Consider the following 1,153,433-nt stretch of genomic DNA (forward strand, 5'->3'; position numbering starts at 1 on the left):
CGGAAAAAACATGTATTACAGTTTAGTCAAAAGTGCCAAGCCACCGGCAAAACATGTATTACAGTTTAGTCAAAAGTGCCAAGCCACCGGAAAAACATGTATTACAGTTTAGTCAAAAGTGCCAAGCCACCGGAAAAACATGCATTACAGTTTAGACAAAAGTGCCAAGCCAATTGTTCTCTCAAAATTGGGCGATGGCCTTAAATAGCTCCATTCTAGCTGCCGAAGCAAAATTATGATTGCTATTTCTTAAAGTAAACATCACACCCCAAGAGACTAGCCAGAAAAGTACAATACTCCCCACACTTCAACTAATGTAGGTGAGTTAGAGCAAAACCCTCTAGGAAAGTTTGGAAGCAAAGATGCCAGTTGATGCATCTCATAGCTTTTCATATGCTGGCGACTCCATCCTTTCATCTTCCCTCTGTCTTTCTTTCCAGTGCTCTGTCTTCCCTTCCATCCTTCTATTGTTCTTTCCTTCTGGTCTTAGACACTTCCTTCCTTTTTCTTCCATATTTCTTGCCATCCTTCCTTTCATACTCCTATGCATCCTTGCACCTTTTCTTCTATGACTTCATCTGCCATTTCATATTTTCATCTTTCGTTCCATCTTTTATCTCCTTTCAACCAACTTTATTTTAATTTCCTTTCATCCTTCCTCTTTTCCTTCCTTCCTTGATCTCCATCTTTCTGTCTTTCCTCCCCTTCTGTCCTTCCTTCCTTTATTCCTCACTTATTACCACTCTACCTACCCTCCATCCTTCTTTCTTGTGTCCTTCCTTTCTCTGCCTTTCTTTTTTCTTTCATTCTTGCTCATACCACGCTTTCATCCCTCTACTTGCACCCTTCCTTCTCTTTCCTGACACCCTTCCTTCATTTTCTATTTTCATCTTTTTTCCTTCCTTCTAACTGTGATTGCTCACTCCATTTGCCTCTCTCACTTTTTTCTTTGCCAGTTTTCTACATTTCTCTTTCTCTTCACTGTTCTTACGTTTTGTTACACCCTTCTGCCCTCACCCCACTGCTCTCCTGCTGTACCCTCTTGCATTTATGAGTTTCCAAAGAGTGACCAGAGAGTCAAGGATGAAAGCTGAGAGGGTCATACATAATATCCCAATGTGCCCCCCCCCCCCATACAGCTGAGGAATCGGGTGGTTCACAAAGCCTTTAACACACCCTCATCCCCACTTGTTACCTAATGCATAATCCATAATGTTGAAACAAACATGTAAAAAGTGGGATGGTTAGACTGTTCTCCCTTTCACCACAAAAGCAGCCACCCAGACCCTGCTAATTTCATGTCACTGGTAAACAGATTGAATGTAATTCCCTTATGTAGGTCTGCATGAAAAATACTGTTGCTGTTATCTAAATGCTATTGATGTAGCAAATGCAGAGACATAGCCCAGGTAATCTTTTAATACTTGTAATCTGAAATTAGCAGAGCAAGTGCTGTATAACTGCTCCCACAAAAAGTACCTGCAAATAATACACTGGACAATGTTGTCGGCTGCAAAACACAGGTCTCGACTGGACATGGGTCTTAACTGTGATGTCATCTTCCAGCTGCGAAAACCAGATGATGTCATTTAGCTGGTGGTGTGGCAGCGATAGGGGTATTCATTGTTAGATACATCTCTACATAGTAACACACGCCGTGCTTTCTTAAAGTGCTCTGAGCCTGCATGTTCGAGATTTATTATTATTATTATTATTATTATTATTATTATTATTATTATTATTATTATTATTATTATTATTATTAGTATTATTAGTATTATTATTATTACTTCCTGCTTCCCACGTCAATAGAACAAGTCCATGGAACTGGGCTAATGTGTGCTTTCAAAGCAAACTTTAGCAAGGTCACATCTGCTAACAAATCACAACATCAAATATTTATACGTAATCATGAACTCGTTTTAAAATATACAAACCATGTAACCCAAGGACCAGTATCAACAACATATATTGCTTGGCGTAATTACACGTAGTTGGTGGTAAATAGAGCTGTGCAAACATTTCTTACCACTGTATTATGAAAGGCAGTTTATGAAGTTGTCCTACATAAACAGAAGGGCTGCAGGTGAGGTACAATGATACAACAACACCACATCAGTAGCACAGCAACTCAACAACACTTTACAATAACTGGCCACCAGTATAACACAGCAGTTACTCAAGGAAAGAGCAATACAACACAAGAACAATCCACAACTAAACAGCAAACCCACACAAATACAGCACAAAGTCACAAATAATTAAACACAATTAACTTGTGATTAGGAAGTGAAATGATAACAAAAAGTAATCACAACAGCAAAGGTGCACCACGAGCTATAATATACGATATATATTTTACAACCAATGGCGTACAATGGTATTCTTTGATTTTCAAATCTTTTATTTCAAGAGTATAAATGAAGCACCATACAGCCGACGCGTTTCGTCCCACGCAGGGGACTTCTTCAGGGCTTGGATTGATTGTAATAACTTCCGCAAAAGATGGCAGCTCAGTGATAAATGTGAACCGTAGCACCTCAATAAGTGCAAAGTTATTTTCTCATTTAATCTCTAATCTATGTCTAATCCAAGTGTGCGGGATCCATAGTAATTTCACTTCTCGAGTGTTCAGGCGAGTTACTTGCAACCAAAGGTAAGATGGGTTTATGGTATAAATGATGATCGATCTTAATAGGATAGGGAAGAAACATACATGGGGTTACTGTTTGTTAGGTGCTGTTAAAAAGAAGGTACCACCGTTAGGTCCTTGTTGTCTTTGATAACAAAAAGTGTTGGTATATTTGGATCTTGTGGTGGCAAGGATGGAGAGAGCACAGAGCTAGGGTAGTTCAAGATTAGCGACAAACCAGGAATTGTGCCACAACCTGGGGTGGTGTGTGACGGCAGCAAATGTGACAAATGAGGAGAGGGTATACACACAAAAGTGTGATAATATGGGTCTTGGAAGGACTGTCACTGCTCAAACTGAAATATGTTGGATAGTAGTATAGGTTGAGCTGATCTGATCAAATGTATGAATGTAATATCAAAATCATCATTGGCAAAAGATTTTTTTTAAAACATGTATTTCAAATGTGTCTTCTTTTTGGACACCCAGAGGGAACATAGAGAAATACTTTATTCCTGAGACAATAGTTGTCGAATCAGGCATGATGTAGAAGGATTTTAGTGCTAGAGGACCGAAAGGATTTTGCTATCACAACCTCTGTGAATCGCAAAATCACTGGATTCACGACAATAAAATGCTTTTTTTCTAATGTGCAAAACCCATTTTACTAGCCGGAAAAATGTTTCAGGCTTGGACGACCCATACCTAATTGAAAGTTGGAAGGGTTGTAAGTGGGACTTACTACCAAACTGCAATTTGGTATACAACGTATCAATGGTTTGGAGCCACTATTTTGCAGCAGCGGCTCCTACTAAGCGTGGGTGGTGAGGTGGGAGGGGGTGGATGGGGGAAGCGGATCCGGGGAATACAAAATAAATGAAAAGAACTTACCTAGGTACCGCCGGGTGTTGCCACCTCTGCTCCATCTTCTCCACTGCAAACAGGATGCTTGCAGCCTCCCAGAATCCCCGTCCAATCACAACGCTGCCTTAAGCAGCGTTGTGATTGGCCTGAGTGCCGTGGAAGGGTGCTTAGACAGGGGCTTGGAGGATTCTCATGTTGCTCACCAGGCTGTGTAATGCAGCCTGGTGGGGAAGATGTAAACTGTGCATGACTGTTTGACCGGCACTCTTTGGGCTGGCCAAACTGTCATGCGCACTTTAGAGTGTGCTTTACACTCCTCCCCCTGCCCCCTGCACTGGCCAGGCTGGCTCACCCACCCTGCCCTGAGCAGGAAGGAAAACTTAAACGATAATAATGTTAGTTTTTGATTTAGTTTTCCTTTTTGCATTGCCCATAGAGCAATGGGGCAACGCTCCTCTGCCTTAGCGGAGTAGCCGCTGCTGCTATTTTGATCACAAATCATTGATAAGTTACCAGCATCTCAAAGGAGGTGATAACTGATCCCCTTGGCACACTTTGCCCTTTGGAGTTTGTGTTGGCAGCCTCCAGGGTAGTACCTGGACCTCCACAGGGCCACTGCTTACTCACCCTATGTTTTCCCAAATGTTAAACTTTTATTTTAAAGCAGCCCTGGTCTTTTTAAGGAACATGGGCTGCTTTAAAAAAAAAAGGTGTTTTCCATTTGGAAATGTTAAGACAAGGATGGTGGTCTGCTGTCCCTTGAGGATTGCCATCTCTCTGTAGTCATTCACAAGGAGTCACTAATTGCAACCTGCCTAATTGAAATTCATTAGGCAGGTCATTCTGCAGCTTCCTGCAAATGGTAATCTTGCATTGCACCCTATTAGTATATAGGTCCCTTTGCAAAATCAGAGTCTGTTCACAAGAAGGAGGTGCACAATTTGCAACTATTGGCCCTTAGAGAGTTACTTGAAATAATAACATATTATATATTTATTTATCTCTCTATCAATCTTTCTACTTGCTTATCAAGGGGTCTTTCACAATGCCTGGTGCTGTTTGTGATGATTTTTCAGCGCTGCTCACACTTCTGGCGCTAAATTACAGCGCATGCTGCATATTTTCCGCCCACTGGCAGAGTTTTATGTTACTGCGTGGAATTCTGCGGCGTGAAAGTCCACAGGTTCTGCTCATGCCTACTTAGTACATCGATTCATCAGTGTATTGAGAAGACTTTTTTTAAAGGGCTGTTTTTCAAACATAAATGAAGAAACTTTCATTTCCCCCCCCCCCCCCCCCCCCCCCCGACCCTGACAATAATGCCAATAGTGAACTAAAAGCCAAGTGGTTATGTGGCCTCTTTGGGTGGCTTGGGCACCTATTGTACATGAACAACATTATAGTTTCTTTAATCAAACAAAGGTTCTGTACAGTGCACCTCCTGAAACCATGTATTTCTAAGTCTTCTTATATGTGATAGGGTAGAAAAGGGGAAAGTAAAATTAAATATTTGCCTAAGATTACACAATTCTATTAAGAGGGGAAGCTGGGATTAATACCAGGTTTTCTGGTTTCACATTCTGCAATTCAGCCACTAGATGTAAATGCTTAGCTTTCCCTACACTGACTTTACCCCATCTTACAAATAACTTTAACACTGCATGTTATTTATATGCCGATGATACTCAGCTAATAATAAATCTCGGGGTAATGCCCACAACTCTACCACTGGAGTACAGGCCGTCATGAACACCATTGTAAAGTTGATGGATATTCATTATCCCAACATTCATTTTATTTTACAGTCTGTACTTAAAAGGATTCACTTGAAAATGGTTATGTCCGAATATTTTATACAGAAATATCGTCAAATCAGCAGGCATATTGTCTACTACATATCGTTTACAAAAACATAGCCCCAATGGGGGTAGATTCTCTATTCATAACTCTAAAGGTGCAATATATTTGTGGACTATATTTAGGACACAATATTTAGATCAGATCATATTCTGACAATATCATTCTGGTACCATACCCTTAAGGTTTTTGGAATATTGTATACAGAAATATTGTTTGACATAAATGTCTCATCCTAAAGGTATAAAAGCTATAGTATATTAAATATAGTATAATATTGGCCAGCTCACAAAAGTCTGTTAAAGCAGAGTATTTCCTCTCATCTTGCTACTGCACATGTTCTCTCCCTTTCCTCTCCTCTTGGTACTGCAAATGGAAAATTAGGTTCCAACTTTATTTAATTCCCAATGCACCACTTCATGTGAATCACAGGAAGATAAGGTTGTCGCTTTGGCTCCTTCAGACTCGCCCTAATGTGAGGTTTTCTCTCTGATTCTCCATCTTTCTCTCTGTCTTTCTTCTCTCTTGCTTCATTTCTCTATATCGCTCTCCCTCCCTCTTGCTCTCTCTGTTTCTCTTTCTTCCCCCTCCTTCCCTCTCTCATCCTCTATCTCTCACTCTCATTCCATTCAAGATCAAGATGAGGGACTTCTACCTCCTCCTGTCAGTCTTTCTCGCCTGTTCCTAGCAGAGGTTAGCCAAGGTGCCAATCAGAGAATACTGTGTATTTTTAAAGTGAACGTTCACCCTGAAGGGTATCTTGGAGCTGAATAACAGATATGTATTGTTATCCAACTCAATGGAACTCATTTTATCGACCTCAGAAGGATGAAAGGCTGAGTAGACTTGCTGGGATTCGTACCTGTAACCATGAAGTCGGCCACTGGCCCCTACAGTGGACACATCAGTTCCCTGAGCCACTGGACCAGGCCAGAGTATGAAAATAAGCATTGACCTCACGTTTGAACTGTCTCCTCCATGAAAGCAGTGACTGACATCTTTCTTTTCCCATCCAAAACAGAGATTCCATGGCATGGTATGGTTGTTTATAAAGTGCCTCCTACTTTTGCTGAGGCACTAAAGTGCATCGTAGACGCCACTCTGTAGGAGACTCCAACATCAGGGACTTTTTCATGTATAAGGTTATAATAGGATTACACTTGTCGTACTGTTTTCTTTCATGAAGTTGTCACACACTTAACTACAGTTTGGGGCAGCCATATCGTTCAACTGTGTGCAATATTTAATGCATATTTCATATGGGACTGGGGAGCGAGTCAAGCTCTTCCTCAATCCTCCTAGAAGCTCTGACATCAGGTACCAGATCCAGGGTGAAACAGGAGCACCCCCTCCCGGCCAGGTGCCATTTGTAGACGCGACAGTACAGAGACTGCCCCAAGGAAACACCCAGCTATAACGAGAATGGGAGCATGCCATAAGCATCAGAAACATAACTCTCAGACCCATGTCTATCACAGAGGGGGAAAGGCAATGTGTGGGCAAGAAGAACCCTCTACAGGGTCCTGAGGTAGGACAGCTCCTTCTGTACAGCAACTCTGCAATTTCATACACTCTTATGTGCACCATGGTATCTCCTGTGTTCAATGTAATGCAGCTGCCAGCGGCGCACGCAATGTGCCCCCTTAAGAGGGTGGCCACCTTAGTGCTGCATTCCGGCACATCATCGCCTTTCACTCCTGGGACCCCACTACATGAGTCCACCATGTCTGTCACCTGAGCCGGGTCTCTTCTGGCAACCGGTGGGCTGGGGCCAGGTATTTATACTTGCCCTGACCCACTGGCTATTCTCTTTGTTCCCCTCTGGACACACACTGTGCAGTTTGGCCCATCAGGCAGGCAGGGCAGCTTAGGTCAGTCACCGCTGCCTGCCCTTGGATCGCCCGTAAGTTAACCCACCACGTTGGCATACTTCCTATATGAAATAAACCTGCAGCAAACTGTTTTCCAACAAATTTGTGTGGCATGATTATTTATTGCATTCTGTACTAAATACCATGCTATATTCTGGGGGAGGGCTGCAGGGAGGGGTGCGATATCGGCACTATGCCCAGAGGAGGCGTGGGTCTGCACTGCAGACGATCCAGGAAGCACTAAAAGCTGTTTGGCGCGAGCTCCTGCTCCGGAGGCGGGCCGTGTATGAATCACTTCTTTGGACACGTGTTACTCTGCAGGATGCCCATGGTCCCTGCAGGGGACCCCATAGGAGGGCAGGCCCCATAGTATCGCGGAGGGCGCAGACAGCGAGCTTATCCTGGAGGGGTGGGCGGCGCGAGGGACAGGGGAAAGGGGTGGGGCCATAGGTATATAGGGGTGTCCCCTCCTCCCACGCGCTCTCTTTGTCTGCTGCCCCCTCTCCCGCCAGGTCGCGTCCTGGGCTGCCCCCAGGCCCATTCAGCCGCAACGGCTGTAGCCAGTCCCCCCCCCCGACCAGGTCCCTTAGATCCCCCTTTTGCATCGTCGAGCACCGTAGGGATCGAGGTAAGCGGGACACTCTTCACCTCCCCCCGGGCCCTGTTCTTGGGCAAATCCCAAGTTACACAGGGCTCTGTGGTCGGAGACCACGGGGAGGTGGAGGTGTCCGTGGAGAGGTCATGTGGCATTGGGATCGGGCAGGGGGCGGCATTAGTGAAGCTCCAAACCTCAATGGAGAGGGTGGGCTAGGTGGGGCCTCTAGCCGGCGGGTCTACGGGGCGCTGCTCAAGTGAGGATGAGGCCGTGCCCCGAGGGACCTGTCGTGGGTCTGTGGCGAAGTGCTGGGGGGAAAGCTTTCGGCGAGCGGCACAGTATGCATCCTTAATTTTGAACAGATTGGAGATGCAGCCCTGAGGTAGAGCGCAGGCTTCGCATACATGAAGCCTAGTGTGCATATCTGGGCTCACGTAAGTGATTGATCCTCTGTCCCCGATTTGTTACGGTTAGCCAAGCTGTGTGTGCACCAGTCTGCCGCCCTGGGGCATCCTGGCACGCCGACTTTCAAGGCGGGGAGCTGGGTCCGAGTCTGACGGGAGGCTGAAGCGAATTGTCGGCCTGGGCAAATCACTTCATCACTCACTGCAAAAAACTAGGGCCCACAACACACTGGGTACTAGGTTATTTTATTGCTTTGCCCTCTACGGGGCTAACACGTCCGTCTAGGCGCGACTGGCCATTAGGAATGTGTGAAGCTGCCCCAGCATTGAAGTCGCTTGATCGCATGATTAAGTTAGGGCCCGGCTTTGCTTCCCCCACACAACAGCGACAATGATTCCGATGACGTAGGGGACGCTCAGGGCAGCGGGTAGACTTGGGCTGCGTGGAAGCCAGTCTGTAATGAAAAGCAATGCCACTTCGATTGAAAAACAAATGCGAGAAGGATTGCAGTGGCGTGCAGCTCATTTAACATGGGCAGGGTAATAACCGCCACGGACAAGTGTTCAATTGCCCTCTGGGAACACTAGATACTTATGGTGTTATGCAAGCTCTTGTTGTATGTTCTGTCGCATACGGTCAATAGATTAACACTTCCACTCCACGAATCTGGTTCGACCTCGTGGTCACCGCTTTGAGCCTCAGCAAGTCCAATCCACCTTCATCCTCCTGAGGTCAATAAACCGACCACAATCCCGTAGCTAACAATACACATTCAGCTATTTAGCGTCAAACCTAAACCTAAACCTGTAGACTTGTAGAGCGCGATTGCTGCCCGGAGGCGTCCAAGCGCTAGGGTAACAGAACCTACCGAAGAGCAGATGAGGAGGAAGCTAGGGATTAGTGGGGGGAATTAAACAGGAAAGTCTTTAATTGTTTACGAAACACAGTGAGGTTGGGATTGGCTCTGAGATGTAGTGGCAGAGTGTTCCAGGTTCTGAACGCATTGTAGGCGAACGTCCTTCCGCCTGACCTGGATCTTTTTATTCTTGGCGCCACTGCTAAGAAGGTCTGGCTGGAGCAAAGGCTTCGGTTGGGGATGTAGTGGGTAACTAGGTCACGTGAAATGCTGGGGCCTGTGTCCCAGAATGCTTGGTGGGCTATGCACATAGCTTTAAAAAGGACTCTCTGCCGAATCGGTAGCCAGTGAAGGCTGACCAGACCGGCCCTCACTGATTGTCTCCGAGGGATCTTGAGCAGTAAGCGCGCTGCGCAGTTCTGCACTATCTGCAGCCTGCGCAGAGTGTAATCTGGGGCGCCTAGATAGAGCACATTGTTGAAATCAAGGCGTGAGTGTATGAGGCCTTGTATGGCCACCTGTTTGGCTTCCAGGGGGAGGAGGGGGAAGATTTTATTTAGCATCCTCATGATGCCAAAACAGGTGGCTGATAGTTTTGTTGCTTGAGCGTTGAAGAACAGAGATCTGTCTAGCCACACTCCGAGGCTCTTAATATTGTTCTTGGGGGCTGGGGGGGGGGGGCCCAGACAAGGAGGCCACAAGGAGGGGGGGAGGCCAAGATCTGGGGGGCCTAAGAGCATCAGCTCTGTTTTATCCCCATTCAACTTGAGGGATGATGAAGACATCCAGGTCTTCACCTCCTCTAGGCATTCTCTAAGCCCACCTGACGCAGGCCGGGTAGTCTCAAGACGCCTCAAGCAGTGGACGTGCGAATTTGCCTTGCACATGCCTGACTACTGGAGGTCGTGTCTGTCGGAGGTAGGGGAGCAGGACAGGGGTGGGGGAGGGCAAGGTTGGGGACCGCAGGCAGCAGCTGCTTTGTGTCCTGACAGCACTGTGCCCGCATTCCTAGGCATCCACGCCGCAGCCCTTCCTCGTGGGCTCGGTGAAACCCCTCCACCCCCGCCTTCCCGGCGGGCTAAGGATCCATGTTTCCTTGAAGACGTGGAGGATCCCTGAGCTGGCTAGGCCGCCAACTTGCATTCAAAGATAAGGCCTCTTTTGCACCACCCCCGGTGTCCTTGCTGCGACTGTCTCGGGGGACTAAGCCTCCTCCCCCATCTTAGCCTCGGATTAGTCAGGCCGTTGCACCCTTCGGGGAGCAAACTGGTCACGAGGGGGCGATACTTTTCGGGAGCTGTTATTAGCCTTGCGATGATCATTTTAGGTTGCGCAACAAGAGGACACGCGAATAAGAGCGAGATTTGCATTATAAGAATTTATGTTAGAAACATAGGCGGTGAATTAACTTTTAACATTACAGGGAAAAGTTTCGTAACCACTGGAATGTACACCGACGTGAATGCAAATGTTCATGCGACCAAAAACCCCGATTTTCTCTTGCAGAGGCGTCAATTGCAGGCCCCGTTTAATTCACATGAGAATTTAAGGGGAATAATTTTCTATCGGCTTAATTATCAGCCTCTGTGGCGCTATCTTTACCGCGTCAGCTACTAACTGAGGGGTTGGTGGTTCGAGCCCAGCCAACTCCAGTTGGTAATCTCATGCTCAAATGTCGGTGCACTGCGAAGTAATCCATTACGCTTTATCTTCTATCACATGCAGGATGGTCTTCATTAGCTAAGTAATGATTTTAAACTTAAAGTCTTGTTTTGTATCTTCCATTAGCAGTGCCGAGGCATAACTTTTCCTTGACAGTAGCCAGAGAATGTAGAAAGCATTTAATGCAAGGGTAACCTTCATAAGACCTTTAAAATATGAACCTCAGCTCAGCGGGTTTTCTCAGACTCGATAGGAAAGGAAGATATACATTCCAGAGAGTGGACATCTTTTCACCAAAATGCCAAAAGCAATGGACTTGAATTTACACGCCCTTTGATCACTAATCACATTGCACGGCTGAGCTCTTGCATACCCTATCCCGCTCACCTGTATCCTATTTGCCACAGAAGGGTATGGAGTGCACAGGACAGATAGTAAAAGGGTCCCATGAGCTCTCTATATTTTCTCGTCCTAGCCCACTTTTCATGAGCCCTGAGACCACGGATTTCAGGAGCGGTGCAGGTGGCACCAAAGAGTAGGCAGGTGGTAGCAGCCTCTCCTCCTGAATGTACCAAATTGACTTCAGCAGATAGGGGTAGCTACTGCAACCCCTGGTTAACCTTAAAAAGACTCAATGGTCTATTCAGATTATGCTCCAAACATCTCCTGCTATCATGAAGGACACATTACTTCATTTGGCCTTACATATTACATGGGCAATTACTGCAAGCCTATTCTCACTCTAAAATTACAGTGCTTATTGCGCCAGAATACGTAAATCTTCACAGAACTCAAGAGTGCATATATTATGCAAAGAAAGTGCAGTTGTAATTGTATTGTTCTTCTTTAAGCCGAACTGTTCCCCAGTCAATACATGTTTCGTCCTGGGAAGTACCCCACGACTTATTCGGGGCTGAAAAGAGGTACAATATGACATAATGTATCATGGGATCGGCTGGTGCTGCCATTCATGTTTGCCGAGGGAGACGTTTTGGAACGAGCTCCTCAAAACAAATACTTTAATTAGGCCCGTCAGAGCAAGAATCCACATTGGACTTTGATAGCAATAAAGATTGTATTTAACTATACTCGCACATCCCGCCCATAGACAAGATGGAATCTCATTACAGATTAGAATGAACGCACATTTTATCTCAGTAGATTAGACGTGTCCTCAGAGGACCAACAGCGGAAACATGAGCTGTGTTTTGATTCTCGCTGTGCACGAGGTCTGCTGCTTGAATTGCATGCACCCAGTCGGAGAACCCCCGAGTTGGATGTACGTGCCTTAGAAAGTGCAATCGCCTTGAATCAGTTGTACAGCATCGCCCTGCGCAGATTACATATCCGTTTTAGGCGCTAGGTCTTCATCGGGAGGTCTACAGTAAACAGATAAAAATACGGTAACGAATGACCACATCTTTATTCCAATCTTCAAATATCATAAAGTCAAACAGGCTGGAAAATGTACCGATTGATGTTCGGGGTGCCTTAGGTGTTTTAATGCACATCTTGTTAGTAAAAGTAATATTGACATGCACAATTGTCTTTGACACATTTCCATACATGGAAAATGTGTCCATTTCAGCACCCGAACGGCAGTGATGCGGCTGCTCCATGATGATCTCTAGTTGCAACGTCACGTGTTTGTGGACACGAGTTAATGTGTGGACTGCAGATGGGGTTGGGGCTGGCACAGGGGGCAGAGAAAGAGTTGAGCATTTCTACACCAGAGTTCACGAATATAGTTATTATACGTGGATCACTGCATGGACGGAATAACTTATGTACCATGCCAGCTACTGATGCCCAATATAAAGCATCACAACATTCAACCGATGGCAGAAACACCATTATATGTAACCTAGCTAAAGCAAGTGTAGAATTATACACAGCATAAAAGGAATGATTACTATTTTAAAATAGATTGCTTATAAAGCACGCCCTGGTCATATTTTACCACTGCACAGCACTACAACTAACAGATACTACTATCGGACGGCTCAATGAACTCAGTTCATCAGCATCGCAATGATGAAGGTACAAGCAGGTGCTGCAGGGATTTCAGTTGTGACTGCAATGCAGCATACATGGTAGCAGAAGACGGTTATTATGTGATCTAACTTACTGACTGCAAGTGTTTTCAATTACTTAATTCAGTAGATGAGAACATATGGCAATGTGTACGTGTTGATGACACGGCAGTTCTAAGTACAGTAATAGGGCCAGGAAAGAAATGTAGATTGTGGAGGAAATCTTCAACCCAGTTTTGAGTCACAAAATAATAGACCCCTTTATGTCTGTGGTGGAGTCAAACTCCTCAAGGTGTAGCGGAGTACACACTTATGGCCTGTGGCGGCTACTCCGCAAAGGCAGGGAGCGTCGCCCCATTGCCTGCAGTAAAATGACAATAACCCAATGACATTAACGCTTTAGGTTTCTCTGCTGCTGCAGCTTGGCAGGCAGGCGGGGCGGGGCTGCTCACACAGGAGATGGGGAGAAGTGATTGGCCCACTCCACGGGCTCAGGAATGTTTGACCGCCCGCTCGGACTGGCCAAACATTCATGAGCACCTTGCATGTTCTCCACCGAACTGCATTGTAGCCCGGGTGGAGAACATACCCAGGCTCCCACTGCGTGTTCGAGCACCGAACCACGGGCGCAGCCCAAGCACAACAGGGATTGTAGCATTGCGAGTGGCTATCAGGAGCAGGGTGCTTCCTGCTTCCTGTTCTGGCTAGGACAGACGACAGAGGAAGACGCGGGGGAGACGCGGCAATCAGGTTAGTTTTGTGTTTCACAGCAGTGAAAGGAGTTACTTGGGCAAGCCCTTGAGCAAGAGCAGAGGGCCCCCAGAAGGTATCAACATTAGTAGGTAGTTTCTACTGAGAACTCGGCGATGTCTCATCTATGCTTGGAAATGGTCATTTCCGATGAATCTGATATTATGCTCCATTTTAAGAATGTATGAATGACTGCTCCACAAGTAAGCAGTCCCTAGATTTGCTCCAACACAACCCCTGCGGATGTGCTGGGAGCTACCGTGAAGAGTTGCTGGAACCTAGAGGAAATTAGGGCAATTTCAACGTTGAGGCAGACCTGGAAGCAGAGGTCAGCCCGGGACCAGGGTTCAATTCCCGGCTCGGCGGGGTCTTGAGTCCTAAAATGTCCATGGACTCGACAATTCTCGCACCAGTGCCTACTCGATTCACGGCTTCACACTCTGCGACTCTGGGCAATAGCTTGCTTAATCTCCACAACTGCCCCTCGCGGCGGGATGCCTGGCTTAAACCTTGCGGATACCCTGCCGGGGTTATCTCACAGGGGAATACCAGGACGGGTTCCCTAAGTAAGCGCTTAGAAACCGCTCTGTGATTTGCGCTATATAAATTCCTGTACATTTACATGATGTCTGGAAATGTAAAGATCTCCTGGTTTACCGGGCCAAATTGCAGGGAACCTGGTATTGCTTCAGTTACAAAGAGCAACGCAGTATTAACAGCCTAACAGCTTTGCAGTAGTCATGATAGATTTTGCAGGCACACCTTTCGGTACCTTGATTTGGAAATAATACAGACTAGAAGACATCTATATGAATTTGGGGGGTAAACTTCCGTTAAAGCGAAAGCAACACATAAGCAACAACAGATTCAGTTTTCTTTACTAATGTCGCCCAGAAAGGACCTATCACTTAGCGTACTGACCGTATAAATAGATTTATTATCAGATTTTATCCAGAGTCTTAGAGGCAGGATATGCTCCGGGTCACACCTTAACTAATTGATCATTGTGAAGCAAGACAGAAGCAGAACAGTCACACCACACCAGAGCAAATAAACTAGAAAGGAACATGATGCACCGGTGTGGCTAGGATCTACAGAGCAGGGACCTTAGGTAGGATCCACAGAGCAGGGACCTTAGGTCAGCACACTGTGTCCACCAAACACATTTCCATGAATACAATAGAAAGCATATTCCCCAGTCCACATAGAGCCACACCAGCATCCCCAGACAGCTTCCGTGCAATAATGGAGTTGAATTGCTTCCGAGCTCAAAGTCATTTATGGGTTTCATAGCCATGCTGCCCAAAATCACACCGAGGACGGGGTGATATCACATAATAGTTTGTCTGCGTGCTAATTGGGGAACCACCACCAACTTACAGTAGCTCTGCCCGGATGCTCAGGTACACAGTAAACCAGTTAAAGCTATAAGATGTTGGTAGCCCAACCCTGCCGGAGCTCCCGGGTGAGTGTTCTATTGACCTCCGTGACGGCAGATCCGCACTCTTATGGGGCTCATCATTAGGAGAGCTTCGGGACAGGTTCTGAATAGGAAGTGCTTTACAAGTAACCCTGGATTGTAGCAGTCAATGCTCCCGGCCCACGGCGTATGGTCCATACCGCAGACCTGGGGAGTCCACAGACGCTGGCCAGTTTAGAGGAAATAAATGGTTTGCATTTGATCTTGGAGTTCTCCATTGAAGTAGGCGGCTGTGCCTCTTGGCAATGAATACATGCAACCAAGGGGAACTGGAGTTGCTCGCATGTGCGTAAACTCATCCATGCGCAATTCACAGAGATGCGAGGGTTAGGTTTCACAAGACAGGGCCTGCTGCAGGCAAACGCTCGGCTGCTGGGAAACTTACGGGGTGCATTGGTTCAAGTTAGGCATGGCAATCCTTGCTAGTCCTGGGTGAACCTCTAGAGGCAGCCGGGTATCAGTAGGATGAGATCTAGGGGGCTAAGTGGTGAGAGGCCCTGGGTGCAGCGGGGGCCACACCCAGGGCTGTGGAGGATTTACAGGGCGATCCCGATACAAGAAAGGCGCAGGAACAGCACCTGAAGCCTCCAGTGCTAAGCGCACCGTGCGTAAGTCATACAGGCTCCAAGGGGTCCTTCTTGGGAACTTGGAGTTCGACGGCGCCCCGTTAGTCTTTAGGGCGGTTGTAAACCTGAGCAACCGGGGGCTTGCTTTATAGGCTCCGCCCAGCTGGGGAAGGTGTGAGTTCACTCTCCCTTGTTCAGCGGGCGGAGTTGGTGGACAATAGGTTTACCGGTGGGAGGAGAGATCCTCCCAGGTACCACACTGGGCTATGGCCGCTGGTGTTTATCTTGGCTGAACTTCAGGTGCCCTGCAACGAGGGGTTGCGGGGCGAACGGGATCGCCTGTAAGATAACCCACCTTTTATTTGTATACCAAATAAACCTGCAACTTTATCTCTCCAATAACATTGTGTCTGTGTATTATTGTAGATCATTGTGGGGTTGCGAGCGGCGGTGTACCGATAGAGATACTATGCAGAATGCCTGTGGTCCCTGCAGGGGACCCCATAGGAGGGCAGGCCCCGTAGTATCGTGGAGGGCGCAGACAGCCAGCTTATCCTGGAGGGGTGGGCGGTGCGAGGGACAGGGGAAAGGGGCGGGCCATAGGTATATAGGGGTGTCCCCTCCTCCCACACGCTCTCTTTGCCTGCTGCCCCCTCTCCCGCCAGGTCGCTCCTGGGCTGCCACCAGGCCCATTCAGTCCCCCCCGACCAGGTCCCTTAGATCCCCCTTTTGCATCTCCCCTCCCCACCGCTCACCCGCTGAAAAGGGGGAAGTGGTGAGGGGGACTGTATTAATGTTTGTTTTCTTGTTGCAGTAGGAGTTACAGGGCTATCCCGATACAGGAAAGGCGCAGGAACAGGACCTGAAGCCTCCAGTGCTAAGCGCACCATGCATAAGTCATACAGGCTCCAAGGGGTCCTTCTTGGGAACTTGGAGTTCGACGGCGCCCCATTAGTCTTTAGGGCGGTTGTAAACCTGAGCAACCGGGGGCTTGCTTTATAGGCTCCGCCCAGCTGGGGAAGGTGTGAGTTCACTCTCCCTTGTTCAGCGGGCGGAGTCGGTGGACAAAAGGTTCACCGGTGGGAGGAGAGATCCTCCCAGGTACCACACCGGGCTATGGCCGCTGGTGTTTATCTTGGCTGAACTTCAGGTGCCCTGCAACGAGGGGTTGCGTAGCGAACGGGATCGCCTGTAAGATAACCCACCTTTTATTTGTATACCAAATAAACCTGCAACTTTATCTCTCCAATAACATTGTGTCTGTGTATTTTTGTAGATCATTGTGAGGTTGCGGGCGGCGGTGTACCGATAGAGATACTATGCCGGTTCAAAGAGAGGAGAAAATCAGCAATTTAGCAACTACGTTACTGTTATTCACATGACAAGCAGTTTACTCTGCGGCAAAAAACGTGGCAAAGCCGGAAGTCTTTAGGCAGTGGCGTAACAAAACTTGAGGGGGCCCCCCTGCAAAGCACATGGAGGGGACCCCCCTGGCAACCCAGCCCACCACCTACCACTTTGCCCTACCACAGGTCAAAATTCAGGACAGGAGGTCAAAATTCAGGACATAACTTCGGGACAAAAGGTAAGTTTTACAGATACATCATAGGAGGTCGTGCAATAGTATATAAGTAAGCCCATCCATATCCAAATATATTCAACCATTTGCAAAGGTATCCATCTAGGGCTTTCCATTCAGTAGAATAGTCGTTGTTAGTCGCGAGAGTTATTGTGAATGAAAAATTGTTAAGAGACACTGTGGTTGTTATTGGGGACAGCCTTTTGAGCACTGGGTGCAAGAGAGCTTGTTTAACTGGTTGAAAGAGGGCCTGTGATTAAGATTAAGATGTAATAACCGAGCACAGTCAACAACAGGTCCATCCACATGAGTGAGGGAACCAGCTGTGGGCGGGTTTGAAAAATAAATCTCCCAGGAACTAGTGAGACATTAGAGAGGGTGTTAATATGCAATTGTACTTTTAGTATGTTCAGCTCAAAGCAAAGATGTGAATGGGTTGAAAAAGTCAGTCAGCATAGTTCTACAGTGCACAAGCGTGCTGACTGCTGAAACATTCTCCAGCATGTAAAGCTCTTAGGCGGGATGTGTTTAGAGGTATAAGGCAATATAGTCTACAAAAAACTCTCAAAGTCTTCCCAGGACATTGCAAGTAGAGGTGAGAGAGTGTTTACTTCAGCAACAAAGTAGAAACTCCAGTCTTGGTAAAGTCGGGTGTTGGACTTGGCCCGCAGGGCAGGTTCACCCCTAGACTTTTTGCCTTATTTGTGACCCTGTGTCAGTGATTTTTGGGTCTCTGCGCACTTTCCCCTGAGTCCCAGAGTGAAAGTGCGTGCGTGTAGTATGGCTGGCCTGCCCTCCCATAGGAATGCATGGGGAATGTGTGTATCCCTGGTAGTTCCTGATGCGTGGGGAGTGCAGGCTCGAGTTTGGTATGCTTAAACTCGTGAGAATGAATGCTGCAAGATGGTGTCTGCGGCATGTGTGTGTCTAGTTGGGAAGTGCTACTTCTGGACATTGAGATATGTGCGCAGTGAGGGTGCTGGAGCGTGATTGGCTGGAGCTGGCTGGCGTGCCAGGCTCCAGGAAGTCTGGATGGGTCTGCCCGGTGGTGAGTGGGAGATTAGCATGAGTGATGTGTGGGAGGAGTGTACCTGGGTCCTGGATGGGCTGGGTTTTCCCCACACAATGCTGGCTCCGCCCCCCTGTGGTGTGTCTAATGACCCTAGCCTCCCCAGTAAAAGGAATGGGTGGTTGGGCCATCAAGAGTGCTCCAGAACCAGCTGCGACTGGTTTTCCCCCCACCCTGCACATTGTAACAAAGGAATTTACAGTATAAGAAGGGGCTGTGTCCCCTTGGAAAATGTTCTTCTTTTGAATCCTGCCAGAGGGGGCTTGTGCCGCTGCTGGGGCCAGAAGGACCGCCACTTGGGGAGTCTCCCTGCCTGGAGACCCAGTGTGCTGGCTCTGGCCCAGCCTTGCCCCCCTGCCTGCCTCCAGCCCTGCTGGAGCCCTGTCCTGTCCTCCAGTGCTGGGGAGCACTGAGGACTTCGTTGCCTGCAGCCTGAGAGCGCTGCTCTCTGCCCTTCAGCGCTAGGAGCGCTGAGATCGCCTGCCTAGCGCTTGGAAACGCTGGATTTTACCCCTAGCGCCTGGGAGCGCTTTTTGCTGCTGTTTAGCGCTTACGAGCGCTTATTTGTGCCTGCAGCGCTTGGGAGCGCTGTGGTCTGCAGAGGCCGGTGCCCACCCGGCCTCCGATCGCCCCGTGTGGTGGTTTGACGGCGCGGGTGCCACCCCGCTCATTGCCGTATTGTTTTGCCCAGGTCCGTGATTTATTGATCTACGAGGGAGCCCACTCCTCGGATCATCTGGTAAGCCGCCTGCCTGCCTAGACGCGAGCCGCCGCGCTGCCCGCGGCGACCCGGAAGTGGAGGGATTGCTGTCCAATCACCGCGCGGCCCGGGAGAGTCAACCCGGAAGTCCCGCCTTCTTGACCGAGCCGCGAGAGAGCCTGCCGAGGCTCCCCGAGAGGAGAGGAGAGCCCCGGGACCAGCGGGAGAGACCCGCCGCCGCTGGAAAGCCCAGCGCTAGACCGGTGAGTGCCTGCCTGCAGAGGAGGGGGGGGAGCGTCGGGACACATTGCCGGTGTCCGCCCCGCCCCCTCTCTGTAGCGCGACCTCGCGCCGGTAGCTGTTAAGAGTCAGAGAGGCTCTTAGGGGGCATTGTTGAAGCGACCCGAGTCCCCAAGAGGGGGACTCCAACCCGAGCCTAAGAGAGGCTCCAACGACCGGCGCATTTCTTGTTTGGCGAGCCAGAGAGGCTCGCGAATACATTAACCACGAGCCCAGAGAGGCTCTGAGGGGCATTTCGTCCATGAGCCTGCGAGGCTCTTGAGGAGCATTTATTTGTGATCCGGGTCCCCAGAGCGAGGGACCCCCCAGCCCAGCGAGGCTGCACCTTTTGTTGCTGGAGCCCTGAGAGGCTCAGCAGCCCCCCCCTTTACTGGTGAGAGAGCCTAAGAGAGGCTCACCAGTGCCACAGTGGTGGTTCCTTGAGCTCAGAGAGGCTCCAACTTTGTGCTAACTTTCCCTGCTCCAGTTGCCCAGCACTTTGTGGGCAACTGCCACGTTTAGGCCCTGACATTGGGACACCGGGACAGTCACAGGTGGTGACTGGTGAGTTTGGGGAAATTGGTATTGATTCTGCACCTCTGAATGTATTGATTATGCGTCATGTGCCTTTACACCTCTGAATGTTACGGCATCATGTGTTTTGCTTACACCTCTGAATGGGTAGATTATTCATCATGTGTTCTCTTTGTCCTTTTACACCTCTGAATGTTACGACATCATGTGTGTTGCTTTTGCACCCCTACAGGTAGTGTGACGTGTAGGTGGTTGTTTTCTCCCTAGTACAGGTGGTGCTAGTGAGGCCCTGTTACCAGTAATTACTGGTTGTATGCTATTACTGAAAGTATTGCTTTATTACTGAAAGTATTGCTCTATTACGGAAAGTATTGCTTTATTACTGAAGGTATTGCTAAAGTGCTATTACTGAAAGTATTGCTTTATTACTGAAGGTATTGCTAAAGTGCTATTACTGAAAGTATTGCCTTATTACTGAAGGTATTGCTAAAGTGCTATTACTGAAAGTATTGCTTTATTACTGAAGGTATTGCTTTATTACTGAAAGTATTGCTGCTAAAAGTGTTGATACCCTTGACAGTGGTTCAAGTGGCCCTGTCCTGTACAAATATCCCTTGTAAATACAGCCCGTGCCTGTTGGCACAGTGTAACAAGATGTGTGTTTTATCTGATGTATATTTTTATAATACAAAGGCTATTTTCATATAACCTTGTGTGGAGTGTTTCTTTGTGGTGGGCCTTTGGTTGTTGTTGCTGGGGTGCGTGCGCAAATACTTAACTTACATCGCCTCCAAGTTTAGCCTTGACTGCTCGCGCCACGTTACCTAGAGGGCGAGTAGGGGTTGCCTTGGTGTGTAACTCCCTTGCCCTGACACTTAGAAGTGGCGATCCCTGACTGACCTCGACGCGAGTCTTGGCCGGCCAGGGTCCCGGTTCTAACATTGGCGGCAAGCGGTGAGGATAAGAATTTGTGTTTGCGTTGTACCACAGTAGCAACTGGCCACTACAAAGCTCTGCATTTTAGATGACCACATTTTTGGGGATTATTGTGTTTTGGTGAAGTTCCATTATTGCTTCTCCTGAAGAGTGTCATTTGATAATTGTGTTCAGTACATTTGTCCCCCGCCCTGCTTCCAGAGTTTGGTACCTGTCTCACGTGTGGTCAGGTTGAGAAGTCAGGGGTGGTAGAAACTGCCTTACCGATCCGAGGGGAGGGTGTGTGTGGATGAATGGTGTGTTTCCCTGGACGCATGAGTGAGTTCTTTTTTAAGGAGAGTGGAAGTTTTGGAATTGTGTACTTCTACTTCAGATTGCTAGTTCCCTTGTGTTGCACGTGTCTGTGAGCATCCTGTCAAGATGGAATCTCCTTTTAACCTTTGTAGCCTGTTTAAATACAGTGTGCATGAGTTGGTACGGTTATGTAAGGAGAGAGACATCCCAGTGAGTGAGTCAGACACCCAGTCCAAGCTTAGGGATAACATGATCCTGTGGCAGAAGAGTGACTGGGAGCGTGAGCACAGTGAGAGGGAGAGGGCCCGGACCGCACACCATGAGGGTGGTGGGTCTGAGGGGAGCCCTGAAGAGTCTGATGTGGAGAGTGAGTTTGACAGTGAATGGGCGCCAGCAGAGAGCGAGTCCCCCCTAGATAGGGAGTCCCTTGCTGGGTCCAGTGTCAGATGTAGCACCCCATCCCTTTCCCTGTCCCCAGAAGAGTGGGTGGATAGGAGAGAAGAGAGGGAGCACCAGTTGGCCATGGAGAAGCTCAGGTTAGAGTATGCCTGGAAGATGGCGCAGCTGGGTGTGAATGAGCGGATTGCAGAGGCTGAGAGGGCCTGGGCCAGGGAGAAGATAGCCCTAGAGAGTAGGTTATCCCCTGCCCGCAGTCCGAATTTTCTGGATCCCCCAGGGAGGGTGGAGTCCAGTGGTGGCAGCTTTTTAAATGTTGGTATTGACAGTCCCACTCCCAGTTCCCAGGGTATGGTTCCTGTTTCTCCAGAGGAGGAGAATAGGTTGAGGTTTAGGAACCTTAGAAAACCACCTCACCAGGAATGGAAGTATTTTGTGGATGACTGTTCAGATGCAATGTGGGACTGGCTGAAGGATGGCTTGACCGATGAGGTGGATGATGAGGTGGACAATGTGATAAATATGTTCCTCAAGGAGCAGTTGCTCAGTATTGTCTGTCCAGAGTTGCGTCAGCACCTGCTGAAGTTGAAGAGTTTTAGTCCTTGGACCCTTGCAAGGGAAGCAGAGCGCTGGGAGAGCGCCAGAGGTTCTGCAGAGTCGCTAGAAAGTGAGTCCAACAGTAGTGGTACAGGGAGCTTCCAGCCCAGCGTGGTGGAAGAGGCTCAGTGTAGCCCAGCTAGGTCCCAGTATAGTGAGAAGGGTGAAGGGGCTGACTGCCTGGCTCAGTGGAGCAGGAGTCAGGGGGTGGCTGAGAGCACCCAGAGGCCCGAAGCCCTGTCTCAGAACTTGGGTGGTTTCTTGAGGGAACACCAGGTTGGGGACCTAGGCTGTCCTGTTAGTACACTTGAGGAGGATCTCCTAGTGTCTAGGGAACCTGGAGTGTCTGTAACTAGAACTCCAGGGGTTCCAGTGTCCGGCAGTGTCGCTCCAGTTGGGAGGGCACAGAAGTCCGAAGCGAGGAGCGATTGGGGGACGAGTTTCCCAGTGGATGCACCAGTGGACCAGAGACTAGCCAGTTGGGCTAGGTCTTGGGTGGACCCGGGTGGCGCAACTTCTGGTCTGGGGGATCTTTGCACCCTGTCAGGTGGACAGGAGGCGGGAGATCTGCGCCAGACGGACCGTCACACGACACATGGGTCATGTGTCAGCCTCAGGGGGATTGCGTGTGAGTCCCCAGAAGTCCTGGAGTGCCAGGCAATTATTCCACCAAAGGTTTTAGACCGGAGGTTGGGAGGCCAGGTTCAGGTTCGGCCTGACCTGAAGGGTAGGACGACTGTAAGCAGTGTCCTGACCGGTTCTTCCAGGGGAACTTCTCCAGTTGGGAGAGGGCAGACCTCTGGAAGGGGGTGCAGAGGGTGGGAAAGCGCACCTCTGACCCCGGCGCAACCTGAGGGGTTAAACCCTGGGTTGGAGTGGCGTTGTAAGGGTACCCCTCGCAGGAGGAGGAGGAACCCTGGAAGAAGAGGTAGGGGGAGGAGAGCCTTCCCCGAGACTCCTGGTCCGCCTGAGGTTGTAGGCCCTAGGCTGGAGAACCAGTGGCAGTCTAGTCCTGTCTTGCAGACAGGGAGAGTGGAGAATGGATACTATGTGCCAGGGGTTACTACCCCCCACTTCGTGAATAGGCAGGAACCAGTGGCACCTGGGTGGCCTAGGGCCTGGTCCTGGCCGCGGACAGCTGAGGAGTACCAGTGGGGTAGCCCAGTTGGTCCTTACAGTAGTTTTAGAAGGAACCCTAGGGGTTCACTGTGGCATAGAACAGGAGAGTGTCCCGGCAGTGGCGGGCCTGCGTCCGTGTTCTATCGCCCCAAGCAGGGAAGTCCATCACGGTGGTGATTGTTCTCCCCTGCGTTTTGGCTGGAAGGGGGTTGTGTTGGACTTGGCCCGCAGGGCAGGTTCACCCCTAGACTTTTTGCCTTATTTGTGACCCTGTGTCAGTGATTTTTGGGTCTCTGCGCACTTTCCCCTGAGTCCCAGAGTGAAAGTGCGTGCGTGTAGTATGGCTGGCCTGCCCTCCCATAGGAATGCATGGGGAATGTGGGTATCCCTGGTAGTTCCTGATGCGTGGGGAGTGCAGGCTCGAGTTTGGTATGCTTAAACTCGTGAGAATGAATGCTGCAAGATGGTGTCTGCGGCATGTGTGTGTCTAGTTGGGAAGTGCTACTTCTGGACATTGAGATATGTGCGCAGTGAGGGTGCTGGAGCGTGATTGGCTGGAGCTGGCTGGCGTGCCGGGCTCCAGGAAGTCTGGATGGGTCTGCCCGGTGGTGAGTGGGAGATTAGCATGAGTGATGTGTGGGAGGAGTGTACCTGGGTCCTGGATGGGCTGGGTTTTCCCCACACAATGCTGGCTCCGCCCCCCTGTGGTGTGTCTAATGACCCTAGCCTCCCCAGTGAAAGGAATGGGTGGTTGGGCCATCAAGAGTGCTCCAGAACCAGCTGCGACTGGTTTTCCCCCCACCCTGCACATTGTAACAAAGGAATTTACAGTATAAGAAGGGGCTGTGTCCCCTTGGAAAATGTTCTTCTTTTGAATCCTGCCAGAGGGGGCTTGTGCCGCTGCTGGGGCCAGAAGGACCGCCACTTGGGGAGTCTCCCTGCCTGGAGACCCAGTGTGCTGGCTCTGGCCCAGCCTTGCCCCCCTGCCTGCCTCCAGCCCTGCTGGAGCCCTGTCCTGTCCTCCAGTGCTGGGGAGCACTGAGGACTTCGTTGCCTGCAGCCTGAGAGCGCTGCTCTCTGCCCTTCAGCGCTAGGAGCGCTGAGATCGCCTGCCTAGCGCTTGGAAACGCTGGATTTTACCCCTAGCGCCTGGGAGCGCTTTTTGCTGCTGTTTAGCGCTTACGAGCGCTTATTTGTGCCTGCAGCGCTTGGGAGCGCTGTGGTCTGCAGAGGCCGGTGCCCACCCGGCCTCCGATCGCCCCGTGTGGTGGTTTGACGGCGCGGGTGCCACCCCGCTCATTGCCGTATTGTTTTGCCCAGGTCCGTGATTTATTGATCTACGAGGGAGCCCACTCCTCGGATCATCTGGTAAGCCGCCTGCCTGCCTAGACGCGAGCCGCCGCGCTGCCCGCGGCGACCCGGAAGTGGAGGGATTGCTGTCCAATCACCGCGCGGCCCGGGAGAGTCAACCCGGAAGTCCCGCCTTCTTGACCGAGCCGCGAGAGAGCCTGCCGAGGCTCCCCGAGAGGAGAGGAGAGCCCCGGGACCAGCGGGAGAGACCCGCCGCCGCTGGAAAGCCCAGCGCTAGACCGGTGAGTGCCTGCCTGCAGAGGAGGGGGGGAGCGTCGGGACACATTGCCGGTGTCCGCCCCGCCCCCTCTCTGTAGCGCGACCTCGCGCCGGTAGCTGTTAAGAGTCAGAGAGGCTCTTAGGGGGCATTGTTGAAGCGACCCGAGTCCCCAAGAGGGGGACTCCAACCCGAGCCTAAGAGAGGCTCCAACGACCGGCGCATTTCTTGTTTGGCGAGCCAGAGAGGCTCGCGAATACATTAACCACGAGCCCAGAGAGGCTCTGAGGGGCATTTCGTCCATGAGCCTGCGAGGCTCTTGAGGAGCATTTATTTGTGATCCGGGTCCCCAGAGCGAGGGACCCCCCAGCCCAGCGAGGCTGCACCTTTTGTTGCTGGAGCCCTGAGAGGCTCAGCAGCCCCCCCCTTTACTGGTGAGAGAGCCTAAGAGAGGCTCACCAGTGCCACAGTGGTGGTTCCTTGAGCTCAGAGAGGCTCCAACTTTGTGCTAACTTTCCCTGCTCCAGTTGCCCAGCACTTTGTGGGCAACTGCCACGTTTAGGCCCTGACATTGGGACACCGGGACAGTCACAGGTGGTGACTGGTGAGTTTGGGGAAATTGGTATTGATTCTGCACCTCTGAATGTATTGATTATGCGTCATGTGCCTTTACACCTCTGAATGTTACGGCATCATGTGTTTTGCTTACACCTCTGAATGGGTAGATTATTCATCATGTGTTCTCTTTGTCCTTTTACACCTCTGAATGTTACGACATCATGTGTGTTGCTTTTGCACCCCTACAGGTAGTGTGACGTGTAGGTGGTTGTTTTCTCCCTAGTACAGGTGGTGCTAGTGAGGCCCTGTTACCAGTAATTACTGGTTGTATGCTATTACTGAAAGTATTGCTTTATTACTGAAGGTATTGCTAAAGTGCTATTACTGAAAGTATTGCTTTATTACTGAAGGTATTGCTAAAGTGCTATTACTGAAAGTATTGCCTTATTACTGAAGGTATTGCTAAAGTGCTATTACTGAAAGTATTGCTTTATTACTGAAGGTATTGCTTTATTACTGAAAGTATTGCTGCTAAAAGTGTTGATACCCTTGACAGTGGTTCAAGTGGCCCTGTCCTGTACAAATATCCCTTGTAAATACCGCCCGTGCCTGTTGGCACAGTGTAACAAGATGTGTGTTTTATCTGATGTATATTTTTATAATACAAAGGCTATTTTCATATAACCTTGTGTGGAGTGTTTCTTTGTGGTGGGCCTTTGGTTGTTGTTGCTGGGGTGCGTGCGCAAATACTTAACTTACATCGCCTCCAAGTTTAGCCTTGACTGCTCGCGCCACGTTACCTAGAGGGCGAGTAGGGGTTGCCTTGGTGTGTAACTCCCTTGCCCTGACACTTAGAAGTGGCGATCCCTGACTGACCTCGACGCGAGTCTTGGCCGGCCAGGGTCCCGGTTCTAACATCGGGCAAGGGGTTTTAACTTTTCCAGAAGCAAAATCTGGGTAAAGTTTCGCAAAGGAACCTCGAGTGAGGGAAGGGTTACGCTGATGTCTTCTGGAGTAGCCCATCTTTTCTGATAAAGTCTTGAGAGAGCCCAATTTGAATGAAAATTATGTCTGCATCATATTTACAAGCCTGTGGCGTAAAGTTAGCTTATGTAACTTAAGGAGTGAGAAAATGTATCTGTATTTACTCTAGAGTGTTTATTAGAATTAGAAGGGCCCGTATAGAGTGTGGGCTAATGTAGAAATGTGTGAAAATGCTTAGGAACATTAGAAGCGTTAATCAGATTCCATGTATGCAGCTACTAAATGAAGAAAGAGATAAAATGTAAAATGAAGAAACGTGCAGACCACATGGCACTGTGTAAGAACGAAGTGTACCATTTCATCTAATACGACATGGATTCAATGTAATCAATGAGTTTGCTTATATATATGTTAAAGGCAATTTTATAGAAGTGTTTTTGTATAACTTTAGAGTGGTGTGTTAGCATATTATTTTAAGCTCAAGAAATAAGGGTTCATAGGGTACAGACTACTGCATATAATTTAGTGGGCTTGGAGAGATAGTGGGTTAGCTTTGATCTGCACGTGTGAGCTAAAAGTCAAAAGCCTCGTTAAAATAAATTGACAATGCTGGTCGAAGTTTTACGGCCTAGTAAGATAAGGGGAGCCTGGAATTTGGGGCCCTGTTTCGAAGTGTCTGTTTGCAGGTGCGAGGGGGGTACCAATCAAAGGCTTGATGAATAGAGCTCTGTTTGAGGAGATAGGCTCGGGTCCGGAGGAGTCGACCGGAATGTCATGGGGGTACCAGCACGATGGAGACGGCGCCTGGGAAGCAAGGTCAACTTAACAGACGATTCAAAGAAACGAAACTATGGAAAAAACCAGAAGCAGGACCACTTGAAATGTATACGTGGTGGGCGTCTCAAAGGGGCGTTCCACCCATACTGTGATTTTGTATTAGGGACAGCACCCCGGGGAGAAGAGAGAGCAGATGGCCTGAGGACCCTTAGAGAGCGGATGGGTAGGCAGAAAGGGTACTGCTACGCGACATAGGTTTCCATCTGAGACTAAGAGAGTTTGAGCTTCTTCGGAAGTCCAACTGCTGACACCTTTTTAGGTAAAGAACTTGTTAAGTAGGGATGTCATCTAGCATAGTGTAGGGACAGTTTAACCTGTTTCATTTTCTTTCTGTAAATGACGCTTCAGATTCACCTTGTGTCAATGATATTCAACTTATTGATTTTCGAATTGGTTTTGATTGTTTTCTTCTGTCGATTGAGGTTTCTTAGAGAGTTCATGTTCCTTCTTGTACCTGTATACCTGTTGAACCTTATATTGAGGTGTTTGTATGTGCAACTGATTTTGGTTTTATAATAAACCTTTAAACCTTTCCAGTCGTAAGTGGTTCTTTAGAAGTTGCGTCAGTCTATGGGGTTGATTTAACCTATGTGGGTTTGCCTTTTACTCAATGACAGTCAATAACCGATCCAAAAAGGGACTCAAGTGAGATAGGTATCAAGGTGATCAGATAATCGATCAAAATCTCATTCCCGCAGTTGGTAGCAGAGAAAGATGGTTGGCTTCTTGAGGAAGGCGACCTAGGTTAGGTCAAGATTACCCCAAGGCCCCTAGTCATCGAAGACCAGAAGAAGAGTTACCTGCCGAAGAAGGTGCTGACGGTGCGAGAGAAAAAAAGCAGCAGAGTCGGTCGAGAGTGAGTATAAGGGTCATGCGTTGCCAGATTGCGGTGTTTTGTGTTGTACCTGTGTTGTAATGTCAAGCGGAGTTGAATGCCTGTAGTGTGATTGAGAGACGGTTGTGAGCGCGCGCAACCGGTGTAAATCTTAAGTCCAGTGAAGGGTTTAAGTGGTTCGGGTGTATCGGACATCCAGAGTAATTGTCTACCATTGTGAAGGGGGTCATGAGGTACCATTGATCGCCCGTAGGACCGTGATAGGGGGAACGTAAGAGTGAGTGTATGAGTAACGGACGCTGGTCGGACGTTGACTGTGTGTAAGTAACCTATCAGTTAAGGCGAGCGTCTGAACATTAGTGAAAGACGTCTCGTCAGTTGAGGTGACAATTACAGTTAGACTGTGGACGTACAGTCAAGAAAAGTGATCGCTTGGTCGGAAGTAGTCATTTTTCGGTGTATGAATGAGACGCATGCAAGACCGGGAGACGAGCTGAGAAAGGAGGGGAACTGCTGCAAAGGGGACGAGTGACGTCAGAGCGAGCCGCGCTGTGATAGGCTGGTCAGCGAGAACCGCGCTGGGATAGGCTGGTCAGCGAGAGCCGCGCAGAGATTGGTGGTTCGCCATCGGGAAGTAAATAAGGAAGAGAATTAAGGAAAAGAGTCTTGAAAATGAAGTGTTTTAAATGTCTAAGGGCGATCTTTAAGAGAGACAGAGGAAATTCGTATGCTGGGGAAGAGGCTTCCCCGGAGGGTACACAAGCTCATTATATGGCTGTGAATGTTGGGTTACACACTATACTGTGGATCTCCGAGTGGAGCAAGATAACAGAGGGAAATGAGGAACTGACGTTCCCGAGATACGGGACGTTTAGGTTAGAAGCATTGAATCAGCTGAAAGCAGTAATGCTCGCAACGAGACCTCTACCCAGGCCAACACAGTTCGAAGCCCTCAATGCATGGTTCAGGGCGGCGTACGACCGGAGCCTAAACAGGCGCCAAGAAAGAGTGAAACGATCGGTGCAGGCTGCAGAAGTTCCATCATCTCAGGACCTGTGCCATGACCTGTGTCCGGGGGACTGGGTCCTGGTGAAGAAACACGTCAGGAAGAATTGTCTAGACGTGCGCTGGTGTGGACCTTTCCAAGTCATATTGGTCACGAACACTGCAGTGAAGTGTGGAGGCTTGCCCAACTGGATCCACGCCTCACACACTCGAAGAGTTCCAGCACCTCTGGAAGAAACAGCTCCTCTCTCGGATGAAAATCCAGCTGAATGCGGAGAAGCCACAGAGGGGAAAAGTCAAGCTGTAGAGGTGCCAGAAGAGGCTGAGAGCGTGTCTGACCAGGCTGAGGACGGTCAGTACACCAGTGAGACTGAAGTCGCCTCAGAGGGAGAAAGTAGCTGGGAGTTCGAGTCAGACACTGACCAAGCTGCAAGTGGTCAAGAGTCAAGTGCAAGGACAAGGAGCAGGAGGACAAGGAGTGGAGAAGCTAGCTGGCCGGAAAGAAGGAGAAGGTCAAGCCTGAGAGCAAATCCAGAAAGAACCCTTGTCCCGATTTCTGAAGACTCAGATCTAGACGAAGGTGCAGCGGACTCAGACTCTGAGAGTCCGAGAAGATCAAGGAGGGTACGTGTGCCCTGCAGAAGATACGCCACTCCTGAGTGGACCTACCTAGCAGCAGATGTCTTGGGGACAGAGATCCGGGAGGGTGAGGGAAGTGCAGGTGACCAATCTCGATCCAATTGTAACGGTGGAAGTACGGCTGTTGACACCTGGAATCGAAACTGAAGGGTTGCTAACATTCACACTCCCCGTCCCTCTGTACCTAAGTCGGATCAAGGACCTGGTGCTGAATAGATTAGAATTTCCAACCTTGGGTCATCCAGTACCAGCACATGAAGAAACCATCCTTCGTTTAAAACTGTTGGAATATGCCATTAGAGCTGCTGGCACCAGAATTATTGTAGATACCTAAAGACTTTGTAATTAAGCCAGTAAGAAAGAAGATAACCTAGTGCCGAGTGGAAAGAAGAAGAAAATTAGGGATTTCATTTAGAGGACGGAGAAGGGCTAGGGTTGTCTGTTGCTGAAATATAAGACTTTGTTGAAAAGAGACTTTGTTGGTTAAGAGTGCTTCACAGACTGAGAAATCAATGTAAATCGAGTGAAGACCTCAAAAGGACTTTTTCAAAAAGGAAAAGCTACGCTGTCTGATAACATGGAGACCGGCAGTCCAAACCGCAAAGCCAAATGCATAATAGGCACACTTATAGCAGTAGTAATTTCTCTCATAATCATAGTAGTTACTGTATCATACATAGTGGGACATGCAAGTGTAACTGAGACAACAGATGTAAGGCCTGTAGCGACTTTGAAACCTGCTCTTGTTGGAAGGAAGGAGGAGAGCAATGTGATACGAGAAAAGGCGTTACTGGCAGCTGAAGCCCGTAGGTTACACATAGATGAGTCGCAGGGAAATTTCAGAACAAACGCATATGCCAAGTTATTGTACGAGTATATTGATGCCATGGAGGCCAAAGATTGTTACGTCTGCATGCAATTGCCGGCTTCAGTTGATGAAGGCATCAGATATCATCATCTTCCATTGACATATGGGATAACATGTAGTTTATTGCTCAGTATATTTTATGGTCGAGAGGGGTTTGAGTACTACTTTTCAAATTATGATTCGGTACTGCCTGAAGTCCCGAATTATAAGCAAATGAATAAGTGGGACTATTACAAGAAGGAAGATAGATTGGCTAAATTCTTCCTTCCTTGGGATACATTAGATACTTCATATGCACGCCGAAATAATCTGACTTGCAAAGTGTCAGAGATCGAGAAAAAGTTCATTGGACAAGTTGATGACCGTTACAGGAGGCAGAAGATTTTGAAAATGTCAGGACAATGGAAAACAGATTGGACCGAAGAGGAAAAGGCACACAAAAAGAAGGGTAGTAATGGTCCAATAGCTTTAGATAGAACACAGAAAGGAAAGTTATGTTTGACCCGAAGCAAAACATATTATGAGAGTGTATTTGTAGGTGAGGTTAGTTGTGAACATGCTTTTCGGTTAGAATATTACACGAAAGATTTCTTGAAAGGGATGCAGGTGATTCCTAACGTATATTTTGTATGTGGAAGAAATGCCTATGTAAAATTGCCTGACAATTGGTATGGTTCGTGTTATTTGGCAATTGTCTTCCCCAAAATATACCATGCAAAGGATTTAGAGGTCATAGAGGGAAAGGCTTCGGCAAGAGGGAAAAGGGATGTAGGAGATGCTGAAGTGGTTGGAGATGTATTTGGCGCCATGTTTCCTCTTTTAGGTTTGATACTTAATGATGTTAAGATCAGGAGATTAGCTACAGTTGTAGATAGGTTGTCTGCCAGTACTGCAAGGTCATTGATGCTGGTGGAAGGAGAGATGCAATCGATTAGGGCAATGGTCCTTCAGAACCGTCTTGCTTTAGACGTTCTGTTAGCAAAAGAGGGCGGAGTCTGTAAGGCTTTGAAGGTCCAGGAATGCTGCACTTACATTCCAGACAATTCAAAACCTCTTGAGAAGGCTATACAGAATATTACTAAGATACATCAAGAAATTGAAGACTTAACAAAGGTAAATGTTTGGGAAAAAGTAGGTCATGGAATGGGTAAAGTTGGAGGTTGGTTTGCCAATCTCGGGAAAAGCTTTGTTTGGTATATCCTGAAGCCTATCTTCATAATATTAATTTGCATAATCATATTGTGGGGTTTAGTGAGACTATACAAATGGTATAGATCAAACCGGTTGCAAAGGTCCATGAGAGAGCAAGAAAGGAGGTTAGCTGCTATGCAAGATCATCAATATAGAAGTCTGAGAGCTCTAGAAACGATAAAAAGGGGGAGCCTTGCAACCAGTTCTGTGTGACACATTCAAATTGAGATACTAGTGATGACCCCTAGAGGTCATCAAAGGGGGAAACTGAGAGAGCGCAATTTGAATGAAAATTATGTCTGCATCATATTTACAAGCCTGTAGCGTACAGTTAGCTTATGTAACTTAAGGAGTGAGAAAATGTATCTGTATTTACTCTAGAGTGTTTAGTAGAATTAGAAAAGCCCGTATAGAGTGTGGGCTAATGTAGAAATGTGTGAAAATGCTTAGGATTATTAGAAGCGTTAAACAGATTCCATGTATGCAGCTACTAAACGAAGAAAGAGATAAAATGTAAAATGAAGAAACGTGCAGACCACATGGCACTGTGTAAGAACGAAGTGTACCATTTCATCTAATACGACATGGATTCAATGTAATCAATGAGTTTGCGTATATATATGTTAAAGGCAATTTTATAGAAGTGTTTTTGTATAACTTTAGAGTGGTGTGTTAGCATATTATTTTAAGCTCAGGAAATAAGGGTTCATAGGGTACAGACTACTGCATATAATTTAGTGGGCTTGGAGAGATAGTGGGTTAGCTTTGATCTGCACGTGTGAGCTAAAAGTCAAAAGCCTCGTTAAAATAAATTGACAATGCTGGTCGAAGTTTTACGGCCTAGTAAGATAAGGGGAGCCTGGAATTTGGGGCCCTGTTTCGAAGTGTCTGTTTGCAGGTGCGAGGGGGGTACCAATCAAAGGCTTGATGAATAGAGCTCTGTTTGAGGAGATAGGCTCGGGTCCGGAGGAGTCGACCGGAATGTCATGGGGGTACCAGCACGATGGAGACGGCGCCTGGGAAGCAAGGTCAACTTAACAGACGATTCAAAGAAACGAAACTATGGAAAAAACCAGAAGCAGGACCACGTGAAATGTATACGTGGTGGGCGTCTCAAAGGGGCGTTCCACCCATACTGTGATTTTGTATTAGGGACAGCACCCCGGGGAGAAGAGAGAGCAGATGGCCTGAGGACCCTTAGAGAGCGGATGGGTAGGCATAAAGGGTACTGCTACGCGACATAGGTTTCCATCTGAGACTAAGAGAGTTTGAGCTTCTTCGGAAGTCCAACTGCTGACACCTTTTTAGGTAAAGAACTTGTTAAGTAGGGATGTCATCTAGCATAGTGTAGGGACAGTTTAACCTGTTTCATTTTCTTTCTGTAAATGACGCTTCAGATTCACCTTGTGTCAATGATATTCAACTTATTGATTTTCGAATTGGTTTTGATTGTTTTCTTCTGTCAATTGAGGTTTCTTAGAGAGTTCATGTTCCTTCTTGTACCTGTATACCTGTTGAACCTTATATTGAGGTGTTTGTATTTGCAACTGATTTTGGTTTTATAATAAACCTTTAAACCTTTCCAGTCGTAAGTGGTTCTTTAGAAGTTGCGTCAGTCTATGGGGTTGATTTAACCTATGTGGGTTTGCCTTTTGCTCAATGACAGTCAATAACCGATCCAAAAAGGGACTCAAGTGAGATAGGTATCAAGGTGATCAGATAATCGATCAAAATCTCATTCCCGCAGTCTCTACAAGGACCCTGAAAGTGGCAGATAGTCATGTTAGGACATTACACATAATGGATCCACAGACTGACAGTGCCGCCTGTTTAGGCCTCTGTCAAACCTTGGCGTTAGTGGTATTTTGGGTGATATGTGTGTAGAATGTCAGACGGGATGGCTCCACTACCATTTCCTGGGCATGTGCTGAGCACACCTCACAGCTCCATTTACTGATGGGAATTGGCTTATAGAAAGGCATGGATATCTTAATCTACTTGGATTTCAGGTTGTGTCAGGAAATAAGTATTTTGGTGCAAGAGAATTGGCATCTCTTGTTTCTACCTATGGAAAATATCTACGCGTTCTGTTGAATACAGAGCATATCTGTGTTTGTACTTAACCAGTTTGGAGGCGGACACAGCTTTGCGCAACTAAGAGAAGCCTATGGGCGTAAATCGACCAGCAACCCCTTACATGATAATTATTTTCATCTGAATCATGATGATATAACCATTCATCCTTATCGTCCAGAGAGTCTCCAAATTTCCAACATAGCGCATCCACAGGGTGGACATGGTTGACAATCTTTCCAAAATGACTGCAAAGGGCATGTGGGGCTCAACAAATTGACTAAAAATAAATTAATCAGTGCTTTTATCTGAATCGCTAACTTTGGATCTTAATAAGAGTTTGGGGGACGGGTTACACCCTCAAAACACTGCGGGTTTCCCAGCTGACGTATCACAAGTACCATAGGCTATAGTGAACTTGTAAAACGGCCAACGTGACATCTGCCCCATTTGAGTATCCTTTCTGCCTAATTCGGAATAAGGACATAATCATTTATTTTGATTCAATATCTGAATTTATGGGTGAACAGACTACCAAATTGAGGAATAGATGAATGTATGAAAAATTGAGATATTTGCATGACCGTCATGCATTTGCATTTAGTTTCGAAGGAAAAATACTCAGATACGAACCTCCAAGCGCAACCTCATACGGATGGCTTTTCTGCTTACAGAACTGAGATTAGGAATAAGAAGCAAAAAGTAGAAATTGTTCACTAATCTACGGTGATAACTTTGAAAAAAGTAAGTTTAACCCCTTGGGTGCGGCCGCGATTCTGCGCCTCTGCGGCAGAATCGCAAGTGGGCAGGTTTATGACGGCCCCCAGCCGTCATCAGCACACGCCCACCGTAGTGCATGACGGCTGGGGGCCGTCACCAGCATCGAAGGGGTTAAAAATCGAAGATGAGTACAAGACATACAAGTGAGATTATTGATAAACAACAGAAGAGAATTATTTAATTATTATCTATTGCCTGGAACTGTTTCTGAAACCCTTCCTCGTGCTCCATTGAAAAATATGCATTATTTATCCTCAGACACCTTCCTCTCTTGAAAGGCATCTGAGGAGGAATTCTCTGATAGGGCACCATGGGTGAAAGTCACCCAGCGATGTTGAAGGCGCAATGACCTTCACAAATTAAAGATAATTCAGATCTTTTTTTAAACATTTTATCTTATTTACACAGCAAGATTAGACTTCCAGTGATAAAGTTTTAAACAACCTTTCACTGCTGCAAATCCCTTTGTGCAAGTGTCGACAATGAGTTGGGCTTAAAGGTGTCATTGTTCAGAAGGGGTCAGAAAAACATTCCACCTAAAAGCTGATACAGAATGTTCTGCAGCCTTTTAGACTGTGCTTACGAGTGCAAATACCTGCTTCCACAGGGATCGCAATTACAAGTGGTGCAGAAGTTATTTGCTATTTGAAACATGTGCACTGGAAGTAGGGGTGCTGGTGAGTGCAGCACCACCCTAAAACAACCGCTAAAGTTCTGGAGGGGAATGAACAATAAAGATGCCTTTAAATTTAGTTTTTATCTTGTCACATATGGTGTACTTCAAAGATAGAGGTTAATTGTCAGTCTGTGTCTTCTAACAAATTGGTACTTATTCGTTTAACATAGAGATTGGTGTTTACTTTCTATGAGAGTCAAAGCATTCTGTAAAGTGAATTATATGACAATCTTGATGGGAGCGTGAAAGGAAAGACTCTAGAATGTAATTTCTTTCAAATGTGCAAAATGTAAATACGCGTAAATGAACTGTAGAAATGTTTCAGAATCTATCAACAGTAACAAAAGCACAAATGAAGCATATTTTTGGTAATTCTGATTTTAGTAGGATCAAAACAAATCAAAGCACATTTCACTTTGGTGATGCACAAATGGTAAATAGTCGCTGATAATATATTTCCACAAATTATCGTTTGGGAGATGTATCGTCTTATCAGTAAAACTGTACGTCTGTGCAAATGTAATGGCCATTTCAATGGAAAGTAAGCTGTTTGTAAATTACAGTGAGCCACCACAACTTTACTAGTAATACTCTAGGTGTATATTTGGGACAGTGCGCTCTGAAATGCATCACCAGTTACACACTACACCCCCACCACTCTCTTGCTGAATACATTTCCTGCACTTGTTCTTTGTGCGGTGCTTGGATTTTCCACATTCCCCATAACTTCAGTGATCTAACATTTATGACAGGACCCCATTCTGAAAATTGTTCCAGCACCACTGAAGTGCAACATCAGTGATGGGTGCTATTTATCTCACTCAGTATAATCCAAAAGGGAGGGGTTCGGAATTTACAGAGTGTGCCTCTGGGACACTTTTGATGGCGGCCTTATACTTTAGGAAATAGTCTCAAGAAGCAATTGTAAATTGAATAGAAATTAAAAAAAACATTTGGTACTTCTGAACCAGCAAACACTTTTTACGTCCTCATGTAATAAAAAAAATCCTTAAAAAAATGTATTACATATATAAATATATAGAAAACTCTTTGTCAGCCCTCATCATCCATTAGGCATTCACCTTTTGCATCCGCCCACCAGAACGTTAAGTGTGGGCAATGGGTTATCCCAACTTAAGCCAGTGATGGTATTTTTCCTGATAACATGTACATATTCACTAACACAAAATGCATTTAAGTGACTGGAATGGTAGCCCTATTCTTCCCAATGTTTTTTTTGTTGTTTATTCTTTTTATATTTTTACATGTGTGTTTAAACTAAGTCTTTAGGTTGCAATAATGCAATGCCAATAGTAGCTTTAACTTGCTTCAACAGGAATATTTTTTCTGTGATAGGCATTCAAACTATAAAGGAGTTCCATACCTTTCCTATGTACATCTTCTTTATAGAAAGCACTTGTACTGTGCAACGGTTAATTTCTTCTTGGGTTATTCCAGTATCTGAATGCAACATTCAGGTGGCAGTATATTTTTCCTAGATAGTCTTCTTTTTATGTTTGGCATATGTTTACAGTGAAAACAAAAAAATCATTGCACATGCTTGCCAGTGCTAAACCTCTTGGCCTTACCAGTGATTTTTATTATGCTGTGGAAGAACAGGTTTATTTAGTTTTATGTTACACAGGAATGCCACATAAGCAATCTCAATGTGTCAAGGCGCGACACTGACATTCTCCCAAATGCCCCATCACAATATGGGCGGTGGGACCGCCACAGCCCGCTGCAGCCACCAGGAAACCGCTGTTCCCTGGCGGTGTTGTGGCGGTCGGGAGGCAGTAATGTGCTTGTCAGGACCGCTGCGGTTCCGCCAGGCATATTAAAAATTGACTCTCTTCTACAGGGCCCCCTGGTGCCCAACTCCCTGTGGATGCACAAACGGGACATGACACATGCACCCCTTTGTGCATGCACACCAGGTCCTGCACGGTATGGACTTTACAGTCCATGCCTGGCAGGAACTGATTTGGCGTTCCCAATGCAGTGCCCATTTTCATGACACCACTGTAGGAACATCAAAAACAAAGCCTGCCAGACAGGAGGAAACTCCTAATTTTGCGGTCCGTCTTGATGGTGTGGTGGTGGGGCAAACCTGGCAACGCACCGCCAAAGTTGTAATCGGGTCCTTAGATACTATATATGCCACTCCCTGTACATCACCTTCTGTTTATACTGCTTCATTTTTTTTCATTTCTTCATTGGTTTCACAACAGATAACAACAAAGAAAGTGGAGTAGTACCTGCAGACCAAAAAAACAAAACAAAAAAACAAACACAAGTGTTGGAGATACTACTTATAGCAACTTCTCGTCTATGTTGCAATGAGTACTGCTGCATTGGTTTATGTTCAGCACAGATGAAAAGGCTATGATGATCTAAGATAAGAGTAGTGCTCATATTGTTTTAAGTTTGTAGAGATTCCATATAGTGCTCATAGTTACCATTTTAAAGTTTGGTGTAGTCATAAAAAAGTTATTGAGAAACTGAGATTAAATAAACACGCTTGTCTCTTAAATTAGTTCTCAATAACATCCTAACTAATATTACTGGTTTTACATTTTCATGAAAAGTAGGCCCGGGCAGATTCACAGAGTTTTGCTATGTGGAACTCCGCGAAATGCTGAAAAAACTCAGCACTGATTTTTAGCGCTGGAAGTTTGTCCTGTGCTGTAAAATATTGGTTTATGCTCAGCACAGATGAAAAGGCTATGATGATCTAAGATAAGAGTAGTGCTAATATTGTTTTAAGTTTGTAGAGATTCCATATAGTGCTCATGGTTACCATTTTAAAGTTTGGTGTAGTCATAAAAAAGTTATTGAGAAACTGAGATTAAATAAACAAGCTTGTCTCTTTTATTAGTTCTCAATAACATCCTAAACAATATTACTGGTTTTACATTTTCATGAAAAGTAGGCCCGGGCAGATTCACAGAGTTTTGCTATGTGGAAATCCGCGAAATGCTGAAAAAACTCAGCACTGATTTTTAGCGCTGGAAGTTTGTCCTGTGCTGTAAAATGAGCACAAACTGCACCATGCACTCAGCTCTGTGCCACTACATGGAGTTTTTCAGAACTCCACACTCTACGCAGAGCAGAGAGTGGGCAAAACTCTGCAAACACTGTGAGCGGTGCAAAAGTCTGAGCCCAGGCCTAAGGAAAAGTTGATTGTTTGATTTGTTCTCATTTGAACACTGTACAAATGGAAACAGTCTACGGCTTGGTCAAAGATTTTGGTACTGCCAGTGATGAAATGATATACAAATTACATTTATAGAGCGCTCTAATACCCAGAGGTGTCTAGGTGCTACCCCAAGAGAAGGAAATAACTAAGCAGATATGCAGAATAGCCAGATCAGAGGAGTACTAATGATTGAAAATCCAGTGTGGAGTTATGCTAAGCCTTATATGTGATGCAGAGCACCTTAAAGTCAATGTGCATCTTGATGGGAAGTCAGTGAAGCTGGTTCATAGACTGTGATGCAGACTTATGCTTGGGGATTCCTAAGAGCAGGCAGACTGCAGCGTTCTGTAGAATCTGCAGTTTCCTTTAGAATCTTTTCTGTACATTTGTGAAGAGCACATTGCAGTAGTCCTCTTTTATAGAGGTTTTCTACCATTTTTATTATATTTTCCCCTAGATAAAATTTCTTTAGGACCTCACTTAAATAAATCCAATTCACTCTATCAAACGCCTTGGCTGCGTCTACTGCAATAGTCGATAGAGGAAGCTTCTCGGTGGTGGCAATGTCTAATGCTCCAATGAGCTCATGAGTAAGATCTTGGAGGTGCCTTCCTGCCACGAAGCCCTTTTGGTTGGAGTTTATCAGAGCCCCCGCAATTTTCCCTAATCTTTTAGCCATTATTTGGGTGAAGATCTTATAATCACAATTTAAAATAGATATTGGGCGGTAGGATTCACATTTTTTTGGATTTTTACCTGGCTTTAAAAGAATGGAGATGGTTGCATCATTCCAGGTCTCAGGAATTTTGCCATAATCCAGAAAAATGTTTAAAAGAGAACTGTTAGGTGAGGGACCAGGGTGTCTTTTAATTTCATATAGAAGTCGTTAGGAAGAGCATCAGGTCCTGCCGCTTTACCTTTTTTCAAATTTTTTATAATTCCCTCTACCTCCTGAATTGTTATTTCACCGTTTAGAATTTCTTTCTCTTCAGGGGATAGAGTGGGGATATTTTGCGAGTCAAGAAATGAATTTATTTCCTCGACTTTCGGATTACAATCCTCCGAATATAGCTTTGAGAAAAAGGTTGAAAATTCCTGTTTGATCACTGCCTCGTCCGAACCGTTGAGGGAGGGAATGGCTGGATCTATACTACCAATTTTATTTCTAGCTTGATCTGTTTTGATCTTCCACGCAAGCATTTTCCCACATTCCTCACCATATTCGTAGTGGGCTAATTTGCTGCAGTCCCATCTCTCTTTAATTTTGACCTCTAGTATGGTTGCTAGGCTGTCTTTTAGTTTTAATCTTTCCTTTTCTAGTTCTTGCCCACTCTTGGAAGAATTGTCTGAAGATATTTGCTGATCCAAGGTTTTTAGATTACTTTCTATTTTCTGGATTTCTATTTTAAGCTCTCTTGATTTATGTGTTGTTAGCCCGCAGATTTTCCCCCTAATTACTGCTTTATAAGCTTCCCAGACCATTTGGAAGGGGGCAGATTCGATGTTATCCTCAAAGTATAGCTCTGTCTCTTGTATGAGCTGGTCAATAATTTTTTAATCCAAAAGGACTGAACGATCCAGCGTCCATCTTGGCATCATTAGTTTGTCATTTATTTTTAACGTGAATTGAACGGCAGAGTGGTCAGAGAGATGAGCGGGGAGATGGATTACAGACTGAACCTTTTCTAGTAACCCTAGGTCACCTAGGAAAAAATCAATTTATTCCGAGTTTTTTATTAATAAAAGTGAAATTGCCTTTTTTAACGCTCTTCTCTTTCCATATATCGATTAAACTTAGATCTCTTTTATAGATTCCCAACCACTCTCTCATTCTTGGCAAATTTGCCTGTTTGCCTCTGGGATTCTGATCCAAATTTGGATCTAAAATAATATTGAAGTCTCCGCCCAAAATCACAGGAGATGTTGCCGAGATTAACTGGGTGTAAAGAGACTGGAGTGGGGTAGGGTTGTCTATATTGGGTCCGTAATAGCCAACTACCGTAAAGATATCACTGCATACACTAACATTTGCGATCGTCCATCTCCCCTTTGGATCTGATTCAGTTGAAATTATTCCAGCCTTCAAGGACTTTTTGAAATGGATAGCTACCCCTTTTATTACGCACTCTTGATTAGTACAGGTGTATTAATCAACCCAGTGCAGAGATTTCATTATCTCCTCCCACTCTTTTTTCAGTAGATGAGTTTCCTGTAGTATTAATATCTCGCTGTCAATTGATTTCAGATATTCAAAGATTTTTCGTCGCCTGCTCTTTGTTCTTAGCCCATTAACATCCCATGAGGTTATTTTTATCTCTCTATACTTTTTACCCATCTCTTCCTGACTTCAGCGGGCTTTCGTAGTTAATAATCTGGATCCTAATTACCCCCTTTCTTCTGGAAGAATTGTTTTGCTGAGGAATTTTTTTTATTTTTTTCCCTATTTTGCTCCCATCCCCCGTGTGCCCCCCCTTTTCCACCTCTAATATATACCTTAAACCAACTGTGCTCATGTGAAAAAAATAAAGAGAGAAGAAAAAGGAGGACGCGGGGGCACCCTCCCACCCTGGGGAAGCCTCCCTTTCCTTTGGGCCTTAATTCTAGCCCTCTTCGAACTCCGTGCCTCAATGATTAATAAACTAGAGGTGCTGCTGCTGTAGTTGCATCATCATTTTTTTCCCTTTGATTTGACTAAGTACATCTATAATTCACCTAAAGCGAAAATCTTGGTTAATGGTACACTTACAGGGAACATCAAGATAGGAAGAGGAACACGCCCGGGATGTCCCCTTTCCCCCTTGATTTTTAATTTTTATATGGAGCCAGTAGCGGAATGCCTCAGGATCCAACCATTAATTTCCCCTTTTCATTACCAAGGGTGGTATAAAAAAGTCGCTCTTTACGCCGATGACCTCATGATCTTTACCTCTAACCTAAAAGAAGCTCTTAAGGCAACAGAGGAGACTCTAATCAGTTTTGGGAAACTATCAGGTTACCAGATAAACCAATCCAAAACTGAAATAATGAGTTGGAATGAGGAATTCTCATCCCCATATTGTAAAGAAAAAATAAGATATTTGGGTATCGACCTGGTAAAAGACATTGAGAAAATAACTCAAATCAATGTTCATAGAATCGAGGTCGAGGTAAAAAGGTTGTTGAAAGTATGGAGCCAGCTACCACTAACATTCCTGGGTAAATCAAATATCCTAAAAATGTCAATATTACCGAAATTTACATTTATCTTTAGCTCTATTCCATTGGAGGTAAATAGAGAATCCATTAAAAAAATTCAGGGAGACCTCTCTAGTTTTATTTGGTCCTCAAAGAAACCAAGGATTGCTTGGCACAAATTAAGGAGAAGAAAGGAACAGGGTGGCATTGCTAATCCAGACCTCCTAGAATATTGTAGGTCGTTTCAACTCAAAACCAGCAAGGTGCTGCTGGGCTGTTACAATAACTATCCAGTATTTTTACAGAAAATGACAAACAACACCAGTCATTTCTTATATAAGTTCGGCCATCCGAAATTCTTCAAAAAAAATCAAATTAAAGATCCTGAAGTCAGCCGCTAAGTTGTGGTACTGTGTAAGATCTACGCTGGATATTCCTCTTTACAGTGACATGGCTCCCATATGGGACTCCCCTACCACTCCGGACTGTCTCAAGGACAGCTTAGCAGTACCTCTAAAAACAGCAGGAATACTGGAATTGGGGCAACTCCTGTTTAAGAATGATCTTCTAGACTGGGATATATTATCGGACCGTACGAACTCTACACTTTCGAAATTTAAATATTATCAACTCCTGAGTTGGTCAAAGTCGCTTAAAGATCCAAGAAAAGGAAATAGTTCCCTAGAATTAAAATTATTGGACAGGAAACCACTCAAGAAAGAAGTTTCTTACTGGTATTGGACCCTAATCTCAGTGGGGGAGAAAGACTTCCGGATCCCGGAGAGCATCTGGGGTAAAGATCTGCCGACGCTGGATATAACCAATACATGGCAAGTATCTACGAACAAATGCTGGTCGATTGTTACTTCTGCTGCTCTTAAGAGAAATCACTTACTTACCATCCACAGAGCCTACTGGACCCCGAAAAGATTATCAAAACTGAACGGGCCATAGTTAAGAGCTGTCCAAAATGCGGATTGCAGAGGGCCGATGACCTGCACATGTTCTGGCAGTGCCCCAGACTCGATAGTTTCTGGAAGGACGTGGGAAACACCTTAGATTGGGCAATGGGAAGACATCTAACTGTAAGTACAGACCTTATAATTTACAGGGTTATGGACGGACAAGCACCAAGGCTACTTACTAAAGCCCAGGAAAACCTTATGTTTACATTGATCCTGTTGGCAAGGAGGAAGGTATGTTTACAATGGAGAAGCCCAAATCCACCGACTCATAGAGAATGGTTAGCCTCAGTCTTAAAGGTTCACAACTTGGATAGAAATAAGAAATCACTTTCCAAGAAATATAAATTCTGGGAGATATAGGAAGAGTTTCATAGAGCCTAAATGGGTTTATTGGGGGGATAATATATATGTTTTAAACACACTTTTGTTTGGGCACGTTAGTCAATCACCAAGTCCAATGATTACGTGAATGCAACACCTCAGATGAAGGCTTAAAAGAGTAGCCATAATGGGTAGCTCAACCCCCCTCCGTAAAAGAATCCTTCCTCTTAAAAGCATATGGAAGTAAGGGGATTCCTGTTCTCTGAAAAAACAGATGGTTATGGCCCAAAACCCACAAATAAACAACGGGTTGATTAAGAGAAAGGACCCTGAGAATCTCCTAGCTTTAAATTGTTGCGTAAGGAGGACTATAAAAAAATAAAAAAAAGAGCACATTGCAGTAGTCCTCTTTTGGGATGATAAGAGCAGAGACCATTGTTTTCTGCAATTTCCATGGAATAAAAGGGAGACTACCCTAAGTAGCTTCCGCATAAAGAAGGGAGAAGAGGTGATAGCGTTAATCTGACCATCAAAAGACAGCTTACAGACCCAGACTCGATAGTTTCTGGAAGGACGTGGGAAACACCTTAGATTGGGCAACGGGAAGACATCTAACTGTAAGTACAGACCTTATAATTTTCGGGGTTATGGACGGTCAAGCACCAAGGCTACTTACTAAAGCCCAGGAAAACCTTATGTTTACATTGATCCTGTTGGCAAGGAGGAAGGTATGTTTACAATGGATAAGCCCAAATCCACCGACTCATAGAGAATGGTTAGCCTCAGTCTTAAAGGTTCACAACTTGGATAGAAATAAGAAATCACTTTCCAAGAAATATAAATTCTGGGAGATATAGGAAGAGCTTCATAGAGCTTAAATGGGTTTATTGGGGGGATATTATATATGTTTTAAACACACTTTTGTTTGGGCACGTTAGTCAATCACCAAGTCCAATGATTACGTGAATGCAACACCTCAGATGAAGGCTTAAAAGAGTAGCCATAATGGGTAGCTCAACCCCCCTCCGTAAAATAATCCTTCCTCTTAAAAGCATATGGAAGTAAGGGGATTCCTGTTCTCTGAAAAACCAGATGGTTATGGCCCAAAACCCACAAATAAACAACGGGTTGATTAAGAGAAAGGACCCTGAGAATCTCCTAGCTTTAAATTGTTGCGTAAGGAGGACTATATAAAAAAAAAAAAGAGCACATTGCAGTAGTCCTCTTTTGGGATGATAAGAGCAGAGACCATTGCTTTCTGCAATTTCCATGGAATAAAAGGGAGACTACCCTAAGTAGCTTCGGCATAAAGAAGGGAGAAGAGGTGATAGCGTTAATCTGACCATCAAAAGACAGCTTACAGTAAAAATTAAAATAAACAAGATTTTAAACTTTCATGACAGGGATAGGTAGAGTGCCAAGTTCCTGTGGCCACAACTGGGGGACCAGATGGACGTATTCCTGCCAATCAATAAAACCTCAGTTTTAGCCGAGTTCAACTTCAGACAATTGTCATTCATCCATCTCTCAATCTGAAGCATTCAGTTCTGGGATCTAGCAGTGGTGATCACTGGGTTACTAGCCACTGACACCACAATCTGGTGTCATTGGCGTAGGACAACAACAAGAAGCTGAATGATTTAATCAGGCTGGCCAATGGGGTTCCATAAAGGTTAAAAAGAGTTTGACTTAATGATGAGCCCTGTGGTACCCCACCTGGCAGTGAAAAGGAGGGTGACAGGAAACCCTCCAAGGTGACGAATTGCTCTTTTGTTCGGTAAGAATGGATTTCAAAAGCGTGAGAGCGCAATCCCTAATGTCAATGGAAAAAAGACGATGGATGAGCAGGTCATGGTTGACCGTCAAATGCCGCTGAGAGGTCTAATAAAATCAAAGCAGCATTTCCTCCTACATCAAGAGTTTGACTGATTTCCTCTGAAGCCGTTATCAAAGCCAAGTCTGTGATGTATTGGCTTCTAAAGCCAAACTGAGTTGGATCAAGCTGACATTTGTCATTGATGAACGAGGTCAGTTCCGAGTTGATGGTTTTCTTTACAATTTTAGCCAGAAATGGAAGACACAAGATTGGCCGATAGGTGTTAGGGTCTGAAGCATCTAAGTTAAGCTTCTTAAGAAGGGGAGAATGGAGCCTTGTTCCACTCTTTAAAGAACTAGCCAGTGCTGAACAGCTTGTTAAAAATGTCCGTAAGATGAATCAAAGTAATCTCAGGTACTAAATGCTGATCTTAGGAGGGCAGGGATCTAGCGGGAGCCTAATTGCTCAGTAGACTCTGGACATGATACAAATTTAGAAGAGAGAAGGTGGTCAGTATTGTGGAATTGTGACACAGAGTAAGACAGAGCTGAGCTATATTGTCTGCAGAGAGACCCTTGAAGGAGTTGTGAAATTTGCGACAAGCTTTATGGGAATTAACAAGTGAGTTTTGACCCTATATAAACTCTTTGCAGACCATGGAAGCAAAAGTAAATAGAAATATATGATGCAGAGGGATGAAATGTTAGGAATAGCTATAAATCAGTGGGGGTTGCATAGACTACGGGGAAAACAGCCTGACCATCCAAAAAGAAAACTTTCATAGAAGGTGGTAACGGGATGTCATCTGATCCCAGAAAAGCTAAAGATAATGGTTCCTGCGAGAAACAGACTGTACTGGAGACAATATGAGGCTAAAGGATCTGTGATTCTTATAAAATGCTCCATACTGAGAATATTTTTTGGAATGACACGCTAACAGCAATAGGTTGCTGGTTGCTCAATACAAGAAGATCCAACTTTAGAGGTGCTTTGGCTTAAACCAATTTAGTACAGTGATATTGACAGACCCTGGTGTGATAGTGGCACACTGGAAACAAAAAGAAGTCTGCACTTTGTGTGCATGGTTCTTTAAACTGTGCGATGCTGTAATAATGAAACCTCCTTGGCATAGTATGGAAGATGGCCAAGGTAAGTTCCTCCTGGTGTAGTTGCTTATGTTGTACTAGTTGGCAAAGGAGTGTATGGAAGTTACACACTTGCAGAGCTCTAGCCCCATTTTACTGAAGAATTGTGACCCATGGGTCTGACATAAGTACCTGGAAAAAGGAAAGAGTCAATGGATTCCTTATAAAAGTTAGTGGTATTGTTATATGGGTGGGGTGGAATCACAGTTCTCAAGTGTCATTGCTTTCACTGCGCTGGGCTGTATTATTTGGATAGGTGCCTGGAAACTTTGAATAGCCCTTTGTTATGGTCAAGGGTGATATATCTGTTCTCTAGCTATGATTGAGCAATGATTGTACATTCCATACTCTGACAATAGTGTGAAGATAGACCAGTGATGAGGATTTTCTTTCAGCAAAATTAGTTCTAAACTGGGGACAAAGTGAATGGCGGAGACTAAGGGTAGGTAGGGCAAAGGCAGGGCGCTAATTTTCAAAAAGCTCTGCTTGTCGCTGAAACGAGAAGTATGTCTGAAAGACCAGATTCCGAATATTATTTGGTTAAAAAAAATATATCACCCTTCGGGTAGGAGCGCTCTCTCAATCGAGCTCAGCAGAGCAGGTATGCAAATACTTTATTCAAATTACTAAAGAAAAGATTTTGACATCAAAATACCTGGGTAGTTCCAGACTTATCACCAATTTCAGGCCCTCGTCTTCTCTTCAATATAGTTCATAGTCCTGCAAAGCTCTGAGATAAAACAGAGAAAAAAAGTGATGGGTGTAACACTTGAATTAATTAGTCTGGGGATACCTGTCGGACAGAGGGTTTCTCACTTAGCACGACCAAAATTTGTGTTGGACAAAAGGCATGAATTAATCCCAGACACTATTATTTTCTTACATGGGTCACATTCCAGTTCTTTTTTCCCCACTGTGCACCTCCAGACAGACAAGAGCTATATGAAACAAGACTTGGATGTACACCACTAGAAACAATCTAGCCTGAACTGTCAGGTCAGCTCTCCTCTAGACAGGAGCAAATGCCACCCCTGTTAGGATTTCGCTCCAGGAGAGAAGAAGGAAGTGGTGAAGCACTAGGTGTCAGGACCATCATGTGAATTTCTGAATCAAAAATCTCTTAACAGGAAAGAGAATGGAATCCTAGGATTTCTGTGATAATAAATACTGACAGACCAGATTTAACTGTCATACAGACTGTAGTATGCTCACTCATTAGGGTAATTGACGATATTGCTAAGTTAGCATGAACTCTGCCGCTAGGATGCTGCTTTTGCGCACCTACCTACATGCCTTTATTTTGCAAACCCCTGTTTGCGCTTTCTGCGTTTTCTGCCTGTTCCTGGAGTTTAATCTGAACACCCTGTGCAAGGTTGATACACATTGCCCCTTGTTATTCTGTTCTGGTCAGTCCCTAGCATTTAAATAAAACATGCTACAGAGCTGCAGATGCTGGAAACCCGTGCTTTGATATTATGGGATGGTATGTCGCTTTAACACACACTTGGAGAGGGACCTTTCCAGGGAGAAGAGCTCTGCAGTTCCTATGATGTAAAAACTACAACCTAGGCACTAAGGTATGGGGTCTGCGGATAAAGTCCAGAGATCCTCCTTTATATAATAAAACTTCTTCTAGCCAAAGGAAGGGTGGTTAGGCCTTATAGTCCTTTATCCACTGTATGTATACAATTATTTCCCCTTTCATAGTCTATGGACTTGCTACGATGCTACCTGTTTTAGGTTTATACATTTTGATGCTGGTAGTGCCTTTCATACTGCATTATAGAGCACAATAGTTAAAATAAACCTTTTGCACTATAACCGTGACTCTGTCTATACTTCTAGTGGACAAGTACGAGTGAGTGAGCGAAAGGGTTTATCTTGCTACTGCTATTCCTGAGAGAGTGTTGTGTTCTGGGTTGTCTAATCATTTCTAGCTTCGTGATTATGTAGGAGAACGAATGAGACACTATTGCTAGTCGGTTCTGGAATTTTGGGTACTCAGGCGGTAGGAGGATTAGCCCCTGCACACCAAGGTCCTGTTTTCCTGCGCACTGTTCTGTAAGTGCAGAATCCCCGCAACAAGATAAGTCTCTTTGTCTAGCAACAACCAGTAGCGGATTAGCTATCCACTTTGTACAGTTTGTCCACCCAATCCCACGTCCCTCACCTTTATAATTTTTACCTTTTTCCACTTCCCTCACACAGGCCTTACCGGATCACCTGCTTTTTTGTTTCCCAATTTGTCTTGTTTACTTGTGTTTGGAGTATTACCATCTCCTGGTGATCCTTGATCTCCGATGGCCTGGCCTACTGGGGAGCAACGCTGGTAAACTCGATTTCTTTTTGTAAACAGATTTTATTAATCATTTCTTATACAGATCCATATGTTTCCAGTTGTATAATAAAGTCTTTTAGTTAGCACAATTCAATGAAATATTCTTTTGTCATGACTTATATACATACATAGAGCCCCATCTTGAGCAGCGCGTGCTACTGAACTAGTTACTAGCATATTACCCGATCTAGCACTGCAGTTAGGTAGGTTCTATGCAGTTAGTATTTGGTCATTGGTACTCCTTGTTTACATGAACAATGATAACCACCCAACTCCTATTCCTTCCCCCACCCTCCCCTTAGACATTCCTGAATGTAGCAAGTTTCCAACAATGTTATCCGATTTAGTTTCGCTCTTAAGTGTTTAAATCTGTGCTGCCCACCATGACACGTGAGTGGATGTAATCTCGATCATCCCTGACTTTTCTCCTCCCCGTGCCCATTTCATGCTTCTCCGTCATCTGCATTCTTTGGCTGTTTTAATAGTGTCAGTAGCTCCTCCCATGCTCTTGCTGCCTCCAGAGGACCTCTGCCTCGCCTGACTTGACTCAGTCTTAATGCTCCCTCGTATATGTTGCCCATTTTGTGAATTTCCTTTCCCACCTCGCCGTTGAGGGTCCCCCCTGGGATTTCCAGTTAGTGGTGATCTCTCTTTTGGCCAGCACGATTGCCAAATCTTGGAAAGACTTGTGACCTTAACTTTGGATGTGTGTGGGAACCAGTGTAATAGACTGTATCCTGCTATGGTTTGGACCTCTTTCTCGGTAATTTCTGCTAATGTTGTAGTCACCTCCCTCCAGAAAGATCCAACCCAGGGCAGTCCAAAAACATATGCAGGTATGTTGCATCAGTCTCCCCGCAACTTGGACACTGGACCGCTCCCATCCCAAAGTATTTATTGATGCGTGTTGGTGTGAGGTAGGCTCTGTGTAACACATAAGAATTTATTAATTGGAATCAAGCGTTTCTAGGGACTTTTGTTGTCCTTTCCACTAGTGTGTCCTATGCCTTCTCCTCAATATCTGTTCCTAGGTCTCCTTCCCAGGTTCTCTCAGTCTGGTAAGCGCAGGCAGTGTGTCATTTCTGAGCCATCGATAGAGATGATAGAGACAGGTCGCTGCTTTAAAAGTCCGGGAGGCCGACACCACATATTGGCGTCCTCCCGATGTGGGAGGTTTCGAGAGCCCCACCAGTGCTTTTGTATCGCTGTCGTAAGAAATGTTCTCTAGGTATATCATACCAGTCTGTGAAGTCATGAAATGGGAGTAAGGTCCCATCCTCACCCCTGCCTCTGCCCAGAACTCCATCCCGCTCCAGCTCCCTTCATGGAGAAGTCCCATGCAGATGGCCATTTTAGCTCTCTGGTGGGATCTAATCCAACACTTGTGTATTCCCTTTACTTTGTTATTTTCCACCCCTCTCCGGGGAGGTAGATGGAGCACTATATTAGACAGTAGAGTCAAACTGGGGACTGCATCATTTGGTTGGTCTACCCCTCTCACTTTCCATGCAACCTATTTCGTGAGCCACTGCAGTTGGTCTGCAAGATAGTAGTATTCTAAATCTGGAAGTGCAAGGCCTCCTGCGCTTTTTGGTCTCGTTAATGTACCCCCGCTACTCTGCACCTTCCTGAACCCTATATAAAGGCGATCACTAGCGACCTAAAATAGTCAAACATTCCTGCTGGGATCCAGACCGGGAGGGCTCCGAAGAGATGCAACAATCGCGCGAGAGTCATAATTTTCAACAAGGATAACCTCCCCATAACCAATAAAGGGTAGCGTGCCCCCAAAGGCGAACAAAGCTTTAGTTCCCCTGATTGCCTTAGCTATATTTCTTTCTAGTAAGTCCGCCCACTCATGCTATATGTAACACCCAGGTATGGGAGACATCTACTCTCCCAAATTACTTCCAGTTGCAGCCTCTCGCACCATTCTTTTGTAGGAAAGAGACTACATTTCTGCCAATCGGATTTAAACGCTGACACTCTAGCTAATGAGGCTATCAGGTCTCTTGCCCCCTCTAATTCTGGCCCTGTGTCTCGCAGAAACAATAATTAGTCCTTTGCATGTCATTTAATATGCTGTAGTCGATTCACCACCTCTATCCCTCTGAAATGGAGTCCAGTTCTGGCCCTGGATGCCTAGGGCTCCATAGCCAGAGCAAACAGTAGGGGAGAGAGCGGGCAGCCCTGACTTGTTAGGCCTCGGAGATGCCGTCCCCAGTTTTTAACTCTGGCAGTGGCGTTTGTATACAACAGAGATGTCCATTTTAGGAACTCTGAGCCGAGTCCAAAGCTCTCCATCACCCTAAACAGATATTGCCATTCTAGGCTATCAAAGGCTTTTTCGATGTTGATCGCAAACATGACCACCTCATCTTCATTATAGGTCTAGGACTCTAGGATACGCAGCAACCTCCGGATATTCATTGCTGTGTTATGTGTTGAGATGAACCCCGCTTGGGATATGTGTATGAGGTCCATCATGTATGGTAGTAGTCTTGTAGCTAGTATTTTACTTGAGACTTTATGATCTACGTTTAGCATGGAGAGTGGCCTGTATGCTGTCTTATCCATTGCTGATTTGCTGGGTTTTAGTAGCTGAATAATTAACGCTTCTCTCGTGGAGCTCAGCAGAGACCCTCCCTGTTTCGCCTGATTGTACACCTCTACCAGTCTCGACCCCAATATCTCGACATATGTCGATTTAAACTCAACTGGGAGGCAGTCTGTCTCTGGTGTCTTATTTTTGGGTATGGCCTTAATGGCTGCTCTGACCATGTGGGGCTCTATATCTCTACCGCTGGTATCCTAGATAATGTCTACTCTCAAGACCAAATCATTCTTCCAAGTTTCTGGTAGGATTGACAGCTTTACTGGCACAGAGGTCTCCTTCTATATAACATGCTTAAACACAGCTTGTTTACTAACTTCAAACTTTTTTTCTACACTAATTTTGCTTTTGCTTCTGATACCATCTAAGAGCAAGCATCTGGGCTTATTCGCAAAAAAACACTATTCCTCTCTGGGTTTTGCGGACATCGAACCCCAACACCAAGCGCTACTGTGTCTTCTCTCTCCCTACCTTGGCTTCCCCTTCCTTCTCATGTGAAGTATTCAAGTGATACACACCTCCAGTGAGAGCGATGGACAGCCAGGAGTCTCTGCAGATATTTGTCTTCAACCAAAGACTGAGAAATCTAGACCAGTTTTTGCCTCATTAATGAGTGATAGGAGATCCCATGTATGGCCAGATACACAATGTTTAGTGAACCTTACTTAGCAAAACAAAAACGTAATAGATGGAATTCCTGGATAAATCTCAGCCACTGATAAAAGAAGAAATATAGGCTGCCCAGGCCATTGAGGTATTTTTTATGATGTTCTCTTCTTAACAGATTAATTTCATGGTTGGATATACATGCTACAAATCGATGAGGATATTTAGAGCTGTTAAGTTGTTTTGGATTGAGTGTAATTAGTTCACCCATTTCTAGCTTCTTCCTTGCATTATAGTATTTGTAGGTTTGCCTTTCCCATTATAGATTTAAGGCTACAAGTAACAGAGTGCAAAGGAAAAAATATAAATTGATGACCCACCCAACTGGCAAGTTGAGAAATATGTTATGTTAAGTTATGTTAACCCATCTTATATAGCGCAACAGCTGCCTCAGCAAACAGGCGTCCCGGCGCTGCGAGCAGCAAGACACAGAGGCAAAGACCTAAGCCGGGGGGGGAAGAGATAGGTTTTGATCGTCTTCCGAAATATCAGATAGTTGTCCAAACAGCGAATCTGGGGAGGAAGGGAATTCCAAAGTTTAGCCGTGAGGCTACGAAACGACCGTCCACCGGCACGTACACGTTTCACTCGAGAGACAGTGACCATGCATTACCCCATAGAGCGCAAGGGGCGCTGCGGGGTGTAAGGCACTAACAGATTGGCCATGATCCACGGGGAGGAGGTCTTCAGAATTTTAAAGGCCAAAAAGAGGGCCTTGAACTCAATACGCTTGGCCATAGGTAGCCAGTGTAATCGTCGAATGGCGCCTGTTGTAGGGCAGATTCTGGGGAGCCCAAGCTGGGCTCTGGCTGCCACATTTTGGACCCTTTGCAGACTTGTGACCTCGGCGTTATCAGCCCCCAAGTAGAGAGAACTGGCATAGTCCAGCCTTGACAAGATAGCTGCTTGGACAATCGTTTGTCGAGTGGACGGGTCAAAATACCCCAGCAGGGGTTTCAAACCCCGAAGTATGCCAAAGCAAGTACCAGCCACTTTCTTGGTGCGATCCTGAAAACTGAGGGTTGAATCCATCCACACTCCCAAATCTTTTACCACCAACTTAGGGGTGGGTGGGCACCTAAGACTATCCAGCCACCAGTGCTCACTCCAGAGCTCGGGGTCTCTCCCCACCTGAAGGAGCGGGATTACCAGTACAGGCATCAGCTGTCTCCCTCTGCCGGCAGGAAAGAGGTACAAGGGGAAAATAGCAGAGAACCCTAATGCGCTGCGCCTAGGAAAAACAAAGCAGGGAAATGGCAGGGAAACCCACCATGGTTCCAGAACTGAAGCGGAGTGCGGCTCCCCTCCCAGTCCATTTATGGCCCCAGGGACCACTACCTCCCTGGGGCTTTGTTCATTTTTAGGAGGAGGGGGGCTATGCGGCCCCCTCCAAGTCCATTCTCGTCCCTGGGGGCTACCAACTCTCCAGGGCACGTCCTTCAGAATGAAAGGAGGGAGCAGCGCTACCCTTCTCCTGGAGCCATTAATGGCCCTAGGGACCGCCTCCGCCCATGGCTGGCTCCCTATGTCCTGGGGTGCCCTCCCCCAGCACATAGATGTTTGCTCTCACTTGGTGGGAGCTTTGACAGCTCCCACCAACTGAGAGCAAACAGTAAGTCCGCTTCCAGCAGGCGGGAGCAGGAAAACTGCTCCTGCTCACTTGGGGAGGATTTTTCACCTTTTTTCCTGCCCACTGCCAAGCGGGCAATAAAGCAGATGAAAAAATTGCTCCCACATGCAGGGAGAAGCATGTTTGGCTGCTCCCTACATGTAGGAGCAATGCTGGCTCCTGCTGGAGGTGGGGAGCCAGCAAGGACCATGAGGGCATTGAAGCTCCACCCGTGGACCCCAAAACAGCACACTGTGTACCCTGGGTTAGCTCAATGGCACACAGGATGAAGAAGCCAGGCCCTGGGAGATGGAGTCACCAGAGCCGAAATCAAAGTGGGGCAAGTGGCCACACGCGCCTCCCTCCTTCTGAATTAAGGAGCGAGTTTTCTTTCTTGGCCTCTCCTGGTAAGAGTAGCATACATGGTACTCCATTTAAATAACTACAAGTATGCAAATGTGGAAAATCACCTGAAAGTTCCATCCATTTGGCCCCCCTGTCCACCTTAGTAGTATGCAAAGGTCTTCCTGTATTTGGCCAGGATGATGGTCAGCTTAAAAAAAGGTCCCAGAGTGCATTTCCTGCTGAATTTGGTGACGCATTCTTAATGCGAAGGAACATGAGGACATCTCCACCAAACAAAGAAGCACTTACTTCATATAGTTAAGAGGAAGTACCCTTTGTTCCTGGAGGTTTACCTTTTTAATAGTCTTGTATTCTCTATAGAATGATTCATGTTAATACAGATTTCTGCATAAGGACGCACAAGGAATAATCACATCGCCGAAACGCACACAAGGTCACTGGAAACATTTCCTCATGGTCCATCAGCTGTGGCTGGTGAGCATGGGCATGAGGGGTAAAACACCCCAACTCAATAATGGAGGAGAGTAGGAATCCACAAGCAGCTCCCGCTGCTCTGTATACATTGTGTTTAAGTTTACGGGGAAGAGGAGAAGCTGTGCATGTGCCGGGTAAGATTTTCACTCAATCTTGAAGTACAGACTACCATAGTGACAGCAGGGTGGTGGGAGAGGCCAGCTTCAATGGAGCTGCTGCTGCCTGTCTTAGGGTGTTTAATGGTATGGCCCAGGGCGGAGTCAACACCGTCCAATAGCGTACAGTAGCAGGGGGCAGGGCATGCCTACGATGTTGAGGCGGGAGTTGGGGTGGAATTGAGCTTTCTGTGAACGCTGGGCTACACCCTCATTTGCGAGGTCGCAGCAGGTTAATGTTGAAAGGATATGAGAAGGGTTTCTGTATGTAGCAGACAAACACATCTTTATTTACCAACTTCATGAAGTGTAACATTCTTTTAACTACTTTGTGCATTGAGTGCTCCCATGTGCCTGCTCCTGCTTTGTTTGCTTTACTTGTGGCTTTGGGTGTGAAGCGGTTCACCTGCAGGTTGTGGAAAACATACTAAGTTAATTGCTGTGGGAGCCCCAGGCTAGTCATGATGCATATTAGAATTAGCCCAAGTCTGCTGCAGGACATGTCTCACCCTGTATTCTCCCCCACAAATAGATATTGGGCCACCTAATTCCTGATAAAAAAGTCTCTTTGCTCTTCTACCAAGGATGGAGGAGTAATTGTTTTTTGGCCATTTCTAGTTAGTTTAAACTGCCCTTTTCAAATGATATTGAAATTGATGCCCTATACTTTGTAAAATTCTGTTTACTGCAGGACATATTTTAGGATTTTTTTGAATGCACATCTTTAAAATATGGCGTGGTCTAAGTCCTAAGATTACGCCAACCCAGGGTCTCACTCTCAGCGGTTGAGAGAGATCAGCTCTTATGTTTCTTGGATGAAAGGAGCAGATAATGCATTGGGTACATCAGCCACTGAAACACTGAAGTGCCCTGTGTACTTAGCTTTTGTCTCTATGTACGGCATGTGACAGTCGTTCAGTATTGTATTGTCAGACTGTCAATTTCACCTGAGCCTGATTCCCTCCAGTCAGCCTTTGGGACACCAGCCTTCTCCTGAAGGGAAGGAAGGTGGCTATTAAGTACTCAAGGGTTTAAATACATTCATATTATAATTGCTAATTTTTCAGTCTGGTGGAAGTTGCATTTGAGGCAAACTATGTTGATCCTTTTCCACTGAAGATCTACCTGGCCTTTAATTAATTTCTGACAGTAAAAGTACTCTCATTTTATGTTCATCTAAAATGTATTTTGACCCATGATACCATTCCTCTTTACGCAGACAAGTACTGTACTACACTTCATTTGAAAAGTTCTTCACACGGACAGCTGCTGCTTCTAAGCCCTATAAATAACAAATATTATTTATCCATTAATGATACTTTTTGCTATCCTGCATGGGAACCTAACTTGTGAATTTCAGGTAATTGGAGATGACAACTGTTAGAAATGGGATTTCTGGTAGGCTAGGGCGTGGGCCAAAGCCAGGCAAAAACCACCACACTAGTCAGAATAAGGGAGTTACACGTCTAAAATAACCCCTGCTCACCCCCTTGGTAGCTTTGCAGGAGCAGCCAAGTTTATCTTAGAGGCATTGTGTAAAGCATTTGCACATAACCAACAGTAAGACAGTGTACCCACCACAAAAGGACACCACACCAGTTTAGAAAAATATCCAATATTTTTATAAAATTAATACAAAATCAAAAACGAAGAAAATCCACAATACTATACTTAAAAGTTCACAGTTCGAAAATACGTTGATTAAAAAGAGTTCCTTGTGTGGATAGCTCCGTCCGGGCTTCCATGGAATCATGAGCACACAAATTCAAAAACAGTTCTGGCAGACCACGGGGTCGCAGGCCAACTACGATGTCGGGAAGGCCTGCAAACAGTACCTTTCAGAGATGCAAGGCGATGGGGCCCTTGAAGTCACTCGCATTGAAGGTCGAGCTCCTTTCTGATGGGATCCGTAGCGCTGGCGCCAACAGGCATCGGGTGCTGCGGTGTGAAGAGCAGCGGTGTGGCGTGCAGTGCCCCCAGGTCACGGTGCGAGTAGCGACTCGTGGCGGCATCAGATGGCGTCAACAGTGAGACCAGGGTCGCGGTGCGAGATGGAGTGGTGGTGCTCGTCATGATGCTAGCTGGTCACAGTGCAAGCAGAGGCGTTGTCGTTGCTGAAGCGCTGTCATCGGCTGACGAATTAGAGTCAATGACACCGGCGTCGGTGGGCCAAGGCATGCGGCGTAGGAAGAGGGTGTTGTATCGTGTAAACTTACGAACGGTTTCCCCGAACCATGGTGCAAGCTGCGGCGTCGATTTCGGCAGGAAGTGGCGGCGTCAGGAAAGCCACGGCTTTGTGGTATAGCGAGGCGGTGCAGAGTGTGGGCCCACAGGTCGTGGTGCGAGCAGCGGCTCGGTGATGGCATCAGCAGGCATCGTGAGCGAGACCAGGGTCGTGGTGCGGCGTGGCGGTGGTGCCCTCTGTGGTACCATAGCTTGGGGGTGAAGCAAGGAGGTGCGGAGTGCGGTGCCCACAGGTCGCGGTACGAGCATCGGCCCGGTGATGGCATCAGGAGGCGTCGTCGGTGAGTCCAGGGTCGTGGTGCGGCATTGAGGCGGTGCCCTCTGCGGTGCCTTCAGGACATGGGTTCGGCAGGGTCATCGTAGACGTCATCGAGTGGCGTTGTTCGAGTTGCAGCACAAAGCACACAGTCCCCAATGCTGTGGGTTGAAGAAAGTGAAGTCTTTGCTGTTCCTGAGACTTCGTGAACAGGGGGCAAGCTCTACCTCAAGCCCTGGAGAGTCTTACCAATTCGGTTGCAGAAAGTCCAGTATAGGCCTTTCACTGCCCAAGACAGAAGCAGCTACTGCAGGTCAGCCCAGCAAAGCACGCAGCAAAGCGGTCGCTCCTTTTAGCAACTTCTCTGGCTCTTCTTCTGTGCAGTCTTCTTGATCCAGATGAGTTCTCCACTTCAGGGGTCTGGGACCCAGTATTTGTACACAAAAATCCTTTGATCTTCCAGGCAGAAGGTGTTGGTGTCCCGCCAGAACCAGTTGGGCCTTCTCTGGCATGAATTCCTGGCAGGAGGTGGAGACGGCTTTGTCAGAGGCAGACCAGGCCCTTTGAGGTGCAAGGAAATCTCCTCCCTCTTCCCCCATCGTAACCCAGGTGTATTTAGCCCTTTCCTGACCTACCTAGACTATCGGGAGCCACCCTGCGTCCTAGGCATCTGACATCCAAAAACCAGAAAGGCAATCCACATTCCAGCAGAGGCACATGGGCTGACCAAGCAAAATAATATCCACGTTCTAAAAGTGGCCTCTATGAACTCCTTCACCAAGCTGAGAGGTCCTCACACGGGGTGACAGTACAAAAGCTCAAAGGGGATGAACCTAAGAGACTTCTGGGGTACCTACCTGTACGCAAATAGCAGGCATGGTACGAGGACGTCCCACTTATCCCTCATGGGTTCAGAGAGACCCTTGATCATGCCCTGTAAGGTCTGGTTGAACCTTTCCACCAGACCGTTACTTTGGGGGTGGTAAGGAGTTGTGAACTTGTATGTAACACCACACTCCTTCCACAGGGATGTCTTATACTTCGATATGAAATTGGTCCCCCTGTCGGAAACCACCTCTCTGGGGAACCCCACGTGGGAAAAGATCCCCATTAACACCCGGCCCATCACTGGCTCCGCCGTTGTCCTGAGAGGTATTGCCGCTGGGTACCGGGTGGCATGGTCCACCAACACCAGGATGTACACGTTGCCCATGGCTGTCTTGGGATCCAGTGGCCCCAAGATGTCCATCCCTACCCTTTGAATGAGTGTCCTCACCACGGGGAATGGTTGGAGAGGCGCTTTGACCTTCCTCACACTCTTGACACTTGCCTGGCAAGTTTGGCAAGACCGACAATGCACATCCGACTGCCTTCGCATTTGAGGCCAGAAAAAGTGGGTTACCAGCCGGTCAAAGGTCCCAAATCTCCTGACAAAGCACGTTGTGAGCCACACCTAGTAGGAAGGTCCAGAAGCGCTGGGGTACCACCAGCACACGGCTGACCAGGTTCCACAACCTTAGGTTTGCTGTCCAGGAGATCATTCTCCCAATAGATCCAATGTGATCCGGACTGATCACCAGTCGCCTGGGCTGCGGCCTGCCACCGCAGATCCTCCAGTGAAGGGCACTCTTTCTGCTCCCGGCAGAACTTCTCCCTGGTGGGACCCCCTTCTTGCTGCCAATGGGTCAGCTCAGAGATGTCCCCCAGTTCAGCTACCTGCTCCCCTGTAGGCACCGGGGCGTCCCCCTCAAGGTCCGCCTCCTCCCGGGCCGTGTGAACCTCAGGGGCGAGTTTCCCACACCCCTTGCCCTTTCTCTTGGCAGGGACCTAGGCCACTGTCTCAGGCTCCGGGTCCCTCTGATCACCCTCTCGGGCCGCCATCCACTGAGTGGACACGCATGCCCATTCTGGCAACCCCAACATCTCCAAGTGGGACCTAAGCTCAACATCCTTCCATAAGGACTGCTCCAGGTCATTACCGAGCAGACAATCAACAGGCATGGAAGGGCTCACAACTACCCTAAATGGACCTTAGACCCCCCTCAAAGGGAACCTGCACCACTAGACACTTGCGCTCTGAATTGTTGACTGCGATCACCTGGTGGAATGCCCCGGGAACTACCTGCGTCTCAGGGACCAGGTGACACCGTACTTAGGTCACACTGGCTCCAGCATCCCTGAGAGCTTTTACCCTTTTCCGGTTGATGGTCACACCGGTGCTGTATTTCTTTGTGTTAGGGGGCACCTGGGCTCCTGGGACCATCTCACTGTCCTCTAGTGAAACGGGGATCATTTCTGCGGGGTACCCACCCTCCTGTTGAGACTCCTCCTCCTCCCCAAGCACTACGCTGGCCAACACTTTGGACTACACACCGGTGGGTGGCTGTGTCCCTTTTGAGCACCTGGGGTCTCCCTTCATGTGCCCCACCTGGTCACATGCAAAACACTTGCAGGGCCGGTCTCGGCAGGCTTTCCTGTCGAGGCCTCTTGCTTCTTATCTCTGGGGGGATGGGAACCTTTACCCTGGGTGTTATTTTGGGGCCCTTGTGAGAACTCCTATATTTTACCCTTATTCCCCCCCCACTTTTCAGCTGGGGACCCTGCCCACCTTTAGCTGAGTCTCCCCCAAACACTTTCTTGTGGACCCTGGTACTCACCCAGCAGTCCGCCTCCATAGCAAGCTTTCCTGGGGTCAGTCAGCTTACTATCTACTAGGTGCTGGCGCAGATCTGGAAAACAGACTGGACAGGTGCTCCCACGCAATCAAATTGTAGAGCCCCTTAAAATCCGTCACATTGCTGCCCTTCTCCCAGCCATCCAACGATCGACAAAACCTATCCACACATTCCAACAGTCTAACAATAACATCTAGGGCCAGATGTAGGTAGCCCTTTACCGATCGGAATCGGCCGAAAATACTGATTTTCGGCCGTTTCCGATCGGTAAAGGGCTATGGAGATGTAGGTGCACATATTCGGTAATTTTACCGAATCAGTATATTTACCGAATCGGTAATATTTACAGATTCGGTAATATTTAACGATTCGGTAAAATTACCGAAAATGCTAAATTGAAATGTGGATAGCCAATTTTCCATTGGCACATGGCTTTCAGAATCGGTATTTTACCATGGAATACAAATCCATGGTAAAATACCGATTCCTGTGTACATGCACATCTGTGCATGTACACATGTGCCATGTGACAGACAGACGTGCCCTTAGGGCATGTCTGTGTGCCACATTGCACACATGCCCGTTTTGGGGGTGCTAGAGGGTGTCAAAGTGACATCCCCTGCACCCTTGACAAACTCGGTATTTACCGATTCTGTAAATACCGAATCGGTATTTGCATTGAATCCTATGGGCTTCAAGGCCCATAGGATTCAATAGCAAATACCGATTCGGTATTTACCGAATCGGTAAATACCGAGTTTTAAGGTATCGGTAAAAAATCCAGATGTTGGTACCTACATCCCAGTTACCGATTTTGAAATACCGAATCGGTAAAATTCGGTATTTCAAAATCGGTAAATGTGATTTACCTACATCTGGCCCCTAGTGTTTACTTATTGACCCTTACCTCTAGGGTGTGTTATTTTCTCTAGTTTACTCTGAACAAGAGATGTGGATGAAATATCAGCATTTTGTTTTTATGGCTGCACAGCAGAGTTCTCTGACACCTGAGAAAAAAAGTAAACTCTTACAATATGACTGAGCTCACTCTTACAGGAATGTGGCTCTAAAAGCGCCCTAGTGTAAATTTGCATCATGTTACTATGTCTCAGATCTAGCATTTCTGTGAAATATTTGCTGCTGTGTAGTGACCATTCCTTCCCCTACAGTTATATGGCCCTGCATCAAAGGCAGTTATGGCTTGCTGTATACATCTCTCATAGTAATGGTGTTACTTTTGATTTGGGCATCATTGGATTAGCTTATTGAGCCCATGGATGTTCCTGGCCACGCAGACATGAAATAACTTCTATGTATTGGAGAGATATGTGTTCCTAGATGAGGTGCAGGAAATACATGCAAATGTTTCTGTGGCCGTACACGAGCAATGAGTGCTGGTGACAGCCAGAAGAGTAAATGAGGAAGGTGGCTGAGAAAAATAAGTTAAATCAAAAGTTTGAAAAGAAACGGCTGAAAGGGAAGATATGAGATTAGAAGTGAAAATGATGGAAAGAGTAAAGAGGAAGTAAGATATTGAATGGTGATGGACACAATAAAAGCAAGAATGATCAGGAGAAAACATTGAAAGTGGGTAAAGTGGGGATTGAGGGCAGAAAAGATAAAACAACACAAGCAAATAAACAATATCAGATGGGCTCAGAAGATGGTGAGGAAGGAGGAGAGCAGAAAGCTGCAGGATACCTGGGAACATGCAACATTACAAAATTTGGTATAACATTTAAAATTGTATCCTCTATTTAAACATTGAATTTTGCAGGGGGAGAACACCTCTGATTCCTTCTTACTGGACTTGGCCTCTCTTGCTTCACTTATTTGGTCTGTGGAAATTCAGGCAGGTTTTAACGCTTCACCAGTTTAAAATTTCACCAGCCGCCACTGCGTCCATTATGCAGATGTAGTGTAGAAAATCCACTGGATATTTACCCAATGGGGTAACACTGACAAATTAACTAGTAGAAACTATTTCAGTTGGATAGATATTTTGTGCAAAACTGTGGACTCTTATTGGATAAAGGGGCAGGTGAGGTACTGTTCTGGCCTAGTCACTTACACAGCTACTGACCCACCCACACAGCTATGCTACCACTCACTCACATACCCATTCAGCCACTCTTATATATACTCACAGACCCACACAGCCACTCATACAGCCACTCACACGCGTACCAAACCACTGGCACACCCACTCACAGACGCTTACAGTCACTCACACACCTAGTCACACACCCACCTAACCACTCACACACACACTCACTGATCGTTATAGCCACTCATAGACCCACAAAAATATTCACACACCCACTCACATTCTCATACACTTATAGATCCATACAGCCACTCATACACCCACTTAAAGATTCATACAGCTACTCACAAACCCACTCACAGACCCATACAGCCCCTGATGAAACCAGGCACGTGCCCACACAGCTACTCACACACACACTCACAGGCCCATACAGCCACTCACATACCTAGTCACCAATTCATACAGCTACTCACATATCCACTCATAGACCAATATAGCCACTCACACACCAACTCACAAACCCATACAATCACTCACACACCTACTCATTGACCCTTACAGCAACTCACACACCTACAAAACCACTCACACACCCACTCACAGACCCATACAGCCACTCACACACCCACGCACCAACCTATACAGCCACTCACACATACACTCTCAAAGGTTCCAAGTTACAGTTAGGAAAAAAAATGTGAATAAACCTTAGAAATTCACTAAAGAAATGAAAGGTTACAGGGTCATTATAGTTAGGAAATAACATTAAAACACTTAGAAGTTCACTAATAAAACAAAGGTTACAGAAACGTTATAGTTAAGAAATAGAATTTTTCAAAACAAAGGTCAGAGGAATGTTATAGTTAGGAAATAGAGTTAAAAAACTTAAGTGAAAAAACAAAGGTTACAAGAATGGTATAGTTAGGCTCCGATTTCACTCATACAAAAACAGTGAAATTCAGCAGTTATAGCTACCTGGGCTAACTATAATTAACGCCCACTTAACTAAAATGCTTATGACCTCATGTATTACATCACTCATGACAAGGTCAGTGACATCACTGAAGACATTACTGACGACATCATTCACAGAACCACTAATATACCCACTCTTAAGATCAAACAATCTCACATACGCCCCCCCACACACACAATCAGCCACATACCTCTTCACAGACCCATACAACCACTTCCACTCACTCATCCATACAGCCACTCACTTACCCAGTCATCCACACATCTACGCACGCACCCATGAAGCCACTTACACCGCCAGTCACTCACCCATAAAGCTACTAACAGAGCTACACACTTACCCATACAGCCACTCACACATCCATTCACTCACCCACACAACCACGTACATGCCCATTCATCCAGACAACCACTCATACACCCACTTACTCATTCATATAACCACCCACAAAGACACACACTCTCTAATACAGCAACTCACATCCCCCCATTTACCTAAACAGCCACTCATTTACCCATAACAGCACTTACATACCAATTCACTTTAACACCCAGTCATCTATTCATACAGCCACTCAGTCACCCATACAGTCACTCACACACCTACTCGCCCACTCATACAGCCACTCACTCTTCCATACAGACAATCACATACCCACTCACCCATGCAGTCACTCACACACCCACTCACGTACACACACTTATCCACACAGCCACTCACACAACCACTCAGCCACTTACACAATGACTCATTCACCCATAAAGTCCCTCACACATCCATTCACACAGCCATACAGCTACTCACATAGCCACTCACCCACACAACTACTTATATACACATTCACACATCCATACAAACACTCACAAGTCCACTCACTCACCTATACTGACAATCACATAGATGCTCATTTACCCATACACCCACTCAAACAGCTACTCATTCACTTATATTCCCACTTAAACACCCAGTCCTCACCCATAGAAACACTGACACAGCCACTCAGTCAACCATACAGCCACTCACATACACACGGACCCACCCATACAGCCACTCATATAGTCACTCACTCACCCATACAGCCACTCAGTCACCCATACAGCTACTCATATACCGACTTGCCTGTTTCTACTTACTTTAAAAAAATCTAAATAGTATTTTACAAATTATATTGATGTTTACTTTGCTGGATAATGTCATCAGGGAAATCACAGTACCTCAAAACAGAAACAAACTAGACTGTAAATAGCCAGGTCGTATTAGTTTTCTGAAGCTGAGATGGTTTTGTGTTTTCCTCAGATAGAGAGGCAGTTTGTTTCATGAGGCTGGGGCTCAAAAAGAGCGCCCTCCTAATCTCTTTCTTTTGATCCAAGGAACAAAGGCTAGATTGAGATCAGCCGATCAGTGACCTTGTTTCAGAGTATGGTAGGAGGAGTTTGACGAGAATGGGTGTTCTTTACCTGCAAGATCTTATGTGCTACGCACATAGTTTTAAACTGTACCCGTTTCTCCATGGGGAGCCAATGGAGTTTATGGAGGAGCCCAGAGGCTGGACAGAATTTAGGAAGGGAGAAAAGTAGTCTGCTGCAGCATTTTGGGCAATATGGAGCATTTTTGTAACAGATTTGTTGACAGCCAAGTGCAGAACATTGCAATAATCCAGACGAGACAAGGTTATCAAGTGAAATATCATCTGCTGAATTAGAGGGTATAAAAAACAATGATATGTATAAGTCCTCTCAGAAGACCAAAGCAGGAGCCAAATAGTGGTCTGACTTGGGTCTCGAAGGAGAGAGTATCGTCCAGCCATATGCCTAAATTCTTTATGAGCAGTTTGGGCTTGGGAGGAGGCCCAAGCCTTCTAGCCACCAGTTGTCTCCAAAGTCTGGGTGTGCTTTCCCAGCAGAAGTATTTCCATTTTGCTAGCGTTTAACTTTAGGCAATTACTATTCATCCATCCAGCGACAGTGAGCATGCATCTCTGGAAATGACTATATCTTGTGTTGCCGTTGCGTTTCGTTAGCATACGAAAACTTTGAGATCCCAAATGATTTCCCAACTTGAGCTGGTGTCTGAACATAAATGTAAAATAGTGTAGGGCTCAGCAAGGAGCCCTGGGGTACACCATGTTTCAGGATTTGTTGATGCGATGCAAACAAAGGGGATATTACTTAGAAAGAGTGATTGCACAAAAAGGAAGCAGACCAAGTCAGATCTGTCCCTCATATTTCTATTTTGAAAATATGGAACGGTCGCACTCCTAGTTCAAAAAGTGGGTAATATGTTCATCCAAGTGGGTAGGTGCTGTTTGGTGTGCCCCACTGAGTATTGGGGTCCTGTAAACTCACAGTAGCATTATCCTGAATGAGGGTAACGTTCCCAAACGCACTCAATAAAGAAAATTGTAAGGCTGATGTAATTTGATTAGTACAAAATAAAGTTTTATTCAAAGTTCTTTTTGGTTATATTTTCATTTTTCTTTTCTTTGAAATGTTAAAGTCACATCCAAACGTTTATATCAATGTTCTATATACATGCCCAATGCATTTCGGGCTCTAGGCCCTTCTTCAGGGGATCGAAATTCTGTGCAAACAAAGTAAATATCCATCAATCTATTAGAACCATTACATATGAGTTGCTCATCGTATATACATTTCACCAAGGGTAAAACCTTATAGCCTACTGGTGCCACGTAAAAAACAATCTGTAGGTATGGTTTCAAGAATTATACCGTAATAGGGTCCGTCCAGCACTCTTCTAATTCACTTATTCATGATTAAATCTCTTTCGTTGTTGTGCACTGCTACCTTTGGTGATTTAGTCTGAAACCACTTCTTCAATGTCTTGCGAAAAGTGAGACACCGGGGGGTCCCGATGCCTATGGTAACATCCTGCACACTTTCACGTGAACCACTGGGTTCTCCTCAGGTGTATGTATATACCAAAATAATGATAATTCAAACTGTTTTTATTTGTATCAATATTCTTTGTTTATTCCTTCTTTTTCATTCACTTAAATCCTTTTGTTTTCAAAACAATCTTAGGTCTCATCTCCCATTTACCCAATGCATTTCGGGTCTATGGTGACCCTTCTTCGGGGGTCTCTAGTAAAGAAAATCAAGAAAAGGTCGCAATCAGCCCTTAAACTTAGGTTACATTAATGCATAGTATACTGCGTTATATAATGTGAACAAACATCTGTAATTCACCAAATGACCTGTTTATATCATCATAGTCACTATTTACATCACACATCCTTATTTGTATCAGCGCTAGAAATTTCAAACACCAAAAAAGCCGTATTTGACCTAAAATAATAAAGCCCCATGCTAGAAAATTGTGATAGCAACCATTCCGCTGTACCGCTGAATTAAACGAAGTTTACTTAGACAAACATTCTTTAGCGCGCATTCTGTGCCTCTCTCGCTTGTGTACTTACTGGGAAATGAAAAATGGAAAGCGTCCCTCGCTTGCGTGTTCTCAACGAATCCGCTGTTACCTGACATTCTGTGTATCGCCATTTAAAGCTCTCTGTGCGCTGATTGGCTTAATTAGCGATCACATGATCGCGACCTCGGACTGTGTAGCAGTCCTTATTCTATATTATTTAAATCTGTGTAGATGAGAATCCTCGTTCACAAACTATGCGCAGCTATAAAATTTATCTATTTTAAAGGGAAACTGTTTTGTCTGGCACAATTAAATCATACATGATTTTCCAATCATTTTCGCTCAAAGTTTTTAACACATAATTTTTAACAGTGCGGTATTATTCAACATTTTCTATATGTTACGTGACTGGGCTAACACATGGTGAAAACGATATAAAAAAATGTTAAAACAAATCAAATCAAATCAACTTAGGTGTCGGCCATTTTGGATAGGGAAAGTCTCATTGTCGTGCAGGAAAAATAAACTCGGCTTCACACAGTATCTTTATAAAAAGCAGGATAATTCTATCCAAGAATTATACCAAACATTCAAAGGATCATATATGTTTTTCCCTATATTGACACCAGAGACAGGAGTCTACCTTTCATATCCATTAACTCCTGACGTATTTACTTCCCGTCTTTCACGCATAACGTACACTTCCGGGTTACGCTCGGTCGAGGTTATGGCGGCGCTGGACGCTGAATCTTGGTAAGATACGCTATTCGCGTTCTATAAACTTCAGGATACCGCTACCGATAAGTTCATGAGGTGACTTATAGGATCCCTGTTGTTTTTTACATTTGCAGAATCCGTCCGGGTTCGCTGCAATATACGCTATCCCTCAGTGGACATTAGGACACGTTTAAGGTACGATTCTTACACATTTTTTGCATATTATGATGACAGGTCGCGTTTACCCTCGTTTGTTTACTGGTACTCTTTGGTATTCTAGATAAAGATTCGTGATTGAGCATCATATACGTTCTTATGAAAGACACAAAAGACCTATTTTAAGGTATTCATTTTGTCATATGTTTTCTACATTTCCGACACCTTACTTGTTTTAACGCACACTTACTATTTTTCTTTTGTTGAAAATAGTGGATAACATTCATAATGATTTATGTTTATGATCTTTTGAATGTTTGGTACAATTCTTGAATAGTATTCCATGGTAAATAACGATTCGGTAAGGGCCTGTGGCACTGATTACAGTGCCACCTACATCTTGATTTACAGAATCGGTAAATTTACCGATTCGGTATTTTACTGATTCTGTAAATTTACCGAATCGGTAAATATACCGATTCTGTAAATAAAATGGCCCCTACATGCCAAATCCCAAATACCCGTCGGTAAAGGCCGAAATCGGCCGTTACCGGCCGGTAATCGGCGACCTACATCTGGCCCTTGGTCTTACCAAAACAAAGCAATGCTGCAAACTTGTAACACCAGATAGATATTTGTATCCACCCTTCTCTACATCATATGACATAAATAAAACAACTGACGATTTTGTATTATTAACAGCCATTCGCTGGCCAGATCTGTACTGGAAAAAGTTATCTTTGTTCGTCATCTTAGTTAATGATAGCACCTGTATGGGTCTGGCCATTTGGGCAAATTAAACAGCATACTAAAGGAGGAGTTAATATATGATAACCATGGGATACTCAAAGCCTTGTCAAAAGCTAGGCAATCTAAAATAATCTATCTGGTAAAACGGATATCCTCATTTGCCCATAGTGATAACCAAAGTAACAAAGGTCTCACCAAGAGTATGTCTTCTACATACTGCAGGTCGACCTCCTGATGGACAATCATAGTTGCGACAGAAGCAGGTAAGCAAAGTAGTCATTTGAAAAAACTATTTTCCTCCACTTGTAAGGCAGCACAGGAGCCATAGCCCCAGAGACTAGCCCCATATGTGGCAGTGGACACTCTTCTAGCCTTGTAAATTTCAACCATTTCCTTAATGGGACGGTTACCTATCTTGGATGAAAATGTTTAAATCCCTTGTGAAACCCTATTCATTTTAGCTTTAATATTTAATATCTTTTGGTCCCATGAACTGTTGAACTGTTGCCTGTAAATAAAACGCCCAGATAAGAAAATGTATTTACTGTAATAATTGGGGTAGTATTGATATAAAACGTTCTACATTGTTTAGGATTTGGCCTGCAAACCATGGTAAATATTTTGTATTTGTTAATCAGCATTTTCTTAGAGGACATACACTCCCCAAAAGCATTCATTAGTCTTTGTAGGCCAACCGGGGTCCTGCATAACAAAACTGAGCTGGGGATAAAATAGACTGCTCTTGTGCCCATCCCTCCAACTTGACAAATAAAGCTCTACTCATTACTTTCAATATTGAATCCAGGAGAGAAATTAGGCGATCATTTTTGGGATCTTCTTTGTCGCCCTTTTAATAGATGGGTACAAATATAGAGGCTCCCCAGGAGGGTGGGATCATATTGACGGCAGCTGCAATGAACACTCTCGTAAGTATAGGACCCCAGAGTTTGGTAGCAGATTTAAATACATCTACCAGTACCCAATCAGGTCGAGGGGCCCGTCCCTCAACACTGGCCTACAGAGCTATGGAAACATCTTCCAATGGGTGAATCCCCTTACATGCATCACCTCGCAAGCTCCATTTTTAGCATCAATATTGCTCTGTCTTAAAGTTTCGGAAAAGTGTGCCACCAAGCGTAACAAGGTACAAGTCAACAGCGCTCTGGGATACTTTCATTGTTTAAGAATGGTGCATTGACCGTATCCCAAAATGACTTAGTGTCCTTAGTTTCTGCAGCAAAAGCCAGTTTATTTCACGCTTCAACCTGGAGTGTTTTCTTCCTAGCGGCCATTGCCTGTTTATATCGCTAGCAAAGGGACTTAGCAACCGCTGTATCCCAAGAGGAACAGCCTAAAGCCTGCTTCAGTGACCGGGAGGCCTGGGTACTGGTATGGTCAAACCAACCTTTATTAATTTCAAGTAGGTTGTTCAGGGAATGCATCAAATAGGTTTTAATGGAACTAATAGTGTGATTCAAATTCTCCACCAACAAATTTAGAGAAACATTCTTCTGTAGACAGCGACTTATTTATGTAGAGTTTGTTTATACTATTTTTGGTACACACTAATTGGATCAATGCCAGCCCACTTGATACGTACACCTTTAGCCCAATTGGAGCAGTCTTGTGACAGTGCTTAGATTTTTTCATTTTATTTACAGGCAAGGATGCTAAAACTAAGTATTTTGCTTTAATGATAAACTCAGCAAAACAAACATGTCAGTAGCATCAGCAACAGTCTGACAAACAAAAGTGCCATAAAGATAATGACACACGAAATACTGTCCTCAGGAAGGAGACAAACCTCCCTCTAGTGTGCACACAGCTTTTCACATTATCAGCTCACTGGGCTTTGTTTTTTAGGTCGAGCTTACAGCGCTTGCCCTGCCGGTTGATCTGTTGTATGTACTTTATGGGGGTTGATACCGCCCACCAATTTGGATTGGCTTTTGTCTGTGGCATTCAAAAATTGCAGCCTCCAAATGGCTAATGGTTGGTGCATGCCTCACCTTTTTTCCAAAGTTAACTCCCATGGAGGATTGCCCCGGGAACGAGCAGGGATGCGCAGCGGCAGCTGCTGCAGCAGGACACAGCGAGGCATGCGCTTTGCTCTTGCTGTCCTTGTCCCCTGTTCAGGAACTCGCTCATGCCGAGTTGGTATTCATCTGCTGATCTCCATGCCTGTCATCTGTCAGAAATGGCCTGCTCAAAGTGCAGCTCTATTTCTGCTATCTTGGTACAGTAATATCAAATGCACGGAGCTTGGAGCACAACACAACACTCTGCTCTGAAACACAAAGTGGCCTAGTGCAACAAATAGTATTTTACTGACACTAGACACAAGTCAGCCTTTGCAGTCCTTCTTTTATGTTTATGTTAATAAAATCCTCGTGCACTAGCTTGTTTTTAGAAACCATCTGCATGGATACCTTGTGGTAGCCATGATAGTTTGTCATCCCTCTGCAGATTTCTATGCAAATAGCACCTCCCAACAGTACTTGATAATCGATAAATCTGCTTTTAGAAATGTTTTATGTGTGTTCATCCAGTCAGGCTTCATGGCGTCAGTTCAGCTAGTGGTTTGGTCCTCTTTGAGAGTACTTTGCAGGAATTAAAGTAATCACCGCCTAAAGTAGTAGTCGCCTTTTATTTGCTGTGATCAATGCCAATCACAGGTGAAAGCAGCTTCCGACACCCACCGCAAGCTATGCTTTTCTGCTCCGTGTCACGTGCACCTCTCCTGGGCCCAAAAATGGTTGCCTTGTCTGATTAGGTGCAAGCCAGAGCTTGCTTGTCAGGTTCACTGTCCTGATTTGGTGCAAGCTGGAGCTCATGTGCATAGTTGCCTTGTCTGATTAGGTGCAAGCCAGAGCTTGCTTGTCAGGTTCACTGTCCTGATTTGGTGCAAGCTGGAGCTCATGTGCATAGTTGCCTTGTCTGATTAGGTGCAAGCCAGAGCTTGCTTACCAGGTTCACTGCTCTGTTTTGGTGCAAGCTGGAGCACGTGTGCACAGTTGCTTTGTCTGATTTGGTGCAAGCCAGAGCTTTCTTGTCAGGGTCACTGCTCTGATTTGGTGCAATTTAGAACTTGTGTGCACGATTGCCTTTTCTGATTGGGTGCAAGCCAGAGCTAGCTTGTCAGGTTCACTGCTCTGATTTGGTGCACGCTGGATCTCTGGGGTATGGTGGTCTTGTCCGATTAGGTGCAAGCCAGAGTTTGCTTGCCAGATTCACTGCCCTGATTTGGTGCAAGTTGGAGTTCGTGTGCACAGTGGCCACGTCTGATTAAAGGCAAGCCAGAGCTAGCTTGTCAGGTTCACTGCTCTGATTTGGTGCAAGCTGGAGCTCATCTGCACAGTTGCCTTGTCTGATTAGGTGCAAGCCAGAGCTAGCTTGTCAGGTTCACTGCTCTGATTTGGTGCAAGCTGGAGCTCATATGCATAGTTGCCTTGTCAGATTAGGTGCAAGCCAGAGCTTGCTTGCCAGAATCACTGCCCTGATTTGGTGCAAGTTGGAGTTCGTGTGCACAGTGGCCACGTCTGATTAAAGGCAAGCCAGAGCTAGCTTGTCAGGTTCACTGCTCTGATTTGGTGCAAGCTGGAGCTCATCTGCACAGTTGCCTTGTCTGATTAGGTGCAAGCCAGAGCTAGCTTGTCAGGTTCACTGCTCTGATTTGGTGCAAGCTGGAGCTCATATGCATAGTTGCCTTGTCAGATTAGGTGCAAGCCAGAGCTTGCTTGCCAGAATCACTGCCCTGATTTGGTGCAAGTTGGAGTTCGTGTGCACAGTGGCCATGTCTGATTAAAGGCAAGCCCGAGCTTGCTTGTCAGGTTCACTGCTCTCATTTGATGCAAGTTGGAGCTTATGTGCACGGCTGCCTTGTGTCCAATGTGGAAAACTGCTGGCTTTGCCCATTTCAGAGTAGTATGCTTATAGTGTACATGATAACCCTGTTAGATGCGGCGCAAGCTAAGCATGTGTACATGGGTGCAGTGCCTGATTTAGCACAGTACAGTTTGCATGTTGTTGTCTTCTCAGATTTGAAGTAGGTTGCAACAAGTGTACGAGGTCGTTGTGTTTGGTTTGGAGCAAGCCAGTGCTTGCACATGCTTACTGTCCTTGGAAGGAGTAGAATGAGTATGCAGAACAGTGAATCGGTGTTCAGGGTAGAGATGAGACATGTGCTGGGGTGGTGTGGGCCTTTGGGACCACCCCATTGAACAGGGGATATTGCTATTTTAGACATAACTTTTTCCTGACGTTTGCATAAACTCTTTGGGTGATTGTTGCTTTCATTGTGGTGTGGCATGCTGTAATGCGATGGCTGCACACTTTCTCTAATGCAGTGTGCTTTGGGGATACACAGATGCTTTACACTGTTGAATGTTTAATGAGTGGTGCGCGCTGTGGTGTGTGCTAATGTGGTATGCTTAGGAGAGCGTCAGTACAGGAGAGGCTCTAATGAAGTGTGCTTTGGGATCCTCTAATGCACCATAATGTGTCCAGCACTAATGTGCTGTGCTATTAAAGTAGGGCACCCTGGCAATGATGTAATACAGCACACTGGTGGTTGCTGAATCATAAATACTGCATGCTATGTATGTCTACAAAAGCATTGCTCTCTTGGAGTTAAATATTAGAACATCTACACCTCATGGGGCAATATTTCTGTACACAATATCCTGGCATACAACAGTGGGGTGTGCTGTAGGATAACTAAAGCAGTAAGTAAAGAGGATGCTCTTCTGTAGCAGATGAGGTGGAAATGTGTTCTTGCTCCACTGCTCTGTGTCTGACAATGTTCTAAAATCTGCTACCAGATACTCCTCAGTAGTTAGTGTAATGTGGGTTACTCCTGTCTAATGTCCCCTGCTGATGATCTAATGGAGTGGGCTCTGGGCAGGCTCCATTTCAGAACACATGGTGGGTAGCTCTAATGAAGTCTGCTCAGGGAACACTTGAAATCGAGATATTCTCTGACACGCTGTGCCTTGTGGGTGCTCAACTGTACTGGGCTCTGGGGATGCTCAAATGATATGTGCTGTGTGGACACTTGAAGCCAGTGACCTGCCACAGCCTGGACCATTCACAGTATGGTGACGCAATATCCCTGCCAGGGAAAGCGTCCCACCATACACATCATGAGAGCCTAAACATTCATTTGAAAAACTTGCTACTGAGGCTGCGTTAAAATCCAGTAGATACCAAAACGAATGAAATGCTTGAAAAAAAAAACTAGTGTATTGTAGACCAATAAAAAAAAGATTAAAAATAAAATATATCATTAATTAAATTTAATGTGAAAAATAGTTACCTTAAAAATCAAATGTAGCAGTTAAGTGTCTTCCAAAATATTACCTGGGACCTAGGTGCCCTCCAAAGCCAACTTTCAAGCATACCTTGCCAGAAGTATGACGGAACTCCACATGCATTTCCCACGCATGCCTTAACTACGCAATCACTACCCCAAATGTAACATTATCACACGTTCCTTTACCACGCAAGTCCTTGCAGCGGCTTGGCTTAAGGGGGCACTGGACTTTGGAGTAGTATAAATTACTATTGCAACTCCAGTCAGTGTGACTGTAGGGAAGGTGTTGGAGTTAAAATCCAACACCAGTCCAAAAATGGGCCTCTTAAAGCAAGTCATTGTAACGTGGTAAAGGAAAGCGTGGTAACAGCACAGTTGGGACAGTGACTGTGGAGTAAAGGCAGGTCATGGTTCTGCCTGTGAGGTAAAGGATGTTTCCCTTCCTTGTCAGATGCAACATTGAGATTTTTTAGCTGGACACCAACCTAGGGCTGTATTCAATTTTAATTCAAAGAGACCTGGTGTCCAAGTGCCAGGTCTGTGTCAAAAAAGGCTACAAGCAAAAGAATTTCAACAGAGACAAACCTTGAGGCACCATCCGAGTTTATGTTCCAAGAGATCAAAAACAATATGCAGAAGTACCTGGTGAACAACAGATATCTTGTTTATGGAGCTTCCAGAACTAAAAGGTACTATCATTAGATGTGGCTCAGCATTTCTCTGTCCTGATTATTGGCTCATGTGCTTCTTCAAAATGTGGTTCTCTTGTTTTAAATTTTGAGATGCGGTAAAGGTGGTTTCTCTTTTACAAGTTTATTACAAGTTACTTAAAAACTGAATAGGTGTCCATCGCGGGATACTTGTGAGAGTTTGAATGCTGCAGACCCACTGCATTAGGCAGTGAGTATGCTTTCTTAGTAAAAAGAGATGTTCCCTGGCCCCATGATGTGCAGACACAAGGCATTTGTCTTAAGGGATCGAATGTTAGGGACAGAGAACCTTGGTTAGATGGGTTGGCATAGGCCCTATTAGAACAACAATACAGGGGATAACAGGTCATTTAGCCTTGCACACTCCATCCTCTAAGCCAGTTTGGCTGTTGTCTTAAAACATTTAAACACGAATAATAAAGTGTGGGGAGTCATTTTATGTGATGTCTGATCAACAATTAAATCCCAAATTTCTCAAACATATTTATTGATCTCAGTTCTTTAAATACATACCTTTCGTATACATAATGCATTAAGATGAAGCACATTGAGTGATTAACATCAAAGACTACACAAAATTACAAATCCATACAGGACTTTTTAGAAGATATAATTCATGAAGTTCATGGATCATAGGCAAATAATGCAACTGGGCAGCCAACATGTGTTTTGCGGTAAGGATTGCAAGTGTAATAAAACATCACATAATAATCATCAACAAATATAATTAGCAAATAACATATTAATCAGTTTCATACAACAGTGGATAAGAAGCTTGAATCCATAACAACAAAATACATGCAACCCACATATACAATGAAAAGAATACATTCATAACCCTTATGCCAACCCCATTTACCCGGATGTTTGTGATCATGCCGCAAGGACAAGAGTGCAAACCGAAGTAAAACACCTCCCTGCTTATATAGTAAAGCCCTGAGTTTGGGTCTGACGTCACTTCCTGATAATTAGCCTAACCGTTTTTCAAAACAGCCAAAAGACTCAAAATGTCACTCCAGTTTCTAAATTTCAAACTCAGCAGTAAACAAACTTAAACTGAACTGATAGTATAGAGTAATACACAATTATATTCTACAATTTTAACTGGATACCACCATACTATCCTAAAAAACAAAGAGAAAAATAAATAAAAAGTAAAGTTAAATAAAGACATACATATATTTAGATAAATTACAACAAGTATTAAGACGACATCCCACTTTGCGATATGTAGAATTAAACCAAGGTCCTTGTCCATAATACCTCCTTAACAGTCCATTCCATAGACATAGGTCTATTGAGAGTTCAGTCTTAGTCACTATGACTAAACCCTCATTCTTAGATCTTTTACCATGGAACCAGTCATCAAGCCACACGCACTGTCACTCCTTTCATTTGTGAGTCTTATTTCAGTCCAAATTCATGGACAATAATCAAAATACAGAGACCACCATTTATCAAGTTTGCTCACATACCATCGCCTCTGCTCAAACAGAATTCCTTACTGTGTAACATTCACTGTTTCTAGTCCACACTAAAGCCAAAAATATATCAGAATACCACCACATTCCATTACTCTGGCATCATACGCACCTTTTTAAAGTCACTGATCCTCATATAACTGGCTGAAACCGAAGTCACTAATCTGCAAATAACAAACAGACCGAAACCCAATTAGTCCTCACTCGATGTTCAACCATAACCACCCCATTGGACTCCAACCTCCAAAAAGAGAAAAAGATGGCTAGTAATCATCATAAACCTTACAATTTAAGGATTAACTTCTTAGGTCTAAAGTTATGATACCCTACAGTTGCCTCACTATAGGAAGGCATGTATCCCCCTATATATACTCAAACCATGTTTAACAGTCCCTAAAGTGTCAATCCACCAAGTATCTTGACCTCTCGGTTTACGTTCTCGATTTCCACCTCTGTAATGCTTACGAGCATGATCAATCCCTAATGGAGTAATATGATACATTTCCATGGGTCTGTGTTGCCCTGAAAAATGTCTGCTTATTGGAGACCTATTGTCTTTATTTGTAATTGAGTTTAAGTGTTCTTTCCATCTCTCCTTTTGTGGTCTAATAGTAGAACAAATATATTGCAAAAACACACTGAATCATATAGATACAAAAAGTGATGGCCCTAGTTCAGCAGGCGACATGGTATGGGTCCAGGCCTGCCATTGCAGCGTGTGTGTTGTTTTTAAGCTGCAATTTCAACCTGCCACAGTAAACCTTTAAAAGTTGAACATGTCATTTTAGGTTTTTTACTTGTCCTGGTAGTGAAAAACTCCAACATTTGTTTTTCACTACTGCAAGGCCTACCGCTTTCATAGACTAACATTGGAGTTACCTTATTACATTTAATGCGCTGTAATTTCCAAATGGAAACAGGTAATCCATTCATGTTTGGTATATTTGGAATTTTAATGAAAACTCTTAACTCTTGGGGTAGTTGGATTTTAAAGCACAATTTTGAAAATGCCACTTTTAGAAAGTTGGAATTTTCCTACCTTAGATACTTAGGGGCCCATTAGGATGGCAGGTGGACTTTAGTCCGCCCACCATCCTCGCCGTGCTGGGACCGGCTGACAGACTTGTGGCGGGCAAGCACCGCTAATTAGGATGCGACCTCCACCATGGTGGTCACATTTCGCATATTTGACATTGCGGAGGGTGCTGCTTACAGCACCACCCGCTGTAATGTCAAATAAACATGTTGTGTATTCCCTTGCATAATGTGGTGGCACCACACAGTGCCTGCCACTTTGTCCATGATACTGGAGGGGGGTACCATGGGTACACCCCCCCCCCCCCAAGTCCAGCCCCCACACAGCCCCTTGGAGCCCACAGCTGTTGGATTCCACACGCCCAAAAACACTGCAGGAACGATGTATGTCCAAAACCCACTACCCTGACTCAAACACCTCCCATGGAACAAAAAAAACCATGAGAGAATACCCGAGCCCAGGGCAGGGGGCAGGAATTCAAACGAAGGGACTTCAGGTCAATAAAGGCTTCACCCCTGGACTGGACTGGACAATGAGACTCAACCACCACCTCCTCGCCTCTGCACCTATGGAACAATGTAAATACAATTACTTCTGTGTCCCACTTCAATATATCCCCCTCAGTCTCCCAATCCCATAACCACACTCCACCATGCCATCACATAACACCTCCTTACTTGTGTACTGTACGGGATCTGCCTCGGGAGGTCCTTGATGATAGAATGATAGAACCCCACTATCGTTATGGCCTCGAGTCCAGTCAGGGGGAGGGGAGTAGGGAAAAAACAATCAGAAACGCCCCCTGCCAATACGGGGTTATTCAGGGGAAAAAGCCATCGTACTCGGCATAAAAAACCCCCAGGAAACGTCCTTATCAATGTACAATCCGTAGAACTGCGGGCAACACACAATTGGATCCTTCCTCCGGGATCTGTCTCTCCTCCAGGTCTCAGCGCGGCTGAAAGCGCCCAAGCGCCACACAATGAGGTGGATAGACTACGCAAAACGCGGAAGTCCGGGGGCGCGACTCAGGAAACACAAACCAACCAGCCGGCTGATCACTCGGCAACGTGATGGATAGTCCTGCCGAGAAACCGGAATACGAGGGGGCTGGAGCCCCAGTACCCTCGAGAGACAACACTAACAAATCTAAGGGCAGTGGCAGAAACAGAGGAAGGTGAGAGTGACGGGGGCGGGATAAGCAAATGAAGTAGCCTAAGGAAAACACACGGAGGGACCTGGGGAAGGGAGGGGATGGGGGCTAACAAGGCAACACAAGTGACAGATACACAGGGAAATCAAATAAAACAGGTACACGAGCCCGTGAACCTGTCTCTGCAACAACCCAGATAGCAAAACCCCGAACCTGGAACCCAAAGCAAAAAGATACCAAGCACTGAATTCAGGAAGGGGCAGATCTTAAATACCCATTCATGTGTCATGTGATCGATGGAGTATGGTCATGGAAGACAGACTAACCCGTTTTCCTAACAGTATCTCCCCCCAATGGTCCTCCCCACCGGACGGGGTTTGAAAGGGTGCTGTCTATGGAACAAACGAACCAGCCGTGGTGCATGTACACTACCCGCTGGCTCCCATGACCTATCTTCTGGTGCATAACCTTTCCAATCTACCAAGTAGAATAGGTGGCCTCTCCTCCGCCTAGAATCCACTATAGCCTGAACCTCAAACTCCTCTTCTCCATCAATCAGCAAGGGAGGGGGTGGTGGCAGGACCTGCGTTGTTGGTATGTAGGGTTTCAACAAGGAGGTATGAAAAACCGGATGGACCCTGTACTCATCAGGCAAACCTAGCTTCATGGCGACAGGATTAATGACCTGTATAATTGCAAAGGGTCCCACAAACCTTGGCTGCAATTTACGAGATCCCTGCAACCTCAAATTACGCGAAGCTAGCCACACTTGATCACCCACCTTATAGGATGGAGCGGGGACTCTGTGTTTATCGGCCTGAGCCTTCATGGTGATTTTAGTTGCCTGCAGTTGTTCACGGGCTCTGTCCCATATTCCACCCAAGGACCCACATATATCGTCTATGGCTGGCACATGCCCAGTAGGCTGGATGGCTAAGGCCCTAGGATGGTACCCCAACGAACAAAAAAAAGGAGTCATACCCAATGCGGAATGCAGGCTGTTGTTATAGGCGAACTCCGCAATAGGAAGAGCCACCATCCAGTCACAAGACAACGACGACACAAGACACCTCAAATACTGCTCCATAGTCTGGTTTGTCCTTTCAGTCTGACCATCTGATTGTGGGTGGTACGCAGATGACAAACGTACCTCCACCTTCAACACTGAACACAGTTCAGTCCAAAAATGTGACACAAATTGCGCCCCCCTGTCCGAAACAATAGCAGAAGGCAATCCATGTATCCTGACTATAGATGACATAAAAACCAAAGCCATCTCCCTGGCAGTAGGTATCTTCAGTAGTGGAACAAAATGTGCCATCTTTGTAAACAGGTCCACTACCACCATTATGGCGGTATGTCCTGACACAGGAGGTAGATCCGTCACAAAATCCATGCTGATGGTATGCCACGGGGTAGGAGGAACCTCTAAGGGCCGCAACAGACCTGACGGCATACTATGTGTAGGTTTGCTAATGGCACAAATGGGACAAGCGGTCACATAACTCTGTATATCCGTGCTCAACGAGTCCCACCAAAACCAACGCAAACACAGCTCCCTCGTTTTATTTATTCCTGGATGTGCTACCAGTGCTGAAGAATGACACCCTTCCAAAACCATCTGTCTCAAGGAAGGGGGAATAAACAAACGGTCCCCCTGATACAACAACCCGTCTCGCATAGATACCTGGGGTAAAGCCTTCCAAGGGGCTAAATCCAAAAGTCTTAACTGCCTTTTCACTAGGGTGGGTAAATCCTCAGTACATGTCACCCCTACAATCTTCTCTTCGCTGATCATAGGTCTATTTTCCTTCACTCGTCCCTGTTCCTTCCCCTCCACGTGTATCCTTGAAAGGGCATCAGATTTTACCTGTTGGGCGGCGGGTCGATAGGTGATAACAAAATCATACTCGTTAAAAAACAAGACCCACCGCATCTGGCGAGGTGTTAACGCCCGAGCAGAGCGAAAGAACTCAAGGTTCTTATGATCAGTGTAGATCGTGATTGTGTGTCTAGCACCCCAGAGATAATGCCGCCACTCCTCAAAGGACAGTTTGACCGCCAACAGTTCCCTCTCAGCCACCGTATAGTTGCGCTCCGCGGGCAACAGGGTTTTAGAAAAAAAGGCAATGGGGTGCATCAGACCCGTTACCACATCCCTTTGGGACAAAACCCCACCCACAGCACACAATGAGGCATCTGTTTCCACAAAAAATGGTAAAGCAGTATCGGGATGCACCAGAACCGGAGCGGAGGTAAAAGATCGCAGCAACAGCTGAAAGGCATCCTGGACTTCAGAGGACCAGATAAAGGGAACCCCCTTCCTTAGCAGCCGAGTCAATGGGGATACAACATCAGAAAAGTGGGAAATGAAGCGCCGATAAAAATTGGCGAACCCTAGAAGGGCCTGGATCTGTTTAACAGTCGATGGTATAGGCCAGGTGATTATAGCCTCTATTTTTCTAGGGTCCATTCGAATACCCTCTGCTGTGATGACAAACCCCAGGAATTCTACCTTCTGTGTACCGAACTGGCATTTCTCCAGTTTGGCGTACAGATGATAATCCTGTAATTTCTGCAAAACCTGGGATACATGGGTATGATGTTCCACCTCCGTCTCTGAGAAAATCAAAATATCGTCCAAATAGACAATGACACTCCTGTCAAGATATTCCCGGAGCACCTCATTAATAAAGTATTGGAATGCCGCCGGCGCATTACACAGGCCGAACGGCATCACACAATACTCATATAGGCCAAATTTGGTCTTAAAGGCCGTCTTCCATTCATCCCCGGGTCGGACTCGAATGAGATGGTAAGCACCCCGCAAATCCAGTTTGGTAAAGATGGTTGCTTTGCGGAGCTGGTCCAATAACACGGGGATGAGAGGAAGAGGGTACCTATTCTTCACGGTGGCCTTATTCAGTGCCCTGTAGTCCACACATGCCCTCAACGTCCCTTCCTTCTTCGGAATGAAAAAGATCGCCGAGGACACAGGTGAACAAGAAGGGCGAATAAATCCCATCCCCAGCATCTCCTCCAAATATTCCTTTAGATGTATCTCCTCAGGTTCGGAGAGCGCATATATGCGACAAGAAGGCAAAGGGATGTCAGGTATCAAATCAATTTTGCAGTCAAAGGACCGATGAGGAGGGAGACCCTGTGCCTTAGTCTTATCAAAAACACCCCGAAAGGCGGAATACTGAGAAGGAACCGATGTCGCCTCCACACTTGCGCAAGACAAGGGAGGAACCCGTTCGACAGCCTCCCTGTAACAATGTGTAAGGCAATGCTTGGAGTCCAGAGTCACCAAGCGCTGCACCCAGTCGATCTTGGGGTTATGCTCCTGAAGCCAGGGAACTCCTAACACCAACCCAAACGAGGGAGCATCAATAAGATCAAAGACCACTGACTCTGAGTGCCCATTCTCACACAACAATGTCAGTGGTTCTGTCTGGCGTGTAATGGACCCCGAGGTTAATTCGGTCCCATCAATAGCCCTGACAGGTTCTGGTTGTCTCTTAAATTGACATGGGATTTCTAACTTTTCCGCCAAAGTGATGTCGATAAAATTCCCAGTTGCCCCTGAGTCCAACAAAACAGACACCGGTACACGCCTATTCCCTGCCAGCAATAGATGCACCGAAATGATGAAATGTCTTGGCACCTGATCAATCACACCCAGCACCTGATAAGTTCCTCCTACTCTGCTGCTCATGGCTTGTCTTCGTTCCACCTGTACACAAGCTACCTTCTTATGGAATGCCTGTCCAGAGGGCTTAACAGGACACTCTCGGGCAAAGTGCCCCCCCTGTCCGCAATACAGACACAAGTTCAATTCCCTCCTCCTTCTCTTCTCCTCCATAGTTAATGGGCCTCTCACGCCTCCTATCTCCATGGGTTCTGGAGCAGGCTTATTATCCCCTGTGGGTCTTACTTCTGGTTTCGCATAACTCCTCCAGGGTCCCTGAACTCGGCTGCGATCACCACGCCTCTCAGTCAATCTGTGGTTTAACTTTACCACCAGATCAATAAAGGCAGCGCAGTCATCTGGAGGATCAACCACCTGAGACACTACATCTTTTAGGTCGTCGCACAAACCCTGGTAAAACAAGGAGGTTCTCTTTTCGGTGGGCCAATGTGTCTCTGAAACTAACCTATTAAATGTTGACACATAGGTTAGCAAGTCCTGTTTACCCTGTCTTAAATGGAGGAGCTCCGCATCACTCGCCTGCATAAAAGCATGCTTAGCAAATAGGCCCCTCATTAATTCTTTAAAGGCCGGATAATCACGTAATACCGGAGCATTATTTTCTACCAGAGGGATAGCCCATTGTGCCGCTGTGCCAGCCAAATACGATATAGTAAATGCCACCTTCGCTGTGTCATCCGGGAACGCAGTCGGCCTGCACATAAAGTGCAGTTGACATTGAGTCATAAAGGTCCCATACTTGTTATTGTCTCCCGTGAACCTCTCAGGGGGGGCCAATGGAACAGAAACAGGTGTTGTAACAGTGACAGCCACAGGTGTTCCCCCCTCCGATCTCTGACCCACCCCGCCCCCATACTGGAAGGCAGCTGGTTGAATGATGGGAGTCTGTGTCCTATCTCTCTGCTGTTCCCTGGCCTTAACAGCCCCCAATTCCTGTTTAAGTCCTAGGTTCTCCTGCTGGAGGCCTTGGACCTGAGCCTGGAGGGCCGCCACCGCCCCCACTATATCCTGCATCGTAGGTGCCCGTTCAGCACCCCCCACATCCTCGTCCATACCTCGTCCGGGCAGTGTATATTATCGTGGGCTTGGTATTCTGTTGGATTCCACACGCCCAAAAACACTGCAGGAACGATGTATGTCCAAAACCCACTACCCTGACTCAAACACCTCCCATGGAACAAAAAAAACCATGAGAGAATACCCGAGCCCAGGGCAGGGGGCAGGAATTCAAACGAAGGGACTTCAGGTCAATAAAGGCTTCACCCCTGGACTGGACTGGACAATGAGACTCAACCACCACCTCCTCGCCTCTGCACCTATGGAACAATGTAAATACAATTACTTCTGTGTCCCACTTCAATATATCCCCCTCAGTCTCCCAATCCCATAACCACACTCCACCATGCCATCACATAACACCTCCTTACTTGTGTACTGTACGGGATCTGCCTCGGGAGGTCCTTGATGATAGAATGATAGAACCCCACTATCGTTATGGCCTCGAGTCCAGTCAGGGGGAGGGGAGTAGGGAAAAAACAATCAGAAACGCCCCCTGCCAATACGGGGTTATTCAGGGGAAAAAGCCATCGTACTCGGCATAAAAAACCCCCAGGAAACGTCCTTATCAATGTACAATCCGTAGAACTGCGGGCAACACACAATTGGATCCTTCCTCCGGGATCTGTCTCTCCTCCAGGTCTCAGCGCGGCTGAAAGCGCCCAAGCGCCACACAATGAGGTGGATAGACTACGCAAAACGCGGAAGTCCGGGGGCGCGACTCAGGAAACACAAACCAACCAGCCGGCTGATCACTCGGCAACGTGATGGATAGTCCTGCCGAGAAACCGGAATACGAGGGGGCTGGAGCCCCAGTACCCTCGAGAGACAACACTAACAAATCTAAGGGCAGTGGCAGAAACAGAGGAAGGTGAGAGTGACGGGGGCGGGATAAGCAAATGAAGTAGCCTAAGGAAAACACACGGAGGGACCTGGGGAAGGGAGGGGATGGGGGCTAACAAGGCAACACAAGTGACAGATACACAGGGAAATCAAATAAAACAGGTACACGAGCCCGTGAACCTGTCTCTGCAACAACCCAGATAGCAAAACCCCGAACCTGGAACCCAAAGCAAAAAGATACCAAGCACTGAATTCAGGAAGGGGCAGATCTTAAATACCCATTCATGTGTCATGTGATCGATGGAGTATGGTCATGGAAGACAGACTAACCCGTTTTCCTAACAACAGCAGGCCCCCAAAGCACATCCCTGCCAACTATTCCATGGGGGCATGGCCGCCATGGAGAGGCCTTTGAGAACATGCATTCTAATATGGATGCCTGTGCCTTCTAGGCACCGCCACCATATTGTGCCCCAGCTCCGGAATGATTGCCGACCGGCGGAGAAGCGGCAGACGTACTTTGTGTCCACCGCAATACCCCCAGCCATAGTAATATGGCGGGGGAAAAGTCAGGTTTAGATGGTGGGCGGATCGCCTGCCATCATAATCACCCCCTTAGTGTCTGTAGGGTGAACGATTTGCACACAATTCAAGAATACGCACGTTAACAAGGATTACATGAAAGGGAAGGAGTGCACTTTGTCTGAATTATTTTTACTTTCCACAATATTTCTGTCCCGAAGATGGGTGCACACCAAAGTTAGAGTTAAGACATAAGTCAAAGATCTGAACTACGGAGACTTCTGAAATGTAAACATCGTAGAGGGCCCAGATAACACATGGATATTACACACTTTGTTATACTAGACTGTTGTACTTGAATTGTAGTGCTGTAGTGTTTATTTAATGCTTGCACGTTCTAATGTTTTTATGTTTTTGTCATTTATTCGTTGTTTCACGGAGGGGAATTAGCCCGGTAATTTAGGCAGGTTTCTGAGTTACATAATGGGGCGAACACTTGTCATGCAAACTAGGGAGCATTGGTACGTATGATAAGTGGTGAATGTGATTAGTGCGTAGCTTAGTGAGTCGAGGTGGAGAGGGAGATGTGATGTTAGAGGCGAGGGGTAGGACGGTGCATGTGAGGATGTGGTGTTGTTGATGGTTTATTGGGTTACAAATGAGATTTGGGTATGGGAGGCTTGATGTGGTAGTATGATTTTGTTTTATGTTAGGATAGTGCATTATGGGCGTTTTCGTTTTTTGAGTGAGGTAAGAGTGCTTTGTGTGGTTGGATAATTTAGGATGATTGAGTGCACGTGAGTGGGAGTAGCATTGTTTATAACGGTTTGTTTGGGAGGGTGTATGTGAGAGCAGTTTGAGGGAGCGTCAGAGAGGAGGAAATCGTTCATTTCAAAAGCACAGACTGTGGTTTCAGGTAAATAATGGGCACACATTAGGGAGTGAATAGCTTGCATGTTATTTGGGGGTGGGAGGTTAGCAGGGTGGAGTACATTTTGGTTGTTGCTTAAATAGCTTTCTTTCTGTTTTTTGTTTTGAGCAATTGGTACAGCTGTACTTGTTGTATTTTGCAGAAACCCCCTGATGAAGAGCCTAAGGCTCAGAATACATTGGGTTATAGGAACAGGGTCGACATTGAAGTTTATTCAATCACACATGCTGTTGTCTAAAGCCTGGATTGGAAAGCAAGAGCATTTAAAAATGTTAAATAAACTTCTTGATGGAATTTCGCTGTCTCCGTGGTATCTACTAAATAAGATGGATTATATCAGCGATTACAATGTTAAAATTTTTGATGTAATGCGGATAAAAACTATGTATTTTAAATGGGAAACGGTCCCACTCAAAGCAGTGCATGAGTTCGGTGTGCCAGTAACGTGCCTTTGTGTTTTCACTTTTAGAAATTTGGCATTTTCCTGTTGTTGATATTTAGTGCCAGTATCATGTCTCAGGGTCACATTACTGGGTGTTACTGGCAATTGGAGTTTCTACATTCCTCCTAGACCACCACACACAATAGAGAACTGAGGTGTGTCTAGATGGGCCATCGCTGACAGGATGGAAGGGAGGAGCTGGGCACAACCTCACTTGCACTTGAATGGGCTGTGTTCTGCCTCCACACAAAGGGGTGCATACCCCTGTAGTTGGTCTAGAGTCAAGACAGGGAAGGCAGGATGCCTGGGGATTTCAAAGGGAAACCTCTAGAAGCTACTCCCCCACTTCATATGCAAAATAGGGTATAAACATTGGACCTCAGACACCAACTCTTCAGTACACTTCTGGACTTGTGGATACTCTGCCAGGAAAAAGGACTGATGTGCTTCTGAAAGACTGCACCTCTGTTGGACCGCAGCCCTGCTGGACTGCTGCCTTGCTGTGCTGCTGCCTTGCTGTGCTCATTGGCTGGCCTCTGCCTGGGTTGGAAGAACTGGACATGTACCTCTTGAACCCAGGTCTCCCCGATTCACTCCAAAGGCTAGTCTGCTGGCCTCCTGTTCTGAATTTAATTTTGGAAAAGGTGATGGACAGAGTTTCTGAATGATGCAGAATACTCCTACCCAGTCAAGAGATCAGGGCTTGATCCATCACCGTTTTTTAGCTCACTGCACCATCCCAGCTTCAGAACCTGGCTATATGCAAATTAGTCTGTTCCTGTCCCAGTGCATGATGGGAACAGGGCAAACCAAACTACCAAGCCAATTCTTATACTGGGAAGGAGACAAGCTACCGGGGACCGGTTTCTGGCATTTCAGCCTCGTCGGCCCGGCTTGCTTGAATCCTGATGGTGCAATGAGCTAGGGACTCACGTCTGAGTATACCCTCCCACACATAGTGTGGATAAAAATCAATTTTGGAAAAGGTGATGGACAGAGTTTCTGAATGATGCAGAATACTCCTACCCAGTCAAGAGATCAGGGCTTGATCCATCACCGAGGCTGAAATGCCAGAAACCGGTCCCCGGTAGCTTGTCTCCTTCCCAGTTAAAGAATTGGCTTGGTAGTTTGGTTTGCCCTGTTCCCATCATGCACTGGGACAGGAACAGACTAATTTGCATATAGCCAGGTTCTGAAGCTGGGATGGTGCAGTGAGCTAAAAAACGGTGATGGATCAAGCCCTGATCTCTTGACTGGGTAGGAGTATTCTGCATCATTCAGAAACTCTGTCCATCACCTTTTCCAAAATTGATTTTATCCACACTATGTGTGGGAGGGTATACTCAGACGTGAGTCCCTAGCTCATTGCACCATCAGGATTCAAGCAAGCCGGGCCGACGAGGCTGAAATGCCAGAAACCGGTCCCCGGTAGCTTGTCTCCTTCCCAGTTAAAGAATTGGCTTGGTAGTTTGGTTTGCCCTGTTCCCATCATGCACTGGGACAGGAACAGACTAATTTGCATATAGCCAGGTTCTGAAGCTGGGATGGTGCAGTGAGCTAAAAAACGGTGATGGATCAAGCCCTGATCTCTTGACTGGGTAGGAGTATTCTGCATCATTCAGAAACTCTGTCCATCACCTTTTCCAAAATTGATTTTATCCACACTATGTGTGGGAGGGTATACTCAGACGTGAGTCCCTAGCTCATTGCACCATCAGGATTCAAGCAAGCCGGGCCGACGAGGCTGAAATGCCAGAAACCGGTCCCCGGTAGCTTGTCTCCTTCCCAGTTAAAGAATTGGCTTGGTAGTTTGGTTTGCCCTGTTCCCATCATGCACTGGGACAGGAACAGACTAATTTGCATATAGCCAGGTTCTGAAGCTGGGATGGTGCAGTGAGCTAAAAAACGGTGATGGATCAAGCCCTGATCTCTTGACTGGGTAGGAGTATTCGGCATCATTCAGAAACTCTGTCCATCACCTTTTCCAAAATTGATTTTATCCACACTATGTGTGGGAGGGTATACTCAGACGTGAGTCCCTAGCTCATTGCACCATCAGGATTCAAGCAAGCCGGGCCGACGAGGCTGAAATGCCAGAAACCGGTCCCCGGTAGCTTGTCTCCTTCCCAGTTAAAGAATTGGCTTGGTAGTTTGGTTTGCCCTGTTCCCATCATGCACTGGGACAGGAACAGACTAATTTGCATATAGCCAGGTTCTGAAGCTGGGATGGTGCAGTGAGCTAAAAAACGGTGATGGATCAAGCCCTGATCTCTTGACTGGGTAGGAGTATTCTGCATCATTCAGAAACTCTGTCCATCACCTTTTCCAAAATTGATTTTATCCACACTATGTGTGGGAGGGTATACTCAGACGTGAGTCCCTAGCTCATTGCACCATCAGGATTCAAGCAAGCCGGGCCGACGAGGCTGAAATGCCAGAAACCGGTCCCCGGTAGCTTGTCTCCTTCCCAGTTAAAGAATTGGCTTGGTAGTTTGGTTTGCCCTGTTCCCATCATGCACTGGGACAGGAACAGACTAATTTGCATATAGCCAGGTTCTGAAGCTGGGATGGTGCAGTGAGCTAAAAAACGGTGATGGATCAAGCCCTGATCTCTTGACTGGGCAGGAGTATTCTGCATCATTCAGAAACTCTGTCCATCACCTTTTCCAAAATTGATTTTATCCACACTATGTGTGGGAGGGTATACTCAGACGTGAGTCCCTAGCTCATTGCACCATCAGGATTCAAGCAAGCCGGGCCGACGAGGCTGAAATGCCAGAAACCGGTCCCCGGTAGCTTGTCTCCTTCCCAGTTAAAGAATTGGCTTGGTAGTTTGGTTTGCCCTGTTCCCATCATGCACTGGGACAGGAACAGACTAATTTGCATATAGCCAGGTTCTGAAGCTGGGATGGTGCAGTGAGCTAAAAAACGGTGATGGATCAAGCCCTGATCTCTTGACTGGGCAGGAGTATTCTGCATCATTCAGAAACTCTGTCCATCACCTTTTCCAAAATTGATTTTATCCACACTATGTGTGGGAGGGTATACTCAGACGTGAGTCCCTAGCTCATTGCACCATCAGGATTCAAGCAAGCCGGGCCGACGAGGCTGAAATGCCAGAAACCGGTCCCCGGTAGCTTGTCTCCTTCCCAGTTAAAGAATTGGCTTGGTAGTTTGGTTTGCCCTGTTCCCATCATGCACTGGGACAGGAACAGACTAATTTGCATATAGCCAGGTTCTGAAGCTGGGATGGTGCAGTGAGCTAAAAAACGGTGATGGATCAAGCCCTGATCTCTTGACTGGGTAGGAGTATTCTGCATCATTCAGAAACTCTGTCCATCACCTTTTCCAAAATTGATTTTATCCACACTATGTGTGGGAGGGTATACTCAGACGTGAGTCCCTAGCTCATTGCACCATCAGGATTCAAGCAAGCCGGGCCGACGAGGCTGAAATGCCAGAAACCGGTCCCCGGTAGCTTGTCTCCTTCCCAGTTAAAGAATTGGCTTGGTAGTTTGGTTTGCCCTGTTCCCATCATGCACTGGGACAGGAACAGACTAATTTGCATATAGCCAGGTTCTGAAGCTGGGATGGTGCAGTGAGCTAAAAAACGGTGATGGATCAAGCCCTGATCTCTTGACTGGGTAGGAGTATTCTGCATCATTCAGAAACTCTGTCCATCACCTTTTCCAAAATTGATTTTATCCACACTATGTGTGGGAGGGTATACTCAGACGTGAGTCCCTAGCTCATTGCACCATCAGGATTCAAGCAAGCCGGGCCGACGAGGCTGAAATGCCAGAAACCGGTCCCCGGTAGCTTGTCTCCTTCCCAGTTAAAGAATTGGCTTGGTAGTTTGGTTTGCCCTGTTCCCATCATGCACTGGGACAGGAACAGACTAATTTGCATATAGCCAGGTTCTGAAGCTGGGATGGTGCAGTGAGCTAAAAAACGGTGATGGATCAAGCCCTGATCTCTTGACTGGGTAGGAGTATTCTGCATCATTCAGAAACTCTGTCCATCACCTTTTCCAAAATTGGCCTCCTGTTCTGAGCCACAGGCGCAAACCACTTGTACCAGCATCCAGAGCCAGCTGGAGAAAGCCTATGATCCCCAAGTGGTGTACCTCTGATCCTGGACCCTTGGTGTGTTCTCAGAGAGTCTGACGTTTTTGGGCTCTTCGCGAACATGAATGAGCCCGGTGGCACCGAATCAAACCCCCGTCAATGGGAACTTCGGTCAGCCTGACCGTTTGTGGTACACCATCAACCGCTCACATGGAGAGACACCAAAAAGCACCGGCTCGACCGTATGCGACAAGAACAGGATCCTCACAATATAGCAATGATTGATCAGAATGCCTGGCCTATTCTTGTTGGTTCATCAATGACTGTCTGTGAGGCTTCCTTGTTCTTCGTTGCCTCCTCCACCCCGAATGGGACTCCTGGCGCTAGACTAAGAAGGTAATGTTTTATTTGGACTAAACTGGTCCCTGATTCCGACCCGGGCTCCATCGGGTTGGCCTGCACATATGGCTTTCTCCCAGTCTCAGGCGACCAGAAAGCTGCGGTTAGTTCATTATGCTTTTTGGCTCTATATTTACCCTAAAATCTTGAAAAATGTATAACACTGTTTCTGCTAATTGGATTTTTGTCATTTTGGTTGTTTTCTTTATTAAATCTTTCTCTATTTTCCTAAACTGATGTTGTAACCTTTGTGCGATGGATTTTCACCTTGTTACTGTTTAAAGTGTTGCCCAAATACTTTATACATTGCCTCTGAGTTATGCCTAAGTTCACCCTGAGAGGAACTGTGGTTGCTGCTTGAAGTGTTTCACCCACCTCAGCCAGTAACCCAATTGCCTACACACTCAAAGTGTCACCCAGAAGATCTGCACTTGACAAGTTAAAATAGTCAGCAAGCTGCTCATTTATTTGTTTTTCCTGAACTTTGACTGGGTAGTTTGCCAGTGTCCTCAGGGCTACTGAAGGGGTAGTAGGGTGGCATGTTTACAGGCATCTGGGAAAGGGGCTGTGGCAAGGTACTCATTGAATAAAAGTGAGTGTGATGCAGGAGTCAAGTCAATTGGTGACGATGAAGGGTGGACAGGAGTGCAAGTGGTCTCCTGAGTAAATGGAGCGTGTGTTGGTGGTCTCTGCTGAAGTAATGGTGGATCAGCAGATCATTATGGTTGCCGGAGTGTTAATCTCATTGGGCTGGAGGGCAGTGAGGATGGATACATCCTGTTGGGGAGCAAACTTGTTGTAAATGGTGCTAATTTTGTATATGAAGTACTGGGATAGTTGGTTCAGAGATCATGTGATAGATTGATGGTCATGGAGCTTGCAGTGGAGGAGGTGAAGCCCTTTACTATGGCAAATAGTTATTTGGTATTGTTAAAGCTGTGTGTTCTTAATGTGTTCAGTCAACACTGATCATTTGGTGGCTCTAAGAAGCTAGTGGTAGAACTGGAGGGGGGATCTGTATTTAACTCTGCCATTTTCAATGTGGGTGTGTCTCCAACGATGTTCTAGTTGATTACAATGGTCGTCTGGAGAGCAGCAGTTATTCTTTGTACCAGCTGGCTTATGGTCTAGTCCTCTGGGTGGTGATGGTTTTGAGCGGGGCAAAATAATGTGAACAGCAGGTGATCAAGGTGAGGAAGTTGATAATGGATTGGCAGAAGTTTGGGTCTTGGTGCGGTGGACAGCGAGTTTGGAGCTCTTATTTCCATGGTCCCTTTGGTGATCTTGTTCGAGTTGTCTCGGGCGGCTTTGGATTGTGAGGCTCCATGTTGGTCGGGAAGGTGCAGGCTAAAGAGGATGATGTAGTAGTAGGTTTAGGCGAGGGGTGGTCGGCATGTCCACTGTTGTGTTGGAGAAGTTGATAAAGACAGGGCCGAGGAGGTATCTGTCAGTGTGGATGGGTGTCCTTTACTGATTGGGTGAGACCAAGTGTGTTTAAGTCTACAGGGACATTGTTGGTGTTTTGATAAATTTGGCCAGCAAGGAGGATGAATGATCTGAAGTTGAGCACCAGTGGGGTGATTCAGTCTGTGATGATGTTTCTGCAGTTAGATCTCGGCTGGGAGGTAGATAGAGCAGGTCACCTCCCAGGGTGGTGTTACTATAAATGTGGAGCTTGAAGGCCAGGTGTTCCGGGAGGTTGCTGGACTTTTCTGAGTTGATAGAGCAGTGAGTGTATTTGTAATATCCTGGTTACAATGTTTTACATGCTTTCCACCCCTCCATCTGTAGATCACTCTAGTGTTGATGTCACTTAGAATGTTGATGTATGAAGCAGACAGTTGGAGAAGGGCTGAGAGCCTTGCTGGTTGCTCCTGGTGGGGCTAATTACATCTGTACTTCAATGCTGAAACCAACCTGAATAAATCCTCCTGAAATATCACAATCATCGTGGACCTGGTTACTACATTATTTATGGCGACGAGGCGACAAACCATCTTGAATAAATCTTCATGTAACACTACAATCAGCGTGGACCTGGTTACTACAGTATTCTTTAAAGATGTGCGCTAGTACTACTCTGGAATGTAAGTTCTGTCCTTCCTTGCGATTCTGAAGCAGAGTGGGAAAGCTATTGTGAAGCATGGGATGAGACTGGTTTCAGTCAGGAAGAGGTCTGGGGAGGGATTGCAAAAGAAATAATTGATGGACGGAATGCTGGACAATACAAACAGTCACCCCCAGTCACAAGGATCTGGGTTAAATCCATCATTCTTTTGCTCGCCACACCACCCCAGTTTGGACCTAGCCATATGCAAATCAGTGTTGACCCTATTCATTGTGGGAACAGTCCAGCCTGAACTGCAAAGCCAGGTCCTCCCTGGACCGGAAACAAGTATCCTGGGACCTGTTTCAGGGCATCACCCTTCATCAGCCAGGCTAGCTTGATCCCAGTGGTGTAGTGAGCACGGAACCCACGTCTGGGCATACCCTTCTCACTTAGGGCGACATATGCAAAAGGAACAGTGAATAACGGAATGCTGGACAATGCAAACATTCACCCCCAGTCACAAGATTCTGGGTTAAATCTGTCATTCTTTTGCTCACCACACCACCCCAGTTTGGACCTAGCCATATGCAAATCAGTCTTGACCCTGTTCCTTGTGGCAACAGTCAAGCCCAAACTGCAAAGCCAGGTCCTCTCTGGACCAGAAACAAACATTCTGGGACCGGTTTCAGGGCATCACACATCATGAGCCAGACTAGCTTGATCCCAGTGGTGTAGTGAGCATGGGACCCATGTCTGGGCATACCCTTCCCATGTAGGGTGACATATGCAACACAAACAATTGATGGATGGAATACTGGACAATGCAACCAATCACCCCCAGTCACAAGGATCTGGGTGAAACCCAATATTCTTTTGCTCACCCCACCACCCAAGTTTGGACCTAGCCATATGCAAATCAGTCTTGACCCTTTTCCTTGTGGGAACAGTCGAGCCCAAACTGCCAAGCCAGTTAGGGTGAAACCGGTCTTAGAATGCTTGTTTCCAGTCAAGAAGGGGCCTAGCCTGGCAGTTCAGGCTGGACTGTTCCCATTTGGCACAGGGTGAAGACTGATTTGCATATGTCTGGGTTCAAACTTGAATGGCTTGGTGTGCAAAAAAAAGATGGATTTAGGCCCAGATATCTGTACTGGGGTGAATGTATGACATTGTTCTGCATTCTGTCCATCAAGTGCTCTTTTTGCATTTGTCAATCCGAGTGGGAAAGGTATGCCCAGACTTGGGTCCCTTGCTCTCCATGCCACTGGAGTCAAGCTATCTTGGCTGATGAGGGGTGAAACCCCAAAACCGATCCTAGTATGCTTGTTTCCAGTTCAGGGAGGACAGGGACTGGTAATTCAGGCAGGACTGGTCCCATTGGGAGCAGGGTCAAAATTGATTTGCATATGGCTGGGTTCAAACTGGAATGGCACTGTGAGCAAACAAATAATGGATTTAGGCCCAGATCTCTGTACTGGGGTGAACGTATGACAATGTTCTGCATTCTGTCCTTCAATTGTTTTTTTTGCATTTGTCACCCTGAGTGGGAAAGGTATGCCCAGACGTGGCTCTCGTGCTCTCCATGACATGGGAGCCAAGCAATCCTGGCTGATGAAGGGTGAAACCCCAAAACCGGCCCTAGGCTGCTTGTTTCCAGTCCAGGGAGGACCTGGCCTGGCAGTTCGGGCTGGACTGTTCCCATTGGGCACAGGTCAAGACTGGTTTGCATAAGGCTGAGTTCAAACTGGAATGGTATGGTGAGTAAAAAAACGATGGATTTAGGCCAAGATCTCTGTACTGGGGTGAATGTATGACATTGTTCTGAATTCTGTCCATCAATTGTTCTTTTTGTATTTGTCACCCCAAGTGGGACGAGTATTTCCAGACATGGGTCCTGTGCTCTGGAGTCAAGCTTTCTTTGGCTGATGAGGAGTGAAACCTGGAAACCGGTCCTAGGATGCTTTTGTTTCCAGTTCAGGTTGGACTGTTCCTATTGGGCACAGTGTCAAGAGTGATTTGCATATGGCTGTATTTAAACTGGAATGGCATGCTGAGCAAACAAATGATGGATTTAGACCTAGATAGCTGTACTGGGGTGAATGTATGACATTGTTCTGCATTCTGTCCATCAATTGTTCTTTTTGCGCAGGGGAGAGATTGTACAGCAAGTCTCATACTTCAATGGAATGTCTGACGTCCGAGCAAGCATTGAGAAGGAGGAATGTCAGGATGGGGTGTGTGATGTGTGGGTATAGGGGTGCAGTTGTGAGCATAGCGAGAGGATGAGGGAGTGAGCAAGGGGAGATGGTGGAGGGAAGCAGGAGAAGCTGCAGGTGGCACAGTAGAATGCACCTTCTGTGCTGGAGGGGGATACCTGGGAGCAGTAAGCTGCAGGACATACAGTGTTCAGGGCACTGAGGTCAGTGACCGAGCAGCATCTGTGGTAGTAAGAAGGAGGCCCGCGGTTCCGCTGCAGGGTGCAGGTGGTACGCGGATGAGCAGAGACAGGTTTGGCTTTGGCACTGCGTGCCCACTGCCTGTGTCTGCACCCATCATTAAGTTGGTCTAGGAAGAGGATGATATCTGAGGGAGGTGGGCAGTGCTTGGTGTGGCAGTAGCAAGAAGTAGGAAAGTAGGTGAATGTGTGGTATGGGGAAAATGACCGAGAGGCAGCAGAAGGGCAGCAGAGCGGGAAAGGAAGGAGAAAGGAAACAGAGAAGGATTCTGAGAATTGAGAGGAGTGGAAGAAAAAAGGAAACGAGAGGAGACGAAGCAGGCCGAGACCACAATAGGAAAAATGTGAGAGAGATGGCGAAAGCAGGGGCAGACAAACAAGAGGAAGCAAACAGGTCAATGGAAGTAAGTATAAGAGCGATATTTAGAAAGAGGCAATTCGTTGGGAACAAAATGCAAGAGTGACAGTGCAAGAGTGACAGTGCAAGAGTAAAGTGAAGACTGGAGCAAAGCAAAAAGAAAGAAAGCAAGAGCGAGATTGCACGATGGAACGGATGCAAAGACAAAAACAATTTAAAAAAAGGCAAATGCTGGAAAAGAATGCAAGAGTGAATGGAAACAGGCAACAAATCAAAAATTGTCAGGTGAGAGAACAGAAAGAGGAAAACGAGAGTTTGGTGCAACAACATTAACTGTTGCATGGCTAAACAGGTCCCAAAGGCAAGACCTATTGGCTATGCCAATGCTTGTTTTTAACTTTTAGCCACGCTTCTGTACACCAAGCACTTTTATGGAGTGCTGCAACTAAAGAGCTCTGAAAAGTAGGACTTTTAAAAGTGATAAAACTGACACTTGCCTCTCAAACAAGAACGCGACTGTGTGGCCAAATGCAGGGCCTAGCATGACACAAACTGGCATTTTCCTACTACATCAGTACAACGTATAAATATAACCCTGGTGCATAATCGCATCTTCAGTCTTGTGCCTCCCCAGGGGTAGGAGCGCTTTGCGTGCTCAAACTAGGCTGGCTTGAACTATTACAAAGAATGTGAAAAATATGTACTGGGCGAACGAGATGATTGGGAAATTGATGTAAGCAAGATTTTTGTGCTTGCAATAGCTGTGGAGTGTTAGCATTTGGTACTGTGCACAATACTGTATATTCACTTAAATGTGTGTTTACACATGCAACATGGGATTAGTTCAGTATATTCTGTGGTTTACATTGTGAAGGCGGTATGGTGGTGAAGAGGTCGATTAAGGTTAGGGCCAACCACAACACAATTTGTTGTTTAATGTAAACAAGCAATCTTGAGAAATGAAGACCAAAACAAAGACAAATTGAAAGAGCAAGTCCTTTTTTTTTTTTAGAGTGAATCAAAAGCTATGCGTTTTTTTGTTTTAATGTTCCTGGTCACAACGAAAAATAGACTCTCATTACAATGGACATTGCTCAACACGCAAGTTCAAATAATTAGCAAAATGAATAATGCACCAAGACTGTTCTTGGGGTATCATTTAAAAAAAAATTATAGTGAGCACAAACACAGGTTCAAATAGGCCAGTTTCTTTCTCAAATGTAACTAAAAACGTGGGGTCTTTTGCTCTAGTGTTACCCTTCGCAAAGCTGGACTGGTCATCTGCCAGTTGCTTATTACTGTATTTGGCTGTTTATCTGGTACTCTTGAGGTGAAGTCTTTGATTAGGTAGTGTAAAACCACTGAAGGTGCATGGTTTCAGGAAAAGCGATAAATGGCCAAATGAGAACACCAGAAAGACTTTATTACATGGGGAAAAAGAGCGCCCGAAAGACAAATGTCATTTTTCCTCTGGTTTTGAAATCATTGCATTATATGGAAAGCCGTGACAATGCAGTGCGCTTCTTTTGGAAGAAATATGGCTACCTAAGCATTGGTGTAGCAGGACAGTTTTATATAGCTTTCATTTACAGTTTGGCTGAAAAATTACGAATCACTTGTAGTGCAGACAATAAGGAACATAACTGGAAAGCGGATACTCTCTAGTGTTAGGAGAGGAATACCATGCAATGACTGGTGTGTGGGGAGAAGGCCTATGTCGAGAGAAGGAAAAATGAAGAAATTGAAACCATGAGCCAAAGTAGCAACTGCCTGAGCCCAGCTCCAACTGTGGCTACCCGACTTGGCCAATTCTTGGCTGCATGCCCAACCCCCACATCAGCCTGTCTTGACAAACATGCCTCATGAAAGAAGCCCTTTTGCCGTCCATGCTAGGCATATAACAAATCCAAATCGTGCTGACAGAGTAACACTACAAATTACACGGGGACAGCAAATGCTGAGTGAGAGAGGCCATCGCTGTTCACTTCGACTGCAGGCTGAAAACTGAGGCGATACTACAACATGCGTGCGCTAACGCTGACGAGGAGGAAGTTGGAGGGGGGAGTGGGGGCGGGCACAGTGGTGCGGCTGCATTTGTAGAAATCCAGATAGCAGGGCAGCTGTGCATGCGCTGAAGCTGACGAGGAGGGAGTGGAAGGGGGGAGTGGGGGCGGGCACAGAAGCCCTTTTGCCATCCATGCTAGGCATATCACAAATCAAAATCATGCTGACAGAATAACACTACAAATTACACAGGGACAGCAAATGCTGAGTGAGAGAGGCCATCACTATTCACTTCGACTGCAGGCTGAAAACTGAGGCGATACTACAACAAGCGCACGCTAATGCTGATGAAGAGGGAGTGGGAGCTGGAAGTGGGGGCGGGCCCAGTGGTGCTGCCACATTTGTAGAAAGCCATATGGCAGGGCAGCTGTGCACTGCACGCTGAAGCTGATGTGGAGGGAGTGGGAGGGGGAGTGGGGGCGGGCACAGTGGTGCGGCCGCAGTTGTAGAAAGCCAGATGGCAGGGCAGCTGTGCACGTTTCGGGCGCTTGTGCGCGTAACAGCAAGCTGGTGGCCGGCAAAGGTAGCACTTTCAAAAGCCCCTTACTAAAAGTCGAGGCGAGCAATCAGCGCAAGCGCTGCTCTAGGCTCGACCTAAAAATTTCAGTGAGAGAACAGAAAGAGGAAAATGAGAGTGAGTGAGCAGAAAGAGAGACAACAGGCAAAGGACAGACGTGAGTGTGTGAGGCTGGGAGCCTCAGGGAGGGGACTGTCAGGCTCGAGCTGGTCCAAAAGGGCCAGATCTGGTCAGAGGCAAAGTAAGAAGTCTTTCTCATCCCCTGTTCCATTTTCCCCTGTTTCCCCAGAGCCTGATTTTAAGTTTTTGGTTTATCTTGTTTATGTTCGAAGAATCCTAGTATTCAGGATGGGATCGAGCCATCTGCTTGTTTTCCAATTCTCTATCTTGGATGGTGACATGAATAACAGAGAAATTGCTTGCTTCTGAGCTCACAGACACACTGCATAGGGCTTCCAGGAGAGCTTGTAAGTGATAGACATGTTTCCCGCCCCTGAGGTTTGCGGACACATTGCATTAGGCCGTTTGGACAATAGAAAAGACCCTTTCTTCTGAGGTACGCAGGCACACAGAAATAGCTCTTTTGTGAGAAATAGGCTGGTAGAAATTCGCACAGCTTCGTCCTTCTGTTTGACAGGCACTTTAGCTTGAATTTGCTTAACTGAAGGAGTCTGGTTTATGTGTAAAACAAAGGCTTTACATTCATAAGCCTTGAAGCAGGTAGAAGATTATAATCCTGATTAATGGGAGATGTGTAATTGAAGGTAGGAATGCGTCTCCCCTGGGCCAATAGAATTATAGATGCGGCTGCTGCGACTTACGCATAATTATGGGTTTATTGCACTTGCGACATAATCCATCATTTGCTGTATAATCTGCAGATTTTAACCACAAAACATATATTCCTAGCTCAAACTGATCAAAAGTTACTAAAACGCAGCAATACATGTTGCGGCACAATGGAAGACCCTTCACAAAGATTGACTGGTCATCGTTTAATTGCTGACTGCGGTATTTGGGTGATAAACTGTTACGAGATGTAACGTTTTCCCAGACAATGCCAACATGCTTAAAGATCTCTAAATAATTAATTAATGCTATTATAAAATGTGAAAACATGATAGCCCGGCACACTTTATACAGAACTTATAGAAGTGTCAAAACCAATTCAAAGGATTTTGTTCCATAGACGAGTCGATGTTCAGATTCAACTTATTCTTTATTTTTCATTCTTTAAAAACTTTTCACATTTTGTTGAATGCTAGGTTCTATGAATCAGCTTCTAAATTGAGGAAGTATAGGGAATTGTGCTTCCAGCCCGTGGTCTGCACCTTTTCTTGTAACTAACACGAATAGGGATTACAGTTCTAGTGCGGGCGATGTATGCTTTGATTCCCATTTCTTTGTCCTTTTGCTATTATAAAATGTGCTGCATTTAGCCGCTAATTAGCCTTTACTTGCGGCATAATTTAGTCTCCGCTGTTTAATTTTGTTCCCTTCTTCCGCATAATTCCAGTGGCCCTGATGATGGATCGTTTGTGCATGTTTCCATGGTGTGCGTGGTGTGGAAGAGGATCACACAAATTAAGCCATTTAAGCAAGGGTTTCTACAAGTGCAGCAGAACAAAAGAGGTGAAAAAGGAGCTATGTAGGCCAAAAACTTTCCATTCTGTTCAAGGTTAAAATATTTTTAGCGCTCCGCTATTATACACATTCCTGGTGCATAAACTGGTCCTTCCAACCAGGAAGTTTAAGCAAAGATTGCAGAAATAAAATACTATTTCCTTATTAACTCAGATCCAAACAGAAGATGTTGCTTGGGGGAAGGTGGCAAGTGAAGCAGAGGTATGAAGAAAATCTCCCCCTTTCGAGCACAGCTGTCTTGAGGAGATTTTACACATTTCCCACTCTTGTGGAACTATTTTCAATTTGTCCCTCTAGCTAATACACTGAGGACTTGCCCCAGCTGAGATAGGTTGAGGCTCCAACCTAATACGCTCAAGAGCAAGATGGACGCCGAGTAGGAGCTATTCTCTGGAGCTCCCAGGCTTGGACCTCAAAATCGACATCGGTTTCCTGATCCACAATTCCTTTGTGGCTTTCCGGCATATACGACCGCCTGGGCTCCGAGTTTGTCTACCTCGACTGCCTCCCCGCTCCTCTGCAGCGCTGAGCCCTCTGACTTGGGTGAACATTGACCTCGCCACCTCCAGGCGGATTGAGGCTGTTGTCCTTGCACCTCTGGATGTCATTCACCCAGGTGAGATGGTCTCCTTTCCTTGTGGTGCGCGTGCGATGCTCGGCCTCCCTCCTCTGCAGCGTGGATGCATTGCAGTGCTGGTGTAGTGACGCCCGGATCCCCCCCTGCTGGGGCACTCGAGCTGCCGCTGGAGATCTGGGGCTGAATTCCTCCACGGTGACGGTGCATAGAGCACCACTATTTCGGACTGTACAAATCACTGTGCAGCCATGGGGAAGCAAGGTCGTGGACCAAAGGGTCTCCATTTTTACCTTGGAGCTGCCAGGATAAAATGGCGGCCGGTAGAATCAGCTCAGAGCGGAACGGCTCCTGCTCACTGGAGGGGTTCCAAATCCTTAGTGTGCCAACTGACCTATTAATACTGAGGTAGGTACACCAAATAATTTAGCTGCCACAAAAACATATGTTGCAAATAATGTATGTCTGCACCTAAGTTTCTGTTATGAATTGCTAATAATAATTGCACAGTAAATGTCCTTTGCAGAGGGTTATAAAAATAACTGATTTCTATTATTATCACACTTCTTTTTATTATTGGTTCAAAGAGATGGGGAAACTGTCCCTTCCCCACCTTAGATCTTAATGCAACACAAGAAAGAACATGGGCAGGGTACTTTACAATGCTCACTGTTGTTCCTTGGAGGTTTCTCTCCTTGGGGGTAACATTTGTATATTTCAAGCAGCTGGAAAGAAATAGGTCTGATGCAATAGCCTAATGTCTGCAGCTCAGGGAGGAGGTGGTCAGGACTGCCAACTAGCCTCAAAATGCAGAGCTGACTCCATTCAGTTGTGTCTTTTTAGCCCGTACCTTTTTGGTTTTATGGGATTTGCAGACTCACTTTTCCAAACAATGCATGTGTTGCATATTGTAAAGTGTTGTTGGCTATAAGGTGGCCTGGCTGATGATGTCAACGGCGACAGTTGGCAGGTATTTGAGAGTAAGTGTGAAATAGATAGGCTATCCTATTCCAATCAGACAACTTCTATCCATGTGATGAACAAGTCTCATTGAGGCCTCAGGGTTTACTTTTGACTTGTGCACTCTTGGTGTTATGTGCGAGTGGTCTTAGGCACCCACCCCATTTACGAGAAAGTCAAAAGGTTTAAGGGCATTCATTTGTTGCAATTGTGCATCTACAGTATTTTAAGTTTTAAATGTTTCCTCCTCTTCTTTGTGTTGTTTTTCCACCCATGTGTCTAGCATTGTGTTCAAATTATCGGGTTATGTTCATATCCTGCAGCCCCTTGCTTCCTCCCTTCCTGCCTTAAGCTAACTGTCTCCAGCTCAAGGCTGGTCTCTTGATGTCTTTATTGACCTGCAGGGACAGTAGTTGAGCCTTCCTCTGACCAGACCCTCCTTTCTCCCCCTGGTAAATGCTGCACAGCTCACTTATTTTATCCTTTCCATCAACGTGTCCATCTTGGGCATCCAACTAAAAGGAAGAAGGATAAAAGTGGCTGTCTGTGGTGTGTTCCCTGCTTGTGCCGGATAGACGTATGGACCTGAGCCAGAGTTTGGTACCCTTCCATCTCTGTTCTCTCATTTTCCGATCCACTACCCATTCAACCATAGATGAACTCCATACACAACTGTTTTGGTGGTTGATTCTATGTTCCCAACTCGTTCAGATGACGTATGCTGTGCAAGACACTCAGTCTGGAGATAGTGCTCATGGTTGCAAGAGCAGAAGAATGTGCAAATCGACAGCCTGCTGATTCGGAAGCTAAAGTAGATCAGAGTGAATCAGCATTGAACATGATAAGTAAGCAGAAACACAAGGTCGAAGGCCATAAAGTGATGTCTCCAAAAAAGAAATTGTGTTTGCAATGTGGATTCTCCTTTCTGCACAAGGGTAGATGTCCCGCCATTGGACAAACATGCAAAGGCTGCGGAAATGAAAACCATTTCATAATGGTTTGGAAAGAGAAACCAACTGCATCACATCAAGAAGAGAAGATGGATGCCAGAAAGTTCCAGAAACTGTCTAGCCACACCCAAAAGACCAAGAAGTGGCATCAACTGAGGTAAGTGGAAACTAAACGAAGTAGATCATCATCAAATTCATCTTCAAAAGGTTTGTCAACCTCAGTATCGAGCAACAGTGTAGAAGATGGTTCTGTGATGACGATGATGACTGATGAATGACATGCACACATAGGTTTGGCTTCATGCAGAGAAGAGTCCATGACCAAGAAAGATCCCCATGTTTAACAACCACGTTCCTTCAGACACTGCCCTAAGACCACACTAAAAGTGAATGGCTGTCACATACCTTTCATCATCGACAGTGGTGTATGGATAAAAATCATGCCGGCAGAGAAATACAATGAACTGTCTCCGGTGCCCTGTCTCACACCATCGAAGACAAAGGTATACACGTGGTCTTCCTCCACACCCTTGCAAAGTCAAGGATCATTTGTAGCAACCCTGCATCACAAAAAGACAAATGTACAAGCACAAATACATGTTCTTCAAGTTACTTTGTCAATTGCATGTTTACTCAGTTTTAGTACTGCTCCTGACATGGGACTGCTCTCCATCAAAGTTACCATAAATGCACACACAGACATAGTAAGTCAGTTCCTGTCTTTGTTTTGTGGACTAGGAAAGCTTAAAAAACTATGAAAGTAAAACTGTATATCAATAAAAATATTTGTCCTGTTGCTCAATGACATCGTCAAATTGCTTTTCATTTGCAGGAAGCTGTTGAAAAAGAGCCGGAAATGCTGTTAAAGCATGACATCATTGAGGGCTCTACTGGAGAAATGCCTTGAGTCTCACCCATAGTGGTGCTGCCAAAAAGGACAGTGGGGGTGCTGTGCATATTTGTGTTGATATGTGGCAAGCTAACAAGACAATCTGGAGAGAACAACATCCAGGACCAACCATTGCTGACATGATTACACAGCTGAATGGTGCCAAAGTTTTGTTCCGCCTTGATCTGAACAAGTGAAATCATCAACTCAAAATGGAGGAAAATTGCAGTTACATTACGACCTTTTTGACCCATGTTGGTTTGTTGAGATATAAACAACTAAGCTTTGGGATGTCATCAGCTGCAGAACTCTTTCAGGATGTAATTTGCCACATAATACAGCCGGCCACACATACTTTTAATTACAGTGACAAAATATTAGTATTTGGGTCCACTCAAAATGAACATGACAAAGCCCTTGAACAAGTATCTTGTTTACTTGCTGATGCAGAACTCACCTGGAACTCAGAAAAATGTGAGTTTCACATAACAAAACTTAAATTCTTTGGGCATATATTCTCTGAAAGGGGGATGAAACCAGATCCGGCTAAAGTACATGCCTTGTCGTCCATTAGTCCTCCACATGATGTGTCCATGCTGTGATCCTTCCTTGGCATGGCCAGTTACCTACCGTTCCAGGTACATTTGTGACTTTGCCACAGTCAGAGCCCTGTTGAGATACTTGACAAGAAAGAACGATGTGTTCTAGAGGGCACCTGAATGTGAGCGAAGCTTTAAGAAAGTCAAAGATGCAATTGAGAACACTACTGAAACGGCCTATTTTGATCCAAAACTTCATACTGAGTTTGTGGTAGATGACAGCCCGGTGATGTTGAGTGCGATCCTTGCCTAGCACAGTGGACATGACAGTGCTCGAAGGTACATTGTGGCTCATATAACCAGGAATTTGTCACAGACTGAACATGCTGTTCCCAAACTGACAAAGAAAGTCTTACTGTATTGTGGGCTTGTGAACACTTCTGTCGGTTTCTATACGGAAAGCACTTCACCCTTGTCACTGACCACCAGGCGGTGCTCACCAGCTGGGGGTTGCGGCTGCAAGAGTATGATTATACTTTTGTTCATAGGCTAGGGAAAGATCAAAATCCTACTGACTACTTTTTGCCAGTGTAGTGTCACAGTACAACATCCAAAGCGGCTGAGGCCTATGTTAACTTCATAGTCTGGCAAGCTAGCATTTGTTTTCGATGGAACAAATTCTTGCTGCTACGAGTACAGGTTGAGATATCCTTGTTCTTAATTGCCCAGAAATCCTGGATGAAACACACTCGACCTCCTATGGATGACTTTGAATATCAGAAATTCAAAAATGTGAGATACGAACTCTTGATCACTCAAGAAGGCATTATACTAACAGGTCCTGGAACTGTTGTTCCAGAGTCTGAGATAACAAGTCAATGAACTAGCTCAAGAGGGTTATTGTGGCATTGTCGCTACCGAAAGAGCTCATTGAGTGTAGTTTCCTTACTTTGATAAAAAAGTTAAAAGAGAATTGACAGCCTGTCATTTGAGCAACTGTTTATCTTCCAAAACAAAGCAGCATCCACTAGTTATGTCTGACCTCCCGAAGCAGATGTGGGAGAGGATTGCTGTTGAATTCTTTGGACCCCTCACCAATGGACATCACCTTATGGTAGTCATTGATGACTACTCGTGATATCCCCTTGTGCAAGACTTGCCATCAACCGCACATGACAAAGTCATTGATAAGTAAGTAAGTAATCTTTTATTGCTCAGTTAATTAAAACCATTGCAAATATTAGTACATGGGAAAAAGTAAAATTATAAAAGTATAAAATGACTATAGGTTCGTGATGTTAATGGTCATTGCTGCAGAAATTTATACAGCTTTTCCACAAAACGTGAGTTAAAATCCGTAAGTCCCTTGTGTTGCTTGAAGGAAAAGTCTTACACGGTAGCATTGGTCCCTTCTATTCCTGCGGTGACTGTGTAGAAGGCATTGCCCCTGGGTTTTAAGCCTTGTTGTAATGTGCAACTTTAATTTGCTTCTTGATTTTTACTGCAGCCGGTGTCTGCCATCTGGCTTTCCTGTTTCTTTTCTGCTTTCTCTAGAAATTTTACGAAATGGCATGCTAATTGGATGTTTTTTCCATCGAAGCAAGCCATGACCGCTTGCCGGCATGTTCTTATGCCCAGCTTGTTAAAGGGCACTTTTAGGTGTAATCTGCGCTCTGTGTCCAAGCCTTTGCAGGTGCAAATTAGATGTTGAATGTCTTCTTTTGCGCTCCCGCATATTCGGCAGTTGGTTGTTGCTTTGGACCTTTTCCATGGAGGAAGGTGTTTTTGAGATGGGAGTAGGCCCAGCCGTAGATGCAAGAACTTCTCCTTAATGCTCCTGGTAAACCCAGCTCCTAGGTAACTTTGGTTGAGGCTGCTTGTGTAGCTTTTAATGACCATCCAGCCGTGCGCACGTTTGGCTAGGCTTGCTTTGTCCTCTATAAATGAGGTAGCTCTAACAGATTTGTTAACTAGCTGTTTGAAGGTGTTATGGGACCCGCTGCATTTCCAGGCTTCTTGTAGGCACAAGGTGTTTATTGATTGGTTTAAATATTTTGCGGCCGCGCTGTTGCTCTTTCTTTCTATCTCTTTCCATAGGTAGAAGTTGAGACTAGCAGCTTCTCCTCTCTGGATTTTGTGCCATCTTTTGGCATAGGCACCCATTCGCTCCAGCGTTTGGTTTCTTAGGCCAAATTCCAGCCTTATTTGTGCCGGCGAGGTGTAAGTGGGCAAACTGAATATCATTCTGATCGCCTTCACTATTGTGCTATTCAATTGCTGAGCGTCTCTCCCTCGTAGGCATTCGCTTCCATACGTTATGGCTGGTGTCAATTTTGCCTGAAATACTTGAAGTAGGGGGGTAAAGCTTCGGCCAGCTACTTTCGTTTTTAGGCCCCTTAGTGCTATTGCTATGCTGATACCCCTTCGTTTGATTGCTTCCTTTTGCTGTTGAAATGAGCCCTTGTTGTCCACAATTACGCCGAGGTACTTGTATTCCTCCACTTTTTCAAGTGTGTGCCCTCCCATGTGCCAGCAGTGCCCTACTGATGATCTTTTGGCATTAATCCTCATTGTTTTGGTCTTTGTGAGGTTGATGCTTAGGCTGTTCTCTGTTGCGTAATTAAAGGTTGTGCTGATTAGGTGTTGTAGCCCTATCGGTGTTCTACTAATTAGGACAATGTCGTCAGCGTACATTAAATTTGAGAGAGTGAAGCCACCTATGCTTGGAGCATGAGAGTTGCTTTCATCCAGCTTCTGTGCTAGGTCAGACATAAAGATGTTAAATAATGTTGGCGCCAGCACGCACCCTTGTTTTAAGCCTTTTGTGGTTTGTATTTTCCTTGATAGGAGGTCTCCTGTTCCTAACTTGACTTGAACCCAAGTGCCCGTATGTAATAAGATTAACTGGGATATTAAATTATATTTTTGCAACCTGGGGTGTTCCATCTATTCTCAAGTCTGACAATGGCCCAGCGTTCAACAGTTGAGAGTTTAAAGATTTTCTCTCTCACGTGAATGTCAAACATCAGGAAAAGACCCATTTCTGGCCACAGGTCAATGGTGTTGTTGAATGCTTCATGGACACCCTAAAGAGAGCTATTCAGATAGCTGTGCTAGAGAAAAGTGACCAAAAATTGACTCTATCTTCAGCCCTTGACGCTTACAGATCAACTCTCCATTCACTACCAGTAAAAGTCCTACCACCTTAATTTTTGACAGAGCCATGGGAACCAAATTGCGGCAATGGACCCCTCAAAGGTCAACAGATGTGAACGAGATATGTGCGACGGATTCCTTGTATAAGTCAAAAATGAAGACCTATGCTTATAAATGCTGATGTGCACGGGACACGGTTTTCAAGGAAGAAAACCGGGTCTTTGTCAAACAAAAACAGAAACGCAAGATTGATGCTCCATTTGATTCTGAATCTGCGAGGGTTGTGGAAGCAAAGGACATATGGTGAGTGTTCAACATCGCAGAAAGTTAATCACGAGAGACTTGTCGCACTTCAGGCACCTCCCTCCATGTTCTTCCGTTCCAGGTGTCAGAAAGGAGGCCTGCCCACCTTGAAGCCCGGAGACCCCAACTTCTATTTCTACCTCTGCATTCCCAGTACTCGAGGTACGTCCAGCTCCTCCACCTTATCAACCTCACACGACTAGCGCTGGAAGACTAGTTCAAGAACCCCTACGACTCATTGAGAAACTCTAATGTATATATGTGACTTTTGTATTTTTTATTAGACAAAGAGAGAGATGTAGTGTTTTGTAAATATAAATAGCGGGACACTTCTGGTACCTGATGGACTCCTTAGTAGAATTACATCTTCATTTGAGTGTATCTGGGTGTGGTTAATAAAGTTCATGACGCAATGCGTACAGTTAACGGTTGCACTCTGAAGAGTAAAGATGTACACTAAAGAGCTCTGGGTGTGGTGTGGTCATTTGCATGCTACCAGGCTGGGGAGGACGCTACACCTGCCAGTGGGTCAGAGAGGTATTCAGAATGCATGGTCATCCAATTCTTGGCCTCTCTGCAAAGCTCACAGGTCAACAATGGTGACGTATTCCACTTGCAATTGTGATTCTGTGCCGGATTCCGTATGAGAAGGACGTACATAGTTTTCAAAATATTGACAAGGCCAAAGTAAAAGAAAATGCAGGGCTTACAGCTGTGAAAGTGCTTTATGTGATTGGAAGAAAAAGAGAAGGAGATGCGAAGTGCATTCATGAGAGAGTGAAAAGGGCCTGCTGAAGAGGAAATCAATGAGTTGTAAGATATGCAGATGGAGGAGATTTGAAGATAAGAAGGGCATGCATTTCTACTATGGAATGAACATAACGGGAGTGACCGGGGCACTCAAAAGACCCCTGCCACATCCGTAGGCTTCAGTAATGTTTAATTCACATTCTCATCATTTCAGAATTAAACCAGTTTCAATGTTGATTATTTACAACAAAAGTATTGCTGTTACTCATTTATCTTAAACAGCTAACAACCACTGAAAAACTGAATAGTCCTGGCTTGTTTTAGATTATGCCATTATAAACTAATGGGGTAACCCAAATAAGCCCTAGGAAATGGGTAATGTACAGTACATATAACAATGCGGTCCTACTGGCATTAATTTTGATTAGAAATACGATACACAACTATGAATTTGTAAAATAGGCATGCGATAGACACATTGAACAAGTAACACTCGAAGTTGTTCGCAATCGTAAGACAAATGTGTATATGTTTTTTTTTACTTTTAAAACATACACATTTTTTTCAAAGCAGTCAATATTATCATGGTTGCTCCAAAGAAAGATGACTTTAAATATCTAACAAAGGAATCAATCTCTTCACACAGGCTGTTTACTTTAGCTACTTTGATTTCTCTAGGCCATTGGTTCAAATTATAAATAAATAGTTTTTTTTAATTAGCATTACTTCTTTTTTCTTTTCTGATCACTTTTCACATGGGCACTTCTAAAAAATCTGCTGTTTGTACTTTCTATGGAGCAACCATGATAAGATTGACTCTTTTCAAAAACAATTGTATGTTTAAAAAGGTTTTTTTAATATAAACATTTGTCTTACGATTTCAAACAACTTTGAGTGTGATTCGTTCAATGTGTCTCTTGCACGCCTATATTACAAATACTTTGTTTTATGTCGTATTTCATATCAAAATCAATGGCAGTAGGACCGCATTGGTATGAGAACTGGTTTTAAATTGTCAGTAAGCATGGGCGGAAAATCCGTTCGGCTCGGGGATTTCGCGGGTTTTCGGTAAATTCGCAATCCGCGAGATTCGCAAATTTCCCGCAAAATCCGCAAACGGAAATCCGCGAACGGGGATTGGGTCAAAAGTTCAAGCTGACTTTTGTAACTCTTTTAGAATGGCGCCAGCAAGCTGCCAGAGCCATTCTAAAATAGTTACAAAAGTCAGCTTCAACAGGAAGCTCTAATAGATAAAGTAAAGCAGGTGCTGCTCAAATTCAGTTACACAATCATTAATCACCTCCAAACTTGGGGTGATTAATGATTGTGTAAATAAATTTGACCTTCAACTGGAGCACCTGCTTTACTTTATCTTTTAGTGCTTCCTGTTGAAGCTATTTCTAGCTATTTTAGAATGGCGCTGGCAGCTTGCCGGAGCCATTCTAAGTGGGGCTGAGGGCAGAAGGGCACAAAAGTGGGACAGAGGGCAGAAAGGGACAAAAAATAAGTGGGGCAGAGGGCAGAAGGGCACAGAAACAAGTGGTACAGAGGGCAGATGGGCATAAAAAACAAGAGGGTGGTAGTGATTAAGCAGGCAAAAAAAAAACTCCACGAAATTGCAAAGCGCCTCGCGAACACCCGCGAACACGCAAAGCGCCTCGCGAACACGCAAAAATAAAAAAATCTACAAATTCGCGCAAATTCGCAAATTTTGCGGATTGCCAATTCGCAAATCCGCAAATTCGCGAATTGCCAATTTGCAAAATCCGCCCATGCTTAATTGTCAGTGGTTGTGTTATATATCTGGATGCAATTATAGAAAGCTCAGAGAGGCATTAATATGCTGGTGGAGTTGCACACTATGGGAATCACAGAAATGTAGTTTATACATTTACGCCACGCCCCTCACCACATAGGACACGACTACTCCCCCCCCCCCCCTTACACACACTTGTTTTCATCCCACTTAAAGCCATAGTGCTAATTAGTAAATATCAGAGACGCTGGAAGTCGGAGAAAGTTGGTTTACAGCCTCAGGTGAAGATTAGTCTAATGAAATGTCAGACCTGGAATCAAATGAGCATGTCTCCCTTTGATCGTGGGGTGTGATCATATAATTTTATTTCTCGGTACCTCCGTTCCACTGTGAGTGGGCATTTTGGGGGTGTGAACATTAGAGTCAGTTCTCCGTGTGCGCTACACATGAAAGCATGTATCCTTTTACATTAAAAAAAACAAATTCATTCAAAGTGGTTTTTTTCTTTCGAAGACTCTTCCGAATATAAAACAGGCTGGAAACAGTTATGCTGACGTCAAAATTAGCCTCCCCTGAGATTTAAACACGGGCCGACATCGTCAGAAGAGACACCGTTCGTTTTAGGTTAAGAGCGCAACCTGCGCCGAAACATTCCTGAGCAATGAGGTTCAATGGACATGACCTGCAGATACAGAAGTATTGCAAATAATAAGATCAATGTAAAAAGAATTGCCACCGCTTTCTATATTGGCCTTTCCTTGACAGTTTAACAAGCGTTCTTGGAGCCAATTGGCTAGTCTAAAACAAAGAGGAAGGATTCCGATAGGTTTCCCAAATTATAGGGAAGCCGTGCATGACGAGGAAGGAGCGGATGCTTGAGCGAGGAGCGATCTGATTGGCTCGTAGTTCCCAGATGTGGTATGTGTGCGCTGTCTGCTGCATAAGGTGGCAATATTAGCCTTACGCGGCATGATGGGAGCACGGGCATCAGGGTAAGCCTGCACGGGATTGGTTGAGCATCTCGTGCGGAGGCACGGGATTGGCTCTTCATACCAACCTGCTGTTTGCAGCATTGAGATGTGCGCCAGCGGAGGTGAAGACCCGGGGGTTATTATAGACAGGTCTGGGCAGCAGCAACCGACGACAACGGACCAGATACAGGATCTAATGGGCTGTCCAGCATCCGCTTGCTGGGGAGCCTAGGGGTGCCAAGGAAAGCATGCCAACCCTCCCAGGGCGCGCTGGAGAGCTAATGCCTACCCTGCCACCTCATACCGGGGAGACGGTGCCCACCTTACCAATGCGCGCAAGGGACGCAGTGGCTCCCTCACCAGGCCATGCCGGGGAGATTCTTCCCGCCGTGCCCATGCGCCAGGGGGAGACAGGGCCCGCCCTGGCAGGATGCACGGCAGATCTAATGCCCACCCTGCCAGCACGTGCAGGAGCGACTGTGCACACCCTGCCAAGCCGCACTGGAGAGGCAATAGGCTCAAAGCAACCGGGAGAGGCGGGGCCTACCCTGCCAAAGCGCACCGGGGAGGCAGTGCCCACAAAGGAGCTGGTACCCACGTTGCCAGATTGTACAGGTCAGATAGTGCCCGTCCTGCCAAAGCGAAGGCAAGAGACTCCACCCCCGCTGCCAATGCGTACCGGGGAGGCAGTGCCCAGCCTGCCAGCAGGACCTGGGGATATTATGCCCTCTCCGAAAGCAGCGGAGACAGCTCCCACTCTGCCAGGCCGGGCTGGCGAGAGTACACCCACACTACCCACGCACTCCAATGAAACAGCTCCCGCGCTGCCAATGCGCACCATGGAGACTGTGCCCAGTCTGACAAAACACTCTGGGGAGCCAGTTCCCACCCTGCCAATGCGCACGAGGGAGACAGCCCCTCCACTGCCTCTGCGCACCAGGGAAATAATGCCCACCAGGCCGACAGGCAACCGAGAACCAGTGCCTATCCAGCCAGTGGGTAGTGGAGTGGCATCGGCAGCGTCGCCAATTCATAACGGACAAATTATGCCCACTCTGCCTCCACGCCCAGGAATGACAGAACCGACCCTGACAGTGTGGACAAGTGAGGGGGTGTCCATCCTGCCGACACGTGCTGTTGAGAACGTGCTCACCCCACCGAGGTACACGGGCGAGCCCTTGCCCACCACACAGATGGGCACTGGGGACATAATACCCGCTCCTGCGATGTGCACCGGGGAGACAGTGCCCACTCTGCCAATGCGTGCTGGGAAGGCAGTGCCAATTCTACAAATGCACACTGAACAGATAGTACCCACCGTGCCAATGCGCCCAGTGGATGCAGTGGCAACTATGATCATGTCAAAGAGCGAACCAGTACCCCCTCTGACAGTTCGTGCTGGGGAGATAAATGCCATCCAGGAGACGAGGCCCTCTTTGCCAGCTTACACAGAGGAGGTTGTACCCTGTCCGCAAGTGCACACTAAAGAAATTGTGCGCGTTCTGCCAACGTGCTCCGAGGATGCAGCACCCCCCCTGCCAAAGCGTAGAGGGGAGACAGGGCACACTATGCCACCCTCTAGCAGTCTAAAAGCAGAGCTCGCCTTTGCTAAGCGCAGGGGGGAGGCAGCGTCCCGGATACCAGCGCGCCCCCACGAGGGAGCGCCCACCCTGTTGACGTGCACAGGAGAGTTGGAGCCCCCCCTGCCAACGCGCCCTGGGGAGACAGTCCGCACCCTGCCAGCTCGTACCCAGGAAGCAGTGCCCAGCCAGCTGGCGCGCACCAGGAACGCCGTGCACTGTCTGCCCATGCACGGTGGTGACACCGTGCACTGCCTCCTTGTGGCCGGCAGGCGCCCAATGCACGGGTGGAGCACGGTCCACAGTGCGGACCTGGTGCACTGCCTGCCAGCCTGTGCCGTGCCAGCCCCCTGCAGAGCGTGCTCCATGCCCGGGGGTGCAGTGCCGCTGCACGGCGGGGGCCCTGGGCACTGCCTCCTCGGCCCCGCCCCCTGCAGGGTGTGCTCCCTGGCGGGGCGGGCCTCTGGGGGCGGGGGCTGGGCCCTCACCTGCACAGGTGCAGCTCTCAGCGGGCTCCCTTTGCCGCATGGAGCCTCGGCAGCAGCGGGACACGGCCCGGCAGGTGACCCGGAGGCAGGAGACCCAGCAGCAGCAGGTGACCCGGCTCATGCCCCCGAGCCCCCGGGCAGCCGTCAAGCGTCCAGGATGGGAGCCAACGGCCTCTACAGACTTTTCCAGAAGCTTACCCGCCTCCGAGGGTCCCAGAAGTACCGGCCGGTGGGGAACGGCGAGCTCCTGGAGGAGGTGAGGGCTGCTGGGGGGGTCTGTGGTTTCCTGGAGGGGGTGAGGCGCCCGAAAGAATGAGTGGGGGCTGAGGGCAAGTAAAGTGGGCGCAGCAGGGAGGGATGGGGGCGTCCCCTGAGACGAGGAGACCGTACGGTCCCCAATGAGGTGAGAGGATGAAGAGTTCCTTGAGTGGCAAAGAGAACTGTCAGGTTTAATGGGGGTGGGGGGACTGCCGGAAAGTACCACGAGCAACTCCGAAACTGAATTGAGGGGTGTGAATGTCCTGTTTGATGTTTACAGATCAATGGTTAAGTGTGGCATGACTTGTTGCTTTACTTTGTGACGTGGAATTTCTTAAATGTGACGACGCACGATTTGGATCGAAGTGTCCAGTTTTTCAGGAGTTCTTTCTCCCAGAGTCCGGTTCCATCCGGCTTTTTTAGTTGAATTAGTGTCTCGCGGAAGGAAGACAGTGCAGCAGAACCCACTCACGGCTGAGAAGGAGTAACAACAGGCGGGTCACGTGGTACCTGTCAATGCCCTTCCAATCCCCCGATAATCAGGAACTTAATTGTGGTTCTCGAATACAAACACTTGCACTTGTGTTTTAGAAAGTCGTGATTTATAGACCAGATAACATTTTTAGAACAGGAGCTTCTGGGGATGATTTTCACTGTAGAGGCGACCGAGTTTGTTATGGGAACGAGGATGGATGGTAATTTCGTGGGGGTCCTTTCCTTACAAAATGTGTCCTGCCCTCGTTCTGTGGTCCTGAAATGGGTTCTTGTCCAGTGACTCCTGCCCCAGCCCTCGCGCAGGCTAAAGGCCAGCCCTGGTGCACCCCCTGGTTCCCGCACCTATGTATGTTTCCCTTGATGCCAGCTATGTGCCTCCCAAGCCTCCCCTCTTCCCCCATCCGACCTCCACTGTGAGCCTCTCCAGGTGCCCTGGCCTTGGGTGCTTCTTCAGGGCAGCCTCCATCCATGCTCACGCATGCTCTGTGGAGCATCTGTCCTCTGTCTGCCTTTCTTCGCTATATATGCCCCTCCCCCCTTTTGATGTTACTTTTTCTGTTGCTTGCCCTTTTCGTCTGATGTTTCCAGGGTTTATCTGTTTAAGTAGAAGTAACCGGTTCTGGTGGCTCAGTGGATTGATGCATCCGCTGCAAGAATCTGTATTTGACTTTATGGTCACAGGTTAGAGTCCTGGTGGTTTCTCATTCAGCCTTTCATCCTTCCGAGGTCGATAAAAGTTGCTAAACAATAAACGTCTGTTATTTCAGTCTGAGACAAGATGCTGCTGCTGGGGTGCAGGTGCACTTTACAAATACACTTGTGCTACATACCTCAAAACGATTTGCTGAAACACCGGCCCTAACTCTGTCTGTCTGTGGTGGGGGCCTGTATGTGCTAATAGCTGCGCTGATGCATTTCCCAAGAGATGTAAACAAAGGTACTTACCGTCAAGTGATGTACGTGAACCCAGGGGCACATTGTGCTCTCAGTGGCCGAGTTTACGTTTAATTTGCAGCTGCTGCTTTGGTTTATTGCATGTCCCATCTCCACCAGTACCAAGTTGCTAGTAACAAAAGGTGGGGAGTGTGTTGTGGGTGTAACTCTTAAGTGCACAATGAAAACTACAGGGCCACTTCACATTCGTGTGTACGTGGACCAGTGCTTCTCTATTACTCTCCGCATACTCTTGCGTGCCTTTGTGAATTGGCCTCAAAACATCTAAAATGGGAATATTTCTAAATAAAAAAAGACAAACAAAGTCCCCTACCCTCGTTTTGCCACTGATGATAGGCAGTTGGACTTTGTGAGGCCAAGTCACAAAGGTATTTAGGAGTACGTGTAGTGCTACACCTGTGAGTTGTGAACTGGGCCCAGAATATGTAAAATGGGGATATTCATATGTAATTAGTACAAGGACAATAGACTGTACGGTCTATTCACGTTTACTAACATGTAGTTGGACATTATGAGGCCAAGTCACATGCATGTAGGAGTACGCAAAGCAGTACTTCTGTAGTACTACTTCACATACTTGTAAATGCCTTTGTGATTCAGAATCTATATATTGAAGCACCCAAGATATCTTGAGTTCCTATTTGTGCCTGTTTATGTGATAGAAAATCCATCTATTGTTTTCTTTAATGGAGGCTGCCATGCTGTTAGCATGGGGATTGCACTTGTTTTATTGACAGGTTGTTCTACTTATTTTTTATGATGACATCACAAGCTGAAAAGGAAATGGAAATGACGTTCTTGCAAAAATGAGGCCCTTGAGTGGTTATTAAAAAAAAAAAAACACCCAATATCAACAAAATCCTGGAACGCAAATAAAAGCGATGACATTTACTCTCTGCAAGTATTTCACGCAAACATTTTTGGAGTATACCATCCTAATGGGGGGCACAGATGTTCCAGAGAGCTGCTGGGTGACACCGGAAGTCATGTCTGGTCCCTTCACTACTATGAATGCTAGTGATTGTGGTTTAGTTTGTCTCTCCAACAAAAAAGTGCCTGTAAGTCCCAGAATTCCAGATCTTCTGTCTAAGAAGTGTGGCTCACTGGTTAGAGCGGCAGACTCTGAAGCAGAGATCAGGCCCAGGACCAGGGTTCAAGTCCCGACGCGGCAGGGTCTTGGGCTCAATGTCCGCGGACTCGGGTCCCACGCTGCAACTCTGGGCAAAAGCTTGCCTAATCTCCCCAACGGCCCCTACAACACTGGGATGCCTGGCTTCACCTTGGGGGTGCCCAGGAGGGGCATCTCACAGGGAGAGCCAGGAAGGGTTCCACAGCGTTATACAGCGCCGGGACGCCCCGTTGCTGGGGCAGCTGTGCGCTTTACAAGTATACTACATTTACAAGTCAGGAGTAGTTAGTCATGCATGGCTGAGTTTTATGGCAGTTTCTTACTGTAACAGTATATTATGCCTCCTTCAATCTGCTGGAAGACTTGAGCAGTGTAAATTTGCTCTGCGGGTGCCTTGAAGGAAGAGTGTTGTGTTGGGAAGCAGAGGCTGCTCGGATACTCTTTGCTCACTCTTTGTACTTATCTTCCCTGCAGTTGAGTAACTCTCCCATAGAAAGTCCTCTATCTTCAACTCTTGCCATGTCTGTCCCAGAATGGCATAGTATTTCATTTCCGAAAATGAAAGTAATATCTTGTTGTTATATAGTGGTTCTTGGAGCACAGCTGTCATTTCCAAGCTTTGTATAAATAGTTTGTGGCTAGTTCTGTTGAATATGTGTTTCTGCAGACACACATCATATTTTGTTGGATATGGGTATCTTCAAACACACATTAGATTCTGGTGGATATGGGTATCTGCAAAGACACATCAGATTCTGGTGAATATGTGTTTCTGCAGACACACATCAGATTCTGGTGGATATGTGTTTCTGCAGACACACATCATATTCTGTTGGATATGGGTATCTGCAAAGACACATCAGATTCTGGTGAATATGTGTTTCTGCAGACACACATCAGATTCTGGTGGATATGTGTTCCTGCAGACACACATCATATTCTGTTGGATATGGGTATCTTCAAACACACATTAGATTCTGGTGGATATGGGTATCTGCAAAGACACATCAGATTCTGGTGAATATGTGTTTCTGCAGACACACATCAGATTCTGGTGGATATGGGTATCTTTAAGCACACACCAGATTTTGGTGGTTATGGGTATCTGCAGAGACACACCGGATTCTGGTGCATATTGGTATCTGCAGACTCAAACCGGATTCTGGTGGTTATTGGTGTCTGCAGACTCAAACCGGATTCTGGTGGATATTGGTGTCTGCAGACTCGAACCGGATTCTGGTGGATTTGGTATCTGCAGACACACACTGGATTCTGGTGGATATTGGTATCTGCAGACACATACCAGATTCTGGTGGATATTTGTATCTGCAGACACACATTGGAATCTGGTGGATATTGGTATCTGCAAACACACACCGTATTCTGATGGATATTGGTATCTGCGAACACACCAGATTCTGGTGAATATGGGCATTTGGAGGTACATACCAGATTATTATGGATTTTTGTATCTGCAGACACTCATCGGATTATGGTGGATATTTGTACCAGCATGTATTGCCAGATTCCAGTGGATATTTGTTTCTGCAGGACACCTGCCAGTGTCTGCTAGAAATGTGTCTCTGAAGGACACATGCGAGATCCTGAGTCTGAAGCATCTTACCATCTAAAGTTAAGGCAGTGGGGCAGATTCTCTTGGCCCCAGGTTGCCCCCCCCCCCTTGAGGTACACATGTTTGACTTTTCAAAATGAGAGCTCTGGACTTCAGGGATGCAGTCTTGTAGTGGCTGTAACATTTTTGTGCCTGAGTGTTAAGCGGGTATGCTAGACTCCAGCCAGGTTGTCAGTTCAACATCCTTAACTTCATAAAAAGTGTCTGCCCTTCACCCAGCCTGTCTTGGTGACGAATACACTTTTAACTCATTCTCTAGTCAGGCTGTTTTACTGAGCACAGTCTCCATGATCTCACGAGTAGGGAGCACTAGGACTCCAGCCTAGCTCTATAAGTGAACACACCATCCTTTAGTGCAAGGCTGACTCTTTTGGTGAGCACCAACTTTTAGACCGCAGATGTGATGCAGTCAGTAAATGCTGCAAAGCCTGTTCAGTGCCAATGAAAAGTCAAAGCTTCACGCCACCCGAACGAGAGAGAAAGGAAAGGCAGTGACCTCAAATCTGTACAGACCGACCACAGAAACCATCTCGAGCTAAACTTCTTTCAGCTATTATCTGTGGCTATCTTTCCTACCCCGGGGCCTTAACATCAGTAATGGAAAAAACGCAGTGTGGAGCCTACAAGCACATTTTTGTCATTCCATCTCATGACTGCAACTATTTAATAGGGCTAGAGTTTGTCCTGTGCAAAGAATCCCTCTAGAACATGGCGGCCTTTGTCCAATAACGAAGAACAAAATGTGAGGAGGGTCTGCGGGGAAACAATGTTTACAGACCAGCTTGCATCCTGTCCCCGAACTAGACAATTAAACAATACAAGAGGGATGCCAAGGGTCTCTACGAATACTGTGGAAATACTAGACACTCAAATGTAGTGTGTAGAGAAGAAACAGTCCAGAGGAGAGAAGGCAAGAGTGAAAGTACCCATCAGCCCACCCGTTGGCGGAACCTCATCATCTGGGTTGGAATTAGAAACTGGTATCCACTAGACACCTCTTGAGATCTCTTTCGAGGAATGCTAGTATAGGATCCGCCAGTGAGATGGACAGCCAGCAGGTAGTATTAGTAGGCTGAAGGGAAAGGTTGCAGTGCTCAAAATGTGAGAAATAATTGTAGTGATATTAAAAATACCTGTTATGATGACAAAGAACTACTTTATTGGGAGTGACCATCATAACGGCATGATTAAAAGCAGAGTGAGGATAGTATGGAAAAAATTTACTATCAGTCATAGATATTAATTGGTCAACATGTTTCAGCCTCAACAGGCTTTCATCAGGACCTATGATGTACACTACTGCAACAGTGATTCAAACACACAATAGGTGGTAATGATGTAGACCTACCGGTACATTTTTACTCTATGGTAGTCTCATATTATTTTGACAAAAACTCTCCTGAGGAAAAAAGAAAAGAGAAATACACACAAAACAGAAGCAGATGTAAGCATTATAGATAACATCAATGTATGTGTAAATCAGTGTACCACAGTTTGGTAAATTTAACTCACCCATAAATGTTATGGAAACGGCCTCACCTCGCCTGGCGCTCGCTCAGGTCAAAGAGGCCACGCTCTAAACATGGGGATAAAGATATGAAAAACGTTTTTTTGCACGTGTAAATACTTGCCATAAAGTGCGTGATGAAATGCTTTTGGTGATGCTCGATGTAGGCAGTGATTTGTAGCAAGATAGCAGGGAAAGCACGTGGATGGAATCAAAATCAAGGCACCTCTAGTTTGTATAAATTTTAAGTGCTCCGATTTAATTAGAATATTATCGTGCAACTCTCTTCACGAATGTGCATGTGTATAGCCTGATTCTTATGGAAGAGAGGGACACATAAACAGAGATATTAAACATGTGTCGAAAGATGTATGTCCCGCATGCTAGGCATTTTGTAATGATAGATCCTTTGGAGCTGACATAAAATGATACCATGGCTAATGTTGCATGGAATCTGGAGCTCAGCAAGGAGAAATGTTGAGCTACTAAGAAGAGCCTGGCTTGTGTCACCAACCTGTCCGTCGTTGCCTCGGTCGGTCATCTGAGCCGAGGGGAAGGTAGTGAGCATATCCGTTTGGACGAAATAAGAGGGCCAAGTGCGGACCAGAGAGGAGCCGCTTTTTTTGAGTTCATCTGACGTGTTCGGTGATGATTGGTTCAGTATAAGAACCGGAAACACAAAGGTAAACGCTTTCGCCACATCTATTTGGGGTGGAACGGTAGCGGACCAGATTGGAAAAGGCATAACAGGTATACTTCTTGTTGATTGGTCCTTTTGTAAAGACCGGAAACCGGATGCCAGTCTGTGTGCTTACGGCCGTACGTAACTGCAGACATAGGGGTTTGAAGTTAAAAACGAACCCTGTGCCGATTTTTAATGTAAACGAAAGGTGCAAGCTTAACTTTTCTAAGATGGTTTGGGCACCTAAAGATAGGCGTCATTCTGAAGTTAGATGTGAACGTTTTTAAAGTGCTAACCTTCAACAGGTTAGTTTTGGCCGGTCAGAGTTCTAGTACAGCGTGGAAAACTAGATTCTCATGAGTAACTGCCGGGTTTTGAGGTGTATGTTAGAGTTCATAGTTCTGCACTTAGGTGTTTACAACGAGAACAGATTTTATATGTGTGGAGTTGTATCAGAGCTGGATCCATGATATTTCGTCGTTCAGCCCCTCGATGTCTCATTTAAGTTTGAAAATCCATTTCTGTTCTTTGACGAACAGAAAATCGGAGATGTCGCTAACATGTGTGGGTATGAACGGCTGTTCAAGTACTAACCATTCCATGTCTTCAACAGAGTGTTTCATCGTGAGGAAGTGGTTTGTCATCCGGGTCGCTTGTTTGTTGCGCCTGATGGTGCTTTTGTGTTCTTGTATCCTTAGTTTGACCTTTCTGGTCGTCATGCCTATATAGCGAAGGGCACAGGGGCAAATGATTTGATAGATAACCTTCTCGCTATTGCAATTCGTATGCCGTTTTAGCACCCATGGGCGTGATGTGCCACTATTCACTGAGAGCGTTTTCTTGGTTTGTGGGCATACAGAACAGTTACCACAGGGGTGGTGACCTTGCACAGGGGGAAGATTCCATAGTGTCGTTGTTAGTTCATGTGAGATGGAACATGGTCTCATATGCACTAGTTCATCTCTCAGGTTCGAACTTCTCTTGAAGGAAAACAGTGGCGTTGAAATATTATCACCCGCAGTGTTCAGTATACGCCAATTTTGCCGGATGATTTTTTGAACCGATGATGAGGCCGTGCTGTAAGTGGTGACAAAAGTTAGTCTCTCGAGAGGCGGTTTTTCCATAGGGCTTGTTAATAAGGCTTCACAATGATTGTTAGAGGCCCTTTTGCATGATTTTTTGATCAACGCACTCGGATAGAGTCGTTGTTTCAGCTTGGTGGAAAGAACACCGGCTTGTTCTTGGAAGTCAGATTTCTCAGAACAACTTCTACGAACCCTGAGAAATTGTCCGAAAGGCAAGTTCTTTCTAAGGGAACGTGGATGATGACTATCGAACCTGAGCAAAGAATTTCTGGACATTGGCTTACGGTACAGATTACTTGTTAGGTGACCTTCCCTGGGAATGATCAGAAGATCTAAGAATGGGAGTTCTGTTTTGCTATATTCCACTGTGAATCTTAAATAGTGGTTCTGATTGTTAAGCCAATTTTGTAAAGCAAGTACAGACTGACTGTCTCCACGCCACACCACAAGGACGTCATCAATGTACCTCTTCCACAACACCAATTGATGGTAATACGGGTTGTTGTGGTTGAGGACATGTTGAGTTTCAAAGAGATGGACGTATAGATTCGCCAGGCTCGGCGCAAATTTACTGTCAGTATGATGTAGAATCTTTATACTGTTGCATACCGCAAGAAGAAACTCTGCAGGCCGTGCAAGGACTTTTAGAAAACACTACTCATGAAAGTATTACACCTATCCATTTCATCATGGATCTGGCGAGGCTCGCTATGACCGAGAACTTTTTTCAATTCGAAGACTCGATTTATCTCCAGATATCGGGGACTTCTATGGGCAGTAAATTTGCGCCGAGCCTGGCGAATCTATACGTCCATCTCTTTGAAATTCAGCATGTCCTCAACCACAACAACCCGTATTACCATCAAACGGTGTTGTGGAAGAGGTACATTGATGACGTCCTTGTGGTGTTGCGTGGAGACAGTCAGTCTGTACTTGCTTTCCAAAATTGGCTTAACAATCAGAACCACTATTTAAGATTCACAGTGGAATATAGCAAAACAGAACCCCATTCTTAGATCTTCTGATCATTCCCAGGGAAGGTCACCTAACAAGTAATCTGTACCGTAAGCCAATGTCCAGAAATTCTTTGCTCAGGTTCGATAGTCATCATCCACGTTCCCTTAGAGAGAACTTGCCTTTCGGACAATTTCTCAGGGTTCGTAGAAGTTGTTCTGAGAAATCTGACTCCCAAGAACAAGCCGGTGTTCTTTCCACCAAGCTGAAACAACAACTCTATCCGAGTGCGTTGATCAAAAAATCATGCAAAAGGGCCTCTAACAATCACCGTGAAGCCTTATTAACAAGCCCTATGGAAAAACCGCCTCTCGAGAGACTAACTCTTGTCACCACTTACAGCACGGCCTCATCATCGGTTCAAAAAATCATCCGGCAAAATTGGCGTATACTGAACACCGCGGGTGATAATATTCCAACGCCACTTTTTTCCTTCAAGAGAAGTTCGAACCTGAGAGATGAACTAGTGCATATGATATCACGTTCCATCTCAAATGAACCAACAACGACACTGTGGAATCTTCCCCCTGTGCAAGGTCACCACCCCTGTGGTAACTGTTCTGTATGCCCACAAACCAAGAAAACGCTCTCAGTGAATAGTGGCACATCACACCCATGGGTGCTAAAACGGCATACGAATTGCAATAGCGATAAGGTTATCTATCAAATCACTTGCCCCTGTGCCCTTCGCTATATAGGCATGACGACCAGAAAGGTCAAACTAAGGATACAAGAACACAAAAGCACCATCAGGCGCAACCAACAAGCGACCCGGATAACAAACCACTTCCTCACGATGAAACACTCTGTTGAAGACATGGAATGGTAAGTACTTGAACAGCCGTTCATACCCGCACATGTTAGCGACATCTCCCATTTTCTGTTCGTCAAAGAACAGAAATGGATTTTCAAACTTAAATGCGACATTGAGGGGCTGAACGACGAAATATCATGGATCCAGCTCTGATACAACTCCACACATATAAAATCTGTTCTCGTTGTAAACACCTAAGTGCAGATCTATGAACTCTAACATACACCTCAAAACCGGGCAGTTACTCATGAGAATCTAGTTTTCCACGCTGTACTAGAACTCTGACCGGCCAAAACTAACCTGTTGAAGGTTAGAACTTTAAAAACGTTCACATCTAACTTCAGAATGACGCCTATCTTTAGGTGCCCAAACCATCTTAGAAAAGTTAAGCTTGCACCTTTCGTTTACATTAAAAATCGACACAGGGTTCGTTTTTAACTTCAAACCCCTATGTCTGCAGTTACGTACGGCCGTAAGCACACAGACTGGCATCCGGTTTCCGGTCTTTACAAAAGGACCAATCAACAAGAAGTATACCTGTTATGCCTTTTCCAATCTGGTCCGCTACCGTTCGGACCCAAATAGATGTGGCGGAAGCGTTTGCCTTTGTGTTTCCGGTTCTTATACTGAACCAATCATCACCGAACACGTCCGATGAACTCAAAAAAAGCGGCTCCTCTCTGGTCCGCACTTGGCCCTCTTATTTCGTCCAAACGGATATGCTCACCACCATCCCCTCGGCTCAGATGACAGACCGAGGCAACGACGGACAGGTTGGTGACACAATCCAGGCTCTTCTTAGTAGCTCAACATTTCTCCTTGCTGAGCTCCAGATTCCATGCAACATTAGCCATGGTATCATTTTATGTCAGCTCCAAAGGATCTATCATTACAAAATGCCTAGCATGCGGGACATACATCTTTCGACACATGTTTAATATCTCTGTTTATGTGTCCCTCTCTTCCATAAGAATCAGGCTATACACATGCACATTCGTGAAGAGAGTTGCACGATAATATTCTAATTAAATCGGAGCACTTAAAATTTATACAAACTAGAGGTGCCTTGATTTTGATTCCATCCACGTGCTTTCCCTGCTATCTTGCTACAAATCACTGCCTACATCGAGCATCACCAAAAGCATTTCATCACGCACTTTATGGCGAGTATTTACACGTGCAAAAAAACGTTTTCATGTCTTTATCCCCATGTTTGGAGCGTGGCCTCTTTGACCTGAGCGAGCGCCAGGCGAGGTGAGGCTGTTTCCATAACATTTATGGGTGAGTTAAATTTACCAAACTGTGGTACACTGATTTACACATACATTGATGTTATCTAAAATGCTTACATCTGCTTCTGTTTTGTGTGTATTTCTCTTTTCTTTTTTCCTCAGGAGAGTTTTTGTCAAAATAATATGAGACTACCATAGAGTAAAAATGTACCGGTAGGTCTACATCATTACCACCTATTGTGTGTTTGAATCACTGTTGCAGTAGTGTACATCGTAGGTCCTGATGAAAGCCTGTTGAGGCTGAAACATGTTGACCAATTAATATCTATGACTGATAGTACATTTTTTCCATACTATCCTCACTCTGCTTTTAATCATGCCGTTATGATGGTCACTCCCAATAAAGTAGTTCTTTGTCATCATAACCGGTATTTTTAATATCACCACAATTATTTTTCACATTTTGAGCACTGCAATCTTTCCCTTCAGCCTACTAATACTACCTGCTGGCTGTCCATCTCACTGGCGGATCCTATACTAGCATTCCTCGAAAGAGATCTGAAGAGGTGTCTAGTGGATACCAGTTTCTAATTGCAACCCAGATGATGAGGTTCCGCCAACGGGTGGGCTGATGGGTACTTTCACTCTTGCCTTCTCTCCTCTGGACTGTTTCTTCTCTACACACTACATTTGAGTGTCTAGTATTTCCACAGTATTCGTAGAGACCCTTGGCATCCCTCTTGTATTGTTTAAATGGCCTTTGTCCATCACCATCATATAGTCCAAGACTCATCTGCACCTACAATGAAAGAGGTCTGGAAAGAAATATTTGGCCTGGGAAGAATCCATAGACAGAATTCCTGTCAGTCTCACGCGAAAAATTGAATCTGGCCTGGCAAAGCTGGGAAGACAGCCCAATCCCACCATTACTATAAACCGTATAAAAGTAGCAGGTTGGCTTCTCTCTAGGCAAGAAGACATCAATAATATACAAGAGTCTGCATCCAATATTAAGGTGGTTTTAAATCATACAGAGTGACCTCAATCGAGCCATATCTGAACACTGCAGGAAGGTAACGCATTCTCTATGCAAGACTAATGGCCCTACCAATTAAAGAGCTCCGTGCACAGTGCCTTGTAGACTATGTCATCTAAGAGGAGAAACCCTTGAACATCTAATATGTATCTCCTGAATGGGCACTGCACTGTATTAAGACGTCTTTTAGGCACACAAAGTGCGTCCATGTATTGAAGCCAAAGAGCTGCTCTACTGCCTTGAGACTCCGGTTGATCTGGCAAAATTTGGGAAATTTATGCTGGTTACCAAGCTACTGCTGAAAGGTTTTCTTGCAGTAGCTGCGGCGGCACAGCCTTAACATCTGCTGCACTATAGCAGTAGTATCACTCCAATTTATGCACTGTGCAGATCTACAGGAAGAGGGTGTCAGACCGTATATCATGTTAATCTAATATGCACCGTGCAGATGTCCGTGTCCCCGCTACTTCGGAGTCTGCAATACTGCTCCACCAATGCGCACTGTCCGCACTTTCCTTCTGGGGCGCATCTCTGCAGGTAGTCCATGGGCATGAGAAGTGGTCCGAATGGACTATAAAGACAGTGAATGTGCTGTTGATATCAAGAGCAACAAATGAGTGGGGCCCCCACATTAATGACCGCCCGAGAAATTGTGCGTAGGTCCCTGTGCATTGCAGCTTGACCGGCGTCAGGACTGCCTTGGGCATATGGATTTTTGAGCAGAAGATTAAGAGTGCATAGAATGTACTATTTGCACAATAAGAAAATGCTGCTAGTATTGAATGGCTTAACTTTTTAATTATTTTTGCGCTTTTACTACCTAAATGCCGATCAATTTGTTGGGCACCCATGACCGAAGACTAAGCACGCGTAGAATGACTTAGTTGCACAACATGAATATGCTGCCAGTAATGAAGGTTTTCCCTTTTTAAATTATTCTTAGCACTTTTAGGGCATACATTTTAATTCCGCTGACTACTCCAATATATGCTCGTTGTCCGTTGGCAAATTATTTGTAACAATTTGAATTAATTGAACAAACAAACTTATTACTACTACATGCAAAGACAGAACACCTGAGCACACCAATATCACTATTTTCAAAAAGGAGGACATATAAATATTTCTCCAAATAATTCAGCAGTGTCTCAACACCCTATATATTATGGATCCACGATATCACGGAAAATAAAGAAGAAAGAAGAAAAATATTTCAAGTAGTCCAATCAGATCTTCTTATGTTGAGGTCTGTATTTAATTTCCACAATTCACAAGAAGCACCACAGCAGCCGACGTGCGCTTCGCCCACAGGGCTTTCTCAAGGCATCACAACTGGCATGACACTGGGATGTGCGGCTCAATCTAAGCAAAAACCCATATTCTGTGTATGTTTATTACTACTACATACCAATGACTGAGCGGGTAACGGGCCTCAGGACCTAGACAAGTGTGACATCCTTGCCTTTACCAGCAGTGACTCTGAGTCCAGACAGGAGCTGCCTGAGCTTGACATCCTTGTATGCCCTGTAAAAGTGGCTTCCTACCAAGGAATTCGCACTCTGTAAATATTTACTGGCGCACCTCTGGCGTCAGCCATGGGCTGTAGAAATGCTCTGTAGCAGTGTCGTCTTAACACATGGGCACGCTGGGCAGTTGACCAGGGGCCCCACGAGCATAGGGGCTCCCATGCAGACCAGAATTTAACACTAATTTTCCATTAAACATTTTTATTCCTGTGAGTGGTTGTGTAGACAGGGTCCAGCGCACTGCTTAGCCCGGGTTCCTATAATGCTGTTAAAAAGGCCCTGCTCTAAAGGGCTGACTGCTCTTGTCATCCACCTTCCATAAACTAACCACGATAACAAGGTGGCTGCGGCCTCCTGAAACCTGGTCAGTTCCTCCACCCAACACCACCAGGGTGCGGCGACCCTGCTCTGTCCACAGCCTCCAGCTGGCCAATCTCTGCAGTCCATGTAATGGCATCGCGGAGTACGTCTTGTTGGGGTCACTTTGACCTTGTATTGTTTCGTGCACACCAGGTGAGCATGAGTTGCCCCCATGCCGCACCTGAAAGCACCAGAGACCATAGATCTTGTGCAGATGCCGTCATCCCCAGGCTTGGCACTGGGTCATAGTTAATACTGCTTACAACACAATGTAAACGTGTGCAGTGGCTGTACAGACCCACATGCCAAGGGCAAGCTTTCAGGAACAGATCTGCAACATTAAATCACAGCTGTTTTTCTGCAGTACTTCAGGCTGCATTCCTTCCATTGTTAAGAGCTGTGACTCTTTTGCTGTTACTAAGCATTGGTTGCTTCCGCCTTGAAGAAGGCTGGAGTGGACCCTATGATTATAAAGAACTTTAACCCAATTTCTCTTTCACCAGTGGCGGCTAAAATGTTGGAAAATTATGTTGCTAAACAACTGAGCATCTTTATGTATTATGCGAACCTCCAGTGAACTACCCAAGCAGGATTCTGGGTTACTTGCAGCAAGTGGCGTAGCAAGGTTGAGGGGGGGGGGTTGCCTCTACTACCACCCCCACCCGAGTACAAGTAGTCTGTCATTGACCCCCCTCTCCCGGGAACAAGTCGTCTGTCAGCCGCCACCCTCTGCTCTTACCTGCACCAGGCGGCAAGCTCAGGGGCCGCTCCAGGTGGCAGGCAGTAGGTCTAGCTGCTCCACTGCTTGCAGCATAGAGTCTATGCTGTGCACTATTTTGGACAACCTCAGAATGGTCTCAGAGAAGCAGCGGTGTCAGGGCACTCATTATTAGATCTGTCTGCTGCATTTGACAAGGTCGATCATGACATACCTACTGATGTGGTTGAGGGTAGTGGTCATTGCCAAATCAGTTCTGGCCTGGATTGCCTCCGTCCTGATGGACTGCACTGTCCTTTGCTGCTCTAGGCTCCTCTCTCAAATGAGGGGTTCCTCAGAGTTCTGATTGTATCACCTCACTTCTTTACTTCTTACATTTGCCCCCTTGCCAAGCTCATCCACCACTAGAGTGTTATTCTCTAGATGTACTCTGAGAACACCCAGTTGTTTGTTAGAATGGTTGGTGATGATTTCCTTTTTTGTTTTTTTTAATTCTGGTGCACACTTCCTGCTGTAATTGACATGCATCTCGGAGCGGATAGAAAATAACCGGCTCAAGATGAATTCCAAAATGGAGGCAAGTACCCATTTTGCTCTAAAATAGAGCACTCAATGCTGGGTTTGCACTACGTGCAGTTTTACGGAATTTCACGTAATTACGCAAATATCAATGATGTCCATTTCATACATCTCTACTTTTTAGCCTGCATCACGTTGCGTTCTGGGTCCTGTCACATGATAAATATGGGTCGCCAAGCACCAATAAGTAGAGTATGGGCCAAAGAACCCCAGCTTGTAGACTTGGTTTTTGATTTGGAATGAAAAACTGTCTTAAATTCTGAGACAACAATGGTTTCTTCCATTTAATTTGGCTGCATGTCAAGAAGGAGACTTTGGTGTATGAAAGAATTGCAGCTGCTGATCCAGTCAAAACACCTATGTAGGGGATCAGTGTGTGGCAAGGAATGATTGCCCAGAACACGGGATATATTTAAGTGACATTACACAGTGGTCACCTCAGAACGATAAACTGGAATGCGGCCCAGAGATTTAGTGGGACAGAAGCATTCAAGCATCCGTTCATTGCTTTTTTTGTTTTCTTAATCTGTAAATCACACATTTCATTTAGTTTAAAAGGTGGGCACCCTCCTTTTGTAAATCTTTACTTTCACATTACTTCTCCTCCCCACAAGCCCAGCCTTGTAATAGGCAATCTCACCTTAACCCTAGGAAGTGTGCTTGTCATTTATCCATCCATTTGTGGCTCCAGAATTCTGAAAACATCAAGATGTTCATAGACGTTCAATAACTGCTGGAACTAAAACATAAAATCCCATGTAAACAAGCACCTGGTCCCCATCAGTGGTTTGTAGCCAAAATACATAACCACAAAGCCTCAGCTGAAATATGCCTGTGAGTCATTGTGACAATGAATTAAATGGCTGGTACACAAACAAAGCCTTTGCTAACTATATCCATGGATCTAAACAAGGGACTATTCATCTGGTGGGGAAGTCTTTTAAAGTTAGTTCTCAGAGGGCAAGGCTAGTGTCAAGGGAAATATGTTCAGATTAAAAACACTTTTAGTGCATACCTACTATGAACATTTTACATTTCTCACCTTTTGGCATGTATATAGCAGTTTTAAAATTTGGGTGAAGAGGATCCATTTATGAAAGACGTGTTACTCATGTAAAAACTTATGCGAAACTCCTCATAGAGACTAAAAAACTCCACTGGGCTATGTGGAGTTCCGCAAGCAGCAGAGTGCGTTTGGTCACGGCATTCGCATTGATTTTCAGCTCCGGGTGTTGTCCCAACCTGTAAATCAGCACGAACGGCACTTGGCACAACCCAAGACAGCGTGACTTCTTTTCTGCCACTCGAGTAGAAAATCTACCCAAGTGGCAGAAAAGCTTTCTCAATGCAAACAAAAGGTTTCTTAAACCATCCGTGAATGCCTGTGTTGAGAAATCCAACTGCCTGCGTTGAGGAATCGCACCAGGAGGTGGATTTTCCTAGCTCTCACTCACCAACTTGACTTTGGCGAGTGAGGAAAAAAACTCAGCGGAGCAGAGTTTTTCAGAGCTCCCCGTGCTCTGCGGAGTGCGGAAAATTCTGAACGGAGCAGAGTTCACCACCCAGGCCTATTCTGTATAAGGCCGGGCATTTTTATGACGGGTGGTCCTAATATTTAATTCTTGACCCCATCTTCTCCATCACATTTTCCCGTTCTTTGCTGATATGCTCTCCATATCTTTGGGTAAAGGGCAGGAAGCTTTCCAGGTTTTGGTGATTGAGATGAAAAGACTGTATCACACTCTTAGTTATGCTCTTGTCCAAGAGTCCATTTTTTAGAGACTCTGGGGCCCATTAGGATGGCGGGCAGATCGCCCCCGCCAGGCCGGCGGTAGCCACTGCCGACCTGGCGGGGGCGATCTCCCCGCCATCCGTGCCGGAATGACCTCCCTCCATATTAGTATGGCTGGGGAGTCCGCGGCGGATGGAAAGACCGTCCGCCACTTTTATGCCCCGTTCGCCTTTGGACCGGGCGGAAAAGGGTTCATATGGTGGTGGTGTCTATCAGACACCGCCAGCCATATTACAATGGGCTTTGACAGATGACTTTCCGCGGCGGCAATGCTGCCACAGAAAGGCTTGCAGAGTCTGCTTTGGGGGCCCGATGCTGGCCCCCATGGACTTTGGGGTGGGGGGTGCACATGGGGGGTACCTAGGTACCCCCCCCAGCGGTTCCATGCACAGCATGGCAGGCACCGCGCGGTGCCTGCCATGCTGTGCATGGCAGTGCACCCCTTCCTGTCATTGTAGCGGGCGGTGCTGAGTGCACCGCCTGCCACAATGGTAGGAATGTTGGATGCGCCTGCCACTGTGGCGGACGCATCCTAATGCTGGCCACGGGACCCCCGCCCTTATGGCGGGCGGTCCCTTTCACCGGTAGGATGAGGGGCGTACAAAGTCCGCCCGTCATCCTAATGGGCCCTATATCTTCTGGCTTTGGCAGACTCACCCGAGGAGCTTCACTAAGAAAAGCTGTATATGCTGTTTTCAGCTAAAGATACGATCCTGTGATCTGGGCATGTGTCTCGTGTGGATAAAAGTGTAATGCCATACGACAATAAGAATGCTTAAATCAAGTATGAGCCATCGGTCGCTAAGGACATTTCTGTAAACTAGAAAGGCAAGTGCTTAGTTCTTTAAGCGTTTTGCATTTTTGGGTTTTGCCCTTTACTTGCACTGTAGTTCTTCTAAACTTGTTAGAAAGTTCCTGATTACATATAATGTGTTTGGTCAATAAAGATTGTTTACAACATCAGTTAAAACTCTTGTTTAAAACCTTAAACATACAATGTTGTATGATCTTAAAGCTATTCTATTCATAACATTTGTCAACAAAGCATGTTTGGGAAGATTTAACCGGTTGATTTTAATTTGTTAGCTTAGCCTTGGCTGTGAATACAACCGTGACTTAATTACTTGCAGCATTTTAGGAACATGTAATGGCCAGTGTTCATTATTTTTTATTGCATTCATTTTTGTGAAGCTTTTACTGCAATGGGTTTAAATAAAAAAGGAATGCAAGTGTGATTTCATTCAATTGCACCTCGTGGTGGAAGGATACCCTCTTTAAATATTTCAGAATATTCCGTAAGATGTTTGATGTTCCTCAGCAAAACCCAGGCACAATTTCCATATACGAGACACACACAGTAGGTATTTTGGAAAACGTCTGTGTGGGATGCAGACTTAATTTGTTTCTTGGGGGATCTTTTTATATCCAACATACCTCTCTCAGTCGTACATTTTGTCAAGCAAAGCTATTGTAAATATTATGGATTATGTCTAATGTTCACTCTGATATTTTCACTTACCATGAACTTCTCCAGTCTGTGGATGTTGGGGATATAAAAATTGCTATGTCGTGCCACCATTCTGCAACTCTGCTTTTATTAATTTCTGTAGAATGTAAACTGGGTTAGTTTTGACCACTTACCTTTTGTAGGGCAATGATTAATTTAACAGATTGGTCTTTAAATTAATATTTTTGGCTATGCTTGTGTCTGTGTACACGAAATGCAGACTGATGTTGCTGTGTGTTTGTAGAGGTCATTTAATGTCACCTGGTAGGTTTCTTGTTTAACCATTCAGATGCTAGCTAGGAACTGCTGTGAGTAGAAATATGTTTTCTTCATGGTTGATGGAGAAAGGCTGGTATATAGATTGGTGAGTGCAAAAGTCTTGAATAAATTGTTTTTTGATATATATTTGGTTCTATTTACTTCCTCTTGACATTGTCCTATTGTGGTCCTCGCGTCCCTAGGAGATCTACACTTACCACACGTAATCCATGCATTGAAAAATTATTATTGGGACAGTCATGCTCCGGGTCATGATCACCTGCCGCACGCTTTTAATAATGGGAAGTTGACAGTTTCGGTCTTCTGTATCTTAATGCTGTGTTCAATTTACCAGATCAATGAATTCCTCAGTAGATCTACAAACAGGTTGAGGCTTTCTGCCAGATCAATTGTTGAATATGGTATGTCTCCATCACATACTCATATGGCGAGTCTTACAGGTAAACCACAAAAAATACTCTGCGACAATGGAAACGAGGCCCACGATCTAAAATAAGATGAGAGGGAAGCCACTAAGTGGAGGCATGAATCTGTACCCACTAGGGAGTGGGGAAGGCAAGGATTTGTTTTGTTTTAGTTACCCTCACAAACCCTAGTGGTGTCATGCTTCATCATCGGGTCACCCTGATGCCTAGAAGTCAGGGTGGGCTCGGCCGTATTCCAGGGAGCTCTTACTGAGATTTGGCCAGGGGCAGTATAAAGATTAATAACCCTCAGACAGATCCCGGTGTCCCTTTATTAGTGGATCTATCAGGGATATTAAAAAGTGAATAAAAAGGGTCAATGGGAGTATTCTGGTCCTATGACCCTAATGCTAAACAAGTCTTACGGGTGCCATCCTTATCCCTAATCTGTATCTGTTGGTGCATAAAAGTTCATCAATACACTTGAGGGCTAGAGGAGATTTAAGAACCTGCGTGAGCTGACTCCCCGCCAAATGACATATCGCACAAAACAAGCCACGTGTCCGGGTTAGGAGGACGTTAGTATGTCATTCAGGGGGGAATTCCCTTTTTAGGACGGTTCCCCTCACACACCAGAGGTGTCATGCTTCATCATGGGGGTGCCTCCTCACACAATAGACATAGTCTTCGTGTGGGCTACAACCCCCTCCCTAAGAGGATCAAGTCATAATTAAATAAATTTAAAAAAAAACACATATTTGCTTTATGAATTTACATAGAATATAGAAACTAAAGCAAAATATTAGGAGTAGATGTGACAATTGTATTCTTCTTCAACATGTTTGATAGTAGCAACTAGTATTTACAACCAATGTATGATGTAATTGGACATATAGCCACAATCTTGGTTAAAATAATACAGAACTAAGCTTGCATAGCTACCAACTTGTATTACTGTGTTAATTTACACAGTGGAGTCCAGAAATATCTGCTCGATTAAAGAGCAGCCAGTATTCTGAGAATGATCTAATCAAGAGTGCAAGGATATATAGGCATGCTGATTTAGAGATTTGTTTTTGTTGCCTAGTAGAAGTGTTGTTGCAGAATGTATAACTGTGCTTGGTTGGTGTGCTTGTGCTAAGATCCAGTATCCTGGTTGAAGTGCCAGGTTCATATCCATGGTATTTTATGTCTTTTAATTTTGTCAGATCACTTACTGTAAGTTTTCAATACTTTCAAAAGGTAGCCTTGTCCCTGAGGCAAGTTAACAAACAAAGGTGTAATCGGTGTGAGCTACTTTACAAGTTTGAAAGCTACTTTCAGTTACTATAGAATGGAAAGATTGCAAAGCAGACTGATAATGTGTCTTGTGGTCTCTGATCAGAAGCTCATTGGTCAGTCGTGGCCTACGCCATACAAGGTTAGTTATATGGAAAGTCCATTGTTTTGGTATTGTAATTTTTAGACGGATGTATACCAGACTCTGCAGCTGTCTGGTTTCTAAAGACATCTTGGGGGCATTCCGAAAACTGACCTAGGAATACATTCCATCTATTGCTGACCATTGGCTTTGTGGTTTGTAACTCAAATGTTCTGGTTTCTATTTCCTGGCTTTCTATTTGCTTTAGGCTGTCAAGCTTGAGTTCATCCCTCCAGTTGCCCAAACTTTGTTTACTGTATCTTTCCATGAACTCACTTTCTGTAGACAGGATTTTAAATCTTGTTCTCATCTGGTCACATTTGCTGTACATTCAAAGACAGAGGCCAACTGTCAAGCTGTCTTCTGAGGGAGCTGGTTGTTTACTTTTCTTTCTCTGACTTCAAAAGGAGAGAATTTATGTGACAATCATGCAGATTATCCCTGTTAGAGGAGAGGGTGTGCGAGTTTGTTTTGTAGCACACCAACAAAAATGAACTGTGCTGATGTTTCAGAATATATCCGATTTAGTACAAATAAATAACATTTCTTTTGTAATTCTGAAGTGTGGTGGAAACAAATATTTGAATATGATCAAAACACATCAATACACTAGGTGATGACATTTGCATACATTATTGTTTGTGTGCAGTAAAACTGTATTTTCGTGCAAATGTATTCGTCATTTCAATTGGAAATGTAGTTTCTGTAATGGCAGTGTGCTACCACACCATACCTACTCCACACTACGCCACTCCACTCTATGCCCTCCCAATCTATGTAACGCCACTCCTTTTTAAGTGCACTCCACTCTGACATGCTACTCCACTTTATGCCCGTCCACTCCACTCCAAGACACTCAGCGATATGTCACTCAACTCCATGCCACTCTACATGACTTCACGACACTCCAATCTACACCACCCACCCACTCCAATACACAACACACCACAACACTCCACACCACATACCCCACTCCACCACAATGTACCCCAATAAACCCCACTTCACTTTGCTACTGCCACCCCAGACTACTCCACTCCATTCTACCCCATTCAACGTAATCTACCGCAATCCACTCCAATCTAACCCACACCAATTTACACCACCCCAATCTACCCCACTCTACTCCAGTCTACCCCAATCTAACCCACCCAGTACAATCTACTCGACTTTACTCTACTCTACCCCACTCCAATTATCCCTCTTCAATCTACCCTAATCCACACAAACTATGCCACTTTTTACTCCACCCTAATCTACCCCACAGCACTACACTATACCCCACTCCACTCTTCCCCCATCTATCTCACTCCACTCCCAACTCCAACCCAATCTATCCAAATCCACTCCACCCCACTCCAACTTACCCCGTTCTATTCTGCCCCAACTACCCCACTCCAGTCTACACACTCCAATCTACCCCACTCCACATTACCCAAATTCTACCACACTCCAATCCCCTCTACTCGACTTCAATATACTCACTTCACCACTCCACATTACTCAAATCCATCCCACTCCACTCCAATCTGCCCCACTCCACCTCCATCCATCCCACTCCAATATATCCCACTAAACTCTACTCCAATCTACCCTGATCTACTCCACTCCATTCTGCTCCACTCTACCCCACTCACCCCAAGTCAATCTACCATGCTAATCTAACAATCTACCCCGCTCCAATCTACCTGACTCCAATCTACCCCATTCCACTGTACCCCAGTTTACCCTACCTCAAACCACATCAGTTACTTTTAGCTATGTTGAACAGCAGCCACAATGGTGTACAGCATGGCTAAGCACCTTACCAAAGCCAATAGCTACCATATATACGCAAGAACTATTGACTTTATCAAAGCTTGCTTTCTCCTAACTGACTCCCTGTCTGGCACATTTGCTCAATAAAGTCAAGTAACTATATACAACTTTGTAAACATCTGTTTATTTTTAAGGCTAGATATTTGAAGGCTAGAAGATCTGGATGGATATATAGCCGCTCCTCTCAGTGGTTTGGTGTCCTCAGGGACTTGGATTGGAGTGAGTGATGACCCGTAAGATAAAAGTAAGGATCATGGGGCTTATTCCCAAAAAGAGGACTGTGATGTGTGTTTATGACCAGCCTCCTGGAATAAGTGCTGCACAAGGGTTTAGTCCCAGCTCCCACCCAAATACTGCTGTTTTGTTGCAAATATTTATTTGAACCTCCATTATGGCTGTAATTCAATGGGGTTTGCACAGAACCATAAATGATTTCCCACGTCTGTTCCCTACATCAATAGTTGTCACTGGTTGAACAGTAGAAATCCAGTGATTCTGTGTCTCTGATTTTCTCACTTTTGTATATTTGTTTTGCGTCCCTTTCTATTGTTGCACATTGGCCACTTGCCAGTGCTCCTTGGCAACCACAAGGCACTACTTGAACTATACACAATGAAAGGTGTAGGCCAGCAGTTGTGTAACTCTAATAACGAGGTAATTTGATTTTAATTGAGTGCACTTATGTACACCAAGTGTAAACTGGCAGGAGACCCCATATGAATGTTAGTCTCTTAGATTAAAAACATCAACCCCTGAAAAAAGCCTCTTCAGGTTGTCCCAGCTACTTTCTCTTTATGACCATTGGCATAAAGTTGCTGTATTATAAATTGGCAGTCTTGCCTCACAATCTGAGTTGCCGCTTTCTCCCACTGTAGATGTTGGCTCTGAGGGCCCAGCAATGTACCTTCGAGGTGTATACTAAGTAGTCTAATTGTTGAGAATGTTGTTGTGTAGGGCATTGAAGACCAGTGAAGATATAAGGATGGTAGATCCAGCAGTGAGCTGAGGTTGCTGAATTGTCTGAGGGTAGATTGCTGTGTTATAGAATTTTTATATATAGAGTTTACATTGACTTAAGACTGCTTCAGAGTTCTATGTATGACTTAATAATGAAGGTAGAGGAAAGTGCATGAGTATTCTTGAAGTGCAAACCAGGCTGCAAAGTGGGAAAGCACTGTGTAAGAGATGGAGTTGAGAAGACCGTATTGCAGGGAGAGGAGACAAGAACCAGTTCTCACAGGGTGGGAAGCTCTCTACCAATATCATTCTTGTAACAATGCCATTTATTTTGTTACTTTAAACTTTGTGTTCCTCGAAGATTTATCGTCCGCTCCTTCCAGAAATGGACGCACTAAGTGGCGCATCTGACTTGTTACATGTGGGATGGTGCTGGGAACAGGAATGAAGTGTGACTTTTGCATTTGGAGCAGTATGGGTCACAGTGATGAAATGCGCGTAGACCGGTGAGTGAACTGAATCGCGTCGAAACCCTATGTTCGCCATGAGCCTTCAGTGCCCATATGGACAAGTTTGTGTTCCTTGCCAAATGATGTATGATTAGTGCTAGCTATGATTTCTGGGGTGCGTTCGCTTTCCACTCGAGGTCCAAGATCTGAGCAGCTCTTGACTATCATCAGTAACGCATATGGTCATTCAGACTACAAGAAACACCCTGCCCTTGGGCAGAAGGTCTCCTCTTGACCCTAGGGATGGTCATTCCTGGGCTGGAAGCTCTCAGGACCTCGAGTTTAAAGGACTCAAATAGCATATAGGAAATCAGATGATCTTAAATTGAATCTGATTATTGATTTGGCCCCAGGGAAGATCTCTCCTTTGATTACAAACATTTTATAACTCTTTGAATCCTCTTTTTGCACCACCTGCTCTCTTCTATTAACATATCCAAGTAAAGACCTTTTAAAAACCCATTGCTGTAGCTTCAGCTGCTGTTAGCAAAGGCTCTGACCGTGACTGCCAATGACGCCTTTCTCTGTTTCTTAGTTGGAAGGAGATGGTTTGGTCCACTGTCTAACTTGCTGAGACAGCGAAGGCTCTTGTCGAAGATCCTCCCAGGCATTTTACAACCTGCACCAGCTGGATCATTTCATGAAAAATATGGGGGCACGGGCAGGCATAAAATCTCAATGGATGATCTTCAATCTCGCTGTGTCCTCATTTTTTACCAGCAATTTTTTTTGCCTTTCAACCATTGACCATTCAATGTCCTGTAGAGCTAATATTGTTTGTAGAGCGTTGGTTGTCGAGGGAAGTCCAAAAGTAAAAGTGATCAGCACTGCTTTCAGCAGATCATCGTGCTGGACTTGTAATGTTTAAATTAAATAGAATAGCACCTACATGAGAGTTACCTCCAATCCTTGAATTTCCTAATCAAAGACGAGTTTCCGAATGATATGACTTGCATGCTCAAACTGTGTAGTAAAGTCCTGTTCAAAATGAGTGCTGTGATGCTTGTTTTTTGTTCTTCTCTTGTGCCTTTTACAGCAACTGCCTATCTTTGCAGGTGGCTCAAAAGACATTTAGGCACCCATGGTACGAATTCTCAACCTTTCAAAAGTCTGGGTAATCTTGCATGTGGCCAGTTTTATCAAATAACTTGTATTTAAAAACTCCAGTATTTTATGGGTATTGCTCTTTCTACTATTGTATTAGTTCGAAGTCCTATGAAGAGATTCTGCAGTAGTGGAGTTCTCAAAGTCACATGGCCTGTTTCTTTCTGTTAAAAACGCAAAGGAAAATGTTGGCCGTTATTCCTTATGATCTTGGGAAAACGGTTATCATTTCGTTTATTTTTAGGTCGAGCATTCGAGACCTCTTGTATATACTTTAGTATATATACTTTAGTAAATACTTATGTGTATGTACTTTGTGGGTTCTGGAGATCAGCCATAGGACTTGTCTGCTTCCATTTAGGGACTTTTGTTTCTGTTCAACTGCCTCTATGTAACTGTCTTGATAGAAAACTACCAGCAGAGGTGTGTAAAATACTAGGCCTGGGCGTAGTTTGCCGAGTTTTGCTATGTGGAACTCCGTGAAGTTACAGAAAATCTCTGCGAAGTTCCGCGAGTGGCGGTATTCCTGCTGCTTAGGTAGAAATTCTACCTGAGTGGCAGCGTGCACTCGCGAACATACCGCTCGCAATCGCAAATATACAGTTTGCGATCGGGAACTCACAGTGCACGATCGCGAGCAGGGAAAAAACTCTGCTGCACTTCACGAAGCAGAGTTTTCTGCGCTCCGCGAGCTCCACAGAGTGCAGAAAAATCCACAAACTCCGCAAACGGAGCGCAGTTCACCGCCCAGACCTATAAAAAATACCAAATTGCTTTCTGCTGAGGAACTTTCTTTCTTAATTTTTCTGGCAACTGCCTCTATTTAACTTTCTTGATAGAAAACGACCTGCAGAGGTCAGTAAAATACCAGAATCACTTTAGCATTCTCTAGATTCCAGTCAATAGAAATTGTCTTCCAAGAGCACCCGTAGACTACATTATTTTTTTCAAATCTTGTATTTTCAGTGACCTGACCACCAAAAACCCTGCTTGTATGTTAAAAACAAAGCTTTGGACTATACCATTTCCAGCGGAAAGGCAATATTTCTCTCCATGTGTTCCCCTAGCTGGCATGTTACGCAGTTTGGTGCTTACTTTCCCTCCATGTTAAAGAACAGTAGATGTTTCAGCACTCAGGCTAATGTGCTGCATAGCTAAATACATATAAGGTCCCAAAGATGAGACCGATTGCATTGCAGATGCTTGTTTTTTTCTAGACTAGATTATTGCAATGTAAAAATGTTTGACTCTGTATCGAAAGATTTGGAAGGGCTACATTGGCTCCCAGTTAAAAAGAGGGTTCCTCATAAAGTGCTGTGCAGGGCTCATAAAGCTTTAACCCTTTCGATGCTCATGACGGAACCGTTCCGTCATGACCACACCCATTAACATTGGGGCCCAGCACCGGCGGTAAATCGGGGCAGCACGGATGAGGTTAAATCTGTCTGGCCCTGAATACCTCAAATGAAGATTCTCTGTGTATTTACGAAACCGGCATCTACAATCTGCAGTCTCCAAAAAAGTGCTGGTGCTTAGAATTCTCGGTGCCTCTTGGGGCAGTAGAGGTGTTGTTTACCACACCTCCAAGCTCTGGAGTTATGTGCCAGAACATTTGAGAGGCCAATCCAACTTGCAAATTTGAAGAAACCAGTTGAAAACCTGGCTTTTTGCTCTTCCACTATAGCTCTGGTCACAGTTGGTGTAGTGGACTTGTCAGTAGACTCCTAGCGCCAAGTCGCCTTCGGGCATATGCCGCGCTTCAGAAAAATAAATCTAATCCTCCTTCAGATGGAAGCGCTGTAATGATCTAGAGGCTTCCAAGTGACTTCTCAAGCCAGTGGTCTGGGTGAACTTTAGCCTGATTCACATGTCTCACGCAGAGTCATTCCATAGAAAAGCTCCATTGCCCCTGGGGCGGCCAGTTCTTTTTTTTTCTTAAGAAATATTATCCCCTTGAGCAAAAAAATAAAATGATAAAAGAGCTCGCCTGTGAGTTTCCTAAAGTAGAAGATGGAGGGTAGGGGACAGACAACAGAGTCTAGAAGGAACAGTGCAACCTCGGCCTCATCAAAAACCCAATTAATGCTCTTTAGGCCTCGTAAATGCTAAATTTTAGTCATGATGGATTTGAGCAATCAAATTTGATATTTTTACTTATACTGGGTGCATCTCGGTTTCACTACAGGTGAGTAGCGTATTGCTTCTGGTTGAACGCTCTTCGGCCTTTGGTAGGGGAAGGGTCTTCATGAAACAGTGGCAATGCAGCATTCTAATTAAGTAAACATTTAGGTGCTAGTATGGGATCTGGCAAGACTAAAGGGGTCATTGACCAATCCCAAATGATGTCATGAGTTATATTTGTGCTCTGGCTGTTTCTTTATATAGTGTTGTCTCAGCACTGTCATTGGGTAATTTAAAACCTGGTTCAAAATATAGAACATTTCATTGGCAGTGCCACTCGGTCTGGTTATTTCATAAGGGATAGTGATTCTTCATTGATTGATAATTACTTTACGATTGCTGTGTGGTTAGTTTTTAGGGAACTAAACCTGAGAGGAGAGGAGGGGTATTCTATGAACCTTCTCTCAAGTGAAAGGTTGCAGTGTTCCAAGTGATACCTGCAGCTTCTTTACATAACACTTTGACAGGTGCATAAACCTGCCCAGCTACCCATGAATGTATGAGGTGTGTTAGTGAAATGATTGAAGTGGTATGTTTGAAAGTATCGTTGTGAATTTCGTGCACGATCTTTTGTGCCCATTTTCATTTGTTGTAAAAAGAACTTTTTCTTGTTTTAAGTGTGTTGACCTTTCTAACCTTCTGAAAAGTAATTTTTCAAATAAATCAAGCTATTAAACAGCATTGGATGCATTGTACAGTTGTCTTTGCATCGTGGATAGATTAGGTCTTGTGATTAAAGTATCAGTACTGGCATTTTTCTTTGTTATTACCAGCTACCCATCAGGCATGATTGCACACAGGGAGGGTGCCTCGCAGCCTTAGAGGTGCTGTACAGAAGTCGCTTGTCCTTCACCCAGACTGGTTTCTGTGAACCTCAGAGACGGTGCACTGCTAGGATGAGGGAGGCGGCAGCCTCGCGAGGTCCATGCATAACTCTCTCGTGTAACTTGTAATTACAGTGATCCACATAACTGAAGAAAGGATTCTTCATGTTGTAATACAAAACCATGCAGCTGACGGAAGTAATGCATCAAATGCACGGATAACTTACTCGATATGGCTGGTTTTCTTTATTACAGCTTTTCGCTCAGCCACAAAAGCAGATTTAAGATTACTGTTTTTTAGTGACCGTGTTCAATGGAGATGATCACCTTTGTAAAGTAAATAACACCCGGGACAGTATAATGTTACCCATTCAAAACTACAGAGCCCGATGTTCAGTGGGACTTGGGCATACTAATAGGGCGACGAAGTGCTTCAACACCTTGTCAGGGGTAATGAGCGCTATATGAATCCAGTTCCACATGGAAACACCTAAAAGTAGATTTTCTCTTCCTTAGCACCACTGTGTGGGGAAAAAAAACCATAGAACATTCAAAATAAATGATAGATGTGGTCCGTGTTGATAATAATCAAATTGCAATTAGATCCATATTCTCTAGATTTTTAGAAGGAACAGAAAGTCGCAGAGCAAGTTCAATCAAAACGAATGACAGTGCAGGCGGTGCAGCGAACAGTAGTGCATACAGTAGATAGCCAGTGCAAATAAAATGAGGACAAACTGCAATAGCACCAGAAACAAACAGTGTAAACATGAAGTACTTGAATTATCCTGATCACACAAACTATGCTTATCTGAAATGTCGATGTTTGACCCCTGAAGGCCTAATTGAATAGGCCATCTTCAGGAGCATGCTTAGGGTTGCCATCTTTAACCGCTGCTCGAGGAGATGTTAAGCAAGTAATGAGTTACAACAATTGTGCCTAGAAGGCAATTGAGACTAAGGGCTTGATTAAGATTCTGCCGGTCTTCTGAACACCAGACTCGCGGTGGTGCAGGAGTGGCAGTCCACAGTACTGCCGATTGCGACTTAAAAAGTCATATTGACGGGGGATCGCATGCTGCACCAGGGAACAGGCGATGGCGCTGGAGCTCCACAACGCATTATGCTGAGCAGGGACTAGTGCCGTCCCACTCCGCCTATGTTGAGTTCTTGCACCGCCATCCTTTTCAAGGCGGAGCCCCGCCATGAAAAAGCTGGCAGGGTAAGAACAAAGGGAAAAGAACAATTGATTGACAGAATGCAGAACAATGTCATACATTCACCCCAGTACAGAGAACTGGGCCTAAATCCATTGTGTTTTTGCTCACCATGCCATTCCAGTTTGGACCCAGCCATATGCAAATCAGTCTTGACCCTGCACCCAATGGGAACAATCCAGCCTGAACTGCCAGGCCGTCCCTGGAGTAGAAACAAACATCCTATGACCGGTTTCGAGCTTTCGGCCCTCATCAGCCAGGATAGCATGACTCCAGTGGCATGAAGAGCACCGGACCCACGTCTGGGCATACCCGTCCCACTCGGGGTGACAAATGCAAAAAGAACAATTGATGGACAGAATGCAGAACTGGGGTGTACTGGGGTGAATGTCATACATTCACACCAGTACAGAGATCTGGGCCTAAATCCATCGTTTTTTTGCTCACCATGCCATTCCAGTTTGGACCCAGCCATATGGAAATCAGTCTTGACTCTGCACCCAATGGGAATAGTCTAGACCGAACTGCCAGGCCAGGTCCTCCCTGGACTGGAAACAAGCATCCTAGGACTGGTTTCGGGCTTTCAGTCCTAATCAGCCAGTATAGCTTGACTCCAGTGCTCACTACACCACTGGATTCAAGCTAGCCTGGCTGATGAAGGGTGATGCCCGGATACCGGTCCCAGGTTGCTTGTTTCCGGTCCAGGGAGGGCCTGGCTTGGCAGTTCGGGCTGGACTGATCCCATAAGGAACCGGGTCAAGACTGATTTACATATGGCTGGGTCCATACTGGGGTGGTGTGGTGAGTAAAAGAATGATGGATTAAACCCAGATCCTTGTGACTGGGGGTGAATGTTTGCATTGTCCGGCATTCTGTCCATCAATTGTTTCTTTTGCATTTGTCACCCTAAGTGGGAAGGGTATCCCCAGACGTAGGTCCCGTGTTCACTACACCACTGGATTCAAGCTAGCCTGACTGATGAAGGGTGATGCCCTGAAACTGGTCCCAGGATGCTTGTTTCCGGTCCAGGGAGGGCTTAGCTTGGCAGTTCGGGATGGACTGCTCCCATAAGGAACAGGGTCAAGACTGATTTTCATGTGGGTGGGTCCAAACTGGTGTGGTGAGCAAGATAATGATGGATTTAACCCAGAAACTTGGGACTGGGGGTGAATGTTTGCATTGTCCAGCATTCCGTCCATCAATTGTTTCTTTTGCATTAGAACAAAGAGACCCTACAGGGCTCACATGTCCTCCACACCATGGGGCCACATTCAGGGGGGCACAACACGTGGCCCCCCTGTCTGTATTTCCCCCAGTTCCAGGATGGCATGGATGTCCCCGTTCATGCAGTGCTGGAACTTTTTGGCCATTCCCATTGCGGTGTCTGTTTTCAAGGCACTGCCGTGGGAAAGGCCAAAGAACCACTGACTGTATTAAGTTTTGCACATTTGCAACTCGTTATACGGTTGGCGGTCCTTGTGCAGCTTTGGTGCAGCGCAGGCGGCAGTGCACCGTTGTCACTGTGCCAAAGTCGCAATCCGGTCCAAGCCAAGCTGTAAACTACCAGTACCGTTGAGCAGAGGGAATGCAATAATGAATTTGCAAATCCATTATCTACACTGGCAATACTTGACATTTATTATATGTACTGTGTTTTTGAGGAAACATTTTGGTGCTAAATAAGTAAAAATATACGTTTCATTGTTTCTATGTGGAACATTCTCGCCCTTTTAGAGGAGTGTTACAATACATTCAAGATTAAATATTAAGTACCTGAGCTCTGATGAAAGTAGGTTTACAGCATGGGTTGTCGTGGGCACCATGTATTGTCCTTGTATAATGTACAAGCGCTCTTAGGTGTCTATAAATAAGAGAAAGATAAAACATTAGCTATGGGGAGGGCTTGCTATTGGGCGTTTGTATTCCCGCATTATATTGATCCCCCTAGGTTCGGGAGATTAGAGCTGAAACTGTGGCAGCGATATTGAATTAATGCCCATTGCCTGTGGTTATGTACAGCAATGGGATTCTTGTGTCGTGTTTATGGGCATTTCACATGCTCAAAACACAGATTAACCCCTTGTTTTAAATTCCCCTCTCTTTGGATGCTAAACTGCTGTCTTTAACCCCTTCCATGCTCATGACGGAACGGTTCCGTCATGACCATCGGTCGAGCTGTGCTTATGATGGAACCGTTCCGTCATGACCACGCCCGGTTCTATTAGAGCGCAGCACCGGGGGGGAATCGCTGCCGCACAGAAGGGGTTAATAGACCTTATGTCCCTTTTCAAAGGCTCTTGAGTTGCAGGTGGAATATTTTGTTTGTTCCTCCAAAGGCGAGCTTACGGGTGAAGCGGCTAAATGCTTTCACTGACTGTGAAGACATGTAATGGCTACACAGAGCTACCCACGAGGCAGCTCACGCCATCGCATATCGCGACATTACACCGCCCAGTCTTTCACTATGTGGGTGCACCTGCCTGGACTTCAAGGGGAGGGCGAGACCCCCTGCCAGTGCGCACAGCATGTGGCAGCGCACAGGCAGGTGATGTTTGGGGGAGTCTGTAGGACTCCCTTCTTACCCCGTACCCTGACGGGTACCCTCCGGGGTGAGCTCCGCACCTATGGTGACCAACCGTCCGTAAATTTTACGGACCGTCCGTTATTTTAGTATGATGTCCACAAGGTGTCCGTAATTTGGGGACCCCAAATTACGGACGCCTTCCAGACATCATACTAAAATCGAAATGGGAAATCTCAGTAAGGAATGCTGCTTCCCATGCGAGAGGCCCCGTGAGTTTATAAGATTTCACTCGGGGCCTCTTGCACTTATCTTTTAAACTGAAGAGGCTTCCTGTAACAGCCCCTCCCGGACCTCCCTCGTGCAGACTGTGGAGTGGCCCATTGTCATTCTGAGCACTTATAGAATGACAATGGGCCCAATTGTAGTGACAGCATGTGGTGTGCTTTCTCCTGCATGGGACTGTCTAGGCAAAGCATTCTGCTTTTGTCTTGGCGCCATGCTGGAGAAAATAAAAAATAACATAACAGCGTTTTCACTGCACATTTAAAATACAGATTTCAACATACAAAACATAATACCATTTAATGTCTATTGTTACTAGCACAAATATTGATTGAGGAAAGGGCCCAATGTCGCTTTGCAAAGCTGCGCACATACTGAAAAACTGTCAAGTGCACGATTGTCTCAACCTTATATAAACTTATTTTGATATGTATTTATTGTGGTTGTCTATTTATTTACTTATATATTATTATGCCACCTCCTCTGATATGTCTGTAAAACTTACGTTTTGTCCCAAATTTTATTCCTGAATTTTGACCTTCTGTCCTGAATTTTTGCCCTGAATTTTGACCCTTTGATCTGAATTTTTACACTGACCGTCCTGAATTTGCACCCATGCCAGTTGGTTACCCTATCCGCACCTTTTTGTGGCACATAGTCGATGTGCCTCTTGACGTCCTCTTTGCCTCTAAGCCCACCTCGATAATACGGCACGCGCACATAGGCAAGTTCTTCTTTCATTGACCCCCGTGCAAATGAAGGAACGTTCTCTTGAGAGAGCGCCGGCACACTTGTAGAATCGGCACTATTTGTATTACAGAAGAGGGCTCATAGGCATCTGCAGGCCTCTCTGTGATACTATGGTCCCCACAGGCACACATGCACGTTGAGCTCCTGGGGCACTTTTTGTAATATGGCCCCTGGTTTGGTGGGCAGAAGCAGGGGCGGCCTTAGGCATGTGCAAGCTGTGCACCTGCACAGGGCCACCAAACCCCAGGGGCCACCACCCCAATATATATCCTTAATATAATCCTGAGGATGGATACATATTTGCGTGGTGGCCCCTGGCAGGGATTTGGCGGCCTCCAGCTCTGTTCCACTTCTAAACTCCCTGACCCCCACCCCCACCTTCACTGGCCTCCGCGCTCCACCCCGCCCGGGCTCCCTCTTCCGGGGGCCCCCTGCCTACGCTCCCTGCCCAGGGCCGCCATAAGCCTAGACAATTCCACTACTACAGGCTGCTCCCTGGTGTACATATGTATTTGTTTTTTAAATTTTATATGAATGTGGTTTTTTTGTGTGTTTTTTTTAAAGAAGATCTTGGCTAACGGCAGTCCTCAAAAGGAAATCGAGGACTGCGTACATGAAAAAGTCCTAGTAACTGTTCAAACGCGTAAGACCTAAAAATAGAATTTTTTTGTAATAAAAAGAATATATGAACAACTACATTTGAACATAGTCTGACAACCTCTGCGCCACGCACGGCACTTAAGGAAAGGCCTATATTAAGGGGGCAAAATCTGTTAGCTTCCAATAATTTTTTGTTTTTTTTTTTGTTTTTTTTGTTTCTGATACAGTGCACACCCATCTTCGGGAAGCAATGAAGTACTGCAAATAGGGACAGTTTGCAGGATTTCAAACGTGTATATATGTATATGAAAAACATATTTTTGGGCGGTCCACTTAAGACCAGTGTAGGGTGATCAGACGTCATGTATTTCCCTGGAGTCCCTGTTTTCAACAACTGTTCATGCGTCCCCATACTTTTTCTAAGATAAATAAATTTCCTAGTTTTTGGGCGAGGGTCAGGTGAGCGCGCACATTGATTAGTGGGGAGCTGTTCACGCCCCTTCCTCACACCATGCCTATAAGGTCACCCTTCTTTAAAGAGTTGTCTGCTGTGTTGCCACACCTCAACCACTCATCACAGCACCTTTTATCCAGACGTAAATTAATTCGTTTCACACAGGAGGCCATCAGCAAAGATTGAGCCCTTCCCTGGGGCTCATTACAGCATGTGGAAGGGAGTGGGGGGTTTTCTGAATAGTTTCAGCTAAAAGAGGTTGGCGCACACCTGTCAACTCTGAAATTGGTCATTATGTTAATTCTTATTGCACAATTAAAGTAATTAAATTACGAGTGCCTGGGCATCTTTCTGACCTCTCCCTTGTGTAAACCACTGCTGAAGCTTATCAAGCCGTCTATTTTTTTTAATTTGCTTTTTGGTACTTGCAATATTGTTTTATCATTCTAATTCAGGACTACATGTCCCAGAATGCAAAGGGAACTGAAGGAGTGACTCGTGTGATGTGTTGACAATTTATGATTTACTTTCATCCCTCGGCTAGTTGAAACGTTTTGAAATTGATCAAAGTGCCCAACCCCTGAAAGCGCTCATCTGCGGTTGTGTTTCTTAATTTTCGTCTTAGTCCAGGTTTGTGGGATATAGTAGCTTAGCCCTGTGTTTTTGGGTGCTGTATTATAGCCATTCAGTGTCTGTGACCAGTGGCTTATGTCTCAGATGCTGTACCAGTTTGTAAATATGGTCCCCCTGCAGCACAGTATATCAAACCGGCTGGGATGGGGAGGCTGAGGAAGACGGGACCAAAAGCAGACGTCAGCTAGGGGCACCACAGACCACCCATAGTGCAACCTTTGGACCCTTCCTCAGCCTATGCTGCCCCTAGTCTCATTGCTCAAGAAGGTAGCCTCAGGAACATAAACATAACAGTTCGAAAAGTCCTGTTTACTACCTGTAGTTGCTACTCCTTGCCGCTCGCTAAACCTTCGCAAGCAAATGGATCGTTGTTGAAGAGCTGAGGGGGAGAACCCGTGATGCCATCTCCTCTTTGGTCAAATAATGAGTTATGTCACTTCCGCTTTAGCAAATCAACATCCCTGACCCTGCCTACATGGCAGGCTTCTCCAATGAGTAGCTCATGCTTGGTTGTATCAATATATATACACCAAAATGGAAAAGCATGTTTTTGAGGCACATGTGTGTATTTTCAGAGCTCACAAGCTGATGTTTGGAGAAAAATTATAGCATTTTCAGACTCTATTTTAAGCTGATATTTGAGTGGTAAATCATGCAGCGTTGGAAAGACTTATTACTATTGTTACTAACTGGAGGCCAGGAGAACTACACCTATAGATGGCATATATTAGCCAGGTAGATGTGTTCCACCTTGACAAAGCCTTTTCAACATTTCTGCTGACAACTCTGCCTGATCCATTGGGGGTGATCACTGCTCGTAATGTTGCATATGGAGGGCCCTAATGTAATCTTGTCTGAAGTGGTCACTATTACAACACTAATATTATTTGTAGCTTAGGATGATGTTCTTTGGATATAAGTAGCTTCTATTACGCAAAATGGTTGGAGACCCCTGCTACAGCGGAATCCGGGGATTGCCTGACCCGTTAGAAGGGCTGGATCGGTATCAGTCCACTGGGGTGGGCTCAAAGCCAGGCAGTGTCTCCACCTATCTTGTAATTGGCTCTTCTCCAGGTCTTCTAAGGCTGTCAGCTTTCTGATTGGGCAGTAAGGGTTTCTAGGATCATGTTATTGGAACTTCCACCATATCTTCTTTTCTTGCTGAGCCTGAGCAGGGATTGAAACTCTGGTGGCCAGATTCCAAAGTCAGCAATGTAGTCACTACACCTCATGTCCACCCTTGTGTACTCTATGCGTTCAGGTTTCGTTTGTTTTGTGTCTTTTTTTTTTTAACAAGATGAATGCCGGCAAACCGTGTTCTATCATGTCCTAAAGAAAGAAATATTACACAATTATTTTTAGGTATTTTTTAACCCGCCATGGAGCTGATTCTTATTAACTGAATAACTCTTTACCATTGTTTTAATTTGCTTGATACAGACCCATTCGCCATATTTTTATATAGTGAGGTTTTGTTTGATACTGGATTCCTCTGAGAATGTTTTTTAACCCGTTCCCAGCGTCGAACGTTCCGCGCCCAGTGCTGAACGTTCGGAGAACGAATGCTGGCCCGTCGGCCAACGGTCGTGCGCAGCACTGGGGAGGTAGCGCTCGTGACGACCGTTGGACGACGGCAGCAATTAAAGGGTTAATAAGACTTCCTGTGACTTTGCACGGGTGTCATAAATCCTGTTTCAAGCAAGGGCAATAGGACCCCGGCAGGCCAGTAGGTAGAAGTGGAAAAAAAACATTAAGGGCCAGTGGGCACCATGCACACTTAGACCTCCTTACCCCTACTTCTGATGCACTATTAACGGCTACGACCAGCGCTTCAATTGGGCCAGCACTCTAAGGTACTGAGTACCAGCACTTCTTATTTTTATCACTCTGAGTACGGCACTTCTCTACTGTCGAGGAGGGTAGGCCTTTTGGCTGCTAGTGCTGGTGAGCACAAGGCTGTCAGAGTGGAACCCGTCTCTGACAGCCAAGGCGCTTCTGTAGCCCTGAGCTGAGCCGCCGACGAACTATTTAAAATAGGCTTATTTGCATAATGTCCTGTATTCACCAGCAGGTTGTGTTTGACAGAACCGGGTCCTTTCAGGCCCTGTGCTGTCAAGAACATTCCCACTATTGTGTATCTCTGTGCAAACACGGAAATCAAAGCAGCCTGTTGGCAGCTGCACTTAAGAAAGCCACAAGAGGTAAGGAGTTTAAAACGGCTTTAATCCCAGTTTTTGTGTGAGTGTTTGATTTTTTTCCCCCTGATTGCGTGTGCATGTTTTTGTTTGAGAGAAAAGCGAGAGAAAGAGAAACTGAATCGGGACACTCATGACATGTGGGGAATGCTTTGTGTGTGTGTGTGTGTCGGCTTGTTTCTGCGTGTGTGTGTGCACGCTGGAGAATGTAGAACATTGTGCCAAACAGCAAATTGCAGTATGAAATTTAGAATTGGAAAATATTACAAAACAAGAAAATATTAACATATCATTGCGTTTGGCTTTCATTTTGTTTAAGGAGTTAACCTGTTGATAATTCTCGCCTCGGTGCCTATTCCAATCATGGAGTCCCACTCTGCAACTCTGGGCAATAGCTTGCTTAATCTCCACAACGGCCCCCACAACGCTAAGGATGCCAGGCCTCCACCTTGGGGGTGCCCAGGAGTGGACGCCGCACAGGGAAAGCCAGGATGGGTTCCACAGAGGTATTCGTACAAGCGCCTTGAGACCCTTGCGGGTGAGAAGTGCGTTATACAAGTATCAATTTACATTTTAACATTTACCTTTATTTAAACCACTGGCTACGGCCCTAGCCCCTCAGTAGTGCTTTAAATGGACAAGTACTGTTGAGTACTGAGTACCTGCAATTCTTTAATTTGAAAGGGGAAAATACCTGCACTTAGCACTGCTGCAATACATTTAATGGGAAGAGTACCAGCACTTCTCAGGAGCAAACGTTCTTTAAATTATGAGTATCAACACTTCTATATTTCCATTTAAAGTACTACCCCTCAGCCTATCCCTGGCCAGGTCGCAGAATACACACAGCGTTCATCAGTGCTTAATTTGAGCTGGAGGTTTTGGTGCTCGACACCTGCACTTAATTGTTAACGCCGGGGCTTGTGACAGTCTGCCACAAGGTGCCGCTGTCTGGCTAATTTAGAGATTACCACAGCAACAATTAATTATTCATTCAATATGCATTAAAAATGACTATTGCCTGTTGCACAAGCCATTCTTATAGCTGTGGGGGCCTGAAATGGGCCGAATTGTCACACTTGGCGGTTGTGTTGCTACTATTATTGGCAGCGCTGGCAGGGGCAATGAGTGGTGTACGTTGCAGTGGCCTCGACGAGAACCCTATGACATATGTTTTTTAAACAAATTAAGCACTGAAGTTGCGAGACATTTTATGCTCCCTGGACAAAGAAAGGCACCAGATGGCACACGGGTGGTAACGTGTGCTGTGCATACAGCTCCGAGTTCCATTGGTATCCACCTGTGCCCCGCCAGCTTTTTATTAACGTGGGGCTCCACGTTTGCACAAGGATGTTCAGGGCAAGTTCCTGGTGGACGTGTCACGGACATACCTTCTAATCTGTGCTCTTAATGGCTCTGGCGGAGAAAGAACAGCTGTCACGCGGAGGGGTGTGATGAGAATCGCCCCGCACTGTTTCCTTGACATGCCCTGCCCTGGTGCCGCGAAGACGCCGGTGCCAGTAAAGACTGGCCGAGGGCTGCCCATCCCACCCGCACCCGTGCCAGCCGCTCCTTGGACTGACTTGGCCGTCAGAGGCCTCTCACCCACTGTTTGACGTAGCAACTACAGCTCTCTCTGCACAGCCCTGGGAGGTGGCGTGCACTGCCCGTGGGGTGTTTGTTTTGCCAGTAACACCAGCCACGGCATGTTTAAAACACCTAAAAGTAAATGCTCGTCAGAGCTCTTGCCCAGTAGAGGTAGGCATATTTCGGTGCTGTATGTCAACGCTCTTAAAGGTCCCTCTCCAGAGGGCACTCAGTTTGACATGGCCTGTCTGAGTTTACACCCGAACCTTTCCGGTTCCACGGATATTTCTGCTAAGACATTTTAAGTAACTGCGCCATCATCAAAGAATATGTAAACCCAAAATAAGTGATGGGTGAGCTGTTTAATTTAGTGTCACCCATTAGCAAATACTCGGTCTGCATTCCATTCCATCGTTTTTTCGGTCTTGCTGAAGGGCGTAGCTTCCTTTGGTGCGCAGGTGCAGTTGCATTCGAACCCTGAGGGGGGCACTGCTGTGTTCTATCTTCCAAACAGCAGCCAGGGGCCCCCTTTCCATCAGTGCACTAGTTCCCATGACACACTGGTTTTACTCCGGTAGGAATAGTCCAGCCCAAACTGACTGGCCGGGCCACCTCCAGACACGAACACAAGTCCCCCAGCCCGAAAAATTACCAGCGGCTGAGATTATTTTAAGCTTTTTGTTTATTTTTAATGAATAAAGCATATAAAAATAGGGTTTTGAATCCATGATGCATTCAACATTATCTTCACCAGCCATATCATTCTAACACGAATCTGTTGAACGAAAAACTCTCGGCGTTCCTTGTATCTTTTCAAACCCTCAGTGTGACCCTTCGCAACTTTGATTGCACCTTTGGGGGCAGATTTATGTCGGACTTGCGGCACTTTTGCGCCGCTGTTGCATCACTTCTGTGACGCAGCGGCGGCGTAAACCCTGCGCCACGTTGCGACACACTTACATCGTGACGCATCTATGGAGATGCGTCACAGTGTAAGGCCCTGCGCCACATGAAACCTGCGTCAGGTTTCATGTGGGCGTTTCTACGCAGGGGGGGGCGTTCCGTCGCAGGAACGCCCCTGAAAAGTGACTCAGTGAAATCTACAAGATTTCACTGAGCCACTTTCCCAAAGCTGATGCGTCAAAACCCTGCGCCTGCTTGAAGCAGGCGTAAGGCTTGACGCACCACGTTAGAGATAGGGCAAGTTGGAATAGTGCTGGAGTTGCGTGCTGCCCGCAACACAACTTCAGCACTGCGCCAACTTCACCCCCTAGATGCGAAATGCATCTGTTCATTCCTGCGCCATGGTGCGCCGCATTGTAAATGCGGCGCATCATGGGTGGCGCAAGGATAAACTTGCGTGCCGAATCTTTCCTGGCGCATCTCTGCCGATTTGCAGAGATGCGCCAGGCAACATAAATCTTCCCCACATGTGCATGATTTTTTTAAACTTAAAGTCACAAGCTGACACTTAATGATTCCCCAAACTTAGGCCAGATATGCCAATATTTGGAGTTGAGTACAGTGCTGTCACCATTCACGACTTCCCAGCATTCAAACTGATGGAGAATAACCTTCCCTGCGAACAGTCTTCACTTTAATAGGTAAAGAAGAATATGGACCACTCCTAACTTTATTATTCACTTTATGTATTTTAGGGCTTTGGTTAAGTGCTACTAACCACTCAAATGGTTGCCACGGAGTGCCTGCGCAAGCCAGCACAAGCGGGTGATGTGGAAGTTGAGGGTCCCATTAGACTTGAACTACAAAGTCGTCCAACTAATGAATTTAGGATGATTTCAAATCCTTGGGTGTGCAGTTGTTCCAAGCCCAGGTGTTGAAGGCAAAATGATCTCGGGCGTCTGTCTGGTGGATCGGGGCAGGTCAGTAGCAACTTTTTGGGGCGTCAATTTTGTACCAATGGGATGTTGTCAAAAAGTCCCTGCATTTTAAGTCTGTCTTTTACGACCTTAGGTTCCCTTTGTATGGAACAAGATACATTTGGTAAGGAACAATACCACAGCAGTAGCAGTATTCTCTAGAAGATGGAAGAGTCCAGTTGTAGGGGACAGCTGCTAGCTGGGTCAGTTTCCCCCAGTTCCACAGCTGTGAGCGCGGGCGCCTCCAGAGAAGGCCTGGCTCTGAATGCTGGAGGACTAAGTCACTGCACCAGTTCAGAGTCTTGTAAAGCAACTTAGATTTATTTCCCTCGATACAGCTACTTTTCCAGTTCTTTGTGATGGGCGTGTTCAGAACATGTAGTGCACCCGAATAAGGTTTTGGCGTCACCTCCAGAGCTGTTATTTGATGAGGAACCAGCAGTAGACCTAGTTCCTCTGTCAACAAGCATTGGAAGAGGCAATAGATGTCGCAGTTTTGTCATGTTTGCAAAAAAAAAGTATTGCAGTGTGTGCCACAAAAAGAAAAAGTAAAATAATTAAACGCACACCATGTATAGATTTTCATGAACATGTATATGAGGATTGTCCTGGGTTAGACCATGATAAATGAATGAATTTCCCTCAATGCTTCTTTGCACTCTGGGTATGAATCTGTCCTTGGTTCGGAATATTTGAGTTGACCGTCCTCTTGGTGAGTGGAGAATTTTGTCTTGTGCATCCAGACTGCGGGTTGTGATTGGTACCTTGATGTTTTTTTTTTAAAATGAGTTTTATATAGCGCAAACTCGACCCAAAGGTATCGGATCGCTTTACATGAGCACCAGTTGTGTTATAGACGGACACATTCATTTTGTTAGGCACAGTGAGATTAAGTGATTTGCCCAGAATCACAGGATGTTAAGAGTCCCCAGCTTCGAGGTCGACCCTCTAGCCATTCGGCTACATCCTCTACCCAATCAGTTTGATTGATTGTCACTTGAACCAAGGTCTATTGGGCACTATAGGGGTTGAGGGGTGCCTGATCCACTGCCTAAAACCAAAGATCTGTCCTGCCACGGTAGAGCAGGTGCCAGCAGACCATCTTTGGTTACTAATGTGGCTACAGTCCTGCTAGGATCTGTGAAATCTGACGCACTTGTCTGCTGTATGGCCCCGCCTTTTCACAACACCGTGAGGTGGAGTGAATTGACAACGGTCCAACTGTGTGACTAATTTGTTAATTGATGATTGCCATAGTTTACTGCCTGCAAGCAAAAGGCGCAATAAAAATACAACAAAATGACATCGAAGACTTTCCCACACACCCTCTGTCATTCCTAGATCAAGTCCAGAAATAATTCTCCCATTGTGACTTATTGTTGATGTAGGACAATGCATGTGGATGCAGCCATGAGTGCCAGTGTACAATCAAAAGTTGAAGACCTGAACACACTGAAAATGTCAATTCAACTTTATACAGTCAAAATTGTATGACATAATATGTTTGTCACCTCCATTATTATTTTAGAACTTATTTAGTGTTTGGCGGATGGGATACCCCAATACGAACGTGACGGATATCTCGTCTGCCGTATTACAAGTGCATTATACCCTTAGCACTTGTAATATGGCTCTCAGGATATCTGCCTCGTTTCGAAGGACCATCTCATCTGCCAAGCTCCAAATAATGCCTTTTGTTGTTTTTATACTACTATAATGCGCCTACTTTGAACGGCTTCTGAATGTCATGCAGTACAGCAAATCTACCAGTGTGGATCTATTATTGGTGCCTGTACATGGGGAGAGCAGCGTGAACGGCTTCCTTAGTCTTTCTATTGTAAGTTCAATCAGGAACTCTCTGCTAGACAGACCTTAATGATGAAATTATGGGTCAAGGGCTTGGGTTCAAAGGTGGATGGAGTTTGTTCTGCTACACAGTAGTAGTTGTGACCTTGCTTGTTAGTCATGTCAGAAGAGTTTAGTTCTTATCTCCTTCCACAACAGTAGGTCATTTGGCTGCACATTCAGGGTTGAGGTAGGAGGCATTCCAGGATCTGTGCGTGTCATAGTCTTTCAGTGTTGGTTGGGAGGTGGTGTGTTCTTTGGCTAATTTAAGTTTTTTTTAGTTGAAACCTTTTTGTTTGGAAAGGTTCTACATGGAACAACGTCCCTTGTTCAAGTGAAGTGCTTTTCAGATGGTTTCGATGCTGACCATTTAATTACAGTTGGAGTTGGAAGAATTGGTGTTTGCAGTATTTGTAGTTAATTTTCATCTGGCTTCTTGGGAAGGCTTGTGTGGTTCAAGCACAGTAGTTTTCAGGCCATGACCAATATTCTGGTTGGTTCCACTCTAGTCAAATAAACCATTATTAAACGTGTGGTGCAAGTAGAGTGAAATTTGCAACCTTTTGCAACTATCTAGGGGGCGAATGTTGGGGCCCAGTTGGAAACTACCACCAAGCATCTCGCATTTTTTACCTAGTCTTCAAGATCAATCATGTAATCAATCATATAATTTGTAAAGCACACTACATACCCGCAAGGGTTTCAAGGCACTGAGGGGTGGGGAGGAAGGGGGTGCTGTTGCTACTAGTCGAACAGCCAGGTCTTGAGTTGTCTCCTGAAGGTTAGAAGGTCTTCGGTTTGTCGTAGGATGAGGGGGAGGGTGTTCCAGGTCTTGGCGGCGCGGTGGTAGAAGTATTTGCCTCCAGCTGTGGTTCTACGGATGCATGTTATGGTAGCCAGGGAGAGGTCTGCGGAGCGGAGTTTCCTGTTGGGTACGTAGAAGGAGAGTCTACTGTTGAAATGGGCTGGGCCAGTCTTGTGGCGTGCCCTGTGTGCGTGGATCAGGAGCTTGAAGGAGATTCTTTTGTCGACAGGGAGCCAGTGCAGGTTCCTCAGGTGGGGGGTGATGTGGTCGCGGCGCGGGACGTCGAATATCAGGCGGGCAGAGGCATTCTGGATTCTTTGCAGTCTGTTGATAAGCTTGGTCGGGGCTCCTGTGTAGAGGGCGTTTCCGTAGTCTAGTCTGCTGCTGACTAGGGCGTGGGTGACTGTTTTCCTTGTGTCTGTCGGGATCCATCTGTAGATTTTGCGGAGCATACGGAGGGTGTTGAAGCAGCAGGAGAAGGAGACAGCGTTGACTTTTTTGGCCATGGTGAGTTTCGAGTCGAGGATGACTCCCAGGTTGCGTGCGTGGTTGGTGGGTGCGGGGGGTGACCCGAGGGATTGGGCCAGAGGATGAGGATCTCCGTCTTGTCTGTGTTCAGTTAAAGGCGGGTATCCTCCATCCAGTTGGCAACGGCCTTCATTCACTGGTGGAGGTTGGATTTGGCGGTGGGGGGGGTCCTTGGTGAGGGAGAGGATCAGTTGCATGTCATCAGCGTAGGAGAATATTTTGCGGTCGTGATGTCGGGCGATATGTGCAAGAGGCGCCATGTAGACTTTGAGCAGCGTCGGGCTGAGGGAGGATCCCTGTGGGACGCCGCAGATTATGTCGGAGGCTTCGGATCGGAATGGGGGGAGGCGGACTCTCTGGGTTCTGCCGGAGAGGAAGGAGGAGTCCGGTCCAGGGCCTTGTGTCGGATCCCTGTGTCGTGGAGTCGTGTGCATAGTGTGCGGTGCCAGACGGTGTCGAAGGTGGCGGAGAGGTCTAGGAGGATGAGGGCCGCCGTCTCGCCGTTGTCCAGTAGTATCTTGATGTCGCCTGTGGTGGTAATGAGGACGGTCTCGGTGCTGTGGTTGCAGCGAAAACCTGACTGGGAGGGGTCCAGAATGGTGTTGTCTTCGAGGTAGCGGGTGAGCTGGATGTTGACTATTTTCTCGATGACCTTATCTGGGAATGGAAGCAGGGAGATGGGCCAGAAGTTTTTCAGTTCACTCGGGACTGTCTTGGGTTTGTTCAGTAGGGTGTTGATCTCTGCGTGTTTCCAGCTTTCAGGGAAGGTTGCAGTCTCGAAGGAGAGGTGGGTGATGTTGCGTAGATGGGGTGCGATGGAGCTGCCGGCTTTGTTGAATATGTGGTGAGGGAAAGGGTCAGACGGTGAGCCGAAGGGTCAGACGGTGAGCCGAAGTGGATTGTGCCCATGGTCTGGATTGTGTCTTCGATGGCCCAGGTTGTCAGGGGGTCGTTGTCAGTGGGGTGAGGTGGTTCCGGCATGTTGGGGCCTGTTAGGGACATTTGGGGGTTGAAGCTATCGTGGATGTTGGCAATCTTGCGGTGGAAGAAGGAGGCGGGGAGTTGCACAGGTCTTGCGACGGTGGGATGTCGTTGGCGTTGGAGCTGGGGTTGGAGAGTTTCTTCAGGACGTTGAAGAGCTCCTTGCTGTTGTGTGCGTTGTTGTCGTGGTGGTCTTTGAAGGAGGTCCTCTTGGCGGTATTGATGAGGTGGTGGTAGTTGCGGATGGCGTCTTTGTGGGCTGCGCAGCTGCCCGGCGACTTCTCGCCGAGCCAAATGTTCTCCAACTTCCAGTTTCCAAGGCTGGACACCATGCATGCGTAAATGTTTTTCTTACAGATTTGTCCATAAATAGGACACAAACAGCATTTCTCCCCCACTTGTGGACCTGGTTCAGTCTGTCACTGGCCTGGTTCCTGGTTTTATTTTCAAAGTAGATCATGAACTCTGTCTTCTCTACGTACTTTTGGAATTGTAGGCTGCAGTGTTCAAGTAAATGAGCCAGTGGGCACATGGAAACCTTGAAGAGCAGTGGTAAAAAAGATGGCTGACATACACATCAATGCATTTTCCTATTGGTCCTTTTCTGATTAGTTGGCCCTGATTGTAATAAAGTAAGTCCTTTTCTGATTAGTTGGCCCTGATTGTAATGGAGCAATTCGTCTCTAAATAACCTAACAATTTAGAATCTGTAATACACAAATCTAAAAAGTTATGTCGACAGTTCCTGTGCACTCTACCAATGAACACGCTTTAGTTTTGGAAAGTTAAATGAATATGCTATTCAGAGCTGACGTGGTCAGACTCTGGCACTGGTAATCTTCGATTGAAATGTGGAACTTGCTTGTGTTGTGTCCTCACTATAGTCTTTCGACTTTACACAAAACATAATTCAACCAATCATCCCTATGTTTTTGTTCAATCCATCTCCAGATGTTGGATAAAGTCAGTTTCAAAGTGATTAGAACCTGCGCCCTATACATTCAGATTCTTCAACCCACTGACTATCTCATCGGCACCGAGACTGCATTCCCGCTCTCCTTCCCCTTATCCTTGGATACGGGTGACAGAGTTCAAGTTCGAATGTAAACAGCGGTCCCACTGTACTCCTCGTAGACACCGCTCAGGTTATTTTCCTTTTTGGCACCAGAACAATGCAGCAAAAAGAAGATTTCGCGTTTAATCCGTTTAAAAAATCTGCCTTGTCAATGCCGAGCCTTCTGTCGTGACGTATGTTGTGAAAAGAACTCTGGACTCCTGGAGGGCTTTTCATTAGATGCATTTTCCAGTAAGGGCGGCGAAGGCTGGCACACCTCATTAACACAGTAATTTTTAGCAGCAACTGTTAATTAACAACCTGCCCCAAATACAGAGAGTGTTGCAGAATCCGTGACCTACATTTTAAATGAGAAGACAGGATAACTTTTGCAGAGATTCTGAAAGAGGGTTTGGTTGGTCGAGTTTCGCAAGGTAGCAAAGGCAGCTCACCTGACATTAGATCATCCTGTGTGCTCTAGGCCTCAGCTATAGGATTGCAACGAAGCCGCCATTTTGTGATGGAGAAACTGAGGGTTGAAGTATTTGGGGTTTGAAGTAAATGGAGCTTGTTGCTATTGCTGAATGGTAGTGCCACTTTACATTGAAAGGACGGCATAAATTACAATTATTGACACCACGCATTTGCTTGAAAAATTGTGCTGTTATATTGTCTGGTTGTAGGGCCAAAAGCTCATATTCAAAGGCGAGGTATCAAGGCATTGCCAAAAAGCAAATTTCTTATAATTCTGTTTGCTGGGCCAATTCTTAAGGCTCACTGTGAAGGTATTACATTTTATCAAATGACAGTGACTGCTGGAATATTATATGTAGGTGCATTACCGCCAGGTCTAAGTCACTATTCCAGGATGCTCACCTCACATAAATGTTTATGCAGTCGATTATATGGATTAGCTGGTGGATACCCTGATAGTCTGTCAGGATTCTGACAGCATTGAACACCCCTGGCCCAAGATAGGGTTTTCATGTTTCTGATATGGAGGACGTTGAGGCAAAAGTAGAGGGAGAATGGAGTGTGAATTCCAGAAATGGTGACTTCCAATGACAAACGTGGAACACCTTTGGACACCAAATCCACCATGGTGGATCCGTTTGCGGACTTGACTGCTCAGACCTTAGGGCTGAGACTGCTGGTGGTAAGAGGAAACTTTCCCTGCATTCATTCCAGGGGTTGTACACCCGCAAGCTTGTAGGGACAAGCAGAGTCAAGATAGGTAACTTTGTTCTTCCTAAGCATTATCAAAACCAGTCAAACCAAGTCATCCATGGCTGACCTTGGAAACGCCAAGCAAGCCGGACTGGCCATAGCGGGCACTGGGCAATCCCCCGGTGCGCCGCAAGGGTGGGGGCCGGTTTTGAGCCCCTTGTGGCCGATTTTGTTACAGGGCCGTTTTTCCAGCATATTCGGCCCTGCAACAAAATCGTCGGAAAACAGGCCGTAGCAAAGTGCTCGGCGGCACCTCCAACCCCCCCACCCGAGTAGGGAGGAGGGGCCGGCTGAGCACTTTGCCAGGGGCGGTTTTGGTTCCCAGTCCGACCCTGACAACAAGGAGAGACCATGGATCACCAAGAGCCTAAGACTCAGGTGGGCTCGATCTGCCAAGCCCCGGATCATCTCGCAACCACCTCTGCTTTTCTCTTTCATCCTTGATTTTCTGTTCTCAAGCTCCTCTCTTGAGAACTGTGCCAAGCGACCTTTCAGGTTCTAGTATAGGAGCTGTAAGCAACTCCTAACACAACTGAGACTATAAATCAGGTTGAACAACATGAGTGTATTTTGTTTATTTGTTTGTAGCACTATACAAAGTGTAATAGACTCGTGAGGGCAGCACAGCCCTTTTATAACAACGGTTGAAATGTACACAAGTGGCTTCCAATGCAAACAAATCTGTACAACAATACACTATATTCCCACTTGTAGGAATAAAACTAGCATAGTGTAGATTGCCGTGCTACAAGGCAGGTGCAGCTTTCAACTGTCAAACAGATATATCTATATATATATATATATATATATATATATATATATATATATATATATATATATATATATATATTTCATTCACCAAAAAAGCAAAGGTTGAAATGACGTTATAGTTAGGAGATAGCATTAAAAAACCTTAGAAATTCAATGAAAAAATAAAGGTTACGGGGATTCTATAGTTGAGCTCAGATTTCATACATACAAAACCATAGAAATTCAGCAGTTCTAGTTACCTGAGCAAACTATAATTTACACCCCCTCAATGCTCTGCTTTTGACCTCGCATATTACCTCACTCATGACATGGTCAGTGACATAACTGATGACCTCTGAAATGACACACTGATAATATCATCAAGTGAGTGTAAGTGTTTTCTAAGAGTTTGAGCGTTAAACATATATACTAATCAACTACAGTATTTAGATTTGTATACTATGTGTTCTACTGAGTGAAACTATTTCTAACATATGTGATCTGAGTAGCTGTGTGTATCGGAGTTTGAGGGGGTGTCTGACCGGCTGTATGGGTGTTTGAGTGAAACATGAGTGGCTGTGGGTGAGTGAGTGGGTTTCTGACTAGCTGTGTGAGTGGGTATGTGTGTGGTTGTATGGGTAGTGAGTGTGTATGGGTTTTTAAGGGAGCCTGTGTAAGTGGTTGTACAGGTGTGTTTGTATGGATGTGTGAGGTTGTGGGGGTGTGAGTGGTTGCATGTGTGGTTTTATGGCTTTGTAAGTGTGTATGTAAGTGGCTGTATGGGTGTATGACTGGGTGTTTGATTGGTTGTACGGATATGTGTGTGTATGTGAGTGGTTGTATGGATGTGTGAGTGGATGTCTGATTAGTTGTATGGGGTTGTAAGTGGGTGTGTGAGTGGTTTTATGGGTGTGTGACCTGGTGTGTCAGTGACAGTATGGGTGAGTCAGTAACTGTCTTGAGGGTAGTTGCTGTGTGGGTGTATGAGTGGGTGTAGGAGTGAGTGAGTGGGTGTGTAGGTACGTAAATAGGTATGGGAGTGTTTGTGTGCCCATATGAGTGGTGTATGAGAGGTTGCTTGGGGTTAAGTGGGTGTGTCGGTCACCAGAGATGTCATTTGAGATGTGTTCAGTGATGTAATTGATCATGTCATGAGTGATGTATCATGTGAGTTCATAAGCAGTGCATTGCGGGGGTGGAAGTTATAGTTAGCTCACGTAACTATAACTGTTGAATTTCTATGGTTTTGTACGTATTAAACCTGACGCTAAGTATAACGTCCCTATAATATTTGTTTTTCCAGTGAATTTCTAAGGTTATTTAATGTTATTTCCTAACTGTAATGTCCTTATGACTTTTTTATTGAGTTTCTAAGGTTTTGTTTAACTTTATTTCCTAACTATAACCTGTAACCTTTGAGAGTGAGTGCATGAGTGTCTCAATGAATGTGTGAGTGTCTGAGTGGGTGCATAAGTGTCTCACTGGGTGTGCGAGTGGGTGCATGAGTATCTGAGTGGGTCTGTGAGCGGGTGCGTAAGTGTCTAAGTAGGTTTTTGAGTGCCCCCATGAGTGTGAGTGCATGAATTTCTGAGTCCATCTGTGAGTGATAGCACGAGGGTCTTAATGAGTCTGTGCATGGGTGTGTGAGTTTCTGAGTGTCTGTGAGTGGGTGTGAGTCCTTGAGTGGGTGTGAGAGTCTCTGAGTGGGTCTAGGAGTCGGTCTGTGAGTCTGTGTAGGTCGGTGAGTGGGTGTAGGAGTGTGTTGTTCCGTAATTGTGAGCATGAGTGTCTGAGTGGGTCTGTGAGTGGTGGTATGAGTGTCCGAGTGGGTGTGTAAGTGCCTGAGTGGGTGTCTACATGTCTGTGTGGGGGTGTCAGTAGCTGTGTGAGTGACTGGGCCACAACAGAACAGCACCTGCCCCTTTTTCCAACATGAGTTCACAGTTTTGCACCAAATATCTACCAAAGTGGAGTACTTTCTACTGGTTAGTTACTAAGTGCTACCTCCTTGGGTAAATGTCCGGTACATATTCTACACTACAGCTACATAATGGAGCACAAGCAAATGTCACCAGTGACCTTGGGTGCTTTTTGGCATTGTGATTGTTCCTAATGCATCTTTAACCAGAAATTTGTGATAACCTGAATCCCGCCGCCCTCCTCCTTTAATTGGTGCAGCAGGCCCCGTGGAGGGGGTGGTCCCTGGGCCATATATGGACTGGGTGGGGGGCGAACGACAACCCTCCAGCTTTGATATATTACGTTGGCCCCAGGGTGGTCTTGGTCCCCGGGGCTCGGTGAGTCCATGCAGCCCCCCTTTAAATGTTATTATTTGGCCCGAGGAGGTGGTGGTCCCAAGGGCTTCAAACAGCCCCAGGAGTGGAGTGTGCGCCCTCCCCCCCCCTCCATTTGAAAAAATAAAGCCCTGGGGAGGTCGTAGTTCCCGGGGCTCAATGGACCCAACGGGGGAGGGTCCACACAGCCCCCTTCCAGCACTTACATAAAGCCCCCTCCTGAGACCAGGCCCACCTGGAGCCTATACTGTACACCAGCACGGGAGACTGGGTTTCTTTTTTTTTCTTCTTCTATTTTTGCTTTGGATGCGCCACTCCGTCTTGATTTTGCAGCAACTATTTTAAAAATGTCTTTTGGCCCAGGCAGGGTCCCTAGGGGGTGAACTGCAAGTGGAGATTGGAGAAAATATATATATATATCTCCTGCAATTCCGAAATTACACAGCATTCTAAACTGTAATAACATATTATAGTTGAACTCTGATGTCTGTGCCTGCTGTCAGCAGTAGTTCTTCCATGGGAGGGGAGGAGCATTGCCCCTCACTGCTGCTCAGAAAGCGTGAAAAATATAATTATAATCATTTTATTTTTTACTGTCTGTCAGCAAATGGAGTGCGAGGCAGGACGGGGCCAGTGGGTCAGTTGCTGCCAATGACTGGTAACTTGCAGTATCCTTATTATTAAGGATCCCTGTTTTCCGTTTTTACTGATTTTTACAGATAAATACAGACAGAAAACTATTTATTTCTTGCCTATATTTGTTTAAATGTGGATAAAAATGGAAATTGGGTGCTATTTGAGTGATTATAAATACACTTTGCCATGACTGCCAGGCCAATAACTGTGTGGATTGATGGGTAAGGGGGTAAAAAGAAAGGATATTTAGTAAAGAGGCTTAAATAACAGTAGATATGCACAAGGCTGATACAGAAATGTGCATATTTTCATATAAGTGCATGGATTTCTCTTATCCGGGTGTTCATATCTCTGAAATCTCGCGGTCATTCAAGCATGACAGCATATTTATCGGTTAAATAAATGTGGATATATACCAGTTTCAGCTTTATTTTTTTTCACAAAACCCATAAGAAATATGGATAAATACAGATAAAGTTAACAAAAAAAATATAGATAAATACTGACGGAAATGTCAAAAAAATAAATGAAATGCCATAAAACCGGGAGCCTAACTTATATTGTACGGCAGGGGGCCTACTTCTATATATTATACACACAAACCCATGACGTATATATCATAGAGACAGTGGTAGCACGTCTGTAATTAGGACTGAGTCAGAATTTCTTTTGAAAAGGCACTTTATGGTTTTTTAATCACTTTGGCACCATTTGATGAATTTGCCTTAGACTTCCCCAAAAAAAAGTTGGGGTCTATGAAGTTAGCATCATTTGCTTTTACAGTTTCAGAAAAATTATGCAAAATTTAAGGTAACGAAACAAAATGAAAAAACATCATTTTGCACTACATAAGTGCTAAATCGGTCCTTGCATTAACTTTGAATGTGAGTATGCATTTCAGCCTAAAAAACACAAAAGCACAAAATATACGTACCTCAAAAAAGCTGCGGCTTTCATTCCGTTTATTCCTTTGCACTCATGCAGAATTTTTGCTTCATACGGTGCCCATTTATACTCCTGCTGAATATTTGCTGCGGATAGCGTCCATTTACATGATGCGGTGTAAAAGCGTAATTCCAGGAATTTCACAAAACCAGTATAAAGCGAAACTACACAGGTATAATGGAAATTTTGCCTGGACCTATTAAAGAAAAAAAAGTGCCTACTCTTTGGGTTCTTCATATAAATTATTTTGCAGATCCATCTAGATGGGACCAAGGAAAATGAGGAGCCCCAAAAGTGCCATTTTCCATTTTAGTTCAGATAAGATTCCTTTCTCCTTGATGCATAAAAATGGCTGAACGGAACTACTCCAAACTTGGCCTGAAAGTAGAGCTGTAATTAAGACCGTGTCATTGTTTGCATGATTTCGTGTAAATCCGTTGAATAGTAATTAAGAACTTAACATTTACACAGGTGCTTGGGTTGGGCATAAAGAGTTTACATTTTAAAGAGATCTGGGCTGTTCATTCACAGAGTTCTGTAAACCCACATTTGTGGAGCTCTGTGGATCTAAAAATTCTGAAAATACTGAGAGGATTTTTTTCCCATCTGTCGTTTTGGTTTCCTGGTTCCAGTCTTGGATCTTCAAAAATAAAACAAATTTTATTAGATGGCCGCATCATCGAGGGAAGTGATGCAGGAGCTGATAATGGACATAATGCCTCTGTCCAAGCATCCTGACAAAAAGACAAAGGGCAGGCCCATAAGGGAGCAGGGTCAGCACACCTGTCCTATGTGGGAGTGGGTTGGGGGTAGGAAGTACAGCGGGGCTATGAAACAATTGCCATTTTAAAAAAGTGTTGTCCCCAGGAGGAGGACCCTCTGGGATAGCTCCACAAAGGCTAGGGGATCTGAGTATCCCTACCCAGCTCCTTTATTTCTTTTTTTGTAAAAACATTTTCAGAACCGGGGCCTAAGTTTCTGTTCATGTTACAGCCATGTCGGTCAGAGCACTCGCTCCCAAAAATGCCCCGTCAACCAGTCGGCAGTTGCAGGTCCTCCGCTAAGGCAGGGGACCGTTGCCCCACTGCTTAAAAGAAAAAATGAAATGATAATAAAGTAACGTTATAACCATTTTATTTTTCCTATTGCAGACAGTGGCTGGCAGGGCTGGCCAGAGCCGGGGGAGGAGTGGTTTGCACTCCCTAAGTGCTCATGACTGTCTGTCCAGCCCTCTTAGGGCTGGACATATGGGTAACCCTGCAGTGTAATTTGGACACCCATGCAGCATAATCATGGCAGCCCAGACAATGTTATAAATCTGCAGAGTGGTTTGGGAGCTGGCAGTTTTATGCTGATGAATCTGTATTCCACAGGCAGCCTTGAAATATTTTCCATAATTCACACTTTCCTGCAATGTATATATGTTTTTGTACCATTTCATTTTGTCACATAAAAATATCATATATATATATATATATATATATATATATATATATATATATATATCATATATATATTTATATATATAACTATACTACTATTATAAAGGAAGAACTTTGAACCTTTGAGGCGGGTAAACTCTGAATCCACAGCGCCAATCCACACCCCCGATACATCGTTGTAATCGTCAGGGTGAGCAGATGGACATAGGCTATATAAACCTAATAAATATACGTTATTTAAAAAATTTACCGAAAAAAAAGTAGTCCCTTGGAAGAAGCGCCGGCCACGACGTGCGTGCCCGACGTGAGGAGCGCGGGGAGGAGCGGCGTCGGGGAGCGCGGGGAGGACCGACGGACATGGCGCGGTGAGGAGCGGTGTACAGGAGGTGAGGAGCGGCGGACAGGCGGTGAGGAGCGGCAGACAGGCTGGGAGGAGCGGTGAGCGGCGGATGAGGTAGGTTATTTATTTATTTACTTATTTATTTATTTAGGAGCGGTGAGCGGAGCAAAAATGAAAATCGTGAGCAAGAGGAAGCAAACGTAGCATTACAAAAGTGAGCCAAACGATGCATTACAGGAGGAAAAAGTTACGTGTGCAGGTTACAAAAGCGTACATCGTGAGCAAGAGGAAGCAAACGGAGCATTACATAAGTGAGCCAAACTGTGCATTACAAGTGGAAAAAGTTACGTGTGCAGGTTACAAAAACGTAGAAAGTAAACCTAGAGGTATAGGAGGAAAAAGTGACGTGTGCAGGTAGCAAGAGGAAGCAAACGGAGCATTAAAAAAGTGAGCCAAATGGTGCATTACAGGAGGAAAACGTGTGCAGGTTACAAAAGCGTAGAAAGTAAAAATAGAGTTATAGGAGGAAAAAGTGACGTGTGCAGGTAGCAAGAGGAAGCAAACGGAGCATTAAAAAAGTGAGTCAAACGGTGCATTACAGGAGGAAAAAGTTACGTGTGCAGGTTACAAAAGCATGCAAAGTAAACATAGAGGTATAATACTGCAATATATGGAGGAAGGCTCCGGGGAACCCACGGACAACGTCGGGGCGGGGGCCCTGAAGCCTAATTCCTCCCGGACAACGTCGGGACGGGCTGCTAGTGTGTGTATATATATATATATATATATATATATATATATATATATATATATATATATATATATATATATATATATATATATATATATACATATATATATATATCATTTGCACTTTGAAACTAGAGCAAACAGAAGCACTTTATCGTTTTGGACTAGAGCCCAATTGGGGATGATAGGTTATTGATACATTGCACTACTGCACTTGCACTTTGAGATATGGATTAGAACCTGACCTTGGAGTGTAAGGCTCAGGGTGAAATGGTATTAATGCACTTGCACTTTACTATGCAAAAATTGCACTCATGGAAAGGGCACTGGAAGATTGTGGCATAAGGGGGTGTTTGATTCACACTTGTGAAACAAGACAGAAGAAGGATTTTAGGTTTGTAAGGCCATTGGTATCAGTTGCACACCAATGACTAAGGGGTACAGAATTGTTGCACTTCAGTAATTTTTTGTTTGGTGAACTATTGACACATTGTGGGTTTACGCGTTGAGTAGCACTAAAGTAACTTCTTTTGATTCTAATAAAAGATTAAAAAAATGGATTGGTAAAAAAAGAAAAAAGATAGAAAAAGTAAAATAGGTAAATGGTACTCAGTCGCAATTTGCGACTCACAAAATGTCATGTACAACAGTGTAAGAGACACTTTTTGCGATTCTCAAAGCAATGGGGTAGCAAATTGCATGCCTCATCAATATTCATGAGACACTCGCAATTTGCGACCTCATTGAGAATGGCTGGCCCTCCCGGGTATGGTGGCTTGCTGGGCTCAGAAGACCTCAATGTCTGTGACTGCTTTTAAATAAAGCAGTTTTTAGGTAGAGCCTAGCACAGCGCACATGCACTTTCTAGGAGATGACCTCTTGGCATCACTATGGACTTTGAGCAAGCTTGTGTGTGTTGTAGTGACATTTCATTTGCCTTTGTGTGTGGTTTTCAAAAATAAAAGCACGCAATTGGCCAAAGGCAGCTTTTTGTCCCACCTTTCTTAAAATGTTGACACCTACGGCATCCACCATGTAGTTACGATCAGCGGCACACAGTGAGCCATCTGTTGAGCGTTCTATTTTAAAGGTTGTTTTTGATCTGCTTCGTGCAGCAGTGCTTTCGAAAGCTTCTTCCCCTACCCCTTTCTTCCATACCCCGGCTCCTTTGTGCCTCTTCCAGGAGCCAGCTGAGACAGAAGGAGACACACTTGTTTTCGTGTTGCAGGCTCTCCACACTTTCACTCGCTCTCCGTGCGCGACTTTGATGCAGGTTCCGGCTATTGTGAGATGTTTAGCTTTAAAACCTTAGAAACCATTCAGAAAGGACACATTTCTGCAAGTGTGTTACTCCTTTCTAACAAACATCATGATATTGTGCACACTGCTTCTCCCTGTTGCATCTTCCCTTTCAACGCCTTCTCCTCTCAGAGCCCGCTCATTCTCTCTGCCCCATGCCCCCTTGACACTCAGTCCTCCCATCTCTCCCTTTCTTTCAGTCTACGCTGCCTCTTACTACCCCGTTCTCGCCTTTCTGACCCGCTTTCTCCTTTAATTTTAACCAACTCCCCCAGTGTGGATGAAGTTGAAGGAAGGAGCACTGCGCACCAAAAATAAACACATTATGTAAAACGGTACCTTTTAAAGGTCTGCTAAAAATGTAGCAAACTAAAGGCTTGTGATAGCAAAAAACATTGTGGCAAAGCTGAATGTCATACACGTACATCTCTAATAAAAGAGGGAGGGACCCCACAACCAAAGGGATGGAGTACCACAGTGGACTTTCGTCAAACAAATATTCCCTTTGGGACACCTTACTGTTGGAGCATATATTCTCAAGACACATGAACAAGAACAACAAATACTGACGTGATACTAAATTAGCGAAGCAGAATGTAAGAACAGACAAAATTATAAGAATATGCTGAACAGTTTATTCATATTACAATATATTACAGAATAACTTAAAACATATCATTAAAAAGAGGGACAGACAATTAAAATAAGGAAACAATCAAATTCCCATTGGTGAATAGGAGGTACCAGACAGAAAATCAATTCAGCAAAGCGTCAGAATTGTCTTCAATTAATATAGAGCACAATCCTCCTTTCTCTTATGCATCGACGCGTTTCGGCGGACCTTCTAATAAAGCCAACTTCATCAGGCATACATATAATGTCTTCCCAGTTATTTCTCACACACTGATTCTCAAAGTTAATATTTCGGGGTAGATAATTCCTATGTCCTTCAAATGCCTCTCGTGTTACGAAAAGGAACGGCATGCCTCTAACCAGCAATCTTACACGATGCTTATTTTTACAATATGATAAAATCCAGGATTAATATCTCTGGTCAAACAGCACAGGGCTAATGATTCCAGTATATAATCTTTAAAGATATACTATGTACTAGACACGCGGTACGCATACTAGACCTCCATTGGGCTTCTTTATAATCAGCCACACAGCCTAAGCGATGGTACAAGGCAGCTATGTGATGGCGGTTCCTACATATGTCCTATTTCCTGATAGGATACCACCGTGATTGTCGAAAACGCCGGCGTCCCCCGTGTAGTCAAACTCCGCACCCAATGCGTTACCATGGGTGCCTATCGCTCGGTGGAGGTTGAGATTTCTAAAGGGGTGCCACAGGGCTCTTGTCTGAGCCCAACCCTCTTTAACATCTATGTGGCACCCCTGGCTGGAATTATGCGAGCATATGGTTTCATCCCTGTGTCTTACGCGGATGACACACAGCTCCTTTTTCCCTTTAAATCTCTCACCACCGAGGTTACGAACTCCTTTTCTCTGGGCATGAGAGCTGTGGCTCAATGGATGTCATCAAACTGTCTGCAGTGCAATGTAAGCAAGACCGAAGTTATGTTGTTCGGGGAGGCAAAGTTCCTCTGGACCCCAGATTGGTGGCCACATGATCTGGGACCAGTCCCCACCCCAAACATATCGTAAAGAACTTAGGAGTCCGCCTAGATCAGGAGGTCTCACTGAAACAACACAGCAATTATATTGTGGGCTCGTGCTTCCACGTAATTAGCCTGTTACGCAAAATCTTCCCTATACTCCCAGATTCCATCAGGAAAACATTGGTACAGGCCCTGGTCCTTAGCCGTATTGATTATTGTAACGGCTTGCTACTATCTGTAAACGAGGGAGTATTAGCCAAACTCCAAGTGATCCAGAACACTGCGGCCCGCCTGGTCTTAAACGCCCCGCCCGAACTGCGTCCAAACCTCTCTTGGACAAACTACACTGGCTGTCAGTCCGACAGAGGACAAAGTTTAAGACATGTTGTCTAATCCACAAAAGCTTAAACGGACTAGGCCCTGCATACCTGAAAAATAAATTTATACCCTACACCCCTGCACGTTCCCTTAGGTCAAGTAATCAATTCCTATTATGTGTGCCCCGCGCAAAGAAGGCCAGGCACGGAGGCAGAGCCCTTTCTGTGGTTGGTCCATCACTATGGAACAAGCTCCATCTAGCTCTCAGACAGTGCTCAGAACATCTGCTGTTCAGAAAGCAACTCAAAACCTTTCTGTTTCAAAACTAATCTATTTTCGTCTGGTTTCCCTCTGACTGTGCTTTGCTGTTTTTCCTAGGGCGCAGAGATACTCCTCCGGGAGTTGATTCAAGCGCGATACAAACCCGCAAATAAATAAATAACTAACTAAATAAATAAATATGCGACAATACCTACTGGCTGCAAAAATATTAACCTCATTAGCACTTAAAAGGGGCCATCAAGGGAAGGGAAACACAGTTCTCTTTACCTAGTACTGGCACTACATATCTAGCAATCGCCAACATTGTTTGATTATGTCTGCCATGGGTCTGAGACCTATTGTAACAACATTCACAGGATGGCCATATAAGGTAACAAAAATATTTATTACCTTGTTATGCATTTTCAACATGCTGCACAGCAGGTACACTCCTCTACAACATAGTCTGAACACATTTTCAAAGCCAATCGGCCTGGCAAAACAAGGTCCCAAAGGCGAGACCTATTGGCTATGCCAATGCTTGTTTTTAAATGCAGCCCGTTTTTCTTAAAGAAAACGGGATGCATTTAAAAAACAAGATGAAACGTTTTCATTTCATTTTTTAAGGGCAGGTAGTGGTCCCTAGGACCACTGCCTGCCCCTAAAACAATGGTATCCAGTGAGTTTGCAGAGGGGAAGGGGTCCCCTGGGGACCCCTTCTCTTTTGCAATTGCATTACCACCCTCTTGAAGAGGGTGGTAAATTGCAAGTGTTTTGCCACCGCAATTGCGGTGGCAAAACATTCATCCATGGCTTGTGAGGTCGCTATTAGGAAGGGAATGCTCCTTTCTAATGGCGAGTCGCTAAACACTATTAGCGAGTCGCAATTTATTTGCGACTCGCAAAATAGTGTTAGCACATGGCCTACAGAATTTTTGCATGCGCAAATGGGTTGCAAACCCGTTTGCGCATGCAAAAGCCCCTTGTACATCTGGCCCCTACTGTTTTGCTTGTGGTGAACACCTCACTCAAGATCATTACAGACACTATCTCCTGTTGTGAATTTTTCACCTACAAATAATTTCTCCTGTGCTAGTCTTATTAGTTCAATTGAAAGTAAAGCAACACGGTGACACCCAGAATGCATTAGGTAGTACACAAAAGTAGAAGACTGGAAACCGTGTCTGTAATGGAGGGAGGTGGTAATACTAGTCATACCATCCCCATGTGAACATCACATTGCGCCTAGAGTCCGCTTGAGGGAACAGCACAGAATAAGATGGCCACCTGCTGCCACTGAACTTACCAAAGCTTGGGACACTATTTAACAAATGTTGGATAAGTAAAAACTGGCCGCCGAAAAGCACTTTCAAAGCGAGAATGATATGTCACTGCTTGTCCAAAAGCATTCTATATATAGTTTGTGCCGCGTGTAAATGGAGGATGTAGAATTTAGGGCTGGACCAGCCCCTGAGTTGACCACTTGACTACCCTGATGTGGAATGAAGAATAGGCAGCGTTGGCATTTAGTAATCCACCAGGATTCCCTTGTGCAGGTGTTGTCGAGCACAAAATTCAATATCACAAGTGCAATATACCCCAAAGAAAGATTTTGGACCTTTGCACTTGTTAAGGTTCTGGACTTAACTTTCTCTCACATAGAACTACTCTTTGTGAGTTATGAAGAAAAGCATACATGCTCAATTCAATTACTTGAATCTGGCTAGTGGAATTTGCTGCTGGTGTCTCCAGAGGGGATAATGGTCCACGACATCTCAAATGTCCACAGACTTGGCGGGTGATACCTCTGAGAGCCTGATATAGGGCTTTTCCTTCTAAGGAACCTTGGCACTCTATAAATGGCATTTACATGATACATATTGTATGAGACATTAAAAGATGTGTTGGCATATATCAATAGAGTCCTGATTGTTGCAAGGTGCACTAGCACTAGGAGCATTACCCACATGCATTGTCTATCCTGTCTAAGCTGACAAGGCTTAGTTGTTTGCTGCTGACATAAGTGCATAATTTGCAGATCATAGGTTTCAATCTCAACAGAATGTATTCCGCATTTGATCATCTTGAGTAGGCTCATCTGGGTAGTAGCAACACAGGTTTGTATGACACTTGGGAATAGCAAAGCTGAGTGCTGGCGAATGAAGGAAACTATTAGGCAGAGCCAGACTAACCACAGAAACAAACAAGAGGAAATCTCTCAAACTAGTGAGGAATTCTTTCACCTTAAAAGTATAGCCCCAACCCCTTTCTTAGTGTGGGGCTAGACGGCTGGGCATTGAGACAAGATCAGCACCGGGAACACAAAGGTATGGTTAAGTTCTTAACAATTCTCCGACCCTCTCAAGCTCACCCTTTCTAGTCCATCCAACCTATACACCCTTAAGACATCAAGAAGGTCAAACCAGTCTGATGTCGATTACGTCCTTGCATCACTAATATTTTCAGATCCAGACTGGATTCGCCTAGAGTTGAGCTGCACAAATAGTAAAACAAAAAAACTGGGCAGCGGCATATTTACAAACAGTGATTCAACAATGAAGCCAGCGGCTGCAGTTGTGCCAAAAGTTGAATTGCTATAAGTATTTCACATAGCACAAAACTGTGGCATCATTATTTTGCGTAGCATTTGTAGTCCAGGTGCACGCTCGTGGATAAGCTGTGTAAAATGTGTCGTTTTTAACATCTAAAACAGTGACTCCCTCACTCTAGCAATCTTGCCAGTAGCTCTCAAGATAAACCAGATCCTCCCACTCCTAGAGAAATTCACACTAGACCCTAATGACCTTGCTAATACCAAGACCCTCACGCCCCTAGCTTTTTTTGCTGAGATCATTGAAAAAGACGTTTATGCTCAACTCCAGGATCACATGAGTGGTAAACATCTCCTCCATGACTACCAATCTGGATTCATATCACACTGCAGAATGGAGATAGTTACTCCACACATCATAGATGATGCCTTCATGACCTCAGGTGTAGATGACCCCTGCCTCCTTATATTGCTGGGCCTGACAGCTGTCTTCAACACAGTCAACCATTCCACCTTTTTTCGCATCCTGAAGTGTCAAATGGGATTCACGGACAATGTCCTTAACTTGTTCTTTTCCTAAAGTAACTATAACTTGGGCCTTTGCCATGCACTGCTAATTACCTCACATATTACATCACTCATGACATGTTCACCAACCTCTTTAATGGCATCACTGCAACATCTGAAATGACATTATTGCTGACAACGATGGGCATGACAAGGACACAAGTTATAGTTATTTTAGGGTAAGGGTTATGGTTACTTGAGGTAATTATAGCTTGTGAATTTCCGTGGTTTTGGTAATTTAAAATGCTATGTTTTAACTGACATTTTCCCCTCACTATAACATCCCTTTAACCTTTGGTTTTATCAATGAATACATACTATATATATTTTATTTGAAGACAGTTGTTAAATTATATTTCCTTTTGTAGTATGTTCATACGAGTGACATGTCCTTGAAGCATTGTTATGTTAAAGCTATGTTTATTTCTGTGAAAGGAGTTTTCTTCACTGCATTTGGACTGTTGATATGATTACATATCACAATGGTACAACCCACTGCTTTAGAAATTTCTAGACATGTATATACGTACTATTTAATTCATTTGCAGCACTTGTCTACCTGTAAACAAGTGCAGCAAATGAGTTAAATGGACTTTGCCACAGAATTTGCTTTTGGATCATGTGGTTTTTGGAATATATATGTGTGTATGTGTGTGTGTGTATATATATATATATATATATATATATATATATATATATTATATTCCAGAAGCTTGGCGAAGTTCATGCCTGCACCTCCTTTCCGTGGCGGGCCTCGACGGGGTTTCGCCTCGCCCCGTTAAATCCAGACAAATTACCGTCACAAATCCTTGACAGAGAGTCGAGGCCCAGATCAGCTTTGTTCAAGTGCTCTTTATTTTGGCAACATCAACACCCAACGCGTTTCGCAGCCTTCGCCGCTTTTTCACGAGTGAATGGTTGTGCACATTCAATAAAGTTATATACAATGACATAGACTTGGTCATGTGACCTGTTACGTGAAACAAACATAAGTGAAAACATACTCTCTCATAGTTACAATTCATTTGGCATTTGTATATATGGTCACGGAATGCCCATATTGACTAAACATAAAAGTCAAAAGTAAACGGAAAAACATTTCTGAGTGTTTGCATTACATTTTCGGAAGGCGTCGTGTGCTCATCTGCACTACGGACTACTCTTCCCATAATTCATTGTAAGAGTTTGCCTCTCAACGGTAAAGCATATACTGAATTAACATCATTCAGTCCATTTGCATAGTGCACTCCGTGTCTAAACAATAAACATCGTGAATACACAGTTATGTTTTATATACACATTCAGGGCGATTCCTCGCGTGCTGCTAAATAAAGCGCTCTTTGGACTCTGACTGTTTGCATTACATTTTCGGGAGGCGTCGTGTGCTCATGTGCACCACAGACTACCCTTCCCATAATTCATTGTAAGGGTTTGCCTCTCAACGGTAAAGCATATACTGAATTACCTTCATTCAGTCCGTTTTCATAGTGCATTCTGTGTCTAAACCATCGTGAATTCACAGTTATATTTTATATACACATTCAGGGCGATACCTCGCGTGCTGCTAAATCAGGCGCCCTTTGGACTCCGATTTTTTGCGGGAGATGAAAACCTCACTTGATATTTCATCTCAGTGGGTTCAAGTTCAATCAGTCCAATGACAAATTAATGTCAATGTGTTTTCTCACATGCATAGAGCCCCAGTGGGCCTGAAATAAAGTAATAAAATGCTTTTATACAGCGCATCGTGCCCCAGTGGGCTTAACCGTGCAAAAGTAAAACAAATTCGCAATCCTGCAATACCGCTTGAATCATGCTGTGCTTGAATCACTCTATATCTTGCTTGTGACTCTCATTCATTTCATCCATAGTGAACACCCGTGACCTGCAGAACGAGAGAGCATATTTGTTAAAATCATAATATTGTTATAACCCATTTGATAAAACCAACATTTTTCATAAACATCTATGAAGACAACAAGTTTCAATATTACATCATACTAGGTCTGGCGCTGATATTATCCAAGATGAGATGCAAGTCCCTCATCAATATTGTGCCCTGATGGAGACAGGGTTTGGAATCCAATTATAAACCTAGATTCTAGTCTACGTAATTCCTTGACTCTGTCTCCTCCTCTTTCCCTTTTAGGTACACAGTCCAATACCACAAACGATAATAAATTTGTGTTCTGGTTGTGTTCGCTAAAGAAGTGACGGGCAATGGGGTATTGTTGGTCGTGGTGGTTTATGGCCCTCAGATGTTCCAGTACTCTTTTTTTCGCTTTATGTACCGTGCTCCCTATGTAAAACAATTCACAGGGGCACTTGAGGGCATACACTGCGTATTCTGTCTCGCACGAAAGGTGCTTCATTATTTTGAATGGTTTAGTTTTGGCTGATAGTTTCACTGTTTTACAGTTTTTACTATTCTTGCAGGCCTTGCATTTGCCACAAATATAGAATCCCTGTACTGGATTCATTTTTTTGGGCACCAATCTTGGCAGGTTTGCTGGGCTCACTAGATCGCTCATAGCTTTTCCTTTCCTGAAGGTGATTTGTGGGTAATCTTTTATTGACTTAGCAATGTCAAGGTCAGTCTGTAAAAGACTCCAATGCTTCTCGAGACATTTCCTAACCTCATGAGCCTTGTTACTGTATGTGGTCACAAATCTAACCGTTTCAGTGCTGGCTATATTTCCTTTTTGTGACTCGCCTGTTAATAACTCATTTCTGGATCTTAATTTTACTTTGGAGCATGCAGTTGATATATTTTGGTCACTATATCCTCTTTCTTTGAATCTCTTGATCATTATTACGCTCTCATTTTCATATCCCTCATCCGTACTGCAGTTCCGTTTGGCACGCAGTAACTCACCATACGGGATACTTTCTATGAGGCTTCTGGGGTGACAGCTCCAAGCATGCAACATGCTGTTACCGGCAGTAGCTTTGCGGTGTAACATGGTCTCAATTTTGCTGTTCTGTACTTTCACCACCACATCCAGAAATTCCATCTGGACCGGGTGCACCTGATGTGTAAACGATAAATTCAATTCATTGACATTTAACTCTTTCACAAAATTGTCAGCCTCTTCCTTGGTACCATCCCATACGCAAAACACGTCATCTATAAATCTTGCCCACTTTTTGACATGTTTTTTGTACAGGGTGTGGGGTCTGACGGTATGCTCCTCCCACCACCCTAAGAAGAGACAGGCAAAACTCGGGGCAAAACAAGTACCCATCGAAGTTCCCATCAATTGCCTGTACACCTGGTTGTCGAACAGAAAATAATTTTCAGTTAAGCATGTGTTAATCATGCTCAACAAGACCTCCGTGTGCATTAAGTATGAGATAGATCTTTCATTCAAGTAGTATCTACACGCATTCAACCCAAGGTCATGAGGGATGCTATATTTGTGGCAAATGCAAGGCCTGCAAGAATAGTAAAAACTGTAAAACAGTGAAACTATCAGCCAAAACTAAACCATTCAAAATAATGAAGCACCTTTCGTGCGAGACAGAATACGCAGTGTATGCCCTCAAGTGCCCCTGTGAATTGTTTTACATAGGGAGCACGGTACATAAAGCGAAAAAAAGAGTACTGGAACATCTGAGGGCCATAAACCACCACGACCAACAATACCCCATTGCCCGTCACTTCTTTAGCGAACACAACCAGAACACGAATTTATTATCGTTTGTGGTATTGGACTGTGTACCTAAAAGGGAAAGAGGAGGAGACAGAGTCAAGGAATTACGTAGACTAGAATCTAGGTTTATAATTGGATTCCAAACCCTGTCTCCATCAGGGCACAATATTGATGAGGGACTTGCATCTCATCTTGGATAATATCAGCGCCAGACCTAGTATGATGTAATATTGAAACTTGTTGTCTTCATAGATGTTTATGAAAAATGTTGGTTTTATCAAATGGGTTATAACAATATTATGATTTTAACAAATATGCTCTCTCGTTCTGCAGGTCACGGGTGTTCACTATGGATGAAATGAATGAGAGTCACAAGCAAGATATAGAGTGATTCAAGCACAGCATGATTCAAGCGGTATTGCAGGATTGCGAATTTGTTTTACTTTTGCACGGTTAAGCCCACTGGGGCACGATGCGCTGTATAAAAGCATTTTATTACTTTATTTCAGGCCCACTGGGGCTCTATGCATGTGAGAAAACACATTGACATTAATTTGTCATTGGACTGATTGAACTTGAACCCACTGAGATGAAATATCAGTGAGGTTTTCATCTCCCGCAAAAAATCGGAGTCCAAAGGGCGCCTGATTTAGCAGCACGCGAGGTATCGCCCTGAATGTGTATATAAAATATAACTGTGAATTCACGATGGTTTAGACACAGAATGCACTATGAAAACGGACTGAATGAAGGTAATTCAGTATATGCTTTACCGTTGAGAGGCAAACCCTTACAATGAATTATGGGAAGGGTAGTCTGTGGTGCACATGAGCACACGACGCCTCCCGAAAATGTAATGCAAACAGTCAGAGTCCAAAGAGCGCTTTATTTAGCAGCACGCGAGGAATCGCCCTGAATGTGTATATAAAACATAACTGTGTATTCACGATGTTTATTGTTTAGACACGGAGTGCACTATGCAAATGGACTGAATGATGTTAATTCAGTATATGCTTTACCGTTGAGAGGCAAACTCTTACAATGAATTATGGGAAGAGTAGTCCGTAGTGCAGATGAGCACACGACGCCTTCCGAAAATGTAATGCAAACACTCAGAAATGTTTTTCCGTTTACTTTTGACTTTTATGTTTAGTCAATATGGGCATTCCGTGACCATATATACAAATGCCAAATGAATTGTAACTATGAGAGAGTATGTTTTCACTTATGTTTGTTTCACGTAACAGGTCACATGACCAAGTCTATGTCATTGTATATAACTTTATTGAATGTGCACAACCATTCACTCGTGAAAAAGCGGCGAAGGCTGCGAAACGCGTTGGGTGTTGATGTTGCCAAAATAAAGAGCACTTGAACAAAGCTGATCTGGGCCTCGACTCTCTGTCAAGGATTTGTGACGGTAATTTGTCTGTATATATATATATATATATATATATATATATATATATATATGTATATATATATAGTGATGTCATGAGTGATGTCACTGACCATGTCATGAGTGATGTAATATGTGACGTCATCAGCAGTGCATTGCGGGCGCGCGAGTTATAGTTAGCTGAACTAACTATAACGGGGGAATTTCAATGGTTTTATATGAGTAAAATGTCCAGCTAACTATAACATGTGTCAAACCTATAGTTTTTTCAGTGAATTTCGAAGGTTTTGTAAATGCTACTTCCTAACTATAACGTGTGTAAAACCTACGTTTTTTTCAGTGAATTTGCAAGGTTTTTTAAATGCTAATTCCGAACTATAACATTTGTTAAACCTATGGTTTTTCAGTGAATATATGAATATATATATATATATAGCGGGAAGCGAGGGGAACCTGCTCAAATCCGACAAGAAAGCAAAGGGCTTCACATCGAGCAAAGCGACAGGAATGTTGTTCAAATTATAAATAACAAGAACGAAAAACAATTATTGGTGCATTATGGAACATGGAGTTCACGCTGCTTCTGTTCTTGTTTCCCATTGGAGGAACTGCCGCTTTGAACTGATTGAAGCCCCGCCAATGAGGTGATTAGAAGTATGTCAAATTTGGGGGCTGAGCAGAGGACTAACTAGAGGCTTGGCACTGAAGAAGGTACAATTAACCGAAATGCATTTGCCGAAATAAGGCCATCATGTTGACTTGTCCCGAAGTGCTCCGTGTGTTTACTGTGCTAGCGAGGCAAGAAGGTTTCACCCACCTGACGGAGGCACCCGCTGCTGTGTTCAAACGACCAGGTGAATGGAGTTGTGGATATATATATATATATATATATATATATATATTGTATGTGTCATGTATTTTGTAGATATCTAGTATATATTTTATAAAGTCCTGTTCAATGGTTTCATTAAATCTTACATTTAATGATTCTACCCATTCCACCTCCCCTGTCAGCAAAGGCCTCCCAGAACAACATGTATTTCTCTGCTACAACTGAAACTCACAGGAGAGGCATAGACATAACCCCAGATATTTGCAGAATGGATGATTTACTATTATAAGTTCAGTCGTCGAAAGGGTTTGTGAGGCGTGCCATACTCTCAGTAAAAAGGGAGAGTAAAGATGCTGTCCCAGCAGTGCGTATGCGTGTAATGCTCTCATGTGCAAACAAAAGACTGAGGTGCCTTGGCAGATGGGGAGTTTGAATAAACAGAACACCAACAGGAGACAAGTCCTTCCTAAAAACAAATGGGGGGGTCTAATGAAGTTAGACAGAATGCAAGTGACATCATGGCTTGTGACATCAAAGCATGTGACATCGTAGGTAGCATCACAAAGAGGCATCACAGCCCATGACTTCACAGGAAGTGACATCACAAGAAGTGGCATTAGCTCTTAAGACCGTGCACATATGTTTAGATGGTTAAGTAGGTTATTGCTTTGAACACAGAGATCCTTTTGTTACTTACAGTTAATATATTGTAATCCTTCTAATGCAGCACAGTTAGCTATGGAGGAGATGTGACTCCTGCACCATGTAACCATCACTGTATTTTGTGTCACGTTAAGTACACTAATTTACACCCACGATTTCTTGTCAATGATTAATGTGTACATGTGATGTGAAGCACTCTGACACCCTGCATTGGGATGAGCAGCACTATAAAAGAAATAAAAGAAAATAGTGGTATTTAAATTATTTGTGTAAATATACTGGGACACCAACAAATCTGACATTATTATAGTGCGTGCATATCTCTTACATACAGGGACTGAAAAAGTCTCAAGCATGTCTTCCTTAAGTACTTATGAAGTAATAACTAGCTGCATGCCTTTGTTTCCCCTCCATTGCATGTGCATCTAGGTGTGAGGCTCCAGGTTGCTCCCAGCCAGGATGGCCCCTTAAATTCGGCCTCTGTTTTGGGTCAGCTGGAATTTAAAATACCAAAATCCCCTTCCTGACTGTACTTTGCTGCTGGGAACGAAAGCAGACAACGCTTAGACATTGCTGAATGTGTTCTGGTGTCTGAAAATTACACCTTGATGACTAAAGCATATTTTTGTGGGGACCAGCTGCTTGGCAGGGTAGACGGTGTCCACCCAGTGAAAATATTTGCGTGCACCCTCAAGTTGTGCCCTTCATAAAGCACTCCAGTATACCCTATATTGCAGCTGTGCAAAGTATGCCTCTCGACCTTTTATAATGTGTGCTAAAGGTGCAATCTATTTTACCACCTCTGGTGAAAAGAAAAAAAAAAAGAGTACCGAACGAGATACCACGTCAGAGAGAGAATATGGTTGTGACAGAGCCTGCGTTAACACATCTCGGAATAACTGCTCTGTTTATTGCTCGATTTATTAAGTCATGCTGGAGTTCAGTGTGTACTGAAGAGGAAATGTTGGTTCCTTTGTCCACCCTGGCCCTCACCCTACTGGCAGATATTCTCTGTTTCCCTTATGGCATTGTTTTCAGTGCACTTTATTCCCCTAGCTTTGTTCATGTGTACCCATGAAAGAATAACACTATTGTATTGTTGCCAGTGTGTTTGTAACCAAACTAACATAGCATTGCGTCTTGAGGCCGGGTTTAGTTTAAAGGAGAAAGATTTGAAAGGAGATTTGCGAAGGTCATAGATAGAATTTGTGTCAGTATTTTTCGAAAAGCCATATATATTTTTTTGTCCTCATGTTTTCGCCGATTAGCACCAATCTGACTTGGGCTACCTTTGTGCTCAATATCGGCTCTGATTCAGTCGGATTTACTGGGTTATATCGAGTGCCCACCGCCCTTTCCCCCACCCCAGCTTTACTGAATTGAGACGGTGTAATCATTGACAGAAATATCATCAGATCTTTAACAAATCCCAAAATCTTCATTTGCTATTCTCGTTGTTACTGCTGCTGTCAAGTTCTTTAAAGAAAACCACAGATCCCTTCCAGGCCTGCCATGTAGGGGCATAAGCTTCGGTCCAGAACTTACATATTTCTCTCCTTGCAGCTAAAAGTAAATAAAATATCAGACATCTGCATTTTACCTGCTAATTGTGTATGTGCTTATCCTGATGACGTACCCTAAACATTATTACGGTGGTGCTTACCGCCAAATTAGTTCCCAAGGAGTGGGAAATAGTCTTACCTACTGCCGCCCAAAATTCTTTTTGGCTTGGACACATGGCAAACATATACGTGTCATCTGCCTCACCAATGCCGCACCGCTTGCACTTTGATTCACCACTTCCCCTTGTCTTTTCCTGCCTTTTTGGGTTCCAGTAAATTCTATGCAGGATAAAGAAATGATTCTTTCTTAGAGCAGCAGGTTTGACCACCGAATAAAGTGTAGTAAAAGATACTTGCCATGACTCCGCCAGGTTCGCTTCCAGCAAGTAACCATCCCACGCGGTATATGGTGCTTTCATCTTGTCCTCCTCTGCCGTCAGAAGTTACAGGTACCAGTGCGCCACTTCTTTCTTCCTAACTGATGGTCCTGGAGATCCATTTCCATTTGTCCAGAGTTGGCTTCCATCTAGGAAAACAAAGAAGACCTACAGGTCTAATTTTGTCTCTTTTCAGAGCTTAGTGGCTAACACTCGCAGGTGTTGCTCTTCTGTCAAATCAATCGATTTTTAAGTGGATGCTTTGGCATGTCTATATATTTTGTTCTACATTTGAATTGCTCTCAACTTTTTCCTTATAACTTTTGAAGCAGAACCTTAATCTACCACAGCAAAAACTATGCATCTATCTACAGGTGATGCTTTGATTCTGAAATTTTAAAAATGAATGCGGGCTGTGGATTTGTATCTGACTGGGCAAGAAGTGGAGAGGGTGTCTCCTTTCGGTAACAGGTCTGCTTGTAGCAGAACTGCATGCATGTCAAGGGTTTGATGCCCATTTACGGTTTTAACTGCTTCTTATGCCCTACCTGCCCCTCTGTTGGGAAGTTAACCGGAATCCAGCCAGGCTCTTTGTTTATATATTTCCGTCCCCTACCAGTAGAAGCAAACATCCAGATTCTACATTTAGAGTGGCACACCAGTCCTTTGGTGTTTTCCCCTGCACAGTGCTTTATACTGCCATAAAAAAAACAAGCACTGGCAATGCTGATTGGTCTGACTTTAACCCCTTCACTACGGCGGCTATTCCACCGCAGTGCTAAGGGGGAGGCGGGGCTGCGCGGCGTTCCCGTGCTCGTGACGGAACCGCTCCGTCACGGCACGCGGGTGAGCTGTGCTTGTGACGGAACGGTACCGTCATGGCCCGCCCACTCAATAGAACGCGCTGCGCAGGCACGGAATTCGCGCCGGTGCGGCGAGCGGGCCGTGACGGAACCGTTCCGTCACCAGCACAGCCCACCCGAGGCTCGTGACGGAACGGTTCTGTCACGAGCATGGGAGGGGTTAAAGGAATGTTGTATGGTAACTGGAAGTATTACAGGTAAATAGCATCAAAATAGATATGTATTTGTGTGGAAGCAAAGAACTGTAGAATAATATTAGCGTAGGTTAAAATATCGGATGATAATTGCACTGCAAAGCCAGACCTACAGATTCAGATGACTGCCCCTCTCCCATCTGTGCTGCTGCTGAGAAAAGACCATACATTATCTAGTTATCTAAGACACTTCAATAGCATTCCAATGCCTTTTGGATGTGCCCTGAAAGTTCAAGCTTAGGTAGCTGGATAAATAAACAAAATGATCATCTCTGCTAGAGGACACGCACTTATTTGAGGAACCACACAATTTGTGCTCTATCAAATCATGTACTCCTGACTCCCAACATGTGGGCAAAGCCAAAGCTTCTCTCTAGTAATGATTACATAATTGCCTGGCAACAGCTGCACTGCACAATCATGTGCAGAGGGTCAGTGCTGGTATTCCCTGTCCAGCAAATACAAGGAGATGATGGACGGAGCGCTCAAACTTGTCAGACACTCACCACCAGTCACAGATCTGGGTTGAATCCGTCATCGTTCTTTAGCTCACTTCGCCACCCCAATTCAGACACAGCTATGTGGAAATCAGTCTTGACCCAGTGCAACATGGGAACAGTCCAGCCGGAACTGCCAAGTTATGTCTTCCCTGGACCGGAAACAAACATCCTGGGACCAGTTTCTGGCTAACAGCCCTCATCAAATGCAAAATTGAAGGACAGAATGCAGAACAATGTCATACATTCACCCCAGTACAAACATCCAGGCTTAAATCCATCGTTTTTTTGCTCACAATGCCATTCCAGTTTGGACCCAGCCATGTGCAAATCAGTCTTGACCCTGCACCCAATAGGAACAGTCCAGCCCGAACTGCTGAATCATTCAGCATTCCATCCAACATTTGTTCCAGTTACACTTTTTGCCCTAAGTGGGACGGGTATGCCCAGATGTGGGTCCCTTGCTCACTGTGCCACTGGATTCAAGCTAGCTTGGCTGTGAAGGGTGGAATACCCCGAAACCAGTCCCAGGATGCTTGATTCCGGTCCAGGGAGGACCTGGCTTGAAAGTTCCCATGAGGCACAGGATCAAGACTGATTTGCATATTTCTAGGTCCAAACTGGGATGGTGTAGTGGGTGGAAGAACAATAGAGTTAACCCAGATCTCTTCACTGGGGGAGAATTTTTGAATCATTCAGCATTCCGCCCATCATTTGTTGAAGTAACAGCCCTCATCAGCCAGGCTAGCTTGAATCTAGTGGCAAAGTGAGCAAGGGATCCACGTCTGTGCATACCCTGCCAATTTAGGGCGAACAAAGCAAACACAAGGAGATGATGGACGGAGCGCTGAAACTTTTCGGACACTCCCTGCCCAGCACCATCCTGTGCTCTCTCAAAGCATCTTAGCTGTGTTGCAATTCCTCACTAATTTAATGATTGGGCTTTATTTTAGCGCAGAACTGTCATACTAAAGCCACCACCACACTGAAGATTTAAACCGTCACATAGCTTTCCTATATTTAGTTAGGGCTGCATTTATGCCCTACCGCTTTGATTAAAATTGATTTTCGAGTAATAGGCATGGAAGCATGCGTCCATGGTTGAAGTTAAGAGCAATTGTATTGCAAAGGGCCATGCAATAAGGTAATCCCGGGCACAGCGGTGTACCCCCTGTATGTGCCACCTGTACCTGAGGAGGCTGACCAGGTTCAATGGGAGCGATGCCTTAAAACTGGTGCAGTGTCTCATTATTCCTTATTGCGCCTACAGGTCTGTGCTGAAATAGCGGAATCAGGAACGACCATGTGACAAAATGCCTAATGAAGACTGAAATGAAATAAATGAAAAAAGTTTTATTGTTTCAGTTAATTAAAACCATAACAATACGTTTTAAAAAATCAACTACTCATTTAAAATTTCCTTTTGTATGGATACATTCTCTATTAATTCATTCTAAAAAATTCTGAGTCTAGTGCAAGCATTTGTTGTTTAAAAACAATTAAACAATCCATGTAATTTATAGTTCCAAGAGTTCTGATATTTATACGTTATTTAGTTCAAAAGAGCACTCTCACTGCACTACCGCAGTTATGTTGTCCTTATGTGAGCAGGGTGCCTGGTTGTGTTTTAACGCTTGGGTGTGAGCCACAAGGAACTTTAATAATAAACAGTTCAAACGGGTATCTGTTGGGTTCAAAGTTGACATGATCGCCGATCTACACGTTCTTATGCCTTGTTCGTTCATTGCCTTTTTTAGGAAGACTGCTGCATTGTAGTCTTATCACTGTGGCTGTCCCCTGTGTTATGTCCATGTCTCTTCCCTGTCTCCTTGCTGCACCTTAGAAAGGTGCAAGGTGGCCTGGATCCTGTTGTTTCATCCTATAGCATCATCCACGGTTGTGCTGTAGATTTTTACCGGACAGTAATGTAAACATTGGGTATGAAAACTTTACTTCTGTGCCTGTCATTGATAAAATTGACATTGCGCTGGCACTTACAACGCAATCTCTTGGTAAAGTCATCAAAAAAATTCCCCTTTGGTCGTATGAACTTTAATTGGTTGACATGAAGCACTGTAAGGGAGAAACCCTCAACAATACATTTCTAGCTCGTGAAGCAAATGTGACTTCACAGTAAGGACCAATAATCTCCAATTATGGATAAAAGTTTTTTTTTCCTTTGGATTGTCAATCAATCCAGTACAAACCAATAATAAGTTCAAAAGATACAGCAATAGAGCAGATAAGCTGAAATATCTCAGTAGATTAAGTTGTAATAAAATGAGACACAGAATTGTGACAGAGACCACTATAAAGAAAGTAATTTGAGCAAACAGGTGTTCATTAAAGAAACTTCCCTGCTCTCTCCTAAACATAAGTCTGATATAGGATCATCTATCAAGGGTTTCTATTTCAGGAGCATTGAACATCTCCACGTGATCAGACTTCAGTAGAAGCCTTGGGAAAGGGAGATATGTGATCCGCATAAATCTTCGTGCTTGCAAGAATAAGGCAAATGGAGAGTTCTATACCTCTCAAAGTCTAAAGGGAATATCTCTGCTCTCCAACTGTAAAAACACCCATTTAAAAGTAACAGGATATTCAGAAATGTGCTTATCTGCTTCCACATCCCCAGGAACCACCCAAATCATTGCGCGAGAGAGCATCTACAGCATCCCTTCTGTTTCCCATTGCATTGAAACTTGGTCTGTAGTTCTCAATCTTGAACACCTCTCGGTCCTGGTACATGATAAAACGAAGGTCTCTTTGAACCATTAATTATCCACCTTCACTGCTGAGTTCTTCCCTGTGGGCCTCACTATCAACAATCTAATACAAACTATAAGCCTTTAACTAATGAAAATCATGATAATATACCTGCAAAGAAAGAGAGAAGAAGCTGACCAAGCAAAAATCATTTCAATTGAGGCCTGCAGTCAGGCAAAGTTTTACTGAACATTTAATATGCACTTTGAATATGTGGCTATACATACACATGTGTTACTTGGAGATTTTTTAAAGTTAGTAAAGAGTGCATGTTTATATGTTTCACAGAACATTAGTGTACACATTTATAAATCTCCAATCCATACAATGGGTTAATTCCATTAATACTTTTAACCCCTTCCATGCTGATGACGAACCCCAGCCGTCATGCACTACGGTGCTCGTGTGCTGATGACGGCTGGGGTTCGTCACGGCCCGCCCCTGTTCGTGCTGTTTACAGCACACCAGGGGAATCGCGACCGCATGGAAGGGGTTAAACGTCTCACACGTTAATGAAGTTAAGGTACACAGTGAATAAAATGTTCGTTGTATGTTTATTATTGCCTAATGCTGCCGTATAAGGGTGGAGCCTAAATTGTGCTGCTCCAAGACCATGCGCCACTGGGCAGCGATGGTCTGACTCTGCTTATCAACTTGAACAAGCTGCATCCTCTCCTCTATTTGTACTGCAGCCATGTTTTTTTGTGGATTCTTTTGGGATATCAGCTTTTAAAAACAGTTGAACACTGAGAGATGATGACTCGCTGTTGTGCGGTGTCCATAATGTTGGGCTCCATAGGGTATGTAAAGCAAGTGCACATACCGCGCCTCCAAACGTTGTACAATATGTACCATGATACTTGCATTGTTGTGCTCCTGGTTATAAAAGGAAAAGCGGTCTAAAGCCAGTTAAACCAGAATCCCACACAATACTGGACTGGGGTGTGCAAACATTTCTGCGGTAACTGCAGCGGTTTATTGAGTTGTAAAGGCATTCCTCAAACAGTGCAGCACAATTAAATTGGGAGAGGCCTTTGCAGAGCTGGTCCCTGCATCTGAAGGTTGAGCCTTTGTGTGGTTGAGGAGCAGGACAAGGCGTGGTGTATAACAGAATGAAACCCTGGGTATGCTAGACAAAAAACATTCTAGTCACGAACATCTATGGTGGGATCTCAACTAGAGGGCTGCGCCCAGTTTAGAAACCCTGACATCTTTCTCTATTCTAGCTCTGAAGGCCTCAGCATAAACATTATTAGTATTTTCCTATGATCCGTATTTATTTATTACGACTTTTGTTAGGAGCGAACTAGACCCATAGGGATCAGAGCGCTTTACGATAAAAGCAACGCACTCGCCATCAAATTATGGCTTTTATAAAGAACATAGGTCGATGAGCATGCATAGTAATAAGACTCACACCCGTGGGTATTAGAGCCCTGTACAGTTCTAGCAATCCATTTGTCATATCACTGCTATTAGCCTTTCCTGCAGGCCTCATCGGGCATGCTCTACAGATGGCCTCATCTGGGATGCTCTGCAGTAGGCCTCCTCTGGGATGACCTGCAGTAGGCCTCCTCTGGGATGCTCTGCAGTAGGCCTCATCTGGGATGCTCTGCAGTAGGCCTCCTCTGGGATGACCTGCAGTAGGCCTCATCTGGGAAACTCTGCAGTAGGCCTCATCTGGGATGCTCTGCAGTAGGCCTCCTCTGGGATGCTCTGCAGTAGGCCTCCTCCGGGATGACCTGCAGTAGGCCTCATCTGGGATGCTCTGCAGTAGGCCTCCTCTGGGATGCTCTGCAGTAGGCCTCCTCTAGGATGCTCTGCAGAAGACCTCCTCTGGGATGACCTGCAGTAGGCCTCCTCTGGGATGCTCTGCAGTAGGCCTCCTCTGGGATGCTCTGCAGTAGGCCTCCTCTGGGATGCTCTGCAGTAGGCCTCCTCTGGGATGCTCTGCAGTAGGCCTCCTCTGGGATGCTCTGCAGTAGGCCTCCTCTGGGATGCTCTGCAGTAGGCCTCCTCTGGGATGCTCTGCAGTAGGCCTCATCTGGGATGCTCTGCAGTAGGCTTCCTCTGGGATGCTCTGCAGTAGGCCTCCTCCAGGATGCTCTGCAGTAGGCCTCATCTTGGATGCTCTGCAGTAGGCCTCATCTGGGATGCTCTACAGTAGGCCTCATCTGGGATGCTCTGCAGAAGGTGTCATCCGGGATGCTCTGCGGAATGTCTCATCTGGGATTCTCTGCATAAGGCCTTCATCTGGGATGCTCTACAGTAGGCCTCATCTGGGATGCTCTACAATAGGCCTCATCTGGGATGCTCTACAGTAGGCCTCATCTGGGATGCTCTACAGTAGGCCTCATCTGGGATGCTCTACAGTAGGCCTCATTTGGGATGCTCTACAGTAGGCCTCATTTGGGATGCTCTGCAGAAGGCCTTCATCTGGGATGCTCTACAGTAGGCCTCATCTGGGATGCTCTACAATAGGCCTCATCTGGGATGCTCTACAGTAGGCCTCATCTGGGATGCTCTACAATAGGCCTCATCTGGGATGCTCTACAATAGGCCTCATCTGGGATGCTCTACAGTAGGCCTCATTTGGGATGCTCTGCAGAAGGCCTTCATCTGGGATGCTCTACAATAGGCCTCATCTGGGATGCTCTACAGTAGGCCTCATCTGGGATGCTCTACAATAGGCCTCATCTGGGATGCTCTACAATAGGCCTCATCTGGGATGCTCTACAGTAGGCCTCATTTGGGATGCTCTACAGTAGGCCTCATTTGGGATGCTCTACAATAGGCCTCATCTGGGATGCTCTACAATAGGCCTCATCTGGGATGCTCTACAGTAGGCCTCATCCGGGATGCTCTACAGTAGGCCTCATCCGGGATGCTCTACAATAGGCCTCATCTGGGATGCTCTACAGTAGGCGTCATTTGGGATGCTCTACAATAGGCCTCATCTGGGATGCTCTACAGTAGGCCTCATTTGGGATGCTCTACAGTAGGCCTCATTTGGGATGCTCTACAATAGGCCTCATCTGGGATGCTCTACAGTAGGCCTCATCCGGGATGCTCTACAGTAGGCCTCATCCGGGATGCTCTACAATAGGCCTCATCTGGGATGCTCTACAGTAGGCGTCATTTGGGATGCTCTGCAGAAGGCCTTCATCTGGGATGCTCTACAATAGGCCTCATCTGGGATGCTCTACAGTAGGCCTCATTTGGGATGCTCTGCAGAAGGTCTCATCTGGGATGACCAATCATGTTACTGGGCCGGTTCACAATCGGTATTAGAAGATATTTCGGTGATCTTCAGTCCACCCGTTACACTTCAAGAGGCAAAGTGGAGAAGAAAAGAGCACATTAATTCCAAAGCACTCGTATCAGAAAACGTGAAGCCAAGGTCCAGCTTAATCTCCACTGCTTCGAAAACAGTTGCTCTGACCCTCCCTCCTCTACTCCCCAATCTCTCTCTTGCAGTCCCCTTAATACCCTACTCCCACAAGCACACAACTGCCCCAGTTCTAATGTTCTCCAGTGATGCTAACCCCAAGGCCCCTGGCTGCCATCTTGGATTCTACTGGCGTTGTTGTCCAAGGGTTTCTTTATTGGCTTTGTGCCCAAGAGCCCTCCAGTCAATACGCAGGTGGATGCTTGCAGATTGGCATATGGAGGCCTGTTGGTTACAGCATGACGTCCTCCACCCAGACACGAGGACTCACACTTCCCTCCATCACCACTGCGTGGAAGGACACAAGATGGACCCCGGATGTTCGGAAGCTTCAGAAAAGAGATCTTGGCCTACCAAGGCGCATAATGTGTACCTCCTGGGAACAGATTGTCAATGACAAGAAGCCACGCGCAATGCCCGGCTGACGTGTAAAATCACGGCAAGAAATTCTATATGGGAGCAAAGTGACAGATGACCTGTTAATTGAGACCAAATTGGAAGTAGTTGGGCGGTTTTGTCTACTTTTCCTACTTGCTGTGTTTCTACATTTCTTTCTACATTTCTGCATTATCTGGTTCTAGTGCTTGTTTAACCCCTTCGCTGCGGCGGCAATTCCGCCGCAGCGCTGGGGAGGGGTGGGGGCAGAGCGGCGGCCGCATGCTCGTGACGGAGCCGCTCCGTCACGAGCCGCGGTTGCGCTGTGCTCATGACGGAGCGGTTCCGTCATGGCCCCGCCCGCTCAATAGAACGCGCCGCGCAGGCGCGAAATCAGCGCGGCGCAGGCGCGCCGGCAGGGCCATGACGGAACCGCTCCGTCATGAGAACAGCGCAACCGCGGCTCATGACGGAGCGGCTCCGTCATGAGCATGCAAGGGGTTAAAGTCTGCCTTCTGCCGCGTTTGTTTATGTTAAAACGGCCTCGGTTTAGACTCCCAAAAGTGGCTTCCCGTTGGCTAAATGCGCTTCTGAGAAGAAAGCCAACGCTCCAATTCTGGAGGTAGTGGGGGTGTGATGTAGGGTGCCGGCCCACCACACTGCCGCCTCTTTCATGAATGTACTACAGATTCAACCCGTAGTTCCCCTCAAGCCCTCACATGCAGGGTTCAATGGAGAAGTGTGGCTCACTGGTTAGAGCGGCAGACTCTGAAACAGGCCTGGGACCAGGGTTCAAGTCCCGACGCGGCAGGGTCTTGGGCTCAATGTCCGGGGACTCGATAAATCTTGCCTCGGCGCCTACTCTAATCATGGGTCCCACGCTGTAACTCTGGGCAATAGCTTGCTTAATCTCCACAACGGCCCCTACAACACTGGGATGCCTGGCTTCACCTTGGGGGTGCCCAGGAGGGGCATCTCACAGGGAGAGCCAGGAAGGGTTCCACAGCGTTATACAGCGCCGGGACGCTCCGTTGGGGCAGCCGTGCGCTTTACAAAATACACTACATTTACATTTACATTTACATTCAAGGTGTATGCCTGCTTTTACATGAGTCCTTACGGGGCCACCCTTTTGGGGGCAAACGTCGGCGCTGTGAGCGCTTCGTAGCGCTTCTTGAGAGCGCTTGGAAGGCCGAGAGTGCACCTGTGATGTTGGGGCCAGAAATTGACGCACGAGTGCCACTGGGGTGGGGCGTTAACACAGAGGCTGGCCTGCCCCTCTCCGGGGGGCTCTTTCCTCCAGGAAACCACTTACTGGTTTGTAATGGTTCATGACGTGGGTGGTGGGATTGTATATGAAGTGTGTGGTGGGATTGGCATTGTATACATCTTTACGTGGAGCGCTGTCAACATGTGACTATGGCAAATAGAATAAAAAACATAAACTTGTATTTCATGTTCAAAACATTGCGTCGAAAAGTTATATAAATATATTTTGAGCCACATCCCGAGTGGCCCGGCCTTTGGGTGCCGTAACAACCCCAGATGAAATGCCATTCCCACCTTCTAAGCAACCACCTAAGGGGAAAGTAAACCTGTTTCTGCTTTTTCATAAATGTGGCACACAATTAGTGTGCACTGGGTGTGTTGCTGCCGTGCTATTACTATTGTTTCGTTCCATTCCGTCAGGGCCTTCTGTGGCTGGACACTCGAACCTTTCAGTGTTTGCACTCCCTCTGCTGGCGCTGTTTGCTCTCTTTTCAGCAGGGATTTGCTGGTGGGTTCTTGTGGCTTGGTTATATTCGGATAAGTGTGACTTTGTGACTTTTTAAAGGCGCGAAGGGTTTAAGAATCACATGGAAGTGAATGACGTTAGACCTTAGACACGACACCTGTGCGTGAGATGGAAACGGATCCGTTTCCGTGGGTCGGAATACCTGCTTCGCCGGTTCACCCTGCTCCGTTTCCGCTCCGACTACCAGCATCTTTGTGTGGGCTGTGCCGTGGAAACAATGACGTCATTTCTTCAAATCCTCGAGGGCTTAGAGGTAACTTTAGGGTAACTACAGGTAACTTTAAGGTGTGCGGTATTGGACAACCATAACCATGTTAGCCAAGACCTCTTGATCTTAATAAAATGATGCAAGTGAAGAATTTACAGGCACTCCGGTATCCCTCTTCGTCCATTGGCCGGCTATTGTGTCATTCACATTTTTCATCTGCCCAATACAGTGTGCAGCTTGGGGCAGTGGGTCAGCCCAGTTTACTTAGTAGTTCACTTCACTAGGAGTGTCACATTTTGCTCTTTCTCAAGCAACAGATCCTCACACAAAGTAGATGCCTTCAGTGCCAGGGACTTCTATGACACTGTGTGCTTTCTGAGACAAAAAAAAATATTTGCACTTTTAGGCAATATTTTTCTAGATTGAGGTGGGTCTGGAAACTTCCCTAAAAAGAAAGTTTTACAAAAACTATGCAAAAAAAAACCACAAATGAGCATTGCCAAAGCTAAAAGAATAGACAATGCCAGGCCTATTGAACTTGCCAATACTTGTTATCTTTGAGTCAAAATGGCGCATTTAAAATCTCATTTATCAAGCTATGTTGGGGAAAGAGGTATAGACTTGCAGGTTGCCCGAAAACATCGCGTTGTTGTTAATTTCCAGTGAGAGTTTGAGGTATTGATGGGCTGCAGCACATTCGTTCGTGAGGCAGCTGTAACCCTCTGATTACAGAAAAAAATGGGTGTCATCAGAAAATGGTGCAACCACTGCAGAACCTCTGCCTATCTGAAGTATTGTGCAACTCTGATCTAAGGTAGAGTAGCAATGTGTAAAGATGCTCCTAAGCTGTAGTTAGAAGAATTACTTTATTTAAGAAAAAGTCATATAAATACAGGTGAGTGCCAGGGAGCAGCTGCAATGAAAGACTGCTCCAGTATAACTGACCCTCAAACACAAAAGGTGCATGAGCATACATTCTAACCTAGCGTCATATACATTCTAACTAGAACCTAAGCACGAGTCTTAAAGGCATACAATTATAAAGCAACATAACACAATGCCAGGGATCTGCCCCTAAGAATTGTCTTGACAAAAGAATACACCCACCTCTATAAAGGTCGAGGTATATGGTTGTCCGAGTGTATTCATGATGTAAGAATCAGAACAAACAGAAAACAGTGATTGGTTGTTTAACAAGGCATGATTTCAGTCAGAGTTGTATGCACTCAGTGCATGTCCTTCATCCTTGTCCGGCCCATTTGAACTGTTGTGCCACAATACATGCATTTCCCATTAGACGTTGCGAGTGAAGTGATTGCCCATCATGTCCGGAGAGGAGACCTCGTAAAAATGACCATGGTAGAGCTGTACCGCACAATAGCCAGATCAGGTCTCCTGTGGTGGGAGATGCAAGGCCTCAACAAGTACTAGGGCACAAAATGGGCCCTCAAAAAGACTGCAAGGCGAATAATCTGTTAGTATTCATAAACTAAGAGATGTAAGGCAGAGCGTCTGCCCGAGGGAACCCATGAATCGTTACTACTTAGGAGAACCCAACAACTGTTATTGCCTCAGAGAACCGAAAGGTTGTTACCTCCTCAGAATCCAAGAATTGTTATTGCCTCAGAGCCCAAGAATTGTTATTGCCTCGGAGAACTGAAAGGTTGTTACCTCCTCATAACCCAAGAATTGTTATTGCCTCAGAGAACTGAAAGGTTGTTACCTCCTCATAACCCAAGAATTGTTATTGCCTCAGAGAACTGAAAGGTTGTTACCTCCTCATAACCCAAGAATTGTTATTGCCTCAGGGAACCGAAAGGTTGTTACCTCCTCATAACCCAAGAATTGTTATTGCCTCAGAGAACTGAAAGGTTGTTACCTCCTCATAACCCAAGAATTGTTATTGCCTCAGAGAACCGAAAGGTTGTTACCTCCTCATAAACCAAGAATTCTTATTGCCTCAGAGCCCAAGAATTGTGATTGCCTCAGCTAACCCAAAGGTTGTTACTACCTCGAGTTGTTATTGACTCAGAACCCAAGCATTGTTATTGCCTCAGAATCGAAGGTGCATAAAACTCAAGGATTGCTAGTACTTAGAGAACCGAAAAAATGATACTACCTCAGAGAACCCAAGGGTTATTACTAACTCTGAACCCCAGTATTGTTAGTGCCTCAGAGAACCCAAGAATTGCTACTAACTCTGAACCCAAGAATGTGTTACTGCCTCAGAACCTAAGAATTTGTTACTTCCTCAGAACCTAAGAATTGTTACTGCCTCAGAACCCAATAATTGTTACTGAGAACCCAGGAATTGTTACTGCCTCAGCACACAAGGATTGCTACTACCTCAGAATTCAAGGATTGTTACTGCCTCAAGCGCAAAAGTTGTTACTATTTGTTTAGTGGTTAATCTAGTGATATTTGTCATTGTCTGTTATTGGAATTAATATTTTGCTCTTAAGTAAACCATGGGTACTGTATGTATGTATGCTTCTTTGTGGTACATGAAGTTAATGGGACTTGGCTGTAATCATTAGTAGTGAGTATGTGAGCTCATGCAGCTGGTTGGTGGGATTATTAAGCTAGAATGGATGTAGGGAAGTTACTTGCAACGTAGCTTGTTATGATCTTTAAAAAGCGGTGTGGGCAGTTTGCAGAAATGCAATAAGAGATTTATCAAACACATGACAGAGAAGGCTTTGTTCTGAGAGAGGAGGTGTGCAAGTATGGAAAGTAGGACAGTGTCTGTGAAGGTAAAAAGAGATGACATTCCGAAATTTTGAGAGAAGGTCTGTTTTCGTGCAGGTTTTTTTTATAGACCTATTTTATTGTTTGCATTTCGGAAACAACAATATTATTAAAGAACTAAAGAAAATACTATTGACATCACCAAGCACTTGACATGGAATAACTGGTCATGAGGAAGGAAACCTCAGAAAAATACATGTGTATCATATCCCAGCATTCTCTTCTCTAAGAACAACAATGGCTGCAGCATCAGGTCTCATGCAGGGTTTTAGGAATGTAGAGGAGGCTTTTTCAGATAGCATGCAATCTGAGGATGAAACACTGTAGAAAGAATCAACATTTGACACAGTGCTTTAGTAGTTACTTTTGAACAGTATGTTCACTACACAATACCACTGCACTACCTCTTTAGCAAGCGCAGTGGCTGGAATTGTAAAGTAAAGTTTGGCTGCATATATTAGGATATATCATAGATTTAGACAGCGCTTGGAAAAACAATAACCTTTTTATAATAACCATGTGAAAAAAAAGAAAGGAGTAAACAATGCAAACATTGAAATGAGATTCTGCACATGCTGAAGCAGGTTTGTTATAATCTTCACCCTTGAAGTTTGGCTCACAGTATTGAAGGGGATCCATTTGGTTGCCTTTGCTCAGCATGTCACAAGATGGGTTAGAGGCAAGGGAAATGTGTTGCCTGCATTTCTGCGGGTGGAAGATGGCGATTTATACCATGTGAAGTGGGAGGGGGGGGGAGACAGGTCCACCTTTTAGAAATTCCTTCTGGACTTTGTTAGCAAAGGGCTGCAGATTAGCTCTTGCTGAGGCCTTCCCCTCTTCGCTCTCCCCAGAGCGGTGAGGGCGAGGTTGCAGTTTGTTGCTCAAGGTGAGGCAACTTTCCCCAGCCAGGACTGTTCTTCTGTCTGTCCCCAATTACTGTGCGAGCAAGATTGAGACATAAAGAAGTCTCACCTCTTGTGGCTTTGTTGTGGGCAATCTCACCTGTCTCCTGCCCCAGCGCTCCCTGCTGTGAGAAACCTGCTCTACACAAAGGCTGTGTCTGCGGGCGGGGTGGTATCCAAGGAGGAACCCAACAGAGGACAACACCAGACGAGTTCTGTGGTTGGGCTCCGCGAAAGCAATCTCCATGGTGTTGTCTCCCACATTAAAGACTTTTAAATTGCATGTGCACTGTGGGTGCTTCCAGAAAGGAGGGAGGAGGAAACAGAAGCTCAAAACATTCAAGTGGAAATTCTTTGAAGAGTTATAGCTCCGAAAGCAGGCAGTGGACATCTGGGTAATCAACGGTGTGTACGTGAAATTATGCGTCACAATAAGTGAGTTTGCAATAAGCAGGATCGTGTTTCGGGAGCATTTGACTGTCAAGTACTTGGTGGTAAATTTTGCTTTTTATAGCCTCTTAACTATATTTGGCTGTGCGTCAGCACAGTTAGTGTGAAACGCTCTGTCATTGAAGGAAAGTGGCATTCTCCTCCTTACTGTGGCCACATGCATGCAAGCTAAACATAGGCAAAGGACCAAAAACTGGGATGGCCCCAGACACTGAAGCCACTGATCAGAGACGCTGAAGGCTCACTATACAGCACCCACAAACACAGGACTAGACTGCCACTTCCCACCAACCTATACAAAGACTAGAAATAAGAAAAATAAACGCTGACCAGTGTTTCAGGGGCTGTACACTTTGTTCCATTTCAAAACATTTTGACTGCCAAGGAAAGAAAGGAGATTGTGTGTGGTGTCACATCACACCAAGGCACTTGCAGTGCCGGACTGGCCATATCGGGAATTGAGTGTTTCCTTGGTGGGCTGAAGGTAAGGTGGGTGATTTTTACCTACCTAGGCTGCTCTTACTAAAGTCCTGGACTGGACACAGTAATTCCAGCAATCAGTGCAATGAAAATGAAACCACAACACAGCCGAACAAGCTTCCTGAGACGGACGGCACTGGGCAGCCCTTGCCGCCAATCGGCACAGTGGCGAGTAAATGAGGAGCTCTCAGGGAGAAGCTTGATGTCTGGATTGCAGCCTAGTTTGTTTGTGGTCAGTCCTTACATCCAGGTGAAACAAAGCTGTGAACGTGTCATTCTCAGGAAGTCTTCACCGGAGGCAAAAACTTTACATGCAACATGCAGGTAAAGAGACTGTGCTTCATGATTTTTCAGTGAAACAAAAACCAATCTGAAATGTGAACCTTGCGTTCAATGCATTCTGCATGCGCTCTAAATGAGCAGAGTATGCATTCAAGTAAAGTCCCTAATTTCCTGCACTCTGACATAAAAGGCAAGAAAAGGCTCCACTGCTCTGTCCGTGCACAATTTATTCTCAAATTCTAGCTCATGGGTTGCGCCAACGGCTAAGACCGGGAGCGGTGTAGTCACAATACGGACTTTGCTGCTCCCTGACTGGAACTGTCCCTATTTCTAGTTAGGTAAATTCACACGAATTTGCTGAAACATTCTCTTAAGAGTGGGAGACAAGGGTTGCCTTATCAAAGCTTTATATAAGGAAGCAATAGGCGCATTACAATAAACATGCCATAAGGGAGCTTAGCCGCAAAGCATACAAATCCTAAATATAAAGACCTCTGTACAGTTCTAAGTGAAATATGGCATACATTCACCTTCTAAATATGGGGAAAGGGGGTTATCCTGGTTACAGAGATATCTGTCCTTTTTAGGTCTCGCCTATGCAGCGCTCATGCGCTGCATAGGAGAGAGACCTAATGCCAACGGCACAGCTTTGGGGGCAAAAATGTGCACACGTTGCATTGCTTGCAATGGCAACACGTGCACGTCTGGCGATTTCCTTGCGGGAGCGTGCAGCGCCATATGGTCGCACGCTTCCGCAAGGGAATCGTGCAGGCCCCTTCCACCGCACGAGGCGCTTTAACCTGGGCTGTCTACCCTGTGGCCCACAATTGATTTAAAAGAAATGCAGCTGAAGCTGTTCTTTGTTACCTTCTGGCTGAACAGTGGCTGGGGCTTGTTATGGATTACTAGGTGTTCTTGTTTTCTCTTTAAATGGTTGCATGTGGGAGTGCCTGTGGCAATATCCAGTGTGTTGTCTTTTCAGTAGAATTGGGACAGTGTCTAGTGTAAGTCTCTAATGTTTACTCGGACATTGTTCGTGGATAAGAGGACGTTGGAGCCGCCTGACAAACTTCCATATGAGGAGAAAAGCAGCCTCGCTTTTGTTTTTCCTGTAGTTTTCAGGCACGCCCTACAGCACATGTGTTTTTTCACTCTTGGGCATTGAGAATCTGGATGGATTTTAAGCCAGTGCAATTTGTGAGTAGGGGCTTCTTGTTTGAAGGTGGTGGTTGCCATGGAGTGAAGGCTTTAATTTGCAGTTGGTTATTTCCCTTCAGGATGAAAAAATGAGCAAAACCCATAGATTGGCAAACATTTAAACCCACTAGGCTGAAACAATATCCCCCTGTAACCTTGTGATCTCTGTGCCCATTAATTCCAGATGCTAAGAACAAACACCTAATCACATTTTTCTCTTAAGGCAAGAGCATTTTTCCGAAGTAAACATCTCCAAACACATATCCCCGATGCTTAGCAGACACTTCCTGGATGTAGGCGAAGGAAGAGGTGTGATAGCGCTCTGCCCTAAGCGGTGCTTACCAGCTCTTAAGAACACTCCAGTTCTTTGGCATCTGGCAGCCGGTCTTTTAAGTGCCGTTTGTTCCTCTTGCACAAGCAGTAGATATCACACATATTAGCAAGTCTTCTACCATATTCGCATTCAGAGTGTTTCAGGGAAAGACTGCAAAGATGCAATCCTCTTTGGTAGTGCTTTATAGAATGCTGCAATGCTTCTTGTCCTCCTCCCTTAGGTTGAAGTCTGCTTCACAACATTAGCTTTTTCCATCCGTTGTGGAGGGAATTCAGAGACTTCCACCTTTTTTACTTGACAGAAGTCCTTTTGGATTGTAATACATGGGCATGTGTGCCCTATTTATTTACTCTCAGTATATCGTTTTTACCACAGTTTTAAAAACGAGCATTGGCATAGCCAATAGGTCTTGCCTTTGGGACCTTATAAGTGTTTAGATATCCAGCACAATATCCCTGGTGCAACAACATTAACTGTTGCATAGCTAAACACTTAAAACGTCCCAAAGGTGAGACCTATTGGCTATGCCAATGCTTGTTTATGGGGCTTTAGACAGACTTTCATACATTCTGTGGAAATAGATGGTTTTCAGGATTTACACCAATAGGGAACAAGCTAGAAGAAACATTTTACTACAGAACACATTTGAGGATTCTCGCATGAGAGTAATACATTGAGATTCAGTTATTTTAACAGCTTCAGCTAAACGGTTGAACAAATGCATTGTTTTATCAAGAGCCTGGGACAGTTGAAAACGTCCGTCATTTGGTACAATGAACCAACTGCCTGGCTCTGCTCCAAGAGCCAGTGCATGAGCCAAGCCCTGGAAACGTTTGAGGTAAATCATGCACCAGAGATAATGTAAAATATGAAAACATCTCTTTAAAGTTCAAAAAAGCACATTCCTTTAATAAGCAGAAGCTTTCACAAGAATAAGTCACATTATAACTCTGCAATGATAGGTATTTATTAAAAAGTGATTGTTTTTATACTTCAACTTAGAACCACGCCTACCCGTCCGAGCCCTGGCGACAATGCCATCAGTGCCCTAAGAGGCAAGTCGGTTGACATGTGCATCTTGCTTATGGCCCAAGCTCTTGATGATAGGACAACATTGTAGTCTCTTAAACACAAAAATAAATTTTTACAGCATTCTGAATGTACGTATGTGAAGCTGCTTTTGTATGTGATAATGAAGAAAAAGAGGGGGATTGATGAAATAAAATATTTGTCTTAAATCGCACAGTTTGTTTAATTGCGGAACCTGGGATTAATCCCATGTTTTCTGGTTTCAATTTGTACAAATCAGCAACTAAATGGGTGTCTCTTTCTCGATCCTTTTTAACTCAAATGAGAATGCTCGGCTGAAAGTAAAGGAAAAAAGCACTCCGCGTCACAGCACTTTTTACCTCACCAGCCATGTTGTACAGCAGCTGCGCTTCAATACAACATGGCTCAAAAACAAATGACAAAGCCATTAGCTCTCGTAGGCGAGATCTATTGGTTTTGTCAAGACTTGTTTTTACGGCAGCAAGACCTAAACAACAAATGTGAACTTTATTGACAATTAAATCATTTTTGTCATGAGTAGCAAAAAGATTTCCTTCCATTCCGAATTCTGCTTTAAGAAAGCAAACTGTAGTTGAGCAGAAGCACAAGGGCCAGAGGAAAAAGGATTGTAGAAGGAAGCCTTCTTTGAAATGTTGGCTGGAAGGATGTTCACATCCGCTCAAACATAAAACTTAGTGGTGCGTGTCACCAACACTGTGTTCCATTTGACACTGGTAACATGCTGAACTTTGTGACCAGCCTGCCTTGCCTCATTCTTCTGCTGCGCTGTTGTAAATAGCCTTTGCTTCAACTGGGAATTTTGTGTAGCCCTTCTTCTGTGTCACTTAATATGATCTATTTAGAATGTCCATCTGATTCCATGTCTAACCTCCGCATGCTAAGATCCAGATTCTGGCAGTTGGATGTCCGGTCAGCAGGCGAGGTGGATGTGCGGTCTTCTAGCAATAAACTCAACTAAATGATTAGATCTGATCATAAACCTTTGGTTAATATTTTAGCTCCGGGTGGGGCTGGAAAAGGTTCTCCGAGATTAGCTAGACTAGCCTCAAAGTTACAGGAATATCAGTATGAGTTATGTTATGTACCAGGTTGGCAAAATGTACAGGCAGATTGTCTGTCTCGTCTGCCGATAAGAGGTTCATTCTCTGAACAGAGGTGGTGGTGATTTGGAAGAAAGTGCAGTGATTTTCATTCAGGATGTTGTAGCTTTGAGTGATGACACATTTTCAAAAGATGCATGGTGTTCAGCTATGGGAAGTGATGTTGTTCCTAAAAAAGTTATGGATCTAATTAGAAAAGGCACAAGGCATGAAAGTTGTGTGGAACTTTCAGTTCGTCCATATATAAAAGTTTTGGATGACTTATCAGTGATAAACAATACTATACTAATGAAAGGTGACAAATACATTCTGCCATTCTCACTTAGATCTAAATTACTTAGGATAACGCATGAGGGTCATTTAGGTCAAACCCTTACACAGCGCAAGTTGAAGGAACAAATTTGGTGGCCTTCTATTGATGTGCAGGCAGCCAATTGGGTTGAAAATGGTGTAACTTGCAAGAATAGTGAGAAGAGGCTCAAGTTAGTTTCTTGTCCTAATCTTGGTGATAACTGCATTTCTCGAGCAAATCAACATTGGCACACCATATGTTTAGACTGTATAGGTCCCATGGATGAGTTACCTATGGATCATCAGTATGTATTGTTGTCATTGATGCATATTCTAAGTGGCTCATTGTGAAATTTGTCAAAGATACAACTACTGATTGTACGATCAAGTTTCTCAAAGATGTTTTTCAGGAAGAAGGTTTTCCATCAATCCTTATAACTGACAATGGTACACAGTTAACCTCTGTGAAAATGCAAGAGTGTTTTGCAAGTTGTGGCATATCTCAACATCGCACGACATTATACAACCCTCAGGGAAATGGCATTTGTGAAAGGGCCAATAGATTGGTAAAGGGAATAATTCAGATGACATGTTCCTCTGTTGGGTTTTCACATGAAACTGTTCAAAAAATGGTGTGGGCTCGCACAACTGCACATAAACAAGACACCAAGTCTCCTTTTGAGCTCATGAGGGGAAGAAGTCCTGGAACTAAGTTGACTCCTTCTTGGCTCAAAAATTACAGTGACAATACTTCCTTTAATTCTAATCAGATTAAGATTACCGACAAGATTTCTGTGGGTGATTTAGTGAAGGTCAAGCCTGGGAGGGTGACAAAAGGATTTTCAAAATTCAGAGCCCCATTGACAGTTAAAAATGTGTTTTCCACATTACATTGTGTTAAAGAATGGAGAAAAATGGAATCTTCGCAGGGTTGCTCTGTACCAGAAGAACAAAGAACTGGTGAAGATGTCTGACTAGTCAGAACATATTAGTGGGTTTATGTTATCTGATCAAGGGGTCCCAAGGTCTCCAAATTCTTTCAGTTTCAGGAGGGAAGTGGGTAGTGGTGATGCTTCTCAACTCATGTCTTTACTTGACACTTCTGTTCAGGATAATATGCTATCTTCTAGTAACAATGCTTTTCATGATGCTTCCAATCATATGGCCTCAAAGAGTTCTAGATGTCGACGAACTCCTACTTATCTAAATGATTACATTTGCTAATGTATCTCAATGTTTATTTTATTAATTGAAGGGAAGGAGATGTGTTGTAAATAGCCTTTGCTCCAACTGGGCATTTTGTGTAGCCCTTCTTCTGTGTCACTTAATATGATCTATTTAGAATGTCCATCTGATTCCATGTCTAACCTCGGCATGCTAAGTTCCAGACTCTGGCAGTTGGAAGTCCCGTCAGCAGGCGAGGTGGATGTGCGGTCTTCTAGCAAGAAACTCAACTAAATGATTATACTCCTGTTCTTGTGACTTCATTTATACAACATGCGCCTTATACTGACTTTGAATTATTTTGGTCAAAATGTTGCCCTCTGCTTTATTTCATGCAGCAATAATCTGCCAGCCCTTTTTGGGTTGTTTATGGCAGAGCACATCATAAAATGAGTGCAATTAATACAAATATACTAAATTCTGCACTTGAAAAAGGTTTCACTTTTAGGCACATAAGAGCATTTTTTTAGCTTAACAAATTGGTGAATTCAGTTTATGTGGAAACTTCACACTTAAGTTGCATGAGTCTTGGGAAAATATGCACTAACACTGTCACCCAAGAAGTTTCACGCACCACAATGTACTTTAGAGAAAAAACTTTTTTGACCAACAGTGATACAGATAAACCCAGCTCATGGATTACAGCCAAACTGATATTCTGGCTCCATGAGGCACAAAACACCACATTCTTTGTATCTCGTTCCTGAGCTGGAACATCAGTGTTGCGGCAACCCTGAGACCAACAAACAGCTCTGCCGATGCACCTTGTTCCTGAGCTGCAGCATCGGTTCAATGCCCGCCATCAGAGCAAGGCACACCGCTGCCGATGTACCTCTTCCCTGAGCTGCAGCATCGGTTCAATTCCAGCCCTCAGACCTACAAACTGCTCAGCCGATGTACCTCATGCCTAAGCTGCAGCATCAGTGCTTTGTCACTCCCCAGAGCTACAAACAGCTCTGCCGATGTACCTCTTGCCTGAGCTGCAGCATCAGTGATGTGACTGCCCCCATACCAACAAACCGCTCTGCCGATGTACATCTGCCTGAGCTGCAGCGTCAGTGCTTTGTCACCCCACAGAGCCGCCAACGGATTATGACACTGCGGTGAGGGCCCGGAATGCTAAGGGTGGGCGGAAGTTGCGTAAGGGACTTTCCAGGAGAGGCACGGAGATTGAACCAATCTCCGTGCCTCTCCGCATATTTCCGTTACGTGGCACCCACCCGCCGCCTGCCCGCCTCCTGGCAACGAATGCGCATGCGCAGGCTCCCGCGCATGCGCAGTTTCAAGAAGAAGGCTAGATAGACAAGAAAGATGACCTCGCGATAAGGTACGTTTTTTAAATCATTATTTTAGGCTTTAATGTTGTTTAATATGGCGGGCGGGAGGCCAACTTCCGTTCCGCCCCCGAGTGTGCGGAGATTTGCCCCTTTTCTCTGCCTTCTTTGCGAAAGGCAGAAGGGGCAAATCTCCGCACATTCCGTGGGCAGAACGTAGATGTCCGCCCACCCCTACTGAATGCCCACTTTGACCTTCAGCTGAATCCTGATTATGAACGTTTTAAGCTCCAACAGGCACGCCAAAGAGGAGAGTCAATGGGTGTCTTCCATATGTGGTTACGAGAATTGGCCAGAACGTGTACAGAAGACGACCAGGCCAAAGAAGTACGAGCGCAGGCACGCCAAATAGAAGGAGAGTTAATGGATGTCTTCCATATGTGGTTACGAGAATTGGCCAGAACGTGTACAGAAGACGATTAGGCCAAAGAAGTACGAGTGCAAGTAATTCAAGGATGTCGCAACAAAATCCTGAGGACCCCATTCTCCGCTAGCCACATATCTCCCTGGAGGATATATTAGTCCTAGCAAGGTCACACGACCTATCGGAGGCCAGAGCGACAGCCATGGACACCGCCTCACCCAGCAGGCAGAACAACCAGTGACGGTAAAGACCGTAAAAGTCCACGCAGGAGGCACGTAGCAGCGAGGGGCCCATGGGCGGTGGACGAATAAGAGCGTGTTAAGGTTACAGTGCGGATACTGTGGAAAGGAAGAACACCCCCCAGAAGATTGCCAGGCACGAGGCATGGTGTGCCTGAAATGTGGCATTCCCAACAACTTTTTGATCATATGCCGAAGGGGTATAAGGAACACCCAGCCAAAGACCGCCGTCCAAGACGGTGAGACATCGAACACAGGAAGAATTGGAAGAACCACGGATGACCAGGCCGCTAGCACAATGCAAACAGCACTTCGAGGACTCGTCCACCGACTATGACGGAGAATACTACCTGATCTCGTTCGCTAGCGATCTCAAGCGACGGCGGCGACCCCAGCCCACATGCACCATTGTCAACGCGGGTTCACCCGTAATGGCGCTCTTCGACACCGGGGCATCCATAAACGTCATGGGGTGTCAGCAATACAAGCAGCTCAGCCCAAGACCCACACTGTCACCGTCCCACGTAAAGTTTCTTACGCACGGCAGCCAGACACCTCTACCCCTCAAAGGCAAAATGACGGTCCAGGTCCGGTCAGAAGGCCACGAGATCACCACAACATTCCATATGGTTTACAGAGACGTGGACATCTTGGTTGAAAGCCATACCGCAGAAGACCTAGGCTTGGTGACCTTCACCAATGCTGTGAAGGCACTACAAACTGATGACCTCCTTGGGCTGTTTCCCCAGTTAATCAAGGGCCTTGGAAGCATAAAGAGGCCGCCGTAAAGCTCCACATTGACAAAGCAGTGATACCCATGGCACTACGGCATCTGCGCATACTGTTTCATCTACGACCACTCGTAGAACAGGAGCTGAGCAACAGGGCGTCATAGAGAAAGTTACCGGACCAACCCCATGGGTATCGCCGATGGCGATAGCGGAGAAGCCGAAGAACCAGGGAAAATCCGGCTTTGCTTTGATATGCGCCTGCCCAACCAGGCGATAAAGAGGGAGAGACACTTGACGCCTACCGTCAACGATATCCTGGCAGACCTCAACAGTTCCCGTTGGTTTTCCAAGTTAGGTCTCAATGCCTGATATAATCAGCTCAAATTAGCCGATGAAAGTCAATATATCATGGCATTCTCAACCCACTTGGGACTATGACGATATAAGAGGCTGAATTTTAGTATTTCGTTGGCGGTAGAGATCTTCCAGAATGCAGTGATGGAAGTGTTGCCAGGCCTCCAAGGGCTGCTAAATGTCAGTGATGACATACTGATACATTCAGCGACCATTGAAGACCACCATTGTCTCCTTCGAACAACCCTACAACCTCTTGCCGACCACGGGGTTACCCTTCACAAGGAGAAGTGCCAGTTTTTCAAAAAGTCTATTGAGTTCTTTGGCTACATATTTAGCCAAGAGGGCATGAAGGTAGACCCCCCAGAAATGTCAAGCGATCCAGCGTGCTCCGGCTCCCTTGACTGCATCAGAGGTGTGAAGTTTTCTAGGTATGGCAATGTACTGTGGGCGATTTATGCCTAACTTGGCCACCATAGCAGAGCCGCTAAGGGCGCTGACTAAGAAGGATGCTGTGTGAAAGTTGGAACGGGAGGAAGAAGAGGTATTTCACAAGGTGAAGGCGGTGTTGCTGGAGAAGATGACCATGGCGTATTTCGACACAAGGCCCACCGAGCTGATAGTGGATGCCAGCCCGTAGGACTGCGGGAGCACTGCTAGCACAAGAAACCGAGCCCGGAAAATGGGTCCCGCTGGCGTTCGCAAGCAAAACGCTCACCCCTACCGAAACAAGGTATTTCCAAATTGAGCGGGAAGCCCTCACCATCCAGTGGGCATGCAACCACTTTCATTTACACATCAGCAGGCATCCCTTCAAGGTTGTCACAGATCACCAGCTGCTACTTCCTCTATTCTAAGGGACCTCGCCACATCCACCGCCCAGGAATGAAGGGTGGGCCATACAGCTTCAACACAATCAGCTGAAGCTGGTATACCGGCCTGGTGCCAAGAATCCGGCTGACTTCCTTTTGCACCACCCTTCAGATCCCGCGGAAGAAGATTCCAAACAGGAACATCAAATTGAGGACTATGTTAATATGATCTCCCAGTGGGCCTGTCCAGAAGCCCTCACCACCAAAGAAATCAAGGCACACATGGAGACCAATGTGATCCTGCAAAGGGTGACAGAAGCCCTGTGAAAATTGTCTTCGGAACACTTCCTCCACAACCTCAATGGGTGGAATGAGATAGACCGCGCTAGGCTGGGAAAAGTCTGGGGAGTCCGAGAGGAGTTGAGTGCTGCCGACAGCGGGGTAGTGCTGAGAGGAACGGGAATCGTAATACCAGCGAGCCTTCAGGAAAGGGCAACAATCGTGGCGCACAAGGGCCACCAGGGAACTGGAAGGATGAAATCCAGGATGCGGGAGAAAGTGTGGTTCCCGGGGCTAGAAGAAGCGGTGGCAGCTGTAGGTCGGAACTGTAGAGCTTGTCAGCTCACCAGCAACCCTGAAATCCCAGCGCCGATAATCACAGAAGAGCCTGTGCCGTCACCCTGGTCATGGGTGAGCCTGGACTTTGGTAGTTTTCCTGATGGGAGAGTAATGGCCTTTCTAATTGATAGCTACTCAAAGTACCCTATCGTAGAAGTCCTCCCATCCACAGCGTTCAACCAGCTGCAGCCGGTATTGGAGAGGACACTCGCTTTCTTCGGATTGCCTCAAGGGATCAAAACGGACAATGGTCCCCCGTTCCAAGGTGGAGAGTTCAAAGAGCTCCTGTCCCAGCTAGGAGTGAAAGACCACCACATCACCCCTCCAATGGCGGCAGGCCAACTGCAAAGTGGAACAGTTCGGTAGGACGCTAAACCAAGTGTTTTGCATTGCTGTCGTGGGCCAATCAGATCTGGAGGCGGCTCTCCAGAGATTCTTACGAGAGTACCGCAGTACGCCACACTGCACCACCCAGCGATCCCCGTGGTTGCTGATGCTAGCAGGACCCTGAAGGGACACTCTACCAATGGCTGATAACTGGACGTCGGAGCCCTATGACCCAGCAGGCACCCAGGCTCGGAGGTCCGCTACCAACGACAAGACCAGTAGACGGAGGAAAGTGCGGCCTCGGGTGATCATGCCAGGATGCGCTGTCATCTTGAGAAACCGCCGCAGCGGAAAAAAGTTCTGCACCGCCTATGAACCCGGACTGTGGACTCTTGAGGAGACCCGGGAAATGGCAGTCACCACCAAGAAAGGAGGCAAAACAATCACCAGGAATGTACTGTGGTTTAAGCGGGTTCCAGGCCTTGAAGTAGAAAGGCCTGTTTGTGATGAGCAGGTAAATAGCGAAGTCACGGACAAAGGCTGACATCGTGTCTGGTGGTGGTCAGCTGCACACACACCGAGCATACGTGAACATAAACTCCAGAAAAAAAAACATGGTGAAAGAAAACTTAAAAAATACCGATGCAATGCAGATACGAAAAGCATGCCAATCAGAAGAAAATGCTGATACGTAATAAAGAAAACACATGTTGCACAAAACAGGGCGATCTGAAACCCCCCTCCCCATAAAAATTGCCAAAATACAAATGCCGATACAAGTAGCGAAAACATGTGGAAACATTAAAAAAAGTCCTCATAAGTGCTGATCAAGTAGTGGAAAGACACTAAGAAAACAAAATCAATCAGTCCATGCTCCAAAACAGTAAAGAAAAGTGATGCCATTTGCATGGTAGCCAATTACGAGCCAGCTATGATGACTGCAAATCAAGTCTATAAATCACAGATGATGGCGGGGCTCCAAGCCCTTTACTGCATACAATACCTCTCACAGCAACAGTGCATGCTCGCTGTTTGGGCGCGACCTTAAAAAGGAAGCACAGTGAAATTCAATATTTGCCTAAGGTCACACAATTTGGCCAAGCAAGGAGACTGGGAAAATCCCAGGCTTTCTGATTTACATTGTGCCATTCAACCTCTAGAAGAGGACCTATTTTCCGCTCAAGTTTCACATTGAAGTTCACATTTTTTTCCTAAATTCTCGGTTCATTAGGTTAGAGCGTGGTTGGCAGGCAGAAGCCACACGAAAGCTTGCCTTATTTTGTAATTGAGAAACCAAAAGGACCTTGAGCTGAGCCAAAGACAGGCATCTGGCTCGATCCTGGCTTGAGCTTTCAGTGGGTCAGCGACCTCTATGAGCCACTCGTGCAGCACGGTTTCCTTTGCATTCTGGGACACGTAGTCTGTACAAGATTACAAGTACCAGAAAGCAATTGAAGCCAGCATTTGCAATGCAAAAGGTCTCGCATTTGTGAGAGTTAGAGCTATTGGCATTGTAAATTGTAGTGGATGTTCTTAGACATGGACGTACAGTAGCACATTGTTCAAACTTTGTACCAAGCGGAGCAGCCAGTAAACTACTGCACTGCACTACCCCTGCGACCAATAGCAACACTACTTCTCCCAGGTAAGCTGTAGAAAACAAGCATTAGAAATGCAATAGGTCTCGCAGCATTAGAGTTAGTGCTTTTAGAATTGTTTATGGGTTTTTTTGTAAATCTTTAGCATGAGGTTGAGGGTGAGTGAGGGTGAGTGAGGGTGAGGGGTTGAGGGTGAGTGAGGGTGAGGCTGAGGTGTTGAGGGTGAGGGTGAGTGAGGGTGAGTGAGGGGTTGAGGGTGAGGGGTTGAGGGTGAGTGAGGGTGAGTGAGGGTGAGTGAGGGTGAGTGAGGGTGAGTGAGGGTGAGGGGGTGAGTGAGGGTGAGTGAGGGTGAGGTTTGAGGGGGAGTGTTCGAGGTTGAGGGTGAGGGGGTGAGGGGTTGAGGGTGAGTGAGGGTGAGGGGTTGAGGGTGAGTGAGGGTGAGGTGTTGAGGGTGAGTGAGGGTGAGTTTTTGAGGGTGGGTGAGGGTGAGGCTGAGGGGTTGAGGGTGAGTGAGGGTGATTGAGGGGTTGGGGTTGAGGGTGAGTGAGGGTGAGTGAGGGTGAGTGAGGGTGAGTGAGTGAGGGTGAGTGAGTGAGGGTGAGTGAGTGAGGGTGAGTGAGTGAGGGTGAGTGAGTGAGGGTGAGTGAGTGAGGGTGAGTGAGTGAGGGTGAGTGAGTGAGGGTGAGTGAGTGAGGGTGAGTGAGTGAGTGAGGGTGAGTGAGTGAGGGTGAGTGAGGGTGAGTGAGGGTGAGTGAGGGTGAGTGAGGGTGAGTGAGGGTGAGTGAGGGTGAGTGAGGGTGAGTGAGTGAGGGTGAGGGGGTGAGGGGTTGGGGGTGGGTGAGGGTGAGGGGGTGAGGGGTTGGGGGTGGGTGAGGGTGAGGGGGTGAGGGGTTGAGGGTGAGTGAGGGTGAGGTGTGCAGTTGTTTTCAGCACTTTAACAGACACCGCATCAAAAAAGGGTAGACTTTTAACAGAGAGGCTAACTGGTACCAAATTTACCTCATTTTGATGTAAACGATACGTAGATAAAACCAAGCATTCCTGTTCAAATGATTCCAAATAGTTGCCCTCCGACGCAGAAGCATGTAAGGCAGTAGATGAATGACAGGTGGGATGAACCAGAGGAGGACTCTTGAGCTGGGGTGGGGGAGAGGGTGGAACATGGGACAATGACTGTCAGAGGCTAAGCCTGAAATCTCGAGAGGAGTTGGGAAAACGTGTTTTGTGAACAAAGTGCATGGATTAGCATTTATGGCCAGAAGTAGTGATCACATAATGCTCCACTTGAACGAAAGGCTGCCCTGGTAATCGGCAGCAGCTATGGCCTATAATACACTGGCAACTCTACCTTTAAGAGCACAAGATACAAAGCATTCGCTAAGCTAATAGGTCTAACCTTGGAGACCAATTGGCTTTGTCAATGGATTTTAGCCAGGCTGAACGGCACCATGAAATGTGCAGCATGGCTAAATAAAAAAAAATACCTTGATGTGACCAGTTGCATCATTTAGTTGCTGTGCCCGCACACTTGCATGCCTACAAAATGACGCAGATAGTTTCAGGTTTTTTTTTCCGTTGTTCTTTTTATTACTGATCCGAGCTGGATCAACAAGTTAAAAGAAAATACGTATGCAAGTGTTTTGTGATTTTTTGAAGTGCAGGTGGCGGGAGCTGGTGTGGCAACACAGAGTGCAGGTGAGGGGAAGCAATGGGGGGTGGGCAAGAGAAGCAACAAGTGACAACAAAGGAGGGCAAGGTGGGGAAGCAACATGAAGGGCCGGGTGACAAACACAGAAAGCCGTGGTGGGAAAGAGAAGCAGGGGGCAAGTAAGCAATGTGGAGTAGATGGGGGAGAAGCACACGAGCAAAAGCTCAACGGGGAGGACACAAGAGTGTGTGCAAAAACATGGAGGCGGGGCAGGGAGAAGCACACAGGTAACAGATAACTACAAAGACTGCAGAGGGATAGAGGTACATGACGGAGACAGGTGGAAAACACGTACACTCTCATGGAGTGCTCAACCAAAAAGAAAAAAATAGTGCTTGAAAAGCAATTGGGGTGGGGGCAAAAAATCCAATCAAAAGAGATGGTAAAGAGACTTGGCTTCATGAGAGGGACAAAGACACAAATGACAAGCTGGGACACAAAGACGCTGAAAAACGAGGGTGACAGGAATGCCAACAAGTGGTAACCAACGGGCAGGCTTCAATCCGATATGTATTTTCATAGCAAACCAACAATAAGTCTTTTGCAACCAGAAAGCTACGATGTCTGGCAGGCACGACCAAAAACCGGAATATGATTGGAAAAAAAAAAAAATAAATAAGTCTGTAACAAATGCAATACCGGTTGCTCATTTGCAACGGGCCATGGGGAAACTGGTCGGGTTTCGACATTCAAGGTGCTTAGGAAAAGAGCAGCCAGGGAACATAGAACCATCTCAATTCTTTCGCGCTCACAAACAGGCAGAGAAACAAACGCAGAACCGGAGCTTGGCCCGTCTCAGCATTTATCACACAACTGCAGCAAACGGTATCAACTTCTTGTCATAGACGGAATAACAGAGAGTTACCAGAAGCCAGAAGGTACACATGATTGGTGGAAATGTTGGAGCCCGTTTCGGCCGCCGTCCTCGGATGGAGTACCGCGAGCTAGTGGGATCTCCGTCTGTCCTTCTCCAAATAGACACGGAAGCGGAGAAGGACACAGAGAGAAGGCAGGTGGTGACGGAGGAAAGCGCCAGGGTGGACAAGAGGAATGGAACGAGATGGGGCACACGGAAGAGGAGAGGGAGAAGATTAGCGGGAAAAAGAAAGGGGCAGAGTATTAAACACTGAAAGTAGCAAGAGAAAGAGGAAGGAAGGGCAAAGAAAACAAGTAGTGAGGGGGCGGAGCTGGGGGAGGGTGCGAGAGAGTAGGCAAGGCTAGCGGCAGGCAGGGGAGGAGAGGAGGAGGGGGAGGTGGGGGAGGGCGGGTTTGGAATGACGAGCTCGCGAGGCGGTGTTGGCGGGGAGGGGGCGGAGCGGGGGAGAGGGTGTGTGTGAAACGAGACGGAGGGGAGAGAGGGGAGGGGGAGGAGAAAGAGAAATGCGACACGGCGGGAGGGGGCGGAGCGGGGGAGAGGGTGTGTGTGTGTTGTTAGGAGACGGACGTGCACGCGCACGCGCTTTTAAGGTCAATGCGCATGCGCATAAGCTCAATGCGCATGCGCATTGACCTTAAAAGTCACGGGCACTGCAAGGAATCGCCACGATTCCTTGCAAGTTAGATAAAGAGTCGATGAGCCCCTATAGTCTCGCTTGCTCGATGCGCATGCGCATCGACAGGCGAGACCTAAAAAGATGGCTGTGGCTACTTTGGAACGAATAATGAGGATGCATTAAAATTGTGCATTCCAAAGGCGTCTCAGCCATCAGTTATATGCTGATGTCGAGGGGAGTGAATATGGCGTAAATACTGGAGCGGCGGACCTTGAGGCCAGCGAACAGGGCACAACATCCTGTATGTCTGCCTGAATCACGTATTGTAATTGCTTTGATACCTGTGAAATTGCAAAAGAAAAAAAAACACAAGCAGTGACGTGCGGAAAAGCAACAATCTCAAACAAACAGTTCTTCAAAACAATAACCTAAAGGGGCTTGCCAAAGACGGCATAGGGAGTGGGAGGAGGGTGCAAGAAATAGTACGTGCGTTAAAGAGGATGGCCACTAATTTAAGAGAATGTGTTATTCAGCTGGGCTCGTCAGCGGCCAATGGACGGAATGTTTCAGGAGCGCGAACCAATGAGGATCCACCAAATAAGAGTGACGCTCGAGTCAACGTATGGTAAGCAACAGCCGGGATTACACTCCATATAGTGATTACAACACTTCTTCCAGACAGTGCATACACACGGACTCGGCTCGACCGAAAAAAAATGTAAAAACTTCAGTGTATGTTTCTACAAGGGAGGGGGGCAGATACATGCCTGTGGACCCCTGATGGAATTATTTTCATTTCCCAAAGGGATTCAAAAATAAAAAGGGCCCGATTTCAGAGTTTTTAGATATAGATGTGAGCAAACCTCTGTTAGGTGAAACAATTCGGAAGAAAAACCACTCCCTCCAGCCTGCTGGATTTTTTTTTCCGTGCATATTTTTCTGGTGGATGTCCATAGGTGCACAGAGGTAGCAATCACACAAGAGCTAAGCATGTCCCAATTCTATCTTGTGGAGAGGCCGTGCTTTGCTTCGGTTTCGATGACAGGGAATGCTGATTCATACTTGGGTGGAAACAATATCTCGCAAGCAGCCACCATCTTTAGCAATTTTCTGATCTTTTTGTTTTTCAACACTGTTAGCCATAGTCTTGTTTTTCTAAATGCCTTGCTTTGTTTAGAATTTCATTTTTTCACCCCATTAATATTTATTATCGGTGGGATGAAAAAAACGTGGATTTTAAAAGCATGTGCAAAAATGTCCTCCAGTATTGGCCGGCCAGGAAGCATTTGCATGTTGGTGAACTTGATACATTATAGAAGTTTTTCTATAATTGGACTGTAGTCAAAATCCAGTATTTTCCATGATCCATCCTTTATCACACACCCACCTTGCCACCATTTTCCAAGCATGTTCACCGTGGGAACTTTAGCCCAAACACTGGGGTGAAGGGTATGCCGACGTTCAGTGACAAATGCTATTGCCATAGCTGCATGCCCATATTCCACTGTTATGCTTCAAAGTGCATAAGACTTGTCTGTGATTGCAGAAGATCTGTGAGATACATCATATTTTGGCGGGAAACAGCTGATATCTTTAAAAAATGAAGTTACTGAGTGTGGATGTCTTTTATTCTCGGGGAGTATCACTGCGTGAATGTGGTTAAGTTGGAGGTGCTGCTATGAGGGATCTGCAAAGTTGCATAAGTTTCGTTTTTATTTTCAAACTTTCTGAAGCATTTTTTTTGAAAACTCGTAAAAGTTGACTAACTCCTCGAAATTTTGCTATAAGTTTGTGCGTGCGGGGTGGGGTGGGGGATTCTTGCAAAAATATGTTTTGCGGATACCCCTTCCAAAACCAACATTGTGTTAGGAGAATTTTCCAACAGAAATAAAGAATGTGCATGTCTTAAGCCGTAAACGTGTATTAGGTGAATTATCATTTGCAGACGAAGTTTTGCAGCTTTGGCAAACATCATGACATTGTGTAGTTTCTCAACTTTGCAAAACTTTTGTTGCAAAACTGTGCACACCCCTAGAGGTATTATGCAGATTACCCTGGAGAATGTTTGTATACACTGTACAGTGGATTGGTTTCTCTTATTTGAATACTCGCAGGAGCCATAATGTCCCTTAATTCTCTGAGAGAACTTCCATTCGGTCTTCTTTCTCATAGCACTCTCTGGGAATGGGGAATTCTCTGAGCTCCCCATTCCCAGAGTGTGGATGCACAGGACTTACGACAGTTGTGACATTTCAACAAGAGAAAGGGGGTTTCATTTTCATCTGCATTCACTTCATTTTGGGCCTCTTCAGCTGCACAGGCGAGCCAGCTCTGAGGCGTGTGATGTGAATTTCAATTAGGAAAATAATCATTAGCATTCATATGTCCTCACATTCCCCTGGACTCCCAATTGAATTCTTGGCCAACTAACTCATTGGTTACCAATTCACGCAAAGAAAAACACTATTTAGTAATTGTACTAAGAAATACGTCTTTACAGCTGCATCAAAGAATGTTCAATGCCAACTTTAGAAAACAGGCGATTGTAAAGAGGAGGGCTCAGGGGTGCAAGGACATTTGAGGAGACTCCAACAGATGGCTCTTTTAAGAATGGTAGGGTTGGTGTAGAATCTGTTATGTGTGTTACTGCTGATGTTTGACTGAATCTGTCAAAATCCTACCAAGCATTTAGATGCACTTGTTTGTCACGAATAATCACATTTTTTCTCTAAGATGGTCTGATCCATTGTAGGTAGTTTGTTTTGTATAAAGAAACACTTCATGTATTCGTGTGTGTGTGTGTGTGTGTGTATATATATATATATATATATATATATATATATATGTATATGTATATGTATATATATATATATATATATATATATATATATATATATATATATATGTATATGTATGTATATATGTGTATGTATATCTATATATATATATATGAACCACGAATCTTCACCACTTCCGACACACGGCAAAATGAAGACACGGACCCCAGGCTGTCGGCAAGGTAGATTTATTGAGCTCTCAGGCGACGCGTTTCGAGCAACGAGTGCTCTTACTGAAAAATCCACAGGTTAAAGCAACGTTCTAGTTAGGTGAATTTGTCAATGGCATGTTACAGTTTTGAAATAAATAAAAAATAACACAGAACTCCATCTGTTGTAGTTGGCAGCGCTAACTATAACTTGCGCCCCCGCCATGCACTGCTTATGACTTCACATATATCACTCCTGACATTTTCTATAACCTCATTTATGAACATTGAGATGATCTCAAATGTGATCATTGATTACATCACTGATGACATCATTCAAGCTTTGTTTTCCCACATATTGTTCTATAAATTACTTTGGCATTAGAGGCCTGAAAGTAAGTACAAAATACCTCTGGAGAGTATGAGGCATTTTTAGCGCCATCACAGGTACAGCTCCCTTAGGTGTAGAAAGCATGCATTATGTGAAACATCAACCCTATACCATACACTTCCTAGGTGGCATAGTTCACATTAACAATTAACCAATCATATATGTGAAACCCTCATTGAGTACAGTGTTCAATCTGTATACAACTGTTCCATTGTGAATGTCCATTCCACAGTGAATGTCCATTCCAAAATGAATGCCCTACCATGGACTGCTTTTCTGTATCAAATCCGAGACACTCACCAAACCTATATTGAGAAATGGAGGTGATGTCAGTAGAGAACAGGGTATGAACCCAGTGTTCTCTCTATGGAGAGAGTTTACTCTGTACTAGCCTATTTGTAAACAGTAAAACTCACTTGAGAAATACACCACGTAGTATTAAAAAATCTGCCATGAACAGTGTACACTCTATGCAATAGTTGTCAATATTACACAATTTGCTAAATATAGCCAAGATATTGAGGTGCTAAAGATCATAATACCTGCCCCCTTCATGCTGTTGTGAAAATGTTACACATAGCCCATCTTCTGAAGCAAAACAAACACATGTACACAGGCTAGTACCTGTGCACACAGTCTTCTATGTTATGCAGAAATTGTCATGGTGACAAAATTCTGTCTAATAACTGAAAGCTGCTTACAAAAGATACTATCTATTACGTAGAATCTTTCACCTTTTAAAAACATTTCCTGCACAGCTAAAAAAGAAGTGTGTGGAACCTAATGGACACAAGTCGTCAACTGTCATCTGCACACAGGGTTACTCCTCAATGCAAGATCATGACGTGTTCAATACCTCTACACACCTATGGTGCATTAGTAGCACATGTGTTTTGTAAGCACTAAAACTCATTAGCTGGACCCAGGCTGTACAAAAGTAGGTAGAAAAGTAACATGGTAGTTACCTGCCACTGTGTAAACTATAAAAGAAACTAGCACACTCATTAGATGATGGTATCACTGATATAATGGGTGATGTCCTCAATGATGTCATTTGAGATGTCATAGAACATGCCATGAGTGATGTAGTATGTGAGATCATAAGCAGTGCATGGCGGGGGCGCAAGTTCTCGTTAACACTGCTATTATAACTGGGGAATTTCCTGTGTTTTGTTTAGTTCAAAACGTTAATGTTGTCATTGACAAATTCACCTAAGTTTAACATTACTTTAACCATTGTTTTTTTCTGTAGATTTCTAAAGTACAAAAAAGTATTTTTATCAGATATAATTATAACATTGTTTTAACCTTTTTTTCAGTGAATTTCAAGTTTCTTTTTTAACCTAAAGTAATATTTAGTTACAATAGTTAAACCCATCACGCATGGCCTTTGCCTGTGCACAACTGGGGGAGGGGGGGGGGGGAATTGGATGCAGGGCATGTCCTGAAGCCAGGCCCTGCAACCCATCCCTAACATGAAGCTAACCCCAGACATCGCATGATGGAAAGCCGTGCGCGTTGGGGGAGGGGGGGGGGTTTGGCCACAAACCCCTGGCCTGCAGCCAGACCCTGTGGCCAACCCCTATGAAGGCAGCCAACCCTACATTGTGCAGGGCCTTTGATCTTGCACGGTGGTGTGTTGGCCGTAGCACTAGGCCTCTGGCCAGGCTCTGTGGCCAACACCCCTACAAGCCGCCAAGCCCACGCTGCACATGGTCTTCAGCCATGCACGGCGGGGGGGGGGGGTTGGCTACATGGCCTGCCCAGTAAAGGCAGTCAACCACACACTACGCTGTACTTTCAGTCATGCACATTTAAGCATCATACGCGTTTCGAGGTCAGCCGACCTCTTGCTCACGACCCGTGAGCAAGAGGTCGGCTGACCTCGAAACGCGTACGGTTTTTCTTGTGCCAAATAAACCTGAAGCACTGTTAACTATATTGGGGCCTCGACTCTGGTTGTTTACGAGCAAAGGAAAAGTGGGCCAGGAGTGCTGCATAATATTTAGGGGCTGGCGAACCCCGTAGAGTGCCCACCATTTAAAGCGGCAGAAGCACGCCATCTGTGTGTGTATATGTATGTATATATATATATATATATATATATATATATATATATATATATATGTATGTATACACACACACTCCAACTTGCCTCCAATGCCCGTGCTGCGCCGACAGGTACGCGGTCCACCAAATTAAACGCCAGAGCCAGTCTTTAAATCCAAAAGTGATTTATTTCATTTGTGGTACAAAGGGTGCAAGCCTCGTCATACGCGTTTCGGGCACCGGCTGTGCTCTTGCTCACTGACAATTTGCCATGGTGTCCACACATCTTAAATACATTGCTTTGTAAAGTGCGTGCCAAACAGCTCATGGATAAACATAGAAACAGGACTTAGATAATAAACCAAAGTGTGTCCAAGGTAAAATATGTCGCCATTTTGGAACGGAGTAAAATACTACAATCCTGTAACTTATTGCGACGTAACCTGACTCCAGATGATATTATACACAAAATATACCAAGCCCATTACATGATACAATTTATTTAGTAAATTAAGGTTCGATATTGGTTTAGTGGACTCATTCGTCTAAAATTCGTTGATTAAACTGAATATCAACATTTTGCAATTGATAATAATAGGATAATGTAGTGATCTTAATACATAATTGCCGATGTCATAACTGAATATATAGCAGCGATACCAGGTACAAATACCTCATAACTCTTATGTATAAAGTGCAAAGTGCTTCAAGTAATTTAGCAGCAATATCAGGTACAAATACCTTATAACTTTTTATATAAAGTGTAAAGTGCCTTAGATCATTATCGTAAACATTCGACTCATGTAAATATAATAATGTACATCTATAACAAAGTGCGAAGTGCATATGTAAACATATTACTCAATAATCTTTCAGTAAATGACATAAGATGAAAGTTCATTAATCATCCGGCAAATATATTGTGTGGCTTTTCATTATATAGATATATCCACAGCCATTACCTAATTCATTCAAATATAATATCACAAAATGCAGAACGTAGTCCACTTATAAACCCTCTAATAAGATCACATGTACATCCATGCTGTTTGGGAATTATATATATATGAATCTTCCAGTATTGAAGATGGTGGAAAAAAATATATATACAAAGAGGCTATTTGAAAAGAATCGTGAGGGAAGCCAAATATCTCCCCTTAAAGGAATCTTATACTAAAGTGATAGTGCTATAGTGGAAATTAAATCAAAAATTTGAAACAATGTCAAGAAATGTGACACATGCTAAAAAATGTTTTTCTCATGCTGCGATAAGTGTGGTCCAGTATTTAATAACAATGGCACATAAAGAATAGTGTATAACAGGAATGGTACTATTGAGGGCACCCCAAGCCTGGAATGAAACCTACAGAAAATTTCGGAGATCTTCCCCCATGTTGAGTCCTCCCGGTGTTTTACTGTTAAGTTTAATGATGTATTTGGTCTCTAGCTGCCTGAGTCTTTTGTCTATGTCGCCCCCTCTTTTTGATTATGTAATTGCATCTATCACAAAATAGGATAGATGGGATAAATCCTTGTTATGAGAGGTTGCGAAATGTCACGCTACTGGATAAGCTTGGTCTGAGTTCACAATAGCTCTAATGTTCTGAAGAATGCGGACGTGGGCTTGATGTTTAGTGCTACCCACGTACGCCAGGTTACAACTACATTTCAACACATATACGCATGGCATGTAAAATGGGCCCCGAGAGTGATTGGAGTTTTCTCAAATGGGGTGTTGTAAGTGGTGGTGTTGACCCCAAACTTACAGGCCCTACATGAACTGCATTTGAAAAATCCCTTACGCGGGGAAAACCAGTTAGCGGATTTCTTGGTTTCAGGGCTGCTACTGACTAATTCATTGCGCATAGAAAATGCGCGTCTGAATGTGATTGTAGGAGTCATGGGCATGATTTCCTTAAGTATTTGATCCGTTAAAATTATAGGCCATTCCTGTTTTACTATTTTGGCAATTTGCTTTGCCTGACAACTGTAACCTGTAATGAGTCTTATAGGTTCCACTACCGGGTCTGGTATTGTGTTAGCCACCATGTTTCTGTTGGGGTCGAGGAGTTCCAGACGGTTGAGCGCGTTAGCTTTCCTCATAGCTATGTCCAGTTTAGTAGGAATATATCCTCTAGCTATGAGTCTGTTTTGCTTCTAGCTGTTGATGGTCCCTGTGTATAGATGTGCTGCAAGTACGATGTAGTCTCAAAAATTCCCCATAGGGGATACTGGCATTAGTGTGGCCAGGATGGAAACTGCTTGCATGCAGGATGGAATTGCCCGATGTGCTCTTTCTGAAAAGACTAGTGGTGATGTGGTTATTTTCTACTGATACATGCACATCAAGGAAATCGGCTTCAGTTCTACTCATGTGAGCTGTGAATTTTAAATTAAGCCGATTGTCATTAATTTGTTCGCCAAAATCAATTGCTGCTTGCATCGTGCCTTGCCATAAGATGAATACATCGTCTATGTACCTCTAATATTTTAAATTATTTGTGGACCAGATGTCTGCAAATAGTACCCTGAGGACATGTTCCTCCCACCAGCCTACGTGGAGCCCCGCGTAGCTGGGGGAGAAACATGCCCCCATAGCCACTCCTCTCAATTGTTTGTAAGCTATATTGTGGAATAAGAAGATGTTGTTGTTTAAACATTTCTCAAGCATTTTCAATAACATACAATTATGATTGTACATCTCAACCGGTCTTTTCCCCAAATAGTATTTAATGGCCTTCATGCCATCAGTGTGTTCTATGCTCGTATAGAGCGTTGCTATATCCATGGTGATAAACATTAAATTTTCAGACCAAACACATTGACTCAATAGATAAAGGAACTCAGTTGTATCCTTTAAATAAGCAGGTAATGTAGTTACAAATTCTTGAAGATGAAAGTATATTTAGACGTATTCTCAAATAGGCTATTGATAGATGATACAATTGGCCTACCTGGGATAGGAAATTCTTGTTTGTGTACTTTGGGAATTAAATAAATGTTAGGTATGGTAGGGTGTTCTTTCCATAAAAACTTGTGTTCATCCCTAGATAGCAAACCTTCACGTTTCCATTGATTCAGATAATTTTTATATTGACCCTGGATATCAGTTATAGTTTTCATATCCAAACTGGTGTAACATAGTTTGTCATCCAAATGCCTGGAGGCTTCTTCCATATATTCTTTTTTGCCCCATATGACAAAGTTGCCTCCCTTGTCAGATTGATTGATAATTAATGCATCATTCATTTTCAATTTATGCATAAGATTTGAATATTGTTTAATTTTGTCACTGACCGTTTGATGCCTTTGTGCAGTTTTTATTTGTAGAAGCTTAACTTCATCTGTTAAGCGATCTGCGTAAATGTCAATTGCATCTCGTGGCATATTGGGCACAAACGTTGAAGGTGCTTTGAAAGGACTATTTGAAGCTTGTCCCACATCGATAGCTTCTCTTTCTGCAATGTCTTGAGTGCTTGCGGATTCCTCATTGTTTCCTTGTAACTCTCGCATTGTGCGCATCAGTGGAATGTCCTTCACTAATAGCCCACTTTGTGTTGTATTTTTCTTCTTTGTCTCCATATATATATATATTGAGGCAGTAATCGGGAACTTTTCCAAGATCACAAGCACAGCGCTCTTTATGCAAATTAGCCTGTCCAAACGCTCCACAACCTACTACAGGTAATAACGAACTACATAATGAAAATAATAACGAGCGATGGCTGCAAAATGGACCTCGTCTCCCAGGAGGCATCAGAACTTGTGCAACAGAGACACGCCCATGGGAGGTGTAACAAATAAAACGAGCATTTTCCACAAACTGCAGCTATGACTTGTTGATAGCCCCGAGGAGGAGGTGGAGACCTCGAAACGCGTTGGCATTTGAACCTAAGTGAAGCAGGAAGGCAGGCTGCAAATGAAGGGTGGATGGTTAGAGCGGTGTCGAGTGCGCTCTCAAATGCTTCAGGGCAATTGGTTTAAAAAAATATATATAGATAGATAGATAGATATGGGAATATAGGTATATAGATATATGGGAATATAGGTATATATATATGGATATATATATGTGTATATATTATGCTTTTTTTCCAGAAAGGGTCGGTCTGCAGTAGCAGTGGAATAGAAAGTTGATTCAAGACTGAGCCTTCCCTTTTTTTCACCAAAAGGCTTTCACTTACTCTTTTTAGCAAAATATTAAGTTACTCAATATAATTAGTTACCTCAGCAATGTGGTTAATAAAAAATAATACAGAAGAGAAAGTCAATAGTATGCTCTCGACACAGAAATTGTCAAAAGAAACCATATATGATCCAGGTTAAAAAGAAATAATCAAATCACTATGTCACAAAGTAACTAACGCTATCCATGGGGAAAACACATTGTGTTCGCCGAGAAAAACCCCAATAAAGTAGGCACGTGGAGTAAATTCGATACTATTCTGAATAAAACTGACCGTGCAACTTGTGCCGTGTAAGATAAAGTTTGAAAAGCTAAAGAGTTAGGTCCATGTAAGGGGTGGGGTAGGCTGGACCCTATTATGTAATAACAAACAAAAAATGCCTGCACCCACCTTTTTTTTAAACCACTTATTTAGAACAATTGGGCAAACAAAAATTATTTTACGTTTGGCTTGGTATTTTATTTATACCTTTCTACTTCAGTATTTTTCAATTATTTTTTATATGAATTATACAGAAAAGGAAAGAAAAAATACATTTAATATATTTCAATTGGACCTGTACAAAACTATTTACAAGACAAAAATATATACATTTAAAATATGAGGCTGTTGCGCTGTGTATTTGTTATTGCACGTTTATTCATCAAAGATTGTTGCATCCTTAGGTGCAACTATTGAGGACACGCGCTTTAAAAAAAGCCATGAGAGGACCCAGAAAGTGCATTATAATCTGCGCTTCAAGCGCTCTGTGAGGGGGCGTAGAAATGAGTGATTAGAAATGAGGTTATTTGTGTATTTTCAAGAATAAGGTATGTGCTCTCAGAAAATATCTGGCGATGTATTTAAGCAAAATTCCTAAATCGACAAAAAGGCTCTAACGAGGGCGCTTTTCTTCTGTCAGATTCCGCTTTACAAATTGGATTACAAGTGGAAACACAGCTGTGACTGTGGCTTAATCCTTTTCAAGAGAGGTAGGATACAATTGTTTTTCCTACCCTCAACAAGTCTCACATTGTATTTAGCAAATAGTGCTATAATGTATCCTCCATTTCCCTTTGTAGATGTTAGTGTCCTGAATCCCAATAAATAGCACAACAGTGTACAGAATATCTTTACCTGAGCCTGAAGACACCGAAAGAGGCCATGATTTCAGATAACGAAAGGTACTTTTTTTTATAAATAATTGGTGGTGCAACTTTAACATAAAAAAGAAATGCAGCAAAATAATAAAATTTTTATTGTTTTTCTGCATTTTAATACAGACAAGTGACAAAGCCCTGATGAAAGTCCAGGAACTGTTTTCCTCGGACTAGAAACGCGTCGGCACATCTGAATGAGCACTTTACAACACCAAGCGTTGCAACTGGCTGTGGCCAGTTGTCAAGTTTTTTTTTCAACTAAATTCTGGCTCTTTCTTTTTGACTTTGTCCCTTTTCCTTTTCTCATGGATATAGATTAGTTCTATTAAAGAAAAAAATGTTTTTCCAATTTATTCTCTGTGTTTGTATTGTGTATTATGTGTAGAATGTATGATATTTGTATATTTGAAATGTATATATTTTTGTCTTGTAAATAGTTTTGTACAGATCCAATTGAAATATATTGAATGTATTTTTTCTTTCCTTTTCTGTATAATTCATATAAAAAATAATTGAAAAATACTGAAGTAGAAAGGTATAAATAAAATACCAGGCCAAAGGTAAAATAATTTTTGTTTGCCCCATTGTTCTAAATAAGTGGTTTAAAAAAAGGTGGGTGCAGGCATTTTTTGTTTGTTATTGTGTAAGATAAGTTAGCACGAGCTTGCAATCAAAAGAACTCCAAGCAATAACAGAGAAGATGTGAAAATATATAAGCAAACGTACAAAAAATTAAATGCTTCTAGCAAAAAATCTCCATATAAAAAAGAGCAACGCAGACCAGCAGAAATATGAGCAAAAAGAAGGAAGAGCGCTTTTGACCAAAAACGCAAGCCCTTTTATAATGTTCTGGACGATATGTTCTACAGACTAATACTGTGACATTTTAACAGATTCAGAAAGATTACATTATATTAAATGCATTTCTCTTGCTTCCATTCTGAACACATGTTTTGAATTATAATTCCATTATGAATACGGCTTTATTAATTATTTACATAAACCTTCACTTCAAAAGTGAAATGACTGCTTTAAAATAAATTGCACAGAACATTGTCACTTCATTCTTCCTGCACCGTTATTTCTGCAAGTATCACAGTGATAGAAGCTTTGCAACAGACAGTGAAAACATTCAACTCTGCCAACAGGGCACAGCCTTTAGCCGAAAAAAGTTAGATCTTTTTAGCTAAGGGAAAAGATACCAACGATGAGCAAGACTAGCTGTTGGAAAATAATTTACATTATTTTTCTGTTTTACATATAGAAAAATACAATTTGTTTTGTCGTCACAGTATCTTAACGATTGTTGCTAGCACATCCAAAATATTTCCAAGTAAAGTTTTAATGTGTTAATTAGCTTTCTCGATCCCTATGATGATTAAAATTGATCACATCATCATCGCAACTTTGCAATATAATTGGCATCACATCTGACACTTTAGATTCTTGATAGTCAACTTTTTTAATCTGTCAAATTGTTCAGCTGTTCTTCTCCCCAGTTCATTTTCTCCTTCGCTAACAGTTCTTCTTTTTCTGGCACTTTTGTTCAGCCACATGCTGACAGTAACTCCACAAATTTTAAATTTTAGATGCATACCTAATGCAACTAATAATACCATACCAGATGATAAAGCATTTACTTTTAATGTCCATTTGACCCATCCTCCTAACCATGATCTAATCTTATTCCAGCTTCCAGGTTCTGCGAATATGCCTCCTTATTGCGCATGCCTTCAGTCCACAAGACCGCGTTGTAACAACACATACCATTACCCCACAAGTCGTAACAACGACTTACGGAGGCGGGCGCTGGGTTTTGGAATAGTATAATTTACTATTCCAACTCCAGTCTGTGTAGACAGTAGGGAAGGTGTTGAATTTTAAATCCAACACCTTCTACCCCCTCCGCATGTCGTTGTTCCGATTTGAGGGGTAATGGTATGCGTTGTTACAACACGGTCATTGTTATGACCGCCATGTAACTGCATGCAGGTGAAGGATTCGTTGTAAGGGCTGTTTATCGGCTCTGCTATTGGGTGTGCTCCTTTACTATAACTATGAATTTAAAAAAGGGGGATTACCTGGCTTCCAATTCACAATACTGCTTTTTCATTCAGCAGGTTTCAGATGCAACAAATTCAGTTTTTGTACCTTACTTTAATAATTGTAATCGTTTTAAATCCTCTTCAAGCAACATTATTTTTCTTTGATGCAAAAAAGATATTCAATTTTTTGGAACATAATTCATCAATAATGTGAAACAAATTTGTGCTAAATACAACAAAACATTAAACCATGTCAATACATTACAACTCATGTGCACTTTTCAAATGGTTACACCAGTCAATATTGTTAACAATCAGCCTGCCTGTACCAAAGTTATTTACACTTTGTGTTTTTTAAGGAAAGCAGACTACCTACGGAGAAATACATTTTTTGTTGTTCTCTCTACGGGTATACTTTAGGTTGATAAACCCTCACAAGAGCCCAACTCAATTGGGTTCCCTCATAGGTTCAAAGGAAAAAAGCTGACGTGTTTCCAATTTCCTTCGAAGTTTGGGGATTATCGTCAGGGCTGAGCCACGGTGTAATCTGATGTTTATTGAAGTGACTAGCACTCGCTGTCCACCTTCTTTAATGTACTTGAGACACAATGGCCAGGTACTTGGCCAATAAACGTTTTTATGCTTGTTTTCAAACTGATTCTCTTGCCTCACGCTGGGACATTTCCATTCCTATACATGTTTGTTTAAATGATTGAGACCGCCCAAAAAATGGCTTGAAATGACTTCTTCCTTATCCAAGGTTCAATTGGGGAGTGCGTGTATCCCCAATTGAACGACTGTTGGAGGAAGATGTGAAGTATACGAAACAAAATGGAGTCCGACATATAAATGAAGGCCTAAATGAAAACGGATGACTATAAAAAAAAATAGAGGACACTTAACTTTGGATAGCAGTATTGTGAATTGGAGGCCAGGTAATCCCCCTTTTTAAAATTCTATTAAGTCCTACTGGGCCCCCGTAATGGACGTGACCCCGTTTTTTTAATATAACTATGAACATTCTGAGAATTATTTGGTAGATATGTGTAGTGTAGAGTTATAAATACCTTAAAAACTCACCTTTCTCATAGCATGTCTACCGCCATATGGTTTTAAATTCACATACTTGTTTTTGCAAGCATCTCTTCATTAAAGCTAACTAGAGTACCATCTATGTTATTTGCTAAATTATCTATTAAAGTAGACCGCTTTCTAATTGTCTTTCATTTAAAGCAATACCTATTGGAGGGATCATTATAGAGCTAAAAATCCAAAAGGATTTGTAGTATATATCAGGTTTCCTTCTACTATAGAGCACATCTTTCAAATTGTTCATATGATAAATTTCAGGACACTCTAATGGTAAATAACACGTAACTGTCCATCCCATAAGATAAACAAGACTTTATTGTTTACAGATCAGGCATACCCCAAAAAATACAATGATGCATTTTTGACGAACTGACCTTTGCCTCACCAAAGGTCAGTTAGACCAAAACACATCTGCATTTATTTGAGGGGTGAAATGAATTTCTAACTAATAATGACAGATACTTTTTGGACAACTGTATCCAGATAGTACTGTGGGGATCCATATCCACTTTCAAAGGAAAAGTGTGTGTGTGTGGGCACATGTCTGTGCGTGTGTATATATATGTTTGTGTGTGTGTGTATATAATATAGTGTGTGTGTGTGTGTGTGTGTGTGTGTGTGTGCGCGTGTGTGTGTGTGTGTGTGTATATATAGCAGCAAAACAGGACCCCTGACGAGGATTGCAATACGTGCATTAATCAAGCAGCATACAAGTTCCAGAAGACACCGCGGCATCAGCCCAGCCCGCCTAAGAGGGCGTGTCATGTATATAGACTGGACTCGTTCCTGACACCACATGTGTTAGTTCGTCATTTCCCTGAGGAAGAAGGAAGAGAACCTTCGAAACGCGTCGGAACACTTTTGACGAACCCTTGGCCTCTGAATCTTTGGAGGTTTTCATGGACCCTGTAGCCATGCAGCAGGCTGCTGTTGAATAAACACCTGTCTCCAGTTACCCCCGCGAGTGTGTGTGTTTTCTTAAACACAGGAGCGTCAATATTTCAACGGCCCCGCCACCGTTTACCGCACCCGCCTCAAGAGTGCATGGGCATCCAGGCGGAAACCGGAGCGTAGCAGTGACCCTGCACATGCCTAGCACCGCCACGCTACTTGCCTGATTTGGAGCCTTGAATGGGGGTCATACAGATTCCAAGGAGAGCGGCCATACACCACTCCTTCTCCAAGCTCGGATGGTGATGTGGCAGGCGAGGAGGTGCGGAGTGGGTGTTTTCCAGCAGCAAAACAGGACCCCTGACGAGGATTGCAATACGTGCATTAATCAAGCAGCATACAAGTTCCAGAAGACACCGTGGCATCAGCCCAGCCCGCCTAAGAGGGCGTGTCATGTATATAGACTGGACTCGTTCCTGACACCACATGTGTTTGTTCGTCATTTCCCTGAGGAAGAAGGAAGAGAACCTTTGAAACGCGTCGGAACACTTTTGACGAACCCTTGGCCTCTGAATCTTTGGAGGTTTTCATGGACCCTGTAGCCATGCAGCAGGCTGCTGTTGAATAAACACCTGTCTCCAGTTACCCCCGCGAGTGTGGTGTGTTTTCTTAAACACAGGAGCGTCAATATATATATATATATATATATATATATATATATATATATATATATATATATATATATATATATATATATATATATATATATATATATATATATATATATATATATATATAAAATGTGTGTGTGTGTGTGTGTGTGTGTAAATACACATATATGTGTGTGTTTATACATGTATGATCCATTCATCAAATATCTTTATAGTATAACTTCACTGACATTGACTTTTTGCTTCTTCCTACCGCAGTGGGTTTTAATATAAGCAACTGTATTTATCGACATACATGTATAGTGACACTCAAAAGCTAGTTTGCCAAGTATCCGTTTGAAGGCATTTAAATTTAGTAGTGAAAGCTAGTACTTTATGCTGAAAAGCTGCTAGCCTGATGTTTTCCCCAACAATAAGAATAAAACTATAGAAACAGTTTGTTAGCTATCTTCATCTATGAGCTTATACAGTTGTTGCACAAACACTGTCCACTCCCAACACACAATATATCAATGGGTGTAAGATCATTTCTACCATTGAGTACATTTACATCAGGAGACTTCATTGCACATCTTTCTACACTCACTTAAACCACTGCAGCCAAGCAAGTTGCATGTATTTATCCTATGGAAAACGGGCACAATAAAATAAAAGAATCTTTCTTCAAATGTATTTAGTGCTTTGTTCAACTAACATTCCTATTGTGTTTCTTCCTGCCATAGCACAAGACCATGGGCTTTATTATAAGCAACAGAAGTATAGTGCCACTCAAAAAGCACCTTGGTAAGATTGAAGGTACTTGAATTGACCAGTGGCTGCTAATACCCATTATTCCAGGTTGTCTACACAAGTGTTTATAATTGTGAAGACATTTATTGAAGGTTGCAATATTGATTCATCATATGCCAGCATTGGTTTAATTGCTTATCCTAAAAACAAGTAGCACAATTCAGGAGAGTATCAAAAGTGTACATGTATATTTTTATGTTGATGCCACACCATTAAACGATATTTACAGCACTTGCTTCTGACTCTAGAAGGATATGTTATTGCAGTTTGATACACATATTAAGCATTTGCTTCAGACTTGAGAGGACCATCTAGTAAAGTTTTGAAGAGCTTCAGCCTCGTTAAAGCGTTCAAGCAGTTGCTTCTTCCTCGACAAGGACATCTAGGAATGACTTGTACTGTAGCTACGCAAAAGGCCAGACTTGTTGGCTCTGCCAAAGCTTGTTTATATTGTCGTTGTGAAACTTTATAGAGCTGGCATAAAAATATTTGCTGTACCAAATAATTACTCTTTTGGAACATCTCGAGCCATATAAACTTCCTCTAAAGGTTCTGCTGCATTATTGTGTGATATATTGAACAAGACCAAGCATAGGTAAAGGTTATTGTATGTAAGTCACACCTTCAGAAACAGAAGAGCATCTATATATGCGTGTGTATATATATATATTTGTGTGTGTTTGTATCCGTATATATTTATACATCTATATTTTGGAGTTGAGAGGAAAGAATACAGTGGCGGTGTGGAAGGTGGATTATTTTCACCTTATCTAAAGCTTTGGGTTCCATTCATTTTGAAATACTAAAGTGTTTCTTCCATCTTCTTTCCTTTTTATTTGTCTCTTTTTCTTGATTGTGATCTGCGTGCCCTGTATTGACTTATAGTATACAGAACTGCCAGTGCACTAGAAATGGCAAAGGCAGACTGGTCCTGTAGAAGATTACACCTCTTCATTTTTTACTTCCATCAACTCGATCACACATCTCTCATACGAAATATAAACAATCCAATGGCAAATAAACAAACCCCACCCAGGCTCCCAGATATATATTTTTCATGCCATGTATTTTAGTGGGTTTAGGGCTGTAGGCATTTCTCATAGTGCATGCTTCCGCAGTGTGATGTCAAGGACTTGACTGCACTTGTTAAGTTTCTTTAATTCATATGGGACATGAACTGCTCTTTTGTGGTATTTAGTACTGACACTTTTGTTGATACCTATGTTAGACCACATAGATTGAACCAAGCCAGACAATTTTACACTGGTGCACTGCAAATTTGCATTAGCCTTGAAATGACATTTGCACTTACTGCCTGGTGCAAAGACACTATGTTCTGGTCAGTTAGTATTGTAGTAGCAAACTATAGAATGATGATCATTTGTTCTTGGCTAATTCATCAAAATCTATATAGAAACCCTCCATCCCAGGAGAGACCTGCAGGAGGAACCCCCTTCGATCTCCTTATGGTCCGCCTCCCCGCTTCCACTGTTTAGACGACCATAAGTGCACTAAGATAGCAGTTTGTTATGCATCCCAGTTTTCTCCAGTAGAACGTTCAAGATTCAATGCTTTGCCCGCACCAACGCAATACTTAGCACTTAGTGCAGTAAAAGGGTCCATGCAAACAAAATCTGAGTGATTAAAAATGGATGTTCCTCTAAATAATACACCAAACAGTATTTTTTTGTTTTTCATTTGAACAAAACATTATTTTCACAATTCAAGTTTACAAATGTTCATAGTATAACCGCACCAAATATAAAGAAAAGCAGTTCTAATTTTAGATCAATTTGGTTTTTAGATTAAACTCAAATTGAAAGAGTATTAATAGACTGAAATCAATGTTAACTTACTGAACAGTGCATTTTGAGATATGCATTCATTACAGATTCTGTCAAATGTCTCTCTGACCTCTTGAACACAAGGTGGCTTATTTGTTGAATTTTATTGAGCCATAGAGGACATGGCTTTAATGTGGTTAGTGAACTGGTGAGCAGATGGTTTCCATCCTGCTTTGTTTGCCATTTTCATTGGGGTTCAGTATGATCACAAGGCTGTTTGTAGAGCTTTTAATTTGGACCTTTTACACAACTTGAACGTTCTTTATTCTTAAAACAATGACATCTCCAAAACCTCTACCCTGATCTAAAAGGAGGGATGAAAGTCTTGTTTTGACTGGCAGTATTAACAAGCATTGCCAAAGCCAATAGGTCTGGTGTTGTCTGCCAATCTTGGGTTTGTTTTCAGTGGGTGTAGCAACATTTTATTGGTGGGGAACTTACCATTAAATACAATCATTCAAAGCAAAAATGTATGCTTTATTGATCTCAAAAGCACACATTAACATAGCGGTTCTTGCACGTAAGGCAACTCGTTTGTTGTGGGTGTACTCCTGGTGGAAGAGCAGAATGCCATTACTTACAGGGAAGTTAACCAATTGTTGAAGTGGACTGACCTATTGGTCTATGCTAGAGTGAGCAGATGAAAAATGTGAATGACCCAGAAACAGAGCAATGGATGAAGATGGCTTGCTGAAAGCCCCTCTAAGTATATTATAGTAATACTTTAGTAAAATCAAAATGTGTTGGATAACACCAGACCTACAAATGCCCACTCTTGTCCACTTCAGAATGTAATATTTGCCATTTGCAGTAGGTGGAAGACTAAAGTGGCATTCAACGCATTGAGGATTACACTTATCACACAAATGCGTGTACTGACTGTCATGTTTTGTGGAAATATTATGCATGAATACAGTTTGTTATTGCTGTCCAGATTCGGAACATAAAAAAATACTTCTACTATTATTCAACACACATTTTACATCCCTAATCGAAAAGAAGCAAAAATATTAATCCACACATCTTTCAAGACCTGTAGAAAGATTAGATTCACAAATGACTGTGTATGGTCAATGACGTGTTAACGTCAAACTTATGATTATAAGCTATTACTATTGCTTTAGTGATGGATGTATACAAGTATTTGTTTACAAATAATGCACAAATATATTATTCTTATTAACAAAGCATCAGATTCTAAGTTAATTAGGCCAACCAAATGACTGATTTGAAAGCTCTTTTGAAAATATTTCACTTCTTACGATAGTCTCCACAGGCCAGGCCCTGAAGCCAACTCTGGTACATATAGTGAGTTTCAATTTGGTATTTAGACAAAAATAAAGTTAGAATTTCACAGAAAAAACAAACAAAAAGGGGATTTATGGTTATCTTTTGTTATAACACATTAAGATGTGTTCAAAATATACACTAAGACTCACTTAAAATAAACAAAACAGTTAAAGTTAAGTTATGGTTCTGAATTAAAACTGAGAAAATTCGCAATCCATAACTCGTACTATAACCATGCAGAATGTAACTCATACACCAGATATGATGATTATGCATTGTGCTTTCTGCATTACCTTAATGCTTCTGCATTACCTGGCAGTTTCTATATTCCCTCAGTGTTTCCATTTCATGGCTTGTCGGTTCTTCATTGACTTGGCCTCTGGTTTAGCCATTGTCTTGGCCTCTGGTTTAGCCATTATCTTGGCCTGTAGCTTAGGCATTGTCTTGAACTGTGATTTATATTTGCTTGTTTTTCCTTTTCAAATGAAAAGCAAGAGTTTTAGATTTTATTTTCTCTTCCACTGAGACCTTGGCGCAATTTACAAAGTTGCTTGTATTTTGCTTTATTAGCAGGCTACCTCTGTTGCAAGGGAAATTATTTGTTTCTCTTCTATCCATTACTGTTCTAACGGAGGCTCGTCTACGAGGTCTGTGGTACTAATCTATTGACTGATCTAGTTTTCTTTGTCCACACCCCAAAAATCAGGCGTATGCACAAATGAAGATCTCTTGACATCACTCCAGCCTTTATGGATTTGTTCCTATATTTAAGAGTCTAATCCACACCCTCTTTTTAATTTGTACTGGTCATTTTAGATATTAATATGTGGTTGGACCCTCCTTCTTTCTCACCCACTAAAATTCTCGTTGTAGCAATTCATCCCAAAACATTAATCTTTGGGCAGTGCTGCCACCTGTAGAGCGGAGATGGGCATGAATAGTCTTGTCTTCTGTTCCATTTATTGGGTTTTGGTCCAGCCTCCAGTACCAGTGATCTTGTTGGATCACATGGCAATTGCCGTCTGCTAATTGTAAGAATTGTTCTAAAAGGTGCTAGCTCTTGGAAGACTCTGCTCTCTGTAAGTAATGGTCTGCATTTTCAACAGCATTAAAAAGCTGTGGTGAGGTGAACCTAGCAAGTTTGTCAATTTGCCTGCTACCCTATCCAGCTTGAGTTTGAGTTTGAGTTTAAAAATTCTTATATAGCGCTCTTACACCAGCGGTTTCATGGCGCTGTAACTGGCAGATCTCCACAATAGACAAGGAAGGGAGGTCGGGTAACAGAGGATTAAATGAAAATTTTGCTGAAGAAGTAGGCTTTAAGTTTCTTTCGAAACTGGGAATATGGGGTTAGGGATCTGAGATCAAGGGGTAATGAGTTCCAAAGGGTTGGGGCAAGGGTCGCAAATTTTGAGCCCCCCCACTTTTTCCGGCGAAACCGGGGAACTATCAGGAGGGATTGGGAAGAAGATCGGAGCTCCCTAGTTGGCAAGTAGGGGATAATCTCCGAAGAAATGAATGCAGGGGCCGTACCCAATCGAGCCTGGTAAGTGATAGATGCAAGCTTGAATTGGATACGTTCCCGAACCGAGTGAGCGACTGCTGGGATTCCAATGTGGAGGGCATTTCCATAATCAAGTCTGCTTGAGATTAGAGCCTGGGTGACTGTTTGTCTGGTGTTCAGTGGGATAGACTTGAATATCTTGTGTTGCATTCGCATGATGTGGAAGCATGATGAGGAGACTGCGTTGATCTGTGTGCTCCTGGAGATGATCTTTAGGTTCTTGGCATGATCCGCAGGGGTGGGAGGGGAGCAATGCTCAGAGGGCCACCATGAAGCGTCCAGAGGGGTGGTTGTTGCTGAAGATTAGGATTGGCATGTGTGAGATTTGGAAAACAGGCTCATTACTTGCGGTTAGAAAACCAAGGTTCGAGTGATATATACCACTGGTGTCTCCTTACATAACTGCCCCTGTGGACTCATCTTCACAGAAGATGCAAAAACTCTCCTAATGGATAAGCTGTGAAGTGAGTGACACGTTTATGGCAGATGTTCAAGGGACATTGTTTCTTTTGTCCTCATCTCCCCATCCACCCTTCACCATCTGAGATTTACAACTAAGCGGAGGTTGTCAACCGCCTCCAAAGGCAGCACTCCCCTGCTGTGCTTCCTGTCTCTTAGGTCTCCATCTAAAGGTTGCACTAAGCCACCAGTAGAGTAGTAGCTTGATGCTGCTAGCTTGAGTAAAGGTGGTGCTAGTGGTGGTCACTGGTTGATGGTCTCCCACACCCACCAGTGGAAGCCAAGGACATTCACCAGTGTTCCACTGATGTAAAATCAGAGCATCTCAGACTAACATGTGCAACCTTTCCTGATCCAAGGGACAATATGTGACAGGAAAATAAACAATGCAAATGAGAAGTATGAAACACAGCTTTCCAAACAATTGTTGTTTTGCATTTTGACCTATAGTGTCTTCTGAGTAGAAAAAATGCTAATGCCTGATTTATTTGGGAATAAAGATCAATTCCATATAATGGCCATAACAAAAATTCATCATGCTAGAAAATGCAAGATAAAAGTATCTTTTTCAAATACGGCCAATGAATAATTCAATATAATCAACTAAATTAATCAGTGTCTGTGTTCAATTACAAGAAGCATGCAATTTGAAAATCTTAATGTGTGGTTCAGTTTGAAATACTTTTGGTCTTTCTTTCACAGCATACCTAAATTTCATTTGTCTGGAAATAGGTGATACGTGTCCTTTCAAACATGTCTTCAATAATTTCTACCTATCTAGCAAGCGAGTGTGTTAATATTTTGTTAATGTCTATTGATCTGCCGTATTACTTTTTTTAAATAATGGGTAGCTTCCACACAGTCACCTAAATGATCCACTTAAACGACTGACCTCCATGGTTTACCATATAAAAATCATGGTTGCCGATGATCATAAAAACAATAACAATTGGACTTAAATTGTAAAAGCTAGAATATGGTAAAGAGCAATGCATGAAACTGTCTAATCTCTTGACCGTAGAAGCAGCGACGATTAGTGGGATCTGAGCAGCTCAGACCGCGCTTAGTGGATTTGAGCCTACTTCACAGCTGAAGTCCAAAGAGCTTGTTGGGTCCTAATGGGAGAAGGTGTATAATAAGAACTGTTTGTCAACTTTAGCCCTCTTAGGGACGATGCTGGATATATATCTTCTGCTTTGATGGTAATGATCCTCTTCTTTTTCATCCAGCAGGTTGAGGAAGAATGTGAATTGAAAACGGTGAATCACGATAAAGGAGTCATCGCACTTTCAGCCAAAGAAGCCTGCATGCGGACCAAGGAAGAGCTAGCAAAATATTTACAAGTAAGAACAAGAGTGTCAATGGTGGAAGCAGAACTGAAATGCTGCCTTTTCACAGCGAAGGATAAGTTAGTTGGCTTTTCACTATTAAAAATAATCTTGGATCCCAGAAAAAGCTTGGATAAGCTTGCAACTAGATCTTTTAAATCCACCCAAGGCTGTAAGGTGCTGCTGTATGCTAATGAACTTTGGGCATAAAAGCAAAGTGTAAATACTAGGGCAAATAGCAAGCAAGAACCCAACTAAACTGAAATTGCTAAACATTTTGTTACATACCATTCTGAGCAATCGTGTACCATGCTTGAAAATTCTGCCTTCGATGGATTTCTTATGATCCCTAAAATGTTTCATCATCATTGCGGATTGCATTGGTGAAAGCTGTGCTGCTTAAGTAGTGCAGGATGGAGATGGCGATGCTTCAGGCCATAAATATTGGCTGTGAAGTCTGAGACAAGAAGATTGTATTTTAATTGCATGCAAGAGTTAACTTGTATAGATCTGTGTGTATTCCTGGCAATAATCGATTTATATGAGAAGTTGCTACTGGTTACTTTGAGCTTGTAAAGCATTGGAAGTGGAATTTGTATATGGGTCAGTATTGAAGGTGGTGAATGCTAGAATAAATGACTGTAGATAATAAGTTGTGATTAGCTGAGTTCCCAAAGGGAGTTTGGTTGACCTTTTAGTGGAATTGTATGCCAGAAAGCTAGTCCTAGGTCTGTGCTTGTCTGGTGCTCTTGGCTTAGAAGATGCTTTCGATCGTCATTGAGGTCAGCTTGAAAAGTTGAGGTCACTCAATGCTGGGATAATGGCAAGCTAGTCTTTAGGGCAATGGATGTCTGGTTAAGGAGACTTTGAGATAGCTGTGCACTCTCAGTGTGTGTTTGTGGGAATTTGTGGTCTGTATTAAACAAGGAAGCCCTCCAAAAGGCTCCATACTCAAGATGAAGGTCATGAGGAAATGGTCGATCATTAAGGTATTCCACAAGTCACTGAAATCTCTTTGGAAATTAGAAGAGTCAACCTGGATGGCTGGCTCTATAAAAGGCTGCCTACAGAGTGAGCAGGACCAGGAAGTAGCATTTACTATAAAGTGCTACACTTTTTTTCACTAATTTGCTGGCCTCTACTGTGGGCTAAATTTCACTCTGAAAATTGACTAGCATTTGTTGTAGCATAGCAAGCATATATCATGTTGATTTCCTTTTCAGTTGCATGGCCTCTTTGTTCCTCATTTATCTTGTGAAGAAAAGTAGGGATGTGATTGATTGGAGGTTGGCGAGGGCATGCGTCCAGACTTGATTTCTTCATTAGCTATAGAATATGTAATGTTACGATTATGGCATGGAAAATGCCCTGAACAAGGGAAGCATTTGTGATGTATAGAAGGATTCAAATCCTTCCTAGGAAAATTATTTCATTATGGTAAAAGTGGCCAAAGTCCAATTCAGTTGTGGCAGCCCATTTTCTGAGCGAGGCCATGAAATGATTGTGACATGCTTGATGCTGTCAACATTTTGCATGATCTTTTCTAAATTTTTATGAGAAATGGTTGATGTCGTTGAGCATTTTTTAGGGAAGTATGAAGGCTTATGGTTTGAATGCAAGTGGCACAAAGCTAGATGGCTTTGGGGAGAGCTCTGCATCTGCTGGGGAATATTACAATGATTGACTTGTTGAATACAAGTTTTGCCAAGGATCAAATAGCTTTCTGTTTGTGAGGTCATTCTTGCACCTGCCTCTTTTCATTGTTGCCAACTACTTAATGCTCTTATCTGGTTTTTGGGTGAACAACTTTGTGGGTGTGTGTTTGGGGCTGTCAGCAAAGTTGTTTAGTGTAACACAGTTTCACAAGGGCATTAGCGACCACATTTATTTTTTGTTTTTTAAAAAATATGTAATATGTCTTTATTGAGAGTTTTTTCAGGATACATACAGAGGTATGCCACATCAAGTATTTATTCATACTATGTTAACACAAGAAGTACATCCATTACCGGAGAGGATTCTGCACGTTTATAACCCAGGAGTTCGACGCACTCCCTTTTTTATTGTTTATTTTTAATGCTGTACTGCCGACCACTCATTGTCTCAGCTCAGTTTCTACTGAGCATTCAATAGCACCTCCTTTGACATAATCTATGTATAACAGTTACCGAAAGAAGACATGCATAATCTATAAAACTAAGAAGCAATTGTGAATAAGCAGAAGTAGTGCTATAGTCTCAGACCCATAGGTAGTGCTGGAGGAGAGAGTGCGGAGCGGGTGACCCCTCAACATCCTCAATCATACACACCCACCATGATGGCTATCCCCGCCACTTGGACCAGGGACAGTCGCACAGTAGAAGCTCTGCCATGTTCCCAATTGTGGCTTGTCCCCTCTTTGACCCCAAAACGACCATATTCGCTTTAATAGTAAAGTCTAGGAAGTTGTTGTTAGCTGTGGAATAGGTTCTGGTTGGCTTGGCGATGACCATGTTAATGAAAGTGTCCTTGAAGGAGTTTTGCTGTTGCTTGCATGGTTTGAATTTGCCATGCTTGGTTGATGGACTTTGACTGGAGAGAATCAGGATAGCAAAATGTTCAATCCTTTATAGTGGTACTAGCAGCCCGTCCCGATCTTGTCCGGGAGCATTTAGGCTTCCCCTACCCCTGCCTCCCCCGACATTGCCCAGCAGCCGGTGCCCCCGCCCGCCCCGTCCCACGCCTGCCCGACCCCCGCCTGCCTTGTAGTCTGTTGTGTTGTAACTCCCCGTCCCCCGCATGGCCCGACATCCGCCTGCCGCGACATTAACTCCCCGTCCCCCGCCTGGCCCGACACCCGCCTGCCCCGACATTGTCCCCGGAGCCTTACCTCATCCGCCGCTCCTCAGTTTATCGCTCCTGGCCGCTCTGTGTTGTAACTCCAGGTCCCCCGCCTGGCCCGACACCCGCCTGCCCCGACATTAACTCCCCATCCACCGCCTGGCCCGACACCCGCCTGCCCCGACATTGTCCCCGGAACCTTACCTCATCCGCCGCTCCTCAGTTCACCGCTCCTGGCCGCTCTGCTCCTCACCGCCTGTCCGCCGCTGCTCCTCCCCCGCGCCATGTCCGCCTCTCCACTGCTCGCACCGTCGCTGGCCTGTCTGCAGCTCCTCACTTCACCGCTCCTCCCCCGCGCCATGTCCGCCGCTCCTCCCCGTGCTCCTGACGTGAGCACGCACGTCGCGGCCGGCGCTACTTTGGAGGGACTACTTTTTTTTTAATATACATTTTTAAATAACGTTTATTTTTTATATTTATATAGCCTTTAACCATCTACACACCCTGACGATTTCAACGGTGTATGAGGTGTGTAGATTGGCGCCGTGGTTCCCGAGTTTACCCACCTCAAAGCCTGAAAGTTCTGACTTTATTATAGTAGTATAGATTTGAAGGTACAGCCGTGAAGATCAGCTCAAAGGTGTTGCCGTTGGGTGCAAGTTAGTTCAGATTCTATAATTCAGTGTATGAAGGAGGTCAAAACCATTCTCTTTGGTTATGTTTTGGTGTAAACATCTCCTGAAAAGCTGAAATCTTTCTGATAGGCATTGTCATCATTATCAATAGATGTGGTAGTTATAGCCTTTTAAGAATGTTTTGCTGTTCCCAGGTTGACTGTAGATCAAGTTGGATGGTGACCTTCTAACTGGTGTTGAAGTGTAAACGGTGTTTGAGCAAGAGTTTAGGGTGTTGAGTGGCTGTAGAATGTCCAGCCACTTGAATTGGTGGATGATCTGGAAACCTCCTTAAAACTTTGTTTGTGTAATTGTTATTTTGTTCTGTAGACTGACAGTGAGCATGCCTATATGTGAATAAAGAGGTGGTTAAGTCATGTATATGTGCTTACAATTGTATTTCTAATACGTCATCACAATGTATGGGATTCTTGAAGTGTTGTATGGCATTCTGTGGAGTGTGTATTAAATTATTGGGCATGAGAGTGTATGTTCGGAGAGCGCACTGTGATTGAGGAGTAGAATGCTTGAGAGATTGCTGCTGTTGGCATTGTGTGTGTATGTGTGTGCATGCGCATAGCTTGTGACAAGTGTGTTTGTTACCTTGCAATTATTATTTTTAATTTTGGATTGTATGTTTGCCTTTCTTACACTAATCATCTATTTTTATTTTTATTTATTTATTCTCATTACGCTCAATTTTGTTCTTGGGTTTGCTGTTCTTCGCAGGTTGCTTTCATTTGGGCTTCAACTTTTAGTACTCTTTTGTACCACACTCTACATGTTGGTGTCGATTTTTAACAGTCTTCTGAGTTCTAGCATCTTACCGGACATAGGGAAGATTGCAGTGGAAAATCCTTTATTAACAAAAGGCCTCCCTAAGTCCTGTAGATTTGAAACACTTCAAACCAGTTTCTATATTACTGCATTGGTCCGAACTAGTGCAAGGCTAGTTTTCAGAAAACTTTAAAAAAAAGTGGAGGATAACAATAAACTTGACCCATTTCAGGCAGGGTGAACCTCTATGCTGGCAAACGTGCTGTACTGGTTATTGTACCTATGCAGACTGGTTGACACAGGTGAGAAGGTCACCCTGATCACTCTGGATCGAGAACCTGTTAATGCCATTGACAATGTCACCTTGTTCAATAGACTAAGACTTGTGGTAATCTCTGGGGCTGTATTAAACTTGCTGATCTCCTCTTGACCAATCTACAACAACTTGTCATGTTGCCACTTTTTAAATCTAAGTCTAGATCTCTCATGTTATATTGATTTGTATAGTACACTAATCACCCAAGGGGGTATCCAGGCACTTGAGAAGGTGTCTAGGTGTGTGGTCCCTAAGGTGCTTGCACTAAGAGTCAGGTCTTCAGCTTCTTGTGCAACTCAAGAAGTGAGAAGGAGGCTCTGATTTGTTGAGGGAGGACATTCAATGTCTTGGGTGTGATGTAGATGAATGAGCGACCTCCAGTTTTACTTTTCCAGATACAGGGATTGCATGCAACTGAGAGTGAGGCAGAGCATAGGTGACTGGTGGCTTGGTGAAAGTGTATGCGACTGTTCGGGTATTCTGGTCCTGTGTTGTGCTGGGCTTTGTATGTGTGCGTGAGAAGTTTGAATAGGCTGTGCTTGTAAATGGGGTGCCAGTGAAGCTTCCTGAGGTGAAGTGGGATGTGGGTGCATTGTGTGAGGTTGATTATGAGTCTTCCGGTGGTGTTCTGGATGGTCTAGAGTCTATGTAGGAGCTTTTGGGAGATTTCATTGTCGAGGGTGTTGTCTTAGTCCAATCTGCTGGTGATGATTGCTTGCTTGTCATGCCTACTGGTGTTCTGAGGCAACCATTTGAAGATCTTTTGCAGCATATGTAGGATACGGAAGCAGGATGTGCACACTGCATTGACTTGATCTATCATTTTGAGCTTGTTGTCTAGGATGATTCCTACATTTATTTTGCGGTGTTTGGGTGTTGGTGTTAGTCCTAGCTCCGACAGCCTCCAGCCGGAGTCCCATGGAGAGGTCATGTTGCCGAAGGCCAGTACTTCAGTCTTGTCGGAATTGAGCTTCAGGCAGTTGGTTCGCATTCAGTCTGCTACCATTGTCATGCCGTTGGTGAAGTTGGTTCTCGTGATTGTTGTCAGACCCGTCAGGTAGAGGAGGAGTTGGTCATTGGCATAGGAGATTATGTGATATCTTGTGGTCAGATGATGTTGGTGTGCTGTGTTTACTGCATGTTAAAAAGGGTAAAGCTGAGGACCGGTCCCTGTGAGACTCTGCATATTCATTTTTGATGTTAAAGGTGGCAGCTTGGCCCTTTGGGTTATTCCTGTGATGAAGGAACAGATCCTTTTGAGAGCAGATCCTTGTATTCAAATCTTGTGGAGTCTTCTGGTGAGGGTGTTGTGGGAGATGGTGTCGAAGTCCTCGTAGAGGTTGAGCAGGATGAGGGCCGCTGTCTCTCCTCAGTCCAGGAGGATTTGAATGTGGGTGGCTGCGATGAGAGCGGTTTCGGTACTCCAGTTCTTTCTGAATACTAATCGAGTGTTTAGAAGATGGTGAAGTTCAAGGTGGGTTGTGAGTTACTTGTCGGCCTTCTCATTCACTTTGGCTGGATAGGGGAGCAGGGAGATGGGTCGGACGTTGCTCAGTTGATTCAGGTCAGCTTTTGGCTTCATGAGGAGGGCGCTGATTTCTGCAAGTTTCCATTCTTCCGGGAAAGTGGCAGACATGATGGAGGTGTTGATGATGTAGGTCGGGGGGGGTGCTGATTAGTGCAATTTATAGGGTGTAGTTGTGGTGGGGGAATGGGTTGATGGGGCCCCTGAGTAGATGGTCCACATGATTTTCATTGTGTTGATTCTGGTGAGGGTTGTCTATTCGTTGAGGTGGCCATCTTGGTTGGTGGTGGGTAGGTTAGAAATGAGTTCTCTGGGTTGGGGTTGGTGTGCGAAGTTGATGTAGATGTTTGTGATTTTGCTGTGGAAGAAATTGGATAGGTTTTTGCAGAATAGTTTAGGAAGCAGTGATGTTGTTGACAGTGATTGAGGGTGAGGGGAAATCTTTGACGATCGAAAACATCTCCTTGCCCCTATGGAGCGTCTTTCAATGCAGTCCAATAGTGCTTTTTTCTTGGTGTCTCTTATTTGTTGGTGATAGATTCTGAGTGCAGCTGTGTAGGTAATTTTGTCGGTGGTGTCATGGCTAACTGTCCATTTACTTTGTAGCTTTTTACAGTGCTGTTTGATGTCCTGAATCCTTCTGTTTACCAGTTTGATTGCTTGCTTAAACAACTATGCGTATCGGATTTAATTGGTGCAAGGGAGTCCAAGCAGTTCTTGATCCAGTGAAGTCCTTGTTGAGGTTGTGTGTAGGGCTAGGTTGATTTGTGCTGAGAGCACTAGGCCTGGCTGCTTCTGTAATTTTTGCCCCAGTTGTGGCTTGGAATGCCGAACCTGGCAGGGGTGTTTGCTTGAGGTGTGTAATTTTGGAAGTGGATTATGGAGTGATCAGTTCATGTGAGCAGGGTGGTGGAGTAGTGTTTAATACTGTTGCTTGTGGTGAAGACGGGGTTCTGTGTGGGTCCTGCTCTCTGTGTTGTTTCTGAGACGAGCTGGGTGAGTCTGATTTTGCTCAGGTTTTCAAGGATTGCTGTGGAGCAGGGATTGTTTCGATCTTCCAGAGGAAAGTTAAGGTCATGAGGAGAATGTAGGCTCTGGAGTTCATGTTATGAGTTAAGTGATGAGGTTGGTAAAGGTGACTCAAGGTGCGCTTGGTCAGTAGGCAAGGGTTCCATTCAGGAAGACGTTTTGAGACTTGCAGTTTAAAGTCCATGAATGAGGTGGAGTTCTCTGTGGATGTTGAGCATTTGATGGACTTCTTGTAGATGATAGCGAGTCCTCCTTCTGGCTTGTGAAGGTTGTCCTGTCAAGCGATCTTGTAGCCCACTGGGATTCCTGTGGTGATGTTGAGAGCCAATGAGTTGATGAGCCAGGTCTCTATGGTAAAGAGGATTCCGGCTACATCGCTGCTCAGCAGGTTGCATACTTGGTTGTGTGTTTGCTGAGTCATCATGTGGTGTGAAGCATGCATGTGAATGACTGTTGACTTGCAGGTTTGTGGGTTATGTGGTGTAGGTGTAGAAGTTGCTGGTGCTTCCGTGGTGTTTGTGTGTGTTGAGAGGGGGTGTTGAGGGTGTTATTAGTATTTGCATGGAGAGTGTGGATGGGTGGTTGCTGGAGAACCAGCAATGGGTGCAGCTGAAATTTGTGGCATACCTCAGGGTCCTATCTTGTTCCCACTGCTATTTAATATCTCTAAAGGTTTCTTTTGCTTATTTTCTGGTGCAAATAAGAACAACATACAACCTATATGCTGACAACACTCAACTACTTTTTGGGATTTTCTCTGAGGAACATCTATTTACGCACACTGACCCTCTGCTTTTCTTAGACTCATTGATGGACGCTGTCCCGTTATTGATTACTCCAGTTGGCAGACCTGGACCTACTACACAGCAGTAATTCCTCTGACTGTTCACAACCTTAGTATTTGGATTGATTTCAGCCTGTCTTTTGCATCACAGGTGGCCAGAGGCACCAGTGCTTGTTTCCTTCAACTGCAAATACTGCATAATATCCTTCAGTTCATCAACATCTCTCAGTAATGCCGTAGTCAAGTCTCTGCTTGCTTGTGGAGATGGCATCTATTTCTCTGCCCTTGAAAACTTACCGAATTGCCTCCAGATGTTCCAGGATACTGCTGCATGACCTATTACCAATGTTCCTAAATGGCAACATATTTCTCAAGCTTTAAATCCACTGCATTGGATCCCAGTACAAAATCGAGTGATTTTCATGTCTATGATCATAGTTCACCGAGGTATTAACCAAAGTCTCCCCGATTTCATCGCCTCTAATTTTCAATTGGACATACCGGGAGTAAAACAGCTTGTTGAAGTTACCATGCCATCTCTGTCTCGGCACTATTGATCTTGCACCAAGGATCTTCTCTCGTTCGCTTAAGGAAATTGCTTAAGTCCATTTGTTCACAGTTATTTAGCATCATGAAACTACACTTTATATATAACTACTAATGTAACGTAGCAAAAGCGCCCGGAAGGTTCTTGTAGCGTTTCTCTGCTATCACAGATACATGAACACATGCACAAAGACTAGGCAACACAATGCTCAAGCCTGAGTGACACCAAACCGCAAATCACAATGGAATTCACTCATATAAGCAAACATTGACAATGAAGGTTACTGTGGAATAGACGGCAAGTCCAGTAACCAGGAACGGTAACTATCTTTTAGAAATAATGATAAAACAGGAGGTTCTAACCTCTTGGTCCTTTCAGAAGCATGTCAAGCAGGTTGAAAGCTATAACAAGATGTCTTAACTCAGAGACTGGGTTGAGTTATAAATTCACCAGAGCAGGGTTACAGGAACCTGCAAAAGGTAAATGCAAGATAATGCATCAGCCTTGAAAGAGGGGCCCCAGCAGCCAGTGGTTGTTTGTTGTACAAAACAACTCTATAGAAACTTTCCCTACAGACTTTTGTAATGCTTGTCACCTTAATTGAGGTTCCACCCAGCTGCAAAAGGGCCCTAGTTGAGTTCTTAAGAAATCCTCTGTAGATCCTATGATTCTTTTAACATTAGACCTTTGTCACCTCTCCTTTTCCCAGAAACAGTTGTCAGTGTCCAACTCTAGCCATTTATTGAAGCCAAAGCTGCCCTGGAAACCTTTGAGGTATGCTTCAGACCAGTGTGTGGTTCAGAAGTGCCTCTTTTCTTACAGATACAGTACAATCTGTGTCTAAACAACATTCAGGCCTAATGTTAAAGCCCTTTAAATCAAAGTATCATAGGACTGTGTACTGACTGAGTCCCACCATATCCAACAATATGTGGGTCCCGTTGTCGCCGCAACCAGATCTTTTTGAATAGTTTTTTTTCAAATATATGCCATACAGTTGGTCATCCGAAGGAAGGGGGATGGCACTGAATCTTAATAGCTCTCAGCTGTGGCTCAATAGATGCATATGAAGTTCCTCTAGCTCAACTCTATACATTAAGTTTTCATCTTAAGTCAACCATCCATACCCGATAGGTATTTCAGAATTATTTTGGACACCAAAACGCTCTTTAACAAAGTTGTATCTATCCAGGTCTTCCTTATTATGATCTTAAGAAAAATCCTACCTCTTCTACCATGCACCTGCAAGAAGGTTATTGTATTGTTATGGCGACTATCCTGTCTTAGATTATGTAATACAACGATTTATGTTTGAGCTTACCCACTCCAATTTACCAGATTTGAGCTTGCTAGACTTCAGGTTAAAAATATGACAACTCACCTGCTAGAGGGGCTTAGCAAAGGCTTAGATCCATCAGCCTCCTTGGCCTTCCTTCAGAGTCTCCCTGATGCCAAACATGCTCTCTTTGAAGGCATATGCCTTCTTGCAGTCTGGTGCCGCTTTCCTGGGTAATGGGGCGCTTTGCATGGACCTTTATGGTCATGTCCCTGCAAGACAGATGTTCTGAACTATGGGGTTTATCCACACAGGTATTTTGGGATACGTAAAGTAGCATTCTTGTAGTACTCTTTTGCGCACTCATACATGCATTTGCGACTTAGCTCCAAAACATTTAAAATGAGAATATTCAGGGAATATTAATTTACATTTAGTACAAATGAAGGGACGGTGTCCTCGTTGCACTTCTTCTGATAGGGAGTAGGATGTGTTGGGTCTGATTCTCAAAGGCATGTCAAAGACTGCTCCATTAGTACTACTTTGCGTATTCATGAATGCTTTTGGATATTGGTCCCTAGATATATAAAATAAGGAGTAAGGCGAAATAAGTTCCAGTTGTGAAAGACTGGAAAAGACTCACTGAGAGTTCACCATCCTAACTTGTAAATATATTAGTTATCTAGGACATTGAGCTTTGTATCAAAGTTCTACAAAATGAATCCTAAAGGAACAATAATCTTACCTGCAGCCTGCCTTGGATCCAGTGTCAAACAAACTTTGAAAAAGCAAATAAATTATATAAATGAAACATGAAAATAAATCAAATGTATTAAAACTCCCTTCTGCTACTGATGGGAGTAAAAGCTTAAATAATTAGGTCTCCATTTTTAATGAGTTTGTTTAAATGGTAAACACATTTGAAAGTGTATTCCCCTGTATTTTGATTCTCAAAAATAAAGAAATGCAAATGCCTGTGCATGTGAACAGAATGGTAAATTTAAAAAAATGGGAAGAGATTTCCTAATGTAGGCTAAATAGCTGCAGGTGTGCGAGAACGACAGTGCTAATGTTTTACGTTTAGTGTAATCATTTATTGCATATGGGTTCGTAGTGCACTAAACCATGCAGACATCGAAGTCAGAATGTATATTTATCAATTAAATAATGTTGAAGTGTACTCATTTAGAGTTGTTTTTTCGCTAACTGAAACACACCAATAAGTTGGGAAAAAGGTTTGATTGATAAATTAAGACATGATGTTAAAAAAATCATTCAAATAACATGCATGTGCGCATAACCAGAGGCTACCTTTGTGCATCAACATGTTTTGATTCGTGGATGCATATTGAAGTCACTCCTTCTTTTAAAATATTTTTTAAACTTCTGATATGAGACAAAGTATCAGCTCTCGTTACCACTTTTGCTTCACTAGACACTCTTACTTCTCTTTGGAATATGTGCTGGTTTTCGCTTATGCTTAAAGGCGTCCTTTTCTCTAAATACTTTCGGTATGAAGTGCTATTATGTATGATTTTTTTTGTTTGGCTGAAACCTGTTCTACTGGGGCTTACCATTGAAGAGTTCTGGCAGTTGGTATGTAAATCTAACAGTATCGGATTTTTTTCCCAACTGTTTGGTTTGTGTTAAATGGAGTAAAGAATGACAATGGCTTTTGGGAGCTTTGGTATGGTGGCTAAGTAGCTGATTTTGGAAATTCGAAACCTCGGTTACAATTCCACCCTTAGCACCAATGTCAGTGGTTAAAAAAATAAATAAGTGCCGGGTCTCTCGTCAGGGGGAAGCTTGTACCAGCCAATTTCTCCTGTTAGCACTGCCTAAAACAGAACCAACTACTAACTGTGAAAGCAGGGAAAGAATGTGGTGCAATGGCCAGAGCTGCTGACTTTGGTGCTGGGGAACAAAGTTCCAGACTCGGCGCCGGCTCAACATTCTGTGATTCTGGGCAAATCACTTAATCTCCCAAGGCCTACCATAAATGAATGTGTCCTTAACTGGTGCTCATGAAAAGTGCCGGTGCTGACAATTGAGTGCCGGTGCTGAGCACCAGAAACCACAGGCTCAAATTAAGCACTGTTTATTGTATCCTCCTCTACGCATTAATTACTCTTGAGGATGGAGCAAAGCTAATATGCACCAAAACACAATTATATACTGGTATCAACTGAGATACTTTAATTCAACAATTACTTCATTGCTGTTTTCGAAACCGGAGCACCAAAATTCTCGGAATTATTAGAAAACAAGTACAACTTCTAATGAGACAGAAACGTGTTCAGTATCACTAATGTGGCTGTTCTGCAAATTTCCTGCAATTACGCACCTGCTACCTTCTCCCATGATATAGGGTTGACCCTTGTTGATCTATAGAGTATGTTCCCTGATCACTCTTGTCCCATTGAAATATTGGCCTGAGTAAATGTCCTGTCTCCCAGACTTACTCGGAGTGGTTGGTGAAGCTTTCTTTCTTTATTCAGCACTCCAAACGAAATGAATAAATACTGTGATGATCTGAAAACTTTAGATTTTTCTAAATTAATCAATAATGCCCTCCTAACATCCAGAGATGATGATGGTGTTAAAGGCTGGAAAACTGATTGAATTATTTCTTGCGAGTAGTGAAAATGTGACTCACCCTTTGGCCTAAAATCTGTGCCTGGCCTCAGGACTACACTAGCTGGGAAGGGATAAACATTTAATAAGTAATTTGCAAGGAAATGCCTCTTTTTGCATGATCAGTCCCTAAACTTTTAGACCTGTACTGCTAGTTTTTCAACTCTGAAGTGCATTGAGTCCTACCAAACAGGACTTGGTGCCAGTGCATTAAACCTTAAAAGTCATATGTCTAATTGGTTTACCCACAATTGGCATACGTTACCTTGCTTATAGGTCTCTAGTATTTGGTATCAGTGGTGCCTAAGGCATGTAAGTTAAGTGTCCCTCAAGGACTGCAGCATTTATTATGCCAAGGGTGTGACAAAGCAAAGCATGACTCCTAGCCTGCCATTATCTGCTGGCAAAACCTTTTCTTACACTGTTAACTTGCTGTTGCTAGTTAAACCAATGGCAAAACCCCAAATATATATATATATATATATATATATATATATATATATATATATATATATATATATATATATATATATATATATATATATATATATATATATATGATATAATCACCTAATGCAGGCCTACAGAACCCCAAACGTAGGGTGCATTATATTGAAAAGAAGACCACGTGCTCTGTTTACGTGTCCTGACAGTAAAAACCTTGCATTGTCATTTTTACTGTAGCAAGGCTAGTAGAGCCATTGGCAAGTATGGAGTTATACGCTGACAATTTTGCAATGCTAACCTGCTAGTGGGACTGCTGAATATGGAACTTCAAGGAGTCAAAAGACTCATTGCATTAAACTCGACTTGTTGCGCAAGCCACATTTATTGTAACTATTTCACAAACTGTAACTTTAAAAAGTACCCACTTTATTGCCCAAACATTTCTAGTAGCCATTTACAGTTGCACACAGTTGCTGTACTTGAGTTAGCCTTCTGTGCTTGTATTCACACATGGTAAGGGCTGCTCTTTCTTTTTAGCAGACAGGCTGGCATTTCAGACAGAGAGGGAGAAGCAGTTGGCAAACCTGTTTTACAAGGGGGCTGTAGCCCCCAGATAGTCACACCTCTGAGTTAGGCTAGGGAGCTTCACACACCGAGAGAAGGTTTCTGCCATGTTGAGAGTGGCAGAATAGTGCATTCCATGTGTTAGCTAGATGCCATACTTCACAGGAAGTCGTCATCAGGTGGGACAGGACCTGGTTGCTGATGACTAATTAGTTGCCAAACCCTCCCCACAGGCATGTAACCGGCATGAAGGGGGCTCCCCTGGGATCCAGACCTCTGATCACATCTGTCTTGTGAGATGATCGAAGGACTGCCTTGCTGTTCCCCAGATCCAGCAAAGAGAGGCTGTAGTAAAGACCAGACAGCACATGCTGTACTTTGGACTAGCAAAGAAAGGACTTTACCTGTGGTGCCCTGCTCTCAGAAAAGTTTCCCCGACTGAGAAGGTGACTCCAACAGTTAAGTAGCTGACTCCCTGTTAAAAGCCAGAATGCTTTAGACTCTGGGAAGCTTGCACCCTTGAGAGCCCAGTGCCAAGAAGCATGACTGCTGCTGAATTACAAGTGCAGCTTGGGAGACCGAGTCCTGACCCTCAAAAGTTGCACCTGGTTCTGCTGGGCCCAGGAGAGTCACCAGAGTGCACTTTGGCCACCCAGCATGGAAATTAAAGGGACCGCTGGGTTTTCTGGAACCAGAGACCAGCTGACCTGTTGCAACTGGTTTTGTGCTGGACTTCACCCCAACTTTGAGTGGCATCGATCCCCGAGGCCAATGTTGCAGTCCCTAAGGTTGTGGGCCAAGGGGTTACCACAGGAAGAACTTCAACAGTAGCTCCACATTATCAGCATCTTTTTGCATCTTCAGCAGTCTGCATCTCTTTCATCAGGAACCCTCCATTGACTTCTATGGTGGTTCCCCCATAGGACCTAGAATTGGAATAGAGACTGCTTAAGCCGACAGGTAACTGTCCAACTGGTTGTGACTGATACCTGTGACTCCCGCCCTAATTGGTCCCTCAAGAGCGCCTATATAATTGTTCTCAAGTTGCGCGTTGTGCCTAACCCTGAACCACGACTTGCAGTAATTTACAATATTTAATCGAGTGAAAAGCAGTGATTTATTATTCCTTTTGAAATTCATATCTTCGGAACCCTCTAGGGGAGTTTTGTCATTGAGGTATCTATTTAAAGATGATAATATAACCTAGTTTTATAAGTTTGTGTCAAATTTTTAGTGTGTTGTTTTCTTCTTATTCAACTGTTTTGGTACTTCCTAATGCTTTACACTTGTTCCTTTGATACATCTTGACTGTTCTGAGCCACGGCTACACAGGATTGCACTAGGGTTTTACAAATGAGCCTGACTGTACCAGATACAAAATTGTTTCTTTATTACATGTTGCGGTTGCACAACCACATCCTATGATAAACCACTTTTCTCACAGAATTCAGTTCTCCCAATCTCCTTGCATAGGTTATAGCCACTAAAAGGGTCACCTTATTTGTAACCCAAGATATTTGGGATTGCACTAAGTACTCAAAACCTCTTAGTGTAACCCTTGTAAGACTGGGACTAAGTATCATGAAGGGATTGGAGCAGGGACCACTACCCTTACATTTTTCAAGAGTATCTCAGCCAATGGGACTCTCTGAAGCTGACTCACCAAGCACTACAGCCTGGACAGTCAAGTCCGCATGGACAGCCTTTTTGGCGTGTCTGCAGGACTTCCTGGGCTAAAATTCCCTGTGGTCCCTCCTCCAGGAATGGTATTGCTTGGGTATTTATTCAAAGGTAAGGAATCTGTGGCTAAATGTCTCTATGAGATGGACAAGTTACTTACACTCGGTAACGCCTTATCTGGTAGATACATGATCTAACCGTAGATTCCTTACCAACCCAGGCTTTACCCAAGATGAGTCACTTGCCCTTTGACAGGATTCCATCCCGGAGTTGTAGCACTGAAAGTGGTCCTGCAGTAGCAGTTCTACTTTCCTCTCTGCTCATGTCCCTGCTTCTTTCCTTTGATGGGTTGTAGGATTTCGCTACCTCAATGCGTTAGTCTAGAAGGGAAGAGGAGGGCGGGCTAGGAGGGATATTCTAAAGCATTCATTTGGGTTAAATGCATATCTTAGGCTGCCCTTTGAGGAGGAGATCCTCTGCATGGCCCACTTAGACTCAACACTGCCACTCTGCCTGTCTTCAAAATGGCAGCTGTTTCAGGAGACCTCTATAAGCCTCATTGTTATAGAAGCAGGGAATTCAGTAAGCGATCTCATGTTTCCACTCAGAATACTATGGCAAGATGGGCATACGAAATGCTTCGTAAAAGACATCATTGAGAACAGCCTGAAATACAGGATGACTCTTCTGAACCGCTGCAAAACGTGATAAATAATGCAGTGGCTGTAGTTTTAAAAGCTGAAGAGGGGGCCCTCTCCTTACAAACAGATAAGATAAGATAAGACTACCTAAGACACAGACCTTCCGGAAGAAGGTCTGGAGCAAAGGAGCTGATATGTGCAAGGGGCTGGCTTTAATGAAGTCTTGTAAAGTCTTAGAGAACATTTAGAATTGCTAGCACCTAAACTTCAAGGGGGAAGAGGATTAATTTTCCCAGTATCAGCAAAAGGAACCAAATTATCTTCCGTTGCATGTAGCAAAGTATGAAATAGAGAATGGAAAGATGTAGAGTGCCCACTTCTTTAGTTAAAACTGACTCACTGATACTGGGATTTTCCACTTATGCCTCCAGTTGGTCAAAAGGTGCGACTCGTGTAGAGGTGGTTGTCAGAATAGCGGATGTGACGATTAAAGCGTATCATAAGTTTGCTGTGAGCAACTGCACATATGATTCATATTTAGGGCACATTTTAGGCTTTTGAAGAGGTAATTTAAGAATGAAAAAACTGTTCATCTAGGCTGGCCAAAATGGAAAAAAACAAATCAGGTTTTTTACCGGCTATTTCATTCACCTGCTGCCTCTCGCTCAGATATTTAAGCATGGCATCATATATGGCTAGGTTCTGGGGAAAGCAGGTGCTTCCTTCCTAAAAGCCTGTTCAGCCATCTGCCATTCCCCTGAGTAAAACATTTTGATGCACAAATAAATAACTTCATAAAAATTGGCAGAACATCACAGATCAATAGCTCCTGCTCTTCCCATGGTTTGAGGCCGAAGGTATGGAGCAGATCATTTTTTTTGGTTCTTCTCAGCTCATCCAGAGTATCAAGTCTGTCCTTTCATGAAAAGGGCAAGGCCAGGGATCTTCTCCCTCTGCCAGATTCTAGTTCAGCCAGTTTCGCTTGTCCTCATCATCCTTCCCACCAACCCCAACACCCTCCCCAAACAAATGATGACTTTGCATTTCTGGTAGCGGGGTTTCTTCTGGAAGCAGTCAGTCTCCAATGTGTGGGGCCTCAACATCATTAACAAGGGGAATCAAATAGTTTCAGAGGTTTCCAGAGGATTATTTCTCTCAGACTCCAGCTAAAAGAACCCCCCACACAATAACAGAATAGTCTCCAGGGTCTTCAAGACTTGCTCTCAAAAACTGCATTATTTCCAGAGAAGGAGAATTGACTGGGTTGTTACTGCAGCATGCCTGTGATCCAAAAACATTCAGGAGATGTCAATTCTATCTTAATTCTACAGAGACAAAAGCACTATCTTAACACCTTCAGCGTGAATTTTCGCGCTGTGCTGAAGGTTCTAAGAAACGGGCGTGGCCGTGACGGAACGGTTCCGTCATCAGCACAGTCCAACCGGCGCTCGTGACGGAACCGTTCCGTCACAAGCGACGAAGGGGTTAATTACAATCCCTTAAAAATGGTTATCACACAATTCATCCTACCCTATCGGGGTTCTGAGAAGTTCCTCTGTTTTTTTATTATACGTCAACATTACCAATTTTGAGTTCTTTCACTTGGTCTGGCTCTGGCTAAATGACATCCACCATGTCCTGCCGCTTTGAGAGTATTATACATGCTCATGGTATTCAGGAGTTTCAGACCTTGGTGACTAGTTAATTTATTCCCTTTATTTCTCCAAGAGGCTCAAGGATGTGAGCCATATTTGTGATCGCCGTCAGAGAAACAGATGTCTGCTCAATCGAGAAAAAAATCCAATTTGTCTATCTGATAGAGGCATTTTTTGGTCTTGGTTGAGAGTTCAAGCAGAAATGGCAGTATGTCTTAAGTGGCTCAATTGGCCATGCTTCATTTTCACCCTTTATCCCACTACAACCCCTCTTCAGAGAAGTAGAAGGCATTAATTCCAGTAACTCAGAAAACTTGTCAGAATTTGCAGCCGTGGAGTCAGATCATCTGGACAGAGGGATTTCATTGGCTCCTCTTCCTTCTCAGTTAATTACAATGGATGTCAGCAGGACAGGCCGTTGAGCTATTTTGAGAAACTGTGCCATTCAGGGGTTATAGTGTTGAATGGAAAATGGTAGTACATTATTGATAATTTTTATTGTATGCTCCTCTACTTAAGGATAAGAGCTCAAACGGATAAAAAAAGATGAACAAGTGGGTCCAGGCATATGGCCACCTTTGGTGTTTTTCGGGTTTCTCAAGCTAGCTACCTTAGATCAGGAGATGGGGGGTGGGGGGTAAGCAGAAGTCCCTTCTCCCTGGAGCTACTTCATTTACTGGGGAAGAGTAATAATCCTCTGAGCAAAATCTTTCAATCTTCAACATCTGTTAGTCTCTTTCCTAATATTTTCCAATCAGATGTTTAGAGGTTTGGGCTTTCTTGGTTAGACCTATTTACAACAGGGTTAAACTGTCTTGCCTTACTCACTTTTGACTCTCTGGTTCCCTATCAGGTATCTGAGGTACCATTGCCTTGTCTTTTCTGTGGCCCAGGCATCCCTAACCTCTCCAGGGTGCTTTGCAAAATCAGGGACAAGAAGAAAGAGGTTCTGTTGGTGGCACCATATTTGCCAGGAAGGTCCTGGTTACTGCTTATTCTCAGTGTTTCAGTTTGCAGTCTGTAGATTTAGCCAACCTGTCCCATACACTTGTGGGCCCTTTCACATTCAGAATAGCATTTATAAGCCTTTGATTGGGGAGGTTGGATTGTTAGAAGAGAAGTGTGAAAGCCCATGGATGTTTTGCCAAGGTATAAATTTCTAACTTTCTGTTCAGCAGTCTAGAAGACCAACGACCATTAGGAGAATTCTAGGCACTAGCAAAACGTTGATTCTTGGTCTTCCTCGAAACTGGTTCAAGCTTATTCCTGTGCTCCTATCCTGAGTCTGCATTATCTTAGTGATGGATTTCTGTTCAGGCATTTTCTTCCCTTGATAGTCAGTGGGCAGCTATTAAAGCTTTTAGAGGGTCTGATGTTCAGGGCTTGTATCCTCTAGCTGTCAGTCTTTTAAATGTTTTTTTTATCTTTGACATGTTTTTTACTTAATTTCCACTCCCCAGTTCCTTAATGCATCTTGAGAATCCATCTGGTCAGTCGGTTAAGTCAGCCCAGGGCTACAGCTTGGGATTGGTTGGGAGTCCAAGGAGAGATGGCATTGTGTCCTAAAGATAGTTTATTGGGCCTGACTTCACCGAGTGATGCTAGTAAAAAGCTCTTTTTCAGCTCTTAGATTCAATAGACCGAAGCTTTTTAATAGGCAAAGTCCTTCTCATTGTAGCAGTTTCCTCAGGACGACATCTAGAGGAGATAAGGGTGTAAACATGACTCGTTTCTTCATTTTCTTTCTGCTAAAGGTGTTTTACATATTGATCCTACTTTTTGACAATAGTTATTTCCTCTTTTCATGTAGAACCGGATCTGCATATTCCTGTTTTCTTTCCTTCTTTCCTTGTTTTGCGGTCAGTATGACCATGAATAGCAGCAGCTCCCGGTGTTCCAGAAGGGTGGTAGGGCAGAGGCGGACGCTGGGTGGACAAGCGGGCAGTACAAATAAATCAAAAAAAAATTATTTGCTGCATTGCCTGATTGCAGTGCTCTTCTAAGCTCCTCTCCACTGCAGGCACAGGCTCCCAGACTCCACTGCGGCAAATCATGATGCATCTCTCACGTTGCTGGTGGCAACTTGAAAGCAGCTTCAGGATTGGCTTGAGAACCACGAATTTGCACTCCCAGTTAGACTTGGGAGCCTGTGTCGGCGGTCTCCAACCAGGCAACGCAGCTCGGGTTGGAGACCGCTTCAGTGCGCGTGCCCATTTGGCCATCGTGAGACAGCCGGCCAAACCCACATGTTTTTCAGATAATTTACAGACAACAATATTTTGCAGGGTATTGGGTTACAGAGGATTGTAAGTCATTTTTAATGACAAGAAATGTAGATGTTCCTGTTGTTGTAAAGCTGCTTTAGCTTGGATAAATCTTCATGGAGTAAGGAGTGGTATGAGGAATCCAGATGAGGACACAATGCTCCGTTTACTTACTGGTAATCTTCTTTACTCTGAGTGGTAATCTTCCTCGTCCGAGTCCTGCACTATCACCCTCTCCACCGGCAAGGGAATATGACTTTTGGTTGCATAAGAAAGTCTTTCTTCTTTTAGATTGGTATTATAGGACGTGCTATGAGGTGGGTCAGTTTTCAGTGTTTCCCGAAAGAGTGTTGGCTTGGACTCTGGTTCTGTGGCCATATGGAAATGGGTATTTTTTTCAGTTACTTATGGAAAATTACATAATGTTTGTAGGAATAAGCAAAACTGCCACCAAGTAAGGATTGTAGTGAGGAAGACTATGACTCCATGTAATGAAGATGAGTAGTAAGTGATCCAAGCAATTCTCACACTCTGTCCTTAAGTGGAAGAAGCGTGGCTTTATGTCATTTACCCTTGTCTAAGAGCTCCGGGTAGATAAGTGATTTGGGCAAATGAAGAGAGAGGGCATCTGAAAAGCCAGCATTGCTGGCTAAAGGTACACAAATGGAGACAAGTCTCCAGATTAATGGATTATATGTTGAACCATTGTTTGGGAATTGTTATTTTATCTCACTTGATGCATGTGGCTGTTTGCAGGTTGATTTGGATTTGGGGCTCTCTGATTATTCTGTGATCCAACGCAGACTGAAACACGGCTGGAATGAATTCAAAGTGGACAACGAAGAACCCGTGTGGAAGAAGTACCTAGGCCAGGTAAGACGCTACATTAGCTTCTCATTGCCTCATGATCGACTGTATATTGTTGTTTATTTTTCATCAACACAGTTAACACTTCTTTCACCAAGTTGTTGGTACTTAAGTAGAACTTATGTTCAGAGACTGATCTGCAAGAGGAATTTTCTTGATCCTAGTTCATAGAATCAGGAACAACAGACACTTCTGCCCTTAGATGGTGTTTACTCCTGATCGTAAATTGTCAGTTTTTACAAATTTTCTGGGTAAGTCTTCAATGGGGGGTAAAAAACAAAATAGCCTGAGTTGTTGCCCAGCCACAAGTTTGTGAATGTCCACAGACTTGTGATTTGTGTACACCCACAAACTTGTGGATTGGTGTTCACAAATGTTTTTGATGTCCTTTTCCTCCCTTGAAAATGACTCTAGCAAAAAGCAGAACTAAGGGCCAGATGTAGGAAGGATATTACCGGTCGGTAAAGGACAAAATTAACGAATTTCGGTCGTTACCGACCGGTAATAGGCTTTTCTGATGTAGGGGACGATATTAAGGATTCTGTAATTTAAGGAATCGGTAAATTACAGAATTCTTAAATACTGATTCGGTAAATACCAATTTTACAGATTAGGTCAAATTCACCGAAAAATTACCTACTTACTATTTACCTATTCTTAAATACCGAATCGGTAAAATTTGGTATTTAAGAATAGGTAAATAGTATTTACCTATATCTGGCCCATAGCTTCTTCACAGGACGGTAAAAGAATAGAACAGCTCTCCAATGCTAACTGGCAATGGAATGTGCTCACAGGTAAATTCATTTCCCATAGAGATACAAGTGTACACAAATATTCTTTTACACTTTTCTACCGTTCGTATTCCAGTCGATTTGTCTGCAATGTGCGTAAACCAGTAGAGGTTGAAGACCGTACTACGATTTGTTTCGATTTTTATGGCAAACTCTTTTAGAGTGTAACAGGATCTGAAAATACCTAAATATATGCACCCATCTTGGGTGATAGGTTATGATGCACAGGTTGACACTTTTTCAGCAACTAGGCTCACAGAGTAGAGCACCTGAAAACTGGCAGGGACTGAAGAATAGCTAGCTAGCGGTCCATGATGCTTTAAAGATTATCTATCCAGCCTTAATGCCTCCGGTACACGCTGGTAAAAAATGTGTTTGAACCAATGAGGAAATGATTGTCTGTGCATTAAAGGGGTTGACCTGTAGAGAAAACAATTGGTCTGCCACCAAAGGTGTTTTTGAAACAAATTTGCCTCTAGAAGAAAATTGGTTTAGAAATTAAATACAGTGTTTGTAAAGTTATTTTATATGGTGCCATTATGGTGTCTCACTACATTTTCAGATGGCTCATTTACAGTACCTACATGTATATAGAAGGCAGCACTAACCTAATGCAGACCGTACTGCACTTTCTTTGAAAGTGACAGTTTGCTTTCATCACAGATTTTTTTTTAAGGGAACAGGGAGGAACAACCGAAGTGTCCACGGTCCCAGGACTCTTTGGTATTACAAAAGGAACAACACATATTTGTGTGACCAAGAGGCACGCTGCAAAGTGGGCATCAACCCTGTGCCCCTTTTTTTTACAAATACATCACTGTTCTCAAAGAAAAATGATTCCAATTATTCAACTGCAATTCATATGAACATCTCTTTTTGTAAAAAAAAAAAAAAACATAGGATTTGGATGGGTTACATAAATTGAAGTGGCAGCTAGCAAGTCTTAATACTCGTGGGTGGGTGGAACTAAAGCAAAAAATGAATTAAAAATGGCACATACCTTCTTGGTTTGCCACACAATGTCCTCCTCGAAGCTCCAGTACCCAGAAAACTGTACTGCCCACTCCTGACGCAGCTCTCAAGCATGAGAGAAGCGTCAGGATTGGAGGGAGTGGCCTCTCTCTCAGCACTCTTAAGAGCACTGGTGGTCTTTGCTTTCTCTAACACAGCGGTCTAAGACAGGTAAGGAGAAATGTTTAAAATACGCATGTCTGGCTGGCCGTCTCACGGCCGGTCGGCCAAAGGGACATGTGCGCTTTAAACATATTTGCACAGCTCCCTGCTGACACTCAGCAGCAATTGCCCCGCCCCATCCTGACGCTCTGTTCAGGGAAGGTTGCTGAAAAATAAAATGGTAATAAATAAATAAATAAATAAATAAACTTCATTGCCAATTTATTTGTCAGCTCTGGGGTCATTTTTTTAGCCGGCAATGCTCATCCGCTCTCGTGGAGGAACCACTCCTGATAAATTGAAAACGTCAATCATTGACAATTATAGAGCACTAAACAGTGGTAGTTCTGTCATGTCCTATCATTTCATTATTTACATCTTATCCGTGACCGATAGAAATGTTGCCAGGTGGCTAATGTGTTTCAGCCTCGTTCAGGGGGACCTTCATCAGAATGAAAGTGAGACATGTGCATTATATATTCCAGAGTGTCTCCCCTTCTACAAATCAAATTAACCCTAGGTGGTACCTTCTAATTTCAATTGCTTTTCTTTGTTGACAGAGCAATGTGACAAAGATGCAGGGTGGAGATGATTGGTAGATCCATCCTTTGTTTCACTTCTAATACACCTCTCTGACTCATATTGTTAATTATTCTCTAGCCCAAGGGCTTATTGATGTGTCTTAGATTATGCAAACATTGGTGCAGCTTTTTCTGCAATACTACATTCTCTAATAATTTTACACAAACCTCCCCCTGCTTCTCTTGAGGGCAGTACCTAGCCCTCCTCCAAAGGAAGGCTGCATACCTCTTGTAGAGAAACTCATAATGTGAGATGCCACACTGCTAGTATCTTTGCATTCCTGCCCTGCTACCTGGTGCATGTAGGTTTCACCACCCTTAAAGGTCAGGGCTCATCTGCAGAGATAAGTATTTCTTAATTTCCATTATATACTGCATTCGAGGTATTTTTTTGGGTGCTCGGCCTAGTCTGCACCCAAATACCAAGGGGAAGTGTCTGATTGATTCAGTAGGACTGTGAGTCTGATTAATTCAAGACCTGATGTTTGCCAAGCTTGCTTAAAAATTTGTTGCTTGTGCTATTTGTTTGGGATGGTTAAGTTTCCAATCTCTACGCATTCCAAGAATGACTCTGCTGTGTCAAGTCGTCCTAGGTTTTTCTTGGCAAATTGTTAAAGCTAAGTCTCCCCCGGTGGTGGCTGGCATGTTCCAAGGGTGGTAGGGCGGATGGGACATTAAAAACTGTAATAATTCAATTAAAACAACTTACTTGCGAGCGCAACGCAACGTTCTTCTCCTCCTCTATGGTCTTCTCTCCTCCAGGCAGGCTCCAAACTCCCTTCACTAATGCTAGCTCTGCTCTCGCCAGCATGAGGTCAGTGCTAGGCCTGGTGGGAGCACGCTCACTTAGCAGTCCACATCGCTCTGGAGGCTTTGGCGTGCAAGAAAGCTGGGTTAGAGAGGTTTAAAGTATGCATGTGTGGCTGGGCGTCGCAAGCCGGATGGCAAAACAGACTTGCACTTTAAACTGAAAGTGCACTTCTCTTTCGGAGACCGCGTTTACATCGCAATTCCTTCACAACGCGGTTGTTACAATGACCGCGTTGTTAGAACGCGATGTCTTTACAACCTAAGTCATTAGATCGACTTGTGTAGGGGCCGCTCTAACCTAAGCAATAGTATAATTTACTATTCCAACACCTTCCCTACTTTTGCGCAGGCTGGATTTGGAATAGTAGACTATACTATTCCTAAATCCAGCACGCCCCCTACAGCAAGTCGATCTAATGACTTGCGTTGTAAAGGTATCGCATTCTAACAATGTGATTGTTGTAACAACCTCATTGTAACGGAACGCGATGTAATAGCATGCGATGTAATATGCTATATTCTTCTCTTTCTGCTGCTGTCATTCAGCAGCTGCCCTGCCCCCGTCCTGATGCTCAGTCCGGGACGGGGTGAAGAAAAATAAAATGGTAATGAATTAACTTCATTAGCATTTTCTTTTTCTCTCTGGCGGCATTTCAGTGAGGCAACGCCCCTGGCCTCGCCATAGGATCATGCCTTTTCTGTGGTAAAATTGAAGCGGGCGGGAGCAGAACTTGACTGGAAATTGTAGCTCTGTTGCAGATCTAGTGCTGGCAGAGCCAAAGTAATAGCAGGACTAGAGCAAAACCGGTACAGGCAGACCTGGAGCAGGCCTGACCTTGACCAGCCTGAAGCAGAAATGGCACTTGTAGGATTAGGATAAAATTAAGTAGAACCAGAGTAGATTTGGAGAAAAGAAAGAATCCATCTTAAGGGGACAAGCCAGAGGAGTTTTGATGTACTGGTACACTGATTAAAGTCTGTTAATATTTTCTGTAAGAACAAAAAACACCTTACAGGAAACAATCAAGTGTCTTGTAGAGTGAGACTACTCATCCGTAAGGGTCTCAAGGCGCTGGTGGTGGGGGGACTGCTAATCTGTTGATGGCACTGTGGTTTAGTCGAAGAGTCAGGTCTTGAGGTCCTTCCTGAATTGAGGCAGTGATGGTGATTGCCTGAGGTGAAGAGGCAGGGTGTTCCATGTCTTTGCTACGAGGTAGGGGAAGGTTCTTCCTCTGGCTGTGTTCTTGCAGATATGTGGGATGGTAGCCAGGGCCAGTTGGGTGGAGCAGAAGCGCTCGCCTTAATAGTGAAACAAAAGGGGATGATGGGCGGAGCATTTGAGCAAATCAAACACTCACCCCCAGTCAACTGATCTGGGTTTAATCCATCACCATTCTTTAGCTCACTCCGCCACCCCAGTTCAGACATGGCCATATGCAAATCAGTCTGACCCTGTGCCTCATGGGAACAGTCCAGCCCGAACTGCCAAGCCATGTCTTCCCTGGACCGGAAACAAGCATCCTGGGACCGGTATCGGATTCATAATCCTCATCTGCCAGGCTATCTTGAATCCAGTGGCCAAGTGAGCAAGGGACTCACGTCTGAGCATCCATCATCCCCTTTTGTATCGCTTTGTTTGCCCTAGGTTGGCAGGGTATGCTCCGACGTGAGTCCCTTGCTCACTTGGCCACTGGATTCAAGATAGCCTGGCTGATGAGGATTATGAATCCGAAACCGGTCCCAGTATGCTTGTTTCTGGTCCAGGGAAGACATGGCTTGGCAGTTCGGGCTAAACTGTTCCCATGAGGCACAGGGTCAGACTGATTTGCATATGGCCATGTCTGAACTGGGGTGGCTGAGTGAGCTAAAGAATGGTGATGGATTAAACCCAGATCAGTTGACTGGGGGTGAGTGTTTGATTTGCTCAAACGCTCCGTCCATCATCCCCTTTTGTATCGCTTCGCCTTAAAAGTGGGCATCCTGTAATGGTGTTTGAGTTTTGTGGGCACCTTGGGGTAATGTTTGTTTTTGATAGACTAGATTAATAAAAGGGAGCTGCATTAAGAATTCTTATTGTGTAGCTGTGCTAGTTGTAAAAAATGAATCATGAAAGCAGGGCAGGAGGATAAAAAAAGTCAAGGAAAGTTGGATTAAGAGGTTTGAGTTAGTGTAGAGCAGGTTTTTGTAAGAAGAGCTACTTATGCTCAAATAAAGACATCCTGAGCTACTAATATTGTTGGTGTTGGAATAGTGTCCAAACCAGACAAGACTGCATATTAGGCAACACATGCAAGATTACTATGCAGTGATTACCCCTTTGCATCAGGCCTAGTTGCCAACAGTAATGTAAACAAGTATTGGCAAAGCCAATAGGTCTCGCCTTTGCGATCAATTAGCTTTCCCAATGGTCCTTAGCCATGCTGCGCAGCATCACTGATGCTGTGTAGCAAGGCTAAAAATACAATTCAAATGTACATATATATATGACTGGCTACATTTTTTTCTTTTAAGTTACCTTTCCATGTTGGATTGATAACCAAAAAGAAAAAACTAGCAAAAGCGTTTTATTTTTATGAATGAGGTGGAAGTAACACGCGGAGGGTAATAGCAACCGGGACAAATACAACCTTGCGGGGCACAGGTGCGGGGTAGAAGCAACATTTGTGACTGGGGCTGTAGCAACACGGGCAGGTGCGGGCGGAAGCAAAACAAGGGATGCGAGGGAGAGGCAACACGGAGGGCACAGGTGGGGGAAACGTGGAGGGAATGAGTAGGGAAAGCAAACGGGTGAAAAAGTGCAGAATGGATCTGGTGGAGAGAAGCACATGGGCAAGAAAGCAATGCAAGGGAGTAGGGGAGAAGAACATGGGTGAGAGAGAATTACACTGAGAGAAGTATACAAGGGAGAGAACTGGAAAGCACGTGCACTCTCATGGAGTGCTTAAACAAAAGGAAAAAAGTAGCACTTGAAAAGCAAGCAGTGGAAGGGCACAACTATTGCGTCCATGCTCAAGATGAGGGACAAACGGAGATGAGGAAGGAAAGCCCACAAGACCTAATGCATAGGAAGCAAGGAAATGAGTATCCAAAAGCCAAGCAGTGGTAAGCAATAATAAGCACACTCTAAACTAAGAATAAACCTTGCAACAGACAGTGCATGTGCTGTCTCACAGCCTTCAATCTAAAAAGAATTTGTAGATTTGGTATGCTGCTACATGGGTAATAACAGCCATAACTGCAATGCCCTTTGCAACAAGGTAATACTATTAGTAACTAGGTGTCTCCAATGCCGCATAATTTATCACTCCAATTGCAGCATTAAATATGTGGTTTGAAAATGCAACAATTTTTCTGCAAACTGCAGCTAATGAGCTCTGAAAATTCACATATTTTCCCATCAGGTACTCTCTGAGTTTGGTGTAAAATAGGTTCTAATTTAGTAGGCAGCGCAAAACATCAGACAACTACTTCCAGGTAGGTGGAGAGCGCCCAGTAGCTCGCGAGCTGCTCGTTGGAGTAGCCTGGGCAAGAAGGTTTAGAAAAAGGATGTGGGCAGACTTGTCAAAGTACATAGGAGGAAAGAACCATTAGGCAAACTCCAGGATACCCCAGGGCTTTCTATGGCAGAGTAGCTTTTCGAATGCTGTGTTAAATTTTCCCACAAAGGTTGAGTCTACTTAACGTGCACTTTTTTTTAATTTTTTTTTTTAGAAAGGAAGCTGTGTTCTGTTGCTACAAAGTAGCAGGTTAGGTCAGAGAATTTATCAATCGTGGCGCACCGCCAGTACTCCAGCAATTGTACAGCTTTAAATTGTCCAGCCTCACTTTCTTCCATGGCTAAGATCATGTTGTGTACTTGGGCTTTAGTTTCTAAACCAAAAACGTGATTAGTGGTTCGCCCTGCTTTCAGCTGGGCACATTAGGCCTGTTTTTGGACAAATGCCCACAGCCTTTATGAAGACGCCCGTTTCCCTGTAATGTTTAAATCCTCAGTAAACAGAGGACGGACTCTCGCTAAGACTCTTCGTTGCACTCATGGAAACAGGAAGTGGTTTATCTGCTTCCGCACTAAGCTTTGGTCTTGTTTATATGATCATCACTTTTCTAAATGGTGAGAAATGAGGTAAGAATTGGAGAAGATCACAAATGGGGAAGCAGCCCAGCTTCCAGGACACTAGCGCATTGGGCTAGGGCTCGTTTTTTGTGACATGTAGGAAAATGTTGTTCTGTCTTCTTCATATGGTCACTGTATGTCTTCACTCCGCATCCCTGCGATTGTCGTAGGAATTGTCGAAATTTAATTTCTTCCATATGTAATCTACATGGTTTTGTGAAAATTATGCGACGACGGTTGTCTGCCAGAAGACTGTGCTCAAGATGTGTGCTTACAGGCATCCCACGCAAGATTCCTTATTAATAAATTGGTCAGTCATCAGAGTGAAACTATATTCTGGGTATGCCCTTAGGTTGAAAAATCACGGTACACCTATTCACTGTCGGATGCAGTTTTTTTTTTCTTCACTTTAGCCAGTCTTCCACTTGTGAAAATTGTGCAAAAGCACAGATTTAACATTACACAAATATGTAAAACCCAATAACTGGAATTTACGCCAGGTTCCACTCGCAAAAAAATCACTGGCCTCAATTGCGGCACTAATCCATTGTGCTGCCTGTACTCCAGCGATATAAATTATCTTGCAAGATCTTCATATAATGTTTTGTGCCTCTATCCGGTCTCTAGGACTCAGGAAACCCTCCCTGTGAGATAATGCTGGAGGAATAATCGCACTTTCACTGATGACTCAATGCCATATACTGGAAGTTTATTTACATGTGCACTTATCACAGCAGGGCATAACTATAGACAACTCGCTTGAAATGCATTCAATCTTGGAAACACTCTCCAGCGCTTTCCCATCACACATGTGAGGTAATCTTCCTTCGCTCCATCACCATGGGTCCGAGCCCTTCCTCCATCTCCGGCCTTGAAGACCCAGAAGGCTCCTACACAAAGTGGGCAGAAACACTTTAAACGATGAGCCAGCGACCAGTGGTGTGGGGCATTTACACCTGGGTCCTTTAAGATTGCTCCTGAATAATAAGCCTCACCGTCTACTACTCCTGTTGCCTGTTGAGGATGGACTTATATGCGCAGCTCCTTGAGACATCTGCCCCTCGCACGTTCGACCATGCATGGTGTTATCCCAACCAGTTCATAGGGTCCTCAGGGTATGGCAAGTTCTTTAGAGGTCCTCCTCAAGGGGTGATCTTAATTCCCCCCCCACCCACTCTTGGCGTGGCAGAGTAAAGGCCTGAAAGGGCTACACCTTAGAGACTGCACTTTGAACACCATACTCTAGCTTCCTCTGAGCAATTTCTGTCTGGAAATGTACCACACTTGCATAGTTTTATATTCCAGCAATGGTGGATTGCAGCTTCTTGAGTTAAAATCCCAGAGATAATAAATATTATTTAAGTTACATTCCCTAACACTTCCGGCTCATTAATTTTCTGCCTTTAGGAATTTAAGAGGGACACAAGCAGAACAATCTCAGCTTTAAGCTGTGCTCTCCAGAAAGCTCCACATTTCTAGGTTATGGGGTTGTCCGTGAGAGAGAGTGTTTGCTTTGTGAATGTGGGTTGTGCTGATTGGGTGGCGCGTATGGAGGTCAAAGGGCACACTGCATGCTTCCACAATTCCCTTTACACCTACTTTTTTTTTAAAAACCGCACCTGCTCTTGCTTTATAGGACGGAAGTTGCAACATATGAACCCCATTGCAGGAATTGATGTCTCCTATGCCTTACAATCTTCCATCCCTGCATTCACAGTAACTTGGAAAGTTGTGCAAAGGGTTTTCGGACTCATTAATATGCATGAGTAGGGATCATACCAAATGTCACTTTTTGCACTTTGAACAATTAGTAAATCCGTCGCAGTGTGAACATATTCTTGGCTGGCAAACCAGTTGATGTGCAAACACTGTGTTTTTTCGTCCAAAGAATAGTAAATAAGGAGTCTTATTTCTTCTGCCTCCCCACACGCTGGTACAAAAGGGGGTGGTGGTGATGGACGGAGCATCTGAACCAATCAAACACTCACACCCAGTCAACAGGTCTGGGTTTAATCCATCACCGTTCTGTAGCCCACTCTGCCACCCCAGTTCAGACATAGCAGGTACATTTTTGTAACACATTGTAATAATACTGTCAAGACGCATGGCATGATAGTGTGAGCCAGGATGAGATCTAATTAAATGTGTAAGAGTAGTGAGGGATGTGTGTACGTTTCAGAGTACACAATAGCTTTGATGGTGCTACTGAAACACTTACAGCATTGATGTAGAGATACACAGGATTGCAAAACAAGGTGGACCAGTGTAGCTTTCTTGGTCTGACTTCTCCAGATGTTGGAATCAATTTTCAGGATACCTTAGTGTCCTTGGGAAATGGAGCTAGGTTGGTCCATGGAATCAGGTGTGAAACAACAATATATTCGTGTTCAGCTCCGGTGCGATAGATGGTTAAAGTTTCAGAAGTGAGATAAATTCAGCTTGAGTTTTGGAGATGTTCCAATGAATGAAATGGTTCCTATGAATATCTGTAGATGGGGCGCTTTCTTTGATATATGTTCGAGGGTGGAAGTGTGTATTGGGTTGGCCCTTAAGTATAGTTGGGAAGAAGTGCTCATGAATGGTTTTGTAGGTGTTTTGGTTAATGTCTTGCTATCATGAATTTGTTGGTTACATTGTTGTATGTTTTTTCTATTTTTGAAAAGTGGATCATTTTTTACCTTTTTAAGTCATTGTTTATTATATATCATTCCACATCTCTGTTCCATTATTGCAGAAATTGGTGAATGCAGCGGTTTGCTCGTATTGGAATGTATGGATTTGTGATGTATTATTAAGTAACTGTTTGTCAATAGTTGCAATCCACACCTGTGTCTATGTATACCATTGGGACAAGCTAGGAACCTTTTCTCATCCTATGTTTTGGGAATTTTTAGGAAAGATTATTGAATGTTTCAGATTTAAAAATAATCACAAGATGATCTTGCGTTGTAGATATTGATTATGATGATTTCCAAATTAAAAGTTGTTTCCTGCCTGCCTCCCAGTGCTTCATGGATGAGCTCTAATGAACCACTGGGACCAGGTGGCAGCTATGGTTGCCCAACTGAGATAGGGGACAGCTGCCCTGCCCCGGTACACTGGTGATGACCTGCCAGTGTTTGGTCTCGAGGAAGAGTGCCTAGTGTTTTGCTCTCTTGCATCTAGGCATAGCTTTGAATATGTTGGCTGTATGAGAGTGGGTTACTGTGGTCATGGATGATAGCACTTAGAGCAGCAAGCTGCAGTTGCAGTAAGTTTCAGAAGCATATAAAAGTTTCTCACACCAGGAAGTTACCCGCATCACCGGAATTAAAAGTTTTACGGCCCTGATTCTGAGTCAATGGTCCGCAGACCCTGGCCGGATCGCAACGCCTACTCAGGTGGACCGTGACTCTTTAGAAAATAAATAATATTAACAGATTAGTAAATTACCCATACTTAAAGCATAAATTGACAATTTTAAATCGCTCTGTAAATGTTAAGGAATTAGAAACTGGAAGCTAAAATGAATTTGGTATTCTGATATTGATTCGTGGGATCAGTGCGGGTACAACAAAAGAAATCTGGCACAGGCCATTGATGGCCTCAATTAAAGCAGCACTGGTACGCTCTGATAAAGAGAGCACGGACTAGGGCAAAAAAGACTCTGTGATATGCTAGAGTCCAGTATATCAATTTCTTTTAGAAAGATAACTTTTAACGGTTTTGAAAAGCGCCAACCTTCATATTAAAATTTCAATGTTCCCATATATTTTTTTGTGAGTAAAATACAATATTTTATAATTTGTGTATATATTTGATGCTTAATAGTTTCTCTATTGTTTTATTTGTATGAAGTTCACGTCATAGGAATTGCTCTTCCAGTAGTGGTTCAGTGGGGGTCCACAGAAGGGAAAAGGTTAAGAATCACTTTTCTGGAGTCATCAGGTGATGCACACAATGCGCAGCTGACAGCATATTGTTTCCATATGGTCCAAAGTTGACTCGGTCATGCGGAGAAACGTGCGCTGGGCTGCCTAGCATACCACATTCTCGGCCCCATAGGCGGCCTTAGGCAAGTGCAAGCTGTGCACCTGCACAGGGCCGCCAGACCCCAGGGGCCACCACGCTAATATATATCCTTAATATAATAATCCTCTGAGGATGGATACATATTTGCGTGTTTGCGTGGAGGCCCCTGGCACGGATTTGGCGGCCTCTTTTCCACTTCCAAACACCCTGACCCCCCCCCCCCTCCCCCCCTCTTCACTGGCCTCCGTGCTCAGCCCGGACCCCCTCTCCCAGGGTCCCCTACCTACGCTCCCTGCCCAGGGCCGCCATGAGCCTAGAGCCGCCCCTGTCTGCCCAGTCCTGCCACATATTGTTTGTGTTCAGCACCTTTCACTATCAGTCCTCTGCTTGCCCTACCTATTGACCAAATGGTTCAAGACTGGACCCCTGGTGCCACCCTTGGGGTGATGATTGCTAAGAGAAACATTGCCCAGACAAGGGGGGCGCGAGTCCCCAACGTTGAGCAAGGGGGAGAAGGCTATGGAATGGTCCATGGTGGTGGAAAAGGCCATCTAAGGCAGAGGTTGTCCCAATAAGTGGAACAAGATATGGGGTAAATGGAATGATTATAGGGGTAATATGTGTGTTCTCCCAGTTGTCCAGTGGGGCTGTGGAAGAGATGGTGGGTTCGCACGTGAGGAAAGTGATGATGGTCTGTAATGATATACTAGCTAGTTTGAATATAATCCGATTGTGCAACTGTACCTTCTATACTACCGTAATTCCTTATGTACTGATTTGTAATGATTGTATACTCTCGCAATGTTGAAATAAAAAAAGATAATTAAAAAGTAAGACAGTACCCCTGGCATTGAGTAATTGCCAGTGATGCCAGGCAAGAATATTTTTTGCTTTTAAAGATGCTAGTTTGCAGTTTTTCTGTGTTAGACCACTATAAAAATAAAAATGTTTTTTCGCTCGTTTCAGTTTACAAATCCTCTCATCCTGTTGCTGCTGGGCTCCGCCCTAGTCAGTATCATCACTAAAGAGTATGAAGATGCAGTCAGCATTACAGTGGTGAGTACTCAGAAGCGTTCACATGAAACACTGTTGTAGAGAGTTTCCAACAATCTTTGTTTGTTGGTTGGTGGCATCTCCTGGACCAGGGCTTAGCTCAAGCAAAGATACTCATTGACCACCGATGCCTCATATAGTGCTTCTGATTAGTCATTGCCTTGGAAAATAAGAGCGGAAGCGGATACATCCACGCTGTATAGTGAGATAAAAATCAGTCTGCCCCTGTAGAAATGTTAAAATAGACTCTTTATCGGACTAGGGGTATTCAGTGATCCCTGCTCGAGGTACTCGCCTCCATAGCATAGTGTCAAAATGGAACCGGCGCAAACTGAAACTATACAAGGAACGCTAAGATTTGCACTGCAGAGCCGAGAGGAAAGGGCTCTGTTTGGTATGAATGCTGCAGCCATTGACCAAAAGGCTTTTTTTCGAACTGGGTTGACCTCCTCTTAAATCATTCTTTTTAAAGGCACCCCAGAAGATATACAAAACAACGGTAAGTCGCTTCTCTCCTTGGTCTGGTATCAGGTCACAGAGCGCAAAACGTGTCAAGCCAAGACCTGCAACAGTTCTTACATGTCCTCTCTTCCTACCCAATCCACACCCACTGCTGTCCCTGACCACTAACACAATTCTCAGGAGTATCTGCAGCAGCTGCCTTGGGCTGGTTATCAAACTGCTTGAACAGAGCAATAAAGAGCCAATTAAGTGACCAGAAGAACCATCTCCAATATAGCTCATAGCAGACAAAAGCTCGTTAAGTGACCAGCAGAACCATCTCCATTATAGGTCATAGCAGACAAAGGTTTGGTAAGTGACCAGCAGAACCACTCCAAATATAGCTCATAGCAGACAAAGGCTCGTTAAGTGACCGGCAGAACCACAGACCACATAGCTCATAGCAGACAAAAGCTCGTTAAGTGACCAGCAGAACCATCTCCAATATAGCTCATAGCAGACAAAGGTTCGTTAAGTGACCAGTAGAACCACCCCTAATATAGCTCATAGCAGACAAAGGCTCATCAAGAGACCAGCAGAACCTCAGACCATATAGCTCATAGCAGACAAAGGCTTGTTAAGTGACTAGCAGCACACAGCTTATATAGCTCATAGCAGACAAAGGCTCGTTAAGTGACCATCAGATCCATAACCGATATAGCTCATAGCAGACAAAGCACAGGGCACGTTCCTGGTCTTTAAGGTGTATTTCTACACATGTAAGTGCTATACACCATCAATAAGTAAATAAACAAGTTATGAAAGTGACGAGGGGGGATCTTGCAAAGTGACAATGAGGCTCTGGTGCCCTGTTATGGATGCACCAATTTGACCCCAGCAACCCACTTGCAATTATTTTTAATCAGAGTCAACCGGGCTGGCCATTGATTGTATCTTTCTAATTGTGAGCGTGCATGGCAACAGCATAGATCCACTGCTATTTCGAGGATATAACACTGCAGCAAAGTTTGATGCTCTGGAAAAGCTACATCTTGGGGATTGTGAAGAGTTATGGTAGATATATATTGCTTGAATTGACTACAGAAAAGAGGCTTCTAAATTTGTTGTATCCGGTGCATTCCTATTGACAGACCTTGGGCACTTGGTCAGCCTCTTGGTAAAATGTTTGCAGTTGTTGGCTAGGTAGAGCGCAAAGCAAAAATACCACTCCTTTGGAAACGTTGTTTTGCCTGAAGTATTTTGGGTGCAGGGGTGTCTACACCGCAGAGCTTTGGAGCCATAGTCTGATAAATAGTGAACACCTCGTCTCACAATTGTGCACTTTAGAACACAAGACAAAGAACAGTGCTGGCAAAAATTTAGACAAATCTTGGATTGACTTGAGATTGAGAAGGCAGCATACCCTGACATCATATTTATATTACACGAGTATTACGTCAGTGCTGGATTCTGCTACCACTACATTAATATCTCCGGTAACCATGCTATATGCTAGATAGTTATTTCACAGTTAGCCAAGATTTTACGAAATTGCAGAATCAAAAGTAAACAGCAGTATCTGTATTTTTGGTGTACTACATTGTTATGTTGCATTTTTTAATGAAAAACGAATATATCACAAACAATAATTCAGAATCTTCCTTTTCCTCTGTCTGTTGGTTTTTATAATTTTAGCCGACTTAAAACATATCAGAATCTGATCATTAAATGTAATGATTTTAACAGGGATTCTAGGAGGGCTGAGCTCATCGACCCACAAATATTAAAATGTAATTAGATATTTAGATCGGCAAATCAATAATTTACACTGAAACTCATTCTGTGCAATTCTGTAGCATACATATTCATTATGTGTGTACTGGAGACCATTGGTTGACAAGACCAGTCATAGTGCCTAATGGAGAAATCTTCAATACATATTTACTTTCTAATTTTTTCTTATTGGTTCAAGCACAATATTTGTGTCGGGTTATCGGGCATGTCCCGTTCTAATAACACCCCTGTGTTTGACATTGATCCTGGATTGAATGCCATATTTGCTCAAAATTAAGCGTTTTTAGGTCTCGGCTAGGCAGCGCATGCGCTGTCTCATTGAGAGATGCTGTATACAGTATAGCAGGGGAAGCTTCGCCAACTTTCCACCCTTATTTTTGATTGGCTTGAATCATAATTTCTGCATTCTGATTGGTGCTTGTTTATTTAGTGGTGGTACAATGGAAAAGCGTAATCTGGCGTATTTTCTTGTTTTATTACAATTAAATCTCGCCACTAAACAAACGCACATTTTAGCTTATTGAACAATTTCTAAAACAACTTTGACGTGATGAGCCCTGTTCCTCTGTGTGCCCCTGCCACCTCTGTATTCTGCCACGCTCTACCCTACCTCGTACTGCTAGGCCCAAGATTTAATACTGCAGAAAGGCTTGGCATTCTCCATTGAGTTTCTCTCTGACCCATTAAAAAAAGTCCACATCACCTACGAATACATCATTGACTTCCACATATAGAGATGACTCCCACCCTCACCTCAACCTGCACAGAGGATTTTGACTGACCTAAATGTATGGCCTCCTTTTAGGCTATCAACCTTTGAATGATCCACAGCTGGCCTTGCCCAAAGGTTTCAAAGTTACCCAATCACAGCTTCCTTTTGATTCCTCATAACATTGTCCCCCCTTCTAACCCTGATAAAACAATGCATTCTGGAGGTCAATTTGACTGTCTCCATTCCTTCATTCCAAAACAAAAAGCTGCTATAAAAACACTTTCTAGCAGCTCTTCTCTAAGCGAGAGCAACTGGGTGCCTGCTTAACCTTTTCCCGGGTAGTAAGCACTATATAAATGCAATTGCAATAACCGCTCACTATTTACCTCTATAGAACGCCTTCGCACAGAAGATATGACCGAAGGGACATTTCTAGAGTTTTCACAGTGCTTTGATGACCCAACATTTCTGGGTCTCTTATGGAATGTCAAGCTGCCCCGTTTAGACTTCCCACCTTCATGAAGGTACATTTCCTGTCCTCACTAAACTTCTCCACTCGCTAATCCATCACCAGGATATGTTTCTATTGATGATGCACAACCAATCGAGGGCGAGGAGGAATCCATGCAAAAATGAACATCCATACCAAGATGGAGAGCCTCAGCTGGGTACTGCTGCGATTGACTAATTTTTGCTCCAAGCTCCCTTTTTCTTTCCTGCATCTCTGGACCCTCTCAGTTGCGAAAGTGCATACTGGGTATTACACAAAACATGAAATAAGCAATTAAGCAATATTCAGGGTATTTTTCTAAGAAGAACCTTTAGAGATGTACTGCATTCTAAGAATTATATGTATCTGGCTAGGAGGACAAGTAAGTTATATTGTTCTGGCAATTCCATGAGCATATGGATGAGATGATACAGTGCCTCTTTCTCAAAAACACGTCATCATAGGTCAATGAAGGTCATCCCTCGAAATACAAAATCCTTCCATTGTCCTCTTCTCTTAGTTCCGGGTTAGGGGGTCTTACAATGTTCTTAATGAAATACAATTTTCTATTTAATACGGTGATAACACTTGTAATTATGACCCACTATCCCATTCTCTGCTGAATCTGTGGCACAGCGTTGTTTTCTGTTTCACACTGTTCAGATATATCTGTCCTGTGCTCTTTACTACAGTGCTACTCGAGGAAATGAATTGTGACTGCCAGTAGTCACTATTGTGAATGCACTTTTACCCACTAATTGCAAACACCCTTTATGTTTTTTTTTTTAAAACAATGTATTTTGCAGTGCTATTTTTGTTGTTGTTTGGGGCAGGGTTGAATTCCACAGCTATATTATTTTTGGTTGGTAATCGAATGAATGAGACGTATGTAGGTGAGTAAATTAATTAAAACAAATCTCACAAGATCTCCTTTTGAGCAATACTGTTCGCTTTTTACACTGTTAATAGTATTTTGGGTGAAGTGGCTATGTGTATGCATTTTTGTTATTTTTTATGCTCCTTTCTCGTGGAATCCCTTCCCTATAGTAGTACATTTGGGACCGTCAGAGAAGTTGTAGTGATGAGCAAAACAGTGGTAAATACAATATAATAAATAAATACATTTAAAAAACAATATAATAAAATACTAACTGTTGTTTATTGTCTTTTTTCACTTAGGCAATATTGATTGTAGTCACAGTGGCGTTCATCCAGGTACGTGGATATTTTTATATCAATTTCCAAGGTTGGAAGATGGCAAGGTACCTCAAAAGAAGGTGCCATTGTAAATATGACCCAGTGGACAATGTATTTTTCTTTTTTTTTATATGCCCAGCATTTGTAGACCTAAGAGATAGTTAAAATCTGTGAATCTGGGGGCAAGTATTTATTTACTTCAAAGCAGATCAAACAAAGTGACTCTTGATTGCACTAATGACCAGTGGATAGACATATATTAAGTCTCAGATAGGTAAACTTTTCTGCAACCCTGACATTTGACTGCCTAAGACTTATGCGATTTTGTCCTTGTAAAGGTAGACTACAAAAATGAAGAACTTTGGGCTGAGGACAGTTTAAATATACAATAATGCTTAAAAATGCAGTGCCAATGTACAGTATTGGACAATGAGCACTAGAGCTGGTGCATTCATTTTTGGGTAGATTTGCACATGTGAACAGGCAAGATGTCATTAGTTAAAGTACAAAATAGTCAATGACTGAAGTGGTCTGGCCCTTTGCTGTATGGGCAGAAGCAAATTGTGACTGACAATTAAACCTACCAATGAATGAACAGTGCTGAGCCAAAGCCCTTCTATGAGAGTGTATATGCATAGGTATGAATATTTATGATTTTTTTTTTGTTGCTTTGCAACAAAACTAAAACGGTCTCTAGGACTGACCTAAAATAAATATCCCAAAAAGGTCCCTTGAATAATATTTTAAAATGTAAGGTATTGAAGATTAAAGCAGTTGAAATCTAAACAATTGGAAGACCACATTTCTAGAGACTGCAAAATTCTTGGTCCTCATGACCTTTTCCTTTTTTAACACTTTTACTAGATATTAATCTTCACGTGTTGAATATCATTTAGGTCAAAGGGGGCAGTAATGTTCTGAGCCGCTAAATGGCTCGGATAGTGGTGATACACTTTCAGGTATTTCCCCAATATTTGCATTTGTTTCATTAATTACTGGAATAACCGGACAATACGTTATTTGCTCTTGTCATTATTGCATTTGTGCTGCCACAAAAAAACTTGCCAGAGGCATTTCCGAGAGTACTGGGAGGTGAAGCAGAAATAGCGTACTGCTACAGGCTGAACACCAGGTAATATCTGAGATGTTTTGTAAACTGATTGGAGTGGAAAACAAATCTGTAACCGGGGACTTCAACATTTGTAAGGCTCCCCACTATTTTTGTGAAGATCAAAAGGAGGGACTTTTTTTTTTTAGACACCTTTTTTGCAGTTTACTTTTTTTCAGTCGATAGTTTTGTAGTCAAAAGTTTTGAGGTCAGTGTGTTCATAGACATCCGCTCTGCCCTGCCTCTACCAAACTTTCCGAAGTATTGTTGTGTTACACAACCTGATTTAAAGGGAATGTAATCCACCTTCCCCACTTTTACCTTTATAACATAAACACACTTTAAGGACTTTCAAATAAATAGCTGATTGTGGTATTACAGCCTCACAATTCGTCAAGGCAGACCTAACATCCTTTTCATTCCCCTCTGTTGAGCAGGGACCAAGCACAGATTGATTCACCTCGATTAGTACCGTCCCCTGCTCCCAACGTGGTTGAGATACTTTAAGTGGCCTGCAAACAGAAGGTGTGTGACTGGCAATACGTGCCCAGCAGGATAAACAGAATTGCAAAGATTTATTTTCTAAAGTTAACTTTCTTTTATTTTACCAACTCTGCTTTTTTCACTTTGCACTCATATTTTCTTTTGATTTTGCTCGTGGTCGCTATTCTCTAAAGATGAGGATTATTTTATTGCAATGCATCATTATTTCTTATGTGTAATTTCTGAAATTATACTTTAACACATAATCATGCCATACACCCCAATACAACCCGCTCTAATCTGCTCCAATCCATGCTAATACACCTCCCTCACACCAATCTGCCCTAATCTATCTAGCCCACCATAGACCAATCCAATCTAGCCCACCCCACTCCAATCTAAACCACTCACCTCAGTCTAATCCACTCCCATCCACCACACTCCAATCCTCCCAATGCACCCAACTCCAATCTGCCCCACTCCAATCCAAAACAATCCGCCCCACTTTAATTCAAAACTGTCTGCCCCACTCCAATCTGCCCCGCTCCAGTCCAAAACAATCTGCCCCACTCCAATCCAAAACAGTCTGCCTCACCCCAATCCACCCACTCCATTCCAATTCACCACACTCCAATCCATCCCAATCCTGCCCCACTCCAATTTACCCCACCCCACTCCACACCAATCCAATCCTCCCCAATCTAGTCCAATCTAATTTACCCCACTCTGATCCAATCCACCTCACCCCAATCTAATCCACTCCCTCCCTCCCCAGTCCACCCCACTCCTATCCAGTCCACCCCAATCAACCCCACTTTAATCCAAAAGAGTATGCCCCAACCAATGTGCCCTAGAGATCCCCTTAGGGATGATTTGTGCGCCTAACAAATGTAACTAATAATAATAGTCCAATCCAAAAGAATCTGCCTCACTCAATCCAAAACAATCCACCCCACACCAATCTGCCCCACTCCAAGCCAAAACAATCTGTCCCAAACTAATCCAAAAGAATCTGCCCCACTCACTCCAAAACAATCTGCCCCATTCCAATCCAAAACAATCTGCTTCACTCCAATCTAAAACAATATGCCCCACTCCAATCTTCCCCACACCAATCAGCCCCACTCTAATCCAAAACAAACCACCCCACTCCAATCCAAAAGAATATGCCCCACTCAATCAAGAACAATCTGTTCCACTCCAATCTGCCCCACTCCAATCCAAAGCAATCTGGCCCACTCCAATCCAAAGCAATCTGGCCCACTCCAATCCAAAGCAATCTGGCCCACTCCAATCCAAAACAATCTGGCCCACTCCAATCTAAAACAATGTGCCCTACTCCAATCCAAAACAATCCGCCCCACTCCAGTCCGCCACCCTTCAATCCTCCCAATCCCAATCCAATCCATCCCAATCCAATCCAATCCAACCCATCCCAATACAGTCCATCCCAATACAATCCATTCCTATCCATCCCATTCAATCCAATCCACCTCACTCTAATCCAATTCATCTCAATCCAATCCACCTCACTCAATCCAATCCACCTCACTCTAATCCAATCCACCCCACAGCAACCCAATCGAATCCAATTCACCCCACTCCATGCCAATACAACTGGCCCACCCAAGTCCACCCGCCCCAATCCAATTCACCACACCTCATTTCAATCTACCTCACTCCAATCTAACCCGCCCTACCCATCCAATCCACCCCACTCCACTGAAGTACCATCTACCCCACTCTATTCCAATCCACCCACCCCAGTTCATCCACCGCACTGAATCCAATCCATCCATCCATCCAATCCATCCAGCCCACCACACTCCAATCCACCCCATTACAGTCCAGTCTACCCACTTCAATCCACTCCACCCTACTTCAATCCACCCCAATCCAATCCACCCCCTCCACTCCACCCCACTCGAATCCAATCCACATCTCTCCACTCCTATCCACCCCAGACCAATCTAATGCACCCATTCCAGTCCACCCCAATTCAATCTGCCTCACCCCATTTCAATCCACCCCACTCCATTCCACCCCATCCAGTCCGCCCACTCCAATCCACCCCACTCCAACCCACCCCACCTAACCCACTCTACCCCAATCCAATCCACCTGAATCTACACCAATCCAACCCCTCACACTGCCTCAATCCACTCTAGCCCACCCCACCCTATTCCACTCTACGCCACTGCACTCTACGCCACTCTACTCTTTGACACTGCACTCTGACACTCCGCCACTGAATTCTAATCCCGTCTACCCGACTCTGACACCCTACTCACTCAACTCTACTCCAACAAATCCAGTCTTTGACACTCTACTTCCCCCGCTCCACTCTAGGACACTCCGTGCCATTAACTTTTAGCCATGCAGAACAACAGCAACTCTGGTGTACAACATAGCAAAAACTCAGTGCCAAAAGCAAATAGCTCTAGTATAGGCGAGACCTATTGGCTTTGGCAATGCTTGCTTTTATGAGCTATTAGTGGTGATGTGTGTTTGTAGGTATATGTGTTTTCTTTTTAAACTTGTAATTGTTATGTTAAACACCTGAAAAGTATTTACTTCATAAACAGTGATTTACACAGTTGCACTTCATTGTTTTCTGTGTTTTCTTTAGGAATATCGTTCAGAAAAGTCTTTGGAAGAGCTCAACAAACTTGTTCCTCCAGAATGCAATTGGTAAGGAACGGAACACAAGATCACTTAAAAGTGACTGTTTTTTGCTTACACCAATTCTTTCAGCCTTCTCAGTGAGAATTACTGGCAGCCTCAGCCAGTATATCCGATACAAAGAAGCCATACCACATCCCAGATTTACGTTTTAAACCCACATACTTTCCTGTGTAAAACAGAGCTTGAAGCCAAGCATGTTCGACGTTTTGCTGGATCCAAGTTGAATACTTTGTGACAGCAACCATGTCCAAGTTTAAACTAAAATTCCTACCGGCAAAGAAAAAAGACAAGCGCTCCAGCATTTGACTGTATCTACTGGTATTAGCTGTCTCTTCATTAAAACAGTTCAGGCTTGCTTCAAAGCCTATAAATACGTTTGGAGCACATGTGCAGGGACCTGAAAACCTTTAACCGCATTGCTGCGACGGCTTTTCCCGCTGTGTGCGGCATTTTTTAAATTACCGCGTTACATGACGAGCTCAGCTCGTCATCAGCACACGGCAGGTAAGCTTGATGACGAGCTGAGCTCGTCATCAGCATCAAAGTGGTTAATACCTCAACTGATTTTGTCTCATTCTCCTCAAGTTTACACTTGCAGTTCAAAAAGCATATATTTGCGGCCAATGTGCTCGTAGAATCCAAATATAAGCCTTTAGAGCTTATCAACAGCTCCAATAACCGTCCCTGACTTTTTTAACATGTGAAGGAAAGCTGCAGGTGTGCACTTTCATTATAGTCTTAGAGCCCACTGTAGCAGGCTCTATCAGCCGTTAAACGCCCGCTCCAGCATTAAAGCCCCGAGCCGAAGACCCCGTAAGGCCTTTTGTTCACAGCAACAGCTGTGAACAAACATTGGAATGTTGCCGCTCCGGGCTTCTACTCTGTTGTTTTCAGTGGAGCTCCCAATATTCCAATGTTCTAATTAATGTTCCAATACGAGGGGTGGTGCCCAGCAAGGAAGGAGGCCTTTCAACATAAAGGCTACATAAGTTGTTTGATAACCAAGACAAAACCTAGAATGAGATGTTTTTATTTCTGCTACAAAAAGTTTAGGCTGAGCTCAAGCTACCTCCTCCTTGGTGTTGCAAGAAAGAAAATGGGAAGGTGGACATGTTGTTTAGAAAATGGATACCTATTTATGTGCAGGCAACTTACCTGGCAGTATTAGCGCTACACAGGTCTCTGGCTGTTGCATATTGGAGGACCTTATCCAACACCCTATTGTTCACTATGATGTGTCAAGCGTAACTGTAGGCCACATCTGGCCACTGCGAAACAGCCACAAAACATGCAGGATCCACTGGCGGTAGGCTATGAAATTTGCTATGGGTCTTAATCATGGGACCAGTAAGTAGTGGTTTCGGGAGCAGCTACAGCACCCCCAAGGCACCTTTGCAGGTCGTTGGAAGAGGAATGACCACCAATAAAGAGGACTCTAATTTTTTTTTACATCCTGTTGCATTTCCTTTTTTATATATATATTTATATTGATTTACATCCGTACAAAAATAATGCAACATAGTGATAACACCAGAAAACATAATAGTCAGAAACCGAAATCATAAGCAACATGACAAAAGCCATGGGCAAGTAAAGGAAAAGAACAAAAGAGGTGAGCCTGCAGAAATGAACACAAATATTTAAAACCGAGTGGCAAGAAACATTCAAATGAGCCACGTTGTTTTTCAAATTCTGAACCATGATGGAAACAAACATTGTAATAGGATCAAAACAAGCCAATACACTTCACTTGTGTGATCCACAAATGATAAATCTGTGCAGAAATCAGCGCTCTCATTTGTAAGCCACTTAGGTGTAACAGTAAAGCTGATTGGATGATGCAGATTTAGTGTTCATTTTAATGAAAAATATATATTCTTTCTGTAAAAGGCAACAGCCTAGCACACCACGATTTAGTCTTATATTTGAGGCAATGTGCTCTAAAATGAACCACTGGGAACATAATGCTCCCCTGCCAGTCCCCTGCAGAATGGGTGGGGCTCATTTGCTACACTTTGTGTAACTTTTAGATTTTCCACGACCACTATGACTTTCCTGATGTCACATTGATAGCAACACCCTTAGTCTGACAATTGTTCTAGTGCCTCTGGTCTTAATGAAAGCAAGCAAAAATACATCCTCCTTTCCATCGACCGACCATTGAAAGACTGACGACTCCAACAGCTTTACTCCGACCCCATAGTGTACACACCGCCATCGCTCGCTCCACATTGCGCCCATACACTTACAAACCAAGAAGACTCATGAGACATAATTGTGGGAAAAACGGTGGTGCAGGTTTATTGCATACAAGTAGCAGATAGGTGGGTCATCTTACAGGCGATCCAAAGCGGCAGCCCCTCGCTGACCCGCATGCCTAATTTAGCCAATTTGCACGGTAAGTCGATGCTCTTGACGGTGCAATACTTTGATAGTTATCTCGTTTACTCCCGCCCCCCCTGTCAGGGCGGAGCGATGAGGCACACCCCCGGTCGGTTCAGGCCCCCCGACCGCCCGAAGGACTAACGGGGCGCCGACGTTGTTTCCTGGAACCCCCTCGGCTCCAGGTTCTTGGCTCGGGCACCCCTACTGTGCCAGGCAGAGGTATTGCTGTCTCCTTCTGCCGCAGAGGTACCCTTACTGTCCATCTGCTTCCAGATCGCCCTGTGACTCCGCCTGCAACACAAAACAGACCATTAATTGCTCACACCAACCTGCTGCTCTGCTGCTGGGTCAGGGCCAGGGTGGGAACAGCGCAGAGCAGTCAGGACGGAAACGCGGCGGAAAGAGGAAGGACACAGCCACGCAGTCCTAGATAAAGGCCCTGGGTCCGCCCCCCCTCGCACGCTCGCCTTGCATTGGCCACTTTCTAAAGGGGCGGCACCCTCCGGCGCGCTGCTGACGTTATGCTCGCGAGGCATGTGTCACTAGGACGCTGTCTCGCGTTACCTCCCCTTCGTGTCGCGCGGCCAGCGGCATAGTGTACACACCGCCATCGCTCGCTCCACATTGCGCCCATACACTTACAAACCAAGAAGACTCATGAGACATAATTGTGGGAAAAACGGTGGTGCAGGTTTATTGCATACAAGTAGCAGATAGGTGGGTCATCTTACAGGCGATCCAAAGCGGCAGCCCCTCGCTGACCCGCATGCCTAATTTAGCCAATTTGCACGGTAAGTCGATGCTCTTGACGGTGCAATACTTTGATAGTTATCTCGTTTACTCCCGCCCCCCCTGTCAGGGCGGAGCGATGAGGCACACCCCCGGTCGGTTCAGGCCCCCCGACCGCCCGAAGGACTAACGGGGCGCCGACGTTGTTTCCTGGAACCCCCTCGGCTCCAGGTTCTTGGCTCGGGCACCCCTACTGTGCCAGGCAGAGGTATTGCTGTCTCCTTCTGCCGCAGAGGTACCCTTACTGTCCATCTGCTTCCAGATCGCCCTGTACTCCGCCACAGCTCTGGATGAGGCCCCCGACGAAGACAGAGCCCCCCACCACCTAGCCACTTTGCACTTTATACCTAGCACCCTCATATCAAACGCACCCTGCTGCCGCTAACGCTTCCTGTAAGTCAAGGAGAAAAACATCCATACCAATCCCGGACAAGTGAACCCCATCCTTTTCGTAGTAACCCACAGTCCTTTCCTGTATTAGTGCGTGCCTAATAAACCCCAGGCCCCTCTTCTCCATGAATTTTTGCATAGCCCTGTTCACCCTTCTCCTGCCTTGCTCAATAGCAAGGGGTGACCGTGCTCCCCTCCATGTCCTGCGTGGAACAATCTCTGACCATACCAATTCAGTGATCCCCAGCTCGTTTGTTATCGCCGTGAACTCCCGCTGCATGGCCTCCACTAAGGCTCGCCTCCCCATGGTTACCAGGTCATTACCACCCAAGTGTATCACTAGAATGTTGGGAGGTCCCCCCCAGGCTGCCACGCCCTGCTCCAGCCTGCGCTTCAGCTGACCCCATCTCATTCCCGGTGAGCCCATCCATATTATCCGTGTCTTTGCAAAGGCCAACTCCCATTTCCTGTGTGACGCCCATTGTTCGAGTCTGGAGACGTACGAATGCCCCATCACCCACACGCAGCAGTCAACTGCAAGAAAAGACACCGTTGGCATTAAACTTTTATTCAAAATACCGCACAGCAAACGAAATCAAATGATAGCACTCCAAAGTTGTTTTTCAAAACTCAAATGTTCCAAAGGGAAACGGATCAGATCGGCATTGCATTGACAAGCAAATGGTTTCACCCCTTTTATTCGAAATACTGCACAGCAAACGAAATCAAATATTAGCACTCCAAAGTTGTTTTTCAAAACTCAAATGCTCCAAAGGGAAACGGACCAGAATCGGCATTGCATTGACAAGCAAATGGTTTCACCCCTTTATTCAGCCACCCACTCCTTAAAAATAACTGGCACTGCCCAGGCTGCGTAGCAAAATGCCACCATCACATTCTCGTGCCCCTTATCCTCACGGGCGTACATATCTTTGGTAACATGCTGATGACCATCTCCCCACTCTTTTAACCCCTTCTTCCCCCAGGCCCGCCCTGAATGCTGCTGTGGCTGCCCCTATTCTGAAAGAATGGCTGGAAAATTTCTTGCCAACCTCAGCAGCTGACAATCCAGCCTTCGCCAATACCTTCTCCATCACCCTCTCAAATTGAAACTTAGTCAGTGGCATGCCGTCTGCGTGGATCAGGAAAGGTCCCGCCAGCAGGGGTCTAATTTTCAAGTACTCCCGTACCAAAGTCACCGGGCAATATCTGGGGTCCTCGAAAGCATGTAATGTTATGGCCACTCCCTTCCCGGCCTGATCAGTTTTGGATTTGCGCAACCATAAGACCAGAGAATCCCTAGCATTCACATCTAACATGTCCAGTGCTCTCCCGGACCTGTCGTTTTTGGACCTTACCACTAGCTCGCTGACCCGGAAGGCTCCGAAGAAGGCCAGGCAGAACGCTGTTGCAAAAAGTTGGGCCTCGAAGGCCGAGCTAGCCACCGCTGGCACTGTGTCCACCATGCATTTCAGGGCAGAGAACTCTATCCCGGCTCTCTTATCCGGAAGTCATGACCTCATCCCGCGCCCAACCCTTCAGCGCCGCCCTAATCCTAAAAGCTCCCGTAGGGTCCTCTTCACCATTCAGCCTGGTTTCGTGCTTAAGTGCGGCCAGGTGGCTGTACACCCAAGAATGGGACTTGCCGGATTCGTTCGCCCACACCACAAACCCCTCAACTTGCCCCTTCAAGCCCCCTTCTGTTGCACCAAGGTACTTTGTCACTGCTCGGAAGGTGTCCAGCTGGGACGCATATCTCCTCCTCGTAGATTGTGCCAGGGAACGCTGGCCCATCTGTTTCAAGCGCTCCCCCACCGAAGGAGTCGCCAATACTCTGCCGGGAACGGTGTCATCTCTTCGCTCGCCTGCAGCCATGCCTCCCGGAAACGTGACAGCTGAAAGCGAGAGAGAGCGTCAGCTGCCACATTCTTGACACCCTCTACATGTCTAGCTTTAAACTCGATGTTGTACCGCAACCCAGCCCTGACTAACTCTCGCAGCAGGCTCAGAACCAACGGGCAGTTTGCGCTCAAGCCGTTAATTGCCTGAACTACAGCAAGGTTGTCAGACCAGAACACCACCTTCCTGTCGCCCAGTCCAGCTCGCCATAAGTGCAAAGCCACCACGATGGGAAAAAGTTTGAGGACAGTGATATTCGCCGTCACCCCTTTCTTGCGCCATGCGTCAGGCCATTTCATGGCGCACCATTGTTCACGAAATATTACTCCAAAGCCTACTCTCCCTGATGCATCAGAAAATAAACATATGCCTTGGCTGCTCTCCCAGGGGGCCCTCCAGATTATTGTACCATTGAAATTTCTCAGGAATTCGTCCCACATGATCAGGTCCGCTCTCAAGCCCGCTCCCAGACGCACTAGGTGATGTTTTTTCACCATGCCCGCCGTCGCCTTAGCCAACCTGCGGGAGAACACCTTGCCAGCCGGGATAACTCTTGCAGCGAAATTCAGCTTGCCCAACAAACTCTGCACCCGTTCCAGTGTTGCGCTGCCCTTACCCAACATTGCACCAATCTCCTGTCTCAAGTCACCCACTTTGTCTGCCGGTAGTCTGGATTGCCCTTTGACCGTATCTAGCTCAATACCCAGAAATGTTAGCACCTGGGCGGGGCCCTCAGTCTTCCCTTTCTGTAAAAGGCAACAGCCTAGCACACCACGATTTAGTCTTATATTTGAGGCAATGTGCTCTAAAATGAACCACTGGGAACATAATGCTCCCCTGCCAGTCCCCTGCAGAATGGGTGGGGCTCATTTGCTACACTTTGTGTAACTTTTAGATTTTCCACGACCACTATGACTTTCCTGATGTCACATTGATAGCAACACCCTTAGTCTGACAATTGTTCTAGTGCCTCTGGTCTTAATGAAAGCAAGCAAAAATACATCCTCCTTTCCATCGACCGACCATTGAAAGACTGACGACTCCAACAGCTTTACTCCGACCGCAGAGATGGTGGTCTCAGATAAACTGCTTCCATGGAGCTGTACAGGGATCTGCGACCGCCTCCGGATTACGATGTGAGTTTCCGATGACCCGACCTCGGCGGTCCGACCGGCTGCCTCAAGTCATCAGAAACAAAGGATTTGGGGTGCATACTCACCCTAATCTGCTTCTCTCCAGCAGTCTCTGACGTGGATCCTTTCCTCCGGGTCCCCCCTACACCTCGGAAGCTGAAGCCCAATGAGAACGATCCTGTGGGCGCCGGAATCCAGGTACATCCTTCTGTGGTGTGTGTCCCTTATGACTGGACTGTGGACATTGGGCCACACTCCAGAAATGGGGTATGGGGTGCACAAGGCATATCCCAACATATGTTATGCATGTGTGCACATATCAGATGTTATCTGCGAGTGTTGTACACATTTGCAGCAACCTATTCAGGCATATTTGCTCTGCCATAGCTGCGACCACCACGGTAGTGGCTGTTGCATCGTAATAACAGGGGGGAGCTCCATCTGGCCGTAATTCGTACCCCATGATTGACCATTATGCAAGTGCTCAAAACGATATTGCACAATTACTGAGGATTCCTTTTTCTAGGGAAACCGACGTGTATCAGGAACATGGTCCGCAGGCTCCTCAAGTCAAATGCTAGATGTCTAGGGCAAGTAAATAGGGCGTGTACCAAAAAGATGGGTTATCCTCACACCTTGAAATTACGCGTGTATTTGCTCTACGTTTTCTAGCATGTAGTCTTTGGAAACTAACTTTGTATGGACTGAACTGTACATCACTGTGGAAAGCTAATGCAAACAAATGAAAGACATTAAATAACACAGTGTCTTTTGAAGTTTGACATATACACAGATTATTGGCATATCTTTCTTTCCAGGATACAGTGTAGGACGTGGACTGTTTAAAAGCATGTATTGTTCCTACTGTTTTTTCTAATACAGCTGTTTACTTTCAGTAACAATGGCCTTTCCTTCTTGTCTTCAAAACTCATACTTTGAACAAATACCTACAATAATATATTTTTATTCCTTCCTGTTTAATGTTTCCTCATACCTAACGCGCTTTTATGGAATAAATACTGTGGGCCTGACTCAAAAAGATAAACATAAAAATACCACTCGTAAAATACCTTTGTGAATAGCAAACAAATATAAGCTTACACAAAAGTGTAAGTTTACCTTTGTGAAACAAGCCCTCTGTTCATAACTACTTTCTAGCAACCCTTTTGTCCTCTCTACTTCCCTTTTTATTTAATTCACGCTTTGCATTAATATGCCTTTCCCACTTTTCTCTTTACTACGATTTCGCATGACCTTCCTCTTTGTAACTTTCTTGTCTCTTGTACCCTCCTTCTTTCTGTGCACTTCATACCAAGCCTATCTCCCTAATTCTCTTCCTCCTTTGGTCCCTTCTGAGTATATGTTAATGTTTGTTTAGTGGCATACTACGTGAATTGGTGCTTGGCAAGGAATATCTGAAGTGTAGCAGGTGAAGAATCAGTAAGGGATGTGTTTGAGGTGCAATTTTTAATAGGCTCCTATCCCCACAGTGGTATTTGCTGTAAATGTTGTGAGTTGTGAAGTTACTTTGATGAAAGAGATGCTGCTGAGTCTTGAATGAAGGTTTATTCAAGAGAAGAGTAAGAGTTGCTGCAACAAGGGAGCCAAGACAGAAACAGCTGACATTGGGATTCAGCCCCATCACTGACCAAATTAGATGACCCAATACAAGCCAGTGAGGCTATATGGCACATAAATGCATCAGAAACTTTCTAAAGTGATTTACTAATGATAAATACACTTAAAGAATACCACATGTGTTTTATTCTATCTTACTCTACACGTCCTAGTACTTAATTCTTCCATCTTACTTATTTCATACTCCCTTCCCTTTCTTGTTGTATAAGTATCTTATTCAAAAGCTGCACCAACCAAAGCACTTCAGTGGGTTCATCCCCAGCTTGCACCTTCTTCTGGTTAGCATTATTTGCCAATAATCTTTGATTTTTGTCTCACAAATTCTAGTATACGAGATGGAAAGTTTCAGCACCTTTTAGCCCGAGAGCTAGTCCCTGGAGATGTTGTGTGTCTATCAGTCGGAGACCGAATCCCTGCCGACATCAGACTGATCGAGGTGTGTACATTAGTCAAAGTTACCTAATTTCTCATCTTTGCATGAATCCTGCATGCCAGCTCAAATTTTTCTGAAAAGGATGTTGTATTTGCCTAAGTTTGTAAATAGTTAAGCAGATATCAAGCAATGCAGGTGGTTTTGTTACAACAAAGAGGGCCGCACATTGGTTTAATAACTATGTGCTCTTGGCTTTCAGACTGTGGCCATCATTCTGAGATGCCCCATAATAAATACCCCTGGTAACCCTGCCCCCTGGAGTTACTGTTCGTGAAGGTATTGGTAACCCCAAGAGGCAGGAGTTACCAGCGGATGCATTTCACCGCTGGGTCCTCTTGTCCTTTTGGGAATGAGTAATTGCGGAGGGAATACCATAATTTCATGTCTGATTCCGCTGTAATTTCTCCCAGTAGATTCACCCGGAGGATTTGGCTGCTTTTAACAGAGATCTCTGGGTGAAAGTGAACAGATCTATTTTGCTCCTTGGATCTCATAATGCCAATCCATTGGAATTAAGAGGCCACTCAAAATGAGGTGTTGTGTGTCCGCATCTGCTTTCAGAAAATGTACTCCATATTTGGATAACGCTCTAGTTACGCTAACTTAATTATACTTTATTCTCTTTATCCCACCCTTTCCGGAGAAATAGTATGAGGGGAAATGGAGATACATTTTCTAGGCTGTTCCCAAAGCAGTTGGAAAAACTATTGCAATTAAAATTGGCAGTTGGGTCTATGTTTGTAAAGGATTAATTTACACAGTATTTACGCAAGAGAATGGTCCAATTTGTAGACACTTCCCAAAAGGAAATTTCAAACTTTCTACTTTAATTAGTTAATGCCCAAAATGTTGTAAGTGTTTTCTGGGAAGAACTTCAGGCCAAAGTTGTCTGAAATGGTGTCAAAAGTTTATAACCAGGTAAATGCATTCATAGAATGATGACTGCAAATGACCTATCTCATGTTTTATAGAGGGGGGCATGCTTTCCTATTCTTGGCCCCAGCTATTGTTAGTGAATTTCCAGCTCCTGTGGATCAGATAGTAAAGTATTTAAATTTCAAGAACTGTCTATTTCCAAATTAGAACATTGGAATATTGAGCGCTCCAATGAAGACTATAGAGTGTTCCAGGCTTCTAATAGCTGGTAGAAGCTGGGAGCATCAACAATCCAATGTATGTTCACAGTTGTTGCTGTGAACAAAGACCTCACAGAGCCTGAGGGAGATTTCAGCTCCCCTCAAGCTCAGTGAGGCCTTTCTTTTACAAATTATAACATTAAGCCCTCTAGGGGTGGATTGTTCTAATAGCCTTAAAGCCATCTGTAAAGGGTTCTACCGGCCATTAAAGGCCCGCTCCCTTGTTAAAGGGTTTAACACTTGAGCGGGCCTTTAATGGCCTGTAGAGGCTGCTATGTCGGACTCTAAGGCTATAGTAAAACCTCTGTATCTTGTGACTGTGGTGTTCAGCACACATAAATAATACACTGTTCACTTCGTATGTCCTTCAGGTTTAGTTTATTCACTACATCCATTCAACCGTCCAGTGGCAACTGACCATCATAGAATGTCAACAACATCCTTTTAGTTCTAATAGAACCATCCATTCAACTATGTCATATCACACTTCTAATTTTTCAAACAGAAACAAACGTATTTAGTGAACTTGACTGTTATAAGAACAAGGATAGTCCCAGAAAACTACTATAAATAAATATCATATTTCAAAAGATAAATAATAAGACATGAGCCCCTATGTCATAATTATGGCTCCCGGTTTTATGGCATTTATTTTTTTGCCATTTCCATCTGTATTTATCCATATTTATTTTTTGCAAATTTTAACTTTATTTATCCATATTTATTTTGGGTTTTTTGAAAAAATGAAGCTGAAATTAGTATATTTCCACATTTATTTAACTGATAAATATGCACTCATACTTGAATGTCTACCAGGTTCCAGTGCTCTTAACACCTGCAGAAGATAAATCATGTGCACTTATATGAAGTATGCAAATTTCATTATCAACCTTTTGCATATCTACTGCTGTTAAAGCCTCTTTACTAAAATTCCTTTCTTTTTTAACCCCCTTATCTATCAACCCACACATCTACTGGCCTGGAAGTCACGGCAGACAGTATTTAGAATTACTCAAAAAACAACCCTATTTATCCACATTTAAAAATAAATAGAGATAAGAATAAGAATGTTGTCTGTCTATTTCTTGAAAAATCGGTAAAAATGGAAAACAGGGGTCCTTAGTTATAATCTAGACATATCAACACTGTACATTTATTATGAAATCAAAAACCAAGTACCACCATTAAACTTCACAAATATAATCTTTCACATTCCTTGTGTTTTTTTCTGTATTCTCGCACTCCTTTCTCTAACGAGTCCTGAATGTGACTCTTTATGGCTTATTTCACCATCCTATCCAGAGTACTGATTGTACGTATTACTGTGTTGAACATGAAGAGAATCAGAATAAGGTTTAGCCACCACAACCAGACTTTTATTCTACATTTTCCCATCCTCTGTTTTTACTGCATTTTAAAATAATTTCACTGCTATTTACCTCTTTGGTATGTTTAGACCATGGTTGACATCCCATAGATGCCCTTATTTTAACACTGTCACACAAAACCACTTGGTTGAAAATTACACTTTTACTTTTGTAAAATACTGCTGCCTGTACTCCTGATGCCAGAGTTCCTTATTTCTCTGTTCACCAATATCATTATCTTCCAACCCTTTATTCGATATTATCCACCTTTGAACAGCTCAAAGAGTGACCTCTCAGTCGGGCAATGATGGGACATGCTAAATGCCCTTATCCTGTCTTTCAGGACTGAATTCCATTTTAAATTGTTTGCTCTTGCTATCTGAATAGTTTATTTTAGTGTTTTGTTCACCCTTTCCACAGCTCTGTTGTTTTTTGGGTGATAAACAGAACTTCATTTATGTATAATCCCACATTCTTTCAAAAACTTGCATTTCTATTTAACAAAATTGAGGACCATTATCTGATAACATTACATTTTGGATAGCCTTCCCTTTTAAATATGTCTTTTAAAACATTCATAACATTTGCAGAAGAAATAGCTCGGGCACAGGCTACTTCAATCCACCTAGAATACAAAGGTGACAGTACTATTATATATGGAGTATTACTTTCACTGTGTATGGGTCCTACTATATCAATAGCAATTTCAGCCTAGGGATATTTCGGTAGCTTCCTATAGACCATGGGCATTTGTTTGTTCTTCAAAATCTTGTCACTCAGACAACATTGCATACAGTCCCTCACCACACTTTCCACTTCCTTATCCATTCCTGGCCATCAAAACTGCAACCTTAATCATTCTTTTGTCGTCACATTGCCCACATGACCATCATGGGCAAAACTGAGTGGTACAAGTGTTGTTCCATGAGTAAGACTCCCATTCATCACTGAAAGCTCTTCACAAATCAAAGACCAGTGTTTCACCAAATGCTTACCTTTCCCAATAACGTCATCTCAATTACCTTTGTAATTTCTTGATTTCTGTGTATCTTACTCTTCTATTCATTTTCTTTTATGGCTCCTAAAGTGACTTCACACACATTCAGCTCTTCATCCACACTTCTTTCAGCTTTTTGATCAATTTCAACCATATCCACCAGGTATGACAAATAATCAGCCGAACAATTAATTACTCCTGGTATGTAGTCAACTGTGATATCATACTCTTCCAACAAAATAATCCATCTCCTAATTCTTGAAGATATAGCACCCAACCCCTTCTTTGAAACAACCTCTTTCAATGGTTTATGATCTAAAAGTACTTTAGCCTTCATACCCCAAATCAAAATTCTGTACTTTCCGAACGCTCAATAAATCACCAATGCGTCTTTCTCTATAACTGAGTAATTCTGTTCTGAACCTCTCAAGCATCTCGAGGCACAGGCTATCAAATGCTCTATTCCATTTATTTTCTGAAGTAACACTGCCCCAATGCCTTTTACACTGGCATCAGTCATGATGTAAGTTTCCTCCCCTGGGATAAATGCCTGCAAACAGGGTGCATGTTTTACAATCATCCTTGACTGACATGAGGTCTTTACTGAACCCTGAACTCCACTCAAAACTCACATTTTTGCCAAGTAATTTCCTTAGGTTTTGTGTCTAATCCACTTAACCTGGTATAAATTTCCAGTAATATTCCACCATCCCCAAAAAAAGGATACTAGCTACCCCTTGTTAATGGGTTCCTGTAACTTTACAATTGTGTCCACTAACTCTTTTTTTTGGAAAGACACCTTGTCCTGTAATACAATGACATGACAGATAATTGACTTCTTCTGATCAAAACTTGCACTTGTCCTTTCGCAAAGTTAATCCTGCCTTTCTCAACCTCTGCAAAACTGTACACACACCAGAATCATGTTCCTTTTGTATGCTACTATAAATTAATAGATCATTTCTTCACACCTGTAACCCCTTTTAGCACATTAGGCATTATCCTTTGAAACACCAAAGCCACAGAGACTAAGTTAAACTGCATTCTTAAAAATTGTAAATGTTCTTACAGGTTTGATAAATGCATTCATCTCCTGTGAGGATTCATTTGACTGCACTTGATGGTAAGTGGATGTTGGATCCAAAGTGGTGAAATATTTGGCACCTGCTAATGTAGAGATAATCTCAACAATATTAGTAAAGGGAAACCTATCCACAATTATCTCTCTATTGAGTGCACATAAGTCAATGCACATGTGAATCTCACCACTGGGTTTTTCAGCCAACACAATCAGAGCCAACCACTCAGTTGCCCCAACTAGTTCAATGATCCTCATCTCGATCACTCGCTCTAGCTCCTGCACACCAAGGTGTTCATTCAAAGGTATCATTCTTACTTTAGCATCAACTGAATATTTATATGATGTTTATACCCTTTGAGACATCCCAAACCATCCTGACATACATCTTTGATCTGCTCATCAAAAGCAACCAATGAGTCATCTACCTCATGTATCTGAGAACAGCATTCAGATTCAACATGACACCCAACAAACACTGATGTGACCACCCCAGCGCTGCATTGACTCTTTTGGAAAAATACACCTTCCCAGCTACCATTCTCACTCCTAGTTCAGTACATATTGTGAAATGCCCTACAATTTTGATCTGTACCCCCACCATAGCCCACCAGTGAAACATCAATTTTGCACAACTTCACTTTTCCCTTTAAGAAATTGTCGTATGTATTCAGGAAAATCATGGTCAGATGAGATTAGGAATCAAACTTTATCTCAATATCAATTCTCTCAATCTTTACTGTATGTGATGGATGCTGAGTTTTTCCTCTATCCTCCTGAAACACAAACTCTTTAACTTCTCGTTGATATTCCCTCTTTAGCAAAAAATCCTTTCTTCCCACACGCATTTCAAATAACATGTAAAGCCGGACATAACTTTGCATTTTCCCTTTGGCCTATCCTACTATACCGAAAACTGGTGGTTTTAATTTCTTGTTCAACTTTGCCTACTGAAAAATTTATAAATTCTTTATTTTATGAATCAGAGAAAGCTCTTACTTTTAACTTGACAAACTATTTTCTCCACCTTAGTATTGTTTTCTTTTAACTTCTTTGCACTGTGTGACGGCATCAGGAAGGGAAATGATAGAGAGAGGCGATTTTCTCCTTGGTTTGGCTTTCTTCATTAAACAAAATTATTCATCCTTTGTATAGGCATATGAAAAAGGAATAATTGTGGCGTCTTCTATCTGGCTTTTCCGTAATGTGAAGTGCCCCTGGGAGTCTTCTTACTTCAGATCTCTCAAGCAGGGGAAAGAAAAGAACACAAGGAACTGAATAAATAACTGGTTTCTGGATGAAGAACGGGTTTTAGAACCCAGCTGCGCCAGGGGCACGCCCAAAGTCTTCGGGTTCACCTGTCTTAGAATACAGAGACACAGGATACTTCTCGGTGGTGTCAAAGATCACATTTATTGGCTGCAACCAGGAACAGAAGTCCACTAAGTACAACACAGGTATATTCGTCGGAGACTGCTCAAATTCGTAAGGCAAGACATCATCTTTTATGCCAAAAATCACATTCCGGACAAACACCCACTATTTACAATTTGTCCAATCATATGCATTATTGTAAAAGGTATTGCATGACGACAAACCCACTTTTCAGTTGTCCAGCCCACCATTAATTACACAGGAAAGCCCAACATTCCTTCTTGAACAGGCCGAACAAATCCATTATAAAAGGACCACAACTCATATCATAAAAGAGGCCATAAAGGAAGGAACAGAAACAGATGAGAAGTAGGATAAGGGGTGTGTGTGTGTGCATACCAAACTTTACAATGTCCTATGCTCTGATCCTCAATCTTGATCAGCTATCGGGCAAGGAACTGGCTTAGCAAGATCAGCTTCAGGTAACGAGGTCAGCTCACTTAGGTCATTCAGAAGTCAACTAAAGTGTACATGTACTAAAAACTCGTTCGGCCGTAGTCATCGGCCTATGTGAGGGCAACTACAAAATGGCTGCCATACACAAAATGGAACCCAGGGTTCGGAACGAAATCCCTAAATACGTAGTGTATCCATCGGTCTAACATGACGAGAACACTCGTACTTGCCAAACTCACTAGTTACGGTTTGCTACTATCAAATTCGTAACGAAACCATGACCTTTATGAAACGGGATCAGAATTCACTGAACCTCATGGAGTCCCAAGTTGTATTAGGGAGGGAGTGAGGGGAGCTTCTGCACCTTAACCCAAAACAACTTCACCAAGTGTAGGGGAAGGGTTATGCACACAGGTAGTGCTCTATTGTAGCTCCTAGGTCGCGTCTGCACCCAACCTCCCCCTCAGTGCCCTTAGGCGAGCCCGTACCTATGTTAGCCACGCTCCTCCGGGAGCGTGGCTCGCTCCTGCGTGGTGTAGCTGGGATTCTTTCTCGTCTTGGGTGGCATAGGTCTTGTTCTGGGTGATTCCGGCTTCGGCGCTGTTCCAGAAGCTTGTGATCTCGTCTTCTCCCTCCCACCAGACTGTTGCTGTAAACGGGACTTCTCCACGTGAGTTCCGTTGGTGTCATTCTCTTCCGGCTTTTTCCCTTCAGGTCTCTGCCCGATAGGCTCCTTTGGGGGTAGTCAGTTTTAGTTTTGTTGCCACCTATAGGTCCAGGGAGTATGCTATATTTGACGCACTCCTTGAGGGGCGGGGTTTACATCCTGTACCTGGTTTCTGTTAAAGATACCCGGATCCTCTCCAGCCACGAACGGAAGAGACGGAAGGGAGCCGTTCTGTAAGAGGAAGAAGGGAAGGGCATAGTCCCTTATTCTTTCCTCTGTTGCCCCTCCAAATTCACAACTGTCCCCCAACTGCCTAAGACCAGTCACAAAATCTTCAATTGACTCGTCTTTTATTTGCTTCCTTAACCGAAAGTAAAACCTTTCCATGATGATACTTACACATGGCAGATAATGACTATATAATTGCAAAATACATATTTCATATTCATTTAATGCTCTGTGTACCCGGCACTTAGTTCTGGCAAATTCTCCAGTACTTCCTGTCCTTCACCACCTAAAGAATGAAGTAATTAAGAGTGTTTGCGTTCTGCGCTTAAGTTAGTTCCACATAACTTTACATAGTTCCCTAAAATCTTCTTCCACTTCTGCCACATAAATAACGGTTCCCCTGGATTACTTTAAAAAAAATGGTGGTGGCTTCATGTTCTGCATATTTTTCTTTGTATATTCTAAATATACTTTCACTTTTAAATTATTTGCTTGTTGCTTTACAGATTTGCCTGTAAAAATTTCAATTACCAAAAGATTAAATTGTCAGCATATAAACGTATGACCTTTAAGAGAAAAATACCTTTTTGTAAATGTGCTGTTTTACCATAGTACATATCTACCAAACTACCACTGCCCACCAAACTGTCACACTGCTGCTGTGGATGTGCCAATCACTGATAGACAAGCACCACTGGCCTCTCTAAGACCAACTCCAACTGGTGATAAGGTGTGCCAATCACCATGACACAAATTCAATTGGCACACAAAACAAATAATTTAAAATGGTGTTTCAATCACTGATGCGCTAAAAACACAGCTGGCACAAAATATAAAAATGTTTTAAAAAAATGAAATGCCAATCACCTAGATTTCAGAAACAAAGTAGATACCTAAAACTCAAAGCAAATATTACTGTTTGATGAGAAGGTGTGCCAATCACCGAGATTCCTGGTCAAATCTGCACTCATAAAGAGTAACATTGCAGGAAATAACATGACATCTATCCCTGACAATGTAAAACCTCCCAAACACCTAAAATGGCCACTGTGTATCGTCACGTCACGCATACCATAGGTGTTTTCCTTTAGAAGATTGGGCATCTTTTGGATGTTATTCACGTGGGCAAACAGACCATTTTCATCAGGAGATGGGTCTAGTTGTACCGCAATGGCTTTTGTTTCTAGAGCCGATGGATCTCAAAGGTTCTCGATGGCCAAAATGAAACGCAAACGTAAAGATTTGGGTAAAGCTGTGTCAGATGGTGAAGTTAAACTTAAGACTGGTGGAACCTGAGAGAATTTAATTATTACAGTACTAAATTGATGTTTTGTGAGATTAAAGTAGGTTAACCATAAACTTTATAAAATCATTAAGAACTCTTTACGGTTGTGATAAAAATGTCAATAGCAAATCAGCAAATACAGGCAGTTGCTCATAGGGGCTGTATTAAGCACAGTCAATGGCACTATTCCTCAGTCTGGCATTGGTGCTTCTGAATGCCTGCAAGTACACAGAATATGATGCAAAATTTGTACTGTAGAATTTGTACAGAACATATTTCCTCACTGTTATAGTTCCAAGTATCCCAAGATGACCACACCAAAACCTTGAGGAGCTATAAGCCACTACAGGACTCCACAGTAGCTAGTTAAGTACAGTGGTTCGGTCTACTAGGAGTCAATCAATAAATCAATTCTTTCTTTTTTTCGGATATCGAACATAAATATACATAAAAGCACAATATAAAATAAAAATATATACAATCTTGTAATAATAAAAACCCAATCAGTTAATAAAAACCACATGTATATATACTAGGAGTCAAAATTCACTGCATATAAAGGTTGAGTCCTCAAAATTCACATTATCAGCCTCATTGTATTTCAACGGAACAGCTTGTCCGCACCAATTTAGCCAACAGGATAATCTAGAGGAATCTCAAGCTGTAAATAAGATAGCCCTTTTGTTCAGAGATTAACATTATTACAAATATTACCATTGTTAAGTTTCACAAAGATGAGATATAAAGCAAAACTGTATTGGTGGCAACCCTTAGAGTTGTGAGTCCAGTCCAATGGTCTTTGACCGTCACACTGGGCTAGTTCTCGCGTGAGCTAACCCTATCAGCTTTATCCGAGTCGGCATTTAAGACCTAGAAGTTTTCACCAGTCTGATGCTTCAAATTAATCAATGGTAGAATTACAAATTGCAAGTTAAAAAGGGTTCCATAAATGAGTGAAAAGAGAGCCTTTGCCAGGTAAGGCCATATCACGGTTTGAAATTGAATGGCCTCATCAAGCATTGACTGCTCGCAGGGCGTTCAGGATTAATTATTGCTCACCTTTTAGAATCAATTATGATCTTCCACTTCCAATGGGAATCCGTATATATATCAAAATATGTGTAGGCTCCATTTTCCTCCGTTTATGGTCCCCGAGTGCCGTAATTTGCATGCAAATTCCTAAAGAACATTATTTAGCATACTGCTAATGAGTTGGTAAGTTGGTCACTGCATATTTGTGGATGGCATCCAAGCTTGTCTCTGAATCTGTTTTTTCGACTTAAAAAAAAAGACAATAAAAACATGTTAAAATAAAAAAAAAATCCCCCAGCGCCAGCCCTCTCTTAAATTCTGTTTTGTGGATTATATTCATTTCATATTAAAAGTGTTGTTGTTTTGACATCTTCTTTGCCTAATTGCGGGTGGAAGAGTTTCAAGCAATGTCTACTCGTGTTCCAGAGAACAGGAAAAGGTCAGAGGTACCTTAATTAGTTGTTTAGCCTCTCGGATATCACAAAAGGGAAGGCTTCCAAAAGCCGCTCCCGCGCTGCTGAGTCACGGCTCTGTCAGGAACAGAGAGATGTCTGTTCACGAGGCAAACACGGGGGCTGCCCGAGCGCTCCGGTTTCACTTTTATCTCTAAGTCCATATGGCAAGAGCACTTTTTAGGAACATTACACGTTTCACTCCCGCCGTCTTCCATCCGCTCTGACCGGCTCAAATAAAGAGGAGCTTGAATCGACTCATGCCCCCCCCCCCCCCCCCAACAATAGCCTAGGCAGTGTGGCAGGGGTCTTTGTGCAAGGAAGGAAATACCCCCCACCCACGTCTGCTGTTTGAGTAACAAAATACAGCAGAAATGGGTTCAGTGGCCTCCGGTGTCACTGCACCTGCTGCACCAATGAAAGCCTCGCCCACGGCCCACACACATTCCAGTGGTGAAGAAGCACTCTTAGAGTACATACACCTGTTTTAAAATTAAAAAGATCAGATAAACAAGCCCTTACTGACAGGTTTACTGTAAGCAACTCAGGAGTGGGATAAAACATGCTCTGAATGCAGGCAGTGTGCCTATCACTGGAGTTGCAAGCGCCTTCCAGCATCTGGGTCCCTAAGGAGATGGGACCTTTTTAAATTAGAAGGGATTAAATGATTTCCTTATTCTACCCCTCTGCCCTCCAATTCCAGGCCTCTTCGCTCTAGTGATCTCCAGCCCTTCCTATTATTCTCTCCCAGCCCCCATTTCCCTGTGCTATATGTGTCTCTCACTTCTACTTCCATCTCTCCCTTCCTTCCCTTCTTTTCCTTTTTCCATTTTCACACCTTTGCTCCTGTATTTCTTTACTAAGCACCGCATTTATGGCCCGATGTAGGTAATCCTCATTTACCGACTTTAAAATACCGAATTTTACAGATTCGGTTTTCTAGATTCGGTAAATGAGATGTAGCTAAAAATTCAGTATTTTTTACCGAATCGGTAGGATTCGATAATTACCGAATCGGTATTTGCCATTGATTCCTATGGGCCTTCAGGCCCATAGGAATCAATATCCATTACCGAATCGGTAAATACCGATTTGGTAAAAATACCGAATTGTCAAGGGGAACAGGGTGTCACTTTGACACCCTGTTGCACCCCTTATTTTGGCTTGTGTGCCATGTGACACACATACATGCACCTGTGCCATGTGGCCATGTATGTGTGCCACATGGCACAGGTGTACATGCTCCGATGTGCATGTACACAGGAATTTGTCATTTACCATGCAATAGTGTTACATGGTCAATAACAAATCGGTAATGGCCTGTGGCACTGTTTGAAGTGCCACCTACATCTGGATTTACCGATTCGGTAAATTTACTGATTCGGTATTTTACAGAATTGGTAAATTTACTGAATCGGTAAATATACCGATTCTGTAAATATAAGGCCCCCTACATGTCAAACACCAAATACCGGTCGGTAACGGCCGAAATCGGCCGTTACCGACCGGTATTTGGTGTCCTACATCTGGCCCCTGGCGTTAGTTTTTTTCCACCTAACTTTGTCTTGCATTTGGTTGTCCTTGAGGCAAATAACTCCGTCCCGCTTCTGAGTCAACATATACATCAACAACTTAGTCACATTTCCTTACAAACCTCTCTCCATAACCCATAACCCATAGAGGATGAATTCAGGAGGAGGTAATCCTATTGAAGGAGTTGGAGGGGAGTTGGAGGGGAATTCTTTTTAGCTCTCACTTCTGTTTGTTTGTTTGTTTATAAGATCAATTGTCTCAATAGCAATGCGTTAGACCGGACAGCCTTAGTGTGGTCATCCCTCAACTTTTTGCCTACCTCCCTCCATTTTACTGACCTAGTTTTTGCTGGCTTTCGGACTCTGCACACTTTACCACTGCTAACCAATGCTAAAGTTCAAGTGCTCTCTCCTCTATTGGTTCATCTCCAATTGGCATATTTAATTTACTTAGAAGTCCCTAGTAAAGTGCACTAAAGATGCACTGGGCCTGTAAAGTAAGCGCTTCCAGTGGGCATGCAGCACTAATTGTGCCACACACACAAGTAGCCCTTTAACCATGTCTCAGGCCAGCCATTGCAGAGCCTATGTGTGCCGTTTCACAATGCCATGTCGACCTGGCGAGTAATCCCTCTTGCCAGGCCTTAACCATCCCATTTTATACATACAAATCATCCCTAATGTAAGCGCTTTATAACCCAATAGGTAGGATGCATTGTATTTAAAAGGCAGGATGTATTTTGAACTTTTCATGTCTTGGTAGTGAAACTCCCAAATTCGCTTTTCATTACTGCAAGGCCTATCTCTCCCATAAGAGAACATTAGGATTACTTTATTAGATCTTGTAAGTGTAACTCCCAATTGTTAAGATATAGACTTTTCAAGTTTAGTGTCCCTGAAATCACAATTTAAAATAACAAACTATGGTGAAGTTGGATTTTAAATTCCAGTTTAGCAAATGCCACTTGTAGAAAATTGATCTTTACTTACTTTAGCCATTTGGTCCCTCTGTCGGTCAATGGAATTCAGGGATTGAGTGGTTGACAGCTGGCTTCCTGCATATTTCTAGACAGTCGTACATAAAGGAAGGGTAGGTGTGCCTGAGTGGTCAGCTGCATGCAGATGCCCATCCTGAGCAAGATGGAAGGGTGGGGCTGGCACTTGCACCTGGAAAGGCTGTGTCCTGTCTCCACACAAAAGATTAATTACCCCCCTGTTGTGTGTCTGGAGCGAAGACAGAAAGGGAGAGCCACTGTGCACTTCAAAGCATTCTCTGAAGTCTCACCCACTTCAAAGACTCCACTGGGTATAAGTACTGGACCTCTGGCACTACCAAATCAGTATACTTCTGGAACTGTGACCACTCTGCCAGGAATAAAAGGAACTGCTGTGCTGCTCCTGGACTACCACTCTGCTGGACTTGCTGAACTCTTGCCTTGTTGTGTTGTTGTGCTGCCTGCTGCTTTCTCTGCATCAGAAGCACTGGGCCTGCATCACTTGAACCCATAGTGACTCTGAGGGTTTTCTGGCTTGCCTCCTGATTCTGAAGTCTCAGGGAGACAAAGACTTAGAACCCTCCTGTTCCAAGCCTTGGTCTCATCTGCTTGTGATCACTAGTGTAACAAAAATTGTGGGGGCCCCCCAACAAATTACATTGAGCCCCCCGACTCAGGAGCTGTCACTCCAGGCTACTGCGCTGAGGGGGCATCCTGGAGCTTGGGGCCTCCCCTCACCACCGGGGCTGGGGGAGGCCTTTTTACACCATTGCTTGTAATTCTGTCCTGCCGTGAGGTGCCACTCCAGTCCTCTACTCTTGGAAGTGGACTTAGAGGTTTGCTCCAGTGGGACAGACACATGCTCCGCTGTGAGAGCAGAATCAATGCATCGCTGCTGTTACGGTGACTTGACCAGCAGGTCACACTTGGACCTTCTACATAGCACTCAGAACCACCTCTTTGGAACCGATGCATTGCTGCCACTGCGTGGAGAAGATAGACTCATCATGTTAGAAATGGGGGTCTCTAGTTGGCAGAGGTAGGTACCTTTGTCAAAATAGGGACCGTTGCTTCTAGTCAGGGTAAGGGGGATACCCACTTTAGATAACCCCTGCTCAGCCTCTTGGTAGCTTGGCACGAGCAAACAGGCTTATCCCAAAGGCAATATGTAAAGTATATGTACCAACACTCACAGTAACACAGTGAAAACACTACAAATGGACACCACACCAGTTTAGAAAAATAAAACATCTTTAGCTAAACTAACCAAGACCAAAGCGACAAAAATCCAACATAGAGATACTCAGTAGGATGTCTTTAAAAAGGTTGTTGCAAAAATAAACTTGTAGGTGATAAATACGGCACTTTAGTCTCAAAGTACCTGGGATGTGTAACGCAAAACAAACAAAAGGGTCGCAGAGAAGGTGTTGCGTGCGATGTGACAAAATGGCTTCTTTACTGCTGTGCGACAATGTGGAGGCGATGCCTGCATGCCTGACGGCCGTGCGGCCGACTCTGTGGTTTTATGAGCCGCAACAGGCCCTGCGGCACACTTCCCCGGTGATGCGATGACACTCTCGGTGACTGTGACATGCTTCTCCGGTGTTGCAGCGGCGGTCACCGGCGGCACGCTTCCTCAGCGATGCAGCAGCACTGCGACACTCTTCTCTGGTGATCCAATGGCAACCTCTGTGGTGGCGACACGCTCCTCCGGTGTTGCAGTGGCAAACAGCTGCAACAGCGACAGGTTTCCTCGATGATGTGGCTGCTGGGCGGCGTCACGCTTCTCTTGTTGCGTTGCACTTCCAGCTCCCAACAGCAAAAAAGGCCTCACACACAGTTACAGGCACTCCTGGCAGACTGGAACTATCAGCAAGGAAGTTCAAGGAAGCTGGTCCGAAGTCCTTTTTTGTCTGGGACTTCAGGCCCTTGGAGACTTCTCTTCAGATGTACACAGCACACAGCAAAGTCCTTCTTCAAGCAGGGGGACACAGCACACTGCAAATTCCCTTGGTCCTCTTCTCCGCAGAAACAGCAAAGTGCAGGCCAACCCAAGACACACAGCAAGGGCAGTACTTCTCCTCAGTCTCTTCAGCTGTTCTTCTTTGGCAGAGGTTCCTCTTGATCACGAAGAAGTCCTGGAAACTTTTATATCCCTGTCTTTCCACAACTGGAGGCCAGCTCTTCTCAGGCCCTTGGAGACTTTCTTTTCAGGGCACAACACACAGCAAAGTCCTTCTCCTTCCTTTGGCAGAAATAGCATTGCAGGCAACCCTAGACACACCTGGGCAATACTTCTCCTTCAGCTCTCCAGCTTTTCTCCTCAGAAAGGTTTCTCCTTGATTCCAAAGTAGTCTAATTTTCAGGTGTTTCAGCTCTCACATTTATACCCAAAAAGTCTTTGTTCTCTATGTGTGAGGGGTCCTGGACCCAGTCCAAACCATTTCTGGGGGCACTCTGCCAGTGCACATCTTCCTTTATTTGTGAGTGTGGGCCAGGGCTATCCGACACACCGGGGAACATCCTTTACAATGAATGTTTTACAACGCGGTACCATTGCCAAGAAAGTTTTACAACGAAAGCCATTACAACGACTTTCACTGGAGGGCGCTCTAGGATAGGGAATAGTTTAATTTACTATCCAACACCTTCCTACTATCCACGGGGACTGGAGTTGGAATAGTGAATTAAACTATTCACTATCCAGCGCCCCCCAATGCAAGTCGTTGTAACGACTTGCGTTGTAAATCCTGCGTCGTAACGGTACGCGTTGTAAAAACATGCGTTGTACCGTCATACATCCGACACACCGAAGGGGGTGGAGCCAGCATTGTGGAAGGCAGGCACAACCCTATTCAGGCCCAGGTGCCACTCCTCCCACCACTCCTAATGCAGATCAGTCTATTCAGCCTAGTGCTGACTCACCCCGACTCCTGGAGCCACACCAGCCCCTGTCACTCTCAAACCAGACGGTCAATCCACAGACAGGCAAAGACACACAGAAAGGTTGAACAAGAAAATAGCCACGTTCTAATAGTGCTATTTTCAAACACAGCATTTAAAAAACATCTTTACTAAAAGGTGTGTTATTAAATTTTGAGTTCAGGGATACCAGACTCACATTTTATATCTTGCTCCGATAGGAAGATATGCAGGTAAACATGTTACACGGCATTCCCATTAAATTTTGAGTTCAGGGATACCAGACTCACATTTTATATCTTGCTCCGATGGGAAGATATGCAGGTAAACATGTTACACGGCATTCCCATTCTGTTCAATGGACAAGGTAGCCTTTCAATAGTGAAAAACAAAATTGGCAGTATTTCACTATTAGGACATGTTACTCACACTAGTACATGTCCTACCTTTCACATCCACTGCACCCTGCCTGGGGGGTACCTTGGGCCTACCATAGGGGTGTCCAATGTGTAAGGAAAGGGAATGGTCAGGCCTGGCAAGTGTGTACACTGGCCAGGTCGACAAGGCTGTTAACAAACTGCGCAGAGGCACTGTGGTGGCAGGCCTGAGACCTCTTTTCAGCGCTACTCTTGTGGGTGGCACAATCAGTGCTGCAAGCCCACTCTTAGAATTTGAATTACCAGCCCTGGCACACTCAGTGCACTTTACTATGGACCTACTGCCAAAACAAATAAGCCAATCATGGATAACCAATCGCAATAACAATTTACACAGAGAGCATATGCACTTTAGCACAAATCAGCAGTGGTAAAATGCCTAGAGTTCTATAGCTAACAACCACAGGTCAGAAAAAACAAAGGAGGAAGAAGCACAACACCTCACCTGCATGAGGATCACCAACGCATCTCGCTGTTGCGACCAGGATCGAGGTACTTATGCTCCAGGGGTCATCATGGGTCCTGTTTCCAGCCCACACTCCATCGCAGTCAGCCTGCACTCGTGACTGTTCCGGTCCAGTGCAACCAGTTAACTCTTTATGCACTACTTGGCTTTAAGCACTAATTTCGCATTTAATCTGTAGAAATTCATATCTCGACTTCTACTGGATGGAGTTTTGACATTGTGGTCCTGTTTTATTTATAAAACCATAATCTATTTTTTAGTTCAAGCCTAGGCAGTGCTTACACTGTCTCTTTAAGACATACTGTATTCACACTGTGGGCTTACAGCCCGCCCATTGCCTTTTTATTCGTCTTTTTTATTGTCCTTTAAAATACTTGCTTGCTAGTGTGGAATCCTTTCTCTTTGTCCCTCCTTATCATGTTTTGTTTCCTCCCACGGTGCACCACCCAAGAACTGGTACCTTTACGCTTCACTTTTTATGTGTTTGTTTTATGAGACTATTTATTTCTTCATTTCCTGCCCGTGTTTGTTGTTGCCTGGTTTTATTTTGTGTTACTCATCCTTTACTGTTATGAAGTCAGTGTGCGCTTGTTATTCTTTTTATATAATTGAAGTCTGTGAAGCTCGATGTAACACAAGCAAAGAAACAATTCTCTTTAAAACACCCACGCACAGCACACTCTTAAATGGGTTTGAATCTCAGCAGTTTGTTCTCGGCCTACTCCTCCGAATGGCTGGTGCCTGCCCCTTTAACAATCCTTTTGCCCCCATGATCCGCTTAACCTTTAGCTCTGCCTCCTTTAATTTCCTTGTCGCCATAGCCCGAAAAGACCAGCTGTTGTGATACGATCAGTGCTGCTGCCACGGGGGTAGTCTGCTGCTTGTGAATGCAGGCGCGCTCTCTCGTCATACTGCTGGTCTTTTTCTGATGAAATAATCTGCCTAAGGAGACCACTATTGATAAATTAGAAGGCGATTCACAGATATGTCTTTGATTCTCGGTCCATGCAGCTGCACACATCTGAGCTCGCTTACCTCGTTGTGGGGTTCATAGCAGACAGTTCAGGGGCTGATCCAGAAAGCTGAAACCCAGTCATTTACGACTGCCAGTGCTCAGGCTCTGCAGCCAGCGCTTCTGCAGCTGATACAGCACTCCAATGGCACGGCACTCCTGCACCAGCCAATGCTTGCCCTTCACCGACAGCACTTTTACACCACATTCAAGGCTCTGACATTCACAGGCTTGAACATGAAGCTGACTCTGGCTGAGCTCTGGTCCTCTTGGAACCTCATAACGAGCTGAGCTTTCATTTGGCTTCTGATTTCCTTTCTCTGATGTGACATTAAGTCAGAGCTACTAACTGGGGACCCTGGTTTGAGTCTCAGCATTGGCTTGTGTAATGGAACTGGTGCTCACGTATAGTGATCCAATAACCTTCCAGTTGAGTATGGGCTACATTTTGAAAAGTGCACCAAGATTAAAAAAACTTAGCGAAAGGTTAGACACACTGATACCCAGTTAGTGGCGGATCTATACAAAGTGAAACCAGAAAACCTGGATGCCTTGATGTATTTCACTTAATTAGCGCCTATGAAAACACTTCCAGATACAAGTTCCGGCTACCAATAGTACAAAAATAACACTTTAAATAAATACTTTCAATGCCATGCTATAATGTGCCTATTAGTGTCAAAGGGAGCGACCCTTGACCCTTTTAGGCAGGTCGAACCCCACGCCGCACAGCTCCACCTGTGGGTCCGTGCCCTTAGCCCAGCTGCCGCTGCCGGAGTTCGAGGTCCTCCTCCACCCACAGGCTACCACCTGCACCTCATCCCTGGTGGCCAGTGGTAGGACGAAGGTTTGCTCCTGCTGGTGTTCTCTGTATTTTGTTTTTATTTGTTTTATTGTCTGATTTTGTTTTTCCGCCTTCCCTCTTGTGCCATTACTGTGCCGTTTTGCCTTTTTGCCCATTTTGCCTTCTGTACCTCTCGCCGTTCCTCACTCCTGTTTTCCCCCCATTGAGTCCCCTGCGGCCCCGCCCCTCACTCTCCCATTTGTCTGCTCCCACCTCCCAGCTGATCCTCCCTCCCACCTCCCCTTATTATGGCAGCCGCTGGCGCTACAAAGGTGCGCCTAAGGCAAGCCAGTCTGTGCCCGTCGACGCCTGGACCGCGCCCAACCCCTGGCCCACGCGAACTCCGCGGAACCCGATGCCACTACGACGCCAACACCCTATACGCACTCAACACTGGATGAGCACACTTCTGCTTCCTGGCCGCCCGAAGCGCACCAAAGGCCCCTTCGCATGTCGGAACTGCAGCTTCACCAGTCTCCGAGCCCCCAACCCGCCCCCCAGGACAGGACGCAACCACCTCAGATGCACACTGCTAAACAACCGCTCTGCACGCAAACATGCCGTCGAATCTGGGACCTGCCCGACACATCCTCCCCGGACGTAGCCTTCCTGACAGAGACCTGGATGAACGACTCCTCGGCACCCAACATCACCATAGCCATCCCAGATGGCTACAAGATCACCCGCAGAGATGGCACCAACGGAGTAGTAGGTGGGCTCTCTATCATCCACAAGACAACCCTCACGGTCTTGACCAACTCCGATGACACCATCAGCACCGCTGAACACCTGCACTTCCAGATCCACACTGATCCCAACACCACCCTTAAAAGAACGCTGATCTACAGACCCCCCCCCGGTCTCAGTTCAGTGACTCCATCGCTGACTTTGACAGCATGCTTGCCTTCGCCTCCACGGACTACATCCTCCTCAGACTCAGAGACATGAACTTCCACCTCGACAACAACACCAACTCCACCGCCCTGACCGACAACCTCGGACTCAGACAGCTTGTCACTGTGCCAACCCACTCCGCCAGCCACAGGCTTGACCCCATCTTCTCCGCAAGCCCCCACGTCTCCTTCAGCCACATCACCCAACTCCACTGGACCGACCACCGCTGCATCCACTTCACCTTCCAGAAACTCACCACACACCACCGCACCCAACAGGTCCCCTGCCGCAGCTGGAGCGAAATCGCTGAAAACCAGCTAAACACAGCCCTCGCCCAACGCCCATCTGCCAACCCCACCGACCCCGACACTGCGGCCAGCAAACTCAGGTGTTGGATCGAGGACTGCACCAACACTCTCGCCCCGTTCAAGAAACCCTCCAACACACACACCACCAAGAAGGCCAGCTGTTTCTCCGCAGAACTCCAGACCTCCAAATAAACCTGCCGAAAACTAGAGAAGAAATGGCACCGCGAACAGATACCGGAGTACCAAGAAGCCCTCAAAAACGCCATGCGCCAACACCATCACATCATCAGAGCCACAAAAAGGACCTCCTTCAAGGACCGCCTTGACAACAACGCACACAACAGCAAAGAACTCTCCAACCCCAGCTCCAACACCCAACTACATCCCACCATTACAAGGCCTGTGCAACTCCCTCGCCACCTTCTTCCACCGCAAGATCGCCGACATTCACGACAGCTTCGACAACCTGACCACCCCAACGACACCCCAGACCCCATGACCACCACCCACAGAGACCCCTCGCTCACTTGGACCCACATCAACGACAACGACACCATCAAGATCATGAACACCATCCACTCAGCTCCCCGTCAGACCCATGCCCACACCACATCTTCAAGAAAGCCAGCGCCACCATCGCACCCCCTCTCCACAAGGCCATCAACAACTCCTTCAAAACCGCGACCTTCCCGGAGAGCTGGAAGCACACCGAGATCCATGCCTTGCTCAAGAAACTCAAGGTGGACCAGAGAGACCTCAAGAACTTCCGGCCCATTTCTCTGCTCCCCTTCCCAGAAAAGGTCATTGAGAAAGCCGTCAACAAACAGCTGACCCGCTACCTCGAGGAGAACAACATCCTGGATTGTCCCAGTCTGGATTCTGCAGCAACCACAGCACCGAAACTGCCCTCATCGCCTCCGCCACCGACTACATCAGGGCCCTGGTGGACAGAGGCGAAACCGTGGCCCTTATCCTCCTAGACCTATTAGCCGCCTTCAACACTGTCTGCCACCGCACCCTACGCAAACGCCTCCACAACGCAGGGATCTGAGACAAGGCTCTGGAATGGACCACCTTCTTCCTCTCCAGCAGAACCCAGAGCGTCCGCCTTCCCCTTTCTAGTCCGAGGCCTCCAAGATCATCTGCGGCATACCCCAAGGGTCATCCCTCAGCCCGACACTGTTCAACATCTACATGGCCCTGCTCGCCCACGTCGCTAGACTGCACAACCTCAACATCCTCTGCTACGCCGACGACACACAGCTGATTCTCTCCCTCACAAAAAACCCCCTCACTGTCAAAACCAACCTCCACGAAGGAATGAAAGCCGTTGACGAATGGAAGAAGAACAGCCGTCTGAAGCTGAACTCAGACAAGACGGAGGACCTCATCCTCTGCTCCACCCCCTCAGCCTGGGACGACTCCTGGTGGCTGACCGCCCTGAGAGCAGCACCAACACCCACCAACCACGTAAGCAACCTTGGGTTCGGCCTAGACCCAACACTCTCCATGACCAAGCAAGTCAACACTGTCTCATCTTCCTGCTTCAACACCTTCCACATGCTCCGGAAGATCTACAGGTGGATCCCAACTGACACAAGAAGAACGGTCACCCAGGCCCTCGTCAGCAGCAGGCTGGACTAAGGAAACGCCATCTACGCGGGAGCCCTGGCCAAACTGCTGTAACTTATGCAACGCATACAGAACGCCTCTGCCCTCCTGATCCTCGACATCCCTCGACACAGCCACATCACACCCCACCTGAGAGACCTGCACTGGCTGCCCGTCAACAAGAGGATCACCTTCAAACACCTCACCCACGCACACAAGGCACTCCACAACACTTGACCAGCATACCTCAACAGACGACTCACCTTCTACACCCCTAACTGCCAGCTCCGCTCCGCCGACTGCGCTCGCGCTACCGTCCCCCCCCCCATCCGAAGAGCAACCGACGGCGGCAGATCATTCTTCTACCTCGCCGCTAAGACCTGGAACACCCTCCCGATCCTCCTACGGCAGACCCAAGACCTACTTACCTTCAGGAGACTACTCAAGACCTGGCTCTTCGAGCAGTAGCAGCACCCCCAGCGCCTTGAGACCCTCACGGGTAAGTAGAGCGTCATGATTGAATGATTAAAAGCTTCCACATTAAAGAACAGTAGATGTTGGAGAACCCAGGATAATGTGCTGCATAGCTAAATACTTACAAGGTCCCAAAGCCGAGATCTATTGGATATGCCAATGCTTTTCTAACCTGGTGTGGAGTCTTTTTGTGGTGTTTTCACTGTGTTATTGTATTTAGTGTTCCACAAATACTTTACACTTTGCCTCTTAAGTTAAGCATGACTGTTCTGAGCCAAGCTACCATAGGGTGAACACAGGATATTTTAGGGTGTGTTGAGACTCACCCAGACTGGGATTGCGGTTCCTGCTTGGACAGGGTGTAGGTATACCTCTGCCAACCAGAACCCAATTTCTAACATATTGCATACACTTAGAGCAGGCTTTGAGTCAACCCCTTGCTCATAATTGGTTTGCTTTATTTTCAATGTCACTTCCCTGTTCCTGATTTAATGGGTTTCCCCCTATTCTTGTATTTGTCAACCAGTAGCATTTTTGGTCTCCCAATGTTACAGTTAGGTCTCCGAGAGTTACAGTTTTCAAATATGCATAGAGTGGGCTGTGGGTCAGCCCATTAATGATGACTGGATGACTTTGTTGTCTATCTCAGTTGTCTGCTCTTGATAAAATGGCTTGTCTCCCTATCCTTGTGTTTGATCATGATCATTGTGCTCTCATCATTCTGAATGGATAAGAAGTATCCTTACGCTGCATAAATAAGGTCTGTTTTTAGATCAAAATGATGTCTGGTCTGCAAAGACTTCTTGGGGACTTTCTCAAACCTTTCTAGGCAATTTATTCTCTTCATTGTTTACCAATGGCTTGTCGGTTTGCTTGCTTTCTATTTGCTGACTTAATTTGTTTAGGCTGTTCAGCATGTTTTTGTCCCCCCCTCCCCTGGAGCATAGCCTGTTCACCACCTTTCTGGCACGCTCTCTGTAAACAATTTTGTTCTTATGATGTCACATTTGCTGTACATTCAAAGACAAAGGGCAAATGTCAAGCTCTATCTTCCAGGGAGCTTGATGTTTACTTTTCTTTCTCTGACTTAAAAGTGAGAGGATTTATGTGACAATCTTGCTGGGGACCCACTGAGAGGAAAGGCTGAAGGATGTTGCTTTTACGAGCACACAAAATGTAAATGAACTGTGCAACTATCTAAGACTTTATCGGAATTAGGTAAACACAAATGAAGCAGATTTTATTTTTAATTCTGATGTGCGGTGGAAGCAAATATTTAATGCTATCAAAACAAATCCATACAATTGGTGATGCCTGCATTTCCAAACATTGTTTGTGCGCTGTATTGTTTTATCATAAACTCTGTCTGCATAAATATGTTAGTCATTTCATTTGAAAATATGTTGTCTGTAATGACAGTGCGCTACCACACCATGCATACTCCAATCTAATCCACTCTACTCCACCCTGCGCCGCTCCACCCTGCGCCGCTCCACCCTGCGCCGCTCCACCCTACGCCGCTCTACTCTGCGCCGCTCTACTCTGCGTTGCTCTACTCTGCGCCGCTCTACTCTACGCCATTCCACAATTTTCCACTCCACTATACTCCACAACACACTCCACTCTATGCCACTATAATTTAAAATTCTATGGCACTCTACTCTGACACTCTATGCCACTACACCCTGACATTCCACGCCACTTTACTCCACTCTACGGCACTGCACGCTATACTACTCCACTCTGACACTGTAATCCACTCTACCATATGGCAGCCCATGGCACTCCACTCTACGATATTTTACTTCAAGCTAGGCTATTCCACTCTATGGCCCTCCACTCCTCGCCACTCTCTTCTGTGGCACTCTATTCGACTCTGTCACCTTACTCCAGTCTAATCCACTCTGCACCACGTCATTCTGTGCCACCCTATTCTACAACAATCCAGTCTACTCCAGTCCACTCTGACACTCCATGACACTCTACACTGCTCTATGCCACTCCACTCCGCTCTACTCCACTCAGATACTCCACTTTGATATGCCACTTTATGACACCCTACTCTACTCTGTCATTCTACAACACTCTTCTTCGTTCCACTCTACATCACTCTGACACTTTACAACACTCCACTCCACTCTACAGCACTGAACGCCATGCTTCTCCACTCTGATACTTTACTCTACTTTACGCAATGACATTCGACAGCACTCCACTCTCCGACACCATTACTCTACTCCACTCTACGTCATTCTACAACAGTCTACCACACTCCACTCTATGAAACTCCACTCTACGACACTCAACAACACTCTATGCCACACTAGGACATTTCATGACACTCTACTCCCCTCCATGCCACTGTACCATACCACAAATCTATCGCCACGTTGAACCGCAGCCACAATGGTGACAACATGACTAACATACATTTTCAAAGTCAAATAGCTCTTGCATAGGCAAGACCTGTTGGCTTTGCCAATGATTATTTTTATTCGTTTTTGGGTATGCCATAGTTGTGCCGGTGTTTCCTTGCTACTTCCTGATTGTCTCTTCATACAGCCCTTTTCGTCTTTGTAATGTGCTTTTTTCCACAAACCCACTCCACAGCCTCCCTCTTCTCAATACTTTCGGCCGCCTCTTGTACCGTTTCCCATCCAGCCATGTGCTGTTTGTTATTTTTTATATTTATGAATGCCCACCCAATGGGAAGTGCTGCTGGGCTACTTGCGTATGTTTTTGTGCTTTCCACACACTTTTCTTCCCTATTTGACAACAGTTTAATTTACTGCTCTAACATGTCTATTTGCCAGTAAATTTCTAATGAACATACATCCAGACTAGAGACATGCACATCCTTATAGGAAATGCATTTAAAGATTGCTGGCCTCCTCTGCATGCATCTTCACTCATGCGTGCTCATGGTAGTGCAAACAAGCACTGACAAAACCAATACCTCAGCTATTTAAATCTACGACCCAATGGCCTTGTCAATGCTTGTCATATTTTCTATTCCCTAAATTACGAGGGAGCCACAATTTTGCTGATCTTGCAGAGTGGTGGCTAATGCACTATGTTAAAATGTGTATAAAACTTTGAGTGGCGTGTGAAATGTTGACTGTAAAACCTAAAGCTTCAAGAGCTTAATTTGTAAAAGAATAAGTACTGTGCCCCAAAGTTTTGTTCAGACGCTTGTATGTCAGCGAGGCGCATGCCAAGGCTGCTTTGTCTTGATTCCATCTCCTGCCTCTTAATTCATTTATGTCACTCTTGCAGGTTCTTACGTTCTCCCTTTTCCTGCCTTTCTCTTCCTTTCCCTCTTCTGAGCTTTTCACTTACTTGCTCAGATTCAAAGTATGATGAGGGAAGAAAAATGCCAGTCCTCAAAAATATGTGGCCGCTCAAATTAGGCACTGCCCTTACCCCTTTCATATTGTTCTTTTTAAACCCTACCCGCATCCAGACCTTGGGAGCCTTCCCAGTGTATCTATAATCAAGAACAAAGCCGCGAAAACAAGTGTCCCCCTACGAAGTCCGTAACCAGGGGCGGCTCTAGGCTCATGGTGGCCCTGGGCAGCGAGCGTAGGTAGGGGGCCCCGGAAGAGGAGGTCCGGGCGGGGCGGAGCGCGGAGGCCAGTGAAGAGGGGGTGGTCAGGTTGTTTGGAAGTGGAACAGATCCGGAGGCCGCCAAAACCCTGCCAGGGGCCGCCACGCAAATATGTATCCATCCTCAGAGGATTATTATATTAAGGATACATATTGGAGTGGTGGCCCCTGGGGTGTGGTGGCCCTGTGCAGGTGCACAGCTTGCATATGCCTAAGGCCGCCCCTGCCGTAACTGAAGTAACTGTTCAGAGACAGAGGGCTCATCATAGGACATTAGGACATGTTCATTAACCGACGTGGGGGATAAGGTCGCTAATGATCTTCCCATCTGTTTGCCACACTGCTACCAGGGGGTGCTCATCAAAGGTAGCGCTATACAAATCGTTTAAATCAATAATACAACTGCCTTTTGCCACACACATGAGAAATAAATACTTGCACAGCCGCCATATGTAAGAGGAGTAAAGGGACAGATCTGTGTAGTTGATGTGAATTAGTTCCATTTCTGTGAGAGATTCTCATTTTCCTTATGCACCCCAGTTGTGTGTTATACAATAGTTTTTGAGGAACTAAAATACCCCAAAATTGCCCCTGTTACAGGTCGACATGTCAAAATGGACCTGGACTCCATCCAGTCAGGAAGTACCAATAGGGATGATCTTATCACGGTTTCCAGATCAGGAGTCCAGATTGTGTCTATACAGTGTCAAAGGTTACAAATGGGGGTGAGGTCGCACACTGCTCACACACCAGCGGGATCGCCCCTAAGGACTGTGGTCAGTGTAGTTCGTGTTCCGCAATGCATCTTCTTTCGATTATCTGCTATCTTCGCCATCCCTGGACACGTGTTTCGGGGTATTTACCCCTCATCAGCAGGAATTAGGCCATGTTCTGGGGTTGCCGGTGGCTGCCAAATATTGCAGTGTCAAAAGTGTTTATCGCCGACCACATGCCCTGGTTTTCTTTCTGCATCTGTGAGAAATTGCTGCAAAACATTGTGATTTTTTTTCTCTACCGAACATTGAAGTTCTTGCATTTCAGGATATATCAGCGGGAATTAAAGATTTATTGGGGATTGTATTAATGGGAGTCTGTACCTGTGACATACACAGAAGTCTCAACAAACTAAGTACACTTCGAGGCAGAAAGATGCACATGCTTTCTAAACTAAATGTAGAAAAACTCTAAGCCTTAGTGTGTGCAAATACCTTTGCCAAGAGTGATAAAACACCAAAACACAACATTTAAATGGAATGCACAACATTTTTGGGAGCTGGATAAGGTTATTTTTAGTATAAAATATATATGCAAAATATATGGCATTAGTTGAATGTAACTTCTATAATCTGTACATGTCAAGCACTCACGTTATGCAATGATGCCAGTAAAATGGGATTATGAAGTAAATAGATCTGCAAAACGATAGCGTGACTTTATTAATTTCAGTCCTTTTGACAGTGATGGCTTTAGACTCCTTTCCAGAAGGATCCTCTCTGAGCAAAAACAACAATCTATAATTAATCCATCGGTGACACAATGAGTCCTTTCAGAAGGGCTTGCGTCACAGGTTAAAAGTGAGAGGATTTATGTGACAATCTTGCTGGGGACCCATGTGAGAGGAAAGGCTGCAGGATGTTGCTTTTACGAGCACACAAAATGTAAATGAATTGTGCAACTATCTAAGACTTAATCGGAATTAGATAAACACAAATGAAGCAGATTTTGTTTTTAATTCTGATGTGCGATGGAAGCAAATATTTAATGATATCAAAACAAATCAATACAATTGGTGATGCCTGCATTTCCAAACATTGTTTGTGCGCTGTATAGTTTTATCATAAACTCTGTCTGCATAAATATGTTAGTCATTTCATTTGAAAATATGTTGTCTGTAATGACCGTGCGCGACCACACCATGCATACTCCAATCTAGTCCACTCTACTCCACCCTGCGCCGCTCTACCCTGCGCCGCTCTACCCTGCGCCGCTCTACCCTGCGCCGCTCTACCCTGCGCCGCTCTACCCTGCGCCGCTCCACCCTGCGCCGCTCCACCCTGCGCCACTCCACCCTGCGCCGCTCCACCCTGCGCCGCTCCACCCTGTGTCGCTCTACTCTACGCCATTCCACAACATTCCACTCCATTATACTCCACAACACACTCCACTCTATGCCACTATAGTTTTAAATTCAATGACACTCCACTCTGACACTCTATGCCACTACACCCTGACATTCCACGCCACTTTACTCCACTCTACGGCACTGCACACTATACTAATCCACTCTGACACTGTACTCCACTCTACCATATGGCAGCCCATGGCACTTCACTCTACGATATTATACTTCACGCTAGGCTATCCCACTCTATGGCCCTCCACTCCTCGCCACTCTCTTCTGTGGCACTCTATTCGACTCTGTCACCTTACTCCAGTCTATGCCACTCTGCACCACGACATTCTGTGCCACCCTATTCTACAACAATCCAGTCTACTCCAGTCCACTCTGACACTCTACACTGCTCTATGCCACTCCACTCCACGCTACTCCACTCAGATACTCCACTTTGATATGCCACTTTATGACACACTACTCTACTCTGTCATTCTACAACACTCTTCTTCGTTCCACTCTACATCACTCTGACACTTTACAACACTCCACTCCACAGCACAGCACTGAACGCCATGCTTCTCCACTCTGATACTTTACTCCACTTTACGCAATGCCATTCCACAGCACTCCACTCTCCGACACCATTACTCTACTCCACTCTACGTCATTCTACAACAGTCTACCACACTCCACTCTATGAAACTCCACTCTACGACACTCAACAACACTCTATGCCACACTAGGACATTTCATGACACTCTACTCCCCTCGATGCCACTGTACCATACCACAAATCTATCGCCACGTTGAACCGCAGCCACAATGGTGACAACATGACTAACATACATTTTCAAAGTCCAATAGATCTTGCATAGGCAAGACCTGTTGGCTTTGCCAATGATTATTTTTATTCGTTTTTGGGTATGCCATAGTTGTGCCGGTGTTTCCTTGCTACTTCCTGATTGTCTCTTCATACAGCCCTTTTCGTCTTTGTAATGTGCTTTTTTCCAACAAACCCACTCCACAGCCTCCCTCTTCTCAATACTTTCGGCCGCCTCTTGTACCGTTTCCCATCCAGCCATGTGCGGTTTGTAAATGTTTTATATTTATGAATGCCCACCCAATGGAAAGTGCTGCTGGGCTACTTGCGTATGTTTTCGTACTTTGCACACACTTTTCTTCCCTATTTGACAACAGTTTAATTTACTGCTCTAACATGTCTATTTGCCAGTAAATTTTCAATGAACATACATCTAGAGACATGCACAAAATTTTATAGGAAATGCATTTCAAGATTGCTGGCCTCCTCTGCATGCATCTTCACTCATGCGTGCTCATGGTAGTGCAAACAAGCACTGACAAAACCAATACCTCAGCTATTTAAGTCTACGACCCAATGGCCTTGTCAATGCTTGTCATAGTTCTATTCCCTAAATTCCGAGGGAGCCACTATTTTGCAGATATTGCAGAGTGGTGGCTAATGCACTATGTTTCACGGTCTCAAAAGTATGTTAAAATGTGTACAAAACTTTGAGTGGCGTGTGAAATGTTGACTGTACAACCTAAACCTTCGAGAGCTTAATTTGTAAAAGAATAAGTACTGCGCCCCAAAGTTTTGTTCAGACGCTTGTAGCCGGCACTATTGCATGTCAACGAGGCGCATGCCAAGGCTGCATTGTCTTGATTCCTCCTCCTGCCTCTTAATTCATTTATGTCACTCTTGCAGGTTCTTACTTTCTCCATTTTCCTGTCTTTCTCTTCTTTTCCCTCTTCTGAGCTTTTCACTTACTTGCTCTGATTGAAAGTACAGGGCGTCCTTAGGCATGTGCAAGCTTTGCACCTGCACAGGGCCACCAAACCCCAGGGGCCTCCATGCCAATATATATCCTTAATATAATAATCCTCTGAGGATGGATACATATTTGCTTGGAGGCCCCTGGCAGGGATTTGGCAGCCTCGGGCTCTGTTCCACTTCCAAACACCCTGACCCCCTCCTCTTTACTGGCCTCAGCGCCTGCATTCCTCCTGGCTCCTGATTGCCTTCTTTTTTTCCCTACCCACACCCTCACGTCATGTGTCACAATACCCTCCTCCTCCTAAATGTCATCATTCTGAAACTAATTCGGAAGGGTAGGAGTTGTGCGTTATACAATAGTTTTTGAGGAACTAAAATGCCCCAAAATTGCCCCTGTTACAGGTCGACCTGTCAAAATGGGCCTGGACTCCATCCAGTCAGGAAGTACCAATAGGCGTGATCTTTTCACAGTTTCCAGATCAGGAGTCTAGATTGTGTCTATACAGTGTCAAAAGTTACAAATGGGGGTGAGGTCGCACACTACTCACACACCAGCGGGATCGCCCCTAAGGACTGTGGTCAGTGTAGTTCGTGTTCCGCGATGCATCTTCTTTCGATTATCTGCTATCTTCGCTTTCTTCGCCATCCCTGGACACGTGTTTCGGGGTATTTACCCCTCATCAGCAGGGATTAGGCCATGTTCTGGGGTTGCCAGTGGCTGCCAAATATTGCAGTGTCAAAAGTGTTTATCGCCGACCACATGCCTGGTTTTCTTTCTGCGTCTGTGTGAAAGTGCTGCAAAACATTGTGATTTTTTTTCCTCTACCGAACATTGAAGTTCTTGAATTTCAGGATATATTAGTGGGAATTAAAGATTTATTTGGGATTGTATTAATGGAAGTCTGTACCTGTGACATGCACAGAAGTCTCAACAAACTAAGTACCATTCGAGGCAGAAAGATGCACATGCTCTCTAAACTAAATGTAGAAAAACTCTAAGCCTTAGTGTGTGCAAATACCTTTGCCAAGAGTGATAAAACACCAAAACACAACATTTAAATGGAATGCACAACATTTTTGGGAGCTGGAGAAGGTTATTTTTAGTATAAAATATATATACAAAATATATGGCATTAGTTGAATGTAACTTCTATAATCTGTACTTGTCAAGCACTCCCGTTATGCAATGATAAGAGTAAAATGGGATTATGAAGTAAATAGATCTGCAAAACGATAGCGCGACTTTATTCATTTCAGTCCTTTTGACAGTGATGGCTTTAGACTCCTTTCCTGAAGGATCCTCTTTGAGCAAAAACAACAATCTATAATTAATCCATCGGTGACACAATGAGTCCTTTCAGAAGGGCTTGCGTCACAGGTTTACCCCTCTAACAAGAGCCCTTTTAGAGGTATCCTGCCTCAGAGGAGCCTGTTTCTTCATTTTCCCAGATGGACCTTGGGTGTGTTACCTGAGAACTGACCGCAGACCCGGCCGCCTTCCTCTGGGAATGACTTAAGCTGCTGTGGTGGGCGCTGTAAGTTGCACCCACTGCGGTGCGGTAGTGAATGTGTGGACCCACACAAGCATGGCGCCTGTGTTTCAGGGACTAAAGCAGGTGGCATGAAAACAGAGGAACAAAGTGAAGTTACGCACTGGTAAAGATAGTCCCTGTGATTGTCACTAACTCCTGTGCTGGGAAGGTGGGCTTGAATGTATCTATCAATGGTGCAGTTACAGCAGTAGCAGCACCGGGGCCTATAGCCCGAGGGGCCACTAAGCCATGGTTTTTATTTGGTATTTTTTTTCCAGTTTTATGTAGTGCAAATTCGACCTGAAGGTATTAGCGTGCTTTACATGAGCACTAGTTACACAACACAGGGACACATTCATTTTTGGTAGGCACGGGGGAGATTAAGTGATTTACCCAGAATCACAGGATGGCGTGCCAATGCCGAGACTCAAACCTGGTTCCCCAACTCCAAAGTTGGCAGCCACACCCTATGGTTATTGCTATTTCTTGCTATGAAGGTAGCGTGCTGGGGCTGCCTTCCCTTATTTGCCCTAGGGACTATGGTTCACTAGCTAAGCCACTGTGAACAGCTGGTGTTAATCGCTTTTGATTGATATGTTGGACTGTCTTGTTTGGCTCTGCTTCCATGTAGTTGCTGCTGCCATGGGCGTCCACAGAATTTTTTTCAAGGGGTCATAATTTTATCGTTATCCATCCTCTGACATGATGTGTGCCAGGTGGGGCACAAGAAATGGGGGTGCAGGAGGAGCCTTGAGGTGCAGGAAGCAGGTTGAATATGTTCCCTCACGCCATGGGATTGTTGTACCACAGCCATATCTTTCTTTTGTGGCCTTTGGTAGATATCACACCTTCCAGCAGTTTGCAAAGAAAAAAGGTGGCGCTGCAGGCTGAAAAATATCTTGTTTCCATTGCCAAATCGGGTTTTTAATGATGCAATGATAGTGTCCATGTATGTCACATAGATACACTGGCGATAGTATTCTTTCACAGAAGAGGAAACTAAAATGAGAACGAAATACTTGCCGGGCAAACTGTCTGGGAACACAAAGTTCAGTGTTAATTTTTTTCTGCCGTTGTTTGAACATTTGAAACAAATTCCTTAAAGTGCTCTTCTGATTTTTGTCTGTGATCACGGAACACAGTCAAAAGTTCTTGCACGTGATTACACACCTTGAAGTTATCAAGTTAAACCGCTTGGAGACCTTGATTTCAGACTCCAATATTGATGAGTGATTAAATTATGGACAAGCTAAAGATAAAGCTCACTGTGCTTGAGGAACATTGCAATTGATATGTATCCTGACGTGTTTGCCCTGATGCTGTAGTAACCAGTAAGCTTAATTGCTTTAAAAATCTCTTCAAAGTGTGAGTTGCCAATTTGAATGCTCTTGTATTTTGCTGTCCAATGTGTTTCACTCAGCAATGGCACATTGGGAATGAGAGATCTTCTTTTTGGACTCTCACAGAAAAACTTGAAGATGGCTTTCACTGTCTCAATACAATTCTGTATATCCGGAACGGCATTCAGGTCATTCACAACCAACTTAAATGTATGGGCAGCACAGTGAACAAAAGCAGCTTTAGGATATTTTCTCTTTATGGCTTGACTGCCACCTTCTTTTCCTGCCTTTGTAGAGCATCCATCATATCCTTGGCCATGGAGTTTTTCTAAGTCCAATCCTGCTTTTGCCTCATTTCTTACTGCTTTCTCCTTCCTCTCCCCTCATTTTTCTGAGTGCTTTCTCCTGCTGTAGCCTTGTTTTTACTGCTTTTTCCTTGCTCTCACCCTGTTTTTCTTATTTTTTTTCTTCTGCTTTTGCCCCATTTACATCTGCTTTCTCCTTCCTACGCCCAATTTTTCTGATTGCTTTCTCTTGCTTTTGCCTTGTGTTTGCTGCTTTCTCCCCCCCCCCCCCCATTTTACTAAATGTTTCTCTTACTTTTGCCTGGTTTTATACAGCTTTTTCCTTCTTCTCTGCCCTTTTTTCTGAGTGCTTTATCCAGCCTTTGCCTCGTTTTTTACTGCTTCCTTTTTCCTATCCCTCATTTTTCTGAGTGCTTTCCCTTGTTTTTCACTGCTTCTCCTTGTTTTTTCCTCAGCAGTGTAGGGGTTTGTTTTCTAAACTGCCCAACCTGAGGTAACTACCTTCAAAAGAAGCTGACAGTAAAAAAAAGAAGCACTACTATGATGAGGCAAATGCTGGCAGCGCCATACTCCAATTACTTCTCACTGGTTTCTTTATCTTAATTGCCCTCTCCAGCTCTTTTTGCCTCACTCTTTCTTTAGCCACTGAGTCTCACTGTGGTTTTTCCCTCCTTTGTTCTTTTGTTGCCATCTCACTCTTTTGTCTTAGTTTTTCTACCATGTGCACCTTCTCTCTTTCTATCTTTTTTTCCATCCATACTCCTTTGTCTTTCTTTTGCTCCATCTATTTTACTTTTCCTTTCTCGTGCTTGCCCTGTCTTGCTTTATTATGTTTCTCTTCATATTTCTCCCTTCTTCATTCTTTCTCACTCTATTGGCACACAGCTTAAATTCGGAGACATAATAGCCATGTGGCACCCACTGTAGCTAAACATCGTGTCCTGGTGATATGCTGGAGTACAGAGCCTATTAGCCGAATTTTTAAATTGCCAAATGTCTGCGGCAGCAAACTACGACATATAGCCAGGATAGTGGATAAAATGCAGCAGGTTGGTTGGGGGCCAAACGCCCTATGAGCTAGTGAGTGAATAGAACGGGGCTGTTGTGCAGAGTGCTGCTACAATGCATGGCACGCTGCGTCTTACTCTGCCTGAACATCTTTGTCTGAGGCCCAAGCCTGCACACTAGGCTGGGGGCGGGCAACTGGAGGTGACGGAGCGGAGAACGGACCATGATTGGTCCGACTCGGGAGTTGGACATGTGAGGCTTCTCTGATTGGTAGTGCTCAGCTACCAATGACAGTGGTAGCTGCCGCACTGCAAAGGCGGACTAAGGTCGGATGCAGTTAGGCCCGACTCGGGAGTCGGGGCATGTGAGGCAGCTCTCATTGGTAGTATAGATCTTCTTTACCAATGACAGTAGGCTACCATTTGTAGCTGCCTGCCATCAGGAACCCACCCACGTGCCTGTGACCTGGACTATATTTTGGTGCAATGGCGCCATACTACTAGACTAGTAGTGCTAGTGCAGCGTAACACTATTGTGGCTGTAGAGTTACGCTGCACTACACTTTGTAAACCACCAGACTGCGGCCTGCCACTGCCAGGTAGCCAGTGAGTAACCCCCGCAGCCAGAGAGCTGGGGTGGTTGCAAGAGCTTCGCCTCCTTGCCTTTCGCTTCCCCTTTGCTTTTAGACCTGTTAGTCTAATTGGTTTATTTAAAGTGAACAAACTACAACCCCCAGAATGCATTATGCTGTTAAGGAAAAGCTGAAGACTGGAAACTTGTATCCCTGCTGACATGGAGTCTTCTTGTATCATTAATGAATGAGCATGGGCCTTGTTGAGCTTCAGCTTAACGCAAATGATATGGAGGTGTTGGCCTGGAATGTTAAACCTTAGGAATTAAAAAATACAAAGATGTACTATCCGTTTGGAGGGATGTTGTCCTTACTGAGGGAGTTGTTCTGTACTCCTGTTGGTACAATGTGGGGTGGTGCAGGTCCCCTTGATGTGCAATATGATGTACCCCCATTTGTATATTGGATGAGGATTGCCAACGTTTAAATAAAATCTTTTTGCAAAAAAAAGTACTATCTGTAGAGGAAGCTAAAATCAACTTCGAATATTCTTAATATTATGGAAGTATTAACCACTTGGACACCATTATCTGCCACAGTTTTACTGTCCTTAAATTCCATTCTCTCAAAAGAGCCACTCTCTTTTTAAAACTCCACGAAAACCTCGAAAATTGGAGGGTAAAACTGTTACATAGCAATTCCATTTTTTTAAAAACACTGCTTAATTGCTAGGTATTGTTTTTACCCATTAGTGTTGTATTACACCGTGCCACCTTTTTTAAGTTGCTTATTAACTCTGGCCTTTGTGACAGGTTTACCTGTCTCAACAGGATTTTGCATTAACAAAAAATGAATACATAACATACATACAAAGAGGGGCTTTTGGTAAGTGGGCTTCATTCATTCGTCTGTGAAACTGTCATTCACGTTTTGCTTTTGCCCACTTGCAGCAAACTGCAAGGGGCAGTAGGTTGGCCCACTTTACCCATTGGCTCCCTCTACTTTAAAGGACTGCACCATGCTAGTGAATAGTGTTGAAGGCAGTCTAAAAATACTTCCTTTTATTTTTAAAGACAAAGCTGGTTCAAGTTGTAGTTTTATTTTATTGAGGTTGTTATATTAATTTTAGGTAATGCCTATTTGTTTTGCCTCCATTTTGTGTGTCCATTTAGGGATTTAATTCTAATCTCCTTTTAAAGTCGCCGTTATAAAATGTAGTGGTGTCACTGTCTGCATTATAAGTGCTTGGTATGGTGTTGATTTTAATATTATCTCCTTCACAAAAAATAATAAGATGCACAGCACAACTAAAAGGCTTGCTTTTTAAAGACTTTACTAGTAAAGCAGCCACATCAGTGATTTTTGTTTTTACATCTTAAAATTTTTATTGTGAGCATTTGGCAACCACTTTTAGATGGATGCATGTTTTCTTTTTTCCTTTATATAATTCTGGCATATAGTTGTATAAACAACTAACAGTTTCAGCTGCGAAGGCCAGGTCTGTTAGCTTTTTCAATGCTTGTATATTTGTGTTTTTGAAGTGTTCGGTTGTACTCCTTCATGACAAACCAGCCTGGTACAGGGAAAGCCAGTATACGCAATGTATTTTTGATAACACATCAATTATTTATAATTTTAAACACTTATTTAAGTAAAAGTTCCCAACTTTAATAAAATTCTAAACAACCTGCAAAACTTTCAAGTATCTGGGCTTCTTTAGTAAATGTTTGTTTTAAAAGGGATAAATAACTTTAAGGTACTTTAAAAAAAAAAAACAATTTATTTCAAAATTATAAGTAATTTTTATAATGCACTCAGCAGTAAGGACAACATTTTTAAAAACCAACCAGTGATATCTGGTCATCCTAGACCTGGTTAATGTCCAAAGTTCAGGCTAACTGCTTTGGAGCGTGAGTCGGAGACAGTCCCAGATTGGTCCTGCTGCAGTTTTACCTTAAGTTTTGTGCCAAGAGTCCCGTTCACGCTGGAGAGGGTCATCAAAGGCAAGGAGAGCATTGTGGTGGTGGTTAGTGTGGCTTGAAGAGCAGGTCAGGTGTCGCAGACTGGTAGGCTGGAGCTTCACGTTGGTGGTCCTCTGTGGACTGTTGATACTGCTCTCCTATGTGAGAGATAGGCCTTGCAGTAGTGAAGAACTAATTTAAGAGTTTTTTACTACCAGGACGTGTAAAACGTAAGAGGACATGTACAACATTTCAAATACCCTGCAACACGCCCTTGGATCTGCCTAAGACGGTTCTATGATGGTACATTGCATGCATAGTCTCTACCACAACGCGTCTTTAGCATGCATGCCTTTACCAGGCATGCCTTTACCACGCAATTTCATGGTAACGACATGATAGGTAGAGAGGCATGTGGTCTAAAGATCATACCCCTGCCTTCTAAACTGTCTCTTTTCTCTCCCTACTACCCGCTAAAAATTAAGCTCACGCCCCAAAAACTACCCAGTCTCAGCCCCCCTGCCCTGAGCCCTAAAAACTATCCCCTACATCCCAAAATTACCCCAACCCTGCCCTGTAAACTGTCCCTTCTTCCCCAGCCCTGGGCCCTATAATTTAAGCCCACACCCCATAAGCTACCCCGAACCAGCCCCCCTACCCTGAGCCCCAAAAACTATCCCCTACATCGACAGATTTTTTGCCTAATTCCATGCTTCAAGTAGAGAGCATGGAGTAGGCAAACTCTGAGAACCCCTCCTTAAAACTGCACAAATAGGCTCTGCAATGGCAGGTCTGAAACATATTTAAATGGCTATTTAAATGTGTGGCACAATCCATGCAGCAGGTACACTAATGGCATTTAATTTACAGGCCATATGCACTTTACTAGAGATTTACCAGTAAATTAAATATGCCAATTCGGTATATGCCAAGATTACCAAGTTTCAGGGCAAAAGCACAAGCCCTTTAGTACAGAGCAGTGAAAATGCTGCATTCTACAACACATTTGTCATTATATATTCAGTTGTATTAGTTTTTAAAGTATAGTAAATGATGACCTCACTGTGCACTAAGATACAAATTTTATAGTGCCTCTCATACCAGTGTAAGGTATCGGAGTACTATACATCACACATCCATACAGAGGCAATGACTAATACGAGTGTAAATCAGTGTATAGAAAATGTTACATAAGACCAATGGGACTAAAAGGTTTAGGATTCACATGTCATCCATACCGGTAGGTATTTTTTAAGAGAGCTTGGTCTGGGGAAGCACAAACTCAGAATTCAGAACGTCCAACAGTGGATAGATCATTCCATTTATAAATTCAGGCTTAAAGAAGTGGGCATTTTCACAACTGTTGCACCTGGTTTTCCGCTTTCTTGAAAAAATATAGGCATCCTTTTTGGTTCCTCTATTCCATTATGGACTGTTTAGGGCCTACCCTATGGGTGACTATTATGTATTAAAAGGGAAGGTTTAGGCCTTGCAAAAGGGTTCTTTTGCGGGTCGAAATTGCAGTTTAAAACTGCACCCATAGGCAGAAATGGCAGCCTACTTAAGTGGGTGGCAAAAAGAACAATTGATGGACAGAATGCAGAACAATATCATACAATCACCTAGTATAGAGATCTGGGCCTAAATTCAACGTTTTTTTGCTCTCCAGGCCATTCCAGTTGAACCCAGCTATATGCAAATCAGTCTCGACTTTGCGCCCAATGGGAACAGTCCAGCCCGAACTGCCAGGCCAGGTCCTGCCTGGACTGGAAACAAGCATTCTAGGACCGGTTTCGGGGTTTCACCCCATATCAGCCAACTAGTAGCATTTAATTTACAAGCCTTTGGGTACATGTAGTCCCACTTTGTTAGGGACTTGCAAGTAAATAAATTGTCCCAGTTGGGTTAAAGCTAATTTTACCATGCTGAATGGAGAGAGCATAAGCTCTTTAGTACTAGTTATCAGTGGTAAGTAAGCAGATTCCTAAAGCCAACAAAAATGGGTTCAGTAATCTGGTGGGGTGAACGCAAAATGTTTTGGATTGACCCTGCAGACGGCCAGGCCCAACATTTCTCATCTATCATAGGGGTAGGCAGTAAACTCTGCTCCTGTGGAGTTCGCAGAATTTTGCCCATTGTACAGAATTTTTGGAAAACTCTGCCAACCACCGCAGAGTGGAGTTTTTTCTCATACGTGGCTCACCAACACTATGTTGGAGAGCACAAAAATCAAGTACTAGACCACCTCCCAGAAAGATTTCTTAATGCGGGCAGTCGCAGCAGGTCGCCATTGCTTGCGTTGAGAAAGTTGCCACTCTAGTAGAAAATCTATTCGAGCAGCAGAAAGAAGCAGCACCCTCTGGCGTGTCGTGGGGATCCGTTTGCATTGATTTTACAGTATGGGACAAGATCCCAACACGAAAAATCAGCACAACGTACCTCAACTCCGCCACTCGTGGAACTCTGCAGATTTTCGCTGAGTTTTTGGGTAACTCCTCGGAACTCTGTGGAGTGAAACTTTGCTAGTTTTGCCCAGGACTAATTTATAGCTCTCAGTAAAGAAAAAGGCTTGTGCCTTATGCATTGCATGTCTATAGGCTGGTGAAACTTTTTTTTTAAGGGATCTACTACCTTATTTCCATTGATATATTTTCCAAGTTATAAGCTTGCATGTGCTGGGTGATGCTCAAAAGAGGCATCTGAGGGCCACTTTAAGGAACACCTGTCTCATGATTTTCACGAGTAGCTCAAGCATTCTCACTTCAGGAAGGAATTCAAAACGGAGCTTCTCTGTTGATAAACAATAGTTGAGCTCCATCGCGTCACCTCATCCGGGCCTCTGTTCTCTCAACATCCTGCTTTTGTTTGGTTGGTTGGTCTGACATACTCCGTGCCTTAAGGCTTCTTGGAGTAATAAAGCACTTTATAAATACATTAATAATAATAATGATGATAATGACATAAGCGTAACATAGCAGCATGTGTTTAGCATGGGGATCACTCTAGCATACATGAGATGTCTTGAGTTGGGCTTGGAGTTATGGGGAACATAGGTTAAAACAGGGATGGGGCCAACTGATCAGAGTTTGCTATCAGAGTTGTGCATGTTGGCAAAGTCCCTTCTGAGCCAAGAAGGGTCCTAAGCAAAAAACATGGTTTCTTTAAGCAAGTATAAAATATGCTCATGCAGTCTTTTTGTTTTTGAACAGGCTACAGATCTCTTGGTGGATGAGTCCAGCTTTACTGGAGAAGCTGAGCCTTGCAGTAAGACTGATGGCCCTTTGTCAGAACCCGGAGATATTACAACTCTCAGCAACGTTGCATTCATGGGGACGCTCGTGCGTTATGGGAAGGGCAAGGCAAGTTTAGTACAACACATGAATCCTTGAATGAGAAGATTTTTCGAGTGGGCTCTACCTACCCCACCTGGATTACAGCATGTTGATTTTTTTTCCAACTGCAGGGTTTAGTTATCGGTGTTGGGGAAAAATCTCAGTTTGGAGAAGTGTTCAAAATGATGCAAGCAGAAGAGGTAGGTGAAAGACTATACTTGAGCGTTGGTATTTGATAATTACTAATATAATATTATTCCCAGATGCTATGGGGTCCTTGCAAAATGCATCCAAGATTGTCTTTGTGGCCTTAAAGGAAAGTCCAGGCACTTGGGGGGATTAGGTGTAGACTTGCTGGGTTGATTGTGAGGGGAAACCTCTTGTGGGCTATATAAGGGTGCTTTGGCAGTTGCTTGTGTCTATTCACAGCTGTGTTATGTTCTGATAAAAGCCGCATGAGGGCCTGTTTTGGGTTTGCAGGTATATGCTGGGTGATGTGCGAGCATTTGTTGGAAGTTATGTGAGGGCTTTTATATAGGCTTTGCATCAGTTTGTCCGGACCATTGTGGTTGCCGATTAGTATCTCAACATAGGTACGTTGGGAGCGGTGTTCGCACCCTTGGTGAGCTGTATTTGCTTCAGTTTTGAACTCTACAAGGTTCTGGTTGGCACTCTTTAGCATTCTGTGTGAAACTTGGCGGTGTGAGTTTCTGCTAGTTATTTTGTGAGTTACTGTCAGAGGTTCTGATTGTTATTGAGCAAGGCTCTGTTAGGAGGATGATGAGGTTAATTTTGAACATCATTTATAATTTCTTTGATATGAATATGGTTGGAGTGCTGGGGAAGTTTGTTTTGGATAGTGCATGTCTCAGTTGAGGGTCATCTGAGCTTCTGTCATCATAAATGTGAGAGTCAGTTGAGAGTTGTGTAAGAGACTGTTGGAAGGTCAGTTTAGAATTTGGTGTAAGCTGTGCAAGGGTTTGTCACAATCATTGAGAGGGTTTGTTAAGGCTTTGTGAGTATCTGTCTTGAATTCTACATTACACCATCCCTCTGACCATATACACCAAGAATGATGATCGGCACAGTTAACGTAAATGTCCTCCTTCATTCAGACCCCCAAGACGCCGTTGCAGAAAAGCATGGACAAGCTGGGAAAACAACTCTCCTTCTTCTCATTTTGCATAATAGGTATGTAGAAGTAGTAAAAGGTATAATTTGCTTTCAATATATCTTTAATTGTTTGTTACTTCACCTTGATTATCTGCAATATGTTGTGATCACCAGTATTAATTTAAATCCCTTTGCGTCTGTATATACTCTCCATATCTTGTAATTATGCTCGGATATGGCCTCCGTATTGAAGAGTAGTCACATTTGTAAATAAATGTTACATTATGTGAAAAAAGAAAGATAGCATAGCATGACATGAAAAGGCATGACCCCTACATCGAAATTTTTTTTTTAAATGCAATGTATGGAAGTTCTTCGTAGGTACTTTTTTTATCTAGTAATGTTATAAATGGGATTTGAGATAAAGAGATTAGTTTCTTATTGACAGCTTCAATTATTTTAAAATAATTTGTTCAATTGTTGTCTTTCCTTTGGCCTCTCATCTTCAACCATAAATGAGGTGAAGAATTGACTAACAACTCAATTAGAATTGTATTACTTTTCGTAAGGATGGAATTATTAATACTAAGTGAGACACTCTGTGAAGGATTGAAATTGGATTATAAAGTGCTCTGTTATGCTGAATAGGGATTCCTGGCACTAAAATAGATATTTTGTAATAGATCAGTTGCACCATTATCTAGATCCTGCATAATCTTTGTACAGATTGTGCACTTGATATTGATACATCACTGGGTGAATTACTGAGATTCTTCTCCCTGGTATTTCTTGTAGTTGGGTGAAGAGTCAATCAAGTTGTAATCCTTCCGGCTCAACTATTCTTCCAGCGGTGAATTTCCAGAACAAAACTCCAAATTGAAAATAGATCCAATAGAAACCTGAGGAACTGGGAAAATGCAGCTTAGAAAAGTCCTCTCATATAAGCCAGTAGTACAAAAAATGTGCCATCCTAATAGAATGGCAACTTAACAAACTATGACTCTTAGTGGGCTGAAGAGTTGTTCTAGAAATGTATTAATTGCTGAATAGTTGTGCTTGGATGATTACTGTAATATTGACTCTTCATGCTGGTCTTGAAGAAGAGACCATGTATTTGCGGGAATTAAGGGAGTAACTTGGTCCATTAGTCCCCTAATTGGGAGCCAGGACTTCCAGTCGGGCATTTGGCTTTGGTGCACCATAGCCTGGCGATAGGCGATTTTTAAATTGTCTGAAGGAAGTGCACTGAACACCCCTTTGTTATTGGTGGATAAGCTGCGCATGCCGGCATGGTTAAGGGTGAATCTTAACAAGTGGTCAACCCAAGGGTGTGGGGGGTACAAAGGTGATGCAGCCATGGAATGTGTTGGAAAATGCTGCTCTGGTTGTGTTACATTTATAAAATAAAACGTGTTAAATAATTTACCTTAATTAGATAATGAGACATTTTCTGTCTTAGAGTGGTTTGCACTTATTGTTTCTGAAAATGTTATGTGCCGACTTTTAGTAAGTTGAACGTGTGAACTGTACCAGTCAATGTATATTTGAATCACCGTGAATAATCACACATTTCATTGTGTATATTAACTTTGTTTTACTCATTCCAGGTTTGATAATGTTGATTGGTTGGCTGCAAGGCAAGCATCTTCTTAGTATGTTCACCATAGGAGTAAGGTGAGTATGCTCAGCCCGTAGAATAAAGTTTATGCTTTCTTGTAGGGACACATCTAAATAGTTGAAGTTTTCTTCACCCATTACACTGTGTACATTCTCTCAGGAGAAAAACACAAGTCAGTGACTTATATTTCTTTAGACCTTTTCCTTTTAAGCAAGAATTCTGACACAACACAATCAATATAAAAGACAATATAAAATTAAATTAAAACACAGTTCATCCAGTCCTTAAAATCTACATCTTCTAAAACATCCTAGAGGATTAAAAGAAGAATTCCAATCAATGCGATAAAATGATCTCAGTTCGACTGTAAAAATTGACCCATGGCACAAGTCATAACCAGAAATATGATTTCGACCAATAGTTTATTAACTTGCCCCCTATCCTTAATATCATAGTTTATAAAAATGGGTTTTAAAAAGGACTTTCATTAGGCTAAAACCACGGACAGTCCACAAGGGTGTGAAGTGTATCCCAGTTCATGTTGACACAACATTTACAAATGTTTCCTTAATTTAGCAGAATACCGTGCCTTTCTGACTTCAGAACTTGATTTAACCCACATCTAAATCTCAGGAGACTTTGACACATCTTGATATTAGGAAGTCTCTCCAGTCAGGGAAAGGTCTCCCCTCCCATCCATTAATTCATTAAGTGGGAGACAGATTGTTTCTTCCTCAAATATATAAAATCTTCTTCTCTGGAGCCTATCTTTGTTATTCCAAAAAGCCATCTGTTTTCAGAGGCTCTCTGCACAGCCATATGTCCTGGAAACACAAAATTGAATACTGCTGTATTATATCTCTAAACACCTACAATTTCATTATGTTGTTTAACCCATGAAAATTCCAGGAGAACAAGCTGATGTTGGTCAAGGAGACCAATCCCTAATTCACATTGCTTAGATTTGCCCACTTACCCACAGCCTCATCCCAATCCGGGCAGTCATACTTATTTTGATCAATGGGAATGTCCCTATATCTGTATTCTTCCTCTTGGGAAAGATAACTTGAACACTGCTTTGCTGTGTGTCTGTCTGACCTGATCTTCCTGCAGACTCCATTTAACTTGCTTTGCCTCGAAGCATCCATGGCTTTTCAGAAAACCCTGGATTGGGGTGCAAACTTTTCTAAAGCTCTTTCTCTAGATATTTCCACCCCCTGGAGCTTTAGCTCGGTCTCCGCTTTAAGAAGGGTGACTCTAACTAACCCCACGTACAACAGGATTTTGATGACATCCTTACCATCTCAGTTTTCCAGAAAGTCCACTTGTTTTAGATTGGTTGTAGAAACTGAGTATGGACTTGGGCAAGAGGAAAATAATTTTAGGAGCTGACACCTATTTAAAATATTTAGCTTCTTTAATCTTTTCCCTCGCGTGTTTCCTAGGGTTGGCTCTGGGTACATCCATAGAGAATTTGCCTCCTTCCCCCAATCTTCCTTGGGTCCAAGTGAGGAGGGGCACCCCCCCCCCCCCCCCCAAGGAGTTTACAAGATCTTTGTTCCGCTTCTGGGACACATCTAACCTCAGGAGAATGTACCTTTCTACCCTCTTTAGGTTTCTCACATCTTTTACTCTCCTTATTAGATCCTGCATTTTGACCCCACTGATGCTCTTTAATCTACTTTTGCCCCTCCTGTATCCTACCAGCCAGACCAGCTCGCTGAGCCCGTGGGGGTGGACAAATTTTCTTTTGCTTACATGTATTTTTTATTAAGATTGGCAGGGTGCGGGGTAGAGAGACTACCTTTGGCCATGGGGCTGCCTATAGCCCATCCTTTTCTCATTTCTGAGCTACTAAATGTTGGTTGTGACTTTTGCCTAGCACATAGGATTTTCTTTTTCCTGCCTCTAAATATCACCCCATGTTCTCCTTTTGTTATTCATTAGTTTAGACTTAGTTGTCCCAAGGCAGATAAATAGCCATACCGGCTGCCTCATCTCTTTATTAGAATTGGGCATTTAGATATATACACAGAAGGCAGCCCCACGAGATTGGGTCCACGACCAAAGGTTTAGCAGTCTCACCCTCCACACACCCAGCACCTACTCTTCACACTGATATGCTGGATCATCCCTCCCATCAAAAGGTCACAACAAATTAGGCTTACAACCATTTATCTGCTTCAGTTCAGAGTCAGTAGACTGCAAATAGACCTTATGCAACATCACCGTTTCAGTATTCCATACAACTACCTCACAAATGCAGTGTAACGTTTTTTGCATTAGGAACATAACATCCAACATCGATGGCAAGGGGCTTGAATCAGGGGCAACTGTTTTGCTCCCAAGTCAACTTTGTGGTGGGCCCTTGCTTTGCCATACTACGTATGCTGCAAAAGTTTTTGTATCTTCTGTCTTTTATGGCTGGACAACCAGTGATCCAAGCCCTGATCACAGAGAGTTAGGTCTATGGGAATGGACTCTACTTAGGCCTACTCGACTGCCTTATTGATAGGCTGCAGCCGGACCAGAACGCAGCTGTGCAAACCCTGCAATTCCCAATTATCAAGGCCTCTTCGTGATCTTCATTGGCTCCCGATCAGGAAAAGGATCAGTTTTAAGATTTTGATTCTTACCCAGAAAGCCTTATATGGAACTGGCCCGGGCTACTTATGAGCTAGAATTAAGTTCTATACCACCTGGACAAACCTGTGCTCTGCCATCTTCTGTCTTGCCAGAGTTCTGCGGGTTAAGGAGGCCAGGTCCGGGGGCAGATCTTTCACTCTCCTGGGCCCCTCTTTGTGGAATAAACTTCCTCTGGAACTCAGATGCATCAAGGCTACCCCCATATTTCTGAAAAAGCTCAAAAAACTTGGCTCTTTCCTAGTTTCTAAGTCCTTCCACTCATTCTACCTCGGTTGCCCCATCAGCATTAGCACCAGGAAACTCCTTGGAGTAACAGTTACGCTCTAGAAATATTATGCATACATATGTACATGAACCAACAGGAAAGTCAGATGGTAACGTCAGAGAAAGTTCCTTGTTGACCAGCTTTTTGGATCCTTGAGGGATTACGGCCCGTTCACTGCTTTTTCCACAGTTTTTCTGTGATAAGTTGAATGCCCCCAACTCCACCACCATAGCAGACAGGGGCAGAAAGTAGCAATAGCTGCGGTCCAGCAGAATAGGCAACCAGCAATACTCTGGAGGCATCAGCTGCCCAGCTGCATGCCGCTTGCCTCCTCAGCTCCCCGAGGCAGGCCGACATGTTTATGCCCGCTATCCCCCCAAGCGTGACGTGGCATCCTGGCATTCTGATGTTTCTGAGGTGGGCACGAGCGCAATCAGGAGTCACTCTGAAACCAACTCTAAAACAGCCTGCACTCCATGACATCCCTGACCATGGAACTCAATTTGCAAAAAACATGAATCAAATAGCAATTTTACATTGCTTACTTGTTAGTATTTTGCATTCATGTTCTCAAGAAAGCTTTTGACTCAGAGCATGGCAAACTGGTAGCTGTTTAGAAGAGAAGCACCACAATCTGAAATTTATAAACTATAGTATTTAAAATAATATCTCAAATTCGTTAGAATTTTTAAGATTTAGGAATAAAGAAATGTAGCTAAAACATATAATTAGGGCAAGGATATTAGCACCACAAGTAATTTAATAATAATAATCTAGATAAGGGAACAGGCAAGCTTTAGTGAATCTCACAACAAAGGGAAGGAAGCGGTGGAAGAAAAGAGGAAATAAATGGGGAAACAAAAGTAAACGTGAAAAAATAAAGGATGGGTTAATCTACTTTTCACTAAAAAGATTTAGATGTTTTGGATAGGCTTATAGACCACGAAAAGATTACATTAAATTGTTAATATATACTTGTAAAATTCCCAAATCTACCCAAACTGACTATCAACCTATATTATGATTGAATTAAATTACTACTCCACCTTAGTAATTATGGTGTTGTTCAGTGCATGTTGACACATATGTAGGTCAGTATTTAGTATTGTCTTTATTTGTGAAGTTCAGGGTTTCCAATTCTACCTTAGACTTCAAATGTGATATTTTATTTCTAATGTCACTTTTTTTGGGAAATCATAGCACCTTTTCTATCAGCCGAGCAGGCGAAGCAAAGACGCCGACTGTCACACTATATCTCATGTGTATGACGTGCTATTGTATACTTTTAAATGGTTAGAGTGGACTTCTAGATTTTCCATGATATAACTGATTAACGGAGCACATTATTTCTGCTTTGCAGTATTCAGGCTTGATACATAAATGTACACTTGTATCATATTTTAGACTGTTCTGGAGGGTTCCACAGACGAGAACTACTTACTTGATTCACAGAACCTTTTACATGTGTAAACCAAACTTTCACGCAGAAGGATTGTTTCTTTTCTCATAAGATATTCATTTATAAAATTAAGCTCTGCAGATATTTGACAAGGGGGGTGTCAGTTACACCTGCACAATTTAAGCTAGGCGTTAAAAAATACTGCTGTCCAAAATGATAGCTGGTGGACTTAATTTTCAATCCTTCGGGCACTGGGTTAGAAAATTGAAGACATTTAAACATACATTTTGTTCCTTTTTCCTTATCTTTAGAAAATAATTTTCTGGTAGGTATTTCTTTCCATCTCACTCTCTTTGAATGTGGGTCATTTTTTTGTATTTGTCAATAAAGTTTAAGTGTATCCTGGTAAGTGTGTGAAAGAGTGCAAACAATTTGAGGGTAATGGAAGGGGGCTGAGAGAAAAACATTAACAAGGTTCTGTGACGGAACCACGCATGCGTTTACCATGCATGCCTATTCCACGTGTTTTTAACCATGCATGCCTTTACAATAAAATATGCATTGTTAAGGAATGTATGGCAAAGACATATGTGGGGTTAAGACTTATCAGGTAAATGTTACCAACCTGATCCCTGCCCCCGCTCTGAGTCCTAAAACTGCCCCAAGCCCCCCATTGAAACCTAAAACTACACTCCCCCTCCTGAAAACGAACCCTCTCCCCTGAACCTTTAAAACCTTTGCTGCCCCCTTAAGGCCTAAAAGTGACCCCGCCCGCCTCATAGCCCTAAAACCTAAATGGTGTCTAAAAACTCCCCCCCCCCCCCCACCTAGCCCTTAAAACTATCCCTCACCCCCTTATATACTAACCCCGCCCCCCAAAATCCCAGCTCCACTCACCCCACTGTGTCCTCTCCCAATGCTTCCTGCTTCCGCCCAGTAGCAGCAGCTAGACCGTCCACTGCCTTAACCACTCATATGAGTGGTTAAGACATATGCCTGGTTAAGGCAAGCTTGCTGGAGCTTGAGTGGTTGGAACACACGTGGCTCTGCCTGCATTATTCCGACTGTTCCTCATTAACAATAATTTCTTTTTGTTAAGGAAAAATCAAAAGGAATTTCTTGCATTTCGGAAATGTTGTAACCCTAGAATTGTGGAATTCCCCCAATGAGGACAGTCAAAAGACATAGAGCTAGGTGAGACAGATGTAATCCGGGAAATTACAAAATTCATACATTTTCTTTGAAAATGCATCAGGGCTTTGTATATAGGATTTAGCACTGTAATCTCGCTTAAGAAGGTATAGACTTATGCTCAGGTTTATCATTTGTTTTCCCTGTGAATCTTTCCTGATGCCCTATTCAATTAGAATTGGAGCAGAATCCAACTGCATTTAGATAAGGCAGCCGGACATAGTCCTAGTGAATCATCTCCCATTACTGTACACTGATATGGCCAAAATTAAATGCTCATTTAAAGGATCTATGTTTGGAGTAGGAAATAGAGCACCTAGTACATACCTAATGCCCACAGTGTGTTGCGTGCTTATCTAGGTTCCTGATCGATACTGTGACCTTATGCCCCTATTCGGCTATAAATCCATTTATTCCCTATATTGGCATAACCGTTCAAGTGCGATTTTCTGAAAAGTCATCTCTGGCCTCACACGAACAGAGCCAAATTCCAGCATGACTCTCTGCTACTTCCTTTGCGACCAATTAGTGCAATGACAGTGCAGCAGTCACTATCTGATATTCCTAGATAACACTCCGAGTTCTTCAACAAGATAAAAACTTAGCAAACCTGGAAATCCCCGCTTGCTATGTTTTGATTAGTAATGGAACTCTAATGAGCAACTGATAACTGTCACTTCCTAGTGACATCTTTAATTGACGTCTTATGTCCAGCAAACTTGCGTCAAACCCGGCACCTGTCAGGTATAAATATTACCAACGTTGCCTTAAGCAAAGAGAGAGATACGAGCTGCGAGTTCGTTGCCTGTTGCTGATGCCAGCTGCCTGCATGACCCTGTGTTGGTAAAAACTAGCACTCTGTCGCTGCAGCCTGCTATCCTGTGGTGGTGAAGCTGCTGATTACCATTATCGCCGCTACAGCGCGACCTATGGTGCAGTACGCTTGAGGAGCCGAGCAGCCGTCCTCTGCGAAGACATCCAGCCGATTCCAGCTGCCCGCGGACGCTGTCACCCCTCCTTCCTCGACGCGCTGAGAGAAGCCGCTGCATTTCTCGTGCAGAGAAATCCAGTCCCGGCGCTTCCGGTTTACCCTCGTGGGTGACTGGGATATCGAGAGAGACCCCTGAAGGAGATACCAATCCTCCATCATTCTATTCAGAGGTATGGTGTTGACTAAACCCTTAGACGAGAATTCTTGAAACAAACCTCGGCAAAACCAACTTAACTTAAGCTACTTACTTACTCCCCTTTCACGTGTTAGGCTTAGGTCAGGCACACTGGGGTAGGCTTAGTTAGAAGCACCAGTTGAGTATGTTAGCCTAATGTATATATGACTGTATATATGTTTTATTACTTTTAAACCATTGTATGGCTAAAAAACCATATCAATGCTTTTACAGTTCTATTTCGCAATACTTATCTTACTGTACGTACTTTTTATAATAACAGTTATTGCAATTGTGGCAATACATTTCTCTTGTATGAGAAGAAAGACTGTTCAATAAATGTTAACCCTTTATTGATAAACGCCCGTCTCTCTAATCTCTACATACTGTGAAAGTAAACTGCACTAGACTGACTGAGTGAAATCTGTGTCTATTGTTTCACACGACCCTAGAGATCGACTCTTGATCTGAGGAGCAAAGTTGTCATGTTGCACGGTTGTTGGAAAACTGAATCCCTTCTTGTCTGTGCCAAGGAAGCTGATCACTTCCTATGCAGAGAAGAAAGTTTCCAGTGACCTCTGAGCTAGTTGGTAACACAACCCAATTAAGTTTAGCATAGTCAGTAGAGGCCTGGAATATCCGCAGTTCCACGTCGATACTACTGTTTATGTTATTCCAATGCGCAGGGCCTAGTGGGAAACTAGGAACTACACTACATGGCGCCCAAACGTTTGGTAAGGCGATAAACTAACGCAAGACTTATAGAGTAACTCAATCGTGCATATTTCACACCCCTTTCTCCCGTAAATACTCCAATAGACGTCTGGAGTGGGTGAAAGGTTAAAATCCGCCCGACCTTAGTAGGAAGAGATTCCTATGTAAAGCTCTGGTTTATTCAACGTTGAAGGATACAGTGTTCCAAAATATTGTGCACCTAATCTTTGTCTCCTTGGAGACCTACTCTGCAAAAACTGCATTTATACAATGTCAGTAGAAAACAACGGCACCGCTGGGGCCGCAGCAGATGCGACTCAGCAAGGTCCCGAATACACAGACCCGGGTGCTATTATCATCCCGGTCCAGTTAAGAAGATCTATAACTTTAAAACTTATAGAAAACGGACTGCCACCTCAGGGTGGTACAGTAATTTTCGTGATAGAGGCTCACGAGTATCGGCAGACAGAGGTATTCTATTCATGGATAAACTTTCCAGCGGTAAACGCTATAACACAAGAGTTTCACTATTACAAAATAGAGGAACCTCCGGGAGAGTACGCTCCTTTCGAGGAGATTGAAATCCCACTTAAATTTCAAGAGCACCTGCTCTGGTTTAATGGCGCCCTAAAACACAATGATCACATAACCAGGCTCGGTCCACTAGGTAGACCAGGAGCCACGTGGCCGGTTCTAGCCAGCTACACACCACATCCTGACATTGCAAGAATGTCTAGAGAAGAGCTGTTAGCACAGCTAAACACATTAATAAAAATACATAGGCAATTAGTCCAATATGTAATGCGGACTGCAACAGTCCAGCCAGCTGTTAATACACCACAGCTGACCCCTCATCAGGGGAACACAAATAAAATTACACCACAGAACATACAGTCATGTCTTGGTAAAACACCCGTAAAACGGGAACAAATTCCTTTCTGGTTAGCCCAGAAAATCACTCAAATAGAGGCAGTATTTCCTGATACTACCCCTATTGAGAAACACAGAATCTTGACCATCTGCCTTCCTATGGGAATCGCACCACACGTGGAGGACTGCGACACTTGGGGTACAGTCTTTGCTTCCATTTACACAAAAACACACGGTGTTCCGTCTATGGCGGTAATACCAGAAGTGCTAAAACAGATTCAAAATGAATTCGGTCCAGAGCCCGCTTTAAATCTAGGTATGAAATTACTGAAAGATTTCAAGCAGGTCACGGCTATATTATTAGCCAACATAAAGGGAGAAGCAGCATCTGTGGCGATTGGCCAGAAGTTGAGAGAAACAGATATAAAAGATCCTGTTGAGCTTGCAAAAATCATAGAAAAATGCTATGAAGAATTAGGTAGAGACAGCTTGGGTGGGAAACCAGTAAAGCCCCAACTGCTCGAAAATCCAGAAAAATTATTTATTAAAAATAATTTAAACACTCCTAAAAAGAGCTGGGATGGAAATAAACAATCCACTCCCAAGGAAAAAGTTTTCCAGTCCAGAGGAAGGTCTCCTCGACGGAGGGAAAGAACTCCGACTCGAGAACGCCAGTCTCCCCAACGGGAGCCCTCTGAGAAAAGATATAACCTTAGAAATAGGGATAATCTGAAAAAACCTGATAGATATCAAAGTATTGATACACGTCCCTCTCGATCTTTTCCACAGAATTCGGAAAGAAGAGGACGGTCAGACCCAGGAGAGCACACCAAGTCCAAAGACAAGGAACCTGCTCAAAATAAGAAATCTCAATTTCAGAAAAAGAAGGTAGCCAGTATTAGAGTAATCAACCATGCCGAGAATACTGAGGACACAGTTGAAAAACGGGGAGTGGGCATTGACAATGTTGGACAGTGCAGCAGAAATCAGTATAGCGCGCAAGAACTTGATGAGTCATCTGGAGACAGTGGACACAAATGAATACATTCAGGTTGAAACTGCCGACGCCAGACTTAGCGAGCCCCATAAAATATACGAAATAACATTGCGTATAGAGGGTGATAAGACTAGGAAAATTAATGGTCTATTTTGGGATAAGCTCTCAAAAGGCTATGATATTCTGTTAGCTGAAAAAGATTGGCCCCCGGAGTTTGTCAGGGAGTGCCCTCGTGGCGAAGAAGTGATTATGCCTGCCTTCTCGAATCACATTCCGATTCACAAAAAATATACATATGCAAGGAAATGGGCAGTAGCCCAGGCACCTGCATTGTATAAAAATCATGTAGGATGGGATGAGGATTCACCACCTCACAAAATCCAATTAAAAAATGAACCAACTGCCCAACGGCAGTATCCCATAAAGCAAGAAGCTAAGAAACAGGTCAGGGAGATCTTAGATCAACTTGAGTACCAGGGGGTGATTGAAACATGCACCTCTCAAATGAACAATCCTTTGTTTCCTGTCTCCAAGCCAGACAATTCATATCGTCTAGTTTTGGACTACAGACATCTTAATACATGTTGCAAAACTTTTGCAGTACAAAACTCGCATAGTGCAGCCCTAATGAATAACATAGTTAGGAAAAAATATAAAACGACATTAGACATTTCTAATGGCTTCTTTTGTCAAAACATTGCACCAGAAAGCAGATATTTGACCGCTTTCTCCGCATTTGGGTCACAGAAAAAATTCTGTCGACTCCCACAGGTGTTCAAGAACAGCCCAGGACTATTCTCAGCTAGGGTAACAGAGTTACTACAAATCTATGATGATGAAGCATTATCTTACGTAGATGATATTTATCTCACAGACGACGACTTGGATACTCACTTGAAAAGAGTGAACACCATTATACTTGGGTTCGCAGCAGAGGGTTACAAATTCAACTTTAAAAAGTCCCGAATTGCCCATCTGACAGTACTGTTTTTAGGGTACGAATTATCAAGTGAAGGGAAAAGCCTAGGGGACAACTTCTTAGAGAAGTGCGCTGTACTCCAAGCTCCAAAAACGCTGAAGAATTTACAATCAATACTAGGTTTTCTGAATTTCGGAAGAACTTACATACTAAATTACGCAGAGAGGGTTAAACCTCTCTACGAACTAATAAAACCTGATTTAAAACAAATCAATTGGACTCAAAAACACACAGAAATTTTGAGATCACTGCAAACAGACATGTTAGCAAAAACAAAATTAGACACACGTGACAACACGATCGATCTTGTAATCCGAGTCATCCCAGGAAGATGCGGATTCACGTACCTAACCTCTAATGAGGGAGAAAAGGTACCAATTTCAATTAAATCTCACTTGTACACACAAGCAGAAAAAACATTCAGTCACACAGAAAGAACTGTGAACGCAGTGCAAATCGCATTAGCAAATGAAAGAGAACTAGCACATGGCAAACGGATTAATATCCTTACAGCGGAATCCGCCTTCGAGGCGCTATTCAGCCCAGTAAACCTGCCTACAGTGTCACTGGACCCGAAGTGGATACAGTGCATAGATTCTCTTGGAGCGGAAGACGTGAAATACTATTTCGCCCCGCAATACACAGAACTGAATGATTTAGAATATGAAGAAGAATATCCTCTGCCAATCGAAATTCTGCCTCTCCCACAATACGCCTGTATAATCTATACAGATAGCTTTGTACAGCATTTTAATGTAGAGAGTAAATCCTACAATGCAGCATGTGCGATCATTAAAGGTCGTTGGCTGTGCGGTAAATTCAGTCCGAAAGTAACAAAAACTGAATCAGTAAAGTACTGTTCGGTTCAGAGAACTGAAATCAGATCTTTAAAGATGGCGCTCGAAAATGCAGAACGCGAATTCCCCACACTTATCGTGTGCGATTCTCATTTTTGCGTCAATTCTTACAATAACAAACTGCAGAGTTGGATCGAAAACGACTACAAAGATGACACAGGTGCCACAATAAAGCATAAAAAGCTCTGGAACGAGGTAGCTCTTTTACACAAAGAACTACAAAAGACTCACGTGATTCACGCACAGAGTCTTCAACGTGATGGCGTTCACGTTGCAGGGAATTCATTGGCTAATACAGCCAAAGCGGAAGCAACTAAACCGGCTTCCGTAGCCACAAAAAAGCGTACAGATAGGTACATAGACGGGGAAACCATGCTGGCAGTAAAAACGACCGTAAAAGGCGACTGCGCAGCACTACCCGTAAACTATCCACTCAATTATGCATACATAATCGATGCAAACTCCGTTCCTTTTGCTCGAATCCCTGGAGTGGGGGACAGAGTAATTCCAAACACGAACAGGAGAATATTTTTAATAGCAGACGCACACATGGGTTTGGGTCTAAGGCACAGAGAGATCAAGGAATCACTGACTGAATTACAATCAGTATTCTGGTGGCCGGGAATGAGTGTAGAACACCAAATGTATGCAAACAACTGTGAAAACTGTAATAGGGATCGCAGTAGCGAACCTTGCTACCGGCTACCAGTCAGAAAGAGCGTAACGCTGCCTACACCCCATCCTGCGTCCTATTAATAGTTAAGACGAAAAGCACTTAAAAAATGAGGTCCCCATCGCTCGGCTGACGCTAGAACGGTTATAAAAGATTTGCGAGTCTTTATCGGCACATACGCAATTACCACGTTCCATTCTGACCAGGGTCCTGCTTTTAGCTCTCGAGCTTATAAGGAGGCCATGGCCAGCATGGGAATTGGGTTGCGGTATTCTTGTCCGTCGCACCCCGAAGGGAATAGTGTGGTAGAAAGAAAAAACCGGGACATAAAGCAATCTATAACAGCGAAGGTATTAGGTTCAGGCGCTGGGTGGGTCAAACATTTAATAAGTGTCCAGACTAGTCTTAACAACATGCCAAGAAATTCTCTAAAAGGTTTCAGCCCATACGAACTATTGTTCGGAATTAGAATGAACGTTCAGGACCTCGATAGTCAAATGTCAGTGGTACAAGAAGAAACAACGCACTTTGATGTAAAAGACCGTTTGGCTGTTTTACAGGAACTGAATGAAACAAGAAAATCATTAAGCAACATAAAGTTAAAGCAACAGCCAAATACCACTGACGAGGCACCACCCGCAACAGCCCCAGCAAGGCCTGTCTGGATTCCAAAGATTGGGGATCTAGTCAGAGAAAAGATCGCGGTTAAGAAGGAATTTGGGCCTTCTTACAGAAAAGCAGTACCTGTCTTGGCAGTCACCGGAACAAGATCAGTTGTGCTACCGCCCCTTGCTGGTAAAAAGGAGAACAGAGTCGTGTCTATCGATCTGGTAAAACCACAAGCATGTGGCCTATAATCAACAGTAGGCCCAGTGGACTCCCAAGAAACAACAGAATACCCAAACTTGCAACAATCCAAGAGGTTCAAACTGAAAGACTCATCACATTCGATCAGCCTGCAGTGCACAATGAAGGACTATGCAATAATGCCATGGAACTCGTGCCTCTTGAAACACAGATTGAAACAGTTCGTCAAGAAACAACACCAGTCTACAATGATGTGGCATCAGAAAGTGCTACCGAGAGACAGATTGAAAGAACAATCCCATCAATTGACAGAACTGCCTCTGGTTATTTCATCAACTTCGACAACTTCTCTGAAGATTTAAATGACCCCGAAGTGATGCCAGAAACAAAAAAGTCTTTTAAAGAAAAAGCAACGGAACTCTTTCATCAACTGAAGGAAATCTACTTAATTTCCCCTTGGCTAGAGTTCTGGTTTGGTCTAGGTGTATTTTTCCTCCTGCTTTGGCTCATCATGGTACTGTGTTTGGGAAAATTCATTGAAGGAAAATATATTACAATGGACACAGCAAGTCAGAACATCAACCTAGTCCTGAAACCACACAGATCATCCCACGTGAAGAAAAGAGAACTGTCAACAGTAAATGTCACAGCAATTCCAATACCTGGTGGGGTAGTATGGGAGAAAACAGACTATGAGATCTATGGTCCGGTCGAAATCCTGAAGTATCCTCATCAACTAAAGGTTTCCTTAAGTGACTTTGTGACACCAAGTACATTCTCTGATGATTGGGATTTTAACAGTATTAATGACATGATGTCTGATTTAGTAATGTCAGCTAGATTCACAGATCATGATTATTTACAAGGTTCCTCTAGTTATGAACAGTTATTCTGTTACACCCACTATGGGGATCATTATTTGCATAAATCTGCACAGCCTAGAAATGTTTTTATGTATAATCAATGGGAACATTGTGCTACACCACCTAAAAGCAGTTCTAAAGCATTTTTTGAGAAATTCAAATACTTCTCAGGGTTTAACACCAGTGATGCAGAAACGTTTTATTACAAACTGTTAGATAAAACAGGAATGAAAACAATGCTGACAAATTCTAAATTGATATATTCAGAAGCATTTTATGACAAAATGATGACATTTGGTTTTGATTATTGGAAAAATAATATTGAAACGAAAACAATTTGGGGTACAAAAGAATGGCAGGTGCAAGGCATTGAAGCACTATTTAGAACCTGCATGATACCTGAACAAATGTTATTTTTAAATGACACAGTACACCAAACATCTTGTCTTGGCCTAGCCAAGAACAAAGACCTTAAAACACCGTCTATACCGAAGCCAATACCTGAAAATGCAACAGCTGATATTGAGTTAGACGTGTCACAAATTTTACATTTCAACAGAACACATCCTGATTGGAAAAAGTGGTTAATCTGGCCTACAGACACAAATAGCTGTCAAGATAGATTCCTGAATAAAACACAGGGGTTAACAATGACCAGATTAGACCCTAGATACTCCCAGAGACAACATCCAGGGATTATAACAACATACAGTGTAGGGAAACTCTGCCTTGAATGGCTAACTACATCCACACTAGCTGAAATTAAGCAACACTTGTCTTTGCTAAAAGATGGTGCTGATTTGCGCGACTTCATTCTTGGACCACGCAAACAGCGTCAAAAGCGTTTCATAGCGACCAGTATCTATGCTGCTTACAACGAGGCTTGGAAAGTAAAGCAAATTGAAACTGCTGAAAAAATACGAGAAATTGATCGTATTAATTTGGAGAAATCACTTTCTGTGGTAGACAATGGGTTAATTCCAGAATATATTCTTTGGACAATATTGTATCCTCTGCCTTTGATGTGATAGACAGAGATTTGCTAATGTTACAACATGGCCAGTCTCAATTACGCTCTATTATAGAACTAGGCTGGACGCTGCAAAATCTTCGTTCAGGCTATGTGCCTTGGCGTTTAATCAACACAACGTCATTATTTTCCAGTTTTAACCTTACTGATAAACAGATCAGTTTGGCACAGAAAGGAGCAGACTATACAATCCTGAGCATCGAAAAACTCGAGAGATTACCATTGACAATGTCAGAGAGTCCTGTCATTGAATGGATAATACACGGAATTATCACAATTCCGATAACAACTTTCCGATTTCATAAATGCCTTGAGTACATACCTGCTGGCCAATATGAACAATTGGGTAAGGGATATGTAAAATCCGAATGGAAATTACCATACACTCATTCTTGCTATAGTGACAGCGACAAAAATGTATTTCTTAGTGGTAACAACTGTAAACACTCACTAAGCGGTATACTTTTGTGTCAGGGTATTAATTTACACGGAGCATGTGATGGAAATTCAAACAACCTTTCATGCCACCAGCTAGTCACACCTGCAACTCAGATAGAGCCCTTCTTTATGCAACTCGCAAATGGGAGTTACATTCTTAGAACGGATCACAGGTGTTGTGGCCTCGCGCCCGGAAAAAGTTTTCTAGTACAAGTAACGTCCATGGTCAAATGTTGTATGCAAGCATTGTTTCCGAGCGGGCCTCCAGACATAGTGACTCCCCTCTGGCCTCGTCTGAATCTCTATTCTATACGAATTGATACATTAAGCAAAATGAAATCTGTACTTTTACAGACAACAGTGCCTATAACGTCATCTAAAGAGACGTATGATCTTCTAGTCGCAAAGACGGCTACTGAAGTCCATGACCTTTTATCAACAAATTGCCCCGTGCATTTCGTAGAAATGTTCAGCCAACTCCTTAACATGTCTAGTGCAACAAGCATCCCAGGCATATTTAAGACAGTCTTTACGGGACTGCTAACACCCTTCCAGGCAATTTTGGGAATCTTTCCCAATTTTGTGCACTCCATTTTTGGCGGCATTCCACTATTTTTGGGACTCATCGCAGGGATTCTATTTTTGACCATCCTGCTACGTTATGGCAAGCCTCGGCTCAGACATAGCTCCCATGGGAATGGAAGAGACAATCCTAGCAATGCGCTACAGGGACAGGATAACTAACGTCCTCGGATTGGCCAGGCTGAGAGATCTAAACATGACCTGGTTCCTTTCATTCAGACCGTTATGGCAAAATTGCATTTTACCTGTGCTACGGTGTATGCTTTGCGGCGATGAATGCGTGTTGGACATCTGTCTTTCACTTCCATCAGCAGTACCAATGGACGTCGATACTTTGCTCAGTCCAATAACGGCTCACGCATTGTGTTGTCCCCAGCGGCTACCAATCCTGATGACGGCATTCGTGGAGACTCCTGTACTACAGCCAAGTGGTAACAGTGGAGCGAGTGACAAAAGCAACATCATCCAGGTACAACGTTCTGTGAGCATTGCTGGTCCTGCCTTCGATGACAGCAATCATTCTCACACCTGCCAAGTTACAGCGCTATCTAATTTGGTTTGATCTATCACCTGATTTTGTAGACCAATTCTTTGCGAGCCTGTCTGATACGATGTTCTCACCCATAGAGAAACAATAACTTTTGAAAAGCTTTCCGACACACAGCGTTCCCATGAACTCTGAATTCGGCCTTCAGTTTTGATCAACAAAAACTGCCAGGAGCTTTGGAAATCTATTTTTTTTTTAAAAATTGGACATTTTTTAATAATTCACCCTTTTTGGCACGAACAATTCTTTGCTTAACGTAAAAACTATTCTTAGAGAACAGAAGCTTCAAACTTCTATTTCTAAACACATCTAGAGACATAACAACATAACACCAGCCTCTAGCACACATGTTATTACAATGCATTTTTATGTGATGATTTATCTCGCCTTTCTTCTGTCAGAGATACTTCATGTGTAATTCTTTATGCATAATCGTTCATTGATTTCATATGCAATACTTTTTGAATGATTATTATGCTTTAAAAAACGTACAGTAACTAAATTCCATGTATTACAAGTACGCCTATTTCGAATGCATTTATGTATTTTGGGGTGGGCAATGTTACACATGCATATAATTGCTTAGTTTTAGTAATTTTGATGGACATGAAAACGTGGAGTGGGTGTTGCGTGCTTATCTAGGTTCCTGATCGATACTGTGACCTTATGCCCCTATTCGGCTATAAATCCATTTATTCCCTATATTGGCATAACCGTTCAAGTGCGATTTTCTGAAAAGTCATCTCTGGCCTCACACGAACAGAGCCACATTCCAGCATGACTCTCTGCTACTTCCTTTGCGACCAATTAGTGCAATGACAGTGCAGCAGTCACTATCTGATATTCCTAGATAACACTCCGAGTTCTTCAACAAGATAAAAACTTAGCAAACCTGGAAATCCCCGCTTGCTATGTTTTGATTAGTAATGGAACTCTAATGAGCAACTGATAACTGTCACTTCCTAGTGACATCTTTAATTGACGTCTTATGTCCAGCAAACTTGCGTCAAACCCGGCACCTGTCAGGTATAAATATTACCAACGTTGCCTTAAGCAAAGAGAGAGATACGAGCTGCGAGTTCGTTGCCTGTTGCTGATGCCAGCTGCCTGCATGACCCTGTGTTGGTAAAAACTAGCACTCTGTCGCTGCAGCCTGCTATCCTGTGGTGGTGAAGCTGCTGATTACCATTATCGCCGCTACAGCGCGACCTATGGTGCAGTACGCTTGAGGAGCCGAGCAGCCGTCCTCTGCGAAGACATCCAGCCGATTCCAGCTGCCCGCGGACGCTGTCACCCCTCCTTCCTCGACGCGCTGAGAGAAGCCGCTGCATTTCTCGTGCAGAGAAATCCAGTCCCGGCGCTTCCGGTTTACCCTCGCGGGTGACTGGGATATCGAGAGAGACCCCTGAAGGAGATACCAATCCTCCATCATTCTATTCAGAGGTATGGTGTTGACTAAACCCTTAGACGAGAATTCTTGAAACAAACCTCGGCAAAACCAACTTAACTTAAGCTACTTACTTACTCCCCCTTTCACGTGTTAGGCTTAGGTCAGGCACACTGGGGTAGGCTTAGTTAGAAGCACCAGTTGAGTATGTTAGCCTAATGTATATATGACTGTATATATGTTTTATTACTTTTAAACCATTGTATGGCTAAGAAACCATATCAATGCTTTTACAGTTCTATTTCGCAATACTTATCTTACTGTACGTACTTTTTATAATAACAGTTATTGCAATTGTGGCAATACATTTCTCTTGTATGAGAAGAAAGACTGTTCAATAAATGTTAACCCTTTATTGATAAACGCCCGTCTCTCTATTCTCTACATACTGTGAAAGTAAACTGCACTAGACTAACTGAGTGAAATCTGTGTCTATTGTTTCACACGACCCTAGAGATCGACTCTTGATCTGAGGAGCAAAGTTGTCATGTTGCACGGTTGTTGGAAAACTGAATCCCTTCTTGTCTGTGCCAAGGAAGCTGATCACTTCCTATGCAGAGAAGAAAGTTTCCAGTGACCTCTGAGCTAGTTGGTAACACAACCCAATTAAGTTTAGCATAGTCAGTAGAGGCCTGGAATATCCGCAGTTCCACGTCGATACTACTGTTTATGTTATTCCAATGCGCAGGGCCTAGTGGGAAACTAGGAACTACACTACAAGTGCACTATTTACCAAATGTAACGTGCCCAACCATTTGGAGTTCCAGGAGTCCACAATGAGACATAGCTTGTAGTATCTGAGTTTGTACATTCAAATGTTACATATTTTGCCTCTTTGCAACTTTTTTGTCCACCAGCAAACCTCACCAGGTCGGTCCTTGCAAAACTTCCAATCCTTGTTGCAGTGCTAATTAAGGCCTAAGGGGCAGATGTAAGACTGTTTTTTGCAGTCACGAACCGGGATTCAGCTTGTTTGCGACCGCAAAATTGGTCAGCCCCTTGTCCAAACCATATTTTGCGAGTTGCTAACCTATTAGCAACTGTCAAAATATGGTTTGCGACTCACTATTAGGAAGGGGAATGCAAAGGGCGTCCCTTCCTAATACCAAGTCTGACTACAATGTATGATTGTCTTGCGACCGCATTTGCAGTCGCAAACACTCAGTTTACCACCCTTTTCAAAAGGGTGGTAAGCCACTCACAAACGCAAAGGGGTGGCTAGGGGACCCTTCCCCTTTGTGAATGGGTGTGAAAATATTTTTTAGGGGAGCAGGCAGAGGTCCCAGGGACCACTGCCTACCCTTAAAAAAGTGAAACTGAAAAGTAAAATGTATCTTTTTTAAATGCATCCCGTTTTCCTTTAAGGAAAATGGGCTGTATTTTTTTTAAAAAACTGCTTTAGTAAAAAAGCAGTCACAGACATGGTGGTCTGCTGACCCCAGCAGGCCACCATCCCTGCGAGTGCTAACCAATCGCAAGGTGGTCTCAAATTGTGACTGCCTCATGAATGTTAATGAGGCATGCAGTTTGCGACCCCATTTTGAATCGCAAACAGTGTCTGAGACACAGTTGTACATTCACTTTTGCATGTCGCAGTTCGATGCAATTTGCGACTCGCAACAGTGAATGCTTGTCCATCTAGCCCTAAGTGCTTTATGTATCTTTTTATCCATTTAGAACTGTGAGTAGTACTTAAACATATGACACTGAAGGTGTAATCCTCGATGACATCTGTTCTAAAGCTCAGAACCGTAATGAAGAAAGATTTATTATTAGTCTAAAAATAAGCACGGGTCAGATGTGCGGAAAAAAGTTTTCACTGTGCACATGTACAGTTTTTAAATGTGCAGACATAAGACCAATAATGGCACAAAAGAGATACATCAACTAACAACATCACACTAACGCAGAAGGATTCTAGGATACCCTCACAGGTGACAAGAAGCGCTCTACAAATCTATTGATTGATTGATTCTGCTAAGTAACTAATTGCAATAATACACCATGCAAATAATGTTTCTTATTTCCGCAAAAGTGAGCCATGCGGAATAGCAATTTCACTAATCCACTTTACAAACTGTACTGAGAACTGGTGATAGTTTTTTCACTATCTAAATGGTGATTGAGTGATTTGGATGTCACAAATTGATATTTTCCTTAAACTTAAAAAATAAAGATCACTCATTCAGAATTGCTCCTATGACGCGGTGCGCTGTGGAGTAAACAACAGTGAAATGGGATCTAGTACGATTTTTACGGAAGTTTCAAAGTTTTCTGATGCTGCGTAACTCCTCTCTACCCATTAGTAGCCATTCTATGAATCATGGAAAACTCATTTAGGAAACTTTTGTTTGTTTCACTTTTTCGGTCAAAAATAGTTCCCATCCCTAAATTAATACCAAGTAAACAATCACTTTTTATTGAAGTTTCGGCATCCCAAATATCACCTGTGCCATGCATAGGGATTGAAGAAACTTCTTTGCATAATGCTACATCTAAATGCAAACAAAGAGCTTTATACAGTATACAAATGAGAAGCCATCACATATAGTTGACGTCTATATGACTTTGGAGTTATCTATCCATGCACATACAGTGGATTTTTGCTTCAAAATCTGCTATTCCCACCCTGAACGTTGGTGGGGTTCTCAAATCATTCTGTCCTCTGACTGTTGTGCTTAGTGTACAACAGTACCGGATCGCAAAGGATAGCAGTAATACCTGCCGAACTGTCCACAATCAGGATTATCACCCGCACTTCCGGTTACCCGAAGGAAGACTTTGCGCTCATTACTTAAGTTATAGGCCAAAATGGCAACTATAACACAGTCAGTTCCTGAGTCATTGAGCTCGATGACAAACAGAGGTGAGTGACTGTACTTACCTGTATATCTGCTCAGCCATGTCATATTAGAGACTGCTCCCTCCTGGTCCTGATGAAAGTTTCCTGACCCTCACTGGCATAACCTGGCTGAAACATGTCGACCGTTTACTAGGTGCAATGTGAAGGAAGTGACTCGAATCGCCTTCCAAGAAATGAAAAGTCGGGAAGACAGTAGAGAATACAAACCAAATAATTTTATTAGTAATGTGCTGCAGCGGAGCCCAGTCTGACCAGCCTCATGAGATACCTGACGAGGGACTGACATCAGAACCCTTCATAAACAATATTATGCATATTCCAACACAATAAGGCCCGGCCCAGCATGGAATTTTCCAGCTTGGGCACTGGTGAACAAAGGAGGTACAGAAAGATGAGCTACCACCTGCAGAATGGGTGCATATTATCACACTCTCAAGGTTGTCGTGTTTGAGCTCAGCGCTTTCTAGTGTGGAAGCAGGGCTAAGAGAGAGGAAAGGCATGCAAACACAGAGCAAGGTATTAGTTAGCATTAGAATCCAATCTTGAATACGATGAGGAGTTGTAACTCGAAGCAGCTTTTACTGAGGCAGACAGTCTGAAACAGAAGCTTATTTAGAACATAGTACAAGTACAAAATGGCGGCAATAGACAAGATGGTGCCGCAAATGCTAACTTAACTTGCACAATGCTAGAAAGTGGCAGCTAAATGCATTTGCAGTCCAACAAATGGACCAATAAGGCATCCATATAAGCACCTGCTTTCACAGTTTGTAACCTTTCCCTCTCCTGAACAATAAGATAAAACACACAAGTGAGAAGATAATTTGATTAGCTTCATCACTCATGACTGCTGTCCTCCACCCAGAGGGAGACTGTCTGGTTCGCAACAGAGTATCCGGAGAACGAATACTCCGGCGTTAAGACCCGATGATGCTACCACCAAACCACACCAGCGGAGAATCAAGATACACCACACAATGTGCTATTGGTGTTGAGGGTCTCCATCACAATTTTTTGGAGACTCCGGAAAAAGGACTCAGGTGATTCATTCTCATTGATTATAAGCATGTAAACCCGGGAAGCTGAATTAATCTCTGCTTCTCCCTCCTTCTTATACTTTGTTGTATAATCTGTTCAAGTTTATACATTTTGCCAGGTCTTGCCTGAGTATCTGTTTAAGTAATGAAGCCAAATGGAATTAAATTATATACATTGTTCCGCTGGTGTCGTCTTGTTATGGTGCCAGGCAATTTAACATCAGTCTTAGAAGCCAACCTTTGCACCAATAAACTGTTGCCACATGATTTTGCTATATTCATTTGGTCCAATTTTTTTTGTATTTGTCATCGATGCAACTCTCACTAGCACTGGTGCAAAATTACCTGGAACTAGTACAATTTATGTGATCTTGCCAAGGTATTTATACACTTAGGTATGCATAGCCTTAGAAATACAATGGCGAAGGTGAAACTATACATAGCAGAGTGCAGAGATGTAAAACGGCAGTATGAACTATTTACATTGAATGTGACACAACTTTAGATTTTTTGGAGCTGTGTAACTTTTCTTGACACAACCAGAAGCACTGTACCAGCTTTCATCTTTGTTTGTTTTTACAATTAATATATTCTGAGATCCTGTAGTCCTCTAGGCTTACTGTGATAGATTTGCTAAACTTGTATGCTTGACTGACGATTCAATCCTTGATCCTGCAATATGTTTTATTTCTTGTCCTCTTCGGTTGTGAGACATTAGTAGGACATGTGCTCAGGGTTTAGTTTAGTTGTGGTTTAAGTTTGTTAGTGTGAAAATAAATTCTGCTTTATCTTGGGAGATCTTTGTAGAGTCAAATGTGTGGGTGGGTATTGAGACATTTTTTGCATTTGGTGATCGACTGTTCATTTCTCAGCCAGAGTAAAGTGTTTTCTGTCTGTATATTGCAGTGTTTTAGCATATTGAAGACCAGCTAGAGTCTGTCAATTTTGAGATCAAAACCTTGTGTTTTTCATTTCCTGTTTTAGTTTGGCAGTGGCAGCCATTCCAGAGGGCCTGCCCATTGTTGTAACAGTAACTCTTGCACTTGGCGTCATGAGGATGGCAAAGAAGAGGGTGATTGTTAAAAAGTTGCCGATAGTGGAAACTTTGGGTAAGTTAACATGATAGTTTAAATGGTATCCATAATGGCTGAAAAATCTCAATGACAAAAAATGCTACTTTCCTGCAACACAGACACTCATGAATCTTTGCTCGTGTCCATTGATATTGCAAACCGCCTGCAATCAAAAATAACCACTAGTAAACATGACAGTAGGGCAGACTACGTACATACTAGATGATGCTATTTAGGTAATGGTATTTGGAAAGCCCTCTTTCGGGTACCAATATGGAGAACTGGGACCTCTTTCATAAATTGTAGTGGTCTTAAATTAATGTTATGAACTTGAAAAATTGATTTATGGTCAGAATTCTAAAAGGCTGATTCGCGATATGTGGAATGTTCTGGCCCTAAATCTCGTACAACCAAAGATTATCAGTAAAATTGATCTTCCACTGATATAACTATGCTATTAGGGATTAGTAGTGAAAATATAAGCGTTCTTCACTCAAGGCTTTCAGTTAACAATTGGAAATGTGGTGAAAACCCATAGGTTGACTTTGTTGAAAATCACAAGCATTAGAAAATGGCTTTTTACCCCCAATTGGTGCATTGAACATATTATATTTTATTATTTTCTGAGAAAACATTGAGTACAGCTCGTTTCTATTTCAATGCGTTATTAACAATCACATTCCAAGACCATGCAATCTTGATTATAGCCCCATCCACCATTGACCTCAAGCACATAATTGCCCCAAATCTTGGTATGTTTCTGTGGATAATCCCTCACTTGGTAAATTGGCTGTTCCTTTTTAGCACACCAGTTTACATGCACCCGACACTATGCCATGCTGGGAAGCTGGGGGTATTTCTATTTATGGGCAATGTCCCTTGAGGCAACCACTGTAACCAATCTCACAGGTGTTCGCTCACATTATAGACCACTTAAATCTTCAACAATGCCTTGCAGATCCACCCTCTGGGTTAGTTCTACTGATCTGTGAAGAACCCTTAAGAGTCTTCTCAATGCCTCGCCAGAACCCTGCTATGTGGAGGCAGGAGCACACTACATGAAAAAATATGAATCCATATGAGCGCTGAGAAAACAGTTTCGCTGGGCAATTATCCCAGGGTGCCACAAAAACTTGGATGTAAAATATGTAGTGTGCAGGCACTGCAGCTGGGTCTCTATTTCTCAAGGGCTATGCGGGCTTCCTACCAATCCACGTCCTCCAGGACACCCGCCCATACCTCCCACTTCTGCCAAAGAGCTAGAAACACTTCAAGGGCATTAATCACCAATGTGCGATATGAACAGAATATTGCACCTTTACCAAGGAAGCCCATTAAATCAGGTGGAAGAGGGTAGGGGGAGTGTAGCCACAGTAGTCTAAGGGTATAAACACAGAGGAAGAATTAAACATTTTCCGGTAGAAGTTTGGGTCTACAACAAGATTATTGAAAGATAAGCCCCAATCACCAGATGCAGCAGGCAGATGTAGATTGTAGATATGTTTATTTAGGGACAGCGTCTCATCCACCAGCCAGTGGTCCAGTGAATGTTTCCTCTGTCCCGCGCCATTCAAATAATTACGACATCATCACTCTAGAATCACGCAAGCTGTGATGACGCCACATCCATCTTGATGCTTGCATATCAGATTCTCTCATACAGAATACAACAAAGATGTCAAGGAAGAGGACTTTTGTGGCATGCGCAGAAGTAATGTATTATGTTTTTGTTTTTATGCACATTTATCTAGTGATTACAAAACCAAGAAGTTTCCAAGACTAACAAATACATCACAGAAAGAGTAGCAGATCCAATAAGTTCCCTTTCAGCAGGAGTAATGAGGAAACATCATCTAACTATTTGAAGGCACAAGGAGATTGAAAATAGACCCAAGAGTCGGGAGAAACATGTTACAGTGTTTAGTGTTACACATGGAAGAGAAAATGTCAGCGTTGATGTCCTGCTTGTCCTTATTTTCCTCCCGTCTTCATGTATCTGTATTGACAACAAAAACTTGATAAGTGCATATTTCTTGTAGGTTGCTGCAATGTCATCTGTTCAGACAAGACCGGAACCTTGACAGCCAATGAGATGACAGTCACGCAACTGGTGACATCAGATGGGATCCACGCAGAGGTACACACTGGGAAATAAGCCTGCTCTTGCACACCCTTGGCCCCTCACAGGAAGTGACGTCATCAGAAGGCTAGATTTCTTCTTACTTGAAAGTGAAGAATTTGTTCAACACATATTGAACTTCCAGTATATACATCAAAACAATGTATCTGTGGCTTTTGAAGCAAAGGGTATCTGGCTGTTCGCAAATATGGGAATTTACGAACAGGTGACTTTGTAAAACGCATGTAGGCTGCCAAGCTCATACACTTACTAATGTGACCTAAGCAGGAGGCGCCAGTCAAGATTTCTCTCACGTACTCTTGAGATTGACCTTCTTCCTACGTCAGAGTTTCCCAAACAATCAGCAGGGTGCAAGTTACACATTCCCAGTGCTCCCAGCTGTGATTATACCTTTAGTACCAAACTTGGACAATGCTCAACAGTCATTAAATTTCACACAGTCATACCTTCTTCAAAGTTTATGATTCTACCACACCTGCTCTGTGTGTGTGAGGTGTGCATGCATTCCCTCCACATTTAATTGTCCAAAACCTGCTTAACAGCTGGAGTGAGAGCTTTTCTGTGCGGAACAATGCATTACGTGGGAAGGTCGGCCAGTAGAGAGTGCCTGTGATGACTAGGGTATCTCTGAGGTGTGTTGTAACTCGGAAGACTTTCAAAGCTAGGCTTTGTCTAACGAGTGGGTGCGACCGGGTGAGAATGCTCCTGTCTGCTCTCCCACCCATCCAAGCATGCAGGTGTGTGTGAGGATACCCCCAGGCTGCACAGAAATGGAATAGTGCGTGCACCGAGACAAATGCTGTGTGATGTTGACATTTAACACACTAGGACATGTATTTTTAGCGCCATTTTGGTTAGTTAGGTATGTTGGAAAATATGACCTATGCTGAAAAACGTGATGTAATTAATGCAATGACAGAACCAGACTATCCTTCTTTGAACACCATTATCTTCTGAAGCCAGGCTGAAGGGAGCAAGGGAGGGTTTACCAGTGCTTTGTACTTTCTCTCTTCTTGAACTTTACACATGATCCCCAAGGGCTCCTAAATGTGGGTGCGTGCAGGCTTTTTATCTCCCGGCTCTGGTGGGTGAAGAAGTGTGAATGTTTTTTTTTCCAATGACAAAATGTACATGAAAGAGCGTTGTGGTTAGATAAGTTCATTAACTTTGAAATAGTAAAAATCCCCCTCCCTCCCCGAAAAATCTTCTTCTCTAGAATAAATGTTATAATTTGGATTCATAGTAAAATTAGCCTGTCAGGAGAGGTGTGTGCAACCATCATTCCCCTGATGTATTCAGTGAGATCGCATATTGATGTGACCATTAACAACACACATGTATAACAGAATTATATATAGAGGAAAGAAGGTTTCTGTACCATTGATATGACATTTCTGTCGTATTAGGATATTGAAAAAAAAGCAGAATTGTTAGAAAATTGCATATATCATTACAATAATAGTAACTTACTAACAAACCACTTTAGTTACCTGTCGTGATTTTGTGACTGATAATTGGAGGTGGGATGTCTCTTATCAAGAGATTCACAATTAATGCAGGCTTTTCTGTACGTAGTCTTTCTTCATTCGGAGGTGCAGAGCATAATCGTAGGCAATGATTTGCACCCAGGGTGCGCAGAGCATGGCCAAAGGGTACTGTTTTACACAGTGGGTTATGTAACGTTCATTCGGGTACTGGGTGCACACCTTAGCCCTAGGCAAGGCCCTAAACTCAACACGCTCTGTGCAAACCCGAAGTCTTATGTCCACACAGGTGTGGGTTGTGGCCTTAGGGGGGAAAAAACCTCATTAATTTCCCATTTGAACACTGTCACATCTGATCTCATCTGTGACATATCTGGGGCCATGAGCATTGCACTGGGGCATGTTTTTGGTTGTGGTGTTAAATACAACAGGCACATTTAAGTAGATAAAGGTTTTTCAATAAATCGGTTACAGCACTTAGAGGGTTTTTAAGGTAATGTAAAACTGTAGCTCTGAATTGATAGGGCTGGGGTCGGAGTTGGACAACAAGCCCCCCCTGGAGATCCAACCTTCTTTTTAAAACTCGAAAAAATAGTTTTAGCGCCGCCCTTAGGGTTAAAATGTTCCTAGCATATTATGTCTGTGTGAGTGCAATTGTGCAAACACGGTCCCCACCTCCCAGGAGAGGACTGTTTTAGCACACAAGTGCTCTGTTTATAGGGTATTGCTGCAAGAGTACACATTTACACTTTGTCTCCTCAGCTGACAGGTCCACCACAATTTTACTGTGCACATTCTATCTGAGCTGTTTCACCGTCACCTTCCCCTGGGGCGTGGGTGCGTGTGTGTGTGTCTCTGTCTGTCTGCCACCCATGTGTCTTAACCAAATGGCTCTTATCTTGTGGACACTTCATGGTCCTTTTTTGCTGCTGTACACTGTTTACTTCCTGGAGCATACTGACACTGTGCATCATCTTTCCCCAGGTCAGTGGTGTTGGCTACAATGCAAAAGGCTGTGTGACCCTGTTACCCATGAAGCAAGAAGTTCATGAATTTGCAAACATTTCTGTCGGCAAGCTGGTGGAGGTAGGTGGCAGACATTTGACTTTCTAATCCTAACGTTCCTCAAGGTTATGCTGATGTGGTTTGCAAATATTGTATCACACGTCTCAAAGGAAACCGCGTTTTTTCACATTAAAGGCGTTGGAACAAGGCCACTCCCACCTAGTTCTGTTCCAATTCAGTTCTCCGAAAACACAAGGATTGTCTGGACAGTAATAAATGCAAAACCTTACTTTCGTGGCTATAGGACCAGAAAGCAATGGAGTCAATTCACAAAAATGCCAGGGGTAGCGAATAATAAATACACTCTCACCCACAAGCATGCACACAACATACATGTAAAAGCATTTTTTACTTACCTCAGTTGCCAGGGAGGGTTATTTTTCGGCTGAGCTCCATTTTTATTACACTAATAGTGGAAAAAAGTATAAATATATATATATATATATATAATATCCAGAATCCGCTCTTCACTTGTCCTCTTTTTCCAGCGAGAATTCACAGCCCCACAAAAGAGGTAAACTTCTAAAAGTAATTTATTGGCAATCCAGAGTGCTAGAACAGGTTAAAGGGATGGTCTAAGCGTTTCGGCTTCCCAGCTTTCTACTGGACCATAATATGGATATTTAATCCACTATTCGTGTAATCAAATAATTGACAGAATACAGAGAGTGCAGCCCCAACTGACGTCCATAAGGACGAGCTGCCACTGTGTTCATGGCACTGATTTTCCCACCTCTGCGGCCAGGGGTCGCAAAAGGCAGCTGCGGCCCATGCTGGTAAGAGCAGTGGGGCGGTGGGGCTGGGTGGGGTATTTCGACAGACAATGACGTGGGGAAATTATATAAATAATCGCAGTCGAAATCCCCCCCCCCACCCGGCCCCACCGCTCTTACCTGCACGGGCCGCGACTGTACAAAGGCAGTGCCAGAGGTAGCAAGAGGCAAGCCAGGGGTCACAGCTGCGACCCCTGGCGACCCCTAAATGATATCCATGAGTGCTTTACACAACACATACATTTAAGAACCTGGCATTGGCTCGTTGAGCAGGGTATTTTTCAAAATTATTTGGTGCTACACAGGTTACATATGAGTCGGTTTGGTTTGTATCAAACTGTCATGATAGTGGAAACTGTTTCGATGTCTCATCCAATCCTACCACGCATTTGTTGCCCTGCCCCCAAAGCATATTTCCATAAAAACCCACCTTTTCACTGGGAGATGTCTGAGCCTCCCTGGCACAGGAAAGTGCCCATTGTACCCCTACATGTCTGCTCTCCACTTAACTGCCCCACTACCTCTTGGCCTTAACTAATGCTCACTACACATTTTTAATCACACGTTTTAGATTTAACCAACTCCATCACATTTTAGCTTCCCCGGTGGGTTTCTTTCCCTCACCAGATTTGCGCGGTCTCTGTTCCTGCGATCTTCGATCTCCTCAGGATACTTTACATTTTATTTTATTGTGTAAATATTTTTCACTCCACAGAAAACGTTTTCTACAGCCCTTGCTAAACAAGCATTTACAAATCAATGGTCTCGGCAATATTATAGGTAGAGCTATTGGCATTGCTTATTATTTTTTTATGTATTTTTTTTATCCCTAAGTAAATGTTATTGTCATTTCTATTGTCAATAGCTTAAGTGTTTGCATATGTGTTGCATATTGCATTAGACATATTGCATTAGCAGAGAGAGAGTGAGGTAGCGAGATAGGGAGGTATTGAAATAGAGAGTGAGTGATGTAGTGAGAGAGTGAGGTAGATAGAGAGTGAGGTAGTGATGGAGAGTGATGTTGTGAGGTAGTGAGATAGAGAAAGATTGATGTATTGAAAGAGAGAGTGAAGTAGTGAGGGTTAGTGATGTTGTGAGGTATTAAGATAGAAACAGAGTGATGTAGTGAGATAGTGAGGTAGTGAAAGAGAGAGGTAGTGAGATAGAGTGAATTAGTAATTTAGAAAGAGAGAGTGAAGTTGTGAGGTAGTGAGAGAGTGATGTAGTTATTTTTTGAGAGTGTGTGGTGACATAGTGAGGTAGTGAGAGTGAGATAGAAATAGATAGAGTGATGTAGTGATAGAGAGGTAGTGAGATAGAGAGAGAGTGAGTTTTGAGTAGTGTGTTAGAGTGAGAGATAGTTACTGTTGTAGTGATATTGTGTTGCTGTGAGAAAGAGAGAGTTGAGTAGTGAGTTAGAGAGTTAGGGAGAGAGTGTAGTATAGTGAGTGATAGTGAGGTAGTGAGTGATAGTGAGGTAGTGAGAGATAGTGAGGTAGTGACAGATAGAGAAGTAGTGAGTGTTAGTGAGAGTGTTAGTGAGAGTGTTAGTGAGAGTGTTAGTGAGAGTGTTAGTGAGAGTGTTAGTGAGAGTGTTAGTGAGAGTGTTAGTGAGAGTGTTAGTGAGAGTGTTAGTGAGAGTGTTAGTGAGAGTGTTAGTGAGAGTGTTAGTGAGAGTGATAGTGAGAGTGATAGTGAGAGTGATAGTGAGAGTGATAGTGAGAGTGATAGTGAGAGTGATAGTGAGAGTGATAGTGAGAGTGTTAGTGAGAGAGAGAAAGTGACGTAGTACCACAAAACAGTTACATGAGGTCTCCTTTGATACAGATGCCAAATGGGCATCAGTACAGAAAGTTTCCGATGGGCACAGGATGTGTAGCATGAACGTATTACATGCAAGCTGCCCTCACATACGAAAGAAACAGATCGCAGCTGTGTGTGGGTGAGGGGGGGTAGGAACAATCTGGAGTAGGTAGCCAGACACTCACAGAACACAATCACTACATTTGAAGCAGTCAAAGGCAGATGGTCCAATCCGAGCTGGGAGGTATCTATCGGTAAGAGAGGAAACTTCCTGGTGGAAGCCACAGAGGAAGGCCTGCCAGTTTGCCTCACTTAAAATTGCCCACCACAACAGGATGCACTTCGAACGCATGGACAAAACATAAATAGTATAGTAACTGTATTCCTCAAGCTTGAATCCTGTAATATCACTGCAGAAACCAAGGACAAAAACGGAAAGATTCATTACAACCTGTTACTTCTATGTTTTTACGAGTCATTACTTTTTTTTTCTATTTGGCCCCAAAACATTGGTTAAATTAGTTCCGAGTTGCCCTCTGGGGTTCGGCAGTATATTAAGATCTCCTTTGATAAATGTATTAATGTAAAATACGCGTGTTGGCAATGGTAACATAGTTCAGTTAACGTACACGGCAGTAGCTAGGTGCAGAGATTTCTAAACTCACTTAAAACATCCCACACCTTAGATCGGTCTCGATGTCATTCGAAGCTAAGACAACTTTTTCACTGTGTCCCGTTTCACAAATCTCGACAGCCGCACACGGCCAGTTTATTGTACCATATTTACTTCAGTGCATGATTTTATGTTTCTGTGGCACTTTGCACAAGGAAAGTCTACCACATTGAAGGTGTATAACGCCCTGTTTTAAATGCTATTGTTCAATGGCAATTCATAACTGTACTTGGCATGTCTTGCGAAAACTACTAGGCCTTTGAAATCATACCCTGGACAAAGTTATTAAATCCCACTGCTGCACTCTTGGATCTTGAGATCCTTGCAGGTGGATGTAAGAGGTGTTTGCAGTACTGAAAGTGTGAAAAGTATTTGGCTTACGTTGAGGGATATTTTAGCAGAGAACGTTGAAATAAGGTTCAGAAATATCGAAGTCAGGCGAAAAATGAAGTCTCGTCCGGCTTAATAGGGAGTGCTGTGACGTGGAGGTGTGCGCGTGGACTTGGACCAAAGTATTCATCATAGTGCGATGGTCTAGGGAGCCTTTTCGACGCTCACTCAGACCCCAGTCCCCATTTGGCCTGAGGAGGAAGTGACTGTGGTGCCGCCACGTCAGCAGCCAATGCCCGATCAAACCCCGCAGGGGTGTAACGACTAACACTACACCTTTGTTCGCCTATGAGCCCTACAATCAGACAGTTATATGCTTTGCAATTAGTTTTCTAGTATAGCAAGTAGTTAAAGACAACTCGAAATCAACTTAATTTAGTGATAAATCGAGGGGACACTTGTTCTTACTTCACACATTGCAATTCGGCTGAAATTCTGCGAGCGACTTTCAAAGACGTCATGTTAGTTAAGGAATGCATGCACTTTGCAGTCAGCAACACTGCGTGGGAGATTATTTTTGTTTTTAAAGGATGTGTGCTATTCTTCGCATCAAAGTATCTGTTCATATTTACCAGGGCGTGAAGAACATGATGAAATGCGGCGCCTCTGTAATGGCGTGAGTGAACATCTCGACAGACTGCAGCCGCACCGCCCCCCTCCAGCAGCAGCGCGGTTCTGTCTCTCTCCTAGCCTCCCGCCCCTCTCACCTGGCAGAAACGCTTGCAGTATGACACCGTGGCTGCCTCGCACGCTACTTGCTCCCGCAGCCAGGTCTCCAAGCCTCGTAGGGTTTTCCGTAGATGCTGCACCAACTCCGGTGGCATCCTCCTCTTGTTGTCGTCTTTGGCTCCCGGATCCGGTTCGCCCTCCCCGTCCGCCATCTTCTCTCTCCCAAACAGCGCGTAGGCAAACACGTCATGCGACAAACAAGCATCCCTCTTGGTAATGTGTCTACTAGAGGAAATGCATCTGAAAGTAGCATAGAACACCAAATGGAAGGACACGCGTGACACTGACAACAAGTCCGAACATCGGAGCTGGTTCTCACAACAACAAAGGGGGGCGGGATACAAAAACACGGACAGCGGGAGGGGGCGGGATACAACAGGAGCAAAAAGACACGGACAGCGGGAAGGGGCGGGAAAAAAGACGGAGAGAACGAGGAAAGAGCAGCCTACCTCAACTTTACCAGCAGGAAAATGGCGGCCTCAAGCTTCAGAAATTTTTCGGATTTGGGGGCGTGTTCGGTGTTCTCAGAATGGACGTGGCCTAAAAGTGGAAAGAACACCGAACACACCTCCAAATCTGAAAAGGACGGAGCCTATTCGGAGGGACAGCTCTCTCTTCCAATGGCTGGCCTCCGTTTAGGAAGCCAGCCAATGGGAGAGAGGCAAAAACAGAGGCGGGACAAATCGTACTACTAAGAGTCATTAAATCTCGGTACTTCCGGTTCTGCCTTTGGCAGAACCGGATAGTACCTCGACCTAAAAAGCTTGAAGTTCAGACATGCCAAAGAGGCTCTTTTGCATTTACAGCTGTTACCCAACCCTTTTACACTTTGTGCAGTGCTAAGTTTCTTGCGGGCCGCTTATAAATCTATATTACCTAGAGTCGATTGATTCTGAGCTGTTGATTTTATCAATATGTACTGTTTTAAATTGCATTGTACTTTTATGAACTGTGTGTCTTTTTTTATTACATGATATACTGCATCTTTTATGGTTGCATTGCATCCGAATAAAGGAAATATATATGTATAAAAAAAACTGCCCCAGTGAACGCTGCCCTTTCAGGACAACACACCCCAGTACTTCCACATTCTGCCTACAGTCTGATGCCCAAGGCGCCTGCCTCCAATCACTCCCGTTGCTCTTGCCAATACTCAGCTCCCTGTCTTTTTCCCTCCCTGCTATGAGGTCACGACCTCCAACGACTGTTGCGAGACTTGCAACCAGCATTGTGACTGGTATACCAATCATTTCTGAATGCATGAAAGTCTTGATGCTCATGGCTCGCAAATGGGCCATGGACTTTCTTGCTGAGTGGGCAAGTTGAAGTTGAAGTTCAGGGTTAGGGCCTGGTATTCACAGTTTTTCAGTTCACTTTCCCTCTTGAAAAGATTAGCAATGATCTGCATTCAACTCTATTATGATAAGAGTGTATTAGTTTGTTTCACCACTGAAGAGAGACAAAGCAGAAACATCTAATTTAATACAGAACATATAAACAATAATGTCCCAATATGAAGATTGTTTAATATTTAATGTCACTGTGTCAGACAAAAAAGAAACTCTCTCAGATACATTCCTCTAATAAGACATACTGGTCCACATTTAGCAAGCTAAAAATGTGTGTCTGCAGCCGACATGAAGGTGACCTTTCACCCCATGAAATCCCAAGTCAAAACATTAGTATGCAGCAATCATGTAAAAGGTAGAAACACAGAATCCATTTGATGTACACATGGGGGGTCACAAAAAAGGCAACCAAGCCCTAGTGTTTTGGGGTCCATGCAGACACTAATACACCCACCCGAATAGATTACCGCACAACAATCCCACCTGCACCACTCCATATGTGGGCATTTGAGGGGCCAACTCACCACCCAAGAAGTATTTTTGTTGTTCATTCTTGACACAGCGCAAACCCTATCCACCCCAAGGGGCATCGGAGCATGTTACATGTGAAAAGGAGAAACAAAGGCAAAAGACAACATTACAATTGGGAGGAAAATACAACACTAGTAAGGAAGGAAAGAAAGCAGAAAATATTGGTATTTTTGTAGGCTAATAGGGAGAAAATACAAAGCAAATAAGGAAGAGCAGTGGTAAAAAGCACTGGTATTTAAAGAAATGCTACAAGATGCATGCAATGCAAATGTAAACAAAACGCCATACTTAAAATGCATAAGTACAGAACAAAATATTAAAAAATGCTCTTTTTTGAGATATATAAAAAGAAGCTGTATTTAGGAGTTCAAATGCGTATTAAGTAACTGCAGAGATTCTTGGTAAAGTTAAAAGGTTTGAAAGCAGGAGCAAGCTTAATGTGGGTTGTGAGTATTCCAAATTGTAGGCGGATCATGAGCAAGCAAGTTTGAGGGTGTTCTGATTCCTGAGGGTTTCATGGGGAAGAAGGTATGTGCTTCATTCAATCCTCTCTCCACCTGAGCTTTTGTGACCGATAATTGGAGGCGGGATGTCCATACCAAGAGGTGTACAAGTGATGCAGGCTTCTCTGTGCATGCTTTTCATTCGGAGGCAAGAACCTGCCCAGGGCCCTCTTGTTAAGAATAACCGAGACCCCCAGCAGCGACTTCGCCTTCAGTGAGTATACATGGTTTAAAAAGATTCCTAGATGAAGTCTCAAGAACCTCTTTTTGAGAGCCCCAATTGCTTGATCATTCGTGTATGACGTGGAGATGTGTACACTTTTGTATTTCTCCACTTCCCTGAGGTTGTTTGCAATATTGAGTGTCTTTTAACATGCATTTGCATCACACAGCACCTGAGGCAGGTGTACTCTGTGGTTGGGCTTCTTTGCTGCTCTCACGGTCGGGTGTGTGCTACTGTTGGCCCCTGTGGTGTTTGGGCAGCCACAGATGTTGTACAAGTCCTTCTGTGCGTGTTTTATCAGCTGTGATATCCATACAAAGATGGCATCGTGCCACGTAAGGTGAGACTGTATCCGTGGCCTGCAGCTGGATGGTGGTTGTGATGCGCCAGGGTTGATTCTGGTGAATCTCTGGAGGGAGTTTGAGGTTTACTGTTGCTTTGTACAAAGCACTTTTGTTTCTGCAGACATGGAGTGTGGCTTTTTTCTGGGGCAATCATGTTTGGCGTGGTAAAGAGTTGCTAATTATGGATGCATTCTTAAAACTGAATTATTTTTATATTTCGGAGAATGACCCTGCGCCTGAATCGTTTCTCCTGAGGCTCTTCTTGACTTTAGCTCTTGGATGATTATGCTTGTCGCATGGAGTTGCATAACCTGCATCTATTAATCCATAGGTCTCCCTTTTGGTTTGGGACTGGCAATGCAGGAATCTGTTTTTCTGTGGGATGTGTAGATGGGTTGGAGAAAGTATGCATGAGACACCAACTTAAAAAAAAAATTATTATTAATAAAAGAAGGTAACCGCATTCAAAGACGGGTATACAGTAAATACCATTTGACATGATCATCAATCACCATCAGCAGACATCCACCTGCATCACACAAATGAGATGAGAGCCTGCGGAAGCCGACTATCAGTAAGTCCCTCTGGGCAGACAGACAGAGCCAGATAGGCAGCCACAAGCATCCAGTCCTGACCCAACGCCGGAACCCAAACTGTCCAGTGTACCTTCGCTCATTGCAGAATCCCGCCTCTGGATCACAGTATGTCATTCGGCAGCAGTCAACAGGAAAGTTTGTAGAGGACCCCATATATACCCGGGACAGGAAGACGGGGTAAGCATTGTAGCATACAGATCGGCCTGTTCATTGCGATAAATCTGTAAGTTGGTCCAGTTCTTATACTTTGGAGATCATCTTCTGTCCCAGCAGCGAGCTACCAATCTACGCACCTGCAGAAGTGCCAGAATGGTATAGTGGCGGTAGGATACTGGAGTGCCTCTTCCGGAGACTATATTTATTGAGGGCCATGGGAGTGTGATCGGCATGTTGTAGAGTTTTGTAGAGTATAATAAGAAACCTGCTGCTCAGGGATATCATGCCGGTTTGGGCACAACAAAAAGACCACATTTTCGCTAGTATCTTAAGTCCCTTCTCCTCCTCCCATGTAATACGTGCAGGATGCTCCGGTGTCGATGCAGCCTTGAGTGCAGCTCTACCTAAGTTGTAAACTGAGTCGTTGAGGTGGCCGCTAGCAGTGTATCCAGCGTCCTACATTGCTCTAGCTCTGTAGAGAACTCCGGCCCCAGTGGACTCTTTAGTCGGTAATATAGAAAATATCCTGGGGGTGCCATGCGCAGCATCACCAAACTCATACAAGCTCAGAAACATCTTAGCTCAACCTGTTTCCCCATGGCCCTGCCACACCGCTGAATATTGCCTTTGGTTCGCGTGTGGCCACCATTCGTGGGTGATTGCGTAGCGGAAGGGACGGGGACACAGCACCCTCTGGCCCATGTGTATAACGTGACGCAATAATTGGTGGTTGCAATGCCACCACTGTATCCATTGAATGGTGCACCCTTGTCAGCAGGTCTCATTTGTACATTCAGTGGCATTTTGTTTGTGCCTTATTCATAAAAATATCTTCACCCATTATACACTGACCCTGTTTCTTCTTTTTCTGCGGCAAATCACTTTTTGTTGCATGTTTTGGGTGAAAGAGGTTGCAAATCTTGATTTTCATGTCCTCTATATTTAACATAGCTGATAGTCATTGTCTGGCGCACAGAAGCATGTGTTTGTTTCTGTGCCTTGTTTTTGGTTGCTTGGTTGCAATCTTCGGCTTTCTTAGTCGGCAAGTTCTTCCACGGACTCCGCATCCTGTTTAGATTGGCAAATATTCTATACTATGCACTGTCTTTCCTGTTTAAGGATTGTTACGGTCTCTTTCCTTGTGCAGTTATATTGAATTTCGGATTACTGTGAATTTTGGTCGATGCTTTGGCACTTTTGTGTCTTCTCTGGGGATCAAGAATGTTGCTCTGATTAATGTGCTTGGATATTGACTGTATGTTGTCAATCCTTCAACTTGTGGCTTGATTCTCGGACAGAAATGGAACCCCAAATGAAGTGGTGGGGAGGGACTGAGGTGATCATATAGAATCCTATATGTTTTGCTGATCAATGTTGTGAATATTGCTTCCAAATACCTCTGTCTTTAGGACACCATGTTTCCAGTCATGCACTTAAATTTCTTTAATCTAGTGTGCTACTCCAAATGAAGACTGCAACTCCCTCCTGTTTTGTTGAATGAACACCGAGGGCCTGGAAACCTGGGTCCATATTACCTATAGGACACACTGTCCTTGTTTGCACCACGGTGCACCTTTAAGCAAGTGGTCCAGTTGCAAACAGGATTAGCGTGCAATATCTGAATGAATGTTCTTCCATCAGGCCAACCACAAACTTATGCTGCCCTGGGGGCAGTGCATTCAGCGAAAAACTAAGTGACTGCACGTGCCTGCAAGAGTGCGTGGGGGGGTCCTTGGGACCCCCTATTCCCCTTGCTAGAGGGTTGCTTTCAGAGACACGCTGACAGTGCACCACCTTTTTTTGTGCCGCTCTACCTGTGCAATTCCCAAGGGCATGTTTGCCTCTCCACGCGCATCCGCAATACAGCATGGGCACAGAGGCAAGGTGTTTCTCTCCATGCAAATGGGGTAATACTTTCTGAAGATAGCACTGTTGCTACATGTGTTCCAGCACTATCAGTATTACAAAAGGGGCTGCACAAGCATCTGAAGCCCCTTCTGTAATACCATAGTGCCGTGGGCATGCAAAAAGTGGGCGCACATGCCCATTGCACCCCTGTGGCATTATGTGTAATACAGCCCCTTGTGTGCAGATAGAAACTGATGATACAGAGCGGTTTTACAATACTAATAGTTGATAATGATTTGGTCAACTCGACATTGCAGTTACATTTTTTGATTTAAATTACTTTCCCAAAAACCTGGCAAAAATATCCCTTATTCTACATCCATATCAGAGCCCAAATCCATACATCGAGTGGTGTCATTGTTTCAGATCTATAGGATATACATACTACAGTTTATTCTCAGTGTTGACTTTTGCTGCTGCCACTTCAAAAGCAAATCAGATTACATCAATAGAAGTATTGCTTTATGGTAAATAATGACCGGAACAGTATTTATGAATATTTTACCACACTTTTTGAATATTAGCAAAGTACAGAATGTCAGAACGCAAGGTTTTCCCACACAGTACAAAACTTTCTCTTCTGTTGCAGAGAGGACTTCTGTTCAAGAGCTCATGTTGAATGGGTAAAGTTAAGAGATTATTACATTTTTAAATAAACCTTCTCAGAGCACCAAATTGCAATATAAACAGATCCTGATTGACAGACTCAAAATCTGTGGGCATTTATGCTCGCAGATGCCACTTACACGCATATAAATTCTGGCACTATGTCCATTATACTAAATGTAAGAGAATAGCTGGGAGCATGGGTGTTATCAATGGAGGCGCTCAAAAAGTGCCACTCTTGGTTGTCTGGTACCTCAAGATTGGGGGAAAGTCACAAGTTCATGCTGATGGTGATGGAGCGTGGGTTGGATACAGGGACCTGGTCAGTTCAGGGGAAGTGTTACTTCTCAAGTCTGGCTCAACGTGGTCCGTTCACATTGGGGGAGGCCACGAGGAGAAGGCTTTCAATGTGGCGGACAGGGGGATTGTTCTGGACTGTTGCTGTCTGCTCAAAGTGCAGGTCTTAGGTTGCTGGTCATCATGGCCGATTGCCCCCAGGGTAAATAGCAGGTCCCTTTGGAACTTTGCGTTTGCGGTTGTCCGGGCAGCAAAGTCCTGGCACAAACTAGCCTAGTGGCGAAGAACCCAAACTTTAGGATTTTCTATCTTTTCTTTAGGCGGAGCTCTCACTAATGCCCGCCAAGGGTCCAGGACCTAGAGGACGCCTCTTGGGGATCAGGACTCACTCCAGCAGAGGCCAGCAACAGAGCTTAAGCAGGCCTAGTTGGTGATAGGCAGTTGCATTGAGGCTTCTGTAAGTTTGTGGTGTCCCTGTAACTCACACAGTAAGTCATGCAACTGAGTCTGGAGTTATAGTGGTATCCTGGGATCAAGGCAAGCAAGTTAAATCGTACTTCTTGAGACAGCAAGGCAGTCCTAGAAGCAGCAGGGCAGTTGTTCTGAATCATCCACAGGTCCAGGAATGTTCTGACGAGTGGTTCTGAAGGTCCTCTTTTTATACCTATTTCCAGCCTTTGTGTGGGGATATTCCCTGACCTGCCCCCATAACTGGTTTCAGCCAATTCTTCCCTTTCCCCTGAGTTTGGCTCTAAACGGTCTAGGATGACAAAAGTCAGGGCAGGCCTGGGAGTCAGATTCCTTTCCATGCACTGCAGGCAAAGCCCTTTGAAGTGTAAGCGAGGCTATATGCCGCCCCTCTGCAGCCACCCTGCCAGGATAGCCCATCCTGTCTGTTCAATCCTCCGTTGTCTCACTGTCTGGAAGAAATATACAAACCATATCAACAGGGTCATTTACAGTAATGTGACCCAGTACACTGGCAGAAAGGCAGAGTTGGTTTGGGAAAGAAAAGGGCAACATTCTAGAATTGTCCTTTTCAAAATTGTAACTTAAAATCCGACTTAAAAATTAAAGAGGAATTTAAATTACAATAAATTTGAGTGCAAACAGCATATCTCTCTGCTCCCAATATGACGTTAACATTTATTAATTGCAATAAGGTAACCCATTGTTAGTCTATGGAAGAGATGGGCCTTAGAACAGTGAAAAAAGACTTTCTACGTTTTTCTCAGTCAGTACATCTAAAACTTAAGCACAGTTGTCCTACTTTTCTAAATGCCATGCACCCTGCCCCATGAATGGTTAGGACCTACCTTAGGGGTGACTTATAGGTTTTAAAAAGGAATGTTTAGGCCTGGCAAAAGGTTTATTCTGGCCTGAGATTATTTTTAAAGGCTACTTTAGTGGGTGGCACAATGAATGCTGCAGGCCCACTATTAGTATTTAATTTACAGGCCCTAGGAACAAGTAGTACCATTTACTAGAATTTACTAGTACATTAAATATGGCAATTAGGTATGGGCCAATTTTCGCATGTTTAAAGGAGAGCGCACAAGCACTGTAGCACTGGTTAGCAGGGGTAAAGTGCACAGAGTCCTAATGCAAACAAAAACAAATTCAGCAAAGTAAGGACGTGAATGCGAAAAGTTTGGGAGAATACCATCCCAAGGATGCCAGGTCTAACTGCATGAAAATATAGAATTATCATAGATTTCCATGAATATTCTTGAGTGATTTTGTGAATCTACTACAACTAAGACATCCACTAAAATCCAATTCACAAACTAAACTAATATTTATGAAATCTACATTAATCATAAGAGGAAAGGCCTTTGTCCATGAATATACTTGGGGAGCTCTACAGGCCAGCTACAGGGGAGCGAGGTCACAATTTTGGTGTAAGTATGGCACATCTCATGCCCACATGTCTTTACCAATCGAAGTAAGGTTAATTTATTATTCAGGAGGCAGTGGTTGACCTGTCCTAAAGCCCTTCTATTTTTGTGTAGTATTTACTCAATCATGGCTTGATTCTGTATTTACACATGCAGGAGAAGAAGTTTCACGTTCATTAGATACATAGTTGTGGGTGAAGAAGGAACTAGATTTCTATTCGCCTCAAAGCAGCAACAAGAGTCTGAAATTTGCATCTATTTTATGATCTGAATAAATGGCGCAAAATTACTTTTGAAATGTCTGGCAAAATGTCAGAAATCATGTTATTGACAACCTTTGTCTTTTTATGTATCTAATCTTCAGTGTTACCCTGAAAGACACATATGTAGTAATGTTGGATAGCTTGACTACCCCAGCACTAGTCTTCCCCTAGCACTCTCAGGATCTGTATGGTGCAAGGTAGTCTGTAAAAATGTATTTTCAGTCAAGGGACCTAAAAGGAGAAACCATCACTAGAATGTTATTAGTTGAAGCCAAGTACCAAGTTAGGTTCATTTTCCTTTTTAAATTTTTTTATTGAGAACTGCTGCTCCAAACAGCACTGGATCTTTTCAAATTTCTGCCTACTGCACATTGTTTTTACTTTTCTTCCACTATATCTTGATGAGTTGGCTGAAGCAGTGGCAAAACGTAGGCCCTGATTGTTTGGCAGATGGGTTACTCCATTACAAACATGGCGGATGCCCATTCTGCCTTACTTCAAGTGCCATAGGATATAATAAACCTGTAATAAGATGGATGGGATATTCGTTGAGTTTCTGACTAAGTAATCTATTTGCCAAACTCTAGATCAGGCCTTAATTGGTTCTGCCATTTAAAATAGTTTATTTTTCTGGTTGTGGCCGTCTTACGGATCCTCCTCTCAGCTGCATGGAAGGACCCTTCCCCCCGACCTTTTCAATGTGGTTGGCCAGGCTTCTTGCTATCCATAATATAGAATCTTCGCTTTATCTACATAAAGGTAGAAAATCGCGGGATTTCGGATATAAAATGTGGGCCCCGTTGAAGGTATGGAGGGAGGGCATAGTACGTTAATCTTTTAATTAGCTGGGATAGATTGCTATATATAAATTTGTATTGACATCTATCAATTATTGGTAACATTTTTAGTGGTTATGTGTTTGTGTTATGTGTTATGATGATCAGATTTCTATTTTTTTTACACATATTTATATATTTATATATTTATGTCCATCTTGGTCCTCCACCCCGCTTTTTCTAATAATATCGAATTGTATTTATGTATTCATGCATTGATATGATCTTTTCTATGAACTGTACTGCATTAATCATTGGATAACTATTCGTATTTCTTTTTTGATACCGTTTAAATTCTCAATAAAAAAATATTTTAAAAAATAAATAAAATAGTTCACTTGTGATGGGTAAAAAAGCTGTGCAAGGACTTACTAAAGTTGGCGAGCCATATGTGATGTCCCACAGTTTCAGGCTTAGCACCTTTTAAAAATAATGCATTCCATTTGTATCCTCATCAGGCCGGGTGTGTTGCCAACAATGCCATCATTGAAAACAACGGCCTGCTTGGCCAGCCAACAGAAGGAGCGCTGGTTGTTCTTGCTATGAAGGTAGGAAAGGCTACTAAAGAAATATTTCCTTTTTCCTTTGTGAGTTTCTACGTTTGTGAACTAGTTTATGTACTGTATGTAATTTGCAAATAAAGCCATTCTATGACGAGCAACATTGGGACATATTATATTTGGGGTTCCATCTCAGAGTTTAATGGAGAACAGGATTACAGTCAGTGATTAGTAAACATCACAACAGCTTGTAAATGGAATCCCAAATGACACATGCTCAAGATTGCACTGATCTCACTGCATTGCAGAGACATAGGCACAATTTTACATGTATGTGAATCACTAAAGTTCCAGGTGTAGTGAAAGTGGAATCACAACATTTCACCTAGGAAAACACCACAGGATTGATCCCTTTCCCCACCCTTAGCCTCTAGGCAGCCATAAGGACAAGCAGGGGAAATTTCAGAAAGTAAACAAAGCTCACAGCTCCTGCCACCATGGACCCTGGGTAAAGGGGTAACAAGGTTGGCACCAGAGGCACCTTTAAACAATCAAACAGAAGCAGCTGGTACTCCTCGCTTTTTCTAGCTGATATCCATGCATCCCCACTTACCTCAAACACACTATTTCCTTAACCACACCCTTGCTACATTTGCTTAGGAAGAGGTCACACCCTTAAAGCAATAGAGCAAGCAAAGTTGTGGAATGAGCAGTGATGGGAAGCACAAGGCTTCCAATCGGTAAAAATGTAAAATGTGAAACCAGGCTCAGTTTCTGCTATAACATGGTACCATCTTGGTCTTTGTGTGTTCAAAATATTTTATTGAAATTTTATATCAGCAAATACATAATAAACAATAAGACATACAGAAAAATTGAACATTGCAAAAATCTTGTAAAATATCAATATATAGGAAACAATAATTATTAAAGCATAACAAAACAAAATTCAAAAAGGAAGGGAAGGAGATGTGTGTAGGATGAACACTTGCGTATGAACCATAGCCCACGTTTCGAGGAGCAACAACTATCTTTGTCTCTGAACTAGAAAAACATGTTTTTCAAAAGTACTACACTACCCCTGGAAAAGGGCAGATTGGACAAAAATCAAATTGGAAAAATGACAGCTGGCAGTCTTGAGCAGCTTGAAAAATAGACAGCGGGGACAGCTAGTTACCATTAGTTAGAACATTGGAGCATTGGCAGCTCTACTGAAGTCAATTGAGTGGCAGATGGCCAATAATGGCTGCTACAGACCCTCTGCTTCTACTATGCTTTGTTTATTTTGTCTCCCTTTTTAATTTAGAACATTATACCCCCAGTGGGTTGAATCTTGTAATGCCCACCCTCAGTATGTGGAATGTTTTAATAACTTTATACCCCTTGTGCTTTGAACTTTATTGGTTGTTAAAGGCCCTCTCTTTCGATATGACTCAGTAGTGGGCAATTAAGACCAGTTTAGCCCTCAGAAGTGGCTTTAATGATGTGTTAATCAGGTGTGCCATTATTTAGTTTTAAACTGTATGGCCTTCTCTTGTGCTTAGGATATTGTATGATGTGTATTTCCATTGTACATTGTTTTATATTGTTAATTGTTTTCCATAAGAGAAGGAGATGTGTTACTTGAATGTTTACTATGCACCGTTTCCCGTAGTTACCAGTTCACTGCTGCTCAGCCAAGATGGATGTGATGTTGTGGAATGCTGGAGTGCTTGGCGATGTCATGGAATGCTGGAGTGAATGGTGTGGTTGAGAGAGTGTTAGCTGGAGTGTTTGGGCTGAGCAGCAAGGAGGCTGCTCCTGGTGGGACTAAACTTCCCAACTACTATTTAAAATCTTAATATCCTGTAACTAAGACTCAATAGATCTTACTCATGTAACCTACTCTACGGCTACCTGGACTTTCTTACCTTTACATTCCTTTTATTTCCAACCTTGCGCTTTTCCACAGCTTTTTTTCTTTACTCTTCTTCTACTCAACCGCATCAGACGCGTAGGTTTCAGCAGATTTGCTGCTCGTCGCCATCTTCTAAAGTATAAAACCGGGTATTTGTATAACTTCCTTTATTGGCAACTCTGCTAGCACAGGACAGCAAGTACAACTTAATACAACCAAAGCTTCTCCCAACTGCCATCCCAGAACTCCCACAACCCTGGATTCTAACATACCTCAGAGAGATGAAGGATGCATTCCAAACGTGGAATGCAGCAACACCACACACAGTCATCCCCTTGGGACTTGTGCATAAGCCCACGGGTTGAACATCCATCCTTAAGGCCCAGTTGTCAAAACAGTTTTTCTTAATATTCGAGCTTACACTTGGGACAAAAAGTCACTCCCTTTCTACAGTACATTGAATCATTGCTTCATGCTTTTGAGTCAATCTGGAATACTGCTATAACCTTCTAAGGCATAGCTTTTCCAGTGATTGACAAGAGGCCCACACCTAGAAGCGAACAGCTTGATTTCTTAGACAAGCTTTAAAGTAAGCTGTGCTGGTAAACTCAGTCCAAAATCAGGAGTTCATTCTGCTTTTAGAACTACTCAAATCACATTTCTTACTTTTTTGGAAAAATGCAATAAAAATAACTCTATTTTATGTATGTGTCAGTTATTACCATAGGATAAACAAGCTTGCCAGTTCTAAAGTGGTAAAATGAAGTTGTCTTGTAACCGTCTGCCTTGATCATGGTGACTTTTCCAGCTTATTCATGGATGTGGTTGTGTTGCAGATGGGTCTGGAGAACAGAAGCAACTTTTACGTAAGGCGGAAAGAGATTCCATTCAGCTCGGAACAAAAGTGGATGGCAGTGAAATGTGTACCAAGAAATGAGGTAAGCCCAGTATGTCTTCTGTTATTAATACAGATGTACCTGATTATCAAGCACAGCAAGTTGGCCTGGGAAAAGGATGGTCAGAAGAGATTCAGGAAGAGACATAAGGGCATTATTATGGGAAAGATGGCAAACGCATCGTTCAATCCTTCAGCATGATTAGTAGAGGGAGGTTCAGACATGGAATTCATTAAAATAAGGCAGTAATTCCAGGGTAGGGCCAAGATAAGTTGAGAGACTAAATTGGGTAGCAGCAGATTGCATGGGGCTTAAAGTCCTTATCTGCCCTCAAAACATAGGACGATCTTGTTGCTAGCAAGGCCATTTCTATAGGCCAGCCTGCTTGCTGGAAGTGTAAAGACAATACATGTGTAAGTAGGCCACCTGTGGTTATTCTTCATTTGTGGAATACATAGGGGGCAAGTAATCACACGTTCTACTAGGCAGATAAACAAACATTTCCATTTCCCTTGGTCTCAAATAATAAAGGTTCATTGTCGGGGCTCTGCTTCAGCAGCCCTAGCTTCCTTTTAGTGGTTATGGCTTTTCAGGAAATAACACCAACTATTCTAAATATGTGGATCCACTCCAGACCACGCTTTTCCCAATTCCATCAAAATGTCCTCCACAATAAATTCTTCAATTGTTTGTTTAGCACACACTGCACAACTCAAGTGCTTTTATGTGCTACAGAACGGTGTCATTCAGGGGTGAGAGTGTGCGGAATTCAAGTTACATTTATTGTTATGCACAGGTCCTGGTGTTGGAACAGAGTTTACAAATGCAGCAAGAACAAGTATGTTGTACACAGAGAGCATCTGACCATTTGTAGTTTCTAGAGTACAACCAGCAGTTACAAATGAGCAAGAAACAACATTCCATTAAGTAATGTATGAGCAATAGCATCCTGGCTCATGAGCCTCCATTGAGGAAGAGGTTACAAGGATGGAGGGGAGGCAACGGGATGAGACTGGTATTCACCTGTACAGGGGGACCATAGAATGGCTGTCTAGCAGCTAGTGGTGTGGGGTTTTTAGTTTCTGACTTATGAGCTACTGTTCAAATAGATGCCTTTTTAGTTTGTGTTTGAAGATCATGAAAGATGGAGCATTGTGGATGTCTTGAGGCAAGATGTTCCACAGGCGAGGTGTCACCAGTCAAAATACCTGTTGCCTCTGCTCTTGATTCTCATCTTAGTTATGAGTAGTTGTTTGCTTTAGTTGGTTGGGTATTTGTGTATCTTGTCTTTGGCTATTAAGGTGTGGATTAATCCAGGAATTTGTAGAGGAGGTGAGGTTTCTTTTTCTGCACTAAGATAGTAGAGGTTCCTTAGATGGGATGTCTCTGATAGATTTGATTTTGTAGCTCTAAAATCAAGCGGGCAGCTTCCTTTTGAGATTTCTGCTGTCTTGTGAACTGATGGACAGGAATTTTGGCATTATAATGTATGGCACTGCCAGAGTTCAAATGAGACTTCACAAGTATACCTCATATCAGCTTCCAAATGACATGAATTCCCCACACCATAACATTCACTTCTACCGGTCACTCAAGCACATCATCATAAAAAAGCCACAGACTGCATGATATTAAATTTCTTTGCTCTGTCAAGTAAGCAATAATACCTCTGAGCTCTACTTCATGCCATCATCCTCTCCCACCTAAATGGTGGTAACACATTCTTTGCCAGGATACACTGTGTCCTACACACGGTCACCCACCTAATTTCATCACATCAACCCTACCCCGCTAGTACTAGACTTGCTTCCCATTCAATCCAGCATCAACTTCTTTTCTCTCCCATAAAGCTGTGACAGAAAGCTCACCAGCCAGCTGGCAGAAAGAAGGGCAATTAGTGCAGACTGTGCAACACTAAAAGAAGTGGCAGACTCCAGCTTCAAAACTGCAAGAAAGAAAAAGGCCAGATGCAAGCCTTCTCATTCTATGCTTTGAGACTATGAGACAGCTTCCTCTTATTGGCTTGCTCCATCTATCTTCAATTTTAGAAAGATTAGCATCAATCATTTCAACGAGCAATTTAGAATCACTCCTGCGTGACATCCTTCCCACTACCTGTCTTCTGGTCAAATCCACTACCATACCAGTGCCTCCTAATTTGTACTCTACAGCCATCTACCACTCAAGCTCACCTTGCTTGTACAGTGCTTTGTTAATCTCGTACTTAGGTGAGCACTATATAAATTACCCAATATGATACCATATAAGGCTATTAAAAGTTCTGTTACAACTTCAGAGGCATGATATTTGATGCTCACCTACCTTAGTGCTGGGACATAATGTTCCTGTATTTTTCAGGTGCCCATATGTTGCTTTGATGCCTGCCCCCTCTCCTCCAATGTCTGTCACTGCAGCGATCTGGTAAATCTTCGCCTTTGACATGTTACCAGTCTTTAGCACCTAAACCATTGAGGGTCTCAAGTGTGAATGTTAACGTGAAGGTCAATGCTAGACTATGGAGATCCCTGCCAATGAGCACTTAGTACCACCTTGCCTTTCAATAGATCCTTAAAACGTGATTGTAAACTCCCAGCTCCATAAATCCCTTCTTTCTTAAGATGCATGCTACCACATAATAACAGTGGAATAATGTCTATAATAGTGAAATAATGCCAATACTAGTGAAATCATGCCAAGAGTTGGCCGAGTTCTTCAAGGATCAATACAGAAAGTATTTTTAGAGTTAGGAAATTGCTTTGTCTGAAGAATTCTTTAGACAAAGCAAGATCGCAGGCATCCACAACAGCTTCAACGCCACGACCGACCCGACAACCACTGAGACCTCTGCCCCCACGACCACCATCTGCACCAACCGCCTGCTCTCCTGGACCAACATCAATGACGACGACACCATCAAGATCATGAACACTGTCCACTCCGGATCTCTGTCAGACCCATGCCCACACCACATCTTCAACAAAGCTAGCACATCCATCTCACCCCATCTCCGGAAAGTCATCAACACCTCCTTCGAGACAACAACCTTCCCGGAGAGCTGGAAGCCCTGCTGAGATCAACCCCTTACTCAAGAAACCCAAGGCAGCCCCAAGGACCTCAAGAACTTCCGGCCCATCTCCCTGCTCCCGTTCCCGGCAAAGGTCATCGAGAAGAGTCAACCAACAACTGAACTGCTACCTCCAGGAGAACAAAATCCTGGACCCTTCCCAGTCCGGGTTTCGCAGCAACCACACCACAGAGACTGCCCTCATCGCCGCCACCGAAGACCTCAAGTTCCTGACGGACAACGGAGAAACTGCGGCCCTCATCCTCCTGGACCTGTCAGCCGCCTTCAACGCGGTCTGCCACCACACACTACGAACACGCCTCCACAACGCCGGGATCCAAGAGAAGGCCCTGAACTGGACCACCTCCTTCCTCTCTGGCAGAACACAGAGCCTCCGCCTTCCCCCCTTCCGCTCCGAATCCACCGAGATCATCTGCGGTGTACCCGAGGGCTCATCCCTCAGCCCAACTCTGTTTAACATCTACATGGCACCGCTCGCCCACGTCGCCCATCGGCACAACCCTAACATCATCTCCTACGCCAATGACACCCAGCTGATCCTCTCCCTCACCAAGGAGCCCCACACCACCAAAACCAACCTTCACGAAGGAATGAAGGCCGTCGCTGAATGGATGAGGAACAGCCGACTGAAGCTGAACTCTGACAAGACAGAGGTGCTCATCCTTGGATCCACCCCTTTGGCCTGGGATGACTCCTGGTGGCCAACCGCACTGGGAACCGCTCCAACACCCACCGACCACACACGCAACCTAAGGGTCATCCTCGACTCCACCCTCTTCATGACTAAACAGGTCAACGCCGTCTCCTCCTCCTGCTTCATCAACCTCCACATGCTCCGCAGGATCTACAAGTGGATCCCCACTGAAACAAGAAGAACGGTCACCCAGGCCCTCATCAGCAGCAGGTTGGACTACGGAAATTCCCTCTACACACGAGCCTCGGCCAAACTCCTGAGACGGCTCCAACACATCCAGAACGCCTGTGCATGCCTTATCCTCGACATCCCTCGCCACAGCCACATCACACCCCACCTGAGAGACCTGCACTGGCTCCCGGTCAACAAGAGGATAACCTTCAAGCTCCTGACCCACACACACAAGGCACTCCACAACACCGGACCAACGTACCTCAACAGACGACTCTGCTTCTACACCCCACATGCCAGATCCGCTCCACCAACCTCCTCCTCGCCACAGTCCCCCGCTTCCGAAGAGCGACCTCCGGCGGCAGATCGTTCTCCCACCTCCCATTCAAGACCTGGAATACCCTCCCTATCCACCTAGGGCAGACCCAAGACCTGCTGACCTTCAGAAAACTCCTCAGGACCTGGCTTTTCGAACAGTAGCAGCATTCCCCACCCCAGCGCCTTGAGACCCTCACGGATGAGTAGTGCGCTTTACAAATGATATGATTGATTGATTGATTGGTTTCTAGGGGTTACCTTCATTTCTTCTGTATGCTGCAGTCCACTATGACATCAAATAAAACTGTATGATTTCGTTTTTGATCTTTCAGAGCTTTGAAGAAATCTACTTCATGAAGGGGGCATTCGAAGAGGTTATCCAGTATTGCACTACCTACAACAATGGCGGAATTCCCGTGCCAATCACGCCCCAGCAAATCGCCACCTACTTGCAAGAAGAGAAGCACATGGGCTCACTGGGGTTAAGAGGTAAGGGGTTAATGGTGCGGTTGGTACATGACCATGCTGTTCATCATGACACAGTTGTCGATTTTAAGTTGTACACTGCCCAGTTGCTTCTTAAGTGTCCTTGATTGTGCAGGTCCTTGAGCAGTAATGCAGCAGAGTATGGTGTTGATATGGTTCATGGTGGAGACCTTATGATATAATAGACATATCAACCCAAAGAGGGGCAATCTGACTCCTTCTTTATTTCTGTCCATAATGGAAGAGGAGTCCAATTTAGACAGCCTGTCCCATCAAGCAAGCAAGAGGGGTTCACAAGGTGACTTCATGCACGTACTGTAAGTTCACTCTTGAGAGAAAACATGAGATGTTCACTCTCACTAAGCACATGATAATGCTTGGGGAGGCAGAAAGGAGCCGCTGTTGGGACATATAGACCTGGAGGGGCAGAATTGCAAGAGTTGGGTTGTATTGCTGGGTTGTGATGAGGCAGCGATTGAAGTAACGTGAGACCACAAAGATACGGCATGCAGCATTAAGTGTATATGTCATGGCAGCAAGTGAGCTGCAGAGGTATTACAGCTAAACATACACAAAGCAGAGCCATTGCTTTAGAACCTGGTTAATGTGAGATGATTTAGAGAAAAGGAAAGTACCAGTATTGTGTATTCCAGTCTATTGCAATTCCATATTAATACTAAACATGCAAAGATATACAAACATTGCTTAATTTGTAAAATATTAAGTGCAGGTGCTCACATTTTTTAGGAGGCCACACCCACATCCCCGGGTCCGCCCATTTCTTCTACTGGCCCCACCAATGTCCTTTATTGGCTCCACACACAGCCTCGAACCTAAACACATCAGAGCCACCTCCTCACTATCTTGAGTTCCACAAGAAGCTGAAGACATGGTTCTCCATTCCAGCACCTCAGGGACCTCACACCTGCCCAAGCTCTTGGATACTCTTTTGGGTGATTAGTGTGCTCTACAAATCAATACAAGATCATATAACTTATGGAAAGTCTATGAAAACAACTCAAAAGGGAACTCAAATGAGAGAATGTGTGTACATCTCAAAATGCAGCTTTAAGAAAGGTCACTTGGAGGCAGGTTTGCAAACTAAAGAAAACGTGATTTTGGTGGTCTGTTTAAAAAAGGAAGGTAAGAAGGAAAGACTACAAGAAAGAAGGCAGCAACAAACGTAAGCATTTCAAGGCCTGGGCTGGGCTTTTCAAGTTCCACGTTTTACAAAAAATAAAGAACTGGGACCTTTAAACTGTGTCCAATGTATTTCAAATATTTTAGCGCTATGACACGTGATTATCAGCCAGCTGCCCACCGGGGAAACCCGCATGAACTTAACTAATGCAATATCGTAAGAGGACCCGGCCCTGAGAAATAAGTGGCGGTGCTAAGCACCTGTACAAATTAAGCCCTGTATACAAACACCTTGAGAGTGGATCTATAGCCCTGTGAAACAACAAATATTGGGATTACATCTTTTTTGGAGAAATAAATCGTATTGCTACCTTCTACCTTTTTACCTTACTAGAGCTAAAACCGAGATAATGGTGCTTGGTGATACAACGAAAAAGATAGCAGTGTTTACTTACCGTGTTTCATGGGAAGTGCCATCATGCCCTGCCCAGAGAGTAAAGTTCTTGGGAGTAATGTTTGACTTGTCCTGTTCTTTGAACTCCGGATAAATGATGCTAAAGTGATTCATTCCCAACTTTTATGCCCAAAAATGTTGATGCTCCCTCGCCTACAAACCTGTAACAAAGTGAGGCTAACAAGAACCCTAATCGTGACGTAGCAGGACTTTGGGTGCATTGTCTATGTAGTCCTTCCCGAAAAGCTCTTTTATGGCTTCAGGGAGAACAGAAACAAAAGGCAGAGTAGTGCCTGAACATGAAGAAACACTATCGCACACAAACGACCCTTAAATCCCACTGTTGGCTTTTGTCAGTGTTTACTTTCAGTAGTGAATGTTATATACAATGCGATTTTTTTAGGCACCCCTCTCACTCAGGTTTCAGGTTTTAAAGTCTTTATTTCGATTTTTACATCATAAAAGACAATTAAAAGCAATAGAAATTGAGCATACATGATATAGTTAAAAATTGATTTAAAACCATCACAGTTACAATTTACAATTTCATAGATTTCAAAGAACATTTCAACACTAATATTAGAATTAAACAGTAAAATAAAGACCTAATACAAGTAAAAGAAAGAAAAAAACCTGTTTATAAGTTAGGAAACGGAGACAGAATCAAAGTGCCTGCAGATATCTTGCTCTAATCACCCATGTCCACCCCAGGAATTTGGCTACGCCCACAACTACCCCTCTCACTCTCTACCACATCCCACCCAGGAATTTCATACTGTGCAACACTCACCAATCACAGTGGCACAATGATCGCATCTATGAAATAGTCTTTGAGACTGCAAACGGGTTTTTAGAAATATCACTGTTATCATAGCCTTCACTCACCATTAAGTAGCTCTGGATCCAGTTTAGAAGATGTAGTAGTTTGGCACAATAGTCCATTCCATTTCCATCCATAATCTATTTCCCAACCCCTTATGCCTCTGAATGTTTGATCATACACTAAATTAATGTTCCTATTTCATCTGTTTGTTAACCACTTCGATGCTGATGACTAGCTCAGCTCGTCATCAGCTACGGCGCTCGTATGCTGATGACGAGCTGAGCTCGTCATGTAACGCGGTATTTTTAAAAACGCCGCACACAGCGGGAAAAGCCGCAGCAGCGATGCGGTTAATCCAATTGTTTAATGTATTAATTAATAGCCAGACTGAAGTGGCAGCTTGCCACACACTGTTAGTGACATATAAAACAAAGAAATAGGGCACCATATAGTTTGACCATGCTCTAATCACAAAGGGTGATTGCAAAGCTACACAATGAATGTTTTACTATATGTGTACATCTACTTGGCATGTGTGCTTCCAACCACACAATAAATAGGAGCATCAAACATTTTGTTTTCCTGTATTAATGATGATCCAAATTATGAGTATTCTTGCCTGTCACTGAGCCACCAACTCTATTGGTCAAGTCGGTTTGCACCTCAATAATGAGATCCTGTGAGAACAACATGTGAACAGAACATTGGCCCCACATACTTTTGTCACCTCCTCATGGATTGTGATTGCTTATAACCTCCCAGTAATCAGGTGATGCAGGTGTTTAGCCTTAATGGTCACATGTGCGATGAGTGTATAGAAATTGCTAGCCTTTGTTTATTGCCTTTTCTTTCCAGTACTTGCACTTGCATCAGGACCAGAGTTGGGGAAACTGATGTTCTTAGGCCTGGTTGGAATCATTGACCCTCCGAGGGCAGGAGTGAAAGAAGCTGTCCAGACTCTTTTGGAATCTGGTGTGTCCATGAAAATGATCACCGGGGATGCCTTGGAAACCGCAGTAGCAATCGGTAGGAAAATCATGCATTTTCAAATTTTGTTGCGTTTGTTGTTTGTTTAAATGTTTACATGCACACCATACCTTATTATGAAAGGGGAGTTTATGGAGTGGAATACCACAGATAACCCGTCAGGAATACACGTGTGAGTGTTTGTGCAGTTGGTAGAGATTTCAGGGTATAGAAAGAGAGGTAGGGCATTTTTTGAGGTTCGGAGCTTCAGGGGAGCAACAAGCATCCTTTCAAAAAATGGAAGGATGAATTCTGCTCAGATGGAAGGGAATTAGCTGTCCTAAGAAAATGCCCATATTTAGTTGTGAGGATTTTGGTGTGTTATATGGTATGACTGCGGGGTCTTACTGTGGATAACACTCATAAAAAGTCGTTTTTGAAGTCAGGCTCCTCTGAACAACCTTTAGCTCAACACTGGGTAGCTATGGCTTTTGAACAGCAAGGTTTGAACAAAGAAATTTAGCGTAAAGCATTTAACAGTTGCAAATAACAAAATAAGAAAGTCAAACAACAAGAAAGAAACACAACTCCAATTTATAAAAAATAGACTATATTTTTATGAATTTTTAGAGCCCTTGGTAAGCAACATCCCCTGAAGGGTTCCATAGATGCAGATTTTTATTTAAATCTCAAACAAGCAATGGTCAACAAAATGTTTTGAAACTTTGTAAAAGTTTATAAAAGTTAGATGGGTAATCAAATCCAACAGGGAGATGTTCTGTGGGGACAATGGAGTAGATTTCGACAGTCCCCTGACCATCAGAGCATTTCCCAGTCCAGTTCAAAACATTGCCGCAACTGCTATAGACTTTAATGGAGTGGTCCTGATGCTGAGGATACAGAAGGAAAAGATACTCAAGGATGCTCCAGTTATGGTGTGCTTGACGGGTGTGCCTTTGTGGTGATTCCTTGGTCGACAGTCATGTGGGATGACTTGGTCACAGAAGTCAGGGTCCCTCAAAGTCCTTTTTGAGACCCTGGAATGCCAACTGCGTCTGACCGACTGGTCTACGTACACCGCAGTCCTTACAAAATACTTTAGTGGGGCTAGTGTCCCTCTTGAGTAACTAATTTGGACTCTACTACTCGACAGCTAAAAGGAGCACCAGACTCTGCAGGATTCATGGAGTGTCCTCAGTCTCCAGGGGTGCCCAGCGTCAATTCCTCCGAAGTGGCTACCAACCAATCTGTTTGAGCTTTTTCATCTTTGGTGTTCCTGGTGCTGTTCCAGTAGGGCCAGTCAACTGACCTTTCCAGTCAATGCTTTGGTCTGGGGCTGGGGAGAGACATTTCCTAGAGCCAGGAGCCACAGGCACATTCGTAACTTCACTAGCCCAAAAGTGCAGCAGGCGCAGTCCAGCAGTCCAGCAGACGGTGCAGTCTCTTTGTGCAGTCCAGGGCCAGCAGGACAGTCCTTCTTTGACTTTGTTCCAAATCTGGCATGAACAGAGGTTCAGAAGTTAGTCAGGCTGGGGTACCAGCAATCGGGCTGTAAGAAGGTGGATACCTGACTATGGGTACCAAAGATTTTTTGCCTAGTGTTTAGCTGGTTTTCGACTTAGTTGGCCTGGGATCTTGCTAATCAGGGTCCCAGGCTATCTGCTCTCTCTGTAAAATGGACTCCATGTATCCAAGGTACATCTCCAATTGGATACTGGGTCACCTTATGAGCCCCTGTACAGTGTACTATAGGTACCCAGGGCATAGGTGCATCCAAGGCTTACCAAGGGCTGCAGCATGTATTATGCCACCCCTGGCTGGCCAGCCAAATTGACACAACTGGCTGATCACTCAGCTGGGGCAAGGTGGTGTAATCAACCGTTGCTTTAGATATAGTATACCTATATCTAACCTTATATCTAGACACATATACACCTATAAGTCACTCCTATGGCAGGACTTAACAATCCTGGAGGCAGAGTGCTTGGTTTTATGTGAGATGGTGCTCTAGCATGAGCTGAGCCTCTCTGCAGCTTTTGGAACCATGTCCTTATAGCGGTTCTAGGATATTGCCATACCATATACTCTTAAGTGCATTATGAACCTCCCGGTTAAATGCTAACTATGGTTCGGCTTTATCAAAACATGTCGAGTAAGGTGTCATACGATTTGGAATACTACCCCCTCGTCAGTCCTGGTGACTGGGGTAGCATTCCACCCTTTTAGAGGGAGAAGACATGTTGTTCCTACTATTCCCGGTTGAAGTTAACCAGAGCCTCAGCATCACAAAATGGATGCTGCTGCCACAGACACAAGTCTGACTTCCTGCTGCTGGGAGTCCTTTCAGCGAGGGAGGCTTGGACAATAGGTTTCCTGCCTTGGGAGGTGCTAGCACCACCCCAGACAGGACTTTGTGTATTGGGACAGGGAGGGCTGAAAGGATCGAGACACTGCCTGGGGCACACAAGGTGTCCCATGCATAGGCCAGTTCAAACCGGTGCTGGGGCACTCCAGCCCCAGCTCTGGCGTGAAACTGGACAAAGGGAAAAGGGTGTAACCGCCCTTCCCTAATCCCACCCATAGTAGGGACCTAGCAGGTAATCCAGCCCCTAAGATTGGTATATAGGTAGGAGCTGAGTCACAGGACTGACTGAAACTTTGAAACAAAACTCTGGACCTTCGACGATCTGCTTGAAAGAAGACGACTGAAGAATCTCCCTTGTGGTCAAGGAGTTACCACCCTGCACAAGCAGGCACCATCCAGCGATCGACGACTTGCTTTGCCGCCGCCTTCCACCAGGGCCCGATCCAAGAGCCTGACAAGAACTGGATTCCCAGACATCCAACAGCCCGATCCACAGTCCCTGCAAAGCTGAGACCCGTGGAGGCGACGAGAGACGTGGGACGGGCCATCTTGAAAAGTCTGCAACCTGCTAACTGTGCAGCCCCCGAGGCCTCCTCGAAGCTGTGCATTGGGGATTGAGTAGCCCCAGCCACGAGCAGCATCTGCACCAAAGATTAGCCCTGCACACTCCACGAGTTCTGCGTGGGGCCCTTTTGCATTTTCCTGCTCGACGCGTCTGCCCGGTCACTTGCCCATTGGCTAGTGGCCGTCTTGGCGACGATCCTTTAAAACTAAACTGCTGGTCTGGTTGCTCCAGACTGGCCCTTGATACCCTCAAAAAAAGCAGCCCCTCAGACCTTGCTGGTCTGAGTAAGAAGCCTACATTGTATCCTGCGTGGGTTGCCTTTGCCAAGGCTTGTTGACTCCAATCCTGAAGACGACACCGCCGACAACGAGAGCCTTTGTGGGACAGTCCGTGCCTGCCTCCTGGTTGTCGTCGATGCCTCCTGGTCCACGTGGCTGCAGAGGCAAGCTTCCAATCAGCACCTGATTGCTTCGCGACATCACCTGGTTCCTTCCTAGTTCCATCCTGGTCACTGGCTAGTGACCCAGACTTTGTCTCCTCTGCTTTCAGGTCTTCAACATCTTTGATCCACCCTTGGATCCACCCAGACTCTTCTCTTCTGGCTGCCTGCAGCATCTTTTCTCCAAGGCTCCATAGAACTCCACGACGAAACCCGACACACTTTGGGACCTATGCACCCGCTTCCTGTGGGTTAGGTAACGCGAGTACTGCGGTGCTCCTGTAAAGAGTAACTCTCCTAGTGTCCTAGTTTCAAGTGGTTAAGTTCTAGTCCAGTCGGAAGACTCCCAAACCTTTAACTTTCCATTTTTATGCACCCATTGACTTCTACGTGTGCACACATGTGCCTTTAGACGCTGCACAAGCATCCTGTGAGCCTCCTTCTCCCTAACCATTGTTAGTCCAGTGTAGCCCCAGCGATTCCCAAGGCCCTAGGCCTTACCATTGTTCGTGACGTGGTACTTATACCATTTTTTTAGTATATGGTTTAGCGGGCCACCCTGCCCTATGCATATTTGTGCAACTTTTGTATGTTATATTAAGTTACTTGTTATGCGCTTGTGCTTCTGTGCTCATAAAGAGTTCAGGGGATTTCTTTAGAAATAAATACATATATATTTTGAATATATGTCCTGTGTGGTGTCCTTTCATTTGGTATTAAAGGGATTGCATATGGTAAAACAGCTGGCTTCACATGCACTCTTGAGTTTAGCCTAAGACTGCTTTGTACATGCTACCTCTAGGATAGCAGGTCTATAAGGTTGACTTTACAACCATCACCATAAGGGTTGTTTGGACTGGTGCAAGGTGCTCACTAGAATAGTGAACATCATATACCAGGCCAACTTCTCATAGGGGCAACTATTGTTTCCACAGCAAAACAACAATTTGAGGGGTTTTGCTGCAAAAACATAAATAAACATACATGTCCCACTTAATAATATACAGCTTCCTGCAATAGGCTCCTATAGGTCTTCCTTAGGGAAGACTTGCATATATTGTTCAGGGAAAGGGTGGCTTTTTCATTAATAGAACTGGCAGTGTGACACCTGCCCTTCCAGTCTGCAGTGGCAGGCTGGGAGCCATTATTTACTTTGTCACACACAGGGTGGCACAATCCGTGCTGCAGCCCTGGGTGGACATTGTTTACCAAATACCAGGGACTTATAAGTAAGTCTGTGCTTTCCAGTTGGGGATAGCCAATTCCACGTGTACCTTTAATGGCTAAGAACACTACCACTGAGGTCTGCTTAGCAGGCCTCAGTGCACTCTATGTGTAAAAATACCCAGCAGCTAGTAGTGCAAATAGGGGCAAAAAGTGTGTGTGGAGGGGAACCTGCAAAAAAAACCAATTCCTTACAGTACTGAATAGGAACACAGTGTTTGCCACTTCAAATGGTTGCAACAAACAGGTCTTACTATTACCCTACCTAGTGAAACTCATTTTCTTTTTGTCGACTAAGGATGAAGTGCTAAACTGGCAAATGGCCTTGCCAAGATTTGAATTCATGCCCTAAAGGTCACACCAGATGTGTGCTCTGAGGACTTAACTTGAAGAGCTGGCTTTCGAAGCACGTTCATAGGTAGGTCAAGACTTCCCCCGCCAGAGTCACAAAGATTATTCTCACTCTCAAAGTCTGTCAACGCAGATTTTAGGCATAGTGGACTCAGATTTTTGTTTTCGTTGTTAAAGGACTAAGGGCCAAGTGGAGCCCTATTGGACCTCCTACAAGGCACAGTGAGTTCAAAAAAGGCTTATAACGATGTGACCAGGAGTCCTAGAGGCACAGCTACGTGAGCTTGAGCCACAAGTGCTTGACATTTGGAGAAATTTCATATTTTCAAAACTTTGCAAACAAAGCAAAGAATTGACAATAAACCATCCCTTTTAACAACTTGTGCAGGAGTTTGATCTGTGAGTGAAGAATGACAGTAGGTATTGAATAGGAAAATGGTTATTTAGAAATTTCTTAGGAGCCCATGGAAATCTAAGTTTTAGTAGAGTACTGTTTGTGCCACATTCCTTGACTCAAACCCCAACAGCAGTCAAACAGATCCAGTCATGAAAATACTCACTTAGTAGATGACGCTTTAAGAACACTACCTTAGAATGGAACCTGCCTCTAATCCTTCTTGACCTCTCTTCAGCTTTCGAAATGGTCAAAGATGACAACTTCCTGGACTTACTGGAACGCAGTATGGGTCTATCGGGTTTATTGTTTAACTGGTTTGCCTCCTTTCTTAACAACAGAACGCAAAAATTTAAAGTCAATCAAATTCTCTCCAACTCAACGCCATCCTCACATGGGGTCCCTCAGGAGTCTGCAACGTGTTCATGGAGCCTCTAACGGAAATGCCCAATTCATCCAACATTCACTATCACATGTATGGGGATGACACCCAACTGTACTTGGAAATCTCCTCCCTAGAAGACATTAGGTCACTCAACTCAACCCTACCCAAAACACAACACTGGCTGACTTCCCTAAATCTCAAGCTAAACTCATTCAAAACGGAATTCCTCCTTATTGTGCCACCTAAACAGCTTCCTGTCATTGTTGAATACATGAAACACCAAACGACTGTCAGCTGAACTCCACACATCATTGACTCTGCAAAGGCTCTTGGAATATTACTTGTTAGACCTTGAGTATGCAGGAGCACATCAACTGAACCACCAAATGAGCTAACTTCCACATGAGTATTCTAAGAAAGATAAAATCCTTCCTCCCCTTGGACGACTTCAGGTCTGCTGTTCAAGCGCTAGTAATTTCCAGGTTGGACTATGGAAGCGCAACACTCTGTGGGCTTCCCAGCTAACAGCTGGCACCGCTCGGGGTATCCCTGAATCCGGTTGCAAGGCTTATCATGAGATCCAGAAGAAATAACCACATCACACCGAACCTTAAATCCCTAAACTGGCTGCCTTTTGAGGCTAGGATTCATCTTAAAATTGCTTGCATGACACACAAGGCTCTTCACCGTGACACCCCTTTGTACCTAGCTCAAAAACTGTATCTCTCTGGTGATAGCATATCTTCTAGGAGTTCTAGCACCCTGCTGCTAAAACCTAAAAAACTCCAAAGAAAGAAAACGTGTAAACAAGCGTTCTTGGGTATTTCGCCGAGAATCTGGAACTCTTTGCCTACGGAAATCAGAGTGAATCCCTCAACTGCATCTTTCAAAAAGCAAGTGAAAGCACTTGTTAGAAATTGGAATTCTGGTTGGCTAAGGCTTGCGCCAAAGCCAGGCAGAAACCACCGCTCTAGTCAGGGCAAGGGAGTTACACTCTGTAGATAACCCATTCTCACCCCCTTGGTAGCTTGGCACGAGCAGTCAGCCTTATCTCAGAGGCAATGTGTAAAGCGTTTGCGCAACACATACAAACAGCAGCAACACACTAGGCACACTACAAAAGAAACCTCACACAAGGTTATATCAAAAATAGTCTTTGTATTATCATAAACACATTAGAATACAGGAACAGGCCAATCGGGCCATGGTCAGAACCATCAGAACAGGTAAGTAAATGTAAAACACCACCAGTACCTACTAGTACAATAAGGTTCTTAGCATTGTCACCTGGCGGTTGCTCCTGGGTACTAGCAGCTGCAAGCCCCTCACAAGTCTAGGAACAGCCCCAGTATTTACAAATAGAATCTCTTAGTCTGCGCCAGCACAGGGCTTGGCGAACCAGCCGAAACTGGTTCAGGGGGGAATTGGAGCACTCTGTTGACAGGGCTCCTCTTCTCTATTGTTTGGTGGGGGCTCGTCATCAGACACACCACAGGGGGCGGAGCCAGCATTCACTAGGGCAGGCACCATCCTATTCAGGGACCAGGGACTTCCCCTCCCACTACTCAAAATGTAGATGTCCCATTCAGCCTAGCCCTGACTCACCCTGTCCCTCCTGGAGCCACACATACCTCACCAGCCCCTGTCACTCAACAGCCAGACATGCAATTCACATCAGGCAGGCAGACACATAGCACACAGAAAAGCCAACTTCTAAAAGTGGTATTTCTAAAATAGTTATAATAACTGCGCACACCATTGCGTAGCATTTATTATCACTATTCCAAACATACCAAACTTGACCACGCTGTGCTTCTCATAGCAGGGATTACCACTGAAACGCTTATCAGGGAATCCTCAATGCATTCCTATGGGAGGGCAGCCCCACAGTAGTGAGAAACCAAATGTCTGTTTGTCACTACCAGGAAATGTGACACACTTAAGGTACATGTCCTACCTTTTACCTACAATGCACCCTGCCCATAGGGCTAGCTAGGGCCTACCTTAGGGGTGACTGATATGTAGTAAAAGGGGGGTCACAGACATGGTACACACTTTAGGTGCCACGTCACAGCGGCAGTAACACTGCGTGCACAGGCCCTGCAATGGCAGAGGCCTGAGATTGGTTTGAAAGGTTACTCTGGTGGGTGACATAATCAGAGCAGCAAGCCTACCAGTAGCATTTAATTTACCAGCCCTGGGTATCTGGGATACCACTTTACAAGGGACTGACAGGTAAATTAAATAGGCCAAACCGATTCAGACCAATCTTACCATGTTTAACACAGAGAGCTCACGCACTTTACACTGGACAGCAGTGCTAAAGTGCCCAGATTCCTAAAACCACCAACACCACGTCAGAAAAAAGGCTAGGAGAAAGGCAAAAAGTTTAGGGATGACCCTGCAAAAAGGGCCACGTCCAACAGCACTACTGATGAATACCCTCCGATTTGAACGTACCTTCTCCCACTTGGCACCAATTGTTTGTTTTTTAACAAGCTGGTTTCTCTCATCCTGTACGGACTGCCTCGCCCTAAGTGGTGCTGCTGCAATATGTTTCACACTTGATACTATTACTAGGACCGAGAACTGTTCTCAACATCAATAATTGTTTTTTGTTCATATATGCTCATCTATATCCTTTTTGCAATGTCGCAATACATTGTTCCTCTTTTATACACCAGTATCTTGCTTAGCACTGTTGTGTTACTGACCCACTTGCCTAACCTTTTTTGTCCTTGATCATTTGTAAAGCACTCTGATACCCGCCTGGGTCATGTCCACCCTATATAAAACTATATATAAATAAATAAAGTTGCTGGTTCCGTTGCATCTGTTGTAGCGCCACTGGGCCCTTTTTCATTCTTTAATTTTTTATCTTATTGCTCGCCTTATTTCTCATTCACTTGGTCCTCCGATGGATCTTGAATCGTGCGAGTGGGGTTGGACATAGGGGATCCAATTCCAGTTATCCAATGAGGACCAGGAATTGGGTAACTGACCTACAATCTCGTAATTATATTAATGTATGTAACACTCAGGACTAAGCTATACATGTAAAGTATTATTGCTAGACCAAATCTCCTGAAGATTCAGTCGAACCAAGATTGTTCAAACCAATAGTTCAGTTGGATGTATGCAGAATAATAACTTTAGTACCTGCTGCTCTTGATGAGAATTCCCTCCCACCATCAATAGCTCAATTGGAATGCACAATCAATTATTGGAGTCAAATCATGGAGAGACAGAAACGGGATGTGAGGATGTTTAGATTTCTCATAAATATTAAAGGAATAATTACATCAATATCAGGCATTTATGATCTAAAAGTGCAATTAGACAAATTGATGTCATGTTGGTCGTTAATTACCAAACCTCAGTAAATTTCAGGACCTGACATGAACCATGACAGTTCAAAGTCATTCTCCCATTAGAGGGGAAGAATTCCGGGACTAGCACACACATCATATGCATCAGCCAGTAGAGTCTGCAAGGAAAATCTAAGAGCAAGTAGAAGCAATGCGTGTCAGAATGTCTCCAAGAGAAGAAGGACAAGAGCCTCGTTTTCCGTCACATCAATTTATAATATAATCCTGAAGGTCCCCGTGACACCCAGTGGTAAATTTGTAAAAATTAATTTTTAAAAACCAGTGCTGGGGTTCTCATCAGGAGGCAGCTTGCACCAGCCCATTTCTCCTGTTAGCGCAACCTAAAAAGAGAAAAAAAAAAACTGCTAACTATGAAAGTGGGGAGAGGATGGGGTGTAAAGGCCAGAACCGCCCATTTCAGACCTTGGTAACTAGGTTCAAGTCTTGGCGTCGGCTCAACATCCTGTGAATGTGGACAAATTATTGAATCTCCCTGTAAATTAACGTGTCCTTAACTGGTGCTCCTGAAAGCACTGGTGTTGATGATTAAGTGCTGGTGATGAGCATCAGAAAAAACAGGCTCAAATTTAGCTGTTGCCACCTCCTGAGTCATCTCATCTGGTCAGATCACTCAGTCCATTGGTCAGTTCGTATGGGGTGATTTTCATGCAGCAAAAAGAAGACACATATTATAGCCAAAAGGTGGTGATCACGTAAGTTGTCGAACCAGCCAGTGTGTATAACTTTCAAACAATAGTCCTTTTGCAAAAGTACCTGGATGAGTTCAAGAGGACAGTTTCCCATGGCAGATGTTCACAAAGTAACACATTTGTTGCAAGAAGTCCTAGAATGCAAATATGAACTCTCCCTATGAGACATAGTTTCACTTCACACTGAAGTTAGTGAAACCTTTCCATGAGAACAGCATCAAGTAAAGAAAGGAAAATGCATGCCTAAATTGAATTCAAGTCATGAAATACAGAATCTAAAATAATGGCAATATACATTTCATTTATAAACTTTTGACCTTATACATTTCTTCCAATTTATTTGCACTCCTAAAGCATTTTAGTTTTGATGTAAATAGCACTTGTAACTATGACATATTACTGCTTTTCAAAGTACCAACATATAAAATTATTTAAAAACTTAAATGAATATAATTTCTAGTGATTCATATTAGTACATGTATGGAGATTATACCCTAGAGGTTTTAAAGCATTTGTTTTTTATAAACGTGCAGCACCATTTTCTCCTTGTCACTTTCAGTACACACTTTTCACACATGCAATAATGTAATTCTGAATGAAACCTTTCAATATTACACATACATATCTCTAAATCATGTTTGATTTAATTAAATCCTCCACACCCATAATTATTATGATAGGAATGGTTATAAATCATATAGCCTCTAAATACATCACATTTACCTCTGTGATACACATTGAATTAGCAAATGAAACAGGTTACACTATGCACCTATTTTCCTTAATGCATATGTTTCCATCTAACCTACAATGTCTGCAAGCTTTTAAGATGCAGTAATTAACTATTCTCCTGATTTTTGCCTCCCGATTCCTCAACGTATAGTTAGGACACTTGGTGCACATGTCACTTTTCTCTCAAATGTGTAATCATCAGTTTTATGTGTCGGTTAAAAAGCTCAGCACTTTGTCTGCTTCATCACATCCTTTGCTAGTTCAGATGTTCCTTGCACGTTCAGGCATGTCCTTTGGTAGTTGTTGTTCATTCTTTGATAGTATGGCATATTTGTGGTTAGGCCTGATAAGTCCTTTGACACATTATTTGCTAGTTCCTCTTATTCTTTTAGTGTTCCTGGCACATTTGTTGTTAGTTTTACCGAGTCTGTTGCTAGTTCAGCTGATTACTTTGCTAGATCTGGTACAGATTTTTGATAGCTCTGCTGAATCCTTTGCTAGTGCCTCTGCATCCTCTGCTAGTTTAGGCACATTCGTTGCTAGCTCAGACACATTTATTTTTGAGGTCTTTGCAAGTCCTGCTATGTCCTTTGCTAGTTTTGGCACATTCCTTGCTAGTTGTGATCAGTACTTGCTAGTTCCACATGGCATTTTGTGAATTCCTGCCCCTCCTTTACCTAGTCAGGCATGTTCCAAGCTAGGTCTGGCATATCCTTTGATGGATCTGGGATGCCTTTCTGATGAGATTGCACAAAAAATTGATACTTGTATAGCGCACTATTCACCCGCAAGGGTCTCAAGGCACTTGTACGAATACCGCTGTGGAACCCATCCTGGCTTTCCCTGTGAGGCGTCCACTCCTGGGCACCCCCAAGGTGGAGGCCAGGCATCCTTAGCGTTGTGGGGGCCGTTGTGGAGATTAAGCAAGCTATTGCCCAGAGTTGCAGAGTGGGACTCCATGATTGGAATAGGCACCGAGGCGAGAATTATCAGGTCCGTGGAATTTGGAGCCCAAGACCTGCCGAGGCGGGGAATTGAACCCTGGTCCCGGGCTAGACCTCTGCATCAGGGTCTGCCGCTCTAATCATTGAGCCACACTTCTCCACAACTTTTGCTTCTAAAGGTACATCCTTGCTAGGACTTGTATGATATTTGCTGATTCACAGTAAATCTATTTGTAAGAGGTATTGTGCATATTTGGTTGCAAAATAAGGTGCTTCTAATGATTTGTCTTTGCAGGAAGAAATATTGGTCTCTCTAATGGAAAGCTTAAAGCCATGTCTGGAGAGGAGCTGGATAGACTAGAAGATGTTGACTTGCCCTCCATCGTGAAGCAGGTGTCGATATTGCAATCAGTGTTTTTCCTTCGATTTCTTTTGTATTTCTCTTAGCTCAGCCGGATTTGCTTATTTGTTTTATTTTGTTTTCTGTTCAGGTGTCGGTGTTCTACAGAACAAGTCCTAAGCATAAACTCAAGATAATAAAGGTAACTGCCTTCATGTGAGTTATAAAGTAAGAAATATTAAACACCGCTAATTCAGAACGTAAAGTTAAGTGAGCAAACATCAAAAGTGGAGAGATTTAGAGACCCTAAAATAACATGTACTAGTAAAATAGGGACATTACAGAACTGGGTGGAACTAACTTGTTTGGAAATTCAGAGATTTCCCAATAAGCTAGAGCCTATGAAAGAGCACTTGAACTTAGGAAGTGTGTTTGGCATGTCAGACATGCCTTTCCCTTCATTTCTAGAGGCAGTACCTTATCTGAAAGCCCTCAGTCTTAAACTGTAGGCAAGATTCTGTTACAAGAATGGAATCCAATGCCAGAAGGTAGTATCCCCACAAAATGTGCCACCACCAATATTGTCGCACATGAGAACAAATCCCAGCCACAAATCGGTAACCACATTCCACACTGGAATGTTGTCTACTGACTGCAGTAGTTGATTTGAAATGTACTTCTGAAGTTCTCCCATCAAGTAGGACTCAATATGCTCCAAAAACTTACAGTAAATTCCATTCATTCTCAAATTAGTTAACGTTGTCCCCAAAGTTTTGCTGGAGATGATTAGAGGGTAGAAGAGTACAGACCAGCGGCAAAAAGTAGATTGCGGAGTGCGATGTGTGATATACTGAGAACTGCTGCTTTGGGTTTTGCAGATCTCCATGAGAGTTGTATCAAGTACAAACATGCAAGGGGAGTGATGGGGCACCAAGACCAAAACTGAGCGTTCTTGTTCTACCTTTCTCCCTCTCTTTATATAAAGAGTTTGCCAGAACCACCCAACTGACTGCTGAATCCCGTTTCCTTCCCAGTAGCATACCAGCCCACTTGGGCCATTGCCAATGAGACTAATTTTGGACAATTACCCCTGTCTCAATTGTAATCCTAATGTTATTGTCAGGGTGGTTACACATTTTCCAGAGTGAGACTTAGGCACATAGGTAGGGATCATCCAGGTGCCACATTGGAAGATGAATGTATAGGTTCATGTGTGTATATAAAAGTTTGCTGTACTTCCCTTCCACTTACACCCCAACTCAAGGACCTTCCAAGACCTTGGAATCCGAAGCAGCCATGCTCGATGAGTGTTATGACAGTCGGAAGTTGTCCACCCTGTCTATTGTAAATATTTCCAAAATGGCATCTTCTGGCGGGGTTGCAATCTGTGCTTTTTTCTCTGCCACAGGCCTTGCAGCACAATGGAGCTATTGTTGGAATGACTGGTGATGGGGTAAACGATGCTGTGGCCCTTAAATCTGCAGACATCGGTGTTGCAATGGGGAAAACAGGAACTGATGTCAGTAAGGAGGCTGCCGATATGATATTAGTGGACGATGACTTCACAACTATAATGTGAGTGCAATTTGCAACCTTTCAGGTAACATTAAGGGTAGAATGAACTAGTGATAACTGACATTAGAAGGGTTTTCTATGATACTGATTTTGTAGAGCTGAGATCTGATGCTTTATTACCATAAGTCACAATTTGTTTTTATAGATAGGCTGAATTTCTTTTTCACCAACGTGACTGCATGAAGTAAACAATTTTCCCTTAGTGAAGATGATTTAATTTTACCTGTTTTATCTTAATGCAAAAATGCTCTGACAAAAAAACTACTTTTTTGATGGAAACATCTAACTGGAGTTTCCTCACATTTTGGATTATCCAGGTGCTAGACTGGATTTGTAACTTTTCATAGCAATTTCTACCACATGGTGATAAATGGCATCTTAGGGGACCACATAGATTGCACACTGCCTCCAGAAGTGATGACAAAAAGTCATATATAGGTGCCACACCTGTGAGCTGGTATCAGTTTGTTTTCTCGACTGCTTTTGGCAAAGATCCAGAGTTCAGCCCCCAATTTTTTTTCTACAGGCAGTGCACTAGGGAAAGATGTCCCCCCACCCCTAAAAGTCCACAGGTTTCAAATCATGCTGCAAGGCAGGGAGCAGAAGTCACACATAGTCTATCTATGGTATCCACGTCCTGCAACAAATGCTCCCATTTGCACTCAAAGACTATTGGGGAGCAGCAGACTAAATTGTATTTCACTAAACACAAAAAAACAGAGACAGTTGTGCTCTAGACAGTGGACTGGCTTCAGTTCCAAGTCATGGTTTGAGTCTCGCTCCTGGTTCCCGTCCCATTCCAAGTTATCACCCTCAGGTACTTTGAAGACTAAGGGCGTGATTTCGATCTTGGCAGATAGGTTACTCCGTCACAACAGTGATGGGTAACCCATCCACTGAAATATAAATCCCATAGGAGATAATGGGATTTATACTTTGGCAGACATCCGTTACTGTTGTTGTGGAGCAAACCGTTCGCGGAGACTGAAATCAGGCCTTAAGTCAAAAGACAAACGTGTCCACAAACACAAGTAGTCTGAGCGGGGCTCGTCTCTATCCCTTCACTCCTCCTTCGGGAAGAATTCATGACGTTTCAACTCAAAGAACCTAACTTTGCTCCCTTCATCCAACTCCGATCCCTTTCTGAGCCTGGTCCCAGTGCTCCCTAAGTTTCCCAGCTCGTTTTCCGCCTTGCAGCAGATAGTGGCCTTCAGAGTGGCCTCATTCAAAACTTTCAGGAAGATTCCAGCTCTGCCTGAGCCCCTACCAGTGTAGGCTCACGCCTCAAGTTTTGAGTGAAAAGCAATGACATTTTTGTATTACCCTGGCCTTAATACCAGTGGGGCCTACTCCAGATCTGACCTATTGCCAGTTTCAGATCTGGAGCTAATGTGGGTCCACACCAGGCTCATGTCTCCTTATGAGATTACCATGGTAAGCCCCCAACTTTCTATGAAACCCAGCCCCTCCATCGATGCCAGTACTATCATTGGCTGGAAGCTATGTTCAGATTGATTCACACAATGTTCAAGGACTTAAATATTTTCCACATGTCGAGTATGACGTCAAGAAGGCGGATAGTTTGCTCCTCCTCATTAAAATTATGGTGGCCTATATTTTAATCTACAGAATTCTAGTAACCAGATACTTCCCCTGAGATATAGTGGGGCGACCCATTGGGGTCACCATAGAGAAGAGTGCCTCTTTTGCAGAAATATTGGATTCATAGCTACTTATTTTTAAATACTAAAGCTTGCTGCTCAGATCCCTTGCTACCCTTTGATGAGGCTTTAACAGAGACATCAATGGCTACCTGGTGTAAACTGTTAGTGGAAAGAAATCATAGGCCCGACCCTGAAAACCATGCATTGGTGAACCAGCACCCAAATCCATGAGCTTAGTAGATCACGCCTATACCAGCAAAGTAAATCCCATTGCATTCCTATCTGCACTGCGAAACAGGGAATCAAAGTGCATTGACACATTCAGGGAAATCCTTTTGGCTGTTAGGTCCCTGAACACTGTCTGCCTGTTCACATTCTTTGGGGATATGGCTTGCTAGATCTTGCTGACCATTCCTGATGAATTCAGAAATGCATTTGCCAAGACAGACAGGATGCAGACAAATAGTTTTTTTGTGCTGGTCTTGACATGACAGACTCGCTGGGTCATGTCATGGTGACCAGTGCATTGATCAGGTCTCATTCCTGGATATCCACCACACCATTTTACAAGAAGTGCAAGAATCCCTTATGGGTATGCTGTTTGACAGCTCCAGGTTATTTGCTGAAAAGGCAGTCTCTATGCTGAAGAGTTTCAAGTACAGCTGTGCTACAGTCTGATCTTTAAGATTGTCAGAACAATAACCCAAGACAATACTAAAACTTAGACGTTTAAATACATTACTTTGGAAGGACTATTTTAAGATGTTGACATTGGCCTGGGTTCTTATTGCCCTGGATTCAGAGAATTGGATGGTGGCTTTGTATTTGCAGGATACATACTTTAATGTACCTGTCTTGCCGTCTCACCAGTGCTTCCTTCGGTTTGTGGCGGATTCACAACACTTCCAGTTTACCATACTACCTTTGGCCTCACCTCAGCCCCTCCAGTGTTTACAAAGGTGATAATGGGTTGCAGCCCATCTTCGCAGGTGAGGAATACTTGTATTCCTGTACATAGATGACTGACTGCTTAAAGAAGGTTCACAGAAATCATTTGCAGACAATCTGGACAGCTTTCAACCTTATATAATTCCTGGGTTTTCCTATCAACAAGACAAAATCTCATCATATTGTGGATTCGCTTTATTGGGGCCATCCTTCATAGTGGTGCTCAAAGCATTTCAACCCCAGCAGTGAATCTGGATGACTATGGTTATGACCCTAATGATTACGTCTCAGTGCTGGCTTATGCTGCGGACATTTTTTAGGGCTTCATAGCCTCTTTACCTTGAGCTTTCTGCTGTCCCAGTGCTGGAACCTCAGCACGGGATCTTCATTTTGGACAATATCCATATTTCAGAAGAGGCATCCCAGGGACCTTTAGTGGTGGCTGTCATACACTAATCCGACCTGTGGCAAACCGTTCTTCCAGCCCACCCAGAGCTCACAGTAGTGAAAGATCAGTCATCTTCGGGCTGCAGCAGTCATCCACGAGAGGTCGAGATCAACGGAGACGAAGCACCACATCAACCTTCTTCAGCTTCATGCGATTCAGCTCTGATGGCATTCCCTACTTCCTTCACATCAAAGGGAATACCAGTATACGTCTTGGTGAACAACACCATCACAATGTGGTAATGCAAGAAGCATGGCAGTGTTGGGTAGCGGGCCCTGCTCCATGAGGCACTGTGACACTGGACATCAAAGCTAATTCTTTGTGAACAGTTTGTCAGGCTTGCTGAATGCCAGGACAGACAAACTCAGCAGGGATCATCTGGCAGACCATAAATGGTGTCTTCCTTCTGAGGTGGTTCAAGGCATCTTTACCTTGCACTGCATGACTTGGCTGGATCTTTTCACCACTACCAAGAACATAGTTTCAAGATTACTTCATTGCTGGATTTCCCACCAAAAAGCGTGTACACCTTGTCACTTGTGCCACATGTTCTAGAGAAGATCAGGAAACACTGGGCTCAGATCATCCGGGTATCATCGGCATGGGCAGGAAAGTGCGGTACTCTGATTTACTGAGCCGGACCATTTGCCTTCTGAACCCTCTGCCTCTTTGGGCAAACCTTCTGTTCCGCAACAGAGCCTGGTCCTGCACCTAAAGCATCCACAACCTACACCTACATGCCTGAAGATTAAGTGACATAATTGATCAGGCATGACATGTCTCCAGAAGTAGTGGATGATATTCTTGAGGCTGGGTGCCTGTTTATCAAATATATTTCTGCTTGTAAATGGGCAAGGTTTGTGGTCTAGTGTGAGGATTGTCAAGTTGCTCCTCTTCAGTATATGTTGAATGAATGAATGAATGAAATGGCATTTGTAATGCGCAGCTATGCCCAATGGGCGTCAAGGCGCCTAAATCAAATAACTAGCTGTCAGCAGTCAGAATCAGAGCTTACTGGTATGCTTTAATGAAAAGCCAAGTTTTCAATGACTTCCTGAAAAGGTCATAAGAAGGCAATGACTTGATCTCAAGGGGGAGTGTATTCCACATCTGGGGTGCCAGAATGGAAAAAGCTTTACTCCCCCAACTAGCCTTCTTGGCTCGAGGGATTACCAGTTGGTTAAGCTCACTGGAGCGTAGGCATCTGTTCGGGACATACCTAGTAAGTAGGGATCCAAGGGCATCAGCCAGACCTGCAATTAAAGCCTTATATGTTAGACAGAGAAGTTTGAACGTGATCCTTGAGGGAATAGGGAGCCAGTGGAGATTCTTCCTCGCCAAGGTCATAGATGACAACCAAGGCAGGGCAAGGGCAAAATGCGCTGCCGCATTTTGTATGACCTGCAAGCGCTGCAGAAGGCCCTTGTTGGCCCCGGCGTAAAGTGAATTACAGTAGTCTGTTGTCTGTTGTCTGATATTTTATCTCTGGCCCAGCAAGGAATTTTGTAGACACTGTTTCAGACTTTCTATGTATGCCTGACTAACATTTGTTAATTAGGTTACCAATTTCATTTATCATGCCTCAAATGGTCCTTAATTTGGTCCTCTTATTCCTTGATGTGCATGTCCTTCGAGTCTATGCCTAGTTGCTCTCTCCAGTTGTTGATCATTAAATTGCAGCCCTCATTGCAATTACTTCTGAGTGCTGTCGCTGACCTACGAGTGCTCTCTGTGCCGCATCCCTATACCGCCTTCTTCCAGGACAAGCTAATGCTTTGAACTTGTGCTTCCTTTTCACTGAAGGTGGTCTCATCCTTCAACCTGGAAAAGTCCAACTCCCTCTTCTCAGGAGCAGAGGCTTCTCCTGTTGGATCCAAAATTGCTCTTACCTACTACACTGAGCACATGAAATTAAATTGCTTTTTATTGCAGGCAGGGCAAAGAATGGAAAGGAGGTTCAGAAGCAAATCTAGGTGGATTGTCCTATGCATAAAAACATGCTGTGCTCTTGCCAAAAAGGAGCCTCCAGAGGGCCTTTGGGCTCATTCCACCAGAGCAAAAGTCTCCAATACGGCACTTATGTGGGGTGTTCCAGTGTTGTCCATTTGCCAGGCTTCAGTACAAACCTACATAAGGCATTAGCTGTGTTAACCGTCAAGCTTACTTGGAAGGGGGGCTTATTCTGCTCTATCCTGAAGGACGCCTTGGCATAAGTCCTCTCCTGAGACTCTCCACCTTTTGGTAGGTAATGCTGTGGCATCCAGTCTAACTGCCAGGAATCTATGGTTAGAAATATCTATCAGAAGTACAAGTTACTAACCATTGGTAACACTGTTTCTGGTGGATAGTATATCACAACGCAGATTCCTCACCACCTTCCCGGCTCCTCATTCTGTAGAGTGTACTTTAAGGGCTCTAAAAGGTCCCAAGTTAGATGTTGCACACTGTCACATTTGCAAGCTGGCACGACTAATCAGAGTCTTAGAGAGCAGAAGAGTTCCAAGAAAACTGGCATCAAGACACAGGGGCAATGCCTATTTATGGCTCATAGTCCTATTTTCAGATGCAGCGTTAGGCCGCCACAGAGCCTGATGGTGCTACCTTTTGGCTAGCTGAAGCAATTGCTGTAAAAAGTCCCAGATACAGCATGGCCCTTTGGGGCACTCAGAAGGTGATGTATCTGCAGATGGTGTGCCAGATCTTTATAGAAAAAAAAACATACAGCCTGATTCATCATTCTCCCGTTTTGCAAGGCCCTAATAGCGATTCATAGCGAATCGCTATTAAGGACTGGCAAAACGGGATTCATGTAGAAATTGCATGAAGATATGCGATTCCTACATATTCCTTATTTGCGATTAGCAAATTGCTAATCGCAAATAAGGAATAACTCGCCATTCATTCCTATGGGCCAAAAGGCCCATAGGAATGAATGGGGAGTATTCCTTATTTGCGATTAGCAATTTGCTAATCGCAAATAAGATGGCGATTTGAAGGGTGCCAGGGGTGTCCAAAGGACACCCTGTAGCACCCCTCAAATGAAATTTTACACAGGTGTTGCACACACACATGTCCAAAGGACATGTGTGTGTGTGTAACCTGCAACTCAGAAAAATGCATTTAAATGCATTTTTCTGAGTTTTCGCAATTTACCATGAGGTCTGACCTCGCGGTAAATTGCGGCTAGAAATTGCGAATTCGCAAAATTAAATTGGATGATGAATTGCATTTAAGGAATCTCAAATAGAGATTCCTTAAATGTAATTCCTCGCAAAATTGCGAGATCGCAATTAGCGATTTTTACATTTGGGATGCTGAATCCCAAATGCAAAAATCGCTCTTGCAAAGGGCCAGATTCTCAGAATCTGGCCCTTTGCGAGCGCTATTTTCTTTGATGAATCGGGCGGATAGTCCTCAAAATGTTAACTTTTCTCTAGTAGAACCCTTTTTTGCTAATTTATTTGACCTGGATTGGAAACCTTCATATATACAAAGCTGTGAGCTGTCTTCCCAAACTACATACAGAAACAAAGGTCAAAGGAGGTAGTTCAACTAACACTTTCACACCATCACATCTCAATCACTTGATCATAATCAATCGATTAATAAGGCTCTCTAGACCAGATTACAAGTAAGCACTGTCACTTATTTCTCAATCAGGCCTCTGAAAATAGTGATGCACAACAGAAATAGTTGTGTCTCTAATGCTACATGGTATCCTTCTCAGTCGAAGTCCTCCAGCAAACACAAGCCCTATCTAGTACCTTGCTAGGAAAACTACATTAACCCCTCCCATGCTGGTGACGAACCCCAGCCGTCAAGCCCCGCGGTGGGCGTGTGCTGATGACGGCTGGGGTTCGTCGCGGCCCCGCCCTCTTCTTTTGTTTACCGCACAGCGGTAAAATCGCGGCCGCAGCGAAGGGGTTAAGGCAGTCAGTAATAGGATGTCCAGGAGACCTACCTTCCATCAAAAATCCTGTGCCAAAAGAATGATTCACATTTTAAGATTAAAGGCCATCAAATACTTTGTACATTTACAAATAATACGCGGCCCATTACTGCACCAAGAATATATTGCGAATGGGGTTGCTTCATCAGGATTTAAGTGCCAGTGTAAAGATTGTAAAGCAATAACTTGTATTTAAAAGCACCCATTAGCAATAAAGTATCACAAGAAACAAGCCCGTCAAGAATGCTGTGTTCATCAAGTAAATTGACATTGGGAGTTCTCCAATTTGGAATACTGTGAAGAAAGTGAATGCTCTCTCTGGGAATTCAGTACTCTGGAGAAAAAGTGTGCTGGGAGACATAATTCTCCTTGGACTAATACAGGCATCAAGAATATATTGCCAGGATGAATAATGATTTCAGAAGTGCACTGCCCTGGAGCAATAATGTTTCCAAAATATAGCATCCTTGGATTGCTGGCATCCAAAGATGGGACATGACAGAGGGATCTGCCCTGAATGTTTCGCACTTCTGCATGAACGATGAGGTTCATTGCTGGAATAGGTTCAAATAAGTGTTCAATTTCCCTTATGACAAATGAGGGACAGTGTGTGACAAAGAATGAGTCATTCCTGGTTTGGTTGTTTCATGTATGTGCATAACTCTGGTGTTCATGCAGTGGTGTTTATGAAAGCTGTGTTTGGCGTCGCTGCTGGGTCTTTAAAATGGCGCAGTGGTAGCTCCTCCGCTAAGGTGGAGGAGTGTTGCCGCATTGCTTTTCAGCAGTGTAAAAAAAGAAATAATAAAATGATAATAACACAATGTTATTATCATTTTGTTTTCCCCTGCTGAAGCAGTTTGGCGGGCAGGGCTGCTCTGCGCACAGAGCAGGGGAAGGAGTAGTGGGCACTCTGTAAGTGCGCATGATGTTTGTCCGACCGTCTTGGGTCGGCCAAACAGTCATGCGCACTTAGCATGTTCTTCACCCAGGCTGTATTACAGCCTGGGTGGTGAACATACCCAGGCTCATAGTCCCCGTCTGAGCACCAAACCACAGCACTCAGACCAATCACAACACTGCTGTTAGGAGCGTCGTGATTGACTTAGGGGAGCCTGTACGCTTCCTTCTTCTGTTCCCGGCCGGACTCATCAGGAAGAGATGTGGAGATGCGACGAAGAAGAGACACGCTGATGACTTCTAGACTCATGTAATCTAATATGAAAAAACAAAGCTGCAGATTTACTGATATTTTTGAGGAACCTCATTACAAAATGTAATGATTATAAAGTGGGTAAGGGAGAACAGGTTTGTGAAGGAAGGAAGGAAAGCAAAGGTGAGGACCATTAAATAACTCATCTATGTGGGAAAAGTTGTACAAATCTTTGAAGATGGACTGCACTAACCTTGCCCAGACTCTAAAGGCCTGATTTATGGTTTTGACAGCTAGTACTCCATCCATCAGGGTGGAGAAGGACATTACCTCTGCATCCTGACAGACTGCTGTCTGTCACATGTATGGATGACCATCAGCCCAGCAGTCATCTCCGTACACTGAAAGTAGCAGCCATCACAGCAGGTTCCTTTCAATGTACAAAAAGTTTTTTGTCTTTCAGAAACAAACTCCCAAAGCATAAGTTTGTATCTGACCAACAAAAAACAAACAACCCACTCACCCTGAGAATTTGTCTTCCAGGTTCTGTGGTTTATTACTTTTTTCTGTCCCTCGCCACTAAGTTCCTCATTGTAGTGATAACAAATAAATAAATACATTACACTATTCACCCTAAATAGGGTTGGTGATGTAATATCAAACATAGTAGGGCAGTCATACAAAGTTTCCCATTAACAGACCTACTTGAGGTGGCTCAGATGATGGAAATGTCAAGGACTGCCAGCCCTAAATGAGGCAGGCGGAGCAATGGTTTGGTGGACAGAGTACCCTGTCCACCAAACCCTAAATCAGGTCCTGAGCTTCCACAGACTCAGAGCCATAAGCTATTTTCACAAACTAAAGAGGTCATAAATCAACAGTATTAAAAAGGTCCTCGGTATACATTAGATCAAAGGGAGACTTTGTTGCATAACAAATAGACATACTCTTCTTTACTATGTCAGTGAGGCGAAAACTCATGAACTGGAGATGTGCAGCAAGACCAGTCCTATATGGCAAAATGCAAACCATTACAATTAAGTGGGACATGTATTTCAGTTAGGTGCTTGAAGAGGAAATTTCTTGTAAAGTGTTTTTTTAAAAAAACACTTATGACTGTCTCTGACCTTTCTGCATGTCCTCTTCAGGATCTTTGTTCTCAAATTCCCTGAGAAGAGGTAAATAAATACCAGGTTGGCAGTAATCACAGCCTGCAAGGTACTGTTACTCACCTTCAGAGTCTCTTCCTGGTGTAGCAGGGTCAGAGAGGTCAGATTTAAGATCCAACCGTGCTCTTTATGCCACTGGGCCTGGCTATCTTCAGAAACGGTTTTCCTTTTACACCCCTGCAAGAGAACTGCGTTCTTCCACTCCACTCCTGGCCAAAATCCTGTGTTTCCGCCTGTAAAGGTCAGGCGGCAGCTCTCTAGCCGTGAAGGCCGCTTTGGCCTGGAATGATCTGTCCTTTGCGCTTCGGGGCATTCAGGACCCGATTCTTTTCAAGAAGAAGCTGAAAACGCATCTTTTCCCCTAATCTTGGCGTTTCTTCACTCTCTCAAGGTTCGCGCCAGGACACTCTTGCAGTATCTGTGCGCGTTAGAAATTCTAAATAACATAACATAAATAACATAGCACACTTATGACTTGTGGAGAAGTGTGGCTCAATGGTTAGAAGAGGCAGACCATGAAGCAGAGGTCAGACCCGGGACCAGGGTTGAATTCCCGACGCGGCAGGGTCTTGAGCCCAAAATGTCCACGGACTCGATAATTCTCGCTTCGGTGCCGGCTCGAATCACGGGTTCACACTCTGCAACTCTGGGCAATAGCTTGCTTAATCTCCACTATGGCCCCCTGCGGCGGGATGCCTGGCTTTCGCCTTGGGGGTGCCCAGTACAGGTTATCTCACAGGGAAAATCCAGGACGGGTTCCCAAAGCAAGCGCTTAGAGACCGTTGGTGATAATGCGCTATATAAATTACAATTGTGGCATTGATTGTGCTCCCTCCCTCTCACTGGTATACAGCACAAATTGGATTTAGAATTGGAGTATTGCAGTATGTAGTAGAAGTAACTTAAATGCTCTATTCATTATTTTTATTTTTTCACCTACTTTACTGACCTAAAATTTTTCCTACTTCTCATTTTAAGGAGTGCCATTGAAGAAGGAAAGGGGATATTTCACAACATCAAAAACTTTGTTCGATTTCAGCTCAGCACGTAAGTATGAAATAGAACAAAATAAGATGGTTGATTGGATTCATATGTGATATACATTTTTCAAGAAGCAGTGTCTGGAAAGATGACATGGCTTCCTGACAAGTATTATTTTTTCTCATTTTAGGAGTATTTCAGCTTTGAGCTTGATTACTTTGTCTACAGTGTTTAACCTGCCAAACCCACTTAACGCGATGCAGATTCTATGGATCAACATTATAATGGATGGGCCGCCGGCTCAGAGGTAAGCACCGCCACTCAACAATGAGTCATAATTCAGGTGGTTCTGATCCTTGGGTCCTGAGGACACAATCTATGGTGCGAGTCCTGGAGAAAATGGTAGGTCATCAGCTGTTTGGATAAACTTCTGCTGGGTCTCTTACCCACATGCATAAGGTAAGGTAAGGCCCCACATATATCTAGACTTCACAACTTGCAGTTGTTGAAGTGTGCTCCAAGTGACTGTTCTCTTCCTCGTCTGCATTGAGGACATTCCAGTTACCTCACTTGCATGGTGTTGCAACTTGCTCCCTTAACCCTAAATTAATTACTCGCATATTATCTATAAGTATTAGTGAAGTTACAGCTGAGTCCCCTAGTGAGTTGAGAAAGTTCTTCCAGCTGGCTCCCTTATTCCTTATATTTGTTGGGAAAGGTATTCTAGCTGGCTCCCTTATTTCCTGTATTTGTTAGGAAGGAAGATCCATCTGTCTCGTTTATACGTTAGGTGTGTTCAGAATTGTGTTTCGGCTGTTTCCCTTATTCCCTACATGATATTGGGAAGGATGCTACATCTGTCTCCTTTGTGTTATATCATCTGCAATTGTATAAACACATTTGTCAGTTGGGTAGTTACATTTGGGTTCAGAGGTCCCCTCAGAACCTGGTCCTTAGAGTTCATGCACCTATTGCACTATTGGTAAGTACACCCCCGGTTGTAGCAGACTGCATAGCAAGTGGAGGGAGGTGCCGATGAATGTGCTGGGATGAGGATTTCTCCATCGCGGAGTACACTGCATTATCTGAAATTACATGCATTATGGCTCCTATTCAGGGACCATCTCATTTCTGATAATGTTGTGCAAATATTTGAAAAGGATGGGTGCTGTTGAAGTCTACCTTTTCATAATTTTTTTATATCTAGCTATATATGCATAAAATATTTAACTTGAAGGGTATTGCAAATATGTTATTCTTATGAATGCATGTATTAAATATTTAAAGCCTTTTTGGTTAGTGCATCCCAGAGATTCTTCATCACCAAGAAATGCCTCTTATTTGACACAAATTAGGGTTTTACTCTTGTGAAGTTGACATGCACCATCATACCTTTGCCTCACTTCATCGGGATTTACGTAGCGAAAGCACTTTGCAGAAGGTATTTCGAGATCTGACCAGGTGTCCTCCTATGCCTACGTTATTCAGCTAGACCTTCTGTGCGCAATATAGTGTGGTTCCTCTAATCTATTAGCCGATGCTTATGCTCCATAATACACTCACATTTCCCATGGGTTTTGTTTATTTTCACAGCTTGGGAGTGGAGCCTGTTGATAAAGATGCAGTCAAACAGCCTCCGCGGTGTGCTAAAGATTCAATCCTCAACAAAACTCTGATATTGAAGATCCTGCTCTCTGCCGTGATCATCATCAGTGGTACCCTCTTTGTCTTTTGGAAAGAGGTGAGGACATTTTCAAGAGTATTTATGCATGTACCCAATAAACACAAACCACAAAACAACCAAACCTTTCTCAGATTAATTCAGTTAAGTCAAAGACTTTATTCTTGTTTCCGAAACTGAGGGCTGTGTGCATTTGTGTGGCTTGATGATGACACTTTGCAGTTGTTTCATGGTATGATTGGAGGAAGGGAAGCAAAAGAGTGGGGTCGAAGTATTGGAGGTATGGGAGAGAAAGGACTCTTTGAGTTAAAAGTTTGGTGGAGCATCGTGGGTGAGCTTTTGGTGGTAATCCTGCTGAAAGTGGGGAAACTTCAAATTTTGCAAAGCCTCAACTATCAGTCCTCTTCCCCACATGCATCAGTGAAGGTTGCTCCAGCTGCCGACTTACTTCCCAGGTACGATATAGAGGGTGTCCCAACTAGTTATTTTATTAAGAGGGGTCTTGCTGGCTCTCTTCCTTTTGTGCATTAGATAAGGTTGTTCAAGTGGGCACTCACATTCAATATTGGCTCAGGAGAAGGATATCCATCAGGCTTTCTTATTTCTTACATACGCTATGGAGGTCATTGCAGCTCATTTCTTAGGACCCTAGTCTTTAGCCTCTCAAGTCTAACACTTGTTTATAAATCCAGAAGATTGCCTCAAATTGACATTTGCAGCTTTTACACAAGATCAAATTTCCTAGGTATTTTTTCCCATTCCCACACTGTCGAAAATGCATTAAAAAGGGGCAAATAATGGTTATCCATGGTGGACTATTGCAAGTAAGCAAAAAGGATCAGCTAGTTTAGTGCTGACTGCAGATATCTGGGGTTACTCAAAGGACACAGATCAACTCCTGACAGGACCAACTGGTTCAGTCCTCCATCAGAGCTGGTTTAAGGAACATACTAGTACCATTCACTATAATTCCATTAAGCAATAATCTCTCTCACCTGTTATATACAACAATTGGAACTGTAAAAAACTAAAACTTTAGGAGCTTTATTTAAAAAGCGAATTGATATTCTAATTAAAACTACTGCTGTGGTCTATTTAAGATCTTTAAAAACGGACTGGATTATTGAAAGAAATTGAACAGATGTCTGAATACTGATATCATGTATATGGAACATGTTCTACAAATTTGTATTATAAGCTTCTTATAAAAGCTAAAGCTTAAGAGAAATGTGCATTAAATACTTTTTCCAGTTGTTCCTTGTGCCTCTGAATTCTGCGGGTTGTCGACAACGCGGTAGCAGATAGAGGCCTACAAAAGCGGCCCGGCTGCAGATTTTCAAGGTAATGGCAGGTGTATATGGAGCGCCTTCAAGCCCCTGAGAGTCATGAGGGCTCCTCCCCAGTACCAACTGATGACCGCATTTGTTCTCCTTCCAGTTCTTTACCAGCACCGCCCACACTTCCACTCGGGCCCCTGGGGGCCAAACCGGTTCCAACCACAAAGGCTTCAAACATGACCCTGGAGATGCGCATTTTGGATTCAGTGAGGATGCTGAACTCCAATCCAGAGCCTACAGCTGTCACGTTAGACCCATGTTGCACTTCGAGATAACCCATGCACAGCCTGCAACATTGGACAGTCCCAATCTTGCCCTGGGCGACTGTAATACATGAGGCTAGAGACCCAGTTCGGCTTGGATTCAGATACAGCTTCAGAATATGCTGCACAATGAGGACAGCCAGGAAGAGGAGGCAGGCAACTTGCTATCTCTTCATTATACTAATGCTGGATTATATGTGGACTTACAAAATGCAAGTGATTTAGACACCTCACCGAAACTGAATTAGAATCTATGCAAAGGACACCCACAGAGCAAGGTGCCACTTTTGCAATTGTTGTCTTCACTGCTGCAGGCGTTCTTAACTTGCAGCTACTATTGAAGCAAAGCAACCTCATCGACAGCAGTCTGCACCTGGGCCGTCCATGATACAGCGCTTGCTAGCATTGAATAAGGCTCTGAAAGACACTTTAAGAGACTCTTTGATGACGTTGTGCTCAGCATCCCCAGTTAGTTGCCTTCTGGCTCACTAAAATCATCTGGTACCTGAAAACCCAGCCTTCCTTCCCCAACGGCAGACCCAGTAAAGTTCAGTGATCTAAACATCCATGAGCATGGTCAATCCAAACATTTTCCCTCTGCACTGCCAAATAGGGAGCCAATGAAAATTTAAGCTATTGGCAAAATAATATGCTCTTGTCATCCTGGCCTTTGGGCCCTAAGAGTTCTCTGTCATGTCAATGGGCCAATACACACATGACCTCTGAGATGATTAGAATGATCCAGGACTGACAAGATGCTGTAAAATATGTCTTGATGACTGCCCTTGACAGAATGGTCTGTATGGGCTTTACCATGGACACCAGTGTCGTGATCGTGTCATGCCTGGATGTGAGCTACTGGGGTTTCCGGTAGTGTCCGAACATCCTTGATGGCCATGTCTTTTGATTCATCCAGACCCTTTGGGGAGAAGGTTGACTTTGTGCTTCAAAGTTTTAGAGGTAGCTGTGCTAATGCTTGTTCCCTCAGCTTGCTTTCATCAGTCTGCCAGTTTCACCAACAATAAAAAAACTTTTAAAAGCTACTCTTGCGGTCTAGCCTTTTGCAGAGGCAGCCCTCTCGACCAGTCCGGCAGCTGGGCCAGACCTTTCCGGGCTCTGGAGGACCTAGTGGTAGCCGTAGTCTCAACACCACGTAGGGCAGCAATTTTCCACCCTTCCTCACCCACAACAATGGGTTTCAAATTGATTTTACTTCCCCCTTCTAGGACCAGATGCAGCTGGTATGGGGAAGGATTCATTTTTTTTCTACCTGGCCGATGATCACTAAATTCAGAATGGTGGCTGCTGCAAACTGTTCAGTAAGGGTATGACCTACCATTCACATGAACCCCAGTTGTATCCCACCCTTTCCTACCCAGGTATCCGCAGGTCCTGCTGCCATCTTTCTGCAGTCAGTCACGTCTCTTTTGGCCAATTGGGCTATCAAGAGGGTACAAGAATCAAAACAGTGAGGTGTGTTAACTCTTTTTGGGGCATATTATCAAGAACGGCGTTAAAATAATCGCCGCTTTAGCATCAGGAAACTGGCGCTAAAGCGGCATTAATGAGCTTGATAATATGTCCTTGTGAATTCCCATAGAAGCCCAGTTTCTGGTATGAACCTGGGCTTCTATGGGAATTCACAAGGGCATATTATCAAGCCCATTATCGCCGCTTTATCGGCAGTTTCCTGCCGCTGAAGCAGCGATAATTTATTGTCGTTCTTGATAATATGCCCCTTAGTGCTTAAATTGTAAAAGAATAATTGCTGATGCCCAAAGCTCTGCTCAAAAGCCCACGGCCAACACTATTAAATGTGGACAGGTCACCTCATTCCTCTTTAGTCCTCTACTTGACAGTCCCTGCCCCTTTATTTCACTCTAGCAGGTCACTGCTTTATCCATGTGTGGGTTTGTTTTCAGTCTTTCTAATTTTCCTTCTTTCCACATTGTGTATTTTTCCCTCTTTGACTCTGCAAATGTTCGAGGAAAAATAAGTCCTGGTACCCAAAAATGAGTGCCAGTGGGCTTCACTTGCAACCACTGGCTCAAACTAAGCATTGCTCTTCCTACTTACTGATGCCCAAAAAGGAAGGCAGGATCAGGCCTATTTTTGATCTTTGCCCTATGACAGCCTTCTGCCAATCTTCCTATGGGAGGACAACTTTAAATGCTCTATCTGACTCAGATTCTTTCTGCCCTGTGGAATTGGATGTTATGTTTGGACTTGCTAAAAATGTTCTTCCTTGTGCCTGACCTACAGTTTAGCAGACACCTCATTTGCCATTCTGCCCTTTGGCCTCCCCTACTCCTCTCCTGTGTGTACGATGGTGATAGCAGAGATCGCAATTCACATTCACAGGTCAGGGATGAATGTATTTCTGTACCTCTTTGACTGGCTTTCTAATCCTAGAAACAGACCGGTTCAAAACAACAATCCACTTTCTTTCATGTTAGGCATTTTCAATCAGTGAACCAAACTCCCATCTATGAACGCAGTCTCCTACGCTTGCTTTGACACCCTCCGCATGCTTCAGAAGATTTTCATATGGCTCCCCATCAGCACCAGGAAAACCATCACTCAAGCCGTAGTCCCACCCGGCTGGATAACGGCAACACGCTCTATGCAGGAATCACCACCCAACTCCTGAAGAGACTCCAGACAATACAGAGCTCAGCTGCCAGACTCATCATCGACCTTCTCAAACGGACCCACATCACCCACCACCTCCGGAACCTCCACTGGCTCCCTAGCCAGATAAAATGCTCATTCAAGTTGCTGACACATCGACAAGTCCCTCCATTATCAAGGAAACACCACCTGAACTTCCACCAACCCTCCGGACACCTGTGCTATGCTTCCCTTGCACACACTCCCTACATCCACCGAACTACAGTGGAGGACGATCATGCTCCTACCTCGATTCGAAGTCCTGGAACAACCTTCACCTTCGAACAGCATCCTCTCTCCCAGAATTCAGAAGGGGACTCGAGACCTGGCTTTTTGAGATGATCCCATCTCCTCTACTGAGCCTCAGATGATCATTTTCCTTACTGGTTTCCTTCCAGTACAGAGACATTGGCCAGGACAAGACACTATGGTCCATGTCATCAGCATCTTTGGTATTTGCCAAGACCATCATGAGTAGAACACGAAAGAGGTCATAGGTAGGAGTGTACAAGTGTTTTTTTCATGCAACATTCATGAATATTCCTTGTGAAATTTTACGCTTCTCTCCCATTCTATGCAGACTTGGGCTTTTGCGACAATTTATGTCACAAAAGATAATCGGAAAATTCAGGATACATTTGCCATTGCACATAGACAAATCTTCAAAAGGAAACCCTACAGATAAAGCTGTATGCCTCTTCCATCTTGAATGAGAGTGGAAAATCACCTTTTAATATACACAAAAGCTTTGCAATAGGTTTACAACAAGGTTCACAAGTTGGGACAATCTGGAACTTTGCAAAGTTTCACTGCTATAAAAAATGTACTTTCCACTCCTCTTGTCCTAGTAGTTGTACTGCATCCCAGTTTCATCTGTTGCCACTTGAAACCTACCTTTCGCCGAGTGTCTAACAGGCTTTGCTTCTCGTTTAACTTCTCCAGGAAAAATTGCTTAAATATGAACATTGTTTTTGCAGTCTGTAGAGAATTAAGCTCCTCCTACTCTATTATGGAACTATAATCCTCACTCATTCTTGTCTTTAATAACTTTATTCGAATTATATTTAAAACAAAAAAGTAATAAGACCAAAACACAGAATATCCCTTGCGATAGAAGGTCACAATACTATTAGTAAAATACGTGTTTTGCCCTTGGTAAAAATGAAAACATTTACCTAACTATGAAAGCAAGTACTCTGAGAGTCCGTGCCCACTGCAGTATGGGACAAAACAAACTAGTGCATCATTAGGGGGTTTAGATAAATCATCAACACATGAAGTGATTCAACCTTTGAATGGGCAGCCCCATGGAATTAATCTTTTTTATTCCTTCAGTCCGCTTTAGGAACTTCTAAATGGGGGCATGATTCTCAGTTTTTACAAAACAAGAAATCACAGCAACACCCCAGAACTGTTTCTGGAAGTAATAAGGCGCCTAGCCTTTAATGCAACATTCCCCATTCCTATGGGTCGATAGTGCTTACCCTTCACTTTAATCATGTTTATTTTTTATAATAAGTCTTCATATAACCTTGGATATTTTTGGTCTTTGCTGACATCTAATTGAAAACAAATTAAATGGTTTGCCCTTGGCACACTCAGCAATGTATATAATGAAGGGTTTGGGCTCTACTCACATAGGTCCACCTGCTGATTCTCAAGACTTTTAGACCGTTTTTGCATTGTGGCTTGAGTGTCTGCACTATAAGCAGATGCTGCTCTAAGAGGCTTCTCTTGTATTCTGGTCCTGAAAGCAACTTTCACCTGGGGCTTTAAACGCCCTACCGCCCCACACCAGCCTCTCACAAACAAAACATACAAGACCAAGACCGGGAAAAGGTCCTGGGTAGAAATGCTTGAGGTACTGCTGCTTAACATCTATATATCCATCTTAGCAACATTTAATTCCATTATTTTTTAACTTTGCTATGCCATGAAAGAAGGGAAACTGTCATGTGCAAATCAGTCCACACTGGTGAGCAGTTGAGACACAATACTTCAGGAATTTGGACAAGTCTCCAGTTTAAAAACTTAGGTCATGAAACTCTGCTATGTACACTTGAGAGACATTAACTTTGTTTGATATTTGTATCGTGCTTCTTTGATCTCAAATCGAATTTCTTTTTTTCTCGTATTTTAATAAAATTCTCCTTACTCGCGGCCTTAATTCTGTGCATACAAGATTGTCCTAAGATTTTCAGAGTTAACATTTTTTTTAGAAGTTGTTCTAAATAATGCCTGTGGTTAACATCACTACTTCTGTTACAAACTCTTGGCATTTTTGGGGCAGCAGAAGAATATAATTGTTGGGTTTTCAACTAAGGTAGCAGATCTGTGTTGTGTTCTTAAAGAGAGAAATCTATCCAAGAACATTTAATTCAAACAATATTTACTAATAGTATAGTTTTAGTCCGCATAAAAGACTGGCATACAAATAACTAAAGAAGACCAGATTGACCAATCTGTATCTGTGATCAAAATGGCCTGAATTTAAGAATTCTGGATGTACTAATCTAAGGGTGGGATTCACAAACGACAGTTTTTAGTAACTTAAACATTTGTAGCTACTTACATGTGCTTACATGTGCAAATTACACGTTAGTAGCCTTACACCTGTGTAGTAAGTGCAGCGCTATGCATGGCCAACCACTGGTACTGCAACACCTTCCTTTAGAAAATAATGGGGTAGGGACTTAAACTAAAACCCTTTAGGGAATAAGGTTAAATTACATTACTTAAAATAGTTCAACATGTAAATTAATGGCACCAAAATGTATAGAAATAGTACATTTTAATTAACTTTAAATTATCGAACAACCTATTTTGAAAATATAGAACATTGCATTTATTTACAATATTCACATTCCTTTTAATTAATTCCATACATCACTTTTGAAAAGTTATTTTTGCACTTTAAAGTTTTTTTCCTCAACTCCAGAAAAATCATTTCAATTTAATGTTTCTGTGGGAGGCCAGGTCGGATAAACAGACGAGGACGCTGAATATACTTTCCAAAAGTGTGTTTTTTTATTTCAGTGACAGGGGTATCAGATGTTATAACCGGTGTTTCTTCTTTCTCTTCTCTTGATTCAGTCGCCGCAGAGCTTGGTTGGGGATTGGAGATGGTTGGTCCCGGCTCCTCCCTCTCGTTGGTGTCACCCCGCAGGCTCACAGAGAGGAGAAAGGATAGCTGTCAATTAATATGATGGGGAAGTCCATTATATTTTAGCCATCACCACACCAAGAAGTGCTTGTTTGTTTCGGGAGTCGACTATTCTTGCCAACTCCTTTTTAGGGAGTGTCTGGATATGGGTAGGTGAGGAAAAAAGCGAACGTAGATAGAACTTAATCAGGATTGAGTTTACCACGATATAGAGGATTCCGTGTAGACGACTAGAGTCAGGATGTGTGAAAACACGCACAAGGCATAAAGAGGTGTGTCACATGCCAGGGAATTTAGGGTGTGTGAGTCCATACTTTTGCTACCCGTGCCCATTACTAAGTTTACCTCTCACCTCCCTTTAACCTTCCCTCCCTGTCTCTGTGACCTATTCCTCATCGGCTCCGCCGCAACTCTCCTGAGTTGCGGCCACTCTCCAGCCTCCTCCAGTGGGCACCACCACTCCTAACTCCACCGCTCATCCTGGTATTATTAATGTTATGTTAATGTTAAGGAGAGATTTATATAGTGCTCAGCTACTCTGTTGAGTGTCCCGGCGCTTAAAACCCTCGGCGGTACAGGAGTCGGGGAGCAAAAGAGCACCTTCTGAACAAAGAGCAGAGTTTTGAGATCCTTCCTAAAAGCTAAAAGATTACCATTGGTCCTAGGAGACAGGGGCAAAGCGTTCCATAACTGAGGAGCCAGGCGTTTGAAAGAGCGTCCGCCGCACCGGGTACGCCGAATCGCTGGTACAGCGGCCAAGGCCAGAGTGGAAGACCTAAGTGCTCTAGATGGCTAAAACATCATCCGTTTCTGGATGTACACGGCACCTGTGCCGTGAAGTGCCTTAAAAGCCATCGTCAGTGCCTTGAAAACAATGCGCTTTCTGATTGGGAGCCAGTGGAGGGTGCTAAGAAGATGGCTGGCACTGGCTCTCTGATTGAGGCCAAAAACAGCACGTGCAGCAGAGTTCGGGACAATTTGCAAGTGCGTAAGGAGGAATTCCGGGAGGCCCAGATACAGTACATTTGCATAATCCAGGCGAGAGCCTATCGGCTCCTGCACAGTAACTCTTCTGTGGTCCAGCAAAAGTAGGGGCAGAAATTTCCTGATCATCTTTAGGAGACCAAAACATTTGCCCACAAGGCCCAGAACCTGAGGTTTAAGAGAGAGGCCGTTGTCAACCTGTACTCCGAAATTTTTTGCGACTGCTGAGTCGCTGGAGGGGGGAAACATAGCCGCCGGCCACCATGACTTCCACCTAGAATCCAGAGGGCAGCCAAAGAACAACACCTCTGATTTATCGGAGTTGCACTTGAGGCTGTTCCGCTGAAACCAGTCGAAAACAGCCTCCAGGCAGCCCTTAATGATCTCACCATCAAAGTCGGAGTCTCTGTTACACGAAAAAAGGAGCTGGGTGTCGTCAGCGTATGACACGATCTGAGCTCCATGGGCCTCTGCCAGTGCCGCCAAAGGGGCCATATAGATGTTAAAGAGAGTTGGGCTCAAAAAATTAAGCCCTGAGGAACTCCCACTTCCAGTGTCGGCATTGTGGCGGAGAACGGGGGGGCCCAGACCGTTTGTTGGCGGTCAGCTAGAAAAGACTCAAACCAACTGTACACCGACCCCCTCCGGCCAATGTCCCAGAGTCTAAAAAGGAGACGGCCATGGGGGACGGTGTCAAAGGCTGCCGAGAGATCCAGCATCACCAACATCGCTTTGCCCCTGGAGTCCAAGGTTTCTTTAATGGCCTCAGTAACTTCTAGCGGAGCTGTCTCAGTGCTCATGTTGGATGGGAAACCTGACTGCGACTGGTGTAGAATATTATGAGTCTCCAGAAAATTGGAAAGCGTTAGATGGAGATGCTTCTCCACAATTTTCGCAAATGCTGGCAAAAGGGAGATGGGTCTGTAGTTTGTGTGAACCGTGGGATCTAGGTTCGATTTTTTTAAAAGTGGCAGAATGAGTGCCTGTTTCCAGAGCTGTGGCACCATCCCTGTACTAAGGGAAAGATTAAGCACCGGATTCAATAAGGGGTTAATCACATGAGCAACTTTGGCGAGAAATTTAGCAGGGCAGGGATCTAGAGGGGAGCCTGATTTTAATTTCATCAGAAGGTCCAAGGAGGCCTGAGAAGTGAGAGGCGGAAAGTCCAAAAGGAGAGGGCCGTCGGTGTCTAAACCTGGAAGGAATGAAGGCGCTTCCTGTGCTATGGCCGCCCCGGCAGCAGAGAAATAGGCCTGGATGGATTTAATTTTATTGGCAAAAAAGTTGGCTAGCTCAATAATCCAAAGCTCGGAGTGCACGCTTTTGGGGGCACACCAAGAGGGAGAGGTGAAATCCTTCACTATCCTAAAAATTTCTTTGCAAGAGTTGGCGGCTGCCTCGATTCTTTTAGCAAAGTATGATTTTTTCTCTGCTGTGATGTCATGATGGTATTCTCTGATCGAGTCTCTGTATGCCTCCTTGGATATAGATCATACTGTCTACACCATGCTCTTTCTGCTTTTTTACATTGCCTCCGTTTTTCTGCCAGAGCAGAGGAAAACCAAGGGGCAGATGCTCGAGAAGAGTGTTTACGGTCTGCATGAGGAGGGGCCAGTTCATCAGATTGGTGGAGAAGCCAGGTCTGCAGGTGCTCTAGAAGTGTCCAGGACGCCTGTCCACTGGCACGGGTGGGTGAGTAAGGCCTGCGCCAGCATGTCAGGAGAGACACGATGGAAGGCTCTGACATTTTGAGCTTGGCGGGCCTGCCCATTGGAAGAGACTTTTCCAGAAAGAGTGATCTGAAAGTCCACTAAATAGTGGTCCGACCAGAGAACTGGTACGGGAGTGGAGATCTCAATCGGAATGGTAGAAAACACTTGGTCAAGTATGTGACCTTTGCTATGCCTGGGGGCCGAAAGATATGGAATAATCCCCAATGAGGAGGTAGTATCACTCATCTTGATTTTATCTGTGTCGTCCACAGTGTCCATGTGGATATTAAAGTCACCTAGGAGCAAGCAGTGTTTTGATGTTAGGCATAGCGCTGAGATAGCAGAATAGAGCTGCTCGTGAAAGGAGCCCATCGGGCCGGAAGGTCTATAACCCAGGAGCCCTGAGCACGATTGGTGTGGAGACAGGGAGAGCGAGAATCCCAGAGTCTCGCATCCCTGAATATCATCTGTATTTATGATAGAACAAGCAAAGCGCTTGTCCACCACCATGGCGACTCCGCCACCCCGGCCTCTGGCTCTGTCTTTCCTGAGGATGACGTAGCTGGGGGGGATTGCTGTAGCTATATCCGGACCCGAACCATCTCCCAGCCACGTTTCAGTCAAAAAAAGACAGGTGGGCTTTATATCTGTCAACATCTTCTCTAGTGGCGTCTTCGTTACTCCATTTGTCTTCTCTCCTACAGTCGCCGTCTTCTCTCCTTCTCGCCCCTTCGTCCTTCTTCCCGATTGGTTTCACTCCATAATTGGTCCAAGACCCCTCCTCTTCGTGCCGCTCTCTTTTCATTGGATCCTGGCAATGACTTCCTGGTTCAACTCCTCCCGCTTCCGGTTTCGGATTGTAGTCCTGCTGCGAAGAGACAGAAGAGGTGGGCGTGTTTCGTGGTTTTGCATTGATTTTAGTCTTCCAGACTACATCTTTCGATGATCATGTGTCGAGGAAATCCCTGTGCCTACTAATATGGTCCCTATATAAAGGTAAGAACGGGACTTCCAAGTTCACCTTCTCACATCCCCCTTCCCTTGCTGTCTTTCTACTAGGGTTTTGGTCTTGGGAAAACCAAGTTCAAGTTCAGGAATTTATATAGCGCACTACTCACCCAGAGGGTCTCAAGGCGCTTGGGGGGGGGGTCATTATTTATCGAATAGCCAGGTTTTAAGTTCTTTTCTGAAGGAGATGTGGTTCTGTGTAAGGCGCAGGTGAGTGGGGAGTGAGTTCCAGGTCTTGGCCGCCAGGTAGGAGAAGGATCTACCTCCCATGGTGGATCTTTGGATACGCGGAACTAAGGCGAGGGCTTGATTGGAGGACCTTAGTTGGCGGGTGGGTGTGTAGAAGGACAGTCGAGTGTTGAGGCATTCGGGTCCTAGTTTGTAAAGGGCTTTGTGTGCGTGGGTGAGGAGACGGAACGTTATTCTCTTGTTGACGGGAAGCCAGTGGAGGTCTTTTAGGTGGCCTGTAATGTGATCTTGGCGAGGGATGTCCAAAATGAGTCTCACTGATGCGTTTTGGATGCGTTGGAGTTTTTTCTGTAATTTGGCTGTGATTCCTGCGTATAGTGTGTTTCCATAGTCCAGTCGACTCGTGACCAGTGCGTGGGTGACAGTCTTTCTTGTCTCGGGGGGGATCCAACGGAAGATTTTTTTGAGCATACGAAGTACGTTGAAGCAGGAGGATGAGACTGCGTTGACTTGTCTGGCCATCAAGAGTGAGGAGTCTAGGATGAAGCAGAGGTTACGTGCGTGGTCTGTGGGTATGGGTGCTGTGCCCGGAGCCGAAGGCCACCATGAGTCGTCCCAGGCAGAGGGGGATGATCCTAGGATGAGCACCTCCGTTTTGTCAGTGTTAAGTTTTAGGCGGCTGTTTTTCATCCATTCAGCTACTTCTTTCATGCCTTCGTGGAGATTGGTTTTGGCGGTGTTAGGGTCTTTGGTGAGGGAAAGGACCAGTTGGGTGTCGTCAGCGTAGGAGATGATGTTAAGGTTGTGTTGACGCGCGATGGGTGCAAGTGGACTCATGTAAACATTGAAGAGGGTGGGACTGAGTTATGATCCTTGTGGTACACCGCAGATGACTTCGGAGGCCTCTGATTTGAATGGGGGCAGTCGGACTCTCTGAGTTCTCCCAGCGAGGAACGAGATGATCCAGTCCAAGGCTTTTCCTTGTATGCCGATGTTGTTGAGGCGTTGTATGAGGGTGCTGTGACAGACTGTGTCGAAAGCGGCGGAGAGGTCGAGTAGAATGAGGGCCACTGTTTCTCCGTTGTCCAGTAGTGTTCGGGTGTCGTCTGTCGCTGCAATGAGGGCGGTTTCAGTGCTGTGTTTGGCTCGAAATCCGGACTGAGAGGGATCGAGGGAGTTGTTGGATTCAAGGAAGGTGGCGAGCTGGCTATTGACGGCTTTCTCAATGACTTTGGCAGGGAATGGGAGGAGGGATATGGGGCGGTAGTTATTAAGTTCAGAGGGGTCGTCTGTGGGTTTCTTCAGGAGGGTGCTGAGTTCGGCGTGTTTCCAGCTTTCTGGGAAGGTAGCAGAGTTGAAGGAGCAGTTGATGACATCACGGAGGTGAGGTGCGATGATGGAGTCTGCCTTGTTGAAGATGTGGTGGGGACATGGGTCAGTTGGCGAGCCAGAATGGATGGAGTTCATTAGGCGGATGGTGTCTTCAGTGGTGATTGGGTTCCAGGCGCTGAGGTTGTTAGCGGGCGGTGTAGGTTCGGGGGGTGGGGGGGGGGAGATTTGTTTGTTGGAAATGTTCCCGAAGCTGTTATGTATGTCGGCAATTTTGTTGTAGAAGAAGGAGGATAACTAATCGCAGAGGTCTTGGGAGGGAGTAATGTCGTTTGAGGCTGCGGTAGGGTTGGTGAATTCTTTGACGATGTTGAAGAGTTCCTTGCTGTTATGGGCGTTGTTGTAGAGTCGATCCTTGAATGCTGATTTCTTGGTGGATCGAATCAGTTGGTGGTGTTTGCAGGTGGCTGCTTTGAAGGTGGTCATGTTGTCGGTGGTTGGATTTTTTCTCCATGTTTTCTCTAGAGTACGACATAGCTTCTTGGATTTCTTAAGGTCATCGTTGAACCAGGGGGCCTTTTTGTTACCTGATTTGATCTGGTGGTTTTTCAAGGGTGCTAATTCGTCAGCGCTGTGAGTGATCCATTGTTTGAGTTTGGTGGCAGCTTGGTTTGGGTCCAATGAGGGGGTGGGAGGGTTTTGGTTGGGCGATGTGAGGAGTTGGTCGGTGGTGATTTTGTTCCAGTTTCTTCGAGGAATAGGTTGTGGTGGGTTGTGGGTCGAGGTGGTTTTGTAGCTGAAGTGAACACAACTGTGGTCCGTCCAATGGAAAGCTGTGGTGCGATCGAAGGAAATGTGTTTGCTGGAGGTGAAGATTGGGTCGAGCGTAAGTCCGGCTACATGGGTGGGGGAGTCAACAAGTTGTTTGAGTCCGAGATTGGCCAGGTTGTCCAGAAGGGTGGTGGTATTGCTGTCGTTTTTGTTTTCCAGGTGGAAGTTGAGGTCTCCTAGTAGAATGTAGTTCTCAGAGGCGAGGCATGTGGGCTGATGAAGTCAGTGATGTCTTCGCTGAATTGTTTACGGGTTCCTGGTGGTCTGTAGATGAGGGTGCCTCTAAGTGTGGTTCTGGGGTCGGTGTGGATCTGGAAGTGAAGGTGTTCGGCGGTAGCGAGGTTATCGTCGGAGCTGGTCGTGATTCTGATGGTGTTCTTATGGACGATGGCGATGCCTCCTCCTGTTTGGTTGGTGCAGTCTTTTCGGATGATCTTGTAAGCGTCCGGAATGGCTATGGCGATGTCGGGTGATGATGATGCGTTCATCCAGGTTTCTGTAAGGAAGGTGACGTCCGGCGATGTAGTGTCGAGTAGGTCCCAGAGTTCAGTGGCGTGTCTGTGGACCGAGCGGGTGTTCAGCAGGATGCACTTCAGGTGGTTCGAGTCGGAGCTGTGTTTGGAGGGCGAGGATTTGGTGTGGGTCTTGATGCAGGCGAACTTGCAGGAGTGGCAGGCGAAGGGACCTAAACCTAGACAGATAGTCCACATTTCCTTGTTCGATTCCCTTCCGATGTCTGGTTTGGAACAGGTATGGTTGTAAAGATAGAAACCATGTAAGAACTCTTTCATTGTTGCCCCTATTCCTTGCTAGCCAATCTAGGGTGGCGTAATCGGTGTATAACGTAAATTTACGACTTTCCAGGTAATAACGCAAAGTCTCTATTGCCCACTTAATGGCTAGGCTTCTTTTTCTATGGTGTAGTAATTCTTTTCTCTTGGAAACAGCTTACGGCTGCTGATATATATAGTATAGGTTTTTTCTCCCTGTTCGGTTGTCTGCAACAATACCGCCCCTAGTCCTTGATCTGATGCATCTGTCTGAAAGATGAAGGGAAGAGAATAGTCAGGACTGACTAGTACAGTATCAGATGTAAGAGATGTTTTGAGGGACTCAAAAGCATGGACTATGTCAGGAGGGGGATGTCTCAATATCTCTTCCGTTTTAACGTTCTTCTGGAGTAAATTGGTGAGAGGAGCTGCTAGTTGTGAGAACCTGGGAATAAAGCGTCGGTAGTAACCGAGTACACCCAGGAAAGCACTGAGGTCTTTCTTTGACCGTGGTAGGGGTATTTGGGAGATAGCAGAAAGTTTACTGTTTTGGGGGTCTTATAACACCTTCCGCTAACAAATATCCAAGATAACGAACAGCCTGGGCTGCTAGGTGGCTTTTGGCCGGGTTTATTATGAGACCATGTCGTCCTAAGGTCTGTATTACCTGGGAGAGATGTAATATATGTTGTTCCCAGGTATCGCTATAGATGATAATGTCATCGATATATGCCCCTGCGTATCTCTCATGGGGTCGTAATATCGCATTCATGGCTCTCTGAAACGTGTCTGGGGCCCCGTGTAATCCGGAGGGTAACACCTTTAACTGATATAACCCTTCCGGAGTTGAAAATGCTGTCTTCTCCCTATCTTGTTCTCTTAAGGGAATCTGCCGAAACCCTTTACACAAATCCAGGGTACTGATATATTTGTCCCGGCCTATTCTTTTGACCATCTTATCCACTCTAGGAAGGGGGGTATGTGTCGAACTCTGAGATTTTATTGACTTCCCTAAAGTCAATACAGAGGCGTACCGAGCCATCAGGCTTCGGTACAAGGACAATGGGTGAGTTCCACCCACTTACAGAGGGTTCGATTATATACATCTCTAACATCTTTTGTACTTTTCCCAGGGGGCGTTTTTATGGTATGCTCAAAGAGTGTGGTTCTACCTGGAGAAGTGGAGAACATATCCTAAAGGGGATTGAGAATTGCTGATAGATTACATCGCAATTCTGAAGGAAGATCTGGGTCGATACACTGGGGGAATAAGAGAATCTGTGTTTCCGGAACACTTACAAGCGCCGGCAAGGGGCCTTCCCATTTCTTCAACAGATTGACATGATATACTTGGGAGGAATGTCTGGCTGGGACTGTCTCGACATGGTAGGTCACAGGAGTTACCTTCTCGACTATAGTAGAAGGACCCTGCCACTGTCCTAGCAACTTATGATCTGATGATGCCAACATTAGTAACACCAAGTCACCTACATCGAAGGATCTTGCTTTGGCCCCTTTATCGTATTGCCCCTTTTTTGCCATCGGTGCTTCCTCCAGGTTGTTCCTAACTATAGCCCTGATTTGTCCCAGGTGGGTACGTAGATTAGAAACATACTCTACCAGAGGTTTTAAATCATTTAGTTCCGATTCCCATTTCTCTTGTGCCATATCTAGAAACGTATAGTAACTCGAAAGGAGAATACCCTGTACTTTTTTGTTCTTTGCATCTGATGGCAAATAATGCCAAGGGTAATATGTCTTCCCATTTCCTAGATTCTAGGGCTAGAAGCTTCTTGAGGGTGGCTTTGAGGGTGGCATTGTATCGCTAGACTAACCCATCGGTCTGGGGATGGTATGCTGCGGTCCTTATCTGTTTAACCCCTAGCTGCACACAAACCTGCTTCATTAGTCTGGATACAAAAGGAGTCCCCTGATCTGTTAAAATCTACTTTGGGAATCCCACCCGTGAGAAAACGCTAATCATGGCCTTGGCTATATTAGATGCATTTGGTAGTCCCAAGGGTATAGCTTCCAGAAAGCGGGTGGCATAATCAACCATAACAAGAACATAATGACACCTACTTCGGGAAGGTAACAAAGGACCTATTATGTCCATGCTTATTTGACTGAATGGCTCACCTATGATGGGAAGCGGTTGAAGTGCTCGGGGAGGATGATACCTGTTATTTCTTTGGCATATCTGGCATTCCCTACAGTACTTTTTCACGTGCTGATATATGCCGGGCCAATAAAACTGCTCCCGAGTTCACCTTCTCACAGTCTCCATCAGTTAAAGTTTTGAATAAAAACCAATTTAATAGCACTGTATAATTTTTTTCTATTTCATTCTGCATTTAATGTAAATACATAACATGAATCTACATTAATATTTAACCTAAAAGTATTTATTTTCAAGTTAAATATATTTTTCAATGTTCCCAATACTTTACCATTCCTGCCCAGAGTTTTCATACGCTAAATTTATTGAAAAATATTAAAAATAAATTTATTTCTGCAAAGTTAAAATTAAAATATAAATTGCCACCTGGTAAAGAAAAATGTTTTTAATGTGCATTACTGATTTACAAAAAATGAGGTGCAGAATTTATTCAAATAAAATATTTATTTTTTATTAAAATTTAACGTTACATTCAGTTTCAGATTAAACATTGGTTATTAAAAATTTTCGAATGGAATTATACATATTTACAGTTCTTATATATTTTTAACACTAGTTTATATTTTCAACTATTTTGAAGGTATTTTTCTATGGGGTTTTGGTTTTAAGTCCCTACCCCCATTAATCTCTGTGCAAGGGTGTTGCTGTACTAGTGGTTGGCCATGAGTAGTGTTGGATGTACTCCAAAAGTGTGAGTTACTAAAGAAGTGTAAGTTACATGTGAATTTACTTATGTATGTTACTACAAAAAATGCAAGTTAACACAAAAGTGAAGTTTGTGAATACCGAAAAGTAGTAAACTGACACAAAAGTGTAAACTTGCTTAAAGGTATAATTACCTTAATCAATAGGGCTCAAATTATGCAAATAGCAGATCAGAAGGAGGATTGCGCTTATCAATATACTTCCTTGTTCAATGACTTCCTTCCTATTTACATTCCAGATTCCTGATGGCAAAGTTACACCACGGACCACAACAATGACGTTCACTTGTTTTGTTTTCTTTGACATGTTCAACGCCTTATCGTGTCGTTCTCTGGTAAGACACAAACTTACATTAGTCTTTTCTAAGCATATACCAGTAGCATTGTCCATTGAATAATGGCTGTATGCCTACCCCACTGACTACCTGTGATTCTCTTTCTAAATGTGTCATTTTTTATGATGGGTTACAGAAGGTGTTTATCCTATGTGTATTAATTTCATAGTGTATTTCTATAGTATTAGTATCTGATACACACTGACAACATAATTGTGCTTTAACATAGAAAAGCACGAGTCTAAAGTATTTTGAAATTGAATCTTCTACACCCTCATTGCCTGTGTCACGGACCTCAGTCTCTACTGAGTTGTGGACACCTTTTTTTAATGTTCTGCCTTCTACAAGTCAAACTCCCCCAGCCCCCCCCCGACACTTGAAAGACGAAGACTCGAGTGAAAGGTGTTATCATCAGTGATCTTCTTGCTCAGTCTTTAATAGTCCCTAGTTACCCTTGCCCCTTCCCTGAGCCACTTAGTAAGCTCCACAGCTTCTGTGCATAAAAATCTTTCTCCCATCTACAACTGATAAGTCTCCCTTCTGACCTTAGAGCTCTATACGGGAGGATGCAGCACCCTGAAAAATGCCCCGTAGAATGAACATAACACATCCTGAATTCAGAGATGGCAACCTACAGAAATTGTAAAATACTGCCACAAGGAAAGTTTCAAGACTTAAACTAGCATTGGCAAAGGTTTTGCAAGCTGGCACAAAAGTTAATTAAAATGTTTTTTTTTAAAATGTGTTTGAAGCATATGAAACAAAAATAAAAAAGAAATATGCTGCCACCAAAACGTGGGCATGTGCTTGCAATAAAAATGTTTAATTAAACAAAAAACATAGCATATATTGAACAGTACGGGTGCTACGTAGCAGGTAGGCGTACTTGGAACAAATAAAAAAAATTTTTTTGTTTTAATGCATTTTGGACCCCTTGCAGGATGTGACAATGTTACTGGGCCCAAACGTGGAGGTTAAGGCATTGTACTCCTGATGGCCCGGGACCCAAACTACTATGGATCCTGAGCAACTAGGCCAAACACACCTTCAGCACTCGACTCCCAGTACTAGCGTGGTCAAGCAGTCCAAGGTCCCCTGGGAGGGCATTGAGGGGGAGTGGTTGGGAGGAATGATGGATAGTGGATACAGAGAGTGAGCACAGGTCGCATCTCGAACAAATACCCCCTTCTATGAAAAAAGAGACACTTTTTATTTCTACTGCTAATACCAAAGGAAAAATATGACATTCACAAAGAATTACACAGTCCCTTGAAGTCAGGGTTCTTGTGTTTCTTTAGGCGGTCTCATGGACCTCACCCCCCCTCCCTCTATTTACTAAAATTACTACAAACATTAAAATGAATTTAAAAATAAAAAATATATAATATAAAAAATATAGAAATACTACAAAATCTATTTCACCAATACAACTATTGGAGTATAAGAATATTAAATATACTTCTTCCACTTTAGTTTATGCAACCGTAGGGAAAGTGTTGGACTTCGGAGTGGGTTAGATTTACTATTCCTAATTCAGTGTCCACATTAATAGGGAAAGTGTTGAACTTCAGAGAGATTAGATTTACGATTTCCACTCCAGTCCGTGCAACAGTAAGGAAAGCTTTGGACTTCGGAGGGGTGAAATTTACAATTCCCACTCCAAACAGTGCAACAGTAGGGAAAGTGTTGTAAATGTTACCACTTTAAAGTCCATCTCACTCCAGTCTCTGCAACAGTAGGGACGGCATTTAATTTCAGAGGGGTTAAATTTACTATTACCACTCCAAATAGTGCAACAGTAGGGAAAGTGTTGCCTTGCAAAGAGGTTACTTTTACCATTCCTCCTGCAGTCTAGGCAAGACTAGGGAAAATACTTCACCTCAAACACATAACATAAGTTAGTAACCTCATGAATGTAGGAAAAATATTAAACTCTTAATAAATAATGTGTATATGTATTAAAAACACTAACGTATTAATCAGTTTTCATAATTACTATCCAATAAAAAATATTAATTATTAGCATTCTATTATCAATTCATTAACTTCCCACCCTGTACCCCTGAAAACCTTGCAGTCCACACCTAAAATATAACACACAAAAATAACTATTCCATAACTTAAATATTTAAAAGAAATAATTAATAATTAATAATTAACTACCTACCTTAGACCCCTACAAACGTAGCATCCAGCAACTAAAATAACATGAAAAAAATAAGTATTCCACAATTTATATATTTAAATTTCAATTCAATAATTCACAAATAATAATTAATAGGTATTTATTACTTAACTTCCCACTCTGTACCCCTACTAACCTATCATCCCTCCACTAAATTATAGGTAAAATAAATCAGTTTTCATTATTTTACTTAATTAAATCAATTGAACTAATTAACAATTAATAAACTATTCATTATTACATACTTCGGCAAGATGGCAGCCATGTCGGACGTTCCTTGAGTGAGCTCTGCATCAGGCCCGTAAACGAAACCTCTAATATCTTCGCCATTCAACATGCTGCCACACTGAAATACACACAAGACACTCCCTGACAGCGGGGGCCCACAGGGAAAGATGGGGGTGCTGGATGCCTTGGATGAAGGTGCCATAGCCGCTTCCACTAAGTGTGTCCCAGGTTGGATCCACTAGCCTTGAGTGCTGCCATGTCTACGAGGCAGAAAGAAGCCAAATAAAATCCCCGGCAGTACCTGGGAACTGGTGCACACTCAGTTTACCAAGAGGTGCTGGTTGGAGGCCGAGGGTCCCTCCTTCCTACATGCTCCAGGCCCAGCGGTGTACGGGCTCGGAGTTCCAATGAACGTGGTTAGGGCCAGTGAGAGGAGCTGATGCCCGCATCACTGGTGAGATCTCACCACATGAGAAGAGCACACTGGTGGCACAGGCGCTCACTACACCGGGAGATGCCTAAAAGCAAGAAGCCCACCAAGTATGGGCCCCAAAGGGGGGGGATACCCTGCACTTTCCCTGCACCTGGTGACGCGAGTGCCACTTCTGCCCCAAACCTGGCCCTCCACTTCCCCTTGCCCCCCTGCTTTGCTGGTGCACCCCAGAGACATATAAAGGACGCAACACCAGCATAGAAATTGCAGCTGGCTTCACTAAGGAAGGGGAGATGATTTCCTTTTGGGCCCACATCTACCTGCCTGCAACTGGATCGGACTACCGGGGGAGGGGCGGGTAGTTAATGCCGCCGGAGGCTGCCCTCACAAACTTACCTAGGATCCCCAATTGAATGAGTAGAGCCACAAGCAGGCCGAAGGTCATCCAAATATCTGGGACACAGCGGGAGCCATTGGGGGAGCACCCAAGCAGACTGTCCACTTCTACTGCAAGACAAATGTGCTCTAAACTCTACAAGGGGTGGCAGCAAGTCCCTGGGAAAACTAAATACAGGGAGAATGGACAGAGGTGAACCTCCGGTCTTCCACTACTTGCAAGAGTTCTTAAAGCACAAACACAGGTATCCCGCAAGTGGTGTGGGACCAGGGGGACATATAGGCCCCAGGGAAGACAAAGTTACTAAGCCCCCTCACCAGGGAAAAATTGACCACTACACCCATGTGGTGGCCCCCATATATGGAGAAAGAGCCGCCAAACAATGTTGCTTTTCTCCTGGCGATTCAGTTGCCCTGGGAGACTTTGGAGGGGAGATTGGGGAAGGTGAGACTTCCTGGACAATTGCCCCCCCCCCCCCGATAGTCATGAATCAGTGAGTACCCCCCAAGCATGTGGAAGAATCATGTGTCTTCTTTCTTACATAGTATGGGGTGGGTGATGGCCCCAAATTGCTTACGATGTAATGAAGAAGACAGATGATTCTTCCACACACTCTGGGGGTGCTCACTGATTCATGACTACTGAGGGGGCAATTGTCCAGGAACTCCATGCTATCCTTGAAGAAAAGATTCAGAGGGAGCAGAGGTTCATTCTCCTGGGGGTCACAAACAATGTAGAGCTCCCATGGGCCAAGCTTCTTTTTGTAGACTAGGCCTGATGGTAGCAAAGCGGATATTGCCCGACACTGGTGGAGAGTAAAAGCCTAATGATACTGGAATAGAGACAGGGCATGGACACATATATGGCGGTGGAAAAAGGTCACATATGCTAGTAGGGGCTGCCCCGAAAGTTTTATAAGGTGTGAGGGAGATGAATCAAGTAAAACTCGCTGGAAATTAAAGGGGACTGGAGTGGTACTGAGTCAGGAGTCAACATAAGTGTTGTGGTGAGATTATTGGAGAGACCTAGGTATTGAATACCGCAATTGACTCTTCTATTTTTCTCCTTTCTAAGAAAGCAACAGCTAATTGATGTCTGGGAGGAGGAAGGCGGGAGGCGGGTTGAGGTCCCTGATGTTCCTGTTCTTTCTTTATCACGGTAGCTCAATTGGTGCCCTGTATGGTGTTTTTACTTGTTTGTGATGCAAAATAAAAATATCTTTAAAAAAATGTATTACTTCATTAACTTCCCACCTTACAAACCTAGCATCCCACTTCTAAAATCTAAGTAAAATAAACAAGTATTGTATAAATTACATATTAAAAATCAACTAAATTAGTAACAATTATTAATTGTAATTTACTATTAAATTATCTCCCCACCCTGTACCTCTACACACCTAATAGCCTACAAATAACCGGTAACAAAAATAAATCCATATTACATAAATGATTGCCTAATTAACTTCCCACTGTTACTGTTACTACAAACCCAACAATCCGCTAATCTTTAAATTACTATTACGAATTAATTAAAAAATTCGATATCACTGAAAATTACAAGTTATTTTTTCAAAACAATAACATTTGTACAAACTTTAACACATAAAATAATATCAACTAAAGCACATTCAAATAATTAGAAAATTTAATTTTTAACTATATTGAGAAAACAATATTACAAAACTTACCTCACAAAACACTATTCTTGTCAGTGATATTTGTGCATCATGATATTTGTGTGTCCCAATATTTGATTTCACATATTTCTGCCTCCTGGTATTTTTAAATCAATATTTTGTCTAAACCACTTCGCCGGCACGTGTAAACCTAGCACATAGACACTACTCATGTGTTGTACATCACTTACACACTAAACTGATGTAGGCCAAGGGTGAGTTAAGCACACAGCAGTGAACGTTAACTGAGTGAGAATGTAGGCCTGCCTCCACTGACACAGGGTAAAAAGGTCCTGTTCCCACCGTCTGATCACTAGATGGTATGGTGCCACCTCCGGACTCCTGGTGACGGCATTAGCCTTCCAACACTATGATGGTAGCACTTTAGGCACCCCTCTCAGTCAAACAAAACAGCAAGCTGTGAGACATGCGTAAGTCATAGCACACGCATGATCTGTGATACCTTTAGCAACAAAAATCCGTATTAGGGATGCGGACATTAGTAGAGCTGGGGCACTTAGGGCAGGGTGCACGTCCATCACCATATAGAGGACTTTTCAGTCCCAACAGTGCATAAGAACATACAATTCTTATTGGCGAAAAGAAAAATTACTGTCGTCATTCAATTACTGGAACCTTAACGCATAGTTTAATCTCATAACCATGACTAAAAACTAAAACTTGATAAATATGGAAAGAAAAAAGTATTGTTAAAGTACTAATCTTACAGCTCTGACACTGAGGAGCATCTCTTTTTAGGTAGATGTGCAGGTATTCAGGCAAACCTTTTGCGGTCAATCGCTCTGAAAGACAGCCCATAGCTGAAGTGAGCTGACACACTGCCCTATGCTGTGGTAGGTGGAAGCAATATGTGAATGACACTTGAGCACGCTAATGTATGACGAGGGATGACTCCAAGCCTCCCTACAGTTGATTATAATATTCTTTTTTTTACGTGCAACATACGAGGCAGCTAAAATAGGACCCAGACAAAGCATTTCCCACAGTAACTGTATGAAGTTCATGTGAGAACCATAACAGAATTCTAGACTGCATCTGGCACAGACAAATCTTGTCTCTTACATTTGCAACGCAGTTACCCTCAGTTACTCACTGACCCCTCTCCACCGCTAAGCCTTCTTGTCACGCATGTGGGAACTAAGGTCAACATTTCTGCAAGCAAGTCTCCAGACTGATACTTGTCTAACTCTCTCCTTCACAATCCTAAATGTTGTTCAGTGTTCATGCTTGTCTTCTATTGATGCACTAAACAATTGCGCTTTACTTTTCAGACCAAGAGTGTATTTGAGATTGGCCTGTTCTCAAACCGCATGTTCCTGTACTCCGTGCTGGGATCCATCTTAGGCCAGATGGCGGTTATCTATATCCCACCTCTGCAGAAGATCTTCCTCACTCAGAACCTGGGTGCTTTAGGTATGGATCCACAATAACCATGGTGACATTTTATGTGGATAAAGTGATTGAGAATTTATTACCATGACATAAACAAAGGAGAATGATGCATGCACAAACAATTAATCCGGCAAGATTTTTTTACTTTTTATTATTGATTGAGGTCATGTCTTGATGACAATTTCCTGAACGCTGCTTAGTGACCTGCATGGCCTTCAATTAGAGCAGCCCAGTTTACTGTAATATTTGTGGTATCTACTATTAGCCATTTATTTGTTTTGATACAATGGTTCGAGCCTTCAGGAGGCACACAACAGTTCCCCCATTTTCTCGATGTTTTAGTAAGCATTTTGTTCGCCCTAAGCGTTTGAGGCCGTTCTGCCTCTCATCAGGGGCTGGCAGCTTTCTTCTCTGTTGCTTGGACGTCTCTTATTTGCGTGCATAATTTGGAATTGTACCCAGTGTGCCGCGTTGAGCGCACTGTGAGACTGATGCCCGGTGGGATATGTAGTCCTCAAAGAGCTAGTTGTCACCTTTAGTAGGTTCCAAGCGCCAGTGATTTCAGCAATATTATACCTCGGACCATTGTATCAAAATCCTACTATTAGCCATATATACTTTCCTCCATGATATTTTGGTAGTCCACATTCTGCAGTCAGTATTGCTCTACGTCGAGAGTTTAGAACTTGGTATTCGCACAAAAGCACCAAAATGCATATGTTGTAATTGGGTGATAATTATTGCAAACGATAAATTCTAACTTGACAGAGTTGGATTTTATCAAGTGTGATAATTATTGCACAATTTACTGGAACACTGATAATGAGGTTCTATATTACAAAGAATCTTGTAGCTGTCTCTGAATTCAGAACCTGAAGGCAGCAGCTTTCTCCTTCATGTGGCCAAGGTACCTCCTAGTCTGCCTTTGGAGTTTTTCTATCAGGTGCAACATGGCCGCACACTTGAAGATTCAATTTGCTTTTAGACGTGGTTTACAAACTTTGAACTGCGCAAATATTTTTTTTAGAAAAAGATTGCAAATATAGGTTTAAAGAAGACTTTCATAGGAGAAAAATCCAGCAAAGGCCAGTGTTAAGCGCAAAATTCCTGTACAAAAGCTGTTAGAAAATTATCTTGCAAAAGTTGTTTTAGTGGTAAACCAATGCCCCCCCCCCCCCCCCTGCCTTGGCGAACTTAGACAAATTACACAACCTTTGCAACTTTACAAAGTGTAATAGGTATGTATACTTTGCACAACATATTTATCCAAATCTTTGTACACCAATATGTTTTTGCTAGATGAGAAAGCAGTATAATGTCAGCAAAATTTCCAGAATGGTTACTTAGATTAAAATATTTCTTTTGCAGGAGTAATAACTGGCTTGTTTTTTTCTTTTCTTGTTTTTAGACCTTCTGTTTTTAACTGGCCTGGCCTCTTCCGTTTTCATGATATCAGAACTGATCAAACTGTGTGAACGATACTGCTGCCGAACAAAGAGCATGGTTGTCCTTACCGAAGAAGTATGACTGAGCTGAACAAGTGTCCATCTTTTCACGTTGGTCTTTTTCCTCACACTGTGCTGTCAAAGGCTACTCCGTATCTAGTCTGCGAGTCTGCATACTCTTTTTGTATTTTGTACATAGTGTAAAGCAAGTCTGGGGTATTTGGTAGCGAGGTTCGAGCCTCAGCTGACACACCCAGGGCATTGCAATTCCAGCCCAGGTTGTTAACGTGGGACAGCAGGCTGCTGATGAGCCAACATCCATCTCAACTGTTTTTCATATTTTTGATTTGATGGAAAGATAATGTATTGAAAACATGGAGAGAAGATGGCCTTCTATTGCCCCCTCATGGAGAGGGAAATCCTTGGACTTGTTGCATCTGAGTGTTATATGAAACATTTTCATGCTTCGTTTCTCCCACTTATTTCCAAACCAAACACTCATGCCCGTAAGATGAAATATGTGTCATAGGGTGCACACGTAATGGGGGTGGGGCAGATTTAAAATAGCTGTGGGTTGAGAGATACAGTGTTGATGAACTTCAGGTGTATGGGAGGGGAACAAATGTTTATACCAGGAATAACACGGTCATCTTAATTTTCTTTATTGGGGAAAAAATGTAGTTTACAACTCTTTCTAAAAAAAAAACTGCCTTTCCTCACTCTGAGCCCACCTGAAGATGTGACGTAAACAAATAAGGGGTCTCCCCATGACCCTTAAAGCCTGGGCAATACATTACTAGTACAAACAAATGGCTCACTCTGAGAGAGCTTACAGCCTATGTTCCCATAGCAACTTGTAAACAAAAAAAAAAACATATCGCTTACATGATCAGTTGTATGTTCAATTCTTTGATTTCTTTACAATCTATACTATACATAAATATCAATACAGGCGCTCCAAGAAAAATGACGCAGCGCAAGTGATTTGTGACAAAGGTGAACAGTGATGTGCAAAGGATATTTACAGGGGATAATACACTGTTGACAATCAATACATTTCTTCAGGCACACAACTCCTATGCTTGAATTAGACTATAAAAGAGAATAGCTTAATAGGAGGTAACAGTGAAATTCATTGCCGTTTCGACACCAGAAACCAATTGCTCATGGGTCTTCATCAGGACAGTGTGAAAATGGTAGTAACCCTAGAGACGTGTCCACACAGTCCTATAACCATCAATGTAATGCCGGTTGGAGAAACAATTACTCCAAATCAATGGAACATTCTACTGAAGTGCTATCCGCTTTCTCCGAGGTCCACAAATATGCTGGAGATGTTTTTGTGAATAACCCCTAGTAGTGGTGAAAAGACGCTGGATCTTTTTCGTTGAGAACCTTTCATTTCCTTTTAAGATTTAACACATGCTAGAGATTTCTGCAAGATAAACATTTGCATTCCTTGTAAGACTTTGTCCACGTAGGAGCCTTCAATGGCAGAAATCCTTGCATTCATGACCATCTGCATATTCTCCTCTTGCTGGTCAAATATAAGCAAGACAGACTCGAGGCGATTGCAAGGAAAAAAAGATGACAATGAAATCTAGCTTTGTATTGCCCTTGGTACATTATTGACTGAGCCGCAGCTTTAATCTCCTACACAGTATACTGAGCTAGCTTCCAATTTTGCTGCCGAAGGAACAAGCATTTTGATGCACCTTTGTGGGTCGCCCAGATCCACCTGTCTCAGATATCTGATTTTTAAGTTTGTGTCTTTTACGAGGCAGGGAGGAGGGCAGATGCATTCTTACCTGCTAAAATATAAGGCGACAAAGACGCAGTGTAACCTACTCTGCAGCACACTGCATTGTCTATATAAATGTGAATCTCTGTATAGAGAGATACTGGCTTCCAATGAACTTCAGGCTTGAAAAGCCTAATCCTTTGAATGAGACTATTTTAGTTTGTGACAGGATTCTCCACTTTTCATTTGCAATCCACCTTTTGTAACTTTTGTTTACAGGTTATTGATGGTAAACTGACCACACTTTAACTCGTCCAAAAATACGGTTGGGCAGATTTACTAACGGTTGCATCACAAAAGCGATGCAAAACTGGTGGAAAGTGTTGTTTTGAGATTAACTTTCCTTTGTAAATTCTTATTTACATTAAAACGTATCCCTAAAGTAACACAAAGGAGCACTGCACAGCTGGCGTATGGGCGTTCCCATGCAATCACCATGGTTTTTAATGAAAAGCCCTATCTGCAGGTGGGACTTTGTGCCAAAAATGAATGCCTTCTTTTCGAGGCAGACATGAAGTTTGAGAAATATTTGCATGTTTACAACACACAAAGTGGGAAAGGTGTTGAAATTCGTCAATGCGTAGTATTTTGTACGGGAAGGCTACACTCCTAGCACAAAACTTATGCTGGACATCATGTCCACACCTTTCCACTGTGGTGCAGGGGTATGTGCGTGGTGCAAGACAGCTTAAAGTGCACCAGTGCAAGGAGAGAGGGAAACCGCACTATATCTTAGTGACTATGGCGTGGGTATGTCCTCTTGAACACAGAGCAGCACAGCACACTAACTTTGGCTTCTTTACTGCGTGAAAACTTAGTAAATGTGTCCTATTGTATTTAAATAAAGTTGCTTCCTTCACCACATTTAGTGGAACACATCACCTAACCCTGTGAATAAGCAGTGACAGTAGATACACATAAAATGCCTAAAACACAAATGCCGAAAATGAAATGTTGAAAAACTGTAATACAGCAAAATGTTATGGTGAAAGGCTGATTTCAAACAAAAAGCTGACGTATAAGATTTTTTCTTTGTACAAAAAAAAGTTAAAATCCAATTGGTGGGTTTGGTTTACTATGTACTGCGCAAACAATGTTCTGCTTATATACATAATGAAGGTGCTCTGTTCTTTGTATGTTTTGTTGGCATCAAGAATCAGGTGGGGTTGAAGGGTTTCTTTTTTATTGTACAGGTGTCTATGTTTAAATATTTGTTTCATGACGAAATGTTTGATTTCATTCTTATTTTTGTGCAACTATTTTTGTGAAATGCATGCATTTCCTAATGCAACCAGTAGGTGGCGGTATGTACAAAGCTTTTCACCGTGAAAAATTGGTTACCTATGTTTCATCTATACACCAGATGCTTTTAAATAGTTAATTTGCATAGTTATTTGTTTCGACATCTTATTTTAAGGCTGATGTTTACTTTTCAATATTGTTACAATCCCGATTGTGGGCTTGGTTTACTATGTAAAGCGCAAACAATGTTCCGTTTATATCCGTCATGAAGATGTGCTTTTCGTCGTATGGTTTATTGACTCCACGAATCAGGTGGGGATGAAGGATTTTTTTTTGTAAAATTGTACAGGGGCCTTTGTTTTAAAAAAAAATCATTACGAAATGTTTGATTTCATACTTATTTTTGTGTGTAACTTTTTCTTATGAAATGCATGCATTTCTTTTTCTGACCACTAGGTGGCGGTATGCACAAAACGTTTCACTGTGGAAATTGGTTACCTATGTTTCATCTGTATGTCGGATGCTTATAATTAGTCCATTTGCATAGTTAGTTGTTTCGACACTTTATTTTAAGGCTTATGTTTTTTTCTTCAAGATTGTTGCTTTGGGAATTTATTTTCAAATATTTTCACTATTAATCTGTAGGTTTTGTTATTTAAATATCTTCAACTGCACATGAGTCGCCTTAAAGCAGTGCTTTAAACGGGCAGGTCCTGTCAGGTGTCTCCGAGCATCTGGAGTACCGGCTTGTCTCAGAGGAGGAAAGTACTTTCGAAAAGCGAGTACCTGCACTTCTCTGTTTTGCATGATGGGCACCGCTGTAGTGTAGGAAAATGTTTGCATTATAGAATAAACTCACACCGCACATCCTATCAAATTTTCAGCCCAGCAAACTAGAAAGCTGTTGGCTCTGGTATTGTATATACATGTTCACAAATATATAACATAATGATGTGTGTACGAGCTGGCTCTGTGTACCGTGACCGGCTGTGCACTACATGACCAACCTGATTTAAAGGGGCCGGTCGATGAATGATGTCACAGTAGGTCTCAAAACCCAAACATACATCCTCAAACAAAGGATCGTTCTAGAATGCTTACAATAGGAAGCATGACTGGGTACAGATAACTTTTTCTTCTCTTCACTGCACGGGCCTTCAGTAGAATATTCGTATTATGTAACCAGCCTTTCTGGGTGAGCTGAGAGAAATGCTTTGGCATAATAATTCCAGATTGGTAAAGCACGACTTATCACCCCCTAAAGATATCCAGGCGCTGTGGGCCATCGGGGAGATTAAGTGAGCTATTGCCCAGAGTCACATGATACTGAGCTGCTGCTGCGGATCAAACCGCGAGCCCCGCGCTCCGGAGTCAGTTGCTTTGGCCACTGCGGACACATGTCCCACAAATGGGACTGGTCAAGTTGTTGTGACCACAATGCACTGCGCACACCTGTCCCACAAATGGGACTGGTCAAGTTGTTGTGACCACAGTGCACACAGCCTGTTGCCAGAAATGGCAAGCTGTATCAAATCAGTGTATTTAATAACAGCGCATGACAAACTTGTATGCAGCTGGCACAGAAAATGGGTCTGCATCCCATCACAAAACTAATTCACTGCCTTCGAAACACTTTCTTTTCATTATTATCAAAAATGCAATGATCCCACTGGCACCTGCTTATATACAAGAACATCTGAATTGTATTGTATTGTATTGTAGGTATTCTTGTATAGCGCAGACTGCCACCCTACGGGTGAACAGTATGCAATAAGGAACCAATCAATCCGTAAATCGAAAACAAAATCAATAAATACTTGTCAGATGGACCACTGTTGTTTTATAATGACGATGCACCCAGGTTCATCTCTGGATTGTAGGGTAGACCGGATTCTTGCTAGATATACCACTTGTAGCTTAGGGCATGCTTTTAAGACAGGGCAGGACCCTGAGGTAGGGCCTACTGGACAGGAAACCCCAGTGGAGAGACCACGCGACCTTCATTTTGAAGGAACCAAAAGCAGCCACTTATGGTGGAACATGTGCTGCTCCCATTAGAGGGAACATTGGCGGGTTCAAGGGATTCTCCATGCCCTCCCTGATAGGGTGTCCCCAAGTGGAAGTTATTAAGCGGGAGTCCCATTCTGGCAACAGGCATTCAGCAGGTCCTTCAAAGGTGTTTTTGTTCCTGTCGATTCCACAGTAATTTATTGCATTTCCTCATTTGTGTGGGACCAAAGAGCTGTAGGGTTTGCGCCCTCTCAGCACCCAAGATTGATGGGTGATGACAGATGGGAATTGCCAGTTTATGGCCACACCAGAGCAGAGGCAGATCTGTGAAGCAAAGGCAGAACATGACAGCAAGGGGGCTCTTCCTACCTCCGCTACCACCTCTTGAGACTGGCAGGACTACATGGGCCAAACTGACAGCTGCAGTGGAAGATGGCCATTGCAGAAGTACCAGTAGGGCAGAGGGACACTGAAGATTCCCTAGTCAAACCGCAAACTTCTCATCCTACTGGGTCCACGGTGGTGGTGAGGACATCACAGCGGTGGTAGCCACTTTTGTGGAGGCTGTTGAAGGCTTTAGGGCTCCAACCGTACTTGGAGTGGTTAATCTTAGGCAGGTTAAAATTGGAATCCCAAAAAAGGTAGCACCCTCCGAATGATAGTCTAGATGTATGAAACAAGGGAACAAAACTCGTAAGATAGGGAGGGGCTGTCGAGGATGGTGCAAGCCAGTGTGGCGACCACAGGCCTAAAATTGGCAGGAAGGATGGCGTGGATTGGCACACTGCACACTTTTGATAAAAAATCACAGATATGGCTTTCCTTATTTAAAAAGAAGCTCCACATTGATGCTTTAGAAAGGCATTGCTGGAAAGAAGCATGAAACCATACTGTGGGGTGGCAGCAAAGCAAGACGAAGGCTCGTGATTGCAGCTGAGAGGACGCTTATTGATCTGAGGGCCAACTGAGAAGGACACAAACGTTGTGTTGGGTCTCTGCTGTGCTCCAGAGATGTTATGTGCATCATGGGTTGACCTGCTTAGAATACGACCTACACTGTATCCATCTTTTGGAGTAAAAATGTGCAAAAATAAATAAATAAACATATTCAACTTGGCATAAATTAAGAAACCGGTCACAATGCCTTGATGGCATACAGACATTGCTGCTTGCCATTAAGGTGCAAAACTTGCGTGGAAAGGATAAAATCTAGGAGGTGAGAAAATCTAGATGGTACCAGGTTTCTGTTTTAGAAGACCTGCAGACTTCATAACTGGCAAACTGACTTCCAAAGGATTTAATGTTTCGGTATGATACTAGGGAACCTCTCTTTAAAGTGCATAATGCTGTTGAGCTGTGGATTACTGTTAACCACCTACACAGATGTGAAAGTGGTTTCCTCAAACCTTACCGATTCACATGGTCAGTGCCGAAAAAACTGTTTCTGTATATTAGCTATATTACACCAAGCAAATATTCATATCTAAACGAAACTAAATATTTATACTCTGTTACCAAACTGCTGGGATAGGCAGGTTTAGGAATAACCCAAAGACGTCTGAACTAATGACCTGCCATTAGGTGACCTCAAAGCATGACCCTGTTAAAACTCAACAGTGTTATGACTTATAACAGATGTGGTTCCCTTACACAATATTGGTAGCATTGCAGATCATGGAGTATTGCACCATGCACTGTGATAGTCAAATGATGAAATGCAGTGCAGCGATTTAGCAATCCCGGATCTGCCAGTGTTAAGATGCAGGAATGGGCAACATTTTAATCTTTTTCTTTAGTAGAAGGAAGAGGGAAAAGCCTTTGAGGCGAAAGAAAAATGGCACAATGCAGATCCGTAATTAAATAAAATATTAAATACTTAGGGGTGAAATAAATAGAATTACTTGAGCAAAATTAAATTATGGTAGGACATTTTTCGATTCATTATTTAAATAATAAACATATGTTGGGGGTCTAGAACAATGGGATAGAATTATCAACAACTGTGAAAATGTAAAAGAACACTTGTGAATAATGCTTCTTAAATATGGAAATAGAACAGGAAGTGTGAAAAGTTTGTCTCACGTACAAAAGAATTATGAGTGAAAATTCTTGTCTTCTTGACACAACAATGAACAATCGAGCAGGGAAATACACAAAAGATCTTGACAATTCCTAAGGTGGCCTCCATTCCCTTTTGAGATAGTTTATCTAGAAATACTTTTCTGGGTGTGTAATTGAAATCTGTGGTACAAAAAATTTCGTACTGGCATGGATTGGCTTGTTTTATACAAAGATTATTCCAGTGCTACTTACAGAGTGATGAGCAGGTACACGCACATATCCTGCAAATAGTTCACAATATTATGTTGCTTTCCTGTACATGCACTAAATGAACTAGTTCACGTTTTAGTGATAATTAAACTTCATTTCTTCTTTAGACAAACTTTTTTCACCAATGTGTCCTTTCCTCAACTTATTTGTTTACCATTTTCATATAAACCTATAATTTTCTTTAGAACATTTATAAAAACTTGAATAAAAATAATGTCTTTTTTTAAAACAAATATTATTTTATTTATATTTATTAATGAAACAAAATGTGAATTGTTGATTGTTGTTCCTCCAGTCATTATTTTACTTGACAGCTGTTCTGGATGTATCCAACCAATATTTGTAATGGTCGCTCAAAATGAAGCAGCTGTGCAAGGTGTCAACCTGGTTAGTTCTCTTGTTGCATATATGTTGGCTTCCTTACTATAATGTCTGCAGAGAAAATGCTATGAATAATACCTTCTGAAATAAATGTTTTAATTCCAACCAGTCTTAAAATCTGTTGTTTTGTTTGTGAAAGCGTACAACCTCCGTTTGTTATTGGCTCCAGCTTCTACCTGGCCATTAGAAAGCACTTCACAGGTCCCACAAAATGCATTAAAACGTTGCTTTATTCTCCCTGGTGTTTAGCATATTTATTTCTGTGGTTTTATAAAGCTTGGACCAGGCTGCCATGGGTGATTGAGAGGGTTTTTAATGGACAAAGGAAGCACCAAAACAAAATTGGAAACGTTCGGAGAAAAGAGCACCTTTCTGCCTTGAGGAGGAGTATTTTATGAGCACAAAGGCTAGAGAGGGCTATATGTCAAAAACTATCGGTGGCTCCAATGGAACATTCGTGTCATCACCCATGGGACGCCCCCTCAACAGAAATTAGTAACTCTTAGAAACTTTGCACAGGTGCAAAATGCTGATAACTCTGGCCTTTACTCCTACAGTAATCAATAAAAGTAGCATAAATGTGCATTGCAAGCCCACATGTGATTCTTAACTTCACAACACTGGTACACTTCCTGCACAAACTTACTTTGGCCTTAAAGGAAAGCTAAATAAACCAAATGTAAGCAACCAACATGCACCTTGAAACTGAGTAGCCGTGTCACAGTGCTCTGAGTCAAATGTTGTTGAGTGCACATATCACCGAGGAGGTCTCCTGGCGCTGGGCAGAACTTCAGCAAGAAGATGATGTGATGACCAGTTTACGGGGGAAAGAGTCAGGTCTTTAATTCTCTTCGAAAGCATCTATGATCAACCATGGATGAAAGATGCAATGGTAGCTTATTCCAAAGCTTAGGGTCCAAAGAAGAAAATGATTTACCACCGTTTTGGGATGTTCAGATACGTGGCAAGAAAAGGTGGAATTTGGTGCTAGATATTAGGGGTCTGCCGGGCGTGTACCATTGGAGTTTCTTGGCTAGATATCTAGGGCCGGTATCATACAGGATCTTGTGTGTGAGGCACAGAATTTTAAAAAGGCCTCTCTTCCGCACCTGAAGCCAATGGAGAGTTTTACGGTTGGGAGCAGAGGGTGATCTAGGTGGGAGATTTAGAATGAGTCTGACAGTGGTGTTCTGAAGAATCTGGAGCTCGGAAAGCAGATCTTCATTGAGTGCAACCAGCAGTGCATTCTCATAATTCAGGCGACTGATAAGAAGACCTTGTACCAGAGGTTTCCTGGCTTCAATGGGCAACCATTTGAAGATTCTGCGGAGATTACGCATGATTCCATAGCAAGTGCCGAGTACAGTGTTAACATGAGTTTGCATGGACAGTGTGTTATCAATGGTTACTCCAAGGTTGCGTGCTGCTTGCTTGGGAGATGGACATGGTCCCAATTCGGAGGGCCACCAGTCGTGTGACCAGTGTTCCTCCTCTCTACCAAACAAGATAATCTCGGTCTTGCTGCCATTAAGTTGTAGTTTGTGCCTGCCCACCCAATGATTCACATCGACCATACAGTTTTTAAAACGGGATTTTGTGTCCACGTAATCTGGACCAAAGGTAATAAGTAATTGAGCGTCATCAGCGTATGAGTAAAAATACAAGCAAAGAACAACCTGAAAAGGTGTGTGGTGGCATTCAAAAGCATGTTCTTTTCACACACGGACACACATCAGCTGAAGCTTGGGAAAAATCCAACCATTACCTTAGTATTTCTAAGAAACTGAAAGACATAGAAAGAGCATCTATGTATGAGTGATCAGCCCTTAGGTCGGTGTTCCACTGGAAAATCTGTTCCCTCTTAGGAGATGACCCATTTTAGGGTTTGTGAATTACCCTCCCACATCACATTTGTATCAGCCACCAGAGCAGCCTATAGTGAGTCTGAATCTGGACAGGAGTCCCAAACAGATCTCAAGTTCTTAAGAGACCACATAAATGCAAAGTCCTTCTTTACAAATACACTCAACCTATGTGAATTGAGTAATAGTAATCTACTGATAAATGCTGCAGGTTGATCCTGCCATTTATTTTTGATCTGATAGTGTACTGCACATTTGCCATGTTCTGAAGCATCGCTCTGAACAACCACCTGTATGCTAAGGCATGGTGCCTTAAGCACTGGTGCTGTACACATTGCCCCTTCATAGTTTCAAAGGCCTTCTGATAATCTGCTGTTCAGTGAGTTTCTTGAACTGTATTTTTACAAGTCAAGTTTGCACTCATAAATTTTCACAAACACTCTCCACAATTCACTGAGGCTCATAAATGCCTGAAACTGTGTCTTTGGAGGCTTCCAAGCAACAACGATCTGGAACACTGCCTGGATAGGCTGAACGTGACTCCCCACCAAACGGATGGCCAGGGTATACTACAGACCCCTATCTGGCACTTACTGAGTTTCACAAGCACGCCTGTTGCAGGAACAAAATGTATATCCTGAGCTAACACCAATAAATAGATATAAATAAGAAATTGACAAGTCATATATGTCTTCTCTTCTTATTTATTTTGTTTTTTTTTGCAGTGAATCATCTCACAACACTCTAGCCGTGCCAACACGTGTTTCGTCCTTGGTGCTATTGGACCACAGACTTCTTCAGGGCTAAGCTAAATTCCAAATGTCTCACTTATTACGCATAAGGTGCCGTGCTTGACAAATATTTCCAAATTTTTCAATAACGCAAGAGTGTGTGTTTCCCAGTTCCGTAACACCGCAATTATAAATAAGAGTCCAAACTCCATGTGTAAGGAGCGATCGTGAGTTTCACCGAAGGACGGAGTATTGTCTCCTACGGGAATAGAAAACTGGCAACTGACACATTATTCTGAGGTGGATCGGGTAATGCTGCCAGCTTGACCTTTACACTATAATGTTGTCCAAGTAGGTGGCAATGATGTTTTCTATTACAGACATGGTTCAGTTGTCCACACAATGGAAGGTGGCAAGGGCACTTCCAAGGGGAAACAGCCTTACAACGCAGGCTCAGCTACACAAGACATTTCTCCGCAAGCCGTACCTTGCTTCCCTTTACCACACATATGCCTTAACAATGTATATATGTGGCTAAGGCAATGTGCAGTCTAGTTACCATGGGTGGGAAAGGAAGAAGGGAAGAGAGGAAGGACGATCGGAAATTGGGAGAGATTGCAGTGAGGTAAGTGGGGCTGGGGCCAGGTCTTGGGGGAGCTGGAATTGGGGTAGTTAACATGTGTAGGGGACAGTTTTTAGAGATAAGGGCGGGGGGCTGGGTAGTTTTTAGGGTGAGGGACAGGTTTTAGGGCTAAGGGCGGAGCAGGGGAAAAGGGACTTTACAGGGCAGGGGAAAGATTTAGGCCTCAGGGCGAGGGGGCTAGGTCGGGGTATTTCAGGGATGTAGGGGATAATTTTTAGGGTGCAGGGCAGGATTCCTGAGGTCAGTAGTTTTTGGGGCGTTTAGTTAATTTTTAGGGCTCAGGGTATATGGAAAGGGGCAGTTTACAGGGCAGGGGGTAGTTTAAATCTCAGGGAGTGTGTGGGCTGGGGCGGGGTAGTTCAGGGATTTAGGGGACACATTTTAGGGTTCAGGGCATGTGGGCCAGGGTAGACTTTGGGGCGTGAGTTACGTTTTTACGGCTCAGGGCAGGAAGAAAAGAGACACTTTCCAGGGCAGGGGGCAGGGGTATGATCATTAGCATGGATATCGCTGAACCACAAAATTGCATGGTAAAAGCATGCGTGGTAAAGACGCTGCTGTGGTAGAGACCGTATGGTACAGGCATGCGATGTTTGGCATGCGTTGTACCATCTTACAAACCTTCAGTGCAACTGGTGCACTGCTTGTGCCAAATTACAATGGCCTACCATAAAAGTTACAAAAATAAATAAAAAGCCAATTCAGTATAATGAGGGATAGAGCGCATACACTGAAATGTAATGGCAGTGTAACAGTGCAGGGTCAAAATTCAACCAAAATGCAATCCCCAACAAGTAGGACAACCATTCAAAATTATTCCTTTGCTCACACTCTCATAGCACAATTCTATATCAAATTACATCACAAGTGACAAAGACCAAATTAAGGAGAGGTAGAAAGTTTTATTTGCCATAAGTTATGTAGGTTTTAAGTCTAAGTGGGAAACTTTGAAAAGTTCAGAGTACTTTTTTTCAAGAGGTGCAGACATTCCACGCAAAACAGGAGTACAAAGTATGGAGTGATAAGAGACCGTTCTAGTACAGAAAATAAATATTAAAATCAAAAAAAGAAAAATACATCAAATAAGTTTACAAGTAAGAAAGGCAAAATTGCAATGACTTATGAATACAATATGGGAAGGGAAAATTTGAGGGCTTTTTCTAATGAATACTGCTGGAGTGAGCCAGGAAATATTCAGTCATCATGATTTAGAAAGCATTTGGTCCAGGAAAGATTCTGGTGAGGTGTTACATGAAGCAAACAGGGAGCAAGGTTAACCTCACACAGCAACATATAAAACATGCTGAAAACATTCAGCATAGCTATTCCAAACGTTCTCACAGTAGTGAAGTGGTGAACAGGAGCTATACCCCAGGTGGACAGGCACTCCTTACTGTATAGGCGATTCAACCATGCTGCAATTAGACAGATGGCCTTAAGGCATCACTGCACACCACTAGCAAAGCTACAGCTTCTGACATGCTCATGTTCAGAAAACATTTCTGATTAGGAGGAGGAGAGATACTGTCAGTCACGGCCTGTGCAGGTAAGAGTGGTGGGACGGTGTGGTCGGGTTGGGGGTAGGGGGGAATTCATCAAACGAACACAAGGGAAAATTAAATAAATAATTTTCCCTCGTCGTCTGTCTAAATCCCCCCACCCAGCCCTACCGCCTCACCACTCTTACCTGCACGGGCTGCGGCTAGATACTGTGCAGAAATAATTTCTTGCTAGTGTCACCAAAGGGAGCATTTTTCAAAACAAGGTCATGTTAGGTTTAGCAGGAGGGTATGGTGGAGCAAAGATCATAAGCTAGAATGGATTTGTTTAGGCAGTCAGAGGAAGATTGTGATTTTCTGCTGGCTTTTTCACCTTGCCTACATACAACTGTAGATAACAAGGATTGAGGCTTTTAAAAGTGACTCATTCACATCGGGTTTGCAATAGTCACGTATTTTACATCTCGGAAGATGAGCGGCTTACGGAAGGGCCAGTAGAGTTAACACATCCCCTACTTCCCCTTACACAGCCATTAGCTCTCAAGCAAACTTGAGGTTGTACATCAAAATAAAGATAAAATACTGTGTCACAAACTTGCAGATGGTGATGTACACCTTGTATGCAGAATTTGTGTGTGTCAGTCAGGGGAAATGCTTCCTGCATCCTACATGCTGCCCAAGGCTCACTGTAAAACACCATTTACACCAAAGGAGGCAATGCCTCTATTTTTATCCATTTTTATGTGACTTACTCTGCCACAGCTTTACTTGATTATCAGGGTTGGTGGGAGTTCAGGGGAAGTCCTTCATCAGCAAATCTTTGATTCTTCCATAACCCTTGCTGTTTCTTTACAGATAAGATGAAATATAGTATTATAAAATGTTCATGATTCTAAAAACAAAACAAGCATTGCAGCATAAAATATCTTAAGAAGCTGGATTCCATTCTTTCTTGTGCAGTCACAACTTGAAAATTGAAAGTGAATATTGCCCTGGATTTGGTGGAACAGGTTGTGCTAAACATAGAAAGAGGCACGATGGGCACAGCTGCTTTGGTGGTAAAGCGTGCAGACGCAATAGTAGCGGCACCCTGCATTCCAGACCCGCAGGACGTGGTAAGTCAATTCTGTGTTTTGTCAATAGGGCTTTAATGATTTTCAATTCTTACATTAGTGAAGGACATTTCCCCACGCCTCCATTTTGCAAATAAAACGTCCGGGTCGTATAGCACAGGTTAGTCTCCATCCTCCTGTTCATCCTTTGGTACTTCTCTCAGGCCATCGCTGTGACGTGTTACTCCAGTCATCTCTAGCAGTGCCCGTGCATCAGGATCTTTATCCAAGATGCTCTTCTTACTCTTTTCCTAAGTACAATTTAATAAAATACAAAATGCAGTGAGACACAAAAATTAAAGAAACTCAAAAATGAATAAATAAAGCAGACAAATGAATGAATACGTTGTTCACGTAATCATTTAAGCATGATGAAAAAGAAAATCCACCAACATAAAACATGCTTAAAATAGCTAAAAACTAATCAGCCTACTCCAAATATTAAATAACAGAAGGGGTACAACTTTCATGAAGATGGTAAACTCTAAATGACCCCCGCAATTTTTTATTTTTTTTAAATAGGCTCTGCAGAAATCAGTTTAACAAGCTCAGCAGGAAGTTACTTTTAGAAGGACAATGCAGTCATAGAAACATTACTTACCAGAATGAGTAGTGTTGCAGCTTTAAGAGTTTCGAGATTCACATTGCACATTATTTTGCCCTCCAGCAGATAGGTCTGGAAAACGGTCTTTTTTCATCTTTTCTCCTTTTTAATTTGCATCATTGACATCTATTATTTGACTTTAGAACCCACCTGTGTGACGTCAGACCTACCTCCTAGATTCCTCTGTACAACGCAGCCATCTTCAGATTCTTTTATTTTCTACCCTCCTGCCCGTTGGTAAGTCCCTCATCACGGGAAGTAGCGTCAGTCACATTTGAGTCCAGAAACTCTTCAGGCTGAAAAATTACTCATAGTGGTAAGTAAACATTTCGTTTTGCAAAGTGCATCTTTTCTGGATTCCCATTCTGTGCATTGATTTTATAGCAGTTTGTATGACCTCATTGGAATTTGGCTGATGACGAGTTTGTATTTGCAATACGAAGATGCAGCACAAGAATGAATCCAAAAATTGCAGCGGATTTGGGAGAAATCCAAATAGAAATCCATATAACGATACAATAAATTTTAGTGCTGCTTCAATTGACACACGTTTTCAATACGATGCGAGAGTAAATCGCAAGTGGCAATCAATGCCTTAATAGAGAAGTGGTGACATGCTGACCCGACAGCAATGTGCAAAGCAAAATCCTAATTGATTATATCATTACATGGGTGTATATTTGGATTTCTCCCAAATCCGCTGCAATTTTTGGGTACAACAGTGCACCACCTTGTGCTTCATCTTTGTACGATACTCATGAACAGGCACTAATTGTGTTGAAAAAGACTGTTGTTTGCTTAATTACAGATTGTTGAAAAGTCTGGTGCTTCTGCTTCATGTAATATATCAATTGATACCAGGCCAGGCAACTGATCCTCAGTCCTGATGATGATCCCATATTTGTACGGGATCGAAACGTCGTCCACATACACTTGTTACACTATGCTTTGACATATTTTTTTGGGGGTGCAGTAATGTTTTGCTTTTAATAAGAAGTGACTTAAAGGTGTTCTATTAATGTTGGTCACTGTTTGGTTGCCTGTAGATGTCTATAGGTTTTTTGTGGTCAGTTTTTAACACCTGGTTTTCAGTGAATTATTGTGTTATTTGCTCATTGTTTGTTTGAGTTCATTTTTTGTTTGCTCTCTTGATATTTGGTTTTGAAGTGATTCTGGCTGGGGTCATTCAAATTTTTGTTTGAATTGTAGTAATAAAATTGAAAACTGATCAATGAATCTGTTTATGGAACTAGATTTTTGTATCCAGAATGACTATACTACATTTTTTGTTATGGGGACGTAGTCTCTAGAATTATTGTGTAAAGACTTCTAGCTTTCCGTACCACCTGCATGTTTTTTTCTGGCAAAAGCAGGTGTCCAAATTCTAACTCTTCAGGAGCCAAGCTACCGGGCCCTAATTTGGCAGGTAATGCCCAGATGTGGGTCCCTTGCTTACTTTGACACTGGATTCAAGCTAGCCTAACTGATCAGGGATGTTAGCCTGAAATCGGTCCCAGGATGCTTGATTCCGGGCAGGGAAGATATGGCTTGGCAGTTCGGCTAGACTGTTACCATGAGGCACAAGGTCAAGACTGATTTGCATATCGCTGTGTCTGAACTGGGGTGGTGAAGTGAGATAAAGAACGATGATGGATTCAACCTAGATCTGTGAATGGGGGTGAGTGTCTGAAAAGATTCAGCGCTCCGTCCATCATCTCCTTGCGTTTGCTTTATTTATGACAGCTGCCTGCACCTCCGATTTAAATCCAGACTTGCTCAACCATGCATGCCTTCTCAGGGTGATACCTGTTCGTAACGGCCTGCTGGCAATGTCTGTTGCAACCACAGTTGACTTCAAGAAAGTATTGCTGATAATATTGCCCAGAGTGATAACACTCCTTGCCTCCTTATACTGATCTGCTAGATGTTGCATCAGCTCTTCAATTTTGGCCGACTGCTGGGACCCGGGGTGGGGTCACATCTTGGCTATGATTGGTTCTCTAAATGCTTCTGTCCCTTGGGCAAGGATGCTCTGCAGCATTGGGAGGTACTGAGTTTTCCTTTCTCAGGGTATAAGTGTTTCCAGCAAGGGACAGGACTGAGTCTGATCTTCTTCCTGCTTTACTCCAAACTTGTATGCCACCCTCTTGATGACAGCGTTGTATGCTGCAATGTCATCTGGCAGAGAAGGCCTTAACGGGAGGCGCAATAGCCTCCTCCAGGGAGTCATCCATCAAGCTTGTGGCGCCAAACATTTTGGTGTTGTATTGCTCCTCGTTGCCCTCTCCATACATGTGGATTTCCTCCTCTGGCTTTTCTGCTGGCTGTCGGGTTAGAGGTGGGTCCAAGTCTGCCTGTTCTGGTTCGGTCTGTGGGGGGTCTTTCCCTTGAGCAAGAAGAATAGGGATTTGGTACCCCTTCTAGGCCACTTTGAATTCCTGCTTTCTTTGAAGTAATGCCTCCATCTCGGCCTCAAGCCTCTTATCTCTCAATGTCAAGAGTTTTCGGTTTGGTGAGAACCATCAACAGCCATCTTTTTCGGCGTTGAAGTGTCCAACTATCGTGACTCTTTCTCCCTTCTGAGCTCGCAATTATCTTTAAGTTTCAAGGCTGGTTTTGAGGACTTGCCTTCATCTGTGTACTTTTGTTTGGACACATGATGCTCTTTAATGTTCTTTTTTTTTTTATTCCCACAATCGCCAAAACCATCAGTGATGGAGTAGACGTGGAGTGGCTCAAATTCATGACTTTCGGTTATGCACTTGTGTGTGGTGGGCATTTTTTACCTGCAGGTGGGCCTTTTCTGCATCTGAGCTCTTTCAATCGCAACACTCTCCTTGCCGTCTGAGAATTCTCCTTGTGCTAGTTCAGTACCCTCCAGGGCCTCCTTGTCACTGAAGAGTTGGTCTCTAGGGTCCGCATCCTGAGACTACACCATGTTATAGTGTGTCCACCTCTGTTTCTAGCTCGATTTTTGGGTTTTGGGCAGGAACTCTGGGCAGGTTCTGCAGTCCTCCGTTCAATGTTCTCTCACGAGGGCTAGGTGGCAGACTTCAGGGCTGTCTTTCTGTGCAAATTTGTTGTGGCGCTTGGAGGAAAAACGGACCAGTGTATGCTCCATCCCCACTTCACATTCTTCGACCTACGTAGTCGTTGCCCACATGTGTTGTCCGGTGAAGAATACCCACTGGTGTTTTTTTTTCAGTGTCTTCCCTCACCGCATTTTGATGTTGTTTATCCTCCTTTCTGTCTCTTTTCGGGAGGTTTCCCATCGAAAAATCTTTTCTTCCTCTTGCTTGTGTGCATGCATTCAGAACCAATGGCAGAAAAAAATAACATGAAGATGGATAACACATACAAAGGATTCTGGGAGGTATGTCTGACGGTATTAAAGTCTGACCTACAGCCAAACGATCAATGATGCAAAAAAAAAAAAAAATAGAAAAGAGACGAAAAAAAAGACATCAACAGACCTAATCACCAGATGGCGGAATAACTCGCAGCAAAAGAATCCAGAAAAGATTTGCAAAGAAAAGCGTTTAAGTAAAGTGAACCGCTACTTACCATCATGATATTTTTGTCCTCAATATTTTGTCCACAATATATTTGGAGCACATTATTCTATATTGAATATTAAGTTGGACACCTCATACACAATGTGCAATATGTTTGTCTTGAATGGGAGGGATAGAACAATGAAAGTCCTACTTTTTTGCACCGCAAAAACCTAGGGGAAAATACGGAAGCTGTTGAGCCAGTGGAGTGAGTACAGCACCACAGATCTGAACAACAAGCATTCGATGATAAACCCTTCAATCCTCCACTGGGAAGGATTTTTATTTGACTTTAGAGCTATACACTGTGGTGAGGGTGAACAATTTAGTAAAACGCAAAGGTGTCTGTTAATCTGGGTGCACCAAAGATGAGCTTTCTTCCCACAGGAATGATAGAGTTTCAGACAAGAGTAAAGGGGAAGGATGTTTTATATTCAGCAATGCCACCCTTGAGCCTGCCAGGAGTGCTGCAAGAATTGTATCAGGTGGAAATGGTAGCAGGACAGCAACTAAATTTGGTGCGTTATATACACAGTCCATGTTACGCCTTATTTCGGAGGAGAACATCTTAGAACAGGAGCTATCTACTGCAATTGTTAAGTATCCGACGTTGAGCTAATGGTATCTGTTAGATTTGGGGGTCTCTGGTTGGCACAGGTAGGTACTTGTGACAAACAGGGACCCTCGCCTCTAGTAAGGATAAGGGGATTACACTTATAAAATAACCCCTGCTCACCCCCTTGGTAGCTTGGCATGAGCAGCAAGGCTTTATCTCAGAGGAGTTGTGTGTTAAGCATTTGTGAAAACATACAGTAACCCAGTGACAACACTACAAATGGACGCCACACAGGCTTTATATAAAAAATAAGTAGACTTTATATAGAGTTACCACAAGACCATACACAACAAAAATACACAATATTATTACTTTAAGATGGTAGATTTACGCTTAGTTCAGTTCAGTTCTTAGATGCAACACTCAGCGTCAATGTACCTTAGGTTGCGTAGCGCTTCCACGGTAAGCAATGTCGCAGCAATGAGAAATGCGGCAAAGTTCAGATACAAAGAAATAAAGACATGAAGATCTTCCAGATGCGGCACGCTTCTCGGGGATGCAAGAAGTTCTCAGTATGATGAGTAGACTGCAGCCACGACACCCTGACGATGCGACGGCAGCAGTTCCAGTGACGACGCTCTTCTCCTACGATGCGTGAAGCTTCCTCTCGATGCGACAACTACAGCGGCGACATCAAAGATGCGACAGCAGCAGCTCCAACGGCGGCATACTTCTCGGGGATGCGAGGTGCTCTTGGTCGATGCGGTGCAGTGCGACAGTTCAAGCGGTGATAACCTCCTTCAGAGTTGCGACGGCAGGCACAGCGACGGCACCCCAAAATCCTTTGTTCTCGGAGGTGAGAGGGGCCTTTGCCCAGTCCAAACCAGTTCTGAAGCACTCTGTTTACCAGACTTCTCCTTTCCTTTCACAGTGCAGGGCAGGCACATCAGATGCCCCACAGGAGGTGGAGCCAGAATTGTGGAAGGCAAGTACAGTCCTGGAGCACTTTATTTACAGGACTCCTCTTCTTTCAGTGTGCAGGGCAGAGACATCAGCTGCTCCCCAGGAGGTGGAGCCAGTATTGAGGAAGGCAGTCACAGCCCTATTCAAGGTTCAGGTGCAACTCCTCCCTCCCATCTAGATGCAGATCTCTCTATTCACCACCGGGTGACTCAACCTGTCTTTTGGAATTCCCCAGCCCTGTCACTCACAAAACCAGACAAGGAATACACAACCTAGCAAAGGCAGGTTTGAATGGTTAGCCAAGCAAGTACCTACTTTCTAAAAGTGGTATTTGCAAACACAGAATGTTAAAACCAACTTCACTAAAAGATGTATTTTATCATTCTGAGTTCAGGCATACTAAACTCGAATTTCTACCATGTTCTCTGAGACAGTTAGGACTATAAAATGGAATAACTAACATGCCATTCTGGCCTATGGAGAGCAGGTAGCCTTGCAGTAGTGAAAAACGAAAATGGCTGTAATTCACTATTAGGACATGCCGCACACATCCGGGCTTGTCGTACCTTATACTTACAATGCACCCTGCCCTTGGGCCTACCATAGGGGTGACTGATATGAAGAAAAGGGAAGGTTTAGGGCCTGGCAAGTGGGTGCACTTGCCCAGTCAGCATGACAGTACCAGACTGCACGCAGGGTCTGCAATGGCAGACCTTAGACACATTTTACAAGGCTGCTTCTGTGGGTGGCACAACCAGTGCTGCAGGCCCACCAGCAGCATTTGGATTTACACGCCCTGGGTACACTCAGTGCACTAGACTAGGGTCTGACAAATAAACCAAATAGCCAAACATGGAACCACTGATTAACACATCAATTTACAATAGGGAGCACTTGCACTGTGGCACTGGATAGCAGCGGAAAAATCTGGACAGACAATCAGCATTGGCGTGTTCTGTAGCAGGGCGGTGTTCCACCGTAAAGTCCATACCCTGTAGGGAAATGGACCACCTCAACAGCTTTGGATTTTCACCCCTCATCTGCATCAACTATCTGAGGGGCCTGTGTTCTGTCTGAACCCAGAAGTGAGTCCCAAACAGGTATGGTCTCAACTTCTTCAGTGCCCAGACCCCAGCAAATGCTTCACACTCAATAGCACTCAACCTCTGTTCTCGTGGAAGTAACTTTCTACTGATAAAGGCTACAGGTTGATCTAGGCCCTCCTAATTCATCTGAGAAAGAACAGCTCCACACCATGCTCTGAAGCGTCTGTCTGAACGATAAACTCACTTGAAATGTTGGGTGCCCTAAGCACGGGCGTTGTAGCACATGGCAGCTTTCAGGGCCTCAAAATCTTTCTGACAGGTGTCAGTCCAGATCACCTTCTTGGGCTACTTCCTGGAAGTCAGCTCTGTCAAGGGGGCAACAATGTTGCCATACCCCTTGACAAACTTCCTGTAATACCCTGTGAGACCTAAGAAGGCTCTCACCTCTGTCTGGGTTTTGGGTGGCTCCCAAGCCAGGATGGTTTCAATCTTGGGTTGTAGGGGCGCCACCTGGCCCTTCCCAACTTGGTGTCCCAAGTACACCAAGGAACCCTGCCCGATCTGGCACTTACTCGCCATGATCGTGAGACCTGCCTTCCGCAGTGCCATCAACACTTCCCAGAGGTGGCGCAGATGTTCCTACCAACTGGCACTGAACACTGCAATGTCATCCAGGCAGGCGGCACTGAACTCATCCAGTCCAACCAACACCTGGTTGACCAACCTCTGAAAGGTGGCAGGGGCATTCTTCGTCCCAAAGGGCATAACACGGATCTGGAAATGCCCATCTGGTGTGGAGAATGCTGACCTCTCCTTTGCCCCATCAGTCAAGGCGATCTACCAGTACCCAGACGTAAAGTCAAACGTGCTGAGGTACAGTGCAGCCCCTAGCCGATCTATGAGCTCATCAGCTCTGGGGATGAGGTTCTCGTCAGTCTTCGTAACTGAATTGAGCCCTCTGTAGTCCATACAGAGCCAGAGTTCGGGTGTGGCACCCGGCGCTGCAGCCTTCGGGACCAAGACCACTAGGCTGGCCCAAGGACTGCTAGATGACTCAATCACACCTAGCGCAAGTATCTTTGAGACCTTCTCTTTGATGCAAGCCCTTACCCTGTCAGTTACTCTGTAAGTTTTATGCTTCACAGGTAAGCTGTCTCCTGTGTCCACATCATGGACTCATCAATCTTTGACACCAGGAACCAGGGAGAACAGATAAGAAAACTGTCCCAGCAACTGGCGGCAGTCATTCTGTTACTCATGGGTCAGGGTGGAAGAGAGGTTAACACCATCCACTGACCCATCTTGCACGGAGGCTGACAGGAGGTCAGGAAGAGGCTCAGTCTCCTCCTCCATCCCAGCATCTGTTGCCAAGAGCATGCCCACTTCACACCTCTCTAAGTGGGGCTTAAGGCGGTTGACATGTAGGACCCTCAAGGGGTTCATAGGAGACCACAAGTCCACCAAGTAGGTAACTGGACTCTTGCACTTCACAACCTCAAATGGTCCGGTCCTCTTATCCTGGAGCGCACAAGGCTCCACTGGGCCACGACCCACTCTTTCTGGCCAGGTTGAAGCTCTACCAGAGTGGCATTCTGGTCATACCAACGCTTCATCTCCTCCTGGCTGGCTTCCAGATTCGCCTCAGCGAGTTTCCCGAAACGCCTAGTCTGGTTCCTGAAGGCCAGCATGTAGCTATATATTCCCTGAGAGATTGCTCCCAGCCTTCTTTGACCAGACTCGGAGGTCCTCTGACTGGGTGTCCCCAAGACCAGGATGAACCTGTTGCCCAGAGCTGTCTTGGGGTCCAGTGGCCCCACAATGTCAATCCCCACCCGTTCAAAGGGGGTTCTGACCACAGGGAATGGCTGGAGAGGAGCCTTGTGCTTCCTCCCACTCTTTCCACTTGCCTGGCAAGTCTGACAAGTCCTGCAATGAGTATCTGAACTCATGCCCATTTGGGGCCAATGAAAGTGGGTAACAAGCCTTTCAAAGGTCTTGTCCTGCCCCAAATGTCCTGCTAATGGCGCATCATGAGCCAGCCCCAGTAGGAAGGCTCTGAACTTCTGGGGGTACCACCAGCACACCGGCTGACCCAGGTTCAGCAACCTTAGGCTCACTATACAGGAGACCATTCTCCCAGTAAATCAAGTGTGACCCTGACTGATCACCTGCTGCCTGGCTTGCAGCCTGTTGCCGCAAGCCCACAAGAGAAGGGCACTCTAACTGCTCCTTCCAAAATTCCTCCCTGGAGGGGCCTCCTTCTTGCTGCCAATGGGTCAGCTCAGGCAGGTCCCACAGTTCAGCTACTTGCTCCCCGGTAGGCTCCAGGGTATCCCCTCAGGGTCTACCTCCTCCTGGGCCGGGGGTACTTCGGGGTCGGTTTCCAACGCCCCGCCACTTCTCCCTTCGGCAGGTTCCTGGGCCTCCCTCTCAGGCTCCAGGTCCTCTTGAGAACCCCTACTGGCTGACATTGACCTGGTGGTCACACACGCCCAGTCAGGCAGTCAAACCATCTTCAAGTGAGTTGTTTTCTCCACCTTTTCCCAAGGGGTGCTCTCCAAATCGTTCCCCAATAAAGTCAACAGGCATGGCGGGCCTCACAGCTACCTGAAGAGTACCAGAGACCCCCCCCCCCACTCAAAGGGAACCTGAGCCATTGGACAATGACTCTCTGTGTTGTCGGCGGCAACAACTTGGCAAAATGCATGCAGGATAATCTGCTCTTGAGACACCAGGTGACACCTGTCACACTGGCTCCTGTATCTCCAAGAGCCTCCACCTTTTGCCATTGATGGTCACTCACTGCCCATATTTCTTAGTGTTCCTGGGCAGCTGAGCTTCTGAGACCATCTCACAGTCTCCTAAAGAGACTAGGTCATCTGTGCGAGACCCCACCCACCTTGGGACATCAATCTTCTCCCCCAAGGCTACTCTAGCCATCTGCCGGGGTGGAGCACCAGTGGGTGCTGGTTTACCAAACAGGCGGCACCTGGTCTCATTCGCCTTATGACCCAGGTCGCCACACTTGTAAAACTTCAGGGGCCCCTGGGGAACAGGATTACCTGTCGGGCCCCTAGCTTCTTCTCAGGGGGAGGCTGGGAACCCTTCCCTTGGTTCCCTTGGGAATTACTTTGGGGCCCTTTGCGGAACTCCTTCTCTGTACCCTTGTCCCCCCCGCCCACACTCTTCTGCTGGGAACCCTGCCCACCTTTGGCTGAGTCTCCCACGTGACCCTTGTGGACCCGGGTGCTCACCCAGCGGTCCGCCTCCTCAGCAAGCTTCCTAGGGTTAGTCGGCTTGCTATCTATCAGATGCTAGCGCAGCTCTGTTATTGTTGTTGTTATTGTTAATTGCAATTTATACAGCACATTATCACCTACAGGTCTCTAAGTGCTTTCAGAGAAGACCCAGCTCTAGCATGTGGGGGAGGGAGAAAAAAATAGGTTAAATTACATCCCAGGCCTCTGAAAAAAGTACTGTTCAACTTTTTTTCTAAACAGTAGAAGAGCCTGTTCCTTGCGTACCTTTCCGACAAGTTATTCCAGATGTGGCGAATAGAAGTGGAGAACCCTCTTCCTCCCTTCGAGGATAGGTTAAATCGGGGACAAGCCAGAAGGCTGGCAACCAAGTATTGAAGCACCCTGCAGGGAGTGTATCTGGCTATGCGATCTTTAATGTAACTAGGGGCTTGGCCATAGATGGTCTTGTGCGTGATACAAAGACCCTTATTTATTTTATTTTGAAAGTTTTATAGAGCGCGTACAAGACCCTTGCCGTATCAGAGCGCTTTACAGTCAGTGTGTTTAGTTATATCATACATTAAAGATAAGCAAGACCATAATAAATAGCATCAGAAAGCATAACATACAAAAAAGACAAATCAACATGAAGCAGAACAGAGCGGCCTGATAAGTCATGGTAGTACAATAATGATAAGAACGTCAAATATATAGAACGACCTGAGCATACAAAAAGCAAAGCGGTGAAGTGCAGAGCAAGGGCGAACAGACGAATCATGGTAATGGCAAAAATATTGATTAGGTTGATAGATATCATGAAGGGAATGGAGGTTCTCACAGACACATGAGGCTGTGTTTACGTGAGTTTTGCCATTAGGATGCCTTTTACTTCCAGTTTGAAGGAAGAGGAGGGGTTCAGTCTTATTTCCGATGGAAGGGCATTCCATATCCTGGGTGCCATTCCAGAGAAGGATCGAATGTTTTTTTCTTGTTGAATTTTTGTGGTTTCAGAAGGAGGTTTTCCGCACTTAGATATTGTGAGTTTTTGTGTGAGATAGCTGGGTGCATTATGATGTAAGGCCTTGTGCGTCATGCAAGCTATTTTCAGGTGGATTCTGGCTTTAAATGGCAGCCAGTTTAAGGATTTTAGGTCCGGGGAGATGTGAGCCCTTCTTTTCGAGCCAGTGATGAGTCTCGCTGCCGCGTTGGTAGAGGCTCTTAGTGGAGCTGTAGTGGCTTTGGGGAGACCACATAGTGAGACACTTCCATAGTCCAGCCGCGGTAGAACTAGAGCCTGAACCACCACCTTGAACTCATTGGGAGGTAGGAAGGGCTTCAGCTTCCTTGGTGTATTAATCGGAATGTTTTGTCCCTTCGTTGCATTACTAATGTGTTTCTGCATATTGAGGTTGCAGTCCAGAGTTATATCCAATGATTTTGCTGAATCCACAATGGTTGGTTGAACGTTGAGTGCTGTAAGGTGTTTGATCCAGTTGTGGATTACGGGGACTTTGGCAGAGGGGCAATAAGGAGGAATTCAGTTTTTTAAAGCATTGAGTTTGAGGTGATTGCCAGCCATGTTTGGGTGGTCTTAAGAGTAGTGTTAAGCAAACTAATGTTGTCCAGGGTGTTGATCTTGAGGTACAGTTGGGTATCGTTGGCATACATGTGAAATTGCACGTTGGATGTTTGTAACGGATCGGTGAGTGGTTTCATGAATAAGTTGAAGAGTGTAGGGGATAGCGAGGAACCTGGTGGGATTCCTAGCGTAACTGGAACCGGTTTAGACAGGGTGTTGTTGACCTTGAATTTTTGAGTCCGGTTTTGCAGAAAAGAGGTAAACCACTTGAGCACTGATCCTGATAGACCCATTCTATGTTTCAACAGATCTATCAAGTGCTCGTGTTTGACCGTATCGAACGATGAGGAGAGGTCTAGTAGGATAAGGAGGCATGCTTCATTTTGATCAAGTATTTGAAGTGCATCATCAATGATGTGTGTCATGGCTGATTCCGTGCTGTGGTTTGCACGGAAGCCGGATTGGTGTTTGTTTAGAAGGTTGAAGTGATCAATATGTTTTGTCAATTGGTATTGGACACATTTTTCCAGAAGTTTGGCCAAGGTGGGAATATTAGAGATTGGGCGGTAGTTGTTCAGGTCCGTGGGTCAGCTGTGGGTTTCTTAAGGATGGGAGACACCTGCCCTACCTTAAGGGAGTCAGGGATGCAACCTTGTAGAAGTGAACTGTTGATGATCTTAGTCCAGAAAGGTAGTAGCAAAGGGGTAAGATAATTAACCGCATTTGCGGGGAGAGGGTCAGTGAGGTGATTGGAAGGCTTCATGGCATTGAGAAATTTGCCTATAGCGTCTTCAGAGTAGGTGTAAAAGTATGACCATGCCGCGTCGTTTTTTAGGGCAAACTTTCACGGGATTTGTTGCGTTGCAATTGGGGTTAGAGGGGAGGTTTTGGTGAGCGGGCAAGAGTGAGAGATTAGGTCATTGAGGAGATCTTTCTTGATGTTCTCAGACTTTGGGTTAAAGTAGTTAGAAAAGTCCTCACATGTGGGTTGTGGGTGAGTTAGTTCTTGTGGACGTTGAGGTTGGTCCTTAGATTGAGTTTTGATTAATTCAAAAGGTTTTTTTGGACGATTTCTAGCCTGGTCAAGTTGTTGGCCGAAGAAGTCTGCTTTAGTGCGCTTGACCTTTCGATGGTAAGCATTTCTCTTTCTTTTTAGAGTCATAAGGAGCTTGGCGGATGGGACCGATCTCCAGTTGCGTTCAGTCATTCTGAGAGAACGTCTGTCCTCGTTAAGAAGACCGTTGAGCCAGGGAGTCTTCCGTGGAAACTCTCTTTAGTTGCAGGAGAGCAAATTTGTTAATTATCGAAGTCATAGAGTTGAGGTAGTGGTTGGTGAGATCAGTAACATTGGAAGATCCAGCAGGGGGTAGAAGTAGATTCTGGCTTGAGGTAGGCAACGTGTTTGGGTAGAGTTTTTTCCAGTCTCTTTTCCATACTTTAGGTTTTGTGGCTTGGGTCGAATTAAGTTTGACTGTTTCCTTGATGAGGAAAGTGATGATGTGATGGTCAGACCAATCACAGGGGAGGATCGACTCCAAATGAATGGCATCACTCTTAGAGATTAGTAAATCCCAAATTATGCCTTTATTGTGTGTAGGGCTGTTGCAAATTTGGTTGAGGTCTAAGGCGTTGAGGAAGTTTATGAGGCTGTTGACCACTGTATCGTTGGGATCGTTCCAGTGGAGGTTAAAGTCACCCAGGAAAATGTGTGTGCTTCGTCGACCGGTGTGTGTTGTGATCATATTCATGAGGTGTTCTGTGAAGAGGAGGTTGTCACCAGGTGGGTGATAGATGATGTGTAGCGAGCAGACAGGCTTACCATTACTGTTGATGTCGAGGCTTATGTATTCACAAGAAGGGAGTACCGAGAATATAGCCCTGTTTACGGTGATGTTGCTCCGGTGTATGCATGCAATACCTCCTCCAATCTTACCAGTCCTGTCTAGTCTGATGACGTCATAGTTAGGGGTACTAGGATGTCGATGAGGGGGGAGGAGGGTACTGTAAGACATGTTTCAGTGAGAATAATGAGGTCAAGATCAGTAGAGGTAATGAGGTCGGCTATGTCAGTGGCGTGTTTCGAGGCCGATCTGCAATTCAGGAGTGTGCATTTAAGACGGGGGGTGACAGGGGAAGTGGTGTGTTCCTGGATGAGTGGGACTTTACAGAGATTATTGTTGATGATTCCTCTGTTGTTGCGAGTAGAGGGCCTGTGAGGGTTTGCGAGGATAGAAGGCATGGGCAAGTGTGTGAGTGAAGCGGGGGTCGCAATGAAAGGTTTGTAGGAGAGAGCAAAGATCGGTCTCCAAAAAATGGTTGTTGGTACGCAATGGGCGGGAGGATCGGTTACGGGAGGGTACTGATTTCCAACTGGGAGCATTGTGTTTGGAGGTGCTAGGGAGGCGAGTTGGGGACTTGCTAGGTATATTAGTTCTCTGTCTCACCGGGAGCCAATGCAACTGTCTAAGGAGGGGAGTCGCATGGGCTCTCCTTGGCACTCCAAAGATTAATCTAACGGCATTGTTTCATAATAACCTGTAGCCTAGTTAATAGGTTGCCCGGGAGGGCGATGTATAAGGAGTTACCGTAATCAAGACGAGACAGTATCAAGGCTGACACTGCCACTCAATGTATTAAAGGTGAGCAAGTTTATGCAGCTGTCTCAGCATGCCTGTACATGTTCCCACTACTGCTGAGACCTGCTGGATCATGGAGAGTTTGGTATCAATTTTGATGCCAAAACTTTTTACAGCTGCTAGAAAACAATTATCAGACGAGTGCCCCCATGCAATCAAATCAAACCTTGAAAATCATTAACCTTGCTGCCCTTTACCCAACCATCCAATGCTCTGCAAAAGAAAGTGACACATTCAACCTAAGAACAGTTTTCTAACTTTTTGCATTTCCTGAACCTCTGCCTATAGCTCTCAGGTGTCAAACCATATCTAGACATCAATGCATCTTTCATGTGACTGTATGAAGTGTGGACCTAAGAAGGCAAGTCTAACAATGTGTCCCGCCCCCTCACTAAGGAACCTTCCCCACAACCCCGCTCCCCAATCTCTCTCAGGGACCCGGTGGGAAGACATGGCTACCTCATAGGCTCTGAACCACTGACCAATATCATAATTTTTATAAAACTCTTTCACCACATCCTTGGAAATATATACACTCTACTTTCTGTATGTACTGACGGTATACTGCCACCAGAGGGAGTAACTTTTAAACTTTTGGTTTTAAACTCCAACTCCCTCAAAACCTTTTCATGCTGAAACTGCGTTTTCTTTTTCTCAATATCTAAACTTCTATTTTCTAATTCCAGTTGCCTATTCACCTTGAACGTGGTCATCTCCATTTCATGCCTTCTTGATCTCTCTCTGTCCTCCAACTTCTCTGGAGACACACTTTTGTTAGAACCAATGCTACCTGCAAGGGAAGGTACTTTCCTTCCTCTTGAGCCCAATGGCTCTTCCTGTTGTACTTCTGCATGGTCATCCCCATCCTCAATTTCAGGGGTTTTCCTTGCTTCTACTCAGGCCCTCAATGCCTTGTAGAATTCTTCCTTCTTGGTGCACCCAACAGTGGAAACCTTTAATTTCTTGTAAAAATACTTCAGCTGCTTTACTTTGTAGCTTTCTAGCCTTTCTTCTTCCCATTCACACTCCATGGAGGCCACGGATTCTGTATCTCACATGACAACTGAATCAGGCATCTTTCAAAAATAGAACAAAAATCCAAAAAGTATGTGGTATCGTTATGGTCTGCACTCACTAAGTAGTGTTCACCAGTCACTGTACATGAGTCACAAATGCAAACCCAGAATCCCTTCTGCTGACCACCAATGTTAGATTTGGGGGTCTCTGGTTGGCACAGGTAGGTACTTGTGACAAACAGGGACCCTCGCCTCTAGTCAGGATAAGGGGATTACATTTCTTACCCCTGCTCAAACCCTTGGTTGCTTGGCACGAGCAGCAAGGCTTTATCTCGGAGGCATTGTGTGTTAAGCATTTGTGATCACATACAGTAACCCAGTGACAACACTACAAATGGACGCCACACAGGCTTTATATAAAAAATAAGTAGACTTTATATAGAGTTACCACAAGACCATACACAACAAAAATACACAATATTATTACTTTAAGATGGTAGATTTACGCTTAGTTCAGTTCAGTTCTTAGATGCAACACTCAGCGTCAATGTACCTTAGGTTGCGTAGCGCTTCCACGGTAAGCAATGTCGCAGCGATGGGAAATGCGGCAAATTTAAGAAACAAAGAAATAAAGACGGGAAGATCTTTACGATGCGGCATGCTTCTCTGGGATGCGAGAAGTTCTCGGTTCGATGCGTGGACTGCAGCAGCGACATCCTGCCGATGCGACGGCAGCAGCTCCAGCGGCGACACTTCTCCCACGATGCGTGAAGCTTCCGCTCGATGCGACAACTACAGCGGTGCCATCCAATATGTAACGGCACCAGCTCCGATAGCAGCGTGCTTCTCTGGGATGCGAGGTGCTCTTGGTCGTTGCGAAGCAGTGCGAAAGTTCCAGCGGCGACACCCTCCTTCGGAGTTGCGACACACTTCCTCTTCATTGCAGCACCTTTCTCTCCGATGCAGTGCAGTGCGACAGTTCTGGCGGCAACACCCTCCTTCGGAGTTGCGACAACAGGCACAGGGACGGCGACACGCTTCTTCTCGTTGAGTCGCTCTTCCAGCACCTTGCAACACGCAGTTCCTCAGAAGGCCCAAAACAGCAGCAGGCACTTCCAAAGAACTCTGGGGAGCTGGGGGTGAAGTCTGTTGTCCCTGAGACTTCAGCAGGAGGCAAGCTCTTTTCCAAGCCCTTGGAGATCCTTCACAAGTTGAAAGCACAGTACACAAAGTTCCTTTCTCCTTCCTTTGGCAGTTAGGCAACCACTGCAGGCCAATCCCCCAAGCAGCACTTCAGCTTGGGAATAGCCACTCCTCAGTTTCTTCAGGTTCTTCTGCTCAGTAAAGGTTTCTTCTTGTAGTACAAAAGTGATCTAATTTCATGGGATCAGGGTCCCAATATTTATACCCCAAACTCCTTTGTTCTCTGAGGGGAGAGGGGTCTTTGCCCAGTCCAAACCAGTTCTGAAGCACTCTGTTTACCAGACTTCTCCTTTCCTTTCACAGTGCTGGGCAAGCACATCAGATGCCCTACAGGAAGTAGAGCCAGCATTGTGGAAGGCAGGCACATCCCTATTCAAGGTTCAGGTGCAACTCCTCCGTCCCATCTAGATGCAAATCTCTTTATTCACCACCGGTTGACTCAGCCTGTCTCTTGGAATTCCCCATCCCTGTCACTCCCAAAACCAGAAAAGGAATACACAACCTAGCAGAGGCAGGTTTGAATGGTTAGACAAGCAAATACCTACTTTCTAAAAGTGGTATTTGCAAACACAGAATGTTAAAACCAACTTCACTAAAAGATGTATTTTATCATTCTGAGTTCAGGCATACTAAACTCGAATTTCTACCATGTTCTCTGAGACAGTTAGGATTACAAAAATGGAATAACTAACAGCCCATTCTGGCCTATAGAGAACAGGTAGCCTTGCAATAGTGAAAAATGAAAATGGCTGTAATTCACTATTAGGACATGCCGCATACATCAGGGCTTGTCCTACCTTCTACTTACAATGCACCCTGCCCTTGGGCCTACCATAGGCAGGCGCGCAACACCCATTGGGCTCACCGGGCTTCAGCCCCAAAGTCGTTTGTGTCAGCCCGGGCTGACACAGTTTCACGGGCTGGCGACGTCTAAATGCAGCCGCACCCGAGTACTTAACAGGTCTTTAAAAGACAGTGTACTTGCAAATTAGGCTTTCGTTGTGTTTTTATCCCTTTTTACAGCCGATCTGGTTACGGCTGGAAGAATTAGCCCCCCCAAATCTTTTTCAGCGCCCCCCCCCCCCCCCTGAAATTTGGCTCTAGTTGCCCGCCTTACCATAGGGGTGACTGATACGAAGAAAAAGGACGTTTTAGGGACTGACAAGTGGGTGCACTTGCCCAGTCAGCATGACAGTACCAGACTGCACGCAGGCTCTGCAATGGCAGACCTTAGACACATTTTACAAGGCTGCTTCTGTGGGTGGCACAACCAGTGCTGCAGGCCCACCAGCAGCATTTGGATTTACACGCCCTGGGAACACTCAGTGCACTAGACTAGGGTCTGACAAGTAAACCAAATAGCCAAACATGGAACCACTGATTAATACATCAATTTATAATAGGGAGCACTTGCACTGTGGCACTATATAGTAGTGGCACAGTGCCCGAAGCATCTAACACCAGCAAAAAACATGAGACAACAGCAAAAATGGAAGGGAGACCCACACCAATGGTGCCAGGTCTAACAGTATCTTTCAGGTGTCGTGAATACCTCACCCCCATCTGATCCACTTGTAATTGGAGCCTAAAAGGGCTGTAACAACAAGGCAGTTCATTGAAAGTGTAGCGAAAAAGCCACAGTGAATAGAGGGGTACTATTAAATTCTGTAATAGCATTAGTCACTTACCTGCAGTTAGAAATGGAAGAAGTATAGCATAAAGCCCAACATAGTAGCAAGGTATTTTATGTCCTCTGAACCAGTTAAAGGGATCATTTGATATGTATAAACAAAGCATTAGTTCAGCTCAATTGCATCTAGACCAAAATCCACACAAATTGCCATTGTCAAACAGCCACTGCTACCAGACTGGTCCTCCATAAAACCTACAACAAAGTGACATGACCAAAGTCCTGCAATACTCCTAAGTTTTTATCAAATCATGTCTTACGCTACATTTATCATCCATGGCATGTCCGATTAGAGGGTCTCAAAAAGGCAGCTTACTGCATTTACCAGTACATCCGCAGAATTATCCATAATTTCTGCTTCAAGACGTTCACATATGAAGTCCTCCTGTCCAGATTGAACCTGTGGCCAGTCTGATCATCCAGCAGGACTCCTAACTAGCTTTGCCACCACCAAGATTCAGAAACTTTTAAAATTTGCAAATCACCTTTCTCAAATTAGTTCCTAGCAGAGATAGAGTCAAAACCAGGGTACGTTCTGCTTATCTTCAAATCCTATTTATTACTAATCGCCAATTCAACCTCTATTTACCAAATCAACTAGGACGAACCATCTGGGGGAAGTTGAAAGTTCCACACACTTCCTTCTCCAGGAAGGTCCAGCTACAAACTTCTTTATAAAAACATCATTGCATTTCTGAAAAATTAGCTCTTCATAATGCCATTCAGATTAGTGTTCCCTTCACATTATCCATAGTCTCTCCACAGTATTTGGCATCTATCCTGGAATCAAAATCCTGTGGTTTTGGGCAAATTACTTAATTTCTCCATGTCAACAAAATGCTTGCGACTTTGTGTAATGTAACTAGTCCTTATATAATGTGATCCAGTACCATTGGGTCAAGTTTGCACTATATGAAACTGAAAAAACAAAAAAATCAATCTGAATGTAGGGATTTACATAGCACAAAACAGCTGCAAAGGGAGAGAACACCTATCGGCATTTGATGTTCTGATTTTTCCGAAGAACTTACTTAAATCTATTTACTTGGAGCAAAGACTCCAACATCCTCTTGTTACAACTCCCAGAAAAAAACAGTTGCCAATATAAAGTAAAGGGATGGGTCCATTATTTCCATATGTAAACTTTACTCGCTCCCCACTGAAACACACTTTGCCTCATTCAACAAGTTAGTTATAAGAACTAGTCTGCTTAATAGATTAACTATTTGATAGAGCTCCTTTAGGCGGTCAGTGTCTAAAATAAATGTCTAAAATAAATGTCTAAAAATAATGACAAACCACTTTGGGGAGGTGTGGGATGAATTAGGACTGTGTAATTCACACTTTTTAGATCTGGTCCAAATGATGTTACTCCCTCCCAACAGGCACTCACCAGTGCAATATATAATTAAAGCAATACTGGAGATTTTGGTTTGGATAGCACCCCAAATAGCTTGCAAAATAAACATTCTTAAAGCAATTAATATAGCGTACAGATATTTATTTTTAAAAATCGATTCACTCTACCTTCCACTCCACCTGACTGATTCAGAATCTGCTTGCACAGTCATTCGTAGTTCACATTTTAGGACACCAAGGTATAGTCTTATTGTCTGTATTATTCAGCACTAAGGTTTAAGGCACACCCGCACTTTCATAGCTATGTTGCAAGCAAAGAATAAGGGATGTCTCTGTATTGTCTTCCCAGTAAAAACCATTGGTCCCCTTCACAGCTGACATTTTGGAATGCAGCTTCCTAGGAGAAAACTGGAGTTGGTCCATTTTCGAAGCTGGCAGGAGCATCAATGTATGGGCTAATCCAAACAGAGATACTAAAACTTTAAGAAGCTTTAGGAAACAAGGTCAAAATCAAATCCCGGGCATATAAAGATATAATGCAGATGTGGAATACCTGTGCAGCACAGAAGATCCAAAGGTTTCCAGGGAAACCAAGAGGAACAAAGAAAGGAAAGCTATAAACACAGACTCTCATCCATCAACCTGCAATGGGACTTACATCAGTTTCTTTATTGAGTCCTACTCCCCACACTTCCAGCACTTCGATCTTAAAGTTCTCGGTCGAGGAAAGTTGCCGACTGTTGTATGTGGTACACCTGGGCTTCGCTTTGCTGTGCCCTTGTCCAAAGTCACTGTCAATCCAAAGTCCAAAGTAATTATGCTGTCCTCCCATGCCCTGTTAGGGAAGATGAATGGTAGACACGCTACATAATCAAGTTACAGAATCAAGCTGAAGGAAACAGGGCATGCCATAGAACATAGAATTTTAGGAAATTATTCAAAGCATGTCCAAATGCCATGAAGTACTTTAGTGCAACTTAACACATCTAGAAAGTCTTGCAAACAAATAAACAAACAGTTATATAACATCGCAGTGATAGGTTAACAGGGGCATTGAAGCATCACGCTAACCTACCAAGAGGTGAAAAGCAGAGGAGCAGTCCCCGCCAGACACTGTTGTTACCAATGATGCCATGTCAGATGTTGCAGTGATGATATCAATGCTGTCATAGAACATGTCATGAATGATGCAATATATGAGGTAATTAGCAGAGCATGGCAAGGGCACGTGTTAGTGTTACTTTAGGGCATGAGTTATAGTTACTTGAAATAACTATAACTGGCGAAATGCAGTGGTTTTGTTTGTTTAAATTGGAGCCAAGGAAGATCAGTCATTTCAAACTTTGAGCTAAGAGGGCTAACAAATCTACCACAAGACGATTACACAATCTACAATTTCTAATACATTGTCCAAAAATATATACGATTCTGGTGTATTCTCTATAACTAGAAAAAATAGTTTAAGAGGTCGATTTTCAGCTTGGTTTGCTTGCAACCGAGTTAATAACAAGTTTTAATGACATTTTCTGCAATTAGCAATTGCACAAAATGCTGATAACTGCCTACAGAATCAGGTTCACGGTTGCTTTTCCTATTAGGGGCTTAGTTATTGTTTAGTTTTTTTGGTTATTTTTTTTTTTTTTTAAATCTAAGGGGTGGTATTTGATCTTCTTGACATATTTGTTTAGAATACCGGTTACAAATGGGGAGAAGCTTGTAGACATGTTTATCTTCCAGAAAGGAACTGACAACAGTTGTGGTGGGTTCTAAAAATGAGACAACAGACACATTATGTGGTGCACTGTTTTAGGGTGAAATACAGTATTTCCAATAAGTAGTCTTTCAAGGGAAAAGATGGAATTAGGGGAGGGTATAAAATAAAGCTATCTGAATGCCATCTCCTACATTCTGTAAATTTGGTTTTAAGATGGCAACAATATAATTGAGCCTCTCGAGTAGTGGCAGTAGGAAATGAGAAGGCAGGGGTATGAAGCATAGAACTGAATTTCTTAAACAACTGGTTAATGCTCGTATTAGCACTACTGATTTTAGGGTCCAACTGGAGTGTGCATTTATTTCACTTGAGATTTATTTTCTTTTTTTAAGATCAAGGATAGATCATGAAGGAATATTTTGGATTGGAGTGGGGCAGATTGGAGTGGCGCACATGGTTTTGTATTGGGGTGGGGAAGATTGTTTTGGAATGGGGTGGGGGCAGGTTGTTTTGGACTGAATGAGGCAGATTGTTATTGTTGTGGGGTAGATTAGAGTAGGGTGGATGGGGAGGGAGTAGGTGGTTTGGACTGGGGTGAGGTGGATTGGTTTGGATTGGATTGGAGTGAGGTGGGGTGAATTGGGGTAGATTGAGGAGATTGGTATTAGGTGGATTGGACTGAAGTGGAGTGTGGCAGAATGGAGTGGGGCAGTATGGAATGAAGCAGATTGTTTTGGATTGCAGTGGGGCAGATTGGAGTGGGGCCGATTGTTCTGGATTGAGTGGAGCAGATATTTTGGATTATAGTGGGGCAGATTGAAGGGGGTCAATTTGTTTTAGATTGGAATTGGGCAGAATGGAGTGGGCCAGACTGTTTTGGATTGCAGTGCGGCAGACTGGAGTGGGGTGGATTGGGAGGACTGGAGGGTGGTGGTTTGGAGTGGACTGGATTGGGGTGAGTGGTTTGGACTGGACTGGAGTGGGGTGGGTTGGATTGGATTGGATTGGATTGAGGGGGGAGGATTGGTGTGGGGAGAGGTGGTGTGGACCAGAGTGGGAGGTTTGGAGTGGGGTGGATTGTTGTGTACTGCATGATTAAGTGTTAAAGCAGCATCTTAGAAATTACACATAAGAAAGTAACAATGTTGCTTTGCAATAAGATAATCTTTTGAGAACAACGCCCATGAGCCAAAAAAAAGAAAGCATGAGTGCAAAGTGAGAAAAGGGAACTTGGAAATATAAAAGAAACTTAACTATAGAAAATAAATCTTTGCAATTTTGTTTGTCCTGCTGGGCACACGCTTTCTTCAGGGCACTAAAAGTTAAAGAGCAAAATAGTACTTCAATCACGTCGGGAGCAGCGGACAGGCACTGATTAAGTTGGATCAATCAGTGCTTGGTCCCTGCTCCACATAGAGGAAGGAAATTATGTTAGGCCTGCCCTGATGAATTACGAGGTTTGAAAGAAGAGTTTCACGCAAGTCAACAAATGTTAAGCAGTGAGTTGGCTCTAAATCCTTTTATGTATACAACTGTGTCTCGCAAGCAAGATGCATGCGCTAGCGCATGCTCTCGCAGGCTCAACCCTAAAAACAAGGTGACCCAAGATACCACTGTGCGTGGGATTCACTCACTGACAAAATCTGGCACCCTAACCGCTTATGGCACTACTCCACCCGTCCGGATTTTCAACTGTAATTGCAACTGCATTGCATTGCAAACTTTGACTTTCTTTTTGCTTTGTCATATTAAAATTCAGGTACACATGTTTTACCCATGCACACAAGCTATTTGAAAGTCGATTATTCCCAGTAAATTAAATCTTTAATTACTAGTACCTCAAAATGTATCTAAACAATACTAAAAGACACTTTTATTAAAGAAAGAAAATCTCAAAGAAACACAGCATGGTGTTGCACCCTCAGGGTTCAATCCTGAGAACACACAGTAGATTTTTCTTCGAACATTAGGGGTCAATCCTAACAACAAGTAGATTTCCCTTGGAAGTAAGGCAAGTACACTTAGATCAACTTACCATTCACAGTAGGTAAAAAGGAAAGGTGGTGCTCCACGAATCTCTATTGAACTCACTCAGGCGAGGTTTGAGTTTGGAAAGAGGAACATCCTTTACACCACAGTCAATACCACCATATGCCTTTACACTGCCGTCACTACCACGACTGCGACGTTACCACGCGTTCCTTTATCACGCGAGTCTTTACAACTACTTGCTTTGGGGCATGCATTGTTGGACTGGTGTTGTATTTTAAGTCCAACACCTTCCCTACTGATACACTGAATGGAGTTGGAATAGTAATTTATACTATTCCAAAGTCCAGAGCTCCCCTAAGGCAAGTTGTTTTAACGATTTGAGTGGTAAAGGAACAAGTGGTAGTGTTGCAGCCGGGGTACTGACTGCGATGTAAAGCCATGCTTGGAAAATGCATGTGGGGTTCAATCATACATCCTTTTGGATGTAAAAGTAATACAATAATATCAGTCAGATCATCAGGATTTTTTAAGTGGCTTCTCTTCAACCTTTCTTTGAATACAGCCTGCACAAAAAAGATCATGTGCACAATATGAGCACCAGTAAAGTAAATACAAAACATGCGACAAAGGAAGCTAGAATTTAATCATACACATCTATGCACTGGCTTTTAAGGTCATCAAAGTGGTGTACATGAGTAGAAGGGTCTCATTGAGGCTCTTAAAAGAAAGGCTCAAGAAACTGAAGTGAAGGCAATACGCTAATGTCTGAGGGGGAAGGCTAGTACTTAATTTGTATGGAAATAAGTGCCAGAGTCCTGGGAGGACCCAGCTTGGCAGTTTGGGCTGAACTGTTCCCATGAGGTACAGGGTAAAGAATGATATGCATATGGCCAGGTCTAAACTGGGGTGGCATGGTGAGCAAAATATTGATGGCTTTAACCCAAATCTCTTGGCTGCGGGTGAATGTTTTGATTTGTTCTGCATTCCGTCGATCAATTGTGTGTCTTTTGCTTTCTCGCCCTAAGTGCGCCGGTTATGTCTAGACGTGGGTCCCGGGCTCACTGTGCCACTGGATTCACGCTATCCTGGCTGAGGAGGGGTGAAACCCCAAAACCAATCCTAGGATGCTTTTTTCCGGTCCAGGGAGGACGTGGTTTGGCAGTTTGGGTTGGACTGTAGCCATGAGACACAGGGTCAAAACTGAATTGCATATGGCAAGGTCTAAACTGGGGTGGCATGGTGAGCAAAGGAATGATGGATTTAACCCAGATCTCTTGACTGAGGGTGAATGTTTTGATTTGTTCTGCATTCTGTCCATCAATTGTGTGTCTTTTGCTGTATATTTATATTGTCATCATCATAAAAACAAAGATATAGACCCTGTGTGATCTCTCTATTCAGAATAGACAGCCTACATGGACTGGAATGTGGATCATAATATTTCAAACGTTCCTGCTATCTCTTTTTTATCGTTAATAAATTGCAAATTCTTTATTATAAACATTTGAAGGGAGGAAACTGGTCCCCTGGGATGAGCTGAATATTTGATTCAGTTATGGGTAAACTGAATCAAATATTAAGTTTGCCTTTATCAGGCTTACTGGGTCTGTAAAAATCCATAACACTTATTTTTGACTTCTCAAGCAAACGTAACTTCTGGTAAGAAAGCTGACTGAAGTTATTGAGACAACTGTTTTGTTTTTTATTTGTGTGCTGATTAGACAAACCTGTGCTGACGGAAGACCAGGTGTTGGAGTTCATGTGGCAGGCGCGCAACATTGGGGACTGGGTGTATAGGATACTGCTGCTCCCCATGTTTCTCTTGGCAGTCTTCTCCCACGGCCTGCCTGTCATGGTGCCAGATTCAGAGAGCAGAACTTGTTGCCCAAGTGTTACAGCAAAGCGGCCCTTGCAACAGCGTTCTCAGCCTACTGGTTGTGATGTTCTTCAACTCTCACCTGCTGCAGGAGGCGCAGAGCCAGTGGCAGCCTTACTTCTCCACACTGGCACATGGAGAGAGCTTCTCGCAGCTCTGCACTCAGATTGTCGGCCGTGGACCCACCGTTCTGTTTTTAAAGGGCACTGGATGGAGGAAACATCTTTGGCGGGTTTGCTTCTCAATTCTGGGATATGAAGCCACAGTTTCAGGGTAAGAAGGATGGCTTGGTCATGGTGTTCTTCAATAGATTATCACAAGCGTGAGTAGACCATTTCTAAAGGTTGGGGGCTTGTGTAAAACTTGCACAGATCTGTGTAGTAAATGCTAACTTCAAAGGCCACTGGCTGAGCTCGTCCACCCTGGTGTTTAAAGATCCCGCCACGTGGTGCATGATCAGGGAGATGCCCTGGCCCTAGCCAACTGCAGATGCCCGAGTCTACTGGCACAGTACCAAGGACACCATCCTGCCCTGCTGGTAGTAGTACGTACCACATAGCAGTGCGGTTGTCCATGAGAATCTGTACTAGCCTCTTCTTGATGGACAGTGGTAAGGTCTTTAATGTGAGGTTAATGGCCCGCAAATTGCAACTGATGTGGGGTTGGGCTTCTGCCAGAGACCGGAGTCCTTCGATCTACAACTCTCCTAGATGATGCCTCCAGCCTCAGTGACACATCCGTCAGCACCATCAGTTCTGGGTGGGGAGGGAAAGGGGCCTACCATTGGCCCAATTGCAGTGGACTCGGAGACATGAATGCAATACAACAGGTTTCCTTGGTGTTGGGCCCACTGAGGATTCAGTTTTTCTCTGCAGAGCCCGCATATGCAGACTGGCATGGTCAACAACCAGGATGCAAGAGGTCAGTAGGTCGAGAAGTCTCAGAGCCACTCTCACCGAGACACAGGAATGAGGCTGAAAAATAGGGTAAAGTACGTCGGACTGCAAGGACAGGTATATGAAAATATATGTCTTGCAGGTCCAAGTCTACCATCCAGTCGACTGGATCTAGGGCTGAGAGAACCAGAGTCAGCATGAACATTCTGAATCTCTCCTTCCAGAGGAAGGCATCAAAGGTGAAAGATCTAAAATAGGTCGGAGGCCTCCATTCTTCAGCACAAGAAAATATTTGGAGTTTAGAACCTGGCCCTATTTCTGAAGCTGAAACCAATTAATGTGACCTTTGGACAGTAGAGTTTGCACCTCTTGAAACACAATAGATATGTGCACCTTTGAAACTCGCTCGAATGTGGGCTGGCGATGTGATGGATTGGAAATAAATGGAAGGGCATAGCCCCGCCGGACAATATGGATGACTTATCTGTTGGATGTCACAGACTGCCACCCTAGAAAGAAAGGCTGGATCCTAATCCCACAGGGTGGTTGTGTCCCGCTAAACGCGAACTGAAGCGCCTTGGAGGCTGATGTTGCAGGGAAGAGGGACTGTGAAGATCAGTGCCTGGTGAACTGCAGATTGCCTGCTTGATCCCTATCCCTGACCACGAAAGGGCTGTGGTGGCTACGGCAGGGGTGCCTAATGCTGCCTATTTGCTAAACCTCAGGTGTAGCCTCGGAAGAGACAAAACTAATGTAGAAATATGCCTACCTTTAATTTTTAAGCTTTCCAGGGTAGAATCCGCTTTTCGGCAAAAAGTTGGGATCTATCATAAGGCATCTGCGTAAGGGGGGGAAACGATCTTTACCACACAAATTGTACATCGCAGTGCCTTTAATACTCATATATTACCATACAATTTTTTACCACTTATAGGCCTTTACCATGCATGCAAGGTAGTATGGAGGTTTGGGGGATCTACCCCCAAAAGATAAAAATGTATGTGAGGTAAAGGCATATGTGAGGTAAAATAATGCGGGGTAAAAAGGCATGTGATGTTTTTACCTGCCTTATTCCGTCATACAACCCCATAAGGGATAATACATGGATAAGACAGCCTTGATTAGATTACTCACATGGAATGCGCGAGGGCTCAATGACGGCAGGAACATACGCCTGGTTCAGGCGTATTTGAACAGACACGCCATAGATATCTGATACAGGAAATCCACCTCCCCAGCAATGCCCTTCCTCCCCTACTCGCCAAAAGTTGGGGATTAACATACACCTCCTCATACTCCAATTACACTAGGGGTGTCTGAGTCCTCATTCTGAGGGGTTTGGCCTGGACTACGAAGCATTCTGTTTGCGACAATGAAGGGCGTTACATTATCTTGACTGGCAAAACTTCACAATCACCCCATAACTTTGGCAGTGATCTATTGCCCGAATGTGGACGAACCAGACATTTTTACTGGTGTCTGGCACCATATTGCTAGCTCTGACCCGCAGACGTGCTATGGTGCGGCGACTCAAATGTCCTGCTGGTATATGCTTTGGACAGGGCAGGGAGTTCTAGACGTCCCCACCCCCAGGTGTCCTCGACTCTTGCTTCCGCTGAACACTTTCTGCTCTTGAAGCAGACATCTCTGTACTTGAGACCCAATTCCATCACACCAGTAACCTCGGGTTCGTACCCGACATATGCGTGAGAAAATGACGGCCTATCAAGAAGAAGCGATTAGAGAAGTAAATATACTGGGTAAAGAAACACAGGCGCGTAGGTACAGCGAGGTGGTCCGCCCCGGCAGGACAATAGCTAGGATGCTTCAAAAACCATGTGCTTCCTCTTACATCTAAGGCCTGCTGGACACAGAAGGGATGCGCTTCCCCCTCGGACCTGCAGACTTACTTCGATTCCAATGAGCTGGTATGGCTCTCTAACACAGACCAGGAGTTTCTGGACTCCCCCATCACGGCCGAGGAAATTCAGCAAGCAATAGCCAGCATCCCCCCAGAGAGTCTGCGAGCAGCCTTTTATAAAGAATATTCTGATATTCTTATCCTCCCACTGTTGGAGATCTATTGCGACGCACTGGAGGTGGGCATGCTCCCCCCTCTCGATGCGAGAGGCCATCATTTTCATACTCCCTAAGCTGGACAAGCCGGCTGATCTCTGCAACTCGTGCAGGCCCTTCTCACTTATCAACATGGACAATAAGATTCTCGCTAAAGTGCTAGCGAACAGACCTCCACTCCTGCTGCAGGTAATAATCAGGCTGGATCAATCTGGTTTTGTACCAGGCCGCTCCACTGAGCACAACCTCCTGACCATATTTGCAGTGCTGTCCTACCTATACCCTCACACCACATTCTTGGCAGCCTTACTCAATGCAACCAATGTCTTCAACACGATGGAATGGGACTTCCTGTTTCCACTCCATAGCAGAATGGGCCTTGGCACTACCTTCCTTGCACAGATTCAGCTCCTCTACACAATCTCCCACCACCCGGGTGCGCCTCAATGGGCAGATATTGGAGCCCTTCTCCATCAGCAGGGTCCCACGGCACGGGTGCCCACTTTCATCCCTGCTTTTCGCCATTGCGATGGAGCCTCTAGCGGTGCAAATTTGCTAATATCATGCAAATCGGGGGATAGGATTTACGACCCAAAGTCTCACCGTGTCCCTATATGCGGATGATATTTCTCTCTATGTTAGCTGACCAGAGCAAAATCTCTCTCCACTGATCAGTGAAGTCATCCGCTTTGGAGGCTTCTCCGGGGTCCAAATCAACTGGGCCAAATCAGTACTTCTACCACTAACCGACGCTACAACTCCATTTCCCGTTGAGTACCCCCTGCAAAGGGCAGAGGGACCTGTTAAATATCTGGGCATTTACATAAGCAGGGACATGGCCGAATTATGGCAGGCTAACTTCGGCAGAGCGATAGCCTGGCTTGAAGATTGCATTCCCATATGAACAAAACTCCTGCTATCACTGGCGTGTATCGCCATAGCTAAGATGATCGTCCTACCAAAATTTCTATATTTATTTGTAAATATTCCTACCCGATCAAGCAGGTCTTCAACGCCTCCATTACAATCTTATCACGCTGGTCTGAACCGGCCAACAACCCCGAGTCAGGTATGAACTGCTGGCTTTGCCGCAAACTCTGGGAGGGTTGGGTGCGCCTGATCTACAACTCTATGCACTTTGCACTCAAGCACACTTCTTGCACTATTGGGCGCACCCAACATCATTTCAGCCACACATAACAGTGCAGATAGATGTGGTCTCACCATGGCCACTCTCGAAGGCTCTCTTCGCTCCCTATACACGACCTATAGATGAGATAGATACTTCACTCTCCCCGAGATGGGCATGGGCCAGGATGGCCCGCCGCCTAGGCACTCCTCTCCTTCATGCGCCATCCATCCTGATTGCACAACACCCACTTTTAACTCCGTTACATGATGGTGGTGCCTGCAACCGTACAAACAGGCTTAACATACGCACCTTCGCAGGGGATCAGTTTTGTGACCCCCCTACCCCACAGGCCTCATCCAGTGCACCACTAGACACTTTCCTTTACTATCAGCTACGAGCAATGTGCTGTGAACTATTCAAAACGTTCCCGGCCCCTCCGGAGACTCACACAGCTTTAGAATACATGTACACTACCGCTTCACCCCATAAATTGGTTACGTCATTATAGAACACTATGCATCAGACCGCACCTGCAGCAGCACATCTGTCAGAGAGGCTTGGGGAGAAGACCTCACTATTCCACTCACATATGCACAATGGCTCTTTTATTTCGGCCAGCTCAAACTACTCTACCCTATTTACAGGTTACATCTCATTCATTTTAATTTCCTACATCGTACCTACCGCACTCCAGTACTGCTGCCACGAATTGGCATGTCCTCAGATTCCCGATGCACACGATGCCACGCCACCTCTGCAAACTTTATTCACCTTGCCTGGCACTGCCCTGTTGTTGCGACATACTGGGCGGAGGTATTCGGGGTCATAGGAGAAGTAATAAAACTCCACTGCCCGCTCAACTCTTATGGGTCTGCTGGGATATGTGGCAGAGATAGCCAGTAGCTCACGCCATAATGTTTCTCCTTGCCAAGCGCAGTCGCAATTTGCTGGGGCAGCACTTTGGCACCGAAGACACAAGACTGGGTCAAAGACATTTCGTATTGCTATGAACAATTTTCCAATTACTGGGATTTGGTGCAGACTAGATCACGTTCCCGAGACATTTGGGAACCTTACATAAACTACATTCGCCATCAGGAATCTTTTTCAATCTGGGAGCCTACCTGTTAAACGGCGCTGAGAATTACTGTTTTGCATATATACTGCTGATGACTATTACAATGTGTGACGCAGGTGCGTCCTTGCTGTAACTGGTCTGTCTACCTAAATGTGTTGGATTCTTGTATATTGATTGCCAACAGTTATAAATAAAGGTAAAGAAAAACCCATAAGGGACACCCTTGCATATCTCAGGAAAAGTCTGTAAATCTCATTCACATGTCTTGACTGAGCACCACACTAGTGCCAACTCCTTGCACCAAACAATCAGCAATATCCAGACCAGTCTGAATCTTATATTTGGCCGTACCTTGACCATTTTGAATGATTTGAGCCAAGCAGGCCTTAGACTACCACAGGACCGCTGGCAAGATCTTGCTAGCCACGTCTCAGGGGGAATTCCTAGAACGATCTAGTATTTCCTGAACACCTCTATCCTTTCTGACTTCCAACCGGTGGTCTTGGAGAATGAGTTAGGTTTCAGCTTGCTGGTAGAAGCTTAGACGACCTAACTCTCTGGAACAGGAGGCTGTGGAAGAAAATCGGAGTTGCAGGCGCCGGCCTATTATATGGTGGGTAAGAGCATAGTTTCAACCAAATGCCATCAAGAGTATCAGTTAGGGCTTCGCTGAACGGTAATAAGTGCTCAGAAGACGCCCACCCAGCCTTCTGTACATTAGTAAGCACATTTGTTAAAGCTTTAAAAGAAAAAAGCTGTAGATCAAGGACCTCAGCAGCATATCTCATGACTATAGCAAAGAAAGCACTCTAAGGGAAGGGAAAAATCAACCCTGTATCAACTGACATACCAAGCCCACTGCCCTCCGAGACTGTAATGACCATTAAATGGGGGTACATTATCTCCATTGTCACCTCCTAGTGGTGACAAGCGCTGGTCAGAATCGTGAACGAAAAGCTGGTGGAGCAACTGAGGACGGATTTGTGGTAAAAAGAGTGTTCTGGATGCATCTGACTGAATGAGAATCCGGTGTGCTAGAGTGAAGTCAGAGCACAACCTTGTAGGGGTCGAAACAGATTTGGTTCGGGGTCAAACACCTGAGCCAACAGAGGATAACCCTTAGATGCTGGCGACATTGGGACTGGTGCTGAAGAGGAAGGGACTGGCCCAAGTCTTGGAGCAGGAATGGAAGTCGACACCAGGGTCGGTATGAAACCCGAAGTGGGTTTCAGGTGCTCAGACAGCATTATGGACCGTTACAATGGCAGTAACCCTACTAGAAGCCACTACAAATCCCTAGGGCCTGAAAGTACCCTAGAGGGAGCCAGAAGTATTTAAAAAGTGTGCAGCATGGCCTGCCTAAAGGCCTCGACCTGCTGAGACATCACAGATGACCCAGGGAGCTTGGGGCAGATCAACATCAAGTGTGGGATAGGCTTCTCAATTCAAGATCAAAGGGAGATCGAGTCTACCCTTGTGACTCATTTAGATAGAGAGTGGCAGTATGGGGTCGAGTGCCACCTCACCTTCTAGTGTTACCGCTTTGATTTGGACTTTGACTTTTCGGATGACCTAGAGTGTGAAGAGGACCTGTTCATGGATCTGCCTCAAACAGGAAGGGGTCTGCACCTTCTATCTGCACCTTCAACTTAGAGCTAAGGGGGACTTGCATCGCTTCTTTCGATGCTCGGCAACATACAGCTTCATTTCACCAACCTTGATCGCCTTTGAGTGCATGACGGCACATTCCTCTCACAACTTGGAGCTGTGGCCCAAGTCCAAAGAACAGAGGCACACCTCGTACGGGTCCATCACTGACATCTGGGTACGACAGTCAAGGCATGATGTGAACACTTTAGTTGAGGACATCGTTCCACTGCACACTGAAATATAGTTTGAAAAACTCATCAAACCTACAAAAAAGGGAGCAGCACTCCGGATCTGCCTTTAAAGGGATGTAAAGAAAGGCACTGACGTGCACAGTGGTAGGACCTATATACAGGTCCATGATGTCACTTCTGGGGTAGATTAAAACCAAGGAGGAGTGGCACAGAGCCACCTAGTGGCACGGCTGAGATTTGTTTCCAGATCCAGTCTGGCGCCTGTTCCTAAAGGTGAGATATATGCTGTTAGAAGTATCCATCCGAAATAGGAGCATTAAATTACCCCATTAAGTACTATTAGGATGCTAACTGGTAAACAGATATCTATAATGGGTGTCCTCTTTGAATACCTGAACGTTGGAATATCTCCACCTACCTTTCGGATTCCAGAGTACATTTCAATCTATATTTTTTTAATTTTGTTAACTAATGATTTCCATGTTATCTCAGCATGTCTGTTCTTTTCTTTTAACCCCTTCACTGCGGGGTGTTTTCCCCCCACTGTGAGGGGGGGGGGGGTGTCGCGCGTGGCGCCGCTGTGCTTGTGACGAGCTCAGCTCGTCATGAGGCGCAGTGGAGCTTCACTCATGACGGGCTGTGCTCGTCACAGCCACACCTATTTTCGAACGTTCAGCACAGCGGGGTAATTATCCCCGCGTGCGAACGTTCCAACGGCCGTGACACGCTCAGCTCATCATGAGTGCAGCTCAACCGTGCCTCATGACGAGCTGAGTTAGTCATGAGCACTCAACGGGTTAAAATGAGCCAATTAGAAATGTAATTTTAACAGTATAAATATGGGGCTGAAAAGCTCACTTTACCAGCCCCCTTAAAAAAGAAAATAAACAAAGCCATAAATAGTGCACGTAGGAATCGCCTTTTATACACTGAGATTATTTACAAGTCACCACTGTTTAAAACTACACAGCAGTGGCAGGTAGCCAGTTCATGTTCACCAGAAGGTCTGAATAAGGATTTAAACAATTCAATGTCAACAAAACTCATGTGAGTGGGAGAGCTGATTATTTTTTGAAAGAACATAATGATGAGAAGCAGCTCACTGTCTCCTTTCCTACCGCATGCACTTACGTGATTCTTTGAGCTCCCTGGGTGCAGTAAAGGACGGGCTAGTGTGCATTGCTGGCTGATTACCCCAGTATCAAAATTTAAAAATCACTGCAACACTGCTCAGCCCCTCTTCTGCGGCACCCATGGGCTGACAAGCTGGCAAGCTTTTTACATTTTGATAAGGGGATACTAAAAGTACAAAAAGCCAGACTGGGATGTCCTGACTTCCATGGTTGAAGGGAGAACAAAAACAAAGAGGAAACTGGTGAATAAAACTAGTACAAAGCAGAGGGGAACGAAGTATACAATGTAGCCCGCTGCGGAGTAGCAGATGTGGGTCTATAATGGGGGAGAGGACCTTCAATAATAGGTATAGCCAGAGGCAGAAGGGCTATAAGGCTACCTGCTGAAGATAGAGTGTTCCAAATTAAAAAAGGGAGAAACAGAAAGATAAATATTGGAATCTTGGAGCAAAAGGCTAATACGAACCATTATTAGCCCTGACCCCTGTGATTGTCTTCAATGTACTCCTAATATTCTATTTGTGCCTGTTAAATTAACCACCTCAGGAAGTAAGTGCCACACCAGAAACAACTTCATTAAACAGAAAAATCTGCAAAAAGAGAATACGGAATGACGGGCTTCTTTATCCACATTTTCCATTCCTTCAATATCAGAACTGACCCAACCCCCTGCAAATCAGAAAAGAGTTGAAGACTCACCTCTCCAAACACCACACACTTTTAAAGGTGAAGCAACCAGTATGTGGTCCATGCTCCACACAAAAGAAGAAGTAATGTTAGAATGTGATAGACAATCATGAGTCAGAAAAGAAGAGTGAGAATGGAGACAACGAATGGTAAGCAGTGGGCAGATATCAAGCCCCTTGTAGAAAGCAATATTTCTTGCAGTGAGAGTGCTTGCGCTGGCAAGACCTAAATATATACTGTATTTTAGCTCTTGGAACTTGCCATTTGTAGTGTTTAATGCTCTTTAGCTAGGGTTGCGCTTTACAAATACCGTATTTTCCGGCGTATAAGACGACTTTTTAACCCCTTAAAATGTTCTGGAAAGTCAGGGGTCCTCTTATACGCCGGATACTAAATTTGAAGTAATGTTTTCATGCGTTTTTACATAGCGCGAACTACACCCGAAGGTGTCAGACTGCTTCTGCATTATATAAAAATGGGCTGATGTGAGCAACAATAACAATGGACAAATTACAAAAGCAAACATTAAGTTACATGGATTAAAAGTGACAATAGCGAGCAGCCAAAATACATGAGGTAGCAATCGGTACATTCCTGGAGAAAAAGTGATAAGTGTGCAGGTTACAAAAGCATACAAAGCATACAAAGTACGAGCCAAAATAAAATACATTCTCAAAATGGCTATGCAGGACTGCGTTGGACTGCACTGGAAGTGGGGGTAGTCTTATACGGCGAGTATAGCATGAAACCTACATTTTATTAAGCAAAGTAGGGGGTCGTCTTATACGCCGGGTCGTCTTATACGCCGGAAAATACGGTACCCATCATTTCATAAGTAAATAGAAACCAGTAGACAACACATGCATTGCTTGGCCTACATCAGTTAACAGAAGAAAGTAAAAAGTTCATATCTTTTTCATATAATTATAACTTTTGCTGAGAGTTTGTTAGTTATGTGCAAGCAATTTTGAGTAGCCATACTGCTAAGCAACGCAAACATTCACAGACCGTGCTTGGGACACTGGTCATGTCATGAATGTACTGAAATGCTATCTAAATACATCTAAATACATATATGCAGAGCAGACAGGGCTTCAGTTCGAGAAATAAATGAACATTCCCACTACAAAGATTAGGGACTGATGCATAGAGTGAGAGCAATATGACCAAGATCATAGTCACGTTAACTGAACATGAGCACCAGCCGGCATCACTAATAGAGACATACACTACTCTGCTAAAGCAAACACAAAGGAGAGTAGGTAGAAGGAAAAATGCATGGATGCAGCGAATGTGGGAGTAAAAAAGACAACACAACAAGGTTTACAAACTTAAGGACTGCATCACCAGAGCACAGACTGGGAAAATCACTGTTTCATGCAGGCCCCACATTGAGATACACAAGCGAATTTTGTGATTGCTATGTACCTTTTATGATTTTAATTAATCAATTAAAGTGGTTTTGACTTGACTTGAGATGCACAAGCACTACACTGCATCACACGAGCACTGCATAGTTGCCACACAGAAACGAACTGCTTCACATAAGGACCAATCCAGCATCACATGACCACCACACGAATGCCTTCTATGAGCACACACAGCCATACAAGCACCATAGAGGCATCACACCGTGTTGCAACTCTTCTAGTAGTACTTACTAGTCCATTTGGCAAGGTTTGCTGTCCGGAATTCAAGTACATGTAGTGGTCATTGTATCCAGAATACATGTACACTTCCATGCGTGGCACAATGGAGAACAGGAAACACGTGCTGTCCCCTAGGAGTAATGGCAACAGAGAACTAGGTCAACAGTGGCCAATGCCAACACAGCACTTATACAGCCTTATTCAACATAAAGAGATCTCTGCGAGTTTCATTAGGATAAAAAATCAATGTTAAGAAAAGGAAGGTTATGGTCGGACTCACTAAAGCTAAACAGAGTTTCTTACAGAGTGTGAACTTTAAGGTTATTTGTAAATATTCTGCTGCCCTCAAGTGGCTTTAAAGTTCATTAAGTGACCTAAAGAGATGCACAGTTATAGCTACATACCCGTGTAAGTACTCACACTGAATGTGTGAATACTTACAGCTTCTGCCTGTATCCTGTGCTGAAGTTATTGACAGAGGGCTGTTGAGGCTTGAGAGGGTTGGGGCAGTAAGTAGCTGTTTGTGGATGTCTTTTCCTGCATCGTAGAGTGAGTTGTTATTTTTGTAGGACAGTCTACCGAGATCCATAGCTGTCAGACAAACTCTTTATTACAAATTCTTAAATTTGCATACAATCGGTACAGAGGTGTGATGTGGTTTGGTGCAATATTCCACCTCTAATGAAGAGCTTGTTATGCAATGCAGGAGAGACTATTTTACCGCTAAAAAAATAAATATACTCAATTGTCACACATTAAACTTTTTATGTCATATATGGTTTGCATACAAAAAACAATTCCTTTAAAAAAAAAATGTCACAGCTAAATCAAAGAGATAAACATATACGTGCTATCTGTTTTTCTTTATACGATTTCTTCTGTTTAAAAGCAGATCCCTGTATAGGCTTGAAGTATGCTAAATCCATGCTATTGCTTCATTAGTGGATTTAAATTCAATGCAATAACAGTCAACTCAGTTCTTAAACCTTCATAGGTACAACATCAATAAGCCAACACTTGTTTAATCTCTTACACAGGAAATTTTAAAATAATACACTAGATTTTTAGGCTTCTTGGTGTCACTATCAGATGGCTTTATAATGTTTCAGGCACCCTGTAAGGTTCTTAACACGGACCCTAGGTGCCTCTATACATTTTGAAAGTGCACAATATTTATTGCACTCACCATAGAACGTTTTCCTCTATAATTCCAGTTCTTATTATGGAATACTTGCCATTTAATGAAAGATAACCTGCGCTACAGCCTAACAATCCAGCATATTCTTTTCTTAGTTATGGTGATCTCAATTTACCAGCACCCAAAAGTCAGTTGCATCTTTTATCATCGACCAATAGAGATTCCAACCCCTACTCCGGCGTTTCCCCTTACGGCAACAAGTGTTGCTATAGTGAAAGGACTAGGAGGGAATCCGCAATATGGCCTATGCCTTGAAAAAACTGTCTTGTATAAAGGGCGAAACGTGTTGGAGTATTGTCACTAAACTTATGATTGTTTAAGAACTGTGACGACTATTACTGTATTCAAGATTACTAAAGAATTATATTTGGGCTATTAAACCAAACAAAATACTGAGCTAACCTCCACTGGACTCATACCCACTCATTCAGGGCCATATGTAGGTAATCCATTTTTACCGATTCTTAAAATACCAAATTTTACAGATTCTGTATTTTAGAATCAGTAAATGGGATGTAGATAATAATTCGGTAAATTTTACCGAATCTGTAAAATTCGGTAATTACCGATTCGGTAATTCCCATTCATTCCTATGGGCCTGGAGGCCCGTAGGAATGAATGGGAATTACTGATTCGGTAAATACCGAATCGGTAATAGGGGGAAGACTTACAAGGGTGGCAGGGAGTCACATTGACACCCTGTTGCACCCCTGAATATTGCATGGGTGCACATGTGGTACACATACATGCCCTAAGGGCATGTATGCCTGCAACACGGCACTCTTGGAAAAGCACAAATTTGCTTTTTCTAAGGTTTTCGATATTTACCACCAACTTTTAGTTGGTGGTAAACACTGAATCCTTAAATCAGAAATGCACTCACTTGAGTGCTCCCTGCATTAAGGATTCGATAATTTACCGAATCGGTATTTTGAGGAATCGGTAATTTACTGATTTCTTAAATTACCGATTCGGTAAATTACCCAATCCTTAAATTTAGCCCCTACATCTCAAATGCCCAATACCGGTCGGTAACGGCAGAAATTACAGAATTTCGGCCGTTACCAACCAGTATTGGGCCTCCTACATATGGCCCTTAGGGGCCGATTAGGATTGCGTTTTTTCCGCATCCTCCGGGCCGTCGGAAATGTCCGCCGGCCCGGAGGATGCGAAAAAACCGCTGCAGAGCCTTCAAAGACTCTCTGCCAGATTAGGATGGCTGGAGGGTCAGGAAGACCGTCCGCCGCTTTTCCACCGCGGTCGCCTAACGACCGCGGCGGAAAAGCTCTATTATGGAGGCGGTGTCAAACAGACACCGCCAGCCATATTAGGATGGGGGTGAACAGATGCCTTTCCGCGGCGGCTTCTCCGTCGTGGAAAGGCATACGGTGATTTCTTTGGGGGCCCGTTGCGGGCCCCCAGGGTGACGGGGGTGCACATGGGGGGTACCTATGGTACCCCCTTGCATTTGCATGCACAAAGCGGCAGGCACCGCGCGGTGCCTGCCGCTTTGTGCATGCAAATGCGAAGCATGCATTTTTAACATTGCGGCGGGTGCTGCTTGAAGCAGCACCCGCCGCAATGTTAAACATACAGGATGTGACCGCCAGTGTGGCGGTCACATCCTAATTTGCACGGAGGGACCGCCGCTGCCTCTGCGGACGGTCCCTGCTCCTCTGGGGTGGCGGACGGACGCAGGTCCGTCCGCCATCCTAATAGGGCCCTAAGTTCGGTGGACACAGTCACAATGATAGTAAGGGAGGTATTGCATTAGAATCCACTAATGATGCATAATGTATTGAGAAGGGTTTCAAACTAGAAAGGGTTCTAAATTCAAGCACAATAAATCCTATATAAGAACATCAACTATCTAGCGTATGTTTATTTTCTGTTATATATAAGTGTGAAAAATAGTGCCTGCAAGGAACTCATGTATGGTGTGCCACAAAACATAGCAAATAATCTCATTAACTCTTCTCTGGCTTAGTTAATTTCTGCTCTTTCTGGCAACAGTGAGCAAGTGTGTGTGTGTGTGTACACGTATGCACATATGTGTAAGTGTGTGTGCGAACATATGCGTAAGTGTGTGTGCACATGTTTGTATGTACGTGGGATTGTGTGTACGAGTGGATGTGTATGGGTGTGTATACGGATGTGTGCGACGTCCCCTGCCACGTGTTGGATGGGAGGTAGGGAATGATGGTGGTTGTTAAGAAGCAGCTAAGTGGAGTCACCGAAGAGGTCACGAGGCCACTCCTAAAACTAGAAGAGTTGCCAGGCAAATAGCACTCATCAATAAATAAAAATCTGCCTTTGAAGTTACCATTTAATACACAGACCTTCTGTATGTTTTACAAAAGTCCTCAACCCCAGAAATGGTCTACTCAGGCTCCATTGAAGAACACCATGACCAAACCATCCTTCTTACCCTGAAACTGTGGCTTCATCTCCCAGGACTGTGAAGCAAACCCGCCAAAGATGTTTCCTCCAGTGTCCTTTATAATCAGAATGGTGGGTCCACGGCCGATAATCTGAGCGCAGAGCTGCGAGAAGCTCTCTCCATGAGCTCGTGTTGAGAAGTAAGGCTGCCACCGGCGCTGTGCCTCCTGCGGCAGGTGCGAGTTGATGAACATCACAACCAGTAGGCCGAGGACGCTGTCGCAAGGGGCCGCTTTGCTGGGACACTTGGGTAGCAGATTGTTCAGGCTTCCCAGACTAAAACTGCTCTCTGAATCCGGCACCATAACAGACAGGCCATGGGAGAAGACCGCCAAGAGAAATGTGGAGAGCAGCGGGATCCTATACACCCAGTCCCCAATGTCACTCGCCTCCCACATGAACTCCACCATCTGGTCTTCCGTCAGCACGCGTTTGTCTAATTAACACACAAATAAAAAACAGTTGTCACATTAACTTTAGTCAGCTTTCTTGCCATAGTTACATTTGCTTGAGAAGTCAAAAATAAGTGTTATGGATTTTTACAGACCCAGAAAGCCGGATAAAGGCAAACTCAACAAATTGAGCTATATTGGGCTTGCCCATAACTGAATCAACTATTCCGTCGTCCCAGGAGATCAGTTTCCTCCCTATGATCCGTAATAATATTTGCAATTCATTAAAGATAAAAAAGCAATAGAAGAAAAGTTTGAATTAATCTGAGCAACATTCCAGTCCATGTAGGCTGTGTATTCTAAATAGCGAGATCACACAGGGCTAATATCTTTGATTTTATGAGGATGACAATATAGATATACAGAGCGGAATGCCATTAAAGAAGTCATTTCAGCGGTTGTCTGGGCTCCTCCTCTTGCTTTTACGGAGGGAGAATTCCAAGTGAGCCAAAGAAAATTAGAAAAACAAACAAAACAACTTGTTTGTGTATTTTTTTCTACTTCTATGTATCAATCAGGCTTACACTCCCTTCAGCAAAGCATACAGAGCATGTGGAGAGTTAATTGAAAGTAAGAACAATGACTTGATCTAAGTGCAAACCCTAAAATTCCATCAGGCCAGGCTACAATACAGGAGCTTCCAGGCCTGATTATCCACTTTTCTACCATTCCTCTCCTGTGCACCTTATCCCACAGCTGAACGTGGGCCCCAGCCCCATATCAGACACCATCCAGCTCCACTTGCATTATTCCCGTAAAAAACATCACTTAAATCGCGTTCAAATTTAAAACATTGAATATATCAATAAATATAATTAGCACACACTTTAAAATATGTTCCACAGCTGCCCTAATGACCTGACTTCTAATTAAATAATCAAAAACAGAAAGGCCATGACAGGGTCGGCTTTAGCGCCGGTGCGAAAGTCTATTTTGGCGCCCCACCAATGACCGCTATCTCCACAGATACCATTACTACCACCCTCCAACAGTGCCCTTCATCTCTCCATAGCCCTTCTCTCAAATGCATTTCACTTTTTGTACAGCGCTACTTATATCAGTGTAGGGTGTCACAGTACTTTACATTATGCACACATTAAACAGGGACAATGAATCATACAAGAATGTAAATCAGCCTATAGGGATTGTCACATAGGCCAATGAGGATTACACGGTGTAGGAATCAGTTGTCATCCACACTGGTGGGCAGTATATTTTAAGTGGGTTTGGGCTGGGGAAGCTCAAATTCATGATTTAAAGCATACCCCAGTGGTTGGGGGTTTCCATTACTAATACAAATGTATATCAGCCCAAACTCTTTAGCAACATCAAAAAAAATAAAGACTGGGTAAGTTCTAACTATATAACAACACAAATAAAGTGAAGTTCTAACTATACCATTCATGTTTGTATGCAGCTCTTTGATGACAGTTCACAGGTCACTGTCCTATGATTGTAACTTATGAACTGCAAGTAACAAAATAATCTTGTGACAAGGGGAGTAGCCCACTGAGCTAGCCACATAAACACATCTTATCTGTATTTCAAAACTACCAACAGACAAAGGAATGCTCTTCAGCAGGGTCATTAATCACCAGTTACCTGTTTTTATTGTTGTCTTGCACCCATGGCCATGATCATGACAAAATTATGTAAATGAAGCAAACACAAAGTATGTGCCTTGCTGGGCCTGTGCAGATTTAAAAATAAGAATAAGTAGTAACACATTCTATTACCTACTTAGTCAAACTTTGCGCCACAGCCTGATCTGACAAGCAGCTGCAGGGATCAGGAAAGGTGAGTCAGAATAAACAAACTTCTTTTTCTCCTAAGATGAATACACAGCAGGATGGAAGTTACTCAGTGCCACATAAAGAATGTGTCCCCTTCGCCATGCCCCTATTATACCTGCACGACACAGCCCACCTTTCTAAAAGGAGTTGGGTGATTGGGGATGGCTGTGAGAAAGATCCCAGGCCCAATCACACAACTCCCAGAAAGGAAGAAAAACAACGTTTGGTGGAACGCTTTCAATTAAAGATGCCATTTTCTATTGGCCTTCATGTCCTCACTGCGAGGGCCAAGGCTCTTGCTTGGGTGGGCCTGGCTCATATTTGAGTGGGTCTGGCCCACCCGGCCCATCACCTAGAACCGGGCCTGCTGCAAAATAGTCTTCCAAAAGTCATATTCCAGGTCTTTAATTTTGAAAAGGCAAATTTAAGAGGAGGTGCAGGTCAGCTGATTGTCTCTTAGCAGCCTTCCTTTCGCTTCCACTAAGAAAGTTATCATGAAAGCTTCACCACTTCAATGCTCATGACGAGCTCAGCTCGTCATGAACAATGGGATTTCACCATTCTCAGCATAGTAGGAGGATATCATCAGCATCCATGCAGTTAAACCACCTAGGTTTCCTAGCGCTGGGAAGACTTTGGGCTGCTATGCGCTCTACAAATCACTTAAATAAATAAATAAACAAATACAATAAAAACCCAGCATTCATTGGGAATAGTTAAGTCCCAACTATTTTTATGTATTTAATTATACAGTGCACAGGCACAATTATATGGTGCTCTCAGACCCCCAGCCTGGCAGACCCCCTGCTGATCTTGCGGCAGACTGCCACAGCCGTAGAGAAGAGACCTGCCGAAGCCAGATGAGCGGAGTGATGAGCACGAAGCACTGAGCCCTGCAGACCGGGAGAGGAGTCCGTAGAGGTGGGCCACTGCGCCAAGGTGAGCTGGTGAGGCGATTACCTGTGCCCATATTCTAGGGGGTGCAGATGCAGGAAGCCATCCACCTTGCCCGACAAGCGCTGCGGCCCTGACTCTGCCCTAAGTGAATATTGTAGTGCGCCTGGTGCCTCCCGGCCGGACGTGGGGGCATATTATCAAGGACCGCTGTTAAAATTATCGCCGTTTTATCAGCAGGATCTGCTGATAAAACGGCGATAATGGGCTTGATAATACGCCCTTGTTAATTCCCATAGAAGCCCATGTTAACACCAGAACATGGGCTTCTATGAGAATTAACAAGGGCGTATTATCAAGCCCATTATCGCTGTTTTATCGGCAGTTTCCTGCCGATAAAACGGCGATAATTTTAATACTGGTCCTTGATAATATGGCCAGTGGTTTTTCTGGGAGGGGCAGAGAAAGAGGTCCTTACTGCTGTCGGCATGGACGAGAGGCAGTGAGTGCAGGGGAGGCAAGGCCTGCATATCGGCAGGCACACTGGGGTTGGCGTGATAGAAGGTGTTGGGCCGCCTCTGTGAGGCTGGAGAAGCACCAAGAGCTGTGATTGGAGGAAGTGATGCCTCCTGGGCCATGGCCACATTTAAAAATACCTTTATTATGCCTGAGGTGCTTCAGGGGAACTGGTGACCGCAGTGCTGACTGGGTCACATACCTATCTCAAAAGAGAGATTCTGCAACAATTAGCCTTGTTCCACTGCAGGTGGCTGCAGCATATTTGCGGGGCCCCTGGAGACACCAGCACACAATATCTGGGCCCAGAGGTTGCCTCATGAGAACATCTAGGGCCCGCTGGCTTCTGGACCTGGTGGACGGTTGAGCACTGCATGTAGAGGGGAAGACCGCTTTGGTGGAACATTATGGCATGCTGGCAGGATGACTTGCGGATGGCTGAGGGACGGCCTTCATTAAGACCCACCGGCCCGTAAAGGACTACTTTGCAGGGACATTTGTTGCCTCAACCACCCCGCTGACAGCTGAGCCACTAACATTACCTGATATTGAGCTTTAAAGACTACCCGTCCTCCATTGTCCATACATTGCGACCTGGCTTTATCGGCTTGACACCATCTGCGACAACCATTGGCAAATCCACCCACTGGTAGAAACCAGACACTGAGGGAGCTGTTGGGTCTGTCCCCGATGGCAAGAGAGCACATAAAATACTGGAAACAGATAGGAACCCCTCACTGCATGAAAGCATCTAGGACAGCGCTGGAAACTAAAATGGACAATCTAAGCGCCAATCTGGGCCTCCTGCACAATGACCACAGGCACCCACTAGAGAGAGTTACCAGTACTGAATGAGCGCTGCCAGAAATACCACCCACACAGTACATCCAGAGAGTAGATATGTGGTTGTACGAGTTCAACTGGAGGGTCGATCCATGGCTATTATGAACATTTATGCTCCATACTCCGATCATGCCTCCAGGAGATGGAAGAGCTGGGGTAGGATATCACCCTGCAGGAGATATGAACGGCTATTAAAAATATGGTCTCCAATAAGAACCCGGACATATTAGGCCCTCCATCACTTTACCGATTACAAGCGGAATTCTATGCTCTCTATCAGCAGAATTGACACCCAGGCTGGCTGCCCTGAATGGCGCAGCCAAGGACACGGGGTCCTTGCAAGCCAGGGAAACCAGCGCATGATCACACAGCATACAGCCCGCTTCCGATGTTAAACATTATCTATAAAATATTAAGTAGAACTCTGGCGACCAGATTGCTTCCCTCATGGCCAAATGGATACCCGGACCAGTTGGGATTTATACCTAGCCATAACCTAGCCATAAATATCAGAAGGCTGCTGGCCATACTGGAAGCTGGGTACTATGATCGGGTGAGCACCGCAGTGTTTGCTGTCGACATAAAAAGGCATTAGACAGCCTAGAATGGCACAATCTTTATGAAGTGCTGTTGCATATAGGACTGGGAGGGTACTTCCGAGCATGGATGAAACTGCTGGACACAAATGCGACTGCTAGAGTCTACACAGGGAAGACCATCTCCGCAAGACACAGTGGGACGTGGAACGCAGCAGTGTTGGCCCTTTGCCCCCCTGCTTTTTGCCTTGCCCATGGAGCACTAGGACAACTATGCACGAAAAGGCAATAGCTGTCACAGTATTGGGGGGTGTCTCATCACCGCATAGCACTGTATGCAGGTGACCTACTGATTTTTCCCTGCGATGCTGAAGAGGACCTGGACGGAGCAAGGGGCATGCTGAAGAGATTTGGCCTGCTATCTGGTTTAAAGCTAAATTTGCAGAAGTCCAGACTGGTACCTACATCACTGAAGAGACTCCCAGAGGGATTGGAGCACCTGCTGTGGGAGCAGTGCTGTATGGCATACTTGGGGGGGGTCAAGAACTACCATGATCGCGATGACCTATTAGAGGGCAATGTGGTACAGGCCATCCGCTCCCTCCACTCGTGTAGATTTTTGGAAAACATTACTGCTCTCGGTGATGGACTGTGTTGCCCTCTTGAAGATGGTGGTCCTGCCGCGTCTCCTTTACTTTTTCCGAACACTCTTGATCTGGATCCCACGAGTGATGTTTCGAGACATAAATTCATTAATCACCGCCTTTTATGATGATAAGGCCGTAGGCAAGTGGCACTAGCCACAATGCAGCGCTCAACCGTGACTGGGGGATTGGCGGTCCCTCACTTTGAGACGTACTACATAGCAGCCCAGCTTAACTAGCTGGTCCAATGCCCGGCAACCAGGAGAGATCCTGACAGGATTCCAAGCCCATTTGTGTTGACGTTCTGGGACCTCACTAAGATGTTGATGAGAGTATAGCGGCCCTCTGCAAGGGATACTCAGGAGTTCCGGGTGGTCGCTCGCTGTTGGAATAGATGCTTGCAAAAAACATGTAGCAAAATACCATATGACCCCTACTTACCTCTCTCCATGCTAAAAAATCTGCCCCATGGTGGTTGCTTGAGGGATCTTGATATTTGGACTGAAGCGGGGTTGACAAACATGGGGGACCTCTTTGGAGACTCGGAGATGTTACGGGTTTGAGGAGTTTTAGGTAGAGTTCGACCTACCACCGGCCATTTTCTTTTGCACAGAGCACTTATCGCGACAGAGCACTTATCACGGCACTAAGGAAGCACTGCGGCACCGGCTCCTCTGAGCAGCATGCGCTCAAGAGCGGTCAATTCATCGCCTTATCAGTGGGCACCATTTAGACGGTCTCCTGTCTAAAGCAATGCGCACTAATTTCAAGCAACCATGGAACGCCTACGGACACAGTGGGAGGAGGATTTGGGAATTCCCATCACGGTCAGAGATTGGGACACTATTCTGGAATGAGCACTGAAAATCGTTAGGAATGTGTGCTTCAAATTAATTATTATGTGCAAAGTAGATTTTAACTTACACCAGACAGGATCAGAAGATATTTCCACATAGCTTAGGCATGCTGTCCCAGATGCGGAGAGAGGGAAGTACATATTCTAAATATTTTCTGGGCTTGCTCCTGGCTTCACCTTTTTGGGAGGAGGTCACAGTTAGGATCGTGGTCGTCAGTGACAGGGAGGTTTTCCCTGTTTCTTCTAGGGTGGTTTCCAGATACACTTAAACTAAAGTCACTAGCAAATTCCAAGATTTAGCATATATTTTGGCCAAACACAAAATTGCACGGAATTAGAAGTCGCTCGGAGGGCCCTGAATAATTGCATGGAGAAGGAGAATGGAAAAGTGGGCAGGCTATGAAGAGATTGCTACTGCGGAGGCTAGACACAGGATTCCACAGACGTAGGACAGTCCGGGAAAACATCCAGCAACCAATAAAAATAAAGGAACAACCCGGAGTTGCGACGTACCTTTCAGGAGGGCGCAAATGTAAGAGGGCTCGACTGGAATGGAAATGGGAGTAATAAAACACCAACACAACTAGTAAGAGATTGGGAAACATGCGCAACGCACAGAAGCAAAACAATCGCGGGAGATGATCTCCCTTGCCAAGTACTTTGAATGTAAGAGAATAACGAGGGGTTTGAGAATTATGCCATTGCCAACTTATGAGGACATGGATGATGACCTAAATAATAAGTGGAATGGTCACATGGAAGACTGTTCAGTAAGATTAATTAAGACTCTTATTGAACATGCAGGGAGGAAAATGAAATTGCAATTGAAGAAGATTGAAATAATTAACAAAGTGCTAAAAAAATATAAGGAAGAAACTGCCATAAAGGATCAAATTAACAAGATGGAGAAATCCTTACATAAATATGATGAATTCATGGAACGTAAAGCTGGGAAACTCACAAGTGATAGACTAGACTATCAGTATGGTCAGGTCTATACGTTCACAAAGTAATTTGATAGCTTTAGAGCAAAAGAGAGATCTGCACCTTTCACACAGACTCTACAAAGTGAAAACGAAATAAGCTTGGATGTAGGGTTTAGCGCAGATGAAACACCAAAGGAGAAACAGGAATTTTGATTACTGAGAATGCCCACGAGACAAGGAAGGAGAGGCAGAGCACCACAGGGCCACACCAAAGAGGATGCCGAACAAGAAGGGGGAAGAGGAAAAGGTCAAGGAAGGAACAGGAAACTCAAGTAAACTTGGGGATTCCAAATGAAGAACAGAAACCGTTAGTTGTGAATTATCAGCAGTAACACTAAATACCAACCAGATGCGGTTACTAAACTTGGGCTTAACATTCTGCCCAGTATCTCATTCGGACTTTGTAGATACTAGAATCAAACTATACATCAAAAAGTTAAAACTACATAAATATCATTAAATGAAGGTCAATGAGACAACTGAACATCGCAGACTCTCTCCTTTCCAAATTGCGAGTATACCAGACTTACTTAGCATCCATGATCTATCTGGGGAACAGTCGACATCATCTGAAGACCAGCCAGATCAAACAATTGATTTCGGGACATTAGGGCCCGTTACTGATGTGTCAGCAAAAAACCTACACAGTATGGGCTTCACAACGGACCAACATGTTGGAAGTGGTTTCAAACCCCAGAGCAAGTATTGCCCACAACTTCCACCGGGGAATCGTTTTGCTCTTTTTCAAGAATAGTGGTAGATAAATTGAATGTCATAAAACGAAGTTGGCAGAATGATTCTAAAAAGATAAATTTCACACCGCAAGAGAGGAAGGACATCAATGAATTAAGGAACAATACATCACTTATTATAAAACCTTCCGACATGGAAGACGGAATACATCATGGTAACAACGGGCGTTGTATAATTGTATACCTCCATTGAGCACAGGAAAGGAATACATGCCTGTGGAAGTTTTATGAGTGGAGTGGTTGGACCATACACACATGATGATGGACATGTTAAATTATTGCCTAACATATAACGTTTTCACATTCAATGACAAATTATATCAACAGGAACAAGGTTCGACGATGGGCACCTCCTTCGCCCCCACCTACGCAAACTTGTTCATGGGATGGTGAGAGAAGGAGGTTGCTTGGGCTGAGGAAGATAACATGTACATGGGGACAATGGGACTCTGGACTAGATTCATTGATGGTTTATTCATTTTATGGGAAATCAGTTAAAGTGGACTTGAGCTTTTTCTGATTAGATTAAACAACAATGACTGTAATCTACGATTCACATGCACACAGAGCCGCCAACACTGTAATTTCCTGGATGTAGAGTTGGAGGTTAAGGATAATATATTAACAACTAGAATCCACAGAAAGCCTACTGCAACTAACTCCATTCTACATGCGAACAGTGGCCACCCACATGCCCTCAAATGGAGCTTTACATATAGTCAGATGCTAAGAGTGAGAAGAGTTTGCTCAACAGAAGAACTGTATGATGAGGAAGTGTGCAGACTGGTAAGAACCTTCAGAAAACGTGGATATCCAATGACAGTGCTTGAGGATGCCAGGAGAAGATCTAAACAAGCATTGGCATAGCCAATAGGTCTCGCTTTTGGGACCTTATAAGTATTTAGTTATGTAGCACAATATCCTTGGTGCAACAACATCAACTGTTGCATGGCTAAGCACTTATAAGGTCCCAAAGGCGAGATCTATTGGCTATGCCAATGCTGGTTAATAAAGTTTGGGAGGGATGCAGTGACCGGCTCATCGCCTTCTAGTGTTTCACAGTAATGTGTCTCCACCGGCCACTCCTAGAGGGCTGCCTTCAACACTCACCCCACATCCATCCATCAGAGGTGTCACCCACCAGTCAGGTGACCCGGTCAATAAAAGCGGCCCGGCGCACGTGCCTTGGGCCAGTTCCAGATACCATACCATTGTTTCTGCCTGGTTATTCTAAATGCATGGGGACCTAGGGCCCGACCCTTACAGTCATAAGCAAAAATGTATTTAACACCAAATGTTTTACAAAGCCCTAGTATGCTGTAGCAGACGGGCACTGCTTGCCTCTGCAGTCCATTTCCATCAAACAAACAAACAACCACCACCACCCCCCAAACATGCCTGTATGACACCTTGGGAAGTACTCACGCTATAAAGTCCTGTAGACTACGTCATACGAAATGCGCGCTCCAGCACCAGCCAACCGACGCCTACTGTGCTAAGACCCACCAATCCGAGCAGAGCAGCCTGCTGTGCTCCGCCAATCGGCTTTGTCCAGTGACATCGAAACCACGCCCAGTCCTATTAGGTCCTGGTTTCAAAACTGCCTACTGCAAATCCGGATAAGACGTCGAGCACACAATGGGCCCGCCTTCCTCTGGGTGGAATGCAGCTGACCCTACCTAAACAGTGTAAACAAGAAAGGGACTAGAGAAGCACCATGAAACATTGATGACGTCGGGTGAAACGAAACCCATGCAACTCAGTATAAAAAAAGATATAAAATAATGTAACCCTTATCGCAGCCAGGCGTTAATTTATTCTTGGTTCTCTAAACATTGAAAGCGCAATTAAAAAGGCTAAAAGAGTTTATTTATTTAATACCTAAAAGAGTTCTTTTTATTTGACCTTAGAGGGTGCTCAATAATAGTACTCAACCAATTGGATGACAGCAAAGCTCCCTCTTGTCCAATGTGATAAGCGTTAGTAGTACCGAACCAACAGGATCACGGCAAAGCTCCCTCCTACCCAATAGGAGCAAAGAAAACAGTGCATTGCGGGCAGGGAGTGACAACGACAACAGTAGAACTAGCGCCAACACGCACAGTGCCAAGAGTGTGTTTGTGATGGTTATTCATGGCAGGAACAGATATTGATAAAGTCCTGTCAGCGGTGCTGCTGTTGTTTATGTTCTCAACCCTCATAACACCCTGGGAGGTTGCGACGACTAACAACGGTTATTAAAGCCTATTACCCAGTTGTGTTTTTTTAGGGGCTGGGCTTGTTTGGCGTTTTTCTTCACAGCGGAAGCGATTAAATCTGCCACAAAAAAACAACAAGCATTGGCCCGCGCGCCCGGGAAATAAAATAAACAAGCTGATCGCATGCCGGCCACAGACTTGCAGTACATGTGAGCGAGTGGTGCGCGCGCAGCAGTAATCACACCATATGGCCTCTCTGCTCAAGCGTGCGCCCACGCACATGCACTGCAAGCTGTGGCTGGCGGTAGCATTTTTTGAAGCCCTCTTTACTTAAGGTCTCGCCAGACCAACGCAAGCGCTGTGTCAGGCAAGACCTAAAAAATGAGAAAGCAGTCCCTTTACCCACAAAAGACACAAAGGAAGTAATAAAACTGTAAAAAGATTATGGACTATAACATGACCCAGTCCAGCATTAAGAAAATTCTCACAAAAAAAATGGCAGATTCTAAAGAATGATGAAGACCTTGGAGAAATTTTTGCAAAAGGTCCACAGATTACATTTTAAAAAGTGCGATCCATGGGGGATACCTCTGGTCACCTGAAAAACCTCCACTGGCTACCCGTCAATAAGAGGATCACTTTTCGACTCCTAACCCACGCACACAAAGCACTCTACGAAATCGGACCAGAATGCCTCAACTCACGACTGTCTTTCTACACCCCCTCCCGCCAACTACGATCTTCCAGCCAAGCCCTCGCCACTGTACCTCGCATCAACAAGACCACCATGGGAGGTAGATCCTTCTCATACCTGGCAGCTAAAACATGGAACTCACTTCCCACTTACCTTCGCCTCACCCAGAACCACCTAGCATTCAGAAAGCAACTTAAAACGTGGATATTTGACAATTAATCCTCCTCCCCTCCCTAAGCGCCTTGAGACCCTCTGGGTATGTAGTGCGCTATATAAATTTTATGACTTGACTTGACTTGACTATATATTTTTTTTAAAACAGATTATTATTGAGAGATTGCACAGATTAAGCAGCCCCTCCATACCGAGGTCAGCTGCACAATATAGTGGCTCATTTCAGATCGGCAATCCACATAGTCATATAGTATCAAACATTACTACAAAATGGAACTAGCCCTCCCCGACCCTCCCCCAAAACCCCGACCCAACACCCCCCCCCCGATCCCACCCAGCCCAGAGTGTACGACAGCATGTTCCAAAGTCTCCAATGATAATCACATACCAGTAACGTGTGTTTATCTCCACATCTGTATCTCTCATCATAACTCCTGGTCCCTCTCCCTTTCCACTGGGGGTTCCAACCAAAGACCCTGATATTCCGCCCACCTCTTCAATATCTTGTAGTGTTTTCGTGGGCACCCACGGGCCTCAAATATCGGCAGTTCCAACCCCATACAAAAGTCAAGGCCCTTCTTCCACACCAAGAGCGAGGGAGGGCGGGGGTCCTTCCATGCCTGTGCTATGTTCCTTTTGGCTAGAGTAATACCCAACAGTAGGAGATGTCGCTTATAGAGGTTGCCCCCCACCCCGCTTGGGGGATATTTTGACCTCGCGTCATTACATAAACAAACGAGAACAACAAGGACAATGGTCATGGTTATCAAGAAATTTGGAGGGCTTTACAAAATGTAACTCATGCAAAGTGGGTAAATATGGTCTAAACAGCAGGAGTTATTGTACAGTGGAAGGTCATACAGTACTGATTAAAGAGAGAATAACATGCAACACAGATTTGTCATCTACGCATTGAAATGTGGCTGTGAAAGTATACATCAGTAGCACTAAGAATACATTAAAAATAAGAATCCTCAAACACATGAGAGCGATCAAAAATGGGGATAAGAAGTACCCAGTGGCTTGCCATTTTGACCAAATGCATCACCGCTCATTATCAACATTCACGTATTGGGGCATAAAACATGTAAGGGCTCACCCGGGGAGGGGGTGACCGCGAGAAGGGATTAAGGAAACAAGAATCAAGTCTAATACTCTCGATTGAGACGGAGATACTGTGGGGCCACAATAAGGATGCATAACTGTTTGTCCATCTATAACATCAGAAGAGATGACAACCTTAGCACTGTGTACTTTAAAAAGAATAATGGTATACTGGATTATGTGGGGAACAGACTAGAATCCGTAGTCGCTTATGAAATATTGGCAAAACATCATGTATTTGGAGAATGAGAAAAAGATTGTTTAGAATAGTAATGAATATGAAGAAAATTAATTGATCAGATATTGATATAAAAAGCGTGAAGTGATATGGATTGAAGAGGTGATGATGAAAACGTATGCTGCACTATGCACTTTGATTAATTTGCACTTCTCTTAATATACTGCTATCTTCAGATTTTGATCCCCTAAAAGGAACAGGGAATGGTCTGAATGTGGGGTAAAACAACCATCCCACACCTTCCACTTGAATCAATTTGCACTTTTCTTATCGTGCTGCTATTGTCAAATCATTAACCCCTAGAAAAAGAACAAGGAATGGCTGGAATATGGGGAGAAAGGATTTGGAGGGAATTGATTTGGAGTACTTGGACGATAAGTGTAGCATTTGAGATGTATTGGAAATTAGCACTACACTATCACCTTGCACTTTAGATTTTTGCACTTTAATTCACTTGTACTTTAATCGGTACGAAATTAGTGTGAGGAAATGAAAGACTTCTAATGTATTTTTGAAAAATAGAATGAAGCCTCCAAAAAAATACAAAGAAGTACCAACATTGAAAAGTAGAAATATATGAAGCATATAAAAGAAAAAAATGAAAAAATACAGCCAAAACGCGTTGGTCCGTTTTAGTATGGAGCAAGAAAGCGTGTAACGCCTTGCACATGGAGAAAATGAAAAATAAGGGACTGGAGATTTAACTTGGACGGGCGTTATCGTCATTTGACTATGTGCCGCTGCATGAGGTAATCGCTAAGCAGGACGCCCAGAAAAACATATATATATATATATATATATATATATATACATACATACACACACACAAAAAAGAAGCAGAGAACTCTTGGGAGTTCTCAAGTTTAGGTGGAAAGCAGCTCCTGTATAGAGCACACTCAACACCAGCGACAATCTAGATCTGCTCAGCTCAAATATCTGCTTTTCTATCAACTTCTTTAAGTATAGTATTAGCACAGTGCCATCCACACTGTTGCGTGTTTATCTAGGTTCCTGATCGATACTGCGACCTTATGCCCCTATTCGGCTATAAATCCATTTATTCCCTATATTGGCATAACCGTTCAAGTGCGATATTCAGAAAGTCATCTCTGGCCTCACACGAACAGAGCCACATTCCAGCATAGTTCTCTGCCACTTCCTTTGCAACCAATTAGTGCAATGACAGAGCAGAAGTCACTATCTGATATTCCTAGATTAACACTACGAGTTCTTCAACAAGATAAAAACTCAGCAAACCTGGAAATCCCCGCTTGCTGTGTTTTGATTAGTAATGGAACTCTAATGAGCAACTGATAACTATCACTTCCTAGTGGCATCTTTAATTGACGTCTTATGTCCAGCAAACTTGCGTCAAACCCGGCACCTGTCAGGTATAAATATTACCAACGTTGCCTTAAGCAATGAGAGCTGTCGTGCTGTTGTAAGCTGCCGTGCACCCTGTTGTGCATCCCATTGCTGCTGCAGGTAGTACGCTGCTGCTGTTGTCCCTTGGTGGTGAAGCTACTGATACCATTATCGCTGATAAAGCGCGAACGATGGTGCAGTACGCTTAGGAGCTGAACAGCCGTCCCTCTGCGAAGAAGCCAAGCAGATTCCAGCTGTCGGGGACGCTGTCCCCCGCCTCCTCCTCCCGACGCGCTGAAGAAGAGCCGATGCCTTTCTCCTGCAGAGAAATCCAGCTCCAGCGTTTCCGGTCTGCCCTCGCGGGTGACTGGGATATTGAGTGCCCCCTGAAGGAAATACCAGACTTCCATCATTCTATTCAGAGGTATGGTGTTGACTAAACCCTTAGACGAGAATTCTTGAAGCAAACCTTGGCAAAACCAACTTAACTTAAAGCTACTTACTTACTCCCCTTCCACGTGTTAGGCTTAGGTCAGGCACACTGGGGTAGGCGTAGTTAGAAGCACCAGTTGAGTATTTTAGCCTAATGTATATATGACTGTATATATGTTTTATTACTTTTAAACCATTGTATGGCTAAGAAACCATATCAATGCTTTTACAGTTCTATTTCGCAATCCTTATCTTACTGTACGTACTTTTTATAATAACAAGTCTTGCAATTGTGGCAATACATTTCTCTTGTACGAGAAGAAAGACTGTTCAATAAATGTTAACCCTTTATTGACAAACGCCCGTCTCTCTATTCTCTACATCTCGTGAAAGTAAACTGCACTAAACTGACTGAGTGAAATACCTGTCTATTGTTTCACACGACCCTAGAGATTGACTCTTGATCTGAGGAGCAAAGTTGACATGTTGCACGGTTGTTGGAAAGATGAATCCCTTCTTGTCTGTGCCAGGGAAGCTGATCACTTCCCATGCAGAGAAGAAAGTTTCCAGTGACCTCTGAGCTAGTTGGTAACACACCCAATTAAGTTTAGCATAGTCAGTGGAGGCCTGGAATATACGCAGTTCCACGTCGATACTACTGTTTATGTTATTCCAATGCGCAGGGCCTAGTGGGAAACTAGGAACTACACTACATGGCGCCCAAACGTTTGGTAAGGCGATAAACTAACGCAAGACGTTAGAGTAACTCAGTCGTGCATATTTCACACAGACCCCTTTCTCCCGTAAATACTCCAATAGACGTCTGGAGTGGGTGAAAGGTTAAAATCCGCCCGACCTTAGTAGGAAGAGATTCCTATGTAAAGCTCTGGTTTATTCAACGTTGAAGGATACAGTATTCCAAAATATTGTGCACCTAATCTTTGTCTCCTTGGAGACCTACTCTGCAAACCTTGCATTTTAACAATGCCAGGAGAAAACGGAACCACTGGGGCCGCAGTAAATGCAACTCAGCAGGATTCCGACGATATGGTACCGGGTGCAGTAATCATCCGGGCACATTTAAGAAGATCTATAACATTAAAACTTCTAGAAAACGGACTGACACCACAAGGTGGTACAGTAATTTTCGTGATAGAGGCTCACGAATATCGGCAGACAGAGGTATTCTATTCATGGATAAACTTTCCAGAGGCAAACGCTACAACAAAAGAGTTTCACTATTACAAAATAGAGAAACCCCCGGAAGAGTACGCTCCTTTCGAGGAGATTGAAATTCCACTTAAATTTCAAGAGCACCTGCTCTGGTTTAATGGCGCCCTAAAACACAATGATCACATTACCAGGCTCGGTCCACTAGGTAGACCAGGAGCAACGTGGCCGGTTCTAGCCAGCTACACACCACATCCTGACATTGCAAAAATGTCTAAAGAAGAACTCTTAGTTAACATAGGAGAGTTAACAAAAGCATATAGAGAGTTAGTAAAATTATTTATTAAAAATAATTCAAACACTCCTAAAAAGAGCTGGGATGGAAATAAACAATCCACTCCCAAGGAAAAACTTTTCCAGTCCAGAGGAAGGTCTCCTCGACGGAGGGAAAGAACTCCGACACGAGAACGCCAGTCTCCCCAGAGGGAGCCCTCTGAGAAAAGATATAACCTTAGAAATAGGGATAATCTGAAAAAAACTGATAGATATCAAAGTATTGATACACGTCCCTCTCGATCTTTTCCACAGAATTCGGAAAGAAGAGGACGGTCAGACCCAGGAGAGCACACCAAGTCCAAAGACAAGGAACCTGCTCAAAATAAGAAATCTCAATTTCAGAAAAAGAAGGTAGCCAGTATTAGAGTAATCAACCATGCCGAGAATACTGAGGACACAGTTGAAAAACAGGGAGTGGGCATTGACAATGTTGGACAGTGCAGCAGAAATCAGTATAGCGCGCAAGATCTTGATGAGTCATCTGGAGATAGTGGACACGAATGAATACATTCAGGTTGAAACTGCAGACACCAGACTTAGCGAGCCCCATAAAATATACGAAATAACATTGCGTATAGAGGGTGATAAGACTAGGAAAATAATTGTTTATTTTGGGATAAACTCTCAAAAGGCTATGATATTCTGTTAGCTGAAAAAGATTGGCCCCCAGAGTTTGTCAGGGAGTGCCCTCGTGGCGAAGAAGTGATTATGCCTGCCTTCTCGAATCACATTCCGATTCACAAAAAATATACTTATGCAAGGAAATGGGCAGTGGCCCAGGCACCTACATTATATAAAAATCATGTAGGATGGGATGAGGACTCTCCTCCCCACAAAATCCAATTAAAAAGTGAACCAACTGCCCAACGGCAGTATCCTATAAAGCAAGAAGCTAAAAAACAAGTCAGGGAGATCTTAGATCAACTTGAATACCAGGGGGTGATTGAAACATGCACCTCTCAAATGAACAATCCTTTGTTTCCTGTCTCCAAGCCAGACAATTCATATCGTCTAGTTTTGGACTACAGACATCTTAATACATGTTGCAAAACTTTTGCAGTACAAAACTCGCATAGTGCAGCCCTAATGAATAACATAGTTAGGAAAAAATATAAAACGACATTAGACATATCTAATGGTTTCTTTTGTCAAAACATTGCACCGGAAAGCAGATATTTGACCGCTTTCTCTGCATTTGGGTCGCAGAAAAAATTCTGTCGACTCCCACAGGGGTTCAAGAACAGCCCAGGACTATTCTCAGCTAGAGTAACAGAGTTACTACAAATATATGATGATGAGGCATTGTCTTACGTAGATGATATTTATCTCACAGACGACGACTTGGATACTCACTTGAAAAGAGTGAACACCATTATACTTGGGTTCGCAGCAGAGGGTTACAAATTCCACTTTAAAAAGTCCCGAATTGCCCATCTGACGGTACTATTTTTAGGGTACGAATTATCAAGTGAAGGGAAAAGCCTAGCGGACAACTTCTTAGAGAAGTGCGCTGTACTCCAAGCTCCAAAAACGCTGAAGAATTTACAATCCATACTAGGTTTTCTGAATTTCGGAAGAACTTACATCCTAAATTACGCAGAGAGGGTTAAACCTCTCTACGAACTAATTAAACCTGATTTTAAACAAATCAATTGGACTCAAAAACACACAGAAATTTTGAGATCATTGCAAACAGACATGTTAGCAAAAACTAAATTAGATACACGTGACAACACACGCAATCTTGTAATCCGAGTCATCCCAGGAAGATGCGGATTCACGTACCTGACCTCTAACGAGGGAGAAAAGGTACCAATTTCAATCAAATCTCACTTGTACCCACAAGTAGAAGAAGCATTCAGTCACACAGAAAGAACTGTGAAAGCAGTGCAAATCGCATTAGCAAATGAAAGAGAACTAGCACACGGCAAAAGGATTAATATCCTTACAGCGGAATCCGCCTTCGAGGTGCTATTCAGCCTAGTAAACCTGCCTACAGTGTCACTGGATCCGAAATGGATACAGTATGTAGATTCTCTAGGAGCGGAAGATGTGAAATACTATTTCGCCCCGCAATTCGAAGAACTGAATGATTTAGAATATGAAGAAGAATATCCTCTGCCAATCGAAATTTTGCCTCTCCCACAATACGCCTGTATAATCTATACAGATAGTTTTGTACAGCATTTCAACGTAGAGAGCAAATCCTACAATGCAGCATGTGCGATTATAAAAGGTCGTTGGCTGTGCGGTAAATTCAGACCGAAAGTAACGAAAACTGAATCTGTAAGAAACTGTTCGGTTCAGAGAACTGAAATCAGATCTTTAAAGATGGCGCTCGAAAATGCAGAACGCGAATTCCCGACACTTATAGTGTGCGATTCTCATTTTTGCGTCAACTCTTACAACAATAAACTGCAGAGTTGGATTGAAAACGATTACAAAGATGACACAGGTGCCACAATAAAGCATAAATTGCTCTGGAAACAGGAAGCTCTTTTACACAAAGAACTACAAAAGACTCACGTGATTCACGCAATGAGTCTTCAACGTGATGGCGTTCACGTTGCAGGGAATTCATTGGCTAATACAGCCACAGCGGAAGCAACTAAACCGGCTTCTGTAGCCACAAAAAAGCATACAGAATAATACATAGACGGGGAAACCATGCTGGCAGTAAAAACGACCGTAAAAGGCGACTGTGCAGCACTGCCCGTGAACTATCCACTCAATTATGCATACGTAATCGATGCAAACTCCGTTCCTTTTGCTTGAATCCCTGGAGTGGGGGACAGAGTAATTCCAAACAGGAGCAGGAGGGGCTTCCTCTTACTGGAAGCACACATGGGGTTGGGTCTGAGACACCAAACAATCAAAGCCTCTCTGAAAGAATTACAATCAGAGTACTGGTGGCCAGGAATGAGTATAGATATTCAATGTTATGCTCAAAATTGTGAAAACTGCAACAGAGATCGCAGTAATGAACAGGCCAGTGTAGTTTCAGGAACCCTGCTAGACAGCATAAGGCGGTCTACCTGCGCAATCAAAGAAGAGAAGCGCGTCCCAGTGTACACCATTAAGACAAAAAGCACTTAAATAATGAGGCCTCCAGCGCGCGGCTGACGCTAGAACGGTTATAAAAGATTTGCGAGTCTTTATCGGCACATACGCAATTACCACGTTCCATTCTGACCAGGGTCCTGCTTTCAGCTCTCGAGCTTATAAGGAGGCCATGGCCAGCATGGGAATTGGGTTGCGGTATTCTTGTCCGTCACACCCCGAAGGGAACAGTGTGGTAGAAAGAAAAAAACGGAACATAAAGCAATCATTAACAGCGAAGGTATTAGGTTCAGGCGCTGGGTGGGTCAAACATTTAATAAGTGTCCAAACTAGTCTTAACAACATGCCAAGAAATTCTCTAAAAGGTTTCAGCCTATACGAACTATTGTTCGGAATTAGAATGCGTATTCAGGACCTCGATAGTCAGATGTCAGTGGTACAAGAAGAAACAACGCACTTTGATGTAAAGGATCGTTTGGCTGTTTTACAGGAACTGAATGAAACAAGAAAATCCTTAAGCAACATAAAGTTAAAGCAACAGCCAAGTACCACTGACGAGGCACCACCAGCAACAGCCCCAGCAAGGCCTGTCTGGATTCCAAAGATTGGGGATCTAGTCAGAGAAAAGATCGCGGTGAAGAAGGAATTTGGGCCTTCTTACAGAAAAGCAGTACCTGTCTTGGCAGTCACCGGAACAAGATCAGTTGTGCTACCGCCCCTTGCTGGTAAAAAGGAGAACAGAGTCGTGTCCATCGACCTGGTAAAACCACAAGCATGTGGCCTATAATCAACAGTAGCCCCAGTGGACTCCCAAGAAACAACAGAATACCCAAACTTGCAACAATCCAAGAGGTTCAAACTGAAAGACTAATCACATTCGATCAGCCTGCAGTGCACAATGAAGGACTATGCAATAATGCCATGGAACTCGTGCCTCTTGAGACACAGATTGAATCAGTTCGTCAAGAAACAACACCAGTCTACAATGATGTGGCATCAGAAAATGCTACCGAAAGACAGATTGAAAGAACAATCCCATCAATTGACAGAACTGCCTCTGGTTATTTCATCAACTTCGACAACTTCTCTGAAGATCAAAACGACCCCGAAGTGATGCCAGAAACAAAAAAGACTTTTAAAGAAAAAGCAACGGAACTCTTTCATCAACTGAAGGAAATCTACCTTATTTCCCCTTGGCTAGAGTTCTGGTTCGGTCTAGGTGTATTTTTCCTCCTGCTTTGGCTCATCATGGTACTTTGTTTGGGAAAATTCATTGAGGGAAAAGATATTACAATGGACACAGCAAGTCAGAACATCAACCTAGTCCTGAAACCACACAGATCATCCCACGTGAAGAAAAGAGAACTGTCAACAGTAAATGTCACAGCAATTCCAATTCCTGGTGGGGTAGTATGGGAGAAAACAGACTATGAAATATATGGTCCGGTCGAAATCCTGAAGTATCCTCATCAACTAAAGGTTTCCTTAAGTGACTTTGTAAAACCTAGTACATTCTCTGATGATTGAGACTTTAAAAGTATTAATGACATGATGTCTGATTTAGTAATGTCAGCTAGATTCACAGATCATGATTATTTACAAGGTTCATCAGGTTTGAGCATTTATTCTGTTACACACACTATGGGGATCACTACTTGCATAAATCTGCACAGCCTAGAAATGTTTTTATGTATAATTAATGGGAACATTGTGCGACACCACCTAAAAGCAGTTCTAAAGCATTTTTTGAGAAATTCAAATACTTCTCAGGGTTTAACACCAGTAATGCAGAAACGTTTTATTACAAACTGTTAGATAAAACAGGATTGAAAACAATGCTGACAAATTCTAAATTGATATATTCAGAAGCATTTTATGACAAAATGATGACAATTGGTTTTGATTATTGGAAAAATAATATTGAAACGAAAACAATTTGGGGTACAAAAGATTGGCAGGTACAAGGCATTGAAGCACTCTTTAGAACCTGCATGATACCAGAACAAATGTTATTTTTAAATGACACAATACACCAAACATCCTGTCTTGGCCTAGCAAAGATCAAAGACCTTAAAACACCGTCTATACCAAAGCCAATACCTGAAAATACAACCACAGATATTGAGTTAGACGTGTCACAAATTTTACATTTTAACAGATCACATCCTGATTGGAAAAAGTGGTTAATCTGGCCTACAGACACAAACAGCTGTCAAGATAGATTCCTGAATAAAACACAGGGGTTAAAAATGACCAGACTAGACCCGAGATACTCCCAGAGACAACATCCAGGGATAATAACAACATACAGTGTAGGGAAACTCTGCCTTGAATGGCTAACATCATCCACACTGGCTGAAATTAAGCAACACTTGTCTTTACTAAAAGATGGTGCTGATTTGCGCGATTTCATTCTTGGACCACGCAAACAGCGTCAAAAGCGTTTCATAGCGACCAGTATCTATGCTGCTTACAACGAGGCTTGGAAAGTCAAACAAATTGAAACAGCTGAAAAAATACGAGAAATTGATCGTATTAATTTGGAGAAATCACTTTCTGTAGTAGACAATGGGTTAATGACTCTGTCTTCCAGAATATATTCGTTGGACAATATTGTATCCTCTGCCTTTGATGTGATAGACAGAGACTTTCTAATGTTACAACATGGTCAGTCTCAATTACGCTCTATTATAGAATTAGGCTGGACGCTGCAAAATCTTCGTTCAGGCTATGTGCCTTGGCGTTTAATCAACATAAAGTCATTATTTTCCATCTTTAACCTTACTGATAAACAGATCAGTTTGGCACAGAAAGGAGCAGACTATACAATCCTGAGCATCGAAAAACTTGAGAGATTACCATTGACAATGTCAGAGAGTCCTGTCATTGAATGGATAATACACGGAATTATCACAATTCCGATAACAACTTTCCGATTTAAAAAGTGCCTTGAGTACATACCTGCTGGCCAGTATGAACAATTGGGTAAAGGATATGTAAAATCTGAATGGAAATTACCATACACACATTCTTGCTATAGTGACGGCAACAAAAATGTATTTCTTAGTGGTGAGAACTGTAAACATTCACTAAGCGGTATACTTTTGTGTCAAGGTATTAATTTACACGGAGCATGTGATGGAAATTCAAACAACCTTTCATGCCACCAGCTAGTCACACCTGCAACTCAGATAGAGCCCTTCTTTATGCAACTTTCAAACGGGAGTTACATTCTTAGAACGGATCACAGATGTTGTGGCCTTGTGCCAGGGAAAAGTTATCTAGTAAGAGTAACATCCATGGTCAAATGCTGTATGCAAGCATTGTTCCCAAGTGGGCCTGCAGACACAGTGACTCCCATCTGGCCTCGTCTGAATCTCTATTCTATACGAATTGATACATTAAGCAAAATGAAATCTGTACTTTTACAGACAACAGTGCCTATAACGTCATCAAAAGAGACGTATGATCTTCTAGTTGCAAGGACAGCTACTGAAGTTCATGACCTTTTATCAACAAATTGCCCGTGCATTTCGTAGAAATGTTGAGCCAACTCCTTAACACGTCTAGTGCAACAAGCATCCCAGGCATATTTAAGACAGTCTTTACGGGACTGCTAACACCTTTCCAGGCAATTTTGGGAATCGTTCCTAATTTTGTACACTCTGTTTTTGGCGGCATACCATTATTTTTGGGACTCGTTGCAGGGATTTTATTTTTGACCCTCCTGCTTCGTTATGGCAAGCCTCGGCTCAGACATAGCTCCCATGAGAATGGAAGAGACAATCCTAGCGATGCGCTACCGGGACAGGATAACTAACGTCCTTGGATTGGCCAGGCTGAGAGATCTAAACATGACCTGGTTCCTTTCATTCAGACCTATATAGCAAAATTGCATTTTACCTGTGCTACGGTGTATGCTTTGCGGCGATGAATGCGTGTTGGACATCTGTCTTTCACTTCCATCAGCAGTACCAATGGACGTCGATACTTTGCTCAGTCCAATAACGGCTCACGCATTGTGTTGTCCCCAGCGGCTACCAATCCTGATGACGGCATTCGTGGAGACTCCTGTGCTACAACCAAGTGGTAACAGTGGAGCGAGTGACAAAAGCAACATCACCCAGGTACGACCATCTGTGAGCATTGCTGGTCCCGACTATGATGACAGCAATCATTCTCACACCTGCCAAGTTACAACGCTATCTAATTTGGTTGAACTGTCACCTGAATTTGTAGACCAATTCTTTGAGAGCCTGTCTGATACGATGTTCTCACCCATACAGAAACAATAACTTTGGAGAAGCTTTCCGACACACAGCGTTCCCATGAACTCTGAATTCGGCCTTCAGTTTTGATAACAAAAACTGCTAAAAGCGTTGGAACTCTAAACTGCTAAAAGCGTTGGAACTCTATTTCCCCGGTCAAGCAATAATTCTTTTGAATTGGACATTTTTAATATTCACCTTTTTTTTTTTTTGGCACGAACAATTCTTTGCTTAACGTAAAAACTATTCTTAGAGAACAGAAGCTTCAAACTTCTATTTCTAAAAATCACATCTAGAGACATAACAACATTACATCAGCCTCTAGCACATGTTATTACAATGCATTTTTATGTGATGATTTATCTCGCCCTTCTTCTGTCAGAGATACTTCATGTGTAATTCTTTTGCATAATCGTTCATTGATTTCATATGCAATAATTTTTGAATGATTTCTATGCTTCAAAAACGTACAGTACCTAAATTTCACGTATTACAATATACGCCTATTTCGAATGCATTTATGTATTTTGGGGTGGGCAATGTTACACATGCATCTAATTGCTCTAGTTTTAGTAATTTGATGGACATGAAAACGTGGAGTGGGTGTTGCGTGTTTATCTAGGTTCCTGATCGATACTGCGACCTTATGCCCCTATTCGGCTATAAATCCATTTATTCCCTATATTGGCATAACCGTTCAAGTGTGATATTCAGAAAGTCATCTCTGGCCTCACAAGAACAGAGCCACATTCCAGGATAGTTCTCTGCCACTTCCTTTGCAACCAATTAGTGCAATGACAGAGCAGAAGTCACTATCTGATATTCCTAGATTAACACTCCGAGTTCTTCAACAAGATAAAAACTCAGCAAACCTGGAAATCCCCGCTTGCTGTGTTTTGATTAGTAATGGAACTCTAATGAGCAACTGATAACTATCACTTCCTAGTGACATCTTTAATTGACGTCTTATGTCCAGCAAACTTGCGTCAAATCCGGCACCTGTCAGGTATAAATATTACCAACGTTGCCTTAAGCAATGAGAGCTGTCGTGCTGTTGTAAGCTGCCGTGCACCCTGTTGTGCATCCCATTGCTGCTGCAGGCAGTACGCTGCTGCTGTTGTCCCTTGGTGGTGAAGCTACTGATACCATTATCGCTGCTAAAGCGCGAACGATGGTGCAGTACGCTTAGGAGCTGAACAGCCGTCCCTCTGCGAAGAAGCCCAGCAGATTCCAGCTGCCGCGGACGCTGTCCCCCGCCTCCTCCTCCCGACGCGCTGAAGAAGAGCCGCTGCCTTTCTCCTGCAGAGAAATCCAGCTCCAGCGTTTCCGGTCTGCCCTCGCGGGTGACTGGGATATTGAGTGCCCCCTGAAGGAAATACCAGACTTCCATCATTCTATTCAGAGGTATGGTGTTGACTAAACCCTTAGACGAGAATTCTTGAAGCAAACCTTGGCAAAACCAACTTAACTTAAAGCTACTTACTTACTCCCCTTCCACGTGTTAGGCTTAGGTCAGGCACACTGGGGTAGGCGTAGTTAGAAGCACCAGTTGAGTATTTTAGCCTAATGTATATATGACTGTATATATGTTTTATTACTTTTAAACCATTGTATGGCTAAGAAACCATATCAATGCTTTTACAGTTCTATTTCGCAATCCTTATCTTACTGTACGTACTTTTTATAATAACAAGTCTTGCAATTGTGGCAATACATTTCTCTTGTACGAGAAGAAAGACTGTTCAATAAATGTTAACCCTTTATTGACAAACGCCCGTCTCTCTATTCTCTACATCTCGTGAAAGTAAACTGCACTAAACTGACTGAGTGAAATACCGGTCTATTGTTTCACACGACCCTAGAGATTGACTCTTGATCTGAGGAGCAAAGTTGTCATGTTGCACTGTTGTTGGAAAGCTGAATCCCTTCTTGTCTGTGCCAGGGAAGCTGATCACTTCTCATGCAGAGAAGAAAGTTTCCAGTGACCTCTGAGCTAGTTGGTAACACACCCAATTAAGTTTAGCATAGTCAGTGGAGGCCTGGAATATACGCAGTTCCACGTCGATACTACTGTTTATGTTATTCCAATGCGCAGGGCCTAGTGGGAAACTAGGAACTACACTACAACACTGAGATAGAAAGGGACAAGTCTTTTGCGATTTCTACAGCAAAGTTTTTAAACATAGGACTAGCACAGTAATGTCCATGCCGAGCTGTAAAATGACAAAAGCCTTTTACCACTCTAAGCACAGTGATACAACATTGAATTAGTAAAATACCAACCAAGCCAACCTAAAATGAATATAAGCAACCCCTAACACGTGTTTCGCTCTGATTAGAGCTCTTCAGAGAGGTATAGCTTTTTCCAGATTCGAGGGAGCACCCAGTATAAGTCAAAACTACACCCTTTCATATGTATATATATATATATATATATACACATATATATATATATATTTATATTTATATTTCTGAAATACACAAATTAAGCGATCACTTGGAGGTCTGCAAACACCAGACGTTGTTTTAATCGAGAGGGCGGGGGAAAGCAGAAGGAGCAATAACCCAGAAAAAAAAAAAATATATATATATATATATATTTATTTTTTTTTCACTGAAAAAAAACATAGGTTTCAGGGAGGTTATAGTTAGAAATTAGCATTTAAAAAACCTTACAAATTCACTGAAAAAAAACACAGGTTTCACAGACGTTATAGTTAGTTGGACATTTTACTCATACAAAACCAGAGAAATTGGGCGGTTATAGTTAGTTGAGCTAACTATAATTTGCGCTCCCGCAATGCACTGCTAATGATATCACATATTAATTACATCACTCATGACATGGTCAGTGACATCACTGATGACATTTCAAATTACATCATTGATGAAATCACTGATGACATCATCCGCTTAATATCTGATGCACTTCCTTGCACTCTAATATAACCTTTCATAAGCCCACTCTAAAATACAGGCTACCATTCTCGAAACCATAGACACACCAATACCATGTTACCTCTAGTAAGCCCCACGCAGCTGGGTTGCTGAGAGTGGTTTGGGGCCACACCCCCTTTTCACACCACTCTGCAAAGGCCCCTCCTGGCACACTGCTGCTCGAGGAATGAAGTCCACTTCAGTCCTGAGATCCTCAGGACACAAGAGCCCCTCATTGCCCCACCAGCAGTGCCAAGAGGCGCGTTGGAGAGTGGTGTAAAAAGGGGTGTGGCCTCGGTCCACCTTGCAGCAATCCCACTGAGTGGGGATTACTGGAGGTACCTGGTGGGCTAGTTGGCCCCTAAGGACCCTTAAGGATCTAGGGGACTTAATCCCCCAACCCAGAAAGTGCCAGGAGGTGCTTTTGCAGAGGGGTGCAGGGAGGGGGCGGGGCCTCCGGCGGAATGGCAGCTATTTTTTCTTTTGTTAGAAGGGGGGCTGTGTGGCCCCCCCTTCTCTCAATATTTTGCGGGTCCTGGAGACCCCATCCTCCAGGGCCTGTGGCATTTTACTTTATTTTTTATTCATTTTTAAATAAGGGAAGGAGGCTGCGCGGCTCCCCTTCCAGGGCAGATTTCTGCCCGGGATCCCATCCCCACATATTTTTTTTTAAATAATGATTTTAAAGGAGGGGGGCCTCCTGTCGTTATTGCCCTGGGGGATGCGGTACCCGGGGCCATGGAGGGCTCCAGGAGGGGGGGGGGTGCTGCCCCCCTCCCAATGTAACATAGCACTGGGAGATGGTGCTCCTCGGGGCCGGGGGTCTGCAACGGACCCCCACCCTTAATTTAAAATTGCCCCGGGGAGGTGGTGGTCTCCGGGGCAGTGCGGGACGGGCACGAGCCCCCTCCCACACTTTCTAATTCAAGTAAAGCCCCGGGGAGGTGGCAGTCCAAGGGGTCTAGGGATGCACGCAAGGACCCTTGCCCCATAATGCGGAATGCGCCGGGGGGTGGCAGTCCTTGGGGCAGTGTGGGGGGCAGGAGCCCCCCGCACAGTTTTTCTAAAGAAGCCCCGGGAGGTGGAGGTCCCCGGGGCTGTGTGGGGATGCGTGCCCCCGCATATTATTTTAAAAGCCCCAGAGTACTGGTTGACGAATTTTAATATTTTTCAAAACGTCCGCTTTTTGGTTCATCTGGTACTTTAAACGTTTCGTGGTGATCCGTCAAGCGGAGACCGAGAAAAAAAAAGGGGGGGGGGGCATTGAGTCCCAAAATAAGTTTTCCCTATGATAGGTCTATCGGGATTTTTTATTTTATGAACATAAATACAGCCAGAACTGCTGCACGGAATTACACCAAATTTGGCAGAAAGCTAGATGTTGGTCTATAAAGCATGCAGTTTGTGATTGGTGTAAATCCATTCGGTAGTTTCAGAGGTATTTAGGTTTTAAAAAAATATAAATATCTGGAGACGCGAGTGCTCACAGTTGACTGATGGATCCTACTAAAATGTGATTGGCTGCCAACACTTCAACCAGGAAGCGTTGGCAGCCATCTTGGGACACGGGTTGAAGCCAAGTCCCAGAAAAAATGTAAAAAATAAACAAAAGGGCGCAGGGTGGAAATAAACTGACCTCCCCACATATGGTGGTAGGGTCCCACAGGGACCTCGTAAAGGGCTAAAAGTATTTTTTTTAATTTGCTCGAATTTACGGGTGGACCCAAGGATCCGTGGCAATTAAAAAAAAAAAAGACTAGCAGACTCCCATTTGTCTTTTTTATGAAGTCTCAGGGTGGGGCAAATCCTGGGGACAGTGCTTATTAATTATGCGGGGGTTGCCTACCTCCCCAGGGCAAACAATATAATGATGCGGGAATGCATTCCCTCCCCACAGTCCCAGGAACTGCACCTCCCTGGGGCAATGTGTAAAATGAGTGTGGGGGATACCTGTATGGCCTTCCCCGCAGCCCCGGGGACTACCACCTCCCCAGGGCATTCTTTACAATGTATGCAGAGGCTACTCTGGGGACCACCACCACCATCCCAGGGCAAATGTATAAATTCAGGTGGGGCCCTCTAGGACCCGGCACCCCGGGGGACCACCACCTCTCCGGGGTGAAATATGACAATTGAGGGGGTCAAGCACCCTCCGCAGCATCGGGGACTGCCACTGCCCCAGGGCTAAATGTAATATTAATGTGGGGGGCACGACCCCCACCTGCAGCCCGGGGGACAACCACCTCTCCGGGGATAAAGCGAAAAAATGCAGTTGCCTGTGGAGTACCTCCACAGCCTCTGGGACTGCCACATCCCTGGGGAAAATGTAAACAATTAAAGTGGGGGGCTGCGTGGCCTCCTGCAGTCCCGGAGACAACCACCTCCCCAGGACTGTAATGGAGGGCGGCCGCATGGCCTCCTGGAGCCAAAGATGGCCCCCAGGGCTGCCTCTCGCAACGTACCAGGGTGCGCACCCTCGGGACATAGCTGTTTGCTATGGCTTGGCCGGAGCTTTACCGCTTCCGCCAAGCCATAGCAAAGTGTGCTCTGCTTTGAGCAAGCAAGGGCATTTTGTTCACGCTTGCTCAAAGCAAAGTACAATTGCTCTGAAAGAGAGGGTACTGCATGTGTCAAAGCAATGCCAGCTCTAACAGGAGGCAGGGAGCCGACAGGGACACAAGCTCCCCCTTAGGTCTCCAACACTAGAAAGTGGGTGCCCTGGGTGGGACCAGGGAACCCACATTAAAGGCCTGCCCTCCGCAGGATAGGGTCACCGGGGCCGAGCTGCCCACCTCCCATTACTTTTTTTTCTTTTAAAAAAAAAGAGGCCAGGCCCCAGGTAAAGGGATAGCCATGGCGGAAAATGGGCCGGAAGGAGGGTCCAATCCGCCCCCCTCCCTTTTAGTTAAAAAATATTAAATAAAAAATGGCAGGCCCCAGGGGATGTGTCCACCCTCACCTATTCAAAGTAGGCAAGGACCGAGGGAATGCCCAGGGAAGGGTGGCCACATGGCCCCCTTCCCTGAATAAATAAATAACGTTTTAAAAAAGACAGTCTGGTCGCCGGAGGCTGCCCCTTTTTTCACCACTCTGCAAATGCACCTCCTGGCGCACTCTTGGTTGGAGAATGAAGTCCCCTTGGCTCCAGAGGGTACTTGGGGGACAACCACCCCTCCTGTTGCCTCCAGTAAGTAGCACACTGCAGGATTGCAGAGAGGTCTTCGGATGCCACAAGCTCTTCCTCCAACATTTTGCAAATGTGCCTCCTTGCGCACTACTGGTTGGGGATAAAGTCCCCTTGGCTGCTGAGGGTCCTTGGGGGCCAACTGCCCCTCCTGCTACCGTCAGTAAGTCCCACAGAGCGGGATTGCTGAAAGTTTTTCTGAGGCCACACCCCCTTTCTCCGCCACTCTGGAAACACACCTCCTAGCGCACTGCTGGTTGGGGGATTAAGTCCCTTTGGATGCTGAGGGTCCTTGGAGGCCAGGAACCCCTTACCATCAGTAAGTCCCAGACAGTGGAATTGCTGAGAGCTGTTCAAAGGCTTTCTACTGGTTAATTAGTAGGTTCCATCTCATTGGGTAATAACTAGTGCATATTCTACACTACAGCTGTGTGATGGACAACGAGGAAATGTCTCCAGTGACCTTGAAATTTAGGCAATGTAATTGTTCCTCAAGCGTCTTGATCCACAAATCTCTGATAACATGAATCCTCATCTAGAGAATCTAGAGAAGCTGTTCATCAACGTGGGAAAAGGCGGGAAGACCTTTGCATACTTCTAAGGAAAATGGGGCGGAGCCAAACGGGCATCCCTTGCAGATGATTTTGAGCCTCTGCATACTCAGAGTAATTGAAAGGGAGAACCATGGATTCCGCTCTGAAGACAGGAAAGAAACCACTTGTCACAGTCACTACAGATTAGATTGCGCTCCAATAGATCAACTATGCATTCACCTCCAGTATGGATTACAGATTGTTTTTCAATGTGGAATACAAGAGGTCACACACTTGCATTGCCTACGTCAGCCCAAGAAGTTAAGATAATTTCTGCTTTACAGAAGTGATGCTTCAACTGGGGCACCTGCTGTGTTAATATTTGTAAATGCTTCCCGTTGCGGAATCATTTCCGTGAAATTAGCATCAGCGATAGAATGGAGTCTACAGTTTTGCCAAAAATGTCTACCCAACTGGAGTACATTCTACTGGTTAATTAGTAAGTGCTACCTCATTGTGTAAATGTATTGTGCATTATCAACACTACAGCTGCGTTAAGGACCATGAGGTAATGTCTCCAGTGACCTGGCGGGCATGTACGGCAATGTGATTGTTTCTGCAGCGTCTTCCTCCAAAAATCTATGATAACATGAACCCTTGTCAAGAGAAGACAACATGACTGATCTGGTGAATCTCCACCAAACAAGGATACTTACTCCTCAATCAATCAAAGAGAGTTTATAAGCGCCTGGTTACACTAACTAGTGTGTCCCCGCGCTGCGGTCAGAAAAAAAGGTTACAGAGAGGAAACAAAGAAAGGTCCAGTGAAGCTAACTGGATAAAGTATTTTACTCCTGAAAAAGCCAAGTTTTGAGCTTTTTTCTGAAGATGTTCTCTGACTGTTCCATACGGAGGTCAAGGGGGAGAGCGTTCCATTGCTTGGCGGCCAAGTAGCGAAAAGAACGGCCTCCCATTCTCGTTCTTTTTATCACTGGAACTTTCACCAGTCCAGCGCCCTGGGAGCGCAGGGCTCTAGTAGGCGTGTATGGGACCAGTAGATTGTGCAAGTACCCTGGGCCTTTCCTCAACAGAATACACATAGTTTTAAATATAATTATTTCCCTTATGGGTAGCCAATGGAGGGTAGTTTGGCATTTTTTGGATGCAGCTCTCCTGGGAAGCATCAGGACCAGGCGGGCAGCGGCATTTTGGATGCACTGTAATCTTAGCACACTCTTTTTGTTGGCCCCTATGTAGAGTGCATTCCCATAGTCCAAACGAGAGGTGACAAATGCGTGGACTAGGGTTTTTCTGGCAGCTACTGGGAGCACATCTAAGATTTTCCGAAGGGCCTTCATTATGCCAAAGCACTTTCCTGCCACCGTCCTGGTATGGTGATCATAGGAGAGGGTGGGGTCTAGCCATATCCCCAGGTTTTTGACCTCCTCCTTCGGGACAGGGGTGGTACCCAGAGTTTGCTGCCACCAACTTGGTGACCATATTGCGGGGGTGTTTCCCACAATGAGGACCTCAGTCTTGCCACCATTTAGCTTTAAACAATTGTTGGCCATCCAGACTGAGAGCTCTTGAAGACAAGCCGAGAAATTAGTGGCAGCTTCTTTCTGGGGTTGGGTCAAGGATACGACAAGCTGCTTGTCATCTGCGTATGACACGATCCTAATGCCGTATTTATCAATGATGTTAGACAAAGGGGCGATGTACAAATTGAAAAGCGTAGGGCTGAGTATCGATCCCTGGGGTATCCCCTGACCCAATCTGATATTCTTTGAGTAATACTGTCCTTGGGATACTTGAAAGCTTCTATCCTGAAGGAAAGAGCTTAACCATTTCAGAGCCAGGTTGGTCATTTCGCTCTCCTTGTGGCGCTGAATCAGTATGGGATGAGCCACGGTGTCGAAGGCTGCGCTAAGATCCAACAGAATCAGCGCCACCGTCTGCCCAGTATCAACCAGCCGGCGGATGGTTTCAGTGGACAGAAGCAGCGCCGACTCTGTGGAATACGAGGTTCGGAAGCCCGATTGCGTGGGGTGGAGTAGGCTGGCTTGATTCATGTGGTCAGTTATCTGAGCATTCACCACCTTCTCCGTGATCTTCGCAAAGAAAGGTAGGAGAGATATGGGACGGAGATTTTCCAGTTGGCTGGCACTAATCCCCGGTTTCTTTTTAATAGGGACAACCACTGCCTCCTTCCATCTTTGGGGAACTACTCCTGCCTCCAGGGAGAGTTTAATAAGGTGTCTAATGTATGGCCCTACAATGTCCATACTCTCCCTCATATTTCTCGGTTTAATGGGGTCATTAGGGGAGCCTGACTTGATGTTCAGAGCTATGGTTTTTATATCATCTAAGGAGGGGGGACTGAAACTGGAGAGACAGGAAGCATCTTCCAGATGGCATACTCCCTTCCAGTCAGCTTTCCTACTATGGGCCTCAACCGGGAAGGTAGAGTAGATCTTCTCTACTTTATCTGAAAAGTATTCTGCGATCAGATTGCAAGACTCAACAGAGGCTTTACTAGGGGCAGAGGTTCTGTCTAGGGATGAAAGCTCTGTAAAAATGCTTTAAAAACTCCCAACTATATAGTATAAGTACTTGTTTATTCAGTGGAGATGTCCTCTACTTGAAAAAAGTGTCGCCAAAATCGGCAGGAAACACGTGCAGGGGTCTTTTGGTAAACTGTCCATCAACATGGGAAAAGATAGGAAGAACTTTCCATATTACAATGGAAAATGGGGCGGGACAAATGAGCAGAGCTTGCAGATGATTTTCAGCATTTGCATTCTTTTGAAATGGTACAAGCAGAGGGGGGCTGCATGGCCCCAAGCCAGGGCCAATTTCGGCCCCGGGGATCCCATCCTCCGGAGCTCGGCCCAAACTTAATGGGGGAAGAGGGCGAACACAGCCCAGGAGGGAAGAAGCACGGCCCCTCTAACCCTTTAGTTTTTATTTTGGGCCCCGGGGAAGGTGGTGGTCCCCAGGCTCCTATGAGCCTTACAAATGGCGTTGGGGGTCAGCGCACCCTCGCTGCCAGGGGGTGGTGGTGGTTCTCTGGCCTATAAAGGCCACAAGAGGGGGGCTGCGCAGCCCCCCACTTCCCTTAATCTTCAAAAATAAACCCCAGGGAGGTGGTGGTCCTCAGGGTTTAAACTGTCCTTGGGGAGGGGGGCAGAAAGAACCCCTCTCATCTTTTCTTTAATATACGCTTGTCCCCGAGACTTGGCCCACTCGGAAACCGATGTTTAAAGAAGTGTGGGAAGATACTATTTGGCTCTGGAGGGGGACCCCAGCACCAGGCCTATGGGGCCAGGGTATTCCGAACCTGCCCCCTTCTCTTTCTTTTTACGTTTTGTTTGCGACTCAGCTGAGTCAGAATCCGAAGATGGCTGCCAACACTTCATGGTTGAAGTGTTGGCAGCCAATCAGATCTCTGCATGAGATCGGGATAATTTGCAGAGGGTCCGCGCCTCTGGATATACAAATTTAGTTTTTCTTTAATATCTCCAAACCTACTTAACAGATTTACATTACATAACAAAAAGTGCTCTTTTAGGATCAAGAGCTACCCTTCTGCCAAGCTGGGTGCAATTCCGTCCAGCGGTAAGGGCTATAGTCATGTTTAAAATCTCCATGGGAATTAACATGGGAGCACACACTTTTTTTAGCCCCTTTTTCCTCAACCCTCGCTTGACGGATCACCCTGAAACTTTCCTTACACAACTAGACAGAGTACAGCACTTTTTGGGAACATTTTGTGAAGATCCATCAAACTGCGCCAAAGTTATAAACAAGTTGAAAAATGTTTTTCCAATGGAAACTAGGTCCTAACTATAACTACTAACTGAGATATAATATAGTTTTGTTTCCTACTGGAGCTTTGGGCTGATAAGCCTGTGAGATGCTCCTGCACTTTGCAGTGGTACTTAAACTGAGAGACACAGAGAAGCATTTCAAGCACCCCTAAACCAAATTGTTAGCCTCTGCTGATGACATACAAAAATTCAGAGCCCATGGCCAGCAATACAATATACTGGTGGTGTTAACAAATGGTGAACTCTCCACGACTTGTCAGTGATTTAAAGTGATTATAATCTTGAACTGCATCTGGAAGAGATAGTGCTGTTATGCCAATAGGAGTGTTATTCTGCCCCCTTAATTTTGAGGAAACTAAAGAAAAACACAAGGGGGTGTATGTGATTCTTGAATATCTTTAGGTGATACATTTCTTTGGTTGCCAAAGTCATACTTATAAGGAAAGTACAATACTATTGCTGTGTACTCTTACAATCATATACTTTCTTCGACACACCATGCTTCTCACTGCAATCTTTTCCCACTTGGCTGTAGGTGCACTATTGGATTAAAATTTTTGAACATCTAGTGGCCATAGAAGGTACTTACACATGTCTAAACCCCAGCTAGATTGAGAAGACTGAGCTGTGCATTTTAATGATTACTGAACGATGATAGTCTTGATGCAGCAACATTTGGTTTCAATTTCGACCCTCTCAATTGTATCGCTCCACTGGTATTGGCTGGAATAAATATGGCTATTAAGAGGCTTCTACTATACAATGGTACCACAATCACATCCCCATCAACCACCTAATTGCAATAGATGTAGGACTAAAGAAAACTGCTGCTGAGGGCAGGTTTCACTGCATGTGGTCGGTTTTAATATAGGGGTATGAATATAGGGGTAGCTTTGCCTTTGCCTTCGCTTGACCTTGTGGATTGAGACAATTGAATGGTCGTGTGTTTCCTGCATGGCCCATTGTAGTTTCACCAATGTTAGCCTAACTGTGCATGTTGTAGCCTCATTTTCCTTTGAACACTTTACTATATTAACACACTTGCTTTTGTGCCACATTGCTTTTTCACACCCAACCTGATTATGGTTTCCCGTTCTGTTTCTTTCCTGTGATTTAGTCTGAAAACCCTTTACAAGGTCAAACAACAATGTGCCTTGTTATTCTTTCTGGCCAGGCACTAGTACCTAGACATAACACAAGAATGCAGCTGTTGTTTATGTGCATATATTGTGTCATATAGATGAGCATATAAGCCAAAAACAAATACTTGGAAAGAGAGGTCCGAGACAAGAGCACTGTGTCTGCTGAGATGTAGAACATCCATCTGTGAATGCTAAGGTACGGGGTCTGCCAGTAATCCCAGAGATCATTTGATATGTAATCATATAGCTTCAGTAGCAGGGGAGGGGGTTTGGGTTACTCTGTCCTGTAAAATGACAGTGCTTTTCATGAAATACAGATTATTAACTATGCTAACAGTATTTTTAGTATGCATTTTTTTCTAATTGTAGCACATATACTGCATCTCAGAGCACAATAGTTTAAATAAATATTATAAACTTCCTTCGTGTCTCCTGGTTATTTTATTGTGGGCAAGTACGAGTGAGAGAGCAAAAGGGTGTGTCCTGTTATTGGTATGCTTGAGAGGGTCAAAAGTGTTGTGTTCTGAGGTGCAAATTCACTTGTTTTTCTGGTAAGGTTAGGAGGGCAAATGAGGCACTATGGCTAGTTGGACTCAGACTCATAGATACTGAGGTGGTATGGTGACTCAGTCCCTACACACTGATGTTTTAAGGTTCCAAGCATCATTCTGTTCTAGAGCAGAATCCCTGCAACAGAACGGAATCTGTGGCTTTGACACTAGATTCCCTGGATGCTACATAAGGTACAGCACTGTAGTTTCTTTACAATTATGTTTGTTTCTCTCCTATACTGTGAAACTGAATGGAAACAAAAACCATCAAAGCTCTTTTTAATTGCAGACATATCTCGACTATTTATTCTGTCACTTTGGATTTTTCTAGATATGCTACAGTCTAGCAGGCACCTTTAAGAGATGGATGGCCTGGCATGATCAAACCATGAATGCCCCAGTCCTATAATTTATTTGTGGCCTCTTACAAAGAAAGGCTGATTTGAACTTTTATTGGTAAGGCTGACTTTGGTTTGCAATTCAGCCGCAGTAGCAGAATACATTGGCTCAATGAAGGGCAGACTGGCATGCACCATGCAAAATATTGCACTGGAGTATGGCAGACTTTTTTTTAAAAGAATGCTTCTACTAGATACAACTTAAGAAAGTGGACAACAGCGGAAACATATTTTGATCCCTACTGAAAATGCATCAATTCCATCATGTCTATCAAAACATATAACGATTTTTTTGGCGTTTTAGGTCCTAGTGATCAGCTTGACAATGTACACAGCCATGCTCAGGATCCATCAATAAAGTAGGTCCTTAGTGTTGAATTGGAAGTTTCCCATAGCTGTGATATTCTCAAGCAGTGTGGCAGCTTAGCATATAAATGTAGAGTTAGCTCTGTGTAGTCATCTTTTAGCCAAGCACCCCAAGTCAACTTAGCATTACAAGAAAGCTCACAATATAGAATCATATTCTAAATTGTCACAGGGATGACTATATGTTATTATAGGGAACCACCAACAGCAGCGGCTTAGATAGTTGGTTTTGCGAACACGTACCAATTATGAGACCAGGTTGACTCTAATGCGCCTAAACTACACTTTTTTAGGGAATGCACAAAACAGTATTCAGGCACACTTAATGGTAGGCAGCAAGTTTATTCTATAACAAAGTGTGACAAGAATGACAACTCGCAATCAAATAATAGATTTTTTTCAATTTCAATAGATACTTCTTACCCTTCTACACACATGCAAGGGTGAAATGGGGCGACCATTATTATAATTAGTGAGGATTAAGTCAGACTACCATGGGTTGTGCAGACCATAACTCCCTCAATAGAAAGTACAAAATCAATTGTTTACGGTGCAACCTTTTGTCTCCCATGAAATGAGACTTATTTTTATGAAGAAATAAAATCAATTACCCAGATGTCATAGGTGGGCTGACAACAGCACCCACAGTGCACCTAAAAAAAGAGAAATAGAGATCGAATCTACTGGTGCTTATTTTCTACTGATATAAAATGAAAGGCTTGAATGACTAAACAGACTGAGTTTCAGGACAAATGCAAAACGGCGATTGTATTCACCATGCATTGCACATTAAGAGTAAGATGAACTGAACTCTACCGCAGGAAAAGGGAAGACATAGCCATGTGAGACATAAGAAAAATGGTTGGGGAACCAGGTTGGGAATACAAAGGAAGGGGGGGGGGGGACGGGAGACATTCCAGAGAAATTTTTGTTTGAATGAGTAGCAAACTAATAACATTATGTAAAAGGAATTGTAGTGCTAAGCATGCGGAGGTCACCTGGGAAATATCAGGAGTTGTTTGCTTTCTCTGATGGATACTGCAGCAACAATCATGCCAAAAGAATGCCTCCTGGAAAAGACCTCTAAAGCCCTTTTTTGGACCGAAGGGCTACAGGCTGACCCACACAGGGAAGAAGCGTTGGAACGCCAAGTGCTAGAAATGTTGATATTCCCCATAACTTCCAGAACTTAGTGTCTTAGAAATTTTTTGAAATGTAGTTTTGACATTTTCTGCATATCCACACAAGCCACACCACCCTGGACTGCCCTGGTGAAATGTCTGGGGTCATATACTGAGAGTAACCACTAAACCACAAAAATCCATCTTTTAAAAAAATCGTTCTCTCTCCACATTGTTAGGCCTTTTCCGTCGTAAGCTATAGGCTCACTTGCCGATTTTTAAACAGAAGGACAGGAATGCAGAACAGCAGGATATGTATACATCTTTCAGTGTGTACAAAAACATTTTGAAGAAGATCCATCAAAATCGGCAAGCATTTTGGGCAATCCAAAATTCAGCATGGTAACAATTACCTTTACCCCCAACTCAGACTATTGGGTTTATTAATACAAATAAAGCACAGATTGCCTTCATAGCCATTTTATATTCAGGAGATTTTTCCTGATTAATTGAAGCTTGATTGGTATCCAAAGAAAAATAACTGTAAGCTCTGTTTATTGGTCTGGGTATCACCAGTTTTAGAATTACTGACAAACACTATGGGTCTGATTACTAGCATGGTGGATGGGATAATTTGTAACAAACGTGACAAATAGGCCATCCGCCATATAACAAGTTCCATAGGATATAATGGAACTTGTAATATGGCTGACAGGATATCCATCACGTTTGTGATGGAGAATCCCATCCGCCAAACACGTAATCAGGCCCTATATGTTTCTGCCTCCAAAAGAGTTTGATGGATATAACAGTATATTCCTTACATAGATCGACCTTCAGTACAAAAAGGTACAGATGAACACATTGATACCCATTTCTCTTTTTTTCTTACATTCAATTTTTTTTTATTTCAACAATTCCTTTACTTAGGAAAATGTTAAGCGATCTACACAAATAATCTGTTGTTGAATTCTGAAGTTTGTCTAGTGCTCAGAATTGTTTAGCTTTCTGGGTTCACCACTTTGGAAATTACCAAAATTAAAGTGAGATTTCTTTTTCTACTCTTTCTTTTGAAATCTAGAAATAAAGGTGACCTTAGCACAGCAAACCTTTTGTTGATGTTATTTTAAATATAAATTAAAAAGTTAAGACACTTTATTCCACAGAACTTTTCCCCTTTTTTTGTTAAAAAGTTTTGAAGTCTTAACTACAAACAGCTCCAAACGTAAACTAAAAGCTCCCAGGGCTAAAGAGGGTGTAAGCCCTGAGCACTTAATGGTTTATAAAGAGTATTCACTATGGATTTCTGGACGGGAGACTGAGTAGTGAGTTTCTGAAATGTAGGTATAAACAATGAGTAACAAAACGGAGAGATTTGTAACTACGCTGCGATTTGAATCAAGGCACTGAGGAGGAACTTCCCTGATCCACCAGCAAGCTTTTCACCTTTAAAATCCACAAATGTAAATGAGGCTAAAATTAAGAAAATGTTTAGGCATGCACCAATTACCCAAGATCCAACTGATAAATTTGAAACAGCACGGATGGAGAGATTAAAAGTGATTAGTAAAGTAGGATGTGTGGAGCATTGCTACAGTAGAAGGTTGACTTTGAGTTACAGTATATCCAGCACAAGAGTATAAATAGACAATATTGGACAGCTGCGAGGTTGCCTTGATTTTCCTTGTCTGACAACGAATTATAGTGTTGTGAGAAGGAAAAATAGAAGGACTGTGCGCCATTTTTTGTGGTTAGTAATAGAATCTATTTTTTGGGAGGTTGTTATTGAAAGAATTGAACACGTCCTTGGTAGAACATACCCAGGTCATGAGTGATAGTCATTCCTAATGATACGGGGTCTCTCAGTCATTTTTCAATATAGCAGTGTGCACGGTTCTACAGAAGACTTCTAAGGGCAAAAAAGAAACACTATAAGTGTGGAAACACAGGATAAATATATAAATAGAGGACATGGTTGAATGTCTGTTTCTTTTAGCATTTCTTCACTTCTTCATTCGCAAAACATCTTGTACATAAACAGAGGAAGAATATATTTATCTAATTCTTTTATTATAAAGTTTAACTTCACATGACACTCGTACACCTTCTTAAGTTTGTGTGAAAACAAATAAAGGAGAGAAGTCATCAGTTCCTGTTTTCTCCGAGATAAGTCGTAGAACAATGTAGGGTCTACATTAACTGCAATTTGTATTGCTTCCCAAGTCAAACATTTGTTGTCATTAGTGATTTAGGGAAAACAGAAAACTCTAGGAGACACCCACCCTCTTCCCCTCAATTTATAAAATGTACTAATTATATTCTATGTCACACATAAAATACTACAGTTGTAACTGAGCCAATTCCAGGTAAGTTTCTAAGAACGTCGCGCACAGCCGAAAGAGTTTATTACACATAGTTAGTAATCAGGTGTGAATATTTCATTATACATTTTTAATAATCAGGGTTGAATAATATAGCCAGACTAAATCAATAATATGTAAGAAAAATATTAATAGGAAACTTGTACTTTACAACTGTTATTACACATTAAACTGGGTATGCTGTGCTTCTTTAATTTATGTTTATCAATGGCCTTGTGGGGTATTTGATATGATTTATGTTATGAATAAACCATACCGCTAAGATTTTTAAGGTCTAGCTGCTTGTGACTTGTTACTGAGATTCACTTAATAAGTGAGAATATAGGTTGGTCAAATAAAAACAAAACATAAAAATTAGAGATCAGTATGCTTACCAAAAAAGCATAAAACATACATAGAGGAAAACCGGTCATGACTTTAGTAAAGTCCACAGGCAAAAGCCGAACCGCTGGAGGAAAGCTCCATGGGAGTTATACAGATGAAAGAGAAATCAGCGTTTTCCAGATTGGCAGAAAGGGACTTACAGAGCAGTAAATAAAATAGGAGATGAAGGACTATATGTGAATCTATGAAGGCTATCAATGTTAATGGTTCTAGCACGGGGTAACAATTCCCTCTTCAGCACTGGATCTTTCATGTATTCTTCAACTAAAACTAAATACCAGTTAGAAGTAGATCATTAGAACGAGGCTAACCTTAACCGTAAAACCGTGTGTCCCTCTGCTGTCTCTGATCAGGATAGGAAGCCCAGATAGAAGTGCTGGGTAAATATATGTCAATCTCCATGCTGCAGATTTGCAAAAATATGCAATTAATTGACTTGGTTAATAGTATGCTGGTGCAGCAATCTCACTTGCGTAATGTGCGCCGCTTCCTGGAGGAGAGTTCCTCTGACAGAGGGAGATATCTTTTCACATCCCATTTGTGAAGCAGTCTACCCAATGTTAGACTGTCAGAAATGCACAAATCCATACATCAGAGCTCTCTGGACCATTGTGGACTTTCCAGCATGAGTAAGCATCTCAATCTCTTCATGTTGAGAGGCAAAAGAGGAATCTGAACAATAGGCGGAAAACCAGGTGCAACTATCTGGTACCACAGCTTTAAGAATACTATCTGTGAAGGATCTGGCATTTGGAGCTCTATGTAGTTACAAACAGGTGGAGGGTGGAAGCGCATGAACGAATGAAAATCAGTCCAACCACCTGTCACTGAGTTCCAATTCTTAGCATAATTTTCCAAACAAGTTAGGTAAACTGCCGGAAACTAGAGAAGAAATGGCACAGTGAACAAACTCCGGACAGCCACGCAGCACGCAAGGACGCCATCCGCAACCACCAACACCTCATCAGGGCTGCCAAGAGGACCTCCTTCAAGGACCGCCTCGACAACAACGCACACAATAGCAAGGAGGTCTTCAACATCGTGAAGGAACTCTCAAACCCCAGCTCCAACACCAACGACATCCCGCCGTCGCAAGCCCTGTACAACTCCCTCGCCACCTTCTTCCACCGCAAGATAGCAGACATCCACGACAGCTTCCACACCCAGACAGCCCCAACAGAGAGCAACACAACAGACCCTCCGCACACCATCGACCACGACCCCCTGCTAGCCTGGGATAGCGTGAGCATCGATGACACCATCAAGACCATGCGCACAATCCACTCCGTCTCTCCGTCAGACCCATTCCCGCACCACGTCTTCAACAGAGCAAGCAGCTCCATCGCACCCCACCTGCGCAATGTCATCAATCTCTCCCTCGAGACCGCGACCTTCCCATAGATCTGGAAACACGCCGAGATCAAAGCCGTACTCAAAAAACCTAATGCAGACTCAAGAGACCTCAAGAACTTCCGGCCCATCGCTCTGCTCCCTTTCCCAGCCAAGGTCATCGAGGAAACCGTCAACAGACAGCTAACCTGATACCTCGAAGAAAACAGAATCCTGGACCCTTCCCAGTCAGGGTTCCGCAGCAACCACAGCACAGAGACTGCCCTCATCGCAGCCACCGAGGACATCAGGACCCTGCTGGACAACGGCGAGACCGCAGCACTCCTCCTCCTAGACCTCTTTGCCGCCTTCGACACCATCTGCCACCGCACACTATGCACACGCCGCCGGGATCTGAGACAAGGCTCTGGATTAGACCACCTCCTTCCTCTCCGACAGAACCCAGAGCGTCCACCTCCCCCATTCCGTTCCAAAGCCTCCAAGATCATCTGCGGCGTACCCCAGGGATCCTCCCTCAGCCCAACGCGGTTCAACATTTACATGGCCCCGCTCGCACACGTAGCCGACAGTATGACCTCAACATAATCTCCTACGCCGATGACACTCAGCTGATCCTCTCCCTCACCAAGGATCCCATCACCGGCAAAGCCAACCTACACGAAGAAATGAAGGCCGTCGCCAACTGGATGAAGACCGGCCGTCTGAAGCTGAACTCTGACAAAACGAGGTCCGCATCCTCGGCCCCAACCCATCAGCCTGGGATGACTCCTGGTGGCCGACGGCACTGGGGGCAACCCCGACACTCACCGACCACGCACTTAACCTGGGAATCATCCTCGACTCAAAGCTCTCAATGACCAAGAAAGTCAACGCCGTCTCCTCCTCCTGCTTCAACACCCTCCGCATGCTCCGCAAGATCTACAGATGGATCCAGACAGATACAAGAAAGACAGTCACCCAGGCCCTCGTCAGCAGCAGACTCGACTACGGAAACACCCTCTACGCGGGAGCCTCGACCAAGCTCATCAAACAACTACAACGCATCCAAAACGCCTCGGCACGATTGATCCTCGACGTACCACGCCACGGCCACATCACCCCCCACCTGAGAAACCTGCACTGGCTCCCCATCAACAAGAGGATATCCTTCAAGCTCACAAGGCACTCCACAAGACCGGCCTAGCCTACCTTAACAGATGGCTCTCCTTCTACATCCCCAACCGCCAGCTACTCTCCGCCAACCTCTCTCTCGCCACCGTCCCGTGCATCCGAAGAACAGCCATGGGTGGGAGATCCTTCTCCCACCTCGCCACCAAGACATGGAACACCCTCCCACTGAGCCTTCGACAGACCCAAGACCTGCTGACCTTCAGGAGGATACTCAAGACCTGACTGTTTGATCAGTAGGCCCCCCCCCTCAGCTCCTTGAGACCCTCGCGGGTATGTAGTGCCCTTTGCAAATGATTGATTGATAGGTGCTTGATCATCAAAGAGATGCCTACTGGTTGACCAAGTGCCACAGTGTCAATCACTTGAAACAGAAAAGGTGCCCTGGTCTCTCCTGCTTCTTCATATGGTATATGCAAGCCATGTTGTCTGTACCAGTCCGATGGTAGGCGGGCAGACACAAACAAGCTTGCCGAGATGCTCACAGATGAAGGGCAGCAGCCCGAAATGCATTGGAGCAGGAGGAAATAATTAAAGATATAATGTTCCAAATTGAGTATGTGGAGAAACATATTACAATGACCACATTGTATCTCAAAGAATAAAGCTTTTAATCCAAACAAACTTGTCAATACTGTTTCTTTAAAAACGTTTGGAGGCAAAGACCCCCAACACAAGTGTGCCCTAAGGGATGCAATCAGTTTTTAATTGATAGCACTTCATTTTCTGAATTACCACTCGTCCACTGGGCAGAGGACGATACCTGGGAGCACCTATTCTATAGATTGAACTTTTGCTTAAAAACAGTTGATCCACAGCTGTGCACTTGTCTACCAACCGACATAGCAGTCTGTACAACTTGAACATTTGAAAAATCTGAAAGCAAGATTTATTTATATTTTGTTGAGCAATGGCTTGTAATGAGAGCTACTTTATATCGATGCTTGGGTAGGTGAGAAAAACCTTAAATCCTTGCTCAGCACAAATAAACAGCCAGCATTGAGTATGGATCATATGTTGATTTACCAATTCACTGAACTCTTCAACCGATATTCAGGAACATTTGGGCTCTGTTCTTTGATGGCGGGAACAGGTACCGGATATTTCAGGGGAGACGGAAAGGCTTCTTTGAACAGCCAACTTCTAAACTTTTCCTTGAGCATAGCCAGATTAAGAAGGGTCGTGAAAATAGCCACACAGTATCAAATAGCTGAAAGCAGAGTGTCCAGATGCTGTAGTAACTTAAGCCTTAAAAGTAACAACAACATGCAAGTTCAACTTGGTGGAGAGCCTGGAGCAGAGGGAAAAATCCTACTCAGTATGACAATGTGGTAACTTGTGTCAGTAGAAATAAAATATGAGTAGCAAAGGAAAGGTGTGTGTTAAACACAAATTCTTTACCAGTGGAGAATGATTTGGTGCAACTCTCAATTCGTTAAACCATGCGAACAGTAGGCTAGAGTCTTTTGGGTGACCCCTCCCAGTATTTCGGTCATTCAGACAAAGTTCGCTCTTCTTTATTCAGTGGTGATTTTGCAGTAGGCATGGGGTTATGTTGTGAATTCAGGTTGCCACTCAAATGTGGTGTTCTTAAATAGCCACTTTTTTTCAGAGATCTCCTTTATTGTTCAATATTTACAATGGGCCACACACTGAAGGAGAGGAAGGGCCTGTTAAGAAGTGTTGGGTCTTAATATTTAAAAATAAATAACCATTTGATAGTGGCAGCGATGATCTTGGTCTAGTTTTTCTTCGAGAGGTATTTGTAGCCTGGTACAACCACTCCTGAAAATAGATTGTTGGCCTTGCTGCCACATCCACAGCACTTTTCTTAGTCAAGAGACGGAGCCAAGAAGTGGAGCAGTGGGGCACTCAAAAATAACGTGCCTCTTTTTCTCCCAATACACTCAGGAATGGTAATCGACATTCATTAAAGAACTGACCATTACTAAATCAAGCAGTCTCCTTTATGGGACAAAGCTAAAGGATACCACTCCTACTCAAGCAAGAATGCCCATATCTATATTCAAGAATGGCAAAATCTTGATGTAATTGACATGCGCTTATAATAATTTGATCTTCGCTTCTCCCGCCTCCTCAACTCATAAAAGATGTTCTCCTCCAATACCCCATGCCATTCAACTACCACCACCACTCCCAGAATCCTCTTAATTCCTCAAGTTTCTGTTACCAGTGAACACCAACTCCTGTCACCCTCCCAAATCCTGCCAGTCACATCCATCACATCCATCCCAACTTTCCATCACCATCTCCCTTTTCCTCCTGCCTGCCCAGATACACCCTTAAAACTCTCCCCCCTATTCTTTAACCCCTTCCATGCTCATGACAAGGTCAGCTCGTCATGGGTGTTACCTGCGCTGTGCTTATGACGAGTTGACCTTGTCATGAACAATGGTAAATCCCACTTTGCAGCACAGGAGGGGAAAACCCCCTAGCAGCCAAGGTGTTAAGAGGAAAGTACTTTCCATTTCTACTGTTATTCAATGACTATCATTATCAGGAATGAAGCATCAACCGCCGTGATTATTCCTAAAACTCAAGTTCCTCTCATAACTTTACCCATAAACTCAATCCCATAACCCCTGAATAAAACCCCCCAAAAAATCCCACTCCCTTATCCAGAAGCTGAAAGCTTTCTCAGTCTGTCTTTCTCTCAGACATACCACTCTGCCTCAAATTTCATTTTCTCCCTTTTTCACACTCCAATGGGCCCCTGCCAATACGCTGTGGTCGCAAAGAATACAGCCAAAGAGATAAATATATCTCCCCATATTCTCTCTGATGATGACAATAAAGAGCTAGTTTAATCCTAGAATTCTTAAAATCCACCAATCCAGTCTACTGAGTGACTGCCCTTATAATTAGCAATAGACAAGCTCCCACTCCCAATAGGAAAATAAATCAACCCAAACAACCCCATTCAAGATTGTTTTCAATCCCATCATAAAAAAGAGAGATCTATTTTACCTGCCTGCTCCACAAATGCAGATCAGTGGGGTTTGAAACTTCAGAAGTGCTCATGAGCCATAATCTTGACTTTTCTTCATCGACACCTGGCTTAAAGACTCGTGCAACCAATTCTAGATCCTCTTTTCCACCTGGATAATTGATTAGCATCCTAGATCAAGTAGAACAAATAAACGGAGTAGTTGTACTAATAAACAGATCATACATCAGCTGCAAATGCATGATACCCAGCCATTGGTCTGCCTTCCAGTGTCTATTGAGGTCATATCTTCTGATCCTGTCCATTCTATTCTATATCATTTATTACCCTTGCAGAGACAATCCTTCGTTCATGGAGCAACTTCTGGAAATTATGACCTAAAGAAACAGGCCTACAGCCAAAAAGATCATCTGCAACCTCCTTTGGGGTATCACCTTTGACTCTGCTGTACTTCAGATGTTCCTCTTTTGGTTCAACAATCTCAAACAATTTTGCTTCAACCCTACTCATTTGGAAACATCCATACTTGGCCTTGGTACTTATTTCTATTTGCAACGAACATACAACTGTACGACAGCCTCCCATCACAGTTAATTGGTTTTATTACTTGGTTGGTCCTTTTCCACTTCATAGCCTAAAAGTGACTACTTGGGAGAGAAACAAAAAAAGAGAATGATGTGCTGGGTCAGAGGTTTCAAGGATGTGGACTTGGATGTTCTGAAATCAACTATCTCCTATTAACTTTAATCCATCCTGAAGGACCCAGACTCCAGTATAATTGTCGAAACATATAACAAAGTCATGATCAAAAGTGTGCATCATCTGTCTCTTCTAAAATAAAGAAGCAACAAGGCAAACTGAATAACAGAAATCCCTAAAAGCCCCTGAAAGAACATGTTGTGATAAACCAATCCAAATGGAATATCACACTTCTCTGATCTAAAAACAAAGAGCATTAGAGCTCATCTTTGAGGCCAAGGCTGCTTTATACACATTTCAGCAGCAAAACCCCAGAGGAAGCTGCTTGACACTGTCAAACATCTACAAAACCCCCTATCAGGTTCAACTTCAAATACCAGATTGATGACTGTGAAAAAGTCTCCCAATTCTTCAGACAGAAAAATTCAATGGTTTGAGCCCTCCCTCATGCCGCCAACTTATTTTTAAAAAAATGGTACCTTTCAGTAAGATCGCTCAAAGGGATCTAAACAATAGTATCAAAAACCTTAAACCCTTCTCACATCTTGCTGACTCGATCCTAGCTAAAGTAAAATACCATCTCTTACTCCTTCATTCCCACTTGACCAGGACAAACAGCTGCTCATGATAAGATGGATCTTTCACTGACTACCTGAAAGTTGGTCAGATTATTCTATTCCTCATTGTAGGTGACACAGACTTGGAAAACCGAGACAACTTTCAACTGATTTCCAAACGCTCCTTTATTGCTAAAATTCTCAAAAGCTGTTTTGCAAAATAGCTCATCACATTGATGTCAACAACTTCCAATCAGGCTTTAGGACTGATGAACCAGTTGAGAATACACAATGCACCCACTTCACATCCAGGTGGGAATACACCTCTTCTTGTTCATAATAGTCAATCCGTACTATGGTAGGAAGTCAATGTAGAGGTCCTCTAGCTCCCGCTCTTATGGTTACCTTCTTGACCAGCATCATGACCAGTGCTTTCTTCTACTTCAAAATATATCCTTTTCTTATGTGGACAGGATGTTGATGCTGCAACCGATGTAGAGACAGCAAATATCAGTCAAGTAAAGCTTTAGAAACTGTAGTTCAAGGCTTTTGTCATCAACAAGGTAGCCACTGACGGCATGTATTCGGTCAATGATCACTTATTCCTCACTGGTAATGTCACTGATAGTGAATTTCTCATAAACTAGGTAATTTCAAACCATTAGCTCATGGGCGTGCAGCGGCTGTGAACAGTGAGTCTTTAATTGACAGCACTGAGACTATCTAGCTCTCCTAATAGGAAAGCTATATTAGTCACCAATAACTTTTGGGGCGAACTAGGCTCTGTAGGTTTTGATGAAGTCTGTTTTTACAGCTCTGGAGAGCGGAATCTTCACATAAAAAGCTAGGTAAGCTGACTGCTTCACCATTTTATACCTTAAAACTTGCAACTCTAAAAATGTTTTCCTTTCTCTGAGGTTTTGGTGGATAGAGGTGGGCACACTGCACACTCATTCCTACTAAGTGGACAAGCCCATTTTAATGTATGAATCAGTTACTTCTCTCCATTCTTCAAGGTCTTCATCGTGAAGTCCTTAGATATATTGCAATAATTTGAATGCAAACGCTCAAAGAACTGGATATGAAAATCAAATCATCAGTAAATATCTTTATTTCCACAAATCTTGAAAGGTGTTTAAGGAGGGATTTTGACACCTTGCTAGGTTGTTCAGACTTGGCATCAAGAGTAGCCATCTTCTGCGCCTGCAATCCAGAGATGGAATAAGGCTTCAGAACCATGCACGTTGAAGAGAAGAGAGAAAATCAGTTCCCACGGGGAAAGCAAGTAAGAAAGCCATGCTTATCAGTAGTAGGAACTTGAAATATTCTTTTGACTTAAACTGAAGTTGTTTTCACTGTAGATTCTATAAGAAATCTCACAAAGCAGAGCTGTGGCTTACTCACTCCACCAAGCCAATCGGTACATATTTAGAGTTATGCAAATGATTAAATGCCAGAGAAATTAAGTGAAATACCTGCATGAAGTGCCTTCACCAACCTTCCTGTGTGCTTCCTCACATCATTGCCATTTTGGTGTATGTCAGACCCTGTTCAGGAGGTCACAGGGCAGACAGATGCTATTGGGCCACAGCCATAGTATTTTTTGTAATTTGCCACTGGTGTCCTGGGGTCCTTTCAACAATAGCTCTGCAAACAAAGACAAGTGCAATCTTTTCCACACCGAACTTTCAGGGTAGCAAGGGCGAGCAGTCACAGGCTCCTCAGAGGTAGTGTGGAGGGCAAGAGCCCTGAACTGAACAATTAGCCAACAAAACATAAAACAGTCCAGCTCCAAGTCAGTCTTTTTATAAAGAAAATACGTTAATTACATATTTACTAAATACTACATAGCGCAATTAGGGGAGTGCAATGAAGGTATAAACTCCTGCTTGCTATTCTATGCGCTACACCCTACTATGCCAATACTTCAATACAGGGTTCCCCGACTCCTGACAGGAACACTTTGCTGTCTAGGCCCAACCACTCCCAGTGAACTATGCAGGCCCAACAGCTAATTTCTCTTTTCCCTCCATGTAAACTTCATTGGGAAAAAGTCTTAGTTTATGCACAGGCCTAGCCTGCTTAACAGACTCATCAGCATTCAGATGCTATTATCCACAGTTACTTGCTTCTGGAAATTGAAAACATGGAAGTGCATGCAAACACGTTTCCATGAGGAAGGTCTTAAAGCTGTCAGGCCTCAGCGGCAGCCTCTCATCAACCTTGGAGACTTCTTCCTAGGTCAGATACAGAAGGGACGAGGACTTGGCAGGCGAGGCCTCGAATCCTATCACAACCACACACAAGGCTTCTGCACTTGCAGCCAGTGAGACAATCAAGGTGCACACTTCAGCGCTGATGGCGCCCTCACACATTTCCGACATTGCTAGTGGCAGCACCAGTCTTTGAGCTGCGGTGGGCTGCCATTCTGGCTTGAAAGTTGTTCTTTTGTGGAAAATGTGATGCATTTCACAATAAGAAGCTTGTACGGAGACTTGGGGATACTATTCCGCACTGGAGTTGCAGCTGGCTTTGCTCCCAGACATTCTAGCTCTCTCTGGGTAGTCCTCACAAAGGGAACATAGAGGGCTTCTCCTCCTGGGCGGACTTTCGTACCCAGTGCCAAGTGCCCTCCTTCCCTCTCTCTGCTGATAGGCAGGCTTCTAGGGTTTAGATTCTTAGTTTCTCCAAAAGGAACTGCAGACTTCAGGCGATGCCTCCATCTCTTCTGGAAGACTGACTGTCAAGCAGATAACAGCCCTGGTCACACTGCTTTTCTTCGGATACTTTCTGTTCTTTGGTCATGAAGTACTTGACACCGAAAGAAAGGGGGTAGTTTGGATCACACTTTAAAATATGCTTCAAAAGACAGTATGTGGATTGACTTTCTGTGTCTTCAGAAAAGGTTTAGGTTGGTTCCCTTTCAAGTGTCATTTCCAGGCTGTTCTCTAGACACAGCTTTTCTTTAAAGCAATGTCTCTCACAGCAGGTAGCCATGGGGCTGGCTCCTAGCAGGGGGGCTTCCATTACCAGCCAGACACAGCAATCAGAGACAGACAAAAAAGAAACCCTTGCATAGAAACATCCTCACCTTGAACAAAAAAAAAACACACTCACACCCCTCAACCCTACCATCTACCATACAGCAGTGTTCATGAAGAACTAATCAGAAGCCCTATGATAACAAGGCCCACATGGGGTTTCTAAACGTAACCCTGTCATCATACTCCAGCCACAGCAATAATAGCAATACGCTTCCACGGTTTGAGGAATCTATCCTCACCCTACATGTTGTGCCATGCTAAAATCAGCGGCTTTCAAAATGAATCCCACTGGGCCCAGTATTCAGACAAATCGAACACACAGAGTCCTTCTACCATACATGTGCTAAACACACAACGCATATGCTTTCTTGACATGCACACAAAATGTCACCGCAAGGTTCTAGGTCTCATAACAACGGGCCTTTACACATGAGGGTTAAGTAGACCATGTTCTCAGGGACAGAAGGAAAGGGAATGCAATGCTTTAGATTCACTTTTCTTTACATAATGTAAATAGGGCAATGACAGTAGTCCACTGCCTCATACAGGGACATGCTTGTTGTGCCCCTCCAAGTTACAAAATGGGTCATGGACCTGACATTGTTACACCATACCCATCATACTCTGGACATGCGCTATATAAGAGTGTTCTTGGGGCCAAAATAAAAATCTGGATACCATTTTCACATGCAGTTGGTCCCTCAGTGCAGTGGTATGTGGCAGTGTATCACCTATGGGACATACCTGTACCATCACGGAGTTACCTTATACAACTCATACAGTTGAAACTCAGAATGCCTGGTTCCCCTATCAACAACATAACTGATTTGCTATATCTCCACCCATCAAAGGAGAAGAAGTTAAACATAAACCGCTGCAGCAATGGCATGTAAGACACAGCAAGACAGTCAGCCGCTTTAAGGCACCAGTGGTCGGGGAAGCAAAAGATGCTTTCCTGCAGCAAGCTGGGCAAATGCAGCCCTTGTGGGGATTTTCGGGTCTGAGCCAGAGGCACACATATTTTTAGGTCGAAGCCTGCGTTGCAGCGCATGCGCTATTGCAGGCAAAGAGATATTCTCAGGAGGGGTTTTCAATACGGCATGAAGCCACGCCCATTTTTTCCATTGGCAGGCCTCTCGAAACGGAGGCCTGCCATTGGAAAAAGCTCCTGTGTTGCAGATTTGTCTGCTCTGGGTAATGCACACTGTGTTTGGGCAACAGCTCCAGAGGTGTAATGGAGAATAAACATTCTGAACGGCTATGAAGGATTTGCAAAGGCTGCTCAATTATTTGTGAACATTTACTTATAAGTCTTTCTGTGTTTGGAGAGGAGTTGGCTTAACGGCTAGAGCGGCCGACCTCGAATCGGGGGAACTGGGTTTGAGTCTCGGCAACGACGCTGAACATCCTGTGATTCTGAGCAAAATCCCTTATATCCCCGTGCCTAACAAAAACAAGCATTGGCATAGCCAATAGGGCTCGCCCTTGGGACTTTATAAGTGTTTAGCCAGACCTATTGGCTATTCCTTTTACTTACATTTTTAAAACCAAAATAAAAGGCATAGCCTTTTCAAAATGCCAATCGCTCATAGAAAAAAAGGCAAAGCCAATAGGTCTGGCAAAACACTTATAAGGCCCCAAAGGCGAGACCTATTGGCTATGCCAATGCTTGTTGACAAGGGTGCTTAGCAGCCTCTCTGTTCATAGTCACATACATCACATCAATTAATTTGGAATGATCAGGGCTTCAGTGAACTGAGTGCCACCATGCCCTTTACAAATAATTTAAAACATCCCATCAAACTTTAGTCCTAAAATAAAAAAAGCTTTCAAACTGACTTTGTAGCAGTCTGGAAAATTAGCACATTCTTCACATAGGCTGTAGCCTTCTACATAAAATATTCCATAATGCTTTAAGCATAAATGTATTTCATAGTAAAGAAAACTCATCACTTAATTGCACAGGACATAGCAGAAATGAAAACAATAAAAGTTACAAAAATTAAATTAAATTGGGGAAAAACTGACAGTGCAAAAAAAATGGCTTGAAAAACATTGTCATGGCTGACAATGTGCAACATAACGGTTCTTAAGTATTTCATGACATCCTTTTTTTTTTTAAACACATTTTTATTACGTGTTTCTTCCATATCTTCTTATAACTCAGATTATACAATAGAGCCTTGCAAGCCTTTCATAAATACACTGTGTACAGGGTATCAATAGCTTTAACCGGTCATAGTATCATACAATTTGGCATGTATATTAATCAGTATATTATTGTGCTATTACATCCTCTGGGATACCTGGCGTAGATGGCCCGTCTGTTTCACCTATATAACCATCAGCCTGGCTAGTACCATCCTTCTGAGTGACAGCTTCTTCGTCTTGTAAAATCCTTCAACTACCAAACTCCCTCCCCACCCATCTCCCCCCCCCCCTAGGCGTGCCTTAGTGTGATGTGTCTCTTTAGTTCTTACCCTATGAAGTTTTATTCCGTGAATTCGTTAGATAATTGTCTAATGTTGGATGTGGTTAGGTAGTATATTTGTGCTCACACTTAATCTCCGACTCCCGAGGTCCCATGTTGCCCTTCCCCGTCAGCTTCCTTAAGTGGGTGTCTTAGTAGCGCCACTAATGCTTCCCCTGCCCCGTCTGGCCTCTCTCAATCTTACCTCTCCCACGTATGTCACCTATCTCTTAAATTCTTTTCTTCCACCGTTCCACCCCTGGGCCTTTCAATTTCTGGTGATCTCTCTTTTAGCTATTAGGAGCGCCAGATCGTGGAACTTGCTTGTCATTTTGACCCTGGAGGTGTGAGGGAACCAGTGTAAGACACAGTATCCTGGTGTTACTTGTATCTCTTTCTCTGTTATCTCTGCTATCAATGTTGTGACCTCTCCAGAAGCTTTCTATCTTATGGCAGTCCCAGAACATGTGAAAAAAGCAGCATTGGCCTCCCCACTTTGGGGGGACAGAGCTGCTTGTGTCCCAAAGTGTTTGTTGATACGTGCTGGTGTGAGGTATGCTCTGTGGAGCACATAAAATCTCATTAATTGGAACCTGGCATTTCTAGTAAACCTTCTGCCCTCTCCACTAGTATGTCCCATGTTATCTCCTCGATATCTGTTCCCAAATCCTCTTCCCATCTTTCCTGTAACCGGGTGAGTGCAGGCAGTGTTTCATTCCTGAGGCGTTGGTATAAACAAGTAACCGCTGTAAAAGACCTGGAGGCTGACACCATTTATTATTTTAAGTTTCGTAAAGCGCATAGATGCCCCAGTGACGGGGCGTCCCAGCGCTACCTAAGCAAGGACTAAGACCACTCGGAAGATGGAGAGCATCCTAAGCTGGAAAGAGCCAGGTCTTTAGAACCTTTCGAAAGGCCAGGTGGTTCTGAAGTCCTCTAATAGGGATTGGAAGAGAGTTCCAAAGGTGCGCCGCATGGATTGTAAAGGAGCGACTGCCTGCTCTGGCTCTGTGAAAACGGGGAGCACAAACCGAGCCCGAGTTAGCCGATCGCAAAGGGCGATTCGGTACATATTGGACCAGCAGATCCCCTAAAATCGGCGGTCCTTGACGAGTCAAGATTTTATGGGCTACACAAAAAAGACTTAAAAATAATTTCGCTATCAGCAGCCAGTGCATCTTAGGCAAAAGGTGCGCAACCGAACACGATTTAGGCAAAGCTAGCAAGGCGCGAGCCGCCACATTCTGGATTCTTTGGAGGCGAGCAATACAGGATTTGTTGGCGCCCAGATAGAGGGAGTTACCATAGTCCAACCTTAATAGAATTGTGGCCTGAAGGATGGTTTGGCGGACTTTTAGTGCAAAATAGCCAAGTAAAGGTCTCCGCCCTCTTGGGAGACCAAAGCAAGATGCTGCTAGGGGCTTGGATTGCGCATCGAATGAAAGTTCACTGTCAATCCAAAAGCCTAGATTTTTTACTGCCTTTTTTGCAGGGGCGCAGGTTTTAGTTTGTCAGGCCACCACTGTTCGGACCAAAGGGCACATTCTCTCCCCATTACTAGAAATTCTGACTTGGCCGCATTCAGCTGTAAACCAGTCGGAGATGGCTACTAGGTCCTCTTTAAATTTGAAAAGATTTTCTAGGCAGTTTCTTGAGAACGCGATGACTAGCTGGGTGTCATCAGCGTAAGAAACCAATGACAACCCTCTACTTTTTGCCAGCAAAGCTAGGGGCTGTACATAAATGTTAAAAAGCGCAGGGCTGAATATAGAGCCCTGAGGGACCCCATGTTTAATAGCATGTATCTGCGAGTGATACGGTGGCACCACTACTTGAAAGGTTCTACCTTCCAAGAAGGACTTGAACCAGGCCAAGGAGAGCTCCTGGACCCCGATATCATGTAGTCTGCCTAGAAGAATCTCATGGGAAACAATGTTGAAACAGTGGCGTCCTTCTGATGTTGGTTGTTCCGAGAGGCCCTCTCCTCAGTGTTTTACTTATTACCTTTGTGAGGGCATTACAGAGTAAAAAATGACCCCAGGGTGTGTCATATCGAGCTCTAAAATCGTTAAATAGAAGTAGGGATCCGTCCTCGTGTAACATGCCCATGGTGGTCGCTCTAGCTTCCATTTAGAATTTTAGACCTCGCCAGTCTCCTCCGTGTGGCAGTGCCATGCACAGGGTCAGTGGTATATCTGGGGCGTATGGTGTTTTGGTTTTAGTTCTCTGGTGACTCCTAACCCAACATTTACGTATTACTTTGACTTAATTGGTTTCATCCCCCCTCCATGCCGATAATAGGAGCACTATGTTAGACTATACTCTCAGACAAGGGACTGCATCATCTGGCTGGTTTGTACCTCTCACCAGCTATCTGTTTCCTGCATCATTGCATCTGTGTTGCAGGATAATATTATTCGAAGTCCTGTAACGCTGGGTCTTTTGCACCCTTCGCCTACCAATCCCCCATGTAAATAAAATCCCTAGCGATTTCAGATAGCGGAAAGTTCACGCTGGGATCCAGACAGGCAACACCCCAAATAGATATAGTAGTCTCTATAGTGTCACCATTTTCAGCAAAGTTACCCTTCCCAAGACTGATAGGGGCAGTCACCCCCAGACTCAACTTCACTCTGCTGAGTGCTTTCCCTATATTACCTTCCAGTAAATCCATCCTTTCATGGTAGATGGTAACTCCCAAATAGGGGAGACATCTGTTCTCCCAGGACACCTCCACTTCCATTTGCGGCTTTTCAACCCTGCTTTAGCCGGGACAAGGCATGACTTCCTCCAAATGAGCCGAAGGCTTGATAATCTCGCCAGTGATGTAAGCAGTTCACCTGCTCCGTCAAGGTCGTCCCTAGTGTTCCGAAGGAATAATAATAATAAGTTGTCAGTGTATAGTGCTACATGCTGAATTCGGCCCATTGCCTCCAGACCCCTATAGTGAAGACGCATTCTGGCCCTGGCTGCGAGGAGCTCCATGGCCAGTGCAAATAACAGCGGGGCGTGCGGGCACACCTGTCACGTTCCTCTCCCCACCGGATAGGCATCAGAGATCATGCTCCCAGTCTTGACTCGAGCCCTAGGGGTCTGAGTATACCAGGGACGTCCACTTCACAAAGTCTGGTCCTAGTCCAAATCTCTCCATTACCCTGAATAGTTAAGGCCCTTCTAAGCTACCAAAGGCCTTTTTAATATCGACTGCGAACATGACTGCCTTGTCTTTATCATAGGATTCTGCCTCTAGGATACGCATTAATCTTCTAATATTCATTGTCGCGTTGTGTGTTGGAATAAACCCCACCAGGTACATATGTATTCAGTCTGCCACATGCATGAGAAGTCTTGTGGCCAGGATTTTACTTTATAGTCTACATTCAGCATGGAGAGCGGTCTATATGCTGTCTTGTCCATTGCTGGCTCGCCTGATTTTAGCAGCGGGTTAATCAATGACTCTCTTGTGGAACCCCGATGACTCTCCCATTGTTTTGCTTCATTATAAACTTTCCCCAGCCGCGGTCCTAAGATATATACATACGTAGAGTAGAACTTGACTGAGAGACCATCTGTGACATGAGTCTTATTCATGGCCATAGCTTTAATAGCTGCCCTAACCTCTTGTAGCTGTATATCCCCACCCAGCATTTCAGTAGCCCCCTCGTCTATGGTTGGCAAGGACTGGGGCCCTATAAAGTTGTCAATATCTGCCTCTGAACACGCCATCCTACTCCTGTACAATTCAGCATAGTATTTAAAGAATACCTTATTAATATCATGTTTATAGGATTCCCCTTCCAGTTCCTCACGGATTTATAATATAGTCGATCCTCTCTTAACTAGGTTAGTTAACCACGCTAGCATCCCCCCAGACTAGTCCCTCTCTGCATGAGCTCGGATCATGTAGTTCTTTTAATCGAAACAGCGAAGCCTTTCAACATGATCCGCTACTGCCTCTTTGGCTGTCAGTAGTTGTTCTTGCAGCTCCCTATGTTCTGGTCTCGCTTTCACAAGTTCCCTATGGTGCTGTTCAGCTTTCAGTGTGTCTCCCAGGAGCATCCCCCTAATTCCCACTACCTCAGAAATGCATTTCCCCCTGATCACAACTTTAAAGCATCCCACTCCACCACTGGGTTACAGGAGGCCCCTGCATTCGCATCAAAGTTTTGCTCTATTGCCATCCTTATTGTTGCCTGAAAAACCTGCTCTTCCAGGGCTTCCAGTCTTAGTTGCCAGGTGGGGATGCTCAGCCTTTCTCTTGTCCACTGAAGCCCTAACAATAGGGGATTGTGGCTGAAACATTGTCTGGGCTAGGTACTCGCTTAACGCCGCATGTCCGTGTATGTCTCGGGAGCAAAGTATGGAATCTAGTTTTACATACAAATCATGCAGATATGAACAAAATGAGTAGTCCCTGTCTCTTGGGTGTAATGCCCTCCAAGTATCTATCAATTTCCACTGCTGTTGCCACACTCTACGCACTTGGCCTGTTCGTACAATGGGGGACTCCCTCAGGGTTGGATGGGAGTGGTCTAATTCAACATCTGTGACACAATTAAAGTCCAAGTGCAGGGCCAACTTTTTGGAAAGAGCCGCTAGGAACGAGGATTGCTCCGTATTCGGTCTGTATATGCTCCCAATTGTTATGTCTCTGCCATCTAATTTGCCTATTCAGACTACATATCACCCTTCTGGGTCTACTATGTGTCTGGTACACAGAAACAGGATAGTTTGCATAGTATTAGGTGTACTCCACCTGCTCTGTAGGACCTCCCCTTTTAGCAGCGATATGTGTTTCTTGCAACAGTGCCATGTGTACGCCCCTCCTAGTCAGGTATGCATAAATCTTATGGCGCTTAGTCATGGTGTGCATTCCTCTCACATTCCACAAGAGACATTTAATGTCTACTGCGGAAACCATGGGGTTGGTGTCAGTACTGACCAAATGATTATCCTAGCCCAAGCTCGCCTAGCCCCAACTTGAAAACCCCTTGGGGAAAGGATGTTGGGGAGTTTGTTTATCTAGGAGGGGCGTTCTCTCCTCATTGTCGTGCTTCATGGATTAATGAGTATAGTCTGCCTGACTTAGTTCTGCGACCTCTCGAATGATTCTGTGTCTTTCCTCTCTAGCTTCTGCCAATGATGGTGTGCTAGCTTTATCTGAGGCTCTTAGATTCTTCCAGGAAGGCGACGCTGGAGAGTTCTCCTGTGATCTCCTTGTCTTGACAGTTTCAAGCCAGTTCCATGTGCCTTAGGCCGTTTGAAAGAATTGAGCCCCTGTCAGTGGGACTACTCTCAGTGGGGCCTGAAACTTCATTGGGTAGGGAATCTGTAGTTGCCCAACAGCCTTTTCACCGCCAAGAAGGAGGCGTGGTGTCTCTGTACCTCCCTCGTAAAGTCTGGAAATATCATTATTTTATTATTTCCAATTTGTAGGTTTTTGTTCTGCCTGGCTTGTGTCAGAATATGGTCCTGATACCCTGGAATAGAGCAGGTGAGCCACCACCAGGCACAGGGGAGCCCCCAGCTTGGGGGTTGCGTCGGAATCCCTGTTTGCCCCTTCCAGTGCATAGAATGGGGATAGGCCCTGTGTGGCCACCTCCGACTTCAGCCAGTTTTCTAGGTATTGCACCATATCACTACACACTTTGTGTTCCGGTATCCCAATAATGCGTAAGTTATTCCTACAGGATGTTCCTTCGCTATCTTCTGCTCTCATTTCCAGGGTCCTCACTCTGTTCATCACTTCTGACAGAGATGGATGCATTTCAGCGACCTCCAACCAGATGTACGCCATTGTGCGCTCCGTGTTAATCACCCTTTCTGCTATGCAGTGATGATCATTCTTTAGGAGGCTCGAGTCTGTACCTATATCATATATCTTGGTCTCAAGGGTTTCGCAGGATGCTATGATCACTTGCAAGATGCCTGCCAAAGTTGGACGGGTCTGGGCAGTCTCCTTTGTTGCTCCCCCTGCGCCTTCTTACTCGTCCATCTGTTCCTGCCTCTTGCCGGGATCAATGTTATCCTGCACTCGTCATTTAGATATCCTCCCCATTCCCGGCAGGTGTAAGCCCGTCCCTACTGCAGGGGTGTCTGACTGGTGGGGGCAATGGTATCTTCACACCTACTGTGGTTGACCTCGGACTGTGTGGCTCCTCGGCCCTGAGGCACGCTGTCCTTGGGTGGTGCTGGCAACTTCACTGAGAGAAGCTCACTGCTGTACGTCCAGATTGTTAGGCCTCTTCTCTGAGTGGATCTTCCCACCTGTGGCTGTTTGGCAGTGTTTGGTCATGGGTCTCTTGGCTTACCATTTATCCGGCCCGTTCCACTTGTTCCCCTACTCAAGGGCCTGTCTTCTTTGATGCTTGTTGGGTGAGGACTCGCTGCCAACTCAAGCGTGTTCGGTGGTCTTCATCTAAAGTTGTGGCAAACGCAGACCTTTCTGGCTTTCCCACTCTTTGTATAGGGCATCAACTCCTTACTTTCTGCCCTTCTGCTGCATCTCACTCTGCTTTACTCAGGGGTCGTGTCTTGCTCTTAGCTTCCCGCTGCTCTGAACCGGCCAGGCTCCTTTTTCCCTGCTGCGGCAGGCTTCCGCTCTTCAGTCGTACCTCGTCTCCGGCTGTGAGGGTCCAACCACGGTCTCTTCCCAGCTTTCGGCTCCTATTCAGCTACCGCCCCTCTACGCTTCAACTGCAGGTGAGCGCCCCTCTCTTCCACCATACCGCTTCTCACCTCATGGGCTGCACACTCCGTCGTGGGGCTCACATCGTCGACAAAAGGCCACCTTCCAGCTGCCGAAGTCCAATGGAGGCGTCGGCCTGCTCAGGATATCCGTATCCTGTACTGCTTCCGGGGAGTGCTTCTCAGTGCCAGCTCTTCTCTGCCCCCGGTCTTCTTAACGTCTTCAGGGCCGGCAACACTCTTCTGTGGCCTCAAATGTGTCTTGCCTTGGACCTCTAGTGGTGGATCAGTTCCGCCATAGATGTCCCTTCATGGGTCTCCCATCTGCACGCTCGGGTTCTAAATGCCATTTAGTTTCTGCCGCAAATCGTCCCCACGGGGCCCCATTCACCAAATCTGACCCCATGAGTCTTGTTGGTGTCCCGGGCAGGGAAGTGATCAGCGATCTGGCTCCACCAGGGGCGCTCCTCAGCTAGCAGCTGCCATTTCAGCCAGTATTTCATTACATCCTAACCACTATACTCTCACTTTTCTATCCACCAATCATTTTAAGCACCAAATCACTGAGTCCGATGTATGTATGTAGGAAGGTATGCATGCATTAAGTGGTTATACAGCACTAACCTAGCAGAAGAGTAAAGAGCACTTTATAGGGTCTTGGGCAAAGACACTGTCAGTGTGTTACTGGTGGGGCCGGTTGTTTCTCAGAGCGAAGGTTCACAGGCACAGAACTTGGTCAAAGTAGCTGCACAGAAAATACCGTCCCTTGGTAAAAACACACACTGCTCATTTGGTGAGCAAAAGATGACATCCGACACACTCTACAGTAGGGAAGTAGACTAACACTATGGCATCCTCCATGCTAAAACACAACACCAGGCAAGCACAACCAATTGTTTAGCACCCCCCACACACTTTACCTATAGGTTTAAGTTTTGAAAGGAGATGTGCAGACAATGCAATGCCGCCTGAAACAGAATCAAAGGAGAGCTTCAAATTCCAGCCATTTAGCAGTTTTCTGAATTGTAAGACGTGTAGCAGGGCACCGATCAAGTCATCTATAAACTAACAGAAAAAACAGAACAGAAAGCATTTATGGTCAGAGTTATAAAGCTGGCTTGCAAATAGAGATTGCTACACTACAATAAAGACATGTTTTATCTGAAAATGTCTTTAGGTCACAGAAACTTCATTGTCAGATTACTTTTTAACCAGCACACGATGAACCCGGTTGCCTCTGGTGGGGTACATATTTGGAATTCTACTCAGTACTTTCCTAAACTGCTAATGATGATCCGATTATAAGATAGACATGAGATAATTCCAGAGTTCAAATTTGAGGGGGACAAATACCCAATGTTCTTTCCAAGTTCATACTAGGAGCAAAAATACAACCGATTGACTGAACTACATCTACGAAATCTGACAAGCATAAAGGGATGCTTATAACATAGGCACCAAGTACTAAAGGCGTTGGGATACAGTCTTTGTGAGCCAAACCAGCTTACTTGAAGCCTGTTTGCTGAATGATAAGGCTTTTCATAGCTTTTTGCGATTATTGATGTAAATAGGTAAGGTTTAGGGTATGTAGCTTCATTCTACAGTCTAACCTTCCGTATTAGTATATCTATATAGATACAAAACAATGAAAGTCTTTGGTATGTCCGGTAGGTGACAACTGGGTCTGGCACTCTTAAACCTATATATTAAGTCACTTTCTACGTAATCTAAGGTATTGAAAACATTCTTCAACATACCACTGCTTGCAGCACAGGTAAAATAGTTTATCAGCAAACGTTCAAAGTTTCCTCAAAAGTAAGCATTTGCATTCTTTGGGGGTCACATGCCACACAGCACCCTTTTCAATCAGACCTTAACAGATATATCATACCCAAATGGAGTGAGCTATATTAACTTCTCAACACGTTTGGAGAAGTTTGGTTCATACTTCTTGAGGTCATTGGATTTACCAAATGACTAACATTGGTCTACAGCACAGGTACTCACAAACTTTGTAAGAGACCCAACACAATAAACGTTGGTGTTTTGCCAAGGACCATACTCCTGGCTTAAACACTTCCCAATGCAGACTCCTCAAAAAAACGTATTGCACCGCAGTTTAATGACAAAAAATATTTATTTTTTTAAATGTTAGTGATGAATGTGCAAACATTACGGGTGAGCATTTGGCTAGTAATCATTAGTTTAGAGTACACTTCAATGATTAAAATCTCATAAATTCCAAACGTTATGATCTCCTAGGGTACGTAGAAAGGAATGTATTGGTTAGGCGGAGATCCTTTAGTAGGGCAAACTTCTACAATTGTCCTCAAAGTGGAAGGCAGAATGCAAGTCTTCAAAAGACCTAACATGGCAATCATTCATGACAAAGTTAGGTGTATAAACTCGTTAAGACATCCTTAGACCCCCAAACAACTTATTCTATTTCAACCAGTAGAGTCCAGCATTTTGCTAGGCGGAACCCTCTCAATGTAGGTTCATAGATTAGGATGTGTGAAACTCCAGGTGTTTAAAGTGGAGCTGGTGGACATCAAGAGTACTTATCTACACCTATATCTATATAACGCAGTGAGTATTCAACTTCATCAGCAGGTATCAGGATAATAATTCAAAGAGGTCCATCTGCAGATTTCAGAAAATGGAATGTCCATTGAAACAGCTGCTGCACCAGGTGAAATGCTTTCATATAAGGAAGCCGAAGTACTCCAACAGCCGTGCTAGGATAGAAACTGGAGATGTTACTTTTTAGCTTAAGTCCTACCAAAGTATATCCTGCCAAAGTGTATGTTTTGATGTGTGAATACCCATCCATGGATTCCAGGCCCACTGTGCTATGGGATCAAAGCTGCACCAAACTCAATGATGAGGCCCAACAAGTGTGAAACCAGTCTGGGGTGCCTCTATCCCTGTCTAAAGGGGACATGCCTTGCAGTTTAGGCCCAACTATTCTTGCTGGAGGATGACCATGTCTCATTTGCATATAGTCACTGTCATGAGTGGCAAATACCCCCAACTCTAAACATACATTTCCTCTGCATTCATTGAGAAAACCACTTTGTCTTGATTCCATCACATCTGCACGAAAAGATGTACATGTGTTCCACATTGTTCATAGTGGAGCAGCTGAGCATATAAACAGCCTTGGGGTCATGAATCAGACTCAAGATGACCTAAGCCACTCCACCAGAAGGATAGCTCATAACTTTAAACCTGTATAGATCAAAGGAAACAGGTGATAGTTTGCAAGAGATGCTCCTCGAGCTTCGGAATCAGAGATAAAAACCCGGTTATATTCGGATCTCGTAACCTTCATGTATTCCATTGCTTTGAATAAGTCATAGAGGAGGTGGGTGAAAAGTGGCCTGCATGTCTTATAAAGATCAATACGGAAAAAGTCTTCTGCGAGTCTTCCTCTTATTCATATCCTTGATGGCTTTCAAGATTTCATCCGATTAGTACTTCATTCCAGTGACTGGCATGCCTTAGAGGAGGCAGGCATTTTAAGAAGGAGATGAAGAACTCTTCCACTTGTACCTCATCACAGTGATCAAAATGGCAAAGGTTCTCAAAGATGATACAAGGGACGCCATTTGGACTGAAATGTGCACAAGTAGTTTGGCAGCTTTATTATACATTGCTGGCATCGCACTAGCAGCTTCTTTTCCTTAAATTAGTATTCTAACAACTTTTCCTAGTTTGAGACAGGTGAAGAACTATGCTTGAAAAGTAAAGAAGGCATTCAATGTATACTTGGTAGCTTCTAGTACATACAATAGTGAGTTAGAAGGACTAGTAGAATATTGTCAAGTCTTGGCAATTACCAGTTTTTGTGAGGGACATTTTATTTATTCATCGCTGCCCTTCAATCTTGACATGTCAGAAAATCTCACCCTCAGGCAAACCAAACCTAGCCTGCTGCCTGTAGCATTTAGGACAAGAAAACACAAGTTATTATCCTCCCAAAAAGTCTTTAGCAGCAGGCAAACTAAACACTTCTTTTTAGGTGTCCAGAGTACAGTGGAATTCATTCTTCATTGCTTATTTCTTGGACTAGTAAAGATAATATATTTTAATGGGTGTATGATGAGAGATACACCTATTTTACAATGTACAACATTGTGGAGAATCGATTTGGTGGTTTTAAAATAACCAACCCCTAGAGTGGATTCCATGAATGCATGAGACAAATTAATGTATCCCATCTCTCTGTGAATCAGGCCCCATAGCTCCATTAGAAAATGATCTTGAAATGTCCTTAAGAATGACTTGGTCATTACCAAAAGCAACATCAGCTTCCTCAAAAGGAAAAGGATAGGTTCAATTGTTGAATTCCATTTTCCCCTCATGATGGTTCAGTTCTGACTACTTTGGTAACAATCTTAGATATTTTAGCGAACAAGGTGTCGTTTTTCACATTGATAGCATTGGCTGTGCCAAACATCAGTTTGTGGCCTAGAAAAGAACAACTTCACAGAAGCATGTCAGCCTTCCATGTTCGACGAGGCTTTCATCACCCTGCAGAATAGATTTTACTTGCAGAATATGGCCATGTCACATTTCTTGTTCGTTGGGTAAGGTTTCAGTTCTGCAACCTTTCATCACTCTGCTGACCAAATGTTTCTTTACTTTCTCTGACTCTTAAAGGCAAGTGTGTTTCCTGCAGTACGACCATTTTTAGACTAAGTAGTTTAGCACTTTCTCCTCCTTGATCTATTGATTCAGGCCATGAACGTGTCCTGAAAGCAACACAAAGGTATTTTCCACTTGTCGGTTGGGAATGAAGGTAGAGCGACCTCAGTCAAGAAAGACTCCATGCAGTCATGGAGGACATAAGTCATGCAGGGAGTCAATACCCAGTTGGTGAGCAATACACCAAAATAACTTGAGCACTTGTGAAGTAGATTGTTGACATTCTGCCAAATAAAACATAATGAGAGTACCTTAATGACAAAATGAGAACACATAATGTTCTTATGTTGAAAATGTAATAAAGAGCCGGTATTGAAGCAAGGGTGGTTTGACATCAAGGCCTGCAACTAGAGAATACACCATTCTTAAAAGTTACGTTTTTTAGTGAAAGTCTCTAGAGATCTCCTGAGGGTGATAATATGTCTCTAGTCTTAATTAAAGTGGAAGTGTGTACTATCTCTTACAGTCCTCCAGATATTTTCCTCTTGTAACAAGAGACAAGGAGCCTGGTTGCTGGGGGAAGTTCAAAGAGGTCAATACAGCATATAGGGTTGAAGTTTTGATTGTATATAGACAGGTGCGCCGAATCGTCTGGGCAGTGGGTGACTAAAAGTAGTGCCATAGGGGATACTGCTCCTCACCTCTTCACCGGTGGCCATACCGGGTCGCAAGGCGCAGAGTACATCCCTGTGGAAGGTCTGTCTGGAACTCCGGCTGCAATCTCCACGTGCGAGTGTCTGCGCGTGCTGGGCCCCCTGCCTGTGCGGCCAGTACCATAGTGCAGTCAATCGGCTGGAGTGGACTTCGGGGGCTGTGGACACTGGTAGACGTCTGGTGCAATACAGTTCACTGGAATGGGACCGGTGGGGGTGCGCTGCCCTCGGCCTTCTCCATAGCGAGGCGATTACGTACTCCAGGGACGATTCGAGAGGCTGGTCTCCGAATATACAATACCCCCCCAAATTTGTGCCTGGATATGTGATGGTAGCCGGTGGCCTTAATCTCAGCACTACTTGCCACAACATATGAGCATCCGGCTGTGGCTGTATACAGGTTGACCCGGCTCCAGAGTTATGTCCCTGTTCCCCACACGCCTATATATTAAACTCAAAGTCCCACACCTGCCAATGCCGATGGCCCCCCCGAGTAATCTGAGGTGGCCATACTTCTGTCTACTCTGCAAGGTCGAGCCATTGCCCTGGCCCGATCATACTATTTCCAACTCAGGGTACCGCAGAAATCACTCCCACATTAATTTTATCAGCATGACCAAAGAAAAGCTCTCCAGCATGACGGCCAAGCAAAGCACCCCAAAAGAATATACTGGTGCCACAGCCCCGGCACCAAATCCAAATCCAAATCCTTGTGGGTCGATGTTGCCCATGCCCGTTAATGCAGCTAAACTGGCAGCCATAACACAGTCTAGAGACATGCTTGAGGCCAAGATTGGAGCAGTTGGCTCGGACGTCATGTTGCTCAGGCAGGATCGCCGCAGTGCATAACCAAAGCTGAAACCAGGGTATCTACGGTTGAAGATGTGGCGACTACCCGTCCTAAGAAGGTGTCCACATTGGAGATGATCACAAAGGGTCTGGCGACATGCGCGGAAGACACGGAGGGACATGTATGTAGAAATAACCTCAGTTTTGCGGGGTTTTCCGAAGGCTGCAAAATCAACAATATGGAGGTTTTCCTCGTTAAATGGCTGAGCGACTGGCTCCCAATGCTGTTCTGTCCCCCAGCTTTGTATTGTGTGTGCACCTCAGGTCCTGCTGCAGAAACCACCACCCGGTGCCCGCCCTAGACCTATCATTACAGGGGTTTTAAACTATAAGGACAGAGATGCTATCCTGAAGCAAGCCAGGGTTCGGAGACCCTTCACTATACCGCATATCCTATAATGGTATTTTCGGATTATACGAGGCTAGTCCAGCAGCGTCGACAATCCTTTGCTCAGGCCAAAGTTTGAATGCGGAGTTTAAAGATCCAGTACTCTGTGCTGTTCCTGGCCAAACTGCAGGTGACCAATAAGTCGCAGACACACTCCTTTGACTAGCCTGAAGAGGTGTTTACCTGGACAGATGAAGCCATTAAGCTCAACTCGCATACTCCTCCTAGAATAGACTCAGACTCGTCGTCCGGGGGCCCAGGTAACAGGTTCTCCCAGGCCAACGACAAACAGCACAGCAGATCGCAATCCAAGAAACGTTCCAAGACTCACAGCAAGTCCAATATCCAAGCTACAGAGGACACAATATGAAAGATAGTATACTAGCTCCTGCTGACTTTATTCATTTTGTCCATACTGCAGATGGCATCTACAACATGGGCAACACGTATTGATGCTTTCCCTTTGACACTGCAGACACTTGTATGTACAAGGGGGCTTCTATTGGGATCCATTGGCAGAGGGTAGTTCCCGACCCCCATTGGTGTCGGGACACACATCATGCTGCGACAGATGCTTCAAGGTTTAGGGTGGGTGGGAGGCGGGTGGGGTTTTGGGAAAGTTCCTGTTTATGTTTTTGGTGTCATTTCTCCACAATCTCCTTGCAATGTCTCCATTCAGTGTGCCATCCATGCACTGTCTTCTATCTACCTACATCACTGCCAACTACCTCACTAGACATGACTAAGCTGTATGATAGATGGCTGTGAATCGTCAGCTGAAATGTCTGGGGATTGCTGGATAATGTGAAGACGGGGTAAGTATTGCGCCAGGCTAAGCGCTATGAGGCAGATGTCTTCTTGCTGCAAAAGACACACTTACCAGGCAATAAGACACTGTGCCTGGCGCGTTTTGGGTATGTTCAGACCTTCCATTCCGGATGCACTCGTTATGATACACCATAGAGTCCCCTTCCTACACGATAAAATATGGTCTGATTCCCAGGGTAGATACATCATCGACACTGGCACACAGAGAACTGATTATTCTAGGCAGTGTGTATGCCCCTCTGCCGTTAACATGGAACCTAACAGAGTGCCTATTGAAGTTGTGGACGGAGATTTCCTCTGGCATGACAATAGTTGGGGGTGATTGGAATGATATTATTAGCCTCCATGCAAATAGATGGCACAGTACAGGGAACACAGCAGAAGCGTGCGGGTCGAAGTTGCAGCTCCTGGTACAGGGGATGGATTGGATTGATACATGGCAGAGGCTACACCCAACTGACCGGGGCTACACAGACTTCTCTAGCACGCACGGATCTTTCTCTCGTATTGACTAGGTCTTTCTGTATGCAGCGTACAAACATAGACTCGAGGCAGCGGAGATCCTGCCCAGGGGTCTCTCTGACCACTTCCCTATGCAGCTGGATTTGGGCCTGGGCTCCAAACGCCCCACCTTCCGGTGGCGAATGTCTTCATGGCATTTACAGGATGAACACTACAGAACGCACATGCACACTGCAATCACAGATTATTTCTCCTGTAACACAGGCACAGTAGAGTCTCCTGAGACCCTATGGGCGCCCATGAAGCAAATACTTCGGGGGTGGATATTGTGTATTGTACGGCGCAGCGTAAACAGCGCTGTGAGAAATTGATACAGATGGAAGCCCAGCTTATAGACCTGGAGTTCAGGCGCAGAGGGGACAATGGCAGGGAGGCACGTAGACAGCTGCTGAGGATGTTCGAGGCCTTCCACTACCCGCAGGCTATCACCTGCGCCTCATCCCTGGTGACCAGTGGTAGGCCATAGGTAGGTCCTCCGCTTTATTGCTTTTATTGTATTGCCTGTATTTTCATTGTTGTGTCTGTGACTGCTGTTGTCTTCTTCCCCCGCTGCCTGTACGTGGTCCATGCCCCTTTTTCTTCCCTCTGTTCCCCTCGCTGTCCCCGTGCTCTCTCTGCCCGGTCTTTCCTTCTGTACCCATCGATGCCCCCGTGTCTCTGCCCGGTCTTCCCTTCTGTTCCCCTTGCTGCCCCCGTGCCTCTCTGCCCGTTCTGCCTACTGGTCTTAGCTGCCCTGTATTTCTGTATTCTGTCTTTTGGCCTCTGTGCCACTCGTTTTTCCGGTATTTCTGTGCCCTTTTTACCTTCTTTGTCACTCGTTCCTCCCTCGTTTCTGTCCCCCATTTGCCTTCTGTTCCACTCGTTTTTTGTGCCCGTTGGCCTTCCGTGCCACTTGTTTTTCCCTCATTTTTGTGCCCCTTTTGCCTTCTGTTCCACTTGTTTTTTGTGCCCGTCGGCCTTCTGTGCCACTGGTTTCTCCCTCGTTTTGTGCCTCTTTTGCCTTCTGTTTCACTTGTTTTTTGTGCGCTTCTGCCCTCTGTTCCACTCGTTTTTTTGTGCCTTCCTGCCCCCTGTGCCACTTGTTTTTCCCTCGTTTTTGTGCCCCTTTTGCCTTCTGTTCCACTCGTTTTTTGTGCCCTTCTGCCCTCCGTCCCACTCGTTTTTTTGTGCCCTTCTGCCCTCCGTTCCACTTTTTTTTGTGCCCTTATGCCTTTTGTGCCACTCGTTTTACCCTCGATTTTTTAGCCCCTTTTCCTTCTGTTACCTTCGTTGTCCCTCACTGCCCTTGCCGCTGTGTCCCAGCCCCCCGACTGCCCACTCGATGCCCCCGCTTCCCAGCTGCTCCTCCCTCTCACCTCCCCATATATGCCAGGCGCTGCGCGGCCACGCCGCTGGCGTGCAGAAGGTGCGCCTAAGGCGAGCCCATCTGCGCCCATCCGCGACTGGACCGCGCCCAGGGCCAGAACGCCTGGCCCCCGCCAAGACGGCCGCCGCCACTACGACTCCAGCCCTCTGCACGCTCTCAACTCCGGACGGAGCCACACCTGCTTCAAGGCCTCGTCGAAACGCACACACGGCCCCTTCACCTGCCAGAACTGCAGCTACACCAGCCTCAGAGCCGACGAACCACCCACCAATAAAAACCACAACCTACACCGATGCATACTACTGAACACCCGCTCCGCACTCAAGCATGCCGTTGAGCTCTGGGACCTGCTCGACACAACATCCCTGGGCGTCGCCTTCCTGACAGAGACCTGGTTTAACGACTCCTCCACACCCGGCATCGCCATAGCCATAGCCATCCCATATGGCTACAAGATCACCCGCGGAGACCGCACCAACGGAGTCGGAGGAGGAATCGCCATCGTCCACAAGAACAGCATCAGGTCTCGACTAGCACCGATGACACGCTCAGCACTGCCGAACACATGCATTTCCAGATCCACACAGGCCCTAATTCCAGCCTCAGAGGCACCCTCGTCTACCGACCCCCAGGACCCCGCCCCCAGTTCAGCGACTCTATCGCTGACTTGATCAGCACGCACACCCTGACCTCAACCGACTACATCCTCCTCTGAGACCTGAACTTTCATCTTGAGAACAACAATGACAACAACTCCACAACCCTGATCGATAACCTCGCCAACTTTGGACTGAAGTAACTCGTCACAACGCCCACCCACTCCGCCGGCCACACGCTTGACCCAGTCTTCTCCTCAAGCCCGTATGTCTCCATGAACCACACCACCGAACTGATCTGGACCGGCCACCGCTGCATCCACTTCGCCTTCCAGAAACTCACCACACACCACTACACCCAACAGATCTCCCCCGCCGCTGCTGGAGGAAAATCACCGAAGACCAACTACATGCAAACCTCGCTCTCAGCCCACCCACTCAGACGCTGGATCGAGGACTGCACCAACACCCTCGCCGCGCTGAAGAAACCACCCACAGAGACACCAGCAAGAGGGCCAGCTGGTTCACCCCAGAACTCCTAGCCTCCAAGCAAGTCTGCCGGAAACTAGAGAAGAAATGGCACAGTGAACAAACTCCGGACAGCCACGCAGCACACAAGGACGCCATCCGCAACCACCACCTCCTCATCAGGGCGGCCAAGAGGACCTCCTTCAAAGACCGCCTCAACAACAGCGCACACAATACCAAGGAGCTTGTCAACATCGTGAAGGAACTCTCCAACCCCAGCTCTAACACCAACGACATCCCGCCGTCGCAAGCCCTGTGCGACTCCCTCGCCACCTTCTTCCACCGCAAGATAGCAGACATCCACAACAGCTTCAACACCCAGACAGCCCCAACAGACAGCAACACAATAGACCCTCCGTACACAATCGACCACGACCCCTGCTAGCCTGGGCCAGTGTGAGCGTTGATGGCACCATCAAGACCATGCGCTCAATCCACTCCGGCTCTCCGTTGGACCCATTCCCGCACCACGTCTTCAACAGAGCAAGCAGCTCCATCGCACGCAACCTGCGCAAAGTCATCAATCTCTCCCTCGAGACTGCGACCTTCCCAGAGATCTGGAAACATGCCGAGATCAACGCCCTACTCAAAAAACCCAAGGCAGACCCAAGAGACCTCATGAACTTCTGGCCCATCTCTCTGCTTCCCTTCCCAGCCAAGGTCATTGAGAAAACCGTCAACAGACAGCTAACCAGATACCTCGAAGAAAACAGAATCCTGTACCCTTCCCAGTCAGGATTCCGCAGCAACCACAGCACAGAGACTGCCCTCATCGCCGCCACCGACGACATCAGGACCCTGCTGGACAACTGCGAGACTGCAGCACTCATCCTCCAAGACCTCTCTGCCGCCTTCGACACCATCTGCCACCGCACACTACGCGCACACCTCCATGCCGCAGGGATCCGAGACAAGGCTCTGGATTGTACCACATCCTTCCTCTCCGGCAGAACCCAGAACGTTCGCCTCCCCCATTCTGTTCCAAAGCCTCCGAGATCATCTGCGGAGTACCCCAGGGATCCTCCCTCAGCCCGACGCTGTTCAACATTTACATGGCCCCGCTCGCACACGAAGCCCGACAGCATGACCTCAACATAATCTCCTACGCCGACGACACTCAGCTGATCCTCTCACTCACCAAGGACCCCATCACAGCCAAAGCCAACCTCCATGAAGTAATGAAGGCCGTAGCCGACTGGATGAAGACCAGCCGACTGAAGCTGTACTCGGACAAGACGGAGGTCCTCATCCTCGGCTCCAACCTTTCAGCCTGGGACGACTCCTGGTGGCCAATGGCACTGGGAGCAGTCCCGACACCCACTGACCACGCACCCAACCTGGGAATCATCCTCGACTCAAAGCTCTCAATGACCAAGCAAGTCAACGCCGTCTCCTCCTCCTCCTTCAACACTCTACGCATTCTCCGCAAGATCTACAGATGGATCACGACAGATACAAGAAAGACAGTCATCCAGGCCCTCGTCAGCAGCAGACTCGACTACGGAAAAGCCCTCTACGTGGAAGCCCCGACCAAGCTCATCAAACGACTACAACGCATCCAAAATGCCTCGGCACGACTGATCCTCGACGTACCACGCCACAGCCACATCACCCCCCACCTGAGAAACCTGCACTAGCTCCCCGTCAACAAGAGGATATCATTCAAGCTTCTCACACAGGCACACAAGGCACTCAACAAGACCGGCCCAGCCTACCTCAACAGACGGCTCTCCTTCTACATCCTCTACCGCCAGCTGCGCTCCGCCGAACTCTCACTCGCCACCATCCCACGCATCCGAAGAACAACCACTTTTGGGAGATCCTTCTCCCACCTCGCCGCCAAGACATGGAACACCCTCCCACTGAGCCTACAACAGACCCAAGACCTGCTGACCTTCAGGAGGATACCCCAGAACTGGCTGTTCTATCAGTAGCACCCCCACTGCGCCTTGAGACCCTCGCGGGCATGTAGTGCGCTTTACAAATGATTGATTGTGCAACATGTGTATGCCAGTGAATTGATGGACGAAGCGACAATCACCTCCCATAGCAGAATATAGCAGTGCGGAGATACGTCTAGTGCGCTGTTGCACTGCCTCTGCCAAAAGGCGCCCTGCCCAGCGGTTAGTGGACCTTCTGGGTAGATACTCATTGACCCACTATAAATTGCAGCAAGCTTTGCAGGTTACAATGAGGATTTATATGGCCCCAGAGAGACCATTTCCTCTCATCTTGTTCATAAATATATAGATGATATACCTCCACGTGCCCTGGCAGACTCTGTGAGACAGGAATTGGATGCCCCCATTACGATTGAGGAACTCCAGGGGGCACACTCCGAGATGAGCCCTGGTAAAGCACCAGGCCCAAAGGTCTTCTTGTGTGAATTTCACAAGAAATTTCAATCCCTACTGATGATCCCATAACTAGTGGCACTTAAAGCCGTGCTAGACAAGCAACACCTTCTAAGAGATTGGCGTCCTGCCGAAATAGTAGTGCTTCAAAAACCGGGTAGACCCCCATAGAACATCACACTTCATATCGTCCAATCTCACTCCTCAATGTGGAAGCGAAGCTTCTTGCTCAAGTCAAAGCCAATTGTATTGCACCATACATCACAGATCTGATCCATCCCGATCAGGCGGGCTTCATGCCAGGCCGGGCCACAAGACATAATATCCGTAGTGCACACATTGCTATTGGGACGGTGGACAGCCTAGCGGAGCCAGCTGCGCTCCTATTGGCCTACATTGACAGGGCATTGGACTCTCTTAGCTGGACCTACCTCTATGCACTCTTGAGTCGATTGAACTTCAGCCCCACCTAGGGGGCGCTAGAAGGCGCCGGGCAAGATAGCCGCACTTATGTGAGGCTCTGCCGGACCGGAATAAAATCCTTTCAATATCCTGCACATCCTGCCACTAACACCGTCCAGCTTGATGGCAAACTGCTGCTGAGGCGATACGGCGAAACGTGAGACCTTTTTTCTTCGCCGAGCGTTACCCCTGAACTGTTTTCCCGGCAGTAGCGGGCTGCGCTGGAGCCGGTCCTGGTGGCGTGCGGCCCTGCACACGGAGCCCAGCGGCTGATTCGATGATCTGTGGCTCCTACCCCTGGACTGGGGGGCAGTGAAGGGGGTCGGAGGCACACGCTGAGAAGCACGAGGGCTCGACTCATCGGAGCGGGGGAGATTGGCGATCCTTTGAACAGGCGCTCGGCCCTGCTGGAAGCGGTGAGTGGGGTAGGGGTCTAGGCAAGTCCGGGGCTGCAGAGGCGGCGCTAGGCCGCATTAGGCCGCTCCGCGCGAGCTGTGACCGGCCGGGACGCGGGCGGGGTGCGTACCCCGGCGGCTGGGGAGTGCGGAAGGTGCGGTTTTGGCTGAGAACCTACAGGGGGCCGCTACCTGCGATGGGGTGCCGCAGCTGGGCTAGAGGACGGAGTGTATGAGGATCCCTGGCCTCCTGCGATAGTGATCTCGATCCCTGCTCTGGTGTTGTTGCTGGGCCAGCGGGGGTGCCCGGACGCTGTCTGGATCTGCCTACTCGTGGGTGCTAGCTGCAACTGCCCCACTGATTTGTACTACGGAGGCGACTAGGTTGATTTCCTCCCACGGGCTACTGCTGTTGACCCTGACTGTAGCGCTTAGAACACAACATGGGCAGGCCTGAGAGAAATCAGCCCAAGATAAATTTCGAGGCCAAGAAAACCGCAATGTCTTCCTCGCAGGGCCCCCCAGACATGGAGTCCACCGGGGCTCTTGGCGGTGCCCCGAACTTGGAGGCCACACTGGTAGCAATGCAGAAAACGCTCCAATCCATAGAATGCACCATGGAAGGGGTCAATCATAGACTCGACCACATGGCGACACAGTTGGACCGACAAAATGAACGGATGGGCGAAGTCCAACAGAGAGTATCGGCCACGGAGGACGGGCTCGCTACGGTGACGACTAAGGTATTCAACATGGAGCGGGTGTTGGCGGTAATCCAGGCCAAGAATGAGGAGTTAGAAGGGAGACCCTGACGCAATAACATCCGCGTTACGGGTCTGCCGGAATCTACGAATGTTGGTGGAATGGAGGAATTCATGGAGCGCATGCTGGTGGACATTTTCGGATCGGACCAACTGTCGCGAGTTTTTATAGTGGAGCGTGCACACCGATCCTTGGCGAAACGACCAGTATCAGGGGCGCAGCCGCGTCCTATCATTGCCCGCATTCTTAACTATAAGGATCGCAATGTCATCCTGAGCCTTGCACGAGAGAAAGGTGCTATTGAGTATCAAGGAAATAAACTTGAATTTTATCCCGATTTCACCGTGGCTGTGCAAACAGCAAGGAAGGAATTTGCCTTGGTGAAACAGCTTCTTCGCGCCGAAAATATCCCGTAGGCCATGTTGTACCCGGCTCGTCTTAGGATTGGGGCTCCATCGGACAACAACATTTTTGCTTCCCCTAAAGCGGCCATGGACTATGCAAAGAAGCAGAAAAAGCGCAAGAGAGACTCGAATGTGGCGCAGAAGAGGACCTACAAGATGAGGTAGCATAAGTATTTGCTCCAGAACTGGTAACCAACTGCTGCTTTCACATTCTATGAGTCGAGCTGCCGCTCAGTTTCGGGTTGTTCACATTCCTAATGCTTTTGAATCACATACTTTGTATTATGGGAACAATATCTCCATCTACATGATTTAAGCGGCAGCCACTCTTGATTACTGAGTATGGTTCACACATTGGATACCTTGCAGTTGCAGGGATTATTGTATTGGTCTACCACGCATCCAGGTTTTGTTGAGGGACTGCACGGTTGGTGGCTCTGGTTGGGGGAGTAACTGCTAAACTGGTATGGCCATTCATGTGATGTTCAAAGTGAACTGCGGGCTGCACTGAGGCGATGTTAGAGATAGTTTTATGGTACTTGCCTAACGCTGTGAGAATCTGAAACTTTGATATCCTTAAAGATATGGAGTTGGGGTGGGATGTTTATATGGCTTACACGGTCTGCTCTTGCGTTAGTTTACTAGCGGGAGCTGTGCACCTCTACGCCCCCACATAAGGGAGTTCCCCACACACACTCATGGTTGCACTGTTGGGGTTATGGGGTTTGGGGGAATGGGGACGGCTTTGGCAGGTTGGGGGGGCTGAAGTGGGCGGAGGGAGGATTGGGGGTCTCCGGGGATTTCAGGTTAGGGCGGTCTGTTTCATTATCAGTGGAGGGTGGTTGGGAAGGTCAGGACAATGGATGGGACAATGTTGGTCAGTAAGTTACCTTGCTTGTAAGGCGTTCCCTGCAGATATTCGATTGATTGATTGCTGTTTGCATTGTACCTGTTGTTGGGCAATGGGGGTATTTAACTGTTTTCAGGATATTCTACAGATCTGGTCATATGGATAGGGGGGGGTAAACTTACCTGTATCACTTGGAATGTGAGGGGATTGAATCGTCCACAGAAAACTAGACAAATGTTAGAGTTTATGAATAGGCACGGTGCACAGGTTGCTTTTATCCAGGAGACACACCTTAGGGGGAAGGCGGCTGACACTGTAGGTAGGCAATGGGCTGGCACCAGATTGGCATCGAATTACTCATCGTATGCACGTGGAGTTATGATCCTAATAAAAAAAAATGTACCGTTCATACCCCTACATGAGGAGATTGACCAGGAGGGCCGATATATCATATTACATGGAAAGCTGTGTGGCACCCTGGTTACGCTGATTAATGTATATGGTCCAAATGTTGAGGAACCTGACTTTTATGTCAATCTATGGAATAAGATCTACAAGTTGCCCCCATCGGCCATCATTTGTGGTGGGGATTTGAATGTCACTCTTGATGGAGCGCTGGACAGGAAAAATGTTAGGCCTTATGTGCATAGGAGAGCGGCTGATGCGGTGCGAGATGGTATGAGCGGGCTTGGATTGATAGATGCATGGCGGCTAGGACACCCTGGAATGAGAGAGGGCACTTGTTATACGTCAGCACATGACACGTGGTCGAGACTGGATTATTGGTTAGTTACCCGGGATGTCAGCGGTTGGGTGATGAATGGCGGACACCTGCCTCGAACGATCTCTGATCATGCGCCTGTTTGTATGGAGGTATGAATGCCATCGCATGCTCCGGCCCCTTTTTCCTGGCGATTGTCGCGGGAGCCTTGACTGACCAGGTGTTGCGTGAGAGGCTGAGAACGATTATTGAAGAGTTCTTTCATAAGAATGTTGGTTCTGTGGAGAGTATGTGTACGGTGTGGGAAGCCTTTAAAGTAACCATACAGGGAGCATGTATAGGTCTACAGTCAGGTGTGCTTAAATCGCTAAGAGATGCTATGACTAAATTGGAAGGGGAATTGTTGTCGCTTGAACGCCAACTGGAGGCACTACCGGAGGAATCCTTATTGGCCAGTATTAGGTTGAAAGTTACTGAATATAATGATCTAGCCAAGCAGGAGGTCAAATTCCTGTCCAAGCAGACCAGGGCACGTTATTACGGTGAAGGGGGGCGTCCGGGGCGAGGATTGGCGGATCGGATAAAAGACCCATGGGCTAAACATTGCGCGGTGCAGGAGATAGAGGATGGGGATGTCACTGTAACTAGTGCGTCCGGTGTTCTCGACTGCTTTGCGAGATATTATGAAGAGATGTATGAGTATAGGGAGACGGCGGGGGAGGAAGAGGTAGCACAATACTTTGAGGATATAGCTCTGGTCTGGCTCTCGAAGGGCCAACAGGATTTCCTTATGCATCATATCACGGAGGGGGAATTTAGGGATGCGATAGCGGCCCTACCAAACGGAAAGGCGGCTGGAACTGATGGATTACCATCCGAATTCTATAAAGAATATGTTGATCTCCTACTTCCACACCTGGCGATGGTTCTGGAGGAGGCTGTGGAACAGGGTCAGTTCCCGGCTACAATGAGAGAAGCGCTTCTGGTTGCACTGCCAAAACCGGGTAAACCGCGAAATAGATGCGAGTCTTATCGTCCCTTGTCCCTTATGAATACCAATGTTAAAATCATTGCTAAAGTGCTGGCGACTCGGCTGCGCCTGCTTCTCCCGGTTATGGTGTTACCGGATCAGTCCGGATTTATTCCCCTCCGATCTACCACTCTCAACTTAAGAGCTCTATTTGCGGTACTGCATCTCCTCAAACCAGGATTTGCTTCGGTGGCTGTCCTGCTAGATGCCGCGAAAGCCTTCGACTCAGTTGCATGGCTGTATATGATAGCGGTACTGCATCGTATGGAAGTACCTTTCTTCTTCACATCGCTGATCACTCTGCTGTACACGAATCCCATAGCGCGCGTACGAGTAAACGGTCATATTTCGGCTCCATTCCCTGTACGGAGGGGGGACTAGACAGGGCTGTCCTCTTTCGCCTTTACTATTTGCTCTTGTGTTGGAACCTCTGCCGTGTGTTTTGAGGCAAAGATACGCGGATGCGGCCATGAAGTTCCCTCTTCGATCCCTGGCGGTGTCCATGTATGCCGATGATATGGTCCTGTATGTGCGAGAGCCTGCTCGACATCTTGAATCCATACTTCGGGAGTTCATTCGGTTTGGGCATCACTCGGCCCTGTCTATCAACTGGGAGAAATCTATTCTGCTGCCACTCACCGACGTCACACTGCCTTTTCCCTTGGAATTCCCGTTGGAATGGGCGACGGAACCGGTGCGTTATCTAGGGATTTGGATGCATAGAGATAGCCAGGAAATCATCCGGGATAACTATGGAGTGGCCATCTTAAAACTTGAGGACCAGGTGGCACGTTGGATTCTGCTACCTCTCACCTTCGCTGATCGTGTGTCTCTGATAACATTTTTATATCTTTTTGTTAATATCCCTCTTCCGCTAAAGTCGCATTTCTTCGCCAGACTGCAATCTTTGTTGATTGCCTTGACCTGGGCTGGTAAGAAACCACGAGTGAAATGGGAAGTGTTGACTAAACCATATGACTTGGAGGGCTTCGCCATACCAGGCATGAAACTGTACTATCTATGCGCCCAGGCACACTTTGCCACCTACTGGCTGTCGGCTCCACCGTATACTCCACACGTGGCACTCGAGGCTAGTGCGGTCACACCTATTCCCCTAAAGTCGATGATAGTCAACACTCACTCGGTATTTGACAAAGGAGAAGTGGACACGGTGCGCTCTACTGCTAACGCTTGGCGTGAATTGGGCAGACGAGCAAACAGACTGCCGTTGTATGCCCCTGATATGCCATTGCTGTATCACACGGAGATATCGGTCTCAAGTGAAATTGGGGCCCTACAGGTATTACAGGGTGCGGGGATCAACACTGTAGGGAATCTCTTCCCGGGCGCCTCGTTCCTCTCCTTGCAGGCTATGACAGAACGTTCCCCTAACATTGCTATGTCTACGTTTATATATGTCAGGCTCCAGGCTGCCATACATACCTTATATCCTACATATCCGGACGAACCATTGGCGCTGGGAGCTTTACAGTTGCTATATTCTACAACGGATAGAGTTAAATTACTCTCCAGGCTATACCGAGCCTCGCAAGAGGACGAGGGAGGAGGCGCGGTGACTGCCAAGGCCAGATGGGATGGATGCCTACCAGAACCGCTAACTGATGATGAGTGGTCCGAGTGCTGCTCCATGACGGGAGGTTTTGTGGCCAACGGCAATTTTCGCCTCATTCATTATAAATTTTTGCACCAATGGTACTACACACCAGTGCAGTTGGTTAGGTATGGTCTCCGAGATACGTACCAATGTGTCTGGTGCGGTGTGGACAGTGCAGACTTTGTACACCTGGCCTGGGGATGTGCACGTGTGTATGCCTTCTGGGTTGCTGTGACTGAGGCACTCTCTAAAATGACGTCGACTGAGGTTGTGCTGGATAGCGCTGAAAGTATGAGCGGGGATTCACCGACAGGTGAGGGAGGTCCTGTGTAGCTGTGCGTAAGCGGTGCCTGTTCTACAGTAGTGCTGGATGCGTGCTGATTCTTTCCCTCTACACGGGTTGTCTCCTGGGAATTTATTGCATAAACGCGTGACCTTCCCCTCCGTGCACCAATGACTTGTGCTAAATACTGGGATGGGCGATCATGGACCATGAGGTTTGCTCAACTGATTTACTGATTGAATGCATATTGTACGTTGCTAGTCCTATACCCTTTTGTACTACATGACAATGCTATGACCTGAAGACTGGGATGTTTGGGTGGAGGGTTGTTGGGGTTCTGTGTTGTTGTTTATAGAAAATCATAAAATTAGACTGCATTTAATGTGTATGATGCTACTACAAGTTACACGTGGGGCCTGGAGCAATACTTATCGTTTGCTTATGCTTCTATCGCACAGTACTGCCAGATGTCATTGATTATGTGCATCGTTTATTCTCCATTTGTTTGCTTGCAGCCGGCCCTCTCTATGGGTTGTAGGCATGCTGCTGTGTACTTGTATCAAGTGGAATAAAGGTCTACCAAAAAAAATAAAAAACTTCAGCCTCCCTCTCCTTAAACACATTCAACTTCTAAACAGACTAATAGGTAGTAGTGTTCCCTGAAAGGGAAGAACCGCACATCAAAAAAGAGAACAATGTAAACATGTCTTACAGTAATGAGCGTGATTAATTAGGTTACTATATATTTGAGAGGGGTGCTCAAGTAACTCCAAACACCTACTACGTAAAGGTGCTAATAGAACGTTATGAGACTCAAAATGATATTAGGCATATGAGGATAGTGCCATAAGTTGAATAGTATATAGAGCATTAAAATAGTCCACAAACGTCATTCATTGATATGTCTTTTATTAAATTCTTATAGATTCCCAGCACGCGACTTAGGCTAAATCGTGTGCTGGGAATCTATAAGAAATTAATAAAAGAGATATAAATGGATGACGTTTGTGGACTGTTTTAATGCTCTGTATACCATTCAACTTATGGCACTATCCTCATATGCCTAATATTATTTCGAGTCAGACTGTGAGCAGTATTTTTCCAATACCATGTTGGAGTGATACACATTGTAATGGGTGTGCTGTCATAGCTCTTTGTTTGTATGTTGACATACATTCAACTTCTAAATACTGACGTTATTGCATCAGTCCATATTATCGACTCTATGTCTCAGGCCTTCTCCATTGGACGGGGTACTCGTCATGGGTGCCCCCTCTCTACCTACCTCTTTGCTTTGGCCATGGAGCCAATCGCGGCCTGGGTGCGCATAGATGCGCAAATTCTGGGCTTCGAGTGGTCAAGAGAAGTCTCCTACCGCATAGCTCTGTATGCGTTTTTCCTCATGCATCCAGTCCGGTCAGGCCACGACTGCTTAGGATAATGCAGATCTTTGGTGAGACGTCAGGATTGTATATGAATGCCCGAAAATCATATATGTGGCCCATGTGGGGCGCTTGTCACATGAGCAAGTGGACAGATGAGGTGACTGTGGTCCGGGACGGATTTAAGCATCTGGGGGTATACTTGTCGTCCTCCCAGTCCATGTCCTGGGAAAGGAATTTGGCCCTGTTATACGTACAAATTAAGGCGCAGACCCGTTCTCGGTCACATCGACCACTCTCCCTGTTTGGCAGATCCGCCATCTTCAAGGTGGTCTCCCTGCCCAGGCTACTATACCAACTGCAAAATCACCCGTAGCTAATATCACCTCCCTGCTTCAACCAACTAAATGATGCTCTTAAGACTCTTTCTCTGGGGTGGAAGCTCGGCCTGGGTGGCATTAAAAACATGCAGAGGCACATATTGCAGAGGCATAGCAACGCCAGATGTTCAGGCATATTATTCAGCCTCGCACCTTCTTATCTTTAATGACTGGTGGTATGGGGTCAGATGCAACCCCGCTTATGCAGTTGAACACTGGCTGATGGGCAATATGCAATTGCACATGATACTATATGCACACTTGACCTTGAAGGTGCTGCCGCCGGCGACGGCCACAATTTTCCCTATCTGGAGACAGTCACTACATTACATGGGGTGGTGGCGTAGGCTGACTAAAGAAACGCCCCTTTGGCACAATGGTTTTCTGCCTCAGCTGTCTGGGCTCTCTTTTTTTCCAGCTGGGAGGCTATTGGTATAACTACGGTAGGGGACGTTCTTCATAGTCGGATCCTAAAGTCCTTTCAGGAACTCCAGCAAGAATATGAAATGCCCCGCACACAATTTTATAACTACCTCCAATTCCGCCATGCATTTTTCCCATATATTGCTCACCAGGAAGTAATACCCGATTTCAATCCAATAGAAGCTAAAGTGTTTATGGGGGAATTCAGAGAACATAAGATCACCAGGATCTATCGAACACTAGTGACAAATAGCCCCCCTACACTTAGCAAAACATGCGCTGCCTGGCAGGAAGACCTGGGTCCCCTGGACAACGAAGATTGGGCGGAGGCATTGGAGACCCACGTGGCGCGGCCATTGCAGCAAAACTACGATTCAAATACCTTCACATTGTCTACTACACTAGATATAGGATCTGGCGTGCTGGGCTGATTGAATCTCCCTTTTGCCTGTGCTGCCAAGCTACAGATGGCACCCTTATACATTCTGCACTCCCTAGGTTCTGGCAGGGAGTAATCACTTGTCTGTCAGACGTTTCGGGCTGGGACATCCCCTATTCACCGCGGCTAGTCTTGCTCTGCTCCACATTACTGATGGTATTGGGGCAACATATGTAAGTGACACTTATTTCTCCTGGGCTTTACGTTGGCAAAAGGAGACATAGCAAAAGCACTGGAAAATGCCTCCACACCCCGGGTAGGAATATGGAAAAAGGGCCTAGATTTTTGCATGGGGTTGGAATTCCCAATTTATAAAGCGAGAGGATGCCCCCGGAAACATCTCAAGATTTGGAGGAGGTGGGCAGATCATGCGGGTCTGTATCTGGAGCCTATTCCAACTGTATCACTGGATTAGTGGGATGGGGAAGGTAGTGCTGGGAGATCAACATAGCTTAAATGTATAACGTTGCGATTTGGATGGCTGAAAAAAATGCATTGCATTTTATCTCAGATATATGACACTGTAGTTCACTGTTGGAGAAATGTGCTTGTTTGTATTTAATTTTCAATTGTTATTCTGCAATCAAAAAGTCAACATCATTATTGCTACTCTGTAAATTGTGATACTGGATGGTCTGGTTATGCCAGGCGCTTGCTACGGATGTTGACAATAAAATTTTATTGTGAGAAAAAAAAACACACAATTCTTTCCATAGGAATAAGCTGGTGGGGGGTGGTGGTGGTGGTGGTGGTGAGAGGGGGGGGGGGGGTAACTCGGCAGCTAAGTCTGAGGGGCACCAACTATTGGACTAGGGATCAAGTTCAGCTGCCAAGCATTGTCACTCATCCAAGAGGCAACTGCAAAGAGGTAAAATGAGGGGTTGAATACTGAATAATAAGGGGTTTTCATTGCTTGACCCAGCACTAGACTTTCAGCCTTATAACATATAAGCAGAAAACCTGCCCAATATCATAAAAACAACCTATGTCCTTGAAATAAAAAATAATTTTACGGTCATTTGCTCTTCTAATATGGTTGAACTTAGGTATGTTACTTTTTATGTGCAATTGTAAAATGAACACAGGTTGTACTGCTCATTTCTAGCATTGTAATTCATGTAGATGTATCTGGAAAATTATATTATACAGAGATTTAATTACAAATGGAACTTTGATTAAATCCTTTTTAACTCTCTTGCTAAATTATTGTGGGTTTTTTACCAGACTCTTTAAACGTATTAAGTAGCTATAAATACTCTTCTTGGAGACTACTATGCAAAATGTAACCCGTTCTATGCAGGCGATACTCACTTAGGGAGTTGTCGGAAGACATGGCTCTCAATCATCGTACATTCCTCCACTCGAAATTCTGAAAGCCATTCACATAAAGGGGTATCCTAACAATCCCATAACCTTAAAATGACCCACAGAATAATAGTGTGCAATTGTTTTCGGTCGATATCCCTATGTACCAATGAGCTGGCGGCTGAGGTCAAGCACTTGAGACAGCTGTCACTCAATGTGGGGAGAGGCACACTAATGCTCCTACTGCCATCCCTTGGTCTCACACACCTCCACACAACCACTGGACTTGCTGATCATTTGCTACAGAAGTCAAGCAAACATAGGGTGGCTCTTTCCCAAAACCAATGATTCTAAATAACTACAGTCTCATGAACACACAGTGAGATATCAGCATGGAAAGCAGATCACAGGATATGTTATGTTGATGGCACTTAAAGTGTGGGTAAGATGAAAACACATGTAATAAAAAAAGGAAAAATCAAACCAGATTAAATTCTACTAAGGGATGTAAATCCAAAATGCCACTATTCGCTTTATTTCAATTTTCTGGGGTTAGAGAGTATTTTTTTCATCCAACATTGGTACCATTTTATATTTTGCAATAGATTTCTTTTAACTTCCTTGATAGTTACATTGTTCTGAAGATAGCGCTTGTCAAGCAGCCACTTTGTGGTTATCAACTTCGTAGAATAATAAGTAAACAGAAACAAATAAACATAAACGCATGTCTTGCAACAGAAGGGGGGGATGACACCAAAGACAAGATAAGATCATGGTCACCATGCATACCTGTTGGACTTGGGATCCCTTGACTTGGTTATCTTCTGTGGTAGCTATTATTTGGAGGATAGCCCTACCCCTTTGGTCAACATGCCCTCTGTACAAATCTGACGTGTAGACAGACAACTGCTCTTTCGTAAACTCTTCACTGATAGCACCGCTTTTGATCTCAGTATTCGTTCTTCTTATTCCATTGAATAATCGGGTAATCATCGACTCAGGCAACGCTTCAGATACATAGGCCTATAAGGAACAATTACAAAAAAATTAACTCAGGCATCTATATTTTTACTGAATTGTTTCTAGTTCCAAAAACAGTTCAGATCTAGAAGGGCATCCAATTATGTAAAAGGTATGTGTAAAATGACTGGTCAATACCAAAGCTACACAGACAAAGAACACAGTGAAAGAGTACAGTGGATTAAGACCCCAGGAGGCTTGTACATGTAGATTCTCTGCAAGTCTCAGTCCTGTCTGGCGGACCGATTTTCCACATAACATGAGGTGTAGTGAATGAGAATTGGACTCCACCTTTCTCCAAAGGTTTCGGACCTCACTTGGAACACATTCACAAATTATCAATAACAGCCCTCTCTCTGGTATTTCGGGGAAGACTGAATCAGCCCGATGTCTCCAGAGAAGGATTGAGGTCACTTCTGGTTGGGCCACAGGCTGGCTGGATCATAGCAAAGTACCTAATATTTGGATTTGGATGTGGGACAACCTATTTTTTAAAGACTAAGGAGGCTCAGTATCTTTGTGAAGTGGTTGAGAGAAAAACAAAATAGTCAGAAAACCCTGCCAAAATGCCAGAGGTCTCGCAAGTAAGCCATTGTCTCATGACACAGGAAACACGCTGAACGTAAATGTCTCATTTAAAAAGGTCTGATTGAAATGCCTCTTGAAGCAGGTAGACATTCCTGGTTTTCTCACCATGCCTTTAACTGTCAGAGAAAGTTGGAAGTAAGGTTTTCTGTGGATAGAGCTCGTCTCGTCATCACTACATCAGGCCAATCAAGAAATCTTTGACAAGTGATGCGGTTTCTACATGATCAAAGGCCTCCAGACTGGCCTTTCAACTGGCTCAACCCGCCCAAAATCAGTATTATTCGCTCTTACTAAAAAACTGGTTGTGTGGTTGCAGCTTTCCATAAAATGCAAAAGTATGAAAAATAATCAGACTTCACTGAAGGCATTGATAGAGTCAGCCAACAGACTATGTGGGTTTTTCCTACTAACTTAAAAAGGCACTGTAATCGAAAACCTTGGTCAAAATTTGTAGGAAAGGAGTTCTGCCACGATATCGCTGTTAAAATATCGACCTACAAAACTAACATATCCACTGTAAAAGACCTCATCACAACATCACAAGGTAACTCTAGGAAAATGGACGCAGAGTTAGAACAATAAATAATTCGTTATTTTGACAATGAAGTAGTAGGAAATGTGATGGACGGGATAGTTTTGTAGGAGGATATTATAGCCAATTGGGAGGGTTAGCCGGAACATAAGCACATTCCAATGGGGCAGGTCAGCATGAACATATGAGCATCCCTTTTCTCTTCCCCCATATATTGCTTATCTACCAACAACCATGGCGTAAATAAGGTTGAAGGGGCCAGGTTCACAATTTAGTACCCCCATATGCAGATGAGACTACTTTGCGGATTGCAAACCTAGAACTACATGGAACTCTCACATCTCCTAATAAACCCTGTTAGAAGAATGACGTTGTTAGAAGTTGTACATTTGACATTAATTTGCAGTATTTAGGTGTCCAAGGGCCAAATGTTTGCCATTTGTTGAAGCGAGATTGGAAAATCTGGACAGATCTAATTCTTTGTGATCATGGCTGACAACAATCTGCAAGAGAAGGGGGGTTGGGCGCACATTGCCTCACATCCCAGCACAGTTTGCCCCTTTACATTGAGGTAAATGCAGTATAAAATGAGCGGTTACTTCAATATTAACTGTTGTTTTACACTAAAGTTGGTGCAGATAGTGCTGTGCATCTCTAGGCACATGTTTCTAGATGTCAAACTTCATCAGTAGAGAACAATGATTTCACCTGTGGTTGCTGGCAATGCCGCCGAAGTCTTCACAGGTCTCAATACCACTCACAAGCGCACAGGGGCATCTCCAAAGCTAGCCAGCTTGCTGTTTCAAGGGAAACTTATAAACAGAAGGGGGGTTGGTAGCACACTGCCTCACATCCAGCACAGTTAGCCACGTAGCAGTGTGGTAAGTGCAGTACATAATTTGCGGTTACTTCAATATTAATTGTAGTTTTTCACCACAGTTGGTGCAGACAGTGCAGTATATCTCTAGACACAGGAGCAACTCTGAAGCTCGTCAGCTTGCTGACTCAAGGGAGCCTTTTAACCAACCTGAAATTAATGAATAAAAATTGAATCTGCTAACGCCATTATGAATGATTTGCAATATTTTATTTAGATTGTTTCAACCCTTGCTTAAGGTTCTAAAGTCAGGTTTGGCTATGTAAAGTGACATTTATATGGAATAAAGGTTACATGTGGAGAACAGTGATAACTGCTCTTGGTTTAAAGGACCATCATCACGGTATAGACAATCAGATTTTGACTATGCCCGTTTTAGTCTGTGCTGTATGCACTAGAAAGCTTGCTATTAAAGGATTTTAAAAGTTTATGTTACTTTTGTGCAACACATCTTTTTTTGGGGAGAAAAGCCGCCACCACAGGGAATGTGAATATTAGGCCACTCATATACTGATGGGAAAAATATCAAGTACCAACTACACACTTTTTTAGATCCTCGCATTTGAGGAAAAACAAACCGGTATTACTCCTAGGTTTGTTGGGTATATCTTATTCGTACCCTTTTATTCTATTTTTTCATTATCTTCAAAATTTTGAAGATAATGAAAAAATAGAATAAAAGGGTACGAATAAGATATACCCAACAAACCTAGGAGTAATACCGGTTTGTTTTTCCTCAAATGCGAGGATCTAAAAAAGTGTGTAGTTGGTACTTGATATTTTTCCCAGTATATTTACGGTCCAACCAACTACATGTCCCAGGACCTAACTCCTTTAATTTACAAAACTCATATACTGATGGCATCTCAAAAGTGTTGATGTTGCAATAAAAACTTCATTTAAGCCATTAATACAGCAGGCCTTCTAAAAGAACTATGCATTCCTGGTGCCTAGCGTAAATTATGCATAAATGGTAGCGTAAATCAGTCTGCTTGCATTCTGGGTAAACTGTTGTCTGGACAGTTAGGGGTGTAGGTAAATGTCATCAGATCGAAACGACTATGCTCATTTTGGGAAACCCATGAACACATCTCTACTTTTAGGTCGAGCTCCGAGAATAATATCAGCTAACTCCTAGCGCTCAGGCAATCAGTTCACAGCAAGAAGGACAATGGCTCAGCCCCTCGCAGACATTTGTTGCACGGGTCATTCAGGTTTTGGATTGGTGCCCGCAAGAGCCATAGGGAGTTGTGGCTGTCAATAACCACTATGGAATTTTTGATCTTGACCAGAATATGGCCGTATGGTCATCTTACTGGAGAAGCAGGTAGATAGAACATTCTCAAAATGTTAAGGACCAGTATTAGGAGGGCTGGAGCAGTACACCAAAGTAAATGCTGAGTTTGTTGATCTTCCTCCAAAAACAGCACATCCCTCCATGCCCCTCGAAGAGACTGGACTGCTGCAGAATGCACCACTTCACAAGAAAGACTTGTTGGCACAAATTCTGGGTATGTCAAATTAAAGTGCCACTGATGAACTGGAAGATTTGTTAATCCCTTAAGGATTGTGTTGCTCCTCACTGGACCTGGCCAATCATTGTATTCAATACTTTATAAAAGTTCAGAATTAAGTGTAAACTAAATTAGGCTTCACAATAAAGATTGACAAGCAAACCACAAAAATGTACTCAAAGTTTTCAATGTATTGCAGCAAGCAAATAAATGGCTCGAATCAATCAACCATTTAGCATGAAGATCAGAAAAAACATGCAGTTAGTAAAATAGCAGAACAAAATAGAGTTCAGCTTCAATTAGCTCAAGTCATAAATCAGGAGGTCAGAATGACGTAGTGTCGCCTTCTAAAGACCAGTAGAGAGTGAGCCTACAACCCTAAGGATGAGGCCTCTTTTATAGGAAATTTCACAAAGGACTTGGACATTTGATGTAAATATGAAAAAGTCCCACAATCCCAACCAATCATCTTAAACAAAGAATGATACAGTTTGAAATCAAATTGTTCAGCAGTATCCCACAGGTTCACATAGTGCAGTTCTCATTCCTAGCGCCCTTCGGACATTTAATGGCTGGTACACGATTCAATGTAAAGTTTACTGGAACAGGTTCACATAATACAGAGTCATGCTACAGTCCCAATAGGTAAGACCTTGATCAAATTATTTTTACAAAAAACAACATGAGATACATGGGAAAGAAAGGTCATATTTCAAAATATGGTTTACAAAGTTGCTTATGCGTGCACGGTGAGCAAAGGACAGAAAGATGGCTGCATTCCGGAAAGACGGCTACAGGCACTATATATGGCGCGAAACAGCCATTGGGCTAAAAGGGCTTGAACCCCCACTCATTAACCAGTTCTTCAGTTGATGTGTGCTGGGCTGAGCTTCTGATGGGGCTCCAAATAAAGCTTCAAAGTGTTTTGCAGGGCATCCAGATGGTGAAGTGCATAAAAAAGTATGGAACTGTGAGCCGGAGTACAATAGGGGCTAGCCCGAGCCGTGGCTAAAAAAAGAACAAAATATTCTGCAACTATTTTGTTGGCCTTTCACCTGGAGGCAAATACATATAGCACAGGCCTTAAATGAAAAATAAATGCAAGGTAAAGTAATTAATGTCGGTGCACAAGGGAAAAGTGGTAAATGTATTTATAGTGCTTTGAAGTACCAGCCTCTAACTGAGGGTACTCTTAATATGCAAGTCATTATTATAAAACTGTATTAAACCATATAAAAAAAGGCTTTCGCAAAACATGCAAAGAAATTCCAAACCGCAGTGAGTCGTAGCCTGATCTAACTCATCAATATTCATGAGGTAGGTTGCAAATTCCATCTCACTATGATTGGAGGCAATCATATGGACAGTGAACTGCTGGAGACAATAGACATCATGTCTATGATCACCTTTTAAATAAAGTAAACTTCTTCTTTTAAAAGAAATCCCTCTGGTTGCTTCTCCCAAGCATAGCTCCCATCATCTTTGTACAATTTCTTTGCTCTTTATTCAATGTGGTCCAAACTATATATTGGTTCATGTAACCACATCTATCATCAGATGTCTCTCCTATACCGGGAGTAAGCACAGCTACACATTGTTTTAAGAGATCGTTTCAGTCATAGCCACACACAAACCTCTTCAAATATGGGGCAGAACGCACTCAAACCGTGAACAGGAGTTACCCCGCTCTAGTGTGCACTGTACCTATTGAACTAATTGTTCACCAATCTTCACACATTAATTAATTGTAAAAGATAAACATAATTCCACAGTATTGATATTTTACATATCACTATTAACACAATATTTTTTTTTGCAAGAATCGTGTTTACTTTTTCATACTCGTATTCCATTTATATGTTATTCCATCACATATAATAACGATTCAAATTTTTCCAAGGATACTTATTCTCATTACAATTCATCAAACTTATTCAACTCTATATTTTTTAGAGATGCTTCCATAGTTACTATTGAACCAAATTTAGTCTCTGGCCCAATGCATTTCGGAACGCGTGTTCCTTCCGCAGAACGCACTCACACACTTGTGTCCATCATTTAGAACGGAAAGATTAGGCAATCTGACTCTCACTAATTTCTAAATTCTTGAGGAAGCAAGGCAACAAAACATATTAAGAGAATAAATCTGGATCGGACACATGACATAACAAGAATTTGCAAAGCAATAGGTCTTGAATTTGTAAGAATTTAAGCCAATGGCAATATAAATGACAAATCCTTTTATTTAACTGTTTTGATAATTAACACATAAATAAAAGGCATTGTCATTTACAATGCCAATGGCTCAAATTCTTGTAAATGCGAGACCTATTACTTACAAAGTGAAAGCGTGCAGGAATGTTGCAGGAAAGCATGCCGTGCCTGCAGTAGGAGAAACTACTTAAATAAAATAATGCTTACAGACTAATAAAAGATACCATGTAACAACAGAAGTAAAAGGGCCAGTTCTCATGGGAGGTTACAAAAGATGGAACGGACAACTGGGGGTGGGGAGAAGCCAGCATTTAGGGCGGACAATGGCACAAACCAATATCAAATATGGGCGGAGAGTGAGCGGGGCTCCTATTCACTACTCCTCTACAATAAGTCTCGCAGAGCAGCGCATGCATGCTGGCTCTAGGCTCGACCTGAACAGCTGAGTCCTTGATGCTCTTTGGCCTACTTCACAGGGATTGGGGCACCCATTAAAGAGTGGGTCAAAAGAAGACGCGCTTCACCTTTTCACTAAAGGTGATGAAAATCAGTATGACAAGCTCATATGTGACTGGGTTCTCAGACGACTATCATTTGAGGGCTGGAAAGGCACCAAAATGGGTGTTGATTTCTTGAAACCGTAGATGTGGCAAAGAAATCCAAAATAAATAGCCATGCTATCAATGACACTCGTGATAGCCATTTGCCTGCCCTAGGTTGTTAACCCTTCCTGTCTGAGGCAAGTACTTCCTGTTTTCTCACGTGATCTAATAATAATAATAATCCACATTTGTAATAATCCACATTTGTAGAGCGCGAACAATCACCCGTAATGGTCTCTAGGCGCTGTCGGGAAGATTAGGCAAGCTATTGCCCAGAGTCTCAATGTGGATTTAACACACCACCAGGTATCATGCTTCATCACTGACCAGTCCTTGCCCCCTAATAACTTGGTTTGATAGAGGGCGGGCATACACCTGACGACAGGGATGTACTTCTAAACTAAGTGGGGGCCCAAAGAAAAATAAAGAGTGAGTTAAAAGGCCATTATTGGTGTCAGCTTAAATTTAATAGTGCCAACATCCATATGGTAGTTAAAAGAAAGTGTTCGGTGTCAAGGGGATATTAGTGTCCCCCCCATCGCTGTGAAATAGGTGAACATGTTTCTGCCTGTAGGCCCATGTGGGTCCACGGCATTCTTCTGGACCACGTGATAACGGGCTTCGCTCTTACCAAAATATGGCCACAACTGCCTCACCCACCAAGCTTGGGAGACTGGTTCCATGGCTCTGCCCCAGCTCTCGGCCCCACAACGGCGGGGGCAGGCTCCCGGGACTCCCCGCTGAAAAGAGGTGAGAGGGCTGGTGGGGGGGCCTGGAGAGCAGAGCACCAGGGGTGGTGGAGGAGGGCACCAGGAGTGGTTGAGGGCAGTGGTTGTAGGGAGAACCGGGGTGAGGAGAGGGCTTCTGTGTCAGCGCCATAGGGCACTCACAGTGCCAGGCAGCGTCCACAATCTGGAGGGCACAACCACCAGTTCTGGCCGTCTCTGTTCAGGTTTTGTTCCTCCACAGATCTGGGATCTGGTTACAGATACACGTGCACGACTACAGGGCAATTTTGTACTGATCGATAAAATCATTAGATGTCGTTTTTAGCACTGGTAGGTGCAAATAATGTCTTGCATGGGTCAGTGAGGGCAAAAGCCTATATGCAACTGTTGATGTAAATGTGGCGGTAACTTGTGCTTTACACAGACTGTTTTGCAAGGACATTTAATTCTGCAAATCAGACATGTCCAAGTGTTGTAAAATACTACTGTCCAAACTAACGATGCCCCGTTTACCGGCCCGGGAGGCATGGAGGCTAAATGTGCTGGTGCTCTCATTTTCCGGTTCATACCGCTGTGGAACCCTTCCTGGCTTTCCTGTGACATGTCCACTCCTGGGCACCCCCAATGTGAAGCCAGGCATCCAAGCGCTGCTGGGGCCGTTGTGGAGATTAAGCAAGCTCTTGCCCAGAGTCACAGAGTGGGACCCATGATTAGACTAGGCACCGAGGCGAGAATTATCAGGTCCGGGGAGATTGAGTCCAAGAGCCTCCGAGGCGGGAATTGAACCCTGGTCCCGGGCCAGACCTCTGCATCAGGGTCTGCCGCTCTAACCATTGAGCCACGCTTCTCCAGTTCTTAAGTGTGTTTACTCTTCACTGTGTGTGACTTTAAAATATGTTTTACTTTTTTCCTATATGTTACAGTAAACAGGAAGAACATAACAGATGTCCCGGAATATCAGGTGACATGGTGACAAGTTAACCTCTTTATTTCACTTTGTCTCAGTTTTTTATTTATTTTTTCATTATTTTCACTTATTGCAGTAGCGAAAACTAGGTCCTGAAGAAGGCAGAGGACGATCACGTCCACTTTTCTGCTGAAGCATGTCGACCCTTATAATATGGTAGCAGCTATATGTTTAAAATGCTCCCCTCATTTCTGCGCGGTCTTTAACTATTGGAAGTGTGAGAGGTACTATTAAAGATGTTTTGCCTCTAACCTCTCCAATTTTATATCACTTAATTTTCTTTTCTCATGCACTGCAAATCAGTCAATACTAACTGACTGTCGATACCGCATATCACATCCTTGCATCACTATGTCTGTAGCACCTTACATCTCACTAGGATAGCTACAACCTTTATCTCCTTGGTGTGAGAAGACCCACATGATAAGGGCAGTAACGAACAGCAACTGATGGGTATCTTTCATACTTGAGGGATATCTTTTTACATTGGTATCAGTTATTTTTGAAGCCACACAAAGTTCGAAAATTTCCTATATATGAGACCCATGGACACTCGTTGTTGACTCTGGACATAGCCAAACTTTTCCACCCTTAACCTCAGTCAAAATTTAAACATGCAGATAAGGGCAAAGTTAAACTGATGTGTAGAACACATTAGTAGGGGCAGTGACCAGCACTTAATTTGTAAATGGATAAGTGCCAGGAACCAATGGTTTCCTCAAAATCACCTGCCCTTTGCTAGCGAAGGTCCGGGTAGCAAATACTAAACATGCCTAGACTTGATTCCAATGCATGCCTCCTCCAAGAAAACACAGGTTCAAATTAAGCACTGGCAGTGGTGGAGACACAAGCACACAAAGCATGGACAGGATGCTCTCTGAGAACAAAGAAGGGTGTATTGTTAATATAGTGCTTCCTACCACTATGCTGGGCACTGAAAGGCTTTTCTACAGGTAGAGCAAGCTACACCATGTAGGGTTTGTGGCCGGAAGGGTGTTGTCTTTGTTTTATGGTCCTATGTGGGAAGTGTTTCCATGTTGTGAGTGAGAAGCTCACCTTATATGATCTGCAATCAGCCAGAAAAGGTCAGGTTCCCTGAATCATTGAGTATTGAAAAATAAGCCCAAGGTGCACTACTTTTAGAAGGGTGACGGTAGGAAGGAAGGCATACGGACTAAAATCTGTGGGGTGAGACCCCATTTTATTATTTATGTCCAGCACAGGGCCTACCCTTTCAGAAGCCAGACTGCATTAGCTGCCCATCCAAGACCTTTTGTGCACCACCAATCGCTTACTGTACCATCTCTCTGAACTGGGAACAGTGGAAATGCCACACTCTAATGAAGGTGCAGTTGGTGACATTGCAGCAGCACAGGACCTCCCTAGACATAGACCCAGTGCAATGACTTGCCCCAATACTGGTTGGCATGCTTTGGATGCCCTTCCAAGCTTGTGTGTGCACCATGCTTTCCTGCCTGTTTCGTCCTTCATAACTATATTTGTAGTTTGGGGTGGACTGTTCCCATGAGAAGGAGGGTCAGACTGATTGGCATAAGGTTTAGAGGAGCACAGTGGGCCAAACAAATGTGTCAGAAAGCTACCCATAGTAATTGCCAGTGAAGCACAAAGTCGTCCATGTCACACGCAGTAGTGTGCCTGAATATTGGTTGTGGTGCAGAGCCTTGCTGAGCAATATATAGCATCACCAGACACTGGTGCTTATTTTGTAAAAGAATAAGTGCCAGGGCCTAACCTTTTGCTGTTAAAAATGTGGCAGGCGCTACTGTCAGTTGCATAGTCTTGATTCTACCTTATGTCTCTATATTCCACCACCATATACTCCTAGCCCCTTTATCATATTTTTGGCAGGTTCCCATTTCCTCCTTTTGTCACATTTTTCATCTTTTCCTTCCACCTTCTTTTCCTTGACTATTTCTTAGGTCTCGTCTAGCGACGCAGAGCTTGCGCTGCTCGCCTTGCCGAGATCTATTGTCGTCGTCTTGGTTGCCGAAGGGGGACAGGAGATGTGCACTTGCCCAAACAGCCGATGTGCATTCTCACGGCGTCTCATGCGCTCCCACCATGCTTTCCCTTTTCCTGTTAGCTGAGGCTCCCTGCCTCCTCATCCTCCTCCTGTTCCTCCTCCTCCACGCCTTGCCCTCCCTCGCTGCCGGCGATGCTCTAGTCACCCGGAGGAATGCTGGCTGCACCGGGCTCCACCGCGCCTTCCTGCCGCCGGTGATGCCCAGGCGAGGAGCCTGCTGAAAGTGGAGGCCGGAGCCCCTGTTTGTATTGCTTTTCTGCCGCGCCAGTGTCACGGTGTCTCAAGCGCTCTCACCACGCTTTCACTTTTCATGTTATCTGAGGCTCCCTGCCTCCTCCTTCTCCTCCTTCTCCTCCTCCACGCCGTGCCCTCCCTCGCTGCCGGCGATGCTCTCGTCCTCCCGGAGGAATGCTGGCTGCACCGGGCCTTCCTGCTGCTGGTAATGCCCAGGCAAGGAGCCTGCTGAAAATGGAGACCGGAGCCCGTCTTTGCATTGCTTTTCTGCTGCGCCAGTGTGAGGTTTTCTCTGCGCTTCGCCAGCAGCAGCCCACCTCACGCCTCTTTCTCTTGCCTCTGTTTATTTACCACAATGCTTTTGACTAGAAATAGGCAAAGGGTTGCCTCATGATGTGTAAATCTAGCCCTGTGCATGCCTCTTCAGTATGAAACCCATTGAGTTTCCTGCAAACCATGGACTACTGGGCCAGCAGGAGAAGCACTCTGTGAGTACACACACCGCAACCGCTGTGCACCCCAAAGTAAAAAGACCATTGCCACCTTTTTGGCGAAAGTACTGTTAAATATGTTTAAATTGGGGCAGAGACGTGACAGCGATACGTTAAATGATAACGTCCGAATCAATCAGCACATAGAGATGGGTGTATACCAGTACCACGATGCATACACTTACACATACAATACAAGTGTGTTGGTGTACGTGCCTGCTAGAGGCTCAGTACTTTTGTGGTATCACACATCGGAACTATGTCTGTAGCAATTATAACAGGTGGAGCGGCGGTTATGAGTTATAACATTTTTCATATAATTACTGGATAATATTTAACAAGTTTGACATGTCTTTATGACTAGATGGCATGAAGGTGTTTGTGTGCGATTTAGGACCACTTTCTGTGTGATCCTGTGTAGGTATTGAGAGAAACTATTTGCTTTGTGGGGTGGGTGTGTGGGGTGGCGCTGCACTGTCTATGCTGGAAAGAGGAACTTACACGTTAACATCCGCTCTCATATGCAAGGCTTTAAGTGGGATGAAAAAAACTGGGGATAGAAGGGAGGTCTTTAAAAGAGCTGTGGCAAACTTGCCTACGGGGCGTGGCCTGCACAATTAGGGGAAGGGCCTAATTTGAACTTTAAGCAATACACAAAAAAACATGTGCTTCTTTATATGGCCTCTAATATTGCTCCATGTGTGATAGGCCTAAAAAATAGGGTACACTGACTTGGGTTCACTAATAAAATTGTCATTTTTTATTTTTTATTTAAAGAGTTTTATATAGCGCTGGCTAGACCCGAAGGTATCAGAGCGCTTTACATGAGAATCAACAATGTAACAGAAAAAGTTAAACAATTACACAATACATCAAAAAATAGGCAATACAATTAGGGGAGGAGATAAAGGAGAGAGAAAAGTATTGGAGGGGGAGGTGAGAAAGGGAGGATAAGGGAAGAGACAACAAGGAGAGACGAAAGGAAGTCTGTCTATAGACCGACTGGGTAGGTGACGACCAAGGAGGGAATCCACAGCCCATCTCCCCTAAAGCTAAACCAGGTAGCTCCATCGGGCATCAGACAAAATAGTTCAGTCTCAGTACATTTGAGAGAGGAGAGAGGGAGAGGCATAAATAGAGGGAGGGTGAGGGAGGAGACGACAGGAGAGATGAAAGGAAGTTCAACAATGTGGTTCAACAGTATAACAGAAAAAGATCAACAATTAAACATTACATCACATAGGGCCAGATGTAGGTCGCCAAATACCGGTCGGTAACGGACGATTTCGGCCGTTACCGACCGGTAATTGGTTTTTGAGATGTAGGGGCCATTATTTTACATAATCGGTAAATTTACCGATTCTGTAAAATACCGAATCGGTAATTTTACCCATTCGGTAAATCCCAGATGTAGGTAGCACTGTTTACAGTGCTACAGGCCTTCAGAATTCGGTATTTTATCACCCAATACAATTGGGTGGTAAAATACCGAATTCAGGTATACATGCACATCTGTACATGTACACCTGTGCCATGTGACACACAGACGTGCCCTTAGGGCATGTATGTGTGCCACATGGCACACAAGCCTGGAATTGGGATGCTACAGGGTGTCAAAGTGACACCCCGTTCACCCTTGCAGCATTCGGTATTTACCGATTCGGTAAATACCGAATCGGTATTTCCCATTGATTCCTATGGGCTTCAAGGCCCATAGGAATCAATAGGAAATACCTGTGAGAAGTTGGCCCGATATGCAGCGTTCGCTATTCCAGCGACCACTATGTATCGTTCCAAACGACCCTTATGGTGATTGGTTGTAAGTCAACCTTAGACCAGCTATCCTAGTAGCGTGGATACGAGCAGTCTTCGGGCTAAACTCTAGAGGGCGTGTTAAGCCAGCTGTAATACCATCACATACCCCTTGAACACCAAGTGAAAGGACACCACACAAGTGTTATGAAAATAAACAGTATATTTATTAGAATCACAACAGCCCTGTACTCTTTATGAGGACAGGGTACTAAGCACAGAACCAAAAAGCTTTTAGAAAATACTTCAAGTGCACAATTAAAACAAGTGCCCGAGGGCACGGCAAGTTTAGTGGTCTCGGGCGACCCGATAAGGCAAGTCGGAAGCGAGGGACTCGGGACCCTAAAGTAAGGAGGCTATGCAGGCACCGAAATGCCGAAGTTACCTAGCCACGAGGGCTGCGGCTGCACAAGTCTTACAGGCGTCGGGGGTCTTCGCTGACGAGCCAGGAGCCGGAAGAAAAGGAGTTGCTGGCCGGCGACCAGTGATGAATAGTTCGTAGAGATCCAAGCCTGGATCAGTGATCGTTGATACCTGAAAGCAGAGGGGACCAAGTTCGTACTACTAGCCAGTAGTCAGAGGGTACCAGGAAAGCACCGGATGGCCGTCACCTCGACTAGGTGAGTGGGCGACGCTAGGCTCTGCAGTCTCACGGACCAGGAGGCGTTGTCGGCGACCAGGATGGAGGTGCGAGCTGTCCCACGAAGGTTGGTGCTGTCGGCGTCGCTGGGCCCAGGATTGGGGCAACAAGCCTTGGCAGATTTCAGGGCCACGTGGTGGGCCTAAAATGGCGTCTTGAGTGGACCAAGCGGGTCCGGGGTGCTCCTCTCGAAAAAGGGAGCAAGGGCCGATCTGGAGCAACCAGACCAGCTGCGTTGGTTGTCGGATGTCGTCAAAGAAGGGCACAAGCCAGCGGCTAGTGACCAGGCAACGTGCTGAGCAGCGAGCAGAAGGGCCCCACGCAGATCGTGGAGATGCTGGGAGACTGCACTTCGGTGCTGGAGCTACTCAGGGTCGGGGCTTCTCGGACCCCAGAGCACTCACCAGAGAATTGCTTCGATGGTCGTGCTGATTAAGAAAGCGTGCAGGTTTTGATGATGGCCGGTCCCTCGAGGTCTCGTCGCACCCACAGATCTCAGCTGAGCTGACGACGTGGGTAGAGGTCAGAGGTGCCAGGGAAGCCGGTTCTCGTCGAGCTGGGCCGTCGGATCCTTGAGGAAGGACTTGCAGCAAACCGCAGAGTTCTTAGATGGTGCCTGCGGATGCAGGGTGACTACTCCTTAGCCACAAGGGAGAAATCTTGAGAAGAGTCTCGAAGTCCTTTCGTAGAAAGTATTCTTGATTCAAAGATGATCTAATTTGGAAGGGTCCCCGCTCCGGCCTTTATCCTAAAGAAAGGGGTGGGTACATGACTAGGTCCTGCCCTAAGGGTGGGACCAGGAAGGGGGGTAGTTACACCCCTCTCCCCCTGCTGGACTTTCCCCAGGTCAGGGGCTGCGCGCCCCTGGAACTGGTTCTAGCCGGCAGATGCGGAGTGAGCATCGGGGTGCCACTCCGCAGTCACCTTCTCGCAAAGCCCTACCTACCCAGAATACACAAACCCTGTCTGGGACGGTGCGAACACCGCCCTTGACAGGAAACCCTTTGTCCAAGCTCTCCTCGCTGGAAGGACTCCCAGCAGCGGGAGGTCAGACTCGTGTCTGTGGTGGCAGCATCCATTTTGTGGAGCTGAGGCTTCAGTTAACTTTAACCGGGGTTCACAGTTACGTACATGTCGTGTCCCTCTAGAAGGGCGGAATGCTAACCTCGTCGCCAGAATTGGTGAGGGGGCAGCATCCCGATTCGTATGACACCTTACTCGACATGTCTTGATAACGCGATACCGAAGTTACCGATATGATACGCGTTATCATGGAACAGCCATTGGGTCTTGGTTCTGCAAGCTGCAACCGGGCTCGGCTCGTGCCAGAGCCCAATTCACACGGTTCCACGCACTCTGCCTTCAGGATTGTCAAGGCCTGCCATAGGAGTGACTGAGAGGAACTCGGGTGTCCATTTTAAGGTTAGGTATAGGGATACTACACCTACAGCAACGGGCGAGTACGCCACGTGGCCCCAGCTGTCGTGCAGCCAGTTGTGTCAGATTTAGATGGCCATCCAGGGGTGGCATAATACATGCTTCAGCCCCTGGTAGGCCCTCGGTACACCGATGCCCTGAGTTACAGGGTCTGACAGGGTGGCCCAGTTCCAATTGGGTAATGCACCTAAGGTACACATATCAATTTAGCGAGAGAACAGCTAGGCTGTGGGTCTGATTGGCAGGCCCACAGCCCGAGAAAGTCGTAAACCAGTGAAACAAAAGCAAAAAGTCCGGGTGATCATAGGATTGCAGACCCTACTCTCCTACATGACCCCCCCCAAACGTTGGGACAATAAGCTAACCTTGACCAGGTGAGTCTTCTTGTTTTAAGTGGAAATACCTGGAGAGCCCATCTGCATTGCCATGATCAGTGCCAGGTCTATGCTCCACTGTGAAGTCCATCCCCTGTAGGGAAATGGACCACCTAAGCAGTTTGGGGTTTTCACCCTTCATCTGATTTAGCCATAGGAGGGGCTTATGGTCGGTCTGAATCTTGAAATGAGTGCCAAACAAGTATGGCCTCAGTTTCTTCAGGGCCCACACCACAGCGAAGGTCTCCCTCTCTATAGCTGACCAATTTTTCTCTCTGGGGGTCAGCCGTCTGCTTATAAAAGCAATGGGCTGGTCATTACCATCAAAATTCAGTTGAGATAGAACAGCTCCCACACCCAACTCAGAAGCATCTGTTTGGACAATGAATGGTTTGGAGTAGTCTGGACTCTTGAGGATAGGTGCCGTGCACATGGCCTGTTTTAGGTCATCGAATGCTTTTTGACAGCTCGCTGTCCACTGAACCTTTTTTGGCATTTTCTTACTCGTCAGTTCATTTAGCGGAGTCACAATCGATCCGTAATTCCTGACGAACTTCCGGTAGTAACCAGTCAGGCCCAAGAAAGCTCGAACCTGAGTCTGGGTGGTTGGAGGAGCCCAGTCCCTGATTGACTGCATCTTGCTCTCCAGTGGTTGAACTTGGCCTCCACTGACGAGGTGGCCCAAGTATACAACCTGTGTCTGCCCTATCTGGCACTTGGTAGCCTTGATAGTGAGACCTGCTGCTTGCAGAGCCTCTAACACTTTCCGCAGGTGGACCAGGTGATCCTCCCAGGTGGAGCTAAAGACAGCAATATCGTCAAGATACGCCGCACAGAAGTCATCCAGCCCGGTGAGAACGTGATTCACCAACTGTTGGAAGGTGGCAGGTGCGTTTTTCAAACCAAAGGGCATCACCACGAACTGATAATGCCCACCAGGGGTAGAAAATGCGGTCTTAGGCTTGGCGTCCTCAGCTAACCTGATTTGCCAATACCCAGCTGTCAGGTCAAACGTACTTAAGTAGTTGGCCGAAGCCAATCTATCGATAAGCTCGTCTGCCCTTGGTATTGGGTGGGCGTCAGTCTTAGTGACTGCATTGAGACCCCTGTAGTCTACGCAGAACCTCATCTCTTTCTTACCGCCCGGGGTGTGAGGTTTCGGCACTAGAACTACGGGACTAGCCCAAGGGCTATCAGAGGGTTCAATGACTCCCAGCTCCAACATTTTCTGCACTTCACTCTTGATGCAGTCTCTAACGTGATCAGGCTGCCGGTAGATTTTACTCTTGACGGGCAAGCTGTCACCAGTGTCAACCTCATGGGTGCACCAATTGGTCTGACTGGGTGTTAGAGAGAACATATGTCGGAAGGATTGAAGAACCTGTTTACAATCCTCCTGTTGATGTTCGGAGAGGCTGCCACAAAAGACAACACCATCTACCGACCCATCGTCAGGATTCTGAGTGAGCAGGTCGGGGAGAGGGTCACTCTCCTCCTCCTGTCCCTCATCTATGGCCATGAGCAAACTCATGTCCTTCCTGTCGACATATGCCTTGAGCTTGTTGACATGGAGCACCCTGTGGGGGCTCCGGGGAGTTCCCAGGTCTACCAGGTAGGTGACCTCTCCCTTTTTCTCCAGGATGGTGTAGGGCCCGGACCATTTGTCCTTGAGTGCTGCTGGGGCCACTGGCTCCAACACCCACACCTTCTGTCCGGGCTGGTAAACAGTCAAGACAGCCTTTTGGTCATGCCAAGCTTTTTGGAGTTCTTGGCTGGCCTTAAGGTTTTCGGATGCCTTCTCCATGTATTCAGCCATCCGCGAGCGGAGACCAAGCACATAGTCCACTATGTTGGTTGCAGGCTTTTTGAGAGGTCTCTCCCATCCTTCCTTCACCAAACACAGGGGTCCTCTTACAGGATGCCCGTACAAAAGTTCAAAAGGGCTGTAGCCAACCCCCTTCTGTGGGACTTCTCTGTAAGCGAATAAAAGGCAGGGGATCAGGACGTCCCATCTACGCCGAAGCTTTTCAGGTAGTCCATGAATCATCCCTTTTAGGGTCCTGTTGAATCTCTCAACAAGCCCATTGCATTGTGGATGATAGGGTGTAGTGAACTTGTAGTTGACACCACATTCCTTCCACATAGCAGTTAAGTAGCTCGACAAAGTTTGCACCTCTGTCGGAGACGACCTCCTTAGGGAAGCCCACTCTGGAGAATACTCCAACTAGGGCTCTTGCCACAACAGGCGCTGTAGTGGTCCTAAGGGGAATAGCTTCAGGATACCTGGTGGCATGATCCACTATCACCAGTATAAACTTGTGCCCTGATGCTGTTGGTGGTTCCATGGGACCGACAATGTCAATCACCACCCGTTCAAAGGGCACCCCCACCACAGGCATTGGTATAAGGAGGGCCTTTGTCGTGCCACCTGACTTACCACTGGCTTGGCAAGTGACACAGGAGCGGCAAAACTCCTTGGTATCTTCGTTCATGTGAGGCCAGTGAAAGTGCGAGACAAGCCTGTCCCACGTCTTCGTCTGGCCTAAGTGTTCTGCTAAGGGAATCTCGTGTGCCAAGGTAAGGAGGAAACCACGCTGAGACAAGGGGACGACCAGCCTCCTGGTCATGCCAGGCTTGGGGTCTCTTGCCTCAGTGTACAGGAGTCCATCTTCCCAGTATACCTTGTGGGTACCTGTGGCGTTCCCAGCAGCCTCAGCAGCAGCCTGCTGTCTGAGGGGTTCAAGAGAAGGGCAGTCTAACTGGTCCTTCCCCAGGTCCTCTCGTGTGGGTCCCCCTGAGCCCAGAAACTCAACTTGATCAAGTTCGAGTTCTTTAGGTTCAGTTTCCCGCAATTCCTGGAGGTCAGCCTCCTCTGAGACCTGATCCTCGACCTGGGGCAAGGGGGAAGGCGAAGCCTTAACCCGACTGCTCTTCTTCTTGGGTGGTGTCTGGTCCGTTGTTCCAGGATCCAGCACCGGTTCAGTGGGGCATCGTCTGACCTGTGACCTGGTCACAGCAAACACGTGTGCTGGCAAGCCTAACATCTCCATGTGAGTCCGTTGCTCCACTTCTGACCATTGTGATGACTCCAAATCATTGCCCAACAAACAATCCACTGGGAGGTCTGAACTAACAACAACCTTTTTCTGGCCATTTACCCCTCCCCAGGAGAAAGCAACAATCGCCATACTATGACTGGTAGTGACGTTGCTGGCATTGGTCACCAGGAAATCCGTACCTGGCATGATCTGTCCAGGGTCCACAAAGTTAGGCGTCACCATGGTGACGCTGGCACAAGTGTCCCTATAGGCCTGAGCCATTCTTCCATTTATTAAAGGCGTCTGTTGGTATTTGCCCAAAGTATTGGGACTGGCATCAGGGGATATATCCACATCCCCTGTACAGACAAGGACAGCCTGAGTGATTCTTCTTTTTCTGGGAAGCCTGACCACCCCCCCCCCCCCCCTCTTTGGGTTGTTGAGGACCTGTCGAAGACTTCTGGTCAGTTTGTTCCCCTTTCGAATCTTTACCCTTCTGGTCTGCTTTCTTCTGACCACCCTGGTTCTGGCCCTGTTTTTGCTTAACACTTGTTCTGACCCATCTGTCTGCCTTCTTTCCCAATTCTTGAGGAGAGGTCAGATCCGAGTCGACAAGGTGCTGATGCAACAACTGGTTCTGACAATTGTTTAAAATCTGTTCTCGCATGATCAAATTATACAATCCTGTGTAATCAGTAACCTTACTGCCCAGCAACCAGCCCTCCAAAGCCTTAGTGGCACAATCAACGAAATCAGACCAGTCCTGAGACTGAGTTTTCTGGGTATCCCTGAACAGCAACCTGTACTGCTCAGTGGTTAGGCCGAACCCATCAATCAGTGTGTTCTTCAGGATCTGGTAATTGTTAGCGTCCTCGACTCTAGTAGTGAGGAGCTTATCTCTACCTTTACCGTCAAAGGAGAGCCACAAGATAGCTGCCCACTGACTCTGGGGGATGCACTGTACAGTGCAGGCCCGCTCCAAAGCAGTAATCCATTTGTGGATGTCGTACCCTTGCTTAAAGGGGGGCACTATCTTATTCAGGTGCTTAGTGTCTAAACTCCTGGGTTCCCGTGGGGGAATGCTGCCACCAGTGGGAATTGTCCCACTCAACTCTTGCTCTCGAGCAAAGGCGAGTCTCTCTTTGGCTAGGGCAAGTTCTTCCCTCTCGATCCGCAGATTGACTTCCCTCTCCTTTGCTTCGTACATTCTCCTCTGAGGCGATGTCATCCCTCTTCGAGCAGAACCTCGAGAGCCATTGGTTCGAGCGGATCTGTTAGAGCCTCTCGACAGAGACCTAACTCGTCCGTTCCCAATGTTAAGCTGGCCCGAGAGAGGGCCCAGGGGTCCCCTAGTACCAATCTCGTGCCGGCTTAAGTTGTCCTGGGTTAGCTGACTAACTCTGACTGGACCTTGGTCTGCCTCGTCCCCAGATGTCTCTGGTTCCTCGTCCTCCTCTTCGCCCTCGGCGGAGAGATGGATAAGGTCAGGGTCACCTCGGGTTCCCTCGAGGGGAGGCATCTCCATTTCTGGATGAGAAGGGTCGGTGTTACCCGCCCTCCTTGCATCATAAGTCTCCAAGAGACCAATCAGAAACGGAATGGTAGGGTTTGCACCCTGTTTTAACTTCCGAGATGTACAGATCTGTCGCATCTCTTGGAAGCTAAGTGCAGCATATCTGGAGGTGACCTGTGGAAGGTCGACTGACACAAGGGGAGACTCAGAGTTTCCTCCTTTGTCTGACATGCTGCTTCTAGTGTGGTGTAAGTGATGCACCTACCTACACTATGGGTTTACCTACTGATCCCTTGCGTTGTAGCCAAGGTGTGCTAAGCCTTGAGGAGCTACAACAGCTGGTTCAGTAGAACTCAGAGTATTCTAAGCTAAGTTATATGTACCTGGAGTACTTATGTGATCTTTCACAAGATATTCTTAGGATACGCGTGGTAAAACAACAGCAAGCTCAAATCCCAACCGCTGCTCACCAATGTGAGAAGTTGGCCCGATATGCAGCGTTCGCTATTCTAGCGACCACTATGTATCGTTCCAAACGACCCTTATGGTGATTGGTTGTAAGTCAACCGTAGACCAGCTATCCTAGTAGCGTGGATACGAGCAGTCTTCGGGCTAAACTCTAGAGGGCGTGTTAAGCCAGCTGTAATACCATCACATACCCCTTGAACACCAAGTGAAAGGACACTACACAAGTGTTATGAAAATAAACAGTATATTTATTAGAATCACAACAGCCCTGTACTCTTTATGAGGACAGGGTACTAAGCACAGAACCAAAAAGCTTTTAGAAAATACTTCAAGTGCACAATTAAAACAAGTGCCCGAGGGCACGGAAAGTTTAGTGGTCTCGGGCGGACCCGATAAGGCAAGTCGGAAGCGAGGGACTCGGGACCCTAGAGTAAGGAGGCTATGCAGGCACCGAAATGCTGAAGTTACCTAGCCACGAGGGCTGCGGCTGCACAAGTCTTACAGGCGTCGGGGGTCTTCGCTGACGAGCCAGGAGCCGGAAGAAAAGGAGTTGCTGGCCGGCGACCAGTGATGAATAGTTTGTAGAGATCCAAGCCTGGATCAGTGATCGTTGATACCTGAAAGCAGAGGGGAACAAGTTCGTACTACTAGCCAGTAGTCAGAGGGTACCAGGAAGGCACCGGATGGCCGTCACCTCGACTAGGTGAGTGGGCGACGCTAGGCTCTGCAGTCTCACGGACCAGGAGGCGTTGTCGGCGACCAGGATGGAGGTGCGAGCTGTCCCACGAAGGTTGGTGCGGTCGGCGTCGCTGGGCCCAGGATTGGGGCAACAAGCCTTGGCAGATTTCAGGGCCACGTGGTGGGCCTAAAATGGCGTCTTGAGTGGACCAGGAGGGTCCGGGGTGCTCCTCTCGAAAAAGGGAGCAAGGGCTGATCTGGAGCAACCAGACCAGCTGCGTTGGTTGTCGGATGTCGTCAAAGAAGGGCACAAGCCAGCGGCTAGTGACCAGACAACGTGCTGAGCAGCGAGCAGAAGGGCCCCACGCAGATCGTGGAGATGCTGGGAGACTGCACTTCGGTGCTGGAGCTACTCAGGGTCGGGGCTTCTCGGACCCCAGAGCACTCACCAGAGAATTGCTTCGATGGTCGTGCTGATTAAGAAAGCGTGCAGGTTTTGATGATGGCCGGTCCCTCGAGGTCTCTTCGCACCCACAGATCTCAGCTGAGCTGACGACGTGGGTAGAGGTCAGAGGTGCCAGGGAAGCTGGTTCTCGTCGAGCTGGGCCGTCGGATCCTTGAGGAAGGACTTGCAGCAAACCGCAGAGTTCTTAGATGGTGCCTGCGGATGCAGGGTGACTACTCCTTAGCCACAAGGGAGAAATCTTGAGAAGAGTCTCGAAGTCCTTTCGTAGAAAGTATTCTTGATTCAAAGATGATCTAATATGGAAGGGTCCCCGCTCCGGCCTTTATCCTAAAGAAAGGGGTGGGTACATGACTAGGTCCTGCCCTAAGGGTGGGACCAGGAAGGGGGGTAGTTACACCCCTCTCCCCCTGCTGGACTTTCCCCAGGTCAGGGGCTGCGCGCCCCTGGAACTGGTTCTAGCCGGCAGATGCGGAGTGAGCACCAGGGTGCCACTCCGCAGTCACCTTCTCGCAAAGCCCTACCTACCCAGAATACACAAACCCTGTCTGGGACGGTGCGAACACCGCCCTTGACAGGAAACCCTTTGTCCAAGCTCTCCTCGCTGGAAGGACTCCCAGCAGCGGGAGGTCAGACTCGTGTCTGTGGTGGCAGCATCCATTTTGTGGAGCTGAGGCTTCAGTTAACTTTAACCGGGGTTCACAGTTACGTACATGTCATGTCCCTCTAGAAGGGTGGAATGATAACCCCGTCACCAGCATTGGTGAGGGGGCAGCATCCCGATTCGTATGACACCTTACTCGACATGTCTTGATAACGCGATACCGAAGTTACCGATATGATACGCGTTATCATGGAACAGCCATTGGGTCTTGGTTCCGCAAGCTGCAACCGGGCTCGGCTCGTGCCAGAGCCCAATTCACACGGTTCCACGCACTCTGCCTTCAGGATTGTCAAGGCCTGCCATAGGAGTGACTGAGAGGAACTCGGGTGTCCATTTTAAGGTTAGGTATAGGGATACTACACCTACAGCAACGGGCGAGTACGCCACGTGGACCCAGCTGTCGTGCAGCCAGTTGTGTCAGATTTAGATGGCCATCCAGGGGTGGCATAATACATGCTTCAGCCCCTGGTAGGCCCTGGGTACACCGATGCCCTGAGTTACAGGGTCTGACAGGGTGGCCCAGTTCCAATTGGGTAATGCACCTAAGGTACACATATCAATTTAGCGAGAGAACAGCTAGGCTGTGGGTCTGATTGGCAGGCCCACAGCCCGAGAAAGTCGTAAACCAGTGAAACAAAAGCAAAAAGTCCGGGTGATCATAGGATTGCAGACCCTACTCTCCTACAATACCGATTCGGTATTTACCGAATCAGTAAATACCGAATCATACCGATTCGGTAATTCTAAAATAAGAATTACCTACATCTGCCCCCTTCCTATTTACCTACTCTTAAATACCGAATCGGTATGATTCGGTATTTAAGAGTAGGTAAATAGGAATTACCTACATCTGGCCCATAATCAGCAATACATTAGGAGAGGAGAGAAAGGAGAGAGAAAAGTAGTGGGGTGTAGGGGAGGTGAGAAAGTGAGGATAAGGGAGGAGATGACCATAGAGACGAAAGGAAGTCTGTCTAAATACTGACTGGGTAGGTGATGGCCAAGGAGGGAATCCACGGCCCATCTCCCCTTTAGCTAAACCAGGTAGCTCCATCGGGCATCAGACAAAATAGTTCAGTCTCAGTACATTTGAGAGAGGAGAGAGGGAGAGACATAAATAGAGGGAGGGTTAGGAAGGAGACGTCAGGAGAGACGAAAGGAAGTTCAACAATGTGGCTCAACAGTATAACAGAAAAAGATCAACAATTACACATTCCAACACATAATCAGCAATATATTAGGAGAGGAGAGAAAGGAGAGAGAAAAGTAGTGGGGGGTAGGGGAGGGGAGAAAGTGAGGATAAGGGAGGAGATGACCATAGAGACGAAAGGAAGTCTGTCTAAAGACAGACTGGGTAGGTGATGGCCAAGGGGGGAAAAGACGGCCCATCTCCCCAATAGCTAAACCAGGTAGCTCCATTGGGCACTAGACAAAATAGTTCGGTCTCAAGTGGCGAGGGAAGAGGTTCACAGAAAAACAGGGTGGGGACAAAGGGCAAGGGCAGATTGGGGCAGAGGACAGAAGCTGGAAGGGGTGGGAGGGGAGAGGGGGAAGATAAGGTCAGGAGAGACACTGGAGCTATTCCCCGAAGTCAGGCTGGGTAGGTGATAGTCAAAGGAGGGAGTCCAAAGTCAATCTCCCCTATAGCTCGTGAGGTAGCTCCACCGGGAATAATACAAAAGTAGCTAGGTCTCAACTGTCTAGGGAAGTAAGCAGGGAAAAGGACCAGGTGGGTGGGCGTAAGCTAGGGCTATAAGTACAAAGTGCGTGTGTACGCACCGCTTGCACGGATTCAAAACACACAAATAAAAGGCATTGTTATTTACAATGCCAAGAGTTCAAACTCTCGCAAATGTGAGACCTATTGCATTGCAAATGCTTGTCCCTCTCTTGTTCTGTGTCAAAGTCTGACTAATGCTGAGCCCCAAAAATAAGTGCTGGTGGGATCAACCTGCAACCACCAGCTCAAATTAAGCACTGTGAGATACTCATAAGAATATGACCGCAGTACTAAATAACAAGTTGGATTATTTGAACCAACTTGCAGTCTCAAAGTGTAACCTAGCCACTGACCAGATAGCATTCCATTCCAAAATGGCCAAAAGAGTTAACGCAGCAGTTCTTAACTTGTGGGTCCAAAACTGCTTAGAAAGTGAAACAATATTAACAGATGAATAAAGTGTATATAAAAAAGAAGCAAGATGGAAACTTTTGCAAATTGTGCCATAAATGTGTTGGAATTTAAAACTGGAGGATAAAAATTAAGTTGATGTCAGATTGATTTGTGGGAGTCGTGCAAATGCATCAAAAGACATACAGTAAGGACAATGAGTGGCCTTAGTTGAATTCAGAAAAGCCTCAACCTTCCCATTAGAATGAACATTTTTGTTTTTTCAATCAGTTTGTATACTGAATGATGTATCTCCTTATTTTTGTATGTGTGCATTTGGTTGATGAATTCTTGTTTCTCTATTTACGCTTAAGCCGCAGTGGTGGTAGTCAGTTTCAATAATGATTCAGGTAGGGGTCAGGGGGGTGTTCCACCTATTCCAGTAATGATTTAATGGGGGTCAACAGAAGTCAAAAGATTAAGAACCACTGGGTTATAGCATTCTGAGTGCCGGTCCTTCTTCCATGTCTGTGCAAACACATCCTCATGCTGATCAGCCACAGAACAAGCCTCTTCATCTTCATGCAGGTGCTGTGCATGTATGTGAGGAACAGAAGATGCAATGGGAGTTTGATCAAATCTGGGCCTCTATGCAATTGCTTAAAAGGTGAACATTTTCATTATCATTTCGACATGGCAGGTGCATGTTCGAGAGTACATATGCGCAAGTACTACTCTGTTTTCTGTTTCTATTGCAATGATTGGATTATTGTGAAGTGTCTTTGTCAAACACTACACTGAGTCTATTTGCAGATTGACAACAATAGTAGAAGTAGGGAATACTATCTGTGTTCAATGAGAAGAAGGGGCAGGCCAATCCCCTGCTCTGCTTCCCTTTCTAATAGGCCACATGCTAGATAAAGACAATCCTTCAAAGACACTCTAGGATGCACTGAGTAGTATTTAAAACATCTGTTATGAGCGGTCTAGTAAGTGACAGCCCAAGAGATGGATGAATCTCCTGCAAGGCCTATTACCAGGAGCTGTAAGAGCCCCGCAGAGGCCACTCCAGATAAACGTACAAAGTACAGTTTCAGGACAGTCGCTTGCACCACACGTGTAATGGACTCTCCTCTGTAGCAAAGTCGCAGAGTGGGGTTTGTAGGTTTATTAATTCACTCATATGTACAATGTTAACAAGTAAGCCAACATTAACACTCGTTTTGGACAAGTTGCTTTACTATCGGCTTGTATCTATAGATCCCTCAGTCCAAGCATGCAGCGAATGTTCTTGGATACGAATCTAAAACAGGCTGAAAGTGCCAAAGAAGGAGGCACTTAGTTACCGTTTATTTTTCTATTTTAATAATAGAACACCCATCCATGTACCAACCGGTCCAACTTTGCATGGACTCTGCCTTTGAACCATCAATTCAACGATGTAAACATTCTCAATTCGTCCATGCACCCTCAAACATGCACCTACGTATACATGTACACTGAAGTGTGAGGCCTGACTTCATGTGCATCTGTGTGAGACTATATGAACTTCTGATTACTGTTTGTGTATAGATGCCTTTTTTTGTTGGTCACCAGTTGTGCATCCAATTATGTCACACAACAAGCTATGGTCATAATAACATTAAAATAAATAGGTAGACACACTGGATTTGCCAATGCTTATTAAAGATTAGACTGGAAATTCTGAAGATAACGCAATGAAAAAATACATTGTTTTCTTCTAAGTCTAATGAAATAGCTTTTAAATGTAATGACTCATATTCAATCAGTCTAATTTCTTTATTCAGCTCTACCGAGCCATAAAATTCATATAATAAAATACACAGTGATAAAGACCTGATTAAAGGGTCAGGGAAAAGGCAATTATAAAAGTACATCATAAATCGTATAATAAAATTACAAAAATCCATTAAAGTGTAATAGCAGCAGAATACTGTAAAAGTTTCAATATTTAGATCATAATCTCAAAGAGCTTAAGATGTAGTTTAAAACAGCAATAATAAATTTCATTTCCCAGACACTGCAGATAGGAAAAGGCGGCTGTGTGGGATCTAAAATCCCAACCCCTTAATATGGGGCGCAGGTAATGCCTTCTTAGGTGTAAGTAAAAGTTGCAAAATAAAGTGCAGAGAGCAAAATAAAGTGCAGAGTGGTTCGACTGTGATTTCACAGTGACAAGGGGGGAGAGATGAAAACCAAGTGCCTTTGGTGGGGAAGGCAAGCAAGAAGTGAATAGTTTGAAGTAGGAAACGTGTGAGTGACTCATATATTCAAATCAACTGCAGTAATTGTTGTTATGAGTTCATGTGATTCAGGATTAGGGTTGGTTACCTAATATCAACGGGGCATACGCTGGTCCTGTGCTTTCATTATACAAACTGGTGTATTCTGGAAGCTGCAACCTTGACTCACATTGGATGAACTTCTTTTACAAACTTAGAACGATTAACGTGGAAGAAAGACTAGAAATGGAAAATTGAACCAGTAAGTCCGAGACACGTAACGAGAAAATAAAACTTGCTTTTGATACAGGTGTAAATAGCCCAGTGTTGCATGTATAGCTAGTAGCTACTTGCATTTTGACTAACGCTACTTTTTATTTAGGGTAATTGCAGTATCATGTTTTGCAATTCTATGTACCGACTGTCTGCATTCTGTGAGTAAACGCCTTTAGATTGCCGGAGTAAAACTACTGGAGTATGACACAGCTTCTTAACACAACAAAATACATAATTAAAGTTTCATTAAATGTTACAATCAAAAAATTCAAAACCGTTAAAACGTTCTGTGAAATCACCGTCACGTTCAGTATAAGCAGGACCGCCGCCACCCTTACCTTTAACATCTCAAGAGACACCGATTTCCTGGAACCCTTTTCGGCGCCCGTCGCTTCAGTCATTTTGTCAAACGCGTCACTGATTTGGGCTTGCTCTTCAGGAAGCAGCCTCGAGATGCGTTTTTCATACACGCCGCTGCCCCCGTTGCCCATCTTTGGAAAAAATGTACGGAAGCCCTACGAGTAAACAGGGAGAATTGGGTAAACGTGCATGCTTTGCAAACAGTACAAAGAAATACAACTGCAGAGCGACATTGAATGAAGGTCACAGTGTAAGGAAAACTATCCACGGGCAGTGTTAAAGGAATAAAAAACACAGCATCTGGGACAATTTATTTTACTGATACACTGAATTCTACAGAAAGGAGCTTCGTTCTGAAATAAAATGAAAACACATAGGCGTTTAGGTAACATACCCGACCGAAGAGGTTAAGTGTCCTTTAAATGGAACTGAAGGGGAAAAAAATCCATGCTCACCTGCACTCGCTGTTTTGTAAACAAGTTGCAAGGTTTTGCTGGGACAGAAACGATGAAGGCAACCGCTCAGCAGAAGGAGTTTAGCAATAACTGGCAAGGGCCAGAACACCCCTCTAAGCAATCATGAGGTGGCTCAGCCCAAACAGAAGAAAGTGCTCTCTCACCAAAACATAACTTTTTACCATAGCAAAGCCAACAGGTCTGGGTTTGAAATAGTACCACTGGCAGCATTTGCACACTACAGCGAGGCAACTGAGAACCAGAAGGAACTGACTGAGTGGTTTAGTTAAGTAATCAATCCTTCCTGTAGTTTAATGAAAGCACACACTTTGCAAGCAGAAGGATACACCCTACCAGCCAATAGCATTGGGTAAGCGATGCATACTCCAATGGGCGGTGCCAAGTCACGATTGTCAAAGACTCCAGCCAATGGCTGAGAGAGGCTAGTCAAAGAAACTTCATGGTTGAAAGGAAAAAGCTAAACCCCAATCCATATGTATGGTTAGCATTTGGTTTGCTTCACAGCCTTGCTATTAAAACCCAGATCTAAAAGGCAGTAATTTGCCTCAGCCAGGAGGTCTATCCAGCCAACATACTACACAGCAAAGTTCATGTAATAAACTTTGAAGGCTAGTGAAACTAAGCCTGTGCTGTAAGGATAGTGGAGTTAAAGGGTATTTCTAAGGTTAATGAGTTTCATAAAGTGCACATACACCTCAATGGTCACATGATTGACTGCTTGAGAATAAGGAGAAAAGTAAGACCTTAGGTAGAGGAAAACTAGATTGTAATGGGTTTCCTAAAAGTTAGTCTTGGGTAACACAAAGAGCAAGGGGTAGGGTATTTCACAGTCATAACACGCTCTGACACCACAAAAAAGACTTATAGAGTCGTCAAGAGTAGGGTATGCAAAGATTTTCAAGGCCGAGGACCTACGAGGGATTGTTAAGTCTGTTGGGATATTAACCCATATTAATGCAGATGCTTGCTGGAAGATGGAATACTCAATAAGGAGACAGCCATTACAGATGAAGCTACACAGGCAGGTGCCATACTTGCAAGTGAATGGAGATGGTTTATGCCATACAAGTACACCAATTACAGAAAATGACACAAAAGGCTTTCGCCAATAATGCAGGTATTTGTGGGAGGAAAGAAATATGGAGGTAGTCAGAAAAATGACAGTATCCACAGGTGTTCCATTGTTGTAAAATGGTTCTCTTAATAGGAATGCAATACAATTACATCATCCACGGATGTTCTATTGTTGCAAAATGGTTCTCCAAATAGTAATGGAACAAATCCTAGTGCAACTCGTATAGGTGTACACAACTGTTACTGATGCTTGTAGGATAGGGAAAGGCAAAGCCAATAGGTCTGGATTTAATTTGGCAACACATACAGAAAAGTAATGCACAAATGTATTTCCAGGAGATAGCATCTCATAGCCAGACTTTACCAGTGCTCAGTAACGTTGGTGGAAGTGGTAAAATTGGTGATGGTGGTAGTAATTTCAGTGGCAGTCTTTGCAGCCATGTGGTATTGGTGGTGGTGCTGGTGGTAGTATATTGGTGATAGTATTGTTGTGGTATTTGGTGGTGGGGATATTTATAGCGTAGTTCTGTTATTGGTGGCCATATGACTGAATATATGGCCTGGAGGCTTGGAGTGTAGGTAAGTGAAGCAATGATCTAGTTATGGCAGGACTGCATGTGATAAGAGAATATAAATACAAATTTTTCCCTCCACCTATTTTTCTCAGAGTGTTTTCCCTACTTTATTGGAGAGCAACGTATTCTGTGACGACTGGTTGGTTGTACTCCAATTTATTAAAAGGATCACTTATGGAGGCCTTGTTTGCCAAAGATAATAAAAACAAGTTCTTTTCATTGTAGTGCTAGAGGCACTCCCATGTATTGAAAGCATGTGATGACCTCTGACTACCATGTATATGTATATATATATATATATATATATATATATATATATATAAATATATAAGAGAGAGAGAGAGAGAGAGAGAGAGAGAGAGAGAGAGAGAGAGAGAGAGAGAGAGAGAGAGAGAGAGAGAGAGAGAGAGAGAGAGAGAGAGAGAGAGAGAGAGAGAGAGAGAGAGAGAGAGAGAGAGAGAGAGAGAGAGAGAGAGAGAGAGAGAGAGAGAGAGAGAGAGAGAGAGAGAGAGAGAGTATGTACTTCTTGGTCTCGGAGTACAGTATTATAAGCAGTGGTGCTCGAATGTGCATTATGTTGTACATTGGGAAGTATTATGAAGTTCTTACTATTGGCTTTGACATGCCCTCATTCCATCTCGAATTCTGACTCTGTCTAGCTTGAGCTTTTGCGTACACAGGCAGGCCTCCAGATTACTCAAGTTGTTTAGGTTATTCACGTCCAAGGTTGTTTGTAGCTGTACTTTTGGAGATTGTTTTCTGTACCGCTGGAGACATTCGTAAGCTTCGTTAAGATAAGTGAGGGAACACGTGAGAGTACAGAAGGGACGCAAGAACTCATTTGCCTTTGAAATGCTTGCATGGAGAGTGGCCAACTCCAGTAAGTTTCCTTGGGGCAGAGGAGAGCCTCTCCAAAACTTCTAGTGTGCTTTAAGATTATAAAGCTGGGGTTTTTTGACTTGGAGACTGGGATTTTGGAATCTGAATGTAGACGGACGCGTCTACATCAGTACAGCAGGTCTCATTCGGTCTTAGCGTACTGCAGACTGGGGGATTCACACCCGGGGTTAAGATGCAGTGTTTGCAGCATGTGAGGTGTTTTATTCTTTGAGTATTGACTTTGTGATGTGTGAGTGTCTGTGTGCACATTCATGTCTCCAGTGGTTATAATCATCTGATGTGTTTTCATTGTGAATCATCCAATGTATTTAGTGTATATATCCTTCTGATTTCTTGGAGTGGACGTCCATCATATTATTATCTGCTTGTAATTCATCTGGGAAAGCCTTTCTGTTAGAGAGTGTTACACAAATAAAACCCCATGCCTTATTCTGAGAACAGTCTTTTGATGCGTTTCATTTTATAAGAGTGAAATACCATTGGTGGTGTGTTTATTGTTTCGCCGTGTTTGTGCCTCCATGTGGGAGGGCGGTATTTTCTTTTATTTGGGAGGGCGAAGCAATACAAGCATATGTATATGGGCCAGGGTGTTTCACTAGGCCCTACACCGCATTTGGCCTCAACGAGGAAGGATATAAAGAACTGTGAACAAAGAACTAGCAGTGACCCTTCTGCTTTCCATTTAATTATGGTGCGAAGTAAGATCGAATGCAACTGGTCACCCCAATATTGTGCCAACAAACGCCGCCTCCTTGGGCTTCTTATACTGATAATTAGTACTATTAATGGAATTACTTGTGGTTTAATCGGTAAACGGCATTTCAAAGATGGGTGTAATTCATTTGATTATGAATTGGTTTGGACGTGTGCAAAACTTAAACATTGTTTAATTTAGATTCAACTAAGAACACTGACATTTAGGTGTAAAAGCACAATACAAAATATATTACTTTCAGTGTGTTCGACAAGTTAAGATGTAAAAATCAATAACTTTTTTTGTGTTCAAAGGTTTTTATTGGTAGTTGAGTACACAGAACATGCACAATATAATGTAAAACACAATACTACTAACTATACAAAATAACTTTTAATGAGAAAAGAGGGACTCTACTTAAAAAGAATAAGTTGTCCCACATATTTAGTGGACAGAAGGGAAAAGTTACTGTTTACTATTTTAAAGAAACTAACCAATTAAAGATGGAATTTGCATTATTAACTACTGCCATATGTTTGACTGACTGATTGTATTTTTTCATTGAGAGGAAATCAAAAAAGACAAAAAAGCATTGGCAATGCCAATAGGTCTGGCTTCAAAGGAACGTTGTATGGTAATGTGAAGCATTACAAATACATAACATGGGAATGAAAATGTATTTGTGAGGAAGTAGAGAACTGTAGGAAATTATCGGGGTAGGTTAAAAGGTCGGGTGACATTTGCACTGCCAAGCTGGACTAAAAATCCATGTAGATTAACGATTGTCCTCTTCCCATCTGTGCTGCTGCCAGAGAAAGACAAACATCTTATGTTATCTAGTTATCTTAAAGCACTTTTATAGCATTACAGTACCATGTGTGTGACCTTGAAAGTTCAACCTCAGGCTGCTGGATAAATAAACAAAATGATCAGAGCTGCAAAGAGCACAAGCACTTTCCTTGTGGAAGAATACAACTCCTGCTCAATCAAAACATGTACTCCTGGTTCCCAACGTGTGGGCGGAGCCAATGCCCCTCTATAGTGATGCCCACATAATTGTCTGGAAACAACTGCGCTGTCAGACCAAACCAGAAAAAAGTGAATAATCACATTACTTCTAGATCTAAAAAAAAACAATAACAGACTTAACACACTATATACTTCCTTTTAATTTGTGAGACAAATGCTCTTCTGCGTTCACTGCTCTCCCCTACCAAAAAAACCATGCAAACATAAATTAACAAAAGCATGCTGAGAGCACTAGGTGGTGACAAAGGTATAAATCAAATGCATCCACTAAAATATTGTATTACAGAGCATAATAACTTTGCTCACAACAAAGTCCGAAATAGAAGGCAGGCACAAGAGCTACAAAGAGAAGTGTGCAGGGCTTTGCCAAAATGGCATCTAAAAATAATTCTGTGCAGATCCCATAGCCCTGCCCTTTTGAAGTCCAGTATTTTAGATCATCAGTGTTTGTTCACAAATAGCAGGTAGGGTGCAAATGAAAGTTGAAAGTGAACTTCGCTCATCTCAGTACCTTCGCACATAATTGATGTAGGTGTGCTAGGTTTTTGAGATAAAAAAGAAATACTTTAGTACAAAATATTAATGATAAATCTTGTTGATGAACCTAGACATAAATACAATTACAGATAAAGGATAAAAATACATCATTATAGCTAAAGTAACGCACGTTTTATTAAGCAGTGACATAATACTCATTAATTCCTCAAGTAGATCATTAGAAACGTACACAGACTGTTTTAAAGTAAATCATGAATGATAAATTTGTATAAAATCCTTGTGCTCCCTCTTAATGTATCAAAGTTCTGCATCCAAAATACATTTTGTAGGAGCTAAACCTGTTTTCATCATTTTAGCCATAGTTGGCATTCGGGAGGCTTTTGAGCTTTCCATAAGCCTGTAATCACAGATCTTGCAATTACTACATCTGTAACCACCATCTGCGTGCCCATTTAGGTGAAATCCACAAGAGGCTCAAACTGCCCATTAATACAGAGGTAGCATCAGGTGTAATAGCTAGACCTAGGCAAGGGTTTGTATAAATCACCAAGTGCCAGTAATTTTGGAGTATGGGGCAGGTCCTTTTCAGATGAGTCCAGTGTCCAAAACCTGCTGTTTACATTTATGAAGCTATGCAGGGGTATAACATATTAAACATTGTGCACAGAACCAGATTTTCCTCAAATTTGCACCCCATACTGCTTTCAGACTGATCACAGGCTTCAATCTAAATTATGGGGTTAATGTTCAGGCTTGTTTCCTTTGCCCAGTTCTTTAAGATACTATCCATAAAAGGGGCAGATTTATCTTTTAACCTTTCACGCGTTTTTGGCACAAACCTCCTATGTCGGGGACTCTCCACAAAGATAGTTCCTGCTGATGGCCTTAAGCTTTCAATTTCACAAGAATCAAAGTTGTGAAAGCTGCTACACATCTGACAGCAAACAAAGAGGAACTATCCTGTGCTTGTGCATATTATGAAGCCAACATATTCTCAAAGGTTAACTCACCACTACTTAACCAGCCCCCAGTTGTCCCCAGGTCAAGCTTCTCCCAATGATTTATCCCACTGGGAGGGGCAGCTTTGTATCGATTACACCAAATGGGTATCTCGATAGGCGCACATGGAGTAAGTAGCTGTCTTAGTTCTACCAGATACTCCCAGGCCCAGCTTCACCTGACTTTAAGCTTAATGTCTAATGAGCAAGATACTATGGTTTGTTCAAAATACGTTTGACTAGGGGCACTATGACAGGGCTGCCATGCGTGTCACTGAGAGCGTAGTGTATGAATAAGATATATGGGCATGGGTGACTTAGATCCTCTGTTGTATACACTTGTGGCACAGGTCACACCTTTTGACATATGTGGCACCTTTACATGAACAACACAAACATACAATCCATTTTTTTTCTAAATGGGAGAAATTTAAAGACCAGAAAAATATTCTAAAACATTTTCATAATATTGAAAAAGAATGTACACTTTAAATTTCTCCTACTTGAAAAAAATGCTGTATTTTTCAGTTTTGAATAGGGCACAGTGTCCACCAGCCACTGTTAGCTAGATGCCTACAGTGTGTAAAGGCAGCACTTTGAAATGAATATATGAAGTTACTTCACATGCGTTTACAACACATGCCTTTACAACGCGGTCAGTACAATGACCGCGTTGTTACAATGCGTACCATTACAATGCAAGTCATTTCAACAACTTGCTGTAGGGGGCTCTGGAGCTTGGAATAGTATAATTTACAATTCCAATTCCAGTCTGTGCAACAGTAGGGAAGGTGTTGGATTTGAAATCCAACACTTAAAGCTCCCTACAGCAAGTTTTGTAATGACTTGTGTTGTAATGGTATGCCTGGTAACAACGCAATCGTTGTATGGACCGCGTTGTAATGGCACCACGTTGGACCAACAGTGTTGTAAACGCTGTTTCCCCTTTGAAATGGGAGAAAATTAAACTGAAGTGTTAACTTTGTGGGTCGTGGGTACACTAGATGCCTTTCTCTCACGGGCCGAGTCGGCTCTCATGCATGAGATTAAGATTAGTGAGAAAAGACTTTCTCTGGATCCCCCACCTCTCAGAGTTTCAACGGGAGCTCATACATCTAGCCTCCCCCCTATTGAGGCCCCAAGTGTCGTCCATACTCATTTGGTGACTGCCGAGATTCACACCCCTGAAGTATCAATTCTCCAAACTAATGGTGGCACAATATCCCCTGATGCTTCCCCCACTCCTAAAACACGCACACAACAACAGAGATTGGAGCAGACATCGGCGGTGGAGGTTCCAAACAATAATAAAAAACGGAAGGCGCGTGGACAGCCGCAAATGTCAACACGTGCTAGTAAGGTTGCCAAAACAAGGAGTAAATGCAGAGATAATGTGGGGGGCCAGGTAGTTGCTTCACCATTGGCCAATATTAGGCAAATTAGTGACAAGGAAGAGGATAGGTCCCAAATTAAAGATCTATTTAGGGAACTTGAAGAGGTTCTCCTTTCCAAAGTGGGTGAGAAATTGTTGGCCTTGCTAGACCCCCTTTTATCCAAATTGACAGAAATTGACACAAGGTTGTGTAAGTTGGAGCAACATTTACTATCACCAGCGTCAAACTTGGGTATGGCCGTAAATGGCCAGTCCACTGTATCTGATCTAGTTACAGTGCCTAGCAATAGTCATCCTAAGGAGACAGGCAGCAGCGACTGCAGTGAGGGTAGGAGGGGTTTAGTTCTTAATGCCACTGCGAGTAGTCAACACACCATACCTAATGGTCCTACATGTATCAGGGATCAGCATAGGAGTCGGGATCCAGGTACTTTAAGGGAGAGCCACATAACACTGAGTAGTTACCTCAACCTCCCCCCGGAAGCTACACCCTACACCATTGTCCTCTCTAATGTACCAGTCCATGTGACAAATCATGCTGAACACTGGGAATCGTTAAAGAATAAAGCATTGCATATGTTAAACATCAGAACTGGGTTGGGCGATTGTCTATTCGAGAATTTAAAATGATTCGCAGAGTCCCATTGGTAGGGCACAATCAGAAACAGTGTAGAGGGGATTGTGTGGTGCTTAGTTTTGGGTATCCACTTCTTGTGCAAACAATTTTGGAAAGAGCAGGGACGAGGGACTTGAGTGAAGTAAATATTCACATTTTGCCTCTGGGTTTTTTTTAATCGGACTCCTTCAATGCCTACTATAGCTAGGGGTAGTGTGAGAAATAGTAGTCAGGTTCGAGTTCCTTATGATTATGTTGTACCAACACTAAATAGATTTGATCCCCTCTCCACATTGGAGGATATTGATTGACCGCACTAAGCAGAAGAGCGTAGTGTGACTCTTCAGTTATCATTCCCTCCGAAGGGGGGGGGCTGGGGCTTCAGTGTGTAAGCTGTTAGGCAAAACATCGCAAAAAGGGCATTGGGAAGTGGAGGATAGGTTAAAAAGGGATAAGGGTAGGGTTTCTGATAGGGATCCACAGGATATCCCGACACAGGTAGCATTTTATGTGGATGGGGTGACGAATGAACTTTGTGACCAACTAGGCCCTGGGAATAATTATCCCGGTGACGCGATAGGTTTAAAGCTAGTCTCTTGGAACATTGCTGGGATGTCGCAAAAAATGAATTCTGCAGATTGGTCTAATTTTGTTGAGCAGGTAGGCATATTGTGTTTTCAAGAAACGTAGGCTACCGAAGCAGTATTTCGCCAAGGTTATCTAAACTTTGCGAAAGTTGCAGATAAGGGTGAGCGTGGCAGGCCCAAGGGTGGACTGACCAGCTGGGTTAGACAGACTGATTCAGAAAAGGGGGTGGTGATGAATTAAGCAGACCACTCTTACCCAGTCCAACGATCAGGGCTTGATCCATCACCGTTTTTTAGCTCACTGCACCATCCCAGCTCAGCACTTGGCTATATGCAAATTAGTCTGACCCTGGCCCAGTGCATCATGGGAACAGGGCAGACCAAACTACCAAGCCAATTCTTATACTGGGAAGGAAACATGCTACCGGGGACCGGTTTCTGGCATTTCAGCCGTCTTCGGCCCGGCTTGCTTGAATCCTGATGGTGCAATGAGCTAGGGACTCACATCTGAGTATACCCTTCCACGCTTACGGTGGACAAAAATGATTCAGAAAAGGGGGTGATGATGAACAGTGTCTGAATTAAGCAGACCACTCTTACCCAGTCCAAAGATCAGGGCTTGATCCATCACCGTTTTTTAGCTCACTGCACCATCCCAGCTCAGAACTTGGCTATATGCAAATTAGTCTGACCCTGGCCCAGTGCATCATGGGAACAGGGCAGACCAAACTACCAAGCCAATTCTTATACTGGGAAGGAAACAAGCTACCGGAGACCGGTTTCTGGCATTTCAGCCGTCTTCGGCCCGGCTTGCTTGAATCCTGATGGTGCAATGAGCTAGGGACTCACATCTGAGTATACCCTTCCACGCTTACGGTGGACAAAAATGATTCAGAAAAGGGGGTGGTGATGAACAGAGTGTCTGAATTAAGCAGACCACTCTTACCCAGTCCAAAGATCAGGGCTTGATCCATCACCGTTTTTTAGCTCACTGCACCATCCCAGCTCAGAACTTGGCTATATGCAAATTAGTCTGACCCTGGCCCAGTGCATCATGGGAACAGGGCAGACCAAACTACCAAGCCAATTCTTATACTGGGAAGGAAACAAGCTACCGGGGACCGGTTTCTGGCATTTCAGCCGTCTTCGGCCCGGCTTGCTTGAATCCTGATGGTGCAATGAGTTAGGGACTCACATCTGAGTATACCCTTCCACGCTTACGGTGGACAAAAATGATTCAGAAAAGGGGGTGGTGATGAACAGAGTGTCTGAATTAAGCAGACCACTCTTACCCAGTCCAAAGATCAGGGCTTGATCCATCACCGTTTTTTAGCTCACTGCACCATCCCAGCTCAGAACTTGGCTATATGCAAATTAGTCTGACCCTGGCCCAGTGCATCATGGGAACAGGGCAGACCAAACTACCAAGCCAATTCTTATACTGGGAAGGAAACAAGCTACCGGGGACCGGTTTCTGGCATTTCAGCCGTCTTCGGCCTGGCTTGCTTGAATCCTGATGGTGCAATGAGCGAGGGACTCACATCTGAGTATACCCTTCCACGCTTACGGTGGACAAAAATGATTCAGAAAAGGGGGTGGTGATGAACAGAGTGTCTGAATTAAGCAGACCACTCTTACCCAGTCCAAAGATCAGGGCTTGATCCATCACCGTTTTTTAGCTCACTGCACCATCCCAGCTCAGAACTTGGCTATATGCAAATTAGTCTGACCCTGGCCCAGTGCGTCATGGGAACAGGGCAGACCAAACTACCAAGCCAATTCTTATACTGGGAAGGAAACAAGCTACCGGGGACCGGTTTCTGGCATTTCAGCCGTCTTCGGCCCGTCTTGCTTGAATCCTGATGGTGCAATGAGCTAGGGACTCACATCTGAGTATACCCTTCCACGCTTACGGTGGACAAAAATGATTCAGAAAAGGGGGTGGTGATGAACAGAGTGTCTGAATTAAGCAGACCACTCTTACCCAGTCCAAAGGTCAGGGCTTGATCCATCACCGTTTTACACAGGGTTTATTTGATATTTAGTATTCCTTTGCCAGACATTATGTTTATGATAACATGGGACACCTTAATAGAATCTGCATCTGATTATGTGCGCTGGGGATCCGATCGTTTGTGATCTTCAGGTACTTTGCCTCTTCCCTATATATAAACATAGGGAATCCTACCATATAGAGGTCAGAGTAACTTGGGTTCCACCATGCAATTTTTCTGGCTACCAAACGTGTGAATTTAACCAATGAAGTTTGTGTTTTCTTACTTTTCAAATATCATCAATGGTTAGTTTTCTTCTTTCTTTAAATATACTATACACATATATGCTAGTCTGTGTTGAAACAGCAAAAGGTCCATAGTGTTATATGATTTGTCTTTTGACTGCTGTATTTTTCCTTTTTCTTGTAATTGTTTTGTTTTATTGCATTGTTCAAATGTATTGTGGTAATACTTCCCCTGTTTCTCTTTGGCCTTCTCTCCCAGAAACATTCTGGTCCAGGAACTGGGGTGATTACTCTAAAACCCTCCCCTTTTTTTAAATTATGTTTTGTACCCCTCTTCTGTTTTCCTTATTATAATTTGTGTTACCAAGATTAACTTCTTTGTATTTTTTGGTTTGTGTTACTGTAAAAATATGTTTTTTGATTCAATTGTTTATGTACTTTCAGCCCTGATGAAGTTCTCAGAAAGAGAACGAAACACGTTGGTTGGATTGTAAAAGAACTCTCAATTTTGAAAATGAAATAAAAGAATTTCTATGAAAATACATTTGGTGACCTTTTGGACTTCTTTTCCCGATGCACGCCTAAATAACTATAATTTGAAGGATCTGGCGCACAGTGGCAACAATAGACGGTTGATGCCAGGGCTGATTGCGAGGGACATTTGATTTCAGAACTGGCACGAGGTGCAGAACTGTATAGTCAACCGTCTTTTTCTTTCTTTCAATTGCTTACTGGAGGAGGATCTGGGTGACTCCCGAGTTAAAACATTATGCGCTGGCACTAAATGATGTCAAGAGCTCGGATGGCTCAAATAAAATCTCATGGCTAAGGTGTGTGAGGAATACACTCAGTGAGATGGGTATGAGTAGGCTATGGACAGACCCAGGGGCTTCTGCTTTTCCACCTAAGGCAGAGTTCAAGGCAGCGTATTAGAACATGGTTGTCACAAGGCGCTATGTTTCCACTATTGGGCCTTCTCTGTCTACAGCCTTTCTTGATTTAAAACATGAAGCCAAGTTTGAGAGCTATTGGGATTTAATTACTACCCCCAATGAAAGAAAATTATACCACCAGTTTAGGGTGGGCTCTCTACCCACTAAGGCATTCACAAGGAAATGGATTGGTTCAAATACCAGTGCCTGTCCCCATTGGTTAGATGTGGGAGAGACAGTGACTCACATTTTATTTGCTTGTCCAGCCTATTACAAACCCAGGCAAAGATGGTTAAAACCTGTTTGTCAAAATATGGGAACCAGGGCGAGCAATGAGGCTGTTAGGATTTTAACTACATCACTGGAAGAGCCGATAGTGATCGCTGTTGCTAAGTTCTTGGAATGGGTGTGGGTTATTCGTGCAAAGCTTAATATCCTGTGATAAGTTATGTCTCATAACTTTTAAAATCTAATATTCCGTGATAAGCAATGGTTTGTAACTGTACATTGCACTATGCACTTTAAAATTAATTGCCCTGTGCTGTCGCATGTAGTATTGGTGGTATTTCTGGACTGCTGCTTCTTGGAATGAAATGTCGTAAATGGTTTACATATCAGGCTTCTCCTCCGTTCTATTACGGTTTTAATATGTCGTATATATTTTGCTTAACTGCCTAATATGTGAATTGATGTTTAATTATCAATTTTTATGCATTGTTGTTAGTGTCTTTTTTAACTGACCACTTTTATGTCACGTATCAACTTTTGTGATTTTTAATCGAAAAAAAGTTTTTGAACTGAACTGTTAACTTTGTGTTTATATGGATTTCATAAAAGTCATCACTTACATTTTCTCCCATTTCCAAGTGTCACATTTACAAAGACCAGACATCTTGCTCCCAGTGGCCTCTAGACACAGTGCAATATTTAAAACATAAAAAAGTAGCCATTTTATTTAAATGGAAGAAAATGAAGAGTTAACTTAATCATTAAGGTAACTTTTAATGTTCATTTTCTCACATTTAAGAGCATTCAGAAACATCATGTTGTTCTCATGCTCCAATATGGATTTGACAAGGACTTTTACTTAAGAGCTAAATACCTCATTGCTTCTGTTCTTCACCTCTAGGCCCCAGCCTCGGTCATGATTCTGACTGAGCACTGCTCATTATCAGGGCCTGCTGTCTGCAACCTGATGACAATAATGTAAAATAAACAAAGACTTTTCTTAAGTTTAAATGGGAAATGTGACCATTTGCGTATTTAAAAATAAACTCAAGGCTATGAGGTACTCAGAAGGTGTCTGTGAGCTACTGGTAGCTAACGATGGACTGGTTGGAGACACCTGGTAAAAGCAACATGGGCTGGAAATTTGGGAACAAAATATAGATTGCAACTCCTCCATTGGTCTTTCTTGATGAATATGGGTCTTGAAGATGGTAGCTCGCCATCCTCACCCTGAAAATGCATTTACACTTGTACTTGACAGAGAGGAAAATTATATGCAAAAGCTTGGAGAATAGCAATGTCCTTTGATCAACTTTAAGAGGTATATTCAGTCAACAACAACCAGAAAGCCTCTCCTAGCATTACATTTCTATCCAAAAAAGCTTATACTACTAGCAGAATGTTTGAAAAAATACCATTTGCAGCACCCTGTCTAAACATAAAAAGTGTGCAACACTTACACTTTCAATGGTCCTTTCTGGACGAAGGTAAGCATAGTTTTAGTAAGAAAAAAAGCTAATGGTCACCTAGCTTTGGCTTCTTTTTTCAGGTCAGAGGTGCATTGTTGCAGGCCACTACAAGTCACGCCACACGGTAATCCTGAACATTAGACGTTGTGCCAGCCCTGAGCATTGCATATTTATATGTTGTTTCTTTCCCCCTTATCAGCTACAGCTAAACTTAAAAAAAGGATAATCCCCGGGAGGCTCTTCCTTTTGGGCAGTTTAGATTTCTACTTTTAGAAACGTAATCACCCTACATAGAGCCTGAATTTCCGTCAGCTCTCTTATCTTCCTGGGCTAGGCCGACAACTGAAGATTTGCCCAGCTAGCATGATTCTCTTAGCATACAGCTTGTTGTGTTATGTGATAAACCATTAAGACCAGATGGCACCTGGACCTCTTTTTAGAGTCCAGGGAATTCAGAGGCTTGGGAAGTTGGCCTCCTCTGCAGCTCACTCCTAGTCCCTGCTCCAGCCCTGCAATGTCTGCATGCTGGACAGGAGAAAAAGAAACTACATATTCTGTACTTTCTTTTCTACAGCCTCATCCTCGCAAAGAGAAAAAGAATCTTCTTGGCTGCAAGTGAAGGATAGTGTTGGCCTCTACAGCTAAGTTCTCATCCATAGGAGGAAGAGACCAAGCCAGAATTCAGTAGATTGACAGTATCAGTCTTGAAACAAATGGTTGTTAAAATGTGGTCCATGGCTAGCCTAAAGGACTTACCCCTGTGGAATAGGTTTGGTTCAATAAACCATATGCCTGTAAATGGTGATAAATCTGTCACTGTGTGGAATTAATGGCCAAACGCCAAGATGTGCCCTTGACCTTAAGAGGCGTCTGCCCTCTGTGCATTTAAAAAATGTAAATAAGATCTTGACCAATAGTGAATTCTTCAAGCTACAGCTAAGAAAGTTGTCTGTGATATAATAAAACCAATGTGTATGGCGGAGAAATATTAAAAACAATATTTAACCAAAATGCAGGTAAGAATGAGTTTCTTGGAGCAAATGTCGTGGGGGTTGAACAGGACAACCTACCCAATCTTCCCCTTAACTGGATGCTATCAACAAACTGAGAGAAAACAGCCTGAGGGAAAGGGGGACTAGTCTGGTAGCATTTAGCTTCAGAAACTAAATTTATAAGGCACCGAAGAACAGGAGTAACCCAGCCTAAATTAATGTACAGCACTACCCCTCTGAAAGGTACTTAAGAAATATTTTTAAAACCACAAAAAGAGTGTGCAATTAAATAAAGCATGTCACCTTCAGAAACAGAACCAGTAGGTAGCATTGGGCAGTGCTGCACTGCAAGTAAATGTTTCTGATAATCAGGCTAATAAATCTTGATCCTGAATGCCGAAAGCAACCCTAGCTAATGGGCGAGGTGCTTCCACGGGTGGACTAGTGCACTACTGCCACACGAAGGAAAACGAAAAATAAGTAGATAATATAAAAGTAATACCATCTTCAAGATATATTGCTAATATCAGCTAATTTCTAGAGTGCAAAGGTTTCTTTTGCAGAATTAGGTCCACCCATTATTGCGCTTCAGAACCTTTATACATTTGGCAGGAACAATTTTACACTGTACAGTACATAGTTGTTGACAATTGTGAAACTTCTGTTCTCAATTAAGTTTGGCCTTTTTAGATCCGCCTACAGACGATGTCGTATATATACACATAATGAGTCTATACATTACTGGCACATTTTGCTCCATTTACATTGGGAATCACTAGTTCGCTGATAGGCATTTTAAAGAAATGTAAATCTACTTATCCTTTTCCTATATAATGCATAAATATACACCAATACATTGCACAATATTTCCGGTGTGGCCAACAAGCTAGTGCTGTCAAACTCCACAGAGCTAGTGGTTACAATGCTGCACAAAAACCACCTTGACTCTTTGAGCCAAATAATAAGAACAGAATAGGGAACAATCAGTTTTGATGTGTCTTCGATTTGTTGTTCTCATTAATATACCAACAGTAGACTGGTGGTATAGCTTTTCGGGCAAACAACAGACCTTTTTCAAAACAAAAGTTATTTCTGAGCTAGAAATAAATACATTGCACGGTGCATGTGAAACATCATGCAAAGAGGCTGTTTAGAACTGGCCGTATTTGCAGGTTTATCCCCAAAATTTTGCCTCCTATTTTTCTGACCCTGTTTTTGTTGGCTTTAGGATTCTGGCCACTTTACCACTGCTAATCAGTACTAAAGTGAATATGCTCTCTTTGTAAATTGTGATCCATGATTGGCATATAGGATTTACTGGTAAGTCCCTAGTAAATTGCACTGAGAGTGCCAGGGCCTGTAACTCAAATGCTACAAGCGGGTTTGCAGCACTGGTTGTGCACCCACATAAGTTACCCTGTAAATGTGTCTCAGACCTGCTGCTGCAGTGTCTGCACGTGCAGTTGAAAACTGCTATGTCGACCTGGCAAGTGAACCCACTAGGCAGGCCTTTACCTTCCCTTAGTTACATATAAGGCACCTCAGGTAGGTCAAGGTACCACCATGGGTAGGGTGCAGTGTATGTGAAAGGTAGGCCATGTACTGGTGTGTGTTACATGTCCCGATACTGTAGTACTGTGTATTTCGTTTTTCACTGTTGAAAGGCTGTCTGTTCCATAGGTTACCATGGGAGCTGGATTGTAACATCTTACAAGTGTACTATTCCATTGGAACAAGATGGAGAAACAGAGTTTAGACTCTCTGAGCTCAGAATATAATTACACACCTATTAGTAAAGGTGTTTTTTAAATTGTGTGTTTGAAAATGCCACTTTTAAAAAGTGGGTATTTTCTTGCTTTACCAGTCTCTGCCTGTTTGTGTATTCACAGTCTGGTTTTAGAGTGACAGGAGCTGGGGATGTGCATTCACTCTAGACAGTCACAATGGGGACTGATGTTTTTCCTGCCTTGCCTAGGTGACTCATCGCTAGGCCAAATATACCTGATCTGAATTTAGAGTGGTGGGAGGAGTTTCACTAACACCCACATAGGCTGCGTTTCCTTTGCACAATGCTGCCTCCAACCCCTGTGGTCAACCTGGACCAGGGAGGAGAGAAATGGTTTGTACTGAGCTCAGAGATCTGAAGCAAAGAGAACAACAAGAAAATGGGGTATAAGTAGGAGACCTTAAACCCCAGGATTTTAGTTTACTTCTGGAAAAAAAGAGGACCCTGCCAAGAAGAAGAGCAGAAGAGCTGTGTGAGGAGTGCCGCACTTTCTGTGTGAGGGGTTTGTTGTTCTGCAGTTGCTGCTTCAATCGGTGGCAGAGGAAAAGGACTGACTCTTTTTGCCCTGCTGTGGTAGCCTGCTTGAGAAGGTCTCCAATGTGACGTGTGTGCTTGCCTCCTGTTGGAAGTCTCCGGGAGATAAAAGACTTCACCAGATCCTTGCTGGATCCTAAAGTAAACCTGCTTAGAAGGAAAGCTGAAGAACTGTCTGAGGAGCGCTGCCCCTGCTGTGTGTGGGGTGGGTTGGCCTGCAGTTGCTGCTCCTGTCGGAGGCAGGAGAAGGACTGGACTGCTCTTCACCCTTTTATTGTAAAGGAAAGGGCTCCATCTGGGGATTAGATTGGGCCCTAAGAAGTAGGTGGTGGTGGAGTGCTATATTGATGTCCCTAAAGCGGAGGGAGTGTTTGAACCAGCGCGCGGGTAGATTATGTTTCACAAATCTTGCCAGAAGGCACTGACTAATTTATAATGGATTCAACGAGTGATCATAATTGACAACGGTCCAAAGCATCATGTACATTTTTTTTATAAAACATAAATATAAAAAATGTAGTTTTATATAGTGCGAACTAGACCCGAGACATCGGTATCAGAGCGCTTTCCATGAGCACCAGTTTCATTACAGATGAACACATTAATTTTTGTTGGGCACAGGGAGATGAAGTGATTTTCCCAGAATCACAAGATGTTGAGCGTCGTTGTCGAAGCTCGAACCCGATTCCCCAGCTTCGAGGTCGACTGCTCTAGCCGTAAGGCTACATCCTCTCCTGTATGTCGTGTGCTTTTGAAGTTGCATGAAATGAAATAATACTCCGATGTAAACATAAAATTGGAAGGAAATACTTGCAATTACATCCAGGTGTAGCTGTGATGGCTGGAGGATATTTCTAAAAAAAAAAAAGTTAAGAAGAGGAAATATGTATTATGAGGAGAAAGACTAATCCATAAATGTCTTACAATAAAATGTGCAATTCGATCTATGGCAAAATATAACACGATCAGAGAAACATTGGGAACCACTTTCATTACAGTTCATATGATTTTAATCAGGCTCAAGATGTATGCTTAGATCCTCCCGATTCGATCCCTGCGGGAGTTGGCTTTTGAGAGATATAGTGTATTTCAACTTCACTCTACGTAGGATTAGGGTCCAAGTCCTACCTAATATCTTATTGGTAACTTTGTCTGTGCCGAAGTAAGTAAGTGGTTCTTCATTACAATGGCATTTTGGGTGGAATTGTTCTACATGTTTGATGTGTAAAAGTCTTTAACAGGTATAATTGTGCTGCCAACATAGCTGTTTATAAATGGACTTTCTACAATGTACATCCTATATTCTTTTTTACAAGTAATGAAAGCTTGAACTGTTCTCTTGTACTTTTGATATGAAAGCGAGAATATACTGATATAAGTGCTGTTAAATGCAGGCTTTGCAGTATCTGCATGGAAAGCAGCCTTTGGATTTAGTCAGCCACACCATCATCGGATTGGCTTTCAAAGAGCAGTACATCAATTTGTCTTTTAAGGATCTGTTTTTTTTATATTGATTTTTAATTTCGTCCCAGTTTGGCCTTTCAGAATATCATTTGTCAGATTCAAGTGTCAATGTTTGTTGATAACATTGGTGATGTTTCTTTAATCCAAGTTGTAATACCATCATCATGTCAAATTTATTTTGGTAGAAATGCCATAAAAGTACATACAAATAAAAATAACATTGTCAATAGAAATATTCAGATTATAATAAACAATATAAAAGCACATACTATACATATCTAAAACCTTTATTATGGTCGGTGTATGAAGTAAAGTCAATAAGGCAGATTTAGTACGGTACATACTACTGTGTTACCTTAGATCTCTGGTGAGATACACAGGTTTTGTCTAAATCTCCAAATTTACATTAGATATAGGGAGAGTGCGAAATCCATCAATTGACCAGAGTCAGATTTCATAACTCTAAGGGCCACCTTCTGTTTTCTTACACCCAGATTGCAGCACAAAGGTAATATTCTGGAATTTCAACTGTTCTGATTGGCCGGGAAGAAAAATAGAACATGCTCAAGCATTTCTCTAGGACTGTCACAAGATGGACACTGGCAAAGCTCCACTTTGGTGCCACGCGCCCATTTAGAAGTAAAGGAGTGGATGGGCAAACTCCCATAGCAGAGCTGAAAAAACAGCCTCTTGGCAGTAATTGTTCTCTAAAAAAAGGAAGGCATCAGTTAGAGAACCAAGCTTTGTCTGGGAATATATTGATTCAACCTTTTGTTGCCAATAGTTGGACTTAATGAGCATCTTAGGAGCAATTCAGAAAAAGGCTAGTGCAATTTCTAAGACTCTTGCACCCGATCTTTGCAAGGGTCGCTTTTACATATCTCAGCCAGGGTGCGTTGCATGAACCGAATTTGCAATATTTCTTCTAAACGCTGTCAATAGGAGAAAAATTCACGGGTGGCCCAGATTCTTTTCCAATGGAGGATGGTCTTAATCCTATTTTCTCGGAAATGGATCTAACCCCAAGGTGCAGTCTGAGGGAGAGTAGAGGGGTACTGATAAGCAACCCTGTCAGCTGGCACATAAATTGAATTTCAGGTATTAGTAGTGAATTCACATCCCTATGTCCCCATAATTCTGTGCCATACAGAGTGGTACCAAGGGCCTGATGATTGTAGATCTGGATGGCCAGTGAGATAGGACGAAACTGAAAACTTTGAAATATTTTTACGATTCCTCCAGCTACTTGTTCCAGTTGGAGCCTGTCCTGGGTTACATGGGTGTGCCAGTATAGCTGTTCCGTAAGTGTAATCCCCAAATGGTCAAAACTGTGTACACGCTCCAGAGGGATCTCATTAGCGTAGGATTGGGTCTAGTTGAATGAGAAGGGGTTCAGGACTATGAATCTAGTTTTCCCTACATTAACCTCCAAACCCCTTTGCCTATAGAATGAGTCACAACAGTCCAATAGTCTCTGGATGCCCGTAGGTGATTTGGAATGAAGTAAGGTATCGCCAGCAAACATGAGCCCTCATGTTTGCCAGGCTCGGGCGTTGTTGTCACATTACTCCAGAAATGAAACTAGACCATTAATATAGAACGTGAACAGGGTGGTTGTGAGTACACACCCTGCCTGACAACTCTATTGACAGTAATTGGATTGTTTAATTCACCCATTTGGTCGCACTTAACCTGCACAAAATGTTTTCATGGAGTCTAATCATAATATTCAGCAGGTACCTGGGCAAACCCCCCCCACCCCAATCCCCCCCCCCCACCAATTTCAAAATAGCACCTGCCAGAGAGGAGATCTCGGAACATCATCAAATGCTGAGCCCAAGTCTACAAAGAGAACATAGAGACGACCACTAACTAATGTAACAGTTTTCCAAAACAATAACTGGAACTGGAACACTTGGCCAATAGTGGTTGTGTGTTCTCGGAAGCACGCTTGTAAGAGAGTAAGAATTTTATTTGTAGATGGCCACTCTTGGAGACTGTCTAGGACTGTCCTACTAAACAATGTTGTGGAGCTATGTATAAGGCTTATGGATCTGTAGTTGGTTGGTATGTCACGGAAACCCTTTTTAAAGATGGCAATGATTTCAGGCCCAGCCCAAGTTGAATGAATGGGAGCCCCTCTCAATATGGCATTAAAGATCCCTGCAAAGTAGGAACTCCAAAAGTCACTCTCATCCAAGAACAGGTCCACAGGGACCTTACCCAACCCTGGAGCTCTGCCAGGGATGGGTCTCTTGATGGCCATGCTAACTTTGATGGATTTATAGCCGAGGCCTAATTTTGAACAACTGGATCAGTAAGCTAATGCAACATCGACATGAACCTGGAGAGCTGGGCCACTCTGCCTTCACAGAGTAGCCAAACAGCTGTTAACCCTGCCTAATCACTGCAGTTATTCTCAAAGTCTCCGGACAGGGAATATATATACTAGAAAAATGAGTACCCCAATCACTTGCTTGGATGTTATTCTCAATGGGGCAAATAGCCATACTCACTCCTGGAAGACACTTTGTTCCAGACGGATCAGTGGTCCTTCCTCCTAGTAACAACTAGCAGACACTCGCATTTCTCTCACTCCCAAATTCTTTTTGCCTCCATGATGGTTTTTCTACAGGCCCTCTTGGTGTCTTAGATTTTCAATCTGTCATAATTCTTTATTGCACAAGCCAAGCTTTTCCTAACACCTCTGGATGGTTTGTTACACCAGGAGGGCGGGCTCATCCTTTTCGCTTGATCTCCGTGTATAAGAGATTCCTTAGCTTGTGGAACAGCTGGTTGTGCGCCGTACATGCCCCTTCCAGAGACTCTAGAAGTTTCGATCTCAGGTCAATCAACATGATACCCTCAAAACCATTTGCTACAAGCCTATTGATCTCCCCAATAGACTCCTTGGAGAGCTTCATAGTGCTCCATTTGGCTCTACGCTTGTTATTGGTCATTCTAAGCCTTCTGTTAAATGGCTCCAAGCAGTTTTTAGAATTGGAATGGACTGATAACCCAATGACTACGGCAAGAGCATTATGGTCATTATTGTGTTGTGGTGTTATGGTGATGTCAATGAGGTAAGGCCGTAGCCTTACGTCCAGCAATATATAATCAATGAGACCTGTATTATGAATACCATTGAATGTCTGACTGCTGTCTTTGTCGGAAGGCGGTCTGCCATTCCATGCTCGCAGACCCTGACTAAGTGTAAGCGCATTTATTTGCACTGTCACTGGTGACCAATTCTTAATGGGTGGAATTTCAAGCCTCGGAATGGGCCAAACACTATCTTCCTCTTCTGCTGTTAAGGCCAAACAGTGTACGTCAAAAGGTTCAAACTGGCAGTTAAAATCGCCCTTCACAATCATCTCGGCTGAAGCAGGTAGTACAGTTAGGTGGGCGTTTTTATAGGTCTATAACCTGGGACTCGGTTCCCACCCCCTCCCCCCACAAAGGCCAACAATAGACATTATATATGTATATAACAGGCTTCATTCGGGAGAGTGGTCAATCTGATAAATAAAATGTCTGGGAAACTCAACTTGACATCCTTAATTGCACAGGCTAAAGTGGTCCAAGCTCAAACTGTGATTTCCTCAGATGGCCTGCCCTACCCAGTAGATACAGCTTCTTGGCTGAAGTTCACGAAACCTAAGCGAAAGAGTTTTTTAGGACCACGTCTCCAGAAAAAGGCACAAATCAAACTGGTTTATGAATAGATACCACTCGGACTAGATCATTTAGAGGCTAGACCAGCTACATTCCAAGAGACCGGCGAGGTACTTGAACTAATAAGATGGAAACAGGAACTCCATCATACGGTGGGACTGTTTTGGACCAGAACTCACCACTGTTTCGGAGATAAGCAGATAGGGGGTGTAAGTGGAGCATCGTGGCATTCCTGCTCTGGGTTCAGTGTAGTCGAATCAGGACCAGGCCTTGTCATGGAGACTGCAGTTGATGGCGTATGCCTGGGATTATTTAAAGAATTGCATTGCCAAATACTGTAAAGCCTTAGTAGCCAAACAGGTTGGAGCTATCGATGGAGCAGATACATGCTACGGGCCAGTCAATCCAGTCTCAATTACTTCAGATCACAAGTGAAGAAAGTACTTTAAGAAAGTTCTTTAGCTTTGTCAATACAATACTCCATTAACTGTTCCAACCAAGGGGGTGTGGACTGAAAGGACCCTTCAGGCCTCTCCCTGAATGGTAACTGCAGCTGCTCCAAATAGGTTGATGATAGACATGGACTGATTGGAGTAGCTGCCCCGTTGCTAAATTACGTACCACATGTCTAGGTTGTTTGGCTCGGACAGATGGTTGGGGGCTATTGGTATCATTGGGCGCAACCTCAGGCACAGACCCACCTATGGCCAATTGGGAGGCAGTTGGTGAATGCACAGATACATTGATTGGAGAAGGGGAAGAATCTGGACCTGGAGTTGCACCTGAATGAAAGAAGTCTCCTCTCTGTAAGCTTTATTTCTGTGCTAACAACCCCATGTCCCTCTGAAACATTCTATCAATTGGGATGCCTTTCACTGGAGAGGTTGGCATGGAATTGCTTCCAATGGCTTTCATTTTCCTCATCTTACAGGATGCAGGGGTCCACAAAGCAAAAGAGTGGGAACGGCCTCCTGCAGTAAAAGACAAAACGAAAATGTAGAGCCACCTTGCTGGTAAAGAGCCGTAATAAGAGGAGTACGACATCACCAGTGGAGGTCGTATTTGCAGGAAAATTCACTTTCTACTGCAAGTGTACAAGATGACCGCTCTCATGACTGGTAGACAAAGCCCATGGAGAACTGTTAGACCTGTTTGGCTTTTTGCGTAGTCCCTCCAATTTATTATTTATTTTGTCCCCTTTTTGCCCCTCATACCCTTAATAATTTTTGTCCACTAACTTTTTCTAGGTGTTGGCCAAGGGGATAGGTGTTCTTTTTCCCCTCATAGTTTTTCACCTCAGGCCCAGAGGGCCTGTTCTGACAGGAAAAGTTGGAACCACAAAATGGTGGCTACCAACTGCCCTAACTGTCAAACTCAGAACTTGCCCATAGCCTAGTATAGGGCGTTGCAGAACCTTCTGGTCCTTTCTGGACCACTGAGGGTCAGCCTATATAAGGCGGAATGCGGGGTAGCCATTTTGTCTACCTGAGAGAGTCAGCTGGAGGACAGGCTGTAGCTAAGGGTGGGAAGAGGCTAGTCATGGGTTGACCTCCTGGACTGGGAAGCTGCCTTACTGAATCACCACACTGCCCCCTTTAGGTTACTTGTCCTGACCCCGCTGTTGAAGGCTACTGGAGATCCTGGGCGCCTAGCTTGCCCCTCGTCTAAATTATACAGGGGGAGTCTACAGGAGAAGGAGACTGCAGCGCTGCGAAGCGCAGTCCTCTGCCCAGTAAAGGGACTTAAGGGAAGTGATCCCCAGGACATCAGTACAGTGGCTGTGAGGATTGTGAGCTGGTGAGGAGCCTATCGCCACGTATTACAAGTTATCCCCCCTTTTCCCTGTACCTGGGGCTGCCCTTGTCCAAGTGAGCTCCCGGTGACTGAAGTGGAGCTGGGAGCGTGCTCTCCTCGAGGCGCTTTGTGGGGCACTGGCTGCTTGATCAGGCCGCCTGTGTGCCTGTGACCTGTGGTAGCAGTGGGCGCTGGAGTGAAGGATCGTTTCCTGCGCTGTGTCCTGTCAGCGCTGATCCGGCAGAAGGAGCGAGTAAGCCGGTTTCGGAGGGCGGAGCCGGAGGAAGTAAAACCGAGCAGGCTCCAGCGGAAGCCGCTGCTCGCTCGCGCATGCCCGGTCGCGCTGCCTCTCTTCAAGTAGGCGGAGGCGGGTCCAGTCAGGGAAGCGTCGGAGCTTAGTAGCGGCTGGGAAACGTTGTGGAGTCATCTCTCCCTCGCTCAAGCGCCACACGGAAGAGCCGGCGCGAGCGAGAGGGGGGAACTGAGGAGCCCGTCAGCCTGCTGTGAGAATTGCCAAGATCTTTTCCCCGCTCGAGCGCCACCAGAGGAGCTGGCTCGAGTGGGAGAGGGGAGCTGAGGTGCCCTGGAGGCTGGTGAGCCTCGCCGGCGCTTGGCCCATTTATCTTGACAAGTGGTTTTCCCCACTCTCTCTGGCATTACAAGACCTCAACCACAAGTAAGGAGAATAACGAGAGGGCAGGGGAGTGAGACTTGACAAGCAGGGGAATAAAGAGATCATTCCAGAGGGTGAAGCGCTCTTGGGAAATCCCCGGATGGCCTAAATGAAACGTGGCTCTAATTAGAATAGTCACATTATCAGTTAACAGAAGGGAGGAGAAAGGAAAGGAGTCCTCTTTGCTAGAGGAGTACAGGCTTCGTCCAAGAAATAACTGATCTTTGATTGGGAAGGTGACAAGCCCAGAAAGGGGAATTGTATGGTTGTCAATGAAATGATTACTAAATATCTGACCAAATGTAAAGTGCTAACACTGCCTCTTTGAAAGTAAGGTTTGGGGTGAAAGTCATAGGAAGTCATAATAGCAAAGTTTAAACAATTATAGAGCTTAATGAGATGTACTGCTAATGCTGATTAATGTGGTAATTTGATACTTTTGAAAGTGCCATTACTGATTTCCTGACAAATGTAATGTATCTGGGAATCTAATTGATAAATCGCTTAGCAGTCTAAAAGTATACTCGCTTTTCCCAAGACAACCTGAAGTAAATAAGTTGTGAATTCTAAAAGTAAAGAGCAACGATATTATTTTTATAAACCAGTACATATTTTCATAACAAATTGGTGTAGCGTCCTTTTTAAGTGTTATTGCGTGGATTTACTGCTGGGTGGTTTGCAACCTTTACACTTGTGCCTCTAGAATTGCATGTCTTACCCCTAGGCCAGGATACCCTAGGTGACCTGTCATCCCAGGTTCCAACAAGAACCAACTATTCGCAGTCCACACTAAGCAAGCATAACAGAGGAGCGAACTGAGCCAAATAACAGGGCTATCAAGGATGAGCGCTCAACAGTACCCTAAGTGCCTACAGTCCCATCACAAAAGTCACTTAACCAATAGCTTGCTGCACAGCCAAGGGGGTCGCCCCGCCTCACTTCTTCCTGGCACTGATGGGCACAGTACAGGCCGCAAGAGGACTGAAGGCACTTTATAGCGCTATCAGTGATATCGGCAAGAACCAGGCAGCCCCTCCTCATAGAGGGAATAGAATTATGGGACAGCACGTTCAGGCCTCAAACAGCAACAACAATGTGTTCAAGCAGCCAGAAGACTTATTAGAGTCTGCTAGAGTCTCTGCAAGCAATATATTGCATGCAATATATATTGAACGAATGAATGAAGCAAGTGCAGTGTCAGACAGCAACAGCCACTTACCTCCTCCCTTGGTCTTAGTTGATGGCCACCACATCCACTCACAGCAGAAACAAGTACTGCACCAGTACAGACTGAGGAGCACTTGAACGGTCTCTGAACCGCTCTAATGCCCTTCAAAAACTCTAGGCTCAAAGGCCTCAGGGTAGAACATGGCTCTCCACTGTCTCACAGAGGTTTTCACGAGAGGTGCCTCAAAAGGCCTTACAAGATCAAAGGCTCAAAAGCCCCCCAGAGTCTACATCCGGCTCCCAGCCCCCCACACAGTCGCACTCAGCTGCATAACTGCCAGCTGTAAGCCTGTTCTCACCCGACTCCCCAGACGAGTTGGACACAGTGGCGGTGACAGCAGTGACCGTAGGCTATTAGATTGGAAGGAGAACTTAAGAGCTCAAACGCTGTAAAGTTAAGACAACACCCGCAAACGGTGTCAAACGCAAGAGAGATGGATGACAAGACAGATTTCCGAGGCTCCATCGTGTTCAGCGATCATCTGTCCATGCTGGAGTGTAGGTGGGCATGAGCATGGCAACAGGGGGGGGGCAGTTCAAGTTGTACTACATTATCCAACATAACTATCCCTTGGTTATTTCAGATCTTTGTTTTTAGTAGGTATTCTAACAGCATTTATGTACCCAATTACAGGCTACAGACAGTGGGTGATTTGGATAGTTTCTCTCTAACTCACTCTCTCTCTCTCCCTCTCTGGTGCCAATGATCCTTTTGTTTTTTGCTTTTGATATCCAGGCTACAGTTCCTTCATGATATGAATCAGTTCTCCGGAGGGAATGCTCCACTTGAGGCATCATGAATGAATGGTTTCTGGATGCAGGACACCGTTTCCAGCAGTTTTTTCAAAAGTCACGTCTCCAAATACCCCATCTTTCACTGTGATGTGAATGTCGATAAAATGCAGGATTTTTATTACTGATCCGGTCTACAAATCTTAAGTTAAAATAATTACTGTTAAGTGTTCTGATGAATGTTGAACCCTATTTTTGTTTCCACACCAAGTTTTGAATAAATCGCCAATGTAGAGGTACCATATCACTACGTATTTGGTGTAGGTGTCTAATTTGTCTGTACAAATGATCTACACCCACCAAGCAATGAGGAGATTGGCATTACAGGGAGCTAGTCTTGTGCCGATGGCGATCCTGCATAACTTGTCTGTACATTTTTGTTTTGGAACAGGAAGAGATTATTTTACAGGTAAAATCATGTAGCAGTTATCTAGTCAAGGGATACCTTGTATTTTGAACACTAAATCTGCCTTGGGTTTAATGTAATAGGGTAGGGATAAAACACGCGAAATGTGATCTACTAATCCTAAACTAACTTCGAAAAAGGTCCCAATGGATGATACAATTGGAAGACTAGGAGGTCTGGTTGGGTTCCTATAATAAGGAGACTGTGGGTATTGTTGCATGTTCTCATTTCAGATGTGAATACTGTTCTAAATTAACCCTCAATCACAAACACCTGGAACGCAACATGCCTGGACCCCTCTCAATCCGGATATTGAGCCAACCACAGCCCTCCTGGCCAACACCATCAGATTGCAAGAACTCAACATAATTTCCTGCGCAGACACCCAGCTCATCCTCTCACATCAAAAGACCACTGCGCTGCCAAAGCCAGCTTCCACAGATGTATGATGAACATTACCAACGGGATGAAGGACAACTATCTCAAGCTAATCACGGACAAGACAGAAGTCCTCATCTTTGGGAACAACACCTCGCCAGGGAACGAAGCATGGTGGCCTGCAGAACTCAGTCCATCCTCCCGACCAGTCAGACAACGCCAGCAACCTCGGTATCTTCCTGGACAGCAAGCTATCTATGAAGGAACCGGTAAACGCAGTCTCATCTGCCTGCTTCCACACTCTACGCATGCTCCGCAAGATCTTCAGGGGGCTTCCAGTCAACACCTTGGAGGTCCTCATCACCAGCAGGCTGGACTACGGGAACACACTCTACATAGGAATCATTGCCCGCCTCCTGAAGAAAGTAAAGACAATACAAACCTCAGCATCAAGGCTCATCCTGGACATCCCCAGAAGGACACGCATCACACCTCACCTCGAGATGCTACACTGGTTCCCAATCCAAAAGAGATACAAGTACAAGATGCTGACCCATGCATACAAAGCTCTGTATAAAGAAGTACAAGTATACATCAACAAACGCATGACCTTCCACCAACCGACCAGACACCTACGATCAGCCTTCCTCTTCCTCGCAGAAACCCCCAGGATCCACTGAGCCAAAAGCGGATGACGCTACTTCTCATAACTGGCAGCCAAAGCCTGAACACCCTTCCCCTGCAAATCTGAACCGCCCCATTGCTCCAGCAATTCAGAAAAGGACTCAAGTCCTGGCTTTTCGAATGAACATATCACCACGCAGCAGCTAGCAACTCCTGTGCCTGGAGACCCTCACAGGTGATTTGCCGCGCTTTATAAATATCTAATTGATTGATTGATTGATCTTCCCAATCAAAGTGTTTCATAGGGTATTCCATGCAGATAAACAATCTTCCACAAATATTTCTTTTGTCACTAAAACACTATTGCCACCCTTGTCAGATGGCTTTACTATGAAGTTAGTTTTTCTCCATCATAACATTCCAGATGTCTTTGGTTTTGTTTCGATGCCCAATAGATGTTTCTGCATCCTAACTTTTAGAGTTCCATTATTACTGTATCCTGAAAGACATCTGTAGCACCCATTACTTGTTTTGGAATATACCTAAATCTTTTCCAGAGTCCACTTGTTTATGTTGCATTAAACTGATTACAAATATTAATGTTGCAGAATACTAACATTTTCTGAACTTGGCAACTATTTCATGGTACTTAGAGTTTGTAATGTTTGTAATGTTGTTAGGATATGTACTGCAAGTACTGCTCTTGGTGATGAATTAGTGTCATCGATCATAGTAGGGTTAGGAACGTCTTCAAATTGCTTTGCTAATTTCAATTTGCTAAAACAATTTACAATGTTGATCCACATTTCAGTGTAGTCAAGATGCCATGGCATACAAAAAGTGAGACAAAATTGTAAAACTTACCTCTCTTATGAAGTCAGAATATGGTTAGATAAGATAACAAGAGTCATTTCTTTACCATTCGTACCTAGACTGAAAGGATTTACAGTCTTTTGCATTGGTACTTTTTCCTCCTCTTTCTTTGCGTTTTCCATCTCTTTTTTGTCTTACTAGGCACTCTTTGCCTACATTGTATTGCTTCCCATTCTGTGGAATTTTCAGAGGGTGCCCTCTGATCTTTCCTCCTGAGGGGCTGACTATTTTGGTTTTAATTAAAATTTACAAAAATAAAAATTGCCGGGAATGTGCTTGTTCCTGCAAAAAAGTGGCAGGTTTTGGACTTTCATGCAATCCATCAACGTGTTCCTAAGGACTTCCACAAGTAAGATGATAAAACACCATTTGGATCTATCCAAAACTGGGAAACAGGACACAAACTATGGAAGGGAACATAACAACAAGTGAGGGTGTTTGTATCCAACCCCTATGCGTAACCATTCGCAGAGGGGCTGGCTTCAGGCCGTGCAGCATCCTTGCTGCACACAGTCAAAGGCATTGTGCTTCGGAGGGCAATAGCCGGCAGCGGCTATGTGGGCACATGGCCTGGCCCTGCAATGAACACATGCTATGCACAGAGTGGAGGTATGAAATTAGGCGCAGACTAAAAAATAAAATCACCAGTTATGGGAAGCAACACACACCATAACTTATGTTGCCCACTGTGCAGAAAACACACAACAAAACACAGATTTCAAAGGGCACAGGAAAAGACTGACTAATAAGAGCAAAATAATGCAGGTGCCGAGAGACATAGTGTGGGTTATGCTGGAAAGTTGCAATGTAAAAGGTACTCTTGATGTAGAGGCTGTGTTGTAAGACCTCTTGATGCACTTGCCCACATTCCAGTGTCCTACAGATAAATCTATTGCAGACAATACCAATACTTACAGTGGACTTTGGGTGAGCCCACTACTAAGTATTGGTTGGCTTTCTTGTCAATCTTATTTGCTTGCATTTCATTCAGTGACTTACCTTTCTCTTCATGTGCTTGTCCCTCCTCTGCAGCAAAGCATCATTAGCATTATTTCGATTAAGTAACCGGTTTTCTTCCATGGCTCGATGACAGAAAAGGGAAACAGTCGGAACACCGCTGTCTCAACCACAAGTGTTTTGGCTCCGCAAGCCCTACCATGCTTGCCTTCACCACGCATATGCATGGTTAAGGAAATGCGCAGTCTAGGTTCTGGCTGCTGCGGACGGAAGCAGGAAGACCTTGCATGAAGCAGTGAACTAAGTGGGGCTGGGTGTAGTTCTGGGCTGGGGGGGGGGGGGGGGGGGGGGTTGGGAGTTGTTTGTGGTAGTTTAGTAGGCTGGGGGGTGGGTAAGGGTAGTTTTATGGGCTGTGTGTGGGTCGGGTTTGTTTTGTTGGCTAAAGGTGGGTCTAAGGTAGTTTTGCGAGCTGGGGGTGGGGTGGGGTGGGGTAGTTTTGTCGGCTGGGGGGGGTTTGGGGTCGTTTTCAGGCCTGGGGTGGGGGGGTCAGGAGGTAGTTTTCAGGCCTGGGGTGGGGGGTCAGGGGGAAATTTTCAGGACTGGGGGAGTTGGAAGTAGTTTTCAGGGCTGGGAGGTGCGGGGCTAGTTTTCAGGGCTGGGGTGTCAGGGGTAGTTTTCAGGGCTTGGGGGGGTTGAGTAGTTTTTTTTAAATTAGGTGTTAGGGTATTAGGCCTTAGGGCAGGAGGAGGGAATGGGTAGTTAGGGTAGGTTTAAGGGCTGGTGGGGGTCGGGGTAGTTTTTAAAAAAGGGGTATGCCTAAGTGGGCCTGGTTGGGGTAGTTGTAAGGACAGCGCAAGGGGGTGGGCGGGGTTGCGGTAGTGTTTCAAGGTTAGGGACAGATTGGGGGTTGGGAGAGGGTGAGGGTATTTGGACCTTAGGGCGGGTTGGGGGGTGGGGGGGGTCGCGACCTTAGCCACACATACCCCTTTACCATTCATGCCTTTACCATGAGATTACATGGTAAAGGCAGGCCTGGTAAAGGAAGGCATGGTTAAGATGCATTTGTTGTTTAGGATGCATGGTAGAGGCAGCCGTGGTGTATCCACTTGTGGTTCTATCATACGCCCATCAGGAAATTACTTTTGTTTATCTTTCAACATTCCATGGAAGTACCTATGTGTTATTGCTCTATCCGCCTGTGTGCATCTTCCCACTTCATATCCTTACATCCCCACCATGCTCTCTGTGCTGTTTCCTACACACCACAAATTGATAGAAATTGGTACATTGCTTCTCCAGCTCCTCCCCATCTCACTCCGCTGATGTGCTTTCTTATTATTTTGCTACAACCACTTGGCAGCATTTCATTTTATCCCACCCCCGCCCCCTCCCAAAATAAAACTCCCTTGTTCACTCCACAGTTGCTCCCACAACTCTCTCGGCTTGTGTAATTTTTTTTATTTTTTATTTAGTTGTCAATGTTCAGTGGTATTTAATTTTTAATCCCAGAGTTTCCATCCTCGCTGCATTTTTTTTTCTATTTAGGACAGCCCAGTAGCTTTGATGTGCTGCTGGGCTGCTCCTTTTTGAGAAAATAAAAAAAAATGCTCTTGGGCACACTTTTTACATTTATCACTCAAACAGGGGCATATCATCATTCTCAAATGGTAAATGATTAAAAAAAATGTTTTTTTAAAAGGTGGCAGCATCATAGTACATGCATTTACAAGGGTGGCGATGCACGAACAATTATACATAATCGTATTTTTTTTTTTCCCATGTGCTTCAGATTTGGCGTGAAACTTTATTTTTTCCTTTGTGCAGATGCGGACCAGCATCTACTATAACACAGGCAAAGCTAAACGATGCAAAATAATGCCTTTGCATATCCAATGAGGGTTTGTATTTTTCACTTATTATCAAATGGTGAATTTACGTTTATCGTGGATTAAAGTGATATGCTGGAGGAATGGTGGATTTATGTTACAACTTTTACAAAAAATTAACTCTGAACAGAGGTGTGCATCCATTTTGGCAAATGTGGTCTCTATCCAAATAAAGGTGAAAAGTGCTCTGAAACTGGCATGCACATTTCTGCCCCTGCAATTAAATCTTTATTCTATGAAGGAAACAAAGAATGATGCCATCCACATTACCAGCACTAAACTGCAAATTACCATTGTTCTTCTATACAGAACAACAGTGGGCCATCAAGTGTTTTGGAATTCCCCAAACAACTTCAACAAAACAAACTGTATGGAAATACCCATATGCAAAACAATGGCAATGGCATCTGGAAGTAGTAAATCCAAGTTCAACGGGTTTGTTCAAAACCAGCTGCATCATTTACAAAGCCATTGTGACCGGCACCCCAGTTTATCCTTGTGACAAGCTTATATTCTCTTGAGGTTCTCAGCAGACCCACAGCCAGGCCACCATCAGACTGAAGACTAAGAAGTATACGAAAGAAAAAGAAAAAGAAAAGGCAAGAGGCTTTTTCATTTATGCACCCAGGATCTGGAACAACATTCTTTATCCATAGGGACTGCCCCAACGCTGTTCCAAGTTAGGAAATAATTGATGTGGTAGCACTACAATAACCAGCTACCTCTTCCACCTCCAATTGAATATTTGCTTGCCTTTCACTTTATACAACAATCTGCAGCCTTTTTGGCTAGGTCCACAAGCAGGATTTTATGGTGCATACACAGTGCAGTTATTGATATCAACTTCAAATCTTTAAGGTATTGAAGAATAACAGTATATTTAAGTCTACTGGAACATATGGCAAAAGAGTTTCTATCCGACGTCTCATTTGAGCTATAACAGAAGGAGTTGTGGTCTAGGCGAAAAGATAATGTGGTTCTAAAGAACTGGCATACAAAGCCACTAACAGATGGGCAGCATTAAGGTTACACTGTCAAAGAGTGAAGTTGTTTGTGCCTGAATAGGAGCACCTTCACAAGCTATTCAAATAGAAGAAGCATTCCTCCTCATTTAGGCAACAACGCCCAAGACAAGCCATTTCTTCACATAATCTTGGGAAGTCCTTCAGGCAACTATCAAGGAGGCAAAAACCATCCCAGTATCCTAAGCAAGGATAGGCATTTGTTAGGAAGGAACAACAAAAGCATAAATCACGTTTCCCAGGCAAACAGTAGACCTGAATTTGCTGAATATCCAGTCACTGTCAGTAGCAGGTCAGATTCAGTATTTCAAAGACAAGCCTACTTCAATTGAGCTGCTGAGACAAGTCGTACAGAAAGGCCTCCTGAGGAGAGATTTTATATCCTTCCTCCAGAATCCAAAGTGAAATCAACTCCATAGCCTATTGTACAGAAAAGAAAGCTCCATTCAAAACCTCTATCAGAAGCTTCATATGAAGAAAGATGTGGTAACCTGTTCAGGAAATGGATACTGGCACTAGGGTATATTTCATTATCTTCCTGGTCCTCAAAATCTCTGAGGGATTCAGAATAGTTATAAACTTAAAGTTCCTGAATGCATGAATGAGTGAAGTGGAGCGCTAACCCTGTATTGGCCGATTGGCTTCTTCATGCACCAACAACAGAGAAAGCGTTGGAGGGGTTGCAACTGTAAAAATGTGTCTAGATGTAGCAATGGCAGCCAAGATGACAGTCTCAGTCTGAGAACATGTCGTGCCCTGGACAATGGCACTAGGACCCTGGGGCATAGAGTCAGGGGACAAGGGGACACAGGACACCACATCCGGTCAGGGGAGGGGACCACGATTGGCCACGAAATAACGCGAGAACGGCGGCCATTTTGAGGTCAGGCAAAGTGACCAATAAGGAACAAGTAACAGCGCAGCGGCCATTTTGAAGTAGGCAAAGCGCGAAGAACACCAAAATGAGTGCAAATCAAAGGGAAGAAACAGAAAAAAAGGCACAGGAGGGCAAATAGATGAAATAAAATTAGAATAATAGAGGAAAATAGAATAAAGGCCCAAGAAAAAGAGCATTAAAGAGAAAACAAAAGAAACACAAAAGAAACAAAGAAAAGAAGGCGAAATGGCAGAGCCAAAACCAAGTGCACAATATAGGAGGCCACTGCCATTCAGTTTATCTGAACCACAAACAGGAATAAGATGGGAAAAATGGGTCAGAAGATTTGAAAACTATGTGGAAGCGACTGATGTAACAACAGCTAAGATGAAAGGTCTATTTCTGAACCTCGTAGGAGATGAGGTGGAAGACCTACTGGTGACACTGCCAAAGGAAGAGATTGCCACCTATGAGAAACTAATAAAATGTCTAACAGACAAGTTTGACCCCCAGAGAAATGTTGATGTTGAATGATACAGCTTCATGATTGCATTTCAACAAGCCGAAGAATCTCTGGATGACTTCGCAACGAGGTTGCAGAAACTGGTAACTCACTGTAAATTTGATAAGTTCGACAATGAACAGGCAATAAGATTACGAATCATCGAAGGCTGTCGTGACATCGAATTCCGCACAAGAATCCTGCAATGCAATGGAAGAAACCACTACGCAAGCGTGTGTCAAGGAATGCAATTCAGAAATGACCGAGGAAGGCCAGGAAGAGCATGAATGCCAACAAGTAGACACATCAGGCACGTCGAGACAGGAGCAAGAAGCTCATCAGTAGAGTCGGAAGAAGAGGAGGAAGTGGAAAAAACGGAACGTCTGTATCTCATGACAGATGTCACTGCAGAGTCAGAGACAGAAGAGGAAAGTGAAGAAAAGTGAAGAGTATGCCTAATAGAAAAAAAGAAAATAAAGAATACAGAATCGGTGAACATACAGGTCGGACCGCATGAAGCAAAATTTGTCCTGGACAGTGGTGCAACGTGCAACATTATGTGTGCCTCAGAATATGAAAGAATGAAGATAAAGCCGACTGAGACCATCTCAGGTCAAGGTATTCACATGGGGATCTAAAAGACCGGTGATAAACCTGGGAAAGTTCGAAGAAGAACTGACATACAAGGACCAAAAAAAAACACCGAAGAAATACACGTACTGAAAGGAGACATCCCAGCGCCATGCCTGCTGAGCAATGTTACTGCCCAGGTGATGGGTCTCATGGCAATGACATACAACATGTCAGAAAGCAACAGCATTTTAAGAGAATACCCCAAATTACTACAAGGGCTAGGGAAGCTCAAGGGACGACAAATTACGCTGCACATTGACGAGACAGTAAGGCCAACTGCACAACACCACAGAAGAGTACCGATTCACCTGCAGCCACAAGTAGAAGAGGAGCTGGAAGCACTACTGAAGCAGGACATAATAGAGCCAGCAGAAGGACCTACGTCGTGGCCGTCCCAAAGAAAGACACGTCCAAAATAAGAATATGTGTGGACATGAGGATACCGAACAAGGCCATTGAACGTGAACGACACCCTGGACCACATTTGGATGACATGATCAGTTGTCTCACAGGCACAAGGCGTTTCTCCAAACTGGACTTATACAAGGGGTATCACCAACTAGAATTGGATCCTCAATCTAGATCCATCACGACGTTATCTACTGAGTTTCGGGATCTCATCGGCTGCAGAGATATTTCAAGAAACGATAAGACAAGTAATAAGGCCAATAAAGAACAGCTTAAACTACAGCGATGACATTCTGGTATTTGGCAAGTCGGACGCAGAACATGACAAGGCGCTAAGAAGCGTGTGCTCTCACCTTGAACAGGCCGGTTTAACACTGAACAAAGACAAGTGTGAACTAGGGCGAAACTAACTGGTTTTCTTCGGCCACATTTTCTCAAAGAAAGGAATGCGGCGGGATCTGAGCAAGGTGGAAACATTGGAAAAGGCAAAGAGACCAACGGATGTGGCGGAAGTAAGGTCTTTCCTCGGTCTAGCAAGCTACTGTGCATGGTACATCAAAGACTTTGCCACCGCAAGTGCGCTGTTAAGAGAGCTGACAAAGCAGGGACAGAGCTTCTCGTGGAGATTAATGCAGTAAAGCGTTTGAGGAAATAAGAAGAGCAGTGACATCAGTGGATCACCTGGCATATTTCGACCCAAGACTATGCACAGAATTAACAGTAGATGCAAGTCCAGTGGGACTAGAAGCAATATTGGCATAGTATGAACCAGGGAGAGACTCCCCAAGACACATAGAGGCCTATGGAAGCAAGAGCTTGTCGGAGATTGAGAAAGGATATTCTCAACCAGAAAAGGAGAGTTTGGCGGTAGTGTGGGCCTGTGAACATTACCACATGTTCGTTTACGGGAAACCTTTCACAATCATAACGGATCATCAGGCACTCACAACAATATATACCAATCCGAATGCAAAGATACCGCCACGGACAGAGAGATGGGGAATAAGGCTCATGGACTACAATTTCAAGATCATTCACAGGCCAGGAAAGGAACATAATAAGGCCGACTATGTGTCGAGACACCCTTTGCCACAAGCATCGCAAGCAGCAACCATGGCGGAGGAATACCTCCATTTTGCACTGAAACGGAGCACACTGACAACAATAACATTGAAAGAACTGGAACGCGAAACAAAAAGAGACCCCACCATGCAGGAGACAATGAGAGTCACCAGACAACAAAGATGGAGGCATGTGAACAGCAACAGCAGTGTAGAAAAGGGGTAGAGAAAGAAGAACTGCTAGCGTTCAAAAGGATAAATGAAGAACTGTTGGAGTGCGGAAATGGGATAATAATGAGAGGCACTCGGATAGTAATGCCCCGGACTTTGAGAAAAAGGACAGTAGAATTGGCGTATGAATCGCACAGAGGAATTGTGGCAACAAAAAAAATGCTACGGGAAAAGGTGTGGTTTCCAGGATTAGACAACATGGTAGACCAAGTGGTAACGCGCTGTCACATTTGTCAAATAACAGGGCCCCCATCAAAGCCAGAACCGCTGCAAATGTCCCAACTACCAACGGCGGTATGGACAGAACTAGCTGCAGATTTCTATGGCCCACTGGAAACAGGAAGCTACTTACTGGTGATCATAGATGAATATTCCAGGTTCCCGATCGTGAGACCGGTAGCGTACACATCGGCTCACGCAACGCTGCCAGTGCTTGACGATGTTTTCGCAGCATGGGGCTCACCACAGACACTGAAAACAGACAATGGCCCGCCTTTCTCCGGTGAGGAGTTCAAAAAGTTCATGGCGTATTTGGGAATAAACCACAGAAGAATAACACTGTTGTGGCCACAGGCAAACAGCATGGCTGAACGATTCATGGGAACCATCAATAAGGCTATACAGAGGTCAAAACTGATGCAGATATCAACAGGGCAGGCCCTATGTCAGGTGCTAAGAGATTATCGAAACACCCCTCATAGCTCCACGGGAAAGTGCCCTGCAGAATTGGTACTAGGACGGTCAAGCAGAACAAGGCTGCCACAAATAAAGGAGGTGGAGAAGACAGAACAAAAGGATATCGCCGCAAGGGACAAGAATCAGAAAGCAAAGATGAAGGCCTATGCTGACCAGAGAAGACATGCAGCAAGCACAAAACTAAAAGAAGGAGACACGGTGCTAGTAAAACAGAGACAAGTGAAGAAATCGGACAGTGCGTTCTCAAGAGATCCTTTGACGGTGACGGAAGTAAAAGGACCAATGATCACCGCCTCAGCAGCACAAGAAGAGAATGCAAAAAGACTAATTGAGGAGATGTAAGGGGACAGAGGCTGTAATATCTCTCTCTCTCTCTCTCTCTCTCTCTCTCTCTCTCTCTCTCTCTACAGGAAACAAAATAAAAATGTTTGTTCACAACACGGGGGGAGATGCCGTGCCCTGGACAATGGCACTAGGACCCTGGGGCATAGGGTCAGGGGACAAGGGGACACCGGACACCACATCCGGTCAGGGGAGGGGACCTGAGGGCATTCTGGGATCGGACCTCGAGGAGAGAGGTTGGGGAAACATTGTGCACTGTAAAACCGAATAAAGAGATACCTGATTGCCCAGCTGTGCCCTGCGTGTTTCCTGAGATATAGAACACGACAGACCACTCCTGACGTCTTCCTACATCCGTCGGCATCCTGTCGGAGCATCGGCTGGGGCACAGCCTTCTCTGGGTTGCCCCCAGGTCGCGGAAAAATTGCAGGGCCCCCCACGAATTGGTCTAAAGTGGTAGAGTAGTTCAGACCAGCCCTGTCGCAGAGCTAAGATGGCGGCTGTAGCCTCCACATCTGCGCTGGGTGAGACAAGGCCATGGCAATATCTGAACAGGGGTGCTGGGCAGCAGGAAGCCCAAGACTGGAATGTGTGGATGGCCGCGCATCCAGAGCAGTAGCGATGGCTGCTGAGGTTGGTGCTATCTTCCCTCATTTCTCCCACTCTCCCTCCAGCTGGGTTTGCTCAGATTGGAGCCCAGTAATAGGAGCCTGAAGCTGGCACTGGCCCCTTTAGGAGGGCCCTGATGATGTAAGGGCTGATAGCTGCAGATTCCTGCAGCAAGGTGGCAGCGACGCCCATGGATGGTGGTTGGTCTTCCCTGAAGGTGTGAGAAAGTGGTGGGGCCCGAGATACTCACTGCCCTGGGGGTTGTGTCCCTCCAGACCGCTGCTGTTATTAGTGAGTGGGCCCGGATTTGCCAACTGGGTGAGGGCTAGCTCGACCTCTCCCACCCGGAGAAACCTCGAGGTCGCAACGTCCAAGGACCAAGATGGGCATAAGAGACTGGAGCTGGTGGTGCATTCCTAGCCCCACCCCATTGGCCGAGATCCGGCTGCTTGTGGGCAAGTGGCGCAGAAGAGGCCTGGACTTCAGTAGCAGGGCTCACATCGTACATCATGGGTAATGACAAACCCAAGCTACCTGCGCGAGCCCAATCCAAAATTGACCAGACTATAGTTGCAACCTCCAGCTGAGGGGACCAACCTCTGACCTCACCACCATACTGCAGACACCTCAAGATTTGTGGGCCACAGTAGAGGCCAACGAGGGTGAGGTCACAGTGGATGTCTCACTCCTCCGCCAGGACCTCCGAAATGTAGCCACCCAGGTCACAGAAGCCAAGCAGTGGGTACCCTCAGTAAAGGAGGGCGTGGGAAACCTTAAGAAACAAGTCTCTAGGTTGCTCTCCAAAATGGCAGCTCTTAAGGAGCTTGCTGAAGATGTCGAAAATCGATCACGCAGGAACAACCTTAGGGTTGTTGGGTTCCTGGAGGACTCGGAGGCTCCGAATGCCAAAGGTTTTCGGGAGAAGTGGTTAGGACCCTTGCTTCCAGATGACGCACTTTCGTAGTGGTGCAGCGGACACATAGATCCCTGGTTCAGTTGCCCCCTCCTGGGGTGCCGGTGTGCCCACTGATAGCCAACATACTAAACTTCTGCGACAGAGATACCATCCTCCTGGAGGCGCAAAAGCATCCATATCTCTGCTTTCACAACTCTAGTATTATGATTTTCTTAGTTTACAGTGATCGAACAGCACAGGCATTCCTTTGCCTACGTCAAACAATAATTCCAACAATTCAAACTTCACTATATGCATCTATTCCCAGCAAGATTGAAAGTGATCTTTAACTCTAAAAACATACTTTTTTTTAAACCCGTGGGACAGGGAAGCAGAAAGGAAAGACCTCCTTGGCTACCTTGAGCCTAGAGTGGTTGGGGAACGACCACAGCCAGGATCAACCTTCCCAGACTCGAAACAGACTGCGATGTAGCACCCTGACCTTGCAGACACCTCGTCTGCACCCATGGCTGCTGGGGATCTCCAGATTCTGGGTCGCAGCAAGAAGACAACCACGGATCATGCAAAACTGACTAAGTGGGCCCCCAGGATTGAGAATCCAGCACTGCTTCCTCGAGAAAACGATCCGCTTAGGCAGATGAACTGTACAGAGAAAAACAATGAGACGATATGGCAGATGCAAGGCATAATATCCTGCATGGAGAAGGTCCCCAATGTTTACCTTCTTTCCTTTTGTCTCGTAATGGATTATGTTAGGGTTAGATTGAAGGTGGCAGATACTTCAGGTTTAGTAGTATGAGGTTAGAGGGAGTAGGGGCGTCAATGTTCTTTGAATCAAGTTATGATCATGTACACAGTTCACAGAGGCCGCAACCAGAACCATTGTTCTCCCAAATGCCAGGATGCCTAATGGACACCACAGATTGTGTGACACCACCTCCCAAACACCACACAATGTTACACCCAGACTTCCCAGAACGCATTACACAAACTCGTGTCCTGGAATATTAATGGATTGCTAGACCAAATTAAGCGGTCAGCCGTCTTTAAACAGGCCAAGCGTCACCAACCCACTGTTTTTGTTTTACAAGAAACACACTTGATGGGCGCCCTCTGCCCTTTTCTAAAGGAATTCGGGTACATCTCAGGTTACCGCTCTGAGTTAGCTTCGGACTCCAGAGGAGTGGCCATCCTCTTGCTTAAGAATTTCCCCCTGGCAATCACCACTACCCATACAGACCCAGACAGTTGATATATCAGGGTAGAGGGCTCCCTGGAGGGCAAACTCTATACTTTTGTATATGTGTATATCCACAGTCAAGCTTCTGCATCTACACTTTGATCCTTCACTGCTGTTCTACCTGCCCTCCCATAGGTACTATAGTTGGCTGAGACTTCAACGCAGTTTTGAACCCCCAGTCTGGGAAGTAGTGCCCAAGCCAGTCAACTCACAATATGGGTGGAGAAACTGGGACTCTGATGCTTTAAGGACCTGGCACTCCCACAAATAAGCCTACGCACACCTCAGCTGCTCACAAGACTCAACCACGTATAGACCTCCTTTTCCTCCGGGCCATGGACCTTCACCAGGTGTTGGGTATTTATATTATGTCTCAAGGTATAGCTAATCTGGAACCCCTCCTCGTGGGCCTAGGATGGATGGAACCTGCGAGAAGGCCCATGTGGCACCTTAGCTTATTGCTTTGAGCAACTAGAACTTCAATCTTAAGTCAAAATAAATGAGGGTACGGTCAACTCGGCAGGTATCCTCTGGGTGGTTGGGAAACCCACCATCCAAGAACTCACAAAGGGATTTATTTGTAGAAAAGAAAAAGAGAAATTGGTGCACTCAATGGCATTTGAAACTCAGGCCCTGTCCTTGGAGTGTCAGACCCAGATCCTGCCCTCGTCTGACCTTAGCCACCGACTTGCGGTTGTGAGGGCCTCCATCCGACAGACCGCGCTGAAGGCGGCCACATAGTGTTGGAGGGCGACAGCACAATGAATATATGAACATGGTGACAAATCCGGGAAGCTCCTGTACTGGTTCACCACTAGAGAGGTTGCTTCCCAAATAGTCCCCCACACTAGAGACACAGGAGGTAATCTAGTAACGAGCACCCTGACATCCAACAAGTGTTCTCAGATTTTTACCAAGACTTGTATGCCCACAAACCACGGCCCCTGCGGGAAGTGGGGCAACCCTTAATAGACAAGGCACTATTGCGTTCCATCCCCCAGTCGTGGGCCTGCTACTTAGACCAACAACTCCTGGTCAATAAAATAGAAGTTGCGCTTTCAGACATGGTCGGAGGCAAGATACCCGGTCCAGATGGGCTCCCCGTCGAGTAATATTGTAATGCCATACTGGTCCCTCACCTGTTGGCCCTTTAAAATGAGGAGCTTACCAAAAGGAGCTTGCTCCCCGAGGGTTGAGGCAGCATTGATTGTTATAATCGCAAAACCTGCCCACCCTTTAGAAGAGTGTGCCTCTGACAGACCCAGTTTGTTAATTAACTCCAAAATTAAAATATTTTCCATGGTCCTGGCTAAACGGCTATGGCAAACCTTGCCGGATCTGATGCACTCAGATCAATTTGGTTTTATGCTGGGCCAGAGAACCCGGCATTGCATCCATAGGGTCCAGGAGGCACTCTCCCAGGCATGGAAACTCCAAAGACCCGCTGCGCTCCTTTTACTAGATTTCAAGAAGGCCTTCGAAACAGTTTATTGGTCCTTCTTAAACAGTGCCCTAGTGTGGGCTGGCCTAGGCCCTCACTGTCGCACACTTACTCAACTCCTTTACTCTCAGCTACTGGCACAAGTTCATATCAACAAGAAAAAACGCTTTCCCACCATTCCTCATATAGAGAGGCGTGGCTGTCCCATGTCACCCCTTCTCTTTGCCCTGGTGATCAAGCTACTGGTGAGGCTCATATGATGTGACACACAGGATAGTGGGTAGGCCTGGGAGGACAGACCAGAGGAGAAAATAGCACTACATGCTGACAATGTGCTACTTTTCCTTACTGACCCACAAACCTCAATTCCTTGCGTCCTGGCCCGGCTCGAGCTATACGGGGAATGCCTCTGGGACTACGGGTGAATATAAGGAGACACCAGCGTCTGCTCATGGCAACCTCACAGCCCGATACTTTAACTATCCTTCCAATACTTGGGATTCAGCATTTCTGTGCTCCCAGAACTTATATGGAGCCTTAATCTAACTCCCCTAGTGACAACCTTGAAGAAGGATGTCCATAACAGGACGTGCCACTCGCTCCATGTTCTGGGGAGAGTGGGCCTGTTCAAAATGCTGATACTGCCAAGAATCCCCTGTTTCTCAAAATGTCCACTTCTTGGTCCCTAAACCAGTGGTTCTGTCACATTAATTGAATTATACAGCCATTTCTTTGGTCAAAGGGTCTCTCTTGCATCACTATGGTCAATGGCCATATGTCCCTGGCTTAGCAGTGAGTGGGGAGACTATTTACCATACTGAGCTTGCCCAGGCAACATTACAGAATGCTGTACAAGACACCACTCCCCCTCTCCCTTTTGGAGGTCACCTGTGTGGTTTTCTTGCGCTGGAGAGCTGCTCTTCGCTTCATAGGTTGGGATCGTAGGTTGTCGTTGAGGACCACACTATGGCAAGGAATTTGGTTGCATCACACAGCAGGATTGGAAGGGTTTAAAAAGTTTATTGCCCTTGGGGGTGTGAGGGCAGGAGGTCCTCTGCAGACATTCCAGGACTTGCAGAACCAATTTGAATTATCTCTGGCCCCGTTTCACAAATATTTTCAATTACATTATGCCCTTGCGCCTAATATCCCCTGGACACAGACATTCCAGAGTTCAGCTCCCTGGGGGTTAAGTTACTAGGTGGGAGGTTGGCCTAGTGTACTATATCCCAGATCTAGAGGTCCTTAGTTGCAAACGCCCCAAAACCAGTTTGCTGTGCTGAGACAGAAGTGGGAAGCGTGGCTGATGAAATAGATTATGCCAATTGGAGGGAAGCTGGGATGGTCCCTCAGGAACTGGCCATCTCTGCTCACCATTCAAAAAGAACAATCTGGGCCTAAAGCCGTCGTTTTTTTCTCCCAATGCCATTCCAGTTTGAACCCAGCCTATGCAAATGCAAATCTGTCTTGACCCTGCGCCCAGTGGGAACAGTTCAGCCCGTATTGCCAGGCCATGTTCTCTCTGCTCACCTCTAGTTGGTTCAGCTCAATTACCTCAACTTAATTTACATGACTGCCCCCTAGGGACTCCACTGGGCAGGTAGATGCCCCCAAGCCTCCTTCTGTTGCCCCTCATCAGACGTGTATTTTTACCATTTGTTGTGGGATTGTCCCATGATGACTCGTTATTGGCAGAAGATAGCACTGGAACTTTAGCATGTATTTGGTAGGCCTCTGGACCTCCCCCCTTGAGTGGCTCTGCTAGTCTTACTAGAAGACCTTGGTGGCCAGCATAAGGAGCGTACATTCATTTGGGTTGCCATATTGCTGGCCAAGCGCAACATTGCCCAGAGATGGAAATCCACACGGTCCAGTCAATTGGCAAGTGGCAGGACTGAGTGGACTGGTCTGGCTAACAAGAAAAACATATCTACAAAGCAAGGGGCTGCCTGCATAAACATGAGAAGACATGGGAAAGGTGGTGGGAATTCCATGGTGAGAATACACTAGACTGAATATTGTCTCTTATAATGTTGCGGCGTCACCTGTGATAATGACTGCTGATGTTTTGTTTTTGTGTTTGAATAACAGTCAAATTTGTTTAATAAAAGGAAAAGAAAAAAGGTAGTGGTATCTGGAAGAGTGGGATTTACATGAGAGATTGCTATTTTATGGACTGTTAGCGATTATCAATTCTAGATCCTCATATAATGATTGCTTGTCCTCTAAATATTATAGTGCCTTTCAGCACAGAACAAGACCCACCCTAGGTGATTTAATATGGTAGCTGAGGTTATTCCAGGCAAAGAAAATTAAAATACATAAATAAATGTATCAGGTCCAATACGTTAGCGCTACAACATGGTCAATAGTCTCCAATTCCGGGGCTTTGATCCTCCTATTGGAGAGAGTTAACTGCAGTAGAGAAGGCTCTGAGAGGGTGTCAGAATTACATTATTTTATTAAAAATATGGTCTGGCCTGTTCCATTTGGAGATAGATAGATAGATAGATAGATAGATAGATAGATAGATAGATAGATAGATAGATAGATAGATAGATAGATAGATAGATAGATAGATAGATAGATAGATAGATAGATAGATAGATAGATAGATAGATAGATAGATAGATAGATAGATAGATAGATAGATAGATAGATAGATAGATAGATAGATAGATAGATAGATAGATAGATAGATAGATAGATAGATAGATAGATAGATAGATAGATAGATAGATGCTTTATTTTCCATTTATGGCTGACCATCAGCTGATTAAGGAAAAGATAACCAGATTCAACATACAACAAACTGGCAGTACACTTATGCTCTATATTCGGCAGAAAAACACCTGCACATACAACACAGGAGATCAGCATACAGAAGATAATTATCAACACATGGGTATGTTTAACCTCATCAATCTGTTCATGCACAAGGATTATCACTTCTATCCTACGCATATGCCATTGGTCCAGTCCAGCCTTACCCTGTTCCTCCCATCCCCGTTCATCCAAGCTACCTGGCTAGCCCGGGCCTCTGGTGGTTCATGGTCATTATGAATGATCATCAGGGTCATCAGCGCCTCCATCACTCTCATATGTCAAACGCGCCCCCAAGGTGGTGAGCCCATTAATCATTGCTGTCCATCCCTCTATGTTCTCTACTGCCTTGTCATCTGTTCTGGCTGCCTTCAGGAGTCTCTCCTCTGCCAGTGCCCATTCGTTCATGTCTTTCAGGCAGGCTTCGTGGGAAGGCACTCTTGCGGAGGTCCAACGAATGGCAATGTGTCTCTTCCCCAGTACCAGCCCCAGGGATGCAAACCTGTTCAGTATTTTTGGCTTCATGGGTTTTTGGGAAAAGTGCACTGCTTCCTTCCAAGAGGGAAGGGTGTATAGGTTACTCTGCACAGGGTCTCCACTATTTTCTCCCAATACTCTCTCACAGGTCTTCATTCCCAGAGCATAAGTATATGGGTGGCATTGTCTGAGTTACATTCCAATCAATTTTGCTAGAACAGCCCATCTCAATGAAAGTAGGACTTAAAGCTTGGTCCACAGTCAAAGAGTCAACAGCACATTGCAAGTTATATTTAGTAAGGAGTAGATGGAGTTCCTCCCTAAAAGGAATGTGACAAAAGTGTGTACTACAAGACCTTGTAGCAGACAATGCTGAGTGTTAAAGTCACCCATCCATAGGATTGAGCAATTACGATTGAGGCAATTTAATCTATATTCTAAATCTTTGCATAAAGAATTAGCTGTAGCAAGATTGTTTGGAACAAAATTATTATTGTAAACATGTATTAATAATAATTGGTGCGTGTGACAGTTTATCGGAATAAGTTCATAATGGGGGGAGAAATCTAGACTGGTCTATGCTACTTGACGCGGGAATGTAAGGGAAATTAACGTAATTAGACCTCCCTTTGTCCTTCTCGTGTTTCCTGGTACAGCAGGGGTGACATAAGTAGTAAAACCCATCTATAAAAATACTTGCTGTCAACCAAGTTTCCTGTAAACAAAGTACCTCATAGTGCATAATAATGCTTTGACAATTAACATTTGACAATTTGCCAGCCAGACCTGCAATATTCCAGGAAGCAAATCTAGTGGCTCCATTGGTGTTATTATTGGCAGACTACTTAGTAATGGCCTCCCCCACTGTACTCTCGATTATTGGTACTGAATTTGATAGAACAAGTAAGTGGTCAAAAATCATAATTGCACCCTGGCGAACTTGAGAGAATAATCCTGGGTTGAAGCCAATCCAATTGGTCTAGATGCGAAAGAGGAGAATATTTGTTAGCAACTGGAATAGGACAGGTCACTGGAGGAAAGATTAAAGGTGGGAAGATTGTAGGTCTATAGAATTAGCCCAGAGGGAGCACCCCAATCCTGCTGCACGCATACACAGTGTGTTTGAGCCTGTACAGAATATCACGTACAACTACCCTATTCCTAAAATGTATAACAATACACTCCTTGTCAGCTTGGGCCGAGTTTCCACTCATGAGACTCTATGCACCAAATCTGTCTGATCGTGATCTGTCCAAATTCGCCCACTCTGCCATTAATCCAATGTATCACCTTATTAAGTAACTGATCATTCCTCTTGGGTAGTTCTGGTCACAAGGGGATAACAAGACAATCATGTAAGGGGGAAACTGTAAAACTGGGTGGACTGGGCTCCAGAAATGGACTGCGTCTATGTGTGAATATCCCTGTTCATCGCGTTGGCTCCTCATTCAGTTGGGGTTGTTGTACAATCGTCGGTTTTTAGGGACCTAATACTTTGTGCCGTCATGTGGAGCCTCCTGAACAGATTCTCAAGTAAGTCAATCCTGCCTAGATTGGGTTTAGTGAAGGCAGCTAGCTTATCTTCCAAGTAGGTTAGTTTACTGCACAGCTCTTATTCCGTAATATTTCCTGTCAGCCCAGCAAGTCTCACACCCTCATCCATGGATCTAATATCATAGGTAAGCTTACCCTTCTTACGCGGAGAGCTTTTTTTTTACCAGGAGGTGGGGAGCAAAGTGAATCTGATGCGGATAAATTGTTTAGGCAAATCTTAAAAGGAAATTACTACATTGGATGAATCTACAACACATGAGTGTGCCAACTGCTGCGGTTGCCACACTCAAGGGTTCAGCCCCTTTGCACTCTCCGCTCCCAGCTGAAGATTTCATAGCAGAGCTCAAACATTCCTCCACTGAACAGATTTCCTGCTTTAAAGCACCCCATACCATTTGTAAGATAGTATACTATGGAGAAGCCCGCCAACGGGTTTCCTTATTGATGGATGTGGTTACTTTTAGCCAAGGTGGCGACTGCTGACCCCTACAAAAACGCATATAAGATATAGCAAAAAACTGGCCTGAAAACAAGATTTCAGGGTGGTGGCCCAGCCCAGCCTCCTCGGGCCGATTGCGGGCCCGCTTTTCGCCCGGGCATGTCCCGCATTGCGGGAACAGCTGCAGCTTTTCAATCACCCACTCAGCTCTGTCTGCTGTCAGTCTATGCCACCACAACAGAGATTTTCGAGTCTGGTAGTCGTGGGCCTCCACACCAACTGAAATCATCCTGTGCTGCGGAGGAACAGTGACAGCTTTCAAAGGGCCAGTCCGGTGCTGGCTGTCTCCACCTCTCTTACAAGGACTACCATTTTCGAAACCATCGACACACCAATACTAGTTACTACATATGCACTCAATGATTCCTAGGTCTACACACACATGGTGTGCTGGTTTCGAAAATGGTAGTCTGTATTTACAGTGGGTGTATCAAAGATTATATTAGAGTGTGAGGAGGTGCATCACATTTTGACGTGGATGATGTCATCAGTGATGTCACTGACCATGTTATGAATGATGTAATATGTGACGTCATCAGCAGTGCATTGCGGGGTCGCAAGTTATAGTTAGCTGAACTAACTATGACGGGGGAATTTCCATGGTTTTGTACGGGTTAAATGCCCGACTAACTATAACGTCCCTGAAACCTATGGTTTTATCAGTGAATTTCAATGGTTTTTTTAAATGCTAATTTCTAACTAAAACGTGCCTGAACCCTATGGTTTTTTCAGTGAATTTCAATGGTTTTTTAAATGCTAATTTCTAACTATGCCTACAAAGTTAGGACAAGTGAAGAAAGAGGAAGAAAAGCGCAGCAAGAAGCAAGACAAATGCAGAAAGAGGCAACAGAAGTCCAGAAAGACGAAGAAAAGTGCAGGAAAAAGCAAGAGATGTGCAGAAAGGACCAACAGAGGAGCAGAAAGTCCTCCTGTGCCCCCAACATTTTAGTGACGGGTACTGGTGTTAACTGACTCTGACTAACCAGGACCAGAGTCAGTGCTATGCTAAAAGACACTTAGAAAACAGTGAAAACACCTACATGCACTAGGGAACACTATGCGTTGGGGTTCCCCTGTAATTAGCATGACCTCCTCTGTATTTGCCATGAGTTAGTGCCTGGGTCATTGCAGAAGTACATTGGTAGTGACTGGATGATTAGAGTGTGGCATGGACAGTGCGTTTTGATTTTATTACTGCTTGGGTTTTGGCGGAGTGATTAGATAAGTACATGATGCTGCATGGCTGATTTGAGGAGTGCATGGGTAGTGACAGAGATTTCTGGAGTACATGGGTACAGCCTGGGTAATTGGAAAAGTGAATAAGTACTGTGTAGGTGGATAGAGGTCTGCATGGGAAGTGCACAGGGGAGCGTAGCAGTGCATGTGTTTGTGCCTGGGTCACTCCATGAGTACATGGGTACTGACTGGAAGATTAGAGTACTGCAAGGAGAGTGCATGGTGAATTTATAAGTGCCTGAGTTTTGGCGGAGTGATTGGATAAGTACATGGTGCTCGCTGGGTGATTGGAGGAGTGCATGGATCACTGCATGAGTAGTGACTGGATGATTAGAGTGCTGCAAGGAGAGTGCATGGTGAATTTATAAGTGCTTGGCTTCTGTTGGAGTTATTGCATAAGTACACACGTCACATCGGGCCCCACTGTGCAGACGCGGCCCCAATTTACAATGTGCCAGTGGGTGCATTTGCACACTTGGAATGTCAGGCCCTGTCCCCTCCCTGCACCACTGTGCAAATGCGCCCCCTGGCTCGTTGTAAATTGGGAGATTAATTCCCCTTGAGTCCTGAGGGTCCCTGGGGGCCAAATAGCCCACCGGGTACGTCCAGTAAACGCAACAGAACTGCGTTGCAGAGAGGTGTAAAAAGGGGCGTGGCCTCTGAACACCTCTCTGCAATGCAGCTCCCTGGCGCATACTGGAAGGTACCTGGTGGGCTAGTTGGCCCCCTGTGACCTTCAGTATTCAAGGGAAATTGATTTCCCCACCTACAACGCACCAGGGAGCGCGTGTGCAGAGTGCTACAGTTAGGGGGCGTGGCCTCCGCAGCGATGCCAGCTTTTTATTTTTTTATTTTCAAGGGGGGACTGTGTGGCACCCCCTCCTTTTAAATTATTTGGGGACCTGGGGACCCCATACCCCAGGGCCTGCTTAAAAAAAAAAAAACACACAGGAAAGGGGCCCTCACTCCCGAGGCCAATTTCGGCCCGGGGCATGGCCACTTTTTTTTTTTAAATAATTCTTTTTAAAGGAGGGGGCTGCGTCGCCCCCCTCCTTAGGCCTCAAGTGGCCCCAAGGACCCCATCCCCTGGGGCTGTGCCTCTTTCTAAAAAAACAAAACATTATTCATTCATTGATGGAGGGGGCCCCGTGGTTTTGTGGGGCACCATAGAACCTACGAATTGAATTAGTGGGGGTAACACTCAAATGATTTTTTTCGAATCGGTGTTTTGGAAAAAAGGAGGGCGAGTCATTTCACTTGAATTTTATGGTGATTAGCTAGAGGGAAAACACAGAGGGAAGCATTTCTTAAAAAACAAACACATAACGAGTGACTTTTGAGAGTATAAATCATGTCCGCTTAAATATATAGTCTAATGTTCCCATTTACATTTGTAGTGAATCCCTGATGAAGAGCAAGAACATGGCCATAAAGGCATTGGAAATTACTCAGTATCGAGGATGAATTATGTATAGTTCCTGCTTTAGAAGAAAAAGGTCCGGATGGACACGTCTACTGCATTAGAATCACAAATACATAAAATGGCTTTTCATGTGACAGAAGGAAATGGAGCGAAATATTGAAAATATTGGAATAATTTGAATAAAAGAAATACAACAAATTTAATTGTGGTACATTCATTGCAACGGGCAATACCAGCAGTGCTTCCGGGAAGGTATCAATACTATGCTTCCATTATTTAATGTTGATTAACCATTCCACGTGGTAGGAGGGTGAACTACGAACCCGGGACGCACGCTAAAACCAAACAAACTCGAAGACAACACAAACGTGATAAAGCAGGAGTGCACTCGGCTACCTGATTGTGTGATTACCCCCTCCTAGACCACTCATGGCCGCTCCCCGCCTACTAACATGCAGCTCCCCTTGTGGAAAAGCAATGTGGTTTGGATTTTGTAAGCGAGAGCAGGAAACCACAGTTTGCTATGACAGGGCGGGCACCCCGGGACACTGCAGGAGCCGGCCCTGGGGGGTGGCGGTCCCCAGGGCCATGAAGGGCTCCAGGAGGGGAGCCGCGTGTGCCCCCGCAAATTACTAATAAAACCCTTAAGGGTGGTTGTCCCCGGGGCTTGGGGGGCCTTGGAGGCCCCCCACACATTTAAAAATCAGCCCCAGGAGGTGGCGGTCCCCGGGGCTGCGGTAAGGCTGCGTGCCCCCCGCAACTCCTAAATCAAGCTCCAGGGAGGTGGCAGTCCCGGGGCAGTGTTGGGGGGGATTGGGCCCCCCACACACATTTTTCAGTGCCCCCGGGAGCTGGCCGGGGGCTTCAATACCTCAAAGCGCAGGAGTCCGGGCTTCAGTTTTTATTTTTTTTCTTGGCCGGATTTGCGACCCAAGCGCGAATTCGTCCGTTTTTCTTTTTACAAAATGCTTTTTTGAGCCCTGGGGGTCCTAGTGGGACCCCCGGGGCAGGCCTAAGGGGTCAGGGTGTTTCTACCCTGCCTCCTTTTCTTATTTTCTTCGTTTGTTTCACTGTTTTCTTGTGACTCGGTTCTACCGAGTCACAAGATGGCTGCCAACACTTCCTGGTTTGGAGTGTTGCCAGCAAATTAGAATAAAGCTTGTGGTCGGGAGGGTCCACAGATCCACTGCACCTCTAGACATCAACATTTTTCTTTTTTTAATTTCTCAGCAACTACTGAACGGATTTACACCATTTTTAAAAAAGGTCGCTTTCTGAACCAAGCTTTACCTTTTTGCAACATTTGGTGTAATTCCTATGGAAATTAACATGGAGAAAACACTTTTTGGGACCCCCCCCTTTTTTCTCAGCCCCCGCTTGACGAATCACCCCCAAACTTTCAGGATAAGAGCTGACCTGGATGAAACTTTTTTTTTTGAGAATTTTGCGAAGATTCGTCAAACAACGCCAAAGTTATTAGCAAATCAAAAAATGCTTCCCCTATGGAAACTAGGTTCTACGTATAAATACCTACTGGCGACCGCCAGTAGGTAATATAGATATATATATCACTGCTCCTTGCCACCTTTTCCAGTGCAGTCACGGGCGGATGCTAATGTCGCGGGATGTACCCGCGAAATATCAATGCATCAACTCCTCAACAAGGAGTAAGCACTCGGAGCGGTGTATCCAATCATTTTTTATTTCTCACAACGTGTGCATAGGAGTTGGAGCATTGATATAGATATATAGCTATATCAATGCTCCAACTCCTATGCACTTGTTGTGAGAAATAAACAACGGTTGGATAAACCCCTGCAAGTGCTTATTCCATGGTGAGGGGTTGGGGCATTAATATTTTGCGGGTACACCAATATAACAATAGCACCCGCAGTGTGCAGAAAAAAGGTGGCAAGGAGCAGATATATACACAAACACACATATATACACACACAAACAAAATCCCAAGGTTGAACCAGGCCGGGTCAAACACGGGTACAGACTCCGTTGAAGATTCAGCAAAATAATTTTATTGCATTATCATGTCAGGATGACACGTTTCGACCCCAAGCCTGCGGCCTTGATCACAGCGTGCTGCAATTGTGACAGGGTATATAGGGGGGACCAGGTAGTGACTTTTCTGTTTCTACATGTGATGAACATTTTTACGATGTGCCGACGACATACTGAAAATCAGTTGAGTCATAGGCAAATGACTTCTAAGATGCCGTAGAGCAGACAGGAAACAGACATAGACAATAGACTGGTGTGACACTGTTACCAACCGCATGATGAAGGCAAAAAAAATGTAAAGCAAATATGTTGCATTAAAATGAACGCTAGGTAATATGAGGCCTGTTCAAAATAAAAGCATGCAACATGATTACAGCAGACATTTCAGACAATATCAAAGATACATGTGTCACGCTGGAATTGCGTAATCACTATGAGGCCTATGGTAGAAAGACTCAAATGAGCTTGAAACGCCGCGAGGAGACAAAAGTCACACCCAATATTAGAGGTAGAGACCATGGTGAAGTCCGAGAGTGTGCGTGTATATATATATATATATATATATATATATATATATATATATATCCACCAAGACACACGCACATCCATCTGCAGCGTGAAAACCGGCCAACCCAGCATGTTTTGCAAATCTTTATTTCCAGGCAAGTAGGTATTAGCTCAAGCAGAACAGCATTACGCGTTTCGAGGTTAGAACCTCTTAGTCATATGCAAAGTCATGGGGGTGGGATCGTTAGGTATTTCAAACGTAACTCCAACATTGAAGAAGGACTCATGTCCATTTAATTAAAGAGGCAGTCTTTTTCGGCTATTTCAAAAAAATGCTCTATCGTTAAGGTAGGAGTACCTGTTTCATTCTTTTATTATGCTTGATGCAAAAAGTCTCATTAAGTGTCTTTTGGTTCACCTTAACTTTAATTAGTTTCAAAATCATACCATTTCGGACTACAAGGTCCACAATGCCTCTTTCTGGAACCCAGCTTCAATTTGACTTCAATGTAGATATTGGCAAATTGTCCCAAATGTCACTCTCAACCAAATGCGACAGACCTTTATTCAGTATAGTACCTTTTTTTGAGTTGCATTCGATGTCCCACGTGACGTTTGAGAAAATCACGACCACCCCAGCATTTCACTTTTCCTGACTTGCCTTCATGGAGTAAGTTTTCGCTACATGTCGTGCTTCAAGAAAAGTTCTTTTGGCAAACCCTGGCTGTTTCACAATTCCACTTCCATGGCGAGGCAGGCCTCTCAGCGTGGCCCTTCCATTCAGCCCTTTCAGAGTTTCGTGTTTCAGCCGGCGGGCGCTCCTCACATTTGTTTCACACAAAGGTTCCAGTTTTTCTGACAGTTGAAGCGCCACTACCTTACGAGTCGGGGCCGGTAACAGATGTGTCAGACACCTTAAATATCCACCAAGACACACGCACATCCATCTGCAGCGTGAAAACCGGCCAACCCAGCATGTTTTGCAAATCTTTATTTCCAGGCAAGTAGGTATTAGCTCAAGCAGAACAGCATTACGCATTTCGAGGTTAGAACCTCTTAGTCATATGCAAAGTCATGGGGGTGGGATCGTTAGGTATTTCAAACGTAACTCCAACATTGAAGAAGGACTCATGTCCATTTAATTAAAGAGGCAGTCTTTTTCGGCTATTTCAAAAAAATGCTCTATCACATATATACACACAAACAAAATCCCAAGGTTGAACCAGGCCGGGTCAAACACGGGTACAGACTCCGTTGGAGATTCAGCAAAATAATTTTATTGCATTATCATGTCAGGATGACACGTTTCGACCCCAAGCCTGCGGCCTTGATCACAGCGTGCTGCAATTGTGACAGGGTATATAGGGGGGACCAGGTAGTGACTTTTCTGTTTCTACATGTGATGAACATTTTTACGATGTGCCGACGACATACTGAAAATCAGTTGAGTCATAGGCAAATGACTTCTAAGATGCCGTAGAGCAGACAGGAAACAGACATAGACAATAGACTGGTGTGACACTGTTACCAACCGCATGATGAAGGCAAAAAAAATGTAAAGCAAATATGTTGCATTAAAATGAACGCTAGGTAATATGAGGCCTGTTCAAAATAAAAGCATGCAACATGATTACAGCAGACATTTCAGACAATATCAAAGATACATGTGTCACGCTGGAATTGCGTAATCACTATGAGGCCTATGGTAGAAAGACTCAAATGAGCTTGAAACGCCGCGAGGAGACAAAAGTCACACCCAATATTAGAGGTAGAGACCATGGTGAAGTCCGAGAGTGTGTGTATGTATATATATATATATATATATATATATATATCCGGCGAAGCATAGTAACAGGAGACGGACCACAGGATCTGGCTATAAGATGGTTTATTGGCACAGGAAAACAGCCATGACGCGTTTCGGGCTACAAGAGCCCTAGTTCACATGCAAAGCGGTTACATTTTTTTGTCATTTTTATGCAGTAAGTACAAGTGCCCACCCCCCTGACATCAGCTTGTAGGTCACATGACAATGGATATGAAAGAGGTGCTATGCCCAGCAGATGCGGCTCAAATACTTGTAAAAAAGCGGTATTTTTTGCACAAAGCACATGCCTACTTGCAAATATAGAAACAAGAATATTGCTTCTAAATTGGCCACTATTCACATTACACAATCCTTTGGAAAAACAGCCCTTCCTAAAAGGAGAAACACCTCAATCCTGATGGAAAATATTTCTGCATAAATGCTTATATTCGGTATAAGGTTAGCGTGCTCTTGACGATGTGACACCACTCAGCGAACTTCACAATTAAGCTCAAAACATTGGTATTGGGATAAATCCTTAATCTTAAAGCCATTTCTGTACATATAAACATCTATCCACAGAGAGCTTATACCGAAACCAGGGAGGAACTAGTATCAACATAGTGCATATGTCGTTATAAATATATCTTAAAAAACACCGCTGCTAAAATGTGCTAAAAACTGTGCAAAACAGTGCAGATCAATATATGAATAAAGTGCAAAAAATGAATGATATATAGATCTGTATAAATACGTATAAATATGCTTCAACAATAAAAATTGGTCATGGCCTAAATTCATTGCTAAAAAACATATAAATAACACATATATATATATATATATATATATATATATATATATATATATATCTTTACACCATCCAATCGACTGCTGGGGCGTGTCTTAAGTAGCACAAACACCTTGTCGTGCCTCTGATGAGAGCGAAAGCTCAGAAACGCGTCAGGCTACTACTTCCGACATGTGAACTGTAAAGAAGCTGGACTATGGCGCTATCCTCTACCCGAATAAATACCTTTGGCCACATGCTGCTGGGTGCGACCTTAACCTGTGGGTACTTGGAGCAAGATGTTACACGCGGCAGCCCAGCCGTGAAGGACCGCACTACCCCGCGAACACAGGGGGCCACAGGGCTCGGAATCCTGCCGAGCTCTCATGGTGGAACAGCGTGTGAGGGATCAATGGATGGCACATAGTCCGAGGCCCATTGAAGGGCTTCAAATGCAACAGTTTAATTATGTGCATGAACCTGTACTTGAGACATTGGACTATAAGACCCAGCATTCAGTGCGTGCACTCGAGAAGCCAATTGGATGGTGTAAACCAATCGACTGCTGGGGCGTGTCTTAAGTAGCACAAACACCTTGTTGTGCCTCTGATGAGAGCGAAAGCTCAGAAACGCGTCAGGCTACTACTTCCGACATGTGAACTGTAAAGAAGCTGGACTATGGCGCTATCATCTACCCGAATAAATGCCTTTGGCCACATGCTGCTGGGTGCGACCTTAACCTGTGGGTACTTGGAGCAAGATGTTACACGCGGCAGCCCAGCCGTGAAGGACCGCACTACCCCGCGAACACAGGGGGCCACAGGGCTCGGAATCCTGCCGAGCTCTCATGGTGGAACAGCGTGTGAGGGATCAATGGATGGCACATAGTCCGAGGCCCATTGAAGGGCTTCAAATGTAACAGTTTAATTATGTGCATGAACCTGTACTTGAGACATTGGACTATAAGACCCAGCATTCAGTGCGTGCACTCGAGAAGCCAATTGGATGGTGTAAACCAATCGACTGCTGGGGCGTGTCTTAAGTAGCACAAACACCTTGTCGTGCCTCTGATGAGAGCGAAAGCTCAGAAACGCGTCAGGCTACTACTTCCGACATGTGAACTGTAAAGAAGCTGGACTATGGCGCTATCCTCTACCCGAATAAATGCCTTTGGCCACATGCTGCTGGGTGCGACCTTAACCTGTGGGTACTTGGAGCAAGATGTTACACGCGGCAGCCCAGCCGTGAAAGACCGCACTACCCCGCGAACACAGGGGGCCACAGGGCTCGGAATCCTGCCGAGCTCTCATGGTGGAACAGCGTGTGAGGGATCAATGGATGGCACATAGTCCGAGGCCCATTGAAGGGCTTCAAATGCAACAGTTTAATTATGTGCATGAACCTGTACTTGAGACATTGGACTATAAGACCCAGCATTCAGTGCGTGCACTCGAGAAGCCAATTGGATGGTGTAAACCAATCGACTGCTGGGGCGTGTCTTAAGTAGCACAAACACCTTGTTGTGCCTCTGATGAGAGCGAAAGCTCAGAAACGCGTCAGGTTACTACTTCCGACATGTGAACTGTAAAGAAGCTGGACTATGGCGCTATCATCTACCCGAATAAATGCCTTTGGCCACATGCTGCTGGGTGCGACCTTAACCTGTGGGTACTTGGAGCAAGATGTTACACGCGGCAGCCCAGCCGTGAAGGACCGCACTACCCCGCGAACACAGGGGGCCACAGGGCTCGGAATCCTGCCGAGCTCTCATGGTGGAACAGCGTGTGAGGGATCAATGGATGGCACATAGTCCGAGGCCCATTGAAGGGCTTCAAATGTAACAGTTTAATTATGTGCATGAACCTGTACTTGAGACATTGGACTATAAGACCCAGCATTCAGTGCGTGCACTCGAGAAGCCAATTGGATGGTGTAAACCAATCGACTGCTGGGGCGTGTCTTAAGTAGCACAAACACCTTGTCGTGCCTCTGATGAGAGCGAAAGCTCAGAAACGCGTCAGGCTACTACTTCCGACATGTGAACTGTAAAGAAGCTGGACTATGGCGCTATCCTCTACCCGAATAAATGCCTTTGGCCACATGCTGCTGGGTGCGACCTTAACCTGTGGGTACTTGGAGCAAGATGTTACACACGGCAGCCCAGCCGTGAAAGACCGCACTACCCCGCGAACACAGGGGGCCACAGGGCTCGGAATCCTGCCGAGCTCTCATGGTGGAACAGCGTGTGAGGGATCAATGGATGGCACATAGTCCGAGGCCCATTGAAGGGCTTCAAATGCAACAGTTTAATTATGTGCATGAACCTGTACTTGAGACATTGGACTATAAGACCCAGCATTCAGTGCGTGCACCCGAGAAGCCAATTGGATGGTGTAAACCAATCGACTGCTGGGGCGTGTCTTAAGTAGCACAAACACCTTGTCGTGCCTCTGATGAGAGCGAAAGCTCAGAAACGCGTCAGGCTACTACTTCCGACATGTGAACTGTAAAGAAGCTGGACTATGGCGCTATCCTCTACCCGAATAAATGCCTTTGGCCACATGCTGCTGGGTGCGACCTTAACCTGTGGGTACTTGGAGCAAGATATATATATATATATATACATACATATACACACACAAGGTAAACTAGCTCGAGAGAAATGTTGTTAAGGCTGGCATAAAACACATAGTAACATATTCCTTTCTACTCCCAAAAGAGATATGGGACTGTTCCATAACCTATAAATGTTTTAGACATTCTATAATTCGTATTTTTAATTGCTTCAAACAGCCTCATTCATAACTTTTCTTGGATTTCAAAATTTTCAATCCAAAGTACAATTTTATATCTGTTTCATAAACTTCTAACTAACAAGCCTCTACATTCTGACTTGGAAAGGGCGCATTTTTTTTTTCATTCATATATTGCATGATTGTACATATGCCTGCAGTGTAGCCACTGGTCATTTGACTTATGGGGCACCTATTGTTGTATTCAGTCCTTTAATTTATGGCTGAGACACTTGAGGTATAAAGAGCAGCAGATATATTTGTTTTCTATAATAAAGGCATGGTGCATGGTTTGACTAATTTGTACTTTCATGGCATTAACGTCTTCTTCCAACCCTTGACAGAATCAGAGTGTCTTGAGGTGACTGACTGGACAAAGTAATTCCTTCACAAGTGCTCCCTTCGGGTCACTGGAGAGACATCAACCAATGGCCTCTGGACAGTTTAGGTCACACTAACATGCAACTTTATATCGAGTAACTGAGGACGGTGATGCTTGCGCTCACATACATGGCTTTTAAATTCACCAGCAGCTCTTGCTCAATCTAACACGACATTATTTGGGCTCTCTTTCACTTATTTCACCTAGCTCTTATAATCATATACCATTTGCCCCATCTTTCAAGTGTCTGTCTTGCTCTCCATTCTGGCTCTTCACTCTTCTACCCTGCTAAATCCAACTGCACCCTTCTAATCTTGTGAGACCGGGAGACAGTGGGGTAACACAAAACATTTGGGACATCACCCACAGATTATGGTGAGGGGCCCCTAAATCTTCCATAGCTCACAAATATTCATAGACCATAGGCTAAAAGACCCCCGCAGGGGCTGCAAGGGCGTGTGTTATGGCCCTGCAAGGAACAGGGCTGGCCTATGGCTGGGTTTCCACCAGGCTGCTTTTTAATACATCGGGAGTCGGAGGGCGAAGATTCTTTGTGGGACGGAATGTCCAAAAGGTCAGGACTTATCATGGATGGGACTGGTTTCTGAAATATTTGTTAACTGGGAGGCTACGGTGGTTGCACAATATGCCACAATACTAAAACGTGCTGACCAGCGAGCAACTTTGGTGATTTTCGCTATTATTGATATTAGAAAAGGAGTGTTTACTTTCATTTTGGATCGTCGGATTGAAACAGGTTTACCATATTGTTCATCAATCCATGGCTCGTCATTGGGAATTGTAAGACCGAAATTACAGGGTGACGTCTTGTGAATCTCTCACTATATTGGAGACCAAACTTGGTCCTATAACCGTCCGGATTTCTAGGACAGTCATATTTTCATTGCCTTGAAAAAGTCTCTTTAAGACGAAACACATGTCGGCAAGTCATGTGCTGGGAGCTTTTATTGAAGTGTTTTTTGGGGTAAAGACTATCAAGATTACTATACGTCTGGGATCCTTATGTTTGACTATAGTTGTTGTTAATGTCTCTATACCTAAACTGAATGGGGCTACTTATACCCATACAAGTCATTGATGTCTGTATAACTAGAAAGTGACAAGAGGTGCGCTGTCCAAGCCCTTTTTTTTCTTTTCATGTACTGATGCACACTCAGTGTGCAAATAACACCCTTGGGTAGTTGGTGTTTTTAGGGCGAATTAAGCACCCAGATCTAGACTTCTTTGTAGAATTTCTATATTGCACGTATATTTATACCACTATCGTATACTGGTCTACAAATGTGCGGACGTTTCCCTATCAGGGAACACTACTATCCATTTTTTGTGTTGAATGCATTTGAATACAGGCCTGTAAAAAATGTTGGAAATGCACAAAAATCCAATATTTTTTCCCTTCTCTTGCACAAACGTAAAACAGCAAAATCACAAAGAAATCTGTTTAAAAAAATTCGAGCGCTGTCTTCATCGTTTCAGAATTATTAGAGGAAACAGAAGGATAAATGCCACGTTACAAAAGAATTCTGATAATTTAACACTAAATCGTTTTTACCCACCGGCTCCATTTGCTGTACCAGAATAGCAAAAAGTAATAAATTACTAGTATTTTTTCTAAGAAAGATGTCAACCCTAGCCAGGAGCCAAAGCTTGATATTTCCGTGAAGGTCGCCTGTTCCTCTGCTAGACTGATGTGAACGGGTAGCACTATTAATGGGAAGAACCCGCATCACAACCCGATCAACCTTTATTTTAGAATTTCACGAAAAATATGGTTTGTCGCGTCCAGGTGCTTCTGAGCAAAACCTGCAAACTATTCATGGTAGAAATATTACATTCAGGAATGGCTCAAAACTCCTGTATGTCGCAACCTACCATGTCAGGTGAGAATAGCTTACACAACATGCCTTTTTTAATGCTGCCCGGTAAATGCTCTGTTTTTTTATGCTACAAAATGCCAAATGCAAAACACAGAAAAGACAGGTGAGGTCACAGCGGATGGCTCGAGAATTAAAAAAACTGTTTTGGAGACCTGAGGATTGTCCGCAAGACTGACATACTTCCCAATATTTAGCTTCGATTGCCTGCGTAAGTTTAGGCACACTACCGGTTAGCTCCCTACCGCGTCTAAACCATCTCGGATCTTAATACGCTTACCTGCCTTTTATGTCCCTTCCAGGCTCCGGTACCTGACTGTATGCTTTTAGACCCCTCTGCACGGAAGTACACAAGGGACACCATGCGAGGCTGCTGGGGGCGGGCACAGAGCCCCAGCCTCATCAACGCCCGCCTCCTTGTCCTCCAAAGGTATCGTAACTAAGGCGGTGAGCGGCGGCCCGATCCACCAATGACGAAGCAGCATTGATCACAGTTATGCCAGTAGCCAATCATAAAGGAAAGGACACAGTCAAAGACGAGAGGTCTTCAAATACTGAGCAAAGGAGATATAATGGCAATCGAGCACTGGTAATACGGTATAGTTAGACATAGGGGTGAGCAGTCTACAATAACCTGAGAAAGACAATGCTTTCGCGGAACAACAAGGAAGTGCGACTACGTCCCTTCTTGGCGCACTTTGTATTAGTCTGGTAGTATGGGTAGAAAAGCGAGTGCCTGACCTCCCCATGGCGCTGCCCAGATGCCTAGTGTTCTACATAGGGTGTTCAACTATCTTAAAATTGTGTTTATATGGATTATTGTAAGTGAGCGCCTGCGGCGTGTGATGGTTCGGCTTATCTTGGTTATTAGCCGGCATCGTGTTATAGTTACGTATTTGTAGTTTAGCTTTTTAGATTGTACGTATTGTACAGTGTTCCGGTATTTGTTTAGCGCTTACATGGGATGCTGAAGTGTTAGCCCACGCAGGTAGTAGCACACCGTGTCGTGTGAGTGTGTGGTTAGAAGATTGTTATATTTGATTTAAGCTTATGTGGGAAGTGTTAGCACGTCGTGGGTAATAACCACTGAGGTGCAGTTATCAAGTTATGGGTTGTAGCGTTCAACGGTGTGAGGATGATTGAAAGATAGACAAGTATTTCTTATCATTTATGTTATGCAAACATCTCTAATTAGCCCTGTAGATCCCCTTATTGTGTTGGTAGTTATTTTTTTATATTTACAATTCGAAATTCCTATTCTGGCTGTAGCAGGCAATTTTATGGCAAGACCGGAGGCTCCTATTATGCCTTCTTTTCTTGCTTTATTTTGAATAGCAGCAAGATAAGTAAAACCACAATACCCAGAAGGCACAGCAGAGCAACTACTGGCCAATGGGATTGAAGAAAACAAACAACAAACCAATCACAACATGAGTAGTATATATGGCCAGATCTGACCGCGAGTAGCCCTCTTTTCTTGCTGCTACGCAGTCAGATAAGTCATGCTTGCTATTTTTCTCATATTTACTGTACTTATATGTATTTATTAATGTATTAAGCTTATTTGGTGCCATTCGAGCGCTTTCCGCGCTTTCTTCCTTCCGTAGCGTTTCCCGACTTCGGGTCAGTTTTTCCCCGCCTCGCGCGCTACGGCGGTTGGTCTCTCCCGCCACGCACACTTTCTGCCTCATTTTCCCTTCGCTCCTCACCGGGTTTCAACCGGGGGTGTTCTGTGTGGCTCCTGCTGCTCTGCCGGTCTCATTCTCCTCTACGGACACTGTGCCCGCCCTGGGGGAGTGTTTTCCTCATTCCTGTCTCGTTCACGCCCTCTTTCTCCAGGTCTTCTCCATTTAATCCCTTCCTAACTGCCAGTTCAGCCGTGTTATGGAAATTCCAAGCTCCCCAGAGCAGGATAATGATGAAAGCGAAGCCTTCAAGAGCGACCTCAGTCAGTTCATTAACAATTCTGTGGAGACAGCTGTAGAGGCTTCCATGCATCGTGTTTCTAAACACATTGAAAATTGCCTCATGAGCCTCATGACCAAAGCTTTGGCCCATTCTGCGGGGAAAGCAGAAAGCTTAAACTGGTACCTTCCACTTCTGTTTCTAAAAATGTGTCACATTTGAGTTGCGAGTTCTCCTCGCATACGACTGAGGATGTGGTTCCTCCCAGGCCTCCTACCAAGGAGGGGTTTCAAGTTACTGTGGGAAAAAGTAAGACCAAGGTTAAAAATATGGAGGTTCCTAAGGAGCTGGTCATTGACTCAATTCCTGACACAAATGACGATGATATGGGTGACACTGATGACCACAATCACCCATCCTGATTTCCAACGCAAGCCCAAGATCACGCGGGAGCGGAGACGACGACTTCATGTACGGACTGCCAGATAACTCGAATACAGAGGGCCTACCGGATGTCACACCCCAAACATCGGATCAGATAGTATAAGCAACCCTCCACAGCCTAGCCCTGGCTAGGCCACTGCGACTGGCATCTTGGAACAGTTTGATCACTTCCAAGGCTGACCCGATCGGAGATCCACATCAGCACTTCTGGGGACCCCGGCAGCTACGTCCAGCCCCATCTCCGGGATCTGAGCTCCACTCCCGAACCCCCCACCTACCGACCCGTCACGGAACCGCCGTGACACCGGGAGAAGAGCCGGAGCGGTTCCACTGGCACACCACCGGGGAAAAAAATTTGGAGGGGTGGACGGACCCCTAGAGGTGAGTGCCCCCCCCGAGGGTATAACTGATGGGATCCCCCCCCCCCCCCCCTGGGGCGGACTATCCGAGACCAGTAACATTGGGAACTCTGACCTGTCTGCGGACAATGCCACTGACTTTTGGTGCCCCTTGACCCACTGCCCGTGGTGGGGAGCCGCCACGGCTCTCTTGGCAACTTGAACTAACTTGTTCCACCCAAGTGCTGAACTTCGTCATCCTCCCATTGAACTAACGGATTGATTGAGCTCGATAGAGCATTTGGGCGACGACTTGTTCTGTTGTTGCCCTTTTGGTATTATGTTTCTGTTAAAGTTCTTCCTTTTGAGACTAGTGTTGACACTGAAGTGTTACAACGTGCATCCCTGGGTCTGTGGGAGTGGGCGAGGGGAAAAAATGGTCACTGTTCGCAACTGCTGTATGTGTGTGGGTGGGGCGGGCTGGGGGTTGGGGGGGGGACGGGTGCTTGGGCGCAATGAGCACTGTGATGGCTACGGTTAAATTTTGTACCTGGAATGTCAGGGGCATGCACACACCCTCACGTAGATACCAGGTGTACTCATACCTTAGGAGACATCAGGTCCAGATTGCACTACTACAGGAGACACATCTGGTCGCCACTGAGGTAGCCGCACTTCGCCGCAGGTGGAGGGGGCAGATATTCGCCACGACCTTTTCAGCGTTTGCACGGGGGACCCTGATCTGGGTTAGGCCCGGGGTTTCATTCGCACTAACACACAGCAATATCGACACTGAGGGGCGCTACGTCTTCATACAGGGCAGACTAGACGGGCAGCAGATTGTCATAGCCTCCATTTACGCACCTAATGTAGAGCAGGGGAAATTCTTCGCGCGCTTATCGGCAGTAATTGCGCCCCGGCCAGACGTAACCTTGATGATAGGTGGGGATTACAACTGCGTACTGGATGTTTCCCTTGACCGCTCGTCCCCCCCAGCAGCAATCGCCCCAGCGCAGGCAACTTCCAGAGCCCTACTTGATTGGGCGACACAATGGAACTTACAGGATGCCTGGCGAGTCAGAAATCCCACCGCCCAGGTGTATTCCTATTACTCGGTAGCCCACTCACTGCATGTCAGGTTAGATAGATACATGCTGTCCCGCGACCTGATTCCCTCCGTGACAGACGTAGACTACTTGGGACGGACGCACTCAGACCATAACCCGCACACACTGGTATATGGATGGAGGCGCCCACGTCCGCCCGTACCCACATGGCGCTTGCAACCAGATCTCCTACTCGACACACCATTCCGGGAGGAGATATCCAGGCGAATCATACAATATTTCGAAGACAAAAACGACTCGACCTCCTCCCTGAGAATCGAGTGGGACGCCTTTAAGGCGGTTACCCGGGGAGGCTGCCTCGGTGTGTAGGCAGGCCTGCGAGGTCAGGTGGAGAGGGATCTGATAAGAGCGGAGGAGGCACTACTAGATAAAGAACGGGAGGCGACGAGAGGCGATGATTCCCAACTGATTTCGGCCAGGGCGGATCACGCTGTATTGATGGAGCGCCTAAAGAACATTCATTTCGCAGCGCACTCCGCGCGCACACACAGCGCGGGGGATAAACCTGGCAGGCTGCTGTCATGGCTGATACGGCAAGACACGCACTCCGCGTCGGTCCTGTCGATCCGCACAACCCAGGGCATCGAGGTCTACACCCAGACACAGATCCATGAGGCGTTCACGTCACATCACAAGTCCCTGTATAGCTCGCGGCTGCGGGCCACTGTGGTGGAGATCACGGCCTATCTGACGACTCTGCAGCTCCCAACAGCTACTGCTGCCCACCAGACTGAGCTGGGCGCTGCGCTCACCGGTGAGGAACTACGGGAAGTGATTTTCTCCCTCTCCAATAGCAAAGCACCGGGCCCCGACGGACTCCCGGCAGAGTTCTATAAAGCCTACTCACTGGTGTTAATACCGGAACTGCTGAGAATGTACAAGGCGGCATTGGAAGATGCTGAACTCCCGGCGTCCCTAAACGAAGCTAACGTGGTCTCTCTGCTGAAACCGGGTAGAGAAGCGAACGAACTCGGCTCATACAGACCACTGGCGCTCCTCAACACCGATTACAAAATATTGGCAGCAACGCTGGCTCGGAGGCTTGCACCGCTGGTCCCCACACTGGTACACACTGACCAAAATGGCTTTGTGCCCACCCGGAGCACGTCCTACAATCTACGCCGTTTTTTTAGGATCCAACGGTATGCGACCCCCACCTGGCCACGTTCGGGGTGTATCGTGCTCGATCTGGAAAAAGCGTTTGACTCGGTGGAATGGCTGTATCTTCTCCGAGTCCTCGAGAAATACGAACTAGGCGAAGCCTATATCCAGATGGTGGGGCTCCTCTATCAAGCGCCCGAGGTGCGCGTCCGGACTGGACGGTTGTTCTCTGACAGGATCCGCATTGGGCGGGGTACCAGGCAGGGCTGCCCCCTCTCCCCTATGATATTCGCCTTGGCGATGGAGCCGTTGGCGGAACTGCTCCGCACCTCCGGCGCCACATGGGGCATCCCACTAGCGGACGGCACACACTCGGTGTCTCTGTATGCCGACGATCTATTACTATACATCAGAGACCTCACGCGTATACCCGAGGCAATCACAGACATCTTCCGAACATTCAGAGACATGTCGGGGCTCCACGTTAACTGGGCCAAATCAGGAACCTATGCATTCAGTAGCGAGATGCCGCAATGTGAGGTACGCATGATGGGGGAGACGCTCCGCTGGCACCCGACGGTATTCAGGTACCTAGGGATCTTGATATACCGAGACCCCGTGGATCTCCTGGAGGGCAACCTGGTGAGAGCTATATCCTCGCTCACGGCCCAGGTCACGTTCTGGAACTCCCTCCCACTGAATGTGCCGGCCAGAGTGGCGCTAACCAAAATGATAATGCTCCCCCGGCTCCTTTATTATTATGCTAACCTGCCAGTGTATGTGCCGACGCGCATATTCAGAGGACTGGAGACTCTCACCAGGCGCCTTATTTGGAACAAAGGGAGACCCCGGGTAGCATTAAAGACCCTATATGCGGCCACGGACGCTGCAGGCTTAGCTGTCCCCAATCAGGAGCTCTATTACTTAGCAGCCCAGCTACAATGGGTCACTTACTGGCTGAGCGGCAAGAACCTGATGGACACGGCCACGGCCACGGCCGACACCACCCTGTCCCCCGTACAGGTGCTAACGCTCTTCCACCCCCTAACGCAGGGGCGACACCCCACACAAGTCCATGTAGCGCTCGCGAGGCGGTGTTTTGCGCGGGCCCTCAGACTCACCAAAGGTACAGTGCCCTATGCTCCGAACCTACCCCTACTAGGGACTCCCCTAGGCACTGGCATATTGTCCTCGACTGAGCTACGCAGCTGGACTGCGGCAGACTTAAGACGACCTGAGCGGCCTGTATAGCGACGGAGTGCTGTTGCCCTTCGAGACCCTGGCCACAGATACCGAGCTGCCAGTGGGTCAGTTCCTGGCACACGCCAGACTCCTCCATGAGCTGACGAAGGCATGGGGCGACATGAGCCAAGAACTGCCCACCCATCTACTCATCCAGTACCTACACGTGATGGGCGATGGGTCTCATATAGTGCACTGGCTGGCGCAGGCACTGCACAGCCATAACCAATTCTCCTCCCAAAGACTGAGGGAGAAGTGGGCGACCGACCGGGGCTCCGACTGGACGGACAAACAGTGGGCCGCGATATTAGCGGGCGCTAAAAATATTCCCCGCAACGCGCGATTGAAAACCATCCAATATTATATCGTTCACCGCGCGTATTTGTCTCCTGACAAACTGAACCGCTATTTTAGACTCACTTCGTCGGCATGTCCCAGATGCGGCCTCCTAGACTCGGACTTCCTGCACGCACTCTGGAGTTGCGCCCACCTCGCCTCGTACTGGACAGCGGTCACTGACACGCTGACGGCAGCCACAGGCGAAACTCTCCCCGGGACGTGGGAAGTATGCCTACTGGGACTCTACAAGAGAACCAAGCAGACCAAGCTACGGGCGCGCTTTTGGGACTTAGGCCTCATTACGGCTAAACGCCTCATCACGAAACGGTGGAAAAGTGCCACTCCACCGCGCCCTGCGGACTGGCGTCGCTCTCTTGGCAACTGGGCCTGTGCGGAGAGTGTGTCTCTACACAGAGAGGAGACCGCTGGCCTACGGAAATATCCGATCGCCCAAGACTGGGACGCTACCCTGCTCGCGTACCATCGGGCGTGCACCCAGGCCGGTATAGAATGCCACCCCGACGCGGAATAGAGGGGGCCCAGTTAATTGCTGTCCATGTTGGGCGCGGTATTTCCCCCCTCCCCCCCGCCTCCCCCTCCCCCCCCTCCTTCCCCCCCACCACCTGCCCCGACCGCTGAGACCTTCCACAATAAGAGATGTCCCCTGCCACTCCCCGCCGCTGCCCTTCCCCCCCGCCACCCCCCCTCCTCCGCCCTGCCGCTGCAGCGACACCACATCCTCAATTACCCCCGCTCCTGCGCAACCCATATAGGGTGCACCACACACAGCTAGGGTTCTAGATACACTACCACACACACAAACACTAGTCCAACAGTTGTTGAAATGTTTCTCTCTCCCCCTCTTCTTTTACTTCCCAGTTATATCTTCTGGTTGACGCAGAGATTGTTGATGATGTACTCACGCTAATGCTTGATCCCCCCTCCCCATTTCCGTATCACACAATGCCGGCTGAATGCTTCCAAGTACAGGAGGCGGAAACCCAGCGACCCATATGACGACGGGAGGTATGATCCGGCCCTTGCTCACTACTGTGCTACTCAGGGAACACAGCTTAAAACAATGACTGTTGGATTTCATGACCACTCTGGTCCTTATGCAGTGCTACGAGCCGCGAGCACTGCAGCACGAGACATTTCCTAGCACTGCCACTTTGAACTAATGCATCTCCACTGGCTATTGTTTATTTTCACTCATATATGATTGACATGTCATTATGTGCTGCTAGCCGAGTGCCGTTTGTAGTAATGCTTCATTGTTATGACATTGTGTGACTACTACTTAACTCATCTGTGAAACTAAAAAAAGTTTGGGACCGTTGGTCTTAAAAAAAAAAAAAATGGGTGACACTGATGACCTGGCAGACCTTTTTCAACTAGTTGACCCTCCTTCCCCCAAGAAAGCTAGACTCAACGCTTTTGCGTCCCAACCCGTGCTTGACACGGAGGGCAATCCTATGTTTGATCCCTCGTCCATCAGACACCCCAATTCTACGGAATGGTTCCACGCCCCTCATGTGGGAGAATATATATCTTCTAAGCTCCGTCTTCCCTTGGACAAGTCTGTTAGAGCAAAACTCAAGTCCGAATGCCCAAAACCTTCCCAACCTTGTCATATTACTGTAACTCCTTCCATAGATCAGCCTCTCCTTACTTTCTTTTCGAAATTTGGCAAGGACCCTCGCAAGGGTGTTGACAAAGCATGGTCCACCTGTCAGGACAAACTTTTAGACGTTGTTGGTCCCTTGGCCCGGGTCCTGGACATGGCGGAGACGGCTCGCCTGGAGGGGTCTGACCTCAACCCTGAGGAAGTTTCTCTGTGGATTCAAAGATCCTTTTGCCTGTTGGGCAATGCCAATGCCGCAATAATTCATGAACGCCGCAAGGGCCTGCTGATCAAGTAGATCCAAAGTTGGCGAACCTGGCTTCCCCGGATCCTGGTGTGAAGACTGATGGACTTCTCTTTGGTGATTCCCTTGTCAAGGATCTCAGCCGCTATGTCTCTACTTTTGCTTCCCTAGACAAAGCCAATTCTCCATCCAAAAAGTTTTCACCCCAGGTTTTTGGCAGGGCCGGCAGAGGCAGGAACCGCTCTTCCGGCCGCGACTATCAAAACCAAGGATCCAGAGGCGCAGCCAATTCCGTCTATCAAGAATACAAGCCACAGTTCTATCCCCAACAAGGTCGTGGCTTCCGTGGCCGAGGACAGGTTTTGTTTCAGGTTCACAGGCGTACCAAAACTAATTTGCAATCTGTGTTTTATCCCTATTTCTATTCCCAGCCTCAGCTCTTTGTTGGTCAATGCCTAAAAGTTTACGAACAGAAAACTGCTGATCTCAGAACTTCCTCTCATTCGCAATTGCTCATTTCTTTTCGTAAACCCCATCTTCCTGTTTCCTCCGCCACTCTGGCCCGTTGGGTGCGTTGGATCATGTCCCTCGCGAGCATTGACATTTCCGCCTTTGGTGCTCACTCCGCTAGGGGTGCTATGGCCTCTAAAGCCTTTTGGGCAGGCTCTCGTTTGGAGGATATCCTGAAATCAGCAGATTGGTCTAATGATACTGTTTTCAAGACATTTTATTGTAAACCTGTTGTTACTGCTTCTTCGTAGGTGGTAAATATGCTTTGAACAAGCATAATAGGAGCCTCCGGTCTTGCCATAAAATGTAGATTTTCCTAGTATTTATGACGGAAAGTCTTAATTTTATTAAAGACACGGAGGCAAGTATTATCCCACCACTTCATTACTAATTAATGTCTGTCTTTCCCACCCTTAGGAACTCCGGCTTTGCCACCAGTCTTTACTTAGGACAGCGACTGCTTCTGTGGACTCCCTTTCTTCATCTGGAACCTCGACGCACTTACGCTCGACTTTCCTCCATCATTATCTTGCAGTTCTGGTTTTCCTTTAGGATTTATTTGCGTGGATTATGACTTTTTGTATTTTGTTTGCCATATTTCCACTGTTTATATGCATTCTCACTGACTTTCTCGCACAAGAAAAGAGGGCTACTCGCGGTCAGATCTGGCCATATATACTACTCATGTTGTGATTGGTTTGTTGTTTGTTTTCTTCAATCCCATTGGCCAGTAGTTGTTCTGCTGTGCCTTCTGGGTATTGTGGTTTTACTTATCTTGCTGATATTCAAGAAAAGAAGGCATAATACTCGCCTCCGTGTCTTTAATAAAATTAAGACTTTCCGTCATAAATACTAGGAAAATCTACATTGTCCACTCTGTGATCTTATTGATCGGGGAGAGGTAACAGGTGTGGGTAAATAGTAAGAGGATGTTTTTAAGGATCTGCCCGAAAAGATTGTGTTGCAGTCCTCCTTTATATGATTGCCATTATGAGATGTCAAGTGGAAGAATTTGCCAAGATGGATTGTATATCTTCTTCCTATTTTTTTTCCGGAGATGTCAGTACTCCGAATATAATCAATTTGAGACCCCCAGGGTAGAATATGTTAGAATCCTCCAATGACCAGCAATTTGCGGCAGAGCTCTTTATGTCTGTTTAGTATTGAAAATCTATTTAAGTGGGCTTGAATAGGCTGTATCTGTGCCATTGAGTTGCCAGTAAGGTACTCCAACTACAGGTACCTTCATACAGTATGTGTCTGTCCCATTGATGACAGAGCAGGCATTGTGTTGGAACATTGTGAGAAAATGGGTTGTTGATTGACTGGGGTGTGATCCCTGGTCAAGCAACAGCCACAAACAATCCTTTGCAGGGTGAACCACAAAAAGTAACTAAATTAACCCAAGCTTAACCCCGGGTAGGTTGGCTCAAAAAGGAGTCAGGCTTAACTTAGAGGCAATGTGTGAAATATGTATGAAGCACACAATCGGTAATAAATGTGAAACCTCAACAAAAGAAAAATCCCAAGCCAATTTAGAAAAATAGAATACATTTTAATACATTTTTTGACACCAAAATGGCAGAAATCCCATTAGTAGAACCAGAGTGATGAATTTTTAAGGTACTTAGTGAAAACTAACACCTACAAGTTTAAAACACCAACCATGGGCTTGTAGTTTAGTGAGACTTGGTTAAAGTTCAGGCCTACTACAATGGTGTATGGTTTGGATACAAGGCGTGGATTCGGCCCGGTAAGCCCTTACCTTCGGACTTAAAAGAAATTCTGAGAAAAAGTGTCTGAGAAGTAAAGTTCAACGGATCGAGGCTGGAAGAGGTGTCAGAGGAGGAAGCTCTGTCATTGGATGGCCTTGTGACAAAGCCGCAATGAAGATTTCTCAGCTCGAACTTAGTCGCTGAAATGAAAGTAAAAAAACCGCAGCAGGACGAAGCAGAGGGCGGTAGCCGAAGACAGTTTCATGAGGTTGGATACCCCTCTGGCTAGAAACCGTTACAAAGGATTTGCTGCTGCGGAGAAACATTCCTCAAACGGATGCAAAGTTATTAAGGGACAAAAAATAAATCCCTTTCTCTGGTCACCAAAACTACAAAGACAGAGCGGTTAGTGCTAATATATATCAGACTGGCATTGGCCACTCTGTATTTATAATTAGGGTGACCAGAGATAAGGATTGCATAAAATCTTTGCCCCTCAATAACTGTGCAGACCTGCTACCCCTGTTTCATTGTTGGAGTACTTAAAGTTTTGCTGCAGTTAGATCTCGGGGTGTAAAGAAAAACAGGGCATCCCAAAAGAGCAGTAAAATCCAATGCATTTGACATTGACTTTGGTCATTGGCTAAGTTCTGCGTTCAATCTTGCCAGCAACCAACCCTCCCGCTGTGCACAGCCTTCAGGAGTCTCCACTGTGAAGTTATAGTTAAGACCTAGTTACAATAGGGAGAATGTTCTTTGATTGCTAATAACTTTTGCACCGTTTGACAATCTCACTATAAAATGCTAGGAGCAAAAATGTGCTAAAAGTCCCAAAAAGTTTACAAGCTATTACACAACAGATAGGAAGCACCATATCCACCTGTATAAATCCATCAAACTATAATCCCAACAAAGAAAAATCGAATGGGTGTACAGGGAGTAGCCCAAAAGCTGACTTTATATCACGTTTTGCTAATTCAGTGCCCACACCACACTTCCTTACCAAATCAATAGATACATCAACTGATGCAAAGTATACTGCAGTGTCTTCTTTAGCAATGAAATCATTAAATGACACCCCTTCGGCCATGAAAGGAGACAGGTCATTCTGAATTCTCCGCACATCTTTTGAGGGACCACCCCCAATGGAGATATCATCAGGTCAAAGATCGAAAGGGCCTGCCATTCTCGCGTATGCCACTTCTTTAGCTAACTTATCACACCATTTGTGGCATATCTCTAGCAGAATTTAGATTATCTGTAAATCTTCTTTGTCCAGGCCGCTGGTATCCCAGTCTGAAACCGTCTCGAAACCCCCATTTCAACAGAACTGCCCCTGTTGGGTAAAAAGCCAATCACCAGACCAATTTGTATATCTTCATTGGTGTAAAAACCTTTCTTACCAGGCTACTGTTGACCCCTCTGCCCAATCTTTCTTGTTCCCGAAAACATTGCAGCACCGCATATTTTTCCCCGCATTTTACACCCTCATGTTTATATTTGCAAAGGTTGTGGGTACAACAACTCCTGTTAAAACCTCCACACATTTTTGGATTAAATCCATGTCCTCACCTGCTTGCAACCTTTGCTGAGCCACTGCTCACTTCACTTCCTTTCTGCCTGAGGTAGTAAATGTGTTAGCTCTGTTAATGTGGAACTCCGGTAAGCCATTGCCCGCTCCGACTGCCGCTTGCGGCTGGCCAACATCCGCCGGGGACCATACTCTTGACTCTGTTTGCCTCCCTTGATTTTGGAGCATGGTGGTGAGCAGGCCATTACGGCTGCCGCTACCCCACATGCTGCTTCCTGCCTCAAACTATTTGCTTCCTCACGCCCTGACCTTGTAAGGCCAACCCACACCTGGTCAAGTATGCTAGGTTTTATCAAATCATACTTGACGGTTACTCATTGGGCCTTAGAGCCTCTCTTACCACAGCACTTTCTTGAGCCATTTCCCCTCTTCCCCTGCACTTAATACCCATAAGGCTTTATCTACAGCCTTAACTTTAAAATTCTTATACTTTAAACAAGCGAAACCTAACACATGAAACCTACCCTAAGCTGGCTACAGTACCACAACTCGACCTACACTGCCTTATCCTGATGGAGAAAAAACTCCAACTGCCAAGAAACCCAGCGACAAACTGTGAATAATCCAATCCACGTCTTGGACTCTGGTCAGCAAGATGTTTGGGGATGGCATATTTCAGACAGCACAGAACATGGCTTCCCTTTACTGCAAAATGCCTTTTCTGCTTTAGTCACAGCACTTCAAGCTGCTCTGCTTTCCAACTGGTAAGATTGCAAAAAGTCCTGATAGAAAGTGCATCTTTCTAGAGCTCCAATGGTTTGTGAAGTTGCATTAATTTGCGTTTGTTTAAACGAATACTGAACATATGATGTATCTGAACATAGATATATATATATATATATAATCTGTTGTATGGTCAGCACACCATTTATTGCCTTGTTTTCTTTCATGAACTTGCTTCAGATGACAAGTGTATTTAACACCTTGGCTGCTAGGGCTTTTCCCCTCCTGTGCTGATTATTTTTGAGCCCCATTGTTCATGACGAGCTCAGTTCGTCGTAAGCACAGCTCAACCGTGCCTCATGACGAGCTGAGCTCGTCTTGAGCACCGAAGGGGTTAATGGCGTACCAGCCAATAAAGACGACAAACTAGTCAGTAAGTAAAAGGAAGTGAAAATGTTTTTGTACAGTTAACAAAAGGATGCATTTGTTGGAGAGAAAATCATAACCAAAACTTTTAAACCAAATTATGACACATTCTGAGAGACAAATAATAAACGTGCACCAGCTACACCTTTTAGAAAATATGATAAAAACAAGGATTTAGTTACTGCATCATAAAAGCATGCAGATAAAGATTTTGACTTGATTATATCTTTCATACAAGTACTATAGACTGTGATTTATAAATTTAAAAAGTATTTTTTTCACTAACCTGTGTTAGAAATGTGTAAATGGTGAACTCTCACGTTATGGAGTTTACTACTAATCATTATTATTTTCACATATATGTATAACTAATAAGAGTTTATCAAATGTTATGAATCCGAATTATGAGGGTGAACCATACCAAAATTTCTGGAAACCTGTGCTCCGAAATAACCACAGAAAATTAGGTGTTACGCATTCCTAATGAACGATGCTTCCTTGAAACTGTCATAGATTGTATTTTATATATCTATTAAAGTTACCCACCTTTGATGAAAACTTAAAACGTAATTTCGAATATGTTTTCACGTTAGTACATTCGAAAAGTAGTAATGCATCATACTGACAAGTATTGTTACCACACTAAATGATTTAAAGTGCATCAGAGTTATACTACAATCATGACATCTTTATATTTCCTATGAATGTATGCTTAATAATATGTATATTTTAAGTTATATTAGCGCGATTTAATGTAGGCCAAACTGCATAGTGAAGTTTCTTGACTTGCTAACTCTACTGTTCGCAAGAGAATATAACAAATAGCGTGAAACAGTGTTTTCTTTCCTGAGTTCCGTGTACTGAATAAAATACTTCTGCACATTTTCTGACACTATATAAACAGCTGCCTGGGAAACTGTCCTCTTGAACTTGCTCATGTGCTCTTGCTTAAGAAGCATTGTTCCAACATTACACTTATTCGATTATTTAAGGACTGCGTAACTGTACCACCTATTTCTCTACATTGTGTATCTTTATGTCACCTGACACCCATCATATATGAACTGACCAATGGACTGAGTGGTCTGACCAAATTAGGTGATTCCAGGAGACGTCATCCCCGGAACTTTAAGAATATAATATTGCTTAATGAGAGGAGGGGAGAAGAGAATCTTTGCGGACTGGCGAACTGACTGCCTAATGAACTGATGAACACACTGCAAGTGTTGGATGAACTGCCAGTTATTCCCTTATTATCGAAGATAGTGATTTGCGGAACTTCCATTGTATCATTGACTTACCTGATGCAGATTCACCTGACTTTCTTTTCGGACTGATGCATAATCGAAGATAGTGATTTGCGGAACTTCCATTGTATCATTGACTTGCCTGATGCAGATTCACCTGACTTTCGTTTCGGACTGATGCATAAGCACGTGTTTGGTTGTTTCTTCCTTTCTGGGAGAGTACTTGAACTGGCCTATTCCATGTCCCTTCCTGAACCTTTGTGCTTTGGTATATCTTCTTTGACTCTGGATATATGCTGATGCATTTAAAAATGTACTTAACTCTGGATAAACGATGTTAAGTATTTCCATATTGTCTCAGCTCACTTAATGATTTCAATCCAAATGCAAGTGCATTCTTAATCCTGTTAATCAATGATGAGAAAGGGTCATATTAGAGAGATTACTGAGCATCAAATTCTATTTTTCTGTATTGCTTGAACTGAGCTTTCAGTGTGTATGATTTTGACTCGCCTACATTTCTTCAGAAGATATGGGTTTTCTGAGGTAATTCTTCTCTTTTTATAGTGTTGGATTCAGAGTAATTTATATGAGCTTAATTTCTAGTTTGTAGTTCAGGCATCGAATTCCTGGTCCTCATTGGATGACTGCTGGCTCCCTTATATCCAACCCCTCTCGCCACAAAACAAAGTCCATCACAGGACCAAAGAAGTGGTATGATATAACAACAGCAAAACCATGGTTCAATGATGTTGGGTCCAGTAAATGCTACAACACATTCTGTTTACGAAATAAAATCTACAGCTGACAAAATTCAACATCATTAGAGGAATCCTTTGTTTTACTTACAGTAAGGCCTGCTGCAGTCAGGCGTATTAAAACAAGAATCTTTGCACAAAAAAATACTTTTTCATGAAACCCCAGCCTGCTTCTTCAAGAGGCAGAACATATACCACAAAGCCAGCTGATTACGACAGAATGTTCACTGAAAAGAGCTTTTATCAATCTATTGAGCAGAAGGCGTTTCAGAAAGCAGCTTCTTTAAATAAAACCGTCCTGTAATGAGGACAGGAAGTCTTCTTTTGGCAAACAATAAGCATTTTGGTGCCATTTAGTGACCTGTGTGCAGATGCTCCACTTTCACAATATTTATAAATGTTTTCTTTAAACATTAAGCAATTACAGTTCTAAATAGCGTTAAATGTGTCAGGCACAATCAGCTTCATCACTATAATATCCATGGCTGTCATTCAGAGGTTGCCATTATGGCTTTTATAGTTTCTCATGCAAATCCTCCACTTAAGAGACTCACAGCCTGGTACATCTGACTTCTGCACTGTAGCTCCAGGAGTGCACCTGTTATGTCTTGCACTGTATCCCATTTCACTGTATTCAGTGGTGACTGGTAGGGAACGGTGGGGGATCAGAAGGGTTTATAGAAAAAAAGACTTACCTGCTTGTCGCCGGTAATCAGCCACCATCTCTCCTCCGTCCTCGCTATTCTCCTGGCTCTCAGCAGTACAGCGGGGTGGAGAAAATGTTAAGTGCGCACAATGGTTTGGCCGGCCCAAGACGGTTGGCCAAACAGTCATGCGCACTTAAGGTGCACATTATACCACTCCTCCTCTCTCTGATGCGACAAGCCCAGCCTGCCCACCCTAACCTGTCTCCAAGCCCCACTAAAAGTAAAACGATTATAACGTTCTGTTATTATCTTTTTATTTTTCCTTTGCACTGCTCCGAGAGTAGTGGGGTGACACTCGTCTGCCTTAGCGGAGCAGCCGCAGCTGACTGCTTTGAACAGTTGTTTGCGGTTTTCCATCCCTTGATTGATAGATAAAGAATACAAAAAAAGAGCCTTACAGCTTTCAAATGTTTCCTCCCTCAAGTCTATATTACCAATAAGAGCAGATACGAGAGCTCTTTTGTGCACCACAGGCCTTAAGCACAGTTAAGAATCTGGACTGTGAAATGACAACGAGCCAGAGCCAATCCCACACCTTGATGTCTTGCCAGTGGGTCTTCATTTACTACCCCTCCCCCTTCTTAGCTGACTTGTGCTGAGGCATTTGTTGCCATTAATAGTGCCTATCAACACGTGACGAAATAAACCATCCACAAATGAGGTCCACCTTAGGTGACTTTTTACCCAATAGAAATGGCACACCCAGCAGTGTGTGCTGCCTGAATCTTTCCAGGTTGGAACCTGTGCTTCGCCATTCTATGAAGGGGAAGTGCCTAGCTGGCCTCCTGGAATGTATCTGTTGATGACATGCATTATGATATATTAATAAATTCTGCTGTTGATATGGTTTGAATAAATGAGAGCATCTAGGCTCAACCTTCTCATTGACCCCAGTTTGAAAAATGACAGAACATCGCTATCTTGCTTCTGGACAAGGTTCTTTTAGCTCTTGCCTTGTAAGTGCACTTGTAACCTGTCGAAGATGCTGCCTTTATTACTGGATGTCAGTGGTACCCGTTGAGTTGTAGCCTGCCCTATTTATTCAGAACCCAATAATTCATGTCAGAAATGAAATGCAATATGTTGTAATAGTGAAAACAATGGCTGACTACATAGGTTGTTGGCCTGCCACCCAAAAATTACTTTTGTGCTATATTAGCTTCTGGTGCTTGCGCATTGCACTGGAGTACGTACCTTATCTGAAAGAGTATGTTCTTCCTGATTTCAAAATTGTTGAGGCCAGTTTAACTGTACAAAACCAATTCCCATTCCAGAACGGCTAAATGCTGATCGCACTCTGCATAGTTAAGGCCTCAAAATATCATATCTCCAACCAGCGCACATCTGTGCAGCAAGCAGTCAACAACAAACCATTTTCTGCCTCTTACAACCAGCTACGAGATATAGAGACTGGAAAACAGTGATAAAGGAAGAAAGAAGGGTGAAAAGAAATTGCAACAGTTAGGGATAGAAACAAGAAGTGTAGCGTGGTGAAAGAAAGAGGCCTGAGATTGAATCAAGTCCAGGCAGCCTTGGCTGGCTCCTAAAAATGTACTTTGGTCCTTGCACTTTAAGGACTTAAAGCAAATTAAGCACTTTACACACACATATACAGACCCCACTACATAGTATGTGGTGTAATAAACCTTACTTCGGGTAACAAGTGCATTGCTCTTCCATTGTTATTATAATACTTTGTTGCCAGGTCGTTTTTCTACCTTTCAAAATCGTGTAGACACACGACCACGTGTAAAGCTGACAGAAGCCGGCTCTAGTTGTTTGACTTACACTCTGGATTGCCTTTATCACGTGAAGTGAGTATCCTGTCAGTTTCAACAGATTCTTATTACTACAAATATCATATTACTTGGACAAGAAATCAACTGTTTGACTTTGCACTTAGCATTGCCTTTCTACAAAAGTAGAAATACAGCAGAACTAAGTTTATCTCTGTTAACATTAAGCCCTTTTCTAGCTATTGTGGGAACAACATTGAGATAAGAATTGAAGGAAAATGTACTAACTTGTCAAATTGGATTTAGCGTTGAAGAAGTCTTAATTTGCTAGGGATGGCATACTTGTTGGTTTCTTAGTAGAGCTCAAGAGGAGATAGGACAAGTGGAGCCCATGTCATTGGAATAGATGCTGTCTTTTACCTGGTCTTTCTTTTTGGGGGGCCTCTTGTTCCTCCCCCTCTTTACTGACATTGTGTCCCAGCTTTGCTCCCTCTTGGGTATCCAAGTCTGTTTTCTCTCCAAATTTACGCAAATAGTCACTTAAAGAATGGAAATCCACAGCTTGTCCCATTAGAGGACCCTCAGCTAGCCATGATCTTGCCAGCTCCTTGGGACGATGTCACTGATGCCTGACAATGGATGCTCCAGCCGGCATTGGAACGGTGCTGGGTCATCCTCATATCCTGCCAGAGGTGAGGGACCATGTAGAGACCAAATCATACCATCTACTACCTTCGGTGATCATTCACCTGCACCACAGAGAACATCTGCAAGCCACTACTCTGGCCTTCCCCATGTAACATAATAATAAAATGCCATACAGCAAATTTTCAGGATTGCATCAGTTAATAGAAAGCTAGGAAGATGGCTTGAATACCTATATATGATGATGTCTGCCCTGGACAACTTGCTTTGTAAAATAAGGGCAAGTTATTTATACCTGTGCTCCTCTAGCTTCACCCAATGGCACAAGATGCTACCATCCTACTCTTGTGTCTGTGGCAGTACACATACTGCCAATCTTGTCACCATACACCACAGCAGATGGGCAGCTGCCTGAAACTGTTATGGGTGCACCCCAAAGACAGTGAGAGTGTGGTCATGCATCCAAGTCACACATACAACTGTAGTTCAGACCAAAACACCCCGACAAGATAGACCAGTCAAAAACAGGAGCAACTACATCAGTTCCGTAGTACACTACTCTCTCTGAAATTGCCAAGAACTATCCAGATCTGATGTACTTCGCAGAGGAGCAATAAGGCACCAGTTTCAGGTTCAAATAGGAGCTTCTTGGTATGTGTGATATCTGAAGTTGATACCCAAGTCCCACTTTGCTGGTGAACAGGTCAAGAAAATGCACACAGATACTGGTCACATAATCACATCGAAGTAGGAACAAACAAACTGCAAAAGTTTCATGAAGCCTTCTCCAAGGATGCCTTATTATAAAAGTGCGGCAACCCACCGGAAAGGCAATTTGAGGGCCCAGATAGCATACTAAAATTCCCATCAGCAGTGCCACAAATGGCCATACTACCTAACAGAATGTTATTTTTAACAACTGACAGCAGAGATCCCTTCCTTCCTCCTGACTCAGTGCCTGCAACAGGCAACAGGCAAGTGTAAGAACTTGGATTATTAAATGAGGGGGTTGGAAGCCCCACCCAAGTAATAAACACAATGCTTCTTAGGGTGAACCACAAAAGTCACCAAATAAACCTGTGCTTAGCTCTGGGAGCTTGGCACAAAGCCGTCAGGTGTAACTTGAAGGCAAACTAATTTAGAAAAATAGATTAAAATGTAATAAATAAAATAACACAAAGAACAAAGCCTCAAGAGGCACTCAAGTTTATCTAGTCATTCTAGACTGGGGGAAGTCACAAGTTCAGGCCGACCGCAATCGAGCATGGGTCCGATACAGGGACCAGGTTAGTCCTTTTGAAGAGTTACCTTCTCAAAGTCCACACAAAGTGTTACATTTGCTTGGCCTGCAAGCAGGGGGGTGCCGGTTCGAAGAGCTGATAGAGCATCAAAGACAGTTGTTACTCTAGCACGAAGAGCCGGATGTTGGAGCTTCACTTGGTGGTTCGTCACAGAGATTGCTGTCAGCGCAAAGAGGCTGGCCTCTTGTCGGTCATTATAGCTGGTTGCTGTCCTCAAGAAAAGCAGGTCCCGCCTGAAGTTCGCATTGCGGGCAGTTGGATCACAACAGGAAGGAGTCACTTTGCTATCTCAAGGAGCCCAAAACATATGTAACTTCACATTTTCTTCTGGATCAGTTCTCACTGATGCCAAGGGTCCACGACCTAGGGGGCACCATTTAGAGATTAGTACTCACTCCAGCAGTTACACCAGTTACAGGGCCTTTGGAACCTTGTTGTATCCCTGTAATTCACACAGGGGGTCAATCATTTGACCCTTGGTGTCATTTTACCTGGGATCAAGGCGAGCAGGTCCAATCTTTCTTCTTCAGCCAGCAAGGCAGTCCTTCCAGCGGAAGGGCAGTCCTAATTCTAAATCTTCCAAATGTTCAGGAGTGTTCTGAAGGTCCCATTTTTATACCTTGTGCCAGCCTTTGGATGAGGGAATTATCTCACATCTACCCACAAAACGATTTCTGATCAGTTCTTCCCCTTCCCCTAGGTTTGGCTCTAAACTGTATAGGGCAACAAAAGGCTGGACAGACCTAGTGTCATGTTCCTATGCGTATGCTACAGGCAGAACCCTTTGACATGTAATCAGGGAAGGGGACAGCTCCTCCTTAGCCAGCCTGTCAGGTAGACACACTCCCTTCACACCTAGCCATTCTTTGTTCCTATATCTGGAAGTAGTGGACAAACCTCATCATCAGATCCATTCACAGTCATGTACCCAAGACACTGGCAGAAAGACACAGCTCGTTTGGGGCAAGAAATTGCCAACTTTCTAAAAGTGTAATTTTCAAAATTGAAACTTAAAATTCAACTTCACTATTAAAAAGGACTTAAAATTACAATTTGTGTGAGTGTAAACAGCTTATGTCTATCTGCTCTCAATCTGCAGTTTGCACTTAATAAATGGTGTAAGGTAACCCAGTGTTAGCCTATGTAAGAGCCTTACAACAGTGAAAAACGACTTTAGGAGTTTATCACTGTCAGTACATGTAAAACGTAAACTTTTATGTGCCACTTTTTAAATGCCATGCACCCTACCCTCTGGATGAACTGTAAGTTTTAGAAAGAAAGATTTAAGCCTGACAGAAGTTTTATTTTACCATGTCGAAATGGCAGTTTAAAACTGCACTACAGGCTGCATTGGCACACTTGAGACATGTTTTACTGCGCTAAATCAGTGGGTCGCACAATGAGTGCTGCAGCAAATAAATAAGCCAAATAGGTCTATGCCAATTACCTTGTTTAAAGGAGAGAGCGCAAGCACTTTAGCAAGGACACAATGTGCAGAGTCCTAAAAGTCAACAAAATTGAATGCAGTCAGAGTCTGGGAGTGAAGGCAAAAAGTTTGGGGGAATACCACGCCAATTATGTCAGGTTGAACAGCACAGTTCTTAATTTTAACAACCACATGGCAGATGTGGGTGGTGGTGCATCAATACTTGTAATCTTAAGGTGAAAAGAAAATAGATCTTGGGAAGCATTAACCCCTTGCGCGCTGCGCGAATTCCCCCACTATGGGCGCGAATTAATGAGTGGGCGGGGTTCGGATGGCCCTCGGCCGTCCTCCGCACACACCCACAGTAACGTTGGACAGCCGGGGCCCGTCTACAGCACGCAAGGGGTTAAGAGATAAACCTCTGTCTGGCAGAATGAAAAGACCAACCAGTAACCTCTTAGGACCTAGTACTTGAAAAGGTTTAAATGGATCCACTTACAAAAACTTGATTAACAATAAGGCTGCATTATCATTGGACGTTCAGAGAACAACTTGCCAAGCGAAGCATTGACAAGGAAATTTCTCAACTTTGCCAATTATTGTGAACGCTCTGTTTTTCCTGAACTATCCAGAATACCCTTATCTCCCTCCCTGATTTCTCCAAACCTGGTTCAATACTTTCAGGCCCTGGAATACTGATGTTTACTCACCCAAGACTTTTTTCCTCAAATCCTGAACTCACCTCAACAAGTGAGATGGATTCAGAAATATGGTCTGTGCTCCGTCCACCTTCAACTGTCCATGGTGCCCTTTCCCCACCTTGCAACATTCATTCCTTACCCATCTCATCCATTCCACTTTCTTTGGCAAGCATTATGCTGTAGGGTTGTGCTTTACGTATTTTGCAGGCCCTTCCCTTGTTTTGATCTGCATTCTTTAATGTAGTTTGTACTGGTGATGTTCTATTTCTTTTGTATGTTTGCTGTATTTTTTTCTGATGCACCAAAGGCCCGTAGCCAAACCATGTTAAATAAAAATGTTGGAAAATGTTGCTATGCAATTATGAGTGAGTGGCAGTGTGTCACCATCGAGTAACGAGTTTAGGCACCTCATAGGACATTTATGCAACATGTGATGGAGGACATCACTGACTTTGTTGATCATCACTGGACCGGGACAAAGTCACGAGTTCAGACTGATCGCCACAGAGTATGTGCCAGCTATAGGGTCCCAATTAGGCTCAGTATCTTAAATGCTGGTTTGTGGAGCATTGCGAGGATCTGCATTAAAGATGCATCACCGCATCTGAAGCATGGTGCGGGTTTTGAGATGCAACAAAGTTGCAGAGCATGGCCCTGCGTCGTCATCGTGGATCCCTTTGACGAGGGCTTGTGATGTGAAGTCTGACATTAAGGATATATAGCACAGTTGGGGTGATGCGTCCGTTCCAAGGAGCTGCAAGGCTGCGATGCGGAGTCCGGTATCTTCGTTGAGGCTGCCATCTATGAGGGATGCAAGGGCCTTATCAGAGGATGCATTACACAGCAGCGGTTGCAATGAGGTGGCATGCAGTTGTAATGTGATGCGGGTCTTTGCGACTGAGAAGTTCCACACAGTGATGCGTCAATTCTGCTTGGGAATGCACGAGTAGCAGAGAAGATGCATCTGTTCCACTTGATCCACATAGGTTGTCAGAGCCTTAGGGCCACTTCCAAGGGCGCAGAATTGGGATGGCACTAATTGGCAGGTTAGACTCACAGATGACAGAATCCAGGTGCTGGGGTCAAGGTCGTTGGAGCCTTCTGTCCCCGAGGCTTAAGTTAGGAGGCCAGCCAATTAGCCCTTGGAGTCATTCTGGTGGTACAGTGTTCAACAGATGCAGGTCCAGTCCTTCTCACCCAGGCAGGAGGACAGCCAGCAGCAGGGCAGCACTGCAGGGTGGCATTCCTTCAGAGCAGCACTTCAGCAGAGTTGCAGCACTTTCAGCAGCACAGAAGCAGTGGCTGTCGGCATGGATCGTGGGTGGCGGGTGAGGGGAGTAAAGGGGGTGTAAGAAAAGAAAGAAAAACAAAGCAACTTACCATATCGCTGTGTCTCTCCCACATCATCTCTTCTTGCATCCGGGATGAACAGGAAGCACCCAGGGTCCACTGAGCTAATCATAACGGTGCATTGCAGTGGTGTGATTGGTCCGAGCACCGTGGTTCGGCACTCAGCCAGGAAATGGGGGGCTGGACATGTTCTCCACCCAGGCTGTAATGCAGCCTGGGTGGCGAACATGCTAAGTGTGCATGACACTTTGGACTGACAGAGATGGCCGGCCAAAGCGTCAATCGCACTTACAGTGTACCCACCACTCCTCCCCTGCCCTGCTCTGTGAGGAGAGCAGACCCAACCCGCCCCACCAAGATGCTGCAGCAGGAACAGATAAAATGATAATAACATTGAGTTATTATCATTTTATTTTTCCTTTCTTTCACTGCTGCTAAGCAGTATAGAGGTCTTAGCGGAGGAGCCGCCCTGCACAGAAGTCCTTCTTCCTGGCAGGTTCAAAAGCGTACTGAAGAGGATGTGTCTGAGGTCCAGTATTTAAACTTAGCGCCCTTTCTGTGGAAGGAGGTGATGCGCGCCTTGAGGTTTCCCTTTGTAGTCCCCATGCACACTGCCTTCCCTGTTTTAGCTCCAGACTAACTACAGGGGGTGTGCAGAAAAGGGGGTGGTGATGAACAGAGTGTCTGAATTAAGCAGACCACTCTTACCCAGTCCAAAGATCAGGCCTTGATCCATCACCGTTTTTTAGCTCACTGCACCATCCCAGCTCAGAACCTGGCTACATGCAAATTAGTCTGTTCCTGTCCCAGTGCATGATGGGAACAGGGCAAACCAAACTACCAAGCCAATTCTTATACTGGGAAGGAAACAAGCTTCCGGGGACCGGTTTCTGGCATTTCAGCCGTCGTCGGCCTGGCTTGCTTGAATCCTGATGGTGCAATGAGCAAGGGACTCACATCTGAGTATACCCTTCCACTCTTATGGTGGACAAAATGATTCAGAAAAGGGGGTGGTGATGAACAGAGTGTCTGAATTAAGTAGACCACTCTTACCCAGTCCAAAGATCAGGGCTTGATCCATCACCGTTTTTTAGCTCACTGCACCATCCCAGCACAGAACCTGTCTACATGCAAATTCGTCTGTTCCTGTCCCAGTGCATGATGGGAACAGGGCAAACCTGTATTCATTTTCTATGGCTTATTGGTGAGTGCTATTGTTTTACTGCTGGGAAAACCACAAATAAACATTTGGAAATAAATAAGTCAATTCCTGGGATGGGTCTTAACCCACAGCTCTCTAAATGCTGCCAAATGGTCTCAAATTATCCCCAGGGACTTGTGTAGGCTCGTAGCTCTTTTCACTGAGATGGCGGGGATACGTTTAAAAGTTTAGCCAGAGTTGCTTCTAGGTCAGGTCGATTTCATTTGATTTTACCCCATGTTATCGTTACCTTCTTGGGAGGCACCATGCTAGCGTGCCCTTTCATACAATCAAAGGACAGGAGACCGAAGCATGATCAACCTGGGCCAGAAATTGATCGCAATGTTTCCTGGAGAGACATCTCAAGTTCCAATGTAACACTTGACCCTTCTTTTGGTGCATGGGATCAGCACCTCATTGTGCTATCCTCACTGCATCCTGGGTTCACAAAGGATACCCCAACTGGGTAAGTCATTTGATGCAAACAGATAATAAAAACCCTGTACCAGAAAGGGGTGATTATAACCCTCCATGAAATTAAACATATTAGTAGTATATTCTTCAAAGTCTACTTCTGTCACTGGCAGCTTTATATACACAAACGATTATCTATGAGGTTTTTGCGAAAAGGAGGATTTTTCAAACTACGGCCTAAAACAAACACATTGGGCGGAAGTAATCTGGATGCTACTCCATTTATTATCTATAATCTATGCCACACCCTTCTCGTGAGCCCCGATGATTCGAATCCCATTCCCCAAAATTAACTGTATTTTGTAACAATGAAAACACAGTGAGCTTGCATTTATGTAGGAGACCATTATCCATACCCAAAAGTGAGGAGCATGTTAGCGGGGGCTCTTGTAATTCTCCCCTCCTTAACCCCTAAAGGGTTATTTTTATTAACAGCCGCGGCCCGAACAGGTAAGAGCGGTGGGACCCGGTGAGGGTGGATTTCGACGGAGAATGACCAGGGCAAATTAATTCATTCATTTCCCCCGGCCATCATCTGTCGCAATACCCCATCACATGGCCCCACCGCTCTTACCTGCACAGGCAGCGGCTGCTTATTAGACCTCAAGGGTATCTCCTTCGAGAAGACATCTCAGGATCTACAGTGGTGCGCCCAGTAACCCTTTTCTGACAAGGTCTTATACCTCCCCAACCCCAAAGTCCACAGAGCATCCTGAATAGTTTGCTAACAAATGGCCCTTGGATCCAAGGAGCCAACATGCAAAATTGGTCCTTAGGCTCTGGGAGCAAATGCCCAAAACCCTTCCTACCTATGCTGCTAACAGTGGGTGTGTATCATCTATTTTCCTCACCATCTCAGGGGTAGGGTTGATCCCGGATGGCAATGTCTCTCCTTCTCAACCCTGGTTGGTGGTAGTCAACCCACGAACCCCTTCCCCCCGCCCTGCCTCAAGGTGATCTTTTGAGATCTTGCAGTACCCGAAGGATCCCAAAGATGTGCATGCGTAAGTGTCTTGTGCCTACGTTGTCCCTTTATGGACGTTGTCCATTACTAGAGCTGAATCCCTGTGTCATCGCTTCAGCTCTGCTTCGCATGCTGGAAACAGCAGTCCTCTAGAAATTGACATTGCTTGTTTATGACATTTGGGTAATGACAAACAGTGAACCAGGTACAATGGCTACACAAAGAGATCACGCGGAAATAATTGTATTGAAAGTTGTTTCCTGAGATGTTGTATATTGTGATACTAAATGGCCGTATATTTCTTCCAACCCTCCCCATCCCTTACCTTTCCTGCCCCCCCTGCTCCCCCATCCACACTTGGTTCCCAATTGAACCTACAGTTACTTGCAGGAGAGGTAGTGGGTTCCTATTTCATATGCTATGGTTGGTGTAGTGTCCTGTTGGACACAGTCTAGTTGTTTTAGTGTTCCTTTACACTGGGCACCCACCCACCACAGACGTCACTGGTCAGGTGACGCTGCTGCAATAAACGTGGCCGAGCGCACGTGCTGTGGGCCAGTACCCACTCCCACTAAGTGTGTCTGCGTCATGCTTACTTAGCTATGTGGGCCTAGCGCCCACCATCACCACATTGGCGACGAGGGTGGGATGCTAGCCATGCGTGCCGCAGCTGAGCAATACCAGAAAAAGGAGGAGGGAACTGCCCATGGGAAGGGCACCCACGACCATTGCCTGGGGGGCCGCGCAAGCCTGAAGCAACCCCCCCTATGAGCGTGCATTAAAGCGGAGCCCACCCGCAAGGAAGCGCCGACACTGTCTGTAAGAATGAACACTGAGGACAACATCTATAAAAAAGGCTTTAGTTTCATTGAAACTAAATGTAGCCGAGACCTGATGGTCTTGACTATTGAAACTGCGCAACGTTTATCAAAACTACAACTAGAAGAGATTGAGTCATTGGAGGCAGAAATTAAATCAAATCCTTTGATTCAAGATTCTAAGAATCTACTTGAAAAAGTTGAAAAGGATATATTGGAATTTAAAGACTACACGGTCCAACAAAAGGATAGTAATTTTGAAAGAGATAAACGCAACTTTACTTTTGAAAAAGCCTATCCATATCTTCAACAAGACTTTTACTCTTGACCTGAGGCGCAACGATTTCTCCCGGATAACCAGGGAAGATCGCGGACTAAATATTTGACTTTCTCAGATACTTCATCATCTGGAGGAAGCGATTCAGATCAAGGCACTTCTCGTCCCCAATTCACACGAAGAGGTGGTTATCAAAACAACTTTCAACAACAGTATCAACAAAACTACCAACAAAGCAACCAACAACAACAACAAAAATCTTTTTTAGCACAGGGCCAACAGAAAGCCAGAGGCAAAACGAGATTTCAACAACCTTGGGAGATGTCTACGAGGAGACAGAACTACAAAAACTAGAGAAATCTTCTATCTATAATCTCTCTAACAAACTCCTCACCCCAACGGAAATAAGTGTCTTGGAAAAAGGACTCACTTTTGTCCCGTCAAAACCAACTGACTTTGTCCGACTAAAACTTGAATTCATCGAATTTTGCAGAAAAATTTGATTGATCACTTTCTTTTCGGATAAAGAAAGTTTGCAACAAACAGAAACTACAGGATTAAGAAGGAAATCCAGCTTCTGTCCACCCACACACAAAGTACCCAAGGAAGTCATTTATTTTGAAAAAACAGTATTATCCGCCATGGCCGCACAAGAGAAGAAGGGTAGTAGATTTGTTAAATCCAATCTGTCTAGAGCTCAGAAACAAGCGCTAGTATCCATAAAAAATTATGAAAACATTATCGTGAAACAAGCCGATAAAGGCGGCGCCATTGTCATCTGGGGCACAAATTAATATGTAGCCGAAGCCACCAGACAACTATCAGATACAGAGTGCTATCGCAAAATCAAAAATGAGCTACAAAAATTTTGACCAGAGGCTCGGAGCAAGGGTTCCTCGGAAAAAATGAATACACCTATTTGGTTAATAAACACCCGCGAACACCTTTATTTTATGTACTCCCCAAAGTACATAAAAATGAGCGAACACCACCAGGCAGACCCATTATTTCTGGGTGCGACTCACTATTTGAACCTGTGTCGAAATGTATTGATTTTTTTCTAAAACCGTTCACACTGGAAGTAAAATCTTTTCTTCAAGACACCACAGATTTTTTAAATAAATTACATCAATTACCATTCAATGAAAATCATGATCTCCTGGCCAGTATGGACATTGTGTCTTTATATACTCAAATCACTCAAGATCAAGCATTGGAAGTGCTGGAACTTTATCTGAACACATGGGCACGTCCGACCAAAATACCTACGGAATTCATCTTGGAACTAGCCAGAATGGCACTGACAAAAAACTACTTCAGATTCAAAGATGATTTCTACTTCCAAATAAAAGGAGTAGCAATGGGCTGTCCTTTTGCGTCAGAACTGGCGATTTTATTTATGAGCGAATACGAGGACAAATACATCCATAACAATAACCCGTTCCATCAATGGCTCGGTGGATGGGCCAGGTTTATTGACAACGTCTTTTTCACATGGTCTGGAACTTCTGAACAGCTTTCGACATTTCATGAATGGCTTAACAACAGAATGAAAGATATTCAGTTCAGTTTTCAAACATCTAAGACTCGCCTTTCATTTTTGGACGTCGAAATATACTGCTCCAATGGTCAGTTGGTAACGACCCTTTTTAAGAAGATATCTGACCGAAATAAAGCACTGGACTACTCAAGCAACCACCCAAGAAGCTTAAAACAGAACTTACCGGTAGGAAAATTCCTCCGCATCCGGAGGAACTGTACCTTCAAGGATGAATACATGAACCACGAGAACGCTCTAAAAGAAAGACTACTTGAGCGTGGCTACCCGGCAAGACTACTTAGGCAGGCAATCAAACGAGCATGGTGGACCCCACGCGAGGAACTTTTGAAAAAGAAAGAGAAGAAACAATCACAACGCACAGTTTGCGTTTCAACCTATTGTCCGTCGTCCAATTTCTTCAAAAAAATCATCCACCAAAATTGCCATCTGTTAAAAGATCTTGATATCCAATTTTCTGAAGTACCGCTTTTTGCGTTCAAACAAGATAAAAGTCTAGCAAATCAAATTGTCAGAGCGGCTGTACCTAGAACTAAAACGCCGACATTACGGGATTATGTCAACCTTCCCCCCATAACTGGACATCGAAAATGTGGCACATGCTTATGCTGCATCCCATTGAGGGCAATTTGTTTCAACATGAAGGCATATCATGGAAACATGACCAATTTACAAACTGTAAGACAAGAAACATCGTCTATGGAATACTCTGCCCATGCAATAAATTGTATATAGGGAAGACAAACCAGGAAGCTAGACAAAGGAGGTCGCAACACAAATCCCGGATAAAGAAAAATGTCCTGTCAGCTCCTCTTGTTTAACATTGGATTGACCATTCTCATGTAGAACATGACCTAAGATGGACAATTATTTCTAAGATCGAGCATGATCCGAGAGGCGGAGACGTAGAGGCCAGACTGAGACAGCGAGAAGCATTGCTTATTCTCAAATTCAATACCACCATTCGTGGTCTCAATGAGATGTCAGAATTATACAATTTATGATTAAGAGTCCCATTCTTCACTTTTCAATAAATGGATGTCCTCACAAGAATTAACAGAACTACCCCCCAAAACAAAATGTCAACTTGCTAGCGATCTAGTATTCATGTTTTCACAGAGGTTTACCAAAAAATCGAACTTAATAATGCTTTCCATCCAGCACTATATTTTCCATCACAAATGAACCCCTGACTTGTAACTAACCCGTTATTGGAAATAAACTACAATTCCCAACACCATCCCGTCTTCGAACCCGAAATTTCCAACACCATCCTGTCTGGGAACCCGAAATCGGGATTTATTACTTTTGTGACTAACTCGTAAGTTTTTTTTGTGGCTAACTCGTAACAATGATTTGCCGCTTGTATTTATAAAAGCCACTCACGATGACTGATATTGTCCTTCAACTGAGGTAAAAAGCTCATGGTATGCGCTTTTTGAAAAAACCTCTTTTGGATTCGTACGGTAATTGAACATTAGCCAAAAGACTACAATTCCCTACATCACTCAGCTTTCCAACCCGGAAGTTAGACTCAATTTATGGTGGCTAACCCGGAGCCAATTACCGGCGCTCACATTCACGGAAGCGACCCATGGTAGAAGACATCAGTTTCAAACGGAGGTAATACGCTTGCTGGTTATTTCAAAATTCTTTTAATACTCACGTTTTTAATTGGAGATTCATGCATTCTACAATGCGTTTAACAACTACTTCTATAAGCCCACCAACGCTTCAACACGCTTTAAATAGCTTTCTTACAACGCCACTCACAGACGCTTAGCGCCGTTAAAAACGAACCCGGGTGTTTTGTAATATCCAGAATGTTGACTCAAAATTCTACAATGCGTTTAACAACTACTTCTATAAGCCTACGAACGCTTCAACACGCTTTAAATAGCTTCCTTACAACGCCACTCATAGACGCTTAGCGCCGTTAAAAACGAACCCGGGGGTTTTGTAATATCCATAATGTTGACTCAAAAGAGTCATTGCCAACGAGTTGTAACTATCGCATTGTACTTGACTTGTGCATATGTACATATATACAGATACAATCCACCCGGTAACCTTAAAAATCAATTATTTTCCAGAAATACGGGAATTAAATTTCTCACAAACAAGTAATGGACATGCTGGTCCCTCGAAATCTGAATACATGAGGATTTTGTCAAAATCTCCGATCGCCTTCATTCAAGTGAGTACTACCTATAGGACATCAAAACCTGACAAATCTGACCACGCCTGATTCAATTACACTACTTATACCTGACTCCTCCCCCCTTTTTTCAGTACTCAAAAATGAGAATTTTTTACAACAGAACACAGGTAGGACCTGATTGTGTGCTGAGCTGAATGTAATTTGAGAGTGGTTCTTGTTTTCACGACTGACAGTATGTTATTTAATTTATGTCTTGCAGATTTTTGTGTGTGGTCCTGAAGAGAATCCTTTGAGTTTCAAAGGGATTCGAAACGCGTCGACCCTGTTGACCCTGTCATCCTTGAGTGTATAGACTAATCGACCACTAAATTGTATTATAAAAGAAAAGCTTTTTTCGATGGTCTTTTTTCTATGAATATCATAAAAATCTTTGTATCTCTTCATTGAGTGGATTAGGTTGTACCTGCCATCAAAAATAGAACCTGTGCAGGGCCTAAAACAAATAATTCCTTTTCCCTTCAATTACTGTTTCCCCCTCACTACCATTTGTGGTTGTCTGTCGTCAATATATGTTCACCAATGTTCATCTGAAATTTCGATTTGTCCTGTGTTTCAGTAGTTTGCACTACGTACCCCCTCACTTTTTTGAAACCCCTTTGAGATTTATATCCCCCCCTTTAATGTCAATCACATAAGTTTAGTTGATTCTAAAAGCCTTCCTAAAAATTCTGTTTGTACATGCTTTATCACAACTATTTTATATGATGAAAGAAAACACAAAAAAATTAACAGATTTGATCAAAGAAACTGGTGACTGAAAAAGCGGTTTTTGGAATTGAGTGATTCTGACCTCAATCCCTTTGTTATGTGTTGAATTTGTTGTACAGTGCTGGCATTCACTTTGTTCATTCATATCTTGGCGCAGCCTTACTGTGCTTTTGCCGAAACCCTTGTTGTTTCTTAGCTACATTAGCGGGCGCCGGCCCGCGAGGTTTCCCTGGCGCGAAAGTGCGTCTTAGTAACGATAATTGATATTGTGGTTATCATTTGTGGTTTTCTACTTTTTCTTATAGTTTAATGGTTTTCCTTGAATGCATTTTTTTCTGTTCATAGTGATCATGTATGCAAGTTTGTGTAGTGTGTAAATGGTATATGTTGTACGTCTAGCCCCAAAATTTTTATTAAATTATTTAACATGTCAGAAGACCAAACATTCGCATATAGCGAAGATCACATAAAAAAACTTTTGAGCGACCCTCTTATGTTTGGCTCAGCCACTCTTAGCAGTAGTGCTCAGAGTAATTAGAATCAGACAAACTCATCCGTCTAAAGAAAAAGCAAATTCGAACTGACTTACATGGCCACTATTTACTCCAACATCTCAGGTCAGGCACTATACCATCAGGACTGATAGTAAAGAATATACCAGTAATTTTCACTGAGGACAACATCTATAAAAAAGGCTTTAGTTTCATTGAAACTAAATGTAGCCGAGACCTGATGGTCTTGACTATTGAAACTGCGCAACGTTTATCAAAACTACAACTAGAAGAGATTGAGTCATTGGAGGCAGAAATTAAATCAAATCCTTTGATTCAAGATTCTAAGAATCTACTTGAAAAAGTTGAAAAGGATATATTGGAATTTAAAGACTACACGGTCCAACAAAAGGATAGTAATTTTGAAAGAGATAAACGCAACTTTACTTTTGAAAAAGCCTATCCATATCTTCAACAAGACTTTTACTCTCGACCTGAGGCGCAACGATTTCTCCCGGATAACCAGGGAAGATCGCGGACTAAATATTTGACTTTCTCAGATACTTCATCATCTGGAGGAAGCGATTCAGATCAAGGCACTTCTCGTCCCCAATTCACACGAAGAGGTGGTTATCAAAACAACTTTCAACAACAGTATCAACAAAACTACCAACAAAGCAACCAACAACAACAACAAAAATCTTTTTTAGCACAGGGCCAACAGAAAGCCAGAGGCAAAACGAGATTTCAACAATCTTGGGAGATATCTACGAGGAGACAGAACTACAAAAACTAGAGAAATCTTCTGTCTATAATCTCTCTAACAAACTCCTCACCCCAACGGAAATAAGTGTCTTGGAAAAAGGACTCACTTTTGTCCCGTCAAAACCAACTGACTTCGTCCGACTAAAACTTGAATTCATCGAATTTTGCAGAAAAATTAGATTGATCACTTTCTTTTCGGATAAAGAAAGTTTGCAACAAACAGAAACTACAGGATTAAGAAGGAAATCCAGCTTCTGTCCACCCACACACAAAGTACCCAAGGAAGTCATTTATTTTGAAAAAACAGTATTATCCGCCATGGCCGCACAAGAGAAGAAGGGTAGTAGATTTGTTAAATCCAATCTGTCTACAGCTCAGAAACAAGCGCTAGTATCCATCAAAAATGATTAAAACATTATCGTGAAACAAGCCGATAAAGGCGGCGCCATTTTCATTTGGGGCACAAATGAATATGTAGCCGAAGCCACCAGACAACTATCAGATACAGAGTGCTATCGCAAAATCAAAAATGAGCTACAGAAATTTTGACCAGAGGCTCGGAGCAAGGGTTCCTCGGAAAAAATGAATACACCTATTTGGTTAATAAACACCCGCGAACACCTTTATTTTATGTACTCCCCAAAGTACATAAAAATGAGCGAACACCACCAGGCAGACCCATTATTTCTGGGTGCGACTCACTATTTGAACCTGTGTCGAAATTTATTGATTTATTTTTTTCTAAAACCGTTCACACTGGAAGTAAAATCTTTTCTTCAAGACACCACGGATTTTTTAAATAAATTACATCAATTACCATTCAATGAAAATCATGATCTCCTGGCCAGTATGGACATTGTGTCTTTATATACTCAAATCACTCAAGATCAAGCATTGGAAGTGCTGGAACTTTATCTGAACAAATGGGCACGTCCGACCAAAATACCTACGGAATTCATCTTGGAACTAGCCAGAATGGCACTGACAAAAAACTACTTCAGATTCAAAGATGATTTCTACTTCCAAATAAAAGGAGTAGCAATGGGCTGTCCTTTTGCCCCGGAACTGGCGATTTTATTTATGAGCCAATACGAGGACAAATACATCCATAACAATAACCCATTCCATCAATGGCTCGGTGGATGGGTCAGGTTTATTGACAACGTCTTTTTCACATGGTCTGGAACTTCTGAACAGCTTTCGACATTTCATGAATGGCTTAACAACAGAATGAAAGATATTCAGTTCAGTCTTCAAACATCTAAGACTCGCCTTTCATTTTTGGACGTCGAAATATACTGCTCCAATGGTCAGTTGGTAACGACCCTTTTAAAGAAGAAATCTGACCGAAATAAAGCACTGGGCTACTCAAGCAACCACCCAAGAAGCCTAAAACAGAACTTACCGGTAGGACAATTCCTCCGCATCCGGAGGAACTGTACCTTCAAGGATGAATACATGAACCACGCGAACGCTCTAAAAGAAAGACTACTTGAGCGTGGCTACCCGGCAAGACTACTTAAGCAGGCAATCAAACGAGCATGATGGACCCCACGCGAGGAACTTTTGAAAAAGAAAGAGAAGAAACAATCACAACGCACAGTTTGCGTTTCAACCTATTGTCCGTCGTCCAATTTCTTCAAAAAAATCATCCACCAAAATTGCCATCTGTTAAAAGATCTTGATATCCAATTTTCTGAAGTACCGCTTTTTGCGTTCAAACAAGATAAAAGTCTAGCAAATCAAATTGTCAGAGCGGCTGTACCTAGAACTAAAACGCCGACATTACGGGATTATGTCAACCTTCCCCCCATAACTGGACATCGAAAATGTGGCACATGCTTATGCTGCATCCCATTGAGGGCAATTTGTTTCAACATGAAGGCATATCATGGAAACATGACCAATTTACAAACTGTAAGACAAGAAACATCGTCTATGGAATACTCTGCCCATGCAATAAATTGTATATAGGGAAAACAAACCAGGAAGCTAGACAAAGGATGTCGCAACACAAATCCCGGATAAAGAAAAATGTCCTGTCAGCTCCTCTTGTTTAACATTGGATTGACCATTCTCATGTAGAACATGACCTAAGATGGACAATTATTTCTAAGATCGAGCATGATCCGAGAGGCGGAGACGTAGAGGCCAGACTGAGACAGCGAGAAGCATTGCTTATTCTCAAATTCAATACCACCATTCGTGGTCTCAATGAGATGTCAGAATTATACAATTTATGATTAAGAGTCCCATTCTTCACTTTTCAATAAATGGATGTCCTCACAAGAATTAACAGAACTACCCCCCAAAACAAATGTCAACTTGCTAGCGATCTAGTATTCATGTTTTCACAGAGGTTTACCAAAAAATCGAACTTAATAATGCTTTCCATCCAGCACTATATTTTCCATCACAAATGAGCCCCTGACTTGTAACTAACCCGTTATTGGAAATAAACTACAATTCCCAACACCATCCCGTCTTCGAACCCGAAATTTCCAACACCATCCTGTCTGGGAACCCGAAATCGGGATTTATTACTTTTGTGGCTAACTCGTAAGTTTTTTTTGTGGCTAACTCGTAACAATGATTTGCCGCTTGTATTTATAAAAGCCACTCACGATGACTGATATTGTCCTTCAACTGAGGTAAAAAGCTCATGGTATGCGCTTTTTGAAAAAACCTCTTTTGGATTCGTACGGTAATTGAACATTAGCCAAAAGACTACAATTCCCTACATCACTCAGCTTTCCAACCCGGAAGTTAGACTCAATTTATGGTGGCTAACCCGGAGCCAATTACCGGCGCTCACATTCACGGAAGCGACCCATGGTAGAAGACATCAGTTTCAAACGGAGGTAATACGCTTGCTGGTTATTTCAAAATTCTTTTAATACTCACGTTTTTAATTGGAGATTCATGCATTCTACAATGCGTTTAACAACTACTTCTATAAGCCCACCAACGCTTCAACACGCTTTAAATAGCTTTCTTACAACGCCACTCACAGACGCTTAGCGCCGTTAAAAACGAACCCGGGTGTTTTGTAATATCCAGAATGTTGACTCAAAATTCTACAATGCGTTTAACAACTACTTCTATAAGCCTACGAACGCTTCAACACGCTTTAAATAGCTTCCTTACAACGCCACTCATAGACGCTTAGCGCCGTTAAAAACGAACCCGGGGGTTTTGTAATATCCATAATGTTGACTCAAAAGAGTCATTGCCAACGAGTTGTAACTATCGCATTGTACTTGACTTGTGCATATGTACATATATACAGATACAATCCACCCGGTAACCTTAAAAATCAATTATTTTCCAGAAATACGGGAATTAAATTTCTCACAAACAAGTAATGGACATGCTGGTCCCTCGAAATCTGAATACATGAGGATTTTGTCAAAATCTCCGATCGCCTTCATTCAAGTGAGTACTACCTATAGGACATCAAAACCTGACAAATCTGACCACGCCTGATTCAATTACACTACGTATACCTGACTCCTCCCCCCTTTTTTCAGTACTCAAAAATGAGAATTTTTTACAACAGAACACAGGTAGGACCTGATTGTGTGCTGAGCTGAATGTAATTGGAGAGTGGTTCTTGTTTTCACGACTGACAGTGTTATTTAATTTATGTCTTGCAGATTTTTGTGTGTGGTCCTGAAGAGATTCCTTTGAGTTTCAAAGGGATTCGAAACGCATCGACCCTGTTGACCCTGTCATCCTTGAGTGTATAGACTAATCGACCACTAAATTGCATTATAAAAGAAAAGCTTTTTTCGATGGTCTTTTTTCTATGGATATCATAAAAATCTTTGTATCTCTTCATTGAGTGGATTAGGTTGTACCTGCTATCAAAAATAGAACCTGTGCAGGGCCTAAAACAAATAATTCCTTTTCCCTTCAATTACTGTTTCCCCCTCACTACCATTTGTGGTTGTCTGTCGTCAATATATGTTCACCAATGTTCGTCTGAAATTTGATTTGTCCTGTGTTTCAGTAGTTTGCACTACGTACCCCCTCACTTTTTTGAAACCCCTTTGAGATTTATATCCCCCCTTTAATGTCAATCACATAAGTTTAGTTGATTCTTAAAGCCTTCCTAAACATTCTGTTTGTACATGCTTTATCACAACTATTTTATATGATGAAAGAAAACACAAAAAAATAAACAGATTTGATCAAAGAAACTGTTGACTGAAAAAGCGGTTTTTGGAATTGAGTGATTCTGACCTCAATCCCTTTGTTATGTGTTGAATTGGTTGCACAGTACTGGCATTCAGTGTGTTCATTCTTATCTTGGCGCAGCCTTACTGTGCTTTTGCCAAAACCCTCGTTGTTTCTTAGACACTGTCTGTAAGGCGGGTGCTTACCCCGCATGTCCGGACATGGCCTCAGCCCCCTCTCTGCCCGCACGAGGACTGTGTGAGGCTTCCACGGGCAGGGAGGGCGAAGAAATGCAGAGAGAATGGCGGCCGCCAGCTAGCGACGCAGAGAAAGCATATAAAGCGGATCCCACCCGCAGTAAATAAAAACGTTGCCCCCAACAGCACGAGCGGTAATTGGCGCCGGCTACTGCGGCCTGGTAAAAGCAAGGCCAGCGGAGCCCCCCCACCCCGTGGCCTGCCAGCAGCGACCCCTGCCAAAGCCGCGCAGCGTGTGGAGAGCTGCCGGGCACTGCCTGAAGCAAGCCGAGCCTACCAGCGTGATACCGCCGGAACAAAAGAATAGCCGGCGGGTGCCAACACGGCACGGCTACACACGGACCCTCACACCTCCCCTGCCCGCGCGAGGACTATGAAAGGCTACCGCGGGCAGGGAGGAAGAAGAGAATCAGCAGACGATGGCCGTCGCAGCAAAAATAAACATGCCCCCACCTCCTGAGCCCCGGCAAAGTAATGAAATGCCTTGAAGCGGCCAGGGCCGCCGAAATAAACTAAAGCTGTGTGCATGAACCCTCAGGACAAAGGAGCACCTGCCTCACGCACACGCACAGTAATGCTTTGCCCTTCCCGGGGCGATACAAAAACGATGCCTGTACAGCGCAATAGTGTTGACTGTCCCTAACGCGGGTGCCCACCCCGCAAGAAGGAAAAAAAAAAGCCTTGGAACTCTACAGGGGTTCTCTCCCTCCCCGTTCAACAATCACGGAGATGCCTCACCCTCCCGTCTGGCATCAAAAGGAAAATGCCTGTGCCCTCCTGCCTCCCAAAAATAATACCAATAAAAGAAAACTCACCGGTAGAAGAGAGAAACTCCTGCTCCTGATGTCTAGGGTCAGCAGTGGCTCCAGCCAGCATTAGACAATCCACCCTTGGGGACTACACAAGACTCTACTGTGGCCCTGTCCGAGGTTCCACAGCCCACACGGTCACGTGGCAGTCCAGGGGACAAGGGCCTCGGCAGAATTCCTGTGACAGAGGAATCTGTATTGGAGAGGTGCAGCAGAGGCAGCTCCACAACAGGCTACGGGAAGCACGCAGGCCGCAGGTGAACACCTGTCATGAGAAACAGTCTGAAGAAGGCACTGACCCGAAGTCCTAACGGCGAGACCATCCAGGCTGACAACACCAAAATCCCTGCGGCAACATGAGAGACTAGGCGGTGAGTCCGTTGGCAGTTCCTCAGCGACACCTTTGCGCGGCTCGTGCGAAGCCCCGCACGGCTCACCCGGTCCCATCACTCCCAGCAAGAGGGTCCTCCCAGAGACTCCAGTGAGAGAGGAGTCCACGAAGGAGAGGCCAGTCTTCGAGGCTCCAGTGAGAGAGGAGTCAGGCAAGAAAGGCAAGTCGCAAGGTACTAGGCCGGCAGGAGGTGTGAAAGCATCAAGATCAGCGAATCCAAGGAAAGACCTCTCGTGCCGCAGTCGTCTCCAACAACCAACAAGCGTTGTCATCCACCGGACTCGGAACACCTGCGAGACCCCTCAAGGGTCACTCCTACTCTGCTCCATATACCCCGAGTGTTGAACACTGTACATAAAAGTCAACGCAGCAAGACCAGGACGATCTGAACTACACTGCTGAGGGGAATCTCATCTGACTGACCTTGTGGTCCAGAACTTTAACATCTCCCAGCCGATCGCCTGAAGAGACTCCGTTGGGGTTGTACATTTTTGTTGTTTTGTTTTCTTGCAGGTTGGACATTCGTTTTTCCTTTCATTAAATTTTGGGAGGGATGTAGTGTCCTGCTGGACACTGTCTAGTTGTTTTAGTGTTGCTTTACACTGTGCACCCACCCACCACAGACGTCACTGGTCAGGTGACGCTGCTGCAATAAAAGTGGCCGAGCGCACGTGCTCTGGGCCAGGACCCACTCCCACTAGGTGTGTCTGCATCATGCTTACTTAGCTATTTGGGCCTAGCTCCCACCATCACCACAGTTGGCTTATCACTGTGTTGCAAACAGTATTCCTTCTTATTAGTTCCTAGTGTACACGAAAGCTAGTATACTCACTGCCACTACTATCATTTATATATTTGAAAATCTGAATAAAGACGTGTCAAAAAAAAAATGCCCATGACAGCGCGGCGGTAAAAGTAGGTCTCTCAAAAAGGAGTCAATTTGATAGTTCAAAAAGGCCAGCCCTTTGGACCAACACCAAGAACAATTAAAATAAGCTAAACAATTAAAAAAACAAAACAGAGAAAATCACATAAAAAAAGAGGGCACTGTGTGTATACATTGCTAGGTATGAGAACAGTGGGTACAAGCGGTGCCCCTATGGCACAGACAGTATACGGTGTGGCTTGTACTGGTAGAAGTGTTCTATCGTATTAAACACCCAGATAGGTAGATATAAATCAATATCTGCCAAATGAGCTTCAAATCAACTTGCTCAGCTGTCAGGTTCTCAACATCAAATTCTGTAGTAATGAATTCTGGGCTGTGAACCAGATGTACTTGACTGCATTCAATGCTAGTACACAAGAGCTGGAGTTATTCAAGTTAAGAATGGGGGTGCTCCTTTTCGGGGCCAGAAGCCACGTGGTGTGTGACTGGTTAACCAAGTGATTGAGGCAACTGTTCAATTGCAGGTGAAATATATTCTCTAAACTATCTTTGTTTTCATTTCAGCCGTGACTAAGGCCCGGTACAGCTGGGACTACATTTCCCAGCAGTCCTCGGTGGGCCTGCCAGGCTCTAACCACGGTAGCAATTGCAAGTTGGATTTGTTGGCACGTGTTTTAACCCTCCTGCTTCATCCACTGTACCTCGGCTTGCTGTCATTGCATTCCCGTGAGCCCCCCCCCACGCGCTGCGACCTTTCCCCCCATCTGTGCCTGCTCTCCTCAGGTTTGGCATGTCCTGCTGGTTACCTCTTGCTGCTGCCACTGGCCCCTGCTGTGGTCAGAACCCTTCATGCTGGTTCCTGCGCTCACCTGCCCCATACTTGTATCAGTTAGTCAGGAACTGGGTATAACTAGCACTCCCATAATGCAGACATTGCTACGTCAACTCTGAGTTTAGAGGCCGGATGCGGTTGCCTGTCGTGAAAAGAGACTACAGCCAGGTAGCTGGACTTCTTTTAGGACTCACAGGTTGCTTTATCTCTGTTCCTGCTGCTGTGGGGTCTGTGAGTGCACCCATGACATTTGCCAGGTCTCCCTCTGGGGAACTATCGCCCTAGGCGCATTCTGTGCCACAGTTCCAGTCCTGCGCATCACCCAAATGCCACCCACCTCCCCCCTGGCAAAGTCCATGTGTGCACTGTCCTAAGAGCACCAGCCCTGGTCACACGCCAGCACTCTGTCCCATCCCCACAGCCCCCAACGTGTTCCTCTCTTCTGTCTCACCGTTGCCTTTCATGAGGAGGAAACAGACCAGGTGTGCGTGCCACTGGGAGGTGGGGGGGGGGGGGGGGGGGGACTTTACTTCAGCAACATTAGCAAACTCCCCCTACTTTTGATGCGTCGAAGATCTTGATTAATTGTGACATTGTGACCAAGGTTTTCACAAGTTAAAATCCGATGCCTCTAGTGTTTGGGACATGTGTGATGTCATGTTTGCTGCAGTACCTCCTTAGGTGCTGGAAAAAGGTCCATATTGTTTATGGACTATTATTTACTTCCGGGTTAACCTTGGGATATTAATCTCACAGAAGGTAACCCCAGTCCCTATTCTTAGGCTTCGACCTACAGGCAGCTTTGGTTTACTTTGTGTTGTCATAGATTTATTGTCAACAATACAAATATATAGAGAGAGGGCTTTAAGCGATTGAATGTCTTTTTGCCTATCTCAGTTCCCTGCTTTTAATGCGATGTTCATCCTTTCTATACTTGTCTTTGTCCCGGCCTTGTAAATATGGATTCCTTACATTAATTCTGATTGTAAGTCTTGCATCCTTCCAATGTGGACATTATGGGACTACATCTTAAGTGTATTTCTGCCCTTCTTGTATCAGTTCTTGTATCCTGCCTCTATCGCCCCTCCCCTCCCAGAATCATCAGTCTTATATTGCTCCTCAGTCTCTTCCCTCCAAAGCTTCCTTATTTTTTTTACAATTTCATTTTCATTTTTAGGTCTGGTGTTAGCCAAGATGTTTTGATTTTACTAAAATTGTATTTATAATATACGTACTTAACCCCTTGACTGCCTGGTCTTTTCATCCCCCCAGTGCTGAGCCCTTTTTTTGTCTATTTGGGGTCGTTTGCTCTTAGGGCTCTATAACATTATTTTCCACATAAGGTATTCACGCCAAATTTGCATCCTTTTTTTCAAGCATCCTGGTGATTTTAAAGTTACCCAGGGTTTGTGGATTCCCAAAGAGGGGACCGAGAATATAGGCAAAATATAGGTAAACCATGAGTTTTTAGGAAAAAATAAGAAAGAAGTGATCTGGATAAAAGTGCCTGTTTTTTTCACTACAAAGGGCATCAACGGACGGTTTGCTAGCTAAAGCCACCATATTCTTAGCTTTCAGGAACATGCAGAGCTGAATAATTTTTTTGATTTTTGTTACCAGTTTTCACATTTTTCAAAGAAGATCCAGGAAACCTATAGATTTCTGAAATGTAGTCAAATTCCAAAATTTAGCAAGGGGTCATATGTGTAGATCCCTCAAGGCTTTCCCAAATAAACTAACTGTTGAAATAAAGAAATATTAAAAATGAGTATGAAAAAATTGCAATTTGTGACATTTTCATCTGTAACGTTATGTCACAATGGGCGGTTTACAACATCAATATACCATTACGTCCACTAGACCCTTTCTGGTTGCAGGGATATATAGGGTTTGGATGTTCTTCAGGAACCTAAGGTACCCAGAGCCAACAATGTTTTTTTCATAGTGTACCGAGTATAGACCAATTCATATGGTCAAATATGTTGAGTGAAAAATGGGCATCAAGGAAACCTACATATTTCTGAAATGGGCACAATACATGGAGTTTAGAAGCAGTGTTTATTTGAACATCTCGGAATTTGTGGCTACTCATGGTAGCATATGATCTTTCTTACACACTGGCTTAAATTTGGAAGGTACAAAAGCAACCAAATCCAATTGGTAATAACAAATGTTCTACTATTCTATATCCCTACATATCTTTCAATAAAAATGGTACCTTACTTGTGTGGGTAGGCCTAATGCTCGTGACAGGAAGCGGGCCAAAACACAACATGGACACAGCATTTTTGAAAACTAGACACCTGGGGGAATCCAGGGTGGGGAGATTTGCAGGGGTCTTGCAAGGTTTTATGAGAAAAAAAATCTAATTTCTGTGATAGAAAGTTCTGGAATCTGCGGGGAGCCAAAACCCTCCTTCCACCCAGCATCTCCCCAAGTCTACCATTACCAATGGTACCTCACTTGTGTAGGTAGTCCTAGTGCCCGCGATAGGAAACGGCCCAAACACAACATCGATGAATCAAAATTTTCCACTCAAAACTGACCTTTTTTAGGTTGAGCTTCGATCGATCTGTTATATCTCTTCTGTAGGGTTTGGCAAACCCACCGATTGCCATTGGTTACTATCTGTGGCATTCAGAAATGCTGGCTTCTTATTGTTGCATTTCTGTAAAAGTCCCCCCCCCTTTGTGTGTTCAGCTCTCTTTACGGCGATTTCACTCAGAGAGCATTTTGGTCAGCCATCACACAGTACAGCGTCTGATGGCCTCTTTTTCCTCCTCCCATCTGGCTACTGCAGGTCAGCATTGCACCCCCTCGCACTTCCCTTTGTTTTATTTGCGGCCTATACTCCAACAGGTTTCTGTGGAGAACAGCATTCATGTCACCACTTGTAAGACACCCATCTTTATCTCCCTCCCCCACCCGCACCGTTGCTGCTTCAACTCGCTCCAAGAAACCATTCTGCAGCTTTTCCTGGAATTTTGCACACAACCTCATTTAACCATCTACCTTCCCCTTGCCTGTTCCTTTCTCCCCTACCTGCAGTAGTTTCTTATTACCCGCAAATGGTCCCACTGAGCCGTTTATTTTCTGAATTTGGGCAATTCAGATGCGGCATCCAATAGACAATATGTGTTGTTTATATTTTTTTAAATGAATGAAACTTAAAAAAAATATCAAAATGTACTTTTCTCTTCTGTAAACACCTTCCAGGGTGCAGAAAGTTTGCAGTTGGCCAAAATCTGCAAGTTTGTAAAAGCCCTGGACATATCACAAAGCCCCTTGGAAACTAAGTTACCAAAAATACATGCCTCCTTATGTATGTATCTGCACTGCCACCTAGAGGAATAAAATAGTGGTTTATGCAGCAACCGCGACAAGTGTTCACATCTCCCCCTATCTAGTCTGCTACACATGAGTTGAAATGATAGATCGTGCTGTGTTTCTTTGCCGCAATAAGCATTTCTTTTCCCTCTCCGAGTGTGTGTTAATGCACACAAGGGACTGTAGGAATAGATGTGACGGTACAAACATTTTGCAATCCACCCTCTCCCAGCCAGCAACCTATCAGGTTGCACTACACGGGCTTCCAGCGAGTACCTTACTTGCATGTTCAATACGCCCCCGGAGGAAGTGAAGGTCGCAGACCAATCTTCCCCCGGGGTGTTCGCGAAATAGCAGAAGGACAAGGTGGGGGTGAGACTAGAGGGGTTAAAGGAGGGGGCGGGAGTTGGGAGGGCATATAAGGTGTCAGGAGAGGAAGATCCGGCCTCTTCCTGACAACTGAGCACCACCGGGGGGGGGGGGGGGTGACTAGGGGTGGTTTTTTGGGTCTGAGAGTGCCAGTTTAGGGCAGGTTACGGAGCAGAGACGTTACAGTACTTTGGAGGGGTGGTGAGCCACATGCGGGCGGATCCACCCCTCGGGGGGAAGAACGGTACACAGGTGACTGATAGCGAGGCGCGGGAGGCAATGAGCAATGAAAGCAAAGTCAACGGATGATGCTTGGAGGGCAAGTGAAGGTGAGAATAGGGAAAGGGAGGAGGTTACCGAGTGAATGGGGAAGAGTCAAACAGGTGAGAGGGTCTGGAGAAGGCTGAATGGAGAATGTGTGGGTATGGGATGGGAAAGTATTTTTCTTGCATTTATGTTCTGTTAATGAAGTCTAACTGATTGCAACCTTGTACTACTAAAATGGCCTTTTACGCTTCAAGTAACAGCGTAGAGTGTAGATATTGTGCAATAACGTGGGTACACGGGTGTTAACTGTAAGTAGAAAAGGAACAAGGACTATGCAAAGCGGTCTTCAGAGAGTCGAGGGTCATTTATTGCAACAGTGAAATTATATGCCATAAATTCCAATTGTCCTGTCTAGCTGGACAGGGAACGCCTGACAGCAAAGTCACTGTGATCAAAAAGGATGAAATGGAAGGCAAAGTTTCAGCCCATTACTGTTTTTCAGTGGCGCACCTCCAGGGCAACCAGGTTTTGGGTGCTTTCTTTGAGAGTGCAGTTGCAGTGTAAAATGCACTGCACTCTTGAATGCAGAGGTTCGTTTTTGAGCTGAGGAGGCGCAGAAACATATGCTTAACTATTTAATGTTAATGAAAGTATAGCAAAATGCTGCAAATGATACAACTGAGTGCCACAAAACATCAAGTTTGCCTCAAAATTTGTTAATACATGACGCATTATACTGGCGTACCATCGAGAGGATTTCAACTATCGGACTATTGTTCTTCACTTTGGGAGGACGACACTCTACCTCTTTAATATGGAGCAAATCCTGACTTTAATGGTAGCTAGCAGTCATCACAGGCTGGTCGTATAGTGTGCTAAGCTAGTGGTTGCTTCCCACCAAGAAAAAACCATTGACAGCCTTTAGCAGCATGTGGTTTGTGTCAACTGTTGCTTGTTAGTGTTAAGTGTCTGTGCGGTTTACTTTTAAACTAGTTTTGCACAGCCCCCTGCTGCTATGATCATTTTGTTTATGCATTTTCAGGGATGGAGCGCTCCTTTCCAGGTATAATTTCTGCAGCCAGTAATTGATGTTGCACCACACACATATATTGTGTTTACCTTTACACACAGCTTTAAGTGGGCCGGGTCTCATGGGGTCTGAGCACCAGCAGTTTTTTTAAAGGGGGCCTCCAAACGGGTCTCTATCCGGCTCGGTTTTGTGCCCTGGCACAGGCGGTCTGTTTTTTTCGGACTGTAGTGAGTGCATGCACATGGATGTGCGCTGCTCACACAGCTCACTTCTCACTAGTGGAGGTGTTACGACATGACTTCATGCCAGGTGAGCCTTGTAAGGGAAGGGAAATCCTTTAAAGAGAGTCATTTTCTCTCTAGATTTCCCTTCTCTTTTTGAAACTCAGGAACAGCAACATTGTCGTGGTGTCAGCAGGGCTTTAAGTTGAAGCTTTTTCAATATTATATACTAGCCATAGTTGCTGCTTATTTTACTTATGCAACTAACAAGCATTGACAAAACCAATAGTCCTGACTTCTTGTAGGTATAATGTTACTTGTTTTATCACATAACTGGATGCAATGACAGAAACAGCAAAATAGAAGTTGGGTGGCACACTGCTAAGCACAGATTTTTAGCTTAATTGTTTTTAAGCCACACCCTTAATTACATTGGTGTCGCCCCTTTGAGAGACCCCTAGTTTTTTCATCCCACTTAAAGCCCTGTTTACATTGTACTGTTGTGCTTGCCAAGAATTGTAGAGTGTGTTCATGTCATTGTAGAATGCTTAGAACCTCGGGATTGCTAGGAGCTGGTCAGTTGGAAGAAGGAGCTCTGACTGTGCAGTCACAGTTTCTTATTTTCAAAACAAGAATAATGTTAAAAAGACAGACCGCGCATGTCCGTGTTGTGTACATGTTGGACAGGCCTCGGGGAAGGCCCGCTCCCTCCCCGCATGACGGGGACCGGACCCCTGCTCTCCCTGTATCCCCGACAAGAACCACCCCGGCAACCCGCGGGGGCGACCCACGACCCGTCCACAACTGAACTCCAGCCCCCGAACACCCCGGTATCGGCTGGCCCGGGCCCCCGTCAGCACCACTGCCCCGGCCCAGCCGCCATCTTTGGACCCTACATAATAAGGCTGCGTGGCCTCGGCTCGACCCCAACCCTGGGCCTGGCCAGGCCCCGACATCGAGGCACCACCATCCACCTAGGGGGTGAAGAGACCACTTGGCAGGTCAATGGGAGAAGGAGTGTCAATGGCTCCCATCCACCAGGTGTCGATCGCCCCCGGCCTCCCCGGGCGCTGGCTCCACCCCCCTGCTGGGTGTCTGGACTCCCTCATCCCGGACCTCCCGACCTCCGAGTGCGAGGGTCCGGACATCAAAGGAGACCAGACCTATAACTGGGGCCGCTCCAGAGCAGGAAGCCAGTTGTATCTTGGAGTCGAGAGACACCGTGAAGAACTCATCCTTGGAGGCCTGCTGGCGCTGCCGCGGCCCTTTCTTGTGAACCATCTCCGAAGCCTGCTGGGGCTGCCGCGGCCCTTCCTCGTGAACCATCGTCTTGGCCTGCTGGCGCTGCCGCGGCCCTCCTCGTTGTGAACAACCATCCTAGCCTGCTGGCGCTGCCGCGGCCCTCCTCGTTGTGAACCATCGTCCTAGCCTGCTGGCGCTGCCGCGGCCCTCCTCGCTGTGAACCATCGTCCTAGCCTGCTGGCGCTGCCGCGGCCCATCGTTGCGGACCCCCAAGCTCGAGGATTATGAGCTTCCCTCTTGCCGCATCTGTACCAGTCCGGTACTAAGACTGTCCCGCTACCCCTGTCCCCTACAGAGACTAGACTTGGGAGGATCCTCGTGTCCTGACCCCACTGTATCGCTTATTACCTTGCCTCAAGATTCTTATATAAAGTGTGTTGAACTCATCCTTGTGTGGTGTCCATCTGTGGGGGGGAAGTTACTTGTCTGTACGATCGCCGGAGACGGCCCTTACCGGAGGCCTATTCACCTGCTCTCGGCCGACCCTCCAGGTCCCCGTCTAACAGTACAGAACATAACACAATCTCAAAGACCAGGAAAGTGATCTCAACTGACACAGTGTGCGTCAGATGTACTGATTCCACAACCTGGTTGCTGAAAGTCAAAAGACATTCCCTACTCTAAAATTTGAGAAACTTCTACAAATGCCGCTGCTACCCACACTACATCTTCGTGCCTTCTTTGCCAGGATATTTGACTAGTTAAAACTGCTATCTCTAGTATCCTGCCCTCACCTTCCCTTCCCGCACCACTGCCTGCCTTTCCTTCCCTACTTTCCCTGTCTCCTCCCTCCCCCCCTTTGTTCTTTGCCCCCTATCTCCTGCTTCTTCCTCCCTTCCTCAGTGTCATTTTAAGGACCCTGGTGCCCCAGCAAGGTATTCTTTTGGGACCTCTGTTCGGAAAATATTTAAATTTTGTTACCCATTTTCCTATTATTCAAGCCTGCATGATGCTAAACAATATTGGATTACACTGAAACTTTCGCACAAAACAGCAGAAATATGTTTTGCCGGAGCCCAAAAAATCTTTGAAATGACAGTGTTTTTTTTCCCTCTAATCTCCCCGTTATCCAACCCCACCCGTTACCCATCCACACCCAATTGCCAAAGCCAATAGCTTGTTGTTCATTCCTCTCCCTCCCCTCCAGAAGCTGTACATTAGCACCACCTAGTACTATGCTTGTCTGTTGGATGAGGAGTTTTAACTCTCCCTTTATTGGTTTGAGACTAAGGCAAACATGTTTCCTTCTGCTAGAAAAATATCCCCTATAAATGTACATTGTTCAAGCCCCCGCAGAATTTATGAACACAAATGGTGCCGGGGGTTGACTCTGCATGTTTATGTTTTAATATTTGGACATTTTTTTCATATTATAAGGTTTTGTAAATTTGAGCACAATTAAAGACAGCCTTTGATTATAAATATGTTTCATTATTTTCTCACTTGTTAACACATTCCACACTAATACACGCCACATAATTCCAATCAGCATAATTTCACTCAGCGCCACACAGTTCCACACCACATGAATTAGCTGTACGCATTTCCATTTCAAACCACATAATTTTACATCAAACCTCATATTTCAACCCAACAACACACTTACACAACACACTACATGCATCCAATCCACACCACAGAATTCCACACCATGCCGCACAATTCAACAGCCTAGCACATACTTAAATCCAACAACTGAAGTACTAGAGGCACTCTTATGGTTTGACACCATGTGATGACCTTTGACTACCATCATTTTAATTGACTTTGGTGTTTTACTTTACCCTAGCATTAATGTACGACCTCATGCATATGCCTTATTTCTCTTGAAGATTTCTTCTCATAGTTTTGAAGTAGGAGCTGTCACAGTAGAACAGCCTTGCCAAGAACAGAACGTGTTGGATGTGCATTTGAAAGTATGAGAGAGAGGTATGGAATGTACTTTTTGGTCTCAAAGCGCAGTGTTATGAGCAGTGGTGCACACATGTGCATTGGGTTGTACATTGAGGGATGAAGTATGTGATGCTATAGGCAGTGGTGCACAAATGTGAATTATGTTGTACATTGAGAGATGAAGTAGGTGATGCTATAGGCAGTGGTGCACAAATGTGAATTGTGTTGTACATTGAGATGTATTATGAAGTTCTTACTGTTGGCTTTGACATGGCCTCATGTCATCCTGAATCCTGACTCTGTCTTGTTAGAGCTTTCTGCGCGCACAAGCCCACAGAGCATTGTAAGTTGTTTGGGTTATCCATATTCAAGGTTGCTTTCTTATTGTTGAATGTACCCGCGAAGGCTTTCGTAAGCTTCATTAAGATAAAGGCTGAAACATGTGAGAAAATAGAGGGAACATGGGAACTCCCTTTGCCGTGGAATGCTTGCATGGAAGGTGGCCAATTCCAGTAAGTTTCTTTGGTGCAGAGGGAAATACTCTCAAACCTTCTAGTGTGTTTTGAGGCTATAAAGCTGTGTTGACTTAGAAACCTGAATTTCGGAATCCTAATGGGGATGGACGCATCTATTTCCGCACAGCGGAACCCTGGTTGCTGAGGCTCTTAACCCCGGCTGTAAATCCCCCGGTCTGGAGTGGGCTAAGATGCACTGTTTCTGCAAGGTGAAGTGTTTGAGTTTTGATTATTGCCATTGTGATGTGTGGTCAGTGGCTATGATCATTTGATCATTTAAGGTGCTTTCTTTGTGATGTGTGAGTGAGTCAGAGTGTACATCCAAAGTAATCATATGATGTATTTAGTATATATATATATCTTTCTGATTTCTTGCAGGATGTCCACAATTGTTTGCTGCTTGTTTATTAATTATTCCTATTCATGCATTTAACTGTTACATTGGCCAAGTGTGTTATTATTGCTTGCACATAAAAAAAAAAAATATATATATATATATATATATATATATATATATATATATATATATATATATATATATATATATATATATATATATTCACTTAAAAAACCATAGGTTTCAGGCCTTATATAGTTAGGAATTAGCATTTAAAAAACAATTGAAATTTCTCCCATATAGTTAGTTGTACTAACTATATTTCACGCGCCCGCAATCCACTGCTGATGATGTCACATATTACATCATTCATGGCATGGTCAGTGACATCACTGATGACATCACTGATGACATCTCAAATGACATCACTGATGACATCTCATTTGACATCACTAATGACATCACTGATGACATCATCCAGTGACTGTGTGTTTCTGTAAAGTTTAAATATGTTTTACATATTGAAGAATGAGTGAATGTATAACTGTCTGGAGGAAGGATTTAGTAGGTGTGTGACTGACTGTATGAGTGAGTGATTAAATGTGTCTTACTAAATGCATGGGTTAGTGACTAAACTGTCTGAATGTGTGCATCAGGTTATTGTGTAAGCTGCTGCATGTGTTGATCAGAAGCTATATGAGTGGCTATATGGGTTATTGATTGGTTGCCCAAGTATTTGAATGGGAGGCTGAGTGTGTGTGTGTGGGTGGCTGGGAGGTGTGTGACTCTGTGCATAGATGTGTGAGCAGTTGATTCACTAGGTGTATGAGTTCAAGAGTGCATGTGGAAACAGCTATATGGGCGGTTGACTGTGTGCATGGGTGTGTTGGTGAGTGAATGGATATCTCAGTGCTACATGTCCAAGTAAGTACATATGTAAAACACCATGTGAGAGTTGGCATATATAAATGACTATACATGAGAGCCAGTGAATGTTCGAGTGGCTGTATGGATCATTGTGTACTTGTATCAGTGTTTGTATAAGAGAGTAAGTATGTGTTAGTATATGTTTGAATAAGTAAGGTGTTGTGTGTATAACTGTATAGTTGAGGAAATGGAAGTGTGATTGATTCTTTGCATGACTGACTAGGTGTGTGAGTAACTCCATGGATGAGTTGCAGTGTGTGAGTGTCTGTATAGGTGTATGAGTGCATATGATAGTGTTGTATTGATGAGTGACTGTATGTATGAGTGATTCTATGGGTGAATGAGTGAATGTGTGTGCAGATCTAGGAATCAGTGAGTGCGTATGTAGTAACTGGTATTGGCGTGTCAATGGTTTCAAGAATGGTAGTCTGTATTTAACACTGGGTGTATCAAAGGTTATATTAGAGTGTGAGGAGGTGCATCGTATTATCACATGAATGATATCATCAGTTATGTGATCAGTGATGTCAAATGAGATGTCATCAGTGATGTGATCAGTGATGTCATGTGAGATGTCATCAGTGATGTCACTGACCATGTCATGAATGATGTAATATGTGACATCATCAGCAGTGGATTGCGGGTGCACGAAATATAGTTAGTACAACTAACTATATAGGAGCAATTTCAATGGTTTTTTAAATGCTAATTCCTAACTATATAAGGCCTGAAACCTATGGTTTTTTAAGTGAATTTGCAAGGTTTTTAAAATGCTAATTGCTAACTATATAAGGCCTGAAACCTATGTTTTTTAAGTGAATTTGCAAGGTTTTTTAATGCTAATTCCTAACTATATAAGGCCTGAAACCTATGGTTTTTTAAGTGAATTTGCAAGGTTTTTTAAATGCTAATAACTAACTATATAAGGCTTGAAACCTATGTTTTTTTCAGTGAATTTGCAAGGTTTTTTAAATGCTAATTCCTAACTATATCAGGCGTGAAACCTATATTTTTTTTCAATAAATTTCAAAGGTTTTGTAAATGCTAATTCTATTAGCGGATAACGTTTATATATGTTATTATCCTTCTGGGACCACCTGAGCAGCCATCTTGTTTCTCAGGAGAAGTGAGGCACACGAGAGCACAAAACAAGAGTGGAAAACGCAAAAAGGGGGCAGGGTTGAGACCCCCTGACCCCCTAGCCCTTCTCAGGGGGTCCCTTTAAATCGCGGGGTACGCGCACGGTACGCATACCGTACGCGTACGGTGCGCGTACCCCGCGATTTTTTATTTTTATTTTGCCCTTGGGGGTCGTTTTGGGACCCCCTGAGAAGGCCTGGAGGGTTGGGGGGTCTCTACCCTGCCCCATTTTCGTGTTTTCCACTCTTGTTTTGGGCTCTCTTGTGCCTCAGTTCTCCTAAGAAAAAAGATGGTGGCCAACACTTCCTGGTTTGGACAGTTTGGAATGTTGACAGTCGACTGCCAGCCAATCAGAAACTCGCTCGCGCACGTAAGGGTACACGCACGTACGCGTACGGTGCGCGCATATAGATATATAATTTGCTCAAATTCAAATGTTCTCAACAACTACTGGAGGGATTTTCACCAAATATAGAAAAGGCACTACTGCATACCTGTCCCTACCATTTTGCCAAGTTTGGTGTAATTCCGTTCAGCCGTTCGGGCTGTAGCCGTGTCTAAAGGCCCCATAGAAAATGCCATTTGAAAAATTTCAAATTCAATTTTCTCAAGAACTACTGGAGGGATTTTCACCAAACATAGCAAAGGCACATCTGCATACCAGGCCCTACCATTTTGCCAAGTTTGGTGTAATTCCATTCAGCCGTTCGGGCTGTAGCCGTGTCTAAATGTCCCTATGGAAATTAACATGGGGAAAACATGTTTTGAGACCCCCCTTTCGGCCCCCGCTTGACGAATCCCCCAGAAACTTTCAGGGAAGGAGCGGAGCGGAGCTGGCCTAAATTCTGGAAAATTACACACAGATTCCTCAATCAGCGCCAAAGTTATTCCCAATAGAATGTTGAGAGCATATAGATATATAATTTGCTCAAATCAATTTTCTTAACAACTACTGGAGGGATTTTCAGCAAATATAGAAAAGGCACTACTGCATACCTGTCCCTACCACTTTGCCAAGTTTGGTGTAATTCCGTTCAGCCGTTCGCGCTGTAGCCGTGTCTAAAGGTCCCATAGAAAATGCCATTTGAAAATTTTCAAATTCAATTTTCTCAAGAACTACTGGAGGGATTTACACCAAACATACAAAAGGCACTGCTGCATACCAGTCCCTACCATTATACCAAATCTGGTGTAATTCCGTTCAGCCGTTCGAGCTGTAGCTTTGTCAGAATGTCCCTATGGAAATTAACATGGGGAAAACAGGTTTTGGGACCCCCCTTTTTTCTCGGCCCCCGCTTGACAAATCCTCCCCAAAATTTCAGGGAAGGAGCGGAGCGCAGCAAGGCAAATTTAAGGAAAATTACAGGCAGATCCCTCAATCGGCGCTAAAGTTATTCCCAATAGAATGTTCGGAATTTCCTATGGTAACTAGGTCCTAACTATATATACTATATATATATATATATATATATATATATGTATATATACATTTGAACACTATTCATTAGACATCTGGGAAAGCCTTTCTGTTGGAGAGCATTGCATAAATAAAACCCCAAGCCTCAGTCTAGAAAGAGAGTCTGTGAAGTGTTTCACTTTATAACGTGAAACCCCTTTCTAGGTGTTGTAGTGTTTTATGTCTCCTGCTTTGTTGTGTTTAGGCCCTCGTGTGGGAGTAGTATTTTTTAAGGGCGGAGCAAGTCAACAACATACCACTCCACCACATAAAATGCCATTCTACATAATTACACTCTGACGCACAATCCCACTCCACATAATTCCAATACACTCAATGCCACATAATTACTATCCATATATTTCCATTACGCACCATGCCACATAATTCCACTACACAAATCCACCACACATAAATCCCCATCTAACAATTCCAAACCAAATAATTCCACTCCACACCACATACATACACTCCAATCCAAAACACAAGAGTAAAACACATTCTCATTTACAGCGCTAATACCTCCAAACATCACAAATGCGAGACCAATTTACATTGCAAATGCTTGTTTAGCAAGGTAGGTAGCTGCAGATTTTTGGCCCTAGCTCAGTTGGCACCTATGGAAACCTAGCAAACTATCTTATTTGTGAACACTAGACACGTGAGGGAATCCAGAGCGGGGTGACTTGTGTGGCTTTCACTAGGTTTCTGTATCCAGAATCCCTTGCAAATCTAAAACTTTGACTAAAAATGCTAATTTTGCTCACATTTCATGGAAAGTTCTGGAATCTGCAGGGAGCCACAAACTTCCTCCCACCCAGCATTCCCCCAAGTCTCACGATAAAAATGGTACCTCACTTGTGCAGCTAGGCCTATTGCCTGCAAGACGAAATGGACCAAAACGCAACATGGCTACATCACATTTTTTCCTCTCAAAATTGACATTTTTGGTGGGGAAATTTCGTAGCTGTGGATTTTGGGTCCTAGTTTAGCCAGCACATAGGGAAACCTAGCATACGCGCACATTTATGAAAACTAAACACCTGGGTGAATCCAGGAAAGGTTATCTTGCAGGGTTTTCACAAGGAAATTTTACCCAGAATCCCTTGTAAACCTAAAACTTTGCTAAAAACAAACATAGCAAAGGCACATCTGCATACCAGGCCCTACCATTTTTGCCAAGTTTGCTGTAATTCCATTCAGCCGTTCGGGCTGTATTATTATTATTATTATTATATAAAATTTATAACGCGCTCAGTTACCTAGGGGCATCCCGGCGCAGTACAGAACAAGAAAGAAGCACCGCTCAATCACTACACTGGAAACAGATGGGTCTTCAGAAGTTTCCTAAAGAGTAGGATCTTAGGCTCTGAACGGATCTTAAAAGGAAGGGAGTTCCACAGTGCTGCCACTTGCACTGAGAAACGCCTGCCCCCAGAGCGAGCTCTCTTTACTCTCGTTGACTGCAGGAGATGTCTTTGGTCCGAACGCAGTAGGCGTGTGGGCTTATAGGGGCGTGCCATGGGGGCAAGGATCGGTGGGCCCTTACCATGCAAAATTTTATGGGCCGTGCACAGCGCTTTAAATTTCACCCGTTCCCTAACGGGGAGCCAGTGAAGCGTTTTCAGGGCCGGGGCAGCTGAATGTCTTCTGGGAACATCCATCAACACTCTAGCGGCTGCATTTTGTACCTGTTGGAGGGTTTTCAAAGTCGCTTCGGGAGCACCGAGAAACACCGCGTTCCCGTAGTCAAGCCTCGACAAGATTAGACCACGAATCAGAAGCTTCCTCGCTGAATCAGGGAGCAGTGGTAAAACCTTGCGAGCTGACCGAAGAAAACCGAAGCACACCCCTGCGGTCTTCCTGGCGTGGGTCCTAAAGGACAAATCTTCCTCCAACCATACTCCCAAGGTCTTGATCTCCTTCTTGGGAGACGGTGGATCACCCAGAGACCGAGGCCAGCAGCTGGCAATGATAGAGGGACTGGATTTACCCAGGAGCATCAGCTCAGTTTTCTCCCCATTTAGCTTGAGGGCAGAGTGGGACATCCAACGATGGACATTAGCCAGGCAGTCATGAAAGACTTCAGGTTGTTCCACCAACTGGGTGAGGCCTACCACCAGCTGAGTGTCATCAGCATGGCTGATGATCTTCACTCCTGAAGGGGCGACCACTCTTTCAAGCGGAGTCATATAAATATTAAATAAGGTAGGGCTCAGAGATGAGCCCTGCGGGACTCCACATTGAAGAGGGAACAAGGCTGACTGCTCTACCCCTTCCCAGACTTGGTAAAAACGGTTGGAGAGGAAGGATTCGAGCCATTTCAAGGCCAGCCCTGTCACACCCACCTCTGACAGGCGTTGGAGGAGCACCTGATGGCTTACGGTGTCAAAGGCAGCACTCAAGTCCAGGAGGATCACTGCCACTGACCCTCCTGAATCTAGAATGCTCCTCGCTTCCTCCACTACTGCCAGTAAAGCTGTGTCCGTTCCCTGACCAGGGCGAAGCCCGTCTGAGAGTCTCCCAGCAGATGATGGGACTCAAGATGGTAAGAAAGCTGACGATTGACCAACTTTTCTGCGACTTTAGAAAAGCCGGGCAGAAGTGAAATAGGCCTAAAGTTGGCCGTGTCTAAATGTCCCTATGGAAATTAACATGGGGAAAACATGTTTTGAGACCCCCCTTTCGGCCCCCGCTTGACGAATCCCCACGAAACTTTCAGGGAAGGAGCGGAGCGGAGCTGGCCTAAATTCTGGAAAATTACACACAGATTCCTCAATCAGCGCCAAAGTTATTCCCAATAGAATGTTGAGAGCATATAGATATATACTTTGCTCAAATCAATTTTCTCAACAACTACTGGAGGGATTTTCAGCAAATATAGAAAAGGCACTACTGCATACCTGTCCCTACCACTTTGCCAAGTTTGGTGTAATTCCGTTCAGCCGTTCGCGCTGTAGCCGTGTCTAAAGGTCCCATAGAAAATGCCATTTGAAAAATTTCAAATTCAATTTTCTCAAGAACTACTAGAGGGATTTACACCAAACATACAAAAGGCACTGCTGCATACCAGTCCCTACCATTATACCAAATCTGGTGTAATTCTGTTCAGCCGTTCGAGCTGTAGCCTTGTCAGAATGTCCCTATGGAAATTAACATGGGGAAAACAGGTTTTGGGACCCCCCTTTTTTCTCGGCCCCCGCTTGACAAATCCTCCCCAAAATTTCAGGGAAGGAGCGGAGCGCAGCGAGGCAAATTTAAGGAAAATTACAGGCAGATCCCTCAATCGGCGCTAAAGTTATTCCCAATAGAATGTTCGGAATTTCCTATGGTAACTAGGTCCTAACTATATATACTATATATATATATATATATATATATATATATATATATATATATATATATATATATATATATATATATATGTATGTATATATACATTTGAACACTATTCATTAGACATCTGGGAAAGCCTGTCTGTTGGAGAGCATTGCATAAATAAAACCCCAAGCCTCAGTCTAGAAAGAGAGTCTGTGAAGTGTTTCACTTTATAACGTGAAACCCCTTTCTAGGTGTTGTAGTGTTTTATGTCTCCTGCTTTGTTGTGTTTAGGCCCTCGTGTGGGAGTAGTATTTTTTAAGGGCGGAGCAAGTCAACAACATACCACTCCACCACATAAAATGCCATTCTACATAATTACACTCTGACGCACAATCCCACTCCACATAATTCCAATACACTCAATGCCACATAATTACTATCCATATACCATATTTCCATTACGCACCATGCCACATAATTCCACTACACAAATCCACCACACATAATTCCCCATCTAACAATTCCAAACCAAATAATTCCACTCCACACCACATACATACACTCCAATCCAAAACACAAGAGTAAAACACATTCTCATTTACAGCGCTAATACCTCCAAACATCACAAATGCGAGACCAATTTACATTGCAAATGCTTGTTTAGCAAGGTAGGTAGCTGCAGATTTTTGGCCCTAGCTCAGTTGGCACCTATGGAAACCTAGCAAACTATCTTATTTGTGAACACTAGACACGTGAGGGAATCCAGAGTGGGGTGACTTGTGTTGCTTTCACTGGGTTTCTGTACCCAGAATCCCTTGCAAATCTAAAACTTTGACTAAAAATGCTCATTTTCTTCACATTTCATGGAAAGTTCTGGAATCTGCGGGGAGCCACAAATTTCCTCCCACCCAGCATTCCCCCAAGTCTCACGATAAAAATGGTACCTCACTTGTGCAGCTAGGCCTATTGCCTGCAAGACGAAATGGACCAAAACGCAACATGGCTACATCACATTTTTCCACTTAAAACTGACTTTTTTGGTGGGGAAATTTCGTAGCTGTGGATTTTGGGTCCTAGTGTAGCTGGCCAGTAGGGAAACCTAGCAAACGTGCACATTTATGAATACTAAACACCTGGGTGAATCCAGGAATCCAGGAAAGGTTATCTTGCAGGGCTTTCACGAGGAGATTTTACCCAGAACCCCTTGTAAACCTAAAACTATGCTAAAAACACACATATTTTCCTCGAATTTCTGTGGAAGAAAAAAATGGAAACTGTAGGGAGCCACATCTGTAATCTGTAATCTGTGGGCATACCCGTCCCACACGGGGTGAAAAATGCATACAGAACAATTGATGGACAGAATGCAGAACAATGTCATACGTTCACCCCAGTACAGAGATCTGAGCCTAAATCCATAGTTTTTGTGTACCATGGCAGATATGCCACCTGCCAGATTATTCAACCCTCTCTGAGATAATGTAAATTTATAGACATTCAAAATAATCACAAGGTCAGCGACTACAGTCAATGTAATACAAAAAGTGCATCTGGGCTATGATCCATTACCTGCATTCACCTGTGTATGCCAGGCAAACAAAGAAACGCACTTCTCTAAACTTCAATTGTGCTTGAGTCTTACTCTACAGTGGAGGTCAGCAGAACACCCCGAGGCTGTGAAACCTGCACTAGGTGAAATATGCAAGTGGATTCAAGACAAACAATAATTTAGTGTCAGAGAGTTCTCTCAAGACTCACAAGGGTGACAGCCATCTTAGATATATTGGGTTTAAGCTATGTGTTGTTCAAAGCTTTCCTTGCTAGGCAAACATGATACTTAATTACTTCAGCCGGGTGATTGGAATTCATTGCGCCTTCAATTTGATTTATCAACCACTTTATTCCCAGAGAGGTATTTTAGATAAACATAAGAACCAAGGATTTCGATTTTCACTTTAGTATTGGAGTCATCCTTGCAATGATTATGAACCCTAATCTCCTGAGTCATTCTTTCTAGCATTACAAACTCGGTTCATGGGAAGAGCAAGTGAAAACTGGTGATGGTTAGGTTATCGGGGAAAACATGGCTGCCGGCTAGGTGCGGGCTGCGAGTGCTCTCCGAGGCGGGTGGTGATTATGTAGGTTTTTGGATAGAAAAAGGCGAGTATAATAAGGAGTAAGCGAAAGAAGTTGCAAAACTGAGTTAGAGAGGGGCAGCGTATACTTGGTGGCTTCTAACTGCACTTTTTACCTGGTTTACACCGATCGGGCAGTGTATGGCGGTAATGGCTCCCAGAGGTGAACGGAGTCTGGTGAGGCGGGAGGAGGACGTGGAGGAGGAGCCCGCGAGCCGAGTGGAGCTGAGCTGGGATAGAGTCGCATCTCAGGTCGGGAAGGGTCATCGAGCTGCGGGCAGGATTATATTTCGAGGGGATGGACAGGGCAGAGGCAGACAGGTGGATAGAAGATCTGATAAAAATATGGAGGAGCAGCCGTCCTCGTTAGATGCAATGAAGGCACACTTCCCTCTTTCAAGTAATCAAGCACAGGCTCAAGAACGGAGTCAGGAGAATCAAGGCTGCAAGGAAAGTTGTAAGGGCAGTAAGGATCCTAAGGCTGTAGATAATTCTAGACAGCTGTGTTTGAGAGATATTGAGAAGAGCAACAACTCTGGATTTGGGGAGCGTTGGCTCAAGGAACATTTCAAGGTACCCACTAAGAAGTGCGGGGAAAGGAGGGCAGAAGATTGGCACTGATCTGGTGGGTTCCATGATTTAAATGGCAAGGAGGTCAGGGAGGTGAAGGCCAGAGGAAGGCGCTCTACAAAGAATAATAAAGTTCACAACAAATTGGCAAGAGGGGCTTCTTTAGAGCGTACGGTAAAGGTGACACCTTCCCTCAGGTCGTACTTCAAAGTGTTCCCGAAGACTTTGGTGTTGAAAGGAAAATCTCAGACGAAGCTGGTAAGGCTAGTGACACCTCGCAAGGATAGACAGATATATCAAAGGCAAGAGAGTAATTTAGTTACATTGGGGGGTGAGGTGACTGACAAAGAAGCGGTAGATTGGTCTTTACACCTGAGCCCTAACCTATTTCAAGCTCTGTCTGTAGATATGTGTGACGATGTAGTGCCGGTCCAGGCTGGGGCTGATTTAACTATATCACAAATTGGCGTAGGCACTGAAGTAACTTTACTCTCAGTAGAAGGAAGAATGATGATAAGTTCGGGGAATGTTCAGAGTGCTTGAAAACCTGAATCTGGAGATGCATAGGAGATTTGAGACGTCAGAGTCAAACCCGGAAAGCATAAGCGCTGCATGTGGTCTGTGGGAGAAGAAGATGGATGATCTGAGCAGCCGAATGGCTGCGTTAGAAAGCGAAGTAAGAGATCTCAGAGAGGAGGTGATGGTTAATAGGAAGTAGTTAGAAGTGTTCAAGATTAAGGAAAGGGAGCATGAGGATAGGGTAGAAAGATTAGAGAATATGCAAAGAAGGAATAACTTAAAAATTCTAAAACTCCCGGAGGGTAAAGAAGAAACGGATATCAAGAAATATGTGGTACTTTTGCTGAAGAGTGAGTTGCAGCTGGAGGAGACAGAAGAGGAAATCTCTAGAGGTATTCAGAGAATACACAGAGATCCCTTTAGGTTGAACCCTAACTGTGCTAAGCCTAGGAGAATTTTGATACATTTTCTGACATATACTTTGAAAGAGAAGATCCTAGCGCATGCTCTTAAGAAGAAATCACTGTAGGTGGATGGGGTTAAGGTTGAGGCAAGATCTGACTTATCGACTGTTACTGCCAATAGACAACAGAAGCTTGGGAAAAGTATCGAGCCAGTAAGGAAATTGGGAGCTTCCGTTCAACTGAAATTTCCAGCTCTTTTAAAAGTGATGTGGAATAACAAGATGCACTCCTTTCGTTTAGTTGATGATGTGGATACATTTTTGGAACAATGTCAATCTGGTAGTATTTGATGTATGTAGTTTAAGTTAATTTGGTAAGTTGCACAGGCTGGTTTTGTTTGAGATTAATACTCACTCTTTTTTCCATTAAGATGCTAGTTTTGTTGAATTCACCGCTCGTTAAGGGGCACTCATAGGGCTTTTCAGCCATGGGTAGTTGGAAAGGGGTTTTCAGGGAAAGGGGGGTGGGTTGTAGGTTTTTTGGGGAGGGGAAGGGAGTAGTAGGGGAAAAATGAAGAAGAAATCCTCAGATGCATTTTCGCTGTCATTGGAAGGGGTGGTGTGAAGGATTATTTTTTCTTTGGTGGGGATGAGTGGAGGTAGTTCAAACGTGTTGAAAGTTTTATCATGGAATGCAAATGGTCTTCATGTGAAAAGAAGAAGAGATATGATAATGGAATATTTGAAGAACTCTTCAGCACAAATTGTCATATTACAGGAGACTCACTTGACTGAGGATGAGAGTAAGAAGTTGTTTTCAGCCCAAAGGTGGTTGGCTCACGCAGTTTATACACAGCAGGCAGCAGTAACTAAGGGAGAGGCAGTTTTAATTAAACAAGGCTTAAATATCTCAGTGGAAGGTAAGACGTCTAGTTCAGGAGGGAGGTGATTGATAGTTAAGTTAAAAGTTTTTGGGCAAGTTCTTATTGTGGTGGGATAATATGGTCCAAACCAGGACGATACTGGGCCACTAGACGATCTGGCCAGGGAACTATTGAATTTTCCGGGTCAGATTATCATGGCAGGCAATGTTAATACAGTTCGGGATCACAAATTAGACAGGCCTAAACATATTAGAGCGTTGTAAATCCCAAGCTGTCGAAAAGAGTTAGATTTTGATGAATCAGTGGGGGTTATGTGATATTTGGAGATGCAAGTTTGGTCAGCAGCTTGGATTCACCTTTTATAATAAAAAGTATAACCATAAATACCGGATTGATTACTTTTTGGTGGACCGAAGGTTGGTAGATTTAGTAGTTCAGGTTGGACATGTTGGAGTACACTTATCTGATCATTCAGCTATTTCTCTCCAGTTGACAATAGGCAACAGCACATTAGCTTCAATCTGGAGGTTGGATCGAACGATATTATCTGAAGAGGAGACAGGGGTGGTTTTGAAGGAGGAGACAAAGCAATTTTTTTAAAGGAACCAGGGTTCAGCTAAGATGGAGATTGTTTGGGAAGCTTATAGGGCCTATTTGCGAGGAAGATTAGGAGCCTTGGCAGCTAAGAAAAGGAGATTATATTATAGCAGGGTCTCAGACTTGGAGGAGAAGATCCGAAATCTGGAGGCGGGCTTAGTTAACGTAGGAAATAGGGGGGCTAGCGAGAAGGAGAAGGAAGAACTAATTGATCTAAAAGCAAACTTAGCAGGAATTCTGAGAGATAGAGTAAAAGAGAAGTGGGAGGCTAATCAGCTAGCACACTTTGAGTATGGTGAAGGCAAAGAGTGACCAAGTTTGAGACATGATTAAAGAAGTAAAAAGTGAGGAGACGGGTCTGATAAGGGAATCGCTGCAGCTTTTCATGGGTATTTCGGGAAGGTTTACAAGGAGGATTTGGTGGTTGAAGATCAGGCAGTGTTGAAATGGGTGGAATATATGGACCCCCTATCGGATGATTGTAAGGATATCTTGAATCAAGAGATAATAGAGGTAGAGGTCGAGGAGGTCCTAAGAGGGGGGAAAAGGCAAGGCACCCGGGCCAGATGGCCTTCCCGCTGAAGTTTATAAAATTCTGGTCAGAGTTTTAACACCTATTATGAGGCAGCTATTTAATGAGATTTTCTTGGGAGATAGCTCCCTGCCCCCATCCTGGAATGAGGCCAATATAACTCTAATACCTAAACTAGGGAACTCACCAAAGAGCGTGGATTCGTACAGGCCTATCTCTTTAATAAATTCTGATTATAAGTTTTTTGCTAAAATCATAGCAGGGAGGCTGAACACTGTTTTGTCACTGCTAGTCCAAAAGGGTTTTATTAGAGGTAGACAGTTGAAGGAGCTGACTTTTTCCCTTCTTGGGTCTATAGACATGGCTACCTCATATGATCTACCCTTGGCGGTTATCGCATTGGATGCCGCCAACGCCTTTGATCGCGTCAACTGGATATATCTGCATACATTAGTTAAATACCTTAATTTGCGAGTAAATTTGTGTAAAACTCTGACAGCTATATACCGGGCCCCTACAGCTAGAGTGTTGGTGAATGGGGTGTTGACTCAGCCAGTACAGATCAGGCGTGGCACCAGGCAAGGGTGCCCGCTGTCACCACTTTTGTTCGACCTATATATTGAGCCTCTGGCCAGGAAGATAAGGATCCCTGAGACTATTGTGCCTTTTGAGTTTGAAGGTTGGTCCAAGAAGATTGGATTGTACGCAGATGATATTATAATTTATATGCATAAACTACAACAAAGATGAGCTGTCTCTTAGATATAACTAGTGAGTTTGGGAGTATTTCAGGTTACAATATCAATAAAGAGAAAACAGAATTTCTGGCCTGGAACACTGAGTATTCCTAGTAAAAAAGATATGAGATATCTTGGAGTTAGGATAACTCACAATATAGCGGATCTCACTAAGACCAATTTTGACAGGCTTAAAAAGGAGAATAGTGCTAGTCTACGGGGATGGGCGCATTTACCGCTTACATTGTTTGGCCGTGTAAATTTGGTAAAAATGATGATCTTGCCAAAGCTAATATTCTGATTCGAAACGTTCCCCTTTGACTTTTAAAAAGGAATGGTTTATAAGACTGCAGGGTGAAATTAGCACTTTTCACTGAGCATCAAAAGGTCTGCGCCTCTCCTGGAAAAAGCTTAGGAGAAGGTTAGCGAAGGGTGGTCTGGAGTTGCCGGACCTGCAACTTTACTTGTGGACATTTTTGTTGAAAAGCGGCAGTATGTTACTGGGTTTCCCCAATGATACAGAAATTGGTCAAATGTTTAGAGGGATGCTGAAGAAGCAGAACTATGCTGAGAATGGATTTATGTATAAATTTGCTGATCCAAAATATTTTAAGAAGATTAGGCTGAAGGTTTTAAGAGACTTGGCGGAAACATGGTACAGAATTAGAATGGATTTAAAAATTCCATATTACAGTCAGATGGCTTCAATTTGGGACGCACCAGGGTCGCTACCTTGGACCAGGGACTTGCTGGCTTGACCATTAAAGGAGATGGGTCTGCTGAGTTGGAAGCAGTTATTCCCAGATGGGAAGTTAATTTCGTGGAGACAGTGTGAGGAGGAGTGGGGAGCCAGTTTCTCTAGGTTTAAATATCTCCAGATCCAAATCTGGTACGTGGCATCGGGCGAACAAATAGGAACTTATAATGAGTTGGAGGAGAAGCTTTTCTCTAACTGTGTTTTCAAAAAAGAAACAACATTATGGTGTGAGAAGGTGGCCTGATATGCAGTGCTCACTATCCTAGTGAACACTATGTATCAGTCCAGCAACCCTTATTGATGATTGGTTGTAAGTCAACCTTATAGACCAGCTATCCTAGTAGCATGGATACGAGCAGTCTAAGGCTAAAGACTCGAGAGGGCGTGTTAAGCCAGCTGTTATACCACACATATACCCCTTGAACACCAAGTGAAAGGACACCACACAAGTGTTATGAAAATAAACAAGATATTTATTAAGAATCACAACAGCCCTGTACTCTTTATGAGGACAGGGTACTAAGCACAACACAAAACTCTTACGAAAATACTTAAGTTAGCACAGTATACACAAATGCCCGAGGGGCACGGGAAACCATATACTCTGAAAGTGGAATGCGAAATTACTAGCAGGTAAGTACAGTACTAATAGGCTTAGGAATCGCTAGGACTTGACTATAGAATCTTCAGATTACTTCTAGGAGGCCTAGGGGACTCGGGTGCAGAGTGTGCACTCTCACGCGTGATGCGGGACAAAGTCTATGGTAGCTAGTAATGACAAAGTTAGTGTTCTCGGGCGAACCCGACCTGGTAGGAGGAAAACGAAAGTGGATCCTGACCCTTGGATAGTGAGGCTATGCTGGGGCACCGAAATGCCGAAGTTACCTAGCCCAGGGGCTGCAGCTGCATAGGTCTCAAAAGACGTCGGGAATCCTCGTAGACGGACTAGGAGCCTGGAAGAAAGAAGTTGCTGGCAGGCGACCAGTGAAGAAAGTTCGATGGATCCAAGCCTGGATCGAAGGAAGATGACACCTGAAAGCAGAGGGGACCAAGTTCGAGACTACTAGCCAGTAGTCAGTGGGCACCAGGAGGGCACCGGATGGTAGCCACCTCGACTAGGTGAGTGGGTGACGCTGTGCTCGCAGATCTCACGGACCAGGAGGCGCTGTCGGCGACCAGGATGGAGGAGCGAGCTGTCCCACGATGGATGAAGCTGTCGGCGTCGCTGGACCCAGGATTGGGCAACAAAGCCTTGGCAAATTCAAGCCCACGCGGTGGACTCAAAATGGCGTCTGGAGTGGACCAGGAGGGTCCGGGGTGCCTCTCTTGAAGAAGGAAGCAAGGGCCAGTCTGGAGAAACCAGACCAGCAGCAGTGATGTCGTCGGGCGTCGTGAAGAAGGCCACAAGCCAGCCAGCTAGTAGCCACACAGCGCGGTGAGCACGCAAAAGCAGAAGGGCCCCACGCAGATCGTGGAGATGCTGGAGGGCTGATCTTCGGTGCTGGAGCTGCTCAGGGTTGGGGCTTCTCGGACCCCAAAGCACTCACCAGTGGAGCACACGGTGGGCTTGTTGCAAAGAAGTCGTGCAGTCTTGGCGATCGTCGGTCCCTCGAGGTCTCGTCGCACTCACAGTTCTCAGCTTTGCTGTAGAGGTGAGTAGAGGTCAGAGGTGCCAGGGAAGCCGGGTCTCGTCGAGCTGGGTCGTCGGATTCGTGATGAAGGACTTGCAGCAGACCACAGTGTTCTTAGGATGGTGCCTGCGGATGCAGGGTGACTACTCCTTAGCCACAAGGGAGAATCTTGAAGAAGAAATCTTGATGTCCTTTCGAAGAAAGTCGTGTCTTGATTCCAAAGATGATCTAATTTGAACAGGGGGCCCGCTCCCATCTTTATACTAAAAAAGGGGGCTGACCCGGTGACTAGGTCCTGCCTATGGGTGGGACTAGGAGGGGGGTGGTTCCACCCCTCTGCCATGCCGGACTTTCCCCAGGCCAGGGGCTAGTGTGCCCCTGGAACTGGTTCTGACCGGCCTATGCGTAGTGAGCACCGGGGTGCCACTCAGCAGTCACCTTCCTGAAAAGCCCTGCCTACCCAGGATACACAAAACCATGTCTGGGACGGTGCTAGCACCGCCCCTGACAGGAAACCCTTTGTCCAGGCTCCCCTCGCTGGAAGGACTTCCAGCTGCAGGGGGTCAGACTCGTGTCTGTGGTGGCAGCATCCATTTTGTGGAGCTGAGGCTTCAGTTAACTTTAACCGGGGTTCACAGTTACATACATGTCGTGTCCCTCTAGAAGGGTGGAATGCTAACCCCGTCGCCAGAATTGGCGAGGGGTTAGTATTCCAATTCGTATGACACCTTACTCGACATGTTTTGATAAAGCAATACCAAAGTTAGCATTTAACCGCGAGGATTATAATGCACTTAAGAGCATATGGTATGCGATATCATGGAACAGCTATTTGGACTTGGTTCCGCAAGCTGCAGACAGGCTCAGCTCATGCCAGAGCACCATCTCACACGATTCCAAGCACTCTGCCTTCAGGATTGTCAAGGCCTGCCATAGGAGTGACTGATAGGAATCTGTGTGTCCATTTTAGGGTTAGGTATAGGTATACTACACCTACAGCAAAGGGTGATTACACGACTTTGCCCCAGCTGTCATGCAGCCAGTTGTGTCAAATTTAGGAGCCCAGCCAGGGGTGGCATAATACATGCTTCAGCCCCTGGTAGGCCCTGGGTACACCTATGCCCTGAGTTACAGGGTCTGATAAGGTGGCCCAGTACCAATTGGAAATGTACCTAGGGTACATGGAATCCATTTTACAGAGAGAGCAGTAGGCCTGGGGTCCTGATTGGCAGGGCCCCAGGTCGACTATGTCAAAAACCAGCTAAAACACAGGGCAAAAAGTTGGGGGCAACCATAGTCAGGATGTACCTTCCTACACAACCCCCCCCCCCCCCCCCCCCAACGAAAGGAGATAAGGCTATCCTTGTCCAGGTAAGCCTCTATTACCTAAGTGGCCATATAAGGAAGGACCAGCTCTGGCTTGGTTTCCCCCTGTGTCATGGTCCACTAGGCAACCCCTCACCCTAAGGGTATCTGAGGGTCTCCACCATAGGGAATCTCTGTCTCTGGTGTGTCTTGGGAAAGTAAAAGGCTGATGCTGGGATGGAGTACTGAAGTGAGGCTCCTCTACCTTTGGGCTCAACTTCCTCCAATCACCATCCATCATGTGTGCCTTTCTTTCTTTAGCTGAGATGCACTGAGCTCTCAGGGTCAGCCTCTGGCTACCTAAAGCTGGAGGCTGAGTCCCTCTGTTTGGCTTACTGGAGGGACAGGTCAGGTCTGGGGTTTTTAGGCCCCATGTTTCGCTGTGCCCAACAGTGTCCAGCTGTGGGAGGTCCCTAACTACTTTTAAGGGGGATCCCTCAGGAGTCTGTTTTACTTTCACTTGGCTAGGGTTACCAGCTTCAGTGATCCTAATCTGCTGATTAAGTGGTTCTTTTTGGACAGGGGGCCCTTTGGGGTCCACCACTGGCCTCCCTGACCTCTTCAGCCCTGGGCTGACTGAGGCAGGGTAGAGAGGTGCAGGTTACCTGCTCCAGACTGGGTCCCACCTGGGAAGGGTCCACTGCCATCAGGGGCTCTGCCAGGCTAGGCCTGACTACCTCTGAGGCAGTTCCTTCAACAGGGGTAGAGTCAGTTCCCTGAGGAGGCTGGCTCTCACCTAGTGTCTGGGAGGGGGAAGACTCTTCTTCCTCCTCAATGCCCTCTGTTTGAGTGGAGTGATCCATTGTTTCAGGCTTCACAACCTCACTATCTGTTTGAGTAGAGGCTGAGACCATTTCAACCTTGCCAACCTTTTCAGGAGGGCACTCAGTTTGTGTTTGGGCTGTGACTGTCACAGCCCTCCTATCCTGTTCTGGAAAGTCTGTCTGAGCCTGGGCAGTGGCTACCACTGCCCTTCCAACCTTTTCAGGGAGGAATGGTGCTTGGACTGGGGCTGTAGCTATTACTGCCCCACTAACCTGTCTGGATAGGCCTATCATTCTGGAGTGAGTTTCTTGTTCCACCTCAGCCCATGCTGAGAGTTCCAGGTCATTCCCCAGTAAGCAATCTACAGGTAGGTTATCTGTCACTGCCACTCTCATGGGCCCTGTGACATTACCCCAGCTGAGCTTGACTACTGCCATGGGATGCCTTCTTTTCACTCCATGAATGTCTGTCACCTGATAAGTAAAACCAGGGGTCAGTTGAGCAGAGGGGACCAGATGGTCAATCACCATGGTGATGCTGGCCCCTGTGTCTCTGAATGCCTCAACTTTCTGACCATTCACTAGGACCTCTTGTCTATACTTTCCCAAAATGTGGGGTCCAGTAGTGAAGTTGGCAAACCCCATGCCAGTCTCGCAGACAAGAGTGTGGTCAGGGGACCTGGCTAGGCCATAGTCCTCCTGATTGCCCAAAGTAATGCCCACCACATTCTTGGGGGCACTCCCACCACCTGGGGGATTACCACTAGTGGTAACAGGAGGTTTAGGAGTATTACCTGGGGGCATATTTCCCTTATTGCCATTTTTAGGGCAACTGGCATCACTTTTGTAATGGCCCACCTGTTTACAGGTATGGCAATAAGGTTTCTTCTGTTCTGAGGGAGTGTTCTGGGACCCACCACCCTTGTTGGAGTTTTGGGGCCCTTGGGAAGTCTTCTCTGTGGATTTATCCCCACCCTCCTCTTGAGGCTTGGTTGATTCCTTCTTTTGGTCACCACCCTGGTTCTTAGGCCTGACCCTGGTTCTGACCCATTTGTCTGCCCTCTTACCCAATTCCTGTGGAGAGGTCAGATCAGAGTCTACCAGGTGCTGGTGTAATAACTGGTTCTGACAATTATTTAAGATTTGCTCCCTCATAATTAGATTGTACAATCCTTTAAAATCAGTAACCTTACTACCCAGTAGCCAGCCTTCAAAAGCCTTAGTGGCACAATCAACAAAGTCAGACCAATCTTGAGACTGAGTTTTCTGGGTGTCTCTGAACAGCATCCTGTACTGCTCAGTGGTTAAACCAAACCCATCAACCAGTGTATTTTTCAAGATTTGGTAATTGTTAGCATCCTCAACTCTAGTAGTGAGGAGCTTATCTCTACCTTTACCATCAAAGGAGAGCCACAAGATAGCTGCCCACTGACTTTGGGGAACACCCTGCACAGTGCAGGCCCTCTCCAAAGCAGTAATCCATTTGTGGATGTCATCCCCTTGTTTAAAGGGGGGCACTATCTTATTCAGGTGCTTTGTATCAAAACTCCTTTCCCTATTGCTAGGTATATTGCTGCCACCAGTGGGCTGTAGCCCACATAATTCTTGCTCTCTAGCAAAGGCAAGTCTCTCTTTGGCCAGGGCAAGTTCTTCCCTTTCAATCCTCAGTTTGACTGCCCTTTCTTCAGCTTCATACACTCTCCTCTGAGGGGAAGTCATCCCTCTGTGAGAAGAGTTGTGAGAGCCATTGGTTCGAAGGGATCTGTTAGAGCCTCTTGATAGAGACCTAACTCGTCCATTCCCAATGTTAAGCTGGCCTGAGAGTGGCCCCAGGGGTCCCCTAGTACCATTCTCGTGCCTGCTTAAGTTGGACCTGGTTAGTCTGCTGACTTCTACCTGTCCCTTATCTGCCTCATCCCCTGACAACTGATCCTCATCCTCATCCTCAGCATCATCTGCCTCCTGGAGGGGATGGTCATGGCTATCAAAGGGTCCCTGTAAGGAGGGCATACTCCCATCTGGATTAGAAGGGTCTGGGTTACCAGCCCTACTGGCATCATAAGCCTCTAAGAGACCAATCAGAAAGGAAGTTGTGGGGTTAGACCCCTGTCTTATCTTCCTGGAGGTACACACCTGTCTCAACTCCCTGAAGCTAAGAACAGTATATCTGGAAGTGGGGACCTGTGGAGGGTCCACTGACACAAGGGGAGACTCAGAGTTTCCTCCTTTGTCTGACATACTGTTTCTAGTGTGGTGTAAGTGATGCACCTACCTACACTATGTGTTTGCCTACTGATCCCTTGCTAAGAGTTGCAGCCAAGGTGTGCTAAGCCTTGAGGAGCTGCAACAGCTGGTTCAGTAGAACTCAGAGTATTCTAAGCTTAGTTATATGTACCTAACAGTACTTATGTGATCTTTCAACAAGATATTCTTAGGATACGTGTGGTAAAACAACAGCAAGCTCAAATCCCAACCGCTGCTCACCAATGTGAGAAGGTGGCCCGATATGCAGTGCTCACTATCCTAGTGAACACTATGTATCAGTCCAGCAACCCTTATTGATGATTGGTTGTAAGTCAACCTTATAGACCAGCTATCCTAGTAGCATGGATACGAGCAGTCTAAGGCTAAAGACTCGAGAGGGCGTGTTAAGCCAGCTGTTATACCACACATATACCCCTTGAACACCAAGTGAAAGGACACCACACAAGTGTTATGAAAATAAACAAGATATTTATTAAGAATCACAACAGCCCTGTACTCTTTATGAGGACAGGGTACTAAGCACAACACAAAACTCTTACGAAAATACTTAAGTTAGCACAGTATATACAAATGCCCGAGGGGCACGGGAAACCATATACTCTGAAAGTGGAATGCGAAATTACTAGCAGGTAAGTACAGTACTAATAGGCTTAGGAATCGCTAGGACTTGACTATAGAATCTTCAGATTACTTCTAGGAGGCCTAGGGGACTCGGGTGCAGAGTGTGCACTCTCACGCGTGATGCGGGACAAAGTCTATGGTAGCTAGTAATGACAAAGTTAGTGTTCTCGGGCGAACCCGACCTGGTAGGAGGAAAACGAAAGTGGATCCTGACCCTTGGATAGTGAGGCTATGCTGGGGCACCGAAATGCCGAAGTTACCTAGCCCAGGGGCTGCAGCTGCATAGGTCTCAAAAGACGTCGGGAATCCTCGTAGACGGACCAGGAGCCTGGAAGAAAGAAGTTGCTGGCAGGCGACCAGTGAAGAAAGTTCGATGGATCCCAGCCTGGATCAAAGGAAGATGACACCTGAAAGCAGAGGGGACCAAGTTCGAGACTACTAGCCAGTAGTCAGTGGGCACCAGGAGGGCACCGGATGGTAGCCACCTCGACTAGGTGAGTGGGTGACGCTGTGCTCGCAGATCTCACGGACCAGGAGGCGCTGTCGGCGACCAGGATGGAGGAGCGAGCTGTCCCACGATGGATGAAGCTGTCGGCGTCGCTGGACCCAGGATTGGGCAACAAAGCCTTGGCAAATTCAAGCCCACGCGGTGGACTCAAAATGGCGTCTGGAGTGGACCAGGAGGGTCCGGGGTGCCTCTCTTGAAGAAGGAAGCAAGGGCCAGTCTGGAGCAACCAGACCAGCAGCAGTGATGTCGTCGGGCGTTGTGAAGAAGGCCACAAGCCAGCCGGCTAGTAGCCACACAGCGCGGTGAGCACGCAAAAGCAGAAGGGCCCCACGCAGATCGTGGAGATGCTGGAGGGCTGATCTTCGGTGCTGGAGCTGCTCAGGGTTGGGGCTTCTCGGACCCCAAAGCACTCACCAGTGGAGCACACGGTGGGCTTGTTGCAAAGAAGTGGTGCAGTCTTGGCGATCGTCGGTCCCTCGAGGTCTCGTCGCACTCACAGTTCTCAGCTTTGCTGTAGAGGTGAGTAGAGGTCAGAGGTGCCAGGGAAGCCGGGTCTCGTCGAGCTGGGTCGTCGGATTCGTGATGAAGGACTTGCAGCAGACCGCAGTGTTCTTAGGATGGTGCCTGCGGATGCAGGGTGACTACTCCTTAGCCACAAGGGAGAATCTTGAAGAAGAAATCTTGATGTCCTTTCGAAGAAAGTCGTGTCTTGATTCCAAAGATGATCTAATTTGAACAGGGGGCCCGCTCCCATCTTTATACTAAAAAAGGGGGCTGACCCGGTGACTAGGTCCTGCCTATGGGTGGGACTAGGAGGGGGGTGGTTCCACCCCTCTGCCATGCCGGACTTTCCCCAGGCCAGGGGCTAGTGTGCCCCTGGAACTGGTTCTGACCGGCCTATGCGTAGTGAGCACCGGGGTGCCACTCAGCAGTCACCTTCCTGAAAAGCCCTGCCTACCCAGGATACACAAAACCATGTCTGGGACGGTGCTAGCACCGCCCCTGACAGGAAACCCTTTGTCCAGGCTCCCCTCGCTGTAAGGACTTCCAGCTGCAGGGGGTCAGACTCATGTCTGTGGTGGCAGCATCCATTTTGTGGAGCTGAGGCTTCAGTTAACTTTAACCGGGGTTCACAGTTACATACATGTCGTGTCCCTCTAGAAGGGTGGAATGCTAACCCCGTCGCCAGAATTGGCGAGGGGTTAGTATTCCAATTCGTATGACACCTTACTCGACATGTTTTGATAAAGCAATACCAAAGTTAGCATTTAACCGCGAGGATTATAATGCACTTAAGAGTATATGGTATGCGATATCATGGAACAGCTATTTGGACTTGGTTCCGCAAGCTGCAGACAGGCTCAGCTCATGCCAGAGCACCATCTCACACGATTCCAAGCACTCTGCCTTCAGGATTGTCAAGGCCTGCCATAGGAGTGACTGATAGGAATCTGTGTGTCCATTTTAGGGTTAGGTATAGGTATACTACACCTACAGCAAAGGGTGATTACACGACTTTGCCCCAGCTGTCATGCAGCCAGTTGTGTCAAATTTAGGAGCCCAGCCAGGGGTGGCATAATACATGCTTCAGCCCCTGGTAGGCCCTGGGTACACCTATACCCTGAGTTACAGGGTCTGATAAGGTGGCCCAGTACCAATTGGAAATGTACCTAGGGTACATGGAATCCATTTTACAGAGAGAGCAGTAGGCCTGGGGTCCTGATTGGCAGGGCCCCAGGTCGACTATGTCAAAAACCAGCTAAAACACAGGGCAAAAAGTTGGGGGCAACCATAGTCAGGATGTACCTTCCTACACATGGTACTTGCTGATGTTAGAGATAAAGGATGGCCCTTTCACGTTACCAGACAGCCTGTGGGCAGACTGCTTGCCGGAGCTCGCAACGGAAGACCAATGGCAAGTAACAATGTCTATGCTCTATAAAGCAGTAAAAAACGCATATTTAAGGAAGAATCACGTTTTTACGGTACACAGGGCTTACTGGACTCCACAAAGACTTTCTAAATTTGGCTGAGGAGGTGTGGTGGTGTGCCCTAAGTGCGGAGGCCCAAACGAAGACGATCTCCATGTGTTTCTGCTGTGCCCGAAGATTCAGGTTTTTTGGGAGACCATGAGTAGTTGCTTGTCGTAGATTCTTGGGTTGCAGATCAAGGTAAGCTCTGAGTTGGTTATATCTGGAAGAGCGGAAGGCCACAAATGACAAAGCAAAGTTGATTTTTTATGCTGTTCTCTTGGCACGAAGAGAGATATGTAAACAATGGGTCTCTCCAGTCCCTCCAACAGAGCTTGGCTGGTTACAATCTATTAAATTTATCGCAATATTGGATATTTCGGATCAGACTAGGAAAATATATAAATTCTGGAATCTCTTTTTGGCACAATATGGGTGAAGGGATGGGTGTTTGGCTTCCATAAGTTAAAGGTCCAATGATTCAGCCTTTGCCTACCTTGGCTGGTGATAGTCTTCCTTGATATTCAGGAAGATGAGGGGAAGGGTCTAATTTACTGCGGAAGGAGGCTCCCCATTTCTTTATGTTGAGGGTGCATCCCGAGGGGGGAGGCTCTGTTCTAAAGAGTCTTGATCTACCCCCCCCCCTCTCCGTATCCAGTGAATGAGGCTGAAAGCCCAGCGTGGTTTTGTTGGGAATTGGGCGGCAATAAGACAAATGAGGATAAAAAGAAAATGAAGAGCAAGAGAATCCTCCATACTGAATAGACTTTGTATATATCACTCAAATCATGCACAGCATTCATGTGCTGTCAGTGATGGGGTAGTGAATATATATTTTGGGTGGGAAACCAGAATACTAATGAGCATTCATCTTATTACTGATGAGCTATGTGTACTGATAATTATTTAGATCATACAGACTTGAGTTCTAATTCACGGTATACAACCGTTACAACGCAACTATTACAACGGACTACTTTTACAACGCAACTACTACAATGCAGGATCCTTTACAACGAATGCCTTTACAATGCATGACATTACATAGCAGATGCTATTACAACACATGCCATTACAACGTAAGTATAGGTAAGTATATCATTTTATTTAAACATTTATTTAATTCCCAAAAATTATTTAATTAATGTAATAAATATTAAAAATAAATTAAATAAATTAATTTAAGTAATTTTAAAAAGTAAGTATGAGTATGGGGTATATGTTTGGGGGTACTGAGGTATATGTTTTGGGGTGTTTGGGTATTTTAAGGGTTCAGATATAGTTTTGGGTTGTGGGGTACAGGGGTAGCTTTAGGGTTTAGGGATAGGTATGGGTTTTGGGGTACAGGGGTATTTTTAGGGTTCAGGGCTAGGTTTGGGTTATGGGGTACAGGGGTATTTTTAGGGTTCAGGGCTAGGTTTGGGTTATGAGGTACAGGGGTATTTTTAGGGTTCAGGGCTAGGTTTGGGTTATGGGGTACAGGGGTATTTTTAGGGTTCAGGGCTAGGTTTGGGTTATGGGGTACAGGGGTATTTTTAGGGTTCAGAGCTAGGTTTGGGTTTTGGGGTACAGGGGTATTTTTAGGGTTCAGAGCTAGGTTTGGGTTTTGGGGTACAGGGGTATTTTTAGGGTTCAGGGCTAGGTTTGGGTTTTGGGGTACAGGGGTATTTTTAGGGTTCAGGGCTAGGTTTGGGTTTTGGGGTACTGGGGTATTTTTAGGGTTCAGGGCTAGGTTTGCGTTTTGGGGTACAGGGGTATTTTTAGGGTTCAGGGCTAGGTTTGGGTTATGGGGTACAGGTAACTCCCCCTGGAGTTAGAATATTATTTTAAAACACCTACACTATGTTTACACTAACTGGAGTTAGAATATTATTTTAAAACACCTACACTATTTAATTTTTTTATATATATATATATTTACAAATATATTAATAAAAAAAAATTTAATAAATAAAATTAAGTAAATATTTATTAATTACATGTAAAAAAAAATTAATATACTTACCTAGACTTACGTTGTAATGGCATGCGTTGTAATAGCATCTGCTATGTAATGTCATGCGTTGTAAAGGCATTCCTTGTAAAGGATCCTGCGTTGTAAAAATTGCGTTGTAATGGTGTGCGTTGTTAAAGTATGCGTTGTAACGTCATACATCCCTAATTCACTGATGGTAGTTATAGATGGAATAACATGTATACTGCAGTTCAGGTTAATTCATACATGTTTTTTCATATCTTTCGGCTCTAGGAAGTCATTGAGTTCCCAACAACCAAAGACAGTGGGTTCTACAAAATTTGCCATAATGACTAACAAATACCATAGTAGACATAGTGAACCCTATTATTCTTGACCAAATACTTAAAATGATTTCTTGTTGTAGACATCAACGCCTCTGCAGTGCAGGTTAAGTCCGGCAGTAAGAGGAGGCTAGGAGAAGATATCCACCCCACCGCCTGTTCTCTCCCTCTTGTCTCATTTGTTCCCCTGATCTACTGCCAACCTGGATATGTATTCCTTCTATGGTCGTCAGTGGGTTGTGGGAAGTGAGGATACCAGGATTGCCGGGTTAGTGCCACCAGGACAATCTGTAAGCCCATTTCTCCAGTGGCAATGCGAAGTTAAGGACTTTTGAGCATGTGCTGCAACAAGTATTGCCTTCACCTCTATATTAGAATATAGTACCGCTTTGTAGGTTTTGCCTTTCAAATGCCAGCATGGTCGGAGAGTAAAGATTTCTCTGCAACGATGATGTAGAGTGAGAAAAATTAGATAAAGGTAATACATGGGAAACACATAACAAATGGACTTCTCTGTTTTATCATTGTGAAAAATAAAAAAGATCTACTGCGGTAAACAAAGAGAGTCTGCTCTGCTCCATTCGAGTTTTTTTTTAATCTAAACCAGACACACAGCTTCCTGGCTTCAGTGCCCTGTGAACGAAGTGTGAAGAAGAAGAAGTGCCTAAAGATAAAGGAGGGCAAATGCTTCTGCTATTTCAAATGTATCCACAAAATTGACTGCTACCATACATGGGATCTCACCCCTATGGTAACCCAGTCCCTCCTGTGCTGCCCATTGCTCCTCGCTCTGCACTCATAATTCTCAAACTCAAGTGGAATGTGAAGTTTCAGTTGTAACACACTACATAGATTAGCAAAGTACAAATCACGTTATAAATCATGACACCCATCGTATTTCTTTGCCTGAAAACTGTTTTTGTGTTTCAGTGGTGTTTGTAAATTGGTGTTCTGAGCAGATGCCATAAGTTATGGACTGTGCTATATGTGTTGATGACAAAAACTGGTGAATTTCATTGGCTTTTACATGTTTGAGCCAGAACTATAACTCAGTTTTTTACTTTTTTGGGGTGAATTTCATAGTTTTTGCATGCTGTACTTAATTTCCAACCCCGCCGCCTACAGCCTTAAAGCCTTGCATGGCTATGACTGGGCACAGGGCCTAGCCTGCGACAAGGATATGCACCCACCTCAGCATGGGAGGCTATGGTGCACCTTGAATGTGTGCAGTAGGGGTTGGGTGTAGGGCCTCCCTTTCCCAGTCCCTTGTGACTTACAAATCCCCCATCACCTAACATGGTAGCCTACATCAGAGGCACCTGACTTGGAACCACGGACCCACAACAATCTTTGGTGTTAGAAATTCACTAATAACAAGGAAATCAAAAAGCCTGCCACCTTTTAAGCATTTATTTTTAAATGTAGAGAAAAGAGGTTTCTTTGGGCTACCTGCACTGAAACCTGGGAGTCAGGGTGAGCCTACCCTGCAGCGTTATATGGCGTTTTTGGGACAGGAACAATGGGAGAAAGGACTCCTGTTCCCAATCAAATGTGTTAGCTGGTTTAATTCCCACACTCATTTACTGTTTCAAAGTCTCATGCACCAGAGATATACAAATGTATTAACCCTTTAAATACCACTGAGCAACTTTTTATAGCATTAATTTCTCAAAAATTGACTCACACCAAACCATGGAATGGATTCTTTCTTAGTAAAGTTCATCTTTCATTTCGAGTATGACATAAATCCTTTCAGTGATCGGGGGTGTAGGCATATGCACACGTCCAACTAGAGGTAAAATGAGAAAACACATATTTTCTCACCCCACTTTTCTTTGCCATATCAGATCCTCACGATTTGGCATTTCAAAGCTTAGCTGACTAAGATAGTAAATTGCCATACATTGTGACAATTCACAGGGCAAAGTTATAGGCAAATCAAAAAATACATTTTCAAATGAAAGTGCATCTGCACCATAACTACACAGTTGTGATCACGACTATGTAATATATAACAAAAAATGATTGTTTTCGGTGTACAATACATACGTTATATAAATAATTTAATGTGTGATCATTTGGTGTACTTTTAAGATGTAAAATAGCCCCTCATGCATGTCAATTCAGGCACTTTGTAGTAGCTGGATTGATACAGCAAACAGACAACAGGATGTGGTGAGAAAGTAATACTCCTGTGTGGAGCCCCTGCACACTCCATTTATATTTTAAAGAACTGGTAACATTAGGTCTGGCAGACAGCTGTGTTGTCAAGCCAGTCCTAACAAATAAAAAAACATTTGACCTCTCCCTATATGGACGCAGTGATTGCATGCGCATGCAGGCTGATATCTTCCAATGATTTTTTACCGCTTCGTCAGTACAAGTTTTGTGCTTCTTATACCAATACATGTGTAGTGGCCATTTTGTTTTTATTGTTTGCCTTAACCCCTTGCGTGCGGGGCGTTTTCCCCGCCTGTGCTGACTCCGCCTTGCGCGGGCAGAGTCATGACGGAACGGTTCCGTCATCAGCACAGCTCAACCGACGCTGATGACGGAACCGTTCCGTCATCAGCATGGAAGGGGTTAAACCAAAAGTAAAATTATTCAAAGCTGCCTGCCTTGCATGTGCATGCATGTTCAGGAGCCATCTTTTTACTTTGTTTTAATTTACCCTTTTAGGATGGTGAACGGCCAATCTGAATAGTAAATTGAAAGAACGTTTTCATATCCCATACATTGGAGAAGCTGGAGTGCAGTGTTACAGCAAGCAGGGGAAGGACATTTCGTCATTGGGAGCGGCGGACCAAAATCAAGTGGCCTGGCAGCTGGGTTCACCTACTGCTACCTTGCAGAAATTGTAAACAAAAAGAGAATGAAAAAAGCAGGGATGAGGAGGGAAGGGAGGGGGAGCAATAGATGGTGAAGACAGTTTCCCAGTAGCAGTGTTCAGTTGCTGGGCTCATGTACAAGCAACATTTGAAACCAGCATTGGCAAAGTGGCAAAGTGAAAAGGCCTGGCGCTGTCCACTATCTTTTAGCACTTCTTATTTTGTCATGATTTTATGCAAAACTGTTGGATTTGCCCCTTTTTGCAGGGTCATTCCAGAACATTTTGCCTTCCTCCTGTATATTTCTGACCTGTTGTTGGTGGTTTTATGACTCTGGGCACTTTATCACTGCTGATCAGTGCTAAAGTGCATGTGTTCTCTCTGGTAAACTTGGTAAGATTGGTCTACACATGTTTGGCATATTTAATTTACCTGTGTCTCCCTTGTAAAGTGGTATCCCATATACCCAGGGCCAGTAAATTAAATGCTACTGGTGGGCTTGCAGCACTGCTTGCGCCACCCACAGAGTAGATTTTCAAACCTGTCTCAAGCTTCTGTTACTGCAGGGCCTGCATCCGCAGTTTACTGCCACCATGATGTGGCATATAAAGTAGTTGCCACGTCTGCAACCCCCCCTTTTACTACATATCAGTCACCCTTAAGGTAGGCCCTAGCTAGCCCTATTGGCTGGGTGCGGAATAGGTAAAAGGTAGGGCATGTGCCTTAACTGTGTGGAATGTCCTGGTAGTGGCAAACAGCCTATTTGGTTTCTCACCGCGGTGAGGCTGCCCTCGCATAGGTTTGCATTGGTGATTCCCTGATATGTGCTTCAGTGGTAATTCCTGACATGAAAGGGGTAGCGTGACCCTGTGTGGTATTATTTGGAATAGTGGTGATAAAACCTGCTTATTGGTGACAGCATAATTACTATTTTAGCAAAGCCACTTTTTAGAAGTGGGCATTTCTGTGTGCAATGTGTCTTTGTGCCTGCTTGGATGTGTATTGGCCGTCTGATTCTGACTGACAGGGGAAAGAGGATGTGCATTCACTTCAGCCAGTCCCTGGGGGGGTCGAGGTGTGTCCTGCCCTGCCTGGGGGACTCAGACCTTGGCTGAATAGACCTTGGCTGAATTTAGAGTAGCGAGAGGAGTTTTCCCTTGCACTTGAATAGGCCTGGCCTGCATTTTGAGTGGTGGAAGGAATTGCACCTGCACCTGAATAGGGCTGTGTCTGCATTCCTCGATGATGGCTCCACCCCCTGTGGTGTAGCTGGGAGCGAAGCAGGTGTCCATCGCAGTCCCCTGTGCCTGTCTGTGCAGCTGGTTGTAAAAAAGAAGAAATTGTTGACGAGGCAATAACAGATCATGTCCAGTATCATTTTGGTATGTAACCGAAGAGAAATGTTAACGTCAGTTTCATTCTCTACCTGTGGCCAAGGCTACTGCCGAAATGCGTGCTCTCCACCCCATTTACAATATGGCTACGCCCGGAGAGATGGGGATCCTTGGGACCAAAATCAGTCCATTGAAGGGGGCCATGTGGGCCATGTGGCCCCCCCTTAATAAATAATTGAATAAGCCCCGAGGGTTGGGGTCCATAGGGACAAAACCGGCCTAGGGAGTGGGTCTGTGTGTCCCCAGTAATCATGTGATGGGCCCTGGGGGTCTGCGGTTCACGTACCCTCTCCCCTAGAACATTGGGGAAGGCGCCAGGGGATTTGGTCTCCAAGGACAAAATTGGCTCGGGGAGGGGGACTGCGTGGCCTCTTCCTGTGTTGGCTTCATGTGGGGAGTTGGCCGCAGGACCTGGACTCTGGCCAGGCCCTACGCCCACCCACCTCTGTGCACGGTGTGGGATTGGTGTGGGGTTGGCCCCAGGGCCTGGTTGCCAATGCACAGTGACAGTTGAATTAACATAAGTTAATTAAATATTACTTTTCATTTGACAAAATATAGAAATTCACAGAAAAAACAAAGGTGACAGGGACGTTCTAGTTAGAAAATAGAATTTAAAAAAACCTTAGAAATCCACTTAGAAAACGAAAGGTTATAGAGACGTTATAGTTTGGTTCACATTTTACACATACAAAACCAAAGAAATTCTGAGGTTATAGTTATACTTATCTGAAGAGACTATAACTCATCCATTAAGGTAACTATAACTCGCGCCCTCACCATGCACTGCTAATTACTCCACATATTACATCACTCATGGCATCTTCCATGACATCATTGATAATATCACTGCAACATTTGCTGTACAATTATGTATGAGAAAACTGTGCATGGCTGGGTTGCAAGTCATAATTACCTTACAGCACAAGTTATAGCTTCTTAAAACAAGTATAAATATAACTGCTGAGTTTCTATAGTTTTGTGTGTGTAAAATGTGAACCTAACTATAACGCGGCTGTAAACTTTGCTTTTTTAAGTGAATATATATATAATTTAGGGGTGGGTAGTAGTAAAGAGAGGTAATTTTAGGGTTTAGTGTTGGATAGTTGGAAAGGATAATAAGGGTAATTTTATGGCTTAAGCGTAGGTAGTGGGAAGGATGGTGTCTTACCTTATACACTAAAATTAAAAAAAAAACAGCACTCTCACGATGAGGAAGTCGTGAAGCAAGAAGGAACATTTGAAAAGAAACTCAGCACTCACAAAATGAGTCATGGGGTCGAATTAATGCAATGCTTTCTAAAAAGAGAGGCTTTCCCAGATGTCAAATGAAATGGGAAAAACTACATGTGTGTGTGTGAGTGTGTGTGTGTGTGTGATAATAAAACACTCACAAGTAAACCAGCTGTCAAAAGCAGGGGATAAAGCATGAGCAGATAATAATAGTAAAACACATGCAAGTAATAATGGATATATAGCAGAAAAACATATGAAATATATGCACAGGGCAATGGAACTTATGCCATATATACACAAAATATGTAATAGAAACAAATCACTGAAAGAGTGTCTTTCAACATTCTGGTCAGCACAACTGGAGGACCCCTTGATGGTCAGGCAGAAGTCTCAATTGGGAACACCAAAGATTCCCTGTGACAGTGCATCCACTTCACAAACGAGCTCCTATCTTAGAGCCAACATTCTCTGCCTTTAATATCTTTACTCAATCTAAGGAGATTTTTCTAGAAACCTCTCCCCCTTCCTTCTGTTATGAAAACCAAGGCGGACCATACCCGTCTGTGTCTAGCCCAATCCCCAAAGCTGGCCAGACTCCACTGCTTGTCTGAGACAGAGGAATACTTTCTTTTCTCATGCTTTTAAATGCACATCCCACACATTCTGTTCTAGCAAGGCTGTTTTGCTGTAAAGAAATGAAAACACCCCTCTCTGAAGCTGCAAGAAGGCACACAATTAAATCATGGAAGAGCACAAAAGTATATTGTACATTCGAAATGGACTCAATTAAACCACATGGGTCAATGGTCACCACATGCTCTCACAATGTATATTACTGCATATTGCACTAAAGGTGGTAAGGGCAATTTTAGGTTTAAGGGTATGTAGGTGTAAAGGTGGTAAGGGCAATTTTAGGTTTAAGGGTATGTAGGTGTAAAGGTGGTAAGGGAAATTTTAGGTTTAAGGGTATGTAGGTGTAAAGGTATGTAAGGGTAAATTAAGGGTTCAGGGTGAGGAGTTGTAAAGGGTGTTATGGGTAATTTTAGGGTATAGCGGTGGTAAAGGTATTTTTAGGGTTATAAATACCATCTATAGATATCCAGATGGCAGTTGCTTTTATCTTGTGTGTTTGCATGCAAATTTGAATGAAAATGCAAAACACTGTGCTCAGATAATTGTAGAGCACCTCTATTCCAGTAATCAACAATATGTGATGTTTTCTAGTGTTTTATCCTTTATCTAAAATGAAGCTGCACTCTGTATGCTTTTTTTGTATCATATTTATGGAGTAGAGTAATTTGACATTACAGTAACTGTTTCACATATTAATGTAGTAAGATATGGGCCAGTTTTTAATGTCTTTAATATTTCAAATCGATACGTTTCCACTGCTTTTAAGACTTGCTGTAGCACTAAATTCATTATCTTTAAAATGCACCATTGTCAATCTTTTTCTTCATGGGTGGACCCCCTGGAACCCATGTTTGTCCATTATGCTTGCTCGATACTTAAAAGTCATCCCCAACTTTTATGCCTCACCACTTTCAAATGTCACCACCTGGCATTGAGTGTGAGTGCAATGGTGTCATATTAAGGTTTTTGGGGGCCTTTCCCGGCACATATTTTGGGGGCCTCTGTTTGGAGCATCTTTTAATTATATTACACATTGTCTTCTAATCATTGCCCTGTATTGCAAAATAATATTGAATTATATGTAAAAGCTTAAGATGTCGAAATACTCAGAAGTGTGCTACAGAGAAAGTTCACTTTCCAATGGGCCCCTTCGAAGGTGGAGGCCTTGGGCAATTGCCCATGGTGCCCATGCCTCAAAATGTCTATTGTGCCCGGGACTGGGTAGAAGCTTCAAAAAATGGAAATCAAATAAAATATTTTCATCCCAAATATTTTCTATAATTATATTAATTGTTACCTCAGAAACTAAGAGTCCCTGTCTATGTTTAGCAACACACTTTAACCCCTAATTAAAGTACTGATCTTGGAAGGACTGTGGCTGTGCTTCCTAGATTTTTATTCTGTATCTAGTCAAATTGTATTGCTAATGTTACAGTCGAGGGGTGCTATATAAGTTGTCAAATGGCTCTACTCCATATACATTAAGTTACACAGCGCACGCCTCTGAATACGTTAATTGGTTGAGTTTCTTAGGGCATGCCATCTTTACACTCCCTTCTTCACCTTCTCCGTCTTACTTAAAGAATTGTTAATGCATGTCCTCATTTGACCACCAGGTGGCACTAGCTTCTCGGTTACAAGAAGACTTGATTTAAAACAAGTATAAAATTCAGCTATGTATGTAGATGTAAACTCAGAGGTGTAGCATTAAACAAAATGAACACAAAAAAACCCACAAAACATGGGACCGCAATTCCTCTCAAAGCATTTCATGAGAATGTACCCCAATTCGGAGCAGACTACATAAAAAGTTCTGGTTCTCTTGAAGAGAATGTAAGCCTCGTAAATAGGTCAATGCAAATGGTTCCTTTTGGACTCTTTCAAAGACATATTCAGTCTGAACAATTCCTTAAATAAAGAAAGTAATTGTCCTGTCATTGAAATAAATAATGTTTTCATGTCATCTTTTCTCTTTTTAATTTCCAGCGTGCTAGAGTCCATGCGTGGCTCTAATCCAGCGTTTCTCAAACTGTGGGTGGCTACCCAGTGGTGGGTTGCAGATCGAATTCTGGTGGGTTATGAAAGAGCAATAATTAACCCCTTCGCTGCGGCGGCTATTCCACCGCAACGCTAAGGGGGCGGGAGGGGCGCGCGGCCTGCCCATGCTGGTGACGGAACCGCTCCGTCACCAGCCACGGTCGCGCTGTGCTCATGACGGAGCGGTTTCGTCACGGCCCCTCCCGCTCAATGGAACGCTCAGCGCAGGAGCGGAATCCGCCCTGCGCAGGCTTGCCAAGCGGGCCGTGACGGAACTGCCCCGTCATCATTATAGCGCGACCGCGGCTGATGACGGAGTACTTCTGTCACCAGCAAGGGAGGGGTTAAAGATGCCTTTACATTTTGTATTTGTCTTGTCAAATTTGCTGTGCTTCAAAGAGAAATATCAAACGTCACACTATTTCTTCTGACAAATAGCTGCTTATTCTTTTAACCCCTTGCATGCTGCGGACAGCCCCCGGCCGTCTGACGTCACGGTGAGCGTGTGCCGGGGGCCGTCCAAAACCCGCCCACTCTTTAATTTGCACGCACAGCGCGAAAATTCGTGCAGCGCGCAAGGATTGAAAATGGGGCTTGGTGTTTACTTCTCTTTCCCTGAATGCAAAGTGAGAGGAGGTTTTGAAGTGGACAAACTAGCTAGGGTACCAGGGAGTGTGAAAGAAAAGGCTGACTGATGTCATTTTTTGCAGCACATCAAAATGTTGATATCTTAGAATGAACTGCACACATTTCAGGAATATAGCTGCAATAAGAAAAGGAAAGCAGAGCACCCTTTTCTAGTGATTCTGAAGTGTGATGGAAACAGATTTTAATAGAATCAAATAAATCAAGACACTTTTACTTGGTGATATGCAAATGACGAGTATTCACCGAATCCCAAATTCTATACATTATCAGTAAAATTGTATATTTGTGAACATGTAATGGATATTTCAATGGAAAATATGCTGTCTGTAACTTACAGTGCATTATCACACCATGCTTTTGTAATACATTTGTGACAGTGGGCTCCTAAATGCACCACCAGCTACATACTACACCCTTACCACTCTCCTGCTGAATACATTTGTTACACTTTGTGTGAAGCTAGGATGTTTCACAATCCCTGTGACTGCAGTGACGTAACATTATTGTCAGGCCCCCCACTCTGAAAATTGTCCCAGCATCACTGGTGCAGAATTTGCAAGTATTCCTAGGCAAGACTCCAGGTGAACTTTCCAGTCTTTATTGCTGCTGTTTTTAAAAAAAAAAAAACGTTACAAAGCCGTTAAAACAGAGAATGTGCTCAATACTATACATGACCATGCACAATCATCCCACCTGTGTGTGACTTTCACGCATACATTGAGAAATATGGATTTGGCTTTACGACCAGAGCTGCCAACTTTGGATCTGGGGAACCAGGTTCCAATCATGGCTCTAGGAAAATCATGGTTCCAGTGTTGGCTCTAGCAAAATCATGTAAATCTCCAATGCTTAACATAATAGGAATCTGACCATATGCATTGTAATCTGGTGCTCATTTAAAGTGCTCCAATGCCCTTGGACAGTGTTTGGGTAATATATATGTATATATCACAATGCACTACTGGGTCTCATTAACTATAAAGATTGCTATGTGGCCTTGCCCCATACTCATGTACAGAAGAGGTTTTTCCGATTTGCTAAAGTCACTGATATCAACACAAAGATTTTTCTGAGGCCTTGTGATTTTAGTGAACTGATGCCACAGGCTTGCACCCCACTCTGAAAAATGTTCCAGCTCCAGTGAAGTTCACCACTTGCCCCTTTTTTGGGGAGGTGACTATCTTGACCTAGCCTAGCGAAGCACTATTGAAGGGCATGGTGAAGGTCGTGAGATTTATAAATGATTGTTGTTAGAGAGGAACACCATAATTTATAAAGATTATGTTATTTTTGTAATTCACATTATATGCAAATGATGTACTATAATGTTTATTTTTTATTTTTTTTATTTTCCTCATTTGCCGTCTCGCCACCCATAACTTCTAACTTGGTCCACCACTGGGCTTTTTTTTTATCTCATAAGCTGGTTAGAGTAGTGAGGCATAGACTCCACCTACTTTGAATCTGGACATTCTCTGAACGATCCTTCTTGGCCGCCTGACTCATCAAGTGTGTCTTCCTCCTGCTCTGTTTTCCGTCCTAGAATACCATATAGAAGATACCAGCGAGATAGGCGCGGGCTTAATCATCGGAAATCATAGTCAATATTATTCAACCAAAACATAAAAGGAAGGGTACCCAAAATCCTCGATTTCTTTTAGTATGATCTGAAGTATCAAGCTTAGCCATATACCTCATGGCTAAAATCCAATCCATTAAATTAGGACTAAGTGGTGAGACCCATAACTTACATATCTCTCTACGAGCTAGCAACATAGCATAAAAAGTAAGTCTAACATTATTATTCATGCTTTTGTATTCTAAATCATATCTTCCTGTTATAATTAATTCGGGGCTTACCTCAATGCGCAGATTCAGAGATTTGGATAGGGAATTACTTACATCCAGCCAAAATTGCCTTATGTTTGGACAAGAGACGAACATATGAAGGTCATCCACATTTGGGGCCTTACATTTCGGACACCCAACAACTCCGCCAGCTTTAAATTTGGAAAGTCTAAGAGGAGACCAATATGCCCTGTGGATAGTAAACAAAAGATTTTGCCTTAGGTTTGCAGGTTTGACAATACTATAAAGCATAGACATTGTTACTTGCCATTGGTTCTCTGTCGCTATCTTTGGCAAGCTATCCATCCACAGGGTCTCTGGTAGAACAAATGGTCCGTCTTCCATTTCCAATATCGTCCAATACCATATGGCCACTTCCTTCTTAAAGATCCCTATTTCAAGCTTCAACTAAAAGTCATTCTTAGTTCCAATCACATTTTCCGGATCATTAGCCCAGCTTTGAATCTGTAAATACTTGTATCTCGAGAAAACCAAACCCCACAATTGTTGGCAGAGGCCCCTAGACAAAACTTTGCCATCCTGAAACAAGTCTTTCCATCTCTGCAAAGAAGATTCCTTTTTCAGATGTAGTGCTAACGCATCTTTTGTCCAGAGTGGAGCACCAGGAGAGTCCCATATTGGGGCCATATAACTAAAGTAAGGCAATTTTAATAGCTTTCTTATTTTATACCAAGTCTCAGCCAAATCCCGCAAAATCTTAAGTCTCACCCTTTTAAAAAAATTAGGATCTGCGTACTTATATAGAAAACCAAAATCATCATATCCAGAACTTTTCAACAACACTCCAAATATTTCTCCAATCGTAGATTTAAGTAGGGTACCCAGCAACATCCTGCAATTTTTTAAGCAAAAGGCCCATGCATAAATTTGAATATCTGGGGCCGACAAACCTGCTTTATTAATTCTCCCCCTTAACTTTTTCCACGATATCCGAGAGCCCTTTGATGCCCAAATAAATGATATTATCTCGCCCTGTAATTTAACCAACCATTCTTTTCTAAATCCAAGTGGGATGGTCTCAAACAAAAATGTAATTTTTGGCACGATCACCATTTTTACAAGGTTAGTCCGGCCATATATTGAGAGGGGGAGATTCATCCATCCTTTTAACGTGGCCACGACTTCTTTCTTAATCCTATCAAAATTAGTTTTAGCTAGTTCTTCAATGTTTTGTGGAATCCTAACTCCCAAATATCTCATTTCTGATTTATTATTTACCCCCTCCGTATTTAGATTCCAGGCCATTATTTCAGTCTTATCCTGATTTATCTGTTATCCAGAGACCTTTCCAAATTCTTTCGTTATTTTGACCAGATTCTCCAAAGAATACATCAGATTAGAAGAATAAATAATAATATCGTCTGCATATAAACAGAGTTTTTTTGACCAGTCATTAACCATAAAAGGGGGTATCTCTTCTGAGGCTCTAATTCTGCAGGCCAGTGGCTCTATATATAAGTTGAAAAGCAAGGGTGATAAAGGACACCCTTGTCTAGTACAACGCATTACTTTAATAGGATGGGTGAGAATTCCGTTAACTAAAACACGCAATATTGGTGAGCAATACAACGAAAAAAGAGATTGAGTAAAAATTCTCTCCTAAGTTAAGATATTGCAATAGTGTTTTCAAGTACGTAAAGTTAACTCGATCAAAAGCCTTGGCAGCGTCTAAAGCAATCACTGCCAAGGGGTACTCATATCTAGAGGCCATATCTATCATTCCAATCAAAGTATATGTTAATTCTTTTAAGTATCTCCCCTTGATGAAACCTTTCCGGTCTTCATGGATCAGTTTATGGATAACTTTACTAAGTCTATCAGCTAAAATTTTTGAAAAAAATTTGTAGTCACAGTTCAAAAGTGAAATGGGTCTGTAAGCATCTAAACTACTAGGAGATTTTCCTGGTTTGAGTATTAGGGTGATTGTTGCCTCATTCCACGAACTTGGTATTGTTACCTCCCCTCTAAAAACTTTATTAAACAGTTGACATATCGTGGGAGCAATTATATCCACTAAAACTTTATATGCCTCAGCCGGGAGACCGTCCGGGCCGGGTGCTTGCCCTCTTTTACTCTCCTTGATCACTTTGACCACTTCATCTTGCGTGATTTCCTTATTCAACTCCCCCACCCAGTTATCTGAGAGTGGTTTCAACAGATGTAGCCAGCTTTCCATTTCAGTTTTACTTGGGCAAAGGTCTTCTGTATAGACATTTGCAAAGTAATCGTGAAAAGCTTCGGGAATTTTTTTACTTTCTGTTATAACTTCTCCTGAATCAGCCTTTTTGATCTCTTTTATTTGATTACGTACAAGATCTTTCTTTGCTTTCCACGCCAGTAATTTGCCACATCCTTCTCCAAATGATGTACTATAATGTTACAAAATCCCTCCCACCTCTTTGTCCTTTAAAGCTAGGTTGGTTGCGAAAGTTTGTCATTCTAAAAATTGGGTTGTGGTTCTAAGAGTTTTTGTAACCACTGCTTTAATCTATATTTTCTGACATTATTTACAATAGGCTGACACAGATTTTTTCCTTGGGCCATGATTGTGGCTTTCCAATTCCAACCATGTAAAGACCTACAACCAACACAAGTGCTATTAAAAAAACCTAGCTGCTCCCTCTTGTAATAAATCTAATTCAGCACTCAAGCTGCTCCTCCTCAGAGATCACCAAGTTCCCTCAGAGTCGTTCAAATACCTCCAGCTATCCCTCCATAAACTGGAGGTAGTCCTCAAAGGCCATTATCTTGCCCTCAGGCCTTTAACTCTCCATCAATTGCTAAGAGCTGCTCCTATAAAATTCCATTGCTCTATTTCCAAGAGATCCTTGTAATGCCATCTAAAACCCCAGCAGTCCTTATCAGATCCTTCAGTCACACAACTAGGGACCCTTGTCTTCGGACACCCCCAGCCAAATTTCAAACACCTCCAGTCCACCAGACAATCCAGAATTGCATTCAAACAGGCCCGTGAGGATATAACTGTGTTAGGTGAGGGCTTATGACGGAGAAGCTCTACAACTGTTATCTCTTGCTCGCCATACTGGAAGGTAATTGGTCTTACTCATTAGAACCATCGAGGGATGGTAGCAACCAAGAAGTTTATTCGAGAGATTGGATACATTAGTAGATGCCATAAAACAGTCTTGTCATTTCTGTCAGAGCCTCGGCTAGGCAAGTTTCTCAGCGAAACCAATCATGGCCAACTTCCCTGAAACTCTGTTTTCAAATGTTGCCACATTTTATTGGCCTCTGGACTTTGATCACTGCCTTCTTGTTATAATTGATAAGTATTGCCAATTTCCCATAGTGTATCAACTATTGGTGACATTGACAGTGGCGTTGTTACCAATTCTTGCTGATGTCTTTGCTACTTGGATGTGCTGGTCACTCAGATCATGAACCATGGACCATGATTCATTGAGTGAGAATTCAATAGCTGTATTAGTGTGAGTTCACTAGAGACAAATCACACATTTATGGTCACAGACAAATAAAATAGCTGCAAGAGTTGTGGCAGCTCATAAGAAAATTATTAAACAAGCCAACTTGACACAAATATCACTAATTCAGGCTCTGTGTCAATTGGTACATAAATATTAAGGCATTCCTCGTGTTTAACTGCAAAATGTCCTTAAGAACTATTGTTTGTGCAAGCTTGTCCCACGAGGCTACAAAACAAGAACAAGAGAGAATTGCTAAAAGAGGCCAGAAAGTTAAAAGATTGATGAAAGAACATGTTGACAAGAGGAGATATGGAGTCACACAGGACACCGGGTGTTAGTTTGACATGTGACATAAAAATCATACACGTTTTCTCACCTCACCAATGCAAACCATTTCTGTAAGAGGAACCATCGATTTAGCAGCTGAACATGCTCAAAGGTCCATTACTCGCAATGTGTCTTATTTCAAGCAATTTGTAGACAGTGAATAAGCCAATGAACCGTCACTTGTAAATTTTGAGACACCTGCCACTGCTGCAGTTCCTTTCCCTGACATGTTGAAGGATCTCTGACTAAATGGGACAGCCTTCCTGTAATGTATTTTCTGTTACTTGATAGTTCCATAGAACTATATGTCATCCTGAAAAATTGATACAACATATGTAACACATCTGAGATGTAAAAATGAAGGTGAAAAAGTCAAATGGATTGAAAGGAGGCAAGAAAAAAGGTAATAAAGATTGAAAGAAAGACGAGCGAAAAGAAGAAAATTTGATTGAATAAGGTCGATGAAAGGTAGGCAGACAAAAAGATTAAAGAAAGAACCAAAAAGGATGAAAGAGTGAAGAAAATAAGAGAAAAGTTAAGGAAGACAGAAAGATATAAAAATAGAAAAAAGGGAAAAAATAAGGATAGATGGAAAAACGATAGCAAAAAAACGAGAAAATCATGGAAGATGTATAAATAAAGAGAAAATAAATCTCGAAAGAAGTACAAAAAGAAATAGGCAAAGAATACAAGAAAGTTGGAAAGAGACAGAAGTATAAAAGAAGGAAAGAGACACATATAAATAATTAAATTAAAGAGGAAATAAAAAGGCACAAGCAATAGATGAGAAGAAGAAATGGAAGAATGTTTAAAGAAAGGCAAAGATAGATTTAAGGAAAGAAGAAACAGAAGATGAGGTGGAAAAAAAGGAAGGAATTATGGAATGAAGGAAAGGGAAGACAAAAGGCAAGAAAATGGGCAGTGAAAGATGCAATCAGTAATATACATATGAAAATAATGAAAGAAGGAATGAATGAAAGGTGGAATTTTGGATCATTGTATAGAAAGGTGATAAATGGAAAGAAGAGGAACAATATAGAACTAATGATGAAAGAAAACCAGAAAAAAATAGAAAGAATGATTGATAAAGGAAAATAAGGAGCACATGAAAAAAGGGAAGGGTGATATCAGAAAAGAGAAAAAAGATGGACATTTAGATGGAAGGAAGAAAGGGTCACACTAACAGAGAATAATGAGAGCAAATGAAAAGAAAAGAATAACACAAGAAGCAAGGAAGAAAGTAAAAGATAAAAAGATGTAAACAAGAAAGAAAATAAAGGATAATGAAAAAAGAGTGGGAAATGGGTAGAGGAAAGGGGAATAAAGAACACAGAAAATGAAAGGAAACATAGACAAAGAGAAATAGCAGTTACATAGGAAGACTGAAGGAAAGAAAGAGGAAGATAATAGTAAGAAAAATTGTAAAATAAAGATACATATATGTGTATATATATGTATATATATATATATATTTACATAAAAGATTGTGTTGGGTATTCGAGCGAGACAGCAAAAGGAAATGAAAAATAATAACTGGGACATTTAAAAAAAAAAAAAGAAAAAAAAAGAAACATAGGAAGGAAAATAGATGAAGATAAAAAAGACAAAGAGAAAAGGAGCTGCTTAAAATGTATGAATGAGACAGACAAGGATAGAAATAAAAATGATAAAATGAAGCAACAAAGAAAACAAGGAAAACATAATTACCAATAAGAAAAGGAAAGTCTGGTTAGTCACGAGGGGGAAACATCCTTTACAACGCAACTTTTACCACACAGTGCTTTTACATCGCAACTTTTACAACGCAAACCATTACAACGCATTGTGCTGGGGGGCGCTCTAGGATAGGGAATAGATTTAATTTACTATCCAACACCTTCCCTACTATCCACGGGGACTGGAGTTGGAATAGTTTAATTAAACTATTCACTATCCAGCACCCCTCAACACTATGCGTTGTAAAGGCATGCGTTGTAAAAGTTGCGAATGTAAAAGCATGCGATGTAAAAGCATGCGATGTAAAAGCATGCGTTGTGATGTCAGACATCCGTCACGAGGCAATGTGGTGTTTGTAAATAAGCATCAACTACACTTGCAGCACAACGTGTATTCAAAGCAGTTTTAACTCGTGCAGCTTTTATTATCTGATTCACTATCAGGAAGGCAGCATGTGTTGAGAGCATTGGCGCCATAAATTTTAACATCAAAGCACCGCGGCTTGTCATTACGGCATGTTTATATCTAGGGCAGATTAGACACATGTAGATATTTTCTCTGTGCACATAGCAGGAAGCTGATTATGTTCAATTGTTGGTAACACATGCTCACTGTGTGGTATGCAGTTATTTATATTCTTCAAATTAATTTCTTGCACTTTGCATTTTATGTATATGTTTTACCAGTGTCATTTAAGATTACACAGTCTATTTAATTACCAATAAGAGAAGGAAATTAAAATAGAAGTGAAAGAATGGAAAAAAAGAAAAGAACACAGGAAAGAAAGAAAGGCCACTTGGTGAGAATGAGGTAAGAGATTAAAAAAGGAGAGTGAAGAAAAAACTAAAAAGTGTGACAGAATTGGAAATAATCAAGTTAGACAGGCAAGAAGTCTGAATGGTTAGTAGAGACAAGATGGGAGGAGTGGAGCAATGAGTGAGAGAGATAGAAGACCGCTGAGAAGGAGACAGGTGAAAGGATAAATAGAGGTGGGAAAAAACTAGGCAGGAGAGCAATGGGAAGATACAATAAAGGAGTATGAGAAATGGAGTAAAAGATGTAGTTTGCAGGCACTAGGAGAGTCATAGGGCTAACAGAGTTAAGAGAGAGAGGGAGATTCAGGTGGGAGAGAAGCTGGGAAAATTGAGGTAAGAGAAACTGAGATACAGAGATGTTCAAAGGAAAATTGAGGGGAAGAGAGGGAAAGAGATTAATTGTGGTTGAGAATAATTTAGTCATGCTAGGGAATTTCACTGCTTTCCGTGGCTATGGTAGTAAGTGGCCATCATGGCATATCACAGGATGGGCTTTCTGGGCATTATGGAGTCCCTTGCATATGCTAGCCTTTATTGGAATAGTGTGAGCATCTTGGGATTGATGATCATCACCTATGACATAATCGCAACCCTAGTACCAGGTGTTTAGTCCTGGCATATTGTCTGTATTCTTGAATAATGTTACATCCAAAATAAAGTGCAGTGGTGGGCGCCCTCTGTGCCTGAAGAACATCCTTGCAGAAGAAGCTCATCCCAGACATTTGATGGCAACCATGTGATTGTGATAAATGGATATTCAAATATATGGGCATACAAGGCAATGTCTGTCCATGTGGGACAGTAGTGAATGTGAGAATTCTATCCACTTGTATTTCATTATCAAATTTATGGATTTAAAAAAATGAAAAATTGAATATTGGAAAGATTTTGTTTGTTGTGACCAATAACATTTACTCAGGAAATAAACTGTCATTTCCAAATTATATTTGAAACAAATATTTGAGCAATATTTCATGAGGCTTTGAGGTTGTTACTCAACTCTGTGACCTTATCGTTAAGTTCCATCTTCTGGACAATTGCCAATCTGAGTTCAGAAAAGGATTTAGCACTGAAACAGCGCTAACACATATTATTGATGATGCCCTGAGACTGCTTGATCAGAATGAATCCTGCCTCCTTATACTACTGTATCTATCCTCCGCATTTGACACGGTCAAACATAACAGCATGACCAGCCTTCTTGAGGCAAGGATGGGGCAATCTGGAACCGTTGCAAGCTGGTTTGTGTCATTCATACACAACGGATCTCAAAAAATAAAAATCAACCCTCTCTGACTCCACACCGGTCTATATTGGAGTACCTCAAGGATCCACAATCTTTCCTACGCCATTTAATCTGTTTATGGAACTCCTCACGAAAATTCTAAAGTGCTCAAATATTCTTTATCATATGTATGCTGACAACACTCAATTATATTTGAAAATCTCGGTGAGAAGTTGGCCTGGTATATGATGTTCACTATTCTAGTGAGCACCTTGCACCAGTCCAAACAACCCTTATGGTGATGGTTGTAAAGTCAACCTTATAGACCAGCTATCCTAGTGGTAGCATGGACAAAGCAGTCTTAGGCTAAACTCAAGAGGGCATGTGAAGCCAGCTGTTTTAGTGGTAGCATGGACAAAGCAGTCTTAGGCTAAACTCAAGAGGGCATGTGAAGCCAGCTGTTTTACCATATATAACCCCTTTAATACCAAATGAAAGGACACGACACAGGATATATATAAAATATATATGTATTTATTTCTAAACAACCCCTCTGAACTCTTTATGAGGTCAGAGGCACAAGCACATAACAACATACTTAATTATCATACAATAAGTTGCACAAAATACAGTAGGGCCCTAGGGGCACGCTAAACCATATACCAAAATAGTGGTATAAGAACCATGTCACAAACAAAGGATAGGCCTAGGGTCTAGGGAATCGCTGGGGCTACACTGTACTACCAAAGGATAGGAAGTAGGAGGCCCACGGGAGGCGTGTGCAGAGTCTTTACTCACACGCAAGTTACCATAGAGTTAGAATGAGAACAAAAGAATTAGAGACTAGTTCTTTTAGGGCACTTCTGACTGGACTCGATGAAAGTTACTTGAAACCTAGACACTAGGATAGTCAATACCCACAGGAGCACTGGAGTACTTTCGTTACCTCACCCACAGGAAGCGGGTGCATAGATGTCAAAGTGTGTCGGGTTTCGTCGCTGAATCCTATGGAGCCTTGAAGAAAGATGCTGCAGGCGACCAGGAGAGAAGTGTCCGGTTAGATCCAAGGGCGGATCGAGGATGAAGAGTACCTGAAAACAGAGGGGACAGAGTCTGAGTCACTAGCCAGTGACCAGGAAGGAACCTGGAAGGAACCAGGCGATGTTGCGAAGCAATCAGGTGACGTTGTGAAGCTTGTCTCTGCAGCCATGTGGACCAGGAGGCGTCGACGATGACCAGAAGTCAGACACGGACTGTCCTACGAAGTTTCTCGCTGTCAGCGGTGTCAGCGTCCGGATTGGAGTCAACAGGCCTTGGCAAAGGCAACCCACGCAGGAATCGAAGTTGGCTTCTTAATCAGACCAGCAAGGTCTGATGGGCTTCTTCTTTTCAGGGAAGCAAGGGCCAGTCTGGAGCAACCAGACAACCAGTGTAGATTCAAAGTTTCATTGTCAAGATGGCCACTAGCCAACGGGCAAGTGACCAGACAGAAGCGTTGAGCAGGAAAATGCAGAAAGGCCCCACGCAGAACTCATGTAATGTGGAGGGCTGATCTTCGGTGCAGATGTTGCTCGGGCTGGGGCTTCTCAATCCCCAATGCACAGCATCGAGGATGCCTCAGAAGCTGCACGAAAAGCAATTCGCTGACTTTCCAAGATGGCCGGTCCATCCACGGGTCTCAGCTTTGCTGGGGCTGTGGATCGGGCTGAAGGAAGTCTGGAAGTCCGGGTCTTGTCAGGCTCAGTGCTCAGGCTCTGGCGGGAGCGTCGACAAAGCAAGCCGTTGATCGCTGGATGGTGCCTGCTTGTGCAGGGTAGTCACTCCTTGACCACAAGGGGGATTCTTCAGTCTTCCATCTTCAGATAGAATGTCGAAGGTCCAGAGTTTCGTTTCAAGTTTCAGTCAGGATAAATCTAAAGTCTCGGGACTCAGCTTCTGTTAGGGGAACAAGAGGTCATGCTGTTAATAATACACTGTTTGCAGGTGTCAGTTAAATTGCCAATGCTTGTTCCTTGCGGTTATGCTGTAAATGGCACACTGCGCACAGTAAGAGTTAATCTGCCAATGCTTTTTTCTTAATGCTAATGCCATAATATTAGCCGGTATCAATGCTTGTGTGGTTGTTACAGTCAATGCTTGTATGGTTTCCTCGGAGCGATCATTTCCCCAAGTTCTGGAACCACAACACGTGTTCGGGACTCCGCGTGAGCAATATGCTGATGCCCAAACGGTGAGCCTGCCGAGCGCATAAAAGGAGGACTTCCATCCAAGACGGCGCTTCGTCTCTTTGCACCTCACGACAAGCGCTCCTGACGGCATTCAAGAAATCCTGCCTCCCGATACACTGTTTTCCCTTCTGGATTCCCCAGCCCTTCCCCTTCTGGAAACCTCCCATTTCCGTCTCCTCACCTAGAGCTCCGGTCCGAATCCCTCCATTCTGCAGCCGTCCCTTCGGAGTTTCATGGCTTCGGCGGACGTCATCTTGGACTTCCGGAAGCTCCGTCGACGGCCACACCCACAGGAACTCGGACTGCAACATCAAAAAGAAAGAAAGGACAGTAAGGTTTTAAGGTTGCTATGCAACTCGGAACTGTTATCGATGCAACGTTTCTTGTTTAATTGAAAAGACTGCTTGACCTGAATGTACAAAAGGAACATTGTGATTATTCAGAAATTTAGCGCCTTGTAAAGAAAAAACTGTATTGCATGTTAGAAAACAACAGAAGGGCGATTCTCAAGCTAAGAAGTAATAGCAGAAAACAAGCCTAAGACAATCCAAGTTAGAGTTTGGTTTAGGTTTAAGTTGAATGTCAAAATCGAGTACATAACCAGCCTATGAATCTAATAAGCTGAGCCTCTAAAAGTACTACAACTGTAAAGAATTTAGACCAGGGTGCTTGGTTGTTTCTTTTTCTATTTATTTTACAGAACCCATCTTCCAGCGTAGCATCTGGTTCTCAAGGTATGTGCATGGAGTGCAAGTTCTATTCACAACTAACCACATTAACCTAGTTTTGAAATCATTTAAAGAATAAGACAGCTATTGAGAATCTCTTATTCATGTCCATTTATTTTTATTTTAAAGAGGTAATCAAGAGTAAAGATAATCTTCCAACCTCAGAACCCAGTGAAGTGTATACAAGGGCCGGTTCTTTAAACGGTTGGTACAGTTCTTGGATATGTTCATAATTTGTGGTCTAGATTAAAGGAAGGTGATTGTATGTTTGTGTAACTTTGTAGTACAGATCTTGTTCTAATTTAAAATCATGAATCTTCAAACTAGAAGTGTTGACAGTGGTATATCCTTATTAAATTCAGTCCACAAGCACTTCTATCATCACAATTTTCTTTAGTTTTGCCCTCTGTCTATTTGCCAAGTGCAGCAAGTTATTTGGATCCTCAGATATGAATTGCATTGATGCTTAATTATACTCATCTGAGAGGAATATGTCAACCTGGGAAAAAGATGCCAGACTAATTTCATTTGGCAATAATCTGCTGAAAAATGCTCTCATTTGCAAATACTTAAAGTACGCTGGGCACAGAAATGGGTATCCTAAAATGCACCTTTAAAGTTACAGCAATTCACCTGGGGGCAGATGTATCAAGATTCCATTTTGCGATTTCTAAATAGCGATTTTATGGGAATCGCTATTTAGAAATCGCAAAATGGAATGTATGTAGAAAATCGCTATTTTTTCGCGATTTCTTAGTCTTCCTTATTTGCGAATTCGCATTTTGTGAATTCGCAATTAAGGAATAATTTCCCATGCATTCCTATGGGCCAGGAGGCCCATAGGAATGATTGTGAAAATATTCTCAATTTGCGATTCGCAATTTGCTAATCGCAAATTGAGAATAATCTCAAGGGTGCAGGGGTGTCTCAAAGACACCCTGCTGCACCCCTGAAATATACATGTGTGTGCATATGGTGCACATATATGCCCTATGGGCATGTATGTGCATCACATGCCACCTTCACAAATGCCAAATAGGGCATTTTTAAAAGAATTCGCAAATTACCACCAACTACAAGTTGGTGGTAATTTTGCGATTTCTTAACCCAAAATCGCAATTTCGAAAAGCTACATACATCGCATTTAAGGAATCGCAAAATTTGCGATTCCTTAAATGCTTAAGCAAAATAAGTAATCGCAAATTTTTGCGATTCCTTACTTTGCGATTTTTTTAATACATATCAAAAAATGCTAAAAAGCCTTTTGCGATTCGCTAAGGCCGGAATTCGCAGAATTCCGGCCTTTGCGAATCGCAAAAGGCTTGATACATCTGCCCCCTGCTTTATAAAACTGACATACCCTGCCCAGGGCAGCATTCTTCCACTGACTAATAAAAGAATTATTAGAGAAAGCAGGAAGGGAATAGTTAAACCACAGGGAGGCTTATTTAGTAATCCGAGGGTTAGTAAACAGTTTAGGATGCCAAAGCTATACAGTGAAAGCTTGAATTTAGGGCTCGATTTGGAGTTTTGCGGAAAGGGTACTCTCCTGAAAACGCAGCAGAGTACCCTGTACATCAGCCTCTTGCCATCCACTCTATTATGAGTTGGGGGACATTCCTCTTTCTGACAGTGGTGCCCGTGCTGGCTGAGCCATCAGAAATCTTACTTCGAAAGCCAGATGGGGCCTTCAAATAAGGATATCAGACCATCTGCCCCATTTAGAGAAACAACAGGCAGTCTTGAACAGAAAAATCCCCCCAACATCCTGAGAGGAAACTCCCAGTGCATGGGGCTCATTCATTTTTACTTTTTCAATAACAAACTTCTGCTTTGGGAGTTTGTTTAAAAAAAACTAAATGTTTGGTGTTAGACTGCTGGTATGACAACAAAACAACAAAAAGTCAATGAGGCGAATCAGAGACTTAGGGGCTGATGCTCACTCCATCAAAGAACATCAGCAAGGTCCTGTCCAGGTCCATTTTCTACTGGTCACTTCAGGAAAAAGGCACTTTGCAGCTAGTTGTGCCACTTTAGCCACGCCGGAGGTCAGCCAAGTCCACCTCTTTGTCCTGGGTACAAGAGCGAGCTGATTGAGTCCTTCTGTATTCCTCTCAGGTCATAGACAGCACGTTGAGTACTGTTCTGATCTTCCCCAGATCCAGAAAATGTTCTGAGGAGGGTGCCTTGGAGTGCCACATTTATGGTTGTCAGGGGATAGTGGGTGAGGGTGACTCCTGGCTCCTCACCGAAGAATAGGGTAAAGGCTCCCACGGGCAGTCCTAACCACTTTTTCAGCAGTTATTCTTTGCCCTACTACAAACAGTCCCACAGTGTATCCTAATCTTACAATTCAAGATTCCTGCCTTGTGCAAAGCCTGGGTGGCCACCAGAGATGTGGCAAGGGAAATGAGTAGTCTCCTCCAATGTGATGACTCAAAATCAATTCTGGGGTAGCTCCTCCCTGAGTGGACATGGTGCCAGCCAAGCTGGGGGACAATGGGTTGACTTCTCCAGGCCTCACATTACAATTACTTGTGGAAGAGCAGGTCCCCTTACAAGTTAATAAAGTTTCCGGGTCCACCCTAACTCGTCTTTCTGAAAGGGAAAGAAACATGCTTTCCCACAGCCAGGCCATTAAGGCCCAGCACTGGCTGGGCAGCTGCTAGAGAGCAACGCAAATTAGTCCGCATAAATGTATTTTGGAACAGACTACATGGAGTACAACACCCTTTCTCCATTCTCAATAGTTGTGGAAGATTGTATAACAGTTCCATGAAGAAAAAATGTGAATAAGGAGAGCCACTAGTTCACAGATTATCGGGTTGATTCCGACCCATGCATAAACACCTGTTTACACACAGGTCAGAAATACTAGTTTGGTTGTGTTTAAAGCATCCTATAATTATCAGATGTGGTAAATACCTCAAGCTTTGTTAAATTTCAACACGTCAAACCTACCTGAACTTTAACAGGGGAAAAGCATATGGTATTTACTGTATCATGTGGATTTTGTTGCATTAAACACCAAAATCCACGTTATTCCCCACAAACTCATAATAGGTGCTATTTATCACACCTGATAAATAATGTGGCAGGTGGTACTGTTATTTATCAGTTGCAATAAATAGCACCTTTACTCTGATCAGGGCCTTAGTGGAATGCCATCAAGACATCATGGGTAGGGCACACATGAGAAGTAATTGTGAGGGTTACCCGTACATATGCCAACCATAGGAAGTGATTGTAGGGAACTGGCTCGTAATTAAGGAGGCCTCACAAACAAAACGTTCTGTGCTGTATGATTTATTGCACCCTTTTTAAGGTTTTCGCATTAAAGAACAATCAACAGAATATCTCCGGTCTTCTCTTTGTCAAGGTAACAACGTCGTGGGGTCTCTTCTTGGACAATAGCTCAGGTGGTACCTCAGAAATAAAACACAGAAACCGGGGGACCAGAGTTAGTGACCTATTTTCAGCATGTGAAGCAAACGAGGGGAGGGAGGTGTCGGGATGATTTCACCCCATAGAAACAACCGTCACCAGTGATCGAGTAACTATAGTCCGGATGACCTATCGAAGCAAATCTCAAGTGGCACTTGATGCCCGCCTCCCGCTTAATCTCATTAAACGCTCGTGTACCTGTGCGAGCCACGCTCCTCCTGGAATGTGGCTGGCTTCTGCAAGGTCTTGTCTCCTCTTCTAGCAGCTATTGGATACGCGGTCGTCTGCTCAGGAGTCAGTTCGGGTTTTCCAGTCCGGACGCTTCTTCTGCTACAGCTGTCCTCTTGGTTCAGGCTTTAGTGTCCTTCAGGGCACAGTTGTGGCTAAGTTCCGGGTTTTGACGTCGTCGTCAGCTGGGTATTTGGTGTCACTGATTGGGGAGCTTCGATGACGAAGCCCTTGGGGTCCGAGCTGATGTAAGGTATTGTCTTTCTTCCACCTCTATTAATGCTTAGTGCTTTTGTTGAGTAATGTGTTCTTAACCTTCCACGTTCCTCGAGAGAAAGTGTTCCTTCAAACATGTTGATGTTTGAAGGTGCATCTCTCGAGGATGCCCCTTTCAGTTTAACTCTTCTTTTCCTCTACTGTTGTTGTAAGATTCATTCAACTGTTTTACTTACTGAGAGCCGGTGGCGCTCCCGTGTAATGCTGTATTAACTTGGATCAAATTCCTATTTGGATTATCACCCTCGCCTGAGATTCGTCCTTCCTGGATAATCAACTACTTCTTTACATTTGGCGACGAGGATGGGATTTGGGAAAATTCATTAGGTTTTGCTTCTAGGTCTCTGTCCACTGCAGAGAGGAATTATTCTACCATTGAAAGGGAAGCATTGGCTTGTTCGTGGGCTGTAGAGAAGTTTAAGAGTTATATTTGGGGCACGCACTTTGTGTTACTAAGTGACCACAAACCGTTACTCAATTTATTGAATGGTAATGGTACTGGGATGGCTTCAGCACGTTTGGTGCGTTTACTTTCTAGGTTGCATGAATTAATTTTAACATTCGTCACGTGTCTGGTGGTCTCAATGTCAGAGCGGATTGCCTCTCAAGACTTCCGGTCCAGGAGGATTATGTAGAGACAACGTTTAGTGATGTTGAATGTGTAGTAGCATCTATTTCTGATTCAAGAGAGGTTTTTCCATTTTTAACTCAGGATTTATGGTTCAAGGCCTATAGTGATGACAAAGTTTTACAGGCTGTGAAGAACATGGTTATTAATGGCTGGCCAAAGGAACGTTCGTTACCCGCTTCTCTTAAATCATTTGCTCAGGTTTCTGAAGATCTTTCGATTGTAAGTGGGATTTTGATGCGTGGAGATCAATGCATTCCACCTTCTTCTACACGTATGAAATTGGTAGAATGTGCGCATGAGGGTCATTTAGGCATTGGAAGCACTTCCAGAAAACTTAAAGAGTTTTTCTGGTGGCCTGCATTAGACAAGGATGTTGTCTTATTTATAGATAAATGTGATTCTTGTGTCTTATCGGATAAACTCTGGAGAGTCAATAAATTGCCTCTTCATCCTGTGTCTGTTCCAGATGAGACATGGTCTAAAGTTGCCCTGGACTTTTCTGGTCCTTTTGATTTATTGCCAGCCAGTGATCGCTTTATAATAGCTTTAATTGATTACCATTCTAAGTGGGTGGATGTAGATTTTTGTGACTCTCCATCTTCTTCTTCTGTTATGAAATTTTTGGAAATAGTTTTTCACACAGAGGGTTATCCAAAAGAAATTGTGACAGATAATGGTTCACATTTTTGTTCCCGGGCTATGCAAGAATACTGTAAAGCACATGACATTAAACATTTAAAAGTAGCACTTTATTCCCCTGCTGCTAATGGTCTAATTGAAAGATTTAATAGATTTTTAAAAGAGGGTGTTCAAACAGCTTTTGCTAGTAATTTCCCAGTCAAAGATTTTTTGAAGAAGAAAATTTGGTTTTATTTAATCACACCACATTCAACAACCGGTATTTCTCCGTTCAGACTTTTGAAGAAAAGAAATCCGAATGGTGTGATTTGTCCAAATTGGTTGAAGGATTTAAGGAAGGACACTTCTTCTTGTGTTTCCTGCCATGATAAGAGCATTTTTAAGGAGAATGTTATTAAAAAGCAAACTTTGCAAAAGAAGTACTTTGATGCTTCTTTCCCGTTTTGTTATGAAAGATTTTCAGGTGGGTGATTGGGTTTTGTTTAGGAACCTGAAAAGATGTGTAAAAGGCATGTCAACATTTTCTTCTCCTTTTCAGATTGTGAAGACTTCAAAAGGGTCAGTTTTTCTTGAAGAAAAGGGGTGGTGGAGTAAAAGGGCTCTTGTGAAAATTTCCAATGATCAAGCTAAAAGAATTCTTGTATATAAAACTGATTCCAATGATGTTGAATGTTCACATTTTCCTTTAGGTACTCCCTCTGATTATCTTCATAACAATGCTTGTTCTTCAGTTGTACCTTTCTCTTCATCTGCAGGTATGCTTTTGCAATCTTCACCAATGTCTTCTCAAACGTCTTCTACTTCAAGTGAAATATATGTACCTGTTAGGCCAAATCGTAATTGTTCCATTCCCACAAGGTTTAAGGATTTTTATATGTCTTAGTTCATTTGTTTGTTTTGCATTATTGTTTATTATAAGAAAGGAGAAGATGTAAGGTATTGTCTTTCTTCCACCTCTATTAATGCATAGTGCTTTTGTTGAGTAATGTGTTCTTAACCTTCCACGTTCCATCACCCGCATCCTCGAGAGAAAGTGTTCCTTCAAACATGTTGATGTTTGAAGGTGCATCTCTCGAGGATGCCCCTTTCAGTTTAACTCTTCTTTTCCTCTACTGTTGTTGTAAGATTCATTCAACTGTTTTACTTACTGAGAGCCGGTGGCGCTCCCGTGTAATGCTGTATTAACTTGGATTAAATTCCTATTTGGATTATCACCCTCGCCTGAGATTCGTCCTTCCTGGATAATCAACTACTTCTTTACAGCTGGGTTCCCGGAATACATCTTCCATAAAAGGCCCACCGTTGTACTTGTTATACATGGAGAAAGCCTTGTATGGATGCAACAGCTGTAAAAGAAGAGAGGGCAGAGCATGAGGAGGTAAAGGGTCATCGTCCAGGTCACTTGGGCTAGCATTCAGGGGAGTACCCCCCACTACGTGACAGTGATATACTTTATGAATATGGGCCTACTATGCAAGAAAGGCAGGTGATTTATTCAAGCAAGGTTTGGTAAAATAAACAGTTCGCAAACGCATCATGTTCCAATATACTCACATAACACAAAAAGAGCATACTATTCTATAATAATGAGGTAATATGCAAGGGGCAGGAGGAACATAGGACACACTTTATGGATCAGGGTTGAAAGGTGCAAGAAAAGTCCCCATGGTATATACAGAAAATGGCAATCTGACATTGTATGACCCTGGGAGCTATTTTAGGTCTTGCGTTTCTACTTGGTGGATAGATTCGGAGACTAGACTCTATTGCAGGAAGAGGGATCCCACAGCAGATATGTAAATCAGAGTGACTTGAAGGACTACTGTCTCACTTCTTGTAGTGCAGAGAGAAGTGGTCCCAAGGTCACAGACAGAGGTGGAAGTGAAAATGCAGCCTGACACTCTCCTCTGAATCCACTGGAAGCAGTGGGGGAGCTAATCAGATTCTCCTCGTAAGATACCAGAGGTGTAGTCTAATCAATAAAAGTGCTTGATCATTGGTTGCTTGGATGTGCTGGGAAAATAACAGGAAAATGGAACTCAACATTTTGCAAGATTGGAAACTGCATGAGTTTTGCTAGTTGACTTAAGGTGCTATTGAGAGCTCATTATCCATGATGACACCAAGATTCCTAACTGTAGCTAGTGGAGCTCAAGTTCTTTTGGACATTGGGCACATGTCCAGATGGCAGGGACAAAGGGAAGATTGGAATACGTTGGTTGATTTCTACAGCTTCTGAATGAGCAGTGCCTCAACAGCAGGAGAGGCTGATGGTCCTAATGACTAGGATAGTCTATGTTAAGGAGCAGAGGCAAGACAGTAGCACATTGATGTATGCCAGCTCTATTGTTGGATAGTGATCATTCATGAAGTGTGACAAAAACAACAATGAGCCCGTGTGGAACGGTTCCTTGATTTCCAAGTTTCATGAGACTTTGCTGTAAAGAAGTGTGGCGGACTGTGTCCAATGCCACTGAGAGATCAAGTATCATCAGAAAACCCGCCACCATTCCTGTTCACTGTTGACTTGAGGTCCACTCAAACGAGGAGTCTGTGATTGTCCTGGGCCCAAGTTATTTTATAGTTTGACAGACAAGTGAAATCTCAAATAGTCCAGACAGAAATAAGAGTTACCTTGAAATTAATATAGTCAAAAAGTGGCAAAAAAGTCAATAGTGTTCTCCTAACACAGCAATTATACCACTTTTGGGTTTCTTTCCTGTGGACAGGAAGCCTGTTTCCCTTGTTCTTTTTTCAAAATCCCATTAGCAGATAAGGTGGTGGCCAAAAGCAGAAGCCACAAACAACAGAGTGATGGATTGAATGCTTAAATTAATCTCAGCCACTGTGAATCACTCTGGCTGCATCCCAATCCATTGTTTTAAGCCCACCATGCCACCTCAGTTTAGACGCAGCCATATGCAAATCAGTCTTGATCCATCTCGAAAGTTCAGCCCAAACTGCCAGGCCTGAACCAGAACACAAGCAACCTAGGACCCGTTTCACCCTAGTTAGGGCTCTCCAGCTGGGTCTAGCTTGGTTCCAATGGCACAGTTAGCCCAGGACTCAAGTCTGGGCATACCCGGCACCCTTAGGGTGTCAAATGCAAAAACAACAAGGTGATATAGATGGAATGGTGGTGGCCAGAAACAGAAGTCAGCAAAGGTTTGTGTCTAGTGGCCCATTTGATGCTATTTTTGTCACATGCCATAGACTGGAAAACCACACCTGATACTTATGCATCACTTGGGCATCTTTCATCACTATATCCAAAAAAGTCTTCATTCATCCATGGCCCTGGTATACTTGTCCCACAATATTACATTATATAGAATGTCCTGCTTGCACAATACTCAAGATAATTTACTTGTATTTGATTTTGCCATTTTATGCCATTTTAGTGTAGTTATTCGTATTTATCTTATCCTACTTTTATCCTTCACCCCTAAAAGCTATTTGTTTTGCTATTTGCTATTTCTTTATACAAATGGTCTTTGACTGAATGTTTTGCGATAAATTTGAATTTGAAATATTTGGTATTTATTCATTGGTTTGATATTATGCCAATAAGGCAATACAAAAATTACACATTTGTACCCTAACCATAAAATCTATAAAACAATAGCATACATTTCATTGCGAGAAAACCTAAACCAATTAATCTAAAACATTTGATATACCTTACAACCCACATACATTCCACTTAGTACGATTATTTATAATCTAAATACTCATCCACAAAATAAAATTATTAAAGGCTGTACCTTTATCTTCACCAAGTGATTGCTTGAACTATTTCATTAAATAGTGTCAATGAGTCATTCAACCTGACACCAAAGCTCATGAGACTTATATATCTCTAGTAAAATCAGGGATAAAAATAGCTAATCTTATTTACACCATATAAATTAATAGAAAGCAGACTGGGGAATAATCAACAGAGAAGCACACCATAATACCCAATAATCAAATAAAACACCATGGTACAAATAAAATATTTAAAAACATTCACTGCAAAGTGACCAACCGTTCAGATGTCAAAGATAAAAAGATTTCCCATATTGTGACACAGTCTCATATTATTACATTATAAGATTACGTTCATTAATCCCTAAACCCGGCACATCAGTAAAATTCTGAAAACAGGGAGTAACAGACCACCTCTTTCTTTATCAATATATGTGCAAAATACAATTAGATGAGATAGAGACAATGCAGAATGTTTACGAAAAAGACAGACGCAAGTGTCAGCACCATCCTGGTTGGCCAATGTCCAATGTATAAAGGCAGGCACCTCCCCAAGCTGAACCTTCAATAACCACTTTCTAGCTTTTAACCTTTTTATATCAAACAAATAAAGTTGTATATTCCCTCGATAGTATGTGTCCAATAAAGGAAGCAGAGTATTTATTTTCCCCATATCTTCTAAATCAGAGATTCTAGATTTCTCTTATGTCATGCGTTTCACTGTTGATTTCCATTGCAGCACTGACATACTCTGAGAGTCTGACAATAGTGGTGTACCAAACCAATCCTTTATTTTATGAAGGTTAACAAGCCATGAGCATGCTTAATTGTCTCAGAGAGCCATCATCTGACTCCATAAGGGGGGCCAATAAATAAGAATCCTCTGCTTATAGTCATATATTGTATTTGTTGGAAATGGCCCTATTTGCAGGGCTATCCCCAAACTCTTTACTTCTTCCTCCTTTATTTTTCCTGACCTGTGGTTGTTGGCAATAGGACTCTGGACACTTTACCACTGCTGATCAGTGCTAAAGTGCATATGCTCTCTATGTAATTGTTATTGTAATTGGTTATCCATGATTGGCATATTTGTATCACCAAGAAGTCCCTAGTAAAGTGCACTGAGTGTGCCAGGGCTGGTGATACAAATGCTACTAGTGGGCCTGCAGCACTGATTGTACCACCCACATGAGTAGCCCTAAAATGGTTTCTCAGGTCTGCCAACCCAGTGCCTGTGGGCAGTATGTGAACTGCCATGTCCACCGGGCCAGTGTCCCCATTGACCAGGCCTAACCCTTCCCTTTCTGTACACAATCGTCAACCCTATGGAAGGCCCAAGGTACCCCCTTGGGCAGGGTGCAGTGTATGTGAAAGGTAGGGCATGTACTAGTGCAGGTGACATGCTCTGGTAGTGAATTACAGCCATTTTCGTTTTTCACTATTGTAAGGCTATCTTACCCATAGGCTATCATAGGAGATTGCTGTGTACAGTGGTTACCTGCATATCTTCCCATAGGAGCAAGATAGGACATAAAAGTTTGGTATCCCTGAACTCAGAATTTAATAACACATCTTTTAGGAAAGGTGGTTTTTAAATCCTGTGTTTGAGAACAGCACTTTTATAAAATTGTTGTTCTCTTGACTGACCTTTCTTGTGAATTTACTGTCTGGTTTGTGAGTGACAGGGTTGGGAAATTCCATGAGACATAATGAGGCCGCCCAGTGGTGAATAGAGAGATCTGCATCTAGATGGGAGGGAGGAGTTGCACCTGGGACCTGAATAGGACTGTGCCTGTCCCCCACAGTACTGGCCCCACCCCCTGTGGTGCATCTGATGTCTCTGCCCTGCACTGTGAAAGGAGAGAAGGAATCATGTCAATAAAGTGCTCCAGGGCTGTGCTTTCCCTCCACAATGCTGGCTCCACCTCCTGTGGGGCGTCTGATGTTTCTGCTCTGCACTGTGAAAGGAAAGAAGGAGTCATGTAAACAAAGTGCTCCAGAACTGGTTTGAACCGGGCTCAGAGCCCTCCAGCACAAAGGGAACAAATACTTTTTGGTGTATAAGTACAGGACCCCAGACACTGAACTTTAGATCATCCTGGAATCAAGAAGGAACCTCTGCCAAGGAGAATGCTGAAACTGAAGAAGGAAGACTGTCCTGCTGTTGCTCTGCTGGACTGACCTGCTGTTGCTTTGCTGCCAAGGAGAGGGGAAGGACTTTGCTTTGTGCTGTGTCCCCTTGCTTGAAGGAATGTCCAAGGGCCTGAGAAGAGCTGGCTCCCTGTTAAGAAGTCCCAGGAACAAAAGGACTTCACCCCCAGCTTCCCTGAACTCTGCTGAGAGAGTCTGTCCTTCCTAGAGTGCTTGGGCCAATTGTGGTGCCTCTGGAAGTTGTATCTGTGTTGGGAAGCTGGAAACCAAGATTTTAAAGACTTTCTGCAAGTTTTATCATATCGCTCGCTTGCGGAGCGCATCCCCGTCAGTGCGAGGAAATTCCCGCCGCTACGAAGGCCGAGATCGTCGCAGCATCTATTGCCACTGCCAGAGTCGTCACATCCTTCATTTGCGAGACGTACCAGACCGGTGCAGGAAGATTACCATCACTGCGAGTATCGTCGCAGAGCCTGTCGTCACTGGGTGAGATCGTCGCACCGCTTGCTTGCAGACCGCATCACGTCGCTGCGAGAGTCGTTGCAGAGCCATCGCATTGAGGGGCCGTGAAAGTAGAAGATCGACGCTGAGCCGCGCATCGTCGCTGCCTTAGAGATGTCACTGCCCCGAAGATCATCGCATCGTACCTTTTGCAAGCCGCTTCCACCTAAACCTGTGCACCGGAATCCACGAAAGGTATCGCATCCCTCTCCATACAGACCGGAGTCACTGCAACACGCCCGCTGCGTCCAGCGGGGTTGTCGCATCGCCTCCCCAGGGTCTCAGGAGTGACGCATCGCTTGCTTTTCAACGCTGCAGCTTTCACTTGGAACTTTTGTCGCACCTAAAGGTACTTTTGGCTAAAATGTGACGCAACTGTGGATTATTTTAACGCAACCTTAAGAACTCTTTTGAAACCATATTCTTAAACTGTGTATGTTGGATTTTTGTCGTTTTGGTCTTGTGTAGTTTAGATTAAATACCTTTATTTTTCTAAACTGTTGTGGAGTCAGTGTGTGGTGTTTTCACTGTATTACTGTGAGTGTTGGTACAAATACTTTACACATTGCCTTCGATAAGCCTTGACTGCTCGTGCCAAGCTACCCAGAGTGTGAGCAGAGGTTATCTAAGAGGGCTTCCTCCTTACCCTGACTAGCAAGGGTCTCTATTTGGACAGTGGTACCTACCTCTGCCAACTAGAGACCGCCAGTTCTAACAGTATTGGTAAGGCCCAACTCCAATCTCAATGCTCTATTCACTGTACCTCTGGGCAGGCCAAGCCACTTTTCCAGATGTTCATTGATTTAGTCTACAACTGGCCAATATTCTTTTCAGCCATACAAAAGTAAATGTACTATGTTTGCGTGTTAGGTCTCTCTAAGTTTTTCTATATATAGAGTTATGCCCCAATGCAAGGTCCATTCTATGTAATGCACCAGGAATAATATTAGATCAAGCTTCCTGATGATCGATGCAAGCTTTAAAATTGAAATTATATTTAAAAAGGAGAATTAAATATCTATACTCATTTACCACCTCTACTTGAGCACCGCTCAGCCACCACATGTACCATAGTTTTTTGCAATTCTCCTAGAAATTTCCATTACTTTAAGTTTTGGAAACATTTATTCATAGATACTTTACCTTAAAATATTATGAGAATGCTTCAAGTTGTTTCTGAAGGCCTACGGAGTGAGTTCTAGTAAAACTGTATCATCAGCATAGTACAATGATGAATTGTCCTCCATAATTGATTTAGGTGGAAATGCTAACAATGCATCACCAATATAGATTGAAAAAGGAGAGGGGCCATTAACACCCCAGCCTTAAACCTTTAGGAGTATCTACTTTCCTAGACAGTGCTGCATTTCTCCGTATTTTTGTATCCCTGCCCATGAGCCCTTGTGGAGTTGAATCATCAGTTCTAACAAACCCAGCTGAATATTCCAGTTACACATTTTTTCTCAGAGGCGGGCCCAGTTAATTGTGTTAAATACCATTGACAAATCTACATCTGACACATTAAGTGGCTGTTTCCTTTGAAAAGCATATTTCTCAGCCAATTATTTAAGTTTTAGGCAGCCATCAACTTTTGAATGGCCTTTGTGGAAACCCAATTGTACTTTAGGGGTGACGCTTTCATTTACTGCTCAATTTTCCAGTAAACCTACTAGATGTTTAGCATATATTTTATTATAGCTATCCAGCAGGGTTATCCTGCGATAACTCATATGCACTCACAGGACATTTTTTCTATAGAAAGGGATCCCAAACTTCCTTTCCAGGAATCTGGTAATTATTGACCACTTATTATAGCTCCGAACACGGAGATCAAATCTTGGGCCCAGAAACTAGGATTAAGCTTTATTATGTTAGTGGATAAACCATCTATACCTTGAGTCCAGGACCTTTTTTTAATAGGTCCTCAGTTCTACTTGCTGTCGAAAACAGAGAAAACTCATCCACCATCATGAAATTGGATTTTAGATTTTTGGAATTCTCTGTAACAACCCTATTAACCTCTTTTAACTTATAAAGATCCAATATATACCTAGTCCACTCTTTTTCAGCCACCAGCATGTTTTCTATTTCTTTCAACTGCCCAAGAATATTACTAACTGCATTCTAAAAACCCTTTGTTCTTCCTCTTTGGATAAATAATATAACCTTCGTCCAAACTGTCTCTTTCTCCTTCCAAGTAATTTTCTTTATTTCTTTTTTATAATTCTTCCTATGTTATCTGAATAAAAACTCCTTATTAGCACCACCCACTTTATAAGCCTCCCTTATGTTATTATTAAGCTTGGTCTTTGCCCTCTCCTTTGGCGACCTTTGTCTGTCCTTGCGAAGCCTTCCACCGTTTAAGCTCCCCAAAGCTGACTCCTGTTTTGAGGAAATCAGTCTATCATGCTCTTTTAGAATAGTCAGGGACTTTTGATTAATGTAGGATTTCAGAAGCTCATTAATATTGTTTACAGTGTGGCCTTTCAATTTAGCAGACCATACTATCCTACTCTCATTCCTTGTGCAAGTTGGTAAGCTATTCTGCAGTGATACCTTAAATATACAAACCTATGCAGAGAAAACAAAAGCGGTTTATGATTAGGGCTTCCAGTTTTATGGTATTTATAGTTTTGTCATTTCCACCTGTATTTATCCATCTTATTTTTTTCTAATTTTACCTGTATTTATCCATATTTATTTTAGCTTTTGTGAAAAAATTAAGCTGAAATTTGTATATTTCTGCATTTATTTAACCAGTTAATGTGCACTCGTGCCTCAACACCTTTCTGACAGGTTTCAATGATATATACACAGTCAGATGGCAAAATATGCACTTGTAAGAAAATATGTACATTTTAGTATCAAGGTTGTGCTAATCTACTGCTGTTTATGGCCCTTTACTAAAATCCCTATTTTTTTTATACCCTTGCTTGTCAATCCGCACAGCTATTGGCCTGGCTGTCATGAATGACAGCGTTTAGAATCACTCAAAAACAACCCATATTTCCGTTTTTATCCACATTTAAAAATAAATACAGACAGGAAAACAAATGGTTTTCTGTCTGTATGTATCTGTAAAAATCAATAAAAACAGAAAACAGGGAGCCTTATTTATGATCACTACCATATAATTCCCCAATTTTAAGAACTTTTACGATACTGAAATCTTCAAAAAAAATTATAGCATATTCAATCAGTGTGGTCACCTTCCTATTATCAAATGTATTCTCTCGGCTGATCACCATTGCATCTTCCATTTATCATGGTTATATTCAAGCTATCTAATATTTTGGTCAATTTCCTACCTTTCCCGTCCCCACGCTGCTTAGCCAGAATCAGACTAGGAATCCCCAAGGCATTTCCCTTTTCCAACTGTAGCTCATCCTTCAAGGAAAGGAAAGAAATCTTTGCATTGACATCCCAGACCAGTAAAATTTACACATTTAGGAATTTCAAAGTGATTTTTTCCAAAAACAGTACCAGGGGCCAGATGTAGGAAGCTTAATTCCAGTCGGTAACGGCCGAAATTACCGAATTTCCGGCGTTACCGACCGGAATTAGGCTTTTCAGATGTAGGTGGCTACATTTCAGATTCGGTAATTTACCGAATCGGTAATTTAAGGAATCAGTAAATTACCGATTCCTTAAAATACTGAATCAGTAAATTACCGAATCTGAAATATAGGGAGCACTCAAATGAGTGCAGTGCATGGTTAAGGATTCGGTATTTACCACCAAATAAAAGTTGGTGGTAAATATCGAAAACCTTTGAAAAAGCAAATTTGTGCTTTTTCAAAAGTGACATGTGGCAGACATACATGCCCTTAGGGCATGTATGTGTGCCACATGTGCACCCATGCACTATTCAGGGGTGCAACAGGGTGTCAATGTGACACCCTGCCACCCTTGAATGTGTTCCCCCATTACCGAATCGGTATTTACCGATTCAGTAATTCCCATTCATTCCTATGGGCCTCCAGGCCCTTAGGAATGAATGGGAATTACCGATTCGGTATTTACCGAATCGGTAATTACCGAATCTTACCGATTCGGTAAACTTTACCGAATGCTTACCTACATACCATTTACCGATTCTGAAATACCAAATCGGTAAAATTCGGTATTTTAGAATCGGTAAATGGAACTTACCTACATCTGGCCCCAGATCTTTTAATTGCTCTCCTGATTTTTTAGGGGGGACAAATGTGTTTATTAATATTAGATCTATGAATAATATTTTTTCCAAAGCCTTCTTACTCTTCATCAAACCTGATATTGGCATGGTTAAGAAGTTGAAACATTCCCTAAATATTATATCACTCTTTATTTCATATGTTACTGACATCAGGAAAGCTAAGTCCCCTGCAGGGCGAGAATATTGTCCCTTAACTGCCGTATCATTGTAGACCCTGTAATCACTTATTACCACAGCCTCCATTTCCCAGCTTTCTTACAGAACTATTATCATAACATTTTTTGAATCTAAAATGGACCAAAGAGATTTCAGATTCCTTTTCATACCAGCAATTTTCCATAACAAAAAACACCTATTTCTTATAGCCACATTTTTCGACTTGATTGTTCGACTTGATTGTTCCTGCAATCCAGTTCCAATCACAATGACATTTTGATGATGATTCCACTTGTTTTGTGTACATTTGTCTTATCCTTTCAGCCCCAAGGACACTGTAGCCGCTCTTCCCCACATACGGTGAATCATAGTTTGTCTTTTTTGGCTTTGCCCCATTACTTACCTCTTGGGGTTTCTCATAAACTGTCTTGCACTTGTTAAATTCAGGCATTGGTGGAGAATACTTGTAAACATCAAAGCCTGCCCATGTTAGCTCGTCAATTGAATGAAGTACTTCTTTTGTTACGTTCGTAGAATGAAAGTCAACCTTTACATATGGCCATGAAGAGGAGATATTGCCCACTTAAGGAAAGTAAGGTGATATCACTATTATATTATAGCCAACTGCGACACCATTTTGAAAAGAGATAAAAACCTAGATCTATTTCGGGTACATTCTTTATCAGAATCTGCAAACATATCCACGAATTGATGAACTCTTTCAACAGCATCACAAGGATTGACTGACTTTCCCTTACCCAACAGTTGGTAGCTATCTGACTGACAGGTTCATGCTCCATCCACAGCATATGATCCTACTTGACTGTGAGTGGTAACTACCATATCAGAGCCACTATTCACTTTCTTGTGACTCGATCCACCTGTATTAGACCCATTATTATCCTTTATTGTATCTACAGAACCTATGGAATCTTTCACATAAGAGGGATCACTTGATCGAGTGGTTTCAAGTTGCACACTGAGAGCAGTCTCACTTATCACAGATGTTCCCAGGTTCTCATGACACTCCCCAACCACATCCTCTATTTATTCCTTTAATGTTATTCTCAAATCGGAGCACTCTTTTTCTTTTTTTATTATTCTCCATTTCTGTTTTTTTCTTTGATTTCAAATGTAACAATGCATTTGTTAATTTTGGTTTTTAATGGAAAAGTGGAAACATCTTTTCCACGTATCTGTTTCTTTCCCAGAACTAGTAGCATTTTATCTAGAATGATCTTCATGTCTAATCATTTCATGTACCCAGCTTAAAGGTTTTGATCCTTCATGTATAAAGCAAACACAAGGAGATGATGGACAGAGCACTGAAACCTTTCAGACACTCTCCCCCAGTTACAGATCTGGGTTGAATCCATCATTGTTCTTTAGCTCACTTCGCCACCCCAGTTCAGACACAGCTATATGCAAATCAGTCTTGACCCTGTGCCTCATGGGAACAGTCCAGCCCGAACTGCCAAGCCTTTCTAGGACCGGAAACAAGCATCAAGCTAGCCTGGCTGATGAGGGCTGTTAGCCCAAAACCGGTCGCAGGATGCTTGTTTCCGGTATTCCAATATTTGATCCAACTTTCTAAATGCAGCAACTAATAGCAAGATACCACTGAAATCAAGATCTTACCCAACAAGTTCAAGACACCGCACATTATACAGTGACAGCAACCCTCTCTGTGCCAAAAATAATTTGAGCATCCAAATCATAATAACCTCAGCCCAGATCCCAAGGGGCTCCTGCATGCCATACCGGGGCCGCCTTCCCTCAGCCTCTACACTACCACCACCTCAGCCCACACTCATCCACCCCCACAGTACGACTCCGCCCACACGTACCATGAGCCCCTGGAACTACACTCGCCAGCAGTTTTTTAAACGATATTGGCGTGTATCCACGTTCACGGAAATTACTGCCCTCACTCTAACAGAACAAGGGCAGAGTTAGGCAAGAGAGGGAATGAAACAGGGGTACAGGCCGGGGAGAGACTGGCAGCCCGGGTCCAACGGTGGGGCTGCAAGGCCACGGGGGCACAAGCGCAAACGGCCACTTCCAGTCAGCCTGCCTGCCTCCTTGCCAGCAGATGGCATTTCGATGTTTTCACCACCTCTCTCGGGCCTCACTCAGGTCACTCACTGGGGGTGCTGCCAGGCCACTCTAAAACCACCTCCACTGAAGACCTTGCCATGGCCTTGTCTTTGGCCCCCAGATGCCCGCCTTTCCCATAACTGCTGAGCCAAGCTGGGCTGCACAAAGCCAATGAGGCCGCACTAACCCCTTTAACTGGAGCCCAAGCAGGGCTGCGGGATGTGATGGGAGCGTCCCATGTGTAATGGTTAGAGGTCTAGTGTTTCGCACCCCCTCACGCATCCACACATCCGCAGGCCAGGCGTGGCCTGTGGGGAGGAATAAAAGAAGGGCGGCCGCACGGGGACGTCACTTCCGACTGCCCATAGTGTGTGTGGCTCAGTGATTTGCTGCCGCTCTGCGCTCCTGCCTACGCGCGCAAATCACTGTGCCGGTATGCCGCTGTCACCCGTGGCCTACACAACACTGGCGACGAGGGGGCCCAACCCTCGCGTCCCCCGCTGCAGCACCACGCTTCCCCTGTCTCCCGCTGTTAACACGGTGTGCCGACGCCGCATCAGGACTACGGATGCCCGCTGGGATTGCGGTCCGAACGGGGCAGGCCACGTGGTCTGGTGAGGCCCTGACAGGCATTGGAGGACGCGCTGGATGCGCGTGTGCGGTCCCTGCTGCCGCGTGGAGCTCTGCTTTTCCCCCAAATGGTGTGAACTCTGCCTCAAAAAAAAAGAAAGGAAAAGGGGAAGTGAGAAAATGACAAATAATTTGGCCCTGCGCTAAGCGCACCTGGAGCGCTCTAAGGAGGGGTGAGCAGCAGCCTGGGGTGTTCCCTGCATACCCCATGAACCCCACTTCGTGCCACCACACGTCAGGGTGCTGGCCCCACCCGAAGGCCATACAAAGGGCATACGCTGACAGATTGGTACGGACCACGCCCTATTAAACCGATTTGCCGCCTCCAGACCACCCCAGAGGCCGACGTGATATTAGCCCAAAGGCAAGGGCCACCTTCCAGCCACACAGTAAGGTGGCAGTGGGGAGGACAATATAAACATTTTCAGCCATGGGAGATGCTGATGCACCCGCCGCCCCCATACAGATTCCATTCCACCACGCTGCATCGGGGTCCTGCCACTTTTCAGCGAACTGGAGGACCCGTCAACCGCGTCCCCACGCTGGAAGATATGGCTCGAACAGCTAGAAAACTACTTTGTGGCCACGAGGGAATCAGACAAGGCAGTTAAGAGGTCCCTGTTGCTCCATTACGCCGGGGATGAAATATTCAAACTATTTAAACACCTGGAGCGGTGGACAATTATGATGCCGCTGTAACTGCCCTAAATGGTCACTTCGACCCACAATTGAACCTTGACTTCGAGGTCTTCAAGTTGGGGCAAGCGCGCCAAAGAAAAGGAGAATCCATGGACCGATTTTATGCCCGCGCAAGGGAACTTGCAAGCACATGCACAGATGAAGATCAACCCAAAGCCATACGGAGACATCTCATCCAAGGGTGTCGCGACAAGACACTACGGGGACTAATCCTGCGGAAACCAGGGATCACACTCGAGGACATCCTGATATTAGCCAGATCACACGACCTATCAGCTGTCCGAGCCACCCCGATGGACCAAGCACTCAACAAACACCAAGGAAAAGCAGAGGCAATTAAGACCGAGCGTGCCAATGCAGTAAGGGCACAGCTACGAGGACACTATCCAAGAGAACCCCGAAAGGAAAATTCCCGAGCACGATGCGGGTATTGTGGAGATGAGCCTCATGCAGCCAAGAACTGCCCTGCACAGGGCAAGACCAGGGAGGTACCTACCGACAGTAGACGAATCTTCGGAGTCTGAGGACGAAGAAGCATACATCGTTTCTTTTGCACAAGAGTTGAAACAACGCCGGAGACCGCAGCCTACGTGCATCGTCCAGATGGCTGGAAATGAAGTCAAAGCAGTGATTGACACGGGGGCCACGGTCAATGTCATGGGGCTACAACAGTTTAAGAAGCTACGCCCTCGGCCCCCGGTACTACCATCCAAAACCAGAATATTTGCCTATGGAGCCGAGACCCCGCTGCCCCTAAAGGAAAGATAACAGTGCCTATCAAAGGGGATGACCTAGAAGTAATGGCGACAATCCATGTGATCGACAGGGAAGCCAACACTCTTTTGAGCAGCCACACGGCTGAGGACCTGAAACTGATAGCATTCGCCAAACGGATCCGAACACACCAGGTGGACAAACTTTTGGGACAATTCCCCGAGCTCTTCACCGGCCTGGGCTGCATCATGTGTGAAGCAGTCAGATTGCAAATTGATAAATCGATAACCCCAATCGCTCTACGACACCGCCGGATTCCGTTTCACCTGAGGCCGCTGGTGGAGAAAGAACTCAAGAAGTTGGAGGACCAGGGGGTCATTGAAAAAGTCTCAGGACCAACGCCATGGGTATCCCCGATGGTCATCGTGGAAAAACCCAAACAACCAGGGGCGATCCGTTTGTGCATTGACATGCGGCTACCAAATAAAGCAATCAGAAGAGAGCTACACTTAACACCTACCATGGACGATATCATTGCGGACGTGAATGGGTCAAAGTGGTTTTCCAAGATTGACCTAAATGCAGGATACCACCAGCTGCACCTAGCGGAGAAGAGTCGTTTCATCACCACCTTCAGCATTCACCTCGGATTGCGACGATACAAGAGTCTAAATTTCGGCATTTGTCCAGCGGCGGAGGTGTTTCAAAACACCATAAGGGAACTGTTGTCTACCTGCCTGGCGTCATAAATGTCAGTGATGACATTCTTATACACTCTACAACAGCCGCTGAACACCACAAACACCTCCGAGACACCCTGAGAAGATTGAGTGCCCATGGTGCGACACTCCACAAGGATAAGTGCCAGTTCTTTCAACCATCAATAGAATTCTTTGGATACTTTTTTAACCAGGAGGGCATCCAGGTGGATCCAAGAAAATCCAAAGCAATCAAAGACACCCCGACACCGAAAACCCAGACGGAAATAAGAAGCTTTCTGGGGATGGCCACTTACTGTGGTCGGTTCATACCCGGTTTGGCCACCTGGAGTGAACCACTACGCACACTGACCAAATCAGACGCAGCATGACACTGGGGCCCGAAGGAGGACGAGGCCTTCCGAGGGATAAAGAACGCCCTTCTAGAGAAGGCCACCCTGGCATACTTTGACTCCACCAAGCGGACGGAAGTACTGGTTGATGCCAGCCCCGTGGGCCTAGGCGCCGTGCTGACCCAAGAACAGGAACCAGGCCAGTGGACAGCGCTAGCCTTCGCCAGCAAGACCCTCACCCCAACCGAAGCCAGATATGCGCAGATCGAACGAGGGGCCCTAGCTATCAAGTGGGCCTGCAGCCACTTCCATCTGTACCTGCGAGGCCATCCGTTCGTCATGGTCCCTGACCATCAACCACTGGTATCACTCTTCAAGGGACAGCCCCACACCCACCACCACGGATAGAACGGTGGGTGATCCAATTACAACCCTACGAGATGGAAGTAATATACCGACCGGGATCTAAAAACCCCGCGGATTTCCTCTCCCGTCACCCCTCCGAGCAAGAACAGACGCACGAGGATGGTGACTGCGAAGAGTTCGCCCAGTGGGTAGCACTCACACCATGTCCTCAAAGCATGACGCTTGAAGAGATCAAGGAAGCGGCCGTCATGTACACAGTGTATGCCCAAACGTTGAGAGCAGTTCAAGAAGGCTCGTCGTCTGAATACCTCCGCCACACCAATTCCTGGGCATCGGAAAACAGAGAGTCACTCACGAAAATGTGGCGGATCCGGCACGATCTAAGAGCAACCGAAGATGGCATCTTGCTAAGAGGGTCCCGGCTGGTCATCCCCCAGAATCTGAGACATCGAACAGTACAGCTTGCCCATGGTGGGCACCAAGGAATCACGAAGATGAAAGCACGGATGAGGGAGAAGGTATGGTTCCCGGAGCTGGAAAATATGGTGGAGGAGTACGTGCGAGGATGCATGGCATGCCAGCTAACGAGCGACCCCGACAGGCCCCTGCCCGTCATCACCGAAGAAGCTTGCTCATTCCCCTGGACCAAGGTGAGCGTAGATTTCGGGAGCTTTCCTGGAGATGGACACACGCTGGTTGTCATCGATGCATATTGCAAATACCCGGTGGTAGATAAAGTAGCATCCACCGCCTTTAACCACGTGGGACCAGCATTGGAGAAGATATTTGCAATGTTCGGATACCCGCAGGAAGTACGCAGTGACAACGGGCCCCCGTTCCAAGGGGCAGAGTTCGCCACTTTTCTCCAGCAACTTGGAATTCGCCACCGTCGCATCACACCCCAATGGCCCCAAGCCAACGGGGACGTGGAGGGATTCATGTGTACGCTAAACAAAACATTTCGCATAGCCCTGGTGGAGCAAGCTGACCCAGAGCAGAGACTGCATGAATTCCTGTGCGAGTATCGTGGCACTCCCCAATGCACGACCCAGAGGAGTCCCTGGACTCTCATGTTTCAGGGGCCCTGGAGAGACCTCCTCCCCATCAGCCCTGGATGGACACCAGCCCCGATCAATGCAGAAGAGGCCCAGGAGAGGAGGAGACAAGGGAATCAGCGAGCAAGTCGTCGCCGGAGGGCGACACCAAGGAGGATGACACCGGGAACCACGGTCTGCGTACGGAACAGGTGACCCGGGGGAAAGTTCCAAACTCGGTTTGAACCGGGCACATGGACAGTCACCTCGACCAGCGGCACCATGGTAATGGCACGGAAGGGAGAAGAAGAAGTGTCAAGGAACACCTCATGGTTCAAAGAAGTCCCACCGGTCAACGGAAGAAGAACAATCCTGGGTGAACCGAGCCCCAACACGAACATGACAACCGAGAGTGAAGATGGAGCACCGGTGAGCGGACAGCCGAGAGAAAACGAAGACGCACACCTTCCCCTGACGCCGGAGGCAACTTCCAGCAGCCCCCGTCGAGACACAGGGAGAGGGGATGCCCACTCACAGTGATATGGATTGAGGCCCAACCCGCAACCCGGCCAGAGACTAAGAGACTATGCCTGCCTGCTGAGAACCTGATTTAACCACCAAGGGACATGCAAGTACTGAGCATATTTACCTCTACTCTATCTGATGCAGTGTGTACAAGAATGAAAATTTTGGGGGGAGAAAAGCTATAGTTGGATAGGGATGTAATGGTTAGTGGTCTAGTGTTTCGCACCCCCTCACGCATCCACACATCCGCAGGCCAGGTGTTGCCTGCGGGGAGGAATAAAAGAAGGGCGACGGGGACGTCACTTCCGACTGCCTATAGTTTGTGTGACCCAATGATTTGCTGCCGCTCCGCGCTCCTGCCTACGCGTGCAAATCACTATGGCGGTAGGCCGCTGTCACCCGCGGCCTACACAACACCATGCAGCAAGCCAAGAAGATTTGACAGCTCCGACAGACACCGAGCAGTGCACCGCTAATTCGGACTCTAGCTCTGACTCTGACATTCTAGCTTGAATCAGAAACCTGGGCAGTGGGAGCTGATGCATATTAACAGTGGTGGGCGGGTGGATGGGGTGCGGGGGTGAGATGTCTGGTGCAGGGTGTGGAGAGCGTGGGGGGAAAGTAAAAAAATAAAAGGGAAACTTCCCTCATGCTGTTTCTGCCGCCTCGGAGCTCCTCTGCTTCCTGGTCCCAGCAGACACTGGGACAGGAGCAGACTCCCTGTGCAATCTCCACGCTGCCCTCATTTTATGAGAGCAATGCGGGGATTATCCTGAGTGGGCTAGTTTGACGCTCCGCTCAGGACAGGGAGTATGTGCTGTTTCCCCAACCTGGCTGTATAATAATGCCAGTTGGAGAAACATAACTGCGCATGTCTGTTTGGGCGGCGTAAGACGGCGGGCCAAAAAGTCATTCACGGTTAGTAGTGCACATCACTCCGCCCTCCTCCCATGGCCCGGTCCCGCCCCACTCATTCCCACACACGCTGGCTCAGCCAGCTGCCGAAAAATAAAAGAATATTGTTTTATTTTTCGGCTGCTGGCTGAAAAAGTGGGGCGAAGCTCCTCCACCACTGTGGAGGAGCTGCCGCTGAGCTTGGGAGACTCACTTATTAATAACAAAACATAAATTGCCGTGTGCCCTTGCATTGCTTTGTTGGAGAGCTTAAATTGCACATCTTCTCTGTTTTTATATACAAATCAGTTATGCTTTCTTGCTCAAAATGTTGTCTTCAGCTCTGTGAGCAGCATGTGTTAAGAACATGCACATAGCCATGCAAGCAGTACGCCTGGCTGACCAAACCAGTGGTCCAAGTGGGCAGGATCAGAAGGGCACGGCGTGCCCCTACTTCTTAAAATTGAAGCAATCCGTTCTGCTACTTTTCTGTTTTTAGAAAAGTGTCCCAGGACGGCAGAAATAGCGAAAACTTATCGAGAAGTTTTGGCAATTCATGGCCATGCGGGTGGGAATAGAAGGAAAAGGACTCGGTCTCCTTTCTTGTCCGGGGAAGACAAGGACAGTCAGCCAGATTCATCATTTTCCCGTTTTGCGAGTCCTTAACAGCGATTATTAAGGAATCTCTATTAAGGACATGTAAAACGGTATTCATGTAGGAATCGCAAAATAAATTGCGATTCCTACAGCTTCCTTATTTGCGATTAGCAAATTGCTAATCCCAAATAAGGATGCGATTTCAAGGATGCCAGGGGTGTCCAAAGGACACCCTGTAGCACCACTGAAATGAAAATGTAGACCGATGTTGCGCACACACATGTCCAAAGGACATGTGTGTGTATAACATACAACTTAGAAAAATGCACAAAAGTGCATTTTTCTCAGTTTTTCGCTATTTACCACGAAGTCAGACTTCGCGGTAAATAGCGGCAAAAAATAGCGAATTCGCAATTTTTCAAAGGTTCATGAATAGCATTTAAGGAATCTCAAGTTGAGATTCCTTAAATGCGATCGCAATTTGAAAAATCGCAATTATTAGCGATTTTTCAAATTGCGAGTTCATGACCCATTGATGAATTCCAAATGCCATTTTTGCGGGCGCAAACGGTCGAATTTAGCGATTCACACCGTTTGCGCTCGCAAAAATGCTTGATGAATCTAGCTGAGTGTCCGCTTCCGCTGTGCTGCTGCTCCCAACTCTCCCACTTCTTCCTCTTATTGCCTCTCTTTCTGTGTGGCTCCTTCTCTATTGCTGAAAACCGTGACTTTTACTCTCCCCTTTATTTGTTCCTCTGTGAAATGGATCCAAAAAAAGAAGGAACCCCTTTGCTGCAAATGTCTGTAATGTATTGAAGACGCTTCTCATAAAGAATTGACTAGTTCTTTATTTGTATGTTGATGATAAGCTGCGGGTACCCAGGGCCCAGGAGCATGAAGACCGATAAAGTTCAAATAAACACAACAGAGTTCCGAACTAGAACATGAAGGGATCCAATAGCCTTATTAATTCCAATTTACATAAAAATAGACCTAACAGAGAAGAAATAGTGACATAGCATGGCACAATGGCTTTTTCTGACATTTTTCTATTCCAAAGGGCACCCTCAGGGCGGAGAAAAAAATTATTCAAATACAAAAAATAACTATATAAAGCAAGTCAGAGTGGTCGCAAAGTGGCCAGATTGGTTTTATTCACAACAAAACACATTAGGGCCCCTTTACAGAGTTTGCCTGTGAAGCACCACTTTTGTTTTGTCATCTTTCTTTAAATAACGGGGCATATTTGCAAAGAAGTGACAGACCGCAGCGTTAGCCTTCTTAGCTTAAGGCCGCACTCCGCCACTTCTAAAATGCAGGGCTGCGCCGTATTTACAACCATACGTTGCAGCCCTGCGTTTCCCCCTGCGCTGGTGATAATTTCAATCCTATCGCCAACGCAGTCACCCTTTCACCATAGTGAAAGGGTTCTTGCGTTGCTGCGGAATGATTGTTCATGTGCAGGAAGGTGTTCCTTCCTGCACATAAACAATCTTAAATGGACACCTTACTGTACATAAACAATTATGGATGGGGTTTTGCTGTTTTTATGTGTGCTGCAGCAAAAACAAGAAGAAATAAAGCATTTCTCCTTGTTGCGCCCTGTTAAGACCACGTTGTTCCTGCTTACATTTCACATGTTTCACTTAACCTTGCATTCCCTATGAGTAATTGATTTTCCCAAGATCTTATTACTTTTTTTTCAGGCAGCATATTACTTGTCTAGTGCATCATTTGAATTGAGTCACATCCAGGTGTTTATAGCGCAGCACAACTGGCTTATAGCTTAAGGCAGTGCGAGTTTCTCTCAGTGGGGTGGTATGATGCTCAGTGTGGGAGAGAATGTGGCACTATGACCAGAGCTGCCGAATTTGGGTCTGGGGAACCAAGTTCAGCATTCATGACCACTCTACCAAACCACTCTCCAGAGGGAGAACATTCCCATGCTAGACCTTAGAAGGCCCAGCTAAACAGTAGCAGTCCGGGTGTCTTAGCACCAGAAGGTGGGCCCTAGCAGTGGCAAGTGTGGACTAACCTTGAAGGCCTGTCCACCACAATCCATGCTGAAGTTCACCTCCAGTCTTGCGGGCAGGCTTATGAAGCAACACACCACAGAGTGACAATGACTTGGTCACCCTTGAAGTCAGTCTGCCTCACCCACTGGTACCTCAATTGGCCTTGTTTCAGCAATGGTAGTGCAACTCACATGGGATCAGCAATGCACGTTTTGCACGCACATCAAACTAAGTTTTCAAACTTCACGGCCTCTCTGATCCATGCACACGCACTTTTAACATGTGCTGCCTGCTTTGGGGCCAGTAAAATTATGCAGCAAGAGAGAACAAAATTATGCCACAGTGTTGACAACATTATGCAGCAAACAAAAATTCTGCAGAATAATGCAGTATATTTTCTGATACTGTATTATTTTTGCATTTTTCAACATACTAAAAGTCTCTGCAAATATTTTGCCTCATTAGTACCAGTGTAACAGTCAAATGCAGCAGTGAGAAAGGTTATGAGTCAACCTTTGCCAAGGCCCTCCACTTCGCAGCAATACAAGTCACATTTCTTTGTAACTTTTGATCCATTTGAGCTACAAACAATTTATTAGTTAAAATCATCATATTATGCAGCAGATGGTGTATTATGTGGCAAATATGGCAGAGCCTTAATTAGGTGGAAAACATTTGCAAACTTGGATATTTTGTCATTCATGTTTGTACTGCTCTTGTGGAAAAAGGGAGGAGAAGTGCTGATGACAGAAACTGCATGGCTCGGAGACAAATAGCTTCTACATCCACTTTTAAGTGTATTTGCGACATTCTGTGATTGGGAACGTATCCCACTTTGTGAATACATTTTAATGTCAATAACTCATATTCAACCTTTAATAAACATGTGTATCCCTTGGTTGAATAAAATAATGTAATACATTGTAAATGATCAGTGAAGTACCAAACAGATACTAAAAATTGGGATGTTTTGCTCTTTCTGGCCACACGTCTGACTCTGCCCACTGACCCAGTCCATGGGTTATTCCCGCCCTCTGATTCTCCACCCACAGTTCCCCTACTTTTTTTCCCCCACTTCGACCACTGCACCAAACTGACCTTCTATGCTTTATTCTGGCAGACTGCTGCTGACTGTCCTCTTCCTGTACTGTGACATAGCCAGTCAACAGAAAAGGCCTTTTAAAGTAATCAGACCTGCTGCTCATCATGGAGGAAGCACACATATCTAAAAAGGTTTGAGTCACAGACAGAGGAACTGTAAGCCACAACTTTGCTGGAAAGGGAAGTGGCTGCTCGTAAAAGCAGTTCTGAAAATTGTTTCCACAGTTACCCTTTAATGGCCTTCTCTGTCAAGGAACTGCAGTGCATAGATGGAGAAATGAAATGCTAGTACACGCCGTCAAAGAGCACAGAATAGGGATCGTACCATAGGTATTGCGCATTGTCATCACAATTTTTGAACATGGACTTTTGCATCCATCAACATTATAGAAACAGAATTTTAGTGCTTATTTAGGTCTCAGCTGAACCAGCGCATGCGCTGGCGAGACATTTAGTGAGGGGCTTTTAAAAGTCCTGCCACATGCTTTTGCTGGCCTCAAGCTTGCGGTTTCGCGTGCGCGCAGGCGCGCAGCCGCCATCTGCCTTTCCTCACGGCACCCTTACAGCACTCCTCACTCCGCTCCTCCCCCACCACAGAGCGCGTCTCCGCGATCGCGATCACTATCACGGCCGCATGGCTCCGTTACTCTTTTATGGCCGCGAGGCCAATGCTTGTTTTACTACAGAGGGGTGGAGCAAATGACATGCTGCTGGGACCCTTTTAAAAAAAAACATTAAAAGTATTTTTTTGTTTCGGCTACTATCATTAATTGGAAGAAAAAATAATGTTGAGGAATGTCCATTAAAGCGTTGATGATGTTCCCGTGGTTGTCAGTGTGAAGCGCATCATAAAATAAAACATTCCAACAGGCAGTGCGCATTGCCCTGATGGCGCTCTATGCTTTAAAACCTCATTACTGCACGTGAAAATGCATTAAAGAACCCTCGTGAAGTGAGGCTCGAGCTCTCAGGACGGTATTGATCATCGGCTGTTGTCTTTTAGAAACAAAACTGCCAGGTTATAAAGCCAACCTTCTCGGCTCGAGCTGGTTTCGTGTTACGTGAACAACAGCCCCCTCTGCTTTTGGACTTCAAGCGACACAAAGAGCAGCGCCATGTGAAATCAAGAAGGATGTTATTAGTTCACGTTTTTTTCATTTATTCATTTTTTAGTGTCTTTTTGAAGGTTTTGGTATTGCTCGATGCAAAAAACAATCTTAGATAAAAAACAACTTAGAAAATGGATGAAAGTGTGTGCACAGGTCTAACTGCGTACGTCAGTCTAAGTATTCGTGCATGCACAAACATAAGCATAGGTGCACAGATGCTATTTATTACACTGAGGTAGTTGTGGGTAGGATCATAAACAAATGATAAAGAACGCTTTTCTCCATGTACAGACTCGTTTTCATACATTTGCCAGATATAATCTTTATATTAACGACTTACATTTGGCCCACTGCAAAGAAAAGCATTTTGTCATTACCCAACCCACTGTTCTCTTTATATACAGCTTAGAAGCCTGGCAGGATTCGAGCTTGTGGCTTTCAGATGACAGATATACTGCGTGTTATTTTATGTTATGGTATTTACTGTTTTGTTATGTTGTGCTATTTTAATTTGTGGTATGTTATGACGTTTTATGTTATGTTAAGTCATGTCATGCTATGTGCATTTGAATTACATACACCTGCCCTTAATATAAAATGTTAGCACTGTGAGCTAGATGAAGTTAGCAACAAGGACTTAACTAACAAGCAGCCTGACTGCATAGATGGATGGATTAGTGGATGGATAGATGGATGGACTTAAAGACATGTTTGTATAAAATATAAACCTCATGATGTGAAGCAGTGTTCCCGATTCGGCCACATTAGCTGCATCCGTGAAAACAGACACATCTTCTGTAATGAGAAATAATAGACGACTTTATCGCCACTATCACCAACACTGCATTGTACCTCCCTTGATGTTGTCTTTGTTATTACAGTACTGTGCTTAGCCGTGTCAGAGACGCACTCTATGCATCCATGTGCATATTCAAGCACAACAGTAGCTATGGAATTACACAACGATCTTTTTTATGCTTGGTTTGCTTCTGAAACCTCAGTGCCCTCAAGCACCAACCATAGCTGTCTATTTCTAGAGATGCGGGGTGGAAAAGACTTCAATTAGAAGACCAGTTTTATACAGTGATACTGCTATTATAGAAAAGAAGTTGGCCACGTCCATACCTGCATCACCCGCCCCGCTCCTCTCTCGCACCATCCTTCTTACACAATCCTCCCCTTAACATACCACATGCTTGTCTATCCGTCCCCATAAACCCTCCCACCTCCAACCTAATGTAATTATTACCATCTGTACTCATCTCTACTGCAGTCCCTTAGCACCTCTCTTCCCCTCTACACCTTACCACTATGGCTGTCTTCACTCTACCTCCTCACCCCGGCCCATCTCACGTTGTTCTCTATGTTTCTCCCTCTCCCCAGCCTCCCTCCTGCACACATTTAAATCTCACGTCACCCTTGGAAAGAAGCCCGCATCCTGCTCGGCTCCCAGCTGGCAGGCGCCCACCTAACTCTTGCCAAACACTTATAAGGCCCCAAAGGCGAGACCTATTGGCTATGCCAATGCTTGTTTAAGCTTGACTTCTAAGAAAAGCTATAGCTGCCTTCCTTTTGTTATTCCTAGAACAAAACCATACATGAAATACATAACTCGGTGCCATTGGACATTTGCTGCCCCTGTCTCCCTTTCCCTTTGACCCTCCATTTTGTTGTTGTGGTTTTCCCCTGGACCGTCCCTCCTCCCCGCTACCACCTCCCTGCTGCCCCTCCCACCCACGAATAGAGGGCTCACCACCTCCCCGGCCAAACTGTGACCGTCCGGACCCACTCCTGAACGGTCGCTCCCCCACGCTCCCGGATTCTACAACCTCTTTGCGCTGCCACGCGCAACTGCACTCTGCTGACACGCACTCCTTTCCGGACTCGGTATCGTCTTTTGTGATACTGTAATTGCTAGCGCTTTTTTTGATAACTGTAACTGCTAGCGCTTTCTGGGATATCTGTAATTGCTTGCACTTTTTGGGATATCTGTAATTGCTAGCGCTTTCTGGGATATCTGTAATTGCTAGCGCTTTTTGGGATAACTGTAACTGCTAGCGCTTTTTGGGATATCTGTAATTGCTAGCGCTTCTTGCCTGTTACCGTAGCTTCACCTTTGGAGTATTCATTTATTCACATTGATCGTTTTTACCACGTAGTGCCGCACTCTCTGCCCTGCTTTTGAGCGCGACATTGCTGAGGCTTATTTACATGTTTGAACTTTGATTGCACACTCGGTGCCATTGGACATTTGCTGCCCCTGTCTCCCTTTCCCTTTGACCCTCCATTTTGTTGTTGTGGTTTTCCCCTGGACCGCCCCTCCTCCCCGCTACCGCCTCCCTGCTGCCCCTCCCACGCTCCGCCCCCTCCACTAACCATTTATGACGGATGTCCCAACGCGCAGCGTCCACGCGCTGCGGCCGCGCCGAAGGTGCGCCAAAGGTAAGCCCGTCTACGCCCGTCCGCGCCTGGACCGCGCCCAGCGCCAGACCCCCTGGCCCCCGTCCCACCCACCCCACCCGCATTACTTACGACGCCTCCACCCTCCTAACCCTAAACACCGGCCGACTCCCCAACTGCGTCCAAGCCGCTCCTGGACACACCCATGGACCCTTCACATGCAACTCATGCAAGTATGACGGCACCAAGACCAATTCCTCATCGACTAACACCAAACAGAGATCTGACACCAACCACCTAAAATGCATCCTGCTCAACACCCGCTCGGTCCACCAACACGCAATCGACCTTTGGAATCTACTAGACACCATCTCCCCGGACGTCGCCTTCCTAACAGAAACATGGATGAACGCCTCCTCAGCCCCAGACATCACCATTGCCATTCCGGAAGGCTACAAGATCATCCGAAAAGACCGCACCCACCATACAGGAGGAGGCATCGCTATCGTCCACAAGAATTCCATCCGCATCTCAACCAGCTCAGACGTCAACCTCGCTAGCGCCGAACACCTTCACTTCCAGATCCACATCGACCCCAAGACCACACTCAGAGGCACACTCCTCTACAGGCCACCAGGACCCCGTGCACAATTCAGTGAAGACATCACAGACTTTATCACCCCACACGCCCTCCCCTCCGAGGACTACATTCTATTGGGAGACCTCAATTTTCACCTGGAAAAGAGCAACGACAGCAACGCCACCACCCTTCTGGACAATCTCGCCAACCTCGGACTCAAACAACTTGTCAATACCCCCACTCACTACGCAGGTCACACACTCGACCCTATCTTCACCTCCAGCAAACATATCTCCTTCAGTCACACCACAGTTCTCAATTGGACGGACCACAGCTGCGTTCACTTTATCTACAAAAAGACCACAACCCACAACCATCCTCAACCTACTCTGCGAAGAAACTGGAACAAAATCACCATCGACCAGATCTCCTCATCGCTCCTTCAAAACCCCCCTGCCCACTCTTCGAACCCCAACCAAGCAGCCATTAACCTCACTCAATGGCTAACCAACAGCGCCGACAACCTAGCACCTTTGAAAAAACGTAAAATCAAACTAGGCAGCAAAAACGCCCCCTGGTTCAACGATGATCTTAAGAAATCCAAGAAACTCTGTCGCTCCCTTGAGAAGGCCTGGAAAAAAGACCCAAACACCAGCACCAGGGACGCCTTCAAAAACGCCACCCGCATACACCACCAACTGATCCGGACTGCCAAGAAAACCGCATTCAAAGACCGACTAGACAACAACGCCCACAACAGCAAGGAATTATTCAACATCGTCAAAGAGTTTACCAACCCCACTGCCAACTCCAACGACATCACTCCCTCTCAAACCCTCTGCGACTCCCTAGCTTCGTTCTTCCACGACAAAATCGCTGACATCCACAACAGCTTCGACAACCAACCCGGAGACCAACCCACCCAACCTTCTGCCGTACCTTCACCCCCCTTGAACATCCTTAATGACTGGAACCCAATCTCCACTGAAGACACCATCCGCCTGATGAACTCCATCCACTCAGGATCCCCCACAGACCCATGCCCTCACCACATCTTCAACAAAGCTGATTCCATCATAGCACCACACCTCCGTGACATCATCAACTGCTCCTTCAACTCCGCCACCTTCCCGGAAAGCTGGAAACACGCCGAACTCAGCGCCCTTCTGAAAAAACCCACAGCTGACCCCACCGAACTCAAAAACTACCGCCCCATCTCGCTCCTTCCATTCCCGGCCAAAGTCATCGAGAAAGCTGTCAACAACCAGCTCGCCGCCTTCCTCGAACCCAACAAATCCCTCGACTCCTCACAGTCCGGCTTCCGAGCCAAACACAGCACTGAGACCGCCCTCATCGCAGCAACAGACGACATTCGAACTCTACTGGACAATGGAGACACAGTCGCCCTCATCCTCCTCGACCTCTCCGCAGCCTTCGACACAGTCTGTCATAGCACCCTGTTACAACGCCTCAGAAACATCGGAATCCAAGGAAAAGCACTGGAATGGATCACCTCGTTCCTCGCCGGAAGAACTCAGAGAGTCCGCCTCCCACCATTCAAGTCAGAGGCCACTGAAGTCATCTGCGGCGTGCCACAAGGATCTTCACTCAGCCCCACCCTCTTCAACATATACAAGAGCCCCCTCGCGGCCATCGCACGCCAACACAACCTCAACATCATCTCCTACACTGATGACACTCAACTGATCCTATCACTCACCAAAGACCCTAACACCGCCAAAACCAACCTACATGAAGGAATGAAAGAAGTTGCCGAGTGGATGAAGCACAGCCGTCTGAAACTGAATTCAGACAAAACAGAAGTCCTTATCTTAGGTACCTCCCCCTCCGCCTGGGACGACTCTTGGTGGCCAGAGGCCCTTGGAAAAGCACCCATCCCGACGGACCACGCACGGAACCTGGGCGTCATCCTGGACTCCTCACTCTCGAGGACCAGACAAGTCAACGCCGTTTCATCATCTTGCTTCAACATTCTTCGCATGCTCAAAAAAACATTTCGCTGGATCCCTACCGAAACTAGAAAAACGGTCACCCACGCACTGGTTACAAGCCGCCTGGACTACGGAAACACCCTATACGCCGGTACCACCGCAAAACTTCAGAAAAAACTCCAACGCATCCAGAACGCATCAGCCAGACTCATACTAGACATCCCGCGTAAAGACCACATTTCTGGTCACCTGAAAAACCTCCACTGGCTCCCCGTCAATAAGAGGATAACATTCCGCCTCCTAACCCACGCACACAAAGCACTTTACGAACTTGGACCCGAATGCCTCAACACGCGACTTTCCTTCTACACACCCCCCCGCCAGCTTCGCTCTTCCAATCAAGCCCTTGCTGCCGTACCTCGCATCAACAAAACCACCATGGGAGGAAGATCCTTCTCCTACCTGGCGGCTAAAACCTGGAACTCACTTCCCATTCACCTTCGCCTCACTCAGAACCACCTAGCATTCAGAAAGCAACTTAAAACCTGGATATTCGACAAGTAATTCCCCACCCCTCTTCAAGCGCCTTGAGACCCTCTGGGTATGTAGCGCGCTATATAAATTATTTGACTTGACTTGACTTGACTTCCTAACCACAGAAGCATACAGCATGGGGCAATAGATCAGCCAACTCTAACCATTGGCTCCCTTCACTTTGAGTGACTGCACAAAACCTGTGCACATTGTTCATACCCGCCTAAAGATAAAAAATTTTCTCTGTGACATCACTGATTTACGATGCCTTATTTATCTTTAAATAACTGCTTTTTATTTTGCCTGCAGTTAGTGTGCCACATTAGAGGGTTATTTAATTTCCATTTCATTTTCAAAGTTGCTGTCATTAAGTGTCTGATTCACATTGCAATATTGTAGTGCCTGCAATTTGAGTATTTAAATAGACCTTTATTTCTGTTCTTCACAAATAATATGAGAACAATGAGTGTGCAGTTCCTGTGTGGGTATCTAGGCCTAGTAATGTGGTAAGTGAAGGGGAAGGCTTCTTTTAGGAGCAAGTGCCCTCACACTCCCCAAGGGGTGTCATGCTTCATTATCAGGCAGCTCCTCGTTGGGCTGGCAATGCAATGCCCAAAGGGCCCCTCGAAGGGGCTCTTTACCAGAGATCTTTTCGTTTTTGCCAATGTGAATTGTGAGGGTGGGTGATGAAATGGGAGTAGAATGCGTATGTACGCACCGTACCCCAACATCGCGCATTTACACACCGTACATACGCGATTTTGGGGTACGGTGCGTACACGGCCGATTTTGGGGTACGGTGCGTACATACGCGATTTTGGGGTACGGTGCGTACACGGCCGATTTTGGGGTACGGTGCGTACATACGCGATTTTGGGTTACGGTGCGTACACGGGCGATTTTGGGGTACGGTTCGTACACAGGTGATTTTGGGGTACGGTGCTTGTACTGTGCGTACACGGCCAGTACCCCTTCATCGCGTATGTACGCACCGTACCCCACTTTCCGTGTCATCCGTACGCACTGTGCATACGCACCGTACCCCTGTATTCATGGGGTGTACGACGCGTACACGGGGGGTCTGTCTCGTACTGTTTTACGGGCGTACAAGGCTTTTCCCGCACTTTTTGGCTCTTGTAAAAAAAGAGCCGTAAGCATGCCGTTTGTACGAATCGTACTTGCCGGGTTGTAAACTGCTGCCGGGAATACATGGGAACGTCACGTACAAAGCAATCCGAATCGGAATCGCTTGTATATACAAGTTGTATGGTCTTTTTTACAATTTGTATGGAGTGCGTCTATTTGTACGGATCGTACTTCCTAGGTTGTAGGGGCCTCCTTACAAGTACGAGTTGTATGGAGAAACCGCTCCATACCACGGTTTGTACAGAGTTTTTCCAGGATCGGAATCAGCCCCATAGTGTTTTGGATGGAGAGGAGAGGAGAGAAACACAAGAGGTAGAGAGTTGGAAAACACTTGCACTCTGATGTACCACTTAATTAAAAAGAAAAACATAGCTCCATAAAAGTGAACAGTGGAAGGACACAAGTTAGACAGTCAAGAAAATGGTACAAAAGCTATGCTCCACAGGAGGGACAAACACAAGATGGGAATGGAAAGCCATTGAATAAAAAGCATATACATGAGAGGGTCAATAAAGTCAACCAGTGGAAGGCAACTGGTGGGATGAAAGCCCCTGTAAAATTCTTAGTGAGCCCACAATAGGCCTCTTACAAACAAATAGTGTGTGCTGTTTTGTATGCTCGACCTAAAAAAGAAGAAAAAATACTGTTAGTGGAATAGTTTCTGCTCAAATATAGAGATTTCTTTAAATTGCCATTTTGAAACTGGATGTGTTATGAAGAATATGAAAATCAAAAAGAATGCACCCAGTGGCATAATATCAGCCCCTGTGCTCCATGGGCCCCCACCAGCACTGTGCAGGGGTGGGCCTGAGAGCTTCTGAGTGGGTCGGAGCAAAGGCCCCCCCCTCCATGCATTTTGCAGGGGGCCCCCCTCAAGTTTCGTTATATCACTGTATGCACCTACAAATGACAATGTATGTCTGTCCTCCATCCCACCCGTAGGTATTATTATGTGAATTTTCAAAAGTTAGCCTACCTGTGCACTGAGTGCTGAAGCCCCTGGGTTGACATTACTGATTCCTTGAATCTCCTGGAGCTAGAAGTAAAGTGGCCGCTAAGAGTCCAGCAATATTGGGCTGAATGCCAGAAATCCCTCATGAATGAACTCTGTATAACCTGGAAGCATCACTCTATGATCTGTGACCTCTGACCCTTCCCTTATCTGCCAAAAGGTTGATTCAGTAAGAGGATGTGCCCAGCCATCAGAGCTGCGGACTTGGGAGCCAGGGATCCAGGTTCAAGCGTCGGCGCAACATCCTGTGATCCTGGGCAGATCACTTTATCTCCCTGTGCCCATGGACAGCGCCTGGGTACCCTCAGGGGTGATAAGCCATGCTATATTAATCTGCAAATGTAACTTATTCAGTGTATAGTGAGTGCTGTACAAAGAAAAATTGTTATTCATTCTTAACTCTCAGATCGTGCAGATGTCAGGCTTCCTCACAATGACAACTCCTCCCATGCAGCTGAAGCTGCATGGCAGGGTCTTGTGAAAATGATCTCAAACATGATCTGGAATAGATGCCAACTGCAGTTATACACATGCATACATATGATCTGGACATGGGCTAAATGTAATGTACACCTATATAATCTACTGTAATTTCTGCCATTTCAATTTACTCTTGTTAATCGAAATGCCCAAGATTGTGTCTCGTCCCATCGCATAATTATGTATCACTTTTTGGGCACTTTGCGTAATTTCCACAAAAGAAATTGTGTAAACTTTATCCAGGACTGATGATCCAGTCCTTTACCACCCCATCATCATAAACATGTAAATTAACTCCGTCCAGGAATGTAAGAGATGGGTGGGAGAGTGAGGGGCCCCCACGGGGTGCAAACGAATGTTTGAAGGAACAATAGACTCTGCACTTGATGAATGCAGACCTACCAGTACCAGAAAGCAAACAAAAACAGGACGGTTTGAGCTACACCTGGCAAGGTGAAAAGAGAGACCAACCTTTTGATTTTTTTTGACATTCTGGTACTTGTAGTTTTGATTTTACTCCTAAATGTAGATTTACAAGCACTGTAACAGGATCCATAGAAAATAAGACTGACAGAGCTACTCGTGCCCGTCATAAGGAAAGTGTTGTAATCTATGAAAACAGGTTAATTTTATGCGCTTTCGCAGGCTGACTTTAGCAAGGGGGTGAAGCACCAAATCAAGGAACAAATAACAGCTCTGGCTGGTAAACAGTTTTCCTGCAAAGCTGTATCCTCATTTTAAATTCAATCATTTCAAGCAAAAACGCCAAATAAAGTCATGACCTAAACTCATTTCCGCTGTAAAAACATCCACAGTAGCTGCGGCCGGTGAGATCACATGTAGTCACCCTCTGAGGAAGCAGCATTCCCGGTGAAGGGGCGGGTACGGGGGGGGGGGGGCCTCGGGGGCCTCCCCGCTGACGCCTCACCTGAGTCTCAGCGCCTTCAAGGCAAGGCCATATATGGTAAAAAGAGTCTGGCGGTGACTCACGCCTCCTAGCCTGACAGTCCGGCCTCGTGCAGGAAGTGGGATTGTGCAAAGAAAGTGCAAAGCTCTGCAGATACTAGCGCGCCCGCAGGCTGCGTTCTTCCCAGCTGAAGCCATGGCAGGGAGTGACTCGGCGGAAGTGATGCAAAAGGCCAGCTAAGGGTTAGTGGCTATAGAAGTTCTCCCCCACTGCACGCCCCATAACGCAGTGACCATAAGTACCAGTCTTCTGTTTAGACACTAGAGCCCTCACGTTTCCCAGGTCCATGCCTCAGTAGTTTATCCTGTTCAGGGTTTTTATTTGAGTTCTGGGACATGTAGTCCCGGTTTAATAATAGGATTAAAAATAAGTACAATCCAAAAAGCAAAGAAAATACTGGATTGGATTGTACTGAGAGCTCTGCTGAGGCCCGCTAAAGAGCCACACATGACATATTTGCTTCCTGGAAAGTCTGCCTGTTGGTGGGAAGGCAAGGGCTTACTGTTCAGTGGTTCATTATGCAAATTCATACAGAATAATGTAATAAAGTGAAAAGTCCTTAACATTAGAGTTTTAAATTCGCTGTGCTAAGCATGTGAGGTGTTTTCAGCCCATACTTACAATCTTAATCAGCATTGGCAAAGCCAATAGGTCTGGTTTGGATTTTTAGGTATAACCCATAAATAAGTCTGATTTGGAAGTTTACAGACCCATTGACTTTGCCAATGCTTTTTAGCAGAGGCATGGCAGCAGGATAAGTTCAAGTTCAAGTTCAGAAATTTGTATAGCGCACTACTCACCCATAGGGTCTCAAGGCGCTTGTGGGAGGGGGTGCATTATTTATCGAATAGCCAGGTTTTAGGTTCCTTTATGAAGGAAATGTGGTTCTGTGTGAGGCGGAGGTGAGTGGGGAGAGAGTTCAAGGTCTTGGCTGCCAGGTAGGAGAAGGATCTTCCTCCCATGGTGGATCTGTGGATGCGCGGAACTGTGGCAAGCGCTTGGTTGGAGGATCTTAGTTGGCGGGTGGGTGTGTAGAAGGACAGTCGTGTGTTGAGGCATTCGGGTCCTAGTTTGTAGAGGGCCTTGTGAGGGTGGATGAGGAGACGGAACGTTATTCTCTTGTTGACGGGGAGCCAGTGGAGGTCTTTCAGGTGGCCGGTAATGTGAGCTTGGCGTGGGATGTCCAATATGAGTCTGGCATGATGTTGAGGTTGTGTTGTCGCGCGATGGATGCGAGGGGACTCATGTAAACGTTGAAGAGGGTGGGACTGAGTGATGATCCTTGTGGGACTCCGCAGATGACTTCGGTGGCCTCTGATTTGAATGGGGGGAGTCAGACTCTCTGGGTTCTCCCGGCGAGGAACGAGATGATCCAGTCCAAGGCTTTTCCTTGTATTCCAACGTTGCTGAGGCGTTGTATGAGGGTGCTATGACAGACTGTGTCGAAGGCGGCGGAGAGGTCGAGTAGGATGAGGGCAACTGTTTCTCCATTGTCCAGAAGCGTTCGGATGTCATCTGTCGCTGCAATGAGGGCGGTTTCGGTGCTGTGTTAAACTCGAAAGCCGGATTGTGAGGGATCGAGGAAGTTGTTGGATTCAAGGAAGGCGGAGAGTTGGCTATTAACGGCTTTCTCAATGACTTTGGCAGGGAATGGGAGGAGGGAGATGGGGCGGTAGTTCTTAAGTTCAGAGGGGTCAGCTGTGGGTTTCTTCAGGAGGGCACTGAGTTTGGCGTGTTTCCAGCTTTCTGGGAAGGTAGCGGAGTTGAAGGAGCAGTTGATGACATCACGGAGATGGGGTGCGATGATGGAGTCTGCTTTGTTGAAGATGTGGTGGGGACAGTGGTCGGTTGGCGAACCTGAATGGATGGAGTTCATTAGGCGGATGGTGTCTTCAGTGGTGATTGGGTTCCAGGCACTAAGGTTGTTAGAGAGCGGTTCGGGTTTGGAAGTGGGTGGGGTGGGCTGTTCTTTCGAAATGTTCTTAAAGCTGTTATGTATATCGGCAATTTTGTTGTAGAAGAAAGAGGATAAAGAGTCGCAGAGGTCTTGGGAGGGAGTAATGTCGTTTGAGGCTGCGGTGGGGTTGGTAAATTCTTTGACGATGTTGAATTGTTCCTTGCTGTTGTGGGCGTTGTTGTCGAGTCGATCCTTGAATGCTGATTTCTTGGTGGATCGGATCAATTGGTGGTGTTTGCGGGTGGCTGCCTTGAAGGTGGTCAGGTTGTCAGTGGTTGGGTTTTTTCTCCATGTTTTTTCGAGAGTACGGCATAGTTTCTTGGAATTCTTAAGGTCATCGTTGAACCAGGGGGCCTTTTTGCTACCTTGTTTGATCTGGTGGTTTTTTTGGGGTGCTAATTCGTCAGCGCTGTGAGTGATCCATTGTTTGAGTTTGGTGGCAGCTTCGTTTGGGTCCGATGAGAGGGCTGGAGGGTTTTGGTTGAGTGATGTGAGGAGTTGGTCGGTGGTGATTTTGTTCCAGTTTCTTCGAGGAGCAGGTTGTGGGGGGTTGTGAGTTGTGGTGGTTTTGTAGCTGAAGTGAACACAGCTGTGGTCCGTCCAATGGAGAGCTGTGGTATGATTGAAGAAGATGTGTTTGCTGGAGGTGAAGATAGGGTCGAGCGTGTGTCCGGCTAAGTGGGTGGGGGTGTCAACAAGTTGTTTGAGTCCGAGAGTGGCCAGGTTGTCCAGAAGGGTGGTGGTGTTGCAGTCGTTTTTCTTTTCTAGGTGGAAGTTGAAGTCTCCCAGTAGAATGTAGTTCTCGGAGGGGAGGGCATGTGGGCTGATGAAGTCGGTGATGTCTTCGCTGAATTGTTTATGGGTTCCTGGTGGTCTGTAGATGAGGGTGCCTCTTAGTGTGGTCCTGGGGTCGGTGTGGATCTGGAAGTGGAGGTGTTCGGCGGTTTCAAGATAGTCGTCGAAGCTGGTTGTGATTCTGATGGTGTTCTTATGGACGATGGCGATGCCGCCTCCTGTTTGGTTGGTACGGTCTTTTCGGATGATCTTGTAAGCGTCCGGGATGGCTATGGCGATGTCGGGTGCTGATGATGCGTTCATCCAGGTTTCTGTAAGGAAGGCGATGTCCGGTGACGCAGTGTCGAGTAGGTCCCAGAGTTCTGTGGCGTGTTTGTGGATCGAGCGGGTGTTTAGCAGGATGCATTTCAGGTGGTTAGAGTCGGAGCTGTGTTTGGAGGTCGTGGATTTGGTGTGTGTCTTGATGCAGGCGAACTTGCAGGAGTGGCAGGCGAAGGGACCGTGGGTACGTCCTGGGGCAGCTTCGTAGCATTGTGGTGTGCGTCCGGGGTTAAGGGCTAGGAGGGTGGCGGCGTCAAACGTTATGCGGGAGGAGTGCGGTTTGCGGGGGATAGGGGGTCTGGCGCTGGGCGCGGTCCAGGCGCGGACGGGCGTAGACGGGCTTACCTTTGGCGCACCTTCGGTGCGCATGGGGCACGACCGCTGCGCGTCAACGCTGCGCGCAATGGCATCTGTCATATGTGGATGGTGGAGGGGGCGGGGCGAGGGAGGGTCAGCTGGGAGGCGGTAGCGGGGAGGAGACACAGGTCAGGAGTGGACACAACAACAACAAAATGGCTGCTTAATACTGAAAGCGAAACGGGGCACAGCCGAGGACCGGCAATGAATGAATTAGCAGTCTGCTGCAATTTTATTTCCCAACAAAGCAGCGCTAACGTGCACTATGCAAATAAGCAGATACAATTTCTATTTTTAAATGCGCTGGCTACGTTGCGTTTAATTCGGCAAAGCTGTGCAAATGGTCACTAATTGCACTGTGCAGGCTAAGATACCAGGACGGGTCCAGGCAGCAGGGAAGCAGGCAGCGATGAGGCACACGATCAGGCAGCAAGGAAGGGAGCGTGGGTGAGCGACCGCTTCAGGCACCGAACAATAGCAGCGTTTAAAAGCGACTGAAAGACTGGCCACGGGATGAGAAAGTTCCTCTGGGCATGCTACTGCAGAATGAGTGGCAGCCCAAGAGAGACAGTAATGATTTAATGGCCTGACCCCAAGAGGCATCCCCGAACTCTGGCATGAGTGCGCCTTTGCTGCTGATCTCACGAGAAGTTGTGCGGTGTACTCGAGGCCATGCTTTCTATATCTGCAAAATGACATAGCAGTGAAGTGGCCGTCTCAAGATTAGTTTCGCATTCAGATTCTGACAATATCATGTAAAATGCCTATCGAGTGGAAAACTAAAACACCCATTGCTTTATGAATGAGATAAAGGATTCAGTGTGAAAAAAGTGGGATAAAGCATGTACTCTGAAATATAAAATATTCCTTATTGTTTTGCAATATAAGCACTCTACAGAGGCTGATTGCTACATCACATCATCAGCTACACGGGTAGAGAGAAATAATCTTCTGGGCGGAGCCTAACACCGCTCTGTGTACCTTTAACCTCATAGATGCTAGTAAACATCCCTCCCCAGTGCTGCGCTGTCCATTGGAACCAATGCTGAATGGACGTCCAATGGTCGTGCGCAGCACTGGGGAGGTAGTGCTGCCGTCGGCCAACGCACCGACGCAGCACTTAAGGGGTTAAAACAAACTTGTAGCAATAGGTCTTGAATACAGCTGCATTGTCAACTCAGGACCAAAACAGAACTATAAGTCTAAGAAACAAAGTTCGGTTGGATACAAAGTGAGGACTGAGTGAAGGTGTCACAGATGGCATGGTGCCACTTTGCAACTATGCCCCATCAGGAGCCTGGTACTTCATGATACTGTCATCCTACCCTGTGAAAGGAACATCTGCACCCTTGAATGCAATAAACACGTATCATAGGGAAGCTCCTTTGCAGGCAGTCTGTTGCCCCTGTTGGCGCTGCCCTTGCCAACCACCTATATTATTAACTTTTTTATCTTAGAACTGGCCCTTAATGTGGTGACAGCTCCACGGATTTGGGTGTGATGTCTAGTTGGAAATCTGTCCCCGTCAAGGTCGGACAGACCTACAGGACAATCGGGCAGTGCCCAATAGGGTAATATGACAAGCCAGTTTGTGGGACTTTTTTTGGATGTTAGTGGGCCTGTTTTATTGTCTGCTGGGCCGGTTTTTACTGCTGACTTCCCAGTTATGAAAACAAGCATTGCTGCAGCAAGATCAAATCCATGCAGTCTTCCATACCTTGCAAAACACGTAGGCAGAGTGTCTGTACATGTTCAAAACTGCCCCAATGTGCAAACATGGGCCACTTTTTTAGCTTTCTACTTGACAAATGGGGGCGACTTTTATTATGGTGACCGGGCCCATTTGTATCTAAGAGGTGCAGAAATGTATCTACTCAATATTGTGCATTGTGCTCCAACATCAGGACTGCATAGAAATTAAAATAAACGGGAGCCTGTTTTGGTTCCTTGGCGACAGCGCTAAGCATCATGTGAGAGGTATTGTCCCATAATTATAAAATTAATTCCATATAGAGTTGACCCCAAAGCACAGATGACGCTGATGTTCTGTGGTTACTAGATGGCACCATGTTACCAGGGCACCACTTTTCCAGCTGTGTATTTCCCTTTTGCAAATTATTGGCTTCGGGTAAGTTCATTTAATTTGTTCAATTGAACCGCTCCAAGACTGCTGCTTCCATGTGATTCTTTACATTTATTTTATACGTTCCTATTGTGCATCTCTGTACTGAATTGTTGAATTAAATCCACGGACTCGCTGAAAATGCAGTGCCTTGTTGACACAGAATCCTAGGGGGTCATTGAGAGTGTGGGGGTAGCAAGGCATATACAGAAAACTGGCATATGCCCCACTCTGGCATGGTTGCAGTTCTCCCATCTCATTTAGTGGCGCTGAACCAGTTAATATCCGGCGACTCAGTTGACTCGGTCATTAGAAACTCTGGCCATTAAGCCATCTTTAAAACATGAGCAGGCCCACCTTATTCGGGGTGGGGCGTCTGACACAATTGTTTTGAAGTTTTGTTTCCGAAAACAAAAAAAACAGAGACCTGGCCTTCAATTGTAACCCATCTTGCATTTAAATGTTTTCCCAAGGTGCTTCAGCCGTGATGGGGGGAGCACTTTCGGGGAAATTTCCTCACAAGAGAAATCTGAACTTGGCAGGTGTGCTTGCTCGGGCCTGTCCTCTGTCTCGGGTTGTCCCCTGTCCTTCAAACCTTAAATTGCCCTCATAAACTGCTGGCCTGCTTTGTGAGAAAGGTTCAGCCAACAGTAGGTTGAATTCTGGGACTTGTAGTTTTGCTTGTCACAACTCAAGTACAGAATGAAAACTCCCAGCATGCAAACTGGTTTTGGCCAAACAATCTTCACTGGCTGAAAGTATCAAACAAGAAGGGGGACCAGTTGAAATGCTAAGCGTCCGTCGTCGCAGTTGGGCCGTAATGAAGTCCTGAGTAGACGTATTTGAAATAAATGAGCGCATGTTCATCACTAATTGCAAAACAGTGCTGTCGCGTCAGCGCAGCCGCGTGCGACGCCTTCATTTTGAAACACTTCTCTTCAAGGTAATCTGAAGGAAGCAGCTGCTCCTCGCTGCCTGTTCTCTCTCTGCAGAAAGCCGGCAGATATTACAGGAAGTTTAACAATAGCTCGCGCCTGCTGGTAAACGTGTCAGCTGAGGATTCTGCCGTAAAGAACCTTCGGAGAAAGTCATAGCTGCAGTCCCGATAAATACAATGCGCGTTCTGCAGACCTTGTGGCACAGCAATATACAAACAGGAAGGGAGGGAACCAGCAGGGGGTTCAGGCACAGCTAACGGTTTGTTACACAAGGAAATTCACAATGACACAACAAAGCAACAAATCGCGGGTTACACCTTTACACTTTCAATGAACCATTGTTTTGACATGTATAAGGTGCTTTTTAGGTGTCGACGGCGTTTCGATCCATCCATGAGGATATCTGGATCATCATCAGGACATGGGATACATGCCTATAATTGTATTAGCTTGTTTATCCCAAGGTTTAAGGGCTTATAGGTACGCTCATGGGCAGAAATTTTAGGGGCTGTCCAGCCTAGGGAACGTGTTCAGAGTAATATGCAGGGCCGATATCCAGGGCGCAATGGCGATGGTATAATCGACGGTGTTCAAGCTGTAGGCTTGGATAGCACAGGTGTGGCAGTAGCCTAGAAGGGGGTAAGATGTCAAGAAATGTGGTTGTTGGTTAGACCGTCACAGGGCGGGAGGCTCCGAGGCTGGAGCGGAGTAACCCCTTACCGGTGGGATGAGCCGGCAAGAAGCGCTCGATTTACTAGTTAATTGAGGACACAATATTTTCCACGCATTGCATATAGCTACTTATAGGTCTTGTCCTACTGGTACCATCAGGCAACTGGTTTTAAAAGCTGAAAGGCTTGGTACAGAGGTACAATAAATAAAACAAATGTTGTTGCGTGCACTGCATCACCAAATGCGATGCAGTGCGGGCAACAAAATTATCTTTATTTATTTATATGTTTACTTACCTGTTAAAGTCAGTAATCCATAAATTACTACCCCCACCCTGTCCCTCGCCCTCCCCACGTTACTGCCCGGCAGGTACTCCCACTACCGGCCGCGGCTGGATACACTTGAACATTCACAGAGGCAACATTCCATGACATCACAGAGACTGGCTGAGCAGCAGAGGACAGGACACAGAGAAAAGACAAAGTAGAGCAAAAGACAAGATACCACAATATATGTTTATTACCCAGTGGCAGTCACCTCTGGATAGTTATAGTTAGGTCTGTGTTTCCATTGAAAATGCCTTTTTGGGTTTGTTAATAACGTTGGCACCATTTAACGAATCTTCCCAAACCTTGCGAAAAAACGTCACTTTTTCACCTTGTTTCTTCATGGAAAGTTTCAGGGTGATCCATCAAGCAGGGGGGATGGGGGTGCGTAAAATAGGGGGGGGGCAGAATGCAAAATTACCATATATTTTCCTTAGGGATTTTTTTAAAGGGCTACAACTGACTGAACAGAATTACCCAAAAATTGTCAGAAATATAGATTTGGTCCTATAAACATGCTTTTTGTGATTTGATGTAAATACGTTCAGCAGTTTTTGAGAAATTAAGGTTCAATCATATTTTTATATCTCAACGGTTGGGTTTGGGAGACTCTTGTGAGAGTCTGGCAAGAAATCCTTAAAAAACAGAGCTTTCTGATAGGCAAAGGGAGGTTTTTATTCCTTTGGGCCACCTCATTCCCATAGAGTGAGGCTCCTGTGGGAGCAAGAGCTCTGATTGGCTGGTTCGAGCATGAACAAAACTGTTGTGGTAGCCATTACAAGACTCAGGGGGGCTTCTTCCCCTGACTTGAAAATAGTTTTTTATAAAAATTAAATATGTGGGTAGGGTAGTGATACCCTGCCCCCCAAGGCCTTGATGGAGGGGCCAAAAATAAAAATAAAATAGGCTTTTGTTGCAAGGTCCTGTAAAAACAAAACAAAATAGCAGCTGCCATGTTTTAAAAAAAATAAAATCACCTCCAGGGTGGACAACTGCCCGGGGGTCAATTAAAATACTCATTGGGGAAATGGAAGTGCGTGCGGCCTCCCTCACCAAGCTGATTACAGCCCCAGGAGCTCCATCCCCTGGGGCCCAACAACTTTAAGAAAGGGTAGGGGGTGCCCAGCACCCCCACCTCAAGCTGATTACAGCCCTTGGGCCCCCATCCCACAGGGCTTGGTATGAATGTAAAAGGGAAGGGGGGAGCACAGCACTTCCTACCTGAGCCCATCAAAGCACTGGGGCCAGCGTAAATGTTAATGGGGGGTGTGGCCCCCTCCCCATGCCTCCCCAGCGGGAGCAGTAAAAAACACTTGTCCCTGCCAGGCGGGAGCAGTGCTGGCCCCTGGTACACCCAGAATAGGTTCATGCATGTGGAGAGCCGGCGGGGCAGAGGGGGTCTAGGGGCTCCCCACGTTGTTTGTTGTGGGTGCCCTGGGTGGGAACCGAGGAACCCACATTAGGACCTGGGAGATGGGGTCCACGGGGTCATAAAGGCTTTGGGAGGGGGGCCACGTGCCCCCTCCCCTTAATTAAAAAACCCTGGGGATGGGGTTTCCATGATACTTAAGGGGAGGCTTACCGCCTCCCCTTAAAAAATAATACAGCCTTAGGGGATGGTGTCAGAAGGAAGGAATAATTATTCTACCATTTAAATGACATTCAAGTTCTTACGGTATTTCTCTCCTCCAGCAAACACACATAATTCCTCACGCAATCAGCTGGTGATCCTTGTAGCATGAAACCCTAGGGACACTCCCTCGTGGCCCATCTGTCTATTACAATGAGCACTCAATCACTACTTGGCGCAATAAATTGAACAGTGATACTTAGCATTTGAAATGTAATTGTCATTTCTTATATTATTTCATTTATTTATATATTTTATAACATTTTATTTTTTCCTTCTTTTAAAAAAATAACTTTTTCTGAAAGTGTGTATACATTACAGAAAGCAAAATCAATCCTGCGATTACATCAGATACATAGCACATATTTACATGTATAAATTTACTTAACAAAAAGACCCCTGGAAAGCTCATATAAATACATCAATTTCGCAAAAACCATTCAAACACATTCAAACTCACACAAACTCCATACAAATTGCATCTGAACAAGGGGGAGATTATGAGTGACAAGAGAATCTCCACGACCAGATTGAACCTTATGTTCAAAAAACGGGACTGAACATAGGGTCCTTGTAGCACTAGCATGCAATTAAAATTGTCACCTTTTTAGATGCCTGATAACACAGTCAGTAACTGATGGGAGGACCAATACTTTTCGAAGTATCATGGTTGGTGTTGCACCCTGAATGCCATGGGTTTAATAACTTTAGATCCGTTTGAACTTGAAACAACATTTTTTTTTATAAATAGCTGCTACTTTTACAGCAAATAAGTAAAATAAGCAAATTCATTATTACTTAAAAAGCAAGGGCTGCAATATTGAGTTGGTTTAGTGTTCCTGGTTTTGAATGCTGCTTCTTAGAGAACAGTGACAGTCTCTGTGTGCGTGGTTCATACGTTGAAGAACAGTCTCGCTGTTAGCCAGTCTTGATAGCTCTTATCACTTCAAAGGGAGTCCTGTCTTGGAATCACTCCTTACTGTTAATATTAACCTTTTTCCCCAATCCCTTTAAAATATGTAGCTGATGGGCTCTTGAACTGGAGCCCTCTGGCAAAATGGATACTAAACAATGTAGCAAGGACAAGGAATGATTTCGGTTTGTTATGTTCAGTGTAATCTGCGCTCAGGGAGTGATTAATGTATTTATACAGCACGTGATGTGCTCCCTGTTCACAAATGAGAACACAAGGAACAATGTATCATTTTTTTTTTAACTGACGACTGACCAACCTCCTTTCAAACCAACCTTCTAACTGAAGGAACGCCATGACCCCGAGCTGCGCACAGAGCAGGAGCCATTTTGAATTCCCGGAAACAGGAAGAGGTGGGAGCGGGAACACAGGTGTAGAGGGGGGTATCTTCTTTGGTACACTTCAATGTCCCTAGATTGTGTAAAACTCTGATTGCAACACTGTTTCTTTGCTTCATATACGCATTCTCATCTGTCTTTATTAATGTTCAATTGCTCCAAACTCTATTGCATTCAGGAGTGGTTATTGCTATGTACAAATTCTGACATTTTGTTTATTGGCAAGGCATTGTTTGCAGTTTGAGAAAATTATGATGTGAAACAAACAAGCATTTGTCGTCTGTCCAAATCATGAAAATGTGAGATTGATGGAAGCAAGGCCACTGTGTGTCCTACATAGTGGTTTGGATAATGTCATCATGTGGAATGGTGAAAGAAGGTGTCATATAAGTAAAAGACAATTAGAAACAAATAATAATAGCGAGGAGTTACAGATCCGTGTAACAATCATGACTGTAATGTTGACGTTTTGATCCCAATTCAGAAATTGACGTGGTCTTCCTCAGTACAGAATCAAAATCAACTACTACCAACTCATTCTAGAGATCACACGACATGAAATAATCACTTGTAATTATATGTTATCCGTAGTGGACAAGCTTAAATCAAACCATCAGTTGAGATTGTACACAGTTTGCTAAAGGCATAATAAGGTAATTAAGCCCGGGGTGCTCAAGTAAAAGTCGATATCGAATCGTTATAAGAAGCAAAGGTGTTGGTCACAGTAATAGCAATAAAACAAGAACATTAAATTGAAGGCCGAAGACTGCCAAGGATAAGCAACTGTTTAGATGAAAAAGAGAATTTAGAAATCCACTCGAATTGAAAGTGTAGATGTAGAAGAAATCTATGTAATCAAAGCCAGTAACATAGGTACGAAAAAAACAATATTCAAGGATAGGACTAATGCACAATGGTGACTCAATGTGACTATAACAAACGTGCAGTAAATGGCGTGTGGGCGAATCACTTGGGGAGCGACTCAAATTAAAAACACTCCCATGTAATCAGAGTAATCAAAGAGGTATATACACAGTTCCTCAGATGCTTGCATAAGCATGTTGGTCTAGTGAAACGCACATCACTTCTTGATATTATTTATAGACAATTAATCGCACAATTGTTTTAGAAAGAAGTAATCCTGAGTTTCAACTATGCTTCCACTTCCATTATGGATCAACAGGATACAACACTAGATTCCTCGAAAACTGCATGACTGTGTGACCTCTGTGCTGACATAGTAGTCCACCAATATATTCCTAAGTGACTTTCACATCCCTTAAACATGAATAAGAACCCCTCTCATCGAAATTAAAAGAAATTATCTATCCCAACTGATCTGTCACTTGGCACATAGCAAAAGCAACACACTTGACCTTGAAATTGTGGGGTTGTTTTAAGTTTACATTTCTGTGCACTAATAATAATGTGTGATTTTTAGACCTGGCTTGGAGTGGTTTCCCCTGTCTGCTTGCCTCTGCCTCCTGTATTTTTGCTGTGTGCTGGATTTAGTTTTTGCTGCTCTAGATGCTTTGGGCACTTAGCCACTGCTGATCAGTGCCAAAATGCAAGTGCTCATTGTATAAATTATGATAATTGATTGGTTATCCATTGTTGGCATATTTGATTTACTGGTAAATCCCTAGTACAGTGCCAGGGGCTGTAAATCAAATGCTACTAGTGGGCCTGCAGCACTAGTTGTGCCACCCACATAAGAAAGCCCTGTAAGTGTATCTCAGACCTGCCACTGCAGTTTCTGCGCACAGTTTTAAATTGCCATATCAACCTGGCAAGTGCACCCACTTGCTAGGCCCTAGCCTTCCCTTTTCGTACATATAAGGTACCCCTCAGGTAGGCCCAAGGTACCCCCATGGGCAGGGTGCAGTGTATGTGAAAGGTAGGACATGTACTGGTGTGTGTGACATGTCCTGATAATGAAATACTGCCAAATTCGTTTTTCACTATTGAAAGGCTATCTTTCCCATAGGCTAACATGGGAGTTACTTTGTAACATCTTACAAATATAACTTTCCATTGGGACAAGATGGAGAAATGGAGTTTAGGCAAGCGGTACCGTAAGTGTTCTGATCTGTGGTCCTTCATCGTAGACTCACTCCTTGACAACGTGCACCCATAGCTGTTGCCCTAGTTGGGCCGAACTACTGGAGTGAATATTTGAGCCCCATAGACTCTCGCCTGCGAGACCCATGTTCCTTGCCTCATGGGTGGCTGTGTTGTTATTAGCAGTGATGGCTATCACTCGATGGTTGTGCCGTGGCTTTGTGATGTTGGCTATCATTAGGGAACGGCATCTATTGTGCATACTAAGGCCTCTAGGTCACACAGAATAGTGCCACATGATAGGAAAGCCCAAAATGAATAACCCCCCACCCCCTGCTAAAAACATTATGGACTATGCATCATCTTTGTCTCATGGGGACGTGCCCTGAGCTACCTTGAATCAACGTTGAAAAAGCACTTAGGGCCGTTTGAAAGAATGTTACACGTGGATCTCGACACCAAAACTTCACTTGAAACTGAAATAGATGCAGTGTCATTAGACATGAATTTACTCAGCGCAGATCAAAGAAAATTGGCATAATTAATTGATGACATGAAGCCTGCTATTACCACAATGAATCCCACACTGAAGGAGGTCCATGCCCAATTACAGACAGCGAAGGCTGATATAATATCATTGCAAATGTGAGCAGAGGAAACCGAGGGGCGCTGGAAGCACAATAATTGACTTCCCTAAATGCACAGAAGGCCTAAATATTGAACTTTTCCTCGAGCAATGGCTGATGCCTACTATCCTGCTGGTACAAAAGGGGGTGGTGATGGACGGAGCATCTGAATCAATCAAACACTCACACCCAGTCAAAAGATCTGGGTTTAATCCATCACCGTTCTTTAGCCCACTCTGCCACCCCAGTTCAGACATGGCTATATGCAAATCAGTCTGACCCTGTGTCTGAGTGTTTGATTGATTCAGATGCTCCGTCCATCACCACCCCCCTTTTGTACTACTATCCTGGTGGGCAGGGTTCCAAAACTTTTCTCGATTGAAAGGGTCCATGAGATTCCCGGACAGTGTCTGCCGCCTGGAGCCCCTCCTCGCCCGGTGATTGCCCATCTACTTAATTAAAGAGATAGAGACATACTTCTGCAACTGTTTAGGACTAAGGGCCCATGGCAATATGAGGGCAGTGACATCTCAGCTTACCCAGACTACACGGCAGAGGTAAAACAATGACATAATACCTACACATCCATCAAAAATCAATTGCACCTGACAGGCCTGAAATTTGCTCTCCATTTTCCGGCCTAGTTGAAAATAGTGGAGGGTGAAAAACTGCACCTTTTCCAGAAGCCAAAGGAGGCATGGTCCTGGCTGCACACAAAAGGCATGGAAGTTCCAACATCCATCTTCTTTCCGATGACAGGATGGGGAAACCATGATAAAGCTGGCAGAGGTAACAAAGGTTGCGTGTCCACTCCAAGTATGAGCAGGCAGCCAAGTAGAAGGTGTATGTCGTGGCTGAGGTTCTTCAGCTTGGGAAAAACTTATTTGGTGCCTTGCCATTGGATCATGGCATGGACTCAGAGGGGGACAGCGCTGGATTTGGGGTTTTTGGTGAGACGGAATGACAGTGGCCAGCATTGACACCTAGACTGGCACAGGTCCTAGTGTGATGAACGGGCTTTGCCACCTGCGGTCAATTGCTTGCATCAGGATTTGCTGTTCCTGACCCCACTTGTGGTCAGCTGGGGAGAGCATGGGGGCTGGGGGAGAAGCAGAGGATAATTCTTGCGAATAGGGGTCAACAGGCGGACTGCATGTTGGTCCTTAACATGCACCCTTTTTTTCTGAACTGGACATGAGTATTGAACTAAAGGCTAATGTAGCATGCCTGGATATGCTGTTCTTATATGGCTGGGTGCACAACATGCCCTCAGCCAGGTGTATGAATGTGGCTATGCATTAGAGACACACAGGGGAACCTACACTTTGACATTCGAGTGCTTCTGGAATTTGGGAAGGGAACTAGTGGATTACAAAGACAAACTTGATGGGAACTACTACTGACTCCACACAACCTACTTTTAATATAATGACACAGAATGTACGGGGCATGGCTGCCCCCAAAATGAGACACCGAGTGTATTTATACCTCAGCCGTTATCATGTACACATAGCTTACTTACAGGAGACCCACCTAGCACAAACGGAGCTACAGAAGGGGCGTGATGGATGGAAAAAGCAGGTTTATAGCACCACCTTCTTAGCTTATGCACGGGAGTGTTGATCTGGATCTCTCTGGGGTAAGGCATTTGTATGGGAATCTCTTAGAATTGATTTGGCAGGCAGCTTATGTGGTTGTAAAAGGTCACTGGAATGGCCCCCACTAACATTCATAGCAGTATATGCACTAAACACACAACATTTCCCTTCTTGGACAGTTTAACTGTGTCCCTTATGTGTAATCCGCAATCCCCATGCTTCTGGTGGGTGACATTAATTGTGCCCCAGTTGTGAATAAAGACAGATCCATCCCACCACTGCTAGGTGCACCCTGCCATACAGTGACTCTCGACTTCTAAAAATGGATGCCTAGCAGAAGAGTCCTTGACATATGGCGCTTGTATCACCCAGACCACATAGAGTACTCCTTTCACTCTCATGCTCATGATATACAGACAAGACTAGAATTATTCCTCTGGAGTGAATCACTGGGTTCGTGACTGGGTGCAGTGGAGTACCTAGCAAAGTGCACTGTCGGAACATTGTCCGTTAAAAGTGGTGTTGAGGTGTGGTAAGGCTTGCGCTATCACACCAGCCTTGAGACTGAATGCAGTCTCAAGGATGCACCGTTCCGCAATGCAATGACACACCTTACTCAATATATTGATGTCAATGTGGGTTCTATACCCTCTAGGGCACTGGAATTGATGGCCCTTAAAGTGATGATGCCTGGACACTGCATTGCCACTGCATGGAGCATTAGACAGACCCTGTGCACAGACATATTGGCCTCGGAACGTGACTTACTTCGTCTCAAAACAGTCCAAAAGGCTCAAACAACTACAAGACCTTAGACATACTCATGCTGACCTGGAAGTATGCCTAGGAAAACTAGATTATGCAGAATACTTGGCCAGGCAACATGGTAAGGGCAAGTGTGCAGCTAAATTGCTGGTGTGGCTGCTGAGGGGAGACTCGGCCCGCACCCCAATAGGAACTATTAAGTCTGTTGGCAGTACCACATACAACACTAAAATGGCCATTAATATTACCTTTGCGCAGTACTATCATTTATTATAAGCAGCGGATGTTCGCTTAACTACTGACCAAATATATGACTACCTGTCTGCAATCCTCCTTCCTCGATTAGACCCACAGCAGCGCGAGGAGATAGATAGCCCCCTTCAGATGGAAGAACTACTCTTGGCCATAACGCGAATAACCCGAAACAATAATCTGGACACCGATGGCTTGCCAATCAGAAACTATGCTAGGCACGTAACACTTGTTCTCCTGAAATTACTGGAAGTTTATAATGAGTCCAAGATGTGGGTAGGCTTCCAGAATCTCTCCATGAGGCCTTGATAGTGGTGCTCCCCAAACAGAGCATGACCCAATAGACATGAAGTCATACAGACCTCTGTCGCTTCTAAATCTGGACTATAAAATACTGGTATAATTGCTGGCCAATAGATTGATACCTGTCATTGGTACATTGGTTCATATGGACTAAAATGGTTTCATACCAGAACGTGACACTTTTCTAAAAATCCGGCGCTTAAGGGGATTGATGAGGGCTGGTTTGGTGGAAGATGGAGACCATCTAGTGGTATTGCTGGACATAAAAAAGGCATTTGAAACCCTTAGATGGAAGTACCTATTGACAGTGCGGACAGAAATGGGGCTAGGACTGAACTTCATCGGCTGGGTGAGAACAATATATAACCAACCTACTGCAAGAATTAAGACAGGGCATATGATTGCAGACTGCTTTGAATTGCAAAGGGACATAAGGCAAGGTTGCCCACTTTAACAATTGATATTTCCCCTTGCAATGGAACCACTGGTGTGCCTGTTACGCACCGAGGCCCAACAATGGGGCATACTGGAATTTGATGGGTGGCATGTAGTGTCCCTTTAGGCCACCAATGCCCTAATTTACTTCCACAATGCAGCCAACTCCCTCCAAGTGCTGATAAAGACAAATTTGAGAATATATCGGGCCTGAGAGTTGACTGGACTAAATCCAGTATATTCTTTCTAATGCCAATACCTGAACCCTGTAGATAGACTGTTATACAGTCTAGACTAGAGTGGCACTTTGACATGATTAAATATCTAGGAGTAGACATTTACCATACTAATGATAAACTGATAAAGGGTAATCTATATAAGGCGCTTGGTTCGATCTGTGGATCCCTCTGTTGCTGGTCATCTCTGCCTTTATCTCCTTTTGGCTGAGTGGCGATAGCCAAGATGCTGATAGTGTCACTTCTGCTGTACTCTTTTCCTGCCCTACTGGACAAGCATCCCGCACAATTCTTTAAAGACCCTCATTGACTTTTATCAGATTTGATATGGGGAGAGGGCAGAAGATGGGTGGCACTACACAAATTAAAGTGTCTATTGACGGGAGGGGCTGGGGGCCCCCAATTATGAAATGTCCTATCCAGCAACATAACTGCAATGCCCACTGTGCTGGCTGAAGAGAGCCTTGAGACTTCAGAACAGAAGGCAAACACACACAAACCCTTGGAAACTCTTCTCAAGCAGATTTCACAGCAAAGTCCAGACTTTGTCCTCTCATTGGCAGAAGCAGCAACTGCAGGCCAACCCAGCAAATCAACACACAGTAAAGGGTCAGTCTCCTCCTCACAGCTTTCAGTTCTTCTACTTGGCAGAGGATCCTCTTGATTCTAGATGTGATATAAAGTTCTTGGGTCATAAGTCAAATACGTATACCCCTTTTTCCCTTTGTCAGAAAATGTATCTTGCTCAGTAAAATCAGTTCTGTCCTTCCTCCCTGGTCCAGCCAAACTACAGGGAGTGAAGACAGCATTGTGCAAGGCAGCCACAGACAATTCAGGTGCTAGTGACAAATCCTTCCACCACTCTAGCCCAGGATGGCCCATCAGCATATGCAGGGCACACCTTAGTGGTTCAGGAATAAATGCACAATACAAGCCCCTGTCGATCTAAACCAGCCATTGATTCCAAAGGCAGGCAGAGGCACAGGATGGTTAAAGAAGAACATGCCCACTTTCTAAAAGTGACATTTTCAAACACACAATTTAAAAACCATCTTTACTAAAAGATGTGTTATTAAATTTTTAGCTCAGGAAGCCCAATCTCCAAGGGGCATATGTATGAACAAGCCCTTTTGAGATTCATTAATAGCGATTTTTAGCGAATTGCTAATAAGGAATGGCAAAATGCTATGTATGTGGGAATTGTAATAATAATTGTGATTCCCTACTATTCCTTAATTGTAAATCTCAAATCACGATTCACAATTAAGGAATACCTTCCCATTCATTCCTATGGTCTAGCAGGCCCATAGGAATGAATAGGAAGACATTCTCAATTTGCGATCCGCAATTAGAGAATCGCAAATTGAGAATGCAATTTCAAGGGTGCCAGGGTGTCAAAAGGACACCCTGTTGCACCCATGAAATATGTATGTGTACACATGTGGCACACATACATGCCCTAAGGGCATGTATGTGCGCCACATGGCACTTTGAAAAACTGCTAAAAAGTGCATTTTTCAAAGAAATTGCAGATTACCACCCACTTGAAGTGGGTGGTAATTTGCTATTTCTTAAGGCCAAATTGCACTTTTTCTGTGTTTCATACATTGCATTTAAGGAATTGCAATTTGCGATTCCTTAAATGCAGTCGCAAAATAGAGAATCGCTAATTTTGCGATTATCTAATTTGCGATGCCCTTTTGGGATGATACATCCCAAAAGGCCTTTTCCCGCTCCCAAACGGGCAGATTCTGAGAATCGTCCCATTTGCAAATGGGAAAAGGGCTTGATACATATGCTCCCAAATCTCTAGCTGTTCCCAATTGAAAGTTTCACTTAAAATTTTACAAGGCAGCTCCAATGATAGCCTATAGAGTGTGTAACGAGGCAGGACAGCGGACACCCCTGAAACGGGACTTTGGGACACTCAAGGGGATTTCACCACATCCCCCCCTCTTCTCTGCCCTCCACAGAATGACATTCCTGAGGCTGACTACGGAATAAGAGTGTCGGTCGAGGATGAAATACACTGGCCCTTTAACTCTCAGTCAAATGAAGGGTGGGCGGGCCTAACCGAGGACGCATCGACGTCAAATACGTAAGAAGCGCAGAATCAGGTGTGCTGATTCTGCGCTTCACGCAGAACTCTGCAAAGTGCTGGAAAAAAAATTGCTGTGCTCCATGGAGTTCCGAGAGTGGCGGACTGCATTAAATCAAACTGCTCGGGCTAATTTTTAGCGCCAGAAGTTGGTTCCGTGCTTTAAAATCAGCGCAATCAGCACAACGCACAGCGCAAGAATCCAGACCAAATCCAGACCATCAATTCCAACCTCATACACATCCCTCTAATGACTTAAAGTAAAGACTAAGCACCTACAAACTACCAAACATTCAACTCATGTTCTCTTCAGTACTCTACACCTCTGGCATTGCAGACCTTATCACATATCACAACTTCAATTCATTCTTCAACAGAGAGACAAGGCTCGCCTCCACATATTTATGCATCCTAGATGTTGGTTTTCCTGTGTTTGCCACATTTACCCTGTGGACCAATCACACAAGAAAGGAGGAGCTCTCACCATCATCCACAAATCCTTATATCTCTGCACTGTAGACAAGCAAGCAACAGTCAGCACCATGGAGCTCCTCAAATGTCACTTCCCACTCTCTGCACTCACTCTACCACTTTCACCTTATCCACAAGCTACCGGGACACAGCAAAGATTTCATAGACACTTTCTCAAACCTTCACACTCCCTCATTTGTCTGACATATCCATATCACTCATTGCTGTCTTCAAAATCCCAGACCAGTCCAGCACAAACAAAATAGGGAATGCCCTCCTAAAACTCACAGACTATTTCAATGTGATAAATCTTGTCATCCAGCTAAAAAAATTCCAAAGGCCACACCTTCAACTTTGTCTTCTAGGACTAACCGTTCTATGCAAACCACCCATATCACTGGACGGGATCGACTCCTTTTCCATCCCCATAACCCTGGTTCACATTCAACTAGGACATCAGGGTCACCCCAAAAGTGAACAGACCTTAAGATCCTTGAAGTTGTTCTTCATCGACAACCTTAGCTTGAACCCATCTATTGCACTGTCTGTAACCTTTCAAAATCCAGGGGTAAACTCAGTAAGGCAATTATGAGTATTTAAACTTGTACTTCAGGAGTACAATTTAATTTACCCATAAATGCCAAGTGCACCCCTAACCCATCGGCACCCTTGCACACAAAAGAGACCTATGACAACCAACATACCATCTGCAGACAGAAAAGAAAATGGAAGAAAGTGAGGTTCACAGATGCCCTCACACTACTGAAGTCCTTCCAAACAAACACCCAGACACTTTAATTACATCAAAAACACAAATACTACGCAAATCATCAGCAAAATGCCTGACAAAAGAGCCAGTACCTTCGATCCTACCCTCTAGTGACAAGTGCAAATGCCACATCCTATAGCAACTGCAATGTTATCAACCTCAGTGCTTCAGTGAAAAAATACAGAAAATCTGACAGCATATCACCAGCCCAAGCCAGCTATGCTTCTACCACCCTTCCCTCATGCAACATCCTGGAATGATTATCCATCCACTTCCATATCTGTCACGGACCTGGCTGATATCCTCACCTTCCTCGAGTTAACCACTTATGAAGATGACTTAGGGCCAGATGTAGATAGGCTATTACCGGTCGGTAACGGCCGAATTGGCCTTTACGACCAGTAATAGACTTTTCCTATGTAGGAGGCTTTTTTACCGATTCGGTAAATAACGAATCGGTATTTACCGATTCGGTATTTACCGAATCATCATTTACTGATTCAGTATTTATCGAATCGGCCCTCCAGGCCCATAGGAATGAATGTCAAATACCGAATCGGTAATTACTGATTCGGTAAATACCGAATCTTAACCATTCGATTTTTTTTACTGAATAATTACTTACATTGCATTTACAGATTCGAAAATACCGAATTGGTAAAATTCGGTATTTTCGAATCGGTAAATCTAAATTACCTACATCTAGCCCTTACTGATAAGTCCCTAGTAAAGTGATATACCATTTAGTCAGGGCTGGTAAATTAAATGCTACTAGTGGGCCTGGAGCACTCATTGTGCCTCCAACTTAAGTAGCTCCTTAAATATTTATCATATCTGCCATTTGCAGCCTGTATGCCATAGCATTTAATTTACCAGCCCTGGTTGTATAAGTAACTTAAATATGCCAATCAGGTGTAAGCAAATTTGACCATGTTTTAGGAAGTGAGTGCAAACACTTTAGCACTGTTTAGCAGTGGTAAAGTGCATAGGGTCCTAAGAGCCAGGTCCCATGCCATCCAGGGTTCTTTGACCTCTGGGGTTTCTGAGAGTGGGGGGCAACAGACCTGGTTGTTATGTACCCTTCTGCACACTCTCCTTCCCACCAGTCCAGGGATGGTAGCCTGAGACTGGCCATTCAGCTCATGGTCTGCACCCTGAGGCGGAACAGGCATCAAGGATGAGCCTCTCCCCTTCCCTGCCCCTCCAGCAGGGTCTCTGTACCATCTGTTTGGGAGTGGTATCACCAGAAGCCTCAGCTTTAGGCAACCCTGGATGGCCCTCTTCTCAACTTTCCTTCTACCGGTTGCAGCTCATTCTTCACTATGCAGTCAATGGGCATCTGGAGACTAACTATGACCCTCCTCTGGGTCACCTCACCACCCCATTCCAGGGATACCAGGGCCATGGGATGGAAAAAGTCCTGCTCCTGGTCCTGAGTTAACCTACACACTTGGCCTGTGTACTGATCTGGGAAAATCAGACTTTCCCTTACCATGGTCTGGCTGGCACCGATATCCCTCAGAGCAGTGGCAGGGATCCCATTCACAGTGATCTGGTGGAAGTAATGACTTCCACCCACAAGGATCACCAGCTCACCCTCTGAGTCTACCTCCCAACAAACACTAGGACATGGCTATCACTGGCCCTGGGACTACTTAACCCTAAGGCCATATTATCCACTGATTTGGAGGTCGCCCCTGTCGGTGCTTTCTTAGGACAGACCAGGGCAGGAAATTGAAAGCCATGAGCCAACGTCCACCAGACCATCCTCCCTGTTTCTCAGAAGGGGCATGGGAACCCTCTTCTCCCACATTATTCTGAGATATGAGTGAGTCTTCCTTGACTTCCCCCTAATTCTGCTAGAAGGAACTTGCACCACCCTTATAGGGGGTCACTCCTAGGTTCCTTCTTAGACACCTTAGTACTAATCCAGAGGTTTTTCTCCTTTGCAAGCTCCCTAGAGTCAGTGAGTTTACTATCAACCAGGTGTTGACGCAGCTCTGAAAACAAGTACACAGCATGTGCTGCCTCAGGATTAGACTGTACAGATCAGTAAAATCATTCACTTAGCTTACCCACACCCATCCACTCAAGGCCTTGTAGGAATAGACCAGGACATCCCCTCAAGACTGATTTGGATGTTTCTGGCTGTCCCTGAACCTGAGGTGATACTTCTCAGGTCACATCCCAAACTTGGAGAGTAGAATGGCTCTCACAGGAATTTACCTCCTCTGATCCCCAGCCTCTAATGTTAGAAGGGTGTCCATCTCCCTCCACTGGGGGCATATGATTTTTCAGGTTAGCTCCCCAATCTTCTTCTGGGGCCCTACGCATCCTCAGAGCAATCTCATAGGCAGAAAAGCATTCATCTATATCACCCCCACCACATAACTGGGCACCAGGTCTTGGGGAATGAGGTACCCCAAGTCTCCATAGGGTACTGGAGTGTTGCAACCACTACTGCTGGATCCTTTTGATTGCTTTGCTTTCAGTTCGAGCTCCTTCAGACTCCTCTCCTGAGCCAGTCTCTTTCCCTCTGGAGCCAGCCTATTTTCCTCCATTTTAAGCCTGGCCATTTGCAGCTTGAAGGCTTGCTCAGCCTTCCTGTTCACCACCTCCTCAGGGGACAGGGTGTGGGAGGACACGCTGATCCTTGGTTTGACAGGTGGCTCCATTTCTGCACTCAAGTAGTCCTCCTCCTCAGGCTGCTGCAGTTCAGGGTCTATGGCCAGACCCTCCTCTTCCTCGTCTAAGTCCTTTTCCTCCTCCTTAGGATAGTCATCCTTTGACTCCTCTGGGGTGGACTGCATTGTGTTGACCTCCTCATATTCAGGAAGGGCTTTCTGGAGGTCCATCTTTGTGGCCCTCTTTTCTATATTCAGCCCCCTCTCCTTGAAGAGCTTCTGCCAGCTCCACCTTGCTGAAGTCATCAATCTTGAGAAACTCCATCTCCATTATAGCAAAATGGAGGCAGGAAAAACTGACGTATGGAAAAGGAAAACAACCCAGGAGAATCTAAAAAGAGGTCAAATGTGGTATCTATTAATCTTGAATGTTAGTGTCACACTAATCACTGTATGGTACTGTACAAACACAAGTACTGGATCCTACCATTGTGCACAAATGTAAGAAATTGGGTTGTTGGTTGAGGAGGGCTGAAACCATGCCAAGGTAACATCTACAATCCTTGCCAGGCTTAACCACAAAAAGTCACCATATTAACCTGTGCTCAACCCTCAGCTAGTTTGGTACAAAAGCAGACAAGCTTAATTTAGAGGCAATGTGTAAAGTATTTGTGCAGGACTCAAACAATAATAAAGTGATAACACAACGCAAAAAATACCCACATGAATTTAAAAAAAAGTAAAAGTACATTTTAATAATTTATTTGAAACCAAAATGACAAAAATCTAATTAGTGTAACCGGAGCAATTAATTTTAAAAGTTTAAAGTGTAAAATAGTGCCTAAAAGATCAATGAACCAACTGCAGAAATCTAGTCGCGTGAGTCAGGGGCAAACACAAAAGTTATAGCCGACCGCGATGGAGAGCAGTTCGGATGGTATACAACCTTTACAACGAATCTTTTACCACGCACTACCATTACAACGCAGTCATTACAACGCAAACCATTACAACGCATTGCGCTGGGGGGCGCTCTAGGATAGGGAATACGTTTAATTTACTATCCAACACCTTCCCTAGTGTCCACGGGGACTGGAGTTGGAATAGTAAATTAAACTATTCACTATCCAGCACCCCAAAGCGCTATGCGTTGTAATGGTATGCGTTGTAAAAACCGCGTTGTAAAGGTATGCGTGGTAAAAGTATGCGTTGTAACGTCATACATCCGTTCGGATGCACAAAGTGGGTTGGTTGGGCCCAGTCTCCACTTACCTTCGAAGTTGGAAGAATTTTAGAAGAAGAACTCCTGAAAAGGTAAAGATCAGCGGGGAAAGGCATCCAGTATTGTCCGAACGTAGAAATCTTCACCGCGACTCTGTCCAACAGCTTCCCGATGATGACGCCTCCTCCTGAGACACTGCTGGTTGCCTTGCCCAGTTGAACTTTACCTTCTCAGACATTTTTCTTCTAAAATTCTTCTAAGTTCGAAGGTAAGTGGGACCTGGCCTAGTCCACTGCATGTACCCGAACCGTGCTCCATTGCAATCAGCGATAACTTTCGACTTTGCCCCGGTCTCACGGAACCAGATATCTATGTTTGGTGCTTTATTCTTTTAGGTGCTATTCCCAGAAAAGGTGTTAAAAATTAATCCGGTCCGGGTTTTAGCTCTGCATTCTAGTGCCTGTAGTTCTGCAATTAGAATGGAGAAAAAAGTACAAGTACCAGAAGGCAAAGGAACTAAAAACAAGTCTCTGTCAATTTCCTCCTTTTCAAATTGGGGAACTTGAAATAAATGAGAACGCTCTGCATTGCCTCGATGCAGATTAATTAATTTTTGTGCAATACACACATCAAACTTAATTACTTATTGGCTCTCAAATGGTCAGGTCCTTTGCTGTTGCATAGCCTGCGATTCATAAAATTAGCGGTCCCCCAAAAGTTTTTGGAAATGTACACAACTTACTCTGAGAGTCAGAAATGTAACTTATATGATCATTCTGAATGACAAATTGGAGGGTTTTCAAAGAGGCACTTTCCTCACTTTGCGAGGGCAAAGAGTTATTTCAGTGGTTTGTTACCACAGTTATGGTAAAAAACGATTGATCTGTATTCGACCCCCGATTGAGATAGTGAGTCTTTCTAAAGGGGAAACTGGAGAATTTCCTATTTGGAAATTGTTGTGGGTGGCCTTGGGTGATTTGGGGAGCTGACAATGGTCCAAAGGGACCATCGCATGCCCTCCCCTATGTCTCCGCTTGGTATAACATTTATTTCAAAGTTGCATCTTTGCCTTTAAGGGACAGTGGCTGCTTTAAAAAACATTTTATCGAGGGAATTTAAACACAGAGAGGATTGTCTAGTGCCCCCGGCAGGCCACCAGCTCTAGGATTGCTAACATTGGTTGGATTTTGCAAAATGTTTCCTGCCATATTAATATTCATTAGGCAGGAGTTTAGCAACCTCATACTTATCCACATTTTTGATGCAATTGATCAGTACGTACATCAGGTACATGGGAACTTGAAGCACAAGTCACAGTCTACTCAGTGTCCAAATAAACAACTGTATTGCAACCTGGCCTTTTCTGCTTAGGGCCCTAAATGTTTTGCCAGATAATGGAATCCAAACACTGGTAGAAAGGAATTTTCCCAAGATCACAAAACGTTATCAAATGTTTCATCCTACGTCTTCAGGTCCCATAGTTTGCGATGTAGAGGACAGATGACACTCCCAAGCGACCCTACCAATGAGTAGATAATGCATCCCACAGCCATCCTTGCTCATTATGCTGCTGGGGAACATTTGAAAATTCACAGAGCGCAGGTTGAAGGGGAGAGCCTTGTTTGTGTTTGATTCCCTCTAGTAAAAGAGCAATTTTCAAAAAAGTTCCGACTATGTCTGCATATACATTGCAAACTGTAGCAGGGATTCTGCTCCTACACAGATCTGTGCATAGAGACTTAGAACCTCAGTGAATTAGGGTGTGCCAAAACTCACCTTAGTATCCAAAATCCCCTACCAGACTAGCAATCAGTGTCTCATTGGTAATTACAAAACCCCAATGATTTAGACAACCCAGAACATGGACTTAGAACACCTCAGGTAACGTGGAACACATGAACACTCTTTCGTTATACTAACACCTTAAGTGCTGCGCCCGTCCAACGGCCGACGGCACCACTACCTCGGGAGTGCTGCCGTCGGCCGTTGGACGTTCCAACTGCACCTGCGCAATGGAACGTCCAGCACTGGAGCTGGACGTTCCATAGCTGCTAAGGTGTTAACATATCAATCCAAAATGACGAGTCAATGAGGACACGTGCGAGTTTGAAATGTTTATTTCTAATGCAGTGTTCTCAAACGCAGTATCTTAGCTAATACAAGCAAACATATTATAAGGAACAATGTTAACAGCATGGTTACGATTGCATAGAATACAAAAGGCGAAAGCATGTTAAAATGCTAAAGGGAAAAGGTCTAAATAGAACCTCAGCTTACCCTCCCTAGCTAGTATATTACATTATATCTACAGAAGGTCTCTTTGGGTTTAGAAGGGCGGGCCCATACCTTTGGGTTCAGCAGAAATGGATCACATCATCTCCTGCACCAACTCTCTGCATGCGGATATTCATCAAGTGTCTAACTCATGCTCTGTGCAGTGCATTATTAATCGCGCCTAAACCCAAAGTTGGCCACAGCTGCATATATATTATGTCTACTCAGTGCGCTTATCAATCCAAACAACAAGCGCTGTGTTGAGATAACCTTGAAGGCCTCGACACTCACTCTACAGACATAGCTTACCAAGCAAAGCTGATATTATAAGCAAACATGTTATTCTCGTGTGAAGCAAAATATCAAACTAGGCGAAGAGCTTAACAAATAACAAAATGTGTTGTGTGCAGAGGCTGCAGAAAAGGAAAATGGTGTTTAAACGTCTAACAAGCTCATGCTAACATAACACAGTGCAAAGGTGAAACCAAAACACAAGACAATACCTAATATTAGTTTAACTTGAGTTATCCAATTGTTTTTCTCCAAATTTTGCCTCTAGTTTTTAGTTGGTTAGCTTGAAGCTTTCTTGTCAAGTGAAACACAGAAATGTCAAAGTGAGCCAGATGCAGTCAAGAGAAAGCTAGTGAGACCTGTTTGGCTGTTCGATACCTTGTCCCCTCACGCCTCATTTTCATAGCTTGAAATCCCCCGTCCCCGGTTTCTACCCCCATGCACTTGAAGTACAGTGGGCCCCTCTTACCCATAGATGCCGAGCCATAGCATCTGTTGCATTAATGACAGCTACATCACTTAGCACCTTCATAGAAAGCCTATGCAGGTGAGCCGCATAGACACCTCTCGTAGTCTCACAGTCACTCCTATCCAATATAACGAATTCAAATCAGTATGTCTGTACTATTAGGTGTACAACCATACAAAGTGGCGTCTGAGGGAAAGTGTGTGATGGTGCAAATACCCTGCCAACAGGATACAAAAAGGTTAACATCTGTGTTGGGTTCTGCATCGAACCTTAAGATTTTATACCTTGTTTCACACAGAAATATCCAAAATGAATCACAAATGTTCACATATTTTTTCTACAGATTTAGGGGGCCTCTAGTTATGGAGACTTGCACTTAGATGGCACTTCTTGTAGGCTCTGAAGTTGCCCAGGGCTCTGTGTGAGTAGGTCACCAAAACCATTTTTCTTTTCATTCTGGCACTTTTGACCCTGATTTTATGATGTAGAAACAGAACTTGAAGTACCAGGGGAACTACTTATGCATGATATAGGAATGAAGATGACCCCCACACTTCAGGTCATTAAGGACACTATCTCCGTTCCTGAACTTTTCACCTTGAAATCATTGATTTAGGTCTGTTAATCTAATTAGGCCAATGGTAGAAAAACAAGACTACCATTCCTAGAATGCATTAGTGCGTCAAAGCCCAGGAATGGAAACAGTGTATTTCACTGCCTGGAGGGTGGTGGTCACCCTCATGGAAAACTTGGAAGTGAAAGTCCAACACCGCCTACGTAATTACTGTTGCCAGGCGGTAACACAACACCTCACTGTGCAGTTGCAGGTTAAACCCTGTAAAATGGGGAATCATTGTACAGATACTAAATTACTATACTGTTTTCCACATGATATTCCCTATCCTGAGGGGTTTAACACACACATGTATTGCTTGCTCTGTGCTGGTGGCAGATGCATGTGGGGGGATGTGTGTAGAGTTGGGGTTGAATGAGGAAGAGTGGGGGAAGGAAGGGGAAGAATATTTCTCTCATGAAGGAGCATTGTGTGCTCACCCTTGGCAGAGAAAACGCTTGAGTGGAGCCAGGTTCAGAGGCCTAACTGCTGTTGTAGCCAAAGCAGTGCCTAATTTGAGCCAGTGGTTTTCGGTGCTCAGCACTGGCACTTTATTGTCAACACCGGCACTTATGACTCTCTACCACATGGTCGCGCTCTTTGTCTAATTTTTTGATGAGCAAAACAGTTCTTTAATAAATCAATATACATTAAAATTGACTAATACTTGCCACTCAAACGTCAAACCTATACAATGTAACTTGGGCAGCACATACAAGCTTCTTTAATGTATATTGAAAATAAGATTTGTCACGCTTGTAGGAGTTTCATGGTTAGTAGTTGTGTTGGTACTGTCATTGGCAGCACTGGCAGGGGGAATGGATGTTGCAACCTTCAATGGCCTCCTGACAAGGGCCCTGGCTCTTATTTATTTTATAAATTAAGCACTGAGCCAAAGCCTCGAGCGTTTTCACCAGCCAGAATTTTCAACCAGCAAAACCTAGTCTGCTGTTCGCAGACCGGGCAAAACTGAGTACAGGAACCCCGGGCTAGTCGTGATCGGGCAGAGAAAACTCCACACAGGAATTCCCCTGCACCTGACTCGTAATCCGTGCCTTGAGGGGGAGCACTGAGGATGGGAAATGGTTGGGGGTCCAAAGTGCAGTTCCAACGGGGTAGGGGCGTGCTCTGTCGCCTGCACCTGTGGTTTATCCAAAAGAGGAATACAAAACCAGACAGTGAGTGCTGTTCAATGTTTAACTGAGTTCAAGGAAATTTTAACTACAAAAGTTAAGAGTCAACGAAAATTGTGCCCCTATTTAACATTTGAAGAATCCTCTTTACTTACAGATAATGAGCAGTAAGAAAGATGTGGATTGGTTAAATACACTGACTGCAAACACCGGGAAAACAATTGTTACTCATGGACCTGAGAAACTCAAGAGCTCTGCTTCCTTGGACGAGGAAGGGCACTGTGGCCTTCAGTTCAAGGCATATCTCTTTTTAGTTGCAGGACCTCCTTAAACCAGAGCTTTCTGTGAATGGATATTGCTGGGGTCTGATCATCTACCAAAAGGGCCTACCATTGCAGTGCATAGCCCTCCCCTCCAACAGACTGCAGATGGTCAATTAGAATGTTATGGCCCAAATGTTGTGAAGGGATATAAATGTATGAGGTTAACTCTAGTGTGCCACAACAAGAGCATTAAACATGGCAGCAAGTACCACATTGATGCTATGATTAACCCCAATCTGGTTTTGTGCTGGCTCGAGCAAGTCATGGTTATCAAAACATTTTGTTAGTTCTTTGTTGACCACATTTCCTAAGATCTTAGAAGGGAACTGAAGCAGAGAAATCAGCTGACAGTTTGACAGAACATTGCTATAAACAGAGGCTTTCTTCAATAATGGAAGCGCATTAACTTATTTCAAGAGCACGGGTACTACAATTCAAGAATTGCACAGATCAGTAAGGACTGAAACTAACAACTTTGAAGCTCTCCTGGGGGTTAGTAGAAGACCCTGGATTATACGTCAGATGCTTATCCAAAGTAGAGTCAATGGAATTTGGGGGGAAAACGACAGAGGCACATTTGGGGCAAATGGTATCCATCAAAGATTCTGACGATGCCTTCACTTCCTAGTGGGGGATAAGGAAATTAATATGTCAGCAGTCTTTGACGGAAAGAAAAAGAAATAGGTCTTGACACAATGCCTCTGAGTATGTGATGGTGTTAAGCTACAAAATGGAGAGGGAAGTTCAGAAACAAATGAGATGTCTTCGGACATAGATGTCATTAATGTTTGTGTACCAAATATTAAGAAGCTTGAGTAAGTTCAATATGATTTTTGTTCTTGTTGAGATAATTCTCTTTATTTAGAGGTTTAAAACTTGAATATAATTTCTTTTGAAGTGTTTTCTCTTTTTATTGCAGGTATTTCCTTTGTATACTAAGGGGCTGTCTTCTTGAGGCACTTTTGAAATTTTTGGTTTTCTCAGATGTGCTAATTTCTCTTAAATTGTTATGATCTGACTGCTGACAGCTTCAATGTTGCTATCAATGTTTTTTTTCAATATATTTTTATTTTATGTTTAAAACAGTGTGACAAAAGCCTTTGTAAACAGCTTACAGCAAATCTGAAGGCTGACTCCAGTAGCCGCTTATTAATGACAACTCCCAGAAATTGCCATTGTCTCCCCTATCCCCCCTCCCATGTTGCTATCAATGTTAATACCTAAACTAGGGGGACTCTGGTTAATTATCAATGTAAAGTTGAAAGATGTAACTGTCAAGAGCTGGTCTTCTGCATGACACCTGCAGAGTCTTCGTCTTTTGCAGAAATGGCTATCTATCTCCAGAGGTAGTACCAGATGCCAAATTGGACAGAACGTCTAGCACTAATCCAGAAAATAATACGGCCTGAAGGAGAAAAGACTGAGAACCATTAAAAAATATTCTAGCTGCGCTCCCACTGGGTTCGGAGTCACAATGACTAATGTGGGCCTTGGGAAGAAACATTTTTCTTTCTCCAACTATTTCCTTACACTAAACTGTGAATGGGCAGGTCTCACCTCTGTCCCTTTCAAGTAAATGAAGTTCCTGGATCCACTAACTGCCCACATCTTACCTGTCCATGTTGTCACTAGGCCTAGGACATTGTTCTGCTCTGGAAGCTGTTTTCACAACTAATTAAGGTCAAGCATTTGCTGGGCAGATGCTAGCAGACTAATTATTTTCCATGAGCTTCAAGCAAGGGAAAAGAAACATTCTAACAGTCACTTTTCCAAAATATCTATTAAAAATCTAATTTTACCAATGAATTAGACCTTTAATAAATGAGAACAATGGTATTTGAAAGACTTTTAGTTATTTCTTTTCAAATGCTACAGACTTAAGTTTGTAATTAGTACTTTGACATTTTGTAGGGTCCAGCTTTAGCCTTGCCAGTACAAATAGTTTTTGGGTTCTAGACGCTGCAGGAACATAGCAATTTTTATTTCCCACATGTATTACTTTTAAATATCAGGCTCTCTATCTTGTGGGTGACAAGGTGACATATTAATAGTTAAAAGTAGTGGTTCCCACCTGTTTGACAGCAGGGCTTGAGTCAGCTGCAGACAGGCTACACATGATATGCCTGCCATCATGCTTTATAAGTTAACCCTATGGCTGGGACAACAGGTGCTGTAGTCCACTGGTGGGATTTAACTTCCAGGCACTAGGTGTATTTCCTTCACCATATATTAGAAATGTATACGCAAGTTTGACATGTCAGTCATGGGTAAACCAATTATGCCATGTTTAAAGGAGGTATGTAAAAGAAACAATTGGTGGTCGGAATACTGGACAATGCAAGCAGTCACAAGGATCTGGGTTAAATCCATAATTCTTATGCTCACCACCCCAGTTTGGACCCAGCCATATGGAAATCAGTCTTGAGCCTGTTCCTTGTGTGAACAGTCCAGCCCCAACTGCCAAGCCAGATCCTCCCTGGACTGGAAACAAGCATCCTGGGACCAGTTTCAGGGCATCACCCTTCATCAGCCGCGGCCCGTGAAGGGAGTTCCGTGGGGCAGACAGGCGGGGCAGGGGAGGGGCAGGGTTGGGGGGTGGTAAACACCGGAATATGGATGATTGCAGGTAAGTAAACAATTACATTAAATAAATAAATTTCGTTGCGCACCCTGCATCGCAAAATGCGATGCAGGGCGCGCTACGAAATTCGTTTTATTCATTTAATTGTTTACTTACCTGCAATCATCCATATTCCGGTGTTTGCCACCCCCCACCCTGCCCCTCCCCTGCCCCGCCTGTCTGCCCCACGGAACTCCCTTCACGGACCGCGGCTGCCCTTCATCAGCCAGGCTAGTTTGAATCCAGTGGTATAGTGAGCACAGGACCCACATCTAGGCCTACCCTTCCCACTTAGGGTGGCATAGGCAAAAGAAACAATTGATGGACAGAATGCTGGACAATGCAAGCATTCACAACCAGTCACAAGGATCTGGGTTAAATCCATCATTCTTTTGCTCACCACACCACCCCAGTTTGGACCCAGCCAAAAGGAGTTTAACGGGGGAGCACAGACGCTTTACTTCTTTTTAGCAGGGGTAAAGTGCACAGAGTTCAAACACTAGCAAAATGGGATCCGAAAAAAAGGCAAAAAATGTGGGATGACCCTGCAGAAAGGCGGTTTTGCTAAAAGGGTAGGAAAAATATTTAACAAACATTAGGAAGGTAACATCACTCTGCTCTGTTGTATGGTCCTTGACTCTGGGCGGTCAATAGCAAACACATTCATTTTAACCCTTTCCATGCTCATGACGAGCTGAGCTCGTCATGATGCACGGTTGAGCTGTGCTGATGACGAGCTGAGCTCGTCATGATTTATGGACTTTAGCAATTTCCAGCATAGGAAGGGAAAACTGCTAGCAGCCAAGGTGTTAAGGACTTATTCATTGCCTTCAAGCCTCTACATGGCCTTGGCCCGAGCACCTATCACAACACCTTAAGCCCTACATTCCCGCAAGATCCCTTAGATCTGCAACCAGCGGAAATCTTATTGTTCCTAGATTAAAAAAAGTGAGATGGGTTGGTAGGAGTTTCGCCTCCACGACTGCCAGGCTCTGGAACTCCATCCCATTAACACTGAAGAAGGAATCCAATATTTTAGGATTCAGGTCGGGCCTGAAAACATGGCTATTAGGCAATGATCCCATTCTCTTCCCTCCAATCAATCAATCAATAAATCAAAGCATTTATAGAGCGCGCTACTCAACCGCCAGGGTCTCAAGGCGCTGGGAGAAGGGGGGGGGGGGTTGTACTGCTCGAAAAGCCAGGTCTTGAGGTGCTTCTGAAGGAGAGATGGTCCTGGGTCAGTCGTAGGTGTGCGGGGAGGGTGTTCCATGTCTTGGCCGCCAGGTAGGTGAAGGATCTTCCTCCGGTGATGGTTCTGCGGATCGGTGGGGTGGTGACGAGGGCGAGGCTGGCAGAACGGAGCTGGCGGGTTGACGTGTAGAACGTGAGGCGGTTGTTGAGGTATTCGGGGCCCAAGTCGTGGAGAGCCTCGTGTGCGTGGGTGAGGAGTCTGAACGTGATCCTTTTGCTGATGGGGAGCCAGTGCAGGTCCCTCAGGTGGGCAGAGTTGTGGCTGTGTCTGGGGATGTCCAGGACGAGTCGTGCTGATGCGTTCTGGATGCGCTGGAGTCTTTTCTGTAGTCTGGCAGTGGTCCCAGCGTTAAGGGCGTTCCTGTAGTCCAGAAGGCTGGTGACGAGGGCCTGAGTGACCGTCTTCCTGGTTTCAGTGGGGATCCAGCGGAAGATCTAACGGAGCATGCGTAGGGTGTTGAAGCTGCTTCCATGCAGTCTTTTTCAGAACATAACGTCTAGACACCTCAGTGTTTTGTCAGGCTTTGTAAACTCTCATTTAATTTAATTTCATTTCATCATCAAGCATCAATTCGGAGATTAATATATGCTAATTACTCTGCAGACAAAGTTTACTTGTAAAATCTGTGTAAAAGCTGATAGGTGCTACATCATGTGCAGAACTAAACATTAAAGTGAAATCAAAATAACTTTTTAACTTTACTTTGACGGTGGCCATGTTTAGAGGTTAAACTGACTTAGTAAGAATTCGGGAGACTTCTGTGTGAGATGATAACTCTGATGAAGGGTAGGACACCAGTCCTGTCAGCCAATCACAGGTGCACGCCTGGCGAACTATCCCGAAAACTTCCCATATGTGAGATGGGCCTACCATTCAGGGATGTTGTTAGTCTGTTTTGAAATATCACAATTTGCCTATATTCACTGCCACTAGAATTGAGAGAGTCTGTGGGGGCATTTCACAAAGTTGTGAGTTTACAGCCTTTGCCATAAAATCTACTGCTTGCTACATTATTTATAGAATTCATAAATACATAATGCACTAAAACGTTAAGAGTTCCCCATACACATTCCAGTGGAGCTTTTAATACTTTACAGAAGTCAAATTGACACCTTTCACCTGGTGAAAGTTGTATTTCGGAAAGCACTTTTGTATGCAGTGGGGGAACAAAAAGGCCAGATATTTAAACATATTTCAAACCAGCAGTTTTTAAAAAAAGATTTAGTTCCACGTGTTTTCCATCTATTTTTAAGCTGATGTCTTAAAAGTTAAAATGCCTTCAAGAGAGAAACTTGCTTAATAATTTTGCAAGGGATAATTTAGCTAAACCAGGCTAGTTAATTCTCCCATACTGAATTTCATGAGGTTTTTGCATTAACTTGGGTTTACAAAGGCAGGACTTGTGTTACAATAAGTATGTGCGTACCTTTAGCTTTGTATAATACCAAACCCAGTGTTTATGTGCTATATACTAACTATTTGACTTTGAGGGAAGAGAGAACAATAGTGATAAACTGGTGTTCATGTGCTTCTATGCGGGCATAATAATTTATTGTGCAGTAAATAATAACCTCTATATTTTCTGAAGAACATGGATGCATTATGTATCAGTCTCTATGTATACAAAGCTCACAATAACCAGGTAATAATTCCACAGAATGCACTTTAAAAGTTGCTGTTAACCATATAATTTACCGCATAATTCAGTACTCGTGCAAGTAGTGCTGGGGTAAAGTCAGTGACAGTGACGTCAATATGCTACCTGTGACTTCCTGCGAATCAGCTTCACTGCCAACCTATAAAGTAGTTTTCGATTTTCCTAAGTGTCACATGTGACTGACTCTCTCTCCCTCTACAGGCCAAACGAAAATACAGGTCGTTTGGGGAATGTCTGGATTTCCCCGTTTGTCCAGTGTGCCATTAGTGTGTGCTCTGCACAAGTGTCTTTAAATAGCCCTTTTAAATGCCCACACAGATCCTTATGTTCCACGGGTGATTAACGCTGCTCTCCCGCCCCCCGCCTTCTCCCCACTGGCCTCTTGCCTCTGTAATCTTTGTGAGCCCAGTCAGTGGTTTGGGCTACTGGAGCTCATGCCGCGCTTGAGCCAGAGCTCTGAGACCAGAGTCCGCCTGCCCCCTTGCATCTGCATTTTAAAGTGGTCAGCAGAGCACGCGCGGCTGGTCACGCGACGAGGGGGCGGGCCTGCTAGAAAGCAGACGTGTCCATATTAGGGATGAAGCCACACACCGCTTCTGCAATGGCGCAGCTGCTTTGTGATGAGTAGGCAGCATCAAGGGGATTTGTGTCACTTCCTGTTAGCTTCATCCAGGAGCAGCTCAGCCATGAACCAGGCCTTGCTGTATCATATGTAATCTGTTTCCTGCTTGTTGTAAAATATACACACCCTCGCATTCTTTCACTCCGTGGACCACCTCCGAGAAGAAACAAAGACAAAGCGGGTGTTTGTGAGGCAGCATCAGATGCTGTCTGGCTGAATTATCATAGCGCCGGGATCCTGTACATGAACAGGATTAAAGTCGGCATGCAAATATAAATTAAAGGTTAAGTGCACTGGCTTAGAATTCAAAACAGCTTCCGGCAATTACTGTTCTCTGAATATCAGCAACTAAAGGCCATGTACTAACCTTAAGTCCCATCCAATGTCTATGGGCCATGCACTCACCTCAAGTCTCATACATTGTCTATGGGCCATGCACTCACCTCAAGTCCCATCCAATGTGTACAGGCCATGCACTCACCTCAAGTCCCATCCAATGTGTACAGGCCATGCACTCACCTCAAGTCCCATCCAATGTCTATAGGCCATGCCCTCACCTCAAGTCCCATCCAATGTCTATAGGCCATGCCCTCACCTCAAGTCCCATCCTATGTCAATAGGCTATGCACTCACCTCAAGTCCCATCGAATGTCTATAGGCCATGCACTCACCTCAAGTCCCACCAGATGTCTATAGGCTATGGACTCACCTCAAGTTCCATCCAATGTCTATAGGCCATGCACTCACCTCAAGTCCCATCCAATGTCTATGGGCCATGCACTCACCTCAAGTCCCACCAGATGTCTATAGGCCATGCACTCACCTCAAGTCCCATCCGATGTCAATAGGCCATGCACTCACCTCAAGTCCCATCCGATGTCTACAGGCCATGCACTCACCTCAAGTCCCATCCGATGTCTACAGGCCATGCACTCACATCAAGTCCCATCCAATGTCTAGCACTCACCTCAAGTCCCATCAAATGGTTACAGACCATGCACTCACCTCAAGTCCCATCCAATGGCTACAGGCCATACTCTCACCTCAAGTCCCATCCTATGTCTATAGGCCATGCACTCACCTCAAGTCTCATTGGATGTCTATAGGCCATGCACTCACCTCAAGTCCCATCCTATGTCTGTAGGCAATGCACTCACCTCAAGTCCCATCCAATGTCTATAGGCCATGCAATCATCTCAAGTCCCATCCAATGTCTACAGGCCATGCTCTCACCTCAAGTCCCATCCGATGTCTATAGGCCATGCACTCACCTCAAGTCTCATCCGATGTCTATAGGCCATGCACTCACCTCAAATTCCATCTGATGTCTATAGGCCATGCACTCAGCTCAAGTCTCATCCGATGTCTATAGGCCATGCACTCACCTCAAGTCCCATCCAATGGCTACAGGCCTTGCACTCACCTCAAGTCTCATCCGATGCTAATAGGTCATGCACTCACCTCAAGTCCCATCCAATGGCTACAGGCCATGCACTCACCTCAAGTCCCATCCGATATCTATAGGCCATGCACTCACCTCAAGTCCCATCCAATGGCTACAGGCCTTGCACTCACCTCAAGTCTAATCCGATGCTAACAGGTCATGCACTCACCTCAAGTCCCATCCAATGGCTACAGGCCATGCACTCATCTCAAGTCCCATCCGATATCTATAGGCCATGCACTCACCTCAAGTCCCATCCAATGTTTATAGGCCATGCACTCATCTCAGGTCCCATCCAATGGCTACAGGCCATGCACTCACCTCAAGTCCCATCTAATGTCTACAGGCCATGCACTCACCTCAAGTCCCATCCAATGGCTACAGGCCATGCACTCACTTCAAGTCTCATCCGATGTCTATAGGCCATGTAGTCACCTCAAGTCCCATCCAATGGATGCAGGCCATGCACTCACCTCAAGTCTCATCTGATGTCTATAGGCCATGCACTCACCTCAAGTCCCATCCAATTTCTATAGGCCATGCACTTACCTCAAGTCCCATCTGTTGTTTATAGGCATGCACTCACCTCAAGTCCCATCCAATGTCGATAGGCCATGCGCTCACCTCAAGTCCCATCCAATGTCTATAGGCCATGCACTCACCTCAAGTCCCATCTGATGTCTATAGGCCATGAACTCACCTCAAGTCCCATCAGATGTCTTTAGGCCATGCACTCACCTCAAGTCCCATCCAATGTCTATAGGCCATGAACTCACCTCAAGTCCCATCCAATGTCTACAGGCCATGCACTCACCTCAAGTCCCATCCGAAGTCTATAGGCTATTCACTCACCTCAAGTCCCATCCAATGGCTACAGGCCATGCACTCACCTCAAGTCCCATCCAATGTCTATAGGCCATGCGCTCACCTCAAATACCGTCCAATGATTATAGGCCATGCACTCACCTCAAGTCCCATCCAATGGGAGAATGCCCTGCTGGTTACAGAACAATTGTATTCAGGGGGTGAAAGTCTCACACCTTTAAACACAGTCTCTGTCTTTGGGTTCGAGCTTGCACCTTTGAGAGCAGTCTCGTGAATTGCATTTCAGCGTTGCACCCAGAGCAGTCTTATGTATTGTATTTCAGCCTTTCACCCTAGAACACAGTCTCACTCCTTGAGTGTGAGCCTCTAATTGGGTGGAAACCTTTAATTCTAGGCCACAGAGTGGGACTGAGAGTCACTTCCTGGCACCCAGACTCACAAACTTGCCATGAATCTCACACATTAGAGCACAGTCGCACTCCTAAAATGTGTCACTTCTTAGCCCTTAATTTTACTCACTGTTTTCGGCAAGTCTCAAATCTGAAAGCACATACTCACTCTGTTAGTATAGGTCGAACCTTGTTGTGCTGCCTTAACTAATGGGCATGTCTCACACTTTGATATTCATCATAGCACATTGAACTGGAGTCTCACACCATGGTGCGTTTTTGAGTGAGTTTCACTATTTAGTACACATTATCGCTCCTTGGATGTTGGCCTCATACCTATGTGCACAATCTTATTAATAGGATCTGAGTCACACACTTAGGACACAATCTCACTGGCTGTCCTGTAACCTTAAGGTGCTGATCAACCTTGGCCAATTTCAATGGCCATATTGACGTTAATGGAATCACATAGCTGCTGATTAATTGTTCTGTTAAAATATGCACCCCTGTGTACAATACTCAGATCTCACTCTTGTGGACTCTTGGACCCTGAGATTGATGACTCTGTCCCCCTTCTATCATATCCAAGTGCCTGCTAAGACAGAGAGGTCAAATTGCAGTGTGAATTTTGTTTTGTGAAAACCCATTATCCTAACATTCAGTTGTCTACAGTTTAGTGCTATGTGACTCATAAGATGTTTTTCTTTTTACTTACTTTGTAAAATCTTTCTCTTTTAACTAATTCAGTTTGGAATTTTCAAGACCTTGTTTTCCCTTACTGAAATGTGTTTCACCAGTGCTGCTCATGAGCCACATGCATTTGTGTCTGAGAAACGCTCTGCTACTTATGCCAGCCTTCCAGGGAGGAAGCAAGTATTTCTCCAGACACCACTTACCTAAAAGGAGTCAGAAAGTTTTGGCACTGTGGAATCTCTCTACAGCTCTCCGTGAATCAAACCTGTTGCCTTTTTTTGAAATTTGAGAAGATTTAGGTGTTTTAGGGGTGGAACATGAAGACATTTATCCTTGTAGGTTGTCCAGGTAAGAGTAGGGGAGGAGAATGTAATTGATGGAGGGTATTATATAGATTTTGGTGACATCTGCAAGCTAGTGAATGGTGACACGTGACTTCCTAGACTCCATAAATTAGTGCAACCCACCTCAGTTAGAGTTCGAGCAAAACATCAGCAGCCATCAACTGAAGCTATGATGGGGGACTTCCAGGAGCACAACCTACTCACAGAGAAACACATGCATCTCATGTCAATAAAGGGTATGGAAAGCATCATCTAATAGGTAAACTAGTGTTCAGAATGAATCACATACTATCGCCCTGATTCTATTGAACAGTAACCAAGCGGCCCGCTACAATGCATAAGTAAATGATGGAGGGTATATAAAGACCAAGAATGGCATCAACTATGGACAAGTCTACCCAGCCGCATACCTTCCGCAGTGCGCCTACTAGCTTGGGGGTAAATCTGGAGGCTAACATGCATATTATAACATCTAAGGCAAGCCCGTTTCAGCTATAAACTCGAATTTGTGGAAAAATCAGAATTACAAGTTGTGCGGGAAACCTGGGCATCCAAGATTCTTCCCCAAACACACATCACCAGATCACACCCTTAAATTACAATGCGGTATTGGTCATTTTGCGTGTGGTATTAACCACGGATGCAGTTTACGCAAAGCGGTTCTGATGGAGATGTGCGTGGTGTGTATCTGTGTTACACTAGGCAGACTAAATAAAGGGAATAATCAGATAATTGAATGTGTATATCCAAACCAAACACCATTCGCCCCCCCTCCTGTGGTTTTCCCGGGATCTTCCCCGCTGCCCTTTTAGATACCCAAGCCAGGTGCCTGTTAGATGGGCCACTGCTCTCCGAGCAGGGCGGGAAACAACCAGATGCATGGGTAACAGCAGTCACAGGCTGAGATCAGGGCTGGATTGGCCGTTGCGGGCACCAGGAATTTCCCTGATGGGCTGGAAGGGTGGGGGCCGGTTTTCGACCAGGTGGGGATGTTTTTGTGACTGGGGACAGGGTTTGCAGCTGTCACTACCAAGGGCTCACACGAGGTGCACCTTCATTGCGCCACATTCAGGCTCTTGGAACCTATTGGAGGTACGTCATCATGCCCTATGACGCTCTTGCCATGGCCAGCAAATCCGTGTAGCTTCACTCTATATGTAAGCTGTGCTGCCTTCTTGCAGCCTCAGATCTCTGGTCATTTGAGGATTCCCCTGTTCATCACTGGTTCCCGTCACCCCACGTCATCAATGTTCATGTTTCAGGATACACCAGGCACTGGCTGTCAAACACATTTCAATATTCATGAGGCACAGGATAACAAATACAGTCGAAAAACGAATTCTGTTGAGCAAGGGAGCACAACAGAAATAAGCATGGATCATCCCGGCCTTTAGCTCATTAGTGGACATGGTGAGCAATCGATTGCCATCTATTATGTATCCAAATCAATACTCAGAATGATGAATTTTATTGTATTTCTGTTTATTGGCAGGGCGGGGTTGTTAAAAACAAATTATTTGCACGCTGCTCTTTCTGAGTCAAGGAGAGCAGCTGGTTTTCAATGCCTATAATCCCAGGCCTGACCTATATTTTTGTTCTATTACATTTTAGAGACCCACATTTGAAAAATATATGGCCCAAGGCGGTCACAACACACAAATTAGTTGTGCACAGGACCATTAGATACACTTCCTGTGCTCCTACCCATCTAAACATGAGCAGAGGGTTCAGTCTCCCTGGCCAGACCATGTTCCGCCGCCTTTCATGAGACATTTACTCAAAAGTATAGTTTATTCCATTTGTTATCATGGAGTTAGATGTGGATTTTTGATGATTTATTTTTAGGAATGCCATCTGGTAAGCATCCTTCTGTATTTCAAAAAAGACTTAGCTGATATGGCTGAGAAGCCCTGCCTTCAACTTTCCACACTGGCTCTGCTCTAGGCTTGCCTCAGCTTGGCAATACCCATAGGGCACTATCACAGAGCCCCGCCAGTACAGATGGAGATCTGCTACCAATAGTTTCATCCTATACTTGAAGTAGACTACTCTAATTTTAGAAAATTTGAAATCTCCTCAGAATCAGGACTGGAAATCTGCAAATGTTATAGATTTCTAGGAGTACCCTTTCTTTTAAAGGGGCACTTGTACAGATTTCCACACGGTGGAAAATCCACATAAACAAATGAGATGGGAAAAAGTATTTACACATGTTAAACCTAGCATCCTTAGTGTGGTTTCGACCCTAAATGTTTGCATTCTGACCTCCTGCTTCACTGGCTTTAGCCCTCTGCGCACTTTACCAGTGCTAACCAGTGCTAAAGTGCTTGTGCTCGCTCCTTAAAAAAGCGTTAGTTTGACTTCTACCTAATTAGCTTATTTAATTATCTTGTAAGTCCCTAGTAAAGCATCACTGCTTGTGCCAAGGGCATGCAAATTAAATGGTACTGGTGGGACTGCACCACGGACTGTGCCACCTTCTTAAGGAGCACTTTCAAACATGTCTCAGGCCTGTCATTGCATCCTCTGTGTGTGTGTGTGCAGTTGCAAACTGCCATTTCGATCTGGCAAAGAAATTTGTTTGCCAGGCCCAAATCTTTCTTTTTAATACATTTGTCACCCCTAGGGTAGGCCCTGGACAGTCCAGAAGACAGTGTGCGATGTATTTAAAAAGTAGAACATGTACTTTTAAGTTTGACTGGTACTAAAAAATCCTTACATTTGTTTTTCACTTCTGCAAGACCTACGTCTCCCATAGGATAACATTGGAGTTACCTTATTCCATTTTATAAGTGTATTTTCCAAATGGGATCTTGTACCCAGTTCATGTTTGGTGTCTCTAGAATTGTAATGAAAAATTCTAACTTATGGCGAAGTTACATTTTAAATTATAATTTTGAAAATGGCACCTTTAAGAAGTTTCAAAACAACAATTGATGGACAGAATGCAGAACAATGTCATACATTCACCCCAGTACAGAGATCTGGGCCTTAATCCCTAGTTTTTCTGCTCACCATGCCATTCCAGTTTGAACCAAGCCATTTGCAAATCAGTCTTGACCCTGTGCCCAATTGGAACAGTCCAGCCCGAACTGCCAGGCCAGGTCCTCCCTGGACTGGAACCCAGCATCCTAGGAACGGTTTTGGGGTTTCACCCCTCATCAGCCAGGATAGTTTGTCTTCAGTAGCATGGAGAGCACAGGACCCACGTCTGGGCATACCCGTCCCACTCTGATGAATGTAACCCAGATCTCTTGACTGGGGTGAATGTTTTGATTTGTTCTGCATTATGTCCATCAATTTTGTGTCTTTTACCTTTAAGAAGTTGGCATTTTCTTGCCTTAGCCATTTAGTATCGGCAGCCTGTCTCTGGATCACATAACTGGGTGTAGTTGATATTGGGCTTTCTGTATTACTCCTAGACAGCGACACATAATGGGGAGCTCGGGGGTGACTTGATGGGCCATCACTGGCAGGGTGGAATGGAGGAGCAGCATCCCAGCCCACCTTACGCTTGAATAGGCTCTGTCCTGTTTCCATAAAAAGGGCTACATACTCCTTGTAGTTAGTCTGGAGCCAGAGCCAGGAAGGCAGAGCCCTGTGCACTTCAAAGGCATGGCTCTAGAAGCTCCCCCCACTTCAAAAGCACAACTGGGTATAAATACTCAACCTCAGACACCACCACTTCAGTATGCTTCTTGACCTTTGAATACTCTGCCAGGAAGAACTGCTGTGCTGTTAAAAGGACTGCCACTCTGCTGGACTGCTGCTCTGAAGTACTGCTGCCCTGCTGTGCTGATATGCTGTCTGCGGCCCTCTTGGCTGGGTGAGAAGGACTGGGCCTTCATCTCTTGAACCCAGAACCCAGATTGACACCAAGGGCTAGTTGGCTGCCGACACCTCTCACACCCCTTTGACAAGACCCTATACGATGACTCAGGCCCTCGCATCCTAGCCTCGCTGTATCTCGGAACTAATGCATTGCTTAGCAGCACGACAATTCTTCGACAGGGATCCTCACAATGCTCCGCAACCCTGGATTTGAGGTATTTTTTCCAGAGGGCCTAACTGGGTCCATCGCAGTCGGCCTGAACTTGTGACTTTGGGCCCGATGTAGGTAAACGCGATTTTCCGATTTCAAAATACCGAGGCGGGCCGAATCGGTATTTTGAAATCGGAAAACGAGATGTAGGGAAAAAAAACCGAATGAATACCGATTCGGTCGGCATCGGTAATGAGATTCGGTACGTTCCGATTCTGCTCGGTCCGAATCGGAAAGTACCGAATCGGCCAACAACGAATCGGAAATCACCGAATCGGCTACCACCGAATCGGATATTCCCGATTCGGCGAATACCGATTCGGTAAAAGCCGATTCGGTAAAATCCGATTCGGCAATCATAGATTCGTAGGCATGAAAACAGACCCATGGCGAAAAAGCCCATAGGAATGCATTGAATGAACCGATTCGGCTTTTACCGAATCGGATAATACCGATTCGGATTTTACCGATTCGGATATTACCGAATCGGTAAAAGCCGATTCGGCAATAGGCGATTCAGCCAATGAGGTGGCTCCCCCTCCCCCACCCAAACAGGGAGTGGCAACCCTGGCAGGTGCAGCTAATTAAGAAGTTTCTGGAAAGCCTGCCTGAGCCCAACACACACAGTTAGCAGCAGTGGGAGAAGGAGGTTGCCAACTGAACAGGAGAAAATGGAAGATCAGTCAGGAAGCCAGAAGTCCTCCCAGAAGAGGAAGCCCAAGTTCACCACCACCGAACTTCAGGTGCTGGTTGAGGAGGTGGTGAGGGTGCACCGCCAGCTGTTTGGCAAGCTGTCCCTCAACGTGCCAGACAGCACCAAGAGGAGAATCTGGGCCGACATCGCCCAGAAGGTGAATGCTGCGGGTGTCACCCCCAGGTCCATAGAGGAACTGAAAAAAAGGTTTTACGACATCCGCAGCCTCACGAAGAGGAAGCTGGCTGACATACAAAGGCAGGCTGGACTCACTGGAGGAGGCAACAACCCGGCGCCACCCCTCACCGAGCTGGAGGAAATTGTCTCCAGCACCATTGAGAGGGAGAGTGTCGTAGGAATCGGGACCCTGGACAGCTCTGCGAGAGCCACAGCTACAGGTAAGAAGCATGCGCATCATGACACACCCTACCAGACACCTCCCCATTAGACACAATGCATAGGCAAACACCAGCACTGTACTGTCACCAACATACAAGAGACAAGCATCATGGTACATGTAGTCAGCAGAAGTTAGCCAAATATGTCAGTGCAGAATCACAAGACAGGAAACAGTGTGACACGGTGTAAGGAGATGCAAGGACATGTGGAATGCCATAATTGTACTGACTGTAATACATCGGCACTCAGTTTACAAATGCTTCTTTGTACCTAGGGGCCCCATCAGGCGGAACAACTGTGACAGCAGAGGGAGCAGCAACGTCCAACACTGCAGTCGCAGGGCCGAGCACCAGCCAGGCTGGCCAGGAGGAGGATGAGGAAGGAGACACCCCAGGGCTAGGAATGGAGGGAGTCCTGGTCATGGACTTCCAAGCAGTGCACTCCCCAGTACTGCCCAGCACACCCCCCTTGCAATTCTCACCAGAAAACTCCCCTACAAGGCAGACCATTCCGCCTACACCAGCTCCTGCCACAACCGTGGCCTTGCCACCTGTCCAACCTGTCCTGGGAGCAGGGGCTCAGGGACCGGCCAGCTTCACACCCCCACCAGTGGCACCCCAGCCCACTCAGCAGGCCGGAAGCAGCAGTGCCCGACGCCGTGCCACCACCACCACTGCTGCACCAGCACGGGAGGGCAGTGTGTTCCTGGGCCTGGAGGGACAGATGGTTAAAATCCAGCGCCAACAGGCCAGATCCACCATGGCCTGCCAACGCCAGCTCCTGCAGCACAACATGCAGATGGGGGAGTTGGTGAAGGGATTCCAGGCTGTTGTGGAAACCAACAAGGAGGTGGTAGCAGGGTTAGGCAGGCTGACCACTGCCATCACCCACTCATCTGCCAGACAGGAGGAGCATGAGGTGGCGCGCAGGAGGGATGCCCGGGTGCTGAACCGGGCCATGGCCCGCCTTGCAGCGGCGACCGCACAACTGTGCCATCGCAGCTCCAACCAAGAATCTGTGCTCAGTCAGCATACGGCTGAGCTCACTAGGGGGATGGCCAGGATCACCACGGCCATGGAGGCCATGATAATATCAAACACCGCCTCCAATCCTGCCCTGGACCTGGGTGATGCTGGAGACAGCAGCAGCCGCAGCAGCCCGGCCAGCGCTGCATCTGAGCCACGGAGGAGCACCAGGCGATCCGCTGATGCTGCTGGCCATTCGGAGGGGGCCGAGGGACACCCCAGTGGGTCTGGCAAGCGGGCAAAAAAATAGCCTGGCAAGGGGGGATGAGGCAACCAGAACCCTGGACTTTATTTGATTTTACATACTCCATTTTTTGATGCACATCAGTGCTGTAACTGTGGTGCATCACTATTAAAATTTGTTTTTTGCAAGCAACATTTAGCTGTCTTTGCATCTGTACTCAGTCAGAAATAGTTCTCAGTGATCTCCTCACGTCTGTATCTGCCATCACTTGGTGTACACACCCCAGCTGGCTGTGTCAGTGGCACAGCTTCGTCGTCGTCATAGTCCTCGTAGTCAGACAACTCCACCTCAGTGCCCTTCTTGACCGCAAGGTTGTGTAACATTGCACATACAGCTATGATCTTGCAGCAGGTGATGGGGGTATACTGCCTTGCACCTCCACTCTTGTGCAGGCATCTGAATCTACTTTTCCAGATGCCAAAGGTCCGTTCAACAACATTCCTTGTGCGTATGTGGGCCCGGTTATACCTCCTTTGGCTGGGTGTGGAGGGGTTGAGGTAGGGGGTGAGTATGAATGAGCGGAGGGCATATGCACTGTCGCCTGGAAGAGAAAGGGGTCACATTAGACACATGCATACATGTATTCCACCTACCTACTATGTGTTATGGGGGTCTGATGATGTGTCTCACCTAGGAGGTATCCTTCTCCAAATTCGCCAGCCATCAGCCGTGCATATATGCCGCTCTGTTGGAATATATAGGAGTCATGGGTACTCCCTGGAAATTTTGCTACCAGGTCTGTGATGGTGCACTTGGCATTGCAGATCACCTGCACGTTGATGGTGTGTGTAGATTTCCGATTGCGGTATATGTATTCGGTGTCCGCTGGTGGGCAAATCGGAATGTGTGTGCCATCTATGCAACCGATGATTTGGGGAAATTGTGCCATCTGGTAGAAGTCAGCTTTAGTTTGTAGCAGTTCTGCGTGGGTTGCAGGGAAAGAGATGTATTGGTCCATCCTGTCTATCATGGCGTCAAGGAATATGTGGAAGAACCTTAACAGGCTGCTCTGGCTCACCCCTCCTGCTGCTGCTACTCCACTTTGATAGCTGCCAGACGCAAGCAGGTGTAGGCTGCATAGCACCTGGACGTGCGCAGGGATGGCGTGTGCCCTTGGGGTGTGGTGGTCCAAGAATGGCTTAAGGTCCCTGATGAGCTCAAGTATGGTGTCAGAGTCCAGCCTGTATCTCTGTAGGATCTCAGCCTCAGTGAGCATGAACAGGGTTACCCTCTGTCTGTAGACCTGTTCATTTCTTAGCCATTCCCTCTGTCCTTCCTGCTGTAGCCGTAGCCGCCTTGCAATGACATAGAAAGCTGCCATCCTGCAAGTTGCAATGCATTTTGGGACTGTTTATATGGGTTGGAGTTGGTTACCACCTGATTGCAATCCATGGTAAATACCGAGTGAATTCTACCGATTTTGAGCCGATTTCGGTGTTTCTGTGCCTCCCTACATCTCCCCAACTGTCGGAATCGGGGAATTTCCCGATCGGAGATTCATACGAATCGGCATGTTTTCCGATTCGGATCATGTCCGATTCGGTATTTGTACCGAATCGGTAATTGGACCGAATCGGTGATTTTCCGATTCGGTGTCACTAACGAATCGGTAATTGGACCGAATCGGTGATTTTCCGATTCGGTGTCACTAACGAATCGGTAATTGGACCGAATCGGTGATTTTCCGATTCGGTGTCACTAACGAATCGGTAATTGGACCGAATCGGTGATTTTCCGATTCGGTGTCACTAACGAATCGGTAATTGGACCGATTCGGTCTTTGCATCCGATTCGGTGTTTTTCCGATTCGTTACATATCCGATTTTCGGTATGTACGTATCGGATTCTTTCCCATTCGGTACTCATTCCGATTCGGTTTTCTATCCGATTCTTTCTGTTTTTGGTTCCCTACATCTCGATGGCTGTTTACCGATCGGTAAGGGCCAAAAATCGGTATTTTCGGCCGTTACCGATCGGTAACGCCCTACCTACATCGGGCCCTTTGTCCCTGTCCAGCGTGACCAGATATCCACATTTGGCGCTTTGTGCTTTTTGGCACTATTTCGACTTAAATCTTTAAAATTGCTTATCTCCAATTCTACTGATTGGATTTCTGTCGTTTTGCTCCTGTTTTATATCTTAAAGAGAAAGTTATAGTCTTCTAAATTGGCATGGGATCTTTTTTTGTGTTGTTTTAACTTTATTATTGTTTGAAGTGTTGCACAAATACTTTACACATTGCCTCTAAGTTAAGCCTTACTGCATTGTACCAAGCTACCATAGGGTTGAGAATAGGTGGATTTATGGATGCCTTGTGCCTCACCCGGACAAGGATTGTGGTTCCTACTTGACCAGGGGGCACACCCCAGTCAACCAGCAACCCAATTTCTTACAGCACATAAATATTGTTCTTTCATTTTTTTCTCCACAATAATATTTCCAACTGTGGAAAAATCCCATCTCCTACACTTTCTGCAAAAAATAAGTTAGGAACTTTCGCAACATTTTTGCACACTTATTCCTTATTATTTGAAAGTTTAATAGAGCGCGAACAAGATCCTTACAGATATCAGAGCGCTTTACACACAAATGGGATAAAAAGACAAAGGATTAATAATTAAACAAGTCATTTTGTGCAAAGATGAGCAAATGGATAACAACAGAGTCAAGGTAAGGTAGCAATGGTGCAAAGGTGGTCTGGCTGGACAAAGTCATGAGAGGAAAAATAATGAGTTACGAGATTTCTTTAGTCTATATTCATGTGAATTTAGCTAAGAGGAGCAATTTTACTTCTTTTTTGAAGGATGCTGTGGATGAGATAAGTCTGATTTCTGGAGGGAGGGCATTCCAGATCCTGGGCGCCATCCCTGAGAAGGAGCGTTTAAATGTTTTTTCCTTGTGGAATCTTTGATGTTTCGAAAGAAGATTTTCTGCGCTTCTTGTGGCTCTTGAGCCACCCGATATTGTCAATTTCTGAGCGAGGTAACTGGGCGAGTTGTGATGTAAAGCCTTGTGTGTCATGCATGCGATTTTCAGGTGTATTCTCGCTGCAGCATTAATAGAGGCTCTTAGGGGTGCGGTTTTTGATATGGGGAGGCCACAGAGGGCAACACTTCCATAATCTACTCGAGGGATAACTAGGGCTTGGACTTCAGTCCTGAAGTCATTGGCTGGGAGGAAGGGTTTCAGCTTCCTCAATGTGTTGATTTGGAAATTAGCTCCCTTCCTTTTAGGACAGCTTTAGCTGTCTGTCTCAAATAGCCTATTGTGTACAATACTTATACTTAAAGAGGGCCTTTGGTCGGCCCATACCTCATGATTGATTGGTTTTCTTGTCTATCTCATTTGCCTACTTCATGCTCAATTTCAATCATTTTTTGTAGTTTTATATACTGCAAACTCAACCCTTAGGTATTGGAGTGGTTTACAAGAGCACAAGTTACATTAACCAAGGTCACAATAATTTTTTAGGCATGAAGAGATTAAGGGACAGATGTATGACCGTTTTTTGCGGTCTCAAATGGGAATTCGTCTGGTTTGTGACTGCAAGCTTGGGTCAGCCCCATGCACAAACCATATTTTGAGAGTCGATAACTGTTGGAACCTGGGATGTCAGGTCACCTAGGGTAGCCTGGCCTAGGATAAGACATGCAATTCTAGAGGCACAAGTGTGAAGGTTGCAAACCACCCAGCAGTAAATCCACGCAATAGCACACAAAAAGGACACTACACCAAAGTATGGAAAAATAAGAGCTTGTTCATAAAAATAATATACTCTGCTTTATACTTCTAAAATCACAGCTCAGTATGGTACATTTAATCCTGTCAATACACTTAGTCTATCAAAGTTACTAAATCAACATTTTAAGCAGTTTTCCTATTAGAGTTTACAGCTCAATACAGCTTAGTCCTAAAATTGATACAATCCCTGCAGAATTGCTAAATTAAATCATCAATTGACATCACTAGTACATTACATTAAACTCTGCTAGTTTGGCTCTCCAAACCTTTCACTACAGCATTACTATTGAAGAGGCAAGATCAGCACTTATATTTAGTCAGGTATGCAATATCCATTACATTGGTACCCCTACAATTCCCCTTTACTATGAACCAAAGAAGAACTAGTTATAACCAAATAAAACAGCATTCAATGAAGTCCCGACAGGGATTCCTTAAGGGCACTGCACTCCTGGGGACAGATTCTCTGTTCATTTACTTGTCAGAGCTCAATCACGGGCACTAGTCTTACCCTGGTTGTGAAGGTCACTTCCCCCACGTGAAAATCTCCTTACTTGTGCTTAGGTTGAAGCTGGAACCTTCATGTGCCAGAAACAAGGGGGATAACTAGATGATGGGGCCCAGGAACCGTGGATGGAAAGGCTCTCTCGCCTCAGAAGGCTCCTCCGTGCTCCCTTCCCCACTCGGGCCGACTCCTCTGTGAGGCGCTCGAGCGGAAGGAAACTAAGGCAGAAACCACGATGCTCCCCAGGCCCCTACCGGGCCTCTCAACTCTCCTTCCCTGCTCGGGCCAGCTCCTCCGTGTGGCGCTAGAGCAGGAAGAAGACAGAGCACACTTCACGTGTACAAGCTGAGGAAGCAACCGGCGCCCCTCCTCAGCGCTGGTCGGTGAGGACACTTCTCCAGCGGACATGCGCGATAGCGCTCGCGCTGGTGCCGCCTCCCACTGCGCCCGCTCAAAGGAAGGACGCTTCACTCCCGGGCCTGCTCGATCCTAGGCCCCTCCTGTGCCAGGGATAACTGCAACGACTTGGGCATGCGCGAAGGCGCCTTTTGGCAGTGTCTCGCCCTCACTTTCTCCTGACAACCGGGGCGCTGCACAGCAACGCGACTGGAGCGCGGTAGGCGCCCCCGGGGTCCCGCTCTCGAAGAAAAGCTTCACAAGGCTTCTCAGGCTCAGTGGATCCTGTGAAGGCGCTGACACGGAGCGCGATCGGTGCCCCAGGGGTCCCGCTCCCAATTCAATGAAGAGAACGAGTTCCTAGCCCCTCACTTTCCACCTAACAGGCTGAAAGGCTTGCCACACACCACAGGACCAGTCAGTAGTAAGGAACTCTTGTTGTTATACCAAGGAAGTGCTTCCTTTCCACACTATAGAGAGGAGGGGGGTAAAAGGGGGGCTCCTTCAGAGTAGAGCCACAGAGCTCTTCTTCAGCACTAATCCCCTATCCCTCCTTACTGGACAGACTTAGGGGCACAGGGGAACTCTTACTTCAGCTCCCAGGGCAGGGTCCTTCTCAGCTACACAGGCTACTGGAATTAACCCCTTCCACCTCACTGTCCAGGATCAGCAGGATGAACTAACTTGGCTAGGACAACAGGTATGGGGGGTGGAAAAACCTAGACAGAGGGCTACCCTTGTAGAGCAATCCACCCTTCAGGATCCTACCCCTACCAGACCTCAGCCTTCACTCTAGCTGCTCCTCACTGACAGACAAAATGGCTGTCCAGCATTCCGCCTTTTATAGGCTGACCCTCAGGAGTCCAGAAGGGACCAGAAGGTTCTGGAACGCCCTATACTAGTCTATGGGCAAGTTCTGGGTTTGGCAGTTAGGGCAGTTGGTGGCCACCATTTTGTGGTTCCAACTATTCCTGTCAGAACAGGCCTCTGGGCCTGAGGTGAAAAACTATGAGAGGGAAAAAGAATACCTATCCCCTTGACCAACACCTAGAAAAAGTTAGTGGACAAAAATTATTAAAGGTATGAGGGGCAAAAAGGGGACAAAATAAATAATAAATTGGAGGGACTACGCAAAAAGCCAGACAGGTCTAACACGCGTCCCCCCCAGCTGAAAGTGGGGAGAACTACCCAACCCCTTGGGAGTCCTCATCACTAAGGCGGAAATACCTGGAGAGACCGTCTGCATTGGCGTGGTCCGCTCCAGGCCGATGTTCCACCCGGAAGTCCATTCCCTGTAGGGAGATGGACCACCTCAACAGCTTGGGATTTTCCCCCTTCATTTGCATCAGCCAACGAAGGGGGCGGTGGTCAGTCTGAACCAGGAAGTGCGAGCCAAACAGGTAGGGCCGCAGCTTCTTCAGAGCCCACACCACCGCAAAAGCTTCCCTCTCAATTGCACTCCACTTCTGTTCTCGGGGAAGCAGTTTTCTGGATAAGAAGACCACAGGCTGATCCAGGCCCTCTTCATTTAGTTGCGATAACACTGCCCCAATGCCATGTTCTGATGCATCTGTCTGGACAATGAACTCCTTGGAGAAGTCTGGGGCCCTCAGGACCGGTGCTGCACACATTGCCTGCTTTAGTTTCTCAAAAGCTTGCTGACAAGCTCCCGTCCAAACTACCCGTCGAGGTTGTTTCTTAGAGGTGAGCTCTGTGAGGGGCGCTACAATAGTGCCATACCCCTTCACAAAGCGACGGTAGTAGCCTGTGAGGCCCAGGAAAGCTCGGACCTCAGTCTGTGTCTTGGGGGGTTCCCAGGCCATGATTGCCTCAATCTTCGCCTGCACGGGCTGCACAGTCCCCCTACCCACCAAGTGTCCAAGGTACACAACCGACCCCTGCCCAATCTGGCATTTGCTGGCCTTGATTGTCAATCCAGCCTGTTTCAGGGCCTAGAGAACTGCTTGCAAATGTTGCAAATGGTCCTCCCAACTGCTACTGAAGACAGCAATGTCATCCAGGTAAGCAGCAGAGAAACTCTCCATTCCAGAGAGGACCTGGTTCACCAGCCGCTGAAATGTGGCAGGGGCATTTTTGAGCCCAAAGGGCATCACACAAAACTGGAAGTGTCCCTCAGGCGTGGAGAAGGCTGACCTTTCCTTTGCTCCATCTGTCAAGGAGATCTGCCAGTACCCCGAAGTGAGGTCAAAGGCACTCAGATATTGGGCAGCTCCTAGCCGGTCAATTAATTCATCCGCCCTAGGGATCGGATGAGCATCAGTCTTTGTCACTGAGTTCAGTCCTCGGTAATCCACACAGAACCTCAGTTCAGGTGTGGTGCCTGGTGGCGCGGTTTTTGGCACGAGCACCACCGGACTGGACCAAGGGCTGTTAGAAGGTTCAATAACTCCCAGCTCTAGCATCTTGGCAACCTCTCCATGGATGCTAGCCTTCACCTTGTCGGACAGCCGGTAGGTCTTCGACTTCACTGGTGGGCTGTCCCCTGTGTCCACATCATGGGTACACAGGTGAGTCCTTCCCGGGACAAGGGAGAACAACGTAGAGTACTGCTCCAGGATCTGGCAGCAGTCCTCCCGTTGCTCAGGAGTTAGAGTGGGAGAGAGAATCACTCCCTCCACTGACCCATCCTTCTCTTGAGACGAGAATAGATCTGGGAGAGGTTCGCTTTCCGCTTCCTCTTCCCCATCAGTCACCATCATCAACATGACCTCGGGCCTCTCATGGTGGGGTTTGAGACGGTTGGCATGCAGCACCCGTAGGGGCTGTCGAGGGGTCTTAAGGTCCACCAGGTATGTGGCCTTACCCTTCTTCTCCAACACTTCAAATGGGCCTGTCCAGCGATCCTGAAGGGCACTAAGCTCTCCAGGCTCCATCACCCACACTTTCTGGCCAGGCTCCAATTCCACCTGGTGAGCATTGTGGTCATACCACTCTTTCATGACTGCCTGGCTGGCCTCCAAGTTGTCAGAAGCTTGCTTCCACAACTTCGCCATTTGGCTCCTGAAGGCCAGCATATAGCTCACCACATCCTGGGGGGGTTTCCTGGGAGACTTCTCCCAACCTTCCTTCACCAGGCTGAGAGGACCGCGTACAGGGTGCCCATACAGAAGTTCAAAGGGGCTGAAGCCCACTCCCTTCTGTGGCACTTCCCTGTAGGAAAAGAGCAAACAGGGTAGGAGGACATCCCATTTCCTCTCGGGCAGACTTCTGATCATGCCCTTCAAGGTCTTATTGAACCTCTCAACCAGTCCATTCGACTGGGGGTGATAAGGAGTGGTGAACCGGTAGGTCACTCCACACTCCTTCCACATTGCCCGCATGTAAGCAGACATGAAGTTGGTCCCCCTGTCAGACACAACTTCCTTGGGGAATCCCACTCGGGTAAAGATCCCCATTAGGGCTCTGGCCACCACAGGTGCAGTGACTGTCCTCAGAGGAATTGCCTCTGGGTACCGTGTGGCATGATCCACCAGTACCAGGATGAACCTGTGACCAGCTGTTGTTGGTGGATCTAAAGGCCCTACAATGTCGATGCCCACCCTCTCAAAGGGTGTGCTAACGACTGGAAGTGGTTCCAGGGGAGCCTTCAGCTTCACCCCTGTTTTCCCACTGGCCTGGCAGGATACACATGTCCGACAGTAAGTGTTGGACGCCACTTTCATCTGAGGCCAGTAAAAGTGGAGGACAAGACGAGCAAAGGTCTTGTCCTGGCCTAAGTGTCCTGCCAGGGGTATAGCATGAGCCAATTCTAGCAGAAAGGCTCTGTATTGTTGCAGGACTACCAAGGCCCTTGACGAACCAGGTAAGGGTACCTTGGGTTCACTGTAGAGGAGTCCATCCTCCCAGTAAATATGGTAGTGTCCCGTAACATCACCTGCTGCTTGGGCTTCAGCCTGTCGCCTCAGTCCCTCAAGGGTGGGGCACTCCCTCTGCCCCTTACAGAATTCCTCTCTGGTAGGACCTCCCTCCACATGCCACTCAGCAGGGATGGGTAAATCCTCCAGAGAGTCTACTTCCCCCTCCACGGACTCCTGGTCCACCACCGCAGGTGGCCGATCTGTCACATGGGGTGTGGAAGCCGGAGCAGGCTCTCCCTGTCTCCGGGTCTGTCCCTTTTTAGCAGCGGGTTGGGCCATTGTTCCAGGCTCCAACCCAGGCGAATTCCCTCTCCGGGCAGTCGCAGACCGTGTGCTTGCACAGGCCCAGTCAGGTGTACCCAGCATCGCAGAATGCGTCCGGTATTCCACCTCTCTCCAAGTGTTGTGCTCCATGTCATTCCCCAACAGGCAATCGACTGGCACGGCAGGGCTTACGGCAACTCGAAGTGAACCTGCAACCCCCTCCCACTCAAAGGGAACCTCAGCCACTGGATAGTGGCCCATTCTGCCGTCAGCCATCGCGGCGGGGTGGAGTACATTGGGAACCACCTGCTCTGGAGACACCAGTTGACTTCTCACCATAGTCATACTGGCTCCTGTATCTCTCAGAGCCTCCCCTCTCTGGCCATTGATGGTGACCCACTGCCCATACTTTGTAGTATTTGGGGGCACCTGGATCTTTGGAACCATCTCCCGCTCTCCCAGGGACACTAAGGTGACACCCGCCCACTCACCCCCCTTATCTAAGGGCAACTCCTCCCCGAGCGCTACACTAGCTACTCCCGGTGATTTTCCTCCGGTGGGAGGGGGTGGTCTCTTTGGGCATCTGACATCTCCCTTATAATGTCCAACACCACCACACTCAAAACAGTGGAGAACCCTTGGCTGCTGGCTTTGGCCAGGATTAGGGTTTCTGGGCGGGTTTGCCTTAGGGGTGAAACCTGCTCCCTTTCCTTGGAAATTATTTTGGGGACCTTTAGAGAACTCCTTCTTTTTCTCTCCCCCCTCCTTCTTCTGGGGGGCGCCCTGTCCGGCTTTTTGAGAATCCCCTCCAGTCCCATTTGAGGACACCCGGGTACTTGCCCAGATGTCCGCCTCCTCTGCAAGCTTCCGGGGATTGGTCAGCTTGCTGTCCACCAGGTGTTGGCGCAGCTCGGGAAAACATTTCTCGAGGAGGTGCTCTTTCAAAAATAGATCATACAGCCCCTCATAATCCTTCACCTCACTGCCCTTGACCCAACACTCTAAGGCCTTTCTGGCGTAGTCAAGGAAGTCCACCCAGTTCTGGGTGCTTAATTTGTGGCTCCCCCTGAACTTCTGACGGTACCTTTCTGGGGTAAGCCCAAACTTCCTTAACAACGCCAGCTTCATGGTGGGGTAGTTGGTTTGTTCCTCTGGTTCCAGGGCCAGCAAGGTGTCCCGACCAGCAGTAGGCATGTATTTATACAAACCACCCCCCCAGTGCTTTTCCTGCACCCCATGGGCTCTTAGGGAGACCTCATAAGCAGCCAGCCACTTAGCTATGTCGTCCCCCTGACTGTAGCTGGCTGTAAGGTCTTTCGGTAAATAGGGTCTGGACTCCCTGGCTGTCTCTTTTGTCTCGCTGCCACCATTCATTTCAGGAGAGGACCCCCGTCGCAGGCTTCTGAGTTCTAATTCCTTCAGCCTGAACTCATGGGCCATCCTCCTCTCCTCCTTCTCCTGCTCCAACTTAGCCAACTCCCATCTCAACTGCCTTTTTTCCCTCCTATCCGTGAGTTCGGCTTCAGTTAAGCTTCCCCCAGAGGCGCTACTGCCCCTCCTGGAGTGGGACACTGGTCCTGGGAGTAAGTTTTCCCCCTCAGAGTGGAATAACCCATCTATCTCCACCACCGTGTCCTGGTCTACCCCTTCATCCTCCTCCTTCCTTTCTCGGTGTGCCTCCACCCAAGCCCTGAGACTGGTCTGGAGCTCCCCCTTCCTGGCACCATGCTTGAAAAATACCCCCATTTGCTGGCAGAACTCCTTCAGTTGAGCCACAGAATAGACCTCTAGGTTTTCTAAGGCAAACTCCATTTTGAAATAGGCAAACCTAGATTACACACACCAGAAATTTTAGAGTTGCAAGGGCAACCTAAAGCTACCTCCACCCACCACCAGGAACAAATTTGGAAAAATAAAAAGACAAATTAGGAGGGCCGCTAGGAGAAAACTCCTGGTGTAGGCCAGTGTATTGCGTTTAATTACTATTGAGTAGCTGCAACCAAGTCAGTATCCCACCGCTAGGCACCAATCTGTTGGAACCTGGGATGTCAGGTCACCTAGGGTAGCGCCGCCTAGGGTAAGACATGCAATTCTAGAGGCACAAGTGTGAAGGTTGCAAACCACCCAGCAGTAAATCCACGCAATAGCACACAAAAAGGACACTACACCAAAGTATGGAAAAATAAGAGCTTGTTTATAAAAAATAATATACTCTGCTTTATACTTCTAAAATCACAGCTCAGTATGGTACATTTAATCCTGTCAATACACTTAGTCTATCAAAGTTACTAAATCAACATTTTAAGCAGTTTTCCTATTAGAGTTTACAGCTCAATACAGCTTAGTCCTAAAATTGATACAATCCCTGCAGAATTGCTAAATTAAATCATCAATTGACATCACTAGTACATTACATTAAAGTCTGCTAGTTTGGCTCTCCAAACCTTTCACTACAGCATTACTATTGAAGAGGCAAGATCAGCACTTATATTTAGTCAGGTATGCAATATCCATTACAGTAGTACCCCTACAATTCCCCTTTACTATGAACCAAAGAAGAACTAGTTATAACCAATTAAAACAGCATTCAATGAAGTCCCGACAGGGATTCCTTAAGGGCACTGCACTCCTGGGGACAGATTCTCTGTTCATTTACTTGTCAGAGCTCAATCACGGGCACTAGTCTTACCCTGGTTGTGAAGGTCACTTCCCCCACGTGAATATCTCCTTACTTGTGCTTAGGTTGAAGCTGGAACCTTCATGCGCCAGAAACAAGGGGGATAACTAGATGATGGGGCCCAGGAACCGTGGCTGGAAAGGCTCTCTCGCCTCAGAAGGCTCCTCCGTGCTCCCTTCCCCACTCGGGCCGACTCCTCTGTGAGGCGCTCGAGCGGAAGGAAACAAAGGCAGAAACCACGATGCCCCCCAGGCCCCTACCGGGCCTCTCAACTCTCCTTCCCTGCTCGGGCCAGCTCCTCCGTGTGGCGCTCGAGCAGGAAGAAGACAGAGCACACTTCACGTGTACAAGCTGAGGAAGCAACCGGCGCCCCTCCTCAGCGCTGGTCCGCGAGGACACTTCTCCAGCGGACATGCGCGATAGCGCTCGCGCTGGTGCCGCCTCCCACTGCGCCCGCTCAAAGGAAGGACGCTTCACTCCCGGGCCTGCTCGATCCTAGGCCCCTCCTGTGCCAGGGATAACTGCAACGACTTGGGCATGCGCGAAGGCGCCTTTTGGCAGTGTCTCGCCCTCACTTTCTCCTGACAACCGGGGCGCTGCACAGCAACGCGACTGGAGCGCGGTAGGCACCCCCGGGGTCCCGCTCTCGAAGAAAAGCTTCACAAGGCTTCTCAGGCTCAGTGGATCCTGTGAAGGCGCTGACACGGAGCGCGATCGGTGCCCCAGGGATCCCGCTCCCAATTCAATGAAGAGAACGAGTTCCTAGCCCCTCACTTTCCACCTAACAGGCTGAAAGGCTTGCCACACACCACAGGACCAGTCAGTAGTAAGGAACTCTTGTTGTTATACCAAGGAAGTGCTTCCTTTCCACACTATAGAGAGGAGGGGGGTAAAAGGGGGGCTCCTTCAGAGTAGAGCCACAGAGCTCTTCTTTAGCACTAATCCCCTATCCCTCCTTACTGGACAGACTTAGGGGCACAGGGGAACTCTTACTTCAGCTCCCAGGGCAGGGTCCTTCTCAGCTCCACAGGCTACTGGAATTAACCCCTTCCACCTCACTGTCCAGGATCAGCAGGATGAACTAACTTGGCTAGGACAACAGGTATGGGGGGTGGAAAAACCTAGACAGAGGGCTACCCTTGTAGAGCAATCCACCCTTCAGGATCCTACCCCTACCAGACCTCAGCCTTCACTCTAGCTGCTCCTCACTGACAGACAAAATGGCTGTCCAGCATTCCGCCTTTTATAGGCTGACCCTCAGGAGTCCAGAAGGGACCAGAAGGTTCTGGAACGGCCTATACTAGTCTATGGGCAAGTTCTGGGTTTGGCAGTTAGGGCAGTTGGTGGCCACCATTTTGTGGTTCCAACTATTCCTGTCAGAACAGGCCTCTGGGCCTGAGGTGAAAAACGATGAGAGGGAAAAAGAACACCTATCCCCTTGACCAACACCTAGAAAAAGTTAGTGGACAAAAATTATTAAAGGTATGAGGGGCAAAAAGGGGACAAAATAAATAATAAATTGGAGGGACTACGCAAAAAGCCAGACAGGTCTAACAATAACCTATTACCAACTCGCCAAATGTGGTTTGCAACTCGCTATTAGGAAGGGGTATGCCAGGGGCGTCCCTTCCCAATAGCGAGTCTCAATGCAATATATGATTGTTTTGCAAACACATTTGTGGCCGCAAAACGCTCGCAGTTTACCACCTACTTGAAGTAGGTGGTAAACCACTCGCACCCTTGGTGAGTGTTTGCGAAATATTTATTTTTAAATGACACTGAAAAGTTTCATGTATCTTTTTCAAATGCATCCCATTTTCCTTTAAGTAAAAAGGGATTCATTAAAAAAAAAGCTGCATTATTTAACCCCTTGGCAGCCGGGGTTATTCCCCACGGTGGGGGGGGGGGGCGGGCCAGGTCCGCGGCCTAGCTGTGCTCATGACTGTCAAGTACCCCACAAGGCTTACCTGTTGCTTGCGAAGTATTCCCACAGAGACAACATGAGCTACTGCGCCCCCCGTACCCACCTTATCCCTGTTATAGAGTGTACACCAACCGGGATGAAGATGGGACCGGGGAAGGAAGCCAAGGATGATGGGGAGAGTGTTCAGAAGACCAGAAGAAAACCACCCTTGGTTTGGAGAAGAACCACCAACTCCAGCTGGAAGGGAACTAGGGAGACCCTGTATTATCTGGCACAAACAACACCCTATCTAGGTTTACCTCCTACGCACGTTTGGGGTAGCGCTTACCTTCTGGAGGGTAGAACCTTGCGTGGAGAAATCCTCAGTGATAACAGTAGAAGAGGCAGCGCTCCTGCACAATGTTCAGGGACTACGCAAACAGCTCCACAAGGATGGTAGTACAAGCTCCAGGGAAACGTAGGCAAAGTAAATGACAGGCGCACCAACGCTGTGAAAAGGATTCACTGTCAAGCGCTATAGTGTAGTCAGGTAGGTTTAGTCTAACCCCCCAACATATAAAGCAAGAAAAAGAAAACAAGTATGCGCTCCTGCACTGTCTAAAGAAACAAAAACAAGCGCTCCTGCGCGGTGAGTAAATACCCCAAATCAAGACACAAGAGTGTGGTGTCTAGATATAGCATATAAAACAAAGCGCTCCAGCGCGGCGTTTCAGCTATGCCAATTAGCGCTCCAGTGCGGCATTTCAGAAATGTAAATTAGCGCTCCAGCGCGGCATTTCAGGAATGCGAATTAGCGCTCCAGCGTGGCTTTGCAGGAATGCAGGGAAGCGCTACAGCGTGGCGTTTCAACAATACAGAATAGCGCTCCAGCGCAGACTTGGGAGATACCTGTAAGGAGACCCAGCGGGGAAGCAGGCAGGAACAGCTAAGTGTGGGCGTAAATCTGAAGCGCTGAACTGGCGGGAACTGCTGTGGTTTATGCGGTTTCCCCCGGAAGTGCTGGGGACACATTGGCGGTTTCCGGTCGTAAGCTAGACCGTAACTCGTCAGCCAACCGGAAGAGAAGCACTGATTCCCGCATGCGCGCAAGAGGTAAACGCTCTGTGGGTATTTGGGAGGTCAGACCCCAGGAACCATGACAATGACGAGCTCAGCATGTCATGACTCACAGTGGAGCTGTGCTCATGACGAGCTGAGCTCCTCAGAGGCCCGGCCACTACCTAATTCTCCCGCACAGGTGGGGAATTAGTCGTACGTGGGCGGGCCATAGCCGTTAAGACAGCTGAGCTCATCATGAGCACAGCTCCACTGTGTCTCATGATGAACTGAGCTCGTCATGAGCATGGGGGGGTTAAAAAGCAGTCACAGATATGGTGGTCTGCTGACCCCAGCAGGCCACCATCCCTGGGAGTGCTAGCCATTCCTAATGGGATCGCAAATTGCACTCGCCTCATGAATATTAATGAGGCATATAATTTGCAACCCCTTTGGGAATCGCAAACAGTGTCTGAGACACCATTGTACATTCAATTTTGCGAGTCGCAAATTGCGGGTCGCAATTTGACGCAATTTGCGACTCGCAAAAGTGAATGGTCGTTCATCTGGCCCCATGTGCTTTGCCTAGAATCACAGGATGTTGAGACGACACAGAGTCTCAAACCTGGTTCCCCAGTTCCAAAGTCAGCAGCTCTGGCTGTAACACCACATCCTCTCCCACTCCAGCACTCTTCTTCTGTTTGCCTCCCCCATGGAGCATACCTCTTTTCTGACTGGATGAGTTGCATCCTTCCACTGATTACATTCAGAGAACTACTTTTACTCTTTCTTTAAGCACCCCATGGGAGTGCATGAGTTTTCTTACTCTTTATCCTACTTGATGTTTCCCCATACTTGCCAACCTTCCGTCCTATCTTTGTTGCTCCCCATCACACCAAGTTCTTCTGTTACTAAGCGGCAACCCTGCTTCTCTGTTGCTCCTCCATCCCTCTGCATTCCATTATGTAAATTCTTTTGTAATAGAGCCAGTAAACTGCTATTTGCTTCCAGCCACTCATTTCTCGATAATGCACTTTTGTGCACTAGTTATTTTTGTATCTTGCACTCCAAGATCATCATTTGCCATCGGAGAACTGTAAACTAATAGTAAGAAAAAAACACCCTGTAGCTTCCTGGGGCATACATAGGCTGTATCTTACTGGATCCAGACATTTCAGGATTTTCATTGATTTTCCCGAGGCTGCTCGGCATCAACAACAAGCACTGGCTAAGACAAACAGTCAGGTATTGCCTTACAAAGGTTTGTCATTGCTTGTTTTTTTTTCCCCTCATTCTGCAATAGAGTGTATTTGGAGTTATCAGGGACCCGCAACTTTACTTTCCAGTCCCTCCCAACATCTGGAGTCGGGGAAATTCGTTATGTTTCTTTACCTAGACGGGCCCCCTTACGTCCATGACACTTTCAATACTTTTTCTTCGGAGTAGGGGAGCTGGCCGCCATGGCCAATCACACAAGCATCATGCCTGTAGAAGTATTACCATTGCATAATCATTGGAAATGAATAGGGCTTAGCATGTCAGTATTATAAGTCTCCCAATTAGTTAACATATTGCGAATCTTGCCAAACCTCCCAGTAATTGTATTTCCTACTAGGTTTCCCTTTCCTATCCCACTTATTTACTCTGTTCACGGAGGCCACCCATTCTAAATGTGTGGGGGGGACTGTTCTTATCCACTTAATACAAATTTCCCTTCGTGCCAGCAAGATCAACATAAACAGCAAATTCTCTTCTTTTTTTGTTAAGGCTGTTACCCCATCTTGATGACCCCCAAAAATAACAAGATCCATACTTACTATGAGTGGTCTTCTCAGTTCTGCTTCTAAGATTTTACTCACTTCCTCCCAAAAGCCGTCAAGCGGGGGACACTGCCAGAACATGTGCACATCGTCGGCCCTTGGTAAACCACATTTGGGACTGGATTTCGTATTAGTGCCACTGAATTTGGAAAGACACTTCGGCGTCCAGTAGGCTCTGTGGGAGGTAAAGAGGTGATTTCTCCTTAGGGTAGCAGATTTCACTTCATTGCTTGTTTTACGGTCATTTAAGATATGTGAGTACGGTGGAAAACTTCATGGTAAATGTTTGCCAATATCTGCAATGTTTTGACCATGCTGGCACTTACAACATTTTTAATGGTCGCTTCGCTGCTACTCCCATATAAATACGCAAGTTCCGTACTCCTAACCCTAAGCGTGCAACAATGGAAATTCAACCATACTGGTTGAGTTTGCTCCATGGTACATGCACTTACCAGTTAGAAAATTCCATTTATCCTGATTGAGCATGTCAACTTTTAATTCACTATTTTCTTTGCCCTTTTAAATTTTACATAAGTATGTACATGCTATTGTGAATCAGGCCCCATATGAACAGCCGACGAAGCCTCGTTGACCAGCCTTCTATAAACACCTACAGAAGGAGAAGAAATCTTGCTTTTAACCAGTATGGGTGGAAGCCATATGCCATGCAGTATACTACATGCCAATACTAATATTACAATAACTATATTAATCTATCACTATATAGAAAAGTAAGTGTATTCTTACTATTCGTAATTCCCCTGATAATTAAGTCCCAAGATAACTATGGAAGGATGGAAGAACAGTAAATATACACTTACCTTACAATGTAGTGGTAGGTCGAGGTAGACTATGCAGTCGAATTGTAGGCTGATACTGATTATTGCACAGGGCTACTGCTTACCACTCTCTAGAAGGAGGCTACATGATGCTCCGACCATCACAGTTATGCACTATTCCAGGTATTGTATTGTATTGTAATTGCATTTATATAGCGCTTACTACCCCTGACGGGCGTCGAAGCGCTTTTTCGGCAGGTAGCACGCTACTCCGGGACCCACAGAGGGTTAGTGTTGAATTAGTATAGTGAAACATGCAAGTACATTTTAAGTGGTGGATAGGTTAGTCAGTTATTTGGATTTGGAATGATAGCAGAAGGATAGAGTAGGACACAGGTGTGTATTTATTTATCGCTCGCTTGTTGATGCATGCTATTCAGGGAACCTATAAAGGATTAGTGGTGAATTAATATGGTGAAATATGAGGTAATTTCAGTAGTGGATTTTAGTATGTTACTTGGAGTGAGAAGGATAGCGGATGGATAAAAGGGGAAGAAAGATTTGCATTCATATAGCACTTGTTACCTCTGATGGGTGTTGAAGCGCTTTTTTGGCGAGTAGCCCACCACTCCGGAACCCATAACGGATTAGTGTTGAAAATTAGTATCGTATAAATATGAAGCAATTTGAGTAGTAGATATGTTATTCAGTTATGTGGGCAGTATATTAGTGTAGTTGAATATGGAATATGGAATTTGAGGAGTGAACATGTTAGTCTGTTAATTTTGATAGAAAAAGGATAGTGATGTAGCAAGCCCAGATGCGTACAGTTGTGGTTTGATGTATTTCCAATATAATTTAGGTCACCGGTGTGTGGAGAACAGTCGCTAAAGTATATGAATCTATTAGGACTAAGGAAGGACTATGTGTCTGATAGTGATGTTTCAGTGCCACCTAAACCCCAAGGTGGATTACATAAATCACCCAAGTGGTGATCATTTACCCAAACGGCGGTTTCATAATGTAGTAAGTGTTGTAAGGGAGAGTGATTTTACACCATCCTTTTGTTTGTTGCTACAACCAGTATCAATTTGGTGCATCAAAAGCATTGTTTCTCTATTTACTAGCCAGGCAAAGTGCAAACATTAATTTTTGCTACCTCAAAAAAAGAGTCAATGCTGCAAAAAGCAATTATGTCGAATAGCTCACTCCTAAAATATGTGATATGGTTTAAAAATGGAAATAGGACCTCAGTGCAAATTAGCTCCAGGGAGGGCAGTTTATGCAATGTGTCTGCTTTTGGGGGTTTCCACAGTTCACATTTTCTTTCCTTATGCCCATGTGCGTCCATTTGTGTTTGGTGCACACCTTCAGATGTTATTGTTCTTGTAGAAGCCATCTTTAGGAACATAACAATTTGTTTCCAATTTTTCATTGCTATGATGGCACAACATCATCCAAAGGACTTGTCCAGTGTTGTTTTTCAAGTGTTGTCTTGTCACCAGATAGACAACTCGAGGTTCGCTCTTGTGTTCTAGGTCACTTGGAAGCCCCTTGTGAACGATAGCTTCACTATTTATGGTTAGTCAGCGATAAAGTCTATATACTGCTCACACGCCCGAATCTCTGGTTCCCTCAATGAGACGTCATGCGTGAGGTTCATTTAAGGGGTTACCAAAGCTTTGTGCAATGCGTCCCAGATTAGGTTCTGCCAAAAGTTTTTCCTTGTGAGATAATGTTGGATGCAATGCTGGTAATAAGGGAGCAGTGATAGTATATGTAATCTGTTGTATTGTAAAAATGTAAGTCATTTAATTATTTATTTTAAATTGTGAATGGTTATATGGGCAAATATTTGTCTCAGTAAACATAGTATTATTATTAGTAGTAGTAGTAGTAATTGTGGTAGTAGTAGTAGCAGCAGTAGCAGTATTACTAGGGCCCGCATTACTTCCACTATCTGGCTAATTGCCCTGAAACCCTTTGGCTGAAGTTCTATTTTACCATATACATTGCTCCCTTAACTAGGACCATTGCCAATAACATATTTTGCAACTACATGCAGACTTCACAGTTCTTCAGAAAAAAATATGTTTCTGCTGCGGCTACAGCCACATGCCTAGGAACAGAAAACACAAATTAAAACATGAAGAGATTGCATTAAAAAAACAAGCAATCTTAACGAATGGATTGTTAGGAATAAGAAAATGGACGGACATTTAGAGACAAGTAAGAACAAAAGAAAGAAGAAGAAAATGGAGGCAGGGAGGAAGAAAGAAGAAAAACAATGAAAAGCGGACGGAAGGAAGGAAAGGAAAAGAAAGGGAAGGAAAGGGAAGGGAAGGGTAGGGAGGGAGGAAGGAAGGGAGGAAGGAAGCTGCACTTAGCACAGGGGCACAGCTCCCATTCTTGCAGTATTGAAGGGCCCTGACATTAGCATCCTCATTCATACTTGCAAGTTAAGTGGCTGCCTACAACCACGAATAAAGATGGCTAATTTCTCTTTACAAAAGAGTGGGCTGCATGCTCTAGTTTGGTCTGCTTTTCTCACCTCTCGGAACCCGAAAAGCAATATTGTAATGGCACAGGATCTCGTGCTGAGTGGCCAAGTTAACTGAGATATGCACGCTAATGACCATTTCCTGCACAGATGGTAATTATTCATGTGCAACTTGGACAAAATCAGCAAGTTTGTCTTCTCTCAGGCTTGGCCCTCCACTCCAGCCTCTCTTTATTTATTCATGGTGTTTGTATAGCAATAAGGCAATGGGACACTCCACCGGCCTGAAAAAGGCAGTGGTAATCAAGCCATCATAATGCTACCATATGAGGATGTTATGTCACTCAGTGACCACTTTCGAAGGCCTTTTGGCCAGTGGCGGACGGCACATACAGAAAGTGGTAGGGCAAGTGAAGGGGCCTCGTTGGGGGCGGTGGGGAGCGCAGGAGGGAGAGTGTGGTGGGGTTAATAATAATTAAAATAAAATAAAAAAAGACTTTCTTTGAGCTGCCGACCACCTCCTGTGTCGCACCTTGGTGGTCTTCTTCCTACTTCCTTGCCCCAGCAGGCCCTGGGGCAGCATCAGACTCACTGTGCAATCCCCGCGCTGCTCTCATGCTCTCGGCACTGTAAGGAATTTATGATGCACTTCTTGAGATGAACTGTCCCTTCCTGGGGTTTGTGAATTAGATCAGCCCATTGACCTGAGCCACGATAAAATACTCACTGCACATTGCATTGCTACCACATACATTGCCTCTGAATAGTCCATACATAGTAAAACCTGACATAAAGTGCTTAAATGTGTGCAGCCAGGTACCTTCAGCTGCACCTATGTAGCTGAATTCACTCCAAAATAGGCCCAACCTCTAGTTATCTCTTTGTGTTCGTACTTTCTTGGTCAATATGATGTCTTCGAGCGCCCAAAGCTTGCTATATATTTAGTGCCTGATCTCGCAGGGCTGCTTGTTGGTGGTTCTGTCTCATCCCCTGCAGGGTGATCAGCAGCTGTATGCCCTGTGCCACATGCTTGCTTTTCCCTGTCGGTGCTCTCTCTTCAGTTTCATTCAGAGCTGTAACTGGGCAAGTAACAGTGCTTTAAATGGGCTGGTACTGTCCTGTACTGACTACCGGCACCTTCTTATTTTGAGAGGGAGGGTACCTGCACTTCTCAAGAGAGACGTAATACTTTTAATTGGCGAGAACCGGCACTTCTCAGAAATAGCAGATACTCTGAAACAAATTTGGGGCATATTACCAACAACTAGCGATAATTATCGCTATGTTGGTTTAGCGGCGATATTTTTATCGCCGAGCTGCGGCGATTTTTATCGCTTAGGAACCTTGCTATTATCAAGGTATATCTCCTAAGCGATAAAAATCGGCCGAAATGCATGAATATCGCTGAAAAGTCCGCGATATTCATGCATTACCGAGCTAATGCTCTTAGCCATATTTTCCACCTACCATTGGATACCATGGCTAAGAACTGATCAGGGGCAGGTGTTAGCTTTTGGAGATATTCGCGCTTAGCGCGAATATCTCCAAAAGTTGGTAATAGGAGATAGCGATGTTAGCGACTGTTTCCAGTCGCTAACATCTTGGCACGCCCACTTTGCATGTCATTAGTGATAAATATCACTGACATGCAAAGCGGGGCCCAAGATGGTCGATATCTCCTACTAGCTGTCGCTAACTGGTGTTAGCGACAGCTAGGTAATAGGGAGATAATTTTATCTCCGCTTTCTTGGCTTTTAAAGCCAAAAAAGCTGAGATAAACCCCCTTGATAATATGCCCCAAAGTACCTGCACTTCAATTTTTCCATTTCAAGCACTGGTCAGTACTCACAGGCATGGAGTACCTGCACTGCTTTTAATTTAAGAGGGAGAGTACCTGCACTTCTCAGCGGGGGCCCACTACTTTTAATGGGAGAGTACCAGCACTTGTCAATAGCACACAAGTATCTTGGCCGGTGAGTGCCCACACTTCTGTAATTCAATTTCAACCACTTGTTTAGTTTCTTTTATTTCATCTCCTATGTGATTACTTCTTGGAGCTCGTGATCTTCTTATGAGTATAAGCTTGTCAGCTATGAGGCTGGATTGGTGAGAAAGAATGTAAATGTAAATGTATAGGCATTTATATAGCGCACTACTTACCCGTAGGGTCCCAAGGCGCTTCGACCGCTGCGAAACCCTTCCTGGCTTCCCTGAGAGATGGTCCCTTAATGGGTATCTCCAGGGTGAGACCAGGCATCCCCGGCGGTCTGGTGGGGCCGTTAGTGAAGATGAGGCAAGCTAATGCCCAGAGTTGCCGAGTGTGATCGCTGATCAGAGTGGGCACCGAGGCGAGAGAATTATCGAGTCAGCTGACCCTGGTCCAGAAACATGCCGCGCCGGGAATCGAACCCTGGTCCCGGGCCGTCCTCTGCTCTCGGGTCTGCCGCCTCTAACCAGTGAGGGCTATCTGGAATTGAAAATTATTTTTATATAGCTCATCATAGCACAATTCTGCAGTTCTACGCGCAGATAGCAACAAGTGACCCAATTAAACGCTAGTTAATCTAACAATCTACAAAAAGTGGAAAGATCAGCTGGTAAGGTTTGAATACATTATCTCCAGATCACTGAAACTGTCAGTGGCGAGCATTTAAATTACAGAGCCAATCGGTCAACATATTTATAATGTTATGATGTAACAGATTTCCCATTTGGGACCGGCATAAACAGTTAGTCAATGCAAAATGTGCAGTTCAAAGACAGAGGGGCATATTGTCCAGCTACATCATTCTGAAAAGGAGGGTTCCTGTTATGTTATAATATTGGCCTTTGTAATACACAGTGTTCTACTGTTATGGCCCTGTTGAGTTCTCACTGTTCTAGAGGTGACTTTCCAAACAGGTGTGAGGTTTCCTTTACAGACCTGGAGTTCTGATGCTCAGTAGCTTGTAAATGTCACTGGAACCCTGAGATGGCCCTATAGGACCATATTATGTTACTGTTTTTATGTATTTTTACATTAAATGTTTATTTAGGGGCAGTAATTTTGAAAATGATTTTATTTTCGAACATAAATATCTATTGAAAACAGGAAATGAAATACTAGACTAAAATTAGATTATCTCTAAAACAAAGACACCAAATCTAATTTATTTAGTTAAGTATGAAGAATTTTAGAAAACAAACTCCCTTTTGCTTTATTAAAAAACAAACACACACATTCTCCCTGTGTAAGGGAGAGACTGGAGGAGCTGCTCTCTGCAAGGTGCAGTTAACACTGTTCAGGTTTTGTTTACCTTCCATTAATAGCATGCTGATTAAACAATGGAAAATGGTAAAGCTGTATAGAACTGTTTTGAGCTGTCATTACTTTTGAGAAACCCATATTTACATAGCCGGATATGTTTTCTAGAGTTCACATTGACTGTGAAATATTTTCCATATTTCAGGCTCCCTGTGAAATATGGGGTTTTATACCTCTACATTTTGCGTAAGGAAAGCACCAAACGTAATTGAACTAGATACGTAGACTAAGATGCGCAGCGAATTCAGATTTCTCACGCACATATACAAAGCCCCACACAGCACAGGACCAGAGTATCTGAACAGATATGCATACACTTTCATCAACCCACCAGACACCTATGCTTTGCCTCACTCTCACTCGCACAAATTCCCCGCATCCATAAAAGCAAAACTGGAGGTCGCTCATTCTCCTACATCGCGCCCAAGACATCAGAGCCTCCCTCCCACTTATTGAATTCTGCAAAGAGCTGAAGACCTGGCTCTTTGTATAAGCACCTTAGTGTTCACACACCTACACCTGCCCAAGTGCCTGGATACGGGTGATTAGTGCGCTATACAAATCAGTATAACTTGTTGTTTAATAACTTTTTAACTGTTTGTATTTATGGATTTTATTACTGTGCTTGTATGTATTTTATCTGCACTTTTATGGTCTATGACCGAAATAAAGTTATCAAAGGAAAAAAAAATGAGTATAATATAACATATTAATCCATATTTGTTTTTGTAATGCTTAGACCAGAAAGTATCCAGTCACTTTGCCTTTTTTTTTATTACATTGTTATTCCTGTGGGCCCGATGCATGAGCTGTGTTTACAGCCTGCTTTTAGCAGTAAGCAAATATTTGGAAATGTTCCCGAATTTCATATTAGATTTGTGCATTAGGCTGTAGAATCTGAAGGCCATTTTAGGTGCTCCCCCTGGTATTTATTTTGTTTTGAATCATATTTATGTAGTAGTGTCTATTAATATGACTATCTCACTAGCAAAAATGTGACAATTTGCTTCCAAATATTTTCGTGTGTGTGTGTGTTCAAAATAGGGTGCAGGTAAATCGTAGGAGGTGGCAGTGAGAAACCAGGGGGTAGCCTGAGTCTCTCGGTGTTATCTCAAAAGCACTTTCTTTGTGAGTTGATGTGGCCGCACTCACGGCTGGCATGAACCATCTCCTCACGCAAAAAACAAGGACCCCCTGAGTGGTGGATAAATTAACTCCTAGGTCAGGGAAACAAACATTTGAGAAAAAACAACCTAGGCAGTTTTACAAGTACTTGTCTGTTCAATAATAGAAAAATAAGGGACCAATAATAAGTAAAAGGACACAGTATTAAATTGTCAACACATTAAAAAAGTTTTCATAAAAAGGTCATTTTATTTCACAGTCAATAAAGTAAAAAACATTCAAAAAATACCTATTACTAAAAGGAACATACAATAAACAGAAACAATACAATAATAACATAAGATACAATTAATAAAGAGAAGAGTTATGTATCAAAATACATATTGACTGTGAAATAAAATGACCTTTTTATGAAAACTTTTTTAATGTGTTGACAATTTAATACTGTGTTCTTTTACTTATTATTGGTCCCTTATTTTTCTATTATTCTTTCTATTATTGAACAGACAAGTACTTGTAAAACTGCCTAGGTTGTTTTTTCTCAAATTAACCATCTCCTGCAAGCCTCGCCCTGGCTGGCACACTGCACTTACTGCGAAGGGCCAATCACATCCAGTGCTCATTTCACGAAGTCATTACATAAACTGATGTTCATTGCCAACGGTCGGTTCCATGTATGGCTGGATGGTACCTACAAACGGGTACAGAGCAAGGATTAAATGTGGAGTTGTACTCAATACCAGGGTACAATTATTCAGAAGTGACCCCTTACAAGCGATAGGGGGAACAGTTCCGATGAGGCGTGGCCTGACTTAACGCCAAAGCACTTGACAAATGTAGTTATTCATAAAGGGAAGGCATACTCCCGAACATATTGTGGGTGTAAGGGGATGGGGTTTTCCATGCCGTGAAATGTTTTCACTGTATAAAACGGAACAGAACAAAATGAAAATGTGATAAATTACTTATTAAATGTGTAGCTTTATATATATAGCGCGGGTGTTTGCCTATTTCAGAAAAAAACAATACAGCATTTTGACACTGGAATGCTCCCTATCCACTAGAAAAATTTTTGTCATTGGTATTTGCATCCCTAGTTATTGCACAAGATGCACCTCCAGTGCTTGATGTAGTGCTAACCTGATGATGGACGGAGGACATCATATGGCTATGTCTGAACTGGGGTGGCGGAGTGAGCTAAAGAATGATGATGGATTAAACCCAGATCAGTTGACTGGGGGAGAGTGCTTGCAATGTTCAACACTCCGTCCATCATCCCCTTTGGTTTTGCTTTGTTTGCCCTAAGTTGGCAGGGTATGCCCAGACGTGGGTCCCTTGCTCACTTTGCCTGTCTCTAAAGCTACTAGTCGCTGCTATCAAACTACTTACTGTTTCAAGCCATGCATTCAACACTCTTTAGACAAACTTTACCTTAAAAAAATTGTATCAAAATCTTTGCCCACGCCCCTCGCTTGTTCCAAGCTGTGTTAGATGGTACCATAGTTAATCGCGATTCCTCCAAATATACCCTACTTATTTAAAAGCGTATTATAGACCCCCTCCTTTTTAGGTTTTGCCTCGCCAAAAAGATGCGCTCTGCGCATCTTTTTTGCGCAGCAAAACCTAATGAGAACTGTAGTGTGGCTTTGGTTCGGCCCTCGTCATTGATTGGCTGGCTCCGTAAACGGAGCCTTGCCATTGGACGAGGGGCCTGTCCGTCAATGCCGGACCAGACACGGGGGCGTTCCCGAGATTCTTTGGCTTTTGCCGACGTCACGCGACGCCGGGAACGCCCCCGTGTCTGGTCCGGCATTGCCGGCACTTCTGCGTCTCTCCTGCCCCGTGACTGGCCGGCCGGCCAATCCTAGCGCGGCCGGCCGGAAGTGCCCGCCCCCCGCAGCCCGGGGGAAGAAGGAGAGGAAGACGGCAAGCAGTATGGCGGCGCCCGCGGGGCTCCCGTGGCCTGGAGGGAACCCCGGGAGACGTTGCCTCAAAGGATCCCTGGAGGTAGTGTGTGGCTGCCTTCAATTGAAATCCCTGTTTCCTAAACCGGTTTTACCAGGAAAGCTGCCTGGTTAGCGGCAAACCAAAACAAATGAGGGATCCAGCAGGGCTGCGCAGTGTCACCATGCGAGTGTCCGGGCAGGGCGCTTTGCTGTCCACCGCCTCGCAGCATAGATGCGCCGGAGATTTCATGGAGAGTGGCAGAGCGCTGACTATGGCCTTCATCACCGCAGAAATGTGCTCACGGGCGCAAAACTCAAACAGTACCCAGCCTAAAGGAAAACAACTTGAGAGGTAAGGGGTTTGCAGAGGAATGGCCAAGGTGGACAAACTGTCCCTTTGGGAGAGAGGGGGCAGGTGCTTTCCTGTCCCAGAGCGTTTGTCCGCGGTTCGACTATTTGCAAGAATTCCTCCCATTACACTGGGTTTAAGCTGCCAATTTAACCACTGGAGCACGTCAAGATAAAATGCTGTTGAGTCTATTTCTTGACATTACAGATAAATGAACTGTGTTTCGGTGAGAATCGCCCCTCCTGCTACATCCTGCTGTTTCTCAGCTCTCACTGAAAAACTCGTGCTGTGCACTGCTTTGCACGTAGATTTCGTGCAGCGCTGCTCGCCGATTTATCTGAGGCGCCTCGCCTTATATAAATCGGTGTGCACAAGATCACACGCTTTCTCTTTGCCTTCTGGGGAAGCCGGGATAATTAACCGCAAGCCCACTTCTAAAATTAGGCTGGGCTTTTCGGGGTTGGTATGTGCGTGTGGGCCACCGATACTCAGCCCACTCGGCTTCGGGTGCTTTCACTTTCGCCGGTGCTAGCTGCGGCGCCTCCGAGGGGGCGGCATTTCCCGTCTGAGGCCGTGGGAAGAGGAGTCGGATCCCCGGGCGCGGGGACGGTGCCAGGACCCGGGATGGACGCGCGCGCGCTGACCGACGACCTGCTGGCGGTGGGCAGTCTGTCCAGCCGGGCAGCTCAGCTCAGGTGGTACTCGGAGTAGGAGGGCGCAGCGCAGAGACTGCCACCGGGTAAGCAGGGCGGGAAGGAGGGAGGTACCATGCCCCCTGCACTCACACTGAAGCCCCCACCCGGGCCTGGGGAGTTCTCCAAGCAATGGAACCACCTTTGCATTCTGGTGCTTGTGGGTTTAGTTTTCTTGAGGGGCGTCACAAGAAAAATGGATGCTCCCCACTTGGAACGGATCCGAAGAAACACTGAACCAGCGGGTGGGGTCGACACTAGCCCGGGGAGCAGGGTGTGGGACCGTCTTTCTTTAGTCCTTCCAGTTCTCGATTATTGTCTTTTTCCATCCATCCTTCCATTTTTCTTTCTCTCATCTTTTTCTCAGTCCTCTTCCACCAATTCATCCTTCTTTCCTTCTATTATTTTGTGCCTGTCTTTTCCCCTCCTTCCTTCCATCCATAATTCATCCATCCTTCTTTTCTCCATCCGCCCGTCTCTCCACCCTTCTTTCCTTCCCTCCATCATCTGACCTGCTCCCCTTCCTTCTCCATATCCACCCTTCTCTCAGGCATCCCTCACTTCTCCATTGATACATCTGTCCCTCTCTCCTCCCACCCAGCCATCCCTAGCTCCATCCACCCACTCATCTGTGTCTGTCCCTCTGTCCACCCTTCTCTCATCCACCCCTTCAATCTAAACTCTTTCCATTTGTCCCCTGTCCGTCGATCCATCCTTCTCTCCATCCACCTACCCCCCTCACCTCTTATCACCCTCTCCGTCCATGCTTCCCTCCATCCACCTACCTACCTCTCCTCTCTATCCATGCTTCCCTGCAGCCACCTACCCCTCTACCTCTCATCCTCCTCTCCGTCCATGCTTCCCTCCATCCACCTACCTACCCCTCTACCTCTTATCATCCTCTCCATCCATGCTTCCCTTCATCCACCTACCCCTCTGCTTCTCATCCTCCTCTTCGTCCATGCTTCCCTCCTCCACCTACCCCTCTACCTCTCATCATTCTCTCCGCCCATGCTTCCCTCTATCCACGTACCTCTCTACATCTCATCCTCCTCCCCGTTCATGCTTCCCTCTATCCACCTACCCTTCTATCTCTTAGCCTCCTCGTCGGCCATGCTTCCCTTCATCCACCTACCCCTCTGCTTCTCATCCTCCTCTTCGTCCATGCTTCCCTCCTCCACCTACCCCTCTACCTCTCATCCTCCTCTCCATCCATGCTTCCCTCTATCCACCTACCCTTCTACCTCTCATCCTCCTCTCCGTTCATGCTTCCCTCTATCCACCTACCCCTCTACTCCTTATCATGATCTCCATCCATGCTTCCCTCCATCCACCTACCCCTCTACTCCTTATCATGATCTCCATCCATGCTTCCCTCCATCCACCTACCCTTCTACCTCTTATCATCCTCTCTATCCATGCTTCCCTCCATCCACCTACCCTTCTATCTCTTAGCCTCCTCTTCGGCCATGCTTCCCTTCATCTACCTACCCCTCTGCTTCTCATCCTCTTCTTCGTCCATGCTTCCCTCCATCCATCTACCCCTCTACCTCTCCTCCTCCTCTTCATCCATGCTTCCCTCTATCCACCTACCCTTCTACCTCTCATCCTCCTCTATGTCTATGCTTCCCTCATTCACCTACCCTTCTATCTCTCATACTCCTCTCCGTCCATGCTTCCCTGCATCCACATACTCTTCTGTCTCTTATCCTCCTCCGTGTCCATGATTCCCTTCATTTAACTGAGAATCCCTAAACCAGTTCACCTGCCAGTGCTCGAGCACAGCTTGCTACTTTGCGGCGACGCCTTTGACCCACCTCAGCGTGGACTTCCACTCTCATGTTAGATATCTATGTAAACTCTGTAAAGCAGGCAGATATCTGAATAAGCCTGCCCTTTATTCTTGGCCTCTGTTTTGCAGTTACCACCTTCCACATAATGAAGGCCTGAAGGTCACCACAAAGTCTAAATGTGAACAGATCAGCTGGCTGCAAGGGCCCATTTATATTGTGGTTTCAGATGGGCTGAGAGGATCTGGAGTGCCTGGCGAGTATTTGGGTTAAGGATCTTCTTCGATAGTGTACTGAGCGCAGCCGTTAAACAGGTAAATCATATTTATGTATAGCTCAGGGTAAATGGCATTCAAATGGATGAAAATAATTTCAAATCAGAGCTCGAAAATTAAAATAGGAGTTGTACGTACCCATTGTGACTAATGGGTTATAAAGAGTCCAGCTCAACGTAAATTAAATTCAGCAATATCTAGTGGCATTTGACAGTCACTGGATGGCTATGAAGAAAGCCGATTTGGGTACAGGTTATTCTTGAAATGACAAGAGCATGTGGACAGGTCAGCTGACTGCGTCAATAGCTGTAATGTAAGTTGCTTCCAATATCTTCCCCAACTGGACTTTGAACACCTCATCCGCGCAGAGTTTTTTTCCCCATCTGGATGGCGGTAACAGTCTCACCGCCTGAATCAGTTCCTCTTCTCGGGGTGCACCGAAAAGCACCCTGCGTGCTTTAGCAGACTGTAGAAGTACTACAACAACACCCCCACCTCAAAAGTGAAAGGGCCCCCTGCAAAGTACACCCCCTCCCCAGACCCAGTCAGGAGCTCTGGGGCTAGGCCTCCCTTGGAGCTCAGCTCTCCCCCTCCCCTTCCTCCCATCCCCCCGCACTGTGGTGCCTAATGTTACGTTACGTCACTAAAACCAAGTACCCACGACTAGCCAGCGCATCACCTTTAAGACCACCTAACATCCGGGAGATTAGCAACCAACAAGCTAAGGTACCTGTGGGAAAACTCCACCAGCGTGATGTTTTTTATTATATCTCAAAGATATATTGCAAGTACAAAGTGATGACATCACCTGTCTTGAAACCAAGAAGCCAGAAAAGTGAACACATTCCCACGCGATGCAAGGCAGCCGCGGCCTGAACAAGGCCATAGCGCATAACCGCCCTGTGCATTCCCCCCTTCCCTTCAGAGAGACCCTGAACACACAACCAGGAAAAGCGCGGCTCTTTCAGCCGTCGTTCGTTTACAATCATCCCCGCTGGCCCACAATGTGCGCAGCGCCTTGCTTGCTTTTTGGTTTCATTCTATGCAAGCTCGAAGATACGCAAATACTAATCTGTGCTGCAGGGTTAAAGGTCAGCACTCACAACATACACAAGGGGAATCAGATACAAAGGATCATCCATGGTTTTAGTTATCAGTACAGCAAACAGGCCAGGTTTATAAACGTGACGCTCATGAATCTGAGGCGCTGGCCAGTTGAACCGTTGTTCTTTGTTAGCTGGCTACTGTGTCCCGTTAACATATCAACATGGTGTTGGTGTTAGATGCGCCCACAGTTAATTCTTAACAGGACAACGTGGCAACTCCAAGTATGGCGTCTTAAAGAGTGCAGAGTGCAGAGTGCAGAGTGCAGATTCTGTGGTTGACTCTATGTGTGTGTGGGTGGCTTTGCGTGTGTGGCTCTGTGTGGGTGTAAAATGCAATAGGTCATGCATTTGCGAGCGATTAAGCTATTGGCATTGTAAATGACAAGACCATTTATTTAACGATTACGGTATTGGCAATGTAAATGACAATGCCATTTATTTATGATTTTAAAAAAAAAAACACCCCCAAAAAAATGTCATGAGCAATGCCAATAGCTCTACCTTTAATATTGCCGAGACCATTGCATTGTAAATGCTTGTTTACACTGTCACCCTGCCTCGGAGACACACATTTCTCAGTCAGTCCCTTCAACGCTCAGTTGGAAGTTGCCAAAACCCATTTTTGAACTTTAGACACGCAAATATCCGGTTGTATATTATTAGATATGTTGAGTAGCCCATCGAGTCTGTTTGTATTTTTCCTTTTGCTTTTCATGTTAAAAATGCGAACTCGAGCAGCGGAAAACCCAGAAAAAACGTGAACAGGCGGACTACTCGCTTGTAAAAAGCTTTCTGAACTTCCTAGTCAACTGCTATTAAACGCGTAAAGTGTATACATGTTGTATGTGGTCGTTTTTAGGGTGTGCAGGCAAAAATGGGGGTAAAATTGGGGTCTGCAGTGCTACACGGTGAGCTCTCCTAGATATCAAGTGTGTGTGTTACTGTTTTAAACACATTTTTGGTCTGGCAATAATTGTCAGTATGGAACTAATTAAGTTCTATCAAGCCCTGTGTGTGTTGAGGAGGGCCCCTCAGTGTTACACATGCTTTTACGGAGGTTTAGGGACCTTGTTGCTTCACTGCTGATTGGGCTCTGAGACGGCCATCCTGCCTAGTTGCCTGTTGTGAATGGGTATAAACAATAAACGTCCGATTATGGTGCCGGTTGGACCTATCCCCCCTCAAGAACACAAAGAACCTACTGATATTTTCTACCTGAAATAGACCATCTAATTTGGAAAGACCACCCTGTGTCCTTCCTGATTTTATTTTCACCTAGTCACTAATCTCAAACTTATACTTTTTTCTCTCCATGCTCACATTTGTCCCCTTGCCTCCTACACCATTTCAACCTTTCAGCCATGCAGGGACCAATTTAGTACCAGGTAAGCATCACACATCTATTGAAATGGGGGTCGCAGTGTGTAGGGCTTGCAGTGTGTGGGGGGGGGTCGCAGTGTGTGGGGGGGCTCTGTGTGGGTGTGTGTGGAGGGCTTTGTGTGGCTGTGTGTGTGGGGGGCTTTGTGTGGCTGTGTGTGTGGGGGGCTCTGTGTGTGTGTGTGGGGGCTCTGTGTGTCTGTGTGTGTGTGTGGGGGGGCTCTGTGTGTGTGGGGGGGCTCTCTGTGGGTGTTTGCGTGTGTCATTTGCGAGAGATAAAGCTAGTTGCATTGTAAATGACAATGCCATTTATTTATGTTTTTAAAAAAACACATAAATAAAAATAATGTCAAGAGCAATGCCAATAGCTCTAACTTTAACAAAGGCAAAACCATTGCATTGTAAATGCTTGTTCCATTTTGTTCCCTGCTATTGTTATGACAAGATGGCTCACAAAAAAAAGCAAAAAAGATTGTCATTTACAAAGCCAATAGCTCTTACTTTAACAAATGCTAGACCAAGTGCATTGCAAATGCTTGTCTTATTTAACCATCCCACTAGCTTACCAAGTCCAGACCTGTTGGCCTGCCAATATTTGTTACCATAGATATTAGCACTGCTTACTGTTTTGAGGTGGGTGTGAGAGTAAAGTGCAGTAACATATTTCTTGTGAAACATTATCCAGGAAGCTGTACAGTGTTTATTCAAATAACCAGATAAGATAACAGCAGTACACGGTGTGACGTCTAAAGAAAGTTTTTTTAAAAAAATGCACCATTAAAAAATTAGTGAAGGGTCATAAGAGGTCACAAGGTCGTCTTAAAGGCCACGGATGGGATTCCCGAGGAGCCTTAAGTGTGATATCACCTGCCTATTTATCTCACACAGGGGCCCAAGTCTCAGAAAAAGGATTAAATAGACATCTGGGGGTTTAGAAGCTAGCATGAAGGTTTACACATGTTAGGGATTTATAAAGATTTTCTTGAAGCATCTTGTAAATAAATTCTTTTTATGAATGCAAAGCTAGGTTTGTGAGTTTCAGAAGTGGTTTCGCATTTGTTAAAATTATATTTGACGTGTAAACTAAACTTACATGCGTTCATGGGGCTAATTACATTGAATCTGCAAAAATTCTATTGCAAACTGCTCACCCTCCGTTGTTGTGGGAGGTGCTAATTACCGGGAGTGAATGTGCACCCCTTTCCAATTTTGACACCCAGGAGCCAGCATGTAAACTCCCATTCCTACTTGCAGAAAAAGTGCATGTGGGCTACATTCACCCAGAGTTAGGTGTGTAGCTTCCATTGGTGCAGCCAGTGCAGTGGCACCAGGACCAGAGGCCTAAGAGCCCCACTGAACCCTGAGTATTGCTGTATTTTATAGTTAAAACAGTGGCAGGGTCCCCATTCTCTTATTTGCCCTAGGCCCCCATGACACACTACGCTACTGAATGCAAGAGGAACCCCGTTTGCGCAAAATGGGATTTGTGGCCCCATAGCTTTGTGAATCAGGCCCAGAATGCCTTGATGGGTGCTGCTGGAGGGCTGATGGACAGAAAAGCTATAACTATGTTATTGATGGCATGGCCACACTGGCAGGAAGGCAAAGCTGCCGATGAACTCCAGATCTCGACCCGAGCTGAAACATACCTGCCAGCTCACACGGTGCCACTTTGTGACACACGATATCTGCTCCCATCACACGGTCTCCCAGTGAGGAGCTGATATCACATGGTGGCAGGGTAAATAAGCTGAAAACCACTGTAAATAGTGGTTTTTCATTTTGTTTTCCGAGGCTCTGTACTGCTGATTTCCATTAATGAGTGTGAAAACACCAACACCCAGAACATCGCACCAGCCTCAGCAAGCTTTGCTTTGGGGGGGGGGGGGGGGGGGGGGGAAGGGGGAACAACCTTTGCAACGCTACCATTACATCGCACTACACTTACAACGCAGTCATTACATTGCAACATCCTACACTACAACACATACCTTTACAACGCATGACACTACATTGCATGTCACTACAATGCAGGCATTACAACGCATACCATTACAACGCATAGTACCCCTACACTATCCAACACTTACCCTACTGTTGCACCCCCTGGAGTTAGAATAGTAATTTTTAACCCCTACACTATCCAACACTTACCCTACTGTTGCACCCCCTGGAGTTAGAATAGTAATTTTTACCCCTACACCATCCAACACTTACCCTACTGTTGCACCCCCTGGAGTTAGAATAGTAATTTTTACCCCTACACCATCCAACACTTACCCTACTATTGCACCCCCTGGAGTTAGAAGAGTAATTTTTACCCCAATACTATCCAATACGTACCTTAAATGCAATGCAATGGTATGTGTTGTGATGGTATGCATTGTAAAGGTATAATGCGATGTAATGGAATGCGTTGTAAAGGTAGTTTCTAAAAATGCAATGTAGTGTCATGTGATGTAATGGAATGCATTGTAAGTGATGTTGCGATGTAAAACCTGCATTGTACAGGCATGCGTTGTAAATGTATGCGTTGTAACGTCATACATTCAGGGGAACGTGGGGGCATGGTTGCTGGGTGTGCTTCAAAAGTGCCTCATAGGTGCTTCTCTGCACGAGGCCCCGCCCCCTTCAAGGCCCTGCACCCTCCCCACAAGGTGAGATTGTTCTTCAAGTTGGCAGGTATGCTGAAAGTATCTTTTCAAATGTAAAAACTCCAATAACAACAAAAAATATATATTTAACACTATAAAAGGTGGCCAATCTTTCCATTTACAAAAGGGAGTGGCGAAGTGCAGGGGTGTAGAAAAAGCAACAGATCTTCTGGACAGCAGGGAAGGGCACACCTTAGGTATTGCACAATCCCACAGCGCTTTCTCTGAGAAGTAAGATAAGGTGGAATGTAAAACAAACTGCCAGAGTAACTGAGTAAAGGAGGGGCGCCTGCTGCTGCAAGTTGGTTCTTGATAACTTTGGATTAGCACTGGAGATAGAAAAATGTTAGTGCAAGCAAGCCTGAGGGCTGAGCGGTGGAAGTCAGGTTACAGGCTGCAGCCTTTGCCGCCTTTGCTGGATCTGTGTCTCACTGTGCAGACACTCTGAAAGTAACTGAGGTTTCCTCAGCGTCTAAGCATAGGGGCTGGAAGTAGGGGTGTGAAGGGGTGCTGCAGCACTCTTAGAAAAGCACCATGTTGCAGTTCAGAACGTATAAGAGCTTTAAAGATGCTATGTCAATTTGCTCTGCTTTAAAGGTCACACATCAGGCTATGTCTTCTGACAAAATGCTGCTGATTCTTTTAACATGGCCATTGATGTTTACTTTTCTTTCTCTTACTTGCAAAGTTACAGAATTTTGCAAAGTGGACTACCTGACAAGCATGTTGGGGCCAGGGAGTGTCAAAGGAAAGGCTGTAGGTGCAAGATGTCAGTTTCTTTCTATCACACAAAAACATTTAAATATCTCCACATGAACTGAACTTATATTTGAAAAATTATCAGCAAATAGGAAAGCACAAATGAAGCACTTTTTTGTTTGTAATTGTGATGGAAACAAAGATTCAATAGGCTCAAAACAAATCTAGGTGCTTTACTTGGTGATGTGAAAAGGGTAAATATTCGCTGAGACCCGATTTCCACACATTATTGTTTGTGCTCTCTATAGTTGCATGCATGTCAGTGCACATTTTGTGTCCCTTTCAATTGAAAGTGTGCTGTCTGTAAATGACAGTGGTTTACCACACAATGCTTCAATAATATACTTGTGATAGTGTCCTCCATAATACACCACAAGCTACATACCACAGCTTTACAAATCTCCTGGTGGATGGGTGTGACTCATTTGCTATACTTGCTCTTTGAATTTTTCACAATCTATATGACTTGAGTGAGCTAACATTCATGGCAGCACCCCCACCCTGAAAATTGTTTCAGCATCCTCGCATCTAAGAAAGTCCTGCTTGTGAAACTGGCGTTTACAGTGTGTGTGGCTTGCAGCGCTCCAAAAACTGTGCCTTCTAGAAGTCAGACCAGCCTGCAGAAATGTTTTCACTTTTCCAGCATTCTGAAATCTCTGGAAAGCCCAGGAGAGCTGGATTACAGTCAATCAAGTGTCAAGCTAATTGATAAAAAGGCCTGGGATGGTTGTATTAGAGTCAAGAGCATGGAACCACCTCCCGTGCCCCATCAGAGCTGCCTCCTCTCTTCTTGAATTCTGCAAGAAGCTGAAGACCTATATACCTACCAGGACTAGGCAAACACATCTGCTCAGTACCAGGATATCTTTGTGGGCGATAGTATGCTTTACAAATACACACCACATAACATAAAAAAACAGGAGAATGTATGGTTTTCCACTGAAAGTAATGGTAATGGTGCAGAGCTCTTACGTTTCTAAGGTCCAAGGACCAAGTCCAGGTTTCAGCTTTGGTTTGGGGTAGTGCTGATTTTTTAATGGGATAAACAGATTATAGGTTCCAGAATGCAAATATAAAACCTGGACTGGATGAGACACTCACTCGTGGAAGTAGAAACTTGAGACCTCTGCATGACGGCACTAGGGCAGAGTGGGTCACATTTCAACCTTGCTTCTGAATCCTTCCTCACCCCAGAACTTGGTCACAGTCTCATCATGTAAGAGGTCGCTGTAATAAGACATTGAGGACTGCAGCCGTGTTAGTCTTTTTATTCAACTGGGGGTGTTATATTTTGAGATCAGTCAGCCCCCTTAGGCACAGCTGCTTGCTATCTGCCCAGGCATAAGCTGGGTTATCCATGGGCCACCCCCCTCTAATCAATTATCACTTTGTGTTTGAGTTTGGATCTCTATCCATGAGTAAGCTCTGACAGATGGCTTCTTTTCAGCCACGCCCGTGATGATATCTGCTGTGCGCCACGCGCGGGGATCTCGCAGCGGCTTGAATATATTTGGAAAGAGGAAGTGGTCTGAGTTTTGTTCTTGCTTGTTCCTTGCATATGCCCATAAATAGACTGAAGACTGCCTTGAGCCCAATCCTAACTGCATTTCACCATCACTTGGTTTTGCAAGCTTGGCAAGAGCTGCAAGAGCTGCAGAAATGAAGTCGCGGTTTGTGGCTGTGACATAGTAAATGCTCTTGTGTGGTTGTGGCACGTTGTCAGTGAGTCTTTTCTCACCAGCTCAGTGCAAAGGTGGTCAATTACAAATGTAAACACACAAGACTTACAATATAAAGCTTGTACCATTAGTACACAAAATGAGCAAATCTGTTTACAACAGTTGAAAAAAGACTCCGGCCTGAGAGGACGTAGGGCTCCTGTACTTTACTATCTTCATGGAAAACATATACGGAAATGTACAAAGCACCACATATACATATGGGAAGATGGTATATCAGGAATCCTGAGTGTGCAAATGTGTTTGCGTAAATGCCTCCACACTAATGCAGTGCTACTTTGTCTACATGGAGAATATATGTTTTCCATGGAAACATTCTCTCCCCTTTGCCTTACTAAATATCAGGGTGATTCTACTAATTTCTAAATTGCAAAGGGATTTACTACTAGCCTAGACAGGAGTACATTTCCGACTTTATCTCAGGGTGAACATGGCTAAGAAAAATTTGGGGAACACATCAAGACGATGGACGGAATGCTGAAACTTTTCAACCTCTCACCCCTAGTCACAGATCTGGGTTTAATCCATTGTGCTTTTGCTCACTAAGCCACCCCAGTTTAGATCCTGACATTTGCAAATCAGTCTTGACCCTTTACCTCATGGGAACAGTCCAGCCCAAACTGCAATGGCAGGTCCTCCCTAGACCGGAAACAAGCATCCTGGGACCTATTTCAACCCCCATCAGACAGGCTAGCTTGAATCCACAGAGAGCAAGATACCCACGTCTGCGCATGCCTTAGGCTATTTAGTTTGAACATACCAAACACTTAGGGCTCCGGTTCTTTACTATCTTCATGTAAAATAAATACAAAAAATGTACGAAGCACCACATTTAAATTTGAGAAGATGGTATATAAGGAATACTGTTTGCCTTGCAAAAGCCCTATTTGTTTCAGGCTTGATTCACAAAGATTTTGCTGTGACTTACTCTTCTAGCCTTCTAGCCTTCCTGCCTTACTCCTGTAATCCATGAGAAAGCCAAGATTTATACATACACTATTGTAATCCATGAGAAAGCCAAGACTTATACATACCCACTCATTACAAAACACTTTTGATTTACACCCTATGATGCTGATTCTTAAGGAATATATTGGTAAGTAAATTCCCACGTTTGGGTGCAGATTTATACATTTTTAGAATTCATGAACGATTCCAAGAGTACTCCGAGAAAACTTGTGAATTCCCATTAAAGTGCATTTCGAGGCAGTTACACAATGTTCATTTTTCAGTGTGAGCAAATGTGTACGCGTGAATGCCTCCACATTAATGCAGTGCAGACATTCTCTCCCCTTCGCCTTACCAAATCTGTGAGTGATCCTACCCATTTCCAAATTGCAAAGTGATTTACTACTAGCCTAAACAGGAGTACATTTCTGACTTTTGCCAAGGGTTGACATGGAAAAAAGAAAACATTTGTAAACACAACAAGATGATGGACAGAGTGCTGAACATTTTCAACCACTTACCCCCAGTCACAGATTTGGGTTAAATGCATCGTTCTTTTGCTCATTTTGCCACCTCAGTTTCGACCAAGCCATATGCAAATCAGGGAGCATGGAACCCATGAACCTAAGAACAATTTGGGAAACATATCAAGATGATGGACGGAGTGCTGAAACTTTTCGACCACTCATTCCAAGTCGGAGATCTCGATTTAATCCATTGTTCTTCTGCTCACTTTAATAATCAATCAATGGGGGGAGGAAGAGTACTGATCCATTCAGTCTCCTTAGGATGAATTAATAAATCAAGGGGGGGAAGGATCACTTGTCCTGCATAACCAGGGTATGCAGGTTGGTGTGGGGTGTCTCCCAAATAAAAGACCCTCATGCACATGTAATTTAGGTTCTCGTAGCGGTATTTGTTGTCTCCCCGCTTTCATTAACACGTGTGTGCATAATCCTTGGGGCAGTATTTTTTGCACCCTCCGCCAGGAGGTATTTACCCTTGGATAAAAACAGTAGTGATCGTGAATGGTGAGTGATAAGTGCTCAGGATGGGTACTTTAAAATACCAGAACAGCTAGACTGAAACTTTAATTAGTCTGGGTTCGGGTAGGCTCAATTAGTAAATTTTTGTGTGTAGCTATAGAAAGATTAGGAATTCAAGCGCACTGTTATAGTGAAATTAAAATACAGTTGACATGTTTCAGCCCTATTCGCCTATGTAGGTCAGTGGGCTTTCTTCAGGACCAGTGCGGGGTAGTGAATAAGGTGAAAAAAGAAGAAAGAATAGGTTATTAACCTGTTTCTTCAGTTGGAGGAAGGTCGCAATGTACCTGCAAGGAAAAACAATTACGTACAAAGAACATAGGGGAGGGGTGTAGGGGAAGACACACATTTAAGTACTCATGGTACAGTTATCAAAATCTCTTTCGATTTTGTAAAACACCTAAAAAATGGCAATGCTTTATCCAGATTTGTACTTATGTGGGGTGTTGACTCTCTCATTCTCATGCACGTTGGTGTTGTGAGCGAGAAACTTCAAAATTTGTGCGTGCCAGTGCTAATTGTTTAAAGATATCGATACCACTATCATTCCGGTGGATTCTGTTGATACCGTGTAAATATATCTTTGAAAATCAATTATCTTAAAAAAGTCCTCGGAGGTGCAGTGTTTTGTATTATGCTAGGTGCACCCCTTAGTGAGAGTATCATGCCGTTTTTAATCCTAAAATAGTGGAAATAACTTGCCGTTTCTGTTCTTTTGTGGGTAATGCGGTCGTTTTCTATAATATATGCTCGGTAGTGAGAGCTAGTATATTTCAATGGGAACGACAGAGGCGGCGGTTTTATCGGTACAACATACCTATTGAAGTGACAAATGACACTTCATCGGATTGGCAGCAATGTAGGGAATGCCTCACTGTGGGGAACAATAATAGCAACTGTCAAAGGGGTTTTTTGTATACTTGCGGTTCAGTTGCGGGTAAAGCGGGAGCCTCAATTTGCTACCTGGGACTCTTCTCCTACAGCGCAGCTTGTGCTGTCTCTGGCTCTCTCAACCCGGATATGCACACAGGTTTGTTTCCTGAGAGTTTTGTACATTGGCGGTGGAAAGCGAAGAGTTACTATTGTTGTACTCAAGGACGAAAGTAACAAGAATAAGTGAATAGGAAAATACACAATAATGTGCATTTATAAGGATGATAGAAATAACGCCTCGATATATTAATGCTGTAATTATTTTATATACAGTGTTTGGATCGAAAAATCTTATTTTTAGAAACAATGTTAAGTTCGTGGTACTGCAATTGCACTGGGTATTGTATTGCAAGGGGCACAAATTTATTTAGAACAGAACAGCATGGGTGCTCGTCGTTATATTTCCAAGAAACTCTGATGCCTCTGTTATTAAAGTGAGTGGGTCAGTACACTGATGATCTGCAATAATGAGGCCTCAGTATATTGATACTTCTTCACCTATATGCATCAAGTGGAACATTTGCATCAAGTGGAAAATTTTTGGGAGACAATATTCGATTCATGATAGCAAAATGTACTGGGTGTTATATTGCAACGGGTGAGCACGAGTGGGTTTGTATCAGATCAGCTGGGGTGCTGGGTGTCTATGCTCCCATGAACACTATGCTGTCTCTATTAATTATTTAGACTGAGCCAAGGAATGCCATCGTTCAGGCCTGTAGTGTCAGTATTAAGACGATGTATCCAGCGAGTCTTATAAATGGTGATATTTACCGTGTTGTTCAGTTTGGTTTCCAGAATTTCAATCTTCACCGTAAGTTCTTCCGTCAGTCTGGTGGCTGTTTTTATAATTAGGACTAGATAGTCCCTGGTGCACTTCCAAGAAATGGCTGACCAGTCTTTTCTAAAAGCCAAGTCTGATTGAGCACCCACATTCAGAATGAGAACAACCCCTTCCACAGTCAAATCCTTTTTTGGAAAAGGTATATCGACGATATTCTTTTAATATGGTACGGAGACACAACCAGCCTGAAAGAATTCCATTCCTGGATAAACTCACGAGACGAATGCCTCAAATTCACATACACTGCAAACAATACCAACCTGGATTTCTGGACATTACAATCTATGCAGAAAATAACATCTTACACACTCGCACGTTTTTCAAACCAACTGCCAAGAACAGTTTACTCTCCCCGCCCCTTAAGGGAGAATCTCCCTTACAGTCAGTTCCTTGGGTTAAGGAGAAACTGCAGCAAAACCTCAGACTACAAAAAACAGGCCAACGACCTGTGTGAAAAATTGACAATCCGTCAATATCCTAAGAAAGTCATCAATAAGTGTAAGAAGCGAGCTCGGAACCAATCCAGAGAAGCCCTTCTGGAAATAACACCTAAACCACCAGATGACAGGATCACGTGTGTCACGACCTACAGCCCAGTGACCAACAACATCAAGAAGATTGTTAACAAAAACTGGAGGATCCTTACATCCAATTCCCTCAACTGGCCAAAACCGAGATTTGCCAATAAAAGGAGCCGGAACCTGAAGGATTTATTAGTCCACACCAGACCACCCCCCAAAAAACTGAAAGATCGACCTGGTCTGTGGGACAGCCAACCAGTAACAGGCCATTATCGGTGTGGGGCGTGTTCAGTCTGCAATCTGACAAAGCCAAAAAAAGAACTTCAACTTCTACCTGACTTCAAGTGGAGAATGAGACGATATACCAACTGCAACACGAGCCATGTAATTTATATGATTACCTGTCCGTGTCAAATGCGGTACATCGGCATGACGTGCCGAAAAGCAAAACAAAGACTCTGTGAGCATCGTAGTAACATCAACTGCAAAAAGATAACCACAAAAATGTCAACCCACTACCTCGAATCAGGACATTCCACCACTGATTTACAATGGGTAATTCTAGAGACTCTAGATGTAATAGACAGGAATGCGGCGAAGATTCTTTTTGAAAAAGAGCAGCGCTGGATACATCGTCCTAATACTGACACTACAGGCCTGAACGATGGCATTCCTTGGCTCAGTCTAAATAAATAATAGAGACAGCATAGTGTTCATGGGAGCATAGACACCCAGCACCCCAGCTGATCTGATACAAACCCACTCGTGCTCACCCGTTGCAATATAACACCCAGTACATTTTGCTATCATGAATCGAATATTGTCTCCAAAACAAATTTTCCACTTGATGCAAATTTTCCACTTGATGCATATAGGTGAAGAAGTATCAATATACTGAGGCCTCATTATTGCAGATCATCAGTGTTCTGACTCACTCACTTTAATAACAGAGGCATCAGAGTTTCTTGGAAATATAACAACGAGCACCCATGCTGTTCTGTTCTAAATAAATTAGTGCCCCTTGCAATACAATACCCAGTGCAATTGCAGTACCACAAACTTAACATCGTTATTAAAAATAAGATTTTTCGATCCAAACACTGTATATAAACTAATTACAGCATTAATATATTGAGGCGTTATTTCTGTCATCCTTATAAATGCACATTATTGTGTATTTTCCTATTCACTTATTCTTGTCACTTTCCTCCTTGAGTACAACAATAGTAACTCTTCGCTTTCCATCGCCAATGTACAAAACTCTCAGGAAACAAACCTGTGTGCATATCCGGGTTGAGAGAGGCAGAGACAGCACAAGCTGCGCTGTAGGAGAAGAGTCCCAGGTAGCGAATTGAGGCTCCCGCTTTACCCGCAACTGAACCGCAAGTATACAAAAAAACCCTTTGACAGTTGCTATTATTGTTCCCCACAGTGAGGCATTCCCTACATTGCCGCCAATCCGATGAAGTGTCATTTGTCACTTCAATAGGTATGTTGTACCGATAAAACCGCCGCCTCTGTCGTTCCCATTGAAATATACTAGCTCTCACTACCGAGCATATATTATAGAAAACGACCGCATTACCCACAAAAGAACAGAAACTGCATGTTATTTCCACTATTTTAGGATTAAAAATGGCATGATACTCTAACTAAGGGGTGCACCTAGCATAATACAAAACACTGCACCTCCGAGGACTTTTTTAAGATAAGTGATTTTCAAAGATATATTTACACGGTATCAACAGAATCCACCGGAATGATAGTGGTATCGATATCTTTAAACAATTAGCACTGGCACGCACACATTTTGAAGTTTCTCGCTCACAACATCAACGTGCATGAGAATGAGAGAGTCGACACCCCACATAAGTACGAATCTGGATAAAGCATTGCCATTTTTTAGGTGTTTTACAAAATCGAAAGAGATTTTGATAACTGTACCATGAGTACTTAAATGTGTGTGTTCCCCTACCCCCCTCCCCTATGTTCTTTGTACGTCATTGTTTTTCCTTGCAGGTACATTGCGACCTTCCTCCAACTGAAGAAACAGGTCAATAACCTATTCTTTCTTCTTTTTTCACCTTATTCACTACCCCGCACTGGTCCTGAAGAAAGCCCACTGACCTACATAGGCGAATAGGGCTGAAACATGTCGACCGTATTTTAATTTCACTATAACAGTGCGCTTGAATTCCTAATCATTCTATAGCTCCACACAAAAATTTACTAATTGAGCCTACCCGAACCCAGACTAATTAAAGTTTCAGTCTTGCTGTTCTGGTATTTTAAAGTACCCCCCTGAGCACTTATCACTCACCATTCACGATCACTACTGTTTTTAACCAAGGGTAAATACCTCCTGGCGGAGGGTGCAAAAAATACTGACCCATGGATTATGCACACACGTGTTAATGAAAGCGGGGAGACAACATATACCGCTACGAGAACCTAAATTACACGTGCATGAGGGTCTTTTATTTGGGAGACACCCCACACCAACCTGCATACCCTGGTTATGCAGGACAAGTGATCCTTCCCCCCTTGATTTATTACTTCTGCTCACTTTCCCACCCCAGTTTCGACCCAGCCATATGCAAATCAGTCTTGTCCCTGCTCCTCATGGGAATAGTCTAGCACCGAACTGCCAAGTCAGGTCCTCCCTGGACTGGAAACAAGCATCCTGGGACCAGTTTCAGGTTTTTACCACTCATCAGCCAGGCTTGCTAGCTTGTTTCTCATATGTTTGTGTGTGTGCAGAATCTTTTAAGTACATCCCAGTCCAGGAACAGCCAGTTTTCACTAATATTATACCTTACAGAGTTAATAGTACCCATGAGCATATTTTGTTATGAGTATTGAACCACTATTTTTGAATAGCAAAAGCTTCTTCTTAGAGGAATAAGAGACTACTAAACTGAACTTACACATGCAAATCAGACCCTCTGTATTGGGCATATATTCCTCACTTTCTCTAGGAACAATTTTGATACTGCATGAAGACATTGACAACTTTGTGCAATAACGGCACAACAGCATTATAGAGATGAACATAGGTGGCACTGTTATGTTCCAGAATGCACCCACACAGCAGCCGTATTTAAAAAAAATATATGTTCATTGATTTCAACCGACATCATGACGGCTATTAAATGCAAGTCTGATACAGAGTACAGCAGCTGTATTTTTCTGGACCATGAATAAAAGCTTTGCATTACGCACTCGAAGACCCACCAGAGACTACATACACAAAACAAAACTGTGGTATAAAATAATTTGATTTCAAAATTGGCTATCCTTAGTATGATGGTTTTTATGTCCTGCACAGGTAGTCTACTGTGTACCATGCAAAAAGAAATAACTTCAAGTCAGCCCTCTCCCCCTTCAGCCATTGGTTTCTTTGGGTCATCCATCTTGAGCCATTCTTTGAGACTGTGTCAATTACATCTTAGATCAGTGCAGAGGAGTGTTTCATTTACACCGGAATGCCACTGGCTGCTAGATGTATTCTTCCAATTCTATGCAGTGCTTCTATTGCAATGCATCAGGTCCACATTCAGCAGCAGCAGATGTCAGGCACTATTAAGAGTGACCAGAAGCCATTATCAAAAGAAGACATCCCATATTAAAAGCAACACCTTTTATATAGGAAATTAATGCTTACTTGAAATGTGTTCTCAATAAGAATGAAATGCATTGTAATTTCTGTGTGTTGTTATTTATCACAAAACATTTTTGGGTGCAAAACAATCCACATTAAAATTACATGATCATTAATTTTGTTGAACATTTCAAATTTATATGTACTATATTATGTTTGTGTATATATATATATATATATATATATCCATATATATATACATATATATATATATATATATTACGCTTCTTGTCTATTTCCCAATCTCCAAAAAGACACAGCACTCACGGGGGGGGGTCATACATTTTATTAGACTCTCACATGCACCAGACGCGTTTCGGCATTCGCCTTCCTCTGTGGTACCACAGAGGAAGGCGAATGCCGAAACGCGTCTGGTGCGTGTGAGAGTCTAATAAAATTTATGACTCTCCCCCCGTGAGTGCTGTGTCTTTTTGGAGATTGGGAAAAAGACGAGAAGAGTCATATATTGCGGGAGCACCCTCCGCAGACAGCACCCGTGTATGAGTGCGTGAGTTTGGGGCAAGAGGAGCGACTATATATATATATATATATATATATATATATATATATATATATATATTTCGCTCGACTCTCCTTAGAATCCAAATGAAAGAGGCAGCACTCGCGGACCAAGATCAAACCAGGGTTTAATTAGAGGGAAAAGAAAAGCACAGACGCGTTTCGGCGTGAGCCTTCGTCAGTGTGTCATTCATCCACATCTTACAATCCATATTATAAACAAACAAATCGTGAGCATTGTCATGGACATAGGACTACACCGCTTAAGCCACTGTGGGCGCCATCTTGGAATGGTGTTCTATCCAAGGGTCTTTTCTGATTTAAACATGAAGTAATCATGGTTAAAATAAAGCCGTGGATCGGCTTGTGTCCTATGACATATATATACAATGCTAACATAATCAAAACAGTGCAGAAAACATAGGAAGTAACGCAAATCCTCAAGCACATGAAAGAAAGAAAAGAATTAGTACCTGTCCTATAACAGCAAGTGAACCAATTATTATGTCATGATTCGTCATAATTCCTAGGTGGTGCTATTTACAGGATATATAACAGGAAAGTACTCTTAAGATTCAAGGAACTCGCAAAGGAAAAGTATATTTACACTATTTACAAAAGTAGAGTTGGACTGACGCACATCTTGGTGTGTGTTAAAGTAAGAGTTGTAACTAGGTTGTCACGATAGATACTCTCAGGTCACATTTTTGTGTGATTGTCCCTGTACTGCAGTATCATTCGCGATGAAAGAGACAAACCTATGGTTCAAAATTATACCCTCAATCCTATTATCTACACATACATATACAGATTAAATCTCATACTTATCATGTACAGTGTATATATATGCTAGTTGGGGTTGTAAGTCTATGTATATATTTACACACCTATGGTGGTCCATACTCAATTCCGTCGGGGGACAAAAAGTATATATGTATCATTATTTCCATATATGTTCAAAAATCAGGTTAACAAGGTGTACAGAAGTTCATAAATCAAGTTCATAGATCTCGGAATTGGAAAACTACCGACAGATCAAATTTAGAGAAGTACTGCTGGTCTTACATGGTTCACGTTCTTATTGTCCCATGGAGCATACCTGTTCTAGTTGGATTTTCATTACAGTATATGTAGCTTCCTATGGGGACGGACACTTTACTTCTCCTACGGTGTTACTTGCCCAAGTGATATGCTAGTTCCTCCCCGCTGTTGAGCCCACCAGGTTGTTTCGTAGATAAATCTACAATATATCTGGACTCTAGTCTGCGGAGTCTCCTCAGCCTATCGCCTCCTCTTACATTCGGTGGGACCGTGTCCAATCCGAAGAATCGGAGTTGCTTGCGATCTTTGCTATGCTCCTCTGCAAAATGACGGGCGACCGGATATGAGATGTCAACTTTCTCGATCGCCCCTTGGTGCTCCAGGATCCTCAGCTTGAGCTCCTTGATCGTGCTGCCTATGTAGTGTAAGCCACACGGGCAGACCAAACAATAAACTACAAACTGGGAGCTGCATGTAATGAAGTGCTTGATAGGCACTTTCTTCCCGGTATCAGGTATGTCAAATGATAGCACCCGTTTGCTGCCACTGCAAGCCTTGCAATGGCCGCAAGGAAAGAAGGCTGCCATCCGCTTCAGGGAGTTAGCTTTTGGTGTTGGTTTCTTAAGGTGGCTTGAGACAAGCATATCACTAAGTGACCTAGCTCTGCTGAATGTGATTAAGGGGTAGGCAGGTAGGTCATCTGCAAGAACACTACGGTTTTTAGAATGTTCCAATTCTTAGTGAGCATTGCTTTCAGATCCCCCGCTCCTTTTGAATAAGGAGTGATGAGTCTGAATTTGCCCTCACTCTTGTTAGAGTTTCTGTTCCTCCCAACTACAGGAGTCTCAATGGCCAAGAGTTGCGATCTCTGCATCTTCCTAACTTTTTTTAGGGTATTAGTAAGTAAGGTGGTGCCGTAACCCCTCATGGAAAATCTCTCTATGCATTCCGAGGCGGCCGCCTCAAAATCGGAATCCTTAGAGCAGTTCCTACGGATCCTCAATAGCTCTCCGTAGGGAATGCTGTTCTTGAGTGGGGTGGGATGACTACTGCTGGCAAAGAGTGTAGAATTGCCAGCAGTGTCCTTTCTGTGCAGGGTGGTATGCATCTGATTGTCTTCAATGTACACTCTCAGGTCTAGGTACTCCGCTCTCACCGGACTAACCGAGCCCGAGAAGTGCAGATTGAGATCGTTGTTATTTAGAATCCTGATAAATTCCTCTGCTGATTCCATTCCTCCATCCCAAACAATAAACAGATCGTCAATATAACGATACCAGCATTTGACCTGCCCTGTCTCAGACCACTATTTTTTAATAGCAAAAGCTTCTTCTTAGAGGAATAAGAGACTACTAAACTGAACTTCCAATGCAAATCAGACCCTCTGTATTGGGCATATATTCCTCACTTTCTCTAGGAACAATTTCGATACTGCATGAAGACATTGACAACTTTGTGCAATAACGGCACAACAGCATTATAGAGATGAACATAGGTGGCACTGTTATGTTCCAGAATGCACCCACACAGCAGCCGTATTTTAAAAAAATATATGTTCATTGATTTCAACCGACATCATGACGGCTATTAAATGCAAGTCTGATACAGAGTACAGCAGCAGTATTTTTCTGGACCATGAATAAAAGCTTTGCATTACACACTCGAAGACCCACCAGAGACTACATACACAAAACAAAACTGTGGTATAAAATAATTTGATTTCAAAATTGGCTATCCTTAGTATGATGGTTTTTATGTCCTGCACAGGTAGTCTACTGTGTACCATGCAAAAAGAAATAACTTCAAGTCAGCCCTCTCCCCCTTCAGCCATTGGTTTCTTTGGGTCATCCATCTTGAGCCATTCTTTGAGACTGTGTCAATTACATCTTAGATCAGTGCAGAGGAGTGTTTCATTTACAGCGGATTGCCACTGGCTGCTAGATGAACTCTTTCAATTCTATGCAGAGCTTCTATTGCAATGCATCAGGTCCACATTCAGCAGCAGCAGATGTCAGGCACTATTAAGAGTGATCAGAAGCCATTATCAAAAGAAGACATCCCATATTAAAAGCAACACCTTTTATATAGGAAATTAATGCTTACTTGAAATGTGTTCTCAATAAGTATGAAATGCATTGTAATTTCTGTGTGTTGTTATTTATCACAAAACATTTTTGGGTGCAAAACAATCCACATTAAAAATACATGATCATTAATTTTGTTGAACATTTCAAATTTATATGTACTATATTATGTTTGTGTGTATATATATATATATATACATATATATATATATATATTACGCTTCTTGTCTATTTCCCAATCTCCAAAAAGACACAGCACTCACGGGGGGGGGGTCATACATTTTATTAGACTCTCACATGCACACGCACCAGACGAATGCCGAAACGCGTCTGGTGCGTGTGAGAGTCTAATAAAATTTATGACTCTCCCCCCGTGAGTGCTGTGTCTTTTTGGAGATTGGGAAAAAGACGAGAAGAGTCATATATTGCGGGAGCACCCTCCGCAGACAGCACCCATGTATGAGTGCGTGAGTTTGGGGCAAGAGGAGCGACTATATATATATATATATATATATATATATATATATATATATATATATATATATATGGAGATCAGAAAGTATACATCATGTAAGCATTTTTTTAATAAGAGGGTTATATTAGTTTCAATAGAGAAAGCCTCCTCTCCAAGATGGCTTCCATGCTTTTTTATGTCTGCAACAAGACATTTTTTCGTGCACAGATAGTGGGATTTCGCTCCGTCCGCTTTCATTGTTGGCTTGAGTGAGTCATCCTTTTGAAACATTTCAGTATGTTGCTCCCTTAAGAGGCCCGGGAATTTTTGGGGGGGATCAAGAATCATTTTCACATCAGGGCTGTTTACTTTGGCTCAAATTAATAGATTCACCATAGGCGGAGTCTGCTAAAAGGGGATCCCTGACACTCACTCTGCTTGTCCATCTTCAACGCACAGCGACAACCGAGAGGAAGAGAAGCAACCGATCACTGGTTTGCTCTTGTAGTCAGTTGTGACTTGTGCAGGTCTGTTACAGGGGCGGCTCTAGGCTCATGGCGGCCCTGGGAAGGGCGCGGTGGTAGGGGGCCCGCAAGAGGGGGTCTGGGTGGGGCTGAGCGCGGAGGCCAGTGAAGAGAGGGGGGGGGGTCAGGGTGTTTGGAAGTGGAACAGAGCCAGAGGCCGGCAAATCCCTGCAAGGGGCCGCCACGCAAATATGTATCCAACCTCAGAGCATTATTATATTAAGGATATATATATGCGTGGTGGCCTCTGGGGCTTGGTGGCCCTGTGCTGGTGCACAGCTTGCACATGCCTAAGGCCGCCCCTGTCTGTTATGCCTCCACCTCAGCCCGCCCACCCTCATCATCTCCTGTGACTCAGACCACAAAATCTCCACATAATGTTCTGGGTCTCTGGTCCCTGCTAGGACCCCTACCACTAGCAAGACTTCAAACAGAATGTAAGCTGTCTGTATACAGAGCACGAGGAGTGCGGCATATGGAAGGTGTGCAAGGGTGGGGGACATCGATCCTTGAGCAGGTTCTGCTAGCAGTCAGATGGACTTCATCCTGGTCCATTACTTCATATGTTGCATCAACAGATTCAGCTTGACACAATAATTCTCAGTGGTTCATATACAATTTGGGATTGGCTTAATGTTTCATTCCATCCAAGGAATTGGCAGAATTTAGTAACTCCACGTTATTCTTGGAATGTGGAGTTCCGGACAAATTCCACAAATCACTGAGTAGCTTGATGTTTTCTCACAAGGCTCCAGAAATGTGAGCGCGAGCGAGATTTAGCATCCCCTGGTGCCATTTTTTAACACAGACCTTCGCAAGCAGTGTTGATCAGAGGGCTGCTTCTTGTGTAGATTTGCTGCTGCTCGAATAGATTTTTCTACTTGAGAGGCAGCAAAATCAACTCAAATGACTGTGCACTCCTGGGCACCGCATGGTTCCGTTCACCCTGATTTTTCAGCATTGCTTAGGCTACTGGCACTAAGTTGCAGCACAAGCAGTGCGACATGCAGATTATCTGCCCATTGGTGAAACTCCGTGGAATCTTGCAGTTTTTTGTGCAACTTCACGGAATTTCCGCGAAGTTAACTTCGCGAGTTTTGCCCACTCCTGATATAATTCAAAACTTTTCATAAACTTTTTTTTTAAAGTCTCTCACAGGGTTTAAGAGAAATACTTTTCTGGAAAATAATGTATATAAACAGGTTAATTTTATTACGAAAACAGAATGTGTTTTTTCAAAGTTATAGTGTCTGACTGAATCAGTTAAATTTAAGAGGAATCCAGAGCTACCACCTTTGCCCTATGAATGAGTGCAGTGCCCTGGATAATAACATACTCAATCTTCAGGAATGTAAGTGTGTCCAAAATGTGCAGTGATTTGCAACTATCCCCCTTAGATAGCAACTGTTCCCCTAATGGTACTTTTAGCAAAGGGGTCAACGTTATCTTGTTGCTTTCAAATGTACCTAATTCATGTCAGCTCACTCCCAAAACACAAATAGGATATCCATAATAATTAAACCTGGTGCCATTCTCCTTACAGACATATTGCTAAGATTTGTTCTACCACAGTCTTTGCTAGGGTGATTCCAGAGGGATACTGCATCCAGCATCTTCATCGGGCAGTGAAACACTAAGATGGCCTAGCCTTAGGTGAGGGAGGCTGTGCTGCCATTTTCCCTGGCCCTATTTCGGCTCTATGGATTCCATCCCTGGGAACCAGGCTTTTATTTTTAATTTGGGGGGAAGGCCGCATGGCCCACTCCCGAGCCAATTTAGGCCTGGGCCATGTCCTCTATTCTGGTTGTCCTGGTCCCACCCAGGAGCACCCAGGAGCTTTAGTTGGGGACCGCCTGGGAGCCTGAAGGCCCTCACATCCCTCCCAGATACCCACCTCCTGCGGGACCCGGGATTGCTTGTACACACAGGGAGCTGCTGGAAAGGCAATTTTGCTATGCTTCCAGCAAGCGACCGCATATTTAACGCTCTCACTTGCTGGAAGCAGACCGTTTGCTGTGGCTTTACGGGAGCAATAAAGCTCCCGCCAATCCACAGCAAAAAGCTATTTCCCACTGGTGGGCACACCGGGACATAGCAGGAGTCGGTCCTTGGGTGAAGGTCTTCAGGGCCACTCATGGCTCCAGGAAGGGGACTGAACTGCCTCCATTCTTTCTAATTAGTAGAGCCTGACCCAGGGAGGTGGCGGTCCTTGGTGCTGATAATGGCTTAGGAGGGAACTTTACCGCCCCCTCCCAAGTATTTGAAAAGAAGATGGTCCCCAAGGCCCCCCAATACCAATTCATCTTGGCCCCGGGGAGGTGGTGGTCCCCGGGGGTCTGAGATGCCCCTTCATAATAATATATTATCCCCAGGGAGGTGGTTGTCCGCAGGTCATGGGGGTCCAAGAGCCTCCCCCCAATTTCTTACTTCCATGTTGCTCCAGGGAGGTGGTGGTCCAAGTGCCTGGGGCGATCTGAGATGCCCCCTTGTTTATAAATGAATAAGCCCTGGGAGTGGGTGGGCCCGAGGGCATTAATAAGTCCCAGGACAGAGGGCTAATGCATCCCCCCTCACTTATTATCAATATGGCCCAGGGTCGTGGCCCACTTGGAGGCCTATAACTAACGTGGGAGGCCGTGCTTAGTTTTTAAAAAATGTCAGCAGTAGCCAGAGATCCTGCCAAGCATTTGAAAAAAATGTTTTGTGACCCTGCCGTGTCCCTCTGGGACCCTCCCAAAGAGGCCTAGGGCATTTCTACCCTGCCTCCTTTTCTTAAAAAAATACATTTTATGGGACTCAGCTCAAGCCGAGTCCCAAGATGGCAGCCAACACTTCCTGCTTTGAAGTGTTGGCAGCAAATCAGATTTCAGAACGAGATTTGTGCCCGCATTACTCCTCATTTTTGCTGCGCTATTTCTCCCCTGCTGCTGCTGCTGCCACAGCCCTGACACCCCACTGCATCCTTTCCTCCTCACAGCTGACCCGCCTTCCCCCTACTTAACCGCAGCCCCTGTGCGGCTGCACACTGGGTGCACCAAAGGCATGCCAAATTGAAGCCTGTCTGCATCCGTTCACGACCAGCGCATGGGACCCTGCCTCTCTGACCCGCCTCCACTACGACTCCAACACTCTCCAAGATCTCAACCTCGGACGCAACAACAACTGCCAGCTCTAAACGCCAAACAACACCAAAGGACCTCTCTCCTGTCAACACTGCCACCGCACTTTCACCCACCACCGTACCCCATCAGCAACCCCCAGTCTACCGGATTCTACCATTCACAAACCACTCAACTGCATCCTCCTCAATGTGTGCTCCATAGACAAGCACACCATAAAAATCTGGGACCTTCTCAATACCTCATCGCTGGATGTCGCCTTCCTCACAGAAACCTGGACCAACACCAACTCTGCATCCAACATCACCACTGCTATTACTGATGGATAGAAGATCTTGCGCAAGGACAGTGCCATCCGCCCAGGAGGAGGCAACGCCATTGTTCACAAAAGCACCTTCTGTGTGACATCCACCGTCCTGGACAACACCTCCTCTTCAAGCTCCAGACCAACCTCAATACGACCCTCCACTGAACTCTAATTTACAGCCTGCCCGGCCCACGAACTCCCTTCACCAATGCCATCACCAACCTCATTGCACCCCACGCCCTGACCTCCACAGACTACATCCTACTCGGAGAACTAAACTTCCACCTGGACAACCACAACGACTCAAACATCGCCTCCCTCCTGGAGAACCTCACCAACTTAGGACTAAAGCAAATAGTCACCGCCCCACGCATACAGCGGGGAACACATTCTACTCAATTTTTGGCAAAGTAAAGAGCATCTCCTACAGCCACACCACAGAACTCCTAGGGACAGACCACCACTGCATCCACTTCTACTTCAGAAAATTCACCATAAGCAAGCATGCCGACGGCTCCCCCCGCAGAAGCTAGAAAAAGTCACTGAAGACCAACTCACCTCCGCCCTCATCAGCGCCTCACCTTCGACTATGCCAGATGCTAACACCACTGCACACAACCTCCACCGCTGGGTCACGAACAGTGCCAACACACATGCCCCCTCAAGAAAGCCAAAGGAGGACACATCATGAAAGCAACCTGGTTCACCCCTGCACTCCAAGAATCCGGGCACTCCTGTATGCGACTCGAGAAGACATGGAGGAACAAAAAATCACAAAAACACATGCCGCCTACAAAGCAGTCACCACTGCACACCACCATCTCATGAAATCCACAAAAAAGAAATCCCTCCAAGACAGAATCATCACCAACGCTCACAACACCAAAGAACTCTTCTCCATCGTCAAGAAATTTTCAAAACCCCAAAGTAAAACAACAGATGTCCCACCCTCTCAAGACCCCTGCAACAAACTCAGCACCTTCTTCCACCACAAGATCATCATGATCTACGATAACTTTGATAACCAAGACATCAGTACAACTCCAGCTCTCCCTGCAAGTGACGCCAACCAACAGACCCTGCTCATATATACTCTGCTCACGACAGAAGACACCTTGAAGATCATGAAAAGAATCCACTACGGAGCACCCTCAGACCCCTACCCACATCGCAACTTCCACACAGCAGCCTTGGCCATTGCACCCGAACTACGTCGATCAACTGGTCCTTTGAGACCGCCACCTTCCTCGATGACTGGAAACACGTCGAAGTCAACCCCCTCCTGAAAAAAACATCTGCAATCCAGACGGACCTCAGGCCCATCTCCCTGCTTCCGTTTCCAGCCTAGGTCATCGAAAAGGTCGTCAACACTCAACAAGTGAACTTCATGAAGCCAACAATGTCCTGGACAACTCCCAATCTGGATTTTGCAGCAACCACAGCACTGAGACCGCCTACTCGCCGCTACTGATGACATCCACTCCCTCCTTGACAAAGGTGAAACGGTAGACCTCATCCTCCTGGACTTCTTGGCTGCCTTCGACACCGTCTCCCACCACACCCTAGCCACCTGCTATACAACATCTGCGGAAAGGCCCTCGACTGGATATCCTCATTCCTCACTGGCAGAAATCTGGGGGTCAGACTCTCTCCCTACTTCTTGGAACCAACAAAACCCAGGGATCCTCACTCAGTCCCACCCTCTTCAGCTTCTACATGGCCCCCTTGCAACCATCGTCAGGTACCATGGGCTCAACATCATCTCTTAGGCCGACTACACCCAGCTCATCCTCTCCCTCACCAATGAACTCAACACCACCAAACACAGCTTCCAGGAAGGGATGAAAGCCATTGCCACCTGGATGAAGAATATCTGCCTGAAACTCAACTCAGATAAAAACAGAAGTCCTCATCCTCGGCTCCACCCCATCTGCCTGGGATGACTCCTTTTGGCCCCCACCCCAGGAAATCCCCCCACCCCGATGGACCATGCTCGAAATCTCGGTATCATACTAGACTCATCGCTCACAATGAATCGCCAGATCAGCGCCGTCTCCTTGACCTGCTTCAACATCCTGCACATGGGACAAAAGGCGTTTAGATGGATCCCCTAAGAATCTAGAAAAATTGTCACCATGCTCTCATCAGCAGCAGACAGGACTACGCAACGCCCTCTATGCCGGAGTCAACAAGAAACTCCTTTGCAAACTCCAGACCGTCCAGAATGCCACAGCCAGACTGATTCTCGACATCCCCCGCCGCAGTCACATAACCCAACACCTCTGTTACCTCCAATGGCTCCCAGTCAAATGAGGAATAACCTTCAAGCTCCTCACCCACACTTACAAGGCCCTTCACAACACTGGGCCAATAACTGAACAACCGCCTCTCCTTCCAGGCACCCAAAATACATCTCAGATCAGCCGATTTCACTCTGGCCTCTGTCACATGCATCTACAGCGCCAGGACAGGAGGAAGGTCATTCTCCTACTTCGCAACCAAGGCCTAGAATGACCTCCCATCCACCTACGTCCAGCCCCCACTCTAACCCTATCCAGGAAGGACCAAAAGACCTGGTTATTCGTATGACCCCAGCACTCAACGCAGCCACCCTCCTCTCGCCCAGCGCCTTAAGAGCCTCACAGGTGAGTAGTTGTGCTTTGTAAACCCTGAATGATTGATTGATTGATTGATTGATTGATTGGAAGGGGTCGCAGGTTCTCAACGTCCCTAGATATACAATTGTGAATTTATTTAAATAGCTTTGCAACTATTAAATGGATTTACACCAATTTACAAAAAGCTTGCTTTCTGGACCAACAGCTACTTTTTTGCCAAATTTGGTGTAATTCCTTTTAGCAGTTCAGGTTGTAGTCATGTCTAAAAATCCTATGGAAATTAATATGGGGAAATTATGCATTTAGACTCCCCTTTTTCTCAGTCCCCACTTGATGGATCACCCCAAAACTTTCAAGACAGCAGCTGAAGTGAGTGGCAAACTAGATTTGAAGATTTTGCGAGGATTCATCAATCAATGCCAAAGTTATTGACAAATGAAAAAACATTCTTCCTATGGAAACTACATCCAAACTATAATTACCTTAGATATTCACTGAAAAAATAAAGGTTACAGTGACGTTATAGTTAGGTGCACATTTCTCTCATACAAAGCCAATGAAATTCAGCAGTTATAGTTATCAGAGTTAACTATAACTTATGCCACCGCAATACACTGCTCATGACCTCACATATTACATGTGGAAGAGGAAGAGGAAGTGGAAGAGGTGTGGCTCAGTAGAAGAGGTGTGGCGCAGTGGCCAGGGTGCCTGATTCCGGACCACAGGGTTCTTGGTTCGAATCCTGGCTCCGGCGGCAGGTTAGCCCAGCACCTTGTGACTCTGAGCAATAGCTTGCTTAATCTTTCCGTTGGCCCCCAGCGCCGGGACACATCTCCGGAGGTAGCTGTGCACTTTACAAATGGCATTTACAATTGGCATTTACATCACTCATGACATGGTCAGTGACATCACTGATGACATCTTTGTTGACATCTCAAATGATATCACTGATTATATCATTAAGTGGTGTAAGTGTTTCATTAATGTTTCTGAGTTATATATATATACTAAGGTACTGCATAAGTTAAATTACTATTCTTTTTGTACTACTAATGCGTGATACAGTTTCTAATATATACATGGGTGTGTGAGTGGTTTTGTGGCTTTGTGAATAGCTGTATGGGGATGTATGTCGTTACAACGCATACTTTTACAACGCATAGCCTTACAATGCATTTTTTACACCGCAACATCCATTACAACGCATGCCATTACAACGCATGCCATTACAACAAATTCTTTGAAACTACCTTTACAACGCATTCCACTACAATGCATACTACACTTACAATGCATACCATTACAACGCATACCTTTACATTGCATGTATGGTAAGTAATGGATAGTGTAGGGGTAAAAATTACTATTCTAACTCCAGGGGGTGCAACAGTAGGGTAAGTGTTGGATAGTGTAGGGGTAAAAATTACTATTCTAACTCCAGGGGGTGCAACAGTAGGGTAAGTATTGGATAGTGTAGGGGTAAACATTACTATTCTAGCTCCAGGGGGTGCAACACTAGGGTAAGTGTTGGATAGTGTAGGTATGCGTTGTAATGGTATGCGTTGTAATGACTGCGTTGTAATGACATGCGTTGTAGTGGTATGCGTTTTAGTGACATGCGTTGTAATGGTTGCGTTGTAATAGCATGTGTTGTAATGGATGTTGCGTTGTAAAAGTTTTGTTGTAAAGGTAGTGCGTTGTAAAAGTTGCGTTGTAAGTGTTGTTTCCCACTGTATGGTCTGCGAGTGGCTGTATGGGAGAGTGAGTGGCTATAGAGTGGGTAAGTCTGTGTATCAGCAGTTGTATGGGTCTGTGAATGAATATGTGAGTGTTTTGTGTGGCTGTGTGAGTCGGTGTATAACAAGTTGTATGGGGGTGTGAGTGGCTGTGTGAATAATTCTGTGGATGATGTCATCAGTAATGTCATTTGAGATATCATCAATGATATTATCAGTGATATCACTGACCATGTCAGGAGTAATGTAATATGTGAGGTCATAAGCAGTGCATTGCGGGGGCGTACGTTATAGCTAGCTAAGGTAACATCTCTGTAACCTTTGCTTCTTTCAGTGAATTTCTTAGGTTTTGTTTAATTCTATTTCCTAACTATAATGTTAATGTAACCTTTGTTTTTTTTCAGTGAAATTCTAAGTTTAAAAGAAATTATATTTCCTAACTATAACATGCCTGTAACCTTTGTTTTTTTTGTGACTTTCTACTTTTTTTAATGTTATATCCTAACTAGAACATCACTACCCTTTAGTATTTTAAGTCAATTTTTGGGAAATTTTGGGGCATATTATCAAGGGGGTTTATCTCCGCTTTTTTGGCTTTAAAAGCCAAGAAAGCGGAGATAAAATTATCTCCCTATTAGCTAGCTGTCGCTAACACCAGTTAGCGACAGCTAGTAGGAGATAGCGACCATCCTGGGCCCCACTTTGCATGTCAGTGATATTTATCACTAATGATATGCAAAGTGGGCGTGCCAAGATGTTAGCGACTGAAAACAGTCGCTTACATCGCTATCTCCTATTACCAACTTTTGGAGATATTCGCTCTAAGCGCGAATATCTCCAAAAGCTAACACCTGCCCTGAGCAGTTCTTAGCCATGTTATCCGATGAGAGGTGGATAACATGGCTAAGAGCATTAGCTCGGTAATGCATGAATATCGCTGACTTTTCAGCGATATTCATGCATTGCGGCGATTTTTATCGCATTTGCGATAAACCTTGGTAATACCAAGGTTTATTTGCGGTAAAAATCGCCGTAGCTCAGCGGTAAATTTTTGTCTCTTACCAAGCAATAGCGATAATTATCGCTATTGCTTGGTAATATGCCCCCGAATTTCCTAAATGTAACCACTAACCTTTGACAGAGAGTGTGTGGATAAGTGCATGAGTGTCTCAGTAAGTCTGTGAGTCGGTGTGAGAGTGTCTGAGTGAGTCTGTGAGAGGGTCTGTGTGTCTGAGAGCTTTCTGTTTTGCTCTCTTCTGCTCATTCACTGCTCATTTTCTACCTCTTTCTGCTTTTTCCCGACCGTTATTCTGCATCTTTCTGCTGTTTCTCACCTTTATTTTATTTTGCCTTTTCTACTAATTTCTCACCTTTATCAGATCTTTATCAGACCTTTATTTTGCCTATCTCTGCTCGTTGCTCACCTTTATTTTGCCTGTTTCCGCTAATTTCAGATCACTCTTTTGCCTCTTTCTGCTTGTTGCTTACCTTTAGTGTGCCTCTTTCTGCTCCCTTCTGACCTGTATTCTGCCCCTTTCTGCTAGTTTCTCATCTTTATTTGCCTCTTTCTGATCGTACTGACTTTTATTGTGCCTCTTTATGCTAGTTTCTCACTTTTATCTTGTCTCTTTATGCTCATAGCTGACCATTTTTCTGCCTCTTTCTGCTCATTTCTTACCTTCATCTTGTCTCTTTCTGTTCATTGATGTCCTTTATTCTGCCTCTTTCTGCTAGTTTATAACCTTAAGTCTGCCTCTTTCTACTTGTTTCTCACCTTTATCGTGCTTCTTTCTGCTCACTGCTGACCTTTATTCTTCCTCTTTCTGCTCGTTTCTGACCTTTATTCTGCCTCTTTCTGCTAGTTTCTCACTTTTATCTTGCCTTTTTCTGCTCATTGCTGACCTTTATTCAGCCTCTTCCAGCTCGTCTCTCACCTTTATTTTATTGTATCTATTCTGCTCATTTCTCACCTTTATAAGATTTTTATTAGATCTTGATCAGACCTTTATTTTGCCTCTTTCTGCTCATTGCTGACCTTTATTTTGCCTCTTTCTGTTCATTTCTAATCACTCTTTTGCCTCTTTCTGCTAGTTGTTGACCTTTAGTTGGCCTCTTTCTGCTCCCTTCTGACTTTTATTCTGCCTCTTTCTGCTAATTTCTCATCTTTATTTTGCCTCTTGCTGCCCGTTTCTAACCTCTATTTTGCTTCTTTCTGCTTATTTTTCACCTTTATTCAACTTCTTCCTCCTCATTTCTCACCTTTTTTGGGCTCTTTATGCTCGTTGCTGACCTTTATTTGGCCTCTTTCTGCTAGTTTCTCACCTTTATTCTGCCACTTGCTGCTTGTTTCTGTCCCGAAAACTACCTTAACAACGCAGTCATTACAACGCACTACCTTTACAATGCAGTCATTACAACGCAACATCCTTTACATCGCATGCCATTACATTGCATGTCACTACAACGCATGTCATTACAACGAATGTCACTACAACACATGCCCTTGCAATGCAATATAAGGTAAGTAATGGAAATAGTAATTTTTACCCCTACACTACCCAACACTTACCCTACTGTTGAGGTCACTGGAGTGGGAATAGTAATTTTTAACCCTACACTATCCAACACTTACCCTACTATTGCACTCACTGGAGTGGGAATAGTATTTTTTACCCCTACACTTACCTTACTGTTGCCCTAAAAGTAATATGCATTGTAATGGTATGTGTTGTAATGGTATGTGTTGCAATGGAATGTGTTGTAAATAATAGTTTCTAAAAATGCGTTATGATGGCATTCGATGTAAAATCATGTGTTGTAATGGATGTTACGATGTAAAAACTGTGTTGTAAAGGCATGCATTGTAAATGTTTGCGTTGTAACGACATACATTCTTTTCTGACCTCGGTTTTTGCCTCTTTCTGCTCGTTTCTCACCTTTATTTTGCCTTTTTCTGCTTATTGCTGACTTTTGTTTTGTTTTTTTCTGCTCGCCTCTGACCTTTTTTCTGCCTCTTTCTGCTCATTTCTCACCTTTATCTTGCTTCTTTCCGCTCATTGCTGACCTTTATTCAGCCTCTTTCTGTTCGTTTCTCACCTTTATTTCACCTCTTCCTCCTCTTTTCCCCCTGAGACAGCGGGTTGAGCCCAAAGGCTCCTGCGCAGTCCCAGCCGGCAACTTGCGGGAGCTGGCATCTCTCTCACAGACAGGGAGCTGCTAAACATGCAGCTCCCTGTCTGTTAGAGCAATCGTTTCATCTACTTCCTTGCCCACTTCACAGAGGGTAGGGAAAATGACGAAACCTCAGCTTCCAGCAAGTGATAGCATTTTGTCAGCTCTCGCTTGCTGGAAGCGGAGTGTTTCCTCTTACTTGGTGGGAGCTGTCAAAGCTCCAGCCAAATCACAGCAAACAGCAGTGTCCTGCCGGTGGGTACCCCAGGACACAGCAGGAGGGCCCTGGAGGGTGGTGATCCCCAGGGCCAATATTGGCTCCGGGAGGGGAGCTGTGCGGCTCCCCTCCTTTCACTTTCACAGGACTTCGCCGGGGAGTTGGTGTTCCCCGGGGCCGAGTGCAGCCCAGGAGGGTGGCTGCACAGCCCCCCTCCATATTTAAATAAAAAGAACGCCCTGGGTAGATGGTGGTCTGTGGGATGTAAGTGATTCCGCACCGCCCCTGCTCCCTATTTAAGTGAGCCCTGGGGAGGTGGTCATCCCTAGTGCTCGGGTGGTGGGCACCACCCAAGCATTTTATTTTAAGAGGAAGTTGGTGGTCCTGTTGGCTTGTGGGGTCCGTGAGGCCCCACAAGTGTGAAACATCCTTTAGAACGAAGCCAGAATCTTGTTGTGCCTTCACAGTGCCGGAAACAGAACAAATACATCTTTAGCATGCATTTGTTCTTCGCAAAAGTCATTACAACAACTTGCTTTGGGGGGTCGCAGTGGTGGAGTGGTTTAGTGGTGTTGGAATTAAAGTCCAACACCTTCCCTACTGTTGTGCTGACTGGAGTTGGAATAGTAAATTAAACTATTCCAATATCCAGTGCCCACAAGGCAAGTAGTTAAAATTATTTGCGTGCAGAACAAACGCATGCTAAAGACGCATTCGTTCGAATGACAGAGTTCCTAAATTATGCGTATAAAACGCATGTGGAATACCATCATGCATTCCCCACAAGCATTTAATATGTGGCCCTGGGAAGGTGGTGGTCCCCGGGGCCAGGGGGTCCATGCGGCTCTCCGCCTCTTAATAAAATTAGGAGGTGGTGGTCCTCTGGGATGATTTGAGCCTATGGAGGGGGGTCTGCGCGCCCCCCACCTCCAAAATTGAAATAAAGCTCTGGGGAGGTGGTGGTCCAGAGGGCTCAAAGAGCCTCAGGAGAGAGCCCTATGCACCCTCTTTTTTTTAAAATAAAATGGGCCACGGGACCTGGCCCACCCAGCAGAGGAACCCCCACTTGGTTTTATTTTTTGCTACAAATTTTCGCATTTCGCACTTTGGTGGCAACTTTTTTTTTTTAAAAGACCAATGGCCAAGTTTAGCCAGTCTGGGTATTCCTACCCTGCTCATTTTCATTTTTTTTACATTATTTTGGGGACTCGCCTGAAGCCGAGTCCCAAAGATGGATACCAACACTTCCTGGTTGAAGTGTTGGTAGCCAATCGGAGCTCTGCATTTGCCACCTCGAGCTTGTTATTATTCGAAAGTTAGCCACAGATATCGCTACCTTGATTCTTTAAAATTTCTCAACAACTACTAAACAGATTTACACCACATAACTGAAAGTGAGATCTGCGTACCCAAATCTAACTTTTTGACAAATTTGGTGTAATTCCGGCCAGTGGTTCAGTCTGCAGGCATGTCTAAAGAGTCTTTTGGAAATAACATGGGGAAACACACCTTTTTTTATCACGCTTTTTCTCAGACCCCGCTTGATAGATCACCCCGAAACTTTTCATTAGCAACAAGACTCACTATTGGTAATACTCCCTGTTATACTAGAGAGGTTGCTTCACCTGAAATCTTCCTGCATATCAGGCAGTTTCGTAGAGAAAGCGCTGTATGCCCAGAGGTCACTTGTGATACATTCTCAAATCTCCCCACTAATATTTAACCATAAACTAACATTTCTTTCCAACAAATGGGAATGGATATAGTAGGGCATTCAGTTCATCCTCAAACAGTATTATATAGTTATTTCGGGCTAGTTACCTTGAAGCAATACCCCTACTATAACCAAGGACTGGCCCATCCTATTCCATATATTAGTAGGAAAATACATCCCAGAGAAATAAGGTATCCAACTATATAAATATTATGTTTGACCATAAAATAGCTTATATAGTCATTAAATTATCAATTGGTAGGAGGCCATATATATTGTTCACAGTTCATGCCAAAACTGGCTGCCCCAGAACACAAGCATTTACAATGCAATGGTCTCGGCATTGTTAAAGTTAGAGCTATTGGCATTGCTCATGACATTATTGTTATTTATGTTTTTGTTTTTAAAACAAATAAATAAATGGCATTGTCATTTACAATACCAATAGCTTAATCTCTCGCAAATGCGAGACCTATTGCATTTGCACACACACACAGAGCCCCACACACACACAGAGCCCCACACGCACACAGAGAGCCCCACACACAGACACAGAGCCCCACACACACACACAGAGCCCCCCCACACACACAGAGCCCACACACAGAGCCCCCCACACACACACACAGCCCCCCACACACACACCAGAGCCCCACACACACACACAGAGCCCCACACACACACAGAGCCCTCCACACACACAGATCCCCCTCCCACACACACAGAGCCACACACACACAGAGTCACACACACACACACACACAGAGCCACACACAGGGAATAGATGCCAGAAAAAACGAGCACAACGAGGGAACAGAGGCCCGAAAAAACGATCACAACAAGGGAACAGGGGGCAGGAAAGCAAGCACACGAGGGAACAGGGGGCAGGAAAGCAGGCACAACGAGGGAACAGGGGGCAGGAAAGCAAGCCCAACGAGGGAACAGGGGGGCAGGAAAGCAAGCACAATGAGGGAACAGGGGGACAGGAAAGCAAGCACAACGAGGAATATAGCTTTTATTGGTCGAAATCACCAAAGATACAAAAACGTGGTACTCAGATATGGGCTCTAATGATTGAACATATGAGTTAATTGTTTTGATCATGGCAAATGTATTTTCTCACTGCTGGGCTGTTGTCTCTTTCGTCTTATGATGATTATTTGAAGAAATATTCATGTCACTACTATGTATAATTATCTATATGCTATGGATTGTGCAATAAAATATATGTAAAAAAAAAAGAACTGCTAGGAATTACACCATCTCACAATGACATTCAAGAGAAGATGTAATGACTCATTTTTAAATTAGTGATAATTGATGAAATATACTTATGACCATTATTAAGGTATATAAATGATCACTGTCAATATTGTCAATGTGAATAAAGCATTGCAAATGCATTAAAATGTATGCACAAGCCTTTTGTTTCTCTTCTTCTCTGCTCTTTAGCTGTCTCCTCGGCCTTTGATTCTTTCTCAAGAATGGGTTAAAAGTTGCTAACTTAAAACTAAACGTGGTAAGACTACACGTTGCACATCCAAAATGCGAGGAAATAAATAAATAAAACGTGTCAAGTTGTATCAAATTTCCTAAAGGTCATCACTGTCTGTGCTGTGGCCTTTTCCCCACACCAAATCCTCTTTCAATATGTCGTAGTGAGTTAGGCAAAGACAAAACAGAGGCTCAGTGTGAACTGCACATATATCTAATCCTGACAAAGCGGTGAATAGGCCTTCACAACTATAATTATACTTGTTTATTTGTTGCCACGTACAGAGGGCTGATGAAAAAAATCCATCAAAGTGGTATTATGCAGACACGAAGAGCTTCTTTTCTTTGGTTGCTAAAGCCACATTGAGGTTTAAATTCCTTATTGTTAAATTCGAAGAAAGGGAAAAAAAGATTTTGGCTGGACTTCTGTTTCCATTGGTTGCTGACAGATCTTTTGTGTAGAGCGCTGTATTATTAGACACATTATCCGGGGACCTGATTACGATGCTGCCTCATTTTAGTCCCTGCAGGAACCCATTATTAGAAGCCCAGTGTTTTTGGGAGGGTGTTACATGCATGTTGCCAGCCCATGGGCACAGCCAAGCAAATCACATCTTTCCAAGTTATTCTTTCAAAACAACAACGAGCAGGTAAATGCTTTGTGCCAAAAAGGTTTCGTGACCACAGGCCACTTTGCTTGCTTCTTTCACATGGCTGGGGGCCAACTTGATTGGAAAAAAATCTAGAGGAAAAAACTGCACGCGTGCTCATGGGCTGGCGAGTTTTTTCACAGTACAGCCTGTTGGCTTGTGGTTGGCACAGTGTGCAGGGACAGCCCTCAAAGTGACAACCCAAAATGTACAGTTGCCCAGGGGATGCTGACGGGTGCCCAGAGTGGCCAGTAAGCATATATGAGTTTAACATGTGTCCACCACATTCAATAGACTCAGAGTCTAATAGCAGAACCCGCATAAATATTCATATTTCTTCTTCTGGGGTCAGAAGGGTGAGCTAAGTAAGGGTTCTCTTAATATATCAAAGTAAAAACAATCTGCTTAGTTAATGTCTACTCGAGCCATACAATTTTGAGAAGAAACGCTGTAATTTTTCTTTGCTCGCAATCTGAAAAAACTCTGGAGTTAATTGTACTTGAAAGAAAATCAACTATTAACAAGCGCTGCCATTTGTATCTAAGCCCCGTCCTTTTGCGATTGGGGGGCATGTTTTCTGACTTTCTTTCTCGGCTATGAACAACAGTCAAAAGCACGCCCTGATAGAGAAGGAGCTACGCTACTAACTAAGATGGCCGCTTAGGCGCCTGGCTCCGCCGACCTCCGTTTCCAGCCGGATGATCCTGCAACTTATCCTGATATTATGCCCAACCTCCAGGGAGATGAAGCCTTGCTGAATCGTTTGTTTCAATCCCCAGACATTTGTCGCCAGAATTGACGGATTTATGTCATCTTTTGGATCCTATTTAACAACAAGGGGTGGTGATGGACAGAGTCTCTGAATTAAGCAGAATACTCTCACCCAGTCAAGAGATCAGGGCTAGATCCAACACCATTTTTTAGCTCACTGCACCATCCCAGCCCAGAACCTGGCTATATGCAAATTAGTCTGTTCCTGTCCCAGTGCATGATGGGAACAGGGCAAACCAAACTACCAAGCCAATTCTTACACTGGGAAGGAAACAAGCTTCCGGGGACCGGTTTCTGGCATTTCAGCCGTCGTCGGCCCGGCTTGCTTGAATCCTGATGGTGCAATGAGCAAGGGACTCACATCTGAGTATACCCTTCCACGCTTAGGGTGGACAAAATATTTAACAACAAGGGGTGGTGATGGACAGAGTCTCTGAATTAAGCAGAATACTCTCACCCAGTCAAGAGATCAGGGCTAGATCCAACACCATTTTTTAGCTCACTGCACCATCCCAGCCCAGAACCTGGCTATATGCAAATTAGTCTGTTCCTGTCCCAGTGCATGATGGGAACAGGGCAAACCAAACTACCAAGCCAATTCTTACACTGGGAAGGAAACAAGCTTCCGGGGACCGGTTTCTGGCATTTCAGCCGTCGTCGGCCCGGCTTGCTTGAATCCTGATGGTGCAATGAGCAAGGGACTCACATCTGAGTATACCCTTCCACGCTTAGGGTGGACAAAATATTTAACAACAAGGGGTGGTGATGGACAGAGTCTCTGAATTAAGCAGAATACTCTCACCCAGTCAAGAGATCAGGGCTAGATCCAACACCATTTTTTAGCTCACTGCACCATCCCAGCCCAGAACCTGGCTATATGCAAATTAGTCTGTTCCTGTCCCAGTGCATGATGGGAACAGGGCAAACCAAACTACCAAGCCAATTCTTACACTGGGAAGGAAACAAGCTTCCGGGGACCGGTTTCTGGCATTTCAGCCGTCGTCGGCCCGGCTTGCTTGAATCCTGATGGTGCAATGAGCAAGGGACTCACATCTGAGTATACCCTTCCACGCTTAGGGTGGACAAAATATTTAACAACAAGGGGTGGTGATGGACAGAGTCTCTGAATTAAGCAGAATACTCTCACCCAGTCAAGAGATCAGGGCTAGATCCAACACCATTTTTTAGCTCACTGCACCATCCCAGCCCAGAACCTGGCTATATGCAAATTAGTCTGTTCCTGTCCCAGTGCATGATGGGAACAGGGCAAACCAAACTACCAAGCCAATTCTTACACTGGGAAGGAAACAAGCTTCCGGGGACCGGTTTCTGGCATTTCAGCCGTCGTCGGCCGGATTGCTTGAATCCTGATGGTGCAATGAGCAAGGGACTCACATCTGAGTATACCCTTCCACGCTTAGGGTGGACAAAATATTTAACAACAAGGGGTGGTGATGGACAGGATTCAAGCAAGCCGGGCCGAAGACGGCTGAAATGCCAGAAACCGGTCCCCGGTAGCTTGTCTCCTTTCTGGTGAAGAATTGGCTTGGTAGTTTAGTCTGCCCTGTTCCCATGATGCACTGGGCCAGGGACAGACTGATTTGCATATAGCCAGGTTCTGAGCTGGGATGGTGCAGTGAGATAAATAACGGTGATGGATCAAGCCCTGATCTTTGGACTGGGTAAGAGTGGTCTGCTTAATTCAGACACTCTGTTCATCACCACCCCCTTTTCTGAATCGTTTTTGGCCACTATAGGTGTGGCAGGGTATACTCAGACATGAGTCCCTTTCTCACTGCACCATCAGGATTCAAGCAAGCCGGGCCGAAGACGGCTGAAATGCCAGAAACCGGTCCCCGGTAGCTTGTCTCCTTTCTGGTGAAGAATTGGCTTGGTAGTTTAGTCTGCCCTGTTCCCATGATGCACTGGGCCAGGGACAGACTGATTTGCATATAGCCAGGTTCTGAGCTGGGATGGTGCAGTGAGATAAATAACGGTGATGGATCAAGCCCTGATCTTTGGACTGGGTAAGAGTGGTCTGCTTAATTCAGACACTCTGTTCATCACCAGCCCCTTTTCTGAATCTTTTGGATCCTGGCCTAACGCAGCTTGTAAGCCGGGGCTTCGAGTTTGAGCCCAGCCGGGACGTAGTTGAACAACATCGGCCGTGTAGCTACGACAGGGTCCGGTCTCAACAGTGGAAGTCTCCATGTCTGATTAAGATGACGATCGACGTAGTTTTCTTGATGTTGTCGGACAATTGACCTGAGACGTCTGTGGAGGTTTGGGAACTCTTGGCCCGAAGACCCGGTTAGACATCGTCGGGGTCCCCCGGGGTGGGGCCCTCGCTCGCTGTCCAGGGCCATTTTGTCTATAGGATGCCCTCAGTTGCGATCCGCTGCGCTCTGTTATTGCCCCTCCGGGAGGACCGGGCTCTTCGGGGACTGCCACTATGTTTGTGATCGGAAGAGCGGAGGCGGATCTGACGAATAAAGAGCCAACATTGTGGACCGTGTTGGCTGCCATCATGGAGCTACAAGCGTATATTGAATCTTGACTCGATAATATGCTTGCCGATGGGCCTGACGTGGACTGTATGGGACCGAGCTCTGATCTTCTACTACGTCTACCAATATCGACGGTTCCCATGAGGTCTGGGATGACCAATGATGACCGCCCAGGGCAAAACGATCTGGTGCAGCCCTTGAGTTGTGTACCGACAAAGAGTAGCGAACTTGGTTCCCCGGAGATTTGGTCGCACCCGCCATTGTTGTCGCCTGGGGTGGTTCCGCTTGGCCTCTTGATCCTGGAGTTTTCCGTCGGAGCCGACTGGATTGCCACAACATCTCTGCCTCCCCCGTCTGCTTTGCCGCTTCCGCGGAGGGAACATCACTTGGACAGGGTGCCGATGATAGAGGGCCTATTGATGATCGTGGCTGGTAATGACTTTGTTTTTCGGGCTCTCTGTGAACTATCCTCTTCGGTACTTCTCTCGTATCCTGGATTTATAATGACTGTGGTGCTGCTGCCGGATGGTGTTTGCGTGCAAGATCAGAAGGGCCAAGGATGAGACTGCTTCGATGGGTTTGACTTTGGGGCCTTGGCGGACATGGGACTTGGATTGGGTATTAGAGTGAGGTCGGGCGGGGTTTAATGATTCCCCTGTATTTCACTGTCATATCTCCTGGTATTATCTGAGCTATCGCAGGGGTGGTTGGTGTCCAGCTGGGGGGAAGGAGACCGGGTGCTCATACGCTTCCTTCTCCTCCACTTCTTCCTTCTTTTAGGGTCTTAGTTATTCGGGGCGACAGGCACGCTGCTAGGGGGGTTAGGCTGTAGCCAACTTCAGGGGTGCAGGGTGGGGTGTTGGGGGGGGGATTGTTTAGCCTTTATTTCGTTTCTATGGCCTTTTTCTTCCTTTCCTTTTCTTTCCTTTGTTTAGTATAGTTGGCGAAACTTTCTGATTAGTATCGTATATCCGTAACGGGTGCTCTTGCTTCTTTCATTATCCTGATCTTTGGGTGGGCGGGCTCTGAGGACTGGCGTTTAATGTAGACTGTGTATTGTATGGTTTTATATCCTGAACAGTATGCTTTAACACCAGTGTCTCAATTATAGCTGTTCCTAATCTGCATATCCTGTTTCTCTGCCTAGCCACCGTATTAGTATCTTCGATTGTGTGGTGCCCGATACGTTTACTTAGTTAATTTAAAAAAAATAAAACCTCTATCTTATTCTGTGACTTAATTATGCGTTCATTACGAATTTTATCCTAAATCGCTGCCGGACCTTAGGGATGTCGGCTGAAGAGCTGTGGCATACTACAATATATTTGCTCCTATGTTGATTAGCGGCCGGCCCCTGTGGTTGTAGGCCCATGCTTGTAATGTTATTGAAATGAACAATAAAGGTTATCCAAAAAAAAAAAACACGCCCCCCAGTCTGAAAAGGACAGGCTTACAGACAAATGGTTCTTCTTTCTATCTAAGCCCCGTCCTTTTCAGACTGGGGGGCTTGTTTTTGACTGTTGTTTATAGCCGAGAAAGAAAGTCAAAAAACACGCCCCCCAATCGCAAAAGGACGGGGCTTAGATACAAAGAATGACATCACTTGGGCCTCTTCTCCAATGGCTGGCTTCCGTGTAGGCGCAGCCTACGCAGGCCGAGACCTAAAAAGGGGAAACATCTTGTATTTTGAGATGTTTTCTAATGCTCTAACCCTAGTGCTTTAAGTAGATCTACAGAGCAGGGAAATTTCTGGGGAATGTGGACTTTCTATCATAATTTCCTTCCACAGTTCTTCCAGAAAGAAAGGAATGAACTGGAAGAATATGTGCAAGGAAGGAGTACTCACCTTTTACCATTCCTCAGGAAGAGAAAGAGGAAGAGACGAGTGGGCACAGACGGCGAGAGGAGTTGGAGGGGGAAGTGGAATGCCTACACAAGAGGCCCAATCCCACCAAATTACCACCAGTAAATTATAAACCATGGTAGAGCACGGCATGTGGGTGTGACCTTCATGCCTCATGTAGACCTGAAATAAGTAAACTCTAAAAGAAAGTATTACAGTTTTTCGGTAGATTCAGGACATTGGTGGAATCATTGTGAGAAGTTGGCCTGGTATATGATGTTCACTATTCCAGTGAGCACCTTGCACCAGTCCAAACAACCCTTATGGTGATGGTTGTAAAGTCAACCTTATAGACCAGCTATCCTAGTGGTAGTATGGACAAAGCAGTCTTAGGCTAAACTCAAGAGGGCATGTGAAGCCAGCTGTTTTACCATATGTAACCCCTTTAATACCAAATGAAAGGAAACCACACAGGATATATATAAAATATATATGTTATTTATTTCTAGACAAACCCTCTGAACTCTTTATGAGGTCAGAGGCACAAGCACAATACAAGATATTCAATTAAAATATAATAAGCTGCACAAAATACAGTAGGGCCCTAGGGGCATGCTAAACCATATACTAAAATAGTGGTAGAAGGACCACTACACGGAAAGTGAATAGGCCTAGGGCCTAGGGAATCGCTGGGGCTATGTTGAGCTACCAAGAGGTAGGAAGCAGGAGGCCCACGGGATGCATGTGCAGTGTCTAAACACACACGCGGGTTACCATAGAGAATGAATGGGAATGTAAAAGATGGAAACTAGTTCTTTTAGGGCACTTCTGACTGGACTCGGTGAAAATTACTTGAAACCTAGGCAGTTGGATATTCAATACCCACAGGAGCACCGAAGTACTCGCGTTACCTCACCCACAGGAAGCGGGTGCATAGGTGTCAAAGTGTGTCGGGTTTCGTCGTCGAATCATACGAAGCCTTGAAGAAAGATGCTGCAGGCGACCAGGAGAGAAGTGTCCGGGCGGATCCAAGGGTGGATCGAAGATGAAGAGGACCTGAAAGCAGAAGGGACAGAGTCTGGGTCACTAGCCAATGACCAGGAAGGAACCAGGAAGGAACCAGGCGATGTCGTGAAACAATCAGGTGCTGTTGTGAAGCTTGACTCTGCAGCCACGTGGACCAGGAGGTGTCGACGACAACCAGGAGTCAGGCACGGACTGTCCCACACAGGTTCTCGCTGTCGGCGGTGTCGGCTTCAGGATTGAAGTCAACAAGCCTTAACAAAGGCAACCCACGCAGAAAACAACGTTGGCTTCTTACTCAGACCAGCAAGGTCTGACGGGCTGCTTCTTTTGAGGGAGGCAAGGGCCAGTCTGGAGCAATCAGACCAGCAGTGTAAATTCAAAGGTTCATCGCTAAGATGGCCACTAGTCAATAGACAAGTGACGGGCAGATGCGTCAAGCAGGAAAATGCAGAAGGGCCCCACGCAGAACTCGTGGAGTGTGCAGGGCTGATCTTCGGTGCAGATGCTGCTCGGGGCTGGGGCTTCTCAATCCCCAATGCACAGCTTCGAGGGTGCATCGGGCGCTGCACAATTACCAAGTCGCAGACTTTTCAAGATGGCCGGTTCCACGTCTCTCGTCGCCTCCACGGGTCTCAACTCTGCTGAGACTGTGGATCGGGCTGTTGGATGTTTGGAAGTCTGGTTCTTGTCAGGCTCTGTGCTCGGGCTCCAGCGGGAGCATCAACAAAGAAAGCCGTTGATCGCTGGATGGTGCCTGCTTATGCAGGGTGGTCACTCCTTGACCACAAGGGAGATTCTTCAGTCGTCTTCTTGCAAAGTAGATCATCGAAGGTCCAGAGTTTCATTTCAGAGTTTCAGTCAGGATAAATCTAAAGTCTTGGGACTCAGCTCCTACTTATATACCAAATCTAGGGGCTGGATTACCTGCTAGGTCCCTCCTATGGGTGGGACCAGTGAAGGGGGTGGTTACACCCCTTTCCCTTTGTCCAGTTTTGCGCCAGAGCTGGGACTGGAGTGCCCCCAGCACCGGTTTGAACTGGACTATGTATGGGACACCTTGTGTGCCCCAGGCAGTGTCTCATTTCTTTCAGCCCTCCCTGCCCTAACACACAAGAGCCTGTCTGGGTTGGTGCTAGCACCTCCCAAGACAGGAAACCTATTGTCCAAGCCTCCCTCGCTGGAAGGACTCCCAGCACCAGGAGGTCAGACTTGTGTCTGTGGCAGCAGCATCCATTTTGTGATGCTGAGGCTCTGGTTAACTTTAACCGGGAATAGTAGGAACAACATGGCTTCTCCCTCTAAAAGGGTAGAATGCTACCCCCGTCACCAGAACTGGCGAGGGGGTAGTATTCCAAAACGTATGACACCTTACTCGACATGTTTTGATAAAGCCAAACCAGAGTTAGCATTTAACCGCGAGGTTCATAATGCACTCAAGAGTATATGGTATGGCAATATCCTAGAACAGCTATAAGGACATGGTTCCGAATGCTGCAGACAGGTTCAGCTCATGCTAGAGCACCATCTCACATAAACCAAGCACTCTGCCTCCAGGATTGTTAGGGCCTGCTATAGGAGTGACTTATAGGTGTATATGTGTCTAGATATAAGGTTAGATATAGAAATACTATATCTAAGCAAGGGGTGATTACAGGACCTTGCCCCAGCTGAGTGATCATCCAGTTGTGTCAATGTGAGTGGCCAGCCAGGGGTGGCATAATACATGCTGCAGCCCTGGTAGGCCTTGGGTGCACCTATGCCCTGGGTACCTATAGTACACTGTACAGGGCCTCATAAGGTGACCCAGTATCCAATTGGTAATGCACCTAAAGTACATTGTAGTGAATTTAGAGAGAGGGCAGCTGGGCTGTGGGTCTGATTAGCAGGCCCACAGCCACATTAAGTCGAAAACCAGTGAAGCAAAAAGCAAAAAGTGGGGTGACCATAGGAAATCAGACCCTACTCTCCTAGAATCATTTTCAACATATAAGCCCATTATTCACTTTGTAAAATTTTAAGAGGATCTGTTTGAAAAAGATTTCACCAGCAAAGATGATTATTGAAGATGTAATGCTAACAACAGTATCCCATCCATTCCAAGCCCCTTGAGGCTCCCCACTGCTCTATAAAGATGCACATTCTGAAAACCCTGTTAGTTGCTTCCCACCTCTCCACATTCTACCTGTTACATGCATGGACACGATATCACACAATTCTATTCATTTTTAATGCATTACTGGACTATATATGATGCAATCACATAATGTAATAATGATATTTTTTTAGAGGAATAGATGTCAGGTGGGGTCTTAAATGAATATCTATATATCTACAAGCACTTCAACAAAATCTAGAATTCAAAGCCAGCCGCTGATCCTGTCTCCTGAGGCGAAAAGCCGGGAGTTGCTTGATTTGATATTTTAAAACTGGTGTCCTGTCCTATATTGTGTTTTTAAACCTTGTACTGTGTGATTTTAAACTTTGTACTTTGTGTTTATTAACTGACACTCTGGCACTTTAAGGTGACGTGCAGCGGACCTAGCGCTGCCACGTGACACCCTCGACCGGCTCCACTCGCCGCTGGCCACGCCCACTTCTGGCCACGCCCCCTTCCCGCCCTATTAGTAGCGCTGAATACCGAGCGCTCAGTTAGATCCTGTCTCCTGAGGCGAAAAGCCGGGAGTTGCTTGATTTGATATTTTAAAACTGGTGTCCTGTCCTATATTGTGTTTTTAAACCTTGTACTGTGTGATTTTAAACTTTGTACTTTGTGTTTATCAACTGACACTCTGGCACTTTAAGGTGACGTGCAGCGGACCTAGCGCTGCCACGTGACACCCTCGACCGGCTCCACTCGCCGCTGGCCACGCCCACTTCTGGCCACGCCCCCTTCCCGCCCTAAACGGTCCACTATTTAAATGTGCATTTCTAGAACGCGCAGCGGACGTGCGCAGCGGGCGCGCCGTTTGCGCGCCGAAGGCGCGCCTAAGGCAAGCCCGTCTGCGCCCGTCCGCGACCAGATCGCGGCCGGGGCCAGACATGCTGCCGGTAGCGAAGAACAAGGTGGAAGGATAGCGTGGTCGGGTGAGGACCTCAAGGCGCTCGATCCCCCATCCAAATGCTGCCCCCATTATATTGACCCTTTGACCCTCGAACTCCCTCAGACCTGTAACAACTGTGGGATAGCTATTGGCAGTGATGCCTCTGTGATATCCCCTAAGCCCAAATCCCTATTTTTAACAAACCTAAGGGCGGGCCTTCTTAACTGTAGATCCTTAGCCAAACACGCAGATGATGTCTGGCTTTTACTCGAAGAGCAGGAATGGGATATATTGTTTCTAACTGAAACTTGGATCAAGGAGGACAATTCGACCTCCATTGCACTTGCAGTCCCTTCGGGATTTAAAATATGCCTCGCTAACCGCCCTGGGACAAAAAGAGGCGGCGGTGTAGCCATTATTTTTAAAGAGCATTTAGTTTTGACATCCTCTGCCCCTACTGCCATTCAAGGTATTGATGGCCTCCACTTTTGCTTCCAAGTGAGCCCTCAGCTGTCACTAGCAGGACTAGTGTTATATCGCCCACCGGTTGGTACAGACCCCTACCTTACGACTTTACTGGACACCATTGTCCAGAGTTCGCTTCTCCACCCCCTTTTTATTGTGGTAGGCGACTTCAATATCCACATGGACAAACCTGACTGTGCCATGGCAGAGCTGCTAAGATCCACGTTAAATATGGCCAGTCTCAGACTGATCAATGAGGGCCCTACTCATACAGGGGGCCACACTATTGATCTCATTTTTTCAAACATTGAGAATGTGCAGTCTGAGACACCTCTTCCTCTAACATGGTCAGATCATGCACTTGTTCCATTCACACTGAATATTGCGTCTGATACCCCTGTCTCGAGTAAACGGTACTTCTTGAAGAGGCAGTGGAAAAAACTGACCCCTGATACTATGCGCCCTGTCCTTGCGCAAACCATCCCGTCTCTGACAAATAATTCCAATACGGATGCTATACTTCTTAATGAATGGATCAGAAAGATGGTTTCCTCTATTGCTCCAGCCTCCCGGGCCCTATCTAAAAGAGACTCTCCCTCAGCCCCCTGGTTCACGCAGGAACTTAGGAATGAGAAAGCAGTCTGTAAAAAACTGGAGAGACTCTGGAGAGTAAACTACGGTCCAGAAGAAAAAGCCAGGTATAAGGAAGCCTCTAAACAATTCCGGAAAGCTATTAGGAAAAGCAAAAAGCGCTTCTATGCGGACTTAATTTTTCAGGCAGAACAGTCCAGCAAACAAGTTTTTAAAGTGGTACAGTCGTTTTTTAAGCCAAAATGTATTGAAAGAGAGGTTGTACCCACTGCTACGCTATGTGAGCAAATTTCTGAGTATTTTGAACAGAAAATTAAAAAGGTGTACGACTCTTTTGGTCCAATAACAAAAACAGTGAAGCAGGACATAGCGAATAAAGGCGAGCTAGAAGAGACTTTTACCCAGTTCATGCACATTCCACTGAATGAGGTAAGGCAAGAACTTAGCCGATGCAAATCCGATTCCCCGGACGACCCCTGCCCAGCTAAACTTTGGAGTGCCATTGCAGACTCGGTAGCCCCGATACTTCAATGTATTTGGAATTCTTCAATTGCTTCGGGCATTTTCCCTGACGTCTGGAAGCATGCCACTCTTCTACCCCTAAAGAAGAAACCCAATGGGGACCCTGACGACCTGACGAATCTCCTCCCAATATCCCTATTAGCTGCCCCGGGAAAAATGCTGGAAAAAATTATACAGCGACAATTGAGTAAATTTGTGGAAACCAACAACATCCTACATGAAACTCAATCGGGTTTCCGACCCGGTTTCAGTACGGAAACAGCGCTCATAGAGGTAGCCGAGTCAGTAAGGTGGTCGATGGATGCAGGAGACTCTGCAATGCTGGTACTCCTGGATCTATCGGCCGCCTTCGACACGGTGGACCACGCCAGCCTACTCAGTCGGCTCGCAGAGATAGGCATTCAGGACAGAGCACTAGGGTGGATAAACTCCTACCTATCGCTTAGAACGCAGAAGGTAACACTTGGGACGTTCTCTTCCACACCCAAAATTCTTGGCTGTGGAGTCCCGCAGGGATCGGCCCTCAGCCCCCTTCTGTTCAACATCTACCTGGCTCCTCTTTTTACGTTAATTGCCAACTGGGGTGTCAAGGCAATTTCCTATGCCGATGACACCCAGTTGGTATTTCCGTACTCGGAGATGACACATGATTCTTTCTCAAATTTCAAAGGTTGTCTCCAGGATATAGCACACTGGATGAACACTAATAAATTAAAGTTGAATGCCAATAAAACCGAAGTCATCTTCTTCAGCAAGGGTCCCCTCCCCGCCCATGAGCTCTGGTGGCCCACGGAGATGGGCCCGCCCCCCTCACCAAGTTACTCGGCAAAAAATCTTGGAGTGAGATGGGATGATAACATGTCCTTTTCATCCCATGTCCAACAAGTGGCCGGATGCTGTCTCAGCAAGCTGAGAAACCTCCGAAAAATCCTAAGGCTCCTACCGGAGAGTTGTAGAAAAACGGTTGTTCACGCGACTGTCACCTCACGGCTGGATTATGCCAATGGTTTATACCTGGGCCTACCAAAATACCTGACTCATAGGCTTCAGGTAGTTCAAAATGCGGCTGCGAGACTGTTACTGCGAATCCCTTTCAAGCAGTCAGTCTCTCCGCATCTTCGAACCCTGCATTGGCTACCAGTAGCCAACAGGATAAAATTCAAAGCTCTGACACTTGCGTTCAGATCTCTGTATGGCTCCTGCCCACAATACCTGAAAAACCGCCTTCCTAGATACTTTCAAAGCCGTGCACTACGATCCAATGACCGTGTCCTACTGGTCATCCCGCGGGCAAAGAAGGCCCGGCTAGGCGGTCGGACCTTTTCAGCCAACGTCGCCGCTCTGTGGAACTCCTTGCCACAAGTTATTCAACAGGCCCCCTCCGAACCCTGCTTTAGGAAATTACTAAAGACCTGGCTCTTCTCCCAGCCACGATAGCTCCCATATTTTGTATGCCTAAGGTTATCAGTGATCTACTAGCGCCGGGACACCTCCTCGCGAGGTAGCTGTTCGCGCTGTATAAAATCCAGTATTATTATTATTATTATTATAACAATTCTTTATGCAAATTGTACATCGAAAAATCTTGTTTGATTCAGACATGAACTGATCAAGCTCTACCATGGGCAGCACTGCTCAGGCTGTTTTCCACCTCTGTTGTCGCTTCACAATGGTGTTTATTTTTTTAATGATAAGAACCTGGACATTTTCACTCAGATTCTTTTGGGTTGCATTAATATGTGATTTATTCCAGCAGTTTCAGTGAATGTCATTGTCCAATAGGCCAATCATCCTGAAGAGTTTTTGTAGAGACCTCAATAGTAATTATTATGTATTGATTCAATTCATATGTAGAATTCCGATTGTGTTCCCCTGGGCGTTGGCAGGGGCGTAACAGACACCCCTACAAACCCTGTGGGTTGCTCTATACATAAAACCCTCCCCCCTCCTCGAGCTTGTAATCTCGAGTGTATGGGTACTGCCCGCACCATCCCTTGCAGGAAGGCGTTTCCTTACGCCACTGGTTCTCTCATAGTCACATGGCCAAAGAGACTCTACTTCTTCTAGATTCACTGAGTTGGATCCTGGGGCTCAAGAATTCTCTCAGGAATTATGTAAATATATTGCAATTTATATAGCGCACGTATCACCCGAAGGCATCAAGGCGCTTGCCTTGGGAACCCAACCTGGCTTTTCCCTGTGAAATAACCCCTACTGGGCATCCCCAAGGTGAAAGCCAGGCATCCCGCAGCGTGTGGGTCGCCGTAGTGGAGATTAAGCAGCTATTGCCCAGAGTTGCAGCGTGGGACCCCATGAGGCGAGAATTATCGAGTCCGTGGACATTTTTGGGTTCAGGACCCTGCTGCGTCAGGAATTGAACCCTGGTCGCGGGCCAGACCTCTGAATCAGGGGCTGCCGCTCTAATCAGTGAGCCACACTTCTCCACATTATATCTCCGGTGTTTGATAACATGCTGAGCAGAGAGTACGGGGTAAGGACTACCCAACCAAGGCCTACTGTTGTCCAGAAGGCTATAGCCCCAGGTCAGAGTTATTTGTTTCATAACCAAGGGAAGCGACAAAGCGGGGCGCATCTCAGAAGACCACAAAAATATCTGATTTTGGATTAATTGGTGAAAACGTCATGCATACTTTTTGCAAAAGAATTGTATCCATTTTCATAAACCGCCCTGAAATCCCTGGTGAAGAATCCGCCTTCCGACGCATGGCAACTCAAATTGGTGGATGGTCAGAAGTAGACATCCAGAAATTGTCCACATTAATTGATCAGATTAAAAAGTGTGGTGAATGAAAAGAAAAACGATTCTGTTTCCCAAGCCTGCATCACCAGCAAGCACCAAAAATAAGGGTCGCCGAATGACACTTTGTGTGATGATGTTAGGTTGGGATTATGTGACCCACTGGGAATTCATTTTATAGGTGACTCGTGTAAAATGGAGTCGGCCCCTGTAGCAATTACATTTTGAAGCCACGCGAGTTATCCACGAGCGCATTTATGTGCGAAAGGCACGATTCTAAATTATCAATTTAAGTTGTTGACAATTTAATAAGACGTAACAAAAAAAATGTCAGAGAATCAGTCACGAGTGCATCGGTGTCTACACGGATGTTTTATTTCATTTTCGGTGAAAAAGAGTGGAGCTTTTTTCTGTTGACCGATTGAGATATCAGAGGCGAAAGATCAATACCACTTTATTGCCCTCTCTTGTTCAGAATTATTGCAATAAAATATGGCTGACTCGCTCGTCCTTGGTTGTTGAAAGGTCATCCCTTGCATTCAAATCACTGGACCGTGGGGGGCATCGATCACTCCAAATAAAAGAGGAGAAATGTTCCTCTGTAAGTACCGTGGGCACGCTAGAAAGAGCTTTCTAAATGTAGCTTGTATTTAATTGTTCAGTTATTGATCGAGCTCAGAAAAGACCCGTTAAAGCGTACTATGGCTGTACTGTGCGAATCAGAGTGCTTCTAACCCTCGTCAGGGGGGTAAGGCGCTATATACATTTACAATGCAAGAACAAAGCACCCGAAAAGATATATCGTGCACACATTGTATGGTTACTGTCAGGGGCGTAACGCAAAATTATGGAACACCCCCCTCCACAACACGATGAGGTTCCCCTAGTCTCCCATATTTTACAAATATTCATTGACCTTGGGCAAAATGGCCCCCATGAAGGGTTGGGAGCCCTCTGACGGGTTTTGCCCCCCTCCCCAATGGGTTGGTGGCACTCCTGCACCCAGGGCACAAGTACTATAAAAAGAAATGGGGGGGACTGACAATATGCAAATGACCTCATGACCTCATGACGTCACGTGCTGAACGTGTCTGAAAATTACACCCGGACACGTTCAGCATATTTCTGTGCGGCCCAGCTTCTTGGCAGGGTGGTGGTGGTGGTGGGGAGGGAGGGGAGGGGAGGGGGGGGTCGTTGTCCACACTGTGAAAAGAGTGGGGGAGACCGCGTACCTGCGTGTACCCCCGACTCGAGCCCTGAGGCCGCAACGCACAGGCTGAACGCGCCAGTGATGGCCCATAGCAACTGTCAAGGTGAGTCTAAACATCTGATAGAAATGTGCTTTACAGCTGCACATAACTAAACATAAGCAACAAAAAACGTGTCAACACCTTTAACGTGTTTATTTTTAAAATGTTATGCTATGTTATTGTATTGCACATTTACTGCAGTGAGGCTTATATGAAGTACAGTTCAGAGGCACTAGCTGGCCTATGTGGACATTGCGTTGCTTGGTTATTTAAAGATATTTATTGAGATAAGGATTCAAGCTTGCCATATATACTGTGTATTCACTGAGGATTATTTAATGTCACGTTATGTTGTGTTCCGATATGTGCATTTGTTTTGTACTTTATTTACATTTGTATAGTACTGAAACTGTTTTGCACTCTGGACACTTTTTAAGGTTCTAGCATTATGAGGCCAATTGTATAAATAAGTGGTCGCAAAATACTGGTTACACATTGTGACCAGCCTTTCTGTGAGGAGGTGTGCATGTATCAAACAATTTTGTGTTCGCAAACGGTGCAAACCGAAATGTTGCCTGTTTGTGAATGCAATTTTAGGTAATCACAAAAATTGCAATTATCTAAAATTGCGACTGCAAATAGCTAATCGCAATTTGTGATTCCCTTAGCACATGTACCAAGCATTTTCTAAATGCCAACTGTGCGTTTAGGAAAATGCTATTACCATTGACACTCTTTGTATTGCATGACTGGAAAGGGGCGACCACTCGGTCCCCCCGAACGTATGGTAGGGTGCCCTGATCCCCCCCGGGAAACCATTTTGGGCGGGGGCGTGCCCTGGCTGGTATGCCCGAAGCGGCGTAGCCGGGGCGTGCCTTTTTCCGCCCAGGAGGGGTTGTCCTAGACACCTACACCGCTGGCCACGCCCCGTGGGCGGTTCGGAGGAGGGTACACGCCCTCCCGAGGAAGAATAAAAGAGCAACAATCTAAGGAAGCATCCTCTTGTTCCTGTGCTTGGAAGCTGCACCTCCTCGTTGCACGTGAGCCCGAGACGGAACAAGGAGCCAATTTTGAGAACTTGTAATTTTTGTGTTTCTCTTTTCAGTGATTCCGAAGCTTTGGATCCAGGACCTCGAGGGAACGATGCCTGGCAAAAGGGTCACAAAGAAGGTTGGGACCGAACAAATGCTTCGCATGCTGGTGAGGGACATGGCGAACATGAAGAAGCAGATGGCGGCAATGAATGGTACGGGTAGACCGAAGAAAGTCATCGGGCCAGCATTGCCGGGAGTAGTCCCTGCCGGGAGAGGTAAAAGGGCCAGGAATAGGGCGGCAGGGGGGGAAGCTCCGGTTCCCGAGTCACCTCCGGCGAGCCCGGTCAGTCCTGTAGAGGCCCCAGCTCCGATCCCGAACGCGGGACAGCCGATCCCTGTGGTAGTTACACCCGTTAACGAGGGGGATATGCCTCCCGAGCTGGCCGCCCAGTTGGCAGCATGGTTAGGCAAGAGCAACGAGGGTGCTGTGCACCGGGAGATACGGCCGAGGAGGCCAGGTTAATAATGAAGCAGTTGCGGCAATCGAGAGATGCTGCGAAGGCACCTTGTCCTCTTGTTTCCCCGCAGACTCCCTCGGGACAACCGGCGTCGAGCGTTGGAACGACGGCAACAACAGATCCAGCTTCTGGTTCGAGTAAGCAGCCGTTGCCAATGGCGGGGGAGGGATCGTTACCCTCAAGGAGGGAAAAGGTGGTCCAACATATCCCAATTGATGTGAAAGAAAGGATTTGGGCGGATAAATATGTGAACATGTTTTCTCTTTTGACCGATCATTATGAGATAGAACACGTTAGAAATCAGAAGGAGTTGTTACATCCGAGTGTATGGCGTGCCAAAATGGCGGGTTTCAGAGTAGATGAAACAATTGCTAATTGGGCCAGAGCGTTTGGAATGTTCACTGCAATCATGGGGGAACGTAGGCCTGAATTATTGTCAGAATTAGCTTGTTACCAGACACGTATAATGGAATTTTATGAAACGTATGAAGGCAATCAATGGATGGGTTATGATAACAAATTTCGTAAGGCCAAGGAGCACGACTCATCCCTGTCGTGGGATTGTTTCGACTCCATTTCCTGGCAGAAGCAGGTTATGCCGAACACGACGAAGTCGTCTTCTTTCGGCGGGAATGGGGGGGAGCCTTCCCGCCATAATTCGGCGGCGCCCTTTCGGGCGGGCGCCAACGGTAATCAGCACACAAAGAATAATGGGAACTCGGGTGGAAAAGGGGTCTGTTGGAGCTTTAACAGGGGCAAGTGCACTAGGCCACAAGGGTCATGCAAGTTCAGGCATGAGTGTGCAGGGTGCGGACAGGCTTCACACCCCGAGAGTTCGTGCAGAGCCAAGAATGGTGATACAGGAGGTAGAGGAGGGGCCAAACAGGTCTAATATCGACCGAGGGGCACCGTTACCTACTCCCATTGATATCATGGCAATGATCCCTTGGCTGAACGAATACCCTGATCATGTGTCCGCCGGGGTGTTGCGAGACGGTTTCTCATATGGTTTCCGCATCCCGAGCTTTGAATCAGTCGGTAAAGAAAGTTAATAACAAACTTAGTAGGTTGTTTCGTTCAGGCCAGTTGCATTGTATTTCACATGGATGTATTCGGGAGGACCATATGTATCTTGAGGATGGGGTCCATTTGTCCCGGGAGGGGAATGTCTTACTCATAGGAGACTTCATAGCTTGGTTAAAGAGTTTGTGTAGCCATGACCTTTAGTAGGAGTTTGTGGGGGTCCGGATAGCCGGTCAACTATCCGGCCTGTGGCGGTAAGGTCATGATCGGTGAGCAGTAATTGGAAGATCCCTAGAGGTGGGGCGCCACCCATTATGGATGGGAGCGCCCGGGGGGAGGCGGCCATTGGCCCCTCACACGGGGAGGCGGTACCCCTCTAAGGATGGAGCCGCCGAAAGGGAAGGCGGTCATAGGCCCCTCCCTGGGGAGGAGGGGCTACGGGCCCCTCCTGGGAATTTCCCGGGGCCAGGACATCCGCGACGGCGGATGTGGTAAGCAGTGTGGGGTGGGAGGGGGGTCTACGCTACCTTCTAGACACCTCACACGAGTCCTCGGAGGACCACTAAGATGGCGTCGAGTAAATATGGGGCCCCCGTTAAGACAAGGGAAATTGGAAGTTGGCACAGAGGTACAGTCCTCTGTGCGCCCGCCCCTTACAAGTAAGGGGGGGGAGTTCTGGTATTAGGGATCTGACACCGGTTACGACCTTGCCGTTGGCCCGTAATGTTAGGATGTACAATTTAATTTTGAGTATATGCATTTGCAGGATGTTTAGAATCGGCTAGGAGAACCTTTGTATTAGAGCTGTGTTAAGGTTAGCCAATAAACATCGTAATGTGAAAATGAAATTGTACATGATATGAAACTGTTATTTTAATGTTTTAATTTTGTTTCATATTTTAATAAATACGGCCGGGAGGGTAACTCCCTCCCGCCTTCCAAAAGTCAAGAACTGTGTCCGTCTTCCCATCCTTGGGGATTGTGTTGGGAGGGGGTGATGGGTATCCCGGCCATATGGAAAGGGGCGACCACTCGGTCCCCCCGAACGTATGGTAGGGTGCCCTGATCCCCCCGGGAAACCCTTTTGGGCGGGGGGCGTGCCCCGGCTGGTATGCCCGAAGCGGCGTAGCCGGGGCGCGCCTTTTCCCGCCCAGGAGGGGTTGTCCTAGACACCTACACCGCTGGCCACGCCCCGTGGGCGGTTCGGAGGAGGGTACACGCCCTCCCGAGGAAGAATAAAAGAGCAACAATCTAAGGAAGCATCCTCTTGTTCCTGTGCTTGGAAGCTGCACCTCCTCGTTGCACGTGAGCCCGAGACGGAACAAGGAGCCAATTTTGACCCACCCACCAACCCCTTATGGCAACGATTAGTACTGCAATAAAGTCGATTAACGGTGATATTTTCTCTTTTACAGGTTGTTTTAATAAAGTCTGGATTGTCTTTTGAGGATAATAAAATGGTTGCTATTGAGCATGTTTTTAGGTGAAGTATCACAGCCTAGTTGAAAGATGTGTTACTTGTGTGATTAAAGGTTATTGTGTAATATCCAGTCTAACCGTCTATTCCGCCTCATTAGGTTCAAAATGTCGTATTTATTTTGGTCGGGCGGTAAGGTCATGATCGGTGAGCAATAATTGGAAGATCCCTAGAGGTGGGGCGCCACCCATTATGGATGGGAGCGCCCAGGGGGAGGTGGCCATTGGCCCCTCACACGGGGAGGCGGTACCCCTCTAAGGATGGGGCCGCCGAAAGGGAAGGCGGTCATAGGCCCCTCCCTGGGGAGGAGGGGCTACGGGCCCCTCCTGGGAATTTCCCGGGGCCAGGACATCCGCGACGGCGGATGTGGTAAGAAGTGTGGGGTGGGAGGGGGGTCTACGCTACCTTCTAGACACCTCACACGAGTCCTCGGACGACCACTAAGATGGCGTCGAGTAAATATGGGGCCCCCGTTAAGACAAGGGAAATTGGAAGTTGGCACAGAGGTACAGTCCTCTGTGCGCCCGCCCCTTACAAGTAAGGGGGCGAGTTCTGGTATTAGGGATCTGACACCGGTTACGACCTTGCCGTTGGCCCGTAATGTTAGGATGTACAATTTAATTTTGAGTATATGCATTTGCAGGATGTTTAGAATCGGCTAGGAGAACCTTTGTATTAGAGCTGTGTTAAGGTTAGCCAATAAACATCGTAATGTGAAAATGAAATTGTACATGATATGAAACTGTTATTTTAATGTTTTAATTTTGTTTCATATTTTAATAAATACGGCCGGGAGGGTAACTCCCTCCCGCCTTCCAAAAGTCAAGAACTGTGTCCGTCTTCCCATCCTTGGGGATTGTGTTGGGAGGGGGTGATGGGTATCCCGGCCATACTAAGTTGTGATTACCAGTTAGGTGATCGCAAAGTAGGTAATGCAAAACCATTCACACCTATGGGCATTTAGACCCATAGGAATGAATGGAGTAGTCCTACCTAATAGCGGTTACCTAATTGCAATTGTGCATCTTTAGGAATCGCTATTAGGTAATCTCCATTTTCTTATATACCATTTTGCATTCCTTAAATAGCGATTACCTAAAATTCACTATTTAAGGAATGCAAAATGGATTTTTGATACATGTGGCCCTTTGAGAACCTGCCTATGTAACAATAGATCAGTTAATACAATTCTGAAATGTAGTGGGTCACACTCTGACCTCCCGCACAAACATTAATAAATGTAGGTCGGAAATTGTAACTCTCTACATATGCCGGCGATCACATTGATGTTGCCTTTCCTAGGTAAGCAGACCACAACTGTGGTTGCTTTTAAAGAAAGCAAACTTTTTTTTCTAAATTCAGCCTGTTGTCCTTAAAGGAAAGGGAGCTGTGAAAAAAAAAACTTTTCTTTTTTTTTTAGTTTGTTTAAGACTTTAACCACTCCTTAATTTTCAACAAAACTTTTTTGTGTTCACAAAGGCATTGGGATTGCATTACCTAATTACATTAGGAGCATTTACAACCTCCATTCAGCTGTTAGTACATTTTTAATGTTTCACAACTGTATTTTAGCTGCAAAATATTGGCACATAAGATACTGATTCACTATTTGGAAGGGACACCTACAACATGCTCCTTCCAGATATCATTCGGTATCCCATTTTAGAAGTTGGGAAAACTTTTCCGACTCCTAAAATGGGATTAGTACATAGGAAAAAGCATTTTAACTGTGTAAATGCTTAGTACATGTGGCCCTTGCTTTCAGAAATCACCAGTACCTCTTACAGGGCATACAACCATTACATTGACTTTGGATGCATCAGCTAGTTAAATATGTTCACGGTAACAAAATGTACAAATAAAAATTGAGATCAGTTTGCTCTCAGGTCTTTGTGCTTGGTCATTGGCACATCGTTCCAGGGACAGGGCGTTTTCTACAGTCTTAATTTATGGATCTCATCTAGAGAATATATAATTGCTATATTTCGCAATGAAATATAGACAACAGAGTGGCAACAAATTATTGAATAGTAACCAAATAAAGAAAATCCAATCTTATTTATCCATTTAAGGCACAATAAAATACTTTGTGAGTGTGTGGTTGCAGACTGTTTTCATGTGTTTCAGCACGTGAACAACATTCTGTCTGAAAGCTTAATACAGATGTTGGAACCTAATGCACAAGTTACTACTTGTGTAACGATATATCTGTAAGAGACATTAGTTAGTGACAGATCCCTTACCTTAGAATATCCCCAGGCGTCAGACTGGATCCGGAAACTTTTGCGTAGCAGTACCCTTGCGCGTCGGTAGGCGTCGTCTGCAGTTCTGCGTCCGTTGTCGGCGTCGTGGGTGCCGTGATGACGTCGTCGGAGTACTTAGACGCCGCCTCCTCGTGCTGACGTCAGTTCGTAGACACAGCTTTTCCGTGCCAGAAGCGCAGAGCCATGCCAAAAACCAACACTGGTGCTATGAAACTAGGGCCCTGAAAGGGGCCTAGTTTCTAACCCTAGATATCGGTTCGCAGAACGGGGAGGATGGGTGGGTCGGTAAGGAATCTATCACTAACTAATGTCTCTTACAGATATATCGTTACACAAGTAGTAACTTGTGCATCTTAAAGAGACACGTTAGTGATAGGTTCCTTACCTTAGAATAGATACCCCAGCAATACCAACCCTGTGGTGGTGGGTCTGCGAACCAATAATCACACCAGAAAGTCCTGGAGGACGGAACGGCCGAAGTAGCCATCCCTCCGGACTTGACTGTCCAGGCAATAATGTCGTGCGAACGTGTGCAGCGAGGCCCACGTAGCCGCCTGGCAAATGTCCTGCAAGGATATATAAATCTGGATGGGTGTGATGCAAGGGCACACCTCGGCCCAAGGCAGTTGTAGTTGCTGTGGCTCGAGTGGAATGAGCCCTCAGCCCAACAGGGGGTTCCTTCTTAGCCAAGGAGTAACACGCCTGGATACACAAGATGATCCACCGGGAGATGGTCCGCTTGTGCACCGCTTTCCCTTTCTTAGCGCCCGCGTACCCAACAAAGAGTTGGTCATCCACCCGGAACTGTTGTGTGCGATTCAAATAAAATGAGAGCGCACGTTTTGGGTCCAGATGGTGGAGCCTCTCTTCCTCTCTCTCGAGGGATGCGGAGGCGGAAAGAAGGTGGGCAAGGTGATGGATTGCCCAATGTGGAAGGCCGTGTCTACCTTGGGTAGGAAGGAGGGCCTCGTTCGTAACACAACCTTGTCCGGATGGACTGAAAGGAAAGGAGGCTTACAAGATAGAGCCTGGAGCTCACTCACTCTCCTGGCAGAGGTGATGGCTACCAGGAAGGCAGTCTTCAAAGAGAGAAGGCGAAGAGGACAGTTGTGAAGTGGCTCAAAGGGAGCGCACATCAGAAACGTAAGAACCAAGTTCAAGTTCCACTGAGGCATCACAAAGGAAACAGGAGGGAACGTATGAGTGATGCCATTCAGGAATCGATTAACGATAGGGGACTTGAACAAAGAAGGTTGATCAGGCAGCCTCAGAAAGGCTGAAAGAGCTGAGAGATAGCCCTTGATAGTGCCCAGAGCAGAGCCCTGCTGGGCAAGAGAGAGAAGAAAGAGGAGAACCTCAGAAAGAGGGGCATTAAGGGAATCCACAGCCTTTGCTGTGCACCATGCCACAAATCTATTCCACCTGCAGGCGTATACCGACTTTGTGGAGGGACGCCTGGCTGCCAGAATGATGTTACAGACTTAAGGAGGCAAGTCAAATGGCCTCAACTGTCGCCGCTCAATCTCCAAGCATGGAGGTGGAGACTGGACAGGTTCGGGTGGAGGACCGTCCCCTGCTGCTGCAACAGAAGGTCCTCCTGAAGAGGCAGACGAACCGGGGGATCGACTGACATACTGAGTAGCTCGGGATACCAGTACCTTCGTGCCCAGTCCGGAGCCACAAGGATGACTTGTGCCCGGTCGCGCTTGATCTTCTTCAGCACTCTGGGCAGAAGTGGTATAGGCGGAAAGGTGTACAAAAGACCGCAACTCCACTCGAGACGAAAAGCATCTCCGATCGAGTGCCGCCTTGGAAATTCCAACGCGCAGAACTGATGACATTGTGCGTTCTCTTCGGTGGCGAATAGATCTAACCAAGGCTCTCCCCACTGCTGAAAGAGACCTTGCGCCACGTCCAAGTTCAGACGCCATTCGTGATCCATCATGCACCGGCAGCTGAGTTCGTCCGCCTTGGCGTTCAGAGAACCTGCCAGGTGTTAAACCGTCAGAGTCACGCCCGATGTTCCAGCCATTGCCAGAGGCACAGAGCCTCCTGGCAAAGGGTCCACGACCCCACCCCGCCTTGTTTGTTGCAGTACCACATGGCGGTGGTGTTGTCCTTGAACACCTGCACTACACTCCCTCGGACAGACGGGAGGAATGCCTTCAGTGCTAGACGAATCGCCTGCAGCTCCAAAAGGTTGATATGGAGCCGGGACTCCGCCGGAGACCAGAGGCCTCTGATCTCCGCCTCTCCCATGTGGCCTCCCTAGCCCTGGAGGGACGCGTCCTTCACAACTACGTGCTCCGGTTGGGGTAGGGAGAGATATCTGCTGTTGACCCAATCGCGGTCCGTGAGCCACCACTGCAGCTGTCTCGCAGTGCCCTCCGAGATCAGGACATGGTCAGACAGGTTGCCCTGATACTGGGCTCACTGAAACTTCAGGTCCCACTGCAGATCCCGCATCCACCACCGTGCGTGATGCACCAGAAGGATGCAGGAGGCCATCAGCCCCAGAAGCCGCAGCGTCAACCTGACCGAAACCCGGGATAAAGGCCAGAAGATTGAAATCAGAACCTGTATATCCCGAACCCGCTGTTCGGGCGGGTAAACCCGAAACTGCGCAGAGTCGAGAACCGCTCCGATGAAAAGGAGCTTCTGAGAGGGACACAGGTGTGACTTCGGCACATTGATGGAGAACCCCAGCTGGTGCAGGAGATCCGCCGTAGTCTGGGGGTGGCTGACGACTGTCTGGGGCGAGCCCGCCTTTAACAACCAGTCATCGAGGTAGGGGAAGACTGAGACCCCTAACCTGCACAGATGAGCTGCGACCACCGCCATCACCTTCGTGAACACCCCTGGGGCGCTGGTAAGGCTGAAGGGGAGCACGGTAAACTGAAAGTGCTCGTGGCCTACCGTGAACCGCAGGTAACGCCGATAGGCCGGCAGGACCGGCAGGACCGGGATGTGGAAATAAGCGTCCTGCAAGTCCAACGCTACCATCCAGTCTCCTGGGTCTAGGGCAGCTAAGACCTGAGCCATAGTCAGCATTTTGAACTTCTCCTTCCGGAGGAAGCCGTTGACGTTCCTCTGATCCAAGATAGGGCGTAGGCCCCCTTTGCCCTTCTTGGGTACCAGAAAATAGTGGGAGAAGCAACCATGTCCTACTTCTGGCCCAGGAACGCGCTCGATGGCCCCCTTGGCCAAGAGGGCCGAAACTTCCTCCTGCAGGAGCCTCAAGTGATCCCCCGATACGCGGTGGTGTTGCGGTGGCATGGCTTGAGGAGTCGTCTCGAAGGGGAGGGAGTAGACCCTCCGGACGATCTGCAGCACCCACCTGTCCGAAGTGACAGTGCACCAGTGAGAGTGGTGATGGCGAACCCTGCCTCCCACTGGCGTCACATGGGCCGAAAAGCACGGACTAGGAGGGTTTAGAGGCGAATGCTGCGGGGGAAGGTGTGAACTGACCTCGCCGGTTTCCCCGACCGCCCCCACGGCGGTTTCTACGGCCGCCGCCGCGCTGGATGGTATTCTGCGGCGAGTGGCTGGCGGCACGTGTGGGGACGCCCCTTCCTTGGCCACGAAAGGAGCGAAAGGCACCCATTTGCTGGCACGGGGCCGAGAGGCCCAAGGACTTGGCCGTAGCCCTGGAGTCCTTAAAGCGCTCAAGCGCATGGTCTGCCTTGTCGCCAAAAAGGTGACGGCCATCGAACGGCATGTCCATCAGAGTGTTCTGGACATCGGCCGAAAAATTGGCGGATCTCAGCCAGGCATGGCGTCTCACCGCCACCGTCGTAGCCATCGCTCTGCCTAGCGAGTCGGTGGTATCCAGCCCTCACCTGATCGAATACTTGGCTGCATCCCGGACCTCCACAAGGGCTTGGCCGAGTTTGGCCCGTACCTCCAAAGGGCACTCTGGCAGCACCTCCGCCACCGTCTCCCACAGAGAGTGGGTGTAGCGGCCCAAGAGGCATGCGGTGTTGGAAGACCGCAGTCCCAAACTAAGGGAGGAGAATATCTTTTTACAATAATTCTCATACCTCTTGGATTCCCTGTCCGGCGGAGCCGTCAGGAATGCGGTCTGGGAATTAGAGGCCTGGATGACCAGACTCTCGGAGGTGGGGTGGGAGGACAGGAAACATGGGTCTCCCGGAGCCGGGCGGTGGCGTCTGGCCACATTCCTATTTACGGGCGAACCCGTAGCGGGCCTGGACCAAGTGCCCAAAAGAACGTCGGTCAAGGCCTCATTAAAGTGCAGCAGAGGCTCAGCCGAGCATGACTGCGGTTTAAGGACCTCTGTGAGGAGGTTAGTCCTCACGGCCGCGATGGGGAGCTCAAGGCCCAAGGCCTTGGCAGCCCTCGTCAACACCACACCATAGGTAGCCCCCTCCTCCGAAGCCACGGTAGGAGGAGAGACAAAACCAGTGTCTGGAGAGATGTCCAGGCAACTGGCCTCCCCAAGGTCTCCTGCCCAGTCCTCTTGAGACTGACACTCCCTCGTCAGAGGGTCTTCAGACCCCTCCCAATCCTCCTCTTCACCCGACCCGCTAGGGCCCCTAGACGGGTCCGCTGGGCCCGAAGGCGCCGCGGAGCCCGTCGGAGGAGAAAGGGACCTCATGGCCATGAGGAAGCGCCCAATCTCCTCCGGCGTCGCGTCCTGCCCAGGGACCGGAGGGTGTGGGGCGGGACGAGACTCCCGCGACTCCGAAGGAGCTGCGTGGGCGGTGTCACCCGAACCCCCGGCAGCATCTCGCGAGCGTCGGGGGGAGTCAGAAGAGCGAAGACGTCTCTTCCACTTCTTGTGCTTCTTACCTGACGACGACTTCGACCCGGAGGAGTGGTGCCGACTCCCGGAGCTGTGGTGGCTCCGCCCCCGCGACCTGTCCCCGACCTCCTGTGGGACCGGGACCTCACGCGGCGCGGGACTGACTGCCGGAGTTCGAGTCGCCTGCGGGACCGCTCCTGCCTGGCTTTCGAAGATAGGGCCCGGCAGTCGGAGCAGGCCTTGTCGTCGTGGTCGACGCCTAAACAGGTCAAACACAGGTGGTGGGGGTCCGTGACCGACATCGTGCGGTCGCATTCCTCACAGTGTTTAAATCCGGGCATCCCTGCGGCACCGATCGGAGTCTTTAGACTTCGAAGAATGATCAAAAGAGATCAAAAAGTTAGTCAAAAAGTGACTTTGGGTAACTGCTCTTTTCAGATCTGCACGCGGAGGCGGCGTCTAAGTACTCCGACGACGTCATCACGGCGCCCACGACGCCGATGACGGACGCGGAGCCGCAGACGACGCCTACCGACACGCAAGGGTACTGCTACGCAAAAGTTTCAGATTCCAGTCTGACGCCTGGGGATATTCTAAGGTAAGGAATCTATCACTAACTTGTCTCTTTCAGATGTGTTTTGCACACTGTCCCAAGACTGTCACAACCATGGAAAGATGTCTGTAGTAAACGAGGAAAGATGGCTTTAATTTATGGAAGCGTGGTTCTGGTTTAAAGTAATCTTAAAGCTGCTTCTTCTGATTTAAGTACCTTTGTGGACAGTTATGTCGAGATTAGCTAAGGGTATTCCTGGTTTCTGACACCCTTAAAACTGTCTTAAACCAGGGACACCAGAGGCCCCCTTTTGAAACAAATCCTTTAGTCTGTTCCAATATTGTCTTGAGTCAATCGGTTTAAGGTTTGGTACAAGACTGTATTTTCTTATCATTCTTGCCTTTATGATGACATCTAAGATGAACACAACACCTTCTACGTTTTAATATTGTGCTTCAATTTCACCTATAAGTCAATGCATGGTAGGGCTCATATGACCACACTCAAAGTGCAGCATCAAAACGAGGGCCTACTGTCACACACAGTAGCACTAGCATAAACCTTGCAAAACATTCTATAAATAGGGAGGAGTCCTAATAAAGTGTAGCCACATACAATGAGCTTATCATGCCCTTGAGGGTTTCTGGTGACACAGACAACAACAGCTACGAAGGCCAAGTGGTTTGTAAACATCACTATATATTTTGTAGTCCATGTACATAGTAACGTTTTTTGTTTTTAAGATTTCCATCAGGGTAATTCGCAGGAATCATGCATGCAATTCATGCCTATGATGCACTTATTGTTAACTACTGATTTCGAAAACATCTCTGATTTCCAAACAATAAGACCTAAATAGGAAGTATAATAATACATATATTAATGCACTAGGTTGACATAGAGTGGTGTTAAGATTACAAACCATCACCCATTATGATAATTGCAATTATGGTACCAATGCAACGTTATCTCCCCCTGGTATCTCCCACCAAAGTGGACCTTAGCTTATTGGCTTGTTGTAAGCAAGGTGAAAAAATGGAGTTCAAAATGCTTCCATACTTTTGAAGCAAAACCTTGAGATATTCGAAGCATTGTAACCTTAATGTTCCTCTGTGTATACATTTTGAGATTAATATCAAAGGCATTTTTAATGATACTCTTTTGACCTGGAGTTGGATTCGGTAATCCAGCTTCAAGGGTCTCTTTAGCAGTGAATACTTTGACAAGGACTTATTTGACTTGCTCTAGAAGACTCTGGTGTAAAACATGTCAACATTGTGTGTCAAAACATTGTTTGGAGGTATATGCTCAGCAGAATGCCAGGATTTTCTCTGTGATTCTAGAATGTTATAGCTATTTCATAGAAAATGTATTGTATTTGCTATTAAGTTTTGCATCATTGGATGAATTTGCATGAAATTGGACTTCCTCGTCCAGCTCAGAAATTGTTTGACAAATGTTGTGCGCCTCCTTCAAGTTCTTTGGAGTCATCCATAAGTATTATTTCTCATGTTAAATCCCATAGGAATTTCTGTTTTATCCTGTGTCAAAAACAACTGAACAGAATTACAACATAATCAGAATAGACCCTTTTTGTGGGTTGATTGAAATCCGTTCAATCGTTTTTAAGATACTTGCATTACGGAAACACATATGGTTGGCTTTGCAGGATTAATATTTTGTTTATTTGGACAGTTACTACACACATTATTAGCAGATCTAAATAAAAGGATACAAGGTTAATAGTATCAGAGAACATTCAAGTGTAATTGAACAAGAGGACATTTCGGATCCACCGATCCAACTAATATGATTGCCAGCATGTGACTTGAAAGTTTTGTTGAGGCAGCTGTAATGTGATCCAAGGGATATGCGGATTTCATGTCGCGAAACAATGGGGGTTAAAGGGTTTGAGGGATCACCCTCAGACTCCAGCGAATATTGAAAGGATGAGATTGGGAAATATTGTCACCACAGTCAGATTCCAGGGAAGATTGAGGAGATCAGAGAATGGGAGATCTTGTCCTCACAGTTTAAAAATAATTTCGTTTCTGTTGTGAGATCTTCAGACCCAGGAGACGAACCACAGATTACATGGATTAACGTTGGCCAGTGGATGCCAGAAACCAAAAGGGATGCCGTCTTGGATCCATGTAATTCAAGCAAGAACTGAGGAATGAAAATATTTTTAGGACAACCCTCACCACCTATGCTCTCTGCACACTACCAATTGCAATGTACAGTAAGTTGCAGGGAAACAGAGGATGTATGCAAAGTTTGATTGGCGTACATGGCAGTGTATGCCTGAAGGCCATACAAAGTGAGAATAGGGTGTGCCCAGAGGACAAATAGCCAGATTATGCAGCACACACCTGAAGGCTATACTCAGTAGGGTCTGGAGATCCAGGGGCTGGATACACATTATGGTTGAACTTGGAGATCATGCTACATATGGTCACAGAGGAATGTTTTTTTGTTTTTATATGACTGTTTTAAGAAATTGGATTATTACTTGGGGCGGGTGACTACCTACCTCAATGAATGATCACAACCCTTGTCAGGGTTAACCAATAATATCAATCAAGTAACCTTAGCTCTAACCCCTGGTAGCTACGGCATACAGCAGGCAGGCCTAACTGTATGCAGTCCCAAAACAGTAATAAAGTCAAAATGCAAAACAATAAAAATCCCAAACTGAATTAGAAGAATAGAGTATATAATCAAAACAACATCAAAATGACAATAATGCGATAAGGGGAACTGGGGATATGTTTTTTAAAAATGTTAAGTTGGAATAGCGCCAAGAATCACAAAGTGCAAATTATAGTCAAAGGTCACATTCGACCGGGACCTAGGTGCAATTTGAGGCTGACCGTGATGGAGCACAGATCAGATTCACCAACCAGGTACGCCATGATGAAAGATTTTACCTCACGACTTTAGGCCTGATTTAGAATTTGGCGGGTGGCTTACTCGCATAAACGAAATGGAAATCTCATCCGCCATATTACTAGGTACATAGGATATAACAGAATAGGGCGGACAAGAGTAACCCCAACTGCAAAACTCTAAATGAGGCCCTTACTCGTTTAAGTCCCAATTCACCACAGGAGTACAATTCTAAAGCCCCAGAGGACCTCAGGGGTGGCACTTAGAGTCTCACAGAGTGTCGGCAAATGCCAACAGCAAAGGTCCAATCCAAATCCCGTCGCCACTGGTCAGATGGAAGTTGCAGGAAAGACCTTTTGCAGCTTGCTGTATAACTGTAGCTTTAACAGGAGCTTAGCCTTATGATGTTTGGAGTCTACTTCTTTGTCCTGGATACAAGAGGGAGCATGTCCAGTCCTTCAGGGCTCCTCTAAGGACCCAGAACAAGAGGGCCAGTCCTCTCCTGTTCTTACTCAGATCCAGAAGTGTTCTGAAGTGGGTGCCTGGCGATACCACATGCCTGGTACGAGCTAGTGGGTAGGACTGACTCCTAAGCATACCCTAACCAATGAGGTAAAGCTGTCCAGGACTAAAGCTACCCACTTTGTCCATTTCCAAGATGGAAAATTTCTTCACCCACACTAATTTTGGGCTCTAAGGGCTGGGTGGGTGTGGGAAGTGTACTATGATAATCCTAGTGTACTCCCACATCAAACACTAAAATCTAGATTGAGGTAGCCACTGTACCCCCAAAAAGCCCAGAGAAAGATGTCTGTTAGGAAAAAGCTATTATTTCCAGCAACCTAACTGTGAATACACTAAAAGTGTCTTGGCATCTGTTTTCTTCCATGCAAGTGTGCCCCAAGTATTATATGTAAAACCCAGAGACAGAGGTCTGAAAAGGAAAAAAACAGGGTTTTACAGCAACAAATACAGAAGAATTGTCCTGGAGTCCTGTTTCCTTTTTCATAAGTGCTACGCAGGTGTCATATGTAAACCCCCAGCAGACATGTCAGCAGAGTTTGATAGTGTTTAATCACTGTGACCTATTGTGCAGTTCTTGGGAGGAATTTCATATATCATTCACAACTATTCAAATGCTAATTTCTAGATGGTAGAAGTTAGAGAACAAATGCAAATTAAGCTACAGGGACTTCAAGAAAGGAAAGGGTATGTTTCTAAAAGTTACTTTTCCTTAATGTTTATTAAAAATCCGACTTTACCATTGGATTGGATTTTTAATAACAATTACAAATAGTTGTTTAATTATTTTTCTTACTAGTCCCATTCCTAGGATACAGTGTTAGGATTTTAATCTGAATGCTGGGTTTCTTCCTAGACCTACCACAGTGAAAAGTAGCTTATTGGTGCTAATCACTATAGGGACATGTTAACATTAAATTAATGTGTCCTACTTTTAAATACCATGCATCCTGCCTTGTGGTCTGCAAGGAATACATAGGGTTGACTTATTTATAGCTGAAAGAGAGATTTTGACCATTTAAAGGGTTTATTTTCATAGGCCAACTTGTTGTGTTTACCCTGCTACAATCAGGCCACAATGGCCTGAAGTCATGTTTCCACTGTCACTATAATGGATGGCACAAAAGGCACTGCAGTCCACTAGTAGCATGAAACTTCAAGGCCCACTGTACACTTTGTGCCTTATACTATGGACTTATACATACGTTTGATACACCATTTAGGAGTATGACAATTCAACCATGTTAAAAAGGGGAGGACATACACTTTATTACTTGTTAGGAAGGGTAAAGTGTACAGAGTTCTAGGGTGACCAGACAGAAAAGGCGGATTTACAACAAAAGGTTATTTTCTCTTCTACCAATGGCAAGGTTCTGATCCTGAACTTCAGTGGGCAGCCGTCCCCTGTGATGTACAGACTTCAGTGCTGTGCAGAAAGCTGGCAGCAGAGCCTGGCCTTTGGCCAAAGACCACTGAGCATGACCTTTGGCTGTTGGCTGTGCACAGCAGAAGCTGGCCACAGGGTCTGGCCTAATGTCAAATAGTGTAGGGGTTGGTTGCAGGACCTACAAAAAACCTTAAAGCAATAACTGACCCATCTTCTTTAATTTCTTTAATTTCTTATTTTTATATATTAATATTTATTCTTTATTACATTCTTTTAGGAGTTTGTAGAACCTTAGAGACATTTGGTCTCTTGTTGAAGGCCCTTTCTGGTTCATGGTCCAAATGCAAATTATGCACATTAGATAGGGGGCTTAACATGTGTCAACGAGCCCATGACGCAGGGTTTGTAGACCCTAAGGTGGAGTATGCGGAACTCAGAGTCTCACTGGGATCCACAAACTCAGCTTTAGGGTCAGCAAAACCTGTCCCAAAATATACTCTAATTTGCTGTTACCTTAAGGAGATGAGTTCCTTTGGGGGCTTCCCACCTGAACCAGGAGGACAGAGGATGCTTTTTCTGCCCACTTATGGCTCCTGCACTTTTATTTTTCATTATTGGGGACTAAGTCCCACATCCTGTAATGGCAGTTGTAACAGATTTTTTTCTTTTGCGACCAGCCCATCGGAGGCTTCAAATCCATGGACCTGGCATTGGGTTTGCGTATCCAAAATGGACGAGGGGAAGAAAAGTTCCTTTGTCCAATCACACTCAATTATTTTTTAAACTATTTTTTTAATTGGGGTCCACATACGGTCCACAAATGTCATGACCAGAGTACAGGACAGCAGAGATTACCCACCAGCCCCTCCAATGTTCCAAAGCCTTCAACTCTGCAGAGCACTGCAGACGTTGGAGATGCAGGATGGGAGAAACACGGTTAGTGCATAAAACAGAGTTGCCCTGGCAGTTCAGAGTTGTTAAGAGTACACCAGTTCCTGTAAAGTAAGGAATTAATTAAAGCCACAATAAACACTTAAGAGTATTAAAGTTAACCCAAAAGCAGATACACTTACCACCATTAGCCTTGAGGGAAACTTAGAATAGGCTGAAGCTCTTGACTCTCCCCTGCTAGTAAGCTGCAAGAATAATGTGAAAAAGGTAAGTAGCAAGCAGTTAAACAAGACCAGAAAAAGGACACAAAACAAGTGAACATAAAGGGGCTGGGTGAGTGAAGGAGTTGGGATTCCAACTCTCCATGGGTGCCCAACACCTGCAGCCTACAGCCTTAGTCCAAGCACAGAGGGGATTTAAAGTAGGGGCTGGCCTCTGGCAAGACCCTGCTCCACACCCTGCGTGGGCAGAAACAATCCACAGCACATGCATTTTGGCTGACTACAGCAGAGTTGGCCAGATGGCCTTGCCTCTGGCCAACCTCATCACCCAATTCTCTGTAGGCAGCCAATGCCCACTGTTCATGACCTATGGCATCGCATAGCGGGGGTTAACTGAAGGGCCTAACCTCCAGCCATGCCCTGCATCCAACACTCTGTGAGTGACCAACCCCTGCTGTGCATGATCTTCAAACAGGAGCTTTGGGGTTAATCACATTGCCTGGCCTCTAGCCAGTCCTGTCCTCTATCCTGAGATGCCAGCTACCCCCAGCTGTCAGAGGTGTTCTGTCAGGCACTGCGGTTGATTAGCTGCAGGGAGTGCCAACCTCTATATGTTGCCATTGGCAAGGCACAGCCATTGTGCTCTAAGCAGTTTATTTTCTCAAATTATTTACAGGATCCTGTGCTAGATTCATGATCCTGGGGTTCTGAAGGGTCTGCAGCATTTAATTAAGGTCTGGCATCTGCAAATATATTGGTGATAAAAATCATCTTTTGTGGCCCCATCATGGGCCTGAGGTCAGGGTAGGTGAATGGTCAGGGTTGATTCACCCTTGTCCCTTATTCTGTTTTTCATGTATTCTTTGTAATCAGGTGCTCTGGTTGGGTAACGGCAGCTACAACAGAAATGTGTGATGGCGAGCTAGTCAGAACACAGTGCATTCACAAATCTGGATCTGGATTCGAGAATCCGCAATCAATACATGAAGGGAGAAAAAGCTCCCTTGTCACAATTGTGTGCATTTGTTTGTTTAAATAGAGTCTCAAACTCTCTGTGGATTCAAAAACCTGGGGAGGATCCTCAAATTAGTGATCCAGATATCTCTAAAAGTTAACCTCTTCATGGCCAACTCCAGCATTCTTTAAATGCTAATTTCTCAAAAACTACAGAACAATATACACCAAACCAGCAAAAGCACAATCCTTGATTAACATTTTATCTTTGTGCCAAATTTGGTGTAATTCCATTCAGCCACTTTTCTCTATCAAAGAGCTAAACATCTAATTGGAATTAATATGGGAATGGCACTTTTGGCACCTCTCTTTTTCTTACTGTATGCTTGACGGATCTGCAACAAACTTGACATGAAGAACCCAAAGAGGATGTTCTTTCTTTGGAAAATTTAATTCACCTTCGTCAAATGGCCCCACAGTTATTATGGCGGTCGCCAGTGGGTAGTTATAGTTGTTTTTTTAATTTAATAACTTTGGCGCCGTTTTATGATTCTTCACAAAAATATCCAAAAAAGCTTCATCCATCTCATCTTCTTCTTGGAATGTTTCATGGTGATCCTTCAAGGGGCGGCCGAGACAAAAAGGGGTCTCTAAACACGTTTACACCATGCAATCTCCCATTGGAATTTTGAACAGCGCTACAGCCAAAATAGCAGAATGGAATCACACCAAATGTGACAGAAAGCTAGATCTTTACCTAGAAAGAATTTTGTTGTGATTTGGTGAAAATCTGTTCAGCAGTTTTGGGAGAAATTAAGCTTAAAAATGTATATATATCTAGCGACACAGTACTACAGAGGGAGTACTGAAGGAAAAAACTGAAAAAATGACAAATGAAACACTCTGATTGGCTGGTTCCACCGGACTGGGAAAAGTCCTGTAAGACCGAGTGCTGTGATTGGCTGGCCGCACCATGAAAATAAATGCTTGTGCCACCATTTTAGAACACAGAGACTCCGTCCCTGTGTCCTGACAATAAAAAAATAAAAACATATAAGGGGACATGGTAGGGGTACCCTGACTCCTCCCTGGGGTCAAAGTGAAAAAACAATTTTTTTATTGAAATGCCAAGGACTCCTGGGGTACTATCAGGTTACTCAGTGTGGCCCTTTCCAAAAAATGTGAGAGAACCACAAAATGAATTCAAGATCATTGCTAGATTACAGTGGGACAAAAAAAAAGGTTGGGTGAGTATGTTTATGTTGTTGCACATCTGTGGTGCGTGGCCAGCAATGAGAGGTGTTGTGTGGGTGCTCATAGGAGCTTGTGTGCAGGGCCTTGCCACACCTGTGCACGGTGTGGGCATTGGGCACCCTTGATGGGTGGGATTGTCTGGTATGATGACAAAATCTTACTTCACATTAAAAAAAAATCAGGAAATTCCTTCCTTATGATCTCATATATCACATCATTCATGACTTGCTCAAAGGCCCTGTACGGAGTGCATTTGGCCTATGGCCAGGCCCTGCATTTAACCCCCACTGGCTGTCAATCTCCTGTAAGTGGCCAACCATTCATGGACCCCATGCCCCAAATTCATCCTTTTTTAAGGATTCTTTTTAGTCCTGCAGAACTCCAGTATGAGCATATGGGTTGTGCTGGCATCAAAAAAAGTTCCAAAAAAAGTCAGGATACCATTACTCTGCTTCCGACTACTTTAGTTCTTTATTTAAGTTTCAGGTGATAGGTACTGAGTTACAGTGCCCAGTAATGGCAGCTGTAACATTTTCTTTCATGTTGCAGCCAGCCAATAAGAGTGCTGTTGTACCGCGAGTCCCTGGGGAACTATCTGAAAAAAAAACTCTCATGACAAATAAAATCACTCTATTTTTTAATTTGTGGTCCTGCTGGACCAACCATCCAGGTAGCTCTATTTTTTTAACCTTAATTTCTCCAAACAGCTAAACAGATTTACACCACATTACAAAAAGCTTGCTTTCTAGGTAAAGATTTCTCTTTCTGTCATATTTGGTGTTATTCTGTTCAGCAGTTTTCTCAGTATCGCTGATCTCAATGAAAATTGCATGGGAAATTGTGTTTTGCGACAGGTCACTACAAAACTTTCCAGGAAGTAACTGAGGTGGAGCAACTTTTTTGGGGAAAGTTTTGTAAAGAGTCATCAAGTATGCCAAAGTTATTAGCAAAACAAAAAAACATTCTTCCAATAGAAAGTCTGACCTAACTATAACTACACAGTGGCAACTGCCATACATACACATATGTATGCAACTAGCCACTATGTAGAAACCTGTGTTTTGCTAATAACTTTGCAGCTATATATATATTTATATTCACTGAAAACACCACAGGTTTTAGGGACGTTATAGTTGGACATTTCACTCATACAAAACCAGAGAAATTCAGCCGTTATAGTTAGTTAAGCTAAATGTAACTCGTGCCCCCACAATGCACTGCTGATGACGTCACATATTATATCATTCATGACATGGTCAGTGATATCACTGATGACATCACTGATGACATCTCAAATGACAATTCTGATGAGATCATCCAGTGACTGTGTGTTTCTGTAAAGTTTAAATATTATATATATATATATATATATATATATATATATATATATATATATATATATATATATATATATATTCACTGAAAAAACCATAGGTTTCACACCAGTTATAGTTAGCTGGAAATTTTACTGATATAAAACCATTGAAATTCCCACGTTATAGTTAGTCGGACTCACTATAACTTGCGCGTGCAATGCACTGCTGATGACATCACATATTACATCACTCAAGTTATAGTGAGTCCGACTAACTATAACGTGGGAATTTCAATGGTTTTATATCAGTAACATTTCCAGCTAACTATAACTGGTGTGAAACCTATGGTTTTTTCAGTGAATTTAATAGGTTTTTTAAATGCTAATTCCTAACTATAACTGGTGTGAAACCTATGGTTTTTTCAGTGAATTTCATAGGTTTTTTAAATGCTAATTCCTTTCTATATCGAGTTTCTAACCTTTTTTTTTTTTTACAATTTGCTGTATTCATTTTTTTTTTATATAATTTTTTTTTTTTTGCGCTCTGGGTGCGCGCTCAGGGAAGCTTTCAGCTAAGCTCTCCGGTAAGCTTTCCGGTGAGCTCACCTGAAAGCGCACCCAGAGCGCTACTGTCGTTCGTGAAAAAAAATATGAATGAAAAGTTAATAATAATGCAAAACATTTCGTACCATACAAATAAAATCAGTTTTTTTTTATAAGGAAAATGATTATGCATTTCTGTAAAAGTTTGATGACGTCACTTCGGCGCGCAACGTAAGTGCCCTCGGAAGCGCCTACGTTCGCGCCGCGTAAAAGCACCCAGAAGCGCCTTCGATCGCGCCACGTTTGCGCCCCGGAAGCGCCTACGATCGCGCTGCGTAAACGCACCCGGAAGTGCTCCGGAGCGCGCAGCGTAAACGCGTCGGGTCATGTGACCCTAAAATAACACTTTTCATTGGTTGCTAACAGTTTTTTTTACAATGAATGAAATCCCCACCCATTTCCTTCACTTCTTCTTTCACTTTTGTGACTGAAAGACCTGTTTTTTGCACCTGGATCTTTCGTGATTTACCATGGCTGCCAGAGAATCCAGCAGTGAGGATGAACCTGAGTTCATCAATGAAGAGCCTCCTACCCCAAAGGTGAAGGAACATTTCATATGGAAATTTTTTAAGATTCCAGCTGACCAGAAGAAGGTGAATGCACCAAAAGTGGAGTGCAGGATCTGCGAACAGGTCCTGTCACGGGGTGACCCCAAAAAAAAGTACTCTTTTGGGAACTTTACGATGATCCGACATGTGGAGAGGAGGCACCCCAAGAATTTTGCCCGGGAAAGTGTCAGGGCTCTGGCACAAGAGGTTCCCAGAGATGGGGCCTCTACATCAACCGGAGGAGTAACTTCTTCTGGGAGAGGGCAATCGCAGGAGCAGGTGCCAAACATACAACCTGCTTTTAACCATGGTGTCCTCAGATGCAGATACTGCAATCAACTGCTTACCTTTGGAGAACAAAGTGTCCAGCTCATGGTTCGAGCATTAGAAAACCATCGGTGCCCTTTCCACCCCTAATTTATTTTGTTCTTTTTGCTCCTGTTGAGCAGTTTCCATTCCCTGTTTTTGTTCCTGTTCAGTTAAAAGAAGAAAACCAAAAGTTCTTTTCAGAACTACCTCCAATTCTCATCAAAGAGCTATATTCTTAAAAAAATGAAGAGTAAGTGAAATATAGTGCATTGATAATTGAAAGGAGAATGAGTAAGAAAGAACAGAAAGGTATGAGAGGAAAAAAGAAGTGAAGTAGGAGGACTGAAAGAAGGTGAGTGTTAGAAAAGAAAGTTATGAGAAGAAGAATGAATATGGGGAATGTTGATATTCAAAGAAAATGTTGAAAAGGAGGGGTGTGGAAGGGTAAGAAAAGATGCATTGCTGGAGTTGAAAGTAGAAGGCCTCATTTATGAAGCCAAGCGTCACTTTAACGCCACCAAAGCATCACTTTTTGTGACACAACATTCCAATAAAAAATGCATCTTATTTATTCATATTTACAAAGTGGTGTTCCTTGGTAAATACATCACTTTGTAAACCCCTGTGCCACATTATTCCTACGTCAGGTGTAATGTATGCAAAAGGGACGTATTGACGCAAGAAAGGGTCGTAGAGGTGACACAGTGAATAAACTGGAGGCCTCATTTCTGAAAAGTGACGCATCGCTACGTGAAAACAGCGATGCGTCACTTTTCTGGACGCACTCCTTATGACATTCCAGATATGTCATATTTAATATATGACTAATCAATTCGCAAGGAGTTACAGATATGTCAGTATTTCTGACGTATCTGTAAACACAAAAGTAACGCATTGCTGGAGTGCGTCACAAAAGTGACGCAACTCCAGTAATGTGTCCTTTCACATGGAAAAAGCACCATGTGAAAGGTCTGCTGTGAAGCAGGCGCAAGATTTTGACGCAACAGCATCCTAAAAGTGACGCACTGAAATCTCAAAGATTTCACTGCGTCGCTATTACAAAGCTTTTTGCGGGGGAACACCCCCTCTGCATGCATTATACCTGACGCAGATATAATGTGGCGCAGGATTTTAAAAAGTGACCCATCTACCTAGATGCGTCACTTTTTAAATATAGCGCAACGAGGCGCATTTTTTTACACCACTGGTACGATGCGTCACTTTTCTGTGCGCACTCCTTATGACATTCCAGATATGTCATATTTAATTTATGACTTATCAATTCGCAAGGAGTTACAGATATGTCAGTATTTCTGACGTATCTGTAAACACAAAAGTAACGCATTGCTGGAGTGCGTCACAAAAGTGACGCAACTCCAGTAATGTGTCCTTTCACATGGAAAAAGCACCATGTGAAAGGTCTGCTGTGAAGCAGGCGCAAGATTTTGACGCAACAGCATCCTAAAAGTGACGCAGTGAAATCTCAAAGATTTCACTGCGTCGCTATTACAAAGCTTTTTGCGGGGGAACACCCCCTCGGCATGCATTATACCTGACGCAGATATAATGTGGCGCAGGATTTTAAAAAGTGACCCATCTACCTAGATGCGTCACTTTTTAAATATAGCGCAACGAGGCGCATTTTTTTACACCACTGGTACAATGCGTCACTTTTCTGTGCGCACTCCTTATGACATTCCAGATATGTCATATTTAATGTATGAGGAATCATGTCGCAAGGAGTTACAGATATGTCAGTATTTCTGACGTATCTGTAAACACAAAAGTAACGCATTGCTGGAGTGCGTCACAAAAGTGACGCAACTCCAGTAATGTGTCCTTTCACATGGAAAAAGCACCATGTGAAAGGTCTGCTGTGAAGCAGGCGCAAGATTTTGACGCAACAGCATCCTAAAAGTGACGCAGTGAAATCTCAAAGATTTCACTGCGTCGCTATTACAAAGCTTTTTGCGGGGGAACACCCCCTCTGCATGCATTATACCTGATGCAGATATAATGTGGCGCAGGATTTTAAAAAGTGACCCATCTACCTAGATGCGTCACTTTTTAAATATAGCGCAACGAGGCGCATTTTTTTACACCACTGGTGCGATGCGTCACTTTTCTGTGCGCACTCCTTATGACATTCCAAGTAACGCATTGCTGGAGTGCGTCACAAAAGTGACGCAACTCCAGTAATGTGTCCTTTCACATGGAAAAAGCACCATGTGAAAGGTCTGCTGTGAAGCAGGCGCAAGATTTTGACGCAACAGCATCCTAAAAGTGATGCAGTGAAATCTCAAAGATTTCACTGCGTCGTTATTACCAAGCTTTTTGCGGGGGAACACCCCCTCTGCATGCATTATACCTGACGCTATTTTTAAAAAGTGACGCATCTAGGTACATGGGTCACTTTTTAAAACTCTGCGCCACATTATATCTGCGTCAGGTATAATGTATGCAGAGGGGGCATTCCCCCGCAAAAAGCTTGGTAATAACGACGTACTGAAATCTATGAGATTTCTCTGCGTCACTTTTAGGATGCTGTTGCGTCAAAATCTTGCGCCTGCCTCGCGTCACTTTTATGTTTACAGATATGTCAGAAATACTGACGTATCTGTAACTCCTTGCAACATGATTCGTCATACATTAAATATGACACATCTGGAATGTCATAAGGAGTGCGCACAGAAAAGTGACGCATCGCACCAGCAGTGTAAAAAAATGTGCCTCGTTGCACTATATTTAAAAAGTGACGCATCTAGATAGATGCGTCACTTTTTAAATATAGCGTAACAATGCGCATTTTTTTACACCGCTGGTGCGTCACAAAAATTGACGCACAGGCGGCGCAAAACTGGCAGCGCAAGGCCTTCATAAATATGGTCCTGGATTTTCCCCGTGCTTCGCTCCCCGGTGCGCGTACCATGTGCTTCCCCCGCGCAAAACGAAAAAAAAAAAAAAATGTAATGCCCCGCAGGACCCTATTTTAGCCCCCACATCTAACCTAGGGGGTCAGAGGGGGTCTACTCTTCCCCCTTATGGTCATTTGCCCCTTTTTTTTTGAAACCCCTTGTGTCTCGATTTTACCGAGACACAAGATGGCGGCCGCTCCAGACTGTTTAGAATGTTTACAGACACCCAAGAGCCAATCAGCTTTCTGCGCGCAAGTCGCGTGTCGCGCCAGGAGCGCACTCCGGTGCGCGCACCGGAGAGCGCCTATAGATATATATATTTTTTTGAACCTAAATTACTCAAAATCCACTGGAGCACATATCTTGAGACATAGCAAAGGCACATCGGGCTACCAGTCCCTACAATTTTGCCAAGTTTGATGGAAATCCATTCAGCCGTTCGAGCTAAAAGTGAAATCGACCGCCCTATGGAAATTAACATGGGCAAAACGCGTTTTGGGACCCCCCTTTTATCTCGGCCCCCGCTTGACGTATCCCCCCCAAACTTTCAAGGAAGAACCGGAGCTCGACGAGGCCATTTTCAGGAAATTTTCAGGCAGATTCGTCAACCGGTGCCAAAGTTATTCCAAATAGAATTTTGAGATTTAACATTGAAAAAAATCCTAACTATAACTACCTACTGGCGACCGCCAGTAGGTAATATATATATATATATATATATATATATATATCCAAAGTTTCTCCGTAGTCAGGAAGAAATGCGGGACACCCAAAGCTTCCGTAATGGAGAGAATAAAAAAAAAAATATATATATATATATATATATATATATATATATATGTATACCAGTTCACATCCTTTGAGAAACCGGGACCCTCGGACTGCGGTGCAAACCAGGGTCAAAGGCACCCTGTTCGTATTCTCTTTCACCACACGCTAACCAACGTGTAAATGCACTCGACCTCCAGACAATATTCACCAATGAATTAAGCCATCCAGCAAAGTTCGTAAGTGTATTCTTTATTCCAGCATGGGACACAGTTCATAGAACTAAACCCCCAACGCGTTTCAGCGACAACTCGCCTTGGTCACGGGTGAATAGTAAACACAAAGGTGAACATTAAATAAAGTTTTTCAAAACTTCAAGTGTAAACATAAACAACAGACATGGTGCTCAAAGTAAAAACACAGCGGCCATCTTGGCATGGTCATTTCTTACATGATGATGTGCCCAATTAACATAAAACCATATACAAACGCCTGATTTGTACATACAATCATGCGTAAACTGAAATTTGAAATTTGAACAGCGTCCCAAGTGGGTGAACTAAATAGAAACCTCCGTGTTGTCATAGAAACCATGACAACAAAAATAACTGAGGAAAGCATATGATGTTCAAAGGCTAATAAGGTTAGTAGGTGACACATTTAAACCGGCTAACAAATTCCCAAGTGGGAAATCAAATTTACAAGGCCCATGGGAAACCAGAATGCGAATTAATATCTACACGGCAGTCAATGTGCATAATCAATATTCAAATATCAGATAGATACTATCACCATCTAAACAATCTTCAAATCCCAAGTGGGAAAATTCTAAACATGACCCATAGGGTAATCAGTGATTCTGCGCAATCCTATACACATTAAATATTCGCATTTCAAATTACTTATATCACCATATATGAAATATACAGTCTTTAACTTCCAAGTGGGAAATTCTAAGCATGACCCATTGGATAATCAATTCTTCTGGCCGGTCTACTCTCCACAGATATGTGTCACCTAAAAAACAACAAAGACGGCACATCAGAGTTTTTAATGCCATTGACGAGCGGCCATACACTGCTAGTGTCAATTAAGAAACAAATATACTGTGAAGTGATTAAAAACATTAGAATCATTGCTAGGAGATCAATATATAACACAATACATTCTATAGCTGAACTAAAATGCAGGCAGCATAATTTACATTTTCACCTTTTACTCTCCTAAGTACCATTTTAATTCTTCTTCAGAATTCAAGCCTCCTGGGATACGTGTGTCGAGGTCAAGAATATACTTACTCTCCAACTGGCGTAACCTACGGATTCTGTCACCACCCCTTCTCATGCCTGGAACTCTGTCAATCACAAAAAACTTAAGAAGATTGCGATTGCTTTTATGTTTTTCTTCAAAGTGCCGGGCGACTGGCGAACTTTGGTCCTTGTTATCAATCGCCCTCATGTGTTCAAGAATTCGTTTTTTCGCAGGGAACATGGTGCTCCCTACGTACTTTTTAGCACATGGACACATCAGTACGTATATGGCATGGTCAGAAAGGCAGTTCAGATGTTGTGTGATTGGTTTCTCTCTGTCTTCTATGGGATAGTAGACTGATTTTACGTTGTTGCTGAATTTACAAGCTTTGCATTTTAAACAAGTGTAAAAGCCCTTTATTTCCTGGGTTTTCTTAGGTGTGATCCTAATCTCATTCTTGCTCAGCTTATCTTTGAGAGAATCTGCCTTCCGGTAGGTGATGCTAGGGTTGCTGCCTAAAACTTCTTTTAGTGTCTGTTCGGTGAGTAACACGTTCCAGTTTTTCTTGAAACTTTTTCGTACCTGCCACGAACTGGCGTGGTAAGTAGAAATAAACCTGACAACTTCCTGCTCCTTCCATGCTGGAATAAAGAATACACTTACGAACTTTGCTGGATGGCTTAATTCATTGGTGAATATTGTCTGGAGGTCGAGTGCATTTACACGTTGGTTAGCGTGTGGTGAAAGAGAATATATATATGTATGTATATATATTATTTTTTTTTCACCAAAGTTTACCCAAAGGCCGGCACACCCAGGTAAGTTACGCTTCTGAAATTTAACGGCAATCCAAAGGATAATTCCCCACAGTTCATTCGGTCCGACGCGTTTCAAGCATGTAGCCCTTCCTCATGGACCTAGAAAGACATGACAGCAGCTGTGTTGATTACTAATGCAGTCCCTCTTTTATTTTCAAATGCACGTTCCAATGAACAACAATCATGCATGATGGGATTAGTAGTGTCAAATACACCCCAGTGGGTCGCATATTGCCATGAATCCATTCGACAAAGTTCTTAGTGGGTACAGAATCAATCCTTCGCCTGCCGCTTTTCAAACAATCAACAGAGCACCTCCTGTTCCGCCCGCCATGGAGACGGAGGCAGACCCGCTTCAATACGCAGTGATGCCGTGCTGTGGCCGGGTCAGACACTAGTTTATTTTCACCAAAGTTTACCCAAAGGCCGGCACACCCAGGTAAGTTACGCTTCTGAAATTTAACGGCAATCCAAAGGATAATTCCCCACAGTTCATTCGGTCCGACGCGTTTCAAGCATGTAGCCCTTCCTCATGGACCTAGAAAGACATGACAGCAGCTGTGTTGATTACTAATGCAGTCCCTCTTTTATTTTCAAATGCACGTTCCAATGAACAACAATGATGCATGATGGGATTAGTAGTGTCAAATACACCCCAGTGGGTCGCATATTGCCATGAATCCATTCGACAAAGTTCTTGGTGGGTACAGAATCAATCCTTCGCCTGCCGCTTTTCAAACAATCAACAGAGCACCTCCTGTTCCGCCCGCCATGGAGACAGAGGCAGACCCGCTTCAATACGCAGTGATGCCGTGCCGTGGCCGGGTCAGCCACTAGTTTATTTTCACCATAGTTTACCCAAAGGCCGGCACACCCAGGTAAGTTACGCTTCTGAAATTTAACGGCAATCCAAAGGATAATTCCCCACAGTTCATTCGGTCCGACGCGTTTCAAGCATGTAGCCCTTCCTCATGGACCTAGAAAGACATGACAGCAGCTGTGTTGATTACTAATGCAGTTCCTCTTTTATTTTCAAATGCACGTTCCAATGAACAACAATGATGCATGATGGGATTAGTAGTGTCAAATACACCCCAGTGGGTCGCATATTGCCATGAATCTATTCGACAAAGTTCTTGGTGGGTACAGAATCAATCCTTCGCCTGCCGCTTTTCAAACAATCAACAGAGCACCTCCTGTTCCGCCCGCCATGGAGACGGAGGCAGACCCGCTTCAATACGCAGTGATGCCGTGCCCGGGTCAGCCACTAGTTTATTTTCACCAAAGTTTACCCAAAGGCCGGCACACCCAGGTAAGTTACGCTTCTGAAATTTAACGGCAATCCAAAGGATAATTCCCCACAGTTCATTCGGTCCGACGCGTTTCAAGCATGTAGCCCTTCCTCATGGACCTAGAAAGACATGACAGCAGCTGTGTTGATTACTAATGCTGTCCCTCTTTTATTTTCAAATGCACGTTCCAATGAACAACAATGATGCATGATTTATTTATTTATTTATTTATTTTTTGCATTTGTAATGCGCACAGATACCCACAAAGGGTTTCCCGGCGCCAGGGCTAAGAGGTCAAAACATAGAGAGCAGTAACTGTCAAGGACCACAATTATTTATTAAAAAGCCAAGTTTTAACGTTTTTCTTAAAACTGGCAAAATTCTCCTCCTTCCGTAAGGCTAAGGGGAGGGAGTTCCAAAGAACTGGTCCCAGATGGGAGAAAGATTTCCCCCCCACTCGGGCCAATTTGAACCTGGGGACCACGAAATTTGCTCCATTTAAAGAACGGAGATTGCGTGTGGGAACATGGGGCCTAACCAATTTTTGCAGGTATTTTGGTGCAGTTCCTGCCCTGATCTTGAACATGTATGTCAAGGCTTTGAACCGAACTCGGTTCTCTACCCTCAACCAATGCAGGTTCCTCAAATGCTTCGAGATCCTTGCTGTCCTAGGAATCTTGCACAGCAACCTGGCTGCGGAGTTCTGGACCAGCTGCAATCTCCTGATCACGGCTAGATTGGAACCCAGGTATAAGATGTTACCGTAGTCAAGCCTAGATGTAATTAATGCATTGACTACGGTCTTCTGGGTATCCACAGGCAGCATCCAGATAATCTTCCGCAGCCATTTAAGGATCGTGAAGCAGATACCAGCCACTTTGTTGGCCTGCTGTTTCATTGATAATGAATCATCAATGCACACCCCCAAATTTCTAGCCTGGGTAGCCGGGGTGGGGAAGGCGCCCAAAGATGGTGGCCAATGGATATCCTGCCACAGATCTTTATTTTTCCCCAGGAGAAGAATCTCCGTCTTCTCCCCATTGAGCTTTAGCTGGTTCGTAGACATCCAGCTGAAGATTTCCTGAAGGCCTAGTTTCAGCACAGAGGGGGATGAAGACTCTGAGTTGGTAAGGGAAAAAATAATCTGCGAATCATCCGCATAGGTCATAAGTTCTAGACCTACCCGCTCTGCCAAATCGGCGAGGGGGCGGAGATACAGGTTGAAAAATAGCGGGCTCAAAATTGAGCCCTGAGGCACGCCATGGGGTGACAGAAAAATGTCCGACTGGGCCTGTGAGGACGAGATCTGAAACGTCTGATGGGATTAGTAGTGTCAAATACACCCCAGTGGGTCGCATATTGCCATGAATCCATTCGACAAATTTCTTGGTGGGTACAGAATCAATCCTTCGCCTGCCGCTTTTCAAACAATCAACAGAGCACCTCCTGTTCCGCCCGCCATGGAGACGGAGGCAGACCCGCTTCAATACGCAGTGATGCCGTGCCGTGGCCGGGTCAGCCACTAGTTTATTTTCACCAAAGTTTACCCAAAGGCCGGCACACCCAGGTAAGTTACGCTTCTGAAATTTAACGGCAATCCAAAGGATAATTCCCCACAGTTCATTCGGTCCGACGCGTTTAAAGCATGTAGCCCTTCCTCATGGACCTAGAAAGACATGACAGCAGCTGTGTTGATTACTAATGCAGTCCCTCTTTTATTTTCAAATGCACGTTCCAATGAACAACAATGATGCATGATGGGATTAGTAGTGTCAAATACACCCCAGTGGGTCGCATATTGCCATGAATCCATTCGACAAAGTTCTTGGTGGGTACATAATCAATCCTTCGCCTGCCGCTTTTCAAACAATCAACAGAGCACCTCCTGTTCCGCCCGCCATGGAGACGGAGGCAGACCCGCTTCAATACGCAGTGATGCCGTGCCGTGGCCGGGTTAGCCACTAGTTTATTTTCACCAAAGTTTACCCAAAGGCCGGCACACCCAGGTAAGTTACGCTTCTGAAATTTAACGGCAATCCAAAGGATAATTCCCCACAGTTCATTCGGTCCGACGCGTTTCAAGCATGTAGCCCTTCCTCATGGGCCTAGAAAGACATGACAGCAGCTGTGTTGATTACTAATGCAGTCCCTCTTTTATTTTCAAATGCACGTTCCAATGAACAACAATGATGCATGATGGGATTAGTAGTGTCAAATACACCCCAGTGGGTCGCATATTGCCATGAATCCATTCGACAAAGTTCTTGGTGGGTACAGAATCAATCCTTCGCCTGCCGCTTTTCAAACAATCAACAGAGCACCTCCTGTTCCGCCCGCCATGGAGACGGAGGCAGACCCGCTCACTTGAGTAAAACCTTGAGCCAAGACTACACAGACCATCAGGCTGCGGGGCAGCCACGCCCACTGGGGAAGGTACTGTTTAAATGTAGAGCGCTTTATCGGCGTGTGTTTGCTGTTCAAGCAGTCAGCCTAATGACAAAGGGCAGGAGCCCGAAACGCGTCGGCTAAAGACTTTTTGATGAACTGGTGTTGTTTGCTTTGAACTTGTGCAACTGCAGCCTCAAATAAATTGACAAAAGGAATTTACACTCGTGTGGGTTCCATCATTCGAGGCGACTCTGTGTGTTTAATATATATATATATATATATATATATATATATATATATATATATATATATATATATATATATATATGAACAAAGGTCCTGACCCTCCAAGTCAAAGGAGGACTGCAAGCAGGTACAGACCCATAGTGATGCAGACAAGTGTCCGCCTCAGGCGCGTTTCGATCGCCTCTGCGATCTTGTTCACCTGACGCGCTAAGACCGGACCACCATTTTTAAATAATGTGTAACCAATCAGGCAATGACATGTGACGGTGATGTGTGATAGAAATAGAGAAAATATATATATAATTTACAAAGGAGCACTCAATAGGAAAAAAGACTAGTTCAAAACAAACAAATTCGATTTGTGGTTTAAAAGCAAACCTAAAGTTTGTTATTAAAATAGGTAAATAGATCCACAATAATAATTATTGATACTGATGACATCACAATAATAGTGAAAATTAATGCACAACTAAATGTATGTGTAAACCATTCATGGCTAAAATACTGGCAAGTGCCTGTTAGTGCCTTATGACGAATGTCCGTTAACATATACATTTATTCCAATAATGGTATAAGCTGTTATCAAATGAGACCTATTACATAATCATGAAAGCAGCTTATAAATGAGTACAAAAAATGCTCCTAAAAAGACAAATGTTAAGTAATGTGCAAATAGTGATACTTAAATACACTACAATAAATAAAGATAAAAAAACACCTACAAGCGTGGGGCTAGTGCAAGCGATGGTATATATATATATATATATATATATATATATATATATATATATATATATATATATATATATATGTGTTTTGAAGAATGAGTGGGTGAGTGGGTGTATACGTGTCTGAATGGATGATCTAGTAGATGTGTGTGACTGACTGCATAAGTGACTGATTAAACATGTCTTTCTGAAAGCATGGGTTAGTGACTAAACTGTGTAAATGTCTGTATCAGTCTGTCAGTTGGCGTGTAAGCGGCTGCATGAGTTGGTGAGTGGCTACATGAGTGTCTACATGGGTTATTGATTGGTTGTCTGAGTGTCTGTATGGGTGCCTGAGTGTCTCTGTGGGTGGGTGGGGGGTGTGACTCTGTGTACAGATGTGTCAGTGGGTAATTCACTGGGTGTATGGGTTTAAGAGTGCATCTGGGAAGGGCTGTTTGGGTGGGTGAGTGTATGTTTGGGTGTGTTGGTGAGTGAAGGGATGTCTCAGTGGTACATGTGTGAGTAACTACACATGTGAAAGGCAATATATGTGAGTGTTTGAGTTTATAAATGACTAAATGTGAGAATGAGAGATTGTGAGAGTGGCTGTATGGATGAGTGTGTGCTTGTATCAGTGATTGTATAAGAGAGTAAGAATGTGTTAGTATCTGTATGAATAATTGAGGAGGTGTGTGTATAACTGTATAGGTGAGTAAATGGGAGTGTGATTGATTCTTTGCATGACTGACTAGATGTGTGAGTGACTATGGATGAGTGGCGGTATGTGAGTGTCTCTATAGTTGTATACGTTCAAATAATAGTGCTGTATTGGTGAGTGACTGCAGGTATGAGTGACTGTATGGGTGAACAAGTGGATGTGTGTGTACACCTAGGAATCTGTGAGTGTGTATGTAGTAACTGGTATTGGTGTGTCTTTGGTTGCAAAAATGGTAGTCTGTATTTTAGAGTGGGTGTATCAAAGGTTATAATAGGGTGTGAGGAGGTGCATCAGATTATCACATGGATGATGTCATCAGTGATGTCATTTGAGATGTTATCAGTGATGTAATCAGTGATGTCACTGACCATGTCATAAATTAAGTAATATGTGATGTCATCAGCAGTGCATTGCGGGGGTACGAATTATAGTTAGCTTAACTAACTATAACGGCCAAATTTCTCTTGTTTTGTACGAGTGAAATGTCCAACTAACTATAAAGTCCCTGAAACCTGTGGTTTTTTCAGTGAATTTTAAGGTTTTTTAAATGCTAATTTCTAAATATAACGTCACGGAAACCTGTTTTTTTAGTGAATTTCAAAGCTTTTTTAAATGCTAATTTCTAACTATGCCTACCGAGGTAGGACATGTACAGAAAGAGGAAGAAAGGCACAGAAAGAAGCAAGAGAAATGGAGAAAGAGGCAACAGAAGTCCAGAAGGCCATTGAAAAGTGCAGAAAGAGGCAAGAGATATGCAGACAAAATCAACAGAGGTGCAGAAAGAGGCCTTGTTGCAAAGTCATCCTGTGCCTCCAACTTTTTGCTGTCTGGTACTGGTGGTTACTGACTCTGACTAACCAGGCCCAGAGCCCGTGCTATGCTGAAAGACACTTAGAATACAATGAAAACACCTACATACACTGGGGTACACTATGGGTTGAGGTACCCCTGTGATTGCCATGAACTCCCCGGTAAGGCTCTAATACATAATAAGGCAGGGGGATTAAAAGTACCTCTAACTCAGAGGTTCAGAAAAAGGCAAGAGAAGTGCAGAAAGAAGCAACAGAGGTGCCAAAACAGGCAAGAGGGGTGCAGAAGAAGGTAGGAGAGTTGCACAAAGAGGCAAGAGAGGTACAGAAAGAGGCAGGAGGGGTACAGAAAGAAGGAAGAGAAGTGTAGAAAGAAGTAACAGAGGTGCTGAAAGAGGAGCGAAAGGTGCAGAAAGAGCGAAAGAACTGCAGAAAGAGGCAAGAGAGGTACAGAAAGAGGTAACAGAGGTACAGAAAGAGGCAAGAGAGGTGCAGAAAGAAGCAGGAAAGGTTCAGAAAGAGGGAACAGGGGTGCAGATAGAGGCAAGAGAGGTACAGAAAAAAAGAGGAGTGCAGAAAGAGGACAGAGATCTGCAGAAAAAAGCAACAGAGGTGCTGAAAGAGGCAAGTGAGGTACAGAAAGGGGCAAGAGATCTGCAGAAAAAGCAAAAGAGGTGCAGAAGGAGGCACGAGGAGTGCAGAAAGAAGGAAGAGAAGTGCAGTAAGAAGCAACAAAGGTGCTGAAAGAGGAACAAATGGGCAGAAAAAGTCAAGAGAAGTGCAGAAAGAATCAACAGCGGTACAAAAAGAGACAAGAGTGGTATTGGTATAAACAGTGGGGAGAGAGGTATAGAAAGAGGCTAGAGAGTTGCACAAAGAGGGAAGATAGGTGCAGAAAGAGGCAAGGCGGTACAGAAACAGGCAAGAGAACTACGGAAAGAGGCAAGAGAATTGCTGAAAGAAGCAACAGAGGTGTAGATAGAAGCAAGAAAAGTGCGGAAGGAAGCAAGAGAGATGCAGAAACAGATAAGAAAGGTACAGAAAGAAGGAAGACAAGTGCAGAAAGACATAACAGTGGTTCAAAAAGAAGCACAACAGATGCAGAAAGAAGGATGGAAAGTGGAAAGTGCAGAATGAAGCAACAGGGATGCAGAAACAGGCAAGAGAAGTGCAGAAAGAAGCAACAGAGGTGCAGTAAGAGGCAAGAAACTGCAGAAAAATGCAAAAAAGTGCAAAAAGAAGCAAAAGAGGTACATAAAGAGACAACAGGAGTGCAGAAAGAAGCAAGACAAGTGCAGAAAGAAGCATGGAAATTGCAGAATGAAGCAACAGGGGTGCAGAAAGAGGCAATACAATTGTAGAAAGAAGCAAGTGAGATGCAGAAAGAGCCAAGCGAGGTGCAGAAAGAGGCAGGAGAGGTGCAGAAACAGGCAAGAGAAGTGCTGAAAGAGGCAAGCAAATTGCTGAAAGAAGCAACAGAGGTGTAGAAAGAAACAAGAAAAGTGCAGAAAGAGGCAAGTGAGATGCAGAAGCAGGCCAGAAAGGTACAGAAAGAGGAAAGAGGGGTGCAGAAAGAAGCAAGGAAAGTGCAGAATGAAGCAACAGTGGTGCAGAAAGAGGTAAGAGAAGTGAAGAAAGAAGCAACAGAGGTACAGAAGGAGGCAAGGAAACTGTAGAAAGAGGCAAGAAAGTTGCAGAAACAGGTAAAGAAGGTACAGAAACGGGGAACAGAGGTGCAGACAGAGGCAAGAGAGGTGCACAAACAGGTAAAAGGGGTGCAGAGAGAACAGGTGGGCAGACTGAAAGAGCAAGAGAGTTGCAGAAACAGGCAAAGGAGGTACAGAAAGAGGAAACAGGTGGGCAGACTGAAGCAAGAGCGGTACATAAAGAGGGAAGAAGGGTACAGGAAATGGCAAGAGGGATGCAGAAATGTGGTACAGAGGTGCAGTTAGAAGCCAGAGCAGTGAAGAAAGAAACAACAGAGGTGCAGAAAGAGGCAAGAGGGGTACAGAAAGAGGCAAATGAAGTACAGAAAGAAGCAAAAGAGGAGTAGAAAGAACCAACAGAGGTGGAAAAAGAAGCAATAGGGGTGCAGAAAGGGGTAGGAGAGGTGCACAAAGAGGCAAGAGGGGTAAAGAAAGAGGCAGGAAGGTGTCGAAAGAGGAAGAGAACTGATGAAAGAAGCAACAGAGGTGCTGAAAGTGGCACAAAGGGTGCAAAAAGAGACAAGACAGGATCAGAAAGAAAGAACAGAGGTACAGAAAGAGACAAGAGTGTGGCAGAAAGAGGAGAGGTGTAGAAAGAGGCAAGAGAGTTGCACAAAGAGGGAAGATGGGTGCAGAAACAGGCAAAAGGGGTGCAGAAAGAAGGAAGTGAGGTGCAGGAAGAGGCAAGCGAGGTGCATAAAGAGGCAAGAGAGTTACTGAAAGAGACAAGTAATGTGCAGAAGGAGGCAAGAGAATGGCAGAAAAAGGCAATAGAGGTGCAGAAAGAGGCAAGTGAAGTGCAGAAAGAAGCAAGATACGTGCAGAAAGAAGCAACAGAAGTGTGGAAAGAGGGAAGAGGGGTGGAGAGAGAGGCAAGAAGGGTGTAGAAAGAAGCAAGACATGCAGAAAGAAACAAAACAAGTGCAGAAAGAAGAAACAGAGGTGCAGAAAGAGGCAAAAAGGGTTCAGAAAGACATAAGAGGGGTACAGAAAGAAGCAAATGAGGTGCAGAAAGAGGGAAGACAGGTGCAGAAAATACAAGAGATTTGCAGAAAGAGGCAAGCAAAGTGCAGAAAGGAAAGGAACGTGCAGAAAGAGGCAACAGAAATGCAGAAAGAGGCAAGAGAGGCACAGAGGGAAGCAAGAGTGGCTAGCACACCATTAGTACCAATTTAACACCCACATTTAGCAATAAGTAACATGTGACTATTCTAGGTTTGCAAAGGGCCTTCCACCATGCTGTAACACTTGTCGCTGCATTTTTAGTAACGTTTGAGCCGTTTGAGCTAGAAACAAGGCTTTTTTGTGTGCAAATCTGCAGATTAACACCTTAGCTGCTTTGGAACGTCCAGCTCCAGTGCTGAACGTTCCATTGCGCAGGTGCAGTTAGAACGTCCAACGGCTGACGGCAGCACTAACGAGGTAGTGGTGCCGTCGGCCGCTGGACGGGCGCAGCGCTTAAGGGGTTAAGGAGCAGATGATGAATTATGTGGCTAATGCAGAAAATGTATAATTGTGCGAAAATCGGTGCAGTCAAACAGTCACATAATTCCAGTGGCCCTGCTTATGCCTCTGACTAGGTCTACAAGTGCTCCTAAGTGATTTCTTTTTTTTTGTCTCACTGAGTTCATAGTTGAGCTTTCATGGAAACCAGGAAGACTAAAGCTGAGGTTACCACTCCACAACACAGACTACCATATCACATAATTACTCTCCATAACACATAAACCCACTCCACATAATTCCTATACACTAAATACCACATACTTTCTATCCACATAATTTCACTGCACAACATACCATATAATTCCACTCCACACAACGTATATCCAGTCCACTCCAAAAAACATTAGTAAAAAATGTTGGCATTTACAACGCCAATAGCTCTAATTCTCGCAAATGCGAAACCTATTACATTGCAAACACTTCTTTAACTAGTAGTCACGTTTGCAGAGTGGTGGAGAAAGGGTGCTGAGCCTCCGACCAGCGCTCAGGAATTCCACTGCGTAGGACTTACAGGTGGTACCAGGTGGGCTTCTTCACCCCCACAGTCCCTTAGTAATAAATGGGACTTCATCCCCCATCCCATAGTCTGCCAGGAGGCGCGTTTGCAGAGTGGTGGAGAAAGGGGGCATGGCCTCCGTAGACATCTTAGCAATCCCACTGTGTGGGACTTACTGGAGGTAACAAGAGGGGTAGTTGGCCCCCAAGGACATCCTTGGGGGTCAACTACCCCTCTTATTACCTCCAGCAAATCCCACACAGCAGGATTGCTGCGTTTTTTGTTTTGTTTTTTATTTTAAACTTTATTTACGAGTTTCGCAATGCAATGCAATATAGTACATCAGCTCCATTTTAAAACCAATCACATCATTACAAATGTATTTCGTATTTCATTCAATACATGATATTTATCTACGCAGTGTAACAGATAGTCAATTTCCAGAGATAAACATTCACATAGTATACATTCTCATAACCAGTTTGCTTAGTGTCTTTGTCCACAATGCAATTAATGCGCAATACAGGAAATATTCCTATTTACTATTGACATATCACAGATCTGTATGTATTATGCTGGTGACAGCAGATCAGCCTAGTCCCGCCAGTACCAGCCCATTTTCCATCTGAGTGGAAGGTTGCGATTGAGTCATTACAGTGTATTGTTTGAGTGGGCCCAAAATGTCACATGGTCGGGATGTGTTTGGCAAAGTAGAGGCGTATAAATCGTAGTTGAGATTTCAGTATGCCTAACTTTTTAGCCAATCTCTGCGCGTTGGTGCAGCCTTGCGCCCCCACTTTAGCGCTATTTCCCTTTTGGCCAGTAGTAAACCCAGGGTTGTAAACTTCCTGACTGCCTTTGGACTATTTTTCACGTACCCCAATAAGGCCACTTCCGGAGTGGGAACTAGGTCTAGGCCTTTCATTTTCCCTAGTGTGTGGTGAATTGCAGTCCAGTGCGCACTGATCTTGCAGCAGATCCAGGTCAAATGCACAAAATCTGCGTGCGAGGATTTACATTTTAGTCAACAGTGGGGTCTGTCTGGGTCTAATTTGTGTTTCTTCTCAGGAGTAACGTAAATTCTGCGGATGAACTTGAAATGGATGAGTTTGTGGCGGCTATTTAGGGAGACCTCTTTTGTTTGTTGGCAGCACGTGGCCCATTGGTCATCAGTAGTTGGGTGTCCTAAATCTACCTCACAGTCAGCCCGTATTTTAGCATCGTTGACAGGTATTATCTCTGTGCAGGACCTATATAATTTTGAAATCAGGTGGCCCCCAGTGACGCTGTTAATAACCATGGACAAGAGAAGAATTGGGCTAGATTCGACATGGAAGCCAGGGATCTTGGCTCGTAAGGTTGCACGTAGTCGAGTAAGCACAAATTTGTCCATGAATGTTGCCTCATTGAACCTGCCTCCTTTGGGGTTAGAAAAGGCCTGACCATCTATGTAAAGTTTCCCTACAGTGGTTATGTCAAACTGAGACAGGGTGCGTTGCACTATCTCCTCCCCAGTAACGGGCATCCATATTTGGCTTTGCATTGGTAGGCTCAGGGAGTACAGAAGCGGAGATCCCAATAGTCTGACCAATTTAAGCCAGGCCCAGCTGGTAGTGGAGACCATCTGGATGTCCCGGGGGTCGTGAGGGTATCCCAGAGGCAAGATTGTGTTAAGTGAGTCCGGTAGGACTAAGTTGGCCTCAGGCCGTAAATGTGGGATCCTAGCGTCAGGGTGGAACCAGCAGTGAGCATAGCTGCATTGCGCGACCAATTAATATGGCTGAAACTTAGGAACCCCCCTTTGATAGGGGAGTGTCAGGACCTCCCATCGGACCAGGCAGTCGAATCAGGTGAGTATTTATAGATTGGAAAAATCAGTTCGGCAGTGGGATAGGACTATTATTAAATAAATAAAAGAATTTGGGCAAGACAATAATTTTAATCAGCGCGATTCGTCCAACAATCAAGAGCGGGAACCTGAGCCACCTGTCCACTTGCTTCTCCAGCGTGTGAATTGCCGTACCATCGTTCGACAGCATGATTTCCGTGGTGTCTAAGTGTATATTTATCCGCAAGTATTTGACCGAGTCCGTGCACCAAGTCAGAGGGAATACACACTCACAGCTAGGTGTACCAATAGTGAGGGAGAATATCACAGTCTTGTGCCAGTTTACCCCAAGGCCAGAAAAGCAGCCAAATCTAATGATCTCTCAAATGAGTGGGTCTAGATTGTTTTGAGGGTCCCAAACATATAAAATAATATCATCTGTGTATAAGGACACCAATAGTGGCCTTGTGTTAAATTGGATCCCTCGATGCAGATGACGCTCCTGACAGTGATGAACGAGTGTGTCCATTGCTAAAATGAGAAGCAGAGGGGACGGGGGCAGCCCTGCCTGATACCTCTTGACAGCATGAAGGAACGAGAGAGCGTGCCATTTAAGAGCAGTCTGGCCATAGGGGCCGAATACAGCAGCGCCGTGAGATTGATGAACCCATAGGGCATGCCCAACCTACGCATGACGGTCCATATAAATGCCCACTCTAGGGAATCGAATGCTTTCTCTGCGTACAGCATTACTGCCACAGCCGGTGTATCAGGGTTGATTCTGTACAGGACTGGTAAGAGAGTGCGTGGGTATAGGGAAGTGGACCTGTGGGGTACAAACCCCGACTGTACTGGGGAGATTATTTTGTTCAACAGCAGTGCTAGACGCACCGATATCGTTTTCGCCAATATTTTGTAATTGAAATTTAACAGTGATAGTGCCCTATACGACCCGCAGTGTAAGGGGTCCTTTCCAGGTTTCGGTAATAAGACGATCACTGCGTCCCCACAGTGTAGAAGGTAACTGGTTCCGCTCTAACGATTCATGGTAGACTTCTATGAGCTTCGGGGACAATATGACTTTATAGAATTTATGGAAGTCACCTGTAAAGCCATTGAGGCCACGGGTGGAGAAACCGTTCAGTGCATCTATTGCGTCAATTATTTTGTCTTTTGAAAAGGGCTCTGCAAGGAAATCCTGTATGTATTTATCCATGTACACCAGTGCTATTTCAGAGAAATACTAATCTCGCTCCGCCGAGGTGTGCACTAGTTTAGAAGTGTACAGTTGTTCGTAATATGCCAGGAAAGTGTCACGATATCTGATGTGTCTGTTAAAGTAGCCCTAGAATCAGATCTGAGCTCAGTGATATATGATGTGGAAAATGGGGGACGCAGTAGTTGTGCCAAGGTGTGCCCTGGCCTCTCGCCCTCACCTTACCTGTGTGCTATGGCATATTTGCTTAGGAAATGCGTTTCCCTTTCGGCTGCTTCCCAAAACTCTTACAATAACGCCAGCTGGCACCGCTCATCCGCTGTGTTGTCAGAGGAGGAAAACATTGATGCATCTACAGCGAGTAGCTGCTGCTCAATGTTGGCTAACGAGTTCCTCAGATTTTTCAGAACTCCTGCATGCTTGGCGATGGCTATGCCCCTAATATATGCTTTAAAGGCATCCCATAGCATTTCCCATGTGTCTACAGTCCCTGTGTTGAGTTCAAAATAGTCATCAATGGCCTCTCTAATTTCTGATTCAAATAAACCATCATTTAGCGCCCTGCTCGGAAATCTCCATCTCGTTCCTGTCCCTCAGGCCTGGGAATGCAAAGCTTAATCTGGACAGGGGCGTGGTCAGAGTAGGTCCTAGGGAGAACAACAGTTGTAGTGTACCAGGTGATGGGGTCAGGGGAGAGTAGCCAAAAATCCAGTCTGGTCCAGGTGTTATGTTGGGCTGAATAATGTGTGTACACCAGGATCGTCGGGTTGCGGACTCTCCAAACATCAGTTAGCTGGAATGTTTCACATGTTTCTAACAATACTTGTTAAGCTGGGAGCTTGGAGTCCGCCGCGCTGGAGGAGCCGTCAATGGTACAGTCAAGGAGCAAATTAAAATCTCCTCCCAATGGTAAACTGCCTGAACCCGTGCATAAGATTTGGGAGTCCTGCTTGCGGAAAAAGTCAGGGCTGTCAACGTTTGGAGCATAAACGCACACCAGGGTAACCGTGTGACCCATCAGTCTGCCCACTACTATGGTGTAGCGACCCTCCTGATCCATGTGGGAGCTAGTTAAAGAGAATGAGAGTTTTTAGTGAATTAACATTTCCGTGCCCCGGGCGTAGGTGCTGTAATTGGAGAAGTAGCTATGTGTGCCCCAGCCTGACGGGAAGCGCGTGTTGTCGGACAGTGGTAAAGGAGTTTCCTGCAAATAGGCTATGTCAACGTTATGCCGCTGCATTTAATGTAGCACATGCTTCCTTTTTTTCAGGTTATTAAGGCCCCTTACATTCCAGGTCATGAGAACTAGATTTGAATGGTCAACTAGGTTAGGAACTGGGGTTGTTTGTGCCACATGGTAGTATAATGAAAATTTGTAGGTTGGCGAATGTAGGTTGAGTGTAAGGTGTGGAGCTGGTATTTTAAGAACATATAATGAATTGAAACCAGTCCCTTCCCCCCACCCCTCCCAACCTCACGACCCAATTTGCAAAAGGAACAACCAAATAACCAAAAATCTAATGCATCCTGTAAGCATCCTATTTGAAAATGCAAAGCCATAGTCTGATGCACTGGAATCTGAAAGAACAACAATGTGCTACGCACCTAGGGGGGAAGCAATGCTCCGGCGATGCCCTGCATATTCAGAATAACGTAGAGAAACTATACTTATACTGTCTCAATTATTATGATAGTATAATGAAATCCAAATGCCATTGTGCACAAAAGTGAAGTCAATGGCCAGTGCTGATCAGCTACAATGGTCAATCATTTGAAAAGAGTTTGACACTGACAATAGAGCCGCTATGGGGTGGGGAGGCGGTATCGCGTTCATCTATCCGCAGGGAGTCTGAGCTCTTAGAGGACTTGCAAAAGGCTTGAGCATCAGTTGGATTTTAAAAAATGCAGGACCTCCCATGGACATCAACCCAAAGTCGTGCCTGATACAAAATTCCGTACCGGAGGACCAGATTACGCAGCGTTGCCTTGGCACCAGTAAACTTGTGGCGGACCTCCTGTACCATCATAGTAAAGTCTGGGTATAGCAACACATTGGATCCCTTCCATGTAAGCACACCACGTTCTTTGGCCAACCTCAGAGCAGTGTCCCTGTCCCAAAAGTTCATGATACGCGCTATGATAGGCCTAGGAGGGCAACCGGGGTTGGGGCGAGGGCCCAAAGATCGTTGCGCTCTTTCCACCACAAACCCAGGGGTGAATTCCTGCTTACCAAAAATGTCGATCAGCAATGATTCTACAAAGGTGTCCATTCTGCCCGTGTTTGTCGATTACGGGACTCCAATTATGCGGAGATTGTTGCGGTGGCTGCATGCTTCCAAGACCTTGTTTTTAATTGCATTGTCTTTCAAGATTTTTTCGTTCATTCCAGCTTTTTCGTCGATTGAGTCACCCTATCTTCACAGTACTAAATCCGACCCTCTGCTTTGTCCAATTGACGGTTGTGGACGTCTAATTTGGCCCCAAATGAGTCCAGCCCTTTTTTCCAGCGCATCAAACCTGCTATCAAGTGACTTGAACCCGGCCCTGAGCTCCACAAGTAAATCGGGATTGGAGGAGACAGACTCCTAAACAGCGGTTGAGCCCTGCCCACCGCCAACCATGTTGGTGCTCTGATCTTCCGCTCCTTCAATGGAAACTGGGACTGAGAGAACTCTTGTTCTAGGATCCTTTTTGCTCATATCTGTTCGCCCTGGGCCAGTTGGAGAGGTTGCCGCAGACCGCAGCAGTTATATCAGAGGAGGGCGTGGGCGTTTCACAGTCACCTCAATGTGAGTTTGTGGGCTCTACGTGGTTGGTAAACTCATTTACTTCATTTCAATGCATACATTGATCATTTTAAAAATTTCTCTATTTTTCCTATTTTTATTTTTGTGTTATTCTATTGTTTCTTCACTTAATATATTTCAATATCATTTTTTTGCTTTTTATTATTTTTTAATTCTAACTTAATGTGCAAATGAATTGAGTAAATCTTTATATGTCCATCAGTTGCACTCTTGTAGTTCCACTTTAAACTTATATTTAGAAATTTTCTTAACATTGTGCAACTTCCTCTTGAAGTGTTTTGTCTCGGAACACTGTCTATTAATTCAACATAGGTGAGGGCAGAAGTACTGCACTCTATTTTGAGGTGTGCACACTTTTACTTGGACCTAAGGTGGTCCTATTCTTCAGTCATCATTGTTCAATAAAAATCCATGAAAAAACGTTTTTTCTGAGGCATCTTCCAATGCATTGGGTTGATGTGAAATGCTTTAAATAATGAAATCTGCAAATATTTGAAAATATGAGTTTAATGAGAAAAAACATTAAATAAAAGATATTGCATTGGAAGATGCCTCAGAAAAACGTTTTTTCATGGATTTTTATTGAACAATGATGAACTGAAGAATAGGACCACCTTAGGTCCAAGTAAAAGTGTGCACACCTCAAAATAGAGTGCAGTACTTCTGCCCTCACCTATGTCAAATGAATTGAGTGTCACTTCAACCAAAGCCATCTGTTCAAAAAGATAATCTTTTATGTGTCTCAGTTTTTAGCCCCTTAATGTTTAGTCCTCTCACTGTCTCTCATTCATATATCTTTAGAGTTATATAAAGCCAGCCAATGAGGTTCTTATGCCTTTGCATTAACCTGGTTATGAGTAGTGCCCAATATAGTGTAGGCAAAATATCTTCAAGGATTTGATGAACACTTCAGCATGATCGATCTTGGTAATTAGGTGCGTGTGCCATTACCTTGTACCGTATTTATAAAGTGCTAGTGCTCTGGTTGCCATCTGGATTTGGCGAGTCCACATTGTTTATCTTTCTTCTAAAATTAGTTCATTGGCATCTTGTCTCTCATCTGTTTATTTTATTTAAAGGTAACCACTCTGGCCTTGTAAAATGCAATTCCGCTGGGATAGTATGGTAAAGCTCTATAGTGTGGAGCTCTATGTTGTCAATCATACTGCAACATAATATCTATTCCCATTGGAAATAAAACTATCCCAGTCTTTAAATCCTCAAAATACAAGTGCTACAATGCATTTCTTGTGCATAATTGGTTTAGAACAAAAGTGCAAATGCTTCTACTGTAAAATTGCAATAAAATAGCATTAAAATATAATACGCAGTAACATCCCTAAACATAATGCTTATTCTAGAATCAGCAATCTTCTGGCTCGTATATGCTTATAAAGTGCAACTGCTTCCGTGCACATTGTTGTTATAAAGTGCAAACGCAACACTGATGGACACGTCTAAAAATCAGCACATTAAAATAACATTAAAGTATACGCATAATGCCTACTTATGGGTGGACAATCTTCTAGTCTTGTATATACTAAAGTGCAAGTGCTTCCGTGCAAATTGTTATTCTAAAGTGCAAATGCAATACTGGAAAATACAATTAGAATTTGACATGTAAGTGCAAATGTTGGAAAGGGATATTCATTACAGTCTAACATCACAATGTAGTCTAATAAGAGCATAACAGTATCATCTCCTAAAGTAATTCAAGTAGCTCAAATAACTTTACACCAGGTTCTCTAATATACTCCCTAATAGAGGAAAAGAGAACTTTGTGGCAGGTCCCTAAAATCGAGTTGTCCGCATAAGAATTCACCTTAGTGATAAAAATCCCATAAAACATTAAATCAGTATATATTCACAGAAAAAAACAAATTCACTGAAAAAAACAAAAGTTACAGGGAAGTTGTGGTGAGGCTCAGATTTCACTCCTACTAACCCATAGAAATTCAGTAGTTATAGTTACCTGAGCTGAGCTAACTATAACTTACACCTGCAATACACTGCTTATGACCTCAAATACTATATCACTCATTATATGTCAGTGACATCACTGATGACATCATTCATGTGAAAAAAATGCTTTATGGCCCTGCGGGGTCCCTATCTGACCTCCCAAGAGGCCTAGGGGGTCAGATTATTTCTACCCTGCCTCCTTTTCTTTTTTCTAATTCTTTTTCTGAGACTCGGTTCAAGGCGAGTCTCAATATGGCTGCCAACACTTCTTGATTTGAAGTGTAGACAGCCAATCAGGTCTCAGTATGAGATTGGGAAGGATCACGCATCCTCCGCATCCCTATATATACAAATTGGGATTTTCCTTAATATTTCCAAATCTACTGAATGGATTTAAACCAAATCAGCAAAAGGCACTTCCCTGAACCAACATCTACCAACATCTACCTTTCTGCCACATTTGTAATTCTGTTCAGCAGTATGGGCTGTAGCTGTGCCTAAAGTTCTGAATAAAATCAACATGGGGAAAACACGTTTTGAGACCCTCTTTTTCCTCACCCCCCGCTTGATGGATACCATGAAACTTTTAAGACAGCAGCTGAAGTGTGTGTAGTATTAGTTTTGAAACGTTCATTAGGATCCATCAAATGGTGCCAAAGTTATTGTCAAGTGAAAAAAACTTCTTCCTATGGAAACTAGGTCCTAACGATAACTCACTACTAGCGACCGCCAGTAGATAATGTGTATATATTTTTTTTTATTGAATATATGTTCATATATATATTCACTAAAAAACCCAAAGGCTACAGGAATATTTTATTTAGGCTCAGATTTCACAGACACAAAACCATAGAAATTCAGCAGTTATAGTTACCTGAGCAAACTATGACTTACACCCACGCAGTGCACTGATTATGACCTCACATATTACATCACTCATAACATAATCAGAGACATCACTGATGACATTACCAATGATATCTCAAATGACATCACCATTGATATAATCCATTGAGTGCAAATGTTTTGCCAAAGTGTGTTTGGTTTCAATAAAATTACTAAGGTAATACAAAGGTTAAATTAGTATACTTTCTGCACTACTAATAAGTGATACTTTTGTAACATATGTGAGTGTCTGTGTGAGTCTATAAGTGGGTGTCTGAGTGGCTGCATGGGTGTGTGAATAGCTAAGTGGTTCTGTCAGTGGGTGTGTGAAACGCTGAATAGGTTTGTTAGTGGGTGTGTGAATGGCTCTATGAGTCTGTGAATGGGTATGTGAGTGGTCTCTGGGAGAGTGAATGGCTATGTGAATGGCTGTATAGTGCGTTACTGGGTATGTGAGTGATTTTGTGGGTGTGTGAGTGGCTGTATCAGTGTAAGGGTAGGTGTGTGAGTGGCTGTATTAGTGTGTAAGCGCATGTGTGACTGGCTGTGTGGATATGCCTGTGGGTATGTCAGCGAGCGACTGTGTGAGTGGCTCTATGGGTGAATGAGTGGGTGGTTGACTGGCTGTATGGGTAAGTGAGTGGATTTGTGAGTAGTTGTATGGGTGTGTAGGTGGGTGTGTGAGTGCTCATATGGGTATATGAGTGGTTGTATTAGTGTGTGAGTGGTTGAATTAGTGTATGTGTATATGGGTAGGTGTACAGGTGGCTGTATCAGTGTGTAAGTGGGTGTATGAGTAGCTGTGTGGGTGGGTATGTGAGCGGCTGTATGGGTGAGTGAGCAGTTGTGTGATTGGCTGCATGGATGTGTTATTGGGTGTATCAGTGGTTCTGTGGGTAAGTGAGTGCTTTAGTGGTTCTGTGGATGATGTATTCAGTGATGTCATTAGAGATGTCATGAGTGATATCATCAGCGATATCACTGATGATGTCATGAGTGATGGAATATGTGAGGTCATAATAAGTACATTGCGGAGGCATATGTTATAGTCAGCTTAGGTAACTATAACTGTTGAATTTCTATGGATTTGTGCATGTGAAATCTGAGCCTAACTATAATGTCCCTGTCACCTTTGTTTTCTTCAGTGAATTTCTATATTTTAAAAGAAAACAAGCCTAACTGTAACGTCCCTGTAACCTTTGTTTTTTCAGTAAATTTCTATCGTTTTTTCATGGTTTTTCCTAACTATAACATCCCTGTAACTTTTGTTTTTTTCAGTAAATTTCTAAGGTTTGAAAATTCTATTTCCTAACTATAACGTCTCTGTAACCTTTGGGTTTTTTTAGTTAATTTTACGTTTAGAATTTTGTTTTAATAACTATAACCTTAGAGGATGGGTGTGTTAGTGGTGCTATGTATCATTGAGTGGGTGTGAGTAGCTATTTGAATGATGTGTGAGTGGTTGTGTGATTGGCTGTAGTGACTAAGTGAGTCTGTGAATGGCTATATAGGTGAGTGAGTGGGTGTGTGACAGGCTACATGGGAAAGTGAGTGGCTGTGTGAGTGGATGTATGCTAATGTTTTTTTAAGTGGACTACTTGCACCCTTGGGCCCACTCCGGTGCCACTGCTCCATGGCTAAGCACCTGAATTTCTTGCTGTTGTTGCATGATATTCACAAACCGAATGCTAATATTTATGAAGTGGGCAGCTTGCATGCTTCAGCCTACTCCAGTGTCACTGCACCTGCTGCACTGTGGCGAGCACCTGAATGTATTGGTGCTGTTGCTTGATATTTACAGGATTCGGGTATATTTTCTTAAATATTTTTTTTTAATTCGCAACTCCATCATGAACAGTTCTGGTACGTATTTCCCAGTACAGCGGGACATTCACAAATCCAAAGTGATTTTTAAAAACACTTCAAATTATATATAGACACTAACATTTATATTTGAGGTGAGGGATTTAATAACATTATATATAAATGTATTTACTGATAAGTGATTAAATATTGCACACATGTTTTAATACATATTTCTGTATTCACAGTGATTTTGTGATGCCATCGCGAAGTCATTGTGACGTCACTGCAAAATCCACGTGACACATGAATAAAGGGATAAGATTGGTTAAACCAGTTTTCAAACATCTCCAGAGGAAGTGCCCTCCCACTTTGTTTTACTTCTGTGTGTAGCGTTGTTGTTTGATACCTCTGACTGTAGCTGCATACTGCTTTTTTTTGGGTGATAATTTTACAATTTGAAAATGGCATGCCCAACCTCTACTTAGGTCCCAGAAGAACCAAACTTCTTCTAGCAAGGAGGAACAGCTGCCTAAAAGGAAGGAGATTTTTTTTCTATCCCTTCTGGGGGGAAATAAGGAGTTGCAGAGCAGGTGCAATGCAAACTTTGTAGCAAAATGTTATCGAGAGGCACCACTAAACAATATAGTCATGGCACCACCTCCAAGCTAAAACATCACCAAAAAACAATTCATCTTAGACATCTGAGCCGAAAAACAGAGAACAGTGGTATCAACATCTGCTGCGCGAATGGTAGCTGATGGAGATTCTCTAGCAGTGCAAGGAACCCAAGTCATCCCAGCAATAATATGTGAGTTGGGTGATATGGAAACTTTTAGCAGGAAATGCAACACAGTTTTTTCTGTTGGTGAGCAGTTTTTCTGCTAATATGGAAGCGAAAAAGTGCCACAAGTGTTAATTTTTTTTTTTACTTGTTGCACAAATTTTGTGCATGCTGTTTTTTTAGTTTCATTTTTAGAGTTGCAAGAAAAGAAAAGACAACATTCTGGAAACACCCAAAAAAAGCTAGCTAAAAAAGAAAAAAGGTTCTTTGTAGAACCACCTTATCTGGTTTAAAAAAAGAATTAATGTATGCATTCTGTTTGTATGTGAATGTAAACACCTGTCGGTATATGTCTATATATATATGTTAGTTTAACTGAGTTTTTAGTCATTGTATATGTGTAAGTGCCTGTATGGGCAAGTGACTGGGTATGCTATTGTGTCTATATGGGTGAGTGAGTAGCTGTTTGAGTGAGTGAATGTGTTTGTGAATGGTTGTATAGGTGAGTTATTGGGTGTGTGAGTAACTATGGATGAGTGAATGGCTCATGTGGGTGAGTGAGTGATGGTTGTGTGAGCAGCTATATGAGACACTGACTGGGTGAGTGGCTGTATGGGTGAGTGATTGGATGTGTGAGTGGCTGTGTGGGTGAGTGAGTAAGTGGGTATATGAATGGTTGTATGGGTAAGTGGGTATGTGAATGGCTGTATGGGTTGATTGAATGGTGTGTGAGTTGCTATATGAGTGAGTGGCTGTATGGGTGAGTGAGTGGATATATGAGTGGCTGTATGGGTGAGTGGGTATGTCAGTGACTGTATGGGTGAGTGAGTTGGTGTGTTTGGGTGAATGAGTGGGTGTGTGAGTAACTGTATGGGTGAGTGGCTGGATACTGAGTTCTTGTATAGGTGAGTAAGTGGATGTATGGGTTACTGTATAGATGAGTGACTGCAAGTATGAGTTACTATATTGGTGAGTGAATGGCTGTGGGACTGTCTGTAAGGATGAGTGAGAGGATTTGAGAAGTAGATGTATGGGAGAGCAAGTGGGTGTATGACTGACTGTAAGAGTGAATGACTGGCTGTATTGGTAGATGATTTGTTATATAAGTGGGTATGTGAGTGAGTGAGTCAGTGTGTTAGTAGATGCATGAGTGGCTGAGTTTGTCTGTGAGTGGGTATGTGAGTGTCTGAGCGGGTCTTTGTGTAAGTGTGTGATAGTCTAAGTGGGTCTATAAGTGGGTACATGAGTGTCTGGATGGGCCTGTGAGTGGTTATATGAGTTTGTAGTCAGTGTGTGAGTGGGTGTATACATGTCTGAAAGGGTACATGAATGGGTGTGTGGGTTTCTGACTGGGTCTGTGAGAGGATGTGTGAGTGTCTGAATAGGTTTCTGAGTGGATGTGTGATTGTACTAGTGGGTCTGTGAGTGGGTGCAAGAGTGTCTGAGTGGGTCTATGAGTGGGTATTTCAGTGTCTGAATAGGTCTGTGAGTGGATGTATGAGTATCTGAGTAGATCAGTGAGTAAGTTCATAAGTGTCTGAGAGGGTCTGAGATTATGTGTCTGAGTGTCTGAGTGGGTCTGTGTGTGGGTGTATGAGTCTCTGAGAGGCACTGTGAGTGCCTAAGTGGGTCTATGAAGGGGTGTGAGTGTCTATGTGGGTCTATGAGTCGGTGTGTGAGTGGGTTCATGAGTTTCTGAGTGGATCTATGAGTAGGCTTGTGTGTGTCTGAGTGGTTCTATGAGTGGGTGCTTGAGTGTAGGTGTGGGTCTGTGAGTCTCTGAGTAGGTCTGTGAGTAAGTGTGTCTCACTGAGTGGGTCTGTGAGTGGGTGCATGAGTGTCTGAGTGGGTCTGTAAATAGAAACATGAGTGTCTGAGTCAGTCTGTGAGATGGTGCATGAGTGTGAGTTGATATGTGAGTAGCTGTGAGCGTTTTTCAGTGGGTCTGTTAGAGGGTGCATGAGTGTCTGAGTAGGTCTATAGGTGGGTGTGTGTGAGTCTCTGAGTTAGTCTGTGAGTGGGTATGTGAGAGTCAGATTGAGTCTGTGAGAGGGTCTCAGCACCTTGAGACCCTCGCAGGTGAGGAGCTGCACTTTACCAACCCTTAATTTATTGGTTGAGTGATTGGGTATGTTGAGTGTCTGACTGAGTATGTGACTGAGTGCATGAGTGTCTGAGTGGGTCTGTGAGTATCTGCATGGATCTATGAGTGGGTCTGTGGGAGCCTAAGTGTATCTATGAGTGGCTGTGTGAGAGTCTGAGTGGATATGTGAGTGGGTCTGTTAGTGTATGAGTCAGTCTGAAAGGATAGGTGAGTGTCTGAGTGGGTCAGTGAGAGGATGAGTGAGTGGTCTCTGAGTTGGTCCATGTATGTCTGAGTGGGTACAAGAGTATCTGAGTGGGCCATTGAGTGAGTGTATGAGTCTCTGAGTACATGCATGAGTGTCTGCATGGGTCTGTGAGAGAATGTGTGACTGTCTGAGTGGGACTGTGAGTGGGTATTTGAGTCTCTGAGTAGATCTATGAGTTGGTGCATGAATATCTGAGCAGGTCCATAAGTGGATGTGTGAGTGTATGAGTGGGACTGTGAGTGGGCATATGAGTCTCTGAGTAGATCTATGAGTGGATGGGTGGGTATAAAAGTGTCATAAATGGGTTTTTGAGTGGGAATGTGAGTGTCTGATTGGGTCTGTGAGGGGTGCATGAGTGTCTGGCTGGGTCTGTGAGTGGGTGCCTGATTGTCTGAGTGGATCTGTGATTTGGTATGAAAGGGTCTTGAGTCGGTGTGAGAGGGTCTCAGTGGGTCTGTGAGTGGGCACATGAGTGTTTAAGTAGGTCTGAATAGGCTGTGAGTGGGTGTGTGAGTGTCTGAGTGGGCCTGTGAGTAGGTGAGTGAGAGTCTGAGTAGGTCAGAGAGTGGGTGCGTATGTTTCTGAGTGGGTCTGTGAGTGAGAGTGTGTGTATGAATGTTTCTTTGAGTAGGTGTGTGAGTTTCTGAGTAGGGTAAGGCGTAGGTGCATCAATGTCTAAGTGGGTCTGTGAGTGGTCTGTGTGTGCCAGTATGGGTCTGTCAGTGGGTCTTTGAGAGCCTAACTGGGTCTATGAGTGGCTGCATGAGAGTCTGAATGGATCTTTGAGTGGGTCTGTGATGTCTGAGTGGGTCTGTATATGGATACATGAGTGTCTGAGTGGGTGCATGAGTGTCTGAGCAGGTCTGTGAATGGGTCCATGAGTGTCTGAGAGGGTCTCTTATTGGGTGTGTGAGAATCTGAGTGGATCTGTGAGTAGGTGTGTGAGTTTTTGAGTGGGGCTATGAGTGGGTGCTTGAGTAGGTCTGTGAGTGGATCTATGAGAGCCAAAGTTGGGCTGTGAGTAGCTGTGTGAATATCTGAGTAGAACTGTGAGTAGGTCTGTGAGTATATGAGTGGGTCTGGGTGGGTGAGTGTCTGAGTGGCTCAGTGAGAGGGTGCATGAGTGGATCCCTGAGTGGGTCTGTGAGTGTCTGAGTGGGTCTTTGAGTGGAAACAAGAGTGTCTGAGTAGGTCAGTGAAAGAGTGCATGAGCCTCTGAGTGGGTACATGCATGTCTGCTGGGTCTGTGAGTAGATGCATGAGTGTCTGAACAGGTCTTCGAGTGGGTGTGTGGGTATATGAGTGGGGCTGTGAGTGGGTATGTGAGTCTCCAAATAGATCTATGAGAAGGTGTGAATGTCTGAGTGGGTCTGTGAGTGGGTGCATGGGTATCTAAGCAGGTCTATGAGTGGGCGTGTGAGTGTCTGAGTGGATCTGTGAGTGGGTGTGTGAATCTCTGAGTGGGTCTGTGATTGGCTGTGTGAATGTCTGAGTGGGTCTGTGAGTTGGTACATGAGTGTCTGAGTGGGTTTGTGGGTGGGTGCTTGAGGGACTGAAAAGGTCTGTGATTGAGTACATGAGCATCTGAGTGGGTCTTTGAGTGGGGGTGTGAGTGTCTGAGTGGGTCTGAGAGTGAGTGTGTGAGTGGGTCAGTGAGTGAGTGTGTGAGTTTCCGAGTGGGGCTATGAGACGGTGCATTTATACCTGAGTGGGTCTGTGAGCTGGTCTATGAGTGTCGTGGATGGGTCTGTTGGAGTCTGTATGGGTCTGTGAGTGGGTATTTAAATGAGTCTGATAGGGGGTTTGTGAGTGTCTGAGTAGATCTGTGAATGGGTGAGTGAGTATCTAAGTGGGTCTGTGAGTGGCTGCATGAGTGTGTGAGAGGGTGCATGAGTGTCTGAATGGGTCTGTGAGAAGGCACATGAGTGTCTGAGTGGGATTTTGAGTGAGTGTGAGAGTATCTGGGTGGGTCAGTGAGTGGGTGCACGAGCCCATGAGTGGGTGCATGAGTGTCTGCATGTGTCTGTGAGAAGATGCATGAGTGTGTGAGGTCTGTGAATGGGTGAGTGATTGTCTGAGTAGGACTGTGAGTGGCTGTGCAAGTCTTTGAGTAGGTCTGTGAGTGGGAATGCGAGTGGGTACATGAGTGTTTGAGTAGGTATGTGAATAGGTGTCTGAGTGAATCTGTGAGTGGGTGTGTGAGTCTCTCAGTAGGTCTGTGAGTGTGTGTGAGTGTCTGAGTGGGTACATGAGTGGGTGGGGCTGTGAGAGGATGCACAAGTGTCTAAATGGGTCCCTGAGTGGTCACATGAGTGTCTGAGTGGGACTTTGAGTGAGTGTGAAAATGTCTGGGTGGATCAGTGAGTAGATGCATGAGCCTCTGAGTGGGTGCATGAGTGTCTGCATGGGTCTGTGAGTAGACGCATGAGTGTCTAAGCAGGCCTTTGAGTGAGCATCTGAGTGGGTCTGTGAGTGGCTGTACAAGTCTCTGAGTAGCTCTGTGAGTGGGTGCATGAGTGTCTGAGTAAATCTGTGAGTAGATGTGTGAGTGTATGCTAGATGGTATATGAGTGTCTGAGTAGGTGTGTGGGTCTCTGAGTCAGTCTGTCAGTGGGTGTCTGTCTCTGAGTTAATCTTTGAATAGATGCATGAGTATCATGAATGGGTCTGTGAAAGGTTGTGTGAGTGTCTAAGCAGGTCCGTGAGTGGGAGCTTGAGTGTCTGAATGGGTCTGTGAATGGGTGTGAGAGCACCTGAGTGGGTCTGTGAGTGGGTGCATGAGTGTCTGAGCAGGTCTATGAGTTAGTGCGTGAGTGTCTGAGCAGGTCTGTGAGTAGGTGTGTGAATATCTGAGTAGTTCTATGAGTGGGGGTGTGTCCCTGAGTGAGCCTGTGAATGGGTGCTTGAGTGTCTGAGTGGGTGCATAGGTGTCTGAGTGGGTCTGCCAGTAGGTGCGTAACTTTCTGAGTAGGTCCCTGAGTGAGGACATCAGTGTTTGAGCTGGCCTGTGAGTGGGTTAGTGAGTATCTGATCAGATCTGTGAGTGGGTGTGTGTCTGAGTGGGTCTGTAAGTGGGTCTGTGATCATCTGAGTGGCCTCTGAGTAGGTGCATGAGTGTCTGGGTGGATATGTGATTGGGTGTGTGAGTCTCTGAATGGGTCTGTGAGAAGGTATGTGGGTTTTTTGAGGGGGAAAGAGTAACTGCATGTGTTTGTGAGTGGATGTAATAGTGGCTGAGTGGGTATGTGAGTGGATGTAATAGTGTCTGAATGTGTCTGTGAGTAGGTATAAGAGTGTCTGTGCAGGTCTGTGAGGGTGTGTGTAAGTGTCTGAGGGATGTGTGAGTCTCTGAGAGGGTCTTTAAGGGTGCATGAGTTTCTGAGTAGGTCTGTGAGTGGGTGTGTGAGACTCTGAATTGGAGTGTAAGTGGCTACGTGAGTATCTGAGTAGGTCCATGAGTGAGTGTATTTTTTTATTATTGTTTCAGCTGAATTTGCAAATGCATCACAGTAGTACACTGATATTAACTCACTTTCAGGGTCGCTTTTATTGTGTGATCCAGCCACAAAGAGGATTGAGTTAAGAGAGAGCCATGGTGCCTCCTCTTCCTCTACACTTGAGCTAAGGCCCTGCCAATGACATTTTAGGGGTTGGTGAACTTTCAATTCATTTTGAGGAACTCAGCAAATATAGCAAAGTTGGCGCATCTGCTAACTGTTGACGTTCATCTATAGGCTATAAGACTGTGTTCTATTTTGAAACTCTGCTCTCTGAATCTGTAATTCTGATAGAGCTCCATAGCTTCTTATCTGCAATAATTTCTGCCCATACATTTGAAACTTCAATACCTCTTTGAGAGATTCAGTAAAGGAAGGGAATAGGTGATAGAATAATACTAAAATACTAAGGACTGTCATAGATTGTGGGATGTAAGTGGGGGGACATAATGGTGATAATTCACCAGGCCCCAAACAATTTTCAGGTTGTGCACTAGAGTTGCAAAAAATATTTATATATCTTAAAGCAAGTCTGCTCTATTGTTGGTGGACAAGGCAACGATTATTGCTAATACCAGTAGATGACACACATTGCTGGATCTGCTGAATTTCCAATATAATTGCATTATAAATATGCTCAATTTCACCACAATTATATGATAGAAAACTCTAGAACTCCAGCCAATGGCAAAGTCTAAGAATCCTGTATTGTATTCCTATATTTCTCTCTATACAAACTATACCCCAGGTCTGTAGGGAGGCCTATCACATGCAAAAGGAACAGATAATGGCTGTGACCAAATAAAGACCACAATGACATTACATGGAATTCACATGGTCACAGTTGTAACCTTTTTGTGTCCAGTGCGAAACGCCCACCCACAAATGTAGGGTACCGTTTCCAAATTGCAACGGTGGGAATGCATGATAGTAGGATATTTGCTGTGGACTGTAAATTTGAAATATAACTGTCAAATAAGCCAGAGGATATTGAGTTTTTGACACATACCTTGACATATGTGTAAGAATAAAATAGAGGGATCAACATAGGTCAGATCACCTTGGAGCCCCCCACCCCCAGGTTCCTAGTTTTCAGAAATGTCTGAGGTTGGTAGGGTTCCTGTGGGCGCTGGCTGACACTTGGCCCAAATATCACATCACATCACACAATCAATGTAATATAAAGAGAAATGTTGGTGCAATGTTGGGCCTTTTCTGCTTTCTTCAACAGGCTCATCCACCTAGATGGAATGCAGTATTTATCACAAGAGAATTGGAGCACTGGGTGGCAGGTGTTTTGTTGTTCCCCGCAGATTCCCAAAGTTTTCCTCACAGAAATTCTGTTATTCCATAGAGTCTCTAGTTTTAGGAAGAGTCTGGACTAGGGGGGTTTCTTTGGGAGCAGGCAGCCCTGGTCCCAAATATGATAGACAACAACCTCCTGAAAGTGTATCTTATCCAATCTTCGCTTTCTTTCATCACATAGTTGTGTTCTGGGGGCTTTTGTATGATAGGCCCATCAACACATATGGGGTACTGTTTTTGCTGTGCTGTGTGAGAACAGAGAATGGTTGGTCACTTGCTATTATCTATCAAATTTATCTATATTTTTGGCTTCCAATTGTAAGTCAGCCTCCCCAAAAACACATTTTGAAAAATATACTCAGAATCACCTGACAATATGGGTAATCCAATATTTGGAGTGATACGAAAACCCTCTATCCCTAAAACCAAATTCTTAGGTACATTTAAAAAAACATATTTTTTTACATACCCACTTTTTATTAATTAGAGTTCTCCTTTTGAAGCGATGCATGGCCAGTTTAAACTGAAAAACCATTGTAAAGTGTGGCTCAGTTGATGGCTCTGGGAATCACAGGTTTTTGGACAATCAACAAAAACTATGTATTGTTACATCCAGATGAAACAGATGGATGTAATATTAAGTTACTTTTATATACTGGCCTTCAGTGCAAAAACTATCAAATGAAAACCTTGTCACCTATTTCTCTTTCTCCTACTGTGTCAGTAGTGCTATGTGCTTTGGTGCACACTTCCCTGAACTGCTTTTGACCAAGCAGAGGATATTTATATTGGTCAGGAATAGACTGGGGGAAAGGGAAATGGTACAAGAGAGAGGCAAACAGAGACACTGAATATATTTACTGTGCATGTTCTTACTGCTGTGTGGAAATTGATAATAATTTCTGATAACATAGACTGAAGCCATCTTGTCTGTGGCATCCATTTTGTTTGCTATGTAATTCTTCTGTCTTCCCAGCTGCTTGCCCTTCTATTCTGCTTCAGTCATCAACTTTAGTTAACTCCTTCTGTACTGGGCTAAAGCAATGTATGTGCTGAGCAAAGGCCTGTAGCTGCTGAAATACACTTGGTTGAATATGTAACTGTTGACTATTTGTGGCTGCTGTAAGCAGTTCTGTTCCCCTCCCACTTTGCTGACCAAGTGATCTCCCATCTGCCCATGTTTGTCGGTAGTTATTCTTATGTATGCTTGTACCTTCTATTTCTAAATACATGCTTACTCTGCAACAAACTCTGTATATAAGCACCATGGTCTGTGTATTCAATGTACAACCTTCTGGAACACTTGAGGGTGTTGTATGGATGTGGTCCCACTCATGAGTGATTAATAAACTTGTTCTTTGAATTCCAGCTTCAGTGCCAATATCTATTTTGTTGGTCTATGGACCCGTGGACAAGACAAGGGTGAACCCTGCACCGGTGTGCTCATTAAAAGGCACATTTCCACAACTGGACTCAACCTGTAGTGTAGAAGCTTTGATATCTACAACAAGAAATAACCATTTTAGTATTTTGTCTATCTCGGTACAGCTCACTATTTCTGCTATGGCAAATCATATACCTCATGGCAATCTCTGTATAATCCACATAAACCACTTTCTGTGTTTGGTGAAAATTCTATAACTTCCTAGAGATGAAAGACAGAATAACCTTTTGTAATAGATGAATGAAATGCACTGAACCGTAAGACACGTTCCTACATAGATAATTATCTTTAGTAAATACTAAATCAGGTCTAAGATCTGAATTAAATATTCATAGTTCATCAGTGTAACATTATAAATACACACTAGCATGGTGCTTTCACTCTTGACAATATACAGTCACTGCCCCAACACTGGCAATAGCATAAAACAATACATGATCCGAGCAATATAAACAAAATGTCTGATTGAGATTTTTGCAAAGGGTTAATTTATCACAAACGTGATGGAAATCTGTCTGCGTTACTTTAACCGCTATCGATATAATGTACTTATCATGAGGAGGACCGGAAATCCATCTTGTTTATGACACGAGTAATCCATCTGCAAACTCCAAAATAGGCACAAAGTCTGTAGCAGTTGAAAATTTACTAGTTACACTTGGGAAGGGTACATTTGTAGAGGAAGAATCAGCCCTTTTTAATGGTGCCTCTCCCACCTTTTTACCGGTCTGAGGAGCTGTGTTACACCCAGGGCATGGCCTGCATTGGGGAAAATGTTACCTTTCTCGCAACCCTGATGCCTAGTGGTCATTTCCGTTCTCTGGATTGGAGAACAGACATAGCCCCATCGATTACCCAAGACATTAGCCCCTACGTCAAGTGAGAGCCAAGCCTCAAAACAAACATCCCTCATAGTCCTGTTGTTGGATTCCTGGCCATGAAACGCAGCCCTCTCACAATCCTTGAGCAGGAATTTATTTGAGAAATGCACTATTGGAAATGGGACTGTTTCTTCATTCCAATGTTGCATTTCCTTTGGTATTACTTATGTGACTGGTGGAATTATGTGGCAGAGGTCAATGAACAAGTAATCACCATTTATCCCTGGTATCCAGTGGGCTTTTTCTTTCCCTGTAGGTGCCACTTGTGGCTGAAGCTGGAGCCCAATAACTAGAAGGGCCACCCCCATTTGAAAATCCCTAGTGAATTAGTGGGTGGAGTTCTGCTCAGGAATGGCTAAATTTCCACGATACCTGACAAATTCACCATTGGCAAGAGGAGACTCACACCCTTTACAATGGTGCCTCAGCCGTGCTTCTCCTTTTCCTGGTGGTGGAATTATGCCCCTGGGTGCAGACAATGTTCAAACAAAACAACACAATGATTAATCCCTGGCATCTACTAGGCTATTCCTTTCCCTAGGTTTATTATAAGGGGGACTGGGCACATATAACCCCTAAACGAACTGAAAAGATTTTTTATAATTAGAACTCTGAGGGATGTGTGCCCCAATTCCAAGTAAAACAAGCCCCCACTATGGTAGATTTCAGTGGTGGCTGTCGCATAGCTAAAGTGGAGGGGATTAGTGAAATAATAAATAAGTTTTAAAAACATACCTGTTGACGGCGCCCACCTCGGTGCGCTTCTCTGGCTCTCCTCCCAGCAGTCACTGGGGCACAGGCTCCCCACTGAATCCCAGCGCTGCTCTCAATAGCATGAGAGGCGCACCAGGATTGGTCTGAGTGGCCCGGTTTGCTGCTCAGAGAGTGCCTGTGACATGGTCCGGCCTCGCCCGCCTTACACTGGCATCAGCACTTTGAGGCCCTCATGGGTGAGCAGGCATGCAATACAAGCCCCTGCTTAATTGATTGATCAGGTCGGTCAGTCAGTGGAAAACAAAATGATAATTTTATTTTTTCTGACTGACTCTGACAAGTGGGGCGATACTCCTCCGGTATTATGGAGGAGTCACCCCTGGTAGAATTCCTGCTGCTCGGTCGCCCATTTCCAACTGTGTAGCTAGCTGGTAGCTGTCTGGGTGGGGGGAATGAAAACTGTAAGACTTATCTGTCTCCAGTAGCTGTGCCTTCCTACTGAACTATGATGGTAGTGCGTACTCCGAGTCTCAGGACTTCAAGATCAAAATGTAGATGTCACCTGTCATCAGGCAGGAGCCCAATTGATTGTTGGGCCTGCCACATCTACAAAGATGCTTTCCCCTTTTTCTATCCGTTCCTTTTGATTCGGATTACAGATGCTAGTGGTCACAGTGCCTTATACTAGAGGTTTCTGCTATTATGTACAAGAACCTAAAAGAAACTTTGGTTCATGCTACTATCCCATTTTTGATCTTTCAAATGTATTTTATTTTTACTTGATACATGTTTTAAAATCTCAACAAACTACCTTAACTTTAGTTTGAGTGGCAACATTTAAATTTATTTCTGTAGAAGAAATGTTCTATTTTTCTATATTCTTGCCTTTTCCTTGGCGACAGATAGCTTTAGTTGTTTGATGACCTGACCTATTGTTTCAAAAACACTTATAGTGGGCTTTGAGTCAGTCTTTTGCTCAGAACTGGAAGGGTTTGTTATCTATCTTCTCTCCCTGCCGGTGATAAAACAGCTTCATTTCCTATTCATATATTTTTCCCACTCAGGAGCATTTTGGCAGGGCTCAAGTCCTCAAAAAAGAAGTGGGGAGACTATCCAAGTTAGACAGTATGTAAGTGACATCATGGCACGTGAAATCACAGTGTGTGACATCATGGCGTGTGACAATGCACATAGCATCACAGGAAGAGGCATCACAACCCATGACTTCACACTAAGTGACATCGCAAGAAGTGACATCAGATCTTAAGACCTCGCACATATGTTTAGCAAGTTGATCATGAGTACATTTGAGCATACAATGTTTAACAAATTAGATTTTGCGTTGGGGTTGTGCTAAAAAAGGGTGGCAACCCTGATGAAAAATCTGGGCTTCATATTATACATTCATATTTTAAAATCCTGCCACAAATAAAATGGAAACAAGGAGAAATGTGGCTGTAAATCTGGCTGCATTAAAAAAAAATTATGGTGTTAAGGCACCTGCTGCAGAGATCTTTGTGTACCAACTAAATCTCAGGGAATAATAATAATGGTAAGATAACTTTTGTTACAAGCAGTTCATAAATTGTAATCCTTCTAATATTACCCAGTCAGCTACAAAGGACATGTCTCCTACACCTTGTAACCCTCACTGTCTTATGTACACATCATACACAATGGTTTACACACATATGATTTATTGTTAATGTATAATGTGTACATGTGATGTAAGGCACTCTGACACCCTGCATTGGGATGAGTGGCACAATAAATGAAATAAAACAAAACAGTGGTATATAAATATATAAATTGTTGTTTGTTTAAATACTGGGACAGACCAACACATCTGACATTCCGACAGTGCACGCATATCTCTTTTATGGAGGGGCTAAACAAAGTCAAAATCACGCCTATTTTAAGTACCTTTGAAGTGATAAGCCATGCACCTTTGTTTCCCCTCCATTACATTCAGGTGTGTGGCTTGGGATAGTTCCTAGCCAGGAAACTTCAACAAAAGGAGGCCTAATTTCCCCTTAACTTCGGCCTTTGTTTTAGGCCCAGCTGGAATCTGATATGCCCCCTCTTCTGCTGCTTGGAATGAAAGCAGACAACATGCAGGCACTGCTGAATGTGTCCCGGTGTCTGAAAATTACACCAGGACAAGTTTAGCATACTTCTTTGGGGCCCAGCCTCTTGGTAGGATAGACAGCGTCCACCCTGTGAAAAAACCTGTTACACGCGGTCTAACCATGTTTACCCTCGACGTGTGCCCTGTATTTTGGTCTCACAGTGTTCTGATTGGTTGAATTGTAGGCTTCCACTCCTGTCCTTGCTAGCATTCAGGAAACCACCTTTTCTTTTTCTGTAAGCATTAGATGTGACCACATTTTTCATGCTATCTCCCCTTTGTGCTGCTTCCCCCTTCAACTTTCCTCCACCCCCTCACTCTTCGTTTTGCTTTCCCCATTCCCCATCCTGTTCTTTTTTTTTTTTTTTTGATTAAAAGATTTTATTGAAAAATAAAAAGTTGCATATACATAGGTAGTTGTTTCACAGTACATTTGTTGTCTCTTTCCCTTAATGCAATTTCCCACCCACTCGTTTATGCTCTCTTTTCATCCACACTTTCCCTCTTTCCGAAGATGGCTGCCCTTCCCTGTGCAGATTTTGTATTTATTTCTTCTTAAGAGTTACCACCAACTGCAAAGATCTGCTGGCACTCACACAATGTTTACACCCTTCATTGACCTTTTTAAATCTTTTTTGTAAATATTTAAATTTAACGATCTAACATGGCCATGTTAGGGTTGGTAATTTAAAAATGGGTGCTGGCATCACAACACGTGTATGTACGCATCACAATGGGTACATGATAACACATACATGCGCATGTGTCATAATGCTGACAGACAACTTGGGTTGGGATTTCTTAGCAAAACTACCATCTCAAGCAAGCACATGTATCTTCATACTTGTCTATGCATGCAAATAATTTTTTAAAGCATTGGAAAAGCCATTAGCACTGAATTTTAGAACAGAGACCTCTTGTTGTCCTTGTTAAAGGATTCAGTATTTGAAGGAATGTGCAAAGATCAATGGTTGCAGCCATCAATTCCTCATATAATGAAATAATATTTGTACATCCATTTAACCAATTGTGTTTTCTGCATGCTACACATGCCCATTTCAATCTGAGACGTCTCTGACACCACAGTGATCCGATGTGAAGGTCACATTGTCCCACACTGTTTGTCTCACTCTTTAAGCTGAAGTTTCTCCTGCGAGCATTTCTGCACTCCCTTGTATACCACCCCTTGAAAAACCTTGGGGCATATTACCAAGCAATAGCGATAATTATCGCTATTGCTTGGTTAGAGACAAAAAATTACCGCTGAGCTGCGGCGATTTTTATCGCAGATAAACCTTGGTATTACCAAGGTTTATCGCAAATGCGATAAAAATCGGCCGCAATGCATGAATATCGCTGACAAGTCAGCGATATTCATGCATTACCGAGCTAATGCTCTTAGCCATGTTATCCACCTCCCATTGGATAACATGGCTAAAAACTGCTCAGGGCAGGTGTTAGCTTTTGGAGATATTCACGCTTAGCGCAAATATCTCCAAAAAAGGTTATAGGAGATAGCGATGTTAGCGACTGTTTCCAGTCGCTAACATCTTAGCACGCCCACTTTGCATGTCATTAGTGATAAATATCACTGACATGCAAAGTGGGGCCCAAGATGGTCGCTATCTCCTACTAGCTGTCGCTAACTGGTTTTAGCGACAGCTAGGTAATAGGGAGATAATTTTATCTCCGCTTTCTTGGCTTTTAAAGCCAAACAAGCGGAGATAAACCCCCTTGATAATATGCCCCCTTGATTTTGTACTTGCTGACATGTGAGTGACTCTTTGCTATAGGTTGACCCATAAAATCAGGACATAATAAAAAGTGGGATGCGTATGGTATCACATGAACAAAAAGTCCGCTGTTTGAAAAGAACCTTTGAATAAAAGAATATCTTAAATAGTTATTAGGTCCACTATTGTTAGGATAATGCATTTTTCCCTCCTCCACTTTCAGGACAATATGTGTCCCTTCATGTAGAACTGTCTGAAGATCAGACGTAGTAACCGTGTAAGGCAGCAAAATGTGTGCGTTTTCGTCCACTAAAGGCACTTATAGTTTGTTCCCATTGTTATCATGATTGTGACCTTTTACACTGCAAACTTTTCTGCCGCTTGCTCTAAAGAGGCAAGACAAACTGAAATGCAAAAGAAAAGAACATTGAAATGTGAGGATGCATGTGACGCTTGCACCCCACGAGCCTGACATTCAAGAGCATGTAGAACAGTGGGGGTATTCATCACTTATTCTTAAGGAGGTCAAGTGTCGTCAATCCTCATAAGTGATTCCAAAGAACAGGCATCTAGGCAAATCATTACTTTCTGGCCTGGTATATAACAGAAAATAAAGTATCACTGTATTCTCTGGTGTACACACCCATCATGGAACTGACTGGAGACTCATGAGGCAAATCCAATCCTCACAAGGCTAGTAGCAGGCTAACTCATGGAACTTTGATTACTTAAAATGTGTGGCTTTGCGAAGTAAAACGTCACAAACTTCATCAACTTATTTAACTTGGTAAAAAAAAAAATCAAAAAGGGTTTTGTAGAGATGTTACCCGGGACAAAAAAAAGTTTTTTTGTGGATAATTATCCTTGGAAACGTTATTTAGGAGAACTCTTACCCCAGCTAAAGTTAAGCACAGGACGCAAACCTTTCAACGTTGTAAAATGCATGCGCTATGCACCTTTCCCAATTATAAATGTATGCAATCCATACTATGTAACGACACACACCCAAAGAAGCGCATATTAGAAAGCATTGTTTAACGATGCAACGTTTTTGCTGGCCCCTAAGGTCCAAGACTCCTTCAGCCAACTATCCACCTTCTGCCATAACATTTACAACTTCTCACCTCTCACTCCTGGGAGGAGCCAGGGCTCCTCCATGCCCCTGCATGACTTTCCGCTAACCTGAAACATTAAAAAAACACGAGGCACCAACACACTTACTCTTAAAAAAACATAGACTCAAAACTACACCAAAAATCAATGGGATCAAAACATTTTACCAATTTTAAATAGGGAGAAAACCCCTCAATTATACTAAACATTTAAGTGGTGTTCATTGGGATTTTCAAATTGCAGTTAATAAAATCACATTTATAAAAAAAATATTATAGATATATAGAGATAGACCACAGCAGAGGGACAATAACTTCTTTGGTTCTTCAATTTAAGTTTAATTTCATTATCAGAGAGTGCTGCAGGCTTTGAATGGTTCTCACAGCCAGAAGAAACATAAAACAAACCACCACTAAGTTTAATGTTCTAATTTCATGCACATTTTAGTATCATTAACAGCTTATTTCTGCCATATCACAGTCTCTTAATTATTGTGTGATGGGCTTGCATTATATGTCTTTTATCGTAGCCGGAATGTTGTGGGATACCGCTGTTGTTTTTTGGAGATGGGAAGGGATGTGATAACAGCCGAGATTTTGATGCTGACTTTACACATACCGCTATATATATTAAGGGCCAAAGTCATTCCTGGGTATAATGTATCTAAAGTGATTAAGCATAGGGAGAGGGCCACAGGAAGTATTTCCAGCTGTGAGTAGTGTAGGGCGAGCCAATGAGATCCTCAACTGGGCCTGACCCATCCACCCTACCTTGTACACTTGGCCTTAGAGAGAAAGTGAGCGAGAAATAGAAACAGAGAGAGACATGGAAAGGGAAATATGTGTGTGTGTGTGTGAGAGAGAGAGAGAGAGATGAAGGGGGAGTAAAAAAAAAAAGTGAAAATAGAAAAGAGTGGACCAGAAAAATAAAGAGAGGTAAGGGAGATAGGGAAGTGTAAGTGTAAAAGAAAGAGAAGGATGGAGAGAGAAAAATAGTGAGTGAGAAAGAAGCGAGGATGAGAGTGAGAAAAAAACAGAAGGAGCAAGAGAGAGAAGCGAAAGAAAAAGAACAAGCATTGGAAATGCAATAGGTCTCGCATTAGAAAAATTGGAGCTATTGGTCTTGTAAATGTAATAATTTTTTAAGTTATGTTTATGTTTTTATAATAGCAAATGTATTAATTTTGTTATTGTAAATGCCAATATTTATAGAATTTGCAAATGTGACACCTATAGCATTATTAAAGCTAGATGTTTAGTATTCCCCTGTCTTACATGTATTTATATGACAAATCTTAATGGCTTATACATTTTATATGTAATTATTAATTACATAATAGTTTTTGTAATGTATAATGGCACTACATTTAAAAAAAATTGTGAGAAGATTATGTGTTGCGTATGTTATATTTTTTCAAAATCAAGATTAAAAGTGTAATATTAATTTTTTTGTACTTTTGTAATAAAGCTTTAAACATTGATACATTGCATTTTTGCTGAGAACTGGGTAGAGTGAGGGTGGTAGAGTGAGGGAGGTAGAGTGAGGGTGGTAGAGTGTTATAGTGAGGGCGGTAGATAGAGTGAGGGTGATAGATATAGTGTAATTATGTGGTGTGTAGTTATGAGGCACTGAGTGGTATTAGGAGTGTATGTTGCGTTGATCGCAGTGTAAATATGTAGCATATAAATATGTGGCACAGAGTGGTATTTGGAGTGTATGTTGCATTGAGTGTAGGGTAATTATGTGGCATGTAATTATGTGACACTGACTGATATTTGGAGTGTATGTTGCATTGAGTGCAGTGTAATTATGTGGTGTGTAACTATGTGGTAGTGAGTGGTATTTTGAGTGTATGTTGCGTTGAGCGCAGTGTAAATACGTAGCATAAAATGTTGTTGCACTGAGTGGGTGTTGTAGTGTATGTTGCATTGAGTGCAGTGTAATTATGTGGTGTGTAATTATGTGGCACAGTGCTATTTGGAGGGTATTTTGCGTTGAGCGCAGTGTAATTATGTAGCATTTAATTATGTGGCACTGAGTGGTATTATGAGGAGTGTATGTTGTATTCAGTAGAGTGTAATTGTGGGGCGTCTAACTATGTGGCACTGAGTGTTATTGTTTTCAGTGTATGTTGCGTTCTAATTATGTAGCATATAATTATGTGGTATTGTGTGGAGTGTGTGTTGCATTTAGCCGAGTGTAATTATGTGGTGTGTAATTATGTGGCACTGAGTGGTATTCGGAGTGTATGTTGCGTTGAGCGCAGTGTAATTATGTAGCATTTAATTATGTGGCACTGAGTGGTATTGTGTGGAGTGTATGTTGTATTCAGTAGAGTGTAATTGTGTGGCATGTAATTATGTGACTCTGAGTGGTATTGTTTGGAGTGTATGTTGCATTAAGTGCAGTGTAATTATGTAGCATATAATTATGTGGCACTTAGTGTGTGAGGGTGCAGTGTGTGTGAGGGTGTAATATGTGTGAGGGTGCAGGGTGTGTGAGGGTGCAGAGTGTGGGCGCAGTGTGTGAGAGCACAGTGTGTGTGGCCTAAAGTAGTGTGAGTGTGTGTGGGCTAAAGTAGTGAGAGGGCGCAGTGTGTGTGGCCTAAAGTAGTGTGAGGGTGCAGTGTGTGTGGGCTAAAGTAGTGAGAGGGCGCAGTGTATGTGTGGCCTAAAGTAGTGTGACATGGCAAGGCAAAAGGAAGGGATGTTGACCGGGACACACATTGTTCTTATTGCCCACTTTCGGCAACTCACGCTCATTGCCCGATTTTCTTTGTATATTTTATATTTGTATGTGTGTTCTAAAATCCTATATATCTCGCATCATATGGTAAGCGACTTGATTCGGTTGTCTTCTTCTCTCATTCATGTAAAGCGCTCTGATGCCCTCAGGTCTAGCTTAGTGCTATAAAAAACTTACAAATAAATAAATATACCAAGCCAGCTCCTCACAGTAAGTAACTGGGGCAATAAAGAACAATACAAATGTATATTAACTTAAATTAATTGCCCCAGAATAATACAAAAGAATTCTTTGAAGATGATGGGCAATTCAACCGTGGATCATGTAAACCTGAAAGATCTGGAAATCTATTTACGAGAGATTTGAAACTGAGATGTGCAGAAACTCCCGCACTAATGTCCTAATGCCGAAGCTCCCAAATTTTCAATACCCAGTATGTATAATTGTGTATGTATATTGCATTTCTATAGCGTGATAACAGCCGAAAGGCATGGTTGAATATTTTACGCAGGCCAGGTTAGGTTTTTGTTTCGTACGGGGTAGGATGTGTACTCCTTATTTTTACATTGGCGTATACGAGACTATAAATCCCAGAATGCTAGGTAAAACGTAGCCAGGACTAGGTTCAGAGGCATGGAGCTGGAAACCTTGAGGGCTGTCTAATGTCAGCACTCGGGGGAAGTGGGGGCAGGCTAACAATGCTTTTATGCTCATTTTGCGGGTGTGGTGAGCCCCATTAGCACCGAGGCGTATAGAATTAATAAAATTAAGCACAACGGAATCGAGGGTTATCGATGTTCGAATCGAGGGGTAACGTAAGAAGGTTACTCTATTGCAGTACGGAACCTTTGTTCAAAGACCGGAACTTAAATGACTGTGCTGCTGTTTCCTGTCGGACCGGTTGCGCGCACTGCAGAGGAACTTCCGGGACAGAATTTTGGGCGCAGAGCGAGAGCAGAGCACCAGAGCAAGGGCAGCCTGGAGAAGCAAGCCGGGACAACAGAGTGATAGACCTTCGAGCGGCCGCCACTGAGAGGTGAGGCGCACCCTGGTACAGGATGGAAGGAGGAAGAAAGAGGTATAAGGCAACAGAGGGGAAACGGAGGGAGAAAGGCGGTGGAGCGGATAAACAGGGAGGGATGGAGAGAGGAGGGAAGGGGAAAGTGTGGCCCATGGAGGAAAGATAAAGGCAGTGATTTTGAAGAGAGGTGAGGGAATAGCTTGAGAAAATACTTACATGATTAATATTTAGGATAGAATAAACTAATTACCATCATAGAAAGTGGCGAAGCGATGATTAACGTGTTGAAGGAGGCACGATGAGTACATGATGGACCTGGACGGAATTAGAGAATAGAGGTTAGAAAAATGTTAGACAGGGGCATGAGGAGAGAAGATCAAGAAATAGGAGGAAACCCGATAAAGAAGTAACAAAACAGAATGGAAGGAGGAAGAGAGTTGGTGTCTCTGGACTGTTCTGCTTTCAAAAGAAGTGAGAGAGAAGGAAGACCGCATTGAAAGAATGATGTTATCAATTGATGTACATACGAGAAAGAAGATTTCACGAGTAATAAGTAGCTTGCTTTAATATACTGCTTGTTTCCACGGCGTGCAGTATTATATCGCTGACTTGCTACCAGTGCATGCAGATTATAACTCTGCCAATATCTGGTACTTTTGAGAGCGAGCGGTGTATTTTATTAATTTGATGCGTTAACACCACAGACTAGTTTACAGGTAGGCGTCAGAGAGAGTAAGATAGAAGACCAAAACACAGCATGGCGTATTTGTGTAAGTGGGAGTAGTCTGTCACATTGAATGCACGGTAAACAAGACGGAGGGCATTGCTGTGGGGAGGTGGGAGGAGAAATGCGACATGGCCGCAGCAGGGGACGGAGCAAGGAGAGCGGCCTTTGAAGTGCACTTGAAAGGTGTGGGAGGAGTGCTGCTAAGGCAGAGCGCACGCTGGGGGAAGCTTGTGGGGCGGAGCGGGAAGAGCTGCTGGGGAACAGATGGCTGGCAATTTGATGCTGTGCACGCGCATTGACCTAAAAGCGCACGGGCTCAGCACCAAATCGCCAGTTGGGTAAAGTCTGTATAAGTCCCTATAGTCTCGCTCTGCTCAATGCGCATGCACATTGAGAGGCGAGACCTAATGAGACTAATAGAATAAAAGAGTGTGAGAGAGGGGACACAGGTGAGAGGGGACATGCAATACAAAGTCAGAAAGAGCGGTACAGGTGAGATAGAGAAATAGAGATAAAGGAAGAGAGACAGATTAAAGAGGAGAGATAGACAGTGAGAAAAATACCTCAAAGTATCTTATAGCTAAAATGTAGTGCTATTTGTGTGAGGAAGACTCTTATTTCACAGTTTTCAACTGTAAAATGTTAGTCTTTAATTGTTTTTTAAGAGCGATTGTAAGACATTGGATTAAGTTTTGGGGTGTGTGACCGGCCAACTCAAGGCATAATCAAAACTTGTCAGGATGAACCTTCAAAAACACTACATTCGCCTGAGCTAATTTCCCTGTTAGCTATGATACAGAGCAGACGGGCATAACTTAGGGCAATCTGTAAAGTATTTATGCTGCACCAAGACAGTAATAAACTCAAAATACCAAGCAATAAAAATCTAAAACAAATGAGAAATATATAGTAAATTTAAATAGGTAAAATAACAAACAAATTCAGAGATGTGATTTTTTTACATTTTAAGTAAAAACAGCGCCAAAACGGTCAAAGCTCCAATGGTAGTAAAGGGTTGGATACATCAACAGACTCAACATCATATCCTACACTGATGACACCCAGCTCATACTCTTCCTCTCTGACAAGTCGCCAAACACCCGGACCAATATCTCCACCTGCATGACAGAAGTCACCAGATGGATGAACACCAGCTGCCTCAAGCTCAGCACAGATAAGACAGAAGTAGTATTCTTTGGTAATTATTTCACCTGGTGGTGTGCCAAACTCAGACCCACACCCCGTCTGGCAAGACACGCAAAGAACCTTGGAGAAGTACTCAACAAGCAACTCACCATAACTGGCCAAGTGAATGCACACTCCGTCTCCTGTTTCCACACACTCAGGATGCTCAAGAAGATCTTCAAATGGCTCCCACCTCCTTCACAGAACTGCCACCCAAACCCTCATCACCAGCAAGCTGGACAATGGCAACACACTGTATGCTGGAACCGAAGCTCAACTGACCAGAAGACTCCACACCATACAAAACTCAGCGACCAGGTTTACCCTCAACCTGCACTCACATAACCCCGCACCTCAAAGAGTACTCTGGCTCTCAGTCTACAAGTGAGCACTCTGCAGTCTCCTCATGCACACATAGCAAGTCTTGCACAACATTGGCCCGCATACCTCAGTAACTGCATAAACTTCCACAAACCTACCTGACACCCTCGCTCAGGTGGACTCCTACTTGCACACATCCACTTATGCAGAACCAGATCCAGTGGCCATGTCTTGTCATACCTCACTCCTAAAGCTTGGAACGACCTGCCCCTGCGCATCAGAGCCGCTTCATCAGTGTTTTAATTCCACAAGAAAGGGAATACCTGCCGTTTCACCTAGTCCAGCCCTGGCTTGGTGCAGACAGCTCCTACTTCAGCACCAGGATACCCTCCCGGGTGAGTTGCATAAAAATACGTGGGCCAGCCAGTGCCTTCGTACAGTGAAAATAGCTCATGGGTGCTAGTCACTGTAAGGACATGTTAACTTTAAACTTCTACATGTCCTACTTTTAAATACCCTGCACTTTGTAGTCTGGAAGGCCTATGTAGGTGTGACTTATTCATACTTCAAAGGAAGGATTTCCCCTTTCAGAAATGGCTATTTTGACAGGTCGCAGTGCAGGATTTACACAACAGTAGTCAGGCTACACATGGTATGCCTGAAGCCCTCCCACTGTAGTGGATGTCACAATAGGTGTTGCACTCCAGAAGTGGTTTTTAACTTACAGCCCTGGGTGCATTTTCTACATCATCTACTAGGGATGTATAGGCATGTTAAATGTGATAATTAGGAATAAGCCAGTTCAACTATGTCTAAAGGTGGCACAGGTAGGTTACAACTGATTAGGAGGAGTAAAATGCACAGAGATCTAAAGCCAGCAAAACATACAGTGCAAAAATCTGCGGTACATTACGCATAAGATGGTTATTTGCTATAGGGATAGAAAACATTGCACATTGAGAAGGTTATTTGGGGGAGGATATATTTATAATGGGTGTGTGAAGTTTAGAGCTGATGACGTATATTTCTGTTTAGATCAGTAATATACATTAAGAATGGAAATTTAAACCAGAAGGCCATTATTTTAAATATTGTTTTCAGGTAGTTGAAATGCATCTTCGCAGGCAGTGCAGGTTGCTCTAATAGGTTCCCTGAACTTGTTTTGATTATATTTCTTCTCCAGAAGATGAGCTTCACTAAAGCTACTGAGGGGTGGCTGGAATTTGGAACAAGAATGTAGAGTTTGGAAGCAGGAGAAGGGGAAATAGTTGGCCCAGTTAGTGGAGCAACTCCAGGACAAGGAGTGTACTAACTGGTTGGGAAGTTGGTTGCTTCTGCACTTTGAGCTGGGGTCAGCCATTTATACATTTATCATTTCCATTTTAGGTTGAGAGAAGCTGACATTCTCATGTACATTAAACTACTATGGGAAAAACAAGATCAAAATAAAGACAATTAAAGTGTGGATGCTCGCAAAAGGCCAGGATGAGCAGAAAATATCCATTAATGCTTAACACAGAAGCCCCCTCAAACATTCCATGATGTGACCCAATAGAAATGTAACCTAACGCCAGTTAATATAATCTGTGTACAAAACTTCGATCTCACTGTAAACATGATTTAAGGCAAGTCCAAAATAACACTTGTTGTGTAAAAAAGCTGGAATAAAAATCAAAACTATATGTAACTAACAGTCTCTTTACTGTGGTGGCTGCACTTAGATACTTAGTGAATTGAACCCAGAAAGGGTTGCCATAGTGGTTCCTCATTTTTTTATGATTATAAGATGGCCATGTTATGATCTTTATTTTTGATTTTAACATTGTCTTTTTCATGTGTTTCAAATATATTGTGTTATTGATTATAATGTAATTTAACTGCTTCTTGACATAGATTTCTATTCATTGTAGGAAAATGCACCTTTTTGCAAAGTTACCCCTATTTTTTTTTTTTTGTTAAATATATTTTTATTGCAGGATTAGTCAAAATTACATATTGGACCAGCATTATAGGCTCAATCAGGAAGAGTAAAACACATCCCATCTCCCTTTGACAAGTTATATGTGTACACAGCCATTCAGCCCACAACCCGAGGGTCGGGCGGCGAACACCAGTGGGGATCCGATAAGAGGTCGGAGCTGGTCCGGATGATCCATAAATCTTCATCTGCTTTTCTAAAACATCCTACAAAAAAAGGGCAAAAGAAATCCCCCCAACAACCCAGTGAATTAGGTAGAACCCCCCCCAACCCCGCCATCAGTGTGTGGAGATGCGTGTAGGAAGACCCATGGGAGATTTCCCCGAGAATGTTACAGACGTTTGAAGTACAGTTGGCTATCGGGATTCGGGTTGTGCTGCATCATCACTTTCGGAATCGCTGGAAGCGCAATAATCCCTGAGGACCTGCACTAACGTCTCCCATTCTAATGCCGCCTCCTGCGCTTTCTCGTTGTGCTGCCTCCTAGCTAATTGGTATCGCAACGTGCTCTCCCCCGCCGCCCATTTCAAAAGCTCGCCGTGCCACCTAACCTCTGTTGGACCAACCCTTGCCTTCCAATTCCTGGTCACCTCCCGTTTGGCAAGGAGAAGCCCCAGATCGATAAATTTACTAGAGATCTTATTTTTGGGGGTGTGCGGGAACCAGTGTAGGAGCCCTACCGCCGCGTCAACTGATAAGGACCTCCCCGTTACCCTATTCAGGGTGTCTCCCACTCCAAGCCAATAGGAGGACAACGCCGGGCAAGACCACAGCATATGGAGGTGGTCCGCCTCAGGCGCCCGGCACCTGGGGCATTCCGCCGAATCCGTGGCAAAGTACTGTTGGATCTTCACCGGGGTCAAATAGGCCCTGTGGAGTACGTAGAAGTGGACTAATTGGAAGCGGGCGTGGCGTGCGCCCTTCCAGGCCCGCCTCATGAGTTGTGACCAGGTCGCCTCCGGAATCTCCTTCCCTATGTCTGCCTCCCAGCGGGTTCTTAAGGTGGTGAGGGGGGTCAACCCCTCATTAATCAGTCTGCTATACAGGCATGTGACCGTCTTGACCGTTCCCGCGGACATCATAACATACTGGCACACCGGGGACATAGGCGGTTCCTCCAGGCCGTTTTTCCAGTGCGCCTGAATCGCTCGGATCAGGGCCGTGTGCAAGAGGAAGTCGCCACGAGGAATGTCAAAGCGGTCTATGAGCTCTTGAAAGGGCAATAGCGCCCCGTCCTCGTAAAGGTCTCCCACCAGCTGCAGTCCCGCGTCCTCCCAGTTCCCAAGGCGCGACCAATCACCTCCGTGAGGCAGGGCCGTCAGCATACCCAGTGGTATTTCAGGTGCATATGGCAACCGCAACGGTCCCCGGGCGTGGGCACGGTTCCAACATAAACGAATGGTCTTTTCCACGAGCGTCAGGTCCTGCAAGGCCAGACGTTGTCGCAACGCAATGAAGGAGATAACATGCCTTGCCATCCCGGGTCCCCTCCCGGTCTCCGGGCCTCGGAACTCCCTGGCGACCTCCTGGGTGAAGGTCTGTAGCTGCGCTGCCAAGTAATACTTCTCGAAATCCGGCACCGCAAGACCACCCTCAGCTTTCGGCCTCATCAGGGTCTTGAGGGCCACTCTCCGGCGGCCCAAACCCCAGAGGAATCCCACCACCATAGAACGCAATAGACGGAAGGTGGCCGGCGGGATCCAAATCGGCAGCGCACGGAAGTAGTATAGCAGCCGGGGGAGTGCCACCATTTTCAGCAGGGCGATCCGCCCTGCTACCGAGAGCGGCAGGGTAGCCCAGAAGTCCATGCTGCCATGCAACGCGCGAGTGCAGCAAGCTATGTTCCCATCCAGGAGGTCAGTCGGGTCATGGTATATGTACACCCCCAGGTACTTAAAGCAGTCAGGTTCCCACCTAATCTCCCTACTGATGTCGGGGCTGGGCGTCCCCCTGCGAACCGGGAACAGGCAGGTCTTGGCCCAATTCACCCGAAGGCCCGAGACTTCCCCAAAAGCTGTGAGCGCCGACGCAGCCCCATTCAAGGCAGCCACCGGGTCCTCAAGGAAGAGCAACAGATCATCAGCGTATAGCGAGATATAATGTGGGCCCGATGACGTCCGCAAACCGCTAAAGTGGACCCCCGACCGGAGCAGTAGCGCCAGTGGTTCCACCGCTAGCGCGAAAAGCAGCGGGGATAATGAGCAACCTTGCCTCGTGCCTCTCTCCACCGGGTATTGCGAGGAGATCAGCGGGCCTGCACTCACCCTGGCCGACGCCGAGGCATACAGTACCGTAGTCCACCTGACAAAGCCCTCTCCCAGACCGAACCGCAGTAGTACACTGCGCAGGTAGTCCCATTCCAGGCTATCAAAGGCCTTTTCCAAATCCACTGATAGGACTACCGGACATGGGGCTTCCGTGTGCGGTTCCCCCAACAAGCGAAACAGCCTGCGAATATTCATGGTTGTGTTTCGCTTTGGAATTAATCCAGCCTGGTCCTCATGTACCAGAGAGCGCATGTGCCCAAGCAGCCTCGATGCCAATATGCTGCTCAGTATCTTATAATCAACCGTCAGCATCGATAAAGGACGGTAGGACGCCGGGTCGGTCGATTCTCTTCCGGGTTTGAGGAGGGGAACCACCAAGGCCTCACACATCGAGCCGGGGAGGCGTCCCAACCGCTTCGCCTCTCTGTAAACTATCAGCAGCCTCGGCGCCAGAAGGTCAACGTAGGCGGAGTAAAATTCGACCGGGAGGCCATCTAGGCCTGGGGTCTTATTCCTCGCCATCCCTTTAATGGCGCTGCGGATTTCCCCCAGTTCAATGTCGGAGCCCAGAGCCTTCACCACGTCCGGCTCCAGCGTAGGTAGCTCCAGGGGTTGCAGGTAGTCCTCAATTAGGTCGGGGTCCCTGGCAGAGCTACTGCGGTACAATTGTTCATAGTAACGCAGGTAACAGCCCAGAATCTCAGGTTGAGTGTGCACTTTGGCCCCCTCCGCCGAGCGCATGGATGTCGTCAGAGAGGTCTGGCGTGTAGGATTAGCTAACCACACCAGCAAAGCGCCCGACCTATCCCCCTCCGCGAGTGACCTAGTAGTATAGGCCTTGTAGTCGAAGCAGCGCAACCGCTCGACCTCTGCTGCCACCGCCTCCCTTGCCGCCGCCGTGCGCTCCTGGAGTTCCGGACGCCCGGGGCGGCGAAGTTAATCCAACTCGCGGAGCTTCCGATCAGCCGCAGCCAAGTCATCAAGGATGACTCGCCGCATGCCCACTTTTTTAGAGATGCAGTAGCCCCTGACCACCACCTTAAAGGCGTCCCATTCCAAGGCCCTCGATCCCGCAGTACCCCCATTGGACGCGAAGTACTCCGAGATTTTATCCTCCAGGTCCGACTTAAAGACTATGTCCTCCAAGATCTCCGGGCGCATTTTCCAGGTGGGCACAGCAGGAACCCTGGGAAACCAGCGGAGGTCCAGCAGTAGAGGGTTGTGGTCTGAAACAGTCCTGGTCAAATATTCAGACCGGATCGCTGCGGAAACTAACTCCGCCGATCCCAGAAACCCGTCCAGTCGGACGTGCAACTCATGCAGGCCCGAGAAATAGGAGTAGTCCCTAGTGTCAGGGTGCTGTGCTCTCCAGATATCCGTGAGCCCCCAGTGCGTCTGCCAGTCCCTCCTCCCTTTTGCCATCCGGCGAACTGGGGAGTCAGGGAGGGGGGGGTGTGAGCGGTCGGCCTCCACGTCCACTACTGAATTAAAATCCCCCCCGAGTAGGAGGGGTCCAGAGAAGAAGTGGGCCAACGAACCCGATAACCCGGAGAGGAAGGCAAGCTGGTCCACATTAGGCGCATAAATACAGCAAACATTCAAGTCCCTCCCCCCCAGTGTGCCTGAGAGAGCCACGTAGCGACCCTCGGGATCCACCACTGATTTCGTAACCTGAAAGGGGACCCCAGCTCTGATCCAAATTAGCGCCCCCCTGGCATACGCTGAGTACGAAGTATAGAAGACCTGCCCTCTCCATCTACGCTGTAGCGCCGCCCCTTCCGCCTTGTTGAGATGAGTCTCCTGCAGCAGCGCTATCTGCACCCCTCTACGCACTAAATAGGCGTGAACTTTGTGGCGTCTAGACATAGTGTGAAGCCCCCGTACATTCCAAGTGATGCATTTCACATTAGCAATATCAGCCATTGTCCCATATCGTACGTTCCGGATCTCTCCACCACGGTTCCAACAAAGAAAGAGCAACAGTCAATTCAACACTGATGGCGGCCATTTTCCCCAACAAAAAAAACAACAACCCTTGTTCGAAACAACCCCCTGCCCACCCTCCCCAGAACAGGACCCAAATAGTGCCATCTAGTTCCCATCCAAACCATACCCCCAACAATCCCACAATCCCGACTAATCCTGCAGTCGCCACCGCAGGAAGGCCTTAAGGGCTAGGTGCGGGCTGGGCGCCGGTAATGGGCCCTCGATTCCCGGGCTGCCGAGACTAGGTTGAGCCCAAAACAAAAGGCTATGTCACGATCAGGGCCCCCCCCCCCTTTCACCGGAGTTCATAATCAATCGTCTGCCCCTACCACCCCCGCTGCAGGCCCCCACCCAAATGGAAGTAGCTCACCCGTCATCCCTGTCCATCCAATATGTCCCCAGCCGAGTTTGGAGTAATCACCGGCATGTGGACACTGTCGGACTCCGACTCCTCCGTGTCCGTTGGTGCTCCTTCGCCTCCAGGGTCCGTTTCCTCGATAATGGGGCCACCTCGTGCACCAGACATCGTAGACAACGTCTCCAGCACTCCCCTCCGCTCCGCCGATGTCTCCACAGTCGAAGGCCTGCCTGTCTTGTCGCGGCGACTTCGAAGTCTTTTGGACCGCCGTCGCTGCCCAGGTTCTACGGCCAGCTGAGATGACGAGCTGAAACCATCTTTACCAGCTCTATAGAGTTCAAGCCAGTTGCAGACATCCTCCGGGGAATCAAAGAACTGGGTCTTGTCGTCGATGATTATGCGGAGCCTAGCGGGAAAAAGGAGCGAATACTGGATGCCCTCGCTCCGGAGTTTGCGCTTGATCGCCAGGAAAGAGGCCCGTCTGCGCTGGGTCTCATACGTGTAATCCGGGAAAATGTTCACCTGGCTGTTCTCCACCTTATAAGGACCATTGTGCCTGGCGGCATTAAGGATGAGGTCTCTGTCCCGAAAATGCAGCAAGCGCGCCACCACCGGTCGCGGGGCGCGGCCCTGTTGCGGCGGCCTCGCCGGCACTCTGTGCGCCCGCTCCAGGGTGTAGAAGGAGGATAGGCCTTCTGGGGTCACTGTGTCCCGGAGCCAAGTTTCCAAGTAGGCCACCATGTCGCCATCCTCGATCTTTTCCGGCAGGCCCACCACTCGAATGTTATTCCGCCTGTTACGTCCCTCCGCATCCTCCGCCCGTTTCTCCAAAGCCTCAATCCGGGATAGGGCATCTCTCATCGTCGCGGCCAGTGTTTTCTGTGCCGGCTCCAAGGTCTGCACTGAGCTCTCCACTTCCTTGACTCTATCCGAGAGCTTGCCGTGGTCCGCCCTGAGGAGGCCCAGGCTCGTCGCAACCTGGGCAATGTCCTGCTGAAGGGCCGAGCGTGTGGTCGCGATCGCTTCCAGGACCCGGTCAAATTGTTGTTGTAAATGAGGACTACCAGAGCTCTCCGGGTCTCCTCGATCATCATTGTCCGGCGCCTCCGAATCCGAGGCGGCTGGGGTGGTCCCCTCGGCTTTCCCATGTCGATTGAGTCTCGCGGTGGAAAGTCCGTCAGAGGCACCACCGAATGCGGGCGTCGACTATGTCTCTCCCGGCACGCTGTCGTTGAGCCGAGGGTCGTCGATCGCCGTCTCCAGGACCCGCAGCTCTTTCGCAACCTTGGGCCGCGCCACCACCGTGTCGTCGGAGGGCAAGGAGGAGGAGGCGGGGACGAACGGCGCCAGGTCGGGTAGGCCCGCTTGGCCAATGAGGATCTGGAATGAGAGTCACCAGTGCCGCCGGAGACTTTGTGGCGCCAGGGCGCCGTGCTGCCCATGGGGTTCAGTCACTCGGTGGGGGGCAGCCGGGTGCGGCTCGTGGGATCGGCCTCACACACAGGGCCGTCCGACATCCGTGTTCTGAGAACAACGATAGTTCGGCCAACAATCCGTCCGGGGTCGGTCTCCGTGCTCAAGTCTATTCCAAGCGTCACCCAGACTATCATGTCATAGGGAGATAGGATGTAGAGGATGCGCTGTGTCCGACTACGCTCCTCCGGGTTGAGGGTCCCGGGCAAGGAGTCGAGAAGGTCCGAGCGCCATCTTGGGTCTCTCTCCGCGGACCCTCGAACCTCGGTTTGCCGTCGGATCAGCCGGTTTCCGAGTGCACCGGGTGTCCCACCAGGTCCCAATCGGTCCGATCACCGGTTTACGGGGGTCAGGGTGCCCCGCGGACTCCGATTTGCAGGATCAAAACGGGCTCAGTCCCGGAGCCGAGCTCTCAGGCGACCATCGCCATCGGCGTCCAAGCCACGCCCCCAAAGTTACCCCTAATTACTGCTAGATTTCATTGTTGGTTTGTAAACTCTGCATACTGGGGCACTGCTGTCCAGTGCCCAGGGCATGTGCCTTGACCCCTATCACATGTTGAAAATGGCTATACTACTAACTGGCATATTAACTTACTTGTAAGCCCCTAGTATATGGTACCCTGTGTATCCAGGGCTTGAAGTTAAGTGTAACTAGCAGACTGCACAACTAAATGATAAGGTAAAACATGTATCCAGGCCTGCCACTCCAGCCTTGTGGTGCAAGTTCAAAATTACCATTTTGACCTGTCAAAATAAACATTTGACAGGCCTAAACCTTCCATTTTAATATGTATAAGTTACTCCTAAGATAGGCCTTAAATACCCATGGGGCAGTGTGCATGGTATTTAACAGTAGGCCATGTGTGATTACGGGTTTATATGTCCTAGCAGTGAAAAACCTCCAAAGTCATTTTTCCTGATAAACTATAGTCACAAAAGCTGTAAGAAGCCCACGTTCCTGAAAGAGGCCAGCTGACCAGTTTCAACTGGACGTGCATTGGACTCTGCTGGTTGTTTCCCGTTGGCGTACGTCCTTAACCCCAAGAGTTGTTCCTGAGGTCCTGGAACCTTTGGCTGGTGTTAGAGTGTACTTCCCCTGCCTAACCCTAAAATTGGGAACTTTCTGCCAACATTTCTTCTAGAGAGCTGATGTAGGACCAGAAACTACCTTCCAGCCAATCAGCCGAGGGTACATCCCTGGTGGGGTTGAACTTCCTGCAGCTCCTGTCACAGTCTTCACTGGGACCAACATTGAAGCCACGTGGGATAACATTGAACCCTTCACCTGCTCAGCCTGCAGCCTTGCTAAGCTGTGGATATTCCAAATTCCAAAGAAGTGTTGAAGACCGATCGCCGACAACTTCACCAGAACCGCCGACAACTTCACCAGAACCAAAATGTTAACTTCTCCCACTTCGAACCTTCCCACCTTTGTCGATGACTATATCGGGAGCCTGTCTTCTTGCAACCCCTCACCGTTGAACCATGCTTCACCTTCAGCCTTCTGCCTTTGACGCCAAAGGACCTATCAATGACCCGTCAACATCTAGAACTGTTTGTGAAAAGAAGGTAACGCTTTTTCCGGCATGAACCCAGTCCCTGCATCAGACAATGAGCGACCGAGGTCGGTCTTAACTTTTGACTTTCCCCATGTCTAACGTGGCCATTGCCTGCTATTGGGATTTTGTGCTTTTTGGCGCAATTTTTATTTAAAATGTTAAAATCCATAGGTACAGGTCCCCTTTCAGTCGTTTTTTGTCTTTTTAGTGTAATTTTGTTCATTAATAGACTCTCTATTGTTATATATTGGAGTGTTATATTTTTGACTTTTTAGCTGCTTTAGTACTTCTAATGCTTTACACATTTTCTTAAGCTAAATGTTTGATCTATGCCATAGCTACCACGGGTTGAGCTCACGTTTACGTGAAACCTTTATTGGACCAAACAAGAATAGTGACATAATTACTTGTAGTGGACTACCATCCACCTCAACTATATAACCCTCTTTCTAGGACAGATATTAGAGAGCTTTGTAGAGAACCAAATGTAACATGTGCTCAAAGGTTGTAGAGGATTGGGAGAAGAAAGGGACAGGGGGCATGAGGGAGGTGGGGAGTAGGATATAGGAGGAATCAACAATAGGAAACAGCTGAATAAAGATAGCATGGCTGGAGTCGGGGTGCAGAGTTGTTCCCTAAAGACAGCTAGTATGGTGCTTGTAATGAGTAGGCCATCGGCGTGCTTGGCATTTCTATGCTGAGGTAAGACTTGAAAAGGTAGGTCTTGAGGCCTTTTCTGAAGGACAAGATGCCATAGCTGTGCCTTAGTTCTAGAGGCAGAGATCTTCAGACATTGGTTGCTTCATCTGAGAAGGACTGATTCAATGGTAATGAGAGTTTGAATTTGGCATTTCCAATGTTCAGGAGATACTGCTCATTGAAATTATTTTTGCCTACAGATTGTGTGAGGAGGATACAGAGGTAAAATGTTTTGCTATAGTGTGATGTGTTGTAAGTGAGGCAACTTTTCCTGAACTTGATCCACACCTTCAGTGGTACCCAGAGAAGTTATTTCAGCATTGAAGAGATATGGTCACATCTTTTTTTCTAAGTGATGAGAGTTATTCTAAATAAACTTTATTTGATGATGATAAATAACAAAGTTTTGGTGATGTGCATATTCTAACGATTCATCTCTCATTTTTTACACCAAGAAAATTTCTTACTGATCTTATTTTTTTTTTAATAATAATTTCCCCTGCTTCAACGCTCACCACAGTAGCACTTCATAGTTTATATGTACAGTAACAGAAGTGAAGCAGGATGTTGCAGATTGACCGAAAATGACCCAAAAGAGTACTCCTTCCAAACCCCTAGTCGAGTGATTCTTAACCAGATTTCCTGGCCCCCTTGCTGCTTAGAGCAGCCAACTTTTCGATTCTAGGGGACCTAAATATCCATCTCGAAGATTCCGACAGTACGTCCACTAAACAGCTTATTTCTACTCTCGAGGTTTTTAACATTCAACTCTTGAACTCTGCCCCTACACATCTTGCTGGTCACTTATTAGATCCCATCCTGTCAAATCTACAGTTGGACTGCTCTCAGAAAGCACGCCCAATAGAATGGTCTGACCACTTTGCTGTTCCTTTTTCATTGGATATTACCAGGACAGCATTACAGATCGGAAAGGAAATAGATAAACGGACACGCAGTTGGGGGAAAATTAACATGCCAGAACTTAATAAACAATTATTAAGGACACTTCCTAACACCGACCTATCTATCTCTGCACTAAATTGTGCAGTTGGTCAGTGGTTAAATAATGCTGTTGATTCCACGCTTCCCTTGACATATAAGAAAACTATGCCTCATCATCCACCTGCACCTTGGTTTTCCGACAAGCTTAAGTGCCTTCGCACCTCAATGTAAGATTTTAGAAAGGAAATGGAGGCGCAATTATTCTCCTACACGCAAAGTAGCTTACAGAGAAGCTCTGAAGGGCTATCATAACAGCTGCAAAACAGCCAGAGCAGACTATACTAAAAAAATAGTTTCAGATGCACAAAACTGCCCTAAGGTGCTCTTTTCAGTTGTAAAAAAACTGACAGGAGCGGACTCTATTCCTACGCCTCCCGTGCTTGACAAGGTTCAATGCCAATCCTTAGCTGACTTTTTTGTTAAAAAAGTCGACTTGATCTATGATCTTTTTACCCCGCCACCGATGGTAACACCTTTTGCATCTGGCGCTGTGTAGTCATCTGCCAATGTTGACAACGTTGCCAAACTCTCTGTATGGCAGCCATTAGACAATAGTTCCTTTTCTTCTTGTCTAAATAGTGTGCGCTCTGGCTCTCCGTGCGATGCACTTCCGGCTAAAATACTCAAACAATTAGATCCCTCCACCCATCAGATTTTTGTTAAATTGTTAAACGCCTCACTTACTGAGGCATATGTACCCCAGCCATGGAAACACGCTATGGTAGTGCCCTTGTTAAAAAAGTCTGGTGCTGATATCTCGAATCTTGCCAACTTTCGTCCAATATCCCTGCTACCCATCTTCTCTAAAGTGTTAGAGAGACACATTAATACCCAGCTCACTGAACTGGTGGAAAGTTCTGGTTTCTTACATTCCTCCCAGTCGGGTTTTCGGTCCTGCCACTCGACCAAGACAGCCCTTCTTGGGGTGACAGAGAGTCTCCGACACGGTGTCGACCAGGGTGAAACTATGGCGCTCATCCTGTTGGATTTGAGCGCAGCTTTCGACACCGTGTCACATTCCATGCTTCTTGACTCTCTGCGGTCACTCGGTGTGACTGGTAGGGCCTTAGCCTGGGTGGCCTCCTTTCTTGGCGAGCGAACCTTTCAAGTTTTCTCCCCTAAGGCGGCATCAGCGGTCTGTTCCTCAGCGCGGGGTGTCCCCCAGGGGTCCATACTCAGCCCCCTATTATTCAATCTTTATGTAAAACCCTTGGCTAACATCGTAGAGCAGGCGGGGCTGACCCTGTTCTCTTACGCTGATGACACCCAGATCGTCTTCTCCCTATCAGGGCGAGACGAGAATAACCCCTCTGCACTAAAGTCGGGCCTCATTCTTGTGGCGGACTGGATGCAGAGGAACTGTCTCAAACTAAATGGGGAGAAGACAGAGGTGGTCATTCTGGGGAAAAATAAGAACCTCTGGGGCCCTCAGCATTGGCCAAATGAGATGGGTGCACTTCCTGTACCCACACATGCTGTACGTAACTTGGGCGTTCAAATTGACGACAAGTTAACAATGAAGCAGCAGGCCACTAAGGTCGCAGCAACCTGTTTTTCTACTCTCAGGTGGCTACAAAAGATCTTATGGATGCTTCCCATTCCTTCCCGTAGAACGGTTGTCCAGGCATTGATAACATCTCGCCTGGACTATGGCAACATACTATATTTGGGTGCTGATGTAGCCACTGTTAAAGTATTGCAGGTTGTACAAAATGCAGCTGCGCGACTCTTGAAGAATGTCCCTAGAAGAACTTCTGCATTATCTGCCTTGCATGATCTTCATTGGTTGAAGATCTCCAGCCGCATAAAGTTTAAGGCATTATGCTACATGTTTAGGATCAAGCAAGGCATTGCACCTACTTACTTACAAAAACTGGTGCAACTTTACAGGCCAAACGTACCTTACGATCCTCGGAAATTGGCCATTTCTCTATACCAAGATTTAAGCTGGCAAGGATGGGGGGACGTTCCTTCTCCTATCTTGGTCCCAAATATTGGAATGCCCTGCCCACTGCCCTTAAATTAGAGACCAGTCTTCTTAGTTTTCGCAGAGCACTGAAAACGCTGTTGGTCACATAAGTAGTTGGTTCCTGTATGCTGGCTATCTGATATCTTCTTCTCCAGTCTGTCCCTAGCGCCGGGAAACCCACTGTGGGTAGCTGTGCGCGGTAAAAGTTTAAATAAATAAATAAATAACCTGTAGTCCGAGGATCCCTGGGGGTCTGCAGTGTCTAGTTAGGAGGTCCACGACTGATAAGAAAATTAAATATTATTAGCAAATTAAAAATATGAAGGCCAAAAATGATGTTGGTATTTTATCCTAATTCATGGGAGTGCAACAAAAGGAATCTTGTTTGGATGACTGGTGACTTCAATGTAAGCACTGGTGTTTGCTGACAAAAAGAGAGCATGCGTTTGCAGCTAAAAAAGACAAAAGATATGCTAGCGTCATGTACATCGCATTGCCTTTTAGAAAAAAAAAACATGTAAACACTCCAACGTTCTAAATAAAAATGTTTGCATATGTTTTGTTTGTGAATTAAAATATTTAATAATTTGTGTATTTGTTTGATGTACACTTGTTTCTGTATTTTTGTCTATTTATTGACATTCAGATCATATACGTTGCTTGGTTGGGTAACCTCGACCCAGTAGCGATTCAGTGACGTACCACAGAAGACAAAAGGATAAAAAACACTACTTAAGACCATGTCTGGCCTGTGTGATAAGTAGATTGGTACGTCCAGAAAAGGGTAAAACAAAGACATTAGAATCAATAGACCTGCAAATTCATTCTGTTTGCAATCAGATCCTGATCAGTGGTTTTCTAAGGGAAACCTCTGTATTGAAGATATAGCTTCCAATTCACAGACATTCATTGTTTCATTGTTTTGGAAAGACTCATACTGACGATATCAAAATGATTTCTGCCCTCTTAAGAATAGAGGGGATGACTCTAGGGCCCCCACAGCTGGAAACAGTTGCCCGTCTCAACACTGAACAAAACTATACAAAATTAGCCATCTTCCTGGAATTGAACACTTCCTCAAACTGTTTAGCTGTTCAGTTTCAAAGCTCAGCAGTTAACTTTCATGGTTCAAGTGCACAGAGGCATTTTGGCTCAGGCACTTGCTAATTCCCTCACTCTCACAATTATTCACAGGCTTACAAACTAAGTCATTCATGCAGTGCCACACGCGTTCGCACATTTATTCACAGATGCACATTCACCCACTTGCTCACAAACTGATTTAAATATTCACTCACTCACTAGAATCAATATGTTTCATGGAGGTAGACAATGCAGTATTTTTACATGTTGTCTGGAGTGGTAGAACCTGAGGGTTCCAGAAATTGATGACTTGGAGCCTTTGAAAAGGGTAAGATGGGAGACTCAAAAAAAGTGAATTGGCCTAATCAAGTTGGGATATAATGATAAGGCCATCGCAGTCTTTGTTCTATTCTCCCCAAGAAATGGTGTAATATTACGAAGAAGTTTCATGGGTAATCACAGGAAGAGACCAAAGAAGAGACGTGTACAGTGAATGAGAAATAGGAAAGGGATCTTGCCCATCCCTGGAGGCCAATTGGAGTCTAGCCATTTAGGACCACAATTTAGTTTTTTTCTGTTATGTTATGTTATGGTAAAAATTCTTATACCGCGCACGTTCACCGAAACCGTTTCTTGGCGCTCATAACAGATGCGGAGGGCAAGGGCGAAAGTTTACTCAAATGCAGATTTGAAAAGGAACGTCTTCAGTGTCCTGCGAAAACATTCATAAGAGGGGCAGTGACGGAAGGGGGAAGGGAGGGAGCTTTAAATAATTCCTGCCCATCAATTCCCAGACACATCTCATACATTGCTAAAAAAGTTTGCAAGGAGGTAATACACCATTTAGACAGACGAGTAAATGTATGTCACCTACATAAGAGTCCAGATTTATTCCTTGTTTCGGAAGGAGTTTAGCTAAGGGGAACATGTAGACGCTGGATATGTGGGGTGGCAGTCCGGACCTTCGGGAACCCCATATATGAGATGGACTTCAAGGGCTCTACAGGGAGATAGACTGGCTGTTTGGGAGGAATTTACCAACAAGCATTGGCAAAGCCAATATGTCTTGCCTATGCAAGGCCTATTGACTTTAGCCATAATGTAGAGCAGAGTGGCTACCTGCTTTGTACCATGGCTAAAGGTTGATACAAAATAGGTCTATGATGTGGCCAGAGGCAGCTGTATCATAGGACCTTTTTCTTATGGACAGTAGGGGTGGACAACACGGACAATTGGAGAGAGGGTGGGAAGAAACTGACAATACTGGGAGGGAAAGTGCAACAGGACAAAACGATGTGGAGTGGTTAGCGCTGGTCACGTCATAGTGCTTTTTTTCGTGTGGTGGTGGGTAACACGACAAAGGGTGGAGGTGGGAGGGGAGGAAGCAACACAGACAAGGGGAGGTGGGGAAAGAAGCAATACAGACAACAAATGGATGGGAGGAGGAAGAACCATCAGAGACATCCAGGGTTAGGAGGAGAAGAAGCACAATGGACAACAGGGGGTGGGGTGGGAGGAGAAAAAGTACCATTAACAACATAGGAACAAAGTAGGAGGAGGGTAAGAAGCAACACGGACAAGGAGGTGGGAGGGGAAGAAGCAATATGAGCATGGGGTGGGAGGGGGAAAAGGAACATGGACAAGGGCTAAAGGGGAAGAAGAACAAAATTGAAAAATAGTATTTAAATCACAGTGCGATCAGCGAATAAACAGCAGTCAGGCTGAAGCTATCAGTTCTTGGTCCATGCTCCGCCTGAAAAAAGAGGGAGGTGGAGCTGGCACGTACTGTCAAATTAGAAGGCAGTAAATAAGAGTGACAATGAAGCCAAGGCGGGCAAGCCCCTTGTTGAATACAATATCTCTTGCAAGCGAGAGCACATGCAGTGCATGCGCTGTCGCAGGCAAGACCTAAAAATTAAGTAAACCACATCAGTGTTGTACTAGAAATGCATGTTGCCCTTAGCTGATTGAGAAGTTTGTCATTTGACCCTGTCAAACACTCCACTATTTTCAGCAAAATTTGCACTGTGCCAATACCACATACATACATACATAAGCTCTCAGAGACAAGTCAGTTTGCTGCATGCACTATGCAAATGAGCAAAAATATTAATAGAAATATCAACATCCACAGAAATCCTAGCATACACAGCCTCATTAACACCATACCTTTGTGTGTAATTGCAGACGACGCACTCTGTCCCCCGGCTCCTGTTGAAGTGGTTAACGTCATGAAATGGCAGCTGGTTCGTTAATTGGTATTTTACAGCACATCACTGGCAGAGTTCGCTGATGATTCAATCACAACTTGTCAGACGTCGCTTAAATTCAAGATGGTCTACTGGCTGTGGGGATAAGGACATCACAGAGCGACAATAGCTCAGGTGCTGACACATGTATGCTTTTGCCGATACCTACACGAACCATCAAGAGATGGACAATCTGTTGCATTACTAGCAGAGGCATTTTTGGAAAATGCCCCCCCCCCCTGCACTTCCAGGATCAGCAAGCACATGGCTACCATGTAAATAACAGAGACAAGCACACAATGGGCCAGCATAGTACCTACTGAATAGCAGGAGGCTAGTTACCACTCTGTTTTTAGGTTGAGCCTGGGCAGCACATGCGCTGCTCTGCGAGTCATGCTGTATTCAGGTTGGGACTTGAAGCTCCGCCCACTCTCCACCCATATTTTTCATTGGCTTGTGTCATTGTCCACTGCAAGCTGTGGCTGTTCATTGGTCAATGGGCTTAGTAGTCCCTCCTTAGTACCACCTTGTCTCATTTTGTAACCTCACATGAGGACACCCCCTGTTACTGCACCTCCAGGAAAAGCAAGCACGTGGCTAACATGTAAATAACTTAACAAAGTGAGACAAGCACAGCAGCAGAATGTGCAAGCATAGCACCTACTGATTAGCAGTAGGCTGGTCTCCACTCTGTTTTTCTTCATTACAATTAATGTGCGGGGGAGGGTTTAACAAATGGTCATGGATTTCAATATGGTGGAAAAGTCCACCTCTTCACATCCTATTTGATTAGGGAGGGGAAATTCATGCAGTCGTTAGGGACACGATAATGAAAAAACAGCCCACCTCTTCAATTTCAGTCATGTGGGAGGTAGGGTCAACTGATCATCCCTGCACATTATAATTGATCTGGGTAGGTGGTGTTGTAGCATGTTGGATGGCATGAGGCCATGGTACCCCACATCTCCAAATTGCATTTTATGTTACTAGTTGGTTTAATTTAGTGTTGTGAGTCCTGAGTGAGAAAAGCCCATCTGTTCATGATACGTTCGCTTAGAGGTGTACAGAATGTGTAATTAAATACTGCCACAGATATGCAAAATCATGCAAAATGAAAACCTGGCATTTAGTTGATTTTAGTGTGAAAGACATCCTCATGTCGATTTTGGCATGAGGTTTTATTTTAAGAACAGAGCAAAAAACACAACTGTTGGATACAACAGCGCTCGCATTGTAGTCATTTGAGCTGTTCCTGTGCTCCAGCGCTAACATTTTATCACAAACACACCAAGCGTAACATGAAATTACGCAAGATTGCACTAGCATTAAGGAAAATTACAAATTTTTGTGATGGACAGGTTTATACAGGGTTTGAGACTACCCACATGGGAATTAATTCAACTAAAGTTCTAGACCATAATTCATTTTTGCTAGCGGTGGCAGGTGGTGGGCCCTAGAAATCATGTTTGGGGATCCAGAACTTTAATCCAGAACAAGAGAGAGGAGTGAAGGAGTGAGGCTGAGAAAAACAGTGAAAAAGGAGGAATATGGATGAAAAAGAATCTGAAAGAGGCAAAAAGGGACAGGAAGAGTAGGGTAGTAGAAGAAAAAGGCAAGAGGTAGGATGAGAACTAGACTGCCGTGGCATTCAGCAGTGCCAATGGCAAACTGCTAGAGTTAGTTTACTTCGGTATGCTTATGTTTTTTTTAACAAATTAAGCACTGAAAACATGGAGTCATCCAGTTAAAACATGGAGTCATCCAGTTACCTTACAGTGTATGCGCGGTCTACGAGTGGCAGCCATGTGGGAGCAGTCATTTTGTAGTACCAATGGGGTAATGGGCCAGTGCTTAATTTGTGCTGGCGTTTGCTGGTGGTTGGCAGTGGCACTTATTTCGAACTCCCTGGCATTATAGACCTCCACATAACGAGGCTGTCGGTCTATTTTTGCTCAGAGATCATGAACAAAATGTAAAATACACTTGAAAAAATAACAAAAAACAGCATGGCCAGGCCATCCCTACAGCTTGAGTTTACCTGAAATATTCCAAAAAGTTACAATCGTCTCTCGTGTGATGATTTAGATTTGAGAGTTCTGACACAGAGAGTCAGAGTGTCAACCATGGTGAAAATACGTCGGACCTGAGCACTTATCTTTTTTACAAATTTAGCACTGTAATGGGGATAAGAATTCGTGTGTTAGAAGTCACCGCAGCAAAAGAAAGCCTACAGCCACTGGAACGTCATTCAGGAAGACCCAGTCTTTTAAACGGGCTTTACAATAAAATACAAATCATTCCAAAACACGTTTTTAACATCTTGTTATCATCTTGTTGTCATAAAATGGCTCCAAAAATACGTGTGCATAAGAGTTTCCAAATAGCAAAAAAAATGAGTTATTAGCTACATATTTCGGTGTTATAGATGCCTTCTGCTTCCCCCATATTTCTCTTTGCTGTCATAATGGTTCATTCCTATCCCTTCTTGTTTTCTTCTCTCGTCCTGTGTCCCCTCCAGTTCTTTCCCATCTAGAATGTTATGTCATTAGAATCTTAGGGACAGTTATTGATGGCTGGAGAGCGCTGAATGGAGAAGTTCAGACGTGGTGTTGTTGTACCTTAAACTTTAATAAACGTGGTTACCTTTGTGTGGATGCAGATATGCATTTTTTTTATATATCAGAGGCAATTTCCATTCAATACCTACCAGTCATCGTAAATTACTACGTCTGTTTCCTGCTGAGTGCTAAATAGCCTTTCCAAACCTGGGTGTTGCGAAAATCTCCATCATGTTGTGAAATCACTTTGTCTACATGCAATTATATCTGAGTGTGTAATGGATATGGGAGCTTATTCCAACTGGGGTGGAATTAACCAGGTGTGCCCTTTTATATCCACAAGAAAAGAAGGTCAATTTGAATTTGTGTTGATGAAAGGTGTGCATGCCACCCAACAGGTTGTGTGAGATTCCCAGGAATTTCAAAACCATGCCGCCCCTCCCATCTGAATATATGGGCCTTATTCACATAGGTAAGCTTACATATGAATATATCTGCATGTGGCAATCTACCCCCGCAACCAGACGGATATGTCCTCATAGATGAAATGTACCATTTCCATTCGGAAATCTCTTCCTAGATTTAGATTTACAAGTCTACAACCAAATTTATGACCGTAAAGTTATAAAAATCATTTTCCGGTAGTTTTTGGAGATCTCCACCACTGGTGTGTCGATCTCCCTATAGGAAGTAATAAGGAAAATGACTTAAATAAACATTATAAAAAAGTGATTACGTGTACATTAAATAAATATAACATATATAAAACCTCTCTTCCCTAACTCCTCTTCACATAGAACTTTCACACTAACGAGACACAACACACAGGCTCAAAAATGTTACAGTCTATTTAATGGTAATGTGATACTATATATTTAAATTATTTTAATAACTTAAATGTGTTTCAATTTGAATCCTCCACATTACAGTGTCAATTGTATACATTTACAAGCTTATTTGAAAGTTATGTTTTAGGATTATATTATTTAAAAATCATGTTTTCTTTAAGTTAACATTTGAAAAAATGTATTTAAAAAGTAAGTTAATGGTTAAATAAATTATATAATGTACATGATAAAATATAGTGTAGTTAAAAATATTCTAACAAGGAAAATATATAAACATAAATGTAATATAAGGATTCAGTATTTTATATTATTTGCAATGGGGTATTAGTATTAGTGTATTTCCAGCCTTTATTGATTTCTAAGGGAGTGTGCTTTACTACCAGTGGTTTGTTTTGTGTGGTGGTGCTTGATTTACTCCCATGCTTGACTACAGGACAGTTGAGCCCGTTTTATTACTAGTAATACAAAAGTAGTGTATTTTGTGAATGGAATTGTTTCATTAATTTTTGGGAGGATTTTTGTATTTGTATGTCCCTCAATAAGCCCCTACCTTAATTTTCTTAAGTCCAATCAATTTTGCCGTAATTATTTCCGGTTTTTACAGCTGTCCCCCCAGTCCTTACATATACTTACGTGTGCTGAGAGTTCTGGGATAGAGAGCTTTGTCCAGAAAAGATTGGAGAGACAGAAGCACAGATCTCCAGCATGAGGTTTGTGAATAGCATTTTGGAGTACATATTGTAGTGCAGGGGTGGCTCCTCCATTGGAGCGGAGGAGCATCGCTCCACTTAAATGCCCCCCAGAAAAGCCCCAGAGACGAAAAACATTATGGTAATGAAGTTAATTCATTACCATTTTATTTTTCGTCAACCCGTTCTGACTCAGGAAGGGGCTGGCCGTCTGAGTGGCAGCAGTGGTGGGCTGCCGGTGCACTAGTTTACAGTGCGCATGTCCCTTTTGCCGGCCATCTTGTGACGGCCAGCCTGACATGCGCACCATAAACCTCTCAACACAGCTGGGTTGAGAGCCTGCACAGGCCTCTACTATCCTATTGGAGACGCTACTGCCTCCAATACTGGCACTTCTCTCATGCTGAGAGCAGTACCGGCCTTGGTTAAGTAGGTTAGCGGTGGACCTGAACGCGATGTCGGAAAAGAAGAGTACCTGAGCCAGGAGGACGTGTCTGCTCAAGCAGGTAAGTATTTTTTTGATTTATTTCATGTATTTATTTTGTGTATTTATTTTATGCCCTCACTCATTTGCTCGCCGCTCCATTCTGCATCCTTGCCAGCTGCCACTGATGTAATGCTACTTTACATTTTCTAAATAGGGCCTTACGTTTCTCTTATTCGCCTAAAGGGGATGGAAATTAGCTGGTGTAGCTACAGATAAAAACAACAATCAATAAGCAGTGGGTTAAACCTGTGCATCCCTAGCAGACACTCAAGGCCGTTATTCAGAAACATTTAAATCGTTTCGATTTAGAGTTTTCTTCTTTCAGCATGCCACTTCATGATCAAAATCAAAATATTCCATAAATAAGACTCACCTCTTCTGGCATGTATTTCAAGGTAAGAACACGTTTTTGAAAAGTGACACTGCGTCACAGATGTAAAGTTTGCCACCCTTGGAGAACCGCAGCCTTAAGGCCCGGCGGCGCAGGGTACGCCTAAATCCCCGGGGTTCACCTGCCTTGTCAAAAACAGAGACACAGACTCTTCGTCTGGCGTAGAAGATGGTATTTATTAGCTGCAGCTAGTACAGTGGTCTTAGAAGTCGTCAGTACAACGAGGTTCAATAGAGACTGCCACTTAACTCCGTGGTGCACAGGTTTATATACGGTACAATACAATGCAAAATGCAATCACACATGAGCATGAGCTATAGGCAAACATTATAGACAATGTTTTAAGACTAAAGCAACTCAAGTTCCCGCTTCTTGTTTGTCATTCGACCCCTTATGTAAATCACAAATGAATCCACACAATTCAATTTACAAGCAGAGAAAACACAGCTGCGTGTTGTAGAAGGACAGTTTGTGAAACAGGAGAATGCATGAGACATGTAGTGAAGGACAGCAGATAAGATAACTTAAAGGAAACAATGGTGTGAAACGACATGTAGTCCGGACGAGGATTAATCAGCTCAGACAGGAATTAGTGCACTCGGCCAGACCCTGACACTCGTTAGTAAACATAGGCTAGGAAGCTACCTGACACGCAAAGCAGAAACGACAAAAACATCGCGTTCACCGAGCTGCCTGAGTGAGGGCAACATAAAATGGCGGCGATCACAAAATGGAGGCTGAGCACGTACAAATTCGTAATTTACAGAACCTCAGACCCTCCTTTTGCCATTACTCAGGCAAAAAACAAACCAACTCATGCTAATCTGAGTCAGAATCAACACTGATGTTCATGAGATCTTCAAGTTGTTGCTGCACCATCCTTCTAATATTCTCTGTCTTTTGAGCAGCAGATTGCGGAACACATAAAGTAGCCAACAGGCCACAGACTGCAGGACCACACTGAACGCATAGGCAACAAGAGAATATGATGGCTAAAATTGCTCCAAGGAACGTTAAAATCTTCCATCCCCAAGTTGACAATATTCCCCAAAACCATCCCATAAAAGACCAATCTCCTACGTCCTGATGAATCGACTCGGAGACAGTGTGCAATTTGGAAATGGCTTGGTATACTGCTGGAGCGTCATCTGGAATATAAATGCAGCAACTAGATCTGATCAATCTACAGACACCACCTCAGTCTGCTAAGAGCACGTCTAACACAATTCGATTTTGCAGCGTCATAAGACGGTCAGCCTGAAGCTCTGCTGTAATGTTACCTATTCAAAGAACAGGGGTGGTTGGGCCCAGTGGGAAAGAGGGTAGGCAGGGCCACAATATAATACGAACTTGGGGATGTTTGCCTAAACCTCAAATGTTAGTTGAAACAATAAATGCTGGTTGAAGGATAAACAAAACGTTAGTAGTTTACCCCGACAATGATTTATGTCTTTTGAATTTTACTCAGTTATCAAAATATTTTTTCTTTTTTTCGCACAAAAACAAAAGATCGCCATCACCTTCATGTATGGCCATGTATAGTTTGAAAAACAGATTGTGAATATTTACAGTGAAAAAACACAACAGTGAACATGTGAATACATATACATCAAAAATGTGTACATGATTGTGACATGGACAAATTGATCATAAACATTATGGACAAATTGATCATAAACATTAAGAGAATCACAGTAATCAATAAACAACTTGGGGAATAGGAGACTTTTCAAAATCAAACCCCAAAACCTGAGATAGAATGAATCAGTCCAACTCAGGAGAAAATGCCAATTTCTGCACCAGTAACATTAGCAATGAATGACTTAAAGGGAGAAATGCCGACGCGTTTCGAATCCCGTTACATGGTTTACAGGATTCTCATCAGGGCGGTGTGATTCAGGTCCATGAGAACTGTTTATAAAAAGGAAAAGGATTGTTTTAGCAACCGGGGTCCTCAAGCCAAATTGTTAATAAGAGTCTACGCATCACAAGATGCGGCATACCTTGTGTAATTTGTGCCCAAGGATGCGCTTGCTTAATGTAATCGTCTGTGCCGTGGAAATGAACTGCAACAGAGTGAGATATGAATCAGTACACCGTTATAGCGAGAGCCGAAAGTTGCTCGCCTGAATCAGTGTGCGGGGGAAGAAGAAAGTATTACCTTTATTTTTCGTGGTCCGGCGGCAAATGTGCCGTTGTCCGGGATAAATTGTTTCTTTATTGACCTGGTTACATCTCTGAAAGAAATTTGCAAAAATTGGGGATTGGTATGGGTCCGCTGCCCTGTGAGGTTGATGTGTGCACGGGGTGAGGAAACTTACTTGTATACGGGTCTGCCGGCGCGGGAAAATTGTCGCTCCGGTATTTTAATAGTTTCTTTCTGTGTGAATCAGAAGAAACAAAGGGAAGAGAATCACTCGGCTGATCGTTTACATTTCGGAGGTGGAAGAAATTCGCAGTGTTTCGGTTCTAGGGCTTACCGTTCAACTGTGCGGTTAACACCACTCGTCAATATCACTGCAGCACGGCGCACTCTGATTGTAGATGTCCGCGGCGGTGCCGGTTGAAACATACATATCCCATGTGATTTTCTTGTGGCCAATCAGAACCTGTGTGGTCACGGATACATTATGATGTCTTCTGGGATTTGTTGTTCTGGGCGTGAACCTTTGGTTCTCAAGCCCTATTGATTTCACTTAGACTGTTCAGGCCCTTATTGACACTGTCGAATTTCAGAATCAAGTATGCCTCTTTGCGCAATAACATGGTATCAACATCAAGCTGATGTTTAGAATCTATCCAAACCAATGTTGTCCATTTGAACTCGTTTTCGCTGTGGTTGTTATTCACAAAATGTTCAACCATTGGTGCGGACAATACTTTTTTCTTTCTTCGTGAACGATGTTGGGCTATTCTTGCATTAATGGGTTGGCTTGTCTTGCCAATGTACACTCTGTTGCACGGACAGAACACAGCATAGACCACATTTCTGGTCTTGCAATTTGTGAATGCTTCGTGTTTCCATTTAACACCATTATGGATGAATATATTGCCTTCCAGTGTTGTTGAACACAATACGCAATTCTCACATTTATGGTGCCCACATATAGGTTTCAAATTCCACTGTGCTATAAGGTCACTTTTTGGTGGCGGGATGTGACTGTCTGCTTTGATGAGTTGTTGCCCTATACTTGTATTCTTCCGCATGGCGAAGATTGGTTTTGATAGGGGGTACTCTAGCGTTTCCAGTAAATGCCAGTTTTTTAGGATGATGCGTTTAAAGTGATTTGTGTGTTGACAGAAAGTAGTGACACACACCAATTTGTCTAATTCATTTTTCTCTTTGACCTGGAGTAGAGTCTCTCTTGGGGTAAATCTGGCCCAATTCTTTGAATGTTTTAATAGCTTTTTCGGGTACCCCCGTTTCGCCATTTCACTGCAGAATGTTGTTGCATGTGACTCGAAGTCAGACATATTTGTGCAATTACGTCTTATCCTTAATAGTTGCCCATAAGGTAAGTTTTCTTTTAAGCATTGTGGATGTGAGCTTGTGTAATGGAGAATGGTATTTCTGTCAGTTTCTTTCTTGTGTAGAGTGGTTATCAACTTTGCTTCGCTGGTGCCTACTGTGACGTCAAGCAAGGTCATTTTGTGTTGACTGGATTTCAGCGTGAATTTGATGTCTGGGTGCCGCGAGTTTAGCCATACATGGAATTGGTCGAGTTCCGTCTGGCTCCCCTGCCACAGGAGCCAGACGTCGTCGATGTATCTCAGCCATTGGTTGATATGACATGAGAAAGGGTTGCCATTATATATGTATCTTTCCTCATATTGTGCCATGTACAGCACTGCTAGCTCCGGCACATAAGGACAGCCCATGGCTGTCCCTTTGATTTGAATGAAGAACTCATTTTCGAACTTGAAGTAGTTGCTCCGTAGAGTGATTTCAGCCAGTGATACAATAAATGAAGAGGGCACCCTGTGGGGCCTATCTCGTTGTTCAAGATATAACTCTATAACCTCAAGTGCCCCATCTTGCGGGATTTGGGTATAGAGTGAAGCGACATCTAATGTCACCATCAATTCAGTCTGTTCGTTGAATGTGAGCCCCTCCGTTCTAGTGATAAAGTCCGTTGTGTCCCTGAGATATGATTTCACCTGTACTATGAAGGGTTTTAGGAAGAAATCGATATATTTGGATACCGGCTCAAGAGCGGAGTCACACCCGGACACTATGGGTCTGCCTGGTGGTGCCCTTTCATTTTTGTGTATTTTCGGCAAGAAGTAAAGAACTGGCGTTCTTGGTGATTTCTTGTTAAGGAATTCAAACTCTTTCGGACCTAAAAAGCCTGCGTCCAGTCCTGTCTTTGTGATTCTTGCGATTTTTTCCTGGATTGCATGGACAGGATCTTCTTTTGAGGGTCTGTACCAATCTCGATTGTTGACGTGTGATTGGCCTTCTGCAAGGTACATGGGACGGGGCCATAAAACTACAGCCCCGCCTTTGTCCGCCTGTTTTATTACAATCGATGTGTCTGATTTAAGATCACAAATCGCTTTGCTTAGGCCTTTGCTGATGTTATTTTTTACAAAACCTTTGGTCTTTTCAAGTTTCGTGAGAGATGATAGGACCGCTTGCTCAAAAGCAATGATTTGTTTCGGAATATTTTGTGTGGGGGTGAACCTCGATTGACGTCACTTCGGCACCGGCAAAGAAAGTCTTTAACCTAATCTTACGACAAAAATCTAGTGCCTCCAATTTTAGTTTCGTAAAATCGGTTCTTTTATTAGGGACAAATTTGAGGCCCAGGTTCAAAAGCATTTCTTCATCTCTTGATAGTTGTTTGTTAGAGATATTCACTATAGTAGACACCTCTAGTTCTTGTAGAATTTGTTGCGAGTTCGCATCTCCCATGGCTGCTTGAAACGGGCTCTCGATTGGCCGCCCCTGGCTAAAAAAGGAGAAGATGCTGCTGCTGCACCTCGTCTTTTAGAGTTGTTTTGCCTAGATTCAGGGGAAGAGTCGGATGAAGTTGTGTCGGAGAATGTTACCTATAGCACCTGCAGTAACATTGATAGTGGTCTCAACCACTCGAACCAGTTGCCTGGTGTGTCTACTATTAACCATCGGGCCCCAAAAGGGAAGGAATCGTTTAAGGAAATCTCCTCCTCTTGTTTTGCCATGTCTTTGGCATCCAATACATATATGAAAAAAACACACATGAGAAAAACAAGGACCCCCTGGGTACCAATATAGACTCCTAGGGCAGGGTAAACACCTATGTGGGTACAAATCCTAGGACATCAACAGAATAAATGACCAATTAATTTAAACCAGCAGTGTGAAGAAAGAACGAAAAATAAAATTGTATACAAATATATATTTAATAAGTATAAATAAAAATCATATAGAGAAACAAGCTATATGATGAGGTAAAAATATAATTCATTAAAAACAAACACAAGTGTCACAATACAATATATATCCTATAAATCATGCACATTGTAGAAAACAATACAATCCCAAAAGTTAATGGCATAAAAAGTACTAGAAATACAGTCATAAAATTTTTTAACTGTGGCTAAAATGTAGTCCATTCCCAGAAGTTCTCACAGGGCTTCTAAGTCTGTTGTGGTATGCGGCTGAAAACATTGTCAAATAGGCCCAAGCTGAACCTTCGTATGAGAAAGGAAGAACCAAATATGGCATTCCCTTTTGTGTATTGTGTGGCATGAGTCCGCACACCCAACAATCAGTCATATTAATGGCCAACTGATGTTGGTGCAACAACTGAATAAACGTATCAATTCCTTCTCAGTAGCCTCTCCCTGAATCGTTTTCACACTCTCAATCGTGTCTTCACACATTCCAATTTCCCTCACCCAATTTGCAGTACCTGCCACATACATTTGACTAGTGGTGTTTCTAGCTGTAGCTTTCGCTACCTCATCTGCAAATGCATTTCCACGACCCACATCATCTGTAACTTTCTTATGTGCACTGCACTTAATGATCGCTATCTGTGCAGGTAAGGTAAGTGACTCAAGAAGATCAGTCACTAACTGACCATGTTGAATCTTTGTCCTGTGGGAGGTAAAGAATCCTCTCTCCCTCCACAGCTTTCCGAAACTATGCGCAACACCGAAGGCGTACTGACTATCCGTGTACACATTCACTCTCTTTCCCTTCGACAGCACACACGCTCTAGTCAGAGCTATCAATTCAGCTGCTTGGGCTGAATTATCTCCAATACGTGCCGTCTCAACAATAGTGCACAAGGTGGTGACAGCATAGGCAGAAGTGGTTTCTCCAGTTGGAAGCTTAAAACAAGAACCGTCCACCCATAGGATCCCATCCGGGTCCTTGAGCGGAGTGTCCTTTAAATCAATCCTCCCCTTCGTTTCTTCTTCTGTTCGAAGAAAACAATCATGCTTTTCCTGATCGTCTTTCTCATCCGGGAGTGGCAACAGTGTAGCTGGATTCAACGTGTTACATCTTTTGATATGTATATGGCTCGCTAGAAGTGTCAGCTCGTAACCAGACAAACGAGCACTCGTGTAATGCTGTGTCTTGGTTCTATTTAACAAAGTATCCACTACATGTGGAACCATAACAATAAGTGTGTTATCCAATACTAATCCGGCAGACTGCCTAATAGAAATTGCGGCAGCTGCTGTAGCTCTGAGACAACTGGGCAAAGCTTTAGCTACTGGGTCTAATGTAGCGGAGAAACAGGCACATGGCCGTTGCTTATCTCCGAATTGCTGTGTCAACACTGACAACGTGCAACCTTCTCTCTCGTGTACATACAATGTAAAGGTCTTACTACAATCTGGGGTACCCAACACTGGAGCGGAACACAGGGCAGTACGTAAATCAACAAAACTTTTCTGACATTCATCCGTCCAAGGGAGAGGATGGGGTGTATCTTTCAACGTTAATGCCACCAATGGTTTCGCCAAAAGTGAAAAATTGGGAATCCATTGTCTACAGTAGGAAGTAATACCCAAAAAGGCATGCACTTCTCTCTGTGTGGTGGGTACAGACATCTGTGAAATAGCATGAATACGTTCTGAGGTCAATCGCCTGCCCTCCTTCGACAAGAGATGACCTAAATAGGTCACTTCTTGTCGGACATACTGCAACTTGGAGGGCGATACTTTATGATTCAAAACAACCAAATGATGCAACAACGCAACACTCACATTCCTACACACATCTTCCGCATCAGCAGCCACCAGTAAATCATCCATATACTGAACAAGCGTAGCACCTGGAGGCAAAGAGAAAGTATCAAGTTGACATTTAAGAGCTTTGCTATAGATGGATGGACTTTCACAATAGCCTTAAGGAGCTCTCTTAAATCGGAAACTTCGGCCACCCAAAGAGAAACCAAAGATATCCCTACTTTCCTCAGCAATGGGAATGCTAAAGAAAGCCTTCTTAAGGTCGATCACCGAAAACCAAGCCGCCGAAGCAGGAATCATTGTCAATAAAGCTGTAATGTCCGGAACAACAGGAAACTGTGGTACCACTATTTTATTGACTTCCCTTAGATCAATAACAAATCTATAGACAGGAGGCTGTGAAGGATCCGTCCTCTTAAGAATCGGAAGAACAGGACTGTTACAAACATTACCTATAGTCTTCGACCACACCTTTCTAAATAAAATCATCAACAATAGCCAACAGTGCTCTCTCTCCATCACAGGAAATACGATATTGGGGAATGCGTGGCATTCTAACATTTTCTTTAACTGTGACAACATACGGTGGGATCGCAAGACGACCCACGTCATTTGGGCCCGTGGCCCAAAGACTTTCTGGGAGAGAAAGTAACTCAGGTAGAAACTGGTCCTGTGACAAATACATGGGGGGCATCAATCTCTTTCCCAACGTAGGATGCACACCAGAAGTGGAACAATACAACGTTGCATGCAGTCTTTTCAATAAATCCAAACCCAGTAAATTCTCACCACAACCTGTTGTCAAGATAAGTGGAGCTTCCAAATCCTAAGGACCAATCGAAACAGGCAAGGGGCAAGAAACCGGAATACTGACTGGAGCGCCAGCAAATCCCACAGATGTATTTATGAAGCCAGACAAAGGTGCCCCAAGGAGTTTAGAAGAAATGATAGAACTTCTCATCGCACCAGTATCCAAAAGAAACGGTTCTGAAACACCCATGGTATTGACAGTGACATACGGCCCATTTTGATCTACTGGAATCAACACAACTCCCTCACTTCGTCCATGGCTGTCCTATTCAGTCTGAAAATTGTCAACCCTCTCCTCAGTGTAATAATCATCGTTATAGTACTGCGTCGACTGAACTGTCTGCCGATCAAAGTAATTCAAAGTAGATGGAGTAAGAGAACGCTGCTCCTGAGAGGACGCATCTCGTCCTCTATCTCTAGATCCTGTCTGAAAATTACCACGACCTTGGGGAGCAGACATCCCATTATTACACTGTAATAAGACCGGACAACTATTCTTAAAATGTCCTTCCCTACAATATGCGCACTGATTAGGACCTAATGAGTGTCGCGGCGTGAAATACTCAGGCTTTTGTAACAATCTCTGAAACTGTAGAGGCTGCTGAAACTGAGAGTTTTGCTGATGCTGATTTGAGCGAGGCGGATACGTCTGCTGTAAAAGAACTTTTGTCTTCAAATATTTATTTTTCTTCTCTTGCTTCTCCTTCTCCTCCTTCTCCCTATTCTCGTAATACTGTGCAGTAGCCAATATTTTAGCAGGAGAAGAGACAGCCCATGCACTTTCAGAACTCTTTAGTTTATTCGATAACTCGGGAAGCAAATTATATACAAACTTGTCCACAAACAATCGTTGACCACCCTCTACACTCAAATCCTGACCACTGTGGTCTATAAACGTTTCTTCAAAATGAGTGAAGAAATCCGAAACGCTTTCATCTTTCTTTTGCTTACATGCGGCCAGCTTATCCCAATTTACTCGCACTGCAGGCATCATCGTCTTCATCAATTTAATTATTCTACCTGGAAGAGCTGTAATCAAATCCTCTGGTTTTGCACCACCCACCTGATTCGCATCCACAGCTCTAATAGCAGCCCAATCACCACCCAATTCAGCTAAATGATTTTCCCTACGAATCCGTGCCCATATACCTTGTGGAACAACATTTCCAAATAACATATCAATGTCGGCCAAATTCATAATACAAGCGTCAACTGTTTGAGACAATTCTTTGTAATATCCAGCAGGATATTTACAGGGGTCGGGAAGAGTTTGCTTAAGCGCCAATACTTCAGACCTTTTCCAGGGTTCGTGAACCCATATACGCTGGAAATGAGCAGGGACTGGAGGTGGACCAATCACCGCTTCTCTCCATACGGGAGGAACTTCACGCATCGGATAATTCTTGCTACCTTGCTTATTGGCGGGGTCAGCCTCGGAAAAGGACAGGGACGAAAACATTGTTCGAAACACAATGAGTCCACTCACTGCCTCTTCAACTCAATGTCCTACAATAAAACCCTTATCAAAATCAGCTTGTAATTTCAGTAGCTCCGAAGGAACTGTATCTAACTCCATATCTTTCCAACCTCTAATAAGAGTTTGACACATAATGTTGTAAACATATCTCTGCGTGGGCTCCCCCCATTGGCGAAAGCAACTCATGATATCTTCAGTAATATATTCTGGTCCATGCTCAATCCATTTACGAGCCAGAGAACCCAAAACTACTTACTCGTCCGCAAGGGGAAGTTGACCACGAGATTGTCGTCTAGAGAAAGCTGGAGACATTTTTATAGACTTAACAAAAAGAGAAAAGAAACTTGAAACAGCATCTGCTATCCTCCTCTGTGAAATAGGAGAATCCCTCGAGAGTATAGGAGGTATGACAGATGTAGAAGGCAACGGAGACTGAAATGTGGCAGACCAAAGAGTAGGAGCGGGAGAAGATGGGGGCTGAAGTACAAGCTGTGAGGACGGAGCAGAAGCAGGCAAAGAAGCATTAAGAGGTTGAGCCGGTTGCTGGGCAATCGGTAATTGAGCAACCAGTAGTTGTGCGGCGGAGGGTGTAACGGAGGTGCATTAGCATTCTGAACATAGGGCGGAGACGAATTCAATAAACAAGACATTAAGGGATCTTCTTGTAATTCCTTACTTTTATCTGAAGAGGAAGTAGGCAACATCGGATAGCATCTATCTAGTGCCATACGATGTCTCTCTAATACCTCCTTCGCATCATCTACTTCGTTGTCTTTAAACCGCTGGGCAGCCTGTAGAATTGACATATCTTGTGCTTTCTTATCCTTTTTTGCTTGTTTGATTTCTTTCTGTTTGGCTTCTTTACGCCAAAGGCGAAAGGAGTCAAACATAGTCGGCCGGGCTTTTCTTCTAAACAGAATTGTTTCCAAATTATCTAATATAGCAGGATCAAAGCTACTGCGGGAATGAGATTTTGATATCAATTTATGATCAATTTAATAACTTATCTCATTCGAAAATTTTGGATCGATTGATTTCTGTCGTTGAGTAAAAGACAAACCCCGCATAGGTTAGATCAACCCCATAAACTGACGCCACTCTGAAGAACCACTTACAACTGATAAAGTTTTGAAAGTTTTATATAAAAGTCAAATTTAAATGCGAATACAATCCTCTTAGGATAAATCTCAAAAAGTATACAAAAGAATACAAAATCAATTTCAGAATCAGCAATTTAAAGCATCGAATGTGAAGTGGTTCCTTTGCGTCATCTACAGAAAGAGAAAAGTATCAAGTTAAATCTGTCCCTACTCTATACTAAGTGACATCCCTACTTCGCAAGTTCCTAACCTAAAAAGGTGTCAGCAGTTTGACTCCCAAAGAAGTTCAAACTCTCTTAGCCTCTAAAGGTAACTTAAGTTTAAGAAGCAGTACCCTCTCTGCCTACCCATCCGCTCTCTAAGGGTCCTCGGCCTACTGCTCTCTTGCGCTCTGATCTCTCTCAGCGCATCTGCTCAAGTCATCTACTCTTCGCCCTTCTCTCTGAGCTCCCTCTGAGCAATTTGCTTCGCTGTTCCCTTCGCTAATTGCCAATTGCTATCTTCACCCCGGGGTGCTGTCCCTAAAATACACAATCACAGTGTAGGTGGAACGCCCCTTTGACGCCCACCACGGACTTTCCCCGTGAGGTAATCTTCTAGCTTTTTCCTTGCTTCGTCTCTTTCGCCGTCCGTTAAGTTGACCTTTCTTCCTTTAGACGCCATCTTCGTCTTCTTGTTGGTGACTTCATTCAATATTACAATTGACATTTCAGAGCACAAGTCAACAACCTCAACAGAACTTTAAACTTTACGACTATGATTTTGACCCTTCTAGGTCCTGTGAATGGACTTCTCAAAACAACTCTCAAATCCTAAGCGCTTCTTATCACGTTCAGGCCATAAACCTTGTCCGGCGTTGTCACCTTAAATCTAGTAAGCGCTAGACTCTTTGGCTCGCACGTTCACAGCAAGGCTATTCACGACTCCTGTGAGCCCACTAAATTACATACAGCGGACTACACTCCTGCGAACCCTGGGTCAGTCAGGTTAAAATCACAAATGACCTAAACCTTTCTAACATTCTTACAAAAAGCTTTCTACACAGTATAACCTTTAACACATTGTAAAGATGAAGCGGAGGCAGTAGGTTTAGGTTCAGGATTTATTCAGGAGAAGAGAGCCGTCCAGCTTGAGGGAAGGACACAGCAGCAGCAACTGCCAAACAGGGAACACTGGGGAGGAATCCTCAGTACAGGACAATCTAAAGAGTGACATCACAGGGTGATGGGATGACAGCAATGGCAATACAGATCACCACACACCTCCCCCCTTTTTTAAAAAAAAACAATTCAAAGAACATAGTAAAACAATAAGAAAAAGGCAAATCAGATGTAATCACGGTATTTGTTGGGCCTCACAATGGCCCTCGAACTTTTCCTCAAACGATTGTCAACACTAACATGAGAATCAATTTTTGAACCATTGCCAACATTGATATTAGATGGAGAAGCAGTTGCACGGGAGGGATCTTTGGCAACCCGAGAAGTGCTCCACCAATTACCATTAGACAATTTGACAGCATTCTTGCGAACGTCGACAACCTGTTGGGATTCAAGAAATTTCGAAAGGCCTTTCTTAACTAAGACAGGATTCTTGATCCTAACCCAGTCACCAGGATGAACGTTATGGGAAGACACAACTCTAGGTACAGTAGAACAAGGTGGAGAACTAGAAGATTTTTTGTTGGCACACTCCCATACTGCTTCCAAATCACAGCCCCGGTGGAGACTCTTGACCATCCAAAAGGGGACAGCCTGGGAGCAAGCTTTCCTTCCTCTCATTAGCTCGAAAGGAGAAAAACCAGTGGCAATATGGGGAGAAATGCGATAAGACCATATAAGATCTTTAACAGCTTGTAAGATACAATTATTTGACCTGAAAGCAGCTTGCACACATTCGACAATGACTCTGTTAAATCTCTCGGTTTTGCCGTTGCTTTGGGGATGATACAACGGAGTTCTGGTATGTCTAATACAGCAATTGTTAAGGAAGACACCCATCTCTTTGGAAATAAATTGAACCCCGTTGTCCGTGAGGATTTCCTCAGGACACCCTTCCCTGAGGAAAATTCTGCTCAGACAATCAATCACACTTTTGGAGTTGGGAACATTGATAGGTTCAACTTCGACCCACCTGGAAAGATGATCAACAAGGACCAGGAAGTATTTTGAAGAATTGGGAAGGACATGGAACGGACCTAAGAAGTCCAAACCAATTTTTTGCCAGGCCCTAGCGGGAGGGGGAACAACAGAATTAGAGACACCTTCTAAAATGAGGACCTTGTCACTAGTGTTACAACGTGAACAGAGTTTGATGGCTTCAGTAATCTGGTTGTCCATTCTTGGCCACCAAAAGTTCGATCTTACATTTCTCTTGGTAATGGTGGCACCAAGATGACCAGAATGTGCATCAGTGATGATTTTCTCTCTGTAAATAGAAGGGGGAACAAATTTATCACCCCTAACAATTTTACCATTCTCCAAGGAAAGTTCAGAGTTAATCTTCCAATAAATTTGAAGTTCAGGAGAAAGAGTTTTCTCTTTAGGCCAACCTTTTTGTATGAAGGAGATGACGTCTTTGAGAATGACATCATTCTCGACAGCTTTGATCCAGTCACATTCAGCAAAGGAAACAGATATTTGGGAGATGTTGGCCACAAAACATTCCTCAATGTCAGTTTCGTCATTCTCATCAGATGCTTGTAGAGGTAGCCTTGACAGGCAGTCTGCTCGTCTATTTTTGCCACCAGGGATATAAACAACCTTGAAATTGAATTCTAAAAGCTTAGTGGAAAGTCTGGCCAATCGTGCAGTGGTGCGATTGACGTTCCTGCCTGATAAGATATCAACAAGGGGACGATGATCGGTTTGAAGGATGAACGGTCTACCCCAAAGATAAGACTTAAATTTTTCAACACTCCAAGCACAGGCAAGCAGTTCCTTCTCTATAACCGAGTATTTCCTTTCGACAGGACGGAGAGTCCTGGAGGCAAATCCGACGGTAAATTCTTTACCATAGGCCATTTGGGAAAGAACAGCCCCCAAGCCATATTCACAGGCATCAACAGTAACAACGGTTTCTCTGTTGCCATTGAAAGGTTGAAGAGCAGGGGCATTGGTAATATGCTTCTTGATAAGTTGAAAACCTTTTTCGCACTCATCAGACCAGCTGAAAGAGGCACCTTTTTTAAGTAAAAGCCTAAAACATTCAGTGGTCTTGGCATAGTCTCTCATGAATTTCGAGTAGAACTCACAGAGACCCAGAAAGGACAATAGCTGTTCCTTGTTTGAAGGGGCGGGAGCTTCGATGATGCTTTTGACAAGACCAGATCTTGGCTTGATGCCATTTTCAGAGATGATGTGACCAAGATATTCCACTTCTCTGGTTTTGAAAACACATTTGCTTTTCTGAAGAACTGCTGACCATCCTCGTCGCCAGTGTAAAGATGAAGCGGAGGCAGTAGGTTTAGGTTCAGGATTTATTCAGGAGAAGAGAGCCGTCCAGCTTGAGGGAAGGACACAGCAGCAGCAACTGCCAAACAGGGAACACTGGGGAGGAATCCTCAGTACAGGACAATCTAAAGAGTGACATCACAGGGTGATGGGATGACAGCAATGGCAATACAGATCACCACACACATATATATATTCGTATTTAGCAAAGTCTTTTACGCATATGTGAATACATTATACATAAAATACAAACTACATAGGGTATAACTTTATTCTCATTCGCTATATCGTGTTATACATGTTCTACGCATTTCTTCACGTTTCATTTCTCGCCGCTTCTCCGTTTAAGGTTACACACGTACATGAATTCTACTTTGCACGTTCTACATTTCGTAAGCATTTCTACACATTTCGACATCAACCCACTACGTATACGGGCCTTCTAAATCTAATGCATGTTCTAAGGTGAATACAGTTACATTTCCTATATTACGTTTGATTATATCGGTTAACTTTATGCTATAAGTGTCAACTTCACGTTACGATATACATTTCATTCCTTCGTTATACAATGTGCTTGTAAATATGGCCTATACATAACTTTTATTCAAATTTGCGCTCTCTCAGTCCCCCCTTTGATGACTTCTAGGAGTCATCACTAAATGCAATTTTGAATAACATCTCTACACAGAACTAGTTACAATATTCCCTCTTTTCATCGTTTCGAGAGCTCTTAAGCTTTTGTACTGTTGATCTTGTAAAGCAGCTAATCTCCTTTCTTGCTCTCTCATTGTTCGTTGTAACCGGTTCGACCTATACCATTTATACAATTTTACTAAACCTAACAATGTGATTATGCAAATTAATACTATCAATATAGGTTTTAATATATACCATACTATGCTTTTACCAAGGTTGGCAAACCAACTCCCAACCTTTCCTACTCCATGACCGACTTTTTCCCAAACGTTTATTTTTGATAAATCTTCGATCTCTTGATGAATCTGTGTAATGTTCTGTATGACTTTCTCAAGTGGTTTTGAATTATCAGGAATATAAGTACAACATTCCTGAACCTTCAAAGCCTTACAAACTCCGCCTTCTTTTGCTAGCAGTACATCTAAAGCAAGTCGGTTCTGAAGAACCATTGCTCTAATCGACTGCATCTCGCCTTCTACTAACATTAATGACCTTGCAGTACTTGCAGACAATCTATCTACAACTGTAGCCAGTCTCCTGATCTTAACATCGTTAAGTATTAAACCTAACATAGGAAACATTGCTCCAAATACATCTCCTACTACTTCTGCATCTCCTACTTCCCTTTTCGCTCTCTTCGAAGCCTTTCCTTCTATTATCGCTACATCCTTTGCATGATATATTTTGGGGAAGACAATTGCCAAGTAACACGAACCATACCAATTGTCAGGTAGTTTTACATAGGCATTTCTTCCACATACAAAATACACATTCGGAATAGCTTGCATTCCTTTCCTAAAATCTTTCGTATAGTACTCTAATCTAAAGGCATGTTCACAATTTACTTCACCTACAAATACACTCTCATAATACGTCTTGCTTCGAGTTAAACATAACTTTCCTTTCTGCGTTCTATCCAAAGCTATTGGACCATTGCTACCTTTCTTTTTATGTGCCTTCTCTTCTTCCGTCCAGTCCGTTTTCCATTGTCCTGACATTTTTAGAATCTTCTGCCTTCTGTATCTGTCATCTACCTGTCCTATGAACTTTTTCTCAACCTCTGACACTTTGCAAGTTAGATTATTTCTGCGTGCATATGAAGTATCTAGCGTATCCCAAGGAAGAAAGAATTTGGCTAATCTATCCTCCTTTTTGTAATAGTCCCACTTATTCATTTGCTTATAATTCGGAACTTCAGGCAGTACCGAATCATAATTTGAAAAGTAGTACTCAAATCCTTCCCTACCATAAAATATACTAAGCAGTAAACTACATGTTATCCCATAAGTCAGTGGGAGATGATGATATCTAATGCCTTCGTCTACAGAAGCCGGCAATTGCATACAAACATAGCAATCTTTGGCCTCCATGGCATCGATATATTCGTACAACAGTTTAGCATATGCGTTTGACCTAAAGTTTCCCTGTGACTCGTCTATGTGTAATCTACGAGCTTCATCTGCCAATATCGCCTTTTCACGTATAACATTGCTCTCCTCGTTCTTCCCCACAAGAGCAGTTCTCAAAGTCGTTACAGGCTTTACATCTGCTGTTTCTTTATCACTTTCATGTCCTATTATGTATGATATTGTCACTACTGTAATTATGAGAAAAATTACTACTGCTATTAGTGTACCTACTATACATCTAGCTTTTCGGTTTGGGTTGCCGTTCTCCATGTTATCAAAACAGCGTAGCTCCTTCTTTTGCGAAAAGTTTTTCTTCCCAGTCTTGGTTTGCTTTATTTGCTTTCTCAGTCTGTAAAGTGCTCTTTATCAACAAAGTCTCTTTTTCGCAACAATGTCTTTTTCTCTTTTAGCAACAGACAACCCTAACCCTTCTCCGTCCTCTAAATGTAATCCCTAATTTTATTCTTCTTTCCACTCGGCGCTAGGTTATCTTCTTCTCTATAGCATATATACAAAAAGTCTTTTATGCATCAACAATTATTCTTGGACCTGCAGCTTTCACAACAATTTCCAATAATTCAAAGCGAATGACTTTTTCTTCTTCCTCTGGAATTTGATGACCAAAAGTCGGAAACTGTAATCTATTTAGCACTAGATCTTGGATTTGACTCAAATATGGGGGTATGGGAAGTGTGAAAGTCAGTAACCCCTCAGTCTCGAGTCCAGGCGTCAACATCCATATCTCCACTGCCACAAATGGATCGTGATCGATTACTTTCACTTTCTTCACTCTCCCAGATTTCTGTCCCCAAGACATCTGCTAGATAAGTCCACTCTGGGGTGGCGTACCTTCTGCAGGGCACACGTACCCTTCTTGATCTTCTTGGACTTTCAGTTCCCGAGTCTGTAGTTTCCTCTTCCTGATCCGATTCTTCAGCGATCGGGACAAGGGCTCTTTCTTGATCTGCTTTTAAGCTTGGCCTTCTCCTTCTCTCCGGCCAACTAGCTCCGTCACTCCTTGTCCTCCCGCTCCTTGTCCTTGGACTTGTCTCTTGGTCACTCTCTGCTTGTTCAGTATCTGATTCAATCTCCCAATTACTCTCTTCTCCTGAGGCGACTTCGGTCCCACTGGTATCCTGACCTTCGTCGACCTGTTCCGTCTCAGTCTCAGCCTCTTCGCTCACCTCCACAGCTTGGCTTTCCCCCTCTATGGCCTCTCCGCTTTCCGCTGGATTCTCATCCGAGAGAGGAGCTGTTTCTTCTAGAGGTGTTGGCACTCTTCGGGTGTGTGAGGCATGTATCCAGTTTGGCAGGCCTCCACACTTTACTGCAGTATTCGTCACAAGTATGACTTGAAACGGTCCTCTCCAGCGCACGTCTAAGCAGTTCTTTCTGACGTGTTTTTTCACCAGGACCCAGTCCCCCGGACTCAGGTCATGGCACAAATCTTGTGCTGATGGAACCTCCGCAGCCTGGACCTGGAGGGACACAGAATTAACGGCATCAGATAGTCCCTTACAGTAGTCCAAGATCAAATCGTCTGAGATGTTCACTAGAGCTGCAGTCGGAACCGATGGCAACCTCATGGCTCTCCCCATTAGCACTTCATGAGGAGAGCGACCTGTTTTCCTATCCGGTGTGCTACGTATGCTCATAAGAACCACTGGAAGTGCGTCTGGCCAACTCAGGGATGTTGCTGAACAAACTTTGGCAAGTCTGGACTTTATCGTGCTGTTGATTTGCTCTACAATCCCTGAAGCTTCTGGTCGATAGCTGCAATGAAGTTTCTGATCGATACCCAAAGCTGAACATAGCATCTTCACTATTTCGCTGTTAAAATGAGTTCCTCTGTCCGATTCCAAAGAGGATGGCACCCCAAACCTCGGTATCAACTCTCTAAGTAACAATTTTGCTACTGTAAGTGTATCGCACCTACGTGTAGGGTAAGCCTCAACCCATCTAGAAAATATGCAAACAATCACTAAAACGTATCTGAGTCTATTGCATTTAGGCATTTCTATAAAATCAAGCTGCATTCTATTGAAAGGCCCCCCAGACCTCCCAATGTGACTCAATGTGACTGGTGTTCTCTTTCCCACGTTTAGCTGCTGACAGATCGTACATCGCTGACACACTGCTTCTGCCGCTACTCTAAACTTTGGGTTAAACCACGTTTGTCTGAACACTCTCACCATAGCATCTCTACCTATGTGCGCTGATCCATGCAATTTCCTTGCCATTGGACTAACAAGTTCATTTGGTAAAACTGCTCTCCCGTCTGCAGATATCCAGAAATTCATCTCACTTCTGGAACAACCAGCTGTTTCCCAACTCCTTTTCTCATCTTCTGGTGCATTTTCCTGAACACTCCTTAGCTCATCCCACGTATCTACAGTATCCAACAACATTGTCAATTCAGTTCTTTCTTGGATTCCCCCCACTTTTACATCAGTGTGAGAATATCCCTGTTCTGCGCAGTAACGCGCTACTTCATCCGCATAACGATTACCTTGAGACACAAAATCGACATTTATTGTATGCGCTGCACATTTAACAACTGCAATGGCTGCTGGACCTTGCAATGCTTCTAACAATAGTCTCACGAATTCTCCATTCCTAATGGGAGAACCCGAGGAGGTCATGTAACCTCTTTGAGACCATAACTGCCCGTAATCATGAACTACCCCGAAACCATACTGGCTATCGGTGTATATGGTGACTCGAAGTTTGTCGCCTGCTAGACAAGCACGCGTCAAAGCAACAATTTCAGCTACCTGAGCGGAGTGTACTCCTTCCAGGCAAGCGGCTTCTATTACTCTTGTAATTGTGCAAACTGCATAAGCTGCTCTCAGCTGACCGATATTGTCTCTTACACATGAACCATCGACAAAGAATATTTCATCGGGGTCAGTCAATGGCTCATCTACAATATCGGGTCTCGGTTTGGTGCATAGTTCAGTCACATCAAGGCAGTCATGATCTGTACAAACTTCGTCATCGATCTCGTTTGGAAGTGGCATCAAAGTTGCAGGATTCAAGACGGAGCATCTTTTTAGGGTCACATTCTCGGCAGCCAGTATGACTTGCTCGTAGCGTGTGAGCCTGCTATTTGTCAGATGCTGAGTCTTAGTCCTGGTCATTAACAATTCTACAGAATGCGGTACGTACACCACTAACTGATGACCCATTACCACACTTTCAGAACGTTCAATGCTGACACCCGTTGCAGCTACGGATTTGAGACATCCGGGCAACGCTGCGGCTACTGGATCTAATGTAGCCGAAAAATACGCCACTGGTCTACGCGCATCTCCATGTATCTGGGCTAAAACTGCTAACGCGCATCCCTCTCTTTCGCAGCAGTAAAGCAAAAATGGTTTTGTGTAATCAGGCATTCCTAAAGCCGGGGCACGACATAGGTCCTCCCTCAGCTGTAAAAACGCCATCAAACAATCTTTGTCCCATGGTACCGGATCACTTACTCCCTTGTGCGTCAACTGTAATAAAGGTGTTGCCTTCAGTGAGAAGTTGGCTATCCACTGCCGACAATAACCGACCATACCTAAAAACATCCTGACTTCTCTTTGTGTTGTAGGCGCGTTCATTTTCATGATCGCCTCTATTCTGTCTGGAGACACCTTCCGCTTTCCCTTTTCAATCCTATGGCCCAAGTATTGCACCTCAGCCATACAATATTGCAATTTACTTGGAGACACCTTGTGTCCGTTCTCGGCCAAGTTATTTAACAAGGTTATGGTGTCTTCTCTGCAAGCTTCCTCAGTTTCTGACGCAACTAGGTCATCTATGTACTGGACTAGAACCGAATTCTTGGGCAGTACTAGACTTTCAAGATTTCTTTTTAATAGCTGGTTAAAGATCGATGGGCTTTCCGTATACCCCTGAGGGATACGACACCATGTTAAAACGCGATCTTCCAGCTTAAAAGCGAAAAGATACTGGCTCTCTTCATCTAAAGGAATCGAAAAGAAAGCCTGCCACAAATCTATCACGGTAAACCATCCAGCTTGGAACGGTATCTGAAATAATATCACTGATGGATTCGGTACCACTGGACAACATGAGACAACAATATTATTAATCTTTCGAAGATCCTGTACTATCCTGTATTTTCCACTAGGCTTCTGCAAACCCATAATCGGGGAGTTACATGGACTACCCACGATCTCCTTCAGTATTCCCTGTTTAATCATGTATTCGATCACAGGCTTTATTCCTGCAATCGTCTCTGGAGTCAACTTGTATTGTGTAGTTCTTGGATACTCGGCATTGGGTCTTACCAAGATCTTTACTGGTTCTACTCCTTTGATCAGTCCTATTTCTTCTCCAGTAAAATCCCACACCTCAGCTGACACTTTCTCCCTCAAATCCTGTGGAAGCTCTTCCAGTGTTAAGGTAGGATATAGTTCTACGCACTCCTGCGAGTTTACAACCTTAAAATCGGCATCCTCATCATTGGTCTGCACTTCTACTCCTTCAGGTGTGCAATGTATTGTGCAATTCAATTTACACAACAGATCTCTTCCTAGCAAACACACAGGGCTAGAATCACAGATCACAAACTGATGTTCGTCACTGTAATTCCCTATCTTTACTGACACTGGTTCGGTCAGAGGATTTGTCATTCTCTTGTTTGCGACTCCTACCACCTGAATCGTCTCTCCCGATATTGGCAAACCTGGGACTACCGCTGATCTCAACGTGGATCGAGTGGCCCCCGTATCCACCAAAAAGGTTGTAGGACATCCAGCTACTTCAGCCTCTACGTATGGTCCCCTCTGATCTACTTCCAGGGCTGCACCTAGAGTACAGTCTTCCTCCCTATTCACTTGTTGCCCTGTAAGAGGATCAACGTAGTAGCATTCTTCTCCTCCTACGAACAATGGCATTTGCCTATAGGTTTTCCCTCCATTTGTAATGCGAGGTGGTTGAGGAAACGGGGCTCGAGGAGTCTGAGTCCCCCCTTTGATAAACTTTCCCTTCGGGGCTGCGGCTCCCTTAACCACGTTATTCTGTACCTCTTCCTCCTCTTGTTCTAATTCCCCTGTCTCAACATTGTAAGGACACTCGCGTCGCCAATGTCCCACTTCGTTACACTGATGACACCTTGTTGTCTTTTTCAGTGTCGCGATATCCATTCTCGGTCTTGGTCTTTCCTCCTCATCTCTGCTCTGATTATTCTGTTTCTTTGCTTGCGTTCCTGTTCCCTGTTGCCGCTGTCCACCCTTTCCAGCTGCTTGCATTTGTACCAGCATTAATTTTTCCTTGAGTTTCTTTGCCTTCGAATCTATTTCATCGCTACAGTACCTTGCATACCTCAGAATCTCATCTAAAGGTTTGTTCTGCCAACAGATCAAATGCTGTTGTATCATCAGGCTTATGTCTGGTCTCAATCCTAAAACAAACTTTGACACAAACTGTCCTATGTCCTTAGGATCCATTACGTCTAACCCACTGTATTGTTTAAATGCTTTCAGTAGCCTCTCATAGAACTCGTGAACCGTTTCTTTAGGCTCCTGAGTCGTTCGATCTATCTTAACCCAGTCTATGTCTTGCACTGGCACTTTCTCCTTTAGCCATGTTATTACTCTTTCGTATTTTTCCATGACTCTATCTGATGGACCATTTGTCCGGGTATCTCTCGGAGGCTCACAAGCGGGCCATTCAACACTAAGCTTGCATGCCGTCCACAAATCTCCGGGTACTACGATATCGAACAATGTGTTCAAATCGATCCACAGCACCTTAGAGATCTTCACGAACCTCTCTACCTGCTTGTACCACTCAACGGGGTTTTCTCTTAACTTGGGGAAAGAATTAGTGAATGCCGCTAAATCCCCCCTACTCCAAGGTACATGAACGTAGTTTCCGTTCGCGATTTCTCGCAAAGGGAAAGCTTCCATTCGCATTAGGTCTGTATCCTGGGACTTCACAATTGTACTTCTTCTGACAGATCCCTTCTTAGACCATTTTTCCTCCCATCTATCCAGATCTCTCCATATTCTGATACACATGACTAGTTCCCGTATGTGTACTCTTAGTCCAATCGTTCTACGTTCATCCAAATCTAGGTCTGTGCAATTTAGCCTATGATTGGGCTGTAAAGCTTTGGTTCGTGACAGGTCTATCATATACCTATTTGCCAAATTAGATAAATTTTCATGAGCTGACCTCGCTCTCCGAGTAACATCCTTGGATAAGAACAATATTTCATCTGGTGCGTACAACTCTAATCTCTCTATTGCCACTGTGCCATCAATTATTTCATCTAAGTCTGACTTCAAACTCATTACATCGAGCCGCTTTGCTTTTATCTCGGCTCTCAGTATGTCAGTCCTAGGTGGTTCGCTCATACCCCTCTCACCTCCACTATGCGCCCTACGCCTGAACACAGGTGAGTTATGAGGAGTTTTCCTTCCATCTCTTTGTTCCCACCTCTCTAGATCCCAAGCCTTTCCATCTTCCCGTGGGGTGTGGTGGAACATTACTCCATCCCCCATCCCTACATTGCGCCTTTTCGGCTCGGTTTCTCCAGATACGAGATAGGATCCACCGTTCTGTTCAAAACCACTGTAACTCGCTTGCTGTCTGGTGTCGCTCAATAAACGATAAGGTCCTTCATGGCCCTCCATGCTCCCGCGATCTCGTTCTTGATCACCAGAAGTATGGCGAGACGTTTCGCGACTCCCTATATTCTCGTGACTTCGCTCGCGTTCACCGGATGCATGGCGAGACCCTTCACGACTCTCCATGTTCCCGTGATTCCAATGTTGCACTGTTTCACTCGGGGTATGGTGAGTGCATCTGAAAGTATTTCGGTACTCCTGCGTCCTTCGTTCCCCCTCACTAAAGGTGACGCGAGGCACTTCGCCACACCCTGCACTCCTGTCATCGCACATTTGCCTATTGCCGCTGATAGTAGGACAATTATTTCCTCTGCTTTCCTGACTCCCTCTCTCCCACTCCGGGCTGCTTTCGCCAGCTCCACAATGAGAGAGGATCCGGTTATCCTGGTCTCTCCACTCTGCTCCTGTTTCTAAACTTTTATTCCGAGCCTCTTCGGCAGTATCCCATTCTTTCAGGTATTCCCTTAATTCCTTATGGGTTTTCGGTTTTGGTCCCCTTAAGTCCATTGGCCCTCTTTGACCCCCTTGTTCTACCCAGGGACCTGTTGCAGCATCTAATGGGGTACTCCGACTCATCGGTGCTAGTATCTGTCTCTGAGGATTCATCATGGTATTCCTATTCTCCATCTCTGCCCTTTCCCTATCCCATCGTGCCTGTTCCTCCTGCTGGACCCCTTCTGGGTTGTAGATTGACACAATAGGGCCTATGGTAACCGGTACTTGTAGAGCATCTGGCATTTGATACGATCTTGCATATTGCGTTTCTGGCACCTTCTGGACCACTAGTCTTCCCACTACTCTCTGTTCGGAACTAGATTGAGGTATTTCCTCATCTTTCTTGGCATCCCACTCTGTTACTGGGATCGATTTATATTCCCCCCATCTAGCTCCGTCCTCTTGTGGTAATATGGGACTTGCAGCCCCTCCGCTGTACGGAGGTGGTCTATCTGTTAATAGCCTCTCTATCAGATCCTCTTCTGTCTCGCTTTCCTCATCTTCCTCTAGAGGTTTCTTTTCTCCCGTAACTTCTAGCATCGGGTACAGTTTGTCTGCTTCTATCTTTTGTACTCTCCACTTCTTAGCTTCCTCGTCCCATTTAGCATCCTGCACTGCCTTTACTGATCGTCTCACTCTTTCTTGGCGCCTCTTTACGCTCTTTTCGTGTGCTGCTCTAAACCATGCACTAAGGGCTTCAAATTGTGTTGGCCTCGGTAGAGGTCTTGTTGCAAGCATTACCGCTTTCAGTTCGTTCAACACGTCTAGCTTAAACGTTCCAAATCTCGGAAACGTCAGTTCCTTATTCCCTTCAGTCAGCTTATTCCACTCGGAGATCCATAGTATCGAGTGTAAGCCTACATTTACTGCCATATGATAAGCTGGTGTGCCTTCTGGTGGAGCTTCTTCTCCGGCATATAAATTTCTTCTATTCCTCCTAAAGATTGCTCTTAAACTCTTAAAACACTTCATTTTCGATAATCTACAATTTTCCCTTTACTCTTCCTTGTTTACGTCCCGATGACAACCACCAACCAATCCCTAAGCGGCTCTCACTAATCGGCCTATCTCAGCGCGACTCTACGCTGATCGACCAATCTCAGTGCGACTCTTCGCTGACGTCTGACAAACTAACCAATCTCAGCGCGGTTCTATGCTGACGTCACTCGTTCCCTCTGCAGCAGTTCTCCTTCTTTCTCTACTTGTCTCACGATTTCGCATGCGTTTTCATTCATACACTGAAAAATGACTACTTCCGTCCAAGCGATCACTTTTCTCTGACTGTACGGCCACAGTCTAACTGTAATTGCTACCTCAACTGGCGAAACGTCTTCCCTCTGACGGTCGGACGATCGCCTCAACTGATAGGTTACTTACACACAGTAAACGTACGACCAGCGTCCGTTACTCATTCACTCACTCTTACGCTCCCCCTATCATCAGTCTGTCGGGCGATCAATGGTACCTCATGACCCCCTTTCAATGGTAGACAAATTACTCTGGGTGTTCGATACACCCGAACCACTTAAGTCCTTCCCTGGAGCTTAAGATTTCATCCGGTTGCGCGCGCTCACAACCTTCCCTCAATCACACTACAGGCATTCAACTCCGCTTGACATTACAATACAGGAACAACATAAAATACCGCAATCTTACAACGCATGACCCTTATACTCACTCTCGACCGACTCTGCTGCTTTTCTCTCGACACGCCGTCAGCACCGTCTTCGGCTGGGATTCTTCTTCTGGTCGTCGATGACTAGGGACCTTGGGGTAAACTAAACCTGACCTAGGTTGTCTTCCTCAAGAAGAAAACCATCTTTCTCTGCTACCAACTGCGGGGAATGAGATTTTGATATCAATTTATGATCAATTTAATAACTTATCTCATTCGAAAATTTTGGATCGATTGATTTCTGTCGTTGAGTAAAAGACAAACCCCGCATAGGTTAGATCAACCCCATAAACTGACGCCACTCTGAAGAACCACTTACAACTGATAAAGTTTTGAAAGTTTTATATAAAAGTCAAATTTAAATGCGAATACAATCCTCTTAGGATAAATCTCAAAAAGTATACAAAAGAATACAAAATCAATTTCAGAATCAGCAATTTAAAGCATCGATGTGAAGTGGTTCCTTTGCGTCATCTACAGAAAGAGAAAAGTATCAAGTTAAATCTGTCCCTACTCTATACTAAGTGACATCCCTACTTCGCAAGTTCCTAACCTAAAAAGGTGTCAGCAGTTTGACTCCCAAAGAAGTTCAAACTCTCTTAGCCTCTAAAGGTAACTTAAGTTTAAGAAGCAGTACCCTCTCTGCCTACCCATCCGCTCTCTAAGGGTCCTCGGCCTACTGCTCTCTTGCGCTCTGATCTCTCTCAGCGCATCTGCTCAAGTCATCTACTCTTCGCCCTTCTCTCTGAGCTCCCTCTGAGCAATTTGCTTCGCTGTTCCCTTCGCTAATTGCCAATTGCTATCTTCACCCCGGGGTGCTGTCCCTAAAATACACAATCACAGTGTAGGTGGAACGCCCCTTTGACGCCCACCACGGACTTTCCCCGTGAGGTAATCTTCTAGCTTTTTCCTTGCTTCGTCTCTTTCGCCGTCCGTTAAGTTGACCTTTCTTCCTTTAGACGCCATCTTCGTCTTCTTGTTGGTGACTTCATTCAATATTACAATTGACATTTCAGAGCACAAGTCAACAACCTCAACAGAACTTTAAACTTTACGACTATGATTTTGACCCTTCTAGGTCCTGTGAATGGACTTCTCAAAACAACTCTCAAATCCTAAGCGCTTCTTATCACGTTCAGGCCATAAACCTTGTCCGGCGTTGTCACCTTAAATCTAGTAAGCGCTAGACTCTTTGGCTCGCACGTTCACAGCAAGGCTATTCACGACTCCTGTGAGCCCACTAAATTACATACAGCGGACTACACTCCTGCGAACCCTGGGTCAGTCAGGTTAAAATCACAAATGACCTAAACCTTTCTAACATTCTTACAAAAAGCTTTCTACACAGTATAACCTTTAACACATATATATATTCATATTTAGCAAAGTCTTTTACGCATATGTGAATACATTATACATAAAATACAAACTACATAGGGTATAACTTTATTCTCATTCGCTATATCGTGTTATACATGTTCTACGCATTTCTTCACGTTTCATTTCTCGCCGCTTCTCCGTTTAAGGTTACACACGTACATGAATTCTACTTTGCACGTTCTACATTTCGTAAGCATTTCTACACATTTCGACATCAACCCACTACGTATACGGGCCTTCTAAATCTAATGCATGTTCTAAGGTGAATACAGTTACATTTCCTATATTACGTTTGATTATATCGGTTAACTTTATGCTATAAGTGTCAACTTCACGTTACGATATACATTTCATTCCTTCGTTATACAATGTGCTTGTAAATATGGCCTATACATAACTTTTATTCAAATTTGCGCTCTCTCACTACCATTCTGTGGCCATCTCAAAACTCCACTATTTTTTGTGTATCGGACCCATGTCTCGTTAAAGGTAATGGGACCAATACTGTCAGGGTGCACTCCGCAGGGTTCAAGTGCAGCAATATGGGCTTCACCTCCTGACCTCACCAACACCCTGATATATAGATACACAGGGTGTTCGAGCGATCGGGCGAGGGAAATAAAGAACAAAAACCGGGAGGGGCGGAAGGGAGCAGCAGGGAAGGGACAGCTGTAAGACAAAAAACATACACAGTTATAATACTCATATAAACACTACTCTCAGTTCATTCTCACTAATGTCTGTCTAATCACCTGGCTCATACTCTCCACAAACGCCCTCCTGCTGCTGTATGTAGATATATGGATAAAACAGAATAAGTTCCTGATCCCTAGTGACAGAAAGAACACATTATAACACATACCCATACATGTTTCAAGCACAACCACATTAGGAATGTTTTATAGTGGAAAGAAACGCACCCCCTAGTATTGTTTTCATACTATAAAGATGTTCCATGTGCAAACTGTTTTTTCAGTCGAATGTTTAACCTTATCCTTAGGTTAGAAGTAATCCAAAGTATAATATATTCCCAAAATCCATAGAAACCAGGGTTACAATTCACTCAATCCAAGCAAACAAAGAATAGATTCCACAAACGGCAAGATGTAGCGGATTACTACTATCTCCCGCTGTAATAGTCCAGAGATTGTTTCCTTCAAAATCCCTGAGAACCATGCATGGTATTTATAAATATATCGAACTCCGAATACGGTGAAGTGTAGGACTACCCACTACTTCCCGCTTTGGCACTTGAACAAGTGTTCCAATATTCCACATATGCCGAGAAACAACTCCACTGTGCTCCGAATAACGAAGCAACCAAAATCAGGAAACTCGTCGGGGGCACAGAAGACCCTCGAACATTAATTGTCTGAAGAGCCTCAAAACAAGCAGGAGGCTTTGTACTCACGCTTCACCTCGGGGCTTCGCTGCCAACGAACGCCGTCTGGACTGACAAGCGGCCGCTCACCAGAAGAAACAGCGAAACAGCATGGAACCCAACCCGGAAGCAAACAGGATCTGAGGAAAGGTGCTAGGCAAGCACCGCGCTCGGAAAAACCCGAGCTGAAATCCAAACTCAAACAGAAACCAAGGACCCTTCAAATCAAGGGCGGAACACAGCAAGAAGAACTTCCTCACTGCAACAGAAACAGTTACTCCCTCTTGACCTAACTATTTTACCACTGGGAAACACCTCTAATATAAAGGGCACACAAAATCACATATTCATCTTGTTTTTGTTTATTTTCTTAATTTTTTATTTATAAAATCTTTTTGTCATTCATTGCATCATTTCTTTCTTGTTTTCGAAAACAGATAGTTATTTACTGTATTTCATATCATTTTCTTGTTTGGTACATATACAAAAATTCATTTAAAATTCAATTACACAAAAAACTTTTTTTTATATAAATCTCTTAAAAGGCAAGACAGATAATATACACCAGGTCAAGAAACACAGACACATATATTCACTCACACACCCTACTCATGCATAGCTCCACTACAACCAAAAAGACATCCTGTTGTTTATACACCAGTAACCAGAGGGTTGGATCTAGCTAAAGGAATGGTCGACGTGTTTCGGTGGAAAAAACAGCGATGTTGACCACCTTCATCAGGACCAGCCAGGGGCAGTTTCAACAGTGTGTCTTGCAACCTGGGAATAATGTCTCTTCATAAAACGTACTGCATCAAAAAATCGCTAGACAGTCCTTCTTCACACCTTGACTGTCTATCTGAGGTTAGCGGGCCATTACAGTGTGATATCCTACGATAAGGTATTATCCAACAACCTTGCTCATTCATCCAGAATGGCCTTCATAGTCACTTCTCAATGTATCCCAGATATTTCTTTCTTACTGTATCCACGTTATTTCTTTCTTACTGTATCCAAAGTTTTATGTTAATCCACGTATGTCCTATATTTGCTCAATCCTCTTCTTTGCACGTGATAGCTCTGGTAAATTGTTTTATATTTATCATATTCAGAAGTAGCTACACGTTCCAGAACTTCGCCAGCATGCCGGATCGATCCAACTAACGAACTTCCTCACTGCAGCATAAGTCAAAACTAGGATACAAGTCAAAATCACGCACGCAGTCTCCTGGACCCTCCCATATTTATACTCCAGGGAACACACAGGGCTTATGGGACATGTAGTCCATAATTCAGGTAGGCTACGCAATCCTGACAGTATGTCCCCGTCCCTAGCGCCTTCCAGGACCAGGTTTAGCAGGGATCCTCCTATGGAAAGATCTAACTGCCCTTATAGCATGGACATTTGTCATTGGCTCCCAGGAGTCGTCCTCGGCGGAATAGCCCTTCCAAGACACCAAATACCAAAGAACGCCCCTACGCCACTTTGAATCCCAGATACTCTTTACCTCATATTCCAGCCTTCCATCGCTCACCACAGGTGGAGGAGCCACCCTTCTAGAAGCAAAGGCGTGCTTCAAGAGTTGCACGTGAAACACCGGGTGTATTCTCAAGGACCCCGGCAACTTCAATTTGTAGGCCACAGGATTAATTCTCTTCACTATAGAATAGGGGCCAATGTAACGGGGTGGAAAACGCTTCGGAGCTTGAAACAAATGTTTTTTGTTGACAACCAAACCTTGTCCCCTTCTTCATACCTGTGTTCCTTCATGCGGTGCCGATCCTCTCACTTTTTATACTCCTCTTTGGCCTTACTCAAATGCTCATGCACACCTTTGTGTACTTTTCTCAGGAGCTGCACCTTTTCCTGCACTGCAGGTTGATTCTTCACCTCCTCTGGTATGTCTACTGGCAAGGTATTAGCATCATATCCGAAATTGGACTTGAAAGGAGACATACCTGTGGACCTGTGCCAAGCGTTATTATAAGCCAATTCAGCCATCCACAGCAAATCAACCCATGACTCATGAGCCTCTTTCGAATAGCATCTCAGATATTTCTTCAGAGTCTGATTGAGTCTCTCAGTTTGGCCATCCGTTTGGGCATGGAAACTAGTAGAGAGAGCCGACTCAATGTTTAACGCACGACGCCAGAAACGGGCGATAAACTGGGGATCACGATCAGAGACGATCACTCGTGGAATCCCATGCAGCCGTATGATGTGGTTAGCTAACAGCTGGGCTGTCTGTCCTGCTGTAGGGAGGTTGTTACAGGGTATAAAGTGCCCCATCTTTGTTAGACTGTCTATCACCACAAAAATGGCAGAGTAGCCCTGGTTGGAAGGCAAACCCGACACAAAATCCAAACTAATGTTTTGCCAAGGTCGATTAGGTGTAGGCATAGGCATGAGCTTCCCTGCTTTCTTGGTATTTACTCCTTTTGCTCTAGCACATACATCACATCTCGACACCTACAATGTTACATCCTTAGACAACGTTTCCCACCAGAAATGTCTTTGCATCGTAGCTATGGTCTTACGTATGCCAGGATGTCCTGCCAAGAGCACTTCATGGCACCAAAGAAAAGCCTTTCTCCTTAACTGGACGGTGGGCAAGAACAAACGATCATGCTGAAAAGGCAACCCTTGCCTCACTGTTCTCTCATTCATTCCAGCAGCCCCGGAATTCCAACCCCCAGGGAATGGATGTATCTTCACCTCCTCTAGGAAGCATTCAGCTCTCACCACACACACCACTTTATGGGCTGGGATTATGGCATGGGTGTCCTCATCTTTGGGCAAAGCTGGCATTATCTGTCTGGACAAGGCATCTGCCTTGCGATTCTCCCTACCCGGCCTGAATGTAACTACAAACTTGTATTCAGCAAAAAACAACATCCAGCGCATCTGTCTTTGCGTGAGATGTCTGGCAGATGACATGTATTGTAGGTTCCGATGGTCGGTGTACACAGTGATGGCATGACGGCCCCCCACAAATACTGCCTCCACTCCTGGTAAGCTCTCTTGATGGAAAGGAGTTCTTTCTCCGCTATAGTATAATTGAGCTCAGCAGGACTCAACTTTCTAGATAGGTAAGCTACAGGATAGAGCTGTCCTGTACCAGGGTCTCTTTGTGATAGTACCGCCCCTATTGCCTCATCAGAGGCATCAGCCTCGACCACAAATGGACGTTCAAGGTCAGGATGGGAAAGCACAGGAGCAGTGATAAAAGAGGTCTTTAGACTCTCAAATGCCTCCCCAGCCTCTCTTGTCCACAGGAACGGCACTCCCTTTCTCAGTAGCTTGGTGATGGGAACCGCCACCTGCGAGAAATGCTGAATGAAGCGGCGATAGTAATTAGCGAAGCCCAGAAAAATCTGGACCTCTCTAACGTTCTTTGGGGTAGGCCATTTCTGAACCGCCGCTACCTTGCGCTCTGACATTTGTAAACCATTTGGACTGAGCATCACCCCCAAGAACTCGACTTCAGTTACCCCAAATTCGCATTTGCTCAGTTTAACGTATAGTTGGTGTTCCCTCAACTTGTCCAACACCTTACACACCTGTTCTGTGTGACTAGAAACTTCCATGGAATAAACCAAGATGTCGTCAATGTAAAGAACTACAAATACATCTATGTACTCTTTTAGCACATCGTTGATAAAAAACTGAAATGCCGCCGGGGCATTACATAGGCCAAAAGGCATGACCAAATACTCATACAGGCCGTACCGCGTCTTGAAAGCTGTTTTCCACTCATCCCCCTCACGGACCCTGACCAAGTGATAAGCACCCCGCAAGTCCAAGCGGGTATAGACCTTTGCCTCCCTCACCTGATCAAGTAATACTGGTATGAGGGGGAGAGGGTATCGGTTACGGATGGTGTTTTTATTCAAGACGCGGTAGTCAACACATGCCCTCAAATCCCCATTGGCTTTCGCAATAAAAAAAAAGGGAGAGGCGGCAGGGGAGCGGGAAGGTCTAATAAACCCTATGCTCATGTAATGGTCCAGGTACTCCTTCAGATGGGTGGTTTCGGGAACAGACAGGGCATATACTCTACATGAAGGAAGATTGGCGCCTTCCACCAGATCAATGCGGCAGTCATACTCCCTATGAGGAGGCAATGTTTCTGCTTTGCTTTCACTGAACACCTCATGGTAGGAAGCATATTCTACTGGGAGTACTACCTCCTTCTCCGCAGCAGTGGCCACTACATAAGACCTTGCTAGCACTGCCACCTGCGAAACCACACAAGGAAAGAAATGTTCCTGACAATATTCCGGCAAGAACTGCACTGTCTTAGCTTTCCAATCGATGGAAGGGTTGTGGTAACTCAACCATGGCATCCCCAGTATAAGCTCGTATTGAGGTGCATCTATAATGTTTAATTCCAGCACCTCTGTGTGTCTCTCATCCTGTACATCTATAGACACCACCACTTCACCCGTCTTTTCTGTTATGAGCCCCAATTTAAAAGGCTGTCCATCGACCGCTAATACCTCCTCTGGATTTTCCCTAGGCACTCTAGGTAGAGACAGTCGGGATACCAATCCGTTATCAATGAAATTGCCAGTGGCCCCCGAGTCCAGCATTACTAGCACTCGATGGGACTTCTGTTCACATTCTAAAATCATAGTGAGTACCAAATGTGACTCAGTCTCCCCTATTCCTTTAGTGTACAAAGATGTGAGTTTCCAGTCCTCAGAACCCTCCATCCCTGGTCTTGCACTAGCTACGTTTTCTGACTCCTTTAATGTCGAAGAAATAGCCACTTTCTTATTCCTATTCCAATTATTAGGCCCCTTGGGTTTGGCAGGGCATTCTCGGACATAATGCCCCTTCTTGCCACAGTACATACATAGGCCCTGTACTCTCCTACTTTCTCTTTCCTCTCTAGACAAGGGTGCTCTAAGTGCGCCTATTTCCATGGGTTCAGGACCTGATTCTGCGGTGCTCATTACCTTGCGTGGGAAGCGATCATAACGGTATGAGCTCTTTTCCCATTTCCTCCTGTCGCCTCCTCTCTCAGCCATCCGGCTGTCCAGTCTTAACGCTAGATTAATCATATCCACACACGTGGTAGGTTGAGGATCGATCTGTGCTACCACATCTTTCAACTCGTCTTTTAAACCTTGATAAAAGATAGACATACGCTTCCCTTCTGGCCACTCAGCCTCCGCTACCAAACGATTGAAAGCAGTAAGATAGGTGATCAACTCTCCCTTCCCTTGCTTTAACTCTAGTAATTCTATATCAGCGCAAAAGGTAGTGGCTCTGCGATCAAAGACTCTTTCGAACTCCGTCCTGAAAGCCGACCAATCAGACAAGATAGCGTCATTATTTTTTACCAAAGGCACTGCCCAATTAGCCGCATCCCCCACCAGATATGATATGGCGAACGCAACACGTGAGTGGTTAGTTGGAAACGAAGTTGGCTTGCATGAGAAATGTGATAACACCTGTGTAAGGAACACCTGAATTTTACGGGGGTCACCAGCATAACGCTCTGGGTTCGCCAAAGGGATGGGGGGTGGAACCGTGACCTAAATCTGTGAAGTACCAGCCGAAGCATTAAAGGGATTTTTTGACAGTTGTTCTACCCTATCCTTCAAAGCAGATGTCTCTGCCTTGGAGGATGCTAGTTCCTGCTGTACTAAAACTAGAGCATGTAACACGTCCTCCATGGTAGCCATATGTGCTACAACTGAACCAGGCGGAATGTAATTCTTGGGTGCGTGATTCTGTCAGGGTGCACTCCGCAGGGTTCAATTGCAGCAATATGGGCTCCACCTCCTGACCTCACCAACACACTGATATATAGATACACAGGGTGTTCGAGCGATCGGGCGAGGGAAATAAAGAACAAAAACCGGGAGGGACGGAAGGGAGCAGCAGGGAAGGGACAGCTGTAAGACAAAAAACATACACAGTTATAATACTCATATAAGCACTACTCTCAGTTCATTCTCGCTAATGTCTGTCTAGTCACCTGGCTCATATTCTCCACAAACGCCCTCCTGCTGCTGTATGTAGATATATGGATAAAACAGAATATGTTCCTGATACCTAGTGACAGAAAGAACACATTATAACACATACCCATACATGTTTCAAGCACAACCACATTAGGAATGTTTTATAGTGGAATGAAACGCTGCCCCTAGTATTGTTTTCATACTATAAAGATGTTCCATGTGCAAACTGTTTTTTCAGTCGAATGCTTAACCTTATCCTTAGGTTAGAAGTAATCCAAAGTATAATATATTCCCAAAATCCATAGAAACCAGGGTTACAATTCACCCAATCCAAGCAAACAAAGAATAGATTCCACAAACGGCAAGATGTAGCGGATTACTACTATCTCCCGCTGTAATAGTCCAGAGATTGTTTCCTTCACAATCCCTGAGAACCATGCATGGTATTTATAAATATACTGAACTCCAAATACGGTGAAGTGTAGGACTACCCACTACTTCCCGCTTTGGCACTTGAACAAGTGTTCCAATATTCCACATATGCCGAGAAACAACTCCACTGTGCTCCGAATAACGAAGCAACCAAAATCAGGAAACCCGTCGGGGGCACAGAAGACCCTCGAACATTAATTGTCTGAAGAGCCTCAAAACAAGCAGGAGGCTTTGTACTCACGCTTCACCTCCTGGCTTCGCTGCCAACGAACGCCGTCTGGACTGACAAGCGGCCGCTCACCAGAAGAAACAGCGAAACAGCATGGAACCCGACCCGGAAGCAAACAGGATCTGAGGAAAGGTGCTAGGCAAGCACCGCGCTCAGAAAAACCCGAGCTGAAATCCAAACTCAAACAGAAACCAAGGACCCTTCAAATCAAGGGCGGAACACAGCCAGAAGAACTTCCTCACTGCAGCATAAGTCAAAACTAGGATACAAGTCAAAATCACGCACGCAGTCTCCTGGACCCTCCCATATTTATACTCCAGGGAACACACAGGGCTTATGGGGCATGTAGTCCATAATTCAGGTAGGCGCGGCTACGCAATCCTGACAAATACCATGTTTCGAATAGAGCTCATAAGTGGGCTCGGACATGATTTCTCCAACTGGGAATCCCTTGTACAACCCAAACAACAAAATCTTTTGAACTTACTCAGCCCAGGCATCGTCACTTCTCTAGACTGATCACAAACAACAAGGGGTGTAAATCAGTGAGACAGTACAATCGTACTTACCCCTTGGCTTCAGCTATTGCAATATCTGAATAGAAACTAAGAAAGAAAACAAAACAAAGGTCTGTGGGAGCGACCCACCAAATACTTAACTAAGAATCGTTCTGCACCAGCAAAGGTCTGTCTATCGTCTCGCTCTACCAAAACTCATCAGAAGGGTCCAAGGCAGGGCGACAGTCAGGGCAGCAGTCGTCAGCAGCCGTCGGAGAGGAGTAGCCGCGCCGTCAAAGACCTTCGGTCCACTTCCGACATACAGAGGTCGATTACGTGGTGCGCTTCCTCCTGAGTTTTCTTGCGGGGCTCCTCACGACCCTCGGGCTCAACTGCTACCGCTGAAGTCGGCCCACGTTGGGCGCCAGTTGGAGAACCGCAGCCTTAAGGCCCGGCGGCGCAGGGTACGCCTAAATCCCTGGGGTTCACCTGCCTTGTCAAAAACAGAGACACGGACTCTTCGTCTGGCATAGAAGATGGTATTTATTAGCTGCAGCTAGTACAGTGGTCTTAGAAGTCGTCAGTACAACGAGGTTCAAAAGAGACTGCCACTTAACTCCGTGGTGCCCAGGTTTATATACGGTACAATACAATGCAAAATGCAATCACACATGAGCATGAGCTATAGGCAAATGTTATAGACAATGTTTTAAGACTGAAGCAACTCAAGTTCCCGGTTCTTGTTTGTCATTCGACCCCTTAAGTAAATCACAAATGAATCCACACAATTCGATTTACAAGCAGAGAAAACACAGCTGCGTGTTGTAGAAGGACCGTTCGTGAAACAGGAGAATGCATGCGACATGAAGCGAAGGACAGCAGATAAGATAACTTAAAGGAAACAATAGTGTGAAACGACATGTAGTCCGACGGGGATTAATCAGCTCAGATAGGAATTAGTGCACTCGGCCAGACCCTGACACTTGTTAGTAAACATAGGCGAGGAAGCTACCTGACACGCAAAGCAGAAACGACAAAAACATCGCGTTCGCCGAGCTGCCTGAGTGAGGGCAACATAAAATGGTGGCAATCACAAAATGGAGGCTGAGCACGAACAAATTCGTAATTTACAGAATCTCACCCTCATAAAACTTTACCAATCGCATTATAATTTTGTACACCTGTGCACCCCTAGATTTCGGGACAATATAACAGTGCATATTTACTAAGGCTTGGAGAAAGCACAAAGTTAAACAGAATGACTCAAGGTATTTACTATCCAGTTAAATGGTGTTTTTACTTTTTTGCTGGAAAAGCATCCTTTTTGCAGTGGCAAAACCGCTTTATGCGGCTTTGTATCAAGTGGGCATTACTGGGGTGGATTAGCTCAAACACGTATAGACTTTGTAAAGCCTATGCAAAACTCGGTTTTGAGTTAAAAACTAATGCCTGCTTGAAATAGGCATAAACAAGGATTAATTGTTGGGTTCAACAAAGATGAAGGAAGAGTAACACAGGTATGTCTCTAACACCCTTAATCAGCAATGCAGCTCAGATCAACCACCAACCAGTCACTGAAAGGGTACTACCCAACTCAACAGAATAGAATCATAATGGTAGTACACCATGAGGGACACACTAAAATGCCTGATGCCAGCATCAGGTTCTTAAGGAAGCACAGGGAAATGAGATCAGCCATAAACCCACTGCACCCCCAGAAGAGAAGCAAAAGAAAATGAGAAGACAAAAAGTTGTCAGAGGGAAAAGAAATGGAACAGATCAAGCATAAAGAAAAACAAATCCCACATAGTTGACCATTGAGAACAATAACCTCAGGACGTCAATACTCAACCACATACCCTGGATTAAGCAGCTCATGGCATACCTAAAGTACAGAAAGAGAACAACAACATTCCCATGAGGAGATTTAGTTCAGAATGTAGTCTCTTACTCCAATGAGGTTTCTTATTGTCTCTTACTGGAGCATGGACCTTGACTGGAGCGATAGAAAGACACACCACCTTTGTTCCTGGGTCGTTTTGGTACAACAGCAGGCTTGGTAGTGTACCTTTGAAGTTCTGATTTTCCTAATCTGGACATTTACCTCACATCCTCACCATTTAATACTACAAAACTCCTCCTCACTTCTGCAGTAAGGTCTCAGGAACCTGGACTTCTGTTATTTTACCATACTAGGCGTCTTTACCAGGACCACATCCCCCACTTACCAGACAGCGTGTTTAACACAGTTTATAGTGTCATAGACAATATACAATCTCTGATATCTCTTCCTCTTCGAGACAGCATCATTATCTGCATTCCCGCTCACACATCCACTATTTCCCAGCCATGCAAGATTAAGTTTTGCGCTGGCAACTCTCCTTCTCAGAAAAACGCAGAGCGATTTAAATGTCGCACGACAGACAGAACAACAATACACCCATCAAGTCTCATGCAACTCATCCTTGAGAGACACCCTCAGCTTGGCTGCTCCCTGGGCACAGGATTTGACAACCCCCTTCATATGTTCAGCCTCACCATTTGTCTGGGGAGCATAAATTGCTGTCCTATGGTCAAGAACTACTGCCAAGCTATTAAAAAACTTGCTAATCTCAAGTGATATGAACTGGACACAGTTGATCAGAAACGTAGGTATCACTTCACACACAAACTCATATTTTAATAATTTTACAGCCACTTTGGTATTCACTAAATTGTAATCCATTTTCATGGGTAGTCTACCAATAGCAACACATACTTTACTGCAGGACAAATACATTTGAAAGGACCCATGATGTCCAGTCCCCGTTTTATCCAGGGTTCAAAGGACACCTCTATTGGGGAAAATGGGCCTGGATCTGTCAACTGTCTCATCATTTCAAGCACAGAGAATGCAAAACTTGACAACTCATTCAACCTGGCGATTTATCTGTGACCGCCACCATAATTTCCTCACCCTCGTTTTGCTTTTTAACTAGGTGTCCCTCATGAGCCAGCTTGACTATTTTGTCTCCTAAGCTCAGTGGGAGGGCAATCCTGTATTTATTTAAGAGTTGTATATAGCGCTGGTCAGACCTGAAGGTATTGGAGTGCTTTACAGCATTGGTAGCAGGGAAATCACACAATATAACAATAGTATACACATTGACTCAAGACGTGTCACATAATATCACCGTACTAAACACACTGACTCGTGGCGAGACTGGTTGAGGGAGGGGGGATAGAGGAGGGAGTCGGGAGGAGGGTGAGGTAGAAGTCTTAAAGTCACCTGAGTCTGTGAACTGCTGTGAGCAAGCTTCTGTGGTTGGGCTGTAGCTATCCAATTGGGAGAGATCAGTTGAGGAAGAGGCCCTTGAGCTGCCTTTTGAATTTTGAAAAGGAGAGGGTAGTCCTTATATGAACTGGGATGGAGTTCCAGATTTTGGGCGTGTTTCCTGAGAAGGATCGAGACGCAGTTGTTTGTTTGCGAGTTTACTGAGGGATGAAGAGAAGGGTGTTGGTACTCCTGAGGCTCCTTGCCTGGCCGGCCTTCTTGAGTTTGAAGGCCAGGTAGGCGGGTTTCCCTGTGTGCAGAGCTTTGTCAGTGAGGCAGGCAGTTCTGAAGTTAGCATTCATTTCGATTGGGAGCCATTGTAGCTCTCTTAGTGCAGGCGAGATGTGTTCATATTTCCTTACTCCGGTGATCATTCTGGCTGCTGCATTCAGAGTTGATCAGAGAGGAGCCAAGTGAGATCTTGCTGCTCCTGCAAGGGTTGCATTCCCGTAGTCCAGTCTGGACAATACCAGGGATTGACTAGCTTGGTTGAGGTTGTTGGGAAGGATGAAGGGTTTTATTTTGTTGAGTAGTTTAAGGTTGAGGAATGTGCTCTTTGTGGTGATATCCCCTCATGTGTTCACCTTCTTACATTCCAAAACACATTCTTGGGTGTGGAAGATCTTTAAAGCTTGGCCAAGACACCTGCATGAAAATACCTGTATGAGAGTTCTGTGATCACTTCTCACGATGAAAGGTAAATATAATAAAAATAATTCAAATGTTGAATTGCCCAGGCACTTTCTGTAAGAGAGAAGTGCTTCTTCACATCTTCGAGGGAGAACAAAGATAATGACACTACTTTCTCCTCACCATGCACACAATGAGATACAATAGTGCCTAATCTCTTTAAACTGGTGTTTATCCACAGAACTGCTTTTCTATGTACACCAAAATGCCCCAGGGAGGCCATACTACCAATACCACTTTTAACAAAGTCTAAGGCCACCTTATAATCATTGGACCACTCAAATCCTGCTCCTTTTTTGAGGACACACCCTTAATGCCTAACTCACACTAGCCAAGTTGTTGAATACTTGGAATAAAACTCAACAAAACCAAGAAGTGACTTAACCCAGTTTTTTTTCTTCACAAGGTTTGGGGGCTTTCAAAATGCTTTCAGCTTGTACCTGTTTGGTACTAATACCCTGGCCAGAAATAGTGGAGCCTGAATATGATACCTTTTTGACACAGAACCTGCACTTCTTCCTCTTCAAGGTAATGCCAGACTCCTGCAATCTCTTCATCACTATCCACAAAAACCTGTTGTGGTCTTCTGTGTCCTTCCCTAAAACATCTATGTCATCTTGAAATAATATGACCTGGCGTAGGACTTCTAATGCCACCTTCATAACACTTGGAAGCATGCAGCAACTGATGGTAACCCGAAGGCCATTCTGATAAATCTGTATGCTCCCAAAGGCATAATGAAAGATGTTAAGTCCCTTTATTCCCTGTGCACTAAACGTTGGTGATAGGAGGCAGAAAAATCTGCAACAATCTATACTTTAGCAATCCACAACATTTCCTGCATCTCTGACATGTTGTAAAACAACTGACAGTCCACTCATACATGTATTTAAGTCTTGAAGGTCAAAACATTATCATAAGTGCTCCGCCACCCCCCACCCCCACCCCCACCCTCCATTCTTAGCCGTCAAGAGGACAGGTGAAAGCCATTTGAATTATACAATTTACTCAAAAACTCTTAGTTGTAATAGTTTTTGGATTTCTTCACTAAGTGGGTTTAACATCAGATCTGATACTACCCTTCTAGCTTTGTGGACACATGGCGTAGATTGGCTTTTCAACATAATCTTGTTTTCAAAAACTTTTAACAATAGGCAAGCACCTCAATCTTTAGCCCACCATAACTCATGGGACAGATGTCCACTGGGGAAAAGTTCCATTTGGTCATCTTCAAGGTGCCTGTCACAGGCCATGTCTTCACCCTTGGGATAGAGTGAGCCCAAGTTGGCAGTTCCATTACATTATTTCCCACAAACATAACCTCACACTCAGCCATAATCAATGTATTGCAATCCACATGCTCATCTTCTCTTACATTTAGATCTACCTTTTTCACCATTTTTGAAGCAGACTCAACATTCTGGATTCTCTAATTTCTACACACCGCAGCATTGTGACCCTTCATCCCACGTTTCTTACATGCAGAATTCTTTAAAAAAGCATACTGGGTTGTTGGATACATTTCCTTGAAGGCCACACCTGTATCATTGTATCTGTTACTCCTTATTTTCCTTGGAAGTATGAAATTCCTTTTTCTCCGTGCTGGTTCTCTTCACACTATCACTTTTATTTTCACTAAACATCCTAGTGCAACCCACCTAATTTACAAGATCCCCGTCATCATTGCATCTTTTGTACCCAGCTCATTGTGTTTTCCATTTCTTCAACTATTTCTATCGCATCCTTGAGATTGTGGTTTTTGATATTAGCTTCCCTTCTCTATCAAATAATCTGTAAGCTTGCAACTGCATGCTAGGGTACCCTTGAGAAGAATAGGATGGTGTTCGAGATCAACATTATTAAGAGTAATAAAGTGCACCACTAACATTTTACTGGATATTGCAAGCACATCTCTTGGTTCTCTGTCACCATTCCCAGTGGATAATTTATCTAAGCTTTTGGAAATATTTCGCCTCTGAAGGCAATGAGACAGGAGTGAAATAGTTTTTCCATTGTTTCCATGGTAAGTGTGGTTCTCCTTTCTCAGAAAGAAATGAAGGAGGTTGGGACATTTCAGCTGATACCATAGTGGATATAAGTCAAAGCTCTCATAGATGGATAAGAGTTGTTCCAAAAGCAGCAAGTTATTCCACTTACAACAGAAGATTAGCGATGAAGGTTGAATTTAGATTTGAAAGAGCCAAGCTGTGGTGTAGAATCAATATGTTGGTTTGTGAAATGTTGCGTTGTAAATTAGATCAACATTGGGGTAGTCGTGATGGATAGGCGGATGATTTCACAAATCCTAGGGCATAGTTGGAAAAGGCCTGCTACCTTGTTTTTTTATTTTTTACACTTCTTAGTCTACAGTCTTTTGGTGACTAGCTGTGGGTATGCTGATAACCACCTGAAATGATGAGCTTGTCTGCAAGATAGCATCAATTTCTAAAGCGAGCATGGAGATATGAGAACAGCATTGCATGTGTACTGCAGGGCACAGTACACATCCAATGTGTGTGACCCTTCTGAGATTGTCTAGGCATAGGAATTTCTTGTGGCAGAGTCCTGATGAATGCATAGGATCATTTCCATCTATATGCAGAAACATGTCGACCACTTGCTGAGTAGATATTATGTCAAATCTACTTTTAAGTTTAAGTTTAAGTTTAAAGGAGTTTGTAGAGCGCTTGGTAACACCTCCCGGCGTGTCCCCGCGCTGTGGAGAGAGAATGCAACAGCAGAGAAAAATCCAATCACACAGTAAAGAGGCAGGTTTTCAACTTCTTCCTAAACATGATTTCATTACTCTCCAACCTGATATCTAGAGGCAGGAGGTTCCATTGCTTGGCAGCTAAGGTGCGGAATGATCTGCCTCCCATTCTAGCTTTTTTGGGGCAGGTAGTTCTGAGCAGACCCATTCCTTTGGATCTAAGAGATCTATTAGGTTTATACACAGACGCCAAATCAGACATATATGCCGGTGCTCTGTGATGAATTATTTTATGGCACCAGAGCATAGCTTTAAAGACAATCCTCTTACTGATCGGTAGCCAGTGGAGGGCTGCTAGAGAGGGGCGTGAAGGAGCTCGGCGGGGAAGCCTTAGCACCAGGCGAGCTGCCGAATTTTGTAGAACCTGTAGCTTTTTTATGTTTTTCTCTGATGTCCCCATGAGCAGCACGTTTCCGTAATCAATACGGGACGTTATCAGTGCCTGCGTCATGGTACGCCTGGAGTTAATGGGTAACAGGTCGAGGGTGCGGTTGAGGGTTTTCATCACCCCAAAACATTTGCCAACAGTCTTCTTTACGTGGCTGTCAAAGGACAGTTTATTGTCCACCCATACACCTAGATTCTTCGCCTCTCGTGCAGGCGAGGGCAGAGGACCCAGGCAGCTGGGCCACCACTCTGTCGTCCATTTGACCTCATTGCCTCCAATAATGAGGACCTCTGTTTTTGTCCCATTAAGTTTCAAACAGTGTTCATTTCACTATTTCTTTCTATTATCACTATTGTTTCTTTCACTATTCACTTGTTTTTAAACTTGGGGGTCTGAGAGAAAACATTAAAAATATCTATTCTACTCAGTTCCACCTAATTTTACTCACCTCACTTATTTCCACTTGCACTGCTTTTTTTTCTTTTTTTTTCAGTTGTAAATACCAACACCATACTGACACCACCCAGTAATAATATTAAAATTAGCATCAGTCTCCTGACTCACACAGTCCTCACTTTCCAACTAGTGTGACTGCCTTCATACTAACTCCTGGGTAAGGAGAACCCAAATGATGTAATAGTGGTGGTACAGAACGACAACTGATGGGAAAATTTCCTACCTTGGTTGCATGTCATATGTATGAGTGTCTAAATGATGTTTACATACAAACTGTATTTAACTCACAATTTAATTTGTTAGTCATATTGTGGTCAGTCTAAAGTACGATAACAGGTTTGTGACTCCTGGATACCTTTTGTTGTAATTAGTTCTACTGTTGGGGGCATGTGTCCAGTACAGAGTCATTAAATTAGCCCTTAGACCCTCATTTAAATAGTATGTGTTTGTAGCATTGTTAGAGCACCTGTCCATGGGATGACCACAGCAGCAAGCCAATAATAGTTCATATGGCTCTAGGCTGTGTTTTCTCCCTTGCCAACACAGATCACCACATTTGGTTGCCTCACAGCGTTACATGAAAAATTAGAAAATCTGTGACAATATGTTAACATACGTCATCAGTGAGAAGGGAAACATCCACAGTGCTGGACCGGGCTCAGAGCTATCAGCAGCGAATATCTCAACATCTCTGGTGGTGCTAGCTAATGGTTAGACATACATTTTGTCCATAGATTTGGCCCATTGGTACATATTTGTGACTTGTGCAGTAACATGTTTCCAAGTAATGTTACATAAAATTACTTGCATACATTTAACTGCACAAGTCACAAATTACACTTTATTTAAGAAAGATCTTTTCTATTTTCTGGACCCAAATGCAATAAAGATTAAATGAAATCCAGTCTGTGAATATCCTGTTACAGTGTGGATGAAAATCCGGCTTCTGTGTACATCACCTAATACCAACAACCCGACAGAAGCGATGTAGGAACACAATGTATTCCTCATTGTACACAACTTCAGGAAGCAAGAAGGAAAAACTCACTTATGAACTCAGATGTACTAAGTTTTCATGCAACACAGCACAGTAAGCTCTTTTGCTGAGATATATTGTGCTTGGAAGGAAACAGCACAGAACAATATTAACTAGGATTGGCCTGATGCCATTGCACATGCACACACACGGGCTGCCTAGTGTGACACACATCTTCGGTCCATGGTGCAGAGGTGAGTGTGCGCATAGGATTTGTACTGAAAGCATGCCCTTCCAGTAATTATTCCTATGCCTAGACAAACTCAGGAGGTTCCCATGCACTGCTTGGGTGCTGTGCACTGCACAACACATACAATGCATCCTTTTTGTGAGAAATGTACACATTTCCCTTTGCCTGTACTTGCCTGAAATAGGCTTTCGTTTTTGAAGCAAAGAGAGGTCTGACTTTCATAGCAGATGTGATTTTGCATCAGAACCTATGGATGTTTGCATTGATCCGCACCAGATACGCCCCTTGAGACAGAGCTGTACAAAGCTGCGCAAAGTTGTCCAAAGATGCCCAAAATGGCATGAAGTGGTTATTGCACTTTGAAAGGCTAATCTTTCCAGTGCAAAACACAATTTAGTGCCATGATATCGAATAATAGTAACATTGGTTATTTTTAGCACTTAGAAATGCCCGGAGTGTGAAGTGAACCTCTACATAAAAAAAGTTAATAATATTAATTAGCAACTAGCAGAGGTAACTAAGGAAATCACTTTACATGAAGCAAAAGCGATGTCAGCATTCATTTTCAACCCTCTTCTCTCCCACAACCACTCTAGCAAACGCATTTTAAGATACTGGAGGTACTGTAAAGTGCTACACGCTGCTTAACACCACCAAGGCTTAGGACAAGAAGCTCTTAAAACCATGACTAACAGAGACAAAGGGGCATATTATCAAGGGGGTTTATCTCCGCTTTTTTGGCTTTAAAAGCCAAGAAAGCGGAGATAAAATTATCTCCCTATTACCTAGCTGTCGCTAACACCAGTTAGCGATAGCTAGTAGGCGATAGCGACCATCTTGGGCCCCGCTTTGCATGTCAGTGAAATTTATCACTAATGACATGCAAAGTGGGCGTGCCAAGATGTTAGCGACTGGAAACAGTTGCTAACATCGCTATCTCCTATTACCAACTTTTGGAGATATTCGCGCTAAACGCGATTATCTCCAAAAGCTAACACCTGCCCCTGAGCAGTTCTTAGCCATGTTATCCAATGGTAGGTGGATAGCATGTCTAAGAGCATTAGCTCGGTAATGCATGAATATTGCTGACTTTTCAGCGATATTCATGCATTTCGGCCGATTTTTATCGCTTAGGAGATAAACCTTGATAATAGCAAAGTTCCTAAGCGATAAAAATCGCCGCAGCTCGGCGATAAAAATATTGCCGCTAAGCCAACATAGCGATAATTATCGCTAGTTGTTGGTAATATGCCCCAAAGTTTTTAACACTGTTGTGACATCTTTACGAGAAAAAGTTTTCTAATTTATCTGAAAAGGCGCACTGGAAAACATCCAGAAACACGTTCAAGAGACAGAAAATCTGATGAAGAGCTTAATAAAAGTTTGAATTTAAATTCAGTGGATGTGAGTTTAAGTGAGTCTTCAGGAATCATGGTGGACTATGTTCAAATGTACAGGAAGGTCTCATGTACTTTAGCTTCAAACATCTCAAACCAGTTTTTCCTAGAATATTCTACTAAAAACATTTTTTTTTCTTTTTAGCAGGGGTAGGACAAGACGGGATGGGAAGAAAGAAGGGGATCTTTAAACAATGTCTCAACACCAAGAGATTCCCGTGCAGTATAAGATGTATGCGATGTGCATTCCAGTGTTGATTGTTGCAACAAAAGAGACTTTTGGATGGTAGCCAGCACTGCCATATGCACCATCCTCTTCTCTTATTCATGGGCCAGATTTACAAAGATTTGACGCAATGTAACACATCAAGACACCTTGCTGCACTGCGTCAAAGGGAGAGAGCAGGAATGAGTCATATTTAATGCTGCCTAACTGAAATGCAGGCACCCTTGCGCCATGGGGAATGGTTACAAAACATGGGCAATGAGATCACAATTAATGGTGACAAAACATGCCCATGGTTTGTAACCATTAATTGTGGGACCATTGCCCATGTTTGTAACCATTTTAAAATATCGCTGCACCTATTCATTGTTTTCCTTGCACCTTATCACGTGTTCACTTGCGCTGTTCACTTTCACACTTTGCACTTTTGTGCACACTAACTCTTGGATTACACCAGTATTGGTTTTGGGGCTCACCATGCTGCAAAGGAACCCACAGCACCGCCATAGAGCCCTACGATCAAGTAAGAACAATGCATTTTACAACTATAAACATCCGTGCCTGGACCGCAAAGCATGTCCTGGTCACTTGTATTACATGTTATGAGAGTTACATGGTGCACTGATCTCTTACAACACTGTGCAACTCTGCATCATGAAACATGAGTTTCAGAGCAGTGTTGTGGGGCTGAAGTCTATCTCCATACTCAGAACACAAATGGATCATACAGAGGGCCTGATATACGGATTGACAGAGGGAACGGAAGGGGGGTCAGAGAGTGAAAAATAGCGAATGATACGTGGATAGATGTGGAGGGATATCGATAGATAGACTGTCTTATTCCCTCCCTGTCTCTCCCTCTCTACGTTTCTATATTTTGTGTGTATTTCTTGCTGTCTGTCTTTCTGAGACAGTCTCTATAACTCTCTCTCTCGCTCGCACTCCTTCTCTGTTTCGCTCCTTGCTTTTCTGTCTCTATCGTTTTTTTCTTCCTCTCTTTCTGCCCCTATCATTCTCTGTCGTCCTGTCTTTCTCTGATTCTACTTGACCTCTTCCCATCTCCTCTCTCTCTATCTGCCTTTCTCGGTCTTTCTTTCTCCTCCCTCTCTATGTCTCCGCCCGTCTTGAGCTTTTCTCGCTCTTTCTCTTATTGTCTATCTCTCCTTCTCTATCTCTCTATTCCTGTCTCTTTCTATACCGCGTGTGGTCTTTAACTTATCTGTCTGCCATGTCTCTCTCTCTTTCTCTCTCTCCATGGTCTCTCATCTAGCTCGCCCTATTTCTCAATCTTTCACTGCCTCTCCAATTCGTTATCTCTTTCTACCGGTATACAACGTTTAGCACGCATTTTTTACCACGCACTACCATTACAACGCAGGCATTACCACGCATACCATTACAACGCATTGCGCTGGGGGGCGCTCTAGGATAGGGAATAAGTTTAATTTTATATCCAACACCTTCCCTAGTGTCCACGGGGACTGGAGTTGGAATATAAAATTATACTTACCACTATCCAGCACCTCAAAGCGCTATGCGCTGTAACGGTATTCATTGTAAATACCGCGTTGTAAAGGTATGCGTGGTAATAGTATGCGTGCTAACGTCATACATCCCTTTCTACCTGTCTTTCATTTTTTTCTCTGTTGCTAACATTGGGTTTATTGGTCTCTTTACTTATTTATTTTAGAGTTTTATATAGCGCTAGCTAGACCCGAAGGTAGCAGAGCGCTTTAAATGTTATGCAAAGACGTTTGCTCGCGATAAGTGTGATGATTGGTATGTCTCTCTATGTCTGTCACTGTCTATATCTCTTTTTCCATGTCCCTCACTCATCTTTCCCTATTTATGTCTCACCTGGACACCTCTCTCTGCCTCTTCCTTTCCCTCTCTCTCTTCTCTTCACTCCCGCTGCTGCCGAGGGTTCGCCGCCCCTGGTTAACTGCTGCTTGGACTACTAAACTCTTCCTTTTTTCTCCCCTTGCCTTCTGTAACCTGTTTTTTCTCCCATTGCCTTCTGTAACCTACTGTTTGTATTTTTGTACATTTTACTATGTCTCCCCTTTTGCCTGCTAGGTGCTCCTTTTCGTGCCACTGCCCTCTGTTCCCCCCCTGCCCCCCGCTTCCCGCCGCTGCTCCCCCGTGGCCCGCCCCCTTTATGCCTTCTGTCTCCTGTGCCCTCGCCCATTGCCCCCCTCCGCTTTCGCCTCCCAGCTGCTCCTCCCTCCCACTTCGCCTCTTATGGAGGTCACCGCGCGGAAGCGGACGCGCGCAGTGGGCGCGCCGAAGGTGCACCATAGGCAAGCCCGTCTGCGCCCGTCCGAGCCTGGAGCGCGCCCTGCGGCAGACCCCCTGGCCCCAGCCGTTCCCAGGACACAGACTGAGATACGACACCGCCACCCTCACCGCACTCAACACAGGACGACCTGCTACCAAGCCACCCCGAGGCGCACCCACAGACCCTTCACCTGCCTAGCATGCAAATTCACCTGCCTCCGAACCTACACCCCGCCCACCGAACGCAGCAACGACTACAACAACCACCTCAAGTGCATCTTCCTCAACACCCGCTCCGTCCACAAACACGCCGTCGAACTCTGGGATCTCCTTGATACAGCAGCACTAGACGTTGCCTTCCTCACGGAAACCTGGATGAACACCTCCTCGGCCCCCGACATCACCATAGCCATCCTGGACGGCTACAAAATCACCCGGAAGGACCGCGTCAACAAACCGGAGGAGGAATCGCCATCGTCTACAGAAACGCCATCAGCGTCATGACCAACACCGATGACACACTAACCGCCGCTGAACACTTACACTTACAGGTCCACACCGACCCCCAGACCACCCTCAGAGGAACGCTCATCTACAGGCCCCCGGGCCCACGGACACAGTTCAGCGAAACCATCGCCAACTTCATCAGCCCGCACGCCCTAGACTCACCAGAGTACATCCTCCTAGGGGACCTGAACTTCCACCTGGAGAAAAACTACGACAACAACACCACCACCCTGCTCGACAACCTCGGACTCAGCGCAACTGGTGGACACGCCCACCCTCCTCGCTGGCCACACGCTCGACCCCATCTTCTCCACCAGTAACCACATCTCCTTCAGCCACTCCACCAGACTACACTGGACAGACCACAGCTGCATCCACTTCACCTTCAAGAAGACGACATCCCCCCACCACACGCTACAGATCCCCCGCAGATGCTGGAGCAAAGTCACCACAGACCAGCTGACCACATCACTGAGCCATAATCCACCTGTCGACACTCCTGACACCAACGATGCAGCAGAAAACCTCGCACAGTGGATCACCTACTGCGCCGACGACCTCGCTCCACTGAAGAAAGCCCCAGGCAAGACTTTCAACAGAAAAACCTCATGGTTCACAGATGCCCTCAAAATCGCAAAAAAAGTCATGCCGAACCCTCGAAAAATCCTGGCGCCACAAACGGACATCAGAAAACATGACAGCCCTCAAGAGCTGGAAACACGCAAAAATCAACACCCTTCTGAAGAAACCAACAGCGGACCCCCAAGACCTCAGGAACTTCCGCCCCATATCTCTTCCCCCTTCCCGGCTAAAGTCATTGAGAAGACCATCAATAAACAGCTGACTGCATTCCTCGAAGCAAACAACTCGCTCGACCCATCCCAGTCCGGATTTCGAGCCAACCACAGCACCGAGACCGCCCCAATCGCAGCCACCGATGACATCAGAACCCTGTTGGACAACGGAGAGACAGCCGCTCTCATCCTACTGGACCTCTCGGCAGCCTTTGATACCGTCTGCCACCGCACCCTAATAACCCGCCTCTACAACACTGGGATTCATCCTGGACTCCTCCCTCACGATGACCAAGCAAGTCAACGCAGTCTCGTCCTCATGCTTCAACACCCTGCGCATGCTCCGAAAGATCTTCCGGTGGATCCCCACTGAAACCAGAAAGACGGTCACCCAGGCCCTCGTCACCAGCCGACTGGACTACGGGAACGCCTTATACGCAGGAACCACAGCCAAACTTCAGAAACGCCTTCAGCGCATACAAAACGCCTCCGCACGAATCATCCTCAACATCCTCGCCACAACCACATATTGCCCACATGAGAAACCTGCACTGGCCCCCGTCAGCAAGAGGATCACGTTCAGGCTGCTCACCCACGCACACAAAGCGCTCCACAACATGGGCCCCGAATACCTCAACAACTGCTTCTCGTTCTACACCCCCACCCGCCAGCTCCTCTCCAGCAGCCTCGCCCTTGCCACCGTCCCACGGATTTGCAGAGCCGCCACCGGAGGAAGATCGTTCTCCTACCTGGCAGCCAAGACATGGAACTCCCTCCCCGCACACCTACGACTGACCCAGGACCATCTCACCTTCAGGAGACACCTCAAGACCTGGCTATTCGAGCAGTAGCAGCACCCCCCCTCCCTTCAGCGCCTTGATACCCTCACGCGTGAGTAGCGAGCTCTACAAATGTATTGATTGATTGATTGATTGATCCTTTCCATTGCTTTTGCTTACTTTCTTCCTATCTTTCTCTTATTGTTTCTCTCTCTTCCTGCCTCTTTCCTCATCTCCCTGTTTCCCTGCCTGGGACATTCTGAACGTCCTGGGAAAACTACTAATATCTGGTGCTCAGCTACATGCACACTGAAAAGCTTCCGCTTAGACATGCTATGAATGGCCTGGCCCATAGTGCTGCAAAGGCTTCTGGACTCACAGTTTTATTTTTGTGTTACCTGCATATTGAAAACCTTTGGCTGTGAAATTCTTCTTCATGATGCCTGCTGCATCAAGGTTTGGGTCGGATCTTTAGCAACAGGAGTGTTTCTTGACCCGGATCTGTAGGATCAAAAGGTACTTTGTTTCCTCTACCTTCCTCCTTCTCCAAAATCTGGTGATGATAAATCCCACAATACAACACCCCACACTATAACACGCTTACATTTTGATCGTTTATGTATTCAACTTGATGCATTCCCCAGCACAAATCTCTTAAACACTGGCTTTCTGCCTCTATTTTGCTTTTCCTTTGGCAATCTGAAAAATCATGGCATGTCATGTACACCTTTTATTAAAAAGCCATCGTCGATTGACTGATATTTATTTGTCGTTCTCAGTGTTACCTTCTGTTTAAAGGTAAATTCCACACCTCTGGACTTCATAAAATACCCAGAATTTGTCAGAGAGAACTGAGTCAGGAGATATCATTGAAGATATGCTTGTAGAAAGTTTATTCACGCAATATCAACTAACCTTACGTCCTTAAGCAAATCATCTACTCGCATTCCACTTCTTAAAATGGAGCCCAGCTTTTTACCTTCATTATTTTGAGCTCTAATTATTTGGAGAGGGTATAAGAGTGTGTAGTGTTTTGGTTCTATGCTGGAATGTAGCTTCCTGTTCCTATGTGACCAATCCTGGAATGTGGTACCTGGGGGTTGCCTAGGGAGGTTGGTAACTTGTCAGTTGACAGTTGTGAGGCTTTGGTGCTGGATAGGCTCTCTGTTACCTGTACAGACTAAAACCTACGGCAAGCTAACCTTGGGCTTCTGACCTCTCCTTCACAGCGTCCCCCTGATCTTACATTTGGCGACGACCAGAAGTAATAAGAAACCCATGCATCAATAGGAGACCCCAACACACCAAAATTGACCTTTTCCATCCAACTCTGCCGGCTGCAGGAACGAGTGCTGAAAAACAGGAGGTGACGAGTGGCGAGGAGCCTCCTGGAGTACCCTGGCTGTCATTTCCCTTGTTCGGTGTCCAAATTCGGGGTCAGCGTCCTTGACCCCATGGATCAGCCACAAGCAGCCCCAAGTGCGTGAAGGTATTGTCCACAAGCAGCAGCGGTGTCTGGAGACGGAGGGCCACACACGTCACAAGAAGTGGTGATGCGTGCATCCCTCCAATGTGAGTAGTGCCCCGCAGCACACGATGGCGTGTGACATTGCTCCACATCAGCGGGAAGCATAGAGGCAGCCATCTTTGACCAGGCCGAGTGAAGTTCACATCATGTGCTGATGCGTAAAGCCTTGTATGTCATTTGTTTTTCTGCGCTGACACGTGTAAGGGAGTAAGACGGGGTCACAACACACAGGGCCCACAGACTACCGGCTACATACACAAATAATGGACACCACGCTCTTAGTGTAGTATTATGGACCAGAAGCCTCGAGCAACCTCTGTCCGTTTATTTAAAGCCTTCTGGCCACGCCTGGCCAGAAGGTGCTACAATGTGTGGAGGTGTTTCCGGGTCTCAATCGAGACCCACGAAACACTAGAACGCCACATCCCTTCCTAACTTGGTATTTTGTTTTCTTCTTTAACAGTCTTAAACAGTCAACATGCTAAATCGGCCAGCCTCTGGTTTGGCCTGGGGTTGGGTCCGAGGTTGTGAAAACTTCGCCCCCTGGCCGTCGGGAGCTCAGACTCTCGCCTCCTTGGAGATGACGGTATGCTGACAGCCTCATCATCCTCATCTGGTCCACCGACATTGTCAGGCTGTTCGGCCCTTCACAAATTGCTGGAGTTTCGGACACAGATGGGATGCGTTTAAACCATGATATGTTTCTGGTAACTTCTTCTCCATCTTTCTGTACTGTCACAGCTGTGCCTTTGGTTGCTTTGATTACCCATGGCTCTGTTTCATATGGTGTGCGGAACTTTCCTCCCGGCCGTCGTGTTCGTATCAGTACCGTGTCTCCAGGGATTAATTCCTTGTCTCGTGCCCGCCTCTTCTGGCTTGCCCGTTCGTTGGTCTTTCTCCTTCTCTCTTGGATAGCGGCCGGCCCATATTGTTTAGGCCTCCAATTCTCTGCCATTGGTAATAGGTCATGCCGGGGTCCTGCAAACATTAATGACCACGGGGATCTTTGAGTGATACTGTGGGGGGTGCTTCTATACTCCCTCAGGAAGAGTTGAAGTGCTTTCTCTGGGTCTGTTCCTTCTACCATTGATATCCTCGGAGTTTTATTGACAGTCCTCATAAATCTTCCGCTTCGCCGTTGGCCTGAGGCCATTGAGGGGTGACTCGATGATGTTTCACCCCTAGACTTTGTAGGAATTCTTTAAATTCGCTTCCTTGAAATGGTGGCCCATTGTCTGTTTTAATTAGCTGGGGAATGCCAAACATCGCAAATGTTTTACTGAAGATCGGCTGTACATTTGCGAAACTGGTAGATGCTGTCACCTCAACCACTGGGTATTTGATGTAACTGTCTATCAGCACTTCCGTCACTCTTCCATCGGGAAAACTACCAAAGTCCAGACTGACCCAGCTCCAGGGTGACGGGGAGGGTTCTTCCGTGATGATGGGTGCTGGTGTATCTGGTAAACTGGTTAACTGGCATGCTCGGCAGTTCCTTACAACACTGTCAACTTTTTCCTCCATTTGAGGAAACCACACCTTTTCCCTCATTCTTGCCTTCATCCTTCTCATACCTTGGTGACCTTCATGGGCTAGCAGGGTCGCTTGATTTTAAAGAGCAATTAGAATTACCACTCGTGACCCTCGAAGTATGAGTCCATTGCTCGCTCTACTTAGTTCATTGTGTACCCTCCAAAATTGGGATAGGCGAGTGCGGTCTGCTTCGCTCCAGTCACTGACATTGCGTAAATAGTTCTCCCAGGATCCAGCGTCTATCGCTGCCTTGACTCTTGTCACGACTGCATCATTGTCATATTGAGCTACAATGTCTTCAGCTGCTAATGCTTGGGGCACGACAGTTGGGATACCATATCCACAAACTCCTCAGTCCGTAATTCTTGATTTTCTCACCTTCCACCGGAGGATGTCGCGACAGAAAGTCCGCTGGATTCTTTGCTCCAGGTCTTTGGACTAGATCCATTTGGTAGTGTTGAATTTGAATGGCCCATCTTTCAATCCGAGGCAGCGGATGTGGGGCTGTCCCTTTAAACAAAGGTATCAACGGCTGATGATCTGTGACCATCCGGAACGGCTGTCCGGTGATATATAGGTGGAAATGATTGCAGGCCCATTTCACTGCCAACGCTTCTCTCTCTATCTGCGAATATCTTGCTTCAGTCGCAGTGAGGGCCTTACTTGCAAAGTCCAGGGGAAACCACACTTCAGGTTCCGACTCCTGTGTCAACAGTGCGCCCAACCCAACAGGGCTGGCGTCTACCAGTATTTCTGTCTGTCTTGCAGTATCAAAGTACGCCATTGTTGTGCTGTCCAGCAACGCCGATTTTACTTTGTCAAACGCCTCCGCTTTAACTTGGGACCATCTCCAAGAATTTTCCTTTTTCGTTAGGGTCCTCAGTGGTTCAGCTATGGTGGCTAGCTGCGGGATAAACCGGGCACAGTACTGTGCCATGCCCATGAAACTTCTCACGGTTGTTGGAGCCAGAGCACACTTTCTGGCTGATGACTTCCGGGGGTCTACCTTGACTCCCTCCGAATCAAAGACATATCTAAAGAACTCTATGGATTGTTTGAAAAACTGGCACTTCTCCTTGTGCAACGTGACTCCAAAATCTGCCAATCTCCGTAGCGTGGCTTTCAATCTCCTATGATGTTCTTCACTAGTCTTTGCGTGGATGAGTATGTCATCACTGACATTTAGTACTCCATTCAATCCGGACAGGATCTCTTTAATTGTGATTGTGTTTTGAAAAATTTCTGCCGCAGAGGTGATGCCAAAATTAAACCTTTTATATCTTCTCAGTCCTAAGTGCGTCGAAAACGTTGTGATGTAGCGACTCTCTTCTGCTAGCTTGAGTTGGTGATAGCCCGCATTAAGATCTAACTTGGAGAACCACTGTGCTCCGTTCAGGTCCGTTAAGATGTCATCGACTGTGGGCGTGAGATGCCTCTCCCTCTTGATCGCTTTGTTTGGCATCCGCATATCAATGCATATTCGAATTTTGCCTGGCTGTCGGGGTTTCTCCGCAATCACCATCGGAGATACCCATGGTGTCGGTCCTGTTACTTTCTGTATTACACCCTGCTCCTCTAGCTTCATCAGCTCTTGTTCCACCGCCGACCGAAGATGGAACGGGATTCTCCGATGCCTCAATGCTATCGGTTGTATCGCCTTGTCAATGTGTAGTTTGACTGGTGGCCTTTTGATGGTTCCTAACCCTTGGAACAGTGATGGGAACATTTGAAGGATTTCCTCTGTGTGTAGTGCTTTCACCGCATTTGCAAAAGCAATTAGCTTGAGGTTTTCAGGTGTGTGACTTCCCATCAGCAAATCTGCCTCTCTGTCGATCACATGAAAGGTGGTCGTCAGCTCTTGACCTTCTGCTTTTACTTGTACAGTCATTTTCCCTTTTAGGGGTAGCGGCGTTTTGCTGCCATACGTTAGAATGCGAGCCTTCGATGGTACTAGCTGTGGTCTCGGTTTTAACGCTTTATAATGTTGCCTGCCCATCACATTGATCGTGGCTCCCGTGTCTATGACTCCGGTTACTGTCGTCCGTCGATCTGAATCTGACATTTTGGTTGCGGTCTTCGCCTCCTTTTGTGTTCACTCACGAATGATACATAATAGCATTCTTCTTCATCATCCGTTGATGAATCGTCTAACCCCTGTGGATAGCGGGATTGTGTCCTGCTTCCTCTCGAAGGATTTGCGTCACGTGTGTCATCTAGAGCCAGTTGCCTGACTGCTTTGGTCGGAGTTCTCTTTCCCGCTGTCCCTTGACCTCTGAAACTTCCTCTTGCACCACCCCGGCAGACACTGGCAAAGTGGTTTAGTCCTCCGCATTTGGCGCATGCCTTGCCACGTGCGGGGCAGCCATCTTAGTTATGTTCGTCATATCCGCAGAAACCACATGGTGTGCGCCGCTGTGTCCTGGTCGGCCATCTTCCTCGACCTCCGCGGCCACTGCTCCGCAGGGCATCCACTCTTTCCGTTTTCACTGTTACTTCAGTGTTGCTGACGGGTTTATTGCTGCTTCCATCGCCGTGGCTCGCGCATCTGACAATTCATGTGACCTGGCCAACATTAGTATTTCATCCAGTGTTATGCGGGGTTGTCTTAATATCAGTGTCCTCAAATGCTTATTTTTACATCCCTGAATCAGTTGTGCTGTTACCTCTTTTGTTTGATCATCGTCCGGACATGTGCTTATTAGCTCGCTCAACCTTGCGTGAAAAGCGTCCATCGTTTCTCCCTCCCTTTGTCTGGACTGCCTGAATTTGAACCTTTCATAATGGGGGTTCAATTGCGGATCAAAGTGTGCATTCAGCGCTTGTACCACAGCATCATAGTCCGTCGCCAATCCGGTATTTGGTAGGTGTGTGAATAACTTATAGAGCTCGTCCCCCCCGAAATGCAATAACAGGGATCTTTTCACTTCATTGTCCTTTTCCCTTGTTGCCGTGCAATAGTTGTTTAGACGGCTCAGCCACACCGTCCATCTTGGCGCCGCTGTGCTCGGGTCAATCAGCACGCTGAACAGTGGTATCGGGTTGATCTGGGAGTGTGGCGACTGTTGGACCACTGGACCCACTGCTTGCTGTCCTACCGGCCCTGCTACCTTTGCTGGGGCTGCTGCTTGTTGAGCCCCTCCTGCAGCTGCCGCGTCCTGCACCACCGACATTGTTGTGACTGTTCGGGCCTGCTTCTACACCTTGCTTTGCCAAAACTACTGCTGGTTATATGGCCTTCTCTGTGAGCTGGCACGCCCTTCCTTCTCCTTGCTTTGTTAGTAGATTGATTCACTCTTTCACTATATTCGTTTATTGTCTGATTTATTCTAATATTTCTTTTTTCTTTTTAGATGTACCAATGCTTGTTCACCATTGGTCCCAGTACTGCCGTCTCATTCGCATGCTTTCCGCACACGGTAGCTGCCTCGGGGATCCTCTGTGCCCCTGCGCCGACTTTCGCCACTCCCGCGCCAAGCAGAGGCCTCTCCACGAGCCTCCGACGCTGGGGATTGTCCTTGCGCTCACTGCGCATGCGCGCACCACTCCTGGCGTCAGCCGGGCCTTCTCGCCGCACAACCCGACGCCTGCCACGTATCCGTCCGCCGTGGGGCTTACAATCAGCCGGTCCTTCTCGCAGCTCCACCCACGCTGCTTACCGGTGTGCACTCGAGCGGCGGTACCTCCTTCGCCGACACTTCCAACACCACCACGCCATCAACGTACAGATCAACGTCTACATCGACACCGGCAATGGTACAAATTTCTTACTCCTCTGCCAGGGTTCCTCCACAGGCGTCTCCACCCTCGTCGCCAGTGTAAGGGAGTAAGACGGGGTCACAACACACAGGGCCCACGGACTACCGGCTACACACACAAATAATGGACACCACGCTCTTAGTGTAGTATTATGGACCGGAAGCCTCGAGCAACCTCCGTCCGTTTATTTAAAGCCTTCTGGTCACTCCTGGCCAGAAGGTGCTACAATGTGTGGAGGTGTTTCTGGGTCTCAGCCGAGACCTGCGAAACACTAGAACGCCACGGGGGGCGGAGCTAGCCGGCGTCAATGGTGGACGCGTAAGAGCAGAGCTCCGCGTCGGCGCCACCGAATATCCGACAAAGATCCTCGCCCAGCAGAGAAAACCCGGTGAAAACGGCAGGAGTTGCTGACCCTGCCCCTACCGCACCTCCAACCGAAGTTTGGGAGCGATTCGCGCTCGGAAACCCTACTTCTCCTCGTCTACGAGGTGGCGCGAGACCAGGCCAGGATCCCCGGACTCCCCTGAGCGCCGGGGCCGGGATACGTGACCACACGTGCGGCTGCGCGGATCGGACGACACGGGCCCATCCGGGTCCCAGCGGAGGCTGACCCTCCGATTCCTCAGCACCGCATCACCACCCAGGGGGGCCCCATTAGACGGCCTGTGAGGGCTCCCGGGGGCACGAGACTCGGAAGAACACCGGCCCAGCTGCGGAGACGGTGACGCTCCACGTGGCACCAGTGGGATCCCGGTGAGGCACGATCACCCAGGGCCCTCCGACGAACGAGCTCCCCAGCACTACGAGGGCGCGCAGAACAGTTTGGGGCGCGAGAGGCTACCGGAGTATCGAGGGCCCCCCCTTCACATGTACTGTACTTCGCAGGGGACTCGGACAGTACTGCTGGGGCCGGGGAGCGGACACCCGGCTGGATAATAGCTCGGCCTACAGCCCGGGCAGAGCCCGCCAGGACACGCAGACCACAGTGGCAGACCCTCAGACCCCCTGCAACGGTCAGCACCCAGCGGGAGCAGCGTGCAGAGTCCTAGAAGCTTGCACTCTCCTTATCCACGAGGCGCCCGGCCCGTCTGAGAAACGCTACGATGGTCAAGGGGGACAGGACCCAGTCGAAACTGTCGTTCGACCAACGCCGACAGAAGGAACCAGGCCTTCCGGCCTCCCAGTCTCCGGGAGCAACCAACGACCCGGGTTCCTCGCTCTGTGCGGAAATAAAAGGAATGCTTACAACTATGGAGAAGGGCCTGCAGGAAGGCATGTCGGCCATTGGCAACAAGATCGATGCGCTGGCGTATCGGATGGACCGCATGACGGAGAGAGTGGATAAACATGCGGAGAGGCTCGATATGGCAGAGCGCAGACTGACGGAGGCTGAAGAGGCGCAGACGGAGTGGGATACTGACCGAAAACAATTTGGCCGCCTGCTCCAGGTAATCCAGGAGAAGTCGGAGGACTTGGAGGCGCGTTGCAGGCGCTCCAACATTCGCATAACGGGAGTGGCTGAGTCGACCCAAACGGGTAAGATGGAACTCTTTGTTGAAAAACTGCTGAAGACACTGTTGGGAGATGACACTTTTTCCCCAATGTTCATTGTGGAGCGCGCCCATCGCACCCTTGGACCAAGACCTCCACCGGGCGCAAACCCTAGACCGATAATAGCGAAATTACTGAACTATAGGGACAGGGACGCTGCGCTCCGCGCGGCCCGTGAGAAGGGGTCACTGCAGTACGAGGGAATGGACATATCTTTATACCCTGATTTCACCACAAAAGTGCAGGAGGAAAGACGGCGCTTCGTCCCGTACAAACAACAGTTGAGGGACCTTGGTTTGGACTACGCTATATTGTATCCGGCGCGGCTGCGCATAAACAGACAGGGACACTCGCACTTTTTCACAGATCCCAAAGAACTGCAAAAATCTTTGAAGGTGTGGATTAAGGAGAACAGAGGAAGCTCGGAGACGCGTGCAGCGGAACAAACTGGTGCTGAGGACCTGAAGGAACAGGACTGAGGAGAAGAGCGATTGCTGGGACACATCAGGGAGCCGCTACCATGGGGGCACCCATGACACCTCTCCACTTGGACACGAGGCAGACTCCCGCTTGGACCATACTGCTGGAATCGTTGATCTACTGGACGCCGTCAAGTGGGTGAGATCCGAATGTTTTGGATTGGTGCCCCTGGAGCCACACGCCTGCGGCACAGTGCTGCCCTGAGCGGGCACAGCCGCCCTGGGGCCGGACACGAGACAGGTCAGATGAGGTTGGGGGAGCGGGGGAGCGGGGACCCGGACAATGGGCCGGAACTTTTTGTTTACCTTTGATTGCTGGGCTTCACCTTCAGGGCGCTGGCGTGGGAGCAGCTTATAAACATTGTACGGAGGTCCAGGAGGGACAGTGGACTACGAAAGGATTGAGTAGGCTACCTCTGCCCTAGCGCTTCCAGCAGTTACAGCTCAGATTGAGCTTGTTTGGGGTATTGTTGAATGGGATTGCTAGAGGGTGGGGGAGGGGGACGCAGGGGATTCGGTCACACCAGGTTGGGCTTGGTTGACTGTGGGAGGTGGGATGGGATACCTGTTCTGGGTTTCGGGTAGTTCGGGGGGGGTCCATTATGAGCTCTGCAATGTTACATACCTTAGAGGTGACTGGTGGTGGCGGCACACGCCGGAGGGCGAGACAAGTACTGTTGGTGATCATAAGATGTTGCTACTTCCCCAATGGCTGACACACTACACGGAGATTCACTGACTAACACTGAGACCCTTACGGCGCTGACATGGAATGTGAGGGGTTTGAATGATTACCGGAAGCTCCGCAAGGTGCTGCACTACCTCCAAAGACATCACATAGACCTGGCCCTGCTGCAGGAAACACACCTACCCAACAACAGCAGGATGCACACACATAGAGGCCTTCAGGGTAACTCCACTTATGCAGGCTTCACCTCACACGCTAGGGGAGTTCTCACGTGGGTAAATCCTAAATCCAAGCTCTCCCTCACACTACTGAGAGCAGACCCGGAGGGCCGTTTCGTGCTAAGCAAATGCACGGGTAAGGGACATAACCTCCTAGTCATGAATGTGTATGGCCCGAATTACGACTCCCCTGACTTTTATGCAGCAGTAGTGAACACTGTGTCGATTGGCCCTCAGATAGAATGCTTTGGGGGGGGACTTTAATTTCACTTTTAACCAGGAACTGGATAGATCGGGGGGACCCTCCAGGCGCCCGGCAGCGGCTGCACAGCAAATGCAAGCGGAAATGGTGAGACTGGGGCTGGTGGACGTCTGGAGGGAGAGACACAGCGCGCGGGGGGGCTACACACACTACTCGGCGTACCACAACATCCACACCAGGATTGACTACTGGCTGTCCGCATTTGCCCTGCTAACGATGGTGAGGGACTGCAGGGTGCTCCCACGGACACTATCGGACCACTCCCCCATACTGTTGGTTCTGAACACTCCAAAACCAAGAATACCCCCATTCACGTGGCGCTTTCCACCGTACTCCTTGTTGGATGAGTCCTTTCGGGCTGAACTAGGGGAGGACATAGATACGTTCTTTACTAACAACGTAGGCACAGTGGACAGCTTCGGGACGGTGTGGGAAACATTTAAGGTCTACGTTAGAGGGGTCGTCATGGCCAAGCATTCAAGTGTCTTAAAAGCCATTAGGAACAGACTGTCATATCTTGAGGGGCGGATTGCGGAATGTGAACGCCAACGGCTGGCAGACCCGTCCCCGGCTGGAGATGGGGCGCTGCGGGAGCTCCTGACAGAGTTCCACGAGGAGGCAGACAGAGAGGTCAGGCATCTGGGGAAGTACGCGACGGCCCGCACGTACGGTGAGGGGGACCGGCCAGGTTCACTGCTGGCCAGAATCATGAAGGGCGCCAGGCGAAGACAGGCAGTCATCGAATTGCGATCTGCGGACGGGGCGACGCTGTCAACGGAGGAAGATATCCTGGCGGAATTTAAGGGATTTTGCCAGGAGTTGTCCTCCAGCAAGATCTCGGGGGTGGAGGACCAAATTGACAATTATCTAGACTACATTAAAATGCCGTTCTTAGAGAATTGGCAGAGGGAATTCCTGATGGCCCCCATACTCCGGGAGGAGATTGCGGACGCCCTAGACAGCATGAGATCCGAAAGTGCGCCTGGAATCGACGGACTAACTGTAGCCTTTTATAAGGCGTACAAAGACAAGCTGTTGCCCTACCTCTCCACCCTCTTTGACGAGATCTGCGAATACGGTGCTATGCCGCCTTCTATGAGAGAAGCACTCATTGTAACGATATTAAAACCAGGCAAGCTGCATGATCTCCCAGGGTCATACCGTCCCTTGTCCCTTATCAACGTAGACGCGAAGCTATATGCTAAGGTACTAGCAACCAGACTGGCACTCGTAGCCCCTGAATTGGTGGCCCCAGAGCAAGCAGGTTTTATTCCGGCCAGGAACCTCACGTACAACATCAGAACGGTTATGGGAGCCATGCAACACACCAAACATGACACCAAGGCCGTTGCAGTCTTCTTAGACATGGAGAAGGCGTTCGACTCCGTGGAGTGGGCATTCATGCGCAAAGTCCTCAGGAAGCTGGGGCTGGGAGACCTTTTCCTCCAACTGCTGGGCGCGCTTTATCACCAGCCTACCGCGAGAGTTCGTCTGGGTGATGCAGTCTCGGAGGCTTTCACTGTCAGCAGGGGCACGAGACAGGGCTGCCCCCTCTCGCCGCTTCTGTACGCGCTGGTGGCAGAGCCGTTGGCCTGCGCGATGCGGGAATACCACTCCTACGAAGCAATCAACTACCCTACCTACAAAATCGGTATCTCTACATACGCGGACGACACTTTGTTGTACGTCAGAGATCCGGTGAACAATCTCTCGTCGGTCTTGAGGGAGGTTGTACGGTTTGGGGCCCTTTCGGGACTGAAAGTCAATTGGCCAAAGTCAGTGGCATTCCCCCTGACCCCTGTCACCGAACCCTTCGAGATGGAATATCCACTCCAGTGGTCCACAGACCCGATCAGATACCTGGGTATAAGGATACACACGGACCCGGACATTGTGCTGCGGGAAAATTACGGGGTTGCATATAGCAAACTCGCAGATGATGTTGAGCTACGGATTAAGCTCCCACTTTCTTTGATGGGCCGCATTGCCTTGATGAAAATGGTGGTCCTCCCGAGATTTTTGTTCCTCTTTAATAACCTTCCGATCGTCCTCTCTACAGCTTTCTTCACGACCTTGAACAAACTCCTTGTTAGACTCGCCTGGGCCGGGAAACAGCCTAGAGTTAAATGGAAGGTGCTTCAGCTGCCATACGAGCAAGGGGGACTGGGGGCCCCTGACCTAGAGCGCTACTATAGGATTGCGCAGGCCTCCCATCTCCATACCTGGATACATGGCAACCCGGACATCCCACACGTGATTCTGGAACGCCTATTCGCTGCCCCAACTCCGCTCCCAGTGACTATCTGTAGCCCTAGCGACGCAGAGTAGGAGTGCTGGATTCTATCCGGTCTACTAACCACGCTTGGCACTCCATAGTGCAGAGGCAAGATAAGGTGCTATTGTATGCCCCTAATATGCCGATACATTGGGCACTATGGCTTCCTACATTGACAGAACCGGGTGTACACAGGGCACTCAGTGACCTGGGTGCACGCACGCTGGGAGATCTTTTCGAGCACGGTAAGGTGAAGACGTGGGACCAGTTGACGCGAGGGCGTGACCGTCCCTTCCTGCTCCACCGCTTCCAATATCACAGAGTGCGTAGTGCCCTTTTGGACCACCTAGGCCCCGACATGGAGGAACCCCCTGTGATACCAGAGCTAGAGTATGTCATTCATACAGAATCTCAGAAAAAGCTCACTTCTAAGCTTTATAGTATGGGACATGAACATACGGCACTGCAGTATACGAGGGCGCGACTGGCCTGGCAGACCGATTTAGACACCCACATTGACGACGGAATGTGGACGTACTGCTGCGCGGCCTCCAGGCGGATCTCGTTGAACGGGAGACACCGCCTGATCCACTTTAAATTTTTGCAACGGGTGTATCACACACCGGAAAGGCTACACCGGTATGGCCTCCGCGACTCACCCCGTTGTGAGAGATGCCGCGCCCCTGTAGCGGACTTCATACATGAGGCCTGGTTGTGCCCGGGGGTTCGGAGATTTTGGACCAACATATTTGCTGAATTGAGCAGAATAGCGGACCTGGATCTGGACATAGACCCCGCCCTCGCCCTACTGGGCTATGCGAGGAATGTGCCAGCGCCGGTGCGAAAACTGGTCAGCATGGGCATGCTACTCGCCAAGCGGGTCGTTGCATCATGCTGGATGAGGGGCCCGCTCCCGACACTGAAGCGATGGGCCAGCGACATGCTGTACTGTAACACGCAAACGGAGGCGTATAGCGAATTGCTCCCTCCCCGGAGTCGCCCCAAGAACTTCTGGGAGCTTTATCGAACCTATCTCACTTCCAGGATGGACGAGGACGACTCAGCATCGGGGGAGGGTGAGGAACAAGGGGGTGATGCGTGCTTGGACCCGGCCTGACTCCAGCGGGGACACCTGTAGATATGCTGCGCCACCAGGCACTGTAGGACTTGCGCTACTCCCAGCACTGCAAGACCACGGGAGCACCCGCGTGCTCGTTAGGATGTAAATAGCAACACACGCCATGTCACTCCATCAGATTACACGCTACTTCTCAGGGAACACGCAGACTAGGGACTAGTTATGGGGTGGTGGGGTTTGGGGATGGGGGAACATGTTGGGAGAAAAAGTTAAAATCATACAGATATGTCAAAATAGGCACAGTGCACGTTACATTATTTATAGTATCCCCACACTGGAGGCTTCACGACTCGAACTGTATACTGGACTGTTCCAATGTTGGGGCTTATTCTTTGTGGTCTCCATTTGACATACTCCTGCCTCATTGATAAGATGATCTGGCCTACTGCCGGCCCGAGACGGGATGTAGGCGAATGGCTACGTGTGCATTGTAATGTCTGTTGTCTGATAAATAAATAAACAAAAAAAAAAAACACTAGAACGCCACAACACGCACAGCCTTGCTTGTCATTTGTTTCTGTAAGCTGATGCACACAGTCTCGAATGTCATTTATTTATTCTGCGCTGACACGCCCAGCATTGCCTGTCATTTGTTTCTGTGCACAGAGCCTTGCTTTATTTTGTGCAGCAAGCACTGAGGCCAGCTAGGAACCTGCTGATGTGCACAGCTTATGCAACTCATAAGAAGGGGATGTATGATGGTACAAAGCGGTACATAACACTGCAGTACCATCACAACGCAGCTTTAACAATGCAAGTCATTACCACGACTTGCGCTGTAGGGTGCTGGATTTAGGAATAGTATGATTTACTATTCCAACTCCAGCCTATGTACAGTAGGGATGGTGTTGGAATAGTAAATCACACTATTCCTTAGTCTAGAGCACCCTTCAGTGCAAGTCGTGGTAACGACTTGCGTTCTAAAAACCGCGTTGTAATGTTACTGCGGTGTTATGACCACGTTGTAATGGTTGTTTCCCCAAGAAGGTGTTGGTAGCTGCATTTGGGATATGCAACTCTGTTTGGTCCTCAATAAATTACAATAATGCAAAAATTCCTGCTCGACCCTTTTTTCTGTCGTAACCTGGTGAACCAGTTCTACCGTGGGTGAAGTGGAAAAAAGTGTTTACCCATTATGCTCGGGTATGCAGGACATCTCTTAGTGCTGAGAGGAAAACATCCTTACTAATGCGCTGTTTAGCTTCCGAAGGACAAGAGGTATTTGAATATCTTCCCAAACTTTCAGATAGTGATGCTTCAAGTCTAAATGAATTTGAGGTCTGTACAAAAAAGGTGGACCTACACTATTTGCCAATGGTGAGCACAGTTCTTGAAAGGTATGGGTTCTGCCGGAGGATGCAAAGGCAAGAGGAGTCAGTGGAACAATGCATCACTGAGTTTTGCAAGTTAGCTTCAATGTGCAACTTTAGGGCATCATTAGAGGAGCGACTCAGAGACCAGCTGATGTTGGGTGGCAGCATTGACAAAGCCAGGGACAGTTTATGGCAGAAGGATAAACCCTCCTTGCATGAGGTGCTCACTATAGCAAAGACTCATGAACATTCAAAGGCTTGTTTAGAAACGATTCGTAAGAATGTGCCCATAGAAAAAAGTGAGGGTAGTGTGATGAAGGTAGAAAAGGATAAGGTGATCAGGAATAGAACACCTGCAAAGGCGGAGAAAAAATATGTTTTCTCAAAGAGAATTCAAGGTAAATGTTTCAGGTGTTGTAAGTCGGGCCACATGGTGAGCTGTAAGGGTTTTCCGGGCTGGAGGGTTACGTGCAGCACCTGCGAGTGCAAGGGTCACTTTGCGAAATGTTGCAGGTCCAGTAGAGACACAAAAAAAAATCTGAGGAATGAACCTCTATGAAGATGAACTTAATCTAGAGCAGGTAAACATCTGTCAAATCAATGGGTCTGGTGGCGAAGGTCCCATAGATGTGGTACTGGTTAATGATGCACCAGTAAAGATACTTTTTGACTCTGGTGTCAAGGTAACCTTAATTCCCAAGCTTTTTTTATCAGTACCTGGTAAAGAAAGTCAAGTTAATGAAAACAGATATAAAACGATGGAGGTTTGGAGGAGAAATCATTGACCTTCTAGGTTACTTTTAAGGTACAATCGACTTTAAGGGAAGGATCATCCCGGGAAAGTGTTTGTTTCTATGAACAGGGGATTCTCTGATAAGCTGGTTCCACCAACGTGATGTGCGTGTATTTTTGGATCCTAATGAGAGTCCTTCAGTGTGTTTGAAGAAGTTGCCTTCTCTCAGTCAAGTGGGTGAAGGGTGCAAATCCTGCGTCTAGGAATTTCCAGTGGTGTGCAATAGCAAGTTGTCGTGTCTCAAGAATTATATGCATTACATCAAAATTAAACCTGGTGCTGTACCAAATGTAGCTAAAGTTCAGGGTATACCGCTTATGGTAAAGGAAAGTATGAAGGCTGAGTTGGACAAATTGATTGCCAATGGCATACTACAGGAAGTTGAGACCACGGAATGGTTGTCTCCAATTTTTCTGGCCCGAAAGGCCAATGGGGAGGCCAGGCTCTGTGTGGACTTGAGAGAGCTCAACAAGGTGGTGGTAGGGGAACACTGCCCCTACCCAACATCAGTGCAATGTTATGTCTCTTGTGGGGGGGGGGGCAAGCATTTTTCATCTCTCAACTTGAACTCGGCCTATCATCAGGTCAAACTAAACCCCACCTTTCAAGACCACACTGTTTTTGGTCGAATCTCTGCTGCTGCGGTGTTCCAGAGGGTCACGGAACGCATCTTGAATCGAATTGTTTTTGTCAAAGTATACCAGAATGATGTTCTGGTGTTTGGGGTCGATTCTGAAGAGCACGATGGGAGGTTGAGAGTGGTCTTGAAAAAACTGTGTGATGCTGGCTTAACCCTGAGAGCTGATAAATACAGGTTCAGCGTGACAGAGATTGAGTACTTGGGACATTTGGTGTCAGCGAGTGGCATAAGGCTCAAGCCTTCTTTAGTTAGTACCATGTGCAAGCTTAGGGTTCCCCAGAACAAGGATGAACTAGTGAAGTTCTTGGGGATGACAGACTTTTATCACAAGTTCGTACCCAACTTTGCTGGTGTGACTGGTCATTTAAGGGAACTCCTGAAGAAGGATTGCAAATTTGATTGTTTTAAAGCCTGTGATGGTGAATTTCAGAACCTGAAAAGTTGTTTGAGCAAGGAGCAGGATCTAGGCAGTTTTGACTCAAAGAAGGAATCTTATTTGATGTCTGATGCCAACTCTACAGGTTTAGGGGTGGTGCTGTTCACGAAGTTCGGAGGTGAAGAAAAAGCAATTCTGTTTATGTCTAGACCCTTTAGGAGTGCAGAGTGTTATTATTCTGTGGTGGAGAGGGAAGATCTTTCCATCTTTTGGTCCATCCGTAAGTTGCGGAAATTACTTTGGGGAAGTAAGTTTGATGTGTTAAAGGACCATAAACCTGAGAAGGAGGTGTTTACTAAGAAAGGGATTGATTTTGTCTCAAACTGCTTATGAAAGTGGGTGGTAGCATTGCAAGAGTTTGATTTTGTGGTTTCTTATGTGCCTCGGGCCAGTAACACTCTGGCTGACTGTTTGTCTAGGCTGGGTGATGCGCATGATGAGGTGTCTGAAGAGGGTAAATGGTTTGCTGGAGAAGAATTTGAGGAGGACGTCGATGTGTGCCTGATTAGTGATGGTATAGTTTCTGAAGCTGAATGGAAAGAGCTTTTAGCAAAGGATGAAGTTTTGCAAAAGGTGGAGGCGATGATTCTGGAAGGATGGTGTGAGAAGAAGAATTGTTGTTAGGACTTACATGGCTTTTGACAAGTCAAAGGATAACTAGCAGTTGTAGATGGTCTCCTCTTGAGGGCAGCAAATTGGTTCCCCCTCGCGCTCCATGGGAACGGCTGCTGAAGAGTGCTGCTGCTAGCCATAGGGGAATTGTCAAAACCAAAGAGTGGATTAGGGAAGCGTATTGGTGGCCAGCCATAGACGTCTGTGTCAAGAGGGAGGTTAGGAATTGTGCAGAGTGTGCGTGCAGCAATAAAATCTTAAAATGTAGGATGCAACCTATGGTGCTGTGGGAACATTCTAAAGAGCCTTGGTCGGATATTAGCATTGATATTTTATGTCCGGTGAAACTGAAAACTTGAGATCTGTATGTCCTAGTCTTTATGGAAATGTCACCGTGGCCAGAGATTTCGGTGGTAAGCTCTGTTGAGTCTGCGGTGGTCATTGAATGTTTGGATGATCTCTTTGAAGAGGAGGGTTTTCAGGTATCCTTACTCTTGGACAATGGTGTACAATTCACCTCAGGGGTGGTTGAGGAGTTTTTTTTGTAGCAGGGGGTTCAAGCACAAGAAGGCAGCTCTTTACCATCCTGAAAGCAATGGTGTGGTTGAGAGGTCTGTAAAAGTGTTGAAGGAGACACTGCAACAGGCTGTTGCAAAAAGAGCAGACTGGGAGCTAGCCATGAGAAATAAAGTGAGGGAGTACATGTTTAGCCCGCATTCTTCAACAGGGTTGTATTCTTTTTGCTTATTCAAGAAAAGGGTGGCGGACACGGATGTTTGTCCCTCGTTTTTGCCAAAAGATCTTTTGTTGACTGTGATGTTGGTCATGTGGATGGTTGGATCGAAAGAGAGAGAGTGGTCATGGAAAAGAGGAAGAGGTGGTTTGATGAGCAAAGAGCTGTCAAGAACACAGTGGTGTCAGTGGGAGATTGGGTAAAAATCAGATCTCCTCGCTTGGGTAAAGGGAACTCGAAGTTCAGCAAATAATTCAAGGTGATAAAGGTTTTCAAGAATGCATGCAAAACTAGTGACCAAAGAGTGTGGAACTTAAACAGAGTGGCCTTCTATCAACCTACTGATGTGATTGAATGTACAGATGCCGCTCCACAAGAGGAGGTCTCCAGACCTCGCAGGATTGTTAGGCATCCAGTTAGATTGCACAATTTTGTCTAATTAGCTATGTCACCTAGCTACATTCCAGCAGAGAACCAAGACACGACAGAGTGACTTGCAGTTCAAAAGGGACCTGTCTCTGCAGTTCCTCTCAGGGGCTGATTTGCATTTCGTTGGTCGCTGTCAGCAGCGGCGCTATTAGCAAAAAATGGAATGGCTGGAATTCACCCAACGTACGTATGAGTGTACATACCAGAGGCTGAGAAAAAGCCAAACATTACATTCATCATTTTATGTTTTTATAGAAAGCAACAGCGGTGGAAGTAAGCCACTAGAACAAGAGAAGCCTCCTATTTTATAGGTCTTATCCTGCTCTAATAGAGATTTTGTGAATCTGAATCTTTGAAAATTGCTTCAGACAGAAGGGGGAGGGAAGGTGTGAGTTCTATAGGGAGGGGGCTTGAACATTAGGATTTATGTTACAAAATGTGTTTCATCAGATGAATGGAGAATCAGCTTTGACAGGCTGTCCTTAGAAGTAATGGCCGGAAGTATGGTACCTACTAGTATAACTGTAGGCTGACTTGTCATAGTGAGTGTGGCTCACTGGTTAGAGCAGGAAGACCCTGAAGCAGAGGTCAGACCCGGGACCAGGGTTCAATTCCCGACGCGGCAGGGTCTTGGGCTCAATGTCCGCGGACTCGATAATTCTCGCTTTGGTGCCTGACCTAATCATGGGTTCACAGTCTGCAACTCTGGGCATTAAGCTTGCTTAATCTCCACAACGGCCCCCGCGGTGGGATGCCTGGCTTTCACCTTGGGGATACCCTGTAGGGGCTATCTCACAGGGAAAAGCCAGGACAGGTTCCCAAGGCAAGCGCTTAGAGACCCCTGGGTGATAAGCGCTATATAAATCCAATATACAATACAATACAATACAATTTGAACCAATGGAGAGACATAGGAGTGGGTGAGGGGTGCTCTTTGTGTTTCAAACCAAAGAAGTGGAGGGCTGAAGAGCTTTGCAATTTTTTAAGTATGGCCATATTCATTGTTGCATTCCTCTCCAGTATTCCATTCTGAAGATCCCCACTGCTGGCTCTAGGCTGAGCCATGAGGTCAGAAGCAATCGAGGTAAGATTCGACAAACCACATGCAAGTGGACAAATGAATTTCCTAACAACGCAGTACATCTGTCTGAATCATTAATGAAGAGGCCTCGGAAAGTTCATAAGAAAGTTCTGATAGAGCATTTTGAAACTGTCAAAATGTTTGGGTGGGGGCCAATTTGATCTTAAAAAGGACTGTATGAAGTGATGATCCTTGTGGGACACCACCGGACATGGACTTGGAAGGGGAAAGGTAGGTGGCCATTAAAATGTGTGAGAACTTTTGGAGAGAAATAAGGAGAACCTTACATGATACTTGCCCATGACATCGTAGCCAGTTTAGGAGTACTCTGTGGTCAACCATTGCAAATGCCACAGAGGTAAATAAGCATTAAAGTGCTGGCTGGCCCCTGGAACAGAGCGTTAAACAGATTTTGTCATTCATTCACACCACCATGAAGGGAGTTGATTGGCCTCCCAAGTTGGTGTTCTGATTTGCACAAGCACTATCTTGGATTGTATACAGCTTCCCAATCAAAGATGGCATTTATCTTTGTATTTTCCGAAGGTTTATCCTAATCTTAGAAGTAGTACATGACCTCTATTCTACTTTCAGGGTATCTCTTTCTATTTAAGTAGTGCTGATATCTAGGAAAGTGTCTTGCAATGCTCTAGTTACTTCGATATTGGAGTTACTATTTGCCCTGATCTATTACTTAACAGTACTTGACCATTGTTTGCGTTTCCTAGGTTTTGCTTTAGTTATCCACTGCTGGATTCCATTTTAGTTTTTTTGCCACTGGCTGTTCACCCCTTCAGTAGAGGTTTCTTTCTTTCCAAGGACACTTGCCCACTGTTGTTATTTCTCTCATCGGTTGATACAGAGGCTGTATAAAGGAATCACCCCTTCCTCAGAGTCACTCTCTCACATATAAGAAGACATCCTCTTGACACTAGGGTCTCATTTATTTGTCTCTGCTGTCTTGAACAATCCGCTGCTATGAATAATCTGAGAGAGGAGGAAGTACCGAGTACCAAGAATCAATCACTACTTATGCTGAGTACATTATTGTGCTCAAATTGTTCAGTTCCTCCATTCAGTGCATACTTTGTGGAAGAAAAATATAAGTGCAGGGTCCCAAAGTATTTCTTACGACACCGCTAGTGTTGGACGGCTTGGTTGTGAAATACCAAGGCTGCCTAGTCTTGATTCCCTTCATGTACACTTCCTGTCTCTTTATCTTCCTCTTTCGGAATCTTGTTCATACCTTCACTTCTCCCTTTGACGCTGTTTCCCTATCTTTCTCCTACTAGTTCTTATTCCCTTTCTGTATTTCTCCTTGGTCAGGGTCAAAACCTAAGGATGAAAATAAAGTCCCAATCCACAAAAGTGAGTGATTAGTTTGGAGCCTACCACATGCAACCACTGACTCAAATTCATAACTGCCCCCATCTCCTACCACCTGCAATAACATGATGAACGAAAATCGTAGTGCCTTTGGCTCTTTTTTGCCTGTCTTGTCTTAGGCTTGATAGGGTGAGTGTTTGCAGTCCTAAGGAGCAAAAGGCTTGAGCCTCGGTGACCTTGCACAACCAGCCTGTGACTTTCCCTCCATTACGTTTTGCCTTCTTGCCCATGGTCATACCTATCAATAGTGCAGCAGGTGCAGTGGCACTGGAGTCCATGGGTCTGAGGCTTCCACTTCACCCAAATTAGTGGTTGTTTTTTACTTCCAAACATAGGGTTTAGAGGGACAATTTCCCTACTTGCATTAGGATCCATGAAGCCCTTACTATATCACTGTATCTGCTAAGGGATAAACCCATAAGAGGGGTGGAGGACTGTACCCACTAAGGTGGTGGCACAAAAGTTGATCATATGTGTCTACATGGTCCTTGCTGATAATGGCTAACATCGTTTTCAGAATAGCAAGTCACATGTAACCATTTCATTTTAAAGAAGAGACATTCAGCAGATATTTTCCCTGGCTTGATGTTTTCGAAATACTCATGTTTTGCATTGCATTCATGCATGAACGCCAAGACGAGATGAAGTGTAATTCCTGGGATAGTTCACGCTAAAATACTTTTTTAGTCAGGAGAAGAGCACCATGTCTCTTATCTAAGGGGGTGCTAAGCCTTTTCCCCCACAACTTTGGAATTTTGGCAAAATCCCTAAAGTTTGAAAGGTTTATTAAAATTAAACCATGATAACAAGCTACAATGTGTTTGTAGGAGTAATACACAGCTAAATCACTTTAAGCTGGGGATTTCAAGTAAAAGACTTTGGCATAAAATTCACACTCAAAAAGTTTTTTGTGGCAGGCTCTGCAAATTGCTCTGAGTGCTAGGTTTGCCAGCTTCACCCCAAGTCCCCTAATCGTAATTGCCCTATTCTTCCACCACTGCGGTTTTAGTGACTGGCCTGTTTTTCCCTGACTGCAGTTAAAAAGTTCACCACCAGTGCTTGCAACAAACTAATTCAGGGGAATATTATCATGAACGGGGTTAAAAATTATCGCCAGTTTAGCGGCAGAAAACTGCTGCTAAAGCGGCGATAATGGGCTTGATAATATGCCATTGAGAATTCCAAATAGAAGCCCATGTTCTGGTGTGAACATGGGCTTCTATTGGAATTCTTCAGGGAATAATATCAAGCCCGTTATCGCTGCTTTAGCTGCAGTTTTCTGCCGCTAAACTGGCGATAATTTTTAACGCCGTTCTTGATAATATGCCCCTAACATCCTAGAAGCAATTATATTAACTACAGTCAGAACTGTTTTTGGGTCTTGCCTTAGCCAAGTCCTTTTGAGTTTACAAAGATTGTATGCATAGTATACTTATCTATAGTGGCTTTTAGCCAGCCCTCTTCGCCCATTGGCCTGTAGTGTGCCTAACAAATGTTTCTTTCGCCCCGTAGAGCATACACCTTAGGGCAATTAATCAGCCCTCTTCAGACATTGTCTACCTTCACTGTGAGTGACAATAGTCTGCTCTGCTCTTTCACAAGAAGCATTTCTACGCCCAAAGTAGTTCATTGAGTGTCAGGGGCTACTATTGCAAAGTATGCATTTTGAAACCAAAATTTCCTTTTAGCCTATGTTTTTTTTTTATATTGGCGAGGGCCCAAAGATAAGGTTTAACAAAAACCCTAAAACTAAAACAAGCAGTGACAAAGCCAAAAGGGTGGCTGCCAAAACCAGATGAATTGCTTTTGCCATTGCTTGTTAGTTATGCTTTTGTGGCTTGATAAATGTATGCACTTTTGGACTTTGCATAAAATGGCAAAGTTGCCCGAGTTTGCCCGCGTGCCATAATTAGAATTAGCCAAGTCTCTCCGGCCTGATGTCTTGTCCAGCATGAATGTGCATAAGGATGCAGAGATTTCTTTTTGTAGTGCAGCACTCCCTATGTTTTTCCCCAATCTCTTAGGAATTTCTCCAATCCCAAACGTCCCCTCGGGGCACTTTGGTACTATCCAAGAATGGAAAACAGAGAAGGAACGTAGGGGCATATTGCCAAGGGCTAGTATCGCCGCTTTCTCTGCGAATTGTGCCGAGAAAGCGGCGATACTGCTAGAGCCCTATTAACAAGGGCACTTCAAAGCCTGGCCCAAGCCCACTTTGCATGTCGGCGATAAAAATCGCTAATGACATGCAAAGTGGGCGTTCCCACGTCCAACCACATAAAAAATGTGGTTGGAGGTGGGAACATCCTATTACCAAGGAAGGCAATGGGAGGAAAAGACCTGCGATAAACTCATTTATCGCAGGTCTCCCAACGTGTGCTCTGACCAGGCGTTAGGCATTGTTAACATGGGGGTGTGGATCATAAAGCTGAATCCACACCCCCATATTATCAAAGCCCACATTAGCGCATGAAAACAACATTGGTTTTCATGCGCTAATGTGCCATATCGCCAACTATCGCCGGATTTCTATTCGCCTGCCTGATGCGCATTAATAATTGCGCGCTAAAAAGACGATGAAATCCGGCGATAGCCGGTGGTACCGGAATGTGCGTTGTGTGTTTTCCAACGCACGCCTCGGTAATATGCCCCATAGTGTGGCCACATTAAGGTAAGGGGAAGCAGCTCCCCACCAACCTTCACGCTAGTGCAATACAGGAACCCTTTCGTTTAGAAATGTATTTTTGACATAAAAAGTAAATTGTCAAATTCTCATTTGGTGAATCTGGTGGACTTAAAATAAAATGCAAACATTTTTTACTATGTGACCATCTCCTAGCTAAGAGTTGAATTGGGTGCATATGGAGTGGGATGTGCTAGTGTCCTCCCCTTTCTAACACGCTTTAATAGTATTTATTGAATACTAACAAGTGAAATCGCCCAAGGCTTGTGACTGGAGCAAACATTCATCTCCCCCTCCTTGTGGGGCCATTTCACTGCAGGGTTTACTCTGTGGGAATGTGCAGACCACAGAAGCAGCAGGCTCCTCCCTTGCATGTCTGGCGTGAGCAATGCTTCATTTGGAAACCATCCAATGTCTATCACAACAAAGACTGTAAGATATCATCCATCCATAAAAGAGACAAAAAAAGATCCTATCCACAGTTTGTTTACCAAAGTGACTAATACCTACCCACAGCTTTATAACATAAACAGTGGCCATTTTGTCCTGCTCTATGGTGTCTTCCACGATGACGAATCCAACGAATGTCTGCAAATACCAATGCATGCAAAAGGTTTTTCTCTTGCAGTTATAATCTTCCGAGATAGCTTAATGTAATCCGCTTTTATAAGCAGCCTGACGAGATAAAGTAACCAGACATTATTTTCCAATAACTCCTATTTACCTACATATTATCCCTGGAATTAAGGTGTTGATGATTCAAATGAGCACCCTACAAGTGTCTCTGCAGAGCTCAGTTAAAGAGATATACTATGTGTTGGACCTGTCTATTTTTGCAGGGTTATCCCCAAACCTTTTGCCTTCTTCCTCCTATTTTTTCTGGCCTGTTTTTGTTGGCTTTAGGACTTTGGGCACTTTACCACGGTTAACCAGTGCTAAAATGCATATGCTCTCTGGCTAAATTATATTGGTGATTGGTTTATTCATGATTGGCATATTTGATTTACTAGTAAGTCCTTAGTAAAGTGCACTAGAGGTGCTCAGGGCCTGTAAATCAGAGGCTACTAGTGGGCCTGCAGCACTGATTGTGCCACCCACCTGAGTAGTCCAGCAAACATGTATCAGACCTGCTACTGCAGTGTATGTGAGTGTAGTTTTAAACTGCTATTTCGACCTGGCAAGAGCACCCAGTTGCCAGGCCCAAACCTTCCATTTTACTACATGTAAGTCACCCCTTAGGTAGGCCCAAGGCACCCATGGGCAGGGTGGAGTGTATGTAAAAGGTAGGATGTGTACTGGTCTGTTTTCCTGTCCTAACGGTAAAATACTATTATTTTGTTTTTTCACTATTGCAAGGCCTATCTCTCCCATAGGTTAGCATTGGAGATACCTTGTAATATCTTACTCGTGTATCTGCTAATTGGGAACCGATAGAAAATTGGAGTTTGGTGTCTCTGACTCTTTTAAAAATATATGTTTAGTGAAGTTGGTTTTTAAATTGAATGTTAAAAAATGGCACTTTTAGAAAGTATGCCTTTTTTTGCTTAACCATTCTTTGCCTCTGCCTGTCTGTAGAATACATGTCTGGGTTGGCTGACAGTTGGGATCTTGCACATTCATTCTAGTCAGTCACACACAAGGAGCTGAGGTGTGCCCTGCATATCCTGATGGGCCATCACCAGGCCGATGGGCCTTCCTGAGCTAGAATGTTGGGAGGAGATGCCACTGACACCTGAATAAGGCTATGAGTGTCCCCACAGAAAGCTGTCTCCACACCCTTGTAATGTATCTAGAGCCAGGTCTGCGAAAGGCAGGGTCTTGTGCACTACAAAAACTTTACTTTGAAGTTTGCCTACTTCAAAGGCAGAAAGGGGTATAAGTACTGGACCTCCTACACACCAAAAGCAGAACACTTCTGGACTGAGGGCATTCTGCCAGGAAGAAAAGCTGGATGCCTGTTGCTTTGTTGTGCTGGCCGGCTGCTTGCTGCTTCTGTCTGGGGAGGACAGGACGTTGCTTTCTGTATCCTGCTTCCAAGGGTCTCCTAGGACTTGGGTTCAGCTTGCATCCTGTTAAGAAGTCTCAGGTCCAACAAAGACTTCAGCTGTCTGTGCCTGGGCTCTTTTGCTGAGAGTTACCAAGTGTGCCAAATTCAGTTCATGGGCCCATGGAAGTGTAACCTGGGGGAAACGGCCTTTACAATGCGGGCAGAACCATGAGTGCCGTTTCCCCGCAGGCTCAACCACGAATGCCTTAACCACACATATGCCTTAACCGCACATATGCGTGGTTAAGGCATATGCATGTTCTAGATGCTGGGATGGGTGGGCCCATCACAGGAAGCATTGTGAGAGGACGCGGTGATGTAAGTGGGGCTGGGTTTTGGGGGCATGGGGGTAGTTTTTAAGGGTCTGGGTAGTGTTTAGGGTCAAAGTCAGTTTTAGGGCTTGGGGGATCAGGTAGTGATTAGGGCTCATGGGGGTTCAGGTTAGTGTTTAGGGCTCAGGGGTGATTGGGTTCGAGTTTAGGGCTTGGGGGTCAGGTCTGGGTAGTGTTTATGGTTCTGGGGTAGGGTCCTTTTTAGGGCTCGGGGGGTCGTGGTAGTTTTTATAGTGGCGGGGTTGAGGAGTGATCTTTACCATACATCCCTTTACCAGTTATGCCTTTACCACGAAATTGCATGGTAAAGGCATGCATGGTAAAGGAATGCGTTGTGCAGACAAATTTTTTGTTGGGGCTGTGTAATAGAGGTACACGTGGTTTAGCCATGTGTGTCTCTGTCATGCAACTGTAACCTGGTGAGCTTAAGGAGGAAACTCATGCATCGACTCCCAGCACTTCTTTTATCGACGCATTCCTGCAAAAGTTTGATGCATCGCTGCTACCTGCCACGAAGCGTGGTTCACTCTTGAAGCATCAACCACGGCTTTCACTGCAGGCCCCAGCCCGCCATCGCAGCGCATCAGAAGAATCGCAGCAGCGCGAGTCTCGAGCCCCAAGTCGCAACATCTGTGACACCTGCTCTAAGTCTGATGCAGTGCCTGCTGTGCAGCTGGGGGCGCAACGCCTGATTTGGTCTGTGGAATCAACGCAGTGCCTGAATCAATGCAACACTTCTTGATTTTCGACGCATAATCCCTGGGTGCCAATTCTTCACCGACACCAGAATGCAGTGAGAAACCGAGGCCACATGTCTGGAACCTGACGCACCAACTCCCCTGCCAGTAAGGAACGATGCAACTCCTGCCCTGCCACTAACGAACCAACACATCATCGCCCCTGTGTAGTGAGGAAGCAACACACTACTTTGCTTTTCCGGCGCCTCACCTCTCCTACGCCTTGCACCGTCTTTGATTTTTACACATCTATGGTACTTTGTGCTAAAATGAACACATCCACTGATTTCAATGGACTAAACGTGCTTAATCTTTTAAAAGTGATATTTTGACTTGTGTATGTTGGATTATTATCGTTTTGGTCTTGTTTTATTCAGATAAATGTTGGCTACTTACCTAAATGGTGTAAACTCCTAGTGTAATGTTTTCACAGTGTTAGTGTGTGTGTGTGTGTGTGTGTGTGTGTGTGTGTGTGTGTGTATGTGTGTGTGTACAATTACTTTACACATTGCCTCTGAGGTGAAGCCTGAGTGCCTGTGCCAAAATACCAATGGGTGAGCAGTGGGTATCTTAGCTATGATGTCCTTACCCTGACTAGAGTGAGGGTCCCTACAACTTAAAACCCCATTTCAAACACAATGCCTTAGAATCTAGGGCCTCTATCCGCTTACAATGGGGGACCAGTTTCCTAGCTATGGTCCACCGTAAAGGTGGCTAAGTTGCCATTAGTTTCATTTGTCTGACGTCCAGACCCTTACCTACATTTTTACTGCCTGTTCTTCTGATTGCCTGCAAGTTGTCTTTTCTTCTGAAGCCCTTTAACCCCACAAGGATGCATAAGTAGGGTAACCAGATGACTCCACCGCATCAGGGACACCATTTTCCAGCTGCAGGCTTCCCTTAAACAAGCTATTGTATACGGGAGTTCAATGGTTTGGAAAAAGGAAAGCCCAGGAATGAAACAAGGTGGACTTCAAAACTTAATTTGAGCTGTTTCCTGCAGGTGAGATCCAATTGCCCTAATTTTTGGGGACCAGGACTTCTTTTTCATCATCAGACTTTGACCGAAAACAAGAGAAAGGCAAAAAAGGGGGCTAGAAGAAGGAAGAGAAATATGGGAAAACTGGCAAGGTGAGAAAGTATGGATAAAAAAGAACATGCAAGAGTAAGATACAGGGGCAGGGTGTGTAGGCTGGAGGAAGAGAGAGGCATGATTTGGAATCAAGAATGGGAAGCCTCTATATTAAACAACTCTGACATTCAGCAACAGGGCCCGACTGGCACTGGGCGTTTCCCCGGTGGACCGCTAGCGTGGGGAACGATTTTGGGCCCCTGGTGCCGTATTTGTTGAAGGGCCGTTTTTGCAGCATAGCTGCAAAATCAGCCCCTGTAACAAAATCGGCCGACAACGGCCTTGACAAACATCTCGCCGCTCCCAGGGGGGCCGGCCGACCTCTTTGCCAGGGCCAGTTTGGATTCCCAGTCCGGCCCTGTTCAGCAATGCCATCAGCAGGCTTCTGAGAAAAACTCTGCGCCCTGGCACTTAATATTTTACAGCTCAAGCACTGGTGAACCTGTTTAACTGAAACTAGGAGGTAACTTTACATAGAGTATACCTAAAAAATTTACTATTACCAAAGTCAGATCCCGCCTGGTGTCAGCTTTATTATGGCAGAGAAAGAGTATAAACACAATATTCCTCTTGTTCTGGCACCACAAAGCCTCCTGTTTCAGTGGGATCCTTACTGATTTGGTGTTTCTTTAAAGACAGTGGTGAGCACGAAAGCTATTCACAGGCTCATCCCTTCTGGAGTTTAAACCAACAAAACCAGGGCGTTTCACTGGGAGGGGTGATGGTGATGGTCTTAACCCACATCATTTCTTTGAGTCTTAAAATAGTGCAGATTGTATCCGATAGGGACCCGTCACAGTGTCTGCTTTTTAGAACTGCTGGTGCTGAGCACCAACAGGACCCGGCCCACATAAAGGCCTACCTTCCACCGCTAAACGCCACTCAAATCCCTTTACAAAACCAGAGGGAGTGGTCGGGGCTTAAACTGCCCCCGTCCTGCCGTGCAGCCACTGTGTCATCTTCAAAAGAATGACCATTAACCCCTCCCATGCTGGTGACGGAACCGCTCTGTCACCAGCCTCGGTCGCGCTGTTCTGGCAACGGAGTGGTTCCGTCACAGCCCGCTCAGGGCGCCTGCGAGGCGCTGATTTCCCGCCTGCGTGGCGTGTTCTATTGAGCGGGCGGGGCTATGACAGAACCGCTCTGTCACAAGCACAGCGCGCCCGAGGCTCGTGACGGAGCGGTTCCGTCATGAGCATGGGAGCGCCGCGCGGCCCCCTCCCCCCTAGCGCTGCGGCAGAATTGCCGCCGCAGCGAAGGGGTTAAAGCCCTTCCTCTCTTTATATACCTACTGCCCCACCCTCACACCTGACCAGTCAGTTCTTGAAGTCTCCTGGACTGCACTACCTGCCCAAAATGTCCTGAGGCACACCTACAGATCCGGGCTGCCACAAAAACATTAATCTGTAAAGAAGCAAAGACTAAGTGCCCCCCCTCCCCCACCAGCCTCTGCTCCTGCCTTGGTTCTGGGGCGAAAGAGTATAGACTTGCTGCTATATTTGTGGCATGTGCCTTGTTCCCTTCCTATTTAAAATGCGAAAAAGATACTATTAAATAAGAAAGATAAGCATGAAAGAAAGCTATTTTAATACCTAACCGATTCAAAATTATTTTATTTACTTTACTTATAACCCACTGCGTCCTTAATGTTGAGATGCATCTGACCTTAGTAAAGATCGCCTCTCAGCCCTTAATGGTGACATTTTATTTGCATTTTCTGCAACCTGGCCGTGAATGTTTTTCAAAGCAAAGAGCACAAAGGTCTTGTTAGAACAAAGCAACATCCGAGATAGTTACTCAGAAAATGAAGGTAATGGAAGGATATGATCTCTTTCAAACATTACCCTTTCATTAAATAACACTCTCCCGTGCTGCTGCCAGCGAGGCCAAACTCACTTTACATAATGGAGCAGCCAGTGAACTGTGAGGAGGGACATATGTTTGCGCTCGGATAATTCACGAGGCTGAGATGTTTTACGTCGCCTGCGTGGGCTTCATTCCATTTCTGAAATGTTTGCAGTCCCCATTAGCATATCAAGCAGCTGGGCCACAGAAGCCCCTCTCTGTCCCTGCACAGTGACGCACTGTGCGACCACCCCACCACAGAGCTGTCACCGCCCCCACCACAGAGCTCACCCCCTCCACAGAGCAAGGTGTTGGAGGAGGCTGCACACATTCAAACACAAGGCTGACCTTGACTGCCAGGGTCTTCCCCTCTGAGAGGTCAGACTGCATCGATACATAAATATATACGAATTCACACCAGCCAGGGACCTCCGTGCACATTCACTCTGCCCTTCTTCCAGCAACATTGTCAGCATACATTTAGGCCTCATGCAAAAACCGGTCACTCTCTTCTCTCCTGACTTGGCAGGGTTTTTTATTTTTTATTTTGACACTGAATTTGTCATCACTGTAAAACATTGAGGCCTGATATATGCAAATGACATTTGCTTTGGTAATGCATATATTCAGCCAGATTCATGAACGAAAAATCGCCTCGCAAAGGGCCAGATTCTCAGAATTTGGCCCTTTGCGAGCGCAATTTTTGCATTTGGGATTTATCATCCCAAATGCAAAAATCGCTATTTGCGAAATCGCATATTTGCGAGGAATTGCATTTTAAGGAATCTCTAATAGAGATTCTTTAAATGCAAATCATTACCCAATTTTAAATTGTGAATTCGCAATATTTGGCCGCTATTTACCACGAAGTCTGACTTCGTGGTAAATAGCGAAAAAATAGAAAAAAGCACTTTAGTGCATTTTTCTCTGTTGCATCTTACACACACACATGTCCTTTGGACATGTGTGTGCGCAACACCTGTGTAAATTTGCATTTCAGGGGTGCTACAGGGTGTCCTTTGGACACCCCTGGCACCCTTGAAATCGGTACCTTATTTGCGATTAGCTAATTGCTAATCGCAAATAAGGAATACTCCCCATTCATTCCTATGGGCCTTTTGGCCCATAGGAATGAATGGGGAGTTATTCCTTATTTGCGATTAGCAATTTGCTAATCGCAAATAAGGAATGTGTAGGAATCGCAATTTATTTAGCGATTCCTACATGAATCCCGTTTTGCAAGTCCTTAGTAGTGATTCCTTAATAATCGCTATTAAGGACTCGCAAAATGGCTCTTTCATGAATCTAGCTGATTATTCCTCCACTTTCCCTATTTTGCACTCGCAGTTACCTGAAGCTTTCAGGTGGTAAGTTCAGGGCCAGACAGGCATTTTATTCCACTGGGCATTTCCCTTGTGGGCTAGAGTCCTTGGATGCTGCTTTTGAAAGCCAGGAGCCGCTCCTCACCACTATCTCTTATCCCAGCTGCTGCACAAGATTGATTAATCGCAGCAGGCACAGGGGCACTGAGGGAGGGATGAAAGAGAGCACGCGATCAGACCAGCAGACAATAGGAAGCATGGATGTATGGAAAGAGAGAGATTGTGCGTGGAGACGAAAGAGGGGAGGCTGGTTTGAGCATTCTTGCCAGGGCTGGTTTAATTCCTCAGTAAGGCCTTGGTAAGAGCAAGCACAACTCATGAGTGAACAGAGTGTGCACTTTGCTCTAGTCTCTACATCGTCACTGGTGCTGAAAGGGTTGCAAATGTAATTGGCGCCTGTTTGAGCGTTGTCACCAGAATCTAAATGTGCTGCGACCCAGTTTCTCCTCACAAGTCTGCTCTCGAGACCATGTTCTAGAACCTGCCCTATTGCCCCACTTTGCATATTTAAATGTCTATCATACCTCCACTTTCCCAGATTTTCACCAGTTTCCAGAGAGTGGACCTTGTATCTCTCTTCATTCGCTTCTGCTCCAGCTAGTGTTGTGCTGTCCTGGCCACTCTCCTCTGGAACTGCTCTGATCTGTCTTATCCTTACTTAACTCGGACTCCTAGACCTGCCTACAAGACCCCTGATAAGGGCTTATCATGGTTCATACACACCTCCCACTTAGGGCCATATGTATCATCAAACCATTTTGCATTTCCTAAATAGCGAATTTTAAGGAATCGCTATTTAGGAAATGCAAAATGGTATGTATGAACAAAATCGCTTTTTTATAGCGATTCCTTACCATTCCTAATTTGCGATTAGCAATCGCAAATTACCCATTCATTTCTATGGGCCAGGAGGCCCGTAGAAATGAAGGGGCAATTTGCGATTAGCAATTTGCTAATCGCAAATTAGGAATTCTTTCAAGGGTGCAGGGGTGTCTCAAGAACACCCTGCTGAACCCATGAAAATAACATTTGGGGGCATATGGCGCACATACATGCCCTAAGGGCATGTATGAGCGTCATATGGCACCTTTGGTTTTTTTGAAAAAAGCTTTTTTAAAAGAATTCGCAACTTACCACCAACAAGAAGTTGGTGGTAATTTGCGAATCCTTATGGCCATTTTTTGCATATTTTTTCTTTGATACATTGCATTTAAGGAATCGCAAAATTTGCGATTCCTTAAGTGCAATCGCAAAATAAGGAATAGCAATTTTTGCGATTCCTTATTTTGATGCTAAAATGTTTGATACATACCATTTAGGTAATTAGCATTCGCAAAGGCCGAAATTCGCCGAATTTCGGCCTTTGCGAATGCTAATTAGCTTGATACATATGGCCCTTAATCCTCACACTACAGACCATAGTATTGTATTACTTCTCTGCACTGCCTCTAGTGCTCAGTCTGGGGAGGTAGCTGGCACCAGCACTCATTTATGGGGACCAGGACTTACTTTTTATCATCAGACTATCATGCTAAGCCCCCCAGCAATTGAAAGAGAAGCAGAGAAGGAAGAGGGAGGGATGAAAAGAAAGTTGTAAAATGCTAAGGAAGGGAGTAAGCATGGATGGAAAAAAGTCTTTGGGAAATGAAAGAAAGAGGCAAAGGGTTAAGTCAGGACTAGGCAGCCTTGGTTTACAGCAACCTGGTATTCAGCAATGCCACACCACGCTCTTAAGAAAAGCTTGACCCCTCCTACATTTCCTTTTCCAATTTAAGTGGCAATTCGGAAGCTGTTCACCACATATAATAAATCTCTAAAAACAGAAGTAGACAAGCTCCTGACAAAAATTGTATTCCTGCCACTTTAAAAAAAAAAAATCTTTTACAAATTAATAGCTAGATTCATCAAGCATTTTTGCGGGCGCAAACGGTGCGAATCGCTGAATTCGGCCATTTGCGCCCGCAAAAATGGCATTTGGAATTCATCAATGGGTCATGAACTCGCAATTTGAAAAATCTCAAAAAAATGCGATTTTTCAAATTGCGATCGCATTTAAGGAATCTCAATTTGAGATTCCTTAAATGCTATTCATGAACCATTAAAAAATTGCGATTTCGCAATTTTTTGCCGCTATTTACCGCGAAGTCTGACTTCGTGGTAAATAGCGAAAACTGAGAAAAATGCACTTTTGTGCATTTTTCTCAGTTGTATGTTACACACACACATGTCCTTTGGACATGTGTGTGCGCAACATAAGTCTAAATTTACATTTCAGGGGTGCTACAGGGTGTCCTTTGGACACCCCTGGCACCCTTGAAATCGCATCCTTATTTGCGATTAGCAAATTGCTAATCCCAAATAAGGATAACTCCCCATTCATTCCTAAGGGCCTTTAGGCCCATTGGAATGAATGGGGAGTTATTCCTTATTTGCCCATTATCAGCTCATTGGCAGGTCAATGTTTCATAAAGGGAAGTTCCTTTCTTTTAAAATGCTATGCTCATTCAACCCGTATTAGAATTACAGCACTCCAGGGCAACAATAAATGGGTGAGCGTCATTTTGCTGATTTATGAGTCAAATATTTAAATATCTGTTTGGAACGCAAACTCATACTTAAAGAATTCTTGTGATGCGAGTTCGAACAAGCTTCAATTCTGTTGGGAAAAGTACCTCTTTCCAAGTCCACCCTCTTCTGCCCTAGCACGTTCCATGTCTTTTCAGCCAAACATTTGCACCACAAGGAATACAAAAGTCATAAAAAAAATAAAATGGCTGTGCTTTCACCCGCACACATCCTGTCCTCTGTTATAATGATTGAAACACCATCAAGTGTTCATACCTTTCGTGGAACAGTCTTGTGGCAACTAAGATTTCTTGTAGTATAAAATTCATAAGCCCTCGGGTATACTAAGAGCTGAACTGGAAATGGTGCATGTTATTTTAAAAGGGCGACAGGGCTCTGGCAGTATCTGGTGAATTCATGAATATAAATAAATAAATAATTTATTCTTTATTTCGGCCAGTTTGGCCATAAAAGTCACATACATACATAAAAATAAACAATCAAGCAGTATGCATGACAACAATTAATTAAAAAGTGGTACTTAAAAAAATAGTTTTTACAATTTCATTTTGAGATACATTTCCTTTTGGTAGTGTAGGGGTTTTGTAAACATATACCATTTAAAATATTTTTCATTTTATAATGTGAGTGTTTTGTAAACATATACACCTGTCCAGCTCAGAGTACCTGTCCTTGTTTCTTACGGATTATATAAACAGAGTAAAGGAATTTGCTTATGCTAAATACAATGTACTGGGTTGAATTACTTTTCATGATCCTTTAGGCTATAGAGCAGGATCTGGTTCCCAAGAGATTACACATTGGTTTTAGCCATTTCATTCTAGCATTCATGTATATATTCATGAATATAACTTCATGAAAATCTTTTCTAGAACTAGGGGGCATATTATCAAGGGGGTTTATCTCCGCTTTTTTGGCTTTAAAAGCCAAGAAAGCGGAGATACAATTATCTCCCTATTACCTAGCTGTCGCTAACACCAGTTAGCGACAGCTAGTAGGAGATAGCGACCATCTTGGGCCCCACTTTGCATGTCAGTGATATTTATCACTAATGACATGCAAAGTGGGCGTGCCAAGATGTTAGCGACTGGAAACTGTCGCTAACATCACTATCTCCTATCACCAACTTATGGAGATATTCGCGCTAAGAGCGAATATCTCCAAAAGCTAACGCCTGCCCAGAGCAGTTCTTAGCCATGTTATCCAATGGGAGGTGGATAACATGGCTAAGAGCATTAGCTCGGTAATGCATGAATATCGCGAACTTTTCAGCGATATTCATGCATTGAGGCCGATTTTTATCGCATTTGCGATAAACCTTAGTAATACCAAGGTTTATCTGCGATAAAAATCGCCGCAGCGCAGCAGTACATTTTTGTCTCTAACCAAGCAATAGCGATAATTATCGCTATTGCTTGGTAATATGCCCCTACGTTTTGATGAAAAATGCTTTGAGCTACTCTGGACTGTATGGAACAAGAAATGAACAGTACAAACCGTAGAACAGGCAGAGTACATAATCTAAGGAGATGGCAAGTGGGGCCAGCAGATGAGGTGAATTTTGATCAGGGCAAAGGATGGTGTACCAGGTGGTCTGTCACTGAGAGTGATGGAAGGGTGTGGACTGGTGGAGAAGGGTTGGAGGCAGTGATGACAAAATCTATGAATGTTCGGTGTTGAATTCAGTGGTAACCCAGTCCCTTCATGTTTTCATCTTTGTCTAACTATTCATCAGATTTGTGCATTGTTAAACCTGACATACTTGGCTTGGTATTACCCAAAATCTTTTTTGTCTTCACTGTCTGATTTTTGCTGAACTCGTTTTTGTTTGCATTAGGACTCTGTGCCCTTCACCCATGCTAACCAGTGCTAAACCCCTGTGCTCTCTTCCTTAAACATGGTAAAATTGGCCTAAATTGTTAATTTACATGAAAGACCCTAGTGAATTGTAAAATATGTACCCAGGTACTGTATATTAAATTCTACTAGTGGCATACAACATTCATTGTGCCACCACAACTACATTATCCTTTTAAAACATGTCTCAGACCTGCCACTGCAGCCTGTATGTACAGTGGCAAAGTAAACCCTCTGCCATGCATACATCTTTCTTTTTAATACTTATAAATCACCCCTAAGGTAGACCCTAAAAGCTCATATGCCAGGGTGAAAGGTATTTAAAAGGGAGGGCAAGTGTGTGTATGTTTTTCATGTCCTTAAACTGGTTTACCTTATTATATTTAATATGTGCTAATTTCAAATTTGGAGCAGATAGAGAAATACTGTTTACACTCAAATGAATTGAAACTTAAAATCCTCTTTAATGGGTAAGTCACATTTTAAGTTTTAAGTCACAATGCTGAAATTGCCATATCAGAAAGTTGGTATGTTCTTGTCCAAACCAGCTGGGCCAGTGTCCTGGGGCACATGACTGTGAATGGCTCTGCTGCTGGGGTTTGAGTATTGCTTTCAAACAGTAAGTCAAAGGTAACCTAGGTGTGAGGGGAGAGGGTCGGCCTGGCAGGATACCCAGGGAGGAGCTGCCACTGCCCTGATTACATTTCCAAGGGCCCTGCCTGCAGCACACACTAAGGAACCTGACACCAGGCCTGGACTGCCTTTTGTCAACCTAGACAGTGTGGGGCCAGGATCAAGGGAAGCGGAGGAACTAACCAGAACCAGTTTTCTGGGTGGGTTAGAGAATTCCCCCACACAAAGCTTAGCACTAGGTATACAAGTAGGACCGACAGAACCACTCATCAGAACACTCCTGGACCTGTGGAAGATTCAGAAGAAGGACTACCCTGCTATCAGAAGGACTGCAGTGCTGCTAGAAGTACTGACTTGCTGTCTAAAGAATGAAACTGGACCTATCTGCCTTGATCCCAGGCTACTCAGAGTGACTCCAAGGGTCAGTTGGCTGACCCCCTGTGAGCTACAGTGACACAATAACCTTCCAGAGGCCTCTCTGCAACTGCTCAGCTGACCTGCACCAACTGGACCTGCCTGAGCGGGGCTGACGGCCTCTGGTCGAGGGAGTACTAATTGCCCAGAGGTGCCCCCAGGTCCTGAATGCTTGGAAGGCTTCAGTGAGAGCTCCTTCTGAAGAAGATGAGGTACCTAAAGTTTGGGCTGTTTGCAACAGACAATAGGCCTGTTCACGCTAAGGCTCTGCTGCCCGTAAAAACCACCAAAACAAAGTACTAGCAGGACCTGCTGTTTGTGCTGATAGATTCCGTCCACGACGACCGGTAACATAGGATGTGCACTTCAATCCGACAGCAATCGTCTGCGATGATTGACCAACATGAGGCTGCAGCAACAATCTTCTCTCTGCGCTACAATGACCATTTGCGACACTCGACCTGCTCTTCACGCCGAAAGGTTTTCCTCACGTCCTCTTCCAAAGCGAACAGAACCCTTCGTGCCAGACTTAAGATAGTAACTCTTCAGTGGGACTTACATGGCCCCTGTATCCGACTTGCGTCCATCACCGACAGCCTGAATTTGTGACTTTCCTCTCATCTAGCGCAACCAGATAACTGCGAGTGAGTTTTTTGCTTCTTTGTGCTCTTTTCACTAAAAACTTCTTCACTTTTCTGAAACACTAGAATTCCAGAAGGCACACTGCATCTGGACCCACTCATCGGCCCTGTCCTCAACCTTTCACTTGATTATAGCCTGTGCATTGTGCCACCAACATGCTCGGGCTGCTCGGCAAGCTAAAGAACCTTTGCTCTTCATAGACCGGCAGATATTAATCTAAGCTGAATATTCCTCACCCATCAACATCCAACGCAAAATATTTTTGGCACTCAGCCCCATCTCCACTGCTTGGACCTGAACTATGCCTTTTGGATCCGGATCACATAATTGTGACAATGGATGCCAAGACCCATAAGACTTGAAAGCCTTTCTGGACTCGTTGGATGATGCTAATATGTATATAGTTTTGTCAACTGGTCTGCCCTAGTCCTATGAGAAGGAAGACAATGCTCCTACCAGGAAGCAACAGAGACATCAGTTGCAGACTCACCGACTGCCAGAATTATTCCGCGGAGGCTCATACTGAGTAGGACTTCACCAGGTAGTGGAGGCCCTCCAAAGTGACAGAGACAAATCAAGGTCACCGTTCAAGCCGCATTCGGAGATGGCCCAATCAGTGGGTGAAGATGGCTGAGGGCCATTGGACTATCTGACTCTACACAGAGTATCCTTATAGTTATTTCTGTCTTTCTGTTGTGTTGAAAAGTTTCCTGTTACCTTGCTGTCTTTACCCACTATCATACACCATCTCACTATGCTCTTGAGTTTGCAGTCCTATGACTGTGCCCTGGATAGCATGGACTCAGCCTCGCTGGGCCATGGATGTGTTGGGTGTCAGGAGGTGCGCTGCCTGTTGCAAGGTCCTCTGCTGTACATGGCATTAGTAGCAGGCAGAAGAGAGGTCCCTACCCCACATCCATTACCCCCTCTGTTTTTTCTCCCATGGCACTCTGCTGTGAACATGGCCCTCGATACGTACCATCACATTCCCGGCCCATGCTCGTCCCACGGATGTAATTGATTGAGCCCCACCAGTGTGGAAAACTGTCATGACTTGGGGTGGTTGGCACACCGGAGTGGACTACCAAACGAGTTAGCTCCGGACCAAAAGAGTATTGTTTTCTGCTTTCTACCAATCTACTCATCCCTGACCTCTTACATCCCCTTCCCTTCTCCGTCTTCACTAAGGGTGTTGGTAGACCTGGCATCCATAGCGTGGTTTTCTCCCCTAACTTTTTGCCTTGAGACCTCGTGTTTTGCTGATTTAATTTTGCTGGCTTTAGAACTCTACACACTTTACCACTGCTGATCAATGCTAACAGGCTTGTGCTCTCATTATGAAACAAGGTAAGATTAACTTATACCAATTTGGTACATTTAATTTGCTCGTAAGTCCCTAGTACATTGTCACTACATGTGCCCAGGGCCTGTAAGGTGAATGCTACTAGTGAGCCTGCAGCACTGCCACTAAAGTAACCCCTTAACCCCTTGCGTGCTGATGACGGCCCCTGTCCGTCATGCAGCATGGTGGGCGTGTGCTGATGACGGCTGGGGGCCGTCATGAACCCGCCCACTCTTTAGAAGTGCCGCACAGGCGCAGAATCGCGGCCGCGCGCAAGGGGTTAAATATGTCCTAAGCCTGCATTGCAGCCAGTGTGTGCAGTTTTAAACTGCCATTTCGACCTGGTAAAATAAACCTTTTGCCAGGCCCAAACCTTCCTTTTAATACATATATGACACCTTTAGGGTAGGCCCTGGACAGCCCAGAGGGCAGGGTGGTATGTATTAAAAATTTGAACATGTACTTTTAAGTTTGACATGTCCTGGTAGTAAAAAACTCTCCAATGTATTTTTTACTACTGCAAAGCCTACCTCGCCCATAGGATAGCATTAGAGTTACCTTACTACATTTAATAAGCAGTAATTTCCAAATGGGAACAGGTGACCAGATCATGTATGGTGTCTTTGGAATTGTAATGAAAACTCTTAACTTATGGTGAAGTTTAATTTTAAATTACAATTTTGAAAATGCCACTTTTAGTTAGTTGGCTTTTTTCTGCCTTAGCCATTTGGTGCCTGAATCTTGTCTTTGGGTCACATGACTGAGTGCAGTTGACAATTGGGCTTTGTGTATTCTTCCTAGGCAGCAACACACAATGCTGAGATTAAGTGTGACTGGATGGGCTATCACTAGCAGTATAGGATGGAGGAGCCGGGCCAGCCCCATTTACACATGAATAGGTAGTGTCCTGCCTCCACCCAAAGAACTGCATACCCTCAGTAGTTAGTCTGGAGCCAGGGCCAGGAGGTCGGGCACATGTAAACTTCAAAGGCATGCCTCTAGAAGCTTCTCCCCACTTCAAAGGCACAAGTAGGTATGCATAGCACCACCACTTCAGTACAAGTTTGGACTTGAGGAAACAGAAGGACTGCTGTGCTTCTGAAAGGACTACCACTCTACCGGACTGCTGACTTGAAGGGACTGCTGCCCTGCTGTGCTGATCTGCTGCCCTCTTGCCTTGGTGAGAAAGACTGGTTCTTCATCTCTTGTACCCAGAACCCCAGAGTGACTCCAAGGGTTAGTTGGATGGCCTTAGGGACATTATAGGCTTCTTTGTACCCTGCCCCTGGACTCTGCCATCTGTGAGTCTACCCAACCAAGTCGTGCTACCCCAGTCCTGGACCATTCAAAGTGGCCCTATGGAGCTGCCAGCCTCTCTAGACCCAGTGGAACTGACGCATCTCCTCTAAGGCGCAGCACAAAGACCGGCATCGCAACCACAGCCTGCAAAATCTTCAGAACCGCTGCTGGGCTATGCTTCCTTGGTGCAGGCCCCCATATTCCTCATCAACGGCAGCCTCGCAGACAGTGAAGGACTACGCATTGCAGCCTGGCAGCTCCTCAGAACCAACGCAATGCCCCGAATGCATGACGCATCGTCGACTCTGGACTTTGAATTGCAAGCCCTCGTCGACGGGATCCTCAAGGACGATGCAGAATCTCGCATTGAAGCCTCGCCATACCTCAGAACCTACACATCGTTTCGGCTGTGTGACACATCTTCAAGGCAAATTCTCGCAACGCTCCCCATACCAGGATTTACGGTACTTTGTTCAGCAGATCTAACTGGGTCCCTGTAGCCGGCCCACGCTCCATCTCGGTAGGCCTGATGTAACTTTGTCCCGGTCCGGCATGACCAGATATCCACAGTTGGTGCTTTTTGGCTCTATTGTCACTAAAAACTTTCAGATTGCATATATTCAGTTCTAAAAATTGGATTTTTGTCTTTTTGGTCTTGTTTTATTTTCTAAAAATAACTCTATGTTCTAACCTGATGTGGGATCTTTTTTGTGTGGTGTTTTTCACTTTATTAATGTTTGAAGTGTTGCATAAATACTTTACACATCCCCACAGACCTTAAAGGTGGTGGCAGACAGTCGGCTACTGCTGCGTCTCCGAGAAACCTGCTCCCCCCTTATCATTCGCACATTTGCCTAAAAATCTCCTAGTGTGCTCGGGGCAGGCACTGTTAAAGATTGCAGGGATCTCCTAGCATGAGCAGAAAGCCATTTTGTACTTGGCAGCCATTTTAGTTAGATAAACAAAGAGATTCTATCAATGGGGGTAGTGATTGTTTTTTATTTTTTATTTACTGTGTCTAGTGGGATACTAGGCTCTCTCTTACATCTGAAAAGACGAGAGCACTATGTGCTTTTTCGAATACCCCTCACACACTAAAAAGTCCTTTAGCGTCATGCTTCATCATGGGGGTCTTCCCGTCCCTCTAGCGGGGCGGGGCGTACTGTGACCTACGAGCTACGCAGGAGCACTCAATTATTGTGACAGAAGGCTATGTGTCAGTGCAGGAGGTGTCAGTGAAGTGTAGGGACCTAATAAGTGAGTGAAAAAGAAAGAATAAAAGGGTTAACAATTCCCTGGCTAGTAGAAAAAATATATTTTATTCGCTTCTCTGGCTGGGAAGGTTAAGAAGGGGGGTTTGAGGTAGAGCAGTAGCTTGCTACCAGGTCGACATGTTTCATAAGCAGTCCCCTACTGCTTACTCATCAGGACCATCTAATGGTCCCTACTACACAATGCTCGGTTCTGAAATGGTACGCCTAAAGTCCTACAAACAAGCAGCAAAAATAGGCTGGCTATTTGAGCTTCATGGCATGAGCTGGCCCTAGTGAAGCATGGTAAAATTACCAATATTGTCAAAAATATTGACCTATAGCGGTCTTATTCCAACAATTGTTCCAAGCCTCATGAGCTTGCAGTCGAAGGGTATTCAAAGCGGTAAAGTTGACCGCATCAGAACAATCCCCTATTCCTACCCCCGTGCTGCTCCGAGGATCCTCTAGGGCCAGCTCATGGACAAACAGATGGTATGTCGACGTTTCGACCCCAGTTTTGTAGGCTGATTCATGCCCTACTGCGGGGTCTTCATCAGGACTGGTGGGGACGGGATTCCGGGGAAGTGAGGGAGGGCACCTATAAGTAAAAGCATACTAATCAAATGAGGAATACCAAGTACCGTTACTTAGAGAGGCTTGAACAGTCGCAAAACATTACCTATAGGGCCACAGTGGATTTAGTGGCACCGTCTAGGAAGAGTAATGGGCCCGAAGGCTCCAGGTATCGGGGAGACCTGGATAGAGGTCTGTAATCACCCCCAACTCAGGTGGCATATGAAGGCTTTCTCCTTCAAACATCCTGAACAGCAGGAACTACTTAAACAGCACATTGCTCGTACCTCAGGACAATATGGGCTGTTTTCTCAAACAGGAAGTTATGGGCGGCTGGTAAAGCAGCTATCAGGGGGCTGTTTGATAAGAATTTCAGTTCTTGCGAATCAGAGCTCATGCTGATTTGATGTCCCAGGATGAAAGTCTGTGACCTCACCTCTCAGTACACTAATCACCTTCCACTACGCTCATGCAGGAACTAGCATTAGCAAAAATTAACCGTAATCCGTTTTTCACGACCAGTGTTGAAAAAGCCTGTGTTAAGCTTCAATGGTATCGGAATGATCAGGGTGAGAAGGTGGGCCACCTGCTGCCAGCAGGAATCGCAGCTCACCATTCCGGCATCTGTGCTGCACATGGCACTTTACTGACCCACCCTCTGCACATCCCAAACCAATTTGTGACATCCCATTAAACGGCAGAGTCATGTGCAACCCCGGAACAAATAAGCCAGTTTCTGGACCTGCTGGGTGTTCCCTCCCTTAATGATGAGGGATGAGCTACCTTAGAGGGTGCATTCATGGAAGAAGTAGTAGCTGGGGCTATCTGTGCTCTCACAACGTGAAAATGTCCAGGGGAAGATGGTTACCCTGAAGAATTCTACAAAACTGGTATACCTCTTTTGACCCCCTTCTGATAAAAGCTTACCAAGAGGCGGTCGAGGTAGGCTCATTGGGGGCCTTGCCTAATAAGGCTACCGTCAGTCTCCTGAAGAACAAAAAAGACCACCTGGAATACGCGGGCTACCACCCCATTCCTTAATTAAGGTGGACCTTAAAATAATGTCAAATGTACTGGTCACACGACTGAAGAAGGTTATACCCCAATTAATTCAAAAGACGCAGGTGGTGTTTGTACTGGCCTGTAGCTCCTGTAATCCTGTAATCACTTGTGGACCTTAGCACATGTGCTGTGGCAGGCTAGAGATGACCCTGAGGAGAAGATTTCCTTGTCCTTGGATGCTGAGAAGGCATATGACCTGGTGAAATGGTCTTACCTTTTCCGGGTCATGGGAAGGATGGGCTTGGGAGAGGACTTTATTACAAAAGCACGACTCCTCCATGACTCCCCCTTGACTGACATCAATTGTGGGGGCTTCTTGTCACACTCCTGGCAGGGATGTCCAATGTCTCCTCTCCTCTTTATGCTAGCTTGGAAATCCGTGCCTATAGCCATACGCCACTCCCCTGCAATAGGAGGTATCCACATAGGGGTTCTGGAAATGAGGATTCTGTTATATGCGGATGACACCTTGCTCCTGCTTTCCCGCCCTGCTCAGTCAATCGAGGCTGTTATGTCTATCAATAATACATTATCCTCTCTCTGTGGGTACAAGATCAATTGGGCCAAATGTGAAGTGTTACCCATATCCAGCATTACCACAAATACCTGTATACAACACTGTTACATGACATGGGTATCTAAAGTTCCACAATATCTCGCTATCGGTGTTAATGGAGGGCTCATCCACATGGTGGAGGATAATTTCCTCCCTCTGATAGAGCACTTGAGGCAAGACTTTCTTAAATGGCACCACTTGAATTTCTAACTCTGAGGGAGGGTGCAGATGATCAAAATAAAGGTGGCCCCAGATTTAATTATGTCTTTGGGGTGACACCCTCATTGATACCCCGTACACTACTGCTGGGGACTGAGGTTGATATATGTTCCTATGTATGGAGCGGATGGAGAACAAGGCTCAGAGTCTCTCGTTTGTGGGCAGACACTCCATCTGGGGACCTTCATTAACCACACATGACACTGTATAGTTTGGTATTCCACCTTGTGCAAAAACGTGCTTACTTCAACAAACCAAAGGAAACGCTGACATGGGTTCACATTGAGAGCCACTTACTGGGATACCACTCCCTATATCTCCTGGTATATTTTGATCCTGCACAGGGGACTCTTGCCAGGGATCCGATCATCTCTATGACTGCACTTTCATGGCGCACAATACACAAACTATTGGGCATTGCCCCATTACTTTACAGTAAAGCATGTATATGATATAATACAGCACTGCTTATAGAGGACGAACCATTCCACTGGCATTCCTGGTCTAGAAAGGGGATTAAGTATATTGATCAAATGATCCTGGGTGGTTCCTTCAAATCGTTCTCAACAATTTTGTTCTTCCTCCATCAGACATGTGGAGGTATCGCAAACTTACCCAATGCCTCACAACCGAACTTGATGCTCACCCCATTGAACTATCGACTTCCCCCACTCTCCACTATGTACAGACATGGAATCAATAGAAATCAATGGTTCTGGGGCTTTATGGTGTCTTTATTAAGGCGCTGCACTCAGGCCCCACACCACACTGATGGTGACTATGCTGATGTGGCGGACACTCCTGGGGCAGCAATACATGCTGGAACACTGGGCAGCTCTGCTCTCTGACCATGACAGGGTCCTTAGGAAATCCAAGTAAAATGTTATACATGCTTTGGTACTGCACCCCATGGAAGTTGAAAAGTGCCCTTTTGTTGCCCCATAACAGCTGCTGGAGATGTGCTGGGCCTGGGTTAACAAGTGATACTGTAATTTGGCAGGATTGTTGATGCTCATTTAGACCTATACTAGTCTGAGGTTGCTTATGTTCCTGTTCAGAATGGATGTGGCATAGCATTTCCTGCTGAACTCTTCCTATTGGAGCAGGACCAAGGCTGATTCACTTATGGATGGTTCCGGTCTGAGGTGGCAGGGTGGGTATAATGGACTGGATAGCGGCCCACAGTAATTTCCAGCGGCTGGGATTAATTCATGCAATCCACCCATCACTTTTTTGTTGTCCTCAGTGTTTGTTTGGGGACAGTACACTGGCAAATTTTCACCACTGTCAGAATGATGCAATTTAAAGTTGTGGAATACACAAGAAAATCATAAACCCCCTCACTTGCACACTATTGAACCTGCCTAGAGGAATGCCTACCTCACGCCACCAACATCAAGCAGGTTGTCTTTCGGCCAAGACATGGCAAAATTGTATTATTATGTATTGTAATTGCATTTATATAGCACTCAATACCCCTGGCAAGACGTCAAAGCGATTTTTCAGCGAGTAGCACGCTACTCCAGAACCCATTAAGGATTAGTGGTGAATTAGTATAGTGAAAATATGAAAGTAATTTGAGTGGTGGATATGTTAGTCAGTTATTTGGATGGAGAAGGATAGGGTTGGGATAGAAGAGGGAAAATGGTTTGCATTTATATATCGCTTGCTACCCTTAAAGGGGTGTTGAAGCGCTTTTTCGGCGAGTAACATGCTACTCTGGAAGCCAAACAGTGTTAAATGTAAAAGGCGTTTCAAAACCATTCATGACACAGATTCAGCTGCTCCCAGCCAATCTACATCTATTGACTTTACCACAATCAAGGTATCACATAAAAGTCTAGTTCTTTCAAGTTGTATGCTATAGAGTGCCCTTGCGTACCAAGACAGGGCTACCTCTCTTGCTGTTAATTTAAGTGCAGTCTCAGCTTACACCTGTGTAACATGGAAAAGTCATCCTAGTAAATTCAGATTTCATAACACACTACACCAAATGGTGTAATGATACCCATGCTGTAAGTAATGTGTGCCTAAAAGTACTACTCCAATCCAATCCAATCCAAAATGTCTTTATTTCGGCCATTTAAGACCATAAAAGATACAGTAAAAACATTTAAAACACATGAGAGCATACAATATAACATTTTTTTTTTAAAACACAGTACAGGAAAACAAGGGACTAATTGAATCAGTTCATAATAGACTCTGGAATTAAAACCCAAGTACTACTACATTTTGTTCATATTTTTGCTTACTAATGCTTTTTTTTCTCACTTCTCAAATGCATCACACATCACCTGTCAAATCTCTCTGATGGAAAATGTCTGTTCGCAGATCTTGGATGACGAGGTCTAAGAGCCCAGTTCTTGACAGTCTTGCTGTGCCAGAGGCAGTGCTTAATTTGTAAACTAAATAAGTGCCAGGGCACTTGTCGGCCACTGCAGTTTGACCCCACCCAATGCCCATGCCAGGACTGCCAATGACAGTACCAATACAACTACCAAGCAACACATTCCTCCAAGTGTGACAATTCAGACTATTCTAAGCCCCCAAAGCTATAATAATGGCTTGGCCTTCAGGTATTAGTCTTTTTTTATGTCAATGAGGATCCTATAGACCAGAGCTTGCAATGAGAAGTCGAGGATGTGCCGTGCAGTCGGGGCGTTGTGTCTGTTCTGAGGAGCTCTGAAGCTGCTATGAGGAATCCGGCATTGTTGTCGCAGCTGCCGTCCATGAGGGATGCGAGGGCCTGCGCCGAGGATGTGTTGCGCAGGAGAGGTTCTGATGCAGCGACCATCCGCGATGCAATGCAGTTCTTAGCTGCAGTTTCAATCTCCACAGTAGCACAGATGTGTTGGTCCTGCTTGGGTTTGCACCGTGCAGCAGAAGAGATAAGTTGATTGTGTTGGATCCACAGAGGCTGGCTAAGCACCTTAGGCCCACTACCAAAGATTCAGGAATGATGTGGCACCACTTGTCAGAGTAAACTCACAGATGGCAGAGGCAGGTGCAGGTGCAAGGGTGTTGGAAGTCTGTTAAAGCCATGATGCCTCAGATCAGGATGCCGGCTAACTAGCTCTTGGAGTCACTCTGGGTTTGGGTTTCAAGAAATGGAGGTCCAGACCTTCTCAACCAGATAAGAGAGCAGCAGGTCAGCAAAGCAAGTCAGCAGCAAGGTAGTAGTCCAGCAGGGCAGCAGTCTGGCAGAGTGGCAGTCCTTGAGCAGCTTAGCTGTCCTTCTTCCTTGCAGAGTATCCACAAGCAGTGTACTGAAGTGGTGGTGCCTCTGGTCCAACATTTATAGCCAGTTGTACCTTTGGAGTGGATGAGAAGCTTCTAGAGGCTTTTCTAAGCTTCTAGAGGTTTCCCTTTGAAGTCCCCAGGCATCCTGCCATTCCTGTCTCAGCTCCAGGTTAACTACAGGTGGTATGAAGCCCTTTCTGTGAAGGTAGGACACAAACTATTCAAGTGTAAGTGGGGTTGTGCCCAGTTCCTTACTCCCATCCTGCCAGTGATGGCCAATCCAGGCACACATAAGCTCCCTATTGTGTGTGGCTATCTAGGAGAATTACACAAACGGCAACTGTCAGCTATACCCAGTCATGTGACCCAGGTACAGACTACAAGCACTAAATGGCTAAGGCAGAAGAATGTCAACTTTCTAATAGTGGAATTTTCTACATTTTAATCAAACATCGCTGTAGTAAGGTAGTCCACGCAGGAAGGATGTAATTCAGGATGTTTTATTCAAGTAGTTAACAAGTAGTATAGTTCTAGACAACAAGTAATTAAGTTCTGAAGGAGAGCCCCGCCAGGAGCATCCTGTCTGCTGCTCAGCCCATATCCAACTGTCACTTCACCTTTCTGTGTCCCAACATTCCGAGGCACATCATGACTCCAATATTTTATTGGGCACAGAGCACAGGCACTGGCTGAGCAGGAGGTGTAAAATACATTTCATTACAAATGCAGGATACTACATATCCCCTTTCCTTCCAACAGAGACACAAATGCAATATATGAAGGAAATGTAACGAGAGTAACCCAAGAATAGGATGAACAACGGTGTGACAATATAAACGCCAAAGAGAAGAGCAAGCAAGCCAGAGCAAAGCGATAGATGAGTGTAGAAATAGAAATAACCCATCCTCTACAACAATGAAATAGAAAGAAGGATAAAGTGGAACGCAGAAGAAGAAACCAGAGGAAGAGAGCAACATGGACACACCAACGACAACCCCTATGCACACCCACTGGCCAGGCAGGCAAGCAAGGAAAGGACAAAGCACAATGTGAACAGATCAGAAAACAACCCAGGCAGAAGGAGAAGAGAAGGAAGGGATTCCTCCTGAACAAGGAAGAACAAGAAGAACATTGCAGAAAGGGAAAGACTGAATACTAAAGAAGAAATAACAGCGAGAAGTGTATGGTCCAGAGTCCCAAGATGAAAAGGGAGAGACATCAATAGGAAAACTGAACTGAAGAAAACAGAGAGGAAGCAAAGAGACACAAACAGTATCACTGAACTCCTTCCCAAATCCCAAAGGATAATACAATAAATGATTGAGTGTGACATTACGTAAATAAAACAGCAATGTAACATCATAAAAATTACAAAGGAAAAGACAGCCAATGGGACTAACACCCATGGCTGTCCCCTACTCCTAGGCAGGAGGGTGAGGAGCAGTGATAATGGGACCAAAACCCATGACATAGCAGCACAAGTCAACCCCCATGTAGAGGAAAACAGTACTGCCCTGTAGATATGGGACTATAACCCATAAGATGCCCTGTATGAGGGTGACTATGTAACTGTAAATGGGTATGTGACCCATGAAAGTGTGCCCTGTGTAAGGGTAACTGTGTAAATCTATATAGGACTGTAACCGATGAAACGGTGCCCTGTGTAAGGGTAATTGTGAAAATGTAAATGGGACTGTGACCCATGCAACAGTGCCCTTAAAAAGGGTGAAACACGTTTTAAACCCAAGTAGGCATGTGTAAGAGCAAATGGGGCAATAACCCATTGCTCTCCCTATGTAGGGAAGAATAAGGTGTAAAACTCAACTCCAAAAAGAATAAAATACTTTCCCATCGTGGACACCTGTTATAGCCATATTGAAAAGTACTGGTTTGTATCTCCTCGTCGCCAACAAATGTAGTAAGGTAGTCCACACAGGAAGGTTGTAATTCAGGATGTTTTATTCAAGTAGCTAACAAGTAGTATAGTTCTAGACAACAAGTAATTAAGTTCTGAAGGAGAGCCCCACCCCCCACCCCACCTGCTGCTCAACCCATGTCCAACTGTCACTTCACCTCTCTGTGTCCCAACATTCCGAGGCACATCATGACTCTAACATTCTATTGGGCACAGAGAACAGGCACTGGCTGAGCAGGAGGTGTAAAATACATTTCATTACAAATGCAGGATACTACAATCTCACTTCACCATAAGTTAGGATTTTTCATTACAATTGCAAAGACACCAAACATGAAATTGTTGTGTATTCCCATTTTGAAATTTCAGCTTATTAACACCATCGATGCTAGTGTTATTTTCCTCCTGTGCTGATATTTCTTGAATCCCATTGTTCATGACGAGCTCAGCTCGTCATGAGTGTACGAGAGGTGTACATCATGACGAGCTGAGCTCGTCATGAGCGTCGAAGGGGTTAAATGTAATAAGGTAACTCCAATGTTATCCTATGGAAGAGGTGGGCCATGTAGTAGTGAAAAACAGATTTAAGAGTTTTTCACTACCAGGACATGTAAAACTTGAAAGTACATCTCCCCTTTTTAAATACACTGCACTCTGCCCCCATGGGCTGTCCAGGACCTATCCTAGCAGTGACTTATATGTATTAAAAAGGACTGTTTGGGCCTGGAAAAAAAAAGTTTACTTTGCCAGGTCAAAATGGCAGTTTAAAACTGCTCACATAGGCTGCAATGGCAGGCCTCAGACATGTTGCAAGGGCTATTTGAGTGGGTAGCATAATCAGTGCTGCAGTCCCACTACTAGCATTTAATTTAAAGGCCATGGGCACATGTAGTGTCACTTTACTAGGGGCTTATAAGTAAATTAATTATGGTAATTGGGGATCAGACAATGTTACCTTGTTTAAAGGAGTGAGAACATGCCTGGTTAACAGTGGTAAAGAGTGCAAAGTCATGAGGCCAGAAAAACGAGATCAGCAAATATGGAGGAGGAAGGCAAAAGGTTTGGGGGCAGACTACCCTAAGGCTGACAGGTCTAACAGTAAATATCTCACATTGTTTTGTGAGCAAATCACGAACCAACTTATCTGTATTTTCAAAATAAATATCTCTATGACTTTCCCTCCATAATATTAGAGCCTTGTGCAAACTCACCTGGTTTGCTCCTATCTGATACTGAAATCGTCGACAGACAGCTAACCCGATACCTCGAAGAAAACAGAATCCTGGACCCTTCCCAGTCAGGGTTCCGCAGCAACCACAGCACTGAGACTGCCCTCATCGCCACCACCGACGACATCAAGACCCTGCTGGACAACTGTGAGACCGCAGCACTCATCCTCCTAGGCCTCTCCGCCGCCTTCGACACCGTCTGCCACCGCACTCTATGCGCATGCCTCCACGCCGCAGGGATCCGAGACAAGGCTCTGGAATGGACCACCTCCTTCCTCTCCGGCAGAACCCAGAGCGTCTGCCTCCCCCCATTCCGTTCCAAAGCCTCCAAGATCATCTGTGGCGTACCCCAGCGATCCTCCCTCAGCCCGACACTGTTCAACATTTACATGGCTCTGCTCGCACACGTCGCCCAACAGCACAACCTCAACGTAATCTCCTACGCCGACGACACTCAACTGATCCTCTCCCTCACCAAGGACCCCATCACCGCCAAAGCCAACCTCCACAAAGGAATAAAGGTTGTCGCCGACTGGATGAAGATCAGCCGCCTGAAGCTGAACTTGGACAAGCGGAGGTCCTCATCCTCAGCTCCAACCCTTCAGCCTGGGACGACTCCTGGTGGCTGACGGCACTGTGGGCAGCCCCGACACCCACCGACCAAGCACGCAACCTGGGAATCATCCTCGCCTCAACGACCAAGCAAGTCAACGCCGTCTCCTCCTCCTGCTTCAACACCCTCCGCATGTCTCTGATTGTGAGGAGACTGAGGCACAAAAGCTATGTGTGAAGTTTGTACATAAACAGCGTGAGGTAATGGAGAACATGTACAGGCATGATGCGGGGCTTGCATACATGGAAAAAGAGTGTGAAGAGCTTGGGGCAATGGGCCAATAGTGAAGGAAGCTTTACACCGCGGACCAAAGGCATACAGTGTTGCAGGCATACAATTCATGGTCATGGTCTTTCTTTTCAAAATACATTAGGGCATATTATCAAGCCCCCTATCACCGATTTAGTGGCAGTTTACTGCCGATAAAGCGCCGATAATGTTTGCGCCTTTCTTGATAATATGGCCAGAAGTGTGCACTTTATCATAGGTATAGTATGTTAACTGTTGCATTTGTATCCTCGTCTGTCCAGCCTCCAGCAACAACTGGATGGTAATGTCATTAGGGAGAGAAAAATATACAAAACCAGGGCTTTAAGTGGGCCGGGTCTCACCGGATCTGAACACCAGCAGTTGTTTTAAGGGGGCCTCGAAACGGGTCTCTATCGGACTGTGTTTTTTGCGCTGGTCATAGGTGGTCTGTTTTTTTTTGCAGTGCAGTGACAGCAGTCTGCTGTCACTGCAATCCGGAAAGAAGTGCCAGGGCACAAAACAGAGCCCTATAGAGACCCGTTTCGAGACAGCAGGCACATCTATGTGCGCTGCTCACACTACTCACAAGTGGAATGTTACAGCATGACCATGCCAGGTGAGCGTTGTAGGGGGAAGGGAAATCCTTTAAAGAGTTATTTTCTCTCTGGATTTCCCTTCTCTTTTTGAGCCTCCTGAGCAGCAACATTGTTGTGGTGTCATCAGGGCTTAAGTGGAAGCTTTTTCAATATGAAATACAAGCCATAGTTGCTGTCATTTATCTTAAGCAACTAACAACCATTGACAAAGCCAATAGTCCTGAATTGTAGGTATGATGTTACTTTTTGTAACATATACCTGGATGCAGTGCCAGAAACAGCAAAATACAAGTCAGGCCGCACACTGCTAAACACAGATTTTTGACGTACTGTTTTAAAGCCACGCCCTCAATTACATTGGCCACGCCCCTTTGAGAGACCACCCCCAGTTTTTCATCCCGTCCTGTACAAAACTATATATTAACCTTTCTCTTCATAGCTGAGTAACTTACGGCCTCTTTACTGCATACCACATGTTCCACATTTGATCCTTTGTAAACTGACCCCTAACATCACAAGTGAGCCATGACGCACTGTCAATAAGATCACTGATTTGTAAAATTGTGTTCCTCCCACACAGAGCAAATGTTTAGCACTGGCTGAGAACGTGTAATATATTCCTGCTCCAACTCCCCCTCCCTAGGCGAATACAAACTACATTCCAGCCACAAAGAACCTTTCAAAAACAAGAATCCAGACAACCAGGGCAGGGAGTGAAATGGGATCACACCCTGGAAGCGGGCCCGAAGCCTTCCCTTGGACTCCTGCTGCAAGTTTGCATTCAAGACACAGCTTGTCTTCCCTGACCCCGGCGCGGACCTCCAGTTCAAGTTGTTGTTTTTGCCTGTTTTTTTTTTCAGACGAGGCCTTTTTCACAAACCAGCGAATGAAACCGAGAGCCGCTGGGGCCAGCTCGGGTTGCAGCCCGAGCGCGGACAAGGAAGGCGGGATGGCGTGCTCGCGGATAATAGCAAGGGATTGTGGGAGATTAGCTATTGACTAGAGATTGGGTGAGCCGCAGGATTGCTGGCAAAGGTTATTTCGATGTTTATTGGCTGTTCAACTTCTTTGTCTGTGACCTCTGTGAAACAAACCGAATCAGTCTTCCCAGCTTCTAAGTAGGCCGCCGTCCATTTTACACTGAGAGCTGTCAATGCCAACAGGCTATTTTGTTCGCGACGGCATTCCAAAGCCTAAAACTGGTAGGATTTTATGGCAGCATTTTTAGACGCACTAGAGGGGGAGAATTTGCATCCAAAAGAGTGATCTTGCGTACTTCTTGTCAACTAACATGCTTTGGAATATAATTAATTCAAGCTGATACTTGCAAATTTGCACCAAATGAAAAAATATCATTAGTTTATTCATGGACGTCGATTCAGCTAAATTAATAATGTAAGTGACATCATACACACTTGATCACATCACAGATTGCCTCGAAATAATGCAATTATTCCTGTAGATGATGGGGAAGGTATGGAAAGGTGCCGAAACTTAGCCCCTAGACAGGGCTCGAGTCTGGGTACCACGCGGTTGGACAGCGTCCCCCAACTTATTTTACCGGGTGGACGCTGTTCCCCCTGCCAAACAGCTGGACTTCACTCTTTGGCCTCTCTGGGGCGAGATCAGAGCTCACAGCACGCTGCACAGGCGCTGGCTTCTCAGATGCAATCGCATCTAAGAGGTGAGCGAGGGGAGGCAATGAGCCTAATGGTGCAAGCCACCTTTCGTGACGTCGCTTCCTGTTGTGAGGTCACTTCCGGTGACAGCGTCCCCCCACTACTTTTTTTTAGGACTTGTGCCCTGCCCCTAGAGCACAGTTTACTTCCTACCGCTATCTTCTTGAGAAGAGAGATAGAAAGAAGTACCTGGGGCACCAAAGGACGAGCGAGGGGTAGCAACTCCGAACCCTAGCAACCTCCAGCTTGGATTCCTTGAATTTAGCTTTAAAAAGATCTGGAAACTCTGCCCTAAATAGGAAGTGATTGTCATGTTGAGAACGATGGGCAAGGGCGTGGGTATGACACTTCTACTAGAGAAGTGTACAAACACCCCACTTCCTAGCCACCTAGACACCTGTCATGGTATGGACTACTAGTCCCATCAGATCTGCCCCTCTCAGCAGCCTTGGCACAGAGCCTTGATGCAGACTCCAGTTTTACTCATCAGATCCCAGTAGAAATGCTTCTTGGCCCTGGTCCAGATGTTTTTACAATAGCATGACAGTGTTTTTGGCTACTTCTTATACCAAGAGATTGCCTCTTGGGTTCACTGACATTTAGATAAAAAATATTTATGGTATTTAAGTTGTTCTTGAGCTTACCACACTCCAGCCTCATATGAGTTCCCAAAGATCCTTCACTCTACTTTTGAGTTGCCATCCTGCCATTCCAGAGTACGCAGGTGGGGACTGCAGCTGTTTTGCAGTGTTATTGAAGATGTGAAAACTTTTATGGAATGCATGGCGAAATAAAGTTTTTATGGAGATTGGAGTTTTGCAATGTTGTGTACTTAGTAGAGGGTAGCTTGGTAATGTAAAGTACTCAGTAGTGTGTGACTCCAAGGCGTGTGTAGTGGAGCGCGGGCAGGCTTCGTGCCCTGTGAAGGCCTCCTCAGTCACTGTCACTATGAACATGAAGTTCTGCCTGAGTGTGTGTACCCTCCACGTACTTCGCAGGGGGCCTCATGTTTCATTTCAGCCCTTGTGTGTACTGTTTACCACGCATTTAGTAGTGAGATGACAGCTAATGTTATGCATTTACAAGTAAACATTTTTTAATCCTAAACATCTTTAAGGGGGGTCTATATCATGCATTTGAGTACGATATGTACTGTCTATGCCATACATTCAATAATCAGCATACTGTCAATGACAAGACTTAAGCACTGAGAAAACAGTACATTTGAGACATTTCTAAGCAAGTTGACTTTCTGTACCACACATTGAGTAATAATAAGGTTCTTAAGGCATACATTTAGTAAAATACACACTGTCACTGTCAGGCATTTAATAATTAGAACATTATATTAGTGGATATAAAGTCTGTATCACACGCTTCGTTGTGCCTAGATAGTTAAAACCATGCATTTCGTTTTTAGAGGAAAAGCAGCTCATTTAACAGTTAAACTAATGCAAATCCCATGTATTTAGTAGACCGTCCTGACAATCCACGTATTCAGTATTTCTTTTTATTATTTATGATTTAGTTCAATATTTTTTCAGGCAGTTTTTAGAGCATTTCTAAACACCGAAAAGTGGCCTGAGAACACTTTGAGATGGGGGCATATGGAGATTGGCAGGTGGCAGGACTGTGCTCTGCAAATCCTGAAGATATGTAAAACAGGCAGTACACCAGGTACAAATAAGCTGTACCATGGATTATATTATAAAAAACATATATATATATATATATCAGGCAAACACTCCGACCACTTCCACCAAAGCCTCGGCGGCGAAGAAGGAGAAGCGAACCTCTTTTTATCAGGCAAGATGTTCTTTATTCAACCATAAATATACAAATCAGCAATCGACAGATGACGCGTTTCGGGCTCGAGAGCCCTTGATCACATTATATATATACTAGCAGCCCGCCCCAGCGTTGCCTGGGGCAGAAAGGGGTTGGGGGCAGCATTTGAGGCTTGTGTGCACTCCCGGCCCGGCCCCCTCCCAGCCCGGCCCGGCCCCCTCCCGCCCCGGCCCGGCCCCCTCCCGCCCGTGTCCCGGAGAGCCTGATCCTTACTTCAGCCGCCGGTCCCGATCCAGGTGCCGCGCCCGCACAGGCCGCCACTTCGCCCAGCAGCAAGCAGGGCCGCGGCATTCCTCCCACCAGGTCGCGATCTTCACCGCCATTTCAGGGAGTGTTCAGGAAGTGTTGGGAGCGCAAATGATGTCATCACGCAGACGTCGCGGCCGGCGCTACTTGCAAGGGACTACTTTATTTTTATTTCTACATTTTTTAAACGATGTATATTTTTTATTTTTAATAGTCTATGTCCTTCTGCTTGCCCTGAGGGTTTCAAAGATGTCTTTGGTGTTTTGATTGGTGGGGTACTTTTTGAGTTTACCTGGCTCAAAGGACACAGTTCTCTCTTTATAATATTATAATAGTAGTATATATATATATATATATATATATATATATATATATATATATATATATATATATATATATATATATATATATATCCTACATTAAGGGACGCTCAATGCGAGACAAACTCATTAAAACTAGTCCAGAAGTTATTGAATGGGTGAGTTGGCTACAAACACACACTGGGTTCTTTAACCCTTTCGATGCTAATGACGGAACGGTTCCGTCATGAGCATCAGTCGAGCTGTGCTAATGACGGAACCGTTCCGTCATGACCACACCCATTTACATTGGGGCCCAGCACCGGAAGTAAATCTGCACCGCACAGATGAGGTTAACTGTAAAGCATGCAAAGCATGTCAGCAGGGTGAAAACAAAACAACATATTTCATGCTATTTGATCAAAAGAAACACAAGATCAGTAGATTGCTTACATGCAAAACAGAGTATGCTGTCTACGTATTGTCATGCCCTTGCAATTTACTTTATGTAGGGAGCACTAAACTCCAAGTGCATAAAAGAATATTGCAACATCTCAGAGCAATAAACAACCAAGACAATACCTACCCAATGGCGAGGCATTTCAGATCTAAGCATGAGTCCAGAAGCCGTGATCTAAGGTATTTTGTCATCGATTCTGTTCCGGCTAGCAGGAGAGGTGGGAACAGAGAGGAAAAACTACGGCAACTTGAGACCAGATATATTCTGGAGTTAAATACTAAGTAGCCGTCTCGTCTCAACATTACTGAAGATCTGTTCACATGCCTTTAGTTTAATATAGTGGGATTTCTTGACAGCTCCTAATTTCTGATATTAAAACAAGAACAGCTTTTATTTATAATGAATTTTGAAATTTGAGGTTTTATGCTATATTTATTGAATATTTATGAGTACTTAAGTGACCTTTTATATAGAAATATTACACAATTATTTATGCAATATAATATTTTAAGCTCATTTAAATCTATTTTTGGATTGTCATTTTTCTGCTTATGTAATATTTATTGGGTATTAATTAGGTTGTATATATGTGAAGGTTTCTTTGGATCTTCCTATGGCTAACAGGAGGACACTTTTCCTAGTCTAATCATCTTAAACAAATATAAATGTTGACAATATAGTAGGTACCCCATATTCAGCTCCTGGGTATTTATACCGGTATTCCAACCAAGTTCCAATGGTTGTAATAACTGACAGCCCATGGTTGCAAATTCATTTATAAAGCTCTGTCATGCACTCGCACTTTACGAAGCTATGTGGTAATCTATCGGAGTTTGAATAACACTGTACTGGGGCTCCAGTAATTGTGTTTACACTCATTACATACCACTTCCCTCTACACAACAAAGACCAATTTTATTTATACAGATAGAATGGGTCATGTTGTTATTTAATATCTGTTTGTGTTGGTACACTTGCTGCCTAAAAGCATTTTATGAATATCTTTCAAATTCTTTTTGCAATTTTTTGCACTATTTTGCACATCATTCACGTTTTTTGCACATTGGTTTTAAAAGGATGCCGTCTTTTGATATTAGTCACATTTGAGGTCTTCAATTCAATTTAAATACTGTTATGCAATTCATTTATTGGTTTATATACAAAACGAGCTTTACTGAGATTATTTATTTGTATTTTGCACAATAAATTTTGCAATGAGACATAAGTGGAAAGATAGACTTTTAGTTCGTAGGCGTATGAACATATTTTCTATGTCTATTGTATTTGTATGCCTCAAACACCAATGTGAACGTCAGCAAGTTTTAACTATTCAAACCAATGTGGAGTTTTGCACTGTGCTATGTGATCAAAGCCAGTGGGAAGGGCTGAAACGCATCATGGCGACTTTGAGCACGAAATAAACAACCAGCTCTAAACTGTGGTCCATATCCGCTTCTTTGCGTAGGATTTTGCATTGAAACCGGAGTACCTGGCTATATATATGTATATATACACACACACATATGTATTATATATATATATATATATATACACACACACATATGTATTATATATATATATACACACACACACACACACACACACATATATATAATTTTTTTTACTGGAAAAAAAACTACAGGTACAGGGGCATTATAATTGGGAGATACAATTTAAAAAACCTTAAAAATTCACTACAGAAAACAAAGGTTACATGAATGTTATAGTTAGGCTGAGATCCTGCACACACAAAACCATAGAAATTCAACAGATATAGGTACCTAAGCTAACTCTTACTCACGCCCGCAGTGTACAGCTTATGACCTCACATATTACATCACTCATGACATGGTCCATTGCATCACTGATGACACCAATGATATATATATATATATTCACTGAAAAAACCATAGGTTTCAGGAACGTTACAGTTAGAAATTAGCATTTAAAAAACCTTTGAAATTCACCTATGGTTTTTTCAGTGAATTTCAAAGGAATTTTAAATGCTAATTTCTAACTATAACGTCCCAGAAACCTATGGTTTTTCAGTGAATTTCAAAGGTTTTTTTAAATGCTGATTTCTAACTATGCATACAAAGGTAGGACATGTGAAGAAAGAGGAAGAAGAGGCAACAGAAGTCCAGAAAGACACAGAAAAGTGCAGGAAGAAGCAAAAGATATGCAGAAAGAACCAACAGTGGAGCAGAAAGTCCTCCTGTGCCCCCAACTTGTTGCTGACGGGTACTGGTGGTAACTGACTTTGACTAACCAGGCCTACAGCCAGTGCTATGCTAAAAGACACTTAGAATACAGTGAAAACACCTACTTACACTAGGGGACACTATGCGTTGGGGTACCCCTGTGATTAGCATGACCTCCTCTGTATTTGCCCTGAGTTAATGCCTGGGCCATTGCATGAGTACATGCGTAGTGACTGGATGAATAGAGTACTGCAAGGTGAGTGCATGGTGAATTTATAAGTGCTTGGGTATTAGCAGAGTGATTGGATTAGTACATGGTACTGGATGGGTGATTGGAGGAGTGCACGGGGAGTGACAGAGTGATTGCTGGACTGCATGGGTACCACCTGGGTAATTGGAGAAGTGAATCAATAGTGTGTAGGTGGTTAGAGTACTGCATGGATAGTGGACATGTGATTGTAGCACTGCATGTGTAAGTGCCTGGGTCATTGCATGACTACATGGATAGTGACTGCACACTTAGAGTGCTGCAAGGAGAGTCCATGGTAAATTTATAAGTGATTGGGTATTGGCGGAGTGATTGGATTAGTACATAGTAGTGGCTGGGTGATTGGAGGAGTGCACGGGGAGTGACAGTGTGATTGCTGAACTGCATGGTTACTACCTGGGTAATTGGTGGAGTGAATCAGTAGTGTGTAGGTGGATAAAGGACAGCATGAATAGTGCAGATGTGATTGTAGGACTTCATGTATTAGTGCCTGGGTAATTACATGACTACATGGATAGTGACTGGATACTTACAGTGCTGCAATTAGAGTGCATGGTGAATTTATTGTGTTTTGGCGGAGTGATTGGATACGTACATGGTAGTGGCTGGATGATTAGAGGAGTGCACAGGTAGTGATAGGGTGAATGCTGGACTGCATGGGTATACCAGGGGAATTGAAGGAGCGAATGTGAAGTGTGTAGGTGGTTAGAGGACTGCATGGGTAATACACTGGGATTGTAGCAGTGCATGTGTTAGTGCCTGGGTCAATGCATGAGTAAACGGGTACTGATTGGATGATTAGAGTACTATGAGTAGAGTGCATGGTGAATTTATTAGTGCTTGGCTTTTGGCGGAGTGGTTTTTACTTCCCTTACATCGGCCAAAGTCCTGCCCCCTAGACCTATGGCCTGGACTGACCACCACCTAATTGAATGCCATCTTTCACTTGAAGATCCTCCTGTAGCCGCCCCTACTCCTGCCATTCTCAGGCGCCCGTGGAAAAAGTTGAAACTTAATGATTTTCATCAGCTTTTAGCCGAGGTCCCTTTGGCCCCTTTCACAGATGCGGAGTCCGGTTACAATCTTTACTGCAGCTGGCTCACCAATGCGTTGGACAAGCTTATTCCTCTTACCCTGACTAAACAACAGCGCAGCCATTCCAGTCCCTGGTATGATGATGCTCTTCGGCTATTAAAAAAATCCTGCAAACAAGCCGAAAGAGCCTGGCGCAAGTCATATGACCCGGTCAGGAAAGCTTCTTACCTCGCCACCATCAAGATATACCACAGAGCCATCTGCAGGGCCCAGGCCTCTTACTTCTCTCGTGAGTTCAGTGCTAGCTCCAACCCTAGTAAACTTATTTTTAAAGCACTGAAAGATCTTACTGCCTGTAGAAACTCTACTGCTGAGATCTGCTCTGCCTCCCACTGTGAGGATTTGGCCGCCTTTTTTATTAATAAAGTGGAAGGTATTTATCGAGCCTTTCCCAGCCCTACAGGTTCCCGGCAGTGTACCACAGCGACTTCTAAAACCACCATTTTGTTATCTCATCTTCCGGAGCTTTCTATGGGGGAGTTTGACAAACTTGTGATTAGGGTGAAATCAGGTTCCCCGAAAGATCCCCTGCGGCCCTCACAATTCAGAGAATCTTCTATCTGCCTTCCCCTGCTTTGTAAACTTATCAATTTGTCACTGTCCTCGGGCTCTGTACCCTGTGCCTGGAAACAGGCGCAGGTAATTCCTATCTTAAAAAAACCTGCTCTAGACCCTAAAAAAGCTGAAAACTATCGTCCCATTTCTCTCCTCCCTTGGGCTGCTAAACTGACTGAGGCTCATGTTAATACCATTCTAGCAAAACATCTCCATTCTGCGAATATTTTAGATCCCTCGCAGAATGGTTTTAGGCCCGGTCACAGCACCGAGACTGCGCTCCTGTACATGGCTGAACATCTTCGCATGTTGGAGGATTCAGGTCACACGGCGGCACTTGTGCTCCTTGATCTAAGTGCCGCTTTCGACACTGTCTCCCATGACATTTTACTCCAACGTCTGGTTGAGGCAGGGGTGGATAAGCTGGCTCTCGAATGGTTCAGATCTTTTCTATCTGATCGCTCCTTCAGGGTCATCACTCCCCCCTTCGAATCCAAACCACATGCGATTGCCCAGGGAGTTCCTCAGGGATCGGCTTTAAGCCCCACCCTATTTCATCTTTATGTTCAGCCGCTAGCTGTTGTCGCCATGCGTGGGAACCTCTCCATCGTGTCCTACGCAGACGACACGCAGCTGGCGGTTGCGATTAGTGGGGCTTCCGATCTCGAGGCAGCTAAGTTCCGTGAGGGACTTATATCTGTGGCCCACTGGATGAATGATAATTTCCTGCAATTGAACGCTAAGAAAACCGAGGTGCTCATTGTGGGGAAACAAACTCATCTGTGGGGCGATAGCTGGTGGCCACATGAGCTCGGTCCTACCCCTACCCCCGTCACTGAAGTTAAAAACCTTGGGGTGTGGTTTGACTCCCAACTGAGCTTTTCCACCCATACTAAAAAGACCGCTGCATCATGCTTTGGGATTCTGCGTCAGCTTCGGTCCACCTTCAAATACTTTGACGCTCCCACCCGACAACTCATCGTGCAAGCTATGATCTTGTCTAAATTAGACTATGCTAGCTCTCTTTTTCTTGGAGTCAATCAGGCTGAGCTCTCCCGTCTCCAACGCGTCCTGAACGCTGCCGCCAGGGCTCTGGTTGGTTTGCCCAAATTCTGCTCAGCTAGGAGAACCATCTTTAATCTCCATTGGCTTCCGGTGGCACAGAGAATAAAGTTTAAATCTCTGATTTTGACATTCAAAATCCTTAAGCTTTCTTCCCCTCAGATTCTGCAGCAACTCATTTCCCCTTATGTTCTAGCTCGTTCTCTGAGGTCCTCTGCTCTCCACCTTGCCACAGTTCCTCGTTTCAAGAGATCCAGGATTGGCGGTCGCTCCTTTCGAGTCCTTGCCACCAAACTATGGAATTCCTTGCCTGTCCACATTTGTGCCATTGATGAGCTCCTTGCTTTTAGGAAGGCTGTCAAAACCTTTCTCTTCCCCGTAGCTCCTTAGTTCTGCTGTTGTTGTGTTGTGTCTTCCACCTTCTGTCCGGTTTTCTGTTCTGCACTAGCGCCAGGACGCCCCTTCGCTGGGGCATCTGTGCGCTCAATAAATCCGGATAACATAACATAACATAGCATAAGTACATGGTGCCCGCTGGGTGATTGGAGGAGTGCATGCAGAGTGACAGGCTGATTGCTGGGCTGCATGGGTAGTGCTCAGGGTATTGTAGCAGTGTATGAGTTAGTGCATGGGTCATTCCATGAGTGCATGGGTACTGACTGGATGATTAGAGTACTGCAAGGAAAGTGCATGGTGAATTTATAAGTGCTTGGGTTTGGCGGAGTGATTGGATAAGTACACACATGTCACATCATGCTCGACCCCTCCCTTCACCACTGTGCAAACGCGCCCCTGGCGGGTGTTAAGTTGAGGGATTAATTCCGCTTGAATCCTGAGGGTCCCTGGGGGCCAACTAGCCCACCAGGTACCTCCAGTAAGCGCCACAGAGCAGCGTTGCAGGGAGGTGATCCAAGGCCATGCCCCTTGTTACACCTCTCTGAAACACAAGCTAATAAATATAAATGGAAATACACATCGTGAGAATTGAACAGTGACGGAAATAAAGTAACAGTTTATGTAAGAAAGTGACAAGCATAATTTGGAGATGGATGTCCTGAGAACCTGATGAGGATGACTTTGCTAAAATAAACTGGTTTGAACAGAAATGAATGAGGTGATCTTCACCACCCCTCGAAAGGACCAATCAGAATGAACTGTGAACCCTAATTGTTTCAACTTAGAATTAGATAGTTAGTGAAAAAGGGTATAAAAGAGCGTGCTAAAAAGGTGAAAAAAGACGCCTGCTCCACGGACTTAATTGCACCACAACATGCTGTCAGTTTAAACTCTTTTATGGTGCTAAACTTTAGGTGACCAGGTTGCAGGCGACCAGGAGCAAGGAAGAGCAAGGGAGAGTGTGGAGTGAAGGCGAGGCTGGTGGGCAGAGAACAGTGTGCTGGTGTGGAGGGGCTGACAAGCTTGGGAGCACCACCACTGCCACCACCGCTACCATCTCCCACAGCTCACTAACTCACTCACAGCCCTCACAGCGCTGATTGCTTGATTGCCTCACCTGCTCGTGGGAGACCATCCCTTGTTAGCACTCATTAAGGCCGGAGCCGTGCAAATCTTTAAAGACAGCAGGGGGCCGTGGGGGCGCGGGGTTGCGAGGCTGTGAGGCTGTGAGGCAGCTCAACAACGCATCGACAACGCAACGCACCGCAATCACCTCACCTTCAACTGCAGTAGGTGCAGGAGCAGGAGCTGCGGGGGATCCGTTGCAAATACACTGGTAACGCAAGGGCCACGAGGGTGCAAGGTCTTTTCCCCCTGGCATAGTTAGTAGTGGCAAGAGAGGGGAGCAGCAGGAGGACTCCCACAAACATCGGGAACATCTGATAACATCGCAATACTCTTTCCTTGTGGGAGTTATATTACATTATCAAATTATCAAACCATCACCGAGCATGAGATCAGGACTTGTGCGCAGTGGAGTTACATCTTTTAATAATTCCAGCAAGTGGAAAAGGAAGCTGAAAGCACCCGCCGGCTCTATTGGCGAACCACAGGCCAAAACCAGACCAGCTACTCAAACATCTGATGCAATACTTGAACTAACCCCAAATATTAAAAAATCAGGCAACACAAACAAATCAAATTTAGGGGAACGAGGTTCAAATAATCACTTTTTTCAGCCTAAAATAGACACGAAATTCTGTTTCTTAACCCCTTTCAGGCTCATGACGAGCTGGGCTCGTCATGGTGTAGCCTCCTCGCACGCTGATGACAAGCCCAGCTCGTCATGAATAAGGGGCTTTTAGAAATCTCAGCACAGGAGGAGAATTCAACTAGCGCGGATGTGGTTAAAAAATCCTGGTGACACTCTTCTCTCAGGCCCCACTCCTACAATTGGCCTTTTGACTCCCCTACACCCCTAAATCGACTTGGAAGCAGAGAGGGCGATGGAACTACACTTCAAAGTAGTGGGGTGGAGGCTACGGGTCTAAACAGCCCACTTATTCTACCAATAATTGAATGAACAAACAAAACAACAACCGCACAACTTCTAGCTAGCTCAGCCACTTGGAGGTCTGAGACCGCAAAAATAAACGTATGGAAGAAGCGACGGAACCCACAAGGGAGACGTACATAAAGATAAAGATGGTAGACGACCGTGAATTCACTGATGAAAGAAACAACTGGGAGGTCACTGATGAAAGAAAGGGGCCTCAGAGCCTCGAAGAAATTGTCATTTTAAACACTCCTCTCCTTGAGAGCAAAATACAACACAGGGCCGAAAGGGGTAACTGTGTCACATTAGAAGTTCTAAGCATCCATGAGCTAGACAGTCAAGAAGAAAACCAACATGTAAATGAAAGATCATTCTCGCCCACTAAGGCAAAGGAAAATATAAAAAAGCTAGAGGGTGCTCCCGAAATCCTTAATGCAAAACAGGGATTTGAATATAAAAAACTGTCTGTCATACCACTATCCCAACATTATCCTGTGACAGCCTATCATGGTGGACAGAGCAACCTGGACGTGAGCGAAAGTCAGGACAATTTCTCAGTCCTTAATAAGGAAGAATGGGAGGCACTCCTTGAAACCTACTCTCAAGACAACGGTAGGAACAACATCATAGCAGGTACAAAGGTGGAGGTTCAGGAGGGGCACATGTCCCAGAAAAGAGAAGAGGGCTTACAAGCAAAATCAAATGCACCAGGTTGTCCAAAGAGTGCACCAGAGTAACAATCTGAAAATATGCATCAATCGTAAAATGGGAATGCTTGGGCAAGCTTATTAAAAACAGTGCAACTCCTGGTAGAAGCCCTGCAATACCAGTCCGACAAAATGGATACCCAATTGACTCTAATGAACACCCTGGCAGTGTTCGTGGTTGCCATTGACAGTAAACTAGGAACACTGAATACCTCTCTGCAGAACATCCAGGATTACACCTTAGCCAACAACCAAAACTGCAGTTGTAGCCCAATCATAGATAAACTAGCCACTCTTCCAACAATGCTAAACCACCTGTGTGCTTAAGTAAAAAAACGCGCAACCTTCAATCATCCAGAGTCAATAGTGGAAAAGCAATCAACTAGAAACTATAAAGGCACTACAACTCACCAACTAGCATCTATAAAACGGTGAGATTGATCCCATTACGACCAAACAAACACTATCTGAAGACAACGAAATACCTGGTCAGAAAACAAAAATTGAAAATAAAGCGGCAGAGACTCCAGAAGAGGTGAAAGGGGAAAACAAACTGAACGCAAAACAAAGACGAGCAAAAAAACGCAAAGGCCGGAACCAAAAACAAATTTGTGAAAAAAATGCGTCTCTTTGGGAAAACACCCGAGAGTGAGCTCGATCAAGAAAATCCATCAATACCAGAGACAACCAAAACCAAAGGATCTAATATGAGGGAGGCATTAAGTCGTAACCTCACATTCAGGACCCCAGATGCCCGAGTGATAGAGCAAACAGGAGAGGCCGCGAAGACAAAACTTGCACAGCCATTCTTGGAAAGGAACAGCTTTACAAAAGGCAGCAAAAACACGAAAACAGAAACTGCAAGGATAAGTCAGTCGCAATGCCATAACCAAGAGGGCATGCCATCAGGAATTTTGCAAAATACAATTACTAATGGTCATGTCTCTGCGGGAAGTAAAGAGAACTTAGGCAATCAAGACACAATACGCACAGACTTAGCGATTACAAGTCAGATGCAAGGCCATAACCAGGAGGGCATGCCATCAGGATTTTTGCAAAATACTAATACTAACGGTTATGTCTCTGCGGGAAGCAAAGCGAACTTAGGCAATCAAGACATAATACGGACAGACTTAGCGATCATAAAGTAGGACCCCAATCTTAACCAGGTCACGGACCATAGGGAAATAGAGAATACTAGGGGGCGGAGCTTGCCGGCAGCTAAGATGGCCGCTTAAACCCGAGACTCCGCCGTGCACCTCTAAATATCCTGCATTATCCGGTTGCTGAGCAACAATCTGGGTCCCACACTCCCTCCATAGACGGCGGATTTTGCTGGGTCTCCGGCGACCCTAAAACTGCGAAGCTACGACACCCTGGGGCACAAACGTGGAGCGGTGAAGATCTGCACACTGACAGGCCGCAAAGCTGCGGTCCCCAGCGAGACACTAGCTCGGGTGACGTGCACGGAACGTGCGGTTACGTGGAGTGCGGTCGCTTCAGAGGCCTGATGGGGGGAACACCCGGAGGCAGGAACCGGAACCTCCTCTGCGGAGACGGAGGGTTAGGAGCTGAAGCCACTACTCCGAGAGGGAAGATTACTCCTCCAACCGCGCCCTTGAGACCCTGCGAGGCAGAAGAGGCGCCACGCTGCAGGGAGATGCCATTTGCAGCGGAGGGGAGCGGCGCAGTGGTAGTGCTGGTGTCGGTGAGGCCGGGAGCCGGGTTCCTGGAGTGAGGACACGATTGGAGGTCTACAGGAGAGAAGCTGGGGGGTCGCGGTTACAGCTACAGCGAAACCCTGGTGGAGTACAGAGTTCGCCCACAGTGGTCGCATAGAGCCGGGCCGGGCTGGAACATAATGGCAATGCGGTGAGAGGAAGACGCCCGACACCAGGTTGATACCGATAGTTGGGACCCTGCATCTGGGAAGGGTGTAGCGGCCTACCCTGTGGTGGGTTGAACAGACGTGGAACGGTCTCCCCTGTTACGAGACTTCCCGCAGTTGGGTGGCGGTCCGGCCATTGTGATGGGCAAAGGGGACAAGACACAAAGTAGGCTTCCCTTCGCGCAGAGATTGCAGCTGCAAAGCCCTCCCGTGGAACACAGGGCAGTCACACAGCAGGAGGAAGAACAGGTGGCTGACTCCGATATCAAGAGCATGCTGCGCTCTATGGAACAGAGTCTTCAGTCCAGTATATCTGCACTAGGCCCCAAAATGGACGCCATGACGTACAGGATGGACTGCATGGCTGAACGCCTAGACAAACATGCCGAGAAATACAACATGGCGGAGAGGAGAATAACAGAAGTCGAAGAGGCGCAGACTGAGTTAGACACGGCGCACAAGAGGGTGGATAGCCTGATGAGGTCCCTCCAAGACAAGATGGAGGATTTAGAAGCACGCTCACGACGAAGTAACCTTCGCATAACAAGCCTGCCAGAGAACACGCAAACTGGCACAATGGAACTATTTGTCAAGAAGCTCCTCACCACCCTCCTGGGAGAGGGGGTTTTCTCTGCAATGTTTGTGGTGAAACGAGCGCACCGAACACTGGGCCCGTGACCGAGAGCGCCTCCCCGCCCAATCATTGCTAAACTGCTCAACTACCGCGACAGGGACACTGCCCTCAGGCTGGCTAGAGCCAAATCGGCGCTCCAATATGAAGGGTCGGCAATATCAATATACCCGGACTTCACTGCAAAAGTGCAAGAAGCTCGCAAACATTTTATCCCTCATAAGAAATGCCTCAGGGAACTGGGACTGAATTACGCGATGCTGTACCCTGCCAAATTGCGTGTCAACAGAAAGGGACACTCACATATATTCTGTCAGGACCTTGGTTTCTTAAGACCCCTTGCGTTTCTCAGGAGCATCACCCAAAAACCCTCTCCGGCACTGAAACCCTAAGACTTCCAGATTCTTTGGTTGTTAACAATGAAGAATCATGTTCCAGTACCTAGGAAAGAAGCTAAAGCAATACTTGGGACTTAATAGCAACTTTTCATAGAAGCAAAACAAGATTGACTTTTCACCATGAGGTATTTATATTCGGATAAGCAGATTGGCGCAAGTTGACTCAGATATTAAATAACTGCATGAATTATACATTACACTCAGAGATTCATTCAAGGTTTCAACACTATTATCATAGTTCTTCTGCACGCCTTTAACCACTGTTTGTTTCACAGCATATCAAACATAAAATGTTCTAAATAGCAAATCACAGTTCGTTTTCACAACACCAGCATAAAACATTCCAAATACAATGGAGCCTAAACGGAACCAAACGAAGTTCAGAATCTGAATAACTGAATCTAGGCTTTCCGTCGAGAAATACTGTTGATTACGCTTTTCACAGTATAAACACTAAAGACACTCAGGCAAGTCCAAAACTAGAAGCAGGAGTCCAGAAATACTGTTCGGCAAACTATTGTCCTGATAGTTGCTAGGGAAACGCCCCTCGCGTTTCGCCCTACGAGCGTCTTGAAGAAATCACCAGCCGGCAAACAGAAAAAGGATTAATCCTACCTGCGTTTTCAGCAAGCGGATTTTCGTGGTAGTTTACTACCATTGAACTGGAAACGAAGCTGGGAACATCAGCGAAGTCCTCCGCCGTCGGGAACGAAGTCCGGCCTGGAAACAGGAGACCTCCGATCTTGGGAACCAGGAAGGAATAATCCGCACGGCGTTTTGGGCGTGGCAGCTTTTATAGTCCCAATAGAAGTACAGAGGCTGCAAAGGGAAAAAAGACCTCGGCAGCAAACTCACAATGGAAACTCTTGAAGCCCTAGGCCAACAAGCATTGGCAAAGCGGAACGTGCCAAAGAGACGCGCAAATAACAAGCATTGGCAAGTTCAAACATAGCGATACGCGCAAGATGTAAAGTGCTATAACAAACATTGGCAAAGCCAAAATAACACAGGGAAGGTAAAGTCTAAGATGCCATAATGAACATACATTGTCATAGTCAGTGATACAGGGAAATGGTGCCAAACAACAAGAATAAGACAACAGACACCGCAGAGAGGGCATGGATCCTGACAGTGCCCCCCAACAAAAATGGAGACACTCCCCCCCAAGCCCTAGAACTGAGAGACTGGGTGCCGGGCATGAAATGAGCGCACCAAGCGGGGAGCATGAACATCCTTCTCAGACACCCAAGAATCTTCTTCGGGACCGTAGCCCTTCCAGGAGAGTAGGTACCAAAGCCTCCCCCTAACTCGTTTACAGTTCTTAATACAACGCACCTCATACTCGTCCTGACCTTTCACAAGAAGAGCTGGAGGACGAGGCCTCCGTTTGGCAGCTGTTTTTTTTAACAGAGAAACGTGGAACACAGGGTAAATTCTCATACTTTTAGGAAGGAGCAGCTTGTAGGTCACAGGATTCACACACTGAACAATTTTATATGGACCAATAAATTTAGGATGGAATTTGTAACGTTTCCTGAACTGAAAGTTCTTGGTAGAAAGCCAAACCACGTCGCCCACATGAAGATCTGGACCTTTTTGTCGCTTTCTGTCTGCAAACTTTTTGTATGTGGCCTTGGCCCGTAACACATTAGTTCGTAAGACTTTAGTAATGCGTTCCATTTCACTGAAATGTGAATCCAAGGAGGGTATATTGGTCTTTTGATGAGCCAGCAGCAAAGGCGAGAAATGGGGATGTCGGCCATAGACAGCAAAAAAGGGCGATAGACCTGTAGAGGCATTCTGCAGATTATTGTAGGCGAATTCAGCCTCCCATAACAAGGCTAACCAGGAACCTTGCTTTTTGAACAGAAAACATCTCAGATATTGTTTCAGGACCTGATTGACTCGCTCAGTTTGCCCATCCGACTCAGGGTGGAAGCTAGTGGAGGTGTTAGTAGTAATGTGAAGTGCTTTACACCAGGCTTTCCAGAACTGCGAGACGAACTGTGACCCACGGTCTGAAGTTATGGACCTAGGAAGGCCGTGTAGACGGACCACATGTTCCAGTATTAATTGAACTAGTTGAGAGGAGGTTGGAAGTCTAGGGCAAGCAATGAAGTGGGCCATCTTAGATAAACGATCCACTACCACAAGAATGGTAGTCATTCCCTTGTCTTCCGGTAAGTCCGTTATGAAGTCCATTGCAATGTCCTCCCAGACCTGTGTTGGAGTGGGAAGCGGAAGTAGGAGACCTTTCTTTCGACCATGTTCCACTTTAGCTTGAGCACAAACATCACATCCTTGAATGAAAGATTGAACATCCTTATTCCAGGTTGGCCACCAGAAATTTCTCTGTAGTAGTTCTTTGGTTTTTGCGATTCCAGGATGACCAGCCAATTGACTAACATGACACCACTGTAAAACCTGTGCTTGCAATTTCTTAGTTGGAACAAATAAGAGATTGGAGAAGAAGGGCAGATTTTGATGAATTGTCCTATTAGCCCCTTCTCGAACCCAGGATAACAGTTTGGGTATTGGCATTGCTTGTCTTATTTGCTGGAAGAAAACATCGGACATTGTGGCACCTACTATTCTTTTTTCGGAGAGCATACTTGTAGGTCTGGGATTTTGAAGAATGTCATCTGGCTTATGATCATATCGTGACAAAGAATCTGCTTTGTTATTTTTTGTTCCAGGTCTGAAAGTTATGATAAAGTCAAATTCTGCAAAAAACAATGTCCAACGGAGTTGTCTGGGAGTTAAGGCCTTTGCACATCTTAGGAATTGTAGGTTCCGATGGTCCGTGTATACAGTTACTGTATGTCTAGCCCCAAGTAAGTAGTGACGCCATTCTTTGAAGGCATGACGAATGGCCAGGAGTTCTTTCTCTGCAATGGTATAGTTGGTTTCCGCAGGCAGAAATTTTCTAGACAAGAAGGCTATGGGATGTAGTTCATTGGTTATTTGATCCTTTTGTGAAAGAATAGCTCCAATCGCGAAGTCAGAAGCATCGGCTTCCACAATAAACGGCAAGTCTGAGCCAGGATGCCGTAAAACAGGTGCTTGCGTAAAGGTTCTTTTGAGAGTTTGAAAGGAAGAGTCAGTGTCAGAGGTCCAAGTGAATTTAACATTCTTCCTTAATAGCTGAGTTAAGGGTGTGGCCAAAGTTGAAAAATCTTTAATAAAACGGCGGTAGAAGTTAGCAAAGCCTAAAAAGCGTTGGATATCCTTCACCGAGGTTGGAGTAGGCCAATCAAGGATTGCTTGGATTTTTCTTGGAGCCATAGTGATCCCAGATGGAGAAAGAATAAAGCCAAGGAATTCAACCTTAGTGGTATGGAATTCACATTTAGATAATTTACAGAACAAACCATGTGATCTTAAGGTGTTTAAGATAATTTTAACGTGTCGAATGTGTTCCTCAGTTGAAGATGAAAAAATCAGAAGGTCGTCAATATAAGCAATGACAAACCTATCTAAGAAGTCCCGAAGGACATCGTTGATAAAAAATTGAAAGGCAGCCGGAGCATTGCATAGGCCAAAAGGCATTACACAATACTCAAACAAGCCAAAGCGGGTTCGAAAGGCTGTCTTCCACTCATCACCTGGTCTAATACGGACCAGGTGGTAGGCGCCTCGCAAGTCGAGCTTGGTAAAAATTGTGGCTGAACGCACTTGATCAAGTAGTACAGGGATCAAAGGTAGAGGATATCGGTTCTTGATTGTGATGTTATTAAGGGCTCTGTAATCTATACAGAGGCGCAATTCTCCATTGCTTTTAGGCACGAAAAAGAGCGGAGAGGCTGCCGGAGACTTGGAGGGCCGGATGAAACCATTTTTCAAAAACTTGTCTAAATAATCTCGAAGGTGAGTGTTCTCCAGATCTGTCAAGGCGTAGATTCTACTACAGGGTATCTTGGCTCCTGGCACTAGATCAATGGCACAATCATAGTCCCTGTGTGGTGGTTGAGTTTCTGCCTTTTGTTCACAGAAAACATCTGTGTACTCTTCATAAATGGGTGGTAGTTCTGTGTCTTGCTCGGCCGCTGTGGAAATGTAAAGAGCTGATGCAGTATGCAAAAAGGAACTTGGGGAGTACTTAAGATTCTTTTCAGGTACCCCGCAACATTCTTGTTTACACCAGGAGGATGTGAAGTCGACTGTTCGTTCTGCCCAATTGATACTGGGATTATGCATAGTTAGCCAGGGGATGCCCAAGATAACTCCAAATTGGGGTGCATCAATTACATCGAAGGATATGGTTTCTTGGTGTTGTCTGGAACCTGCATCACAAACCATAGCTATGGGAGAGGTACAGTGCGTAATCATTCCTGAAGTTAGTTGAGTACCATCGACTGCGTAGACTATTTCAGGTTTTTCTTTTACAATAATGGGTATATTTGTTTTCGCAATGAACTTGGAATCAATGAAATTTCCAGTGGCACCTGAGTCGATCATTGCTGCTACCAAGATTTGTTTCATATTGGGTACCCTAAAAGAAACATTCAAAGCGAGATGAGGCACAGTTAACTGTAAGGTGTTTGCGATGGTTTGTTCAGGAGGGGATAGCCAACTCGAAAAAGTCTCCTGATCCAAATTCGAGTTCTCTAGTTTTCCGACTTAGTTTCCTTTTTGTCTCGAGGCCAAGAGTTCTTAGGTTTGAGCGAACACTCTCTAACGAAATGTCCCTTTTTTCCACAGTAGAGACAAAGACCATTTTTTCCGAGTTTCTTTTTCCTCTGAAGTTAAGGGTTTCCTCAAACTTCCTATTTCCATGGCCTCAGTAGATTCCTGGGTATTGGGAAGTGATCTTTCCTTTGCTCTAGAAAAGATTCGGACATCTGTTCTTTTTCTATCTCCTTTGCGGTCAGCTACTCGATGGTCCAGACGAAGACTAAGTGCTATGAGATCTGCACAAGTTCGAGGTTGGGGATCGATTGGTGCAATAAGGTCTTTCAGCTCATCTTTTAGTCCTTGATAATAAAGAGCAGTCCTCTTAGCTTCTGGCCAATCAGTCTCGGCTATAAGACGGTTGAATTGAGTAAGATAGTGTACTAGTTCCTTATTTCCCTGTCTTAATTCTAGCAATTCTCTATCGGCTGATCCTGTTATTGTACGTCTATCAAATATTCTTTCGAATTCCTGTTTAAACAGCACCCAGTTGTATAATATAGGATCATCAGATTGCACTAGAGGGACTGCCCACATAGCTGCGTCACCACTCAGGAAGGAGATCAAAAAGGCAGTTCGTGATTGAGCATTTGGAAATGAAGCTGGCTTTACCATAAAGTGCAACTGAACCTGCGTTAAGAATGTCTGGAATTTGTTAGGTTCCCCAGCAAACCTCTCAGGCTGGGCCAACGGAACAGTAGTAGGAACAGTTACTGAAACAGAGGGTGATGAACCAGATACATTTGCTTGATGTTGACCCGAAGATGGTGCTGAGTCCAAACGTGACTGTAAGCGAATTACCTTATTGGCTAAAGCTGCTGTTTCTGTTCTACTAACTGTTAATTCAGTCTGTAAATTCCCTATCATGGCGCATAAATCATCCATGGTGGCATTCATTTTGGCTATTGCTCGGGAGAAACAAAATTCGTGGGCGGATTATTCTGTCAGAACCTTGGTTTCTTAAGACCCCTTGCGTTTCTCAGGAGCATCACCCAAAAACCCTCTCCGGCACTGAAACCCTAAGACTTCCCAGATTCTTTGGTTGTTAACAATGAAGAATCATGTTCCAGTACCTAGGAAAGAAGCTAAAGCAATACTTGGGACTTAATAGCAACTTTTCATAGAAGCAAAACAAGATTGACTTTTCACCATGAGGTATTTATATTCGGATAAGCAGATTGGCGCAAGTTGACTCAGATATTAAATAACTGCATGAATTATACATTACACTCAGAGATTCATTCAAGGTTTCAACACTATTATCATAGTTCTTCTGCACGCCTTTAACCACTGTTTGTTTCACAGCATATCAAACATAAAATGTTCTAAATAGCAAATCACAGTTCGTTTTCACAACACCAGCATAAAACAATACAGAACATTCCAAATACAATGGAGCCTAAACGGAACCAAACGAAGTTCAGAATCTGAATAACTGAATCTAGGCTTTCCGTCGAGAAATACTGTTGATTACGCTTTTCACAGTATAAACACTAAAGACACTCAGGCAAGTCCAAAACTAGAAGCAGGAGTCCAGAAATACTGTTCGGCAAACTATTGTCCTGATAGTTGCTAGGGAAACGCCCCTCGCGTTTCGCCCTACGAGCGTCTTGAAGAAATCACCAGCCGGCAAACAGAAAAAGGATTAATCCTACCTGCGTTTTCAGCAAGCGGATTTTCGTGGTAGTTTACTACCATTGAACTGGAAACGAAGCTGGGAACATCAGCGAAGTCCTCCGCCGTCGGGAACGAAGTCCGGCCTGGAAACAGGAGACCTCCGATCTTGGGAACCAGGAAGGAATAATCCGCACGGCGTTTTGGGCGTGGCAGCTTTTATAGTCCCAATAGAAGTACAGAGGCTGCAAAGGGAAAAAAGACCTCGGCAGCAAACTCACAATGGAAACTCTTGAAGCCCTAGGCCAACAAGCATTGGCAAAGCGGAACGTGCCAAAGAGACGCGCAAATAACAAGCATTGGCAAGTTCAAACATAGCGATACGCGCAAGATGTAAAGTGCTATAACAAACATTGGCAAAGCCAAAATAACACAGGGAAGGTAAAGTCTAAGATGCCATAATGAACATACATTGTCATAGTCAGTGATACAGGGAAATGGTGCCAAACAACAAGAATAAGACAACAGACACCGCAGAGAGGGCATGGATCCTGACAGTGCCCCCCAACAAAAATGGAGACACTCCCCCCCAAGCCCTAGAACTGAGAGACTGGGTGCCGGGCATGAAATGAGCGCACCAAGCGGGGAGCATGAACATCCTTCTCAGACACCCAAGAATCTTCTTCGGGACCGTAGCCCTTCCAGGAGAGTAGGTACCAAAGCCTCCCCCTAACTCGTTTACAGTTCTTAATACAACGCACCTCATACTCGTCCTGACCTTTCACAAGAAGAGCTGGAGGACGAGGCCTCCGTTTGGCAGCTGTTTTTTTTAACAGAGAAACGTGGAACACAGGGTAAATTCTCATACTTTTAGGAAGGAGCAGCTTGTAGGTCACAGGATTCACACACTGAACAATTTTATATGGACCAATAAATTTAGGATGGAATTTGTAACGTTTCCTGAACTGAAAGTTCTTGGTAGAAAGCCAAACCACGTCGCCCACATGAAGATCTGGACCTTTTTGTCGCTTTCTGTCTGCAAACTTTTTGTATGTGGCCTTGGCCCGTAACACATTAGTTCGTAAGACTTTAGTAATGCGTTCCATTTCACTGAAATGTGAATCCAAGGAGGGTATATTGGTCTTTTGATGAGCCAGCAGCAAAGGCGAGAAATGGGGATGTCGGCCATAGACAGCAAAAAAGGGCGATAGACCTGTAGAGGCATTCTGCAGATTATTGTAGGCGAATTCAGCCTCCCATAACAAGGCTAACCAGGAACCTTGCTTTTTGAACAGAAAACATCTCAGATATTGTTTCAGGACCTGATTGACTCGCTCAGTTTGCCCATCCGACTCAGGGTGGAAGCTAGTGGAGGTGTTAGTAGTAATGTGAAGTGCTTTACACCAGGCTTTCCAGAACTGCGAGACGAACTGTGACCCACGGTCTGAAGTTATGGACCTAGGAAGGCCGTGTAGACGGACCACATGTTCCAGTATTAATTGAACTAGTTGAGAGGAGGTTGGAAGTCTAGGGCAAGCAATGAAGTGGGCCATCTTAGATAAACGATCCACTACCACAAGAATGGTAGTCATTCCCTTGTCTTCCGGTAAGTCCGTTATGAAGTCCATTGCAATGTCCTCCCAGACCTGTGTTGGAGTGGGAAGCGGAAGTAGGAGACCTTTCTTTCGACCATGTTCCACTTTAGCTTGAGCACAAACATCACATCCTTGAATGAAAGATTGAACATCCTTATTCCAGGTTGGCCACCAGAAATTTCTCTGTAGTAGTTCTTTGGTTTTTGCGATTCCAGGATGACCAGCCAATTGACTAACATGACACCACTGTAAAACCTGTGCTTGCAATTTCTTAGTTGGAACAAATAAGAGATTGGAGAAGAAGGGCAGATTTTGATGAATTGTCCTATTAGCCCCTTCTCGAACCCAGGATAACAGTTTGGGTATTGGCATTGCTTGTCTTATTTGCTGGAAGAAAACATCGGACATTGTGGCACCTACTATTCTTTTTTCGGAGAGCATACTTGTAGGTCTGGGATTTTGAAGAATGTCATCTGGCTTATGATCATATCGTGACAAAGAATCTGCTTTGTTATTTTTTGTTCCAGGTCTGAAAGTTATGATAAAGTCAAATTCTGCAAAAAACAATGTCCAACGGAGTTGTCTGGGAGTTAAGGCCTTTGCACATCTTAGGAATTGTAGGTTCCGATGGTCCGTGTATACAGTTACTGTATGTCTAGCCCCAAGTAAGTAGTGACGCCATTCTTTAAAGGCATGACGAATGGCCAGGAGTTCTTTCTCTGCAATGGTATAGTTGGTTTCCGCAGGCAGAAATTTTCTAGACAAGAAGGCTATGGGATGTAGTTCATTGGTTATTTGATCCTTTTGTGAAAGAATAGCTCCAATCGCGAAGTCAGAAGCATCGGCTTCCACAATAAACGGCAAGTCTGAGCCAGGATGCCGTAAAACAGGTGCTTGCGTAAAGGTTCTTTTGAGAGTTTGAAAGGAAGAGTCAGTGTCAGAGGTCCAAGTGAATTTAACATTCTTCCTTAATAGCTGAGTTAAGGGTGTGGCCAAAGTTGAAAAATCTTTAATAAAACGGCGGTAGAAGTTAGCAAAGCCTAAAAAGCGTTGGATATCCTTCACCGAGGTTGGAGTAGGCCAATCAAGGATTGCTTGGATTTTTCTTGGAGCCATAGTGATCCCAGATGGAGAAAGAATAAAGCCAAGGAATTCAACCTTAGTGGTATGGAATTCACATTTAGATAATTTACAGAACAAACCATGTGATCTTAAGGTGTTTAAGATAATTTTAACGTGTCGAATGTGTTCCTCAGTTGAAGATGAAAAAATCAGAAGGTCGTCAATATAAGCAATGACAAACCTATCTAAGAAGTCCCGAAGGACATCGTTGATAAAAAATTGAAAGGCAGCCGGAGCATTGCATAGGCCAAAAGGCATTACACAATACTCAAACAAGCCAAAGCGGGTTCGAAAGGCTGTCTTCCACTCATCACCTGGTCTAATACGGACCAGGTGGTAGGCGCCTCGCAAGTCGAGCTTGGTAAAAATTGTGGCTGAACGCACTTGATCAAGTAGTACAGGGATCAAAGGTAGAGGATATCGGTTCTTGATTGTGATGTTATTAAGGGCTCTGTAATCTATACAGAGGCGCAATTCTCCATTGCTTTTAGGCACGAAAAAGAGCGGAGAGGCTGCCGGAGACTTGGAGGGCCGGATGAAACCATTTTTCAAAAACTTGTCTAAATAATCTCGAAGGTGAGTGTTCTCCAGATCTGTCAAGGCGTAGATTCTACTACAGGGTATCTTGGCTCCTGGCACTAGATCAATGGCACAATCATAGTCCCTGTGTGGTGGTTGAGTTTCTGCCTTTTGTTCACAGAAAACATCTGTGTACTCTTCATAAATGGGTGGTAGTTCTGTGTCTTGCTCGGCCGCTGTGGAAATGTAAAGAGCTGATGCAGTATGCAAAAAGGAACTTGGGGAGTACTTAAGATTCTTTTCAGGTACCCCGCAACATTCTTGTTTACACCAGGAGGATGTGAAGTCGACTGTTCGTTCTGCCCAATTGATACTGGGATTATGCATAGTTAGCCAGGGGATGCCCAAGATAACTCCAAATTGGGGTGCATCAATTACATCGAAGGATATGGTTTCTTGGTGTTGTCTGGAACCTGCATCACAAACCATAGCTATGGGAGAGGTACAGTGCGTAATCATTCCTGAAGTTAGTTGAGTACCATCGACTGCGTAGACTATTTCAGGTTTTTCTTTTACAATAATGGGTATATTTGTTTTCGCAATGAACTTGGAATCAATGAAATTTCCAGTGGCACCTGAGTCGATCATTGCTGCTACCAAGATTTGTTTCATATTGGGTACCCTAAAAGAAACATTCAAAGCGAGATGAGGCACAGTTAACTGTAAGGTGTTTGCGATGGTTTGTTCAGGAGGGGATAGCCAACTCGAAAAAGTCTCCTGATCCAAATTCGAGTTCTCTAGTTTTCCGACTTAGTTTCCTTTTTGTCTCGAGGCCAAGAGTTCTTAGGTTTGAGCGAACACTCTCTAACGAAATGTCCCTTTTTTCCACAGTAGAGACAAAGACCATTTTTTCCGAGTTTCTTTTTCCTCTGAAGTTAAGGGTTTCCTCAAACTTCCTATTTCCATGGCCTCAGTAGATTCCTGGGTATTGGGAAGTGATCTTTCCTTTGCTCTAGAAAAGATTCGGACATCTGTTCTTTTTCTATCTCCTTTGCGGTCAGCTACTCGATGGTCCAGACGAAGACTAAGTGCTATGAGATCTGCACAAGTTCGAGGTTGGGGATCGATTGGTGCAATAAGGTCTTTCAGCTCATCTTTTAGTCCTTGATAATAAAGAGCAGTCCTCTTAGCTTCTGGCCAATCAGTCTCGGCTATAAGACGGTTGAATTGAGTAAGATAGTGTACTAGTTCCTTATTTCCCTGTCTTAATTCTAGCAATTCTCTATCGGCTGATCCTGTTATTGTACGTCTATCAAATATTCTTTCGAATTCCTGTTTAAACAGCACCCAGTTGTATAATATAGGATCATCAGATTGCACTAGAGGGACTGCCCACATAGCTGCGTCACCACTCAGGAAGGAGATCAAAAAGGCAGTTCGTGATTGAGCATTTGGAAATGAAGCTGGCTTTACCATAAAGTGCAACTGAACCTGCGTTAAGAATGTCTGGAATTTGTTAGGTTCCCCAGCAAACCTCTCAGGCTGGGCCAACGGAACAGTAGTAGGAACAGTTACTGAAACAGAGGGTGATGAACCAGATACATTTGCTTGATGTTGACCCGAAGATGGTGCTGAGTCCAAACGTGACTGTAAGCGAATTACCTTATTGGCTAAAGCTGCTGTTTCTGTTCTACTAACTGTTAATTCAGTCTGTAAATTCCCTATCATGGCGCATAAATCATCCATGGTGGCATTCATTTTGGCTATTGCTCGGGAGAAACAAAATTCGTGGGCGGATTATTCTGTCAGAACCTTGGTTTCTTAAGACCCCTTGCGTTTCTCAGGAGCATCACCCAAAAACCCTCTCCGGCACTGAAACCCTAAGACTTCCCAGATTCTTTGGTTGTTAACAATGAAGAATCATGTTCCAGTACCTAGGAAAGAAGCTAAAGCAATACTTGGGACTTAATAGCAACTTTTCATAGAAGCAAAACAAGATTGACTTTTCACCATGAGGTATTTATATTCGGATAAGCAGATTGGCGCAAGTTGACTCAGATATTAAATAACTGCATGAATTATACATTACACTCAGAGATTCATTCAAGGTTTCAACACTATTATCATAGTTCTTCTGCACGCCTTTAACCACTGTTTGTTTCACAGCATATCAAACATAAAATGTTCTAAATAGCAAATCACAGTTCGTTTTCACAACACCAGCATAAAACAATACAGAACATTCCAAATACAATGGAGCCTAAACGGAACCAAACGAAGTTCAGAATCTGAATAACTGAATCTAGGCTTTCCGTCGAGAAATACTGTTGATTACGCTTTTCACAGTATAAACACTAAAGACACTCAGGCAAGTCCAAAACTAGAAGCAGGAGTCCAGAAATACTGTTCGGCAAACTATTGTCCTGATAGTTGCTAGGGAAACGCCCCTCGCGTTTCGCCCTACGAGCGTCTTGAAGAAATCACCAGCCGGCAAACAGAAAAAGGATTAATCCTACCTGCGTTTTCAGCAAGCGGATTTTCGTGGTAGTTTACTACCATTGAACTGGAAACGAAGCTGGGAACATCAGCGAAGTCCTCCGCCGTCGGGAACGAAGTCCGGCCTGGAAACAGGAGACCTCCGATCTTGGGAACCAGGAAGGAATAATCCGCACGGCGTTTTGGGCGTGGCAGCTTTTATAGTCCCAATAGAAGTACAGAGGCTGCAAAGGGAAAAAAGACCTCGGCAGCAAACTCACAATGGAAACTCTTGAAGCCCTAGGCCAACAAGCATTGGCAAAGCGGAACGTGCCAAAGAGACGCGCAAATAACAAGCATTGGCAAGTTCAAACATAGCGATACGCGCAAGATGTAAAGTGCTATAACAAACATTGGCAAAGCCAAAATAACACAGGGAAGGTAAAGTCTAAGATGCCATAATGAACATACATTGCCATAGTCAGTGATACAGGGAAATGGTGCCAAACAACAAGAATAAGACAACAGACACCGCAGAGAGGGCATGGATCCTGACAATATTCACAGACTCAAAAGAACTGCAGAAGGCAATGAAGAGATGGTCGAGAGAGCAGAGCAGAGACAAGGCAACGCGGAAACGCTGGAGGAATGGTGAAAGCAGTCATCTAGATGAGCAGGAATGAACAAGAACTCCTAACTTTACAGTAGGCCGGACTGGGTGCGGAGGTTCTCCGGCTACTCGAACATTTCGCCCTGCCGAGAGGACATGGTCTGCTCCACTGTTTGAAGACTTCTGGCAGATAAGTAGAGACAGGAGTAAAGGGAGGTGGCATTGGTCCTAATATCTGCCTGGTACTTGTGGTAAAACTGAAGCGGACTAGCCTGCACAATGTTGAACTGAGTTGTTACAAGGAGTTTAACGGAGACAGTGAAGGAGGGAGGAGGTGAAGGTGACCTTACTGGGTAAAATGTGGAAATATGAAGCAGCTCTGGACATACCGAATTCGGTGCATGGCGGGGGAAGGGTGGGGGCCTGACAAAGCTCTTTGAGAACATTGAGGGTTATAGGCTGTCAGGCGACCTTGGTCCCCGAGCGAAATGCACTGTTGATGGTCTAATCACCAAGTTGGGTGATTTGGTTTTGGGATGGGGAGGGATGGATGGGAATCTGCAAGGCCAAGTTGGGGGGGGGGGGTCTGCTGTGGGAGGGGGTGGAGGGGTTAGGGAAGATTTGAGCACAATGTTATACGCTCTGCCTGCTCATGTTGTCTACGTTAGCCTTGAGATGTCTACTTAAGACCTGGCTCTTTTCTCTGATCTAGCCTTCACCGAACCTCTCCCCTGAACCTCTCTGGCCATCACATGTTCACAGCGCTGGGACACCCCCATTGGGGGTAGCTGAGCGCTTTACAAGCTTCTAAATAAATAAATAAAATAAATACTGACATTCGCCGATTTGCCCCACTGCTAAGATGTCTAGTGCAAACGATGTAACCCCAGAGGGGGAAGCGGGGACACTTAGGGCTCTGACATGGAATGTGAGGGGTCTGAATGATCATCGCAAACTTAAAAAGGTCATGAACTATTTGCAGCGACACGGCGTAGATTTGGCACTCATTCAGGAAACGCACCACGCTCACAAGTAAAATGCTTCTCAGTAGAGGGCTGGTGAGCAACATCACGGTTGCAGGGTTCATGACACATTCCAGGGGTGTATTGACGTGGGTGAATCCTAAATCAAAATTAATATTGGCTTTGCTGAGGGCGGACCCGGAGGGCCGCTATTTAATATCAAGATGTACAGGGAATGGATACAACCTCATTGTGGTTAATGTGTATGGTCCCAAATACGACTCCCCGGACTTTTATGATACCTTAGCTCAGTTCTGCCGAACATATACTACTGCACAGATGCTTTGGGGTGGGGACTTAAACCTGGTGTTCGACCCAGAGCTCGACAGGTCATCAGGCCCACCACGTAGACCCTCAGCTGCAGCACAAAAAAATCGAACTGAGCTCATTACACTAGACCTAGTGGATGTGTGGAGGAGTAGGAATACAATGCGGGGGGGTTACACACACTATTCCGCATTCCACGATATACACACCAGAATTGACTACTGGTTGGCGTCCTCCTCTGTTATGAGAGGCGTCAGGTCCTGTGCGGTGCTGGCGCGCTCCCTCTCTGATCACTCACCACTGCTTCTGATTCTGGAGACACCAACGAAAAGAATTCCACCTTTCACATGGCGATTTCCCCCGTACTCCTTACTAGATGACCAATTTAGGGGCGAGCTAGCTGAAGAGATAGAGAGGTACTTCGACACTAACATAGGGTCGGTTGATAGCTTCCAAACATTATGGGAGGTGTTCAAGGTGTGTATCCGAGGCATAGCTATGTCAAAACATTCAAGTGTACTCAAATCTATACGCCAGAGGCTACTATATTTAGAGAAACAGCTAGCTGAGTTGGAGAAGCGACAGCTGGGCGGACCGGATGCCAATGTGACAGAGGACATTAAGTCTCTCATAGTAGAATATAATGAGGAAGAAGATAGGGAAGTCCGACACATGGGGAAGTATGCGACAGCCCGGACCTACGGTGAGGGAGAACGTCCTGGCTCCCTCCTAGCCCGGATGCTGAAAAACACCAGACACTCTCAGGTGATACAACCCATACACAAAGACGAGATTGAGGAGGCGCTGGCGGGTATGTGCTCGGACAGTGCCCCGGGGGCAGATGGGCTCACTGTGGAGTTTTATAAAATGTTTAAAGACAAGCTGATCCCACACTTATCCACACTATTTGATGACGTCTGCGTTGAGGGCAGTATGCCGCGATCCATGAGGGAAGCGCTGATCGTGACTATTCTTAAACCAGGCAAAGCCCCGAATGCATGTAGCTCCTACAGGCCGCTGTCATTACTGAATGTCGATGCCAAGCTATATGCCAAGGTTCTGGCGACACGACTGGCACTGCTGGCCCCAGAGTTGGTAGCCCCTGAACAATCGGGATTTGTTCCCAGCAGGAATCTCACCTATAACATCAGAGCTGTATTGGGCACTATGCAACATGTAAGACAGGACACACAGGCCATAGCTATCTTCCTGGACAGGGAAAAGGCCTTCGACTCAGTGGAGTGGCCCTTTATGCTGAGAGTCCTACGCAGAATGGGACTGGGCGAGCCGTTCTTGCAAATGATAGGGGCGCTATATCACCACCCTACGGCTAGACTTCGCATAGGGGACCGAGACTCAGACCCCTTTGTGATTAGCAGTGGCACTAGGCAGGGCTGTCCGCTCTCACCACTACTCTATGCGCTGGTAGCCAAGCCGCTGGCATGCGCCCTCAGGGAGTATCACAGTCACTAAGGGATAAGTTTCCCAACGTACAAAATTGTAATATCGACATACGCGGATGACACTTTACTGTATGTCCGTGAACCAGAGACGAATCTGCCTGCCATACTGAGAGAGGTGGTGCGCTATGGCGCGCTTTCCGGTCTCAGGATAAACTGGTCTAAATCGGTGGCTTTCCCATTGACCCCGAAGACAACACAATTTGACATTGAATACCCGCTACAATGGACGACGGAACCAGTCAGATATCTCGGGGTTAGTCTCCATACTGATCCGAAATTCTTATACGCAAAAATTATGGAGTCGCGTATAGCAAGCTAGAAGACGATGTTGAGGCGTGGTGCAAACTGCCGTTGTCCTTGATGGGACGTGTGGCAATTATGAAGATGGTGGTACTGCCCAGATTCTTATTCCTACTTAACAACATACCGATTGTGCTGTCCAAGTCCTTTTTCAAAAACCTGACGCATCTATTGACCAAAGTAGCTTAGGGGTTAAACAACACAGGGTGAAATTATCACACTTACCCTTCCGTTAGAATCGGGAGGCCTGGGCGCTCCAGACATGGAACAATACTACAGAGTAGCACAGGCAGCCCACTTGCATACGTGGATCCATGGGCATGCGATGATACCGCTTGTTCGTTTGGAACGACTCTTCGCGGATCCGACTCCGCTTCCTGCCACGGTCTTACGGCCGGTGGACCGCAGAATTGGCATTTTGGACTCGATCACGACTACCAACCATGCGTGGCATGCGCTACTGCAGGCGCAAAACACGGTGTGACTGTATTCCCCTCTAATGCCTATCGAGTGGACGTTGTGGCTGGCTCCTATGGTGGAAAAGGGAGTAATACAAGCGATGCGTACGATGGGCATCCACACTGCGGGTGACTTGTTCTCAGAGGGCACAGTGAAAACATGGGAGCAGGCTGTGCCGGATCCGGGTGAGGCCTCATTACAACATCGATTCCAATATCATAGAGTTTGCAGCGCATTACTGGACCTCTTGGGCCCGGACCTGGCGGAACCGCCGGAGGTGTCGGAATTTACCTATGTTATCAAAACTCCCTCCTCCCGAAAATTGGTCACAAATCTATACAGACTTAACAGAGTGCACGGGTAGCAGCCGTATTCGAAAGCGAGGATAGCCTGGCAGAGAGACCTACAGATCACAATAGATGACGGCATGTGGGCATACTGCTGTGCGAGCACCAAGAAACTGTCTTTAAATGGCAGACACAGACTGATTCATTTCAAATATCTCCAACTAGTGTATTACACTCCAGAGAGGTTGCATAGATACGGCTTAGACAGATGGCTGAATGCGAGAGATGCCGTGAACCGTTTGCAGACTTCATGCACCTATCATGGTAGTGCCAGGAATCTGCAAATTCTGGGACGAAATATTTACTGAAATGGGCTCGATCTTGAACATAGAGCTGGTCACCGATCCCGCCTTAGCACTGCTAGGTCACTCCAGAGGCCTGCCGGTATCGGTGAGACGGATAACAAACATGGGCATGCTGATGGCCAGATGGGTTGTTGCTATGTGCTGGATGAGAGGGCCACTCCCTACCACGAAAAGATGTACTGCTGCACGCAGTCAGAATGCTACAGCGAACTACTTCCTCCAACGAGTCGCCCCAAGAATTTCTGGAGTCTATATCACGATTATATTAGAGTACAAGACACAGAGAAGGATGATCGGGTAGGAGGGGATGAGCGACCGGCGCCCTGAGACGAGGCTGAACTGGAGAGCGGGAACTTGGCGACTTCTACTGAGTGAGAGCCACCTGGGGAAGTCATGGACTAATGGCTGAGCGTAGATTAAAGCAGGTGCTGACTTAGAAGGGGGGGAGGGGTGGAAATGGGGTGGGAAGTGGGTCTGTTGGGGGTTGGTTAGGAAAAGAGCCTCCTTAGGTAACATACGATTGCACACACTAGCTGAATAGACCTAGGAACCAGCGCAGCGTAACGAAGGTGTGCTTCCTCCATCCGGAGGCAAGCGAACAGGCTGAAATAGGGATGACAGCCGTTCCAGACTGTGCATGCATTGCTCCTGTTAATGTGCCGCCGGACCCCCGGGTTGTCGGCTATTTGGCTATGTATAAAAGATCAATAGGGCAGTATTATCACTAAGTGCGCTGTCGCCTCCGGGTTGTGGCTACAAGCTGTGTAAGTCAACATACAGAATAATAAAGCTCTTTAAACGTAAACAAAAAAAATAGAGAATACTAGCTCTCGCCAACCTCGAAGTAAGGTGATGACTGATATACCAACTTCCATCTCTACAAACTCAGAGTATAGTCGGGGACAGCATCTCGAGGGACTCTCAGAGCTTAACTACATCAGCACGGAACAACACCTGAGAGAGCCAGCGACAGGAGCTGGGAAATACGACCAATTGACAGGAGCAGTCGGGACTCAGAGAATACCAGGCGAACGCCAGAATTACGCTGCCGCACAAATAAAATAGCAAGAAATAGAATTTAACGGCACAAGCTAGCAGGAAACAACAGCACTGCTGTTTATACCAGAATACATCTCCAAGGGCAGGTTCGACATTATGAACCGCGGCAATATTCTTCGTTTATTATCCCATATACAATCCCAGACGGAAATCACAACAACCGATTTAGTCTCAATCGAATTTATTAAATCCAAGGACTCCGCGTCTGGGGAAATAACGCATGCTTCCTGGGGTTCATCCACTATCGCACAAAGAATATACCAAGAAAGGGATACTTTCAAGAGCTGGGGGATAACCATCACTCCACATATCAAGCAAGGATATCCCGACCTTCTGAGGCCGAAACACACAGATGAAAATGTGGTATCCGATGGTAGGTCCATCACTTCGGTATTGAAAGGAGCCAGGGGGCAAAGTAAAACACATGGAGAAACCTTCTTGGTAGAATGTGAAATGCATCGAGACCCCACAACAACATCGAAATGGGATACCGACATAAGATGGATCTCAAGAACAATAAACAACAGTATAAAAGATTGACAACTTAGCGGGATAAAAAAAAAGACCAGACACAAAGGGATCTCTACGGATATGTTCATGGAACGTGAATGGACTGGCAAGTAAATTGTCGGATGCGGACCTTAGCAACTATTGAGGAAATATAAATTTTATGGTCAAGTTGTGTTCCCTAGCGCGTACCCCACCGTCTCCATGTACCAGCTTAAAGTGCATGTAACTTCCCTCCTGTGCCAGCTACGAAGACGCAAATACATTTGCGTCCAACGTCAACATGTCCTCTTTCAGACCCACCCTGAACGGGTTGAATAGTCCGTTCCTAAGTATGCTATGCCACCGTCTTTTTGTAGTGTACTTTACATGTTTTTTTCTGCTCTGGCAAAGTAGGCCCTGAATTTCTGCCATCGAGCCTCTTTTTCTGGCTTCTGACTCTGACAGCCTCAGCCCAGGCTGCCTCTGTACCCGTGAACTCTGACTTACTTCCAGCGCGGCCCCTCGCGCTCAGCTCAGCCTGCTTTCTGCCAAGACTGACTATAACCTTCGAGTTATCTGTTCCGCTCCTCGAAAATGCATTCCTGCCTACTAGCTTCAGTAAACATCCTCCCCAGCTGCAGAGCCAAAGGGCCGACCTGTCTCAGGGCAAGTAATTCATAGCTTCTGTTACCATGCTTCCATGGAAGGCCCCGTGCCCCCACGCTTCTCATGCAGACACTCAGGCGCATATACACGCATTCACAGTCAGTATAGAATAGCTTCTGCCCTAGAGACCTTTCCGTCCAGATAATATGGTTCCCAAACATCAGATATCAGATATGATAGAAGTACAAGTTGATCTGACATGCCAGACTTCTGTCTCTTTCCGTTAGTGTAAATGTCAAGTCCCTGCACCCTCCAGTTTCACGTCAATCACACGTCATGCAGCTGCGCGCGCATCCAAGCTTCCGATTTCTGCTGACATCGCAACATTTCTGTTAGTGCCACCCCTTTGTGACACCTTTCTGTGACGTTTCTAGCACACACCTCCAGTTCACGCCTAGTCCACGCCTAGTCCACGCCTTCTGATTACGTACTAGTAACACGTGCAAACTGTTATCTTGTCTTCTCTCAGCTGTTACGCCTACTATACTGTTTCTTATGACATGAATTAAGTATATAAGCTATGTACTGTCAATAAAATGTAGCGCGCTCTTACTATCCCTTCTTCCACCCCAGTGGTGGGAAGAACATGATATCTTGGTCATGACCATTCCTTTTTGAGGAATAAAACCCCTAAGAACTCTAACACCACGGACTCTGGTTTCTTTCTTTCCGATTGAGTTATTATTGATTAAGTACTTACCTGCATAGAAATTAAGAGAGTAAATTATATATTTACGTCATTTTGGCGCCCGAACAGGGACCCCTCCCCCACCTCACGCGCCGGTTGGTGCGTTGCAAGCTATGTCCCCTGCCATCAGTTAGATGGAAACTACGCGTACCGGCAGGATTTCCTGCACCTCCCTCTGACCCACGGAGGTGACGAAGACTGCGATCAGTACCCAGACGAGGCAGTGAGGAGTGCGGAGGATCCCGACCAGAGCCTAGCCGAAAGAAGCAAGGTCCGAGGTGTCAAGAGGCCCACCAGTTTTCCGAAGTTTTCCGAAGTTTCCCGAAGTCGAGCCGAGTCGAGTCCAGTCCAGTCGAGTTTTCCGAGGCCTTCTGTTTCCGTGCTTCCCGGTGAGTACCATTGCTGGGACGTATCTAGACGGGTTTGGGTACACAAGTCCGGTCTGCACTGTTTTTAGGCAGTGTATCTGTACTGTTTAGCAGTATATCTAGTATTCTGAATTTCTGAATTTCTGCACTGTTATACCAGTGTATCTGTACTGTTTAGCAGTACATCCAGTATAGGGGGTAGGCATCAATGTCTCAAATGTCTTTTCATGTGATTAATGTCGTGGTATGAATGTGACCGTTTTAATGTGCATTATTGTGTCTCTTGTATAAACTAGCTGTATCCAGTATTAGGTAGTAAGGATTGAGCATTCAGTAATAAGTAAACAAGATGCCGTTTTTCAACAAGCTAAAGCAGATAGGAACTAGGAAAGGGATACTAGAGGAAGAAATTCCTATCCCCCCTAGGGACACTCCAGGCAACTTTATGTACCACAAACATGGCATAGATGCCATATTATATCTAGACTTATGGGCCGACTATACCAAGCACCTAGACGAAAGACACAGATGGCCTGTTACCGGAACATGGGATGCCGAGTGCATCATGAAGGTAGAAGAAGTATTATGGAAAAAGAAAGCTAGACAATCTCAGAAAGATGCCATAGAATTCTGGCGTAAGGAATCACATAAGCGTGCTGAGAAAGCACTCCGTAGAGAAGACAGACTTAAAGAATCAGACAAGGCCCAAGAAAACGAGTTAGTTACTGAAGGGATCCGAGTAAAAACAGAACAAATAGACCGTGCCCGAAACAATCTCGTAAACGGTATGTATCTCGCGGCTGAGGGTTCATCTGAGGCCCTATCAGAAATACCGAAAAACTTACCGCCACCATTAGTTCCAACTAAAGTAATGCATAAGACTACTAAAGACATATTCCTAAATTCTTATCTAGAGGACGTAGCACCGGCTTACACCAATCTGCCTGTTCGTGCCTTGCCTACTGACGGGGACGGGGGTGGCACCCCGCCCCCGGATCATGTCCCACCAGTACCGCGACAGACCTCCCCCGTTCCGCCAGCCCCGCCACTTCCCGCACCCAAAACTGACCTACCGAAACCACGTCTACCTGATCCTACTAAACGACAAATTCAAGTTCAGATACAGACTCCACAGGGAGATAATGCCCAAGCATCCGCTTCAGGAGGTGCGACCGCGGGTCTTCGGACCCCGCCATTAACACACAGATTCAATCTCAGGGATGTGCAGAGTCCTCTTACGTTCAGGTCACCCCGACTTGATGCATTAAAAGAAAACATTTCAGTTTGCAGATATGATCCAGTACCCGGAAAAGACGATCTAATGATATTGGCATCACTACGGTTAAGATCTGCTACTGATATCTTGCTATGCTATGTAGGGATGAAGGACCGTCTAGATAGAATATATGAGTTTGTTCAGACAGGGAAAGACCCTGACAGTATCAAGGATGCCATGGAGAAACAGAAAGTTGACGTTCAAGCACAGATACTACGATTTTTCATAAATTGCCTAATAAGAGAACGAGACAGGCCTGGAACAGATCAAAGTGAATTAGATGCACTGAACAAGTGGGGTCAAAATATAGCTGAAGGAAAACATGACAAGGGGACTTGCATAGCCAGTATGTACAAGAAAATTAGAAAAGCAGTGATAACAGTACACCAAAAAGAGAAAGAAAAAGCTTCCTCCGAGGAGGAAGAAGAACTTGAAGAACCAGAAAGGACTCCAGATACTATAGCGTATGTAGGTAAGGGAACTTACCTTAGGAAAGGCATCCGTCCAGAAAACAAGAGAGTTTTTCTCTCTGCTTTAACAAACCCGAACTCTTCTGAACATCAGTTCCAGGAGACTGATAAAAGACTACGAGAAAGAATGGGGTACCATGTACTCAATTCGATGGATGAACAAGAACTAGCCCGGTCAGCCATATTATGGGCCGAAAATCCAGACATATACAATGATGACACCTTAGCACAGACATTTCTGAACCTTTCCCCAGACGAACAGAAATTAGCAGGTGTATACATGATACAGCACCTCCTCACGAAATACAGAAACCAACATTCCGATCCAGGTCCCTTACACGAAACATTAGAAGCACTACTCATGGATAGATGGAGAGGTTTCAGTACCAAGTTAATACAAATAATTATAGAACAACGACATAGATATAACACTTTCATAAGTTCTGAATATGTTCCCGCTCCGCCCCCAGAAAGGAAAACGTATCATATGCAATGCGGGAGTGGCATTGAAAGCCAGAACCCTTTACGAGAAGTACACCCAGTTATGGGTGCGGATCACATCTTGAAACGTGTATATGTACACACGCCACTGACTAAGTTAGAACTGTTAGAAATGAAGAAACTAGTCCCGAGCCATGATAAAGACCCTGCAGGTTTTCACAGAGAGCTTAAAGACATGTTACTGATGGGGGATTACACGTATGATGATATTATGAAAATGTTAAAGGTACTGCTGCCCACGGGCATCTACGAGAAACTAAAGGAAAAGGAATGGGAGGTGGGAGAGAAAAAGATTGTATGGGCAGAAATAGAAGACGAAGAAAGCAAACGTGTCCCAGGGGTAGGCCTTGGGGACAGAACTAAAGCATTACCAGGTTTGATAGTACAGGTTCTGCCAAGATTATTGGCAACTAGAAAGGAAGATTGGGACGCCATCTCGTCCTGTAAAACAGAAACATGATGAAGATACTAGTGACTTCTATTCAAGATTCGAGAAATGTTTCATTATTAATAGTGGCCTAAAACCAAGTAGCGAATCATATCCACACCTTTTTGTATCAAAACTAGTCGAGAACTCCCTACCATTAGTTAAAAACAGAGTGTACAAAGTTGAAAGTACTTGGCAGGCAAATACGCCATCCCAGATGTTACAAATGTTACAATACCATCAGAATAGAATTAGAGAAGAACAGGATCAAGAACAGAAGCGCATGAAAGACACAAAAATGAAAATGTTAGTAGCTCAGACGGTCCCAGCCGACGGTCAAAGGAAGGGTGGGACCCAGACAAGTCACACTACAGCTCCCGTTAAAGGAACGTGCAATTATTGCAAGCAGCCAGGTCACTACGTACATGAATGCCCCGTCCTGAAACATAACATAGCAACAGGGAAAACTAAAGAAAGACCGCATCCACCTAGACAAGATCAGGTCCAACAACAGACCTCACAAAATGCACAGCACATGCAGAATACACAGCCTATGCACGCCCCATCTCATACAGCACAGACAGTAGCAGTACCACAGCCCATTGCCGCGACTCAGCAAGTTTCACAACAGATGCACCAGTATGCCCAATCTGCATATCCAGATTACCCCCGATATACATGAAACAGCCTAGAGAGGGAATTTGGCTTGCCTCTTATTGAAATTCCTGTAGATCAAGAAGGTCCTTATGTACACAGTCAAGTATTGGGAAAAGACAGAAAGTTTTTAATTGACACAGGGGCAAGCCGCACCACAATCAGCCATAATTAAGTCCCAGGGGCACCCCTCTCAGGCTCACAGAATGTTTCCCTTGGTTTTTCAGGACAGCCTATTGTAAATGAAGTATCGGAACCAGTACCGTTGGCTGTGGGTCCATTATCACGAGTTACAGATTTGTTACTCACGAACTCATGCCCAGAAAATCTGTTAGGAATTAAAACATTGAAGGCTCTAGGAGCTATAATCTGCTGTTCCCCGGAGGGAGTTAGACTCTTTCTACGGGATTTCAAGGGTCATTATGTGTTGCGAGAATTCGATGTCAGATTGAGAAATGTACCAGATCACCTATGGGCAAAAGGCCCAACTGATGTAGGTTGTATGCATATCACACCATACCGTGTTACACTCAAGACAGGAATTGTTCTACCCCGAATCAGACAATACAAGTTACCGCCCGATGCTGTAGTGGCTTTACTGGAAATAATTGAAGAGCTCATTGCCCAAGGAGTGGTCGTAGAGACCGACTCCAATATCTGTAATTCACCCATCATTCCAATTCTTAAACGTACTGATCCCAATGCACCGCCAGTATATCGGCTGGTGATTGATCTTCGAGAGCTGAATAAATGTATTGTACCACAGTACCCTGTGGTCCCCGATATCTCTTCCCTATTGACTGCTATTGATTCAGAAGCAACGTTCTTTACTGTAATTGATCTCAAGAACGCTTTCTTCAGTGTACCCATTGATCCGGAGAGCCAATATCTCTTCGGATTCAGTTTAAATGGACGAAGTTTCAAATTTTCCCGCGCACCTCAAGGATTCACAGAAAGCCCCAGCATCTATAGTCAAGCACTGAAAAGACAACTAGATGGTATTCAAATGCCAGTTAACACCGCTTTACTGCAATACGTCGATGATCTACTGATCACCGCACGAAGTGAGCCCGAATGTGTACAAGCATCGTTGACAGTTTTACATTTCCTGGCAGACAAGGGACACAAGGTGTCTCCTTCGAAGCTACAATTCTGTGTTCAGCAAGTTGTGTACTTGGGTCACTTGCTGTCCAAAGTGGGGAGACAGCTCACTCCCGATCGCATTCAGTTAATTGTAAATATGCCACGACCCCAGACACAAAAGGAAGTGCGGGCCTTCATAGGCCTCACCTCGTACTGCAGACAATGGATTCCTCAATATGCATTTCTAGCTAAACCACTCATCCAGTTAACGACGCAGGAGGCAGCAACTTCGACTGCCCTCCCTTGGACTCAGGAACATACACAAGCCTTTGAGGAATTAAAGAAAGCATTATGCCAAGCACCAGTTTTAGCGACACCATGTTACAGCAAACCGTTTACACTTTTTGTTACAGAACGTGATGGTACAGCATTGTCTGTCCTCACTCAAGATCAAGCAGGTTCACATAAGCCTTGCGCTTATTTTTCAAGTACATTGGATTCAGTAGCCCAGGCACTCCCTGCGTGCTTAAAGTCAGTAGCAGCAACAGCGTTAGCAATAAGACAGAGCGATTCAATTGTTTTAGGCCATCAGTTAACAGTACAAGTTCCACACTCTGTAGAGGTTCTTTTAAACAGAACTCAGACTCAATACTTGACTATAGCACGACTGACAGGTTATGAATTAACGCTATTCCAGCCACACATAGAGATCAGACGCTGCAGCATTCTGAACCCCGCAACACTGTTACCTACAATTATGACAGATCCAGCCCCGCATGATTGCATGGAGATCATTAATGCAGTAACAAAACCCAGACGAGACTTAACAGATGTTCCATTGACAAATCCAGACCTGACACTTTATGTGGACGGTTCATGCATGCGAACAAGTACAGGAGAATTAGTGGCCGCATATGCCGTGACCACTGAAACCGAAGTTAAAGAAACACATCGTATCGACACACTGTCCGCTCAAGCGGCAGAGCTTATTGCTCTGACCCGAGCCTGTACACTAGCCAAGAACAGAAATGTCAACATATACACTGATTCCCGTAATGCGTTCGGAGTTGTACACGACTTCGGCATGTTATGGCAAGAACGAGGTTTTTTGACCTCTCACGGTGCCAAGATCCAACATGGTCCCCTCATTCAAGCACTGTTAGAAGCAATACATCTGCCTTCAGGAATATCCGTCATGAAGTGTAAAGCACATACTAAAGTCACAGATTCTGTTTCCCAGGGTAACGACCTGGCAGACCAGACAGCAAAACATACAGCATTGACGCACACTCAGACAACTGACATGACAAAGACAACCGGACCGACACATTGTATGACAGTCAGGGATCCCGCACTAGATGTTATTGATATTCAGACACACGCTACCCCAGAAGAAATAAAGAAATGGATTGAACTAGGAGGGATCCAGACAGATCAAGGTTGGATGACTAAGGGAAAATCTACATGGTTTCTCCCTGACTCTATGGTTCAAGTCATGATTGATACAGCACATAGTCCAGTACATCTAGGAGAGAAAGCAATGTTAGACAGTTTACAAAATCTTTGGAACAATAAACACTTACGAGCAGCAGCGAAACAGAAAGTGCGTACTTGCATGATCTGTTGTCAGTTCAATCCAGGTAAAAGCGTCCCTGTAGAGCAAGGTGGATTTCATCCTCCCGATCACCCTTTTGAAGTCCTCCAGATGGATTATATCCAGATGGACCGTTGTCGAGGATTTAAATATGTTCTCGTCGTTGTTTGTGCTCTGTCCCGCTGGACCGAAGCATACCCAGTCCCAGATTACACTGCTCCGACCACTGCCAGGCAGTTGGTTCGTGAATTCTTCCCACGGTACGGCTTGCCTCGTGTCGTGTACTCAGATAACGGTCAGCCATTCTCATCCGCATTAATGAAAGAAGTTTCTTTATTGCTAGGATACCAGTGGAAATTCCATTGTGTCCGACACCCCGAAGCCGCAGGCCTTGTAGAGAGGCATAATCAGACACTAAAGACACGTCTTGCAAAAATATGTCAGGAGAAAGGGGTCGACTGGATAGTCGCCCTGCCAGTGGCACTATTCTATATGAGAATGGTTGCCCATTCGAGATCAGGGCTATCCCCGTACGAAGTGGTTTTTGGCAGACCACCGAATATGTGGGGGACGCCCATTCCGAAAAAGATTACTGATGTTGATTGTAACATGTTGACAGATTACCTTGCCTCCTTGATGTCTGCACTCCAATCATGTCGTTCACAGGTTGCCGCAGCCTTCCCTGACAACACTGATGTAAAGCCACATGATGTCCGTCCTGGGGACCTAGTATTGGTGCGAAATTTTGATAGGAAGAGTCCGCTGGAGCCCCGCTGGAAATCGCCGAAGACCGTCCTTCTCACCACGAGGACCGCCGTGAAGATCGAAGGGAGAAAGGGGTGGGTCCATACGAGTCATGTGAAAAAATTCCATGAACTGAAACCAGACCGAGACTCGTCCACCCCCATCAAAGACTGTGTTGAGCCAAAAGACTTTACAGTATCTGAACGAGAAAAAACTCCCCAAGAGGAGTATAGACTTAAGCTCCGATCTAGCAAGTCAGACAGTTTAATTGTTTAAGTCCTCCCCTAGGTGAATCGGTTAAATAGTTTCTGACATGTATCCCCTAGATCGAGATAGAGAGAGAGAGAGACGAATTAAGAAACATGCATATTGTAAATCACTGCGTAGTCACTGTATAGTGACACTATTAATCATGTTTATTCTGAGTATTTTAATTATTGTTGCTAGCATCCTTCTACCTCTCTACTACCCTATTTTCAAGCGTGAACAATCTGCTTACAATGTTTCTGCTGAACATACTTTTAGCGAGTTACCTCCACACGAACTCTCCTACAGACTTGCGCTGCGCAACAACACTTTCATTAGTATGCTACATCATTCCCATCAGACTAACAATGCTACAAACTGCTGGATATGTGGCCGACTCCCTCCCTACCAGAATTACAAGGGAGCTCTGCCCCTCTTTCCGTACCCGTTCACTCACAATGGCTCCTGCGGTGCATGGTTTAAAATAATTAATTCCTTAGATCCTGATATTGCTGTTTTCGACGGGGGCTGGGTTTGGGGAAACCTGAACTTGGTCCTGCTCGACGTCTGTTACCCTGATAAGGAGGGACTCCCCACTAGAATAGGAACTGATCTGGAAAATGAAGTATATGGATTAGGTAATTACACAATTAGCCTCATGATTCTCACTGTTGAAGCGGAAGCTGCACCAGTTCTACCCATTATGTCAGTATTACCAGTTACTGGTGAATTATGTATCAGGAAGAAAGGTTCAGTACACTTAGGTCATAGTAAATGCACTACTGTGATCGAATTCAGTGATCATGGAAAATCGTCCTTCAAAGCTATCCGTCATTCCTATTTTGTTTGTGGTCATACCGCATACATACGCCTACCTCCAGATTGGGATGGTACCTGTTATATAGCATTCCTTCTGCCACCTGTCTTCCTAGCTCCTCCTGATTACCACAGAAATACAAATCTAGTAAAGAATAGACCCAGAAGAGATATCCCACTTGTGGACTACACAGAAACGGCATGGGAACAGTATACCGATTTTAATAAAGGATTCTTTTTCTTTTTAGGACCTGTTCAAAATAGTAAACTAATACGCAGATTAACTAGAACACTTGAAGCAGTAGTAAATGAAACTGCCTCCGCCCTAGGTAACTTAACCGAAGAGCAGTCCGCCATGCGGGTTGTTGTCCTTCAGAATCGTCTTGTTATTGACGTCATCTTGGCAGATAGAGGTGGAGCCTGTAAGGTCATCGGGTCAAGTTGCTGCGTTTTCATTCCACAAAACGCACCATCTGTATATCAAGCTATTACACGCCTCCATAAAATTGCAAATCAGATACATCAGAATCCAGGCACCTGGACTTGGTCCGGTTGGTTCTGGACAACGTTAACCGCTTGGGGATGGAAGATCCTATCCTTCCTAGGCATTGGCCTAGTCCTAGTATTCAGTTGTTGCCTGTGCCTTCAGTGCGGGCCAGCGATTTGTGGACTGTGTGCCACATCTTGTATTGAACATTCCAGTTTTTTCTCAAAACGTAAAAGAAAGAAAGAAGAGCAAATGATGTTACAAGAACAAACTGATCGGTTCATGAGGATCGATATATCATGAAGGGTCCGTAGGGAACAAGGAGGGAATGAGGAAATATAAATTTTATGGTCAAGTTGTGTTCCCTAGCGCGTACCCCACCGTCTCCATGTACCAGCTTAAAGTGCATGTAACTTCCCTCCTGTGCCAGCTACGAAGACGCAAATACATTTGCGTCCAACGTCAACATGTCCTCTTTCAGACCCACCCTGAACGGGTTGAATAGTCCGTTCCTAAGTATGCTATGCCACCGTCTTTTTGTAGTGTACTTTACATGTTTTTTTCTGCTCTGGCAAAGTAGGCCCTGAATTTCTGCCATCGAGCCTCTTTTTCTGGCTTCTGACTCTGACAGCCTCAGCCCAGGCTGCCTCTGTACCCGTGAACTCTGACTTACTTCCAGCGCGGCCCCTCGCGCTCAGCTCAGCCTGCTTTCTGCCAAGACTGACTATAACCTTCGAGTTATCTGTTCCGCTCCTCGAAAATGCATTCCTGCCTACTAGCTTCAGTAAACATCCTCCCCAGCTGCAGAGCCAAAGGGCCGACCTGTCTCAGGGCAAGTAATTCATAGCTTCTGTTACCATGCTTCCATGGAAGGCCCCGTGCCCCCACGCTTCTCATGCAGACACTCAGGCGCATATACACGCATTCACAGTCAGTATAGAATAGCTTCTGCCCTAGAGACCTTTCCGTCCAGATAATATGGTTCCCAAACATCAGATATCAGATATGATAGAAGTACAAGTTGATCTGACATGCCAGACTTCTGTCTCTTTCCGTTAGTGTAAATGTCAAGTCCCTGCACCCTCCAGTTTCACGTCAATCACACGTCATGCAGCTGCGCGCGCATCCAAGCTTCCGATTTCTGCTGACATCGCAACATTTCTGTTAGTGCCACCCCTTTGTGACACCTTTCTGTGACGTTTCTAGCACACACCTCCAGTTCACGCCTAGTCCACGCCTAGTCCACGCCTTCTGATTACGTACTAGTAACACGTGCAAACTGTTATCTTGTCTTCTCTCAGCTGTTACGCCTACTATACTGTTTCTTATGACATGAATTAAGTATATAAGCTATGTACTGTCAATAAAATGTAGCGCGCTCTTACTATCCCTTCTTCCACCCCAGTGGTGGGAAGAACATGATATCTTGGTCATGACCATTCCTTTTTGAGGAATAAAACCCCTAAGAACTCTAACACCACGGACTCTGGTTTCTTTCTTTCCGATTGAGTTATTATTGATTAAGTACTTACCTGCATAGAAATTAAGAGAGTAAATTATATATTTACGTCACTATATCAAGGCCTTTGACATCTACAAGAGACTTGGTTGAGTGAACCCCTACATCTGCAAGGATTTCTATGCTTCCATATAAGTGCATTAGCTGAGGCAAAATACGGCTATCTTCAGGGGGGTTTGGCCATATATGTTGCATGTGGACTCAATCTTATTGTCCGTGATCTAGGCTCTACTTCAACTGCAGCTCTTGCTGTAAACTTATATTCTTCAGGCTCAATGCGAGCAACTGATCTCAACATTACAATGATTAACGTTTATATCCAACCAAAGCGAAAAGGAGACCTAAACCTAAATTTAATGGGGGTCCTCCGCGGACGCCGAAATGTCTATACAAAATACAATTTGGAACATTCCAACGCAAGGGGAGCCACTCTTAAGCAAGCAAACAAAGGCGGGACAGTCGGCCTTGGAGGAATTGGAACACTTGAACTTAAGAGCACTAAACGGTAGATCAAGAGGTGATAATCCCCCCGTAGCAACATACTGCTCATCTAAAACAAACACTATACTAGACTACACTTTTGTCTCCCTTGAGTTGTTCCCTCAAATTACCCTATTTTGTTTAGGGGAGAAAGGTGATAGCGATCACCGGCCACAAGAAATCATCCTTAGAACAACAGTTGATATGTTTGAGCACTGCCGGACCACTGATGGAGCAGATTATACTATCAATCTCAAGAGAATTAAATTTGGGCCTGTCACACACTGTAGAATGGTGGGAATTGCTAAAGACCACTTTAAATTGAGAGCTGGATCCGACGAGGTTAAAAAGTGGGAAAGCTTCACTGACACCATGGCAGCCTACACAACGAATACCAAGCCAAAAACCCAACAAAGATTTGGCGGTGAAAACTCAATATCGCAATTAGCACTGAAAGAAATCAAGTGCCCAAAGAGAGTTATCTATCGCACATTGAGACAACAAAAAAAGGATGCAAAAAGGGACAAAGAGAATGCTTTGTGGGCAAAACTACACGCTGACATCAAACATAACAACAGCGCAATTTTTTGGAGAACCATAAATAAATGTGTTCATCCTAACAATGAGGGAATTATCTCTAACATTTCGGAGGCAGGCTGGACAAAATATTTGTCAGCCGCCAGTCTTCTTGCACCTTTTTCCTGTCTCCGCACTCACAAGGAACTACTAGTCCCCGAATGCACTGTGAGGGCTATCGCCTTGTATGCTTTCCCATGCTGCACTAGGGGCAGTCAGCTGATCTGGTACAGCATACAGCCTGTCAGCTCCTGGGATCAGGTGCTTGGCTTTCCTTCCTGTTTTGGACCACGCCCTTTGTACCTGCCTGTTCGAGTTTCGCTAGTTTCCCTGCTTTGCTGTACTGAGAGGACTTGATTCATCAGACCTGCTTTTTAGGTTTCGCCTGGCGTCAGAGCTCCTAGCTCCGCCCAGGAGAAATCTTATGTCCCTACAGTGTAGGGCTTAGTCCCGCCCTCTGTTCCATTGGCTAGCTCCATAAATGGAGGCTAGCCATTGGAACAGAGATCTGTCCGTCATGGCCGAACCAGATTCGTGGGCGTTCCCAAAATTTTTTCACTCTCTGCCTCTGCGATGTCGTCATCGTGGCCGTGGGCGGGGTTTATTTTTGTTTGTTGTCCAGGTTTGTGTTCCTCATTCCGCGGCCGCCTGCCGCCCGAGGAAGTCCAGGTGAGTGCGTTCCTTTCCTGCCCCCTCCCCCGTCCGTGTCTTTCCCGCCCCCCCCCCTCCCGCTGTCCGTTCCTTTCCCGCCCCCCCCCTCCCGCTGTCCGTGCATGTGGGGAGAATGACTGCTCTCCCTTTAGGAGTAGGTGTCATTTAAAAAGCACCGACAGTGTTGGTGGCTCGGAATGTGTGATGGGTAAAGGACGTAACCTCTGTTCGACTTCCCGACCCGAGTCAGGGGCATTTCTGTGCTGGGTAGGAGTGTGATTGCACCGCAATACGAGGTGCTTGTTTTTGGTTTATTCTCACAGGGTTGGTGGCTGCATAGTTTGTATTTTCGGCCCCGCGCGGCCCTGTTCCCTTTAATTTATCGGTTCTCGTGGACCCACAAGTGGATTCTTTCACTATTAGGTCAACAACAACTGTGTTGTGGTTGATTCTCTGGTTCTGGGACCAACGTGGTCGAGCTGATTTTGGTTGATTCGTTGGTTTACGGCCTAGTACGAATTGGTTCTTAGAACCGCGCAGTCGGGCATGTTTTGGTTGATTCTCTGGTGCTCAACCTTCTGCGGTCGGGCAAGTTCCGTTCGTTTCCCGTGTCTTGGGCCCGCCCGCGCACCCCGTTGTCTGGAGATGATTGCGGAGACTCTGCAGCTTTTTCTTCGAGGAAAAAAACGGGAACCAGAGGAAGAGGAGGAGGAAGGACAGGGAGGCAAGAGGAGGCGGAGCGAGGGGGAAACCGTAATGGGCAGCATGCAGGTACAGTGAGACAGGAGGGGCAATAGGTGTTCTGAAGGTCGGGGGCGCCGGAATGGGTATTGAGGGCCACATTACAGGATAACGGGCACAGGGTCACAGGGGGACTTCGGTGATGGGTCATGAGGGGTTGTAGTGCTGGTGACCTGGGGCCTGGGCCTCTGGAAGAGTCCACTGCTGGGCAGCATTGAAGGGGCATGGTGGATGCGCTGTGTTTTGGAGTCTGATGTTGTGAGGGTGGGGGCTGTAGTGCTGTTGCCCGAAGCCTTCCCAAGTATTGCAAGTGATATTGGGTATCTCATGTTGTGTTGATGTATTGACAGGACAGTGTGACTGGAAAAGAAAGAGAGGGGCAGTGCTGAGGTTTTGGGGTCTGCAGTGTTGGAATACTGGTCAGCACAACCCTGGAGATATTGTGAAGCTTCTGGGCTGGGGAATAATGAAGGTGTTTTTATTGGAGAGCTGCAGCTCTGGGTTAGGAGTTCCGCAGTCATGTTATTGTGAGTGCCGTGCTGCAATTTAAGGGCTGCAACACTGGCAATTTGAAGGCTGCATGGAAGGCTTATTGAAGGCTGTGGTGCTGAGTTGTATATGGGGCCTGGGAGTACTGGACTGGGTGTGGATATCGAACTGCTGAGTGTTGATGGGGGCTACGCAAGCTGGGTTGTTGTTGTCTGCATGTGCTGAGTTGTTACGGTTGCGGCCCCAGGGTCGGTTTTTGGGGGCGTTGTGGGGATGGAGTAGCAGAGGCCGCAAGAATAGTGTAATGAGGGCCAAAGTATTAAGGTGTCGTGGACGCCTGCAGCAGTGAGCTCTTCGCGGCTGGATTTATGATGTATATTAGTGGTACTGCAGTGATTAGAGTCTTAAAGGTCTGCAGGGATCGGTTATCTGTGTCCTGCGGCATTGAGGTATTGAAGTTTTGTTTGTAATGGTGGGTATTGGAAGGTAGCGGCGATGAGGCGGTGTTGGCAGCAAGGGTTGACTGTAAAGCGCTGTCATAAATAGGTTTTCTGAGTCTTTAGTGAAGAGCTATGGGGTAGTGATATTTCATGGTGCGGCAGCTATAGCGTTATGATTTTTTTGCCACATTAATAGTAAGCTACCATAGTGCATTTTAGGGCTCTAGACGCTAATTATGCCCCCGTTTTTTTGTTGCTGATCTTAATTAAGCTAGTTTCCGACGTTCTCATTGATGGGTAAAATCGGGAAGTCCCTGTTATCTAATTTGCCATGCTCCATTGTTGTCCGGGGGTATCGGGACAGCACTTAAATGGACTCCCCTTCCACAGTGTCGACAAATTTGAGTACTAGATCTGCATCAGTTAAAATTCCTCCTTTCCGCCGTGGATGATGCAAACGTTTAGAAGGCTATGCAAAGAAGCATTACTATGTGCCCTGATTATGCTTACTTTTGGATAATGGTCGGAGGCCTGGAGACAATTTGCAACTCAGACTTGCTATACAAGCTGGAATTCTGCTGTGTACAAATCGCCCTCTGAGTTTCTGGTCTTATTTAGAGAGTGGTGCACCACTGCTCTCCAGCTAGGAATCTGTTATTGTCTACTCATTTGGTCAAGAAACGTTCCATTAAGACACGAGCATCGTGAAATATGAGATTCCAGAACATGAAACTTTAGGAAATCTCAAGCCCATGACTACATTGGAAGCTTGTCACCTTTGTTTTAGAAAGCTCCTTAAAAAACAACCTGTGGGACTCTAACTCGTCAAAATGCTGTTTTTTGTGGTCTTTTCAACACTAAAATGGCATGTTAGGCTCTGTAGTTCTTTGCTAAAAATTTTAGGAAATGCTTAAGTCTAAACATAACTATGGGTTTCCATGCGTGATTTGGTTTGAGAATGACTGCTTTGAAATGGGTGGCAAGGACGCTGGCTAGATCGCTTTAGTGGGAATGTACAGATCATTGTAGCAGAATTTGAGGATCTGGGATCAGTGATGTAGGCCCTACTACTCCCTGATTCTATCAGGTATGCAGGCGGAGTTGCACAATGTTGATTTTGGAGGAAGTGAATATGAATGCTGTAAGCACGTGAAATCTAAAACCAGTGAGATGCATTCATTGGATTTAAAAGTTTGTCAGCAATCACGTGATGGTGTTTTTTTTTTTTTTTTTTTTTTTTTTAAAAACCTTTATTTACGAAATGCACATTACACAGCGTCTGCCTACAACCCCTCAGGGCCGGCCGCTATGACACATATTGAAAGAATAAAGCAGGACAGTACACTTTTGAGACGATCACCGAGTACACATTATAGTGTGGAGCATAAAACAGTACTTCAAGGATATAAAAGGTTTAATTTTATGATTTTGTCGAAAGAAAACAACAAACACAAACACATGGCATTATACTGGCAAGGGTCATAGGAGGGGGGGGGAAGGGGAAGGAGTGCATATATGAAGGAACAAATCTGACGTGGGGGGGTGTCCATGGAGGAAGAAGGATACAGGTAGTATAGGAAACAAAAACGGAACGCCAATCACGGAAAGGAGGGGATAGGAACGTCATAATCGAGCGGAGGGGAACAAATATCACCACGGTACGAATTCCACTGTGCCCAAACCCTGGACCATTTTCTGGGGCGACCCCGTGCCTCGTACACCGTCTTTTCTCGAAACATGCACCAGTCCATGTAGTCTTTCCAGGCACTGAGCCGTGGTGGCCTGGCGGAGCCCCAGAGCTGAGCAACGTCCCTCTTGGCAACCATGTTGCCCAGAGTGACCCAGAACGTCTGAGCCGCAGTACAGTCCGTAGGCTCCCACACATTGAGCAAGCAGCGCCGTGCCTCAGGAAGGAGGGGGACTCCAGTGACACGTCCCATCACATCATGCACCCTGGACCAGAAGGACAAGACAACCGGACATTCCCACAGGACATGGAGAAAAGTACCATCCATACCACACCCACGCCTACACCGTCCATCCGTCGCAAGCCCCATTGGCACCAGTCGCATACCAGTTACATACACACGGTGGAGGATCTTTAGTTGAACAAAACGAAGTCGGGCCGGAATAGCCACTTCCTTAGGGGAAGAAACAGCCGACTACCAATCCTCATCGTCCAATTCAAGCCCGTCCGCCGTCCAGGAAGCACGAAGTTTCCCCAGCTGGTCAGCCCTGTTGTTAATGAGCTTCTTATATATTAAGGAAATCGTACTATCGGGGACGTGGCCGTCTAGGATACGATCCTCCAGTGGGGAGGATTGTGGAATATCAGTCCCGGGGGGAAAGGCTGAGGACAAGGCATGCCGAACCTGCATATACCGGAAATACTCCCTATCATCAAGCTGATCACGTGATGGTGTTTAGTGAAAGATTAGCAGTGGATGATGGAGAGGGGAAACTGCAGTTGCTCGGTCAGTCCTCTTGAATCAACACAGGAAATACATGTTATGCATTGCTTTGCGAAATGTCTAGACCTCAGATTCTCATTGGTGCAGTTAGTGGATCTCGTCTCATATTGGTGGGCTGGTGGCAGGCCAGAGTCAGTGTTTGCTTTAGGGGTTTGTTAATCTGAACCGTTCTTACTCTTGCTTAAGTCTAAACATAACTATGGGTTTCCATGCGTGATTTGGTTTGAGAATGACTGCTTTGAAATGGGTGGCAAGGACGCTGGCTAGATCGCTTTAGTGGGAATGTACAGATCATTGTAGCAGAATTTGAGGATCTGGGATCAGTGATGTAGGCCCTACTACTTCCTGATTCTATCAGGTATGCAGGCGGAGTTGCACAATGTTGATTTTGGAGGAAGTGAATATGAATGCTGTAAGCACGTGAAATCTAAAACCAGTGAG

General features: G+C 44.8%; 2 protein-coding genes across 7 annotated transcripts; one reads left to right on the top strand and one right to left on the bottom strand.

Moving 5' to 3' along the window:
• The first annotated feature begins 108,873 nt into the window (after positions 1-108,873).
• ATP2C2 (ATPase secretory pathway Ca2+ transporting 2) lies at positions 108,874-428,619 on the top strand. Of its 2 annotated transcripts, none has more exons than XM_086945837.1 (27): positions 108,874-111,060; positions 231,874-231,987; positions 252,362-252,478; positions 264,922-265,011; positions 269,625-269,660; positions 273,863-273,924; positions 282,480-282,588; positions 321,596-321,745; positions 321,850-321,918; positions 322,834-322,909; positions 324,439-324,505; positions 346,805-346,929; positions 348,933-349,030; positions 351,502-351,603; positions 365,919-366,008; positions 368,694-368,795; positions 373,354-373,510; positions 376,780-376,950; positions 388,663-388,760; positions 388,859-388,909; positions 390,116-390,282; positions 400,589-400,657; positions 400,782-400,898; positions 402,185-402,332; positions 419,651-419,746; positions 425,960-426,101; positions 427,489-428,619. In XM_086945837.1, exons 1-27 carry the CDS (start codon positions 108,985-108,987, stop codon positions 427,605-427,607), a joined length of 4,818 nt encoding a protein of 1,605 aa, XP_086801963.1. In that variant the 5' UTR covers positions 108,874-108,984; the 3' UTR covers positions 427,608-428,619. The 2 variants fall into 2 exon arrangements, with proteins under 2 accessions (XP_086801963.1, XP_086801964.1); XM_086945838.1 differs by having other exon boundaries at positions 231,877-231,987.
• Positions 428,620-439,408: 10,789 nt separating this feature from the next.
• On the bottom strand, positions 439,409-650,858 carry MEAK7 (MTOR associated protein MEAK7). Of its 5 annotated transcripts, none has more exons than XM_086945843.1 (10): positions 650,728-650,839; positions 608,346-608,379; positions 590,484-590,660; positions 589,979-590,109; positions 563,408-563,641; positions 540,294-540,438; positions 480,283-480,729; positions 476,669-476,787; positions 461,241-461,417; positions 439,409-441,388 (listed from the first exon to the last, which is right to left on the bottom strand). In XM_086945843.1, exons 5-10 carry the CDS (start codon positions 563,609-563,611, stop codon positions 441,260-441,262), a joined length of 1,221 nt encoding a protein of 406 aa, XP_086801969.1. In that variant the 5' UTR covers positions 563,612-563,641; positions 589,979-590,109; positions 590,484-590,660; positions 608,346-608,379; positions 650,728-650,839; the 3' UTR covers positions 439,409-441,259. The 5 variants fall into 5 exon arrangements, with proteins under 5 accessions (XP_086801969.1, XP_086801968.1, XP_086801967.1 ...); XM_086945842.1 differs by having other exon boundaries at positions 608,340-608,379; XM_086945841.1 differs by lacking the exon at positions 589,979-590,109 and having other exon boundaries at positions 650,728-650,858.
• Between the last annotated feature and the right edge of the window lie 502,575 nt (positions 650,859-1,153,433).

Source organism: Lissotriton vulgaris, chromosome 12 (genome assembly GCF_964263255.1).
Source record: "Lissotriton vulgaris chromosome 12, aLisVul1.2, whole genome shotgun sequence".
NCBI lineage: Eukaryota > Metazoa > Chordata > Amphibia > Caudata > Salamandridae > Lissotriton > Lissotriton vulgaris.

Bases quoted from the DNA above. Each gene is read 5' to 3' on its own strand.
- MEAK7 (XM_086945839.1), bottom strand. From the start codon at position 650,811: ATGGTGTCCCTTGTGTACTTCCGTGCAGAGGGGTCTAAAAGCATACAG. The intron at 563,642-590,483 runs GTAAGGGTGGCG...TGTTCCTTATAG, and splicing joins TGTCTCTTGAGATGTTAAAG to GCCTATGTATCTGAAGCGTT. The intron at 461,418-476,668 runs GTAAGTACTACT...CTTCCCTAACAG, and splicing joins AAACCTTGCCAAATGGACTA to GGCATGGGAGGACAGCATAA.
- ATP2C2 (XM_086945837.1), top strand. From the start codon at position 108,985: ATGCCAACCCTCCCAGGGCGCGCTGGAGAGCTAATGCCTACCCTGCCA. The intron at 321,919-322,833 runs GTAGGTGAAAGA...TCCTTCATTCAG, and splicing joins AAATGATGCAAGCAGAAGAG to ACCCCCAAGACGCCGTTGCA. The intron at 373,511-376,779 runs GTAAGGGGTTAA...TTTTCTTTCCAG, and splicing joins GGGCTCACTGGGGTTAAGAG to TACTTGCACTTGCATCAGGA.